Source organism: Pleurodeles waltl, chromosome 3_2 (assembly GCF_031143425.1).
Source record: "Pleurodeles waltl isolate 20211129_DDA chromosome 3_2, aPleWal1.hap1.20221129, whole genome shotgun sequence".
NCBI lineage: Eukaryota > Metazoa > Chordata > Amphibia > Caudata > Salamandridae > Pleurodeles > Pleurodeles waltl.
Window position 1 is genome coordinate 40,595,110 of NC_090441.1, and position 1,153,433 is coordinate 41,748,542.

A 1,153,433-nucleotide genomic window follows, 5' to 3' on the forward strand; every position below is an offset into this window, starting at 1 on the left:
TGTGTGGGAGTTTGACTACGAGCCTGGCTGTTGAGTTCTGGTTAGTTTGTAGTCTTCTAGTGCAGTAGTTCCCAACCTTTTGACTTTTGTGGACCTCCACTTTATAATTACTGGAACCTGGGGAACCCCACTGAATCATAATTTGAATCCGGGGACCCCCACTGAGTCATTACTGAAAGCTGAGGACCTAATATGTTAATATTATTTAATTTTCATAGTAGTCGCGGACAGCCTGAGGTGGTTTCCCAGACCCCCAGGGGTCCCCGGAACATAGATTGGGAACCACTGTTCTAGTGAATTGCTTGGTGATCCTGCCGTAGAAGGTGTTTCACCCAGATCAACTAAGGCGTGAGTGACAGTTTTTCTAGTGTTGCTTGGGAGCCATGTGAAGATCTTCCGCACCATCTTCAGGGTGTAGAAACAGGATGAAGTTATGCCTTTGACTTGTACAGTCATGTCCAGTTTGCAGCTGATGATTATAACGTGGTTCCTGGCTCTGGATTTGGGTCAGAGTTCAGCTGGCCACCAGTTGGAGTCCCATGGTGAAGTGGTCTTGCCATCTTTCCCTCAATGCTTGACTCCTTTCCTCTCATTGTCTGACCCAGCCGATCACCTTCTGTTGCATCAACTTTTTTTGCTGGCTCCTCCCTCTTTAGATCAACTTCTCCCTTTTCCTTCTCTGCTCTCTGGGCAGAGAGGGAAAGGTCTCCAGGGGCCTTCTTGGAGCCTACTGCCTAAATGAGCCAAACTTTCACAGGAGGCGATGTGGCCTAGTGGTTGCAGCTGTCCACCATGCATCATGGGGAGCAAGGGTGGAACCCTGGCCATGGATCAGCCTCCTGTGAACCTAGGCAAATCCTGTGCTGGAAAAAAATTAACATAGTCTGTGTCTGTTGCGAAATGCTCTTATGTCCATGGCCAACGTTTGTGCTAAATAAAACTTCCACAAACACAATATGGAACCTTCCTGTCAGCCAAACTTTAGTCTTATCCTCCAAGAATTAAAGACAAAACATTAATAACATTAAACTTTAACTTTATAAAGGGATACCCAAATAGTGGCTGATTGAAGGGTGAGAAACTGAAAAATCTAAGATCAATCCCAGCTTCCCTGCTTCAACACGTTGTGTGATTTTACTCACTGTCTCACATCAGAGCACTTTCAAATAAGTGCATTCAGGGTGTGCACTGTACAGACACCTCTTGTGTTTGATGTACTAGACTATAATTTTGCTCTGTGTTGAATAAGAGACTAGCCCACACATGAACCCTGACATGCCTTTTAGTCAGAGCCAATTAAATTATGCAATTTTGTTTTTGCTTCATTTTCAGCATAATTATGGATTAGCCGCATTTGCCACATAAGCCATCTCCTGCATCATCTACAGCTTTGAACAAACAAAATTGTTTCTAGCTCAAACAGATAAAAACAATTACTAAAAATGCAGCAACTCTTGCTGCTGCACTGTGGAAAGCCCTTCACAAAGGTTGAATGGGCATCTTTCTATCACTTCTTGATGTATTTGGGTGTCAGGCTGGTACAAATGAGATAAAACCTTTACCCATATAGTAATAACTTGTAAAAATGACAAAATACTGAGGTAATACTATTATAAAATGTGCTACATTGTGCCACATAATCCAATGTACTAAGCTAAAATTCTTCAGTGTTGAAAAAATATGCTTTTTTAAACTTTGATGACACATCTCCCTTTGCTCCACTCTAGGTGAATAACGCCTATTGGCGATGGGACATGATTCTTTCTTTTGTTGTAAGCCCTGCAGGGCAACCTGTTTTTCATTTTTTCACAGGGGCACGGCTCACTTCATACCTAAGGGCACTTCAAACACCCATCTAATCGCTGTTATCATGCAGATGTAACAATTAGATTTCTGAAACCCTTTCAGCCTCCTCTTGCTGCAAAATCCTGGAACAGCCTCCCCATCCACCTCAGGACATGACCCTCCCTCCAGGAATTCAGAAGAGAACTTAAGACCTGGCTCTCAACTGAAGCCCCCAAGCAGCCAGGACCTAGCGCCTGGATACTCTCAGGGGTGATTAACATTCTCTACAAATCCTGATTGATTGACGGAGTCCATTAGGAGCCAAAAGGGTTGCATTATTAATAACTCACATGACACTGCATCTCCCCCCTCTGTTAAATAATGAAATACAATTTTTATAAATGTTACAATATTACAGTTCTTCGATGAGCCTTTGTGGTGCTCTTATTGTTCGACCCGATTGTGTCTTTGGAAAATGGAACAGCAATAGAAGTATCCATGATTTGCGGTGCGATGCAGGAGCAACAGCAGTCAGGGGGTTTTCAATTGTCCTTTCAGAACTACTCTCTATGTGGACATCAGTATCTGGCGAGTGGTGAGCTAAATGTTGGAAATGTGTAGAATATTGCATAATGGACTTGCAAGCTATAGGGCTATAAGCTATAGGGCAGTCACCTTGTGTCCTTTGCTGGTTATGACATGGAATGGCTCAGTGTCGAATGGAGGATTAGACTTACATTTTCTCAACTGCCAGACAAGCATTCGATCTCCTCTAGTGAAAACAATGTTTTTTGCATGTTGTCACTTGTCTGCATAAGCCTTCATTTTCTTTTTACAATCCAAGTCTTTGGTATGGGTTTCTTCCTCAGTACTTGATCTTCTATTAGTCCATTGAGGTAACTTGGTCGTCAGGCTGAGAGAACATCAAAGTTTCAGGCCTTTCACCTGTGATTGAGTGAGGGGCCAAGCAGTAAGCTTGCAGGGTAGAATTCAAGACAGTACGCTGAGCAGCTTTCTTCAATGTACTCTTGAAATGTTCAACAAGACCATTAGCCTGTGGCCAAAGAACTGTGCTCTTCTGATGCTTCACATTAAAATGACTGAGAAAATCTTTGAATACTCGACTGTTGAAATGTGGGCCATTGCCACATTTTAAGATTGTAGGAATACACTATGTTGCAAAGATGCAGTCTAATCTCTCAATGACTCTCTCTTGAGTGATATTTGAGAGATCTATCAATAGAAAATGCGAGTATTCATCAATGATCATCATCAGGTGATGTCCGTTTTCAAGAAGACCGAAAAAGTCAATAGCAATTCTTTCCTATACATGCTTTGGCAACTCTGGCATGCTTTTTTAAATTGTTTTATTAGTATTTTCTGTGACAAACAAGACAACAACATCCATGCAGAGTAGTAGGAAAGCCATGCTTGCACAGATCTAAACAATACACATTACAGAAGTAGGTATCCCCAACAACATCACATTAGAGAGTTAAGCAAGAGTGGACCCCAGAGTATTGTGGTTGTGGTAACATGCGTCCTGTAGGGTTAAGACCTGACCTAGCAAAACAAGGGGTGTTGGTCTTTAATTGAGAGCAATCAAAGGTGGCCAAGTGCGCTCAACCAGCAGCACGCCCGCAGGGCATCTAGGGCAATGAGACTGGCAGTGGCAAGCCAAACTGCTCCGTGTCCCCCTCCTCTGATGTATTCTCGATAGTCGGTAGATCAGTGTCCCTTTGGCGGAGGAAAGAAGTGATATGTCTTTGGGGCGGTAGCGTGTCGGCATGAGTTCCCAATAATTAGATAGTTGGTCTTGACAATATGCCACATCGTTCGACCAGCCTGTAGGTCAGTGACAATAGTGTCAGCTGGCTGTAGCAATAGGACCACTGCACTTCTGTGAGATGAGAGTTTTAATCTGCACTTGATGCTGCTTGCCCCATTAGGTGAGACAATCGGTGAAGAGAGCTGCATGTGATTGTATATAGAACTGATCAGTTTATGTGGAGAGGGGGGTGTAAGAATGTATTCCAGTGCTGGGATGGGTGTTGGGGGGCAGGTAACGTGGCTTGTGCCGCACAGCCTGTGGCTCATAATTGATAGTATAGTAAGGAGTCCAAGAAGGTGGGGGATAGGGATGATGAGCCAACTCTGACATGCTTAAGGTGAGTTGAGTGGTTTTCGATGACAGGCAGTTGTATAGATGACAGGCCTCCAAATTTCTCATCAATATAAGTAAACTAGACTCTGTCTCAGAGAGCTCATTTTGGGCCAACAATTCCATGATGTCCTTCGTGGGCAACTTCAATGATCTTTTGTCGCTGACTCTCCGGAATAAAAATTCTCGAACCACTCACAATAATGCCTTCTTGGGCCATGGACAGTTCATCTTTGACATTTTTAAACTTCTGGTATTCACTGTCACTGGCATTCACTGTCACTGGCAAGATGTCAAGGGTGCTGGATCCAAGAATGATGTGTATTGATGTCTTTCAGTTTTAATATGTCACTGTCTTGACTCATAGAAGTGACAATTTGCTCCAACAAAATGGCAGCTGGTGTGTTTGATTTCACAATGAAATTTATGTAGGCTTCAGCCATCTTGGAAAGGGTTCCATGATACTGTATTTGCACTTTGGAGAAGTAGTCAACAGGGTTTTGATCTTTCCCTGAATGGTGCATGATTGTGTAGTTGTATTCTTGTAATTGTAGACCCCAGCGTTCAATGCAAGGAGGCATCATGGCCTTTGGACTGCCAAAGATGGTCAACAATGCTTGATAATCCGTCACAAGTATAAAAGGCTTTGCATATAGGAACACATGGAAATGTTGACAAGCTCACACCACTTCTAAACTTTCTTTCTCAGGTTGTGAATAAGCACGTTTAGTTTGGGATAAACTTTTACTTGCATACAATATGTCTTTGAGCATTTGGGTGTCCACTGTGCTGTGCAAGGATTGGACATAACCTGACTGGGTTGGCGTTAACAACAACTTCTGTATGAAGCTTTGGATTAAAATATGCCATTTCCGTGGTGTAGGAGGCTGTTCCTCTATGTAGTGTGAAAAGCTAGGCTCACTGTGCAGGGGGTGCAGGCAACCACATGTTGGTTTACAGAAGTAAAAGCTCTAATTTTTATGGTAGCTTGGTCGAACAGTTAGGTTAATCTTGGAGAAGTGCAAAGCATTTGTTGTACTCACAATATCAATAGAGCACGACACATACTCAAAAGAATAATTTGAGGCCAATTTACAAAAATACTTCAAATTTTTAAGATCAAGATCATCAAAATCAGGTAAGTACTCTTTAAGTTATGAAGTTTTAAAGTTGCAACAAAGTTAGCCTTTTTGTGCGTAAGTATGCACCATAGCAATCAATGGAGAAATACATTGAAAATTCACAGTAAATAAGGCAATGCGTTTACCAATGTCTCCTTTTGCACCTTTGTTGATGTCGTCGATGGGTACCCTGGACCAGCTGGAAAAGTTAAGGCGACTCCCGGTTCTGGTGGGAGCAGCTGCAGAAAGTCAATGGGGCTGGTGGCAGGCCACTGCTGGGGATCACTTGGAAAAGCACTGCACAGGTGGACTTAAAGGTAAGTTAAATGGGTCTCCTTTGGCTGCTGAGGTTGCAAGGGGTGTGGAACCCTTAGGGCACAGCTGGATCTTCAGTGCAGGGCATATGGCGGCCGGGGGCAGAGCGAATCGGGGAGCTAGGGACTATGCGCAAAGGTGCCCTTGGAAGCAGGAGGTAGGTCACTTTGAGGGTCGCTTGCAGGTCAATAGGGGCACTCTTGTAGGAGGTCCGTGGGGTTCCTGAAGTCCCTTGACTGGGACTTCCTCTTGGTCTTTTTCCAGTCTGGAATGGACTGTCCTTCTGGGTGTCCAACGTGAGGTGACCAGTACCTGGGGCTATTGCACGGTCTAGCCACCAGCCACTGGAGGTCTCAGTACCACCAAATTTGGCACACTGGTAGGTTTGTCTTCATAGTCTGATGGGTGAAGTTTGGTCTGTCTGTAGTGTCTGGTTCCTTGGTCAGCAGCGGGTCAGTGAAGTGGCCTTCACTGGGTCTTTGGTCACCCAAACGTCAATTCCTCACTTCGAGCAGGCATTACCACTGTATTTAGGAAGTGGATGTAGGAGGCTGGCCTGGCTTGTAGTCGGTACCATAGGTACTTACACCTTGTGCCAGGTCCAGTTATCCCTTATTAGTGTAGAAGAGGTGTTTCTAGCAGCTTAGGCTGATAGAAGGTAGCTATAGCAGAGCAGCTTAGGCTGAACTAGGAGACATGCAAAGCTCCTACTCTACCACTGGTGTCATATGCACAATATCATAAGAAAACACAATACACAGATATACTAAAAATAAAGATACTTTATTTTTATGACAATCTGCCAAACGTATCTCAGTGAGTACCCTCAGTATGAGGATGCCAAATATACACAAGATATATGTACACAATACCAAAAATATGCAGTAATAGCAAAAGGAAGTAATGCAAGCAGTGTAAAGTTACAATAGATTGCAATAGGAGCACATAGGTATAGGGCAACACAAACCATATACTCAAAAGTGGAATGCGAACCACGAATGGACCCCAAACCTATGTGAGCTTGTAGAAGGTCGCTGGGACTGTAAAAAAAACTGTGAGGGTTAGAAAAATAGCCCACCCCAAGACCCTGTAAGGTACGTGTAAAGTGCACCTACAACCCCCAGAGAGCACAGAAGTTGTGATAGGGGGATTCTGCAAGGAAGACCAACACCAGCAATGCAACAACAGTGGATTTCCGGACCTGAGTACCTGTAAGACAAAGGGGACCAAGTCCAAGAGTCGCAACAGTGTCGAGAGTGGGCAGATGCCCAGGAAATGCCAGCTGAGGATGCAAAGAAGCTGCCACCGGATGGAAGAAGCTTTGTGTTCTGCAAGAACGAAGAGGACTAGGAACTTTCCCTTTGGAGGATGGATGTCCCACGTCGTGAAGAAGCTTGCAGAGGTGTTCCCACGCAGAAAGACCGCAAAGAAGCCTTGCTAGCTGCAAGGGTCACGGTTAGGGTTTTTGGATGCTGCTGTGGCCCAGGAGGGACCAGGATGTCGCCACTTAGATGAGGAGACAGAGGGGGCGCCCAGCAAGTCAGGGAGCCCTCACAGAAGCAGGCAGCACCTGCAGAAGTACCGGAACAGGCACTTAGAAGAGGAGTGAACCGGAGTCCACCCGAAGTCAGAAAAGGGAGTCCCACGACGCCGGAGGACAACTCAGAAGGTTGTGCACTGCAGGTTAGAGTGTCGGGGACCCAGGCTTGGCTGTGCACAAAGGAAATCCTGGAAGAGTGCACAGGAGCCGGAGCAGCTGCAAATCACGCGGTACCCAGCAATGCAGTCTAGCGTGGGGAGGCAAGGACTTACCTCCACCAAACTTGGACTGAAGAGACACTGGACTGTGGGAGTCACTTGGACAGAGTTGCTGAGTTCCAGGGACCACACTCGTCGTGCTGAGAGGGGACCCAGAGGACCGGTGATGCAGTCTTTTGTTGCCTGCGGTTGCAGGGGGAAGATTCCGTCGACCCACGGGAGATTTCTTCAGAGCTCCTGGTGCAAGAAGGAGGCAGGCTACCCCCAGAGCATGCACCACCAGGAAACAGGCGTGAAAGCCGGCAGGATGAAGCGATACAAGCTTGCAGTAGTCGTCTTTGCTACTTTGTTACAGTTTTGCAGGCGTCCTGAGCAGTCAGCGGTCTATCCTTTGGCAGAAGGTGAAGAGGGAGATGCAGAGAAACTCTGGTGAGCTCTTGCATTCGGTATCTGAAGAATTCCCCAAAGCAGAGACCCTAAATAGCCAGAAAAGGAGGTTTGGCTACCTAGGAAGGAGGATAGGCTTGAAAGAAAGGTAAGAGCCTATCAGAAGGAGTCTCTGACGTCACCTGCTGGCCCTGGCCACTCAGAGCAGTCCAGTGTGCCAGCACACCTCTGAATCCAAGATGGCAGAGGTCTGGGGCACGCTGGAGGAGCTCTGGGCACCTCCCCTGGGAGGTGCAGGTCAGGAGAGTGGTCACTCCCCTTTCCTTTGTCCAGTTTCGCACCAGAGCAGGGCTGGGGGATCCCTGAACCGGTGTAGACTGGCTTATGCAGAGATAGAGACCTATGTACAGTGCACGCGTGTAATGGTGTCCCCGCACTCACAGAGTCCGGGGAATTTGCCCTGAACAATGTGGGGGCACCTTGGCTAGTGCCAGGGTGCCCACACACTAAGTAACTTTGCACCCAACCTTCACCAGGTGAAGGTTAGACATATAGGTGACTTATAAGTTACTTATGTGCAGTGGTAAATGGCTGTGTAATAACGTGGACGTTATTTCACTCAGGCTGCACTGGCAGGCCTGTGTAAGAATTGTCAGATCTCCCTATGGGTGGCAAAAGAAATGCTGCAGCCCATAGGGATCTCCTGGAACCCCAATACCCTGGGTACCTCAGTACCATATACTAGGGAATTATAAGGGTGTTCCAGTATGCCAATGTGATTTGGTGAAATTGGTCACTAGCCTGTTAGTGACAATTTAGAAAGCAGAGAGAGCATAACCACTGAGGTTCTGGTTAGCAGAGCCTCAGTGAGACAGTTAGTCATCACACAGGGAACACATACAGGGCACACTTATGAGCACTGGGCCCTGCCTGGCAGGGTCCCAGTGACACATAGACTAAAACAACATATATACAGTGAAATATGGGGGTAACATGCCAGGCAAGATGGTACTTTCCTACAGTGGACAAATAATTCTGGAAATAACCAACAAAAACAGTAATTACCCCATTCTAAACTAAAGATGTTGCCTATTTTGCTAAGAGTTGTGCAGTAATACTGGAAACTCACAATGTATTACTATTACCTCTCTGGTAAAACTAGAAATATTCCTTGCCAGAGTGGAAATAATAGTTGGTATCCCAATTATTTATAATTTTTGCCACTCTGCAGCAATTCCAACAAAGGTTTCTACCCACAGAACTCACGTCTGTGAATGTCAAAGAATTAACAAGCATCAGCGTCAGCCACACATTGAGGGGAGTACTACAGAGCATGCTAAACATCCGTAGACGTGAACCTCTTGTTCTCCGGAGACTGCAGGTTCAGCATCAAGGAGGTTAGAATAACATCCTGACAAGAAGTAAAGCCAGATCAGGGGGGCAAAACCTGTGCTTGGCAGAAGGATAATTGTGCACAGGAAAAAAACGATAAAAATGGCTGATGGTCCAAAAGCACTGTTTTTCCGTGTCTCTTGTTGATTAAATTTAACATCCAGATCGGGCCTTAGCAAACAATAGGGTCAAATATGCCTCCTGTAAAGCTTTGAATGAAGGGCCATTGGGAACCTGAAAACACCAAACAAATGTCCGTAGGAGAAAACTGGGGACCTTTGAAGTTAAATGTGGTCAGTGTTGTCACATAGGTGGTGTCCTGGCAGAACTCATAAAAGGTTTGACTGCAACCAATTGGTGACTTGAGAATACAATTCTAAGCAAGAAGGAATCCATTAGGAAGTTCACAAACCTGAGAGGATCTCACTTCCATGGATGAAGCTCCTAAAAACCATAAAAGGTCTGCACATTGACACCCATTGTCTATGGTCTGTATTGCTGTATGCTAAGCACTTGTCCCCTATATAGCTTCACCTCTAGAGCACCTACTGCTCAATCTATATGCCATCAAGGGTAATTGGAGGACTGTCTCAATCTGAAGATGGGCACAGCAGAAGAATGACAGGGACACTGGCTAAAATAACATTGCACCTGCTGCTAGCTGGATGAGGAAGAGGAAGGAAAACAATGAATTGTACAGCCTAAATCTTCTGTAAGACTCAGGGTAACAGGGAAACAGAATCAATGTAAAGAACAAACTGTGCAATGTGAATGACAGGGTGTTCACTACCTGTGATGCTAGGATCACTATAATTGATAATTATTCTAGGAAAAAGCTGGTAGATATTCAGGCCTCTGCTGCCTTTTGGCTAGGTCTGCACTATAGAAATACCAAATATATGCATGCATGCATGCATACATGCATACATATATGCATAAATACATACTAAAAGCGAACAAATCCAGCCAGGGACAAACCAGCTGATGCGTGATCTCAAGACAAATCTGAGAAAAGCTAAAGTTCACCAGGGGTGAAACAGTGCAGGTAGACTTACCTTTCTTGATTCACCTGGAAGACAGGAGGTAGATAGGAAGCCTTCGCTGACTGACTAATCTTCTGAGCCAAAGCCACAAATGCGTTTCAATATAGTCCTGCTCTAAGGATTGATGTAATGAAGAATTTAAAAAAAGAATGGAAAGCTTGAATTAATCTCAGCCATCGGTAATCATTTGAAGCCACAGTCCAGTGTATTGTTTTTTTTGTCCACCATGCCACCTCAACTTAGACCCAGCCACTGGCAAATCATACTGAGACTGATATAATGGACGATGGATTAGCAAGAAAAACATTGAGTTGTTGGGGAGTGGGCGTGTTGGACTAGAACAGATATGTATTCTTGTATAGAGTAGTCATGGTTGTGAAACATTTAGGGACTCCTTATGCAAATTAGCAATCACTCTCATCCTTTTGTCTGAGGGTTTTTTCATGGTACCCTTGTATCCTGGTGGTATTAATTTGTGTCCAGTGGGAGATGTGTCCTCTGGTAACCATGTTTTAATTATTAACAGCTAACCTAGTTGCATATTTGTAATTAAGTCCTGTACATGATGTTTATTCTTTGATACAGATATTGCATTGCTTAGCATGTGTTTACGATTTTTTGTTCTTACTAGTAGACCAGATGGGTTTGGGCGAGAGGTGGTTGTTTGGCTCATAAGTACTGCTCTTGTATTTACAGTTGTAATAGTCTTAGGTATATCAAGTTCTATTTATTTGCATTCCTGGATTGTATTGGGACAGATTGTCTGCTGATATGCTTGTTTTGTTGTTGGGGATTCTGATCAATGGAACTTGATTGGCTGGCATGATGACTGTATATCAGCTTTATTATGGGATGTTTCTAAGCGTTGATTGTTGGCATACTTCTGTTGGTTGCCTCAGAAAATTCGTTTTGGTGTATGTCTTGATCATGTGTAGTGTAGTGATGTTTTGCTTTGGGAGGAAGGGTGTGAGCTGGTCTGTTTTGGTAATACGCAGTGGGAAGGTGGTGGTAAGGTGTACAGATGACCACTTCTGCACTGAATAGTTGATAGGCTTGAGCAATTGTCACCGGTGACACCTTGGATCTTTTTTGTATTACGAAGTGCTGTCTCAATGTTGTGACTGGATGTCGCCTGCCATTTTCTGTTGGTTGCCTAATAATGTTTATTTTTAGCATGTTTTGTATGTTTTGATATGTCCCAATGCTAGGACAGGCTATCAGCTGTCCCACATGAAATGAATACAGTGAAGGTGAGTTGCAAATGTGGTTGTTGTCATTGCTGTGACATATAGACCGCGTATGTAAAAGGTTCACCTTAGTAGTTTTCTGTAGTTATTTTGTCCATAGGGAATACCTCCTGCCATGGTTTTCTAAATATCAGAGGGAGCTCAACGCAATCTAGTATCTGGCTATGCCAGAACAGAAAGACAGGAGGCATGAAACTTTGGAGGTTTTGTTTCTTGAAGTTTTTCCCGGCTCCATTAAGATGTCTCCTGGATTGCATTGGTTTGTCTTTATGGAGTGTGATCCTTCAAGCAATCAAAGCGAAAAAGAGGAGAAGTTAGGTGCTGGCATAGCTTGATGGGGATATCTTGTTCCTGGGTTTAGTGTGTGGCTTGGGGGGTGAGGGCTACAAGTTTTGCTCTTGGATAGTGGGCTGATCATGCTTGAGTTTTTTTCATGTATCTTAGAGGAATGTGCAAGCGTAGAGGGGAGCCTGGGTTATCTGATGCGTTAGTCAGAATTTCTCTTATCATAGTGATAAATGGAAGGTGAGACAGCAAGAAGGACATGGCAGTTGTCAGTAACAAAGTCAGTATGGCCTTCTTATATTAAATGAAGATCATTGATGACAGGTAGCCCCATATCCTGTTTGAAGGCTTCAGCCAGTGGAGGGTTTTAGTGAACAGATTTTTACATGAAGGGAATTCTAAGCTTAGACATTTATTTGTTCTGTTCAGTACAGGGAGCTGGGTAGTCCAGTCCATTTACCAAAATACCTCTCACACCTTCAGGTATGTAATTAGGTGCTGGATACATAATAGGCACACACATCATTAGTACAATGCCGGTGTTGTGGGTTCCCCTTAGTACCTAGGTTGGGCACCCTTATTTTAGCGTTAGGCCTGTAGCTTGTGCACTTTCACACACATACACCTTTTATTGATTTTCATATTTTTTATCACAGCCAGCTTTTAGTTTGCTTTTTTATACTTTAATCAGTTTTCTTTTATGAGAGGACATAGTTGTTCATGCTGCATATTTTATCAGCTCTTTGCACGCATTTCACTCTGTGCCTGAACAAAGCTGTTATGTTCAGTACATGATATTCTAACTAGTATTTCCACTCAACGAGTTAGGGAGCCAACCCTCAGTTGTAGACAAATTATCACGTCAGGCCTGTCATTAGAACACTGTTAGATTTGTTATATAAACACCACGTAGACCTAAGGAGGGTAGAGGGCCTTCCAGTCATGGCTGTCCTGTGACGTACACCATTTTATTGACAACTTTGCTGATCCTGGCACTGACTCTTCAGCCAACCGGGAGGATTGCCAGTGGACAACAAGCAGACCCTTGTCTGCCCTTCAGGTATGGGGTTGTGCCCTTCCCGTAGACTGGAATAGGCAGAAGGGTTACCACTTTTATGCTCTCCGGTTTTAGACCTGAGAGTGTAGATAGGAATCTCTAAGCTTTAGGATCATACCAAGATGGTAAGGGTGTTTATCGTTTTCACTCTGATGGTAACAATATTCTCTGTGTTATGCTTCATCTCCCTCATTATCCCACCCCATCTCATGCTTTTTATAATCAGATGCTATTGCTTCAATAAAAATATTGGAACTTATTCTGCATGTCCTTGTTTCCTTGTTTGCCTTGGAATATGTAAGTCTTTGTGTAACTGAGAGAATGCGGTATGATATGTTCACCACGACTTACCTGAGGAGTCAGAGTGTCATGTTTAGGTTGCCACAAATCACCTTCACCTTCTGAGTTTGTGAGAGGCACTGCGGGACAGCCAAAAACTCAGGCCGACAGCTTCCAGATGGTAGTTCTCCGTGGGTAGTATCAGTCTTAACATATACCTCAAAATTGTTATTGTGAAAAGGCAGTTCCTTGCATAGAAATAGAAAAGAGGTAATTTGCTTTAACAAGCATGAAAAGAGAGTTGAATAAGCAACTAATCACAACTAAAAGAAATACTTCGTCAGGTGAACCTTGTATTCATTTACAGTTTGCATTGGAGCTCCTGCAGACCAGTAGGTCAAAAAATATTTTGACAAAGTGGAAAAAAACTATAGAGGGCAAGCGGACGTTTAGTGGCTGCTCCTACAAAATGTGCATTCATGCTGAAATCTTGCCTGAGAAAGTGAAACAAATATTATAATAATAAAGTCTTCCGACACTATACTTAATGAGACTAAGGGGAGACACGCTGATTCTGTGCATGTTTTAAATTATCGAGTTATTACACCGTATCACAAGCTACTTTAGAAACCTTTGGGTTTCAGGAAAGGTAACCCGTCATTTTCTATGTACCAATGTAAAAATAGGAGCCCTGAGTATCTGAGAAACCAGCACTGCCCATCTCTGTGCAATGTTTGCCCTCACCAAATGTAAGTCAATACACTGTGGAAATTAAGATCTGTGCATCAACAATCTCTAACTTGTACGTTTTAATTACTTTCAATTAATGTATGTGATGCATTTTTAAACTCCTCTGAATTATAAAATACTAACACCAGACCAATAAAAATGAAGTACCTTTTTTTATCATGAATAATTAATTTGGTCATTTAGATGTATCTGAGAAACCACATAAAAACCAAACTAGAAACCTTTTCCTCTGGGGTTCCTTCCACGCTGTCACAAGACAAACTTGATGAGACTGGTCTGGAGAGCCCCGAAACAAGCATTTACAAATGCAGTAGGTTTGACCTTGCCAGACCTTCTCCAAAACTAGGTACCAGGAAAGACATCCATTCTGGGTTTCATAGATGGCTGATTGAGCGTGTTCACAAGCAACACAATGAAGAAAGTAGACAGGGACATGACATGGGATAGATTTGATTCTGAGTAGTTCCTCCGTTAATATTTTCCAACTGCTTTATGGTACTTAAAATGTAGCTTCTGTTGTTATAATTGCCAAAACCACACATATCTGAAATCACAGCAAACAACGGAGCTGTAGATAGGCACATATCCTTGCTTATTAGATTATGATAAAGTGTTATTAAAACTGGCACATGAAGTATACAAATATCAGACATAGGCGCACTGCAAACATAGTTAAATACACATATGCATACTAAAGACTTGGCAGCTTATGGACATTTGCAGTGACATGACCAGACCACGTTTCAGGACTTCATCCAAGTTTTCTCATAAAGTTCATATTACAACCACGCACATTTACAACAAAACATGCAGTTCCCCAGTAATTGCTCTGAACAGTGTAAGAATGCAACGCTACCTCACTAGTGAAAGTTGCGTGCTACACAGGTGACATATACTTACCAGAAAGATCAGATAAAAGGCAGATTTCGAAAAAAATGGGGGAATTAAACTTCCCTGTTAGTGTGCTTTAAGGTGGAGGGAGTTTTTAGTGGAACAAAGTGAAAATAAAATTTGGATTCTCCCATCTTACTCTCAGTTGTGGCATGTTTGAAAGGCTGGATCCAGTGGCCGCAAGTTTAATACATCTGGCTGCCTTCCCACAGCCTGGATGGGATGTGCATAAGCACTATTCCAACAATAGAGGAAAGGTTGGGTGGGGTCCTTTACACATGGGAGGTTGGAATGCATACACACATATATAAGAAGAGGACGTTACTTTGCATGGATAACTTAGTGACAGCCAGTAATATAAACCATTCAAAAGGACAATGATCATCATAAAATGCATTGCTTTGTTTTCAGTTATTTAAGTTAAATAAACATGTGTCATCATAACATTAGGACCATACACAGAAAAGAACAATTTCGACGAACACGTAGGTACACATGTTGTATATTGTGATGTACAAACATCCCACCACCAGTGAATGAAAAGCAGCTTGAGATGAAATCAGTTCAGTTTATGAAACAGTGTTCCAGTCTCAAGATCTTTAACTATGAAATACAGATAGTGCTGCTTGTCAGCCATAGGGTGGTCTTCCCCAAAACATTTTGCTTCCCCACCTCCAGTTTGCTGAAATTTGTTTTTGTTGGCTATAGTACTCTGTGAACTTTACCATTGCTAGCCAGTGCTAAAGTGTTGTGCTCACTCCTTAAAACATTGTAAAATGGGCCTACACCTGATTGGCACATTTAATTTACATGTCAGTCCCTAGTAAATTATACTACCTGTACCCAGGACCTGTAAATTAAAGGATGCAGGTGGGCCTGCAGCACTTGTTGTGCCACCTATTTAGTTAGCTTTTCAAAATACGTTTCAAGCCTACCATTGCAGCCTGTGTGAAGTTGTAAACTGCCAGTACGACCTGGCAAAATAAACCTTTTGCCAGCTGTGGAACTCACTTTTAATACATTTAAGTCACCCCCAAAGGTAGGCCCTAAATAGCCGATTGGGCAAGGTGCATTGAATTTAAAGGGTAGGTAAGTTTTGCATGTCTGGTAGTGAAAAACTTCTAAATTCATTTTTCACGACTGTGAAGCCTACCTCTCCCACAGAATAACATTGCCTTATCACATTTAAAAAGTGATCACTTTTGAACGGAAGCAGGTTTACACTCACATTTATTGTAATTTAAAACCCTCTTTAATGATAGATTCTGATTTTGAGTCACAATTCTGAAAATTCCCCTTTTAAAAGTAGCTATTTTCTTGTCTTAAGCATTAAGGGCCAGATGTAGCGAGTCGCAAATGGCCCGAATCGCAATTTGCGACCACGAAAAAATCGGAAATGGGATGCAAAAACCCCATTTCCGAATCGCAAATTGCGACGTGAGCCATTACCGACTCGCAAATTCTGTGACCCCATTGTGCGACAACCAAATAGGGAGATGCAATTTGCGAGTCGCAAACCATATGAAAAAGCCACTCACAAATTGCGACTAGTCGCAAAAAGCCCATTTTGCACACCCAAATTACCACTAACTCAGAGCAGGTGGTAACCATAACCAAAGTATAAAAGGAGACCCAGAAGGCATCTGAGTTACACAAGATGGCTGAAATATATGTGATAGCAAGGAGGAGGAGAGTCCACGCCGCCCAGCAGAGGAGGAGGAGGAGCCAGAGACAGGAGAGGATATACCGAACCAGGCAGATACTTTTCCAACAAACTGAGGAGGAGATTTATGACAAATACAGACTCAGCAGTGCAGCTATATTAGAATTAATAGATCTACTCAATCCGCAGCTTCAACGCCAGACTGTGCGTGGCAGTGCCATCCCCACACATGTGCAAGTGCTATGCTCACTGCACCTCTTGGCCTCGGGTAGCTATCAGGGGGTCATTGTAGTGGCAGGTGGGGTATCTCAAAGTGCACTCTCACGGTTCTTTAGATGTTTCTTAGATGCCATACTCACACACATGTCCGGATACATATACCTACCCAGGAATGAAGCAGAAATCAACAGCACCAAGTTGGAATTCTACAGAATTGCCAACTTCCCTCATGTAATAGGGTGTGTAGACGGGACACATATACAAATATGCCCTCCTGCAAATCTGGATTATCTGTTCCGCAACCGGAAGTGTATCCACTCACTGAACATTCAGGTGGTATGTGACATCCATTATGTCATCACCTACATGGTAGCCAAATTTCCAGGGAGTACACATGACTCATACATTTTCAGGCACAGTGGGATACACCAACGCCTAGAACGTGGGGAGTTTGGAGACGGATATCTATTAGGTATTGCTGCAGACACCCTGACGACATACACACAGGTCACTGTAGAAACCATCCATGCCCTGCTAACATTGTTCATTTTTGCCAAACAGGTGACAGTGCATATGTGCTAAGACCATGGATACTTGCCCCGTAACTAACACCCAGCAATGAAAATGAGAGGCTATATAACAGTGCACATAGGAGGACCAGAAATGTCATAGAGAGGACCTTTGGACTGTTAAAGGGAAGATTCCAATATTGCACAACATTACCACCAGACGTGGGCTACATCTCCCCCCTGAAGACCCAGATTCGGAGGATGAAGAGCAAGAGCTACCACATCGCCATCCTGGGGATAGAAGCATTGCAAATCAAGGCAGACAGAGACGGGACCACATTGCAAACCAATACTTTGGAAGGTACGTGGTAACTGTCACCACACACACTAATGTCACACACAAAGAGCCCAGTTGTGAAGTGGAACAAACAATAAGTTTTATTACGTGAACCTAATAAGTGAAGAACTGAACTTTTGTTAAGGGGCTGTAAATGTCCACCTGCAATGAGGACACATTCACTTCATGTGCCTCATGTGTCCTGCAATGCATGGGCCTAACACCTCCGCCTGGGACGCCCAGCATGGCTAGTGCTAGGTGTGTCTGCAGACCCCTGACGTGCACTGCCACTCCTCAAGACACGTGTGTCTGTGGCAGATGCGCTGCTGATGGTGGACCCCTCCTCACTATCCTGAGGTGTCTCTGCCGTGCCCCTAGCCACCTGTCTAGCCTTCAGCATGTCCACAGCGTGGCTAATGCGACCCAGTCCCCGAGCCACATCCCCTGCAAAGTGGCCCAAGTCCTGCAAACCTGCAAACTCACAGTATGGCGTGACAGCCCTGTGGTGTTGACTGCGAGACAGACGATGGATGCAGCCATGCGGTCCAATCTGTGTACCAGTTACCGCTCGCGGCGCCTTGCACTCTGTCTCTCTGACACTAGTTCTTTCACCAGTTGCTGTATGGAGAGAGCAAGGTCACCGACATTATCGTTCAAACGTGTGAACTGTGTGTTCACTTGTGCCAGCCCATTGGTGAAATTATGCTCCATCCGTTGCATTGCCCCAGAAATGATTCTCATCTGCCTTGTTTGCAGGCGCTGACCAGATATGAGGGCTGCCTCAGCTGCAGATATGGATGAGTCACCTACATCCTCCTGGGACACTGCTTGGACATGGAGTCTGCGTCTGCGACGCGGTGGTGCTTCAGGGTCCTGCTGTCTGACACTGTGGCTGGGACCAGGTGCTGTGTCTATTTCCACCATGTCCATTTGTTCAGCTGGAGGGAACTGTGGTGGTGTGGTGCTGGGCCCTGTAGTGGCTGCTTCAGACTCCTGTGCTGTCTGTTGGCTGCTTTCTGCACCCTGGACGGTGTGCCTGGTGGGGGTGTCTTGTGGGAGACCTGTGGGATATAGGGAACACACTGTCAGTATCTAACATCTGTTGTATGCCTCCTAATAAACAGCTTCTGTGTACTGGGTGGGTGGGGGTATGGCAGTTATGGGTGTACATGCATATTTCATGGTACTCACTTTTTGATGTCCCTGGCGATGACGTGTCCAGTACTCCCATTCCTAACACTGCCTCAGGCTCAAGGGTCTGTTCCACCAGTTCCTCCATGGCTGTGGGTGGTGGTATGGTGGATGGGCCTCCTCCTGTGCCCCTCATCTCCCTGAGGCGCTCTGCCACCCTCTCCTTTATCCTGGAGCGCAGGTCATACCGCAGTTTTTTTATTTCTTCTATACTTCTGTGGCTCACCCCTATGGCGTTGAACCTCTCCTGGATGTCTTGCCAGATTCTCTTCTTTTCTGTGTCTGGAACACTCAGGGCAGCCCTTCCAAACAGCTGGTCATGGTGCTGGCAGCATTCCTCTGTCAGCACCTCAAGTTCCTTTTCAGAGAACTTCAGTTTTCTCTTCCTGCCTGCACTGCCTGAGTCTTCCATTCTTGCTGCTGTTCCTCCAGGTGGTTGCTCAGCAGTTAGAAAAGGGTGTGATCCTCCCTCCTCCCAGGTGTATTTGATATCTTCCTGGCTGTGATGTCAGCAGCAAGAGCCAGGAAGTGTTTTTCCAACTGTTTTGCTGCACCTGCATGCAATTTGCGGCACAGTCGCAATTTGCAACACCGACTCGCAATTTGCGAGTCCGTTTTTAGCGAGGTCGCAAATAGGGACCTCGCTAACAGCGGACTCGCAATCTGCGGTGCGACTTCATTTGCGAGTCGCAAAATGAAGTCGCTTTTTCTTGTTGGATACCATTTTGCGAGTCGGAAATTGCGAGTCGCAACGACTCGCAATTTCCGACTCGCAATCTTTTGGCTTCCTACATCTGGCCCTAAGTGCCTGCAGCCGGTGTCCTGAGTCACATGACTGGGTGTGGTTGGTAGTTGCCCTATGTGTATTCCACCCAGACAGTGAGAAAAAAGATGACTATGTGTTGGTAGAATGGGCCATCCCTCCAGGATGGGAGAGGCAAAGCTGTTCCCTGCTCCACTTACATTTCAAATGAGCTGCCTCAGCACACTCACAAAGAACTTTACAACAATCCATTGTCACACCAGGCACCTTGGAGACTGGGCAGGGGAGAAATGAAATTCCAGAACCAGATGTGGAAGGAAGTCTAGAATTTTCTCTCACTTCAAGGCTAGTATCAGGTATAAAAATAGGACCTTTAGACACACTCTACAATACACTCCTGGTCCCTTCTGCCAGAGGACTGTCCTGCTAGCTCATGCCTGCCCTGCTCTCTCAGAAGGAAGACTGGACCTGCTTCCTTCATTCAAGAATAATCTGTGTGACTCCAAGGGCCAGTTGGGTGACCTTCCGCTTTAAGGTACAGGGACATAACAGGTTCCAGAGGCCTCCCTGCAACTTCCCAGCTGACCTCCTGCAACTGGACCTGCCTAGATCTGCAATTGGACCTGCATGAGCCCTGCCGGCATCTGCTAGAGTCAGTCCCTGATCCCCAAGAGGTGCTGTCCCTGTTCCCGTATCCCTGGCTGGCATCAGAGTGTGCTCCTCTGAAGAAAAGGGTGAAATCCTGATGTTTTGGGCTCTTCATGACAGGCAACAGGCCCGTTGCACCAAGATCTTGGTCTGCAACAACCACCAGTATGAAGATCAGTTGAACCTGGCTCTTCGCACTTCAGTGACCATCAGCGACAAACAGCAATGCAAGATCTGCACTTTGGCACTAAAGCAACAACAGCCTGTGGTAATTGGCAACGCAGGATCTTCATGCTACAGTGTTGACTGTCCACAATGCCAGGCCTACTCTTCATGGTACAGCAATGACCATTTGTGACACTATCTTCTGACCTTGCAGCATCCTCCACCGCAAACTGAACTCTTCAGGCTGGTGTTTGAGAAGGTAAAGTTTCAGCAAGACTAACCTGGTCCTTGTATATGGCCCGTGTTCCAACAGGGTTGGGCTGAACTTGTGGCTTTCCCCTGGTCTAGCACGATCAGATGACCGTGAGTGGTGCTTTGTGTTTTTAGGTGATACACTTACCTAAATCTTTTACATTTCATATCCCTGGTTCTACTGATTGGATTTTTGTTGTTTTGGTCTCAAGTTATTTTTTCTAAATTGGTGTAGGATTTTTCTTGTGTTGTGTTTCCACTTTATTACTATTTGTGTGTTGTATACATACATAACTCATTGCCTCAAAGTCTGACTGCTTTCGTGCCAAGCTACCAGATGGTCAAGCAGAGGTTAAATTAGTTACTTTTGTTTTTCACCCTGACAGGGATTGTGGTTTCTGCTTGAGAAGGGTTCTCACCCCCCTCAACCAAAAACCCAATTTCCAACAGAGTCTTATTCAGTGGATTACACAATCCAATTTAAATAAACCTCAGGGATGCTAGGCTGCGCAAAGTATTTTGGAGAAGCCTTGGTCTTCGTTTGATTGTATTCCTCTAAGAAATGTGGCTATCCTGTGAGAAAAGGGGAAAATGCCTGTTGCCTCTGAGAGATGAGTCAACATGTTTCGAAACCATCTGGTTGTGGGGCCTCCTCAGGAAAGGAAACTAGATTTCCTAGTTTTAAAAAAAAGGGAATGTAGCATATTAACGGCCTAATCAGCTGTGTACCCCCTAGGTTTCAAAAGTGATCTAAGGGAGAGGCATATCTTAATTTTGCAATTTGTGTGAAGAGTTGGCCAGGGATTAGAAAAGGGCCTGGTTAATAAAGTCATGGATAAAGTACTTATTGGGGCATGTACTTGCAAGTAAAATAGCAAGTCATGGGGTATAGTTTGCTGCTGTGTTGATGAACTTGACTGTACAAGTTAAAAATGATTAGTACTTCAAACTGGCTTGCAGTCTGTATGTGGAAGAAAGGATACAATTCACTATTTTGCACCTAAAGTCATTAAGTGGAATGCATACAGTTTATACCACGAAATATTGAGACAATACCTCTTTGAGGAGTGTAAAGGGATAAGTGGGTACACCTTCTCTCCTTGTAGAGAAAGTGGCTCAGTCCTGTCTTCTTGAGTTTGCCCCATCTTCTATCAATATGTGTAGAGTGCACATTCACTCAGTGCAGGAAAACTAATTCCTTTCAATTCATCATACTTCAAGGTGTATACTTCAAGGTGTAATGGTCTTGTCCCAGCTTTGAATGGAATTTATTTTCCCAGACCACGGGTCGCTTTGGGGAACGTGCACCTCACAACTTTGCACAGAAGACTGTTGTGCTCTTAATTTACATAGGTTGCCACTGTTTAAGCTTAACTACAATTCCCAACATTCCAAAGTGACGTCATGCCGATCCTCCATGTAAATTGACTCCCCGCTTACTGTCAGTTTCAATCTGGAAGACACACTAACCACCATGAGAAAAGCCATTAGCAGACCACTACACCCTGACAATAACATAATTTTTACCTTAAAATCACATTATCCAGCCTAAATAGAGTCTGTTTGCATATATGTTAATGGGAATAGTTTGGCACCAACTTATAAGATTTCCATTGGGCAGTGGGAAAAATATGTGGTAGTGACTGGTTTTAGCACATGGTACTCCCAATTCCTGCCTGTTCACACAATTCCAGGCAGGCACAACCCAGTCCTCAGATATGCCAGTCATAACATATCTGACACTGATTTTTTCAGGGCTAACCTACAGAGAACTGTCTTGCCAGCCTCATGTTTTCCCAAAACAATTATACATTTCATACTTATCTATCATCATGAGGATTGGTCATTGGTGGCACAGGTGCAGTGGGTGGGGGAGAATACCACCTGGACCCAGAATTTGACTCCCCCTGTTTCAATTTAGTTAGGGGGAGGAGGATGGAGGTTTCTGAGTGGAGGCGAGCTGTATGTCCTAGAAACGCTGAGAATGGTGGGAGGTAATATTCTCCCGCATTTGGCTTGACTAGGATTAATGAAACCGGGGGGGTCCCCAAATGTGAGCGGGGACTCTCGAAGCAATATGTAATGAGATTAGAAGGTGACAATTGATTAACACTTAGGACCTGATTACAACTTTGGTGGAGGGGGTTAATCCGTCCAAAATGTGACAGATATCCCGCCCGCCGTATTACGAGTTCCATAGGATACAATGGACTCGTAATACGGCGGGCGGGATATCCGTCACATTTGGGACGGATTAACCCCCTCCGCCAAAGTTGTAATCAGGCCCTTAGTTCTCCAAGTTGATCAATCGCAACCAGACATCAAGAGAAGCTGGGAACGGTATACGAATTTGTTAACATTTACAATTTTTGTACTTAGTGTGTGACTACAGGGCGACGCTCCCATTGTTAACCCAGTTTTGGAGATTTACTAATGAGACTCGGGCAAGGATGAACACCTGATTATGTGGGTCCTCACTTGTTAAATATGTTTGCACATACGGAAATAGAGGTGTGACACTGTTTTGCATCACATGGATGAACACTTGGTGGTGGGGAGTGTGCAATGTGGCAATGGCCCAACGGGACCCAGATGTGGGAGCCGTGTGGGCGTATGGAGGAAAATATGGAGTGCATATATTTATTTTTTCTCCACAGAAAGAACCGAGGTGTTACAAGGGTAACGGGCCAAGTTGGCTAAACAAATGATCCCTCACCCCATCAGATCAGGTATTAACATATGAAGGGGGAGGTAAAGCTAAGGGATCGATTGTTTTCCTGATGAAGGCCCAGTCACTCATAGATACAAAGGAGGGGCTGAAACAAGTCGATATGTACAGATTGGAGACAGGGAGAGAGTGACCCAAAGTTCACCCCCACTTTGAGTTTTTAACCCTGCCAAGGAGGGGTCCATTATTAAAATTTGGGAGGGTACATCCCTTTAGGTGGTTTTAATTTTGAGCTGCAATAATATATCCCTTAGAATATAGGGTACATTCCCTACCATACACAGATACAGTTTTGCTCCACTCTGGATGTTGGTTGGCACCAGAGTGTAGTAGCACGCCCAATGATGAAGCATGCCAATATTTTGTGGGTGAGCGTACTTTTTAAATACTCAGAGGGTTCCCAGGGATGGATATATTTCTAGGTAATACTTCCAGGATGAAGAAATAATAGTTTCACAACATTATTTTCCCCTCTTTTCAGTGTGTGAAGTTAACAGGAGTGCGGGAGGTATCGGGGGTACCTCTAATCCCTCTTTTGCGTGAGAGTTCATTGATGGCACCTGCCAGGGTTGCACCTCTCTCCCCTTCTTTTCCCTTTATCCATGGAGCCCCTGGTGCATAAATGGAGCGTCCAGGGACAAGACTGGCGGATCCCACAGGTGGGCATGCTATTTTGGTCTATGCCAACGACATGAATCTTTATGTGTGAGATATCTTTGAACCCTTGGCTGCAACTGAGTGCCTGCTCACCTCCTTTGCTGCTGTATCGGGTCTGCACTTCAACTGGGGCAAGTCTTGCCTCTTCCCCAGGGTAGCAGATACTGCCTTTCAGCTGGATGAAGAATTGGTGCAGTGGCAACCAGCCATGATCTGCTACCTCGGTATCAGGATCTACCATGATGCAGCAGCATTGGAGGATGGAAACACATGCTACTTGGTGATCTGCCTCCACAGGCAGATATCGTTTTGGACTACTTTGCCGCTGTCAGTGGCAGAACGTGTTCCTCAGTTCAAGATGCCATGCCTGCGTTAATATTTTGTAAATGTCCCATTTATTTGCAAAAATCCTTTTTTGTCGCACTTGGGCACTTCCTTGGCAACTTCTTCTGGTTCAGCAATCGCTGCAACTAGCTCTATTGAAACTGTACATACTGGCTGATGGGGGCAGGCTGGGGGCTCCCAACTTTGACCACTACTACTTCATTACCCAGCTGCAGTAGGTGGCATGGTGGTTTGTCGAGTGCGGTCTGGAAGAAATGGCGAAATTTGTGTCTCCCTTGTGGAGGCTGGATTTGCTGCACCTATTTCACCCACTAGTTTGCTCTTCCATCCTGCCTATGTGTCTCCTGTCTGTGGCACTGCACTGCTTTACCGTTGCCTATGTCCCACTAATACCTTTGTTCTGTCACTCCCTGCTTCCAATGCTACATCCAGGGGGTAAGCACACCTCACAATGGCGGTTATCGCTCCTTTGCATGAGGCAAGCCTATGTATCTTAGGCCAACTCTTCTCTGACACTACACTCATCCCGTTTGCTGACTCAAGTGATCAAACTGCCCCCGGCAGTTCTTTATATTCTACTCGATCATAGATACACTGCAAATACACTGGAGTGCACTGAAGCCTGAACAGAGCACCCATCAGGCACTTCAAAAGCTACACCTAGTGGCCAAGGAGTGCCAACTTGTCACATGGCTCACCAAAGCGCTGTGAGAGCACACCTGCATGTCTCTCCCAACGCTTTATGATCAGTGCAGTGAGGACCTCGGTAGGGTGTGCAGTGATGTCCATGATCCTAGCCTACCCTGCCACTATGCCCCGGAACACAAGGTTTGAATTAATACAGTTTTACATCCTGCATAGGGCGTACCTCATTCCTATGAAGATCAACTGGTTCTTACACCATATGGATGCCTCCTGCCCTGTTGCTTGTGCGAAGATGTGGACTTCGTCCATATGTTTTGGTCCTGTTCCCAGCTTGCTGACTAATGGCCATCTGACACTGCCTGCTTCTCCTGCCCCTTTGGGGTTCCCACGCTAGGCACTTGGGGAGTGTGTGCTCTTGGCCTGTTTAAGTGTACTAAGAAAAACAGGGCAGTTGCTATGTTCCTTGATCTGACGCTTCTCTTGGCAAAGTGGGGGATCACGCATGCCTTGAAGTCACAAGCCCCCTGGACCGCTTATCTGGGCATGATCGGTGAAGGTTAGTGCGAAAGCGGGGGGAACTGCTGTGCAGCCGGAGGAACTGCAGTGTCTGCAAAAGTACCCAATTCTGCATCAGTGGGACACCCTGCTTGAAGTTTTCAAATCTGGGGTGGACACTCCTGATGCTCTTCCACCTGACCAGCTGCTTACCCCACTTGGCGTAGAGCCCGCTTCTCAACCCAACGCTTATCTGCCATAGATATTCCACCGATTGCACCGCTTGACTGCCCACCACTGTTGACATGATCCATCGCTCCCCTCCATCTCACCCCTTCCCTCCACTCTTTCTTCTTCCTCCCCCTGGTTTCGTCACTTGCTTGCATTTCAGGGGTTTAACCTAAACAGTTTTGCCTTCAGCAATGACGGATGTCAATGCGTGTGTGTGGAGAGGGACTGGGCGCTTTTGTGCGTCGGTTGTGCGTGCTCATGTTCCTCCCTCCGCTTTCTTTCCCTCCTTTTTGCAACTGTGTGTATGCACTTGCCTACATTATTCATGTTTCCCCTGGCTATGAACCGACTGCATATTGTGCATTGTTACTTCGCCATTATCGTTGTAACAAATCCATATCAGGTACTGTTGTGACAGTGGCAATGTTTGCAAAATGCGTAATAAAAATAAGTTTTAAAAAATGAGGACTGGTCATTGGCTGTAATGGAGTGTGTATTTACTATTCTAACTCCACACACGCTTTGATACTGGGGTAGGTTGTACAGCAAACTGAAACAAATATATCTTTACTTTTACCTTTTTGATGCCCTCACTTGAAAGTATCTAAAAACAGTAGGGGAACCGGTCTTCATAACTTACTGGTCCTCACAAAGACACACTCACAAACACACTCTGGTCTGGTCTGGTGATGTGCCAGTCACATTGTCCTTATGTCCACCACAAGCCACAGCATAGGACAGTGGTCAGCCATTGGCTAACACTTCAGCCATTGGCTACTTTCACTGTGAGTAATGGCACTCTGCTCTTTCACATGGAGTAAATCCCTTTAGTACCAGGCACTACCATGGCAAAGTGTAAAGAGGACCATAGAAAGTCTGGATACTATTCAAGTCTTCACAAAAGTTTATTATGTATATACAGCACAAAAAAAGGAGAGCCAGAGAAGTGCTGCCACACAGGTAAGTGCAAGAGTGAGCCTGCCCTCAACATTCCAACCTCCCAAACATTCTCTCATTTAGACCAACACTGGTGGCACTCGGTGCTCCGAACTTACAGGCATTCCAAATATTCCACCTTTACACAGTGTTATACCTAGGAGTGCCACATGGCCAATTATTTACCAGCATGGCCAGTATTTATTGTTCCTGCCTGTACAAAAATTCGGAAAATCACCAAACTTGATATATTTCCTCTTCTTACAGTCAGCAAAGTGGCAAAGGCCATTTTGAAATAATTACAGATGATTTTATCCCCTCGGGTGCCCAGGACGTGGTGGTCTCGCTAGTGCCCCCCCAGAAGGTCTTGCATCCCCCTTCCATGGGCAGGGATGGAAGGGGAATCACTTCCCCATGACCACACCTCCCCTCCGCCCCCCAGTGATGTCTGATGACGTCAGCATGTAAATGGGCGCTGACCTCATCAGAGGCCTCCCCCACTGCATTGGAAGCTTAGCTTCCAGCGCAGATCGGAAGAGAAATGCTTTGCACGGGCTGGGGCAGGAGACCCTTGTCTGCCCTTCAGGTATGGGGTTGTGCCCTTCCCGTAGACTGGAATAGGCAGAAGGGTTACCACTTTTATGCTCTCCGGTTTTAGACCTGAGAGTGTAGATAGGAATCTCTAAGCTTTAGGATCATACCAAGATGGTAAGGGTGTTTATCGTTTTCACTCTGATGGTAACAATATTCTCTGTGTTATGCTTCATCTCCCTCATTATCCCACCCCATCTCATGCTTTTTATAATCAGATGCTATTGCTTCAATAAAAATATTGGAACTTATTCTGCATGTCCTTGTTTCCTTGTTTGCCTTGGAATATGTAAGTCTTTGTGTAACTGAGAGAATGCGGTATGATATGTTCACCACGACTTACCTGAGGAGTCAGAGTGTCATGTTTAGGTTGCCACAAATCACCTTCACCTTCTGAGTTTGTGAGAGGCACTGCGGGACAGCCAAAAACTCAGGCCGACAGCTTCCAGATGGTAGTTCTCCGTGGGTAGTATCAGTCTTAACATATACCTCAAAATTGTTATTGTGAAAAGGCAGTTCCTTGCATAGAAATAGAAAAGAGGTAATTTGCTTTAACAAGCATGAAAAGAGAGTTGAATAAGCAACTAATCACAACTAAAAGAAATACTTCGTCAGGTGAACCTTGTATTCATTTACAGTTTGCATTGGAGCTCCTGCAGACCAGTAGGTCAAAAAATATTTTGACAAAGTGGAAAAAAACTATAGAGGGCAAGCGGACGTTTAGTGGCTGCTCCTACAAAATGTGCATTCATGCTGAAATCTTGCCTGAGAAAGTGAAACAAATATTATAATAATAAAGTCTTCCGACACTATACTTAATGAGACTAAGGGGAGACACGCTGATTCTGTGCATGTTTTAAATTATCGAGTTATTACACCGTATCACAAGCTACTTTAGAAACCTTTGGGTTTCAGGAAAGGTAACCCGTCATTTTCTATGTACCAATGTAAAAATAGGAGCCCTGAGTATCTGAGAAACCAGCACTGCCCATCTCTGTGCAATGTTTGCCCTCACCAAATGTAAGTCAATACACTGTGGAAATTAAGATCTGTGCATCAACAATCTCTAACTTGTACGTTTTAATTACTTTCAATTAATGTATGTGATGCATTTTTAAACTCCTCTGAATTATAAAATACTAACACCAGACCAATAAAAATGAAGTACCTTTTTTTATCATGAATAATTAATTTGGTCATTTAGATGTATCTGAGAAACCACATAAAAACCAAACTAGAAACCTTTTCCTCTGGGGTTCCTTCCACGCTGTCACAAGACAAACTTGATGAGACTGGTCTGGAGAGCCCCGAAACAAGCATTTACAAATGCAGTAGGTTTGACCTTGCCAGACCTTCTCCAAAACTAGGTACCAGGAAAGACATCCATTCTGGGTTTCATAGATGGCTGATTGAGCGTGTTCACAAGCAACACAATGAAGAAAGTAGACAGGGACATGACATGGGATAGATTTGATTCTGAGTAGTTCCTCCGTTAATATTTTCCAACTGCTTTATGGTACTTAAAATGTAGCTTCTGTTGTTATAATTGCCAAAACCACACATATCTGAAATCACAGCAAACAACGGAGCTGTAGATAGGCACATATCCTTGCTTATTAGATTATGATAAAGTGTTATTAAAACTGGCACATGAAGTATACAAATATCAGACATAGGCGCACTGCAAACATAGTTAAATACACATATGCATACTAAAGACTTGGCAGCTTATGGACATTTGCAGTGACATGACCAGACCACGTTTCAGGACTTCATCCAAGTTTTCTCATAAAGTTCATATTACAACCACGCACATTTACAACAAAACATGCAGTTCCCCAGTAATTGCTCTGAACAGTGTAAGAATGCAACGCTACCTCACTAGTGAAAGTTGCGTGCTACACAGGTGACATATACTTACCAGAAAGATCAGATAAAAGGCAGATTTCGAAAAAAATGGGGGAATTAAACTTCCCTGTTAGTGTGCTTTAAGGTGGAGGGAGTTTTTAGTGGAACAAAGTGAAAATAAAATTTGGATTCTCCCATCTTACTCTCAGTTGTGGCATGTTTGAAAGGCTGGATCCAGTGGCCGCAAGTTTAATACATCTGGCTGCCTTCCCACAGCCTGGATGGGATGTGCATAAGCACTATTCCAACAATAGAGGAAAGGTTGGGCGGGGTCCTTTACACATGGGAGGTTGGAATGCATACACACATATATAAGAAGAGGACGTTACTTTGCATGGATAACTTAGTGACAGCCAGTAATATAAACCATTCAAAAGGACAATGATCATCATAAAATGCATTGCTTTGTTTTCAGTTATTTAAGTTAAATAAACATGTGTCATCATAACATTAGGACCATACACAGAAAAGAACAATTTCGACGAACACGTAGGTACACATGTTGTATATTGTGATGTACAAACATCCCACCACCAGTGAATGAAAAGCAGCTTGAGATGAAATCAGTTCAGTTTATGAAACAGTGTTCCAGTCTCAAGATCTTTAACTATGAAATACAGATAGTGCTGCTTGTCAGCCATAGGGTGGTCTTCCCCAAAACATTTTGCTTCCCCACCTCCAGTTTGCTGAAATTTGTTTTTGTTGGCTATAGTACTCTGTGAACTTTACCATTGCTAGCCAGTGCTAAAGTGTTGTGCTCACTCCTTAAAACATTGTAAAATGGGCCTACACCTGATTGGCACATTTAATTTACATGTCAGTCCCTAGTAAATTATACTACCTGTACCCAGGACCTGTAAATTAAAGGATGCAGGTGGGCCTGCAGCACTTGTTGTGCCACCTATTTAGTTAGCTTTTCAAAATACGTTTCAAGCCTACCATTGCAGCCTGTGTGAAGTTGTAAACTGCCAGTACGACCTGGCAAAATAAACCTTTTGCCAGCTGTGGAACTCACTTTTTAATACATTTAAGTCACCCCCAAAGGTAGGCCCTAAATAGCCGATTGGGCAAGGTGCATTGAATTTAAAGGGTAGGTAAGTTTTGCATGTCTGGTAGTGAAAAACTTCTAAATTCATTTTTCACGACTGTGAAGCCTACCTCTCCCACAGAATAACATTGCCTTATCACATTTAAAAAGTGATCACTTTTGAACGGAAGCAGGTTTACACTCACATTTATTGTAATTTAAAACCCTCTTTAATGATAGATTCTGATTTTGAGTCACAATTCTGAAAATTCCCCTTTTAAAAGTAGCTATTTTCTTGTCTTAAGCATTAAGGGCCAGATGTAGCGAGTCGCAAATGGCCCGAATCGCAATTTGCGACCACGAAAAAATCGGAAATGGGATGCAAAAACCCCATTTCCGAATCGCAAATTGCGACGTGAGCCATTACCGACTCGCAAATTCTGTGACCCCATTGTGCGACAACCAAATAGGGAGACGCAATTTGCGAGTCGCAAACCATATGAAAAAGCCACTCACAAATTGCGACTAGTCGCAAAAAGCCCATTTTGCACACCCAAATTACCACTAACTCAGAGCAGGTGGTAACCATAACCAAAGTATAAAAGGAGACCCAGAAGGCATCTGGGTTACACAAGATGGCTGAAATATATGTGATAGCAAGGAGGAGGAGAGTCCACGCCGCCCAGCAGAGGAGGAGGAGGAGCCAGAGACAGGAGAGGATATACCGAACCAGGCAGATACTTTTCCAACAAACTGAGGAGGAGATTTATGACAAATACAGACTCAGCAGTGCAGCTATATTAGAATTAATAGATCTACTCAATCCGCAGCTTCAACGCCAGACTGTGCGTGGCAGTGCCATCCCCACACATGTGCAAGTGCTATGCTCACTGCACCTCTTGGCCTCGGGTAGCTATCAGGGGGTCATTGTAGTGGCAGGTGGGGTATCTCAAAGTGCACTCTCACGGTTCTTTAGATGTTTCTTAGATGCCATACTCACACACATGTCCGGATACATATACCTACCCAGGAATGAGGCAGAAATCAACAGCACCAAGTTGGAATTCTACAGAATTGCCAACTTCCCTCATGTAATAGGGTGTGTAGACGGGACACATATACAAATATGCCCTCCTGCAAATCTGGATTATCTGTTCCGCAACCGGAAGTGTATCCACTCACTGAACATTCAGGTGGTATGTGACATCCATTATGTCATCACCTACATGGTAGCCAAATTTCCAGGGAGTACACATGACTCATACATTTTCAGGCACAGTGGGATACACCAACGCCTAGAACATGGGGAGTTTGGAGACGGATATCTATTAGGTATTGCTGCAGACACCCTGACGACATACACACAGGTCACTGTAGAAACCATCCATGCCCTGCTAACATTGTTCATTTTTGCCAAACAGGTGACAGTGCATATGTGCTAAGACCATGGATACTTGCCCCGTACCTAACACCCAGCAATGAAAATGAGAGGCTATATAACAGTGCACATAGGAGGACCAGAAATGTCATAGAGAGGACCTTTGGACTGTTAAAGGGAAGATTCCAATATTGCACAACATTACCACCAGACGTGGGCTACATCTCCCCCCTGAAGACCCAGATTCGGAGGATGAAGAGCAAGAGCTACCACATCGCCATCCTGGGGATAGAAGCATTGCAAATCAAGGCAGACAGAGACGGGACCACATTGCAAACCAATACTTTGGAAGGTACGTGGTAACTGTCACCACACACACTAATGTCACACACAAAGAGCCCAGTTGTGAAGTGTAACAAACAATAAGTTTTATTACGTGAACCTAATAAGTGAAGAACTGAACTTTTGTTAAGGGGCTGTAAATGTCCACCTGCAATGAGGACACATTCACTTCATGTGCCTCATGTGTCCTGCAATGCATGGGCCTAAAACCTCCGCCTGGGACGCCCAGCATGGCTAGTGCTAGGTGTGTCTGCAGACCCCTGACGTGCACTGCCACTCCTCAAGACACGTGTGTCTGTGGCAGATGCGCTGCTGATGGTGGACCCCTCCTCACTATCCTGAGGTGTCTCTGCCGTGCCCCTAGCCACCTGTCTAGCCTTCAGCATGTCCACAGCGTGGCTAATGCGACCCAGTCCCCGAGCCACATCCCCTGCAAAGTGGCCCAAGTCCTGCAAACCTGCAAACTCACAGTATGGCGTGACAGCCCTGTGGTGTTGACTGCGAGACAGACGATGGATGCAGCCATGCGGTCCAATCTGTGTACCAGTTACCGCTCGCGGCGCCTTGCACTCTGTCTCTCTGACACTAGTTCTTTCACCAGTTGCTGTATGGAGAGAGCAAGGTCACCGACATTATCGTTCAAACGTGTGAACTGTGTGTTCACTTGTGCCAGCCCATTGGTGAAATTATGCTCCATCCGTTGCATTGCCCCAGAAATGATTCTCATCTGCCTTGTTTGCAGGCGCTGACCAGATATGAGGGCTGCCTCAGCTGCAGATATGGATGAGTCACCTACATCCTCCTGGGACACTGCTTGGACATGGAGTCTGCGTCTGCGACGCGGTGGTGCTTCAGGGTCCTGCTGTCTGACACTGTGGCTGGGACCAGGTGCTGTGTCTATTTCCACCATGTCCATTTGTTCAGCTGGAGGGAACTGTGGTGGTGTGGTGCTGGGCCCTGTAATGGCTGCTTCAGACTCCTGTGCTGTCTGTTGGCTGCTTTCTGCACCCTGGACGGTGTGCCTGGTGGGGGTGTCTTGTGGGAGACCTGTGGGATATAGGGAACACACTGTCAGTATCTAACATCTGTTGTATGCCTCCTAATAAACAGCTTCTGTGTACTGGGTGGGTGGGGGTATGGCAGTTATGGGTGTACATGCATATTTCATGGTACTCACTTTTTGATGTCCCTGGCGATGACGTGTCCAGTACTCCCATTCCTAACACTGCCTCAGGCTCAAGGGTCTGTTCCACCAGTTCCTCCATGGCTGTGGGTGGTGGTATGGTGGATGGGCCTCCTCCTGTGCCCCTCATCTCCCTGAGGCGCTCTGCCACCCTCTCCTTTGTCCTGGAGCGCAGGTCATACCGCAGTTTTTTTATTTCTTCTATACTTCTGTGGCTCACCCCTATGGCGTTGAACCTCTCCTGGATGTCTTGCCAGATTCTCTTCTTTTCTGTGTCTGGAACACTCAGGGCAGCCCTTCCAAACAGCTGGTCATGGTGCTGGCAGCATTCCTCTGTCAGCACCTCAAGTTCCTTTTCAGAGAACTTCAGTTTTCTCTTCCTGCCTGCACTGCCTGAGTCTTCCATTCTTGCTGCTGTTCCTCCAGATGGTTGCTCAGCAGTTAGAAAAGGGTGTGATCCTCCCTCCTCCCAGGTGTATTTGATATCTTCCTGGCTGTGATGTCAGCAGCAAGAGCCAGGAAGTGTTTTTCCAACTGTTTTGCTGCACCTGCATGCAATTTGCGGCACAGTCGCAATTTGCAACACCGACTCGCAATTTGCGAGTCCGTTTTTAGCGAGGTCGCAAATAGGGACCTCGCTAACAGCGGACTCGCAATCTGCGGTGCGACTTCATTTGCGAGTCGCAAAATGAAGTCGCTTTTTCTTGTTGGATACCATTTTGCGAGTCGGAAATTGCGAGTCGCAACGACTCGCAATTTCCGACTCGCAATCTTTTGGCTTCCTACATCTGGCCCTAAGTGCCTGCAGCCGGTGTCCTGAGTCACATGACTGGGTGTGGTTGGTAGTTGCCCTATGTGTATTCCACCCAGACAGTGAGAAAAAAGATGACTATGTGTTGGTAGAATGGGCCATCCCTCCAGGATGGGAGAGGCAAAGCTGTTCCCTGCTCCACTTACATTTCAAATGAGCTGCCTCAGCACACTCACAAAGAACTTTACAACAATCCATTGTCACACCAGGCACCTTGGAGACTGGGCAGGGGAGAAATGAAATTCCAGAACCAGATGTGGAAGGAAGTCTAGAATTTTCTCTCACTTCAAGGCTAGTATCAGGTATAAAAATAGGACCTTTAGACACACTCTACAATACACTCCTGGTCCCTTCTGCCAGAGGACTGTCCTGCTAGCTCATGCCTGCCCTGCTCTCTCAGAAGGAAGACTGGACCTGCTTCCTTCATTCAAGAATAATCTGTGTGACTCCAAGGGCCAGTTGGGTGACCTTCCGCTTTAAGGTACAGGGACATAACAGGTTCCAGAGGCCTCCCTGCAACTTCCCAGCTGACCTCCTACACCTGGACCTGCCTAGATCTGCAATTGGACCTGCATGAGCCCTGCCGGCATCTGCTAGAGTCAGTCCCTGATCCCCAAGAGGTGCTGTCCCTGTTCCCGTATCCCTGGCTGGCATCAGAGTGTGCTCCTCTGAAGAAAAGGGTGAAATCCTGATGTTTTGGGCTCTTCATGACAGGCAACAGGCCCGTTGCACCAAGATCTTGGTCTGCAACAACCACCAGTATGAAGATCAGTTGAACCTGGCTCTTCGCACTTCAGTGACCATCAGCGACAAACAGCAATGCAAGATCTGCACTTTGGCACTAAAGCAACAACAGCCTGTGGTAATTGGCAACGCAGGATCTTCATGCTACAGTGTTGACTGTCCACAATGCCAGGCCTACTCTTCATGGTACAGCAATGACCATTTGTGACACTATCTTCTGACCTTGCAGCATCCTCCACCGCAAACTGAACTCTTCAGGCTGGTGTTTGAGAAGGTAAAGTTTCAGCAAGACTAACCTGGTCCTTGTATATGGCCCGTGTTCCAACAGGGTTGGGCTGAACTTGTGGCTTTCCCCTGGTCTAGCACGATCAGATGACCGTGAGTGGTGCTTTGTGTTTTTAGGTGATACACTTACCTAAATCTTTTACATTTCATATCCCTGGTTCTACTGATTGGATTTTTGTTGTTTTGGTCTCAAGTTATTTTTTCTAAATTGGTGTAGGATTTTTCTTGTGTTGTGTTTCCACTTTATTACTATTTGTGTGTTGTATACATACATAACTCATTGCCTCAAAGTCTGACTGCTTTCGTGCCAAGCTACCAGATGGTCAAGCAGAGGTTAAATTAGTGACTTTTGTTTTTCACCCTGACAGGGATTGTGGTTTCTGCTTGAGAAGGGTTCTCACCCCCCTCAACCAAAAACCCAATTTCCAACAGAGTCTTATTCAGTGGATTACACAATCCAATTTAAATAAACCTCAGGGATGCTAGGCTGCGCAAAGTATTTTGGAGAAGCCTTGGTCTTCGTTTGATTGTATTCCTCTAAGAAATGTGGCTATCCTGTGAGAAAAGGGGAAAATGCCTGTTGCCTCTGAGAGATGAGTCAACATGTTTCGAACCCATCTGGTTGTGGGGCCTCCTCAGGAAAGGAAACTAGATTTCCTAGTTTTAAAAAAAAGGGAATGTAGCATATTAACGGCCTAATCAGCTGTGTACCCCCTACGTTTCAAAAGTGATCTAAGGGAGAGGCATATCTTAATTTTGCAATTTGTGTGAAGAGTTGGCCAGGGATTAGAAAAGGGCCTGGTTAATAAAGTCATGGATAAAGTACTTATTGGGGCATGTACTTGCAAGTAAAATAGCAAGTCATGGGGTATAGTTTGCTGCTGTGTTGATGAACTTGACTGTACAAGTTAAAAATGATTAGTACTTCAAACTGGCTTGCAGTCTGTATGTGGAAGAAAGGATACAATTCACTATTTTGCACCTAAAGTCATTAAGTGGAATGCATACAGTTTATACCACGAAATATTGAGACAATACCTCTTTGAGGAGTGTAAAGGGATAAGTGGGTACACCTTCTCTCCTTGTAGAGAAAGTGGCTCAGTCCTGTCTTCTTGAGTTTGCCCCATCTTCTATCAATATGTGTAGAGTGCACATTCACTCAGTGCAGGAAAACTAATTCCTTTCAATTCATCATACTTCAAGGTGTATACTTCAAGGTGTAATGGTCTTGTCCCAGCTTTGAATGGAATTTATTTTCCCAGACCACGGGTCGCTTTGGGGAACGTGCACCTCACAACTTTGCACAGAAGACTGTTGTGCTCTTAATTTACATAGGTTGCCACTGTTTAAGCTTAACTACAATTCCCAACATTCCAAAGTGACGTCATGCCGATCCTCCATGTAAATTGACTCCCCGCTTACTGTCAGTTTCAATCTGGAAGACACACTAACCACCATGAGAAAAGCCATTAGCAGACCACTACACCCTGACAATAACATAATTTTTACCTTAAAATCACATTATCCAGCCTAAATAGAGTCTGTTTGCATATATGTTAATGGGAATAGTTTGGCACCAATTTATAAGATTTCCATTGGGCAGTGGGAAAAATATGTGGTAGTGACTGGTTTTAGCACATGGTACTCCCAATTCCTGCCTGTTCACACAATTCCAGGCAGGCACAACCCAGTCCTCAAATATGCCAGTCATAACATATCTGACACTGATTTTTTCAGGGCTAACCTACAGAGAACTGTCTTGCCAGCCTCATGTTTTCCCAAAACAATTATACATTTCATACTTATCTATCATCATGAGGATTGGTCATTGGTGGCACAGGTGCAGTGGGTGGGGGAGAATACCACCTGGACCCAGAATTTGACTCCCCCTGTTTCAATTTAGTTAGGGGGAGGAGGATGGAGGTTTCTGAGTGGAGGCGAGCTGTATGTCCTAGAAACGCTGAGCATGGTGGGAGGTAATATTCTCCCGCATTTGGCTTGACTAGGATTAATGAAACCGGGGGGGTCCCCAAATGTGAGCGGGGACTCTCGAAGCAATATGTAATGAGATTAGAAGGTGACAATTGATTAACACTTAGGACCTGATTACAACTTTGGTGGAGGGGGTTAATCCGTCCAAAATGTGACAGATATCCCGCCCGCCGTATTACGAGTTCCATAGGATACAATGGACTCGTAATACGGCGGGCGGGATATCCGTCACATTTGGGACGGATTAACCCCCTCCGCCAAAGTTGTAATCAGGCCCTTAGTTCTCCAAGTTGATCAATCGCAACCAGACATCAAGAGAAGCTGGGAACGGTATACGAATTTGTTAACATTTACAATTTTTGTACTTAGTGTGTGACTTCAGGGCGACGCTCCCATTGTTAACCCAGTTTTGGAGATTTACTAATGTGACTCGGGCAAGGATGAACACCTGATTATGTGGGTCCTCACTTGTTAAATATGTTTGCACATACGGAAATAGAGGTGTGACACTGTTTTGCATCACATGGATGAACACTTGGTGGTGGGGAGTGTGCAATGTGGCAATGGCCCAACGGGACCCAGATGTGGGAGCCGTGTGGGCGTATGGAGGAAAATATGGAGTGCATATATTTATTTTTTCTCCACAGAAAGAACCGAGGTGTTACAAGGGTAACGGGCCAAGTTGGCTAAACAAATGATCCCTCACCCCATCAGATCAGGTATTAACATATGAAGGGGGAGGTAAAGCTAAGGGATCGATTGTTTTCCTGATGAAGGCCCAGTCACTCATAGATACAAAGGAGGGGCTGAAACAAGTCGATATGTACAGATTGGAGACAGGGAGAGAGTGACCCAAAGTTCACCCCCACTTTGAGTTTTTAACCCTGCCAAGGAGGGGTCCATTATTAAAATTTGGGAGGGTACATCCCTTTAGGTGGTTTTAATTTTGAGCTGCAATAATATATCCCTTAGAATATAGGGTACATTCCCTACCATACACAGATACAGTTTTGCTCCACTCTGGATGTTGGTTGGCACCAGAGTGTAGTAGCACGCCCAATGATGAAGCATGCCAATATTTTGTGGGTGAGCGTACTTTTTAAATACTCAGAGGGTTCCCAGGGATGGATATATTTCTAGGTAATACTTCCAGGATGAAGAAATAATAGTTTCACAACATTATTTTCCCCTCTTTTCAGTGTGTGAAGTTAACAGGAGTGCGGGAGGTATCGGGGGTACCTCTAATCCCTCTTTTGCGTGAGAGTTCATTGATGGCACCTGCCAGGGTTGCACCTCTCTCCCCTTCTTTTCCCTTTATCCATGGAGCCCCTGGTGCATAAATGGAGCGTCCAGGGACAAGACTGGCGGATCCCACAGGTGGGCATGCTATTTTGGTCTATGCCAACGACATGAATCTTTATGTGTGAGATATCTTTGAACCCTTGGCTGCAACTGAGTGCCTGCTCACCTCCTTTGCTGCTGTATCGGGTCTGCACTTCAACTGGGGCAAGTCTTGCCTCTTCCCCAGGGTAGCAGATACTGCCTTTCAGCTGGATGAAGAATTGGTGCAGTGGCAACCAGCCATGATCTGCTACCTCGGTATCAGGATCTACCATGATGCAGCAGCATTGGAGGATGGAAACACATGCTACTTGGTGATCTGCCTCCACAGGCAGATATCGTTTTGGACTACTTTGCCGCTGTCAGTGGCAGAACGTGTTCCTCAGTTCAAGATGCCATGCCTGCGTTAATATTTTGTAAATGTCCCATTTATTTGCAAAAATCCTTTTTTGTCGCACTTGGGCACTTCCTTGGCAACTTCTTCTGGTTCAGCAATCGCTGCAACTAGCTCTATTGAAACTGTACATACTGGCTGATGGGGGCAGGCTGGGGGCTCCCAACTTTGACCACTACTACTTCATTACCCAGCTGCAGTAGGTGGCATGGTGGTTTGTCGAGTGCGGTCTGGAAGAAATGGCGAAATTTGTGTCTCCCTTGTGGAGACTGGATTTGCTGCACCTATTTCACCCACTAGTTTGCTCTTCCATCCTGCCTATGTGTCTCCTGTCTGTGGCACTGCACTGCTTTACCGTTGCCTATGTCCCACTAATACCTTTGTTCTGTCACTCCCTGCTTCCAATGCTACATCCAGGGGGTAAGCGCACCTCACAATGGCGGTTATCGCTCCTTTGCATGAGGCAAGCCTCTGTATCTTAGGCCAACTCTTCTCTGACACTACACTCATCCCGTTTGCTGACTCAAGTGATCAAACTGCCCCCGGCAGTTCTTTATATTCTACTCGATCATAGATACACTGCAAATACACTGGAGTGCACTGAAGCCTGAACAGAGCACCCATCAGGCACTTCAAAAGCTACACCTAGTGGCCAAGGAGTGCCAACTTGTCACATGGCTCACCAAAGCGCTGTGAGAGCACACCTGCATGTCTCTCCCAACGCTTTATGATCAGTGCAGTGAGGACCTCGGTAGGGTGTGCAGTGATGTCCATGATCCTAGCCTACCCTGCCACTATGCCCCGGAACACAAGGTTTGAATTAATACAGTTTTACATCCTGCATAGGGCGTACCTCATTCCTATGAAGATCAACTGGTTCTTACACCATATGGATGCCTCCTGCCCTGTTGCTTGTGCGAAGATGTGGACTTCGTCCATATGTTTTGGTCCTGTTCCCAGCTTGCTGACTAATGGCCATCTGACACTGCCTGCTTCTCCTGCCCCTTTGGGGTTCCCACGCTAGGCACTTGGGGAGTGTGTGCTCTTGGCCTGTTTAAGTGTACTAAGAAAAACAGGGCAGTTGCTATGTTCCTTGATCTGACGCTTCTCTTGGCAAAGTGGGGGATCACGCATGCCTTGAAGTCACAAGCCCCCTGGACCGCTTATCTGGGCATGATCGGTGAAGGTTAGTGCGAAAGCGGGGGGAACTGCTGTGCAGCCGGAGGAACTGCAGTGTCTGCAAAAGTACCCAATTCTGCATCAGTGGGACACCCTGCTTGAAGTTTTCAAATCTGGGGTGGACACTCCTGATGCTCTTCCACCTGACCAGCTGCTTACCCCACTTGGCGTAGAGCCCGCTTCTCAACCCAACGCTTATCTGCCATAGATATTCCACCGATTGCACCGCTTGACTGCCCACCACTGTTGACATGATCCATCGCTCCCCTCCATCTCACCCCTTCCCTCCACTCTTTCTTCTTCCTCCCCCTGGTTTCGTCACTTGCTTGCATTTCAGGGGTTTAACCTAAACAGTTTTGCCTTCAGCAATGACGGATGTCAATGCGTGTGTGTGGAGAGGGACTGGGCGCTTTTGTGCGTCGGTTGTGCGTGCTCATGTTCCTCCCTCCGCTTTCTTTCCCTCCTTTTTGCAACTGTGTGTATGCACTTGCCTACATTATTCATGTTTCCCCTGGCTATGAACCGACTGCATATTGTGCATTGTTACTTCGCCATTATCGTTGTAACAAATCCATATCAGGTACTGTTGTGACAGTGGCAATGTTTGCAAAATGCGTAATAAAAATAAGTTTTAAAAAATGAGGACTGGTCATTGGCTGTAATGGAGTGTGTATTTACTATTCTAACTCCACACACGCTTTGATACTGGGGTAGGTTGTACAGCAAACTGAAACAAATATATCTTTACTTTTACCTTTTTGATGCCCTCACTTGAAAGTATCTAAAAACAGTAGGGGAACCGGTCTTCATAACTTACTGGTCCTCACAAAGACACACTCACAAACACACTCTGGTCTGGTCTGGTGATGTGCCAGTCACATTGTCCTTATGTCCACCACAAGCCACAGCATAGGACAGTGGTCAGCCATTGGCTAACACTTCAGCCATTGGCTACTTTCACTGTGAGTAATGGCACTCTGCTCTTTCACATGGAGTAAATCCCTTTAGTACCAGGCACTACCATGGCAAAGTGTAAAGAGGACCATAGAAAGTCTGGATACTATTCAAGTCTTCACAAAAGTTTATTATGTATATACAGCACAAAAAAAGGAGAGCCAGAGAAGTGCTGCCACACAGGTAAGTGCAAGAGTGAGCCTGCCCTCAACATTCCAACCTCCCAAACATTCTCTCATTTAGACCAACACTGGTGGCACTCGGTGCTCCGAACTTACAGGCATTCCAAATATTCCACCTTTACACAGTGTTATACCTAGGAGTGCCACATGGCCAATTATTTACCAGCATGGCCAGTATTTATTGTTCCTGCCTGTACAAAAATTCGGAAAATCACCAAACTTGATATATTTCCTCTTCTTACAGTCAGCAAAGTGGCAAAGGCCATTTTGAAATAATTACAGATGATTTTATCCCCTCGGGTGCCCAGGACGTGGTGGTCTCGCTAGTGCCCCCCCAGAAGGTCTTGCATCCCCCTTCCATGGGCAGGGATGGAAGGGGAATCACTTCCCCATGACCACACCTCCCCTCCGCCCCCCAGTGATGTCTGATGACGTCAGCATGTAAATGGGCGCTGACCTCATCAGAGGCCTCCCCCACTGCATTGGAAGCTTAGCTTCCAGCGCAGATCGGAAGAGAAATGCTTTGCACGGGCTGGGGCAGGAGACGCATCAAAGGAACGGAAGGCCTTTCCGTTCCTTTGATGTCTGTTTAAGTATTTCTGCAGCCGGATCATGAATTTTAATTAGGCCAATCTGCCCCGGGGGGGCAGAACCCACTAGACGCCAGGGATAATTTTGTTTTTTTAACTTTTACACATGTTGGGAGTGACCCCTTAGGCAAGGGTCGCTCCCCTGGGGGGCAAATTGTTATGCTATTTTCATTAGACCAATCTGCCCCCAAGGGGGGCAGAAACCACTAGACACCATGGATTTTTTTTACGACAATTTCACTAAAGGGGGGCCATACCCCCACCCCAAATAGATGGGGACAAAGTTGTTCTGCCCACCGGTGGGCAGATGGGGCAATTACCCCTGATTCTACTCCCCAGGGGGGAGCAGAAATCCTACTAGATGCCAGAGAATTAAAACAAAAATAATGGGGAGGTGGCTACCAACCAGTATGGGCATGGTTATGCCCCCACCCCACCTGAAGGGGGTAACAGTCTTTGAGCTGTCCCCCCCGCACACTAAAACATGTTATCCCATGGCAAGCAAGCGGGCATTTGATTATTCTGGGTTTTGGCTTTACATTTGGGCCATGAGAGCTTGTCTAACTCTCAAAATCGTCCCACTTGGAATGTGAGGGCTGCACTTTTTGGACTTTGGGGTGCTGCCACGTAGTAAAATCTACGAGACTGAGACACATCTGAAAACTAAACATCTGGGTGAGTCCAGCGTGGTGTTCTTCACATGCACCCCGCACCATTTTCTTACCCACAATGCCCTGCAAACCTCCAACTTTGATTGAAATCACACATTTTTCCCACATTTTTGTGATGGAACCTTCCAGAATCTGCAGGAATCCACAAAATTCCCACCACCCAGCATTGTCGCATCTATGCCTATAAACATTCTGCCCCACTTGTCAGCCTAAAAACATTTTTTTTCAAACTGCCTTTTTGGACCCGCTTTGGTTCCCCTCATTTTCGACAGAGCTCTTCCCTCTCACAGGTACTTGGCCCACCTACACAAGTGAGGTATCGTCTTTACTGGGAGACTGAGGGGAACGTTGGGTGGTAGAAAATTCGTGCCGGTGCAGTGATCTCACACAGAAATGTGGGGGAAATTTGATTTTTTAGCAAAATGTGAGGTTTGCTGAGAATTCTGGGTAAGTAAATACTGGGGGATCCACGCAAGTCACACCTCTCTGGACTCCCTTGGGTGTCTAGTTTTCAGAAATGTTTGGGTTTGGTAGGTTTCCCTAGATGGCTGCTGAGCCCAGTACCGAAAACCCAGGTGCCCCCCTGCAAAAACAGGTAGTTTTTTATTTGATAATTTTGATGTGTCCACACAGTGTTTTGGGGCATTTCCTGTCATGGACATTAGGCCTACGGACACAAGTGAGGTACCATTTTTATCGGGAGACCTGAAGGAACCCTGGGTAGAAGGACATTGGTGTCTCCCCTCAGCTTCCAGAACTTTGCAGCACCAAAATGTGAGGAAAAAGTGTTTTTGGCCAAATTTTGAGGTTTGCTAAGGATTCTGGGTAACAGAACCTGGTGAGAGTGTCACAAGTTACCACAGCCTTGGTTCCCTTCTGTGTCTAGTTGTCAAAAATGTCCAGGTTTGCTAGGTTTTCCTAGGTGCCGGATAAGCTAGAGGCCAAAATCCGCAGCTAGGCACTTTGCAAAAACAGGTCAGTTTTCTTTGGAAAAATGTTGTGTCTAAGTTGTGTTTTGGGGCATTCCCTGTCGCAGGCACTAGACCTACCCACACAATTGAGGTACCATTTTTATCGGGAGACTTGGAAGAATGCTGGGTGGAATTCAATGTGTGGCTCCTTTTAAATTCCAGAACTTTCTATCACCGAGATGTGAGGAAAAAGTGTTTTTTAGCCAAATTCAGAGGTTTGCAAAGGATTCTGGGTAACAGAACCTGGTGAGAGCACCACAAGTTACCCCATCCTCGATTCCCCTTGGTCTCTAGTTTGTAAAAATGCACAGGTTTGGTAGTTTTTTCTAGGTGCCGGCTGAGCTAGAGACCAAAATCCACAGTTAGGCACTTTCCAAAAAACACGCCAGTTGTCAATGTAAAAATGTGATGTGTCCCTGTTGTGTTTTGGGACATTTCCTGTCAGGGGCACTAGGCCTACCGAGACAAGTGAGGTACCATTTTTATCGTGAGACATGGGGGACTGCTGGGTGGATGGAAATTTGAGGCTCCTCTCAGATTCCAGAACTTTCTATCACCGAAATGTGAGGAAAAAGTGTTGTTTTTTGCCAAATGTTGAGGTTTGTAAAGGATTCAGGGTAACAGAACCTGGTGAGAGCCCCACAATTCACCCCATTATGAAACCCCTAGGTGTCTAGTTTAAAAAAATGTATGGGTTAGCTAGGTTTCCCTAGGTGCTGGCTGAGCTAGAGGCCAAAATCCACAGCTAGACACTTTGCAAAAACAGGTCAGTTTTCTTTGAGAAAATGTGATGTGTTCATGTTGTGTTTTGGGGCATTTCCTGTTGTGGGCACTAGGCCTACCCACACAAGTGAGATACCATTTTTATCGGAAGATTTGGGGGAATGCTGCGTGGAAGGAAATTTGTGGCTCCTCTCAGATTCCAGAACTTTCTTTCACCAAAATGTGATGGAAAACATATTTGTTGCCAAATTGTGAGGTTTACAAAGGATTCTGGGTAACAGAACCTAGTGAGAGCCCCACAAGTCACCCCATCCTGGATTCCCCTAGGTGTCTAGTTTTAAAAAAAGTATAAGTTAGCTAGGTTTCCCTAGGTGCTGGCAGAGCTAGAGGCCAAAATCCACAGCTAGGCACTTTGCAAAAAACAGGTCAGGTTTCTTTCGGAAAATGTTTTGGGGCCTTTCCTGTCGCGGGCACTAGGCCTACCCACACAAGTGAGGTACCATTTTTATCGGGAGACTTGGGGGAATGCTGGGTGGAAGGAAATGTGTGGCTCCTCTCAGATTCCAGAACTTTCTATCAACGAAATGTGAGGGAAAAGTATTTTTTTGCCACATTTTGAGGTTTACAAAGGATTCTGGGTAACAGAACCTAGTGAGAGCCCCACAAGTCACCCCGTCCTGGATTCCCCTAGGTGTCTAGTTTTCAAAAATACACAGGTTTGCAAGGTTTCCCTAGGTGTCGACTGAGCTAGAGGCCAAAATCCACAGCTAGGCACTTTGCAAAAAACACATCAGATTTCAATGTAAAAATGTGATGTGTCCATGTTGCGTTTCCTGTTGCGGGCATTAGGCCTACACCACACCAGGCGCATGGGGCTGTTCTCGTAGACAGGCAGCCCTGGGGTCTGTGTGCTCGTATTAGGCCAGCCAATCCAGGATTCCTCCACTTGGTGGGGCGATCACACACCCCCGTATGCTGATCCAATCGCGGCACGCCCGACGGGGCTGACACACGCTCACCTCCGTCTCCTGTGGCTCTGCAACTGCAGGCTGATCCGCTCGGCCCAAACACCGCGGTCCGGCCCCAAAGGACGCCTGGCAGGTCCAGACACTGTCCCAAGCCTGTGGGGGAGGTCTTCAATCACAGACACCCCAGGATTAATATAGGATTAGGCCAGGGAGAGGGAGCTCACCAAGAGTGCGTCCCGCCGGCCATCTTGCTTGGCCACCCTCCCCCCAAAACGTTACGGAGTAAAACATGGAGTGATGTGGCTGTTTTTTCCACCTAAATTTCAATATTTTTTTTATTTCCGCTGTTTTTTTCTGTAGGAAAACCTTGTAGGAACTGCACAAATAACCCCTTGCTGAATTCAGAATTTTGTCTACTTTTCGGAACTGTTTAGCTTTCTGGGACCTAGCATTGGTTTCAGTCCCATTTCTGTCACTAACTGGAAGGAAGCGAAAACCACATAAAATAGTAAAAATGGGGTGTGTCCTACCAAAATGTCAAAATTGTGTTGAAAAATTTGGTTTTCTGATTTAAGTCTGCCTGTTCCTGAAAGCTGGGAAAATTGTGATTTTAGCACCGCAAACCCTTTGTTCATGCTATTTTCAGGGGAAAATCACAAGCTTTCTTCTGCAGACCCTTTTTTTAAACAACATTTTCGCTGTATTTTGGTTTCTTGGTCTCCTCCAGCGGAAGCCACACACTCTGGGTACCTCTAGAATCTCTAGGATGTTGGTAAATAGGATGCAAATTTGGCGTAGGTAGCTTAAGTGGCCAAAACGTTATGAGAGCCTAAGTGCAAACTGCCCCAAATAGCCCAAAAAAGGCCTGAAACCTGAGTGGGAAAAGTGTTGGCAGCGAGAATAACGTACAATTTAAGTACCACGTCTTTGCCTTTGCAGTGGCGAAAAACGTGAACAAATTGTCACTTTTTTTCCCTCTAGGAAAGGTGGAAATCCTAGTGCTAACGTGTCCCTCAACTTCAGCAGAGTGTCATTAACGCGTCAATCCAACAAAGCATAGATTCAGTCATTTGTCTATTTGCGTCAGTAAAGTGAACCCCTGTCCTAACCACTGATTAGCATTAGCATGTTGGGCTTCATGCAAAACAATTTCGTAACACCAATTTGGAAAACATCTAACTATGGCTCCTGTCAAAAGTAAGCAGTTGGTACCTAGAAAGGAAAAGCAAACAGACAATCACAATTTCATTATCATATAGTTACCCTCCAAGTTTGGTCAGCACTCAGGCTCTGTCTTCGACTTCAGGACATCAGTCGAATCGCCATCAGTAATTCAGCTCCGGGTAAAGGGGCACTTCCCTCATAAGGAGGTAACGTGTAAATGAGTAGACTAAGGACAAGGATGTTTTAAGTAAAATCAGCAAAGTCACTAGGCAAAGTGACAAAGTCTCTGGATCATATCAAATCACATCAGCATCTCCCTAACTAACTCATTTCTGTGTCAAGAGGTGTTATCCCTTTTTCTTTGTACATTCCCCTAAAATCTGATTGGATAAGGGGTTGCACCCCACTATCTATAACCAATTAAAAAATATATTAAGTCATCAATTTTGTCACCCCACAACATTTCCCACACATTTTATTGGTGCTTATGATTGACGTCTTTAGCAGGTTGTGTATCCGGTATGATTTAATCGTCTTGGGGTCCTTTGCACATTTTCGGTCAGTGGCTCCATTGTCTGTACCGGTTTAGGCAACCTTGTTAATCTACACTGTTGCATTTAGAAAAAGAAATGTTACTATAGGCAGGGTGAATTTCATGAGAATGGATCCACTACAGTTACATTCAGCTTCTAACTTTTGGAGAAAAAAAACAAGAGTTCATGTCCTTTAGTGAGTCAGCACACTGCACGTTAGAAAAACACATTTAATATGAGAGCCAGGCAGCTAGGCCTCGACTCATGCTAACTAAGGCCTATGAGATTTATTAGCAAAAACTTTAATAACATAATCATTAATAATTAGTACAAAACCATTCTTTAACAGAACATTAGTCATTTTTATTAGTCCCCGTGTACATTGGTGGCCACTCCCCGTGGTCACATTTCAAGTGCACGTTTAGCAAAATATGCTAATACAATTTCTATGCGGTATTATCATACATTAGTTCATAAACATTTCATGTTAATATAGATTATATAAGCCACGCTCTCTCACTAGTTACTCCTATCACACAAAGTGTTTTTAGAGAAAATTAAAAAAATGTGTTTAGCCATGTTTTCTTTACATTGGCAAGAGTCTGGCAAATCCCTGAAAAATAAAAATGTAAAAAAAGCATGAGAAAAACACATGTAGGCAAAACCTAAAGCCTGGCAGCCAGTGCCAGTCCTATCCGCTTAGCCAATATGTATCTTGTGTTATCCACTTAGTAATGCGAAAAGTTTTCTTTTGCACAATATGTCTTCCATTTTAGTTTGAGATAGAAGGAGTACAATGAAAAAGGCGAAAAGCGATTACAATATTGATATTAATTTCCACTGCTTAAATGTGTGTCCGGTAACGGCCATCTTGGAACTACACCATTTCCGCTGCAATATAACAAATGATCCTCTGAGATGCAGAGCAGTATTCTAAACGTTGGTATTTTCTCTACAAAATTATTAGTATTTCAACAAGCGTATGAATACATATTTTGTTATCTATTTATGACAGTTGTAGTAAAAGCGTAACTTCGATGTAAATATTACATATATACCTGTACTGCACGCGACATGTTTTAACGAAGTCAAAGGACACCTTATTTGATTGTCTCGAGCACATGTAGTGCTGTAGGTAATGAGAATCGGTAACACTAAAACATGGCCGTCACACACTGCCAACACAGACGAGACGCCTCCTGGCGGGTACAGGGCTTTGTGATTAACACGTCTTCTCTGTTTGTGGATTGACCTCTATCACCTGATCCATCGCCCCGCCTTCCTTGGCCTCGTCGGTCTATAAGCGCCATTGCTCGGCGGAGGACGTACGGCGTTAGCGGTCCGCGGAACTTGAGGAGGCAATTGTATCTTTGGGGCGCAGCCTGAACAGACAGTGAAGCGCTTAGAAGCACCGGAAGAACGAGGCGCTGGTGCTATCCGGATTCTGGGACGGAAGAGAGCGCGGTTGCCTTCCTAGGTTACAGGTCTAGCGTGTGCAAAACCGGTGAGGTCCGGGAGGTGCTGCATCTAGATCCGCATTGGTGCCGAGGGCCGGGTGAGCGTGTGCTTCGTTGCACCCTGCGGCGGTCGCCGAGAGCAGAGACCTCGCCCAAACTCTTCACAAGTAAACAGCGCAGCTTCTCCGCAGGGGCTGGGAGGAGGCCTCCGCTCTGCCAGTGAAGGCCCAGGGGAGGTCCCCGCAGGCGGCTGCGCTCGAAGGCGGGAAACAGCGAGCTCCCTTGCACCCTCCGCAGGCGGCGCCATGACCACCCCACACGAGCGGGAGCAGTGGAAGGTGCTGCTGGACCCTCTGCCCGACGGTCAGCTCCGTAAGATCGCCCAGTCCGTGGACCAGAAGGCGCCGGTGGACAGGCTGAGCAAGGACGACCTGATCCAGGTGATCGTGCGCAAGACCACCACCTCGGAGAAGCTGCTGCGGCGCAAGTACATCACCCGCGAGATCCTCATCCTCTACTCGGAGCGCATGCGGCTCGGGGTGGCCCTGGGGAGCAAGCCCGAGATCATCAAGTCCATCCTGGAGTACTGGAAGCTGCCCGGCACCACGACCCGCCTGGAGAGCCGCCTGAAGGAGTACGAGGGCAAGGAGTGCGAGAAGATCCTGGCCCTGCTGAGCTCCGACGTGCTGCGCAAGTACTGGTGCGAGCTGTACCCGTCGCGCAGCGGCGAGCAGCTCTCCGACGCCAAGATGATCCGCGGGGTGCTGCGCCTCATGCCCGAGGTGCGCTGGCTCCTCTCCAGGCGCGACGTGAAGGTGGAGATCCTCACCGAGTACCTGCGCCGCGAGCATGACTACGTGTACGGCAACCCCTCCAAGCAGGAGCTCATCGAAAGGGTGGCGACGCACGTCGCCCGCAAGAAGCGCTAAGTGAGGGGGCGAAGAGAGCATGTGGGGGTGGGGATAGCCGGGTCACTGCCAGGGGGCCGAAGAGAGATCGCCGGAAAATGATTCAGAACGGTCCCCTGCCTACCTCCCTCCGGCGAATATGGTGACCGCAGAAGTAATTGACCAAAACATTCAACGAGAGTTCAGTGAATACAAGCCCTGAGACCACGAAAGAGATGCACCACGCGCGTGAGCTGTGCAAAGAAACGTTTATCTGGCCTTGAAGAATATGCACATGGTAAACATCTCGTGGAAAAAACGAAATGCAAGTGGTAGTTGTCTTTGTAACGTAAAGCCGGGCTCTTGTAAGTGAAACACTGCCTCCCACGTAGTGCACGATTTGTTGGTAATTATGAGGTAAAGGGCCATAGAAGGCTGAAAAGAGGATGCTCCGACACCTACGTCACAAATTGAGCACAGTATAAAGCACCATTTACTTCCATACTTCAACGACCTTCTCACTGGGGGCACTCAACAATTCGCATGTACTGCACTAGGCGAGAAGCCTATCCATGCACGGGACATTTGCTGGGAAGGGGCCTTGATCGTGGATGCCTTACATGTCACGGGCGTATTGGTGAGCGTAAAGGAAGGAAAACTTTGGTTGCCTAAGATAACACAACCACCACTGACCTACGGGAAGTATCGGCGCCAAAGCCCGACCGTAAACTTAAACGTGGTACTTGGCCGTTACCAATTGTACTGAGCAATGGGCCAGTTCTGCACGTTTGAGAACAAGATTCTTTCGACGCGCCCCCCCCGCCCCCCCCAATATTAAATGGGTAGGCTTGTTACAGGAAATGCCGTAGCACTGACACGTCGAACGTTCTTGAAACCCGACTTTATTACGGGGACTTGTTAACTCCGAGAGCAACAGCGCACGTAAGGCCTGCAATGGTTTTTAACGCCCAAAGCACTTCCACTTGGACGAACCTATGCAGTGTTTTGTCCAATAAATGTCGAGCGATGGATAAACGTGCACGTAGCTTGCAATTGGCCACTGTTCTGTATATGTCTGAAAGTTTTGCTGTTGCCTTTGTCCAAATTTAATTATAGTACTATTTTGCCGGTTCTCTTTTGTGCCAGACCATGCCTATTTAAAAAAAAAAAAATGTATAGGGGGAGGTCGTTTGGTAGCTCAGGCTTTGGGAACAGATGCGGGTTCTTAGATGGTTTTCTTCCATGCAGTAAACGTGGCGACCATTTTGTAACGAGCAAGTTTAGTCCACTCCAACCAAGAGGCGCGAAAGATGTTTCGATCAGGGCCCTTCAACTGTAATTTTTAAATGCAAATAACTCAGTTTAACTTGTCTTTCCGATTCGTAAATCAAGGAAGGTGCAAAAGTCACTGTGTGGTAATCGTTACAAAATGGCCGTCTTTCTACTAGCCTTTCGCCATCTAGTCAATGTGTAAGGTCCCGGCATTATATACTTGAATGAGTTAAATTGTGTGGTGTGTGTGTGTTTTTTTTTTTTTTTTTTTTTTTTTTGTGTCCCTCTTTCCATTATGTGACGGGGGGAATACAGACACGCGTAAACCTGAAGTAGCCCCAAGACACCAGAAGTTAAAATTAAACTGTTGGCCGCCAAATATGACGTGAATTTACGTTTTGCTAGGATGCCCTTTGGCTTTCTTATAAATATTTACAACTAATTTTTCAAACCCTATTTTGTAGAGATTGAAATAAAAAAAAAATGTCCCTTCATTCCAGGCAGAGCTAAAACTTGACGGTAATTGTAAATGTATCTCTAATTTAGCACAGTAGTGGTTGTGTGCATGCATATTTAGGTGGGAGGTACGATACTTTTCTCCTCACCACTTTAGCCATACATACGACGTAAACTCTTCAATGTTACCTGTTTACTTTTCACCTAAACCAATGAAAGTATCAGTCTAGTATACATTTCCCTACTTGTGGTTAACCATCGCTATATTTGCCTCAAATTGTAGTCTTGTGCAGTGTACAGTCTCTTCCAACACTAACTCGTCGTTGTCCCCACTGGATTTTTTTTTAAGTTGGTTTGCACGCTCTGATTTATGCAAATTAGCGAGGGCACGCAATTGGATGCAATTTACTAATTAACGTTTGGGTATCCATTTTGTTTTCTGGATACATTATCTTGTACGGCCATATAAAAGTACTACCAGAGAAAGAAACATCTAAGCTGTCCCTACTCCGCCTCGATAGCCTGAAATTGGTTAATTTCAACTTTTTCACTGACTGAAAACGTAATTTTCCATAGTGACTGCTAATTCGATTCCGGGTTCCTATATCGTGTAGAATTGAGTGGCGCCCGAGCTGGTTGTTGTAATCTTGCAATATCGACGGACTAACCAAAATAGTTGTTCTCTAGTAGCCAAAAATAAAACTGGAAGTGTGTGGTGCTACAAAGACAACACCAGAGTGGGTATGTTTAGTGGTCCATTTAATTGTGGCTGGGTTTCAGTGGTGCTTGCATGTAAAGTAGAAAGTACTATTCCTTAGGTAATTTTCTTCACCGAGTTAAGTATTGCACCTGACCTAATGTTGTGATTTAAAGAAAATGTGCCTTATTTTGTGTGTTTGGGGAGTGGCAGGGTCGATTTACTTTAAGTGCGAATATAATTTGTGCAAGTCATGGTTGGAGTTGAAGACAGACCAAATGAGAATTCAGAACAAGCGGCAATTAATGCAAGTATGATATTCGTTTTTCAGTAAGGATGGCTGATACTTTTTCCATCCTAGCCTCGTTGGACGGGACACTGCACATCGTTTGACTTTATTCTAGTGGTTGCTCTCAACTGCTAATCAAATCATGGTGTTTGAAATGTTCCAGGGTTTTAGCAAGGCAAACGCTCAAACCCTTAGTGTAATATCGCAGCTGAGCGCCTATTTTATTGAGTCTAACACGAAGGCTCTTGTTAAAGGAAAAACAATCTCTTTTAATTTTAAGAGCCTGATGTTATGGCAACATGGGGGTCTCTTTCTAGAGCAGGACTGTTACACATGGGTCAGTAAGGGTTGGAACCAAGTTGGATTTAAAAAGCTAACTAATTATGTAAATGAGCTCACTTTAGAATTGTATGCAAAGTAGTATCGTGAGGATATCCTAAAAGTGCAGCATGGATGTGGCCCTTATCAAGCTACAAATTGAGCACCTTAGATTCATCGGTTGGCTGGTTGGAATTCATGGCCTGTTGATTCGACATTAGGTGGCAATGGCGTTTGTGATCAGATTACGACTAACTTAAAACACAGACTGTTATCCAGGAACTAGACTTCTTGAAGTCCCATGCCGTGGCTGCTGCCTTTTAGACTGCCTTCGTATAGCTGATTATGGAGGTGCACAAAGTAACTTCTCACACATTCCAGTACTTACTAATCCCTGTGCATTAAAAAAACATCTTTAAGTAAACTGGGCTGTTATCTTGACAATATCATGTATTTCTTTAAATGGTATTACCCCATTCTGGTGAAGACAACAGTAACCAGATGACGGGTATTAAAGTCAATTTTCAATGAAAAAAGCTATTCGTAATGATCCTATGCAGTCCGCTTGGCAGGTAATAGAAAATTACAAAAACGATTCCTGGACATTGACGTATCTCATTCACTGATGCTGCACAGGAGATAGATGGTGCCTGATAACTGCATTTTCAGCAAATGCAGCCCATGGGGGTTGAAGTTTCAAGGTAACTATGTAAAATATGTACTGCTGTCTAAGCCTATTGAAAGTTGTAAAAAAAAAAAAAATGCATTTCCACAATGCTGATCCTAGCTTCAAATTGTGTTTTTAATGTTTATCCTGCGTTTGGGTCATGCCGGTCATTTAGGCTCTATTTTTTTGGGTAAAAGCTAAAAAGTCACAGCAGATGAGGACCACCCCTGTCCGTACAAAGATTATTGCTTTTAGCATACGACACCGAATATATTTAAAGGGGTGTAATTTATTTTCCTTCTGGCTCAGCCAGCCGTTGTTGTATTCAATGGAAAACGTTGTTTACGACGGTGACCCTCAGTATGATGTCTATCACTGTGCTCTTGCAAGCAGTACAACGCGTGCTAAGTATACATTTAAAAAGAGAGTTCTTGTACGTTGCTTATAAAGTTGTCTTCGCAGAGTGCAATAAATATATTGTGTACGACAATGGAATTCGAGTTTTTTTTTTCTCCAATGTTTTTAATTTGGCGATAATATCGCGAATTTTTGGTCTTGAAGCAAATGTTTAAGTTTTATGTATATTTATTGTGACACAGGTGAATAGCTTTTCGGGTGCAATTCACCATTCACAAATGCAAGCCCTCGTGTTAAACGCATATATAACCACCAATATGAATGTACCCATCACTTGTTGCAGCCCTCCTGCTTCATTTTAAATGTTGCTGTGCTTGTACGCAGGGCCACTGGATTTATGGTACTCTGCAATAAGATACTTACCCCAGTAATTGTCCTCACCGCACATCCTGTACGTGGTGCATGCGTGTAGAATTATTTTATCAGCTCAACAGTAAAGGTCCTGGGTTTTTTTTTTTTTCTTCACATGTTATACAAGATAGAAAGCAGCATGCATATGTCACACTGTTTAACTCCACTATTTGTCCAAATTGTTAGCCCCATAAAAAGGGACAGTCTGAAAGCAGCATTTAGTTCAAGAGGGCCCTCGGGTCTGACGTTTGTTTGATCGATACTTGCATATAATTAGGGTGCGATTCTGTGACTTAAGACTGCTCCAATAAAAGTGTGCGTCTTGGAGAACGAACATACAAAATTCGGTCGTCCTAATTAAAACGAGCTTGGAATGGAAGATAAGGAGGCGTCGCTTTTATTGAACGTAGTGAGTGCATGTAGGCTTGCGTTCTCCAGCGTCATCATGTTTTGCACAAACTCCTTTCTTACTCGGTAAGGCAGAAAGCACCATTTATACAATGGCTTTCATTTGCTACATACCAAACGGTCGTTTTTTCTAATTTACAGCTTTGTCATTCTCGTTTCTGTGTGTGTGGTATGTGTATACAGTGAAATGTGTATTTAAAAAAAAAAAAAAACTGAACATGCACTTTGTTTAATTGCTTCAGAAAATAGTTGACTACTATTCGATGTGTTGCTGGTGGTGTTTTTTTTTTTTTCTCTTTATTTTTCCCCTCCCCTTGTTAATGGTTTAATGTGTATTGGTGATGCAGTGGCAAAGCATTTACGTCTCAAATTTTAGCAAACTACTGATTCGTGTATAAACTGAGGTTTTTGCTTTCTACAGCCTGAATGGTCACTTGTTTTCAGATTGGACTAACCACCACTAGAGATTGGTTTTCCTTTTGCCTTATCTGCGTCTAGGTACCAACGAGTTGCCTGCTGTGTGTATATATATATATATGTACATAAATCAGTGATTGTATTACTCTGCTTTTCTTGTATGCCCGAAAATGATTAAGTTACTACAAAATAAAGTAGTTTTGTTGGCTCTTGCTATGCGCTCTCTATTACGTAAGTGAATGTAGTCAGTTAACATACTCCTCGAAGGGGTTGTAGAGAGGCTTGGTGTGTGAGATATGAAAGATATCCTTAAGATGGTGCTTGTAGTACTTTGGGGTGGAGTATGATTGCAGGCTCACCTAGCTAATAGTGAGGGAGAGTTTTAATTTTAATAAAGACAAAGGAGGCAAATATTATGTAATCTCTTCCTGCTCTATTTGCACTGCACATTTAAAAAAAAAAAAAGCACACCCACACACTGCTGCATTCTCAACCAGGAATATTAACATAAAAGAAACGCATCCCACGCTACTGTGACCCCACACCCACCTTCCTCTTGTGATGTGTCAGGATTACAAACCATAGATGAATCCAAGTTAAACAGCATAAACCCATGCAACCGCCAAATTAACTCCTTCCTTTGACCACATACTTCAGTTTGAAAGTCTGTCTGGCAGTCAGGGCCATCTTTAACGCTGGTGGCGCCTAGTGTGACAGTCTTATTTGGAGTCCTTCACTATTACCTGGCAAAAGTACTTATCTCCGTTTATTCCCTGCCTCCCTGGGTTGGTTGTTACCCCTTTACCATATCAATTACTTGGATAATTGCACTTCTGCTGATACATTTGACTGCACGCAAACTTTTTTTTTTTTTTTTTCCTTTTGTCTCCCTCCCTTTGAAGGGGCTCGCTTATGTCAACTGTATTACTTTTCATTTTAGGTGGCAAGTGCTGTGTAACTGCATAGCACCGTTATTATCTGCTTTAAAGATGTTTATTTTGGAGGCAGGAGAGACTAATGTTGAGCCACTGCCGTGATTCTTCCGCTCCAAAGTCGGCAGCTCAAGTTGTTGCGCAACACATCTCTATTCTACCAACGAACCAAACCTTGGCAGACTAATGAAAGAACTGGGTAGAGGTTCTAATTCCTGGATAGTTAAGTGAACTGAGTAACAAGGTTTAGTTTGTGACTGCACGTCACTGATGAATGCCAGTCGGGAGGGGCAAAACAAACCACAGAGTTTGAAAAAGATAAAGCCAGGTATTTAGACAGCACCGTGTGGTGGCATGCTGTAGATGTGTAATCTGGGTGCCATTTTACATCAGTTCAATAGGCCTCACCGGCATTCATATAGCGCTTAAGCAGGACAAGTGGAAGAGAACCTTTCATGGAAACGTGCAGTGTCTTTAAATAGTAGTAAAGAAAGAACTCTATACATTATCCAGATTACATTATTTATGAAATGAGCATTAAAACACAATGTCAATCGTCACTTCATCTACAAAAAGTAATTGCTAACAGTTCTGATGTATTATCTTTCATGGTGAAACGACTAAAACTATTTATGATCATTACTTTACTATGGGATTTTGAAGTAATAGGAAACCAGAAGCGAAAATACATCTTATTCGAACAGTTCCTCAAGAAGATGATTACAAATGTCATAGCTACATAATATTCACAACGAACAATAACCGTTCCTTTGAAGCTCTCCCCAGTGGGAATAGTGTCTCTCATTAATTGCTGTATGAGAGAATTCAAGTTCAGTTAGACAAAAGAGTCCAGAACATTACAGAACGTGATGGCATGCACAGAATTATGTCTGTATTCTACACTCATCAATGTATTGTTCCGTGAGAGGGTGTGGCCAATGTATCTAAGGTGGCAGAAGAGTTAAAGGACCTCCCCTGCCAGCTCCTTTGATTTCTTTCTCCACTGTATTTGCTCCGACCTCGGTGGATCCTATCTCAATATATTGATCTCCTTGGCCTCTGCTCGTCATGAATGGGCTCCCTATCTTGTCTCTCTATATGTTCCAAAGCATGGAACCAAATAACATGTTCTCCTGCCCGTGCTTCAAGGTAATGCATTGCCTCAGAATAATAAGTATGTATGTTTCTACCCACCCATATATGCTCCTGAGTATGACTTTTCTAAAGATGTAAAATACTTCCCACATAACATTTGTCACACCCACAGCATACACTGTGGATAATGTTACAATTAATGAAACTATTGACCTTAAAACAACTTCTTGTAACAACATGCTCTTAACTTATTCCTTCCATAAACACATACAGAAAATAGTATGACATTTCTCGGGTATCTACCCCCTGGAGTCCTTGGTTTTCTAGGATTTTACGTTATTTGCCCCGATTATGTTTTTAATCCTCATCCCCTTCTGATAATCTAGCTTTTGGGGCTTGTTTTTTAATAACACCAAATTGCATTGAGGAGTCTGCAAGGATATGTCAATGTTTTCTCAATATATTGACTAATTATCTAATTTGTGCATTGTACTGTCATGAAGTGTCTCTCAGCCATTATTCATTTATTCTTCTCCTTTTTACATTTTTCTTGAATTGTGTCCTTCCTTTGTATATTCATAGCTCTGTTTTCTGCCTGTGACAAAACCTTACCATTGTAACCTAAATCTTTACACTTTGATGTTCTAGTATTCTGTTTTTAAAAACATTATCTTGACTTCAATAAAGTGCACTTACAATTTCACAATATGTAATGCAATTAACGGTTATGCTGGGGTGCAGATCACTTATAGATGACATATCTTTGAAAAATATCACTATGTAAGGTCCAGAAAAGCGATTTGATATTTATCAAATTTAATTGTTTAGTGGGCAGTGGACCTTCTATTGTTAAACTAAAATATTGAAGAGGTTCTTTCTGAAAAAAGTTCATCTTCAGCATGTCTTCAGTTCTGTAGAAAAGATAATTAGAAGCCCCAGGGATATGAACACTTACTAACATATGATATTCTTGTGTTGGCAAGAATAATCATACATATCATAAAGACAAAAACAAGTTGGATTTCTTGGCTTAAAAAAATGTAAACAGTTGCACCCATCAAACAAATAACACGTATAAAGAGGTAGCATACAAATGTTTGTGTTAAGCAAAAGACTGCTTTACAAGTACATCTGCAGGCCTCTAAATATAAGTAAGAGACCCAGCACTGCCGCAACTTCACTTTAGGATAGACAAGCTGCTAATTAATAAGTAAGCTCCACAGTCAAGGCTGTTGTAAAAATTAACAGTTTAAGTGGATCTGTCTCTGGCACAAAGGGATACAAACGAGCAACTCCACGGCAGATGCAACAGTTTAATGTTTTGCCACCTTATGCTGAAGCAGACGCAGCATTCTCTTCTATAACAAAACATGTCTGAACCAAACAATACAGAACTCCGATAAGCTTCAGAACAAGCATCCAATCTAGGCACAGAGTAGTAATATAACAAATATGAAGCACACAAGGAGTTTGGGAGCATGCCTATTCAAAGTACTGGTTTTATGTTAATGTTTCCTGAGTAAAAATGCAGCTTTGTAAGAAATGTAGTGGTTGTGTGAATGACTATAAGTAAAGTATGAAAATACATTGAATATTAGAGACTCTTGTGCAGTGTTAAAATTCACATGGATTTTCAATGGAAGTAAGTGAATCCATTTTGTTCTGGGAAGGGAATACCCCAACTGGAACAATCTAGGAGCAAAAAGGAGGAATATGTTATATACTGATGAATTAGAATTTTACATACAGCTGACAGCCCACTAATTCATCCTATATGCATCGGCAATCGTGTTAAATACTGCTAGAACTAAAACCTGTCTAATCTCGAAGACCCCAAATAACGAAGCAACCACAAAAAGATTTTCCTATTTTATATTAACAGAATGGACCTACCTGCAATTACAGTGTTTAATATGAAGGTGAATATAAATATGGGTAGGCAAACTACAGATGAGAATAAACCAAACAGAATAGATGTTTTTTTAAGGGAAGTGTGTAACTAGCATCAATATCTGCTAGATGATTTGAAAAACCTTTATAGCTGACTGCCTATTTGAGGATCAAGGAAAGGATCTGAAGAGGGTGAGAATATGCTTGACACAGATAAAGCATTTGAGGATGGCTGGTAAAGTGTTTAAAACTAGGTGGATTGCATCCTTGGAGTCCAAGGTAGACCGCTCTCAGCAGTTTTACAATACATCAAGGCGTACTTGGTGGATTCAGGTTACTCTTCAGAAATTTGAAATTGTGCTATTGAATGTCTGTTGCACAAGCTCTGTTATAAAAGAACTTCTGTGAGATGGCAGACTTCTTAGTTGAAGTGCCCGGGATTACTCCTTACAAAAAGCTTAGAGGAAACTAAAAGCAAAAAATTAAAACGAAACAATGGAAGTTAAAATGCATTACTAATTACTAAAATACATCTGCATCATAGGATCTTCATTGATAGGCATATACATTAGAAATATCCCACTCGTGTTTGTCATCCTGGCCTAAGTTTGTTTGGCATACGTATGAGAATTGAGGGCAGCATCTTAAGGTGAGGGCTGACGATTTGGAAGTGGGCTGTAGAGGTAATATATTCTTCCTGAGCTTTCCTGGAGGTTCCAGGGGCCCAAATGTGGAACTGTTCATGGAGGAGTGACTGTCTGGCTGCCAGGATCCCAAAACGTTTCTCTATTGAAAGGGTATATAGGATCCCTGCTTATCCTTTCCCTACAGGGGAATGGTCACTCACCATTTCAGCATACCTGTTTACATTTAGAGACCGTGACCCTCTGCTGCAGCTTTTCAGGGCGAAGGGTCCCTGGGCTTGTAATGGTAGCACAATAACTGCATACCCTAACTAAACAGCAGAGGTCCAAATAAGAAGCAACAACTTTGGAGCAGGCAAGGCACAACTTAATACATTAGGGCTCTCCCATGCCCCGCTGTTCCTGGCCCACATGTGAATGGTAGATTCTGACATTACTCACTTCTTCCCAACCTCCTTAGGAGGCTTGGGTATGGCTGAGTTCTAAAGGAGTACTTGAACAAATTGAGGCCTCTGGAGAAGACCTACAAGGTTGGTCTGATGGAAGACCCAAATGTCAGTGCCACCCCTGCAAAACACTATCTTACCTGACCGAGGAACAAGGTGTCTAGGAGCGAGCGGAGGCAGCCGCTGAGGTCTCTACCTGCAGTGCCAACAGATTCTAAGCGTTGACCCCAGATACCAACTTGGACTCACAGCTCCTGGCTCAGGTGCCTCGGACCTTGAGTCCTTGATTACGCCACTGGGCTCGCCCTGCAGAGAGATGCCAACTCAGTGATGATCTACAGGTTTTGAGTGCCTAGAGACAAAGGGGAATTTGTTGGACATGGGACTAGCTAGCAACTCCATAGCCTGGCACATGTGAGGTTGTTTTGGGGGTACATAGTCTTGCTAAATGGGCGTGGCCTACCCCCTCAGGGTCTTCAAAATGGGCATATCACTGTTGCAGAAACATCTTGCGTGTTACATTTCCTGCATGGGACTTTGTTGCACAATACATATTGGTGTCCAAGTTTGGGATGGGAGTTTTTTTTTCTATGTTACAATTTTATGTTCTGGTTCTGTTAGGAGGGAGGGGAGGCTTAGGGGAGATGAGGTTGTACGTGAGGGAGGAGAGATGAACCGGGGACTTGGAACATTTAGACATCTGTTACTGAACTGACCTGGAACATTAGGGGGCATGGCAACTCCAGTGGCACAGAATTTATGTTTATCTTAGGCATATACACACTGCTTTTCCAGGACATGCATCTCACTAAGGGAGAGCTTGAAAAGATTTGCGGAACCTGGAGTGGGCAAGTTGGTACTCACATGGTGTGTTGACATGGGTTGCTACCCGAGTACCTTTTCTACAACACAGGGAAGTGGTTGACATTGAGGGCCATTATGAGTTGCTAGAGGGGTCTTTAGACAGCCGACTAATTTCTCTGATCTCAATATATGCACTTAACAGACTTCAAGGTGAGTTTCTCCATACCGTGTACACGTTACAGGCCTTGGTCGTTCTTTTCCTCCACTTCCAGGAACTCAGGAAGTACAGGCCACTAAGCACTTTCAACACTTGGACATTACACCTTTATGAAATATGGGGTATTGGTCACCCGGGAAAGCTAATTCTCCTATTATGCACTGGGCCATCAGATGCACACCGGACTTGATTATATTGTCTTTAACTTTTGATTTTTGGCCCCATATACATGACTCTGAATCCTTTGGCAAAACCCTATCAGACCATATACCCCTTAAGGTCACATTTAGATAGGGCAAGTCCCAGGCTGCCATACCGGGGTGGAGGTTGCAGACAGAGGCATTGTGGCATATAAGGATACCATAGACACTAACCTCACACTATACTTAAATGAAAACGTTGGGATGGTGGGCACCTGAGGGCTGGAATGGGACACCATGATGGTGGTCATGAGGGGACACTGTATAGACATATCATGGGTGGCATGGTCCACACTTCTATCTGTGGTAGATCTCGAATTGCACATACAGAGCTAAAAAATCGAGGCAGTTACGGGACTGGATGCGAGACAGTGTTTGTCAGAGCTCTGTCATCACTAAAGCAACTCTGGCACACTCTAGCCTGATAACTGAGATTCCTAGAACTTTGGTTGGGGAGATCTGCAACATGGCAGGACCATAGTTAATACCCAAACAAACATTAAAGGGGTGTTTGTGTGGTTCTATGAGGAGCTGTACTCTTCCCTTCGCAAAACCCCTGACCGATATCAGGGGCTTTCTGCAGGAAATGTTAACCTGCCCTTCCCCACTGCAGTTGTTAGAACTGGAACACCCCTTGCAGTTAGAGGAGATACAATTAGCAGTCCGTCATATGGTGAAAGGTAAGACCTGGGCACAGATGGATTCCCTGTGGAATATTACACTGTTTCGGGCCACGCTTGCCCCTAAGTTATTAAAGGTTCATCAGGAACCTCACCAGAGAGGCATTCTCTCTGAATCACTGTGTAAAGCCCTCATGGTGTTGCCAAAACTCATCAAAGGCCCATAATTGGTAGGCTTCCATCATCCATTATCAATGCTCAACATTGATTACAGACTATTGAGTAAGGTTTTAGCCAATCAATTGCTCTTTATGCTTAATTCCTTGGTCCACCTCAATCAATACAGACTCCTCCCTCATCAGCCAACTTCATATAATACAAGGCACCAATGTCATATCGTGGACACAGTGGAGGGGTCAGCTGAACTGGTGGCGGTCTATTTAGACTTTGAAAGGGCCTTCAGCACTCTTGGTTTGTCTTACCCACTCCAAATGTTAGAGGCCATGGGGAGGGGCCTTATATCCTTCGCTTGGAATAAAGTGCTGTACACAGCACCCGAGCCAGGGTGCACACAGGATGACATATCTTGCACTCGTTTGCCATAGGAAAGCAAACTTGCCAGGGCTGCTCCCTTTCAGACATAATAGTTTCATTGGCAATGAAGTCCCTTGCTGTCTTATTGCTCACTAGGGGCCCTGCTTGGGGTATCCAGAGTTGGCACCGACAGGCACACAATCTCACTTTATGCGGATGATGTGCTGATATATCTGCGGAATCGTGTGCACGCTCCATGCTCTTGATGTCCTGCTGGATTGGTTTGGTAATCAGGCAGGCTTGAGAGGGAACTGATGCAATGTTGCATCTTCCCCATACCCAACATGGACCAGGGAGATAGAGAAGCCCTAGAGCCCGGAAGGCTCATACAGAGCTGTGAAACCCCTCCGCTACTTGGGAGTGAACGTGTACCACAGAGACAATGAGGTACTAGATGGGAACCACAGTAATGCTCTAACTTCCATATGACAATCCTTGACCTTCTGGACATGCCTGCCCTTCTGACCCATGGGATGAGTGGTGTTTGCTAAAATGTAGTACATTATGGCCCTCATTATGACATTGGCGGTAAGTCCCGCTTACTCCCATGCTGACTGCCGCCAACATACTGCTGGTGCGGCCATATTATGACACACATAGCAATCCGTCACTATACAGCCACACACACAAGTCCGCCAGCCCAGAGGTCAGTGATAAACTGGTGGTAGCAAAACCCACACTGTTACGCCAACAAAACTACGCTCACAACATTATGACCCACGAATCACCTCGGCAAACCATCAGTGGTACATACCGCCATGCTCAAGATACACACAACCTAACAAAACAACACTACATTGGACAATTCAAACTACACACACACACACCCCAATATAAAACACACACACTACCCACAACCCTTTACAACAAAACAAAATTGACAACAGAGAGATAGACACCAAGAGCAACCACAGAACCAGAGCCACAGAACACCATCACCCATACACCATCCACGCACCTTACAGCACACACCCCAACTCATCACCCCACACACCCTCACACATCCTACACACTACACCCATGGCACCACAAAGACACCCCAGGTTCTCAGAGGAGGAGCTAAGGGACATGGTGGAGGAAATCATCCTGGTAGAGCCACAGCTATTCAGATCAGAGGTGCAGAGACATCCATTGCTAGGAAGATGGAGCTATAGAGCTATGGCGGAGAATCGTGGACAGGGTCAACGCCGTGGGATAGCACCCCAGAACAAGGGATGACATCAGGAAGAGGTGGACGGACCTATGGGGGAAGGTGTGTTCCACAGCAGCAAGATACCAGATAGCAGTACAGAGGACTGGGGGTGGACCCCCACCTCCTCCCCCACAACTAACAACATGGGAGGAGCAAGTCTTGGCAATCAGGCATCCTGAGGGTCTGGCAGGAGTAGCAGGAGGACTGGACTCTAGTAAGTCAACTCTTTACAACTTTCACCCCCCCCTACCTGCGTGCCATCACATACCCCCACCCCTACCTTCACCCCATCACTCCACCACCTCACATACACCCCACCACCACAACCCACCCATCCCAATACCAAGCCCTGCACGTAACACCAATGCACGGACCCCCATCACAGACTTGCATGGACACACATCACTAAAGCGTGCACATTAGAGAAAATCACCTAGACCACAAAATCACTACTCACCCAAGGCAAAGTTGACAGGGCAAGCACAACCATAGAGGGCAACAAACCCATGCACAAAATATACCACGCAGAAACAATAACTGTATTTACATCTCCACAGGTCCCCCACACAACGTCACCAGAGAGGAGGTGCCACAACTTCCAGTCCACCCCCAGAAGAGGCCCACAGTGATGACAGCAGCTCTGGATGCCTGGATCTGGATGACCAACCTGGCCCATCAGGGATCTCCAGACAGTCGGTTACCCAGGCACAATCCCATACCACCACAGAGCCTCCCCCCTCAGGAAACACCAGCACAGTACCCACCCAGCGGGCCCATACCTCTGTCCCCAGGACAAGTCAATCAGCAGTGTGTCCACCACTACAGGGACCCCAGGCCACCCCACAAACTCTGGACGATCAGGGACCTGGGGTCAGTGGCAGTGGGCACACGGTTTAGGGGACAGAGGCACAGGACAACAGGGAAGCTGGGAGGACTGCTGTGCGACCGGGGGAGGACAGGCCCAGGGAACCGACTCTCCAGGAGGCACTCACCAACATCCTGGGAGCATACCCCCATTCCCAGGAGACGATGGGCCAGATACTGGACAAGTTGTAGGTAACCAGCGGCTGTAGGAGGGACAGTACCTGGGGATCAAGGAGGACCTGAAGGACATCCACACCATCCTGGTTACCATTGCAGGGGTGCTGGCAGACATGGCCAACACCATGATGGAGGCAGTGGCACACCACCGGGCCCCTGACACTAGCCACACTGATGAACAGCCCTCCACCTCCGCTGCCATTAGTGGACAGGACGTCCCGCCACAGGACCAACAGGCCACCAGCACCCCTCCCCCTGCAGAAGGAGAACCACCACACAAACGGTCCCTGCAATCCTGGTAGAAGTCAGAAAACATTGCCAAGACCCCTGCCAGGAAATAGGCCTCTCCTGATTGTCACCCTTGTGTCCCACTCTGTCACCCTGTCCACCTTGAACTGCCATTGCTCCCCTTCATATGCCTCCTTGGACAATGCACCTGTGATACAAATAGACTGGACTCTATCCTGAACTTTCCTCCACCATCAACCCAGCCCTTTCCACTACCCCCTCTACTTCTTAGCACTAAAATAAACACCAGTGTAAAAAGTATAAGTATGGAGTCTGTCAAAGGATTGAACTATGTATCCGTTTAACAAGCTTGAAACACTGCAATACATCTGTACAGTAGTAAATACATAGTAATGACCTGTAGTAGGCTGCAGTCAACACACCAAGTGCCAGAGTGGGGCACAGATATCTGAAAATAGAGATGCCAAAGAGTACAGTAAGTGGCCATAGAATTGGGAGACTCTGCCTGCCATGTACAATGTCAAACACAAAACTGTCAATGTAAAGCAAAGTTAGAGTGTCTTACCTGTGTGTCACTGGAAGTACTGTTGTATTATTGCTGTTCTGTTGTCCTCATCCTCATCCTCTGCCTCCTCATCTTCACTATCCACAGGGTCCACTGCTGCCATACGCCCATCTCGAGCCTCATCCTCCTGCAGAAAAGGCACCTGGCATCTCATGGCAAGGTTATGCAACATGCAGCAGGCCACGACTATCTGGCAGACCTTCTTGGATGAGTAGTACAGGGATCCACAAGTTAGATGGAGGCAACGAAACCTGGCCTTCAGGAGGCCGAATGTCCTCTCTATTATTCTTCCTGTTCGCCCATGTGCCTCATTCTAACGTTCCTCTGCCCTTGTCCTGGGATTCCTCACAGGGGTCAGTAGCCGTGAGAGGTTGGGGTACCCAGAGTCACCTGCAAATTTCGAGGGACAACTGTTAGACATACACTAACCCTTAGGGCCAACACCATACCCATACACCAACATCCACTGGGAGGGAACCAGGGCTCACCTATTAGCCACACCCGGTGCTTCTGGAGTTGAGCCATCACATATGGGATGCTGCTATTCCTCAGGATAAAGGCATCATGCACAGACCCAGGATACTTTGCATTGACGAGGGATGTGTACTAGTCCGCCAGGCACACCATCTGCATATTCATCGTCTGAAAGCTCTTTCGATTTCTGTACACCTGTTCATTTCTCGGCGGGGGGGAGGGGGACAAATGCAGTATGTGTTCCATCGATTGCCCCAATGATGTTGGGGATATGTCCCACTGCATAGCATAGAAGTCAGCTTTTACTGTGGCCAAATCCTCCACCTGGGGTAAAACGATGTAGCTGCGCTTGCGTTTAATCCGGGCAGACAACACTCTGGTCAGCACTATTGAGAACATTGGCTGTGACATTCCTGCTGCCAAGCCCACTGTCACTTGGAAGGAGCCAGTTGCCAAGAAATGGAGCACAGATAGGACTTGCACAAGAGGGGGGATCCCAGTGGGGTGACGGATTGCAGATATCAGGTCAGGCTCAAATTGGGCACTTGGGCTCTGTGATTGTGGCCCTGTCCAGTCTATAGGTGAGGATAATATGCCTGTCCTCTGTTGTTGCGAAGTCCACCAGGGGTCTCTACAAGGGGGGATGTATCCATCTCCTATTCATCCACAGCGGTTGTAATCTAGGGGGCAAAACGGTGAGAAGCTGGTCAGTATTCCACATTTCCAAACACTACACTGCATTGCATGTTGTGACTGTTACAGTATATTGTTGGATAGCCCCTATGTGTACTGTGACGCAGTTCGGTGCCATGGCCTGCCCCACTCCTAAAATGGGGTCTGCCAGTCCTGTGTGGATGGACATGTGGAAATGAGGTAATGCCACTGACGTGCACTGTTGCAAGAGGTGATCGAGTACCGTGGTGCAACTCCTCCTTGGTTGTCATTGGGCCCTGTGGGTTACAGTAGCCAATGGTGATGTACGCCGGCGGTGACAGTACGCACCGCCGTGGACGTGACCACCATTTTCTGTCTGTTCACTCACTTGCTACCTGACCTTCAACAGGAGAGGACCTACACTGCAAGTGCTGCATTGACCTGTGTCTGGAACCTACCATGGCTCGTGTCACTGGGGAAAGGGCCCCTGCCTTCACCGATGTGGAGTTGGAGAGACTGGTGGATGGGGTATGCTGTATGGGCCTCTAGACCAACATGTGAGTACACTGTGAGCATGATGCACGAAGGGTTCTGGGCAGCGTGATGCATGTATGGTGGGCAATGTCTGTGCGTAAGGGGATGGGAGGGCTATGGTGGGCCATGAGTGTAACAGGCCGGACGGTCTGACTGATACCTTTTTCAATGTGTATTTTTCTGCAGGTCTGTGCCCATCAGAAAAAGGGTATATGACGTGCCATCGCCAGTGACGTGCGGACCCTGGGGGTCTACGGTAGGCAGAGCATCCACTGTCGGAAACAGTGGGAGGACCTGAAAAGCTTGGCAAGGAAGATGGCGGAGGCCCAGCTGGGGATGGCCTCCCAATGAGGAAGGAGTGCCCGTTGAACCCTGATCCCCCTGATGGCCCGCATACTGGCAGTGGCCTATCTGGAGCTGGATGGGTGCTTGAGGGCATCACAGCAGCCACAAGGGGGTGAGTACAGTTTTCCAATATACTACTTGCGCGTGGTGGGGTGGTCTCTGGGTGGGTGATGTGGGCCTGTGGGTGCCCCTAGGCCAGGCCGGACACTGCAGGGTAGGTCCCATGTTCGGCAGGGGCTGATGAACACCACCTCCTTCCAAGCTAGTAGGCATCCACGACAGGCCAGGGGTCTGTGGGTGTCAGTTTTTCTGATACTGGCGTTAGCTATTCCTGTCCATGGCCTGGTGTCTTGCATTGCTACTGGTTGTGCATTGCCTAGTGCGTAGAGCTGTTCCCTGTGTGTGTGTGTGTTCGCCAACAGTGGTGTTGCTGGTGCCACTGACCAAGTGTATCTTTTGTCTCCCCCCCCCCCCTTTTTTGTTTTGTCTCCCTGTCCTTATGTGCATTAGCATCATCTGGCGGAGGAGCAGAAGCACTGGCGATGGAGGGAGCTGCATCCCACAGGGCCCAGGAGGCCGAATCCACCGACGGTGAGGGCACCAGTGGGACGGAGGGCGAGGGGAGCACCACAGCGGAGACAGGAGGGGACAGTTCTGATACCTCCTCTGATGGAAGCTCCCTGGTGGTGGTGGTGGACACCTCTGTGCCCACCCCAATTACAGGTACAGCCACCACCCTCCCAGCAGCCCCTCAGTGTGTTTCCTGTGCCCGCTCACCCAGGAGGGTGGGCATCTCCTTCGCCCCAGGCACCTCAGGCCCTGCTCCAGTTAGCCCTGCTGCCCTGAATGAGGAGGCTATTGACCTCGTGAGATCCATCTCTGTTGGGCAGTCAACCATAGTGAATGCTATCCAGGGGCTGGCAGCCCATTTGCAACAAACAAATGCATTCCTGGAGGGCATTCACTCTGGCTTGGCGGCCCAACAGAGATCAATCCAGGCTCTGGCCTCATCCCTGATGGCAGCCATTGTCCCTGTTTCTAGCCTCCCCCTCCAACTTCCTCTACCCTTTCCCATTCCCCTCAACCCCAACCTATCCCAAGCACACTGGCAGACCAGCATGTACGAAAGACAACACACAGGAGTGGCTCAGGCAAACACAAGCACCACACATCATCCCACAGACACTCACACAAACACCATCCAGATGCAGACATACTAACATCCACTGTCTCCCCCTCATCCTCATCCTCCACCTCCCTCCCAGTAGCGTCTCTACTCACATCTGCATGCACTGCATCCTCATCCATTACCACCATCACCAGCACACCTATAAGTATACACCCCTCACTGGCAGTCACCACCCCCACATCCATGCACCCCTGTCCTCTCCCACTGTGTCTGTGCCCCCCTCCTCCCAAAGTACACAAATGCAAGCACTCAGACACCCAACAGCCATCCACCTCACGACAGCATCCATCCCATGCACCTGCACCCAAAATCAGCAGACACCTCTGACAACCACTTCCTCTTCCTTCACTCCCAAACCTTCACCCTCTTCCCGCCCCAATGTCCCTAAGAAGCTTTTCCTCTCCACCGTTGACCTCTTCCTTACCCCTCCCCCCCCCATGCTTCACGTCAGGCCAGGGTGGTCAGCACTCAGGCGAGCACCTCAGCCATCCAGTCCACGACCACAGTAGTGTCGACAGCTACTGCAGGTGGGAGAGGCTCCAGGGAACCAGGCATCAGCACTGAAAGTGTGCCTGCACCAGCTGTCAAAGGGAAGGGCAAGGAGGCACCACCAGCTGGCAAAGCGAAGGGCAAGGAGGCACCACCAGCTGGCAAAGGGAAGGGCAAGGAAGCACCACCAGCTGCGAAAGGGAAGGGCAAGGAGGCACCACCAGCTGCCAAAGGGAAAGGCAAGGGGCTTAAATTAGCAGGTAGGAAGGACAGGAGGCCTGGTGCTGGGACTGATTCTGAGCCCCCACCACCAACCATGGAGGTTCAGCTGTCCGAGGCTGCAGGGGAAGGGCTGGAGCCCCCCCCCCCATTGCCTGCACCGCCACCAGCGCCACTGCCAGCAGCAGCCCCAGTGGGCAGCCCTCCGAGGCTACAGGGGAAGGGCTGGAGCCTCCCCCCACCACGGCCTGCACCGCCACCAGCGCCACTGCCAGCAGGAGCAACCCCAGTGGGCAGCCATCCGAGGCTACAGGGGAAGGGCTGGAGCCTCCCCCCACCACAGCCTGCACCGCCACCAGCGCCACTGCCAGCAGGAGCAGCCCCAGTGGGCAGCCGTCCGAGGCTGCAGGGGAAGGGCTGGAACCTCCCCCCACCACTGCCAGCACTGCCACCCGCACCGCCAGCAGCACCAGCTCCAGTGGGCAGCTATCCAAGGCTGCAGGGGAAGGGCTGGAGCCTCCCCCCACCACTGCCAGCACTGCCACTGCCACCACTGAGTAGCCGTCACCATCGGCGGGCAGTTTGTAGTCCTGCCTCCATGGGCTGTAGTCCTGGCCCAGGCAAATCCTGTAGGTGTGACTCCCGGGTGAGAGACTGTGACCTTGCGCTCCCAAAGATCTGCAGCACAGGGCACAAGGCCCCCTCCAGAACCAGTGGAAGAAGCCATCCACTCACCCTATCCTTGCCAGGATGAAGCACACTGGGCACAATGCCCCCTCCAGAACCAGTGGAAGAAGCCATCCGCTCACCCTATCCTTGCCAGGATGAAGCACACTGGGCACAAGTGTCACAGTGTCCTTTCCTCAGGATCTGCACGTTGTTGAACAAAAGGCCCACCTCCCTGCGTCACCAACTCAGAAAGCTATTATAGCACAGAGTTATGATGAAGACAGGCGGGGAAAGGGAATTAGGGTAGGGAACTGCAGGGAGAGAGATCTGAAAAGAAAAGGTTAGAACAATTATGCATATACTCCTTTATAGCAGTATAAATCATCAATAGACTCTTGACTAAAGGTGTCTCTGTGATATCAGATTGAGACCCCTTTTGAATTGAGGGCGAAGACCCTTCTTTGAATCATGGAACAAGAACAAACTACAACCTTAGAACCAAGAGATGGCAAGAGCTTTGGACTATGATCATACTCTGAATATCAATCCTGGAACAATTATGCATTTACAACATAAACGTTTTGATCACAGCTTAGAAATTCTCAAAGACTTAAATATGCTTTTCACATATTATGCTTTCCAATAAAACCGTGAAACTATAATTTGCTTATGTTCAAAAATGCTTTCACATTCACAACTACAGGTCGGAAAGTTTTACTCATTGAACTTGAAACGCTTTGTTCCGTATGCCAGATAGCGCTTTCACTTGTTTCATCAGAAGCGCTACGCTCGCTATGCTAAGGGGCGCCTTACTCATGTGGCCTGAATCACTTTGATTGTTGTGCCAAGGGCTTTTTACACATGTGGATTGAAGCGCTTTGATTGCCGCGCCAAGGGCGCTTTCCTCATGTGGACTGAAGCGCTTTGATTACCATGCCAAGGGTGTTTTCCTCTTGTGGACTGAAGCGCTTTGATTGCTTTGCCAAGGGCGCTTTACTCATGTGGACTGAAGCACTTTGATTGCTGTGCCAAGGACGCTTTACTCATGTGGAATGAAGTGCTTTGATTGCTGAGCGAAGGGCGCTTTACTCATGTGGACTGAAGCGCTTTGATTGCTGTGCCGAGGGCGCTTCACTCATGTGGACTGAAGCGCTTTGATTACTGTGCCAAGGGCGCTTTCCTCATGTGGACTGAAGCACTTTGATTGCTGTGCCAAGAGCGCTTTACTCATGCGAACTGAAGCGCTTTGATTACCGTGCCAAGGACGCTTTCCTCATGTGGACTGAAGCGCTTTGATTGCTGTGCCAAGAGCCCTTTACTCATGTGGACTGAAGCGCTTTGCTCGTTGTGCTAAGGGGCGCTTTACTTCTGTGCTCTGAAGCGATTTAATCGTCGCACCAAGGCTGCTCTACTCTGAAAACTGAGAACGCTTTGCTTGTTGTGCTAAGGGGCGCTTTACCTTTTGGAAGTAACCACTCCCTTCAAGATTGGGCTCATCAAGACCTTCCCGCTATGAGTACGACCTACTCATATCTGAATTCACCATGGAAACAAGGATACTTCGATTTGCTGTCAATCTGCCATGCAGGAAATCTGCTCTTCTTCAGAGGCTTTATAGGCCTGCCACACCCCAAAGTGTCTGCTGCCTCTAAAAACATGGGAATTGTAGTCCCTTCATAGAATAACACTGATAAGTGCATCTTGTCCACCAATGTCCTGAACCTGCAGCTACATGAGCTTTACCACAGAGCAGACGACGTTTGTGGCCACCTTTGGAACAAGAGGGGAAAAAGCGCTGCAAATCCGCGCAGCGGAGTATCGTGCGGGACCTGGACCGCACACAGCCTTATTTCTGACAACAAGGCCCCCTCCAGAACCAGTGAAAGAAGCCATCCACTAGAGAGACTGTGGCCTTGCACTCCCCAGGAACAAGCAGTGGGCAAACCACCCACCAGAGAGACTGTGGCCTTGCACTCCCCAGGACCAAGCAGTGGGCAAACCACCCACTAGAGAGACTGTATCCTTGCACTCCCCAGGACCAAGCAGTGGGCATGTAGCCCCTCCAGGACCATCTTCCGGCTGAGGTGCCCCCCATTCCCCATCCCCCTGAGGTGCCTGTGTATTTTCAACCTGATGCCCCTGCAGTGCTCTCTCCATGTTGTTGAAGGAGTGAGGTGGGGCCTTGGCCTATGTGTAGTGGCCCTGTGTGTCCCACGGACATTGAGGACTGGGCAGTTTCCCTCCATTTGTAAATATGAATATACTTTTTTGTTTTTGAAGCACATATTTATACTATTTTATCTTATTACACTCACTTTAATCAATTCCTTTTGTCCTTGCTTTATTCCTGAGGGGTAGATATGTAATGTTGTTGCATGTAGTTGTGTGTAATGGTGTTGGGGATGGGGGTGTTGCGTGTGTGTCACTCTCTTTTTCCTCCCCCCTCCCCTGTGTGCTAGACGGCAGTACTCACCGTGGTCGTCTTCGCCGGCGTTGATGTTCGTAATGCAGGAAGAGGTATAGCAGCATGGGGAAGATGTGCAACTCGGGCTCCATGGCGTCATGGTTGTTCCCTGAGTCTCCAGAGGTGAGTCCTTTGCCTTCTGTTCTGTTTCTGCCGTGCTTTTGTTGTCGTTGGTACCGGCCCGGAAAAGGTGGTGGATAGGCCTGTCTTAATACAGTGGGCGGAACATTGTTTTCCGCCTGGCTGTTGGCGGTTACCGCCGTTGTGCTTGTTGCTAGCGCCGTGGCGGTCGGTGTGTTAAAGTGGCTGTCTGTCTGGGCGGTTTCTGCCGTGGTCATAATTCCTTTTGTTTTACCGCCGGGCTGTTGGCGGTATTACTGCCGCTTTATCACCGATCACCAGGGTTGTAATGAGGGCCTATATATTATATTTCCTTGCGGCACTACCAGTAATGCCTGTTAAGTGTTTTTTAAGGAATTAAGAGGGATGATGTGTGACCTAGTTTGGGGACCTGACCATAAACAGGCTGCGATTTACCTGCTACCACATCTGATGACAGAAGGGGGCCTTGGGATACTGGACCTCAAATTATAATTACTTTATAGCGGCACTGCTACAGTGGCCCATGAGGTGGCTTGTGGGAGACAAAAAGAGGAAAGGTAGGTCAGTGGCGGCATTGTTGAGTAACACAGACTTGCTGTGATAATGGTAATCTACTCCGCGCTACTGGCAGGGGCCGAGTAGGCACTTCGTAGCAAGCTGCATGGGGATGATTGGGACTAAGCTCATTACTAAACAGTGGGGGATGGCAGTAGAGTATGTGAAACCCATGTTGCGGAATGTTCGCTTGAAATTTACGCACTATAAATATATCCATCAAACATACCTCACATCACACAGGCTCCACGTGATGTTCCTGATGGTATCACCCACCTGACGCAGAAGTGGGCATGGGGATGCCACGTTCCTACATATGGTTTGGGAGTGCAGGCCTTTGAGTGCGCTAGTGGAACTGGGTGATGGCCCATATCTCTGAGGTGAATGATTCCATAAGTTCCAGATCTACTCATATTCTGGGAATCACAAAATGCAGCAAACGCTCCAAATATCACCTGAGGATGGTGGATCTCGCACTGGCCATTTTGAAGCATCTAGTAGCCATGGCATGGAAAGCGATGCAGCCACTGTTGGCTACAGGCAACACATAAATGGGCACTAGCCGAGGCAGATGCCCTTGCTTCTGACCGAGGGTGACGTGGAGGGGGGAAGCTTCCACGCTCTGGGATACCTATGTACTGAAGTTGTTTGATGAATTGCACCCACCTCCTTCCTAAATTGTTCCACTGGAGGGAGTGGCATGTGCAACGACTGCAAATAGGCTGCAGATATGGCCCCATGAAGCTACCAATGCCCCTACTTATCATTGCATGGCCTGTGCACCTCAGCATTTTTCTCCCCACCATGCCTCCCACTTGCCCCAGTGCCTACGAATCACTGATGCTCACTGCAGATTTAATACACCTGCTCGTCCCCACTGCCTTCTGTCATCTCCAACCAGTTGTTATGATAGTTGTAGTATTGGTTTTACTGTTGCATGTTATTAACTAATCCCCTCATGGACAAGACATTGTACCTCAACTTACATTGTCAGTTGAATTCGCTGCTATGACTTGTGCCTTTATCTTGTATGCTTTTAATGTGTCTTTGTTTTCCATTACGGTTGTAGGGTATAGCTTTACTGAGCGACTGAAGTTATCTGCAATGTACCTGTGCTTAGGCTTGTCTGATCTGCACCATTTGGATGTATTGTTTAAAAACCAATGAAGAAATAAAAAAAAATCTTCGAACACTTACTGGGTGGATAAATCCTGTTTTTTATTCCAGTCTTCTCTCTTTTTTGACTGACAGGAGTTTGAATCTTTCCCTCTTTTTTCACCTTTTCTCCACAGTGGATGCCAGTCACAGTTCCTGCGTTTTTTTGTCAAGTGCCCCTACTGCCTCAGAAAGAAGGCCGCAAATTACCAATGCATACTATGCATTTTGCCTTCCCAAACCTCGCACTGTGCAGGAATGTCCCTTTACTCAAAAAGGACTCCCAGGGATTGTAATTGTGGTCACCTGAAAGGGAAACTAAATGACGACCTGAATAGACGAGATATGGAGGTATGTGAGTGGCAGATCAAAACCAGTGAAGGTGCCCCTTCAGCAGGTTCAGAGCTCTCACTCACTGTGGAGCCCACAAAGGGAGATGTAGAGAGCTGAGGAGGCACCAGAAGTACCAACAGCTACAGGCATTGCACAAGATTGACGCAGAGGACCCCATCAATGTTGAGATTTAAGATGGATGCGCTACCGAAGTGCTTGTTGTCGGGAACGGACACTTCATTTATTTCAGAGAGAACCCATCCCTCACCGCCTTCAACACCTTTGGCCTCAAAAATAAAATACAACTCACAGTCGATGTCACTGGTGACAATGTTAAGATCTAATCACAGAATTTCAACATAGAGAATATTGCCACTATCCTCCCCTTCTCATTCAATATCTTCTCACCACTGATGCTGGTCCCAAGCTTTGCAGAGATTGCAAGGGAACATTTTCTCATGCCAGTGACCACAAAGACGGAACCACCTTGCCTTCTAAGGAAATATAAGGTGTTGAGCAGGACTCTATATCTCCGTACAGGTTCTAAACTGGATTCTGTAATTGTCTCAACCATGAGGAAAAGCATTTTACAGCTATGGAAGCCACAATTCCACCTGGCATGGAGAGCAGGACATTGACACCTAGGGATGTGGCGAGCATAAAGTCTGCAGCATGCTGCAACATCTCTAAAAAAGCACATGCATTCCTCTATTAGGGTGTTATGATATACTTGTGGAAAAAGATGCGTTGTTTATGGACGACCTGCCTAAAGATAGACGGAAAACTACATGGAGGTATTTAGCAAAGGTCTTATTCTGTTTAACCAAATAATAACTGCCTCTCTAGACACGGTGAATGTGACTGCAACTTGCTAAAACCATTTGGTTGTGACTAGCTTCTTTCAAATGTGACATGTAATTTAATATTTTTAATCTTACCTTAACAGGCTCTCTGTTCTTCAGCTCTCACTCAGATCCAGTTTTTTTAAAATACAACACCGTTTAGAGGGCCTGACTTGGATTTACCACCACGCTGTACCTTCAGTTTTTTCAGCGCCAAGGCAACCAAAACAACTCTGATACTACCAGAAAGCCTTGTTTTTTCAGATGTTGGGCTAAAGTCATCTGCACTAATTTCTCCAGGACATTCCTCGGAGCTCCTCCGGTAGCCCCCATAGATAATAAATCTTTGGCGATTATTTTTCAAAACTGGGTATCACATGCTTTACACTCTGTGGTGCCACCTAAAACGTCTCTCCTCCACAAAAAAAAAATGCACGATTTGCCTGGTTTACTTTTGAAACTGCAAGACACTAATGGACATATTTACAATTGCCATATTTACAATGCAGCGTTAAGCCACAAAAAAAACATTGACAAAACCAATAGATCTTGCATAGGCGAAACCTATTGGCTTTGCCAATGTTTGTTTTCTCTAGTGTTCAGGATTTTCACAGGGTTCCAACTGCTAGTTTGTTGTGGGAAAGTGGGAGGTATTAAGTAAGAGCATACACTTACAAATGTATGTTCTATGTATGGTTTCATGTTCGTGCATTATATTCATATTATAACATATTATATTCATGTAGATGTATGACAACACTTGAACACTGAAGGAATCTGCAGTGCAGAGAACTGATGCAGTCACCTTGAAGGGACCCTAGGACTCCATCATTTCTTTTTTACACCATTTCCCCTGGGTTCTGTTCTCGCTTGGCGGTATCCAAATCTCACATGATTGCAGGGGCAAGGCTCTGGTGACGTAGGGAATCAACTTCTGGCATTCACATGACTCTCCCACAAGATTGCACAGCCAAATCAGAACTGGTTGTGCCCAGACGTTATAGAATTTTAGGTCCAAGTTTAACATCATTGTCTGAGCTAGAGGGAATCCCAGAACCCCTCCTTGGCAGACTTAATTACTGTACTAGTAACGCTACAGAATGAAACCAAGGCTTTATGACAGACTGTACAACAGTCTCAAATTGAAACACATCAGCTTGCACAACAGTTAGATGATTTACAAGGTACTCCAGGAAGAACAAGGATTTGACTTAAAACTACAACTAGTTCGGGTGGGAACACTCGCACCACGTTTACTCTTAAACCACCTACCTTTGTTTATTCTGACACATTCATTGGATGTTTTTTCGAGGTGGTACAGCAGGTGGGGAAGGAGTGTCAAACCCAGTAATTCCGTTTTTGCCCCATACATTATTCCATTGGCCCCTCCTGAGCAGTTTTACGTGGAATCATCTAATTTCACTACCTTTTTAAGTCAATGCCAGTTTCATTTTATGTGCAAGCCAGCTTATTCCTAGTGATCAATTTTGAGTGGAATTTATCCTTTCTTATCTGGGGGACTCCACCACCGCTTGTAGAAAGGGATGATCCAATCTTGTATAATTATGCAGATTTTAAGACTGAGATGAGGAATTTGTTTGATTAACCTTCCTTTGTGCAATCCATAGGCAGTTAACTACTCAAACTAGTAAGGAGTAAGGATCTCATCACTTATTTCATTAAATTTAATCAACTCATTGTTGAATCTGGATGGCCTAGGGGGAAGCGAGATTCTTTGTTTTACAGGGGTTTATGCAGTGATCTGACAGATTTACTAGCTCAAGTAGTAAATCCGCCAGATGACTGCGACAACCTTATTGACCTGGTTGTCAGGTTAGAACTCAGATTGGTAGAAAAGAAATCTGATTGAGGAAAAGTAGAACCAAGAATATTAATAGCCTGATAGAAAAAGATAGAGAGCAGGGTGGTAGATGAGACGGAACCTATGCAAATTGGGGGAATCCGTGGTCCCATTTTCAATGAGAAAAGGCAAAGGCATAGAGATAAGAAACATTGCCTATATTGTGGAAGGTCGACATTTAAATAGAGATTCCTTAGAGATTGCAGTAGTAAACTAGAGAGGTTTAAAATCACATCTGCAGCCTCAAAAGAGGCAGGAAATGCTTAAGCCTGGTGATTGTAGAGACCAAATTACCAGGTATTACAGGATTTAAACAACACTTGCTGCAGACTTCCCATCAAACATTTCCATGTACCTGTATGTTTAAACTGGAAATTGAACAATAGTGTTTCTTTAAGCTTAATGATTGATCCTGGTGCCATAGGTTACTTTATGGATTCGTCTTTTGCCAAGGAGTTGGGTATCCCTATTTTGCCTATGGACAAGATTGAGAATATTCGTACAATAGATGGTATAGAGATTTTATCAGGCCCACTAGTCTCTTAAACTATGCCAATGATGTTAGTAATGGTTATATGACGGAACACCGAATCTTAAACTACTACTAACCTTAACAACGAGGTCGGAATACCGACCTCGTCTTTACTACTAATGATTTTACCACGAATGCCTTAACAACGATATTTCGTTGTAAAGGCATTCCTGATAAAATCATTAGCAATAGGCACCATTCACCCTACATCCCTCACCCCACCCCCCCAACCCCACCCCAAAACCTAAAACCCCCTGACCCCCCACCCACTCCCCAAAACCAAAAACGCCCCACCCCCCAACCCCACCCTAAAACCTAAAACCCCCTGACTGCCCACCCACTCCCCAAAACCAAAAACGCCCCACCGCCCCAACCCCACCCTAAAACCTAAAACCCCTGACCCCCCACCCACTCCCCAAAACCAAAAACGCCCCACCCCCCAACCCCACCTTAAAACCTAAAACCCCCGACCCACCACCCCCTCCCCAAAACCAAAAACGCCCCACCCCCCCAACCCCACCCCAAAACACCCGACCCCCCACCCCCTCCCCAAAACCAAAAACGCCCAACCCCACCCCAAAACCTAAACCCCCCCACTTACCTGAGTCGTCATCTGCGTCGTCCTCCTCAGCCGACTCCCTTCTTTGTACCTTAACCATGCATGTTCGTTGTTCAGGACATGCGTGGTTAAGGCACAAAATAACGAAGTTGTGGTTAAAGAAAGCGTTGTTCCGCTTTCGTTAACCAGGACTTCGTTAGAAAAAATTCGGCATAAAGGATGTTTACCGTTAGTAATGGCTGATGATAACCAGGAGTCCATCTGTTTTGATATAATAGCGGCTCCCTAATTCTAAGCTATTTTGGGAGTGTTTTGGTTAAACCAACATACTCCTGTAATTAACTGGGCTTCTAGGACAGTAATTTTTCCATCTATCCACTGTCAACAAAGTTGTTTACAGAAAACTCATTTGATTCAGGAATTTACATAAAGCACTCTTGGGGTGAATGTCTTCGATGTTCCTGTGGAATTCCACCGTTTCACCAATGTTTTCGGTAAAAAGAAAGCAAACGTTTTATCTTCTTACAAACCTTGTGACTGTAGCTCATTTACCATGTAGCCTGGGGCCCAATTACCAAGTAGTAGAATTAACTCTGTAACAGAGCAGGGAAATCTACATTTAAGAGAGTATGTAGACAAACTCTTGGAAAGAGCCACCCATCCCGTTCTCCAGTGCCTTCTCTGTTGTTTTTCACCCCTAAGAATGGAAGAGAGCTCCATACTTGCATAGACTACAGAGACCTTAATCATGTTATGATAAAGAACGGGTACCCCCTTCCATGATTACATCTCTGCTAGATCAAGTCAAGAAGGCCACTGTCTTCAGTAATTTTGATCTTAGAGGGGCTTACTATCTGGTGCGGGTTCGGGTGGGCAATGGAAGACTGTTTTCCATAATAAATTTGGTCTCTATGATCTTCTAGGACCCTTCTGCTCCACCACCCCCACCTCTGAATCTTCATCAGTGTGTCTCCTTTTGGAGGCAACCTTATATCCTTCCTCTTCTGTGACTGCAGACATAATACTGGAGGTAGCAGAAGAACCTGAATTTAACCCACTGAAGTCTCATGAGATATTGGGCCAGATGTATGAAAGCATTTTGCATTCGCAAACGGTGTGAATGCCCGTTTGCGAATGCAAAATGCCATTTCAGAATGTATGAAATACATTCTGAACGCAATTTTAAGGAATCGCTAAAATAGCGATTCCTTAAAATTGCGACCCTGTTTAGAGAGTCGCAAATAAGGATTCCTTATTTGGGATTCCTTATCACATGTATGAAGCAATTCCTAAATGCGATTTGGGCATTTAGGAATCGCTAATTACCACCAAGTTGAACTCGGTGGTAACCATGTGCAAAATTAAAAAATGCATCTAAAATGCATTTTTAAATTGTACATGTAAAGCACACATGCCCTTTTGTCATGTGTGCACCTTACATGTCCCATAAAACAATTTTGGGGTGCAGCAGAGGGGGCCTTAGGCCCCCAGCACCCTGGGGTTTTGCATTTCCAAAATTGCAATTTCTGGTTCAGAAATCGCAATTTTGGAAATGCAAAAAATTTGCAGATATGGGCGCGAATGGGGCCGGTATCGCAATTTGCGATTCGGTAATAGCATTTGCGATTTTTAAGAAATCGCTATTACCGATTTGCAAATGTGATACATGGCATTTTGCGAGTCGGAAATAGAGATTTCTTAAAAATCGCTATTTCAGAATCGCAAAAGGCCTTCATGATACATCTGGCCCTTGGAGTCTATCAAAGTCCTTCTTTTCTTTCTAACATTTCTGCTGTACTACTGCAATCCAGGCTACCTCAGGTAAATTCTTTACCAGACATGAAAAGAACGATACAAATATAGAAAAGAATAAGCCGGCTACGGCACGGCTTTCCCATCTGAAAAAGAATACAGATGCTGCCTAAAGCACAGCTCTTATCTCTGAACTCTAATAATAAGGAGTAAAAGAGGACATGCTAGCTAAGGAACAGCCATGTCTGCTATATTTGACACGAAAGTGAAAGACACGCTGACTAAAGCACAGCAACGTCTCCCCAACACACCCATAACTAATGAAGGACGCGCCATAAAACCACACATGCTTCCGGAACCAAAACTAAACATTACCGGAAGACCACTGGCTTAAGCACCGCCACGTTCCCCACATTACTATAAGTAATGAAGGATGTGCTGTGAATTACAGAAGCACCAAAAACCAAATAAATACCAGAGGACTCACTGGCCTAGCAGGCTCACTGGCTTAAGCACAGCCACATCCTCTTGACATGAAAACCCAAATAATAGAGATCGCTGTGGCTCACAGCCACTTCTCCTAACAGAAGATAAACAAATAACAACACTTTACCAAAAACAACATGGAGCGTTCTCATTGCATCTCCAGAGTACTGTGGGCTGCCGAATAAACAGCAGCCAAAAAACAGAATTAGAAATAAAAATACACTTATCCTAAGATGGAAGGTATCCCCCAGAGATGATAAGAAACAGGATATGAAGAAAGGTTAGTCCCTCTTATCTCAACGAGTTAGGAGGTGGGGTTCTCCCTGATGTTCTTTGGAATTGTTTTTTTTCCAATTGTTTATTGTCTACTTTAGAGGTGGAATCCTTTTTGGTAAGGACTGTGACGAGCAAGACTACGACTCCGATAAAACCATCGCCACAACATACAATCGGGAAATAATTCAGTGACAGCTGTTTTAGTGTAAAAGGTCATTTATTAGGACAGGATTGCATAAGTAACATAACCATTAACTTTCAAACGTAACCGTAACTTTAATAACGCCCTCCTATTAACCTCTCCTCGCTCATCCTTCTCCTTCAAAACCTTTATCTCGTTTCCATTCCCCTACGCACTCCCCTTTTCCTTTCATGCCCCATTTGGTTCGTGCGTACCCCCACTCAGAGCCTTCACCTGCTTGTTTATTCCCTGGTAGGGTGGCCAAGCCCGCATCTGACTCACCACCCTCCCCCATCTACTGCTCGCTCACCCCTGCAACCTGCCCTAACTGACAATTTCCCTCCCCCCCTTGCTATTCGATTCTAACTTCCATCCTTCCAATCGCTCTTCCAATTGCTGGGTGGGTGGGAGGCCAAATTAAAACGCGCGAGGGAATCGCGGCAAAGAGGCCGGTCCCTCCACCCCCAACCCCTTTTATTTCCTCCCCCTAGACCCGCCCCCACTTACCTTTTTCCCAATCCCTGTCCCTCGCCGTCACTTCCTTTCCCGAAATGACCCGCGGGAAGACTAGAGCGTTGCTCTTGCTTCCCGCGGGCCCCTCCATCGGGAAATAATTCAGTGACAGCTGTTTTAGTGTAAAAGGTCATTTATTAGGACAGGATTGCATAAGTAACATAACCATTAACTTTCAAACGTAACCGTAACTTTAATAACGCCCTCCTATTAACCTCTCCTCGCTCATCCTTCTCCTTCAAAACCTTTATCTCGTTTCCATTCCCCTACGCACTCCCCTTTTCCTTTCATGCCCCATTTGGTTCGTGCGTACCCCCACTCAGAGCCTTCACCTGCTTGTTTATTCCCTGGAAGGGTGGCCAAGCCCGCATCTGACTCACCACCCTCCCCCATCTACTGCCAACCAGCACAAACCCATTTGGCGTTTTGCTGCCCCACCCCCACAAAGGCCACGCTACTGCGACCCAGTGCTTCTCATTTCTTGTTTGTAATCCACAAATTTTCTCCCCCCCAAATCTTCCACCAGCAATCTCAGATCTGTCAAATATTATGCGTTTCCCATTGTGGACAGGTGAAACCATCGTTTCTGAAAAGTGCAACCTCCTGCTCTGTAATGCTCTCGTGTTTCAGTAATTATTATTTTTTTTTTTTTTGCGCCCAGCAAAAACCTTTACTCCTTTGAGCCCGCTCCATGGCTCCATACTTAACTGCCCCTTTCCACCCTCTTTGTGGAACAAATTCTGTCCACCCAAGTATGTACCATGCCATTTTTTGCTTGAGAATCTCCAAATCCCTCTGCATGTGTTGCAGTAACGTGAGTTCTGACAATTTCACAAAGCCATCCCCTCCCAAATGTATGATTAACAATTCTGCAACATCCCCAGTTCAATAAATTAGCAGTGATGAAAGGAAACAGGTTACCCCACCGCCTTCTGCTCTTTTCCCACCATAGCACCTTGTGCCGCCTGCTGGATAGTCCCAGGACCCGATCATATATCTGTTTTCTCCGCGAACTTCGCTGCCCAGTGGACCAATGAATGGCCGACCAGCCATGTAACCATCCTGCTCTGTGATGGACCAAACGCATCTCCTGCAATGGAAAAATAACTGTAACCTGTGTTTTTTGACAGAAACAACCCCCACCCCCCTTCTAAAAAACCCTTCCAACTGTATCGCCCCACCTTTCGGGTCTTAACTTAAAGTTCACAACACCTTGATCGCTAGCGGAGTCTCGCCTTGATCTTTTGCCCAGTCCCAACCCAAATGCGCTGCGGCCGTAGCTGCCCCAATCCTAAACGAATGCGTGCCGAAAAAACCATGGCCCGGCGGCCCTCACATCCCAAAGCCATCCTCAACACTCGTAAGAGCTGAAAACTAGTGAGCTTGGACCTTGATCTGTGCACAAAAAACCCCCGGCTGTCTTATTTGACAACCGTGAGGGTTGACTAAAAGCTCCAAAACATCCACCCTGCCTAAGCGGAAAAAGTGCTAGCTCGTATTTATCTGCGCAACATACCGGCAATTCGTGTAACAACTCTAGTAACGACTCAAAATCAAAGGGTTCCCTGGCCGTTCTACCCCCCAGCGCTCTAATTCTGACAAAAACTTTCCTGTAGCTGCTCAAAAAACTGGAAAAAACCCCAACCAGGCCAGCCGGTAACTTCGCCGAGCGGACTCCGCTAAAAACATCTCCGCCCACCCGTGATCATCATACCCCCCATTCCCAATTGTCTGCCGAGGACCCCTGTCTTGGTCTGCTCCGTTCCTGCCGCCAGGTTGCAGAAACGCTGCCACTGTGAACGGGACAGGGAAACCGCAATCTCGTTGACAACTCCTGGTATCGGGACAGCTTTAAAGATCACAATTCAGAGATAAGCCCTGCAACCTGAATCAGCGCAACCAGCGCAAAAACCTTCACATCCCTCGCTTTCTGTCCGTTCCTAAATCCACGACAGCCATGTTGTTGGTTCTGAAGAAAACTGCCCTATTTGCTAACTCGCGCCCCCCATACTGCCATGGCCACCAGAAAGAAAAAAGTAATTTCCAGCAAAGCAATGCTCCTCCTTAAGTTGTCACCAAAAATGCTCGCCACGCCTCCGGGCACCATCTGCCATCCCCTACAATCACTAAAACCAGGCGCTCCTGCCGCATCTGAAATATCTGCACCTGCCATACTGTCTCTTCTTCCCAGAACCACCTGGATACCCCAATTAATTGTTTCAGAAATATTTCCCACCTTAACATCTTCCGAGTCCCCTTGACCCACTTATTCTGTGGTGTGGCAAAACTGCACCTGACATGTACAACCCTAATTACCTGCAAAACGTCCCCCCCCCCCCTTTAACTGTCCTACACGCAAAGTTAAGGTACCCAAACCCCTTCTGGGCTGTCTCGAATCGATTTTTCGTACTTCCTATCAATGTGACCAAGAAAAACAGCATCTCCGTTACTGTCTGTGCCGGTAATCTGGCCATCATTATACTGGAGTCTTAAAACCCTACCCAGAAAGTTGAGAACCTGTGAGGGGCCTTTGGTCTTTCTGGGTGCCAACGGCAGTCCCATCTGCTGTGCCATATCCTGAAAGTCTTCCAGAGCCGTCCGGCCCTCCCCACGAACCCTTCCTTCCCGCAAAAGAAGTCATCCAAATAATGGGTCACCGCATAATGCCCACTACTCTTGACAGAGACCCACTGCATGTAGGTGCTAACAGCTTTGAACAACGCGCATGAGATCGCGCGACCCCTGGGCAGGACCCTGTCCACATAGACTGCCCCTTCAAGCTGCATCCCCAACAATTCAAAAATCCCTTGGGTGTATCGGCAATAACCTGAAAGCTGATTGCATATCGCATTTTCCATTTCTGCCCCATGGCCGCACGCCCTGACCAATTTTTTATGCCATCATCCACATATGCATACACCAGTCTGGTGTCTTCCGCTGCCATGAAATCGTTCACAGATGTGCCCTCCGGCCATGAGAGGTGATGTATCAACCTGATTTCACCCGGGGCCTTCTTCGGCACGACTCCCAGCGGGGATATCATCAAAATCTGACTTGGCCACTCATAAAAAACGGGCCCGCAATTCTGCCCAATGACCGTTCCTTGTCCAGCTTATTCCTTACCACCTGTGGTAATTCCTTGCCAACCGCCAGTTGTCTGCCCAGTGTCTCACCCGTGGGCCGTGGTCACTGACCCTGAAACCTTCTTGAAACCCTTCTGCTAACTCAAGGCAGCTGCCCTATCCTTGTATATACGCAGCCCTGGTAAGATAAAAACTAACCTAAACTGGCGTAGGCCCCCTTTGGATCAGTAGCGCCCTGTGTCCCTCCCCTTTTGCCGCCCTCCGTTGTACGGAGGGACTGGAGAGGGAAAAACATTGAGTAACCTGGTGACAACCCCCGCACTTGGAGCAGTCATGTTTCATTTTTACAAGGATGTCTGGAGCAGAAACCCTTGTTGAAATTCCCGCACACTCCTGTCGTGTTAAATGTTGTTCTTTGTCCCCCCCCCCCACCCCGGGGCTGGACGTGCCTGAAACGGCTTATATACCACTGGTAACCCCCTGGCCGTATGTGTCGCTGCTGCGGATTGTGATGATGCCGTCCACTGCCTCCATAATTCTGGGTCTACGTCCCCCCATGGCTCATCTGGGTTAATTCTCATTCCAGCTCTGAACCCCCAAAATGCATCTGCGCTTTCCTAATGATGTCCATGTATTTAAATAGCGCTATAGCCCTGTCAGGGTATTTCTTGCTATAAATGCTTGCAAAGATTAAAAGCTGATGTCCAATTGTCCATATTAATTGGCACCCTCGGCCTAGGGGCCAACTCCCATTCCTCTTCCGTAGACCCTTCTGTGGCTTGTATGTCCCTATGTAACAGTTTTAAAAAACGTCTACGTACTCGTGTCTCCATATTCTGGCCTTGTTTTCACCACTATGTGTGGGCCCAATGGCATAGCCAGACCCATCTAGGGTAGCCTCCTCTTGTGTTCTCCCCCTTCCTTTTCTTCTGTGCCTGACTTCTCTCCGCTGCCTTGTCCCCCCTAAGTTGTACCTCTGGCTTGCAGCTCTGTGCCTTTTTCCCCGCCTTTCTTATCTTTACCTATTAGCGTGTCAAATATCGAAACTTCTCCTACCCCCACCGACTTGTAAATTGGAGTGTCGTCCCCTTTTGCCCCGTCCCCCAAACCGCCCACCATTGCCCTTTACCTCTGCAATGTGCAGCCCCCGGCCGCGAAACCTTTCGGCCCCGTGCTTGTTCTTGCCTTCTTTCCTGTGGACCATTGCTGTTGTCCCGCTCCTGAAAATAGAAACGGAGAGAGGGGTTGCGCTGCTCCTGCGTCCTCTTCCCCTCCCCCTTGTGCAGTGAACCTCTGTTTCCTTGATCTCCCCCACTTCCCATTCTTCCAGATCCTCTTCATAGTCAAGTTCCCACACATCCTCTTCACACACATCCATCCGTTTTCCAACACTCCCACTCCTCATCATGTAGTTATTAGACATGTCATTGTGACCCACATGGCGTCTGCCATCTCTGTGTTGTCCCCGATCCTACGGAGTAGAGAAGGCCGCCGGAGACCCCTCTAGCGCTTCTGACCAACGTGCCGGGGCCGTATTGCGCCCCGTTGGTATCGCCTTCCTTCTGCCAACCTCTTGCGTTGGCATTGACCTTCCGCGCGCCGCATGGCCGTATGCGCCACTGGCTCCCATCGCGCTGCCTAAACCACCATCCTCCCTGCCTTCTTATCCCCTTTGGCTCCGAAACCCATACCCAGCTGCCGCTCCGCCCTTAGGTAAAGACAAAAACCCCAGGGCGTAATTCTTAAACTGCCTGCAGGCCGCAAAGGGCGTGCTGAGAAAGGATACGTGGGCCCTGCGTAACCTGGCGCCTCCCATGGGGTCCTGCGGGTGGCCTGGCAAGGGGGGGGGGTCCCTATAGTGCTTTGGTTTTGCCTTGTGTGATAACCTCCTTGTACGAAATTGTAATTCATTTTTTTTTGTTTTTTGTTTTTGTTTTTGTTTTTGGGGGGTGGGGGGACCTGTATTGTCCCTAAATCACTTAATTGTGCCTTAAGTAGTAGTAGCCAAACCCGATTCTATCGCATAGTATTATATATATATATATTTTTATTTCTATGTATTTCTTCCTATTTCCCTTTTTTTTTTTTTTTTTTAAAATTTATATTAGGCCCCCACGTGGTCGGAGCCAGCACAATCTGGACCGCTGCTAAATCAAGGATATGTTGGGCCTATAAAACAAAAAAGGCCTGCTGGCGGGGCCCCCAGGGGCCGACAGTGGCTTAAAAACCAGCCACCTGTTACCGCGGCCGGCCGGCCAGCAAACACGTGCCCTGATTCCTGTGAAAAAGGGGGGGCGGCCGCTCGAAAAGGAGCGTATGGCCACCCCCAGTAGTTGTGAAGGATGGGGGGGGGCGCGGGCTGAACGCGTGCCCCGGTCTACATAATACTGCACAAGTGGCGATACCCGCATACCCCTTCCCCGCCCTGAGCCCCACCCTACCTGCACCTCAAAAGAAACCCGCAGTGAAGAGCCCCAGGGACCGGCCTCTCCAAATTAAAACGCGCGAGGGAATCGCGGCAAAGAGGCCGGTCCCTCCACCCCCAACCCCTTTTATTTCCTCCCCCTAGACCCGCCCCCACTTACCTTTTTCCCAATCCCTGTCCCTCACCGTCACTTCCTTTCCCGAAATGACCCGCGGGAAGACTAGAGCGTTGCTCTTGCTTCCTGCGGGCCCCTCCATTCTCATCTCAGCATATCTAGGCATCCGTGCTCTACTTAGCTTCCACGGAGTTACTCCATGACCAGAAATAAGGGTCAAAAGGACGCAGCACACAGAAAATGAGAGCGAAAACACACAGTCACCATAATACCTCACATAAAAGGAGCAAGGAATATACCTTGTGTTAAGGGCCTCAGTATGGAAAAACACGGTCACAGTGAGGTATCATTTCTAAAGTAACTCGACCATAAAGATAATCCGAATGTGAACATCAAGAATATTTTGCAAGGAAAAGTTGCAGGTTAAGAATGACGGCCATGGCTTAGCTTGGTAGTATGTCATTTACCACACATTGTATAGTGCGCGACCTCAGTTTAGGGCATGGCGGAATGATTGGAGCAAACCCCTGCAGTTAGCTGCCATTTAATATTAGAAAGTGTGGCAAACAGAGCACGACAGCTGTGCTTCGAAGTGTTTCATGCATGGAGCTCTTGCATAATGCCTTTACATAACCTGCTCAGCATACGTTGTGCTAATTTGGACACCGCACGCTACTAAGCATTGATGGTAGTGGGAGAGTAAGTAGGTGGAAGTGTGTTGTTAAGGGATTGTTGTGCGGCATTTGCAGTTATAAAAACGTAGCCAGTGGTTGAAGTGCATAAAAAAGTGTTGAACTGTGATCCTGAGTGCAGTGGGTGTGAGAGTCAGTGAGTGTGGGGTCAAAATGTGGCTAAAACAAACAAAAATATTATGTAACTGTTTTGTTGGTCTTTCACCATCAGGTAACTGCATATAAAAAGTTGCACACAATGCACGTTAAATGAATCGGTGGGAAATGCATTCTGTCATGTGAAACCTCAATTGGTTATTACGATCATTGCAAATGTCTCTGTGTGTGCAGCAACCATGAGTCAGAGAACTGAATTCTGGCTGGCACAATACCAAATAGCGACTTGTGTATTTATAGTCCTGTGAGGTCCTGGCCTGTGGCAGAAAGCTCTATGAATGTGTAAGTCATTATTTAAAAATTATATTGCACACAATTTAGGATAGGCTGCCGCAAAAATGATTTAGGGGAACACTTACTAATTTTTGATGAAATGCAGTGCCTCTGACAAAAACAGCACCATATCTATAAACATGTGGAGATGCTTTTATCTCCCACTGTGCAGGTACACGTTTTGCTTCTATGTGCCAAAGCAGACATCATTGCACCATAGTGCAAGGGTGTATGCATACTGCCAAGCATACGTTTTGTACTGGAAGGGGTCCCTTCCATTGCAAAAACTAAGCTTTAATACATTTCACACTTTCTTTGTGTGCTGCACAGCGCAGCACACACGCAAAGTTTGAAAATTTATGAGAAATTAAATCTTTTCTCATACCTCATGCCTGCCTTGAGGAGGTGTAACTTTCTGGCACAAATCCCTGTCTACCAATGTTAGTAGATAGGGATTTGCATCAGAACGCATGGATTGTTGCATGGGAACACCCATGTACCAGTCATGGAATGCCCCCTTGAAAGAAAGTACAGCTTTACCATACTCAACCTTCCAACGCAAATCAGTATTTGCATCTGAAATTAAATCCAAACTCAACATTTTGTGCTGGGATTGAGTCAATTTTGTGATGCAAACCAGTTTCAGGGCATTGATAAATTCCCCATTAGTGTTTAAGATAAAACTAAATCTTTCAAGTATATATCTTAGAAATATGAAATAGACTACAGCCAGTGCAAAGTTGTTTATAAGTATGCATTAACCTGCTCAGGCTTTTTACCCCTAGTACTGTGCACTTTTTTGAACTTTGAGTTACTTTTTGCATACCCCTTCATAAAAAAAATTCCAGATAAGATGTCCAGGCCAAATTTGTGCCCCTTTTCAACATTCTGGGGCTTCTAAAAGGTATCCAGGATTTGTAGATAATATAGCCATATTTTTGTGTTTTAATGGGGAAAAAAGTGATGTGGCAGAAAGCATATTTGGTTTTGTCTAAAAATGGCATGAACAAAAGGATTGCTGCGCTAGGACCACCATCTTCCTTGCTTACAGGAACAAGCAGAGTTGCATCAAAAACATTTTTTACTACACTGTTTGCATTTTTCAAAGAGGTAGTCCATTTTCCCTATTGTGTGTGGTTTCAACCTACTTGCAGTTTGTCATGAAACCCATGAGTGATCCCGGAAAGCTATACATTTAGGAAAAGTAGACACAATTCTGAATTCGTGAAAGTGACAATTGTGTAGATGCCTCAAGGTTTCACCAAAGAAACTAACTGTTGAAATACATGATAATGAAAATAAGCTTTGTCTGTAACAAAAGCATTCAACCATTATGCCCCATAGATCATTCTGGTCATGGTGATATATAGGATTTATATGTTCTCCATAAACACGTAATAACCAGAGCCATCAACTGTGCTGCAAATTATACTGATTTTTCATTGTGCACGGATTGTGCAGCAATTCACATGGTAAAATATAATTAATGAAAAATGGATATGATGGAAACCTATGTATTTCTGAAATGTGCACAAGATGGTGAGTTTAGGAACAGTGGCTATTTGTACCCTTCTGAATTTGGGAATACCCGTGCTATTATGTGATTCAGACGGCATTTTGCAAAATGTCTTTTTTCTTGCACGCTGCTTGCATTTGAAAACAAAAGTGCAGAAATATCCAACTAGTAATAGCAATTGATCTACTATTGTGTGTTCCCATGTGTCTCCTGATAAGAATGGTACCCCACTTGGCGTGGCTGGACCTATTGGCTGCAACACAAAACATTTTAAAATGCTACCTGGACACATCACATTTCACCCAGCAAAATCAACACCTTTGTTTTTACAAAGTGGGTAGCTTTGTAATTTGGTCCATATCTTAGTTGCCACCCAGGGAAACCTACCAAAAACAGTGATTTCTAAAACTTAGACACCCAGGGGTGAGCACAGTGGTGCCACATACAAGAATCCCACAATCACCTCCCCCAGAAACCCTGCAAAGTTAAAACTTTGGCTAAAAATAACACAGATTTTCATTACATTTCTGTGAGTGAAAGTTCTGAAATCTGCTGGCATGCACAAATTTCCTACCACCCAACATTCCTTTGTCACTTTTTCCAATAAAAATGGTACCTCACTTGTGTGGCTAGGCCCAGCACCCAAGACATGGACGACCTCCTAAATGGATATGGACACATCAAGTGTTTCCCCTCAAACCCAACCCTTTTATGGCAAAGTGAGTAGATGGCAATTTTGGACCTGAGCTCATCTGCAACCCAAGGACACCTACCAAACCAGACATTTCTGAAAAGTAGACATCTAGGGGAGTCCAGGATTACCTGACTTCGAGGGACTGCACAAATGTTTTTTTTTACTCAGAAGGTATTGCAAACCTTAACAATACACATTTTCCTCACATTTCTGTGAGGGAACATTCCGGAAGTTGTGGGGGATCCATTGATTTTTCTACCATCCTGCATTCCCACACTTGTCCTGATTAAAACAGTACCCCACTTGTGTGGGTGGGCTCAACACCCAAGACAGGAAAGACCTTAAAATGCAACATGAACAGGTCAAAATTGCACACTCAAAAAAACCTTTTTTACAATATGGCTAGCTATAGATTTCAGGCTTGGACTCGGCCTCCTCCCAGAGGAACCTACCAAATGCAGACATTTCTTGAAACTAGACATTCAAGGGAATCCAGGGTGGTCTGGCTTGTGTGGATCTCCTTGTAAATGTCAAATTGTGGTTAGAAACATGCATTCTTCTCACATTTCTATGAGGAAGGTGTAGAATCGGTGGGGATCCCCAAATTTCCTTCCACCCAGGGTTCACACACTTATTGAGATAAAAATAGCACCCCACTTGTGTGGCTGGATCTAGTGCCTGTGATAGGAATGGAACAAACCAGGGAAAAGGCAAAGACCTTGTAAAGTTCTTGTTATGATCTGTTCCTGTTGCTGGCGATCAGCTGAGCCTCAAAAATGGGTTAACTTTTTTAGAGATGCGGAGGAATTTTGGGAATACCCACAGCTTCCAAAATTTTATCTCACCGAAATATTGGAAAAATTTGTGTTTTTAGCCAAAATTTGAGGTTTGCGGGGCATTATGGGTAAGAAAATGTGGTGGGATCCTCCCAAGTCACACAACCCCAGACTCCTCATTGTGTCTAATGTTCGGAAATATCTAGGTTTATTAGGCTTTCCTGGTTGTCGGCTGACTCCGAGCCTTATTAGTCCCTATCTATGACAGAAAGCACTATGAATATGTAAGGGAAGTCTTTCAGTGCAGAAACTAAGCTTTAATACTTTCCCCACTTTTATATATGCAGTACAATCCAGCACACATGCAAAGTTTGACAAATCTTGTGAAATTAAAGCTTTTCCCAAAACTCAGTATGGCAGTGGGATGAAATCGGGATTTTCCACCCCTATTTTGGCCCAGATGCAAAAACTGTACCTAGAAGAATAGACATTTCCTCTCACTACCACTGGAGTGGTTATGCATTAGTGCCCAGGTGAGCAGAAAAACTGTTGGGGCTTTAGGGGAGGGGGCCCAGTGTCAGAATGGGCTGGACCTTGCTCCAATATTTATTTAAAAAATACCTTAGCATCCAGGGAGCTTTCTGTCCCCCAGGAAGGTGGTATATTGGTGTCAAACTCCTCCTCTTCCCTCAGACTCCCCCCAACTCTGTGGGGGCAGATTATGGGCTAACCCCCAATCAGGTCAATTTTTATGTCTGCACCCCAGGGCAGAGTAGAAAGACTCTATTGTCCCTCATGGATAGGGGTCTGTCCAATTGCAAGTGTAGGCTGCCCCCATCTTTTTTCGTGTGATATCTAAATCTCTAGAGTATGGGGAACAGGCTGGGGACAAAACCCCTAATCTGCCTCTCAGGGAGCCAGGAAGATTGTATTTCCCCATTTGAGTGAGGGCATGATGGTCTACTGGGGTCTCCTTCTTTTTTTAAAAACAAATCCCTGGTTCCTAGTGGGTATTTTACCTCTGGGGTGACAGTTTGGGGGCAAAGGGAAAAAATGCCCTGTGTTTAGTTTTTTCGCTAATTCCGGGTGGGGGAAGGCGGCAGAGATTGGGCCTCTCAGGAGGAAGAAAGACTGTATTGCCCTTTTTAGAGTAAAGGCAGGGCCACACAAAAGAATGGACCATCACCACCGCTTCCATATTATTACTTCAATGCGTCAACCTTATAATCCCTGGTTTCTAGGGGCTTTCCACCCCCTGGGGAACAGACTGGGGGTATATATCTCTATCTGCCTCCCAAGGGAGGACACAAAGGGGGTCATTCTGACCCTGGCGGTCCATGACCGCCATGGCGGAGGGCGGCGGAAGCACCGCCAACAGGCTGGCGGTGCTTCCTGGGCTATTCTGACCGCGGCGGTAAAGCCGCGGTCAGAAAAGGGGAACCAGCGGTTTCCCGGCGGTTTTCCCCTGGCCCAGGATTTCGACCCCCTTCCCGCCAGCCTGTTTCTGGCGGTGTCCACCGCCAGAACCACACTGATGTGTAGTGGAGTAGAACCCTATTTTGGGATATCTCTCTCAGGGTGATATCCAAGCAGGAATCCATTAGGGTAAGGCAGTGCTGGAATGGAGACATTCTTCCCAGCATCGATCAGGTAGTGAAACCAGTGGGCACTAATGGCACCCACTGGTGTTCACTTTCCATTTCCATAAGGCACACAGGCATCTCAGATGGGTGGGGTCCTTACCTTCAAACAACACAAAAAAGAACTTCACAGTGCCTGCACTTGAAGTACTTTGAACCCCCTCCCAACTCCAGCATCGGCCATTGCCCGACCGCCAGACTGAGGAGGTAGTGCAGGCATCAGCCAACGTCGTCATCCACACTAAAAGGGTTAAGTGGATGTACCAAAAATATTTACTTCCTCTGGTTACATGACTTGCCTCAATATTCACAATGTACATGCATACTAGACCTGAACTAACACAACCATATGCCACTGAAGATTGAGGGAAAATATATATAATTAATATTTTTCCTATAGACGCATTAAAATATTTTGTACATTTAAAATTTCATAAATAAAATGACACAGTTAAAAATACAACATATATATCAAATAGGGAAAATCATCTCAGACAATACAATAAGTCTTCACAAATAAACACATATACTTATTGGGCCACCCAGTCTCCATGAATTCATTAAACATATACAGATCCCCAGTGTATCGTAGGTTGTGTCTTCAACTAAAGAGTGAGTATTCAGGCAAGAGGTTACACAGGTGAATTAAATATTTTTTGGTCTGTGGAAATCTGTCCCCTTTATGTGAGGGGTCTCTCAATTTTTCATACTGATAAAAGGATGCACTACAGATGCACTACAAAACACAGCTGGTAACACTCTTTATCTCTTTTAAAGAGGTACTTCATTACTTCTCTAAAAGAATAAATCTTTGTCCCACGTAGGTTCAAGTGACCTAATAATTTAAATTCTTTAATGGCTCCTAACTAGCCTTTAGATTTGTCGATTAATCAGTTGTGCCCATTTACATTTCTTTCAGATAGCAGGTGCCCTTGTGCAAAGGTTTGTTTCTTGTTCAGCACTTTTTCCCTCCATCGGCTCCACAGTACAGGTGATTCCCCTTCCTTCCCTTTCAAAAGCATACTTCATGGTGTGCAATAACCATTCAGGGATTGATTTTGTTTTAAAAAAGTATGGGAACTGTTCTCGTAAGATGAAAAAAGTATGGGCATATTGGTTCCCATATATGCCAATCACCCTGACCTCTGAACACAGCAGATTTTCATGAATGAAAAAGTTGTGGTCTATGCATGCTTCCACTTTAGGGAGCCAAGAGTGCCTTCCAAACATTGAGTATTCCAGGAAGCACACATCGTGTGTGCAAAGCCATACTGGAACACAGGATACTAAACTGTATAGATGATAGTGGGGATATGGAGGTTATTTAATAATGGAGACTTATTTGGTAGGGCCATGATTGCTGATGTTCCTTGATTCCAACCCGAGGCAAATAAAAAAATGTGGTTATTTGCAGTCATAGTATGGGCATGATTGAATGATTGACTCCTTCTTTGGGCCTCCACAGACCTCATATTATCCGAAAACTATAGAAGCAAGACACATAGGGCCTCATTATGACCCTGGCGGTACAGAACCGCCAGGGTCAACGGGGGCGGGAGCACCGCCGACAGGCCGGCGGTGCTCCCTTGGGCATTCCGACTGCGGCGGTAACGCCGCGGTCGGACCGGGACAACTGGCGGTCTCCCGACAGTTTCCCGCTGCCCAAATGAATCCTCCAAGGCGGCGCAGCATGCTGCGCCGCCTTGGGGATTCTGACACCCCCTACCGCCATCCTGTTCCTGGCGGTTCGCCCGCCAGGAACAGGATGGCGGTAGGGGGTGTCGCGGGGCCCCTGGGGGCCCCTGCAGTGCCCATGCCAGTGGCATGGGCACTGCAGGGGCCCCCGTAAGAGGGCCCCGCTAGTATTTCACTGTCTGCATAGCAGACAGTGAAATACGCAACGGGTGCAGTAGCACCCGTCGCACCTTCCCACTCCGCCGGCTCGATTACGAGCCGGCTTCATCGTGGGAAGGTTGTTTTCCCCTGGGCTGGCGGGCGGCCTTTTGGCGGCCACCCGCCAGCCCAGGGGAAAACTTGGAATACCCTCTGCGGTCTCTGGACCGCGGAGCGGTATTTTGGAGGGGGGAAGTCTGGCGGGCGGCCTCCGCCGCCCGCCAGACTTAGAATGAGGGCCATACCATAATAGAACGGCGGAGCACTGCGCAGTTTGGATTATTAAGTATTTTATATATCCCAGTGGTCCTGCAAAGTTTTCTCAATCTAGTGTGACCTCTCACGTCTCACAATCTTATAGTCATTTTCCGAGACTAAAGAAAATTTCAGAGACGATTTTGAAAGGTTCAAGTGGAAATGCCACCTCCAGTGCTGTGTGCGTTGTTTTGCAACAAGGTGTGCCAGAGAGAAGATTCTCCAGCAGTTTTCACAATATGTGTTCAGCACTGATTGACCAACATTGGCTCCTATTGCAACAACTAAGTGATGGATGGAATGCCTGAATTAATCTCCTCCGCTTGTGATCACTCAGGACCCTAATCCAGACTCGGTGTTTCTCAACCTGTGTGCCACTCTAGATAGATACTGGCCAAATGTGAATGAATCCTGATCCTTCTCCAGAAGAGCTAGTCCGAGCTGCCATGCCACGTACCCTCAGAGAAGAGCACAAACATCTCTATGCTGTTTTTGGCCTGCTTCAATATGTATGTCATTTTGAATGTGAATATTTTACAAGTGATTTGTGGGGTTAGTTGGATAATTGATTGGGAAGAGAGTTTTTTTGTTTTGTTTTTCTAATTTTGTATACTTGTTTGAGTTTATATTAATTTAAATTTGATTTAAAATACTCTAAATCATTTTAAACATATTCTTAAATTGTATTGTTTATAATTGATAGTTTGTTGTATTTTGTTCACTTTTGAATTCATAAGTGAATATTTTTGTAACAGGTAAAATGTAGGGCCTGATTACGAGTTTGGCGGTTTTGTGACCCCCAAACTCACGGTGGCAGTCGAACTACTGCACTCATGGCGGTTTGACAGCCAAATTGTGAATAATCCTGAAAGATTGGTGGGGGTCAAAGTCGTGGTCAGCCATAGCGGTGCCACCATGTAAGGGAGCTGAGGCCAATGCCGCTGCACTGTTTCCACAGAGCTGACCAGCGGACATATTGTAACATGACGTTTCTGCCAGTCAGTCCGTTGGAAACACTGTAATACGACTGGGGTGAGACCGCCAGCTTGACGACAGCCTCACCCCCGCTGTATTGATGGTCTCGCCGAGATCAGAATCAGGCCCTTAGGGCTTTATTACGAGTCTGGCGGTCAACAGACCGCCATACTTGCGGTGGCGGGCAGACCACCGCAGTTGTGGCTGTCTCACCGCCACATTACGAGGTTGGTGGGCAGACCCACCAAACTACCAGCGTCCTTGCCAGGATCTCCGAACCTGACGGGATGACGGCAGTACATGTAGTAATCAGCCAGGCTGAACTCAGTGCCACCCTGCTGCTTACAACCTTGTTCTCCAGCAGCCTTTTCATGGCGGTTCAACCGCCATGAAAAGGCTGGCGGAGAAGTGCAGGGGGCCACATGGGGGCCTGTCCATGGCATGGGCAGTGCAGGGGACCTCCCCAGCCCAGCACAGCTGTGCAGACAGTGCGCATTTTGATGGTGCTGGTGCTCCCTGCATGGGGCAGCATTGGCACTGGCTCTATTATAAGCCAGGAACAATGCTGTTGCACCTTTCCCTTGGTTCCCGCCCGTCAGCCCAGTGGGAAGGTCCTAATAGGCCCTCAAGGGCAGTCTCCTAACCACGGGTCTGGCGGTCGGCAAAGCTGATCGTCAAACTCATCATCAGGTCCTCAGTTTTTAATGTTATTTTTATTACAAATCTACTTTTTGAATAATGATTTTGAATTTTGTATTCATTTTAATTTTTATGTTTTAATATATTTAAATTGGTGGTGATTTTGTGATTTTTGAAATTTTAATTTGTAGTACATTTTTACAATGTTTTATTTGTATTTGGTAATTTATTTCTCTAATGTGAATTTAACTTTTTTTGTTTTCTATATAATGTGTTTGTTAGTATATTGGATGTTCTTAATTGTAAGAAATTGGGTTAGTTTGTAATGTAAGTTCTTAAATGTAATTTCATATAATGTAGTTGAGTTTGGTGTGTGATTTTTAAATTTAGCGCCCCTTAAAAATCTCACACTTTTTCCAATGGTATGCATACAAATAGTAAATGTAACACCCCAACCCAAAATACAAAAATGTCCCCAATGCGGCTACATTTGAAGTGAGAATAGTAAATCTAGCCCCTCCAAAGTCCAACACTTTCTCCAGTGTGGTTAAGCTTGGAGTGGAAACAGTAAATGTAACACCCTTAAAGTTCAGCGCTTTCCCTGGTGTTTTTAAATTTGGAGTGAGAACAGTGCATCTACCCTTCCAAAGCGCAGCACCTTCCTTACTTAGTTTAAGTGTATGGCCGTGCTCCTGGCATTCCGGTGGAAACATGCATTGCAGAGGAACACTCACCAGAACTGGTGGGAACTCCTGCGAGAATTGGCAAGTCTCATGGTCATCTCGGGCATGGACTCGTCTGCACACCACGCCCAAGTGATAATCATTAGCCAGTTCTATCACACCCTTGCATCGGCAGCATTGATCTGAGGCTCCAGAAACCATAGACTTCGCAACTCTACACTTGTACTTTTAAAAATATATATTTTTATTACATTTTCATTACAGATCTAAGCAACATGAATTTGTGTTTACATTGGTAGGATTTGGAAGATCAGATATAACATTTACATTCGCACAAAACTAGAAAAACATAACTTAGGTCTTGTTATAACACTCAATATATATTTGTTTGCTGTACCTGGCTGAGGGATCTTACAGTTTGGTATTTAGTGGCCACGCATTTAGCTACATGGTTACACTATTCCCTGTTGGTTCATGCTTGTTTGTGATGGAGGGGCATGCCGGTCTGATGTCTGTTTATGGGGTGTGTCGTAGTTGTACTTGTTGTGCATGTTCTGATTGTTTACTCATCACTTATTGGCTGCTGTGGGTAACAGCGGCTTGGGGGCGTGGGGGTGGGTGCACTCTCCTACAATATGGTGTGTCTCACCTGGTTGCTTTATTATGTTGAAAATGGTCAGGTACTGTCTGACTTAGCACTAAAGCTGTGTCATTGTCCAGTTCATGGTGGTCTCTCATTGTTTTTAGCCTCTAATCTGGTTACTAAAATTTCCCAGGCTTCACATCCTGTGTGTTGTTGGCCCCCGTGTTAATTTACTTAGTACCTGGTGTTCTGTGCGGGTCCAGCGCAGTGTCAGGGTGTGCCAGAATCTGGTGCTTTGGGCGCTTTCCAATTCATAGCAATTAATCTTTTGTACATCACGTATGCTAGGTCTGCGAACTTATGTAGATACCTATGTTTCTTTTTTCTCGTTCTCAGCCCCAACAGACAGGATTTAGGGTCTACTGCAAGTGCAAGACCCGTCAATTCTGAAACTTCTTCTACCACTCCACTCAACTCCTTGTGTACCTGAGCACACTCCCAGACCATATGGTAGAAGTGTGCCAGTGGGGCATTACACCGGGGACAGGCTGGGTCCGATCCAGGGAACTTCCGATTAATCCTGGCTGGTGATAGGTATGTTTGGTGTGTGTAGTTGAATTGTGTGTAGCGAAACCTGGGATTTCGCGATACACCCCGAGTATGATAAAGGGCTTTCGGCCAGTCCTCTTGTGGTACCGGGTCTGGCAGAACTGTGTTCCATCTATCCCTTACATTCTCCAAATTAGGTTCAGGGGGTTTATTCAGGATTTCATACAAATTCGTCACTACTTTTATTTGATTATCATATTGCAGCATGTGATGTAGTGTGGGGGAGATCGCTGGTTCCAGGACTCCAGCCGCCCATGTCTTTTTGATTGAGTGACATATGGCATAGTAAGCTAAAAATTGCCCAGGGTTCACTGCTGTGAGGGCTTGTATAGATTCAAATGACATCAGTTTCCCCTCTTCGAAACAGTACCCTAACGACAGTATACCCACCTCCGTCCACGTCATAAGTGAGTTCGACCCTGCCGCGTTAGCCCATCCAGGAATCAGTCCCAGTGGAAAGAGCGGCGAATAGGGGAATACCTTTTAGCCTTTTTGTATGTACCTCCGCCAACATGAGTGTGCCACTACCATTAACGGATTAACAGACGCACCTTTCGGTGTTTTATTTGTTAGCCATGTGATCAGAGGTTCTCCATGTAGTCGCGCCAGCAGCCATGCGGATTCCGCCAATGCGGGTCTATGCATCCAGTTCAGTATCCACTGTAACTGTGCGGCAACGTAGTTGTGTTCGAAATTGGGGGCGCCCAGCCCTGCTGCGCTGATTGGGCGCTGCAGTGTGGTGAGTGTGACTCGCGTTCTACCCCCTCCCCATATAAGCTGCAGTAGGACTGCGTTCAGCTCTCGGAAGAAGCTCTTGGGAACCCAGAGTGGTATATCCGCAAAGTAATATAGCAACTGGGGCAGTAACAACATGTTTGCCACTGCCACTCTGCCCAGGGGCGACAATGGCAATTTGTTCCAGAACCGCAGCGAGCCAGTGCTCTCCCCAGGATCCCGTCTCTAAGATCCTCAGTTCTATGATATATGTGGACCCCCAGATATTTGAACGTATCAAAGCACCATTTCAGGCGACCTGCGGGGGCATTTTCTTTTCTTGGCAGGGACCATCTAATTAGTGGAAACACACACGATTTATCCCAGTATACCACCAATCCTGATAGTTCCCCATATTCAGTCAGAAGCCAAATTAATGAGGGTATCACCTCGCTTCCTTTCCGCACATCTATTATGGCATTATCTGCATACAGTGATATGATGTGGTGTAGCCCATTTCTGATTATTCCCCATCTATCTTTCATTGCACGTATTCGGGTCGCTAATGGTTCCATCGCTATAGCAAACAACAAGGGAGAGGGGGGCATCCCTGCCTGGTGCCTCTGTTGATCGGGAAGCTATCGGATATAAGCCCTCCCGTTTTCACCCTAGCTTGTGGTTTGGCGTACAGGGTCTGTATCCATTGTATGTAGTTAGGGCCAATTCCCATACACTGCATAGTGGCAAATAGGAAGTCCCACCCTAGTGTGTCGAATGCCTTCTCAATATCTAATGATAGTACCATCTCGTCATGTGCATCCGGGGGGGTGTCTCCCATGACACTCAACAGTCTACAGATGTTTAGAAAAGTGTTACGTTTTGGGATGAATCCGTTTTGGTCATCGTGTATCAAGGTATGTATGATGGGAGCTAACCTGTTAGGCAAAATTTTACCTAGTATTTTACAATCGAGATTCAGGAGCAAAAGTGGCCTATAGGATTTGACGTCTGTGGGATCGCGTCCTTGTTTAGGAAGGACCACTATCATTGCCTCTCTCTGTGTTGAAGGCAATATCTTACTGGTCCATGCCTCCTCAAACACTTTCAACAAGTGGGGCTTTAAGTGTGTCGAATAAGCGCTTTGTTTCTAGGCATCTGCGCTAAAGCTAAGTCCAGTTCCCCCATTCTCAGAGAAGCCTCCAGCACCTCCCTATCTGTCTGCGATAATTGCGCCAGGGGTGAACCTGCAAGAGAGGACTCAAGTTGTTGGGGCGTGCATGTTGTGCGTTTGGTGTAGAGGTTCGTGTAGTATTCCGTGAACGCCCCATTAATCTCTTCTTGCGTGGTGGCCATTTTGCCTACATCTACCCTTATAGTCCCTATGGGGGACTGCTGGCGGTTCTCGCGAAGGAGCTACGCCAACAGGCTGCCCGATCTGTCACCCTCTGTCTGTAGGCGCATTAAGTGACATTTGTGATCATGTCGACGGAGATGGGAATCTACTTCGTTATATTTTGTACGCGCCTCTTTTAGCACTGTGTAGGTAGTCTCATTTCGTGCCACTGCAATTTCCGTTACTCTCAGTTCCTTTTCCAATTTGCTGACCTCCGCGTGTAGGGTGCGTCTCACTCCCCGTGTGGTTGAGATACAGTGTCCTCTGATTACAGCCTTGTGCGCCTCCCATTCTATTGCTCTTGAGTCTGTGGAGTCTTTATTGATTTCCCAGTACTGTCTCACTGTTGTGCTCAATCTTTCTGCAAACGCTTGATCCTGGAGAGCTTCTACCTGAAATCGCCAGGTAGGGACTGCTGAGCGTCTCCTGCCCCAGTTCAGCGTTATTCTAAGCGGTGAGTGATCCGATAATGTCTTGGCCAGGTATTCTGTCTTGTTAATCAGTTTGCATGTGTCCCGGGTCCCCCATATTATATCTATTCTGGTGTGTACTTTGTGGGGCATTGAATAGAATGAGTATTCCCTCTGCTGCGGGTGTTTCATGCGCCATAAGTCATATAGGTGGTCATCACAACATTGGCGGTAAAAGCCACTTACCGCCGTGCAGAAGACCGCCAACATACCGCTGCGGCTGCGGAATTCCGCCACAGCTATTATGACCCACATCTCGAAATCCGACAAAATTCAGACACCCACACAAGTCCGCCACACCAAAGGTCAGTGATAAACTGGCGATAACAAAACCTCCACCGTCACGCCAACAGGAATACGCCCACACTATCACGACCCACGAATCCACGCAGCGGTCTTTCAACCGCGGTATTCCATTGGCGGTACACACCGCCGCGCTCAAAATACACTCACATTTACAAAACACTACCACATTGGATAATTCCAAATACACACACCTGATACACATACACACACCACTCCCACACACTCAGTACAATATAAAACACACACTCACATCACCCACAAACCCCTACGACCACTATTACAGAGAGAAGGCCAGAGGAAGACACCACCATCCACAAACTAGCATCCACAGGCACTCAACACCATCACCCACACAACTTCCACGCACAAAACACCACACACCACTACATATCACCACACTTATCACAATACACACCACCCCACACATCACCTACACCACCCCATGGCACGGCAAAGACACCCCAGGTTCTCGGAGAAGGAGCTCAGGGTCATGGTGGAGGAAATCGTCCGGGTAGAGCCACAGCTATTTGGAGCACAGGTGCAGCACACCTCAATTGCAAGGAAGATGGAGCTATGGAGAAGAATAGTCGACAGGGTCAACGCAGTGGGACAACACCCGAGAAATCGGGACGACATCAGGAAGAGGTGGAACGACCTACGGGGGAAGGTGCGTTCCGTGGTCTCAAGACACCACTTGGCAGTTCAGCGGACTGGTGGCGGACCCCCACCTCCTCCCCCACAACTAACAACATGGGAGGAGCAGGTCTTGGCGATTCTGCATCCTGAGGGCCTCGCAGGAGTCGGTGGAGGAATCGACTCTGGTAAGTCAAACCTTTACTAATATATCCCCCACCCTTCCTGCATGCCATCACAAACTCCTACCCGTACCCTCACCCTCAGCACTCCACCAACTCACATATACCCCACTATCACAAACCACCCATCCCACCACCAAGCCCTGCATGCAACCCCAACGCATGGACACCCATCACTAAAGCATGCCCACTGCACATACCCATACAACCCCTAACCCATCATCACACAAGTCCCCACATAGGAATGCAAGCACTGGGGTACACCGGTCACCCACCCATTGTCCACCATGACACACACAGATGCAATAATTAAGCTTTTACACCCCTGCAGGACCACTACCCAACGTCACCAGACAGGAGGGTCCAGACATCTCCACCCCACCCACAGAAGAGGCCCACAGTGATGACAGCAGCTCTGTCCAACTGGATCCAGATGACCAGCCCGGACCATCGTGGGCCTCGGGACAGTCTGTTCCCCTCGCACAGGCACAGGCCACCACAGACCTTCCACCCTCTGGTAACACCAGCACAGCACCCACCCAGCGGGCCCATAGCTCCGTACCCAGGACACGTCAATCAGCTGTGTGTCCACCACTACAGGGAACCCAGGATAACCCACCACCCCAACAACAACAGGGACCTGGGGGCAGTGGCAGTGGCTACACGGTCCAGGGGACGGAGGCCCAGGAACACAGGGGAACTGGGAGGGCTGCTGTGCGACAGGGGGCGGACAGGCCAAGGGAATCCACTCTCCACGAGGCCCTCTCCTCCATCATGGGAGCATACCACCACTCCCAGGAAACGATGGCAACGGTCCTGGCCAAGTTTCAGGAGACCCAGCGCATGCAGGAGGAACAGTATCTGGGCTTCAGGGAGGAACTCAGAACCATCAGCTCCGTCCTGGGTACCATCGTAGGGGTGCTGAAGGAAATACTAAACACCAGGAGGGACACTGTGGCACTCCAAGGGGCCCCTGACACTAGCATGGACGATGAACTGCCCACCACCTCCGCCGGCACTAGTGGACAGGAGGCACCGCCACAGGACCACCACACCAGCACCCCACCCCCTGCAGATGGAGAACCACCCGCAAGCGGTCCCTGAGATCCAGGAACAAGACAGAGCACGATGCCAAGACCCCCGCCATGAAATGAGACCACCCTGATTGTCAACCCACTGTCCCACTTTGTCACCCTGTCCATATTGGAACTGCCCCAGCTCCACTTCCTATGCCCATATGGGCAATGCACCTATGAGACTAATAGACTGGACTCTGCCATTGACACTCCTCCGCCATCACCCCTCACCATTTAACTTCCCCCTCCAATATTTTTCATTTAAATAAACACACCTAAAGCACCAAGATCTGGAGTCTGTCTGTGATTTTGAAATAGTGTATTTGCAATTACATTGACAACATTTCCAGGAAATAGTAACACAGCTCTAGTCCATGAGGAATCTAAGCAGATGACACATGTTGGGACCTACACCTGTGAAACCGTAAGGGAAAGTGACAACTTGTAGTAGGAAGGAATGTATTCTCACCTGTGTTTCACTGGAAATATTGCTGGATGACTGAGTCCCTGTTGTCAATGTCTTCTTCCTCTGCTTCCTCCTCATCACTGTCCACAGGCTCCACAGCTGCCACAACACCGCCATCTGGACCATCCTCCTGCAGAAAAGGCACCTGTCGTCGCAAAGCCAAATTATGAAGCATACAGCAGGCCACGATGATCTGACACACCTTCTTTGGTGAGTAGAATAGGGTTCCACCTGTCATATGGAGGCACCGGAACCTGGCGTTCAGGAGGCCGAAGGTGCGTTCGATCACCCGCCTAGTCCGCCCGTGGGCCTCATTGTAGCGTTCCTCTGCCCTGGTCCTGGGATTCCTCACTGGGGTCAGTAGCCATGACAGGTTGGGGTAACCAGAGTCCCCTAATAGCCACACCCGGTGCCTCTGTAGTTGACCCATCACATAAGGGATGCTGCTATTCCGCATGATGTAGGCGTCATGCACTGAGCCAGGGAACATGGCATTCACATGGGAGATGTACTGGTCTGCCAAACATACCATCTGTACATTCATCGAATGATAACTCTTCCGGTTCCTGTACACCTGTTCACTCCTGTGGGGGGGGGGGGGAACAAAGCCACATGGGTCCCATCAATGGCACCTATGATGGTGGGGATATGTCCAAGGGCATAAAAGTCACCTTTCACTGTAGGCAAATCCTCCACCTGAGGGAAAACGATGTAGCTCCGCATGTGTTTCAGAAGGGCAGACAACACTCTTGGCAACACGTTGGAAAACATCGGCTGGGACATCCCTGATGCTATGGCCACTGTTGTTTGAAAAGACCCACTTGCAAGGAAATGGAGCACTGATAGCACCTGCACTTTAGGGGGGATTCCTGTGGGATGGCGGATTGCTGACATCAGGTCTGGCTCCAACTGGCTACACAGTTCCTGGATTGTTGCACGGTCAAACCTGTAGGTGATGATCAAATGTCTTTCCTCCATTGTCGACAGGTCCACCAGCGGTCGGTACACCGGAGGGTTCCGCCATCTCCTCACATGTCCCAGCGGACGGTGCCTATGAAGGACAACAGCGAGCACAGAGTCAAACAACTCAGAGGTATGTACCCACAGTATGCACAGAACACCAATCATACACAAAAAGTGGCCTGTATATGTGTTGAGACTAGGCCTAGGTATGTGTGACGCAGTTGGTAATTAGGCCATGTGGGCCCCTGAAATGGCGGCTGCCTGACCTCTAAAGCGGGACAATGGGATGTGAGGTAACAGCGCTGGCGTTGTACACCGTCGCGGTAGGCAGGCGAAGACCGCGGCGCAATGCTGCATTGGTTAACATTGGACCCTATGGGTCCCCGGAGCCAATGACAATGTAAGCCGGCGGTGATGGTACGCACCGCCGCGGACGTGACAGCCGCGGACGTGACCGCCATTTTCTAACTGTTCAATCACTCGATACCTGATCTTCGACAGGAGAGGACCTACACTGCAAGTGCTGCTGTGACCTCGGTCTGGAAGAGACAATGGCTCGTGCGTCTGGGGAAAGGGCCCCTGCCTTCACTGCAGAGGAGTTGGAGAAGCTCGTCAATGGGGTCCTCCCCCAGTACACGCTACTCTACGGTCCTCCAGACCAACAGGTAAGTACACAGGGAGCATGTTGTATGGGCTATGCCTGTGTGGAGAGGGCTGGTTGTAAGAAGGAAGGGGGCAGAGTTCTGAGTGCATGAAAGACGGTGAATGCATGTGCCACATGGCAAGGGTAGGGATGGGGGCCACTCACTTTGACGGTGCAGTTGGTAATGACTTCTCTTCTTCCCCTGTACATTTCATGTAGGTCAGCGCCCACCAGAAGAAGGATATTTGGCGTGCCATCGCCAAGGACGTCCGGACCCTGGGGGTCCACCACAGACGGAGCACCCACTGCCGGAAGAGATGGGAGGACATTCGCCACTGGAGCAAGAAGACGGCGGAGGCTCAGCTGGGGATGGCCTCCCAACGTGGGAGGGGTGCCCGTCGAACCATGACCCCCCTGATGTTCAGGATCCTGGCAGTGGCCTACCCTGAGTTGGATGGGCGCTTGAGGGCATCACAGCAGACACAAGGGGGTGAGTACACTATCATTCAGCTGACTTTGCGTGCAGTGAAGGTGTCTGGGTGGGGGAGGAGGGCTGTGGGTTCCCCTAGGCCAGGGTGAGTTTCGTAGGCTAGGCCCATTCATAAGTCATGGCCCTGTGTCCCCCCACCCCACCTCTGTAGAGTGCCAAGTACAGCTATTCATGCCCCAGGGTCATCTACGTGTGCAGATGTCGTCCATAGTCTTGTAGACCATTTCCCAGGAATTGCACTGTAGAGCCCAACAGTGGGACGTAGTGCAGGGGGCTGCTGTGTCTGTATTGTCCGCCAACGGTAGTGGTAAGCCATGCATTCAACCTGTCTTTCTTCTGTTCCCCCCCCCCTTTTTTTGCGGTCTCCCTGTTCTTGTGTGAATTAGCATCATCAGGTGGAGGTACAGTGGCACCGGAGCACAAGGGAGCTGCATCCCACATGGGCATGGAGGCCCACACTACGGACTCAGAATACACCAGTGGGACGGAGGGCGAGGGGAGCACCACGGCGGTCACAGGATCTGCAACCAGCGACACGGACTCATCCTCCGATGGGAGTTCCCTTGTGGTGGCGGCAACATCTGTGCCCCCCACTTCAACAGGTACAGCTGCCACCCCCCTACCAGCACCGCCCTCCCAGCATCCCCTCAGCCTTTGCCCCGTGCCCGCTCACCCAGGAGGGTGGGAATCACCTTCGCCCTAGGCACCTCAGCCCCTGCTGTGACACCCCTGCTGCCCTCAGTTAGGAGGCTATTGACCTCCTGAGATCCCTCACTGGTGGGCAGTCTACCATTTTGAATGCTATCCAGGGTGTAGAAAGGGAGTTGCAACACACAAATGCATTCCTGGAGGGCATTCATTCTGGTCAGGCTGCCCTTCTTCGAACCCTTCAAACTCTGGCCTCAGCACTGATGGCAGCCATTGTCCCTGTGTCTAGCCTCCCCCCCTCCAACTTCCTCCACCCAGACCCAATCCCCTGTACCGCTGCCTATCCCAAGCACACCATCAGACCAGCCTGCACACACCTCACCACACATGGGAAGCTCAGGCAAGCATAAGCACCACACATCCCACAGGCACTCACGCATCACACACATGCAGACACACCAACATCCACTGCCTCCACTGTGTCCCCCTCCTCGTCGTCTCTCTCCTCCCTCCCAGTCTCGTCTACACTCACACCTGCATGCACTACCTCTACAGCCACTACGTCCCTCTCCAGCACGCCCACCAGCACACTCCGCGCACGTGCAGTCACCACCCCCACTACCATCCATACGTCCCCTGTGTCCTCTCCCAGTGTGTCTGTGACGCCCCCTCCGAAGATACACAAACGCAGGCACACACCCACCCAACAGCCATCCACCTCACGACAGCCTCCAGCGCATGCACCTGCACCTGCACCCAATTCCACAAAAGTTACACCTCCTACAACCACCACCTCTTCCTCCACTCCCAAACCCCCTCCAGCTACCCGTCCCAGTGTGTCCAAACAACTTTTCCTGTCCCCCCTTAACCTATTTCCCACCACCCCCCCCTCCAACTCATAGGTCCCGTACTAGCACCTCAACCCAAAAACTCCGGGACCAGTAGTTCCTGTTGTTACAGGTATGTGGAGTGCACCGGCCACCAGGCCAGCCAGTCTGTCACGGAGGGCCCCACAAGCCACAGCCCAGCTGACCCATGAAGGACCACCAGCCACAGCCCAGCTGGGCAATGAGGGACCACCAGGGCAAGGATCGCTGAACAGGGCAAGGACCGCTGAACAGGGCAAAGACCGCCATGGCAAGGACCGCTGAACAGGACAGAGACCGCCAACTCAAGCACCGCTGAACAGGGCAAGCACTGCTGAACAGGGCAAAGACCGCCATGGCAAGCACCGCTGAACAGGGCAGAGACCGCCAACTCAAGCACCGCTGAACAGGGCAAGCACCGCCATGGCAAGCACCTCTGGCAGTGACGCAACTGGTACCGTCACGGGGCGAGTGCTGCACTCTAGGCACCAGTCCCCCTCCAGAACCAGTGGAGACATGCATCCACTACCTCTGTCCTGCACAGGATGAAGCACTCTAGGCACAACGCCCCCTCCAGAACCAGTGGAGACATGCATCCACTACCTCTGTCCTGCACAGGATGAAGCACTCTGGGCACCAGTCCCCCTCCAGAACCAGTGGAGACATGCATCCACTACCTCTGTCCTGCACAGGATGAAGCACTCTGGGCACAAAGCCCCCTCCAGAACCAGTGGAGAAAGTTATCCACTTGAGAGACTGTGGCTTTGCACTCCCCAGGATGGTGCAGTGGGCAAAACACCCACTGGAGAGACTTGAAAGACTGTGGCTTTGCACTCCCCAGGATAAAGCAGTGGGCAAAGCACCCACTGGAGAGACTTGAGAGACTGTGTCTATGCACTCCCCAGGATAAAGCAGTGGGCAAATCACCCACTGGAGAGACTTGAGAGACTGTGGCTTTGCACTCCCCAGGATGGTGCAGTGGGCAAACCACCCACTGGAGAGACTTGAGAGACTGTGGCTTTGCACTCCCCAGCATAAAGCAGTGGGCAAACCACCCACTGGAGAGACTTGAGAGACTGTGGCTTTGCACTCTCCAGGATGGTGCAGTGGGCATACCACCCACTGGAGAGACTTGAGGGACTGTGGCTTTGCACTCCCCAGGATAAAGCAGTGGGCAAACCACCCACTGGAGAGACTTGAGAGACTGTGGCTTTGCACTCCCCAGGATGGTGCAGTGGGCAAACCACCCACTGGAGAGACTTGAGGGACTGTGGCTTTGCACTCCCCAGGATACAGCAGTGGGTATGGAGCCCCCTCGTGGATCTGGCGTCGTGCACTCATCCGGCTGAGGTGCCCCCCCTTCCCTTCCCCCTGAGGTGCCTGTTGTATTTCTATCTGATGCCCCTGCAGTGTTCTCTCCATCATGTTCAGGTATCTTGTGTGGGCCTCGCCCATGCATTTTGGGCCCAGTGGTCCACGGACTATGAATGATGCAAAACCTGGACTACTAATCGTGGTATAAATTTTGTTTATAGTGTATATATATATGTATATATTTGCTTACTCAATTTTGATATATTACAATAGTTACACTCATTTCCTTTTGTCTTTGCATTCTTCTGGGGGGGTTTTGGGGGGTGTTACTGTAATGTATTGATAAGCATTAGTGTGTGTCTTGTAGTGGGTGAGGGTCGGGGTGGGGTTTGGGGTGTTGAGTGTGTGTGTCCCTGTTTTTTGCCTCCCCCCTCCCCTATGTCGTAGGTGCAGTACTCACCGTGGTCTTCGCCGCCGGCGTTGGTGATCCTTGTAGAAGAGCAGGAAGACTAGCGCTGGAAGAATATGAAGTTCCGGCTCCATGCTGTCCTCCTTCCTCGTGGAGTGTGTAGAGGTGAGCGTTTTTCATTCGAAATGCCTGTTTCCGCTGTGTTTTTATCCGCGTTGTATCCGCCCTGGAAAAGGTGGCGGATTGGCCTGTCATAATAGTGTGGGCGGTACATTGTCTCCCACCTGGCTGTTGGCGGTGACCGCCAAGCTGTTGGTCTGTACCGCCGTGGCGGTCTGAGTGTTAAAGTGGCTGTCTTTGTTGGCGGTTTCCGCCACGGTCGTAATTGCAAAATTTTTACCACCGGCCTGTTGGCGGTCTTACCGCCACTTTAACACTGTCCACCAGGGTTGTAATGACCCCCATAGTCTCATGTCACCCGCCCATGTTAGCAAGGGGCATCTGGCAGTTCTGTTTAGTGATGCTTTCGGGGGTATGTTTGACCTGTCTAACACTGCATTCGGTGTGCTATTGAAGTCGCCACCCCAAATGGCCGGGGCTGCGGGGTTTACTAATAATGCTGGAGTAAGTGTGCCCAGGAATTCAACTATCGCACTGTTGGGGGCGAAGATGCCGGATATCGATAATTGTCTCCCGTCTAATTGCCCCTCTATTACCACGTATCTACCCCCTTGATCTATCCTATGCGAGGTTTGGACAAAAGGGATGCCACCTGCTATCCATACCAATACTCCTCTTGCAAAAGCCGAATATGTTGTGCCTACCACCTGTCCTCCCCATTTCTCGCGTATCTCCTGTAATTTAGACTCCATGCAGTGTGTTTCGTGAAGAATGGCGATGTGTGCTCCCTGGCGTCTGAGGCGTGCATATACCCGGGATCTTTTGCTTGGTGCACCCAGACCTCTCACATTCCACGTGATTATTTCATATTGATGTGTGGTGAGATTTATGTTTTGAGCCAGGTAGCATTGTGTAATGCACCTGCATGTGGCACACTCCAGGTTTCAATACCCGACTGGGTCCCTCCCATCCCTACCAGATATACAATTAAGGTTCTGCCTTGTACTTAACTGGATCTTTGCAGTGCTTTGTGAGCACTTACCTGAGTAGAGCCCTGACCCTCCTAGCCCTTGGTCATTGTTCTTGGTAGACTTGACTACAAATTCCTGAACTTCCAGATAACTTTGGTAAAAACAAGGCCCCCGTGAGGCTGGAAAAGTGGGGGGCCACTTTTGTTAATGGGAGGGAAGTTTTGTAGCAGTGCAGCAGTTTTAAAGGTCCTGCCAAGTTCCTTGTACAGCCAGCACTTTTCAGGCAACAATAAAAGTGCCAAGATAACTCTGGTGATTAATGAACCTGCTGGAGAGAGATTGGAATTTTGTCTAGTGGCAGTTTTGACTCATCTAAGGTAGCGCAGAAGGTTAATCTGCCTGCTGCAAAGAACATATACTATGCAGATCACATAACAGTATTTTAGGTGCATAGCTCAGTGGGATACTGGTTTTGACACCGAGATCCTTTTGTTAGTGTGCTGTTCATAAGTGTCAGTCATGATCTAGCACAGTGAGCTATGAACTGCAATCAAAGGGCTGCAGGCAAACTGCATGGTACAGGTCAGAAAGTTATGTTTTTTTCCCAGTCTTTGATTATCCTAATTTTGCTATGAAGGTTTTATGTGTGTAGAAATAAATTATTAGTAAAGTCAACCCGATCCACTGTGTTACGTTCTGAGTCCTGAGCTTATGCTTCCCCAGAACAAGCACTCTTAAAAAATGCTTAACAGTATGCATCTTGTAATCCTACATCTTGTAATCTTGTTTGTTTTATGTAACATTTTCTATGCACTGATTTGCACATATATGATTCATTGTCTGTGTGTAATGTAAAATGCTCCAAAGCCCTGCTCTGGTAAGGGAGGCACTATAAAACAAATAAAATACATGTGGGAGAGGTGCTACGAAAGATGAAAGACACTTTTAGAGGGTGATGGTGAGGGAATCAGTGAAGAGCCTCAATAAAGATTGCTGTATCCTGGTGCACTGTAAGGTAGTCATTTACTATGCTTGAAAAACTAATACAATTGAATATATAATGACAAATGTGTTGTAGAATGCACAGTTTTTGCCATTTTTTTCCAAGGTTTCTTGGGGGGAGAACCCACCAAGCCCCATTGTAGTGGTCAGGCTCGCTTGCTATATACCCAATGGGGCCTGGTCTGACAAAATTTGCCAGGGTTGCTTTGGGTTCCCAGTCCAGTCCTGACACAGAAGATCTCCAGGTGGCATTCAAGATATTTGGGCCCTGATTTATACTTGTTTTGCGACGCATTTGCGTCATTTCTGAAGCAAAAGTGGCACAAACTTACAAAATACGCTGCTTGTGCATCAAAAAATAACACAAATTTGCTGCAAAAAAAGTATAAATCAGGGCCTTGGAATCTACAAGGCAAGACTTAAATTCAAGTTAGTCAAGGTTAAAAAAATCAATGGGTAAAAATGGCATTATAAAATAAAATGTCAAAGTTTAACAAAACTCCTAAAAATAAGTAGGATTGCAAATTTGACCACAAAAATAATAATTTTTACCTTGTGTGCAATTTGAGATAAAGAGCATGCCTCATACCAACAGAAGGAAAGGAGGTAGAAAATTAGGTAGATTTTGAAGAAAATTTGAGGCCGGATTTAGACATTGGCGGGAGGTTAATCCATCACAATGGTGAGAGATATCCCGTCCTCCAAAATCTAAATCCCATTGTGTCCTATGGGTTTTAGATTTTGGCAGACAGGATAACTGTCACCATTGTGACAGAGTAACCCCTCCTCCAATATCTAAATCAGGCCCTTAGTCAATCATTTTTTAAATATAAAACTCTAAATAAGACTATAGCTGGTGGTTAAAACTGTCCGTGGTACCCAAAATACCAAATCTTAGCTTCTCTGGAGTATAATAAAGTACAAATACCATCATATGACATTGGAGAACTTTTTAAAGAACTTACAACTTTGATTGATTTGAAATTAAACTAATAAGTAATAGTGTCTCTGTCTCTAATACAGGTGACTTTGAGGTTCATTAGAGAACTACCAAAGTCCAAACCGCCAGCCAAAAAAGGCCTCAGCCTGATCCAAGTAAGCTGAACCCAGAGACACCACCGAACCCACATCGACCATCATGTCTCTTCTCTCTCTTACCAACCCCCTATTCCTGTTAAATAACTTTAATTCTCAAATGGCTCACTGAGAAAGTTGTTGTGAAATGGAGAGTTAGAGGGATTACTCATTGTTCCCCCAGAAGCCACACATTAAGTTAGTTTTTTCAAGTTCTGGCATTGAGATTGGATTGAAAATACTAAATCAACCTTCCCCAAAGCTAAACACATTCTCCAATCTGGCTAAGTTATGAGTGGGAGTAGTAAATCTAACTCCCCAAAAGTCCAACACCTTCCCTACTGTGGTTAGGTTTGGAGTATTAAACAGGGGTGTGGAATTCCTATAGCCCGACGCCCTGGACATATTGTTTGGGGTCAAGGACTACACATTTTCAACTTTATTTTGTCCTTGTGGCAAGTAGGCCCAACCCCCTATAGCACTAACCCTTTGGCTGCTAATTTACAGTGCACATTATGGGACAGGGAAGGGGATCATCTGCAGTTGAGGTAATATTTATGTCCATATGTTAATGCTGTTTAAACTTGTATTTTTAGTTCATTAATGCAAAGACTTTATTATTAGGGAGAGCTCTCAAAATAAATGCTGTAAGCTTGTACTGCATTGCTGTCAGTGGTTCCAGTAAACAATGTGTACACACATTTGCAAAGATTCATAATATGAGACTATGTATAATGCTCCTAGAAAACTCACTGATTAGATGCAAATATTTATAAAAGCTTGAAGGCAAGATTGATGATTCTTTGCTCTCAAAATTAAATGTTCACAAAAATGCAATTAGGAAAAAAATGTTTTGATAAAATACTGTGAAATTTTAGGTGCCATTCAGTAATGTGATGGTAGTATTTCCAAAAACTATTAATAATGGAAAGTCAGTGTAACCAGTTTAAACATTATAGGAAACATGAAAATAAACAAGTATTAGCAAAGCCAATAGGTCAGACATTGGTGGTCAGTCTTTTGGTTTTATCAATGCACTTCTTATTTTGACATGGCTTTTGTAAAACCTTTTTTGTTGTGGGAGCTGCTGGGCCCTCACAATTGAAACAAACATTTTGAAAAAGCAAAAATATTTTTGGTCTCAAACAGCACTCAATGCCATAGTAGTTCCTAGAACTAAACAAAACTGCTTTGTGTGCGATGTGCGCCTTGTGAAAGAGCAGATTGCAGTAATTCATACTGAAGCCAACCAATAGATGAATGGAGAGAGAGATAGAATTTTAATAAAAACAAAAGGTCTTGGTTAACGCCAGACCTAATTAGGGACCCAGTTCTTAACGAAATTCACAAAAGTGTGTCTTTACATTAGTGCAGATTTGGGTATTTCATTAATTCACAGAAGCAGACCAAGAAATCGTACACCTAGAAAATAGTTATGAACTGTATTTTAGCTTGAGCAAATATGCATGTGTAGATTTGATCATGAGAAAATGTGTTGAGCATTTACAAGTTCACTTTCCCTCTAACCACTTTTTTCCCAGCCCCGGGAGAAGTTTTACTTTTGATCCTTGTCAGGAATACATTTCCAAACTTTCTAATTATGAGAAAAGATTAGAGAAGAGCTGGTGAACACCTGTAAACCAGGCAAGTTAGTAGGTTTGCACAGACTCAAAGGGCATTCCAACCCAGGAACTATTGCTTACCTTGCTACCTCGAGTCCCAATATGTAGATTTTCAGAAAGGTGGCAAAATAAGTACATTTCTAGTATTCAAGCCCTACTATAGGTGTAGTCATGGTATAATCAGAAAGACTATTATCAAAGTTCTTATATAATGAGGTTGCTTCCATAATTTGTTGCAGGACTACATGGCACCAAAGGGACAAGTAGATTATTTTTGCAGGACAAGTAGATTTATGAAGTAACCTGTCCCAGCGACAAGTAGATATTTTATTAAATTCCACACCCCTGATTAAATCTAATCCTTCCAAAGTCAAACATGTTTCCCAATGTGGTTAAGTGTGGAGTGAGGATATGTAATGTAAGTTACAAAAAATAGTTTAATTTGGTGAAGTTGGTAATTTTAGGGCTAAAAGTATTTATATTTTGTTATTATTAATGTAAAGTGTATTTACAATTTTTTCACACTTAACATTTTTAAACATTTTCTTAAACAAGAAAATAACACAGTTTATTATAACAATTAAAAAAAATATATATATGCTTTACTTTTTAGTTTGGAATCATAAAAAATCCATATTTATTCGCTTTTTTGAATTGACATTTTCATACACATTTACATGCATAATGTTGTTCACATTTTTCAACAAGGTTTTAACATTTTTCAATTTATCTTACTTTTTTATATATATAAAAAATACTTTAAATAAATTGTTGTTCATTTATTTAATGGTCCTCTTGCATTTTTTATAAGACTATTTTCAGTACAAGTTTTACATATATTTACAGCTTTTACACAATTTGTAATTTCCATTCAGGGGACAGGGGACATTCTGCATATTCCTTTCTTCGCTGACCAGCCCCTTTCATTGATTAGCAATCTACTCCACGCACTGTTGTGTTTTTTAAACTGTTGTTGGAAAGGGTGATAGAAAATGCAAAACACAAACTTGCCTCGTGACTTTCTTTCCCATCCTGGGAGACTGGGCCTGTCCTGGAAACATATCTTACATTCTTTTGAGAACTATTGTGTAGTCATTGATGATTAAGGTTATTCTTCCAGGAAGAAGGTTTAATTACTGTGGAACAGTTTGGGCAAAAGGTGGTCATGTTCCTGAAGTCATTCCTGGTGAACGTGATATTGTGAGATGCAATGAATACACTGAAACTGTGAACCGTTTAGGAAAACAGTTTTCAGAAAAGCCAGATGTGGCCTTTTAGAAACATAAGGTACATTGCACAAATGCAACTGTCACATGAGCCGTTATATGAATATGTGGCTGCGCTAAGGGCCTTCTCAGCTGCATGAAACTTTGTCTTGTTGGTGGATTGAATCATAAGGTATTAGGTCATAAGTGTTTGCTATCACTAGAAATCCAACAAAGTTTTTTTTTTGCATTAAAATTCCCACACTTCTGTAAACTTTAACTGCAGGCAAAGAGATTGAAGGATCAATTGTAACTTACAAAGAATTGAACAATCAAAGTGACAGTGATCATGTCATTGTGGTAGTGCTTAAAAATATACAACACAGTAGTGGGGGATTAACCCCTTTGATGCCAGACCTTTTCCCCTCAGGTGCTAAACCTTTTTTTGGCTATTGGGACAGTTCATGCATAGGCCCTCATAACCTTTTGTCCACATAAGCTACAGATGCCAAATTTGTGTCCTTTTTTTCCCAAAATCCTAGGGATTCTAGAGATATCCAGAGTTTGTGGGTTCCCCTGGAGGAAACCAAAAAAGTAGCCAAAATACAGCTAAAATTTCATTAAAAAAAAAAAAAAGCAAAATGGGGAAAAAGGGCTGCAGAAAAAAGCTTGTGGCTTTTCGCCTGAAAATAGCATCAGCCAAGGGTTTGTGGTGCTGAAATCACCATCTTCCCAGCTTTCAGGAACAGTCAGACTCGAATCAGAAAAATACATTTTTCAACACAATTGTGGCATTTTACTGGGACAAAACCCATTTTTACTATTTTTTATGCTTTCAGCCTCCTTCCAGTTAGTGACAGAAATGGGTGTGAAATCAATGCTGGATCCCGGAGAGCTAAACATTTCTGACAAGTAGACAAAATTCTGAATTTAGCAAGGGGTCATTTGTGTAGGCCCTTCAAGGTTTTCCTACAGAAAGTAACAGCTAAAATAAAAAAAAAATTGAAATTGAGGTAAAAAAGAGCTATTTCTGTGCACGTTTTCTTCTATAACTTTTTCCAGCTATGGCACATTTTTGAAAGCAATATACTGTTATGTCTGCTGGACTCTTCTGGTTGCAGGAATATATAGGGCTTGTAGGTTCATCAAGAACCGTAGGTACCCAGAGCCAGTAAAGGAGCTGCACATTGCAATGGGTTTTCATTGTATACCGGGTATACAGCTTTTCATCTGGTGAATATAAAGAGTGAAAAATAGGTATCAAGGAAACCTTTGTGTTTCCAAAATGGGCACAAGATAAGGTGTTGAGAAGCAGTACTTATTTGCACATCTCTGAATTCCAGGGTCCCCATACTAGCATGTGAATTATAGGGCATTTCTCAAAGAGATGTCTTTTTTACATACTGTCTTACATTTGGAGGGAAAACATTTAGAGAAAGACAAGAGGCAATACCACTTGTTCTTCTATTCTGTGTTCCCCCAAGTCTTCCGATAAAAATGGTACCTCACTTGTGTGGGTAGTCCTACTGCCCGCGACAGAAAAAGCAACATGGACACATCACATTTTTACATTGAAATCTGCAGTTTTTTGGAAAGTGCCTAGCTGTGTATTTTGGCCTCAAGCTCAGGTGGCACCTAGGAAAACCTAGCAACCCTGGACATTTCTGAAAACTAGGATGGGGTAACATGTGGCGCTCTCACCAGGCTCTGTTACCCAGAATCCTTAGCAAACCTCAAAATATGACGAAGAAACACTTTTTCCTCACATTTCGGTGAGACAAAGTTCTGGAATCTGAGAGGAGCCACAAATTTCCTTCCACCCAGCATTCCCTCAAGTCTCCCGATAAAAATGGTACCTCATTTGTGTAGATAGGCCTAGTGCCCGTGACAGGAAACTCCCCAAAACGCAACGTGGACACATCACATTTTTACTTTGAGAACTGACTTGTTTTTGGGAAAGTGCCTAGCTGTGGATTTTGCTCACTACCTCATCCGGCACCTAGGGAAACCTACCAAACCTGTGCATTTTTGAAAACTAGATACCTAGACGAATCCAGGATGGTGTGACTTGTGGGGCTCTCACCAGATTCTGTTACCCAGAATCCTTTGCAAACCTCAAAATGTGACAAAACACACTTTTTCCTCACATTTCGGTGATAGAAAGTTCTGAAATCTGAAAGGAGCCACAAAGTTCCTTCCACCCAGCATTCCCCCACGTCTCTCGATAAAAATGGAACCTCACTTGTGTGGGTAGGCCTAGTGCCCATGACCGGAAATGCCCCAAAACGCAACATGGACACATCACATTTTTACATTGACAACCGATGTGTTTTTGGGAAAGTGCCTAGCTGTGGATTTCGGCCTCTAGCTCATCCGGCACCTATTAAAACCTAGCAACCCTGGACATTTCTGAAAACTAGGATGCAGTAACATGTGGCGCTCTCACCAGGCTCTGTTACCCAGAATCCTTAGCAAACCTCAAAATTTGGCAAAGAAACACTTTTTCCTCACATTTCAGTGCTGCAAAGTTCTGGAATCTGAGGGGAGCCACAAAGTTCCTTCCACCCAACATTCCCCCACGTCTCTCGATAAAAATGGAACCTCACTTGTGTGGGTAGGCCTAGTGCTTGCAACAGGAAATTTCCCAAAACACTATGTGGACACATCAAAATGATCAAATACAAAACTACCAGTTTTTGCGGGGGGCACCTGCGTTTTTGGTCCTGGGCTCAGAAGCCATCTAGGGAAACGTACCAAACCTAGACATTCCTGAAAACTAGACACCCAAGGGAGTCCAGGGAGGCGTGATTTGTGTGGATCCCCCAGTGTTTTCTTACCCAGAATCCTCAGCAAACCTCAAATTTAGCTAAAAAATCAAATTTTCCACCATTTCTTCGTGGGATCACTGCACCGGCACAAATTTCCTACCACCCAACGTTCCCCTCAGTCTCCTGATAAAAAAATGATACCTCACTTGTGTAGGTGGGCCAAGTGCCTGTGACAGGGAAGAGCCAAAAACATGTTGAAATTGAGGGGGAACCAAGGAGGGTCCAAAAGGGCAGTTTGAAAAAAACGTTTTTAGGTTGACAAGTGGGGCAGAATTTGTATCTGTATAGATGCGACAATGCTGGGTGGTAGACATTTTGTAGATTACTGCAGATTCCGGAAGGTTCCATCACAAAAATGTGGGAAAAATGTGTGATTTCAAGCAAAGTTGGAGGTTTGCAGGGCATTGCGGGTAAGAAAATGGTGAGGGGTGCATGTGAAGCACGCCACACTGGACTCACCCAGATGTTTAATTTTCAGATGTGTCTAGGTCTCGTAGATTTTACTACATGGCAGCACCCCAAAGTCCAAAAAGTGCAGCCCTCACCATTCCAAGAGGGACTATTTTGAGAGTTAGACAAGCTCTCATGGCCCAAATGTAAAACCAAAACCCCAAATAATCAAATGTCCTCTTTCATGCCGTTGGGATAAGATCTATTAGTGTGCATGTGGGGACAGCTGAAAGACTGTTATCCCCTTCAATTCGCTTTATGCAAGCATTTCTCTTCCGATCGTGCTGGAAACTGAGCTTCCAGCGCAATGGGGGCGGCCTCTCATGAGGTCAGGGTGCGATCGCGCATTGACGTCATTAGACGTCACTGGGAGGGGTTGGGGGTGGAAGGGGAAGCGATTCCCCTTCCATCCCTGCCCAGGGGAGGTGAGTGTGTGTCCCTCGGGGAGCGCTAGCGCTTTCCCTGAGGGCCTGGTGCAGGATGTAACGGTTACGTCCTCAACACCTGAGCGCTGCTGCCGAGGAGGTAACCGTTACATCCATGGCACCCAAGGGTTTAAAAATGATTTTACATGTTACAAATGCTATGGAAAGGGATATGTGGCAAGTACAAAACCGTGCCCATCAATATGCATCAGTGCCTGAGGTGCAAGAACTGTGGTCAGTTTACCAGAGCATGCAGTCATCCAAACAGTATTATTCATTTGCTTTTAGAGCTTTGACTTCCTTTCACCATGAATGGACATTCCGAAAAATCCACAATATATATTTTCAAAACTTTAATAAACTTAGGGGGTCATTCTGACCCCTGCCGGCGGCGGAAGCCGCCCGCCTGGCGGGAACCGCCAGAAGACCATACCGCGGTCATTCTGACTTTCCCGCTGGGCTGGCGGGCGACCGCCAAAAGGCCGCCCACCCGCCCAGCGGGAAAGCACCAGCAACGAGGAAGCTGGCTCCGAATGGAGCCGGCGGAGTTGCTGGTGTGCGACGGGTGCAGTTGCACCGGTCACGATTTTCAGTGTCTGCTAGGCAGACACTGAAAATCAATGTGGGGCCCTGTTAGGGGGCCCCTGCATGCCCATGCCATTGGCCCCACGACACCCGTTCCCGCCAGCCTGGTTCTGGCGGTGAAAACCGCCAGAACCAGGTTGGCGGGAAGGGGGTCGGAATCCCCATGGCGGCGCTGCTTGCAGCGCCGCCGTGGAGGATTCACAGGGGCAGGGGAAAACCGTCGGGAAACCGCCGGTTTCCCTTTTCTGACTGCGGCTTTACCGCCGCGGTCAGAATTGCCCTTGATGCACCGCCAGCCTGTTGGCGGTGCATCCTCCAACCCTGGACCGCCAGGGTCGGAATGACCCCCTTAGTGCCCTAATCTAGTGCATGTAATGTGTATAGATGTAACTATAAAAACAAACAACACAGTGGCAAAGAATGTAATTATTAGGCAAAGTATTGAAAAGAACTGCAACACTGTGATGGTATTTCATAAGTTCATTACATTGTATGATGTAATCAGTCTCCGTTCATCAACATGTCCCTTCTGGCCCAAGCTAAACTGTCTTAGCATCAAAACTGCCAGTATGAGTTTCTTAACCAGCTAAACAACAAGCCTGTTATTCTGTACTTCAAGAAGGCCTGTTTGTGTCTCCAATATGGCATTCCCTAATGAGCTGATAAGGCCAGGCTGACTCCAACTACCCAGTAGCCTTCACCGAGGATTCTTGCAGTCAGAGCTCACATGGACCAAGTCTCCCAGGAAGTTGAAGAGTCCCCTTTGCCTAATATGTATCTGTAACAAGCTTAAATACGCCTTTCTGGTTATTTTGAAAAAGTCAGGACACTTGCAGTATGATGTAAAATGCAAAAATTAGTATATTAATCTTGATGCACCTTCACTGAATACTGTCACTTGTTACAAAACATATATATATATATATATATACATATACATATATATATATATATATATATATATATATATATATATATATATATGTTTTACAAGAAACAAGATATTGATGCACTATTAAAGAATTATAAAGAAAATGCTACATGTTGTACATATTTAATTGAATAACAAATGTAACATACGGTAACAAATGGAAAATATGCATTCAGACAAATGAATATATGAAATTATGATATACAATGGGGTCACATAAGTAGAAAAGCACTAGGATTATATCAAATTGGGGCAGGTTAATGGAGTACATGAGGAAGGGTAAATATGAAAACTCCAAATGCGCCTTGCGTCATCCTGAAATCAGTGGGGCATCCTTATCAAGATGTTTGGTGAGTTGAAGTCCTACAATTATCCTGCCACAACACCGATGCAGCCCTAACTGAATAACTATTCAGGGGAAAAGGGCCCGAGGCAATGCAATAAATCACAATTTTATTATCACAGAGACAGAGGTCAAAGGGGCTGACAAATTACTCCAGAAAGACTTATTTTGAACACTATGCCTGTAGAGAACACTTTACTAAAATGTTCAAACACAGGTTCCACTAATGAATTAACTCTATGTGAATGTCGTCTTTATTAATGAAAGTAGAAGTATAAAAGCACTGAGCATAAACTACACAGAGACTGTTATGACCTCTCATAGTTTGTTTACTTGTGAAATAAGCAGATCGCAAATATTGATTAGTAATATTTGAAGAAGGACTGTGAAAGTGGCACTTTGAACTATAACTCCAGAATGCCCCTGTGTCTATATAAGGCAGGTAAATAAGAACCATGTGTGCCTACAAACTAAAACCATCTGAGGAAGATGAAATGTTGAAACGCATAGTGGTGTTTGAAGTGCTGCTCTATGAATAAATGGAATCTGCTAATCTTTATCTCTGGGAGTGCAGCAATTCTTGTTGGCTTATTTTTCGAGGGTCCTGGTCTCAACCCTATGCTGGCACCGGTAGCTAGAGTGCGTTGCTTTTCAGACCAAATTGTTTTGCTATATATACATATATATGTGTATATATTTATATATATATATATATATATATAAATATGTTTTACAAGATATTGATGCACTATTAAAGAATTGTGAAGAAAATGCTACATGTTGTACTTATGTAATTGAATAACAAATGTAACATATGGTAACAAATGAAAAATATGCATTCAGACAAATGAATATATGAAATTATGATATACAATGGGGTCACATAAGCAGAAAAGCGCTAGGATTATATCAAAGTGGGTCAGGTTAATGAAGTACATGAGGAAGAGTTATCTGAAAGCCTGGAGAAATGCAAGGTTGTTGTGTCACAAAAAGCATGGATTAGGAGCAGGGTAAAATATGTGCTTTCAATAATGAGAATTGTAGGGGAAGAGATACAAGTACTGATGGACACTTGTTCACCGGTTACATTGATATATGTTTGTTTGCGTCATGGTAAAAGGATTAAACCAATTGGATATTTAGAAACAACCATTGAGATTCACGGGAGATAAGTGTGCATTAGGATATACATAGTGAGACAAGATTACAACAGCTTGGGCTGGTGTTGTAGAAGATTTTTTAAATGTAAAATTTTAGCTGACAAATTATTTGGGCAAATTAAAGATTTTAATGATGCATATGGTCTTAAATGATGAACTAATGATGTTGCACTTAAAACGATTTGATTACTTTGCTTATGCGTGTGATTAGTAATGTAGTGCAGTTATGCCACGCTTTCGTGCAAGATACCATTTTAATTATAATGGATGAAGTGTCTGGTGTTCTGGTCCTCTTGTTCTTCAACATTCCCCTTCCCAGTCAGTGGCCTGCTGCAAGCCTTCTCTCCCCATAGTTTCTGAGAAGCACAGAGAATTAAGACGCAGAAGGATAGTTGTATCAAGGAGCACTTTGTGTTGTGTACCTGATATATCATTTTGAAATATTTCCACTGGACATTATGAGGCGATGATGCAGATTAACATAATTCTCTGAGCTACTGTTTGAGAAATGTTTCATATTAAGTTGTACAACTCTGGAGAGCAGTTGCCGAGGAAGCAAGCAGAAGATTTAGCTTATCTTAAGAAGTGGGTCAGTTTTAAGGTGATTCAATTAATAGCAAGCTGTTTTTACTTTGATGATGAAATGTAACCATAATCATTCCATGCTGAATCTGCACTTTTGTTAATTGTTATGTGTAAATTATGTATAAAAACACCTGATTAGTGACTTCTCATCTTTCTCCTGAGACTCTGTCTGATTATTTTGAGATGTACATTTCCTCACTGATGATGCTGTCAGTACCCTTTATGAGTCTGACACTTAAAACTTAGAGAGATACAATTGCCTAACTAGGGATTTTGCTATGACTTCATGATTTCTGTATTTGAGCCTTTAAGTCAAATATTTGCATTTTCTTCTGCATTGTTTAATAATAATTCTGTATGGCACCTTCTAAACTTAACTTTGATCTAGAGCTCAGTTATTGAGTGGTCCCAATTTCTGTTTGAGTTCTACTCTGCTAAATTATTGAGTTATTGATGGGAAGGGTAATTTCTTGCTGTTAGACCTATGCGAGATCACAGAGCTGAACTGCCTAAGGTAAAAATTGGGGTATGCAATATATTGGGAGTTAAGAAAATTATTGGGATTTGGCTCCCACAAATATTGGTGTAGATGATGGTTATCCTAGGAGCACCTCCTCTTTAAGTGGACCCCAAAAGGATTTAGTAGATCGAAGGACAAAAGAGTTTTTAGAAATGTACGAACTTTCCAATGTTGGAGTCTCCTCAGAAGTGGCTAGTTGTATAAGCTGTGCATTTCTGAAAGAATTTAGGCCCATATTTATACTTTTTGACGCAAAACTGCGCTAACGCAGTTTTGCGTCAAAAAAATTAGCGCTGGCTAACGCCATTCTGAAGCGCCATGCGGGCGCCGTATTTATTGAATGACGTTAGCCGGCGCTAGCCGCCGGCGCCGTCTGGTGTGCGTTAAAAAAAACTACGTACACCAGGCAGCGCCGGCGTAGGGGGATATGGGGCTTGGGCATCAAGAAATGGGGCAAGTCAGGTTGAGGCAATTTTTTCACCTCAATCCGATTTGCGCCATTTTTTTTCACTCCCAACCCCCATAGAAATGACTCCTGTCATGCCCCCTTGCCCAATGGCCATGCCCAGGGGACTTCTGTCACCTGGGCATGGTCATTGGGCATAGTGGCATGTAGGGGGGCACAAATCAGGCCCCCCTATGCCACAAAAAAACAACAAAAAAAACACTTACCTGAACTTACCTTAATGTCCCTGGGATGGGTCCCTCCAGCCTTGGGTGTCCTCCTGGGGTGGGCAAGGGTGACAGGGGGTGCCCCTGGGGGCATGGGAGGGCACCTCTGGGCTCCTTCAGAGCCCACAGGTCCCTTAACGCCTGCCTTTTGCAGGCGCTAAAAAACGGCGCAAAAGCAGCCGTACGTCATTTTTTTTTACCCGCCCACTCCCGGGAGTATAAATCCGACGCACATGCCTCGGAGTTGATTTTTTAGACGTGAACGCATACCTTGCATCTCATTAACGCAAAGTAGGTGTCCACGCTAAAAAATTACGCAAACTCCATGGACTTTGGCGCTAGACGCGTCTAACGCCAAAGTATAAATATGGAGTTAGTTTTGCGTCGAAATTGCGTTAAAAAAAACGACGCAATTCCAGCGCAAACGGAGTATAAATATGCCCCTTAGAGTGTAAGTATGACTAGGAAAAAATTGAGGGCTGGATTTAGGTCTTGGCAGAGGGAATACTCCGTCACAAATTGACAGATATCCCAGTCCTGGAATTACAATCCCCATAGGAGATTATGGGATCATAATATGGTGGATGGGATATCCGGCATGTTTTTGACAGAGTATTTCCCGCCAACAAGACCTGAATCAGGCCCTGAGTTTGTGAGTTTATGAAAGTGTCCTGAAGTATAGTTGGTAATGATAGATGTCTTAAGTTATTTGGATATGTTATGACAATAGTGGGTTCTGTTGGTGAATTGATTACTGTTGTGTTGGTGTTCGATTCATGTTTCTAATCCCATTTGAAGAATTTTTTGTTATTGCATTGAATTGAGTTGGTTATTGGATTTGTTGTAAATCCAAATTTCAAGATATTGATTAACTTTGTATGTATTGAGAGGCACCGCATACACATATATAGGGACTCTGTATAAATGATTTTCCTTTTCAGATTTGAAAGTTTAATTTGAATTATTGTGCTTACCCTGAGTGTATGAGATATGAGTACATCAGCTTGGTGGTGGATTTGTTGCTGGACAGGCATTGCCTAGCGAGTGTTTTTCAGGCTGTTGTGGTCTGTTCTGTCATTCATTCATATTTCCTATTACATTTTCTTATTTAACTCGTATTTGAGTTCTAATGATTTCTGATTGAGTTGTTTTACTTACAAATACTGACCTTTTTTCCTTTCTAGGGCAAATGGACAAGGGACTTATTGATTTGAGCTAGTTTAATATGGTCTCATGATTGTTTTCCTGTTCATGAAGAAGTTGCGCTGTGATTGTTTGTTCAGCCAGGGAGCCGTGCTGGGATGAGACACCACCACAAATCTGTGCTCTGATTGGTTGGTTGCGGGCATAGCTGCGATGTGATATGTTGACCTCTGACATAGCTGCAATGGTGTTGGTTGTTGTTCGCTAAGTTGACCTATAGTGTATATTGTGATTTTGAGAATATTTTGGGTTAGTTTAGTTGTAAATCATGGGTGGTGGTGTGTTCACAAAGCCCTAATCTAAAGATGATATACTTAGTGAGTGTCAGAAATTGCTGAGTGAAAGAACGTCAGCATTTGAAATAATGAAGAAGGTCGAGTATTACACATGCACTTGATTGGGATATATATATATAGCATAGGAGGAGGTCTTTACAGTTTCCATTAGAAGGCACCTTTATATTAAATAGCTAGATTTTCTAAGATAAACTATGTACGATAAGAGACCAGTGCACAGCACTACACAGTTTAAGGCACTATATGAATAGGATCGCATGGCAACCAAAAAAGAGAGGGAAAAGAAAGACAGGACTTTAAAGAAGTAATTTAAGAGTTGATTGTAGAATAAATCAGATTGTCAAACAAGGGTCAGAGAGAAGCCATGAATGAATGTGCAAAGACATTTTCTGCTATAGTTACTCGGAAAGAGCAGGATAAAGAGAAAGAGAAAAAAAAGATGCAGAGTCAGTATACTGACAGATCAATGGAAATAATCCAGACTGTTGTAGGGGAGATACAGGAATAGAACAAGCTCCTACTGGAGCTGTACCAAGTGCCCCAACAGACGTTTCGGCCACAGTGGCAATGCCTAGTACAAATGGAAGTGGGGTACTACGGGGCCAGACACAGATTACTTCGGTGAGAACAGTAGTAGTCGAGCCAACACCTAAAGAAATTTGTATGTGTAGGAACCTGGTTCTGTATATACTATATGAAAATGAGATGTAGGCCCTCATTACAAGTCTGGCAGTCTTAAGACCACCAGACTCGCAGTAGCGGCCAGACCAATGAGGTAGTGGCGGTCGGACCACCACATTACGACCGTGGTAGAGCTGCCAAGGTCGACTGCCGACACCACTAGGTTGCTGTCAGTCGACAGTCTGGTGGTCTCTGCGTTTGTTTTTCCGCCAGGCTGACGCTGCATGCAGTGCTGCCCTGGGGATTACGACTCACCAATCCACCATGCTTTTCATGGCAGTTGGACCTTTTTATGGAGGAATGGGGGCATTGGGGGCCCCCATGGACAGCCCCGTTGCGCTTTCCACTGCCCTGAATTACGCCATATTGCCGCCAGCTCGATTACGAGCTGGCGTCAATGTTAATGCCATGTTTCCTGCTGGGCTGGCAGGGTGAAACGCTGTTTCTACCCAGCTGGAAACTTGGAATAGGGTCAGCTGTGTTCTGCCCGCCGTACGAGTTTCACCAAACTCGTAATGTGGGCCATAGTATGCACAGAATCCAGGGTTTCCCAGAGGCTTAACAGAGCCTAAAGTAGATAATACCAATGCTCTATTTTGTGGTAGTGTGGTCAAGCAGTTAGGTTGAACAGAAGGTAGTGAAAAGCATTTGTTGTACACACACAGTCAATTAATGAGGCACAAACTCAATGACTAACTCCAGGCCAATACATTTGTATTGGAAAAATATGTTTTGTTACTTTATTTCTAGAACCAAAAGGATCTTTTTGCAGGTAAATACATTTGCAAGTAAGTGTCAAGCACAGGTATCAATGACACTTTGTTTAGATTTTGTAAATAAAACGGTTTACAGGCAAGTAAAACTTTTCATTTCCAAAACTTGACACACTGCAATTTTCAGAACAGTCCTAGGAAGGAAAGTGTTAGTGTAGTTTTGAGGTAATTACTCGACTTACAGTTGAGGGTTAAGATGTCCACAGGTTGGGGTTCAGGATGACCCCAAACTTACGCCACCAGCAACACAGGGCCAGCCGGGTGCAGAAGTCAAAGTTGAAGGTAGATTTAGAATGGGATTCTATGGAGACTGGGGCACTTGGAAACAGATCTGCTAGCAGATAAGTACCCATGACTTCGGAGGTCAGACCTGGGCTGTTTAGCTGAGAACCTGGGGGGGGGCCCATGGGTCAGCACCAAACACACACTCTCAGCAGCACAGGGGCGGCCGTGTGCAGGGTGCAAACACAGTGTCGGACTCCCAATGCGTTTCAATAGGGGTTCCCCGGGGGTCACAAAGATGCTGCAGGCTGGGTCCAAGGGGTTGGTTCCGGAAAACCACAGGCTGGACAAGGAGGAGGGTTGCCTGCTGAATGTTGCTGGACTGGTGGCTGGAATCCGAAAAGGCCAGGGGGCTGCGGTGCAAGGATACCTTTAGGCGCCGGGAATCTTCGTCCGGTTCCCTCGTGGTTAGGGGGAATCCTCTGGATTTAGGCTGCAGGCATCACTGTGTTGGCCAGGAGGGGTCAACCCAGGGTAGACACAAGGCTGGAATCACCTGGGGACCTGCCCTGGATCAGTGGGCCACCTGGACACGGGCCGTGGGCGTCGGGTGCAGAGTGGGCATGACTTGCGGATCCAGGGGAGTTCTGGAGTCCTTTTGGATGGTTTCTTCTGGACAGGGTGGCTGTCCTCTGGAGTTCCTGGTCTTCTGGTGGGCAGGCAGTCCTCTGGGGGTTTGGAGAGGTCGCTGGCCCTACAGAATGCATCGCTTTTTGGTAGCAGAGTCCTTGAAGCTGCAGACATGCTGGGAGGGCTGGGGCCAAGTCAGTTGTCGTCTGGAGTCTTCACTGCTGGGGGTTCGGCTTAGTAGTCCTTCTTCTTTCTTCTTCTTGTTGAGATTGCCAGGAACCTGATGAGCTAGGTTCAGGGGAGCCCTTAAATCCCGGATTTAGGGGCATTACAGTGGTCAGAGGGCAGAGGTCAATGGCTACTGTCCCTGAGGGTGACTACACCCTTCCTGTGCCCATTCCCTTTGGGTTGGGGGCACATTTCAAACCCTATTGGTCCCTGTCCTCCAAACCAAGTTGGAGGATTCTGCAGGGAGGGGGTCACTTTAGCTCTGGACACCTTAGGGGTGGTCCTAGCTTGAGTGGTCACTCCTCCCTGTTTTACTTAATTTTCTCACCAGACTAGCTGCCAAAAGTGGGGCTTTGTCCAGGAGGCAGGCTCCTCCACTAGCTGGAGTACCCTGGGCCACTGTAACAGGAGGCCTGAGCCTTTGTGGCTTGCTGCCAAGTGTTACTATTCCTGCAGGGGGAAGTGTGAAGCACCTCCACACAGAGCAGGCTTTGTTTCTGGCCTCAGAAAGCACAAAGGCCCTCACCCCATGGAGTCAGGAACTTGTCTGCTAGTAGCAGGCAGGCACAGACCAGTCAGCCCTACACTAGAGGTTTGGGTAAAATACAGGGGGCATCTCTGAGATGCCCTTTGCGTGCTTTTTACAATAAATCCAGCACTGCTATCAGTGTAAGTTTATTGTGATGAGAAGTTTGATACCAAACTTCCCAGCCTTCAGTGAAGCCGTCATGGAGCTGTAGAGTTTGTAATGAAAAACTTCCAGCCCATGTACCTTATATAGCTACACTGTATTTACTTAATGTCTAAGAACGGACTTAGACACTGTAGGGGCATGTTGCTCATGCAGTTATACCCTCACCTGTGGTATAGTGCACCCTGCCTTAGGGGTGACACACACAATCTGCAATAGCAGTGTGCATGTGTTTGGTGAGGGGTCTCTTAGGGTGGCACAACACATGCTGCAGCCCTTAGGGGCCCTTCCTGGTCACAGGGCCCTGGGTTCCACTGGTACCTTTTACAAGGGTGCCAGATGTGTGCCAATTGTGAAAGCAATGGTACAGCTTTAGGGAAAGAAAACTGGTGCTGGCGCCTGGTTAGCAGGATCCCAGCTCACTCTCAGTCTAGTCAGCATCAATATCAGGCACAAAGTGGGGGAGGGGGATAACTGCAACAAGGGCTAATTTCCTACAGTATTGTGATTGTAAAAATAGAATTTGATGAAATGTTACAAGGCAATGTGGATTTAAACAGACTGTTGAGCTGATGAAAGCTGAGGAAATGAGGTATCGGATAAAAGAAGCAGCTAAATGTGCTAATGAAGCTCATGACAAATTAGAAGAATTGGCTGATGAGCTAGCATTTGACATTAGCAAAATGAAAAATTTTAAACTAAATTATATCATGAATTTAACATATGATGAGATCAAATAAATGTGCTTGATTAGTCTAAGGGCTCACTTTAAAGATTTAATTGAGTCATGGATCACATTGGCAAATCAGAAGACCCTTTTACAAGATTGCAGGCAGACTTTATTGAGATGTCCCATTATAATGGCTTGACATATATCTTAGTAGTTGTCTGCCTGTTCTTCAAATGGACGGAGGCGTTTCCCACTAGGAGAGCAGATAGCCTTACAATTGCCAAATTGTTTTTGAGGGAATTAATACTGAGTTTTGACCTGACGTTTATTGAGACTGCTCATAGTACATACTTCAAGAATGAAGTGTTACAGGTATATGTACAGCTTTTCAAACAGGGATTCCATTGTAGGTATTGACTGCAATCTGCAGGCATTGTGGGGGCATACAAATAGCACTCTCAAGAATAAACTGGCCAAAGTTTGTGCTTCAGCTGATGGCCTTATGCTATTTCTCTTGTTTGGATGAATATAAGAAGTACTCCTGATGGAAACACTGGTCTATCTGTTTGGGAAGTGAAACTTGCATATGTACCTTCAGCTGCACCTGTTTCAATAACTGATGCTTTTTTTTCTGGGTTATTTCAAAGGTCTGGTTGATATGGTGAAATGTGTCTCTTCAGGTGAATTTAGAAATAGACGAAGCAATAGAAGAATACAAAGACACACCCTCCCATGGACTGAATACTGGCAATTGGATGGTAATTCGCAAATGTGCATAAAGGCTGTCTCAACTAAAGATAGAAGGCCTTTCCAAATGATTTTGACAACAAATAGTACAGTCATGTGCACTGCTGTGCTTCAGTGGATCCACACTGCTCACACAAAAGTAGTAAGAGTTGCTGAGGTGAATGATCAAAGTATACAATACAGTCTGCACAAAATCAAGCTCAAAGTCAAGCTCAAGTATGCAGCGTGAATCCAGACGGGGTCAAGATTTTTCTGGAACTGGTGCAGGTGAATTGTAGTAACAGAAGCAAAGATTTCAGGTGAGTAAGTGTTCAGATAAAGAACCTGAATCTTCTAAAGCCCAATTACAGTGGCCAGAGTGAAGGGCTGTTGCATGGCAAAAAAGCAATGCACGAGTGGCAGCAAGCAGTAGTCTCTGATCAAAGCAATGACAAGTTGCAGTTGAAAATAAAAGTTAAAAAGGCGCCTTTTTGAAGAAAGAGATACACTGTGGAAAAGGTCCAGGACTGGGCTCAAGTTGAGATTTCCAAGAAGACAAATAGACAAATAGAGAAAGGCTGCCATGGAAATTCAAAAGGATGAAGAGATTCAAAGAAAGAGAACTTGCAAACTGAAAGAGGCTTTGAGCAACAGTTGAATTCAGAAACTAGTGAGAGTGAAACCCCATCTGCTAAAAAATCAGCCAGAAGGAGAGTTCTAAATTGAAAATATGCCTCACTCGAGTGTGTGTATTTAGCAACAGTATCGGAAGAAGAAGAAGCAGATGAAATTGAAGAGGATTATTTCCGAATAAGCAAGTGCCAATGAAGCTTTGAAAGTGGTTCAGATCCTGAGACCGAACCTGAAGAAGAGCTGCCCTGAAAGGCAACAGGATAGAGACTTTGAAAATTCAGATTTAATGAAAAGAGAAAATTAACAGAATTAGAGAAATTAGACTAAAATGGCCAATGACTATAACCTGTTCTATAACAAATTACATTGACAAATGAACTTTTAAGAAAAGAAAACTGAAAAGCTGATGCTGATTTTGCTTAACAGTTTAGTTTTGAATATTGTTTTAATGAAATAACAGGCAAAGAAGAACATATCATTTTTTTAAAAGAAAATGTGGTTGTTTTTGCTACAAGAGGTTGTTTTGCCTGAATTTAGAAGATGGGAAATATCACATGCTTTTGATATGCTTACTGATTTGTGTGGCAAAGGTTTCATATCATATTAATAGCGATGTTGAAGTTAGAACTAACAACAATGAATTTAAACAAATGATACCTGTACGTGAAGAGCATTTAGTTAGTGGTTATAAGGATAATGTGTACTTTAAAATGATAAGGGAGTATATAGAAATAGTGAAAATTCGTAACTGCTACATATATACTTACCTTTACCTACCTTCTCACCTCAGCTTTCCACATTTGGCTTTAGTTTTCCCTAACATTTTTCATGTACAAGAGTTGGATGATGAGGATAATGTGAGAAGAGTGAAATGACGCTTCAGGCAAGTCGATTTAGATATTTTGGGAGCTATAATTCCTCCAATGCGGATAGCAATGAATGATGTGAAAATTAGACGATTATCTACAGTAGAATATAGCCTGGCTGCAGACTGGCTGTAGATATAGCTGGATCTTTTAGATTAGTAAATGTAGAGATGGTAGCAATTAGAGCAATGGTTATGCAGAATTGTCTTTTGATATCCTTTGGCAAAAGAGGGCGAAGTTTTTAAGGTAATTAGGGCTAAGAGGCATTGTACTTACATACTAGACTATAGTGTAGCAATTGTTTCTTTTATTACTAACATATGATACTCCATTGAGTCAAAAAAATGCACCCTCTGGATTTTGGAGCATTTTATGCAGACCCGCAACATTACAGGAAATAATTATGAACAGCTTGGGGACTGGGCTTGAGTGAGGAGATTGCAGTGCTTTAAATTAGTTAGGATTGCCGGCTGGATCCCAAAGGATGTAGGCTCCAGTCTGCTAAGTTATCTTGCTCAATAAAAGGGGTGATCTTACACTGTCGCTCATTGTCTCACCGCACTATTGCTGACTGATGGCGTGGCTAAGGGGCCAATGCAACCTTTGAAAATTGATTTTTGTGAGTACCTTGGCAGGCTTCGAGAAGGGCTTCCCATATTCGGTAGAATGACTGGATATTTTTCAATTCCTATTTCTTTTATACTGACTGGGATGTCCCAGTTCTCAAAGACTGTCTTAGCCTTGTACAATAACTCTGCAAGTTTAACTGACTTCCACTTAACTGTGTTACCTCAGTCCCGGTGAAGCTATGGCTTTGGCTAAAGTGAATGCTAATAATATCAGAAGTTAATGCCGCTAAGGCTGGAATAAATATGGTTAATCGCAGAATATTGCCTCTGTTTAGGACATTGTGATTTCTTCTCAAGCAACATTCCGGGTTAAAAATGAAAGTTGAGTTGCTTATCCCGAAATTTCTAATGCTAGGGACTAGCACTTCATCAATTAACAGCTGAGACCTAAGAAGTACTTTGGGCCTTCCATCAAAATGTGGCCTTTCCTCTACATGAGTTGGACCAATATTCCTGCTACCGAATGCGGAGGGAGAAGTGTTGTCATTAAAACACTCAGGGGCATATTTATACTCTGTTTGCGCCGGAATTGCGTCGTTTTTTTTCCCTCAATTCCGACACAAAACTAACTCCATATTTATACTTTGGCGTTAGACGCGTCTAGCGCCAAAGTCCATGGAGTTTGCGTCATTTTTTAGCGTGGACACCTACTTTGCGTTAATGATATGCAAGGTAGGAGTTCCCGTCTAAAAAAGTGACTCCGAGGCATGTGCGCCGTATTTACACTCCCAGGCGGGTCAAAAAAAATGAAGTCCAGCCGCTTTTGCGTCGTTTTTTAGCACCTGGTCAGGGCAGGCGTTAAGGGACCTGTGGGCTCGGAAGGAGCCCAGAGATGCCCTCCCATGCCCCCAGGGACCCCCCCCTGTCACCCTTGCCCACCCCAGGAGGACGCCTAAGGATGGAGGGACCCATCCCAGGGAACATAAGGTAAGTTCAGTAAGTATTAATTTTTTTTTTTTGTGGCATAGGGGGGCCTGATTTGTGCCCCCCTACATGCCACTATGCCCAATGACCATGCCCAGGGGACAGAAGTCCCCTGGGCATGGCCATTGGGCAAGGGGGCATGACTCCTGTCTTTGCTAAGACAGGAGTCATTTCAATGGGGGTTGGGAGTCGAAAAAAATGGCGCAAATCGGGTTGAGGCGATAATTTTGCCTCAGCCTGACATGCCCCATTTTTTGGCGCCCAAGCTCCATATTCCCCTACGCCGGCGCTGCCTGGTGTACGTCATTTTTTTTCACGCACACCAGGCAGCACCGCCGGCTAACGCCGGCTAACGTCATTGAATAAATACGGCGCCCGCATGGCGCTTCAGAATGGCGTTAGATTTTTTGACGCACAACTGCGTTGGCGCAGTTGTGCATCGAAAAGTATAAATATGGCCCTCAGATGGGTTAGGACGGTTATGAATATTTGGGGGAGGGAGGAGACCAGAGCTAAGTTTTCCTGTTAACTAACTCCATGCAGAGTCATCTTATTGCTAGAGGAAGCAGCTATTGTTCTGAAAGTTGTTTCCTTGGCTATAACCCTGCTGCAATGACTAAGTTCTGAAATTATTGCAAAATTCTGGTGCTGGCCACTCTATATTAGGGCTGCCCCAACTTACCCTAATTATTAACTGCATTTGTTGCTCTGAAGAGTCCTTGCTGGTAACCTGTGAATTAAAATGTTGGCATACACCCTTCCCCTCCTCTTTGTTTGTATATGGGACTTCTACTGGGGATGTAGATTGTCGTTCCTCTAAGTTAGGGCTATTACTTTGTAGACTCAAAAGCAAAGCATTTTCTTTGCTAACTCCTTGCTTATTGGCAAAAATTGGATATGTTTTTATCTTCCCTACTGATACCTTTTGATTGATCAACTCCTCCTGAAGGCAGTGTTCCTGCTGGACTTGGCTTGTGCCTTCATTCTTCTCTTTTCTCTCTGAGTTTATAGCTTAGGGACAACATTTCTTGTTTCTAGGAGGCGAGGATCTCAATCTGAAGGTTTATTGTTTAATAATATACCCATAGCCTGTTTTTATCCCTTAAGGGGCCGGAGCAGAGCCTAGAATCTGAGTCCTATTACGGAGGTATGATCTTTTCATCTGTAAACAGGCCAGCTGTGTAGACTAACTCATCACTGCAATTCATATTAAAATATTTGAGGTTATCTATTTACCTGATGCATGCACCAGATTGCCACGAGCCGTCTGATGCCACGGTGCTCATGTGTGTCATATGGCTCCCGGCCGTTCACACACATGACACTGGAAATCCCTCTGGTGCAGGCACCAGAGGGATTACCTGTTGCAAAAGAAAGCTTTGGGAGCTGGGGAATTGCTTCCCCATCTCCTGAGACAGTTTTTTTGTTTTCAGGAAAATGACAACTGGCATGCATGGTGCGCAGACTCCATTTCACTGAAAACGAAAGTGAAATGAGCTGATCGGCTCATTTCACTTTCACTGCCTAGGTGCTCAGGGGACTATCTCAGCCCCCAAGCACCTAGGCAGATGGAAGAGGTATCAATGGAAAGGGGAGAATACCCCCTTTCCAATGATATCCTTCCCTAGTGGATCCCTTCCTGGGGCAATTCCAAGGGCAATTCCCAAGCAGGGATCAACCACCAGACACCAGGTCACCACTAACACCATGGCAAGGGCTTTTGCTCCCCCCTTAATGTTTTTGGTCCATATTGAGTCTTTCTGCCCCCCCTGTCCCCCCCCCCCCCCCCCCCCCCCCCGGGGGAGATGGGGGAACCAGGGATTATTTTATTTTATATATAGAGGCTGCCCAAAATGGGTATGCAAATTCCCCCCACCTGCTCAATAAATACATGGAAACAGTCTATCTGCCCCTGTGGGGGGGCAGATAGAGGTGATTACTCCTGATCTGCTCCCTCTGGGAGGCAGAAAGCCCATCTAGACACCAGGGACTATTTTTTTGGTTAGTGTAGGGGTGGGGGCTGCCCAAAATGGAAATGTCAATGTCCCCACCTGCCCAATAAATAAATGGAAACATTCTTTCTACCCCCCTGGGGGGCAGAAAGCCACTAAACACCAGGGATATTGTTTTTTTTATGAAAGAGGGATGGGGGCTGCCCACAATGGGCAAGGTCATGCCCCCACCCACAATTAAATGGGGACTTTCTGCCCCCCCAGGAGCAGATGGGGGCAAAAGGCCCCGTACCTGCCTCCCTGGGGGAAAGGGGGACAGAAAGCCTATTAGGCACCAGGATTTTTTTTTAAATACGTAGGGGTGGGGGCTGCCTAAAATGGGCATGCTGGTGCCCCCACACCTCCCTAACACAAATGCGCACAGTCTTTCTGCTCCTCCTGGGGAGCAGGTGGGGGTTATTACCCCGATCTACCCCCGGGGGGGGTTGAAGCCCACTAGACACCAGAGACTATTTTATTTGTTAGTGTAGAGGTGTGGGCTGGCCAGAACGGACATGGCTATGCACCTATCCCCCCCAAAAAATGGGCACAGTTGTTCTGCCCCCCCCCCCAGGGGGGCAGATGGGGTTTATTACCCCTGATCTGCCCCTGGGGAATCAGAAATCCCACTAAACTCCAGAGAAGATGGGGACAAAGTCTTTCTGCCCCCCCCTGGAGGGGGACAGATGGGGGTAATTACCCCCGGTCCCTGCCGGAGGGGGGACAGGCAGCCCACTAGACACCAGGGATTAAAAAAAAAATAGAGGTGTGGGGGCTGCCCACCACCATGGGCATGGCTATGCCTCTACTCCAACTGAAGGGGGCAACAGTCTTCTTGCTCCCCCTTGAAACTAAAGCATCTCAACCCAGTGGCAAGCAAAAGGACATTTGATTCTATTGGGTGTTGATTATAGAGCTTGACTAACTCATCAGTATCGTTCCACTTACAATGGTGAACGGCTGCTCTTTTTGGGCTCGGGTAGGCTGACACCTGGAAAAACCTACCAGTCCCAGACACTTCTGAAAACTAGACATCTGGGGAGTCCAGGTTGGTATGCTTCATATGCACCCTACACCATTTTCTTACCCATAATGTCCTGCAAACCTCCAACTTTGCCTGGGGTCACAAATTTCCCTACATTTCTGTGATGGAAACTTCTGGAATCTGTTGGAATCCACAAATTTCCTACCAGCCAGCATTGCTCCACTTGTGCTGATAAAAACTCTGCCCTACTTGTGTGGCTGGGACTAGCGCCAGTGACAAGAACGGATCCAACCGAGATCAATAGGAGTCTCCATGCAAGGTCTCCCATTGTCCTTGGTTTGATACGTTCCTGTCATGTCACAAGGCCCAGCCACACAAGTGGGGCAGCGGGTGGGGCAATGCTGGGTGGTAGGAATTTTATGGATTTCTGCAGATTAAAAAAAAATAGAGGTGTGGGGGCTGCCCACCACCATGGGCATGGCTATGCCTCTACTCCAACTGAAGGGGGCAACAGTCTTCTTGAAATGTAAGGAAAATGCGTGATTTCAGGCAAAGTTTGGAGTTTGCAGGGCATTGTGGGTAAAACCGCCTAATGGGATCCACGCAAGTCACAACATCCTGGATTCCCCTAGGTGTACAGGTTGGCTAGGTTTCCCCAGGTGCCATCTGAGCTAGGGTCCAAAATCTTGAGTTACCCACATCGGAAAAAGAGGGGCAGCTTTCAGTGGAAAATGCACTGCATGAATGTTGTGCTTTGGGCTGTTTCCTCTCGCAAGCACTAGATCTACTCACACAAGTGAGGTACCATTTCTATAAAGAGACTTGGGGGAATGCCCGTTGGAAGGACATTTTTGGTTCCTCGTAGATTCAAGAACTTTCCATCACAGAAACGTGATAAAACGGTGTTTTTTTAGTCAATGTTTGAGGTTTGCAGGGGATTCTGGGTAAACAAACGAGGTGAGAGCCATGCAAGTCAGGCCACCCTTGATACCCCTAGAAGTCTAGTTTTCTAAAATGCATAGGTTGGCTAGGTTTCCCTACGTGCCGCCTGAGCTAGAGTCCAAAACCTAGAGCTACCCACTTTGGAAAAAGAGGGTCTGTTTTCGATGGAAAAATGTGATGTATCTATGTTGCGTTTTGGGCTGTTTGTTGTCGAGGGTACTAGGCCTACACAAAAATGTGAGGTACCATTTGAAGGAGCACAGAATAATAGAACATTTGTTATCACCAATTGCTTTTCACTACATTTGTGCCTTTCCAAATGCAAGTCAGTGTAGAAGAAAGTTGACATTTGATAAATACCTTCCAAATCATACACTAGTACGGGTACCCACACATTCAGAGGTGTAGAAATAACCACTGCTCCTAAACTCTATATCTTGTGCCCATTTCAGAAATACATAAGTTTCCTTGATACCCATTTTTCACTCTGCCTATTGCGCTATAAGAATTGGTCCAAACTTGGTACTTAATGAAAACCTATTGTATCAGGCTGAGACCGTGGCAAGATGGTGTCTGCGTAGCTGACGGCTGTTGGCCCCGCCCCCCTGTCGGATGAGTGCTGTGCTGCAGCAGATGCGAGGATGCAAAGATGGCGGTCGCGCTGCGCGCTGGGTGCTGGCTTCACCTCGCCCCCGCCCTAGCTTGCAGAGGCTGCTGTATTCCAGGGCAGGCTCTGGGGGCTCCAGGAGACGCAGAGTTATTTCACAGAGTTTCGCTGAGTTTGTTATGGCCTAACATCGGTGAGTAGGACGTGTGCATGGGGCAACAATGAAGCCTCCCGGTACTCCACGAAAGTAATGGGTGGTGTGAAAGAGACTGTGGCTCAACGGATGTTGTGTTTAGGCAACTGGACAGTGTGACATCAATGCTGACCGGGCTCTGTCATAAGGAGGGGACACCTGAGAGGGCGAAGTTCGGCCTTTTTGATGGTACTGTATGGACACTGACTGGGTCATTGAGAAGCACCCTTAACTTTGTAGTAAAGGAAACGGAGCACTGGCATAAGATAATAAGAAGGATTGGTGAGCTAATCAGTGCTTGGTCTTAGTTCTCAAAAGTGGAAATGGTGCCCAAAAATATACGAAATATCGGAAGCAAAGGGGAGGGGGCCGGTCAGATACGTGTAGCAAAGGATGGCAGTGACAGAGACTTGCCTGGCAGGCGGTCTGCTATAGGACCGACTAAATTAAGTTGTAAAGTTGGAGGCGGGACTGTTAAAGATGTTAAGGACATGCCTAGGAGGGCTCAGCCTGATCACAAGGTAAAGGGCAGATCACAGCCCGTTATCACGAATTTCTTGACCAGCTGTGGGCAAGGGAATGGCATTGTGAACTGTACACCTCTTTCTAAGGTCACGCCAACGTGTATAAGGGAGGATCTAGAGGTAATAATTCACAGAGAGGACCCCTTAAAAGCTATAAGTGGGCATCTCGCGAGCAATCTGCCCCTGACATGCCACAAGCCTGCAGGGGGAGTCGATTAGATGAGTCTAGGAGCCTAAAGGGGCAGATGGAGACGAATTAAGTTTTCACTAGGGCACCTACTAATGACAGTATGCAAATGCAAATGGAGGAGTATAAACTAGTCATTCAAGACATTCATGACACTGCTGATAAGCCCTTAGAACCCTGTATTAGGAAGGTCAAGGGATTAAATCTAGTAGGCGACGACGCTGTGAAAGATTCGGAACTGGAGACTAGTAAACCTGAAAGGGGCAGAAACAATATGGAATGGTCTAAGGACGGAGGAGATAATTTTTACTCATTAACCGAGGATTCAGAAGCCATTAGTAGTGGCTGTAATCAGAGTAAAGCCGAGGGGAGTACATCATCAGAGTCTGAGAGTGTATCATCAGCGGCAGGACCCACAGTAAAACTGCAACGACGACACCGCAAGTGCATAAAGTCATGGTCGGGCCAAACCGGAGGGAACAGATCGCTCAGGCAGCAGTGCAGCGACGCTTAAATGGGACTACTCAGAAATCAGACTTACGAGTCTGGAGAAAGACTCTAAGGATGACTCGCACCCTAACGCTGATGCAGGCCAAAATTGCCTCAGTGAACCAATTAATAATACTGTACTGCTAGCACAGACGCAAAAATTCTGCAGTTGATATATGGCATAATAAGGGAATTGCAAACTGAGACACAGGCAGAGAGTCGGAGAGCCCGGATGGCCACTAAGCAATTGCAGATTACGGTGCGTAAAGTCACTAAATCCTGCATGGAAATTGAAGAAAAGCTAAACACAATGGAGAATAGAACCTCTATAGTGGAGGCAGAGGTTGAGGTTTTGAAAGAGCAGGCAGAAACACATGGAAGATTATGAAAATCGGCAGATGAGAAATAATTTGCGATTTCTGGGTATAGAAGAAGGGGTAGAGGGCAATGATATCAGAACATATATGATTAAGCTCCTGCAAAATGCTTTTTCCAGAGCTCTCAAAATGGGATTGGGAGGCGAAAATTCAAAGAGTCCACAGATTTTGACTAGCTAGTCGAGGGGGAGAGCGCAATTCTGAATTCAAACAGCATAGAGCTACATTGTTTTTTTGGGAAATTATTTGTTAAGGCAAGCGATCTTTGAAAAAGCCTGCCCGGATGCCCCACGGTGTGCTGACAATGTCACCTTTTTCACCCGACCAGATTACTGCCATGTTACTGTGGAGCGAAGATGGAGGCTGCAACAGTTGATTCTTTTCAGGACAGGGGAGGGGAGGCTTTTCTGCTGGCGCAGCACGGTTGAAGACGGTGATTAATGGGAAAATTTTAATATTTATGTCTGAGATTCAAGCAAAGGAATACAGAACTCGCAGAAAACTGAGCAGGGACCAAAAGAATTCTAATCAGTAACAAGGGCTGGGGTAATAACATGTGAAGGAAGCATGGCAGTCTGGGGAGGGTCTCCGGGCGACACTGTGGGATACCATCATTCAGACCAGCGGTGGTCTGATTGCTCATTTGGTTGGGGGGTGCGGGCAGGCGAAGGGGAAAGAAGGGGGGAGGAGCAGGATGGGGCCAGGGGACAGAGAGGTGACGTGGGGGATCGAGAGGAATGGGGGGGTGTGGGAAGGACGGTCTGGAAGGGGTGGAGGTAGAGGGGTTTCTAGGTGGGTTAAAAAAGAAAAGTCGGATACCCAAGAGAACACAGGGGGTGAGAGGTAACAGGATGAGGGACGATTTAATGTGCGAGGAGCCAGGCGAGAATGCTGCTGTAATGGATCTTAAATACAGTCATAGGAACAAAGAGAGTTTGTGTGAATATGGCTACCTGGGAATTTTTTTGAGGGTACATAAATGGCTATACTTCGGATAGCACCCATAAATATATGTGGTTTGAATAACCCTCACAAGAGAAGGAAAATAGCAGAAGATTTGAAAACATTAAAAGCGGATATATATTGTCTACAAGAAACCCACATATAATACTCTGACAGAGCTGTGGTGTATACTTTTTGGCTGCAGCTGTTGGTGTGTACTGAGCAAAATGTTAAAACAAAAGGGGTAGCCATTTTAACAAGTAATACAAGATGCAAGGTTACTCGGTGCAGGGCGGATCAGCCAGGGAGATGGGTTGTAATAGAGTGCCAGCTGAGTAAAGAGAGTTTTACGTTATGTTCTGTGTATGGACCTGTGCTCGATGATTCCTTTTTTCTAGATTTTCTTTCAGTTGAATTAGCTGAGTGTCCAGCTCCTTATATTATATGCAGTGATCTGAATTTTAATGGCTCATGGGATGGATTACAAAATTGAATTGATGTTAATAATAAAAGCTACTTGGGGCGTAAACCCAGAGTATTTCAGGCCATTTCTAATTTTCAAAAGGGAGTAGGAGTGGTAAATGCATGGCCAATATTGAAGGGGCCTGATCCGGGCTATACGTATTTTTCAGCTCCACACAGGAAATTGGCCTGGTTAGATTATTTTTTTATTTCACCTGAATTATTAGAGGGAGCAGAAATGGAACTATACCCACGGTTTACGTCAGATCATAATCAAGAGATTGGGTATTAAGAGTTACAGGAATTGCTGGACATTTGAGAGAGGTTTGCTGAATAACCCTGCATATCTGCATCACATGAAAATATGGCTGAGGGAGTTCTTAGAAATCAATAGAGGATCTGCCCCAGCTGAAATTGTGTGGGACACAATGAAAGCAGGGGTAAGGGGGGGAAACGCTTAGTTTTAGTATAAGACAACAGAACCATGCAGCAGATCAGATCCAAGAACTATATACAGGGCATTGGGAGGCAGAAAAACAGCTTATCACAGCGGTTGAAGGTGGGATGGATGTTAATGATGCTCTACAGCAGATAGCGATTGCCAAAACATTCATTGATAATAGGTCGCCGGAAAGTGTGGCGGAAAAATATTTGGCAAGACGGAAGGAGTGCTATGAGTATAGTGAGAAAGTGGGTCGTTAATTGGTGTTACGTGCTCACCAGAAGGCTGCCTCTGGTTTAATCTTGGAGATTAAAGACAGGCAGGGGAAGCGAGCTACAGACCCTGATCCAATCAGGGAAGCCTTTCGGGAGTATTATGCGGAATTATATAAAGCCGCCCCTGCCGGTAAGGAACAGGCTGGATGCAGTTTTTTAAACAAGGTAGAGTGTGGCAGGATCACCACCGAAGAACAGAAGGAATTAGGAAAGGAGGTTACAATGAAGGAAATAGGAGAGGCGGTGCGAGGGCTACCTAGTGGGAAAGCTGTAGGGACGGATGGAATTCGGCTAGAATTGTATAAGCATCTTAAGGCACTGCTGATCCCGATGATGTTAGAATTGTTCATTCAAGTGCAGCAAGGGGGCAATTCTCCTCCTTCCTGGGCTACCGCCAATATAATAGTGTTCTTGAAGAAGGGCAAAGATCCGCTTAGCTTGAGTCCATGTAAACCTATTACACTTATTAATAGTGATGCGAAGATCTACTCCAAAAATATATACAAAGTTTGTCTGCTTGTATCCGTAAATTAGTTATGCAGAACCAACATGGGTTTGTTCCAGGGAGGGATACCACTGACCATATCAGAAGAGTCATCACGTTGTTCGATGTGACTAATGTCGCAGAAAAACCCAGTGCAATGGTTTTGCTGGATGCCAAAAAAGCATTTGATAAGGTCAACTGGAAATATATGCGGGAAACATTAGGGGCTTATGGATTGGGAAGCAACTTTATTACTGCAATTAAAGCTCGATACAAGCACCCAAACCCTGAATTCAAATGCTGGGTGGCCAGTCAAAGGATATATACAAATTGAACGTTGTACAAGACAAGGATGTCCTTGTTCACCTTTGTTATTTGCACTGTATATTGACCCATTCTTACGACAATTAGAAAAGAACACAGCAATTCTGCCAGTTACCCGCAATGGCTGGGATACCAAAACTTTAGCACATGCTGATGACGTTGCTGTTGTTACAGCTAATCCAGATTTGGCTCTCACAGAAATTGAAAAAGCTGCATATAGCTTTGGAAAGGTATCTGGTTATTTACTAAACAAAGATAAAACTCAGATAGTGGTGAATGAGCATGGTAAGACAACTGATATCCGAAGGGTAGACCACGCAGTCTATTTATGGATTGATATTAGATCTAATGTGGAGCAGATTGTACAGATCAATTTGATGCCGATAAAAAAAAAAAAAAGCTAAATATAATTTTAGCAGATGGAATAATCTACACATGTCAATTATGGGGTGATTTAATATGGTTAAGATGATGTTTCTCCCCAAGGTGCTTTATTTATTCCGGTAAATCCCGTTGGAGTTTGGGAAATCCTGGTTTAATATGATGGATCAACTTGTGATGAGGTTTATTTGGTCGTATGGCAAGATTAGGAGAGCTTGTAGATATATGACTTTACCAAGGGAGAAGGGGGAATGGTCTTTGTCAAATTTTAAATTATATCAGCTGGCAGCAGCACTGCAATTTTTGCACCCTCTGTTTATTAACAGAGGAACCATGAGAGGGGAAGGGTACGTCTTGGATATCTATGAACTGTTAATCGGTCACTCAGCTAGTGGCGGGCTGCTGACACTAACAGAACCCAGCTATTATAAGAAAGTGCGATTCAAGGCATTAAATGCTGCCTTTAAATGCTGGGATCCTTGGCGGACGAAAATGGGATTAGGTAGATGTAATTTCTATACCCTGATTGCAAATAACCCTTCCCTCCCCGAGATATTCAGGGATAGCTATATGGCAAAATGGAATCAGCAGGGTGTTCAAAAGTTAGGAGATTTTTTTGTAGGATCCACGATAGGCACATTTGAGAACTTGAGGGAGAAATTTGGCCTGGAGCAAAGGGATTTTTTAAAATATCTACAAGTGAGAGATTTTATTCATAGGAAAACCGGGGGGACAGCAGGGTTTACAAAACGCCCTCTGATGGAGATGATGCCAACTGGCGCAAGGATATCTATAAGTTTAGTATATGCTATATTGAATGAAGAACAGACAGAGGATTTGGAGAAGCATTGCAAGGAGTGGGAAGCTTGATTAAATATCAAAGATGTGGAATTTTACGAATCTATCGAACAGGGGTGCAGTACTTTGATCTCTGCAGCACTCCAGGCACAACATTATATAAAACAAAATCTTATATTTTACCTCAGAGAAAATAGCTAAGTTGGGTAGGACAGAGGGGATACATTGTCTGAGATGTCAGCTACTTGGTGCAGATCTAATCCATATGTTTGCTACATGTATAAAATTAGAAACTTTGAAAAGGGATATCAGGCAATTTTTAAAAGAAGTAGTTAAACAAGATGTGGAATTAACTCCTGAGATTGTAATATTAGGTGTATCTGATGCAGTTGGGCCTCAGATCTCTAAGTTTTTTTTTTTTTTTAAAGTCTGTCTTTCTGCTTTGTATCTCCTCTGCATGGCTGGATCAGCAACCTCCAGTATTCCAATATGGTTAGAATGGCTACTCACTATATATCAGCTTGAGTGCTAAATGTACCAACGGAAGGGGAGGGAAGAGAGACAGAAGGGGCAAATTATCTGGGGAGTACTGGGTGAATAGAATAGATCCAAACAGTTGGCAGCATGGAATAAAATGGCGAAAGGGACCATAAGCGTATGATTTTGGAGGAATATGTATATTGCATTTCATTTTATGTATTTATTTTCTTTGGCCACAATTTGGTAAGCGCCGCTGTATATCCTTCACTTATGGTGTGTTGTTACATCATTGTAAGAAAGGTTTTCTTTTTTGGGGGGAATGTAATTGATGTAATTACTGTAATGAATTTGTTTCTCAGGTATCCAATAAAAAAAAAGAAAACCTATTGTATGGTGCAGCTCATTTATTTGCATTGGGTACCTTGTGTTCTTTGAGAACCTACAAACCCTATATAACCTTGCAACCAGAAACGGACATAAAGGGTTATTGCTCTTATCAATCTGCCTTCGTGAAAAAAGTTACAGATGAAAACGTTGTCACAAATGCCCTTTCTTCCTAGTCATTTTCAATATTTCTACAGTTATTTGTCTTGGGAAAACCTTGAGGGAACTACAGATATGACCCCTTGAATTCTGTCTACTTTTCAGAAATCTATAACTTTTCTGGATCACCTATGGGTTTCATACTGGTTTCTACCGCAAACTGTAAGTAGGTTGAGAGCACAAAAAATAGGGAAAATAAGCTACCTCTTAGAAAAATGCTAAAACTGTGGTACAAAATATGTTTTTTGATTCAGCTCTGCATGTTCCTGAAAGTTGGAAAGATGGTTACTTTAATACAGCAAACCGTTTGTGGATGCCATTTTTAGTGAAAAAGCAGACACTCCTGTCTGGAGCACTGTTTCCATATTTTTCTCCAAAAACTAAAACAATTGCTATATTTTGTCTATTTTCTCAGTCCCCTCCAGGTGAATCCACAAAGCCCAGACACCTTTACAATTCCCATGATGTTGTAAAAAAAAGCAAACAAATTTGGCATGGATAGCTTATGTGCACAAAACGTTATGGAGGCCTAAGCACGAACAATCCCAAATACCCAAAAAAGGGCTCAGCACTAAAGGCATAACAGCTAAAGTGTTAATGACTTCCCTATTTCTGAAAAAGTGCAAAGTTTGTGATCAATAGAAGTACAAGCACCACTATAGAGATTTTTTTAAAGATTGAAGGCAACCTTGATGACATCCAGTTTTTGCTGGATCTTGTTGAGTATATGATAATGTTGTCGTATACAGATAGAGAGAGTTTGTAATAAATCAACCTATACCTCAAGTTTATGAGATTGCCAGTTCAAGGCCTTGATGGCCATAGACAGTGAAGAGTCAGTTGAGCACTAAATGTTGGTTTCAGGGTTAGACTGATCATTAGTGGATCTTGCGATGAAAGGGAACTAGTTAATACCAAGTCATCTAGTTGCTGAACATCTCTCTAATCAAGAGTGAAACAACCCTTAGTGATAGAATTCCTACTATGTGGGCTGGGGGGGGGCTCTTTCACTGTGATGTGAAGACTGATATGAGTGATCAAAGATAACTCTATAACTGACTAATCTGGCCAGTCATTCTAACTATGATTAATTTGTGCAGCTATTCCCATAACTGGCCTGATGGCTGACTTTGGATGATCTGACTTCAGTAGATCCAGGTGAGCTATGTGATATACTTCCAAGGAGACGCTGGCTGCAAAAATCAACAATGGAACACTGCTTTAGATTAATTATTACTGCTGCGGATGTCAGGGGACTTGACTTCACAGTGATGTTTGTTGCACTAGCTTTTACTTTTTTATTTTTGAGTATATTTAAATCCTCCGTTGCCGCTTCATGGCAGGATGCTTAGCAATGTTAAATCGGAAGAAAAGAGATGCCCTGTGTGGGAGCTTCCAGGAGGACTTCCAAACTGGTAATAAAGAGTAGCTCTTGTACTTTATATAATTTGAGTCATCCTTCTGCTGGGAATCCTGATTGTCTCCTGTAGGCTGTATCCTGGCAAAAGTGTTAAGACATCAAATAAAAACACTATAACAACAGGACCAGGAGATAAATGAGATTTAGAAGCGCAATGGCCCTTTCAACAATTGCCTACTCCCTCCCACACAGGCTGATGCTGCCACCACCACTCTTGTGGTCTCAGCTGCTCTTTGTAACATGGTTTGAATGACTGATATCTAAATGTTGACAGTCTGGAGTTTTAAGACACCCTTGTTGCTGCAATCAAACAAGTTGATGACAGAACCAAGATCATTACAATTGAAAACCACCTTAAACAGAGAATTTCTCTTCTGCCAATGAAGCGACCTGGTTGGTCATGCCTCTGTATGGCACAAACCTACAATGGGTGGGCGCAGTGGAAAGGGCAGGCCTAGTCCAACTGTTTGCTTGTTATGAGGCGTGGTTCATCCTGGACTAGTAATAGCCATTCAATTCCGTTTCACTTCTATGCCAGGCTAGCTGGTGCTTCTAGTACCCAAGTAAGCTCCCATGCCGCTGCTACAGTTGGCCTCAATTGGGCACAAGCTTCTCGAGCTCTAAATTGCAGCCACCAAGTTGAGAGACAAAAGACAGATAGTCAGATTTCTCTAAGGCACCACAGCAGTCAGCAATAGGGTGACCAGATTTTGAGAAGCAGAAACTGGGAGCGGTCAGACATAAAAGTAGGGCTAAAGCCTTACTTCTATATCTAGCCTGTACCGTTTTTTTTGCATAGCCTTCTAATTGAATGTATGTATATATATATATATATATATAGATATATATATACATATATATCTATATCTATATATGCAAAAAACTTAGAGTGTCGCTGGTGTTGCAGGGTGCTCCTTACTAGAGCAGCTCTCCACCTAAAATTGGGAACTTCCCAGAGTTCTCCTTTGTTTTTTGCATAATTTATGCATCACTCTAACCCTGAAAGGACCTTGGTTTGATATATCTATATATATATATATGTTTTTTTTCAGGGCCCGCCTTAGCACTGGTGGCACCCTGTGCGACAATGTCTGTTGCCACCCCCCAAATGACCACCTCTGCCACGGATTGCCTCACTATCACTTCTTAACAGTGCCCCTCAAAACTTCGATTTTTCTCCAGGCAGAACCTTAATCACCATTGTTATCTTGAAATTTTTAATGTTGCCTCCAAAGTGCTGGAGGCAAGGAACACTGCAACAAGTGCTTTTAATAACATAATATACTTGCAAACACAATGCCCCCACCTGCAGTCAGCACCCGGTGTGGTGGCACCGGTCCCATCACCCTAGAGGCGGCCCTGTATATATTACCTAGTGGCGGTCACCACTAGGTAGTTATAGTTAGAACCATGTTTCCCTAGAAAAAGTGTTTTTAGACTTGCCTATATCTTTGGCACCGTTCGATGAATCTTCACAAAATGTTCCCAAAAAAGTGCCCAGGTGATTCTTGTTGTGCACAGAAAAAATTCAGGGTTATCCATCAAGCAAGGGCTGAGAAAAAGGGGGGGGGGGGTCAAAAAAGTTGTGTTTCATGTTAATTCCCATGAGACCTTTAGACATGACTACAGCCCGAACCGCTGGACAGAATTACACCAAGTTTGGCACAAAAGCTAGCTTTTGGTACGCAGATCACGCTTTCACTTATTTGGTGTAAATTGTTCAGTAGTTTTTAAGATATTAAAGGAAATCCAAATGTGCATATCTGTGATCATGAAGACTTCGCGAATAATGCCGAGCTCATGCAGGGGAATGCACAGCTCTGATTGACTGCCGACAATTCAAACCAGGAAGTGTTGGCAGCCATCTTGGGACTCAGCTTCAGCAGAGTCCTTAAAAAAATGTGTGAAAAAAAGACCAGGGGCTAGGGTAGAGTCACCGACTGGAGGCTGTCCGGAGGACGAGAAATGCTGGAACTCGACTGGAAGCTGGTTGGAAAACGAGGAACATTGGAACTCAACTGGAGGCAGGCTGGAGGGCAAGGAGCTTGACTTGCACTGGAACTCGACTGGAGGCAGGCTGGAGGACAAGGAACTTGGCTTGACTGGAGACAGGTGAGTGGAGAAATAGGTATGAAGCCAAGCAAGCCCTCAGACTCACAACCATCCTCAAATAATCACATGTGTACATGTGCCTTTTGGCAGTTGATTGTTTGTTAAGGAAATTAGAAATTATCATCCTGATCCTGGCACATGTTCAATACAGATCACATTGTGAAGAGCACATGTTTTGGCAGTTACAGCTGGAGTAGGTGGGAAGGCAGTTGGTTGCTTGTTAAGGAAATGAGCAATTATCCTGATTGTGGCACATGTTCAACACAGATAACATTGTGAAGAGCACATGTTTTGGCAGTTACAGCTGGCACAAGTTTAGCAGGTGGGATACAATGTGCATAATAAACAAGCATTGGTTATAATAAATGAGACATTTAACAAGCATTGGTTATTGCAAACTTGATATTCAAGGATGTAATGAATATACCCAAATAAGTCTGAATGTTGCAAGCAGCAGCACCTTATGGTAATTGATCTCTTGGACATGCTAGTGTGCCCACAACACCAGGGGATGGGATCCCCAGGGCTGAGATCGGAGGTTGCGCGGCCCCCTCCTCCCAAAACAAATTAAATACTTAGGCTGGTCCCTGGGGGATGGAGTCCCCGGAGCCAAGATCAGCCTGGGGAAGGGTCGCTGTGCATCTCACTCCCCCCCTCCCCCCAAATAATAATTAGGCCACGCCCCGGGGGATGGGGTCCCCGGGGCTGAGAACAGCCTGTGGGGGGCAGCGTGGCCCCTCTCCATCAAAAAAATAAGTGAAAAATTAGGCCACGCCCCGGGGGATAGAGTCCCCGGGGCCATGATCGGCACCCCTTCTCTCCAAAATAAATGTATAGGCTGGGCCCTGGGAGATGGGGCCCCTGGAGCTGAGATTGGGGCAGGGAGGGGGGCTGCGAGGCCCTCTCCCCCCAAACAAAATAATAATAATTAGGCTGCGCGAGGCTGTGTGAGGAAATTAAGAACCTAACTATAACACCCCTGTTACCTTTGTTTTTTTCAGTGAATTTCTATGGTCTTTGTTAGCACGCACAGACTTCGGCAGTGTGCAGTGGGTGTTGGCAGCTGGGCCTGTGGGCAGGACCGGTGGCCAACCCTCCTGCATGCACCCAAACCCAAGCTGCGCACAGCCTTTGGCCGTGTACAGCATGAGCTTGGATGCAGTGGGTGTTTTTTTTTAAAGTTTTTCTCTGGATCCATCAGTGGATCTGCGGATCAGACAAAAAAATAATAATTAGGCAATTTTTTGCCCACAAAGGGTCCCTAAGGGACCCCTCTCTGTGTCCTATGGGGTCAGGATACCTGTATCCTGAACCCTAATGTGTTTTTGCACTCTTCTTTTCCCACCCCCAGGCCGATGTGACAAACGAAATGGCGGGCACAACTTTCTGTCAGGTTGGGGCCAGCCAATCAGGCCCTGGCTTTTCCCCCGGACCAGCGGATCTGGACCCTGATGCGCGGTTCTGGATCCGCGGAGGATCAGCCTTCCTATATATATCTATATTTTTTTTAACTTTAATGTCTCAGAAACTGCTGAACGGATTAACAGAACATCACAAAAAGTGTGCTTTCGGGACCAACATCTAACTTTCTGCCAAATATGGTGTAATTCGTTTCAGCGGTTCGGGCTATAATCATGTTAAAAATTTTGAAAAATCTCATTGACATAGAAAGGGCAAAAAGTGCTTTGGGACCCCCCCTTTGTCTCAGCCCGAGCTTGACAGATCACCTCGAAACTTACTAGAAAGCAGCAGAACTGGGCAAAGTCTAAGTTTTGAAAATTTCACGAAGATTTGTCAGACGGCGCCAAAGTTATTGGCAAAACAAAAAACAGTAAACGGTAGTCAATGGTAAAAAAAATTCTTAACTATACCTACCTAGTGGCAACCACCACTAGGTAATATATATATATATATATATATATATACGTATGTATATATATATATATATATATATGTATGTATATATATATATATATAGTATATAGCATCAATTTTTTTTTTTACGCAGACAACAGGCACAAATACTGCTCTGAAGGATACAGAGATGTTAGACGAATTAGCTAATAACTCCAAGGAATGCTCTCTCACATTGATGATAATTCTAATCAAATACTCATTGAAAGAAAGAGCAAAAATCTTGGAATTAATTGAGAAAACAACTTCAGAACTGTTTTTATTAGTATCTACAGATATGTGTGATGACTTTATGAAAACTTTGGAGTTAAGGCTTTAGAAATTAGAGGAGGAAATCATGAACAAGAAACAGAGAAAGTTTATCCATGATTTCAAAGATTTCAGGCAGGAAGAACATTGACCTTTCACCACAAATATGACCACGTGTATATTGAGGACCCTAATGGACAACTACCACAAGCAGGAAATGGGAAAGCACAACCTAGAATGGAACCTGATGAAAACAATGCCTCAGATAGTAATCTATCGGATGTATCTGATACCACTCTTGCAAGGGGTCTCCTAGTGCAATGGTTCCCAACCTGTGGTCCGGGGACCCCTGGGGGTCCGCAAAGCCTCCTAAGGGGATCCGCGACTGCTTGGAGAATAAAATAATATTAACAGATTAGGTCCCCAGCCTTCAATAATGACTCAGTGGGGGGGTCACCGGAATCCAATACAAATTCAGTGGGGGTCCCCGGGCTCATGTAATGATAAAGTGGGGGTCCAAAAGGTTGAGAACCTCTGTCCTAGTGGATAAAGCTGCAAGTAGATTGAATCTTTTAAAGCAATTCCAACTGCTCAGCCAGAGAAGGACAGAACAATGCAAGGAGGAGTCTTTTCAGAGGGGCAGAGGGAGAGAAATGAGAGGAAAAGCAAGAAGAACTGACAGGTAAAAGCAAGAAGGCGGAAAAGAGGAATCACAACTAGTGGGAGTGATGACAAGAGCCAGGAATACTACACAATGAATGTGGTAAATCTTTCAAAAAGGCAACTGTCGGTAGACAATCAGAAACTCTTATCTCTAGACCTATCCCTTCGTCCCACAAGTGCCTTTTATTATACACAAACCAGGATAGATCTATTCAAATATTTGAGGAAGATAAAATTAAAAAAGTAGATTCAGAGTAGAGGTGCGCATTGAAGAAATGCCACTGGTGGGTCCAACCTCAGTGCTTTGTGCATTGAGGATGTGGAGATACTTCATACTTTGGCGACTTTGCATGATGACTTAGATGCTTATGAAGACCCTTTTATTAATCTGGGTGCTCTGGGGAATTGAAGTGGATAAGGCTTTTCCAAGCCCTTTCAAGCCAAAATCCACTTTTTTACCACTTGTGCACTGTGATGCCATAGAGGTATTTGAAAGGGATGCAATTAAAGAACTGAAATGGATCGGATACAAGCCCAACAACATCAAAAGAAAAAATCTATCTAGGTCTCAACTGACAGCCCTGGAGAGTCGAAAAAAGGACATCAATATAGTGATATGACAATCAAATAAAGGGGGTGACATGGTTATCCTAGATAAAACTCAGTATTTATTTGAAGGCATGGGACAGTTAGGGGACCCTAGCTGTTATGTGAAATTAAATCATAGTGAAATTAAGAAAGTTACGAAAGCAGCCATGAAATACAGTGAGATCCTGTTTGAATGGATGGAGAGGGATCTACTGAAATGGGAATCTTTTTCTGAAGTGTGGCCATCCGAACATTCCTGTGCTAAATCTATTGCCCAAATTGCATAAGGATAGGCTAAATCCACCTGGCAGACCTATTAACAATAGGATCACTGTTAGAAAATACTTCCAAGTACATTGACTACTATATTTGGTCCTTTGTAAGAACACTACCATCGTACATCAAGGACACTGCACATACACTGGGAGCAGGATTACCTATTGTTGATACTTGATGTCACTAGTCTCGACACTTGCATTAAACATGACCTGGGTTTAAAAGCAGTAAGACACTTCATGAGGGCTAGTTCCATCTCACTGGTACTACACACAGAGATGATATTGGACATGATCCAGTATTGCCTCACAAACAACTATTTATTTTTTGGCAATCAGATCTATAGGCAACTCCAGGGGATGGTAATGGGCACCTGCTTCATCCCCAGTTATGTGAACTTGTTCATGGGCTGTTGGAGGAGCAGGTGTCCACTGAAGTCACTGAATATGATTAAAAGGTAATCTTGTGGAGTTGCTACATAGATGACATTTTTATAATTTGGATAGGTGATGAGGCACCACCTAAGACGTTTGTGTCCACCCTTAACAAGAACAAGCTCAGTTTACAGTTCACAGAACACACTAGCAGGTCCCGGATTGAGTTTCTGGATGTGGAAATGTTGGTCAAGCATGATCAATGCACTACAAGACTTTTCAGGAAACTGACAGCAGGCAATAGTTTACTGAATGCCTAGATTGCACATTCCTCAAGCCTGACATGCAGCATCCCATGTGGGGAGCTGTTACGGGCTAGACGGATTTGTAGTACACTAGAAGATTTTCTGCACGAGAGTAAGATCATGGGAAAAGTTCAAAGAGAGAGGGTATGGTACCAAAATCGTAACTCATGCAAAAGAAAAGGTTGACATTGTTTCATGGGACAGTTTACTCCATCGAGGTAATACAAAGGAGTTGAGGAGCAAGATGCAGTAAGATTTATTAAAACATACTCCATTCAGGCTTCCAATGTCAGGAAGATCTTGAATAATAGCTGGCATATTCTGCAAACTGATCCTGTGGTAACCAAATTCATACAAAGTACACCACAAATCACGTTCAAGAAAAGTAAATCACTTCATAACGATCTGAGTCATAACATGGTATTGCAACACACCAATATATACAAAACAGTTAAAGGTCCTTCTGGGTTTTGTTGTATGCAGTGTAGAGCATTAGTAGCAAGAATTGTAGCTGGTTAAAAATATGGAATGGGGAGAGAGAACATTCAATCAGGAGTAATTACAACTGTAACACCAAATTTTGTGTCTACTGTCTAATATGCCCATTTGAGAAGATCTATGGAGGCAGTATGATTCATCGAGCAAAAAATGAGGATGTTAGAACACAAAAGGGCAATTCGCTAAAATGATCCTAATTTTCCTATTGCCAGGCATTTTAATGATTTTCTTTCTGGTAATGAAAACTTACTGAGATTTGTGATGATTGATCATGTGGAATCAGACATCCGAGTGGAGGGGATAGAGAACAGAAACTCCGGATGTTGGAATCAAGGTACATTGAGACACTTTGAGACACTCGCAACTTCAGACCTGAACTTTAGTGAGGAAATGGCAATTCATCTTGGGTAAAAATTGATAGTGAGATTGATTTGTAAGTCTATGTTCAGAATCATTGGTTTTATAGTTCAGTTGTATATTGACATATTCTTCTTTTTGTTGTTGTTGTTTGCACACAGGTGGGAACACTGTTTGAGTCTCAAAGTAGCGAGCCAGTGATGCCTGATCTTTTTACCATTTTCCTGCAGTTTAGCAGTTTTGTCAGCTAGAAATATGCCCAATGGGGCTAGATTGTGTGACTACACAATAGTTATGTGAGATTATTCAGTATATACTTGTGCTGTGTTTTCTTAAGAGATTGTGTTTGTGCCCAATCTGACATGCCCAATTAAACAGTATGTGTAGGTTGCCACACTGTATATGTTTCGTAATGCACAAGATAATTTTCTTTAGACATATTTTGTGTTATATTATCATCTCTAGGTGTGTTCAATGCAATATCATTTAGGGTCTGGAATTATATGAGCTAAATTATGTATATTATAACATGCTCAGTGTTAACATAGAACCTGATATAACATTCCCAGATGCTTTTCTAGATACAGTCTCAAACCTTATTACACTATACTCCAACCTATGCATTCTTAGGGGTCTAAACATTTGGTTTGACAAACCCAATATGCCCCATCCAAAAGCTATCACCACTGGCCTAGTCGCATTGAACCTACATCAGATTGTACACAATCCCACACACATCGCCGGACACATCCTAGGTGTCATTTTTGCTAAACCTGAACTAGTTACCGTTCATCGCATCACGCCAATCACTTGGTCAGACCACCATTTGATAACTTTACGACATAAAACTCCACAAATAAACACACCCCACAACTACTTACATACATGCACCTATCGACCATGGAGCAAACTCAATATGGATGACTTAGAAACACAACTAACAGACAACACAGATCTAGATACAATTAATTCTGTGCCAAAACTTTATGAGTGGCTACAGGAAGCTTTAGATATCCTAATACCACTCAGAAAAACTAAACACGACAAAAGAAAACCAACACCTTAGAGAAACACAGAACTTAAAAAGATAAAGAAAACAAATCAGAAAGTTGCAGCGGACCTGGCTCAAAACAAACAACAGTCAAGACAAACTGCAGCTACACAGACTTAACAGAATATACAAATCATCAATCAAAAAAGCTAAAAAAAAGGTACTACTCAGACAGAATTCAAAATGCTCAATCTACAACCAAGGAAGTTTATAAAATTCTCAATGAATTTCGAAAACCTACATGCATGGAAGGAAGTCATCCCACTACTCAAGACTTCCCAAACAGATAGGCAACTCACTACACAACCAAGGAAGACACATTGGACTCCTATTTAAAACAGAAGAAAACCATCAGCACCAACCCCTTTCCTAAAATACCCTCCAAGAATAAACCAACCCAGCCTCTACAGTCCTTCCAACAAATATCCCATGGTGAATTTATGGATTTGGTCAAAGCAAGCAGACCTTCCGGTTGCCCTTCTGACCCTTGCACACCACAAATCTTCAAGAACATTCTTCTATCTACTTCTGCTGCCACACCTGTAAGAAGAATCATCAACAACTCTTTAACTACAGGAACTTTTCCTATAGACCTGAAAAAGGAATACATACGACTGTTATTAGAGAAAAAAAACCTAGACCCGCAAGACCCCAACAACTACGGACCAATCACAAATGGATCTTTCCTGGGCAAATTGATAGAAAGAGCAGCATTCGCCCACATGTCACAATTCATTGAAGACAATTCTATACTTTCAGACTTCCAAACTGGATTCCGCCCAGGAAGAGGCACTGAATCGGCACTCATAGCAATCTAGGATGATCTTAAAAACACAGTCGACCGCAATGGAGTTGCTGCACTATTTCTTTTGGACCTCTCGGCTGCCTTTGATACGGTTGACCATGACACCCTAATTCAAAGACTCCACGAAGCCGGCATACAAGGGACTGCTCTCGACTGGATTACTTCCTATCTTCAAAAAAGATCTAATATCATCTACTCGCCCCCCTTCTCATCCAAACCCTACCTCACAAAAGCAGGGGTCTCCCAAGGATCTATCATCTCACCTTTGCTTTTCAACCTCTACATGATATCATTACCAGAACTGATCAATGATTTCCATCTCACATGCTACAACTATGCAGATGACACGCAAATACTACTTAAATTAGAATGCCCCAAAAACATTGAAAACTCAGTAATCTTCAGTTGCCTCAGAGCCGTTGATCAGTGGATGACCTGGAGCCATCTCAAACTAAATACCTCCAAAACAGAGATACTCATATGTGGTGACTGGAAAAGTTATGACCCTCTGTGCGTCTGGCTTGGCGATCTCGGACCACCTCCTCAATTATCCAAAGAAGTTAAAAACCTTGGAATCACCATGGATTCCAAGTTAACTATGAATGCCCAAGTGGACAAATTAGCACGAACAAGCTTCACCACCTTGAAGACTCTACGATGCATCTTCCCCCACCTCGGATTTCCACACAGGGTGCAAGCTACTAGCTCGCTTGTACTATCCAAACTGGATTATGCCAATGGCCTCTACCATGGATCATCTCTATCTATTATGAAAAAACTACAACGTATTCAGAACTCTGCAGCCAGGCTACTATTACATGTAAAGCCGCAAGCCCACATCTCCCCTGCCTTGAGAGCACTACACTGGTTACCCGTTGCCAGAAGATGCACTTTCAAGCTGCTTTGTATCACCCACAAAGCTCTACATGTAACAGGACCGCTCTTTATCAGAAACAAAATAACCAAATACATCCAACAAAGAAACCTCCGCTCAAGATTGGCACCCCGCCTTAGAACACCACCATACAAGAAAAAGACTATTGGTGGTACATCCCTCTCCGTTCAAGCAACCAAACTATGGAATTCATTACCCCCAACTATAAGAGCCACAGATAACTTTCTTGTCTTCAGAAAACTACTCAAGAGTTGGCTCTTTCCTTCATAACCACCATATTCAAACAACTATGGACTGCATATGCCTATGTTGATAAATATTTTTTCTGATTATGTGTCTATTTCTAGTTATGTATAGTTCTTTAGAAAATATGTATCGCTACTATGTCATAACAATAAAATACACACACACTCTTTAAACCTGTTTGACTAAGTATATTTACCCATGGTTCTAATTATGTATGGTATGTACATGCATGTGTGTGTGTATTAATGTGTGTTTGTATGTGTGTGTGTATGTGTGTATGTATATATATATATATATATATATATATATATATATATATATATATATACATATATATATATGTATGTATGTGTGTATGTTGTTCTGTGCTTGGCATGTTCGTGGGTCATTGCATGGCTCCTGGGTGGGTTGTTATATTAGTTATCTATGAATCCCTGCTCTCATCTTATAACACTTATCTACCCATCATCATATGTCATGTCTCTATCAATCTATCCTCCATTCCCACTCTGACTCATCCCAAATCCATTCTACTACTTTAATCTCCTAAATAACTCTGCCTAACCTCTTCCCACCGCTTCCACATCTAACTCACCAAACCTCACTCTACTACCATGACCTCCCAAACAACCCTACTAAATTCTCCGTCATTTATCTCACCCTGCTACTATGATCTTCCTAACCCTTCCCTCCTCCACCCCCCTTTACTCATCCCAAGCCTTTGGGATGAGTAAATGAGGGATATACTCCCAATTTACACTTCTGGATTTCTTTCCTCCTCCATTACTCCAGTCAATCTAACTAACAAACTCTCATATCCGCGGCTCAAATTAACTCATAATAATACTAAAACTGTACTCATATTTCCTGATACTAATCCATCACTAATTCTTGTTGGGTTCCGGAGTAGCGTGCTACTCGCCGAAAAGCGCTTTGACGCCTCGTCAGGAGTAGTAAGCGCTATATAAATACTATTACAATACAATACAATACAATATAAATTGATGTCCATTGTTAACTCCAAGGGGCAGCTGTCAATATATGCACCTCTTGCCAACAATACTTCTGTTATTTCGCTTGGAAATTATGTATTCAGAAATACCTTTATGTTTTGCGCAATTCTATGACTGTGAATACTAGTTAGGTATATATCTGTAGCACACTCTAAGATGGCCACTGCTTTGGGCTTTATGAGAGCACATTTGAATAAATTTCGGGCCAGATGTAGGTAGCCGTTTGCATGGTGCAAACGGCGGAAATCGCAGTTTGCGCCATGCAAACAGCCTAACGCGATGCTCATTCCCAAATTGCGAGTCGGTACCGACTCGCAATTTGGGAATGTGACTCGCAGATAGGAAGGGGTGTTCCCTTCCTATTTGCGACTCGCATCGCATCGCAATTCAGAATTGCTTTGTGACCGCGAATGCGGTCGCAAAGCAACTCGCAGTTACCACTGTAGACACCACCAGTGTCGGCAATTTCCGAGTCGCAATCTTGGAGTTTCCTACATGTGGCCCTTTGTTCTTTGTTTATGTTTTCTCGCTATTTCGGATTGTGTCTGGTACTAGCACTCTATTTGTGATCAAGGCTACGGCTGACACGCACTGGAGTAAAGCCTGTGTTTCCAAAGTTAACACTGTTTCAGCACTTCAAAAGTGTCCGTGCTTTTCCTTAACAAGAGGAATTCCGTGCCTATAGATGGGGTTACTGGAACCCGACCCGGACAGACACGCTACAGCCTCCGCTCTCCGAGTTTACTGACTGTGTGTGTGTGTGTATGTATACACACACACACACACAACTACTATAATCAATGAGGATGCGGTGGAGCCTTGCAAAGCGGAAACCGTGTGTCTCCAGAGCTGATGCATCAAGTGCCAACTGCCAATCACCACGCACGGCCAGCACTCCTGGTAGGTGAGGTTGCAAGGAATCCAATAATCCGCTAATCCGCTGTCACTCAGAGGCCCCGACAATCCTCTGTATGCCGTAGGGGATCTCAGCTGAATAGGTGCACATGAGGTACCACAAGGACAGGCACGAGCATTGAGGTATCAGTAGCAGTTCAATCCATGTATCCCTGTACTCGTTAAAAATATTTCAAGCATTAGGAGGGTTACTTAGATTCTGGCCCATGTGGACCTTCACCAGAAATTGGCAGATATCCCATTGACTCAATTTAGACTGCATAGCAATGTAGTCACTCTAAACAGGGTGGTCGCAATAGCCAGCGACTCATGGCAAATATCCTGCATCCTTGAAACTCTAAATAGCTGCATAAGTATTGTATCTGTTCTTTCTGTTTGTTCATTTTAAAGGGTACACATTATTTCATTAAAGGCATCAAGGTCTTGAGAGTTGTGGCGTCTCTATGTTGGACTGATCATGAAGCTATGCATTTCCAACCAGTACACATTTCAAAGTTGCTTTCCTACAGAATGTCTAAAAAAGAATGCTGTATAGGTGTATATGAAAAAGAGGGGCACTGCCCATTTAATTGTACTTCCTTTTATATCTCAGTTCAGATATTTACACCTCCCATCCTCAGGTTGCAGCAATTCTCAAGATCTTTGAAGGCTTCACTGGTGAAAGGTATGGACATCATCACCCTGAAAAGCATATCTGTCCACTGTCAGACACAGCGAGTCTCTAAGATCAAGGCAGAGGGTGTTTTTTTAACAGAAGCAGAGGCTCACCAGCAGGAAAGACTTGAAGAATAAATATATCAATTGTTTGTTTCTGGCTACTGCATACTCCTTTCAACGTGGAACATCTGTATTCCTTGCATTAGATTTATAGCACAGTGTGATGGTAACTTACCTGCTTCATCTGGATCAAGCGTTATCTGCTTCCTGTGGACTAAGGGCATCTGTATAATCTTGGTACTCATGGTGAAAGTAATCGATGTTTCCTATATGGGTAACATTTCTGACACCACATACTTGACACCACCTACTTACAACATTTTTGGTAGTTAACTGATAGTTCCCGTTTTCTTCAAGTAGCTGCTGGAAGATCATGTCTTGTCTTCAAGGAGTTCCCAGAGTCCTAGGCTGAACTATTTAAAATGCCTTTTTCTCTAAGAGCTATTAAAATAGGTGTCAAATCTAATCCCACCATGGCTCTAGCCATCTCTGGTTTCTCCTTCTTTACATTGTGTATATTGATCCTGTACAAATTAGGCATCACTGAAATTTCTGGTGGCTTTAGAATGCAACAAAGCTTTACTTCAGTATCACCAATCAAGCAACATATTTGGGCTTAGTTTTGAGTCTCAGCATCATGGTGCCCATGACCATTTCCTGGCCTTGTACATTCCCTATGTTCAATCCTCAAGCTGGTTATGTCAAAAAAATCATCCCCAACCCATTCCCATAAAAGGCCTTTTCCCCCACAGTGGAGGCAAAATAACTCCAAGCATCCACCGCACTTCTGAGACCAGTTTGCATTGGGGGCAGCTTGCCCATCTCTGCTACCACACCAGGAGGCACGAGGATTAAAACAACAAGGCGCTCCCATTGTGCGGGGTGGTCAAGCACCTACAGCACTTCTGAGATCTGTTTGTATTGGGGCAGCCCGCCCATCTCTGCTACAGCATCAGGAGGGGCAGGGATATACACAACAAGGCACTCCCGCAGTGCGGGGTGGTCAAGCGCCTACAGCATTTCTGAGACCAGTTTGCATTAGGGGAAGCCTGCCATCTGTGCTACCATGTCAGGAAGTGTGGGGATAAAATCAACAAGGCGCTCTCACAGTGCAGGATGTGTTTAGAACATGTCCGGACACTTGCCCGGGCGAAGACCAGGCTAAGAGCGGGCCTGTCTGCGCCCGTCTGCATCTGCATCTGGACAAGGCTGGGCTGGGACAGGGCTCTTGGCTCAGCTATTCAACTGATCTGAGGGAACAACGTTTACAGGTGGCATGGAATGGGTACTCTATTATTCCCGTGGCTACCGAACACCGGTCAGTGGGGTCTATTACAAGTTATTTGAACACTGTCATGAACATGATCAACTCAAAAATCATGACAGTAGAAGAACGACTAGGTGTCACAAGGAAGTCACTGTTACTCACAACTGGCTCTGTTCAGGCAGGTCCTGCTTTAGCCACGACTTCCTCTCCCACTGAACATCCTGGGGTGGGGGACTCGACGCTCTGGTATTAATTTTAGCCCTGCGCCAAAAAGTCCATGGGTATCCCATAAGATTCTTGAAATATCGGCGACTTCCCTGGGGCGAGAAAAGGGTGTTACAAACTATTTAATCAAGGACGTCTTCGACTCGCCCCCTATTAAAAAATATAAAAGAAGAGTGCACCCATCCATAGTCACAAAGTCTCTGGTCAATAAAAGTCCTCAGCATGCTCAAGTGGGACATGAGGACAGAGGCTCAGCTTGTGATAGAAAACCAACTAAGCAGGACCAAATTCCGAACTCAGGGGTGACTGCTTCAACCAAAGCGGTTACCGTCCATTGTAATTGCATTCAACTAACAGCAGTACTTGCTAAATTTCTCAAACCCGTGGTGACCGCTCATCCAGAAAATTAGCGACACTCTGTCTGACTTATCATTGGCAATAAGATCAACTCCCTCTAGCTCAGGTGCAGGCAATGTTATTCAGCTCCGCCCCCTGGAACAGTAGTATTTTTAAGGGTAGCTCGAATGATCACCCCTCCCAGTTAATACATTTGTGATGGCTGACACTTCCAAAAAACAGCCAATCGAGGGGGTTGGGCCCCTGCAGGACAATGATCCAACAAAGGATGGTCATGTTAACTCTCAGAGCCGTCTTACTGTTGGTCATCTCAGCTCGTGTGTAACGGAGTGCTCTCATTTTAGCAATAGAGTGTGTGTACTTTACTGGAATATTGCAGGGATTAGTAGAAAACTGGACGACGAAAAGTGGGTTAGATATTTGTCAAATTCTCAAGTGGTCTGTCTCCAGGAGACCTGGTCCCAAACGAATGTGCACATAAACACTTTTTATTCAAAATAACCTCCAGCGACCCCGTCATCATCAGTGCAAGATAGCAGTGGCCTTTTAACTCTGGTGAGTATCATATTTCCAGACAAAATCGGGAATGTTTACTTAGATTCTTCTTTTTTTTTAATTATTTGCCTTACAATTGAAGGGCTGCTTCTAATATTGTTGATTCATTTGTATAACAATAATTTTGATAAAAATAATATCACTGTTAGTGGTTTAATTAAAAACGCTATTGATGTAATACGAGCCGGGCTGACAGTTGACTTTATTATAATATGAGGTGTGGGGGATTCTAATCACAGATTATGTACTGTCTCTAGTGAAAAGATATGTGGAGAGGGGAGTGAAGAGTCCTGTGACTTTTCCCATTTTGAGCACAACCCCTATGGTAATTGTATGAACAATTTGCTGATGATGTAAGACCTCCTTTTATTGGTAGACCTGGCGTCCACAGAGATTCCCGAGCAGGTCACATTCACATGCAGATGCAATGGTTCCTGTGATTGATTTGATCACACTCTCTAGGTCCCGGGCAGGGAGGGTGTGCGAGTTCACTATTAAGGCATACCCAATAAGCGATCACAACCCATTGGAACTTTATCTCAGTGTAAGCTGCCCATGCTGACTGCTAGTCAGAGGGTTGCCCCGGTTGAATACTTTGCAAATAGGGGGCTACGTCTTAAATGGAGCAGTGTTGACCCGGAGGCATTCTTAGTGTTACTCCTGAGGGGTGAAAGAGAGTTTTTGAGCTATGCCTGAGTACTGGCCCCGATCCTACTGGTGTCATGAAGGCGTTTCTGGGAATATGTTCACAGTAGTTCAAAAACAACACGCTCTTAAGAGCACAAAATGGTTTAATGCAGCCTGTTCTCATCTACACAGTAATTTGTGACAAGCCTTAAAATCCTACCGGGAGACACAGGAAAGTCCAGGAAGCTTAGAAAGCCTTACAAAGAAACAGTGGATGCGAGGAAAGAGGAGGTCAGAAGGGAGGCTTGGGGAAAACTAACTGGTGCCTGTGCTAATAATGACACAACTAGTTTTTGGGAAATAGTGAACGCTCCTATTTTTGTCAAATTGCCTGCAACTAAGACAGATGCAACAATCACCGAACATGCCTGGGTGAAGCATTTTTCAGCAGTATGTGACTGGTACTTCACCAAGGACCTCTTATGCTATCCCTTCTGAGATTCTTAGAACGAGTGGCAACAAGCAATTAACAATTACCCTGGATTGTCCATTCAATAAAGCACCTGAACCAGACGGGGTCCCAATTGATCTCTTTAAGCGTAATCTTAAATTTTGAGCCCCAATCCTGGTCAGCGTTTTACAGCGTGCGATCACAATCGGTCCCTGAACTCCTGGTTCAAAGCTCTAATTGTTCCAATTTTTTAAAAGAGTGATATGAGCGAGCCCAAGTGTTATTAGCCTATATCCCAAGGTGATTCCACCGCTAAGGTACTAGGGTGAATAATACTGGATCACCTGGAGATTTGGGCAAGCGAAAATGATATTCTAACACCTGCCTAGTTTGGCTTCAGACAAGGCCTCTGGACAAATGACCAGTGTCTGAACTTGCACCTGTTAATTAACAAATATGTCATAGTAAAGCATGGGCGTCAGTGCAGTCAGCCTTGGTGCAGCTTTTAATGTCATAAGGGGAAGGGTGTGGGACATGCTAATTAAAAAGAGTGCTGGCCCAGGGATTGTACATCTGCTTGCCCATCTCCATGAGGATGTTGAGGCATGGGTAAGGTTTGGGGCTGGTGGAGAGTGATCAATTCCATTTAAATTAGGAAAGAAGTTAGGCAGGGCTGTGTGCTGGCCCCTTTTCTCTTTAGCTTTGATATTAATGGGCTTGTTGGGAGTTTAGCAGGGGTAGACGCAGCAAAATGTTACTGCCAGTGTTAATGTATGCTGATGATTGTGTCTTAATGGCCAGTACAGGACCTGTGCTCCAAAAACTTTTAGACAGCTTTGTGACCTTTATGGCTGATTTGGGGCTCTCCACAAATAAATCTAAATCTTTTGTTATGGTGTGTGGCCAACCTCAGAGTAAGATACTTTCTTTTCATATCACCGGGGTTCCCCTTAAGTGTGTTTCCATTTTTACATATCTTCGGGTCCTGTTTGATAATGCCAGCTCATAGAAACATCTGATCGGTGTTAGGGCAGCGCAATTAGACAAATCTTTAGCTGCTCTAGTCAAATTTGCTTCCAAACTGAGATGCATGCCACTAGAGGCTGCTATCTACAATCCAGATCTGCCTCGGCTGCCACCTATTGGGGAGGGAAATGGGGATTTACTGACTGTTCATCTCTCCAGACCATTTAGAACAGTTCTGTTTAGGAGGGCTCCATTCCCTCCCAAATTCATGCCCTTTTTTTTGTTTAGTGCAGGAAGAATTAGGGCTTCAGTATCTTGAGGATAGGATAAGAACAGCACCAGTCCTTCAATGGCTGTCTATCTGGGCAAGGCTCGAGGTGGCGCTGACTCAGGCTGTGAGCACCGATTGCCTTAAACTGAGATGGGCCAGCAAAATAGGGTGGCTTGTGCACGTTAAGAACAACTTACTGGCTACAGGAAGAGTTGATCTCTATGATAACTCTCAAACTATTAATCAGTCCCTCAAGACCACTGTTTCGCAGGACCTGCTAAGCCATTTTCAAGACAATAGGTTGTCTTTTGAAATAAAGAAAGAGCTAGTGAAGGCATATTCTCCACTGTGCACTACACTAAAACCCCACGACATCAGAGGTATTGTTTTGTTAGATTCAGACTTGGCATTGTTCACTCTTTGGTATCTTAACCCTCCATTGTTTATAAAATCAAAGACTTGCTACTGTGTCTCTGTGATTCATTATCGTGCCAATCGCAATCACACCTACTGTTTTCTGTGATCTTTTGCAAAGAGCAGAGGCTGCGCATTTTAAGACCTTTATTGCGGAACCTAAATATTAGGGAATGCAGAGCAGCGTTGTATTATTTACAATTGCTTCAGACTGAGGCAATCTGCATTACCATTTATAGGTTTATAGCCACAGTGGTGCATGCTGGAAAAATAGTAGGCAAATGATTCTGGAATATCTTTAAAGGGACGATGGGAGAGATAAATAAGTGGATGGGTTTCCGTTAAAGTAATTTTTCTTCATATTTGCTAAGTTGCATGAATTTTATGAACTGAAAATTTACCCATTTAAGTCACCAATTTACTATACACTATATAACGCACTTTTCCACGTCTGCCTTATATTGTGGATGTCTAATGTTGCGGTATTGTATGGATTATTGCAGTATTGTATGTAATTAATTAATTGATGGTGCTGTTTTTTTTTAAATCTCTTTTAATTTTTTTTTATATTTTGTTTTATATTGTTTTAATGATGTGATCACCGTTTTTAGTTGTATTAGTGAAATGTGTTTTACATGTGTGCTTTTATGGTTTGTTTAAAACAGAATAAAGCTCTATTGACTGGCTGACTGACTTTTTCCTGTTACTTTGCTCTTCATCTGGCTGTAACATAATTTAATTGAACTGACTGAACTCTCACTTGTGTAGGCTATGCTTACACAATTGCATTTGAAATATGTCTCATATGCAATCATGCTCCTAGCACGTTGTTTGATAATTAACAACTCAACTCACTTGGGGCCTGATTTTAGATTTTGTTGGTGTTACTGCTAAGCCACGTTGACGGCAGACCCGAAAAGACCATTGTATTTAGATGTTACAGTCCTGCAAGCAGATTGACTGGCGACAGATTGTTAACGGAGTGAAATGGCGGCGGGACTCAATAGACTTTGTACAATGGCATGGGCTGTGGAATAGAGGTAAGTGATACACACATACTGTCCCTTAGCCTTATGTGTACCCCTGCACTACACACCACACAACACACCATATACACACAATAACCCATTGCCATTTCAACACAACACAACCCATACATGCCAAAAACACATTGACATCAATCTATGCCACAACATACACATGCCTCTGACACTGCACCCACAAACGACACATCCACAACAACCATCACAACTACACATCCATCTCCACAAAAACACTAACACCAAAGCAGAACTACACTCATCACGACAACAACCGCCACACAACCACAACACTTACCTGAATGTGTCACACGGCAACACAACATACACAACAACATTGGACTTCTGGCCAAGCAAAATGACCACCAAGCCTGTATGATATAGCTCCCACCGGCAACAGTTTTATCCGTCCTAATCCTGCATACCACGGTCCCTTATATTGCCCCCCACTAAGTTATTTTGACACCCTTGACGACTGTTGTGCAGTCGGAATACGATCTGGACTGGTGAACCACTAGAGAGGTGGACATCGCCTGCCCGGAGGGGAGCCAGAAGGCACGAGGCCAGGCCTGTGGGAGGCAGCATGGAGGTGAGGTGTCTGCTGGGAGGGTCCATCAACTATAGCCCCCAAATACATTGATCCTGAATCCTAGCCAGACTGGGCTTCCGGGGATGCGACATGGGGCCTGGGCTGTGATGGAGGCTGCCCAGCCGTGCAGTGAGCACTGGGGGGGCCTACGTGGAGTCCTTGCCGTGGGTGCTGCGGCAGTGCACGCCAGAGGGAGGAGCACTCCTGGCCTGACCCGAATTATTAGTGAGGACCACATGGAGCTCCGAACTATCTGAGTGCGGCGGCTGCTGCGATCACGTGCTAGCATGGCATATGGAGGAGATGGTCTGGTGCCCACTGGCTCGTAAGTGATGTTGGTTGCAGACCACGTGTGCCTGACTGACAGTCCCCCTGATTGGGAGTGCTGAGGTGGGCCCTGAGTTGTCTCATTGGCCTATTGAGAGCCCAGGCCTGGAGGACTGTGCAGGTCGGTGACGGTGCTGGGCAGAAAGATGAAGGTGACGTCTTTTGTGGTGGCAATGGGCGGCTGTGGCAACAAATGGTGCCACGGCTGGCTTGGGCTTGGCTGCCTTGTGTTGTGGAAATGAATGCGGTAGAGTCATCTAAAGGGCCCCTTGCCAAACCAAAGACTTTTCATAAGGTTGCTGATGGGAAGTGAGAGCACACAGCCACCAAGACATGGATAGTGGGCCCCGCTGCTGACGCGCTGGGCTTGACATGTGAAACCTTTCACGGTCCATCTGTGGGAGAGTAGGGTGCTGACGGGGCCCGCTGATGTCTTCCGAGATCACTGGTTGGTGGCATGTGAATACTGAAAACTATTGAAAGAGTTGCCAGATTGGCACCTAGCGCACGTGGAAGATGGCCAAGGATAAACCAAACAAATAAAATTGATAATGATACCATGCCAGTGCCGCTGGGAGGTGCGGAAGGGGACTAAAAGAAGCAGGCCTCATCAGAAGCTGACCCTGCACCGACATTGGCAGATCTTAGGAAATAGGTCAGGGGATCCAGGGACCAATTGTTGGCCAAAATTGACTCTGTGGCGATTGAGATTGTGCTCCTGCGTGCAGACCTAAGAAAGGTGTCAGAGAGAGTCACAGAAAGGCCGGTCTCAGAGCTCCAACAGTAGGTCTGCACTCTGAAAAAATCAGTTGCTGACCTACAGTGAATACAGATCGAGTGGAGGACGGTGCAGGTTACTCAACATAGAATAACCTCAGATTTCTTGGATTCTCTGACCAGGCAGATGGTCAATCCACTGAAATATTCTTGGAGGACTGGATAACAACAACACTTTAGCCTAAATGCCTGTCTAAATTTTTCACAATATAGCATGTGCACCGCGTGCTGGCACCTGCGCCTAAACTGGAGGGGATATGGGGGGGAGGGGCGGCCTTGCTTCCCATTTTTGCTTGTTTGTTCAACTATTGAGTTCGGCACGCCATCCTGCAATGCATTCGCATTAATGGGGCAACCCCATATGACAATAATATATCATGATCTTTCTAGACATTACAGGAAAAGTTCAGTCCCTCTTCAAAGACTATGGGGCACATTTAAGAGCCCCTAGTGCCTCCATGCGCCACATTTGCATTGTTTTTTTTATGCTAATGTGGCCAAAACGAGGCCAAAATTGCAGCACCAAATTTACAAAGTGGTACAATGCATGCTTTGCGCCACTTTGTAAACCTTTGCGCTACTTTATGCCTGTGCCGGGCATAATATATGCAAAGGGGGTGTTCCCCCATTAGGGGGGACAAAAAAATGGCACAAAGAAATCTAAGAGATTTCTTTCCGTCTTTTTTTCCAGCACTTTTAATGCCTGAGGCACCACACGAGTGGCTTGATACTGTGGGGCACACATCTTGACAGCAGCGGCACACCTCTGGAACAAAGGACTCTGGGCATGTCCATAAAAGTTCGAGACACCGGAAAAAATCTGTGGACGCGGCTCAAAGTGCTACTAGTCAATGGACTGGCAGAGTGGTGGTATGCCTTGATGGGACACTGGCAGATTCCAAAAGAGTACCAGACACTGTTGAATCATTCCAAGCTCATAGAGATAATGAAGGCTACTGTAGTGATGCCAGGGGCTGACTCTTGCCCCCAGAGATCACTGGAAAGCCGAACTCAATAAGTATATCCTTTTGTGATGAGGCTGTGTAGGGATAAAGGGGGATGTCCTAGGTGCACTTGAACTGCACAACGTACTATGTCTGAGGGTTATCTGTATCCTATAGTTAATGTCACGCATGCCTGCCTCAACTTGTTATTAAGGGGGACTTTCTACTCAATTCTGTTGATGAACAAAATATGTTTCATTATGAAGGGGTTCTATTGTGGGAATTTCAGGAACCCGGCAGGAGGGGAACTCCAGTGGGCTACTTTCCCATTTGAGAGCTTGAGTGTCTTGTGCCTCGCCACCTTGTGGGGTGCAGGGCTCACCCAGTGGACTATATTTGCAAGATAAAATGTGTTTGTTGAGGGGGGATGGGGCGGTGAAGCTTGGAGATTGGGCACATATGTTGGGGCCCTAGTTGTTTAGTCACACTGTCTGTGGGTGGGGGGGTGATGTTGTTGGATTTGTTGACTGTTGCATTGATATTACTACATAGGCAATGGCTGCTCATACTTACAGTGCTCATACATGTTGTGTGGAATGCACGGAATGTGTATTGGCCTGTGTCTCCCCCTGTGGGGAGGTGTGCAGGTGCGTCTGAATTGGTTGGAGTCATGGCTGGGAAATGGAAGATGTTGACCTGGAACATGTGCTGATTGGGTGACCAAGTGAAACGACAGAGGGTACATTCCTATGTGTGGCGTTAATGAGTGTCAGTTACCTTTTTGCAGGAAACACCCACTTGGGGAAATAGCATGACCGCCCTCCGACATAGGTGGAGAGATCAGCTTTTCGCTACATCATACTCTAGTTATGCTAGGGGGCCTTATTATGGGTGGCTCCGGGAGTCCCCCTTGTGGCTCAGAACATAACACTTGGCCCTAACGGGAGATATGTGATTGTGACTGGCACTTTGGGAGCCAGGGAGGTCTGTTTGGTAAATATGTACGCCCCCAGCATTGACAATATAGAATTCTTTAATGCTGTGATGCAGCAATGGTGGAATATATGGATAGTGCGATAATTATAATGGGGGTCTTTAACTGCATAGTCAACAAAGACCTAAACCGGTACTCACCCCAGGCGGACACAAAACCTGCCAAGATGAGAGTCCTGTTGGAGATTATGGCTAGGGTGAGGCTCTGAGATGTGTGGAAAGAGCGCAACCCCCAGACTAGGATGTATTCCTGTCATGTCCTTGCAGTCGGCACATATGGTCGCCTTGATTATTGCTTGACTACTTGCCCCATACTTCAATGTGTAGAAGAGGCCACCTATCTGGCCTGATCCATTTCTGATCCATTTCTGACCCCTACCCTTTACTGGTGAAACTCAGGTTCTCTAGGGAGCCACCTGGAATCCCCCTGTGTCCCTCACGGACCCCGGATTTGCAGAAATTGGCCCAGACCATTATGGACCATTGCTTTAGGGAAAACTGGAGAAGTGAGTTGACGAGGAGTGTGGAGTGGGATGTATTAAAAGTGGTGTTGAGGGGAGAGTGTTTAAAAACGACCTAGTGAGTGAGAAAACAAATGTCAGCATCCCTGCGTGTAGTGGAGCGTCAGTTGAGCACTCTAGAGATCAGACTCAGACACTGAAAGAATGGACTGAGTGCAGACGGGGGATACTGGAGGCTTGGGACCGTTTAGAAAAATATGTATATACTAATAATCAACAGCATCGATATTGATAAGCAAGCAGGATGCTCTCACATCTTCTCCAGGCTGAGACCCGAATCCTCCGATGGTGTGCATTCGCAAATGGAGTGGGCGAGAAAGATTGTACACAGCGGAGTATAACAGTTGCCCTTCAAACTTATTTGGAAGCATTATGCGTAGAACCCCAGGTGCACCTGTTGAGAGTGGCTTCACGATATTGGGAGGGGTTCGAGCTCCAATCCCTGCCTGGGGAGGTGAGGAGGAAGTGGGGGTGCCTATTTCCAAAGAGGAAATTGTAGCAGCGATACGGTCACTAAAAACCTCTAAGGCCCCGGGCAGTGACAACCTCCCCACAGAATGTTATCAACTAAAGCTGATCTGGCAAATAAGCTCCTAGAAGTATATACGGAGGCCTTCAACAGGGGCATGATCCTCGATTCCATGTGGGAGGCAGTGATTGTAATACTTCCGAAGCTAGCTAGGGACCCGGAAGAGATCTCATGATATCGCCCCTCTCTATGCTAAATGTTGATTTTTAAAATACTGAGTAAAATCCTGGTGGAAGGGCTCCTACCCCAAGACAATAGCTCAGAACTCAATAGTCAATCAACAGACACAATAGAATATTATTCAGCCCAGTGCTTATTGTTTAAATAAAAACAAAGTCATTTAATCACACAGCATTTACTGAATATTATGTAGCACAAATATGGATATGCAACACAGAACTGAAATCATATTTAGGATTCACTCTATCACCCTTGACAGTGTCTATGACCACTGGTGTCCTACATGGGATACGGAGCTGATGAAACACAGGTGCAGTTCTTTCAAACAGCCTCAATGCATGCGCCCTACAATTCACTTTGCTTTTCACTTCTGTGTAAAAAGTCCGTAAAAAGTTCTGTGTGCGCCAGACATTGGTCTGTTTTTCAGTCTCTTATTCTCACACAGTTCTCAAGTCCCTTAGTTACAGGTGTCTGGATGTGACAGTGTGGATAGATAAGGGGCAGATGCATGTAACTCTCCTGCTCCGCCGGTGGCAGCTTCTGAGCTGCTGGGGCAATGACAGAGCGCATATTTAGACCTTGAAAGGTTTGGGGATTTCACCATGGCTGCTCCCTGCAACAACTCTTGTCTTCAGCAGATGCAGCCTCCCTTGGCTGGGTGCAGGCAGAACATTGGTATGGCAGGAGTGGCCTTGGTTGCTTCATGTATGACTTTGGTAGTTGTGGCCATTGGTCCAAAGAGGGCATTCACTCCAGCGCTGACAGAGCACTGAGCCTCCAACATTGGCAGTGGCAGAGTCTATGCCTCAGCATGGCAGGCTGCCAGTCACACTCAAAACTTTAATTATGTAGAAGGCTTGATACAGGTCAAAACCAGAATTATTAGGGAGACCGGGCGTCTCCTTCCCTCCTGGCTTTGCCCACTAACAGTAGCTTGCTCTGGCTGGCTATTTCCCAGGAACATGCTGGGCCTCTCCTCCTGAACAGTCTATCCTGTTATGCAGTGCTAGGTACACTCCTTTTCTCTATCAGCAGATAGTCTTCTAGGCAGACCATCAGCTCCTCCAGCAGAAAGTGCATAGCTTAGATGATATCTCCTCAACTCTGTGAGATAATCTGTAATGCAGTCACTAGACCTGGTCACACATCAGTCCTTCAAGAACTCTGAGAGCACTCCCTTCATTGATCATGAAGAACCTTGAACTGGAACAAAGTTGAGTCAGTAGACTACATTCTTCGTGACACAGAGAAAAACAAATGTCTGGTCACACTTGTAATTCACAAAACTTGCTTACAATGCCACCACTGCTTTATGTGGTTCAGTTCACTTATCGACAGTAGTCCTATACCTGTGAGGGCATGCTTTGTGCACCCATCCTGGTCACATAACAGGTTCTGAAGCTGGCACTCATCGACAAAAATAAGGGACCAGGAGCGCTTATAGGTCCAGCATACATGCTCCTAACTAAGTTAAATATCACAACAAGGGTATGCTGTTCCTTTTAAGAAAAAGATGAAGACTGGAATAGGTACTGTTCAAGTCTGAGGTACCAGAAGAGATCTGGTCCCTCAGGAGCAAAAGAACTCACACACCCAGAAGGGTGCCATTCTTCATCATAGAGCAGGCTGACCACAACCTGACTAGAAAGTTGCAACCAAATTATTGCAACGACACGGTCCCCACGGGTGAAAATTCAAATTGAAAGTGGCATAAGGGGTCAGGATGAAGGTACCATGACCCCAGGGGTGTGATATAGGTGTGTTTTAAAGGCAAATTATAGAATATAATTGTGTGTCACAGTATGTGATATTTGTGTATTTTCGTGAATTGTCATGGATTATTAGCTAAATATTTGCGATTATGGGAAAATTTGAAAGAGAAACCACAAACTCATTCATACATTAATTCATTCACTCGCACACCCAATCAGACACTTATGCAGCCTCTCAGACCCACTCATAGACTCACACACCTACTTTCAGACTCACACACCCACTCACGCATCCACTGACAGAGACAGGCCCAGTGGCCAACCTACGCTGCAGAGGGCCATGCATGACGTGGGGTTGGATGGTTAGCGAGACTTGGCTGCAAGGCCTGGCTGCAAGGCCTGGCCTTGAAACCAACCCCCGCCTTCGGCAGTGCGAGGCTGGGGTTGGAATAACATATAGTAATTAAAATTACTTGACATTTAAATAAACATAGAAATTCACTTACAAAAAACAAAGGTTACGGGGACATTTAGTTTTTTTCTTAATGTACTTGTACAAAACCATAGAAATTTAGCAGTTATATAGTTAGAGTTCTTTCAAGTAACTGTAACTCGCACCCTAAGGTAACTATAACTTGTGCCTTCGCCATGCACAGCTAATTACTCCACATATTATGTAATTGATGAGATCCTGTATAGCATCTTTGATATCACGGCAACGTTTGCAATAACAGTATTGATAAGAAAACCGTGCATGAAAAGGGCGCGAGTTATAGTTACTATGGTTTTGTAAGAGTAAATTCAGAACCTAACTATAGGGTCCCTGTAACCTTTGTTTTTTTAGTGAACGAATATATATATATATATATATATATATATATATATATATATATATATATACCTCAAGCCTTGCAGAAAAACAACAGAAAAAAGCTCACTTTCAAAATTAATGAATTAATGTAATTTACACCTTATAAAAAAGCATGCAAAGAGTGATTTAAAAAAGGCGTTCTATGAAATGATAAATGTTATTCATCTTCAGATTTTCAGTTCAGTAGCTTAGGTGAAATAATTAGGATATCTTTCGAAATGGTTTCTGTCAAATCACATACCACCATCTCTGATATATCTTGAGTCCTCGGAAATCCAAAATGGAGAACACTGGCTTGGTGACCCTATGCTGGGGAAATGGAAATATAGAAATGAACAATTCTCGAGAACATGAAGAAAAGTTAAATAAAAGCATAGAGGAGAGCAGACAGGGTGCAAAGGTCAAAGATGGGGCAGTGAGTACAGGGGCAATTTACAGAGGAAGAGAGGACAAGGCTTTCACTCTGCTCCCGGATCCCTCCCCTTATCCCAGAGCACTGCGTTCTCTCTGTGTCTTGTGATCATGGGGTCTTTCGTAGCTCATCTCCCTCTTCTCTCTCTTAAGTGCCCTATGATCTAGAAGCTTTGTTATCCTCTCTTCCCATCTCTCACCCTTCTTTTCCCCACATTCACTTTGGTCCCTCTCATACCCTACTATTTCCCCCGGTCCACTGCATCTCTCTTATCCATCTTCATCCCATTATCTGTGGTCACCTTCTGAAGCTGCTGTGGAAGAATGAAGCTAGTGTGGCAGGCCGTGCACCGCGGCAAACACACAGCAGAGCTTGTTAACCATAAAGCCCAGGAGAGGGCAGTGAGTAATTAACACAGCATGGAGAAAGCTGATTTACAATCGGTCTCAGTGTGACTCAATCAATCAATCAGTAATTTGTTAAGCGCGCTACTCAGCCGGATGGTCTCAAGGCACTGGGGGAGGGGGGCTACTGCTCGAAGAGCCAGGTCTTGAGGCACTTCCTGAAGGTCGGGAGGTCCTGGGTCAGACGTAGGTTGATGGGGAGGGAGTTCCACTCAGGTCTGTACATCTTTATGGGGTGCTCTGCTGTCTGCCCTACAGTGGGTATAGCTCAGGGTTTTGCCCTGAAGTCTTTCTAGTCCATCTACTGTGTGACGGAGCTCCATGTGTGTTGTTGTGCTAAAGATTTTGGAACCTGGATCCTCTCTTGGTTGGTCAGCGAGAGGCCCCACGTTTTCTGGAACGGCAGACGAGTTTCATATAAACCATAGCTCTCCTCTTTAGTAATAAGAGGTGCGGATAAGAGGACGACTCTGGGGCATGGACGCCATTTAGGGGTCCCAGCTGCGACCCCTGGCTTGCCCCTTGTGACCCCTGGGTTCAGAGGTGGCAAAATCAGTGTCTGGAACACAGTGACTGTTCCTCCTAATGGACGTCCAAAGGGGATCCACTTTCGTGGTTTGATGTCAATTTTTTTTACTACACAAATGGTGAATAATATTATTCACTATTTGTGTAACAAAAAGGGAGTACAATTAGCTGGAATATGTCCATATCTGAAAGCTGAGGTAAGTACAATTAGTTTCAATGTATGTTGCGTGCGTGCTTGCAGGTGAGCGTGTGTTTATGCGAGAGAGTATGTGAATGTGTATTTGTAAGCATGTGTGTGTGACTGAAAGTAAAGGGCAAATTGCGTGTGATGTCACTTCCTCTACCCATGGCATTTTGGGTGAATTGACGTCCATGCTCTGGGTCAGTTAGTAATTTGGGTGAGCCACCACTACTCTCAACAGTGTGCAGAGCTGAAGAACTGGAGTTATCCCAGTGAGATCCTGAAGTAAGTGTGTCCAAAATGCCGGGTGTGACTGAGAAAGGTTGGTGTGATAAATGCAAAGGTGAAATAATTCTTGGACTCAATGTGTCTATTCTGATGAGAAACGAAAAAAACACCAGAGCCACAAAAGTAAACCAGAAAGAGGCTCCCTGGATTATTCACAATCACTAAAACGTTGGTGGTTGATCTACAGACGTTGTAACCAAAGACTGTCTCAGAACGAGGTGTGATTCCAGAACCTAAGAGGAGCCTTGCTGCAACCAAATCCCAGTTTGAGAGCGTGTGTACATGCCATGATTCATTCATTCATCCCTCACTCTCTCCCTCCCTTACACTTTTTCGACCTTGGGGTGTCTGGTGATATGTATTCTTCAAGCTTAATATGTGTAGATGACTTTTGTGTATGAAGAGCAGGCTGTTCTTGCTTGTCATCTCGTGGGCAGATCAGTCACGAGTGTATCCAAAATACTGCACACTTTCCTATGTTTAGGGGTCAAAAATCAGATTCCTCTGATACCGATGCTTCGCCACTGGATATAAATAAGATTTCGAGGTGGGGTTAAGTAGAGAATAAATTACATTTCAAGAGACTAATAAATTGTCTCTTTCGCAAGAGAATACAAACTGCGGTGTTCTAAATATACTTTCTTGTTTTAAATGCTAATCCGAAAGATCCTAACTTTGTTCAAGTACACAAACTATAAAGCCATATTCTTTGACCTTTGAAAGGTAAAGAATATGTTCCAAATCATATTTCCAGTTTTGTGCGTTAATACCTCACTTACAGTGTGTTTAGATGCTGCCACAAGAGGGCAGTAAATGACTGAATTTCCCCAATGTTCAATCAATGGGGGTCATTCTAACCCTGGCGGTCCAAGACCGCCAGGGCTAAAATGACGGGGGCACCGCCAACAGGCTGGCGGTGCCCCGCTGGGCATTCTGACCGCGGCGGTTTGACCGCGGTCAGAAGTGGAAAACCGGCGGTCTCCCGCCGGTTTTCAGCTGCCCATTTGAATCCTCCATGGCGGCGCAGCTCGCTGCGCCGCCATGGGGATTCTGACAGCCCATACCGCCATCCTGTTCCTGGCGGTTTGCCCGCCAGGAACAGGATGGCGGTATGGGTTGTCGTGGGGCCCCCGTAAGAGGGCCCCACAAAGAATTTCACTGTCTGCATTGCAGACAGTGAAATTCGCGACGGGTGCCATAGCACCCGTCGCACCTTCCCACTCCGCCGGCTCCATTCGGAGCCAGCGTCCTCGTGGGAAGGTAGTTTTGCACTGGGCTGGCGGGCGGCCTTTTGGCGGTCGCCCGCCAGCCCAGTGCAAAACCCAGAATACCCTCAGCGGTCTTCCGACCGCGGAGCGGTATTCTGGAGGGGGAAGTCTGGCGGGCAGCCTCCGCCGCCCGCCAGACTTAGAATCACCCCCAATGTGTTTTTCCACAGTGAAGCGCTGCATGCACTTCAGGCAAATGCCAATGAACCCCGCACACTAAGGTCCATATTTATACTTTTTTAGCGCCGAAAATGGCGCAAACTTGCAAAATACAATTGTAATTTGTAAGTTTGCGCCATTTTGCGTCACAAAGCGGCGCAAATGCGGCGCTAAAAAAGTATAAATATGGGCCCAAGGACCTGATTACAACTTTGGAGGACGGTGTTAATCCGTTCCAAATGTGACGGATATGCCACCTACCGTATTATGAGTCCATTATATCCTATGGAACTCGTAATACGGTAGGTGGTATATCCGTCACATTTGGGACAGATTAACACCGTCCTCCAAAGTTGTAATCAGGCCCCAAGTCTCTGGGCGCTGCTTCCTAAATCCTGCTGCCCTACCGTTCATTACTAGTATTTTGTCAATGTCCCTGCCCTGCCTCACTATGTGTGTGACGGTTTATTGGCTGGATAGAACCTTTAGATGCTTCGATTGCTGTATTTGCTCTCTTTGATTGACAATGGGGGTCATTACAACATTGGCGGTAAAAGCCGCTTACCGCCGTGCAGAAGACCGCCAACACACCGCCGCAGAATTCCACCACGGTCATTATGACCCACATCTCGGAATCTGCCAAAATTCAGACACCCACACAAGTCCGCCACACCAAAGGTCAGTGATAAACTGGCGAAAACAAAACCAACACTGTCACGCCAACAGAAATACGCCCACACTATCACGACACACGAATCCACGCAGCGGTCTTTCAACTGAGGTATTCCATAGGCGGTACACACTGCCGCGCTCAAAATACACACACTCTTACAAAACACAGCCACATTGGACAATTTGAAATACACACACCTGATACACATACACACACCACTCCCACACACCCAATACAATATAAAACACACACCCACAAACCCCTACGACCACAATTCACCACCGAAGGCCAGAGAGAGACACCACCATCAACAAACTAGCATCCACAGGCACACAACACCATCACCCACACAACTTCCACGCACCTCACACAACACACCACTACATATCACCACACTTATCACCACACACACCACCCCACACATCACCTACACCACCCCATGGCACGGCAAAGACAGCCCAGGTTCTCGGAGGAGGAGCTCAGGGTCATGGTGGAGGAAATCGTCCAGGTAGAGCCACAGCTATTTGGATCCCAGGTGCAGCACATCTCAATTGCAAGGAAGATGGAGCTATGGCAAAGAATAGTCGACAGGGTCAGCGCAGTGGGACAACACCCAAGAAATCGGGAGGACATCAGGAAAAGGTGGAACGACCTACGGGGGAAAGTCTCTTCCGTGGTCTCAAGACGCCACCAGGCGGTTCAGTGGACTGGCGGCGGACCCCCACCTCCCCACCCACAACTAACAACATGGGAGGAGCAGGTCTTGGCGATTCTGCATCCTGAGGGCCTCGCAGGAGTTGGTGGAGGAATGGACTCTGGTTAGTCAAATCTTAACTATTACATCCCCCACCCTACCTGCATGCCATCACATACTCCCACCCTCGCCCTCACCCCTTTCACTCCAACTCCTCACAAATGTACCAATATCACAAACCACACATTCCAACACCAAGCCCTGCATGCAACAACAACGCATGGACACCCATCACTAAAGCATGCCCACTGCACATACCCATACAACCCCCTAAACCTTCATCACACAAGCCCACACACAGGAATGCCAGCACTGGGGTAGACGGTCACCCACCCATTGCACACCATGCCACACACAGATGCAATAATCATGCCTTTCCACCCCTGCAGGACCACTACCCAACGTCACCAGACAGGAGGGTCCAGATATGTCCACTCCACCCACAGAAGAGGCCCACAGTGATGACAGCAACTCTGTCCAACTGGATCTATATGACCAGCCCGGACCATCAGGGGCCTCAGGACAGTCGGTTCCCCTCACACAGGCACAGGCCACCACAGACCTTCCCCCCTCTGGAAACACCAGCACAGCACCCACCCAGCGGGCCCATACCTCCGTCCCCAGGACACGTCAATCAGCTGTGTGTCCACCACTACAGGGAACCCAGGATAACCCACCACCCCAACAACAACAGGGACCTGGGGGCAGTGGGCACACGGTCCAGGGGATGGAGGCACAGGAACACAGAGGAACTGGGAGGGCTGCTGTGCGACAGGGGGCGGACAGGCCAAGGGAACCCACTCTCCACAAGGCCCTCTCCTCCATTATGGGAGCCTACCACCACTCCCAGGAGACAATGGCAACGGTACTGGCCAAGTTTCAGGAGACCCAGCGGATGCAGGAGGAACAGTATTTGGACTTCAGGGAGGAACTCAGAACCATCAGCACCACCCTGGGCACCATTGTAGGGGTGCTGAAGGAAGTACTCTACACCAGAAGGGACACTGTGGCACTACAAGGGGCCCCTGACACTAGCATGGATGATGAACTGCCCACCACCTCCGCCTGCGCTAGTGGACAGGAGGCACCGCCACAGGACCACCACACCAGCACCCCACCCCCTGCAGACGGAGAACCACCCCGCAAACGGTCCCTGAGATCCAGGAACAAGACAGAGCACGATGCCAAGACCCCCGCCAAGAAATGAGACCACCCTGATTGTCATCCCACTGTCCCACTTTGTCACCCTGTCCATATTTAAACTGCCCCAGCTCCACTTCCTATGCCCATATGGGCAATGCACCTGTGAGACTAATAGACTGGACTCTGCCATGGACACTCCTCTGCCATCACCCCTCACCATTTAACTTCCCCCTCCAATATTTTGTATTTAAATAAACACACCTAAAGCACCAAAAGATCTGGAGTCTGTCTGTGATTTCGAAATAGTGTATTTGCAATTACAGTGACAAAATGTTCATGAAATAGTAATGTCAACATACCTATGTCACACAGCTCTAGTCCATGAGGAATCTAAGCAGATGACACACGTTGGGACCCACACCTGTGAAACCGTAAGGGAAAGTGACAACTCAGTGACCATACACTGGGTGAAAACTACAGACAAGATAGAGGTAGTAGTGTAAAAGTACATGTAGTAGGCAGGAATGTATTCTCACCTGTGTTTCACTGGAAATATTGCTGGATCACTGAGTCCCTGTTCTGCATGTCTTCTTCCTCTGCTTCATCCTCATCACTGTCCACAGGCTCCACAGCTGCCACAACACCGCCATCTGGACCATCCTCCTGCAGAAAAGGCACCTGGCGTCGCAAAGCCAAGTTGTGAAGCATACAGCAGGCCACGATGATCTGGCACACCTTCTTTGGTGAGTAGAATAGGGATCCACCTGTCATATGCAGACACCTGAACCTGGCCTTCAGGAGGCCGAAGGTCCGCTCGATCACCCTCCTAGTTCGCCCATGGGCCTCATTGTAGCGTTCCTCTGCCCTGGTCCTGGGATTCCTCACTGGGGTCAGTAGCCATGACAGGTTGGGGTACCCAGAGTCACCTGCAAATGGCGAGGGACAACTGTTAGACACACACTAACCTGTAGGGATAACCCCAGACAACCATTCCCACTGTCTTGCTTCCAGGGGCTCACCTAATAGCCACACACGGTGCCTATGGAGTTGACCCATCACATAAGGTATGCTGCTATTCCGCAGGATGTAGGCGTCATGCACTGAGCCAGGGAACATGGCATTCACATGGGAGATGTACTGGTCTGCCAAACATACCATCTGTACATTCATCGAATGATAACTCTTCTGGTTTCTGTACACCTGTTCACTCCTGTGGGGGGGGACCAAAGCCACATGGGTCCCATCAATGGCACCTATGATGTTGGGGATATGTCCAAGGGCATAGAAGTCACCTTTCACTGTAGGCAAATCCTCCACCTGAGGGAAAACGATGTAGCTCTGCATGTGTTTCAGCAGGGCAGACAACACTCTGGACAATACGTTGGAAAACATAGGCTGGGACATCCCTGATGCCATGGCCACAGTTGTTTGAAAAGACCCACTTGCAAGGAAATGGAGCACTGATAGCACCTGCACTTGAGGGGGGATTCCTGTGGGATGGCGGATTGCTGACGTCAGGTCTGGCTCCAACTGGGTACACAGTTCCTGGATTGTGGCACGGTCAAACCTGTAGGTGATTATCAAATTTCATTCCTCCATTGTCGACAGGTCCACCAGCGGTCGGTACACCGGAGGATTCCGCCATCTCCTCACATGTCCCAGCGGACGGTGCCTGTAGGAAGTTGGCTCTGTATGTGCTATTTCAAAGTAAGGAATAGCATGCACAGAGTCCAAGGGTTCCCCTTAGAGGTAAGATAGTGGCAAAAAGAGATAATACTAATGCTCTATTTTGTGGTAGTGTGGTCGAGCAGTAGGCTTATCCAAGGAGTAGTGTTAAGCATTTGTTGTACATACACGTAGACAATAAATGAGGTACACACACTCAGAGACAAATCCAGCCAATAGGTTTTGTTATAGAAAAATATATTTTCTTAGTTTATTTTAAGAACCACAGGTTCAAATTCTACATGTAATATCTCATTCGAAAGTTATTGCAGGTAAGTACTTTAGGAACTTCAAATCATCAAAATTGCATGTATACTTTTCAAGTTATTCACAAATAGCTGTTTTAAAAGTGGACACAGTGCAATTTTCACAGTTCCTAGGGGAGGTAAGTATTTGTTAGGTTAACCAGGTAAGTAAGACACTTACAGGGCTTAGTTCTTGGTCCAAGGTAGCCCACCGTTGGGGGTTCAGAGCAACCCCAAAGTCACCACACCAGCAGCTCAGGGCCGGTCAGGTGCAGAGTTCAAAGTGGTGCCCAAAACGCATAGGCTAGAATGGAGAGAAGGGGGTGCCCCGGTTCCGGTCTGCTTGCAGGTAAGTACCCGCGTCTTCGGAGGGCAGACCAGGGGGGTTTTGTAGGGCACCGGGGGGGACACAAGCCCACACAGAAATTTCACCCTCAGCGGCGCGGGGGCGGCCGGGTGCAGTGTAGAAACAAGCGTCGGGTTCGCAATGTTAGTCTATGAGAGATCTCGGGATCTCTTCAGCGCTGCAGGCAGGCAAGGGAGGGGTTCCTCGGGGAAATCTCCACTTGATCAAGGGAGAGGGACTCCTGGGGGTCACTCCTCCGGTGAAAGCCCGGTCCTTCAGGTCCTGGGGGCTGCGGGTGCAGGGTCTCTCCCAGGTGTCGGGACTTAGGATTCAAAGAGTCGCGGTCAGGGGAAGCCTCGGGATTCCCTCTGCAGGCGGCGCTGTGGGGGCTCAGGGGAGACAGGTTTTTGTACTCACAGTCTTAGAGTAGTCCTGGGGTCCCTCCTGAGGTGTTGGATCGCCACCAGCCGAGTCGGGGTCGCCGGGTGCAGTGTTGCAAGTCTCACGCTTCTTGCGGGGAGCTTGCAGGGTTCTTTAAAGCTGCTGGAAACAAAGTTGCAGCTTTTCTTGGAGCAGGTCCGCTGTCCTCGGGAGTTTCTTGTCTTTTCGAAGCAGGAGCAGTCCTCAGAGGATGTCGAGGTCGCTGGTCCCTTTGGAAGGCGTCGCTGGAGCAGGATCTTTGGAAGGCAGGAGACAGGCCGGTGAGTTTCTGGAGCCAAGGCAGTTGTCGTCTTCTGGTCTTCCGCTGCAGGGGTTTTCAGCTAGGCAGTCCTTCTTCTTGTAGTTGCAGGAATCTAATTTTCTAGGGTTCAGGGCAGCCCTTAAATACTAAATTTAAGGGCGTGTTTAGGTCTGGGGGGGTTAGTAGCCAATGGCTACTAGCCCTGAGGGTGGGTACACCCTCTTTGTGCCTCCTCCCAAGGGGAGGGGGTCACAATCCTAACCCTATTGGGGGAATCCTCCATCTGCAAGATGGAGGATTTCTAAAAGTTAGAGTCACTTCAGCTCAGGACACCTTAGGGGCTGTCCTGACTGGCCAGTGACTCCTCCTTGTTTTTCTCATTATTTTCTCCGGCCTTGCCGCCAAAAGTGGGGCCTGGCCGGAGGGGGCGGGCAACTCCACTAGCTGGAGTGTCCTGCTGGGTTGGCACAAAGGAGGTGAGCCTTTGAGGCTCACCGCCAGGTGTGACAATTCCTGCCTGGGGGAGGTGTTAGCATCTCCACCCAGTGCAGGCTTTGTTACTGGCCTCAGAGTGACAAAGGCACTCTCCCCATGGGGCCAGCAACATGTCTCGGTTTGTGGCAGGCTGCTAAAACTAGTCAGCCTACACAGATAGTCGGTTAAGTTTCAGGGGGCACCTCTAAGGTGCCCTCTGGGGTGTATTTTACAATAAAATGTACACTGGCATCAGTGTGCATTTATTGTGCTGAGAAGTTTGATACCAAACTTCCCAGTTTTCAGTGTAGCCATTATGGTGCTGTGGAGTTCGTGTTTGACAGACTCCCAGACCATATACTCTTATGGCTACCCTGCACTTACAATGTCTAAGGTTTTGTTTAGACACTGTAGGGGTACCATGCTCATGCACTGGTACCCTCACCTATGGTATAGTGCACCCTGCCTTAGGGCTGTAAGGCCTGCTAGAGGGGTGTCTTACCTATACTGCATAGGCAGTGAGAGGCTGGCATGGCACCCTGAGGGGAGTGCCATGTCGACTTACTCGTTTTGTCCTCACTAGCACACACAAGCTGGCAAGCAGTGTGTCTGTGCTGAGTGAGAGGTCTCCAGGGTGGCATAAGACATGCTGCAGCCCTTAGAGACCTTCCTTGGCATCAGGGCCCTTGGTACTAGAAGTACCAGTTACAAGGGACTTATCTGAATGCCAGGGTGTGCCAATTGTGGATACAATGGTACATTTTAGGTGAAGGAACACTGGTGCTGGGGCCTGGTTAGCAGGGTCCCAGCACACTTCTCAGTCAAGTCAGCATCAGTATCAGGCAAAAAGTGGGGGGTAACTGCAACAGGGAGCCATTTCTTTACAGTGCCTATGAAGGACAACAGCGAGCACAGAGTCAAACAACTCAGAGGTATGTACCCACAGTTTACACAGAACACCAATCATACACAAAATGTGGCCTGTATGTCTGCTGAGACTAGGCCTACGTATGTGTGACGCATTTGGAAATTAGGCCATGTGGGCCCCGGAAATGGCGGCTGCCTGACCTCTAAAGTGGAACAATGGGATGTGAGGTAACTGCGCTGGCGTTGTACACTGTCGCGGTAGGCGGTCGGAGACCGCGGCGCAATGCTGCATTGGTTAACATTGGACCCTATGGGTCCCAGGAGCCAATGACGATGTACGCCAGCGGTGATGGTACGCACCGCCGCGGACGTGACCGCCGCGGACGTGACTGCCATTTTCTATCTGTTTAATCACTCGATACCTGATCTTCGACAGGAGAGGACCTACACTGCAAGTGCTGCTGTGACCTCGGTCTGGAAGAGACAATGGCTTGTGCGTCTGGGGAAAGGGCCCCTGCCTTCACATCGGAGGAGTTGGAGAAGCTCGTCGATGAGGGTCCTCCCCCAGTACACGCTACTCTACGGTCCTCCAGACAAACAGGTAAGTACACTGGGAGCATGTTGTATGGGCTATGCCTGTGTGGAGAGGGCTGGTTGTAAGAAGGAAGGGGGCAGAGTTCTGCGTGCATGAAAGACGGTGGGTGCATGTGCCACATGGCAAGGGTAGGGATGGGGGCCACTCACTTTGACAGCGCAGTTGGTAATGACTTCTCTTCTTCCCCTGTACATTTCATGTAGGTCAGCGCCCACCAGAAGAAAGATATTTGGCGTGCCATCGCCAAGGACGTCAGGACCATGGGGGTCTACCACAGACGGAGCACCCACTGCCAGAAAAGATGGGAGGACATTTGCCGCTGGAGCAAGAAGACGGCGGAGGCTCAGCTGGGGATGGCCTCCCAACGTGGGAGGGGTGGCCGTCGAACCATGACCTCCCTGATGTTCAGGATCCTGGCAGTGGCCTACCCGGAGTTGGATGGGCGCTTGAGGGCATCACAGCAGACACAAGGGGGTAAGTACACTCTCATTCAGCTGACTTTGCGCGCAGTGGAGTTGTCTGGGTGGGGGAGGAGGGCTGTGGGTTTCCCGAGGCCAGGGCGAGTTCCGTAGGCTAGGCCCCTCCGTAAGGCATGGCCCTGTGGCCCCCCAGCCCACCTCTGTAGAGTGCCAAGTACAGCTATTCATGCACCTGTGTCATCTATGTGTGCAGATGTCGTCCATAGCCTTGTAGGCCATTTCCCAGGAATTCACTGTAGATTTCAAGAGCGCGGCGTAGTGCAGGGGGGTTCTGTGTCTGTCTTGTCCGCCAACGGTAGCGGTAATCCATGCACTCAACATGTCTTTCTTCTGTTCCCCCCCCCTTTTTTGTGGTCTCCCTGTTCTTGTGTGCATTAGCATCATCAGGCGGAGGAGCAGTGGCACCGGAGCACGAGGGAGCTGCATCCCACATGGCCATGGAGGGCCCCACTATGGACTCAGAATTCACCAGTGGGACGGAGGGCGAGGGGAGCACCACGGCGGGGACAGGAGCTGACACCAGCGACACGGACTTGTCCTCTGATGGGAGCTCCCTTGTGGTGGCGGCAACATCTGTGCCCCCGCATCTACAGGTACAGCCGCCACCCCCCTACCAGCACTGCCCTCCCAGCAGCCCCTCAGCCTTCGCCCGTACCCGCTCACCCAGGAGGGTGGGCATCACCTTCGCCCCAGGCACCTCAGGCCCTGCCCCAGTCGCCCCTGCTGCCCTCAGTGAGGAGGCCATTGACCTCCTCAGGTCCCTCACTGTTGGGCAGTCAACCATTTTGAATGCCATCCAGGGTGTAGAAATACAGTTGCAACAAACAAATGCATTCCTGGAGGGCATTCATTCTGGTCAGGCGGCCCTTCACCGAGCCTTTCAAACTCTGGCCTCAGCACTGATGGCAGCCATTGTCCCTGTGTCTAGCCTCCGCCCTCCAACTTCCTCCACCCAGACCCAATCCCCTGTACCTCTGCCTATCCCAAGCACACCATCAGACTAGCCTGCACACACCTCACCACACAAGGGAAGCTCAGGCAAACATAAGCACCACACATCCCACAGGCACTCACGCAAGCATCACACACATGCAGACACACCAACATCAACTGCTTCCACTGTGTCCCCCTCCTCGTCATCTCCCTCCTCCCTCCCAGTCTCGTCTACGCACACACCTGCATGCACTACCTCTACAGCCACTACGTCCCTCACCAGCACACCGACCAGCACACCCGCTCACATGCAGTCACCACCCCCACTACCATACACACGTCCCCTGTGTCCTCTCCTAGTGTGTCTGTAACGCCCCCTCTGAAGATACACAAATGCAGGCACACACCCACCCAACAGCCATCCACCTCACGACAGCCTCCAGCGCATGCACCTGCACCCAAAGTCACCAAACGTACACCTCCTTCAACCACCACCTCTTCCTCCACTCCCAAACCCCCTCCAGCTACCCGTCCCAGTGTGTCCCAAAAACTTTTCCTGTCCAGCCTTGAACTATTTCCCACACACCCCCCGTCCAACTCATAGGTCCCGAACTAGCACCTCAACCACAACATCCCCGGGACCAGTGGTTCCTGTAGTCACAGGTATGTGGAGTGCACCGGCCACCAGGAAAGCCAGTGTGGCACGGAGCCACAGCACAGCCAGTCCCCCCTCCTGTGAAGCACCAGAAGTTGGCCAGTGCCCAGCGGGAGAGGGGGAAGACTCCAGCCACCCAAGCCGCCCCCAGGGGTTCCGGTGGGAGTGTGGACTCAGCTGTGACACCTCCCAAGGTGGGGAAGGGCTACAAGAAACCAGGCAAGTCTGGGAAGAGCAGCACGGCGGAGAAGACCGCCATCATCCCCGCTGCCCAGGAGGGCCCCGCCAGCCCCATCCTCGCTGCCCAGGAGGCCACCGCCAGCCCCATCCTCGCTGCCCAGGAGGCCACCGCCAGCCCCATCCTCGCTGCCCAGGAGGGCCCTGCCAGCCACAGCCCAGCTGCCCAGGAGGGCCCCGCCAGCCACAGCCCAACTTCCCAGGAGGGCCCCGCCAGCCACAGCCCAGCTGGCCAATGAAGGACCGCCAGCCACAGCCCAGCTGGGCAATGAAGGACCGCCAACTCAAGCACCGCTGAACAGGGCACCGCCAACTCAAGCACCGCTGAACAGGGCACCGCCAAATCAAGCACCGCTGAACAGGGCAAGCACCGCTGAACAGGGCACTGCCAAATCAAGCACCGCTGAACAGGGCACCGCCAACTCAAGCACCGCTGAACAGGGCATGCACCGCTGAACAGGGCACCGCCAAATCAAGCACCGCTAGCCCATGAGCGGCAGGGGCACTGACGCAACTGGGACCGTCACGGGGTGCGTGATGCACTCTGGGCACCAGTCCCCCTCCAGAACCAGTGGAGACATGCATCCACTACCTCTGTCCTTCACAGGATGAAGCACTCTGGGCACCAGTCCCCCTCCAGAACCAATGGAGACATGCATCCACTACCTCTGTCCTTCACAGGATGAAGCACTCTGGGCACCAGTCCCCCTCCAGAACCAGTGGAGACTGTTATCCACTTGAGAGACTGTGGCTTTGCACTCCCCAGGATGCAGCAGTGGGCAAACCACCCACTGTATAGACTTGAGAGACTGTGGCTTTGCACTCCCCAGGATAATGCAGTGGGCAAACCACCCACTGGAGGGACTTGAGAGACTGTGGCTTTGCACTCCCCAGGATAATGCAGTGGGCAAACCACCCACTGTATAGACTTGAGAGACTGTGGCTTTGCACTCCCCAGGATAATGCAGTGGGCAAACCACCCACTGGAGGGACTTGAGAGACTGTGGCTTTGCACTCCCCAGGATGCAGCAGTGGGCAAACCACCCACTGTATAGACTTGAGAGACTGTGGCTTTGCACTCCCCAGGCTTGAACAGTGGGCAAACCACCCACTGTATAGACTTGAGAGACTGTGGCTTTGCACTCCCCAGGATACATCAATGGGCATGGAGCCCCCTCGTGGATCTGGCGTTGTGCACTCATCCGGCTGAAGTGCCCCCCATTCCCTTCCCCCTGAGGTGCCTGATGTATTTCTATCTGATGCCCCAGCAGTGTTCTCTCTGTTTTGATCTGGTATCGAGTGTGGGCCTCGCCCATGCATTTTGGGCCCAGTAGTCCACGGACTATGAATGGTGCAATACCTGGACTACTATTCTTGGTGTATATTTTGTTAATAGTGTATATATGTATATGTTTGCGTACTGGATTTTAATATATTACAATGGTTACACTCATTTCCTTTTGTCTTTGCATTCTTCCGGGGGGCTTGGGGGGTGTAACTATAATGTATAGATATGCATTAGTGTGTGTGTTGTAGTGGGTGAGGGTGGGGGTGGGGGTGTTGCGTGTGTGTGTCCCTGTTTTTTGCCTCCCCCTCCCCTGTGTCGTAGGTGCAGCACTCACCGTGGTCTTCGCCGCCGGCGTTGGTGCTCCTGATACAGGAGCAGGAAGACTATCGCAGGTAGGATTTGGAGTTCCGGGTGCATGGTGTCCTCGTTCCTCGTGGAGTGTGTAGAGGTGAGCGGTTTCCCTTCGAAATTCCTGTTTCCGCCGGGTTTTTATCCGCAGTGAATCCGCTCCGGAAAAGGTGGCGGATTGGCCTGTCATAATAGTGTGGGCGGTACATTGTCCTCCGCCTGTCTGTTGGAGGTGACCGCCGCGCTGTTTGTGTGTACCGCCGTGGCGGTCAGAGTGTTAAAGTGGCTGTCTTTGTTGGCGGTTTCCGCCACGGTCGTAATTCCAATTTTTTTACCGCCGGCCTGTTGGCTTTAACACCGTCGGCCAGGGTTGTAATGACCACCAATATCCTTTGCGCTTTATCCACACTGCACTTTGCACCCTAGGGGTTCGTAGGCCTCATCTGTTGGGAAAAGTCATTTGCTACCAATGCACTCTATGCACCAAGCCCTTGGGTGCTGGTTCCTAATTCCTGCCGCCCTACCGTTCATTACTCATAACCATATCAATGTCTCTGCACTGCCTTAACATGTGTTTGGATAAAGAATAAAGCCTTTAGATGAATTTGCACTTTTCTGTGACAATATCATTTGCACCTTATCAACACTGCACTTGATCGCAGTCTTAATTAGTGTCTTTCATTTGAATGAATTTCAATGAGCTTAACTGCATTTTACTTGCCGTTTATGCGTTTTATGATTTTACTGATTTTAACGTGCTTGGCACTCGGCTAGATTTAGCTGGTGCGCCTTACTTACACCCCGGTAGTCGATTTATCAATAACATCCTACTCGGGCGCTGACTTCGCACAAGCTATAGTGCAGGAATTATGCTTGTTTAATGTATGTATACGTGTTTTTTCCTAACATATTTATTGTGTATTGTACTGTATTGCAATGGTTTTATTAATAACTCCATAAAGATTATTATTATTATTTCGATGACACTGTAATTCTTTATCAGCTTGAAAAAAAGGGCAGCGAACGAGAACAAGATGTCCACATGCTTAGATGCTGTGTTTTGTCTGCACTGTCATTGCATAACAGAGCCAAGACTGAAATGCTCATCAGAGGAGGTCAAAATTCCACCTCGGTGCTCTTTTCTTGCCCTGGCCTGCAAACTGAAGATCAACCCTTTCACTGCACCGGAATTGACGTACCATGGGAGATTCTGAATTGTCCTTTATTCCCAAAGTCAGTATGGTGGTGCACAGCATCAATGTGCTGCTCTTCCTGCTCAGGAGAATCGTCCTATTCCTCTGAACTGGCCAACGGTAGAGCTGAGGAGAGCCCTTGTAGCAAGGAAGAGGCCAGAAAAACAAATATTATGGTCTAGTGGGTTGTTGACGTGGTGAGCATTGATAAAGTCAGGATGGTTGGGTATGGTGGCGCAGATAAGATCCGTGGTTAGTGTTGCCACCTGGCCGGTTTTCTACTGGCACCACTGGTATTTTAATGACCCGGGCAGTACAAAATGAGAAAAATTGCATAAAGCCAGTATTCTTTACACCTTATTCAGTACTTACTTCAAACAGCACATATAAATAGAAAACACTTACAAATGTGTCCCAGAGCTGCCTTAACGATCCGTGACAAATAAATGAAGTAAATACAAACAGAAAAGTCATGTTACAAATGAATACATTCAATTTCATTTTTAGTCCTATTTAGTATCATGTCCAGGCCTTTGCACACCCTTAAAACTACAACAAATGGCTGGTATTTTTATTTTGGTAAGGTGGCAACCCTTTCTGTGGCAGATGCTTGTTATTATTACTTGTATTTGGTTTCAATAAAAGCAATAAAGTTGATTTATGAAAAAAAGTTGTGCCACAGCATTATATCCATGTCCTTAATCATATCACGCTGGGATACAGACAAACTCCAGAAAAACATCTTGATATTAAAATTGTCCTTAGGCCTTCAGGCCAGATTTACTATTCTTTGAGACAAGTCAATGCTGCTCCAAAGCTGCTGCACTGCTTTGCATCATATACTGTCACACGGGCGGTCAAACGGCTATGTAGATAGATAAACTAAGTACTCTACGCCTTGTTTGGTTACTTATGGGTCTCTTTATTTTCTCTATGTACGGCTCATGCTTTGCTCCTCTGTGGCTTGGTTCGTAATGGTTCTCCACATTCTTCCTCACCCTTTTAGTCTTGACTGGACTGGACTACTGTGGTTGTAGAACCTCTTAGACAGAAGAGGAAAGAACCACAGGTAAGTGTATACTCTTTAGTTTTGTCATATTTTTATGGGGGTGGGTGTTTCCCTATCCCGTCACCGTGTTGTCGTGCTTGTTTCTTTTACTTGAAAATGTAAATAGCGAGGCACGTTCGTATCTTCCAAATAAGAAGAGGAGCCTGTCTCTCAGATGGGTGTCCCCTCTTCACAACTACCCGTTTTCCACCCTCCCACTTGTCCTGGCAGACGCCCACGTACCTGGGTAAGCCACACTCCAACGGGAGCATGGTGGCCTCCCGGCTTACTCCACCAACTCTCATACGGATCCCTGGAAATTTCCGATAGGGTGTTGGAGCCTCCCGGGTCGTCCTGTGCCAGTCGGTTTGGCCCTATGCCGGTCTCCTACGGTGTCTCCGTTTGGTGCTCATCTCTCCCTCTCCTGTTGGCACTCCTTACTTCCGGGATCGTCACCTTCCAATTTCTGGCCACCATTCATCTGGGGGCTGATCAGCGTCACACTCAATGCCATGCCCCTCCTGACGTCCCTCTATAGATGTCTTAAAGGGACAGACATCCCATGTAGTCTGTAAGAAAAAGAAAGGTGCATCTTGTGTTGTGGAAGGAGAAGGGAAGGGCCAGGGTAAAACCTCATGTAAGCTCACATTATCCCTGTCACATATACTAAGATATGGTGCATTTTTTCTCTTCCCCAACAATGGTGCACTCTTGACAGCTATGTACTGAAGGGCACACCCTTGCACCATAGTGGAAGGGTATGTGCATTCCCCGAAGCAGAGGTTTTGTACTGGAACTATGCTTTAAGGCTTTTCCCACTTTGCATGCATGATGTACAATGCAGCACACATGCAAAGTTGGAAAAATAAGTAGAACTGAAACCATTTCTTCTAGTTAAGCCTGCCTCGAAGAGGAATATGATTTGGTACTAATCCCTATCTACCAATTTTTTGTAGATAGGGATTCGCATCAAAACCCATGGGATGGGTTGTTGCATGGGTACATCCATGTGCCACCTGAAGAAGGCCCCCTCAAAGCACAGTAATGCAAACTAGTGCACAGCACTACTTTGCATTATTTTGAGAAACTAACCAACATAAATCTCAGCGCAACACTTTGCATTGGGTTTGCATTACAAACGTAGCGCAAACCAGGTGCAAATATTAGCAAATCTGAGTCTCAATTTAATCTTCCTTTAATTAGTGTTTACAGGACAGTTGGGAGAACACACTCTATTAGTGATCAGAATTAAGAACATTTATAATTAAGGCGCCCTGATTTCTATTTTTACTGATTTTGTGCAGGTAAATACAGACTATTTATTCTCCTGTCTGTATTTAATTTTATTGTGGCTAAAAACAGAAATTAAGTTGTTTTTTTAGTTATTCTAAATGCTGTCAGTCGTGATTACCAGACCCATAGCTGTGCAGTTTGACAGGTACGGGGGGGGTTAAACAGTGGCGGCCGGCAGCTTTGGGGGGGCGGGCGCGAAGCACCACACACTCATTCTTTCACACACACACACACTCATTCTTTCACACACACACGCACGCACATCCATTAACAGCACTCATAACATTCAAACATGCATGCACGCACCAAACATTCACTTTAAAAGATCACACACACACACACAGTTACCTTCAGCCTCAGAGGTCCCAGGAGGGTTGGGACTGCTGCCTTCCCTCATTGGCTGGGAAGGTAGCAGTCCCAGCCTCGTCACAGAGTGGGATGGGGTCAGTAAGAATGCTGACCCCACCCCACCCCACTCTGTGACGAGGTGTTACTGATTGACACTCGCCCTGGGCTCTTCAAGGCTCAAACCTGAAGCGTCCAGGTTGAAGTCAATGGGTGATGCTTTCCTCGTCACCCAGGGGAGGGCCTCGAGGCACCTTTGCTGAGCCGAAGAGATCATGCCCATAGGAGTTGTGACCTCCTCAGCCCAGCAAGGTTCAGCTCAGGCAGCCAGGAGTCTGCGCAAATCGCTCATGTCTGCTCCTGGCTGCCTGATCTGAACATGAAGAGTGTCTGTCAGGCTGACCTTTGTTCAGCCTGACAGACACTCTTCATGAGGGGCAAAAGGTGGGGGGGCGTGGCCCCTCCGCCCAAAGGACGGCCCGTGCCTGGGGTTAAAAAGAAAATAATTTTGGTAATGAGGCTTAACCAGCTGTAGATTATGTACAAGGTCGACACTTACATTTTCGTGTTTTCATATAGGTGCATTGATTTATCATGCACTTATCATGTAATTGAAATCTGTTAGGCATTCAAGTAAGGTTGCACATTTATCAGTTAAATAAATGTGAAAATACACTAGTTTCAGCTTCATTTGTATCACAAAACCCACAATAACTATAGATAAATATAGATAAGATAACAAAAAATAAATATGGATAAATACAGAATTGTCAAAAAGTAAATGTTATAAAACTGGGAGTCCTATTGTAATCTAAGGTCATATCATTGTCAGTTTACTCCTCTAAGTGTCATTGAAACGCAGAACTGCTAGATCAGTTAGTGGTGAAAACTGTGAGGAAAGAAGTGAGGATGTACAACATGCCGCTGGGAATTATTATCTCCCACAGCTGCTGGACTGGGTATCTCCAACAGCAGGGGATCCTGTTTTCCAGGCATGGAAGAAGTGGCCATTTAAATTCATGAGGCTAAATCTAGAGATGAGCCCAATGATATGGAAGGAGGCTAGGGGAGCGAAAGGAAATGATGGGAAAGAAATTGGAGCTGGAGCAGGGCAGCCGTTGGAGAGCGATGGAGGGATAACATCTAAGCTCACAAACATTGTAAATACAAAAAGATGGACAGGGAAGGAAGAATGGCACTGGAGAAAATGGCTCATGATGAAGGCCCTAAAAGTGAACCTCAACAGCTTTTCTGTTAGCATGAACAATGATAGCTTTATGTGGAGCTTGGCGAAACCGCGGCCATAAAACCATAACGATGTTATAGGTTCTTGGGGGAGGGGGCAGGTGGAGGTTATAATGCATAGAATAAGCAAGACAATATTTTTGCAGCTCACATGTCCATTGAGAGTCTCGGGGGTATATGTATGGAAAGTGGCGCTGCACTGAGTGCAGCGCCACTTTCCCTGCACCCCTTAGCACTCCCCTACCGCCACCACGTGTGCCCCATATTTAAAATACGGTGCACCATGGCGCAGGGTAGGGGGCAAAAGCGTCATTTCACATGACGCTATTCATGTACTGTGCAGGAGTAGTGCCAAAATATTGGAGCTAATCCTGCAGGGTACATGGGTCTCCATACTAAAGATTGGAAGCCCCCTTTTAACGCCTGCTCTTGAGCAGGCGTTAAAAGTGCTGTAAAAAAATGGCGCAAGGAAATCTCATAGATTTCCTTGAGCCATTTTTCCGGCTCCCCAACGGGGGACTGTCCCCTTTGCATACATTATGCCTGGCGCAGGCATAATGTAGCACAAATGGTTACAGCATGGCACAATGCATGCAGAGATTTCGGCCCCGTTGGGCCACATTAACGTCATAAATAATGTGGTGCATTGTTTTCGGCACTTTTAATGCCTGCTCAGAGCATGTGCTAAAAAGGGGCTTCCATTATTTAGAATTGGCCCCTATGTACTCTGCAGGAGAGGCACCAAAAATGTTGGTGCTACTCCTGCAGAGTACATCAGTAGCGTCACATAGAATGACACTATTGCCCCCTACCCTGCACCATGGTGCGCCGTATTTTAAATATGCTGCACACATGGTGGCGGTAGGGGGGCGCTATGGGGCACAGGGAAAGTGGCCCTGCACTCTGTGCAGGGCCACTCTCCATAAAACTGCCCCTGAATTTGTGTGTTATTTACTGTGTTATGCTGTATATGAATTTCCAACTCACTATAAATAGTGAGAGTAGGGTTAGGTCTTCATTTCTTGACAATTCTACTTCTAGGGAATCTAGTCCTGAAAAGAAGTAACTTGGTTGATTTGGTTGCTGCAGTACTTCACAACAGCCATAAACAACAGAATTGTTATTCCTTGCCATGGTTCATAAAGAAACACCCTCAGCCCAGAATGTGAGTTTTCTTTCTCAAGGGATTGAGTCGTGCATTCTATTTAGAATGCAAGATAGAACTTTCTGATTCAGCACCATGGCTGTCATGGCTCCACTGTAAGTATAGGTGACATTCCACTGCCAAATGTTGGGCAAATAAAACCAGGCAATGAGCTCCATGTAAATAGATAAATATCAAATTTGACTCCCCTTTGAGCAATAAGAAGCTCTAAAAAGGCATTGAAACTGCTGCAAAACCCCTGTAAAACTTCTTCTCCCACCAGCCCAGTGTTGGAATGACCTTTCTATGCCAAGCTAGTGCTTAGTATCTGGCCAACCTCAGTGCGCATGTGCTTCCCTCTTCAGCTGAGCTCAGTGTCAGTACAAGTCAGGGATTCATGTGGCCTTGCCATTATTCTACACTCCTAGGACCTATCCACAGTTGCCGTCTGCCCCTAAAATCTCCCAATCCCTCGATTTGCCACGATGGCGCAGTATTTGCAGCCGTCATCTCCCACCCATATTCACCTCATGTGTTCATTGAATACTCAGTGCATTTATAAATGGCAGCTCTATAGCACGCTTGTTGTTACATTTGTTAAAGCAACATACGCAAAGTGTGCAAGTATTCTTAAAAGATTTCAACAGCATGCTTTAATTTCCAAATGTATTAGTCATATAACACTGTTTCTTACAAGATGCGTCACCACGCTGTAAAACCTGAAGAGGTCAGGTGCAAGTTTAATAAACAAGGACATGAGCAAGCTATGCTCATGGTCACAGCAGTTTGGTGTTCAAGTGCAGTAAAAAAGAAATAAAGAACGCTTCCTGGCACTTAAAAAAATTCTGAGCTGGCTTTCTTGTGTCTGTATGGGCTCCAGTCTCTGAAAGCAGTGTCATCTTAAGGATTTTGGGGGCTCTGGGCAAGAAATATTTTGAAAGACCCTGTTTGTAATAATGACTCATGTTTTGCTACTTTAAGCCCTATGTTGCCTAACACTGTAGAATTATATGATAAAGGTTAAGATACAAAAATACTCAGACATTTTTGTCGTTCTCAGGGAGGCCCTTGGAAGGTGGAGCCCTGGGCAATTGCCCATTTTGCTCATGCCTGAAAGCTCTCTTTGTGAAAGCTGACTAACCCAAAATCAGACTAACGTAAATTATAATGCAGCTTCTGTTCTTCTGTGCACCTGTGAGCTTCCTAAGGAAGTGAACTACGAAGGAAAATAAACAATCCAGCCCTCAAGTAAACAATGGACCCGATTGACAACAAACTGGTGCAGCACCAAAATCAGGAGTGTTGTGCTGCGCCAGTTTTGAAACACAGGGATGCACCATATTTACAAGAATATGGCGCATCCGTGCATTTCCCCGTACGCCGGCGCTAAATTCAGCTGCCAACACAGGCGTCTTTGCACCATACTGCAAGGGTGTCTGCGTTGAGGGGATTGATTGTTTATGTGCAGGAAGGTGCCCCTTCCTGCACATAAATAATCTACAATGGCTTTGTGGCACTTCAATGTGTGTTATAGAATGCAGCACACATAGAAGTGCCAAACGTCATTTTTGAATGAATGTTTATGTGCAGTAAGGGACACCTTCCTGCACAAAAACAATAATTCATGGCGGTTTTTCTCTTTCTATGTGTGCTGCAGAATTCACCACATGTAGAAAAAGCAAAAACCAGGAGAAATGAAAGCATTTCTCCTTGTTGAGACATGCTAACGCCACCCGTTAGGTGGTGTTAGTTTTTGGCGCTGCCACAGATTTACAGATTTTTGTAAATCGGGGGCAGCGTCAAAAGCAATGGGTAATGCGGTGGAACGCCCACAGCAACACCCATTGCACGCCCCTCTTCTGCAGAAAACTGCATGGGGGGCATATTTACAAGGTAGTGTTAAGCCACAAAAAGTGGCTTAGTGCTGCCTTGTAACTATACGTAATGCACAACGCCACCGGAATGTCACAAAAAGTGATTCTCCGGTGGCATCATGGGGCTTGTAAATGTGTCCCAGTGTCTTGCAGCCCTTCTGAGGAGAGGAGCACACTCCTGAACTCTTGCGTGATAAATAAGATCGATCAATAAATAATGCACCTAAAAAACCCTAACGGATACGAGGTAGTGCTATTTTTCCCCCAGGACAGCAGTGTTGGACTGACCTGTATCAAGTAAGTCTGTCAGCCTCACTGGGCACTGCCCTCTTGAGTGACAGAATAGCCATGGACTTCATGTGGGCAACACAGTTTCTTCTGTCTCCTCCCTGCCCTCCACGTGCAATAATTTTAGTAATTACTGGTTGGTGCTCCGAGCCTATGCCCCTAACAAAGTCCATTAATCCTCGCCTTAACCATATGGAGTCTCCATTTTATACACCACTGGAATCAGAAGTGCATTTTGCCTTAGAAGATGGCGGCCACAAACACAGCATACAAACAGCATTCCAGCATACAAACAGCATTCCAGCATACAAATACTTACGGATCTGAGTGGACAAAGGAGTATGAGAATCAACTCATCTTAAGGCATTAAAAAACTCTGCGTGATCCCTAACAGGAGTCTTCAAAAGACTGTACAAGAACTTGTCATGCCCAGACATAAGTGCTGTAAGTAAAGTAAGTAATAGTAAATTAGTGCCTATACTCTCACATGATGACAAAGAACAATGTAATAGTTACCTCCAGATTGTCCATCTTCCTTCATGCACAGGCATGGCACAAATTTGCTCAGAATTTAATCTACTGAGAGCAATTTATGATCTGGGCCAGATTCTAGTCCTATTGCGGAAATGCGAAGATAGCACTGGGTGGATCCTTCAAGCAATATATGTAGCAGGTAATAATGCAAGAAGACTTGCCCTTTAACAGTTGCTTTAAACAGGCTTTACATAGCCAGGAGGTAGAGAACTTAGGCGCAGCTTCCCTTCCTCCCAGGCAGCTTGCAAGTACTTTCTCTAAGCAGGCAAAAATCATCTCTGCATACTCAGACGTCGCCAGTCTGATGAAAAGAAAGTACATGGTAGCTGGGTAGTCCAGTTACGTGATCCTCCCCAACTGCCCATTTATCGAAATCAACCGCTATCAGAGTCACAGAAATGGCAAGTGATTTAGTGAAGATATGGTTTAACTCCCCTAAAAGCAGAGCTTAATTTGTGCTTGTTGTTTCCGGTGCGGAGTACCAGCACTTATTTTTGAGGGCCGGCACTAATTTTTCTGTCTCAAGCATTTACTGCAAGCAAAAGTCACATATGGGAAAGACGGAGAAAGAGAAAAATTAAAAAGCGTCACAAAGGGAGAATGCAAAAAGAGGCAAGAGTGAGCTGAAGGGGCAGGCAGTGGCTGTAAATGGATTAAAGAGGCCCAAGATGGCTTCAGTATTACGCTGTCTCAGTATTCCATGTTCGCACATCTAAATACAGCAGCTGCGTGTTTAAGAGGAGAGCTTTGGACATGGCATGTTTTTATTTACAAATTAAGCACTGCCTAAAAAGCTACCATTATCGAAGGCTGAAGGGGGTTCTAGAATGTGTCTGTCCTCTATGTAGCTAGCCATGGGAGTCGTTAATCCATCTAATTTACATCTGCAAAAAGCTCTCTTTTTGTAGGAAATTCTGTTGACAACAGATGTTTAGAATCCACAACTTTCACACATGTAAGGAGGCTGTTAAAGGCTGGTTAAGGGGACCAGTTGGCAGAACTATTTTTGAAGTTCCTAAGAGAACCCTGTTGTAACCTAAATGAATCTGACCAGTCTTGGTGTCCAAGGTCCCCCTTATGACATTGAATAGAACTTCCTCAGGATTGACCAGCTGCCCAGTTATACTGTCTATTGACTTACCTCAAGAAACTAAGGGGCAGATTTAAGACAAGTGGCGCTCCGCTTAGTGCAGCGCCACTTTCCTTGTGCCCCTCAGTGCCCCCCTACCACCACCATGTGGGTGCCGTATTTAAAATATGCGCACCATGGTGCAGGGTAGGGGGCAATAGCGTAATTTTTTTTAAGCTATTGATGTACTCTGCAGGAGTAAATTTTGGCGCTAGTCCTGCAGAGTACATAGGGGCCCATTATAAATAACGGAAGCCCCCATTTAATGCCTGCTCTGAGTAGGCGTTAAAAGTGCCTAACAAAATGGTGCAAGGCAATCTCTGAGATTGCCTTGCACCATTTTGTCACCCCCCCAAAACGGGGGAACACCCCCTTGCATACATTATGCTTGGCGCAGGCATAATGTGGTGCAAGGGTTTACAAACATTGTAAATATGGCACGGGGAAAATGCCACTTTAATGCCGCCATTGCTTCAAAAAAATGACACTATAGCTGTGCTAAGTTCTCTTAAATCTGCCCCTAACTGTTTAAATATTGATTGGGATTTTTTATTTATCTCATATCTATGTTTACACACATCTGCCTGCAGTAAGCAAACACCATCTTGCTGAAGAGAAACTGATGCATTTGAACACATTTTAAGCTTAACTTTGCTACTCTGATTTTAATCTGGGGAAAAGGGAGAGATGTCAATATTTCTGTGCTCAGGGTGGCTTTCAGGAATCTATGACATCTTCTTTTTAGTGTGATTTTAGTGTATTCCCTTTAATGCACCTTAACTAAAATACTCTTGCAATGGATGATTTTAATATTGCTGTGTTTAATAATGCTTCCATGAATTTTTTAAATCTTGTTTATAATGTGATCTTACCATTTATGTTTCAAAAAGGCTTCCTTCAGCCAGCAAGCTGGCGAGCTTTGGTTGATGCACCTGTGTGCCAATGAGTGGTACAGAGACCTGAGAGGACTTTGGCAGCATTTCCAGCAACCCCAGAATAAGCCCGCTGCTCTCTACTGATGAAGGGCTAAACCCAGAAACACGTGTCTAGAGTTATACAGCACTAGCTGCACCCACTAAGGTGAAAAACTACAGACTACAGATGAAGTAAGCACACATTTGTACTGCATTTACCATAATGCAATGGGGCAAACTGCATGCTGGAGTGTGAGGCAGAGTGCTCCTAACTGTTTCCTGTTTTGTTTAATCCACTTTAACTCGTGTGACTTTCTCCTCTTTGAAAAAATCTTTGCAATTGATGATTTTATTTTTATAACTGTTTGGTTGCAATAGACACTGTAATACTGTATATTGGGCACCATAGTAATGCTTGTAGAGGATGCTGTCTTTAACCATTTAGGGCCTGATTTATAACTCAGCGGCTGGGTTACTCCGTCACATTATATTCTATGGGATTTCGTTTTCAGCGGATGGGATATCCATCACCGTTGTGATGGAGTAACTCTTCCGCCAATATCTAAATCAGGCCCTTAGTGTAGCCACAGGAAGCAAAACAGAACAGCCTTTTAGATTGTTTTTCCCACTGGTGGTGTGTTGATGCAATTATTGCAATGTTTTTAATTAATTGTGCAAAATAAACTGCTAAGTCTTGTTGCACTGCAGCAGCACTTGCTTACTTGCTTTCAAGGTCACTTGCTCTCTGATGGCTGCTCCAGAGCTTAGAGGCTACTTGAAGGAAGCTGGCTCTGTATATACTACATCAAAATGAGTTATAGTGTGCACAGAGTCCGTGGGTTCCCCCAGAGGTATAACAGAGGCTAAAGTAGATAATACTAATGCTCTATTTGTGGTAATGTGGTCGATCAGTTTGGCTTATCTGAGGGTAGTGCAAAGCATTTGTTGTTCACACACAGACAATAAATGAAGCACACACTCAATGACTAATTCCAGGCCAATTGTTTTTATATTGCAAAAATATAGTTTGTTACTTTATTTCTAAAACCACAAGATTCTGATTGCAGGTAAGTACATTTGTAAGTAAGTAGCAAGTACATGTATCAACACCACTTTGTTTCAATTTGGCAAGTTAAACAGTTTTCAAGTAAATAGCAATAATCTGTTTTAAAAGTTGACACAGTGCAATTTTTAAACACAGTTCTAAGGGGGAAGAAAAGTTAGTACAGTTTCGAGGTACGTACAGGACTTACAGTTGCAGTCTCTGGGGGTTAGGATGTCAACAGGTTGGGGTTCAAGTTAACCCTAAACACCCACCACCAGCAACACAGGGCCAACCTGGTGCGGAAGTCAAAGTTGCTGCAAGTTTTAAAATGGGCCCCTTTCGAGACTGGGGGCACTCAGAATTGGATCTGCCAGGAGGTAAGTACCCGCTTCTTCGGAGGGCAGATCTGCGGGGTTTAGGAGAGCACTGGGGGGGCCTCAGGTCAGCACCAAACACACTTCCTCAGCGGCACAGGGGCAGCCCGGTGCAGGGTGCAAAATAAGCATCGGGCTCCCAGTGCTTTTGAATAGGGGTACCTCAGGGGTCACAAGTAGGCTGCGGGCTGGGTTCAGGAGGTCGGTTCAGGAAAACCACGGGCTGGACAGATAGAAGGTCTGCACGTTGCTGCAATGGAGGTCGGGTTCCCCAGTGCCAGGGAGCTGCGGGTGCAGGGTTCCTTTTGGTGTCAAGTATCTTCGTCCGGATCCTTCAAGGGCAGGGGGGTCCTCTGGATTTAGTCAGCAGGCGTCATTGTGTTGGTCAGGAGGGGTCAATGCAGGGTGGACACTATGTCAGAATCACCTAGGGACCTGCTCTAGACTGGTGGGCCACCTGGACACGGGCCGTGGGCGTCGGGTGCACAGTGGGCAGGGCTCGTGGATCCTGGGCAGTTCTGGAGTCCTTTGTAGGAGTTTTTTTGTGGACAGGGCAACTGTCCTCTGGAGATCTTGGTCCTCTGGTTGGCAGGCAGTCCTCTCAGGGTTTTGAAGAGGTCGCTGGTCCTGCAGGATGCGTTGCCTTTTTGTAGCAGGGGCTTCAGAGGCTGTAGACAGGCTGGTAGGGCTGGGACCAAATCAATAGGTTTCTCCAGTCTTCTCTGCTGAGGGTCAGCTTAGCAGTCCTTCCTCTTTCTTCTTGTTGTCTTCTCGAGGTCGCCAATAACCTGTTGTGCTAGGTTCAGGAGAACCGTTAGATCCTGGATTTAGGGGCCTTACAGGGGCTAGGGGGCAGTAGCCAATGGCTACTGTACCTGAGGGTGACAACACCCTTCTGGTGTCCACTCCTTTTGGGGAGGGGGACACAGACCTAACCCTATTGGTCCCTGTCCTCCAAACCAATATGGAGGATTCTGCAGGGAGGGGCTTACTTCTCATTGTTTTTCCTAATTTTCCCGCTGGGCTTGACGCCAAAAGTGGGGCTTTGTCAAGTGGGCGGGCATCTCCACTAGCTGGAGTGCCCTGGGGCACTGTAACAGGCCTGGTGTTACAGTTCTTGTAGCACGGAGGTGTGAAGCACCTCCACCTACTGCAGGCTTTGTTTCTGGCCTCAGACAGCACAAAGGCTCTCACCCCATGAGGTCAGAAACTTGTTTGGAAGTGGCAGTCTGGTACAGACCCGTCAGCCCTACACTAGAAGTTTGGCTAGAATCTAAAATATAGGTGGCATCTCTAAGATGCCCTCTAGGTGCATTTTTTGAAAAAAATCCAACACTGCCATCATTGTGGGTTTATTGTGCTGAGAAGTTTGATACCAAATGTCCCAGACTTCAGTGAAGCCATCATGGAGCTGTTGTGCTCATAATGACAAACCCCCAGCCCATGTACTCAATTTGGCCACACTGCACTTACAATGTCTAAGAATGAACTTACACACTGTAGGGGCATATTGCTCATGCAGCTGTGTCCTTACCTGTGGTATAGTATACTCTGCCTTAGGGCTGTAAGGTCTGCTAGAGGGGTGACTTACCTATGCCACAGGCAGTGGTTTGTGGGCATGGCACCCAGAAGGGGGTTCCATGTTGGCTTTGCCTTTTTCTCCCAACCAGCACACACAAGCTGCAAGGCAGTGTGCATGTGTTTGGTGAGAGGTCCCCTAGAGTGGCATAATACATGCTGCTGCCCTTGGGGACCTTCCCTGGTCACGGAGCCCTTTGTACCATGGGTACCTTTTACAAGGTACTTAGATGTGTGCCAGGAGTGTGCCAATTGTGGAAAAAATGTTACAGTTTTGGGAAAGAACACTGGTGCTGGGGGCCTGGTTAGCAGGATCCCAGCACACTCTCGGTCAAGTCAGCATCAATATCAGGCAAAAAGTATGAGGGATAACCATGCCAAAAGAGTCATTTTTCTACACTATTGACTGGTGATTTTTTAACTCCATGGCCGCCAGTAACCCTGACTAGAGAGAGACATGTAAATAGATAACAAACGTCTTTTGACATCTGCTGCTTGCTGATATGGAATAAGGGGGGAGTGGGAAACGACATCCCTGACTGCCAGTGAAAATATCCTGGGTGGGATTTTTGCCTCTCTGCAAGGAGTCCTTCTGTCTGCACAAGGTGACTGCAAATTAGACCCCAGGTATTGCTGTGTTCTCACCCCAGTCAGCACAGGGGGCCACCCAGAACAGGACAGGTGATGCCTCAACCATATCCTGAGGAGTGGCTTGAAAAGATGAGAGCAGGTTTTGGTCTAGAGGAAGTTTAATGCATCCGAAGTGTAGCAAAATAAAGTAAACAACTTAGCCGGGCCCAGGGTAAGCGCCCATAGCAACTGATTACCACTTGACCTGAGCCTGGTTCTCACATACACACATACACATAATGACAACTGGCAGGCTGATGAATAAAAACCTGCACACACTGCTTTGAGCTTCAGCGCTGCCTGTCATCATGCATATCTGAGCTAGCAGGGTTTTATATTACATGACATAGCATTTTAATGCAGAGAGGATCTTTTCAGTTTTGTTAATTATGCAGATGACACACAGTTGTTTCCCTCCTTAGACAATGGCAGACCAGAATCATTGTACTCTTCATAACTGTTTGAGGGACATTGCAAGTTTGCTGAGCAATAACTCCCTAAACAGAAATTCTTTGCTGCTCAGCCAACAAAACTGCTTATGAATTTCCTTTTGACAAACAGTAGCAACCTAGAAGCATCACTGACAATTTGCAGTATTGAGGTTGGTTTTATTTGATAATAAAATATCATTGGAGAGCCATGTCAACAAGCAACATGTTTTACATTTTAGGAACATTTGAGCTTTACTACCCCCGGCTGCAAGAACACTGATAGAACAGTATACTACCTAAGCAGACTTGACTACCGCAACACCCTTTTATTAGGAGCACCAGACTTTTTAATTAAGAGCTTGTACAGAGTACAAGCAGCAGCTGTAAAGCTGGTGCTGAATAAGAGAAGAGAAGATTTTCATCATCTTCTAGAGCTCTAAAAGAGCTCCACTGGATGTATGTAAATCCTTATGCATAATCTTTAGAGCAATTCAGAAAAAAGGCTCCAGGCTCCTGCAAAGGAATTTCAGGCGATATATGCCGCTAAGACGTCTTCTCTCTTCAACCTCAGACTATGCATCTCTAAATTTCAGGACGGTCTAGCTTTTTGAGAGCTAGACAGGACTTGCATCAATTTAGGAAAGCACTTAAACCTGATTATTTCCCTTCAAACTGATATAATTTGATTAAAGTGACCCTTGGCCTGAAAAGCAGTTTCTAAAAGGTGAGTGCCAAGATACCTTTGAGGTGAAAGATGCGCTTTATAAATGTGTTATAATTATAATAATACTAATAAGAGAAGAAGGCATTAGACTAATCGGAAATATATAGGGCCAGATTTAAGAAAAGTGTCACTACACCCAGTGCAGCGCCACTTTCCTTGAGCCCCTTAGCGCCCTACTACCGCCATCATGTGTGCGCAGTATTTAAAAATGACATACCATGGCACGCAGGGTAAGGGGCAATAGCGTCAGAATTTTTGACGATATTGATGCACTGTTCAGGGTTAGCGCCAAACTTTTGGCACTAACCTTGAACAGTACGTAAGGACCCATTGTAACCAATGATGTGCCCCCTTTTAATGCCTGCTCTGATCAGGTGTTAAAAATGGCAAACAAATGGCGCTAAGAAATCTTTTATAATTTTTTGCACCATTTTTTGGGGCCCCTAACGGGGTAACGCCCCACCTTGCATATATTGTGCCTGGTGCAAGCATAATGTGGCGCAAGGCGTTATGAAGTGGCGCAATGCATACATTGAACCACTTTGTAAATCTGATGTAGCGATTTTGGCCTCATAGGGCCACATTATCATAAAAAATTATGCAATGTAGCACAAGTAAGCACTAGGCCCTCTTAAATCTGGGCCATAGTATTCATGAGGGCTGCTGCCCTAAGGAAACAACAAGACTAAGAAAACAAGCATTTGCAATGCAATACTTCCTGCATTTGCTTGAGTTAGAGCTATTGGCATTGTAAGTTCATAACTGGGTTTTTCTTGCCACGTAAATTAATTAACCCTGCCTCATATTTTTGTCTTTTCATGCCACATAATTCCAGTGGCCCTGCATATAACTAAAGCACTTCCATTTACCTTCTTCCTCTATCTGCAGCTAAAAATGAAAACGTTGCCATTTAGCATCCTGATTTAAATCTGCCAGGCTAATTCCATAAAATACCACTTTCACCACCCCACCATCAGAGTTGCTAGCTGGCTAACACAATTCCCCAAAAAAGGCACAAGACAGCCAAGAGGAGTAACAAGAGAAATTATCTAGATGGGCCACCCAAACATATCAAGAGTGTTCAGTCATAGTGCAATAAGGAAGTTAAGTTGGCCTGAACCTCGGTCATAATTGCAATAAGGAGAGATTGATAAAATATATATAACATATATAAAAACTTTATCAAAAATAAACTTTTGGCATTAGACTGTCATGCTCAGAATAGCCCCTGGAGGGTACCACAATGAAAATGACAGTAGTAAGAAACATGGTTATGTAACCATATAGTTAGCCTCTAGAGAACATAACCACATGTAAAACAAATGTCAAAAAGTAATGCACTGGAACCATATATTTAGCCTCAAGAGGGCATAGGGCATTACACATTTTTAAGGTTAGCAGGCCTACTGCAATGATATTAGAAGCAAGACCTTTAGAACACAAACTACTCCCAGCTGTAAAACAAAAGTTACATCCATACGAGGGCTTACAAATGCCCTGAACGGTGGGAGGGGTTATTATTTTGCGTCCCCACTAACCTAGTGTGGGGACCCAGAGATAATATAGAAAGAAGGAGCACATCGTGGTGAATGTTCTGAAGGTGATCCCATTGTCCTAGGATCACCACAGGCTGATTTATGAGCAACAATGTTTAGTAAAAGTAATGCCGTGCAAAACATTATAGGACGAGTTTCCATGCAGTGAATATTGTACTATGTTGATATGTTGACTGTAATGCTTAGAACAGCCCCTAGAGGGCAGCTCATGAAAATAGCATTTGTAAGAAACATGGTCATGTAACCATGTAGTTAGCCCCTAGAGGACATAACCACATGAAAAAAACGATGGCAGAAAGTAATGCAGTGTAACCATATATTTAGCCCCTAGAGGACAAAGGTGGTCATTACAACCCTGGCGGACGGTGTTAAAGCAGCGGAAATACCGCAAACAGTCCGGAGGACAAAAAAAGGGAATTATGACCCTGGTGGAAACCGCCAACAAAGACAGCCACTTTAACACTTCGCCCGCCACGGCGGTACAGACAAGCAGCGCAGCAGTCACCGCCAACAGACAGGCGGAAAACAATGTACCGCCCACACTATTACAACCCGCCAATCTGCCACCTTTTCCGGGGCGGATTCACTGTGGATAAAAACACGGCGGAAACAGCTTTTGCTATGGGAAAACGCTCACCTTAACTGATCCCACGAGGAACGATGACTCCATGGAGCCGGAACTCCAAATACTCCCTGCCCATGTGTTTCTGCTCTTCTACGACCAACAGCTACATAGACGCCGCAGACAACGGTGAGTACTGCACCTACGACATGGGGGAGGGGGAGGCAAAAGTTAGGGACACACACACCAAACACCCCCACCCTCGCATATTACAACATACACACCAATGCATTCACAAAAATCACAGTAATAACCCACAATCCCCCCGGAAGAATGAATACACAAAGCGAAAATCGGTCAAACAATGTAATGTGCCAATATACATGTCATACAAAAATATACAGATATATATTTGAAAATCAGTCATAATTATATACAAGACGAGAAGTAGTGCAGATATGTACATAACAATGTCCGTGCACCATCAGTCCAAAAATACATGGGCGAGGCCCACAAACGATACCTGACCACAATCGGAGAGAACACTGCCGGGGCATCAGATAGAAATTCTACAGGCACCTCAGGGGGAAGGGAAGGGGGGCACCTCAGCCGGATGACTGCAAAGCCAGATCCACAACGGGGCTCCATGCCCATTCATGCCCTCCTGGGGAGTGCAAAGCCACAGTCTCTCAAGTCTCTACAGTGGGTGGTTTGCCCACTGTGCCATCCTGGGGAGTGCAAAGCCACAGTCTCTCAAGTCTATACAGTGGGTGGTTTGCCCACTGTGCCATCCTGGGGAGTGCAAAGCCACAGTCTCTCAAGTCTCTACAGTGGGTGGTTTGCCCACTGTGCCATCCTGGGGAGTGCAAAGCCACAGTCTCTCAAGTCTATACAGTGGGTGGTTTGCCCACTGTACCATCCTGGGGAGTGCAAAGCCACAGTCTCTCAAGTTGTTGCAGGTCTCTACTGGTACTGGGGGGGACTGGTGCCCAGACTGGATGAGTCTCCCCGTGAAAGGTCGTGTCCTGTCACTGTCCCAGCTGCACATGGGATAAGGATGCCTGATGTGGTGGGCCATTCATTCCTACCCGGTGCATTGCCCTGTTCAGCGGTGCTTTGCCATGGCGGTCTGTGCCCTGTTCAGCGGTGCTTTGACATGGCGGTCTTTGCCCTGATCAGCGGTGCTTTGACATTGCGGTCTGTGCCCTGTTCAGCGGTGCTTTGACATGGCGGTCTGTGCCCTGTTCAGCGGTGCTTTGACATGGCGGTCTTTGCCCTGTTCAGCGGTGCTTTGCCATGGCGGTTCAGGACAGTTCAGCGGTGCTTTGCCATGGCGGTCTGTGCCCTGTTCAGCAGTGCTTTGACATGGCGGTCTGTGCCCTGTTCAGCGGTGCTTTGACATGGTGGTCTTTGCCCTGTTCAGAGGTGCTTTGACATGGTGGTCTTTGCCCTGTTCAGCGGTGCTTTGACATGGCGGTCTGTGCCCTGTTCAGCGGTGCTTTGACATGGCGGTCTTTGCCCTGTTCAGCGGTGCTTTGCCATGGCGGTTCTGATAAGGACATTGGTGTGTGGCATGACGTTTCATCATTGCCCAGCGGGGCTGTGGCAGCCGGAGCCCTCCAGGGCACTGACTCCGGTGGTGGCGGTGGTCTCCTGACCAGTGACGATACTTGGGCCCTCCTGGCCTGTGACTCTGGCGGTGGTCTCCTGACCAGTGACGATAGTGGGGCCCTCCTGGGCACTGACTCCGGCGGTGGCGATGGTCTCCGGACCAGTGACGATACCTGGACCCTCCTGGGCTGTGACTCTGGCGGTGGTCTCTGGACCAGTGACGATAGTGGGGCCCTCCTGGGCTTTGACTCTGGCGGTGGGCTCTGGACCAGTGACGATAGTGGGGCCCTCCTGGGCTGTGACTCTGGCGGTGGCGGTGGTCTCCGGACCAGTGACGATACCTGGACCCTCCTGGGCTGTGACTCTGGCAGTGGTCTCTGGTCCAGTGGCGATAGAGGGGCCCTCCTGGGCTGTGACTCTGGCGGTGGTCTCCGGACCAATGACGATAGTGGGGCCCTCCTGGGCTGTGACTCTGGCGGTGGTCTCTGGACCAGTAACGACGGTGCTGGCGGTTGTGTCTCGACCGCCGGAAATGATGGCGCACTTCTCCGCCGTGACACTCACAACAGGCTGGGCAGACTTCCTCTGGCCCTTCCCCACCTTTGGTGGAGTCACAGCTGACTCTCCAATCCCCTTGGAACTCATGTCAGTTGTTTTCCCACCTGGAGTCTTAACACGGTCCCGTCGTCCACTCTCCAATTTTATTGCCTTTACAGGGGGTGGGCTGCCAGTGCCTTGGCTCCGGGTCCTACTGCCTGCCCTGGTGGCCGGTGCACTCCAAAAACCTTGAACAGGCACCACTGGTATTGGAGGCTTTTTGGCTGAGGCGCTACAACGGGACTGATGAATTGGAGGGGGTGGGGGCAAAAAGGTCAACTTTACAGAGGGACAGTTTCTGACGAACACTGGGATGAGTAGCTGGAGGGGGTCTGGGAGTGGAGGAAGAGGAGATGGTTGTTGGAGGTGTCACTTTAGGTGTTTTGGGTGCAGGTGCAGGTAATGGAGGCTGTCGTGAGGTGGATGGATGTTGGGTGAGTGACTGCCGGCGTTTGTGTACTTTGGGAGGGGGCGTCACAGACACACTGGGAGAGGACACAGGGGACGTGTAAATGGCAGTGAAGGTGGTGAGTGCAGGTGAGCGGGGTGTGGTGCTGGGTGTACTGGTGCGAGTCCTAGTGGCTGTAGATGTAGTGCATGCAGGTGAGAGTGTAGACGACACTGGGAGGGAGGAGGGAGAAGAGGAGGAGTGGGACACAGTGGAGGCAGTGGATGTTGTTGTGTCTGTATGTGGGTGAGGCTTGCGTGAGTGCTTGTGGTGTGTGTGGTGCCTATGTTTGCTTGAGCTACTTGGGTGTGTTGACTTGTGTGCATGCTGGTCTGTAGGTGTGCTTGGGATGGGCTGGGGTACAGGAGATTGGGTCTGGGTGGAGGAAGTTGGAGGGGGGAGGCTAGACACAGGGACAATTGCTGCCATCAGTGCTGAGGCCAAAGATTGCAGGGTTCGCTGAAGGACAGCCTGACCAGAATGAATGCCCTCCAGGAATGCATTACTGTGTTGCAACTCTCGTTCTACACCCTGGATGGCATTCACAATGGTAGACTGCCCAACAGTGAGTGACCTGAGGAGGTCAATGGCCTCCTCACTGAGGGCAGCAGGGGTGACTGGGGCAGGGCCTGAGGTGCCTGGGGCAAAGGTGATGCCCACCCTCCTGGGTGAGCGGGCACGGGGCGAACGCTGAGGGGCTGCTGGGAGGGCGGTGCTGGTAGGGGAGGTGGCGGCTGTACCTGTAGAGGTGGGGGGCACAGATGGTGCCGCCACCACAAGGGAGCTCCCATCGTCATACGAGTCCGTGTCGCTGCTTGGTGATCCGGTTGCCGAGGTGAAGCTCCCCTCACCCTCCGTCCCACTGGTGCATTCAGAGTCTGTGGTGTGGCCCTCCATGGCCATGTGGGATGCAGCTCCCTCGTGCTCCGGTGCCACTGTACCTCCGCCTGTTGATGCTGATGTACAAAAGGACAGGGAGAGCAGACAAAGGGGGGGAGACAGAAGAAAGAGGGTTTTAGTGCATGGCATACCGCTACCGTTGGCGGACAAGACAAACGCAGATGCCCCCTGCATTACACCGTGCTCCTGCCCTCTGCACATGCAATTTCTGGGATATGGCCTATATGGCAATGGTGGACATCTGCGCACATGGATGCCACAGGGGCAACTATACCTCGACTTGGCACTCTGCTGAGGTGGGGTAGAGTGCCACATGGGCTACATTACGGAGGGGCCTTGCCTACCTAACTCGCCCTGGCCTAGGGACACCCACAGCCCACCTCCCCCACCCAGAAACTGCCACAGCACGCAAAGTCAGCAGAATGAGGTTGTACTCACCCCCTTGTGTCTGCTGTGATGCCCTCAAGCGCCCATCCAACTCCGGGTAGGCCACCGCCAGGATCCGGAACATCAGGGGGGTCATGGTGCGACGGGCACCCCTCCCACGTTGGGAGGCCAGCCCCAGCTGAGCCTCTGCCGTCTTCTTGCTGCAGTGGCGAATGTCCTCCCATCTCTTACGGCAGTGGGTGCCCCGTCTCTGGTGGGCCCCCAGGGTCTGGACCTCCTTGGCGTTGGCACGCCAAATGTCCCTCTTCTGGTGGGCGCTGACCTACATGACATGCACAAGGAAAGAGAAACAGTCATTACCAACTGCATCGTCGTTGTGAGTGGCCCCCTCCCTACTCTGGCCATGTGGCCCATTCATTCCCATGCATTAATGTTCTATGGACTCTGCCCCCTTCCCTCTTCCAACCAGCCCTCTCCACCCAGGCCTAGCCCATACAACGTGCGCCCTGTGTACTAACCTGTTGGTCTGGAGGACCGTAGAGTAGCGTGTACTGGGGGAGGACCCCGTCTACCAGTTTCTCCAACTCCTGTGCAGTGAAGGCAGGGGCCCTTTCCCCAGACGCAGCAGCCATCGTCGCTTCCAGACCGAGGTCACAGCAGCACTTGCAGTGTAGGTCCTCTCCTGTCGAAGGTCAGGTATGTAGTGATTGAACAGATAGAAAATGGCGGTGACGACCGCGGCGGTGCGCATCATCACCGCCGGCGCACCTGTTCATTGGCTCCTGGGACCCAAAGGGTCCAATGTTAACCAATGCAGCATTGCGCTGCGATCTACGACCGCCTACCGCGACGGTGTGTAACGCCAGCGCAGTTACCCCACAATCCCATTGTCCCAGTTTAGAGGTCAGGCAGCCGCCATTTCAGGGGCCCACATGGCTTCATTTCAAACTGCGTCACACATAGTTAGGCCTACACTCAACACACATACAGGAAGGGTTATGTGAGTGCTGTAGTCTTGTGTGTGACTGTGGGTACATACCTGGAGGACTAATGACTGGTTCTTCGCTGTTGTCCTTCGTAGGCACCGTCTGCTGGGACATATGAGAAGATGGCAGAATCCTCCGGTGTACCGACCGCTGGTGGACCTGTTGACAATGGAAGAGTGACATGTCATCGTAACCTACCGGTTTGACCGTGCCACAATCAAGGAACTATGTACCCAGTTGGAGCCAGACATGATGTCACCAATCTGCCATCCGACTGGAATCCCCCCTGACGTGCAGGTGCTGTCAGTGCTCCATTTCCTTGCAAGTGGGTCATTTCAGACAACAGTGGCCATGGCATCAGGGATGTCCCAGCCTATGTTTTCCAACGTCTTGTCCAGAGTGTTGGCTGCCCTGCTGAAACACGTAAGGAGATACATCATTTTCCCTGAGGTGGAGTATTTGCCTACAGTGAAAGGTGACTTCTATGCCCTTGGACATATCCCCAACGTCATAGGTGCTATTGATGGGACCCATGTAGCTCTGGTCTCCCCCCACAGGAGTGAACAGGTGTACAGGAACAAGAAGAGTTATCATTCCATGAATGTACAGATGGTATGTTTGGCAGACCAGTACATCTTGCAGGTAAATGCTATGTTCCCTGGCTCAGTGCATGACGCCTACATCCTGCGGAATAGCAGCATCCCTGATATGATGGGCCAACTCCAGAGGCACCGTGTATGGCTTTTGGGGGACTCTGGTTACCCCAACCTTTCGTGGCTACTGACCCCAGTGAGGAATCCCAGGACCAGGGCAGAGGAACGCTACAATGAGGCCCATGGGTGGACTAGGAGGGTGATCGAACGCACCTTCGGTCTCCTGAAGGCCAGGTTCAGGTGCCTCCATATGACAGGTGGATCCTTATTCTACTCACCAAAGAAGGTGTGCGACATCATCATCGCCTGCTCCATGCTCCATAATTTGGCATTGCGTCGCCAGGTGCCTTTTCTGCAGGAGGATGATCCAGATGACGGTGTTGTAGCAGCTGTGGAGCCTGTGGAGCCTGTGGACAGTGATGAGGATGAAGCTGATGAAGAAGACAACGACAACAGGGAGTCAGTCATACAGCAATATTTCCAGTGAGACACAGGTGAGAACATTTTCATTTTTAGCATTACATTAACTTTCACACGTCTACCTCTATCCTGTGCCTCCATTTCACTCACTATTTGTTAACTGAGTTGTCCCCTTCCATTACGGTTTCACAGGTGTGGTTACCTACGTGTCAACTGCTTGCATCCTTCAAGGGCTTGTGATGTGTGACGTAGGTATGTTAGCTTTAGAATGGTACACCCATTCTGACACTGTCATTGATAATACATTTTTACTAAATCACAGACTGACTCCAGATTGTTTTGTGTTTCAAGGGTGTTTATTGAAGTGCTCAGATATGGGAGGGGGTTGTAAAATGAGGATGGGTGATGGTGGAGGAATGTCCATGGCAGAGTCCAGTCTACTAGTCTCACAGGTGTACTGCCCATCTGGGCATAGGAAGAGGAGCTGGGGCAGTTAAAGTATGGACAGGGTAACAAAGTGGGACAGTGGGAGGACAATCAGGGTGGTGTCATTTCCTGGTGGGGGTCTTGCCATCTTGCTCTGTCCTGTTCCTGGATCTCAGGGACCGCTTGCGTGGTGGTTGTCCATCTGCAGGGGGTGGGGTGCTGGTGTGTTGGTCCTGTGGCGGGTCGTCCTGGCCACTAGCGCCGGCAGAGGTGGTGGGCATTTCATCGTCCTGGCTAGTGTCAGGGGCCCCTTGGAGTGGCACGGTGTCCCTCATGGTCTGCTGTATGTCCTTCAGCACCCCAACGATGGTGCCCAGGGCAGAGCTGATGGTCCTGAGCTCCTCCCTGAACCCCAAATACAGTTGGTCCTGCAGGCGCAGGGTCTCCTGCAACTTGTCCAGAACCGTCGCCATCGTCTCCTGGGAGTGGTGGTATGCTCCCATGATGGAGGATAGGGCCTCGTGGAGAGTGGGTTCCCTTAGCCTGTCCGCCCCCTGTCGCACAGCAGCCCTCCCAGTTCCCCTGTGTTCCTGGGCCTCCGTCCCCTGGACCGTGTGCCCACTACCACTGCCCTCAGGTCCCTGTTGTTGTTGGGGTGGTGGGTTAGCCTGGGTGCCCTGTAGTGGTGGACACACCGCTGATTGACCTGTCCAGGGTTGGGGGGGTGTACTGGGTATGTGCAGTGGGCATGCTTTAGTGAGGGGTGTCCATGCTTAGTTGTGTCATGCAGGGCTTGGTGTTGGGATGGGTGGTTTGTGTCATGGGTAGATTAGTGAGGAGTTGTAGTGATGAGGGAGGGGGTGTGTGATAGCATGCAGGTAGGGTGGGGAATATGATAGTTAAGATTTGACTTACCAGTGTCCCATCCTCCACCGACTCCTGCGAGGCCCTCAGGATGCAAGATGGTCAAGACTTGCTCCTCCCATGTTGTTAGTTGTGGGGGAGGAGGTGGGGGTCCGTCGCCAGTCCGCTGTACCGCGATGTTGTGCCTGGAGACCGTTGAACGCACCTTCCCCTGTAGGTCGTTCCACCTCTTCCTGATGTCCTCCCGATTTCTTGGGTGCTGTCCCACAGCGTTCACCCTGTCCACTATTCTGCGCCATAACTCCATCTTCCTGGCTATTGATGTGTGCTGTACCTGTGAGCCAAATAGCTGTGGCTCTACCCGTACGATTTCCTCCACCATGACCCTGAGCTCCTCCTCGGAGAAGCGGGGGTGTCTTTGGCGGGCCATGGGGTGGTGTGGGTGATGTGTGGGGTGGTGTATGTGGTGATGAGTGTGGTGAGTGTAGTGGTGTGTGGTGTTTTGTGCGTGGATGTTGTGTGGGTGATGGTGTTGTGTGCCTCTGTGTAGTGGGGTTGTCTATTCTCTGCTCTCTCTCTGTCGCCTTCGTGTCTACGCGTGGATTTGTGGGTCGTAATAGCATGGGCGTGTTTCTGTTGGCGTGGAGGTGGAGGATTTGTTTCCGCCAGTTTATCACTGACCTTTGGTGTGGCGGTGTTGTGTGGGTGTCTGAATTTCAGCGGATTCCAAGATGTGTGTCATAATAGCTGTGGCGGAATGCCGCGGCGGTTTATTGGCGGTCTTCTGCACGGCGGTAAGCACCTTTTACCGCCAATGTTGTAATGACCCCCGTAGTGCCTTACACATTTTCTGAGCTAACAGGCCTACTTCAATTATATTACAAACAAGGCCCTTAAAACACAAACTACTCCCAGCTGTAAAACAAAATTTCCTGCCATGAGAGAGCTTACACAGACACTAAATGGTGGGAGGGGTTATTATTTTGGGGTCCCTACTAACCTAGTGTGGGGACCAGAGATGATGTAGACAAAAAGAGCACATCGTTGTGAACATTTTGGTGGTGGTTCCATTGTCCGAGGACCACCCCAGGCTGAGTTATGAGCAAAAAGATTTTCTAAAAGTAATGGGCTGCAAAGGATTAACGGGTGAGTTTCCTGAGTGCAGTGAATACTGTAGTACTGGCTCTCCCACTATGTCGAGAGAGCCTCTTTGAGAATTTCTTTGTTTTTTACGTAAAGCATTTACCAATTACAAGTATTTTTGTGAAAGCTATGGAGCATGAAGGGGAAAGCCAAAAGAAATGACTCTGATTAGGTAACCGTGTGAACAATGTGACCAGTGCTTCAATACCGCTGATGGAGTTCAAGCTGTTCTATGCTGAGTGCAATGGCGGCCATGGAGTACAAAGGGGAGCGATAAAAGAAAAAAATAGTTCACCCACGCTGAAGTATATCGGCAATCGTACAACAATTAGGGGTGGGCGGCGAGCTCTGCTCCGCTGGCGGACCTAACAGAGTTTTTGGCACTCCATGCTCTGCTTGGAGTGCGGAGTTCACCCAAAAACTCTGCTAGCCCCACCAGCGGAGCTCACCGCGTGTGCACTGCAGCCCAGTTATGGGCCACACAGCGCAAGAACAGGCAGTCTTGACTTGCGCTGTGTAGCCCATAACTGGGCTGCAGTGCGCACTCTCGGCCCGTTGTTGGCACAGCAGCATGGAGCTGCTGGCGGCACCAGCTCCGGACCAGATCCAGCAGGTGGGCAGAGAGAGGCAGAGCACGGCTGACAATGAGGACCCAGGTGAGTCCTCTTTTTTTTTTCACTGTGCACACTTGTGCACAAGAGGTGTGAAACAGCAGCTTTTGCTGCCTACGGCCTTGGCCTGAATTCAGGCCAAGGCTGTACACAGCAAAAGAAAGCTGCCATTTCAGGCCTTTTGTGCACCAGCCTACCCCGTGTGCAGTGTACACAGGACAGGCTGGTGCACAAGAGGCTTGAACCTGCAGCTTTCACTGCCTACGGTCCTCTCCTGAATGCGCCCGATCTTGGAGGCGCTAAACTGGGTCGGGCCTGGTTAACCACGCCTGACCTCGCTTAGTGCTTCAAAGACTGGGCACATTCAGGACTCAGGGGCTCACAGAACTCCACCTCCATGGAATTACACATAGTTTTTAATCAACTCTGTGTAATTCAACGGTGTAGAACTACATGAACTCCGCCCAGGCCTAGCAATAATCCATGTAACAGGGTCAGTCTGCAAGGCAGTAACAAAACCGCCCTAAGGCGGGACAAACGTAAAGCATTTACCAATGACATCAAAGAATGTTTGAAAGGCAAGCCTAAAAACGAATTAAAGTGATGGGCATGAGATGGACATGTACAACTGGTCAAAAATCGCTTGCATGCTGGATCTAAAAATGTCAAAATAACTTTAGTGATTAATGTTCTTTCTGGAGAGAGAACTTACTTTTGTCTAGTGGAAGCTTGGCCTTATAATAAGGTAGCGCAGAGGGTTAATGTGCCTGCTGCAAAGAATACGTACTAGGCATGTCACAAAGCGCATATAATGTGAAAATGTCAAAATAACTCGGGTGAATAATGTTCTTTCTGAAGAGAGAACTTAGTTTTATCAAGTGGAAGCTTGGACTCATCATAAGGTATTGCATATGGTTAATATGCCTGCAGCAAAGAACGTGTACTAGGCAGATCACAAAATGCATATAATGTAAAAATGTCAAAATAATTCTGGTGATTAATGTTTTTCTGGAGAGAGAACATAGCTAGTGGAAGCTTGGACTTATCATAAGTTAGTGCAGAGAGATATTATGCCTGCTGCAAAGAACATGTACTAGGCAGATCAAGGAATGCATCTAATGTAAAAATGGCAAAACAACTCTGGTGCCTAGTGTTCTTTCTGGAAAGAGAACATACTTTTGTCTAGTGGAAACTTCAATCAATCAATCAGGATTTATAAAGCACGGCTAATCACCCTATAGGTTCCAAGAGGCTCATTTGAACAGCCAGGTCTTGAGGACCATTCGGAATTCTGGAAGTGAGGTGATAGTCTGGAGGTGTGTAAGGAGGCTGTTCCAGGTTTTTTCTGCAATGTGAGAGAAGGAGTGTCCCTCACTTCTGCTTTGGCAGATGGGGGGAGTATGGGCAAGTGAAAGGGAGGCAGAGCGTAGTCTTCTTGACGTTTGGTGGAAGTTCAGGTGGTGGTTAATGTATGCGGGTCCTTGGTTGTGTAGAGCCTGGTGTGCGTGGGTCAGCAGCTTGAATTGGCATTCTATATGGGGAGCCAGTGGAGTTGCCTGAGGTGGGGTGTGATGTGGGTTCAGCAAGAAAGGCCGAGGATGAGTCTGGCTGCGGCGTTCTATATGGTCTAAAGTCTCTATAGGAGGTGTGCAACAATTTTGACATAGAGGGTGTTGCCGTAGTCCAGTCGGCTAGTGATCAGGGCCTGTGTCACGGTGTGTCTCGTGTGTACAAGTAGACACTTGAAGATCTCATGTAGCATGCACAAAGTGAGGAAGCATGTGGAGGAGAGGGCGTTGATCTGTGATTTCATGGTGAGCTTGATGTCAATGATGATTCCGAGGTTTCTGGCATTGTCGGAGGGAGTGGGTCCTAGGTCTGATGGCCACCAGGAGTTGTTCCATGTGTTGCTTCTGTTGCCAAAGATCAGTACTTCTGTCATGTCTTTGTTCAGCTGCAGGCAGTTGTTCTTCATCTAATCAGTGATGCTTGTCATGCAGCTGTGGAAGCTGGTTCTGGTGGTGGAGGGGTCATTGGTGAGTGAGAGGATGAGTTGGGTGTCATCTGCGTAGGAAATTATGTTAAGACCATGGGATCTGACAATGTTGGTCAGCGGGGTCATATATGCGTTGAAGAGCGTGGGGCTGAGGGATGAGCCCAGGGGGACACCACAGGTGATCTAGGTGGGTTCAGAGATGAAAAGTGGGAGGTAGATCTTCTGGGTTCTTCCGGTGAGGAAGGAGGTGATCAATCTGAGCACGTCCCCTTGGATGCCGATGTGATGGAGTCTTTCGATCAACATGTGGTGGCATATGGTGTCGAAGTCTGCCAAGAGGTCGAGGAGAATCAAAGCTGCTGTTTGTCGTCAGTCGAGGAGGGTTTGGATGTCTTTGGTAGCTGTGATCAGGGCAGTTTCAGTGCTGTGATTGCTGCAGAAGCTGGATTGGTAGACATTCAGTTGTTGGTTCTGCTCCACGTATGTAATCAGTTGCTTGTTGATAATCTTTTCCAGTACCTTTGCTGGAAATGGGATCAGGGAGATTAGCTGGTAGTTTTTGGGTTTGCTGGGGTCGTCGGAGGGTTTTTTGAGTAGTGGTCTAACATCGACGTGTTTCCAGGTGTCGGGAAATGTTGTGGTGTTGCTAGAGGTGTTGAACAGGGTGGTGAGTTCCTGGCTGATCCTTTGGTTTCCAAGGTTGAAGATGTAGTGTGGACATTGGCCTGGGGGAGCCTCTGAGTGGACGGATTTCATGGAGGAGGTGATGTCCTGGGTGGAGAAGATGTTTCAGGTGGTCAGTATGTGGTGTCGAGGAAGTCCGTAGGTGTGGGTTGGGGTTCGAAGTTTCTGTTTATGGTTGCAATCTTGTTGTGGAAGAAGTGGGCAAGGTTGTCACACAGCTCCTGTGAGGGTGTGATGTTGTTTTCACTGGCAGCCGGGCCAGAGAATTCCTTAACAATGTCAAAAGGTTCCTTGGTGTTGTTGGCACTGGTTTCGATGTGTGTGGCAACGGCTGTCTTCTTTGTTGTCCTCAGCAGGCGGTGGTACTGGTTGAGGGAGTACTTGAAGGCTGCTCTGTCGGATGTGTCCTTTCTGGTGCGCCATCTCCTCTCCGGCTGTTTGCTGTCTCGTTTCGCTATTCTGAGTTCTTGTGTGTACCAGCTGGCTTTTTTGGTGGGCTTAGTCTGGATGTTGCTCTTGATGGGGATGATGCTGTCGGCACAATTGGTGATCCATGCATTGATTTTTTCATACCCTGTTCGAGGTTGGTGGCGGTTGTGGGGTTGGAGTTGTTGAGGGTATTCACCCATCTGGTCTCTGAGATTTTGTTCCACCTCCGGTGGGGGGCGCTGGTCATCTTGGGGGCGGAGGTGAGGGGGCTGGAGATGCTGAAGTGGACAATGGAGTAATCGGTCCATGTGAGTTCTGTAACATGGCTGTATTTGGAGCGGGTCCAGTGCGTGCCCTGCGGTGTGTGTAGGGTCATGGACGATCTGGGTCAATCCGAGGCTGCTCATACTGTCAAGGAGGTGTGCAGTGTTGTTGTCACTGTTGGAGTCATCAATGTGGAAATTTAGGTTGCTGAGGAAGATGTAGTCCTTGGAGTCTAAGGCTAGGGGCGCAATGAAGTCTGCGATGGTGTTGCAGAAGCTAGAGCGTTGGCCTGGGGGTCGATATGCAAGGGTGCCTCTGGCGGTTGTTTTGTCATCCATGTGGAGCTTGAAGTTATCGTTGGACTTAATATAAGGTAGCGCAGAGGGTTAATGTGCCTGCTGCGAAGAATGTGTACTAGGCAGATCATAAAGTGCATTTAAAGTAAAAATTTCAACATAACTGTGGTGATTAATGTTCTTTCTGGAGAGAGAACATAGTTTTATCTAGTGAAAGCTTGGACTCATGATGGCAGTATGACTCTGTCTTGATGTTCTTTGGATTCTTACCCCGTCTTCATATTTCTCGGAATCCCACTTCTTTTTCATTTTGTTTGCATTCTGAATCCATCTTTATGTTTTTTGGACTCCGGCAATATAATAACCTTGGTGATTAGTGTTCTTTTTGGAGAGAGAACATCGTTTTCTCTAGTGGAAACTTGGACTCATCATAAGGTAGCGCACAGGGTTAACATTCCTGCTGCTAATAACGTGTGCTAGGCAGATCATAGAGAGCATATAATGTAAAAATGTTGAAATAACTATGGTGATTAATGTTCTTTTTGGAGAGAGAATGTAGTTTAAACTAGTGGAAGCTTGGACTCATCATAGCAGTATGACTCTGTCTTGATATTCTTTGGATTCTTACTCTGTCTTCATATTTCTTGGATTCTGACTACATTTTTAAGTTGTTTGCATTCTGACTGAATCTTCATGTTTGCTGGATTCCGACACTAAAAATGTCAAAATAACTGGTGATTAATGTTCTTTCTGGAGAGAGATCGTAGTTTTATCTAGTGAAAGCTTGGATTCATCATAAGGTAGCACAGAGGGTTGATATGCCTTCTACAAAAAACATCACAGAGTGCATATAATGTAAAAATAACTCTGGTAATTAATGTTCTTTCTGGAGAGAGAACATAGTTTTAACTAGTGGAAGCTTTGGGAAGGTTAATATGCCTGCAGCAAAGAACGTGTACTAGGCAGATCATAGAGTGATTCTAAAGTAATAATGTAAAAATAACTCTGGTGATTAATATTCTTTCTGGAGAGAGAACATACTTTTGTCTAGTGAAAGCTTGGACTCATTACAACATAGCACAGAGGGTTAATGTGCCTGCTGCAAAGAACGTGTACTAGGCAGATAATAAAATGCATACAATGTAAAAATGTCTGTTTAATTCTGGTGATTAATGTTCTTTATAGAGAGAGAACATAATTTTATCTAGTGAAAGCCTGGACTCATCATAAGGTAGTTCAGAGGCTTAATAGGACTGCTGCAAAGAACGTGTACTAGGCAGATCACAGAGTGCATCTAATGTAAAAATGTCAACATAAAGCTGATATTAAAATAAAGTAAACAGTTGAAGTAGGAACACAGCCTACTATATATAATTTAAAAAAAATCCACAGATTAGTAACACAAACCAAAGTATAATATTACTGTGCTTCTAAAAAGAATAAGCTTCGAAGCACAAACTAATAAAAGCACCAACCTGGCAGCGATCCGTCCCTCAGGTCATACATAGGACACTGCAGGTAGGAAGGAAAGAAGAAAGGAAGGAAGGAAGGAATTGTAAAGTGGACTGTTCCCCCGAGTGTGTCCTATCTGATGATGTAAATGGCCATACTCCTTTTTGTAAAAGTTTAGTAGTCTGCCTTTTCCGTTTTAAGTTAACATGACTCTTTCTAACGTGATCTTTCATTGACTCCCCACTTATCCAAAAGCACCTTAACAACCTACTGTTCAGTGTAATTATTAATTAATTTGTGAAAGTAACCATGCAAAACCCTGCAAACCTGTTTAAGGCTTGTGTTGAATGGGCTTCCCAATATACCACGAGGACCTCAGCCCCTCGCAGGAGTGTGCTAGGTAGGGGACAAGACGGACCTCCATGACCACAGGTCGCACCCCCTTCCATTTGACACCCCTCCCTTCACACAGGCCTTAAGCCCCTGTTCACACACTTGCATGATGCTTTTTAATTTTTGAATAAAGGCTGTGATGAGTGTTAAGAAAAAACTGGATGTAATATTTACTTGGCAGTTGGTACAGGTAACATTGCCCGTGGGGAAACGAATAAATAATTGTAGGCCAAGAATGCATGTTTACTGGATCACAGCCCTTTACTGCAGTCTGGGGAGTCAAACAAAAAGCACATTATTTTTCACACGCTTGAGGAGAGCCGTCTCCCACGATATTAATGATCCTCAGTCAGACTTTAACTGAAATATTAGTCATAAAATATTGACTCAAACGTGTGTAGCTCATTTAGTCATGTTTCTGCTTTGTATTTGCAGCTTGTATCACGTTATAAAAATGAAACTACAAGACCCAGAATGTAAAGCAGAAACATAAACTAAATGAGTGAATCATGCATCGAGCTAGGGAGCTGGACAACTCTACGAAAAATACTCCAAGGGCTGGCTTCCTACTTTACAATATTCCATTTTGAATGCCCTCTTGAACAGTGGTGTATCACAATAAAAACACGGCAAAGCCAGGATTTCAGCACCTTACCTGACTGTTTTCATCACAGACTGCAGCTGCAGCTCTTGAGCCGGGGTTGACTGCCTGCCCAGGGTTTGGAAGCAGCCACAGTGCACAAATTTCAAAGGTATTTATTAAGGAGTTCCGTTAAGTTGCAATATTGCGATCAAACAAATAACACATTATTCCTGGAGGCTCAAAAACATCTTCAAAGCAGAAAATAGCTTTAAAGTGCTATGCAGTAACACAGCTGCTGCATATAAATGTTAAAGCAGACATCTCCACTCCACCCACAGAAGAGGCCCACAGTGACGATAGCAGCTCTGCCCTACTGGAGCCTGATGACCAGCCCGGACCATCATGGGCCTCGGGACAGTCGGTTCCCCTTGTACAGGCACAGCCCAACACTGACCTTCCACCCTCTGGTAACACCAGTACAGCACCCACCCAGCGGGCCCAAACCTCCGTACCCAGGACAGGTCAATCAGCTGTGTGTCCACCACTACAGGGAACCCAGGATAACCCACCACCCCAACAACAACAGGGACCTGGGGGCAGTGGTAGTGGGCACACGGTCCAGGGGACGGAGGCACAGGAACACAGGGGAACTGGGAGGGCTGCTGTGCGTCAGGGGGTGGACAGACCAAGGGAACCCACTCTCCACGAGGCCCTGTCCTCCATCATGGGAGCATACCACCACTCCCAGGAGACGATGGCGACGGTCCTGGTCAAGTTTCAGGAGACCCAGCGCCTGCAGGAGGAACAGTATTTGGGCTTCAGGGAGGAGCTCAGGACCATCAGCTCCGCCTTGGGCACCATCGTAGGGGTGCTGAAGGACATACAGCAGACCTTGAGGTACACCGTGGCACTCCAAGGGGCCCCTGACACTAGCCAGGATGATGAACTGCCCACCACCTCCGCCGGCGCTAGTGGACAAGAGGCACCACCACAGGACCACCACACCAGCACCCCACCCCCTGCAGACGGACAACCACCACACAAGCGGTCCCTGAGATCCAGGAAAAGGACGGAGCAAGATGGCAAGACCCCCACCAGGAAATGAGACCACCCTGATTGTCCCCCCACTGTCCCACTTTGTTACCCTGTCCATACTTTAACTGCCCCAGCTCAACTTCCTATGCCCAGATGGGCAGTGCACCTGTGAGACTAATAGACTGGACTCTGCCATGGACATTCCTCCACCATCACCCATCAACATTTTACAACCCCCCTCCATTTTTGAGCACTTAAATAAACACCCTTGAACCACAAAACATTCTGGAGTCAGTCTATGATTTTGTAAAATGTATTATCAATGTCAGTGTCAAAATTATTTTTTAGTTGTTAAGGCAACATACCAATGTCACACATCACAAGTCCTTGAAGGATGCATGCAGATGACACACGTTGGTAACCACACCTGTGAAACCGTAATGGAAAGGAACAACTCAGTTACCAAATAATCCCATTAAATTACACACAGGATAGAGTAAGACGTGTGACAGTGAATGTAATGTTAAAAATGAAGATTTTCTCACCTGTGTGTCACTGGAAATATTGCTGTATGACTGACTCCCTGTTGTCGTTGTCTTCTTCCTCAGCTTCCTCCTCATCACTGTCCACAGGCTCCACAGGCTCTACAGCTGCCACAACACCGTCATCTGGACCATCCTCCTGCAGAAAAGGCACCTGGCGTGTCAAAGCAAGATTGTGAAGCATCGAGCAGGCGATGATGATCTGGCACACCTTCTTCGGTGAGTAGAATAGGGAACCACCTGTCATATGGAGGCACCTGAACCTGGCCTTCAGGAGGCCGAAGGTGCGTTCGATCACCCTCCTAGTCCGCCCATGGGCCTCATTGTAGCGTTCCTCTGCCCTGGTCCTGGGATTCCTCACTGGGGTCAATAGCCAGGACAGGTTGGGGTAACCAGAGTCCCCTAATAGCCACACACGGTGCCTCTGGAGTTGACCCATCATATCAGGGATGCTGCTATTCCGCAGGATGTAGGTGTCATGCACTGAGCCAGGGAACATAGCATTAACCTGGGAGATGTACTGGTCTGCGAAACAGACCATCTGTACATTCATGGAATGATAACTCTTCCGGTTCCTGTACACCTGTTCACTCCTGTGGGGGGGGACCAGAGCTACATGGGTCCCATCAATAGCACCTATGACGTTGGGGATATGTCCAAGGGCATAGGAGTCACCTTTCACTGTAGCCAAATCTTCCACCTCAGGGAAAATGATGTATCCCCTTACGTGTTTCAGCAGGGCAGACAACACTCTGGACAGCACATTGGAAAACATAGGCTGGGACATCCCTGATGCCATGGCCACTGTTGTCTGAAAAGACCCACTAGCAAGGAAATGGAGCACTGACAGCACCTGCACGTCAGGGGGGATTCCAGTGGGATGGCGGATTGGTGACATCAGGTCTGGCTCCAACTGGGTACATAGTTCCAGGATTGTGGCACGGTCAAACGTGTAGGTGACGATTAAATGTCGCTCCTCCATTGTCAACAGGTCCACCAGCGGTCAGTACACCGGAGGATTCCGCCATCTTCTCAAATGTCCCAGCTGACGGCGCCTAGGAAGGACAACAGCGAGGATCGAGTCAACTTTTTTCCAGGTATGTACCCACAGTTACACAGAACACAACACCAGTTGAGTGTAGGCCTAGCTATGTGTGACGCAGAAGTAAATGAAGCCATGTGGGCCCCTGAAATGGCGGCTGCCTGACCTCTAAACTGGGACAATGGGATTGTGGGGTAACTGCGTTGCCGTTGCACACCGTCGCGGTAGGCGATCGTAGAACGCGGTGCAATGCTGCATTGGTTAACATTGGACCTTATGGGTCCCAGGAGCCAATGAGGAAGTGCGCCGGCGGTGATGATACGCACCGCCGCGGACATCACCGCCCTTTTCTAGCTGTTCAATCACTAGATACCTGATCTTCGACAGGAGAGGACCTACACTGCAAGTGCTGCTGTGACCTCGGTCTGGAAGCGACAATGGCTGCTGCGTCTGGGGAAAGGGCCCCTGCCTTCACTGCCCAGGAGTTGGAGAAACTGGTAGACGGGGTCCTCCCCCAGTACACGCTACTCTACGGTCCTCCAGACCAACAGGTTAGTACACATGTAGCACGTTGTATGGGCTAGGCCTGGGTGGAGAGGGCTGGTTGGAAGAAGGAAGGGGCAGAGTTCAGGGAACATTAATGCATGTGAATGAATGTGCCACATGGCTAGGGTAGGGAGGGGGGCCACACACATCGACGGTGCGGTTGTTAATGACTTCTCTTCTTCCCTTGTGCATGTCATGTAGGTCAGCGCCCACCAGAAGAAGGACATTTGGCGTGCCATCGCCAAGGACATCCGGACCCTGGGGGTCCACCAGAGACGGGGCACCCACTGCCAGAAAAGATGGGAGGACATTCGCCGCTGGAGCTAGAAGACGGCGGAGGCTGAGCTGGGGATGGCCTCCCAACGTGGGAGGGGTGCCCGTCGCACCATGACCCCCCTGATGTTACGGATCCTGGCGGCGGCCTTCCCGGAGTTGGATGTGCGCTTGAGGGCATCACAGCAGACACAAGGGGGTGAGTACAACATCATTCTGCGGACTTTGCGCGCAGTGGAGGGGTCTGGGTGGGGGAGGAGGCCTGTGGGTGTACCTAGGCCAGGCAGAAATAGGTGGACTAGGCCCCTCCGTAATGCAGGCCATGTGGCACTCTACCCCACCGCAGTAGAGTGCCAAGTACAGGTATAGATGCCCCTGTGGCATCTATGTGTGCAGATGTCCACCATAGCCATGTAGGCCAGATCCCAGAAATTCCATCTGCAGAGGCCAGGAGCACGGCGTAGTGCAGGGGGCTGCTGTGTCTGTATTGTCCGCCAACGTTAGCGGTATGCCATGCACTCAACCTGTCTTTCTTCTGTTTCCCCCCCCCCCCCTTTTGTGCTCTCCCTGTTCTTTTGTGCATCAGCATCATCAGGCGGAGGTACAGTGGCACCGGAGCACGAGGGAGCTGCATCCCACCTGGCCATGGAGGGCCACACCACAGACTCAGAATGCACCAGTGGGACGGAGGGCGAGGGGAGCTTCACGTCGGCCACCGGATCACCAACCAGCGACACGGACTCGTCCGCCGATGGGAGCTCCCTTGTGGTGGCGGCACCATCTGTGCACCCCACTTCTACAGGTACAGCCACCACCTCCCCTACCATCACCGCCCTCCCAGCAGCCCCTCAGCGTTCGCCCCGTGCCCGCTCACCCAGGAGGGTGGGCATCACCTTCGCCCCAGGCACCTCAGGCCCTGCCCCAGTCACCCCTGCTGCCCTCAGTGAGGAGGCCATTGACCTCCTCAGGTCACTCACTGTTGGGCAGTCTACCATTGTGAATGCCATCGAGGGTGTAGAAAGGGAGTTGCAACATGGTAATGCATTCCTGGAGTGCATTCATTCTGGTCAGGCTGTCCTTCAGCGAACCCTGCAATCTCTGGCCTCAGCACTGATGGCAGCCATTGTCCCTGTGTCTAGCCTCGCCCCTCCAACCTCCTCCACCCAGACCCAATCCCCTGTACCCCAGTCCATCCCAAGCACACCTACAGACCAGCATGCACACACATCAACACAAGGGAAGCTCAGGCAAACATAGGCACCACACAACCCACAGGCACACACACAAGCATCACCCACGTGCAGACACAGCAACATCCACTGCGTCCACTGTGTCCCCCTCCTCGTCGTCTCCCTCCTCCCTCCCAGTCTTGTCTACACTCTCACCTGCATGCACTACCACTACAGGCACTAGGACTCGCACCAGAACACCCAGCACCACACCCCGCTCACCTGCAATCACCACCTCCACTCCCATTTACACATCCCCTGTGTCCTCTCCCAGTGTGTCTGTGACGCCCCCTCCCAAAGTACACAAACGCGGGCACCCACACACCCAACATCCATCTAGCTCACGACAGCCTCCAGTACCTGCACCTGCACCCAAAACACCTAAAGTTACACCTCCTACAACCACCTCCTCTTCCTCCACTCCCAGACCCCCTCCAACTACCCACCCCAGTGATCGTCAGAAACTGTCCCTGTGTAAAGTTGACCTTTTTGCCCCCACCCCCCTCCAATTCATCAGTCCCGTCGTAGCGCCTCAGCCAAAAAGCCTCCAATACCAGTTGTGCCTGTTCAAGGTGTGTGGAGTACACCGGCCACCAGGGCAGGCAGTGTGACCCGGAGCCAAGGCACTGGCAGCCCACCCCCTGTAAAAGCTCTGAAATTGGAAAGTGGCCGACGGGACCCTGTGAAGACTCCTGGAGGCAAAACAACTCACAGGGGTTCCAGGGGGATTGCAGAGTCAGCTGTGACTCCTCCAAAGGTGGGGAAGGGCCAGAGGAAGTCTGCACAGCCTAGTGTGAGCAGCACGGTGGAGAAGGGCGGCATCCTTCTCGGCGGTCGGGACGCCACCGCCAGCACCGTCATCACTGGTCAGGAGACCACCACCGTAGTCATTGCCCAGGAGGGCCCAAGTATCGTCACTGGTCAGGAGACCACCGCCACCGCCGGAGTCAGTGCCCAGGAGGGCTCAAGTATCGTCACTGGTCAGGAGACCACCGCCGGAGTCAGTGCCCAGGAGGGCCCAAGTATCGTCACTGGTCAGGAGACCACCGCCGGAGTCAGTGCCCAGGAGGGCCCAAGTATCGTCACTGGTCAGGAGACCACCGCCACCGCCAGAGTCAGTGCCCAGGAGGGCCCCGGCTGCCACAGCCCCGCTGGGCAATGAGGGAACGTCATGCCACACACCAATGCCCAGTCCAGAGAACGTCATGCCACACACCAATGCCCAGTCCAGAACCGCCATGGCAAAGCACCAATGCTTAGTCCAGAACCGGCATGGCAAAGTACAGCTGAACAGTCCAGAGACCGCCATGGCAAAGCACCGCTGAACAGTCCAGACACCGCCATGGCAAGCACCAATGTCCAGTCCAGAACCGGCATGGCAAAGCACCGCTGAACAGTCCAGAGACCGCCATGGCAAAGCACCGCTGAACAGTCCAGAGACCGCCATGGCAAAGCACCGCTGAACAGTCCAGACACCGCCATGGCAAAGCACCGCTGAACAGTCCAGAGACCGCCATGGCAAAGCACCGCTGAACAGTCCAGAGACCACCATGGCAAAGCACCGCTGAACAGTCCAGACACCGCCATGGCAAAGCACCGCTGAACAGTCCAGAGACTGCCATGGCAAAGCACTGCTGAACAGTCCAGAGAATGCCATGGCAAAGCACCAATGCCCAGTCCAGAACCGGCATGGCAAAGCACCGCTGAACAGTCCAGACACCGCCATGGCAAAGCACCGCTGAACAGTCCAGAGACCGCCATGGCAAAGCACCGCTGAACAGGGCATGCACCAGGGAAGAATGAAAAGGCCGCCACATCAAGCATCGTTATCCCATGTGCAGGTGGAACAGTGACGGGACAGGAACTTCCACGGGGAGACTAATTCAGTCTGGGCACCAGTCCCCCTCCAGAACCAGTGGAGGCTGTTATCTGCTTTGGAAACTGTGGCTTTGCACTCCCCAGGATGGTACAGTGGGCAAGCCACCCACTGTAGAGACTTGAGAGACTGTGGCTTTGCACTCCCCAGGATGGTACAGTGGGCAAGCCACCCACTGTAGAGACTTGAGAGACTGTGGCTTTGCACTCCCCAGGATGGTACAGTGGGCAAGTCACCCACTGTAGAGACTTTAGAGACTGTGGCTTTGCATTCCCCAGGATTATCCAGTGGGCAAGCCACCCACTGTAGAGACTTGAGAGACTGTGGCTTTGCACTCCCCAGGATACATCAATGGGCATGGAGCCCCGTCGTGGATCTGGCTTTGCACTCCTCCGGCTGAGGTGCCCCCCCTTCCCTTCCCCCTGAGGTGCCTGTAGTATTTCTATCTGATGCCCCGGCAGTGTTCTCTCCGTGTGTGGACAGGTATCTTTTGTGGGCCTCGCCCATGCATTTTTGGACTAGTGGTGCACGGACATTGATATGTGCATATCTGCACTACTTCTCGGAATGTATATACTTTTGTATGATTTTCTAATATATCTGTATATTTTTGAGACATGTATATTGATACATTACAATGTTTGGACTGATTTCGTTTTGTCTTTGCATTCTTTGTGGGTTGTTACTGTGATTTTTGTGAATGCATTGGTGTGTGTGTTGTAATATGCGAGGGTGGGGTGGGGGTGTTGCGTGTGTGTGTCCCTAACTTTTGCCTCCCCCCTCCCCTATGTCATAGTACTCACCGTTGTCGTCGCCGGCACAGGCGTTGCTCTTCGTAGATGAGTAGGAATACAAGGGCCGGTAGGATTTGGAGTTCTGGCTCCATGGAGTCCTCCATCCTCGTGGGATGTGTTCAGGTGAGTGTTTTCCCATTGCAGTAACTGTTTCCGCGTGTTTTTATCCACAGTGAATCCGCCCCGGAAAAGGTGGCGGATTGGTAGGTTGTGATACTATGGGCGGTACATTGTCTTCCGCCTGTCTGTTGGAGGTGACCGCTGAGCTGCTTGTCTGTACCGCTGTGGCGGGCGGTGTGTTAAAGTGGCTGTCTTTGTTCCCTTTTTTTTCTCCGCCGGCCTGTTTGCGGTATTACCGCACCTTTAACACCGTCCGCCAGGGTTGTAATGACCCCCATAGTCTCTTGTACTAAATAGGATTTTGCAGCACCCATCATTGTCATTTCTGGGGACCATGTTAAGGCACTGTGTGCATTTCACACATCACTTTTACTCTAAATGAAACATCACTTGTTGTATTACTTACTGCAACTCTGTGTTCCACTTCTCACACTTGTAACCTTGCCATTGTCACCATGGAGAGCATAGCAGAGAGTGCTCCTACCTCTCTGGATGAAGGCCCCAGTGATGACAACACCGCTGGATGGGTGGACACTGAGGACGAATCTGGACCATTGAGGACACCTGGTCAGTCAACATCTGTCAGCCTCGCCCTGCCCACAGCTACTCCTCCCAGCCCTGTTGCATCAACATCACAGACAACCATTCATCCCCAAACCTGTGTCCCAAGGACTGTTTCATCCACTGTGTGCTCCCCAGTACAGGTACCTGAGTCTCATCCTGTCACCCCTGACAATGATGGCCGTGCCACCACTGGGAGTGGGCACACTGTGCCAGGGGCACAGGCACGTGGGAGTAAGGTGCGTGGGACGGATGGTGTAGGCCAGAGGATGGGGACTCACATCGACAATACTGACCAGGAAGCCATCTCCCAAGTCTTGGGAGCCTACAAAAATTCCCAAGGCATGATGGGCCAGGTAGTCATCATGATTGGGGAAATCCAACAGCGGCAGATGGACAACCAACAGGAAATTATGCAGCAGTGGCAGGCACAAAATTCCATCTTGGCTACTGAGGGGCATTAACACTACCCTGAGTAGGTCTGGCACACAGCATCAGGCCTCTTCCACTAGTGATGACTCTTCAGGCCCTTCAACATGTGCGGCTGCTAGTGGAATGGAGGCCCTGCCAGGGGACGGACATGCCTCAGACACCCCACCATCTGTAGCAGAAGAACCCCCTGGCAAATGTGGATGTCCACCGAGACATCCATGAGGAGCAGATGCCAAGACCAAAGCCACGGCCAGGAAGTAACCCTCTCCTGACTGGTTCCCCTTGTGCACCACAGATACACCCTGTTGACTGTTCTGAAGCCTAACTCCATTTTCCTGTGGTGCAAGGACACTGACTGTGAGTTTCCTAATAGTGTAGCAGCTACCCTGATGATTTCATCATGTATGCAAACTATAGTATCAATATGTCCCTCTGTATTGTACAACCTTTTTTATGAACATCCCACATGTACTCTTTCACCAGGACACTCGTTTCTGTCACGGTTTGCAAGCTTCTTACCACTGTAGTCTACCAGTCTCAGGGCAGTTTCTTGCTTGTTCTGGATTGGCCAAGGTAAGGGCGACCCCTTTCAGAAGCCACAGTGCTGCTGTCAATTCAATGCCTAGCAGGCCGTAACCTCCAGAAGTAGTCCCAGAGTAAAAACCCAATATTAGAGGAAAAACCTCAGATCACAGGAACTCCTGAAAGAGGCAAAAAGAAAAACTGAAAAGATTGAAGAATCAGGAACAGCAAAACTGCAGGCAAAAAACAGGATAGGTTCAAAAACACAGGAAACAGGAGCGAGTAGCACCACCAGGATGGAAGTGTTTGCAACACAAGGAAAAGAAAACCTTCTGTGCTTTTATACTGACAAACAGAAAATGACATGCAGGAAGAACTAAAGATACCATCTTGGATTGGGAAAGTCACATACAGGTGAATGGAAAAATTGCCATTGTAGAAAGGTAGTAAGCAATGCATGCAGTGAGGGAAACACAGACATCTGGGAAGAAGAAAAAGGAAAAAGAGCGTAAAAAGGAAAAAGAAGTCCAGTAAGCAGGAAAGAAAAATTACGGGGGCCGCAAGCGAATGCTGGCGAACCAGAGCCCAAGAGAGGACGCCTGAGCTATGCTGCGGTTGAGAAAACAGATCACGGCCCAAAAAGCGGTGTCACAGTAGATCACCGACCCCCGCAGCTCCAGGTTTGTCTGGATAAATGGTGAAAAAATTGCGGATCAACTGGGGAGCAGAGACAGAGGAAGCATCCTCCCAAGAACAGTCACTTAGGGGATATCCTTTCCAGTGAAACAAAAACTGGAGACGATTCCGAAAAATGTGGGAATCACAAATCTCCTGTACCTCATACTGAGGATGACCATCAACCAAAAGAGGAAGAGGACAATGGGCATGTCTGTGATATGGATCAGGAACAAAAGGCTTGAGTTGAGACGCATGAAAAAGTAGATGAACTTTCCAGGTCCGCGGCAAACAAAGTCGAACACATGCAATATTCTAAAGGTTCCATAATAACGGGCCTTGAACTTATTCTGGGACAAACGAAAGGGCAGAAACTTAGAAGAAAGCCATACATTATTCTTTGGCTGGTAAGATGGTGCATTACTACGCCGGGTATCAGCTACTCTTTTCATGTAACATTTTGTAGTTAAAAGATTGGTACGTATCAAGTCCTGTACATGGCGGAGACTTCGAGCAAATGAGGTAACTGCTGGAACAGTGAAGTGTTCAAGAGTAACATTAGGAAAAGCCGTAGGATGGGAACCATAAGTACAAAAAAAAGGTGTGGAATCTGTTGCACTGTGGACCGTATTATTATAGGAAAACTCGGCCAATGGGAGATACAAGGACAAATTGCTTTGATTGCCATTACAAAAACAGCGTAAATATATTGTTGTAGCCCCTGACTTAGGCGTTTTATTTAACAATTGGTCTGAGAATGGAATCCAGACGATAGAGCAACATCTATGTGTAAAACTTTACAAAAAGCTCTATAAAAATGGGACACATATTGGTGTCCTCGATTACAAATGATTACTTGTGGAAGGCCATGTAGGCGGGATATATCCTGCATAAAGATTTGGCTCATTTCCTTAGCAGTAATTTGTTCAAGGCCGTAAAATGAGCCATTTTGGTAAACGAGTCAACTGTTACCATTATGACATGGTGTCTTGCAGAAGATGTCAGAGAACAAATAAAATCTGTGGACAATGTATGCCGCGGAAAGGATGGAACAGGTAAGGGCATCAAAAAAAAACTACTGGCTTAGTTCGGGGTATCTTGGTCTGAGTACATATTGGGCAATAATTTACATATGTTTCAGTGTCAGTCTTTAAAGTTGGCCAACAAAAGAAACGAAGGAGAAGTTACTGTGTGTTCTTGATCCCACAGTGTCCAGACACATTTGCAAGGCTTCTACTTGAACTTTCTTAGTAGGCAGAAACAAGGTGTCTTGATTATAATAGTATTCATTGTTCTTTTTTAAGTGAGGACTTAGACTGTTCCGTTCTTCAAGAGGTAGATTCTGACATTCTGATTTCACGCAGTCAAGAAATGATTGTATGACTACAATGATTCAACATGGTTCTGATATGTGGGGAAGAATTAATCGTGCTTTCCAGATAACAGCGGGATAAAGCATCTGCCACAAGGTTTTGGGACCCAGGTATGTATGTGACTACAAAATCATATTGACTGAAAAAGAAAGCCCATCAGGCTTGACGACTGTTTAGACATTGAAAGCTGCAGAGGCATTGTAAATTACGATGATCAGTCCTGACTTCAAGTGTCTCCTTTGTACTCATCAGAAAATGCCTCCACTCTTTGCAGGCAGCTTTTAAAGCTAGCAGTTCCCTTCCCAACTCAGAATAGTTTCGTTCAGCACCTGTTAGTATGTGAGATATATAAAAGACAGGATGTTAAGCCATCTAGTAACACAGCTCCAATGGCTCTGTCTGATGCACCAGTGATCACTATGAATTTATTAGTTGTGTCAGGATGAGGTAATATCGGGGCTTGAGTAAAATCATATTTAAGATTCTGAAAGGCCCTTTCTGCATCTTGAGTCCAAATGAAACCCTTTTTTAGGTTTTCTTTTTTGATGGTCTGGGTCATAAGGCCTTGTTGTTGGGCAAAGTCCTTTATGAATTGTCGATAAAAGTTGGATAGCCCCAGAAAACACTGAGTCTCCTTAATAGAAGCAGGAGAGGGCCAGTCGAGAATGGCTTGTACCTTTTTTGAGTCCATGGCAATGCCGACTTGATTGTTACGAAAACCAAGATATTGTACCTCAGTCTTGTTGAACTCACATTTTTCAGGTTTGCAGTACAGATTGTTTTGCCAAAGTCTTTCTAAAACCTGAAGAACATGCTCAGTATGTTGTTCGGGGTAACGAGAATATATCAGAATGTCGTCTAGATATATTACGACACTTTGTCCAAGAGATCAGAGAACTCTGAGTCCATAAATCTTTGGAAAATGGAAGGTTCTTTGCTCAGGCCAAAAAGCATAACGTGGTATTCAAAATGGCCCAAAGGAGTACAGAAGGCTGTTTTCCATTCGTCACCTTCCTTAATTCGGAAAAGATGATAGGCACCCTGCAGATCCAACTTAGTGAATATCTTGGCTCCTTGGACTGCTTCTAAGACATCCTTAATAAGGGACAGGGGATACCTATCCTTGATGGTGATTTTATTCAACTTGCGAAAGTTGATACAGGGGCGTAGATCTTTAAAAAAAAAAGAGGAACCCCGGCAGATGACGAAGAGGGAGCTATCAATTCACTCTGTATGTTTTCATCTATGTATTCTTTTAGCACCTTCCTTTCTTGTTCAGACAAGGAATGCATTCTTCCAAATGGAACCACTTCCCCAGGTATCAAGGGAATGGTACAGTCATATTCCCGATGAGGAGGCAAAATGGGCTTTATAGGTTTCTGGAACACGTCAGAGTATTCTTGATAGCAGCTGGGCACTCCTTGGATCATGTTGATGGTACAACCTCCTTCTTTGGGGGTTATGATGGGACCCTTAAGGGACCAATAAGAGTCCGTCGAACAGCAATGTTGTTGACAAAATTGGGATGAAAGCGATATAGTCCTAGTCTCCCAATTAATATATTGATTGTGCAGTGATAGCCAGGGAATGCCCAAAATCATAGTATGATTAGGGAAAGATATCAAGTTGAAAGTAATGTATTCCTGATGTCTTCTGAATTGCAAGCAAAGGGTAGGAGTGGTATCAACCACTGGTCCAGAGGTTAGAGGAGAGCAACTGTTTGGACATGTTCTGGTATCTCTTTAGGGACACGAGGTATTCCTTTTTCTTTAGCCCATTCCTAATCCAAAGAAATCCCACTTGCTCCACAATCCAGGAACGCGAATACTTGTTCTTCTTAATTATAAGGGCACTGTAGGATTACGGACAATATAAAGAGAGCTGTGGTATTTTCTTTTGAAGAGCAGATAGAAGGTAGCTCAACAACTCCCGTCCCCTTCCTTCTCACATGGGACGGGAGTTGGCGTTTCCCGAAGGTCTGGAAGGACAAATAGGACACATTAGAATCAAGTGACCCGTATTGCCACAATAAAGACACAGGCCCTTACGTCGTCTGTTTTCTCGCTCTGATTCAGATAAAGGTCCACAAACAATATTAATTTGCATGGGTTCTGCTTCTGTAGAAGCTGGATTCTCTGATCGATTTTCATCAGGGCGACGTACTGGGGGCGAAATGCTCCTGACTGGGACTGCACCCTGGTCTTTCGTTTTTCCAAATAACATTCTCGTAAATGGTACTCCATGTTTTTTGCCAGCTCCATCAGTTCTTTCAAAGCTTCTACCTGAGTGGAATGCACCAATTCATCTTTTATTTCGTCTCATGTTCCTCGACTGAAGAAAGTTACAAAAGTGCGCTCTACCCAAGTGGTTTCTGCCCCTAGCTGTTTGAAATGGGTTATGTAATTCAGGACATCCTGATTGCCCAGTTGTATATTGCATAAACCTTCTTCAGCAGTGGCCTCCAGTCCAGGTCGTTCAAACATCTGTTGTGACAATAAAGAGTCATCAGCGGCTACCAAGGGGGTTGCCCAGGCTAGGGCTGGGCCAGACAGGGCGCTGATCAGATTACCCACTTTGGTCTTCTCTTGTGTGGGTCGAAATGCAAAATATACTGTTAAGGAATCTAGGAACTTCTTTCACTTGTTTAGATCTCCAGAATAGCGTGGTGTTGAGGCGGAGACAGTAGGTATATCGAGGGATAGAAAAACCAAGGCTTGTCTCAATGCTGTATTTTCAGCACGCGGTTGTTGTAACTCTTGGGCTTGCTGTTATACGGTATGAAGCATGGATTGTGCAGCTTCCATGACGTTTTCGGCGGTTCTTCCATGGCTCCAAAGCAACTCTGAATCTTTTGGCGTTGCAATCCACCATGGTTTGCACTCTTCTTACTGCTGTAGTCTGCCCGTCTCAGGGCACCACCTGGTTTCTTGCTTGTTCTGGATTGGCCAAGGTAAGGGCGACCCCTTCCAGTAGCCACGGTGCTGCTGACAATTCAACGCCTAGCAGGCCGTAACCTCCAGAAGGAGTCCCAGAGGAAAACCCCAATATTGGGAAAAAACACCTCAGATCACAGGAACTCCTGAAAGAGGCAAAAAGAAAAACTGAAAAGATTGAAGAATCGGGAACAACAAAACTGCAGGCAAAAAACAGGATAGGTTCAAAAACATGGGAGGCAGGAGTGAGGAGCACCACCAGGACGGAAGTGGTTGCAACGCAAGGAAAAGAAAACCTCCTGTGCTTTTATACTGACAAACAGCAAGTGACATGCAGGAAGAATTAAAGATACCATCTTGGTTTGGGAAAGTCACATACATATGAATGGAAAACTTGCCATTGTAGAAAGGTAGTAAGCAATGCATGCAGGGAAGGAAACACAGATACCTGGGAAGAAGAAAATATGGCCAAAAGAAGAAAAAGGAAAAAGAAGAGAGAAAAAAGGAAAAAGAAGTCCAGCAAGCAGGTAAGAAAAATTACAGGGACCGCAAGCAAACGCAGCACAACCCAGAGCCCAAAAGAGGACTCCTGATCCATGCGGCGGTTGAGAAAACAGGTCGCGGCCCAAAAAGTGACCTGCAGCAGGACTGGCCACCCGAAACAAGGACCGCAGATCCGACCACGGGCCGCGAGGGGGACACCGCAGGTCCCTGCAGTGTCACAATTACATTGGGATTGTAACATAGACAAAAGCCAATACAGCTGTATTCTACATCTCCACAAATGTATTCCTAGATTTGCAAACAGCAGATTGAATAGTACTGCTAGTGACTCCTGATTGTCAGCTTAGGAGTCATACACTACTAACCCACAGGATAGAGAACTTAGGGACATGTCAGTCTTCCTACAAGCCAGGAGGCATACAGATTGGTCCTTTGTGACACTATGTAAAGCCTTATCATACCCCACGATAAAGACAGAGATCAGTACTGATGTCCCCTGTCCAGGGACCTCTCACTTACATCAGTCACGTCCCTGTAGGCTTGCCACTCACCTATGTCAGTCCACAGAGACATGCACATTGGTCTGCAAATTAGGAACACATTTACAGCTATGTTATAGGTAGGTCATACAACAAAAACCATTATGATGATACAGGCTCTGGTTCAACATTTTCACATCTGTCAGACACATATGGACACACACATGACACCATTTTACCACCTCCAGTACCAAACACGTCTTCTTGGTGGGAAAACACACTTCCACCCCGATGTCCTGACAGTCTGGCCATATTAGTTACACTACACATACTCATGCCAATCAGGCCTGGTTGCATCCTTGTCCACTTCTCATGTCTACATGCAATTCCCATCTGCCTCTGACACTGTCTGTGACTTGCCAATGATGAAGAGCCAAACAGAAACCTAGAGAATCTGCGATTGACAGAGATGGGGGATATGACATAGCTGTAAACATACACATACATCAATTCTGAGAAGTCTTTTTCACAAGCGTTACTTTGCATATGCAGTATCAATTCAGGTATACCACTCTGTTCTGTACACAATACCAAATTACAAACTGCATGCACAACTGACTCATTGGCAATGGCGCTGCCTAAGGCATCATGGGTGATGGTAAATAGAAGGTGACATGCCAGCCATCAATTCTAGCTTAAAACTGAAATCTCACCATGAAGAAGACATCACTTACCTTGAGTCAGTTGAAGTACTGATTGATGAGATCTGCCCTGGAGTCTCCAGCTTCATCTTCATCTGGCTCATCATCACTTTACAAATCTGCATTTCCACCCACAGGTTCTGATGCCTTCCTCTCATCTGGTATGAATGGTATCTGACGTCTCAGGGCAAGGTTGTGGAGCATGCAGCAGGCAACAATTATTTTACATACTTTGTTGGGTGAGTAAAGGAGGGCTCCTGCAGGCAGTGAAATCTTGCCTTAAGGTGCCCAAAAGTCCACTCAATGACACACATTCTCCTTCCATGGGCCTCATTGTAGTGGGCTTCCCCTGGCATGGTTGGGTACATCACTGGTGTCAACAACCAAGGACGGTTTGGATAGCCTGAGTCTCCTGTAAGGAATAGGTATAACAACACAAACATACATCTGGGACATGCACATTTGTGATAGCAAGAGAGAAACTTAGCAAACACACATGTCAAATGTGACTTACCAACAGCCAGACCCTCTCTGTGTAGAGTTGTGTCATCAGCAGTGGGATATTGCTATTGCACATGATGAAGGAATCATGGCTCATCCTGGATACTTCACACAGACTTGTGGAATGTACTGGTCTGCCAAACACACCACTTGGACGTTGATGGAGTGGCAGTGTTTCCTGTTCCTGTATACCTGTTCATTGGTACTGTGAGGAACCAAGGCAACATGGGTGCCATCAATGGCTCCAACCCCATGTGGAATGGGTCCCATAGCATAAAACTCTGCCCTTACATAGGCCAAATCCGCAAGATGGGGAAATCTGATGTAGCTGTCCAGGTGTTTCAACAATGCACACAGTACATCCCCCAAAACTAGACTGAACATGGGCTGAGACATCCCTGCAGTTAGGGCCACTGTAGTCTGAAAGGACCCAGTGGCCAGGAAGTGTAGCACTGACATGACTTGAACAATGGAAGATATGCTATTGGAATTGAGAATGGCAGGCAACTGATCACAAAGCTCCATGATTGTCTGCCTATTCAGGCGATAAATCTGTATTATATGTCTGTCCTCTATGGTGTGCAGGTCTACTGGTGGGCGGTACACTGGATGTTGTCTTCCTCTCCTCATGCCAGGGTAACTATGTGGTAAAACAAATAGATTGTAGGTGACTTTTACAATGTACACATAATGAATATGTTCATTTACAAGTCAGACATATCTGCTGTCGATGTCAGATACAAACATATAACATCTGAAGTACAGCATCATGCTATACATCCTATGGCACTCCCCTTGGTTCACATTCCCTGAATCCTCTAATGTACTATATATGCATACTTATCTGTGGCTGTCAGAGTTTGATAATCCAACTTAGTCTACATGTGAAACATATTTGTTGCACCTATGCTACATTACCGATGCACATACGATGTTGAGAAAAGGTGTACATTTCCATTTTCACCATTCCCTCTGTCCCACAGCTTTTACTACTCACATGCGCAATTAGACTACTAAACATGAAGGCAGCACTCACTGATATTTCGCACAGTATAGGGAATCGTTAATGATGCAGATTCCCATACTTTCTTATACATATAATTGCTTCAAAATGGCAGCTGCCTGACCTACTGTACTGGACATGAGGAAGTGACCTCACTCCATCGGCGGATTTCGTCATGGCGGTAGGCGGTTACAACCATGGTGTACATTGCCATTGGAAGACATTGCTGCCTTTGGCGGACTTGGGCCACTGTCGATGTTCCCAAGCGGTAACGGTCCTGTACGTGGCAGATGTGACTGCCATCTTCTGCAGTATTGCTCACTTGACTCCTGACACTGCTACCAGCGTGACTTCCACTACCTGAGCTGCTGTGTACTGCCTCTGGGACCTATCATGCCACATCCTGCAGGTGATAGGGCCTCGGCCTTCACCCCAGAAGAGCTCAAGAAGCTTGTTGAGGAGGTCCTACCCCTGTATGAACAGCTATATGCTTCACCAGAGAAGCAGGTGAGTCAAATGGTATACCAATGTGTGAAATCTGGAGTGTATGATGGTGTACATGAAATGTGAATTAGTGAAGGTTTCGCAACTCACGTCTGGGTGTATGGAAATGTGCACATGTGCATAGGCAGACATACAGTAATGTCACGTGGTAGATAGTGTGTAATGTAACTCCCTTCATACACAGCATAGATTGCAGCATGGACAACAATGATGGTGTGAGAAATGCTTAGGTAGACACCCCATGAGATGGACAATCGTGTGGCCTGGTCATATGTGTGTAGTCAATACCAGGTACTGATCATGCATGTTGAATGGGACAATCCACTTCACACATGTTTGCGTACTTGCTGTGCCTGAAGTGTTTTGACCACTTGTGTTGATATGGTTCATGTGGACATGACTTTCCCCTTTTGTCTGTGCCATCCATGCAGGTCAAGGCCCATAAAAAATAGGGAATGTGGCATTCCATCGCCAAGCAAGTGCGGACCTTGGAGGTCCACAGCCAGCGGAAGGAAGAGGTGGGAGGACCTGGGACGCTGGGCCCGGAAGACCGTGGAGGCCCAGCTGGGGATGTCCTCCCAATGAGGGAGGGGTGCCTGTCAGACCTTGACTCCCCCGAACGGCCCACATTTTTGCGGTGGCCTACCCTGAGTTGGATGGGCATATGAGGGTAGCACAGCAGCCACAAGGGGGTAAGTACTGATTACGGACATTTAATTCCCTCTGCCAGTTCAGTGTCTGATGTGTAAGTATCTAAAGTGTAACAATGTGGTAAGTGTTAAAGGTAAAGGTTCTCCTAGAAACACATAGAAGTACAGTTGGTACCATTGATACACAGGTGTGCTATACATATGAGTAACCTGCTGTGTCATCCTTCCCACCTACCGATACATAGTCCAGATATCCTGTTGGTAAGTTGTTCAGCTCTTTGGTCTCAGTCCATTCCTATTCCACTGGATCTAGCTCTATGTTCAACATAGGGTATGACAGGTCAGAAGCAGGCCAAATATTCCTGAGTTGCGAAATAGATGTCAACTTCATGTGAGGGTGTCATCTCATTCAGATATTTCACATGGCATACTTGCTACACTTGCTCTGAGGTGTAAGGAGGTGTCCCCATTGTTAAGTGTGAACTGTACATTGGGAAATGTGATGTTTGATTAGGGTGGACATCCTACATGATGAAAAGCATGGTGGTAATTATACATTCCTAGTGCAAGACATATCATATACATGTGAGTTAAGACTATCTGTACCACGTGTTACTGAGAAGGTAAGTGGTTAGCCTGCTGTTCACTTAGCCAATTTATTTTGCCCATCCTACATAGGGCAAGACATCTCCTATATAGGTACAACATCCACTGTTTTTGCCAACATCATGTGCACATTTGTACCTTCTGCCATTATTAAGATTTAAGATTTAGGTTTGGCATACTTACGTTTAATTTTCTGAATATATTTTGAAGTATTTTAATATGGATAATCTCATTGAACCATGACTACATATTGTTGCATTTGCTGTAGTTGACAGTTACATGTTGATGGAATGGTATACGTTTTCTGTCAAATTGCTGGACTCTAGGTGTATGTGTCAATTATGGTTACTTTAGAAGTGGTTTATGCCAGTGTAACTGTACTCCAAAGATGTAAGGTGACTCATGCCTGAATTGTTGATATTGATCATTTGATCTGGTCATCTTGAGGTTGCTACACAGAATGATTAGTGGAATTGTATGTGGCCTTCATGAACACAAGAGGTGTCCATTGTATTGAAGGGGCTGGTATGCTCCCTGTGTTTGTCTGTGGGTGTACCCTGTGTGCTAAGTAAACCCCTATTCCTGTACATGACTTTGTTTTCTATGTGAGAACGACTACGAAGAATGTCTGTGCAATCCTTAGCAGAAACACAATTGATGCATGTGTTGGAGAAATGGTTTGGGAGTCTATTATACTTCATAATTGGAAATGCCAAATGGTGTAGATACATCTCAGTTATTTGCTATTGTGAATGTTTTCGACAGAATTCCATTTTAGAGATGTGATTTCTAAGCAACATACTGTGTTTTAATTGTATTGTGATGAGGTAACTTTCATAGAATATGACATCTGGCAATTGACTGAGCTAGTGTAGATTTGGAGTAGATATGAATTTGGAATCAAAGTGAACACTGATTTCTATTGATGGTTTGTTGTTTCACAGTAATGCTCTGTATAGGGATACACTTTTTATGTTGACTAATTGTCTTGGGCAGGCATACTTTGTTTTTTAGCTGTACTGATAGGATGATGATGTAGTTGTCAGATAGTAGGCTTATGCTGGGTGTGACATTGTTGTCATATAGGGTTGTGGGAAACATGTTGTTGTGGCATGATTTTAGTTCAAAATGTTTCCTACCTGTTTTTTTTTTACACATGTATGTTACTGCTGTGTATGGTGTAATGCATTTATATGTAAAGAATGTAATGACCCCACCTCTTTCCCTGTTTCTCAGCATCGGCAGGTGAAGGAGACGGGGCACAGCCGAGTGTGGAAGCTGCTGGCAATGGGATGGGGAGTGCTGATACCAGCAACACTGAGGGACCCAGTGGCCAGGAGGATGATGGGACTGCCACAGGGGAGACAAGATCCATGTCTTCACCTTCAGAATCTTCCTCCTGTGGACACTCCCTGGCAGTGGCTGACTCATCTGGGACCATCCCAGCACCATCTAAGTCCACCATCCCCCTTACTACACCGCCCTCCCTGTAGCTCCCCACCTGGTTGGCCGTGCCCGCTCACCCAAGAGGGTGGGCATCTTATTTGCCACAGGCACCTCTGCCCTTGTCAGCCCTGCTGCCCACAGTGAGGAGGTTATTGACCTCCTGAGGTCCATCTCTGTAGGTCAGTCGACCATCGTGAATGCCATCCAGGGACTAGCGTCTCAGATCCAACAAAGTAATGCAAGGGCAATCACGTGCACTGGCTGGCCTACAGAGATCCTTTCAGGCTCTGACCTCAACAGTGACAGCAGCCAGTCACCCTTTGTCTCCCATCCCCCCTTCACCTTCCTCTTGCCAATCCCAAACCCCACTTCCCCAACCCAGCCAAAGCACACAGACAGACAGACAGGCATGCATCCCCCTCAACATCTAAAGGTAGCTCAGGCAAACACAATCACCACAAGACACAACACCGGCATGCACACAAGCAACATTCAAATGCACACACAGCAACAGTTACAACCTGCCCTGACACCCCCACCACTCCCAGCATCACTGACAGCATACCTGCAGACACTACACCAACATTCACTGATCCAGCCACCACATCAATCCTACCTACAGACAGCACTACAGCAGACCCTCAAACATCCACCCCAGTCACCACACCCGCAGACCCACAAACACTGACACACCTACATGCAGCACATCCACCATACCTGCAGTCATCACCCCAACAGACAGTCACCCACCCACCACGGCATCCCCCAGCATCTCCACCCCCCTCATCCCAAGACACGTAAATGACCACACTCATCCACCCAACAGACACCCACCACCCACAAACATACCTCGCACAAACATGCACCCATTACATCCACACCAACACCTCAGACAACCACTCCGTCTCCCTCCACACTCAAACCCTTTTGCTATGACCGTCCCAGTGTGTCTTTCCTTTCGGAGTTTGCCCTTTTCCCTACTCCTCTCCCACCCGTGATACCCCTAGATGTTCAGTGTCCCTCCCCTAGTCCGGCCCTACCACCTCCAAGACCTCCCCTGCCCCACCTGCAAGAACCCATGCCCCTTCCCCTACCAACAAGTCTACCCCTCCTAAGAAAACCCAAGCCTCCCCTAAACCTAAGATGAAACCAAGACCCCACCCCCACAAACCAGGTCCCAAAGGGCCCTCTCCAAAACCTAAACCCAACTGCCAACACCCCCGGCACCTCCCTGATAACCCCTGAGGTGCCTGCCAGCCCCATGGATGCCCCTACCTGTGGAGGTTACATGGCAGTCAGGAGTTAAGTTTGGGGCACACATATGTGCACTGTGTTCATTGGCACTGTTATTTATGGACTGGCCTATGGCCTTTGTTTTTTCAATTTGTTAGATTTAATGATAATTTGAGCCAACCTGTTGTGGGTTTCCTGCTTAAATCTTTGTCATGCATTTCTTTCCCTAGAATGGAGGTGTTCCTGGACGACATTAGTTGTGTGTCTGTATGTGTGTGTGTGCGCTGCTTGGGCTATCTGTGTTGTTTAGCCAGTATGTGAGGTTGTGTGCCGTGCTTTTGGCTGTTAGTGGTAGGGTGTGTGTTGTGTGATGGACAATTGTGTGCTCAAGATTATTTGTAGTGTTGGGATTGAGTTTTGTTTGTGTTGAGATGTCTTTGTTGGTGTGTTGTGTGGCTTTGTGTGTGACTGTGTGCGTGTTTTGTGTATGGTATGTTAGATACAATGTTTTGTGTAAGTCGATTGGTAAGTAGTATGGTTATGTATTTGTGTGCATTTTTTGCCTTTTGGTGTTATCTTGTGATGTATGTGTGATGTCTCCATGGGTAGTGCCCCTGTGGGTCCCTGCCATGACATTGGAGATGGTGTGGTTGTGTTGTGGTTGTGACGTGTTGTGGTGTGGGTACTGTGTGAGTTTGGACCTGTGCAGTGTTTCCGTGCGTACATGTGTGTTTGTGACTTGTGTATGTATGTCTGTGTGTGTACTGGCCATAGTGTGGTTGTTGTGGATATGCGAGTGTGTGTGTGGCTGTATGTGAGTGTGCGTGTTTGTGCGCTTTTATGTGTGAGTGTCGCCCTCGCACCCCCTTCCTGAATGTATGTTGTGTGAGTGTACAAAATTGACAATCTACAAGAGTGCTAGGTAAGTATGTGTACTTACGGTTGCTGACGTCGTCGCAGATTCCGGAGTCGTGGGGCAAGCAGGAGCAGCGTGAAGACATCTAGTTCAGGTTCCATGGCAGCTCTGGACGAGTATGGCTTCCTGAAGGTGAGTGTCTCCTGTTATGCAGTTAGTTTCCGCCGGGGTTTCCGTGGTGGTGCGACCACAGCAGAAACCTTGGTGGTGTGTAACTTCGTAATCTGTCCGGCGGAAACATGGTCTTGCCTGGCCTGCAGGTGGCCACCATCAAATGTGGCAGCCAGACTGCAGTGGCAGTGCTTTGGCTTTGTTCTGTACTGAATGCCGCCAATTTCATAATTTGGCAGTCTTCTCCGCCACCCTGTTGGGGGTATGACCGCCACTGCCAACATGGCGGTCCTGAGACCACAAACCTCGTAATGACGCCCATAATGTTGAATATGCCATGGAATGTGTCACATATTCTCAGCTACAGTGGTGCCACTGTAATACTATATGGCTGTATGGGTATCCTGAGAATAACTAGAGTTAAAAACCTAAAAAACAGTGATTTTTTTAATGGTTAGCTATGATACTTTAGCACCTCCTTGTTCACAGCGTATGCACGCCATACATCCAAAATGCTCATTACTGCTGTAATAGCTGGCATGGCTATGCCTCCCAGACACTGAACACAGGGCATAACCGGTGCCCATGCCCTGTACCCAACACCCTGCTCTCAGTTTGAATGAACTAAGTTGAGACCAATGTCGCTTTTGCTAATTTTTAACAATGTGCAGACTCTTCTGTTGTAAGCATGGAAGAGTGGCTGGAGAATGCACGAAGAGTGACAAACAAAAGATTATTGGGATGGGATGACTGGAGAAAAAGGCTGATCTTTATGCATCGATCAAAAGGTTTTGGAAGGAGCCATGACCTCTGGGCAACTGTTTATCCACAATAGTCACAAGGAGATGCTTCTGGCCACAAGCGGTAGACCAGTTACTGTTGTGAATTAAGGCACTGTACTGTTCAACATGCAGGAGACTGTTCAATATGAAGTGGCGTTGAAATGGACTGCTGAAAGTGATATGGAAGAGTAAGAGACATTTTCCTCATGTTAGCCCCCACCACCGTCACAAAGAGGAGCTAATTACAGCCCTTGGGAAAAGAATAAGGAATACTTCTCTCTAGAAGCCTAAGGGCCAGATGTAGCAAAATTTTGTTATTTGCAGGGTCGCAAATAGCTATTCGGGCCATTTGCGACCCCGCAAATCGGAAACGGGATGCAAAAACCCAATTTCCGAATCGCAAATAGCGACGCAAGCCATTACCGACTCGCAAAATTTGCGACCCCATAGTGCGACCCGCAAATAGGAAGTCACAATTTGCGAGTCGCAAACCATATGAAAAAGCCACTCGCAAATTGCGACTAGTCGCAAAAAGCCCGTTTTGCACACCCAATTTACCACTAACTCAGAGCAGGTGGTAACCAGAACCAAAGTACACAATGAGACCCAGAAGGCATCTGGGTGACTCACAATGGCAGAGATATATGTGATAGCAAGGAGGAGGAGAGTCCACGCCGCACAGCAGAGGAGGAGGAGGAGACAGAGACAGGAGAGGATATACAGAACCAGGCAGACACTTTTCCAACAAACTGAGGCCGAGATGTATGATAAATACAGACTCAGCAGTGCAGCAATATTAGAATTAATAGATCTACTCAATCCGCAGCTTCAACGCCAGACTGTGCGCGGCAGCGCCATCCCCACACATGTGCAAGTGCTATGCTCACTGCACCTCTTGGCCTCGGGTAGCTATCAGGGGGTCATTGCTGGGGCAGGTGGGGTATCCCAAAGTGCACTCTCACGGTTTTTCAGATGTTTCTTAGATGCCATACTCACACACATGTCCAGATACATATACCTACCCAGGAATGAGACAGAAATCAACAGCACCAAGTTGGAATTCTACAGGATTGCCAACTTCTCTCGTGTAATAGGGTGTGTAGACGGGACACATATACAAATCTGCCCTCCTGCAAATCTGGAATATCTGTTCCGCAACCGTAAGTGTACCCACTCACTGAACATCCAGGTGGTATGTGACGCCCATTATGTTATCACTGACATGGTAGCCAAATTTCCAGGGAGTACACATGAGTCTTACATTTTCCAGGGAGTACACATGAGTCTTACATTTTCAGGCACAGTGGGATACACCAACGCCTAGAACGTGGGGAGTTTGGAGACGGATATCTCCTAGGTATTGCTGAATACACCCTGAAGACATACAGACAGGTCAATGTGGAAACCATCCATGCCCTGCTAACATTGTCCATTTTTGCCAAACAGGTGACAGTGCATATGCGCTACGACCATGGATACGTACCCCGTACTTAACACCCAGCAATGAGACTGAGAGGCAATACAACAGTGCACATAGGAGGACCCGAAATGTTATAGAGAGGACCTTTGGACTGTTGAAGGCAAGATTCAGATGCCTCCACAGAAGTGGAGGTGCGCTCCAGTATGCCCCAATAACAGCATTCAAGATAGTTGGCGCATGCGCCATACTGCACAACATTGCCACCAGACGTGGGCTACATCTCACCCCAGAAGACCCAGATTCGGAGGATGACGAGCAAGAGCTATCACATCGCCATCATGGGGATAGAAACATTGCAAATCAAGGCAGACAGAGACGGGACCATATTGCAAACCAATACGTTGGAAGGTATGTGCTGCGTGTCACCACACACACAAATGTCACACACAAAGAGCCCAGGTGTGAAGTGGAACAAACAAGAACTTTTATTAAGTGAACCTAATAACTAAAGAACTGAACTGTTGGTCAGGGGCTGTAAATGTCCACCTTCAATGAGGACACATTCACCTCATGTGCCTCAATTGTCCGCAAGTGCATAGCTCAACTCCTACGCCTGGGACGCCCAGTATGGCTAGTGCCTGGAGTGTCAGCAGATCCCTGACGTTCACTGCCACTCCTCAATACCCTTGTGTCCGTGGCAGATGCACTACTGACGGTGGAGCCCTCCTCACTATCTTGAGGTGGGTCTGCTGTGCCCCTAGCCACCTGTCTTGCCTCCATCATGTCCACAGCATGGCTTATCCGTCCCAGTCCATGAGCCACATCCCCTGCAAAGTGGCCCAAGTCTACTTGCAAACTGACTGTCCGGCATGACAGCCCTGTTGTATTGACAGCCAGGCGGACGATTGAGGCAGCCATGCGGTCCAAACGGTGTATGAGTTGGCGCTCACGGCGCCTTGCACTCTCTCTCTCTCTGAAACAAGTTCAGTTACTAGTTGCCGGATGGAGAGTACAAGGTCACTGACATGACTGTTCAGGCTTTGGAAGTCTGTGTGCACCTGTGCCAGCACTGTGGTGAAATTCCTCTCCATACGCTGCATGGCCCCTGATATGATTCTCATCTGCCTTGTTTGCAGGCGCTGACCTCTGATGAGAGCTGCCTCGGCGGCGGACATGGAAGAGTCCCCTACATCTCCCTGGGACACTGCAGGGACATGGACACGTCGTCTGCGACGCGGTGGAGCATCAGGGTCCTGTTGGCTGGCACTGTGGCTGGGACCGGGTGCTGGGTCAATCTCCCCAATGTCCAATGGTGCAGCTGGAGGGGACTGTGGTCGGGTGGTGCTGGGCCCTGTGGTGGCTGCTCCTGAGTCTTGTGCTGCCTGTTGGCTGACCTCTGCACCCTGGACGGACTGGCTGGTGGGGATGTCTTGTGGGAGACCTGTGGGACATAGGGAACACACTGTCAGTATCTAACATCTGTTGTATGCCTCCTAATAAACTGTTGCCTATCAGCTGCCTACTGGACTACATTGCCCATAATGCACCATTCTGGTGGTTGCTAGTCTGGAATGGAGCTAATTTGGTTGTACATGCTGCTGTGTACTGGGTGGGTGGGGGTATGGCAGATATGGGTGTACATGCATGTTTCATGGTACTCAATTGTTCCTGGCGCTGACGTGTCCAGCTCTCCAATTCCAGCCACTGCCTCTGGCTCCAGGGTCTGTTCCACACGTTCCTCCATGGGTGTGGGTGGTGGGATGGTGGATGGACCTCCTTCTGTGCCCCTCATCTCCTGGAGGCGCTCTGCCACCCTCTCCTTGGTCCTGGAGCGCAGGTCGTACCATCTCTTTTTGAGCTCTTCAATGCTCCTGTGGCTCACCCCTATTGCATTTACCTTCTCCTGGATGTCAGTCCAAATCCTCCTTTTGTCAGTCGCTGGCACACTGAGGGCAGCCCTTCCAAATAGCTGGTCGTGGTGCTGGCAGCATTCATCTGTCAGCACCTCCAGTTCCTTCTCTGAAAACTTAAGTTTCCTCTTCCTGCCAGAGTCCTCCATTCTTGCTGCTGTTCCTCCTGGTGGTTGTTCAGCAGTTGGAAATGGGTGTGGTCCTCCCTCCTCCCAGGTGTATTTGTAAACTTCCTGCCTGTGATGTCATCAGCAAGAGCCAGGAAGTGTTTTCCAGACTGTTCCGCTGCACCTGCATGCAATTTGCGGCACAGTCGCAAATTGCGACACCCCCTCACAATTTGCATGTTCGTTTTTAGCGAGGTCGCAAAAAGCGACCTCGCAAACAGCGGACTCGCAATCTGCTGTGCGACTTCATTTGCGAGTCACAAAATGAAGTCGCTTTTTCTTGTTGGATACCTATTTGCGAGACGGAAATTAATTTCCGACTCGCAAATTTTTAGCTACCTACATCTGGCCCTAAGAGTGTTCTTTACCCGACACATTTGAGAATTGTTATTCATGACAAGGTTTCTAAGTTTAGCCATATTCATACAGCTACAGAATATCTAGATTCTATTAGAGCTTCTAATCTTGGTGCAGAGTGACCATCATTCCTTTTACGTTTTTGTTTCCCTGACTATCGTCTAATTTAGTCGCAGTTTTTCTAGTATCTTACAGACTAGTTCTTTTGGATGAGCCTCCCTCACTCTGACCAGGTCCTCTTCCCTAGTGAGATTACCTCACAATACAGTCTTTTCTATATCTTCTTATATCTTCTTATGAAAACAGCGCCTCGCTGCATCTTCTCCATCTGGTGCTCTAAGTACTCGTCTTATTCCCCTTTGACAACAGTTGTTTGTTGTGAAATTACCTCAAAGCTCACTTCGATGAATATACTTTTGTCAATCTCAGTTAGTAACTACTGAAGGTTCGGTTATGTACGGATATGTGACTTTTTCAAATATAAAATTAATTTGTTAAAAAATAAAATAAAAAATAGGGGGCAGATTTCGTAACGTTTGTGCTGGAACAAAGTAACTCAAAGTACTGCAAGTGTATTTACTATCGAACACAAAATGTGTTTTACACTGGAAATGTGCCTTTTCTCAGCACAAAAACACCTTTGTGTTTTTGTATAAAAAATTAACATCTTCTTGAAGCAGGCATTTACAAGAGATATTGTGCTAATTTCTCAAATAAACCCACACACATTGCTTGTCTGCTGCAGTGCACCGTATACATCCAATGCAGGGGATTCTCCTAGGTTTGTCTAGGCACAGGAATTTTGTACTGGGAGGGTACGCGTCCAGTACAACTCCTATTGTAGCCAGCACGCAGTTATCTCTGCACCATGGCGCGAGGCTGTGCTTGACACAAGACAGCCTACTTGTGCACCAGGTACGGCTTGGAGAAGCAATAGGCCACTCTTAGTAGATATTGTGTTGCACTGTTTTCCCCCTCACGCAACACAACACATTTGGTTGCTGGTCTGCATTACATGAAAAACTCTAGCCCCTGATCTCCAAAACCCTTTGGTGATTTTTTCCACTGTCCCATGCATCTTCGTGGTCCTCCTTCACTCCTGGTGGCCTCTCCTTTCGGAAGTGTTTGCAACGCAAGGAAAAGAAAACCTCATGTGCTTTTATACTGACAAACAGCAAGTGACATGCAGGAAGAACTAAAGATACCATCTTGGATTGGGAAAGTCACATACATATGAATGGAAAACTTGCCATTGTAGAAAGGTAGTAAGCAATGCATGCAGGGAAGGAAACACAGATACCTGGGAAGAAGAAAATATGGCCAAAAGAAGAAAAAGGAAAAAGAAGAGAGAAAAAAGGAAAAAGAAGTCCAGCAAGCAGGTAAGAAATATTACAGGGACCGCAAGCAAACGCGGCACAACCCAGAGCCCAAAAGAGGACTCCTGATCCATGCGGCGGTTGAGAAAACAGGTCGTGGCCCAAAAAGTGACCTGCGGCAGGACTGGCCACCCGAAACAAGGACCGCAGATCCGACCACGGCCCGCGAGGGGGACACCGCGGGTCCCTGCGGTGTCACAATTACATTGGGATTGTAACATAGACAAAAGCCAATACAGCTGTATTCTACATCTCCACACATTTATTCCTAGATTTGCAAACAGCAGATTGAAAAGTACTGCTAGTGACTCCTGATTGTCAGCTTAGGTGTCATACACTACTAACCCACAGGATAGAGAACTTAGGGACATGTCAGTCTTCCTACAAGCCAGGAGGCATACAGATTGGTCCTTTGTGACACCATGTAAAGCCTTATCATACCCCACGATAAAGACAGAGATCAGTACTGATGTCCCCTGTCCAGGGACCTCTCACTTACATCAGTCACGTCCCTGTAGGCTTGCCACTCACCTATGTCAGTCCACAGAGACATGCACATTGGTCTGCAAATTAGGAACACATTTACAGCTATGTTATAGGTAGGTCATACAACAAAAACCATTATGATGATAGAGGCTCTGGTGCAACATTTTCACATCTGTCAGACACATATGGACACACACATGACACCATTTTACCACCTCCAGTACCAAACAGGTCTTCTTGGTGGGAAAACACACTTCCACCCCAATGTCCTGACAGTCTGGCCATATTAGTTACACTACACATACTCATGCCAATCAGGCCTGGTTGCATCCTTGTCCACTTCTCATGTCTGCATGCAATTCCCATCTGCCTCTGACACTGTCTGTGACTTGCCAATGATGAAGAGCCAAACAGAAACCTAGAGAATCTGTGATTGACAGAGATTGGGGATATGACATAGCTGTAAACATACACATACATCAATTCTGAGAAGTCTTTTTCACAAGCGTGACTTTGCATATGCAGTATCAATTCAGGACACTGTATACCACTCTGTTCTGTACACCATACCAAATTACAAACTGCATGCACAACTGACTCATTGGCAATGGCGCTGCCTAAGGCATCATGGGTGATGGTAAATAGAATGTGACATGCCAGCCATCAATTCTAGCTTAAAACTGAAATCTCACCATGAAGAAGACATCACTTACCTTGAGTCAGTTGAAGTACTGATTGATAAGATCTGCCCTGGAGTCTCCAGCTTCATCTGGCTCATCATCACTTTACAAATCTGCATTTCCACCCACAGGTTCTGATGCCTTCCTCTCATCTGGTATGAATGGTATCTGACGTCTCAGGGCAAGGTTGTGGAGCATGCAGCCGGCAACAATTATTTTACATACCTTGTTGGGTGAGTAAAGGAGGGCTCCTGCAGGCAGTGAAATCTTGCCTTAAGGTGTCCAAAAGTCCACTCAATGACACACATTGTCCTTCCATGGGCCTCATTGTAGTGGGCTTCCCCTGGCATGGTTGGGTACATCACTGGTGCCAACAACCAAGGACGGTTTGGATAGCCTGAGTCTCCTGTAAGGAATAGGTATAACAACACAAACATACAGCTGGGACATGCACATTTGTGATAGCAAGAGAGAAACTTAGCAAACACACATGTCAAATGTGACTTACCAACAACCAGACCCTCTCTGTGTAGAGTTGTGTCATCAGCAGTGGGATATTGCTATTGCACATGATGAAGGAATCATGGCTCATCCTGGATACTTCACACAGACTTGTGGAATGTACTGGTCTGCCAAACACACCACTTGGACGTTGATGGAGTGGTAGTGTTTCCTGTTCCTGCATACCTGTTCATTGGTACTGTGAGGAACCAAGGCAACATGGGTGCCATCAATGGCTCCAACCCCATGTGGAATGGGTCCCATAGCATAAAACTCTGCCCTTACATAGGCCAAATCCGCAAGATGGGGAAATCTGATGTAGCTGTCCAGGTGTTTCAACAATGTACACAGTACATCCCCCAAAACTAGACTGAACATGGGCTGAGACATCCCTGCAGTTAGGGCCACTATAGTCTGAAAGGACCCAGTGGCCAGGAAGTGTAGCACTGACATGACTTGAACAATGGAAGATATGCTATTGGAATTGAGAATGGCAGGCAACTGATCACAAAGGTCCATGATTGTCTGCCTATACAGGCGATAGATATGTATTATATGTCTGTCCTCTATGGTGTGCAGGTCTACTGGTGGGCGGTACACTGGATGTTGTCTTCCTCTCCTCATGCCAGGGTAACTATGTGGTAAAACAAATTGATTGTAGGTGACTTTTACAATGTACACATAATGAATATGTTCATTTACAAGTCAGACATATCTGCTGTCGATGTCAGATACAACATATAACATCTGAAGTACAGCATCTTGCTATACATCCTATGGCACTCCCCTTGGTTCACATTCCCTGAATCCTCTAATGTACTATATATGCATACTTATCTGTGGCTGTCAGAGTTTGATAGTCCAACTTAGTCTACATGTGAAACATATTTGTTGCACCTATGCTACATTACCGATGCACATACGATGTTGAGAAAAGGTGTACATTTCCATTTTCACCATTCCCTCTGTCACACAGCTTTTACTACTCACATGCGCAATTAGACTACTAAACATGAAGGCAGCACTCACTGATATTTCGTACAGTATAGGGAATCGTTAATGATGCAGATTCCCATACTTTCTCATACATATAATTGCTTCAAAATGGCAGCTGCCTGACCTACTGTACTGGACATGAGGAAGTGACCTCACTCCGTCGGCGGATTTCGTCATGGCGGTAGGCGGTTACAACCATGATGTACATTGCCATTGGAAGACATTGCTGCCTTTGGCGGACTTGGGCCACGGTCGATGTCCGCAAGCGGTAACGGTCCTGTACGTGGCAGATGTGACTGCCATCTTCTGCAGTATTGCTCACTTGACTCCTGACACTGCTACCAGCGTGACTTCCACTACCTGAGCTGCTGTGTACTGCCTCTGGGACTTATCATGCCACATCCTGCAGGTGATAGGGCCTCGGCCTTCACCCCAGAAGAGCTCAAGAAGCTTGTTGAGGAGGTCCTACCCCTGTATGAACAGCTATATGCTTCACCAGAGAAGCAGGTGAGTCAAATGGTATACCAATGTGTGAAATCTGGAGTGTATGATGGTGTACATGAAATGTGAATTAGTGAAGGTTTCGCAACTCACGTCTGGGTGTATGGAAATGTGCACATGTGCATAGGCAGACATACAGTATTGTCACTTGGTAGATAGTGTGTAATGTAACTCCCTTCATACACAGCATAGATTGCAGCATGGACAGCAATGATGGTGTGAGAAATGCTTAGGTAGACACCCCATGTGATGGACAATCGTGTAGCCTGGTCATATGTGTGTAGTCAATACCAGGTACTGATCATGCATGTTGAATGGGACAATCCACTTCACACATGTTTGCGTACTTGCTGTGCCTGAAGTGTTTTGACCACTTGTGTTGGTATGGTTCATGTGGACATGATTTTATCCTTTTGTCTGTGTCATCCATGCAGGTCAAGGCCCATAGAAAATAGGGAATGTGGCATTCCATTGCCAAGCAAGTGCGGACCTTGGAGGTCCACAGCCAGCGGAGCACCCACTGTAGGAAGAGGTGGGAGGACCTGGGACGCTGGGCCCGGAAGACCGTGGAGGCCCAGCTGGGGATGTCCTCCCAATGAGGGAGGGGTGCCTGTCAGACCTTGACTCCCCCTAACGGCCCACATTTTTGTGGTGGCCTACCCTGAGTTGGATGGGCATATGAGGGTAGCACAGCAGCCACAAGGGGGTAAGTACTGATTACGGACATTTAATTCCCTCTGCCAGTTCAGTGTCTGATGTGTAAGTATCTAAAGTGTAACAATGTGGTAAGTGCTAAAGGTAAAGGTTCTCCTAGAAGCACATAGAAGTACATTTGGTACCATTGATACACAGGTGTGCACATGTATTGTATATAGAGAAGTATAAGTCTATTGTATGACTGCATGTCGTGATGCACATGTGACTGTGTCATAGGTGTGCCTCTACAGTGCTATCCATATGTGTAACCTGCTGTGTCATCCTTCCCACCTACCGATACATAGTCCAGATATCCTGTTGGTAAGTTGTTCAGCTCTTTGGTCTCAGTCCATTCCTATTCCACTGGATCTAGCTCTATGTTCAACATAGGGTATGGCAGGTCAGAAGCAGGCCAAATATTCCTGAGTTGTGAAATAGATGTCAACTTCATGTGAGGGTGTCATCTCATTCAGATATTTCACATGGCATACTTGCTACACTTACTCTGAGGTGTAAGGAGGTGTCCCCATTGTTAAGTGTGAACTGTACATTGGGAAATGTGATGTTTGATTAGGGTGGACATCCTACATGATGAAAAGCATGGTGGTAATTATACATTCCTAGTACAAGACATATCATATACATGTGAGTTCAGACTATCTGTACCACGTGTTACTGAGGAGGTAAGTGGTTAGCCTGCTGTTCACTTAGCCAAATTATTTTGCCCATCCTACATAGGGCAAATCATCTCCTATATAGGTACAACATCCACTGTTTTTGCCAACATCATGTGCACATTTGTACCTTCTGCCATTATTAAGATTTAAGATTTAGGTTTGGCATACTTACGTTTAATTTTCTGAATATATTTTGAAGTATTTTAATATGGATAATCTCATTGAACCATGACTACATATTGTTGCATTTGCTGTAGTTGACAGTTACATGTTGATGGAATGGTATACGTTTTCTGTCAAATTGCTGGACTCTAGGTGTATGTGTCAATTATGGTTACTTTAGAAGTGGTTTATGTCAGTGTAACTGTACTCCAAAGATGTAAGGTGACTCATGCCTGAATTGTTGATATTGATCATTTGATCTGGTCATCTTGAGGTTGCTACACAGAATGATTAGTGGAATTGTATGTGGCCTTCATGAACACAAGAGGTGTCCATTGTATTGAAGGGGTTGGTATGCTCCCTGTGTTTGTCTGTGGGTGTACCCTGTGTGCTAAGTAAACCCCTATTCCTGTACATGACTTTGTTTTCTATGTGAGAACGACTATGAAGAATGTCTGTGCAATACTTAGCAAAAACACAATTGATGCATGTGTTGGAGAAATGGTTTGGGAGTCTATTATACTTCAAAATTGGATATGCCAAATGGTGTAGATACATCTGAGTTATTTGCTTTTGTGAATGTTTTCAACACAATTCCATTTTAGAGATGTGATTTCTAAGCAACATATACTGTGTTTTAATTGTATTGTGATGAGGTAACTTTCATAGAATATGACATCTGGCAATTGACTGAGCTAGTGTAGATTTGGAGTAGGTATGAATTTGGAATCAAAGTGAACACGGATTTCTATTGATGGTTTGTTGTTTCACGGTAATGCTCTGTATAGGGATACACTTTTTATGTTGACTAATTGTCTTGGGCAGGCATAGTTTGTGTTTTAGCTGTACTGATAGGATGATGATGTAGTTGTCAGATAGTAGGCTTATGCTGGGTGTGACATTGTTGTCATATAGGGTTGTGGGAAACACGTTGTTGTGGCATGATTTTAGTTCAAACTGTTTCCTACCTGTTTTTTTTTTACACATGTATGTTACTGCTGTGTATGGTGTAATGTATGTATACGTAAAGTAGGTGATGACCCTACCTCTTTCCCTGTTTCTCAGCATCGGCAGGTGAAGGAGACGGGGCACAGCCGAGTGTGGAAGCTGCTGGCAACGGGATGGGGAGTGCTGATACCAGCGACACTGAGGGACCCAGTGGCCAGGAGGACGATGGGACTGCCACAGGGGAGACAAGATCCATGTCTTCACCTTCAGAATCTTCCTCCTGTGGACACTCCCTGGCAGTGGCTGACTCATCTGGGACCATCCCAGCACCATCTAAGTCCACCATCCCCCTTACTACCACCGCCCTCCCTGTAGCTCCCCACCTAGTTGGCCGTGCCCGCTCAACCAAGAGGGTGGGCATCTTATTTGCCACAGGCACCTCTGCCCTTGTCAGCCCTGCTGCCCACAGTGAGGAGGTTATTGACCTCCTGAGGTCCATCTCTGTGGGTCAGTCGACCATCGTGAATGCCATCCAGGGACTAGCGACTCAGATCCAACAAAGTAATGCAAGGGCAATCATGTGCACTGGCTGGCCTACAGAGATCCTTTCAGTCTCTGACCTCAACAGTGACAGCAGCCAGTCACCCTTTGTCTCCCATCCCCCCTTCACCTTCCTCTTGCCAATCCCAAACCCCGCTTCCCCAACCCAGCCAAAGCACACAGACAGACAGACAGACAGGCATGCATCCCCCTCAACATCTAAGGGTAGCTCAGGCAAACACAATCACCACAAGACACAACACCGGCATGCACACAAGCAACATTCAAATGCACACACAGCAACAGTCACAACCTGCCCTGACACTCCCACCACTCCCAGCATCACTGACAGCATACCTGCAGACACTACACCAACATTCACTGATCCAGCCACCACATCAATCCTACCTACAGACAGCACTACAGCAGACCCTCAAACATCCACCCCAGTCACCACACCCGCAGACCCACAAACACTGACACACCTACATGCAGCACGTCCACCATACCTGCAGTCATCACCCCAACAGACAGTCACCCACCCACCACGGCATCCCCCAGCATCTCCACCCCCCCTCATCCCAAGACACGTAAATGACCACACTCATCCACCCAACAGACACCCACCACCCACAAACATACCTCACACAAACATGCACCCATTACATCCACACCAACACCTCAGACAACCACTCCCTCTCCCTCCACACTCAAACCCTTTTGCTATGACCGTCCCAGTGTGTCTTTCCTTTCGGAGTTTGCCCTTTTCCCTACTCCTCTCCCACCCGTGATACCCCTAGATGTTCAGTGTCCCTCCCCAAGTCCGGCCCTACCACCTCCAAGACCTCCCCTGCCCCACCGGCAAGAACCCATGCCCCTTCCCCTACCAAGAAGTCTACCCCTCCTAAGAAAACCCAAACCTCCCCTAAACCTAAGATGAAACCAAGACCCCACCCCCACAAACCAGGTCCCAAAGGGCCCTCTCCAAAACCTAAACCCAACTGCCAACCCCCCCGGAACCTCCCTGATAACCCCTGAGGTGCCTGCCAGCCCCATGGATGCCCCTACCTGTGGAGGTTACATGGAAGTCAGGAGTCAAGTTTGGGGCACACATATGTGCACTGTGTTCATTGGCACTGTTATTTATAGACTGGCCTATGGCCTTTGTTTATTCAATTTGTTAGATTTAATGATAATTTGAGCCAACCTGTTGTGGGTTTCCTGCTTAAATCCTTGTCATGCATTTCTTTCCCTAGAATGGAGGTGTTCCTGGACGACATTAGTTGTGTGTCTGTATGTGTGTGTGTGTGCTGCTTGGGCTACCTGTGTTGTTTATCCAGTATGTGAGGTTGTGTGCAGTGCTTTTGGCTGTTAGTGGTAGGGTGTGTGTTGTGTGATGGACAATTGTGTGCTCAAGATTATTTGTAGTGTTGGGATTGAGTTTTGTTTGTGTTGAGATGTCTTTGTTGGTGTGTTGTGTGGCTTTGTGTGTGACTGTGTGCGTGTTTTGTGTATGGTATGTTAGATACAACGTTTTGTGTAAGTTGATTGGTAACTAGTATGGTTATGTATTTGTGTGCATTTTTTGCCTTTTGGTGTTATCTTGTGATGTATGTGTGATGTCTCCATGGGTAGTGCCCCTGTGGGTCCCTGCCATGACATTGGAGATGGTGTGGTTGTGTTGTGGTTGTGACGTGTTGTGGTGTGGGTACTGTGTGAGTTTGGACCTGTGCAGTGTTTCCGTGCGTACATGTGTGTTTGTGACTTGTGTATGTATGTCTGTGTGTGTACTGGCCATAGTGTGGTTGTTGTGGATATGCGAGTGTGTGTGTGGCTGTATGTGAGTGTGCGTGTTTGTGCGCTTTTATGTGTGAGTGTCGCCCTCGCACCCCCTTCCTGAATGTATGTTGTGTGAGTGTACAAAATTGACAATCTACAAGAGTGCTAGGTAAGTATGTGTACTTACGGTTGCTGACGTCGTCGCAGATTCCGGAGTCGTGGGGCAAGCAGGAGCAGCGTGAAGACATCTAGTTCAGGTTCCATGGCAGCTCTGGACGAGTATGGCTTCCTGAAGGTGAGTGTCTCCTGTTATGCAGTTAGTTTCCGCCGGGGTTTCCGTGGTGGTGCGACCACAGCAGAAACCTTGGTGGTGTGTAACTCCGTAATCTGTCCGGCGGAAACATGGTCTTGCCTGGCCTGCAGGTGGCCACCATCAAATGTGGCAGCCAGACTGCAGTGGCAGTGCTTTGGCTTTGTTCTGTACTGAATGCCGCCAATTTCATAATTTGGCAGTCTTCTCCGCCACCCTGTTGGGGGTATGACCGCCACTGCCAACATGGCGGTCCTGAGACCACAAACCTCGTAATGACGCCCATAATGTTGAATATGCCATGGAATGTGTCACATATTCTCAGCTACAGTGGTGCCACTGTAATACTATATGGCTGTATGGGTATCCTGAGAATAACTAGAATTAAAAACCTAAAAAACAGTGATTTTTTTAATGGTTAGCTATGATACTTTAGCACCTCCTTGTTCACAGCGTATGCACGCCATACATCCAAAATGCTCATTACTGCTGTAATAGCTGGCATGGCTATGCCTCCCAGACACTGAACACAGGGCATAACCGGTGCCCATGCCCTGTACCCAACACCCTGCTCTCAGTTTGGATGAACTGAGTTGAGACCAATGTCGCTTTTGCTAATTTTTAACAATGTGCAGACTCTTCTGTTGTAAGCATGGAAGAGTGGCTGGAGAATGCACGAAGAGTGACAAACAAAAGATTATTGGGATGGGATGACTGGAGAAAAAGGCTGATCTTTATGCATCGATCAAAAGGTTTTTGGAAGGAGCCATGAACTCTGGGCAACTGTTTATCCACAATAGTCACAAGGAGATGCTTCTGGCCACAAGCGGTAGACCAGTTACTGTTGTGAATTAAGGCACTGTACTGTTCAACATGCAGGAGACTGTTCAATATGAAGTGGCGTTGAAATGGACTGCTGAAAGTGATATGGAAGAGTAAGAGACATTTTCCTCATGTTAGCCCCCACCACCCTCACAAAGAGGAGCTAATTACAGCCCTTGGGAAAAGAATAAGGAATACTTCTCTCTAGAAGCCTAAGGGCCAGATGTAGCAAAATTTTGTTATTTGCGGGGTCGCAAATAGCTATTCGGGCCATTTGCGACCCCGCAAATCGGAAACGGGATGCAAAAACCCAATTTCCGAATCGCAAATAGCGACGCAAGCCATTACCGACTCGCAAAATTTGTGACCCCATAGTGCGACCCGCAAATAGGAAGTCACAATTTGCGAGTCGCAAACCATATGAAAAAGCCACTCGCAAATTGCGACTAGTCGCAAAAAGCCCGTTTTGCACACCCAATTTACCACTAACTCAGAGCAGGTGGTAACCAGAACCAAAGTACACAATGAGACCCAGAAGGCATCTGGGTGACTCACAATGGCAGAGATATATGTGATAGCAAGGAGGAGGAGAGTCCACGCCGCACAGCAGAGGAGGAGGAGGAGACAGAGACAGGAGAGGATATACAGAACCAGGCAGACACTTTTCCAACAAACTGAGGCCGAGATGTATGATAAATACAGACTCAGCAGTGCAGCAATATTAGAATTAATAGATCTACTCAATCCGCAGCTTCAACGCCAGACTGTGCGCGGCAGCGCCATCCCCACACATGTGCAAGTGCTATGCTCACTGCACCTCTTGGCCTCGGGTAGCTATCAGGGGGTCATTGCTGGGGCAGGTGGGGTATCCCAAAGTGCACTCTCACGGTTTTTCAGATGTTTCTTAGATGCCATACTCACACACATGTCCAGATACATATACCTACCCAGGAATGAGACAGAAATCAACAGCACCAAGTTGGAATTCTACAGGATTGCCAACTTCTCTCGTGTAATAGGGTGTGTAGACGGGACACATATACAAATCTGCCCTCCTGCAAATCTGGAATATCTGTTCTGCAACCGTAAGTGTACCCACTCACTGAACATCCAGGAGGTATGTGACGCCCATTATGTTATCACTGACATGGTTGCCAAATTTCCAGGGAGTACACATGAGTCTTAAATTTTCCAGGGAGTACACATGAGTCTTACATTTTCAGGCACAGTGGGATACACCAACGCCTAGAACGTGAGGAGTTTGGAGACGGATATCTCCTAGGTATTGCTGAATACACCCTGAAGACATACAGACAGGTCAATGTGGAAACCATCCATGCCCTGCTAACATTGTCCATTTTTGCCAAACAGGTGACAGTGCATATGCGCTACGACCATGGATACGTACCCCGTACTTAACACCCAGCAATGAGACTGAGAGGCAATACAACAGTGCACATAGGAGGACCCGAAATGTTATAGAGAGGACCTTTGGACTGTTGAAGGCAAGATTCAGATGCCTCCACAGAAGTGGAGGTGCGCTCCAGTATGCCCCAATAACAGCATTCAAGATAGTTGGCGCATGCGCCATACTGCACAACATTGCCACCAGACGTGGGCTACATCTCACCCCAGAAGACCCAGATTCGGAGGATGACGAGCAAGAGCTATCACATCGCCATCATGGGGATAGAAACATTGCAAATCAAGGCAGACAGAGACGGGACCATATTGCAAACCAATACGTTGGAAGGTATGTGCTGCGTGTCACCACACACACGAATGTCACACACAAAGAGCCCAGGTGTGAAGTGGAACAAACAAGAACTTTTATTAAGTGAACCTAATAACTAAAGAACTGAACTGTTGGTCAGGGGCTGTAAATGTCCACCTTCAATGAGGACACATTCACCTCATGTGCCTCAATTGTCCGCAAGTGCATAGCTCAACTCCTACGCCTGGGACGCCCAGTATGGCTAGTGCCTGGAGTGTCAGCAGATCCCTGACGTTCACTGCCACTCCTCAATACCCTTGTGTCCGTGGCAGATGCACTACTGACGGTGGAGCCCTCCTCACTATCTTGAGGTGGGTCTGCTGTGCCCCTAGCCACCTGTCTTGCCTCCATCATGTCCACAGCATGGCTTATCCGTCCCAGTCCATGAGCCACATCCCCTGCAAAGTGGCCCAAGTCTACTTGCAAACTGACTGTCCGGCATGACAGCCCTGTTGTATTGACAGCCAGGTGGACGATTGAGGCAGCCATGCGGTCCAAACGGTGTATGAGTTGGCGCTCACGGCGCCTTGCACTCTCTCTCTCTCTGAAACAAGTTCAGTTACTAGTTGCCGGATGGAGAGTACAAGGTCACTGACATGACTGTTCAGGCTTTGGAAGTCTGTGTGCACCTGTGCCAGCACTGTGGTGAAATTCCTCTCCATACGCTGCATGGCCCCTGATATGATTCTCATCTGCCTTGTTTGCAGGCGCTGACCTCTGATGAGAGCTGCCTCGGCGGCGGTCATGGAAGAGTCCCCTACATCTCCCTGGGACACTGCAGGGACATGGACACGTCGTCTGCGACGCGGTGGAGCATCAGGGTCCTGTTGGCTGGCACTGTGGCTGGGACCGGGTGCTGGGTCAATCTCCCCAATGTCCAATGGTGCAGCTGGAGGGGACTGTGGTCGGGTGGTGCTGGGCCCTGTGGTGGCTGCTCCTGAGTCTTGTGCTGCCTGTTGGCTGACCTCTGCACCCTGGACGGACTGGCTGGTGGGGATGTCTTGTGGGAGACCTGTGGGACATAGGGAACACACTGTCAGTATCTAACATCTGTTGTATGCCTCCTAATAAACTGTTGCCTATCAGCTGCCTGCTGGACTACATTGCCCATAATGCACCATTCTGGTGGTTGCTAGTCTGGAATGGAGCTAATTTGGTTGTACATGCTGCTGTGTACTGGGTGGGTGGGGTATGGCAGATATGGGTGTACATGCATGTTTCATGGTACTCAATTGTTCCTGGCGCTGACGTGTCCAGCTCTCCAATTCCAGCCACTGCCTCTGGCTCCAGGGTCTGTTCCACACGTTCCTCCATGGGTGTGGGTGGTGGGATGGTGGATGGACCTCCTTCTGTGCCCCTCATCTCCTGGAGGCGCTCTGCCACCCTCTCCTTGGTCCTGGAGCGCAGGTCGTACCATCTCTTTTTGAGCTCTTCAATGCTCCTGTGGCTCACCCCTATTGCATTTACCTTCTCCTGGATGTCAGTCCAAATCCTCCTTTTGTCAGTCGCTGGCACACTGAGGGCAGCCCTTCCAAATAGCTGGTCGTGGTGCTGGCAGCATTCATCTGTCAGCACCTCCAGTTCCTTCTCTGAAAACTTAAGTTTCCTCTTCCTGCCAGAGTCCTCCATTCTTGCTGCTGTTCCTCCTGGTGGTTGTTCAGCAGTTGGAAATGGGTGTGGTCCTCCCTCCTCCCAGGTGTATTTGTAAACTTCCTGCCTGTGATGTCATCAGCAAGAGCCAGGAAGTGTTTTCCAGACTGTTCCGCTGCACCTGCATGCAATTTGCGGCACAGTCGCAAATTGCGACACCCACTCACAATTTGCATGTTCGTTTTTAGCGAGGTCGCAAAAAGCGACCTCGCAAACAGCGGACTCGCAATCTGCTGTGCGACTTCATTTGCGAATCACAAAATGAAGTCGCTTTTTCTTGTTGGATACCTATTTGCGAGACGGAAATTAATTTCCGACTCGCAAATTTTTAGCTACCTACATCTGGCCCTAAGAGTGTTCTTTACCCGACACATTTGAGAATTGTTATTCATGACAAGGTTTCTAAGTTTAGCCATATTCATACAGCTACAGAATATCTAGATTCTATTAGAGCTTCTAATCTTGGTGCAGAGTGACCATCATTCCTTTTACGTTTTTGTTTCCCTGACTATCGTCTAATTTAGTCGCAGTTTTTCTAGTATCTTACAGACTAGTTCTTTTGGATGAGCCTCCCTCACTCTGACCAGGTCCTCTTCCCTAGCGAGATTACCTCACAATACAGTCTTTTCTATATCTTCTTATATCTTCTTATGAAAACAGCGCCTCGCTGCATCTTCTCCATCTGGTGCTCTAAGTACTCGTCTTATTCCCCTTTGACAACAGTTGTTTGTTGTGAAATTACCTCAAAGCTCACTTCGATGAATATACTTTTGTCAATCTCAGTTAGTAACTACTGAAGGTTCGGTTATGTACGGATATGTGACTTTTTCAAATATAAAATTAATTTGTTAAAAAATAAAATAAAAAATAGGGGGCAGATTTCGTAACGTTTGTGCTGGAACAAAGTAACTCAAAGTACTGCAAGTGTATTTACTATCGAACACAAAATGTGTTTTGCACTGGAAATGTGCCTTTTCTCAGCACAAAAACACCTTTGTGTTTTTGCATAAAAAATTAACATCTTCTTGAAGCAGGCATTTACAAGAGATATTGTGCTAATTTCTCAAATAAACCCACACACATTGCTTGTCTGCTGCAGTGCACCGTATACATCCAATGCAGGGGATTCTCCTAGGTTTGTCTAGGCACAGGAATTTTGTACTGGGAGGGTACGCGTCCAGTACAACTCCTATTGTAGCCAGCACGCAGTTATCTCTGCACCATGGCGCGAGGCTGTGCTTGACACAAGACAGCCTACTTGTGCACCAGGTACGGCTTGGAGAAGCAATAGGCCACTCTTAGTAGATATTGTGTTGCACTGTTTTCCCCCTCACGCAACACAACACATTTGGTTGCTGGTCTGCATTACATGAAAAACTCTAGCCCCTGATCTCCAAAACCCTTTGGTGATTTTTTCCACTGTCCCATGCATCTTCGTGGTCCTCCTTCACTCCTGGTGGCCTCTCCTTTCGGAAGTGTTTGCAACGCAAGGAAAAGAAAACCTCATGTGCTTTTATACTGACAAACAGCAAGTGACATGCAGGAAGAACTAAAGATACCATCTTGGATTGGGAAAGTCACATACATATGAATGGAAAACTTGCCATTGTAGAAAGGTAGTAAGCAATGCATGCAGGGAAGGAAACACAGATACCTGGGAAGAAGAAAATATGGCCAAAAGAAGAAAAAGGAAAAAGAAGAGAGAAAAAAGGAAAAAGAAGTCCAGCAAGCAGGTAAGAAATATTACAGGGACCGCAAGCAAACGCGGCACAACCCAGAGCCCAAAAGAGGACTCCTGATCCATGCGGCAGTTGAGAAAACAGGTCGAGGCCCAAAAAGTGACCTGCGGCAGGACTGGCCACCCGAAACAAGGACCGCAGATCCGACCACGGCCCGCGAGGGGGACACCGCGGGTCCCTGCGGTGTCACAATTACATTGGGATTGTAACATAGACAAAAGCCAATACAGCTGTATTCTACATCTCCACACATTTATTCCTAGATTTGCAAACAGCAGATTGAAAAGTACTGCTAGTGACTCCTGATTGTCAGCTTAGGTGTCATACACTACTAACCCACAGGATAGAGAACTTAGGGACATGTCAGTCTTCCTACAAGCCAGGAGGCATACAGATTGGTCCTTTGTGACACCATGTAAAGCCTTATCATACCCCACGATAAAGACAGAGATCAGTACTGATGTCCCCTGTCCAGGGACCTCTCACTTACATCAGTCACGTCCCTGTAGGCTTGCCACTCACCTATGTCAGTCCACAGAGACATGCACATTGGTCTGCAAATTAGGAACACATTTACAGCTATGTTATAGGTAGGTAATACAACAAAAACCATTATGATGATAGAGGCTCTGGTGCAACATTTTCACATCTGTCAGACACATATGGACACACACATGACACCATTTTACCACCTCCAGTACCAAACAGGTCTTCTTGGTGGGAAAACACACTTCCACCCCAATGTCCTGACAGTCTGGCCATATTAGTTACACTACACATACTCATGCCAATCAGGCCTGGTTGCATCCTTGTCCACTTCTCATGTCTGCATGCAATTCCCATCTGCCTCTGACACTGTCTGTGACTTGCCAATGATGAAGAGCCAAACAGAAACCTAGAGAATCTGTGATTGACAGAGATTGGGGATATGACATAGCTGTAAACATACACATACATCAATTCTGAGAAGTCTTTTTCACAAGCGTGACTTTGCATATGCAGTATCAATTCAGGACACTGTATACCACTCTGTTCTGTACACCATACCAAATTACAAACTGCATGCACAACTGACTCATTGGCAATGGCGCTGCCTAAGGCATCATGGGTGATGGTAAATAGAATGTGACATGCCAGCCATCAATTCTAGCTTAAAACTGAAATCTCACCATGAAGAAGACATCACTTACCTTGAGTCAGTTGAAGTACTGATTGATGAGATCTGCCCTGGAGTCTCCAGCTTCATCTTCATCTGGCTCATCATCACTTTACAAATCTGCATTTCCACCCACAGGTTCTGATGCCTTCCTCTCATCTGGTATGAATGGTATCTGACGTCTCAGGGCAAGGTTGTGGAGCATGCAGCCGGCAACAATTATTTTACATACCTTGTTGGGTGAGTAAAGGAGGGCTCCTGCAGGCAGTGAAATCTTGCCTTAAGGTGTCCAAAAGTCCACTCAATGACACACATTGTCCTTCCATGGGCCTCATTGTAGTGGGCTTCCCCTGGCATGGTTGGGTACGTCACTGGTGCCAACAACCAAGGACGGTTTGGATAGCCTGAGTCTCCTGTAAGGAATAGGTATAACAACACAAACATACAGCTGGGACATGCACATTTGTGATAGCAAGAGAGAAACTTAGCAAACACACATGTCAAATGTGACTTACCAACAACCAGACCCTCTCTGTGTAGAGTTGTGTCATCAGCAGTGGGATATTGCTATTGCACATGATGAAGGAATCATGGCTCATCCTGGATACTTCACACAGACTTGTGGAATGTACTGGTCTGCCAAACACACCACTTGGACGTTGATGGAGTGGTAGTGTTTCCTGTTCCTGTATACCTGTTCATTGGTACTGTGAGGAACCAAGGCAACATGGGTGCCATCAATGGCTCCAACCCCATGTGGAATGGGTCCCATAGCATAAAACTCTGCCCTTACATAGGCCAAATCCGCAAGATGGGGAAATCTGATGTAGCTGTCCAGGTGTTTCAACAATGCACACAGTACATCCCCCAAAACTAGACTGAACATGGGCTGAGACATCCCTGCAGTTAGGGCCACTATAGTCTGAAAGGACCCAGTGGCCAGGAAGTGTAGCACTGACATGACTTGAACAATGGAAGATATGCTATTGGAATTGAGAATGGCAGGCAACTGATCACAAAGGTCCATGATTGTCTGCCTATACAGGCGATAGATATGTATTATATGTCTGTCCTCTATGGTGTGCAGGTCTACTGGTGGGCGGTACACTGGATGTTGTCTTCCTCTCCTCATGCCAGGGTAACTATGTGGTAAAACAAATTGATTGTAGGTGACTTTTACAATGTACACATAATGAATATGTTCATTTACAAGTCAGACATATCTGCTGTCTATGTCAGATACAACATATAACATCTGAAGTACAGCATCTTGCTATACATCCTATGGCACTCCCCTTGGTTCACATTCCCTGAATCCTCTAATGTACTATATATGCATACTTATCTGTGGCTGTCAGAGTTTGATAGTCCAACTTAGTCTACATGTGAAACATATTTGTTGCACCTATGCTACATTACCGATGCACATACGATGTTGAGAAAAGGTGTACATTTCCATTTTCACCATTCCCTCTGTCACACAGCTTTTACTACTCACATGCGCAATTAGACTACTAAACATGAAGGCAGCACTCACTGATATTTCGTACAGTATAGGGAATCGTTAATGATGCAGATTCCCATACTTTCTCATACATATAATTGCTTCAAAATGGCAGCTGCCTGACCTACTGTACTGGACATGAGGAAGTGACCTCACTCCGTCGGCGGATTTCGTCATGGCGGTAGGCGGTTACAACCATGATGTACATTGCCATTGGAAGACATTGCTGCCTTTGGCGGACTTGGGCCACGGTCGATGTCCGCAAGCGGTAACGGTCCTGTACGTGGCAGATGTGACTGCCATCTTCTGCAGTATTGCTCACTTGACTCCTGACACTGCTACCAGCGTGACTTCCACTACCTGAGCTGCTGTGTACTGCCTCTGGGACTTATCATGCCACATCCTGCAGGTGATAGGGCCTCGGCCTTCACCCCAGAAGAGCTCAAGAAGCTTGTTGAGGAGGTCCTACCCCTGTATGAACAGCTATATGCTTCACCAGAGAAGCAGGTGAGTCAAATGGTATACCAATGTGTGAAATCTGGAGTGTATGATGGTGTACATGAAATGTGAATTAGTGAAGGTTTCGCAACTCACGTCTGGGTGTATGGAAATGTGCACATGTGCATAGGCAGACATACAGTATTGTCACTTGGTAGATAGTGTGTAATGTAACTCCCTTCATACACAGCATAGATTGCAGCATGGACAGCAATGATGGTGTGAGAAATGCTTAGGTAGACACCCCATGTGATGGACAATCGTGTAGCCTGGTCATATGTGTGTAGTCAATACCAGGTACTGATCATGCATGTTGAATGGGACAATCCACTTCACACATGTTTGCGTACTTGCTGTGCCTGAAGTGTTTTGACCACTTGTGTTGGTATGGTTCATGTGGACATGATTTTATCCTTTTGTCTGTGTCATCCATGCAGGTCAAGGCCCATAGAAAATAGGGAATGTGGCATTCCATTGCCAAGCAAGTGCGGACCTTGGAGGTCCACAGCCAGCGGAGCACCCACTGTAGGAAGAGGTGGGAGGACCTGGGACGCTGGGCCCGGAAGACCGTGGAGGCCCAGCTGGGGATGTCCTCCCAATGAGGGAGGGGTGCCTGTCAGACCTTGACTCCCCCTAACGGCCCACATTTTTGTGGTGGCCTACCCTGAGTTGGATGGGCATATGAGGGTAGCACAGCAGCCACAAGGGGGTAAGTACTGATTACGGACATTTAATTCCCTCTGCCAGTTCAGTGTCTGATGTGTAAGTATCTAAAGTGTAACAATGTGGTAAGTGCTAAAGGTAAAGGTTCTCCTAGAAGCACATAGAAGTACAGTTGGTACCATTGATACACAGGTGTGCACATGTATTGTATATAGAGAAGTATAAGTCTATTGTATGACTGCATGTCGTGATGCACATGTGACTGTGTCATAGGTGTGCCTCTACAGTGCTATCCATATGTGTAACCTGCTGTGTCATCCTTCCCACCTACCGATACATAGTCCAGATATCCTGTTGGTAAGTTGTTCAGCTCTTTGGTCTCAGTCCATTCCTATTCCACTGGATCTAGCTCTATGTTCAACATAGGGTATGGCAGGTCAGAAGCAGGCCAAATATTCCTGAGTTGTGAAATAGATGTCAACTTCATGTGAGGGTGTCATCTCATTCAGATATTTCACATGGCATACTTGCTACACTTACTCTGAGGTGTAAGGAGGTGTCCCCATTGTTAAGTGTGAACTGTACATTGGGAAATGTGATGTTTGATTAGGGTGGACATCCTACATGATGAAAAGCATGGTGGTAATTATACATTCCTAGTGCAAGACATATCATATACATGTGAGTTCAGACTATCTGTACCACGTGTTACTGAGGAGGTAAGTGGTTAGCCTGCTGTTCACTTAGCCAAATTATTTTGCCCATCCTACATAGGGCAAATCATCTCCTATATAGGTACAACATCCACTGTTTTTGCCAACATCATGTGCACATTTGTACCTTCTGCCATTATTAAGATTTAAGATTTAGGTTTGGCATACTTACGTTTAATTTTCTGAATATATTTTGAAGTATTTTAATATGGATAATCTCATTGAACCATGACTACATATTGTTGCATTTGCTGTAGTTGACAGTTACATGTTGATGGAATGGTATACGTTTTCTGTCAAATTGCTGGACTCTAGGTGTATGTGTCAATTATGGTTACTTTAGAAGTGGTTTATGTCAGTGTAACTGTACTCCAAAGATGTAAGGTGACTCATGCCTGAATTGTTGATATTGATCATTTGATCTGGTCATCTTGAGGTTGCTACACAGAATGATTAGTGGAATTGTATGTGGCCTTCATGAACACAAGAGGTGTCCATTGTATTGAAGGGGTTGGTATGCTCCCTGTGTTTGTCTGTGGGTGTACCCTGTGTGCTAAGTAAACCCCTATTCCTGTACATGACTTTGTTTTCTATGTGAGAACGACTATGAAGAATGTCTGTGCAATCCTTAGCAAAAACACAATTGATGCATGTGTTGGAGAAATGGTTTGGGAGTCTATTATACTTCAAAATTGGATATGCCAAATGGTGTAGATACATCTGAGTTATTTGCTTTTGTGAATGTTTACAACACAATTCCATTTTAGAGATGTGATTTCTAAGCAACATATACTGTGTTTTAATTGTATTGTGATGAGGTAACTTTCATAGAATATGACATCTGGCAATTGACTGAGCTAGTGTAGATTTGGAGTAGGTATGAATTTGGAATCAAAGTGAACACGGATTTCTATTGATGGTTTGTTGTTTCACGGTAATGCTCTGTATAGGGATACACTTTTTATGTTGACTAATTGTCTTGGGCAGGCATAGTTTGTGTTTTAGCTGTACTGATAGGATGATGATGTAGTTGTCAGATAGTAGGCTTATGCTGGGTGTGACATTGTTGTCATATAGGGTTGTGGGAAACACGTTGTTGTGGCATGATTTTAGTTCAAACTGTTTCCTACCTGTTTTTTTTTTTACACATGTATGTTACTGCTGTGTATGGTGTAATGTATGTATACGTAAAGTAGGTGATGACCCTACCTCTTTCCCTGTTTCTCAGCATCGGCAGGTGAAGGAGACGGGACACAGCCGAGTGTGGAAGCTGCTGGCAACGGGATGGGGAGTGCTGATACCAGCGACACTGAGGAACCCAGTGGCCAGGAGGACGATGGGACTGCCACAGGGGAGACAAGATCCATGTCTTCACCTTCAGAATCTTCCTCCTGTGGACACTCCCTGGCAGTGGCTGACTCATCTGGGACCATCCCAGCACCATCTAAGTCCACCATCCCCCTTACTACCACCGCCCTCCCTGTAGCTCCCCACCTAGTTGGCCGTGCCCGCTCACCCAAGAGGGTGGGCATCTTATTTGCCACAGGCACCTCTGCCCTTGTCAGCCCTGCTGCCCACAGTGAGGAGGTTATTGACCTCCTGAGGTCCATCTCTGTGGGTCAGTCGACCATCGTGAATGCCATCCAGGGACTAGCGACTCAGATCCAACAAAGTAATGCAAGGGCAATCATGTGCACTGGCTGGCCTACAGAGATCCTTTCAGTCTCTGACCTCAACAGTGACAGCAGCCAGTCACCCTTTGTCTCCCATCCCCCCTTCACCTTCCTCTTGCCAATCCCAAACCCCGCTTCCCCAACCCAGCCAAAGCACACAGACAGACAGACAGGCATGCATCCCCCTCAACATCTAAGGGTAGCTCAGGCAAACACAATCACCACAAGACACAACACCGGCATGCACACAAGCAACATTCAAATGCACACACAGCAACAGTCACAACCTGCCCTGACACTCCCACCACTCCCAGCATCACTGACAGCATACCTGCAGACACTACACCAACATTCACTGATCCAGCCACCACATCAATCCTACCTACAGACAGCACTACAGCAGACCCTCAAACATCCACCCCATTCACCACACCCGCAGACCCACAAACACTGACACACCTACATGCAGCACGTCCACCATACCTGCAGTCATCACCCCAACAGACAGTCACCCACCCACCACGGCATCCCCCAGCATCTCCACCCCCCCTCATCCCAAGACACGTAAATGACCACACTCATCCACCCAACAGACACCCACCACCCACAAACATACCTCACACAAACATGCACCCATTACATCCACACCAACACCTCAGACAACCACTCCCTCTCCCTCCACACTCAAACCCTTTTGCTATGACCATCCCAGTGTGTCTTTCCTTTCGGAGTTTGCCCTTTTCCCTACTCCTCTCCCACCCGTGATACCCCTAGATGTTCAGTGTCCCTCCCCATGTCCGGCCCTACCACCTCCAAGACCTCCCCTGCCCCACCGGCAAGAACCCATGCCCCTTCCCCTACCAAGAAGTCTACCCCTCCTAAGAAAACCCAAACCTCCCCTAAACCTAAGATGAAACCAAGACCCCACCCCCACAAACCAGGTCCCAAAGGGCCCTCTCCAAAACCTAAACCCAACTGCCAACCCCCCCGGAACCTCCCTGATAACCCCTGAGGTGCCTGCCAGCCCCATGGATGCCCCTACCTGTGGAGGTTACATGGAAGTCAGGAGTCAAGTTTTGGGCACACATATGTGCACTGTGTTCATTGGCACTGTTATTTATGGACTGGCCTATGGCCTTTGTTTATTCAATTTGTTAGATGTAATGATAATTTGAGCCAACCTGTTGTGGGTTTCCTGCTTAAATCCTTGTCATGCATTTCTTTCCCTAGAATGGAGGTGTTCCTGGACGACATTAGTTGTGTGTCTGTATGTGTGTGTGTGTGCTGCTTGGGCTACCTGTGTTGTTTATCCAGTATGTGAGGTTGTGTGCAGTGCTTTTGGCTGTTAGTGGTAGGGTGTGTGTTGTGTGATGGACAATTGTGTGCTCAAGATTATTTGTAGTGTTGGGATTGAGTTTTGTTTGTGTTGAGATGTCTTTGTTGGTGTGTTGTGTGGCTTTGTGTGTGACTGTGTGCGTGTTTTGTGTATGGTATGTTAGACACAATGTTTTGTGTAAGTTGATTGGTAACTAGTATGGTTATGTATTTGTGTGCATTTTTTGCCTTTTGGTGTTATCTTGTGATGTATGTGTGATGTCTCCATGGGTAGTGCCCCTGTGGGTCCCTGCCATGACATTGGAGATGGTGTGGTTATGTTGTGGTTGTGACGTCTTGTGGTGTGGGTACTGTGTGAGTTTGGACCTGTGCAGTGTTTCCGTGCGTACATGTGTGTTTGTGACTTGTGTATGTATGTCTGTGTGTGTACTGGCCATAGTGTGGTTGTTGTGGATATGCGAGTGTGTGTGTGGCAGTATGTGAGTGTGCGTGTGTGTGCGCTTTTATGTGTGAGTGTCGCCCTCGCACCCCCTTCCTGAATGTATGTTGTGTGAGTGTACAAAATTGACAATCTAAAACAGTGCTAGATAAGTATGTGTACTTACGGTTGCTGACGTCGTCGCAGATTCTGGAGTCGTCGGGCAAGCAGGAGCAGCGGGAAGACATCTAGTTCAGGTTCCATGGCAGCTCCGGACGAGTATGGCTTCCTGAAGGTGAGTGTCTCCTGTTATGCAGTTAGTTTCCGCCGGGGTTTCCGTGGTGGTGCGACCACGGCAGAAACCTTGGTGGTGTGTAACTCCGTAATCTGTCCGGCGGAAGCATGGTCTTGCCTGGCCTGCAGGTGGCCACCATCGAATGTGGCAGGGCTTTGGCTTTGTTCTGTACTGAATGCCGCCAATTTCATAATTTGGCAGTCTTCTCCGCCACCCTGTTGGGGGTACGACTGCCACTGCCAACATGGCGGTCCTGAGACCACAAACCTCATAATGACGCCCATAATGTTGAATATGCCATGGAATGTGTCACATATTCTCAGCTACAGTGGTGCCACTGTAATACTAAATGGCTGTATGGGTATCCTGAGAATAAGTAGAATTAAAAACCTAAAAAACATTGATTTTTTTTATGGTTAGCTATGATACTTTAGCACCTCCTTGTTCACAGCGCATGCACGCCATACATCCAAAATGCTCATTACTGCTGTAATAGCTGGCATGGCTATGCCTCCCAGACACTGAACACAGGGCATAGCCTGTGCCCATGCCCTGTACCCAACACCCTGCTCTCAGTTTGGATGAAGTAAGTTGAGACCAATGTCGCTTTTGCTAATTTTTAACAATGTGCAGACTCTTCTGTTGTAAGCATGGAAGAGTGGCTGGAGAATGCACAAAGAGTGACAAACAAAAGATTATTGGGAAGGGATGACTGGAGAAAAAGGCTGATCTTTGTGCATCGATCAACAGGTTTTGGAAGGAGCCATGACCTCTGGGCAACTGTTTATCCACAATAGTCACGAGGAGATGCTTCTGGCCACAAGCGGTAGACCAGTTGCTGTTGTGAATTAAGGCACTGTACTGTTCAACATGCAGGAGACTGTTCAATGTGAAGTGGCGTTGAAATGGACTGCTGAAAGTGATATGGAAGAGTAAGAGACATTTTCCTCATGTTAGCCCCCACCACCCTCACAAAGAGGAGCTAATTACAGCCCTTGGGAAAGGAATAAGGAATACTTCTCTCTAGAAGCCTAAGGGCCAGATGTAGCAAAACTTTGCGAGTCGCAAATGGCCCGAATCGCTATTTGCGAACCTGCAAATCGGAAACGAGATGCAAAAACCCCATTTCCGAATCGTAAATAACGACGCAAGCCATTACCGACTCGCAAAATTTGCGACCCGCAAATAGGAAGTCGCAATTTGCGAGTCGCAAACCATATGAAAAAGCCACTCGCAAATTGCGACTAGTCGCAAAAAGCCCATTTTGCACACCCAATTTACCACTAACTCAGAGCAGGTGGTAACCAGAACCAAAGTACAAAATGAGACCCAGAAGGCATATGGGTGACTCAAGATGGTAGAGATATATGTGATAGCAAGGAGGAGGAGAGTCCACGCCGCACAGCAGAGGAGGAGGAGGAGCCAGAGACAGGAGAGGATATACAGAACCAGGCAGACACTTTTCCAACAAACTGAGGAGGAGATTTATGATAAATACAGACTCAGCAGTGCAGCAATATTAGAATTAATAGATCTACTCAATCCGCAGCTTCAACGCCAGACTGTGCGCGGCAGCGCCATCCCCACACATGTGCAAGTGCTATGCTCACTGCACCTCTTGGCCTCGGGTAGCTATCAGGGGGTCATTGCTGTGGCAGGTGGGGTATCCCAAAGTGCACTCTCACGGTTTTTCAGATGTTTCTTAGATGCCATACTCACACACATGTCCAGATACATATACCTACCCAGGAATGAGGCAGAAATCAACAGCACCAAGTTGGAATTCTACAGGATTGCCAACTTCTCTCGTGTAATAGGGTGTGTAGACGGGACACATATACAAATCTGCCCTCCTGCAAATCTGGAATATCTGTTCCGCAACCGTAAGTGTACCCACTCACTGAACATCCAGGTGGTATGTGACGCCCATTATGTTATCACTGACATGGTAGCCAAATTTCCAGGGAGTACACATGAGTCTTACATTTTCAGGCACAGTGGGATACACCAACGCCTAGAACGTGGGGAGTTTGGAGACGGATATCTCCTAGGTATTGCTGAAGACACCCTGAAGACATACACACAGGTCAATGTGGAAACCATCCATGCCCTGCTAACATTGCCCATTTTTGCCAAACAGGTGACAGTGCATATGCGCTACGACCATGGATACTTACCCCGTACTTAACACCCAGCAATGAGACTGAGAGGCAATACAACAGTGCACATAGGAGGACCCGAAATGTTATAGAGAGGACCTTTGGACTGTTGAAGGCAAGATTCAGATGCCTCCACAGAAGTGGAGGTGCGCTCCAGTATGCCCCAATAACAGCACATGATAGCATTCAAGATAGTTGGCGCATGCGCTATACTGCACAACATTACCACCAGACGTGGGCTACATCTCACCCCAGAAGACCCAGATTCGGAGGATGACGAGCAAGAGCTATCACATCGCCATCATTGGGATAGAAGCATTGCAAATCAAGGCAGACAGAGACGGGACCACATTGCAAACCAATACTTTGGAAGGTATGTGCTGCCTGTCACCACACACACGAATGTCACACACAAAGAGCCCAGGTGTGAAGTGGAACAAACAAGAACTTTTATTAAGAGAACCTAATAACTAAAGAACTGAACTGTTGGTCAGAGGCTGTAAATGTCCACCTTCAATGAGGACACATTCACCTCACGTGCCTCAATTGTCCGCAAGTGCATAGCTCACCTCCTACGCTTGGGACGCCCAGTATGGCTAGTGCCTGGAGTGTCAGCAGATCCCTGACGTTCACTGCCACTCCTCAATACCCTTGTGTCCGTGGCAGATGCACTACTGACGTGGAGCCCTCCTCACTATCTTGAGGCGTGTCTGCTGTGCCCCTGCCACCTGTCTTGCCTCCATCATGTCCACAGCATGGCTTATCCGTCCCAGTCCATGAGCCACATCCTCTGCAAAGTGGCCAAAGTCTACTTGCAAACTGACTGTCTGGCATGACAGCCCTGTTGTATTGACAGCCAGGCGGACGATTGAGGCAGCCATGCGGTCCAAACGGTGTATGAGTTGGCGCTCACAGCGCCTTGCACTCTCTCTCTCTGAAACAAGTTCAGTTACTAATTGCCGGATGGAGAGTACAAGGTTACTGACATGACTGTTCAGGCTTTGGAAGTCTGTGTGCACCTGTGCCAGCCCTGTGGTGAAATTCCTCTCCATACGCTGCATGGCCCCTGATATGACTCTCATCTGCCTTGTTTGCAGGCGCTGACCTCTGATGAGAGCTGCCTCTGCGGCGGACATGGAAGAGTCCCCTACATCTCCCTGGGACACTGCAGGGACATGGACACGTCGTCTGCGACACGGTGGAGCATCAGGGTCCTGTTGGCTGGCACTGTGGCTGGGATCGGGTGCTGGGTCAATCTCCCCAATGTCCAATGGTGCAGCTGGAGGGGACTGTGGTCGGGTGGTGCTGGGCCCTGTGGTGGCTGCTCCTGAGTCTTGTGCTGCCTGTTGGCTGACCTCTGCACCCTGGGCGGACTGGCTGGTGGGGATGTCTTGTGGGAGACCTGTGGGACATAGGGAACACACTGTCAGTATCTAACATCTGTTGTATGCCTCCTAATAAACTGTTGCCTATCAGCTGCCTACTGGACTACATTGCCCATAATGCACCATTCTGGTGGTTGCTAGTCTGGAATAGAGCTAATTTGGTTGTGCATGCTGCTGTGTACTGGGTGGGTGGGGGTATGGCAGATATGGGTGTACATGCATGTTTCATGGTACTCAATTGTTGATGTTCCTGGCGCTGACGTGTCCAGCTCTCCAATTCCAGCCACTGCCTTTGGCTCCAGGGTCTGTTCCACACGTTCCTCCATGGGTGTGGGTGGTGGGACGGTGGATGGGCCTCCTCCTGTGCCCCTCATCTCCCAGAGGCGCTCTGCCACCCTCTACTTGGTCCTGGAGCGCAGGTCGTACCATCTCTTTTTGAGCTCTTCAATGCTTCTGTGGCTCACCCCTACTGCATTTACCTTCTCCTGGATGTCAGTCCAAATCCTCCTTTTGTCAGTCGCTGGCACACTGAGGGCAGCCCTTCCAAATAGCTGGTCATGGTGCTGGCAGCATTCATCTGTCAGCACCTCCAGTTCCTTCTCTGAAAACTTAAGTTTCCTCTTCCTGACAGAGTCCTCCATTCTTGCTGCTGTTCCCCCTGGTAGTTGTTCAGCAGTTGGAAATGAGTGTGGTCCTCCCTCCTCCCAGGTGTATTTGTAAACTTCCTGCCTGTGATGTCATCAGCAAGAGCCAGGAAGTGTTTTCCAGACTGTTCTGCAGCACCTGCATGCAATTTGCGGCACAGTCGCAAATTGCGACACCCACTCACAATTTGCGTGTTCGTTCGTCACAAAAAGCGACCTTGCAAACAGCGGACTCGCAATCTGCGGTGCGACTTCATTTGTGAGTCGCAAAATGAAGTTGCTTTTTCTTGTTGGATACCTGTTTGCGAGTCAGAAATTGCGAGTCGCAAATACTCGTAATTTCCGACTCACAAATTTTTAGCTACCTACATCTGGCCCTAAGAGTGTTCTTTACCCGACGCATTTGAGAATTGTTATTCATGACAAGGTTTCCAAGTTTAGCCATATTCATACAGCTACAGAATATCTAGATTCTATTAGAGCTTCTAATCTTGGTGCAGAGTGACCATCATTCCTTTTATGTTTTTGTTTCCCTGACTATCGTCTAATTTAGTCGCAGTTTTTCTAGTATCTTACAGACTAGTTCTTTTGGATGAGCCTCCCTCACTCTGACCAGGTCCTCTTCCCTAGCGAGATTACCTGACAATACAGTCTTTTCTATATCTTCTTATGAAAACAGCGCCTCGCTGCATCTTCTCCATCTGGAGCTGTAAGTACTCGTCTTATTCCCCTTTGACAACAGTTGTTTGTTGTGAAATTACCTCAAAGCTCACTTCGATAAATATACTTTTGTCACTCTCAGTTAGTAACTACTGAAGGTTCGGTTATGTACGGATATGTGACTTTTTAAAATATAAAATTAATTTGTTAAAAAATAAAATAAAAAATAGGGGGCAGATTTCGTAACGTTTGTGCTGGAACAAAGTAACTCAAAGTACTGCAAGTGTATTTACTATCGAACACAAAATGTGTTTTGTACTGGAAATGTGCCTTTTCTCAGCACGAAAACACCTTTGTGTTTTTGCATCAAAAATGAACATCTTCTTGAAGCAGGCATTTACAAGAGATATTATGCTCATTTCTCAAAAAAAAACACACACATCGCACTGCACCGTATACATCCAATGCATGGGATTCTCCTAGGTTTGTCTAGGCACAGGAATTTTGTACTGGGAGGGTACGCTTCCATTACAACTCCTATTGTAGCCAGCACACAGTTATCTCTGCACCATGGCGCGAGGCTGTGCATGACACATGACAGCCTACTTGTGCACCAGGTACGGCTTGGAGAAGCAGTAGGCCACTCTTAATAGATATTGTGTTGCACTGTTTTCCCCCTCGCGTAACACAACACATTTGGTTGCTGGTCTGCATTACATGAAAAACTCTGGCCCCTGATCTCCAAAACGCTTTGGTGATTTTTGTCCACTGCCCCTTGCATCTTCGTGGTCCTCCTTCACTCCTGGTGGCCTCTCCTTTCTGCAACCTGTGTGCCCTTGACCTGTCCATACATAATATTTTGTGTTCTATTACGCAAGATGTTGGGCGCGTTCTTCAGGAAGTGGTTGTTGTGAATGAAGTCATTTATTTATGTATTTACCTTACAGAAAACGCGTGACTTCTTGTTTTGAGATCTGCCCATCATTGCCGAGTGACGAATGTTGCATCATTCATGTCCATAGCTAAAAGCGTGAGCCCTCTTGGCCAAGAAACAAAACAATCCTGAGGGTGGAGAATGAAAAACAGGTTTCGAGGGCTGCCTTTTAGCTAATTCAGACCACAAACAATGACAACTGCTGCTGAAAGGCAGGAATGGAGAGCGCTGCTGGACCTCTATCCACTTGAGCAGCTGAAGAAAATTGCCGCCTCTATCAACTCCAGGGCACCGGTTCATCAAAGAAACAAACCCGGACTTATAGAAGAAATTGTGCACCTCAACCACCTCCTCCGAGGAGCTCCTCAGACGCAAGTACATCACCTCACGGGTCCTCTCGTACTACTGCCAAGCCACGAAGCTTGAGCCGCTCACTCAGAACAGCAAGAAGCAGCTGACCCGGTCAATCCTGCGGTTCTGGGGCTGTGACAAAACATCAACAAAGACGAGCAGACTGAAAAGTTACGAGGGGGACGAGTGTAAGAAGATTCTAGATCTTTTACATGAGGAGGCTGTGACAAATTACTGGCATGACCTCTATCGCGGGAGGACTCCTGACCCATCGAGATCCAGGATGACGAAGGACATACTCTTCCGCATCCCGGAAGTGAGGTGGCTGCTGAGGAAGAAGGGGGTGACCGCACATGTGCTAAGGGAGTACCTGAGGCAGGAAGGAATCTACTTCTGGGACAATCCTTCCAAGACGGAACTCATTGAGCGCGTCCTAGCACACATCAGCGCCCATAGAGCCGCCTAATTTTTGTTTTGACTCGTTTTTGATAAACTACCAGGAAATTCCCTATACAGAGATCAATTTACACGTTGTACATGCTGTCAAAAGGGGTGTTTCCAGACTTCATTCCGTGACGTATGTTTTCTGGGTGAGTTACCAGATGACGTAGTGTCACCGAGTACGCAGCACCAAGCTTCTGGGCTTTTTCCTTTTCAAATCATTGTTACCAGATTGGACTATCTGAACTGAATTCGGACTCCAGCCTCTAGGTCGCACTGGGGCGATGAACTAACGCCAAGAACGGAGCACTGGGTCATTCGGCAGCCTTAGGCTTGCGTTATTGGTGAAGTAAGGGGCTGGGCGGGGATTGGTGCCTCGTCTTGCATTCCATTGCTCTGAACCGCGAGTTTCGTTTCTGGTGCTAAATGATTTTTTTTCTAAGATATGTGGGTTTCATTTCTCGATCTACTGCTGTGTGCTCTTTCGAAACGACGTATTTTTTAACCTGTAATCAGTCTTGAAATGGAAAAATAGAAGCGCAGGTACTCTGTACCAGAGTACTTGTTTGTTTATGAGAAGTGCCGGTACTTTCCAATTAAAAGTATTACATTTTTCTTGAGGAATCATGTACTCTCCCAATCAAAATAAACAAGCATTTGCAATTAAATGGGCCTCGCATTTCTCCGAGTTAGAGCAATTAGCAGTTGTAAACTCCCAACCGTACTTTTCTTGCCTCATTAAATGGAAAAAAACGAACACCATCGCGCTGCTAAACAAGTGAGATTGCGCTGCGAAAAAAGAGAAAAAGTAGTCCACAAACCAGACAGAAAACAGTGAGCCTCATATGTTTTCAGTACTTGGTCGCTCTTCTCGAGGAGGGCTAACCACCAGAAAAGGCATGACGTATACATGCCTTCCACCAATGAAAGCAAGCAGATTTTAAAAGGCAAGCCCACGAACCAATGAAAGACACTGACGTGACATGGACAGGGCTCCAAGCCCTTTTCTAACTACTACAGCGTCTTGCAAGCGATACGCATGCGCAAGCGCATGCTACGCAGGTTCGACCCTAAAAAGTGCCGGTACTCAGTACCGGACAGTAACGACCCATTTAAAGCACTGCCTGTAATATTAAGGCGGGTGCTACTTTTGAGATTGGTTGCTAATTAAATGTGAAGGTTAGCACAAGCGCTTGCTATTGACAATCTGTGGCTGCTGTACAAAAGCTCAGCGCTGGTGCAAAGAACACAAAAACAAGCATTTGCAACAGCGGCGGCTGCCGCAAATCTCAAGGGGAGGGGTTGGGAGGGAATAAAAAATAATACAAAAATTAACTTACCTCTTTCTGTCGCTGCTACCGCCACCTGCCACCTCAATCCTCTTCTGGTGTCCCAGCATTCACTGCTGAAACACCATCACAGGCTCCTCAGCAATCCTGGCGCTGCTTACATGCTATACATAGCATAGCATGTAAGCAGTGTCAGGACTGGTCTGAGCGGCTGGGGTCTGTGCAGTTTCTCCAACCTAGCTGTGTATACAGTCGGGTTGGAGAAACCTAAGTGTGCATGTGTGTTTGGCTGGCCTCAGACGGCTGACCAAACACATGTGCACTTAGTGCACTCTCCCTTTTCTCCCATCCCACAGCCCAGCCCGCCCCTCCCTGCACTGCTGTGCCAGAAGCAGAAAAATAAAATGATAGAAAACTATTGTTTTATTTTTCTTCTTCTGGCACAGCCAGTGGGGCGACGCTCTTTTGCCATAGTGAAGGAGCCGCCCCTGATTTGCAATGCAATGGGTCTTGTATTTGCTCGAGTTAGAGCTATTAGCGCTGTAAATTCCTAACTGGACTTTTCTTGCCACATAAATTGAAAATGAAAAGTAAAACAGCTGACATAATAAAGCCGATTCAAAGCCCCACAGCTGTCATGAGCATGAACGTGAAGGAGAGACACAAAAGGAAAAGAAAGTTTGCTTGCAGTCTATCGTATGGGCAGTCGTGCAATTATCCATGCACCAGGATCGATGGCCAAGGCGGTAACAAAACTGCCCCAAGGAGGGACAAATGTAAAGCATTTACCAATGATAACAAAGGATTTTTGAAAGGTAATCCCATGAATGATAGATAGTGATGGGCGTGCGTTGGGTGTGGTTAAAAGCCCACAGGTAGGTTACATCAGGCCAGAGCGCTTGCGCTCTCTACCTAATGAGAAAATCCATTTGCACTATTTTGATGCTTGTGTTTAGTGCGTGAACAGGGTAAAAGTTATGTGCAACAGGAAGTAAAATGACCAGACATATTTTTTGCCATATTTGTTGTAAATAGAATTGGAGAAAAAACATATTTGCCTCCTTTAAGTCATGAAATTATAGTTATGTTTGAGGTAAAATCAGTTTGATTTAATGACATAAGTAGAAATAATAGTACATAAACTCAGTTTAGTAAACAAAATAGTAAACAAAATCAGTTTACTTGATTTTTGGGGCAAAATCAGTTAGTTCGATTTCATGACATAAGTAGATATAAAGTAAATACACTCAGTTTAGTAAACAAAATAGTAAACAAAATCAGTGTACTTGATTTTTGGGGCAAAATCAGTTAGTTCGATTTTATGACATAAGTAAATATAACATAAATACACTCATTTTAGTAAACAAATTATTAAACAAAATCAGATTACCTGCGTTTTAAGGTAAATATAAGAAACAAAATTATTTATAAGACTAGCCCCCCTCAGAAAACACATTGCCACCCGCAACATCAAGAACGCCCCATGGTTCACCCCTGAACTCCAAGACTCCAAGCGCAAATGCCGCCAAGCTGAGAAAATATGGAGACTAGAACCTTCCACAACCAACTTCTCCACCCTCAAAACCACCATTCGCACCCATCACCAACTCATACACACCACCAAAAGAGATCACTACAAGACACGCCTTGACAACAACTCTCAAAACAGCAAAGAACTCTTCACCATCATCAATGAACTTGCCAAACCCAAAGCCAGCAACATAGACCTCACACACACACAGCCCCTATGTGACGCCCTTTCCAACCACTTCTTCCACAACATCCTGGACATCCACAACAGCTTCATACCACACACACCCCTCACTCACCCAACCCAACCCCCACTCATGACCCCCCACCACACTCTCCACATGGACCCCCACCACACACGAAGAAACCAAATGAACTCCATCCACTCCGGTTCCCCCTCCAACCCCTGCCCACACAGCATCTACAACAAAGCTAGCCCAACCATCGCCCCCATACTCTACAACAACCGAGATCATCATCTTCGGCCACAACAAAACCACATGGGACGACTCCTGGTGGCCCACCACCCTAGGCCCGCACCCACCCCCGCAAACCACGCACGCAACCTCGGCATCATCCTTGACCCCTCGCTCTCCATGACACAGCAAATTAATGCTCTAACCTCCTCCTGCTTCCAAACACTCCGCACTCTAAAAAAATCCTTCAAATGGACTCCTCCAGAAACCAGAAAGACAGTCACCCACGCACTCATCGGCAGCAGACTGGACTACGGTAACGCCCTCTATGCCGGCACCACACTCAAACTCAAACGCAAACTCCAGAGAATCCAGAACACAGCCGCACCCCTCGTCCTTGGCCTCCCCCGCCACGAGCGAATCTCACCACACCTCAAATCCCTTCACTGGCTCCCCATAGACAAGAGAATCACATTCAAGATCCTCATCCACGCACACAAATCCCTCCACAACACCGGCCCAACCTACCTCAATGAAAGAGTTAACTTCCACACTCCCACATGCAACCTCCGATCAGCCGACCTCGCCCTAGCCACAGTCCCCCGCATCCAACGCACCACCACAGGAGGCAGGTCTTTCTCCTACCTCGCCCCCAAAACCTGGAACTCCCTCCCCACGACCTTCACAAAACCAAAGACCTACTGGTCTTCAGAAAGAACCTCAAGACATGGTTGTTCGATCAGTGACCCTCCCTGCCCCCCCTTTTTCCCCTCCCCCAGCGCTTTGAGACCCTCACGGGTGAGTAGCGCGCTCTACAATTTTTTTTTGATTGATTGATTGATTAAGAAAAAAGTGAGGCAGCATTGTTAGCAGTAGATCCACATTCCATGGTGTAATTTTGCCGGTGTGCAAAAATCTTTTTGTAATACTGCACGGTGCAAAATTTGTTTATGCTACACCATATTACACAAGCAGCTAAATAGATAGTGTAGAATACATTTGCACAGTTTTATTCATCATGCAAAATGTCTGTACTAAAGCCCCTCTTTGACCTTCAGGTCACGTTTTTAAATCCGTCAAGGGCTATTTAGCTTCTCTTCTTGCCCAGGTGGATACAATAAAGAAAGCACCAACACATGAGTTAATTATGATACCTGTTATTTACAGAATTTAGAAATGACAAGAACTGTAGTATGAAGTGCTACTTAGAAAGCAAGTTTGACTGTGTCACTGTATATCTGCCTTCAAGCTACCATTGCAATGAAAACTCCCTTTTGAGTCTTTCCTCCAGGACTGATGTTTGCCTCTTTACCTGCTTGTTTATGAGAAGTGCTGGTACTTTCCAATTAAAAGTATTACATTTTTCTTGAGGAATGATGTACTCACCCTCTCAAAATAAACAAGTGTTAACGCGTCCGTCTATGTCAATTTATACACATCAGGACTCGTTTTAGGACGATGAATCTTTGGGCCCAGTGGTAAGACACCTTAGGACGAAATAACAATAAAAATATCAATCAATATGTCAATTACATTATCAACGTTTAACACCAAAATATATCTTACTTTAGACATTAATAAACATTCGGCGCAACCATGACCTTTCAGTCATGAATAACTACACCCTAATGAAGTTTTATGAGTTTTATTCCCTATTGATTACAATCTAGTAGCAAATGCATCAATCTCAAAGCCAGGAAGCATATAAGCACAGTCACAAGATGACAACCATAATAAGCTTTCAATAATGCAAAGATCAATAGCATAGACAATCAGATAGATATGAGCAGATTGTAACACATCGAACTTTCTAAGATACTAGTTCAGCATAGCACCATGTCAGTCACGTCAGTTTGTCAATCAGAATGAATACCTCGTCTAACCTCTAATTAGCATTAGCATGTTGGGCGTCATGCAAAACAATTTTGAACACCAATTTGGAAAACATCTAACTAAGGCCTCTAATAAAACATACAGCAGTTGGTACCTAGAAAGAAAGGCAAATAAATGAATTTTCATTAGCAATTTTATAATTACCCTCCTCTGATTAAGTCAGCATTCAGGATCAGTCTTCGTCTTCAGGACATCAGTTAAATCGCCGTCAGTCTATCTAAGTTAAGGCAAGACACTCTCCTCATAAGGAGAAAAGTGTAAGGGGCAAATCTATGGGCAAGGATAGTTTGTCTAAGCCTCAAGTCACAAAATAGTGTGACAGAGTTTCGGGATGCAATCAATATAATTCCCTACCTAATGATGTTGTCTGTTCCCCGTCATGGGTTTTTATCCCTTTCTCTTGATTCGTTCCACAAAATTCTATTGGTCAGTCAATACACCCCACCATTGTTAACCTATTAAATTATACATTAAGTAATGCATTTGTCATTTCTTGATATTAGTTCGTCTTCTGATTGGTCTTCATAATCGGCATTTCGTAGGTGGCATATCCGGGGTTACTTCACCATCTTGGCACACATCTCAGGTTAAAAAGTTCTCTTTCCCTCGTCTCATTGTCCTTGGAAGTATCTATAAATGTTTCGAAGCACATCATTTTATACTAAAAAATGCTAGCATGCGGATGGGAGAATTTCCCCATGTTTCAAACTAATACAGAAAGAACAATAGCTGGTCATGGTCGTTTGCAAGTCCGCACTCTGAAGAGACAGAAAAATACGCTTTTAATATGAGAGCTATACAGCTTTGCTTGGCTCATGCTAACTTAAGATGTACAAGTTCTAATGAATGCAGTTTTATACGTGTTAATGTGCTCAGTTAGGCAAACTATAAACGATTACTTCTTACAGTCGACATTAGTTTATACATATGAACGATTCTCCATATTTATGAATATGCTTTAATGAATGTTTTATTAATACAGCATTGTTAGACATAAGCATTTCACGTCTATAATATGTAATATCAAATACGCTCTCTCAGTCCCTCCTCTGATGACGCTCGTCATCACAAATCTTTCTGGTCTTAATTTTTCACCTTGCGCATAATACGCATTTCAACATCTTTTCCTTTATGTGAGCTTTCCCATATTTCATTAAACATTTTCTCTCTTTCACTTTCTTCATTTCTTTTGGTTCTTTTAGCCAAATTTCTTTTCACTTTATCATTAATTTTGCATATTCCCCAAAATCCCAATAAACAAATCAGAACAATTAGTAATCCCATCATAATTTTTGCAAGTACCCCATTCCAAATGTTGGTAAACCAGCTTCCCACTCGGGCAATTCCTTTTCCAAACTTCTCCCAAACACCAAGTTCTTTTAGATCCTTTAGATCTGTACTATCTCTAGTCAGGTTAGTAAGCATGCTTCTAATTTTCTTACTATTATCAGGTATATATGAGCAGCAATGACGTTCATTAAGCATTTTGCACACACCTCCACTCTTTGCTAAAAGAATGTCTAAAGCAAGCCGGTTTTGAAGAGTCATAGCTCTTTCTGCAGCAAGTTCAGTATCCATCAGAAGTATAGCTCCTGTAAAGTTTGTCAGCATGTTATCCACAATAGTAGACAACTTTTGAATTTTCATAGAATTTAGGATAACCCCTACTGAAGGGATTATAGCTCCAAATATGTCACCAATGACAGCCGCCACTGATTCTCGTTTTTGTCGGGTATGTTGTAATTCAGACGTTTTAGGTAGTTGTTTTAAGTCATCAATCTGGTAAATCTTTGGGAATATTATACCCAAATAACATGTCCCATACCATCCCTTAGGGAGACGGTAATATGCATTTAACCCACAGATGTAATAGATTCCAGGAATCGCTGGGTCTTGTCCGTTTAACATAAAGGTCCATTTGCTCTGAAACAAAAACACATGCCTACATTCACTCGTTCCCACAAACAAAGTATCTTGATCAGATTTTGGTCTATATATGCAGAGTCTACCTACGTGTAATGCATCTATAGCTAACTTGCCTTGTGTTTTAATTTCAGTATAAGCATAATCATTTGCATAAGTGCGTTTTTCTAAACCTTTTTCTAATCTTTCTTTTAATGCTTTTCGTCTATCATCTGTGTGATCTAAAAAGCTTTTCTCTACCGGAGATAGTAAGCATGTTAAGTTATTGCGATGTGCATAAGCAGTCCCAAATGTTAGTGTTGGCTCAAAGAATCCTCTAACTAATTTTATATCATGCTCTTTAGCTAACTTATTTAAGAATTCAATAACAGGCACAAAAGAAAACACAACGTCTAAATTTTAATAAAAATATTGCACATGCTCTTGATCATAAAATCTTGTTAGTAGCAAGCTACAGCTAATCCCATACGTAAGAGGGAGACTATGATAAGTAACTCCCTCCTGCACAGATGAAGGAATTTTAGTGCATACATAACAGTCTTTCGCATTCATAGTTTCCACATACTCATTTAGTAGGCGATAGAAAACATTAGTAGAAAGCTCCCCTTTTGCATTAGTTCCCTCATGCAGGTCTTGTGTCTTGCTCAAATTTCTCCCATGGTGATAGTTTATTAGTTGTAGTAGTAGTCTCAGGTTTTGAAGTTGCATTAATAGTTTCACTCTCTCTCCATGGCATTCCCACAATCACTCCCACAATCATTATTGCGCATACAACACCTATCATAAGTCCTAACCAGCCACACACTTTACTTCCTTTATTACTATAAGCCATGTTTGTATAGAATCAGAATAGCAGATTAACAATCAACTCTGAGTAGCAAACTCTTTCTGCGTAATTTACAGCGTCTTCACTCACTCCAGGACCCTTTTCGTCAATTCAGGTTAGCAGCTTGTCGTAATCAGGTTTCTATGTCAAATCCAGGTTTTATGTCACTTTCCGGTAGTTTTCTTTTTCTCTAAGATTCTTGATTTTTTATTTTTCAGCTTTTACAATTTCAATCTTTTATCTTCAGTTTTCTTGTTGTATATTCTTCAGGTACCGTAGTACTGGCCTGGTATTTCTCGATCAAAACAGAATGCTAAGAATTCTTGTTGCCATTCAGAGGTTGTAGCATATGCCCATTCAGGACCGGTATATCTTCTGTTTGCTATTCTCTTTCTTTTTATTTTCCGTTCTCCTTGCTGTTCTCCTTCACTCAGATCGTCTGCTCGTGAGGTATCGCTTTCCTCTATTATTGTTTCGTTTGCTATTTCTCATATTCTAAAGTGTGATTTGTCTGGCCAATTGTCACCTCTGTTCGTCTTACTTTGGTTTTTTCCCTCAGTACTTTGGACAGCACTCTCCTCTGGTAATATGGTGTTTTCTCCTGATAGGCTTGAAACTTGTTTAGCAGATTCTGATTCGTTCTGATTTAAATTTGCCACTTCTTCGTCTCTCTCTCCTTGTTCAACACTGTATTCAGATTCTGAATTGTATTCGTCTGCTTCTGGGAGAACCTCTCCTTGTCTTTGTTCTCCTGCTGCCTCCACTGAGATTGGCACTTCGTCACCTCTCTCGAACTCACTGATAGTTTGAGGGACACGGCTGTTCTCAGCGGGCTCTCCTGTAGTCTCAGATCTTTCTTGACTGATCTCTGACTCTGAGACTTCTTCTCTTGGAGTTGCTGTACCGGAATTTTCAAGTTCCTCTTCAACAGGACACGCTACCCTTTTTGTATGGCTGGCATGTATCCAGTTGGGAACCCCGGCACACTTCACAGCAGTAGTGGTCGTCAATATCACTTGATATGGCCCTTTCCAACGCGGCTCAAGGCACGATTTTCTTACGTGCTTCTTGACAACCACCCAATCTCCAGCTTGCAGAGAGTGTCCTGGTTCGCCGATTGGTGGTAACGTGTTAGCTTCCACCTGATGAGAGAAAGAGCGAATCACGTCAGCCAAACTTTTGCAGTAATCCAACACCATATCATCTGTAATATTCACTAGTGCATTTGCAGGTACCGCCGGTAACCTCATTGCTCTGCCCATGAGGATTTCATGTGGGGACAATCCCGTTTTCTTATCTGGCGTGTTTCTCATAGACATCAGCACTAGAGGTAATGCATCTGGCCACTTCATGTTTGTTGCTGCACACATTTTTGCTATTCTTGATTTCAAGGTACCATTCATCTGCTCGACTAGTCCTGAGGCTTCAGGGCGATAGCTACAATGCAGCTTTTGTTCAATGTTGAGTGCGGCACACAGAAGTTTAATTACCTCATTGTCGAAGTGTCTTCCCCTATCTGATTCTATAGAAACCGGAAACCCGAACCTGGGTATTAATTCTCTGAGTAGTAGTTTTGCAACTGTAAGACTGTCATTCCTATGTGTGGGATATGCCTCAATCCAATGGCTAAAAACACACACAATCACCAACACGTATCTCAAACCTCCGTAAACAGGCATTTCAATGAAATCCATTTGTATCTTATTAAATGGACCACCAGCTCTCCCAATGTGGCTCAAAGTTACCACAGTTCCTTTTCCAGCGTTCATCTGTAGACAAATGACGCACCTGTGACAAGTAATTTCTGCGGCATGTCTGAATTTTGGATTGAACCAATCAATCTTAAATGATCTGATCATGGCATCTCTTCCTAAATATGCCTGCCCATGATACAATCGGGCAAATTGTGACAGAAGACTGTTTGGAAAAACTAGTTTTCCCTCTCCTGATACCCAAATATCGTCTGCTCTCTGTACACACTGCATTTTCTGCCAAGAATGTTTTTCTTCCTTACCAACGTGGCTTTGTAATGTCTTTAATTCGTATAAAGTATCAACCGCTCGTAAAGCTAGACTTAAAGTTGTGTCATTTTCAGGTTGTGGTAACAGTTCCCACTGCTCTTTAAAAGATATACAGTTCAATGCACAAAATCTGGCAACTTGGTCTGCATAACCATTCCCCATTGACACAAAGTCTTGTGATCTGCTGTGAGCACTGCACTTCACCACGGCAATTTCGAGAGGCAACTGAATTGCATGTAACAAATCTCTTATTTGTTCTCCATTTTTCACTGGTGAACCAGAGGATGTCATGAACCCTCTTTGTGACCAGAGTTGACCAAAATCATGTACAATTCCAAATCCTTATCTGCTGTCTGTATAGATTGTGACTTTCAGATTTACAGCAGCATGGCAGGCTTTTGTGAGAGCTATCAATTCTGCCACTTGTGCAGAAAACACTTTCTCGAGCCAGGAGGCCTCGACTATACCAGATATGGTACATACTGCATAACCAGCTCTCAAGGTTCCTGTTGAATCTCTTAGACAGGACCCATCAACGAACATAATGTAATAGTTTTCCTTTAACTGAGTATCTTTTATATCTGAGCGAGGTTTGGTACTGAGCTCAGTCACCTCCAGACAATCATGCTCAAACTCTTCCCCATCCTTTATTTCTGTATTCTCAATGGGAAGTAGAGTTGCCGGGTTCAGCACAGTGCACCTTTTCAATGTGACATTAGGTGACCCCAGAATAATTGTCTCATATTTGGTAAGTCGTGCATTTGTCATGTGTTGTGTCTTAGTTCGTGTCAGCAGAATTTCAACAGAATGTGGAACCAATACTGTCAAAGGGTATCCCATGACTATGCCCTCACATTGTGAAAGGCTTTGACCAACTGCTGCGACTGCTCGCAAACAACCCAGTAAGGCTGCTGCGACAGGGTCCAAAGTAGCTGAAAAATATGCTACTGGGCGATTTGCATCTCCATGGACCTGTGTTAAAACAGACAAAGAACAAGCATCACGTTCATGACAGAACAACAAAAATGGTTTCTCATATTCAGGCATTCCTAATGCTGGAGCCCTGCACATGCATTCATTCAGCTCTAGAAATGACTCAAGCTCTTCTTTTGTCAATGTGATTGTGTATGGTTCATCCTTAATTTCCTTTCCTGTCAGTTTTGTTAATGGTTTTGAAATAATCGAGAAGTTGGGTATCCACTGGCGACAGTAGTCCACCATTCCCAGGAACATTCTGACATCTCTCTTTGTTGTTGGTGGATTCATTTGTAGAACAACTGTTATTCTCTCTTTTCATATTCTTCGAGACCCTTTTTCAATCAGATGCCCCAAATACTTCACTTCTTTTTTACAGTACTGCAGCTTTTTAGGTGATACCTTATGTCCGTTTTTCCCTAAATGATTCAATAAGGCAATGGTATCATATTTGCAGCTGTCTTTGGTTTTGGATGCAATCAACAAATCATCAATGTACTGCACAAGAGTCGAATTGTAAGGCAGCACAAGAGGTTCCAAATCCTTCTTCAATATCTGATTGAAGATGGATGGTGACTCAGAAAACCCCTGAGGAATTCTGCACCAACTGTATACCTTATCCAGAAATTTAAAACTGAACAAAAATTGGCTGTCTTCGTGAAGTGGTATCGAGAAAAACGCTTGTGATAGGTCTACTACGGTAAACCATTCAGCATCACAAGGAACCTGGTACATTATTACTGCTGGGTTGGGAACCACAGGGCAGCATTTTACCACCATTTCGTTTATCTTTCTCAAATCCTGCACAATTCGAACTTTCCCACAGGGTTTTCTCAAACCCATAATAGGAGAGTTACACGGACTGCTCAGGACCTCTTTCAAAACTCCCTGTCTGAGAAAATCTGCAATTATCTGTGTCACTTCAATAAGGACATCCTGAGTCATGTGATATTGTGACACTTGTGGGAACACTGCGTTCGGCATTATCTGCACCTTGACTGGTCTTACTCCCTTTATTAATCCAACCTCCTTTCCAGTCAAATCCCACACCTTCTCTGTTACCGATCCTTGCAGATCAGCCAGTAGATCGATCAAGGTAAACACTGGGAAAAGGGTAATTAGAGGGTAATCTTCATTCATCTCTCCTCCTTCTTCTATGAGTTGACCCTCATCTGCCTCATCATCACTGTTTGTCTGAACCTCTATTCCACCATTGGAATAGGTAATTGAACATTTGGTTTTGCACAATAAGTCTCTTCCTAATAAGGATACTGGGCTTGAATCGCATACAACAAATCTATGCAGGCCCTGGAAATTTCCGATTTCAACCTGCACTGGGTCAGTGATTGGATTAGTCAGGTACTGATTAGCCACACCAACCACTCGTATGGTGCGCCTTGAGAGAGGTAATCTTGGTACCTCTGCACTGCGGACCGTAGAGCGTGTAGCTCCTGTATCGACTAAAAATGAGACTTTGTAGCCCATTACTTTTCCCTCTACATATGGGCCTCTCTGGTCTACCTCTAAGGATGTTGCGAGTCTGCACTCTTCACTGTCTGAGCTGTCATCTGACCAGTCCTCATTCATCTCATTTTCACCTCGTAATGGGAATTGTTGTACAGTGTTGTTTTGATTTGTTACCTGACCTGTGACCTGTTGAGGAAGCGTCACCTGTTGCTGTCCCATCGGAGCTAGGGGTAACTGCATTTGCTGTCTAGGCACCATAGGGATCTGCTGTTGCATTGGTTGTACTGACACTGTTTGGAAACGCGGCATTTGCATTTGCTGCATAGGTTGCACCCCTGACATTTGCACCAAATTATTTTGATAGTTCTGATTCGGGTGTCTCATTCTTGAACCTCGTGAATTTTGCAATGCACCGGCATTGATACTCTGCTGAACTGTACCATCCTGCATTATATTTGGACAATCCCGTTTCCAATGTCCCACGCCCCCGCACGCATGGCATGGTGACATCTTTTTCACTCCTTGACCATCACCTTGAACAACAACATTATTCATGTCCGAACCACGGTTCACAAACCCTCGACCTCTACCTCTTGGTTGTGCCTGAAACACACCATTCAATTGCGGTTGTTGCTGTATCATTTGCTGAACACCATTTCCCTGTATTCCAGCCTGTGCAGCCCTTATCTGCATCACCATCACTTTCTCCTTCAACTTTTTCTGCTTTAACTCAATTTCGTCACTACAGTATTTCGGGTACTGTAATACTTCATCAATCGGTTTAGCTTGCCAACAAATCAAATGATTTTTAATCATTTGGCTGACCTCCGGTCTCAGCCCTTCGACGAATCTAAACACAAGATGATTCATGTCCTTCGGCTCAATTGTTTCAGTACCACTGTAATGTTTGAATGCCTTTAACAATCTTTCATAATATGCATGTATTGACTCTTTAACCTCTTGAGAGGTCCGGTCGATTTTCTGCCAATCGGTCACCTTCGGCGACACCTTTTGTTTCAAAAACTCAATTACTTTATGATAATATTTAATCACCTCTTCAGAAGGTGCTCCAGTCACTTTATCCCTTGCCGGTTCCTTTGTGGGCCAATCTACCCCTCTCCTGCACTCAAGCCACAAGTCTGGCGGAACAATAATCTCAAACAAGGTATTTAAGTCTCCCAGAGACATTTCGCAAGCTTCACGAATCTATCTGTCTGTTGATACCACTCGATCGGTTTTTCTCTTAACCTAGGATAATCATTCGTAAAGGACAAAATGTCTCCCCTGGACCAAGGCACATGCACCAAAACACCACCAGCTGTTTCTCTCATAGGTAGGATTTTCACTGTCTCTAAGTTTGGTGTGACTGTTGTTTCATTAGATCCTGGACTATCTCTTTTCCCCTTATCTCTTTTCTTCATCCATCGGCCTTCCCATTTCTCCAGTGCTCCCCAAATTTGTGCGCTTTGCAGCAACTCTTTCAAATGTGTCTTCATGCCTGCAGATCTCATGTGCTCAAAATCCTTTGTGTCAAAATCTAATCTGTAACTCCGTTTCAAATGTTTCGTGTTTCCAATGTCGATATTGTATTTGTCTGCCAAATTCGTTAATTTCTGGTGTACTTTGCCTACCTCTTTGGTGATTTTAGGGCATAAGTACCTTAATTCTGCCTCAGTGTAAGACTCCAACCTATTTACTCCCATCATTCCATCCACCAATTCAGCAGCTTCTGCTCCTAGTCGTACTAGATTTAGGTATTCATTGTGTTTTTCTTTCTCAGGTTCGATTGTAGTCGCTGTAGTCTTTTGTGATGTGCAAGTTTTCTCTAACCACTAATTTAACTGTTGTACTGTAAAACCCTGCAGTGAAATGTTCCCTGCATGTATCATTGGAGTGTATGAGGTATTTGTACTCATAGTTTGGGGAGTCAGGACTCCCAATCCTGCTTGTCACATTGCCTCAAGAGGTGCCCCTATTGGACTGAGGTCCATTAAGGGTCTTGATTGTTCACAAATCTGTCCTCTCTGTGCCATTATTTGTGGAGTTATAATAGGCCCTCCTCTTATCGTTTCATGAGTTATGACTCCCTGTTCACACGTCCTTGTTTTCTCCTGTGCATATAACGGCACCGGGGAACCAACCGTAATGGGTAGTGATATAGCGGCAGGTGTCTGGCCTGCTCCCAAGCTTCTAAGAGCTTCAACACCATAAGTCTGCTCTAATAATCCTGGTGCAGGTTCTTTTAAAGGACCCGCTACTGGGTTATACCCAGGTATCAGTTGTGGCGGTTGTGACACTAACTGTGGAGTTGACTCGATCTGCATTAACCTTGGCTTTGTATATATCGGGTCTGGTTGTACCACCAAGTTCGTAGTAGTCTCAAGTACTGGAACATCGGGATAAATTCTTTTTATCTGTGGTGGAGGCTGTAACTGTATCGGCGAGTCTGGTGCAGTGGGTACACTGACACCATTCTGTATCAAAGCTGTATCGCTAGTCTGCACTGTATCAGTAACACCCTTCTCTTTCATCTGGTTCCCGGGATCCAAGCTAGTACTTGGAGCACTGTCGTTCACCGCGTATGGTGGCGGACGATCATGTAACAATCTATCCATAAATGCCTCATCATCTGAATCGTCCTCTTCTTCCCAAGATCTTTTATTCTCTTTGTTTTTGACTGGTTCTTTGTCAGTTTTGCAAGAAGCTTTCTTTCCCTGTGTTTCCTCTCCCTGGGTTATTGCCGGAAACAGCTTCAACCCATCCACTACTCCTCGTCTCCACATTTTGTTCTCATTGTCCCATCTAGCCTCTGCATAGGACTTTTCTGCTCTTGTCAATCTCCTGTGAAATCTTTCTTGTCTATGTTTAAGAGCCATCAGGTCCCAAATTGCCAAAGCCTCATATTGTGCTGGTCGAGGAGGTGGTTTCTGTGTACTTAACATCCACCTCAGATTTTCTAACACCTTTTGATTAAATGTTCCATGTTCTGGAAACGCTAGACACCCTTCTTTCTCTGTTAGTTTGCGCCATTGTTTTATCCATAAACACGGTGCAACACCCTTTTCCTCCATAACCGTGTAAGCTGGTGTACCCTCAGGTGGTGTAGGTTCCCCATCAGTTGCAACGATATACACATCTCCTTTCAAAGCGCTTTTGAATGCCTTAACAAAATTCATTTTATTTTATATTTACTCAGAAAACGGCTTAGTTCCCAGGACACCCTTCACCTACCCTTTGCTCAACCTATTGTCTCTTACGGACAGTAACCAATCCGTGCGCGACCCCTCTCGACATCTGACCTATCCCAGCGCGGCACCACTGACGTCACACTCACACACACTGCAGCTGACAAAGTCTTGCGGCTTGTCCACACCTCGCTAACTCCTTACAACTCATACAAACTAATGCGAATTATTGCTAGCACTTAAATGACAAAACAAATCTGCTGGTTTACTACAGGAAAGGTAACACATTCGCTTCAGAACTTTACAGAGATTTCACTTGAAGCCTCGGCCGCTACTCTCTCCTTCTCAGTTCCCTCATACGCAAGCAGAATTCGACCTGCAAATCCTACTCTCGACTTGTCAATGACTCCTTCTAGTGCACTTTAGAACTTGTCAAATCTCCATCAAAGGTTACACGCATGCATCATAACTCGAAACTCGACCTGTCAACCACGCCCGATTGACCTATTAAACCGCACAGATTACAACATAAACCAATTTAACATCATACTCCGGAGTCTTAGACCTCAATAGGCCCGTATACAACAACCAACCACGTGGATAATTTTTGAGCAACAAGCGCTGCATTCACATGAAGTACGCCGACTTCCCTACTCTCATGCTGTGGAGTACGCCCACTCCTTCTAAACAACACTTAATTTGGCCTAGTCGCATTCAAATATTCACAATCACCTGCAAAGTGCATAAGATTTAATAAGCGCAAGAGACCCTAACCACACATACTATGGCGCCGAGAACATTCCCAACTCATTTAGGCAGGCTCCGAGATCCCGGGAAAGCCCATGGCAAACCTAGCAACTCATCATCTTTCCAGATTGCATTATCACAAGAAAACAATTGAACAGTGAAAACTCCGTCCTAGGGCCCCCAAGGGCCAAACCGTACTCTGCTACCAGAACTGTTAACGCGTCCGTCTATGTCAATTTATACACATCAGGACTCGTTTTAGGACGATGAATCTTTGGGCCCAGTGGTAAGACACCGTAGGACGAAATAACAATCAAAATATCAATCAATATGTCAATAACATTATCAACGTTTAACACCAAAATATATCTTACTTTAGACATTAATAAACATTCGGCGCAACCATGACCTTTCAGTCATGAATAACTACACCTTAATGAAGTTTTATGAGTTTTATTCCCTATTGATTACAATCTAGTAGCAAATGCATCAATCTCAAAGCCAGGAAGCATATAAGCACAGTCACAAGATGACAACCATAATAAGCTTTCAATAATGCAAAGATCAATAGCATAGACAATCAGATAGATATGAGCAGATTGTAACACATCGAACTTTCTAAGATACTAGTTCAGCATAGCACCATGTCAGTCACGTCAGTTTGTCAATCAGAATGAATACCTCGTCTAACCTCTAATTAGCATTAGCATGTTGGGCGTCATGCAAAACAATTTTGAACACCAATTTGGAAAACATCTAACTAAGGCCTCTAATAAAACATACAGCAGTTGGTACCTAGAAAGAAAGGCAAATAAATGAATTTTCATTAGCAATTTTATAATTACACTCCTCTGATTAAGTCAGCATTCAGGATCAATCTTCGTCTTCAGGACATCAGTTAAATCGCCGTCAGTCTATCTAAGTTAAGGCAAGACACTCTCCTCATAAGGAGAAAAGTGTAAGGGGCAAATCTATGGGCAAGGATAGTTTGTCTAAGCCTCAAGTCACAAAATAGTGTGACAGAGTTTCGGGATGCAATCAATATCATTCCCTACCTAATGATGTTGTCTGTTCCCCGTCATGGGTTTTTATCCCTTTCTCTTGATTCGTTCCACAAAATTCTATTGGTCAGTCAATACACCCCACCATTGTTAACCTATTAAATTATACATTAAGTAATGCATTTGTCATTTCTTGATATTAGTTCGTCTTCTGATTGGTCTTCATAATCGGCATTTCGTAGGTGGCATATCCAGGGTTACTTCACCATCTTGGCACACGTCTCAGGTTAAAAAGTTCTCTTTCCCTCATCTCATTGTCCTTGGAAGTATCTATAAATGTTTCGAAGCACATCATTTTCTACTAAAAAATGCTAGCATGCGGATGGGAGAATTTCCCCATGTTTCAAACTAATACAGAAAGAACAATAGCTGGTCATGGTCGTTTGCAAGTCCGCACTCTGAAGAGACAGAAAAATACGCTTTTAATATGAGAGCTATACAGCTTTGCTTGGCTCATGCTAACTTAAGATATACAAGTTCTAATGAATGCAGTTTTATACGTGTTAATGTGCTCAGTTAGGCAAACTATAAACGATTACTTCTTACAGTCGACATTAGTTTATACATATGAACGATTCTCCATATTTATGAATATGCTTTAATGAATGTTTTATTAATACAGCATTGTTAGACATAAGCATTTCAAGTCTATAATATGTAATATCAAATACGCTCTCTCACAAGCATTTGCAATTCAACGGGCCTCGCATTTCTCCGAGTTAGAGCAATTAGCAGTTGTAAACTCCCAACCGGACTTTTCTTGCCTCATTAAATGGAAAAAAACGAACGCCATTGCGCTGCTAAAAGTGAGATTGCGCTGCGAAAAAAGAGAAAAAGTAGTCCACAAACCAGACGGAAAACAGCGAGCCTCATATGTTTTCAGTACTTGGTCGCTCTTCTCGAGGAGGGCTAACCACCAGAAAAGGCATGACGTATACATGCCTTCCACTAATGAAAGCAAGCAGATTTTAAAAGGCAAGCCCACGAACCAATGAAAGACACTGACGTGACATGGACAGGGCTCCAAGCCCTTTTCTAACTACTACAGCATCTCGCAAGCGATACGCAGGTTCGACCCTAAAAAGTGCCGGTACTCAGTACCGGACAGTAACAACCCATTTAAAGCACTGCCTGTAATATTAAGGCGGGTGCTACTTTTGAGATTGGTTGCTAATTAAATGTGAAGGTTAGCACAAGCGCTTGCTATTGACAATCTGTGGCTGCTGTACAAAAGCTCAGCGCTGGTGCAAAGAACACAAAAACAAGCATTAGCAACAGCGGCGGCTGCCGCAAATCTCAAGGGGAGGGGTTGGGAGGGAATAAAAAATAATACAAAAATTAACTTACCTCTTTCTGTCGCTGCTACCGCCACCTGCCACCTCAATCCTCTTCTGGTGTCCCAGCATTCACTGCTGAAACACCATCACAGGCTCCTCAGCAATCCTGGCGCTGCTTACATGCTATACATAGCATAGCATGTAAGCAGTGTGAGGACTGGTCTGAGCGGCTGGGGTCTGTGCAGTTTCTCCAACCTACCTGTGTATACAGTCTGGTTGGAGAAACCTAAGTGCGCATGTGTGTTTGGCTGGCCTCAGACGGCTGACCAAACACATGTGCACTTAGTGCACTCTCCCCTTTTCCCCCATCCCACAGCCCAGCCCGCCCCTCCCTGCACTGCTGTGCCAGAAGCAGAAAAATAAAATGATAGAAAACTATTGTTTTATTTTTCTTCTTCTGGCACAGCCAGTGGGGCGACGCTCTTTTGCCATAGTGAAGGAGCCGCCCCTGATTTGCAATGCAATGGGTCTTGTATTTGCTCGAGTTAGAGCTATTAGCGTTGTAAATTCCTAACTGGACTTTTCTTGCCACATAAATTGAAAATGAAAAGTAAAACAGCTGACATAATAAAGCCGATTCAAAGCCCCACGGCTGTCATGAGCGTGAAGGAGAGACACAAAAGGAAAAGAAAGTTTGCTTGCAGTCTATCGTATGGGCAGTCGTGCAATTATCCATGCACCAGGATCGATGGCCAAGGCGGTAACAAAACTGCCCCAAGGAGGGACAAATGTAAAGCATTTACCAATGATAACAAAGGATTTTTGAAAGGTAATCCCATGAATGATAGATAGTGATGGGCGTGCGTTGGGTGTGGTTAAAAGCCCACAGGTAGGTTACATCAGGCCAGAGCGCTTGCGCTCTCTACCTAATGAGAAAATCCATTTGCACTATTTTGATGCTTGTGTTTAGTGCGTGAACAGGGTAAAAGTTATGTGCAACAGGAAGTAAAATGACCAGACATATTTTTTGCCATATTTGTTGTAAATAGAATTGGAGAAAAAACATATTTGCCTCCTTTAAGTCATGAAATTATAGTTATGTTTGAGGTAAAATCAGTTTGATTTAATGACATAAGTAGAAATAATAGTACATAAACTCAGTTTAGTAAACAAAATAGTAAACAAAATCAGTTTACTTGATTTTTGGGGCAAAATCAGTTAGTTCGATTTCATGACATAAATATATATAAAGTAAATACACTCAGTTTAGTAAACAAAATAGTAAACAAAATCAGTGTACTTGATTTTTGGGGCAAAATCAGTTAGTTCGATTTTATGACATAAGTAAATATAACATAAATACACTCATTTTAGTAAACAAATTATTAAACAAAATCAGATTACTAGCCCCCCTCAGAAAACACATCACCACCCGCAACATCAAGAACGCCCCATGGTTCCCCCCTGAACTCCAAGACTCCAAGCGCAAATGCCGCCAAGCTGAGAAAATATGGAGACTAGAACCTTCCACAACCAACTTCTCCACCCTCAAAACCACCATTCGCACCCATCACCAACTCATACGCACCACCAAAAGAGATCACTACAAGACACGCCTTGACAACAACTCTCAAAACAGCAAAGAACTCTTCACCATCATCAATGAACTTGCCAAAGCCAGCAACATAGACCTCACACACACACACACTCACACACACACAGCCCCTATGTGACGCCCTTTCCAACCACTTCTTCCACAACATCCTGGACATCCACAACAGCTTCATACCACACACACCCCTCACTCACCCAACCCAACCCCCACTCATGACCCCCCACCACACTCTCCACATGGACCCCCACCACACACGAGGAAACCGAATGAACTCCATCCATTCCGATTCCCCCTCCAACCCCTGCCCACACCGCATCTACAACAAAGCTAGCCCAACCATCGCCCCCATACACTACAACATAATCAACTCCTCTTTCGACTCCGCCACCTACCCAGACCCCTGGAAGCACGTGGAAATCACTGCTCTCCTAAAAAAAAACAAGCCGACCCGGAGATCCTCTCCAACTACCGCCCCATCTCCCTCCTCCCTTTCCCGGCCAAGGTTGCAGAGAAATTAGTCAACACCCGCCTATCCCACTTCCTTGAAGCAAACAACACTCTGGACCCCTCACAATCCGGGTTCCGCAAAAACCACAGCACGGAAACCGCCCTCATCGCATGCACTGACGACATCAGGACCAAAGTCGACAAAGGCAAGACCGTCGCACTCATCCTCCTAGACCTCTCCGCAGCCTTTGACACCATCTGCCACCACACACTCCGCACACGCCTCCACAACATAGGAATTCACCACAAAGCCTTAGACTGGCGCACCTACTTCCTCACCGACCGGACCCAGAAAGTCCACCTTCCGCCCTTCCACTCCAACACTACCAAGATCACCTGCGGAGTCCCCCAAGGGTCCTCCCTCAGCATCACACTCTTCAACATCTACATGATCCCCCTAGCCAACATCCTCCGAGCACACGGAATCACTTTCCTCTCCTATGCAGATGACACCTAACTCTTCCTCTCTCTCACCCGCAACCCCACCACCACCAAAACCAACCTACACGCTGCTCTCCTCGACACCGCCAACTGGATGACCACTAACCACCTCAAGCTCAACTCAGACAAAACCGATATCATAATCTTCGGCCACAACAAAACCACATGGGACGACTCCTGGTGGCCCACCACCCTAGGCCCCGCACCCACCCCCGCAAACCACGCACGCAACCTCGGCATCATCCTTGACCCCTCGCTCTCCATGACACAGCAAATCAATGCTCTAACCTCCTTCTGCTTCCACACACTCCGCACTCTAAAAAATCCTTCAAATGGACTCCCCCAGAAACCAGAAAGACAGTCACCCACGCACTCATCAGCAGCAGACTGGACTACGGTAACGCCCTCTACACCGGCACCACACTCAAACTCAAACGCAAACTCCAGAGAATCCAGAACACAGCCGCACCCCTCGTCCTTGGCCTCCCCCGCCACAAACGAATCTCACCACACCTCAAATCCCTTCACTGGCTCCCCATAGACAAGAGAATCACATTCAAGATCCTCACCCACGCACACAAATCCCTCCACAACACCGGCCCAACCTACCTCAATGAAAGAGTTAACTTCCACGCTCCCACATGCAACCTCCGATCAGCCGACCTCGCCCTAGCCACAGTCCCCCGCATCCAACGCACCACCACAGGAGGCAGGTCTTTCACCTACCTCGCCCCCAAAACCTGGAACTCCCTCCCCACGACCTTCGCAAAACCAAAGACCTACTGGTCTTCAGAAAGAACCTCAAGACATGGTTGTTCGATCAGTGACCCTCCCTGCCCCTCCTTTTTCCACTCCCCAAGCGCTTTGAGACCCTCACGGGTGAGTAGCGCGCTCTACAATTTTTTTTTTATTGATTGATTAAGAAAAAAGTGAGGCAGCATTGTTAGCAGTAGATCCACATTCCATGGTGTAATTTTGCTGGTGTGCAAAAATCTTTTTGTAATACTGCACGGTGCAAAATTTGTTTATGCTACACCATATTACACAAGCAGCTAAATAGATAGTGTAGAATACATTTGCACAGTTTTATTCATCATGCAAAATGTCTGTACTAAAGCCCCTCTTTGACCTTCAGGTCACGTTTTTAAATCCGTCAAGGGCTATTTAGCTTCTCTTCTTGCCCATGTGGATACAATAAAGAAAGCACCATGACATGAGTTAATTATGATACCTGTTATTTACAGAATTTAGAAATGACAAGAACTGTAGTATGAAGTGCTACTTAGAAAGCAAGTTATTCTAAAATGAAATATTAGCCATAATTAAATAATTACTTTACAAACCTTGACTGTGTCACTGTATATCTGCCTTCAAGCTACCATTGCAACGAAAACTCCCTTTTGAGTCTTTCCTCCAGGACTGATGTTTGCCTTTTTGTTCTGTTAGAACTGTTTGCACTTCCTTGTCAGGAGCCTTGGTGTGTGTGCTTTGATTAATCAAGTAATTGCATGAAGATGCGCCCCAACTCCCCAGGAGCGCTCAGTCCTATATGCACCCAGCGTAAGTCTCTCTTCCTTCAGAAATTTGCTGTGGGACAAACTTAGCCTTGTTTAGGAAGAAACTTTAAGCTCATCTGTTTCTGTGATTTACTGGTGGATTAATGATGGCTTAAGTCTTTGGTTTGTGCTACCCTTAGCACATTGAAACTGTTAGGTGACCTGTAGTGCTAAGCGCTTCCATAGCAAATTTTATAATAACATATAAAGTACATCTAGAATTCTCTTATGGTCACAATAAAGTCAATAACTAGACTTCCTCTTGTCTTAGTTATTTTTCTCCTTCTGTTCTAGCCTTTTTTCAGTTTTCGAGCGTGGTTGATTCTAGCTTCGGTATTTGAAAGTACATTGGGATTAACAGTGCTGAATTCAACAGGATTTAAAGATACTCAGAACTGGGGCTTCTCTACTTAGTAGAACGTCAAGGCAATTATTGTAGTGTTGTGCATATATGAAATATGATTTGTTAGTGCCTGCAAATCTCTCATATGTATCACGTTATGCATTTATTAGTATACTGTTTTATAATATGATAGTGTGTCTTTAATTCATGCATCCATATTTGTAATGTGGTAAAGTAATTAGGCAGGTCCTCGTGCCAGCTCCCACTTCAAAAGTTCTCCTGTCCTGCTTGTCTGCAGTTTTCTATTTGTGACTCCTCTCCTCGTTTTCTGCTTATTTTTCTGCCGCTTCTGCTCCTTTTCATCAAGTTTTTCTGCCTTTTTTGCTCGTTTTCTGCTTGTTTTCCTGCTTGTTTTTCTGCTTTTTCTGCTTCTCTTGTTTTTCTGCTCATTTCCTTCTCGTTTTCCTGCAATCTATTTTGGGTTTTTTGGCTCTTTTTTCCCTCTTCCTGCCGTTTCCCCTTCCAGCCGTTTACCGCCACCCAGCCCCCGACCTCCCCCAGGACCTACTTAATGGAGCCCGCAGCAGGACCCCTTTAAGCAGGTTCTCCTGCCAGCTCCACCTGCAGTGGTTTTGCTGCCCAGTTCGCCTGCATTCCACTACCCTCTGCCGCCTTCTGTTTGTGCCTCCTCTGCTTGTTTTTCTGCACCTTCTGCTCTTTTTTTTCTCGTTTCCTGCTTCTTTTGTGCTTGTTTTTCAGCCTCCCTGCTACTTTTCTGATCCTTTTTCTGCCTTTTCTGCACTCTATTTTGCCTTTACTGCTCTTTTCCTGCTAATTTTTCTGACTTTTCTACTAATTTTTTTCTGCTTTTCTGTCCGTTTTTCTGACTTTTCGGCTCTTTTTCTCAATCAATCAATCAATCACAGATATTTATAGAGCGCGCTACTTACCCGTTAGGGTTCCAAGGCACTGGGGGAGGGGGGACTGCTACTGCTCGAAGAGCCAGGTCTTGAGGAGTCTTCTGAAGGCGGGTTGGTCTTGAGTCTGTCGGAGGTAGGTAGGGAGAAGTGTTCCAGGTCTTGGCGGCGAGGTAGGTGAAGGATCTGCCGCCGGAGGAGGCTCGTTGGATGCGGGGGACGGTGGCGAGGGCGAGGCTCGCGGATTGCAGTTGGCGGGTCGGGGTGTAGAAGTTGAGTCTGTCGTTGAGGTAGGAGAGGCCAGCGTTGTGGAGTGCTTTCTGTGCGTGGGTGAGGAGCTTGAAGGTGACCCTTTTGTTGACGGGGAGCCAGTGGAGTCCTTTGAGGTGAGGGGTGATGTGGCTGTGGCGGGGTGCGTTGGTGATGAGTCGGGCTGAGGCATTTTGGATGCGTTGGAGTCGCTGTAGGTGTTTCGCTGGGATTCCTGCATAGAGTGTATTGCCATAGTCCAGTCTGCTGCTGTCGAGGGCGTGGGTCACTGTCTTCCTGGTGTCGGTCGGGATCCACTTCTAGATGCTGCGGAGGGTGCAGAGGGTGTTGTAGCAGGAGGAGGTGACAGCGCTGACTTGTCTGTCCATGGAGAGTGCGGAGTCGAGGATGAATCCCAAGTAGCGGGCGTGGTCTGTGGGCGTCGGGGGAGTTCCGAGGGTGGTGGGCCACCACGAGTCGTTCCAGGCAGAGGGGGATGTCCCGAGGATGAGGATTTCTGTCTTGTCGGTGTTGAGCTTCAGGCGGCTATTTCTCATCCAGTCGGCGACTGCTTTCATTCCCTCGTGGAGGTTGGCTTTGGCGGTGGCAGGGTAGTTGGTGAGGGAGAGGATGAGCTGGGTGTCGTCGGCGTAGGTGATGATGTTGAGGTCGAAACGGCGGACCACTTGTGCGAGGGGGGCCATGTAAATGTTGAACAGCGTTGGGCTCAGGGAGGAGCCCTGGGGGACGCCGCAGATGATTTTGTTGGCTTCTGAGCGGAAGGGTGGGAGGCTTACGGTCTGTGTTCTGCCGGAGAGGAAGGATGAGGTCCAGGCTAGGGCTTTTTCCTGGATGCCGGCTTCTTGGAGGCGTGATAGTAGGGTGTGGTGGCAGACTGTGTCGAAGGCCGCGGAGAGGTCTAGGAGAATGAGGGCGGAGGTCTCGCCGCGGTCGAGTTGGCGTCTGATGTTATCTGTTGCGGCGATGAGGGCGGTCTCGGTGCTGTGATTGCGTCTAAATCCGGTTTGTGAGGAGTCAAGGACGTTGTTGTCTTCGATGTGGCATGTCAGCTGAAGGTTGACGATCTTTTCTGTGACTTTAGCTGGGTAGGGGAGGAGGGAGATGGGGCGGAAGTTCTTTAGGTCCTTGGGGTCGGCTTTTGGTTTCTTGAGGAGGGCGTTGATGTCTGCGTGCTTCCAGCTTTCTGGGTAGGTGCCTGTTTCGAAGGAGGCGTTGATGATCTTGCAGAGTTGGGGCGCGATGATAGAGTCGGCTTTGTTGAAGATGTGGTGGGGGCAGGGGTCAGTCGGTGATCCGGAGTGGATGGAGTTCATGATTTTGCGTGTTGCGTCGTCGTCGACGTTGGACCAGGCGGTGATGGGGTTGGTGATGCTAGGGTACGAGGTGGTGATGGAGGTGGGTGGGTGTCTTTTTCTACTCCCTTTTCTGCTAGTTTTTCTGCCTTTTCTGCTTCTTTTCTGTACTCTATTGTGCTTTTTAATGTTTGTTTTTCTGCCTTTTTTGCTCGTTTTCTGTCTTTCTTCTTGCTTTTTTGCTTTTTCTGCTAGTTTTCTGCATTATATTTTGCCTTTTTCTGTTAATTCTTCTGCCTTTTCGGCTTGCTTTTCTGCCTTTTCTACTCCTTTTCTGCACTCTATGTTGCCTTTTTCTGCTTATCTTTGTGCCTTGTCTGCTCATTTTCTGCACTCTATTGTGCAATTTTGTGCTCATTTTTGTGCTCCTTTTTCTTTACCTTTTCTGCTCCTCTTCTGCTAATGTTTCTGCTCCCTTTCTTCTCGTTTTTCTGCTCCTTTGCTGAACCCAATTTTGTCTTTTACTGCTCTTCTCTTCCTTCTTCCTGCCATTTCCCTCTTCCAGCAATTTTCTCCCCCACCCAGCACCCCACCCACCCCCCACGACCTACTTATTGGAGTTTCCCACGCAACCCCATTGAGCAGGTCCACGTGCCAGCTCCCCATGCAACAGTTCTCCTGTCCGGCGGACTGCAGGCAAACTCTTCGATAGAGACGTTGCACCCACAGCGCCGAGATACCCCTAGGGGTGACAGTTTTGCGTTATACAAATGTTGATTGATTGATTGATTGATTGATTCAGGCCTAGTGATGCTTTGCATATATGCAAGTGTACAAGACTATATGGATCACCCTGGGGATCCTTCACAAGCTACATCAGTATCACCAGGGACATTCTCACAGTCCCCTGTGCAAAACTCTACAAATAGGACACTGTACTCTGTTTCAAGCAGAGAGGGCAATCTTTCTTTCCAGGGAGGCTCAGCTCCATGGACTGTCCGGCCACTACAGAATGCCACATTCTGTGGCCTGTGTGAGCCTCAGATGGCTGGACTTTGGCAGTAGGGAGGTGGGGTTGCTGCATTCTATATCTCACAGTGACAGACCTTTCATCTGATAATACTATGTAGCAAAGACTCAGTAGGAAATGGAAACACCAACGATACCTTTTTAGCTCTGTTCCAAAATGTTATGTTCTTTATATATTCTCTTGCAACAGTGACTGAAATTTGCTAATATCGTTTTTTTGTATGTTCTGCCCTTGCTTAGCTTCTAATAAAAGGCTATATTAACATTAGTTAGACATACTTGAGGTCTTGTGCGCCTGGCTAACTCTGGAGAAATTGTGAGGAGAATAAGAACAAGCATTTGCAATGCAACGGTACTCACATTTGCTCGAGTTAGAGCTATTAGCGTTGTAAACTCCTAACTGGATTTTTCTTGCCACGTATATTGAAAGAAAAAAACTGAGCGCGATTGCGCTATGCAAAACCCAGAGCGATCAAGTTGAAACTGAAAAACAAAAAACCGAGCGCAATCGCACTATGCAAAACCCAGTTCATTCGCGCTGCATGGAAAATAAAAAGATAAAGTAGTGCAGAAACCAGGCTGAAAACATGGAGCCTCATATGTTTTCAGTAGTTAGCCGGTGCGCTCGAGGAGGGCTAAACACTGGAAAACGCATGACGTATGCATGCCTTTCACCAGTGAAAGCAAGGGGATTTTAAAAGGAAAAACTACGAACCAATTAAAGTGAAAGGTGTGACATGGGCTTGATTAAAATCCCAAAGAAAGATTACAAAAGGGACAGAGAGCTTGTGCGCTGGGCCCTAAAAACATAATTTATAATCTCTGGCAGGCTTGCCTATTCCTAATCTGGCTTCTTTTCAGGTACGTTATGGGTGAGGTTCACAGGACCCCTAACTGTTGTACACACTCCAAATGGTAAATTGGTATACCTGCACTGCCTAGGGGCCAAGGAAAATCTACCGGGTATGATGAAGTTTGTTGTGCAATACAACACGGTGTATGAGATTTGCTGACTGACCACATTAGTTCACAAGGGTTCTCCACAACAGGAGAGAAGGTGATACTAAACATTTCTGTCAATTCTAAAAATCTGGCAGAAAAATGTTACTCCTTTGCAGAGTTTGAACCAGAAGAGCAAGGTAATTACCTCTTGTTGCAGCACCAGTCAGAATGGCACAACGCCTGCTATGAGATAACCTAAATATTGATGAGTTTAAATTAATATTAACAGACGTGATTACTATATACAGACACCTTACACATGTATGATAAACCCAAATCCCCAGACCATTAATGCAAGCAAGGGACCCTTTTGGATCATCTGCAAAACGAATCAATTAGAAGCATTATACTCTCAGCTATCCATAATAAAAACATAGTATATCGACTGTGTGTAGCATTATAAGGATTGTTACATCCAGGAATGTACTGAAAGGGGAAATATATTTGCTAATATGCACTATTATTCATGGGAAGTACTCTATAATGGTGGTAGTGGAGGTTTGAAAACATATTCAAGATGAACACAGTGCTGCTCCGGTAGTTGTTCTGGGTATGAATTTAACTCTAAATGTGGTTACTACAATCATTCTCACCCACTTGAGGAACAATGCAACACTGGTGTCTATATGTCAGAGTTATCCACCATAACACATGGCCACGGAGCAAGATAACTTGGGTGTAGGTCACCAAAACTTCAACTTAAGATGAAAGCACAGGTACAGGGATCTCTGAGAGATAGAGATGCCAAGAAAAATAACAAAACTAACAAACAGAAATCACGAACTGGATCACAACAATGGCAAGAGAGTAGATGGGGTTATAATTTGAATGACTAACATTGTAATGCAGCCAGATCAATTTCAATGTAGTGGCGACCCTCTTTCCTGCTACTTACACGTCAATGGAGGAAAAATAATCTCAGACAAGGATTCTGAGGAGAGGAGGATTGACCAAACCGAGCATCACGGAAAGGAGATTCCTACACATAGCAGCTGAGATATCGAGACTCTGATCAGAGCAGTAAATGAGAAGGGAAAGGTTAGATGAAAAGACTAATTTCAAGAACACAATAGCAGGGATTAGCCACTAAGAAAAAGCATCATGCTGTAGACAATGAGGGTTCTCCTGCTGGAAATGAGTTGCAGCACTTCTAAACAGTGGGGTTGACAACATGATAGTCCACCAGACACGACAGGATTTTCTGACCACAATACTGACTGGTGAGTAGATTCAGGTAGAGAGACCTGATGGATACCTGAACTCGCCAGTCTTATGAATGATGTAGAATTCCAGATGGAAGGCTATATTTCGTGATTCATAAATTGAATTTTCTGATCACATTTATTGAAGGCCTATGATCTCAACCTAGCTGAACATGAGTGGCCTCCACCATTTATAAGGGACACACCTAAAGGGAACGAAGTTATAACTTATACATGTTTTCCTTTTGTGCCTGAGTAACGTCTAGGTACAACACATAAGAGTGGGATCTAAAACCACCTCCTTTGTTGTTTAAGATTCAAAGGACATGGGATAAGAACTCATCACTACAATAAATTGTGTTTTAATTGCATTTCTATAGTGCTTACTACTCCCAGATGAGGTGTTGGTTTTATCTGTGCCACATGCTGCTCCAGAACCTTGAAGGAAGCAGGAACCTCATGATTATAGCAACATGAGAGAATATATAGGGTAAGTAATGCAAACAGCGAAAATAAGAATTTGCAAATGGAGGACAGAATCTCTTGTGATGTTTACCCGATGTTCACCCTTCAAGACGGACTCACAGCGATCAAAGTGGATCACTTTGGATGTTCCTGGTTTAGCATGGCACGAAATAGGGATAAGGACAAGTCTCTCATACAGTGGAGCTGATTGTCTGCACTCTCATGCCTGGAGGGTGGATACCCAGACACTGACACGAAGAGCTTGGAGAATTGCCCTTTTTTAGAGATTCTAAGGCTTTGCCATCAGGGGGCTGGTGATTTGTTCTTCCTGAGCACTGCCATTTGGTGGAGTGTAAGGGCTAGGGTACTACTCTAGTTTCTACTGTTCAGGGTGAGGAAGGTTTAGGACAGGCCTCTGCTTTTCTTTTTCAGTCTCTAATTGCTGCTTCAGGAAGGTTGATGACAGCCAGGTGCAGACATCCAACACCTCATTGTGCTTGCTTTGTGGGTTTTTCTGCCTGGATGCAGTCCCAAGACTCCCAGCTATAAGAATTATCACCCTGCAAAATAAATACCTTAAAAAGAAAGGGAAGAGAGGAAGCAGATAGACGGCATACAGCAGCAAAAGGAGAGGAAGGCCATTCCATAATTCCCATACACCTGCAGGACATCAAAACAACAGTACTGCATGCCACAGGCACTGAAGGCCAGAATCGCTCAATGACCAACCAGTAGTAATTGGCAACAAGGTTCAACAGGTGCTTTCAGCCTGTATTTCCACACATAGCCATCAGGTTCCCAAAATGATGCAAACATTTAAGGATGATGGTCTGCACTGCCTTTTAACTACAGAGCACTTTCATATTGTAATACCCGTTGGACTGCGAGGCACAGACACTACACAGACACATCATTTGTAAAACATGGATAAACAGTATAGAAATCAGCTGTGATGCAACCATGGCCCATGGACCTCCCCAGGACACTTCTGTTGAGCACTGTGTAATGCAGATCTGATAACATACCAGCATGGCATTTTCCATGTCCTTCTAGTGACAGGAAGGACCCAGCATCCACACTGTAGCAATCCGAGCAATAGGCAGGGCTGTGAAACTGAAAGGGGATGAAGGGCTACAATGCTTGACCCATGTGTGCAGCAATCCCAAACAAATGCAAAGAGGTCATTGTTTTCAAAAGGCTGGACAGGCTACAGATATAAAGAAGTCCATAAAACAAGGGGAGACTTGTGTGTTTTGATTGTTCCATTTGAGTGCCTAGAGTGTAGTCTAGGTTTTTATGACACTTGGGCCCATATTTATACTTTATGACGCAAAACTGCGGCGGCGCAGTTTTGCGTCAAAAATATTACCGCCGGCTAACGCCATTTTGGTGTGCCGTGCGGGCATCATATTTATACTTTGACGCACGGCGGCGCAAACAACAGGTGGGAGTCTTTATTTTTGACGCACACCCTGGCGTCAAGTCGTAAAGGAAAACGACGTTAACGCGGCAGAAATGACTGTGGGTCGATTTACGACACCGCAAACCGGATTTGCGCCGTTTTTTTTGACGCAATAGTGTCAAAAAACACAGCAAACACAGCCATTTCACCAGAGGAGAGCCAAAATGGATCCCAGATGCCACTACAGACCCCAGGAAGATGACAGCAGACCAGGAACCAGCCAGGAGGACCCACACAAGAACCAGGACACTTTTAAGAAGAAAAGAAAGTGTCGCTTCAGTGCAGAGGAGCAGGAAATCCTGGTGAAAGAGGTGACGGAACACCAGCACCAACTGTTTGTCACAACAAAGTTGCCAATCAGTAGGAGAGAGGCTATATGGCAACAAATTGTCGACAAGATAAACAGTGTGGCTGAAGTACGCAGAACAGTCATCGAGTGCAAGAAACGCTGGCATGACTGCAAACGCAGGACCAAGGAACAGATGGCCAGGAACAAGAAGGCAGCACTGCAGACTGGAGGGGGGAGTCCAGCACACCAGGAGGCCCTGGACCACATGGAGGAGATGGTCGCAGCCGTCATCCCTGAGGAGATCGTCACAGGGATTCAAGGACAGGACAGCGCAGACTACCAGGACACAACGCACATGCAGGGTAAGTCGCATGGGGAATTATAATGCAATAATGTCAACTGTGAGCATGGGGGGGGATACCGACCACTAAATGCATGGGAGTCATCTAATACATGGAGTGGCATGGGTAAAGGGGCACGGCATGGGAGTATGGCCCGTTCTGAGAAGACCTGGGGCACACCATTACACAACACCAACAACAGTCCCATGGGGGCATGCTGTCATGCCAACGATGGAGCAAAGGGAAAGCCACAACCAGAGGGAAGGCCACTACGTCAAACTGACATCCTGGCACTCGTCAGCCAACATACCTCCTACATTAACTAGGGCCCTATTAGCAATCCTCTAGCCAAACCGACAACTGCAATGTAACTGCGACAACAGTTGCCACTACCACCTCTGATCTGTGTGCAGCTCAAGTAGCCAATGGCAGTAACCTCCCCATGGATCATACACACCTAAATTAGAGGGTGAGGATGACATCTGCAACAATCCCCAGAAACAAGACAAAGGCCCCAGTACACTCAAATGTCAATGCCCATAGTGGTCACACACATCAGCCAAAGTAAACAACAATAGGAGCGACACAGCACTAAGGACACACCCATGCTGCATATGTCAGGGTCCATCCTGTGCCTGGGTAACAAGGCAACATCACAAATGTCATACTGCTCAGACAACAGCATTGAGGAGGGGACACATGTAACTGGTCACTGAAATACACCTGCACATTCAGAGGACGAAAAAGGACACTGATACGACTACCAGGGCAATCCAATGTAACACACATTACCCAACATCAGCAGGACCCATTAACAATGTCAACATCCATATCAGATCATAACATTGCCATGCATAGGATATGCAACATGTCAATTACATTTAAGTTGATGTGAACGATCAGGGATTGGGGCAGGTCCTGATAGTTAAGTGTGCTGCCAGGGCCATCAGAACACCCACAGCCAGTGAGAGGTCTCACCATGAGAATGGATATACACGGAGGGTCAAGTAGGACAAGAAGGTGGCAATTCTCGATTTGGCATAAAGCAACACCTAGAGGCGATGAGGCTGACAAGTCTGATAACTCAATAACATACATGTGATACACAGGTGGGCCATAGGCCTGAAACAATGCCCATCTGAAGGACTGCAGATATTAATACAAAACAAGATCACAAAGTGAATTCATCAAAAGGCAGGCACGTCACGTCAAAATTGTCACAACACAGACACACTAATTGTCCCCTGTTTCATTGCAGAGGAAGATGGATCTCCTGCCGATATGCCTGTCCCAGATTTCCCTGATGACATAGATGACGAGCCGATAAAGATTCTCCAGGAGACTATCCAAAAGGTCCTTGAAACCCTCCAGACCCCACCTTCAGTCACAAGGAGGAGCACAGAACAAGCAGCCATCGCAGAGAATCCACCCACCACCCCAATTGTAAGACCTGCCAGCTCCAATACAGCTGTAAAACTGAGGACTCAGACGACACTGGCACCAGCTTTGAGAGAACTGTAGTTGGAGTACAGCGGGAGCTGGCCAAGGAGGTGCGGGTGGGGATGCAAACTATGGCAGCCAGCCTTGAGGGGGTGCCTTCGTGCATGATGTCATCTGCAGATCAGGCAGCAGTTATGCAAGCCCTAACATCTATCTAGCAGGAACTGCAGAAAACCCAGAAGGAAATCAGCACAGCTGTAATACAGTTGACCCAACACCTACAACAGCAATCCTGTCAACGCATGCACAAATGCAACATTGAACCCCTCAGGGCCGACCTGGCTGCCTACCATCGTGATGTGGCTGCTATTCTCAAGAACAAGCAGGCCCTCCTTGCAGCAGTACTGCCCTTAAGACCTTCACAGGGAGCAGCCTCCGGGATGTCTGACTCCACGTCTTCTAACACTGAGGTGTGTGTTGCCCCTTCACAACCAACAACAACAAGGACAAAGCTGGCAACACACACATCAGAAGAAGAAGACATGGAACAGATCACATTCACAAGGAAAATGACCCGGAAGCACTAGTCCCTGCCACATGGCCTACTATTACCAAAGTCCTGCGCTTTGTAACTTGCCAGTCTTGCAACAACTGTACTCAAGCACTGTTCTGCTAACCACTGTATAACTTGTCACCCAGCCCAGTGATTGTCTCTCTCCTACTCATTGGCTAAGTCTGTCCCTCTGCACTGTCTGAAACAGCAACCCCAGCATGAGAAAAGCATTTTGGTAAACCCTTGTGTTGGATCACACTGGAAGATATCACTATAATGGACTCACAATCATGGACAATGTACACATAGCACTACAGTACTTTTCAATAAATAGCACTTACACAACAAATCTGTCTCTGGGTAATGTGACATATCAACTGCGTAGTAGATAACTGAAATGTGCCTACTGTCTGCTATTGGCCTTCAAAGGAGATTTGTACATAATATATGTCATTAAGAGTGTGTGTGTATGTGACCATTGTATGTTAGGCATCACATAAGCTCTGGGATGTTCCGTGTCCTACTCAGTATCTCAGCAATGCTCCATGAGGCAACACTCTTATTCTGATAAGTAGAGATGAAGGTGTGTAAAAAGGAATAGCCAGACCATGATATGGTGATTATAATAGGTGTTTATTTAAATTAGTTAACTAAAGTGGTGAAGGTGATCATATTCAGAAGAAATTATTTACAATCTGTTGCCGTCTGCGTATACCAGCAGCTGTGTTCTGTAGTTCCCCCTCCTGTTGCAGGCCAGCATCCTCCTCTTCCTCCTCTTCAGGCATGTGTGGCTCTGGTTCCAGGAGGAGAATGTTTCTTCTGATGCAAATATTGTGCAGTATTGCACATGTGAGGCTGATCCTACAGACCATCTCGGGGGAATATAGAAGGCTACCACCAGTGATGTCGAGGCACCGGAACCTTGACTTGAGGATGCCGAAGGTCCGCTCGACAATGCTGCGTGTCCTCCTGTGGGCCTTGTTGTATGCACACTCTGCAGCTGTACTTGGGTTGCCAAATGGTGTCATAATCAATGGCTGGATGCCATACCCCTGATCAGCTGCAAGAGAAAATGAATGGGATCATGTTGATGTAGATGGCACTATTGAAAAGACCTTTAATGGCAGTAGTTGTCTTGTGTTGTCTGTGACTCTTTTGTGTACTAATGTGACATCCTATGCTTGTAGGCTATACCATCTGCATTGTGTTGTTTCCTTGGCTGAACAAGTGTTTGTCTGCTAACCGTTTGTCAGCAGTATGTTTTGGGATTTGCAGTACAGTGTGCCCCCCGTGTGTCTTCACTGGGGGTGAGATGATAGTTCCATGCACAGTTAAAATTGAAAGTGTTGTTAACACGTTCATATCAAAGTACCCTGGACATCCCACACCTTTAGACTTAGGCAATGTATTATTGTAAAGGTCATTGGGACACTTACAATTTGCAAGGTACATTTCGGCAACCACACTCATTGACGTCTTCACATTAGACTGTACAGTAAATTCTGATGTGTGACAGGTTCAATGGTGACTTAAGAAACATAGCTAGCGATGTCACGACCTCAGTGTGTTCCTGTCGATATGTTGCTGTTATGGTGTATGTGTTGTGTGTCCTAGAGGGTTGCTGTGCAGTGTGTAAATAAGCAGGTTTTTGTACTTACCAGCAAGTAGTCCATTGCCATACTGTCCATCCTACAAGTGTTCATTGATGGTGCAGTGACGGAAGATGTATGAGTCATGTACACTCCCAGGATATTTAGCCACGATGTTGGTGATCAATCCTTGGTGATCGACTATGGCCTGCACGTTGATGGAATGTGTGTGCTTCCTGTTGCGGTAGAGGTGTTCAGTTGTAGCAGGTGGCACAAGGCGTACATGTGTGCAGTCGATTGCACCAAGGACGTGTGGGAAGCCACTGATTGCGTAGAACCCCTGTTTAGTTTCCTGCTGCTTCTGCAGTGTGTTAGGGAAGCAGATGTGGCGGGGTGTCAGTCGAATGATGGCGTCCAGTACTTTGGGCAAAAAGGCAGAGAATGATGGTTGTGATGTTCCGCCAACCATGGCACCAGTTGTTTGAAAAGAGCCACTTGCCAGCATATGAAGTACGGCGAGCAGCTTTGTTTCTGTTGGGATGGTGCGGGGTGTCACCAAAGTGGGGGCCAACTGCTGTTCAATGTTTCGCAGCAGCTGCTGAATGGCCTGCCAGTTCAACCGGTACCTCTGTATGATGTCGTGTTCCCTGAGGCCCAGAAGGGTTGTTCTTGGGCGGAATATCCTCTCCTGCCTTCTGCGCTGCCTTTGGGGTCCCTGCTGGTGTTGTTGCAGCTGCTGTTGTTGCTGCTGGGCTCTGCGTCTGCGTGCACGCTGGATTAGAATCACCTCCATGGCTCCCTGTTGCTGCTCTGCTGCTCTACTGTTTGTTCTGTGTGTTCTGATTAAATACAGGTGTGTTTGCCCCATTTTAACCCCTGCCCCGACCCAGGAGTTAATTTTTGACGCAATCGGGCTATGCGTCATTTTCTGGCTCCGCCTCCCGGCCGTGCATCATTTTTGCCCAAAAGCATAAATACGACGCACGGCCCTTTAAGCCATTTTTTGGACGGGAACACCTACCTTGCATATAATTAACGCATGGCAGGTTGCCGCATCCAAAAAATGACGCACACGGCTGAATTTTGTCGTCCACGGGCGTCAAAGTTTAAATACGGGCCAACGTTTGCGCTGATTGTGCGTCAAAATATTTGACGCACAATCGGCGCAGAGGGAGTATAAATATGCCCCTCGGTCTTAGTACCTCGACCTAACTGGAACATTGATGGTTTTGGGAAGTAGTTGGATGAGTTAGATTTTATGGAACTTAGCACTGTAACAAATACATTATTTTTTTTTAGGAAAAGTACCAGACGTTTCATTGTCTTGATTTGAAGTATCCAGGCTCAGATTAACACAGAACCATACAACACAGGGCAGTAGGTAACGTTGTTGTGCCAATTTGCTTGAAAGAGAGAGGGTAGAACAGCACCATACCTTCTGCGGTGCTGTTCTGCTCTCTATCTGTGCTGGTGCAGTTTTGGCTGCCATGCACCAATGAAGACACCCTTGCACCATGTGGAAAGTGTTGACTCTGTGCTGACAGGAGTCCCTTCCAGTTCAAAAACCATACTTTAAGGCAATCCCCACTTTGTATTGTGCTGTGCAGTGCAGCACACATGTAAATTGGGAAAAACAAGGAGAATTTAAAACAGTTTTCCTTTTACGCCTGCCTTGAGGAGGCACAGTATTTTGTGCAAATCCTTGTTTACAAGGCTTCGTAGATAGGGATTTGTATGAAAACCAATGGGTGGTAACATGGGAATGGCTATGCACCACCCATGTCAATCAATCAATCTGTCGATTTGTAGAGCGTAGCTTGTCAGCTGCGAGGGTGATCAGCTGAAGAGCCTATGGAACTCCGGAAAAGATGGAGCGGTCCGGAGATGTAGGGGAAGCTTGGCCCATCTCTTCGCTGCCAACTCTTCCTTAATGCAAAGTAATGCAAGGGAGTGAATTGTGGAGCTTTGCCCTACTTTGGGTTACAATCCAATGCAAATCACATTTTGGGTTAGATTGTACATGCCACCACAACACTTTGGCCCTCATTACAACTCTAGTGGTCAGTGATAAAGTGGTGGTAATACCGCTAACAGGCTGGCGGTAACTACTGCCTGATTATGACCATGGAGGTGAGAACTCAGATAGGCACCCACTTACCACACCGACTGCCAGGGCGGAAAAAACAGCCACCACGGCGGTAGCCGCCTACAGCCAGGCAGAAGTCAATATTCCCCCCACTGTATTATGAGACAGGAAACCACCACCTTTTCCGGGGCTGTACCAACGGCATCAAAAGCCTGGCGGAAACAGAGCATAGAAGTCAAAGGACTCACCTTTGGAGACACAGGGAAGAAACACGCCGCCATGGAGCCCGAACTGCAAATATTTCCATGGATTTTCTACGTCCTGCTCCACCACGAACACCAATGACGGCGAAGACGAACACGGTGAGTACAGCCGCCTAGCACACAGGAGGGGGGGTGGGAGAAAGAGAGTGACACACACATGCAAAACACACACCGCCACCCCCAACACCATACACACAATCAGCTGCAGTAATAAAACACATATTCCCCGTACCCTTGAGGAATAATGCAAAGACAACAGGAATGTGCTACAGTGAGTGTAATAATATCAACACAGTAGAAATACGAAAATGCAATGTAACTGGTATATACACATGTACAGTTCAAGGGACACTGTCCAGTCCTCATTGTGCGTGGGCCACAGGGCCACAGGCCAAAGTCCAAGGCCCCACTTGTCACCTGCACCAACACGGAGAGAACACTGCAGGGGCATCATTTGGAAAATAGGCAGGCACCTCAGGGGGACGGGGAACAGGGGGGCACCTCAGCCGGCAGATGGAACAACACCACTGGTTCTGGAGGGGCCAACATGCCCTGTGCTCTGTCCTGGAGAGTGCAAGGCCACAGTCTCTAAAGTGGGTGACTTGCCCACTGGTTCTGGAGGGGGCATCGTGCTCTGTGCTCTTGATCCTGGGGAGGCGGGGGTTGGTGGGTGTCTTACCCACTGGTTCTGGTTTGGGCATCGTGCTCTGTGCTCTTGATCCTGGGGATTGCAAGGTCACAGTCTGTCAGGTGGGTGTCATACCCACTGTATTTGCAGGGGGCAGGCCGCACAGCAGCCCATGGAGGCAGGACTACATACCGTCCGCCAGCGGTGACGGCTGCTCAGTGGTGGTAGTGGTGCTGCTGCTAGTGGTGGTGGGGGGAAGCTCCAGCCCATACCCTGCAGCCTCAAATGGCTGCCCACAGGTGGTAGTGGTGGCGGTGCTGCTGCTGGTGGTGGGGGGGGGGGAAGCTCCAGCCCATTCCCTGCAGCCTCGGATGGGCCCATACCCTGGAGCCTCGGATGGCTGCCCGCTGGTGGTGGCGGTGCTACTGATGCTGCTGGTGGTGGTGGGGGGAAGCTCCAGCCCATCCCCCGCAGCCTTGGATGGCTGCCCACTGGTGGTGGCGATGCTGCTGGTGGTGGTGGTGAGAGGCTCCAGCCCATGCCTTGCAGCCTCAGATGGCTGCCCACTGGTGGTGGCGGTGCAGCTGGTGGTGGTGGGGGGAGGCTCCAGCCCATCCCCTGCAGCCTCGGACAGCTGCACAACCATGGTTGGTGGTGGGGCCTCCGTCTGAGTCCCTGCACTAGGCCCCTTGTCCTTCCTGCCTGCTGATGCTGGCTCCTTGCCCTTCCTGGCGGCAGCTGGTGCTGGCTCCTTGCCCTTCCTGGCAGCAGCAGGGGCTGGCTCCTTGCTCTTCCTGGCAGCAGCTGGGGGTGGCTCCTTGGTTTTCCTGGCAGCAGCTGTGGCAGGCTCCTTGCCCTTCCTGGCAGCAGCTGGGGTAGGCACCCTTTCCTTGAGGCTGCCAGGTGCAGGCTCCTTCAACCTCTGGACATGTGCCCTGGATCCTTTCCAACCACAAGTGGGTATGGTCCCTACTGGACTACTGGGTGGCTGAGGTGCTTGCCTGGGTTTTTGCCACCCTGGTCAGACGTGAAGGACGGGGGGGAGGGGGTAGGAAAGAGGTCAATGGTGGAGAGGCAAAACGTCTTAGGGACATTGGGGCTGGAAGAGGGAGAAGGTTTGGGAGTGGAGGAAGAGGGAGTGGTTGTAGGATGTGTCTGTCTGCTGTGTTTGGGTGCAGTTGCATGGGCTGGATGCTGTTGTGAGGTGGATGGCTGTTGGGTATCTGAGTGCTTGCGTTTGTGTACCTTAGGAGGGGGGTGACAGACACAGTGGGAAAGGACACAGGGGACGTGTGCATGGGTGTTGTGGAGGTGTCTGCTAGTGAGGTGTGTGTTCTGCTAGGTCAGGTAGTGATGCTGGTAGTGGATGAGGATGTAGTGCATGCAGGTGTGAAAGTAGACGCAACTAGGAGGGAGGTGGAGGAGGTGGAGGAAGGGGAGACAGTGGAAATTGTGGATGTTGTTATGTCTGCATCTGGATGGTGTTTGTGTGAGTGCCTGTGGGATGATGTGTGGTGCTTGTGTTTGCCTGTGCCACTCTTGTGTGTTGTCTTGTCTGCCTATGTACTTGGGATAGGTTGGGGTTGAGGGGAATGGGATTGGGATTGGGAAGAGGAAATTGGATTGGGAGGGTAGAAACAGGGACAATGGCTTCCATCAGAGAGGAGGCTAGAGCCTGGATTGATCTCTGTTGGGCCGCCAAGCCAGTGTGAATTCTTCCAGGAATGCATTAGTCTGTTGCATCTGGGCTGCCAGCCTCTGGATGGCATTCACCATGGTTGACTGCCCTACAGAGATGGATCTCAGGAGGTCAATAGCCTCCTCACTCAGGGCAGCAGGGCTAACTGGGGCAGGGCCTGAGGTGCCTGCGATGAAGGAGATGCCCACTGTCCTGGGTGAGCGGGCACAGGCAACTCGACGAGGGGCTGCTGGGAGGGCAGTGCTGGTATGAGGGTGGCGGCTGTACCTGTAGCTGTGGTGTGTACAGAGGTGTCCGCCACCACCAGGGAGCTTCCAGCGGAGGAGGTATCTGTGTCAGAACTGTACTCTCCTGTCTCCGCCGTGGTGCTCCCCTCGCCCTCCGTCCCACTGGTGCCATCACGGTCAGTGGACTCTGCCTCCTGGGTCCTGTGGGATGCTGCTCCCTCCGTTGCCGGTGCCCCTGCTCCTCCGCCAGCTGATGCTAATGCACATAAGGACAGGGTGACAAAACAAAAAGGGGGGGAGAGACAAAGGATACACTGCGTCAATGGCTGCACCAACACACCTGTTGGCGTACACACCACCATCACAGACATGTAACAGCCCTACGCACTATGCATTGCACTTCCAGTCATAATGGTAGCCACCAAGGCATGGGGAGGGGCACATACCGCCAAATGCAGCACACCTGGGACCCACACAGCCCTGACAAGTTGTGGATGCCTACGAGCTAGGTAGAAGGATTATCACTTCAGAACATGGGACCTACTCTGCAATGTCAGGCCTGGCCTAGGGGCACCCACTGACACACATCCCCCACCCGGGTACCCCCCTACCATGCATAAGTTGTAATGATGGGCACTGTACTCACCCCTTTGTGGCTGCTGTGATGCCCTCAAGCGCCCAATCCAGCTCCAGATGGGCCACCGCCAGTATGCGGGCCATCAGGGGGTCAGGGTTTGACGGGCACCCCTTCCTCGTTGGGAGGCCATCGCCAGCTGGGCCTCCGCCGTCTTCCGTGCCCAGAGTCTCAGGTCCTCCCATTGTTTGCGACAGTGGGTGCTCCGTCTGCCATAGACCCCCAGGGTCTGCACTTCCTTGGCGATGGCACGCCATATACCCTTCTTTTGATGGGCACTGACCTGCAGAGAAATACACACAGGAAATGGTATCAGTCAGACCATCCTGTCTGTTACACTTATGGCCCACCATATCACTCCACATCACCATTTACACACACATGGCCCAGCACACAAGCTGAACGCCACCCAGGAGACATTCACCCACCCCCCTACACAAGGCCTACACACACACCACTCCATGCATTCATACCACATGCATCGTGCTCACAGTGTACTCACCTGTTGGTCTGGAGGCCCATACAGCAGTCCTTACTGGGGTAGGACCCCATCCACCAGTCGCTCCAACTCCGCCGAGGTGAAAGCAGGGGCCCTTTCCCCAGTCAACCGAGCCATGGTAGATACCAGACACAGGTCACAGCAGCACATGCAGTGTAGGTCCTCTCCTGCTGAAGGTCAGGTAGAAAGTGAGTGATCAGATAGAAAATGGCGGTCGCGGCAGTGCATACCGTCACCACCGGCGTACATCACCGTTGGCCACTGTACCCCATAGGGCCCAATGTTAACCAATGAGGAGTTGCACGGCGGTTCCCGACCGCCTACCGCAACGGCACACAACGTCAGCAGAATTACCTCACTTCCACCTGTCCCTCCACACAGGACAGGCGGATGCCATTTCAGGGGGGGGGCAGGCCCTGGGTAATAACTGTGTCACAGTTAAAAATAGGGCATACAGGACAAATACCAGTTAACCATTACAAATTAAGATCATGCATTGTACTGTTGTGGCTCTGATGTTCCGTTTGTGACCGGCTCTTCACTCTTTTGTTCTTTAGACTGTAACCGCTGCAGATGAATAGAAGATGGAGACATACCCACGTGTACAGACCCCTGGTGGACTTGGCAACAATGGAGGACAGGCACATTATCCTCACCTATAGGCTTGACAGGGCCACAATCACAGAGCTGTTTGCCCAACTGGAGTCTCGCCTGATATCTGATATCCGTCACCCCACTGGGATCCCCCCTCTTGTGCAAGTCCTATCTGTGCTCCATTTCTTGGTAATTGGTTCTTTCCAAGTGACAGTGGGCTTGGCAGCAGTAATGTCACAGCCAATGTTCTCAATATTGCTGACAAGAGTGTTGTCTGCCCTGATTAAACACATGTGCAGCTAAATTGTTTTCCCCCAGGTGGAGGATTTGGCCACAGTGAAGGCTGACTTCTCTGCAATGGGACATACCCCCAACATAATTGGGGCGATTGATGGAACTCATATTGTATTTGTAGCCACCTTGGCAAAATGAACAGGTGTTCAGAAATCGAAAGATGTGTGCTTGGCGGACCAGTACATCTCCCATGGCAATGCTAAGTATCCTGGGTTGGTGCATGATGCCTTTATCCTGAGGAATAGCAGCGTCCAAAATGTGATGGCCCAACTACAGAGGCACCGGGTGTGGCTAAAAGGTGAGCCATGGTTCCCACCCAGTAGGTGTTGGTGTATGGGTATGGTGTGGGCCATATAGGATAGTGTGTGCCTAAATGTTGTCCCTCGATATTTGCAGGTGACTCAGGTTACCCCAACCTATCATGGCTACTGACCCCTGTGAGGAATGCCAGGACAAGGGCAGAAGAACGTTACAATGAGGCACATGGACGAACAAGAAGGATAATCGAACGGAGCTTTGGCCTCCTGCAGGCCAGGTTCAGGTGCCTCCATCTAACTGGGCGATCTCTGTGCTACTCGCCCAAGAAGGTCTGCCAGATAATCGTGGCATGCTGCATGTTGCACAACCTTGTGTTGAGACGCCATGTGCCTTTTCTGCAGGAGGAGGAAGCTGGAGATGGCCGTGTGGCAGCAGTGGACCCTGTGGACAGTGAGGATGAGGAGCCAGAGGATGAGGACAACAGAACAGCAGTGATACGACAATACTTCCAATGACACACAGGTAAGACAGTGTTACTTCACATTTCATTGTCATTATTTCGATTATCTTATTTCCCACTTCTATGCCCACTCACTGTACTCTTTGACAACTCATTTTGCAGATGTTGGTGCCCCACTATTGCTCCTGGTGTGATCACTGCAGCCAACTACAGGTCTTTCCTATGTGAACATTACTGTACAGTTGAATTGCAATGTTTGAATCTGGTTAAACGAATACATACTTAACTAAGTTTGACATACTCCATACTTGTATTTTTTCCACGGGTGTTTATTGAAGTGCTAAGAAGAAGAGGGGCAAGTGCATTGGGATGGGGTGATGATGGAGGAAAGTCCAGGGTATTGTTTCAGTCTATTTGGTGCACAGGTGCATTGTCCAAGGGGACATAGGAAGGGGAGAAATGGCAGTTCAAGGTGAACAGGGTGACAGAGTGGGTCACAAGGGTGACAATCAGGAGAGTCTCATTTCCTGTCAGGGGTCTTGGCAATAGTCTCTGGCTTCTGCCTATATTGCAGGGAACGCTTGCGGGGTGGTTCACCTTCTGCAGGGGGAGGGGTGCTGGTAGCCTGTTGGTCCTGTGGCGGGCCCCTTGCCCACTAGCGGCAGTGGAGGTGGAAGGCAGTTCAGATGTCTGGCTAGTGGAAGGGGCCCGCTGTTTTGAGACTGCCTCCCTCATAATGTTGGCCATGTCTGCTAGCACCCCTGCAATGGAGACCATGGTGGTGTTGATGGCCTGCAAGTCCTCTCTGATCCCCTGGTACTGTCCCTCCTGCAACCGCCTGTTCTCCTGCACGTTGACCAGGATCTGGCCCAGCATATCCTGGGAATGTTGATAGGCTCCCAGGATCTCTGCAAGTGCCTCCTGGAGAGTTGGTTCCCTGGGCCTGTCCTCTCACTGGCACACAACACTCCTCCCAGTTTCCCTGTTGACTTGTGCCTCTGTCCCCTGAACCTTATGCCCACTGCCACTGACCCCAGGTCCCTGATTGTCTTGGGTATGAGGTGTGCCCTGGGGTCCCTGTAGTGGTGAACACACTGGTGATTGACGTGTCCTGGGGACAGAGGTATGAGTACGCTGGGTGGGTGCTGTGGTGGTGTTTCCAGATGGGGGAGGCTCTGTGGTGGTGTGTGACTGGGCCTGAGTAACCGACTGTCCAGAGGTCCCTGATGGGCCAGGTTGGTCATCCAGATCCAGGTGACCAGAGTTGCTGTCATCAATGTGGGCCACTTCAGTTGGGGGACTGGATAGTGCTGGCACCTCTTCTCCGCTGACATTGGCTGGGATACATGTGGGGATGTAAATGCTGTGTTATTGTTTCTGTATGTGATATAATGTGCATCAGTGGGTTGCCCTCTTTGTTTGTATTTGCCCTGGCAGCTTTCACTTGTGCACATTGGTGTATGGTGGGATGATTAGTTCTCTCTAGTGTGTATGCTTTAGTGATAGATGTCCATGCAGGTCTGTGAGTGGTGTCCATACATTGGTATGGCATGCAGGGCTTGGCATTGGGATGAGTGAGATGTGATGGTGGGGGGTAGGGGAGGTGGTGGAGTGATGGGAGTGAGGGTTAGGGTGGGGGTATGTGATGGCATGCATGTAGGGGGGTGATAGTAGTATAGAGTTGGCTTACTAGAGTCCAGTCCTCCTGCTACTCTGGCCAGGCCCTCAGGATGCATGATTGCCAAGACTTGTTCCTCCCATGTTGTTAGTTGTGGGGAGGTGGTGGGGGTCCACCGCCAGGCCTCTGTACAGCGAGTTGGTGTCTTGCTGCTATGGAATGCACCTTCCCCGGTAGGTCGTTCCACCTCTTCTTGATGTCATCCCTTGTTCTTGGATGCTGTCCCACGGCGTTGACCCTGTCCACGATCCTCTGCCATAGCTCCATCTTCCTAGCAATGGATATCTGCTGCACTTGTGCTCCAAATAGCTGTGGCTCTACCCTGATGATTTCCTCAACCAGGACCCTTAGCTCCTCCTCTGAGAGTCTGGGGTGTCTTTGTGGTGCCATGGGTGTTGTGTGAGTTGTGTAGGTGAGTTGTGTAGGTGAGGGTGTGTAGGGTGATGTGTTGGGGTGTGTGATGTGGGGTGCGTGGGTGGAGTATAGGTGTTGGTAGTGTGTGGCTCTGGCTTTGTCTGTAGTCGTGGTGTCTGTCTTATGCCAATGGTTTGTATTCGTAAGGGGTTATGGGTAATGTGTGTGTGTGTTATAGTGGTGTGGGTGTGTGGGTGCGGTGTGTGTATGGGTGTCAGGTGTTTGTTAGTTAAATTGACCAAGGTAGTGTTGTTTTTGTATGTATGTGTGTATTTTGACCACGGCGGTATGTACCGCCAATGGTTTACCGCAGTTGAATGTCCGCCGTGTAGATTCGTGGGTCATTATGTGGTGGGCGTTGTTCTGTTGGCGTAACGGTGTGGGTTTTGAATCTGCCAGTTTATCACTGACCTGTGGTGTGGCAGTCTTGTGTCTGTGGCTGAATAGTGACGGATTGGTGCGTGTGTGTCATAATATGGTGAACGGATATCCGCCGCGGTATGTTGGCGGCAGTCAGCATGGCGGTAAGTGGGATTTACCGCCAATGTCATAATGAGGGCCTTTGTGTCTGGTTTGTGTTAAAAAGGTAATGCAATCTGACACAAATGGCCTGATTACAACTTTGGCGGAGGGTCGTTAATCCTTCCGAAATGTGACGGATATCCCGCCCACCATATTACGAGTTCCATAGGATATAATGGTCTTGTAATACAGCGGGCGGGATATCCGTCACATTTGGGACCGATTAACCCCCTCCGCCAAAGTTGTAATCAGGCCCATAGTGTTTCTGAATCGAATCTGGACCCAAATAGTGCTACATCAATATCTGGCAAAAACAAAGGATGATTTTACAAAAAGGCCCAGCCCAAAGGAACTTCCACAGGGTGGAAAAAAAGGTTTGTTTTTTTGTGTGCGAAAAACACTCACCCACCAGGGTTACCCCTTGGGTCATGCTTCATCATTGGGTTTCCTCCCGTTCTGCTGCAGAACGAGGCGTACTACGACCAACAGAATACGTTGGAGCATTGTTATAGTTTCATCAATGTGAATACTAAAGGGGATAGGAATGGTGGGGTCTTAGGTGGGTTAAAAATACCTGACTCTGGATGGTATTACTAATTTAATAATATGTCTCACAGGGGTGGTATGTTTAAAAGAGGGGTGTTGGAGGTGGGGTATATTATGTACCTTACCTCCTAAACGGTCTACATGTTTCGGAGTCTAGCTCTAGACTCCTCTTCAGGACCAAGGTGGACTCCCTAATGTCACTCCTTGATTTATTACCACTAGTGAAAGCACTAACACTAAATAATCTGTGGTATGATGTGGTACATACAACTAAAGTAAAGTAATACCCATTGGTAACAATGTCCTTCTGGAAAACATTTTGGTGTCTACCCTTTTGCATCATTGATCCTCCGGGAGGAGTGTGTGCTTGTAGTCACACATTCGTCAAAGCGACACTCCTGCTTTCTGCCTAATGCTCACCTCCCTGGGGTCTGAAACACCAAACCTGACACAAAGGGCCTGATTCTGAGTGAGGCGGGCGGCGGTAGCCGCCCGCCTCGCGGGAACCGCCATATGGCCGCTCCGCGGTCGAAAGACCGCGGAGGCCATTCAGGCTTTCCCGCTGGGCTGGCGGGCGACCGCCAGAAGGCCGCCCGCCAGCCCAGCGGGAAACCCCTCCCCACGAGGAAGCCGGCTCCGAATGGACCCGGCGGAGTGGGTATGTGCGACGGGTGCAGTTTGCACCCGTCGCGTATTTCAGTGTCTGCATTGCAGACACTGAAATACACAGTGGGGCCCTCTTACGGGGGCTCCTGCAGTGCCCATGCCATTGGCATGGGCACTGCAGGGGCCCCCAGGGGCCCCGCGGCACCCCCTACCGCCATCCTGTTCCTGGCGGGCGAACCGCCAGGAACAGGATGGCGGTAGGGGGTGTCAGAATCCCCCATGGGGGATTCCAAGGGCAGCGGAAAACCGGCGGGAGACCGCCGGTTTTCCTTGTCTGACCGCGGCCAAACCGCCGCGGTCAGAATGCCCGGCGGGGCACCGCCAGCCTGTTGGCGGTGCTCCCGCATCCCCGGCCCCGGCGGTCCTTGACCGCCGGGGTCGGAATGACCCCCAAAGTGTTTTTGAATCTGGACCCAAATAGTGCTACATCAGTATCTGGCAAAAACAAAGGATGGCCTTCGCAGCTTAGTGAATAATAAACAGAAATGCTTGCTATTCCATCTAGTTAAATATCAGCAATGAAGCTTGTCAGGCAGCTCCTTTAGATTTTAGTGGTGCAGGAGATCATTTTATTAAATGGATTGTAGTCAATGTGCAATTACATCCGCTAAAGAACACTCCAAGACCTACTTGAATGAGAACAATTAACATTTGTTTCTTTACAGTAATGGATGAGTTTCTGTTGATACTAGTCATTATAACTCAAGGCTTTAAGCCAAGGATAATTCCATATTTTGAGTCAGTTATTAAACAGCTATGAATGACTTATGGAAAACCAAATTCCCTCATATTTACAGTCATATGAGAACTAAAATATTTTTTAAAAACCTGTTGCAGTGAAACTACAACAATGATTGCTTTCTGTATATAGGGCATCAGAGATAAACATTGTAATGTGTGATGGTTGTGCCATTTTGAAGTGTATAGTAGGCCTTCAGGCATTGCCATGTATGCATAGGAGGTGGAATGATCCATCAAATCAATGCCAGAAGGTGAAAGGGCCAAAGCCAAAGCCTTCGAGCCAAAGCCCAAGCCACTCTATGTATAGGTTAAGAACTAGCCAAAGTAAGTTTCAGACAGCTAAACAATAAAGCTCAACCTAACAATGACACCTGGAAAAGAAACAGGTTACTGTAAAGAAGACAACTTTGTGCATTTCAGATAGATCACCAGACTGCTGCTGCAGATTCTAACAATGTCATACGCTTCTATGCGGCTATGGCTTCATATACCTCAAATGAAAGGTACTCCAAGACCCTAAGCAGAGAAGCACCAAGAAGGTATCCCTTATAATCATTCATTTCCAGGCTACTGGCAGTGAAAATAGTGCTGGAGTGGAACTAAGTTGAGAGAAGTAAGAAATCAAGCCAGGTTTTCCAAAGAAACATGCATGCAGCTTCTCTCCTGCTGAAGGGCCTGCCCCTCAGGAAACCAGGGGGCACAATGCTGTTCATGAAAACAGATGTCCTAAAGAACACAAATTGGAATGACGGGTAACACTGGAGCATCAAAGTGTGCCTAAAACCAACATTTAGTAAGATGTGTGCTAGATATCCTACAAAAATGTTGTTGGAACAAACCAGACGAACTCAAAAATGAAGGATCCAGGTCATTTAATTTATAAAACATGGACAGTACACGGCCACTCCCGTAGTCTGTCTCAGCTTCTCTCCAATTGCCAAAGCATGAGACACAGCACCGGAGTGGAAGCTACGTTCCAAATTCAAGGTTCCAAGTACCGATCCTGTGTTAGAACCTGCAGATCATAACAAACGTAGCAGTGCGAGCATCCCATGAACAAAGTGATGTGAGCTACCTACGAGTGGGCAGTCGCAAGATCCAAGCGTTCCAGCATGCACAAGATTCCTTTCTTGATCACTGTCCTTGAAACTTCAGCAAACTCTTAGTATCCATCCCCTATAATTTACCTCTTCTTAGAAAGAGTACATAACCATAACGTTTTAAAGCCCATATTTCAGCCACTCTGTAGTTAGAGTCCACTATATTATTAGGCCTTGTTGGAGTGCATCACTGAAAGTTCATAGTCCACGTAACGCTGGGTCCCCTTCTAAAGCACTCCATCACATGGCTAATCAAAGTCCTGCCCAGCTCCTGATCATAATTCACTAAACTGTTCACTAAAGGGCACACTTAGTTCTGCCGTAGCAAAAAATTAACACAGGGAAAACCAGTAGGGCTGCCTGTTGAAAATACTCTGCAGCTGGTGTCAAAATTGGCAAGCTAACATAATCGCCTAATGTGCTATCAGGGTTTTAAAACGTTATCAGGGCTCGGAGTTCTGAAGCACCGCTCTTGTGAATGCTGAATTTACTGCTAATTCATTTTGTGTATTAACAAGGTATGAATTGGCATAGAATGTAATTACTATAGAAAATAATGTGCGACTTGGAGAATGTGCCCACTTGAGTGGCGGTCATGAAATACATAGGGGGTCATTACGACCCTGGCGGTCGGAGACCGCCAGCGCTAATGTGGCGTCCGTACCCCCAACAGGCTGGCGGCATGGAGACCGTTATTACGACCGCGGCGGTAGCCCGGTTTCCCGCCGTTTTAGCCCCGGCGGTGATAATCCACCAGGGCAGCGCTGCAAGCAGCGCTGCCCTGGGGATTATGACTCCCCTACCGCCAGCCTGTTTCTGGCGGTTTGCACCGCCAGGAAGAGGCTGGCGGTAAGGGGTGTCCTGGGGCCCCTGGGGGCCCCTGCACTGCCCATGCCAATGGCATGGGCAGTGAAGGGGCCCCCTAACAGGACCCCAGGCAGCTTTTCACTGTCTGCGTAGCTACTGCACCCGTCGCACGGCCGCAACACCGCCGGCTCCATTAGGAGCCGGCTCCTATGTTGCGACCTCATCCCCGCCGGCCCAGCGGGGATGTCGTAATGGGGTCCGCGGGAGTGCGGCCGCATTGGCGGCCGCACAAGCTCGTAATGACCCCCATAATGTTTTAATAATTGCATACTAATGTTATTCAAAGCACAAATGTAAGAAAATGATATAGTAGTATGTCATATTGATGATTTTATGTTATGTATTTGCTTATTGACTGTAGGCCTTAAGTTGGCGAGGTATTGGCATAGTTTGCACAGCCTCATATTAAACTGCAATGTCTGAATAAAAATCGTGAATTCATGTTTCAGAAATAAGGATGTATTGTTCACTCTGAGTTGACCGTTAGCGGATGTCTTTAACTTTCTCATGAGAACTGCTTACTAGAATGTTCTGTATTAGTAGTGGATACTTTGTTGACTTGAAGCGTGAGACAGCAATGTTCCCAGGTACCAATAATGGACACAATGACTAGAGTATGAAGTGAAACAAATTTGTTACCTGACCAGCCGGATGATGTGAACGGGAGAAGAGGAGCCAATCATTGACGAGTGAAAGAAAGTTTAGTTATATCATAGATTTGGAACTTAATCCTAATTGGGTTGACTGTAAACGTACAATTTTCTGACCAATGGTAATGTGAGAAGTTGTTTAGGTCATTGGTTCCCAACCTGTGGTCCGGGGACCCCTGGGGGTCCGCAAAGCCTCCTCAGGGGGTCCGCGACTGCTTAGACAATTAAATATTATTGACAGATTAGGTCCTCAACTTTCAGTAATGACTCAGTAGGGGGTCCCCGGTTTCCAATAATGATTCAGTGGGGGTCCCCAAGTTCCAGGAATTATAAAGTGTGGGGTCCACACAAGTCAAAAGGTTGGGAACCACTGGTTTAGGTGATTCTAACTTAGCCGCCCTGCACAGAGGAGAAGCGCACATTCCCTGGCATTTTGTCACTCGCACTCATTCTATTCTGATTGGGAGTTGAGCCTTTCCGGATTAATTTATTCTTAACTTTAACTTTGAAGCTTGATGGCTAATTGATTTGATGCTGCCCTAGAGATTGCTTCTTAATGGTTCAGATAGTGCATCCTGTGTCTGAACCATCCATCCCCCTATCATTGTCCCTTTGCTGAAGAAGACCAGACGGATGTGCAACTGACGAAGAGAATAGTTGCTTGCCAATCCATATTGAGGAGAGGTATAACAAAATGTTATCATCTTGGTTGTAGATATTAGTAGTTGTTATATGTGCCAACCGCTAATTTTGATAGAGCCCTAGTTAGATGTTTTTCCAAATTAACTTTTGACTAAAACTGTTTTTGCATGAGGCCCAACATGCTAATCTAATCTGATGGTAGGGAGGGAGACATTGAAAATGCTAACAGACTTACTAAAATAATTTATGCTGTTCATTTGATGAAGCTAAATGTATGCTATTACTCATGCTCAGTTATTCGTGTTGCTGATTTGTACTGGTTTTTTTTAAACATCTTTTTTATTATTTTCTCACATCAAACAGTAGCTTTTACTGTTTCTCATGATAATCTAAGGTTAATCCAGCATAGCATATAACATGAATAACAGTAACAGTAACAACCCAGGTCTTGTTCCCAACTGTTTTGCATATTTTACATCTTGCAGTTCAATCACTTGATCACTCCAATATCATTTTTTGCAAGCGGCGTATATTTTCTTATTTTAATATGTGTTCCACGGTTGCGTCTGGGGCCCAGGTCAGAGAACGTTTAATGATTCTTGTGTATGCTTGTTCTACTAGTGCGTATTGTGGCCTTGTGGGATGTTTTTATTTCACTTGCAATTATATATGATCTGTGTCCCTTGTGTTTTTCCAAGTCTCTGTCAGTTTTCATGGCGGACGCTCATCATTTCTTTTTTTCCAATTTGGACACCAGAGTTTCCCTTGCTTCGAACCCAGTGTGTTTCTGACCTTCATCATACATCTTACGTAGTATCTGATATTCTGTGTGTGCCCACCGCAGTGTCAAGGCCCGCCATGTTTCCAGGTTCGGTGAGCTAGAGGCTTTCCAGTTCATAGCGATTAACCTTTTATACGTTATAGAAGCTAGATCTGCAAACCTATGGATGTGTTTATGCTTTTTTTCCCTCTTCCTGACCCCAAGTAGACAGGAACCAGGATCTAGTGTGAATGTTAGGTCTGTTATATCTGATATATCGGTCGCTACCGCTTGCCATTCTAAATGCAGGGCACCGCACTCCCAGACCATATGGTAAAAATTAGCTGAGGGGGAATGACATCGAGGACACTGGAAGTCCGCACTGGGAAACATACACTTCAGTCGCGCAGATGTGAGGTATGTTTGATGTGTGTTATTAAATTGAGTGTATCTGAACCGGGGGTTTCTTGACACATTGCGGGTATGCATTAAAGCCTGGGACCACTCTCCTGCCGATAATTGGTTCGGTAATACCGTATTCCATCTAGTTCTAACATTTTCTAGTCCGTTTACAGGAAATGTATTTAGGCCCATATTTATACTTTTTTTAGTGCCGCATTTGCGTCGTTTTTTGACGCAAATGCGGCGCAAACGTACAAAATACAATGGTATTTTGTAAATTTGCACCGATTTTGCGTCAAAAAACGACGCAAATGCGGCGCTAAAAAAGTATAAATGTGGGCCTTAATGTTTTATATGTGTTTGTTATCACTTTATTCTGGATGTCGTATGTTAGCATGTGGTGTAATAAAAAGGACGTATTAGGTTACTGATCTCCTGACGACCATGTCTTCTTAATTTAATGAAAAACAGTGTAATGTGCCATAAATTGGCCTATTCCTATTGAGGTGAGTTCTCTCATAGCTCCAAACGACATTAGCTTTTTGTCCTCGAAGCAGTCTCCCACTGTTAATATTCCTGCCTCTACCCAAGTCGCAGTATAGTACATGCCCTCAGTGTTTCCTTTCCCTGGGATTAGCCCCAGAGGGATAAGGGGGGAGTACGGGATTCCTTTTTGATCCTTTTGTACGTATCTTGTCCAGCATTCATGTGCGGTTGCCATTAATAAATTACCGGTTGCCCCTTTTGCGCGGATATTGAACAGCCACTCCAGCAATGGTTTGCCATGCAGCTGCTTCAGGATCCATGAGGCTTCGGCCGATTCGGGTCTATGTATCCAGTTTAAAATCCACTGCAACTGTGCCGCGGCAAAGTACTTTTCAAAGTTTGGGGCTCCAAGCCCTCTCTCGCTTAACGGGCGTTGTAATGTGGTGAGGGCCACTCGTGTTCTGCCGCTTCCCCATATGAGTCTCAGTAAAGCTGCATTTCATTCTCGGAAAAAACTTTTGGGTACTAACACCGGTAATGCCGCAAAAAAGTATAAAAGTCGGGGGAGTAGCAACATGTTTGCTATTGCCACTCTGCCTAATGGCGATAGTGGAAGTGCACACCAGAACCGCAGAGACCCCTTTATAGAGTTCAGTGCACGTCCCAGGTTCCCATCTCTCAAATCCTCAGGTTTATGGTAGATATGGACTCAAGGGTATTTGAAGGTGTCAAAGCACCATCTCAAGCGCCCCTCTTGTACTAAATCTCTGTTCTCAATGGGCCATACGGTCAGTGGGAATACACATGATTTATCCCAATTTACCTTTAGTTCCGATATTACGCCAAATTCTTCTAATAGGGATATCACCAACGGTATTGTTTCATTACACTTTCTCACATATATCAGGGTATCATCTGCATATAACAAAATTATATGGCGAGTCCCTGTGGTGATCACTCCCCACCGTTTCCCTTTCGTGCGTAGCCTAGACGCCAGTGGTTCCATCGCTATGGCAAACAATAAAGGAGATAGTGGGCAACCCTGCCTGGTGCCCCTTTCAATAGGAAAACTATCAGATATAATGTCTCCTGTCTTTACTCTGGCCCTGGGTTGTGCGTATAGCGTCTGCACCCAGCCTATGTAATTGGGCCCAAACCCCATACTTTGCATTGTTGCGAACAGATAATCCCAACCCAGTGTGTCAAAGGCTTTCTCGATGTCCAGTGACATTGCTACATAATCATGTGCCTCTGGTAGAGTATCTCCTAATATGCTCAGCAGTCTGCGAATATTCAGGAAAGTGTTACGTTTCTGGATAAACCCATTCTGATCTTCGTGTACCAGGGTGTGTATTATGGGGGCTAATCTGTTCGCCAGGATTTTACCTAATATTTTACAATCTAGGTTTAATAGTGAGAGTGGTCTGTAAGACCTAACATCTGTGGGTTTCCGGCCTTGTTTAGGCAGAACCACTATCATTGCTTCTCGCTGTGATCCCGGGAGAAGTTTGTGTGTCCATGCTTTTTCGAACACCTCCAGAAGGTGTGATTTCAGATATTTGGAATACGTGTTATAATATTCTATTGGTAGGCCATCTATTCCAGGTGCTTTGTTCCTAGGCATCTGTGCTATAGCTGTCTCTAGTTCTGCCATCTCCAAAGGGGCTTCTAGTAACTCCTTATTCGGTTGTGACAAATGTGTTAAGTTTGCCTCCCTTAAAAAGGCTCCAAGTTGTTGATTAGTGCATGATTCCCGTCTCATGTATAGGCTAGTATAGTAATTTTCAAATGCTTTATTAATTGCTACTTGACTAGTGGCCATAGTTCCATCTGCCTGTCTTATAGCTCCTATCGGGGCTTGCTGGCTGTCCTCTCGGAGTAGCCACGCCAATAGTCTCCCTGATTTATCCCCTTCCATCTGTGAACGCATCAGGTAATAATTATAGTCGTGGCGACGGAGTCTCAAATCTGCCTCTTTATATTTTAAGCGGGTGTTTCCTAATTCTTCCTGAGATGCTCCGTTTTGTGCCCCTGCGATTTCTAGCCTTCTCAGTTCTTTCTCCAGCGTAGTGACTTCAATGTGTAGTGAGCGCCTGACCCCCCAGCTAGCAGATAGACAATGACCCCTAACAATAACCTTGTGAGCGTCCCACTCTGTCGCTCTTGTATCTGTGGACCCCTTATTAATTTCCCAATAGTTTTTTATGGTTGTGTTTAGTTATTCCCTGAAAGCCGGGTCTAGGAGGGCCTACCTTTGCAGGTGCCACGTAGGTATCATGGATCTTCTCCTTCCCCATCGTATCGTTAGTAGCAGAGGTGAGTGATCAGATAGCGTTTTAGCCAGGTATTCCACATCTTTAACTAGTGAGCATATGCCATGGGTGCCCCATATGATATCTATCCTAGTGTGCACTTTGTGGGGTGGCTTTTGCGTCAAATATCGTGTAGTCTCATGTCACCTGCCCATGTCGCTAGAGGCCCGGTGGCGCTTCTATGTGTCAATCCACCCGGAAGTGGAGTGGAACGGTCAAGTGTCTTGTCTGATGTGCTATTAAAATCCCCACACCGCTGGTGCCTCGGTATTAACTAATAGGACCGGCGTGAGGGAGCGCAAGAATTCGGGTAGTGCATTGTTAGGGGCGTAGACCCCCACCAGTGTAAGTTGTCTGCCATCTAGTCGCCCCTCCACTACCACATATCTACCCCCTTGATCTATTTTGTGCGTGTGTTGCACATATGGTACTCCCTGAGCTATCCATATAAGTACCCCCCTGGCGTAAACCGAGTATGATGTGCCTATAATCTGTCCACCCCAGTGCCCCCGTAATCCCTTTAGGTCGGCCTCTAGTAAGTGTGTCTCCTGGAGTATGGCAATGTGCACTCGCTGGCGCCTAAGGTAGGCATGTACACAATGAGGGTCATTCTGACCCTGGCGGCCGGTGGCCGCCAGGGCCACCGACCACGGGAGCACCGCCGACAGGCTGGCGGTGCTCCAATGAGCATTCTGACCGCGGCGGTTCAGCCGCGGTCAGAAGCGGAAAGTCAGCGGTCTCCCGCTGACTTTCCGCTGCTCATTGGAATCCTCCATGGCTGCGGAGCGCGCTCCGCAGCCATGAGGATTCTGACCCCCCCTACCGCCATCCAGTTCATGGCGGGAAAGCCGCCATGAACAGGATGGCGGTAGGGGGGGTCGCGGGGCCCCTGGGGGCCCCTGCCGTGCCCATGCCAATGGCATGGGCACGGCAGGGGCCCCCGTAAGAGGGCCCCAAAATGTATTTCACTGTCTGCCTTGCAGACAGTGAAATACGCGACGGGTGCAGTAGCACCCGTCGCACCTTCCCACTCCGCCGGCTCGATTACGAGCCGGCATCCTCGTGGGAAGGTCGTTTTCCCCTGGGCTGGCGGGCGGTTTAACTGGAACCGCCCGCCAGCCCAGGGGAAAACTCGTAATACCCGCCGCGGTCTTTTGACCGCGGCGCGGTAATTTGGAGGGCGGGATCCTGGCAGGCGGCCTCCGCCGCCCGCCAGGGTCATAATGAGGCCCAATATCTTTTACCCTGAGACGCCATTCCCCGCACATTCCACGTAATTATGTTGTATTCATGCATGACTCGATTTGTAATTTATCCTGTATACCATCAAGCCATCTTTGCACATGAGCCCCAGCCCAGGTCCCCAGCCCCTCCGCCCACATTGCTGCCCGTTCTGCATTAGTAACATCAACTGCTAGCTGTATCAAGATATTCCGCTGTTTGGAAAGACCTGTGAAACATAACTTCCTACCCACACTTTCCCCCCCCACCCCAACTAAACCCCCCGCAATACTGAACTTGGATAAGCAACACATGCATAACACTTCTAGTAACAAAAAGCCGTATCCATTCGGATACCTTCTGGGGAGGCATATTAGCAGTTGGAGGTGACCCTTGTAGGGGGTCTCCACCTTTGGTCAAGATATAAATATCTAGTGCAAAACAGATTACGAGTGTTGGCGCCTCCGGTGCTCGCCGGTCTCAGTAGCGGCCCGCGCCGTGAATCTTCCTCTCTGGCTATCCTCCTCGGCAGATAGCCCCCCATACCTGCTATGTTCAAACCATGTCTCATTTGTGTTGGCTTGAGCTTCCACCTCGATGCTCTGTGGAAGTCCCGCTGTAGCCGACTGGTGAGGAGATCTCCTTACCCCTTCCTTTCGCCTCCGTCACAGTGCATCCGCTGATCTGGGAGTAACCTTCGGGCCTCTTAATACCTCTAGCAGCGTCGAGTCGGAGCTTACTGAGTCGGAATCCGTGTGTTCAATTATATTGGAGCGCAATGCGCTGAAAGAGTTTTGTGTGTGTAAGGACGTCTCCTGTAACACCTTTGCTCTCTCAGCAGCCACTTGCTTTACTGAGGGTTGTGATTTTGATTGTTTCCTGGTTTTCCTTTGATCTGATGGTGTGGACCATTCCGCGTCCTTTCCCGTATCTTCTCGGGGTTGTGCTAGCCTTTTGGCATGCAACCATGTCCACGCATCTTCTGGGGAGTGAAAAATATGTGTTTTGTCTTCTGATATTACTCGTAATTTAGCAGGGAACATTAGAGCATATTTAATGTTGTGTTCTCTAAGCCGTTGTTTGATCCTCAAATAGGAGTTATGTTGTTTCTGCACTTCCTGGGTAAAATCCGGGTAAGCAGTGATAGATGAGCTTTCGTATTGGACGGGGCCTTTGTTACGGAAGTGTTGCAGTATAGCGTCTCTGTCCCTGTAATTCAGAAATCTAGCTATTAGTGGTCGAGGCTGCGTTTCTGGTGTCGGCTGTCTCCCGGGCACCCTGTGTGCTCACTCCACTGAGAAAAACTTTGACGGGTTACCCAGCATGACTTCGTTGAGTAACCATTGTTCCAGAAATAGTTCTGCGTTTTGGCCCTCTGATCTTTCAAGGAACCCCAGGAAGCGGATATTGTTGCGCCGAGATCTGCTCTCCGCCTCTTCTGCCCTGCGCCACAGGACCTTCACTTCCGATTCCAGGCGAAGAATCTGTTTTTGATTTCCTTGTACTAGTGGGTTTAGACCGCTCATTGTATCTTCCACTGCGCCCACTCTTTCCACAAAATTGCGATGATCCACTCTTAGTAGGTTGAGGTCTTGGGACACTGTATCGATTCTATTTTCTAGTAAGGATTTAGTGTCCAATATTGCCTGCAGGATTTTCTCAAATTGGGTTGAGTGGGCTTGTAGTGTGGAATCTAAAGAGGACAGGCTGGGCATTGTTTGCTGATCAGCTAGTGTTGAGCCTAGCGTGGATCTCTCTTGAGCTTTGGCAGCTTTTGATTTTCCCGCCATAGTCCCTATTTTGCGGTAGTCCTCTGTGGGCGATCAATTGTATTGCTGTGATCTCGGAGGGGGAGTCTATTTTCACCGGGTTGGTTGGAGACACTCCCTGTTGCTGTCCTTTCTTGTTCGCTCTGAGTCGTAGTGGCCGCCAAATCCGAGGTCAGCCGCCCCTACATGTTACCCCTTGGTCTGATCCGTTTGTCCTGCACCAACATTCCTTCCACAGTCCATTACAGATCTGCCCTCCGACTTTATTTCTGTGGCCCAAGGTCCATTCCCTATGAGGTGTATTAATTGAGGGCCCCACCTTTAATACACTTTTTCGTCCCTCTGTCTCACTGGGCTGCAGGAAAGAAGAGAAGTGGGGAGGAAGGGCTTTTTTTTTATTTTTTATTATGCCCAGCCTGAGCGCTCTTTCCTTGGCTTGAGTCCTAAAAAATGAAATATGGCAGTATTCCTTCTCACTTTTAGCTGTGTTTGGCTCCTTTTATTGTCAAACGAGTCTTTATTTACAATTTTTCATTGGAAGGCCTTCTTATTGCCTTTTGGGCGACCCAAGCGCTGTGTTAAATCTTTTCCTGGCCTCCAAGGCCTGCCCACACGGTGCCGGGACTTTTAATAGATGACGCGCAGCTCCTCCTGGAGCCGCGCGCAGCTGTTATGTTGTTGTGCAGGGGAGGGGGGGGAAGAGGGGGAACCAAGCGATCTGCCAGAGGGGGCCGATGGGACAATGACGGCCCCCCACAAGTCTCCCCCCCCACTCACTGCTCCCTTTCCGGCGTCCCTTCGGGGCTGGACTGCCCGAGTGTCGGCTGTTAGACTTGCTGATTTTTACTGTGATTCTACAGTGTTTGATAGTCAATGCATTAGTCAAATTGAGATTCTTTAGAAGATTTGGTCAATAAGTGTTGTTTATCTATGTATACCAGTTGATTTTGAGATTGACTTACGTGAATTTAGCAATGTCAATCTAGGGATATAAACTTTCTAACTTTACTAAATGGTGTGGTAATTCATGGCCAAATGGGTCATGGTGCGTGACAATTAATGAGTCTTAAAGTTTATGTAGATGTTTGTTGATTATGCTGATGTATTTGTTTTGAGATTAGGGACCTGTGATGGAAGCGTACTCAAAAGGTTCATCAAACTATAACCTGTCCCCGTATCTATTAAAATGTAAAGACCAAATAAGGACCGATGCCCTAGCACTCTCACAAGCAGGTGTTGGAGCTTGGTCCTCCAGCTAGCCACTGGTTTCACTAGCAGGGCTTGCTCAACTGGCAGGGACACTTGCAGAATGGCTGTTCTCTAGGAAACCCTCAGTGGTGGCAGTCCACTGACGAGCGATCCAATACCCCTGATCGAGTTTGCACTGTGAGCGCCATGGCTGCCATGGAGCACCAAGGCAAGAGACAAAAGAAAAAAGTAGTTCACCCACGCTGAAGTATATCGGCAATCGTGCAATTATCCATGTAACGGGGTCAGTCTGCAAGGCTTAACAAACCAGCCTCAAGGCAGGACAAACGTAAAGCATTTACTAATGACATCAAGTGATTTTTTAAAGGCAAACCCAGGAACAAATGAAAGTGATGGGCGTGAGGTGGGTGTGGTTAAACCCACAAATACATTACAACAGGTCAGAAAAAGCAGCACTTGCACACTGCTATGCTCAACCTAAAAAGGAAAATAATGCTCAAATGTAAAATGTTGGGTAAACTATTGAAGGTCTTCAATATATTTTGCTTCAACAGTTGTGCAAAATCATGTTACATCAAAATACTCTTCTCCCTTTCTCCCCCAAAAAGAAACCCAGCAATTTTGTGAGACCCTTGGCGTACAGAAAAATATTTAACATTTTATGGTATGTTTTTTAAAGTGCCTCCTACATTATTCTTATATAATGACCAATACTGTTTTGTATAGCTGATTCTGAAAGAAAAGGGGCGATTCTAAAGAAATAGACAGAATAAATTCCTCACCAAAGGTAAAGTATACATAGAACAAAAAAGCGTCACATCTTTCATCACAAGAGGTGCATGCTTGTAAGCCTGTTTTCTGCTGAGAGCAACACTGTATGTATTACACAAACTATTTTACTCTTCGATTTATCATAAACATTATTCATGAAAAAGTGTGCTAATTCTTTCATGCAGGATCAAATCATTGTTGGTGAAAATCATTGTAATAGGATCTGGTGGATGCGCATTCATTTTATTCTTAAGAAAATGTAGTGCTTGAAATGGCTTTCAGATCAGTTTTACATCAACGTTCAGTTAAACTGATAACACAGGGATATAATACTGACACCAAATGTGCTGCATTGCGTTGCATAATTTGAATTTCCAAGCCACATAATTTAGTCAACCCGGCCAAAAACTGGGGGTTGGGGAAGATGTGTGAATATCTCAGCCCATTCATGGACACCCCATTAAATCATTTTCTCTAAAAGGAAGCTGCCTCTATTTTTTTTGTTCCAGTACAATGGCTCATTAGCTCAACCTACTCCCACATATTTCAAAACATCAGCACACAAACATGACCAAGGTTCCAGCAGCATTAGGAAGTAGGTTTGGTTTCTGCAAGACACAGCACTGATTGATTCTTGAACTAAGGACACACCACATATTTAGCAAGCAAATCGACTTCACAAAGCATTCTGCTAGAAATTAACCAGGAGCTGCAAGGATGATGGCTTGTAACCATGGCGCTTGATTCCCCTGAGCTGGCAGGGCCCTTCACAGCGCAGGAAACCTGCAGGCAGTTTCCCTTGTGGCCTTGAAAACTGGCTATATCATTACCAGCCGGCAAAGCCCAGGAGCTCAGAGCTAGGGGTACGTTGGGAGTTATAGTCTGCATTGGAATTACAGTCCTGTTAATGACGTAAGTGTGGGTGAGGCACTAGGACAACCCTAAACGTATGCTTATATATACAGTTTCTTCAAACCCATAGGTACAAAACATATCCGTGTGGAGAGGGAGGGACGCAAAAAAACAACACATAAACAAACATTACTGAAATGCTCAATCAGGGCTTCTTTTTGAACCAGTAAGTACAAACAAGCATTGGTAAATATTGAAGGTTTTGCCTATGGGATTAATAATAAGAGGTGTGTAGGAGTGCAGAGATAATGGGGAGAGTGTTCTCTATGCATTGTGATTGATGTATGAATGAAGGTTGATAGGTGTGTAAGTGCAGGGTGAAAGTGTTTGAATGTATGGTGTTGGACGTGAAATTTCATTGAAGTTGAAGTTGGCCCTTTTGTGTCTTTTGAGGGCTTTTTGTCAGAATATCTGATAGGCCATGAGGAACTTTTTCACACGTGCCCAAGTTCAGTTTCTGTTCCAAACTAGAGCCATAAAATATACTTAAATCTAAAGAGATGCCTTACGTTATTAACCAGAGCTTGACGTTTAGTACTTTTGCACAACGTTTGGTACCCCTGAAGTAGGAGACTTTTGGGAGGAGGGTGGGCAAGAGTTAAGTTACTAAGCTGGAAATGCAGCATGGTACTTCATGAAACGTCTATTTGTTAAAGCAGTGTAAAGGTCTGTGTCTGTAACCAGAGAGCCAGGAGTTAAACCCTGATTAAAGCAGTAGAGAATATTTGAGAGTGTAACACAGACACCTGAAACCCCTGTATCATATCCCTTTAACAAACACACACTTGACAGCTCAGCTGGTAACTAATTTGTAAAACAACTGGAAAAAAATGTGTTTTATCAGGAAGTTTCAAGATACTATATTATTTCAACCTAATGTGAGCTTCCTAGCTCCCTTTATGTTGGCAAATTAACCTGTCAGCACATTTATACTTCTTTCAGGCAGTCACTCTGGAAAGAAAAAACTGTGGCCCATATTTATACTTGTTTAACGCCACATTTGCGCCGCTTTTTCACGCAAAAGCGGCGCAAACTTACAAAATACAATTGTATTCTGTGTAAGTTTGTGCCGCTTTTGCGTCAAAAAGCGGCGCTAATGCGGCGCTAAAAAAGTATAAATATGGGCCTGCATGTGGGTTAACTGTGGCTGCCCTGTGAAGAGATGTTGTCATGTTTTGTGTACTCAAACAGCGTCTCCACTGTGACTAGCTTGTAAAAAGTGTTGAGTTCTGTAAATGAGCATATGGTAAAGTGGCGCCAACAGTCATTTACTGCCGGAAACCTTGAAGAGGCTGAAGTATGTATTTTAGGAAAGGTTTGTGTTAAATGCGCATGTAATAAATGTGATAAGAAAAGGTTCAATTAAAAGTAATGAATACGAAGCAAAGAATTCTACTCATGTGTGCTCCCAGCAAGTCAGTGTGCGCCAAATATATTAAAATTATACAGCTGCACAAAACATTCACAATGTGTGCTGAAATGGAAAAATGTTTTTAGTAATTTCTGTGCTTAAACATAAGCACGTGCAACTCTTCAAACGTTATTTCCAAGGACTTTGCTTCAAAAGAAAACAGGCTTCCGTCTTGGTGGTCAGGGTCCCTTCGCTAGGTCTCTTCCAGAGGCGGGCGAGCTCCCCACTGAAAGCTCCCTGTGCTATAAACAATGCAGGTGTACTCTAACTGGTGCTCATGTATAGCGCTACAATACCTTTTTATTGAGTTTACGCTATATGTTAAAATGAATGCACTAAGAAGAAAGCAAAACCTTTACATAAAAAAGACAAATTCATCCCTATTTGTTGGCTGATTTGTATAAAGTGACACCAGAAAACCTGGATTCATCTCAGCTCCCTCACAGGCACCACTGACCCACAGGATGGGTGCATGCTGCAGCCCTCAGGCAACATGGCGTCGTGTTTATGGCAAGATGCTGAAGCACCAGGGTGGTGAACTGTGCCTGTCGCTGGTTACTCGTGTGAGCCCGGCCTTTAACACCATTTGTGAAAATGGTTCACAGGCGGTAACACCCCTGGGAAAGAAACTAAGAAACCCACATGAAGTTACTAGAGCTCCCTGGAGAGCCGGGCTTCAGCTCTCGGAGTTGCACCAGACAGAAGGACAGAACCGAGCTCCGAGTGTTTACTGCAAGATGATTCTGTATTTGTAAAGCACACTAACACCCGCGAGGGTATCATGGCGGGTACTCACCCGTCATCTGGAAAGCAAGGCAGCCATGACAGATGAATGGAGCATACGTTCACTACAAGGAGTAACTAACCTTGGCTGGCCGGCAAGATGCCCATGCAGAAAAGCCAACCTGGACTTACTGCCCCACAAACGGGGACTCATAAGTATCATTGACAGACAAAAAAATAAAAAAAATAAAAAAAGGCAGCTCTACTCACTCAAATTGGTATTTAATTCCAGTTGGTATATACAGAGAGGGCATGATGAAAAACGTACCTTTTCATTTTGTACAATTACAAGTTATACCTCTAAATGCAAAAGAAGAACCCTATTGCCTTTTGATGTTTTCACTCCTGGAGTGGGCAATTACTAGTACGAGGAGGAGGGGAAGAACACAAGGCAGCAGGAGCTCAAATGTACAAAATTAGAAATATTAAAAAAGGTAAACAATTGGGCAAATAAAAACCATCACTATTGACTACATACAGACAACTTGGGTGCTGAGACAGGTGCGTTCCCTTGATGGCGTGCAACTACCTTGCAGATTCATGTTTGATGGCAACTGCCCCTCTGTGTAAGATACAATTACAATATTTGGGGAATATGCGTTTAATGCTTTTAAAGTGGACCTAGGAAGCAGACCAACTGAGACACGGGATGGGCACTCAATAGTAATGACATCGCTGAAAGTCATAACGTTGACTGCAAATCCTGAACCAGAAGCCACCGTGCTCACTACACCATAACGAGAGATCGACACAAAAGGAAAGGGTGGCTCTCCTTCCAAGTGGCTACAGATATATTTCCGTGAAGGCAGACACACATAAACGGACTGTGCCATCAGGTCACCTTGAGCTCAGCAAGGACAGGGCAGAGAGTATCCGCAGTTCCAAAGGTTCAATGTGACACGGACCCACTTTGTGACCTGAAGTCGGATTTGTTAATTTATAGGCGGGAAATTGTTTGTAGACCTAAAAAATCAAACTGTCACATTAACATCTGTATCAATTTCACCATCAGAAACGTCACCTCCGAAACATCATATTTGACTTTGCATGCAATACACTAAACAAACCCGTGTTCGCCATGCTTGTCCTTGCATAACAAAGAATGGAGAAAACGGATTTAGTAGATGGGGCAGTGGGACAGAATTGTATTCCTGCGTAAATAAATGGAGAAAATAATTTGTTAAAATAAGGAAAAAATATACATGAAGCACCTACCTATGCCAACAGATTTTCAATTATGCTATGTTAAACAAGCACGCAACCTGGCCCTGTACTAATTTTGTTAACTTTGCATAAGAAATCTGTACACTTTTAGAGCGTTCACAACACGAGCATGGCCTCTGGGTGCTACCACACGATAGAAAATGTTTTCATCGAGCTTAGTCCTATCGTTCACATTTAAAAAGCAAAGAGAAATTACATTTCCCATCTATTATCATATAAGCACAGCTAAAACAGAGCAAACGTAGTATGATTCCCTGCGTTGAGGAAAAACTGCAAACATGTATTTGGTACATTGAATTTCATTGGTGCAGAACTTTACATGATATGATTGCTTCTAGAATAATTGTATTTTTAAACCGAAAGAGGACCTTTGGAAAGTTTACAGTAAATTCCTTTTGGAGGGCAAGTCATGTTTATCAGACATCCTTTCTACACTATCATTACTAAGGGGGGTGCAGAACACGTCATGCATCATGAGTTGTGTCTGCCATGGAAGCTGCTCATGATCTTACTCCCTGTTTTCTAAGTGATGTATTTTGTGGCTTTTAGGGCTCATAAACCGAAGGATGCGCTGGTGAAGAGCGACAAGGTGCAAGGCCAAACCTCAAAAGGAGCAGGAGTGTCTGAATGAGGACTTCATTTATAGGTCTGGGGGCGTCTGGAAGGTACCAGAGGGCGGTTCGGCTGACACAGGTCCTGTAATCTTTCTCCTGTAGATTCTAAGAGACACAATCGCAGATTCTGCTCGTGCAGAACTTTCAACACAACACTTCCATCAGCCCGCTGTCAATCTGTAATGCGCTCTGCTGCCCGCCTGGATGGGTCAGGCCTATGGAAATATTTTTAATAAAATTATACAAAAGAGGTGGAATTCTTGCCACTCAGTATTGCCTCCCGGTTAATTTATTTGCAGAAATATATGGCGGAATTTATGAAGCGCAAAGTTATGAAATAACGTGCGGTATCGACGTCACCATATGTTTTTCTGCTCGTGTTTGACTGACGTCGACCTTATGTCACTAAAAGCCCGGCACAGTATTTCTGTGACGTGCGGGTGAAATGCAGCATCAGTCTACGGGCCTGATTTAAGAAAAGTGGTGCTGCATTGCCACTTTTCTTGTGCCCCTTAGCGCCCCCTAGCGCCATATTTAAGATGAGCTGCACCATGGCGGTAGTTAGGGAACTAGTGTCAAAATGTTTGACACTAGTTTGATGCTTTGCAGGATTAGCTAAAAAAAATACGCTAATCCTGCAAAGCACATTGAGGCCCATTATAAATAATGGTGTGCCTCCTTTTAATGCCTGCTCTGTGCGTCCAAGGAGGCGCTAGGCCCTCTTAAATCTAGGCCTAAGTTTTATTTTTTGTAAACAGATTTGATTGGTTCAAAACAATACAGCTTACACCTAAACTGTTTTATACCATAGCAGTATCATGTCTCACAAATCATCATACTGTAATCAACAATCCCCCTCCCCCATGCTCCCCTCCTGCAGTAGGAGTAACAACGCAAATTAATATGTTGGTGTATTCCTTGGATATTAGTAACTGTCATAAGGTGGTGGGTGAGGTAAACCAGTACTTACTACGCCCGGTAGAATAGGTTGCTGGCTTGAGCATAAGCGTGTGGAGCTTGTTAGGCAATATCTGTAGAGGCCCTAGAAGGAGATCCCGATGTGGGTGGATCTAGTTTCCTTAGGTAATCCCATAGTAGTTCCCAGGTCCTATCCAGGTCCATAGATCCCCTAGCCTACCTGGTTTCCCATAATACCACTTACCTCTCGCAGTCTGCCCATTTTAGTAGCTCCCCTTCCAAATATGGCTGCTGGGTCCCTGTGGGTCCTTCCAATGCCTCGTTATCTCTCTCTTGGCTAAAATATAAGCCAGGTCTGGGGACCTCCACGTGACCCTGATCTTAGGAGTGTGTGGGAACCAGTGCAGTAAGCAGTGCTGTGGTGTGCTAGGAACTTCCTGAGAGATAACTTCTGATACCACCTCAGTGACCTCTCTCCAATAGGTGGTAAGGCAACTCCAAAACGTGTAAGAACTCTTCCTCCAGTTCTTCACACCTGGAACATTTAGCATCAATTATATTAAAATATTTTAGAAGACACCCAGGAGTGAGATAGGCCCTGTGCAACATAAATATATTGATCAGTTTAAAGCGTGCATTCCTGGAGACCCTGGGGACCCGCTCAACGATCATTTCCCATTCTTTTCCCGGTATCGGAGCGCCAGTATCAATCTGCTATTTGTCCCTTAATGTGTTGAGTGGTTGCAACATATCAGTTTGAATAGCTTTATAGAGGCAAGTCACAGCTTTAAATGTTCCCGCCAACACTATGTAACTGCTAGCGGTGGTTCCAGCCGTCCGGTGCACCAGTGTTTCCTAATTGTCAGGGTAACCGCCTGATGGAGTAAGAAGTGACCCCTTGGAAGTGCAAGTTCCTGTTGGAGTTTGGCAAAGGGAAGTAGCTCTCCCTCCCTGTACAGATCCCCCATTCTGGTGATTCCCGCCGCGATCCAGTCCACCCTACCCACCCAATCCCCCTCATGGGGCAACGATAGGAGAATAGTCAGCGGTATGACGGGGGAGTAAGGTATCCGAACATGTGTCTTTTAGAGGCATCTATTCCAACATTTCCTCATCACCCACAGCTCCGAGGTATCAGTTGGGATGGGATTTGCTGATTTCAGGATGACGTTAGCTAGGCGGGACAGATCTGGGACGAAGGGACCTACCTCCATAGTGTGCGCTAATCGAGCCACTAACCAGCGGGTAAACAATTGCATCTGTGCAGCCAAACCGTAGGCCTCAAGATCGGCGATAGCTACTAATCCGCCCTCCTCCACTGGGCGCATCAAGGTTGCTAGCGCTATCATACGGTGGCTAGATCCCACAGGAATGTCGCGCTTACAGGGCCATATTTATACTTTTTGACGCAAAACTGCGCTATCGCAGTTTTGCGTAAAAAAAATTAGCGCCGGCTAACGCCATTCTGAAGCGCCATGCGGGCGCCGAATTTATTCAATGACGTTAGCCGGCGTTAGCCGGTGGCGCTGCCTGGTGTGCGTGAAAAAAAATGACGTACACCAGGCAGCGCCGGCGTAGGGGAATATGGAGCTTGGGCGCCAAAAAATGGGGCAAGTCAGGCTGAGGCAAATTTTTCGCCTCAACCCGATTTGCGCCATTTTTTTCGACTCCCAACCCCCACTGAAATGACTCCTGTCTTAGCAAAGACAGTAGTCATGCCCCCTTGCCCAATGGCCATGCCCAGGGGACTTCTGTCCCCTGGGCATGGCCATTGGGCATAGTGGCATGTAGGGGGGCACAAATCAGGCCCCCCTATGCCACAATTTTTTTTTTTTTTTAAAAACTTACCTGAACTTACCTTAATGTCCCTGGGATGGGTCCCTCCAGCCTTGAGTGTCCTCCTGGGGTGGGCAAGGGTGGCAGGGGGTGTCCCTGGGGACATGGGAGGGCACCTCTGGGCTCCTTCCGAGCCCACAGGTCCCTTAACGCCTGCCCTGACCAGGCGCTAAAAAACGGCGCAAAAGCGGCTGGACGTAATTTTTTTTGACCTGCCCACTCCCGGGCGTGAATTTTGCCCGGGAGTGTAAATACGGCGCACATGCCTCGGAGTAAATTTTTTAGACGGGAATGCCTACCTTGCATATCATTAACGCAAAAAAGGTGTCCACGCTAAAAAATGACGCAAACTCCATGGACTTTGGCGCTAGACGCGTCTAACGCCAAACTATAAATATGGAGTTAGTTTTGCGTCGGAATTGCGTCAAAAAAAACAACGCAATTCCGGCGCAAACAGAGTATAAATATGCCCCACAGTGTCTAGTTCTTGGAATAGCGCTGCGGGGATCCAAAGCGGGAGAACCAAAAAATAATACAACAGTTGGGGTTGGGAGGCCATTTTAAGTAGTGATACTTTAGCCACCACAGATAGTGGGAGCATCAGCCAAAATTCAAGAGTGTATTTTAGTGCTCTAGTAGCCGTGCCAATATTCCCTTTGTAGAAGTCAGCCTGGGAATTATATATTTTGACCCCTAAATTGGGCAAGCACCTAACCTCCCAAGGCACCGATCCCAAGACCCGGGCGGTTCTCCATGTTCCATGAGCGGGAACAGTTGCGACTTCTGTCAGTTCACCCGGGGGCTGAATAGGGAACCAATCCTCTCAAAGAGTGCTTGAGCGCCCCTCAAGTCCCGGGATGCATCATGCAAGAACATCAGCATGAAGCACTACGTTGTTGACCGTGTGGTTGTATTGCAGACCCTCATACCAGTCTCCCTTTCGCGCATGGCTGGCCAAAGGCTCCATCACCAGCGCGAACAACATGGGTGATAGGGGGTATCCCTGCCTGGCCCCCCTCTCTACCTCATATCTGTTTGAGATCTCGCTACATGTGCGTACCTTAGCTCTAGGGTCGGTGTATAATTCCTGCGTCCAAGTCAGGACACCATTGCCCAGATCCAGGTGTTCTATCACCCTGTAGAAATACTTCCACTCAAGACAGTTGAAAGCTTTCTCAATATTGACTGAAAATATTCTGGGTTGTTCCTTTTCTAGTATGTCAGCTTCTATCAGGATAAGAAGACATCTGATATTTTGTGCTGTGTTCTGTTTAGGTATAAACCCCTCCTGATCAGGGTGGATTAACCAAGTCATAAGTAGCAGCAGCCTAGTGGCTAAAACACGGCTAAGAATTTTATAATCTGTGTTGAGCATTGATAAAGGGCAATAGGCCTTACTATTGTGCGCCAATTTGCCTGCTTTTAGCAAGGGGACTATCAATGCATCTCTGGTAGCTTCTGGCAAGAATCCTAGGTCTCCTGCCCTCTTATTTAGGTCTACCAGCCTAAGTGCCAACTCATCTTGTTATGTGGCATAAAATTCGATGGGAAATACATAGATGCCGGGGGTTTTCTCTCTAGCTAATCGTTTAATAACTGCCTTAATTTCCGGAAGACCAATGTCTCGACCCAACACCTATACCTCCTCTCTGGCAAGTTCCGGGATGGGCACAAGCTCCAGAAAGGACCACAAGTCAGTCTTGGTGCTCTGGGTCACACTAGTATAGAGGGTAGCATAGTATTTGTAGAAATGCTGATTGATCGCCTCTTGGCGATACAGTTGCTGCCCAGTTTCAGTTTCTATTTCTAGTATTGGCAAGACTCGCTTGGTCAGATTTGCCAACCATACCATGAGAGTCCCAGTTTTATCCCTCTCGGCATGGATCCTTGCAGTGTATTTTTTTAGTCAAAGAAGTGAAGCCTCTCCGTGAGGATCTCAACACGTTCTCTGGCCTTGAAAGCATCCCCCTGTAGCTCCAGGTGACCAGGCCTTCGTTTCTCAACCTCTTTTAGTTCCTGTTCCGCTACTGTTATTTCGCATAAGTGTGTGCTTCGGACCCCAATGGATTCCACTATACATAGTCCCCGAGTCACCATTTTAAAGGTGTCCCATAATATATAGGGTGAAGGGGCTGTGGCTGTGTTCTCCTTTATGAACCACCGGATTTGTCTGCCGATTGGGTCCTCTAGGGTCTTGGTCTTTGGGCACCAGGTTGGGATTCAGGCTCGATTTCCCTCCCAATGGAGATTGAACAGAACAGGATTATGCTCCGAGAGCTTCCTCGTGAGATACTCAACTTCCTGTACCTGTCCTTGTCTATGGGCTTCTGGGGTGCAGAGGAAGGTATCAAGTCGTACATGCAATTCGTGTATTGGGGGATATAAGAGTAGTCCCGTTCCTGTGGATAAATATGGCACCAGGAGTCCAAGAGATCCCAGCGTGTCTGCCAGTCTATGAATGCTTGTGCTGTTCGGTGAATCGGAGAGTCCTGAAGAGGAAGGTGAGATCTGTTCCTGCCCGGATCAGCTATACAATTAATGCCCCCACCCATTACCACAGCATGAAGGAGGTAAGGGGCCAGCATACTGGAAAGCATACTGGAAAGAGTGACCAGGAATGCCTCCTGTTTGGAATTGGTTGCGTAAATACTGTGGGGGGGACCCGCCCGCCCGCCCCACTGGTAACACTGTGAGGAGGCCACGGAATACGTTGCGGCCACTCACTAATTCGCAGCCCAGTGCTTCCTTCTTGGCTGTTGTTGCTCCAACGGGCCTGGTCTCCCCTCTCACCTCTCGCCGGAGCTCCGCAGGCCCCACCAGAACCTCAGAGGGATAGGATGCTCCGCACAGCCCTCTGTGGCCGCCATCTGGAGGCTTCAATGATTCTGTCCATTTGGCTTTGTTTTCATCCCGCACAAGTCGGCAACTTCACTTCTGCCCCAATGTTGCTGGTGCCAGGTCAGTGCCAGCCTGTGCACCGGGGGTCTGTTAACTCTGGATTTCTGACAGGATGGCAGTGGAAGGGGGAAGCCGGCAGGAGCTTGCAAAAGAGGTCCTACTCCATCTGTGGTAGACCACGCCCCCTCCCCCAGCATTACTCTAAGTTGGCGCAAAAGCATGGACATGCAGTAAAGGGAAGTCACTCCTAATTTTTGGCACAATATAAAATTATATCACCCGTGTAAATGAAGAGGCATGTGGATCCATCAAAATGAATAAACTGTTATTTCATCATTTACCATCCCATGGATATATCTGACCAAAGGGACCAAGCAGTGGGCCTGCGTGTCCAAAAACATTAAAGGCCTGCTAAGTAGCACATGGACAGATGAAACCATCCCAATCTCCCTAAATTGTATGTAATCTAGATGGTTTAGAAAAGGTTCCAGGGCCGGTCCATGGACATTTGGGGCCCTGGGCAAAAGGCAAGATGTGAGGCCCCCTCTAAGTTGCATACGACGTCACAAGACCACTGAGTGACATCACAGAGAATGGCATCACAGAGAATGGCATCCCAGAGAGTGCGTCATAAGACTATTAATCTTTTTTGGAATTCCTGAGGTGACTTAGCCCTTTCATTTGAATCATGTACTGCTGCATTTATTATAAAAAAATAAAAAGGCAAGGGAATAAAAGCAGAATGAACTACTTACATGTGGTATAAAGAGGCAACTTGAGACCTTCTCTTGTGGAAGTCCGTGCTAGTGAAAGTTTTCATTAATAGCCCTTTTACTTTGATGGGAAAAGAAAGTTTGATGAGGCATTTATTTTGCAACCCTTAATAAAGACAGTTATGAAGATAAAGCAGAGGACAGCTTTGGTGTGAGTGTGTTCATGCACATGTATGCTTTTTGCAGCAGTATACCAATGTTTATTCCTGTAGCTACTATGAGAAGAGAGTTTAGGCCTCTGTAACCTCTGGACAGAGAAACAATAGCAGCAGTTAGGTTTTGAATCAATACTACTGCAGAACTGCTCAGTTTCCTAGTTAGAACCAGGAATCTGGCCCCTGACTCATCCCCAGAGAACTTGCCTTATACTCTTGGAGTCATTAAGAGGTTCTTGCATTGCACTGCTACACGAATGTTGCTACAGAGCTCTTGCTTTGGTGGTGAACTAAAGGGAGGATTGCTGTTACTAACCTACTACAGGGAATGCATTATGGGTATGTCAGAAAGTGGGGCTTAAAATATGGCCAGAGGTCACAAAGGTGCTTTTTCATGCAGCTTTCTTAACGAAGGCACTGAGGATACATGGGTGTCCGCAGTGGGGCTCAAAGAAGGGTGCTTGCCCCCCCCCCAGATTAGGTACAGCCTGGTGTGCAGGCTCACAGTGCAGCAGAACACGGCCGCCGTAGTGTTATGCTGCCTGCACTAGTACGGCCATGGCCCCCCGTTAAAATTATGCCCCTCCCCAGAATAAATTTTTGCAGAATCCCATGAGGATACACTATTACACGGTTTATTTTTGACCCCTTGCCTATTACTACACATATAATATATCCATTTTGAGCACAGCTCATGGCACTATAAGGTTCTCTCTAGAACCTTACACCTAAACCAAAAAATGCTCAAATTTACAATTACTAGTGTAACATTCAAGTAGCAGTTGGCTGTCACTCAAAATTTCATATATATGAAGTATAGATGCCACACATAAACACACAACAAATACAGAAATGACACACATAGGCAAGGGAGTAGCCAGAAAATTAAAATACCTCCCACTTTGAGCCAAAGCTCTTATGGCTCCAGACAAGCAAAGTAAGTCATCACAACCATCTCCAGAAGAGCTCTTTTGTCTCTTTAATCAAGGATCTTGCCATTCATCCTTCCATCAAATCACTGATATCCACCATTTCACATTTACATTGTCATTCATCCATTCACCCCTGTTCTCACAGCGCCACCAGATCCAGATCCCCTGTTCTGCCTTCTCTTTTGCCTGCATCGCTGCCTGTGCCCCGAGTGTCTGTGTTGCCGTGTGTCTGCGTTCGCGCTCCCCTTTTTTTCCTTCTGTATCCCCGAGTGCCTGTGCTGTGTGATCGCGCTCCCCTTTTTTCCTTCTGTATCCCCGAGTGCCTGTGTTGTGTGATCGCGCTCCCCTGGTTTTCTTCTGTATCCCCGAGTGCCTGCATCTTCTGAGTGCCGTCCCCCTTGCCCTTCCGCCGTCTCCCCCTTGTTTTTCCTGTTTTTCTGCGCCTTCAGCACTTCGCCATTTTTCTAGGCCTCCTCGCCTTCGGAGCCTTTTTCCCGCCGCTTTTTTGCCGCTTTTTTCGCCCTACCCGCCCTCCTCCCGCCTCCCAGCTGACCCCGCCTCCCCGGCTACCCCTTAAATGGCGGCCGCTGCGAGGCAGTAGTAGCGACCCTTGACCCCAGGGTAGGTCGCTCCCCTGTCCTCACAGCGCCACCAGATCCAGATCCCCTGTTCTGCCTTCTCTTTTGCCTGCATCGCTGCCTGTGCCCCGAGTGTCTGTGTTGCCGTGTGTCTGCGTTCGCGCTCCCCTTTTTTTCCTTCTGTATCCCCGAGTGCCTGTGCTGTGTGATCGCGCTCCCCTTTTTTCCTTCTGTATCCCCGAGTGCCTGTGTTGTGTGATCGCGCTCCCCTGGTTTTCTTCTGTATCCCCGAGTGCCTGCATCTTCTGAGTGCCGTCCCCCTTGCCCTCCCGCCGTCTCCCCCTTGTTTTTCCTGTTTTTCTGCGCCTTCGGCACTTCGCCATTTTTCTAGGCCTCCTCGCCTTCGGAGCCTTTTTCCTGCCGCTTTTTTGCCGCTTTTTTCGCCCTACCCGCCCTCCTCCTGCTTCCCAGCTGACCCCGCCTCCCCGGCTACCCCTTAAATGGCGGCCGCTGCGAGGCAGTAGTAGCGACCCTTGACCCCAGGGTAGGTCACTCCCCTGTCCTCACAGCGCCACCAGATCCAGATCCCCTGTTCTGCCTTCTCTTTTGCCTGCATCGCTGCCTGTGCCCCGAGTGTCTGTGTTGCCGTGTGTCTGCGTTCGCGCTCCCCTTTTTTTTCCTTCTGTATCCCCGAGTGCCTGTGCTGTGTGATCGCGCTCCCCTTTTTTCCTTTTGTATCCCCGAGTGCCTGTGTTGTGTGATCGCGCTCCCCTGGTTTTCTTCTGTATCCCCGAGTGCCTGCATCTTCTGAGTGCCGTCCCCCTTGCCCTCCCGCCGTCTCCCCCTTGTTTTTCCTGTTTTTCTGCGCCTTCGGCACTTCGCCATTTTTCTAGGCCTCCTCGCCTTCGGAGCCTTTTTCCCGCCGCTTTTTTGCCGCTTTTTTCGCCCTATCCACCCTCCTCCCGCCTCCCAGCTGACCCCGCCTCCCCGGATACCCCTTAAATGGCGGCCGCTGCGAGGCAGTAGTAGCGACCCTTGACCCCAGGGTAGGTCGCTCCCCTGTCCTCACAGTGCCACCAGATCCAGATCCCCTGTTCTGCCTTCTCTTTTGCCTGCATCGCTGCCTGTGCCCCGAGTGTCTGTGTTGCCGTGTGTCTGCGTTCGCGCTCCCCTTTTTTTCCTTCTGTATCCCCGAGTGCCTGTGCTGTGTGATCGCGCTCCCCTTTTTTCCTTCTGTATCCCCGAGTGCCTGTGTTGTGTGATCGCGCTCCCCTGGTTTTCTTCTGTATCCCCGAGTGCCTGCATCTTCTGAGTGCCGTCCCCCTTGCCCTCCCGCCGTCTCCCCCTTGTTTTTCCTGTTTTTCTGCGCCTTCGGCACTTCGCCATTTTTCTAGGCCTCCTCGCCTTCGGAGCCTTTTTCCCGCCGCTTTTTTGCCGCTTTTTTCGCCCTACCCGCCCTCCTCCTGCTTCCCAGCTGACCCCGCCTCCCCGGCTACCCCTTAAATGGCGGCCGCTGCGAGGCAGTAGTAGCGACCCTTGACCCCAGGGTAGGTCACTCCCCTGTCCTCACAGCGCCACCAGATCCAGATCCCCTGTTCTGCCTTCTCTTTTGCCTGCATCGCTGCCTGTGCCCCGAGTGTCTGTGTTGCCGTGTGTCTGCGTTCGCGCTCCCCTTTTTTTTCCTTCTGTATCCCCGAGTGCCTGTGCTGTGTGATCGCGCTCCCCTTTTTTCCTTCTGTATCCCCGAGTGCCTGTGTTGTGTGATCGCGCTCCCCTGGTTTTCTTCTGTATCCCCGAGTGCCTGCATCTTCTGAGTGCCGTCCCCCTTGCCCTCCCGCCGTCTCCCCCTTGTTTTTCCTGTTTTTCTGCGCCTTCGGCACTTCGCCATTTTTCTAGGCCTCCTCGCCTTCGGAGCCTTTTTCCCGCCGCTTTTTTGCCGCTTTTTTCGCCCTACCCGCCCTCCTCCCGCCTCCCAGCTGACCCCGCCTCCCCGGCTACCCCTTAAATGGCGGCCGCTGCGAGGCAGTAGTAGCGACCCTTGACCCCAGGGTAGGTCGCTCCCCTGTCCTCACAGCGCCACCAGATCCAGATCCCCTGTTCTGCCTTCTCTTTTGCCTGCATCGCTGCCTGTGCCCGAGTGTCTGTGTTGCCGTGTGTCTGCGTTCGCGCTCCCCTTTTTTTCCTCCTGTATCCCCGAGTGCCTGTGCTGTGTGATCGCGCTCCCCTTTTTTCCTTCTGTATCCCCGAGTGCCTGTGTTGTGTGATCGCGCTCCCCTGGTTTTCTTCTGTATCCCCGAGTGCCTGCATCTTCTGAGTGCCGTCCCCCTTGCCCTCCCGCCGTCTCCCCCTTGTTTTTCCTGTTTTTCTGCGCCTTCGGCACTTCGCCATTTTTCTAGGCCTCCTCGCCTTCGGAGCCTTTTTCCCGCCGCTTTTTTGCCGCTTTTTTCGCCCTACCCGCCCTCCTCCCGCCTCCCAGCTGACCCCGCCTCCCCGGCTACCCCTTAAATGGTGGCCGCTGCGAGGCAGTAGTAGCGACCCTTGACCCCAGGGTAGGTCGCTCCCCTGTCCTCACAGCGCCACCATATCCAGATCCCCTGTTCTGCCTTCTCTTTTGCCTGCATCGCTGCCTGTGCCCCGAGTGTCTGTGTTGCCGTGTGTCTGCGTTCGCGCTCCCCTTTTTTTCCTTCTGTATCCCCGAGTGCCTGTGCTGTGTGATCGCGCTCCCCTTTTTTCCTTCTGTATCCCCGAGTGCCTGTGTTGTGTGATCGCGCTCCCCTGGTTTTCTTCTGTATCCCCGAGTGCCTGCATCTTCTGAGTGCCGTCCCCCTTGCCCTCCCGCCGTCTCCCCCTTGTTTTTCCTGTTTTTCTGCGCCTTCGGCACTTCGCCATTTTTCTAGGCCTCCTCGCCTTCGGAGCCTTTTTCCCGCCACTTTTTTGCCGCTTTTTTCGCCCTACCCGCCCTCCTCCCGCCTCCCAGCTGACCCCGCCTCCCCGGCTACCCCTTAAATGGCGGCCACTGCGAGGCCGCGCAGCGGGCGCGCCGCTCGCACGCCGAAGGCGCGCCTAAGGCAAGCCCGTCTGCGCCCGTCCGCGCCTAGACCGCGCACAGCGCCCGAACCCCTGGCCCCCGCGCCCCCCGCCTGACCTACGACTCCGCCACCCTCGTCAACCCCGGCCGCACTCCGGGCTGCTACCGCGCCCCCCCCAAACGGACCCACAGACCCTTCACCTGCAGCAACTGTCACTTCACCTGCCTACGGACCAACACCGCTCCCGTCAAGAACGACTCCCCCGGAAGCAATCTCCACTGCATCCTGGTCAACACCCGATCCGTCCACAGGCACGCCATCGAACTGTGGAACCTCATCAACTCTACGAACCCGGACATCGCCTTCCTCACCGAGACCTGGATGAATCCCTCCTCGGCACCCGACATCGCCATAGCCATCCCCGACGGCTACAAAATCATCCGGAAAGACCGCACCAACCGCATCGGAGGAGGCATCGCCATCGCACACAAAAACTCCATCCGCATCTCAACCGACACCGACAACTCACTCCCCGACGCCGAACATCTCCACTTCACGATCCACAGCGACCCCAAGACCACCCTCAGAGGCACCCTCATGTACAGACCACCAGGACCCCGCACCAAGTTCAGCGAAGACATCGCAGACTTCGTCAACCCTCACGCACTCTCGTCCACCGACTACATCCTCCTAGGAGACCTCAACTTTCACCTGGAGAACCTCACCGACAACAACACCACCGCCTTACTGGACAATCTCACCAACCTGGGACTGAATCAGCTAGTCAACACCCCCACCCACTATGCCGGACACACGCTCGACCCCATCTTCTCCTCCAGCAAACACATCACCTTCAGCCACACCACCGAACTCACCTGGTCGGACCACAGCTGCGTCCACTTCATCTTCAAGAAGACCACTGTGCACCACCACACCCAGCAACCACCAAGAAGACACTGGAATCGTATCACCACGGATCAGCTCGCATCAACCCTCTCCCAGAACCGACCCACCAGCACCACCGACCCAAACGAAGCCGCCAACAACCTCACCAACTGTATCTCCGACTGCGCCAACCTCCTGGCCCCCCTGAAAACTCAAGCAGCACCAACAACCACAAGAAAAACTCCTGGTTCACCCCCGACCTCAAGGACTCCAAGAAAGAATGCCGCGCCCGCGAGAAGACGTGGCGCCTCAACCAGACCGAAGAGAACATGTCAGCTCTCAAGGACGCCACCCGCCAACACCACCAACGCCTCCGCGCCGCACGAAAAACAGCCTACCGGATCAGACTTGACAACAACGCCCACAACAGCAAGGAACTATTTGGCATCGTCAAAGAGCTCTCCAACCCGGACGCAGAAAACAACTCCATCCCTCCATCACAGGACCTCTGCGACTCCCTCTCGACCTTCTTCCACCACAAGATCACCGACATATACAACAGCTTCCCGACCACCGACGCGAACCCCCCCCCGGAACCCGCTACCGACATCGCCACCATCCTCACCTGGAGCCCACCGAGGAGACCACCCGCGTCATGAACTCGATCCACTCCGGATCCCCATCGGACCCCTGCCTGCACCACATCTACAACAAAGCCGACTACATCATTGCACCGCACCTCCGAGATGTCATCAACGCCTCCCTCACCACCGCCACCTTCCCGGAGAGCTGGAAACACGCAGAGCTCAACGCCCTCTTAAAGAAACCCACAGCAGACCCCACCGAACTCAAAAACTTCCGGCCCATCTCTCTCCTGCCGTTCCCCGCCAAAGTGATTGAGAAAATTGTCAACACTCAACTCACCAACGCCCTGGAAACCAACGACTCCCTCGACCCCACACAGTTTGGTTTCAGGACCAACCACAGCACCGAAACCGCCCTCATCGCAGCCACAGACATCAGAGCCCTGACCGACAAGGGTGAGACCGTGGCCCTCGTACTCCTGGACCTCTCCGCAGCCTTCGACACGGTCTGCCACCGCACCCTGATACGACGCCTCAGCAACGCCAGCATCAGAGGCAAGGCCCTCGAATGGATCATCTCCTTCCTCTCCGGAAGGACTCAGAGAGTCCGCCTGCCCCCCTTCAGATCCACAGCCACGGAGATCATCTGCGGCGTACCTCAAGGATCCTCCCTCAGCCCCACTCTCTTCAACATCTACATGACCCCCCTGGCGAACATCGCACGCAAACACGGACTCGACCTAATATCATACGCCGACGACACCCAGCTCATCTTATCCCTCACAAACAACCCCACCTCAGCTAGGACCAGATTTCATGAAGGAAGTGGCGAACTGGATGACAGACAGCCGCCTGAAACTGAACGCCGACAAGACGGAGGTCCTCATCCTCGGCCGCACCCCCACCGCATGGGACGACTCCTGGTGGCCCCCCGCCCTAGGCAGCACTCCCCAACCCACCGACCACGCACGCAACCTCGGCTTCATCCTGGACTCATCCCTCACCATGACCAGACAGGTGAACTCGTTGACCTCAGCATGCTTCAACACCCTACGCATGCTCCGCAAGATCTTCCGCTGGATCCCCACCGACACCAGGAAGACTGTCACCCACGCCCTCGTCACCAGTCGCTTGGACTACGGGAACACCCTGTACGCGGGCATCACCACCAAGCTGCTGAGGAAACTCCAACGGATCCAGAACGCTGCCGCAAGACTCATCCTGGACATCCCTCGCCACCACCACATCTCAGGACACTTGAAAAAACTCCATTGGCTCCCCGTCAACAAGAGGATCACCTTCCGACTCCCCCCCCCCCAAGCGCCTTGAGACCCTTTATGGGTGAGTAGCGCGCTTTATAAATGCGAATGATTGATTGATTGATTGATATATTCATTCTTTTATCCATCAGTCAGTCTTTCATCATTCAGTCCATCACTGTGCCTATCCATATCAAAACCTATCCAACCATTTCCAAACCTTTCCATACCTCCATTTACGCTTTCACTCATCCATCCTTCCAATCATCCATCCACCCTTTCATTCCATCTATCCTTTTACTAAGCCATCCACACTTCCACTCATCCATCCACCTACTCATCCATCAATTTACCCTTTCACCCATCCTTCCATTTACTCACCCAATCACTCGCCTGTCCATCCATTTACCCTTTGACTCATCCATCCATCCTTTCTTCTGTCTCTCCAGCCTTTATTTCACTCATTATCCATTCTTTTACTCATCCACCCTTACAGCCGTCTTTTCACTCATCTGTCCACCCATCCATTCGTTCATCCGGTCAATCCATCCTCCCTCTAGATCTCCATCCCCTTTCACATAGCCATCCATCATACCATCCACCCATCCATCTATTCAGCCACTCATTAATCCATTCATTGATCCTATTACTCATCCATTGTTTCTCTCATCTATCCACCCTTTCAGTCTTTCACTCATCCATCCATCCTTTTTGTCCATCTACCGTCCCTTACACACTTTCACTCATCCATCCTTACAGCCACCCTTTCACTCATCTGTCCATACATTCACTATTTTACTTATCCATACATCAGTTAACTCATCCTTCCACCCTTTCACTCGACTATTATCCACCATTTCACTCCATCCATCCATCCTGGGTCTCCCCCATTTACAAACCACCCTTTCACCCTCCCATGCACCCTTCCACCCATCCATCCATCCATCTATTTACCCTTTCACTCATCCATCCTTCCACTCACCTTCCTTTTTCACATCATACATCATCCACCCCTTCACTCATCCATTCATCCTTTCACTCACCCATCCATCCCGCCACATATCCATCCCTTCACTTACTCACCTACCCTTTCACATTAGTTATGAGCAGAGCCTTTGTCTGCAGAGCTGCAGACAGAAGAGGGCCATTAAAAACTCCACCCTCCTGTAGTTCCTAAAGCAAGGCGTAGCGCGTGGGGAGGGTTTACGACGCCACTGCAAATAGGCCATCTGAAAACTTGTGTCATGCATGATGCACAGTGCCAGGACGTGAGGTGACCGTGACATAGTTTTTCCTTTTTTCACAGTTTTATATAGCGCAAACTCGGCTGAAGGTCCACGGAGCGCTTTATACTAGTAACGATTACATCACAAAAGGTCTTGTTTTTTAGTCATATGGCAATTTAAGTGATTTGCCAAGAACCACAGCATTTAGAGCCAACCCTAGGCCCTGTACTTGGTTCCGTTCGTTCCATAAAACTACTTCATGTGCTGCGAGGCCCAGGGAAGGGAGTTTCATCTTCTGGGCTTCACAGCAATAGTGTGGCACTACGAAGTCATGGACAGCGGGTCTCCTACCCTGGGCCTCGCAGCACTGGTTCATGGCTTCAAGGCCCAGGGAAGGGGGCCCCAGACCTGGACCTTGCTGCCTGATCCAGCGTTTTTGCTGAACACTGCCGCCATGCCAGTCTAATCTGGCTGCTCCCTCCTCCCCAACCCATCTTTCTTCATCTTTCCTCACCTGATAATGTCCGCTGGTCCTTGGAATAAAAGGGGTTTTCTGTTGCCAGGCAACCCAAAACACAAAGGACAGACAAGGCTTCAGGGCAGTTTTTTTTTGGGGGGGGGGGGGGGGGGGGGTGGTCCCTAACACTGTGAGCCAACACAATTACTGGCTTTGCTGCTGCCCACTTCTCCACCTACTGTTTCCCTTCCCCCTACCCCTGCACCCCCAGCAATGCCACCATGCCCTAGGGCCGGCGAGTTCAAGACACCTAACTCGAAAAATACAATTGAGATGTGATCGGATGGGGAAGGGGCACAGGGGGAGCAGGGGGGTTGACTGCTACTGTGGGCTTTCACATGGATGCGGGACCCTGGGCAGCTGCCCACCCTGTTCATGCCTAGGACGGCTCTGAAAGGTTCCTCCATTTACGACCTGTGTCTCCGGTGTGAGGTTGTTGTTCTCGATCTTCTAGCAGCTACAAGATACCCTTCCGTAGAAGCTCGCGCCAAAGCTGCCTTTCAATATCACCAGCCCACAGGGAAGACAGATGAAAAAATATATTTTTTACGATCAGGAAGAGCCGGCCAGAGACCCGCGGTGCCAGAGACCCGAGTACGGCTGCGAGCAGCTGCGCTTAGGGGGGCTAAGGGGGGGGCGGCAGCAGTCCAACAATAGTGAGTCGAGGACACAACTGAGGAGGATGGGTCAGCTTAAAGAAACAAAAAAAGAGTGCATCAAAAACGACATAAATTAACAAAAGAGTAGGGGCACATGTAACAGGGGAAGTGTCCGTGGGAGGGAACAGCACACCAAAAGGCGGGACAAATAGCAACCGTTCACCAATTAAAAGCAAGGAATTTAGTAGGGCACAGGAAGAAACAAATGAGAAGCGCTGGGCATGGCAAAAGCCCACAGAGGAGAATACAGCATGTCGGGAGACAGGGCATGCACGCTGCCTAGTCTTGACCTAAAAAGCATTGCTGTCCCTCCACCAATTACAGGATGTCATAGCGCAGCGTTCAACTTGCTTTTGCTTCAAATTGAGAAATTCAAGACTTTTGATCTGAAAACATTCCTGGCTTTGCTGTTCCCTGGTGGGCCTGTGAAACCTTGTATTCTCAACCTGAAGGCGGTACATAACTAAACTCTCTAACCCTCCTTCCCCCCCACATGCAGTCTCAGCTTCTCTTTCCACACTGCAACTATTAAATGAGTTAATATGCAACAGGTGCAAGAAAATCAAGCAAAGATGTGGGGCCTGATGGTGACCTCCAGATCTTATGCAATTCTTTTGTAATCTACAGCAAGGGACGACACATACATTTGATGTGAAATGTCGATACAAAGTTCTGACTTTTGCCTCCCTCACATTCACAAATAGTGCAGTAGTAGTAGAACAAATCCTATGCATTTCAGTACTTACTATTCTCAGTGTGAAACAGAGGATAAGCTGGACTGTAGACAGAGAGACACAGACTTTCTCAAGCAGACGAGCTAGCGCATCAGACACAGACCAGAATCCATGATGTATCCTCAAGCGCCCTAGCAGAGATAAGAAACATGAACACTAATGAATCGAGGGTCATGCTTTCTGACCAGGCAAAAGCAACTGCTAGGAATTACATGTGATTTTTCTCTTGAGTGAGCCGCTGAATTTATGTAATGACCAGTGGCTTCAGATTATTCTTCTCATTCTTTACTACTGAAATTTGCAGCTGGCTAATCAACATTAACTACATTTCCCATGAGGCCCATGGTTATCAACTGTATTGTTCCACCAATCATACTCCATCAGTTCCTATAAAGCCTCAGATAACTTCTGTCTTTTCTCTTTCTTTGCTGCTGCAGCAGTGTCAGATAAGTATTCCATGCTCTGTTCCTAATTGGCATGTTATTGCATGAATTGGTCAATAACCGTTGTTAATTATTTGCCCGATCAGCTCGTCGAGCCGCTCTACGAGGGTCTTTCTGTGCCAGCATGGAATGGAATGGGACGTAGGATGCATATCGCTCCAGAGTAGAGGATCTGAGTCCTCTTTCTCTCACAGGCCTTGGGCATGCGCACTAAAGCTGCACTTTCATTTAACCCCCGATCGGCTACGCTAATGCATACACAAGCCGATCGGATCTCAACATGCTGCTCCCGTTCCCAGCTTCGCCCGATGGGGCCGTATAAACGGTGCAGGGCTTAGCCCTATGGGGGTAATTACAGATGGCTCCCTCTACATAGATTTTAAGCTGGCATAGGCAGTAGTTACTGCATATTACTTTCACCTGTTTGCCCCCCCTTTAGGTTCTTCCAATATTTTTTATAAATAGTTGAAATGTTTACTTCAATACAAAGGCATCATTATGGCAGATTTTGGCAATGAATATAATTCCTTTGGGGAATATATGGAGATGCCATATGAACACCAAGTGGAGGAAAGGCTGGTGGGAGCACTGGATTACCATGTGCAGGGCTCCGTGAATCAAATCAAATCAAATCATTAACATTTATAAAGCGCGCTACTCACCCGTGCGGGTCTCAAGGCGCTAGGGGGGAAAGGGGGGGTTATCGCTGCTCGAACAGCCAAGTCTTTAGGAGTCTCCGGAAAGCGGAGTGGTCCTGGGTGGTCCTGAGGCTGGTGGGGAGGGAGTTCCAGGTCTTGGCCGCCAGGAAGGAGAAAGATCTCCCACCCGCCGTGGAGCGGCGGGTGCGAGGGACGGCAGCAAGTGCGAGGCCAGCGGAGCGGAGGGGGCGGGTGGGGACGTAGAAGCTGAGGCGTCTGTTGAGGTATTCCGGTCCCTTGTTGTGGAGGGCTTTGTGTGCGTGGGTGAGAAGACGGAAGGTGATCCTTTTGCTGACTGGGAGCCAATGCAGGTGTCTCAGGTGTGCGGAGATGTGGCTGTTGCGGGGTACGTCGAGGATGAGGCGGGCCGAGGCGTTTTGGATGCGTTGCAGGCGGTTTTGGAGTTTGGCGGTGGTCCCGGCGTAGAGGGTGTTGCCGTAGTCCAGGCGACTCGTGACAAGGGCGTGGGTCACGGTTTTTCTGGTGTCGGCGGGGATCCAGCGGAAGATCTTGCGGAGCATGCGGAGAGTGAGGAAGCAGGCGGAGGACACGGCGTTGACTTGCTTGGTCATGGTGAGAAGAGGGTCCAAGATGAAGCCGAGGTTGCGGGCGTGGTCTGCGGGGGTCGGTGCGGTGCCGAGGGCCGTGGGCCACCAGGAGTCGTCCCAGGCGGACGGGGTGTTGCCGAGGATGAGGACTTCCGTTTTTTCAGAGTTCAGCTTTAGGCGGCTGAGCCTCATCCAATCTGCGACGTCCTTCATACCCTCTTGTAGGTTGGTCTTGGCGCTGGCGGGGTCCTTGGTGAGGGAGAGTACAAGTTGGGTGTCGTCGGCGTAGGAGGTGATGATGATGTCACCTCCTACGAGGTGAAGAGGGCCTTGGTGAGGGCTCTTCGCCCCTTTACTCAGACATTGATAAGATATTACAGGAGAGAATTGGGCACAGGATCTTCAGTGAATCCTTCCCCATGAGGGATCAATTCTACCAACTCTGCTCGTGCAATGAGGAGCTCCTCTGGAGGGTCTCATTCTGAGGTGTTGGAACAGATTTCCTTTTTGGCCCTCCAGGACCAAGAATACAGGAGTTCAGACCCCCCCAACCACCCGGGCACTCCAGGTCTGTCTCATGGGAAAGACTGGGACAAAGAGGATTTTTCATCTCATTCTTCCTCCCAGGCGTCCAATTCAGAGCAATAACAAGATGAATCCCAACCATCCACCAAGTGCAAACGCAAGTCCCATGATTCCACTGATGGCCCAGCTGCACCCAGTAATCGAAATCTGCTGTTCAACCTGGATGACATCATTCATCCCTGTTTGACAGAGTGGGTTCCCTGTCCGTATGTAGTAGACTATGTCCAAAACAAGACTGAGCAAGGGCTTTGAGAGGGAAGTTCATAAAACTTTGCGCTCAAAATGCCCATTACCTTTGCTCATTGATGACACACTAGAGCTTGACCCAAGTATAGCGACATTCCTAAAGAAATTCGCTAAAGAAAGGGATCGATCAGGCCTGCCATGGCTGGCAGGACAAATTGTTAGACCACTCCGGCCTGCTCACAAAAATCTTGGAATTGGCTGTCTAGGGAAAAGTCTCAAACACACCGATAGACCTGGATGTCCTGCTAGAATGGACCCAACGGGCCTTATGCCATTTAGGTAATGCTAATTGCCCCATGTCCGCAGAGCAGCGCAAATCCTTTTTGATGTGGATTGATCCTAAAGTGGCAGAGTTGGCCGCAGCCGAAGTAAGCCCACTAGCTAAAGGACTGTTGTTCAACAATAAATTTGTAAAAGATCTGGGCAAGTATGTTGCCACTTTCTCTGCACTAGATAAGGCTCAATTCTAGATAAAAAAAGTCCTTAACAGTGGTCTTTTTTGCAAGGGCCGGATATTTCAGAGGCTGGGCACCAGGCCTCATGGCAGAATGGGTTCCCATAGGCCTTCCCCAGAGGTTATCTCCACAGAGGTAGAGGTACATCATCCTACTCTGGCTCCAACTCCTTCTACCTGTCTTACAGTAGAGGGGGCAAAAGACATTCCAACAGGGCGGCTACTGTAGAGGAAATTCGGTATCAGACGCTTCCTACACATGTAAAGGTAATTTCTTCAGAGATTACTCTGGAAGGTAGTGTTAGAAATGTGGTCTCTAGTTGGCAGAGGTATACACCTTTGTCCAAATAGGGACCACAATCCTAGTCAAGGTAAGTCACACACAATTCAAATTATCCTGTGCCCACCCTCTGGTAGCTTGGCACTGAGCAATCAGGCTTAACGTAGAAGGCAATGTGTAAAGTATTTGTGCAATAAATCATACAGTAACACAATGTAGAAAGTTGGCTCTGTATATACTATATCAAAATGAGATATAGTGTGCACAGAGTCCAGGGGTTCCCCAGTGGCTTAACAGAGGCTAAAGTAGATAATACTAATGCTCTCTTTTGTGGTAGTGTGGTCAAGCAGTTAGGCTTATCAGAGGGTAGTGCAAAGCATTTGTTGTACACACACAAACAACAGAATAACCACACACTCGATGAATTAACACCAGGCCAATGGTTTTTATATAGCAAAAATATATTTTCACAATTTATTTCTAGAACCACAAGATTCAAGTTGCAGGTAAGTACTTCTATAGATGCGTATTTCACACATATATCAAGAGTACTGTGTTTGAAATCAATACGTTTTACAGTTTTTCGAATATTAGCAATTATCTGTTTTAAAAGTTGACACAGTGGAATTTTCAGAAACAGTGCCTGGGGGGAAGAAAAGTTAGATTGCTTCACAGGTAAGTACAAAACTTACAGTTCCAGTCTCCGGGGGTTAGGAAGTCCACATGTTGGGGTTTAAGTTAACCCCAAACACCCACCACTAGCAACACAGGGTCGGCCGGGTGCAGGGTGCAAACAAGATGTCGGGTTTCCAATGATTCTCTTTGAGGGGATCCCGGGGGTCACTCAGATGCTGCAGGTGAGGTCCAGGGGGTCGGCTCGGGTAAACCACAGGCTGGACAGGGGGGAGGGCCGCCTGCTGAATGTAGCTGCACTAGAGGTCGGGTTCTCTAAGGCCTGGTGCAATGTGTTTTTAAGCGCTGGATATCCTCATCCAGGGCTTTCATGGTCAGGGGGTTCCTCGGGATTCCCTCTGCAGGCATCATCGTGGAGGGGTGGAGAGGTCAACCCAGGTAGGCACTTACTCAGAATCAGTTGGGCCACCTGGACACGGGCCGTGGGTGTCGGGTGCAGAGTGGTCAGGACTCACTCATTTGGAGTGAGGCAGGAGTCCTTCGTTGTTGTTTCTTCCGGGACAGGGCCACTGTCCACAGGAGTTCTTGGTCTTTTTGGGGTGCAGGGCAGTCCTCTGGAGCTTGGCAGAGGTAGCTGGTCCCACTGGATGCGTCGCTGTTTTGGTGCACGTTGTTTGAAGCAGGAGACAGGCTGGTAGGGCTGGGGCCAAGTCAGTTGTCTTCCTTATTCGCTGCTAGGGTTTCAGTTATGCAGCCCTTCTTCTTCTTGTCAGGTCACCAGGAATCTGGTGAGCTGGGTTCAGGGAGGCCCTTGAAGTGTGTTCCAGGGGTCAGAGGGCAGTAGCCAATGGCTACTGTCCCTGAGGGGGTCTACACTCTTCTTGTGCCTACTCCCTCTGGGGAGGGCGGCACAGGCCTAACCCTATTGGTCCCTGTCCTCCAAACCAAGATAAAGGATTCTGAAGGGAGGGGGTCACCTCAGCTCTGGACACCTTAAGGGTGGTCCGGGCTGGGGGTGGTCACTCCTCCCTGTTTTCCCTAACTTTCATGTCAGTCTTGCCGCCAAAAGTGGGGCTTTGTACGTGGGGGTGAGCAAATCCACTAGCTGGGGTGTCCTGGGGCACTGTAACCCGAGGCTTGAGCCTTTGAGGCTCACCACCAGGTGTTACAGTTCTTCTCCACCCAGGACAGGCTTTGTTTGTGACCACCGAGAGCACAAAAGCTCTCACCCCATGTGGTCAGAAACGTATCTGAAAGTGGCAGACTGGTACAGACCGGTCAGTCCTGCACTAACAGTTTGGCCAACATACAGAGGGCATCTCTTAAGATGTCCTCTGGGTGCATTTTTCAATAAATCTCACACTGGCATCAGTGGGGGTTTATTATTCTGAGAAGCTTGATACCAAACTTCCCAGTATTCAGTGAAGCCATTATGAAGCTGTGGAGTTTATGATGACAAACTCCTAGACCATATACTTAATATGGCTACACTGCACTTACAATGTCTAAGAATGGACTTAGGCACTGTAGGGGCATATTGCTCATGCAGCTATGCCCTCGCCTGTTGTATAGTGCACCCTGCCTTAGGGCTGTAAGGCCTGCTAGAGGGTGACTTACCTATGCCACAGGCCGTGGTTTGTGGGCATGGCACCCTGAGAGGAGTGCCATTTCGACTTTGTCTTTTTGCTCCCCACCAACACACACAGCTGCAAAGGCAGTTTATATGTGCTTATTGAGGGGTCCCCCAGGGTGGCATAATACATGCTGCAGCCCTTGGGAATCTTCCCTGGCCACAGGGCCCTTGGTACCATGGGTACCTTTTACAAGACACTTAATTGTGTTCCATGGGTTTGCCAATTGCAGAAACAAAGGTACAGATTTTGGGAAAGAAAACTGGTGCTGGAGCCTGGTTAGCAGGATCCCAGCTCACTTTCAGTCAAAGTTGGCATCAACATGAGGCAAAAAGTGGGGGGAGGGGTAACCATGCCAACAGTGGCACTTTCCTACACACAGTGAAAACACCACAAAAATACACCACTCAGGTTTAGAAAAATATATGATATTTATCTGATTAAATTCAGATCAAAAACAATAAAGATTCAATAAGCACCAGTTGAAATATCACTTTTGCAGGTTTAAAAAGAGTCTTAAATATTAGAAATCAGCAGTTGTCTCTTGTTTGCACAAAGTACCCTGCAGAGGATGAGATGCGTGGAAAAATACGATGTGCGTCGGATTTTTCCGGCGTGGCACAGATAATGCGTTGTTTCTTTCCACACTGCTAGGGGCTTTGTATCAATTTCCAGCATGCAGTCTTGGTTCCTCCCTGTGATGCGGGGATCTTTTTGACGCCCAGGGATGATGCATGGAAATACTGGACATGCAGGACAAAGTTACAGGCGTTGCGTCGATCCGGTACGGCGATGCATCAAATTTTCAGTTGCATGGCAGGCGCTGCATCGATTCTTCACTCGGGAAGTCGGGCTGCATCATTCTGGTTCGGCTGTGCGGTGATTTTCCGGCAAGCAGTGTGTCAATTTTCGGTGCACAAAGAGTTTCCTGAAGAGATGAAGTCTTTTTAGCCCTGAGACTTCAGAAACAGAAGGCAAGCGCAATCCAAGCCCTTGGAGAGCACTTCTCAGCAAACTCAGAGGGCAGCAGTCCAGATGAGTCCTTCGGGCAGCCAGGCAGTTCCTCTTGACAGGTTGCAGGTTCAGGTCCAGAAGTGTCTAATCTGGTGGGGTCAGGGAACCAGTTTATAAACTCAAAAATGCTTTTGAAGTGGGGGAGACTTCAAAGACAGGTCTGTCTGACAGGGTCCCGGTAGAGGGTTTGGCAGTCCATTGTGTGAGGGCAGGCCACTAGCCTTTGAAATGGAAGTGTCAGGCCCTCCACCCTTCCAGCCCAGGAAGACCCACTCAGTATGCAGATGAGTGCAGGTGTGACTGAGTATCCTGTATTTGTGGTTGTCTGGGTGAAATGCACAAGGGAGCTGTCAACCAGCCCAGCCCAGACGTTGATAGGAGACAGGCTGTAAGGCACAGTTGGATTTTAAGTGCCAAGAAATGCTCACTTTCAAAAAGTGTCATTTCTAAAATAGTAATATAAAACCCAACCTCACCAATAGGCAGGATTCTTTTTATTACCAATCTGGCCATACTAAATATGACCTGGTTCCCCCTTTCTGGTCAGAATCTACCACTCAAACAGTATATCAGGGTAGCCCTAATGCTATCCTATGAAAGGGGCAGGCCTCACAGTAGTGAAAAACAAGTTTAAGAGTTTTCCACTACCAGGACATATAAAACACACATGTACATGTCCTGTCTTTAACCTACATAGCACCCTGCCCTATGGGTTACCTAGGGCCTACCTTAGGGGTGCCTTATATGTATAAAAATGGGAGTTTGAGACTTGGCAAGTACTTTTAAATGCCAAGTCAAAGTGGCAGTAAAACTGCACACACAGGCCTTGCAATGGCAGGCCTGCAACATGGTTAAGGGGCTACTTAGGTGGGTGGCACTACCAGGGGTGCAGTCCCACTAGTAGCATTAAATTTACAGCCCAGGGCACATTTAGGCCCATATTTATACTTTCCTAGCGCCGCATTTGCGTCATTGTTTGACGCAAAAGCGGCACAAACTTACTAAATTCAATTATGTTTTTTAACTTTGCGCCGCTTTTGCGCCAAAAAATGACGCAAACGCGGTGCTAAAAAGTATAAATATGGGCCTTATTGCACTTTACTAGGGATTTAGAAGTAAATCAGATATGACAATTGGGAATGAACCAATTTTACCATGTTTAAGGGAGAGAGCATATGCACTTTAGCACTGGTTAGCAGTTGTAAAGTGCACAGAGTCCTAAAACCAGCACAAACAGTGTCAGAAAAGTGGAGGGAGGCAGGCAGAAAGTTGGGGGATGACCACCCTAAGGATGTCAGGTCCAACAGGTAGAATAAGGTTTTTTCAGCACAATTGGCAGGCGATCACTCAAGTATCTTGGAAGTTGTAGACAGTACAGGCCTTACAACTGGAACTTTATGCAATTCATTATCAGGTGAACCCGCTCTTTCTCTCCTTTTTCCCCACTCAGAGAGTCTCTTTATCAAAGCCGTGATCTGCAGAATGCTCAACAAAGAGGCGATAGTTCCCACTTCACCTCATCCCCGAGGTTTTGTCAGCACAATTTTCCTGGTACAGAAAAAAGGTGGGGCTTTCTGCCTCGTACTCAACTTCAAACAGGTCAACTCGTAGGTAGTGTATCACCACTTCAAGATGGAAGACTTTCACCTCCTTCGGAATCTCTTGCAGGAAGGTGATTGGATAGTGCATCTCGATCTGAAGGACGCTTATTTGACAGTCACAATTTTTTTCTCTGCATTGGAGAGTTCTTCAGTTTTGTTTGGTTCAGCAGTAGTACAAGTTTAGCGCTCTTCCTTTTGGCCTCTTGTGGGCCCTTTGGTGCTTCACCAAGCTGCTACGCCTGGCTGTGCCATATCTCAGGGAGAGGGGAGTGAGACTTATTGTATATCTGGACGATATTCTCATCATGGAGAAACAAAGAGAGAAATAGTCCTTCTCCATCTCTCTTGAGTGGTGCAACTCATACAAGATGTGGGCTTTATCATCAATGTGGAGAAGTCTCTCCTAACCCCATCTTAAGTTTCTAGGTAGATTCTATACTGGCTCAACTCAAAGGGGCATATTTACAAGAAAAGCATTGGTTCCGATGCTCCACTTTTCTTGCGTGCCCCTACTGCCACCTAACAACACCATGGTTACACTGTATTTACAATGGCGGTCATTAGCACATTTTTTATGCTATTGTGGCACTTTGCTACACTTGCATAAACCTTTTTGATACTAGTGCAGCAAAGGACAAGGAGGCTCTTTGATTTCAATGGGTGCATCATTTTAATACTTGCTCCGAGCAGGCGTTAAAAATGACAGAAAAATGGCGAAGTGAAATATTGTAAATTTCACTGTGCCATTTTTTGGGCCTCCTAACGTAGGAAACACCCCCCTTGCATACATTATGCCTGACGCAGGCACTTTACCACTTCTGACAAGTGCATTCTGTCTAACTTGTATTGGTGATTGGGTTATACATGATTGGCATATCTGATTTACTAGTAAGTCCCTAGTATAGTGCACCATGTGTGCCCAGGGCCTGTAAATCAAATGCTACTAGTGGCCTGCAGCATTGATTGTGCCACCCGCATGAGTAGCCCTGCAAACACGTCTCAGGCCTTCCAACGCAGTACCTCTGTGTGTGTGTAGTTTTAAACTGCCATTTCGACCTGGCAAGTGCACCCACTTGCCAGGCCCAAACCTTCTCTTTTATTACATGTAAGCCACCCCCCTAAAGTAGGCCCAAGGCAGCCCCATGGGATGGGCAGGGTGCAGTGTATTTAAAAGGTAGTACATGTACTGGTGTGTTTTGCATACCCTGATAGTAAAATACTACTAAAGTCGGTTTTCACTATTGCAGGGCCTATCTCTCCCATGTGTAACATGGGGATTGCCTTGAAATATCTTTTAATTGTAATTTCCCATTTGGGGCAGATGGAGATATGGAGTTTGGGATATCTGAACTCACAATTCAAAAATACAGCTTTTGGTGAAGTTGGTTTTTGAATTGTAAGTTTGAAAATGTCACTTTTAGAAAGTGGGCATCTTCTTGCTTAACCATTCTGTGTCCATGCCTGTCTGTGAAGTACATGTCTGTGCCAGGATGAGAGTTGGGCTGTTTGTGAAATTACTCTAGACAATCACACAACGAGACCTGAGGTGTGCCTTGCATTTCCTGATGGGTCTTCCTGAGCAAGCGTGTTTGGAGGAACTGACACTTGCACATGAATAGGGCTATGCCTGTCCTTACACAAAGCAGTCTCCAAACCCCTGGAGTGTGCCTGGGGCCAGGGCAGGGAAAGGCTAGTTCTTGTGTGCTACAAAGTCTTCTCTTTGAAGTTTGCCTACTTCAAAGACAGAAATGGGTACAAGTACTGGACCTCTGACCCCACAAAGTTAGAACACTTCTGGACCGAGGACATTCTGCCAGGAAAAAAAAACTGGATGCTGTAGGAGGGACTGACACTCTGCCTGTTGCTTTGTTCTTCTGGCCTGCTGCTTGCTGCTTCTGTCCTGGGAGCAAAACGACTGGACTTTGCTTTCTACATCCTGCTTCCAAAGTTTCTCCAAGGGCTTGGACTGAGATTGCCTTCTCTTAAGACGTCTCAGGGACATCAAAGACTTCATCTGCCAGTGCCTGGGCTCTTCTGCTGAGAGACCTGATTTGCCAAGTGGTGCCAACTCCAGTCTCTGGGCCCTCGGAAGTGTAAGCTAGTGACCTGAAAGAGAAAATCCACGCACCGATGCAGCGCGGCTAAAATATTTGATGAAATGCCTGTCCTGCTGCTGGAGAACTGACGCAGCACCTGCAGAATCGGCACAGCACCTCTTTCAACACCGTTCTATCAACACAGAGGGTCTGGATTTCCCACGCATCATCCCCAGGGTGTCAATTACTCATCAACCCTGCACTGCAGTAAGGAACTGAGGCTGTGTGTCCGGAAATCAACACATCACCTTTCCTGTGAGGAAAGGATCAACACATCTCCTCCCCTGCCAGTTAGGAACCGTTGCATCGCCTCTCCTGCGAGGAAAGAATCAATGCATCGCCTCCCCTGCACAGTAATAAAACGATACATCGCTTTGCTTTTCAGTGCCTCTCCTCCCCTGTGGCCTGCATTGACCTTGTTTTTAATGCATCACAGGTACTTTGTGCTAAAAAGATACAATGATTGATTCCTATAGATTAAGACTCATTTTAACTTCAAAGTGATATCTTTACGTGTGTATGTTGGATTTTTGTCATTTTGGCCTTGTTTTACCCACATAAATATTGGCTATTTATTGAAACTGCTTTGGAGTACTTTTGTGGTGTTTTCACTGTGTTACCGTGTGTGTGTGTGTGTGTGTGTGTGTGTGTGTATGTGTACAAATATTTACACATTGCCTCTGGGAGAAGCCAGACTGCTCATGCCATGTTACCAAGGGAGTGAGCAGGGGTTATCTTAGCTGTGTGACTCCCTTAACCTGACTAGAGTGAGAGTCCCTAATTGGACAGGGTGCAAATCACTGCCAACTAGAGACCCCATTTCCAACAGTAGCTCAGGAAGATTTTCATTGAACTTAAGTAGCTGATATTACAGAAAAGGTTGGAGACCCATGTTCTTATTGTTCTTATGGATTGTTCTTTTGTTTTGGGAAAGTGAGAGGGAGGGATTCCTTCAAGTTCCGCCGAGCCATAATGCCACTGTTGCACACACCATATCCCACATACCCACACCACCTGCACAAACAGTGCTGCTAGAGATAATCACGCTCAATGCTAGGGGCATCAACTCACCCAATAAATGTGGCATGATCTGGAGAAGCCTCTGAGAAACCAATCCTGACATTATTTGTCTTCAGAAGACTCAGCTCCTGAGCAAAGACCAGGGCAAACTCCAATACACCAGCTTTACACAGCATATCACTCCTCTGCTACCACCGAACAATGGTTAGTGAATCCTCATATGCTGTAATCTCCCACTCTCAATATCCCATACAAAAGCAAACAGGAATGGCAGGTACATCATACAGGTAGGGACACTAAATGGACGTTCCATCACTGTTTCCTTGGTGTATGCTCCCAAACACAACCCAGGACAGCTACATAATAAGCTTTCTGGATGGCCTAGTGGGAGCAGTGAAGGTAATATCATTCTCACTGGAGAATTTAATATGGTCTGGACCCTAGCAGGGACAGAGAGAGGGTGAAGGAATACATACGGCGGCATTTTCTAAGTGATTGAAGAAAATGTTGGGGAACTTGGGGTTACATGATGCCTGGTGTGAACTCCATGAGACAGACAAAAGTATCACCTTCTACTCCAATGTTCACTGCATACATTCCCGCATTGACTATATTTTAGTTAACAACCTTCTGGTTGGTCTGTTAAAAGAAGCAGAAATGGGCTCCATCACTGTCTCTGACCATGCCCCAGTCCAGGCAAAATTTGATCTAAGCCTGCATAGGCATCTGGGACAGTGGCAGCTACACTCATCCCTGCTTAAAGATCCAGTTAACCAACGGGAAACTGGACAACAGATTGATGAATATGTTGAGTTTAATGAAGGGGGAGTGGAGAAGCCCAATTAGTGTGGGACGCTTTTAAGTCGGCTTTATTGCAACCACAGCCTAGCAAACTAGGGCCCATAAACTGGATATTTATCAATTAGAAAGCGAAAGAAGGAGACTGGAAGCAGAATGGACAACACACCCCTCAAGACGTGCCCTTTTGTCTGTGCGAGGCCAACAGCGAATGTATTATAACACTAAGGCTGAACTCTTGATCCTTAACTTGCACAAATAGGCATGCTCGTTTGGAGAAAGGAGGCACTCAGCTGGTCCAAACCCTCCAGGACAAACGGGAAAAAAAGATTACATTACATTAAAGAGATCCTAGATGATACCAGACTTCCTACAGGGGATGATCTTAAAATGGTGGACGAATTTTGTCGATTCCATGAAACATTATACCAGAGCTAGTCCTCCTCATCCATATAAAGAAAGTCCTTCCCAGACGAAGTCCATCTTCCTACACTCAAGCACTCAATGGGAATCCCTGGAAGGCCCTACCACGCCTGAGGAAATCCACCTCACTATCAAATCACTGAAACTTAATAAAACCTCAGACAGCATCAAAGCTGTTTTTTACAAGACGTATGTGGCCAAACTTTTCCCTAAACTGGTAGACCTATTTAAATATTGCATGATCTATAGAGAAGTTACACAGACAATGGGGGAGGCAACGGTCATTGTTATCCCAAAACCCAAAAAGGATCCCAGCAGGTGGGCATCATATCGACTGATGGTCCTGTTAAATCTTGATGCAAAACAGTGTACTAATATCTTGGCCCCATGCCTTAATACTGTACTGCCCACTCTGGTCCACCCTGACCAAAGTAGTTTTATTCAGGGCCAAGAGGCACACGATAACCTCTGAGTGGCCATCCACCTGACAGCAAAAGCTTCCCTCAAATATATTTCAGCTGTCGTCCTCTTGCTGGATGCAGAGAAGGCCTTTAATAGGGTGGATTGGGACTTTCTGCTCTCCACACTCTATAAAAGCTGGGCTTGGGACCCAAGTTCACGAAGATGGTTTTTGCAAACTGCTCACACCCCACAGCAAGAATCACTCTGAATGGCCACCTCTCTTTGCCATTCTCCCTCTCGAGAGGTACCAGACAGGGATGTCCGCTCTCCCCCATTACTTGCGTTTTTTATAGAACCTCTCGCATGCTTGATCCGACAGCCACATGCAGTGATGGGGATCCAGTTTGGGCCAGAAGAACATAAGATCTCACTTTCTACAGTCAATGTCCTACTCACTGTAGTTTTACCATGCGCTTCCTTATCTCAGGTGGTGACCTTACTGCAAGCATATGGGACAGCTTTGGGTTATAAAATTAATTTTGACAAATCAGAGATTCTCAATCTTACGCTCAGTATGGAGGCTCAAGCTATATTAGCTACACAGTTTCCATTCCAATGGGCTAAATCTTCCATCACGTCCCTAGGGATTAAGCTCAAGCATACAATAGAAGAGCGCTTTCAGGCCAATTGCACTCTGCCGGCAACTAATATTGTGACAGACCTCCACACCTGGAACACACTGATGCTTTCCTGGCTGGGCTGCATTAATTCAATTAAAATGAATATCCTTCCACACCTTCTTTACCTATTTCAGGCCCTCCTGCTATGACTGGATTCAACCTATCTAAGAAATATCCAGCAACGACTGTTGTCTTTTGTGGTAGGGGCAAAAAGCCCAGACACTCTTAACCCAACAGTGGGAGCTGTCCCCTACTTCTACGTGGCAGGGCAGCTGTGGGTGGTTGTGGAATGATCCATATTTGCATCAGAAAAGAACTGGTGTGGGATGCATCACACAATCACACGAAGGTCCCTCTGGGACATAGAGTGGATGGACAGGCGACCCAGACTCACTAACATCTACATCAGCACAACAGTCGCTACCACCCTTCGTACCTGGGACAGGTATAGAATTTGCAGGCCTTATATCCGTCCCATCCCCCTATACCTGGATCTATTATAATCCAGTATTCAAGCCACCAATGGAAGGCCAGGCCTTCAGCAATAGAGGGAGGAGGGCTGCAAAATGATCTCGGATATCTTTGAAAATTTAAATTCCCAAATCCTGAATGCAATGTAAAACATTCTTCCCACGCCCAGAAACTGAAAGGCTCCATTATGTCCAACTTCACCACTGGGTGATACACCCTACAGTTTGGAGGTGGGGATGGGGGTGGGGAGGACACCAGACCTAAAACCTTTCTAAACTTATAGACACAAAAGGTACAATGTCAGTCCTCTTTAAATTATTACACGCAACTTAGGCCCCACAGACTTGAGGCCATAACAGGGAATGGGAGCAGCTCCTAGAATTGCAGGAAACACATTGCGTAAGCCATGACTCTGGGGTAGCTCCAGAGGATTTGCTTTTCTGCCCACGGGTGACCTAGGTGAACTTAATTCAGCACTTGAATGTGAAAGAAAGGTCATTGTAGCCCCACAGAACTCCACTCAACACATTATTTTATTTTTTTAAACATCTTTTTATTGTTTTCTGCACATCTATCGACAGCTATTGCAGTTTGTCATAATAGAATTTAGGTGATCTAACATAACATAAATTGTAAATAACAATAACAACTTAGGTCTAGTCACATCCACAGTATTCGTTTTCTACAGCGCGCAGCTAAATCACTTGTTATAGCTAGTACCATAATTAGCATTAGACGGAAACCATCCTTTATTTTGCATCTTTCTTGTGAGTGTGTCGGGGTTCGAAATACAATATCTTCTATTTATGTGTTTATGCACCAATTGTATATTTTTACTTCCATGTAGGGCATACATGGTTCGTGTGGGCTGTATGTGGTCTATCCACTGTCTACATTTTCGTGATGCTACCAGGTTTCATGGTGGGCGCTCATCGTTTTTAACCTCCAATTTGGCGACAAATGTTTCCCAGGCATCACACCCAGTGTGCTTCTGACCTTCATCTAATAACTTACGTAGTACCTGATATTCTGTGCGTGCCCAGCACAATGTTAAGGCACGCCATGTTTTCAGATCTGGCACTTTCGGGGCTTTCCAGTTCATAGCAATCAACCTTTTGTACATTATGAAAGCTAGGTCTGCAAACCTGTGTATGTACTTGTGCTTTTTATCCCTTTTCCTAACTCCCAATAAACAGGAGCCGGGATCCGGCGTGAATATAAGGTCTGTTATATCTGAGATATCAGCCACTACCCCCGCCATTCCATCTCCAGGGGACCGCACTCCCAGACCATATGATAGAAGTTGGCTGATGGGGAGCCACAGCGAGGGCAATGAAAGTCTGCCCCAGGAAACATGCGCTTCAGCCGGGGAATGTGTTTAAAACTTTATACGTATTTGTTATAACTTTCGTTTGATTGTCGTATGACAACATATGGTGCATCGCTTGAGAAATAATAGGTCCTGGTCCCCCGATGACCACGCCTTCTTAATTAAATGGCATATAGAATAATATGCTATAAATTGTCCCGTTCCCACTGAAGTGGGGTCTTTTATAGATTCAAATGACATTAGCTTTCCTTCCTCAAAGCAGTCTCCCACTGTTATTATACCCGCCTCTGCCCAAACTGCAGTGGAATACGTGCCAGCTATATTCCCCCTTCCTGGGATTTGTCCCAGAGGGATAAGGGGGAAGTATGGAATCCCCGTTCGGCCCTTTTGGATATACCGTGTCCAACATTCGTGTGCAGCTATCATTAATGGGTTACCGGATGGCCCTTTTGCTAAAGTGTTTGACAACCTTGTGATCAGTGGCTTGCCGTGTAGCTGTTTCATGATCCATGTAGATTCAGCCGACTCGGGTCTGTGTATCCAGTTTAGTATCCACTGCAGCTGTGCAGCAGCAAAGTACAATTCAAAGTTTGGGGATCCCTGTCCGCCCTCACTTAATGGACTCTGTAGTGTGGCAAGAGCCACTCGGGTTCTGCCCCCTCCCCATATAAGACCCAGTAGCGCTGCATTTAATTCACAGAAGAAACTTTTAGGCACTATCACCGGCAATGCTGCAAAGAAGTACAGAAATCGGGGTAGTAGTAACATATTCGCAATCGCCACTCTGCCTAGTGGGGATAGTGGTAATGCACACCAGAATCGTAGAGACCCCTTTATAGAGTTCAGCGCGCGCCCCAAGTTACCATCCCTCAGGTCGCCAGGCTTGTGGTATATATGAACTCCCAGGTACTTGAAGGTGTCAAAGCACCATTTCAAGCGCCCTTTTGGTGCAGACTCCCTGTTCTCAGTGGGCCATTCGGTCAGTGGGAACACGCACGATTTATCCCAGTTCACCTTCAATCCCAATATCCTTCCATATTCCTCTAATAGGGATATCACCAACGGCATGGTTTCACTTCCCCTTCTCACGTAAATCAGGGCATCATCCGCGTATAGCGAGACTATGTGGCGGGTTCCTGCACTGAGCACTCCCCAACGCTCCCCCTCCGCGTGCAACCTAGTTGCCAGTGGTTCCATCGCGATGGCGAACAATAAGGGAGTTAGTGGGCAACCCTGTCTGGTGCCCCTTTCAATAGGGAAACTGTTTGATACGATGCCTCCTGTCTTCACTCTGGCCCTGGGTTCTGCATATAATGTCTGAACTCAGCATATATAGCTAGGCCCGAACCCCATACTCTGCATCGTTGCGAATAGGTAGTCCCACCACAAATGCTTTCTCAATGTCCAGTGACATTGCCACATTTTCGTGTGCCTCTGGTGGAGTATCCCCTACTATACTCAGCAGCCTGCGAATATTCAAAAATGTGTTGCGTTTTGGAATGAAGCCGTTCTGGTCTTCGTGTACTAAGGTGTGTATTATGGGAGCTAATCTATTTGCCAGGATTTTGCCCAGTATTTTGCAATCTAGATTTAGTAGCGAGAGTGGTCTGTATGACTTAACAACTGTAAGGTCGCGACCCTGTTTAGGCAGGACCACTATCAATGCTTCTCGCTGTGTGTGGGAGTAATTTGTGAGACCACGCCTCTTCAAACACCTCCAGCAAGTGTGATTTCAAGTGTTTGGAATAAGTAGTGTAATATTCTATTGGCAAGCCATCTATTCCCGGCGCTTTATTTCTGGACATATGTACCATGGCCGCCTGTAGCTCTTCCATTGTCAGGGGAGCCTCTAATGTCTCTTTATCTGCATGTGACAATTGTGGTAAGTTCTCTCCTCTTAGAAAGGTCTCCAATTGCTGGGTAGTGCATGATGCCCGTCCCTTGTATAAGCCTGTGTAGTACTCCTCAAACGCTTTGTTGATTGCTTCCTGACTGGTGGCCATGGTTCCATCTGCCTGTCGTATAGCCCATATAGGAGCTTGCTGGCGATCCTCTCGGAGTAGCCATGCCAGCAGTCTCCCTGACCTATCTCCTTCTGTTTGTAGTCGCATTAAATAATAATTGTAGTCATGACGGCGGAGCCTTAAATCCACCTCATTATATTTTGAGCGTATGTTCTCAAGTTCTACCTGTGATGCCCCATTATGTGCCACTGTGATTTCCAGCTTTCTCATCTCTTTTTCCAATGTGGTAACTTCAACATATAGCGAGCGCCTGATCCCCCAGCTGGCAGACAAACAGTGCCCTCAAACAATGACTTTGTGTCCATCCCACTCCATCGCTCTTGTATCTGTGGAGCCCTTGTTTATTTCCCAGTAGTTTCTTATTGTTGTATTTAATTTCTCTCTGAAAGCCTAGTCTAGGAGAGCCTCCCCCTGCAGGCGCCAATTGGGGATCGTAGATCGTCTCCTTCCCCATCGCAGCGTTAACCTAAGTGGGGAGTGATCGGATAACGTTTTGGCCAGGTATTCCGCGTCCTTAACTAGGGAGCATATTTTGTGGGTACCCCACATAATGTCTATCCTAGTGTGTACTTTGTGGGGTATTGAATAAAAAGAATATTCTTGTTGCGTTAGGTGGCTTATGCGCCAGAGATCGTGTAGTCTCAAGTCCCCTGCCCATGTCAGCAGTGGACCAGTAGCGCTCCCGTGTGGTAGTCCTCTCGGGGGCGAGATAGATCGATCAAGTGTCATGTCCGGTGTGCTATTGAAATCTCCTCCCCACACAGCTGGTGCCTCTGGATTGACTAGTAAGGCTGGTGTCAGAGTACGTAAGAATTCAGGCAATGCGCTATTAGGGGCGTAAATCCCTATTATAGTCAGTTGTCTGCCATCCAACTGCCCCTCTATTACCACATATCTGCCCCCTTGATCTATTCTGTGTGTGTGTTGGGCATACGGTACCCCCTGAGCTATCCACACCAATACCCCCCTAGCATAGGCCGAGTATGATGTGCCTATAATCTGTCCTCCCCAGCGCCCCCTTAATACTTTCAGATCGGCCTCTAGTAAGTGTGTCTCTTGCAGGATGGCGATGTGTATCCCCTGGCGCTTAAGGCGGACATGAACACGATATCTTTTACCCTGCGTCGCCATTCCCCGCACGTTCCACGTAATTATACATGCATGAACGGGTTTGAAATCTACACCATGTGTTTTTGTACCATCTTTGTTTATATGCCCTGGAGTGAACAGCCAACACACCCCCCTCTATTTTTCCCCGTTCCTTGCTTGTAATATACACTAACAGCTGCACCAATCTGTCTTGTTGTTTGAAAAGACCTAATAAACATAAATAAATGCAATCCCACCCGCCCCCCACCCCAACTAGTCCCCCACAACCATGCTGAACTTGCCTAGTTCTAGCCACTATCTGTATAAACAAAATAAACATCACACTTCTCATAGAAAAAAGCTGTATCCATGCGGATACCTTCTGGGGAGGCATGATATCAATAGGAGGTGACCCTTATATGGGGCCCCCACCTTTGACCAAAAAACAAAAAAGAATTTACGTATGTCAGCGCCCCCGGGATGCGCCGGCTCCACCAACACCACAAGTGCAGTATTATGGCTTACTCATATATAAATTGAATGAGCCGGCCAGCTGTTACTTATATGCAAAGGCCGTGTCCTACTTGTGCAGTCTGGTCCTTCTGCGCCAGTGTTCCATGATTGTACCACAGTGTCCGATGAGGGATAAGATCGCTTTCCCTCACCCACTTCCTGACATCACAGTGCATCCGCTGATCTGGGTGTTAACTTCGGACCTCTTAGCGCCTCCAGAATCGTCGAATCAGGACTAGCTGAATCCGAGTCTGTGTGGTCGCTTGCATTGGTGCGCAGTGTGCCGAAGGAGTTTTGTGTGTGCAAAGTCGTCTCCTTCAGTACCTTTGCTCTCTCAGCCGCTGCTTGTTTTATGGAGGGTTGTGATTTAGAGCATTTCCTGGTTCTCCTCCATACTGGTGATGTGATCCATTCACCGCCATCTCCCGTGCCCTTCCGGGGCTGCGCCAGCCCCTTGGCATGCAACCATGTCCACGCGTCTTCCAGGGTGGGGAAGATATGCGTCTTATCCTCTGAAATCACTTGCAATTTAGCAGGGAACATCAGGGCATACTTAATGTTATGTTCCCGAAGTCGTTGTTTGATTTTCAGAAAGGAATTGTGTTGTCTCTGTACTTCTTGAGTGAAGTCCAGGTAAGCAGTGATAAATGAGCCCTCATGCTGGATAGGTCCTTTGTTACAAAAGTGTTGCAGTATTGCGTCTCTGTCCCTGTAGTTCAGAAATCTTGCTATTAGTGGCCTAGGCTGCATCCCTGGAGCCGGCTGTCTCCCCGGTACTCTGTATGCTCTTTCCACTGAGAAAAACTTTGACGGGGCACCAAGCATTACTTCTTTGATTAACCATTGTTCCAAAAATAGTTCTGAGTTTTGTCCTTCCGATCTTTCGGGAAACCCCAAATAGCGGACATTATTGCGCCGAGATCTGCCCTCTGCCTCTTCCGTCCGTCGCCATAGGACCTTCACCTCGGATTCCAAGCGTTGAATCTGTTTTTGATTTTCTAGTGCTAGTGGGTTGAGCCCGCTCCGTGTGTCTTCCACTGTACCAACTCTTTCAGTCAAGTTACGATGATCCACTCTTAACAGATTAAGATCCTGGGACACAGTATCGATTCTGTTTTCTAGTGAGGATTTGGTGTCCTTTATCGCCTGCAGGATTTTCTCAAATTGAGTCGAATGGGCTTGCAAAGTAGTTTCCAGGGACGATAGATTGGGTGTTGTTTGCTGTTCACCTGATGTTATCCCGAGCGTGGACCGCTCCTGAGCTTTGGCTGCCATAGATTTCTCTGCCATGATCACTGTTTTGCGTCACTCTGCTGTGATTTAGTTGAATGTTTCAATATGAGTAGTGCACATTGATTTCATAGGAGTCCTGTTCCTTCAGGTCGACGTAGGGTTTCTCCCTATGCAGGCCTTCTGGCTACACGGTAAGAAAAGTCTCTGCGATTTTTGGGAGGATCCTGCCACGACAGTACTCCTGCTGACCTTTGCTGCCCTCACCCTGTTCACCCTAGGCGAGTAGCCAGTGTGGAAGCTAACATCACCATCAGGCTGCTCGCTTGTGTGTTTGGTCCGCGGCGTTGAGGGGGGTAGCGTCCCAATTCAAAAACCAAGCTCCCACCAAGACCCAACCGTCTGTCTCCTGCAGCCCGTCGCTTCAACTTTGACTTTGGGCCCTGGACCGGTACTTGTGTCTTGAGGGGTTTGGTAAATAAAGGTCCTCGACCCCACTGACTACCTGCTGGTCTCCCCCCCCCCACTCTCCAAAGGGGGGGGGGGGGCCTCTGTGAGATCACAACTGGCGTTGTCATGCTCCCCCAGAAAAAGCAAGGGGAAGCAGTTGGAAAAAAAAAAAAAGGGGGGGGGCAGAAGGAGGCCCACTCTATCCACGCGGTCCCTCCACCGGTGAGCCCCCTCTCAGCACACCACTCCCCCAATAACGTCCAACTGTGGAGCCACCATGTTTAGGTGCCCCAGCATCCCAGGCAAGGGGCGGCACTCCTAGCATCCACTGCCCGTCCCTCGGCTGTCCCCTGTGCTCCAGGTGATTACGAACAAGCCTCCAAGGTCCGCTAGCCCAGGGCCGGCTCTTCCGGAAGCGCTGCGAGGCTCCTCCAGGAGCACCGCGCGGCGTCTGCCCAAGAGGGGGGGAGGGGAAGAGGAGGGAGCGAGAGACCAGGGGGGCCGCTAGGGCAGTGTCGACCCCCGTCCGACCCCCTCCGTCCACTCACTGCACCCCGCTGTGTTTTACTGGGCCGATCGGCCCAGGCGCCGCCGAGCGAACGGACCCGCCTCTTAATCCTCCTCGCAGCGCGAGGTCCGGGGACTCTCTTTCGGAAAGGCCACAAGCGTCCCGCAAGCCACCGGGAGCCGCCCGCCCCTCACCGAGTCCACCTCGACACGCCGCCAGCACCCCTGGAACCCAGGAGGACAGCGCCCGACCTTTGGGAGCGTCTCCGGAGGCGCCGACCAGGATTTTTGGTGGGCCCGGGACGGAGCCTACATATCAGGCATCCGTCGCGGCCGCCATCTTTGCCACTCCCCATCTTCACTCAATACATAATTGTAGTGAAATCAATGTTTTCGGATTACTAACAATTCCGAAAAGGGATCAGGAGCATTGTGGTAACAGTCACATACACACACACAAACACATACACATCACTAAGAATAGACACTTTCAATTAAAAGTCTTTATTACAACAGGGAAACCTATTTTTTTTTTTAGTACATCTAAAACAATCACACAGGTTATAATAAAAACAGCAAGAAACAATGTTGCAAGCATCGTTTATAAAATGGACATTTCTAACATGGTTAAAATGTCACCTAAAATCCAAACACATAAAGCCTACTTCTATGCGGACTAGAGTTTTTTTTTTTAAAGAAAGAGGTGCACTGCATACCTAATTGACAGCTCAGGCTTTTGTTACCGAAGAAGCCATGGATGAAGTGTTCCCTGCAAAAGGCAAACACACACTGTGGTAGCAGCTTTCCTCAGGTACTCAGCTCTTATCAACTTCAGGCAGGATGCATCAGCTTCTCTAAATGCCAGCAACAACCATAATAGTCTTGGGACGGTATCTTGCAGGATAATCTGGGATGAAGGTCCTCTCTACCTAAGGTGTCAAGTGGTGGTCCTTAAATACTAAAACTTGTCAGGGATGAAGGCTTTTGACATAGTTTTAGGAATGTGGTGTATAAATTGCAAGAACCAAAGAAGGAGTCCTAGATATAGCTTTAAGAAGATGGGAAACCATGGGAGGTTAATTTGAACTACACCTCTTTGATGAATTATCTATGGATGTTTCTTTGATGGCCTTAACATATTGATAAGTGTCTCATTAGGTGTTAAATGTGGGGCATTATCGAAATGCCTTGACACGTTGTCCCCTCCTCATTTCAACAAATCATAAAAACAGATGAGATTCATGGTATTATTAATTAAAATTGATATGACAGAACTAGGAAGGAGTGTGGTTTGAGATGGATTGGAGGGTCTGACCGGAATGGAGTAAGGCCTTAGGGACTTTACATCATGAGCCAGCACAAGCTCCCTAGAGATATCCTCTCTTCCTCATCTTCTATCTTAGAGAGGGAGATACACTATAAATTCTGGTATTGTTGGTATTACATGCTCCACAAGCTACACCGTATGTATAATAATGCCTCTCCTAGATGCTAGCCGGGGTGCAGAGCTGGTGAGGCACTAATATGGTGGGACTGCCCGGTCATACAACCATTTTGGGAGGAGGTGTTGAAGCTTCTCCAAAGTGTACTGTCTTAACCATAGCCTCATACACCAGAGGTGATGCTTCTGGGTCTTAGACCAACAGAATGCCGAGCAATGTCGACCCATGAATGGCATATGAGCCTCAAGTGCCTCAGGGTGGCGAAATTAGTGAGAGCACAAAATTGGAGGTGAGCAGAATGCCTGGAACTGACTCAGTGGTACATAGATTATGGAGTATACTCACCATGGAAATATTAACTAGTAATATGAATGGGACACACATGCTGTTTGTCCTGAAGTGGAAGCCCCACTATGACCACAATAGCACCGGCCTCTTGAACTACACTCTTGCTACGCGCTGGAGAGCATTGGGACTCTTCTGCAGAGACCTCAGGCAAGGACACTCTTAGACCTATAAATGATCCAGTTCATGTGTAGACCGAACTGTGAAACACTGTTGAAAGAGTTTTCTTGAAATACGATCTGGTTGTTTTGTGCTGGAAGGTGGGCACTATTGGGGGGGGGGGGGGGGGGTTGGAGGCTGCCTTCTGCATTTGGGTCTGGCAGAGGGCCGGGTGGGTCTATGGGAGAAAAGCTAGTGGTTTTTAGCAGAGAAATCCTGACAGGTTTTACTTTTTTGATTGTATTATCGTTCTTGATGTGACCACCTATGGCATACTACCTGTGCTGGAACCTGCCCCAAAGAAGGATTGGGATGGTTAATTCCTCCATTGCATCTGAAAAAGTTAATAAAAATATTTGAATATGAAAATGTTGCAAGTATCATCTTCTCATTAGGATGTCTGTTCAGAATCAAGAAAATCAGAACCCAAATCCCCTGTAGATGAGTGTGTCCTTATGAACCACAACTGTGATAAACCGAGCTTTCTCCTCACCGGAACCAGTCACCCCACTAATCCATTTGAACAAGTTTACCTTTTACCTGCCCAGGCGCTCCATTCCCATCTGGTGGACAGCTGCAAGCTTTGCACTAGCTTCTCTGTTTTAGTTCTCTCTTGTCAGACAGCTTTTGCTTACCATTGGTTGGCTTTCTTGTCACTTTCATTTGCTTACTTATTTATGGCTTTCTTTCCTCTTCTTGTGGATGTCCTTCCCCTCAAGCATGGCCCCTTTACCATCCTTTTAATCAGTTGACTTGCATCCTTCCTAATCTCACAGTCAAGAAACTTCTTTACACTTTTTCATTCAACACTTCATGAGAGCAGATGTATTTTTGGCTCTATCCCTCGTGTGCTGCTTCCTCCTACAGTGCTCTCAGTTTTATCCCCATCACTCCCACATTGCCTTCAAAAACACAGCAGTAGGTATATGCTGGGGTACGACTACAGAGCAAATTTTAAGGGTAGTCTTGGCTTTGTGTCTTGAATTCCACATGTTGCATAAATGCACTGGTCTTTGCACACAAAGGCTTTAATGGCGTTGGCTGAGGGGCTGGCTTCTGCACTCAGCTTACTTTTGAGGCAGAAACTTATTTAGCATCATTAAAGAGAACAGGATGCCCACATGCCTCCAGATCAACACTTTTCCATTTATGGAGTTTGCATTTACACATCAGTGCTTGGAGTTGTCATCTTGGAACATTTTAATTAAGCCTATTGGACCAAGACACCTGCTAATAATATGTTAAAACAAAGTCAATGAATGGAAAAGAAGCCATCTAGTCACACTTAAAAGGAATCTGTATCTTCTTCTAGACTACTGCAGAGAACCAAAAGGCTGGAGCATATTTCAGTTCTCAGTCCTATGGAAAGTAAAGTAAAATTTGGTAGGCGTTCTCATTTAAATTCTGATACCTTTTCTTTTAAAACTATGTTCAGAGTTTCCTTAGTGAAAAAATATTTAAAAAATATAGCAGGTCGAGTATAAAGTTTAAAACATTGAATCAAAAGTACAGGTTTCAAATACCCTAAAACAGGCGTTTACTTTTCCTCCAGTATTTTGATTTTTTAATTCTTTTAAAACAATGCTTGACAAACAAGCACTGGCAAAGCCAATTGTTTGGCACTCACATTAGAAAGGTGAGACATATTGACTTTGCTAATACTTGTTTTTTTTAAGCTATCCTCTAATCTGAGGGGGTCAAAGACACACACCATCAAATCACTTGGTCAATGAGCATATTCTCACGTTACACACCAACCCGGTGGTACGGCTCGGGGTGTAGGCCTCAAACACCCATCAACAACATTTGTTTAATGCTTCCAGAAGCTCGTGAACGGAGGCGATTTCGAAAATGAATTGAGCCTTGGGATCAGGGAATGTAAAAGAAATGTCCCGCAAATGGCCAGACTCAACATACTCTTACAAATCTTGAAGTTTGATACTTTGGAAGATACTATAAAAATATTGGCAAAGCCAAAAGGTCAGTCTTACAACTTAAGCTGCAAGCCAGACCTATTGGATTTGCCAACATTTTAGACTGGGAGACACACAGTAGCTCCAGGAGGGCGAGTCCCAGAGAAGGACTGCAAAAGGGCACGCAGAGGGGATGCAAGGATCCTACCAATATAACTACCATACGTTCACGCAGCCCGTGTTACACTGCAAAAGCTCAGGGCCCCAGAGAAATGCTGCAGGGGTGAGGTAGGATAACACAAGAGGAGCTGCAGAGTGGTGGAGGGACCGCCCAGCAGATGGGACCACTTAGTGGCTGCAGAGGGAGCACAGAGGCACACAAAGGGTTAGATAGAGTGCAGCAAGCCAGGGCACAGGAGGGATGGGGTACTCAATGGGTTACAGATGGCAATGCGCACAAAGAAGGGCTTAAGGGGAAACAACGGTGGTGCAAGGAGGTTGGAGGGGCACACTGAGGCTGCAGGGTTAGGCCGAGGTGGCACACCTGAGCTACAGGCAGGTAGGGGAATTTAGAGCTGTAGAGGGGGAGGAAGGGAGGGTGACAAAGAGAAGTTGATGGGGGAGGGCAGCGCATGCAGATGGGACATGATATGCGAACACACCTACTATCATACCGATGATCATACACCAACGCCCCATCCATCATACATACACACAACCAGTATCACAAGCCAGCCCACCTGTCATTATGCATTACATACCAATACAACTGTCAATGCCATACGTCCACGCGGCATTGTTAGTTAGCTAATATGTTAACAATTACTTTGCTTGTGAAACTAAAAATTAATGAAATTGACAAGTCAAGGTGAGACCTTTACCGTGTGTCCTAATCCCGGCACTAATTTGAACGTAACCCCCACCCAGCATATACACTTTACAACGTCACACACTGTTTCATACACAAAGTCACCTATCGCATAACATGCATCATTAATGCAAACACTAACATACTTACTTTGATACCTCCAAACAACCATCATGAATCACCGAAAAACCCACTATCATATTCGAACAAAACAACCTTCATACACGCATCTATCTAACCATACCGCCAACCACCTAGTAATGTCCACACTACCACAAGTATATGCCCAGATCCACAGCAATAAATCACACAACCACGATCATATGCTTACATACCTGACATTCTTACAACCACTGTGAAATACCAACACAATCATCATCCACAAATCCACCACCATACACTCACACTCATCTTAAATGCCAACACACCGGCCATCATAAACCCACAGATCTACTATTGAACAACGCCTGTGATGCTAAAAGACAGTGATGTGAACATATGGGTCCTGCAAGTGGAAGTACACCCCCAAGGAAGTACACTATCAAGTCCGGCTTTTCTACGGCCACAAGCACTTGACGCATGAAAAGCATTTTGAACTTGTCCTTCCTCAGGAATAAGTTCAGCATTACCAAGAATAGCACCCTAGACCCTCTCCCCAACTGGAACCTCCTCATTGGCTCCTTCAAAGAGTAAGGAAGGAATGTTCTTCATCATGATGCGAGTATAGGAAGACAGGCGGTGAATTACAAACTGGAGGGATTGAAGGACTGTTCGGTTCGAGGTGACCCAGTAGACCATTAACAGAAGCTCCTATCCTCCAGCCAGGTGATCATGTTCCTTGTAGACTGAGTAAAGCCATGTTGTGGAGGGGACTGCAGGAGAGGAGGTGGGAAAGGCTGTTGCTGTTATGCCAATCATCTGGCACTGCCCCTGTATCAATGAAAAGCATGTATAGTCTGATAACAGCTGCCTCTGCCTCGCTGGTTGATCTGTGAAAGCAGCCTTTTCACAAAACAGCTGTCCTCCTTCAAGTGATACTTCCATCAAATTTCCCTGTACATCCCAAAAGAACTCTGGAGTGTATCCCAGCCTGTCTCCAGATTACCACGCCTGAGCATATTGATTTGGTGACTGTGGTCACGGTATCCAATCCACCCTTAAGGATTGATTTAGCAGTGTACTCACTGTCTCTCAACAGTAGGAAGAAGGGCCCTTTCAAATCTCCAGGGAGGCTGCTGGCAGAGTAAATGTGTGGCATTCACCATGCGCAGAGATACACTATGGAAGCAGACAAGCTATGATGCAGGAGATCCGAGCACTTTGACTCCCCGATACAGTAATATGATGCCTGGATCACCTAAGCCTTCTGGTGAAGAGTGAGCGGACAAAACCTCTAGGGTCCAAATGAGCAGGCCTGCATCCCTTACTATCTTCCATGCCATCAATAATTGGGTCCAACATGGCCTCACTTGAAGGGCAGGAGGAGATCTGATGCAGTAACATAAATTTGAAGACTTTCAGTCAACAGGTTACATATAACGTCCAAAGAAGGAAAAGACAGCTCTAAGACATCAACTGCATTCTTGATGACAGAAAAAATGAACTCTGTTCTTCCACAGGTGTCCATTGAGGAAGAGATGTCAAGACTGATCACATTCTGGAGGTGCAGCATCACCATAATGAGACTTCAACAAACTGCCTCATAATCATATTCAGTGTGGGGAAATTCATAGCCAGTGCATTGAAACTGTAGCAAGAGACTTACCATGAAGGAAATTTGCTTTGCCCTTCGAAGATGCTGAGCAAGGGGCTTATCATCATAGGAAGTCCACACTGTCTTCCAGGCATAAGAAATAATCCAGTCTCTCCAAAGAATCTGCTGAAGTGCCGCCATGCAGCTCCGTAACAGAATCCTCTGCAACATCATCACGGGGCCTGCATGTGAGGTCCCAGTTATTGGAAGAGGGTGCAGTAAAATATGGCGTATTTCCAATATACGTACTTGGAAAATTAGGTAGACTCGAATTGGGGAACAGCGACACCAGTGCTTGGATCTACCCTGAAAACTGGACTGCATTGTTGAAAAGGAGAAGAATATTCCTTTTAGTGCTTTTTGCTGTGGTTTTTATGTTGGAAGAAACTCTCAAGCACTTCTGTTAGGGGGGATGTGCCTGCTGACGTCAAGCAACACTGATCGTGCTTGCCACAGCGGGCCCCTGCTGACATCAACCAACACTGATCATGCCTGCCACAGCGGGCACCAGATACATTCATTGGGAAGGCTAAAAATGCCCTCCTTTTCCTGCAGCAGGTCTTACATTCTTTGAAGCCTAATTCCTTCATAGAAGACATGTCAATGGGCACAAAAAACAAGAGGCACACTGTTCAGAAAAAGAATTGAGCAGAATAAAATAACCAAACAGAGCAGGGCAGCTCTAGCTCAGAAGGGCACAGAAAAAAAACTGAAGGTACATCAGCATTCAGAGTGGCACCTTATATGGGCACTGCAGTGGCTGGGCTTAGCCTCAGTTTGACCCATTGATGTGCTACCTTGTGGTGGTGCTGGACAGCTAATGATATGCAAAGAGTTTCCGGACAGAGTCTGGATCCCCACTGATGCAAGAAGAACAGTCACCCATGCACTTGTCAGCAGCAAACTTGACTACGGTAACGCACTTTATGCCGGCATCAACAAGAAACTCCAAACAAGACTCCAGAGAATACAGAGCACCGTGGCCAGCCTCATTCTAGACATGCCCCGCCACAGTCACATCTCCGATCACCTGAGAGATCTACACTGGCTTTCTGTCAAGAAACATATTACTTTCAAACTCCTGACACACACTTACAAGGCCCTCCACAACATCGGACCTGCATACCTCAACCCTGCCTCTCCTTCTACGCACCCCCCCAGGCAACTCAGTTTTGCTCAACTGCCCCTCGCCACCATTCCTAGGATCCAGAAGAACACAGCTGGAGGAAGATCCTTCTCCTACCTCTCCGTGAAGACCTGGAACACACTGCCGGTTCACCTCAGGCAGTCTTCCTCACTGGCTCAGTTCAGGAGGGGCCTCAAGACCTGGCTCTTTGAATGACTTGCATCCCCCTTCAGTGCCTTGAGACCCCCCGTCCCAGGCAATAAGTCACACTTTACACATATTTGATTGATTGGTACCATGGTGATATTCAAAAGGTAAGGAATCTGCGGCAAGAAGTATTCATCACACATTAAACATTAGACAGTATTATCAGCAAAGTGTAGTCACAGGTAGGTCGGTTTCTGTAGCAAGAGTGTTTTCTGTAACACTAATTACTTTGGCACTACTAAACAAATCTAATGAATTTTACAAAAAAAAGTTCACCCATTGCGCCACCTTTCTGAATAAGTGAATGGAATTACACCAAATGTCAGAAAAAGTTAGAAATTTACTCAAAAAGCATACCGTTTGTGATTTGATGTCAAACCATTTAGCCATTTTGGCATTTAAAAAAGGAGCTGGACTTGGGAATGATGGGTTAAAGCTGAGAAAAAGTTAGGTATATCTGGAGTCCTGCAGTACCAACAAATTAAAAAAAAATACGGCCTTCTGATTATCAGAGGGAGTTTTTTCTCCTGTTGACCTTTTCAGTATCAACAAATTGGTCTCTTGTCCCGCAGAATTGATTGATTGTCTGTTTTCAAATGACTGGGAATAGAAAACTGGGCACAAGTGTAGCTTGTTGAATTACTTCAAGTCCACAAACCCAATGGGATGACGTCATCAATGATGTCATCAATGGTGTAATATTTAAGGATGTAAGCAGTGCATGACAAGTGCTTAAGAAAAGGTTACACAGCGGTAGTCTTGGTTCTGCATTGTAGGAATCTTCATTGAAGTCAAACTCTTAAATAATTCCACAGTGTTTGTGTGGACCATTTAAAAGTATATTCTCATGGAAAAAGCATGAAAGAATGTCTTTATTCATGAATCTTTGAAGTATGTCTGTTGAATGGAAGATTGTAATTGTGTCATTTTTCACAAATGTTCAGCCAAGAAAACAGCATTGGAGCATCTCAATAGAAACCATAGTACAGTGGCACTATCAGGTGAACAACATGAATGTAAAAATACAGGATTACATTGAACATAAAAGAAAAGTATTCTTCTAAGATCCTGGAGGCACCTGTTTCAAGCATGCTTTATATTGACAGTTGCATCGCTCACTCAGTTTTTTTTCAGGGTAAAAGTGAGGATGTATTTAAACATATGTCTCACGATACAGCAGTATATATCGCAGCAGAGGAGGAGGATGTGTCGTTTATGACTTCAATGAAGATTCCTACAATGCAGAACTAGGACTAAAGGAATGTGACCTTTTCTTCTGCATTGTACTATCTTCACTGATAAATGCTTGACAAGAACATCAAGCTTATTATATTGAAGAAAGGCTGCCGGAAGATACAAAGAACCATTATAGACTACCCAAGAAAAAGGCCCATGTTCATGAAGATAAAAAGCTATCTACATAAACAATCAAGTATAAGCTCAATTAAAGAGATTCCTAATCAATCAATCAATCAATATATTTATAGAGCGCACTACATACCCGTTAGGGATTCAAGGCGCTGAGGGGGGGGGGGGGGGTATGGGGGGTAAGCTGCTACTGGTCAAAGAGCCAGGTCTTGAGGAGTCTTCTGAAGGCGAGTAGGTCCTGGGTCCGTCGCAGGTTGGTTGGGAGAGTGTTCCATGTCTTAGCGGCGAGGTAGGAGAAGGATCTGCCGCCGGATGTCTTTCGGTGGATGCGGGGGACGGTGGCGAGTGCGAGGTCTGCGGAGCGGAGCTGGCGGGTGGGGGTATAGAAGCTGAGTCTGTTGTTGAGGTAAGCAGGTCCGGTGTTGTGGAGTGCTTTGTGTGCGTGGGTGAGGAGCTTGAAAGTGATCCTCTTGTCAATGGGGAGCCAGTGGAGGTCTCTCTGGTGGGGTGTGATGTGTTTGCGGCGGGGTACGTTGAGGATCAGTCGGGCGGAGGCGTTTTGGATGCGTTGGAGGAGCCGCAGGTGTTTTGTCGGGATGCCTGTGTAGAGTGCGTTGCCGTAGTCTAGCCTGCTGCTGACGAGGGCCTGTGTCACTGTTTTTCTTGTGTCTGTTGGGATCCACTAGTAGATCCTGCGGAGTATGCGGAGAGTGTTGTAGCAGGAGGAGGAGACTGCGTTGACTTGTTTTGACATGGAGAGGGAGGAGTCGAGGATGAAGCCCAGATTGTGTGCGTGGTCGGTCGGTGTTGGTGGGGTTCCCAGGGATGTTGGCCACCAGGAGTCGTCCCAGGCGGAAGGGTTAGGTCCGAGGATGAGGACCTCCATCTTGTCCGAGTTCAGTTTCAGGCGGCTGTTTCTCATCCATTCGGCAACGGCCTGCATTCCCTCGTGGAGGTTGGACGTGGCGGTGTGCGGGTCCTTGGTGAGGGAGAGGATGAGCTGGGTGTCGTCGGCGTAGGAGATGATGTTGAGGTTGTGTTGGCGGGCTACTTGAGCGAGGGGTGCCATGTAGATGTTGAATAATGTTGGGCTGAGGGATGAGCCCTGGGGTACGCCGCAAATTATTTTGGTGGCTTTGGAGCGGAAGGGAGGGAGGCGGACTCTCTGGGATCTGTCGGAGAGGAAGAATGTAGTCCACTCGAGGGCTTTCTCTTGTATTCCGGCTTCGAAGAGGCGGGTTCTCAGAGTGTGATGGCATACCGTGTCGAAGGCGGCTGATAGGTCCAGGTCCTAAGAGTATCTTCTCCAACTCTAGCTTCAGCTAGGATATCAGTTTCTAGACAATAATGTCAGGTGAAATTGTGAGTTGCAGCTTTACAAATATCTGCAATGGGAGCATTCCTAATCCCTGCCCTGGTAGCTGTACTTCCCCTTGTTGAATGAGCCTTTGGTTTTTCTGGAAAAGATTTGTTTGCGAGTTGATAACATGAGGTAATACAAGCTACTGACCATCTAGCAAAATATTTTTTGAAGTGGTTAAACCTTGTCTGATGTGGCCATAATTGACAGAGTAGTGAAGTTATCCTTATCTCTTTTGTCTTCTCTAGACAGAAATGCAATACTCTTCTGATATCTACGGAGTGTAGTGATCTTTAAGTAGGGGTTGTTAAATTAGGGAAAAAAGTTGGAAACATAATGGTTTGATGTATGTGAAAATCAGACACTACTTTTGGTGGAAACGCAGCATGTGAAATAAGCACAACTTTGTTGGAATGAAAAACTGTAAAAAGTTTCCTTGAGGATAAAAAATAGGAGTTCGCTAACTCTTCTTGCTGATGTGACAACAATAAATAATGCATGCAGTTTCCATGAAAGATGCTGTAATGCGTTCATAAGGAATGTTCATAAGTCTAGTAAGAACTAGATTCAACTCACATGAAGGAAATGGTTTTCTTACGGGGGAAATACTTCTTTGAGTCCCTCCAGAAAGTTTGTGACAACAGGAATTTTAAAGAACAAAGTTTGATAAAGTGATTTCCCGTATGCTGTTATGGCCACTGGTGAACCTTTATTGAAGAAAATTGGAGTTTGGAATTTGCTAAATTTAATAATTATGGAAAAAAGTCCATTTGATACAAAAATGGATGATAGCCTTTAGATTGACACCACAGACAGAATCTTTTCCATTTGAACATGTAACAGGATGTTGTTGAAGGGTGTTTTGCTTCTTTTGAAATGTGCAAGCATTCATGTGGAAGATTTAGGGGTCCATATTATGTGACTTCAGAAGCCATGCAGCCAAATTCAAAGACTGGAAGTTCGGTGGTGGACTTGACCTTGAAGTCTGGACAGAAGATCTGGTCTGCATGGCAATCTTTGTACTTAACTATTCAAAGGTACAGGAGATCTAGGCACCACCATAGTCTCACCCAATCTAGAGATATTAAAATCATTTTGATGTGGGATCTACACAGGTTGAAAGGGTTGGAATGAGTGGGAGAAGAATAAAAGCTTAGACAAACGGTGTCGACCAGTCTAGAAAAAAGGCATTGCCCTGGAGCCTGGTTAATCCAGAAAAGATGACACACGCATCAAGCTGAGCTCTATGCTGCATACTGGCCACATCTGTAACCATATGATGGAAGGAACACTGACTATCCCGCTGATGAGGCTCCTGAGGAGAAGTCAGAGTCCAGCAACCTCCCCACACCCTTGTAGGGAGAGTGTCTGGGGGAGCGAGCTTCGGGGATCCGCCCCAAGACCACTGATGCCAGAGAGGGTGCATGGCCTACCAGTGCACAATGTACCACAGGAGGCAAGAGAGCAGAGAGCACACCAGTAGAAATTTGATTCAACATCATGTGGGCCTCCTGCAAACAACCGAGAAGACCAGGGCACTGGATCCACAAGGGAGGTGGAGGTGAGCAGGCTGGGCTACCTGCATCTTTGGCAGCCAAATCAGACTGTGGAGCAAAAAAGGAAAGAGAGAGGAGTGGGGTGACTCACTTCCAGCCCACCTAAGCTAGAGCTGCTGTGAGACCGCATGAGTCAAAGGAAGTGAGGTAGGTAAACGCAAACCATAAGTCCAGCGGCCCAAGAGGTCGACGGTTGACTCAGACCACATTAAAACAGATAGAAAAGGGTTCAGAAAGAGAGGAGGGAATCCGTGTGGAGACAGACCGGGACTCCTTGTAGAAATCCAGAGAGGCAAAGGTGCAAGCTCTGCGGGGCTGGCAGAGGTGAGCAGGGCACGTAACTCGGGTCCTCAGTGGGACCACAGAACAAAGAAGAAAGAGCAGGGAGGAGTGACCAGCCGCCAGACCAGTAAATAAGCCAGAAGGTGTATTTATTCTGGATCCGAGACTCACAAGTGAGACGGGCTGGAGAGCAGGGCGTATAAGCTGGTGACCTCACAAAGTAGAGCTCGGGGAGACTCTCCCTGACATAGAGCTGCAAACCTACTCCATGGCATTCAAGGATGGTTGTGACCTGGAGAGGTCTTGGAGCCAGGCCGCGCCAGAGACACTGAAACTCCCATAAACTCACATCCTCTGTGTGCACTAGACAGGGAAGGAGTGGCACTTCGCCCTGAAGGGAGACACACTGCTGCTAGCCCCCCCAAGTACAATAGAGACCTACAAATGACCTGATCATCTGGGGTCGGAGACCCTCTCTTTTGGACACTGTTGTTGGGGATCACCTTTTGATTTGCCATGGGGAAGGATAAACATCCACCCTCGTATCTCAGAACAAAATCAATAAATACAGTAAACTAATGACGGCCTCCAAATGCTCATCCACATATCTCCGATTTGACAAGTCATACAGGACTCGAGGTCTTCCCTGAATGGCAAAATCAGAGAGATTATCATAGACCTATTAACGCTTTGCCAGGGCCTACGAAACACCAGAGTCAGGAAGTGAATGGCAGATCTCGGAGATGGAATACCACACAATGCATTTGTCAAACTCAAGTTGCAGTGCTACAAAAGACTATCCCCCAACTAGAAACATGAGTGGAAGATGCAAACGCCTCTTTGCGACACAATAATCCATGCATTGGGACAACACCCGAGGGAGCAGAAGACTCCGCCTCCCATGAGACTTATTGAGGACTTGTTGAAATCTTGGGACCCTCGAGGAGGCAGTCTCAGCGTGCTTCCTAATGGAACAGGCCCATGGATCCTTGGTCCCTCGGCCACCTCATAGCACCCCACTCAGACCATTCATCACTCATATACTTGGACAGAGGTAATCTTGAGAGCAGCACGAGGCATCTACAACCTGATGTGCGGTTCCTCCAAAGTGATTATTTTCCCCGACTACAAGCTAAGAATACATCAATAGCACCGTAGCAAGATGAGAGCCATGCAGATTAAGTACACACTGCTCTGTTCAGCCCGACACAAGGTCTTCTTTAGTGACAGTACCCTTTTCTTCAATACCTAGAGAGTGGATGGCATTGGCTGGAGGAACACCTTGAGTACAGAAGACTGAGATCGTCCCATCACAGAGACAACTATATCACCCAGGAGTTGTTGGTAGATCAACATGCCGATCCCACGCTGGAACAGGACTCGGAGAAGCTCTAGAGAGCCATATAGCCAAAGAAGAAGGCACACTCAATTTAGAAAACACAGGGGCACGACCGGCTTGACCCGCACGCTCTTCCTAGGCATCGTGCCCTTGAGCAACTCCTGCTGAACCACGTCTTCTACTGGCGGATGGAGGTGAAACGCTTGGTGCAACATACCCCAGACATCCTTTTTCATTCTCTACACAGGTTATGGGTTGCATTCTAGGAAGGAGTGGGAGGGGGGCTTTTGTTCAAGAGGATGCATGATATGAACCCTTGTCCAGTTGGTATTGGTCCCCAGTGTGCACCACAACAGGTTCTTCTAGTCACTGAAGAATGGGCTGATACATGCAGTGCCCACAAGCAGGAAGACTTAGAACAGGAACAGCACACCCATGAAATAGGACATACACACATCCCCCACCCACTACAGAGAGGCTTCAAAGCAGATCAGATACTCACTATTGGAAAACATTGACACCAAGGTACGCTTAGCTCCCTGGAATGTCAACAGCCTCAATGATAAATTAAAACTAGGAGCAGTCCTGAAAACCACCCGCTGCACAGGCCCAGATATGCTTTGAATTCAAAGAAACCCACTTAGTTGGCAATACAGGTCAGTTTCTAGCCCATATGGACTTCACACAGGTCTTCCACGTTGAATTCACAAGAGTTTTGAGAGGGTTGTCCATCCTCATATGATGGAGACTTCCAAGGTACAAGAAACATGGTATGATAGCCCTTCAGGGAAGACTGCTGTCCCTATTCAGCATATATGTGCCCCTCTCCCTGCTGTCCAGTGAATTTCTGCAGACTCTTAAGGATGTGACCCTTCACCTCCCAGTGGGCTCCTGGGTGCTGGGAGGTGACCTCAATGGACTGGGAGAGCCCACCCTAGACCACTTATTCCTGATGGCGGGCAGTGGGAAAGGATCAACACACTTGGCTAAATTCCTCGATGCCATGGCTTTGCGCAACGTGTGGAGGTTTCGAACCCAAACAAGAAGGGTTACACATTCTTCTGTGGGGCACACAAAACATTTGCACACCTAGACTGCTTCCTTGTGCCAAAAAGTGAATACTCACGAGTGGGCGAAATCCAAATCCCAGCCATTGGACAACCCTCCACTCGCTGGTCGAGATTTCACTGGAAGTAGGACCGGCGGTGGGAGTTGAGGCTGGGAGCATGGAGAATGTCAGAGCTGGAGTTCCAGGGCTTTGTCCTGGAGGCCATATAGAGATATTTTCCCACAAATACACAAGCAGTAGACCCTGTGGGATTTTAAAGCCACACTCAGGGGTATCATTATCAGCTATTGCACAAACAGCAAGAGCAAGTCTCAAAAAAGAGATTAGAGACCTAGAGACACATATCCTAGAATTAGAACACAAATACATCATATCCCCATACCCATCTCTACTATGTAACTCACTCCAGACCCACTCTCAAGCACACCCTACTTCAGGGAGCATGGATGGCATGGTACACCACTCAGAACCAGACCTACCAATGGGAAGACAAAGCTAGCAAAATGTTATACTGGCTTAGCTCCAATTACTCAAGGAAATACCCCCATCAATCACATTGTAGATGAAGATGGCAGGGAAGTCAGCCTCAACACCTTTACAGTCTAGAACTTTGCAACCTAACTCCACAATGACCAGTCCCAAGCCCATCCGCAATAGGTTGGAGGGTTATGTGTGGGGCTGGTTACCCCACCATATAAAAAAAGTCTAGATACAGAAACGTTGACCAAAAGAAATCCCAACATCATCATACTGATCGAAAACCTCAATGCCAAGATTGGAAGCAACAGCACTGGGTACTAAGAAGTCATGGGCAACCATGGCCTTGGTGACATAAACGAGAATGGTGAAAGGCTTACAGATCCCTGTGCCCTGAACAATCTGGTGACAGGAGGTAGTTTATTCCCACCCAAAAGAAAACACGAGGTATGTGGGTGTCACATACCATTCAACAGAAAATCAGATAGATTATGTCTGCATTGCCAAGAAGTTCCGGAGGTCCCTACAGGATATGAGAGTGATGAGAGGTGCAGACATGATGTCACCTTGTCGTGGCCAGACTAAAGCTAAAGTTGAAGAAAGCATGGATGGAACTGGTTGGCCTACACCAGCGATATAACACGTCCCTCCTCAAAGATGCACACTAACAGAGTGAATACCCAGTCACCCTCAGTAACAAGTTTCAAGTCCTGCAAGAACTAGAGGATAACAGAGACCCAGTAGAAAGGCAGTGGGAGAAGAACAAAGAAACAGTGATATCAACCTGGCAGAAGGTACTGGGTCCCAAGAAAGACCAGCATAAAGAATCAATCCCCACAGAGACTCTCTGCAAAATTCAAAGGGGAAAGGGAAAGAAAGCTGCTGTCAACACCAGCTGACCAAGAGCAGAAAAGTGAACGTTCAAGACAAACACAACAAAACCAACAAGGAAGCAAAGAAAGTTCAAGAGCAGATAAGCGATGATTCCTTGAGGGTCTTGCCACAGAAGCCCAGGAAGCAGCAAGACAATGGAAACTTGAACAACCTCTACTACATAACAAGGAAACTCTCCAGAAGGTACAAGTGAGAAAGACCTGTTAAAAACAAAGGTGGGAAAACAATAATGGGTAATGAAGAACAACAACAATGATGGGTGGAGCACTTCGAAGAACTGTTGAACCATCCTGTGCCCCGTCTTCACCAGACATACAGGCAGCTGACAAGGACTTGCCAATCAACTGCAGCAAACGAACTGTTGTGAACCTCGCAATGAGATCCAGAGTGTGGCATCGCAGGCGTCGGTTCCGGAGGTTGGTGCGGGGGTCCCCGGGCCCTTGAAGTCACACGCGCTGCAGATCAAACTCCAGGCTGATGATGAAGTCAGGAACGCTGGTGTGGATGGCGTCGGGGCTGCAGGTCACAGTGCAGGCAGTGGCTCGGTGACAGCGACCTACGGCATCGGTGAGACCAGGGCTGCGGTGTGAAGCAGGTTGGTGTGACTGGTGGTGTCTCCAGGTCACGGTGCAAGCAGCTGCATTGCCATTGCTGCAGCATTGTCGTTGGTAAGCCCAAGGCGGCGGTGCGCCGTGGGGTGGGCTCTGTGCAGTGCCCACATGTCGCGGTGCAGACCGAGGTGTCTTTTGATGATGCTGGAGTCGATGGTGCTGGTGTCAGTGGACCGGGGCTGTGGTGCGGGACGGGAAGGTGCTTTGTGTACATCACGAGTAGTGTCCACAGTGCTGGCTGTAGCGTTGGTGTCAATGTGGAGCGGCGGCGTCGGGTATGCCAAGGCTGCGGTGTGAGCAAGGCAATGCGGAGTGCGGGGCCCACAGGTCATAGTGCAAGCAATGGCTCAGTGACAGCATAGGTGAGACCAGGGTTGTGGTGGGACATGGGGCACAGCTCTGTGTGGTGTCATTAGGTCACGGTCCAGTCAGTTGCATCGTTGATGGCGTCGCAGTGTTTTTTCTTCTGTTGCAGCACAAAACACACAGTTCCCGGTGCTGCAGGCTGATGAAGCTGAAGTCTTTGATATCCTTGAGACTTCCAACAGGAAGCAAGCTCTAGCCAAGCCCTTGGAGAAACTTCACAAGCAGGATACACAGCAAAGTTCAGTCTTTGCCCTCGTAAGGCAGAAGCAGCAACTGCAGGCCAACCCAGCAGATCACACACATCAAAGGGGCAGTGCTCCTCCTCCAGCTCTGCAGCTTTTCTCCTTGGCAGAGGTTTCTCTTGATCCAGAAGTGTTCTAAAAGTCTGGGGTTTTGGGTCCACAACTTATACCCCTTTCTGCCTTTGAAGTAGGCAAACTTCAAAAGAAAGTCTCTGTTGTTCACAAGATTCTGCCTTGCCCATGCCTGGCGCCAGACACACTCCAGGGGGTTGGAGACGGCATTGTGTGAGGACAGGCACAGCCCTTTCAGGTGTAAGTGTCAGCTCCTCCCTCCCCACCCAAGCCTAGGAGACACATCAGATATGCAGGCTACACCCCAGCTCCCTTTGTGCACTGTCTAGAGGGAATTCACAACAGCCCAACTGTCAGTCTGACCCAGACGTGGAATACACAAGTAGGCAGAGGCACAGAATGGTTAAGCAAGAAAATGTCAACTTTCTAAATGTGGCATTTTCAAACTCACAATTTAAAAAACAACTTTGCCAAAAGATGTATTTTTAAATTGTGAGTTCAGCGACCCCAAACTCCATTTCTTTATCTGCTCCCAATGGGATATTGCACTTAAAATATACTGAACAGCAGCCCCCATGTTAACCTATGAGAGAGATAGGCCTTGTAAGTGAAAACCGAATTTGGCAGTATTTCACTGTCAGGACATGTAAAACACATCAGTCTATGTCCTACCTTTAACATACACTGCACCCTGCCCAGGAGGCTAACTAGGGCCTACTTTAGGGGTGCCTTACATGTACAAAAGGGAAGGTTTGGGCCTGGCAATTGGGTACATTTGCCAGATTGAATAGGCAATTTAAATCTGCACACACAGACAATGCAGTGGCAGGTCTGAGATATGTTTATAGGCTACTCATGTGGGTGGCACAATCAGTGCTGCAGGCCCACTAATAGCATTTGATTTTTAGGCCCTGGGCACACATAGTGCACTTTACTAGGAACCTACGAATAAATCAATTATGCCAAACATGGATTAAACCAACTAACAATACTGTTTACATGAGGAGCACCTGCATTTTAGCACTGATCAGCAGTGGTAAAGTGTATAGAGACAATAAACCAGCAAAAACGGAGTCCAGCATACCATAAAAGCCGGAGGTCAGAAGACAAAAAGACAGGGGAAACACGCCAAAAGATGCCAGGTCTAACAAAGGACAACTCAAGGGAGCCTTCCAAGTGAGGACTGGAGTCTGCCAGGGTTGTTTGCTCTCACCTTTTCTCTTCCTGTTGGCCAGAGACTGGATCCTGAAGACATCCACAGCAAGGAGAAGAAATGGGATCCTATGGATATGTTGGATGCAGCTCGATGACCTGGACTTTGCAGACAACCTGGCCCTACTATCCCATATCCATCTTTGAAAATGCAAGAGAAGACCGACAATGTGGCAGTGTATCAGGTCTACACCACAACCTCAGCCGCAATATCCTGTTAAACATGAAGCAAAGCTCCAATGAGGAAGATCCTCACTCAGCTTGAGTACCAGGGAGTAATTGAGCCCTGTGTCTCTGCAATGAATGACCTGTTACTCCCCGTTGCAAAACCAGACCTTTCCTACAGAACAGTCTTAGATTACAGACACTTAAACAGTCATACACGTACATATGCAATACAAAATTCACATAGTACAGCACTAATTAATATCATAGTGTGCAAAAAATCCAAAACAATGTTGGATATTTCCAACGGGTTCTTCTGCCAGCACACGAAAGTCGGGACCTGAGTGCATTCTCATTTGGCTCACAAAAACACTTCTGCCGTTTGCCCCAAGGCTACAAGAACAGCCCAGGGCTGTTCTCAGCCCGAGTAACATCAATATTGCATGATATTGATCCCGAGGCGTTGTCCTATGTGGATGACATCTATCTCACTGATGACAACCTCAACATTCATCTTGCCAGGGTCGATCGGATTGTCTTAGGATTCGCAGCCCTTGGCTACAAATTCAATTTTAGAAAAACTAAAATAGCTTTTCTCAGCGTACTGTTCCTGGGATATGAGCTATCAAATGAGTGGAAGAGCCTGGCCCGCACTTTCTAGAGAAATGTGCACAACTTCACCCACCTAACACTCTCAAGAAACTACAGTCTTTACATGGTTTCTTTAACTTTGGCAGAACTTACATTCCTGACTATACACAACGTATCAAGCTACTCTATGACTTAATACGCCCTCATTTTTCTAGCAAACACTGGACAGTTGAACACACACTCATCCTTAGGGAATTGCAGCAGGACATGCTAGAAGCCAAACACTTGCACACCCGTGACAACAAAACAAATTTGGTCATCAGAATAACTGCTGGTGCCATTGGGTTTACTTATGTCACCTTCAAAGAAGGCGACACAGTGCCCATAGCATATAAATCACATTATACTCCAATGCAGAGCAATGTTTTGCACCTACAGAAACAATTCTAACTGGAGTTCAGATGGCTGTCATTAAGGAGAGGCCACTTGCCCAAGGGAAACGCATTATTGTTGTTACCCCAGTCAAAGCGTTTGAGGCCGTCACCAAAGTAAGCGTTCCTAACGCTAAAGCATTGCATCCACGCTGGATTCAGTGGGCAACCTCCCTGACTGCCACCGATGTTGACTACATCTTTGATCCAAAACTTCAGACACAAGAATTTCTCCAATACGAACAGGAGTACCCCGCTCCTCTAGATATATTGCCACTTGACATTTACACTGATGGTTCAGCACAACCAGCTGTAGGTAACAACCATCAATTTTCAGCCGCTTGTGCAGCCGTGAGTGGAGTGATGAAGGATGGAGTTTTCCATCCGCATAATACCTACACGGAGACCCAATGGGACTGCACAGCTCAGCTGGCTGAACTTAAAGCCCTAGAACACACAGAGCCAGGATTGCTGACTTTAATTGTCTGTGACTCATACTACTGCGCCCAGTCGTACAATGATTACCTCAATCATTGGAAGCTGAACGGCTTCAGAGACTCCAAAGGGAACACCATAAAACACAAAACATTGTGGGGGAGGGTGGCTGATCTAAAGGATAAGCTACTGTGTGTCCATGTAGTACATACACTGGGCCACCAACGTGTAGGACTACATGCTATCAGCAACACTTTGGCTGACAAAGCAGCCAAATCAGCAGTAGCTACGGCTTCTGTGGCTGCAGTGACTCATTCGCAGACGAGATTGGATAATGAAATTCTGACTGCCGTGAAAGCTTCAGCTGAAGGCAAGTCTCTCCCAAAAGCATACCCTACAAAATATTCTTACCACATCAGTGCGCAGAATGTTGCCTACACAACAATTCCTGGGGTTGGAGATTGAGCGATCCCTAATCAAGACTAGAGATTAGATCTAATAAAAGCAGCACATGAGGGTGTCGCTTCTGCTCATGCCGGTATCTCGGTCACAGTAACACTTTTACAGAAACGCTTCTGGTGGCCAGGTCTATACAAACAGACAAAACAATATGTCCTTTGTTGTGACATTTGGCAGCACATCAAGGGTTCAAACATCAAACGCCCACCGCAGACATCCCTCTTAGTGTCCAGCAGGCCACTACAATCTGTGTACCTGGACTATTGCGGTTCACTTCAACCTAATGGTGCATACAAATACATATTAGTCACTGTAGATTCTTGTTCTAGATTCCTGTGGGTATGACCTCAGCGGTCGGTTGATGCTCGAACTGTTATAAAAGACTTGCTGATCTTTATCGGTACATATCAGTTGCAGTATTCCATTCGGCCCAGGGCCCTGCATTTGCCTCTAAGGCATTCAGGGACACCATGAGGACGATGGGTGTTGAACTCCATTACTCCTCACCATACTATCCTGAAGAAAATTTGGTCGTGGAGAGGTGGAACCGTGATCTAAAGCAGTCCTTAACAGCTAGAGTATTAGGTTCTGGCCGCAGCTGGCTTCATCACCTATATGGGGTCCAGAGAGCACTGAATAATCTGCCAAGATGGTCCTTGAGGGGACGCACTCCCTATGAGGTTCTCTTTGGGATACCTATGTATGTCCCAGATCTTGATGGCCCTAGTTTGGTAGCAGCAGGCGCACCTTTCGACATAAATGAACGTCTCACTGGTTTACAGAAGCTTCAGCAATTTTGTGATGATAAGTCATCCGCCAGTGCTGCCACTTTAGGAATAAGGGATTTAACAACAACTTCCACTGGCTAGATTCCTAAAGTAAGGGATCTGGTTCACAAGAACATCGCTGTGAAGAAGGAATTTGGTCCATCCTACAGAGCACCAGTCCCAGTCCTGGGAATACAAGGTACTAGAACAGTCATCCTACCACCGCTGCCTGGTTCCAAAGGAAACAGATTAATTTCCATTGACAATGTGAAACTTCACCATGTGGCCGATCCTGCACAGTAGACCCAGAAGTCCCTTGGGTAGTTCCTGGTCCCCTCTCACTACTCAACAGGACATACCGCTTCAAAGTAGAAATAACAACGCTACTTCAGACTACACAATAATGTCCAATGATGCTACAAATACCTCCTCGATTGTGGGGAGGGCAGAAAATGAGCTCTTGATGATTCCAGTTACCACTTCAGTGACAGCACCTGTCCAAGATTTGGCTGTTTTCTACACCAACACTACACAGACTAATGACACCATGTACTATGAGCCTCCACACAAAGTGGATCCATCCACCAGTAATGCACCTGCTCCTGCGTTTGCAGAGACTGCTTCTGGTTACTTCATCGACATGGATGACTTTCTTCAGACTCATCCGCTCCAGTAATTGAAAATGTATCAAAGACACGTAAGCTGTATCAATGCCTTACAAATAACTATTTAATTCACCCATGGAACTATTTATGGTTCTGCTTGACATTTTTTGCATTGTTTCAATGGATTGGTTTCGTGACTGTTTTCTTTTTGCTCCTAAATGGTCATTACCTTTCTAAATGCTCCTCAGTTGACCTTGTGGATGAAGTCTTAACTCCATATCATTCTTCACATAAGGTGTGAAGAGACTTGTCCCTAATGAACATTTCAGCGGTACCAGTTCCTGATGGTATTGTGTGGGACAATGTTCCATTTGATATATTCGGGCCTACTGAGGTCATTCAAATTCCATATGTCTTCAAAATTTCTATGACAGATGTAATTGGACTTGGGGGGTCATTACGACCCTGGCGGCCGGCGGTAAGTTGGCAGTAACACCGCCAACAGGCTGGCGGTGTTCCGCCAGCTATTATGACCGTGGCGCAATAGCCACGGCCATACCGCCAGCCCCTCCACTATACCGCCAGGCTTTGGCCTGGCGGACATAATCCCCAGGGCAGCGGTGCAAGTACCGCTGCCCTGGGGATTATGAGTCCCCGACCGCCAGCCTGTCCGTGGCGGTAAACACCGCCATTGAAAGGCTGGCGGAAAGGGGACTTGGGGTGCCCCTGGGGGCCCCTGCACTGCCCATGCACTTGGCATGGGCAGTGCAGGGGCCCCCAGGCATAGCCCCGTCGCGCATTTCACTGCCCGAATTTCGGGCAGTGAAATGTGCGACGGGTGCTACTGCACCCGCTGCACATCAGCATTGCCGCCGGTCTATTACGAGCCGGCAGCAATGTTGATGTAACTTTTCCACTGGGCCAGCGGACGGTAACACTGTTACCGTCCACTGGCCCAGCGGAAAAGTCATAATAGGGAGCCAGGAATACCGCCGTCAATGGCGGTATTCTGACTCCCGCAGCCTCAGCGGTCTTTTTAAAAGACCGCCGAGGTTGTAATGACCCCCTTGGTGTTGTATCCGATGATTAGGATGTCCAAACCGTTGATTCTATGTTAACTGAAATGGACTACTCAGTATTTGAAAGTGATGATGTATATAGACATACAATGAGTTATGGGGAAATGTTCTGTTACAACAAATGGGGACATTACTACCTGCACCGTGCCACTAGACACAGACCAATACTTAACTACACACACTAGGAACACTGTTCAACACCACCTGTGTGGAGCCCAAAACGATATTCAGATAAATGTACTTATTTTTCTGGGCATGACACAAAAAATCCAGAGTCATACTATTTCAAATTACCTCCTTCAAAAATTAGGAACATTTTGCTAACCGATACAAAGCTGATTTATCCAGACTCCTGTGTTTCTCGTCTTGCAGTTGAAGGTTACGAATACTGGAGGAACACGGTTGATCTAAAGAGTGTATCGGGAGCACAAGATTGGCAAATACAGGGTAGGGTAGGGAAGCTTAACTAAGAGCATGCCTGATTCCTGTGCAAATGATCTTTTTAAATGACACCATTCAACAGGCATCCTGTCTGGGGTTAGGAAAAATAAAAGAAATTAACACGCTCAGTATCCCCACACTGGCAAAGTTTAATGATTGGCAATTCTTCCTGAATGTCACCAAGGAAGAGCTAGACGCTAAGGTTCAGGCTGGTATCTATAACTCTTCACTTTCTAGTCCCGGCGGGTGGTTGATTTGGCCAATAGACACCAATGGATGTCAGGCACGTTTTTTAATTCCTCAGGGGGTTTACAAATTAGCCGGCCAGACCCTTGCTTTGCCTCGGGTCATACCACAGGTATAGTAACAACATACAGTGTGGGTAAACTGTGCCAACAATGGGTAGAGTCTAACATGTTAGTCGCAGTCAAAGAACATCTTAACTCTCTTTTTGCAGATGTTGACTTACAGGACTTTTTGCTAGGTCCTAGAAAGCCACGCTATAAAAGATTAATCTATGCTATGTATAATGAGATCTGGAAGCTTTCTCAGATAGAAGCTGCTGCACGTTTAAGGCAGATAGACAAGGAAAACTTAGAAAAGGCTTTAGCTGTTGTTGATAACGGCATGCACACTCTGTCCAACAGGATTTATTCCCTAGCAAACAGGGCCAGATTTATACTTTTTGACGCAAAACTGCGCTAACGCAGTTTTGTGTCAAATAGTTTAGCGCTGGCTAGCGCCATTTCTTAACGCCACCCTTGCGTCATATTTATACTTTGATGCTGGGTGGCGCTAAGAATAGTTTAGAGTCATTTTTCCTGACGCTAACCATTGTGCCTTGTCGTAAGGCAAAATGACGTTAATGGAGGAAAAATTACTCAAATCCGGTTTACGACATGGAAACACGCCGCAGAACAGATATGCACCATTTTTCACAGCAACAGCGTCAAAAAGCGACACAAGCGGAGCAACTAGTGGTAAGGAGCCCCAAAATGGATCCCAGAAGCCAGGAGAGACCCAGACACCACCTTCAGTCGCAAGGAGGAGCATTCATGTAACAGCCATCTCAGAGGACTCACCCACTACCCCAATAGTACGACCTGCCAGCTCAAACACAGCTGAGGACTCTGATGACACAGGGACTACCTTTGAGAGGACAGTAGTGGGAGTACAGCAGGAGCTGGCCAAGGAGGTGCGGGTGGGGATGCAAACTATGGCAGCCAGCCTTGAGGGAATGTGCATGAACATGATGAAGTCTGCAGAACAGACAGCAGCCAAACAAGTTACACAATCCCTACTGCATGGACTCCAACAGTGTGTGATTGACCTAACCACTAATGTGAGGGAGTTGCCACAACACCTGCCCTCCCAATCTTGCTGATGCATGCATGACAACAAGCTGGACTCCATGCACCGGGAACTGGCCTCCCTCAGGGCAGACATGGTTCCCTACCACAGGGATGTTGCTGCCATACTCAATAATCAGCAGCTCCTCCTTGCTGCAGTGATGCCAAATGCAGTTCCACAGATGGCAGCTGCTGGGAACTTGGTGTCTACTTCTCCAACCACTAAAGTGTGTGTAGCTCCATTAAACCCACCAGCACCACCATCAAGGGCAGAGGAGACGACACACACATCAGAGGATGAAGATGTGGAACAGATCATTGTCACCCATAAGAGTACCCGGTAGCACGCGCCCATGCCACATGGGCAGTGATTTTCCTTTGTCCAGTGCTTGACAACATGCCAGTGTTTCTACAGTTGGTGACATGCACTCTTCACCGACACAATGTTAACCTTTCCACTATGGACTGCAATTGTCTCTCACTACTCAATTGGCAATTCATGTTCCTCTGCACTGAACGACACTTCATCTCAGCAAGTCCAATGACATTGTGTTGCGTCACAATAGAATGATTTACACTAATGAGGTCACAGACCTGGACTATATAAATATTGCACTACAGCACTTTAAAATAAACAGCACCTACACACCCACTTTGTCTCTGTGTAATGTGACACATCTATTTTGCTGGAGATTTGTGATGCATGTAACATGTCTATGGTCACAGAGTGTCAATACCAGAGTGCAGAAATAATGTGGGCAGATATCTATGCACAAGGTATCTACAAGATGAAAGTCAATGCTGGCCACATCCTTACAAGCAAGTCACAGTGTATGTGACATTTGCTTTAAAACATACCGCAGGAATGTCTGTGTAATAGTGTTCGGCCAATAACGTCAGATGGGAGTACAAGTAAAACACATTGGTGTGAAATTTGTATACTTGACCTCATCTAAAATTGGCACTACTCAGTGTTTAGCAGTGTTCTCATAAACCTCAGGCTGCTGGCAGACGTCCCATAGGTCCCAACATCACGACACAGGATCAAAACAATTACAGCTTAAAGAGCACACCTACCTGTCCAATACATGGGAACCATAGTCACGTTGAGTGGTGGGTAAAATGGATGGCAAATGCATTGAGATTTAGATTTGTTGTAGCTGCCAATGTAACAGCTCAGTTGGAAGTGGGAATTAACATGTCAAGAGAGGGATGTGGATGCAGGACGGAATTCACAGGCCTACAGACAATTGGCACTGTACACTCATGCAAAGACCCTGAGCCCCAAGCATATGACACATGCAGTAAGAGAGTACCTACATTTTTAATAACTGTGTACGGAACAGAACTTAAAACTGTATAACACACCTATATTAACCTAATTTATCCTAACTATACATTACCCACAACTGGCCCTAACTACCCTATGCTAAGCTTACTTACCACATTTAACAACACACTCTAAACATCTGCCCCCCACCCACCTTATATGACGAGACACATGCAGGACAACATTTACTAACCTAAACATAAACTATCTAATACTAAACAAATATATTTTTTGTATTTTATTTTCTTTAATACACAAAAGCCCCAACATTAACCCCCACCCACCCACAAACTAACATGTAATAGTATGACAAACCACCCCCCAAACCTACTTATCCTATCTAATCAACTACCCTACTCTAACCTATCAGTAAACCCCTTAAACCCACTCCAAAACAGGATGAGGAATGAGGAGGGAGGGGACTGAATTAGAGGTGAGGGGAGGCAAGAGTTTACAGGTTTGCCCTCCTCAGTGTCTTTTTAATTGCCTTCAGTCTCCGTGTATTTTTGTCCACATCCTTCTGAAAGGTGTCAGGCTTTTTTAACACCTTCTTCATGTCCCTCTGGAGCTCAGCAATTGCGGCCATGTCCATTGCAGCAGGTGTGGTGGTCTGTGTTGCAGAGGGTGATGGTGCAGCATGTGTGGTGGTCTGTGGTGCAGAGATTGATGGTGCAGCAGGTTGGGCAGATGTGACTGTGGCCGCTGTGGTACTGTGTGCAGTTGTGGTGGTGGCTACAACCTTTGTGGCCAATGCCGGTCCCCCTTGGCTGAAAGCCCGCCATTCCCCTGTGGCTCTCTCTCTTTGATAGAGTCTTGCCATCTTTCGGTACCCAGACTCCACATCCAAGATGTGTTGGTATCTCACTGCCCGCTTCTGAAAAGCCCTGATTTCTGCTACATCCATGTTGGCAGCTGTAAAAGTGGGACAAGCAACCATCAGTGTCATCATTGTGTGATGCATGTACAGATGATAATCTAACACTCTGCCTCAATTTGCACATGCAGTCCAAATCACAGTCCAGATAATACAATGTCCCTGATGAATGTAATGGCAACGCTGCCTTCCCATCATGTCTTTTACACCACAGCAAAGCACAACAAGAGTTGGACCAAATAAAGTGATCTGTGCATTGATGTAGTGCAATGTGTCTCAATGCAAAGCCAGCAACTACTTCACATGGGCCAGGCCGACTAATCTTTATCATCTGAGTCAACTTCAAAGCACACAAGAACAGTGACTTGTAGATGTAATTGGCAGGATGGTATGCAGTTGCTAATCATAAGGGGTCAGTGTTGTTTGGGACACATGCATGCTTGAATGAGATGACTATCATCTACACTATGACCATCACATCTACCTACATATATGTTGTTCCCCTACCCCTGTGCCTCAGGTGGGATGGGCATGCAATACATCATACAACTGTCTAGGACAACTATGAAGGCATGTCCACTTGTGCATGGATTTAGTGAGTGGAACACATGTGAGGAGGGCTGCCACCTAGGAATAAGGTATCAATAGGTCATTCACATTGATGTGTCCAGTTGTGGACAACCATCAACACCTGATCTGACAACACAATTCACAAAACACCCACATGGATGCCTGCACACGTCTGGCCTTGACCTGCATGCACGCCTATTGCATACCACATGTGTCACATAAATTGAGTACAGCTTATGGGGCTATATGCTGGGGGACAGTTACCCATACAATCCTAAATGTATATTACAATAGAGGGATGTACAATTTTGAGTGGAAAACTGATGCATCACTGTGTTCTGAGAATGAGGGTATGGCCCAGTGCCAATATACTGACAGTGGAGCACTTCCAAGTCACATGTGGGCCTACATGTGGCTAGTAATCACCTTGTTCACATGCTGCTGCCTATTGCACAGCACAAGACTCCCAGGATATGACTCTCTGCCTGTGAATGTCTAACCCTTGCACGGAACACTATGTCAACATCCAGTCAAGTAATATATCAGATCACATGCCAGCTCATCATATCTTGCAATGAGTCCAACACACAGGAGTCAATCACACAACAGCTGCAAACACAACACAGGACAAACATATTGACACTTACTCGATACGTCTGGGTCTGCAAATCGAGCTACCTCACCTATTGTGTAGGGGGCTGGTCCACCTGTAAAACATGGAAGGGTGATATGTGCTCAATGTCTGGTCATTGTACAAAATTTGGAACAACAAATCACTGTATGTGACATTTTATATGATAGAGCTGCACACCAGGCATGTAGACACCCCAACAGACATACCACTGCAAACATGCATTGACACTGTCACTCCAGTGAGTGATAGACACACATATGCACACATGCACTGGCCCCAACAATCATGCGGTGCCAAACATGAATACTCAATTTTGTGCTTAATTCATTCCAGAGGGTACTCCATTTCATAATTTGTAATTGGGAGACACATGCAATGCCACATTCCTGGTGCACTGCAATACCAGTGACACAGGTATTGTGGCTTGTACATCAAGGGACAATGAGTAACTGTGTGATGCTCATGTGGGTTGATTTGCGTTCATGAATTATTGTGCTTTCAGTGGTCCATAATAGGTGTGCCAGTGTTGTATGTAGGTTACATATGCCACATTGGCAGTGTACCCTGAGCCGTATATGCCCCCTATGACAACATGATGGCAGGGATCCTGTGTGTTACTTGATGACAATGTTACGCTAAACATGGATTGGACACTTTTCTGATTCAAAACAACAAAAAGATGTATGCTGACAGTGTCTTAGTTGATCATCCTCGACAGAATGCATGGGCACAGGTGTAGTCATTGCACCTGAAATGTGTTACTCTGGACCCTGTGTACCTATGTCAGGTATTTTAAATCACACTTTGCCAGAATCAGCAACTTAGAATTGCCAAGTTGGGTGATCAGTGGTAGTACAACCGAACTGACACTGTCCGCTAATAAAAACATGGGTTAGCAAATGTCCTACTTCTGCAATCATGATGAGGTCGGTCTCTATCTGAAAGCACCTTGGGAATGGCAGCACTCACAGGAATGCTGGCCTGCTGATCATAGCACACCACCATGTCTGTGACAGCCTTCATACTGAGAAGTTAACATTTGTAGAAATGCTGCACTATGTCAGCAGGGGTGTACCAAAAGTAAAATAACAACCTATTTCGTCACTAAAATGGTATAATGGAAGCAGTCAGTGGTCCCTTGCACAACTTCATGCTCAAAAATAGTTTGTGACCATGCTTTTACAAAGAGCAGGGATCCCATGATGACCCATTCACTTTACAAAATAGTTTGGCACAAAAGTGACACAGATGGTAACTGCACTAGCTCAGTACCAGCAATTGCGCCCAAGCCAAAAATGTTGTTGGGCCCTGCTACTCAATGATGGGATTTAAATGCCTACTCCAAAAAGCCACGAGATGAACCTGTTTTGTGCTACTGCAATCTGGTAGCATCCTGGCCCATGTGGGTTTGGCCATGTGAAAGATTATCTGCCCAGACGTAAACACACAGAAACAGTGAACTTGGGGCCAGATGTGTGATTTTTTTGTGTTGCATTTGCTTCATTTGTTTGCGCTACAGCTATGGAAATTAGCAAAATAAATTTGATTGTAGCAAGTGTGCAATACTTTTACGTCCAGAAATAACGCAAATGCAGCACAAACAAAGTAGAAATATGAGCCTAAGATAATAACGGAGGCTATAAAGAGCTTGGTACGTATGGCCATGAATACTGTTCGGATATGGTTCCACAAAACTGGGGACTACATTGTTTCCATGTATTACCATGTGAAATACGTCCCTTTCCTGGTACACTCACATTCATACTTTTGTTTGTGCCGCATTACCATTATCTATTGACGCAAAAGCGGCACTAAATGACAAAATAAAATTGTATTTTGTAAGTTTGCACGGCTTTTGAGTCAACAAATGACGGTAATGCGTTGCAAAAATTGTATAAATCAGGGCCACAGTTTGTTCAAATTGCATTCCACATGTCCACAGACATTGCATGCAGCATGTCACAAAATCTGCTACTGTCACTCCAGAGCATTGTACTGTACACATTAGTCAATTTTGTACTCACCAACAGGGCCACCAATCACCACACCCAGGTGGTCCAGTAGGTCCTGCTCTCGGGCCACGAGGTCAGCCCAGCTTCAGCTGGTGGTCGTTGCGCTGGCTGTTGAATATGCGCCACAATTGGAACAGCACCTTTGCCCACCTGAGCCTTCTTGCCTCTGTGTGATACCCCTGAATCACACGGCCCCCAGCCTCCAACATCAGGGGGAGGAAGTGGCACACCAGCCACATAATTTCCCCTAGCTCCTCCTCACCCATTCGCCCCAGACGTGGCCTTCCCAACATCTCAACAAAATTAGGAAAGAAAAGGGTAAAGAGGGAAAATCAGGGAAAGGAGGTAGGAAAAGGAAACTTAACTAACCCACAGACAGCTCAACAATACTCCAACTAACAATACCCACAAACAGACTCCCAACAGTACTAAGACAAATCTAATTACAATAAATGACAAAAAAACACTTACACAGGATACCACAGACACTTACAAAACACCAAAAGACAATATCAATAACACACAGGAGACAAATTCACAATATTCACAGAGACAAGTCAAGACACAGCCACACAGTCTAGAATAATCACAGACTGCAGAGTTAAAGTGAAAGTACATCCACTGTAGCATTTCTGCAAACAGGATATCCTATTACATCACTTCCTGTCTCAATTGCGGGCCGTTTTTTTGTATTGCGTGTAATTTTATGACGCTTACAGGGTTTGCGTCAATATTTTTGGAAGCATATGCCTGAAAATTCCCACTCATTCAAGGATCAATACATTTTCAATGGATAACTGCATTCCTGGGGTGCGTTGGTGGAATTAACGCTAGGGACCAATTGATGTATAATGTGTGTGAGCGTAATTTCTTAACACATATGCGTAATATTTTGACGCATATGCGTCTTTTTTGATGTGTTTGCATAAAAAAATCTGTCTTAAACAGTTTTTGAGTGATTGTTCAATTTTTAACATGCATGCAGCCTATAACCATACAAAGATAGGATGGTATGACCTGCAGTGTGTATTTTAGTGTTTGGGCACATGTGGCAGACCATACTACTGCGGCCCATAACACTCATGTTGTTGTGCAGGATTACCTCTCTTAACTGATGCAACAGCAACACAAACTTTGGAAATAAAATAATAATTTTCTAGTTTGAGCAGGTGTTGCATCAATAGAGGACAGCAAGGCTATGCTACTAAACAAATAGACTCGTGGCCTGTGTGTTCATGTATGTGAATTGTCTGTTCAAATTATTGTTGTGCCTCTGTGGGAACGGCATGCAAAACATTTGGCGTAATGTCATGTATGATTGTGTTATAAATGGGTATAACCATCAGATGCCATTCACTGAGGTACATCAGTCATGATATGTGTTTGTAATATCTGTTGCGTCTTATGCTGTGTGTACTTGCTTGACTTTGGGGACAAAACATTTCCCATGACAAACTATACACAGGAAAGATCGAGGACGGGTGATAATGGCTATGTAAGATATGCTATCCCTCACATGTAATGAAATGTTGGATACCACTTCATGGTCACTTGTGTGTATACTACCCATGAGTCAGGCATTTGAACATGCTAGGTAGGTACAGTGTTTGTGACACAGTCTCAAATCCAATCCTAAAATTGTTATGTACACCACAGTTTGAGTCATGTAAATGACCTATGTTTCTCCTGTGGCTGTGGAGGACCAGCAGACCATGCTGCATGTGTTCACATATTTCCAGTGGTTCATTGCAAAAAGGTGTCCAGTTCAAGTGTGTGGCCATGTGTACACTGTGTCAGTATTGGCCTCCATGTTGTCACAGTTACGTGCAGGTCTAGTCATGAGTCTGTGGAGCCAACCCTTGAATTAACAGAGTATCCTTCAAAGCAGATTTGATCAAAAGCCAAAGATCAACTAACAGAAACACATGGGAATAGTCCAGCTATGGCACAGCAGAACATTTAGAAGGCTGATGACAGAGCAACCATGGTGTGCTCAAATACGTTATGGATCAGTAATAGGAAACAGGCAGGTTTCATCACAACATTTGTACACAGGGTGGGCTCTAAAATTCCCACTGCAACAGGGAACATCAGTGCCTCTGTGCTGATTAATTTCACAGCTAGTCACCATGCAGGCCCATCAAAAGGTGGCAGCAGAAGTGAATCTGTGTCTGGACCGTCAGGGCACAAACATGTTTTGTCCTTACATACACATTAGCAACCCTTGTTTGTTGTGCTGGAGGCACAGTACCAATCCATGGATACAGCCATAGCACACTGTCACTGTTTGGCACTAATGAATACATGCAAAACCAGACATGGATTGGGGGCTGGATTAGGCCATTTGAATACATGTCCCAGAACAAAATACGATAAGTAAACTGATTAAATTATACTATACACTTGAGGATTCATCATAGACCTACCAGACACAATACCCCAGGAGGAAACAGACAGCATGGAAAGCAACTATGAGACAAATGTAGCCACAGGGAATCTCTATGGTTAACGCAAAGACTGGAACCAGTCTGGCTAACAGGATGCAGGCTCTGTCAGGAACAAACATGAACAAGGCAAATATACAGTGAGCAGACTCTGACTGGGACAAGCAGGAACAACACTGTGGGAACAAAGAACATTTTCTGCTGTGGTCTGCACTGTTACACAATCCCCCAAGGGCTCTGGTACACAAGTGATTTGGACGCCAATGCACAACAAGGAGATTCAGAAAATGGCAGCTTCTAAGCAGTTCCAGGCAGCAGCAAGGGCAGGGCAGGTTAAAATGGCTGGTCTGCATGGAAATGCTCACAGGTGTGTGCAGCTTCAGTCTCTCACAAGTCCTGGAGTTAAGAATAAAGTTCAAAGGGCTAACCGGAACCGGACCTTTCACATGGGAAGCAATGGACAGCTGATTACAGGTCTTACCAACTACCAGGCAGTGCATTATCGGACCTGAAGTCCATGTAGACTGATGAACTATGACTACGGCATGCCATACTGAAGAGGGAAGCACACAGGAGTCAGAATGGGAGTCTGGGTGAGTGTAGATGAAGATTCTCAGGGTACAAATAGTCCATTTATAGCGCCCCCTACAGAAGGGTGCAGAGACTTAAAACCTGCCAGTGGCAGGACTTATTACCTGGGATGGACTGCAGAGGGCATGTCTTGTAAGCAATGCTTGTCATACCTGCTATCCATTTTCAGGTTTGATGCACTTTTTGTCACACATGCTCCTTGCAGAGATAGCTGATGTCACACTTACTGCTGTCAAGGGTCTGGTCATACATTCCTGTTACCAATGCAATTGCACATCCACTGCCTCATGTATGATGCACTTTTTTACCTTATAATTGATGGTGTCTTAGTTGGGTGTCATATGCTGCAATGGACCACGTTGGCAACATGGATGTGTCTCATAGCTGTGGTCCTCTGATATTGACCTTCAAATTTGAAATAGACAGGATATATGTCATGTGTGATGTTTGCTGTACATTCATACCCATCAAATGTGATGTGGATTTTGCAGTATGTAAATTTATATTTCTGCAATGCTCCATGAGGCAAAACTGTGATTATGATTCCTAGAGATCATGTGAGGTGTTTAATTCCCTATGATAAAGTGGTGATGGTGACTGTAGTTAGAAGAAGTTTTTTTACGATATGTTGTCTGCGACGCAATCCTGCAGCTGTGTTTGGATGTTCCCCCTCATTTCCCTGGACAGCATCCTCCTCCTCTTCAGGCATTTGTTGATCCGGTTCATAGAGGGGAATGTTCGTCCTCACACAAATGTTGTGCAGGATGGCACAGGTCAAAATGATCTTGCAGACCATTTCAGGGGAATATAGGAGGCTGCCTCCGGTGATGTCCAGGCACCTGAACCTGGACTTCAGGATGCCAAAAGTCCGCTCAACTATGGTGCGTGTCCTACGATGTGCCTCATTATAGGATCGCTCTGCTGCTGTGCTTCGGTTGGCAAATGAGGTCATGATCCATGGCTGGATCCCGTAACCCTGATCAGCCGAAAGTGAAAATGAGGTAAGTATTTTGTTGTTGGTTGCACCGTGATTGTCACTTTGCATGGCAGTTATTATCTTCTGTCGTCTGTGACTCATCTGCGTTTGTGGTATTGTGTGGGATCCTAGGCTTCTGTGATGTTCTTTCTGCATTGGGTTGTTTGACTAGCAACACTGGTGTTTGGCTGATTGACATGATATCTGTGTTATATTTAGAAACTTGCTGTTCAGTGTGTATCTCCCATGTGCTATGTAGTGAGAAAGAAGTGTCTGTGTGCCTTCACTGGAGGTAACATGATACTTCCACACACACAACAGATTCCACTGTGGTGGTAACATGGTTGCACTATATCCCCTGAACATCCCATCCAATTCGACATATGTAATTGCAGGTGAAATGCAACAGTGAGGCCCTTTGATTTGGCTAGGTGACCATGCACAACACATCACCATACCTTGGCAGCACTGAAGTGTTCACAATTGACAATGCACAATTACCCCATGTGTGACAAGTTCTATGTAAACCTATTTTTGTTCCCTCACCGAGTTGGCTCATATGCAACTGTGCACCTACACTACTGAACTTGCTCCAGGTAAGCTGGCTAACTTGGTTGTGGGGGTGAAGGTTTTAGTGTAGGAAGGTCCATCTCCCTGTGCATCTATTATGTATATGGGGAATTGTCTCAATCCGTATGTGTAGCAGTGTGCACTTTGCATTAGTGTCACATTCACATGTTTTTATAGCACAGTCCACTTCCTTATTGCTAGCTGGCAATGTCATCCCAGGAGTGAGGTGAGATGTTGGTACTGTCTCAACGATTCCATGTCACCTTCATTAGAGTCAGCGTCATCATGCTATGTGTCTCATGGTGTTTGACATGCAGCAACACACATTACACACCCCTTACACAGGACGTATTGCTTGGAAGTGTGTGGGATTGACTGTAGTCTTATGTGATATTGAAAGGTTCATCTTCCAAGTTGTACTGCCTGTTAAGGCCATGTCATTGTCACTGTGTGGTTTTAAATTTGTCCTGTGTGGCATCTATTGTTATTTGCATCCGCCATTTGTCCATAGGTGTGTATCCCATTGGGTCAGGATATCAAACATGACTACCAGTCTCACACCTCAGTGTCTTCCTGGCCACGTGTCAATGTAGTGGTGTATGTGTTGGGTGTCCTACATGGTTGCTGTGCTGTTTGTAAATTACTAGGTTTCTCTACTTACCAACAAGTAGGCTACTGCCATATCGTCCATCCTGGAAGTGCCGATTGATGGTGCTGTGGCGGAAGATGAATGAATCATGTACCTACCTAGGATACTTTGCCATGATGTTGGTGAACAATCCCCGGTGATCCGCAATGGCCTGCACATTGATGGAGTGTGTGTGCTTCCTGTTGCGGTATAGGTGCTCAGTTGCAGCAGGTGGCACAATCCGGACATGTGTGCAGTCAATGGCACCAAGCACATGCGGGAAGCCATTAATTTGATAAAACCCCTGTTTGGTCTCCTGCTGCTTCGTGTTGGGGAAGTTGATGTGGCGGGGTGTGAGGGAGATGATGGCATCAAGTACCTTGGGAAGGAAGGCAGAGAATGAGGGCTATGAGATCCAGGCAACCAGGGCACCAGTGGTTTGAAAAGAGCCACTTGCCAATATGTGCAAGACAGCTAGCAGCTTGGTCTCCGGTGGAATGATGTGGGGTGTCTGCAAGCTGGTTGCCAACTGTGGCTCAATGTGGCGCAGCAGCTGCAGTATGGCTTGCCAGTTTAGTCTGTACCTCTGGAAGATATCATGTTCCCTGAGGCAATGAAGGGTTGTCCTGGTCCTGAATATCCTCTCCAGCCTTCTGCGTTGCCTTTGGGGTCCATGTTGGTGTGGTGGTAGCTGTTGCTCCTGTGCTCTGCGTCTTCGAGCATGCTGCATCCGTAGCACCTCCATGTCTTCCTTTTTGAGCAATGATGTTGCTTGTGTGAGTTATCCTTAAGTAGTGGTGAGTTTGCCCCATTTTAACGCCTGCCCTGACCCAGGTGTTAAAATTTGTGTCATTTTCCGGCTCCGCCTACCAGCCGTGCGCCATTTTTGCCTGGTTGGATAAATATGGCGCACAGGTGTTTAAGTCATTTTTGGGACTGGAATGCCTACATTGCATTTCATTGACGCAAGGCGGTTTCACGCATTCAGAAAATGACGCACACTAGGATATTTTGACGTTAGACGGGTCTAGCATCAAAGTATAAATATGGTGTTAAATTTGCACCGGATTAGCGTAAAAAAAAATGCCGCTAATCGGGCGCAAAGAGAGTATAAATATGGGCCTTAATGTATGCATTTTACCATCTATTTAATTCAGGAGGGCTATGGTTTTCAAAAGCCATGGACAAAATGTACTAGAGGTCTGCTACAGTGCTGGGATACCATTAGACCTCGAGGTTTGTGGTGAGAGCTTTAGCTATGAAAGCTTACCCTTTGAATTAGGACTGCTATGAATGTCACTGGTGTCAACATTATAGTGACATTGTGCAATCCACTTGTACAGGGTCATGTAGTGAATTAGCATTAAATTGCCCAGCGTGGAGATATAATCCCACTGGGTTATGACTTTCTTGACAACAGACAAGTAAAAACTCCTTGGAGATCCAATGATGCAATTTTCAGTGTTATCACTGGGCTGAGGAATTCATAATCATACAGATCCTGTGATGTTTGTGGAATGGTTACACATTGCCTTGCAATCACTGAAAGATCTTCCGTTACTGGTGGTTCCTGCAAGGAAAATACAGCCATGCATTGGTCTAATGGCATTTTATTCAACAGGGAAAAATGAAATAGTGGATATTCTAAAAAGTCACGGCCCCATGTAACACTGTTAACCTTGGCAAACCCACTATATCTAACATCATTTTTTTTTTTTTATATATAATGCATACTTAGTCTAGCGGCATAAGAGAGGTTCACATGAGCACTAGATTATGGTTGGGCAAGTTAATTTTTTTATGTTTTATACACGGTGAGGCAAGGTGAGATTGAGTGTTTGCTCAAAATGACAGGATGTTAACCTGATCCCCAACTCCACACACATTCCAAAATCTGCAGCTGTGACCATTAGGCCACATCTCCTCTGCTTTGTTTACATGATTCCTATAATCCTAAAAATATCATGATTCATGATTCCTGTTTTAACAATGCGGAGCAGGAGACGAGAGAAATAAAAAACATTTTTCCCACCAGTGAATTCTCTGCTCTCAAAAAATATTCTGTGATCATGAACAACATAAAAACCCAGGTATTAACTGCTACAGGGCTGGCTGGATTGCCTACTACAAACCAATTATGTTTTGATGTTTTTTATTTTTTTATTTGATAGGCACTTCTAGCTGCAGATTCCTTACCACCTTACTTTTGAATTCTCTCCAGGCGTCAGACAGGATCCGGAAGATTTTTTGGGAGCAGTACCCCTGTGCGTCGTTAGGTGGCCACAGGTGCCACCCCAACGCACTGACATCAGTTCTTCTCTTTCCGCAGTTCTTCTCTTTCCGCACCAGCTGATCTGAAGAGATCTCTGAAGAGAGCTACCCCTAATTTGTGACTCCCTTTTTTTCAACTTTTTTGTCAAGTATTTTCAAGAGTTTACTCCTGGTACGCCAAGATGATCTTCTAAAAATCCAGGATTCAAGCCCCTGCGGATCCTGTCATCAAGCGATGTCCGTGACAAATCCACACCTCGAGTGTCTTTGGGGCCTGGAGTTCAAACCACAACCAGAAGTTATTCTCTGAATGCTGGGCCATGCATCCAAAGACTTTGAGGGAGCTGACAGCTTAGAGGGACTACATGCAAATCAAGATCCTGGTCAAAAGGATGGTCCTGGGATCGGTCGCGGAGTCCACATTTGTCCTTGGGACGATCAGGCAAGTTGAGGCACAAGAAGATATCCAAGAGCCCTTCAACATCTCCTCGTCCGTCGGCTAATGAGACAAAGGAGCGTGATGCTCTAGGCCTGTTCTGAGGAACCTGCATCTGGGCCGACTCCGTGGCCATTCATGTTTCCAGGGGCATGAGCAACCCCTGCCAAACTCCAAGAGTTCTATGAGGTTATGCGTCTCATTTGTGGGAAGCCTGACCCCACTGGAGTGCCTTTCGGCCATGTGGAGTTGGAGAGGGGACCCCTTCAGGTTCTGCGCCAGCGACTTTGGCATTGAGGGGATCTCAAGGATCCAGTCCTGGATCCAGACCAGTACAGGTCATAACACTGACCTTCCCGACGCCAGTCCAGACACAGAAGCTCCCGGCGCCAGGGTCGGAGTGGGATCATATTTAGGCCTGGGCAGTACCAAAAGAGTGCTCCACATTCCTGGACAGCGCCTTTTCATGAAATACTGTTTGCTTAGTCTCACTGGACGAAGTTATAGAAATATGTGTCAGGGGAAGCACACAGCTGCTATTGCTCCAGCAACACAAGGGTGGAGGCCAAAGGCCACAAAATCACCTCGCCCAGATTCACCTCCTTCCAGCCCACCATAATCACAGGGCGATCGCCTGGCAGGGGAGGGGTTGAGAAAAACACATTGCTGCTTCTCTAGGGGGCTGAGGTAAAAATGACCCAATGGTCACAAAATCACCTACCTGCCCCCTCTCTCCCAGGGAGGCCTTGCATAGAGCAATGCCCTGAATGTAATGGCCCAGCAGGGATGGGGGCTAGAGAAATTAGATTGCTTCTGGGCATGGCTGTCCTGAAGGGGGCCGAGATGAGAATGACCAGAGGTAAAAGAGCAACACCTGGCCCCCAGCGAGGACATCTCAGCCTAATCCCTCCCTCGCCCATCATATCCTGAAGAGTGATGATCGCCTGGCAGGGGAGGAATGGAGCAAATGGCAAGATGTGGGCCTGTTAACAGAGGACCTAAAAAATGGTCTACAGGTCACCCATAGGCATCGGCCCATCAGCCAATGCCAGACTGACCGCCTTACCAATTCGACACTGGGCGGCGCCATCCCCATTGTAATCACTGACTCATACATGGAGCCAAATGAGCATCATACGATGCTGATTCCGGTGCCGTCAGGAGATTTGGCTCCTCGATCGGATCCTGAGCCCTTTTCCTGTAGGCTAGGCTTTGCGATGAATAGGAGGGATTGCTGGACCCTTTAGAATACCAGCCCCAATAAGAAATGGAACGGAGTGAAGACTTGGGGAAGTCAGCGGACTGGACACTTCTCAAGATACTGCCATGCTTTCTCCCCCTAACCATGGCTAAGTAGGAGGGAGCTTCTTATGCTATGCTGGTGAGGAGGGAGCCTGAGGTCCTGGACCTTCGTCTGCCCTCAGTGGCCATCAAGACTAATCTCTTGACAGAGGTGCTGCAACTGGGAGCTTCCATCTCAGAACCCCAACTCCCGTTCAATGAAGCCCTCACTGATGTTGTAGGAAAGTACCTTCTTTTTGGCATGGTTACCTTCACTTTTTGCCTGCTGTTAGTATGTTTTGACTGTTCTCACTGGGATCCTGCTAACCACGACCCCAGTGATTGTGCTCTCTTCCTCTAAATTTGGTTGCTTAGGACTTTGCCCACCCCACAATTGGCATACTGGTGCCCCCATATAAGTCCCTAGTATATTGTACTTAGGTACCCAGGGCATTGGGGCAGCAGGGGTTCCCCGTGGGCTGCAGCATGTAATATGGCGCCCATGCAAAACATGTCTGCAGGCCCGCCATTGCCGCCTGCGTGAAAAGGTACAAGCACCCTTTCACTACAGGTCACTGTAAGTCACTCCTATGGTAGGCCCTCCTAGCCCAGAGGGCAGGGTGCAGGTACCTGTGTGTGAGGGCAACCCAAATGAGAATAGGTGCCCCTATGAACTCCAGCTCCATTACGCTGGACTTCATAAGTGCGGGGAAGCCATTTTACCTGTGTACTGGACACAAGTACCTGTGTCTAGCTACATAATGGTAACTTCGAACCTGGACATGTTTGGTATCAAACATGTCCGAATACTACCCCAATTCTGTTTCCAGTATTGGTTGTATGATTCCATGCACTCTGGGGGCTCCTTAGAGGACCCCCAGCATTGCTCATACCAGTCATCTGGGTTTTTCCGAGCAGCCCGCACTGCTCCCACCCCTCAGACAGGTTTCTGCCCTCCTGCTGCTTGACCAGCTCAGGCACAGGAAGGCAGAACAAAGGATTTCCTGTGGGAGAGGGAGGTAGCACCCTCTCCCTTGGAAATAGGTGTTACATGGCTTGGGAGGGGTAGCCTCCCCAAGCCACCAGTATGCTTTGAAGGGCACATTTGGTGCGCTCCTTGCATAAAGCAGTTTGCACCAGTCCAGGGACCCCTGGTCGTTACTCTGGCACGAAACTGGACAACTGTCCATCACCACCCTAGGGGTGGTGCCCAGAGCTCCTCCAGGTGGCCACTTGATTCTGCCATCTTGAATCCAAGGTGGGCAGAGGCCCCTGGTAGCATCTGAGTGGCCAGGTCAGGTAGGTGACGTCACAGCCCCCTCCTGATAAGTGGTCACCCTGCTAGGTGACCAATCCCCCTTCCTGGGCTATTTAGGGTCCCCCACTTGGGTGGGTCCTCAGATTTGACATGCAATATTCCAGCAGGACTCCTCTGCATTGTTTACTTCATCCTCCTGCTACTGGGACTGCAAGTGGACCCTCCAGAAACCGACAATCTGCAACTACAGTGACGACTCCGCTCTGCAACATTGTTTCTCCGGCTCCTTCCAGCAACTGCAACATTTCCCCCGCTGTGCATCCTTTGAGGGCAGCGAGTCTTCAGCCTGCACAAGAAGTAAGAAGGAATCTCCCTTGGAGTGAAGGAGTCAATCAATCAATAATAACTTTATTTCGGCTAAAAGCCATAAAAGTATGCAATAAACACCATATCATAATTATACAATAGATCAATTATGAAAAAGAGATAAACAAGAAGTGCCACATAATACATTAAGAGACCCTGGGTGAATTACAAAATCACATAATTGTTAAAACAGCACAAAACAGACATTGATCTTAAAATCTTAGAATCCTAAAATATTAAAATATAATGGGCCGTTATATCTTAATTCCAATCAATTATCAGCTGCTGCATTAAATCATTCTAATCTAAAATCAATTTGTTAAAATACACAGTTATAACAATTCTCTGGTTCTTATAGCCCATGCGTTTTGCAGGTATCTCGCAACTGAAAAGACTACCTTGCCAGTTGTATCAGTTGTCAAAATGCGTAATGATGTATTGCATTCCCTTATCCCCATTGACCTACATAACGGGATAATCCACTTCTTCCTGGGAGCCAGATATCTAGGACAAAAAAACAAAGTGTGCGAGTGACTGGTTACTCTTGACAATAATGATAGGAGGTCAGATTACAATCCTCCATACTCCATCTCGCGGTAAACGTCTTGAGCGGGAGGATCCCTAATCTGAATTTAATAAAGAGGGTTTTGGTGTAAGGAGGATTTACATTGTCCATATAGGCCTCAAACTTAGGGCTACATTTATGGTCCAAAAACTGTAGGGTCCGGCTACCTTGGTTTTTTTTAGACCAAATTTGCACCAGAATATTCTCCCAGTAGCACCTATTTATACGCACTTTTACTTCCTTGGTCAAGTTGTGAGGATCTCTCCACACCTCCTCCATTTTAAGGAGTTTACACATGTCTCTGATATATCTAAACCAGGGGATTTTTAATGCACGATCACCCACAAGGAACTCATCTGTTGCTGTTTGGAGGGTGGACAAATACTCAGAAGTCCAGAGCCGGACCCAGTACCTAAGTGGTCTTAGAGCAATTTCATTATGAACCTTGTTTAAGGCTAAATCAAATCTTAGAGGTATAAGAGGGGTACTCATCGGCAGCCGCAAACAATTACGTATAAAGTGGTTTTCTACCGTCGTCAAACACCTAGAGTTAGAGTGCCCCCAAAGCTCGGCACCATAAGTTGAAGCTGCCACTGCCGCTGCTTTGTAGACAGTAATAGCAGGTGAGATCTCCCCTTCCGAAATATTAGCAATTTCCCTCCCTATCACTGCTGACCTCTGTCTAAGAACTGACAAACTCTTCCCAATCTGCGCCGACCACTGTTGATCATCTGCTAACCTACGCCCCAGATGGTCGAATTGACTAACTCTCTCTACCGGATGGCCTCCTATAGTCATTGTCCCCCTGAACGATTTATGTGGATTAAAAGCCATTAACTTCAATTTGGTTGGATTTATTTCAAGTCCTCTACTGGAGCAAAAATTGTAAAAAACATCCAGTTCGTTTTGTAGGCCCATTGACGTTCTTGAAATTAATAAAGTATCGTCAGCAAACATTAAGGTGGGGACAGAGGCTCCTGCTAACTTTGGAGCATCATGGTTACAGTATAACAGCTGGTCCACCGCACCATTCATAAAAAGATTGAACAATGTGGGGGCCGGGACGCACCCTTGCCTGACCCCCCTATCGACAAGTATAGCTTCTGTTAGATCACCACTTTGAGACCAACATACCTGAGCATAAGTCCCCTTGTGTAGGTACCTAATCAATTTTAGTAATTCTTTGTCAAGTTGGTAGCTCTCCAGAACATTCCACAATAGGTCCCATGGAACCATATCAAAGGCAGCTTTTAAATCGATAAAAGCCACATATAAGTGGCTCTTATTGAGTGACAAGTATTTCCAGCAAAGAAGATTAAACCTGAACGCCTGGTCTATTGTACTCACTCCTTTCCTAAATCCTGCTTAGAAGTCGGAAAGGATATGAGAATCCTCTATCCATGCCTGCAGTCTGTTCAGTACCTGCTTGACAAATATATTTTGGCTGACATCAATTAGACTTATTGGCCTATAATTAGTTGGTTCTTTCCTTTGCCCTTTCTTGAATATAGGGACCATAATTGCTCCTTGTCACGTGGGGGGGATGTCCTCCACCCCTCAGTATCTCATTACTGAGCGCATTTAAATATAAAGACCAAGTTGTCGGTCGAGACAAGTATAAGTCGCCTGGGATGCCGTCTAGCCCGGGGGCCTTCCCTTTACGTACTGATTGGAGAGCCAAAGTTGTTTCTTTTAGAGAAAAGAGATCCAAGTCAAATTTAGGTAGTGTAGCTATCCCAACAGTTGATGTATAGGAAATGAAGGGTCCGTTGGGTTTTAATAAGGGGACAGTAATGCTGCTAATTTGAGGCACCCTATATAAATTTTTAAAATGTGACACCCAAGTTTCTGGCTGGATTACGGGGTAGTTCTCCACAGTTTGGGAGCTACCTTTACCTGTCACTAATTTCCAAAACAGTTTAAGATCCTTCTCATGAAGTGCATCTACCAACCCATTCCAATATTTGGTTTCCCACTCTTTTTTAGCATTTTTTAGTGCTACTTTGTACGCGACCCTGGATACTCTTATCTCTCGGCAGTTCCCTGCCTTCAGTGCTCCCAATAACTGTGTTTTGGCCTGGCGGCAGGAGTTAGAAAACTACCTCAATGTTCTGGCCCCCATTTCTGCCCGCCTCCTTACTACCTGGAAATGTGGTTTTAACCGATTGATCAAAATACTGTGCAAATTAATCAGATCCACCGGTACGAAATCAGTATATTTCAAGGGTGAGAGCGTTGATGTAACTATTTTATAAATTGATAACTGAAAATTTGCATCATCTTCCACCAGTTCCCATTTCACATTTTTATAATCATTCGTCAAAACTAGGGCATTGCCCTTGACCCACTTTGTCAATGTTTTACAACTGAATAAGGTAGTAAAAAAGGAGGTACTCAGAGCTTGGTGGTCACTATCATTACGTGGAAGAACGACCATATAGATAAGAGATTTCCAGAGCGCGTCGTCTACTAAGACAATCTAGATGGCTCGAATATGGACCTCTCCTGTATGTAGGCAACACCGGGGTATCCGGCCCAGATCTATCCCATGGATCTGCAAACTGGGTTCCTTTTTGCTGGTAGTCGTCTCTACAATTCAGTTGCATATTATAATCTCCTGCAACAATTAAGCCCTGCCCCCCTGGTAAACAATTCAAGAGGTCTGTTAGCATACTTATCAAAGCGGTCTGAGACCTTTGGGGGCCAGGTCTAACATATATATTTACAAATACTATACGAACGGGCCCCCTTGGGCTGCTAAGTTCGACCTCGACAGCTAGTATGTCCCTAGTGGGGGTTGTTAGCTCCTTCGCCTTTGGGAACAGATCATGTTTTAGCCAGAATATCAAACCCCCTTATGCCCTGCCAGATGGTGATGGAAGCGCAGCCTTCTGAAAGGTCCAATAACCTACTCTATTAATCGCAGAAGAGGCCCATGTCTCCTGCAATAAAATAATATGGTGTTGGTCTATGAGGCTGCACCAATCAGGGTTAGCTATTTTTTGAAGCAGACCTGCCACATTCCAAGATAGGAGCTTAATTAGTGAATCAGTTCCATCCCCCATATCTTGCAGCTTCTCTCTGTTCTCACTTAAGTGGGGCGTTACTCCGCAGTCCATCTCCTCTGCTTGGTCACTACAATGTGCTCTTGGCTCTACCCCCAGGGTACCCAATGTCTGGTTGCTTAATATACAGGGGTCCAAAGCCATTTTACTGGGTATGCCGTCTCTCCCAACCTTCACTATGGGGGCTTCACGTCAATCTATGGTTGAAATTGGGCTGCTCCTATGATCCCTTCTTGAAGTACATGTGCTGGGGGCATTGGGATGTTATATCTCTCTTTAAAAAACAGATTAGCCAATGATTGGGGGATTGTTTGGGCAAGTGACACTTGGGTTGAAGTACCAGGTCTCGATCTTTGATCAAGTGCCAAGAGACCCTTTACTAGGCTTTGGATGCTCAGCTCAGCCCAATAAGGTCTGTTCCTGAGCATTCTCTTGAATATCTCTGGACAGTGACTATGTCATCCCTTATAATAGACCTACACTTCTTTACCCCCCCTTATCCAGTGGATTACTTTGTTCTTAAGGGAATCCCCTTGTTCTTTTAGACCATAGTTTAGCTTAGGGACATTTGTCATATATACATCATACTGGCTGTGTTTAATCTGGCTTGTTGGGGCACTTCGTGGAGGACCTATAAGACTTTTATCTAAGAATTCATTTCTATACGCCTCCTGATTAGCCCCTTTGTTCCAATTTATATCACATTTATTTAAGTCGACCACAACAGGAAGTACACTTTCTTCCCCATGGGAATTCTGTGTTGCCACTCCAGCCCTCTTTCCCCTGTGTGTTCCTGCCGTGAATGTTTCAACTTGTTGGATTTGCCTAGGTAAGGAATTAGGCTCAAGTTTAGATGAAAATTTCCTTATACCCCCAATTACGGCAGATATGCCGTCCAGCTTCTCATATATCATGTGGCTGAAAGATGTAAGATACTCTCTAAAGCTCAGAATTTCAGCTCTTATTTGTACTAACTGTGCCTCAACAGGGTGTTCCCCCCTGAGTAGCTGAGTGCATTAGTGGCTCCTCAGTTTCCCTTGGCACACTCCTCTCTGGGTCAAGGAGGCAAGAGGTAAAAAACGATTAGCGCAATTTATAAGGGGTAACACACTACCCTGCTGACTTGGCAAGCTAAGTTTGGGGCTCTCTATTAAATTGGTCGAAGCTTCTGGGGTAACGAGCTCTAAGTTAGATCCTTGTGGTGGAGGTAACAGCAATTCTCTGTTCACAGGGGTGAAAAAGGATTTTATGTCGTTGGTGGCGGCAGTAATCCCTTTCTTGAGGGGCTTAGAGGGCTTAGTAGCTAGCAAACTTTCTACTTCCTCTATTAGATCATCAATTTGGGTCAATGTACAGTTTTCAGCAGCATGTCGAGGTACTTTCTTCGCCCCTCCCAGCCCAGTGGGATTACCACTGGCTTTCCTTTTCCCCATCCCAATGGGTTGTTGGAGTCCCTTAGGTTAGATAGCGTGAGGAAGAAGCCAAGGGGGCACAGAACCGGTTTATGGGAGTTGAATCCCACCCCCAGCACACTCGGGCGGGATCCGATCTTTCAGGTACTCAAAATAAAATTTATAGGGACTTAGTCCCACCTCCAACAGTTGCAAGCCAAAAAAAACTGCATTTGTAATGTAAGCACAACATCAAGTATATAAGGATTTAGGCCTGCCCCAATGACAGTAACTAAATGCTGCTCTTTTAATTTGCTTTACATAGTCTAAAAGTTAGGCTCAGTCATGTAAGCAGCAGAAAAATAAAAAGAAAAGAGTAAACACTAAGAGAGTACCTCCTAACAGCTACGTGCCTGTATGTCACCAAATCCAAAGGCCTTAGGAGAGATGTCAGGGGGGGGGGCCCTGCCCTGCCTCTTCCTGGCAATGACGGGCAAGGACGGGCGCGCCCTTGGCCTGGGCGCGTCCCGCGAGCGGGAGCGCGAGAAATGTATTTAAAGGGCTACTAGGCTCCTGGGCAGCTCCTCCTCCTCTGGTTGTCAGTTCACACCTCCTGTGGAGCGGGATCGCGAGAAATGTATTTAAAGGGCTCCTAGGCTCCTGGGCAGCCCCTCCTCCTCTGGTTGTCAGTTCGTCACTCCCCTGCATCTGCAGGCACTGTAGGAAGTTGGCTCTGTATGCACTATTTCAAAGTAAGGAATAGTATGCACAGAGTCCAAGGGTTCCCCTTAGAGGTAAGATAGTGGCAAAAAGAGATAATACTAATGCTCTATTTTGTGGTAGTGTGGTCGAGCAGTAGGCTTATCACAGGAGTAGTGTTAAGCATTTGTTGTACATACACACAGGCAATAAATGAGGAACACCCACTCAGAGACAAATCCAGCCAATAGGTTTTGTTATAGAAAAATATCTTTTATTAGTTTATTTTAAGAACCACAGGTTCAATTTCTACATGTAATATCTCATTTGAAAGGTATTGCAGGTAAGTACTTTAGGAACTTTGAATCATTACATTAGCATGTATACTTTTTACATAAAACACAATAAGCTGTTTTAAAAGTGGACACAGTGCAATTTTCACAGTTCCTGGGGGAGGTAAGTTTTTGTTAGTTTTGTCAGGTAAGTAAATCACTTACAAGTCTCAGGTTTGGGTCCAAGGTAGCCCGCCGTTGGGGGTTCAGAGCAACCCCAAAGTTACCACACCAGCAGCTCAGGGCCGGTCAGGTGCAGAGGTCAAAGAGGTGCCCAAAACGCATAGGCTTCAATGGAGAGAAGGGGGTGCCCCGGTTCCGGTCTGCCAGCAGGTAAGTACCCGCGTCTTCGGATGGCAGACCAGGGGGGTTTTGTAGGGCACCGGGGGGGGGGGGGGACACAAGTCCACACAAAAAGTACACCCTCAGCGGCACTGGGGCGGCGGGGTGCAGTGTAGAAACAAGCGTCGGGTTTTCAATGGAAATCAATGAGAGATCAAGGGATCTCTTCAGCGTTGCAGGCAGGCAAGGGGGGGGCTGCTCGGGGTAGCCACCACCTGGGCAAGGGAGAGGGCTTCCTGGGGGTCACTCCTGCACAGGAGTTCCGTTCCTTTAGGTGCTGGGGGCTGCGGGTGCAGGGTCTTTTCCAGCCGTCGGGAAATGGAGTTCAGGCAGTCGCGGTCAGTGGGAGCCTCGGGATTCCCTCTGCAGGCGTCGCTGTGGGGGCTCAGGGGGGACAACTTTGGTTACTCACGGACTCGGAGTCGCCGGAGGGTCCTCCCTGAGGTGTTGGTTCTCCACCAGTCGAGTCGGGGTCGCCGGGTGCAGTGTTGCAAGTCTCACGCTTCTTGCGGGGAGTTGCAGGGGTCTTTAAATCTGCTCCTTGAAACAAAGTTGCAGTTCTTTTGGAGCAGTGCTGCTGTCCTCGGGAGTTTCTTGGTCTCTTGGAAGCAGGGCAGTCCTCTGAGGATTCAGAGGTCGCTGGTCCTGGAGAAAGCGTCGCTGGAGCAGGGTTCTTTAGAAGGCAGGAGACAGGCCGGTAGGACTGGGGCCAAAGCAGTTGGTGTCTTCTTTCTTCTTCAGCAGGGGTTTTCAGCTCAGCAGTCTTCTTCTTCGGTAAGTTGCAGGAATCTAAATTCTTAGGTTCAGGGAAGCCCTTAAATACTAAATTTAAGGGCGTGTTTAGGTCTGGGGGGTTAGTAGCCAATGGCTACTAGCCCTGAGGGTGGGTACACCCTCTTTGTGCCTCCTCCCAAGGGGAGGGGGTCACATCCCTAATCCTATTGGGGAATCCTCCATGTGCAAGATGGAGGACTTCTAAAAGTTAGAGTCACTTCAGCTCAGGACACCTTAGGGGCTGTCCTGACTGGCCAGTGACTCCTCCTTGTTATTCTCATTATTTTCTCCGGCCTTGCTGCCAAAAGTGGGGGCCGTGGCCGGAGGGGGCGGGCAACTCCACTAGCTGGAGTGTCCTGCGGTGCTGGCACAAAGGGGTGAGCCTTTGAGGCTCACCGCCAGGTGTGACAGCTCCTGCCTGGGGGAGGTGTTAGCATCTCCACCCAGTGCAGGCTTTGTTACTGGCCTCAGAGTGACAAAGGCACTCTCCCCATAGGGCCAGCAACATGTCTCGGTTGTGGCAGGCTGCTGGAACCAGTCAGCCTACACAGATAGTCGGTTAAGGTTTCAGGGGGCACCTCTAAGGTGCCCTCTGGGGTGTATTTCACAATAAAATGTACACTGGCATCAGTGTGCATTTATTGTGCTGAGAAGTTTGATACCAAACTTCCCAGTTTTCAGTGTAGCCATTATGGTGCTGTGGAGTTCGTGTAAAACAGACTCCCAGACCATATACTCTTATGGCTACCCTGCACTTACAATGTCTAAGGTATTGCTTAGACACTGTAGGGGCACAGTGCTCATGCACTGGTGCCCTCACCTATGGTATAGTGCACCCTGCCTTAGGGCTGTAAGGCCTGCTAGAGGGGTGACTTATCTATACCTGCATAGGCAGTGAGAGGCTGGCATGGCACCCTGAGGGGAGTGCCATGTCGACTTACTCGTTTTGTTCTCACCAGCACACACAAGCTGGCAAGCAGGGTGTCTGTGCTGAGTGAGGAGTCTCCAGGGTGGCATAAGATATGCTGCAGCCCTTAGAGACCTTCCTTGGCATCAGGGCCCTTGGTACCAGGGGTACCATTTACAAGTGACTTATCTGGATGCCAGGGTGTGCCAATTGTGGATACAAAAGTACAGGTTAGGGAAAGAACACTGGTGCTGGGGCCTGGTTAGCAGGCCTCAGCACACTTTCAATTCAAAACATAGCATCAGCAAAGGCAAAAAGTCAGGGGGTAACCATGCCAAGGAGGCATTTCCTTACAGGCACCAACTGCAAAGACTACTGACTGCGTGGATCTTCTCTCTTCCAGAGCTGTGTGGATTCTGCATCACAGGCGCTGGTCTGGAGTGGTCTCCGTGGTCCTCTCTACCAGCTGTCCAACTTGGGAGATGGTAAGCCATTGCCTCTCCTTGCAGGACAGCACCCCTGTGCACCACAAATCTTGTAGCTACCAAGGCTTGTTTGTTCCACCTCCAAGGGATCTTCAGGTTCTGTGTAGCCCCACCCCCCAGCACTCCCTCCTACAAAGCACAGTCTCCTGCCTGCTGCTCCAGCGACATGATACTTCTCTTCATGTGTGCTGAATGGGCCTCAATGCGACTCCTGTGCCTGCTGCCGTTGGGTTGCCTATGGGGGCTGCCTCCTCTTCTTGTGACTCACCCAGCTGCTGAGGGTCACCCCGGACTTCCCTCCATGGGTCGAGTCCCCTGGACCTTGCCGGTCCCCTTCAGCCTTGCAAACCTTCTTCTCCATCTCTTGCATTTGCCAAGGCTTGTTAGTGGTTTTCAAGCACCACTAACCGACTGCATCTCGACCGCTGACGTGGGACATCACTTGCATCACTTCTGGGACTGCTCTTCAGCTCCTGTTCTGCACTGCTGACCTTCTTCGCCCATTGCCAGGGCCGGACACGCCAACTCGAACTGGACTTGGTCCCCTTCCTTTGCAGGTCCTCTTCTGTCAGGATCTACCTTTGCGTTCTTCCATTCTTGGTTGGGTGTTGCATAATCCTTTTCCAAAGTCCTCCTGTTGGTTTTGGGGAAATCCAGGTACTTACCTCTGCTCTCCTGGTCGCTGTGGGTTACCCTGGTACTCACCTCTTGGGGTTCCTAGTTCCTCCAACTCCCTTCTACTGATTCCACCTCCTTGGGTGGAGGACTGCCTTTCACATTCCACTTTCTTAGTATATGGTTTGGCCCTCCCCTGGGGCCCTCACTATTTGCTATTGCTTTTACTAATGCTTATTGCTTTCTATGCTATTTACTGATTGCTCATGTGTATATAATAGTGTGTTTACTTACCCCCAGATGGGGAATTGCCTATTCAGTATTCTAGTATTTCTGTTACTATAATAAAGTACCTTTATTTTTGTAACACTGTGTGGTTTTTTCAGGTGTGTAAGTGTTGTGTGACTATAGTGGTATTGCATAAGCTTTGCATGTCTGCTAGATATGTCTTGGCTGCTCATCACAGATACCTCTAGAGAGCCCTGGCTTCTTAGATACTGCCTACACTTCACTAATAGGGGATACCTGGTGTAAGGTGATAACACCATAGGTGCTCACCGTCTCACCATACACCAGGACAGCTTCCTAGAGATGTCCTACTGGGTACCTGGTTCAATCCCAGCACAGAGGCTCCTGTGAAAGGGACAGTTGATCGCCACTAGCGTCCGGCACCTGGGGACCCAAGTTTCTTGACGCAGCACCCCATCCCTGAGAGCTTGGTGGTCCAAGCCTCTACTTCCCAGGGTGCATTCCCTTCTGCTCCCCCGGATAAGGAATCCAAAAGCCTGGACTCACTTGAGAAGATGTTTTCTTCCACCAGCCCTGCGTTGCGGTCCGTAAAAACACTGCATGCCTTTTGGGCCGTTATTCCCACATGCTGTGAGATACAGTTGCGCAACTGCTACCACAGGTCCTGGAGGAAGCCCTGGTTGTACTCTCTCAGACTGTTGCCGACGGGAGAGATGCAGCAAAGTTCACAATTCCTTGCGGACTGAACATGACCGACTCGCTAGGCAGAAGGGTTTCATTGACAGTGGCACTGAGGTGCTACACCTGGCTGAGGACGTCTGGCTTTTCAGAGGATGTCCAAGCTTCTTTGATGAACATGCACTTTTATGCCACCTGTCTCTTCAGAGACAAGGCAGACTCTGCTTCAAGGATTCTCAGGCTACGACCAGGTCCTTGGGCCTCATAGCATCCCCATGTCCTGCCCAGCCTGCCTTTTGCCCCTGTGGTGGCTACAGAAGGGTCAACAACTGCGCCTATTAAGCCTAGCTTCTGCTTGGCCCCTCAAAGGTCAGGTGGCCAGCGGTCTGGTCAGTCTGCTGCCCCCCACCCCTCTGCAGCAGCCTCTAAACCTTCCGAGTCTGACTCAACCCCACCATGGGCCAGTTGGCGGCAGGATTCCCCACCACCTGCTCCACTGGCAATCTATTACATCAGACAGGTGGGTTTTGCATAGTCCAAAGGGGCTATTACCTCCCCTTCGAGAATACCTCTCCATCCATGCCACCATGCTACGATCTGATAATGGAGGATCATTTGTCCTTTCTACACAAGGATGTTATGGCTCTCTTGGCCAAGGGAGCCATAGAGAGGGTTCTTATGCCAGAAGGCTATGGCTGCTAACCCGCTACTTTCAGGTTCCCAAAAAAGACAAGGGCCTTCGCCCTATCCTAGAACCTCTGTTCCTCAGTCTCTTCTTCCAGAAGGAGAAGTTCAAGATGCTCACTCTGGCTCAGGGTCTATCTGCCCTGGACCCAGGAGACTGGGTGGTAGCATTGGACTTGCAGGACGCTTATTTTCATATCCCTGTCCTGCCTGCCCACAGACGTTGCCTTTGGTTAACGAACGGCCATGAGCGCTTTTGGTCCAGATCTCTGAGGAAAATGTGCAAGATCTGCAGTGGTGGTTAACAAACCGTGATTGGGTCAGAAGCAGACCTCTCATCCTTCCCCAACCAGATGTGACAGAAGTGACAGATGTGTCACTCCTGGGATGTGTCGGGCATCTGGGTGAGGTGGAGATCAGAGCCATCTGGTCTCCGGCAGAAGTGGGCCTTCACATCAACCTGCTGAAGCTCTGTGTGATCCGGCTGGCTTTGAAAGCTTTTCTTCCCTCTATCAAGGGAAAGAAGGTGCAGGTGTTCATGGACAACACAACTGCCATCTGGTACTGCATCACGCAGGGCGAGAAGGGGTTGTAGACCCTTTGTCAAGAGGCTCTGCACCTCTGAACTTGGCTGGCACAGCAGGGCATATCCTGGTGATTCAACATCTGGCAGGCTCTCTGAATGCCAGAGCAGACACACTCAGCCCAAAATGCCTAGCGGATCACAAATGCCATCACCATCTGGAGGTGGTGCAATGTCTCTTTTCAGCAGTAGGGATAGCCTTGGTTAGATCTATTTGCCTCCACAGAGAGCGCACAATGCGCGTTTCAGTTTCCAAGGCGGCAATCGCTTGGCCAGGCTTCTCATATCGAGTGGAGTTTAGGCCTCCTGTATGCCTTTCTGTCCATACCACTCCTACCAAGATTTCTCCAGAAGATCAGGTACAACTGGGTTTTGGAGGCTGTTCCTCTATGCAGTGTACAAAACCAAGTACACTATGCAGAGGGTCCGGACAACCACATGTGAGTTTTCAGGGGTGAAAATCAGACCTCCTAATGCCCTAATTTTTAAGGTAGCTGGTAGAGTAGTTAGGCTAATCCAGGAGATGTGCTAAGTATTTGCTGTACTCACTAATCCAATCATGCACCACACACACTCAATGAATAACTCGAGACCAGAATTTATAAAAATACTTTTAAGACCAAAACATTTAGAAGTACTTTTTTAGTTATGACTTTTTGAAGTTTTAATAAAGTTAGTCTTTCTGTGCGTAATTATGCACCATAGGGATCAATAAGCAGTCACATTTAAAAATGCATTAAAAATTGCACAGTTGAGTTACCAGTCTCTTCTTTTGCAGGGTGGTCGCAGTGGTCGGTAGGCACCTCGTGCCAGCTGGAGAGCCTCGGCAGCTCCTGGTTCCGGCGGGAGCAGCGTTGGAAAAGTTCTTGGCACAGGCACAGGGCCACCTGGATGGGCCACTTGGAAAAGGGAGCTGGATTGCAAATTCAGAGTGGTGCCTGGGGGTCCCCTTGGGCTGTCAAATTCACAAGGGGTCGGGGACCCGGGGCACATAGTAGATCCTGCGATGCAAGGCCCAGGGCGGCGAGGTGCAGGGCATTTTGAGGTTCTTAGATGCTGTGCGCAACGAAGTCCTTTAGATCTGGAGGTGAGTCACTTTGAGGGCTGCTTCCAGGACAACGGGGGCACTCTGGTCAGGGGTCCGGGGTGTTCCTGAAGTCCCTCGACTAGGGCTTCCTCCAGATCCGTCTTCAGCTCGGGGGAAGCTGGTTTTCTGGTTGTCCGGTATCAGCTGACCAGTACCCAGGGTATTGCTGTATCTCAGCCACTATAGGGCGCAGTGCCACCACACTTGGCACAGCTGTAGGTCACATCCGGGTGGTTGTCGGTGTGTCATTGGGTCAGGCTGTGACTTCCAGTCGCAGAGATATCGGTGATTCAGTGAAGTGACCCTCACTGGCTTGTTGGTTCTTTGCAGGTTTCTTGCTTTTCTTGAGTGGTGCCTCCACTCAGGAGGGAGATCCTTGAAGCCTGGTGATCTCTTGGGTTTCTTGGGGTTGGTCCAGTGTCCAGCTCCTCCACAGCAGCGATTTTCGGGTCCTGAGTGCAGCAGGCAGGGTTTGCCGCCTTTTCTTGTGCAGCAGGTCCTCAGTTCTCTTGCTGTGGTCTTCTTTTGGTGTTGATCTTCTTCTCTTCTTGGGGTCCTTTGCAAATCTAACTTCTTGGTCTAGGGGAGCCCACTAAATACTGAATTTAGTGGGCGTTTTAGGGGGAACCTGGTAGTGTCCAATGGGACACTTACCCTTGGGTGGCTACACCCACTACAGTGACCACTTGCTGTTGAAAGGGTCACTTCCCTAAACCTGATTGGCTATTGTTCTCCAGTTCAAGATGGAGAAAAATGAAATGGAGGGTCCCCTTCGCCTGCAAGCCCCTTAGGGGTGGTGCAGGCTAGGTGAGGCCACTCCTCCTACCTTTGTGTGGTTTCCCGCCTTTGCTCCCTCCAAGAGTGGGGGTTTGAAAAGGGGGAGGCCATCTGCTGCTTGCAGCGGGCCTAGGGGTAGAGTTTCCAGGGCGGTAGCCCTTTGAACCTCACTAACAGGGCAGTGCACATTCCTGAGGGAGGGTCTTTGTTTCACAAACCAGAGAGACAGGGCTCTCCCCCAAAGTTTGTGGATATTGGCTGTCTGGAGGCAGCAGGCTGGATGGAACCAGTCAGCAACCATGCCAGGATAGTTAGCTGTTTCAGGGGACACCTCTAAGGTGACCCCTGGGTACTTTTTATAATAAATGCAGTACTGATACCAGTACTGGATTTATTATTCTGAGTTGTTTGATACCTTTTTATAATAAATCCAGTACTGATACCAGACAACCCAGGGTTCAGAGTAGCCATTATGTAGCTGGGAACTCTTATTGACCAGTGTCCAGCACATATATTAAAATGGCTGCTCTGTTCACTCGCTGTGTCCCAGGTTTGGCAAATAAATAGTGGGGCATATTGCTCATGCAATTATGCCCTCGCATATAGTATGGTGCACCCTGCCTTAGGGCTGGAAGGCCTGCTAGAGGGGTGACTTACCCATAGAATATGCAGTGTAGGGTGGACAGGGCACACAGAGAGTGTGCCATATTGAGTTTGTATTTTAGGTTTGCACCAGGTCACTCAGCCTGCTATGGCAATGCTGGGTGCATCTGGATGCATAGCCCTTAAGTGTCGCACAATCACTGCTGCTGCCCTTAGGGGCTTACCCATAGTACCCCATGCCCTGGGTACCCAAGTACCTTTTACTAGGGACTTATAGTGGCAGCTAAAAGTGTATTCAACTACTTTTACCATGTTTTAGGGAAAGGGCACTGGCACTGGGAACCTGGTTAGCAGGATCTCAGTGCACTCCAGTCCAAGTTGCATTCAGAAACCAGGCAAAAAGTGGTGGTACTGCAACATACTCCTTGTGACTTCTGATTGGGCACGGAGAGTCTAATATCCCGAGTTGCTAAGCACGTCCATTGCGCCTCCGGTCAGACTGCCCCTTAGGGAGGATCTTCTGTTGCAGTAGCAGGGGAGGGCTCTGTACCCAAAACTGTCCACTCTCCGCCTTCTTGCATTGAGATTGAGTGGCGGTAGTTGACAGCCTTTGACCTTTCTCACAAAGTCTGTAATGTCAACCTGGCAGCAAGGTGTCCCTCCACCAAAACGGTATACGCCTGTCATTGGAATAAATTTGTGGCATGGAGCACAGACAAGTATGTTGAACCCTTTTCTGCCCCTCTGTCTGAGGTCCTGCTGTTTATCCTTTCCTTTGCTCAACAGGGCTCTGCTCTGGGCACTCTTAAGGGATATTTGCCTGCTATTTCTGTTTTGTTAAGATTGTCTGATAAACCTTCTTTGTTTAAGTTTACTATTGTACATAGATTCCTCTAAGGTCTTACACATCTTTTTCCTCCAACCCCATTCATTATGCCAAATAGGTTCTGAATTTGGTTGTGACCTTTCTGCTGTGCCCTCCTTTTGAGCTGCTCCACAACTGTCCACTCAGGCTTCTTACTTTGAAAATTGCCTTCCTTATGGTTATCACATCAGCCTGCAGAGTGAGTGAGCTGAAGGCTTTGTCATCTAAGCTGCCCTATCCTTCTATCTATCCTGAAAAAGTGTTGCTTCGCACTAGGGCCTCTTATCTTCTAAAAGTGGTTACGCTCTTTCATGTAGGCCAATCCATCATCTTGCCTACTTTTTACCCACCCCCACATCCTTCTAAGGAACAGGAGAGACTCCACTGTCTGGACCCAGGAAGAGTGTTGGCGTTCCTCCTTGATCATACCAAAGAGTTCTCAGTGGATAATCAACTCTTTCAAGGATTTGTCGGTGCAAAGAAAAGATCGGGCAGTTCATGAACGAACCATCTCCAGATGGGTTGTATTACGCATCAGGATCCGCTATGAACTGGCCAAAAGGCAACCCCCTGAGGGTTTGCGCACGCATTCTAACCGTGCTAAAGCTGCGATCACTCCGTTATCACGTTGAGCTGTAGTCCTTGACATCTATCAGGCGGCAACGTGGGCATCTCTGCACATGTTTACCAAACACTACTGCCTGGGCAGTCAGGTCCTTAAGGACCGACACTTTGCCCGTTTGGTCCTGAAGGTCTTTTTAGGCTGAACTTGGTTCGCAGACCCATTTCAGGGATGGTAGTGTTTGGGTATCTACTCAAAGGTAAGGAATCTGCAGCTAGAAGTCTCTATCAAATGGAAAGGTTACTGGCAGAGACTACATGTAGCTGCACATTCCTCATCGACCCACCTATCCTCCCAGTTCTGCAAACTGATTTCTAGGGGCAGGGACTCCCTTTTTAGGACCTTCATTTTGATGCACCAGTAGTCCGTGCTCTTCATGGCTCTACGTGTCTGGCGTGGAAAGACATGAAAAGAAACTGATGTCAGCACGTTGGAGTGGTGCCATTATAGAACCGGTGACATCACATCCGGCACGGACGATGCCGGAAACGAACCCGATAGACGCCTCCTAATGGCATACAGGGGTACTACTCATAAAAATCTTCTGGATCCAGTCTGATGCCTTGGAAAAATTCAAAGGTAAGGAATCTTCCGCTAGATATAGTTTCTACCAGCTAAGGCGTTACCACAAGGTAAATAACTTGTCTATTATTGGCAAAAGAAGGGAAACACACATTCCTGCATTACAAAACTGCACTGCACTGCACATATATGCTTACAAAAGAGGCTTCTGAATATCCCCTAGCAATCGCCTGAACAGATTCTAAAAAGGGCTAGAAGAAAGGTGAAACCTAACATTGCCAATCTCCTGATTATTCTACGGCCCACATAATTTTTTTATCACACAGCAGACAAAAGGCAAATCCTGATTCTCCACACAATTAAAAAGCCTGACCTATGTTTTTATGACGTTTTGATTCATTCTACGCTCAGGTTAGGGTGCTTCCTACTACTGGGATTGAAGGCCTAATGAAAGCATGTACAGCGTCTACTTTGCAAACAAACATGGCAGATGCGGGTTAAAGAGTAGAGTTTAATAAAAAGAAATATAATCGGTACCACTAGGGGAACATGGGCTCAACAATACAATAAAGATTCTTTACGGTAGTGATTGGTAGAACGTGGGTACATTCAGCAGCGAACTAGCATTTCAATATGAAAAAGTTACCTAGATAAAAAATGTGGCATCAGTCAACCTCCCGATCCGGCCAAAGGTTCCAGAATTCTTCAAAAGGCATTTGGTTTTTTGAAGTCATATAGTGCACACAAAACACCTTCTCACAGTGACTGGAGCAAGCACATGGGCTAGTCTGCAGTCATCCACACTGACTTCCTATGACTTAGCATGTACTATGAGTGCATGGTCCTTTCAAACCTGTAATCCCTGGTAATCTTTGTTTGATTAATCAATTCCTGCAATTTAAAGCCGTGACACTCCCCCTTAAAGAAAGTGTAAGTATATATATATATATATATATTTGTTTTAGTTAAAAAAAAAACAAAGGTTACAGGGATGTTATAGTTATTGCTCACATTTTAAATGTAAAAAAACAAAGGTTCACCTGTTACAGTTATCTCAAGTAACTATAACTCGTGCCGTAAGGTAACTATAACTTGCGCCCCTGCCATCCACAGTTTTTTTGTCAAACATTTTACTGCAAATATTACATTGATATTATCAATGATGTTATCAAAGATGTCAGGATTGGTAATTAGTAGTGCATGGTGAGGGCATGAGTTATTGTTACCTTATGGCACAAGTTATTTTATATTTATGGATTTTTTATTTCTATTTCCGAACTATAATGTCCCTGTGACCTTTGGTTTTCTCAGTGAATATCTATGGCTTTTTAAACGTAAAGTAATTTTGATTACTATATGTTAATTCAACCATTGCCATGCACAGGTTTCGGCTGTGCATGGCAGGATGGCATGAGTTGGCTCAGGGCCAGCGGCCAACCCCCTATAACCACAAACTCCCAGGACACACATGGCCTTCGGCCATGCACAGCGGGGTTGGCCGTAGGGCCTGCTCTGTGGCAAACAGTCTATAACCACCCAACCCCACGCCAGACACGGCCTTCGGCCATGTGTGGTGGGAGTTGGCCACAGGGCCTCGCCTGCCATCAGGCCCTGCACCCAACCCCTTATAACAGCCCAACCCTGTGCAGCGCATGGCCTTTGGCCGTGCGCCGCAGGGTTGGCCACAGGGCCTGCCCGGTGGTTGGGTGGTTATAAGAAGTTAGCCTAAACCCAAAAAATTTGCTGGGAAAAAGACTGCAATGTTTCATCACGAGGAATAATTAACATTAAAAAAGACTAGTAAAAACCACCATGAGATAGGAGGATTTGAATCCTCAACTTACTGAGTGTCAGTCCAAGAGCTTTACCAGTAGCCCACAAGTGAGACTGCTGTACGGTGCATAAAAACATAGCTATAACATTCGAAGCAAACATATTGCTTTGTGTGACACCTCTGAAGTCATTGTATAAAGAGACCATTGCAATACCAATCTTTCTTGCTCTCTCTTTCATTCCATTATGGGATGGAAGAGAGAGAGAGAGAAAGTGAGAGACTGAGAGAGAGAGAAAGTGAGAGACTGAGAGAGACAGACATTGAGAGGAAGACTTTGACAGAGAAATTGAGAATGGGAGGGAGAGAGAGCTTTTCTAGACTGACGAATGATAGTCTTATAATGAGATATTTTAGGACAAATTGGGAAAAAAAAGGAATTTGTCAAGTAAAAAGAGTACGACCACATTTTGGTATATACCTTAAATATTTGATTTTGAAAACAAATTAAAGCAGGAACGTGACTACTGCCCCACCAAGACTGGAACCCTTAACCTTCAGAGTGAGGATCCGAGACCTTAACCTCTATGCCACAGGTGATTCTTTGGTACGCAGTTTCCAGACATAGATATGAAATTCAACCCAAAGATTTTGAAGGCAAAAAGACGTAAATGTTTCATCACTAGGAATGTTTAACAGTCAAAACACTAGTACATAAACAGGCACACTGCCATGAGATACCAGGATTTGAACCTTCAACCTACTGAGTGACAGTCCAAGATCTTTACGAGTAGGCCACCAGTGACTCTGCTGTACTATGCATCCGAACGTAGCTAGAACATAAAAAATAAACATCTTTGCTTGTGTGCCGCTTTGAAGTCGTTCTGTGGAGAGGCTATTGTTATTTCAATGGTTTCTCCATAGAATGACTTCAAAGCAGCAGACAAGCAAGATGCTTGCTACCAGGGGAGGACCACGGGGGGAGATTGAAGGTCCCTGTGGTCCCAGACGGCTCCCGATGCCTGCAAGAGTCAGCATTGCTCCTGCGAGCAGGGAGGTGCTTTAAATATCATCTCCCTGCTTGCGGGAGCAATATTTTCATCTCATATTTGGGTACAGGGAAACGGATGAAAACTCTGCATTCTGCAAGAGGGAGCTGTTTGACTGCTCCTGCTTGCAGAAAGCAGAGTTATGTTTGCTTTTGCATGGTAGGAGTAGTCAGCTCCCATCAAGCAAAAGCAAACAGCTACCTCCAGAGGGTGGGCACCTCGGGAGGTAGCAGGAGCCAGCAACAATGGGGTCAATGTGGCCCCCCCTCCATTGTTAGAATTTAGCCCTGGGGAGGTGGTGGTAACCAGGACTGGGGGTCTGCGATTGACCCCCCCTCCTTTAAGTTACTTGAGCCCCAAGGAGGTGGTGGTCCCTGAGGTACGGGGGCTGTGCCCCCCCCATATATTTTATTGATTGCCCCGAGGAGGTGGCAGTTCTGCAAGGGGGCACATGGGCCCCCGCATTGACTTAAGTACATTTCCCCAGGGAGGAGGTGGTCCCCAGGGCCCGGGGGGCGGCCTGACCCCCCTGTACACATTATAGGACTTTTCCCCAGGGAAGCAGCGGTCACTGGGGGGCTGCGTGGCCCCCAGCACACATTATTATAATTTGCCCCAGGGAGTTGGCGGTCCCTGGGGTGTGGGTGGGCCCAGAGGGCCCGCCCGCATAAATAATTTGCAGTGGCCCAGAGAGGTAGGGTCCCCAGTGCAGCAGAAGGGGCATCAATTTAACAACTTTTGCCCTAGGGAGGTGGTGGTACCCTACCCCCGTTTCATTTTTTATTCCTTTTTTTTTTTTACTTGGCTGAAGCCGAGTCTCAAAATGAAGGCCAACACTTCCTCGTTGAAGTGTTGGAAGCAAATCAGATCTCCGCAAGAGATCTGGAGTATTTGCGAAGCCTTTGCACCTACAAACATACAAATTTGTTTTTCTTTTAATATTTCAAAAACTACTGAACAGATTTACACCAAATAACAAAAAGCACTCTTTCTGACACATTTGGTGTAATTCCATTCAGCAGTTTGGGTTGTGGGTGTATCTAAAATCCCTATGAGAATTAAAATGGGAAATGCACTGTTTTTGACCGCCCGCCCCACCTTTTTCTCGGCCCCCTGCTTGACGGATCACCCTAAAATTTCCCATGCACAATAAGATTCTCTGGCACACTTTTTGGGGAAAATATGTTAAGATTCATCGAACGGTGTCAAAGATATAGGCAAGACAAAAAAAGTGTGTTTACCATGTTAATTTTGTTATTTGGTGTAAATCTGTTCAGTAGTTGAGAAATTAAAGGAAATCCAAATTTGTATATCTAGGGCCGCGGTTCCTCCGCAACGCGAAGAATAACAAGCTTATGCAGGGAAATTCAGAGCTCTGATTGGATGCCAACATGTCATCCAGGAAGTATTTGCAGCCATCTTGGGACTCAGCTTCAGTCGAGTCCCCCCAAAAAAACTGAAAAAAAAGAAAAGGGGCAGGGTAGAAATACTCTGACCCCCGAGCCTTGGTCTTGGGGTCACAGAGAGACCCCGGCAGGGCAAAAAAGCATTTTTTTCTCTCAGAAGAATTTGCTGCGAAATTCACCATAAAAAAAATAAAAAAAACAAGTGTGGGCTCCTGCGCTGCCAGGTGGGCCAGGTCCCAGAGGTAGTGTTTAAAAAAGGAGGGGGGTGCAAGGGCCCCATTTCCAGAGGCACTTGGAGCCCCATGGACCACCACCTCCCAGGGGCTAAAGAAACAGTAAGGGGGAGTTGGGGTGATCGAACCCCCCAAACCCCAAGTCCAACCACCATCCCGGGTCTAAATAATGTGTAATGGGGGGCATTGCAGATCCCCCTAGGCCCCAGGGACCACCACCTCTCCGGAGCCAAATACTTTTAAAACAATGGGAGAGGGGCCAGATAGGGCTCCAGGAACCACCACATTCCCGGGGCCGGCCCTGAAAAGTAAAGGAGGTGGCTGTGCTCCTGGAGCCAATAATGGCTCTGGGGACCACCCCCTTCCCAGGGCCGGCTCCTGCTATGTCCCGGGGTGCCCACCCCTGGGACATAGCTGTTTGCTTTCGTTTGGCGGGGATGTGACAGCTCTCACCAAGAAAAAGCAAACACTACGGTTCCAGCAAGTGGGAGCTGTCAAAGTGTTCCCACCCACTGGAAGCAGAGGTTTCATCTCTTTCCCTGCCTGCAGACATGCCGGTAGGGCAAGAGATGATACGATTGCTCTTGCACACAGGAAGCCGCATGTTTAGCAGCTCCCTCTGTGCGATAGCAATGCAGGCTCCCGCAGGTGGCAGGGAATTGGCTGGGACCACAGGGCCTTGAGGGTCCCCCTGAGGTCCCGATCCTGCACACAGGGTGCCAAAAGGCACTGAGGAGACATGGCCAGGCCCCGGGGGTTGGGGTCCTCAGGGCCACAATCGGACCAGAGGGGGGATGTGCGGTCTCCCTCCCCTATTAAGTGTGTTTTCTCAACAATTCCATATTGAAAAACGATCTGAAATCCTTAGTGGAGGTGAATGCAACGTTGATCTATTGAAGCGCTATCTGTATGTGACTGACGAGTGGGTTCTTTCTTGTCCTCTCCTGGTGACATCAGAGTCCATGGTTCTCCCTTTAAATTGCTATGAGTATGCAAATGTGCCAATCACCTGGATGCTCCGCCCCTTGGCCCCGCAATGTCCACTTTGGTAGTTTACAAAGGTCTTTCTGACTTTTGCCAGGATGATGGACAGCTTACCCAAGGCCCCCCCCCCTGTGCATTTCCCAACAATTTTTGTGTCACGTTTCTAAATATGAGGAATATGAGGACATCTCCACAAAAACAGAAAAGTACTTAGTTCATAGCTAACAGAAAGAACCCTGGTTTGGTGGAAATTTACGTCTTTGAAGTCCCGTTGGCCTCTCTATAGAAGAATTCATGTTATCACATATTTCTGGATAAAGGCACACCAGGAACAATCATATTGCCAACACACACACAAGGTCACTGGTGACATTTGCTTGTACTTCATTACACAGCTGTAGTGTAGAATAAGTACTGGACATTTACCCAAGGAGGCAGAACGAACTCTACTTGGGTAGATATTTTGTGCAAGACTGTGGACTCTTGCTGGATAAAAGGGCAGGTGAAGTTCCTTTGTGGCCATGTTACTCACACAGCTACTGACACACCCACACAAACATTCACACATGCACTCAGACACTCATGCACCAACTCACAGACGCACTCAGACATTCATGCACCCACTCAGACTTAGACACCCACTCAGACACACACCCAATCACAGACTCTCACACCCACTAACACAGACCCACAGACACTGACACCCACTAACACAGACCCACACAGACACAGACATCCTCTTAGAGGCACTCTCACACCCACAGAGACCCTCTTACGCCCACTCTCACACCTACATAGACCCTCTCAAGCCCACTCTCACACCCAGAGACACCCTCTCACACTTATTCTCACACTCAGAGACAGGTCCCGTGGCCAACCTCCTCGCATGGCCGAAGGCCGTGTGGGGTAGGGTGGTTATGGGGGGTTGGCCGCAGGGCCTGACCACAGGTTGGTTGGATTAATGTATAGTAATTAAAATTACTTTTCTCTTTAAAAAACATAGAAATGCACTGAAAAATGGAAAAAACAAAGGTTACAGGGACGATGTAGTTAGGAAAAATCTTTTTTTTAAAACATAGAAACTCACTTAAAAAGCCAATGGTTACAGGGACAATATAGTTAGCCTCATATTATAAACGTACAAAACAATAGAAACTTACCTGTTATAGTTATGTTTAGCTCAAGCAACTATAGCTGATGCCCTAAGGTACCTATAACTGACACCCTCGCTATGCACTGATACTACAGCACTTTTGACAACTTTTATAACATCATTAAAAAATATCAATGAAACATTAGCAGTCAAATTATTGAAAACAAAACTTTACATGGTGGGGGCATGAGTTATAGTTACCTCAGGGCATGATTTAGAGTTACTTGAGCTAACCATAACTACAGCAGGTCAAATTCTATGGTTTTGTGTGTTTAAAATGTGAACCTAACTATGACGTCCCTGTAACCTTTGTTTTTTTAAGTGAATATATATATATATATATATACACACACGATTCCAGAACAAGCTACACTTAATCATAATTATTAGATTGCAGGAGCAGGAAGTTAAGATGCAAAATTTGTCTCTGATCAAGTACAACAATAAAATATCATACTCAAGACAGGACTGCCTCTCAGGAATAGTTGTGGGTTCAAATGTTTTTTGGGAAACAAACTACTTAAGATATATGAGCAAAAACACAAAACAGCTATTGCTTTAAATGTTTGATGACAGCACCAGAACGGAAGCTCTACACCTTTGTTTTGGGAAACTGAAGCAGCTTGAGAAGGTTAGCAGCGGAAGACACGAGTGAAAGTAGGAGAGTATTGTTCAAAACAGGTGCTTAGAGATTTAGGACCAACACTGATAAACGCGTTACTGATAATATACAAAACCTTGAGATATATTATAACGCTAAAGGGGAAGCAATTTAGCTTCACCGAAAGTGGGTCACTATGATATGTGACAGGAGAACCATTTCAGGTAAGTTTTATCCCAGCAGCTATCATTGCTTTCATTAGACATATAGGTATTACATGTCTACAAAGGTTAAATGAATTGACCAGGAAAAAACATTTGGGCATACTGTATATCTTCACAACAAACTTTATATATAAACTAATATTTGCAGAATATGAGGCAAGAGCTACATGTCAAGGCTTCAAATTTGTTGGGCAAATGCAATGGTATAGTAAGGGAGCCACGGGCCTTACACGAGCAAAGATAGCTCCTTGGTCCTTGTTTGGAGATTAAAAGGTGAGTGATTGTGGTGCAGTGAGCCCTTCCCTCCCCTCAGGCCCAGATGCACTGCACATACTGCATTATCTTTAACCATTGCTACACCTCTGAGCAAATGGCACGTCAAGGCATAATTTTCCTGTGGAAACCTTTTTTTCTCCATCAAATGGGTGGTTTGGTACCATAATAGCATACAACCGAAGTGACATTTTTAGCAATACATTTTTTATTTCTCTTTAGTGAATTTGTTGTTATCATCTGATGCAAAATGTACCTTTTTTAAAGAAAGTGGAAAAGAACAAATACTTGTGCCACCCGCAAACCATCTGATAAGGGACCTGTCCACATAGTGCAGACTCTTGGACTATCCGGTGTGTGGACGGTTTGTGTATAAAGAGTACTTTTATTTTAACAGTAATTATGTGGAAGAGATTAACATAAAAAATGTAATTCTATATAAATAAACGGTAAATCAGTCGATGGATGCAGACCTAGCTTAAAGTATCGCAAAGGATGGTGTCAGTGCAGCTGCGAAGGACTAGTTTTGCAGGTTTTGCTTGTGCGGTGCAGCCCAAAGAATCCAGCAATTGTACAGTGACAGGTACAGGACCTATATCTGACCTGTACTGAGGCAGTTTTGATGCGACGTTGATATTGTGAACAGCATGTGACAAAACAGCTTTCTTACAGAATTGTAGCTCCGATATTTAATGTGAATATCAAATTATTAATTCTTACACAGAGGCTTCATTTAACGTTTTAGTGTTTTAAATGATTACACAAGAGCAAATAGAAATGTATTACCGATAGCACTGGTACTCCGTACAAGGAAGCAAAAGCAGCGGAATGTAAAGAAAATTGCATTTGGAGAAATAATCCAGAACAGAAACGCAGGAAAAAGAGTGCCGAATGTAAGGTTATTTTTGTCCATCCATGATTTTCGAAGACACCCAGTAACATTACCTACTGATGGTTAGCTGAGGGTCCTGCTAGAACGGCTCCGCCATGCCACTGAAAGCAAGGGACTCCGCAATTATTATGGAGGTATCAAAATGTAAAACCGCGCCCGATGCCTTAATGTCAAAATGTGTTAGTCCGGTTATAAAGCTTTCTGTTGTAAGGCCACATTTCCTCGACTGTCCTTAAAACGTAACCCTGTTTGAAAAATGTCCTCACTCGCCACAATATCTAGCACGGGCTCAAACTGGTGGACGACATTTTCTGTGACCGCAGGAAGAGGCTCGGCAGGACTTTGAGCCCGCGGCCACGTCTGTCGGTGACTGACCTGGTCACGCTGAATGCCTCGTTGTTTCGTTCAGTGCAGTGAGGGGCGGCAGGTAAACCCTGTTCTGTCGGTGTCCCAGACCCTACTGCCGACAAAATTAGGGAGTACTGGCATACATAATTAGCGTTCAGTATCAAAAAGTCCAGTCCAACTCAAGTCAGCGTTTAGCAAGATCTAGCACAGCTGGATACATTTACAATCGTACAAATGATTCATTCTGGAATACATCATAGGATGGTCCTCTATAAAGTCGCTCTGGTGAGGAAGGCAGACTCGGGCCCTCCTCTTCGCGCTCGCACGGCTCACTGGCAGAGCTGTTTTTCCACAGAGAACAAGTGAGATTGGCCGCCATCCTAAGAAACTCCTCCCAGCGTCAGGACATCGAAGCAGATGTTGCAAACTCGAACTGGTTTGTTTAAATCGAACTTAATAATCGGTATCTCTTTGGTTGAACACCTGTGGCAGAGTAGACGTCCACAGTGACGGCTGCAGAGATGGAGAAACCATGAAAAAGAGGTTATCATATTCAAATATTATTGCCGAGTACACTACCTTAACATTTGCATGAATCGTGACATATGACTGCAAATTTAAAGAAAGTTAACTGAGGCATCTTCAAATTCGTTGTGCTGAAACTATTTTGACTATTAAAACACATTTGTACTAAGTTGACAGTTGCTGTTCACCACACAGTTTAGTTTTTTGTGATGAGCATGTTAAGCAAAATTCCGAGAGCAGAGCTTAGCCAGGAAAGATGTACACACAGAAGATTACAATATCACAGGAATCTAAAACTCAATGTGGTGTGCAAAGACCAAATAAAAAAGGCCATTGTGGTGAAACGAGACATTTCCATGCTATTTAAATCGAAATAAAGCATAAGTACATCAAAAACACCACTGATTACCAACGCAGGGGATTTCTAACAGGAAAATACACCTGTCTCAATAAGCTTTATTTCAGCGAGAAACGCCACTAAAGCACAATACATAGCAAAAATAAAAACAGTAGTTAAAACATAAAAAAAGAGACTACATCAGAAATAGTACATACAAACAAACGAATAAATAAACCCTGCACCACACACTATTCAAAATAAAACATCCAGCCTGATACATAATAAAATGCAGAATTCGGAAGCAGTATAACTTGGGCACAAAAAAGAATGCAAAGGTCCATGAACAACATATCCAGGCCCTGAACAGCTGCCCAAAGAAAGCGTGCAGCAGCACCTCAGTCATTCATTCCCGTCCCATCCTTGATCGCCTTTGCTCTGATATACCACGCGCTCTCCAAATATTTTGCAACTGAGCATGCAAACAAAGGACTGGAATCCGACCTCACAATTCTCAATGCTCATGTGCTGCTTCGTTTTACCAAAGCCCTTGCAACGGGTTTAATCCATTTCCTAAGGGGCTTTTCGTACACGCAGCATGCAAAAAACCACAACTCACTGTTTCCTTGGATTGCCTGCACCCGGGACATAGATACAGCAGAATCTGATGCCCCGCAACTTGTAAGGGACCTCGGGGGGAGAGACCCTATTCTAAGCTGGATGTGCTGCTTCCTATCCCTAGGAATCAAAATAAAATGTAAATACAGTTCTAAAAAATGGGTAGCTTTAAAATCCAGAAATACACGAGCTAAAATTCATCTCCTCCCCTACGCCAGGGCCTCATGGAAAACCCAAGCCCAATAGCTCTTTAATTCAACAGTGGAAGGGATTTCCTCCCGAAGCTCCACATCCAAAGTCGCCCCAAGGCCAATAACATCTTCTTAACATTCATAAGCCATGGCATCTTATGCGCCTCATCACAACTTAATAGCTCCCTAAAGGTAGCTGCGTACTGAGCAAGTTCTTGTGTGCCCATCAGCCTCCTCCAGGACAGCGGCCTTGCCTGGTCCTTAATGGATTTCCAACCTAAATCCAGTTTCAAGGGTAGCAGCGGAGTACCAGGGAGTACCCGAACAAGAGATCTAAACAACTTGTTTTCCGTCTGTGTCAATCTACTTACAACAGAAAATCTCCAGAGCTCAGCTGAAGCCACAGCCTTTGCCTCTTAGATTTGTTTGGGCACTGCCACAGACTTAAAAGAGGCAGCTGTTCTATGTTCTTTGTTCGTGCAGTATTATCCCTACTAACTTGTCTTAGCTTATCACCCAATTTAGTAACATGATGTTGCCAGATCATATTATCTGTCAAATTAATACCTAAATAATCAAAGGTCTCGCCCCCAGGGTCACCATGCCCCTAAATGTCTTCTTTCGGTTATTAGCCATAAATTAGTCTTGCTAGTATTAATGACCAAGCACCGAGTTCCACAAAGTTCTTCAAATCTAACCAAAAGCCTTAGTAGTCCTTCTGGGGTCTTAGAGACCAATAAAGTGTCATTCCCATATGGAAGAGTTGCAATCATGTAAATCCCAACTGAGGGCGCATCTGCCAGGTGGATGGACAAAAAGTTTACAACTTCGTTCAGAAACAGAGAAAAGAGGGTGGAGACAAGAGAACACCCCGTCTCACCCCTATATCTATGGCGATGGGTTCAGTAACTTGTCCTTGTGCACCCCACCTGATGACTGCCTGGTTGTTCTCATGCAAGCGAATAAGAACTGCTAGGGTATCACTGGGCATACCCATATCCGCTAAAACAGGCCACAATTTATCTCTCAACCGTATCAAAAGCCAATTTTAAGTCAATAAAAGCAACATACAGGATTGCCCTTACCTACAACTTCAGTCTTCCAATATAATAGCAAAAATCTGAACACTTGGTCAATTGTGCTGGTGTTAGGCCTGAAGCTGGCTTGATAAGGAGTTGAAATATTCCGGTCCTCTGTCCACTCCAAAATCTTCCCCAGTAGCGCACTGCTAAAAACTTTTTGTGCAGCATCTATCAAGCTTATGGGCCGGTACTTAATTGGTACCACCTTCGCAGTCTTCCAGGACGGAGGGATGGCTGCCCCTTTTGCAATACGGTTGGTACGTGCTAGCATGTAATTAGCCCAAACTGCCTTGTCATGCTTGAATAAATCACCAGGGACACCATCATGACCAGGTGCCTTACTGGTCACAACAGAATGGATACATTTTGTGATTTCTATCAACGTAAATATTAGATTTTTCATCCTTGGCGTGGTCTCCCTTAACTTTTTGCCTCTGTTCCCCAGGTTGTTGATGTGTGCTGGACTCTGATTTTGCTGTTTTTGTTACTCTGGGCACTTTACCACTGCTAACCAGTGCTAAAGTGCAAGTGCTCCTTTACAAAATGTGTATGTAATTGGCTTATCCATGATTGGCATAGTTGGTTTACTAGTAGGTCCCTAGTAAAGTGCACTAGAGGTGCCAGGGCCTGTAAATCAAATGCTACTAGTGGGCCTGCAGCACCGGTTGTGCCACCCACATAAGTAGCTCTGTAATCATGTCTCAGACCTGCCACTGCAGTGTCTGTGTGTGTAGTTTTAACTGTAGGTTCGACTTGGCAAGTGTATCCACTTGCCAGGCCTAAACTTTACCTTTTTGTACATGTCCGACACCCCTAAGGTAGACCCTAGGTAGTCCCCAGGACAGGGTGCAGTGTATGGTTAAGATAGGCCATATAGTAATGTGTTTTATATGTCCTGACAGTGAAATATTGCTAAATTCGTTTTTCACTGTTGCAAGGCCTGTCTCTCTCATAGGTTAACATGGGGGCTACCTTTAACTCTGATTAAAGTGTAGATTCCCTTTTGGAGCGGATGGACATGTGGAGTTTGGGGTCTCTGAGCTCACAATTTAAAAATACATCTTTTAGTAAAGTTGATTTTAAGATTGTGTATTTGAAAATGCCACTTTTAGAAAGTGAGCATTTTCTTGCTTATACCATTTCTGTGACTCTGCCTGTTTGTGGATTCCCTGTCTGAGTCAGTTTGACAGTTGGGCTGGTTACACCTCACACTAGACAGTGACACAAAGGAAGCCGGGGTATAGCCTGCATTTCCTGATGAGCCATCTGTGCTAGGAGGGAGGGGAAGAGTGGTCACTCACACCTAAAAGGGCAGTGCCTGCCCTCACACAATGCAGTCTCCAACCCCCTGGCGAGTGTCTGGGGCCTTGCCTGGGCAAGGCAAGATTTCACATTCAAAAGAGACTTTACTTTGAAGTAGGCCTACTTCAAAGGAGAAATAGGGTATAAGAAGGGCACCCAAAACCACAGACTTTAGAAACCCTTCTGTAAATAAGAGGAACCTCTGCCTGGAGAAGAGCCGAAGAGCTAAGGAAGAAGAGCTGCCCTGCCTGTGACTGTGCTTTGTGGAGCTATCCTGCAGTTGCTGCTTCTGCCAGAGTAAGAGGGCAAATACTGGACTTTGTGTGCCTTCCATCTTAAGAAGAACTATCCAAGGGCTTAATTTAGAACTTGCCTCCTGTTGTTCTGTTGTTTGAAGTCTCAGGGACAGCAAAGACTTCTCTCTGCCAGCACATGGAGTTTCTGGTGAGACTCCTACTCTGCCCTGTGGTGCCCATCCAGTTCCTGGGACCCTGAAAGGAGAAGCTGGCAGCCTAAAGAAAAAGAAATCCATGCACAGAGTGCCATGCGGGGAAAAGATTGACGCGACTCCGATCTGCTGATGAAGAAACAATGCGCCACCAGCTCCACGGCTAAGAATCGACACTCGCTGGAAACGCGACCGAAGAATCGACGCACGGAGCAGGAGAAACGACACACAGCATCGCTGACAGAGGCTGGGAGAACCCGCGCTGCATGGTTTTCGGATCATCGTGCGGCTGGATTTCCGACTCAAGCACCGCTGGGCGTGTAAAAACAACGCAAGGCCTGCCTGGACCCGAGAGTGCTGACTGGATCAACGCATCGCTCACTTGTGGCGAATAGATCTATGTTTGGTGTTCCCCATTGTTGAAAGTATTTCTGAAGTACTTGAGGGTGAATCTCCCACTAGTGTGTTTGTTGATGATTTCTGCTGAGAACATCTACCAATTGGTTGTGTAACACTGGAATGTATTGTGCTACCAGGTGAATTTGGTTGTGTATTGCCCATTTCCAAATTTGTTGAGCTAGGAGGGAGAGTTGGGACAAACGTGTCTCTCCCTTTTTGTTTAGGTAATACATGGTGGTCATGTAATCTGTTTTGATCAGGGCATTTTTGTGAGTGAGAAGAGGCTGAAAAGCTTTGAGTGCTAGGAAGACAGCTAACAACTCTAAGTGATTTATGTGTAGTTGTTTGTGTTGGGCATCCCATTGTCCTTGGATGTTGTGATTGTTGAGGTGAGCTCCCCAGCCAATCATTGATGCATCTGTTGTAATTATGGTCTGAGGCACAGGGTCTTGGAATGGCCGCCCTTTGTTTAGATTTGTGGAATTCCACCACTGAAGGGACACGTATGTTTGGCGGTCTATCAACACTAGATCTTGAAGCTGACCGTGCGCTTGTGACCACTGTTGTGCAAGGCACTGTTGTAAGGGCCGCATGTTTAGTCTTGCATGTGGAACAATTACAATACATGATGCCATCATTCCTAACAATTTCATGACAAACCTGACAGTGTACTGTTGACCTGTCTGTATCTGTGCAATTATATTTTGGAATGCTTGTATTCTTTGAGTATTTGGACTTGCTAGAGCTTTTTTGAGTATTTAGTATTGCCCCTAAATACTGTTGTAGTTGCGACTTTTGGTAATTTATTGAGAACCCTAGCATGTGCAGGGTTTGTATTACGTAATGCGCATGCTTTTGACACTGCATATGACTGTTTGATTTTAGTAGCCAATCGTCTAGATATGGAAAGACATGTATATGTTGTCTCCTTAGGTAGGCTGCGATTACCGCTAGGCACTTTGTGAATACCCTTGGAGCTGTTGTTATTCCGAAGGGTACAACTTTGAACTGATAGTGCTTTCCTTGAATGACAAATCTGAGATATTTTCTGTGCGCTGGATGGATGGGTATATGAAAATACACATCCTTGAGATCTAATGTTGCAATGAAAACGTGTATTTGGAGTAATGGGATAACATCCTGGAGAGTTACCATGTGAAAGTGTTCTGACAGTATGTAAAGATTGAGGGTCCTGAGATCTAATATTGGCCTTAGGGTGCCATCTTTTTTGGGGATGAGGAAATACAGTGAGTAAACTCCTGTCACTACTTGATTTTGTGGCACGGGTTCTATTGATTATTTGAGTAATAGAGATTTGACTTCTTCCTGTACCAGAGTGATGTGTTCTGTGGATAGTTTGTGTGGTTTTGGTGTAATGTTTGGTGGAGTTTGTATCAATTCTAGGCAATAGCCATTGCGGGTAATTTATAATACCCAATTGTCTGTGGTAATGTTTTGCCAATTGGTGTGGAACTTTTGCAGTCTCCCTCCCACAGGGGAGGTGTAGAGTGGAAGAGAATGAAACAAGTCACTATTTACTGTGTTGTGAGGCTTGTTTAGGTGTTTGATATTTCCCTCTACCTCTGGGGTTCTGGCCTCTATATGTGCTCTTAAAACCACCTCGTTGGTATTGAGGTTGGTAGGCCGGTTTTGTCTGCAATGTGGATGCCTCTGCAGTTTGAGCCCTAAATCCACCTCTAAACTGGGGTTTCCGAAAGGATCCCCTGCATTGTGTGGTGTACAGTGCACCCATCGCTTTTGCGCTGTCTGAGTCTTTATGCATTTTTTCAATTACAATGTCCACCTCTGGGCCAAAAAGCTGTTTTTAGTTGAACGGCATATTCAACACTGCTTGTTGGATTTCGGGTTTGATCCCCGAGGACCTAAGCCATGCATGCCTCCTGATTGTGACAGCAGTGCTGATGCTCCCAGCTGCTGTGTCTACTGAGTCTAGGGCAGTCCTAATCTGATTGTTGGTGATGGCTTGCTCTTTCGCCACTATCTGCTGTGCCCTCTTTTGATGTTCCTTGGGGAGATGCTGAATTACATCTTTCATCTCGTCCCAATGGGCCCTGTCATATCTAGCCAACAACGCCTGAGAGTTGGCTATTCTCCATTGGTTGGCTGCCTGGGAAGCCACTCTCTTCCCTGCAGCATCAGAATTTCTACTCTCTTTGTCTGGTGGGGGTGCATCACCTGACGACTGAGTTTGCCCTCTTCCAGCAGCACTTACCACTACTGAGTCTGGAGGGAGTTGCTGAGTTATATAGACAGGATCAGAGGGAGGTGGCTTGTATTTGTTTTGTACTCTAGGAGTTATTATCCTTGCTTTGACAGGCTAGCTAAATATTTGATCAGCATGTTTTAGCATGCCGGGGAGAACAGGGAGAGACTGGTATGTTGTATGCGTGGAGGAGAGTGTATTAAACAAAAAATCGTCCTCCAACGGTTCAGTGTGCATGGTGACACTATGGTATGCTGCAGCCCTAGCTAACACTTGATTGTATCCTGTACTATCCTCAGGTGGTGAAGGCTTAGAGGGATAACAATCAGGGTCATTGTCGGGAATGGAGTCTGGATCATAAAGATCTCATGGGTCCACATTGTCTTGCTGGAGTCAAATGAATGTGATGGTGACTGCATTGGTGTAGGACTGGTCGTAGGAGGGATATGCAGGTGTGGAGAGTGAGGAGGAGGAGAATGAGGAGGAGAAAATTGAAATGGCGGAGGTCTCTCCTTTGTCTTTGGCACTTTAGCTGGAGTTTGTGTAGTGTCCAATTCCTCCTGAAAGGCTAATTTCCTCTTAGGTTTTAGAGGAGGTGCTGTTAAAATTCTGCCAGTTTCTTTATGGATATGAATCCTGGCTTGCTTTTCATCCATTACTTCCAGTATTGGCTGTATTTGGGAGTCCTCCTCAGTAGTTTTATGGCTTTCTTTGAGTATCTTAGAAAGTCCATGCTCCTCAGTGTAACCTGCTCTTTTCGGCTCCGAAGCTGGCTTTTTCGGTATCGAAAAAGATGGCGTTGTGCATGGTCTCGGCTCCGAGAGGGATTTCTGAAATTTCGACTCGGAAGAGCGGTGTTTGCTCAAGTTGGAGACGGAGCTTTTGGTCGACTCCGATGGCTTCGGAGGAGTGGCCTTTTTCTGTGCCGAACCGGGGGTTTGGTCACCAGGTGTCTTCTTTTGGGTCGAGCCATGGCCTTCCGGCAGTGGCGTCCCCCAAGGACTTATATTTCAGTTTAAATGGTACAGGGGCAGGCGTACTCACGTGCTGTGCTGCCGTAACAAGTCTGTCTTTCTCAGATTCCTGGTCGGAGTCGGATCCTCGAACGGAGACTGCGGTCTGCATGATCTCTTCCTCCTCGACGTCGAGATGTTCGGAGCTCTTTGATGCCATCTCGAGCCTTCATACTCTTCTGTCCCGAAGTGTCTTTTTTGATTGGAAGGATCGGCAGGCCTTCCAATTTTCTTCCTGGTGATCTGGGAAAAGGCAAAGATTACAGACGAGGTGCTGGTCTGTATAAGGGAATTTGGCGTGGCACTGAGGACAGAATCGGAATGGAGTCCGATCCATGACTGTTCCACGCGGTTGGCCCGACCAGCCCCCAGTTGGGCGTGCGCGCCCCGAAGGGAGAGTAGAGATGTCTGTTCCGACGGTACCAAGGTGTCGATAGAGGATGTAACGCGATCGATACAATACCGTCGAAAAATGAAGCGTTTTCAAAGTTTTCCGAATCGAACTATCGGAGCGAAAGGAAACACGTCCGAACTCGATGGTGGAAAGAAAAAAATCTAACATGGAGCCGATGCCCATGCACAATGGAGCCAAAGAGGAGGAGCCACTCGATCCCATGACTTGAAAACACTTCTTTGAAGAAAAACAACTTGTAACACTCCGAGCCCAACACTAGATGGCAGAAGTATATGCACAACATGTGTATCTGCAGCTACACATGCCATCGAACATATATATACACACAACTAGAGCTTCTTCACAATACAGAAACTCCATTGCCAAAATACGTGAGCTTCTCGTGTTTTGGGTAACGTGCCAGAAATATAATATGTTGAACCCTTGATGGATGTGGCCTAAGGCACACAGAAACAGAACTAAAAAGTTCCAGTACAAGTACCAAGTGAACGAATCATTACAGAGATGGTTTTACTTCATACACAGTAGAATGGCTACACAAAAGCAGCTACCTTGTTTAGGCTGAGGGAAAAACAGAAGGTAACACTATAGACTAGTTCACATGAAATGACAAAGAGATTTTTGGTAAATAACAAGGGTATTTTTAGAGCACAACTCTATCTTTGTGTACATGCATATAAGGTTTTGACTGATACGGTGTGAAGTTCACTAGCTTCACAGAGCACTGACAGGCTAAAAGAAAACTAGCTTCCAAGAAACAACTGCAGTGGATATCAATCCAGTTGCTCAAAGAGTGCCCCTATAAGCCAAGTGAAGGTCATATTAAGGTACCAGGAAAAAGCAAGGTGCAGCCTTTGAGGAGGCTCTCTTTTGAGACCTTCCATTAAGGTCTTCATGACAGAGTTATAAAAATACATTGATGTTCTCCATTTTGCAAGTATGAAGCTGTTGCTACCAAGAGTATCCTTATGAAAATGTAAGCTAGCCCTGTTTTCAGTATGTGTAGCAGACACTGTTGCACTGGGGCTACAAAGAGCTGAATGTTGTGACTGGTACCGTTAATCACAAGTCAAGTCCATCTTCACAGCATGTACATATATGTTTCCAAACATTTTTTTTTTAAATTACCAAGCAGTCCAACTGGAACTCTAAATACCTAAATTAGACTCCTCAGGTGCCACACTGCAAGATTCAGACTTGAGGTTGAAATGCTGTAGCCAACTTCGATGAGTGAAGTGAGCTGCAGCTTTTTGTGTGGATGAATGGACATTTCTAATAGTAGAGTACCATGGTTACTAGGTTCACGTCAAGGTCATGAGAATTAGAGTCACTGGCACCTGTGGCATTATTTGTTCTACAAAGGTAATCAGAGGCTATGGGGTGAAAACTTTAAGCAAATATCCCTGAAGAGCCTACTATCGTTAGGGCATTGCCTACGGCCTGTGGGTGTGGATATCTGGAGGCAAAGTTTTGGTATTTTCTATATTTGACTGAAGCGAACAGATTCACTGTTCGTCTCACACCTGTGAAAGCACTGCTTGAAAATTTGGGAGTTGATCTTCCATTCATGAGTTCCCTGAAGAGGTCTGCTATGTAGACTCGCAAAGCTGTTATTCAACCCTGGAAGATGCTTTGCCAGCAAATGTATTTGATGGCACATTGCCCATCGAAATTGCTAAGATCAGCTAGGAGAAAAGTGGAGATTGTTGATGCCCTGTTACTTTATGAAATATATAGTTGTCATATTGCTTGTTTGAATGTGAACCATTTTTGTTCAGAGTCTGGTCTGAAAAGCATGCAGGGAAAGCTGTGCCTCCAAACCATCAATGTGGAGGAGATACTCTTGCACAGACCACAGAGTATATATGGTGAGGTCACCAATGTGAGCACCCCAATATGCGAGACTCAACCTGCATTTAACACTGTTTGTTGTACTCGCAACAGGGCTCTACTAACTCTAAACAATGGTTGTCTGTGACCTTTACCTGGCAAGATATTCCTATCTGAGCAATACATGACGCCATCATTCCTAACAATTTCATTATCGTTATCACTGTCAGAGGACGTCATCTGGCGAAGGGGAAGCAGCATCTGAAATGCGGTGACAGAGTAGTTACTTACCTTCCGTAATGTCTTTTCTGGAAGAGACAATATCTAGTCGCACATTCCTTACCTTAGAATTTCCCTAGAAGTCAGTCTGGATCCAGAGATGTTTCTCAAGCAGTACCCCTGCACACCGTCAGGTGGCATCATTCAGCTCCACGTCTGTCATTGGCATGGTCCCCACTGGAAATTACGTTGCAGGTCCTACATAGGCGCCACTGAGGTGCACTGTCAGTTTCTTTTCACAACTTTCCACGCCAGAAGTGCAGAGCCAGGAAGAACACTGACCACTGATGTGTCAAAACTAGGACCCTGAAGAGGAAACCCTGTCTCTAGAAATCAGTTCGCAGAACAGGGAGGATGGGTGGGTCGGTAAGGAATCTGCAACTAGATATTGTCTCTACCAGATAAGGCGTTACCTAAGGGAAGTAATTTGTCCATCTGACAGAAACATTTAGTTGCAGATACCCTACCTTAGAATAGGTACCCAAGCAAGTCCATCCCCAGAGGTGGGTCTGCGAACTAAGATCACACCAGAATGTCCTGCAGGGCCGAACAGGCAAAGTGACCTTTCCTATGAACCTGACTGTCCAGGCAGAAGTGTTTGGTACACATGTGCAGGGAGGCCCCTGACTTATGCCCATGGCTGGAACTCCGGGTGCTAAAGCTGTGGTCACACCTTTAGCTCTAGTAGAATGAGCATGCAAACCTTCAGGAGGTTGCTTTTTAGCCGGCATGTAGCACATTTTAATGCAGAGTATGACCCATATAGAGATGGTTCTGTTCTGCACTGCCCAACCTTTCTTTGAAGCGACACAACCAACAAAGAGTTGATCATCCACCCGGAGCACTTTGGTACAATCAAGGTAGAAGGCCAACGTTTTTTTTGGGTCCAGGCAGTGGAGACTCTTCTTCCTTAGAAGGATGTGGGGGTGCATAAAAAGTTGGCAAGGTGATGGATTGGCCTATGTGGAAGGGTATAACCACTTTCAGAAGAAAGGAGGTCCGTGTGCGAAGCACCATTTTGACAGGATAGATGGAAAGGTAGGGTGGCTTAGATGACAATGCCTGCAGCTTACTCACCCTGCGGGCAGATGTAATGGCCACAAGGAAGGCTGTTTCAAAAAGAGAAGCCTGAGAGGACAATTGTGGTGAGGCTTGAAAGGAGCACACATCAGATATCAAAAACAAATTCAAGTCCCACTGGGGCATAATGAATAAGGACGAAGAAAACATATGAGAAAGAGCTTTAAGGAAACTATTTACAATAGGAGATTTAAACAAAGAAGGTTGATCAGGCAACCTTAAAAAAGCAGAGCCCTGCTGGGCCAACAAAAGTAAAAACAATAGAACCTCAGAGAGAGGAGCAGAAAGCAGGTCAACAGACTTGTCTGTGCATCATGCCACAAAATTATTCCATCGACAGGCGTATACCATTTTGGTGGAGGTCAAAGTGGAACCCTGCCCCTCCCACTCCCAGTGTCATGGTTCTACAGTGAGTGGTGCTGAAGCCATTCATCAGTCTTGTCTGCATGCCCTTGACTGCAGACTTCTGTCTTCCTGATGTGCTGCAAGCCTTTCTCTGCTAATGTCCAGTGATGGAGCTCAGTTCGTCACATATCAAGTGATGTACTGAAGGGCACCGTGACATCTACAAATAGGTAGGACTCTTTGAGGTGCCTAAATGTGCAAGGGCAGATGACCAGGCATCTGTGTGTTTTTATTTGAAATGCAAATATTTCTTGAGACACGAGCAATCAGTCAATCAATCATAGTAAAATTATATTATTTTCAAGCTTGGCCTGTCGCAAAAGACCAAATAAAACAAATTCTACGGGATTAAAAAAAGCAAGTCTCTGCACGTAAAAATAAAACTACAACTGGCAAATAATAGTCAAGCATGTGCTATTAACACTGGCTGTCAGTTCAGTGTTATACCAAACAACTGTAAAGTACATTCCACAAGCTGGATTGTTCCTCGGAATTTAACAAATGTTGTTGACTTTCTTTTTGTTGGTCATGGAAATACAAAAGTCCTAACTGTGCATGTTTTTTTTCCAAGCTTGAGACGTGAAGTGACAAACTGATAGCTGCAACAGGAAGTCCATCACCCATGCTGCCCTGAAATATTTATTATGCTACACGATTAAGAGCAGACATTAACAAATCAACGCACCACTGTAACTGAACACTGACAGACACTTTAGAGGGAGGATCTTTATGACATGTAGCATGGTCCCAGCAAATTGCGTGCGGTGACAAAAGTAATGCAGCCAGCGGCGTAATTCAAATGATAGAGCCCTCATGCAGACTGTGATGAGGGGCCCATGAGCATCCCATATCTATTCATTGGCTGTGGGCTAAATATGTTCCCACTAAAGGATGGTGGGCCTGCCTGAACTGAAGAGGCTGCAGCAGCCTGCGCTATGCCCATGAAAGCAGTGCAGAGACTAATAAGTATGTTCAACTAAGAAAGTTATCAGAGGAAACATATGAATGGAGCGCGCGCCACCTTGGAGGGGCGCGGTGTTAGGAACCGGGGCCATGTGGGCAGCGCCCCCTTGGCCTCTCACGATGCGCTGGCCACAGACGAGAACTGCTTCCTTTCGGCAATCTCGCTAGATGAGGGAGGGGTGGCAGGAAGCAGAGGGATGCCGTCTGCTATGTACATCAATGGTGCCCTCTGCCGCTGCGATGGCCAGGGGTATTTATATCAGTCTGCGCCGGCCTCTTCCTTTGACCGGAGCATTGCGGTGGCAGAGACAGACCTGATACTCGCTGGGGAAGTACGACGATCGACGGGAGCAGTCTTCACCTTGGTGTCGTCGGAGTACAGCTGACTCAGGGCTGGGAGCAGGCGCTGCATCAGCAAGTGGCCACTGTACAACTCCCTCCTGTCTTCCTTCTCTTTCATTTTACTGATTGTCCTCCCGACCCAACAGAGCATCGAGCCACTGCACTAGCACGGTAGCCTGCTCCTTTAGTTGACAAACTGAATCTGCCTTCCCGCCATAGTGTGGCACACAATACCCCGCCACTTCTGGTGGGGGTTTCGGGGCTTTGGTTTTCCTCCTGGGTCGACAAAGTGTTTGATTGCTGCCCACCTCCCTTCCCCCACCAATTTATATGTCGGGCAAAGCCTCTGCATTAGCGTGGTAGCACACTTTAGCCGATTTGCCCTCATTTTTGAAGCCCTTTGCCCTCAGTCTTAGCCCTGCCCCACTTTCCTGGCCTGGTGTGTCTGGCGTGCAGCACCGCAGCTCGTGGTTGCCCACGCATGTGCCCTTCGTGCCAAGAATCTTCAGCCTCACTGGGCCAGGAGCGCAGACCAGGCTATTTTGGGGTGAGTGAGTGGGTGGGTTATGCGGTGGGTTTGCTATTGTTCAATTGTTTTGCCAAACTCTAACTCATTATCTGGCCTTGAGCTGCACTGCTCATATCCTTGAGCCCCATTAAATAAAGATGGCAACAAAAGGAGGTTGTGGGGGGGAGAGAAAGGGGCACAACACCGAGATGACCCAGCTGCTAAAACTGGTCTTAGGCAAATTGGACGATGCAGGGGATTCTGACAGTTCAGTGTCCGAAACTGAACTGGAGTTGCAAACATCAGTACCGGACTTGCCTGTGACGCACCAATGTTCCCCATCCGCGTAGCACTTCTGTGGTTAAAAAAGGGGATCCAAGAAGCAGGCTGGGATCAACACAGTAGATGCTGGTCATGGGGTCACATTGCGAGGAGTGGTTTCAAAAGCAGGCCAGGTAGTGTCCTTGGGTTTGGATGTTGGTCCTCAGGTGGGTCCTTCCCTATTTGGTCTTCTGTCCCTACCAATGGTATCTACCGAACCTCACTGCCACTTGTCGTGGCTGCCTTGTCTCCACTAGTACAGCCCCCTACACCTTCCCCTAGTATGTCAGAATCCAGCTAGGTTTTTGCTGCATTGGCGAACATTAGACAGACCTTGATGGCTCCCTCCTCAGGCTCCCCAGGGAGCCCCTAACTCCTGGCAGATAGCTTCAGCTGGCCAAAACAGTCCAAACCACAGCACCACTTCCTCCTCCAGAGCAGGTCCCAGTCCCCTCCACTCAAGGGTCCACAACCAATTCATCGGTTGTTGCCCCTGTCCTCAGTGGCCCAGTTACTATCGTGGTTAGCGGGCTTCAGAGACAAGTTCGCCAAGGGCTCATTCTTAACATCTCCATGGGCCATATCCAAAACAGTTCTCTCCGCTATCACAAATTTGAAAAAACAGGTTGATGCTATCACAAAGGCCCATGTGGGGGTAGAGAAAGGACCATCTGGGGTCTGAACAGCAAGACTGTTGCATCAAGGGCCAAGGAAACCACAGTGGTAGTAACCAGGTAAAGAGGTTGCAGTGGGAGTAGTCAGTGAGGTTTCTAGGCCCACTAGGCCAATTTGGGTCCACAACTCTCTGCTGTTAAAGCTGGGTAAGCTGCCATCAAAAGTGCCTTTGGAGAGGAAAGAAAAGATCTGGAATGGTGATTTTGTTGATATTTCTTCACTGATTCGGGCAGGGAGAAGGTATTTCAAGTACAAAGATAAGGAAGGGAAAGAGGCCCCAGATAAGGAGAAGAAACCTAAAGTTGAGGAGTCTATTACTACTGGTTATTTGGCTTTAAAGTATATATGTCAGTCATACTGGAGAAAAAACACAAAGGTGGCGAACTCTATGATATTCTACTCCAATAAGATACTTAAGGCTCACCATGTCTGTGGCGGCACTGCATGGCTGGACTATGATCCTGATTTTAGGTGAACCAGGGTGGAAGGGGCTGACATTGGGTGGAATCAAACTGAAGTCAACATCTCATTGGACAATGTCAACAATAAAACCCCTCAAACGCATTCTTTTCATCATCAACAAGTCTCTGGGGACAGAAAGGGACCATGCTATGCTTCCAACTTCAGGTTGTGCATGTGCCCCGCTGGGTCATGCAAATACAAAAACATCTGTTCTTTTTGCTTCCACCTCTCACACCCAGAGTTCAAGGGAATCACAAAGGCCAAAGAAAAAGGAATGGATATTACCAACCCCTCTAACTAACCATCATTTACCCACACCTGTCCTGGTTTCCATGTTGTTTCCTTGGCTCTATCTACATCCCAATCATGAGGCAACAAAGTTATTGTATTTTGTTCTTTCTACAGGTTTCCAAATCCCAGCTCATGATGTAGCTCCTATCCCACATTGTAAGAACTTGATTTCAACCCACCAGCACCAGGCAGTAGTGTCAAAGAATGTAGCAAAAGAGGGTGCACTGGGGAGCATTGCTGGTCCTTTTCTATCACCTCCTTTTGTTGACTGTTTGCTCCCCCTTGCGTGTGGTACTTAAGAAAGAACCTGGACAGTTCAGGTTGATTCCTAACCTTTCTGCCCAGAAGGCGTAATCTGTCAATGATGCAATCAAGCCCCAGCTTTGCTCAGTTAGATACTCCTCTGCTGGACCAGCCATTGATTACATTTTGGGAGTTGGGTCCTGCGGCATTATTGACCAAAACTGATGATGAATCTGTCTTTAGACTCCGCCCAGTAACCCAGCGGACTATCTTCTGTTGGGATTTGAATTTGGGGACCTATACTATTATGGCACATGCATGCCAATGCGCAGTGCTGTCTCCTGCACCTATTTCGAGTTCAGTTTAGTTTGCTGCTACACTGGATATTCACAAAAAAGACTGACCACCAGGAGGTCATCCACTAGATGGACGGTTTGATGGTCATGGGACCGCATGGTTCGGGGACATGCGCTTAGGCTTTGGACATCCTGATCTCCAGTGACCTCTTTATTCAGGGACTTAGGGGTCCCTTGGGACCTGAAAAAAAACTTTGGCCCCTCCACTCACTTAATCGCACTGTCTCAGTGAGCATCAGGTCTGCCTCCCCGCCTCGATGCTCCAATGAAGAAGTGAGGGGCAGACCAACATAAATACCCCAGGACATGGCGGAGGACGGAAGTGACGCCCCTCCGCTTCCTGCCATTCCTCTTGCATCTAGCGACAGGAAGCAGGTCACCCTGGATGAGGCTTGCGCATTGTAAGAGCCCATTGGGGGCGGGGGCTGTTGAGCGGCACCAGGTCCTAACACTGCGTCCCTCCAAGATGACATTGCGCTATGTTCAAATGTTGGGGGAGAGGTCCAAAAGAATGAGAACTGCAGGGCCACCACAAATGACCATCAGTCGGTTTTAAAATTGTGGAGGTGTTTTATTGACAGTTGCTTGCAATTTATCGCTCATGCCAACCAAATACTTCTAATCTCTCAAACCTCTCACAATATAAAATAATTTTTTTTTAAAGATTATAATAATTATTAGGAACCCTTACTGCATATAAAAAGCAACAAAAATGCAACAGTAAACCAAAACGAAAATAATGGAATAGTGTCAAGCTAAAATTCTTTTAAGAGAAGTGTGAAAAAAGCTATTTTATTTACCAATGATGTTTCCTCGTTGTGACCCCAAATTTGGCAGCACACTCGTAACAATTTGAGCCATCACACCATGGAGGTTCCTTTGTGAGCATATCTGGAAAACAAAGTAGAGCTAAAGGAGAAACTCTGTGAATTCGTAACAGTTCTGCCAGCATAACGCAAGTCCTTACTGTAATAAGGAAGAAAACAGTCAAATAGAGAGGACCAAAAAACGCTACACCTTCCCCAGCACAGTTGTTTGTTTCTAGTCTACTGTAAGTAGTGTATTTTAATTACTCAGAGCAACAGTATATTGAACAGAAAAATGTGCAGTATGACAAGGTGGTCCATGACAACATTGGTGGAATAACAAGGTACTTACCTTAGGTAACACATTTTCTGGTAGAGACATATTCTAGTTGCAGATTCCTTAACTTGGAAGTTCTTTCCTCCAGGTGTCAGACTAGATCCGGAGATTCTTTCTTCGAGCAGTAGCCTAGTGCCAGGTGGCGTCGGTTATATATAGGTGCCACTCCAGCATGCTGACATCAGTTTCTTTTCATGACTTTCCATGCCAGAAGAGCAGAGACATGAAGAATACTGAAACTGGTGCACCAGAACTAGAGCCATGAAAGGGATTCCCTGTCCCTAGAAATCGGTTGGCAGAGCAGGGAGGAAGGGTGGGTTGGTAAGGAAACTGCAACTAGAATATGTCTCTACCACGTAACTCGATACCGAAGGTAAGTAACTTGTTCAGATTCCTTACCTTAGAATAGATATCCAAGCAATCCCATCCCCGCAGGTGGGTCTGCAGACCAAGATTATACTAGGAAGTCCTGCAGGACCGAACGGCCAAAATAGCCATCCCTGTGGACCTGACTGGCCAGGCAGTAGTGTTGGGTGAAACTGTGCAGGGATGCCCACGCTGCTACTTGGCAGATGTCCAGGACTGGAACTCTGAGTGCTAATGTAATGGATGCAGCTGTTGCTCTGGTGGAGTGAGCACACCAACCCTCAGGGGTTTGCTGCTTCGCCAAAGCGTAGCACAGTTTGATGCAGAGAACAACTCATCTGGAGATGATTCTCTTCTGCACCACCCGTCCTTGCTTCGCACCCACATAACCCACAAAGATTGATCGTCCACCCGGATGTCTTTGGTACAATTGAGGAAGAACGCCAATGCTCTTTTTGGATCCAGACAGTAGAGTCTCTCCTCCTCACGAGAAGGATGTGTGTGCGGATAAAATGTAGGCAAGGTGATGGATTGGATACGTGAAAGGGCATGACCACTTTAGGTAGGAAAGAGGCACTAGTACGAAGCACCACGTTGCCAGGATGGACAGAGATGAAGGGTGGCTTCAAAGAAAGGGCTTGTAGCTCATTCACTCCCCGTGCAGAGGTGATGGCCACAAGGAAGGCTGTGTTTAATGTGAGGAGCCGGAGAGGACAATTATGAAGAGGCTCAAAAGGAGCACACATGGGGAAAGTAAGTACCAGGTTCAAATGCCACTGGGACATTATGAACAGGGTTGGCAGGAACATGTGGGTAAGACCTTTAAGGAATCGCACCACAAAGGGAAATTTAAACAAGAAGTGTTGATCAGTAATTTTGAGGAAAGCGGAGATTGCGCAGCTAACCCTTAAGAGTGCCCAAAGCAGAGTCCTACTGGGCAAGAGAGAGAATAAACAAGAGGACCTCAGACAGAGGTACAGAAAGGGGATCAACAGTTTTGTTGGTACACCATGCTACAAATTTATCCCAACGTTAGGGTGTATACTGTTTGGTGGAGGGACGCCTCGCTGCTAAGATAACATCACAGACTTCCGGTGGAAGGTAAAGCTGTCAACTGCCGCCGCTCAATCTCCACGCAAGAAGACTGAGACTAGACAGGTTCGGGTGGAGAACCCTCCCCTGCTGCTGCTACAGAAGATCCTCCCGAAGAGGCAGTCTGATTGGAGGATTAAAGGCCATACTCAGAAGCTTGGGATACCATACTCTCCGTTCCCAGTCCGGAGCCACAAGAATTACTTGGGCACGGTCATTCTTGATCTTCTTGAGAACTATGGGTAGAAGTGGTATTGGTGGAAAGGCATACAGGAGGCCTGAGTTCCACTTGAGACAAAAAGTGTTGCTGAGTGAGTGCCGCCGTGGAAACTCTAACTCACAAAACAGCTGACACTGCACGTTCTCTGCAGAGGTAAACAGATCTAACCAAGGCTCTCCTCACTGCGGACAGAGACCGGATGGGGATGTCATTTCTGATCGACCATGGATACACGTCTGAGTTCCTCTACTCTGGCGTTCAGAGAGCCCCCAAGATGTTGAACCAACACGGATATGCCCTACTGTTCCAGCCATGTCCAGAGATGCAGGGCCTCTTGACAAAGGGTCCATGAACCCACCCTGCCCTGCTTATTGCAGTACCATATGGCGGTGGTGTTGTCCGTGAACACCTGCACCACTTTCCTTTGGGGAGAGGGAAGAAATGCCTTCAATGCCAGTCTGATCGCCCTGAGCTCCAGAAGGTTGATGTGGAGCACGGACTCCGCTGGAGACCAGATGCTTGTGAGCTCCGCCTCTCCCATGTGGCCGCCCCATCCCAGGAGTGACGCATCTGTCACCACTGTCTGATCTGGTTGGGGAAGGGAGAGGGATCTGCCTCTGACCTAATCGTGGTTTGTTAACCAACACTGCAGATCTTTCGCAGTTCCCTCTGGGATCTGGACCATGTCGGAGAGCTTCCCCTAATTCTGCACCCACTGGAACTTCAGGTCCCACTGCAGCACCTGCATATGCCATCTGGCATGTGTCACCAGCAGGATGCAAGTGGCCATGTGTCCCAGCAGCCTCAGTCATTCTCACTGAAACCCAGGATAGAGGCTGAAACATCGGTATCCTAGCCGGATTATCCTGGACTCGCCATTCAGGAGGATAGATCCGAAACTGCACTGTCCAGAACAGCTCAGATCAAAGGGAGCATTTGAGAGGGAGTCAGGTGTGACTTTGGCACATTTATTGTGAACCCCAGAGAATGCAGGAGGTCTGCTGTAGTCAGGAGGTGGGAGACAAAAAAACTGGGGTGGCATGGTGAGCAAAAATACAATTGATTAAACCCAGATGTGTGACTGGGGGTGACTGTCTGAAAAGTTTCAGCACTCCGTCCATCATCCTTTGGTGTTGCTAAAGTTGGCCTAAGTGGGAAGGGTATGCCCAAACGTGTGTTCCGTGCTCACTGTGCCACTGGATTCAAGCTAGCCTGGCTGATGAAGGGTGATACCCTGAAACCAGTCCCAGGATGCTTATTTTCGGTCCAGGGAGTACCTGGCCTGGCAGTTCTAGCTGGACTGTTCCCATGGGGGAAAAGGGTCAAGACTGATTCGCATATGGCTGGGTCCACACTAGGGTGGCATGGTGAGCAAAATAACAATGGATTAAACCCAGATCTGTGACAGGGGTGAGTGTTTGAAAAGTTTCAGTACTCTGTTCATCATCCTTTTGTGTTGCTAAAGTTGTCCTAGGTGGGAGGAGATAACCTGGGGCAAGCTCACCTTCAACAGCTAGTCTTTGGGTTAACCGGCGCAGATGAGCTGCGACCACCGCCAACACTTAAATGAACACCCGAGGGGTGCTGGTAAGGCCGAAGGGGAGCACAGTGAACATAAAGTACTGGCACAGGGACCCTCTCTATGGCTCCCTTGGCCAACAGAGCCGTAACCTCCTCATGGAGGAGTTCCTCCATCATCCTTTTGCTCTATGGTGGCATGGCAGGAGAGGTAGTCTGGAAGGGGAGAGGGTAGCCCTTTCGGATGATTTGCAAAACCCACCTGCCCGTCGTGATGGATTCCCAGTGGGGAAGATGATGGTGAATCCCGCCACCAACTGGTCCGTGATGGAGCGACAGACTAGGAAGGCTTGGAGGCTGCAACAGGGATAAGAGGGGAGTGGTGTGGGGGGAAGGGGCCCAAATGCTGGCTCCCTGATCCACAGGGACATTGGATCCAGCATCCTCGGTCACGGCGAGGTTGGGCAGCATGCGGGGCACAGTGGCTGGAGGGAAATGGATTCGGTTGGGTGCCCAATCTGTAGCCACGAAAGGCGCAAAAAACAGACTGAGGGGGGCAAGGAGCGGCTGCGAGGCCAAGAGACTGAGCCGTATCCTGGGACTCCTTAAAGCGCTCGAGCGATAAGTCGGCTTTGTTTCCGAAGAGACTGGTGCCATTGAAGGGCATGTCCATAAGTGATTGCTGGACATCCCCTGAAAAGCCAGACGTCCTCAACCAAGCATGGCGCCGAAGGGCCACTGTCCACGCAACAGATCTGCCCAGTGAGTTGGTGGTGTCCAGTCCACATTGAATAGTGAACTTGGCTGCGTCTCTCCCGTCAGCAACAGCGAGGAAGAGAATGGCCCGGGCCTTGTCTGGGACTTGCAGCAGCATCTGCGCGACTGTATCCCATGAAGTATGGGTGTACCAGCCCAAAAGGCATGCGGAGTTCCTTCCCTAGTTGGTCCAGTCGTTTTGAATCCATGTCTGGGGGTGCAGGAGGGAATGCGCCAGAAGGGTAAGAAGCCTGAATGACGAAGCTCCCAGGCCTAGGGCATTGGGTCAGGAACTTAGGGTCTTTAGGCCGAGGCATGTGGCGGCGAGCGATTGTCCTGTTGACAGGAGCCCCTGTGCTGGGGATGGACCACATCCTCAGAAGGACATCAGTGAGGGCCTCATTGAAAGGTAAAAGGGGTTCTGATGTGGAAGCCCTGGGCTGAAGCATCTCAGTCAAGCGGTGTAGGAAGCTAGCTCAGTATATACTATTTCAAAGTGAGATATAGTGTGCACGGAGTCCAGGAGTTCCCCAGAGGCTTAAAGAAGCTAAAGTAAATAATACTAGTGCTCTCTTTTGTGGTAGTGTGGCCGAGCAGTTGGGCTCATCAGAGGGTAGTGCAAAGCATTTGTTGTACACACACAGACAATAGAAGAAGCACACACTCAATAACTTAACTCCAGACCACTAGTTTTTATATAGCAAAAATATATTTCCTTAATTTATTTTTAGAACCACAAGATTCCAGCTGCAGGTAAGAACTTCAAAAGTTTTGCATTTCACACAGATATCAACAGTACTTTGAAATAGGTAATACAGTTTTTGAGTTATCAGCAATAATCTGTTTTAAAAATGGACACTACAATTTTCAGGACAGTTCATGGGGGGGAAGAAATGTTAGGTCGTTTCATAGGTAAATACAACACTTAGTTTCAGTCTTCGAGTTTTAGGAAGTCCACCGGTTGGGGTTAAAGTTAACCCCAAACACCCACCATCAGCAACATGGGGCCTGTCGGGTGCAGATATCAAAATTGAGCAATGTTAACGTGGGCTCCTATGGAGACAGGGGGGTACTCAGACTCAGGCCTGTCTGCAGGGTAAGTACCCGTGGCTCGGAGGGCAGACCGGGGGGATTAGAAGAGCACTGAAGGGGCCACAAGTAGGCACCAAACACACACCCTCAGAGGTACAGGGGCAGCGAGTTTTCAATGCTGGTCTATGAGGAGACCCCGGGGTTCCCTCAGAGGCTGCAGGTGAGGTCCAGGAGGGTGTCTCGGGCACACCACTGGTTGGACAGGGAGGAGGGCCGCTTGCTGGACGTTGAGGCACCGGGGGTCGGTTTCTCCAAGGCCTAGGGGCTGCGGGTGCAGTGTGTTCCTAGGCATCGGATATCTTCGTCCGGAGCCAATTGCTTGGAGACCCTCTTTTGTTGGGTGGACCATATGGACATGGGCTTCGGGTGCACAGGGGGTCAAGACTCACGCACCCTGAGTGAGGTGGAAGTCCTTGGTTGGAGATTTTCTTAGACAGAGCTGCTGTCCTCTGGAGTTCTTAGTCCTTTTAGGTGCAGGGCAGTCCTCTGGAATTGGCAGAGGTAGCTGGTCCCGCTGCATGCGTCACTGGTCTTTTTGCAGGTTCTTTGAAGCAGGAGACAGGTCGGCAGGGCTGGGGCCAAAGCAGCTGTCGTTTTCCTTCTTCTCTGCTGGGGGTTTCAGCTTAGCAGTCCTTCTTGCGGGTCGCCAGGAATCTGGTGAGCTGGGTTCAGGGAGACCCTTAAATCCTAGATTTAGGGGTGTTTTATGGGTCAGAGGGTAGTAGCCAATGGCTACTGTCCCTGAGGGTGGCCACACCCTCCTTGTGTCCACTCCCTTTGGGGAGAGGGGCACAAACCTAATCCTATTGGTCCCTGTCCTCCAAACCAAGATGGAGGATTCTGAAGGGAGGGGGTCACCTCAGCTCTGGACACCTTAGGGGTGATCCTGGCTGGGGTGGTCACTCCTCCCTGTTTTCCATAATTTTCCTGCCGGACTTGCCACCAAAAGTGGGGCTTTGTCCAGGGGGCGGGCATCTCCACTAGCTGGAATGCCGTGGGGCACTGTAACCCGTGGCTTGTGCCTTTGAGGCTCATCGCCAGGTGTTACAGTTCCTGTAGGGAGGTGTAAAAACACCTCCACCCAGGACAGGCTTTGTTTCTGACCACAAAAGCACTCACCCCATGTGGTCAGAAACTTGTCTGAAAATGGCAGGCCGGCACAGACCGGTCAGTCCTACACTAGCAGTTTAGCTACCATACAGGGGCATCTCTAAGATGTCCTCTCTGTGCATTTTTCAATAAATCCCACATTGGCATCAGTATGGGTTTATTGTGTTGAGAAGTTTGATACCAAACTTCCCAGTATTCAGTAAAGTCATTATGGTGCTGTGGAGTTCGTAACGACAAACTCCCCGACCATAAACTCAATATGGCTACATTGCACTTACAATGTCTAAGAAGGGACTTAGACACTGTAGGGGCATATTGCTCATGTAGCTATGCCCTCATCTGTGGTATAGTGCACCCTACCTTAGGGCTGTAATGCCTGCTAGAGGGGTGACTTACCTATGCCACAGGCAGTGTTTTGGAAGCATGGCACCCTGAGAGGGGTGCCATTTTGACTTTGTCTTTTTCTCCTCATCAGCACACACAAGCTGCAAGGCACTGTGTATGTGTTTGGTGAGGGGTCCCCTCGGGTGGCATACTACATGCTGCAGCCCTTAGAGATCTTCCCTGGCCACAGGGCTCTTGGTACCTTTTACAAGGGACTTAACTGTGGGCCAGGGTTTTGCCAACTGTGGAAACAAAAGGTGCAGTTTTAGAGAAAGAACACTGGGGCCTGGCTAGCAGGGTCCCAGCACACTTTCAATCAAAGTTGGCATCAACACTAGGCAAAAAGTGGGGGGGTAACCATGCTAATAGTAGCTCTTTCCTACAAGAGGTTAGTCCTGACCGCCACTGAAGGCAACTCAAGGCCCAGGACCTCAGGCCGTCCTTCACACCACCATCGAGTAGGAGGCTCCCTCCTCTGTAGTCACGGTAAGGGGAGAAAGCATGCCAGAGGCAGGGGAGGTGTCCAACCCACTGGTTTCATCCATTTCCTGAGTCCAGTCAATGTAAGGATCATCAAGCTGGTATTCTAGAGGTTCCAGCGATCCGTCCATACTCTCACCATACTCATACCCATAAGTATAAGGGTCAGGAGCCAACCTGGGGAGTGATGTCCCTGTCGAAGCTGGAATCGGCGCCGAGTTACGTTGTGCTGTCTCCGGGTTGGAGTCAGAAATAAGTATGGGATTGACGTTGATTACAGGCGCAACCGACATCAAAGTGTCAACTTCTGCACCGGGGAAGGTCGCAATGGCACGACCGGCGTCGATTTGAATCTGGAAACAGATCCTGGGGGTGTCCTCTGGAGCCGCGGCCAAAGTCGCCTTCGCAGAAGCAGAGTCTGCCCAAATATGAGATGCATGGCCTCATAAAACTCCGCGAGTTGGGCAGGGATAGCTTTGGCTCCCGGAAACTCAGGGAGACCCAGAGCTGACCCAGAAGCATTAACAGAGGATGGATGCCTAGAAGGACAATGCTCCTCCTGCATCACATCGGCCGAGCGATGGGGTGAAGTTGAAGAACGCTTGTTCTTTTTCGACTTCTTCTTCTTGTGACCCAAATGTCCTGAGGACTTGGAGTGGGACGAGGACGAGTGGTGATGGCTCAGCGAACGGTCTTGTGACCTTCCTCTGGAACGAGGTGAAGCCGACCGCTGGGCCGCCAAGAGCTGTAGGGACCACTCCCTCAAACCCTTCAGGTTCATGGCCCGGCAGTCGGAGCACGACTTTGGGTGGTCGCGCCCTAGACACCACAAGCACACAAGGTGCAGCTCGGTCACTGACATCATAAGTCACACGGCTTAAAGTCAGTCTTATGGGTAGACATCTTGACGCACCAAGAAGTTAAAAAGTTTGACAAAAGGGTCCAAAAGTGAGTCAAAAAATGACCGAGGATAGCTATTCTCCAAGTCTGCGTGTAGGCTTGTGCGGAAAAAAAAGAACTGACGTCGGCGCGCTGGGGTGGTGCCTATATATGATCATGATGTCATCATGGTGATCACGATGCCAACAACAGACCCCGAGTCGAACAGCGCCACCTAATGGCACACAAGGGTACTGATCGAAGAAAAATCTCCAGATACAGTCTGAGGTCTGGTGGAAATTCTAAGGCAAGGAATCTGCAACTGAAAGTCTCTATCAGATCGAGTGGTTACGTTTTATCAGCCATGTAGGACTTCAACCTACTGAGTGAAAACACAAATGGTATCAGGCAGAGAAATGCTGAAAGATCACTGGGGGGGGGGGGGGGAGGGGAGAATTTCAGTGGACTGATCCAAGTAGGTTAAAAGACCCAGCCCTGGATTAGGGTACATAATACAAAAAAAGGCACTGTATGACAGGTTTGAGAGGCAGACAGCAAGCCAGCTTGGTGTCGGTGAGAATATGGAAAGGTTAAAGAATGTGTTCATAACATAGGTCATGATTTTGTCCTCGGGGACAAAGAACATAACATAAATCAACCTAACAGGTTATTGAAGTAATCCAGTTTGCTCATAGCTAGACAGTTAATTGGGAAATTTGCAGTCTGAAAAAGAAAGCAAGAGCAGATTGTTTTGAAGTTCAGCCATTAGAAACTGGTTACTGTTTGAGTGGGGTTTAGATTGCAAGTGCACACAAATTTAAGAGCACTAAAAGGTTTCTGCTGGCATTAAAGAGTGCATGTACATGAGGGGGGTGTGATGTGGCAGATGATGTACTTTTTTTTGCTTTTAGGGATCAGCTAATGGCAGATTCTTATTTGGCAGAGTGGGGTGGAAAGATGAGAATGAGGAAAATGTGTACACTTTTGGTATAAAGGCGATGTAAGGAGAGATAATCAATTATATCACTGTCTGATGTGATGCATAATGAATCAAGCATTGGCCAAGTCAATAAGTCTGCTTTGTTTTAAAAATGCAGTGCCAAGTGCAATAGGCCTGGGTATTTGTTAAAGGAAATGTCTGGTAATAGCTGGCTCACTGTGTCTCAGATGGTTTAGACAAAAAATACCATGAAAAAGCAACCTCTTAAATTACATCAACATGGAAGCTGGGAATGGACTCCATTAACAGAATTAAGATGTACCCTCAAACAAAAAGTGTTACAGAAAATGCATTATAAGGTGAAACCAAAATGCATGAACAGCAAAATATTGCATAGTATTTGTTTTTAAAAAGACAATTATTTTTGATGTATATATAACAAAAGGCTGGAGGCATGCATGTCTTCGTCAAGAAAAAACGCTATAAATTCAACATCTTATCATGAATGAAAAGAAGAACAAATTAACATGCAAGGGTGAATACTGCGTTGATTTAACTCATCAGAAAGCCAAAAAGGTCTCACAAACAAAATTGCAGTAAACAACCAAGTAAAATATAATACATCAAAGAACAACCACTGACTCTGAATTACACACTATGGGCCTGATTACGACCTTGGCGAATGGGATACTCCATCACAAACGTGACCGATATCCCATCTGCCGTATTACAAGTTCCATTACATCCTATGGAACTTTCTAAAATGGCGGGTGAGATATCCATCATGTTTGTGACAGAGTATCCCATACGCCAAGGTTGTAATCAGGCCTTATATGTCATGATGCATTTTCAGAATAACAAAGGATTACTTCAGCACAGTCACCAAAACTCAAAGGAAACAGAAAGAGGGCAATCTATCCACCATGAATTGCAATGGCCTTGACAGATAGCTCATGCAATCAATGGCAAGCCAAGAAAACCAATGAAAGCCTGTGGGTGAAGTGGGGTGACCCAAACCACTCTCTCTACACTACTATTTTGAAGTATAGGTAACATGAGGTATGCCAAACCACTGATGCTGTCTCTAGTGAGACTTTAAAAATTAACCCAAGGGAAATGACTACTAGTAGTGATAGAAGCAGGTAAGGGAGGTCAGCAGGAGACACATTTTGCTTTTTGTGAAGTAGGAAATGTTCCCTTCCAGAACAGTTGTGCTGGTGTTATTTGAAGAGGTGGGAACTAGTAGTATTATGGGATGGTCAGTGAAATGCAGATACTACATAGATTGCAAGAAGGATAGGGATATGGATGAGAAGTAGGCAAGCCACTGAGCTAAAAGTATTTTAGAGCTCAGTATGTTTCTTTAACAGTCCAAGCAGGTACCAAAGGAGACTACACTGGTGCAAAAATTGAGTGCTGGTATAGCCTACAAGCCTGCCCGTGCATGTGACAACACATGCACATTTGAGACAATAAAGATTTTGAAAATCTGATTTTTTTTTTTTTTCCCTTCAATCTTTACTGAATATTTTGCATTACAGTTACATTAGTGGCACAACAACTCATTCTTTCCCACTGATGCAGTCCCATCTACTTCAAATGCTGAGAGTCACTGTTTACAAAAATGGGATGCAATCTAAAGCAAATAACATCCTGTATTTAACCACCCATTTCTAGGAGGCCACCACTGTGATCTTACAACTTGAACTTTATTTTGATTCCACAATTATTTATATTACTCCTGATTTCAAGAACATAAGGAATTTGCGGTCAAAGCTGCTCCAGCAAGAGCAAATTATGTCACTGGAAGGATAAGGGCTGGTTCAGAGCTTTATTTCCATTTGGAAAAATAATATATTTGACCACTCCTTAGATAAAATCTATTTTTGGTAACTGTACAAGAACAGATGGGCACATAAATGGACCTAAAACTCAAAGAAATAGGATGTTCAAATTAACAGTATAAGCCAACACCAGCCCACCATTATGCACCAACCACAATGTAGAAATGTACTTCATTAGACTCATGGATGTGTGCATTGTTCAAAGACACAACAGATGGACAAATAGCTGTCAACACCAGTGTGGACAAGGTAATTGGTGCCAGAAATACAGTGCGTCACACTTGCAGTATTTTCTTCACTGTATTTAATATAACGAAATAGGACACGGATCCCAGCAGCTTTTAACACCTGTTGATTTGAGGGTTTTGATGCAAGACTAACATTAGACGATTAGCTTTCGAAGCCTCCGTTATATTAAATTACAGGCTACCAACAATAACATATGCCTCAAATCCTAACATGACTCTCACACCACAGGAAAAGTGTAGAGAGCAAGTATGCTTTAAATTTGTCTTTCCACATGGCCTGCTGCAACAAATTGTGACAGTAATACTTTAGCTGGTAACTTGGATGTTAGACAATGCTCCTTTCCTACCACATCTTCTACTTAATTGACTACTTAATTAAAACTTACTCTACTCATAGAAGTATGTAAAGAAGTTCTGGCAACTGAGGCTGGCAGCTTGACTAGGCTAAGAAAGGGCAGTATTTCTAAAGAAGGCACATCTGTATGGGCTGAGGAGAGAAGTCCCATGTTGCAGACTACAAAGTAGGCGGCCCTGTATGGACAGGAGAGAAGGGTGACCATCCTGTGAAAAGGTTACTAAACACAAAAACTTGCAGCCTTTAAAAGAAGAAACGGATGAGCACTGTTGCAGCTCTATCCATCAATCTGAGGACGCGGGTGGGCCTCAGCGTAAGGCATCTCTAACCTTTTTTTTTTTTTTAAACTGAGTGTATGATTTGCCTTTTTGTACAAAACATTGGGTGGGATGTGTCAGTTAACATGGGTATTAGTGAGAAAAGAGACATTTTACTCCACTCTCTCACAATAAAAGTGAATGTGAGGTATTCCTTCTATATAAGCACTGACCAAACTGATTGTTTAGTTTTTTTTGCTTATACAATAAATGCCAACCCAATAAACTAAGTACATCGTCATTTCGACTCACTAAATAATCTAGTACAGAGACTTTATCAGGACAGGGAGATAGTACAATCCTACAACATAAAGTGGGCACACATTAGCCTATGACCATATTTTGAATAGAGTTTTGTACTAAACATTGTGAACACAGTAAGGACTCTTACCTTTATAAACATTTCAATAGGGAAGTGAGCTGACACACTGGCCCATGCTATATGTTGTGATGGTCGGAAGTACAATGTGTTTCATAAATAAAATGACTAATGGATAAAGAGGCACGACCAAATCCCCTCTGTGTGTATCAAGTATTTTTTTACTTATGATTTATTTTTATTATAATAGGCTTGTGAGATATATCTCTAGGCCATATCTAAATATTAAACAAACCATGAGAATGTATTTTCATGGCTACAAAGTGGCTTCACGTTATGTGGCACACCTCATCCAGGCCTGTCTGTTTAGGTAAAGAACCTTGAACATGTCAATATTTGGCTAATATCTAAAATGAGGCATCTGTTACAGTGTGCAACCAAACTGTCACTTTACTGATGCTCCAAAACTCTCTTCACCGAAGCAATTGACTTTCAGGTTCATGTATTAATACAAAAGTGCAGAAGAAGCAAACATGCTGTCCATCTACTTTAGCCCAGTGATGCAGCACTGCTTGCCATCTTGCTTTCGGGGTCTAAGGCCATCAAAAAAGTCCCAGCTCAGATACACCTCTGCTGCACTGATTTGTGCAACTAAAATGTAATTTTAATGTAGAATTGGAAACGTTCATACCAGAAAAGGAACAGAGAAGGTAGAGAGACGCTAGGTTCCTACACTACGCCAATGGTCTAACACCATTATAGTGGCTCTATTATTCCAGGCCTACCTGCTCTCTCCTATTCATTCTCTTGGAGGTATCGTTCCTTTTAGTGGTAGCAGTTTCTCAAAGAAGATGGCATCAGTATGGCCAATACCACACATACTTCAGAATGCAGTACATAAGCTAAGTTTTTCTTGGCTCGTAAATGTGTACACAAATTGTTTTTTGCTACATAACCTATTGTTGTAGAGGTTCTGCCTGATGCCTATGGGTCCTGCCTGATGTATATGGAAGAATTTGGGAGAAAATCTAAGAACTAGGAATAACAGTAGTCTTATCTTCCTCCTACTTTCTGTGTCTCATTTATTACCAAATGGGAAGGCATAAGAAAAATATAAGAAAAACATCCACTAAGAAGACGATAACCGTCCACGAGCTTACCTAAAACCTATATGTTGGAATGCATTTTACTTCTGGGACAATTTTGACATAAGTTATAAGATTAAATTGCATGTGAATAATGTAACAAAAGACTGCCTAATAACAAACTTATTGATACATGGATTATTTTGTAGTTGTACCCTTGCCAGCCGCCTGCAGACTCCCCAGTGATTAACTGCCATGAGCTGGAGGGGCTCAGGGAGAGGAAAAGGGAAATTGTCAGCGAATTTTAGGGGAAAATGCTCAGTTTAACTCTGGAGGAGAAAGAACTGACTCCACAGGAAACTGGAGAGCAAAGACAGGCTATGGAAGAACTCATCCGTTGACTATAAAGGACTTGGAACGAACGAAAATTAGGACAAAATCATGCCCTTTTTGCACTACTGAACCAGGTCATTGTGCACCCATGTCTCCAAGTAGGAAGTGGAATTCTAAGTAACTGAGGCCGATGTACTTGCACCCTGGTCATGGTGTCCTTACCCTGGCCCCTTTTCTTTTTTTTTCCCCACTGTTTTTCTGGGACTCGGCTGAAGCCAAGTCCCAAGATGGCTGCCAACACTTCCATGCTGAAGTGTTGCCAGCCAATTAGAGCTGTGCATTTCCCTGCACAAGCTTGTTATTATTCGCAAAGACTTAGCAACCTCAGATCTACAATTTTATTTTCCCTTTAATATCTTAAGAACTACTGAACGGATTTACACCAAATAACCAAAAGCACAATCTGCGTACCGAAAACTAGCTTTCTGCCAGATTTGGTGTAATTCTATCTAGTGGTTCGGGCTGTCAGTCGTGTTCAAAACTCCTATGGGAATTAACATGGGAAAGGCACATTTTTAACTCCCCCTTTTTCTCGGCCCCCGCTTGACAGGGCACTTTTTGGGGGAAAATTGCGTGAAGATTGTAAAACGGTGCCAAAGATATAGGCAAGTCAAAAAACACCTTTTCTATGGAAGCCTGGTCCTAACTGTAACCACCTACTTGTGACCGCCAGTAGTTTTTTTAATATATATATATATATATATATATATATAGAAAATGTCACTTACCCAGTGTACATCTGTTCGTGGCATTAGTCGCTGCAGATTCACATGCTGTGCACATCCCGCCATCTGGTGTTGGGCTCGGAGTGTTACAAGTTGTTTTTCTTCGAAGAAGTGTTTTCGAGTCACGAGATCGAGGGACTCCTCCCATTTCGGCTCCATTGCGCATGGGCGTCGACTCCATCTTAGATTGTTTTCCCCGCAGAGGGTGAGGTAGGACTTGTGTATACTAGTAATAGTGCCTATGCAATGGAGTGAATAGGTATGTACCTAATGTAGTTTAAAGTTATGTATTTACAAATTTACAAATGTTCAAGATCAACTTCTAAACGGCTACAGGCTCCCGGGGAGGTGGGTGGGCACATGTGAATCTGCAGCGACTAATGCCACGAACAGATGTACACTGGGTAAGTGACATTTTCCTTTCGATGGCATGTGTAGCTGCAGATACACATGCTGTGCATAGACTAGTAAGCAGTTATCTCCCCAAAAGCGGTGGCTCAGCCTGTAGGAGTTGAAGTTGTTTGAAACAATGTTCGTAGTACTGCTTGACCTACTGTGGCTTGTTGTGCTGTTAACACACCGACACAGTAGTGTTTGGTAAATGTATGAGGCGTAGACCATGTAGCTGCCTTACATATTTCGGTCATTGGAATATTTCCTAGAAAGGCCATGGTAGCACCTTTCTTTCTGGTTGAGTGTGCCTTTGGTGTAATAGGCAGTTCTCTTTTTGCTTTAAGATAACAGGTTTGAATGCACTTAACTATCCATCTAGCAATGCCTTGTTTAGAAATTGGATTTCCTGTATGAGGTTTTTGAAAAGCAATAAATAATTGTTTTGTTTTTCGAATAAGTTTTGTTCTGTCAATGTAGTACATTAACGCTCTTTTGATGTCTAATGTATGTAGTGCTCTTTCAGCTACAGAATCTGGCTGTGGAAAGAACACTGGTAATTCTACTGTTTGATTCAAGTGGAACGTGATATGACTTTTGGTAAAAATTTAGGATTTGTCCGTAGAACTACTTTATGCTTGTGTATTTGAATAAATGGTTCCTGTATGGTAAATGCTTGCATCTCACTTACTCTTCTTGGAGATGTAATGGCAATTAAAAATGCAACTTTCCATGTTAAGTATTGTATTTCACAAGAGTGCATGGGCTCAAAAGGTGGACCCATGAGTCGTGTTAAGACAATGTTGAGGTTCCATGAAGGAACTGGTGGTGTTCTTGGTGGTATAATTCTCTTTAGGCCCTCCATAAACGCTTTTATGACTGGTATCCTAAATAGTGAAGTTGAGTGCGTAATTTGCAGTTAAGCTGAAATTGCGGTAAGATGTATCTTAATGGAAGAAAAAGCTAGCTTTGACTTTTGCAAATGCAGTAAGTATTTTACGATGTCTTTGGCAGATGCGTGTAAGGGTTGAATTTGATTATTATGGCAGTAATAAACAAAAATTTTCCACTTATTTGCATAGCAATGTCTAGTGGTAGGTTTCCTAGCTTGTTTTATGACCTCCATACATTCCTGTGTAAGGTCTATGTGACCGAACTCTAGGACTTCAGGAGCCAAATTGCTAGATTCAGCGATGCTGGATTTGGGTGTCTGATCTGTTGTTTGTGTTGCGTTAACAGATCTGGTCTGTTTGGTAGTTTGACATGAGGCACTACTGAGAGGTCTAGTAGTGTTGTGTACCAGGGTTGTCTTGCCCATGTTGGCGCTATTAGTATGAGTTTGAGTTTGTTTTGACTCAACTTGTTTACTAGATATGGAAGGAGTGGGAGAGGGGGAAAAGCGTAAGCAAATATCCCTGACCAACTCATCCATAACGCATTACCCTGTGACTGATCTTGTGGGTACCTGGATGCGAAGTTTCGGCATTTTGTGTTTTCCTTTGTTGCAAATAGATCTATTTGTGGTGTTCCCCAACTCTGGAAGTAAGTGTTCAGTATTTGGGGGTGAATCTCCCATTTGTGTATCTGTTGGTGATACCAAGAGAGATTGTCTGCTAACTGATTCTGAATTCCTGGAATAAATTGTGCTTATAGGCGAATGTGGTTGTGAATCGCCCAATGTCATATTTTCTGTGTCAGGAGACACAGCTGTGTTGAATGTGTCCCTCCTTGTTTGTATAGGTAATACATCGTTGTCATGTTGTCTGTTTTGACAAGAATGTGTTTGTGGCTTATTATGGGTTGAAAAGCTTTTAGCGCTAGAAATACTGCCAATAGTTCTAAGTGATTTATGTGAAACTGTTTTTGCTGAGTGTCCCATTGTCCTTGGATGCTGTGTTGATTGAGGTGTGCTCCCCACCGTATCATGGAGGCATCTGTCGTTATTACATATTTTGGCACTGGGTCTTGGAAAGGCCGCCCTTGGTTTAAATTTATACTGTTCCACCATTGAAGCGAGATGTATGTTTGGCGGTCTACCAACACCAGGTTTAGAAGTTGACCCTGTGCCTGTGACCATTGTGATGCTAGGCACTGTTGTAAGGGCCGCATGTGTAACCTTGCGTTTGGGACAATGGCTATGCATGAGGACATCATGCCTAGGAGTTTCATCACCATTTTGACTTGTATTTTTTGTTTTGGATACATGGTCTGTATTAAATTGTGAAATGCCTGAACCCTTTGTGGGCTTGGTGTGGCAATCCCTTTTGCTGTGTTGATTGTCGCCCCTAAGTATTGCTGTGTTTGACACAGCAGAAGGTGTGACTTTGTGTAGTTGATTGAGAAACCTAGTTTGTGGAGGGTTTCTATGACATAATTTGTGTGTTGTGAACACCGTTCTAGCGTGTTGGTTTTGATTAACCAATCATCTAGGTACGGGAACACATGTATTTGCTGCCTTCTGATATGTGCAGCTACGACTGCTAGGCATTTTGTAAAAACTCTTGGCGCAGTTGTTATTCCGAATGGCAACACCTTGAATTGGTAGTGTACCCCTTGGAATACAAACCTTAAGTACTTTCTGTGTGAAGGATGTATCAGTATATGGAAATATGCATCCTTTAGGTCTAGTGTTGTCATGTAGTCTTGTTTGAGCAGTGGGATTACGTCCTGTAATGTCACCATGTGAAACTGATCTGATTTGATGTAGGTATTTAATGTTCTGAGCTCTAATATAGGTCTCAGACTCTTGTCTTTTTTGGGTATGAGAAAGTACAGAGAGTAAACTCCTGTTCCTTTCTGTTGGTTTGGTACTAATTCTATTGCCTCTTTCTGTAGCAACGCCTGAACTTCTAGTCCTAGAAGATCTATATGTTGTTTTGACATATTGTGTGTTTTCGGTGGGACGTTTGGAGGGAATTTGAGAAATTCTATGCAATAACCATGCTGGATAATTGCCAGTACCCAAGTATCGGTTGTTATTTCCTCCCAATGTTTGTAAAATTTGCTTAGTCTCCCCCCCACAGGTGTTATGTGTTGGGGATGTGTGACTTGTAAATCACTGCTTATTTTGAGGAGTTTTGGGACTTTGGAACTTTCCTCTATTTTTTTGGAACTGTCCCCCTCTATATTGTCCCCGAAAACTTCCACGCAGATATTGGCTCTGATAAGTGGGCCTTGTTTGTGAGGTCGTGGGTTCTGTGCTTCGCCCTCGAAACCCCCCTCGAAACTGTGTTTTTCGAAATGTGCCTCTGCTCTGTGGGGAGTAGAGTGCGCCCATGGCTTTGGCCGTGTCAGTGTCCTTCTTAAGTTTTTCTATAGCAGTGTCTGCCTCCGGCCCAAACAACTGCTGTCCGTTAAATGGCATATTCAGCACAGCTTGCTGTATTTCTGGTTTAAATCCTGATGTACGCAGCCATGCATGTCTCCTTATTGTCACTGCTGTGTTGACAGTTCTAGCAGCTGTGTCTGCAGCATCCATAGCTGACCGTATCTGATTGTTGGAGATACTCTGTCCTTCTTCTACTACTTGCTGTGCTCTCTTCTGGAACTCCTTGGGCAAATGTTCTATAAAATGCTGCATTTCGTCCCAATGAGCCCTATCGTATCTGGCCAACAAAGCCTGTGAATTTGCAATACGCCACTGGTTTGCTGCCTGTGCCGCCACCCTTTTGCCTGCTGCGTCGAATTTGCGACTTTCCTTATCTGGAGGTGGTGCATCTCCTGAAGTATATGAGTTTGCTCTCTTGCGAGCTAGCTGCCCCTACTACAACTGAGTCCGGTGTTAGCTGTTGTGTGATGTACACAGGGTCTGTTGGTGGCGGTTTATATTTTTTCTCCACTCTTGGGAGTAATGGCCCTTCCTTTTACAGGCTCCTCAAACACTTGTTTGGAGTGTTTTAGCATCCTGGGTAGCATGGGAAGACTCTGGTACTGGCTGTGTGTGGACGACAGTGTATTAAATAGAAAGTCGTCTTCAATGGGCTCTGCATGTAGGCTGACATTATGAAATGCCGCTGCCCTCGACACCATCTGTGCGTAGGCTGTACTATCTTCTGGTGGCGACGGTCTAGCTGGATAACAGTCAGGACTATTATCTGACACTGGTGCATCATAAAGGTCCCATGCGCCAGGGTCATCTTGACTCATCCCTGTGTGGGTTGGGGATTGCATCATAGGTGGAGTGGCTACCGGTGATGTTTGCGGCGAGCGTTGTGGAGACGGTGGCGGGCTTACTTGTTTAGCCACCTTTGCCTGTGGCTGCTTGTCTTTCTCCTGGAAGGCAAGTTTGCGTTTCATCCTAATAGGAGGGAGAGTGCTGATCTTTCCCGTTTCTTTTTGGATGTGGAGCCTTCTTTGGGTGTAGTCTGGCTCCATTGTCTCTAATTCCTGTCCAAATCTATGTATTTTCATTTGTGAGGACAGTCCTTGTTCCTCTGTGTAGGAACTTGATTTCGGTTCCGAAGCCGGATGTTTCGGTATCGAAACCTTTTCGGCTACCTTTTTCGGTTTCGACGAAACCTTTTTTGTTTTCGGCGTGAATGTCTCTCGGTGCCGACTCATTTCGGTGCCGCTGTCTCGATGCCGAACTTGCTCGGAGCCGCTATCTCGGGCCCGAGATTGCTGTGTGGCGGTATCTCGACCGGAGTCGGATGACTTCGACACCAGCGTGCCCTTTTTCGGTGCCGATGTTCGGTCACCTATTTTCCGGGTTAAGCCATGGCCTGTTGGCGGTGGCGTCCCCTGGGCTTTTGTTCTCTTTTCGTGAGTTTTATGTTTCGACATCTTACTCACGGTTTTCGGCGTTTCTTCAGGATCGATCTCATCCGAGTCCGATTCCTGGATGGAGAAGGTTTCTTCCTCCTCCTCGAAACGCCCTTGTCCTGTCGGCGCCAACGCCATTTGCAGTCTTCTTGCTCTTCGGTCTCTTAGTGTCTTCCTGGACCGAAACGCTCGACAGGCTTCACAAGTATCTTCCTTGTGTTCCGGCGACAAACACAAGTTACAGACCAGATGCTGATCTGTATATGGATACTTGTTATGGCATTTTGGGCAGAAGCGGAATGGGGTCCGTTCCATCAGCCTTGAAGAGACACGTGGCCGGGCCGACCAGGCCCCGACGGGGGATTGAAAAAACCCCGAAGGGCCACCGGAGCTCTTCAAAAGTCGGTGTCGATCTGTTGTAACTAACCCGATACCGAACGCAAACAATACAGACGATTTTTCCGAGATTCTAACTAACTTTCCGACCCGAAACACGGAGCGAAAAGGAACACGTCCGAACCCGATGGCGGAAAAAAAACTATCTAAGATGGAGTCGACGCCCATGCGCAATGGAGCCGAAATGGGAGGAGTCCCTCGATCTCGTGACTCGAAAAGACTTCTTCGAAGAAAAACAACTTGTAACACTCCGAGCCCAACACCAGATGGCGGGATGTACACAGCATGTGTATCTGCAGCTACACATGCCATAGAACATATATATATATATATATATATATATATGGAAAATGTCACTTACCCAGTGTATATCTGTTCGTGGCATGAGACGCTGCAGATTCACATGCTGTGCATATCCCGCCATCTAGTGTTGGGCTCGGAGTGTTACAAGTTGTTTTTCTTCGAAGAAGTCTTTTCGAGTCACGAGATCGAGGGACTCCTCCCATTTCGGTTCCATTGCGCATGGGCATCGACTCCACCTTAGAATGTTTTCCCCGCAGAGGGTGAGTTAGAAGTTGTGTATATAGTAATAGTGTCCATGCAATGGAGTAAGTATATATGTACATAATGTGATTAAAAGTGATATATTTACAAATTCATTAACTTAAAACGGCTACAGGCTCCCGGGGAGGTGGGAGGGCGCATGTGAATCTGCAGCGTCTCATGCCACGAACAGATGTGCACTGGGGAAGTGACATTTTCCGTTCGATGGCATGTGTAGCTGCAGATACACATGCTGTGCATAGACTAGTAAGCAGTTATCTCCCCAAAGCGGTGGTTTAGCCTGTAGGAGTTGAAGTTGTTTGAAATAATGTTCTTAATACTGCTTGTCCTACTGTGGCTTGTTGTGTTGTTAACACATCCACGCAGTAATGTTTAGTGAATGTATGAGGTGTAGACCATGTGGCTGCCTTACAGATTTCTGTCATTGGTATATTTCCTAGAAAGGCCATGGTGGCGCCTTTCTTTCTAGTTGAGTGTGCCTTTGGTGTGATAGGCAGTTCTCTCTTTGCTTTTACGTAACAGGTTTGAATACACTTAACTATCCATCTGGCAATGCCTTGTTTGGGTATTGGATTCCCTGCATTAGGTTTTTGGAAAGCTACAAACAATTGTTTTGTTTTGCGAATTTGTTTGGTTCTATCAATGTAATATATTAGTGCTCTTTTTATGTCTAATGTATGTAATGCTCTTTCAGCTACAGAGTCAGGTTCTGGAAAGAACACTGGGAGTTCCACCGTTTGGTTTAAGTGGAACGGTGATATAACTTTTGGCACAAATTTGGGATTTGTGCGTAGAACTACTTTATGTTTGTGTATTTGTATAAAGGGTTCTTGTATGGTAAAGGCTTGTATTTCACTTACTCTTCTGAGAGATGTGATAGCTATTAGGAAGGCTACTTTCCAGGTTAAGTATTGTATCTCACAAGAGTGCATGGGTTCAAATGGTGGACCCATGAGTTGTGTTAATACAATATTGAGGTTCCACGAAGGAACTGGTGGTGTTCTTGGTGGATTGATCCTTTTTAGACCCTCCATAAATGCTTTTATGACTGGGATTCTGAATAGTGAAGTTGAATGTGTAATTTGCAGATAGGCCGAAATTGCTGTGAGATGTATTTTAATGGATGAAAAAGCTAACCTAGACTTTTGTAAGTGTAGTAAGTAGCTTACAATGAGTTAACAGATCTATCTGGTCTGTTTGGTAGTTTAATATGAGGCACTACTGACAGGTCTAGTAGTGTTGTGTACCAAGGTTGTTGTGCCCAAGTTGGTGCTATTAGTATTAGTTTGAGTTTGTTTTGACTCAATTTGTTTACGAGATACGGAAGGAGTGGGAGAGGGGGAAAAGCGTAAGCAAATATCTTTGACCAACTCATCCATAACGCATTGCCCTTGGAGTGAGGCTGTGGGTACCTGGATGCGAAGTTTTGGCATTTTGCGTTTTCTTTTGTTGCGAATAGGTCTATTTGCGGCGTTCCCCAGTTTTGGAAGTAGGTCTGTAGTATCTGGGGATGAATTTCCCATTTGTGGATCTGTTGGTGATCTCGACTGAGATTGTCGGCTAACTGGTTTTGAATTCCTGGTATGTATTGCGCTATTAGGCGAATGTGATTGTGAATCGCCCAATGCCAAATCTTTTGTGCTAAGAGACACAACTGTGTTGAGTGTGTCCTTCCCTGTTGGTTTAGGTAATACATTGTTGTCATGTTGTCGGTTTTGACAAGAATGTGTTTGTGGGCTATTAGTGGTTGAAATGCTTTCAACGCTAGAAACACTGCCAGTAGTTCTAACTGATTTATATGAAGTTGTTTCTGCTGAGTGTCCCATTGTCCCTGGATGCTGTGTTGGTTGAGGTGTGCTCCCCACCCTACCATGGAAGCATCTGTTGTGATCACGTATTTAGGCACTGGGTCTTGGAAAGGCCGCCCTTGGTTTAAATTTATAGGATTCCACCATTGAAGCGAGGTGTATGTTTGGCGGTCTATCAACACTAGATCTTGAAGTTGACCCTGTGCTTGTGACCATTGTGTTGCTAGGCACTGTTGTAAGGGCTGCATGTGTAATCTTGCGTTTGGGACAATGGCTATGCATGAGGACATCATGCCTAGTAGTTTCATCACTAATTTTACCTGAAACTTTTGGTTTGGGTGCATGCTTTGTATTATGTTTTGGAATGCTTGTACCCTTTGTGGCAATCCCTTTTTTTGTGTTGATTGTTGCTCCTAAGTATTGTTGTATTTGACACAGCTGTAAGTGTGATTTTTGGTAGTTTAGTGAGAACCCTAGTTTGTGAAGGGTTTCTATGACGTATTTTGTGTGTTGAAGACACTGTTTTTGCATGTTGGTCTTGATTAACCAATCGTCTAGATACGGGAATACGTGTATGTGCTGTCTTCTGATGTGTGCATCTACTACTGCAAGGCATTTTGTAAATACCCTTGGTGCTGTTGTTATCCCGAATGGTAACACTTTGAATTGGTAATGTACTCCTTGGATTTCAAACCTTAAGTATTTCCTGTGGGAAGGATGTATAGGTATATGGAAGTAAGCATCTTTGAGGTCTAATGTTGACATGTAGTTTTGTTGTTTGAGCAATGGAATTACGTCTTGAAGTGTCACCATGTGAAAGTGATCTGATTTGATGTAAATATTTAATGTTCTGAGATCTAATATGGGCCTCAGAGTTTTGTCCTTTTTTGGTATTAGAAAATACAGGGAGTAGACACCTGTTCCTTTCTGATGTTTGGGTACTAGTTCTATTGCATATTTTTGTAATAACGCTTGGACTTCTAGTTGTAATAGATCCAAGTGTTGTTTGGACATGTTGTGTGTCCTTGGAGGCACATCTGGTGGTAATTGTATGAATTCTATGCAATAACCATGTTGGATAATGGCTAGGACCCACGAGTCTGTTGTTATTTCCTCCCAATTGTTTTTAGTAATCTGTACGTCTCCCCCCCCACTGGTGTTATGTGTTGGGGATTGGTGACAGTGAAGTCACTGTTTAGTTTGAGGGTTTTTTGGGCTTTGGAACTTTCCTCTTGTTTTAGGGAACTGTCCACCTCCGTATTGTCCCCGAAATCCTCCTCTTTGATACTGGCCCTGGTATGTGGGTCTGGTTTGTGAGGTTGATGGTTCTGTGCTTTGGGCCCGAAACACCCCTCTAAATTGTGTCTTCCTAAATGTGCCTTTGCTTTGTGCAGAGTAGGGTGCGCCCATGGCCTTGGCCGTATCTGTGTCCTTTTTTAGCTTCTCTATAGCTGTGTCCACCTCCGGCCCAAACAACTGCTGTCCATTAAAAGGCATATTAAGCACCGCCTGTTGGATCTCGGGCTTAAACCGGGAGGTGCGTAGCCATGCGTGTCTCCGAATAGTGACCGCTGTATTCACAGTTCTTGCGGCTGTGTCCGCTGCATCCATTGCCGATCGTATCTGGTTGTATGAGATACTTTGGCCCTCTTCCACCACTTGTTGTGCACGCTTTTGGAACTCCTTGGGCAGATGTTCTATAAAGTGTTGCATTTCATCCCAATGAGCTCTATCATATCTTGACAATAAAGCCTGGGAATTAGCAATGCGCCATTGATTGGCGGCTTGTGCTGCAACTCTTTTCCCCGCTGCATCAAACTTTCGACTTTCTTTGTCGGGTGGTGGTACATCTCCAGAGGTGTGTGAATTAGCCCTTTTACGTGCTGCGCCTACTACTACTGAGTCAGGTGTCAGTTGTTGTGTGATGTATACAGGGTCTGTAGGGGGAGGCTTGTACTTTTTCTCCACTCTAGGTGTGATGGCTCTGCTTTTGACGGGTTCTTGAAATACTTGTTTCGCGTATTTCAACATCCCTGGTAACATTGGGAGACTATGGTACTGACTGTGTGTTGACGACAAAATATTAAATAAAAAGTCATCCTCAATGGGTTCTGCGTGCAATGCCACATTGTGAAAAGCCGCTGCTCTGGACACCACTTGCGTGTAGGCAGTACTGTCTTCAGGTGGTGATGGTCTTGCTGGGTAGCAGTCTGGACTATTATCTGATACTGGCGCATCATATAGATCCCATGCATCTGGGTCATCCTGGCTGATCCCTGTGTGCGTTGGTGATTGCATCATAGGGGGGGTTGTAATTGGTGACAGTTGCGGTGAGTGGAGTGTGCGAAGAGTGAGGTGGAGTTACTGCTTTTGCCACTTTTGCTTGTGGTTGTTTTTCTTTGTCTTGGAAAGCAAGTTTCCTTTTCATCTTTATAGGAGGGAGAGTTCTTATTTTCCCTGTTTCCTTTTGAATATGGAGCCTTCTTTGTGTATAATCTGGCTCCCCTGCTTCTAGCTCCTGTCCAAATTTATGGCCTTGTAATTGTTCTGAAAGGTCTTGTTCTTCAGAGTAGGAGCTTGTTTTCGGCACCGAAGCTGGGTGTTTCGGTACCAAAACTTTTTCAACAGTCTTTTTCGGCTCCGATGCCACATTTTTATGTTTCGGTTTGCCGATCTCTCGGTGCCGACTTATCTCGGAGCTGGTCTCTCAGTGTCGAGTCTGGTCTGAGTCAGGTTCTCGGTGTCGAGTATGCTCTGTGCCAGGATCTCGACCTGAGTCGGATGACTTCGACACGTGAGTGCCCTTTTTCGGTGCTGATGGATGGTCACCGATTTTACGGGTTAAGCCGTGGCCTGCCGGGGGTGGCGTCCCCTGGACCTTCATGATTTTGACGTGAGTTTTGGCTGGGGCTGTTTTACTCACTGTTTTCGGCACCTGCTGTGTTTCGGGTTCGTCCGAGTCAGAGTCAGCAATGGAGAAAGTCTCCTCTTCCTCAACGTCGTGGTGTCCTGACGGCGCCAATACCATTTGAAGCCTTCGTGCTCTCAGGTCCCGTAGCGTTTTCTTCGACCGAAACACCCAACAGGCCTCGCAGGTATCCTCTTTGTGTTTTGGGGACAAACACAAATTACAGACCAGATGCTGATCTGTGTAAGGATACTTGTTGTGGCATTCGGGGCAGAAGCGGTATGGGGTCCGTTCCATTAGCCTTGAAGACACACGTGGCCGGGCCGACCAGGCCCCGCCGGGGAATAGAAGCCCCGAAGGGCTACCGGAGCTCTTCTTTATTCGGTGTTGATCTGCGTTAACTAACCCGATACCGAACGCCAACAATACAGACTAATTTTCAGAGATTTTACTAACTTTCCGAACCGAAACACGGAGCGAAGAGGAACACGTCCGAACCCGATGGCGGAAAGAAAACAATCTAAGATGGAGTCGACGCCCATGCGCAATGGAGCCGAAATGGGAGGAGTCCCTCGATCTCGTGACTCGAAAAGAGTTCTTCGAAGAAAAACAACTTGTAACACTCCGAGCCCAACACTAGATGGCGGGATATGCACAGCATGTGTATCTGCAGCTACATATGCCATCGAACATATATATATAAAACGCTGACAATAATGACAACATTCTGTATTCACAGTTAGTTATTAGTGCATTTTGCAGATGTTTTCAACTTGATGACTGAGGACAGTCTCTCTTCTTGGTATTTGGACTCGATCTCCTCTTTGGGTGATCTCCCCTCACGCCTTGTGCAGCCCAATTTTGACTCTCCTATTCTGTCAAATGTACCCACCCTTCAGCCATACCTACATACTCTACCTGAGCCAGAGTTGATAATTGAGCCAGTGCAAGCATCCTGTCGGTCTCAGTGCTCGAGCCAGGTGAATAAACTTAGAAGGAGGGTCGCTGTTCCTAAACACACCCTGACTAGCTTGGAGACACAAACAGAGGATAAACTATGTTTATGCCTGAACTCAGTGGGTGATTGGTTGACCTACTCAGGGTACAGCTCAACGCCGTACTCAGTACTAAACTTAACATCATCATTTCTAGATTAGTGACTATTGAAGCCAGACTTAACACCATTAGGGAGTGCAGGGGAGAAAGACCCAGAATCCCTGCTGTATATGCCTTTTCTGGTCAGGTCAGTCTCAGAAGTCACGCTTCTCTATCTCCGCTCCTGGCTGCCCTGTTAAACCCACAGCTGGTGGTTGTGATTCTGCTGATAGACCCCTCAATCAGATTGCAAATTCAGAGGATTGCCCCTGAAGGACTGAGAACACTATCCTCCAGGCAGCCTTCTGCAACAGGAATCTAGGACAAGGACGTGACAAATCAGGGAGGAGGATGCCATTTTACATCTGCCGCCCACGTCTTACCCATATGTGATCGTTTTGGCAAATGTCAATGTGCTGACTTTGGCATCTGCTGAATCTAATATAAAACTGAAAAACAAGGCCATCTACTGGCTAAGCTCCAAGTCCAACTCCCCTGGTGTTTTGCTGATATTTTAATGGTGCACACAGTTGGGTGGGTAGGCTCACATTGTAAATGTTTTGGTGGGGATTGTGTTGTAGTCAACTTGCCTCTCTGTCTGAGCTGGACAGTAGGTGTATGCCAGATGCCCCCCAGTCTATTGTGTCTGTCAAGATTAGAAGAGTCACCAACGGATTTATCAACTAGCATGATAGTCCCCGCACCTACACTGGTCAACAACAGCAGTAATATCTCCCTAAATAATGTTGATGTTGGCCATCACAATCTCAGCATGCTTACCTGGAACATCTCTAGGGTTAGCACAAAGGTGGGTTCACAAGTATGGCTGTTTTTTTTCCAGACGTTTGACATTGTCCTACTGCAGGAGATGTGAGTCTATGGAGGACGTCCTATGTGATGGCTTTGTATGCTGTGCCCAACATGCTCTACAACCATCATCAAGTCGGGCTAGTGGCGGTGGAGGACGTCCTATGTGATGGCTTTGTATGCCGTCTCAACATGCTCTACAGCCATCATCAAGACAGGCTAGTGGCGGTGTTGTTGCTTGGTTTAAAGTCACCCTTGATAGTACCATAACTTGAATTGAAACAGGAAGTAGACTTTTTCAGGCTTCTTATTTAAAATGACACCAAGCTTTGGGTTTTTTGTTGTGAACTTTTATAATGATGAATACTCCTCTGGACCAATAAGAATTTTATTGCTCTCTCTTCCTTTATTGAATCCTTCTTGTATATTAGTCCTCTGTATCTAGGGGAAAGCTTTAATCTACGAGTAGCATAACATTTTAATGCGAAGCTGGGGGATACCTCATGTCTCACTGACTTTCTGTTCCAGTGTCAATGCTCATGTTTGGCCCACAATGTTACGGTGTGATGCTCTTCCCTATGCTTGTCAAATACAGCTTGTGTAATGCCTTTGCCTCCCTTGAACATGGACCTGCCAGGGTAACTACTTTTACTGGAAAAGGTCAGTGCTCAACCACAGATTATGTTTTTGTCACAAAACAATTGTCCAACAGAATTGCTAGTGGCGGAGTCTTTCCTAGTGTCTTCACTGACCACAGTCCTCTCCACCTCTATTTCAATCAATTAGTGAAAGTCAAAGAGGGCTGTTACGGAGGGTAACTCAAGGTTAAAAGTAAAGGATCACTTGAGTAGATTCGTGTTGAGGACCGCTGACATCGCTCACGTTTTTGCCAAGCTTGTAGCCAAGAATTATTCCAGCATTTTATACTGTCTCTCCCTAGAAGCCAACACGCAATTGGTAGTTGATTCCTTTGTGTCTCTGGGATCTGCTATAAAGTGGATTCTTGTGAAGAATCTTATGAAGAAGGCATAAGCCAATGACGTGGGTGTGGCACCCATCTTGTCCTAACAAAGTCACCAAAGAATATGGGAGGAATTGGGAGGAATTGGGAACTATACACATGCGAGGAAAGCTGAGATGAGAAGCTTGCATTGGCAAAGGTTGGTTCAGGCATGCACCCTTAAAGATTACAGGTCCTTCTGGAATCTGATTAACAATTCCCTGGCTGTTTCACCCGAGGAGGCCCTTAATTGTAATACTTCTCCAGGGGATTGGGTGAACCCACTGTAGGCAGATATACGCCTTAAAGGACAGTGCCCATAGTGGGCTGAAATGTGCTCAATCGAAATTTCCCATACAGATCTCCTTTTTCCTGGAAGAGGTTACAGTGGTTATCCTGCAAAGTCCAGCTAACAAAGCTGACGGAGTCCCAAAGGACTTGTTTAGGGATAAGTTTAATTTTTGGACTTCCCTGCTTACATATCTATCAACTCTTCCTGTGTGGCTAGTTCCCAGAATCCTAGTGGTCTGTAATCATCGTCCCAGTTTTTAGGAAAGGGAACAGACAGGATCTAGCCTTCTATCGTCCAATTTCCCTGTTAGATTCCTCAGTCAAGATCATGGGACCATGGGACGTATCGTTCTCGACAGGCTGGAGCTCTCGATCAGTGAAAATAACTTACTTTCAGGGGTACAGTTCGGTATTCGATCTGGCCTGGGTACTACTGAGCAATGTCTCAACTTGCACCTCATAATATTCAAGTATTAACTGCTTAAGCGAGTTGCCATTCATCTTGCATTCATGGATCTGTCTAACGCTTTTAATAGTGTTAACAGATCCAAGCTGTGAAAGCTCATGGCTGCCATGAGAGGTGAGAAGGGCCTAGTATTATTCTTGAGAGAGCTGCATCCTAACCTCAATGACAGGGTAAGATACAAGTGCAATGGTGAATGCACAGATCATTTCAGTTTATAGCGTGCTGTAGCCGATCCTTTTCCTATTTTACATGAACAAGTTAGAGTCTGCCTTGCTAGGTGCAGACATTCTTAAAATTAAAAATAGACAATGCCGTCCTGTTAGCCAGAACCTCAAATGGACTTAAGGCTCTCATTGATGGTTTTGTGTACTTCACGGAGAGTCTTAGTCTGGAAACTAATAGATCCAAAACTTTTGTAATGGTCTGTGGTCCCAATAAAGTGAAGATCCTAAAACTTAGCATCAAGGCCAAGGGATCTGAAAGAGTGCTATCCTTTCCCTACCTAGGAGTTACCTTTGATGATAACCTTAGCTGGAACTCATGTATGGTTAGTAAGAGTGCTAGCTTTTCACGAGCCACTGGCTCCGTTTTCAACGTCTCAATGTGTATTGGGAATACGTCTATCAACCCACTTATCGAGATATACAAGTGTAGGTGTGTCCCCATTTTGACATAAGGTGCTGAAATTTGGGGCTGTAGCAACACAGGCAACTTACAAGATCAAGAGAATAGGGTGTTCTGCAGACTTTCTGGGGTCCCCTTGAGCAGTAGCTATTTTGTGCTGCACTAGGAGCTTGGGTTGGACTATGTGGAAGATTGTATAAAACTAGCTCCTCTTTTACTCTTGTGTTCTATTTGGTGCAACATCCAGGCCTCTCTCTGTAGAGATGTGATTGAAGACTGCCTAGCATGTGCTCTTGTTCCCTCAATACCTTTAAAGTATATACAGACCAATTTCCCCTGCCCTGGAAGACTGTAGCCTCCTTACTGATTCAATCTCTATTGATAAGGAGGATAAGAGGTAGGTGAGGGAGGGCGTGTGGCCAGACGCCCATGGCGGAAGAAATCTCTCCGTGAGGATCCCGTCAGTAATCCCCCACCCCGTTACATCCTGATTCCCAGAGGGATCCCAGTCCGCACTGGCACATTGATAGAAGTGCAGGGGCCCCTGTGCCTCTTATGGGGTGAGCGAAGCACGCAGTGCCCTGGGTTTGGGGCCAGAATGGCCGGGCGTCCGGGGGCTGCGAGGAGCCCAAGATGGCAGCCGCGAACAAAGAGGCTGAGCTGGTAGCCCCTGCCGCGGACGATGCGGCCTGAGACCATCCGGAGCGACGATCAACCCGAGCTGGCGAAGGGCCCAGCAGCGGGCGGCGAGCTGGACAAGTGGACACGTGCGGCAGGGAGCGAGACCTGAGGCCGGTGGACTCCCTGGGGGGCAGCGACCGGCCCTCTGGGGGCGGGACTGGGCCCCGGCTCAGCAGAGGGCACCAGAGGAGGCTGAAAGGAGAGGGAGTCTCTGGCCCCGGCCCGGGCGACGCGGAGCGGGACCACCCCAGAAGCAACAGCGGACGGACAACGGAGGTGGCGATAGGAAGCCTGCCCAGCCGTGCCAGAACTGTGAGTACTGCAGGGGGCCATAGACCTGGAGAGAGGACTGCTAGGGTTCTGACCCAGATAAGGCACAGGAGAAGGAGTCCTACAAGGAGAGATGAGGTGAACCATAATCTTCTGCTATAGCAGAACAAGGAGGCAATTTGTAGGAGAGAGAAGGCAACATAAGAGGTACCCCCACAACAGGGGGGGGGTCCAAATACAGAACACACCTCAAATCCCCAAGCGAAAGGGACTCCCAGTGGTAACGCGTGCCTGTCATGGCGTGGATTTGGGAAGGCCGCGACGGACTTGGAGCCAAAAAGCCCCCACTACACCCAGGAGGTTGAATATACAGATCACACGATAAGAGGCGAAGTACCCAGATATCTTCTGTGAGCAGGAGAGTAAGAGGGCTAGGAGAGACACTACGGAGGAGGAGGGGGACTGTTGCATCCCTCCTCTAATACCATAGAGAATAGTAGCAGAGACCCAGAAATGGGAAAAGTTGGTTGCAGGAAGGACACAGAACAGAAAGACAGTACTGCTACGGACGAAATGGCAGGTCCGCGGGGAACCAAGAGTACCCACCCTATGCAGAAGACTGGTGACCCCACTCTTCAGGACGTACTACAAGCCATAACAGCATCTCGTGAAGCCATGGAGGAGAACATTTACGCCCTGGCCACCGATTTAACAATACTCAGAGATGACCACCGCTGCGTGGCCGAAATAGTATTCAACACAGAAAAACAAGTCAATGAACTCCTGCCAGAGGTCAGGGACGCAACTAAGATCACGCAGCGGATGGAGAAGCAAATCCGTAACCTGGAACTCCGTGCAGAAGATGCTGAAAATCGATCCCAGTGAATTAATATCCGTGTGATTGGCTTACCGGAACGCATCAAAAGGAATACCATGGTGAAGTTTCTGGAGCGCTGGCTTCAAGAGGAAGTGGCAGAAGAACCACCCTTTTTTGCGCTTGAGAGGGTGCATAGGAACCCGGCGCGCTCCCCACCACTGGGGGTTCCCCCAAGGCCGGTTGTAGCTCGTTTGCTGCATTACTGGGATAGGGACTATTTGCTGAACCAAAGCAGGAAGAATGGGGACCACAAGATAGACAATCATACGATCCATATCTTTTCCGACTTCTCACGGGAAGTACAGAAACAGAGGGCTTTTTTCGAGACGCTAAACAGAAACTGCGCCAAATAGGGATCCAGTATGGGATGCTGTTCCCTTCAAAACTCAAGAGTGGTGGCTAAGGGAGGCACACAGTTCTTTACCACAGCTGACGAAGTGTGGCAGTGGATTGACTTAGGCATCATCAGAGAAGGACCATCTGGCAGAGGACCCGCAACCGTGACGCCAAAAGGGAATCAGGCATAGCAGGAATCGCAAATTGGGGAGTCCCTCCAATAAAGAGATGCAAAAAGAACATCAGAAAGCAATGGAAGCAGTGGCATCGCTAAGCGGATCAGACTTCGGCTCTCACCTGCGGGCAGATGAGGAGCTTGAACACTCAGGATCGGATCAGGATTCAGACTCATCGCACGCATCAGATGGGTCGGGACCAGAGGTGACTCCAGGGACGTCGGACTGCTTCATTTGAGCTGCACAGCTCTGGACTTATTTTGGGGGCCCAGCACAGACATTGAACGACTGCCAAGAATCATACTCTCTCCCCTGCTGTGGCTGACAACGCGGCTGGAGATGGCCGAACCTGCAGGAGGGGGACTGGGCCCCCAAAACACCCTCAGGCTTAGCAGACAGGGAGATGGGGGAGACAAAGTGGCATATTCCTCTCAGAGAACTGGAGGACCGTCCCCAGTTTCGGTAGACTAGCTGAAGTAACTGTTCGAGTTTGGATGAGAGACGTTCAAGCTTTTGTCCTGGGCATGGGGAGTTGGGAAATTAACTGTTGGGTTAAGATTACTGGCCAATGTGAGTCACAGGGATTGGTAGCAATGGAGCTGGAGAAGCGGCGTGGGAGATTACGGTTATTGTTGATTATGGTATCGAGTTGGGTGCAGGAACAACTATGGACGACACAAAGGTCTGGCTACATTAGATTCATATAAACTCCTTTTGTGGAATGTCCAGGGCATGCACACGATGGTCAAGAGGTATAAGGTTTTTTCATACTTACAGAGGAGGGGGATCCAGGTAGTAATGCTCCAGGAAACGCACTTAACACAAGCAGAGGGGAAAGCTATACAGAAACAGTGGAGGGGCCAGATATACTATACTACATATTCTGCCTTTGCTAGAGGGACCTTCATATGGATACGGGTTGGGGTCCACTTCTAGTTATTGGATAGTCTTACTGATTTGTGGCAGTTCGGGGGAGACTGGAGGGCAGGGAGTTAGCAATGATTAATGTTTCTGCACCTAACTCGGAACAAGGTGTGTTCTTTACACGCCTATCAGGCCTCCTGGCCACATACCTGCAACATCCCTTGGTTCTGGCGGGGGAGGGGGTGGAACTTCAACTGTGTGGCAAACCTCACCAAAGACCGCTCACACCCCCCTTTGCACGATTCTCCGCTAACTAGAGTGGCACAGCAGTTTACATCCTGGCAGTCACATTGGGGCCTGGTAGATGCGTGGCGTAAGTTGCACCCAGATACCGGGGACTACTCGTACTTCTCTTATTTGCATGAGCTCCATTTCCGGCTAGATGCATTCTTGTGCACACTGGATGTATTCCCACATATACATAATGCTGAATACTTGGCTCGCACTATTTCAGATCATAACCCACTCTTGTTACCACTGAAGTGGGGTCTGCCCCTCCCCCATATCCCCACATAGAAACTGAAACCAGAATCATTAGAGGACGTACAATATCAGGGGGAGTTGAAACAGCAAATTACTCAATTTTTTTTACGGATAATGAGGCCACAACCAGCAATCCTTTGATAGAATGGGATGCTTTTAAGGTGGTGAAGAGAGGAAGGTGTATAGCGGGAGCGGTGGGGGTTCGTAGAACACTGCTTGGAGACAGCATGGAGGCAGAGGATAAACTGAGAGTGGCTGAAAAGAATAGGCCGGAGAATCCAAACTTGCAGCACACCATAAGAAACAGTAACAGAGTGCGTGGAACGTCTTTGCTGCCTCGACTATAGGAATTATATCACAAGAGCCCACAGGGAGAGGGACAAAGCAGGCCGGATGCTGGCACGGGTGGTATCGCTGACCCAGAGAGGCTCAATCATACTGGAAATGAAAACAGACCGGGGGACTGCATTTATGGACAGGAACAAATTAACATGCATCTCCTAACCTACTATGAGCGATTATATAAAAGTACCCTCCAATGTGAAAGGAAATCCACTGAGGCCTACCTGGCCCAGATGCAACTCACATCACTAACACCTGACACTGCAGGGCAGTTGGGAGAGGCCATCACCCTGCAGGAAATCAAGGGGGCCATCAAGAAGTTGGCCAGGGGAAAGACACCGGGTGACGAATGGTTTCCCAGTTGAGTTTTATGCTACATACGCAGAACCACTGGCTCCAAGGCTAGAGTCCCTCTATAAGGCCGCCAAGGAACTGGGAGTACTACCGGTGACGGCATGAGAGGCAATAGTGGTGCCGCTGCTAAAAACCTGGTAAAAAGTCTACAGAGTGCGGCGCTTACCGACCTTGATCCATGTTAAATTTGGACTACAAGATCCTCAGTAAGATTTTGGCAACAAGGCTCCTCCCACATATGACAAAACTGATACACCCTGATCAGGCATGTTTTATCCCTGGTCGAAACCCAGCAGATAATATACGCCAGTTGTTAGCAGTCTTGAAGGACCCCGCTCATGATGATATGATGGCTGAGGTGCTGCTTGTAGATATCGAGAAGGCCTTCGACAGCCTAGAGAGGGGGTTCTTTTATGCAGTGATGGCCAGGCTGGGTCTGGGTCCTGAATATATTGCATGGGTGCAGTTAATGTATACCAAACTGACAGCCAGAGTGCGCACCGGACGGATAATATCAGAAAGCTATGTGGTGGAACGAGGCACTAGACAGGGCTGGCCCCTGTCTCCGTTGCTCTTTGAGTTGGCGATGGAGCCGCTGGCAAATGCAGCGCGAGGTCAGGGAGTAGGTCCAGGAGGGGGGGGAGACACCAAATTGCCTTATATGGCGACGACCTGCAAAATTTTTGTTGGGGGATACGCATAGAGATCTGCCTCAGGCACAGCTAATGCTCTCACAGTTCAGTACACATTCGGGGGTAAACTGGGACAATACCAGGTTGTTTGCGTTGGGACCTGCGGCAGCGCCCCCTATTGGACTAGGTATGGTCAAGTGGGAGTCACAATGCCTTTCTTATTTGGGAGTTAAGGTGTAACACGACCCGCAGGACATCCTGGAGGGTAATGTAGGAAGAACATTACAGCCCGTCAGGACCAATATGGCGTTTTGGCAAAAATTGCCATTGTCTGTAGCAGGTGGGGTAGCGCTTCTAAAAATGGTAGTCCTGCCTAGGCTACTATATCACTTTACAGTCTTTTGGTGTGAATGCCCAGGGCAACCTTTAGGGAATTGGAGGCAATAGTCATAGCATTCCTGTGGGGTAGCAGATGAAGAAGAGTGGCATTGGCCAAACTCCAGAGGCAGTCCACAGATGGAGGGCTGGCGGTCCCCGACTTTGAAGCCTATTACTTCGCAGCACAGCTCCAATGGCTTACACAGTGGATAGCAAGCAGAACAGACCCTGAGGCACTAGTGAAACCATTCACCCCTCCGTGGACCAAGGTTAATGGAGGTGTTGTTGGGGAGCAGAGGCGGCAAGACGGGGGACTCCCTTGAATTTAAAATTTTGATTTAGTGCTGGATAAGCTGTTTACGTGAAAATAAGATAAAGACGCCCTACTGCCCGGAGCTGCCTCTGTTGTCTTTACTGGCATTACCGCATCGGAGTGGCTGGGAGGGGCTCCAAACCTGGGTTGCGGCGTGGATTCAGACTGTTGGAGCACTGTTTACAGAGCTGACAATGACAAGATTTGAAGACCTTATAGCGAAGTTTGATTTACCGAGGGGTCATTATCTACTCTACGGCTCACTTACTGCTAGTATTCGGCGGCACTGGCGGGAGGGATTGAGAGAGCCCCCAACGCAGACAACTTGTACCTACCTGGGGAACTCCGCAAGTAAGCTCAAAGCGGTGACAAATCTATATGGCAGGATACGGGCCGATAAGACCCTTCCACTGACCCAACTTAGACTAAACTGGGAGAATGATCTGGGCACCGATATTCCTGACAAAGCATGGGAGCACATACTGGAGGGCTTCCCCAAGATGACTAGAAAAGCTAGATTTAAGCTCATTAACTTTTATGTGCTGCATCAGGCTTATGTAATCCCTGGTCGGATCAACAAGCACTTTGGAACGGACGGAGCAAAATGCCCTAGGTGCGGGTTGCTTGGAGCAGAATTCAGGCACATGTTTTGGGATTGCCCAATTCTAGTGACGTTCTGGGGGGCGGTGACTCAGTCAGTGGCAAGAGTGATAGACAAGGAGATTCCCTGTACAATAGGCCATTGCTTACTCGGGTGGTTTCCACATACGTCCAAAACGAAAGTTACTGGCAAATTTCAGGACTTGGAATACGTGCTGGCTAAGAGGGAAATTGCAATGACCTGGAATAATCCAATGGGACCAAGGATATCCCAATGGAAAAGGGAATTGAAAAAACGGGCTAGAAGAGAGGGAAATGTTCTTCTCAGAGAGATCAAAAGAGGTATGAGACCACCAGAAATAGCACAGGGATGGGAGGCAGTAATGGAGGCATTGGAGGAGGAGATCCTGACTGCCCAGGCCTCCTGAATGAATGAATGACTGAATAACAGACTGTAGGGGCCAAATTCCACCCCACCTGTTGGCGGACATTTTTACTGATAGGGAACCTGACACTACCACACACAAGAAGAGGAAGTACGTATCTGACCTCAAGGAACAATGCTCATCCCGCATTACAAAATTTGACTCACTAAAGGGGGGAGGGAGAAGTTGGGGTGGACAAAGAGGGGGAAGTTGGGTGAGATCTTAGGGTCCCAGTTTAGTAGAGAATCAGAAATGAATGGATAGAGTTGAACCACTGTATTGAAACAAAATGGCTGCATCATTGCATGATAATTAGACGACTGAAACTGCAATAAAATATATGTTTACAGAAAAAAAGAGGTGGGTGAAGGACAACTTTCTGTTAAAAAAGGGTAAGGTACAGGGCGCTGCCCCGGTCCTATTTATGTGTCTTCATAAGCTATGTGGTGATCCAAATGAGCCCTGGGACTGAGCCATACTTGGAGTGGGTCAACCACCTTTGGGATAGACCACTCATTACTAGATTTCGCCTTAGTTCCATCAGATGGAAACTGTGTTCTCCTCTAGGTCAGTATGATGCTTTCACCATCAGTTGCTATCCTTGCGACGAAAGATGTGATCATACTTTGTTGCACTTTCTGTTTTTCTGCAGGTATTAAAGAAAAAGATCCAAAGGCCTGCTCATGCCAGTGGCCAGAAAGGCCAAGATAAAGAGCTGTAGAGCTGTGTACCTTTTTTTGCAGACATTAGGTAGACAAGAATTATGATAACAAATGGGTGTATTTTTAAAATTACTTGTTAAACTTTGTAATTCAATACAGTTTTAAATGTATTTTATAGTCTTAAACTATTTATTTTTCCCTGAAATACGTATTTTATCTGCAAGTGACTGGTTTATTTGTATTAGTTTTGTATTAAGAAGTTGATTACTTTTGTCTTTGTATGTGCTTTTATGGTTCAAGACCTCCCTCAACCTGTACCACCGCCTGCTGAGGGCAACAAAGAAGACAGTCCTTGCCACATGCATCGAAACCAGCGCCAACACCACCAAGGAACCTTTCAACATTGTTAAGGCATTCTCCAACCCGGCTATCAGCGAAAACAACATCACACCCTCACAGGAGCTGTGTGACAACCTTGCCCACTTCTTCCATGGCAAGATCGCAAACATATACAGAAACTTCGAACCCCAATCCACACCTACGGACTTTCTTGACAGATACGCCACAACCGTATTTGACACAAACCACATACTGACCACCTGGAATGTCCTCTCCACCCAGGACATCACCTCCACCATGAAATCCATGCACGCGGGAAATCCCACAGACCCATGCCCGCACTACATCTTCAACCTTGGAAACCAAAGGATCGGCCAGGAATTCACCACCCTGTTCAACACCTCTATCAACACCGCAACATTTCCTGATGCCTAGAAATGTGCAGAAGTCAGGTCACTACTCAAAAAACCTTCCACCGACACCAGCTAACCCAAACACTTCCCTGCTCTCATTCCCAGTGAAGGTACTGGAAAAGATCATCAACAAGCAACTTATGACATACCTGGAGCAGAACCAACTACTCGATGCCTTCTGCAGCAATCACAGGACCGAACTGCCCTGATCACAGCCACAGACAACATTCGAACCCTCCTCGACCAAGGACAAACAGCAGCTTTGATCCTCCTCGACCTCTCAGCAGCCGTCAACACCGTATCCCACAACATGCTGATCGAAAGACTCCATCACATCGGCATCACAGGGGGACGCGCTCAGATGGATCACTTCCTTCCTCACTGGAAGAGCACAAAAGATCTACCCTCCCACCTTTTATCTCCAGTGTCCCCTAGGGCTCATCACTCAGCCCCATGCTCTTCAACGCATATATGACCCCGCTGGCCAATACTGTCAGATCCCATGGTCTCAACATAATTTCCTACACAGACGGAATTACTGATCTTTGGCAACAGAAGCAACACATGAAACGACTCCTGGTGGCCATCAGACCTAGGATCCACATCTACTTCCTCCAACCACGCCCGAAATCTCGGAATTAACACTGACAACAAGCTCACCATGAAATCACAGAACAACGCAGACTCCTTCGCTTGCTTCCTCACTTTGCGTATGCTACGTAAGATCTTTAAGTGGCTACCTCTACACATGAGACACACCATGGCACAGTCCCTCATCACCAGCAGACTGGACTACAGCAATGCCCTCTATGTAGGAATGGCCACGCACATCCTGCAGAGACTTCAGACAATACAGAACGCCACAGCCAGACTCATCTTTGGCCTTCCCAGACAACCAACATCACACCCTCCTCAGGCAACTCCACTGTCTCCCCGTACGGAAGAGATGCCAATTCATGCAGCTGACCCACGCACACAGGACTTTACATAACCAAGGACCTGGGTACACTAACCACCACCTGAACTTCCACCAACCGTCGAGAAGACTACGCTCTGCCTCCATTTCACTTGCTTATACTCCCTGCATCTCCCGAAGCAGAAGTGGAGGACACTCCTTCTCTCATGTTGCAGCAAAAACCTAGAACAGCCTCCCCACACACCTCTGGATCATCACCTCACTTCCAGAATTCCAAATGGCCCTCAAGACCTGGCTGTTCGAATAAGCCTCCTGCAAGCGGCTGGATACCCTATCGGGTGATTAGCCGCGCTTTATAAATCCTGACTGATTGAGGGTCTTTTTTCTGCTGATGATTATGAATTTTGCTTGTAAAATACAATATAATGAATGTATTCCATTTAAATTACTACCCACCCTTTGCAATCTGTTCATAAATAGAATGAAATGTATTCAAATATATTTAACAAAATAAATGTCAATTAAAATTGGAACGTTATTTGAATTTTATTATACCTAATGCTTTCGAATGAGATTACTATCTTATATTATATTGAAAATGTCACTTACCCAGTGTACATCTGTTCGTGGCATTAGTCGCTGCAGATTCACATGTTTGGCACAGTCCGCTGCCTGGTGTTGGGCTCGGAGTATTACAAGTTGTTTTTCTTCGAAGAAGTCTTTTTGGTCACGGGACCGAAGGACTCCTCCCTCCTCGGCTCCATTGCGCATGGGCGTCGACTCCATCTTAGATTGTTTTCCCCGCAGAGGGTGAGGATGGAGTTGTTTGGTATAAATAGTGCCCATGCAATGGAGTGAATATGTATGTACGTTAAGAGTTTCTAATAATTATTTACAAATGTTCAGATGTTTAAGATTTATGATCTACTTCTAAACGGCTACAGGCTTCCCGGGGAGGTGGGAGGGTACATGTGAATCTGCAGCGACTAATGCCACGAACAGATGTACACTGGGTAAGTGACATTTTTAGTTCGATGGCATATGTTGCTGCAGATACACATGTTTGGCATAGACTATAAAGCAGTTACCTCCCCTAAAAGCGGTGGTTTAGCCTGTAGGAGTTGAAGTAGTTTGGAATAATGTTCTTAGTACAGCTTGGCCCACTGTAGCTTGTTGTGCATTTAGTACCTCTACACAGTAGTGTTTAGTAAACGTATGAGGCGTAGACCAGGTTGCAGCCTTACATATTTCGCTCATAGGAATGTTTCCTAGAAAGGCCATTGTAGCACCTTTCTTTCTGGTTGAGTGTGCCTTTGGTGTAATAGGCAATTCTCTTTTGGCTTTAAGATAGCATGTTTGAATGCATCTGACTATCCATCTAGCAATGCCTTGTTTAGAGATTGGATTTCCTATGTGTGGTTTTTGAAAAGCTATGAACAGTTGTTTTGTTTTCCTGATTAGCTTTGTTCTGTCAATGTAATACATTAGTGCTCTTTTGATGTCTAATGTATGTAGTGCCCTTTCAGCCACAGAATTTGGTTGTGGGAAGAACACTGGCAATTCTACTGTTTGATTTAAATGGAATGGTGAGATTACTTTTGGCAGAAATTTTGGATTTGTTCTTAGAACTATTTTATTGTTGTGTATTTGAATAAATGGTTCTTGTATGGTAAATGCCTGTATTTCACTTACTCTTCTGAGGGATGTGATTGCAATGAGAAATGCGACCTTCCAGGTTAGATATTGCATTTCACAGGAATGCATGGGTTCGAAAGGTGGACCCATGAGTCTTGTTAAGACGATGTTAAGATTCCATGAAGGAACTGGTGGTGTTCTTGGTGGTATAATTCTTTTTAGCCCTTCCATGAATGCTTTAATAACTGGTATTCTAAATAGAGACGATGAATGAGTAGTTTGTAGGTAAGCAGATATTGCTGCGAGGTGTATTTTTATAGATGAAAAAGCGAGATTTGCTTTTTGCAAATGTAGTAAGTATCCTACTATGTCTTTAGTAGAGGCATGTAATGGTTGTATTTGATTGGCATGGCAGTAGTAAACAAATCTTTTCCACTTAGATGCATAGCAGTGTCTAGTGGAAGGTTTTCTAGCTTGTTTTATGACCTCCATGCATTCTTGTGTGAGGTCTAAGTGTCCGAATTCTAGGATTTCAGGAGCCAAATTGCCAGATTCAATGATGCTGGGTTTGGATGCCTGATCTGTTGTTTGTGTTGTGTTAACAGATCTGGCCTGTTGGGTAGTTTGACATGCGGTACTAGTGAAAGGTCTAGTAGAGTTGTATACCAAGGTTGTCTTGCCCATGTGGGTGCTATCAGTATGAGTTTGAGTTGGTTTTGACTCAACTTGTTTACTAGATATGGAAGGAGAGGGAGAGGGGGAAAAGCGTACGCAAATATCCCTGACCAACTCATCCATAGAGCATTGCCTTGTGATTCGCGGTGTGGGTACCTGGATGCGAAGTTTTGGCATTTTGAGTTTTCTTTTGTTGCGAACAAATCTATCTGGGGTGTTCCCCAAATTTGAAAGTACTTGTTCAGAACTTGGGGGTGAATTTCCCATTCGTGGACTTGTTGGTGGTCTCGCGAAAGGTTGTCTGCTAGTTGGTTTTGTATTCCTGGAATAAATTGTGCTATTAGGCGAATGTTGTTGTGAATCGCCCACTGCCAAATTCTTTGTGTTAGGAGGCACAATTGTGTTGAATGTGTTCCTCCTTGTTTGTTTAAATAATACATTGTTGTCATGTTGTCTGTTTTGACAAGAATGTATTTGTGTGTTATTATGGGTTGGAAGGCTTTTAACGCTAGAAATACTGCTAACAGTTCTAGGTAATTGATATGAAATTTTGTTTCGTGTATATCCCATTGTCCTTGAATGCTGTGGTGATTGAGGTGTGCTCCCCACCCTGTCATGGAAGCATCTGTTGTTATAACGTATTGAGGCACTGGGTCCTGAAATGTCCGCCCTTTGTTTAAATTTTTGCTGTTCCACCATAGAAGCGAGAGGTATGTTTGGCGGTCTACCAACACCAGATTTTGAAGTTGACCCTGTGCCTGTGACCATTGTGATGCTAGACACTGTTGTAAGGGTCGCATGTGTAGTCTTGCGTTTGGGACAATGGCTATGCATGATGACATCATGCCTAGAAGTTTTAGCACATGTTTTGCTTGTATCTTTTGGTTTGGAAACATAGCACTTATTACCTTGTGGAATGCCTGCACTCTTTGTGTACTTGGAGTGGCAATTCCTTTTGATGTGTTGATGGTTGCTCCTAGATATTGTTGTGTTTGACACGGTTCTAGGTGTGATTTTGTATAGTTGATGGAAAACCCCAGTTTGTGAAGGGTTTGTATGACAAATGTGGTGTCGTTTGCGCATTTTTTTACTGTGTTGGTCTTGATTAGCCAATCGTCTAGGTAAGGGAACACATGTATCTGTTGTCTCCTGATGTGTGCTGCTACTACTGCTAGACATTTTGTGAACACTCTTGGTGCAGTTGTTATTCCGAATGGCAACACCTTGAATTGGTAATGTATTCCTTTGAATACGAACCGTAGGTACTTTCTGTGAGAAGGGTGTATTGGTATATGAAAGTACGCATCCTTTAGGTCTAATGTGGTCATGTAATCTTGCTGTTTGAGCAGTGGAATGATGTCTTGTAGTGTGACCATGTGAAAATGGTCCGATATGATGTAGGTATTTAGTGTCCTGAGATCTAATATTGGTCTTAATGTTTTGTCTTTTTTTGGAATTAGAAAGTACAGGGAGTAAACTCCTGTGTTTTTTTGTTGTACTGGTACTAACTCTATTGCATCCTTTTGCAGTAGTGCTTGAACTTCTAGTCCTAAAAGTTCTAAATGTTGTGGTGACATTTTGCGTGTTTTGGGGGGGATGTTTGGTGGGAAGTTGTGGAATTCTATGCAATAGCCATGTTGGATTATTGCTAATACCCAATTGTCTGTTGTAATCTGTTGCCAAGATTGGTAGAATTGGCTTAGTCTTCCCCCCACTGGTGTTGAGTGAAGGGGTTGCGTGACTTGAAAGTCACTGTTTAGGTGGAGGTGTTTTTGGAGTCTGGAATCTTCCCCTACTCCTTGGGAATTGACCCCCCCGATATCCCCTGAAACCTCCCCTTTGGAAGGAACCCTGATATGGTGTGGTTCTTGTTTGTTGGCTGGTGGTGTCTGTGGGTTGGCCACGAAACCCCCCTCTAAATGGAGTTTTTCTGAAAGAGCCTCTGCTCTGCGGGGAGTAGAGTGCGCCCATGGCCTTGGCCGTGTCTGTGTCCTTTTTAAGTTTTTCAATGGCTGTATCCACTTCAGAGCCAAAAAGTTGTTTCTCGTTGAAGGGCATATTAAGGACAGCCTGCTGGATTTCAGGTTTGAAGCCTGAAGTGCGTAGCCAAGCGTGTCTCCTTATGGTGACAGCAGTGTTGACTGTTCTTGCTGCAGTATCGGCTGCGTCTAGTGAAGAGCGGATTTGATTGTTTGAGATCGTTTGTCCCTCTTCCACTATTTGCTGCGCCCTTTTTTGGTATTCCTGGGGAAGATGGTCTACGAGAAGTTGCATCTCGTCCCAGTGTGCTCGGTCATATCTGGCCAGCAGCGCTTGTGAATTTGCGATGCGCCACTGGTTGGCTGCCTGTGATGCTACTCTTTTCCCTGCCGCATCAAATTTTCGGCTTTCTTTGTCCGGAGGTGGGGCGTCGCCAGATGTATGTGAATTTGCTCTTTTGCGAGCTGCCCCTACTACCACGGAGTCAGGTGGTAACTGCGAAGTAATAAACACTGGGTCTGTGGGTGGTGGTTTGTATTTCTTATCCACCCTTGGGGTGATGGCTCTTGATTTTACGGGCTCTTCAAAAATTTGTTTTGCGTGCCGTAACATCCCTGGTAGCATTGGGAGACATTGATATTGGCTGTGTGTAGCCGAGAGGGTGTTAAATAAAAAATCATCCTCTATAGGATCGGAATGCAGTTGGACATTGTGGAATTCTGCTGCCCTAGCCACCAGTTGCGAGTATGAGGTACTGTCCTCTGGCGGTGACGGCTTTGTGGGGTATGACTCGGGATCATTGTCCGGCACTGGGGTGTCATACAGGTCCCAAGCGTCTTGATCCTGATCGTCATGACTTATGGTAGTTTGCGCTGGTGAGTGCATTTGTGGCGGTGTTTGTGCCGGCGATGCCTGTGGTGGAGAGGGCGGAGGCGTGACTTTTTTAACCACTTTGGCTTGTGGTTGTGCGTCATCCTTTGGAAGTCCGATCCTTCTTTTCCTCATGATTGGGGGAAGGGTTGATATCTTCCCTGTGTCGTGCTGGATGTACAGTCTCTTTTGTGTGTAGTCCGATTCTACACTTTGGAGCTCTTGTCCAAATCTGTGCATTTGGCCACTTATTCCTTGTTCCTCTGAGTAGGATGAAGGTGTGGTATTTTTCGGCGCCGAGAGAGAATCTTTTTTCGGTTTCGGCACCGACAGAATTTTTGTTCCTTTCGGCATGGATTCTCGGTGTCGATGTTTTTCGGTGCCGGTATCTTGTTTTTGTCTCTCGGAGCCGCTTTCTCGGCTCCGAGGTTGCTCCATGGCGGTCCCTCGACCGGAGTCGGGTGTCTTCGCTATGGGCGTGCCCTTTTTCGGCGCCTTCGACGGGTCGCCTGTTTTATGGGTCGAGCCATGGCCTGTTGGCAGTGGCGTCCCCTGGGCTTTCGGTTTTTCGATGGATTTACTTTTCGACGTCTTACTCACAGTTTGTTGCTGTTGTTCGACGTCGGAGTCTCCGGATTCTGATTCCGGAACCGAGAATGTTTCCTCTTCCTCGTCGAGACGTTGTTTTGTCGACGTGGACGCCATTTGTTGACGCCTGGCTGTTCGGTCCCGGAGTGTTTTTCTGGACCGGAAGGCTCGACAGGCTTCACAGGTATCCTCCTTGTGCTCGGGGGACAAGCACAAGTTACAGACCAAGTGCTGATCTGTATAAGGATACTTACTGTGACATTTTGGGCAGAAACGAAACGGGGTCCGTTCCATCGGCTTCGATGTCGCACGCGGTCGTGCCGATCAGGCCCCGATGGGGGATCGAAACTATCCCAAAGTCTTCCGATGATCGGTGTCGATGTACCTAACTATCCCGATACCGAACGGAACAATACCGACGCTTTCTTCCGAGATTCTGACTAACTTTCCGAACCGAAACACGGAGCGAAAAGGAATACGTCCGAACCCGACAGCGGAAAAAAACAATCTAAGAGGGAGTCGACGCCCATGCGCAATGGAGCCGAGGAGGGAGGAGTCCTTCGGTCCCGTGACCAAAAAGACTTCTTCGAAGAAAAACAACTTGTAATACTCCGAGCCCAACACCAGGCAGCGGACTGTGCCAAACATGTGAATCTGCAGCAACATATGCCATCGAACACCATCTTATAATATATTAAGTGAATTTTCTACATTTAATGAAATATTGCTAATTCAATTATTTCCCAACCTTTTCTCCATTATTTAACTCATTCTTGATACATTTCTCAAACAAAAAAAGATAATAAATAAAATGAACGCTTTTAACAAAGGAGTTATAACATTAAATAAAAAATAACTGTACAGAATTCATTCCTACCTTAAAAAGTACTGCTACTCAACTCCCCTAGCAATCGCTCCAGAGTCTCTGGAGGCAGCACACTCAGAGAAAATGTCACAACAGACTGCACCAACTGCATGAAATCCAGCCTTGGGGAGCGCATTAGTATGGAAAACGGCTGATTGTGATACGAGGACTGACAAGAAGCAGTCACCCCATTCCCCCCCTCGCAATGCTTAGAAATCCCATTGGTTCTACAGGAGGCACTCTGTAGCCTCAAATTCTGATTACTTACTTCAGATGGGTCCCGACTGGGATGCAGTACTACAGGTTTCTGATAATAAGGCATGGTATAAAGAAATCTCTTCCCTACTGCTAACTACTAAACAGAGAATCACACCATGGATGTCAAAAGAAATCTCAGCAAAAAGGGCACTATATCAGGAATACAGGAAGACAAAGTCGGGAAACTGCACAGGGAGTACAAGCGGGCTTCACGGCTGGCCAAGATACAGCATTCAGACATGTTCTGGGCAAACATGCAGCATACATGCAAATCCAAGGACTACAGCCTTCAGGAAAATAATCCATGTGCTAAATAATGACAACACTGTAGTCTACTGGGCAAACATAAGCAAGCAGGTGGGATCTCAATACCTGCAAAAACATTAATCAACAAGTCATGAAGGGTCTTCCACAACCACAGGAAGGGACTCAATAAGGCTGCAGCCGCCTCCTGATTCAGATCCGTCCTGCAAGACAGCCTGACTTGCAGGACCTTGATAGAGCCTGGACAGAGCGAGAAGGCTGTCACTCCAGGTAGCAGGAATTGCCACAGGAAAATCTGGGATAAAGCAGCTAAAGAGGGAGCAAGGTGAAATGAATGTAAAACAAACAGAAACAATAATACAGAGGAGTCAAAGTGATGGTGCCAAAGGTCCAAATGGACTTCCTTCTGCCATGTACAAAACTAATCCCAAACTATGTGTAAAAAAAATCTTTGCCTTCACTTCAGTCCTGTGAACTTTCATCAAACAGTTCCAAATTCCTGGCATGGATCAGTAATCCATCCAATTCTTAAAGGTGAACACAGAAGCGATCCAGCAAACTATCACCCAATAGCCCTGCTTGATATCGACTCCAAGTATTATGCAAACCTTGTGCTGCAAGATCTGCAAGAATAAGTGGACAATCTGGTGCTCATCCCATGGAATCAAGCAGGATTTTGCACTGGCCAGGGAACTTTATCCAACCTTGCTGATTGGACTCTTTTCATTGAGAAGGCTTTCAACTCAAAATCAACTTTATATGCCTGCTTCATTGACTTCAAAGCAGCATTCAACAGGGTCCTCCTGAAATCTATTATGGGAAAAACTTACCAGCCTTTGGATACCACTGAAAATCATAAGAGCCATCCAACTCCTTTATACTGAAACCTGGCTGTGCTTTAAATTTGGCTATTGCTCAAAACCTTCCCAGAAAATGTATACAACCACTGGATTGAAACAAGGGTGCGTGCTCGCTCTCTTACGTTTTATCACCCACCGTTCAAGCTTGTTTACAGAATTGCACCTCATAAACAATCACCCACCAAACCTTGGGGGTCACTGCCTTACTCACATGTTACAAGCATGCAATTTTCTCTGATAAGCATGACCCCTGTAGGTCTGCAACAACTTCTAGACACACTCTCAAAGTTCACTGAGCTGCATAAATTAGAAATTAATTACAAAAACACAAGTGGTAAAATTCAGCAAGAATATAAAAATATCTGGAGTATGGCTGTTAGAAGGGGTCATATTATCAGTCGAATCAAAATACAAATACCTCTGTATATCTTTTAACGATAGAGGCACCTTTATTGCGCACATGGACACAATGAAATCCAAAGCCGCCTGCCTCCCTAACTTTTGGCTGTAACACCAAGTCAAAATCTTTCAAAGGGGAAATCTTGTGTCCCTTTCATAAGGCCATGGCGGCAAAACTACTCCCAGCTATCCTGTATTGCTGCAAAATAATAGGAGCGAAGGTGACAAGGCTTTTGGATCTGATAATTGCTAAATCTTATTGGGCCATATATAGACTTCCAAACTATACATCGCAAGCCCAACTAAGCCTAGAGCTAGGTTTGACAAAACACCCAATTGCCACAAAGTGTTCATTCTTAAAAATGTGCCATAGATTTAGGTTGGCAGATGATAACACACTAGCAGTATGCATCTGGCTTGAAGTAAACCAGCCAAACTCAAAATCAACCTTTAGATGCAGTTTCTGTGATGCTTTGCAGTTGCTGCAAGCCTCTAAACTATAGAGTACCAGGTCTTCATCTGCAAGAGGCAGGGGAGCGGCTGAGAATGACAAGCACGGCCAATGACATGGGAGAACAGTCCAGCATGTCTATAACAACTGAACATTGCCAGAGGAACACATTAGTCTGCAATGCTACATGGACAGCCGAAAACTGACATGTCCACCAGCCTCACAGAACTTTGCTGCTACAACAAAGCTTGGCCAAAAAAGCACTTGACCATGCACTGACACTTTGAATTTTCCTGTATAATTAAGCCAATGAACATCTCTGATGTATTTTTAAAATGCATTTTTGAGGTCACGCACAGACATTTTGAACTTTCACATACTTTTAATGTTCAATAAATGCACTTTTTTCTTATTCAGGGTTTTCTTGTTTACATAAACTCATTAAGATGTATTTAATCATGGATGCTTTGCAGAACTGCGATTATATTGCTGTTTTTCTTACGTTTGCTGGTGTAATGGTTTAAATTAAATATGCACTTTGATTAAAAAAAAAGTATTGATAGTGAAAGTAACAAAAAATAAACATCGAATTACAAAGCTTTGTAAAAATAAGCAAAATAAATGTAAATTTAAGTAAATGACTAGCATTGTTATAAATGTGATGTAAATAAGCCTATGTAAATTAATCACTGTTAACTTTAACATACTGGATACTTAACAGTTTACTCCAAGAATCCTTCCAGGTGCTAGACTGGATCTGCAAAAGTTTCCCTAGCTCCTTCCTACTAGTAGATGGTGTCATGTCACCCCAGACATGCCACAGAGTAGCATGTAGGTGTTGCACATTCCTCCTTTTTTGCACACCCTCAAAAGTGGACTGCTGACTGACAGAAATGATGCACAAACATGCAGTGACAGAACTCATCTTGCAAGCTTATTGATTCTCGAAAGTTCACTCCACTGAACGGGGAGGTGGTAAGGAAACTGCAGGTAAAAAGAGTATCCACCAGACAGAGCGTTACCAAAAGTAAGTACAGTTTTCTTCTAATGGATACTTCTTTGGTCTCAATTTTTGAATTAGTATCAAAGCAGTGCCTCCCAAAAAGATGTGGGTCTGTTTAGTGGACTTATATCATGAATTCCTGCTCTCATAATAGATACAGTAGTTCCTCATGAAAGTATGGATGAAGGCCCATAAAGTTGCCTGGCAGATGTCCAGGACAAGAAGAGCCAAGCTATAGCTGCATTTGAAGCCTTCACTCAGGTGGAATGACCCCCGAGACCTCCAGACGAAACAATCGTAGCCAGGGAATAAAAAATAACACAGCTTAATGTAGAAAACATTCCACTGGTTTAAGAGCCTCTTCAGTTGTCCCTTTCTTCATATTGGTGAAAGCAATAAACAGATGCTCATCGATGCAGTGTGCAGGACATGATCCAAGTCCAAAATGATATAGTTTCTACTTTTCTTTTGATGGATGTAGGAGAAAAAATAACAGAGGTATTATGGACTGCCCCACATGAAAGGGTGACACGACTTTTATGAGAAAGGATGCATGTCTCTTAAGAACTAGCTTGTCTGGGAAGAAGGTGGTATATGGAGGACAGACCGACAAGACCTGCAGCTTGCTACAGTGACACATAGAACTGATCACAATGAGGAACAAAATGTTATGAGGCGAAGGAGTCTAGCTATGAAGCAGCTCAAAGGATGCACACATAATGAAGGTTAAGATCAGATTAAGGTCCCACTGAGGCATAATAAAATTATCGGGAGGAAACACGTGAAATCCCTTTTAGGAAATGCATCACAATCTATAACTGTGCCCAAGGCAAAACCATTTTGGGCAAGTGATAGAACAAAAGAACATGAGATAGTTTTGCCAGTAAAAGATCAACATGTTGGTCCTAACACCAGGAGATGAAGCAAGTCTAATGATCTGAGTATATGTACTTTGAAGAAGGGCAGCCACGACCAGAATGACATCCATCATCCATTGAATGTGGGAGGAACCCACCTCTAGATGCAGGAATTTTCTGTGACAGTGCATGATTGACACATGTATGTATCTTACACATCCAAGGACACCAAGTAGTCCTTGTGGTCCACAGCCAACAAGACCTAAGCAAGAGTCATCACTCTGAATTTCTCTTTCCAGAGGAAAAACAATTAGTCATCAACAATGGTGGCAGAGTCCTCTTCATCTTCTGAGGAATGCATGTGGGAGCCCCCAGGATCCTGAAAAACAGCCAGGAGTGCTGTCTAAACCCGTGGATCATCTCATGATATAAAGAGACTTAAACTGAATCCTGTTTAAAAGGCAGTTAATGTAACCTTTACAAATGGATGGTTGCCTTTGGCTGATCTAGTGGCCTTCAAAATCATATTTGCTGCTGCTTTCTGGTCAGCCTGGATAACGAGTTAAAATGAATAAGGATAATCTAGGTGCGAGTCAATGACTATACAAAACAGTTTTCTTCCCCATTTTCTTTCAAGAAAGGCAAACATGTCCTTAAAACCTTAAAAAGAGACAAACACAAGGCAACTATCATTGAGATATGATGTGACAAGGTCAGAGTGCTATCAATTTAGACTCAGGATTTTTGCAACAAATAAAGCAAAGGGTAAAGAGCCAATTTTAATGCCCGCCACCTCGCTATACAGAGGAGAATTAATTAGGAATGATTTTATAAGTAGGGGTCTGTAACACCAAGCTCCGTGTTGGTCACTGTGTCACCAGGTGTCAGTATATGATGTTGGGTAATGGGGAAGATAATGTGACCAAAACAGCTTAGACCAAGCTGCCAAGATAGAGTTCACTGATGCCTTTTTTAACAGTAACAGAAGCTCAGAAGTAGCAGGACCAAGCTGAAGCATATCCGAAACCAAATTAGATTTTATTTTCTGTGAGGAAGTTCCACCACACCTGCAGCTTGGGGCATGACCACGTCCTCAAGTGTAACATATGGAGAATCAAGAGTAGATTCAGGTGAGGTGTCGAAGTCAGTAGTGGCCTAGGTAAACACCAGTGCACCAGTATAATGTTAGGAATTAAGTTATATGCTTTTTCATCATCACCCTCATCTGAATTATATTAGATTCACAACCAAGAAGGGCCTTCCATTGTGGCAAATGGCTGATGCTGTGACAGTGGAGCAGCAGGTGATAAATCTTCACAGGGCCTCAATTTAGTGACACAGGAGGGGATTCACACTAACGGTGGGCTGCAGTGGAATCTGGATCAATGGTGATGGTTGGTGTCACAACAACCAACAATGCTTTCAGCAAAGGAGCAGAGGCACCGTAGATTAGGCAGACTGTGAGTGGGGTCAACTGGTGTGAAAGAAGTTCCCACCAGCAAAGGTTCTACTAGGGGCTCTAAGGGCTCCATGGGGCCTAAAGGCACACTAAAGAGATGCAGAGTCATACTAAGGATTTCAGAATGGCCTCTTTAAAGACCTCAACCAGCTGTGGATGTAAAGACGGCCCAGGGAACGCAAGGCACATTTTTTTCAGGATCAGAATAGCCTCAGAAGAGGAAAACAAAGTTGGGTCCTGTAGACACAGACTATGCACCCTGGCCTGCAAACTAAAACATGTATAGTTTGAGGAGTCTCATTTACACTTCTTGTGCTTCTTTTTGGAAACGTTGTCCTTCAATTTAACTGACGATGTTCATCTGGAGTGAGAACGGTCTCATTTATTGTGTTCAGCCATATACAGTTTGGCTTCCTTTTCCCTGATCGCCTTCAGGAGCCAACAGAAGCTTTTATCTATCACAGTACTTGCAGTCATGGTTGGCACCCAGAAGTCACAAACAGATGTGTGGGTAACTGATCGACATCTGCAGGGCAGGACAAGGTTCAATGGAGGCTTAGGAACTATTGACCTGGATCTATTTTGGCTCTTAGAAGGACTCAAAAGGAGATAATTATGCAGGTCTGAATATTTACCAGAAATACATATATTTAATGAGTGTGCTACCTTTACTGTGCATGCAATATGACATTTCAAATATCAAAAACAATGTCTTACCTAGAAGCCTGAAAAGAAGTTGTTTGGTAGCAACTTGGTAGTTGAAAATGTTAATCCCTTGATTATTGTTATCTCCGAGACGCGCACCTGCTCTTACAATGGCTCGGCACAGATTTGCATTCCCCTTCATGTAGGCTAGAAGAATCACTAAATAAAATGGCATAAATAGAACAATTCAATCTTAAATTTATTTGGAAGCTCATTCTTTAAATAATAAACACAATCCACAAACCCGGCAAAGTGGCAAATAACCAAAGCTCCATCATCACACAGCAAACATTACCTTTATGATGATTCCTGCACTGTTAGTTCTGCCTCTATCTCCTTCCAACAGACTGAGGATGTATGTATTCCAAGTGGGACCAGAAGAAACGTCTCTTAAAGGTGCTGTCAAATGAAACTCAGCTCAATAATGGGTGTAACTATTAATTGTGCACAAACCTCTGTACAAAGGGACCAAGAGACAGATTTGCAGCGCAATGTCTTTTGGTAAAAGGTCTCCCTCACACTTGTGTGTCACCAATTCGTCCAGCCCAGTTGCAACATGAGTTTTCTGTTTTGTATAGTTACAACTCAACATAGGTTCTCATCCAGCTAGGAAGTTGCAAGAGGGTCTCCCTCCTTCACACCATACACCACGTTGATAAGCCTAATTCTATGGCCCCAAAATGTTCAGAGGGGGAAAACAGCATATGCTTGTACAAGCAATATATAAGCAAGCATTTACAGGACGGGCTCCAAACACAGACTATAGAAAGATTCCTTGCCAAATACTTCATCTCTGGAGTAAATGCGTAATGCCTATAGGAAGGTGCACCCAGTGAGCAGTGCTTAAAAAAAGAATATGTAGTAGGCTATGTAGCATCACAACAAATATACCATTAGAAAAATACCTTACAAAGGGTAAGGATTTACTGACTCTAGAGGAATGAGAATGAAGTCTTTGAGGCGGAAGAACCCCTGCTCTAGCCCTTGAATAAGTAGGAGACTACCAACCTGACAATAGTCAACCTTGCCATTGTGTTCACAGGTGATAAAAGGATATCACTTATTAAAGGCAGTCATTTTTTAAAGCAAAATTAAGCATCCCTGAAACATCCAAGTTGTGTGGAGTTTCCCCAAGTAAAGATTCTTGACGTTTTGGCTGTAAGACTAGAATAATGATTTCCTGGTTAGATGGAATTGTGTCAAAATCTTAAAACTATCAGATTGTGTCCCATGCCTATGTGAGTGAATCCAACACTGCTAACTGTGCTTATCTCTTCTGTATGTGTCAGAGAGGTTTGCAACGCGGTTACACACGGAAGACCTGTTTAAGCATAAGTAAATTAAGTTTTCTTTGATGCTGAATATGCAGTACGTGTTGTGCAAGTGTAGTGCATTAAGGGGCCTTGCACTGCAGTTTCGGTCTGTGAAGCTAGAGAAAACTTTCACTGTACACAAGTCCAAATTATTGAGCTTTTTAATTAATGAAGTATTCTTATGTACCCTATTTCTTAAACTCAGCAATGTTTATATATTCTTAACACTGAATATGTCCTCCCTCTAAACTGCAGGATCCAGGAGCACTTTATTTTAAGACAAATGTTTGTAACAAACACCAAATCTTCTGTTTACTCTTTAAATAGTTTTAATTAGAATTAAAAATAAGCTTAACTGGATGCAATACCCGTGTTAACCCTGGCAAAAGCCAGAACAATCTGTCTTTTGGATTCCTTGTTGGGTGGAGTGGTTGGAAAGGAACTGGGATTCAGGCAACTAGAATATGCCTGAACCACCAAGCTCTCTGAAGTAGGATGTTGTAGAAGAGAGTCTGGATCACCAGGAGCAAGATCCTGGCTTGGCCCGGATGCCCACCAGAATATCCATCAGGGCTTCAGTAAAGGGGGCGAAAGGTTCTTGGTCGTGTTATGGAGCTTTGTAAGCATAGTGATTTTATCTTCTTGAGTGGGCAAAGCAAGGCTTAAACCTTCAGCTCCTCTCTGAATTATTGTCGCAAAGGAGGTGGACTACTTAGTAGCCACAGGATTAGGTGAAGATACATTAATGTCTGGCAAAGTGTCCAGACCACTGGCATCGTAGAGGCTGTACAGACCACTGGCATCCTAGATGTCATCAAATATGTGGCCATCATCCTCAGACCGGTTGTCATAATTGATATCATTTTGTAGGTCATAAGATTCTGGTTCGGTATAATGTTAAATCGGTGTTGAGAGTGGCACAGAAGCTGAAGCTGGCAGAGCAGACATCAGGAAATGGGTCGACTGCTGTGTGAGTCAAGGGGCACAATCAGCATCACGTAAGGATCCACTGATGGTAACCAAAGTATAGGCTTCCCTGGATCCATAAGGCACGGTGGTGCTTCAGAGAGATCCAGTGCAGCACCAAAAATCTCCTCCATGGCTACATTAAGTTGGTGTAACAGCTTTGTCCATTTAGGGAAAAAGTCAAAGAGGGACTAGCAACTGTGCGGTCTATAGGTGCCTTGAGGATCTCATGCCTCCGAGTGGTAGAAGTGGCGGAATGGAGGAGACCTGTCCTTGAACTTTTTATGTTTTTTGTGACTTCTCAGACTTACCTAAGCCCCATGACCTCAAGGATGACCATTCTCAGAAGTGGCCTCGGGAGTGGGAATGCGTCCACGCTCTTGATTTAGACCAGGACTGCCATTCCCCCCGACTGACTGAGCGCTTCTTCGAACAATGGAGTTTGGAGACAGAGCTTGGCTTTGCGGTTGTAGATGGCCTTTTTGTTTATCTTGGCTCATCACGGAAACAACACTGAGGGGGTCATTACGATCTCGGCGGGGGCGCTGACGGTCAACAGAAGACCACCAGCTTGCAGAACCTCCCACCAGCCACATAATAAACATCCAGCTGGGCCAGCGAGTGGAAACAGTGTTTCCACCAGCCACCCAGCTGGATGCAGGGACTGAACGTTGACAGCGGCTTCAAATGGAGCCGGCGGCAATGTAGCGGTGCAGTGGGTGCAACCATGTTCATTATATGGCGGTCTGGACCGCCATGCCGTTGGCGCCAATTACCGCCACCGCAGGCATGGCGGTCTAGACCGCCATGTTCATAATGAGGGCCTGAGTCATGGTTGAAGTCAAGGCACTGTATGCAGTATAGTGGCTCCTTCTGCTGGTGACAGACACAACACAACTTAAAATGGTAGTTTTGTTAGGTGACAAAGGCAGAGCACTTGAAGAAAATGTAGGGAAACATCTCTGTCACATGTGACAGAAGTCGATAAGCTCCAGATCTGCGACAATTGTTGCAGGAAGAAAGGAACTGCACTGGAGGAAGTGCAGATATAGTGGCCCCCAACATCATGCTTGGAGTCACATGAAATCGCTTAAAGTCGCCTACCAACTTATGAGGAAACTGCTAAAGTCTGGCACTGGAGGACATTCACAAGGTGAAAAATCCATGATTAGAAGTCTTTATCAGAAATGCCCAATGACCAATAAACCTGGGAAGGACGATGCTGAGATCACAGGTAGAATGAAAATGTCACTTACCCAGTGTACATCTGTTCGTGGCATTGGTCGCTGCAGATTCACATGTTGTGCACAGTCCGCCATCTGGTGTTGGGTCGGAGTGTTACAAGTTGTTTTTCTTCGAAGAAGTCTTTCGAGTCACGAGACCGAGGGACTCCTCCTCTTTGCTTCCATTGCGCATGGGCGTCGGCTCCATCTTAGATTGTTTTCCCCGCAGAGGGTGAGGTAGGAGTTGTGTGTGTTAGTAATAGTGCCCATACAATGGAATGAATAAGTATGTACAAATTAAGGTTAAGTAATGTATATATATACAAATGTACAGATGTTGAAGATAACTTCCGGCGGCTACAGGCTCCCGGGGAGGCGGGTGGGCACATGTGAATCTGCAGCGACCAATGCCACGAACAGATGTACACTGGGTAAGTGACATTTTCAGTTCGATGTCATCTGTTGCTGCAGATACACATGTTGTGCATAGACTAGTAAGCAGTTATCTCCCCAAAAGCGGTGGCCCAGCCTGTAGGAGTGGAAGTAGTCTGAAACAAAGTTCTTAGTACGGCTTGACCTACTGTGGCCTGTTGTGCGGATAGCACGTCTACACAGTAGTGTTTAGTAAATGTGTGAGGCGTGGACCATGTGGCTGCCTTACATATTTTGTGCATTGGAATATTTCCTAGGAAAGCCATGGTAGCGCCTTTTTTCCTGGTTGAGTGTGCCCTTGGTGTAATGGGCAGTTGTCTCTTTGCTTTAAGATAGCAGCTTTGGATGCACTTAACTATCCATCTGGCTATACCTTGTTTTGATATTGGGTTTCCTGTATGAGGTTTTTGAAATGCAATAAACAGTTGTTTTGTTTTCCTAACCTCCTTTGTTCTGTCGATGTAGTACATTAGCGCTCTTTTGACATCTAATGTATGTAGTGCCCTTTCAGCTACTGAGTCTGGCTGTGGGAAGAACACTGGTAACTCTACTGTTTGATTTAAGTGGAACGGTGAAATAACCTTTGGTAGGAATTTAGGATTGGTTCTTAGTACAACCTTATTTTTGTGTATTTGGATAAAAGGTTCCTGTATTGTAAATGCTTGAATTTCACTTACTCTTCTTAGAGATGTGATGGCAATGAGAAATGCAACTTTCCAGGTTAAGAATTGTATTTCACAAGAATGCATGGGTTCAAAAGGTGGTCCCATGAGTCTTGTCAAGACAATGTTAAGGTTCCATGAAGGAACTGGTGGTGTTCTTGGTGGTATTATTCTTCTTAGGCCCTCCATAAATGCTTTAATGACGGGTATCCTAAACAGTGAAGTTGAATGAGTAATCTGCAGGTATGCAGATATTGCTGCAAGGTGTATTTTTATGGAAGAGAAGGCTAGGTTTGACTTTTGTAAGTGTAGTAAGTATCCCACCACATCTTTTGGGGATGCGTGTAATGGATGAACTTGATTATTATGGCAGTAGCAAACAAACCTTTTCCATTTGCTTGCGTAGCAGTGTCTAGTGGATGGCCTTCTAGCTTGTTTTATGACTTCCGTACAGTCTTGAGTGAGGTTTAAATGTCCGAATTCTAGGATTTCAGGAGCCAGATTGCTAGATTGAGCGATGCTGGGTTTGGATGCCTGATCTGCTGTTTGTGCTGTGTTAACAGATCTGGCCTGTTGGGTAACTTGACGTGTGGTACTACTGACAGGTCTAGTAGTGTTGTGTACCAAGGTTGTCTTGCCCATGTTGGTGCTATTAATATGAGTTTGAGTTTGTTTTGACTCAATTTGTTTACTAGATATGGAAGGAGAGGGAGAGGGGGAAAAGCGTATGCAATTTTCCCTGACCAGTTCATCCATAGGGCATTGCCTTGAGACTGTTTGTGTGGGTACCTGGATGCGAAGTCTCGGCATTTTGCGTTCTCCTTTGTTGCAAATAGGTCTATTTGCGGTGTACCCCAAATTTTGAAGTAAGTGTTTAGGATTTGGGGGTGAATCTCCCATTCGTGGACCTGTTGGTGATCTCGAGAGAGATTGTCTGCTAGTTGATTTTGGATCCCTGGAATAAACTGTGCTATTAGGCGAATGTGGTTGTGAATCGCCCATTGCCATATCTTTTGTGCTAGGAGACATAGCTGTGTCGAGTGTGTTCCTCCTTGCTTGTTTAGGTAATACATTATTGTCATGTTGTCTGTTTTGACAAGAACGTATTTGTGGGTTATGATGGGTTGAAATGCTTTTAGTGCTAGGAATAGTGCTGGTGATTTATATGCAGTTTTGTTTGATGTACGTTCCATTGTCCTTGGATGCTGTGGTGATCGAGGTGTGCTCCCCACCCTGTCATGGAAGCATCTGTTGTTATCACGTATTGTGGCACTGGGTCTTGGAACGGCCGCCCTTTGTTTAAATTTGTACTGTTCCACCATAGAAGCGAGATGTATGTTTGGCGGTCTATCAACACCAGATCTAGAAGGTGACCCTGTGCATGTGACCATTGTGATGCTAGGCACTGTTGTAAGGGCCTCATGTGCAGTCTTGCGTTTGGGACAATGGCTATGCATGAGGACATCATGCCTAGGAGTTTTAAAACCACTTTTGCCTGTATTTTTAGTGTTGGATACATGGCCTGTATGACCTTGTGAAAATTTTGAACCCTTTGTGGACTCGGAGTGGCTAATCCTTTTGTTGTGTCGATTACCGCTCCTAAGTAGTGCTGTATTTTGCACGGCACAATGTTTGATTTTGTGTAGTTGAGGGAGAACCCGAGTTTGTGGAGGGTTTGTATGACATACTCTGTGTGTTGTGAACACTTTGTTAACGAGTTGGTCTTGATTAGCCTATCGTCTAGATACGGGAATACGTGCATTTGCTGCCTTCTGATGTGTGCGGCTACTACTGCTAGGCATTTGGTAAACACCCTTGGTGCGGTTGTTATACCGAACGGTAAGACTTTGAATTGATAGTGTATTCCCTTGAATACAAACCTTAGGTATTTCCAGTGCGAAGGATGTATCGGTATGTGGAAATACGCGTCTTTGAGATCTAAGGTTGTCATGTAATCCTGTTGCTTTAGCAGTGGTAACACTTCCTGTAGCGTGACCATGTGAAAGTGGTCTGATTTGATGTAGGTGTTTAGTATTCTGAGATCTAAGATTGGCCTCAGTGTTTTGTCCTTTTTGGGTATTAGAAAGTACAGTGAATAGACGCCTGTGTTTATTTCCGTACATGGTACCAGTTCTATTGCTTCTTTTTGCAGTAGTGCTTGAACTTCTATTTCTAGGAGGTCTAAATGCTGTTTTGACATTTTTTGTGTTTTGGGTGGGATATTTGGAGGGATCTGTAGAAATTCTATGCAATAACCATGTTGGATAATTGCTAAGACCCAAGTGTCTGTTGTTATATCCACCCATGATTGATAAAACTGACTTATTCTTCCCCCCACTGGTGTTATGTGGAGGGGTTGAGTGACCTGTAAGTCACTGTTTGGTTGTTGGGGTTTTGGGGCTTTGAAAATTCCCCCGGTTTCTCGGGAATTGTCCTCCTCTGTACTGGCCCTGAAAACCTCCCCTTTGGTACTGTCCCTGGTAGGTAGACGGTGTCGATTGTGAGGTGCTGGCTTGTGTGGCCTGACCCCGAAACCCTCCTCTGAATGTTGTTTTACGGAAGGTGCCGAAAGTGCCTCTGCTCTGCGGGGAGTAGAGCGCGCCCATGGCCTTGGCTGTGTCAGTATCCTTTTTCAGCTTCTCAATCGCCGTGTCAACCTCTGGTCCGAACAATTGTTGTTCGTTGAACGGCATGTTGAGTACCGCTTGCTGTATTTCTGGCTTAAAGCCAGATGTGCGCAACCATGCGTGCCTTCTGATGGTAACTGCAGTGTTTATTGTTCTTGCAGCTGTGTCCGCTGCATCCATAGAGGAGCGTATTTGGTTATTGGAGATGTTTTGTCCCTCCTCAACCACTTGTTTTGCCCGCTTCTGAAATTCCTTGGGTAGATGCTCGATGAGATGCTGCATCTCGTCCCAATGGGCTCTGTCATAGCGCGCTAGGAGCGCTTGAGAGTTGGCGATGCGCCACTGGCTGGCAGCTTGTACAGCGACTCTTTTTCCAGCTGCGTCGAATTTTCGGATTTCTTTATCAGGGGGTGGTGCATCGCCCGATGTGTGTGAATTGGCTCTCTTGCGAGCTGCTCCTACCACGACTGAGTCTGGTGGCAGTTGAGAGGTGATAAAAGCAGGGTCTGTGGGAGGTGCTTTATATTTCTTCTCTACCCTTGGAGTGATTGCTCTACTCTTGACAGGGTCTTTGAAGATTTGCTTCGCGTGCCTTAGCATTCCCGGAAGCATAGGCAGGCTTTGGTAGTTGCTATGGGTGGAGGAGAGGGTGTTAAAAAGGAAGTCATCCTCGACAGGTTCTGTGTGTAACGCCATGTTGTGGAATTCTGCTGCCCTAGCTACCACCTGCGCATACGCTGTGCTGTCCTCGGGTGGTGATGGCTTGGTAGGGTATGACTCTGGGCTATTGTCTGACACTGGTGCGTCGTATAGGTCCCAAGCATCTTGGTCATCTTGGCTCATGGTGGTGTGAGCCGGTGAATGTGACGGAGTTTGTGCCGGTGATATTTGAGTTACAGGTGGAGGAGAGGGTGGCGGAGTTGCTTTCTTTGCCACCTTTGCTTGTGGTGTTAGTTGTTCAGTTTGGAACTCTAGTCTCCTTTTTCTCTTGATTGGTGGAAGAGTGCTAACATTCCCCGTTCCACTCTGGATGAAGATCCTCTTTTGTGTATGGTCTACATCAGTAGTCTGTAGCTCCTCCTCAAACCTGTGCTTACGCATTTAAGAGGACAATGAATGTTCCTCTGAATATGAGCCGGTAGTGGTTTCGGTTGCTGGTTGTTTTGGCACCGAAACTGTGTCCTTTTTTGTTTTCGGCTCCGAGCCGAATCTCTTCTTTTTCGGAGTCGAGCCTTCTCGGCGTCGATCATCCTCGGTGCCGCTGTCTCTGCGTCGAGCAGCGTCGGCTCCGCCTTCTCGCCGTCGATCTTTTTCGGCAACACTTTCTCGGTCCCGAGAGTGTTGCGTGCCTGTGTCTCGACCCGAGTCGGACGATCTGGGCACCAGTTCGGCCTTTTTCGGTGCCGATGGACGGTCACCTTTATGGGTCGAGCCATGGCCAGTTGGCAGTGGCGTCCCCTGGGCCTTGTCTATTTTCTTGTGCTGAGTGCTTTTCGACGTCTTACTCACAGTTTCGTCGACGTCGAATTCATCTGAGTCCGTTTCATGGATGGAGAAGGCTTCCTCCTCTTCTCCTTGTTCCTCGAACTCTCGGTGTTCTGTCGGCGTGGACGCCATCTGTAGTCTTCTGGCTCGACGGTCACGGAGCGTTTTTCGGGACCGGAACGCACGACAGGCCTCACAAGATTCTTCTTTGTGCTCGGGCGACAGGCACAAGTTACAGACCAAATGTTGGTCCGTATATGGGTATTTATTGTGGCATTTAGGACAGAATCGGAACGGGGTCCGTTCCATCGGTGTCGATGTTACACGCGGTCGGGCCGACCAGGCCCCGACGGGGGATCGAAACTACCCCGAAGGGCTACCGGAGCTCTTCACGATTCGGTGTCGATTCTAACTATCCCGATCCCGAGCGAAACAATACCGACGTAATTTTTCGAAGTTTTGACTATCTTTCCGTCCCGAAACCCGGAGCGAAAAGGAACACGTCCGAACCCGAGGGCGGAAAAAAAACAATCTAAGATGGAGCCGACGCCCATGCGCAATGGAAGCAAAGAGGAGGAGTCCCTCGGTCTCGTGACTCGAAAGACTTCTTCGAAGAAAAACAACTTGTAACACTCCGACCCAACACCAGATGGCGGACTGTGCACAACATGTGTATCTGCAGCAACAGATGCCATCGAACACACATTTACTCTTGGACAAAACATTTCCAATTAGCAGCAAAAAAGAATGTGTGGCAGGAGGTTGTGTTTATTTCAGGATGCCAGTACATTCTGATGGTCAATTTAAGTACCAAAACTCTAGGACCTCAGGAGCTAATTGCCAGATTCAACAAATCAGGATTGCGATAAAGGAAAGAGTAAATCTGTAAAATGTTGCAGCCTGCAGTGCGGCCGTAAGGAGTTTTCCAGCTGCCATACTCGTCTCCTTAATGTTGAAACAATAAAGATTAGTGCCTTCGAGGTCTGATACATTTTCTGCACCACCGATTGAATAAGCGGGCCAGGAAAAAAAAACCCACATGCAATGAAATTCTGCTTGTCAGAGAAGGTGGCTGTATAAGAAGGATAGACAGAGAGCCTGAAGCTGCCTACCATGGTGAACTCAAAGGATTGCAATGAGGAATTCAGTTAATAATGTATGAATCCTTAGAGCACAACTGTAAAGCATCACATCAGGAAGGTCAAGACCAAATTAAAATTAAGATCCAAGTTCAACATAATAAATGGTATCAATGGGAACAAATGCAACAAAACTTTCAAGAAGCACTTCTCAATAGGTGATGAGAATAACAAAGGTGGGTCAAGCAAAAGAAACAAGTCTGACAGGTAACCTTTAACTGTGCATAGCTGGAGGTATTGCCCTGGAATGGGCAACATCAAAATGTAGCGGTAGACATAGTTTGGATCGAGTGTCACCAGCTAGTTACCATGTTGCAAAAAGTAAGAAGATTTCCAGCGATATGGTCTTTTTGAAATGTATTCATTGAAGGTTCAGGACACAAAGGACTGGTTCTAGGACTACAGCCCTTTTTATAATTTGAGAAACTGCATGACATATGCTTGTTATGCCTTTGAAGCAAGGGCACCTTCTCTATTGCACCCCAGCAGAGTAAGCAGCGGACTTCTTCCAACACCAGCGGGACATGTTCTGTATTGATCTTAGTGTTTTTGTGGAAGATTAGTGGACAATTAGTGAACTTGATCAAATATTCCCTCTCTACACTCACTCGTTGGTTGTAATAGTTCTCCACATCAGGAAGGAAATCCTTTAGTCTTTTCCTCATGGGTAACTGGGAAATGATGTATGATTGGGGAATGAGAACAGAGTCACTGCTTGGAGGCAGAACCTCTACAGCAGCATTTGCTTGCTCCTCGAAATATCCCCTTTTGATAGGACTGCTCTTGGGAGGAATGCTGTTGCAGACACTGTGGAGATTGACCAACAGATCACTGGGCAGGCTGCTACTGATCTGCATTGTTCTTAGTCAGAAATCATGCTTGCCAACATTGCTGAAACCATCTCCTGTCGCTGCAGAGTACACATGGATTTGGTAGTCTCTTGTCTTTTATGATGTTGTTTATCCATGTGTAGGACAAATTAGTGCTCTCCGTCAACAGGCGTATTGAGGAGTAGATGCTAGATTTTGGAGGCAAAAGCCTGTAATAGTGAGAAAGGAAAGGTGCTGTAGCAGAGTGCTGATAGTAATTTGGAGGCAAGTCATAGCAGCCACTTAGAGGACACAGCGGCTGCCTACAGCAAATGCAACTGTCCTCTCCAAGATTATCTGTGCTCTCTTCTTCCAACTCTCCTCCAGGAAAAGTTAAAGGGACACTTCCACCTTGTTCCACTGGAAGCAATAATATCCTTTGAGTACAGATTGGAAGCTGACACTGTAGAAGTTAGTGTCCCGTCAAATCCTTTTAATTTTGCTATATCTTTCTACACACTTGTTTTTCTTGACCTAGGAAGTCCCTGGAAAGTGCCCTCTGTGACTCCCCTCTTCTGGATATCTGGATAAATGTGAAAGAGGTGGAGACAAGACAAGGATGTATAATAGGGACCTTCTTTGCCTGTACTTGTGCTCAATCTGCAGTTTACTTCAATATGCTTTCCCAGGATCTTTGAAATTCTGTTCATTTGAGAATTCACATGTACTGGACTGTTCTTTCTGTATGGGACCAAGTCTTGATGTGGAAGTCATCCTCTTCTTTTTCCACAGCCACCGTCACTCGATGTTGAAAGCAGCCCACTGTCTGACAGTGTGGCTGAGGTCTCGCCAGGAGGAGAGGGCTTGATGGAGCACTGGTCAAGGGGCTTGTCAGAATTCACTACATATTTGTCCATGTGTATTCTTTGTGTGGGCAAAGTTCCTCATGTGCCTGTCTTTAATAATCATCATATGATTCCAGGTGTTAATGGTTTGGATGGTGAATAAGGAGAAGTATCCAGTGGTGCAGGTGTTTCAAGTCTTTGCCCTATTGGCAGTTTAGAATAATACAGAAGCACAGGTCTCAGGGAAAGGCTTCTTTAAAAGAAATGCTTCTGTGTGCATTTCAGGAAAATCATCACAAGTCATTCTCTAAACTAAAATGAAAGCCTTTGAAGTAAAACAAGTTGCAATATTCCAGACTCAACAACAGACGGCAAGAGACTGCACATCACATGATCTAAAACAAAATGTTGCAAATAGAGTGTATGCTTACTTACAGTTATAGGTCCTACTACGAGCACTAATTTGCTTATATTACAGAACTTGCTCTTTACAGTAGAAGAGGCCATCTTTTCAAGAGGACTTTAGTTTTCACATAACAGTTTCAGCCATGCGTTGAAAACCATCCACCTCATGCATTCAAAGGATGCATTTCCTAGGAGGTGAAATGATACGACAAACAGCCTAGAGCACAGTTGGGAGATGTTTATCTCTCTGAAGGCTACAGTATGTGTATTATTTTTGGTACAGCAGTAACTAAAACACAGGCAGATAGCTGTGTTTTCAAACCAGACCAATACAAGTCTGAAGTACCACAGGTTTTAGCAGGTGTCTTGAGAGTGAACAGCACAAGGACTGCAGTACTGTTGCATAAACTAAGACAATAAGCTTAGTTCTACAAGGTATGACTTTCCTGCCCAAGGATGCCTGGACTTAGTTAAATGCACCAATGCTTGAACATGAAAGCTCAGGTTGTTGTAGCCCCACACAACCCTACTCAACTCTCTGGTTGATGTACTCTGAGGGTTTGCTAGGTCAGTTCTGTAAAGGTTTCAGGGATGCAGTGGTAAACCAATCCCAATTTCAGTTGCTACAAAAGCACAGACAAGCACTGCACTCTGCAATAAGAAAGAGACACTTTATGGTTAAAAGTGTTTATTTCGACATTTTAATTATGCTGCTTAGCACATGAAAAGTAAGCACACAGAATATGATTAATACAGCACTTAGTCATGTGGCCAATGAATATAATATAAACATTTATAACATAGCAAGAAAGGTATATAAGACCCTAGCACTTTCCTCTATGTCCTACACTACGAGAGCATAAATTAGATTAACTTGCATCTAGAGTTGCATGGGAGACAATGTACCTCAAACCTTTCACAGCAAAGTACTGTGATTATCAGGAGGGCTGGAAGTGAGTGTTCTCTCAAAAGAAAACCCACAACAGCCAGGCACAGCTGTTCTCCTTCCAGAGAGTTATCAACATTCAGTATGCAATTGGAGGTTGTGGTAGCACAACAATCTGGCAGGTTCTGTCTGAAGAATCATGGGAAGCATCTGATGTGATTATCTGGGGTAAAGGGATGTGACTGCTCCACGAACCCTCCCGATCTCGTGCTGAGATCTGACTGGCTGACAACACTTCAACAAGGAAGTGTTAGCAGCCATCTTGGGACTTGGCATCAGCAGAGTCCCAGAAAAAAGGTTAAAAAAATAAATAAGAAAATGGGCCAGGGTAGGGACGCCCTGATCCCTTAGCTCTGGCGCTGGGGTCCTAGATGGGATCCTCCCCCCTGGGCAAAAAAAGCATTTTTTTCAAATTGTTGCCATAAATTCACAATGGGGTTGCAAATTTGCAGGAAAGAAAACAACAAAAAAAAACAAGAGCGGGCTCCCGCCCTCGTTTTAATGAAGCCCCCAGGTGGGTCAAGTCCTGGAAGCAGGTTAAAATAAAGGAGGGGGGCACACGGGGCCCCACTCCTAGGGCATTTTTATGCCGCAGGGAACACCACCTCCTTGGAGCTTCTTAAACATCATCATGCGGGTGAAATTATGTATGGGGGGGGGGGGGGTAAAGTATGCGTGCGGCCCGCCCTCAGCCCTGGGGAACACCATATCCTTAGGGCTGAAGAAATAATGTTTGTGGGGGGACTGCGTGCCCCCGGCAGGGACCGTGGGGCCTTCAGGCTTCCCCCATGGTCCCATTTTACACAGTGGGTGCTCTGTGGGGCACCCAGCACAGATGGCTCGCCTCCGGGGATTGGGTCGCAGATCGGGTTGGGCTCCTTCCCAGAAAAAATGAAAATATTAAGGCCAGTCCCTGGGGTAAAAAATCAGCAGGTGGTGGGGGGCCACGTGGCCCTGGGGCCAACTCCTGCTGCGCATGGCCAAAGGCCGTGTGCAGCATGGGGTTGGGTGGTTATAGGGGGTTGGCCGCAGAAACTGGGCGGAGGCTAGGCCCTGCAGCCAACCCCTGTCGTGTACAGCGAAAGTTGAAAATAACAGAGTTATTCTATCCTAAAGGTTGAGCGCAGATGTGGTTGGATTAACGTATAGTAATGAAAATTACTTTACTTTAAAAAAAAAAAAAAAGACCAGAGAAATTCACTGAAAAAAATAAAACGTTACAGGGACGTTTTAGTTAGTAAACAGAATTTTAAAAGACTTAGATATTCACTTAAAAAAACATAGGTTACAGGGACATAATAGTTTTCAATTTTAAACGTACAAAACCATAGAAATTCACCTGTTATAGTTAGAGTTAATCTCAAGTAACTATAATTCGTGCCCCAAGGTAACTATAACTCGCGTCCTACCCATGCACTGCTAATTACCCCACAAATTACAGCACTCATGACATCTTTGATAACATCATTGTTAATATGAAGGTGATATTTGCAATAAAATTTTGGATGAAAAAATGATGCATGGCCAGGGCACAAGTTATAGTTGCTTGAGATAACTAAAAGTAACAGGTGAATTTTTATGGTTTTGTACGTTTAAAATGTGAGCCTAACTATAAAGTCCCTGTAACCTTATATTATACTTACCTAGTGTACATCTGTTCGTGGCATGTAGTGCTGCAGATTCACATGCTGTGCCTATCTCGCCATCTAGTGCTGGGCTCGGAGTGTTACAAGTTGTTTTTCTTCAAATAAGTCTTTTTTTTGAGTCACAGGATCGAGTGACTCCTCCTCTCGGTGATAGTGCGCATGGACATCGACTCCTTTGTTAGATTGTTTTCCCGCAGAAGGGTGAAGTAAGGAGTGAAAGATTGTGTATGTACAACTATAGCTATATAAGAAGTAAATAAGATGCCCACGCAAATATATATATGGAAAATGTCACTTACCCAGTGTACATCTGTTCGTGGCATGAGACGCTGCAGATTCACATGCTGTGCATTATCCTGCCATCTAGTGTTGGGCTCGGAGTGTTACAAGTTGTTTTTCTTCGAAGAAGTCTTTTCAAGTCACGAGACCGAGGGACTCCTCCCTTTCGGCTCCATTGCGCATGGGCGTCGACTCCAGCTTAGATTGTTTTCCCCGCAGAGGGTGAGGTAGGAGTTGTGAATATACTAAATGTGCCCATGCAATGGAGTAGGTATGTATGTACATAATGTGTATTAAAATAATATTTATTTACAAATTTACGGTTTTTATCCAACTTCTAACGGCTACAGGCTCCCGGGGAGGGCGCATGTGAATCTGCAGCGTCTCATGCCACGAACATATGTACACTGGGTAAGTGACATTTTCCGTTCGATGGCATGTGTAGCTGCAGATACACATGCTGTGCATAGACTGATAAGCAGTAATCTCCCCAAAAGCGGTGGCTTAGCCAGTAGGAGTTGAAGTTGTCGGAAATAATGTTCTTAATACAGCTTGTCCTACTGTGGCTTGTTGTGCTGTTAGCACATCTACACAGTAATGCTTTGTAAATGTATGAGGCGTAGACCAGGTGGCTGCCTTACAAATTTCTGTCATAGGTATATTTCCCAAAAAAGCCATTGTGGCGCCTTTTTTCCTAGTGGAATGTGCTCTTGGTGTAATAGGTAAATCTCTTTTTGCTTTAATATAGCAAGTTTGAATACATTTAACTATCCATCTGGCAATGCCTTGTTTGGATATAGGATTACCTGCATGAGGTTTTTGGAAGGCTACAAACAATTGTTTTGTTTTACGAAATTGTTTTGTTCTGTCAATGTAATACATTAGTGCTCTTTTTATGTCTAATGTATGCAAGGCTCTTTCGGCTACTGAGTCTGGCTGTGGAAAGAAGACTGGGAGTTCCACTGTTTAGTTTAGGTTTTATAACCTTTGGTAGGAATTTGGGATTTGTACGGAAAACCACTTTATGTTTATGTATTTGTATAAAGGGTTCTTGTATAGTAAATGCTTGTACCTCACTTACTCTTCTAAGTGATGTGATAGCTATTAGAAAGGCTACTTTCCAAGTTAAGTATTGCATTTCACAAGAGTGCATGGGTTCAAATGGTGGTCCCACGAGTCTTGTTAATACAATATTAAGGTTCCACGAAGGTACTGGTGGTGTTCTGGGGGTATGATTCTTTTTAATCCCTCCATAAATGCTTTGATGACTGGGATTCTAAAGAGCGATGTTGAATGTGTAACCTGCAGATAGGCAGATATTGCTGTGAGATGTATTTTAATTGAAGAGAATGCTAGCTTAGACTTTTGTAAGTGTAATAAGTAGCTTACAATGTCCTTTGCGGAAGCATGTAATGGTTGAATTTGATTATTGTGGCAGTAATGAACAAATCTTTTCCATTTGTTTGCGTAACAATGTCTTGTAGTAGGTTTTCTAGCTTGTTTAATGACCTCCATACATTCTTGTGTAAGTTTTAAGTGCCCAAATTCTAAGACTTCAGGAGCCAGATTGCTAGATTGAGCGATGCGGGATTCGGGTGTCTGATCTGTTGTTTGTGTTGGGTTAACAGATCTGGCCTGTTTGGTAATTTGATGTGAGGTACTACAGATAGGTCCAGCAGTGTTGTGTACCACGGTTGGCGAGCCCAGGTTGGTGCTATGAGAATTACTTTGAGTTTGTTTTGACTTAGTTTGTTTACCAGATAAGGAATGAGTGGGAGAGGGGAAAAAGCGTAAGCAAATATCCCTGACCAACTGATCCATAACGCATTGCCCTTGGATTGAAGGTGTGGGTACCTGGACGCGAAGTTTTGGCATTTTGCGTTTTCTTTTGTTGCGAATAGGTCTATTTTTGGTGTTCACCAGCATAGGAAGTAATCCTGTAGGATCTGGGGATGAATTTCCTATTTGTGTGTTTGCTGGTGATCTCGACTGAGATTGTCGGCCAACTGGTTCTGAATGTCTGGGATGTATTGTGCTATTAGGCAAATGTGATTGTGAATTGCCCAATGCCAAATATTTTGGGCTAAGAGACAGTTGTGACGTGTGTGTCCCTCCTTGTTTGTTGAGATAATACATTGTTGTCGGTTTTGACAAGAATGTGTTTGTGGGCTATTAGTGGTTGAAATGCTTTTAATGCTAGAAACACTGCCAACAGTACTAAATGATTTATGTGGAGTTGTTTTTGTTGATTGTTCCATTGTCCCTGTATGCTGTGCTTGTTGAGGTGTGCTCACCACCCCATCATGGAAGCATCTGTTGTGATCACATCTTGAGGCACTGGGTCCTGGAATGGCCGCCCTTTGTTTAAATTTATAGTGTTCCACCATTGAAGCAAGAAGTGTGTCTGGCGGTTTATCAACACTAGATCTTGGAGTTGACCCTGTGCCTGTGTCCATTATTTTGCTAGGCACTGTTGTAAAGGCCGCATGTGTAACCTCGCGTTTGGGACAATGGCTATGCATGAAGACATCATGCCTAGAAGTTTCATTACAAACCTTACTTGGTAGTGTTGGTTTGGCTGTATGTTTGATGTTATATTTTGGAACGCTTGTACTCTTTGTGGACTTGGAGTAGCAATCGCTTTTTGTGTGTTGAGTGTTGCTCCCAAGTATTGTTGTATTTGGGATGGCTGCCAATGTGATTTCTGGTAATTTATAAAAAATCCTAGTTTGTGGAGAGTTTCTATAACGTATTGCGTGTGAAGAAGACACTGTTGTTGAGTGCTAGTTTTTATTAGCCAGTCGTCTAAGTATGGGAATACGTGCATGTGCTGTCTCCTTATGTGAGTGGCTACTACTGCAAGGCATTTTGTGAATACCCTTGGGGCTGTTGTTATCCCGAACGGTAACACTTTGAATTGATAGTGTACGCAGTGTATTACAAACCTTAAGTATTTTCTGTGGGAAGGATGTATGGGTATGTGAAAGTAGGCATCCTTGAGATCTAACGTTGACATGTAGTCCTCTTTTTTTAGTAAGGTAACCACGTCTTGAAGTGTTACCAAGTGAAAGTGATCTGTCTTGATGAAGAGATTCAGTGTTCTGAGGTCTAATATAGGTCTTAACATTTTGTCCTTTTTTGGAATGAGGAAATATAGTGAGTAGGCACCTGTTCCTTTCTGATGTTTGGGTACTAACTCTATTGCTTGTTTTTGTAATAATGCTTGGACCTCTAGTTGTAATAGGTCTAAGTGTTTGGACATATTGTGTGTCCTTGGGGGCACATCTGGCGGGAACTTTATGAATTCTATGCAATAACCATGTTGGATAATGGCTAGGACCCATGCGTCCGTAGTTATGTGTGCCCAGTTTTGGTAGTATGTGGTAAGTCTCCCCCCCAACTGGTGTTACGTGTTGGGGTTTTGTGACATTGAAGTCACTATTTGGTTTGACTTGTCTTAGGTGTTTGCAATTTTCTCCTTCCTCTTGGGAATTGTCCACCTCTGTATGAGCCACGAAACCGTCCTCTCTGGTATTGTCCCTGATAGGTAGGTCTGGTTTGCGAGGTGGAAGGCTCTGGTGTTTGCATTCGAAACCCCGCTCTAAATTGTGGCTTTCTAAATGTGCGTCTGCTCTGTGGGGAGTAGAGCGCGCCCAGGGCTTTGGCCGTGTTCGTGTCCTTCTTTAATTTTTCAATTGCTGTGTCCACTTCCGGCCCAAACAATTGCTCCTAGTTAAAAGGCATGTTTAACACAGCTTGCTGGATTTCTGGTTTGAAGCCCGAGCTTCGTAACCATGCATGCCTGCGAATGGTTACCGCAGTGTTGACTGTTCGTGCCGCTGTGTCTGCCGAGTCTAATGCGGACCTTATTTGGTCGTTGTATATTGCTTGTCCTTCCACAACCTGTTGGGCACGCTTTTGGTGTTCTTTGGGCAAGTGCTGAATAATGTGTTGCATCTCGTCCCAGTGTGCCCTGTCATAGCGAGCCAGCAGGGCTTGTGAGTTTGCGATCCGCCATTGATTGGCTGCCTGTGCTGCCACACGTTTGCCCACTGCATCAAACTTCCTACTCTCTTTGTCAGGCGGTGGTGCGTCTCCTGACGATTGAGAGCTTGCCCTCTTTCTTGCTGCTCCTACAACCACCAAGTCTGGTGTAAGTTGCTGTGTTATAAACACAGGGTCCGTTGGGGGAGGTTTGTATTTTTTCTCCACCCTAGGCCTGATAGCCCTTCCTTTAACTGGGTCTTGGAAGACCTGTTTTGCCTGCTTGAGCATGCCCGGGAGCATTGGCAGACTCTGGTATGAAGTGTGGGTGGATGCCAAGGTGTTGAATACAGGGAGTGCAGAATTATTAGGCAAATGAGTATTTTGACCACATCATCCTCTTTATGCATGTTGTCTTACTCCAAGCTGTATAGGCTCGAAAGCCTACTACCAATTAAGCATATTAGGTGATGTGCATCTCTGTAATGAGAAGGGGTGTGGTCTAATGACATCAACACCCTATATCAGGTGTGCCTAATTATTAGGCAACTTCCTTTCCTTTGGCAAAATGGGTCAAAAGAAGGACTTGACAGGCTCAGAAAAGTCAAAAATAGTGAGATATCTTGCAGAGGGATGCAGCACTCTTAAAATTGCAAAGCTTCTGAAGCGTGATCATCGAACAATCAAGCGTTTCATTCAAAATAGTCAACAGGGTCGCAAGAAGCGTGTGGAAAAACCAAGGCGCAAAATAACTGCCCATGAACTGAGAAAAGTCAAGCGTGCAGCTGCCACGATGCCACTTGCCACCAGTTTGGCCATATTTCAGAGCTGCAACATCACTGGAGTGCCCAAAAGCACAAGGTGTGCAATACTCAGAGACATGGCCAAGGTAAGAAAGGCTGAAAGACGACCACCACTGAACAAGACACACAAGCTGAAACGTCAAGACTGGGCCAAGAAATATCTCAAGACTGATTTTTCTAAGGTTTTATGGACTGATGAAATGAGAGTGAGTCTTGATGGGCCAGATGGATGGGCCCGTGGCTGGATTGGTAAAGGGCAGAGAGCTCCAGTCCGACTCAGACGCCAGCAAGGTGGAGGTGGAGTACTGGTTTGGGCTGGTATCATCAAAGATGAGCTTGTGGGGCCTTTTCGGGTTGAGGATGGAGTCAAGCTCAACTCCCAGTCCTACTGCCAGTTCCTGGAAGACACCTTCTTCAAGCAGTGGTACAGGAAGAAGTCTGCATCCTTCAAGAAAAACATGATTTTCATGCAGGACAATGCTCCATCACACGCGTCCAAGTACTCCACAGCGTGGCTGGCAAGAAAGGGTATAAAAGAAGGAAATCTAATGACATGGCCTCCTTGTTCACCTGATCGGAACCCCATTGAGAACCTGTGGTCCATCATCAAATGTGAGATTTACAAGGAGGGAAAACAGTACACCTCTCTGAACAGTGTCTGGGAGGCTGTGGTTGCTGCTGCACGCAATGTTGATGGTGAACAGATCAAAACACTGACAGAATCCATGGATGGCAGGCTTTTGAGTGTCCTTGCAAAGAAAGGTGGCTATATTGGTCACTGATTTGTTTTTGTTTTGTTTTTGAATGTAAGAAATGTATATTTGTGAATGTTGAGATGTTATATTGGTTTCACTGGTAATAATAAATAATTGAAATGGGTATATATTTTTTTTTGTTAAGTTGCCTAATAATTATGCACAGTGATAGTCACCTGCACACACAGATATCCCCCTAACATAGCTAAAACTAAAAACAAACTAAAAACTACTTCCAAAAATATTCAGCTTTGATATTAATGAGTTTTTTGGGTTCATTGAGAACATGGTTGTTGTTCAATAATAAAATTAATCCTCAAAAATACAACTTGCCTAATAATTCTGCACTCCCTGTAGGAAACCATCCTCTATTGGCTCTGAATGCATTGCTACATTGTGGAATGTAGCTGCCCTTGATAGTACCTGTGTATATGCAGTACTGTCCTCTGGAGGTGACGGCCTTGTTGGGTAACAATCTGGGCTGTTGTCTGATACTGGAGCATCATATAAGTCCCATGCATCCGGATCATCCTGTGTCATCCCTGTATGAGTAGGTGACTGCATTGGAGGGGTTGTTACCGGGGACAGCTGTGGTGAGTGTAGTGGAGAAGGTTGTGGTGAAAACCTTGGTGGTGGGGTTTTATCTCTTGCCACCTTTGACTTCGGCTGCATTTCTGACTCATGAAATGCCAGCTTTCTCTTGGTTTTAATTGGAGGAAGAGTTTGTATTTTTCCAGTCTCTTTCTGGATATGCAACCTCCTTTGGGTATGGTCTGGTTCCCCCATACTTATTTCCTGCTCAAATCTGTGTGTATGCATTTGGCTGAAAAGTCCTTGCTCCTCTGTGTAAGAGCTTCTTTTCGGCTCTGAAGCCGCTTTTTTCGGTACCGATGCTTCCGATAAAAGTCTTTTTCAGTTCCGACGTTACTTTTCTCACCTTGGGTGAGTCGAACTCTTGGTGCCGAGATCGTTCAGAGCCTGAATCTCAACCAGAGTCGGATGTCTTCTGCAATTCTTTGGCCTTTTTCGGTGCCGATGTTTGGTCACCTTCTTTTCGATGGGTTAAGCCATGGCCTGCTGGCGGTGGCATCCCCTTGGCCTTAACGATCTTTGTGTGAGTCTTGGACGGGACAGTTTTACTCACTGTTTTCTGCGTCGTCGTGGGTCGCTCACTTTCGGAATCGTCTGAGTCCGTCTCCTGGATGGAAATTCTTTCCTCCTCTTCGACGTCGAGTTGTTCGTTTGGTGTCGATGCCTTTTGTAGTCTTCTGGCTCTTCGATCCCGTAGGGTCTTTTTAGATCGAAACGCCCAACAGGCCTCACAAGTATCCTCCCTGTGTTCTGGTGATAGACATAGATTACAGACCAAGTGTTGGTCTGTATAAGGATACTTCGAGTGGCACTTCGGACAGAAGCGGAAGGGGGTCGGGCCCATTATTTTCGTCAATGGATGCGGTCGGGCCGACCAAGCCCCGCTGAAGAGCGGAAGCCCCGAAGGGTCGCCGGAGCGCTTCTTCTATTGGTGTCGATACGCTAACACTAAACCGGTACCGAGCACGAACAATACCGTTGAATTACCGATTTTTAGCTAACTTTCCCGATTCGAAATACGGAGCGAAGAGGAACACGTCCGAACCCGATGGCGGAAAGAAAACAATCTAAGATGGAGTCGACGCCCATGCGCAATGGAGCCGAAAGGGAGGAGTCCCTCGGTCTCGTGACTCGAAAAGACTTCTTTGAAGAAAAACAACTTGTAACACTCCGAGCCCAACACTAGATGGCAGGATAATGCACAGCATGTGTATCTGCAGCTACACATGCCATCGTACAAATGAGTACTACAACGACTACAGGCTCCCGGGGAGGAGGGAAGGCACATATGAACCTGCAGCACTACATGCCACGAACAGATGTACACTAGATAAGTGACATTTTTCGTTCAATGGCATGTGTAGCTGCAGATACACATGCTGTGCATAGACTAAAAAGCAGTTCTCCTCCCAAATAAGCGGCGGTTAGCCTGTAGGAGTTGAAGTGGTTTGAAATAGTTTTTCAGCACTGCTTGTCCAACATTGGCTTGCTGTCTAGATAAGACATCCACGCAGTAATGCTTTATGAATGTATGTGGTGTGGACCATGTGGCAGCTTTGCTTGTATCTGCCATTGGTATATTTCCTAAGAATGCCATGGAGGCACCCTTTTTTTCTAGTGGAATGTGCTTTTTGAGTTATTAATAGCTGCCTTTTTGCTTTAAGGTAGCATGTTTGAATACATCTCACGATCCATCTAGCTAATCTTTGTATTGAAATGGGATTACCTTGATGATGTTGTTGGAAAGCAACAAAAAGCTGTTTAGTTTTCCTAAAGTCCTTTGTTCTGTCTACATAATACATTAGAGCTCTTTTAAGATCAAGAGTGTGTAGAGATCTTTCAGCAGTGGAGTCTGGCTGTGGAAAGAAGACTGGCAATTCCACTGACTGATTAATGTGAAAAGGTGAAACCACTTTATGTAAAAATGTTGGATTTTCCATAAGTCCTTCTTTGTGTTTGTGTACTCGGAAGAAGGGTTCTTCTAGAGTAAATGCCTGAATTTCACTTACTCTTCTCAATGAAGTAATTGCTACTAGGAAAGCAACCTTCCATGTGAGAAATTGAATAGCACAAGAGTGCCTGGATTCGAATGGGGGGCCCATAAGTCTTGTGAGCACAATATTCCATTCAGGAACTAGAGGAGTTCTAGGTGAAATAATGTGTTCAAGTCATTCCATAAATGCTTTAATGACAGGAACTCTAAAGAGAGAAGTATGTTGTATGTTTTGTAGGTAGGCTGATTAGATGAATCTTAATAGAGGAAAAAGCAAGATTTGCTTTTTGAAAATAAAGCAAATAGCACACAATATATTGTACTGGTGCTTTAAGTGGATCTATATTTTTAGGTTGGCAGTAGTATACAAACCGTTTCCATTTATTTGCATAGCATTGTCTGGTTGTTGGTTTACGTGCTTGCTTTAGAACGTTCATACATTCTAATGGAAGCTGTAAATATCCAAACTCTATGACTTTAGGAGCCAAATTGCGAAGTTGAGCACACTGGGATTCGGATGCCGGATTTGACTTTTGTTCTGAGTTAGCAGATCTGGTATGTTTAGAAGCTTATGATGGGGCACTACTGACAGATCTAGGAGGGTTGTGTACCAGTGTTGTCATGCCCACGTGGGAGCTATGAGTATCATGGTGAGAAGTGTGACACATTCTGTTGACCAGAAATGGAATTAACAGGAGAGGGGGAAAAGCATAAGCAAATATCCCTGACCATTTGAGCATTTCCCTTGGACTGTGGGGGTGGGAGGTGTTTCTGGATGCAAAGTTTTTGCATTTTCGCTTGTTCCGAAAAGGTCTATGTTTGGTGTTCCCCACATTTGAAAGTAATATTGAAGTACCTGTGGGTGAATCTCCCACTCGCGTATTTGTTGCTGCGTCCTGCTTAGAAGGTCTGCTAGCTGGTTGTGTATTCCTGGGATATATTCCGCTAGTAAGTGAATGTGATTGTGAATTGCCCATTTCCATATTGTTTGAGCTAGAAGGGACAATTCGGATGAGTGTGTCCCCCCCTTGTTTTTTCAGATAATACATTGTTGTCATGTTGCCTGTTCTTTTAAGACTGTTTTGTGTATGATCTGAGGTTGAAATGCTTTGATGGCTAGGAACGCAGCTAATAATTCCAAGTGGTTTAAGTGGTAAGTTGATTGTATTGAGTCCCATTCCCCTTGTATCGTTAGATTGTTGAGATGGGCTCCCCAACCTGTCATTCCCGCATCCGTTGTGATTACGGTCTGTGGCACTGGGACTTGAAAGGACCGCTGTTTCGTTAAGTTGTTGTGATTCCACCATTGTAAAGATTTGTAAGTCTTGTGGTCTAACAACACTAGATCCTGTAACTGACCCTGTGCCTGAGACCATTGTTGTGAGAGACACTGTTGCAGTGGTCTCATGTTTAGTCTTGCATTTGGTACTATTGCTATGCATGATGCCATCATTCCCAATAGTTTCATGACAAACCTTACTGTGTAAGTTTGGCTGACCAGCATTTTTAGTATGAGGTATTGAAAAGCTTGCATCCGTTGTGGTTTTGGGTAAGCTAATGCTGTTTGGGTATTGAGAATTGCACCTAGATAAGGTTGAATTTGTGCTGGTTGAAGATTAGATTTTTAGTAATTGATTGTGAACCCGAGTGTGTGTAGGGTATCTATTGTGTGTGTTGTTGGCACTGGATTTTATTAACCAATCGTCTAGATAAGGGAAGACATGTATGTGGTGTCTTCTGAGGTATGCTGCTACTACAGCTAGACATTTTGTGAACACTTTAGGTGCTCTTGTTATTCCAAAGGGTAGTACTTTGAATTGGTAGTGGCTGCCTTATATTACGAAGCTTAGGTACTTGCGGTGAGCTGGATGTATGGGAATGTGGAAGTATGCGTCTTTTAGATCTAATGCGGTCATGTAATCTTGTTTTTGTAGCAGGAGAATGACATCCTGTAGAATGACCATGTGAAAATGTTCAGATAGGATATATAGATTTAGAGGTCTGAAATCTAGAATGGGTCTGAGAGCACCATCCATTTTTGGTGTAAGGAAGTATAGCGAGTATACTCCTGTCCCTTGCTGTGAGATGGAACCATTTCTATTGCCCCCTTGAGTAACAGAGATTGTACCTCTTTTTTTCAGTGGAACAGTGTGTTCTGGAGAGAGTCTGTGAGAACGAGGGGGAATATTTGGTGGAGTGGAGATGAGTTCTAGGCAATAACCATTGCGGATAATTGGAAGTACCCACTGATCTGTGGTGATGGTCTGCCAGTGATAATGGAATTGCTGCAGCCTTCCTCCCACGGGAGACGTATGGGATTGTGGGATGTTTGGGAAGCCATTGTTTAGTGGGTGTGGAAGCACCTTTAGAGGCTTTAAATCATCCTCTGGCTCTGAGATTCTGCCTCTGTAAGAATCTCTAAATGACCCTCATGAATAGTACTGTTGTGGTTGTTTTGGATGGGAGGTGGAAGCTTCTGCAGTTTGGGATTTAAAACCTACTCTACACTGTGGTTTCCGAGAGGAACCCCGAAAAGGTATGGTATGAAGGGCTCCCATGGCTTTTGCAGTATCAGAGTCTTTCCTGAGTATCTCAATGGTAGTGTCTACCTCTGGTCCGAAGAGATGCTGTTTATTGAATGGCATATTAAGCACCACCTGTTGTATTTCAGGTTTAAAACCGGAGGACCTCAACCATGCATGTCGTGTGATTGTGATGCCATTATTATTTCCTCTAGCTGCAGTGTCAGCTGCATCTAGAGCAGACCTAATCGGGTTATTGGTAATAGCCTGACCATCTTCTACAATTTTCTGCACCCTCTTTTGGTGTTCCTTGGGTAGGTATTGCAAGAATTCTTGCATTTCATCCCAATGTGCCCAGTTATAGCTTGCCAACAGGGCCTGAGAATTGGCAATACGCCATTGGTTGGCTGCCTGTGTTGTCACACTTTTTCCCGCAGCATCAAATTTGCTACTTTCTTTGTCAGGGGGTGGGGTATCCCCTGAAGACTGACTATTAGCACGCTTCCTGGATGCACTGACCACAATAGAATCTGGTGGTAGTTGCTGTGTAATGTAGATTGGGTCTGTTGGTGCAGGCTTGTATTTCTTGTCAATCCTTGGAGTTAGAACCCTATCTTTAACTGGTTCTTTAAATATGTCCTCTGCGTACCTAAGCATACCAGGAAGCATTGGTAAGCACTGTATCGTTTATGGGTTGAGGATAGTGTATAAAAAAGAAAATCCTCTGCAAAAGGTTCTGCATGAATTTGGACCCCATGGTATGCAGCTGCCCTAGATATAACTTGGTTATAAACCGTACTATCCTCTGGTGGGGATGGTTTAGCAGGGTAGCGATCTGGATCATAAGACGGTATGGGATCCGAATCATACTTGTCCCATGGGTCTACCGTGTCTCCCTGTGAATAGGTATGGGGGTGTGATGGTGACGTAGTGATGGTGGAGTTATAGGTGGTGGTGAGAAAGAAAGCTGCGGTGGATGTGGTGGAGAAAGCTGAAGAGGTGTTGGCTTTTCCTTTTGCTTGAACATTTTTGCCGGTGGTGGGGCAGTATCAAGAGTCTCTTGAAATGCTAGCTTTCTTTCAGTCTGTGGAGGTGGAGAAGTGATCATTTTCCCAGTCTTTGTGGATTTGTATTCTTCTCTGCTTGTGGCCATAAGATTCAAAATTGGTTGAATGTCAAATTCCTCTATTTGATGTTCAGAGGTTGTTTTTGTGCCCTTAGAGGAATGTTCAGTGTATGTTATGGGCATATTTTTCGTTCGGGTCGAAAGTCCTGTTTCCTCCGTATAGGATGATTTTTTCGTCTCTGAAGTGGATCTAAGGTGTTTCGGTCCCAAAGCTATTTGCCGAGGTTTCGGCTTCGAAGCCCAACTCATTAATTTCGGATCCGAAGATTGTGGGCGTCGGCTCGATTCAGAGGTTGAGGTTCTTATTTTCTTGCTCGACTCCGACACCGAAACAGGCGTGGCCTGTTGATGGGGTGTTTTTGCCTTTTTCTGCGCCGAACCCAGGGGCCGGTCACCAATTAGTTTTTTTCAGGTGGAACCATGGCTTGACAGCAGTGATGAATCCAAGGCCTTGCTTGATTTTTTAAAAGTGGGTGTAGGAGGCTCACATGCTGCGCCACTGTAACTGGCTGGCTGTCGTCTTCTGATCCTTGTTCGGAGTCGGAATCTGGGATCTAAACTACCATCTGTGCCTGCTCCTCTTCAAGGGTGTCGGTGGACTCTGTGTGTTTCGATGCCATCTGTAGTCTTCTTGCCCTTCAATCGCATAGTGTTTTCTTTGATCGAAACCAGCGGCAAGCTTCACAATCTTCCTCATGATGTTCAGGAGTAAGGTAAAGATTACAGACCAAGTGCTGGTCGGTAGTAGGAAATTTAGCGTACCCATGCACACTATCACCAAGAGGAGGAGTCACTCGATCCCGTGACTCGAAAAAAATACTTCTTCAAAGAAAAACAAGTTGTAAAACTCCAAGCCCAACACTAGATGGCGAGATATGCACAGCATGTGTATCTGCAGCTACACATGCCATTGAACATAGATATTTATCTACACACACACACACATATCTATACATATATGTGTGAAATGAGACTCAGCACATACATGCATCCACTTCTAATGAAAGGGAAATCTCCTTATGTATCTTCACGTCCTTATGCAGCACCATATGTCAACATTATTCCATCAGCCACGTCTTCTTTTAAAATATTAATCTTTATTGATTCACTTGTAATTATCCATATATAACTTCAGATTTAAATAAAACTAGCAATAGCCAACGAGTTTCGTCCCAAAGGACTTCTTCAGGGCTAGAAACATGGGTTTGTTTGAGGCGGAGCATGCCTGGGGCAGTCAAGCATATCAATGGATGAATAATTTTATTTATTATGGTCACTATATAGATGATATTTTCATCATATGGAATGGTAGTCTAACCGATCTCCTGGGTTATCATGCTTTCATGAATGAAAATTGATTTAATGTGAAACTGACCCTGAAATACGACAGACAAACAATCACATTTTTGGATTTGCAACTTTATGTACACAATAATGTCATTCATAGTGATATTTTCTGAAAACCGACGGCCATCCCAAAAAGACCATTGAATCAATACCATATGGCGAAATGGTAAGAGCCAGACGTAATTGTAGTCAACAAGAACAGTTTGAAAAGAGATTACTGGCTACAGAGGATACAATGAAGGTGTTCTTAGAAGGGCCAAAACAAAAATCAAGGGACTAGATAGAAAACTCACATTGAAAGAAGATCACACAAAGAGAGAAGGTAAGAAAGATAGGGAAACTAACAAGAAATGGGAGATATGTTTTGTCACTAAATATAACCTATACAACAATCATGTATTTAATGTATTAAAGAAAAATTGGCAAATTCTAAATTCATTGACACTACCAGAAGGAATCTTACCCAAAATGCCCAAAATAGTTTATCGTAAGGGCAAGACATTAAGAAATATATTATGTCCCTGTTATGTAAAAGACAATCAGAAGTAGAAACATGGCTGCCTGCTAAACCGGTAGGTTTTTACATTTATGGAGGATGTTCTATATGTAAAATAGGAGTCAATAAAATACAGAGGTTTAAATATAATACTCAGATTGAATATAATATCAATTCTTTTATTAATTGTAACACCACGTATGTGATATATGCGTTAGGGTGTTCATGTGGGAAACTTTATATAGGCAGTAGTATTCAAAGTCTAAAAACAAGGGTGATGGAACACGTGAGAGCCATAAAAAATGCTGATGTCAGATATCATGTGGCTACTCATATACAACAGGTCCATCCTACTAACACTCAAATATGATTTCATGGTTTAGAACATGTGCCCCAATGTAAGAAAGGGGGAAATAGGGAATTTATACTCAGGCAAGATGGATATGTCGTTTACGAACTGTATATGAAGGATTAAATGTAAATAATGAATTTAATTACTTTTTGGGAATTTGATTTGCAGATGAGATATAAAAGACACAATAAGAGTTGTCTTGTTTGATGGTAGAGTGTAATACATAATCAATGATGAATTAAATATTTTATTGACAAATTCGTCATCAATATGGTATTAAAGAAAATAATTGGTGCTGAAAAGTAAGGTATTACATCTAATATGTCTCACCCACTGGCTCTTAATGAATAACAGGTTTGGGCTCATGAATTGAACTCATGTAAAATATTGAATAAATATAATAGTTAACTGAATGAGACGCAATTAGGGTTTCTTCCTATAAATCCTGTATTTCAACCTTATAAATTAGCTGCATTTCCATATATCATGAAGATATACACTCTATTCGATAAACAATATGAACTATCCAAAAGGGCCACCATTGGTGGATGTACTAAAATGAAGCCGGAGGGAAACCATTTAGGAGGAAACTAGTAATCCATATCACATAAATTGGTGGGATGAAATACCTTAAGATTTGGTTCTAAATCTTTGACTATAATGAAAATGAATTGTATTTTGGTGGATTTTTGAGACATATCGAATCAATATACAATGGAGACACTCCAATATGGCCGCCACGGATATACGTAGCGGAAGGAGACTCGAGGTAAATTAGTTTTCAATCAAATAAGATTTCAAAAGTGAAACGCCCAAATATTAGATCGTATCACAAATTATTGTATCTATTACATATGTCAAAAGTAGATACGTGAGCAGTATTTGTGTTTTCGCCTTCGGTACTGATGAACTTATTCGATTCAACAAACAACATGAATAATTCAAAATGGTCACTATGAAATAATATATTAAAATTTAGGGAAAACAACTAGGAGACAATAAGTGATCTGTGTCCTAGAAATGGCATGACTAAATGTGATAATCTTTGATCTAAAATTCAAATATGTTAAAGGATGAACTATGTTTTTCAGGTGATTTTGGAACATACTGAACCAACATATATCGGAAACACTTTAAAAACTGGCTGCCGCAGGCATAAGTATTATAAGGAGGTTTGAGGTTAACTAGTTTGTAATTAATCAAGATACCTAAAGTTAAATAATGAAATGTGGCAATATATGATTATGATTTATCACATAAACCACATTAATTGGAATTTGAGAAACAAGTTGTAGTTTTGCATATCATGCCAGAATATATTTGCTTTAACGAAAAGTAAGGACATTTCAAAATGTCCGCCAAGGTTTTATGTATGGATATGAGGCCTTTAAGAAACTACTTAGGTGTCAGTAATTAATGGGGATTATAAAAGCGGCGGGATCGAACACAAGAAGATTTGTTTCTCTGTCACCGAATTGAATTATGTTACGAGGAACATTCCATTGTTAGGAATCTATTTAGGCTAAAATATAATTACGTATAAGCAATTGACTGTATTTGAGTCTGCTTGGGTTGACAAGTACAAAGTAAAATAAATAAGATATTTGAAATGTCATCTGGTTCAGTTTAGTATGATCTAGCCTTAATAGAATCTGATGAGACTTACCAATACTCGATACGTTCATGTAGTATGCTTATGAGATTCATAGCAGTAACATAGTCCAATATGGCTACCACGGTATAAACGTAAAACAAATATTCGGATTATAATACCAAGCTCGGATAGAATTTGATGAGATCTAACAATGCTTGATATGTCCATGTAGTATGCGTATGAGCTATATGGCTGTAACTTTTTTCAATATGGGTGCCGCGTTATAAATATAAAGCAAACATTCTGGTCTAGAGATTACCCTAAAGGCTACATTAATAGGCAGGTTATTGTTATGCAAATCAGCCTTTTGCTGTGAATACAATGTTGAAAATAAATTCACCTGTTATATACAGACAAACGATTATTGATTACAGAACAAGGATATTAATGTCTGGGTTTGTTTCAATTAAAAAAAATTATGGAATTTAAATTAATTTCAAATACTTTTTCTTACTTTTTCTTCAGGTCGAAAGAAAAAATATAAATAATTGAAAATAATAAGTTAGAGGGTCATAAATGAATGTATTAGAATTAGCTCTAATGTATATGGATTTTGTAAATTAGTATAAAGGCAACATGTAAACACTGTAAATATTTTTTTCACTAAAAGAGTATTTATGTAATAATTTTAATCTATAATTAATTTTTCACTAATTCATGGTTATTTATGTTTGTATGTTTCTAGCCCTGAAGAAGTCTTTTGGGATGAAACGCGTTGGCTATGGCTAGTTGTATTTACGCCTGAAGTTATATATGGATAATTACAAGTGAATCAATAAAGATAAATATTTTAATAAAAGACGTGGTTGATGGAATAATGTTGACATATGGTGCTGTATAAGGACGTGAAGATACATAAGGAGATTTCCCTTTTATTATAAGTGGATGCATATATGTGCTGAGTCTCGTTTCACAATTATAGCACCTGGAGTTCCGGTGATTGTGGATTAGGGGGCTGGTCCGCAAGACTCGTGCACTAGTTATTTATAGTTATTCATAGTCACTACTGATATGACTGAATGAAAAGGTGCGGCAGTAATTGCCTCGGCCCCTGAGTTTCATGTATAGTATATATATATATATATATATATATATATATATATATATATATATAATCAATCACCATATCACCTACTGCCAGTTGCCAGTAGGTAGTTATAGTTAGGACCATGTTTCCATAGGAAAAGCGTTTTTTGACTTGCCTCTATCTTTGGCACCCTTTGACGAATCTTCACATACTTTTCCATAACAAGTGCCCTGGTCATTCTTGTTGCGCATGGAAAGTTTTGGGGTGATCTGTCAGTATGAGGCTGAGAAAAGGGGAGGGGGTAAAAAAAAGTTGCATTTCTCATATTAATTCCCATAGGACCTTTAGACACTACTACAGCCCAAACCGCTGGATGGAATTACATTAAATTTGGCATAAAGCTAGCTTTCAGTATGCAGGTTGTGTTTTGGTAATTTGGTGTGAATCCGTTCAGTAGTTAATGAGAATTAAGGAACATTCATATTTGTATATCTCTGGCCACTTTAAAATCACTAATTTTCATGAATGACTGTGCGAATAGAAGCGCTGTAATTGGCTGGCCACAACCTGACTAGAATGTTGTGGTATAACGGGACAGGGTGGAGGTACACTGACCCCATGGGTGTGATACAAGTGTGTTTTAGGGTCAAATTATGGGTTTCAAATGATTTTTCCTCACTGTGCCCTATAGTCACCAATATCTTCGAATATTCTCGAATATGCAAAAAAAAAAAAATATATTTCTCAGGCTCATTCATACATTAATTCATTCACTCATACACGTACTCAGAGACTCGTATGCCCACTCACATACCCACTCAGATACTCATGCATCCACTCAGACTCACACACCCACTTTCAGACCCACTCAGACACTCACACACCCACTCACAGATCCATTGACAGACACAGACCCTGTGGCCAAACCCTCCACCGTGCGTGGGCAAAGGCTGTGTGCAGCGCAGGGATGGGTGGTTATAAGGGCTTGGCTGCAGCTTGGCCAGGTCCTGCGGCCAAACCTTGCCACGCACAGTCTTTGGTTGGATAAACGTATAGTAATTAAAAGTACTTTACTTTAAAAAAAAACTTTGAAATTCACTGAAAAAATCCAAGGTTACAGAGACGTTATAGTTAGGTTCTGAATTTACTTTTGGAAAACTGGATCATCAAGGAGCTAGTGGGTACAAAATCACCAATATAAAGCAAGTGTACTTTGGATTGGGATCAAAAAAATGAGAGCAGTCCTTTAAGACCAAGGATATCTGTTCCCTTTGTAAATACAAGCATCTAAAAGCCAGTGAGAGTGCGGTCACGTCATGCAGACACAAGTTACAAAGCTACAAAAGTTTCATATCACTCACAATTAGATCATGAGCATTCACTCATAATGTATGACAATTTGCAACAGTTTGCACAGATCAAATCATTGTTACTGCTAAGATTCAACTTTCTTCCTGAATATGGAAGTTCAAGGCAGGTAGCTAAAAATACAGAAGAACCACCGGAAATGCTGCGATTGTGCAGAGAACATAGAAGCACGCACTCATGTCATGTTCCCCTGTAAAGTTTAGTAATGCACTACACAGAAAATATCTGAAAACATGCCTTCACAACTTTGAGAGCAAAAGTGAAAATAGTTTGAGTAGGTTTTTTGATTAATTTTTAGTAACCGAAGCATCTGTACATCAACTGTAAAGTTTCTTAATAACTGTGATTTTGCAAGAAGAAATTGAACTCTTCAAAACGTTTACAAAAGATTCTTACTATATTCATGAAAAAGGGATGTCAGCAAGTAGCTAATATAGAAAGTCTTGTTCAAATGATCCAGTCAAAGTAATGGGGTCTTTTTATAATTTTTATGACGGGTCAATCACCCTTATTTGTCCTTTATTTCCTGTGTCAGTACAGTGTTTCTGCTTACTTCTTCAAAGCTAAAATCACTGTTGAGGCAAGCTCTGAAGTTCCCACAATAGATCCGTGCCTTTCCAGTCTGGAAAGGCACTGTCAGTATGCATTCCACACCTTGTTGCTAAGGTGGATGAGGGAATCAAAACACTGCTCACAACAATGACTTTGTTTAGTGGACAAGCTGCAATCTGAAGTCTTTTGATGATTCCTGAGGTGTCAGTGGAAGAGGTGCTTATTTTTCTAAGGCAAGCAGGGCCTTAAATGTCGACCTATCACTACTTTCAAGCAGGTCACAAACATTTATATGCTCCATTATCTCTGCAACTAGCAAGCCTCATTCCCTGTAGCAACAGGAAGTAGATTGTCAGTATCACTGCAGTCACATATTGTTTACATTTGAACAACAAAGGGGCATATTCCAAAGACTGACAATTCCATTGGTGAAAAAGGTTCTGGACTATCTAACAATGTCTGTTAAAACTCTGTAATGTACTGTTATAAAACATGTCAGATCATATTAGATACTTTTTTCAATTCAGTATATCAATAGCATGAAAACAGGTGAATACATTTCTACTGCAAAACAAAGCTATATGCTCACCTGTATTGCCTTCCGCATCGGGTTTATTGAGTGGGTATTCTGGCATACATTCTAAAAACAGCTCAAATATGGCAGCAGCGTTTTCCTTCCCATATTGTCCCAGGATGTGCAGTGGCGATTGACCTCTAATACAAATAAAAAAAAACACCCAATTACTTTGAGCGGAGTTTTTCACAACTGTTCACAATTAATGGTTTGTATCAGCTACCCACTGACATCCACTGGTCATGAGTTTGGAAATCCTCTTGTCTGAACATTTAAAGAATTTTCTGCACAATCACTAATACAAGTTCTATTGTATGCTAATGAATGTGGCTATCAAAGTGGTGCAAAAATATGTTTTGAAGCACTTTATAAAAAAAAGTAAAGTCAAAAGCAGTAATGCAACTAGACAATGTGAGGCTTCCTTTATGCCAATAAGTTAAACCCTGGTCCTTTATGGTATAATGGAATTTTTGATCCCTGACCAGAGCCAAATAAGACAGCACACAGCAATGAATATTAATTCAATCACAGTTAAATTTGCTCAGATATTATAAACAAATGTCATCCAGCCCATTGTTTTTTATTTGGACAATAATTGCTTTAGGGGATGGACCACATCTTCAGATAGTGATAACAATACAACTACATCTCTGTTAAAAAGATGAACTCCTTAACTTTCGTTGAAATGCAGTACACACTGTATACTAGAATTATTAATTGACAAACAAAAACAGTATTTGCTGACAATCAGGTATCAGTTCAGTTAAATTAATTTAAAATATTTCTAAAGTTATTTCATCAGAACTTTGCTAGGAACTTTCTATCATCTGATGTGCTTGCTAGTTTGAACTTGGATTCAAAATGGATAAGTCACACTCAAAAGCAACAAAACAAAGATATATATTTCTATAGAAATGTAGCGAGCAGTTGAGAACAAAAACAATTATATGAGCTCACCTTAGATTAAAGGCCTCAGCATCTATGGTGCATTCTGTCAGTAGGACACGTATGTTGTTGAGACGGCCATGCATTACAGCTAGATGGAGAGCTGCAACAGTAAGCAAATTATGTTATAATTGTGGCATAAACCTACTGGTGATATCTATACTTAAAAATGTTATTCTAACAGACGTTTGTATAAAGCATAAACCTAGCCACCAATGGGTAACAAAGTGCAGGACAGTACATAACAGAAAATGTAGCCAACCTGAGGATATAAAGAAAGGTAGGTAAGTTTACAATGTGAATTGATGATAGTGTATAAATATACAGAGAGATCAAAACAGCATCACAGCAGCATGCAATGGGAGATGGACGGATTACGGACTAGGATGGATGGTAGGATGATCATAAAGAGGTGGATTTTGAGACACTTCATGAACAGCACCAATGAAGGAGAATGTCTAAGGTCAAAAGACTGGTTACTTCACAGTCTTGGTCCAAATGCTAGAATGCGTCTTCTTAGTCATTTTTTTTTTATTAATTGCATGGGAAGGGCTAAATTCCAAGTAGTGCTAGAACCCCCAGGCACTGAGTTTAGAAGCAAAATATTCAGTTTTAATTGAGTACAGTGCATTACAGATTACAGAAAAGACTTTCAAGCAGATTCTAGTCACCTACATAAAACAGCAGTGGACATGAGGTCCACAATGGGCCTAAGGGTGCTGTCCTTTTGGATGAGGAAGAAGAGGAAGTAAACTCCTTTGCCCAGCTGTTGGGGAGCGCTGGGGAGTTGTTCTCTGGTGACGGTATGGTTGCAGGGTAGAATTTTAGGAGGAGGTGTGAGAAGTTCTAAGCAGTAGCTGTGGCTAACCTCCACTAAGACCCACCTGTCTGATATGATTTCCTACCAACAAGGAAGGAAATATTGCAGTCTGCACCCCAGCAGGTGGTGCGTGCAATTTATTATTTTTTTTTTAAGAGGTGGAGACTCATCTACCAAGACCTCCCTTGCCTCAGCTGCCTCAACAGGCACCACAGGTGTATCAGTTCTGTGCCTGTTGGTACTACAACTGCTGCTGCCTCTGGTAGGAAGGATTGGGTCTTGGGAGGGCGTCTTGAGAGTCGGCCCTACACTCTTGTCTCGAAAGGAGCCTTTAGGAGACAAGGTATGAAGGACACCAATTGCTTTGGCAGAATCAGTGACCTTTCTAATCTTTTCTAGCATCTGGTCAACCTGTGGATCAAAATGATGTTCACCAGGTTGAGCACATGCTGACAGCATATGGGTTTAAGCCCAAAATGTGGAGTCATACACGGCATTTGAGGAGGAAATCGGTGTTGGCCCCTTGAGAGGCATTGTTGGCATCATAATTCCTCCACCACCCTTTCCTGAACTCTTCGGGGAGCTGTTTCACTAACTCCTTCATGTCGTACCATTGTGCTCTGCCGTATCAGGAGAGGACGCTGACCTAGTTAGCTACTCTTCAGTAGGTAGTGGCCCCTTCCGCTACCCTCTTTCCCAGCAGCATCTAACTTTTTGCTTGGGTAGGGAAGAGTAGGTCGTGCCCCGAGTATTATCACAGTATGTACCACAAGAGAATCATGGGGACTTGACATCTGATGTAAGCCAGGCCACTGGGAAGGGTTTATATTTTTTCCTCCACCCGGGGCATTACTACCCTTGTCTTGATGGGGTCCTTGAAGGTGTCTGTGGCTGACTTCAACATACTCTTTAGCATAGGGAGGAACTATACCATTCCTTCTGACGAAGACAATGTCTCCATTTAGAAATCTTCTTCCTCTAGGAGGACATGGATGTTTAACTTGCAAAGAATGAGTGCCCCTTGTATCACTACATGATACCCAGTGCTGTTGTGTGGAGGTTATACCCTTACTGGATAGTGACCAAGGTAAGCATCTTGTGGGGATCAACATAGTCATCCCATGGGTCGTTGGTGGGCACTGGATTAAACTGTACATCATATGGACCAGTAGGGTGGAAGGGGCTTTCTTCCCTGTGAAAGGAGTATGAGGAACCCTCTGTGAAATGTAGAGGTTGTGATAGAGCTGGGGAGGTAGTATTTGCAAAAGAGGACGAAAAAGAGGAGACATGTGGGAGGAGGCTGATGCCCCTGTCAGTGCGTTTTTTATGCTTGGTAAGGCTCCAAAGCAGGTTCTTCCTCAAAGATCAGTTTCCTATTCCTAGACAAAGATTCTGAGGGCTTAGGAGGCAGTTTCATGGATATCTTCCCTATTTGGAAATGGATGAACAGTTGTTTCAACTTGCATCCAACTTTTCCTGAAGCCGTTGAAGGAAGGGTTACCTCAAACCGTTGGAATCTGTCATTGAAGTGGGCTTCAACTGCAATGGTGTCCTCGATGTCAACAAGAGTCTATGGACTTGAAGGGGTTTTCAGAGCCAATTGTAGTTTTGATGCATTGTCTTGCCTTGGTGCTGGCATGCAAACGACCCTTGGTCTTGAAGGCCTGTGCAGTATTTTCAGGCTCGACGGCCGTGAAGGGTCAGAGCCTGTTGACAGAAACACTGCAGACTCCGAAGCCTTTTGTTGTTGGCGTCCAGAGCCCACGGGTGGTGGAGGTCCGGAAGGCTCTCAATGCCCTACACCTTTGTGTGCTCTACCTCAACTTGAGAACACTTACCCAATCAGAACACAGCACACGCAGCAACTATGCGCCCCTCAGGCCAGACATCTGGACACGTACTCGCTGGCCAACACTGTGGCCACAGAAGATCGAGGCCCAGCTCCATTTGCTATTAGAACCATTATTTATGACTCCGTAATAACTGTTCACATTGTCAACCAAGAAAGGAATGTTTTTAATTACTTTATGTTACTCAGAGAAATGTATAAAAGCTTACTGCAAACTGATGTATATCGAGAGACAGTCCTCAGACCCCGGTTCTGCAACTGCTCTCCCGGCCATAATGTTTAATTAAACAAACTGTTCCTGTTTTGCCAGATGCCTCTTGTCTTTCGTTTTTAAGGTACATTCTCATCTGAGCAACAGATGCAAGTCCCATTTACAATCCAAATTAGTTGTGTGCCTTCATGTTCATAGACACAATGTCGCTCGTCCTCTGGGAATGTTTTTTTAAGAAAGATTTATTGGCAACGCGTTTTAACCTAAATGGTCTTCCTCACGGCCACAAAAATTATATAAAAACTTGGACATAAGATAGCGTCCTGATCATTTAAACAAAGTATCAAATTGCCGTTACACTGTAAAAACAATTATGATGTTCAAAATTATTTGTATATCTGGAAGGTTAGATTTGCGTGGACTCTTGTGAGAATACCACTAACCTCATTTTAAGAAACAGAGCCTTCTTATTGGCCCAGGGAGCTTTTTTCCTGAGCCAATTCGCTCCTGCAAGGCAAGGGGTGTGTGTGTGTGTGTCCACAGAAGGCCACCATCCTCGGTCCAACATGAAAAAAAAATAAAGCAGTGTTTGCCCCCCTCCTCAGCCCATGTTAGGCCAGGACCCCATCCTCTGGGGCTGGGTACATTAAGTAAGGGGAGGGGGTGCTGCGCCCCCCCTCCCAGGCTGATGGCGCGACCCCATCCTGTGAGACTCAGTAGGTCCCAGGGACCCCATAACCGGGGCCATAAAGAACAAAAAATGGGAGAGACATCATGCAGCCCCTAAACCCCCAGCCCTTAAAAGGCCCCTGCCCACTGATGCAGGTAGGGAAATGCGTTTGCTCCCATCTGGAGGGAGCATTTTTAAATCTCCCACCAGACGGGAGCAAACATGCCTTCCCTGCCCACAGCAGTGCAAGTCTGCTTCCACCCAGGGGAGATTTAAACATGATTCAGCCGGGTGGGAGCAAACCTGTGTTTCAATGCCCGCACTCCTGCTGGCAGGGAAACAGACATTGCTCCCAACAGGAGGGAGCTTGAGGGGCACTGACGGCTCTGTCACTTGATGAGCAGACGGTTGTGTCCGTTGGCCAGCCCCGGGCCCCCAACTATAGGGTTGTGGGTGGTCCTGGTGGGCATCAGTGCACCCTACTGTGGACCAGGGGATGAGGTCCCCATGGCCCAAGAAAGGTAAGGGAGGGAAGCTGCAGGCTCTCTCCCCTTAATTATCGAAATTGGCCTGGGGTTGGGGTCCCTGGGGCCTAATAAAACTTTGGGAGGGGAACTGTGTGGCCCCCTCTAATTAATAATAGAATTCGGCCTGGGGCCCAATAAGGCTTGGGAAGATGGACCACAGAGCTTCCTCCCTATTATTATGACATTTGGCCACAGGCTGGGGTCCTTGGGGGCCACAGTAGGCTTGGGCAAGAGTGTAGCACGGCACCCTCCCCTTAACTAGGGTAAACGGTCCCAGGGTGGGGTCCCTAGGTCCTTTTAAGGCTCGAGGAAGAGGGCAATACCCACCCCTTTAATTAAAATATGGTTGCAGGGGATGGGGAGGGGGCCACTTGCACTCCTCCCTAAATAGTAAGGTGTCTGGCTCAGGGGGATGAGGTCCCCAGGGCCTCTTAAGGCCTGGGTGACGGGGGCAGGTGTGGGGAGCATGCATTTTCTCCCCTTTAATTAAAATATGGCCATGCATGGCGTCTGATTGTAACTGCATTGTTCACTATTCTTGCGGCACTATCAGCGGAATCTAAGGCAGATCTTATTTGATTATTAGTTATCGCCTGACCCTCCTCTACCACTTGCTGAGCTCTTTTCTGGTATTCTTTGGGGAGATGTTGGATAATGTCACTCATCTCGTCCCAATGAGCTTGGTCATATCTTGCAGGGAGGGCCTGAGAGTTTGCTATGCGCCACTGATTGGCAGCTTGTGACGCTACCCTCTTTCCTGCCGCATCGAACTTCTTACTCTCCTTATCTGGAGGTGATGCATCTCCAGATGACTGTGAGTTGGCTCTCTTCCTCACTGTGATGACCACTACCGAGTCTGGGGGCAGCTGCTGGGTGATGAATACTGGGTCTGACCGTGGTGGCTTGTATTTCTTTTCCACTCTTGGTGTTATGGGTTTTCCCTTCACGGGCTCCTGAAAAATCTGTTGGGCATGTTTAAGCATGCCTTGGAGCATAGGCAGACTTTGGTAGGAAGCATGCGTCGAGGACAAGGTATTAAAGAGAAAGTCATCCTCTAATGGCTCTGTGTGCATGCTCACGTTGTGGAATGCAGCAGCCCTAGCCAAGCCCTGAGTGTAGGAGGTGCTATCTTCGGGTGGAGAGGGTTTAGAAGGATAGCATTCCGGGCTATTGTCTGACACAGGGTCATCATAGAGGTCCCATGGGTCTGTATCCTGTTGCGACTGCACAGTGTGTGTGGGTGACTGTGCAGTGGGTGTGGCAAGAGGAGAAATAGTTCTTTGAGGCGAATACGGAGGAGAATGTGCAGGGGAAAACTGACGTGGTGGAGATTTTTCTCTAGGCACCTTAGCCTTTGGCTGCTCAGTGTCTGAACGTCCTTGGAAAGCCAGTTTCCTTTTGAATTTGAGAGGAGGTGCTGTTTGGATTTTCCCAGTATCCTTATGGATCTGTATCCTTGCCTGTGTCTCATCAAACTCCTCCATTTGGTGAAGTTCCTCCTCAAATCTGTGTCTTTCTTTCATTTGTTTTGAAAGTCCATGTTCCTCAGTATATGAGGCTTTTTTTCGGCACCGAAATACCCATGCTGACAGTAGGCCTCGGCTCCGAAAGACTCTTTCGAGGTTTCGACTCAACGAGTTGATGTTGAGTTTTCTCGGACTCAGGCTTCTCGGCTCGAGTCCGAAGACTTCAGCACGGTTTTGTGCTTTTTCGTGCCGAAGGTGTTGCTTGGTCACTGCTTGATTTCTTGTGGGTTGAGCCATGGCCTTCCGGCAGTGGCGTCCCTGAGGCATTTCGTTTTGTCTTGGAGTGACTCTGGGCGTGGGTCGGGGCAGGCGTACTCACGTGCTGGCCTGCTGTGGGTGGTCGGTCTGCATCGGAGTTGTCTGAATCAGAAGCTTGGATGGATATGGCCATCTCCTCTTCCTCAACGTCGAGGTGCTCGGTACTTTTCGACGCCATTTGCAGTCGTCTCACCCTTTGATCCCTCAAGGTCTTCTTCGAAAGGAAGGACCTGCAGGCCTCACAAGTATCCTCTCGGTAGTCCGGTGACAAACACAGATTACAGACCCGGTGCTGATCTGTGTAGGGATACTTGGCGTGGCACTGTGGACAGAATTGGAACGGGGTCCAGCCCATGAGGCTTCAACGCTTTCTGCGGTCGGGCCGACCAGGCCCTGGATGGGCACAGGAGCCCCAAAGGGCAACCGAAAGTGTGTTCCGCCGGTGTCGATGCAAGATGTTTCACGATCGAAAACAATACCGATGATTTTCAGTGAATTTTAGTCTTTTTCCGAATTGAATAACTGGAGCGAAGAGGAACACATCCGAACCCAATGGCGGAAAGAAAACAATATAAGATGGATCAGATGCCCATGTGCAATGGAGCCGAAAGGGAGCAGTCACTCGGGTCCCGTGAGTTGAAAAGACTTCTTCGAAGAAAAACAACTTGTAACACTCCGAGCCCAACACCAGATGGCAGGAACAGTGCACAGCATGTGTATCTGCAGCTACACATGCCACTGAACATATACATATATATATTCACACACACACACATATGGAAAATATCACTTACCCAGTGTACATCTGTTCGTGGCATGTTCTGCTGCAGATTCACATGCTGTGCATATGGATTCCAACATCTAGTGTTGGGCTCGGACTGTTACAAGTTGTTTTCCTTTGAAGAAGTCTGTTTGAGTCATGAGATCGAGTGACTCCTCCACTTCGGTTCCACTGCGCATGGGCATCGACTCCGTTGTCAGATTGTTTTCCCGTCAGAGGGTAAAGGAAGGAGTGATAGAGTATATAGGTATAAAGTAAGAGAAGTCCATGCAAATGTAAATGTATATACAAATGTAGTAACTTAAACAACTACAGGCTTCCGGAGAGGAGGGAGGGTGCATGTGAATCTGCAGCAGAACAAGCCACGAACAGATGTACACTGGGTAAGTGACATTTTCCGTTCCATAGCATGTGAAGCTGCAGATGCACATGCTGTGCATACACTACAAAGCAGTTTGTCCTCCCAAAAAATAGCAGTGGTTAGCCTGTAGGAGTTGAAGTTGTTTGAAATAACGTTCTTAGGACAGCTCCAGCCCCGCGGCCGTCACAATACCGCAGCCGGTATTTTGACCTGGCTTACTGCCGTGGATTTCCAGCGGTAGGAACCGCCATGAAATCCATGGCGGTAAGCACTATCAGTGCCAGGGAATTCCTTCCCTGGCACTGATACGGGTCTCCCCCACCCCCACCCCGACTCCCTCCCCTACACCCCCCACCACCCCTGCCACCCCCCAAAGGTGGCAGGGCACCCCTCCCCACCCCGACCCCCAACATCACATAACTCACACACGACACGCACACAGGCACCACCAACACACACACCGACATACATGCCTACATCCACAGTCACACACGCACACCCATGTACAGACATACACGCACACATCCATACAAACATACATACAGACATACACGCACTCATTCACAAAACACGCAACACCCCCGCATGCATACACGCACTCACACACCCCCTCTACACACACAGACGCACACCCCCATGCACCCACACAACACCCCCCACCCCCCTCCTCTAACGGACGATCAACTTACCTGTTCCGTCGATCCTCCGGGAGGGGAAGGGAGCCATGGGGGCTGCTCCGCCGACACCACACCGCCAACAGAACACCGCCGCGCCGAATCACAGGACGTAATTCGCTGGGCGTTGTTCTGTTGGCGTGGCGGTGGAGCAACCTCCACTTCCCCGCCGCCCGCCAGTATGGCTGTTGGCGGCGCTCCGTCCTAAAAAGGACGGAGAGCAGCCAACAGTCATAATACGCCAAGCAGCAAACCGCCACTACTGGCGGTCTTCCACACGGCGGTGCCTCGGCGGTCTTGTTAAAAGACCGCCGAGGTTGTAATGACCCCCTTTGTGTTCTCGTTTGTTGCGAACAGGTCTATGTTTGGTGTTCCCCACTTTTGAAAGTACTTTTGAAGTACTTGAGGATGAATCTCCTATTTGTGAGTTTGTTGGTGATTCCTGCTGAGGATGTCTGCCAACTGATTGTCTATCCCTGGGATGTACTGTGCTAATAGGTGAATTTGTTTGTGGATTGCCCATTTCCAATTTTTTTGGGCTAGAAGGGACAGTTGGGATGAATGTGTCTCTCCTTGTTTGTTGAGATAATACATGGTTGTCATGTTGTCTGTTTTTATAAGAACATTCTTCTGTGTGAGAAGAGGTTGAAAAGCTTTGAGTGCCAGAAATACCGCTAATAACTCCAAGTGGTTTATATATAGCTGTTTCTGTTTGACATCCCATTGTCCTTGATTGCTGTGATTGTTTAGGTGAGCTCCCCAACCAATCATTGATGCATCTGTTGTAATTATGGTCTGAGGCACAGGGTCCTGAAATGACCGCCCTTTGTTTAGATTGGTAGAATTCCACCACTGAAGGGACGTATATGTTTGGCGGGATATCAAAACTAGATTTTGGAGTTGCCCGTGTGCCTGTGACCATTGTTGTGCGAGGCACTGTTGTAAGGGCTGCATGTTTAATCTTGCGTGTGGAACAATTGCAATGCAAGATGCCATAATTCCTAGTATTTCATGACAAATCTTACAGTGTATTGTTGATTTTGTTGTATTTGTGGAATTACATATGAATTAGGTTCTGAAAAGCTTGTATCCTTTGTGTGTTTGGATATGCTAGAGCTTGTGGAGTATTTAGTATTGCCCCTAAATATGGTTATATTTGTGCTGGTTGAAGGTGTGATTTTTGGTAGTTTATTGAGAACCTAGTGTGTGTGTGTAAGGTTTGTATTATATAACGTGTATGATTCTGGCATTGTGTACGACTGCTTGATTTTATCAGCCAATCGTCTACATATGGAAAGACATGTATATGTTGTCTTCCTAGGTAAGCTGCCACTACTGCCAAGCACTTTGTGAATACTCTTGGCGCTGTTGTTATTCTGAAGGATAACACTTTGAATTGGTAGTGTTTTCCTTGAATGAAAACCTGAGATATTTTCTGTGGGCAGGATGGATGGGCATTTCAAAATACGCATCCTTGAGGTCTAATGCGGTCATAAAATCTTGTTTTTGTAGAAGTGGGATGACATCCTGTAAAGTTACCATGTGAAAATGTTCTGACGGGATGTAAAGATTGAGGGTCCTGAGGTCTAATATTGCCCTGAGGGTGCCATCTTTATTTGGAATTAGAAAACAAAGAATAAACTCTTGTCCCTATCTGAGACTGTGGAACTAACCCTATTGCTTTTTTTAGTAGTAGAGATTGGACCTCTTCTTGTAACAGAAGTGTGTGTTCTGTTGTTAGTTTGGGAAATTTTGGTTGTATAGTTGGAGGGGTGTTTATCAATTCTAGGCAATAACCATTGCGGATAATTGATAGTACCCAGCTGTCTGTGGTAATATTTTGCCAATGTGTGTGGAACTGTTGTAGTCTTCCCCCCACAGTAGAGGTGTGGAGTGGAAGGGAGTGAGGGAAGTCCCTGTTTTGGGTGTGTTGCAGGCTGCTTAGAGGTCTGGAATTTTCCTCTATTTCTGGAGTACTGTCCTCTGTACGTGCCTCTAAAACTAACATGTTGGTACTGTGTTTGGTAGGCTGGTTTTGTTTGAGAGGTTGATGCCTCTGAGGGCTGTGGTCTGAAACCACCTCGAAATTGAGGTTTACGAAATGACTCCCTATGTGGTGTAGAATAGAGTGCACCCATTGCTTTTGCTGTGTCAGAGTCTTTTCATAGTTTCTTGATTACTGTGTCTACCTCTGGGCCAAAAAGATGTTTTTTGTCGAAAGGCATGTTTAACACAGCCTGCTGTATTTCTGGTTTGAATCCAGAAGATCGGAGCCATGCATGTCTACTTATAGTGACTGCTGTGTTGACACTCCCAGCAGCGGTGTCTGCTGCATCTAGGGCAGATCTTATTTGGTTGTTAGTGATGGCTTGCCCTTCCTCCACTACTTGTTGATCCCTTTTTTGGTGTTCTTTGGGGAGAAGCTGTATTATATCTTGCATCTTGCCCAGTGGGCTCTGTCATAACGAGCTAGTAGTGCTTGTGAGTTTGCTATCCTCCACTGGTTTGCTGCTTGGCACACAACTCTTTTCACCGCAGCATCGAATTTCCTGCTCTCCTTATCAGGAGTGGGTGCATCTCCTGAGGACTGACTATTTGCCTTCTTCCTGGCAGCAGTAACTACAACAGAATCAGGTGGTACCTGATGGGTGATATAATCAGGGTCAGATGGTGCACATTTCTATTTCTTTTCTATTCTAGGTGTTATAATGCGTGCCTTTACTAGTTCCTTAAAAATCTGATCTGCATGTTTTACCATGCCTGGGAGCATTGAGAGGCATTGGTACCTAGAATGAGTTGAGGATAAAGTGCTGAATAAAAAATCCTCTTCTAGTGGATGCATGGTAACTCCATGATAGGCTGCAGCCCTAGCTATGACCTGGTTATATACAGTACTATCCTTGGGTGGTGATGGTTTAGAGGGGTAGCTGTCTGGATCATTGCTTGGGATGGGATCAGGGTCATAAAGATCCTATGGATCCATAGTGTTCTGTTGTGAATCATATGAATGAGCAGGTGAATGCACTGGTGTAGGGCTGGTAGGAGGAGAGGTAGGTAGGTGTGGAGAATGAGGAGGAGAAGACTGAGGAGGTGGTGGTTTCTCCTTCTGTTTTGGCACTTTAGCTGGAGGCTGCATAGTGTCCAATTCCTCCTGAAATGCTAGCTTCCTCTTTGTTTTTAAAGGAGGTGCTGTGAGAATTCTCCCCGTTTCTTTATGGATGTGGATCCTGGATTGCCTTTCATCCATAATTTGCAGTATTGGTTCTACCTCCAACTCCTCTTGAGAGGTTTTGTGGCTTTCTTAAAGTTTTTTCGAAAGTCCATGTTCCTCTGTATATTGCCTTTTTCAGCTCCGAAGCATGTTTTTTTCGGGATCGAAAAAGATGAGGATGAGGAAGGTTTCGGCTCCGAAGCAGGTTTTCTTATTTTCGATTCCGAAAATTGGTGCTTACCGGAGTCTGAATCAGAGCTTTTTGTTGTTTCCGAGGTTTTCGGAGGAGTGGCCTTTTTCAGTGCCGAACTGGGGGGTCGGTCACCGACAGTCTTTTTTCGGGCCGAGCCATGGCCTTCTGGCAGTGGCATACCCAAGGCCTTTTGTTGTTTGTTTTGTGAGGGTGCAGGGGCAGACGTACTCACATGTTGTCCGGCTGTGACTGGTCGGTCTTCCTCAGATTCCTGCTCCTACTCCAAATCTCGGACTGAGACTGCTGTCTGCATTAATTGTTCATCTTCTACGTCGAAATGTTCCCCGCTCTTCGACGCCATTTCAAGCCTTCTTGCTCTTCTGTCTCTTAAAGTCTTTTTCGATCGACAGGCCTCACAATTTTCCTCCCGATGGTCTGGAGAAAGGCAGAGGTTGCAAACCAGATGCTGGTCTGTATATGGGTACTTCGCGTGGCACCGAGGGTAAAATTGGAATGGAGACCGATCCATAAGCCTCCCCACGCGGTCGGCCTGACTAGGCCCGAGTTGGGTGCGCGCGCCCCGAAGGGCGAACAAAGTTCTTTCCCGACGGTACTGCTGTGCTGCATCAATGGAAGATTATTAAACCCGATCAACAGGATACCGTCGAAATGAAAGATTTCCGAATCGAAATCTCGGAGCGAGAAGGAAACACGTCTGAATCCGATGGCGGAAAGAAAACAATCTAACAACGGAGTCGATGCCCATGCGAATTGGAACCGAAGAGGAGTCACCCGATCTCGTGACTCGAAGAAAAACAACTTGTAACACTCCGAGCCCAACACTAGAGGTCGGAATCCATATGCACAGCATGTGTATCTGCAGCTACACATGCCATCGAACATATATATGGAAAATGTCACTTACCCAGTGTACATCTGTTCGTGGCATGAGACGCTGCAGATTCACATGCTTTGCACATCCCGCCATCTAGTGTTGGGCTCGGAGTGTTACAAGTTGTTTTTCTTCGAAGAAGTCTTTTCGAGTCACGAGATCGAGGGACTCCTCCCCTTTCGGCTCCATTGCGCATGGGCGTCGACTCCATCTTAGATGGTTTTCCCCGCAGAGGGTGAGGTAGGAGTTGTGTATTATAGTAATAGTGCCCATGCAATGGAGTAAATATGTATGTACATAATGTGGTTTAAAGTGATATATTTACAAATTTACAAATGTTCAAGATCAACTTCGAAACGGCTACAGGCTCCCGGGGAGGCGGGTGGGCGCATGTGAATCTGCAGCGTCTCATGCCACGAACAGATGTACACTGGGTAAGTGACATTTTCCATTCGATGGCATGTGTAGCTGCAGATACACATGCTTTGCATAGACTAGTAAGCAGTTATCTCCCCAAAAGCGGTGGCTCAGCCTGTAGGAGTTGAAGTTGTTTGAAATAAAGTTCGTAGTACTGCTTGTCCTACTGTGGCTTGTTGTGTTGTTAACACATCCACGCAGTAATGTTTGGTGAATGTATGAGGCGTAGACCATGTGGCTGCCTTACATATTTCAGTCATTGGAATGTTTCATAGAAAGGCCATAGTAGCACCTTTCTTCCTAGTTGAATGTGCCTTTGGTGTTTTAGGCAGTTCTCTTTTTGCTTTGAGATAACAGGTTTGAATACATTTGACTATCCATCTGGCAATGCCTTGTTTGGATATTGGATTCCCTGTATGAGGTTTTTGAAAAGCAACTGTAGTGAATCCTAGTTTGTTTTAACGGGATAACAGGAGTTAGCTTAGCAGTAGGCTTGTAAACTCGTGCCTCCGTCACCCAGTGACTTTTAACCTACTTAGCTTGCTCTGTCTTAGTCCATTTAATTATTTATTTCCTTTAAAATGGCGGCCTTGTTTATAGTTAGGCCACTTGTTATGGGTTCTATTATCAGTGTCACTGCGCCAAGGCGTCAAGATCAAGCACGAAAGACAAACATACAGTAGGCATTCACACTTAGGGATTTTCCCTCTCTATACTTTCGAGGGATTGTTGATATTAATTGCCGTCCCAAGCATGCCTGTTATCTATTGTTATGAATAACACTTATGTCAGGGGACCTTGTAGATCTGTATAAATACAACACACTTTTAGACAGATAATCAGAGGGATTCCGACCAGAGGGCATCGCCACCATCGCTGATACCGATGCTGCAGTCATCTTGACGCTGACCCAGTCTTCGTGTCCCCGCGGAGTCTGAGATAGAGACCTCATTCCAAGGTAACGAGGGTTGGGGGCTCCTCTCATGGACACGGCTTTGGCAGATTAGGTTTAAGGAACCCAGCTCTCCTTTTAGGTAGGAGGTTAGACCTATTCTCCTTAGGATATTAGGGCTTATTCCATCTTATACATATACATATATTTCTTTCATATATTGCACAATGGTGGGGGTCTTTATAACAATGACTCTCTTCTTCACAATACTGTTGCTTGGTATATTAATTATCCTAATCATTGCAGTTCATGCAACTTATCACAAATTGCAGTTATGTTGAATAAAAACTATTATAACTTCACTGCATCTGTGTTATTGCCTTTGTTTGTATGAGACATAATAAATCTGTGAGAAAAGGGTCATTTCCGTTTAACCACGACAACCCTGAGAGATCTTACTTTAAGTCCATGCGTAAGCGACTGCTACAAATCACCTTTTACTATTGTGTTTCTGGTGAGGTACTGCTAGTAAGCCGGTAAGGTTTGGACAACAGTTACAACTAGTTGTAGGAAGAAACTTAGTCACCTACAAACGAAAGTACTGTCATCCTGAGACCAGCAGTCTTGCTCAGAGCAAGAGTCCAAACTACGACATGGCGCCACCAATGATGGTGTTTAGGCACTAATTTACGGATACCCTGACTATCACTGTCTCACAGACAACAGGTACCCTCAGTACCATTATATGGAGACGTCCGTGGTCTTTGGGAGAAACCTCCTCGGCCAAACAAGTAACACCTAATTAGGCTGTAGGTTGTTCGAGCTCAAACTCACAAAAGGAAAAAAAACTTCCCCTATTTTTGGTGTTCCGTTTCTCTAAACAACTATGGCTAATACCATAGACATTCCTGCAAATGCTAGACATGCACTTACACAACATTTATTAGCGCATGGCCTTACGGAAGAGGGCGGGGATGTTACTCTAATTATAAAAGCGACTGAGGCCTACCAAACAGAAACATTTTACTGTTGGGTTGCCTTTCCTGAGGCTGACCAACGAACGCACACATTTCACACTTATGACATTGCGGACGTACCCGTAAGATACGAAGCATACCAGTATCATAAAATATCGCTCACATATCAAGAGCATCAGAACTGGTTTGAAGGCGCCCTACCACATGTACTACGACGGGTGAGGCTAGGTCCTTTAAGTAATGAAGGGCCTACATGGCCCATGTTTGCCACATATACACCTCACCCATGCATACAGACTATGCCGATCGTAGATTTAAGAATATTGTATAATGAGTTAGTGGCATTATATAGACGATTGGTTCAGTTCGTAATGCGAACATTGAACACTACACCAGCGCGTCCAGCGCCACCAGTAGCTGGTGGATATCAATTGGCTACTGGGATTAATCCACAAACAGTACATACTATAATGGGTAAAGTGCCCACGGAACGAGAAAAAATACCGTTCTGGATTGCTCAGAAAACAAATCAGCTGGAAGCTGTGTTTCCCCCATACGGGGCAACAGGAGAAACATAGATTGCTCACTATGTGCTTGCCATTCGGGATGGTTCTCTCGGTGGATGAATGTGCCACTTGGGGTACAGTCTTCGCTGCCGTTTATACTACCACATATGGTACCCCTACACTTGCCAATTTACCGGAAGTGTTAAAACAAATACAAAATGAGCATGGGGCTGCACCGGCCCTGGATCTGGGGATGAAATTGATGCGTAACATTGATGCCGTCTCGACGATAATACTAAGTAATATTAAAGGGGAAGCGGTGGCACTGGCAATACGCCAGCGTCTCCGGGAAACTCCACATATGGAACAAGAGGGACAGCTACCGAAAATAATCTCCTATACTAGTATAGGACGGGATGGGTTGGGAGCCAAACCTAAAAAATTGGACATACCAAGTACCGCCCATAAGGAGGGTACGAAGCAAGCACAAGAGGGCTCTAAGAAGCACTGGGACAAACAGAAAGATTTCAAAGACAGGAGAAATAAAAGAGCTGATTCTCCACATCCGGAGTACTCCGAAAGGAGGTATAATCTCAGGAATAGGGATAACATTAGAACTCCAGACAGATATACTGATTCACGTCCCTCTCGTTCCTTTCAGGACGCACCGGATAAACGTAGCGAGAGAGGGGGCCGTCAAGATCGACATCCGGAATATGTGAAAGAAAAGAAAGACTTGCCGCAGTCTACCAGTAAAAAAGAAGAAAAGACTCCTCAACAAAAGCCACAATTTAAAAAGAAAAAAGTGGCAGCACTGACCGTTAAAAATGCCAGTAGTATTGAGAACACTGTTGAGGAACAAGAGGTGGGCATTGACTCTGTTGGACAGCGCGGCAGAGGTCATGATATGTCGCCAGAGTCTGAAAGATCATCTGGATGCGACAGCAACTAGCGATTACATTGCGGTTGAGACGGCGGATGGCCGCGTTCTCCCACCCGATCGGGTTTATGATTTAACAATTCAGATAGAGGGAGACGTGGAATGCATTATTAGTTTAATATTCTGGGATGAACTTACTAGTGATATCCTGTTGGCCGAGAGAGACTGGCCACCTGAACATGTCCGCAAGCTCCCACATGGGGAAGATGTCATTTTGCCTTCTTTCTCCGATCTTGTTCCGGAGGCAGACAAAACAGCCTATGCTGCTGAATGGGCTTTAGCACAGGCACCTGCATTATACCGTAATCATGTAGGTTGGGACAAGAACTCTCCTTGTCATGTTATTCCTGTTCGGTCTACACCACAGCCGCAGCCACAATACCCTGTTAAACATGAAGCGAAAGCTCCAGTGACGGAGATACTGTCACAACTTGAATACCAGGGAGTAATTGAGCCCTGTACATCGGCAATGAATAATCCACTATTTCCTGTTGCGAAACCTGATCATTCATATAGAATAGTGGTTGATTATAGACACTTAAATAGTCATACTCGCACATATGCTATACAAAATTCACACAGCACAGCACTGATAAATAATATAGTGCGTAAGAAATATAAAACTACATTGGATATATCTAATGGGTTTTTCTGCCAGAATTTAGCACATGAAAGTAGGGATCTAAGTGCATTTTCCTTTGGCTCTCAGAAACGCTTTTGTCGTTTACCCCAAGGCTATAAAAACAGCCCAGGACTGTTTTCGGCCCGTGTAACATCAATCTTGCACGAGCTTGATTCCGATGCATTATCCTATGTGGATGACATCTATCTCACAGACGACACCCTCGACATTCATCTTGCAAGGGTCGATCGGAAAATTTTGGGATTTGCAGCCTTCGGCTATAAATTTAATTTTAAGAAGAGCAAGATAGCATTTCTTAGTGTATTGTTCCTAGGATATGAACTATCAAAAGAGGGAAAGAGCCTGGCCCTGTACTTCCTAGAAAAGTGTGCTCAGCTACAGCCTCCAAACACGCTTAAGAAATTACAGTCATTACAGGGTTTCTTTAATTTTGGCAGAACATACATTCCAAATTATGCTGAACGCATCAAACCGCTTTATGACTTAATTCAGCCTAATTTTTCTAGCAGGCGATGGACGATTGAGCACACACACATCCTTAGGGACATACAACGAGACATGCTGGAAGCTAGACACTTGTACACACGTGACAATAAAACAAATTTGGTCATCAGAATAATAGCTGGTGCCCTTGGATTTACCTATGTCACCTTTAATGAGGGTGACACGGTGCCGATAGCATACAAATCACATTTGTACTCCAATGCAGAGAAACGTTTTGCTCCTACTGAAAACATTCTGACAGCAGTTCAGATGGCCGTTATAAAGGAGAGGTCACTTGCCCAGGGGAAGCACATTATTGTTGCCTTAGAGGCTGTCACTAAAGCAAGCGTTCCAAACGCTAAGGCATTACATCCACGCTGGATTCAATGGGCAACGTCTCTGACCACCACTGATGTTGATTATGTGTTTGACCCAAGACTTCAGACGCAAGAATTTCTCCAGTATGAACAGGAGTACCCCGCTCCTCTACACATTTTTCCAATAGACAGTTATGATACCATCATTTATACTGACGGATCGGCACAACCGGCTGTGGTTACTAAACATCAATACTCGGCAGCTTGCGCAGCCGTGTGCGGGGTAATGGAAGACGGAGTTTTCCATCTTCACAATACCTACACTCAGACCTTAGGGGACTGCACAGCCCAGTTGGCCGAGCTTAAGGCTCTTCTTCTAGCGCTCGAACATTCAGAGCCAGAAACACAGACTTTGATTGTCTGTGATTCATATTACTGCGTCCAGTCATACAATGAATATCTCAATCATTGGAAACTGAACGGGTTTAGAGATTCTAAAGGGAACACCATTAAACACAAAATGTTGTGGGGGAGGGTGGCTGATCTTAAGGATAAGCTACCATGTGTCCATGTAGTTCATACATTAGGGCACCAACGTGTAGGAATACACGTTGCCGGCAATACATTGGCTGATGAAGCAGCCAAAGCATCAGTAGCTACGGCTTCTGTGGCTGCAGTGACTTGTTCTCGGACGAGGTTGGATAATGAAATACTGATTGCCGTTAAAGCTTCGGCTGCAGGCAAAACGCTTCCGAAAGGATACCCTACGAACTATACTTATCATATCAGTGCACATAATGTTGCTTTTGCAACAATTCCTGATGTAGGTGATCGAGTGATCCCAAATGAAGACCAAAGATTAGGGCTAATTACAGCTGCACATGAAGGTGTCGCTTCTGCACATGCTGGTATACAGGCCACTATCACCATTCTACAACAACGGTACTGGTGGCCTGGTCTATGCAGACGGACTAAACAGTATGTCCTTTGCTGTGACATTTGTCAGCAGATAAAGGGCTCAAATATCAAACGCCCTCCGCAGACATCTCTCTTAGTGTCAGACAAGCCACTCCATTGTGTATACCTGGACCATTGTGGTCCCTTGCAGCCTGATGGTGCATATAAATACATTTTAGTGGCTGTAGATTCCTGTTCTAGATTCCTGTGGGCATGGCCACAGCGGTCGGCTGACGCCCGGACTGTTATAAAAGATTTGCTGATCTTTATCGGTACATATGCGGTTGCAGCATTCCATTCGGACCAGGGCCCTGCCTTTGCCTCTAAAGCTTTCAGGGACACCATGAGAACGATGGGTGTTGAACTCCATTACTCCTCACCTTACCATCCCGAGGGAAATTTGGTCGTGGAGAGGCGGAATCGTGATCTAAAGAAGTCCTTAACAGCTCGAGTATTAGGTTCAGGCCGCAGTTGGTTACATCACCTGTATGGGGTCCAGAGAGCACTGAATAATCTGCCAAGACGGTCCTTCGGGGGAAAGTCTCCATATGAGGTTCTCTTTGGGACACCTATGTATGTCCCCGATCTAGATGCCCCTGGTATGGTGGCAGCAGAAACACCATTTGACAAAAAAGAACGTCTCGCTGTTTTACAGGAGCTTCAACAATTCCGTGATGATACATCATCTGCAAGTGCTGCCAACTTGGGAATAAGGGAATTGGTGAAAACTTCGACTGGCTGGATTCCTAACGTTGGGGATCTGGTTAGTGAGAAGATTGCTGTGAAAAAAGAATTTGGTCCATCATACAGAGGACCTGTACCGGTCTTGGGGATAAAAGGCACCAGGACTGTCATCCTTCCACCGTTGTCTGGTTCCAAATCGAACAGATTCATCTCTATTGACGACATCAAATTACACCATGTGGCCGATTCTTCACAGTAGACCAGGTGGTCCCTTGGGTAGTTCCCGATCCCCTCTCACTACCCAACAGGACATCCATCTACATAGTAGGATGAATATCACTACTACTGACTATGCAACTATGTCAACTGCTGTTCCGGACACTTCCTCGACCATGGGGAGGGCAGAAAATGAACTTTTGTTGGTTCCAGTAACAACTTTGGGGAACCCCCCGCTTCAGGATTTGGCTGTATTGTACACGAACACTTCCCCGACTAATAACGTTGTCTATCAAGAACTTCCACGAGCAGTGGATGAGAATTCGATGGGTCCTGTGTTTGCGGAGACTTCCTCTGGCTATTTTGTGGACATTGATGATTTTTCTTCAGATTCATCCTCAACTGAGACTGACAAACTTTCGAGAGGTAGCAAATTCTATTGATGGCTTAAGAAGAACTATTTGATATATCCATGGAACTATCTCTGGTTCTGTTTGACATTTATTGCATTGTTTTTATGGATTGGTTTTGTGACTGTTTTCTTTTTACTAATTAATGGTCACTATATCGCTGATCGCTCCTCTGTGGAGCCTGTTGATGTAATTTTAACACCACATCGTTCATCACATAAGGTCCGACGTGATTTGTCCCCTGTCAATATTACATCTATTCCAATTCCTGATGGGATTGTATGGGACAAAGTTCCGTTCGATATATACGGGCCTACAGAGATAATTCAAATACCATACGTGTTCAAAATTTCAATGTCTGATGTTATTACACCTAATGTTGTCTCTGATGATTGGGATGTCCAAACAGTTGATTCAATGCTAACTGAAATGAAGGACTACTCTGCTTTTGGAAGTGATGATGTATATGATTATACAATGAATTATGGGGAAATGTTCTGCTATAACAATTGGGGACATCACTACCTGCACTGTGCAACTAGATATAGGCCTCTCTTTAACTACACACAATGGGAACACTGTTCAACACCACAGGTGGGGAGTCCAAAGTATTACAGTGACAAATTCACATACTTTTCTGGGCATGATACAAGGAAAGCTGAATCATATTATTTTAAATTACCTACAGCACAATTTAGAAAACTTTTACTAACAGATACAAAACTGATTTATTCAGATCCCTTTGTTTCCAGACTCTCGATTGAGGGTTACGAATATTGGAAGACCACTATCGATTTGAATAGTGTATGGGGAACGCAAGATTGGCAAATACAGGGTAGGGAGGCTTTGTTTCGAGCTTGCTTAATTCCTGTGCAAATGATTTTTTTGAATGACACTGTTGAGCAGACATCATGTCTGGGATTAGCAAAAATTAAAGATCTAAACACGCCCAATATTCCTACACCGACAACATTTAGAGATTGGCAACACTTTCTTAATGTTTCAGAGGACAGGCTATATGCATTGGTTAAGGCTGGTGCTTATAATTCTTCACTTTCCCATCCCGGGTGATGGTTGGTATGGCCCACCGACACTGATGAGTGTCAGAGGCGTTTTTTGAACTCTTCAGGTTTTTTTTTCCATTCATAGGCCAGACCCTCGCTTCCTATCAGGTCAACATACTGGTATAATTACAACATACAGTGTGGGTAAGCTGTGCCAGGAATGGGTGCAGACGAACACTTTAACAGCGGTTAAACAACACCTGAACACTCTTTCTGATAGTATAGATTTACAAGATTTCCAATTAGGTCCTAGGAAACAACGCTCGAAACGGTTTTTATATGCTATGTATAATGAGATTTGGAAGCTTTCTCAAATTGAGGCTGCTGCACGTTTAAGGCAACTTGATAAGGAGAATTTGGAAAAAACATTGGCTGTTGTCGACAATGGCATGAACACACTATCCAACAGGATTTATTCACTGTCGAATATAGTGTCATCTGCTATTGATATCACTCAGACTGATTTGTCCCGGTTATATCATGGACAAACACAGCTACGTTCTATCATGCAGCTGGGTTGGGCATTGCAGACACTGAGAAGTGGCCACATTCCATGGAAATACATTAATGGGAGTGAACTATTCGCTGCTTTTAATTTTTCCAGGGAACAAGAGACAATGCCTAAAAGGGAGGCTCGTTTCACCTTGCTTCAAGTAGAGAAATTAGATAAGTTGCCCTTCACGGTAGCAGAGAGTCCTTCAACTATCTGGCTCTTACACAGCATTATTAATTTACCGTTTTCGACCTTTCGTTTCTCGAGCTGCCTGAAACATCTTGCAGAGGGACAATATGAACGGCTAGGAGATAGCTTTATTAAGGAAGAGTGGGAGTTGCCCTTTGAGTATCGATGTCTGAATGGCGAACAGGAGGTCTTTCTTAGCGGAAGTGAATGTGAGACTACTGTTCGTCATTCCATGATATGCAAACAGGTGTCTCTTCACGGTCTTTGCAATGCTGGGGTCGCGAATTTGGCCTGTTTTCTGAAGGGTACTCCCGTCCCCTTGATTCGTTCAGTGTTTCATGTACTTTCTAATGGGAGTTATGTTCTACTGAGCGATGACAGCTGTTGCGGCTTGCGACCTGGAATTGCCTACGCAATCTCAGTCACGAAGGTCGTTACGTGTTGTGGCCATGTTTTGTTTCCCCCCACACGAGAGATACAAGTATCTGAAATGTGGCCCCACATTGATACTATTAATGTGAACTATGACAAGTTGAGTATACTAAAGGCGCTATTGTTTCAAAAACAGGTCGCCTTGACATCCGCAAAAGAGACGTATGCTCTCCAGATTGCGAGATCATCAGCCGAGATACAATCCCTTTTAAATGCCGATTTCCCCAAACACTTTGGAGAGTTGGTATCCAGAATATTCAATGCTTCAAGCACAACTGGGATTGTTCATTTCTTTAAGGCTGTCGGGTCTGGTTTCGTGTCCATCTTCCAGACTGTCTTCGGAGTCATCCCATCAGCCATCCATTCTCTCTTTTCCAGTGTGTTTGGTGGCTTTCCAATTATTTTGGCTTTAATTGGCAGACTGCTACTTTTTCTGATTCGCGGTGGTTGTTTTTTTCCAGCGACACAGAGCAATGGAGCCGCTCCTGTCAACCCCGCTGTGCCGTGAACGCATGGTTCGGATCTTCGGTACACCTTTGCTGGTGGAACTGGAGTTTGACTGGTCATTGTCATTCCGGCCTCTACTCTGGTGTGTGCAACCGGTGTTCCGCTGCATATGGGGTCTCTTTGAACATCTGCCTATGGTCTGTCTTGCTGTTGCACCAATATCTCCTGTGGACCACGAACTGCTGATGTCCCCGATGAGGGTTCATACACGGTCATGCCCCTTGAGACTGAGGTTGCTCCGCAACGAACAGTTGTTTTGTTTTCTGTATTTGTTTTGTTCTATCAATGTAGTACATTAAAGCTCTTTTGATGTCTTATGTATGTAGTGCTCTTTCAGCTACAGAATCTGGTTCTGGAAAGAACACTGGTAGTTCTACTGTTTGATTTAAGTGAAACGGTGATATGACTTTTGGTAAGAACTTTGGGTTAGTTCGTAAAACTACTTTATGCTTGTGTATTTGAATAAAGGGTTCTTGTATGGTAAATGCTTGTATTTCACTTACTCTTCTTAGAGATGTGATGGCAATGAGAAACGCTACCTTCCATGTTAAATATTGTATCTCACATGAGTGCATGGGTTCAAAAGGTGGACCCATGAGTCGTGTTAAGACAATGTTAAGGTTCCACGAAGGAACTGGTGGCGTTCTTGGTGGAATAATTCTCTTTAGGCCCTCCATAAATGCTTTTATGACTGGGATCCTAAATAATGAAGTTGAGTGCGTAATTTGCAGATAAGCTGAAATTGCGGTAAGATGTATTTTAATGGATGAAAAAGCTAGCTTTGACTTTTGTAAATGCAGTAAGTAGCTTACGATGTCTTTAGCAGAAGCGTGTAATGGCTGTATTTGATTATTATGGCAATAATAAACAAATCTTTTCCACTTATTTGCATAGCAATGTCTTGTGGTTGGTTTCCTTGCTTGTTTTATGACCTCCATACATTCTTGTGTAAGGTCTAGATGTCCGAATTCTAAGATTTCAGGAGCCAAATTGCTAGATTCAGCGATGCTGGATTTGGGTGTCTGATCTGTTGTTTGTGTTGAGTTAACAGATCTGGTCTGTTTGGTAGTTTGACATGAGGCACTACTGAGAGGTCTAGTAGTGTTGTGTACCAAGGTTGTCTTGCCCAGGTTGGTGCTATTAGTATGAGTTTGAGTTTGTTTTGACTCAATTTGTTTACTAGATACGGAAGGAGTGGGAGAGGAGGAAAAGCGTATGCAAATATCCCTGACCAGCTCATCCATAACACAATGCCCTGAGATTGATCTTGTGGGTACCTGGATGCAAAGTTTTGGCATTTTGCGTTTTCTTTTGTTGCAAATAGGTCTATTTGTGGTGTTCCCCATCTTTGGAGGTAATTGTTTAGTATTTGGGGGTGAATCTCCCATTCGTGGATCTGTTGGTGATCCCGAGAGAGATTGTCTGCTAACCGATTCTGAATCCCTGGAATAAACTGTGCTATTAGGCGAATGTGGTTGTGAATCGCCCAATGCCATATTCTCTGTGCCAGGAGACACAACTGTGTTGAGTGTGTTACTCCCTGTTTGTTCAGATAATACATCGTTGTCATGTTGTCTGTTTTGACAAGAATGTGTTTGTGGCTTATTATGGGTTGAAATGCCTTTAACGCTAGAAATACTGCCAATAGTTCTAAGTGATTTATGTGAAACTGTCTCTGTTGAGTGTCCCATTGTCCTTGGATGCTGTGTTGATTGAGGTGTGCTCCCCACCCTATCATGGAGGCATCCGTTGCTATTACGTATTGAGGCACTGGGTCTTGGAAAGGCCGCCCTTGGCTTAAATTTATATTGTTCCACCATTGAAGCGAGGTATATGTTTGGCGGTCTATCAACACTAGATCTAGAAGTTTACCCTGTGACCATTGTGATGCTAGGCACTGTTGTAAGGGCCGCATGTGCAACCTTGCGTTTGGGACAATGGCTATGCATGAGCACATCATGCCTAGTAGTTTCATCACCATCTTGACTTGTATCTTTTGTTTTAAATACATGGCCTGTATTACACTGTGAAATGCCTGTACCCTCTGTGGACTTGGAGTGGCAATCCCTTTTGTTGTGTTGATTGTCGCCCCTAAGTATTGCTGTGTTTGACACGGCTGAAGGTGTGACTTTGTGTAGTTGAGTGAGAAACCTAGTTTGTGGATGGTTTCTATGACGTACTTTGTGTGTTGTGAACACCGTTCTTGCATGTTGGTTTTGATTAACCAATCGTCTAGGTACGGGAACACATGTATTTGCTGCCTCCTGGTATGTGCAGCCACTACTGCCAGGCATTTTGTAAAAACTCTTGGTGCAGTTGTTATTCCGAATGGCAACACTTTGAATTGGTAATGTACCCCTTGGAATACAATCCTTAAGTACTTTCTGTGTGAAGGATGTATCGGTATATGGAAGTATCCATCCTTTAGGTCTAGTGTTGTCATGTAGTCTTGTTGTTTGAGCAATGGGATTACGTCCTGTAATGTTACTATGTGAAAGTGATCTGATTTGATGTAGGTATTTAATGTTCTGAGATCTGATATAGGTCTTAGAGAGTTTTGTCTTTTTTGGGTATGAGAAAGTACAGCGAGTAAACTCCTGTTCCTTTCTGATGAATTGGTACCAGTTCTATTGCATGTTTTTGTAACAACGCTTGGACTTCTATTTCTAGAAGATCCATGTGTTGTTTTGACATATTGTGTGTTTTCGGTGGGACATTTGGAGGGAATTTGAGAAATTCTATGCAATAAACATGCTGGATAATTGCTAGGACCCAAGTGTCTGTTATTTCCTCCCAATGTTTGTAGAACTTGGTTAGTTTCCCCCCTACAGGTGTTATGTGTTGGGGATTTGTGACGTCAAAGTCACTGCTTGTTTTGAGGAGTTTTGGGACTTTGGAACTTCCCTCTACTCTTTTGGAATTGGCCCCCTCTATATTGTCCTCGAAAACTTCCCCGCTGATATTGGCTTTGATAAGTGGGCCTTGTTTGGGAGGTTGTGGGTTCTGTGCTTTGTCCTCGAAACCCCCCTCTAAACTGTGTTTTACAAAATGTGCCTCTGCTCTGTGGGGAGTAGAGTGCGCCCATGGCTTTGGCCGTATCAGTGTCCTTTTTAATTTTTTTGATAACAGTGTCCACCTCCGGCCCAAACAACTGCTGTTCGTTAAATGGCATATTCAGCATGGCTTGTTGTATTTCCGGCTTGAATCCTGATGTTCGCAGCCATGCGTGTCTCCTTATGGTTACTGCTGTATTTACTGTCCTAGCAGCTGTATCTGCTGCATCCATTGCCGAGCGTATCTGATTGTTCGAGATACTCTGGCCTTTCTCCACCACTTGTTGTGCCCTTTTTTGGAAATCTTTGGGTAAGTGTTCAATGAAATGTTGCATTTCGTCCCAATGAGCCCTATCATATCTCGCCAGCAACGCCTGTGAATTGGCAATACGCCATTGGTTGGCTGCTTGTGCTGCAAACCTTTTCCCCGCAGCGTCGAACTTGCGACTCTCCTTGTCTGGAGGTGGTGCGTCTCCTGAGGTGTGTGAGTTTGCTCTCTTGCGAGCTGCCCCTACTACCACAGAGTCTGGTGTTAATTGCTGCGTGATGTATACCGGGTCTGTTGGCGGTGGCTTGTATTTCTTCTCCACTCTTGGCGTTATGGCCCTGCCCTTTACAGGCTCCTGAAACACCTGTTTGGAGTGTTTTAGCATTCCAGGCAGCATAGGGAGACTTTAGTATTGGCTATGTGTGGAGGATAGCGTGTTAAACAAAATGTCATCCTCAATAGGCTCTGCATGCAGGGTGACATTATGAAACGCCGCTACTCTTGACACCACCTGTGTGTAGGCTGTACTGTCCACAGGTGGCGATGGTCTCGCTGGATAACAGTCTGGGCTGTTATCTGATACTGGCGGATCATCCTGACTCATTCCAGTATGAGCTGGGGACTGCATCAGTGGTGGAGTGGCTACCGGTGATGTGTGCGTTGAGCGTGGTGGAGATGGTGGTGGTGTTACTTGTCTTGCCACCTTTGCCTGTGGCTGCTTGTCTTTTTCTTGAAAGGCAAGTCTTCTTTTCATCCTAATTGGGGGAAGAGTACTTATCTTCCCTGTGTCCTTTTGGAAGTGAAGCCTTCTTTGGGTGTAGTCTGGCTCCACTGACTCTAGTTCTTGTCCGAACCTGTGTCCTTGCATTTGTGAGGACAGTCCATGTTCCTCTGTGTAGGAACTTGTTTTCAGCTCCGAGGCCAGATGTTTCGGAATGGAAACTTTTTCGGCAGTCTTTTTCGGCTCCGACGACACTTTTTAAATTTTCGGTGCTCCAGTCTCTCGGTGCCGACTCGTTTCGGTGCCGCCCTAACTGTGCCGAACTTGCTCTGACCCGCTGTCTCGGGGTCGAGTCTGCTCTGTGCCGGTATCTCGACCGGAGTCGGATGTCTTCGACACATGCATGCCCTTTTTCGGTGCCGATGATCGGTCACCTATTTTTCGGGTTAAGCCATGGCCTGCTGGCGGTGGCGTCCCTTGGGCTTTAGCGATCTTTCCATGAGTTTTGTGTGTCGGCGTCTTACTCACGTTTTTTGGCGTCTGTTCGGGATCGACCTCGTCCGAGTCCTCGATGGAGAAGGTTTCTTCTTCCTCCGCCAAGTGTTTTTGTCCTGTCGACGCCGACGCCATCTGCAGTCTTCTCGCTCTTCAGTCTCTTAATGTCTTCCTCGACCGAAACGCTCAACAGGCTTCACAAGTATCTTCTTTGTGTTCTGGAGAAAAACACAAGTTACAGACCAGATGCTGATCTGTATAAGGATACTTGTTGTGACATTTGGGGCAGAAGCGGAATGGGGTCCGTTCCATTAGCCTTGAAGAGACACGTGGTCGGGCCGACCAGGCCCCGACGGGGGTTCGAAAACCCCGAAAGGCCACCGGAGCTCTTCAAAATTCGGTGTCGATCTGTTGTAACTAACCCTATACCGAACGCAAACAATACCATCGAATTTTCCGAGATTCTAACTATCTTTCCGAACCGAAACGCGGAGCGAAAATGAACACGTCCGAAACCGATGGCGGAAAGAAAACAATCTACGATGGAGTCGACGCCCATGCGCAATGGAGCCGAAAGGGGAGGAGTCCCTCGATCTCGTGACTAGAAAAGACTTCTTCAAAGAAAAACAACTTGTAACACTCCGAGCCCAACACTAGATGGCGGGATGTGCAAAGCATGTGTATCTGCAGCTACACATGCCATCGAACATATATATATATATATATATATATATATATATATATATATATATACACACGGAGGCGTGGCCACGAAGCCAAAGATGGCGCACGCTTGATCCGTCTGCTCCGGAGGGGCCTAAACTTCTCCTGTTATCCTGGGCCTCCCCCCGGGGCAAATTGACGGGGAGCGAGTTCGGGGACCCGTGTGGGCGACCCGAGCACCGGTGGAGCCCAGAGCGAGCCTGGCGGAGCCCGTCGGAGGCGGCCGGCGAGCCCCTCGGCCTTGGGCCTGTCGCCGCGTTAATGTCGGGAGCCGGACTGAGAGAGTGAGCGAATACGCGGCTGGGTGTGGGACCGCGCACCGTTTGAGGGGGAGCCAGCCGACCGCGGCCCCCCTCCTGCCTGGGGGTTGCTGCAGGGCTGTTCGTGGAAAGCCTTGTGTTCCCGAGACCGCGGAGGACGGTGTGACGGCGACCGGGGGTGCGTGCGGGCCCTCCGGCCCCACCCTCGCAAGTAAGGAGAAACGACCGGAGCCCCTGGGCTTGGCGGGGGCCCGGCTGCCGGGAGCCTTGCTGTGGCGCCGACCCTGCATGCGGCACGCTGTGTCTGGCGGAAGGGGCCTCTGGTGTAGCGGACACCCACTTTGAGCACCGGCACACTCCTGCAGAACGGGCCGGGCCCCGGGAGGGCCGCCCTTGGGGAGGAAAGTACCGGACCCTCGGCCGAGCGAGACGATCGGCGGATAGAGGGGCCCCCTGTTGGATGGTCGTGCCCGTGGTGGCCTACTGCGCGAACGGAGCGCTGGCCCCTGAGCTTGGGACTAGCATGGTGGGCCCCGGGCCACAGAGCATGAAGGATCGCCCGGCTGCATTTGGGGAGATGAGAATCCCGGGGTGACCCCGACTGGGGCATGCCAATCGAAGAACTGAGTAACGGCGGACGGCCGGTGGCCCGGGGGTAAGGCACAGCGAAGCGGCGCTTTGCAGCGCCTCCTTAAGAGTGGATGAACTGCCTAGCAGGGCTCGCCTGCCGAAACGGGATGGGAGCGGTCCGCGGTACTCCGCGCGGTGGCCCACCGCGGGGGATGGTCGATAGTAGGCGCCTTGCCTGACCGGTCCGGTCTGGCCCCTGAAGTGGCGACTACTGTGGTCGAACTGGTGTGGTGCCTCGTGTCCTGGTGCAACGCGCCCCGAGTCCACGGAGATCCTGAGCGAGAAAGCACGGGTCTCTGGTGCTGATGGGATTCTACCTGGCGGCCCCTGCGGTTGAGACGGAAGTCCTAGATGGGGGATCCCCTGAGCTAACGCACCGTGGTCGGATTCGCCACTGGGGGGGGACGATCTCCTACGTAATCGATGTCCCCTAAGAACCGCCACAGGGCTAAAGTCATGGACGGCACAGCGACCCCCGGGCGCGGGGGGGGGGACGTGCGGGGTCCATTGCAGGTCGATGTACAGGACACCCTGGACAAAATATTGGGTGCGATAGAAGACACTAAGTTAACACTGCAACACAACATCAATCAGGTCGCGGTTGAACTGGGCCTCTTGAGGGCTGACATCACAAATTATCAGACAGAGTCAAAGAGACAGAAACCACACTGGCCGACATCGCACCAAAACAAAAAGACCTGCAGGCCGAAATGTCGCACCTCAGAGATAGAGTGATGCGACTAGAGCGAAGAGCTGAGGACGCAGAGGGGAGAAGCCGGCGGAATAACGTGCGAGTGGTGGGCCTCCCGGAGGGGGCAGAAGGATCAAATATGGTAGAATTCCTGGAAAAATGGTTGAGCACAGTGGTGGCACCGGGCCGGCTGACTTCATTCTACACTCTGGAAAGAGCGCACCGCGTGCCTGCGAGGCCCCTGGCGCCGGGCAGGCCCCCCCGAGTGGTGATCGCAAGATTACTACACTATAGAGACAGGGACATCTTGCTACAAAGGGCGCGAGAAGAGGGCCCATTTAAGGTAGCAAATGGCGAAGTCACGCTGTTCCCGGACTTTACAGTAGAGGTACAGAGTAAGCGTGCCTCATACATGGCAGTCAAAAGGGCCCTAAGGGACGAAGGTATACAATATTCGTTGCTGTACCCGGCTAAGCTGAAAGTAATGCTTGCCAGTAAAACAACATTTCTTCAATCCCCGGAGGAGGCATGGGAATGGCTGGAAACTCATGGGACCCAGACAGAGCGGCTTGGGAGGGGGGGCCCGACCGGGGGTGGATCGCGCCGGCCCCCCAGGGAAAGACGGACCCGAAGTCGCCCACGCTTGGCACCATCCCGGAACCAAAAAGAAAGTGGCAGAAGAGCAGCACTGGAGGCAGCGGCCCGTGTGAACGGAGAGGGGACCCCCCGGGAGGACTCTGGCGGTGAATCTGACGAGACTGTGATGTCATCGGCGGGGGGCTCGAGCAGCTCGGTGCAGGCCCCGGTAGTGACCCCACAAACTGCAGATGACCTCTGAGGCCCAGAGGCTTACCGGATACCCCGGGGCGGGCGCAAATGATGCTCTAATGGCCCCTCCGTGCAGGGCCACCCCCCTACTGGAATCTCGCCTGTACAGGTGGACTGGCGAGAACTGCAACTAAAAGATGAAACATGCTGCACTGTTGCACAGGTGTTTTTTCTGTTTTTGGGCATCCTACTGTTTGAGAGGTGCCCTGGGGAGGGGGAGTTGGGATAAGCAGTTACTAGTTAGGATGGCAAGGGGTGGTGAATGGTTGCGTAACAACAGTGCTTCACTAAGGATCAGGGGACAGCAGACGGTAAAAGTAGCAAAGAGTAGCCAATGTAAATTTTAAAATCACCAACATGGTAGAATACAATTTCTTAACGTGGAACGTTAGAGGGATGGGGTCACCGGCCAAGCGACACAAAATACTGGCTTATTTAAAAAGGAGGAATATACAGGTAGCAATGCTACAGGAGACCCACCTGGCGGCTGGTGAACCTGAGAGATTGAGACGTAGGTGGAGGGGGCGGGTGTTCGCAACAGAGTACTCAGCGTACGCAAGGGGAGTAATGATCTGGATCCGTGCAGGGGTTCCCCTAGAGATAGAAGCTTCCAACATAGATCGTGAGGGGAGGTTCGTGATTCTGGAGGGACAGCTATGCGGCACACCGATTGTCCTGTGCTGCATGTATGCCCCAAATCAGGACCAGATCCCCTTTTTGACGAAATTATCGGGCCACCTCACCCGCCAGAGGAGAGGAGAGCTTTTGGTTGGAGGGGACTTCAATAGTATATTAGATGTAGACTTGGATAGATCCTCCCCTCCACTACAGGGTGCAATGTCAAGTAAGATAGCTGGGAAACTTAGTGAATGGATGAGCTACTGGGGGCTAGTGGATATATGGCGGGAACAACACTTACACGACAGGGATTACTCATATTATTCGGCCCTTCACCGACTCCACACCAGAATCGACAGGGTGGCGTGTACGGCAGACCTTGCACGTGGGATGGTTCACTCAGAATATCTGGGCCGTACACTGTCCGACCACAGCCCCCTATTGGTAACATGGAGGGCTGCAGAGATTAGGCCCCCCATTCCGGCCTGGAGATTGTCCCCTACAGCACTTGAGGACCCAGCATATAGAGACGCCCTGAGACAGCATCTGACTGACCATATTCAATTTATTAGTGGATCCACCACCTCTAGATCTACGGAATGGGAGGCCCTCAAGGTGGTGACAAGGGGTTTTTGTCTTGGACAATCGGCCGGAGTGAGACGCACACTTGAAAGGGAGCTGACTACGCTAGAGAAGATAATACATGAGGGAGAACTTACTCAGGGGACTGGCACACTAGTAAATGAGAAATATACTCAGGCAAAGAGAGACCATTCCCAGATCGAAGAACAACTTAGATGCCACAGCACACAAAAATACTTTGCCTCCCTACAATCTGAAGAGGGTAGGTCTGGGAAAATGTTAGCCTGGTTGGTGAGGCCGGGTGGAGATGCTGAGCCCATCTCAAATGTGCTGGATAAGGAAGGGTCATGCAGAAGTAGACCAGGCCCTGTAAATGACGCAGTCAAGGAATATTACACCTTTTAATATGGAAAACCGGCTGAAATCAGTACGGAGGTCTTTGATAATTACCTACAACATATACCTATAACGAGCCTGATGGCCGGAGACAGGGATAGGCTGGGGGGCCCAGTGACGGTGGCGGAGGTCAGTGAAGCTATAGCTCAATTAGCCTCAGGGAAGACCCCGGGAACGGACGGCCTCCCCATGGACTTTTATAAAAAATTCGAGAAGCAACTGACCCCCCCAGTTGGTAGAGATGTATACAGAATCGCTACAGAATGGGATAATGCCGTGCACCATGAGAGAGGCAATGGTAGTCCCACTCCCTAAGACAAAATCTAGGCAACCCTCGGTGACTGACTTCCGCCCCCTGTCAATGCTAAACAGTGATTTTAAAATACTAAGCAAGATCTTGGCCAACCGTTTACTCCCTCTTGTACCAACTCTGGTACATGTAGACCAGAATGGTTTCGTCCCGAATCGCAGCACCTCCTTAAATCTGAGACGTCTCTTTGCTGTCCTGAATATGCCTAGCGACATGAAACCTGCAGCAGGGGTGTTGCTCGCGGTGGATTTTGAGAAGGCATTTGACTCGATCAGATGGGACTACTTGAGAGCAGTGATGCTCCGTATGGGAATGGGTGAAGATTGGGTCAAATGGGTGGACTTGTTGTACACGTCACCACTGGCAAGAGTGAGAACAGGTAAAACAGTATCCGGAACTTACCCAATTCACAGGGGAACCAGACAAGGTTGCCCATTGTCCCCTCTGTTATTCGCCCTGGCCATCGAGCCGCTGGCGTCCCAGATGCGGCGGGAGGGCGTGGGTAGAGGAGTGGAATGGGGACACCAAGAACATATCATCTCGCTATATGCTGACGATATACTTGTCTACCTTAGGGACGGAGAGAAGGATCTCCCATGGGCGCTGGGAGTGCTGGAGAACTATGGGAACATATCTGGACTTTGCCTCAACCGTAGCAAGACATGCGTGTTCCCTATGGCTCCGGGCGGCGGACGCCCGACAACATGCCCTGGGGATATGATTTGGGCCCCTCGAACCTTTAAGTACTTGGGCATACAGGTGTTTCACGACAGGGCAGACTTGCGCAAGGGTAACCTGGGCAGAGCTCTACGATCTCTGAAGTCCTCGGTGGGGTTCTGGCGATCGCTGAAATTGACGATAATGGCCAGAGTAGCATTGTCCAAAATGGTAATGCTGCCCCGGCTTCTATACTACTTCGCTAACCTGCCCCTTCTGATTCCAACAGCTTGGTTTCGTGAAATTAACACCCTACTCAGGGAATTTATATGGGATGATGGCCGTAGACGCACCTCGCTCCAGATACTATGCAGGCCAACTAACAAGGGGGGTCTAGGAGCACCAGATTTTGAAGCCTACTACCTGCCATCCCTGCTGCAATGGGTTGCCGGGTGGCTCACAGGTAAGGGTCACCTGGAGAGGTACGCCGACCGAGTAGTGGAGGACATAAATCAGTTCATTGCTCGAATGACAAATAGGAAGCTTAATCCCCACATGCACAGCCCGATGACAAAAGTGGCGTCAGCATGTTGGAAGAGGTGCGTGAAAAGGGATGGCACTGTCCCCCCGTACTCTCCGGCCCTACCCCTGGCGGTACTTACGATCGAGGCTGGTGAGAGGAACCTGGGAGGCATGAGCCTCGAACCTGGAGGAGAGCAGGAATAGAAACGGTGGGAGACCTGTTTCAGGAGGGAGTGTTGAGATCTTTCACTAATCTTGTTGACAGTGGAGTCTCCCCGGGTCAGTTCCTTATGTATCATAAACTGATACATGTGCTGAAAACGCACTGGATCACGGTCAACGCGGAAACAGCCACCCACAGGGTGCTGCATCTCCTATTGACATCATGAGAGGAGTCCCATCTGATATCTAAATTATACCGAGTTCAAGTTGAGGATGCACTAGATTCCCTGTGGCCACTGAGAGAGAGATGGGGGAGGACAGTCGGTAGGGAACCGTCAGATGCGGAATGGAACAGAGCTTTGGCTTACCCCCGGTCCGTCGCTCGCAGTACGCACCTGAGATATATACAATATAATTATCTCCACAGAACGTACCTCACCCCACATCGGCTAACAGTAATCTATGGGGGAGTTCCTAGGGTGTGCCCCAGATGTAAAAATGTAGACGCAAATTTTGACCACATGGTATGGACCTGTCCAGAGATCCAACTGGGGTGGGAAGAGGTGATGTCCGACCTATCGAGACTCCTTAATATGAACCTGACTCCGACCCCTGACAGATGTTTGATGGGCTTTGGGAATGGGTTGCCGCGGGGAAGAGTGGAGACCCGATTTCTGAATCTGGCACTGGTATTATATAGGAGACAGATCACAAAGAACTGGAAGGCACAGTTTCGGCCCCCCAGGGTTGGGTGGAGACAAGACGTTACAACATGGGCTAGAGCCGAACTCCAGGTCCTGAAGAGCGAGGAGGGGAGGGGACTGCGTCGCCACCCTATAGCACAGAAATGGGAAGTAGCAATGACAAGCTGGGACAATATATTGAGAACAGCGGACGCAGAAACTCCAACAGGAGTGGAGACTGGATAAACATAGGAAGGGAGGAAATGTTGCCTCGCCCTCTAGGACACGATAAGGGAAGACACGATAAGGCCGAGATTAAACAAAAGGCGGGCAACAGGGGACAGAGCCCATGACATTGATTAACAGACAGGCTGGACCCGGTAGACGCCCCACCCACCTGAAACCAGAAAAGTCTATGAGTAATGACACCATACATACTGGAAAAGCCAAGAAATGGCATCCCCCTGCATTAGCAGCCTCCACACCCCACTTTGCCATCGTGTTTAAGTTTAATTTAATTAATGTTTGAAACGAGTTAAAGGTGTTGTATAATAGCTAGAAAAACATGACTCTGCTACACTAGGCCAATTGGGCAACCCATACGAGAAGAAGCGCCACTGATGTTCTATTCTTGCATACGTTTAAAGTATAAAGGTTATTGAATAATTAATGAAGTAGAACATTCAAACAATGTAGACAGTAGTGATATTAACACTGTTATGCACTAACACGAAGGAAACAAGATGGTGCTGTAAACATAATACTGTTTATTGAATGATAAAATGTTAATAAAAAAATATTTAAAAAAAAATAAATATATATATATATATACACACACACACACAATCTTCATAACTGCCCATTGTAGGTGGTAACACCAGTTTTGCCTATGCCTCCCTTGGTGTCTTAGTGGAAGCTACTGACTGCTTCATAACTTACTCCACCAGTGTACCAGAGAGACTTTATTGTGGTCCTTTCTTTCTTTCTAAGGCTTCTTTTCCATTCCATCTTTGTGTTGGATACAAACGTAAGGCGGCCTGTTGTGAAGCCCTCACCCCTCTTGCCTTGACTACAGTCCTGTTACAGGTGCCAGAAAAGGAGTTAGTTTGCACGTCACAGACTGAAGACAGGACTTTAACGAAGGCTCCCTAGCCATTCAAACTTTATTTTACATAGGGACAAAAATAGGACTGTACTAAAGATATAGGTGTTTTCAATATAGACTGATTTTTCTTTCGTACATTTGTCTGGGTTTAATTCTTTAAAGCTGGCCTTGCATGCGTTAACAAATGAAACATGGGCCTATACCTGTACAAATGCTCGTTTACAGCAAACTTGAACAAAAGGTTCATTTTTACTAACTGCACTGACTGCTCTTGGTAAGCTTAAAGAAACATAAGAATTCTTCACACTAGCTGCAATGTCTCCTCTTGAATGGCTCTAACAAACACAGATTCCTTTCTCTTAGTTGCAATGTCCAGTCCTGGCAGATTCAAACACAAAGTTATTTTCTACAAGCTGCTCTCTCTATGCTCAGTATCATACGTGATTTACTGTATCCTTCTTTCCAAATGATCTGGAGGCACTATGCTAGACCTTGCCCACGACAACATTAATTTGGAACAACCCCCTTTCTGTATATTTTTAACATATTCCAATCTGCTCGTCACACTAAGTGATTGGTTACTCAGTGAGGTTTCATTGGCGCGGGTATATGTGCGTTTGTGATGCTAGTGAAACAAATTTTGCAAATATTGTTATTTAGAGCAGGTGAAATTTTGAATTATTACTCAAGTGCAAATATCAAATTTTATGTTCTAACCATATTACAGAGTAACTGATATGAGAAAACAAACTGCACTGTCTTCACAGAAATGTATTGACAATGGCTTTACAAGGCAAGACAACTGATAATAGTGACAAAGCATATTCGGTCATTTTATCTCAGTAAATGAATTTAACAACTTGAATCCTGATTGTGGCTAAATGCCTTTGTTTATAACTACTGCACTACACAACACGGTATAATCATATTCAATGCGCTTAACATCTTACTGATGCCAAATCTTGAGAGTGAAAAAATAATATTAACTTATGGAGTCTACCAAGAAACCCTTAGAACCAGGATAATTATATCTACTCAAATAAGTGTGGTTTACTTGGGACAGATAATCTGCAAAGAATAATACTATGTCAATAAATTAAAATACATGAAACGTAACCCAATTTGTACTGGACAATAATATTAGGCATTAACTTTAACCTTTTTGTTTTGGTTATTAGCGAATCCCTCCGCCTGCCAGATTCACATTGTATTTTGAATACTATAATTCCCATAACTCTTTCCTCTGGGTGGCCCTGTGCGTAGCTCTGACTTTGCCTGGGTAGGGTGTTCTAATTGTGTGTGCCCTTTGACATTAATTTACCGGTTCGTGGCACATGCCTTTGACTGGCTGAGGGTTTCCTGGGCGTTATTTGTAGTACACGTGGACCAGTATTAATGTTTTATGGCGATACAGTAAGTTTACGTATACTTGAGTTTTTGCACTTTTATTTATCAGGACCTTGTTATTTTATTTGGTGACAGTTTGTTTTGATATTCTTTCCCTTAGGTCACTAATGGCTCATGAGGATTGGTGCCTCTCACATGGTATTAAATACGTAGTCGGGTAAAAGAATAAGTAAGAGTTTTAGCTGAAAGCCTCCCGGGTGTTTCTTTAGTACCCGCTGACTTAGTGGAAAGTTGCCAGGTTAGATATTAAGTTCTTTTGATCTTAAGCGAATATCTATTGATAGGACCCTACTTAATCCATTAGTTTATGGCTATTTGTGAATTCTTTTGTCTCAGGCTACCACCGGCACATGTTAGTTGGTTCCTCTTCACAGCTAGTTGTGGGACTTCGAAATATCCTTTGATTATTGGTGGCTCTGTGTCTCACTGGATCTCTTATTCTTGACCCCAACAAAGCTCTTTCTTGTGCTTGTAAGTTTAACACTTCTGCATTATTTTCATTATGATGCTTTATGGGGCTCCACCTTACTAACCTGGTATATATATTTTATTTTTTGACATTACCTCTAGGTAGGGTGCATTAGGATTACCTCTGTCAATGTTGGTTCTGTGGTTTTTTATCGCTGATGATAATACCTTCTTCAATAAGTGAGTTACAAGTTTGTTTATGATGATGTACACTGGATGTTTCTCCTGGTTTGTACTTTAGAATTAAAACTATTATTGGACTACTATGCGGTTTGTTGTCTTGATCTGGTTTTAATACTTTTAATCTTTTTAAACTTTCCTACTAGGCCTATACACATATATATATCTGTTTCTTTGCGATACTCTGTTCTGATGATGGCCCTGGTCAAGACAATCTTGGGGCTTAAATGTCGCGACCTGTACTTTATTTAGTGTCACTTTTGAATTGTTTTTTTATTAAATTCAATGAACAAACTTTTTATATATGTTTCTTTTGGGTGTTTACTCTTGGTGTTAGGCTTAACATTAAAATTGTCTAATTTATTTACATAACATTATTCTTTACAGATTTTGCTATCCCAAGTGAACCATAGTTATTTCAGTAGAAATCTTGAAAGACGGCAGGGGCATCATGACCCATTTGAGGCTTTGTCTCTTACTAATCATGCCCCATCGCTACACTCATCAACGATAATAAACAGCAAATTACACTCTGTACAGATGTACTTTTATTATATACATGCTTGAGTGTACTCCATCCACTCTGCTTTAGACATGATGACTTGCAAGATGGCTTGCAACAATTTAGATGATCACACAGGTTACCAAAGCTATCTTACCACTGCAACCTAACTTTGTTTCATTGCCAGGATCGAGAGGGGTGCTGCCTGTATCCCCACTTCCATAACTGTTAAATCTATTTGCCGAAAGTACCCAAAGATAAAGCACATATCTGCAGCAGTAATATTTTAGCACTATGTACTATGTACATTATTTAAACATGGCAATACAACAGAAAAACTGTGGACAGTAACAGAGTAAGTGGTGACAGTTTACCATTATTTCCATTCTCATCTGTGGCCCCAAAATCAACCCCGTTTTCCAAAAGGACAGAGCAGATTGTTGGTAGGTCCTGCTGTGCTGCTAAATGCAGAGCAGTTTGTCGATGCTTCGTTAATTCATTCACCTTGGCACCTGCAAGAATCTGTAATCAGAATGGTTTATAACGTTAGAATCATCAATGGAATCCTTGCCCAATAGTAATGTATAACAAAAATAGACAGATCAGTGGCTGAAACAACCTGCCTAGAGCATAAGTGATTGGATAACTTAATGGCAAAAAGAGTAACAAGAAAGCCTTCCTGGAGTAATGCAAAACTATGTTCATTGTGATTTCAATCCTTGCAGTTGTTGCTCTCACTTCCTTGTAACTGATTGGGAATGCAAACACTGCAGGCACTACCCAAAATACATTTTCCAAGATACGCTGCAGTTTTAAATGTTTGCAGGAATTGAAAGTGTAAATGAGGCCAACTTGCTTGTATGCCACCCGTCTGCCCATGTGACACACCCATTACAGCACAGTACCCACATGCTTTCTCTATTATGTAAGGCTGGATAGGTGATGTGATTAATCTGGGATCTGCTGGGTGGGTGTTGCAAAGGTAGGAAAGAAGAAGAACATAGAATCAAAATAAAGGCAATTTTGCCTGAGTCAATAACTCTTCTTCCTTTCAAGGCTAGTTGCAAATCTGATAACTGTGCCACGTAAATGCTGGGTGAGGAGATGGCTCAGACAGCATATACTAGATCAGGGTTCAGAAAAACAGATTGCTTAGAACGTCCAGGACCAAATGTTGCAACTTCACATGAAGTACTGTCCACTGACTACTGCTGACAAAAGCAATCTGAGATAGCACAAGTAGCTGCTCTGCAAATTCGCAGTCTCACATTCTGGAAAGTCGGTGACACTGCCTCAGCTCTGGTGGAATGACTATGAGAGCTAGAAGGAAGTTTAAAGTCTTCTGTCATGGATACATATAAGAATACCCACCTTGTAACAACAACCTTTGCTACTTTGTACATAATGGAGAGCAACATAAGTGATGAAAAGATGATCTGACTTCAATAAGGCTGTAATTCTTTCTCAACAGACATCTGGCTCATCCAAATTGTGTAGACTTTATCCAGTCGAAAAAGCATGAGATTGGCTATTATTTAAGATGAAATTCCATTAAAACCTTATGTGAGTTTTTTTTTTTTTAAACAACTCACCTTCCTGTGGTACGAGCTCAGTATCACACAATGTCACAATGCTATAAGCTGGAATGATTTCTGCATTAAAAAGGTAAGACCACACTGATTTCCAACTGAGGATCAACTGGCTCTCTGACTGAAGGAGGTAAATTGTGAAGTCTGCCATAATGTTGGTAGTTGTGGGATTCTACTACAGTCTAAAGTCTGTTACATGTCATAAATATTAAGACATCCCCCTCAAGAGGCATGTAAAGGGTTAAGGTGATGTTCAGGAGCCAAAGTGAAGCCATTTGCATTTATATTGACACTCAGTGGTGTCTTCTCTGTCCTGAGAGATCTCAGCAGTGTTTGCTTCTAACAAGAACAGACCTGTCTATGCTGGTTTCTCAGGTACTTCTGCTCAGTAATGTTAAAGAGGGATGAAGAATCAATCCAGCTGGGTGAAAATGGATATTTGAAAATTAAGATAGCTCAGGAATAATTTATTGGAGAGCACAAGAGGAGCCTACCTGAGAGGCAAATCAGCCTCAGCAATAATAAGATAATTATTTCCAAATTGTTTGAATTCTTGAGTTTTTAATAGATACTTTATCTTACCACATATACCTCACCTTTTGAATAATTCCTAGGCTTAAGAATGGATCTGGAAATTCTTGAATAGTACCACTGCTCGCAGGCAAATGGCATTATGTGGACCTGCACTAACGACGCTCAACTTCGGAAGTGAAAAAGAGCAACATATGAAGGCCATCCCATGTGCACTGAAGTCAGTTGCTCTCTAGGCTGTCGTAGACACAAAGCCTAATAGCAAATTTGCTGTGACCAGGGTACAGATCTCTAAATTTGGGACCTTAAAAGATGGAAAAAGAGCCATGTTCACAGAATGGCTAGGAGGGAGCGAACAGATCTCTAAACTGGGACCTTATTAGATGGAAAAAGAGACATGTTCACAGGAAGGGGAGGAGAAGAAGCTGTGGTTAGACAGAGTATCTACCAGAAAGAGAATAAACAAAGGTAAGCAACTTTTTCTTCTGATAGATACTGTTAACTGCAGATTCCTCAATTGTAATTTTAGGAATCCAAAGCATTGGTTCCATGTTTTATTCAGTTTATATTTGTCTAACTGTGTCCATATTAGGTTTACTCATGGATACAATTAATTTATTTGAGTTCAGAATCAGCAATATAATGTAGTCAATGGATTTAAATAAAGACTTGTTATTGTATCTTTGTCCATTGTGTGTTCTGCTATAAGTTCAATCAAAGTCATTTGGAATGGGCAATACAGCAAATATGTTTAGTCTGAGCAACATTTTCAAGGCTGTAAAATGCATAGGTGTTGTATAAGAAGTGTTAAAAATGGCCACAGTTATAAGTTACTAAAAGAAGGTGTGCAGTGAACTTGAACTAGTGGTAGAGTGAAAGTATGAAAAGAAAATTTCAAATGTGAAATGGTGTTTAATGAAAGGGTGAAGAAATACACCATCTCCAGACTGAACTATGCTGACCATTTGGACAGAAAGAGGTCGTTATTAGTAAGGTTGAGCATGTTAAAGTAGTGTGAAAAGAAAACTGTCTCTAAGATAGTGCTGTGCTAAAATGTTGACTGGAAAGCAGTTTGTCCAGAAGGACATAGAAGTATATGAACTAGAATGGCATTTAACCTCACCACATGGTAAATAAGGTGAATAATCTTAAAATGTTTTATATTTTGTCCCTACCCAAAAAAACGAACAGGGACAGAGTGAATAGTGATTGAAAATCAGTCTGGGGAACAGAAAAGGTGTTAACATTCATATAAATAGTTCCAAAAGAAAGAACCCGTAAAGGACAAGTTATTTACCTTCGTCAACACCTTATCTGGTAGAGACAATATCTAGTTCAAGATTCCCTTACCTTCAGATTTTTCTTGAGCAGTACCCCTGTGCGCTATTAGTTGGCATTGATCGGCCATGCGTCCGTCGTGGGAGTGGTACACGCTCGATATGACGTCTCGGGTCCTATGTAGGTGCCACCAGTTTCTTTTCACGACTTTCCATGCAGAAGAACAGAGCCGTAAATAAACTGACTACTGGTGTTTCAAAACTAAGGCCCTGAAAGAGGAGTCCCTGTCCCTAGAAGTCAGTTCACTGAGCAGGGAGGTTGGATGGGTCGGTAAGGAATCTGCAACTTGGCCACCTGATAGAGACATCTATTTGCAAATTTCTTACCTTACAATAGATCCCCAAGCAATATCACCCTCAGAAGTGAGTCTGCAAACTAATATCATACTACGAAGTCCTGCAGACCCGAACGGGCAAAGTACCCTACAGGAGAATGGCTCAGTATATGATGTACACCTATAGAAGAGGCACCCTGCATTGAGTCCATGCAACCCTTAGTGATAGATTTAGAGATGGTCCAATAACCAAAGCTCTCAAATGGTAGATGTGGAGATACGCAGTTAAGGCATATCAAAGAGGGAGTAACACAATTGCAATAACCACGGATTCAGTCAATAATTTACACACAAGAAAGAACCACACCAACGGTTGGAAAAATAAAGTATTATTTATTCGCACACACAGGTGCTAAGCTAACTTTGGTATATCTCCTAACTGGAGATATAAACACACAAAAATATACATAAGACCAGATGGGTACAAGCAAATAATGTCATGGACCTTGGGGGAGAGGGGAGAACAGTGTCTGAAATTGGTGGCAGCACTGGCTTGCATGCAGACCCTACAGGCCTGAATAGGCAAACATGGGGCATCCACTAAGGAACTCCCAAAGTACATGGTACCATGCAACTAATACTGGAACCCGTGAAATTCCATGATTCCAACATGTTTGTTAACAAACATGCCTAAGTTAAGAGAAACCATTATGTAGTTGGACATTTCGTAATGACCAGTGTCCACTACATACCTTAGAATGGTTTCCCTGCACTTACAAGGCCCAGTAAATGGAGTCTAATGGGTTTTTAGTGGTGCTTCTGCTTGTTCAGAGGTACCCTCACACTTAGAACGGTGCACCCTGCCCTTGGGCTGAAGGGCGTACCTCAGGGGTGACTTATAGGGTTTGAAGGAAGTTGGCTCTGTATGTACTATTTCAAAGTAAGAAATAGTGTGCACAGAGTCCAAGGGTTCCCCTTAGAGGTAAGATAGTAGCAAAAAGAGATAATTCTAATGCTCTATTTTGTGGTAATGTGGTCGAGCAATAGACTTATCAGAGGGTAGTGTTAAGCATTTGTTGTACATACACAGGCAATAAATGAGGAACACACACTTAAAGACAATTCCAGGCCAATAGGTTTTTATATAGAAAAATATATTTTCTTAGTTTAAGAACCACAGGTTCAAGATTTACAAACAATACTTTAAATGAAAGGCATTTCACTCAGGTATTCTAGGAACCTTGAATTATCACAATAGCATGTACAGTTTTGACAAAAATGGCAATAAGCTATTTTAAAAGTGGACACAGTGCAAAAATCAACAGTTCCTGGGGGAGGTAAGTAAATGTTAAGTTCACAGGTAAGTAAAACACTTACAGGGTTCAAAGTTGGGTCCAAGGTAGCCCACCGTTAGGGGTTCATGGCAACCCCAAAGTTACCACACCAGCAGCTCAGGGCCAGTCAGGTGCAGAGGTCAAAGTGGTGCCCAAAACACATAGGCTTCAATGGAAATAGGGGTGTCCCGGTTCCAGTCTGCCAGCAGGTTAAGTACCCGCGACTTCGGAGGGCAGACCAGGGGGGTTTGGTAGGGCACCGGGGGGGGGGGGGGGGGGGACAAGTAGGCACAGAAAGTACACCCTCAGCGGCACAGGGGCGGTCGGGTGCAGAGTGCAAACAGGCGTCGGGTTTTCAATAGGAATCAACGGGGAGACCCGGGGGGTCTCTTCAACGATGCGGGCAGGTACAGGGGGGCTCCTCGGGGTAGCCACCACCTGGGCTAGACAGAGGGTCGCTCCTGCACTGGAGTTCGGTTCCTTCAGGTCCTGGGGGCTGCGGGTGCAGTGTGGTTTCCAGGCATCGGGTTCCTTGAAGCAGGCAGTCGCGGTCAGGGGGAGCCTCTGGATTTCCTCTGCAGGCGTCGCTGTGGGGGCCCAGGGGGGTCAACTCTGGCTACTCATGGGCTTGCAGTCGCCAGGGAGTCCTCCCTGTGGTGTTAGTTTTCCGCAGGTCGAGCCGGGGGCGTTGGGTGCAGAATGGAAAGTCTCACGCTTCCGGCCGGAAACGTGTGGTCTTTAAAAGTTGCTTCTTGTTTCCAAAAGTTGCAGTTTCTTGAACAGGGCCGCTGTTCTCAGGAGCTTCTTGGTAGTCCTTGCAGGGTAGTCCTCTGAGGCTTCAGAGGTCGCTGGACCCTATTGGATGCGTCGCTGTTGCCGTTTTCTTCGAAGTAGGGAGACAGGCCGTGGGGCTGGGGCCAAGTCAGTTGTCGTCTCCGTCTTCACTGCAGCGCTTCGGGTCAGCAGTCCTTCTTCTTTAGGTTGCAGGAATCCATCTTAATCGGTTCTGGGAGCCCCTAAATACTCAATTTAGGGGTGTGTTTAGGTCTGGGAGGGCAGTAGCCAATGGCTACTGGCCCTGAAGGTGGCTACACTGCCATGTTGACTTAGTCATTTTCTCCCCACCAGCACACACAAGCTGGCAAGCAGTGTGTATGTGCTGAGTGAGGGGTCCCCAAGGTGGCATAAGACATGCTGCAGCCCTTAGAGACCTTCCCTGGCATCAGGGCCCTTGGTACTAGGGGTACCAGTTACAAGGGACTTACCTGGGTGCTAGGGTTGTGCCAATTGTGGAGACAAAGGTACAGTTTAGGGAAAGAACACTGGTGCTGGGGCCTGGTTAGCAGGTCCCAGCACACTTTCAAATCATAACTTGGCATCAGCAAAGGCAAAAAGTCAGGGGGTAACCATGCCAAGGAGGCACTTCCTTACAGGGTTAAAATGCAGTGACCTCGATATAAGGTAAACCTTATATCTGGGGTGAAAGGTGTAGGCACTATTTCACACAGGCTGTAATGGTAGGCCTGTAGACACAGTTTGCATGGGCCTCCCATGGGTGGCATAATATATGCTGCAGCCCATGGGGGACCCCTGGTGTACCAATGCCCTATGTACCCAAGTAGCACATACTAGGGACTTACAGGGGTACCCCAGTATGCCAAATGTGGGGTGTAAGAAGTACGTACCAAGAAAATTTAGGGTAGACAATACTGAGACTGTGGTCCCAATTAGCAGGATCTCAGTGTACTACAGTCAAAACACACTGACCCCAGGCAAAAAGTGGGGGCAAACATGTCAGAAATATCCTACTTTCCTACATACCAATCCCTATTGACCATACTGTCCAGGCAGTAGTGTTTGGTAAACGGGCGCAGAGAAGCCCGTGTTGCCGTCTGACAGAAGTCATGAACTGGATCTCCGGGTGCTAACGCAGTGGCCGCAGCTGTAGCTCTGGCAGAACGAACACGCAAACCTTCAGTTGGTTGCATCTTAGCCAGTGCGTAGCAGATTTTAACGCAGGCTGCAACCCTTCGGAAGATGGTTCGCCTGTGCACTGCCCAACCTTACTTCACACCCACATAACCGAGAAATAGTTGATCATCCACTCCGAACTCTTTTGTACGATCAAGGTAGTGCGCTAACGTTATTTTCGGGTCCAGGCGGTGGAGTCTCTCCTCTTCCTTAGAAGAATGTGGGGGTGCGTAAAAAGTAGATAGAGTGATGGATTGGCCTACATGAAAGGGCGTAACCACTTTTGGCAAAAAGAAAGCCCTAGTGAAGTACCACTTTGTCAGAACAGAAGGGAAAATAGGGCGGCTTAGATGATGACAATGCCTGCAGCTCGCTCACCATGCGGGCAGATGTAATGGCCACAACTAAGGCTGCCCTAAAAGCCTGAGAGGACAACTGTGGAGAAGCTCAACAGTAGTGCACATTAGGAATGTCAGAACCAAATTCAAATCCCATTAGGGCATATTGAATGTGGATAGAGGAAACATATGAATAAGAACTTTTAGGAACCTATTAACAACAGGAGGCAAACAAAGAAGGATGATCAGGCAACCTTAAAAACGCAGATATAGCAGAAAAATAACCTTTTAGAGTGCCTATAGCAGAGCCCGGCTTGGCCAGAGAAAGTATAAACAACAGAACTTCAGAGAGAGGGGCAGAAAGGAGGTCCACAGACTTGTCTGTGCACTGTGCTACAAATGTATTCCAACAACAGGTGGAGGGACACCTGACTGACAAGATTACGTTACAGACTTCGGGGGGAAGGTCAAAAGCTGTCATCTGTCACCACTCAATCGCCATGCAAGGAGAAGGAGGCTGGACAGGTTAGTGTGGAGAACCCTCCCCTGTTGCTGTGACAGAAGATCCTCCCGAAGAGGCAGTCGAATCAGAGGAACGATGGCCATGCTCAGTAGCTTGGGATACCAGACTCTTTGTGCCCAGTCCAAAGCCACAAGAATGACTTAGACCCTGTTGTTCTTGGTCTTCTTGAGAACTCTGGGCAGAAATGGTATAGGCGGAAAGGCATACAGGAGTCCTCTGTACCATTTGAGACAAAAAGCGTTGCCAAGCAATTGCTGCCTTGAAAACTCAAACGAGCAATACTGCAGACATTGTGCGTTCTCTACGGAGGCAAACAGATCTAACCAAGGCTCTCCCCACTGCTGTAAGAGACCTTGCACCACCTCTGGAGGGAGAAGCCATTCGCGAGGAACTAAGCATTGGCGGCTCAATTTGTCTGCTCTGGGGTTCGGAGAGCCTGCCAGGTATTAGATCACCATAAGTATGCCCTGGTGTTCCAGCCAACTCTAGAGGTGCAGAGCTTCTTGACAAAGGGTCCACGACCACACCCCACCCTGCTTGTTGCAGTACCACATTGTGCCGGTGTTGTTCGTGAACACCTGCACTACCTTTCCCTTGAGAGAGGGAAGAAATGCTTTCAATGCTAGCCTGACTGCCTGGCGTTCCAACAGGTTAATGTGCAGTCCGGACGCAGTCAGAGACCAGATACCTCAGATCTCCACCTCTCCAAGATGGCAGTCCCAGCCCAGCAGTGACGCATCGGTCACTACTGTCAGCTCTGGTTGGGGAAGAGAAAAAGATCTGCCTCTGACCCAGTTGTGGTTCGTTATTGATCACTCCAGATCTCATGCGGTTCCCTCCGAGATCAGGACCACTTCAGAGAGATTCAGCTGATGCTGCGCCCACTGGAACTTCAGGTTCCACTGCAGAGCCTGCATTTGCCATCTGGCATGACTCACCAACAGGATGAGGAGGTCACGAGGCCCAGTAGCCTCAGAATAATTCTCCCCAAAATCCAGGATAGAGGTTGAAACATTGGTATCATAAACTGAATATTCTGGACTCGCCGCTCGGATGGATACGCCCGAAACTGTACTGTGTCCACAAAAGTTCTGGTGAGAGGGAGTCAGGTGTGACTTCTGCTTGTTTATAGTGTACCCCAGTGAACGCAGGAGGACCCCGTAGTCTGGAGGTGGGAGACAACAGCCTGGGGTGAGCCCGCCTTCAACAGCCAGTCATCAAGGTAGGGGAAGACTGAAACCCCTGACCTGTGCAGATAAGCTGCGACCATCATCTTGGCGAATACATTTGGGGTACTGGTAAGGCCAAAGGGGAGCACGGTGAACTCAAAGCGCTCTTGGCCCACTGTGAACCACAAGTAACATCCGTGGTAGGCAGGAGGGGAATATGGAAATAAGCATCCTGCAAGTCCAATGCTACCATCCAGTCTCCTGGGTCCAGGGTGGATAAAACCTGAGCCAGAGTGAGCATTTTGAACTTCTCCTTCCTGAGGAACAGATTGAGGGACTGAAGGCAGAGGCTCTTGTCCTTTTTTGGTACGATAAAGTAGCGAGAATAGCAACTACAACCTACATCTGGCACAGGAAAGGTCAAGAGAGCTGTAACTTCCTCACAAAGAAGTGTCAAATGATTCTCTATCATCCGATCATAGGATGGTGTCATGGATGGAGGGGTAGTCTCTAAGAAGAGGGAGTAGCCCCTCTGGACTATCTGCAAAACCCACCTGTTTGATGTGAGCGAATGGCAGAGAGCAGGTAATGGCGGATCCTGCCTCCGAATGGTCCCTGTTGGGGAAGAGTCAGACTAGGAAGGTTTGGAGGCAGTTGCAGAGGTTGTGGTGGGAGGGTGTGTTTGAGGACTAGCCAGACTGCTGGCTCTCTGATCCATGAGGTCGGTGTATCCCATGTCCTGGTCATGCAGAGGCTGAGCAGCATGCAAAGTGACAGCCGGGAATGGATGTGGTAGGGTGCCCCTTTCATAGCCACGAAAGGGGCAAAAAGCAAACTGAGGGAGATGAGGGGACAAGGGGCTGCCGCGAAGCCGAAGGACCTGGCCATAGCACGGGAATCCTCAAAGCACTTGAGCGCTGAGTCTGCTTTTTCTCCAGAGAGATGGATGACATCAAAGGGCATGTCCATAAGATTGACTTGGACATTCCTCGAAAGCCAGATGTCCTCAACAAGGCATGTCACTTATGGGTCACTGTCGATGCAACTGTCCTGCCCAGTGAGTCGGTCAAGTCCACATTGGATCATGAACATTGCTGCGTCTCTCCCATCAGTAACTGCTTGGGAGAGTACAGCCTGGGTCTCCTCCGGGACCTGTGGCAGCACTTGCGCAACCGTATCCCACAGGATGTGGGAATAATAGCCCAAAAGGCATGCGCCGTTCATGGACCGCAATGCCAGGCTGGCAGAAGAAAACATCTTCTTCCCAAGCGTGTCCAGCCTCTTGGATTCTCAATCCAGGGTTGTGGAAGGGAACACACCCTGGGAAGTGAAGGCTTGGATAACCAAGCTCTCAGGGTTGGGGTGTTGCGTAAGGAAACTTGAGTCACCCAGAGCAGGGAGATTGCAGTGGGCAATTGGACCAGGTACCCAGTAGAACATCTGTAAGGGCTTCATGGAAAGGGAGAAGGGGTTCTGAAGATGAAGCTCCAGGCTGAAGCACTTCTGTCAGGAGGTTAGTCCTGACTGCCATCGAAGGCAGCTCAACGTCCAGGACCTCACTGCTATTCACACCACCACAGAATATGAAGCACCCTCCTCTGTAGAAACGGAATTATGAGAAAGCATGCCAGCATCTGGGGAGGTGTCCAGTCCTCTGGCTTCAACCAAGTCCATACGCCAGTCCAGGGGTCTTGGAGCTGGTATTGCAAAGGGTCCAGCGACCCCTCGCATTCCTCACCATGCCCTAGCCCAAAACAAACAGGCTCAGGATCCAAAATAGGAGGCACAGCTCCTGTCGGCCTCGAAGTAGGCATCGTACAACGCCCATCTGGCTCTGTGTTGGAGTCAGCAATGAGGATGGGGATGGCACCGCCAGGGAGCACAGTGGCACCGGGAGCGTTGGGAAGGTGGAGATGGCATGACCTACACTATCCCGGATCCAAGGATGGATCCAGGCTTATAGTGTACCTTGTGGTACTTACACCTTGTGCCAGGTCCAGTTATCCCTTATTAGTAGATTAGTAGTGTTCTAGCAGCTTAGGCTGATAGAGGTAGCTATAGTAGAGCAGCTTAGGCTGAACTAGGAGACATGCAAATCTCCTACTATACCACTTATATCATATAGCACTATATCATAAGAAAACACAATACTCTGAGTTACTAGAAATAAAGGTACTTTTTTTTTGTGACAATATGCCAAAAGTATCTCAGAGGATATACTCCCTTAGGAGGTAAGTAATATACACAAAATATACACACAAACCAGAATCAGGTAAGTAAAACACTTAGGAAAGTAGTGCAAACAATGTAGAACACAACAGAATGTAATAGGAGACAATAGGCCTAGGGGCAACACAAACCATATACTCCAAAAGTGGAATGCGAACCACAAATAGACCCCAGGCCTAGTGTACTGTGTAGAGGGTCGCTGGGAGTGTAAGAAAACACTAAGGGTGTCCAAGATACCCCACCCCAAGACCCTGAAAAGTAGGAGTAAAGTTACCCAACTACTCCAGAAAGACAGTAAAGTCGAGATAGGGGATTCTGCAACGACAACTGACTGCAAAGCACTGAAGACGGATTCCTGGACCTGAGGACCTGCAAAGGAAGGGGACCAAGTCCAAGAGTCATGCAAGTGTCCGGGGGGGCAGGAGCCCACCAAAACCCCGGATGAAGGTGAAAAAGGGCTGCCTCCGGGTGGAAGAAGCCGAAGATTCTGCAACAACAGAAGGTGCCATGAACTTCTCCTTTGGTCAGAAGATGTCCCACGGCATGCTGGATGATGCAGAGTTGTTTCCACACAGAAAGACCGCAAACAAGCCGTGCTAGCTGCAAGAGTTGCGGTTGAAGGTTTTGGGTGCTGCCAGGGCCCAGGAAGGACCAGGAGGACGCCCCTTGGAGGAGGAGACAGAGGGGGTGCTCAGCAACACAGAGAGTCCATGCAGAAGCAGGCAGCACCCGCAGAAGCACCTTAACAGGTGTTCAGGAAATCTGAGCACAACTGTCGTCTCAGCACAACAAAAGAGGGTCCCACAAAGGTGGAGGTCAACTCAGCGAGTTGGGCAATGCAGGACAGAGTGTGGGGACCTGGGCTGTGCTGTGCACGAAGGAAGTCTTGCAAAAGTGCATAGAAGCCCTAGCAGCTGCAGATCACGCAGTACACAGGATTACTGTCTGGCGTGGGGAGGCAAGGACTTACCTCCACCAAATTTGGACCGAAGGACCACTGGACTGTCGGGGTCACTTGGATCCAGCTCCTGTGTTCCAGGGACCACGCTCGTCAAGATGAGAGGGGACCCAGAGGACCGGTGATGCAGAGGTTTGGTGCCTGGTTTAGCAGGGGGAAGATTCCGTCGACCCACTAGAGATTTCTTCTTGGCTTCCAGTGCAGGGTGAAGGCAGACAGCCCTCAGAGCCTGCACCACCAGGAAACAGTTGAGAAAGCTGGCAGGATTAGGCGCTACAATGTTGCTGGTAGTCTTCTTGCTAATTTGTTGCGGTTTTGCAGGCGTCCTGGAGCAGTCAGCGGTCGATCCTTGGCAGAAGTCAAAGAGAGAAGTGCAGAGGAACTGTGGTGAGCTCTTGCATCTGTTATCTGAAGAGAAACCCACAGGAGAGACCCTAAATAGCCGTCAGAGGAGGATTGGCTACCTAACCAGGTAAGAGCCTATCAGGAGGGGTCTCTGAAGTCACCTGCTGGCACTGGCCACTCAGAGGTCTCCATTGTGCCCTCACACCTCTGCATGCAAGATGGCAGAGGTCTGGGACACACTGGAGGAGCTCTGGGCACCACCCCAGGGGTGGTGATGGACAGGGGAGTGGTCACTCCCCTTTCCTTTGTCTAGTTTCACGCCAGAGCAGGGGCTGGGGGATCCCTGAACCGGTGTAGACTGGTTTATGCAAGGAGGGCACCATCTGTGCCCTTCAAAGCATTTCCAGAGGCCAGGAGAGGCTACTCCTCTCAGGCCCTTAACACATATTTCCAAAGGGAGACGGTGTAACACCCGCGCTGAGAGGAAATCCTTTGTTCTGCCTTCCTGGGACTGGGCTGCCCAGAAACCTGTCCTTGGCAGCAGCGGTAGCTGCAGAGCAAACCCCAGAGAGCTACCAGAATGGTATTGGGGGGACAATTCCATGATCCTAGACATGTTACATGGCCATGTTCGGAGTTACCATTGTGAAGCTACACATAGGTATTGACTAGTGCCAGGGTGCCCTCACACTTAGTAACTTTGCACCTAACTTTCACTAAGTGAGGGTTAGACATGTAGGTGACTTATAAGTTACTTAAGTGCAGTGTAAAATGGCTGCAAAATAACGTGGACGTTCTTTCACTCAGGCTGCAGTGGCAGTCCTGTGTAAGAATTGTCTGAGCTCTCTATGGGTGGCAAAAGAAATGCTGCAGCCCATAGGGATCTCCTGGAACCCCAATACCCTGGGTACCTAGGTACCACATACTAGGGGATTATAAGGGTGTTCCAGTGTGCCAAACAGAATTTGTAAAATTAGTCACTAGCCTGCAGTGACAATTTTAAAAGCAGAGAGAGCATAAACACTGAGGTTCTGGTTAGCAGAGCCTCAGTGATACAGTTAGGCACCACACAGGGAACACATATAGGCCACAAACTATGAGCACTGGGATCCTGGCTAGCAGGGTCCCAGTGACACATATCAAACACACTGACAAATAGGGTTTCCACTATGAGCACTGGGGCCCTGGCTAGCAGGATCCCAGTGAGACAGTAAAAACACCCTGACATATACTCACAAACAAGGCAAAAATTGGGGGTAACAAGGCTAGAAAGAGGCTACCTTCCTACAATGGGTGGACCTTGGAACCACAGGTTCCAGAGCCCACACCACCTGCCCTGGTTTGAACTCCACCAGTGCAGCCTTTTGGTCATACCGCTGTCTCTGGGGCTGTTGGCTGGCCTCAAGGCTTTTGAATGCTTTCTCCATGTACTCTGCCATCCTGGAACGAAGGCCAAGTACACAGTCCACCATATCTTGCTTAGATTCACAGAGAGGTCTCTCTCAACCCTCTCTCACAAGAGCAAATGGTCCCCTAACAGGATGGCCAAACAAGTTCAAAGGGGGAAAACCCTACTTCCTTCTGAGGCATCTCTCTGTAGGCTAAAAGCAAACATGGCAAAGGGCATCCCATCTCATTTTGAGCTTTTCAGAGAGCCCCATGATCATGCCCTTTAATGTCTTGTTGAACCTTTCATCAAGTACATTGGTTTGTGGATGGTATGGTGTGGTGAACTTGTAGGTCACCCTATACTCCTTCCACATGTTTTTCAGGTAAGCTGACAAAAGTTGGCACGTCTGTCAGAAACCACCTTCTTAGGAAACCCTATCCTGGTAAAGATACCAATGAGGGCTTTGGCTACTGCAGGGCTGTAGTAGACCCAAGGGGAACTGCTTCAGGATACCTGGTAGCATGATCCACTACTACCAGTACGTATTGGTTTCCTGAGGCTGTGGGAGGTTCAAGTGGACCCACAATGTCCACACCAACCCTTTCATAGGGAACCACAACCACAGGTAGTGGAAATAGGGGGGCATTTGGGTGGCAACCGCCTTACTACTATCTTGGCAGGTGGCACAGGAGCTTTAAAACTCCTTCACCTTCTGAGACATATTGGGCCATAAGAAATGGCTGTTTAGCCTATCCCAAGTGTTGGTTTGGCCCAGGTGCCCAGCTAGGGGGATGTCAGGAGCTAGTGCGAGGATGAATTTCCTGAACTGTTGAGGCACTACCACTCGCCGGGTGGCACCAGGTTTGGAGTCTCTGGCTTTATTGTACAAGAGTCCCTCTTCCCATTAGACCCTGTGGGAGCCACTGACATTTCCCTTCTGCTGTGCAGATTCTCTGTCCTTGCCACAGTTGTTCCCTAGATGGCCCCCTTGAACCCAAGAGCTCAACCTGGCAACGTTCAAGTTCCATGGGCTCAGTTCCCTCCGGGGTGGATAAGTCCTCCTACTAGGAAAAGGGTCCTATGCTTTTTGCTGTTTAGACGCTGGTCCCCCAGTCCTCTTGACCTTTCACTTGGAAGGTTGAGCCATTAGTCCAGGCTTGAACACTTCTTTTTCACCCTATGCTCGGCTTTGTCCCCTAGTTTTCACACACACCACCTCAGGGATTCCCAGCATGGCGATTGACTGCAATACCACATTTGTTATCTACTTGATACGCTGTAGGTGTACTCGGATTTATGTTGGGAGCACTATACGTCCACTTAGAATTAGAATTAGCAAGCATGTCAGAGCACTCAAAAATCGTGACGTGAGATATCCCATTGTGGCACATATGATAACGTGTGATTCGCAGGATGTTCACAAAAGCTTTGAATTCTTTGGTTTTGAACATGTCCCAAGGGATCCTAAAGGGGGCAATAGGGAATTGACCTTACGTAGAAAGGAAGCACTGTGGATCATGAGACTACAGGCGGTTGAGTTGGGACTTAACTCCGATAGGGAGTTATAATATTTTTTGGGGGACTAAATGGTAGTTTCAGTACTTAATACAATTGAATGACTGTTGTTATTTACAAACAATATTGGTACAATTGTTTGTGTGATGTGTCTTACATTACTGATTTAGACTCAACCGTTTCACTTGAGGAGTTAATTTTGGACAATATGTGCACTTATATTTCTTGTATTATGTTACTTGTGTTGTCCTATAACTTAGACCCTACCTATGCTTGTAACACTTAAGGTGATAACCAAAATTCTCTAATAGAGATATATATCTATTTATACTCATGTAGATGTTGGGATCCCAATATTATTGAGGTCTTCTATTTATTTTATTAGCTATCTATTTAATTTATATCTATCAATTATGCTTTTTGATCTGACTTATTATTCTTTTCCTTCTTTTCTGCTTTTCTATTTAGTTTTTGGCTTCATCTGTGTTTTCTTCCCCTGTTATCTGTTGGGCTATTGCTGTTATTGAAAAAGCAAGTTAGGAGCAAAGTTTGTACATTTTTAACGAAATTTGTAGAATTTTACTTTTGTTTTGCAGTGAGTGGAGCTGCTATTTTTTCCACTCACTAGCGACCCATCGTGGTCCGCCATCTTGGGTTTGTGCCGGTCTAGTTGACCGCTACCCAGACGGCTCAAATCCGGACCCGGCGTCCGCGCAGCGGATTGCTAAATGCAAGTTAGGAGCAATTTTGTACATTTAGTTTTTGTTTAAAATGTGGTTTTAAAGGTTTTTAAAGGTTTTTTTAAAGGTTTTTAAGAAGAATTGTTTTAAAGCCCTTCAAGGAGGGGGAGGTTGCCAGCCAAGTCGAGTGGGCTTGTCTGTGTTAACAGTTCACGGTTATAGTGTGGAGGGTATTTTATTTACTTTTGGCTGGGCCCGCGTTGTTTTGGGGTCAGCCTATATTTTTAACGAACTTTGTAGAATTTTACTTTTGTTTTGCAGTGGGTGGAGCTGCCATTTTTTCCACTCACTAGCGACCCATCGGGGTCCGCCATCTTGGGTTTGTGCGGGTCTAGTTGACCGCTACCCAGACAGCTCAAATCCGGACCCGGCGTCCGCAGAGCGGACTGCTAAAAGCAAGTTAGGAGCGATTTTGTACATTTCGTTTTTGTTTAAAATGTGGTTTTAAAGGTTTTTAAGAAGAATTGTTTTAAAGCCCTTCTAGGAGGGGGAGGTTGCCAGCCGAGTCGAGTGGGCTTGCCCGTGTTTACAGTTCACGGTTATAGTGTGGAGGGTATTTTATTCACTTTTGGCTGGGCCCGCGTTGTTTTAGGGTCAGCCTATATTTGTAACGAACTTTGTAGAATTTGACTTTTGTTTTGCAGTGAGCGGAGCTGCCAATTTTTCCACTCACTAGCGACCCATCGGGGTCCGCCATCTTGGGTTTGTGCCGGTCTAGTTGACCGCTACCCAGATGGCTCAAATCCGGACCCGGCGTCCGCGCCAAAGGCAAGCCAGTCTGCACCCGTCCGCGCCTGGACGGGGCTAGGGGCCAGCCCCTTTACATCTTAAGGACAATGGTGAGTTCCTATATTTCATACACCTCAGCGGAACTTAGGGACCTTAGGAATAGCCCGAGGGATGGCTGCCTGGTCTGTTCCAATTTAGTAAATAGGGCTTGGGCCTGTCCCTCCTGTAAATGGGTTCTGCAAGAACCAGGATGCTCTGATATACGGCACCCTAACCATAGCTTAATCCTTCAATTGATAAACTGCCGCACCCTGCCTGCACACAAGTTAGATATAAATCTTCTATTGAGTGACCGGTCACCGGCCGCCCTCTTTCTTACGGAGACTTGGCTCCATGAGGGTTCAGGCACGGATATAGCCCTCGCTCTACCCAAAGGGTATGTTATTTCAAGATTAGATAGAGCTTAGGTTAAAGGAGGGGGTATAACAGTTATTTTTAAACAGGATTTTCTTTTTAGTTGTTCCCCACTGGAACTATCAGGGTGTGAAGATATGAGCTTTTCTTTAGCCTTTAATTTGACCTTTACATTCACAGGAGTTCTATTGTATCGTCCAACAGGGCCCTATGAAGAATTCCTTAACACTCTACCTGATCAAATAGCAGAATTAATTTGCATGAAACCTCATTTAACAGTGTTATGAGATTTTAACATCCAAGTGGACAACTTAGAGCATACTGCAGCCAAATGTCTGCTGAGTGACTTGGAAGCACTAGGACTAAAACAATTAATTTGTGGTCCAACACAGGAGAGAGGACACACGATTGATTTGGTATTTAGCAATCTTCCTTCATTGAGCGCTCTGCCCCCCGCCCCGTTAGCATGGTCTGATCATTTTTTAATTACATTAAAAATTAAGTTGCCCCATGAACCGGGTTTTCAACAGCCTATATGTAGGAGGGCAAGGAAATGGCTTAGTCTTAATTTGTAAGAATGGGTCAAACTGTTAATCAAGAGTAAAAAAGATTTTGTGAGGGATAACCAGATGGATACCACCTTCTTTAATGACTGGATTACCAGTTGCCTCAATACTCTGCTTCCTTATAAGGATCTTTCTGGGCAGAGGAGAGGTGACAAATCCCTGTGGTTTTCCCCTCATCTAACAACTCTGAAGAGGAATTGTAGGCAGCTAGAGAGGAAATGGGGGAAATCCTTAAATCAGGAAGATAGGGAAGAGTATAGACAATCAATTAGGCTTTATCATAGAGACATAAAGCTAGCTCAAGCAACCATTATGGGGACAAGATTAAACAGGCTTCGGGATCCCCAAAAGAAATCTTTCGGGTATTGAGGGAGATGCTTTATTCTCCTACTTGTCCTGACGCAACGGTAGCATCAGTGGAGCACAGTAATAATTTTGCCTCATTCTTCTTACAGAAGATTGAGGAAATCTATAAGAACTTCCCAGGGGAAGAGGTGACAATGTCTGATCAGTTCAGCGAGAGTAAGGAGTGTACCACCAGTTTACAGTGTTTCTCCCCTATTTCGGAAGAAAGCACTTCTTTGCTTCTTAGTAAACTGAAATCTGGTTCCCCTATAGATCCTGCGCCTCCTTATATACTTATGCAGGGAGGATTTGCCACAATATCTGTTATAACGGGGCTTTTGAATAGCTCCTTACAAAGTGGCAGTGTGCCTACATCATGGAAGCATGCAGTGGTTAAACCCCTGCTAAAGAACCTAACCTAGATAGAGACGAATTTAAGAACTATAGGCCGATTTCACTTCTTCCAACCATGGCAAAATTAATTGACAAACATGTCAATACGCAAATTTCCGGCTTTCTTGAGGATCATAATATTCTGCATCCCTCGCAAATGGGCTTTAGACCAGGCCACAGCACCGAATCAGCTATGATAGCTGTTACAGAAGAAGCCAGAAAACGGATGGATCAGGGTCTGGTGACTGCTGTCATAATGCTGGACTTAAGTGCTGCATTTGATACAGATAATCATGGCCTATTGATCCAAAGAATAGAGAAGTTGGAATTAAAGGCCAGGCTCTTAAATGGATGAGATACTTTCTCCAAAATAGATCTTTTCAGGTTTTAGATCGTTCTTTTTTATCGGAACAGTTTAGATCTCATTGTTGGGTACCTCAGGGCTCGTCATTGAGTCTGACTCTCTTTAATATTTATATGGCCCCCTTAGCAGATGTAGTGGAACCTTTTGGTTTGTCCCTGATATCATATGTCGACGACACGCAGTTGGTCGTCTCTTTTTCTTCGGTCAAGGCCGCAGGTAATTCGGCGTTACCAGCTTGCTTGCAAGCTGTTTCAAGTTGGATGACTGATAGTAGGCTCCAACTCAACGAAGAAAAGACAGACTTAATGTTCCTGGGAAAGCTTACCATTCCAGCGAAGAATATTCTGCCGGCAATACAGCTGGAACATTTACCTCCTCCAAAGGATCACATCAAAGCATTAGGAATTTGGTTACATTCCAAATTAACTCTAGATCATCAAGCCAGGATGCTCTCCGCTGCCTGTTTTGGATTATTGAGGTTACTTCGAAAGGTTATTGGTTTGCTTCCTCCCCTGGCCAAAAGACTTACGGTACAGGCCCTTATTCTATCCAGGCTGGACTATGGTAATAGTCTTTTTTTGGGTTCACCTGAGTATGTGATCAAGAAATTAAAAACAGTACAAAATGCGGCTGCTCGGTTATTGTTTAATATGCCTAAATTTACATCTGCTAAGCAAGCTTTGACCACTTTGCACTGGCTTCCAGCAGGGAAAAGAATCAAGTTTAAGTCTTTATGTATTTTTCATAGAACTCTATATAATAGAGGTCCACATCAAATTAAATGAAAATGTCATTTACCCAGTGTACATCTGTTCGTGGCATCAGTCGCTGTAGATTCGCATGTTTTGCATAGCTCGCCATCTGGTGTTGGGTCGGAGTGTTACAAGTTGTTTTTCTTCGAAGAAGTCTTTCGAGTCACGGGACCAAGTGACTTCTCCTTTTGTCTCCATTGCGCATGGGCGTCGACTCCATCTTCGATTGTTTTTCCCCGCAGAGGGTGAGGTAGGAGTTGTATTGTAGTAATAGTGGCCATGCAATGGAGTGACTAAGTATGTACCTATTTAAGGTTAAAATAATATATATACAAATAGTTGAAGGTACCTTCCGAACTGCTACAGGCTCCCGGGGAGGCGGGTGGGCACATGCGAATCTACAGCGACTGATGCCACGAACAGATGTACACTGGGTAAGTGACATTTTCAGTTCGATGGCATCTGTCGCTGTAGATACGCATGTTTTGCATAGACTAGTAAGCAGTTATCTCCCCAAAGCGGTGGCTCAGCCTGAAGGAGTGGGAGTAGTCTGAAACAATGTTCTTAATACGGCTTGACCTACTGTGGCTTGTTGTGCGGATAACACGTCTACACAGTAGTGCTTGGTGAATGTGTGAGGCGTAGACCATGTGGCTGCCTTACATATTTCTTGCATTGGGATGTTTCCTAGAAAGGCCATGGTAGCACCTTTCTTTCTGGTTGAGTGTGCCCTTGGTGTAATTGGCAGTTGTCGTTTAGCTTTAAGGTAGCAGATTTGGATGCATTTAACTATCCATCTGGCTATACCTTGTTTTGATATTGGGTTTCCTGCATGAGGTTTTTGGAATGCAATAAATAGCTGTTTAGTTTTCCTGATGCTCTTTGTTCTGTCAATGTAATACATTAATGCTCTTTTGACATCTAAAGTATGTAGTGCCCTCTCAGCTACGGAATCTGGCTGTGGGAAGAACACTGGAAGTTCCACTGTTTGATTTAGATGGAACGGTGAAATAACTTTTGGTAGAAATTTAGGATTAGTCCTTAGGACGACCTTATTTTTGTGTAGTTGTATAAAAGGTTCTTGTATTGTAAACGCCTGAATCTCGCTTACTCTTCTTAGAGAGGTAATGGCGATGAGAAATGCAACCTTCCATGTTAGGAACTGTATTTCGCAGGAGTGCATGGGTTCAAAAGGTGGACCCATAAGTCTAGTTAAGACAACATTTAGGTTCCATGAAGGAACAGGTGGTGTTCTTGGTGGAATAATTCTTTTAAGGCCCTCCATGAATGCTTTAATGACTGGTATCCTATATAGGGAAGTTGAATAGGTAGGCTGCAGGTATGCAGATATTGCTGCAAGGTGTATTTTAATGGAAGAGAAAGCTAGGTTAGATTTTTGTAAGTGAAGCAAGTAACCCACTACATGTTTTGGGGTTGCGTGTAATGGTTGGATTTGATTAATATGGCAGTAGCAAACAAACCTCTTCCATTTACTGGCATAGCAGTGCCTGGTGGATGGCCTTCTGGCTTGCTTTATGACTTCCATACATTCTTGGGTAAGTTGTAAGTGTCCGAATTCTAGGATTTCAGGAGCCAGATTGCTAGATTCAGCGATGCTGGATCTGGGTGTCTGATCTTTTGGTTGTGTTGTGTTAACAGATCCGGCCTGTTGGGCAGTTTGATGTGGGATACTACTGATAGGTCTAGCAGCGTTGTGTACCAGGGTTGCCTTGCCCAAGTTGGTGCTATTAATATGAGTTTGAGTTTGTTTTGACTGAGTTTGTTTACCAGATAAGGAAGGAGAGGGAGAGGAGGAAAAGCGTAGGCAAATATCCCTGACCAGTTCATCCATAGGGTATTGCCGTGGGACTGCCTGTGTGGGTATCTGGATGCGAAGTTTTGGCATTTTGCGTTCTCTTTTGTCGCAAACAAGTCTATTTGAGGTGTTCCCCAGAGCGTGAAGTAAGTGTTCAGAATTTGGGGGTGAATTTCCCATTCGTGGACCTGTTGGTGATCTCGAGAGAGATTGTCTGCGAGTTGATTCTGAATCCCTGGGATAAATTGTGCTATTAGGCGAATTTTGTTGTGAATTGCCCAACGCCATATCTTTTGTGCCAGCAGGCTCAATTGCGTTGAGTGCGTTCCCCCTTGTTTGTTTAGATAATACATTGTTGTCATGTTGTCTGTTTTGACGAGAATGTATTTGTGAACTATTATTGGTTGAAAAGCCTTTAGTGCTTGAAAAACTGCTAGCAGTTCTAGGTGATTTATATGCAGTTTTGTTTGATGTACGTTCCATTGTCCTTGTATGCTGTGTTGATCGAGGTGTGCTCCCCACCCTGTCATGGAAGCATCTGTTGTTATTACGTATTGTGGCACTGAGTCTTGGAAAGGCCGCCCTTTGTTTAAATTTATATTGTTCCACCATAGAAGCAAGAGGTAAGTTTGGCGGTCTATTAACACCAGATCTATAAGGTGACCTGTGCTTGTGACCACTGTGATGCTAGGCACTGTTGTAAGGGCCTCATGTGCAGTCTTGCGTTTGGGACAATGGCTATGCGTGAAGACATCATGCCTAGGAGTTGTAATATCATCTTTGCTTGTATTCTTTGTGTTGGATACATGCGTTGTATGATGTTGTTGAAATTTTGAATTCTTTGTGTACTTGGAGTGGCTACTCCTATTGTTGTGTTTATTATGGCTCCTAGGTATTGTTGTACCTTGCATGGCAGAATGTTGGATTTTGCGAAGTTGACTGTGAACCCTAGTTTGTAGAGGGTTTGTATGATTTGATTTGTGTGGTGTGAGCACGTTATTAACGAATGGGTCTTGATTAGCCAGTCGTCTAGATACGGGAATACATGTATTTGCTGCCTTCTGATGTGTGCAGCGACTACTGCTAGACATTTGGTAAAGACTCTTGGTGCGGTTGTTAAACCGAAAGGCAGTACCTTGAATTGGTAGTGTATTCCTTTGAATACAAACCTTAGGTATTTCCTGTGCGATGGATGTATTGGTATATGGAAATACGCGTCTTTGAGGTCTAATGTTGTCATGTAGTCGTGTAGTTTCAGCAATGGTAACACTTCTTGTAGTGTGACCATGTGAAAGTGGTCTGATTTGATGTATGTGTTTAGTATTCTTAGGTCTAGGATTGGTCTTAGCGTTTTGTCCTTCTTCGGTATTAAGAAGTACAGTGAATAAACTCCTGTGTTTATTTGTGTGTTTGGTACTAACTCGATTGCATTCTTTTGCAATAGTGCTTGAACTTCTATCTCCAGGAGCTCGGAATGATGTTTTGATCAATTTTGTGCTCTCGGTGGTATGTTTGGAGGGAATTGTAGAAATTCTATGCAATAACCATTTTGGATAATTGCTAGAACCCAAGTGTCTGTAGTGATTTCCTCCCATGCTTTGTAATAATGACCTATTCTGCCCCCCACTGGTGTTGTGTGGAGGGGGTGAGTGACATGTGAGTCACTGCTTAGTTGTAGGGGTTTTGGGGCTTTGAAATTTTCCCCTATTCCTAGGGTATTGCCCTCCTCTATATTGGCCCCGAAAGCCTCCCCTGTACTGTCCCTGGTAACTGGATGTTGTTGCCTGTGAGGTACTGGCTTGTGTGGCCTGACCCCGAAACCCCCCTCTAAAGGGTGTTTTGCGGAAGGTGCTGTAATTTCCTCTGCTCTGCGGGGAGTATAGTGCGCCCATGGCTTTAGCAGTGTCCGTGTCTTTTTTAAGTTTCTGAATCGCCGTGTCCACTTCTGGACCGAACAGTTCTTTTTCGTTGAATGGCATATTGAGAACTGCCTGCTGAATCTCTGGTTTAAACCCAGACGTTCGTAGCCATGCATGCCTTCTGATGGTCACAGATGTATTTATTGTTCTTGCAGCTGTGTCTGCTGCATCCATGGAGGAGCGTATCTGGTTGTTTGAAATGTTCTGTCCTTCCTCAACCACTTGCGTTGCCCTCTTTTGTAGGGCTTTGGGTAGATGTTCAATGAGATGTTGCATCTCATCCCAATGGGCTCTGTCATAGCGCGCAAGTAGTGCCTGAGAGTTAGCGATGCGCCACTGGTTTGCAGCTTGTGCTGCGACTCTCTTTCCAGCTGCATCGAACTTGCGGCTTTCCTTATCTGGGGGTGGTGCATCCCCAGATGTGTGGGAGTTGGCCCTTTTCCTAGCTGCTCCTACAACGACAGAATCTGGTGGCAGCTGTGTAGTGATGAAAATAGGGTCTGTAGGAGGCGCTTTATACTTTTTTTCCACCCTTGGTGTGATTGCCCTACTCTTGACCGGCTCCTTAAAGATGTCTTTTGCGTGCTGAAGCATACCAGGGAGCATAGGCAGGCTTTGGTAGGAGCTGTGGGTGGCGGAGAGGGTGTTGAATAGAAAGTCATCCTCGACTTGTTCTGAGTGGAGGCTTACATTGTGGAATTGTGCTGCTCTAGCCACCACCTGAGAATATGCAGTACTGTCTTCTGGTGGTGATGGCTTTGTAGGGTATGCCTCCGGACTGTTATCTGACACAGGGGCGTCGTATAAGTCCCATGCGTCCTGATCCTGGTCACCTTGGCTCATGGTGGTGTGAGCCGGGGAATGTGATGGAGTTTGTGCTGGTGAGACGTGAATTATAGGTGGAGGAGAGGGTGGCGGAGTAACCTTTTTCACCATTTTTGTTTGTGGTGTTTGGTCAGTTTTAAATTCCAGTCTTCTCTTTCTCCTAATAGGGGGAAGGGTGCTTATCTTTCCTGTCCCCTGCTGTATAAAAATACGTTTCTGTGTATGGTCTACATCGGGGGATTGCAGGTCTTCCTCAAACCTATGCTTTCGCATTTGGGAGGTCATTGATTGCTCTTCTGTATAAGAGCCTGAAACTGGGTCGGTTGCAGGTTGTTTTGGCACCGAAACCCTGTCTGCATCTTTTTTCGGCTCCGAGGTGACTTTTTTCTTTTTCGGAGTCGAAACATCTCGGCGTCGATCTTCGTCGGTGCCGCTGTCTCGGCGTCGAGCCGTGTATACACCGCTATCTCGGTGTCGATGTATGTCTCCAGCACTTTCTCGGTCCCGAGAAGGCTGCGTGCCGGTGTCTCGACCGGAGTCGGACGGTCTCGGCACTGTTTGGGCCTTTTTCGGTGCCGACGGTCGGTCACCGAATTTATGGGTGGAGCCATGGCCTGGTGGCAGTGGCGTCCCCTGGGCCTTGACAATCTTCTTATGAGTGGTTTTCGACGTCTTACTCACGGTTCGTGGATCGTCGAGTTCCTCGGAGTCCGATTCGTGTATCGAAAAGGTTTCTTCCTCTTCTTGTATCTCGAACTCTCGGTGGGCTGTCGGCGTGGACGCCATTTGAAGTCTTCTGGCTCAACGGTCTCGGAGTGTTTTTCGGGACCGGAACGCACGACAGGCCTCGCAAGTGTCTTCACTGTGCTCAGGTGACAGGCACAGGTTACAGACCAAGTGTTGGTCTGTATAGGGGTATTTGTTGTGGCATTTGGGACAGAAACGGAACGGGGTCCGTTCCATCGGCGTTCTTCTACACGCGGTCGGGGCGAGCAGGCCCCGACGGGGTATCGAAAACTACCCCGAAGGGCTCCGGAGCTCTTCGATCTTCGATGCGGTGTTGATTCTAACTACGCCGATCCCGAACGCAACAATACCGACGAAAATCTTCCGAAATTTAGCTGTTTTTCCGTTCCGAAACTCGGAGCGACAGGAACACGTCCGAACCCGATGGCGGAAAAAAAACAATCGAAGATGGAGTCGACGCCCATGCGCAATGGAGACAAAAGGAGGAGTCACTCGGTCCCGTGACTCGAAAGACTTCTTCGAAGAAAAACAACTTGTAACACTCCGACCCAACACCAGATGGCGAGCTATGCAAAACATGCGTATCTACAGCGACAGATGCCATCGAACACCTTAGTTTCATTTTATGCTCCTAGGAGAGCTTTAAGATCTTCTTCCAAAGCCTTAGTCGTGCTCCCCAAAGTAAAAAAAAAGCAAGTTGGGGTTGTAGATATTTGAAATATCAGGGAGCCAAACTGTGGAATTCACTTCCCCTCAATATCCGTGTGATCAGACAGGAGTTGGAATTTCTGAAGGGCATTAAAACATGGCTATTTTAATTCTAATTTAGTATTTATTGTGATTTATTATTTTTGATGCTTCATTATTTCTGCAGCTTGTTATAATGTCAGGTCCTTCTTAGCGATACGAAGCCTCCGGGTAGTATGGCGCTATATAAAACATTTTAACATAACATTGTTGGGTCTTTGTTATAATTGAGTTGTTATTTGAGGGGAATCATGTGTTAAAATGATCGAGTTTTACATATTTGGAGCTTGTATGTTGTGGTTTGCAGGAGCCACGGCGATATGTGAGGACAATGCTCCTATTTCTATGTTTATGACGTTAGTCCCTTCTTTGTTTCTGCATTGTTGATAGTATTTAGGGGCTTCCCCGTTCAGTTACCGCGGCTAGCGTGCTCGCGGTTGGTTTGGCGTTTTGGACCTGGAGGTTACATCGACAAGGGTAAGTTTAAGCCATGGATTTAATGAGCGGTTTTCCATTCTATTGATGCCGATGATCATAAGCCCTACAAATTGTTGGTAGATTTTGAAATGTGTGGGTCATTTCCGTTTACAGTTCATCGGGGTAATGATTGGTGGCACTATTAAGAACTACAGGATTTTTGTACGGACATTTGGATCTTTCAATAAGGATTTCAATAAGGTATTACTGATTAAATATCTATTTGTGGTTAAGGTGTGTTGAATTCTGAGGCTTGAACTTCTTTTTGGTGTTGGTTGATGTCATTATTTATACGTATGTATGTACTATTTAGTCAGACCTGGGCCTTGTCGGTGGTGTATTACGGATAATTGTGGAAGATGATGGCTTTACGAATGTTTTACACTCTTTTCTGCAAGGAGGTCATTTGATTGATGTTGATTTAATTATATTTGGTGAGATAACGGGTTTGTGTATCACGTGGTTTCCTGCATGGCTTTTTGATCATTTTGTTCCACACAATTTCACCAGTACTTCGCACTTTTTATTTTCATTGGGTTAATTTGTGCGGACTGAGTTTGACTTTGAATGCTGGGGTCACGATTTTCATCGCATGATGTTCCGCATGATTTTAATGGCCTTTGTAGTGGGATAAGGTTCTTTGAATTATCCTTTTGTTTCTTTCTCTCATTCTTGCTGATATAGCTCGTATTGGAGCTTTTTTCATGTAAGTTTTTTCTATAGGCGCTCAGGAATGTGGTTGTTTGGTTGTTATTATTCTTTTTCCCCCTCTTTTTCTCTCTCTTTTTCCTTTTTCTTCTTTTCATGTGATTTCTATGTGTTTATGTGTTATTCACTAACTATGGGTAGTTTATACCCATTTCATTACTCAAGTATTTTGTTTCTCCACTCAAGTGATTTGTTTGTAAAATTTTCAGCCCTGAAGAAGTCGTTGGGATTATTTTCCCTTCACGAAACACGTGTTGGCTTGGCTTTGATTCAAATACTGTGTGAACCTCTGTTGGAAAATGGGTTATCGGTAGGGCAGGTAGGTACCTACACCTAGCAACAAGCCACTAACCTCCACCTAGGTACAGTTAGGTCTCAGTAAATTAATCCCAGCTCAACCCTTGGTAGCTTGGCAACGAGCGTCAAGGCTTAACTTAGGAGACAAAGTGTAAAGCATTCAAATATCACAAAACAGTAATTAAATAAAACATAGGAAACAGTTTAAAAATCCAAAACCAATTTATAAAAATAGTTTATATTTTTATCTTTAAAATGACACAAAAACGATTAAAATCGGTTCAGGGGAACCGGAGATATGAATTTTTAAAGAATTATTATTTTTCTAGCGCTTAGAAACAAAAAGCGCCAATCGGGTCATCTGGTTGCACCAGGACCGGGGCAAAGTCAAAGTTTCAGGCCGACCGCGATGGAGCCCTGCTCGGCTACAAGTCGCGGGAGGCCTCGGTTAAAAAGTTACCTTCTGACTTAGTCTTTATTTTGAAGTTTTTCTTCACCGGGACGAACCTGCCAGTTGAATCCGACCTCCTGGAGCCCTTGTCCGGATACGCGATGTGGGTTTCCTCGGTGGTGGTTTTTACCTTCGGACTTAGTCGTTTTTTCGAGATGAAAATCCTTCGACCGGGGTAAACCTGGATCTTGATCCGACGTCCGTGGAGCCCTTCTCGGATACGATGGCTGGGAGGTCCCGGTCAACTTTTTACCTTCGGACTTAGTCTCTTTTTCAGAGATTTTTCTTTACCGGGACAAACCACCAAATCAGGCCGGGTCGCGGTTGAGGCAAGCCGGCTAGAATTTCCGCGGCGGGTCGGTCCCTCTCTGGAGCTTTTTTACTAAATTTTTCAAATCTTCTCCAAACTTCTGGGGCTTCACCCAGATGTTCTTTTAAGGTTCTTTTGGGGTCCACAGCTCACCCCAAGGGTCCAGAAGTTCTGTGATGGTCCTTGGGGGGGTGCGGACTTCAACTCCCAGAATGCACCTGGCGCAAACTCCTTTTTGGCCACTGGACAGTGGTCAGCTGGTCGCTTTCTTCAGGAGTTGGTGCAGGGGACTCTGGTTAGCAATTTTTCACCTGTAGCAAACAGGGAGTCCCTCCTTGAACCAGTTGAAGCCAGGCAAAGTCCTTCTTGTGGTGAAGCCCAAGTGTGCAGCTGGTGCAGTCCTTCTGAGTGCAGGTTCCAGGTGCAGGCCAGGGGTCCAGCTGGGCAGTCCTTCTTCTCCTTAAGTTCTTTTCTTGTTGAAATCTGGTAGGGATCTGAGGTGTGGGGGCAGGTCTGCCAGTTTTATCCTTGCTCCTGGGTGAAAAGCAGGGGGGCCCTGGTTCTCCAATCAGGGACAGGGTCGTCCCCCTGTGATGACCACTTTCTGGGAAGTGTGGCAAAAATCCATCCCAGAAGGCAACAGTCTCTAAAAATCCAACATGGATAAATCAGATTTTTGGAGGTTACATCTGGCTGAGCCCACCCAGTGGTGTGGCTAAAAATCATAAACACACCCCTCTCCTAATCTAATCAAGGGGGCACCTAATTGTCTGGGGTTGCAGGATGTGGGGGTGTTGCTGGGTGCTCCAAATGTCCTTCTCTGCCTTTGAAGACCAGTTTGGCCGCCCTCCCCCTTCCTGCCTCACCATCTGCTGAGGGGAGATTCTCTCCCCCAAGCACATTCCTTTGTGTGAAGCCAGGCCACTTCACACCTCATCAAGGCAGCCTGGCAGAAGCTGCTGCAGGCTGGCCAATCAGAGCACAGCAGCAAAAACAATGCAGAGCTGAATTTGGCAACTTTTTAGGTAAAGTCTAAACTTTTTACCTGAACAAGTTATATTAAATCCAACAACTGGAAGTTGTGGGATTTATTACAACAATTAATTTGATACCAAATTCTTGGTATGTAACATTTAAGGAGACTTTAAAATTTAAAATAAAGTCTGCCCATTCTAGCCTATGAAGGCCATTTACTTCAATGAGGGAAAATCGAATTTGGCTGTTTTTACCTCACCAGGGCTTATAAATCTATTTTTATAAAGTCCCTGCTTATAGTTACATGGCACCCAGCCCTAGGGGCACATAGGGCACACCTTAGGGGTGACTTATATGTAAAAATAAGGTAGTTTAAGACTTTGGAAGTACCTTTAATTCCAAAGTCGAATTTGCATATAACTTTAATTTAAAAGCAGCCAGCAAGGCAGGCTTGCTTTTAAAATGACACTGGGCACCTCAGCAGTGCACCTAGGTGTGCACCACCTATGCTGTGGTCCCTAAACCTACATGCCCTACCATATACTAGGGACTTATAGGTAGGTTAATTTAGCCAATTATAATTAGCTTAATTTGCATATCCATTTTACACAGAGCACAGGCCCTGGGACTGGTTAGCAGTACCCAGGGCACCATCAAAGTCAGGAAAACACCAGCAAAAAGAGGAAAATGGAGGCAAAAAGTTATGGGGCCTCTGCAATCAGCCCTGTTTTCTCACAACCTCCGATGAAAGGACTTGGTGGATTCCAGCTTCAGGAGGATTTTTCTTCAATAAATCACGAAAATTTGACTACATACTAAGGAATGATGTTTGGATGCTCATTATGATTGTGGATTACTTTATTGTAATATGTTGCATGTCATTTTTTATTACAGATTGTTTGAGTGCCTCACGTAGGTGTTTACTGCATGGCTTTTGAGTTCTACCTCAGCCCATGCTCCAGGTAATTTCCTAGCAAACATTCAATTGGGATTGCAGAAATTGACCACTACATGTTCCAGGCCAGTAACCTCTCCCCTTTCTAAGGTCACCATAGCCATGGGATGGACATTAGTTACATTATCACCACTGGTAACTGGATATATTTGTCCAGCCAAGTACTGTCCTGGGCAAACCAGTTTTTCTGTCACTATGGTGATATTGGCTCCTCTAGCCCTCAGAGTTTCTACTCCAGTCCCATTAATCAAGGGGTGCTGTCTGTATTTGTTCATGTAAGGGGCCAGACAGCAAGAGTGGCGACATCTAGCCCACCCTCAGAGACCAAAATAGCTTCAGTGTGGACCCTGATTTGGTCTGGGCGCACTGTAGCTCCCACCTGGAGACAGACTGTACCAGTGCTAGCTGGTGCAGTACTAGGGAGGTTCTTTTTGGGGCAGGCCAAGTCTCCAGTTTGGTGTCCTTTCTGTCTACAGTTGAAACACCAGGCCTTTTGGAATCAAAGCTTTTACCTTTGTACCTATGAGTGGATGGTAAAGAAGTTCAGGCCCAATCTCCTGAGCAGATTGTTGGGGGCCTTCAGAAGACTCTTTACTTTTATCCTTAGGTATCTCACCACCTGTCCCTTGGGGAGGCTTAGTAACCCCTTTCTTTTGGTCACCCGCAGTGAAAGTCTTAATCACTCTAGTCACCCTAGTCTTTACCCAGTGATCTGCCTTATTTCTCAATTGTTGGGGAGAAATGGGACCTAGGTCTACCAGATATTGATGCAACTTTTCATTAAAGCAGTTACTTAAGATGTGTTCTTTCATAAGCAAATTATAGAGCCCATCAGTCATACACTTCACTTCCAGATAACAAACCAGATAGTATTTTCACTAAGTAGTCTATGAAGTTAACCGAGGACTGGCTCGAGGTATTGTGAGCCCCCTGAACCTAATTCTATACTCCTCAGTGGTAAGTCCAAAGCCCTCAATCAGGGTAACTTTCGTAAGGTGAGACTTTTTTTCCACTTTCCTCATTCCACAAGCTCTCTCTAAGGCTGTGAACCATTTGGTGATGTCATCGCCGTCTTCATACTTGAGGACAATCCCTTTGGGGATTTTAGAGTGATATGATTGTGCTCTGTCCCTAGGTATTAGGTTGCTGCCACATTAATGGGTACTAAGCCCATTTCTCCTTCCTCCCTCTCTATAGGTAGGAGCTGTCTCTCCAAAGCTATCCTTGCTAAAAGGAGGTCCACACCACTGAGGCTGCCCTCAGTGTTCCCAGAGGAATGAGATTCCACTGTGGGAGACCCAGGTCATGTGAGCACTATCCTTGGAGTCTGGGGAACAGGCCCTGTCCTCCCTAGTAGGTTAGGAGGGGTAGGTCATCCCCCTGATCCCTAACTTCTTCCCCATCTGAGGGGATGGGATCCTCATCAGCAGGGTCTTCCTTTGCATACTCTGACAAGAGCTCCTGGAGCTGAATCTGGATCTTGTTAGGGTTGGAACCACTTTTGATCTCTTTGAGACTGCTGAGGGACCTTAGCGCTCTCATCTTGAGATGGAGTTAAGGGATGAGGAAGAATTTCCCCACCATGTCCTATGAACTGCTCATTATGTTACTAAGGTTGGGGATTTCTTTTAGGAACTAAAATTACTTCTAGCTACTCACCCCTAACTATGGTAATTTCCTAAACTTTAAAAAGAAAGGCTAAAGCAAACTTAACCAAGACCCTAGCAGGACTTGTAAACATTTGGAAAAGTTGTCAATTAAAAAATCTATTGAATGTAAAGGCCATTTTAGAAAACATTTCTCCTCTCTCCCTCTCTATAGCTAGGAGCTGTCTCTCCCAAGCTATCCTTTCTAAAAGGAGGTCTTCTCCACTGAGGTTGCCCTCAGTGTTCCCAGAGAAACCAGTCTCCACTGTGGGAGTACCAGTTCCTGTGAGCACTATTCTTGGAGTCAGGGGAACAGAGGCCCTGTCCTCCCTAGTTAGGTTAGGAGGGGGAGGTCATCCTCCTGATCCCTAACTTCGTCCCCATCTGATGGGAGGTCTTCCACCTCAGCAGGGTGTTCCTTTGCATATTCTGCAAAGAGCTTCAGGAGCTGGATCTTTGTAGGGTTGGAACGATTTTTAATCTTTGTGAGACTGCAGAGGGACCTTAGCGCTCACATCTTGAGATGGAGTTGAGGGGTGAGGTAGAGTTTCACCACCATGTCCTTTGAACTGCTCATTATACTACTAAGGTTGTGGATTTCTTTTAGGAACTACAATTACTTCTAGCTACTTACCCCTAGCTATGGTAATTGTTTAAACTTTAAAAATAAATGCTAAAGGGGACTTAACCAATGCACTAAAAGGACTTTTGAAAATTTGGAAAAGTTGTCAACTCAAAAATCAATTGAATCTAAAGCCCATTTTGGAACTTAGTTGTGTGATCAGATGTTGGCTGAGTAGACCAGCAAATGCAAAGTCGTAGACCTCACAGCTGATCCACTAATGTAGGAAGCTGGCTCTGTATATACTATACCAAAGTAAGATTATAGTGTGCACAGAGTCCAGTGGATCCCTAAATGATTTACAGAAATGAAAGTAGATAATACGAATGCTCTCTTTTGTGGTAGTGTGGTCGAGCAGTTAGGCTTATCAGAAAGTAGTGCTAAGCATTTGTTTGTGCACACAGAGTCAAGAAATGAGCCACACACTCAATGACTAACTCCAGGCCAATGATTTATGTATCAAAAAATATACTTTGTTACTTTATTTCTAGAACCAAAAGGATCTTTGTTGCAGGTAAGTAAATTTTTTTAAGAATGCATCACTTTCAAGTATCAAATGCACTTTGTTTAGAATTCACAGATAAAACAGTTTACAGGTAAGTAATACTTTTCAATTTCAAAAGTAGACAGTGCAATTTCTCATAGAAAGCAATGCAGTCCTACGGGAGAAAAAATAACAACAAAATTTGTAGGTAAGTACTTGACCTACGATCTTCAGGGGTTAGGGTGTCTAAAGGGCAAAGTTTAGAAAGACACCAAGGGTGCACCACCAGCAACACAGGGCCGGCTGGGTGCAGAGGTCAAAGTTGGTGTTGGGCACCCATGGAATCCTATGGAGACTGGGGGCACAATGAAAGAAACAGTTTGCAGGTAAGTACCCACGACTTCAGGACACAGACCTTGGGGGTAGGGGGGCTAGATCAGCACATGGAGGCTATAGGTCAGCACCAAAACCGCAGCACACGGTGGACAAGTGCAGGACGCAAACACAGTGTTGGGCGCCCAAAGCTTTTCAATGGAGAAACCTCGGGGGTCACAAAGATGCTGCAGGTTTAGTCCAGGGAGTAGGTTGAAAAAAAACAATAGCTAGACAGGTAAGTAAAGAGCCCACTGGACGTTGCTGGACCATCAGTTGGGTTTGTCAAGGCCAGGGGGCTGCGGGTTCAGGGGTACCTTAGGCATCTGGAAATGCTGGCCAGTCGCGGTCAGGGAGGTACTCTGGATTTAGGCTGCAGGTGTCATCATGTTGGTGAAGGGGTCAACCTAGGGTAGACTCGAGGTTGGAATTGTCTGGGGACCTTCTCTGAACCTGTGGGCCACCTGGACAAGGGCCGTGGGTGTTGAGTGGAGAGTAGGCAGGACTTGCGGATCCGGGGCGGTTCTGGAGTCCTTCTTGGGGGTTTCCTTCTGGACAGGGCTGCTGTCCTCATCAGATTTTGGTTCTTGGGTAGGCAGACAGTCCTCTGGGGGTTTATAAAGGTCGCTGGTCCTGCAGGATGTGTCGCCTTTTTGTAGCAGGAGTCTAGCAGCTGCAGACAGGCCGGTTGGGCTGGGGTTAAGTCAGTCGTTCTATGGAGTCTTCTCTGCTGAAGCGTTTCTTCAGTCCTTTTCTCAGGTCGCCAGGAATCTTAAGGGCAGGGTTCAGGGAAGCCAATGGCTACTGACCCTGAGGGTGGCTCCACCCTTTCCTCTGGGGAGTGGGGCCCATTCCTTCCCCCTTCTGGCTATCACCCTCCAAAACAAAATGGAGGACTCTGCCAGGGGTTCACCTCAGCTCTGGACACCCTAGGGGTGGTAACAGCTGGGGGGAAACACTCCTCTTGGTGACTATAATGGTCCAGCCAGACCCAGCGCCCAAAGTGGGAAGGGCGGGCAGCTCTACGAGCTGGAGTGCCCTGAGTCAGCAAAACAAATGGCAGGAGCCTTTGAGGCTCACTACCAAGTGTTGCTGTTCCTGCAAGGGACCAGAGCAGGCTTTGTCTCTGACTCCCGAGAGCAAAAGGCTCTCTTCTCATGGGTCAGAAACTCGTCAGGTAGTGACAGGCTGGTATAGACCGGTCAGCCACACAATAGAGTTGAGTCAATTTCAGGGGGCATGTCTAAGATGCCCTCTGTCTGCACTTTACAATAAATCCAACACTGGCATCTGTGGGGGTTTATTGAGCTGAGATGTGTGATACCAAATGTCCCAGCATTCAGTGAAGCCACCAGGAGCTGAGGAGTTCACAATGACAAACTCCCAACCCATGTACTCAATATGGCCACACTGCACTTACAGGGTCTAAGAATGGACTTAGACACTGCAGAGGCATATTGCTCATGCAGCTATGCCCTCACCTGTTGTATAGTGCACCCTGCCTTAGAGCTGTAAGGCCTGCTAGAGAGGTGACTTACATATGCCACAAGGAGTGGTTTGTGGGCATGGCATCCAAAGAGGAATGCCATGTCAACTTTACCTCTTTCTCTCCAAGACACACAATCTGCAATGGCAGTGTGCATGTGTTTGCTGAGGGATCCACTAGGGTGGCATAATATATGCTGCAGCTCTTTGACACCCTCTCTGATCACAGGGCCCCTGGTACCACTGGTACCTTTTACAAGGGACTTAGCTGTGTGCCAACTGTGGGAGCAATGGTACAGTTTAAAGAAAGAGCACAGGACTTTGGGCCTGGTTAGCAGGATCCCACCACACTCCGTCAAGTTAGCCTGTGTGTGTGTGCAGGGGGGAGGTGGAGTGGGGGGTGGTGTAAGGTGTGGGGGTGCACAGGTCCTGCAGGATGAAAAAAACCCGGGTCACAAAGATGCTGCAGGTTTAGTCCAGGGAGTCGAGTGAATGAACGATTACCATAGTGGATTCCTATCTGAAAGGGAGAGAACGCTGAAACTGTTTGTGGCGACACGTTGATGACGTGCCCAAAATCATGGAAATTGAAATGGACTAGAGTAGAGATGTCCATGAAAGTACAAACATAATCTTGGAATGGTATTTGATGGTTGGAAAGATAAGTGATCAATACAAGTATAATTTAGAATGGTGTTGAGAAGATGGTACTGAGGACAGTGAAGTTAAAATATGTGATATTATATAATCAAAAGAACAAACATAGCAGTCAATATTTTTGTAGTAAATATATATGAAGAAGAAATAGATTAGTGGGAGGAGATGAATGGTGAGCTTAGGCAATAATAGATCTAACAATTCATCATTTATCAAAGTTTAGTAAACGTATAGAATCGTTAATTTGTATTGTCATCACAATAAATACAGCAGAATCACATGTATGATTAAATGAGACATTGGTTTGAAACAGTTCTTAAATGCAGTCACCAATATATAGTGACCAAGGAGAAAATATCATTCTCTTAGTAAATGTATGAAAAGGTTTAATGCAGTCAATGTATAATAATGACTGCTTCCGTTCATCATGAAAAATGGTGTAATTCCCAATCCTGATTGAGACCTAGATCTACTGCCTGGAGTTTAATGATCCATTTGGTCTCCATTGTTTGTCATAGTGAGATTATCCTATTACCACCACGTGGTTTGTTGATTTTTTCAAAAATCTTTTTATTAAATGCAGCGTGACATGCAATGAGCAATTCGTAATATCATCAGGTAGACGTGCAAAGGGGCACAGAACCCACTGAGGACTAGTGCAAAGGGGATCAACAATTACACTTTCTCTTTTCATTGTATCTCGCCTAATCTGCCTAACCCAGTCTCGCCACTCTCCCACGAGTACCCTGTTTGCCTACTGTCTTCCACTCACTCCCATCACATTCCTTGGGTGGCATTCCACTGGCCACATACCTTCTCCAATTTTCTTAGGGGAGCCCCAAGTGCATAACACCTCAATTGCAGATTTTGTAAATTTGGGTGTGCCCTGTTGTAGTGGACATGCATCATCCTTATTCGTATGGCTCACACTTGTTTCTTTAAGCTCTTGACAGTTCTGCCCACATATATCAATGAGCAGTTACAAATGATGGTGTAGGTTACAAATGTAGTGGTACAAGTATATGAGTCTTGTCTATTGGGAATTGGCATACAATGCAGTTATGCATTTTTATAAAAACCCTCAGTTCTAGGTTTAACCCAGGATGTTTGTGTGGGAGTGGCCAATGGTAGCACAAGGTTGTGGCAGAGTTTGTTTTTGGAGGTGGTGCCTCTTTTGTAAGCTATCATAGGTTTGTCAGATAGTCAATGTTGTGTTTAACTATCCATTGCTAGGATGTGGATCTTGTAGACGTCACTACTCAGATTATTACACAGGGTAATCAGTCTAGGTTTGTTTGAACTGTTCCTGTTTGTTGTAGTTTTCTTAGGTAGGTTATTCTGAGTTTTGCTTTATTTATTGTGGTCATGTCATAGACCTTGGCTAAAAGATTTTGTTCCATCTAGTAAAATTCTCTCTGGAAAATTGAGCCATTAATTAACTTAGTCGATATCTTATCTCCATATAAGGCACACAATGTTTCAGTGATTTGGTATGTGCACTGGAAGTATGTAACATAGTATTAAAGCTATGTGTTTCCTATAGATTCTATTAGCCGAATACTCATTTTCTCAATATATTGTGACATCAAGAAATTCACTCAAGTGAAGCCTATATTGATTGGTGAATTTGAGAATATAGTAATTCTGTTTAAGATATGTGAATAGAACCAACAAAGTATTTTCTTCTCCTGTCCAGTAAAATAGATGGTTGATCATAAGTGGCAGGCTGCCCTTCTAGAAGTGTTCTTCTTCTAAGTGACCCATATACAGAAGACAAGACCTAGGCCAGGTTGAGCATCTTAAATTTATTCTTCCACACAAAGGCATCGGGGGGGCAAAGAAGAAAAATAGGACGAAGGGCTCCGTCCTTCTTTGCACCAGAAAGAAGCAGGAATAACAGCCAAAGCCTACTTCTGATGTCACCACCCTCTCTATGGCTCCTTTGGCCAGAAGGGTTTTCTCTTCCTACTGCAAGAGGAAGGAATAGATGACCCTGTGTCAGCCTTTCTGAAGACAATGGAAGGTGCAGTTGGTTGACAAGAAATGGTTCGGCATAATTATGTTGGGGGCTATGTGCCCCGAAGGACATACTAAAAATGTTTTAAGACTGAGGGGTGGGAGACTGGACTGTACATTGAGTCTGTTGTCCACCTGATCAGTGGGTAACAGTCTCGGAGAAGAAAGAGCTGGAGGGGTTGTTGGGCAGGCTTAACTTGTTTGTGATCCTGGAAGCCCCTAATATCTACGGGAAGGGGGTGGTGTGGCTGATGTGATGGGGAAGACAGCTCAAGAAGTGTGCCAAGGCCCTATGGTCCTTGAAGGGCTTAGCTGCCTTCTCATCAAGTCTGTGGAACTCAACCAGGTGAGCCTTCTGTGTGCCACACTTGTGACAAGTGCCCTGCCATGCAACCTGTGATGTTCAACCCACAGCAGATGGTAAACATTGCTGCATCAAGACCATCCTGAATGCCTTGCATAAGGGCAGGGTGCAAATCATCAGGGACAACAGGCAAGACAAGTGGAACTGAGTCCCAAGGGGGCGGGTATTTGCTCTTGGGGCAGCTGGTGTTGCTAGGACATGACTGGTCGACTGAAGCATGTGCTTCCCAAAGGTTTTAGTGTACTTTGATTCCCTAAATAGAAGTAGGTAGGAAATGCATTAGGATTGACCTTGGTCTTTGAGGAGTGCAGAACTATGCTTTAAGGCTTCAGATGTTGAGTCAAGAAATCCAGAACACACCCCTCCTCCCCAAGGCTGGACGATGACTCCATGCAATCTGCATGCTTACAGGGTGTCCAGAAAAGAGTTTTGCCCAAGCCCCAATAAGGGGGTCTGTGAGAGCCTAACTGAAGGGAAGGAAGGGCTCAGTACTTGTCTGCCCAAGCTGAAGCACCCCAGTGAGGACATTAGTCTTCACCTCTTGAGTGGGTTACTGGAGTTTGAGAACATAGGTTGCCCTCTGCAAAGCTATGGCAAAGGAGGCACTCTCTTCTGTGGCAGAGCCTAGGGGCGGGACTAGTCCAGTGTCTGGCAAAGTGTCCAGTGCCAGGTACTGTCAGTATATGGTTAGGCAACTTCATCTCCATTATCATATAACTTGCCGGAGTCCGTAAAGAGTGTGTGTGGAGAGTTTGAGCCCCGTCTTGAGGCTCACACTCTCCACACCAAAGGATCCGGCCCAGTAGATCAGTGTGTGGCCTTGAAGAAAGCAACGGTGACTGAGTCCTACCGTACAATCGGTCGAGCTTCCCCGTCCGGTGTTGACATTGGCGTTCAATGCTCCAGGGTCTGGCATAGGTTGCGGCTCAAATAGTGGAGTCTGGATCAAAACCTTTGAGGAACCCCTTGCAGGTCCAGAGGATCTAGCTGGTGCCAAGGGTGAATTCGCAGACAGGGTCCCAAGAGGAGGCCCTCATGGTTCCTTGTGGCCCCAAGCAAATGAGAGTGAGCCTGAAGCATGCCACAGAGTCCTCGCAAAACTCTTTGCTGCAACAACAGACCTGGCAATTCAGGTTGCCTTGGGAAGAGATTCAAAATCGGCTAAGAAGGGGAATGAGTTTGTGAGTGAGACTGGGGGGCACGCTGGTGAGCTTGCATTTTCTCTGGAGTTTGAGGGTGGTAGGAAGAGGACCGAGTCCTGCTTTGACTTCTTATGTTTTTTCTACAGCTACAGCAAAGATCAGTTGCATGAATTTCTTCGGGTGTGGAAACAGGACTTTGAACTTCGACTAGTCACCGTGTGGACGCATTAGGTGCTTTGTGACTTACAGCATCGATTCACGGCCCCAGATGGCCTTGAGATTCATCAAGGCACAGTCACTGCAGGCTTGGACTTGTGCTCCGACCCCAGGCAAACCTGATTGGGATATGTCACAGACATTTGCTTGCGACAATCCCTGCAAGGTTTAATGTATGTAGTCTTGGGAGGTGACATTTCCCTTGTACACTGGATTATTATTATTATATTTTTAAGTATACTGAATTAAATGTCCTGAAGGAGATGAGGTGTAGCTCCAGATCCTCTTCTGGTAGCACAGAAAAAAAGGAACTTTGTCAGTGCGTACGGGTGGCACTTATATGCAGCTCTGTTCATCAAATCTAGATTGGAGCATGTTCTCTTCAATTATTTGCTATCATTTGGCCCTTAGATAAAGGCCACTCTAAAAACAGCCAATTTTCTCTGTTATGCTTAATGAATTATCTGCTTCTTGCTAATATTTAAACACTGCAAAGTACTATTGTAGGATGTGGTAAAGCACAAGCTACAAACCAGCATTGCTGCATATTTCTGTCTTCACAAAAAATCTGTTTAAAAACTAAAATTAACAAAAAACAGTCATTTGCATCATTAGGTTCTGAGGAAAAGTGTCTACCATGTGGACTCAATTATTTTGGCAATATCCAAAACAGAGTAGCATGCTTGGCTTGACAACTGAACAACAGTAAAAAATAAATGTCTGATTGCATCCACTTGCCCAGATCAGTCACACCCCTGCGCTCCTGCTGGAACCAAAATCAATTCATCCTGAAATTCTAGCTGTCCAAATATGGAGGGAATTTTAATAATGGCATAATTCAGCAAACTGCCAAGACCTGAGGTTAGTGGATACTTAGTCTAGGTACGACCACGAGTTGCAAATTCACTTCCTCTGTCTCTATACAAAGTAAACAGCATCATCCCCCATGCAAACCATCTCTTCAGATCTACTTTTACCAATTCAGTGCACACATCTTTGAGAATCTGGCTTGCTTTTCACACACATTTTAGTTTTGCTGTATTAACCTTTGCTGATAACTGAAGTGAACTTTGTATCTCCTGTTTACTGTTGTGGTCCTTTCAATAATTGTTTTAACTGATACATTTATTATTTCTGCGCTTAGAAGCTGGGCTTCTAACATTTGTTTGTGCATTACAAATAATTGTGAATGTCTATGGAAAAAAACAGTGATACTAGAAATGCTATTTCTTGAAGGAAATAAAAAAGCAGGCATCTTGGCGGTCAAAAGATCAGAACCGGAGAATACATGAAATATGGCCATTACAGAAACTTTGGTCATACAAATCTAGAATACATCTGATACCCAGGACTTTTTGCAGCCAATAATGTGCCCTGTATCAATATTGTAGCTCCTTTCCTTGATAATAAACCAAGTGATTAGTGTAGGAAAGTGCCCTTTTTGGCATGGTTAACACCCCCCCTTCACTTTGTGCCTGGTATTGATGCTAACTTGGCGGAGTGTGTCCTGAGATCCTGCTAACCAGGTCCCAGCACCAGTGTTCTTTCCCTAAACTGTACCATTGTTTCCGCAATTGGCACATCCTGGCCCCAGCGAAGTCCCTTGTAAAAGGTACCAGTGGTACTAAGTGCTCTGTGACAGGGAGGGTCATTAGTGGCTGCAGCATGTATTGTGCCACCCTATTTGGCCCCTCACCAAAGCACATGCAGACTGCCACTGCAGATTGTGTGTGCTGGTGGGGAGAAATAGGTAAAGTCGACATGGCACCCCTAACAGGGTGCCATGCCCACAAACCACTGCCTGTGGCATAGGTAAGTCACCCCACTAGCAGGCCTTACAGCCCTACGGCAGGGTGCACTATACCACAGGTGAGGGATTAGCTGCATGAGCAATATGCCCCTACAGTGTCTACGCCTATTCTTAGACATTGTAAGTGCAGTGTGGCCATTTTAAGTACATGGGCTGGGAGTTTTTTATTCCAAACTCCACAGCTCCATGATGGCGTCACTGAAGGCTGGGAAGTTTGGTATCAACCTTCTCAGCACAATAAGCCCACACGGATGCCAATGTTGCATTGATTGTACAATGCACCCAGAGGGCATCTTAGAGATGCACCCTGTATTTTAACCAACCCTTCAGTGTAAGGCTAAGCAGTCTGTGCCAGCCTGCCACTAAAAGACAAGTTTCTGACCCCATGGGGTGAGGACCTTTTGTTGCCTCTGGAGTCAGAAACAAAGCCTGCTCTGGTTGGAGGTGCTTCCCCCCCTCCCCCATCCCCCCCTGCAGCAACTGCAACACTTGGAGGTGAGCGTCAAAGGCCCAGGCCTCCTGTTACAGTGTCCCCGGATACTCGAGCTAGTGGAGATACTGTCCCCCGGACAAAGCCCCACCTTTGGTGGCAAGTCTGCAGGAAAATTCAGAAAAACAGGGAGGACTGACCACTCCAGCTAGAACCACCCCGAAGGTGTCCAGAGCTGAAGTGACCCCCTCCCTGCAGAATCCTCCATCTTGGTTTGGAGGAGGACAGGGACCAATAGGTTAAGAGTGTTCCCCCTCTTCAAAGGAAGTGGGCACAGAAAGCGTGTAGCCACCCTCATGGACATTATCCATTGGCTACTGCCCTCTTACCACTGTAACGTCCTTAAACCTAGGATTTAAGGGCACCCCTGAACCTAGCTCACCAGATTCCTGGCGACCTCAAGACGCGAAGAAAGAAGGAGGACTGTTAAGCCGACCTCCCAGCAGTGAAGCCTCTAGATGACAACTGACTTGGCCCCAGCCCTACCGGCCTGTCTGCAGCTTCAAGGACTCTGCTACAAAAAGGCAACACACCCTGCAGGACCAGTGACCTCTACAAACCCCCAGAGGACTGCCAGCCCACCAGAGGACCAAGAACTCATTAGGACAGCGGCCCTGTCCACAAGAAACTCCAAGAAGGACTCCAGACCTGTCCTGGATCCAAGAGTCCTACCCACTCTGCACCCAACGCCCACTGCCTGTGTCCAGGTGGCCCATCGGTGAAGAGCAGGTCCCCAGGTCATTCCGACCTTGTGTCCACCCTGGGTTGACCCCTCACAGCCCACACAATGACGCCGGCAGCCTAAATACAGAAGAAGACCGCAAGAGAACCGGCTAAAGCTACCTGACACGCAAAGGTACCCCTGCACCCGCAACCCCCTGGCCTTGGGGAATCCGATCAATGGTCCAGCAATGTTCAGCTGGCGAACCTCCTCCATGTCCAGCCTTTGGTTTTCTGGAACTAACCCCCTGGACCCAGCTTGCAGCATCTTTGTGAATCCTGGGGCCCTCCTATTGAAAAGCATTGGGAGCCTGACCCTGCACCCAGCCGCCCCTGTGCCGGTGCTCAACTAAACCCCTAACGTCTGCCCTCCGAAGTCACGGGTAATGACCTGCCAGCAGATGTGTTTCCGAGTGCCCCCAGTCTCCACAGGATCCCATTCTAAATCCAACCTGAACTTTGACCTCTGCACCCAACCAGCTCCGTGTTGCTGGCGGTGTGTGTTTGGGATCATCTTGAACCTTGACCAGTTGACAGCCTAACCCCCAGAGACCGGAACTGTAAGTCAAATACTTACCTCAAAACCGCACTAACTGTATTCCTCGACTAGGACTGTTCTGAAAATTGCAGTCAACTTTTGAAAGTGAAAAGTGTTACTTGCCTGTGAACTGTTTTATCTGCCAAACTCAAACAAAGTACATTTGATACATATACTTGATACATTCTTACAACTGTACTTACTGGCAACAAGAATCCTTTGGTTCTAGAAATAAAGCAACAAATATATTTTTGCCATATAAAACAAATTGGCCCGGAGTTAGTCACTGAGTGTGTTCCTCATTTCTTGAATGTGTGTGTACAACAAATGCTTTGCACTACCCTCTGATAAACCTAACTGCTCGTCCACACTACCACAAAAGACAGCATTAGTATAATCTACTTTAGCCTCTTTTAAGCCTCTAGAGAACCCCTTGACTCTGTGCCCACTATATCTCATTTTTATAGAATATATACAGAACCAGCTTCCTACAGATAACACTAAACGTACTACTGTTGTGGGATATGCCCACCACCTTCTCCCTGAGGTCCTGATGCTCCAAGAAACCCACCTCCAGGGGAACCCCTGTCCCTTCTTGGCACGCAAGGGCTATGCTAAGTCTTTCACTCATGGTTTGTCTGAGGATCTGGAGGGAGGGGGGCATTCTACCACGTCGCTCCTTTCCTATGACTGTCACTCAAAAAAAAAAAAGGCCCCTAGGGATCGTACCTTGCTCTTGCCGTAACAATACCTTATCTGCATCTTTGCGCCCCCAACAGGCCTTGATATCTTTCTCTGTGCATTATCTAAGATCCTTCTGGATCTTCCACAGGGGCTGACACTGGTCGACGGAAACTTTAAGACAGTCCTTGCTCCTGACAAGGATGCTACTGGCCCTCCCTCTGCGTCTCGATGAGCTGGGGCATGTCAACTCTGGTTGGACCGCTGCTCTGGGCCTGTGTGATGTTTGGAGAATGTCGACCCCAATATAATCTCAATTTACTCACACCAAAGCAGCACACCACACCCACTCTTGCATCGATCTAATCTTTAAGCCAGCCTCTGACTGCCGTGCGGTGTCAAACATCCAGATTCTTCACAGTGGCATATTTGATCATGCCCCTCTCTTTCTTCATCTTGGCTTCCCTAGAGACATCTCTCATCTCATGTGGCACCTCAATATGTGGTACCTCCAGGACAAATCCTATACTCCAGCTTTCAGCAATTAAATGCAGGCCTTCTTTCAATGTAATGAGGGCTCTATCAACTCAGTCACTACACTCTGGACCACGAGTAAAGCGACTGTGAGGTATTATGCCAAGGAGTTGGTTCGGGAGCAAGAACCCACTCACTCCCTCCACATCATCCAATTGAAGGCCTGCACCTTCCGCTTGGAAAAGGAAATACCAGCTGACTCTAGGTAGGAAGTGCCTCAGCAACTCAGCCTTGTACGCATGGAAATCCGCCTCCAATTCCTAGAAGCAGCAAAACAACTGTGGCACACCACAACAGCTAGAGTATCTCTGTGTGACAAAAACGGGAAGTTACTGTATTGGTTAGCCTCCTGCCTGCTGGCAAATTAGATTATACCCAAGATAATGGACGACCTTGGTGTTATCCACCACACTCTCCCAGACATAGGTTGCACATTCGCACTCTACTACGGCCAATTACATGTGGCGTCCCTGCTTGCTGACCCTAGTTTCGCCTCTCAGTTCCTTAATGACGTGCCTCTTCCTCGGTTGTCTCAGTCCGAGATTCACATGCTCGATGAACCCCTGGACAGTTGATGAAGTTGGAGCAGCCATCTCCGTGATGGCCTTCAGTAAAACCCCCAGTCCTGATGGGTTTCCCGCAGAAAACTACACAAAGTATCAGGAAATCATGATCCACCACCCCTGCCTTCTTGCTCTTTATGAAGAGGTTGCAAAGAAAGTTGCTTTTATTTCTGAAGTTGACGTCTCTACCAGCGTAGTAATTCCAAAGACACCGCCCCCTTGGACCATCTGTGCGGCTTAGCGTCCTATCCCCCTCATTAAAAGTGAGGTGAAGATATATGCCACACTCCTGGCCACTGGTCTCAGGCAGGTCCTTTAAACACTTGTACACCCAGACCAATGTGGTTTCACGCCATCCCAAAGCACACAACATTGCCTTTAGTGTCTTAACATTGCCCTGGCCCATCACCATCAACTCCCACCCAGTCTGGCCTTACTCCATATCGGCTTTAAAAAGACTTTTGATTTGGTGGACTGGGTCTACTTGGGAGTGCTTATTACACTGTGCAGGGTTTGGATCTAGCTTCCTTGGGCTTGTCCGAGTAGTCAATACCAATCCTACCCCGTGGGTCCAGGTCAATGGTGTCCTCTCTGATGCATTTCCTACCGAAGAGGGACCCGGTAGGGATGCCCCCGTCACCTCTCCTCTTTACACTCACCATCCAGCCCCTTGCACTTTTGATACGTTGCGACACCTAAATGCACAGATGGTGCTGGCCAGGGACATGAGATCGCACAGCACTCTTTGCCGATGAGGTCCTTCTTTATTTTGCTGACCCTGTGGTAAATGGGCCCCATTACCTACATATCCTTCATCTTTTCAGGGAAGCTTCAGGCCTCTGAGAAAATCCAGCCAAGTCGATACTGGCACCCCGGGGCAAGACTGTTTTGAGTGGCAGAATGTCATCCCCATTCATCGCCTTAGCTTCAGCTACATGTGCATCTGGGTGGCTCATAACCTGGAACTTACTTGGCCCCTTAACCTTGAGCCCTTGACACGGAGGGCCCAGACAGACCTCGAGTAAATGGCAATCTCTTCCCATGAACGTGATGGGTTGCACAGCCCTGTATAAAATAATGATCTTACCAAGATTCCTTTACATCTTTCAGAACCTTCCAATAACAGTACAATGGACTTGGTTCCATGCCTTGGAGAATGCCGCAACCTTGTTCCTCTGGCATACATCCAGGTCACGGTTGGCCTTGACCTATTGTCAGAGCGCCCCCTTCGACGTCGGCTTTGGAATGACCATCCTTTATTTGTACTATCTCGCCTCTCAACTAGGGGTAGTTAATGACTGATTTTTTGGGAATGGTCTGACCCAACCTACTGGCTGAAGGTGACAATCCTGGGGTTTCCACAAATCATGGCACTGCTATATGGAGCCTCTCTCCCCGCTGTTCTTCCCAGTGACCAGAATAGTCTTTTTTGCTTGGAGAGCAGCCCTCGGTCACACCCGCTGGCACAGACAACTAACAGACACCCTTGTAGCACAGTAGCTGGCAATGAGAAGTGGTGGCACTGCGGGTCTTTGGGAAATGGGATCTTATAGGTGTCACGTTGCTGGGCGACGTCGGGTCCGGGACCCATATACGCTCCTTTCAAGACCTTCAAAACACACACACACATTTTCATTCACACAATAAACACCTAAGGCTCTGACATGCCCTCTATGCTCACATATGCTGAGAGATCCCTCTCCTTGAGTTTAGTTCAATAGAAGCCAAATTGCTTATGGGTGCATTAGGAAAGGGAGGTATTTCTCAAATACATTGCACATTATTAATCAACTCCCCAGATACAGTAAATCACCTCTGGTCACGCTGGGAGGGCTGGTTGGGTTCGCTTGAAGATGCCAACTTGCGAAATGCACTGATGGCGCCTAGAGTTATCAACATCTCATCCAGACTGCATCTGATTCAAACCAATTATCTTTATTGTGCCTATCTTACCCCAGTCCAGCTACATCGAGCAGGTCTCATCCCAGAGCCGACCTGTCCTTGTTGCCTTCACGCTGATTTCTTTCATATAGTGTGGCAGTGTTCTAGGATCCAGGCCTCTGGGCCACTGTGATGGCAGAGCTGACTGCTGTGCTGGGATGAGAGGTGGATCTTTCGCAAGTGATGTTCTAACTCAGGGTCTTGGAGGGCTCTGGAGGTTCGAGGGCAGACAGAGTTCCTGGGGACTCCCATGGTGGCCAAGCGGGACATCACTGACAGCTGGAAAAGCCTTGTCCCTGCCACTCTGTCACCATGGCAACGAGGAGTAGACTGGTGCTCACAATAAGAACAACCAGTATATGAGGCCCTGGATTGTCCCTTAAAACACGGGTATGGGATGGATGGTTGGGACGGTTGGACTGAGGTTATATTGTGTTCTAACCACTTTTGCCTGCCAGAAAATGCTCTGGACCTTTTACCTGGCTGTATCATACTTATATAATAGACCAAACGTTGTTGTACCATTTGTGTGTCATGATGTGCATTTCTATCAGCGAAAAAAATCAATACAAATTGTTTATCAATTTTTTTTACCAGTGATATAAGACAGGAATGCATGGGTACAGCATGCAAACAGAGACGTTTACATAGTTACAAAGGTACACTTATAAATTACATTTGGGGTAGCAGTGGGAGGTTTAGGGGAAAATAACTAAAAATGTAATACAGTGGAAGTAGCAAGGATAAATCAGTCTGTGGGTTGTATGAACATAATCAAGAGGTGAGGCTTTAAGTTTATTCTAAAATATCGTAAGGAGGTAGAGTCCAAAATGGAGGGGTAGCTGCAGGTCAGAAGTTTGAATCCTGGCACAACCAACTCAGCATTTGAACCAGAGTATTGTCAACACCTTTTGTTTACAGAACTTGGAAAAGAAAGAAGTAGGCAATTAAACTCTTGATGAAAAAAACAAATAATATTACAATGTACATGATAAATGATGTGGGGTAAGTATGGATCCTAGGGTATGCGAAGCAGGACTTGAAGTAGAGGCAAACCTGGGAATCCCACATTAACAGCTGAAATCTCTGTGACAGAGAGGCCAAGAAGGCACCAGTGACGATCATGAGGCTGGAATGGTTTGCAAGTAGGGTCTAAGGGTAAAACATGTGGAAGATGTTTGATAGGTCTAGGAAACACTAGAAGGCAAGGATCTTCGTTGTCACTGATTCACAGTAACTTGTTGAATACCTGGATGGCTGCTGTTTTAATACAGAAGGCGAAAGAACACAGACTGGTGAAACTGAAGAAAATTGTGGTTGTTAGGCTCTTTGAGTTGGATGACCATTCATTATTTTTCTTATTAAGTGAAGGGTATCATCAAGGTGTTTGTTGGGGTTGAAGTAAGGTGTCTTCAGAAGGTGTAGGATATGCTGATGTGTGGGGGCAGCTAGCATGGAGCAGTGCACACACAGAAGTTAATAATGTAAAGGATGTGGGTGCCCTGATGAGATGGTTCTGATTATAAGATGAGAATGATTTTATCATCAGATGTGGTGGGTTTTATGAAGTTCATGATGTTGTTGCTATCTATGCAGTTCTATGTGAACAGTTACAATAAGTGGTATAAGGATATGGAACAGTCAGTTCCCTAGGGCTTGCTGGAATAGATGTTTGTAGGGTTGATGTTGTGCCTTAATAAACTTAAATGATTTGGTTCACCAAGTAATGAAAGATTCAAGCATCTCAGCAGTCTGAGAAATTCAACTAACTAACTAACTAAAGTTACCAAGGGTGCTACAAATAATCAGAAATAATTCACGAAGACTTCAAGTAACCCATAAAGTTAATGAGAAACACAAGTGACCCAGAAGAATTAATTAAGTTCTCTCAAGTAAACTGGTACCATTACTAAAATTATGTAGGTTTCTTTTAAATAATTTCACATACCAGATTGCGAACAATAATTTCCGAGCCAGCTTGAACAGCTAGGTGAAGAGGTGTTAGCTTGGCGGCATCCTGGACTCTTGAATTGACATTGGCCTGGACACTGATCAAGAACAACACACTCTCAATATCCGAGTTCTGGACAGCTATGTGGAGGAAGTTCCGACCTTTGTTATCCACCTACGTCAACACAGTATACACTTTAACAGGTTTGTTTCCATTTAAGAAAACTGAAACATTTATAAATCTATAGGTATATGAGAGCAAACAGCAAAACAAATACATCAAGTAATGGCAAACAACACGAATAAGCAACTACATTCCAGTCAACCTTGAAGAAATATGTTACTTACCCAGTAAGCGTACGCTCGTGGCATGTAGTGCTGAAGATTCACATGCTCTGCATGCTCCTAACATCTAGTGTTGGGTTTGGAGTGTTGCAAGTTGTTTTTCTTTGAAGCAGCATTTTCGAGTCATGAGATTAAGTGACTCCTCAGTGATAAAGTGCATGGGCATCGACTCCTTTGTCAGGTAGGCAGGTGAGAAAAGCAGTGCTGAGCAAATATAGAGAAAGAGATGCCCATGCACATGTGACTACATATGTACAACCAGATACAAGTATAAAATAACTTAAATGGCCACATGAGTCGGGGAGGGTGCATGTGAATCTACAGCACTACATGCCACGAACTGATGCTTACCGGGTAACATTTTCCGTTTAATTGCATGTGTGGCTGTAGATACACATGCTCTGCAAAAACTGTAAAGCAATACCTAATGAAAAGTGGGGGCTAGCCAGTGGGAGTTGCAGTTGACTGGGAAAGTGTTCTTAGTACTGCTTGGCCTACATTGGCTTGCTGGCGTGAAAGTACATCTACACAATAGTGTTTTGTAAATGTATGTAGTGGAGACCATGTAGCTGCCTTGTAAATGTCAGCTATGGGTATATTTCCAAGGAAAGCCATAGTGGCACCCTTCTTCTAGGTAGTGTGTGCCCTGGGAGTAACAGGAAGTTGTCTTTAGCATAACATGTTTGAGTACATTTTACTATCCACTTAGCTATGCTATCTGTTGAAATTGGACTGCCTTTACGAGGTAGCGAGAAAGCAACAAAGAGCTGTTTAGTCTTCCTAAACTCTTTAGTTCTGTCAATGTAGAACAATAATGCACGTTTAACATCTGATGGGCTGTGCGAAGGGCACTTTTGGCAACTGAGTCAGGTTGCGGAAAGACAGGCAACTCAATGGATTGATTAATATGAAATTGCGATACCACTTTCGGAAGGAACTGAGGATTGGTACGAAGAACCACCTTTTCCCAATGTATTTGGAAGATGGGTTCTTTCAGGGTTAGGGCATAGAGCTCACTAACATGTCTGAATAATGTGACAGCCACTAAAAAAGCCATTTTCCATGAAAGGTAATAAAGAGGACATGAATGAAGTGATCACAGGGAGGACCCATCAGCCTGGTAAAAACAATTTTTAGGCTCCAAGAAGGTGCAGGGGGAATCTTGGTGGAATGACTCGTTTAAGCTCTTCAATAAATGCTTTGATTACTGGAATCCTAAAAAGGGATGTATGTTGTCTGTTCTGTAAGTATGCAGCTACAGCTGCAAGATGTATGCGAATGGAGGTCTAAGCTAAATTAGCTTTCTGTAGATGAAGCAAGTAGCATAAAATGTCTTGGACTGTAGTTTTAATGAGACTGATGTGTTTGGGTTGATAGTAGCAAACAAAGTGTTTCCACTTTGCAGCATAACATGCTCTGGTAGTGGGTTTACAAGCTTCTCTGAGAATGTCCACGCATTTTGCAGGGAGGTTCAGGTAACCAAACTCTATATTCTTAGGAGCCATATCACAAGGCTTAGTGATTTGAGATCTGGATCTCTGACCTGGCCTTGGTTTTTGTGTGTGAAGATCTGGCCTGTTGAGAAGCCTCTTGTGGGGCACTACTGAGAGATCCAATAGTGTTGTGAACCAGGGATGGCATGCCCACGTGGGAGCAACAAGAATCATGTTCAGAGAAGTTTGCCTGATCTGTCTCACTAGAAAGGGAATGAGAAGGAGAGGAGGAAAAGCTTAAGCAAATATCCATGACCAGTTCATCATAAGAGTGTTGCCCTTCGATAGAGGGTGTGGATACCTGGACGAAAAGCTTTGGCATTTTGTGTGTTCTGCTTTGGCGAAAAGATCTATTTGAGGTGTGCCCTAATTCCAGAATTATTTTTGAAAGATTTGCGGGTGGAGTTCCCATCCCATTTGTGGACTTGTTGCTGCATCCTATTGAGTAAGTCTGCCAAGTCATTGTCTGTTCATAGGAGATACTACCATATACCACTAGGTGTATGTGATGGTGGAGATCCCATTTACATATTGTCTGAAAAAGTTGCAACAGTTAGAGTGATCAATCCCTCCCTCCCCTTTTCTGAAGGTAGTACATTGCTGTCATGTCATCTGTGCGAATGAAGAAGGCATTCTTGAGATAGCCTGTGAGAGTGAGGAGGAATGTTTGGAGGAGCAGTAATGAGCTCCAGACAGTAACCATGTTGAATAATGGAGTGGACCCATTGGACCAAAGTGATGTTGACCCACTGTGTGTGGAAATATTGAAATCAATCCCTGACAGGTGTAGAATTGGGGGGGGGGGGAGCGAGACGTAAGTAGTCACTGTTTAGCGGTTGTGTTACCTAAATAGATGCTTCTTCAGAAGCTACAGGAGCTTGAAGGCTGTCTGGACTGAGAGGTGGTGGCCTCTGAGGATGGTAGTTAGTAATCACCTCTGAATGTGGGGTGACGAAAAGTACCTCTTTGGGAGGGGGACTGTAATGCATCCATGGACTTTGCTGTATCAGTGTCTTTTTTCAGCTTCTAAAGGGTGGAGCCCCCTTGAGGGCCAAAAAGATTATCCTTATCGAAGGGCATGTTTAGCACTGCTTATTGCACCTCTGGTTTAAAGCCTGAGCATCTAAGCCAGGCAAGTCTCCTTTCAATGATACTAGTGTTGATGTCATGTGCAGCAGTGTCTGCGGCATCAAGGGCACATCTAATAGAATTGTTGCTGATTGGCTGTCCTTCTGTGACAATCTGTTGTCCCCTTTTTTGCAGTGCTCATCTGGGAGATATTGGAGGAGCTCCTCCATCTCATACCAGTGAACTCAATCATATCTTGCAAATAGGGCTTGCGAGCTGGCGAAGCGTCAGTGATAAGCAGCCTGTGCAGCCGTTCTTTTACCCACTATGTCTATCTTTTTACTCTCCTTGTCTGGGGAAGGAGAGTCCCCTGTGGCTTGACTATTGTGCCCGCTTACTTGTGGTAGTAGCTACAATGGAATCTGGTGGGACCTGGGACCTTACGTATGGTGGATGAAACATGCTAGGAAGCATGGGGAGGAACTGAATATCCCTATGTGTGGAAGTTAGGGTATCAAATAAAAAGTCTTGCTCAATGGATCCCTGTGAAAGTGAACATTGTATAAAGCGGCTGACCTGCTGGTAGGATGTAGCATCCTCTGGCGGTGAGTGTTGTGCGGGGTATAGATCTGGGTCTGTGGATAACATGGGATCGGGGTCATATGTATTCCAAGGATCTGGCTCATGTTGTGGCCCACCTAAATCACCCCCTACCCCATGAATAGCAGAGAACCCTGTTGTGTGAAATCTCCCACAGTAGGAGAAGCGGGTGAATGAGAGGGGAAAGGGAGTGGAGAAGTAGGTGGTAGAGGTGGTGGAGAAGATGGGGGAGGAAGAGGCTTGTTTATAATAGTAGCCTTGTCCTTGGCCCTCTTTGGAGGAGGGGATGTGTCCAGAGCCTCCTGAAAAGTGAGTTTCCTTTTAAAACTAACAGAGGGAGAAGCAATGATGCGCGCTCTAACTTCCTTGATGTGAGATCGGTGCTGACGAGCGTCCATGATCTCAAAAATTGGTTCAACAGGTGAGGATTAACGAGAGTCTTTCGGCCCTGAAGACGTGGAGTCCTTGGATTTCGAGACCGAAGCCTTCGGTTGGTGCCCTTTTTTTCAGTGCCAAGGCGAGGGTGGAAGTTGTTGGTTCTGAGGTTCGAATCAAAATGGCCACAACATCTTTGACGGAAGAAGAGGAGGAGGTCGATCCCAAAGACAGTGTCTTGGCCGGTTTCGATGCAGAGTCGGAGGGTAGGGCATCAGGGTCTGTTTTTCAGAGCCGGCCATGGCCTGGTGGCAGTGGTGGTCTGGTGACCTCAGTAACAGCCTTTTTGGAAGTCTTGATGGGGGCAGAAGGGGCGACTGTACTTACAGGTTGCGCCAATGTCACCTCGTGACTTTTGATGTCTGACTGGATGATGGAGTCCTAGATGTAAAAAGCCCCCTCCTGTTCTGGTTCCTCCTGGGTGTGTTCCACCCCGAAGATGTCCAGAGTGTCTTCTGGGGTCTTATGCGTCATCTCTAGTCGACGGGCCCTCCAGTCCCAAAGTGTCTTTTTTGACCAGGAGGAACTGCAGGCATCACAGGTGGCTTCTTGATGATCAGGAGAGAGGCACAGGTTGCACACCAGATATTGGTTGGCATGCGGAAATTTGGAGTAGCAACGTGGAGCGAATCAAAACGGCGTTCATTCCATCAGCATGGCATGCTGGTCGGTGCCACTCAGTGAGGTAGGTTAGAATGGGTGAAGAGGCCCCCAAAGGGCATTTGGTCGGTTCCTGTACCGATGGAGTGAGACGAGTGTGATAGTAAGAAACCACAAACTAAGACAATGCCGTCAATTTTAGGAAAGACCGAAGAAAGGTTTCAAAACCGGAGCGAAGGGAGAACAGAGCAAAGAGACACGCGTCCTGACTCAATGGCGGAGAGAAAACAATCTAACAAAGGAGTTGATGCCAATGCGCAGTATCACTGAGGAGGAGTAACTTGATCCCATGACTCGAAAATGTTTCTTCTAAGAAAAACAACTTGCAACACTCCAAGCCCAACAATACTGGCAGAAGTATTCAGAGCATGTGTATCTACAGCCACACATATCATCGAACAAGCAGATTCTACAGATCTGGTTTGAGAAACAGTAGGGCAGAAGATGACAGTATTCAACAATTTTGCCTGTTTTGTAAATAGATATAGGACTTATTCAATCAGTGGGCACATTTTAAATGCAAATATGATTTTTTTCAAGTCACCTTTTATGCAAGATCATCATCCTAATGTATATTGTTTGCCCATTAAGCTAGAGTTTTCTAAGATTTAATGTTGACAATGAACAAACAATACTGTTTCTGTCATGGTCATGTGATAGTAAAATCTAGATTCACTCTAGCTGGCAATAAGATACAAATTATACAAGAAAATAGAAAGGAAATAAGAAAGTGTTTCAACTATATGTGCCCACGGTATTTCAGCAGAAAAAATAACCAAGTGCAGACAACTGAAAGAAATGAGCCAAGAGAAAACGTATGACTTGGTTTAGACATCCACAAGTATTGAAGCAAAAAAAAAAGTACAAGCATGACTATCATGTATCCAATAAAGTAGTAGCAAGGATAGATTGCTACAGCAGTGCAACCCTAATAGCACACATCACTTTTGTTCAGTTCCTTAATTTGGACTTCTAAGAGCATTCAGGACGTCGGACCTCTTATCACAACCATCAAATAAATTGAAGAATTCTCAATTGGACATGGTCAGAAAGTTCTCCAGTTTGTTCCAAAGAGTTTTGCACAAAAGGCCACCAATCGTCCATGATTTCCTGTTCCTCTCTTCATATTCATCATTACATAGTACACTTGACTAATATGCTTGGTGTCTCTTTAACAAAATATATTTCATGACACAGTAAATATACAGCCTCCTCTAGTTTGGCAGTTTCAACTCACCTGCTCAGCAGCTCCAGACTCCCGTTTTAAGATCGCCTCAGCTGCCTTGTTGTTCTTGTATGTCATAGCACATGCAAATGGAGTCATGCCTTGTCTGTCACGAACATTCAGTTTGATGTCAGGGTGTGAGATCAATAACTGAATAATAACACGATGCTGGTTGCTTATAGCAACATGGATTGGAGCTCTTCCTTCTGCATCCTAAAACAGTCAAGAAGATTCAAATCACTAGAAAACAGATAGCTGGATCTACACAGGAATCATACACTATATGCATTGTGAGGTAGCCAAATGTTCTCATGTACAACATGTGTAAAGTTATTTTCCTATATACAGCTTTGGGTAATAAAAATAAAAATATAAGTTGCCTTTATATCAATCTATTAAAGCTTTGCTTTGTTTGGACGACTTGGCCATCTAGGAAAGCATACTGAGATAGTAACTCACAGAGGTAAATGTTACCTACCCTGTAAGCATGTGTTCGTAGCGTGCAGTGTTGTACCTTATGATAGCAAGTTTGCATGCATTTGACTACCCAATTGGCTATGCCTTCTTTGGAGATGGCAAGGCCCTTGTTGGGTTTAGGAAATGCTATGAGTAATTGGTCAGTTTTGCAAAAGAGCTTTGTCCTGTCACTGTAGTACACAAGAGCCCATTTGACATCTAGAGTGTGAAGGGCTCTATTATAAGGGAATCATAAACACATCATATTTTTTGAAGAAATGTATTTATTGCGTCCTCATTCTTCGCTCAAGTACAACGGAATTTCTTTCATGAACATTCTATATGAACTCCTGCGGGTCAAACCATTGTAAAGGGGAAGGCAGGGGAACCCAAAACAAGTGAGAGGGAACAGGCAATAATGAGTGCAGTAATTACAAAAGGCTCTTTCTGCTACTCAGTCTGGCTGAGTTAAAAAGGCTGGGAGCTCTATGGTTTGATTGAGGTAAAAAAAAAAAAGGGGGAAACTACTTCAGGAAGAAACGTTGGGTTAATCATGGGTAGTAATCTATCTTTAGATATCTGAATAAAGGTTTGTGTAGTTTGAGGGCTTGCAGCTCACTAACAAGTCTAAAAGACACTATGACCAAAAGAATACCTACATTTCAGGAAAGGTACTAGAGAAGGTAAGTGTGAAGGCTCAACAGTGGGATCCCATGAGTCTAATGAGGACTATATTGACATTCCAGACTGGTGCAGGGGCTACTCTGGGAGGGGTGACTCTTTTGAGGCCCTCCATGTAGGCTTTAGCTACTGGTATGCACAAAAGTAAGGAATGTTCTCTGGCATTTAAGTTGCTATGAATGCTAAACTGAGCTGTATGGAAGAGTAGGTGAGACCTAACATTAGCAGATAAAGCAAGTAGCAGTTAAAGTCCTGGACCACCGGTTTTAAGGTATCCAGATGTTTGGGTATGCAGTAGTGGACAAACATCGTCCTCTTTGCTGCATAGCAGTGTCATGTCATGGGCCTGCCAGACCCTCACAAGATGTTCAAGCATTCCCGTGAAAGACGTAGGTAGCCAAACCTTAGAACCTCAAGTGCCAAATCGTTTTTATTGAGCTGTTTGGGATCTGGATGCCTTATTTGGCTTTGACTCCTGGTAGGAAGGTCTGGCCTGTTTGGGAACTTCCTAAGGCGGCTGATTGACATCTCTAGGAAGGTTGAGTACCAGGGCAGCTTGACCCAGGTCGGGGCTACAAACATGAGAGTATGAGATGTTTGAAGCCTCTTCGGGACCATTAATGGAAGCGGGTGAGACAGAAATGCATAACAATGGATCCCTGACCAGTTCATCCATAGTACATTGCCCATGGACTGTGGGTACCTGCAGACGACGTTTGGGCACTTTGTGTTTGTTTTTTGGGGGGAGGGGTGTAATTAAGACTTGCAGTTTGAATTCAAACTTGTGGGCTTGATGATTCGTCGTGCTGAGCAGGTCGGCCAGGTTGTTGTCCACTCAGTGGAATGTACTCCGTCATGAGGTGAATGTGGTTGAGGAGTGCCCAAAGCCATGTCTTTTGTGCTAGTAGTGGGAGGGAGTGAGAGTACGGCTTTTTTTCTGGAAGTAGTACATGACTTATGCTTTGATTAGTATTACCTTGCCCTAAATGAAGGGAAGGAAGGCTTTGGGAGTGACTTTTTTTGCAAGGAACTAGAGGTAACTGATGTGTTGTCCCTGGTGATGAGAAGCCCCATGATGTGGTTTAGATACATCCGTGAGCCGGCTTGAGAGGCGGAGATGGTGACTTGTGGAATAGGTTCTAGAAAGAGCCGGTCCTGCAACAGATTGCTGCTATTTCACCACTGCTTAATATTACTGCTACTGGTTTCCACTTACGGGGACAAAAGCAAAAAGAACAGATGATGGGTGGAAAGCTGAACAAAGCAAACATTCACCACAAGTCACAGAGATGTGTTTAACTGATATGTCTATCATGTGTTCTGTTTGCATTTGTCGCCCTAAGTTGGAAAGGTCTGCCCCGACACGGGTCCCGTGCTTGCTATGCCACTGGATTCAAGCTAGCCTAGCTGATGAGGGATGATACCCAGAAACCAGTCCCAGGATGCTTGTTTCCAGTCCAGGACGGACCTGGTCTGGCAGTTCGGGCTGCCCATGGACTGGGGGTACCTGCAGACGAATGGGGAGCAGGATCAAGACTGATCTGCATATGGATGGGTCCAAACTGGAATGGTGTGGCAAGCAAAAAACACTATGGATGTAGGCCCAGATCGGTGACTGTGGGTGAATGACATTGTTCAGCATTCCATCCATCATTACAAATTTAAGAAAAGGCGTCTCTTCACAAGCTGAACCTCTTTATCAATAATATTCATCGCCCTCTCAAAGAACCCATCCGGAACAGTCCTTGTTTCAGTTCTTGGTTTAGTGACATCCAATCTGCGTTTAAGTGTACTGATAAGAACAATGGTCCAGAAATCTCTCAGCAGGAAGGCACGAGTGATGTTCAAAAGGTCAAGCAAACGCCGGTATAATCAGGAAAGCCTAAAAGAAAGTGATAAAACACAGGGGTGAAACGAAAAGTGGAGACTCAGTGGCACGTTAAAGGGAGAATCAGCCACCTGCAAGTAGGGTGCAGCCCGCGTCCTCTCGTCGATGACAGGAGAAGACGGGCCCGCCCTTAGCTCGGGTACGACCCACACGCGTCCCGGGGGCCGCGTTATATAGCGCTGATAACAGAGCTCCGACACTCCTGCCGCACCTCCTCTCCGCTGGTGGTTATGGGACTGGAAGTCCCCGAATGCCAAAGAGCCCAGATGGTTCCCGCGCCGCGAGGTATGGGGCCGCGCTAAAAAGGCGCGGATAAGAGAGCTCCGCGCTTTCTCTCCTCTGGTGTTGTGTTTATGGCAGTCGATGTCCCCGAAAGCCAGAGCCCAGATGGCAATCATTAACCATTTTTCTGCCTTGACAAGAGAAGGCAAATTAACTCAAGTAATTTGCTCGGTTACATTTTCTTAGTTTTTATTTTAATCTTTTTGTTGCATAAAGCCGCATAAGTATTTATTACAGCATTTCCATAACTGTGTTTACCGTGGTACCCATACCAAGCTGATATTCATTTTGATTATTAAATGTACGTATTCATTAACAAAAAAAATGAAAAACCTGTTCTAAAAAATATAAAACATTATCAATGAACTACAATTCCCATAATTCTACATAACGGTAAGTGGAACATTAGTTTTTAAAAAGAAATAGAGACAAGCATTTAGCACAGCCAATAGGCTTCGCCTTTGTTAGCGGACTATTTGGTTTAGGCAATGCTTGTTGTTAATAAACTCGCCTTTGCCACTGCATTGCTATGTCATTTAATGATAACCCAACACCAAACCCTGGAATGTTTGTGCTGGGGCGGAGAGGGCCCTTCTTCACTACCTGGGCAGTGGAATAGCAGGCAGGCATCAGACGTGAGCCGCGCAGGAGGGAGGCGGTGGGGTGACAGAGGCGTTGGCAGAGGGGGGCAGAAGTCCTCTCTGGCGCACCCCAGAACAGGCAGACGGGAAAGGGTGGAGATCTTGGCTTCTAAGGTGTCTAAACCAGACCTCATTGTGTGCAGGCTCGTTGTCTAGGTCAAGGCAATGCCCCGTGTGAATTTGAGAGCACGTCTACACCATTATGATAGGTATTACAAAAAAGGTGATCGTGTGATTGCGGCAACCTCTGAAATGAGGCAATACTCCTTGTGTGTAAACACCCCCATGGAGGCACTGTTATAACATACCCCCATGGTTATGCGTCATTTGCTCAGAGACGTTTTTGCAAGAGCCTCTAAAATAATAATACAAAATAAATATGTACGTTTCTGGCCGAAGTCTATCAGGTATGCTATGTTTAATACCGCAGTGCTGCTAACAGCAGAGCAACGTTAAAACAGTGAAAGCGCGCTCATCTTGCAGGGTTGTGAAGCAGTTGTGCTGTTATTAATGTGTTTTACTGACACAGTTGCAAAGCCTGACTCAAATAGCCATTTCTAACTCGTCGAAATATGGCACTCGGCTAGCGAGCTAGCTGACTTTCTGTGACCGATTTTGCACCAGCCCTGCTCGATTTTGACAGTCCCACGTCTTCAGGGAGGGGAACATCATTAACTACGAAGTCTTACCAACTAAATACATTCACCACGAAAATCTTTACCAGGGAAAAAGTAAGAAAAAAGGGGGCATGGGCGTGTGTGTGTACTGAATTTGGTTGGGAACGGTATTTTTAGGGTGGGTGTGGGTTTCTGGGTGACAAGGTTATTTTTGAGGTTTAGGATGGGTATGGGGTTTTAGGTGGCAAAGGTATTGTCAGGGTTAGGGGTGGGCATGGTGGTTTTGAGCAGCAAAGGTATTTTTAGGGTTTAGGGTGGGTATGGGTTTTTGGGTGGTGAGGGTATTTTTGGGGTTTTTGACGGGTATGGGTTTTTGGCTGGTGTACAAGTTACTTACCTTCGGTAATGCATGATCTCATAGGGACACATTCTAGTTACAGATTCCTTATCTTTCCACCAGGTGTCAATCTGAATCCAGAGATTTTTCTCAAGCAGTACCCCGGTGCACCGTTAGGTGGCGTAGGTCGGCTCCGGAACCATCGTTGTGTGCAGCAGATATGACGCTGCAGAACCTATAGAGGCGCCACCCCGGCACGCTGACGTCAGTTTCTTTTCACAGCTTTCCACGTCAGAAGCGCAGAGCCATGAAGAACACTGACCTCTGGTGCGTCAGAACTAGGTCCCTGAAAGGGAAGTCCATGTTCCAAGGCAGAGTGGGGAGGATGGGTGGGTCAGTAAGGAATCTGCAACTAGAATATGTCTCTACCAGATACATTGTTACCAAAGGTAAGTAACTTGTTCATCTGATAGACACTTTGAGTTGCAGATTACCTTAGAATAGATACCCGTGCAATACCATCATTGGAGGTGGTTCTGAGAACCAATATCATACTAGAAAGTCTTGCAGGACCAAACAGGCAATAATCCAGTCCCTTCGGACCTGACTGCCAGGCAGTAGTGCTTGGTGAATGCCCACGTTGCTCCCTGACCGATGTCCAGGACTGGAACTCTGTGTGCCAACGCAGTGATTGCAGCTGTTGCTGTGGCAGAGTAAGCATGCACACCATCCAGGGTTGCTTCTTAGCCAATGCATAGCACATTTTAATGCAGAGAACAACCCATCTGGAGATGGTCCTCTTCTGCACTGCCCAATCTTTCTTCGCATCCACATAACCCACAAAAAGTTGAACATCCACCAGGAACTCTTTGGTACGATCAAGGTAGAATGCCAATGCTCTTTTTGGGTCCAGGCTGTGGAGTGTCTCACCTCTTCCCTAGAAGGATGCGAGGATGTGTAAAATGTAGGCAAGGTAAAGGATTGGCCACCATGAAAGGGAGTGACCACCTTTTGGCAAAAAGGAAGCCCCGGTACGGAGCACCACCTTGTCAGGATAGATGGAAAGTAAAGGTTTCTTTGAAGAAAGGGCCTGCTGCTCACTCACCCTGCGGGCAGAAGTGAGGCCACAAGGAAGGCTGTTTATAAAATTAGAATCTGTCTCACACAGTTAAGGTGAGGCTCAAAAGGAGCACACATTATAAAAGTTAGAACCAGATTCAAATTCCATTGGGGCATTATGAATGGTGAAGCAGACAAATAACCTTTGAGGGTGCCAAAAGCATAGCCCTGCTGGGCCAAAGTATGTGTAATCAAGAGGACCTCTGATAAAGGGGCTGAAGGGGGTGGGGTGGGGTGGGGACACAACAGACTTGTCTGTGCACCATGCCACAAATTTGTTCCATCGACAGGCGTATACCATTTTGGTGGAGGGATGCCAGGATGCCAAGATAACGTTACAGACTTCGGGCAGAAGGTCAAAAGCTATCAATTGCCACTGCTCAATAGCCACGCAAGAAGGCGGAGACTGAACAGGCTCAGGTGGAGAACCTTCCCCTGCTGCTGCGACAGAAGATCCTCCCAAAGGGGCAGTCTGATTGGAAGACTGACGGCCATGCTCAACAGCTCGGGATACCAGACTCTTGGTGCCCAGTCCGGAGCCACAAAGGTTAACTTGGGGCCAGTCGTTCTTGATCTTCTTGAGAACTCAGGGCAGAAGTGGTGTGGGCGGAAAGGCATACAGAAGGCCTGAGTTCCACTCAAGATGAAAAGCGTCACCGATTGAGTGCTGCCTTGGAAACTCCAATGTGCAAAATAGCTGACATTGTGCATTCTATGCAGAGGTAAACCAATCTGACCAAAGCTCTCCCCACTGCTGAAAGAGAACTTGCGCCATCTCCGGATGGAGACGCCATTTGTGATCGACCAGGCACTGACTGCTGAGTTTGTGCGTTCTGGTGTTCAAGGTGTTGAACTACCAGGGAAATGCCCTGATGTTCCAGCCATGTCCAGAGGTGCAGAGCCTCCTGACAAAAGGTCCACAACCCCACCCTGCCCTGCTGGTTGCAGTACCACATGTTGTCCGATAACACCTGGACTACTTTTCCTTTGAGAGGTGGAAGGAATAACTTCAATGCTAGCCTAATCAACCTGAGCTCCAAAAGATTGATTGGGAGCCCAAACCTCGCCAGAGACCAGATGCCTCTGATCTCTGCTTCTCCAATGTGGCTGGCCCATCCCAGGAGCGGTGCATCTGTCACTACTGTCAGATCTGGTTGGGGAAGGGAGAGGGATGTGCCTCTGACCCAATCGTGGTTCAAGAGCCAACAATGAAGATCTTGCACAGTCCCCTCAAGATCTGGACCATATTGAAGAGATTCCCCTGATGCTGCACCCACTAGAACTTCAGGTCCCACTGCAGAGCCCGCATATGCCATCTGGCATGTGTCACTAGCAGGCTGCAGGAGGGCATGAGGCCCAGCAGACTTAGAGTCATAGCCTGACCATCCTGGACTAGCTGCTCGGGAGGATAGAACCGAAACTCGCCTGAAAGGGAGTCAGGTGTGACTTCAGCACTCCTAAGGTGACCCCCAGCTAATGCAGGAAGTCCAACATAGTCTGTAGGTGGGAGATGACAGCCTGTGGTGAGCCTGCTTTCAACAGTCAGTCGTCGATGTAGTGTGAAGACTGAAACCCCTCACCTGCGCAGATGAGCTGCGACCACAGCCATCACTTTGGTGAACACCCGAGGGGCACTAGTAAGGCCAAAGGGGAGCACAATAAACTGAAAATGCTCGTGGCCTATCGTGAACCACAAGTAACATCTGTGGGGAGGCAGAACAGGAATATGGAGATATGCGTCCTGCAAGTCCAACGCTACCATCCAGTCTCCTGGGTCCAGGGCAGATAGGACCTGACTCAGAGTGGGCATTTTGAACTTCTTCTTGAGGAAGAGATTGAGGGACAGGAGGTCTAGGATAGGACGGAAGCCCTTGTCCTTTTTGGGCACCAGAAAGTAGCAGGAACAACAACCACAGCCTACTTCTGGCACAGGGACCCACTCTAAGGTTCCCTTGGCCAAGAGAACCATAACCTCCCCACGGAGAATTGTCAGGTGATCCTCCATCATCCGATCGTAGGATGGTGGCATAGATGGGGGGTAGTCTGGAAAGGGAGAGAGCAGCTCCTTCGGACTATTTGCAAAACATACCTGTCTGACATGATGGGTTGCAGGCGAGGCAGGTGATGACGAATCCTGCCTCCAACTGGTCCCTGATGGGAAAGCATCAGGCTAGGAAGGTTTGTAGGCTGCAGCAGGAGGGGCAGTGGACGGGGCAGACTGCTGGCCCCCTGATCCACGAGGATGTTGAATCCCACATCCCCAGCCAACCAGAGGCTGGGCAGCATGCACAGCACGGTGGCTGGAGAAAAAAGGACACAGTTGGGTTCCCCTTTCATAGCTACGAAAAGGGCAAAAAGCTGACTGAGGGGGGCGAAGGGCAGCTGCAAGGCCCAAGGACCTGGCTGTAACCCGGGACCCCTTAAAGCACTCTAGCGCCGAGTCTGCTTTGTCTCCGAAGAGACGTGCGCCATTAAAAGGCAAGCCCTTAAGGGTGGATTGCACATCCCCTGAAAAGCCAGATGCCCTCAACCAAGCATGGTGCCTTAAGGTCACTGTCGATGAAACTGATCTACCTAGTGAGTCGGTCATATCCAGCCCACATCTAATTGTGAACTTTGCTGCATCTCTCCCGTTAGCAACAGTTTGGGAGAGAAAGGCCCGGCCTCCTCAGGGCTCCTGTGACCGCATCTGTGCAACTGTTTCCCATGAGGTTTGGGTGTAACAGCCCAAAAGGCATTCAGTGTTCACAGACAGCAATGCCAGGCTGGAGGAAGAAAACATCCTCTTCCCAAGTTGATCCAGCCTCTTGGATTCCCTACCCGGGGGTGCAGAAGGGAATATATCTGGGGAAATGGAGGCTCGAATAACCAAAAGCCGAAAAGTCCAGTCAAAGAGTGACTGCAGGGGTGACTCTTCTTCAGATCTGCCCGTGGCTGGTGCGGAAATAGAAACTGACATCACGCTCGATGCTGACGACTGACGAGGAGCCGACCAAGGCCATCTAATGGCGCCCAGTGTTACAGCTCGAGAAAAATCTCCAGAACCAGACTGATGCCTGGGGGAAATTCTAAGGTAAGGAATCTGCAACTAGAAGTCTCTATCAGGTAAAGGTATTTTTTAGGGTTTAGGGTGAGTATGTTTCTTTGGGTGGTGATGGTATTTTTAGAGCTTGGGGGTGGGAATTAGTCTTTGGTGGCAAGGGTTTAGAGGTTTGTTATAGGTAAAAAAAAAAAAAAAAAAAGTATGTTTGTTTAAATATATTTACATATGTGTTTATATAAATATATATGATGTATATATAAATATATGTACATCTATATACACACACACACATATATATATATATATATATATACACACACACAGATATCTGTGATGTGGTTACACACAGATAACTGTGATGTGGTGATGGGCGAGTTCTAAGCCCCTTTTAAGATTTTTTGTTTTGTTTACAAGACAGGGGGTGTTAAACAAGCGCAGGAGTCTGTGCCTTGATTTATTTATTTATTTGAAATAATTTTGCATCTGAGTCCCAATCACCAGGCCTGGGAGGCCAGGATGTCCCTACCCTTCCCACTATGTCTGTTTTTTGCTTTTTTTAGGTCTCTAGGTTGAGTGCCAAGTACTAAGATGGCTACTTTCTTGCTCATATGGTGGCAAATATCAGATCTCATCAGGAGATATGTCGGATCCGTGGAGGCTCCACGTCCCTATTCATACAAAGTTTTTGAGCATTAATTGCACCAAATCACAAAAAAAACACTTTTTCTGGACCAAGACCTAGATCACTGCAAATACTGGTGTAAATCCATTCAGCAGTTTGGACTGTAGCTTTGTCTTAAGTTTCTATAGAAAATTAAATGGGGAAAACATGTTTTGGGACTCCTACCTCCACCCCCATTTTTTCTCAGCACCCCCACTTGACCGATCATCCTGAAATGTTCCATGGGCAAACTAGTTCAAAAGCAGCACAAGCGCCAAAGTTACTGGCAACACAAAAAAGGCATTTCTTATGGAAACACGTTCCTAGCTATAACTGGATGGATGGAGATATATTACCTACTGTAAATACTACCAGTAGGTAGTTTAGATGAAGACCTAGTTTCCATTAGAAAAGCGTTTTTTGACTTGCCTATGTCTTTGGCACCATTTAATAAATCTTCATGAAATTGTACAAAAGAAGTGCTCCCTAGAATCTTGTTGTGCATGGAAAATTTTAGGGCGATCCGTCAAGCGGGGGGATGAGGGTGTCAAAAAAAGTGCATTTCCCATTTTAATTCCCTTAGACATTTTTTAGACACAACTACAGCCCCAATCGCTGGACTGAATTACACCAAATTTGGCAGGAAGTTAGCTCTTGGTCCAGAAAGCATGCTTTATGTGATGACTTGGTGTAAATCGATTCAGGAGTTTCAGAGCTACTAAAGGGAAAATAAATATAAATATATAGGGATGCAGAGGCTCTGTAGATCCCAGAGATATCATGCCGAGACCTGATTTCCTGCCAACACTTCAACCAGGAAAGGCAGCAAACCATTTTAGGTCTCTGCTTTAGCTGAGTCACCCCCCCCCCCTCCCAAAACGTACAAAAAAATAAAAAAAGAAAAGGGGACAGAGTAGAAATACCCTGAGACCCTAGTCTTGGTGCTTGGGCTCTGCCAAAGCAAAAAGCATTTTTTAAAAACATTTTCATCAAAATACATGGACGATCTGCAAATCTGGCCAAAATGTAAAAAAAACAAAAAAGTCCATCCACCCATGCTTCTTCTCAACGTAGCCCCCAGATACGCAAGGACTCGGGGTCATGATGGCTATAAAAAAATTTTTTTAAAGGGGAGTGGGGGAATGGCGGGAAGACACAGGGCCTCCCTCCTATGGCAGTTTTTAGCCCCGGAGACCACCGCCTGCCCGGGGCTTTATTTAATTATTGGAGTGGGGGATGCCTGGACCCCCCTCCATTTCAGCTCATTGAGCCCCACAGACCCTCACCTTCACGGGGCTTTTGTAAAAAATAAAAACAAAGAAAAAGGAGTGGGCACCCCCTTCCCCCACAGTGGGCATTGTATTGCCACAGGGACCACCACTTCCCCGGGGCAAAAGAAACAAGTCGGGGGCGCAGACCCCGGCCTCCAGGTACCACCACCTCCCCGGGACCAAGTACAAAATTGAAATAAGGGAGAGGGACTGCACAGCCCCCCTACCGGGCCATATATGGTGAGAAGGGTGGACAGAAAAGTGAAAGTAGCCGTCCTTGAGATAGATGGCACCATATAACCCTCCACTTGAAGCAGCAAAATGATATCTGGTGGAGTGAACATTTTAAAGTGACTGGATGCAATGCAGTGGGTGACAGTTCGAAGTTTGGGTATCAGGTGAAAATGTTTTACCTTTTTTGGGACTAAGGAACTACATGGTATTTAGCTCTTCTCTGGTCTGCTTGCTTGGAACAAGGTCAAGTTCAAGGTCAAGTTTATGGTGTTCCTTGATGTTGATGTGTGGATGTGGTGTTATTTTGGGTGGGGTGGTGCAAAATTCTAAGTAATGACCAAGAGTGGGGGCGAACAAGTATGAGGTTATTGCTTGGTGGTGGAGGTGCTTCTACCCTGTCCATGTCTACTCTATGCTGCAACTGCTGCTGAAGCCACCTCCTGTAAATTGCCTCATTTTAGACTGTTACTAGCCTTCCTGTAAGAGTTGCTGCAATTGCTTTTGCTGTCTCATAAGGGTGGATGCCTCTTTAGCTGCTGCACATTTGAGGTCCGTGAAAACCATGCTTTTGTTGTTGATGCTGCAAAATATCCAGGGCTCGGGAAATATTTTCACAAACAACTCATCGACTTATGGACAAAACAGGTGTCGTGCCTCAAAGGGGAGACTTAAGTGATGCTGATTTGCTGGCCGAAAACCTGACACTGAGTCATGAATGTAATCTGAGCAGTATGCTGGTATTGCCCTGTCTTGACCCAGTATATGCTGCATCCAGTTCACAGAGTATGACAACAGTGCCACAATTTTCCTCTCCTGCCCTATTTCGTTAGCCCTTTTCTTTTGTTTTTCAGGGTGGTATTGTAGTAGTGCCTCCCTTTTCTCCCTTTTTACTCTACATAGAGAGGAGAGCAACTGAATTGCAATGTGCCACTATGTTGCTTCCTCTAGGCCCATACACTCTCCATCTGTGTTATTGTCACACTTTCTTTGTCTGGTGGCAAAGGGTCACTGTTCCCCTGCATTATTACATCCTTTTCCGTTCTGTGTGGACTATAAGTGAGTTAGGAGGTACATGGCCTTGCATAAATAATAGATTCAGTGGTGCTGACTCTATTCTAGGTGCTACTATCCTGGGCATAACTGAATCTTTAAAGTTCTCTGCAGAGCATTTCAACATGGACTTTACCATTGGTAAGAATTATGTGGTAAGCCCGCTCTGAGAAAGAAAGTTCCTCCCCATTCACAGTTGTTGGAACATTATGATTTGATTCGAAAGTTCCCCTCTTTGTCATTCACTGGAGTTGGAACATTATGATGTTCTGTCATACTATCACTGTGTGATACATGGCCACATCATCTGATAGCAACACTCTCACTGGGTGCGGGTCTAACAAGAAGTCTTCCAAAGAAATCTGGCCTGTAATTGCGCCCTGAGCTGTACAAGAAAGTGATGGATACAATACTTAAGTTCATCTCAGCCACTGATAATTACTTGGGTTGCATCCTTATTTAGCACACCACGGTGACTGTGCCACTGGAACTAAGTTACACCGACTGAAGAACCCCAATCAGGGCAAAACCGGTCTTGGTTTGCTTGAGTTCTGGTTCAGAGAGGACCTGGCCTGGCAGTTAGAGCTAGACTGTTCCAATTGGAGCAGGGTCAAGTCTGTTTTTCATATGGCTGCAGTCAAAGTAAAATGGCAAGGTGGGCTAAAGAACAATGGATATGAATGCTACTCTGAGCGGTTGCCAGTAGTTAGATGCATTTCTCTCATCACCTTTTATGTGTTTGATGTACCGCACTAAGTCGCAAGAGAATGGCCAAATGTGCCTCCCATGGTCACTGGAACTAAGCTACACCTGATTGATGAACCCCAATCAGGATGCAATAAGTCTATGGTTGTGTTCGGATTTAGGGAGGATCTGGAGCAAGGTCAAGACTGATTTGCATACAGCTGGGATTGGGATGCCACCCAAGTGATTACCAGTGGATAAGATTAATTCAACCATTCCATCCATCACTTTTTGTACACTACAAGGCTATTTTTTTTATGGGCCCCCAACATATGCCAAAATTAATCTTCAGTATATCAGGGCCTGCTTTTCTGCCCAAGTCCCCCCCATATGCCTGAAATAGTCGCAAGTGTGCTGTGGCCTGCGACAGACTCCCACACCTAACACACACATACACTCTCATTCACTTTCCTCACTCACTCTGACACACACTAACTTGCTTTACCCCCCCAGTCATTTTAATTCATCAACATCCCCTCACGCTCACTCAATGACTGCCACTTGCATACACATACACGTTTCACACTTACTCAATCTCACTCACTCTCAGACACACACACGCAATCAAACTCACTCAGCTTATCAATGATTCTCAGTCACTCGCATTCTCTCACAAACACACTCGGAGATAAACAGAGCACTAACATTGGATTTTTTTTTTTTTTAACTTGTATGTGCTAAAATTCAACTTTCATGAACAATAATATATTAAATGATGACCAGCGTGGGCAGAGGCAAGGAGCACTGTGGTGGCTCTCAGGTGGCAGGGCTACACACCTGTTGACAAGCTGGTTACAGATGCTAATCTGACCAAAGACATTTACTGTTGCAAGAAAGGCACCATTTAAATGGTGCGTATTACATACCCTACTGCCCACAAGGGTAATTCTTATATGACTCGGCCCCAGGCTTATAATACAATTCAGTCTCAATGCTATCATTATAGCAATACTTTCTTTATATTTTCCGTCGAATGATCAATGTCTTGTGGATATCTGTGCTCCAGTTGTCCACCAACAAGATTACAGATTTTCAGTGGGCAGCAATGACAGAGCTGTGGAAACATGTCTAAACATGTCTAAAACAGATGGCAGAAAAATAGAGGCGGAGCATGTGTCCTGGTGAGGTGTGGCAATCTGAGGAGGGATCACAAATCAACTCGAAACGTAAACTTCTTTGAAGAAAAACAACCTGTAAGGTCTGAGTCCAACAGTCGATGGCAGGTCTGTACATAGCTTAGATCTACAGTAGAATATGATGAAAGTTCGGTTATTTTTTCTTGACCAATGGGGAGATTTGGTCTTTTCGGTTATAGAAGTAACTTTGATGGAGAATAGTTACAGGTTATAAATTATTCCTGTAATTCAAATACTACAGGGTCCAAACACAACAAAATGTAAGTGCACCATATAATTACGTAATGTCTTTTTAGCCTATCCCTAATACCTTAGTACATTATGATAATGCTTGTGGCAGGGCTCAGTGCGGAGGGTCAGGAAGCAGGGGAAACAAACAAGGTAATTTTAGAAGAAGGAAAGGGAACGGCATAAACGAAGATGTCTCAGGATACGAAATACGAGTTACAGGTCACATTTCCGGGATTATTCAAAGTAAACAAAATAGGTTTTTACGAGAATGGACATGAAAGCAAAACTATGGGTATTATGTAATTTTAAACAAGCTATTTAACAATTCATTTACCTGGGCATTGACATCTGCGCCAAATTCAAGAAGGCACTGCACAACCTCTTCGAGCCCCCAACACGCTGCTAGGTGCAGGGGGGTTTGCCCATCTCGGGCTTCCTCTTCCCCTTCCCCATTTGGGCCTGGCTTCCTGGAGCTATTTACATCGCTGCCACTGAGTACAGAAGAAAACAGTACTGTAAGAGGGAGGACTGCGGCGTGCTTCACATATTCCAAACACACCTTCTCTGCACACACAGACTGTCGGCCATGCTCACAAGGGCCCTCCTAAAGCGTGTTGGGGCTCCAGAATGATATTAAACTTGAAATAACTTCATTCAGGTTTGGAAAACAGCAAAAATGACGTTTAAAAAGAATCTTGGAGGTGCATCTCACCTGCGGATGAGAAAGCAGGCAATACGCTCACTATTTTCATCAATAGCTCGATGTAGAAGAGTCTGCAAACATCCATTTGGTCCTGAACTCCAGAAAGTCGCATCACATCCATGCCTAACCTGAATAAAAACAATAAAACTGAGGATCCAAATATGTACAGGAATACAAGAAAACCAATGAGAAAAGGTTTGTCACGGGTTGTCTGTTCTCAAGAAACTGGCAAGTACTGTTTTCGAAGACATTTAAATAAATCCTGTGAATAGAGCACTTAGCTGAGCTTGTGTGTCCCGACAGAAAAAAGCCCCACAAGGCAGAAAGCTCACATCGTGCCATCATAACTTACGACCTACTATTACGTGTTACGAAAATGAGACTGTTTTGACATATCTGCAGTGAGGTTAGCGTCATAACACCTTTTGGTACCTGTGGGGTCAGCAAATAACATAAGTAATTCAATAAAAAATAAACTACAGTTTGGTTATACAGCAAATTCAACTGTACACTGCTCAGCATTCAAAAAGATATTTCGATGAATGAAACAGAATGCAATATGACCTTCTGGCGACAGTTGCTAGGGTCACCGCTGCAGCCTGAACCTGACAATACTATTAAAGCTCGTGCAGCAAATTAATTACCTGTGCTAAAAGTTACATGCATGTAAACCGTCTTCTGGAAAGTCAGATACTGCTTTGGTGGACAGGACCTCACCCACGCATCCTTCCACAGACAATGCTTCACAATGTAGCATATATGGATTAATAATCTGGAACGCAGCGTAATTTGACAGGAAGGCTTAATCATTTCTGTAATGGGAACAGGGCCAACCACATCCCATACATAATAGAGTTATAAAACTAAAGCTCATGCTTTTAAGAGAAAATTTCACAGTACATATCGCATCCAGATTCTAAAGGTTTCCCTTGGACCTATAAGCAGCGACTAGTCAACAAAACACAAACAGCTATCCTTTGGTTAAATTAACATAAAATTGACTTGGATATTAAAGTATAAAAACTAAGCACCATGTTGTTTTCCATAAAACTGTACACGAATCAAAGCAGATAGATAATGGTGCTCAACCATTAGATGTGCTAACACCAAAAACAGCGTGAGGGCCAGCTTTAATGTTAGAAACTGCAATTCACAGAAAGCCACTGGCTCACAAGAAACACCAATAAAATAGCCAAACCCATGGACAGATAAAACGAAAGAATTAGTTCATCAACGACGTCTATAAAGATACCTGCAGTCAAAGGACTTGGGCAAAGAGAAGCATTAATTTAGGCCCCAACAGCTCTCAGATGATGCCTACAGGAGTTACTTTAAAACATCTACGCTACAACACATGCAATAATGAAGAAAAAAACTACACCAAAGGTTTAGCTGCCTTTTCTGGTGTGAAAAAGATGACTGTTGGTTTGCCACTTGCTCATGTGCTATAGCCTGATTGTTTTCTCAATAGTACCATAGCAAACAAGCACTGGCAAAACCAATTGGTATGGTTTTGGTGTGGTAATACATGCACATACACAAATGCTACGCAACAATGCTGCCTGCCTGATTTTACAGCATTAAAGACAGACCCATTGGCTTTGCAAATACAATGCTGTTTTAAGACACACAGCAAACACAATGTCTCTCACACGATCGTGTCACCCTTTCTCTTCCACACACGCACACCCAACCTCCTCACTTACAAACATGCAAAACTTGCACAAGAATGTTCTGATTGTTAAAGTAGTTGTTGACGGTATGTATATGGTTGTGCTAATGGTGTTTGTGTTGGTAATGTTGTTGGTCGTAATGTTGGTGGAGGTGAAGGTACTATCCCTGATGACTAGAAGTCTGGTTATCGAAAAGATTTACGTTGGTACTTCATAAACTTTTGATAAACATTACCATGAAGGGTGGCTGCCAGGCACTCTTTTACTAAATCATTGGCTTGATATCTGCACTGAAAAGAATTGAGTGGCCCTCCAGGCACTCAGGAGCAGGCACGGGCTGGGCAAGGGACGACAGAGGGTGGCGTAAAATGGAGCGGGGATCGCTGATCTGCATTTAAACAGTGACAAGGCGGGTGGAGGCGAACAGGACTGGCAAAAGAAGCTGTCCCAAGTAGGGCAGGGTGCAGCAGGAGCCAGGATCCGGTAAGACTTTAGGAGTGGGCATTTTAGGGTCAGGTTGTCGCGATGTGCAAACATAAAAAAAACATTTAGAAGGGAATTTTGATGTGAGGCTCACACTTCAGCCCAGAAAAAAACATAAAAATAACATAGTACACAGAAAATTGCAATTCACAAATGACTGCTTTCTGCATAAAATGCACATATGAGTCGAACAATTACTTGTCTGACGCATTGTGTGTACTTTTCATATGTAAAATAGTCCCTCACACATTGTAATAGGACAGATTCCCAAGAAGCATAATTATATATCTAATGGCCAAAATCATAACAGTGAACTGACTGAAGATGTGTCTGACAAAGTCTCAAACTAAACATCGAAAGGGCATCACACAAAGAAACCAGTGACTGGTGGTAAAAACTCAAATACCTCTTCCTGTATATTGGAAACAATAGGTCTTGCCGGTATTTTCTGACTGAATGCTAATTCTTCTAACTCATAAGCAGATGTGGCATGGAGAACATTCCTTCACTTACAATAAGAAAGGCTCAGCAAGCACAACAGCTTGACCTGAATGTGTCAACCACAAAAAAGCTAAAAAGCATGGAACCTGGGATTTATTTGCAAGAAGACAAAATGCACAGAACCACTATAATAGATTTGCAGACAGCATTCGAGTTCTCTGAAGATGCACAAAGATAAAAATGGTATGAAAGGTCACAGTGAGCTAATCATCATCTTTGTCCTCAAGGTTTCAAAATACACAACTCTTGCTCCTCTTTTAATCAAAAGTATATCCCCGATTGGAGACAAAATTGAAGGTGGCCTCTTGCTGATCTCCTATGGGGAGAAAGCATGCACCTCTCTAGTGACAGGCTGCGTTTTGTGTAGTTTGGAAGCTCTTTCTCTCCCTCTCTTAGCTGAGCCAGATGGTGCCATGCACAAACAAATCTGCTACCAGTGAATGTCATCTCCATCTGCACTTCCGTAAGTGCTGCGAATCACAGCATTTAACCAGAGTGGTCGTATCAGCAACACCCTATCCATCCTCACCCAGGCTCCTACTATAACAATGAGAACCGAACCTGAAGGTGCTCATTACCTGAACCATGGAGAACAACTTGTCTTACTTGAAGTGAAAAGAAGATTGAAAAAAAAAAAAAAAAAAAAAGAAATATTTAAGAAGTAAAAAATAAAAAAAGGCAACAGAATTTAAAAAGTAATACAAATGCCATCAACCACTTAGTCAGTGAAAAATTAAAGAAGATCAGCACATCGACAACATCAAGCCTGTTTCTCCTCTAAAGCTCGCCCCTCCTAGCAGAATCAGACAATTGTCAGCCTACAAAGCCCTGGGTCTTACAGCTCCTACAGACATATTCAACTCCCTCAAAGCCAGTTCATATTAAAACAATGCTTCAGTCTCGTCCTTCATCAAAGTTCTCTCTGGAGAAGCTCTCACCCCTGCTCACCATTGACAACACCTCCCTCACTACAGGCATATTCCCAGATGCTCCCACTCTCAACAAACCAACATTAGCTACAGATGACTTTACCATCAACTGCCCCATCACTCAGTTACCCCTCATCTGCAAGATCACTGAAAAGGAAGGCAGTCTATGATCAACTCCAAGATCACATCAGTGCTAACCATCTCCTGCATGACTACCAATCTGGCTTCAAGTCATTCGGCAGCACAGAGACTTACATATCAAAGACAACACCTTCCTAACTACAAATAAACATGATGCCTGCCTTTTGATATTATTGGACAGCTTATCAGTCTTCAACATATTCGATCATTCAACCCTCTTTCACACCCCGGAGTCTTGAATGGAATTCATCACTTGGCTTCACCTTGGACACCAACCTCACCATCAAGCAATATATTGGCAAAAAAACAAAGACCACCTGGCCTCTTTGAAAGAAAGTGATGTCGTTTCTTCCATAAATTGACTTCAGAATTGATGTTCAGGCTCTCATATTGTTTGGATGGTGGTAACACTATGCCCCATGCCCTCCACTGCACACTGGCACCCATTAAGAGCATCCTAAAGGCCACATCACATCTCATCCAGAAATCTGATTACATCACCCCCATACTGATGGAACTCTATTTTCTCCCCATACCAACTAGCACAATCTTCAAAAACAGCTACATTATTTACAAAGCCATTATAACTAGAACCCTCTTATTTTATACAAGCTCACCATCTCTGGAGGATGTCGACATAGCCAAGCCACTATCAAATTTCAAACTAAGTAGTATAAAACAAAAAACAAAAAACAGTGAGCTTTTAACATCTATGCATCCAGGATATGAAATAACATCCCTGTATATACAAGAATACCTCAAACTCTGCTCCAATTTAGGGAAGTGTTGAAGACACACCTCTTTAAAAAACGCTACATCACAATGCATCAAGTCCAATAAGCAGCACTCTCTCCTACCATTTGTTGACTTTATGCTTGCATTTGACCCTGTGCAGCTGTCTTTTTGCCAAGGTTCCCGCTATATAAATAATATAAATATCACACTCACACATCAATACAATAAAACATTTTCAGAAACAGGAACTTTTATTCTACAGAGAAACATTCTTATAAGCAAGGTTCTTTAAGCAACGTATGAGTAATCATACAGAGATAACACTCTAACTGCCTTTAACCAAGAAATGCCAGGTCATTTCACAGGTTTTTACTTATTTTCAGGCTCCACACTTTGGTTTGATCTTCACAGACAATGCAATCAACATGTACCATATTTTGATAAGAAAATAAGTGAAAAAAATATTTTAGCTGTCTCACCAAAGTCGATGCTATATCCTCAAGCTCGTTTTCTAGAGCAAGCCATAATGGTGGATTCCCTTTCTCATCTGGTACAGACATGTCAGCCCCACGGGTGCAAATAGCATCCACGACCAAAGGCAGCTGATTCTTGATAGCTAGCTGGAGAGCAGTTTCCCTGTCACGGGTCCTAAAAAGAATGAAGTTGAGGAAATTTAGTGCATTCTGCAAGTCACTGTACAAGACTGAACATCTAGATAATAAGTCTGCAAGAGTCAACGTACAGTGTTTCTGACCTCCAACCCTGTGGAAAGATTATCTGCCAGTGGCACAGCACTCTAAGAATTACTATGTGAATACACAGACTAAAAAAAGAGAGACTACTAATCTGTCTCAAATAACAGAATGTGAAAATTTAAAATGTACATAAATATCCTAATACAGATTTGGCATCCTTTTTAGCCCACTATCATACAAGTGTCAATAAACATGTGATAACTTAAAATAGAAAATCAACCTAGACATACAATAGGTGAAAAGTTTAAAACACGTTGAACTTTTTGTAGGGAGATGTTTAACCAAGGTTGAGATTTCGGAGTTAATTTTTTTCCAGCTTATAATGTTTCTGACTATGGTTTGGCATAAAACTCTAAAACCATAAAGCCAGATTCGTTTTCTGGAAGGGAATAGATTAGTTCTACAGCACCGTCATCAATATTATGCTGTATCCTTACACAATAAAGAATATTACATAATATTAACTTCTGTGTCTAATAATATTAGGAGCTTCTACCTATCAGTATTCAGAAGATCATGCACTATCCTAAAAAATAGAGGTTTCCCTTTGTGCCAATAACTGCAAGAAATATTTTTTCAAGCAAATCACTATTTTTCCTCCATTGTATGGAGCAGTCACAATCATGTTTCAAGGTTGGAAGCAGAGCACACCTGCTGGTACTGAAAATTTAAAAAGGTAACTGAGATGCTAATTACTCAAATGAGAGGTTAAGTGTGGGATTGTGTTGTGTGTGGATGTGCCAGCAGCACAATGAGCTATTTAGTAAGAACTGAAGCAAGAGTTGCTAATGTGACTCTCCAAAATTAAGCAATGCAACTTTTATGAATAATAAAATAAAAAAATAAAAACAATCAAATTAACTGCATACTAAAAATGATTACACAGAAAAAGCTCACCGGACAAAGAACTGAGACCAAAAAGATACTTACTTGTAACACTAGCATTTTTTTTTTTTTTTTTTAAATTTGGAATATCTTTTGAGTTGTCATGGAGATACGATGCAACTTTTAAAGCAATATTTCATCTTTTTAGCCCATTTTCATGAATAGAAACAACAAGCACAAACTTGCAATTATAACTACTAAACACATATTGTTCTTTTGGAGCACATTCACATACTGCATGCTCAAAAGCTGTTTTTGTAATCAGAAATGTTGCAATATCATGCACGGGAGGCAGCATGGTAGTTATAATTGTGAGGAAAAAGGACTCCAGGTCCCATCCTATATGAAGACGATACTACAGAAGTCGTGCTCTGCTCCTGATTAGACTACTGAGAAGAAAATAATAGATTTCTTTAGTATACTGAACTAAGTTTACCCTCATCCACTTTATCATCAAGATTTACTTGCCGTCAATGGCAGCGTTGAAAGAAAATATCTTTAAAATATGTCTCCTTGGAGAGGCATGGCTGAGACGCCCGCAGGATGGCCGCTCTCTGTTGAAGCTCCACATCGTCATGGAGACGTTTTAGCTTTGTTTGGCGGCATTTTGGCACTATGGACAGAGATAATAGAAGCAAAGAGATAGGAACATGAGGGCAACAGGTTTTTTACAGCTGGAATAATTTTGGAGCGTGTTTTGTAGCCTTTTTTGCCCCCTCCTCAGCTTTGGTGGCCGCCATTTTGATTTTTTGATTCGTTTTTTTTTTTTGGGAAGGAAAAAAGAAGAGAAAAACAACTGCATGCTTTAATGTTGTAGGACGCAGGTACTCTATGAAGCTCATTTTTTCTTCTTTAAAATTGGATTACTCTTTTTCAATTTCATATCAATGACAATTGGGATATGGTCAGCATCTACAGCCTCAGGAGCTATTTGTGTCATTAATAATTTTGCAGGTCAAGAGATTTTATGTATTGCACGTTTTTCAGACTGCAGGGCTGCATTTAAGGTAATTTTTATACTATCTATCGGCTCTGAGTTTATTTTCTGGATACTTATTTTCTATGGACCCTTCCTCCACTTCTTCTCCAACGGTTGCAGCGGTTTCTGGGAACCATGTCCTCGTCACGGAAGGACTATAATAATACCTCTAAACCACAAAAGAAGGATCCTTCCTCTCCGACAAAATCTCCTTTGCCTCTGACCCTGGAAGACCTTATGGACGAAATAAAACACTTGAAGCCCTTTGTGATGGAAACTAATGCTACCCTTCAAAGGACTGAAGAAAAGTGGTCCAGTCTGGAATCCAGGGTCTCAGAGGCTGAGCAAACGATCAGTAGTATGCAGGATGAGGTTACTAAGATCGATGCCATGTCTAAAGAAATTTCGCTCCTGAAGCAGCAAACTGAGGTCTTGGAAAATCGTAACCGGCATAACAATCTTAGAATTTATGGCATTCCTGAGGAGGCAGAAGGCAATGACAATCTCTTTCCTGAAAACTAATATTAAAAAAATAATTAGGCTCAAGGATGGTACTGCTCTTAATATACAACGCGCACATAATGTGGGGCCCAGATCTTGCGGTGCCTCATCACCTGATCGTCCGAGAGGCATAATTGTTCTTTTGTTGGAGTATACTGAGTTACTCATGGTTTTGGAAGCAGCCAAGCAAAGGAAACAGATGCTTTGGTCTGGTCATAGGATTTTCTTCTCACAGGATGTGGCACGTGCTACGGCTGCTTGTCGCAAAGAGTTTCTTTCACTGCGTCCAGGGTTGAACTCACTAAACGCTCGTTATGGACTGGTTCATCCTTGCTTCTTTAAAGTAACATACAGAGATCGTACTTTTTTATTTGCCTCTCCTGCTGGTCTGAAAAAGTTTATTAGCCAATGCAAGGGTGAAGAAATGGAATGTGGCAAATCTTGATTACTCATTGTTGGTTCTTAAGAAGTTCTTTGCTGATATATTGCCCTACGTTATAGATCACTTTTATTTTTATTTATTATTTTTATTCTTTTTACAGATACCTCACGCTTCATTTGTTTCCCTAAATCCGATATGTGTCCCTTTCCTGTGTCATGTTCCAGACCCATTGTCTTCATTTGTTCTCAGTTGTCGGTAAGTGTTTTGTGTAAGTAATTATTGTTCATATTTATGCCGTATTATTTATTTCTTCTGATAATAATGTCTTTGTGGCCTTCTGTCTCCTCTCGTGTATAGTTCTGGTTGTGGACCATCTTAGCTTTTTCTGTCCTTCCCCACTATAGTGTCACTGTATTGTTTTTACTTTGTCTTTCTATGGCTCAAGCCATTAGGCTCCTTGCCATCTAGTATGTTTTTATCACCTTTTGCTCTCTTTTTCTTCTTTCTTTTCTCTTTTCTTCCTTCCTCTTTCTTATTCGACTGAGATTTGGTTGTTCATTCTACATACCCTTTGATATCATAAGATCCAGTGGTTTCTAACTTACTGTTATATAAATTATTTTATGTTGATAATGTTGCTACAGATACATCTTTTTGTTGTTTTGCAAAATGGTTAAAGTCATGCTTGTTGTTTCTTGGAATGTGAAAGGTTTACGCAATCCCATTAAGAAGCACAGAGTCTTTTCACATCTTTCTAGGTTAAATTGCAAGGTTGCCATGTTGCAAGAAACCCAAACCTCTGAAAAGGATATTAATTCTTTGAGGCGGCAGGGGGTGGGTCATATTTTTTGTTCTCCGGCACTCCATAATAAAAATGTGGTTCTTATTTTATTTCAGAAATCACTTTCCATACAGATAGAGAGAGAGGAGAGAGATGATGAAGGGAGGTAGCTTCTTCTTCACTATCAATAATGTTCCATACACCTTACTCAACATTTATGGCCCTACAGGTATTGATCTAAAATTTTGGGAAAATATTTCACGGGTTTTATGCTCCTGTCCGAATGATAATCTTATACTGGGCAGAGATTGTAATCAAGTTATGGACCCCTTTACGGACAGGCACTCCCTTTCCAGATATAGCCCTAATAAAATGCAAAAAACATTCAAGAATGCCATTCATTCCAGAGGCTTGAAAGATGCTTGGAGGATATACAATCCAGATAGTTTAGAATTCCCCTTTCATAATTCCATTCACAATTCAAAATCTAGAATTGATTATATTTGTTTGACACCTCTCTTGCTTACTGGTCTAGTGCACACTGAAATTGGCGCTATACTAATATCAGATCATGCACCTATGTTTATAGATATTGACAACTGAATCTTGTAGGTCAAGGAGATGGTGCTTTAATAACTATTTGCTGAAGGATCAGGTCTTTGTAGATAAATATGAAGTATTTCTTAAGGAATATTTTAATCTCAATCTGACGCCTTCCTTGCAATTCCATATTGTCTGGGACGCTTTTAAAGCCTCGGCCAGAGGCTTCATTATTGACTATGTGGCTACAAAGAAGAAAAAGTTTCTCACAGAGTCGGCTCTTCTCTTATCATCTATTAAAACTCTGGAGCATAAATACTTTACATCAAATGATAATGATACTCAAACTCCTTATTCAATCCAAACTGGATTTTTAAAGAAGTCCACTGAACAAGCCTTAGGCACGCTTTAAAAAAAATATTTTAAATTTTATGGTGGGCGTAATAAAGCTGGAAAGATGCTTGCAAATTATCTTAAAGTTAAATCCCCGAAATCCAAGATTTTACATATCATAGACGACAAGGGGAATAATCATTTTAGAAATGAGGATATTTTGCAAAGTTTTTCTGATTTTTATCATACTCTCTATACACCTGAATCATCTCCCTCTGAGGCAGATCTTGAATCCTTTTCTAAATCTCTCCCATCTCGACCAAATCAGTCTCAAGACCTTTCTTCCCTAGATAAAGAAATATCTGTGCAGAATATTAGGACTGCTTTAGCAAAATTACCAAAAGATAAAGTTCCGGTCCCAGATGGCTTTACAGCTGAATTTTACCTTCGTTTTTCACACATTCTTCTTCCACATTTGCATTCTCTTTATTATCAATTTATTCAAAATGATAGGGTTCAAGGTACGTTTTCTCAAGCAAAACTTTGCCTCATCGCTAAAAAAAGATAAGGTCCTTTCTCTGTGTGCTAATTATCGGCCAATTTCTCTCATTAATTTAGACTGTAAGATATTTGCTAAGATATTAGCTCTCCGGGTAAATCAGATTATACAGGATTTAATTGGTTTTGAACAAACTGGCTTTGTTAAAGGCAGATATATTACTGATAATTCCAGAGCCTTATTAAATATTTTACATCTTGCTTCTACAAGTACTATTCCAATGGCTGCCATTACTTTGGATGCAGAGAAAGCTTTTGATCGTATTAATTGGCTTTTTATGATGCGAGCCCTGAAATGGCAGTTTTAGACCTGTAATTTTAAAATATATTAATATAATATTCTACCCCATCCACATCTATCTTTTTAAATGGAGTTCCATCTTCGTATTTTTCCCTTTATCGAGGTACTAGGCAAGGGTGTCCATTGTCCCCCTTCCTATTCATTTTATCTTTGGAACCATTCTTATATTCATTGAAGCAATCTAATTTGTTTACTGGGTTTGTGCATATAGATTTGCAAATCAAATTTACTGCTTATGCTGATGATGCTATCTTGTATGTTTCTAATCCGCAGACATCGTTATCTGTATTTATTGAACTACTGAACTCATACTCTAGCCTCTCAGGTTATAAATTAAACCTAAATAAGTCAGAAGTTCTTCCTTTAAATACATTTTGTTTAAAACATGTTTGAAGAAACGGATTTTAAATGGACCCCCACACATATAAAATGTCTAGGGATTAAGTACACCCCTTCAATTCCGGCTACTATTCAGCTTATTTTGGCAGATCTTGTTTAAAAAATTCGTAGCATGTCGGATAAGTGGTCTCCTCTGTATTTATCCTGGTGGGGTAGGTTGGAATCCATCAAAATGATGATGCTCCCAGTGATCAATTTTTATCTGTCTATGTTACTGGTCAAAATACTTTTGAAAGTTTTTAAATTGCTTTATAGCATTTTGATACACTTTCTATGGCATGGACGCAAAGCACGCATAGCTCTTTCCTCACTGTGCAAACCTAAGGATGTAGGTGGAGTTCATTTTCACAATCTTCGTCAATATCATTCCTCCTTTATACTGAAGCAAGTTTTACCTTATATCTATTCTCCTCAAGAAATTTCTCCATCGATTTGGTATGAATTGGAGGAGGCAATTATGTTTCCTTTCCCATTTCAATCAATATCATATTTTTCGTACTCTGGGGGAGGAGCCAAAATGGCGACTGGGACGGTCGCTTGATTTGAGCGCTCCGTCTCCGGCTCGGAGAAAATATCCTGGAAGGCGCCCAGCCCGCAGCCTTGCTGAAGCGGCTGGGACGGCGGCCTGACCGGGGGGGACCGGAGCGTCCGCTGTGTGCGGCGCGCCCCCCTCGGCGATCAGGCGTGTCGGGGCCAGGTCCCGAGGGCTCGCGCCGGGCGCGGCGAGGGGTGTGGGGGGTTGCTGCTGCGGCCCCGGCCGCGTTCGGCTCAGCCGCCCTTCGCCCCTGTGATTGTTGGCGCCAGGGGGGGCTGAAGCGCCGCAGCCAGGCAGGCCGCACTGAGTTTTTTTTTTTTTTCTTCAAGGCGCCCTGAGGCGCGCGAGGTTGGTGCCGGCCCGAGGGGTCGGAGCGCCATTTTGGACGACAGCAGGAGCCGCGTGTACACACCAGAGAAGCGCAGAGAAGGGGCACCCTTGCCTAGAACTGAAGATTCATTGGCAGTTTAGAAGGACGCAGGGGACTCCAAGAAGGAGCAAGAGGAATGAGGTGAGGAGGGCACCTGGAGGGGGGGTGTAAAAATTAAAACCAACGCTGAGGTGAAATTCATGCTCTTTTGGACACCCCCCCCACCCCACCTCACCATTAATGCAGGGGAGCAAGATTGATGTGGGCCGCGTGCCCCCGTGAGCTCGGACCACAGTACAGACAGCTGGTGCGCGCTGCGAGCGCCTGACCTGCGCTGGCCCCTCTGCAGTGGGCGCCTGTCACAACTGTCCTCTGATAAACGGAGCCCATCCGCGGCACCTGTTGCCCGCCCTGCGTTGTGGTCTCTCCCATGCGACGCCGCCTCCCCCGGCCCTCAAATACGCTCCCCCTTTATTTGGGGAAACCTCTGGCGCCAACCCTGCCATCACACATGAGGGAGAGAGTGCTCCCCTCCAACTCTTACGCTCCCCGTGCGCCCTGGTAGGTCCTGCGGACAGTCCCACGAGAACTCAACACCGGACCACCAAATCAATCAATGGCTGCAGCGCTTGTCAATGAACACAAGGCCCCAGGCTATCAACACGCCTGAATATGACTACAACATCCCTTGGCATCGCTGGCCAATCTCGCGCTCTTAACAACGAAAGTGTACACCAAGCCCAGGTCGCTCAGTAAAAGTTTAAATCAACTAACTAAGTGGACTAAAAGTGCGAAATCACTGTAGTTTGGGAGTAGATCTCGAAACAGCCAAAATGGCCGGTAGAGCCAAAGCAGCTAAGAACTCAGACCGAACCACTCAAGGACTAACGCCGGCCGACCAACAATCTAACCCATCCCTACAGTCACTAGAAAGTACACTTCTTGCGCATTCTGCTCAGTTCGAGAAAGTATTGCAGGCAATATTGGACACTAAGTCATCTCTGGAAAGCAGAATTGACGCAGTTGTGCAAGACTTGAACCTTTTGCGAGTGGACCAACGAAGCCTAGCTGAAAAAGTGAAAACAACAGAAGCTGGAATAGCCGACTTAACTCCAATAGCGCAAGGAAACCAAAAGCAGATCCAGCGCATGGATGAGGAACTGAAGGTACTTTGGAGGAGATCGGAGGAAATGGAGAGCAGGGCGCGCCGTAATAACGTGAGATTTTTGGGTTTTCCAGAAAGTATGCGACAATCTGAATCAGAAATTTCCCTGGAGCAGTGGCTAATCAAGGAGGTGTTAAATGGGGCTCCATCTAAGTTTTTCTCAGTTGAAAGGGCTTACAGAATTCCGGGTAGACCCCCGGCCAGTCCCCCAGGCCATTGATTGCTAGATTCTTGAATTACAGAGACCGAGATGCAATATTGCAACAATTCCGCAGTAAAGGACCATTCAAATACGAAGACTCGAACATTAACGCATACCCAGACTTTACACAAGAGGTGCAGAACCAACGCAATTCTTTCATCAAAATTAAGCTACGCCTACGGGAACACAACATAAAATATGCCTTGCTCTTCCCTGCCAAACTAAGGGTAGTAATGGAGGACCGTACCCATATATTCACAAACCCCGAAGATGCCTGGACATGGTTACACGCTAAGGGCCTAGCACAACTCCGGGAAGACAAGGAAGGGGACGAGAAATGGCAAACTCCTGCTACTAGGAAGCGATCCAAAAGACGCACCAGAGGCCAGCCCAATGACTGGCAAGCAGCAGAAGAAAGAGCAAAAGTGCTAAAAGAGACGCCGTTACACATGCAAAGCCACAGTGCAATAGCTAGGAAACCCCCAGAGCCGGGATCGGACTCAGACACGGCCAGCTCCACATCCACGTTAACAGGAGAACTAGGTGGGCCAAAGGTCACCCCCAGAACCGCTGACGAACTTTAAAAACACACGCACAAGCCCAGTGAGACTGCCAGCGTCGATGCTTGAAACCTGGTAATCTGCAGAGACTTTGTGACACCGCCGAGGCGTGGGGACAATGTGCCTCCAACAATATGTATCTTTGACATAAACGCTAAGCTAAGGGTTTGGTGGCACACGGGGGCGGAACACGTTCGGTGGTCGTGGCCAGAGGGAATAAACTCATGCCTAGGTGGGGCGCCTGATGATATCAGCGGACTAAGTCAGCGAAAAGATGTGAGCCCCTTATAAGAGCCACATCTGTACGATATGAGAATCCCACTCTGTAAATCCAACTGGATATGGGTTATTACATGTATTTTTAAGTTTTGTAGTTTCACAGTAGTTGAAAGTAGTATAGGGGGTTTAATAAGGGGAGTTGGGGTTAATAGTTTAGTAGAAACGCAAGCTTCGGAATCACTTAATGCACAAAATGATCACCTGCGCCCGCTATATTTAAATAGCGGCTACAGAAAGGCAGTGACCAGATGGGCCAATTCTAGAGCTCAGATCCTTAACACAGCAATGCACCCTCAGAATTCCATATGATGTCTTCCCGCAATAATACTAAAAACCAGTATATCATAGTAACATGGAATATCAGGGGTCTTGGGGCGCTGAGTAAACGGGCCAGAGTGCACGCTCGACTTAAACGACTAGGAGTACATATTGCTATTTTGCAAGAGACACACACGTTAGAGGGGGACCTACGCAGCCTGCGCACGAAATGGGGAGGTCAGTTGATAGGCACGACATACTCGGCCTTCGCAAGGGGGGTGTTGATCTGGATAGCGGCAGGAGTTCCATTCCTTCTGACATCACACAAGATAGATCAGGGTGGGAGATACGTTGTTGTGGAAGGCAGACTAGATGGCAGACAAATGGCGGTGGTCGGGGTATACGCTCCAAACAGCGGCATCATGGGTTTTCTTACCACTCTCACTCCAACATTGTTGTCCCACCCCGTGGCCTTAGGCATCTGGGGTGGTGATTTCAATAGTACCCCATCTGCAGCATTGGATAGAACCAGTGCCTACTCGAGCTTACCAACCAATAGGAAACCCATAGGTCCCCTGCAGGAATGGGCAAATGTTATGGGACTTCATGACATATGGCGACTAGGCCATCCAGAACAAAAAGAATATTCATTTTACTCAGTACCACACAACACTCATACTAGAATAGACATAATATGGGGCACTCGTGAAATAGGGGCACTGGTCACTGAATCTGAATACTTAGCAAAGACGCTCTCGGATCATGCACCACTGAGAGTAACACTGAATTGGGGTAGGACACGTCAGGCAGTCCCCACTTGGAGATTCCAGGCAGAGGCTTTACAAGACCAAGCATTCACCGAAATATTGGGGAAATCTATAAGCCAATACTGGGAAATAAACGCTATGTCTGCAACAACTCGGGCGACAGAGTGGGACGCCCATAAAGTAGTAGCACGCGGAGTATGCATATCCACTACGTGGGGAGTGAGACGCTCCTTACAGGCAGAGATTAGCAAGCTAGAGAAGGAGCTAAGAACAGCGGAAAAAGCGGTAGCGCTAGGGGAAATCCCCAACACCGTCCTCAAAGAAAAGCGCTCAAAATACAATGATGCAGATAGCAGACTCCGCTGTCACGACTATAATTACTACTTAACTAGGTTGCAAACGGAAGGTGATAGATCAAGCAGGATGCTAGCATGGCTACTCCGCGAAGATAGACAGCAGGTTCCGATAGGTGCCATCCGTGCGGGTGCGTAAGAGATGGCTACTACACAAGTAGAAATAAATGAGACGTTCAGGAATTACTACTCAAACTTATACACTAAACGCACCTCATGCACAGCTGCACAACTCGAGGCTTTTCTAGCGGACTCCCTCCTGCCCCAATTATAACAAACAGATAGAGATATAATCGAATCCCCCATAACAACAGAGGAAATGGAACTAGCCCTTTCACAGCTGCCCAGGAACAAAGCGCCCGGGGCAGATGGCCTCCCCTCGGAATATTATAAAGCTTATCTACCCAGCCTGAAACCCCATCTGCTAGGAGTGTTCACAGAGGCGTGGAATAAAGAAAGCCTACCTATATCCCAAAGGGAAGCTATGATAGTGGTACTCCCTAAACAGGGCCGAGACCATACAGATGTCAAATCCTATAGACCACTATCGCTTCTAAATACAGACTGCAAAATATTAGCTAATAGATTAGCCCCCCACATGCACTCATTGATACACAAAGATCAAAACGGCTTCATCCCAAAGCGTAACACCTTCCTAAATATTCGCAGACTGCTGAGCATAATGGGGGACACCCCCCGTGATGCACAAGAGGAAATGGTGCTCTCATTAGACATAGAAAAGGCCTTTGATACGCTGGAGTGGGATTTCTTGTTGGTTACGATGGCTCGCATGGGAATAGGCCCTAATTTCATCCGTTGGGTCTGGACACTGTATTCCAACCCAAGTGCGAGGGTGAAGACGGGCGGGGTGATTTCTGATAGTTTCCTGATCTCCCGGGGGACACGGCAGGGCTGCCTCCTATCCCCGCTATTGTTTGCCATAGCAATGGAGCCGCTAGCGGCAAGTATACGCCTCATGGAACACGAATGGGGAATAATCAGAAACGGGTTATACCACACGGTCTCATTATACGCAGATGATGCTTTGATATTTATCAAAAACGGATGTGCAGTTATTCCCTCTGTAATATCCTTATTGGCTGAATTTGGAAGCCTGTCAGGCCTTGTGGTAAATTGGGAGAAGTCCTGTGCGTTCCCCCTGGCAAAGAGGGCTCCCAATAATCAGGATGCCCCTAAGCTAGGGCTCTTAAAGTGGTGCCCGACAACATTTAAATATCTTGGGATAAACATATACGATGACACAGAAGATCTAAGAGACGGGAATCTGGGGAGGGCACTAACCTCCATAAAAGGCTCCCTGCAATTCTGGAATAAGCTCCCGCTCTCGCCACCCGGCAAGGTAGCCAACATGTTGATCCTACCTAGACTGCTATATTATTTTGCGGCCTTGCCGATAGCTATTCCCAAAAACTTTTTTGGCAATTTAAACACAGCTCTACTGCAGCTCATCTGGGGTGGCAGCAGAGCGAGGGTGGCACTAACCACGCTGCAACGCCCGCTAGATAACGGCGGCCTGGGAACTCCTAATTTTGAAAGATACTATGCAGCCGCACAGCTTCAGTGGGTCCAATATTGGATTCACAGACCAGAGCAGGCAGAACCCATGAGCCTAGAGCCTCGGCGGAACGGGACCCCCCTCATAAATTGGCTGTAGTCTAAGCCCCCCAAAACGGAACAGGTCAACCCATTACTTGCAGTTGCGCACGTGTGTTGGGCTAAATATGTGCAAAAAGGAGCGGATAAGTTCCCTTACTCCCTACACATACCACTCAATTATTTATTGGTGGGGACAGCAGCCGGAATGCAAGCTGCGAGGGTGTAGAGTGAAGCAGGAATACAGACAGTAGGAGGTTGTTTTGAGGATGGCAAATTAATGTCGTTTGAGGCTCTCCAGGCCCTCACGGAGATAAACCCGGGTCAGTTCCTGACATACCACACTGTATGCCACGAAATAAAGAAAATATGGGGGGCAGGTATTTTGGAACCAGCGATTTCCCCAGTAATTCACCAGCTTTTACAACATAATGACCAAACAAAAATAATATCTAACCTATACAAAACCCTTAACAAGACTCCCGAACCACAGGTGGGGAAAGCCTGGGGGAGATGGAACGCAGTACTCCCCACCCCGATCCTACAGGCAGATTGGCCAAAGGCCTTGTCCCACACCCGCGGCGTGTCAAGGAATCCCAGATTTAGGTACACTCAATTCAATTACATGCATCAAACATATCTCTCCCCAGCCAGATTGAAGCGTATGTTTCCCGACTCTGAGACAGTATGCCCAAGATGCAAAACACCGTCAGCACCCTTCTATCACATGGTATGGGATTGCCCTAATATACAAACAGTCTGGGTGGAGGTGGTAGGGGAGGTATCCGAGCTAACGGGGCTTACATTAATAGCAGAACCCAGGTCCTGCCTACTGGGTCTGAGAAAGAGACCAAAAAATCAAAGTCACCTACACAAGTTTACAGACCTAGCCTTTTTAATGTACAAAAGACTAATAGCGATACATTGGAAAGCCCCCAAGGCTCCCGACCTGAAATCCTGGCAATCTTTAATATTAGGTTGGGCTCGCACCGAACACCAGGTACTAAAAAGAATGGTGCGTGAGGGGCGACAACACACAGGGTGCTCCACCTGGGAAGATCTGGTAACAAAATTGGAGGCCAAAAACGATGAGATGCCCCCTTGAACGTGGGAACACACACTCGTAATAATTACGACACTAATCACCCTGCATCTCCCACTACAGTAATAAAGCCCATAGGGCACCCAGGCACCGCAGCACGTGCGCATCACCCCCCGTTCCCCCTCTCTTGTAGCAATAATCCGTAAAATCTCCGTCATTGAAGTACCAGCGACACACGAGGAGTAGAAAACTTGGGCAGCTGCCTGCACTTAGTATTCTGAATGGAGCCCCGCTAGTCAGCCAGGGAACTCACGCACGCAAAACAGGGCCCACACTGGTCACGAGCGAATACCTTTATAAGATAAATAGCAAAGGGTAAACTCACGGCAGGTGCAGTTAGAAATGATACTGTAAAACTGGAAGTGTTCCGTCTCGGGCTTATTGAGGGGGTTTGTGATTGTTAAATGGTTTAGATACCAGATATTGCACTGGGTTATCCTGTGGTTGAAAATTGTACAACTTGTATTACATAACTGGAACATAAAATCAATAAAAAATATTTTTTTTAAATATAATATTTTTCGTACTCTCCTAGAGGGTTCTCATCTCCTTGTTTTAAGCAATCCATCGTGTTTGTTTATCCACTCTTTACTAAACCATTATCATTCTTACAAACATTCCGGGACTCCTCTATTTGGCATAACAGAAATATCAAGTTATTTAATTGTACTCTCTTCTGGAGAGAGTGGGTAATCAAAGGTATTTTACAAGTCAAACAATTGTTTAAGCATATGCTACCTCTCTCTTTTTCTCAACTCCAAATTAAATTTAAATTATCAACCACCCACATGCCAAAATATCAAAGCTTAATAACCCTTCTGGCACAACAACTAAATATCTTATTGCTAGATCCAACCCCCGCTCCAACTTTAGTTCCTATGCAGCTTTCTCCCTGCACCCCTACCAAAGCCTCTCACATATATAAATACCTACATTATCACTTCCCAAGCTGTGTTAAAAATAAAATAGAGCTTACTTGGGAATCGGACCTCAATTGCTCTCTCTCTCTTCAAACATGGAATTGCATTTGGTCCAAAATCCATCATACATTCTGTAATGCCAGTACCACACAAACCATTTATTATTTTTATCATAGACTTAAACTCCGCTCTCCAAGTATAACCCAAGCATTCTGGATTTTTGTTGGACCTGCTCTGATGTACAAGTTACTTACCTTCGGTAACGAAATATCTGGTAAAGGCATATTCTAGTTGCAGATTCCTTACCTTAGAATTTTCCCCCAGGCGTCAGACTGGATCCAGAGATTTTTCTTCGAGCAATACCCTTGCGCGTCGGTCAACTCCGCAGCCATTGTAGGCATCGTAGTCACTGTGATGACGTCGGGAGTAGTACATAGACGCCGCCCTCGTGCAGTGACGTCAGTTTCTTTTAACGACTTTCCACGCCAGAGCACAGAGCCGCTAAGAACACTGAGATTGGTGCGCCAGAGCTAAGGACCTGAAAGGGGGAATCCCTGTCTCTAGAAATCAGTTCGCAAGCTGGAGGATGGGTGGGCGGTAAGGAATCTGCAACTAGAATATGGCTTTACTAGATATTTCGTTACCGAAGGTAAGTAACTTGTACATCTGATAGAGACTTCTACTTACAGATTCCTTACCTTAGAATAGATACCCAAGCAATGCCATCCTCGGTGGTGGGCTGCGAACCAAGATCAAACTAGAAAGTCCTGCAGGACCGAACAACCGAAGTAGCCGTCTCGACGGACCTGACTATCCATGCAGTAATGTTTAGCAAATGTGTGCAGGGATGCCCATGTAGCTGCCTGACAGATATACAGGACAGGAACTCCACGTGCTAACGCAGTGAAAGCAGCAGTTGCTCTGGTAGAATGAGCACGTAAATCTTCAGGAGGTTGCTTTTTAGCCAAAGCGTAGCACAGTTTGATCCAAAGAAGCACCCATTGTGAGATGGTACGCTTTTGCACCGCTTTTTCTTTCTTCGCACCCACATAGCCAACAAAGAGTTGATCGTCCACATGGAATTCTTTAGTACGATTGAGGTAGAACGCCAACGCTCTTTTTGGGTCCAGACAGTGGAGTCTCTCCTCCTCATGGGAAGGATGTGGGGGTGCGTAGAAGGTAGGCAAAGTGATGGGCTGGTCTACATGAAATAGTGTAACCACCTTAGGAAGGAAGGAAGCTCAGTGCATAACACCACTTTGTCAGGGTGTACAGACAAGTATGGAGGCTTTGAAGAAAGGGCCTGGAGCTCACTCACCCTGAGAGTGGAGGGGATAGCAACCAGAAAGAGTTTTGAATGTGAGGAGCCGCAAGGGACAATTATGCATTGGCTCAAAGGGGGTACACATCAAGTAAGTAAGTAAAAGGTTAAGATCCCACTGAGGCATGATGAACGGAGTGGGAGGAAATAAGTGGGTGAGCCCTTTTAAGAACCTACTCACAATAGGAGATTTAAAGAGTGAGGGCTGATCACGAAGCCTAAGAAAGGTGGAAATGGCAGACAAATACCCTTTAAGTGTGCCCAAAGCAGAGCCCTGCTGGACTAAAGAAAGAATGAACAGAAGAACCTCTGACAGAAGGGCACAAAGGGTGTCAACAGATTTGTTGGTGCACGATGCCACAAATTTATTCCAACGACAGGCGTATACAGTTTTAGTCGATGGACGCCTGGCTGCCAAGATAACATTGCAGACTTCGGGTGGAAGGGGAAATTCCGTCAACTGTTGCCACTCAATCTCCACGCATGAAGGCCCCTGCTGCTGCGACAGAAGATCCGCCCGAAGAGGCAGTCTGAGTGGACGATCGATGGACATGCTCAATAGCTCTGGATTCCACACTCTTCGAGCCCAGTCAGGAGCCACCAAGATAACTTGGGCCCGGTCGTACTTGATTTTCTTGAGAACTCTGGGCAGAAGAGGGATAGGCGGGAAGGTGTAAAGGAGGCCAGAGCTCCACTCGAGACGAAAAGCGCCTCCGAGCGAGTGCCGCCTTGGAAACTCAAACGCGCAAAACAGCTGACATTGCGTGTTCTCTGCAGAAGCAAACAGATCTAAGGCTCTCCCCACTTGAGAAAGAGACCTTGCGCCACCTCCGGATGGAGACGCCTTTCGTGATGGACTGTGCGTCGGCGGCTGAGTTCGTCTGCTCTGGCGTTGAGAGAGCCCGCTAGATGTTGAACCATCAGGGTAATGCCCTGAAGTTGCAGCCATGTCCAGAGGCGTAGTGCCTCCTGACAAAGGGTCCAGGATCCTACCCCGCCTTGTTTGTTGGACTACCACATGGTGGTAGTGTTGTCTGTGAACACCTGCACCACGTTCCCTTTGAGAGAGGGAAGGAATGCTTTTAACGCATGCCTGATTGCCCGTAGCTCCAGCATATTTATGTGGAGTCCCAACTCCGCCGGAGACCAGAGGCCTCTGATCTCCGCCTCCCCCATGCGGCTGCCCCAACCTAGAAGTGACCCATCTGTCACTATAGAGAGATCTGGCTGGGGAAGGGAGAGGGATCTGCCGCTGACCCAATTTGGATTTGAAAGCCACCACTGCAGGACTTTCGCAGTCCCCTCTGAGATTTGGACCATGTCGGAGCGGTTCCCCTGATGCTGCGCCCACAGGTCCCACTGCAGAGCCCGCATATGCCATCTGGCATGTGTTACTAGCAGGATGCAGGAGGCCATAAGGCCCAGCAGCCTCAGAGTCAGCCTCACCGAAACCCAAGACCAAGGCTGAAAGATCGTAATCATAGCCAGAATATCTTGGATTCGCTTGTCGGGAGCATAAGACCGAAATTGCACTGTGTCCAGAACAGCTCCAATGAAAGGGATCTTCTGAGAGGGAGTCAGATGTGACTTCGGCACGTTTATAGTGAACCCCAGCTGGTGCACCGTAGTCTGGGAGGGAGACAACTGTCTGGGGCGAAGGCGCCTTCAACAGCCAGTCGTCGAAGTAAGGGAAGACTGAGACCCCTAACCTGCACAGATGAGCGGCAATCACAGCCATCACTTTTGTGAACACCCGAGGGGCGCTGGTAAGGCCAAAAGGGAGCACGGTAAACTGAAAGTGCTCGTGACTTACCACAAATCGCAGGTAACGTCTGTGGGCAGGCAGGATGGGGATGGGGATGTGGAAAGAGGTGTCCTGCAAGTCCAACGCTACCATCCAGTCTCCTAGGTCCAAGGCAGAAAGAACCTGAGCCAGGGTGAGCATTTTAAATTTCTTCTTCTTGAGGAAGTAGTTCAGGTCCTGAAGGTCTAGGATAGGATGAAGCTCTTGTCCTTCTTTGGAATCAGAAAGCAACGGGAATAACAACCATGACCTACTTCTGGCACAGGGACCCTTTCTAAAGCTCCCTTGGCCAAGAGAGCTGCGACTTCCTGGCAGAGAAGCATCAAATGATCCTCCGGAAGATGATGGTGGCATGTGTGGTGGTGCAGATTCGAAAGTGAGGGAGTAGCCCTTCCGAATGATCTGCAAAACCCACCCATCCGTGGTGATATGTTCCCAGTGGGGCAGGTGATGGCGGATCCTGCCACCAACTGTGTGGGAGTGAGGGGACGGACTGGGAGGGTTTGGAGGCTGCAGCGGGGGCAGAGGTGGACTGGACAGACCTCTAGTTCCCTGTCTCACGGCCACGTGGAATTCTGCGTCCTCGGCCACGCATAGGCTGTCCAGCGTGCGTGGCACGGTGGCTGGGTAGAGGACGCGACAGTGCGCCCCTTCCGTGTCTACGAGAGGGATGAAAAGTGGACTGTGGTGGGCGTGTGACGGCGGAAAGACCAAGGGACCGAGCCGTAGCCCGGGAATCCTTGAATCTCTCCAAGGCCGAGTCCGCTTTGTCTCCGAAGAGACGGGTGCCATCAAAGGGCATGTCCATGAGTGACTGTTGGACATCCCCAGAGAAGCCAGACGTGCGTAACCAGGCGTGGTGCCGTAAGGCCACTGTCGTCGCAACCAATCTGCCCAGAGAGTCGTCGTATCCAGCCCAAAACGGATAGTGAACTTTGCCACGTCTCCCCCATCTTTCACTGCTGGGGAGAGGATAGCAGGGCCTCCTCCAGTATCTGCGGCAGGACTTGCGCAACCGTATCCCACAGGGAGTGGGTATAACGGCCCAAAAGACATGCAGTGTTCACAGACCGCAGTGTGAGGCTGGAGGAAGAAAACAACTTCTTACCAAATTGTTCCATCCTTTTGGATTCCCTATCCAGGGGTGCAGAAGGGAACGTGCCAGAAGAAGAGGAAGCCTGGATTACAAGACTCTCAGGCATAGGGTGTTGGGACAGAAATTTTGGGTCGTTCAGTGTGGGCCGATGGCGGCGAGCAATAGTCCTGTTCACAGGAGCCCCTGTGTTGGGTTTGGACCATGTACCCGAAAGGATATCAGTGAGGGCCTCATTGAATGGGAGAAGGGGTTCTGAAGTAGAAGCCCCAGGCTGAAGCACCTCTGTCAGGAGATTAGACCTGACTTCCACAGTAGCTCAAGGCCAAGGACCTCAGCCGCCCTACTAACCACCATACTATAAGTAGCTCCCTCCGCCGTAGCCACGGTGGGAGGAGACAGCATGCCAGTGTCAGGAGAAGTATCCAGACCACTGGCTTCACCCAAATCCTGTGCCCAATCCATAGCAGGGTCATCCTGGTATTCATAAGGGCCCAGGGACCCCTCCAATATCTCCCCGTATTCGTAACCATAGGAAAAAGGGTCCAAAGATGACCTCGGGTGAATAGGGCCCACCGAAGCCGATGGCAGCGTCGGCTGACGCCACTCCAACTCCGAGTCATCGGGGATAAGAACTGGGTCGACGTCGATAGTGGGCACTACCGACGTCTGGAGCGTCGACAATAGACCCGGTGCTGGGGAAGGTCTCGAAGGTGCGACCGCCGTTGGTGCGGATCCGCGCAAGGATCAAGAGGCGACCTCGGGGGCCGGGGCCGAAGCCGCCGGCGCGGAACCCGAAGGCCCCTCAGCCGAACCCCTTGGGCCCGAAGGCACCGTATGGGGTCGGCCCGCCCAAAGAAGAGGCGCATGGCCTCGTAAAACTCCTTTAGTTGGGTGGGGGTCGCTCTGGCTCCTGGAAACTCGTGGAAGTGCGGAGTCGAGCCAGATGCAGGCTCAGAGGACGGAGGCCTAGTGCATGGACGCTCGTCCCGCGTTGGCCGAGCGACGGGGTGAAGTCGGAGAGCAATGGGACTTCTTCCACTTCTTCTTCTTCTTACCTTGACCCGAGGACTTCAAAGAAGACGAGTGGTGATGAATCTACGACCGATCTCAAGACCTTCCTCTCAAGCGGGACCGAGACCCATGCGGAGTCGAGGCCCGGGCCGTCATTAGCTTTAGAGTCCGCTCCCTCAAAGCTTTCGGGTGTATGGCTCGACACTCGGAGCACGACTTTGGGTCGTGGTCGCGCTAGAGGCACCACAGACAAACGCGATGAGGATCTGTCACCGACATTGCCCAATGGCAGTCCTCACAAGGCTTGAACCGACAAAACAGTCGAATTCGGCCAAAAAATAGCCAGGGTAGCTCTCTCCGGATCAGCGCATGGCGCGGAAAGAAAAGAACTGATGTCACTGCGCGAGGGCGGCGTCTATGTACTACTCCCGACATCATCACGGTGAACGCCTGCGGAGTCAACCGACGCCCATGGGTATTGCTCGAAGAAAAATCTCCCGATCCGGTCTGACGCCTGGGGGAAAATTCTAAGGTAAGGAATCTGCAACTAGAAGTCTCTATCAGATACACCAGGCACCTACCTACCCTCTTTCTTCTAATGCCCAGCTATTGCTTCTTTTTGGCAAAAAATTTGTAATAAAATTGCACAGATATGCAATGTTAATTTTCCTTTTGACATTGTCAACATCTTTTTGGGAAGTTCCTCTCCTATTTGGATTGTCGCCGATAAAGTGGGCCGTTTTGTGGATTTGCTAATTGCTCTAGCATTACAAGTTATCACGTCAAACTGGAAGGATGCTACTAAGCTCACTTTTAATGGATGGTGGAACTTGCTTTGTCATCATCACAGATTAGACAGAGCAATTGCTATCTCTACAAAACAACTTCTTCAAAAAGACTCATTTTGGTCATCTCTTACGACTTATTTATGTCTCCCACCATCTCAATTTCGTAATAACACTTTCGTATTCCAGTCACCATGAAATTATAGTTTCAATACATGTTTAAGATACTATTAAATGACTGTTCTTATTGTTTGATGTTTTATGATAATTACTGGTTCTGGTCATGCATTTTCATTTTATTATCTTTTCATTTTTCTCTATTTCCTTTTCTTTCTATATCTTTTTCCTTCTTACTTCTCTTTGCTGTATCTATCGTATATCCTCTTTTTCTTTTCTGAAACAAAAATATATAAATTGCGAGTCTAGAAGTGGTTCATTCTTTTCTTTTAGCTCATAATTCCGTATTTATAGCCAGTACTATTTTCATGCTTTATTCGTAAACTATGTGTATATTACATTTTTGTGTTTTGCTTTTTGGAATAAGTTATCATTTTTTTTCTGTAAGTTATTGTTCCTTTTTGCTCATACCTTCATATAATAAGGCATTCGTAAATTAAAAAAATATATATATGTCTCCTTACATAAAGGGGCATGGAAAACAAGCAGCACTCGATAACCATGGGCACATAAAAAATGAGCAATGCAGACTTCTACTTACAGTGACTCAAGTACTCCATTTGGTAATGGTCTTCTCCCAATTCTGACCCTGCGGGTATGGTACCGCCAGGTTGTGAAGCTTTCTCATAGCTGTTTAACTACTGCTTTGGCTGCAGTAACATATGTTGACACAAGGTTGCTTGGCCATGTTTCCTTTTCATCTTTTTTATAAAGCTGTTGAGTACTCCATTTTTTTCTCGTTCTACAACCATATTGCACAAGTTAATTATTCCTTATGTCTGGCCCTAATCACTGCATTATTTCACTTCGATATTTCTTCTCTACTTCACTTCCTTTTGGCTTTGCCTTACACTACATGAACAAATTATTTTGCACACCCTTTTGGCTCTTTATTATTTTTCTTCTTTTTTTGGATACTGTGAATTTAGCACCGTGTGCTTCATGGCATTAACATCATTTTCCAACATGATGGTCACCTTACAGGGTATGCTAAACAAAGGGGGGAGAAGGAGGGTTAAAGGGGAGGGTCTATCCTCCTTGAAGCTTCAGTAAACGTATTAGGAGACCCAACCCAGAGGGGAAAAACTTCCACAGAAAATATATATATTTTGTTATAAAAACCCTCACCCACCAGGGTTATCCCTTGGTGGCATGCTTCATCGTTGGGTTTCTTCCTGTTCTGCTGCAGAACGAGGCGTGCTGCGACCGACGGAATGCGTGAGAGCACTATTGGTATCGCTAATACGTTCACCTTACAGGGTAGCCCTTTAACTATTTAATTTATTTTCATTCAAACATGCACATTACCTATTTATAGATATTTAATTTAGTCAGCGTTACTTTTTCAATCCTCCTGTGGGACTGGAACCATTATACATTTTGCTGTTGTTCCAGTCTGTCTAACGAGCATTATCAAATAACAGATTTATGTCTCTTTCAACATGGTGCTCATTTGTTTTGGAGGCTATCTATTCATTCACATACAAGCATTCACCCACAGAATGAAGCAGATCAATTCCTGTCTCTACACAGTAACATCGATGAGATGGATGGTTAAAGTGTCCAAAAGTCACTTCAATCTTCCCCAGCAGGGTATCCTGCAACACTGACAACAAAAGAAAAGGTGATCAAAATGGGCACTGCTCCCTTTGGATAAAGTAGACATGAGAAGAACAGAGAATGGAAGAGAGGGGTGTATTCAAAGGGAGAAATGAAAAAGTTAGGGTTGCCACCATTTTCACATAAAGTTAGGGGACAATATGCCTGATGTTGAGATTCTAGATGGGCATGGAGGTGGTACACCAATAACAATTTGCATCAAATCTGCTATATCTCTTTTTAACGTTGCAATTCTGCCTCTGTTAGCTTTAATAATCACCTAGAATTATACTTTGGAAATATTTTTGCTGAGATTTATGTTCGTAATTAAAGTTTAAACATCTAATTTCACACAGGAAAACTCGCTTTTGCTGAGTTTCTACATTACTTTACCACCTTTACTTAAATACAGTAGCAGAGTTAGTGCAATGGAACTCTCTGGAACATAATGATTCCATTAGGTTATTTGGCAGCAATAGTGGCAACACAAACTATAGATTTCAACACCACATCATATTAAAAAGATAAGTACCTTGTTGCATATGCGTAAAGTCACAGCAAATCCTCAGTCTTACAAAAGGAGTAAGTTGGCAAACTGATACGTAGTTCAAACGTGTAATATATTTACACCATTCCTCCATACTGTTCAAACCTTTCCTTATCGAGTCACATTTATCAATCCATTTACATTCCAATCTCTGTAAGTTCTGTGACATGCCTCCTCCTCTTGGTGAGGGAATGACGTTTTCAATAATCTGCCATCTAAGATCCTCTGCTGTATGCTGGAGTTCCCCAAAGTGTTAAACCAAGGGCACTGTCTCTATATTGCATATAATGCGGCTCCTGTGTTGATTGATTTTTGCACGAACTTGCTGGGTTGTCTGGCCAACATAAATAAGATCACAGAGACACCACATACAATTTTTTAACATTGCCAGACACACAATTTGTAGGATGTTGCAAAGTGACAGGAATATTCCCATGTACAAACAATTTTGTGTTTGATGTATATTTGCAGGCAACACAATTTCCACATTTATAATGACCTACAATCGATTCTAGACCCAAGAGAGAGGGCAATGTGTAGTTTGAACTAGAAATCCTTGTGTCAGCACGTACTAAGTGATATTTAATATTCTTTCCTTTCTTATAGGAGAAAAGGGGAATTTCATGAAAGGGGTCCAATATTCCTAATGATAGACCAATGTTTTTAATGATATTAACAATTTTGTTTGTTTGACGACAAAATGTAGTTACACAGACCATTTTCTACAAAGGTTTTTTTTTTTTCCTTTGGGTTGTAAGGTTATTTCTCTGGGATTATGCCACGCTCTTTTCATTGAGTTTCCAATCTGCAATTTAGGGTAACCCCTCTCTCGCAATTTAAAACTAAGGATAGCTCCTTCCTTGAAGTAGTCACTTTTCAAAGTGTAATTCCGTCAAAGACGAAGGAATTGCTGAAAAGACAACCCTTCCTTGAGATCCCGAGGATGGAAACTGTAGTATTGTAATAGTATATTACATTCTGTGGTTTTGAGAAGAAAGTGACAATGAGACGACTGTCATTATTTTAGATTAGAAGATTGAGAAAGGGTATCTTCTGTTGATCAAAATAACACGTAAATTTGAGATGGAGTTGCCAACTGTTAAATACCTCATCACCTGTGCCCTTCCAGATTAGGAAGATGTAGTCAATGCAACGTTTCCAACAACTAATGTTACTGAGAAAGGAATTTTGGTCAGTATGTATGAACATCTTCTCAAAACGGCTGACATAGAGGTTCACCAGTTTTGGAGCAAAATTTGTTCCCATTGAGGTCCCAGAACATTGTTCATAATAGTCTTGTCCAAACCGAAAATAATTTCTGATTAAGGCCATCTCAAGAAGTTAGTTTATAAAATTAGTCAGAACCTGGCAAGGGGGCGGGCGAATGTCTAAGATGTTTCCGATCACATTGGGCTGTCACTCTGGGGAATATTCGTGTAAAGAGGCTCAATGTCTAAGGTCACTAGAAGTTCATGTTCAGTATCAAACTCTATACCTTCAATCAAATTAATCATATATGTACTGTCTCTTACATAAGTGTCCAGAAGTGGAACAAAATCTTTAATGAAAGTATTATACACACACCCAGGGGCTCTAGGACGCAGTCACAGCCTGATAGAATTGATCTAGCTGGTGGTGGGATATGTTTTTATGGATCTTTGGTAAGGTATAAAGTACTGGGGTGCTGGGGGACTTTTTGTTGAGAAACTCAAATTCCAGTTGTGGAATAATTCCTTGCTCCAGGCCCCATGATCTGATTTAAAAAAAAAAAGACACTGCTTTATGTCAGGTAATGGATTGCATGCCAATTTCTTATAATGTTGTGAATTACTTAGTTGACACAATCTCAGCTTCATATGACTGCCTATCTTGTATCACAATCCCCCCTTCTTCATCTGCTGGTTTTACTAAAATGGAGGTGTCTGATTTTAATGTATTAAGAGATTGTCTTTGTTGTCATTTTATGTTCTGTGGTGTAAAGTATTTGTGAGTTTTTAGATTATTGATATGTCTTCCAATACCACCCTCTCAAATGCTAAAATCTAAGGAGGCGTGAAACAAGGGGCTGGTCACAGTTGTGATGCGGACAAGGGCGCAGGGGAGTCTTTATTATAAAAGAAGTACTGCAGTCTTAATTTCCTAAAGAAACAATACAGTTCTGAGTTTAGTTTGAAAAAATCAGTACGTTCAGGGATTAAAAAAGACAGTCCCTTGCTGAGTAGAGAGATTTCATCCTCACTCAGTATATGTTGAGATAGATTGAATATTAGAATTGTTTGTATTGGGTATGAGGTACACTTCTGAGTTCTGAGTTCTCATAGCTGAGATTTCGTTGTCAAAGACTGTATTCTCATCATGAGGCATAGTGTTTAAAGGACCTCTGAACCCCATTTGTAATAGCGCCGGCAGGTCTGACGGTCCCCTGGAAACTGATTCCACTGCTGCCCCCGGTTCCACCTGTTGTTGCCGCTGCTTCTTGGGGATTTCCCTAAAAAAAGTCTAGAAGCAGGAGTGCTACTGCTGGTGTCTTCTCTGTTCAACTATCAGATGTGGCTTTCTCGATGTATTCATATACCAATGACTGAATAATAAGAATATCCGTTTTTAAACACAATTTGGTGTTTTTCAGTTGGGGAACACTTTTTCATTACCTTGGTTTTGCCACCATTGCATTTTCTTTTGTCTTTGAAATAAAGATATTGTTTGGACCCACAGACAAAGTTCCGGTACTGGCTGCCTTATACTGCTTGGACACATATTAGACAGATTCTTAACTGTCTCCAGATTTATAATTGCTGCCGGTTATGATTTACTCAAATGCAGCATTTCCTGCCTGACTCCATATTGTTGCTAAATGAGTTTCATGTGAATGCTTGTTTCTTGTTCTAGTACAGGTCCCAGAGAAGGCTTGTGCTGTTCTCTCCCAAGTGGTTAAGGAAAAGGGAGAGATGCACCCAAGTTCACCATTCACGTGAATGCTTGTTTCTTGTTCTAGTACTGAAACCCATATTCAAGATTTCTGGGTTACGGTGAGGAAAGATGGGTCCCCTGGGGCGGTGCAATGGCAGTGGGCAATTGTCCTGTTCATAGGAGCCCATGCTGGCTTTTGACCAGGTTCCCAGTAGGACATTGGTTAGTGCTTTTTTTAAAGGGAGCAGGGGTTCGGAGGATGAAGCTACTGGCTGTAGCACTTCTGTCAAGATGTTCATCTTGGCTGCCACCGAGGACAACTCGAGGTCCAAAACCTCAGCCACCCTCTTCACCACCATAGCGTATGTTGCTCCCTCCTCCGTAGCCATGGTAGGGGGAAGAAGGCATGTTGGTATCTATGGAAGCGTCCACACTGCTGGCATCACCCAATTCCTCAACCCAGTCCATGTCCTGAACTTCAGACTGGTATTGCAAATTGTCAAGTGACCCCTCCCATTCTTCTCCGAGTCCTAGTCCTTCAGAATAAGGCTGAGACACTGACCTAGGACACACAGGTCCTCTCTGCGCTGGAGTCAGCGCCCGTCAACTACGCTCCAGCTCTGTGTCGAAATAGGGGGTCCAAATGGGATTGGTGCCGCCACTGGGCACCGGCAGGATCAATGTGAGGACCAGCATCGGGGAAGGTCACGGTGGCACGGTGGCACGGCGGTGCCTGTTTGGATCCCTGTTTGGATCAACCAGGGCCCATCAGAGCCTAGGCCGAAGCTGCCGGAGCTGAACCAGATGCAGCCTTCTGTGACCCTGGGAGCCCAAAGGCGGTCCGGAGGGGTCGGCCTGCTCAAAATTGAGGCATATGACCTCATAAAAGCCTTTGATCTGAACAGAGGTTACTGCGGCTCCTGGAAAAGGTGATAGGCGCAAAGTCGACACAGGTGTAGGCTCCGCAGAGCCATGCCTCGTACACTGATGCTCCTTCATCACGTCGGATGGCAGATGAGAAGTCGAAACACACTTTGACTTCTTGTGCCTCTTATCCAAATGCCCTGAAGATTTGGAGCGGGACCAAGAGAACTTGGGGCTCCTGGAGTGGTCCCGGAACCTTTCCCCCTGAGATTGAGATTAGCGCAGAGTCACCTGCCGGGCCACTAGCAGCTTTAGGAACCGCTCCCTCAAAGCCTTTGGCACTATGGCCCGGCAACTGGAGCATGACTGAGTCGTGGTCGCGCTTCAGACGCCACAGACACATGAGGCGTCGGTCCGTAACCAACATGGCGTGGTAACAGGCCCCAAACGAAGACAACATCAACACACCAGGAGGAAAAACCTCAAAAAGGGACCAACAAAACATTTTTAAAAAGCCTGCCAAAAAGTGACAGAGGGTAGCTCTCTCTGGAAATGAGCTGATTGACGTCGCAGACAACGCCACACGGAGCCAATTGACGCATCTGCCGGCGTGCTGGGGTACTGCTCAAGAAAATCTACTGGATCCAGTCTGATGCCTGGGGAAATTCAAATGTAATAAATCTGCTGCTAGAAGTCCCTATCAGACATATTAGATTATTGTTATATCTTTGTTATGTACATAGAAAAAAGTCAGCAGCTCACATTACTAGATGTCTGTTGCATGTTCAAAACACGTCCACGTTGAACATATTAACTTCTATAATGTGGTAATGAAGAATATATGTTTTAAATTGAAAATCCAATAAAGGCCCAAGGAAAATAAGCATTGGCAAAAACCAATTGGACGTGTCTATGCAAGAGCTTTTAGCTTTGCCAGTGTTTTTTAACCATGCTGTACATCAAAGTGGCTGTACATCAAAGTGGCTGTGCAGCATGGCTAAAAGTAAAGTAGGTCAAAAAATGCTAGTTAGGGAGTAAGGCAGGTGGGATGGGAAAGCAGGGAAGGGGGTGCGGGCATGGGCATGAAAGGATGGCAGGGGGAGTTGGGGCAAAAAGAGACAGCAACATGGAGAAGTGGTGGAGGGGAAGCTGCAACACAGTGAAAAAATAATACCTCAATCACAGTGCAAGAACGGACAGACACTAATTAATTTTAATCAATCTGTGCTTATTCCAAGCGCCACAGAAAGTAACAGAAGTGACTCTTGTCTTGTGCTGACCAACTAGGAGGCAGCAAAGCAGAGTGTTACTGAAGTCAACAAATGGTAAGCATTGGGTGAGCTACTTTTAGTAAATAATAGTACCTAACAAGTGAGAAAGTATGCAGCGCATGCACCGTCACAGGCTCAACCCTAAAAAAGATGAATCAAAACGGTACAGTGACAAAACAGAGGCTCCCAGCTTTATAGGTACTCCTAAGATATGTTCTTATCATTGGTGGCTGTGGAACTGGGCCCATCATCCAACCTAGAAGAGTCAGCAAAAAATCTTGGACTCATTTCAACTGTCTTTTAAAAAAAAAAAACTTTTTATTGAACGACAAAACAGCTATTGCAACATGTAACAATATCAAATAAACATCACAGTCATACATCCCCCATAAAGTATACAGCAATGCGCCCAATCCAACAACATGCCTCCCTCCAGGGCCTAGCTAGCAGAAGGCTCAATCCCTGCCCCTGAAAGCCTCCCACCCATCCCAAATTTTCTTCCATTTCCCCGGGCACCCCCTGATATCATAGATTACTTTTTCCGCACTGCGGCACCAGTCCAGGTCCAACCGCCACTCCTGAAGACTAGGTGGGGACTTAGCGTCCCACACCAGCGCTATATTACGCTTAGCGACTATTGCTGCTATTGCCAACCATGTTGCCTGCTGCTTCGGCCAAAGTTCTTCTCACGCTATATTCAATAGCAGCAGCCCAGGATCTAGCGGGACCACCCTTCCAAGGACCCGAGCTGCCTTCCGACCACCCCCGCCAGTAAGTCTGTAGCCTCGTGCATGTCCATAAAATATGGCAGAAGGTGCCCTCCAACCCACATCGCCGCAAGCACTGCGCATCCTGAATCCGACCCATCTCATGCATCACAACCCTGGAATAGTATGCCCTGTGAAGAATCCAGAGCTGGATCAGTCTGAACCGTGCCTTAATCGCCACAACCCTGGGACCTTGTCTCACAGCTCCCCAGTCTTCGTCAGAGAGTGCACCCAAATCCGACTCCCATTTGGCCCATAGGGCAGTTATCGGATCTGGCAAGTTATTCAGTAGTTTCTTGTAGAGCAAGGATATGGCCTTCGACTCCAGGGGCTCCGTCAAGAGACGGTCCTCCAGAGGAGCTGCCTCAGGCAACTGCTTGTGCTCCGGAACATACTGACTCAAAGAATGCCACAGTTGCAGGTATCTAAACTGTTCCGTTCCCACCATCGCGTATTCTTGCTGTAGGACCTCGAACGTCACAGGAGCCCGACCCCTCCAGACATCCCCCAGGTGTTTGATCCCCACAATCTTCGGAATCCACCCAGGGTCCTCAAATCCCTTAGCAGATCACTGCACCACGGGTGAGTCCTCGCTGTCAGGGTGGAACCTCATCCCAGGTAATGGGTAGCATCATGCCAGGCCATCACCACCATCGTAGTGTGTGCCGGGAGTGACTGCGAACCGTCACGGGTAGAGAGGGAGGGCTCATATTCCCCCCCCAAGCATCTGTCTGTCCACCCGAAAGGCCAGGTCTTCCCATTCCGCAAATGCCCAATCATTAATATTAACCAAATGAGTCGCCCAGTAATAGCGAGGGGGATCCAGAATTGCCAACCCACCCTCATACACGCCAAGCTTCAGTTTCGACAGCGCCACACAGGAGCAGCCACCGTCCCATAGCAATAGCCTGATCTCTCGGTCTAGACTCCGGAACACCTCCACCGGTATTTCATAGAGAGTGTTCTGAAAAACATACAGAAGACGGGCAGTGTCATCATTTTGTAGAGCGCGGCTCTACCCATCAGTAAAAGAGGCAACGACCGCCAGTGGGTGAAATCTCTCAAGCTGGGGTTGAAGTTTTTTTTCCAAAAAGCACTCCTGATTCCTAGTGACATATATCCCCAGGTACCCGAAGCCCCCCACGCAGATTGCCAAGCTACAACCCGGGGGCAAGACAGGCGGGGCCCCTGCCAATGGGAAGACCAACGACTTCTCCCAGTTAATCTAGTAACCGGAATGGTCCCCAAAGATACCTAAGACCTGCATTATTCTGTCAACGGACCGCCGGGGCTACGTGACATATAGCAGGACATCATCTGCGTATAGGGAGATACATTCCTCCCACTTTGCACCTGAGTCTATGCCCCAAGTCAGCAGATCCTGCGGGGTCCATGCTGCTAGTGGTTTGAGTGCCAGGGCAAACAGGATGGGTGAAAGCGGACACCCCTGCCGGGTGCCCCTATGGAGGGGAAAGGACCACGACAACACAGCATTAACCCTCACTCGGGCCACAGGATCCCGGTACAGCAGTCTGATCCACGACAAAAACCGCAGTCCAACCCCGAATCTTCTGAGCACAGCGAAAATATATGGCCATTCCACACTGTCGAAAGCCATCCGGGCACCTAGGGACAAGACCGCCGCCTGTTCCCTATGCTGACCGTCTGTCATACGTAAGACTCCGTACAGTCGCCGCAAGTTCAGACGCGTAGACCTGGACGGCATGAAGCCAGAATGGTCTGGATGAACCAGTTTAGTAATAATTACGCTCAGTCTAGCCGCCAAGACCTTTGCCAGGACCTTAACCTCTGTATTTAGGCGGGAGATGGGCCTGTAAGAGGCACATCTCTCTGGGGGTCTACCTTTCTTCGGGATCACCACGACTGTCGCGGTCCTCTGGTGCAGCGGCAGCCGTCCCATGTCCCGTGCCTCCCGGAACATATGCTTAGCCACTTTACTACGTAGGCACTTAAACAACTCTGCCGGGAGTCCGTTGGGTCCCACCTCCTCGCCCGATTGGAGCCCCTGCAGCGCTGCCGTGAACTCCTCTTCCATCAGCTCAGCCTCAAGGTCCCGCTCTCCGACTCCGAGAGCGCCGGCAACTGGATATCCCGCAGGAGGTCCGAGCAGTCCTCCTCCGTCATCCGAGACACCGAGGTATAAACCTCCTCGTAATAGTCAGCAAAGGCCTCCGCTATGTACTCACCAGACTCACACATGGCCCCTTCCTCGGTCAGTATCGCCCTGACCCTAGAGCACTCCTGGTCTCGCTTATCTAACCACACCAATCATTTGTTTGCTTTGTTCCCCACATCATATAGCTGGCGCTGAGCTGCCAAAACGTAGGCTCTAGCATGTCACTTGGTCAGAGCGTGCAGCTCATATTGTTTGAGATGCAGCTGGTGTGAGAGACAATCCTCCGCCCCGCCCTCCATCTGACAGCGGGCCTCCAAAGCTAAGATTTCTTGCTCCAGTTCCTCGACCTGCAAATGTTGCTCCTTCCTTATACCCCCAGTCATGGCCTATACCATCCTAGTCCCCTTAGGACCGTTCTAAAGGCTTCCCACAATATGCATGCAGAATCCACCGAACCCAGATTCTCCTCAAAGGCTGTGAGTAGGCCTGTGAAGAACCCAGCTCCATGACCCCAACAGGAGAATGGTTGGATATCCCTATCGGCTAGAGCATAGCCTCCCGGAACCTATCCACATGGGCCCGGTCGTAAATAGATAATCAAGCCTCAATGAGCCACCATGAGGGACCGAGGAGAAGGTGAACTGCTTCTGTTCTGGATTATGCTCCCTCCACACGTCCGCGAGACCGAGGGAGTCCAAAAAGGATTTCAGCGTTGTGGAAACGTGCATGTGAGATTCTATCGAACCCTGGATCAACCACCAGGTTCATATCTCCTCCAAGAACCAGGAGCCCCATCGGGAAATCAAGCAACAGGGCACCCAGGTCCGCTAGGGTAGACCCCTGAAGCCGCAGCGGAGCGTAGATGGAGCAAATGTTAAGAGTGTGCCCCCCGCAAACCCCCGAAACTGCCACATAACGTCCCACAAGGTGCGTGTCCGAATGAATGGTTTAGATTTTTTATGAAGGATACCCACACCCCTGAACCCCGCTGTATAGCCCGCATGAGCGACCAATGGGTATCCAAACTTGTCCAGCGCCCCATTGTAATTTCCTTTAAGATGTGTTTCCTGCAATAAAACAAGATCAAGGCCATGTCCGCACAGAAACTGAAGGACTATGGTCCGTTTAATGCGACTGCCCAGCCCATTCACATTCCATGTCATGACCCTAAGGGTACGTGCTCTTAAATCTGCCATTGAGTGTCCCCTGGTTCTGCAGTCCCACGTGTGACCCCCGTCACCCCAAGCAATGTCCCATAGCGTCGCCGTACTGTGCAGTGGCATAAAAACAAGGTGCAACCATGAACTGTAAAATAACACTCGCCTAGTAAGAACTCCCTCCTCCCTGCAACTCTGCATAGCACGCTCGAAACTGCCCATCCCCCCAAGCAGCGGAGTGCCTGTCACCCAAAACATTTGAAACTCATGTGTGGGTGCACCAGCGTGACCAAGCATGATCTCCACCATGAGGTATATATACAGTCAGTTCAGAGCAATCCCCCTTTGTACCATACTGTGCATCAACTGTTGCATCTCCTGCCAAGCCCCAGCAGGCGTCAATCACATCGCCCACTCCCCCGTCTCTATGGTGCGGGCACTCCTGCCGGTCCCAGCTCCTGCCGCCCCATCTCCAAGGTCTTCCTGCCGCTGGGCCCTCCTCTCTCCCTTCGAAGAGCCGTGCGGCCCGCAGCTTTCGACCCTTCCAGCCACTCCCAGGCCTCCTCTGGCACGGAAAAGTGTCACGTCTTGCCATCCGCGATTACCCTCAGCCGTGCCTTTGAAGAGCATCATATACTCAACTTCACGGTCCCGTAGAACTTTTTTGACTTCCCAAAAACGTTGGCGCTGCCTTTGGACCCTTAGTATAAAGTCGGGGAAGAAGCGAACAGTGTCATTCTCGTACTGTAGATACCCCCGGGATCGAGAAGCTTGGAAGTTAGCATCAAGATCCTTAAAATTAAAGATGCATGCAGTGATTTTCCTCGGGGGGCCCCCGGCTGCGGAGGAGGGACCGGAGCCCTGTGCGCCAGCTCTACTGTGAAGAACAGGATAGTCTCTTGGGGCGCAGATAGTCGGTGATCAGAGTTTCCACAAAAAGCTCAACACTCGAGCCCTCGGCTCCCTCCAGAACCTAATATTGTTTTCCACACCCTCCCCTCCTGGTCCTACAAGCGCATCGCCATGCACCCCTGCTCCACTGTGAGGAACCGCACCTCCTCCTCAAGTGCCTTGAATGTAGACTGCAGACAGGCTATATCAGTCTCCGCTGTCGAGACCTTTTCTGAGACTTTTTGAAGGTCAGTCTGGAGAAAAGCCCACGTCCACCGCCACTGTGTCCAGCCAAGGCTCCAGGGATCTCTTCAGGTCGTGGATCGCTGCCATAATCTTGCTCAGTGAGGGCTCACGCAGGGAGTCCTGCTCCGTCCCTGCACCCCCCGTGGCCTCAGGAGGGGGCACATCTAGCACGGTGAGGGGTCACAGCTGCACCCTAAGGTCCTCCCAAGAAGTGCCGAATGTAGGAGGGGGGACAAATACAAAAGAGGGGGGGGTCCGGCCGCCATCCGAACCAGGCCGTGTCACTCCGAGCCCCCTCGTCGGCCCCACAACCCCCACTGCAGGAAGCAGTCCTCCAGCATGCCGTCTGGCCCGCTCAATCCACTGCTAGCCACCAGATCCACGCCTGCCCTAGGCCCCCCGGACCCACCATATGATCGAAAAAATGCAGGGGGCCTCAGAGGGAGGGTCCTCCCATAGCGGGCCAGAGACTCACTTCCAGGGGCCCTGGTGGGCTCCACGCCTTATACAGCAGCAACAGGCTCCAAACTCCAGCGACGGGCGGGCTCCAGCGGCCATGCACTGCCTCACAGCCTCAGGACCCTCGCAGGCACCCACTCGAGCCCACCGCTCTCAGAGCTCCGTGGCCCCAGGATTAGCTGCTCCTCCGCCTCCACTGCCACCAGGCACCCATTTCGCACAGGCGGTGCAGATCATTATCTGGATATTTGGAGGATTTTAGTCGGTCAGACGCGGAGATCGGCTAAATGGCGGCCATCTTAGCTGGCGTGTAGCCACGTCCCCCCATTTCAACTGTCTTAGCTCCTTTTATGAAAAGATTTATTATGATTCTTCCACTTGCTTTCACTGCATCAGAATGCTATGCACATTTTTGCTCTTTAACCCAATCTTACTGTCAAAAGAATGTTGTAAATTCAATGATCTTCTCACAACTACATTATAAAGCCTCTATATTATGCTTCCTCCTTTTTGTCTTCAAAACACAGTGAATTCCCTTCATCTGAGGGCTGTCTCCTTGCTCTGCCATTCCTTTTCATCTTGCTGCTGCTCACTGGCTTCCAGTTGCCAAAAGATTTACCTTGAAAGCACTGCTTATCATTTTGCATGCCATAAAATGGGTCCCTGTTGTAAACACACTGAACAGAGAGAGACTGTAGGACTTGAAGAAATCGTAGTTTATTTGGTAGCAAAATCCTGTGAAATCCCATAGCCAGGCACCAAAAGTAACTCTCCAATTCCCAGATAAACAAGTCGAGAGCTAAATAATGTCACACTGTGAATTACATAGGAAACATTCTAAGGAAACATCACAGGACTGAACACAAATGAGCAACAGGGCTGAACACAGTTAAGAAACCACAATTACAGTGCCCCTCTTGTTAGATCCCGCCTACCAGACAGAGCCAGATGTCTGGTTGCAAAATATCTATTGTGAACTTCCAGTGAGCTTAGAGAACGCTCACTGCTCATCCTCCCCAGAGGACAGCCTCTTTACTCAACTTTCCACTGCTAAATTTGCTTGGAACTTTTCCTTTTTGATAAGCACTCAATGTGAGTGCATGTGCTTTCCAGCTACGTAGGAAGTTGACCCTTTATGTGGTATTTGAACACCGTCTAAAGGGTCCCTGGGTTCCCCAGTGAGTGGACAGGGCTTGCATGCAATCCCGAAGTGCTCTACTTGGGGGTAGGTTTGTCGAGCAGCGGTGGGCTTAACACAGAGGAGTGCAGGACATCTATAAATACACACAATAGTCAATAAATGAGAAACACGACTCAAGTAGGAGATCTACACCAATTAATAAAAATAGCAAGTATCCTTATATACATTTAGGTATCCGAGAAGAAACGTTCAGGTAAGTATGTTTTTATTTTCGCTTTGAAAAGTGGACACTGTGAAATTTCTGAGTTCTGCAAAGTTATCCTATGGGAGGAAAACAATTCTGCAAACAGGAAGAGTAAAGCTACTTACAAGACCAGTCTCCTGGGGTTAAGGTGAATAGTGGGCAAGGTCCAAGGCAGCACTCACAGTACATCTTAGCGGCATGGGGGTGGCCAGGTGCAGAGTGCAAAACAGCGTTGGGCACCCAATGTGTTCCTATGGCGATCAGGCACTGTGAAAAGAGGCTGCCGGCTAAGACTGGGCATTCAGTATGGGTGAGCCACCGAGTGGGCTCAGGTATTGCGACGCTCAGGGACATCTGCTTCTCCTCCATCCGGGGCATCCATGTGCAGAGGGTTCTTGGACCATCAGGTGTCCGTCACCTGTGGCTGTCGCCGTGGAGAGGAGAGGGGCACACAGAACAGGCTGCAGGTGTGGACTGGGGGAACCAGTTCGGACGTACCAACAGGTGGGCTGAATTCTCATAAGCCTGGGGACGCAGAGACACCAACTGTCCTCTTCGCCTTGGTCCGGGGCATCCAGGTGCAGAGGTGCAGTGGACCGTCGGGGTTGCCATCACTGGAGGCGGTCGCAGTTGAGGGTGGCCTGCACAGCTGGTCTACTTTAACACAGCCTGGGAGGCTCAGGTACAGTGGTGCTTTCTGGCGGTGGTTTTGGTGGTCCGGAGTCCTCTTCAGAGGGTCTTGGGTGCCTGTAAAGATGCAGGGGAGCAGCTCCGCTAATCCACAGGAGTTCCTTGTGCTAGGGTAAAGACTGGCAGTCTTCCCAGGCTTTTGGAAGTTTCAGCAACTGGAGGACGAAGCGTCTTTCTGGAAATTTTTAAATTGCAAAGGCACGGTTGGCGCCAAGTCCATCACGGATCTTCCGTTCTTGCTTTTTGAATCTCTGGCATGTCCTTTTTCAGATCAGCAGGGATCTGCCTCTCTGGTGCCAGGGGCTCCCCTAAATACTGAATGTAGGGGCATTAGGGATGTGTAGGGTAGTAGCTAATGGGCTACTGACCCTTGGGGTCATTGCACCCGTATATGACCACTTCCTCTGGGAAGTGGGCATAACCCTGTCCCAGAATTCCTAAGCATGCCATCACATAGATGGCTACTTCTGCAAAGTCATGTCCACCTTGCAGTAGCCCACCCCAGGGGTGGCACTAGCATGGGGGTAGCACACCTACATGACTAGTGTAGGTGGCTTCCTCTCCTGTAAGGCTAGCCAGATTAGCATTTCAAAGGCAGCAGCCCTTTGAGGCTTGTTGCCTTGGGAAGGCTAATCAGCCGTTCATCCTGTGCAAGGGGGTGTTACACCCTCTTCTCAGACAGGCTTTTTTTCTGGTCCTCCTGAGAGTAGAAGGCTCTCACCTTAGGGGGCCAGAACCGTGTCTCAGGTGGCAGGCTGGTGGAAACCAGTCAGTGAGCATACCAGAGGCTGGTCGGGTATCAAGTGGCACCTCTAAGGTGCATTTGTTGACAAATCTGACACTGACATCAGTGTGGGTTCAACAACATGAGATGTTTGATACCAAACATTCTTACCTTCAGTGAAGCTATCATGTAGCTAGGGAACTTGTAGTGACCAGTGTCCAGCACATGTACTTAAAATGGCTTCCCTGTTCACTCACTATGTCTAAGAATCGACAAAGACATAGCAGGGGCATATCTGGTCATGCAGATATGTACTCACATGCAATGTAAAGCACCCTTTCTTAAGGCTGTAAGGCCTGCTGTAGCAGTGACTTACACATATTGCATGCAGTGCTTAGGGGACATTGCACACAGCAGTGCCATGTTATGTTTTCACTTTTAACTGCACCAAAAAACGCAGCCTGTAGTGGCGGTATGTCGTGCTTGATGATGGGTGGCACAATTCGTGCTTCAGACCTTAGGGACCTTCCTTAGTACCCCAGGCCCTAGGTACCAGGGGGGTACCGTTTACTAGGGATTTACGGAGGGTGGTAAAGGATTTGCCAATTGAACAGTTTTGGAGGAAAGAACACTGGCACTGAGGACCTGACTGGCAGGGACCCAGTGTACTTCAGTCAAAGCTGTGGGGGTACTGCAACAGAAAGCCCAGTTCCCTAAACGCTGTCTCCATGTGCACTCCTCTCCACCTCTCTCCGCTGCTTTGCTTTTCCACAGCCCCCTCTGTGCTGTGCACCACCTGCATTGCTTTCTTGCTTTAGTCTCTCGCTCAAGTACCTCCTTTCCCGTCCCTGCCAGCTCTCTGTTGCTGCTCCCTCCCACACCTTAGCTCCCCCTTGCTGCTGCTTTCCTACATTCCCAGTAGCCGCACCCTCCTGCACCACACAGAAGCTACCCCCATCTGCAATCTTTTCTTTAAATGTATTGGGGGGAGGGGAGAGAATCAGGCAGCAATTTGCTGCCACCCACCCTCCTTTAAAGAGCTATTGCTCTACTCTTATTTTTTTTTTTTTAATTTATCGGTTCATTTCAGATGAGTGAATAAACAAATGCTGCCCCCCATGCCCACAAAATGACTTAGCCGCGTCATTTAGTCCATATAATCCAGTAGGACCCATACTGACTCTGCTAATGCTTGGTTATGCTTGGTTAAGTATTTTATCACTCCTTATGATCTCCTTATGATCCCTCCGGAACCATACACTATGCAACAGCAACCTCCTACAGCTTCTTCATATTATGAACATTCTTGAGACGTATCGTTTTTGTTTTCTAGCCACAAAGCACTGAAACACCTTGTAGGAAGTTGGCTCTGTATATACTATCTCAAAGTGAGAGATAGTGTGCACAGAGTCCAAGGGTTCCTGTTAGAGGTTGATAGTGGCAACATTAGATAATACTAATGCTCTATTTTGTGGTAGTATTGTCGAGCAGTAGGCTTATCAGAGGGTAGTGTTAAGCATTTGTTATACACACACAGGCAATAAATGAGGAACACACACTCAAAGACTTAACTCCAGGCCAATAGTTTTTATATAGAAAAATATATTTTCTTAATTCATTTTAGAACCACAAGATTCAAGATTTGAAGTAAATACATAAAATGCAAAGTACTCCACACAGGTAAGTAAGGAACTTTGAAGTAAAGCAGTAGTACACACAGTATTGGTTAAAATGGCAATAAGCTATTTTAAAAGTGGACACAGTTCAAAAATCAACACTTCCTGGGGGAGGTAAGTATGGTTAAGTTTCTGAGGTAAGTAAAGCACTTACAAGTTCAGTTTCCTGGGCATAGGCAACCCACCGTTGGGGGTTTAAGGTAACCCGAAAGTCACTGCACCAGCAACACAGGGCCGGTCAGGTGAAGAGGTCAAAGGAGGGCCAAAAACACATAGGCACCAATGGAAAAAAGGGGTGTTCCGGTTCCAGTCTGCTGGCAGGTAATTCCCCTTGTAGCAGACCAAGGAGGTTCTGTAGAGCACTGGGGGGAGTGTGGGGGGGGGGGGGGCACGGCGCAGGGACGTCCTGGTGCAGTGTGCAAAGTTGGCGTTGGGTTAGCTATTCAAAGCAATGGAGGGACCCAGGGGTAACTTAGGCGATTCAGGTAGGGCACAGGGGAGCTTCTCGGGCCAGCCACCAACTGGGCTAGGCAGAGGGCCGCCTGATGGTCACTCCTGCACTGGAGTTTGGTTCCTCTCAGTCCTGGGGGCTGCGGGTGCAGTGCTGGGTACAGGTGCGGGTTCCTTCTTACCAGGCAGTCGCGGTCAGGGGGAGCTTCTGGATCCTCTCTGCAGGCGTCGCTGTGGGGTGCAGGGGGATTGTCTCAGGTTACTCACGAGGTCACAGTCGCCTGGAAGTCCTCTCTGCAGTGTTGGTTCTCTGAAGCTCGATCCGGGGTCGTCAGGTGCAGACGGTGAAGTCTCACGCTTCCAGCGGGAAGAGTGAGTTCTTTGGAAGTTGCTTCAAAGTTGCAAAAATGTTGTTGGTGAACAGTGCTGCTGTTCTCAGGAGTTTCTTGGTTCTTCGGTTCAGGGCAGTCCTCTGAGTCCTCAGAGGTCGCTGGCCCCTGTCGGATGAGTCGCTGTGCAGGTTCTTTGAGTCTGGAGACAGGCCGGTAGGGCTGGGGCCAAGTCAGTTGTCGTCTCCGTCGTCTCTGCAGGCCTTTCAGGTCAGCAGTCCTTCTTCGTGTTGTAGGTTGCAGGAATCTGATTTCCTGGGTTCTGGGTCGCCCCTAAATACTAAATTTAAGGTGTGTTTAGGTCTGGGGGGGGGGGCAGTAGCCAATGGCTACTGTCCTGGAGGGTGGCTACACCCTCTTTGGGTCTTTCCCCTGAGGGGAGGGGGGCACATCCCTAATCCTATTGGGGGAATCCTCCAATCTCAAGATGGAGGATTTCTAAAGTCAGGGGTCACCTCAGCTCAGGACACCTTAGGGGCTGTCCTGACTGGTGGGTGACTCCTCCTTTTCTCATTATCCTCTCCTGCCTTGCCGCCAAAAGTGGGGGCAGTAACCAGAGGTGCAGGCATCTCCACTAGCTGGGATGCCCTGGGGTGCTGTAACAAAAGGCATGAGCCTTTGAGGCTCACGGGTAGGTGTTACAATTCCTGCAGGGGGAGGTGAGAAGCACCTCCACCCAGTACAGGCTTTGTTCCTGGCCCCAGAGTGACAAAGGCACTCTTCCCCATGTGGCCAGAAACTCGTCTGGTTGTGGCAGGCTAGCAGAAACTGGTCAGCCTAGCACTAGGAGCCGGACTGGTATTCAGGGGGCATCTCTAAGATGCCCTCTGGGTGCATTTTACAATGAATCCCAAACTGGCATCAATGTGCATTTACTATGCTGAGAAGTTTGATACCAAACTTCCCAGATTTTAGTGTAGCCATTATGGAACTGTGGAATTCGTATTCGACAAAATCACAGACCATATACTCTTTATAGCTACCCTGCAGTAACAATGTCTAAGGTTTTGCTTAGACACTGTAGGGGCATAGTGCTCATGCACATATGCCCTCACCTGTGGTATAGTGCACTCTGCCTTAGGGCTGTGAGGCCTGCTAGAGGGGTGACTTACCTAGGCCACAGGCAGTGTGAGGTTGGCATGGCACCCTGAGGGGAGTGTTATGTCGACTTAGTCATTTTCTCCCCACCAGCACACACAAGCTGTGAGGCAGTGTGCATGTGCTGAGTGAGGGGTCCCCAGGGTGGCAGAAGACATGCTGCAGCCCTTAGAGACCTTCCCTGGCATCAGGGCCCTTGGTACCAGGGGTACCATTTACCAGGGACTTATCTGTGTGCCAGGGCTGTTCCAATTGTGGAAACAAAGGTACAATTTAGGGAAAGAACACTGGTGCTGGGGCTTGGTTAGCAGGGTGCCAGCACACTTTCAATCATAACTGGCATCAACAAAAGGCAAAAAGTCAGGGGGTAACCATGCCAAGGAGGCATTCCCTTACACACCACAACTGTTGTCCTTCAGTGCGACTCCAGTCTTCTGTCCATGCAAAACACAATTAAAACTTAGCTGTTCCTACAATGATGCAATCTCTAACACTCCCTTAGTTACCTCTTAGTATCAGAGCACCCTGTAAGAGTAGCTGTGCTCTTTAAATATCTTTTAAAAGTATCTTGAAGCCTATTAAACTGAAACCAATGCAACTGATCCAGTGTCTTTTACAGCACAGCATTTTTCCTTAATTAACATATACAGCAGCTTCAGATCCCAAGACCCTCTGAGCCATCCGACAACCCCTCAGCTCCGACCCACCGAACCGTTACCAATCCTGCACCACACGGACGAGACCCACACCATCATGAGCAGCATCCATTCCGGGGCACCTACAGAACCCTCACCACATTTTCAACAAAGCCAACACCTCTACTGCACCCGAGCTCCGCCACACCCTTAACTGTTCCATAGAGACAGCCACCTTCCCAGAGGACTGGAAGCAAGCCAAGTTCCGCCCGCAGCCGATCCCCTGGACCTCAAGAAATAACACCCCACCTCTCTGCTGCCTTTCACAGCCAAGGTCATCGAAAAGGCCATCAACACTCAGCTCCATAAGCACATCGAGGACAACAACATCCTGTACATATCCCAATCAGGTTGCAGAAACAACCACGGCGTGGAGACCACCCTCCTCGCCTCCACAGATGACATCTGCTCGCTCCTTGACTGCGGCCAGGCAGCAGCCCTTATCCTACTGGACCTACTGGGCACCTTTGGTACGGTCTCGCACCTCAACCACTGCTTCAGACTCCAAGCAGCTAGTATCCGTGGAAAGGCCCTACAGTTGATATGCTCCTTCCTCTCTGGCAGAACACAGAGAGTCAGACGCCCGCCTTACCTGTCAGAATCTACGGAGATCAGCCGCGGAGTTCCACAGGGTTCCTCCCTGAGCCCCACACTCTAACATCTACATGGTCCCGCTCTCATCTAATGTCAGGAACCACAGGCTGAACATTGTCTCCTACGCCCACGATACCCAGCTGATCAACTCACTGACTGAAAACCCCACCACGGCCAAGAAGAATTTCTACAACAAGATGGAAGCCGTTGCCACTTAGATGAAGGACAGCTGCCTCAAACTTAACTCTGACAAGACCGAGATCCTCATCCTGGGACCCTCCACATCAGCCTGGGACGACTCCTGGTGGCCATCCACCCTCGGCAGCCCCTCCCCCACTCCTCAACAAACCACACAAGCAACCTCTGCTTCATCCTGGACTCATTGCTCAACATGACTCACCAAGTCAACTCAGTCCCATTCTCCTGTTTTCACACACTCCAACTTCTCAGGAAGATCTACAGATGGATCCCAAAGGACCACCGCAGAACCATAACCCAGGCCCTGGTTACCAGTAGACTTGATGATGACAACACCCTCTATGCCAGCACCATCCAGAAGAACCTGAAGAAACTACAGCACATCCAAAATGCCTCCGCCAGACTCATCCTGGACACTCCCCAAAATGAACACATCTCCAATCACCTAAGAGACCTCTACTGGCTTCCTATCAAGAAAATAATTAATTTCAAACTCCTCATCCACGCATACAAGGCTCTCCATGACCTAGGACCCGCCTACCTCAACCACTGCATCACCTTCTACTCCCCAACCAGACCTCTCTGCTCAACAAACACCAATGAGAACTTTGGTTGGCGGAAGATCCTTCAACTACCTCGCGGCAAAAAGCTGGAACACTCTGCCCCTGCACCTCAGGCAGTCACCATTGCAACCTCAATTCAGGAAGGACCTTAAAACCTGGCTCTTCAACTGAAGCTCAGAGGACAAACCCCTCTGTGCCTTGAGAGCCTTATAAATTAGTAGTTGCACTATAAAAATCCTGATCTGATTTATCTTAATTGCCCATGAAACAAGAATTAGAACCAGAAAAAGCAAATGCTACTAGGTAAAGGTCTTTAATGTATAACAAAATGCACCAATTACTACTTGGTCTGCTTCTTGAAGGACAATCCTATATACCTTGGAAAAGTTGCTAAATTCTGATATAGTTAGTCCCAGGACAGTGGTCCAATGTGCTTTCAAATCTGCTACTTACAACATAACGTTTCAAATAATTACTCCAATGCACTGTACCGGAGCAGTGACGGAACAACCCAAACATTATTGTGATTCTGATTCTGAATTTGGCTCCACCTCCAGCTTTTGGTTCTGGTTGTGCCCTTGCCTCTGAGTTTTGCCAGTGTGTTTTGAGTCTGTACTGCTTTTAGTACTGAAGAATCTGCAAAGAACTCAGTCATACAGCGAAACAAGTTGATTACCAATAAAAAAAATTCGAGTGACATGGCTTTAATTGATTCTAACACAAAACAAATAAAGCAATTTTTGTGTTCCTAGACACCACTGCTTTATGTTCGCACAATCACTTACATCCTTGTTAGGGCTAGTGTTTAAGTGGCAAACCAGTTCATTAGCTAGGTTTAGCAGAAGGGCATAGCAAGGAGAAATAGCTTTCCTACTCACCCCTTGCCACAGACTAGGACACATACATGGCGAGAAGCCCACGTGGAGTTCCTAACTTGATGTTGGACCAGCCAACTGGTGTTTCTAAAAGGTAGCTCCTAAACATTTATTTAAAAAAAAAAAAACACAATTTTATTTGCGTGACTGGTTGCTGACCATTTTGGAAAAATTCCAAATTGTCCAAGACACCTTTATGAGTGGTTCAACGAGAATCTTGTCATGTACTACTTTTTATCTATTGATTGGTAAGGACACCCAAGCTCTTCTGTTTATGACTCCAATGGCGTAGTGTTGTCCACATTCCATGATTTATTTGCTTTTGTGTATCTATAACTGAGATTGGTCCTGTTTTGTTTTCCAAGGCCTGTCACTGTATTTTACCTAACCATATATAGAGCCAAGGGTGTTGTAAATGGAAGAGACTACAGATTAGGAATAACTAAACATCATCCTATTTAACTATATTCTGCCTTTCTCCCATTCTCAGTGTGTGGGTAGACTGCATAGCAGAAAGCCTTTTTTAGGCTGGATCAATAAAATATTTGAATTCATAAACAACTTCTTAAGAGGTCCCTTATAATAGCTCAATTTGGTTCAACCCTTCTGAACACTGACTATGAACAAGTGTTTAAAGCTTCTTAACTGCACATCATCAGATGTCTAAAGAGTGGAGAGCTGAGGACTTACTGACAGGAAAGCAAAGACACTTTCTCACAATATCACAAGCATTTAAAATAATAGAAGCATGCCCGTGACCCTACACTCATCAAATCAGTGTAATGTCACCAGAGACTAGCCTCTCAATCTCTCAACAACATATCTGATCAACAACACATACTGTTCAATTTCACTAACAAATACTGGCACATGGGATCAATGATCACTCATGACTATACGATTTTCAAGTTATGTCTGGTTAAAAATCCTAGTGCTTGCCACTGGCCATCATCCAAGATGTTATTTCTCCAGTAGTATTCATTGTGTTTTGAACATCTAAGGCCAGTCTGATGGTTTTAACTCCATACTAACTTTATATCTAGTGAAGACAAAGCATGTTTATTGCTTTTATTATTTGTATGCACATTCATGTTGATTCTCTCTGCCTTTATAAATAGTCCCAAAAAAGAGGAGACTGCACCAGCAGCTTACTGCTGAGGCAAAGGTTTCGAAGAACCTAAAGCCAAAATTGAACATCACTCTGGAAGAAAGTCTCTATAGAGCAATGCTTGAAGAATGTGTGTGAAGAGTTCCCTGTGCATGTTCTATATAATTAGCTAACCAGCATGTGACTACAGAGGTTTACTGAAGCTGCTTTAGTCCCAGCAATGTACACTGTGAAACTTGACTGAGCAATTGATTCATGCACTGGCAGCAGAACGTGATGCAGCTCAACCGGCATCAGTCCTACCATAAATAACAAAACAAACAGTTGAAGAATGCAAAGTCACACCTCTGTAAATTTAGAATGGAAAAGGGAGTCTGGCATCTAATTCAAACAAAGTTTGAAAGAAGAGTGTTCATGTGGAAAAAATACAGAAACAAATGTTTTTTCTTTTAGGTGGAATTCTGCGACCACCTTGCCCCGAAAACAAGACAGTGTATGGTGCAGAGGTGCACTGGGCCTGTGTAAGGAAATGCCTCCTTGGCATGGTTACCCCCTAATGTTTTGCCTTTGCTGATGCTAAGTTTTGATTTGAAAGTGTGCTGGGACCCTGCTAACCAGGCCCCAGCACCAATGTTCTTTCCCTAAACTGTACCTTTGTCTCCACAACTGGCACAACCCTGGCACTCAGGTAAGTCCCTTGTAACTGGTAACCCTGGTACCAAGGTCCCTGATGCCAGGGAAGGTCTCTAAGGGCTGCAGCATGTCTTATGCCACCCTGGGGACCCCTCACTTAGCACATGCACACTGCCTCACAGCTTGTGTGTGCTGGTGGGGAGAAAAAAGACTAAGTCGGCATGGCACTCCCCTCAGAGTGCCATGCCAACCTCACACTGCCTGTGGCATAAGTAAGTCACCCCTCTAGCAGGCCTTACAGCCCTAAGGCAAGGTGCACTATACCACAGGTGAGGGCATATGTGCATGAGCACTATGCCCCTACAGTGTCTAAGCAAAACCTTAGACATTGTAAGTGCAGGGTAGCCATACGAGTATATGGTCTTGGAGTTTGTCAAACACAAACTCCACAGTTCCATAATGGCTACACTGAAAACTGGGAAGTTTGGTATCAAACTTCTTAGCACAATAGATGCACACTGTTGCCAGTTTGGGATTTATTGTAACATACCCCCAGAGGGCATCTTAGAGATGCCCCCTGAATACCAATCCGACTTCTAGTGTAGGCTGACCAGTTTCTGCCAGCCTGCCACACACCAGACATGTTGCTGGCCACATGGAGAGAGTGCCTTTGTCACTCTGTGGCCAGGAACAAAGCCTGTACTGGGTGGAGGTGCTTCTCACCTCCCCCTGCAGGAACTGTAAAACCTGGCGGTGAGCCTCAAAGGCTCACCCCTTTTGTTATAGCGCCCCAGGGCATCCCAGCTACTGGAGATGCCCGCCCCTCCAGCTAGTGCCCCCACATTTGGCGGCAAGGCTGGAGGAGATAATGAGAAAAACAAGGAGGAGTCACCCACCAGTCAGGACAGCCCCCTAAGGGGTCCTGGGCTGAGGTGACCCCTGCCTTTAGAAATCCTCCATCTTAGTTTTGGAGGATTCCCCCAATAGGATTAGGGATTTGCCCCCCTCCCCACAGGGAGGAGGCACAAAGAGGGTGTAGCCACACTCAAGGACAGTAGCCATTGGCTACTGCCCTCCCAGACCTAAACACACATCTAAATTCAGTATTTAGGGGCACCCCAGAACCCAGGAAACTAGATTCCTGCAACCTAAAGAAACAAGAAGGACTGCTGACCTACAAGCCTGCAGAGAAGGAGGAAGACGACAACTGCTTTGGCCCCAGCCCTACCGGCCTGTCTCCAACTTCGAAAACCTGCAACCAGCGACACATCCGACAGGGACCAGCGACCTCTGAAGCCTCAGAGGACTGCCCTGGACTAAAGGACCAAGAAACTCCTGTGAGCAGCGGCCCTGCTCAAAACCAGCTACTTCTTTGCAGCAAAGAAGCAACTTTCAAAGACTGCACATTTCCAGCCGGAAGCGTGACACTTCACACTCTGCACCCGACGCCTCCGGCTCGAGATCCAGAGAACAAACACCTCAGGGAGGACTCCCCGGCGACTGCGAGCCCGTGAGTAACCACAGACTACCCGCCTGAGCCCCCATAGCGACTCCTGCAGAGAGAATCCAGAGGCTCCCCCTGACCGCGACTGCCTGTAACAAGGGACCGATGCCTGGAACCAGCACTGCACCCGCAGCCCCCAGGACCTGAAGGAACCAAACCTCAGCGCAGGAGTGCCCCTCAGGCGAACCCCTGCCTTGCCCAGGTGGTGGCTGTCCCGAGATGTCCCCCCTGTGTCTGCCTGCACTTCTAGAGTGACCCCCGGGTCCCTCCATTGTTTCCTACCTGAAACCTGACGCCTGCTTTGCACACTGCACCCGGCCGCCCCTGTGCCGATGAGGGTGTGTTTTGTGTGCCTACTTGTGTCCCCCCCAGTGCTCTACAAAACCTCCCTGGTCTGCCCCCCGAGGACGCAGGTACTTACCTGCTGGCTGACTGGAACCAGAGCACCTCTGTTCTCCATAGGCGCCTATGTGTTTTGGGCACCTCTTTACCTGACCAACCCTGAGCTGCTGGTGTGGTAACTTTGGGGTTCCCTTGAACCCCCAACGGTGGGCTGCCTATGCCCCAGGACTGAGACTTGTAAGTGTTTTACTTACCTCCAAATCTAACTTTTACTTACCTCCAAATCAAACCTCTACTTACCTCCCCCAGGAACTGTTGATTTTTGCACTGTGTCCACTTTGAAAATAGCTTAAAGTAATTTTTACAAAGACTGTATATGATATTGCTTTTATTCAAAGTTCCTAAAGTATCCAAGTGAAGTATCTTGCATTTAAAGTGTTTATTGCAAATCTTGAACCTTTGGTTGTTAAAATAAACTAAGAAAATATATTTTTCAATATAAAAACCTATTGGCCTGGAGTAAGTCTTTGAGTGTGTGTTCCTCATTTATTGCCTGTGTACGTACAACAAATGCTTAACACTAACCTCTGATAAGCCTACTGCTCGACCATACTACCACAAAATAGAGCATTGAAATTATCTAACTTTGCCACTATCTTACCTCTAAGGGGAACCCTTGGACTCTGTGCACACTATTTCTTACCTTGAAATAGTATATACAGAGCCAACTTCCTACAGCCATAAATCACTAACACAAATGGCAGACATGATAGCAATAAGGAAAGATAATTTCACAACAGGAGCTTTCTATCATGTAGACCAATGTAGAAGCCTGTACAAGAGATGGTACAGGCCCAGTAAAGGGTTCCATTGAGACAGAGGGCCTTGGGGATGGACCCACTTGTGGTAATCTGACTGGAAGTACCTGAGGGTCCGTAGGGCTAAAAGGCACACCAGACTGCGTCAGAATCACATTAAAGGTATGCATCATGGCCTCCTTGAGGGCCACTATCAGATGAAGAGTAGACAGGAGCTCAGGGTGCATTGGGAACAATCAATTTTGAAACAGGGGACTTTGAAGAAGTACTATGTTTATCTTGACACCCTAAAACCTTCTCTTTCGAGCTAGAGTGTCAGAACGGGTGTGAGGTCTGCTTTTAGGGAGAAGTGGATTGTTCACTGGAACAGCGTCTTGACCAGGACCGAAACCTGGACAACGATCTAGAATTGGAGGGAAACCTGTGATTTGACTGCCACCTCTTCTTGTGTTTGGCACTGTAAGGTTTTGCCTCTTTGTCCTGGGTCATCTTTGGGTGTATGAGGGCACACATTGCACAGCTTGCAAGTTGTGATAGGAGACCAGGCCCATAAGATAAACCTCGGCCGGTCCATGATCGACATTTGCTTCCTATAGCCTTCGCATGGTTTGAAGCCTGTAGTTTTTGGAGGAAACATAATTCCCTAGCACACTGTCTGACAGGTATGAAAATAGTTGGAAGAATTAAAAAAATTCAGAACAGAGCTCTAAATTCGTATTGGAAGACAAGGAAAGATGATAACGAAAAGGTAAAAAGCCAATGAAGTGCTGTACAAGGCTGCCTGGCGCATGGGAGAACTGCAGTTGAAAATCTCTGGATCCAGTCTGGTGCCTGGGGATATTCTAAAGGTGAGGAATATGCAGTCAGAAGTATCCATCAGAAAGAGGAGTTATTTCCCAACAGGACTAATCGGGTGGCTGGTCAGAAAGATGGACCAGGCACATGCCAGTGTCTTTTGATAATGAGGTTTCATTCTTTGTTTCTTGCACTGTAGTGAGGACTGGTACTCCATATAAACCTTGAAGCAACTGCCTATTTAGTTTCCTTTTGTCCTGAAATGCTTCTGTCTCAGAAGGGGCCTCACTTACCAGATTAAACAATGGTTATGAAATCAGGTATTTGAACCAACCCAGGAGTTACAAACATCATCTTATGACTTCTGATGGTGACTTGATGGAGTTTACTACTGAATTACATTTGCAACCCCTCAAACACTCTCGCTACTTCTTCTTGGTGATAAAATCTAATCTCTCTCTAGGAATGGGTCACCAGTGGTTAAAGAGACAACTTGTGCCTTCGTAAAACACAGGCAAAAAGAACAAATGACGGACGGAATGATGAACAAAGCAAACATTCACCCCGTCAGTCCAGTTCGGGTAGGACTGTTCCCAAGGTCAGGACTGATTTGCATATTGGCTGCGTCCAAACGGGGAGGAGGAGGGGAGCGTGGGGGTCAACAAAACAATGGATTAAACCTAGATCTTTGTGACTGAGGATGAACGTTTACATTGGTCAGCATTCCGTCCATCATCTATACTTTGTACATTTGTCGCCCTAAGTGGAAACGGGTATGCCCGGATGTGGGTCCTGTGCTCACTGCACCACTAGATTCAAATTAACCTGGTTGATGAGGGGTGATACTCCGAAACCAGTCCCAGGATGCTTGTTTCCAGTCCAGGGAGGATCTGGCCTGGCAGTTCGGGCTGGACTTGGGGAACCGGATCAAGACATAGTTGCATATGGCTGGGTCTAAACTGAGGTGGCGTGGTGGGCAAAAAACAATGGATTAAACCAATATCTCTGTGACTGGAGGTGAATGTTTGATTTGTTCAGCATTCCGTCCATCATCTGTTCTTTCTGCTTTCATAAAACACAGAGCACAAGCCTGTACAGGATAACTAACCCTTAGGTGTGGGATACAGAGGCTAGGCAGGTCAACTTCTGCAAATGGCTAGGGACAAAACATATGTGGATTAAATCCAGTTAAAACATAAATTACTCCAGCTGAAAGATGAGGAGAAAAGAAGAGAAACAAAATGTACCTTGTGCTAGGCATTAAGCCATTGTTTTGCACGAGAGAAACAGTTAAACAACACTCATTTGAAGAAAAACAGTATTGGCAAGGATGCACATCCACATGAGTGACACCATGAGTGCATATTGACACACATTTCATGCAGTGTACCTGGCATGCAGCCCCCTCAGTTAAACATCTGCAAGTACGCTCAGATCTCATTTCTTGGTGGTAATATACCCAAAAGTCGAGAATGTTTATAAGCCAGAACAATGCTGAATTATTTCAATTGCAAAAAAACTAACTGAAGTGTTAATAAAGTATCTGAGGCTTTGTTATGATGAAATAAAGATAAATACACAAGCACAATTACGTTGAAGGCAAAACTGTACAGAAAAAAGGCAGGACCAGAATCGGTCTACAGTCTGAGATAACAATATGTGAGTCAAGTATTGGTCATGTTCTTCAAATGTTCTGTAAAAGTCTTTGCTCTACAAGGACTAATCAAATAAATACCATCCCAATTAAAATACAATTACATCTCCTTCTTCCACAACTTTATAAAATAAGAAGAAGAAGAAAGACAATGTCTTAATAAGACAAGGAAAATGGCCAAAGATCTGCAATCTAAGTTTCATGCCAGCTCACCAAGAAAGGTATATCTGTGTTAGAGGAACTAAGAAGAAAAAAAGAGAACCTTGCTCGGTTGAAGTGCCAAGCCAACTACAGTAATTGGCCTTTGTATATTTATTTATGAATGCGGTAGAATGTCTGTACATTAGATCATCGTCTGATGTACATTAGATGAGCAGTTTTTGACCTTTTGACTTCTGCAGACCCCATGATAACACAGCTGGATGCCAAGGACCCAAAGCCATTTCTACGATTTGTACTGCAACAATAATACAAACAACAAGTGCACACTATATGAACTCAGCATATCTACTTAACTCTGCAGCCCTCTTTTTAAATATTTGAGCAACTATACACCAGCGTAAGATCCAGTTAGTATTTAACAGCATAAGTGGTGGAACAGCAACAGTAACCGGATTGACAGTGGCCACCGACAGGCACAGGGCAGCATTCAAGCTTGGTATGGGCAAAGGTGATGATCATACATGCTGTATACTTGCGAGGTGCATGCTGCCTGAGGAAGTATTTCAGCTCTGCAGGAAAGTGTAGATATACTCCTTTGTCAGTACAATAAGTGTAGGTACTTGGGGTCTGTAAGTGACAATGGAAATCATGCAGCATAAAGGGCCTTTTAGGCAGTCTCCCTGTGGATACATGCCTGTGCAAATGCATATAATTTTCTAAAAAACAAATCATACTCTATTCAAAACTGACTTTAGTCAGAAGCTAATAGCTAGTTCAGAATGGAGCATGCTGTAACACAAAGGGGCAAGGGTCAGCTTCTCACTAAAAAGACATTTAAAATGCTAAGATTCTATTTTTAAAAATATCTTTATTGACTGTATTAATACGTATATCAAATACTTAACATCTATTGTATTGCATTCTTAATGTAAGTATCATCATTACTTGATGAAACTATTATCCTCGTAGGAGGAACAATCTTTACACAGTAATGTTGCTTAAAATGCTTATGATTATAGATGGAAAATTATGGTAAGAAATCATCTAAGTCTGCAGACCCCGTAAATTGGTGCTGCAGACTTTATGGGTCTGCAAAGCACAAGTTAAGAACCGGTGTATTAGAACATCGGTGGCAGAAAGATAACAGATCAGTAACAAATGTGGTTGGGTGATAAAACTAGGCATACACGGCAGCAAGGGCCATGAGAAGGTTAAAAGCGGAGAGGAAGTGTCACTACTCAGGTGCACAAAAGGGCATGTCCTCAATACTAGAAACGTGAGCTTTAAGTGCAGACCTTAATACAGAGGATTCAGCTTGAAGGGAGTGGGCTCAAGTGCCAACAGCACTAGCAAATTAAAAGAAACTTAGATGGGGAACAAGTGGCTTGATGATGGAAAATTATTTGAGGTTTCCAAGTGTAGTGTTGTGATTTGGAATGCAGAACTAGAGTTTTAGTGAAGCTAAGGGGACGAGGGTCTTGTATTGCTTTGAAGAGGGGTTTACATTTCTACATATTTTTAAAGCCAGTCAGATGACATGGAAAGGCAGGTGGAAGTTGGCATTTGTGGAAGTTGAAGAGTATGCAAGGAGTGAAGTTGATTTTGTTGTGGGGAGAATGACTACTACTGAAAGTCAACCTGGATGCCCTTGTAGCTGTTAATATTGTGCATGACCGGAGTAAAGAAGCAGGATGTGCCAATGTGTGATGTACTGTGTGGCAACTATTTGGAATCTGTAGGTGGAGTCAGGCAGCAGTGACAGTCAAGCTTATGAAGAACGTTAGTCCCATGTTGAAGTTACAATGCACATAACTGTCAGCAGGAAAGATGACTACAGTATTTAAAATGGTTGGAGACGTAACAGTAGAGGAAAAGAAGATTATTTCCATCTTACGATGGCAAGAGTCAACAAAAGTTATGCCCAACATAGTGGAGTGGGGGGGGGGTTCAATAAATAACAATATATACAAAAGCTTTGACTACTAGAACAGGGGAACCATTTCATCACTGCATCAATAAATTCCACAGAGGAAAGAGTAGCTTGCATGATGTGATGCTGTCAAGAGGTTAAGAAAGTTGGGACTAGAGAAGGTGTGGTAACTGTGCACTGTGGGGAGGAAGCTGGGCCCTTGTAAAAGAGTGGTATCAGTGGAGTGCTTGTCATAATCCAGACTGCAGGGGGAGGAACTGATTAATGGAGGAAAAGCAAAGGGTAGTCGGAAGAAACACTATGTTATTAAGTCACTTGGAGAAGAAGGGAATTAAAAAAAAAGAGGATAGTGGCTAGAAAAAGAGATTGTACCTCACTTTCCTGAGCAATGGGAGTTTCATGATAATTTTTAAATACTGCAGGTAGATACTACAGGTGAAGGCGTAACTAAACAGTTTACCAAGGCAGGAAAGTACACTGAAGAAGAGTGCAGGAGGTGTGATGACTTTGGGAACAAAATGGACAGTCAGACATAGCAGATATACGTACTGAATTATGCACACTGGTGCAGCGAGGAAGATGCAGCGAATTGGGCAGAGTGGAAGAAAGCAAAGTCATGTGGAGGAGGATAAGAGTGTGCCTCAAAAAGAGTAACATCGAAAAAGCAGAAGGCTATTGCGTTCTTATTATTTACTTTGACCAAACATATTATTTGGGCTACGTACTGCAATAAGGTTGAGCGGATGAAAAAGTTTTAGTAGTAAGATCATTTTGCCAAAATGAGGCAGTAATTAGAGTATTCAAGTTTCTGGAAGTCCAGGAACACAGGACTTTCAGTGGTTGGATAGGTGAATGTGCATTTGAGTCTAGATGGAGAGTATAGTGGGTGTGATTCTTGCTTGAGTGTACTGGATCGGAAGCATGCATCTGTATGTGAAGAGGAGGAATTGCAAGTTGTGCAACAGAAACAGATGTGAGTATGAGGTCCACTGGTTTTCCATGACAATTAGTAGCCTCAGACTAACTCGGCAAGGATAATTTTATCCTAATGAAAACAAACCAATAGTCCATCAGCTTTTGTTCACTTTACACTTAAGTACATTGATGTGAACTTGAAATTAGCTAGATCTAATGGATATTTACCACAGTGTAGAATATGTATAGTATAGAAGGATAGATAATGTTTGTTAACATTAGTACTTACCAACTAGGTACAACTCAGGGACTGACACAGCTAAGACATATTGGTAATTTGTCCTCAGAGCGCACTGGGTTTTAATGATGAGCACTAGCCATGACCACAAAGATTTCCAGTAAGAGAATATGTGTAAGTATTGGCATGATTGCAGCTGAAAAAGATGGCAAGATTCCCACTGTACAGGGGTGGGGGTGGGGGGTTGGTGGGGTACGCCTTAACCAATGTTGCAACTATTTAGTCAACATAGTTGACATTATGTATTCATAGAGGCAAGAAAACCCAAGAGGAAACTCGAACAAGAGCAAACAGAGAGCAATGGGGTGGGAAAAGGGTGCAGCATTTTCATATTTGCTCTTTATCAATATGAGATTGAAGACATTAGGACTTGACAGACAGGAATATAGGAAAAGATGAATGTATACACAGACACATACATAGGAAAAGTAGATAACCATGAAAACTAAGAGAGTCCACTGCAGAATATATACTTTACGTTATAAAATAAAGTGGCATCAATATTATGATCAGTGACTGTGGCTTTAATTTGATAGTCAGATAATAAATAGCATTCAGAGAAGCATCAATGAGATAAAGTACTCTCATATAATTTTTATAGCTCTTCATTTGATGGACAACACACGAGGAAATCAATAATACACAGTAGGAGAATATGCACAACCCTAAGATATCCCTTGCTACCTATGAGGAATGGGAAATGCTCAATAAATAAGATATTCTCATTTCGCAACTTTTCTTATTATTGAGCCTTTCCGTCATAGATAATTATTGTACTGAACACATTTAGCTTAAACCTAAAAAAAAGGGCAAGGTCAAGTGGCAGTATAAAGAGGATGCAAGAATTTAGAGAAAGATTTAAAAAAAAAAAAAAACATTAGGATAGAAAGGAAGCCTCATTAATAAAAGGAAAATCAATCCTTTCTAGTGGGATGTAAAACGATGAAAAACAAACAAACCAAAGCAAGGCCACGGAGTACCTTTTCAGACTGCAACTGTCCACCTATGGCACTGATTTTGTTAAAAACAAAAATATCTCCAAGATGTAGGTATGTGGACCGGTGAATAAATTAAACCATCAGAATGTAAACATGTCCCTGCCTAAGAATGGGAGTCAATGATATGATTAACAAAATCCAATTTCCACTATAAACAAAGCAAAATGTGTGCCATCCCAGAAATAACTAAATGATAAGCCTGCAGGCAAATATTTGAATGAAACATTAGGTTACTGACAATGACAGGTTAATAGGGAAAGGAGAAACCTGTAAAGCAGGTATTATGAAATGAATAGCTCAGCTTTGTGACAATCATATCATTCATCAGCTTGTACACAAATTAAATGCTAAAAAAAATATTCCTGCTCTACAGTGATGAACCACTGACCGCCTCAAGCGGAACATTTTAACAAAAAACATTACTTCATGGGATTTGAGAAAACAAATCTGCTAAAGTATTATTGCACTGCAGGCAGCTTCATACATAGAAACCAATGACAATACGTAAAGGCATCAAACAAAGCTGCTCCTGTTCAATCACATTGTTCAATGCTTTATTTACACATTCTGAAATCACATCAAAAGTAGACAAGACTGTACAAAGGATCACAATAGGTGACAAATTCAAAGTACTGTTCTACTCTGATGAGATCTTCCTTTTCATTACTGACACTTTTGCTTCAATACCTAATTTGCTATTATAATATAAACTGAGAATAACTCTTAATATCCAATTCAAGACATATTCCCTAATTTTCAAAGACTAGAATTTAGCAGGTCTTACAATCACACTGAATACTAATGTGACCAATACCAAATATGACAGCAACTCAAACTAAATCTACAACTAAATCTACCTTCATGGAGATCAACTAAGCAGGCTAGTAATACAAGACTTTGTGTTTGATGCCCTTTTCACTTTAGCAATCCTGTATACATTTTAATTAGCTCTGGAATGATTTTCAAGGCCATCTGCTTTAGATGGGAGTAGTTAAATCTACAGTTGCTAAAATAAATGTTTTATTTAATGTTTTCATGAAAGCTTATTAACTGTTCTTTTACTATCTTTCTCCTTTTGAAGCATTCATCTTCTGACAACTTTAAGGAGGTTACGTTCTTGGGTTTCAGTAGCTCTCTTCTGAGATTAGCCTGATATCAGTCCACAACCTTTAGCTGGCAAGAGCAGGAAAGGAAATATTATGTAAGATTTTAAAGGAGTAGCATGTGCAACTAATGGTACTACTTTCCCTATCCCTGCTGCTGGTTCACTGGAAAGAACCTTGAATAACATTAGTTATGTGGAGAAGTGTGGCACAATGGTTAGAGAGGCAGACCCTGATGCAGAGATCTGGCCTGGGACCAGGGTTCAATTCCCGCCTCAGCGGTTCTTGAGCTCAATTTCCCTGGACAGGATATTTCTCGCCTCAGTGCCTAATCTAACTCATGGATCTCACTCTGCAACTCTGGGCAATAGCTTGCTTAATCTCCACAACGGCCCCAACAGCGCTGGGATGCCTGGCTTCACCTTGGGGGTTGCCCAGGAGTGGGCATCTCACAGGGAAAAGCCAGGATGGGTTCCACAGCGTATGCGTTCAGCGCCTCGATACCTCAGGGTCGGAGTGCGCTTTACAAGTACGAATTTACATTACATTTACATTTAAATTGACCATTACTGTATTTTTCTCTGACACTGGTCAATGAAACTGATAAGGTGTACGCATTTTTGGTAGCAAAGCTCTTGTCCTGGAGATTTTAGAACTTGAGAGATGATTTTTACCTTGGTCAAGCCCATGAATTTAATCACCTGGAGAATGGCCACATTTCCAATACTTTTGCAGGTCACTTAAGGTACATTTTCAAGAGTAACTACTACAATTGGCAATTTATCTTTTGAGGCAAGTACATTGTCTTTGAAGTCGTAGGGATATCTCATTGTACTGCATAACATTTCTTTGCATTATTAAACTGTGAAGACTTGACCAACCTATATTGTTCCGATATTCTAAACAACAGTCTCACCGTTTTCAGGGTGATATTAAATTATACATTTTAGATGTTATTTTTACCCTCTTCAGGATGTCACTTGAATAAAAAAAACACAGAACCTGGTATTTGTTTGCTTTTGGCATTTTTTAAAAATCCTCTAAGATGCATATGCTGATCTTATAGAGTGCTTAAGTACTAGTGAGACTTCATGCTAACACATACTTCTCCTTTATTACTAACTGACAAGAGTACCAGACGTGTTGTTCTATCCAAGACTTCCTGAAGAGGAGTTGCCCACCACTCTATTTATGAAACTGCCTAAAATAGGTGTGTACTTACACAAAAGGTTTTAGGGATTTTTGAAGCAGTGTGTTGATTACTTTTAATTTGATAGTGTTACCTTTAAACTCAGTCCACAAGTGTTTTTTGTGATTAATACAGACTTTAGACATTCATACATTTGCCTGTTGTTGACTATAAAAGACTCATGATAATTGTGAAAGTGTGAACAGCCCAAAAAAATCTAGTGAGATGAGTTTAGTGTATTGTTTGACCTTCAATTAGCTAGTATTATTGAATAAATGTATTATAGTTTATCTTCAACTTTTGGACCAAAGACGTGTGCTTGTCAACAATCCTGTGTCTGTGTCTTAATGGGATTGCCAAAATCACCACTTGCGCCTCTCAAGTTGATACTCAATGGCGCAGCAAGGCAGATAACAGGAAAAAGTTGTTTTGACTGTATCACACCAACACTCAGGTATCTCCACTGGTTCCGATTCGAAGCTAGGATCCTTCTGAAGAAAGCCTGTGTGCCACACAACACAACACTATGCACTATTATGAACGCAAGTACCTAGCACACAGGCTTACTATTTCAGGAGACAGCCGCTCTCGACAGTCTGCTAGCTCCCTCTTACTGGAACCTCCTATATGCCTGCACCTTCTTCACAGCTGCCCCAGCATACTGACTTCTCCCCTGTCGGAGAATCAGCTGAAGCTATCAACCATTGCTTTCAAGAAATAGGTAAACAGGATTTTACTAAACAGATAGCTACCATAATGATTTTGTCCAGGGCTGACTCCTAGGCTGCTTGACACTCTAGGCAACCTCTCACCAAGCCACACCAATCATTAATTTCGCTATCACACCTCCAGAAGTACGATAATGAATGACAAACCTAATGTTACTCCACACATTTTGTTACCTTAAAATTTTTGTTTTGTTGTTGATGTATGAAACTTCAAGTTATGCACTTACACCTTATACCAGGTCCAGGTATCCCCTCTTAATGAAGTGTAGGCAGTGTCTAGAAGGTAGAGGTAGTTGTGGATGAGCAGCCAAGGCTTATCTAGGAGACATCTAAAGCTCATGCAATACCACTGTAGTCACACAGCACTTACACACATGAAAGAAAACACTCAGTTGTACAAAAATAAAGGTACTTTTGTAGTGAATCCTAGTTTGTTTTAATGAGATAATAGGAGTTAGCTTAGCCTTTGGCTTTCAGACTCGTGCCCCCGTCACCTAGTGACTTTTAACCTACTTAGCTTGCTCTGTCTTAGCCCATTTAATTATTTAATTCATCTAAGATGGCTGCCTTATTTATAGTTAGGCCACTTGTTATGCTTTGCATTATCAGTGCGAGCACGCCAAGGCATCAAGATCAAGCGACAAAGACAAACAGTAGGTGTTCACACTTAGGGATTTTCCCTCTCTATACTTTCGAGGGATTTGTGTATAATAATTGCCGTCCCAAGCATGTCTGTTATCTATTGTTTGGGAACACACCTACGTCAGGGGTCCTGGTAGATCTCTATAAATACATCGCACTTTCGACAGATAATCAGAGGGATTCCGACCACAGGGCATCGCCACCATCGCTGATATCGATGCTGCACGTCGTCTTGACACTGACCCAGTCTTCGTGTCCCTGCGGAGTCTGAGATAGAGACCTCATTCCAAGGTAACGAGGGTTGGTGGCTCCTGACATGGCATTGGCAGATTAGGTTTAACAAACCCAGCTCTCCTTTAGGTAGGAGGTTAGGCCTATCATGTTAGGGTATTAGGGTATATTAGGGGGGATGGGTCACCTAACCAGGTAAGCCCTCATCAGGCGGGGGCTCTGACATCACCTGCCTGGCCTGGCCATTCAGATGCTCCCAGAGTTCCCTGCCAACCATAGAAACAAGATGGTACAACCCAGGGACCCTCTGGAGGAGCTCTGGGCACCAACCCTGGGGTGGTGATGTAGATGGGAGTGGTCACTCCCCTTTCGATTGTCAAGCTTCACCCCAGAGAAGGGATGGGGGTCCCTGAACCATTATGGACTGGTTTATGCACGGAGGGCACTAAATGTGCCCTTCAAAGCAAACCAGTGGCTTGGGGAGGCTACCCCTCCCAAGCAAGTCACACCTATTTACAAAGGGAGAGGGTGTTACTTCCCTCTCCCATAGGAAATCCTTTGTTCTGCCTTCCAGGGCTTGATAGATCAAGCAGCAGGAGGGCAGAAACTTGTCTGAGGGGTGGCAGCAGCAGGGCTGCCCGGAAAACCCTGTAAGACTGGTGGTAGCAATGCTGGGTGTCCTCTAAGGAGCTCCCAGAGTGCATGGAGTCATACTTCCAATACTTGCAACAATACCCCAATACTTGGGGTAGGATTCCGACATGCTTGATACCAAACATGCCCAGGTTCAGAGTTACCATTATGTAGCTGGACATAGGTAGTGACCTATGTCCAGTACACGTGTAAAATGGCACCCCGCACTCACAAAGTCCAGGAAAATGGATCTGGAGTTTGTGGGGGCACCTCTGCTGGTGCAGGGGTGCCCTCACACACAGGTACCTGCACCCTGCCCTCTGGGCTGAGAGGGCCTACCCTAGAGGTGACTTACAGTGACCTGGTGTAGTGACCTGTGGTGAAAACGGATGCATGCACCCGTTTCACGCAGCCTGCAATAACAGGCCTGCAGAACCCTTTGCAGGGGCTCCCTATGGGTGGCAGAATAACTGCGGCAGGCCATAGGGATCCCCTGGAACCCCAGTGCCATGGGTGCCTAGGTACCATATACTAGGGACTTACATGGGGGGACCAGTATGCCAATTGTGGGAAGAAACGGTTAGTAGCAACTAAATTTAGAGGAGAAAGCATAATCACTGGGGTCCTGGTTAGCAGGATCCCAGTGAACACACAGTCAAACACACTGACAAACAGGCAGAACATGGGGGTTACCATGCCAAGAAAAGGGGCACTTTCCTACACTTGCTAATCTAAAGATGCACTCTCGCTTAAGAATTCAGGAGATCTTAGACATAAACCAAGATGGAATGTCTAGAGGCACATTGTGGGGAGTCACCTTTTGAGTTAACGAATTAACAATCACTTCTATTTCATAGTCATTTAAGTCAAGTTATTTTCAAATGGAAAATGTAACTTCAAAACATGTTTGAAAAGGGGGTTTACAAACATATTTGAGTCTTGAATTTGAGAATTCACAAAAAATTATTTTAAATTATAACACATATTACTTCACAGAAATAGTTTCCTTAGATCTTACCTGACATTTATATCAGCCTGATGTTCCAAAAGAAATAGAGCGCTTTTGCTATCTTGCCTCTGGATTGCCATGTGTAGTAATGTCTGCCCATCTGACATTGTGTCATTAATGGAAGCACCAGACCCAAGCAACTGTGCAGCAATAGTATGCATGCCTGCAAATTGAAGGAACATTAATACCATAGTTTTTCTATATACAGCAGGTCAACAGGTTAAATTACTGTCATGTAGCACTTTTTAGTTTGTCCTCTATTAAATGTTTCCTGGTGCATAGTTACCTACACAGTCTCTTTGTTTAACGTATTCACTGGCTCAACAAACCATCTGAATGGGGACTGAACGGTTGTATCATGTAATGAGTGGAAGACTTGAATAAATCTTGAAATTCGGACAATTAATATTGACATTCATTCTTTTACTGCAGTTGCATGAATCCTTATATGATTGCAATAAGCGCTGGCACAAATCGGTTAATGAAATTAAGACTATTGCCGTTGATTTGGCAGTCAATAACTGCACATATCTGTGAATGAAAATAATGTGTGTTCTGGGATTGGGACTGAATGCTAGCGTAGATCATTTGATTGATGCATTAAATATTGATATACATCTTTGTTGAGATAATGCAAACCTGTGCAAATTTATGACTGAATCAATGAACACACGCATAAGCTGTTTGATGGAGAACTAATAACACAATACATCCGTTGTTGGAGACAATAACAAATATAATATGTGATGGGCATTGAAGAAAACGTACCATGCTACAATAGGGGACAACAAAACTTCCAAAGAATAAAGCAATTCATCTCTTGGTACTTACATTCGCTATAACAGTGTCTAATGGAGCTTTAATTATAGACAAATAATATTATCAGGTCAGTGAGATAGGTGTGCATCCCCTTTCCAACTGGGAAGGCAGCGATTTATCTCATGAGATGTTTTTATAAGGATGGGGTTTGGACCAATTATTATCTGCAACACACCTATTATGGGGAAATTATAGCATTTATATAACCTTCGCTTCAGTTTGAATACAAGTACAAAATTAGTGATGGGTCAGTGACTAAAGACATGTATTATGTGCAATGTAATCAAAGGCTTATTTCCTGTGTTAAGCTAAATTACCCTTTATAAACTGTTTTGGGCACACGTCCAGAGAAGCACTAGGCCGCAGCTAACAATTCGTGCTTTGTAACTAATTCGAATAGCACTAGGGCATATTGAAGGGCCGAAGAAATATGATGGGAAACACTGCTCACTTAGCAACTGCTGAAGCCAGATTACCAGCAGGCTAAGGGCCTGATTTACATGTTGACAGTAACGGGTCTGCCGCCACTTTTTCAACAGACGCCCGCCCGATTTACATGTTGGCAGTCCCATATACGATACCCGGCCCAAGTCCTGTCAGTTCTTCCAAGGATTTCCATTCACCACCACTGCGACAAAGGAAAGAGTGGCTGGTTGCAGGACTCCAGCCACACTTACGGTCATGCAGCTTTGGATGTGCCTTACAGCCAAGCAAAATGCGGCAGTCCGACATCCAATTCTGACTTGGCAGATTGGGGTAGGGAGAAAGGGGTGAAAACTTTTTTTTCTGAATTCCATTTCCGTTTCTGGCTGGACATGACTGGCCAACACCCTCCGTCATTGCTGCCACTGGACCACAGAGAATAGACGACACCCCCCCAGAAGTCCACCCTCCAAATCCGCCTCCTCTGCCCCGCTGATGGACATGCAGGTAGGTAACACGCATTGGCTGTGTACGTTGGTGGTTCACTGTACATCCGCTCTGACCACTGCAGACACATACATGCCAAAGTAATGTTTTCAGATTACTGTGACATGCATATGTTGGGAACACAAGAGGGTCAAACACGGACGGGGACACATTGGTACACAAACCCGCACACATACACAACTGTCATTTTGGTGTCAGTATTCATTGGCAAATGAATGCTGTTACCACAATGACAGTACAATCACACCTGTCAATCTTGTCCATGTGCGCACATTGCAAGGGGACATGTGTCTATCATGTTAAGCTTTGAGTTGTGTGTATGAGTCAGTACATGTATATGCAATGCAATTGGCTGGTTCAGGTGGAGGAAGCTGGAGTGGGGTTGTGGTTGTGTCAGTATGTGTGCCACTTGCATATGGGATTGATGTTGTTGTGTCTGTTGTGTTGCTGCGTGCAACATTCAGGTGAGTGTTGTTGTATGACGATCATTGTCATGATGTGTGTAGTGATGTGAGGGTGTTTGTGTAGATGAGTGTGTTCCTGTGTCATGTGTCAGTGCAGCGGCAATAGTGTGTGTATGTTGTGTCATTGATGTATGGTAATGTGCGTTTGCGGCATGTATGTGTTGTGGTGGAATGGCAATAGATACTACTGTGTATGCGGTGTCATGTGATTCAAGGGGACTCATAAAGCAAAGGTTCAATGTGTGTATGTGTGTGTGAGAGAGAGAGAGAGAGAATGTGCCTGTATTCCACAGCAACTGCCGTTTTCCAGTGTCCCTTAGGTGCTGCGATGTCCTCCCTCCGCCAGTACATCGCCTGCAGGACTGTAACATCTAAATATGGTGGGCGGAACACCGTCGACTTGACGGTCTTCTCGTGTTGGCCACTGCGGCGGATTGGCAATTACACTGCCAAGATTTAAATCAGGCCCTAAGTGATGATCTTGACATTAAAGCTTCAATAAGTGATAACACATCTACGCAGAAAGCCAGGTAGCAAATTACAAAACTTAACTCTTCCTCTCTAATGTAATATATGGGTTCTTCTCTTAGCACTGTGCTCTAATCTGCTGCAGGAAACTGTGGGAGTTAGGCAGTGTCTAAACAAGAACCCATGTTCCACTTAACTATGTTCTGTTTACTTAATTGAATTACCTTATGGTGGAAATTGTGTTGAACGTCTGTGAAGATTCCACAGACCACAAACTTACTAACACTGAAACTTCCATCAATGTGAAGCTTAGGGCACTCTGGGACTCATTTGCCATCCTCACAGAAGACAGCTTTTATGGTCTTACTCCAGCTAATGAAGACAAATGCTTTTGCTAATGAACGTGTAACACCTTACCTTGTGAAACAGATTTCTTCGGAGATTCTTCAATTTTTGTCTTTCTCATGTCAAACTCTTCACTAGGTTTAGGTTCCTTTCCTGAATTGGGCAAGGAAAGAAATCCTTTCTCTCTACTGAAGATGCTTTATTTAATTCAGGAGGATTCAGGGTGAGCCAGTTTCTTGGTGGTGTTTTAGCAGGGGGATAGGAAGGAATATCTTGAGATGGAGCAAGAAGAATTTGTTTGATTGCAGATTTGTTTTTTGTGAGATGGATGATAGAGCATAATTATTGGTGAATCCCAGTAATCTTACACGCAAAAGTAAAGATGGAACAAATGCATTCCCTTGCAGCTCATCAATCAGGTTCAGCTCAAATTTGCCACTATGTTTCTGAGAGAAGAGCATGAGTTCCAATTTGAAAAGACTTGGCTAAGGACAATTGTCAGCTATCTAATGTTGGAATCTGCTAAACACAGATGGAGGATGTGGAATTCATGTAAGGATGAAGGTCTGATCTACAACTGTATACAGGTGAATGTGCATTTCAGGACTAAGCTTATGTGGCTAAGAGTAAGGTTGAAGAGAGCAGGAGCACAAACAGATCCTTGTGGACTTCCACACAGCAGTGACTTTTCGAAGACAAGGTGGCAATTGACCAAGAATGAGACCAATTCATTATTAATAATTTAGCACATAACTGTGAAAGGGCATGCTCCCCTCTAGGGTGAGTATTAACCTACCAAGCTGAACTATATCCAAGGCTGCCAAAAGATTTAGGCAGAAGGGATAAGACTGAATCATCCATGATACACTTTACCTCAGCCAGGGTCACAAATCTATTTCAGTGGTAAATGCAGGGCAAAAGCCTAAATGGTAGATCCCCAGAAGGTGGTCCCTGTCAATGTGGTGACTGGCTTGACAGGCACCTCCCTATAGTTTTTCTAGCCAAGGCACGTTAAGAGGGGTCTGAAATTTGATACAATGTTGGTGAGAAGGTTTGATTTCCTCAAGATTGTAAAAATCTGTTTATTTTTAGAAAAATAAGAAAAGTACATTGGGACAAGAAGCTACTCATTAGGGAGCACTAAGCATACAGAGTGGCTGAAATTGGATTTGGGGGTGTCAGCAGGGATACCATCCTGATGGTAGTAGCTGGATTTGAACTATAATAATTCTGGTAGGCTCTTACGAGTCAAATGGAAAGAAGGTGAATGGTTTTAGAATCCAGAGGCAAGCCTGGATTGAACATTCATTTACAGCTGTCTTGTATCAGTAATAGGTTGCGAAATTCTGATTTCAGTGTGGATTGTGCGGTATCATAATTATTTTTATTTTGAACTACTGTTGTTTAATTATGCACAAAGCCCATTTCCATTTGGGTTGAAGGTTACATTTAAACATGTTAGGATAAATGAAATACTTTTCATGGCAGTATTGATTATGTGATATATAGAAACAAACAATGGTGGATGTGTCTGCTTTTATATGTGTGTGTTAAACATGTTTAATGGAATTTTTTAGTTATCTCTTATGTATGACGTGTTGTTTGGTTCCTATGAATCAAAGAGGACTGTAGATCGGGTCAACATAACATTCGTGTATAGTGACTCAGTCCGCCTATACCATCAAGAAATGCTGACACAGCTTCCCGCACAGTGCCCCATCTGAACCCCTAAACATTCCAGGCTACCACATGTTATCTGCAACCTCAAACATGACTACTCAGATTCCTGAGGAAATCGTGGAAACAGATCTACTCTTTCGTTGCCACTCTGCTTACCCAAGTTGAGACAACATAGATGCGAAAAATGTGTTTTAAAACATTTATTGTCACAACTGTATTCATGCACAAAAACATGAACTGCAATCATTAGGCAAATGAGACAAAGCATGGTATGGAAAGAAAATGGTACTTACCCAGTAAGCATCTGTTTGTGGAATGTAGTGCAGTATATTCACATGCTCTGCATACTTCCACCATCTAGAGTTGGGTCTGGAAGGTTGCAAGTTGTTTTTGTTAGAAAAGTCTTTTGAGTCACGAGGCACAATGGCTCCTCTTCTTGCTTGCAATGTGCATGATACTCGACTCCATGCTTAGATTCTTTTCTTCCGTTGTCGGGTCCAGTCGTGCTCTGGTCCAAGACCATCAAAGGTCTTTTCATGTTTGAAAAACCTCTCCAAATCTGTTGGTATTGTTTTCGATTGAGGTATTCTTTGTTCCCTCGCATTCCTGGATCAAAGTAACACTATATATAAGTCATGAGGCATAGTGGCTCCTCCTCTTGCTTGCAATGCACAGGATCCTCGACTCCATGCTTAGACTGCTTTCCCACAGGCTGTGATGAATAGAGTGTAATGCAAAGGTAAGTAAATAAAACAATCATGTGTTATAATGTGTATTTATGTACTGTAACAGCCAAAGGTGACTGGGGAGGCGGGCGGGAGCACTACATGCCACAAACAGATATTTACTGGGTAAGTAACATTTTCAGTTTGATGGCATGTGTGGCTGTAGATACACATGCTCGGTAAAGCAGTGCCTCCATTAAAACGATGGCTAACCTGTGGGTGTTACAGTATTCTACAATAAAGTGCACAGCACTGCCTGTCCTACATACATTGGCTTGTTGACGTGTGTAGGAAAGTGTCCCTTTTGTCAAGGTTACCCCTCTACATTTTGCCTGACATTGATGCTGACTTGACTGGAAGTGTGCTGGGATCCTGCTAACCAGGCCCCAGCACCAGTGTTCTTTCCCAAAACTGTACCATTGTCTCCACAATTGCACACCCCTGGCACACAGCTATATCCCTTGTAAAAGGTACCAGTGGTACAAGGAACTCTGTGGCCAGGGAGGATCCCTAAGGGCTGCAGCATGTATTGTGCCACACTAAGTGGCCCCTCACTAAACACATGCACACTGTCATTGCAGCTTGTGTGTGTGGGTGAGGAGGAAAAAGGTAAAATCGACATGGCATCCCCCTCAGGGTGCCATGCTCACAAACCACTGCCTGCGACATAGGTAAGTCACCCCTCTAGCAGGCCTTACAGCCCTAAGGCAGGGTGCACTATACCTCAGGTGCGGGCATAGCTGCATGATAAAGATGCCCCTACAGTGTCCAAGTCCATTCTTAGATACAGTAAGTCCAGTGTGGCCATGTTGGGTACATGGGCTGGGAGTTTGTCATTACGAACTCCATAGCTCCATGATGGCTTCACGGAAGTCTGGGAAGTTCGGTATCAAACGTCTCAGCACAATAAACCCACACTGATACCAGTGTTGGATTTTTTGTAAAATGCATCCAGAGGTCATCTTAGAGAGTTCCCCTGTATTTTACCCAACCCTTTAAGTGCAGGGCTGACCAATCTGTGACAGCCTGTCACTAACAGGCAAGTTTCTGACCCCATGGGGTGAGAGTCTTTATGCACTCTGGGGTCAGAAACAAAGCCTGCTCTGGATGGAGGTGCTTTACACCTCCCCCCCTGAAGGAACTGTAACACTTGGCGGTGAGCCTCAAAGGCTCAGGCCTACCGTTACCTTGTCCCAGGGCCCTCCAGCTAGTAAAGATCACTCTCCACCCCCTCCTCACAACCTCCCCCCTCACCAAGCCCCACTTTTGGCAGCAGGCTGGGCCAGAACATTAGGTAAAACAGGGAGGAGTGACCACAGCAGTTAGACTACCCCTGAGGTGTCCAGAGCTGAAGTGACCTCCTCCTTGCAGTATCCTCCATCTTGTTTTGGAGGGTAGGGACCAATAGGATTATGAATGTGCTCCTCTGTCCAAAGGGCGAGGGCAACGGATGGGTGTAGCCACCCTCAGTGACAGTAGCCATTGGCTACTGCCCTCTGACCCCCTGCAACACCCCTACATCTAGTATTTAGGGGCTCCCCTGAACCTCACTCACCAGATTCCTGGCGACCTCAGAAGAAAGAAGGACTGCTAAGCCCACACAAGCAGTGAAGACCCCAGCCCACAACTGACTTGGCCCCAGCCCTACCCACCTGTGTGCAGCTTCAAAGACCCCTGCTCCAAGATGGCAACGTATCCTGCAGGACCAGCAACCTATACAAATCCCCAGAGGATTGCCTGTGCAGTAGAGGGCCAAGAACTCAGGAGAACAGTGGCCCTGTCCAAAAGAAATCACCATAAGGACTCCAGAACTGCCCAGAATCCGCAAGCCCTGCCCACTCTGCATCCGATGCACGGTCCGAGACTGTCCCCAGGCGATTCCGACCTCAAATTCATCCTCGGCAGGCCCCTCTAGGCCCACACAACGGCACCTGCAGCCTGAATCCAAAGGCTACCCTTGACCGCAACCCGATTTGACAAAGATTCCAGACACCTAAAGGGACACCCCTCTGCATCTGCAGCCCCCTGGCCTTGGGGAATCCGACCGACAGTCCAGCAACGTCCAGCTGGTGCCTCTCCTTCCTGTCCAGCCTTTGGTTTTCCAGAACCGACCCCCTGGACCCAGCCTGTAGCATCTTTGTGCCCCCCCCCCCCAAAACCCAGGTTCCCTCACTGAAAAGCATTGGGCCCCTGATGCTCTGTTTGCACCCTACACCAGGCCGCCCCTTTGTCGCTGAGGGTGTGTGTTTGGTGTTGACCTGTGCCCCCCCCGTGCAGACCTAAACCCCCCAGGCCTGTGTCCTGAAACTATAGGTTCTTACCTGCAATCTCTTTTCTATTAAGTCCCCCCCAGTCCTCATAGGATTCCATTGCAAACCAGACATCAACTTTGAGCTCTGGACTCAGCCGGCACTGTGTTGCTGGTGGTGCACTTGTGGGGTCAACTTGAACTTTGACCTGCGGGCATCCTAACATCTGAAGACTGGAATCGAAAGTTGGATACTTACCCGTTTTCAGTGCCAAAACTTTTCCCCCAAAGGACTCTATTGACCCCTATGATAAATTGCAGTGTCAACTTTTGAAATTGAAAAGTGTTACTTGCTTGTAACCTGCTTTACCCTGCAAAACTCAAAGTACAATTGATACATATGTTTGATACTTACTTATAACGCTTGTTGACTGGGAGCCAGTATAGGTCTCTGAGGTGGAATGAGATGCGGCTGTGTCAGGGGATGTCTAGGATGAGTCCAGCTTCTGCATTCTGGACTCTTTGTAGTCTTGATTGAAGTTTCTTGGTGATGCCGGCATAGAGTGCATTGCCATAGTTCAGTTTGCTGGTGATGAGTGCGTGGGTGACTATCTTCCTCGTCGGAGGAAATCCATTTGAAAATCTTCCACAAGAGTCGGAGGGTGTGGAAGTATGATGAAGAGACGGCGATGACTTGACGGGTTCATTGATAGAGAGGAGTCCAGGATGATACCTAGGATGCACGCATGGTCAGTGGGAGCATTACCAGGAGGGGTGGGCCACCAGGAGTCATTCCAGGTAGAAGAGCTGGAGACGATCACGAGGATCTCGGTCTTGTCCGAGTTGAGCGTGAGGCAGCTGGCCTCCATTCCAGTGGCGACTGCTCTTATCCTGTTGTGGAAATTCCTCTTGGCTTGAGCAGAGTCCTCAGACCGGGAGAGGATCAGTTGGGTGTCGTCTGCGTAGGAGACTATGTTTAGCGATCTTGGCAATAGGGCCATGTAGATGTTGAAAAGTGTTAGTCTGAGTGAAGATCCTTGGGGCACTCCACAGCAGGTATCTTTAGGTTTTGACATAAACGACGGTAGTCTGACCCTCTGTGTTCTTCCAGTGAGGAAGGAACTGATCCAGCCCAGGGCTTTGTCTCAGATGCCGGAGTTGTGCAGTCTGTCGCAGAGGGTGGAGGGGAGACAGTGTCAAATGCTAAAGAGAGGTTGAGGAGGATGAGTGCGTGCATGCCTCCGCGGTCCAGTAAAATGCGGATGTCGTTGGTGGCTCATAAGAGTGTGGTTTTGGTGCTGTGGTTGCTTCTGAATCCTGACTGGGATGGGTCAAGGATATGGTGTGTCTTGAGGAATTCCATGAGTTGCTGGTTGATGGCTTTCTCCGTTACCTTGGCTGGGAAACGAGGCAGAGATCTCGGTCTGTAGTTCTTCAGCACCGTAGGGTCGGTGGTGGGTTTCTTGAGTAACGGGCTGATTTCGGCAGGTTTCCAGCCTGAGGGGTATGTGGCAGTCTCAATGGATTGGTTGATGGTTCGGCAGAGCTCTCGTGCTATTGTGGCGCTGGCCAGGTTGAGAATGTGATGAGGGCATGGATTCGAGCGTGCTCGAGTGGATGGAGTTCATCAGTCTTTGTGTTCCCTCTATGGTGATGGGGATCCAGGAGTTCAGTACCTGTTGAGGTGCTAGGTCCGTAAGGGTGAGCGATGCTGGTGGGATTTGGTTCCTGAAGTCTTCGTAGATGTCCTGGATCTTACTGTGAAAGAAGGTGGCAAGGTCGTTGCAGAGGTCATGGGAGGGAGGTATGGATGAGGTGCCTGTCCCAGGGTTCGTGAACTCTTTGGCGATGGCGAAGAGCTCTTTGCTGTTGTGAGCGCTGGTGTTGAGGTGTGCTTGAAAGGCAGTTTTTTTGGTGGCTCTAATGGTCTGGTGGTGTGTGGTGACTGCGTTTTTGTAGGCTGTATGGTTGATTTGCTGATCCTCCGTTTACGTACCAATCGTCTGCAGGAGTACTTGGATTCCTTTAGGTCTGTCATAAATCACTTGGGTGTTTTGCTCTGTCGATTGCCTGCTGTTTTCCTAAGGGGGGCTACGCTGTCAGCACAGTTTGAGAGCCAGAGGTGTAGGTTGCTTGCAGCTTTATTTGCACCCGCTGCATCTGGTAGATTCCTCTGTTGGAGCATCCATGTGACTGACTCTTATATGCGGAAGATGTCTCACCTGCAGCAGGTTTAGAGAGTGGTTTATATTGAGTTTTGCAAAAAGTACCACGAGAGGAAGCTGAAGTGCACCCATAGACTTAGCCACTTCATTGTCCTTTTTCTTCTTTTTTAACACCTGACCTACTTGTAGCCCGGAAAGATGTTCTTTGTCAAATGCGACATTTAGAATTGTCTGCTGCACCCCTTGTTTAAACCCAGAAATACAGAGCCATGCATGCCAGCATAGTAAAATACTGGTATTAATACCTCTGGGTGCTGTATCACCCGAGTCTAACCCACAGCAAATGGCATTATTTGAAATTAGCTGTCCCTCATTAAGGATTTCTTGCCCCTTTTTCCTATGTTCCTCTGGGAGGTATTGGAGAAATTGCCCCATTTCGTCCCAGTGGGCACAATTGTTTCTAACTAGAAGTCCCTGCATACTGGCAACACACCAGTGATTTCCAATTGAGCAGCAACAAGCTTACCAGATGCGTCAATAAGCTTACTCTCCTTGTAATGAAGAAGTGCATCCTGAGAAGCTTGTGAGTTTGCTCTCTTCCTAGCATTGGAGACAACCAAATGACTCTTATTTTATATTGGATATGAGGGAGAAGCCTTGTATTTTTCTAATAATGCGAGCTGTAGCAGGAGCCTGAAAAATGTCATCCGCAAGTCTGAGCATTCACTTAAGCATAGGGAAATATTGTGTGGATCTATGAGATGTAGTTAATGTCTCAAATAACAAATAATCCTCTATAAGATCTTTGTGGAAGGTACCTGGTGATATGTAGCAGCACTCCCCACTAACTCGTGAAAAAATGTAGTGTCCTCAGGTGGTGAAGGTTTAACTGGGTAAATCTCTATGTCAGCATTGGTGTAGGTGTCAACATCATACTAAGGTCACGGGTCTATGTCCTCAGGCAAATGTGATGTGTCATCACCAGTGTCCTGAATATTGTCAGATGAGAGTGGTGACCCTTGAGGAGATATATCTAATGGGTCCCTTGCAGAGTGTTGTAGAGAAGGGGTTTGTGGCAGTGGAGGAGTAATTGGTGGAGGAGATGTGGGCAGAGGAGTTTGAATCTCCTCTAATTCTTTGCCCACTCTTTTCTGTTTAATTGGAGGCTCGTGTGTTTAAAGCCTCCTCAAAAGTTAGCTGTCACTTAAAAGAAGTGCAAACAGAAGTCTTAACCAGTACTCTTCCAGTATGTAGCTGGATGTGTAGTTGAGACTGTTTGTCTTAGAGCTGGTGCTTCATCTTGGGAAGCTCTGGCAGTGTTTTCAGTCCCAAAAACGTTTTCGGATCGACTATTTTTGATGCCGAAGTGAGTTTCATTTTCGATGCCAAAGTTGTTGGTGCTCATGCAGACAGTCTTTTCGGTATCGAAGTACTGGACACCAAATGTGAAGTTGAGGGTTTTGGTGCCGTAGCTGAAGACACACGGATAGGGAGGGAAGCAGTGCTTTTTGATTTATGTTTCTGTGCAGAGTCTGAGGGTGGGGCATCCAAACCAGCTTTTCTATGCATGCCATGGCCTGAAAGCAGTGGAGGCTCGATTACTTTCGCTTCTGAAGGTAGTCGTTTGGATGGTTTAGGGGGTTGTTTACTCACTGCGTGTTAACCCCGGATGCATCTCCTGCATTTCCAGAGTCATTTCGTCCTCTGAATCTTGATCCAAAAACGACTCTTCTTCAGCAGCTGATGCCTGCTGTGTGTTCGACATGATGTCTTGGATACAGAAAATGTTGGACATTTCCTCCAATTCTTGCCTCTGCATTGCTCAGCGATAAGCTCTTCGGTCTCGCAAAGTCTTCTTCGACCGGAACGACTGACAGGCCTCACAGCCTTCTTCTCGATGTTCCAGCGACAGGAAGTGGATACAGACCTGATAGTGATCGGTCAGAGGAAACGTGGAATGACACTTCGGACACAAACAGAATGGCATCCGTTCCATCAGTCTTTCATTCTCCACGATGTAGAATGGAGAAAACGGCAGCCCTAAGGGCCTCGATTGAAAAATTAATTTACATAGTGTTACTTCAATCCTAGAACTAAAGGGAACAAAGAATATAGTGATCGAAAACAACATTGACGGGATCTGAGAGGTTTTACGGAACTGAAGCGACCTACGATGGTCTTGGACCAGAGCTCCGAGAGCATGACCGGACCAGACAGCAGAAGAACACAATATAAGGATGGAGTTGAGGATCATGCGCATTGAAAGCAAGAGAAGGAGCCACTATGTCTTGTGACTCGAAAGACTTTTCGAACAAAAACAAACCTCCCAGACCCACCACTAGATGGCTGAAGTATGCAGAGCATGTGTATCTACAGCCACATATGCCATTAAACAAATTGCATACCTTTAATTTTATTGCTCTTCCAAGGCAATTCTCATCAAAGTCATAAGCAGTGAACAGTCCTGCCCATGCTTGTGGACCCTGGAGTACTTCTTATTTACTGTGTGTGTGTGTATATATGTGGGAACCTTATATGTACTTTACCTATATCTCTGCAGCCTATAGAAAAGGTAGAAAATGGCCAGACTACAAAAACCTTTATTCAAAGGGAAAAAGTAAAGGGAATATGGGACATTGTCACCCAGTATGCTGTTGTTGTAATAAAAAGCATACAACTGGCACTGTGCCTTTTAAGTGTTTCACAGCACCCCCTGTTCTCCATCATGCCCCACAGGTGACAGTTAGGTCAGGTCATTTTTACAGATAAACAACAAAAGAATTCTGTATACAGAACTTGTTGAGCACTGTAATAGTTTCCGTCCAGGGAGCTGGGCGGGTTGCTTATGGCTTTGATGAAGATTCCCATGGAAGAGAACTAGGATTACCGTAAGCAATTTATACTTCTTTTCCAGATGATCCTCATCAATAGTCATAAGCACTGAATAGAATAGCAAGCCCATCCCACAAGAAATGGACTTAGAAGCCTAAAAACAGTTCCAACATTTAAACAAACAGATTTCTCAATGAAGTCCGGCCTACTTGAGTATCTGCTTTAGCATCTGAATCTAAACAAAAATGTCTAGTAAACACATGAGCAGAGTTCCAGGTAGCAGCTTTACAAATTTCAGCAATTGGAACATTTCTCAACAGAGCTGCGGTAGAAACTTTTCCTCTTGTAGAATGTCCTCTAACTTTAAGAAGAAACAAATTGTTAGCTAGCTAATAAGATAATGTAATGCAAGAAACAATCCATCTAGAAATAGAATGTTTAGATGAGGCTAAGCCTGTTCTCACCGACCACAGCTTACAAAAAGGTGAGTCATTTTTTAAATACTTTTGGATCTTATCCAAATGAAATTTTAACACTCTTTTGAGATCCAGTGAATAAGAAGAATATGGAAATAAAGTAGGTAGCAATATGTTCTGATTGATATGAAAGCCTGATACTACCTTTGGGAGAAAGCTAGAATAAGTTGTCATAACTCTATTGGAACGAAGCATAGTGTAAGGCAACTCTGAACATAGCGCTTGAATTTCACTTACCCTATGGGCGGAAGTAATAGCCACCAAAAAAGCCATTTTCCAGGTGAGATATTGCAAAGAGGCTTTATGTATTGGCTCAAATGGAAGGTACATCAACTTGCAAAGTACAATGTTTAGTTCCCATGGAGGAGAAGGACTCCTGACTGGGGGAAACACTTTTTTAAGACCTTCAAGGAAATCCTTTACCACTAGGCTGTGGAAGAAGGATGTTTGAGAAGCGGCTTTCCTGTAAGTGATGATAGCGGCAAGATGTACTCTGATAGAAGAAACTTGCAAACCCGATTTAGCTAAGTATAGCAGGTATAGAATAATTACATCTTCCTTACATGAAATTAGATTGTAACTATTCTGTATACAATATAGTTAGAAACTCTTCCATTTGAATTAGTAAGATCTTCTAGTGGAAGGACGCCTAGCCTCCCTGATAATGTCCATACATTCTGTAGAGAGCCCTAAATGTCCATATTGGAGGAATTCAGGAGCCATGCTGTCAAGTTCAGGGATGGGAGGTTGGGCTGAAGTATGTGTCCTCCTGACTTGAAAAGAATATCCTGGCGGCATGGGAGTCTCTTGTGGGACCTCTGACAGATGCAGAAGGTCTGTGAACCACCACTGGCGAGGCCATTCTGGGGCTATGAGTATCATTCTGGTTTGAGATCGACAGAGTTTGAGAACACTTGTGTAACTAGAGGAATTGGTGGCAATACAGAGAGATATTTCCCTGACCAGTCTATCGAAAGGGCATTTCCCTTCAACACTGGCTTGGAGAATCTGGATGGGTAGTCTTGGCATTTTTTTACTGTTGACGTCTGCAAAGAAGTCTATCTGAGGATATACCCATACAAGAACAATTTCTTCCAAGATGTCATTGTTGAGAGTCCAGTCCGGAATGTTTTGAACTCCTGGCAAATGGCCGATATTGTAAGATTCCTGGATAGAAGCCAATTCCAGATCATCTAAGCCTTGAGGGTGAGAATGATTTCCTCCTTGTTTGTTCAGGTAATGCATGGTTGTAGTGTTGTCTGTCTGGACAAGGATAGTGTTGGTTGTGATTGCTGGAAGAAAAGACTTCAGAGCAAGGTGGACTGCTCTCAATTCCAGTATGTTGATATGATAAGTCTTTTCCTTGTCCGACCAAACACCCTGTATGTGAAGAGAACCCATACGAGCTCCCCATCCTATGAGGGAAGCATTGGTGATCAAAGTCTGATTGGGTGGTTCCTGATGAAATGGCACCCCCACCATCAGATTGCCTCACTGTGTCCACCATGGAAGAGGCTGACGTGCAGCTTGAGACAGCATCAACGTGTCCTCCCAACGGCCGGAGAGCTGGTTCCACTGGTCTTCGAAACATTGTTTAAGGGGTCTCATGTGCAACCTCGCATTCAGGACTATGAAGATGCACAAGGCCACGGATCCCAGCAGAGAGGCCATTTGTCTTGCAGAAGGATGATTAACCTGCAGAAGATTGTGACATTTCAGTTTGATGGATGATAGTCTAATGTCCGAAGTATATACTCCGGCGGACTGTGTATCCAGCATAGCCCGTAAGTAGTGCAGTTTCTGTACAGGGAGAACTGTAGAGTTCTGAAAGTTGATTTGAGGTCCCAAGCGTGTAAGAGTTTGTACTCAGGTGAAAATGCTCTGTTGTCCGAGATGGAGAGGAGCTCTTTACCAGTCAGGCATCGAGGTAAGGGAATACAAATATCTTTTTTATCCTTAAGAATGCTGCGACGACGGGCATGCATTTTGAAAATGTTCGAGGAGTTGACTTGAGGCCATATGGGAGAAAGTTTTATTGATAATGCCGAGATCCCACTTTGAACAGGAGAAACTTGCGATGTTTCGTGGAAATCGGGACATGGAAATATGCATCTTGGAGGTCTATCGCACACATCCAATAGCCTTGCTGTAATTGTGGATAAATTTGGTGTAGAGGCAACACCCTGAATTTTTCTTGGTATATATATTTGTTTAATATTCTGAGATCCAGAATGGGTCTGAATTGTTGCTTTGGTCCTTTCTTCTTTGTTGGAAAGTAACAAGAATAGATTCCTGATTACCTTTGATGACACAGGACCTCCTCTATAGCCTCTTTTAGCAAAAGGTTGTTGATTTCTGACTGCAAGAGGTTTATCTGATACTGGATGTGTTTGCAGGTGAAGCATTTGGAGGAGGGGACTTGAAGAGAATCGTCATTCTGTATAATATTCAAGACCCATCTGTCTTTGGTAATGGACTGCCACCCCTCAAGTTGATGCACAATACTTTCGACAACCAGAGCGGGTACCAGTGAAGGGGGAAGAAACGCCTCATTGTTTGGCAGAAAACGTTCCTGCAGTTGTACGGTTGTTGGTGCTGCTGCATACCTCTTCCTCTAGATCAGTGTTATCCAACCTTTTGACTTCTGAGGACCCCCACTTTATTATTACTGGAATCTGGGGACCCTCCCACTGAGTCATTACTGAAAGCTGGGGACCTAATCTGTTAATAATAATTAATTTTCTACAAAGTCGCGGACCCTCCAGGGGCCCTCGGACCACAGGTTGGGAACCACTGCTTTAGATGGTGTTCATGGGTGGAAATGGGAATGCGATTGTTGCTGCGGATGTTGCTGCTAGTGAGGGGCTTGAACCCTCTGCTGGAAGTATCTCCTGTTGTAGGGCCTGTACTGCTTGCCGAATTCTTTTTATCCAGGCCTACTGCTTTTAGAGTGTCCAATTCAATCTTACTCCTGGACAACTCCTCATCAGCATGTGAACGGAAGGTTCAGTCCTCTGAGGTGCAACCAAGACAATCTTGTAGTACACTTGCCATTTGCATAACCATGTGCTGCTGAATCGGGGGCATCTTAGAATTTCAATTGATACTAGGCCCCCTTCATTAATCACCTCCAAGAAGTCCTGAGTATCTTCTTTAGGCAAATTTTCAGTACACCTGGATAATGAATCCCAGAGATATCTATCATAGTGCCCCAAGAAAGCAGAAGAACTAGCCACTTTCATAAAAGACGAGATGTCCCACACATCTTTTTGCCCAGCACATTCAATATGCTCACTTTCTTTGTCCGGTGGGATTCAAGAAGAGGATGAAGAAGATGAATGGAATTTCCTTGCAGCTGCCACTATCATGGAGTCTGGAGGAGGATCAGCTCAGAGAAATAATGAATCTTGTTCCGAAGCCTTCTACTTTTTTTAAATGCTAGATGGCACTGATCTTAAAGAAGCAAGAGTCAGAAACAATTGCAAGGTGGGATCCAGAAGGCCAGGGACTATGGACAAGAGTGGTCTAGAGGCTGTTCTGTGCTGTAGTATCTCAAAAATCACAGAAGACGATGTTGTCACAGCCGGAATGTCAATATTGAGTTTTGTTGAACCTCTTATCAAGACATTGTTAAATGTAAATAGGCCATAAACTGGTGAGATTCGTTGTGGAGGAGTGTCTGACAGAGTGGGAGAATAATTACTAAATGGTGGCCCTGACGTTTAAGACCAAGATGGTGTTCATATTCTGCGAGATCTAGATATGGATCTAGTTTTTCTAGGACAGGCGCCTTCAAACTAGCGGGCAAGCAACTCTAGGGGGCCTCAAGTGATATCAGGGGGTCACCAGCCTCTGGCAAAAAGAAGCATTTATGCTAATGACAGGGTTTTTGTTTTAAGCTGAAAAAAGTGGGCAGCAGTAAACCGCTCTGTAATTGGCCATAACTAACATGTTTTCACAAGTATATATCAAAGCTTGGAGTATGTGTCAAAAGAGAAGGGACTCCAACTATGCCTCAAAACCCCCACTTTTAATAATGACACTATTTGTCATCATGCATTTGATTGCATTTTTAAAACAGTAGCAGAATCCAACTGCAATGCTTAAGTGTAGACATATTTAAACATTGTCAATTTAATAGAAAATGTGTGAATAATTCAGAGGGGAGGCTCTGATTTTGTTTCACTCAGGTGGCGCAGGATTAAAATGTTTGAAGACCACTGTTGTAGGAAATCTAGAATGGTGCTGTTCTGGACTTCTAGATCTTACAGATGCTTGAGGGCTTCTACGAAGTGTAGTACCTGTAGCTGTTAGTAGTACTGTTACTATACTGGGAGCAACTCTAGGTGATCACGTACGTTTAGGCAATGACGTAATAAGTCTAGAAGGAGAATAAACCTGAGTGCATTCTTAGTTTGATGTTGCCGGCACTGGCTTCTTACTTAGACTCTGAACCACATTGGAGAAACATTCACAGGTGTTTTAGATCTAGAAGGGAGCCGAGGATTTGCAGAGATCACATTTATTGGAGTGATTTGGACATCTGGAGACTTTTGCACAGCTTGTGCCTCTGCGGACATCAAAAATTACTCCCTCAATGTTATATGGTGTGGTGGTTCCTTTGTTTTTGATGTTGACTGTTCTTGACGTCAAGGGGATATTCTCTGCAGTCGAATGCTTTGAGGGAGTATGCCTTGGCGTTGAGGAATGTCTATAAGCTGCCGTCCTTGACATCGAGGAATGTCTTGACGTTGACTGGTGATGTGACGATGAATGGTGACGTGCCCTCGACAGTGAAGTAGCTCTCGACGTTGAATGTCGGGCGTGTTTCAATGTTGATGGATATGTCGACCCCACCCTTTACGGCGTTGATGACAGGCACAGAGAAATCTTTCTTGACGTCCTACCACTTGACGTCAATCTGGATGTCGTTCTCTGACGTTTTTCTCAAGAACTTCCTCATGGGGTGTTTTTCAATGAGAGGAGTGCTCTTTAGAGGAAGAGTGGTGTCCGTCAAGGCCACCTGCTGTTCCTCTCTCCTGTAATCCATGCAGCATGATCTTTTCTCTGTCCTTCAAAGTGAGCTTTGACAGCTTCTGACAGTAAGAACAGGAACCAGGGCGATGAGATTCTGGCAGACAAACTACGCAGACTGTGAGAGGATCAGTTTGTGCCTTTTTTCTTGCATCTTGAAGGGCACTTCACAAACAATGAAGGCATTTTGAGACAGCAATAAATAAATACATTTGAAATGGTTTCATATACGTTTTTCTGGCAGTCAAAAAACAGAGAACTCAGTACTCTAGGATCCTAACTGAAGGAGATGGAAAAATGAACTGACCGAACTGTCACCTGTTGAGCATGATGGGTTACAGGAGGTGCTGTGAGATTCTTAAAGGCACAGTGCCAGTTTTATGCTTTCTATTGCAACAGCAGCCTAGTGGGTGACAACGTCGAACATTCCTTTTCCTTTTGAATAAAGGTTTTTCTGAAAGGCTTCATATGGTCAGCTTTTCATTATTAAAAAAACATAGTATCGAGTCATGTCTATTTAAAGGAGAAAAGTAAATATAATCTGGCCATGTTTTACCTTTTCTGTAGGCTGTACATATATATATATAAATATCTATATATATATGTATATATCTATATATATATATATATATATATATATATATTTATTTAAGCAAAAAAATATATAAATAAATGAATACGCATGCTCAGGACATCCGGAATATAATAGGGAAAGTGGCGAGCTTTAATCCAGCGCGTTTCAGCTGTCCCTGCAGCCTTGATCAGGATGTCCTGAGTTTGCGTATTCATTTATATATATTTGTTTGCTTGGATTCCTTACCGGCTTGCTCTGCCGGCTTATGCACCACCCCTCTTGGGTCCGCTCAAGCCCAGACAGAGCATGTTATTTGGGTGGATATATATATATATGTGTGTGTGTGTGTGTGTAAGTAAAGTACTATATATAAGGTTCCTATGTATATATATATATATATATATATATGTATATATATATATATATATATATATATATATATGTGTATATATATATATATATATATATATATATATATATATATATATATATATATATAAGTACTGTGGGCGGGACTATTCAGTGGTTATGACTATTGATGAGGAACCCCGGAAGAGTACCAGCATTACGAAAATGGTGAAAAAGATAAACAGTTCAACCATGATAATGGTATGTTGGTAACTCCTATCTGTAAATACCTCCACTATTAAAAACACAGTGGGAGTACCCTCTGCCAGATCAATTGGGATAGCCTAACCTTCCATACCTGGGTACGATGTACCAGAAAGCCGGGAAGCTGGTCTAGCATAGTGGAGGCTATTGTCCTTTGCAGGGTAGAGGTCACTGTCAGCAGGCCTGCATCCCAGCCACAATGCACTGTGTTCCAGGATAATTCTTGCAGAAGTGCTCCTCTTCATATTTCATTGTGTCAGAGGTGCAGAGCCAATGTGATGATATGTCTGCAAGTGAGGTGCTGTCTCCAACTGACAATCATAATACTATGGCATCATGTTCTGTGTGCCTAGCCTTAGACAGAGTGTAAAAACTGGATGACAGCAAGGCTTACAAGAAACAAGCTGCGTGTACAGTGATTTCTCAGTACATTATCGTATAAGCGAAAAGCTGAATAAAAAGTCACCATTCAGAAAGAAAGAGTACATTAAAACGTCCAATGTAAAATGAAGGCTTTAAGTTGGCCCTGTCGTGCTTTACCACAGAGGATTCATACTTTTTAAGGTACATTCAATGCACATATACAACTCAAATTAGGACTTCTCACAACTGCCATTTCTGCTAAGCTTGCTTGGATGTTTGGTATTTCTGAAAACATACCTGTCCACAATGCCAGTCCTAGCACGGTCTGGTCTCTGGAGTCCTTCAAACTAAAGTCAGGAATGATTTGCAAGTTGTTTGTAGCATGAAGTGCATTAGCTGCAGAATGTGAAAGAAAATCGATATTACAAAATATGCAGTATTGTCTAATTTCTCACATGCGTATGCGACACTAGTTCTAAAATCATATGACAAAGGGCATGCAAACACACACACACTGAGGTGGTGAATGGGGGACAACTGTGCCAGAAATTGTGTCATTTGTGATGCCATATAGTTTGTGATGCCATATAGTTCCAGCGTAGGGCTACAGAGGCACAGCCGGGCAGATGGCAGAAACAGTCCCTCAGGACAGATCTGACAAAGGAAATACAGGAGTAGTAGAAAATATAAAAAGGGGCTTCAAATGTGTATCCTTGCCTTGTGAAAGACTGGAAACAAACCATGGTGGCACACAACAAGACATCAAGGTAGAAACTGACCACTCACAAAAATATTTTTACCCAATGAAATGACACAATACATGTCACAAGCTTAGGACATTAAAATCAAAAATAAACTCTTTACAGTGAAGGTCTAATACGGAAGACAGCTCTGCAGACCAATGCTCTATCACAGTAGACTTGTTAAATAGGTCTTTAAATTTAATTTTGCAAAACTGGAAATGTGTGAATATTTCTGATTAAAGATCTTTTCAATGGAGAGACTCTTTTGTCCATCCGCTATTACGACTAAGGTACAGGCTACCCAACACTACATTTTGTTAACATTCCGGGGTGTATTCAGCTCTTGGCATGAAAAGCAATCATTTGCAGTTAGAAAAACACTGAAAAACTATCAGCACTATTTTGGTGGTCATGAATATGTCAAGCAAGCAAATGTATTAAAAGATAGCATTAGAATTAAACTGAATGGAGATGAGAAATAGGACTTGTCCATGGAACACACTCAATCTATATGTTCAAGACTTACACGGTCATCAATTACAAACTACCTGTCTCTTTTTGTGATGGTGAACCTAGCATACTAAAGTACATGAACAACCATAAAATGGTGATGCCATTCAAGAACACACTGAATTCTCCTATCTAGCACCCCAACTATATCACTCAGTGAACATCTTCTATAGTGAAAATCCTATTTTAAAAAATAAGTGAAATAAGGATAACAATCTTTCCAACTCTACTCTCCATTTCTCTGGGGGCTCTGATCTTTACAGCAATACTGTTATACATCATAAAATGGTTAACTCATGTAATAAGAGCAAATAGGGATTAAATACTCTTCAAATAGATATTTTCAGGTTTCTTCTAATAGGCTTCACTACTTCGCAAATCCAAGCTTTTTCAGATAAATAACTATGACAAGGGCACCAGCAACCAAGAGCATATGTCTCCAGAATAATAATAAAAAAGACAAAAATGTTTTTTGTCAGCAAAGTAAATACTCAAAGAACACACACTGCCTTGCAAACACATGCCATGTCAAATCTGCAACATGATGTTGGACTTGATGCCCCATCCTCAAATCCCAAATGGAACACAAATAGGACACTGTAACAATCCACGAATTGCCAAGGCTTTGATGGAGAGCCGAACCAAGCAGTACCAAGACATGAAAATCCTATGAAAATCAATAACTGAAAGGGATTGACAAAAGCCCTCTGAACTTCTAGATGTACTTTCTTTTGAACATATGATGAGACAATGACTTCCAAATAACTAGACCTTTCGCCAGCCAAAGCTAAACGTGGTGAAATCACTACTCAAACATATTTTGTTTATCCTGCACAATTAATCTCAATCTGAATTTCCTAAACTCCACCTCAAATTTAATTAATGATTTCCCTTTTGCTTAACTTCTTTGTTACTTTTTCAAAATATTTCTCTTACTGAAAAGATGCAAACTTTCAAAATGTTATGATAAACATGAAAAATATGCCTACAGGATACCCAATGGCTGTAACTGGAACACACTTTAAAGCGATTCCTCTTGTATGATTACAATGTATCTTTTAGCTGCAAAATGTAACCGTCAGTGATTTGATTAACAGGAATAAATCATCCAATGACTACTAAATCCATTACAGAAAATGTATTTGAAAGCATGTGAACTGCGCATCAGTTTGTATCACTGTAATTGTGTTGTCCTTTCATCAAATCTAACTATATTTGCAAGTCACGCTGCTTACCTTTTTGTTCCAGAATCACCGTTACCACATCTGGGTGATTATAAGCAATGGCCAAGTGAAGAGGAGTCTGTAAGTAAACAGTATCTGCTGGGCTGGAATGGCTAGAGCCTTTAATGGCTGGCAACGCTTCTTCTGTCTGAATGTTTGGATTTGCACCTTGTTGCAGCAACTCTGCTGTAAGGTTTGCAAGGCCATGTCGGCAAGCAGTATGCAATGGGGTTTCACCCTGAAGAAATAGAATAATTTTCTAAACAAAATCTTACATCACATGGTTTTACATTCTAGCAGGTGCAGCAAACTCTACAACACTCCATAATATACTGTTGTAATATTTTAGACACAAAGCATTTTGGTTAGTATCTTTTAGAGTAGGACACTTCATCCCATAATCACTTTATAAAGTTGCATTATATCAATAACGGGTGCAATACAAAATACACATATGCCTGTGGAAAAAGTTGATGTAGTGGCAACAACCAGTGTCTCGCTCACTAACCAAACCAACATTAACACAAATATCTGAAGTACATTAATATTAAAAAACAAGAGATATGCATATCTGAAAGATTATTCTTGGGGTGCATCAAGGAGGGAAAATTAATTGTTAGTGTATACAGGAGGGATAAGAAGACCAACATGATCGGAGATGCCTGCCGGGACTAACTATATTATGGCACTGAGATGGTGAGGGGGAGTGGTGCAGGCTCCTGTGGCTTCTCTGTTACAGTTATGTTAGTTGTCTGTTTGTGGTATTAAACATAAAATATAGATTTCCAAAAAAGAAGACAGCTAGGATTAGAGCTGTAAGGCAAAACACCTATGAATGCATACTTGTAGAGCGCAGAGACCTGTGGCCCGGTAATGAATTACCTAATTGTAAGGGCCAGACATGTTTTTTTTATTTATTAACAGCAGAGCTTTTGCTGTGTTCTAAAAAACCTCTTTATTATAAGAAAGATCATCAAATGGTTCCAAAGAAGAACCACTGTTGGTGAGATGTATATGATGAATAAGACAAGACTGGGACATGGAAATACAATGAGGTTCTAAGATCATAAAAGAGAGTTGAAATGAATGCCACTGAATGGCTTTTAGTAAATCCAAAATGAAAGAATACAATGTATTGTTCATTGATAATAGGGAACAGTTAAGTGATCTTGCCTGAAAGAAACCACAGACTGTACTTAACATAGATGGACAGAAGAGTAAGGTATCATAGGGGGAGGAACAGAAAGAATACTTTGCTAAATAACAGAGAAGAATGCCTCTGGTCTGAGAAGGCTATTAAGAACCAAAGAGATTGGCTTGCAATACAAATTTTCAGCTAACTTGAGGTAGTGATGATGCAGCGAGGTAGGCTCTCCAACTGATGTATGTTGGTACACGCTTTTTCTCTCTATGCACTGTATCAAAGTAACTCAGCTGTGAATTTTGAGAGACCTACAAGATCTAGAGGAGGAATTTCAGTAGTAGTAAAAAAAGGCAGTTAACTGGAATTGCCCAGTTAGGATATACATTCGGATTTGTGAAAATATGTAGCAGACTCAAGGTTAGAGGAAAAAATGGTTATGCTAAAGATTAAGGGCCCTAGTTAGAATTTGATGGGTGGGACAATGGTCACAAACATGGAGGATGTCCTCTCTACCATTTTACAAGTGCACTTGTAATACAACAGACGGGATATCAGTCACATTTTGACAGAGAATCCAGCCTGCCAAATTCTAAATCTGGCAATAAGTCTACAAATTTGGTGAAAGATGCTTATGAAGAGGCTTGTTATTCTGATGATAAACCTTGGATCAAAGGATGTTGAAAGATCTTCTTGTATTTGTATCCATTTGTATGCATTTGTAACAAGAGGATTAAAGAAGCAAGATGCTCGCTCCTCTAGGTGATCAAGTACAGCTGATTTCACTGGGTTTGGGGGCTGTATATGAGATGAAAATGGACAGGGTAGGAGACAGTTACAAAAGGTTAAGGGCAGTAGTTCCACTGGAGAGATTTGCAAGTTGTAAACAGGAGATTTTCAGACCTCCTTATAAATAATGTAAAGCAACAGACGAGTTGCACATTTTTCAACACAGGAATTCATAATACCACTCCTGTTTCCTCCTTCCACCTGACAGTTGCGTTGTTCTGTGGATCAGGAACTAAACAATGATAATAGACCTCTTTCCTTTTGACCCAGTGCCCTGGCAGGAGGCAGAGGTGTCCTGCTTTGAGACCTATACAATGAGGGAACCCTGTGCTGCTTTAGGGATCTGCAAGTTGTCAATGATCTTGGTGCTGGCCAACTGTTAGCCTACAATGCACTCCCTCTAGAGATCAGGAAAACCTGGAGGGTGGGCCTGGAGGCCCTGCCCTTGCACCAAAGGTTGCAGTACGTACTAACACATGGACTAGCACGCAGGGCGGTCATGGTTCTCTATGCAGCACTACACTACAGGCCACAGATGTAAATCTGGCAATGTTGGATAACCCCCGCTGGGATGACTGCTTGGGGACAGTCCTTACCACTAAACAATGGGGGATGACGTTTGAGCAGGTGAAATGAGTGTCCCGCAATGCTCGCTTGAAATTCACCCAGTTTAATTACTTCTACCACAATTATATGACACCGTACAGATTACATACGTCAGGTGGCCAAGATGTGGCTATCATTACGTGACCTTCATTCACATGGTATGGTTGTGCCCACTGCTGACGCAAGGATGGGAGAAAGTCATGAACATATATCAGAGATTGTGGAGGTGCCTCTGATGCCTGACCCCTTGCTCTGCATACTTAGCATTACCAAGTGCACAAAAGGCACCAAACATTATCTGAAACTCGCCAATTTAAATGTCTCATAGCCATGTTCTGGGAAGGCGACTCAAACACCAGTGATCAGCTGCTGATTTGGGTTGTTCTTCAGTGAGCAACGGCTGAGGCTGATGCTATTATACATGACCTAAGGACACAGGGCAAGGGAAAGGCCACCTCACTGAGACACACTTATGTCCTCCAACAGCAGGACAAATGCTTTCCCCCCACCTGATCTATACTTTCTGATGTAGTCCTGGATGAGTTCATACACTGCTGGGGGGGGGGGGGTGGGGGCTACAGTGGAAGACTACTTAGCCTCTGGTAGATAAGTACACAGTGGAGCAATCATTGCTTTTAGTCTCATTCCTACGTCAAAGTGGTTCCACCAGAAGTTTGTGTCAATCAAGTTTGCGAGTTATGTGGAATATCCATTACTTCCGATATCTTTCTCTAATACAATTTACTACTGAGTCCACGGTGGACTACAAATGTGGGAACACCTATGGAAACCAGTGCACAAAAGCTAGTTCTTCTAGTTCTTGTGGCTATTCTTCGCAATATTAAATGTACATTTTGTGGCTGATCTGAGGGCAAAAGGTGAAACAATTACAAGCAGGGAAAAGGGAACTGTCAGTGTGCTGGGTACAGGAGAAAGAAATGAGATACAGCTGTAATACATGAAAAATGGGGGTTTTAGTCCGGGATCACTTATCACTTGTAAAGGACTAATTGCTGCTCATGGATAGGAGTAGCCCCTGGAAAGTGCACAACAACAGAAATTCTAGTAATGCAATTTGCTTGAGCTTTCATCTCAGCCATAGTTCTGCAACAACCAGGTATTTTACCTTAAAGGAGACACTTCTATTCTAGCGATTTGAGCAGTACTACCAAATATGCTATGGGACAAAGTAGTTCACTGAGTGTAAGCTGCGGAAGGATACAAGCCATCCAATCAAAGGGATGGTAAAGAAGCTATAGCCCACAGGAAAGAGAAACACAAGAAGAGCAAGGAAAGCCATCAAATAAGAATAACGCAAATGAGATGGAAAAAGAATGTGAGCAATGGATGAGCCAAAGCTCACTCAAACTATTGGTATAGTACACAAATATTCAACTCTAAAAGCGGTCTGAAGTTGAGATTTTAGCATGTGGTAAAGTATCGTGCCATAAGGAGAATCACATTTCATGCACAACACACCATAGGCAGCACTTTGAGAAAATAGTCTTATCAAAAAGGTATACAAAACTCATAAACCAAATCCACCATGTGATTAAATTTCATTGAAAAGAAACACTAAATAATAATGAAAGCAAAGCCAAAATAAGAAGAGCAAAGAGCCCTTACAACGTAGCAGCAAACAAAAAGAGTTGAATTTTGCAGTAGAATACAGTTCGGATATTACTCTTTGGGACTGGTCAAAGTTGCTTTGTTGCTAATGGTTATAGTTTTCTTCTCAAGGAGTCCACAAAATGTATGTTTGCTCTTTAATGTAGCAGGTTTTCAATTAGAACAATAATAGAAAGCATAACAAGAGCATCTTGTCATAAGATCATGGAAAAGTATTACCTTTCAAAGAGATAAACGATAGTTGTGATCTGTGAACCTAAATTATCATGTGGTGCAAAAGGTTGTATAAATAAAACGGGTCCGATAATACGGTGGAAATGTAAACAAGTGAAGGCATTTATGTTTCTAGAATGAGCTCTACATATGGCATTAATAAATACATTGTAAATATATTAAATGACTAATGATGGATGTTTCAGATATAAACCACATGATATCTGTATTTTTAAATAAAAGCATGAACTTTGTTAGGAAGACCCGGAAAAATCAGAGCTCTTCAAGGAGGAAAGTGGGGGTACTGAAGAGTGATGAAGATTCTGGAGGATGAGTGTGTGTGTGTGTGTGTGTGTGTATATATATATATATACATATATATACATACATACATATACATACATACATATACATACATACATATATATGGAAAATGTCACTTACCCAGTGTACATCTGTTCGTGGCATGAGATGCTGCAGATTCGCATGCTGTGCATTATCCTGCCATCTAGTGTTGTGCTCGGAGTGTTACAAGTTGTTTTTCTTCGAAGAAGTCTTTTCGAGTCATGAGACCTAGGGACTCCTCCCTTTCGGCTCCATTGCGCATGGGCGTCGACTCCATCTTAGACTGTTTTCTCCGCAGAGGGTGAGGTAGGAGTTGTGTATATAGTAAAGGTGCCCATGCAATGGAGTAAGTATGTAAGTAAATAATGTGATTAAAAGTTATATATATTTACAAATGTACAAGTTTCATCAACATATAATATACAGTTTTCATCAACTTAAACGGCTACAGGCTCCTGGGGAGGGGGCATGTGAATCTGCAGCATCTCATGCCACGAACAGATGTACACTGGGTAAGTGGCATTTTCCGTTCAATGGCATGTGTAGCTGCAGATACACATGCTGTGCATAGACTAGTAAGCAGTTACTCCCCAAAAGTGATGGCTTAGCCTGTAGGAGTGGAAGTTGTTTGAAATAATATTCGTAATACTGTCTGTCCTACTGTGGCTTGTTGTGTTGTTAACACATCTACACAGTAGTGTTTTGTGAATGTATGAGGCGTAGACCATGTGGCTGCCTTACAGATTTCTGTAATAGGTGTATTACCTAGAAAGGCCATTGTGGCGCCTTTCTTTCTAGTGGAGTGTGCCTTTGGGGTAATAGTCAGGTCTCTCTTTGCTTTCACATAGCAGGTTTGAATACATTTTACTGTCCATCTGGAAATGCCCTGTTTCGATATTGGATTCCCTGCATGAGGTTTTTGGTAGGCTACATACAATTGTTTTGTCTTGCGAAATTGTTTTGTTCTATCAATGTAATACATTAGTGCTCTTTTGATGTCTAATCTATGTAAGGCTCTTTCGGCTACTGAGTCTGATTGTGGAAAAAAAGACTGGGAGTTCCACTGTTTGATTTAGGTGTAACTGTGATATAACTTTTGGTAAAAATTTGGGATTTGTGCGTAGAACCACTTTATGTTTGTGTATTTGTATAAAGGGTTCTTGTATAGTAAATGCTTGTATTTCACTTACTCTTCTAAGAGATGTGATAGCTATTAGGAAGGCTACTTTCCAAGTTAGGTACTGCATTTCACAAGAGTGCATGGGTTCAAATGGTGGACCCATGAGTCGTGTTAATACAATATTGAGGTTCCATGAGGGAACTGGTGGTGATCTTGGGGGTAAAGAGTGATTTTGAATGTGTAATCTGCAGATAGGCAGATACTGCTGTGAGATGTATTTTAATGGACGAAAAAGCTAGATTTAATTTTTGTAAGTGTAATAAATAGCTTACAATGTTTTTTGCGGACGCATGTAGTGGTTGAATTTGATTATTATGGCAGTAATAAATAAATCTTTTCCATTTATTTGCATAACAATGTCTTGTAGTAGGTTTTCTTGCTTGTTTAATGACCTCCATACATTCTTGTGTAAGGTCTAAATGTCCAAATTCTAAGATTTCAGGAGCCAGATTGCTAGATTGAGCGATGCTGGATTCGGGTGTGTGATCTGTTGTTTGTGTTGAGTTAACAGATCTGGTCTGTTTGGCAGTTTGATATGGGGTACTACTGACAGATCTAGTAGTGTTGTGTACCATGGCTGGCGAGCCCAGGTTGGTGCTATTAGTATTAGTTTGAGTTTGTTTTGACTCAATTTGTTTACTAGATACGGAAGGAGTGGGAGAGGGGGAAAAGCGTAAGCAAATATCCCTGACCAACTCATCCATAACGCATTGCCCTTAGAGTGAGGGTTTGGGTACCTGGACCCAAAGTTTTGCCATTTTGCATTTTCTTTTGTTGTGAATAGGTGTGCTTCCCACCCTACCATGGAAGCATCTGTTGTGATCACGTTTTGAGGTACAGGGTCTTGGAATGGCCGCCCTTTGTTTAAATTGATTGGGTTCCACCATTGAAGCGAGGAGTATGTTTGGCGGTCTATCAACACTAGATCTTGAAGTTGACCCTGTGCTTGTGTCCATTGTTTTGCTAGTCACTGTTGTAAGGGCCGCATGTGTAATCTTGCATTTGGGACAATGGCTATGCCTGAGGACATCATGCCTAGAAGTTTCATTACAAACCTTACTGTGTAGTGTTGGTTTGGTTGTATGTTTGATCTTACATTTTGGAACGATTGGACTCTTTGTGGACACGGGGTGGTAATTGCCCTTTGTGTGTTGAGTGTTGCTCCCAAGTATTGTTGTATTTGGGATGGTTGCAGATGTGATTTCTTGTAATTTATAGAGAACCCTAGTTTATTGTAGAGTTTCTATGACGTATTGCGTGTGAAGAAGACACTGTTGTTGAGTGTTTGTTTTTGTTAGCCAGTCGTCTAAATATGGGAATGCGTGCATGTGCTGTCTCTTTATGTGAGCGGCTACTACTGCTAGGCATTTTGTGAATACCCTTGGGGCTGTTGTTATTCGAACGGTAGCACTTTGAATTGACAGTGTATGCCGTTCATTATAAACCTTAAGTATTTCCTGTGAGAAGGATGGATGGGTATGTGGAAATACGCATCCTTGAGATCCAATGTTGTCATGTAATCCTGCTTTTTTAATAAGGGAACTACGTCTTGAAGAGTTACCATGTGGAAATGGTCTGATTTGATGAAGAGATTCAGTGTTCTAAGATAGGTCTTAATGTTTTGTCCTTTTTTGGAATCAGGAAATATAGTGAGTAGACTCCTGTTCCTTTTTGATGATTGGGTATGAGCTCTATTGCTTGTTTTTGTAGTAGTGCTTGGACCTCTATTTGTAATAGGTCTAAGTGTTGTTTGGACAGATTGTGCTTTTTGGGTGGCACATCTGGTGGGAAATTTGTGAATACTATGCAATAACCATGTTGGATAATTGATAGGACCTATGCGTCTGTGGTAATATGTGTCCAGTTTTAGTAGTATGTGGTTAGCCTCCCCCCCACTGGTGACAAGTGTTGGGGTGTTGTGATATTGAAATCACTGTTTGGGCTGGCTTGGTTTGGCTGTTTGGAACTTTCCCCTTCCTCTTGGGAATTGTCCTTTATAGGAACCACAAAACCGTCCCCTTTGGTATTGTGCCTGATAGGTGGGTCTGGTTTGAGAGGTGGAAGGCTCAGATGTTTGTTGCCGAAACCCTCGTCTGAATAGTGGTTTTCTAATGGTGCCTCTGACTTGTGGGGAATATAATGCGCCTATGGCTTTAGCCGTGTCCGTTTCTTTTTTTAACTTCTCAATGGCTGTGTCACCTTCCGGCCCAAACAATTGTTCTTGATTAAATGGCATGTTCAACACCGCTTGCTGAATCTCTGGCTTGAATCCAGAACTTCTCAACCATGCATGCCTGCGAATGGTTACCGCTGTGTTGACAGTTCGTGCTGCTGTGTCTGCAGAGTCTAGTGCGGACCTTATCTGGTTGTTAGATATGGCCTGTCCTTCTTCTACTACCTGCTGGGCATGTTTTTGGTGTTCCTTGGGCAAGTGCTGTATGATGTGTTCATCTCGTCCCAGTGTGCCCTGTCGTAGCGTGCAAGTAGGGCTTGCGAATTTGCAATCCGCCATTGATTGGCTGCTTGTGCTGCCACTCGCTTGCCCGCTGCATCGAATTTTCTGCTTTCTTTGTCAGGCGGTGGAGCATCTCCTGATGATTGAGAGTTTGCTCTTTTCCTTGCCGCCCCTAGAACCACTGGGTCCGGTGTAAGTTGTGTTATGAACACAGGATCTGTTGGGGGAGGTTTGTACTTCTTCTCAACTCTAGGCGTGATAGCCCTTCCCTTTACAGGCTCCTGGAAGGCCTGTTTCGCGTGCTTGAGCATGCCCGGGAGCATTGGCAGACTCTGAGATGAAGCGTGGGTGGATGCCAAAGTGTTAAACAAGAAATCATCCTCCACTGGCTCTGTGTGCATTGCTACGTTATGGAACGTAGATGGCCTGGATAGTACCTGCGTATATGCAGTACTGTCTTCTGGTGGTGACGGCTTTGTTGGATAACAATCCGGACTGTTATCCGATACTGGTGCATCATATAAGTCCCATGCATCAGCATCATCCTGTGTCATCCCAGTATGGGATGACACAGTGTGGGTGACTGCATTATAGGTGTTCCCACTGGTGACAGTTGTGGTGAGTGCGGTGGGGACGGTTGTGGTGAGAACCTTGGTGGTGGAGATTTGTCTCTAACCACTTTTGCCTTAGGTTGCATTTCTGTCTCCTGAAATGCAAGTTTCCTTTTAGATTTGAGTGGAGGTAAGGTTTGTATTTTTCCAGTCTCTTTCTGGATATGTAACCTTCTTTGTGTATGGTCCGGTTCTTCCATACCTAACTCCTGCTCAAATCTATGTCTTTCCTTGAATTGGCTGGAAAGTCCTTGCTCTTCTATATAAGAGTTTCTTCTCGGCTCCGAAGCCGCTTTTTTCGGTACCGAGGTTTCTGTTACAAGTTTTTTCAGTTCCGAAGATATTTTCCTTACTTTGGGCGAATCGAACTCTCGGTGCCGGAATCTCGACCGGAGCCGGAAGTCTTCGGCAATTCTTTGGCCTTTTTCGGTGCCAATGATTGGTCACCTTCTTTTCGGTGGGTTGAGCCATGGCCTGCTGGCGGTGGCGTCCCCAGGGCCTTAAATGTTTTTGTGTGAGTTTTAGACGGGGCAGGTTTACTCACTGTTCGCTGCACCGTCAAGGGTCGTTCACTTTCGGAATCATCCGAGTCCGTCCCCTCGATGGAGATGCTTTCCTCCTCTCCGACGTCGAGTTGTTCTTTCGGTTTCGACGACATTTGTAGTCTTCTTGCACGTCGATCCCTCAAGGTCTTTTTCGATCGAAACGCTCTGGAAGCTTCGCAAGTATCCTCCCTGTGTTCAGGTGATAAACACAGATTACAGACCCGGTGCTGGTCTGTATAAGGATACTTCAAATGACACTTAGGACAGAAGCGGAAGGGGGTCCGGTCCATTAGTCTGGGACGACGGGTGTGGTCGGGCCGACCAGGCCTCAGTGAAGAGAGGAAGCCCCGAAGGGCCGCCGGAGCGCTCTTGATGTCGGTGCCGATACACTAACATTAACCCAGTACCGAAAGATAACAATACCGTTGAAATTTTGATAATTTAGCTAACTTTCCCGAATCGAAATACGGAGCAAAGAGGAACACGTCTGAACCCGATGGCGGAGCAATCTAAGATGGAGTAGACGCCCATGAGCAATGGAACCGAAAGGGAGGAGTCACTCGGTCTCGTGACTCGAAAAGACTTCTTCGAAGAAAAACAACTTGTAACACTCCGAGCCCAACACTAGCTGGCAGGATAATGCACAGCATGTGTATCTGCAGCTACACATGCCACCGAACATGTATATATATATATATATATATATATATTTTTTTTTTTTTGTTAGTGATAGATCCTCTCTATATAGAAATAGATCTGTCTTTTGTCTAGTGGTAGTTTTGATGCCATAAAGTAGCGCAAATGGTTTATATGCCTACTGAAAAGGATAGAAATGTATTTAGCTGAGTGGATTAGTAAAGATAGGCGTTACCTTTAAAACAAATGAAAGTATGTGCAAGGGGGGCTACGTAGAGATGAGGGGCGTCTTTTCTGGATGGTACTGAGGGAATTAGAGGAGGAGATCATGGGAGGGGGAACACCAAAAATGACTAGCGCTGGTGGCACCCAGTGCCACAAAGGCTTTGATGATGGGTATGTGGTACGGGTGAAGTAATAGTGTGTCTTTTGTGTTTTTTTCAGAGTCTTCAGAGAATACGCTGATTCAGAGGAGAAGGTAAGGTGACTTGACATTTACTGTTGCACACATCACACACACATCCATGAGCAATTTTGTGACCCTATCTGCCTTCTACGTAGGCTAGTGCTTTAGAGGGACCGTTTAGCTAGTAGCAGAGATGGCGTCTCATTGGATGACTGCGCTGAAGCCATAACTCGGGTTATGGAGGACAGCTCTGAGGCAGGATCAGAGGCTGAGACAGCAGATACTGAGATAGCATCTGAGGGAGAGGACAATGGGACAGAATCAGGGAGTGTTTTTTCAGTCATCGGAGTCCCATTCGACGACACCTCTTCCAGTGATTCTGAGGGAGACGCAGAGGACAGTCATGCTGTCCTTTTGCAAGCACAGTCTGTGCTGCAGGAAAACAGCAGGTTAGCCCAACCCAGAGAGCAGGTGCGCGCAGTGGCACGCACAGAGAGAGTGCTCTCTTGGCAGCCCCCCGATTTAGTTCAGCCCCAAATTCCACCTTTTACTGGTAAAGCTGGATGTAAAGTTGATACCGCCATCGTTTGCCAGGCTCCTGCATCCATATTTTTGGATGTTGACTTTCTTTGGCTAATTGTGCAGCAAACAAATGTGTGTGCAGAACAATTTCTGAGGAAGCATGGAGGCACTCTAGGGCCCCGTTCTAGGGTACGCTAGTGGACTCCTACTTCACTGGCGGAGTTGAAGACATTTTTGGGCTCAAAATGGGGTTAGTGCAGAAACCCACCTTGCAGTCCAACTGGACGACTTGCACAGTTTGGGTAACCCCCACCTTCGCACCGTACATGAGCAGAGATACAATTCTGCTGCATTTCCCTGGGACCAACCAGATCATGACAGGTTGTTCAAAATTCGGCCTATCGTGGAACATTTGTCTGCCAGATTTCCAGAGATCTATACTCCTGGAAAGAATATAGCAGTTGATGAGTCCTTGATACTGCACAAAGTGCGGCTGCTGTTCAGACAGTACATCGCGAGCAAAATAGCTCGCTATGGCATCAAGCTGTACATGCTGTGTGAAAGCTCTTCTGGCTAAGTGTACAGCTTGAGAGTGTATACAGGGAAGGACTCCACCCTAAAGCCTGTAGCTAGCCCTCCCGCGTTAGGGGTCACAGGTAGGACTGTATGGGAACTTGTCCAGCCATCCCTTCACAGAGGTTATAACCTTTATGTGGACAATTTCTATACAGGAGTAGAGCTGTTCAGTGTGCCCTACAAAGCTGGCACTGTGGCCTGTGGTACAGTTCGTTGTAACCGCAAAGAATTCCCACAGGAGTTTATTTGCAAGAAGCTCCAGAAATCCCAGAGTACTGCGTTGTGTTCCAATGAACTGCTCGCAGTCAAGTTCTCGGATAGGAGTGATGTATATGTGCTCACTACAATTCATGATGAGAGCACTTCACCCATTACAGTTTGGGGTCAGATGGCCGAAGTCCACAAGCCCACCTGTATACTTGATTACAATAAGTACAGGGGCGGAGTGGACAAGAACGACCAGGTTCTTCAACCATACAATGCGTGTCATACAACTTGCACTTGGTACAAGAAACTGTTTACCCACCTGATCCAGATGGAAACATACATTGCGTATGTTGTTTATTGTCAGACAACCACGGGAAGACTCATGACTCATGACTTTCCTTGACTTCCAGTTGTCTGCAGTTCAAAGCCTCACTGCTGTTACAGAAGCAGAAGCCTCCACCTCATATGTTTTGGAGGATGTGGCAAGGCTGCAGGAGCGACACTTTCCTGATCGCATTCCTAAAACACCCAAAAGGATCGTCCATGTCATCACTGTAAAATATGCTTGAAGCATGGAAAGCGGCAGGAGAGTCGGTATTACGGTCCAGTGCCCATCTAAGCCAGGCCTCTGTGTCCCTACTTATTTTACGTTGTATCATACTAAAGTAAGGTCTGGGAAATCGACTAAGATGCAGCTGCCGTTGGGTAAACCTTTCAGTGGCTGTGCAAGGATACCGAACACCCAGGGTCCACTGCTTCCTCACAGGCCACAGAATTTTACTTTATCCACTTCAGGAACTCAAGGACTTCCTTATGGCCTGCTCAACACCTATATTCACTGTCAGAATGTGGTAGGTATTCTGTTCGATTAATGTGCATTAGAACCACCACACTGCACATACTAATGGAGAGAACATATGCCACATTGTCACGGAGTGCACTGTGTGGCAAAATGTTAAAGGCATGAATGAATTCTGAAGTGCTTGTAAGGGAATATTTGTATGCTACACAAGCACCACCATGATTGGCAACGAGAACCCGAGTAAGTGTAATAAGTCAAACAAATGTCCTGTGTGACATATTCACCAACATTTCTACTTGTTTGAATGTGTGCAAACTAAATTTGTAGCTTCACTTTCAAAGCAAAAGTAGAAGTGTTGGTGAATGAGTCCCACAGGATATTTGTTTGACTTTTTACTTTAGAGACCTTAGGATGTATTCACCAGCATGTCTGCCTTAGTTTCAACTGTAGATCTGCTTTCTCAGTTTGAGGAATAGGCCTCCCAAGGCATACTTCGACACCCCTAATTTGCATTCTCAAACTTGATGTAGTTGGACTAAGCACAGTAAGTTTGCTTCAAGTAGCTAATGGCAGAAGGCATTAGTATAGGTTCACTTGGCAATTACAGGGAGTGCAGAATTATTAGGCAAATGAGTATTTTGACCACATCATCCTCTTTATGCATGTTGTCTTACTCCAAGCTGTATAGGCTCGAAAGCCTACTACCAATTAAGCATATTAGGTGATGTGCATCTCTGTAATGAGAAGGGGTGTGGTCTAATGACATCAACACCCTATATCAGGTGTGCATAATTATTAGGCAACTTCCTTTCCTTTGGCAAAATGGGTCAAAAGAAGGACTTGACAGGCTCAGAAAAGTCAAAAATAGTGAGATATCTTGCAGAGGGATGCAGCACTCTTAAAATTGCAAAGCTTCTGAAGCGTGATCATCGAACAATCAAGCGTTTCATTCAAAATAGTCAACAGGGTCGCAAGAAGCGTGTGGAAAAACCAAGGCGCAAAATAACTGCCCATGAACTGAGAAAAGTCAAGCGTGCAGCTGCCACGATGCCACTTGCCACCAGTTTGGCCATATTTCAGAGCTGCAACATCACTGGAGTGCCCAAAAGCACAAGGTGTGCAATACTCAGAGACATGGCCAAGGTAAGAAAGGCTGAAAGACGACCACCACTGAACAAGACACACAAGCTGAAACGTCAAGACTGGGCCAAGAAATATCTCAAGACTGATTTTTCTAAGGTTTTATGGACTGATGAAATGAGAGTGAGTCTTGATGGGCCAGATGGATGGGCCCGTGGCTGGATTGGTAAAGGGCAGAGAGCTCCAGTCCGACTCAGACGCCAGCAAGGTGGAGGTGGAGTACTGGTTTGGGCTGGTATCATCAAAGATGAGCTTGTGGGGCCTTTTAGGGTTGAGGATGGAGTCAAGCTCAACTCCCAGTCCTACTGCCAGTTCCTGGAAGACACCTTCTTCAAGCAGTGGTACAGGAAGAAGTCTGCATCCTTCAAGAAAAACATGATTTTCATGCAGGACAATGCTCCATCACACCCGTCCAAGTACTCCACAGCGTGGCTGGCAAGAAAGGGTATAAAAGAAGGAAATCTAATGACATGGCCTCCTTGTTCACCTGATCTGAACCCCATTGAGAACCTGTGGTCCATCATCAAATGTGAGATTTACAAGGAGGGAAAACAGTACACCTCTCTGAACAGTGTCTGGGAGGCTGTGGTTGCTGCTGCACGCAATGTTGATGGTGAACAGATCAAAACACTGACAGAATCCATGGATGGCAGGCTTTTGAGTGTCCTTGCAAAGAAAGGTGGCTATATTGGTCACTGATTTGTTTTTGTTTTGTTTTTGAATGTCAGAAATGTATATTTGTGAATGATGAGATGTTATATTGGTTTCACTGGTAATAATAAATAATTGAAATGGGTATATATTTTTTTTTGTTAAGTTGCCTAATAATTATGCACAGTAATAGTCACCTGCACACACAGATATCCCCCTAACATAGCTAAAACTAAAAACAAACTAAAAACTACTTCCAAAAATATTCAGCTTTGATATTAATGAGTTTTTTGGGTTCATTGAGAACATGGTTGTTGTTCAATAATAAAATTAATCCTCAAAAATACAACTTGCCTAATAATTCTGCACTCCCTGTATAGAGGATTAGTCGGTACTCTGATGAGGAACGGGTAACGAAAGCTTATGGTAGGTGTGCTTTGACAGTGATATTGCACAGGAAAAGGCAGATAGTAAAGGTAGTACAGATGCACATCATCAACACCTATGGATTCAAACACTTTGGGGCCACCCCAGCACTGAAGGACAATGACACGTATGGGTCAGGGTTTGACCTGCTTGCCATGTTCATCCTCCATCAGAACTTAGTAGATGTTCAATTTGCTGTATGATAAGTGCATTACAGTTGTAGCACTGCACATAATGGTGGCTGGGACATATGCTATGTTCTCACGGACTACCTGTGTGCCAAACACTACCCTTTTTCATAGTCTACGACTTTCTCTTTAAGGAACAAAAATTCCCCAGCATGTCTGCCTTAGTTTCAAAGGTAGATTTGCTCACTCAGTTTGACGAATAGGCCTCCCAAAGCATACTCTGACATCCCCAACTTGCATCCACAAACTGGAAGGAGCTGGATTTAGTACAGTGAGTGCGCTAAAGGTGCATGAAAAACGTGCCTCCTGAGCCTCATAGGGCTGTCATGGGAGTCATTAGTAAGGTTCCTTACGCATGACTTCGGTAATGTTCAGGAAGAAGGAGGCGGTTACTTTACAGGTGGTAAAATGTAGTCAAACTTATTCCATCCTGTGGCATATGAATGTGATGGCCCCTTGTCTGGCAGCGGTAAGTTGATGTGAGTGCAGTGACTGGTTGGATTGGGCCCGTGGCCGGCGGTGTGAAAGTGCTGTTTGTTGTACATGAATGGCGTGAGAATGGACCATAAAGCAGTTGGTGCCTTGAAGGTGCTTTATGGCTCACCTTCAGAAGGCTTGGTTTCAATATTCGGATACTTAGATAAGTGTTCATGATAGGAAACCATAATTTCTGGAGGTGCTAAAACTAACCAGTGTGAGTGGTGGATTAACTTTAACACACTAGTATCAGGGGAGTCCAAGGGTGCAGGACTTGCGTGGCTCGCGTGGACTTGTGTGTCTCCCCAAGTTTTCCTTTGCCCAGAATCCCTTTGAAATCACAAACTCTGCTTAAAAACACATTTGCCTTTCATTTCAGTGGGTGGAAGTCCTGGAATCTGCAGGCTGCCACTAATGTTCTACCACCCAGCATTCCACTAAGTCTCCAGAGAAAAACGTTGCCTCACTTGTGTGGGTGGACAAGTGACAGGGAAGTGCCCAAAAAGGATTGTGGAGACATCAAAATTACCTACCAAAAACAGTCTGGTTTTGGAAGACAGTGACCTGTGTCTATCAAAAGCAGACAGTTCTGAAAACTAGACACTGGGGCAGTCCACAGAAGTGTGGCGTGTTTGGATTCCACAAAGGTTTCTTACCCAGAATACCCTGCAAAGGTGAAAAGCTGATTAAAAACAATATTTGTTGCTTGCTTTTTCGTCACATAAACTACAGGAATGTGCAGGGATCCACAAAATTTCTACCACCCACTGTTTCCCCACTTGTCCTGATAACAACACAACTCCACTTGTGTGTCGGTGCCTAGTGCCTGCGTCAGGAATGGATCACTCCAGGGTCAACAGTAGCCTTCATGCAAGGACTACCATTGACCCTTTTGCGATCCATTCCTGTTGGATTCCCCTAGGTGTCTAGTTTCCAAAAATGCACAGGTTTGGTAGGTTTTCCTAGGTGCCGGCTGAGTTAGAGACCAAAATCCACAGCTAGGCACTTAGCAAAAAACAGGTGAGTTTTTAATGGAAAATGTGATGTGTCCATGTTGCATTTTGGGATGTTTCCTGTCGCAGGCACTAGGCTTATCCACACAAGTGAGGTACCATTTCTTTCGGGAGACTTGAGGAAATACAGAATAGAAGTACAAGTATTGTTGCCAGTTGCCTTTCTCTACATTTTTGCCTTTCAAATGTAAGACAGTGTGTAAAAGTCATTTTGAGAAATGCCCTGTAATTCACATGTTAGAATGGGACTCCCGAATTGAGACATGTGCAAACAACCACTGTTTCTAAACTCCTTATCATGTGCTCATTTTGCACATACATGGGTTTCCTCCATACCTATTTTTCACTCTTTATATTTTACCAAATGAATTGCTGTATGCCCCATATGCAATGAAAGCCCATTGCAAGGTGCAGCTCATTTATTGGCTCGGAGCAGCTTGTGTTCTTGATGAACCTACAAGACCTATATATCCCTGCAACCAGGAGTGTCCATCAAATATAACAGTATATTGCTTTCAAAAATCTATTATAGTTGGAAAAATGAATGGAAGAAAACGTTTTCAGAAAGGGCTGTTTTTTCAACTCAATTTCAATATTTTTTTTATTTTAACTGTTACTTTCTGTAGGAAAATATTGAAGGATCTACATAAATGACACTTTGCTGAATTCAGAATTTTGTCTACTTTTCAGAAATGAAACTGTCTGGGATTAACCATTGGTGTCACACCCATTTCTGTCACTAACTGGAAGGAGGCTGAAAGCACAAAAAACAGAAAAAATGGGATATGTCCCAGTAAAATGCCAAAACTGTGTTGAAAAATTTAGCTGGTGGGGGAGTGCCAGCAGATAAGGGGTTAAGGAAAACGGGCTGCATTAAACAAAAAAATTATTCATTAAACGCGGTCACAGACATGGTGGTCTGCTGACCCCAGCAGGGCACCATCCCTGTGAGTGCAGCCATTCACGAATGGGTTGCAAATTGCGACCTACGTCATGAATACTCTTGAGGCAGGTCCCTTTCGACCCATTTGGGAATGGCAAACAGCGTGGTTAACACTGTTGTACATTTAGTTTTGAAACTCGCAATTTGTGATTCGCAAACAGATCGCAAATTACGGGACGCAAACAAAAGGTCGTACATCTGGCCCTTATTTATGAATCAGAACGCTGACTTCCATCCTGTTGGATGTTGGAGCATCAGATGTACTTTTTTAAAAGAGAGGGAATCAATGGCACAGTGAGTGGCATTTATCAGTCTAACATTTGCCAAACTCCAGCTTGTAGCTAGGTTGGTCCCAGGTAAAATGTCACATAAAAAGAGATCCCCACAGAAAAGACAGGCTTTAGGATACTGAGGTTGTTGATTTCAGGGATGGCGAAGGGCAGCTGATTCCTGATCTGTGATATCTGACTCAAGAAGGACCTGCAGTCAAGGCGAACATCCTTAAACTGTGATGTGCTATAAAGCGAAGTGCTGCAGCTGTGAGCGCTAACAAGTTTGTGATTGGGTTTTAATGTAATTCTGTCAAAAAAGCTCCTGCTAATTTCAGGTTAGAAATCCCTCGGCAGGGAGAGCAAGGGTGCTATTCCCGGAGAGAAGAGGAAGGTTGGCCCATGTGTGAAGAGCTTTTGGTTGATTTAACACGAGATCCAAAAACCTCTTTCAAGGGCTTCCAGGAGAGAACGGTATATTTCAATTAAAGTACCAACTTGTATAATGCAGTGAGGTGGTCATAAAACGTTGGTATCCCATTAAAAATACTGTGTTAACACAAGGTTCTGTGGCTCCCAGCCTTATGCTCTGTGCTTTCCTAAAAAGAAAACATGCTAGTGCAAATTCTGTAACAATAATCTATATTCCTGGCTAATATTTTGGTTGAACATATATCTTGTTATGCGCAGTAATAAATAGCTCAGGCCAATACCATTAGCTGAATTTGTCAATGTTTAAATGCTTAAACACTCCTAAACGTAAAAGCAGTACATCATAATCCCATCTAAGATCAGTATTATTATTTACAGATTTTCATCTCCACAGAACATGGATTTTAATGTGTACATATTTCATAAAATGGCTTTCCAATTAGATAATAATTGATCTATACAAGTTAAGTGTTTGGATAACGCCTTCACTGCTGACAGTGCCCAATGAACCGTGGGTGGGGGTGACTGGGGAGAGGAGGCAGGTGGTTTAATAAAGCAGGATTGGAAATTGAGGGGGAAGCAAAGGGCAAACTGGGGAGAGGGAAGCAACACGGAGGGCACAGCGGGGGAGCTAAGGGGCGAAGCACTACAAGAGGAAGAGAGTAACAAAACACATGCACTCCCCTGGAGTTCTGAAAGAAAAGGAAACTGTTCCGTAAACTGTAACTATTTGTTTGTAGTGAGCAGTGCTGTATATTGACATGACCTGCAGATCCTGCCATCTAATGTTGGTCCTGGACGTTTGCATCTTGTTCTTCTTCAAAGGTGACTTCCACTCACCAGGTATGCTCATTCCACTACAGAACATTACAAAAACAACACCTCCGACTGTTTTCCACCTATCAGGTGAGCAGTGTAGTGTTGAAGATAAAGACAGTGCTAACTGTGCATTGTAGAAACTAGTTAAATTGAAAGGAAAACATCTGTGCTAAACGCTGGTGTCCAAGGAGGACTGGTGCATGTGAATTTAAAGCATAACAAACAGCACCATTTTCTATTGGCAGCATGTGGGGTTGTAAATAAACATGCTTGGCATAGACTGAAGCCATTTCTCGCCAAAGCAGTGGCTATCAAGCAGATCATGAAGATGTTTGGAATAAGGTTCTTAATACAGTCACGCTAACTACAGTGTGCCGGTGGCTTCAAAATACACACAACAGTGTTTAGTAAACTTGTGTGGTATTGAGCAAGTGGCAGCTTTGCCGACGTCTGCTAATGAGATGCTTCATAACGAGGTCATAGTGGCAGCTTTGTTAAGTGTGCAAAGTGCTTTTGGGGGCATAAACAGTGTGCACTTGCTTATAACAGCAGGTTTCAAAGCATTTGACAATTCACCTAGTAATGCCCCCTTTTTGAGATGGGGTGCCCCAATGTGGGGTTTAGCAAAGCCTAAAGAGTTGTTTCGATTTGCAGATGGATTTGGGTCATTCAATGTAGTCCATAAGTGCCTTCTTAACATCTACTGTTTGTAACGGACTCTGTACTACCAAGACTGTGGGTTAGGAAGTGGATGGTTAGCTCAATAGTTTGGTTGACATGAAACGGAGAGACCACCTTTAGCAGGAACTTGGGGTCAGATCTAAGGACGACTCTGTACATATGGATCTGGATGAAGGGAAAGTCTATGGTCAATGCTTGTAACTCACTGATCCTTCGCAAAGAGGTGATGAGGGGCCAGCAATTTCAATGTAACACTGGCAAAAATAGATACCTGGTATTTGGATCTCCCGTGCTGGGTTGGGACCAGGAATGCTGACCAGAGTGGACCAATTTCCCCATCTCCCTACCACTCTGGCACAGAATGTAGGTGCTAAGTCACCCCCCCCCCCCCAACACCGACCACTCTTACACAGAATGTTGGGGTTAAGTTTGATTACAACCTCTCCGTGCACTTGCAGATCTCTACTATAATTAAGAAATACTTTGCCTTATTAAGACCATTAAGCACGTTTTTAAGACTTCTTCCTTTTCAGGAACAAAGAACAGTAGTCTATGCTGTAATTATGTCACACATAGATTATGCTAATATCCTGTGCCTGGGTCTGCCTAACTATCTGTTCAAACGATAGCAGATTGTTTAGAAGGCAGCTAGACTACTCTTAAAAGTGTCTAGGCATCTGTCAATTGCTTCCCATCTGAAGGAGCTCCATTGGCTACCTGTTAAGGAGTGAAATCAATTTAAGACACTGTTTCGTGGCTCACAGAGCTTTCTATGCCACAGGCCCCCACTATGCTTCAATGAGGCTACAACATTATCATCCGTCTAGAACCCTCTGGTCGACTGACCCACGGTCGTCAGACAAAAAAAAGTGGGGAGGAGCGTCATTCTCCTATCTTACAGCTCAAGGATGGAACTAACTCCTGCTCCCATTGCCAAGTCAAAAAGATGCTGCCCATCAATGGGCATATTAGGTAAGTGTTGCATTTCCAGATGGAAGCAACAAATAAAGTGTCAAGCCTCATGCCTCAAGAGAGAACTGTTTTTTCCCCCTGGAGAGGGTATCAGCGGCATCCAATATGCATTTTACATGTGCATTGTATATTATTTTGCTTTCGGCTATAAGATCATGGACTCTTTTTCTGTGGGCTTTAAAGAGGTATTTAATGAGCTCCTTCACTCCATCCCAGTGGTGGTGATCATATCATACCAATGGAATTGGTGACACACTAGTGTGTAGTGCACCGCAGCGGCACACACATCCCTGCAGCATCAATACTCTTGCTCTCCTTCGATGGACAGGGAGGTCATCTTCAGGTGCCGGTGCTGAGGTACGCCTCCTTGCTGAGTGGGGTTCAGGGACTGGCTTGAACACCTCTACTCAGGAGGTAAATACCTAGCCTTTAACTGCTCTTTGCTGTTTTCAGGGGCAGATGTAAGCATGCCCTTAAGCATAAGGAAGATTCTGCACGGACCTACACCTGGACTACATGCATCATAACATTGTGGTAGAATGCAGCCCTCTGGATTACAGCATGATAGGCATTAGTGTAATCTGGTAAAAGCCTTAACAGGGTGTGGGTCATCAAAAAAGCAAATCAGTAGTCTTCTTATGGGTCCTCCCCTTCATAGGGCTCATAGTAGGGGGCCCCCAGGGGGGAACAGGCTTCCCTGTTGTGCATCTGTATGGAGTGATTTTGAAGGATATTGTGGGGTGTGAGGTTGTGGAGGTATGACACGGTGTAGTGTTGGCATGGGTGGAGGAGGACAGTGGCAGTGTACCCAACTGTTTTTGGAATAGGAGGGGTACATGGTTCAAAGGAGAGCTCTTCCAAAAAAGCAAGTCTCTTTTTCTTAGGGATCGTCAAGGGTATGTCTGGGTGCCTGTGTGAAGGGGGCCTAGTAAGGAGCTTCCCCACGAAAGGGTGAATAACGATCTTCTTCTGCCTTCAGACCAGGATACCTGCAAGATGAAGCATAAATGGTCCCTTACTCAGTTGTGATCTTGGTGTTGAGGGTTCATTTGGTACCAACCACAGGGTAGGTTTGGCTGAAATTGTCAGCGACAACTTCGGTTCTGAAACCTGCTTTTCGGTGCCAACGATGGGCGGAGTGCCTCGCCACCCCAAGTTGAAGGCTTGCTAGGATTTAAAGGTGGTTCTAGGATCGAGTGGTTTCCGATGGCGGAGCCTGACCTGAAAGTCAGTGTCTCTTGAAGCTGGACTTGATGCCCAACCCCTTCAGGAGCAGTGCCCTGCTAGAACTGACTTGTTTCAATCTGAGAAAGAATACATGGCCTGCGCTCGCTCCTCATCTTTGGCCCCAAACTGGGACAGTCTACTTTCTCGTGCTTGGATTCACAGAACTCAGAGGACAACACCTACAGGGTCTGTGCCCTCGATGGGCCTGCTTCCTCATCTTAAGTGCCATTGACGGGCTTTGGCCCAAGGATGCCTGGGGTTTCGAGCAACTGCTGGTATAGGCTTTTGCGTCACAACCAGTGTCTCTCTCTTCAGCACTGGAATGCGTTACTAATAGTGAAGGATGCCTTGTCGTTCTCAGGGTACATGCACAGGCTAGAACCCAGTGTAGATATGACCACAGCTACTTAGGTTTGTGCCTAAGGTTAGAACTGGAAAAATGTTAATTCCATAATACCTCCATCCCCAGTCATTCTCTGAATTTGAATTATGACCTGAAGTTTCTCAGTGCACTATCAAGGCCAATTGTGTGCACGGGTCTCAGATCACAATCCACAGGGACGGTGCATTGAAAATATTTGCTTGTCAATGAGAAGCCCTTGCAGCTGGCACCAGGAAAGCATGTGTATCTACAGCCACATATGCTACAAACAAGTAGCTTCCTGAGTGTGAGTAGTGGAAGCATTCAACCCATCTAATCAAAAGGATGTTAAAGAAGCTATGCTCCAAAGGAAGGATAAACACAAGAATAAGAAGAAAGCCAATGAAGCAGGCAAAATCAGAGTGATTAAAAAGCCAATTAACTGTAAGCAATGAGCTGGCCATAAGCGCTCTCTAAGTTTTAGCATGGCCCACAAGAGGTCTTGTGCAAACAGAAAACTAAAAGTTGCCTGAAGGTGAAGCCTAAAAACCTCTGCCTGCATCATACCGGTCCTTACATTCCTGTGTTAGCTTTCCCTGGAACTTTGTATTTAAAAGTGTATGTATTACACTGAAGGTGAGCCATATGAACATCTGGAATATCTTGCTCAAAAACGTAAGATTTCTGGAAGAAACAAAGTCATCAGAAGCCAAGCTATGTTCAAGCTCGGCACACCCAAATTCAGAATTAGCTTGGCCTTAAAACAACGGTTCTGTTTTATGGAATCCTCTTCTGCTCCAGATTAGACTTGCAAACTTGTTGACCACATTCAAGTGAATTCGTAATATTACAAGTTCATAGAAACGTAACATAACATGGCCCCAGGCAAATTTGTCAAAGATTATTTATTTTATCTCACCTACAAATATATTGCTAATCCTACTAATAATGTAAATTGCTTATTCCATCATATTACTATATCCTGTTCTAAAGTGCTTGGTCACCCTATGCCAGGAGCCTTGATCGTATTAGATCAAGACTCCCCCTCCCTCCCGATCCCCTCCCCCAAAAAGAAGAAGAACAGGTAAAGTATTTAAGTGGATCAAACGAGCTTTAACGTTAGACACTAACTGAGGTGCCAAAATGAGTGCGAAACATAATAACTTTTTCAATAGAGTTCCCGACAAAGGAGCGGTAGAGAAGTGGGTACTCAAAGATAGTCTAGATTGTCTAAAATAAACAGTGATTTAAATTAATGCTGTGAGAAAGTTGTGAAGCCTAATGGCTTGTAATTTCACAAAGTGTAGCAAAGAGCTAAATGGAACTGCTAAACGTGAAATTGGTCTACCTTTTTTGTTTAAAAGAAAAATGCATTAAAGTGGTAGAGCACCAGAACTAACAATGTGGGAATCTGCGCTCTAAAGATTCTTCTCCGTATCTTGTGTGGCACATTGAACTTATTTAAATAAAAGTTGTTTTGAAAACAAAAACTGAGAAGGTTTCATGCAGTACAATGGGACATTTTCTATGCTGTGCAGAGGGGAAGGCATAGCCGTTTAACTTGTCTTGACCGCGCTCCAGCTCCCGGACATCCTAGTCTCAAAGCAGAAGAAAATATCAGAGATGCATGAAAATTTAGCTACACCACAATGGGCAAAAACTATGAAGTGCAAAATCCCCCAAATTTGCCAAAATAAGTGCTAATAATTGCCTGGCTCTAGTGAATAGTTAATTGGAGCAGTAGTCTGATATGCAAAAACGTAAGACTAGTCCTAGTAGAACAAATTGAAAAGTACAAAATATTGTGCCAAGAAAGTCAATGAATGATGGAACATAAAATAGGGTTTGGATAGCCTTATTGGCAGTCACTCTTGTATACACAAAAACTATTACATTAGTTTTGCTTTGGATCTGATGAACAACCGCATCCGTGAACAATGTATTCAGTACTTTGTAACAAGCTACTAATTTAGACTAGGGGTCATCTCATGCACAGTACTGCTTCCATTCAAGACAATATCATATTACAACATCATTATGTACCTGATCCTATCATGTACATCAACCTAGAAATTCTCACTATGGGGCCAACTGTTACAAGCCAGATCTGACAAACACAGAAACGACCTGCCATCATTCTACTGATGGAAATTCTCTCCAAAGCCTCCTGATAGTTACTTCAAGGTTCAAGTTTCCGTGGGGTGGGATGATAATGGCAACAGGCTTATTCTTGTACAAAGGCAAATTCACTTGAAGTCTATACCACATACTATTTGGTAGCAGCCACCTGGAGGAACATCTGGCTTATGACAAAGTTGATGCATTACTGTAATCTAGTACATAACAGAGCTAAAAAGAAATACATTCAGATGCTCCTAATAAGACCACGTTACTTTGGCAATTAAAGAACTTTACAAGGCTTAAGAAAAACTACACATTACATTCAAATTTATGTTTAACACTACATAGTCTTCCACTGACCAGGCTTAGAATATCTCCAGGTCTTGGCACATCTATGCACCACAAGTGTGACCTTTGTTTTGGAGGATCTAGAGGGCTTCCAAGGCAGACATTTTTGTTCAAATTGTATTTTTCAATCTTGTTTTTTTTCCCTTCAATCTTCTGTAACTATACCACTCCAGCTTAGCTACCATCATCTCTTTTTACCTTTTTGTATCTTCATGCTGATCACATACTTAGTCAACCCCTTCAACCCACATTTCATAACACCTCTTCCTATCTTTCAGCTATTAAAGCTGAATGCTGATACATCTTCCCATGCTCGCCCTGCACGTAAACCCTTACCAAACTGAAACTGTCTATTTTTCTGCAGCTTCCCCCAATCATTTTCCGAACTTAATCAATCTTCATTCCTCTTTCTGTCTCACTACTTCCTCTTCAGCCTAAAAGCATTGTTCTCTTTGATTTCACTCATGTCTTCACCTATCAAATCTCTACTGTTATCTGTTGCTTTGACTACTGGTTTCCACAACTATGCACTGTGCTATTTCACTCCTGCTCAATCTACTACTGGCCTCTATCCACATGTTTTGGTAAATTTGCTACACTTATGACCAACCTCCATTTTCGTTTTTTTGTGCATCATACATTGTTTAAAAATACGTTTGGTTTGGCTTCCAATGTCTTTCATTTCTTGTTGAGTTCCAGTCTCTCTCCCACTTTCTTGCTTTGCTTCTCAAAGTCATTTAGTCTCCCCTTCCTCTCCTTGTGCCCACTCCCACTTAAAATATTTTTCTCTTCTTACTTCTAAACTCTAGAACTATCTCACAAAGAAAAGCAGGAATGGGGTAATGGTAGTAGGCTGAGCAATCACTGTGGAATTAGCCTCTGCCCTGCATGAATGTTTAAACTGCAGACATAAAAATGATATGTTTATAAGGAAAATGTCACTTACCCAGTGTACATCTGTTCGTGGCATGAGTCGCTGCAGATTCACATGCTGTGCACACTCCGCCGTCTGGTGTTGGGCTCGGAGTGTTACAAGTTGTTTTTCTTCGAAGAAGTCTTTTCGAGTCACGAGACTGGGGGACTCCTCCCACTTCGATTCCATTGCGCATGGGCGTCGACTCCATCTTAGATTGTTTTCCCCGCAAAGGGTGAGGTAGGAGTTGTGTAGTAATAGTGCCCATGCAATGGAATGAATACGTATGTACATAATAAAGGTTAAAGTAATATATTTACAAATGTACAAATGTTGAAGATCTACTTCTAAACGGCTACAGGCTCCCGGGGAGGCGGGTGGGCGCATGTGAATCTGCAGCGACTCATGCCACGAACAGATGTACACTGGGTAAGTGACATTTTCCGTTCGATGGCATGTGTTCTTTCTGGTTGAGTGTGCCTTTGGTGTAATAGGCAGCTCTCTCTTTGCTTTAAGATAGCAGGTTTGAATACACTTAACTATCCACCTAGCAATGCCTTGTTTTGAAATTGGATTTCCTGTATGAGGTTTTTGAAAGGCAATAAATAGTTGTTTTGTTTTTCTAATTAGTTTCGTTCTGTCAATGTAGTACATTAGTGCTCTTTTGATGTCTAATGTATGTAGTGCTCTTTCAGCTACAGAATCTGGTTGTGGGAAGAATACTGGTAATTCCACTGTTTGATTTAAGTGGAACGGTGAGATAACCTTTGGTAAAAATGTAGGATTTGTTCTTAGAACTACTTTATTTTTATGTATCTGAATAAATGGTTCTTGTATGGTAAATGCTTGAATCTCGCTCACTCTTCTTAAAGATGTGATGGCAATCAAAAATGCAACTTTCCACGTTAAGTATTGCATTTCACAAGAATGCATGGGCTCGAAAGGTGGACCCATGAGTCTTGTTAAGACAATGTTGAGGTTCCATGAAGGAACAGGTGGTGTTCTTGGTGGTATGATTCTCTTTAAGCCTTCCATAAACGCTTTAATGACTGGTATTCTAAATAGTGAAGTTGAATGAGTAATTTGTAGGTAAGCTGATATTGCGGTGAGATGTATTTTTATGGAAGAGAAAGCTAGATTTTATTTTTGCAAATGTAGTAAATATCCTACTATATCCTTTGGAGATGCGTGTAATGGCTGAATTTGATTATTGTGGCAGTAATACACTAATCGTTTCCACTTGTTTGCGTAGCAGTGTCTAGTGGTAGGTTTTCTAGCTTGTTTTATGACCTCCATACATTCTTGTGTGAGGTGCAAGTGTCCGAATTCTAGGATTTCAGGAGCCAAATTGCTAGATTCAAAGATGCTGGATTTGGATGTCTGATCTGTTGTTTGTGTTGTGTTAACAGATCTGGTTTGTTGGGTAGTTTGATATGAGGTACTACTGACAGGTCTAGTAGTGTCGTGTACCAAGGTTGCCTCGCCCATGTTGGTGCTATTAGTATGAGTTTGAGTTTGTTTTGACTCAACCTGTTTACTACATATGGAATGAGAGGGAGAGGGGGAAAAGCGTATGCAAAGATCCCTGACCAGTTCATCCATAGAGCATTGCCTTGGGATTGATCTTGTGGGTACCTGGATGCGAAGTTTTGGCATTTTGAGTTTTCCTTTGTTGCAAATAGATCTATTTGAGGCGTTCCCCAAATTTGAAAGTAATTGTTTAGTATTTGGGGGTGAATTTCCCATTCGTGGGTTTGTTGGTGATCTCGAGAGAGATTGTCTGCCAACTGGTTCTGAATCCCTGGAATAAATTGTGCTATTAGGCGAATGTGGTTGTGAATCGCCCAATGCCATATTTTCTGTGTTAGGAGGCACAACTGTGTTGAGTGTGTCCCTCCTTGTTTGTTTAGATAATACATTGTTGTCATGTTGTCTGTTTTGACAAGAATGTATTTTTGTGTTATTATGGGTTGAAATGCTTTCAGCGCTAGAAATACTGCTAACATTTCCAAGTGATTTATGTGAAACTGTCTCTCATGTATGTCCCATTGTCCTTGGATGCTGTGTTGATTGAGGTGTGCTCCCCACCCTGTCATGGAAGCATCTGTTGTTATGACGTATTGTGGCACTGGGTCTTGGAAAGGCCGCCCTCGGTTTAAATTTGTACTGTTCCACCATCGAAGCGAGATGTATGTTTGGCGGTCTATCAACACCAGATCTAGAAGTTGACCCTGTGCTTGTGACCATTGTGATGCTAGGCACTGTTGTAAGGGTCGCATGTACAATCTTGCGTTTGGGACAATGGCGATGCATGAAGACATCATGCCTAGTAGTTTCATTACCATTCTGACTTGTATCTTTTGTGTTGGATACATGACCTGTATTACTTTGTGAAATGTTTGAACCCGTTGTGAACTTGGAGTGGCAATCCCTTTTGTTGTGTTGATTGTCGCTCCTAAGTATTGCTGCGTTTGACACGGCAAAAGGTGTGACTTCGCGTAGTTGATGGAGAAACCTAGCCTGTGAAGGGTTTGTATGACATATTTTGTGTGCTGTGAACACTGTTTTAGCCTGTTGGTTTTGATTAACCAGTCGTCTAAGTACGGGAACACATGTATTTGCTGCCTTCTGATATGTGCAGCTACTACTGCCAGGCATTTTGTAAAAACTCTTCGCGCAGTTGTTATTCCGAATGGCAACACTTTGAATTGGTAATGTATTCCTTGGAATACGAACCTTAGGTATTTCCTGTGTGAAGGATGTATTGGTATATGGAAATACGCATCTTTTAGATCAGTGGTTCCCAACCTTTTGACTTCTGTGGACCCCCATTTTATCAATACTGGAGCCCGGGGACCCCCACTGAATCATTATTGGAATCTGGGGACCCCCACTGAGTCATTACTGATAGTTGGAACCTATATTATTACATTTTCTAAGCAGTCGCGGACCCCCTAATGAAGCTTCGCGGACCCCCAGGGGTCCCCGGCCCACAGGTTGGGAACCACTGTTTTAGAGCTAATGTTGTCATGTAGTCTTGCTGTTTGAGCAGTGGGATTACGTCTTGTAATGTGACCATGTGAAAGTGGTCTGATTTTATGTAGGTATTTAGTGTTCTGAGATCTAGTATTGGTCTCAGAGTTTTGTCCTTTTTGGGTATTAGAAAGTACAGTGAGTAAACTCCTGTGTTTTTTGTTGAATTGGTACTAATTCTATTGCGTCCTTTTGTAGCAATGCTTGAACTTCTAGTCCTAGAAGATCTATATGTTGTTTTGACATATTGTGTGTTTTCGGTGGGACGTTTGGAGGGAATTGGCGAAATTCTATGAAATAACCATGCTGGATAATTGCTAAGACCCAAGTGTCTGTTGTTATTTCCTCCCAAAGTTTGTAAAATTGGCTTAGTCTTCCCCCCACAGGTGTTATGTGATGGGGTTGTGTGACTTGTGAGTCACTGCTTATTTTGAGGGGTTTTGGGGCCTTGGAATTTTCCTCTATTTTTTGGGAATTGGCCCCCTCTAAATTGCCCCCGAAAACCTCCCCTCTGATATTGACCCTGGTAGGTAGGCCTTGTTTGTGAGGTTGTGGTTTCTGTGGGTTGACCTCGAAACCCTCCCCTGAAAGGTGTTTTCCGAAATGTGCCTCTGCTCTGCGGGGAGTAGAGTGCGCCCATGGCTTTGGCTGTATCGGTGTCCTTTTTGAGTTTTTCGATGGCAGTGTCTACCTCCGGCCCAAACAATTGCTGTTCATTAAACGGCATATTAAGCACAGCCTGCTGGATTTCCGGTTTGAACCCAGAAGTGCGCAGCCATGCGTGCCTTCGTATTGTGACTGCGGTGTTTATTGTCCTTGCAGCTGTATCTGCTGCATCCATGGAAGACCGTATCTGATTATTTGAGATACTTTGTCCCTCTTCCACCACCTGTTGTGCTCTTTTTTGGAACTCCTTGGGTAAGTGTTCGATGAAATGTTGCATTTCATCCCAATGAGCCCTGTCGTATCTTGCCAAAAGTTCTTGTGAATTGGCAATACGCCACTGATTTGCTGCTTGTGCTGCAACTCTTTTTCCCGCAGCATCAAATTTGCGGCTCTCCGTGTCTGGAGGTGGTGCGTCGCCCGAGGTATGAGAGTTGGCTCTCTTACGAGCTGCCCCCACAACTACTGAGTCTGGTGTTAGTTGTGTTGTAATATATATTGGATCTGTGGGTGGTGGCTTATATTTTTTCTCCACCCTCGGAGTTATGGCTCTGCCTTTAACTGGATCCTGAAAAATTTGTTTTGAATGTCCTAGCATTCCTGGGAGCATGGGAAGGCATTGATACTGGCTATGGGTGGAGGATAGGGTGTTAAAGAGAAAGTCATCCTCAATTGGTTCCGAATGCAAGGAGACATTGTGAAACTCGGCTGCCCTTGCGACCACCTGTGTATAGGATGTACTGTCCTCAGGTGGTGACGGTTTTGTAGGATAAGAGTCTGGGCTATTGTCAGACACCGGAGCATCGTAGAGGTCCCATGCATCGGGATCATCCTGACTCATTGTGGTATGAGCTGGTGAATGCATCAGTGGTGGAGTTGTTGCTGGTGATGCATGTATTGATGGTGGTGGAGACGGTGGTGGGGTTGTTTTCCTTGCCACCTTTGCTTGTGGTTGCTTGTCCTTTTGTTGAAAGGCAAGTTTCCTCTTTATTTTGATTGGGGGAAGAGTGGTTATCTTCCCTGTGTCCTCATGAATATGAAGCCTTCTTGTGTGTAGTCAGGCTCTACAGCTTGAAGCTCCTCTCCAAATCTATGTAATTTGGAGGTTAATCCTTGTTCCTCTGTATAGGAACTACTTTTCGGCTCCGAGGCTGGCTGTTTCGGAACCGAAACCTTTTCGGAAGTCTTTTTAGGCTCCGAAGAAACCTTCTTTGTTTTCGGATGACATCGACACCAGCATGCCCTTTTTCGGTGCCTTGGATGGGTCACCTATTTTTCGGGTTAAGCCATGGCCTGTTGGCGGTGGCGTCCCCTGGGCTTTTGTAGACTTCTCGTGAGTCTTGATTTTTGACGTCTTACTCACGGTTTTGGTTGTTTCTTCGGCGTCGAGTTCTTCCGAATCTGACTCGCGGACGGAGAAAGCTTCTTCTTCCTCCACGAAACGATCTTGACCTGTCGGCGTGGACGCCATTTGTAGTCTCCTGGCTCTTCGGTCTCTCAGCGTCTTCCTCGACCGAAACGCTCGACAGGCTTCACAAGTATCCTCCTTGTGCTCGGGGGACAAGCACACGTTACAGACCAGATGGTGATCCGTATACGGATACTTGTGATGGCATTTTGGGCAGAAACGGAATGGGGTCCGTTCCATCAGCCTTGAAGTCGCACGTGGCCGGGCCGACCAGGCCCCGACAGGGGATCAAAAAAAACCCAAAGGGCCACCGGAGCTCTTCAAAATTCGGTGTCGATTTGTTCTAACTAACCCGATACCGAACGCAAACAATACCGATGTTTTTTCCCAAGATTCTAACTAACTTTCCGACCCGAAACACGGAGCGAAAAGGAACACGTCCGAACCCGATGGCGGAAAAAAAACAATCTAAGATGGAGTCGACGCCCATGCGCAATGGAATCGAAGTGGGAGGAGTCCCTCGGTCTCGTTACTCGAAAAGACTTCTTTGAAGAAAAACAACTTGTAACACTCCGAGCCCAACACCAGACGGCGGACTGTGCACAGCATGTGTATCTGCAGCTACACATGCCATCGAACACAAGAATATCTGGGGGCTATAATGCTATACATTTGTTATTTATTCATATTCCTTGTCTTGTCGATTCTGTCTTCTTATATTGTTTCCACAACCTGAATACCGGGTCCTGTTCTGGGATTTCATTTGTATTTCCTTTCTTATGAGTAGCTAGCACCAAGTTACTTTTTATTTTTTTATTTTATAATCTTTAATATCTATGCTTATGATTGGTTTTCTGCATTCATTTATTTTTCAATGATCCTAAATAATTGTGGCTATTTTGGAACCACAGATGCATATCATTCCATTTGAGTTACATAGATTGCCCATGTTTACCTTAAGGGACTCAACTGAGCCAGTCAAATGATTGAACCTAAATCTTGCTGCGACTACTTACGATTTGGGAATATGGGTATACAGTTCCAGTCTCGAACATTTCATTTCAATGCCAGCAGAAAGAGTTTAAAAAACAAAAAAAAACAAAAAAGACCAGAAATAAGGTTCTTCATGCCATTTTTTACCAGTAACTTTGGGCCACCTTGCTATATACATTAGGGGTCTGTGCCCTGTCAATCATGACATTCAAACACAATCCAACCTACAGTCAGAAGAAATCAAAGCTTTTTTTGCCTAGCCTGCTGCCAAAGACATAGTTTTCTGAAGATATTCTCATCATCATTTCCTACACCATGGATCTTACATTCAAAGACCAACACATGAGAAAACAACCTGCCAGTGCACTACAACATTCTGAAATAAAATAAAACACAATACTGTCCACGCAGATTATAAAAATGAGTGAGATGTCTGATTTTGCTGAACCTCCAAAAGGGTCTAGAGATCAGGAGTGCATGGGAGTATTAAAAGAAGCAGTCTAAATTTTAGGAAATGCCAAAACAAGTTTTGTGACAGCTGCTGAAAATATACACTGGACAAAAGCGGAACATAAAGTTTGGCCTTGCCGGAATATAGGATCAGATACTAAAATGCATGCAAAGCAATACAAATCAATTTTCCTTAAAGTACAATAATGCTGGAGCAAAGTTATGAAAAATGTTATTGTGTTGTTCAGTGGTTACTGCCAGAAACAATATACATCCACTTTCCTTACCAATTTGTTTTTGTGATTGACCTTTGCTCCATGGGTTGCCAGGAAGAGTGACGCTGCCTCATTTTCTGCCCCTGCAGCCCTCTGCAGAAGGCAATTTCCTATTGGGAAATGGTGATAACAAAAAATACACATCACTATGCAACTATGCATGCTTTGTACATTCTAACAGCATCAGGTTAAGCGCTCTTTACACATGAATACTTCATACTGTATAAATTAAAACTTCAATAGAGTACTATAAGATTAAACCATGCTCAAAATTGTTAAATGTTTGAATAGTTTCATGTACATTCAACAGTTACACAGTAACTCGGATTACAGATGTTTAAAAAATGTGAAGCCAAGGCTCAAATAACCAGTATTTTCTAATTTATAAATCTGATATTTAGGAAGCATTCTGGCACCTCAACCGCTGCAACACGTGCTCTGTCCAATTTTGCATTGCAAAATATCATTGAACATTACAACTACAAGTTTAAACTTTACCAAATCTATTAAACAAACTTCACAACTAGAAATCAGACATGCTGGCATCCTAGTTTCAACACCTTAGCACCATCCCAGATTTTTGTCTGGACAACATGAGGACACGTCTCTTACTAATCCTAGTTTTCCATCAGAGTATGTTTGTTGATCTAATAAACATTATAACATTCTTCATCTGTGTGGAAGAACTTAGAGCATATTTTGAAAGACAAAAAGCATTCTGATAAAGGCTTATTTTTAAATACAGCCAACTATAAGTAAAGTTTAGCACTATATAATATATTTGACTAATACACTCACTTTAATATTCCATTTAACACACAACAGAATGTGGACGAAGGTGCAAACATTTATTCATTTTTTCATATAAGAATTGTAATTCCACTAAGGAAGCTAAAACTCCACTGCTACACAATACTGAACAATGTTGATTAGGCAGTTTGTTTTGGTGGAAGGGTATCAATAAAGATGTAATTAACTATGCTTCAGTTCTAATGTGGTTTGTTTAATAATCCAAATTAGATATCTATCATGGAGAAACAATCTAACAAGTAAAAAGCGTTCTCATTTCTATAGGAGGATCTTCACTGATATTCATAAACACTAGAGTTAATAAGAAAGCTACACCCTCAACTCTGAAAGTAGGAAACTAAGATAATAGAGGGAAAAACTGTGATGAATCAGGCAAAAAAATTATGCAGCAGGTGTTGACCTACCAAAGAGCTAGTTATGGCATTCAGCAACATTGTAATAATGTATGATAGAGATGTGAACTGATATCCAAGCGGCAACACAGCAAATCTACTGTGAGAACCACAGTATGTGCTATATTTTTTGTGGAATACACCTTTTGTGCTTTCTAGGTAGCCTTTTCCTAACAAGCAGTTATGCAGAATGTCATATGTATGGCTAGCAACTGCTATGAAGATAGTAAAACCAGAGCAGATAGACTCAATCTGCTAATACCTTTCAATCTTGCTTCTTTTGCTAGTCTTGTAAAAAAAGTATTTTATGGTCATAGTAATATCTATGGATTGCTGCAATAATTTAGCTGGAGAGGTCAGATCACGGACGGTGCTGTTGGAGATTGTGTTTGTGTCCAGGGATCACTCCAACACAGGAACCACATCTAGGAGGTTATCGTCTTGATGTCTAAAAGTATTAGTGTTTATTAGAAATTATAATCTGTTAGCATACATCCCTAAACCAAAATAATGTATTTTTGGAGGGAGCGAAGGCAACCTGAATTTCCATTACTGAGCATGTCTTTGCCCTAACTGGTTCACACTTCTTATTGAAGTAGAAAATAGTGCAATGATCCGTTCTTGGGAGCTACATCTTTCCCACTACCTTTTCTGAATCAAACGTTGAACTTCCTGAACCAGAAATAGTTTAATGTTCTAAATTGGATGTTATGCTATGGCTCCAATATCTGACGTTTGCAATCATTTTGTGCAATATTTTGCCCTCATCTATCTTTATGTAATATTATGCATTCCTAGATAATCTGATCTGGAACTCTGAGAAACTATTTTTTCTTCTTCAGGTCTCCTAACTATAAGCTTTTTACTTCCAGCTTCATCTTCTATGATTTACTCACCTGAAGAAGCACCACAGCAAGGGAAACTCAGAATTTTATGTTGGTGATCAAGACTCATAAGTGAGTCTCTGTCTTGAAGACAGCCTCATAACCAAGCACAGGCCATGAATGTTCTTCAAAGACAAATTCAGAATTTTATGTAGGTGACCAGGGGTTTGATGTGACTTTCAACCATGAGAAATGCCTCAAAGCTGTATTGAAGCTACAGACATGAACTGAGAGCCAGCTGAGCATCACGTGAGCAGAACTAATTAAATGGTCTAAAATGAACATCTTTTTATCTCTAAAATGTTCTTTTTGAGCCATAAGCAGTATGTCTGCAAAATGGTCCACTAATTCCTGAAGAGCAGATTCACTGTGGATGAGAGCTGAAAGATGTGCTGCTCCAACAGATGCTTTCATTGCCTGAAGTTCTTTGGCCAGAGAATTCAAATGCCTGCTCTCCTCGCCCAGGGGAAGATCAACTGAATCTCTAATGCACAGGAAAAACACACACAGAATCTGCATATGCATTCTTTCACGGGAATAAGAAACTGACTTTTTTTTCCGGTCTCCAATTAATTGGTTTGACAGACGCTACTGCACAAAACATCTGCAAGTGAGTTGTAACAGCCAAGGCACCACAATAAAACATTTGCAGGTAGCTTTGACAGAAATGTTTTGAAGATCATAAAAGTAACCACTCGAGGAACAGAAGTGCAGTCAAGCTTCCACACTGCAATATTTGTGACCTCTAACTATTTCAACCACCAGAGAAATCCATGAAGGACTCCTGAGACTGAAGGGAATATGCTCTACAAACCAAATTAGTGCCACAGTGTGTCCCTTTATCTACCATGGCTCGTCAGAGCTGTCTCCTTGGTATCTGGGCCACTCTGCCTTATAGCTGACAAGATAGCTCAGGGACACAAGGCTCTGGGCTGCCAACTGCAGTGATTTGAAGGTCACAGAGGTCTAAATCCCAACAACGCAGAATCAGCTCCTCATTCATCTGAGGTTGGTAGTTTAAGTACCATTTAACTGGGTAATGATAACATTGTTTATTGAGAGCACCTAGAAATGGCAAACATGTGGCAAGAAGCAGTACTTTAAAAACAAGTGGTTGGGTTGCATGCATAGTCTCTTTCCAGGGTACCATTATGGTTGTCGAGGAGTTGCTGCAGATTATTGTGACAGCAGCTTAGGTGCATGAGGATGCTGCTGATCCTCCGTAAGTGTGTAGAAGCTGGGCATTTGGGACCTCTTGGAAAATCCTCTATACTCAGAAGAAGAACTCGTATTTGTTTTCTCTCTTTTTTTTTTTTATCTCACACTCTTCAAAACCTGTAGCTTACCTTAACACTGAATGTTGCCTCAACGTTGAGACTGCTTTGTGTCTTGGCACTAAAACTCCCAAAGTCACATCCCTCGATTTCAAAGGAAACCAAAATTATGCCCACGGGCTCAACTTGAAAGAGGCTGCTAGTCAGTTTTTGGACTCGAACAGGAATAGTGAAGATGGTGCAGCTTTTCTGAGGGACCCAGTGAGTGTGTCCTAAAAAGTTCTGAGTTGGCAGTCTCACCTTCCATTGTCCTTTGGCAGAGATGGACACTGAAGTACAAGTCTGTTTTCCAAGAAGGCAGAGAATAACTCTCAGATATACTTTGCCTGCTTTTTTCACGCTCCTATGAGGCTTCTTTTGGCATGATGTATGTTACACTTTTTGTGGTATTTGTGTGTGAGAATGATGGAAAAACCATACAAACGCTTTATTAATTCGTCCAAGACTTTGACCATCTCTGGAAGAACACTGATCAAAGCATAGTGCCTAAAAGAACACTTGAGGAACATAATAGAAAAATTAAGTACCTACTTCCAGGAAAACAGGGTGAAACAGGTAACCACTATCCAATGACATAGCACAAAGCCAATAAATGTGCTTCTAAAAGGTTCTGCATGACAGAAAAAGACTAAATAAACAAGATCTGTGTCTAACAATCCCTGCCCCAAAGACTAAAATTAACTGTTTACCTAATACTGCTGTACATTCTGACACAATAAAGCTTCTTGAGTCCCTACTGTTCCCTTGTCCCCTGAAAAGGAGAATGTTAACTTGAGCAATTGTCCTGCTTTCCTTTCTATTTGTTAAACAAAATTAAAGTGAGCTTTCAGCCAAAAAGTATTTGACAGTGTTAAACTATGAATTTGCACAGTTAGCATGCGTGCATTATGAACTCACTTTAAAAAACTGAAAACGGTATAAATAAAATGTGCCCTGAGAAGCCATACCTAAGAAGAGATATTTGGATATTTCCTGACTATCAAAGAAGATTTCCATGAAGAAGTTGTTTTATGTCAGTATGAAATTAAAATATAATATATATGTATAATGAAACAAAAAGCAGAATATCTATTGAAGCAAAAGAGTTTTACCATGTAAAGTACTGTACCAGTTCATTTGAGCTTGCAAGCCATTTAAGTGCAAGCTTGCAGTCTCTTGGTAACCCAGGACTCACACAAGAATCCCACCTTAAAAGGGTGAAAATAAAATAGTGCCTTATTAAACAGGGTGGTCAAAGTCAGTGCGCTATTGCCAGCAACACTACGAGAACTATTGGTGAAACCTTCCAAGCACCAAGTGCCAGTGGCACAGTTTGTAACAAATCATGAGCAAGTCTCTAGATGAGGGTCAGTCAGCAAGGCTCATCTGTGAGATGCAGTAGAAAAGGTCAATAGTGGGTAGTCCGAAAACAGAGAACTACCATGCAGATGATAATACCTGAACTATCGATAATGCCCGACCTGCGCTAGATGGTGGTCGTTGAATGGGTATTGCAGGAGGACTCATTCAATTTTTTAAAGACATCATGAGAACCAGCTGATTATAGAGAACTATATAAAAAAATGTTTTTGTGTTTGTTCTTTGGAAAAGGCAAAACAACATAAGTATACCCTTTGGTTGTAATCACCACATGCAAATCAGGTGCCTTAACATGAATACAAACCTCAAGTTTACCTGTTACTGTGTCAGGTGCATCTGTGTTGCTGCCCCGTTTGATAAGTCTTGCTGCAAAGCTATTCTCATCAAATGAGGTTCCATTCACTACAGGGACATCGTCAAAGGGATTTACAGACTGGTCAGAAGATACTGTGATATATTGAACTGCAAGCCACAGAGCCGTGCTTCCTTCATGATCCTTCAGTTCTAAATCTAGTCTAACACAAATGAATTATGAATTGGTAAATCATATATGCAGGCTTCATCCGTTTTCTTACTTCAAACATCAACAAAACATCCTGCTTGCGATCAAAGAAACAGGGATCACTGTACAAGGGATCATAATGTTATTTCAAGTCTATGGCCCCTCAAACAATGTAATGCATATTACACTTTATGACAATCTCATTCCATTACACAACTGTTGATATTTTCTTATGACTTGTGCTAACTTTTCTAGCTCAACTACAGATAACCCAAAGGTGCCATGAATACGAGAAATGCAAGCTTGATATGCAGCAGGAAGAATGTGACAATGTTTTATGTTGGAAAAGCTTAAAATACCACAAATATAGAGTATAAAAAACAGAAAAACTGATAATCTGCTGAAATAGTCATGGTAGTCTACCACGTCTCCAGATTATCTTTTATTCTCGGTTATGATTTACATGTGAACTCCCAAAGACAGGGTAGTGCTAGACCTAAGTCTCTGAGTGAAGACCTGGCACTAACCTGTTGTTTCTTTACATGCTGCATAGTCTTCTTAATCTACAACAAACCAGTCACATACTCTTTTCAAGGGAAACCTAGTTAGCTGTAGAATGGCCCTTCTGCAGAAGAGTAATTACTCCTGAGGCCTCTGCTAATGTGTTTACAAAGTGCAGGCTATAACCATTAACTCCACTAATGCCTACATAAAGGATAAGAAAAAAGCAAATTAAGTCATGGTCTTGTCACGCTCCTCACTACAGTTACTTTAAAAGGTAGCAGATTCAATCTATAGCTGCTGAATGTTGCTAATTTAACCGGATGACATGTATCCAAGAGATTGCTTACATAAACTGTTGATGTTTAGCTTAAAATATTTGACCATGATGACATTTTCAGCAGTATCTCATGCTTATAAGCCACTGAAAGGACTAAGTTGCATTTATTAAGCAGTGCACGAGCGGCCCAAATGTCTAAAAAGTCCGCTACCTACAAGTTGATTTGACATGGTTCACACAGGAGTCTGTTATCATTTTCATTGCTAATCGATCACAAAATCTTCAAGACACCAGCCTGTTAATTTATTCCTTCATATCCTACCCCACAAATGCAGCAGTGTATTCCTGCTTAGTAGTTCAGACACCAAGGGCCTCTTCACAAGTCTTGCGGTCACTTGACCTCCAGACTCACGGTGGCGGTCAGACCGACATTGCAGCGGTCCGAGCGCCATATTATGACAATGGGGGTGGTGCCATGATCGGACCCCCAGCACCGCCAGGATCTGCAGTTGCTGCGGTCCTAATCTGCCAAGGCACGAGCTGCCCTGAGGATTATGACCACGTTCTAAGCCAGCCGCCAAGGAATGAGCTGCAAGCAGTGCTGCCCTGAGGATTATGACCACGTTCTCTGCCAGCGATTTCATGGCAGTGGGGAACGGGTGCAGGGGGGCCCCTGCACTGCCCATGCACTTGGCATGGCCAGGGCTGGGGTCCCCCTGGCCAGCAGCCTCGCAATGTTCACTGTCTGCAAACAATGCAATCCACACAGTAGTTTTTTGTTAATGTGTGTGGTGAGGACCATGTAGCTGCTTTACAAATGTTAGCTATTGGGATGTTACCAAGAAAGGTAATTGTAGCACCTTTTCTCCAAGTAGAATGTGCTCTAGGGGTAACAGGTAGCGGTTCTTTTGCTTTACCTTAACAAGTTTGTATACATTTAACTATCCATCTAGGACTGCCTTTGTGAGGCAGTGAAAACGCTACAAAGAGCTGTTTAGTTTTCCTAAACTCTTTAGTTCTATCAATGTAAAACATGAGTGCTCTTTTAACATCTAGAGTGTTTTGAGAGCTCTTTCTGCCAAAGAGTCAGGTTGCGGAAATAAGATAGGTAGTTCAATAGACTAGTTTATGTAAAATTGAGACCCCACTTTAGCCAGGAACTTAGGATTAGTGCGAAGGACTACCTTTTCCCTATGAATCTTGAAGAAGGGTTCTTCCAAGATTAATGCCTGGAGCTCACTGACACACCCGAATGATGGGACAGCAACTAAGAAAGCTACCTTCCAAGAAAGGTACTGAAGTGGACATGAAGGAAATGGTTCAAAACCCATGAGTCTGGTGAGCACAATGTTTAGGTTCCACAATGGTAAAGGAGGAACTCTAGGTGGAATAACCAGTTTAAGGCCTTCCATGAAAGCCTCAAATACTGGGATTTTAAACAAAGAAATGTGTTGTCTGTTTTGTAGCTATGCAGCTATAACTGCACGATGTGGGCAAATAGAAGGGTATGCCAGGATTGCCTTTTGCAAATGGAGCAAATTAACAATTTCTTGAACAGTAGCTTTCATGGGGACAATATGTTTGGGTTGGCAGTAGCTAACAAAACCTTTCTATTTTGCAGCATACCAGGCTCTAGTTGTGAGTCTACATGCTTCCCTGAGAATGTCCACACATTTCGCAGGCAATTTTAAGTAGCCAAACTCTATGACCTCAGGAGCCATTTTGCAAGGTTGAGTGACTTGGGGTCTGGATGTCTGATTTGTGCTTGAGTTTGAGTGAGAAGGTCCGGCCTGTTGGGAAACTTCCTGTGGGGACCACTGATACGTCAAAGTGTTTTGAACCATGGTTGACACACCCAAGTGGGAGCTACAGGGATCACTGCGAGAGACTTTTGCCTGATCCTCTGAACCAGAAATGGAATGAAAGGGAGAGGTGGAAAAGCATAAGTAAAAATCCATGACCATCTCATCCATACAGCGCTGCCCTTGAATAGAGGGCGTGGGTACCTGGAGGCCAAGCGTGGGCATTTTGCGTTTTCTGCTGTGGCGAAAAGGTCTATCTGAGGAGTTCCCTACTTGGCAAAGTATGGTTGAAGGACTTGTCGGTGGAGGACCCATTTGTGGACTTGTTGCTGCATCCTACTGAGCAGGTCTGCGAAGACGTTATCCATCCCTGGGAAATACTTCGCCACCAGGTGAATGTCCCACTTCCACATTGTTTTCAGAGAGTTGTGACATTTGGGACAATCATGCCCCCCACCCAAACCCCTACCACTTCTGGTGATATTACACCATTGTCATGTTGTCTGTCCAGACCAAGACAACCTTGTGAGATAGGTGATGAAGGAAGGGTAAGATGGGTAGAAATGCTGCCTGTAGCTCAAGGTAATTGATGTGAAGGGATTGCCGACTGGGATACCAGTGGCCCTGTACTGTGAGGTTGTGAAGATGAGCACCCCAGCCAGTCAGTGATGCACCTGTGGTCAGAATAACCTGAGGCAAAGGGTCCAGAAAAGTTCGCCGTCTAACATGTTGGTGGTATTCCACCATTGCAAACAGAAGTGTGTACGGCTATCTAACAACACTAGATCCTCCAGGTGACCTTGTGACTGAGACCACTGACAAGACAGACACTTCTAGGGGATGCATGTGTAGTCTGGCATGTGGAATGATGGCAATGCAAGACGCCATCATCCCTAACAGTATCATAATGGTCCTGACTGTGTAAGTATGTTTCTCTTGAAGACAAGGGAAAAAGGCCAGGTTGGAGTATGTCAGACCCAACTCCGTATTCAGGCTAGACCCTAGATAAGGCATGTACCTGAAGAGGCTGAAACTGGGATATTAGAAGTTCAGAGTGAAACCCAGCGTGCGAAAGAGATTCTCTGTCAACTGGGTGTGATGTTGGCAATGTTGTAAGGTACTGGCTTTGATGAGCCAGTCGTCTAAATAGGGGAACATATGGATGTTTTGTCTTCTGAGATGTGCAGCAACTACTGCTAAACACTTTGTGAAGAACCTGGGAGCAGTGGAGGCCCGAAAGGCAGGACCGTGAACTGCTAATGTTTGCCTGCAATTATGAACTTTAGATATTTTCGGTTTGCTGAGGAGATAGGAATATGAAAGTAGGTGTCCTTTAGATCTAGAGCTGTCAAAAAGTTGACTTGTTGTATAAACTGAATAATGTCCTGAAAGGTAACCCTGTGAAAGTGTTCTGACAGCATATAGTTGTTTAATGGTCTGAGGTCGAGAAATGGCCTGAGAGAGATGCCCTTTTCAGGACTGAAGAATAATAGGGGGGTATACTCCTGTCCCTTGGCGTTGCAGCAGAATTGGCTCTATGGTCCCATTTGAGAAGAAGGGATTGGACCTCTTGTTGGAGAAGGATGGGGTGTTTGAGATAGCCTGAGAGTGTGAGGGGGAATATTGGTAGGAGTGGTGATGAGCTCCAGACAATAACCATGTTGGATAACGGAGAGGACCCACTGGTCCGCAGTGATATTGACCCATTGTGAGTGAAAGTGTTGAAGCTTCCCCCTGACTGGTGTTAAATGTGAGGGGGGCAGATGGAGGTAGTCACTGCTTTGCAGTGGAGGAAGAGCCTCGGGAGGCAGAGCTCTGTAGGAACCACTAGATTAGGTAGTTTGAGGGTGCCTGGAGTGTGATGTAGGCGCTTCAGATGAGGTGGGTGTGAAGGAGCCTCTAAAACCGGGATGACAAAACGTTCCTCTCCATGTGAGGGACTGAAGGGCACCATAGCTTTTGCTGTGTTTGTGTCTTTTTTTGAGCTTCTTAGGGGCAGCGTCCACTTGAGGCCCAAAAAGGAACCGCTTGCTGAACTTCAGGCTTTAAACCCAAACAGCCCAGCCAAGCGTGCCTTCAGATTAGGACACTTGTGTTAATGCATGTGCAGCTGTGTCAGAGGCGTCTAGACCGCAGCGAATTGAGTTGAGATTGTTTGTATTTCTGCAAATATTTGCTGTCCTCTTTTCCGATACTCATCTGGTAAGAACTGGAGGAGTTCCTCCATTTCGTCCCAGTGAGTCCAGTCGTATCTGGAAAGTGAACTGGCTCTATGCCAATGACTGGCTGCCTGTGCAGGAAACCCTTTTGCCCGCTGTATCAATTTTCCTGCTCTCCTTCTCAGGAGGAGAAGAGTCTCCAGTATACTGGCTGTTGGCACGCTTTCTTGCTGTGATAGAGACAACTAAGTCAGGAGGGACCTGATATGTGACAAACTATGCACACGTCTTCTTGTGTATCAATTGATTCATATAAGATCCAGTCCCAATACAGTTCTTAAAAATCTTCTTTATTCCTTTACGTATACATCAATTCAGCCAAAGCCAACACGTGATTCATCTGGGGTGTGTCGCCCCACGACTTCCTCAGGGCTTATATAGGCAGTAAACAATATATGACATATGTTCTTTGAGTATAATGTGCAAAAAATTATAATTTTTTTTAAATTTAATATTATTGCCACTGTGTGGTTTTATATTGTAAATATAGTGATTTACATATACATTAGGTGGAGACCAGTCATTTACAATAGTTATTTTGGATATTGCCATACAGTTATTTAGGATTAAAAATAAACCCAATTTATTACAATTTTGTGTGTTTGTTATATTATATCATCTCAGTGTCATGTACATACATTCTCAATTGAAACCATGACCCCATCCATGGGCATTTAGTGAATATATTTACATGCAGAGTCCATGCAGTGCACCCTTCTTTTCTGTTAATGTATTCCTTATTTACCTCTCCATTAAGCCTCCTCATATGTTATTTTGTCATCTAGTCTGTATCTAATTCAGTGTTTGATTATATGATGCAGTTCATGAGAAAAGTCGGTTTAATTGTGATGGGTGACAAGTTCCAACTTATCCTAAACCGGAATAGTCAGTAAAGTAAAGTGAGGGTTTTATTAATGTGTAGTTCTTTGAAGTCATAACATTATCGATAACACTCTGACACTCTTACTCACCTCTCTGTTAATTTGTTAGATTTTTGAGAACTGTATTGGGACTGGGTCTTATATGAATCAACTGTTACACAAGAAGACGTGTGCATAGTTTGTCACATATATAGTTAACAATCATTTGATTGTTACATCCAAGGTATAATAGGGGAGGTACCTTGAATGTGCACCGTCTGCAAATATTGGGATCCAATGTTTATATCTACTTAATATACTCAGTAGATGAGCACCCTATCTCCATGTCACCACCCCAGTGTTGTCTTACCAATCAGGAGGGACCGAAGACCTAATATATATTCGGTCAGGAGGAGCAGATTTGTACTTTTTATTGACTCTAAGAGCAATAACTCTAAAGCGGATGGGCTCCTTAAACATTCTGTCAGCTTGAGGAAGCATGCCAGGGAGCACTGGTAGAAACTGAATATCCCTATATGTGAAAGTAAGGGTAATCAAAAGGAAGTGCTGTTCGATAGGGTCCCTGTGTAGTTCTACATTATGAAACGCAGCTGCGCCTGCCACGGTTTGCCGGTATGAGGAGGTGTCCTCTGGTGAGGAGGGGTGTGCTGGGTGGAGATCTGGATCATTATAGGTGATGGGGTCAGGATCATAAGTATCCTAAGGGTCTGGGTCATGGAATGGCCCACCTAAACCCCCTCAGGTGATAAATGGGAGTTCTAAGGAGTATAATCTGCTGGAATAGGAGAGACGGGAGAAGGAAGGGGGAAGGAGTTAGAAGAGGTGGAGGATCATCACCTTCTGAGGTGGTGGAGTGTTTGAAGCTTCCTGGAAGGAAAGTTTCCTTTTCAAAAGTGCAGATGGAGATGCAATAACACGTCTTGCACCCTCCTGAATTTGGAGTCGGCGCTGACGAGTGTTGGTAGTCTCTCATATGGGCTCCACTGAAGAAAGAGTGGCAGACGACTGGCTTGAGTCCTTCTTTTCTGATGATTTAGGTTTAGTGTGTTTCTGAACCGAATATTCCGGGTGCTGCAATTTGCTCGGCACCAAAGTGGAAACTGAAGGTGTTAAGGTTAGAGCCGAAGCTCGAATCGAGACTGAGCTGATCTCTTAGTCCGATGAGAAGGAAGTTGAAGCCAAAGACAATGGTTTTGTCTTAGTCGTCGTTTTTGCTACCGAGTCCGGGGGCAGGGCAGCTGAAGTATCCTTCCGGTTCTGACCATGGCCTAGGGCACTGCCGGACCGATGACCTTAAGGGGGGCCTTTCAAGGATCTTGGGGTGGTCAGAAGGGGCCACTTTAGTCACAGGTTGCTCTGAGGTAATATCATGTCTTTCAATGTACGACTGAACGCCGGAAGAGTCCTGGATGGAAAGAGCATCCTCCTGTGCGTGTTCCTCGCCCAATATGTCCAAAGTGTTGTCTGGAGTCCTGTTCGCCATTTCCAACTGGCAAGATCTTCGGTCCCAAAACGTCTTTTTCAATCGAAAAGTTCTGCAGGCATCACAGGTAGCCTCTTGATGATCAGGGGAGAGGCACAGATTACACACTAGATGGTGGTCTGTGTGTGGAAATTTTGTGTAGCACTTAGGGCAGAAATGAATTGGAGTCCATTCTATCAGGTCAGCATGCCCATCAGTGCAGCGTGGAAGAGAGGTTTGAGTCGGGCGTAGACACCCCAAAGGAAGCGTGGCTGGTGCCCGGACCAACAATTTGAAGCAAGCACTAGGGTGGAAGAAGATAAAAAGAGCATGTGTATCCAAAGGCACACATGCCATCGAACTTACATATTGTTATTCGTATTTTAAATTTATGGAGAGATTCCCGCTAGAATGCTGGGGTAAACTTGAGCTCTAGGAATGTTAGAAAGCAACATAGAAAATAAATAAAACACTTATACTGCAAAGGTATGATGCACCATGATCAACTTACTTTTCCTACCTCTATGTCATTAGTTAAGATTATTTCCAACTCTGATTCGAAGGGAGTTAAAATGTATGAACTGACAATATTTTCAGTGGCCCCGTTTTGTTTGAGAGCTATCCTAGGGCTGTCAGCACTATAGAGGTGCAGATCATGAGAGTGCCAAGGGCTGGGAGAACAGGTGAAATACAGAGTGAAGTCTAGTGGCTGAGAGCACTAGAGAGGTACAGATAATGCGAGTGCAAGAGGCCTGTCACCAGTGTTACCGACTGTGTGAGGCTGAGATGCAGAGAAAACTAGACAGATATACACTGTGTGAGTCTAGGGCCTGTCAGCATTAGAGTGGTAGATCATGTTAGTGCCAGGGCTTTGAGCATTAGCTAAGTACATACAGCAGTTGTGGGGCTCAGGCCCCTGAGTCAGGGGAAAGCCAATGACTAATGCTAAATGGATCTCAGTGTGTAATACTACAATATGTTGCTATTTTTCTGAATCCCGACCATTCTTAGTGGGAAGACAACTGAGTTTATTAGCAGGTTTTCTGCAATGTCAGAGAAGGAGGTAGGAGCATATGTATCTAACATTGCATTTCATTGCAGATTAATACGATGGATAAATAGTAAGCAAGCACCAGTAAAGAGAGGAATTTCCCATGTACTACTTAAGGAGCATTATTAATAATGTAGGGAGTAGCAGGAAGTTAATCACTCATTTCATTCCTACTCTAAATGGGGAAATAAATGAGATACATACAAAAAACAAGCTGAGCACTGTTTAAGACATATTGAGCTATGGAAAGATCACAAGTTGTGCAGAGATTCTAAAGCTCCAATGATCCTAAGGTGTATCCTCAGAATACTCAATGAAAATAATAAAATGTAGTTGGTTGTCCTGTTTGGTATGTAAAGAAGCTACATGCAATGAAGAAGGAAGCATCTGCCTTTTGACAAGGGGAAAACTAAAGACCAGGCAACCCATGTTCTTGTTCTGCCTTCTGTTTTTCTGCTCCTCTCGCCACTAAGATATACACAGAGGCTGTTAGATGTGCATATGTACAAACTATACTGGTAGTTATTTAGCAGTCACAAATGCATTCAAAGTAACTCAAATTAAGGAGGACAAGAAACCCATAAAGAATAATAAAGTATTGCAGCCTCACTGATAATGAGTATTTTAGGCTATCGAAATACAGTATTTTATGTTGGTGTAAAAAATAAGCTACTAATTATCTTGTGAATTTGATTCTCAGTAATAATTCCTGGAACTCTGCAGTCAGAAGAAAAATTCATTGTAAGACAAACTGACGTTTGACCTCTGTCTCTGAACACAGAGCAAATGTGTAAAGAAGAAAATTTAAAGACCTCCTTCACTTTCTGACTGAACAGAACACATGTTCTTTATCAACTCGCCAAAAGGGTCGAGCAGGTCCTAAAAATAGCTCGAACTGATAAAATATGACATGCTATAGTGAGAAGAACTTTCAAGGCCTGTATAGTCAATAAACAGAAGAACTTCCCATCACCTTTATGAAGTATAACCTTGCCAGAAATTCAATACTGCATTCTGCGAATGTAGTCAGGAGTGGAATATAAATCCAAACAAACCACGCCAGCCAAATGTTGAAATCTCCTAAAAAAAGAAATAACTATAATCCTTTGGACTATGACAAAGCTTTATCCCCTTCTTCTCCCACAGATATCCTACACTGACAGATTTGTTAGCTAAGAAATAAGCCAATGAAGTTTGCTGGATAAAGTACCCAGAGAAAACATTTCAAGATCCTAAACAAATTTCACATGAGGAACCATCATTGATCAACCTGGGCTTTATTAACACATACACTTCACTAGAAAAAGTGTTTCACAAAATAAAGTGAGTAGTGGTCTCCTTAAGATATGCCATTGGTTTGTCATCACAGACCACATCCACTTGTTTATCTCTCTGGATACTCAACACTCAATCCTCGAAATGCAGGACCTCACACTAGGACAACCTGTGAATATAGTGCCCCCTCCATCCCGGCCCAAACACCAGCAACCCATTAAAAAGGGTCTGGACCAACCAAAATCATCACTTGGGCCACCACTGCCCTCGGTCCATGGTCTGCACCGAGCAGCTGTATCAAAAACGCCCAGCCCCGGTGCAGAAAAAACAGCAGAAGACACTCTCTCAAACAGACAACCACACCATCAATGTCGAGGGTGTCGGCACTGAAACAACCCTGCACTTCCGTGCCAAAATCTACCACGGACCCAAGAACCCTCTGCATCGAAAGCCTCAGAGTAGAGAGGCTTGGCATTGAAAGCCTCGGCATCAAAGCTTGCATCAGAGCTGAAATTGTATTCCTTCACAAAGCACATAGTGGAATTCGGAATAGTGGAACCTGTGCTTCAATGGATGCAGGAGGAAACAGACCTATGACAAAGACATCTAGTCATTCACCCGGACACTGGTAGTTTCCTGGCAAGACCTCCCAATAATGGTGCAGAACTAGCAAAGAGACAACTTAGTCTGGAGGATGATTTGGACGTACCTATATCACAAAAGCACAGAAAGAAGACTGAGAAGGCAACTAGCTCCGTGCATACCATACCACCACACCCACCTGTTGCACCACCTTTACCTCCTGCACCAGCAACATATTCCCCAGAGGGTTCTATTCATTCTTTCGGGTGACTGCTGAGTCTTCCAACCATTGCAGACTTGCCAACTCCTTTGGCTTCCTCTCTTGCTATGACAGAGCTCACTGGGATGAGAGGGAGGAGTTCCTCCAGCATCTCCCTGAGGAACATAAAAAAAGGACATATGAGATCGCCTCAGAGGGTAAATTAATTGGGAACACCTCCATTTGCTGTGCCCTTGATGCAGTCGACACAGCAACAGGACGCATTGATTCAAGCATGCTCCTCAGACGTTATGCCTGGCTTAGGATTTCAGGCTTCAAACCTGAGGTGCAGCAAAACATCCTCACACTTTCTCTTGAACATCTTTTTGGTACTCAAGTAGACACACTACTCGTGAAAAGAAAAAAAGATAATGAGATGTCCAAAACTACAGAAGCATTGCAAACGTCATCGCAATGCACCCCCTTTCACGCTCTCCCTTTCGTGGAGTAACAAGAGTCCACCACCACAGATCCCTCCACGTTTTACCAATGTCCTGAGCTGCACACCACGTTGCCCAAGGGTTACTACAGGGGCTCCTATCGGGCAATAATTGCAGGGGTAAAGGCAAGGGTGGTTTCACCAAACCCTCTCCCACTTCCACCAACTCCTGATTTGCCAGCCTTCTCTCCCAAGTCCACAACACCTCTCGGGTGTCAACTACAAGGTTTCTTTCCCGCCTAGCTGAACATCACCTCTGACCAGTGTGTGTTGAGTATCATCCAAAATGGTTATTGTCTGGAGCTCACTTCCACATCTCCAACCATTCCACCTCACAAACACAAACTCTTATCAGTACATCAACAGTTGCTCAAGGAGGAAGTTCAGGCACTTCTCAGAAAAAAATTGGCCTAAAGGAGCCCACAGAAAGTTTGCGGGCTCATTTCACCAGAGCAAAGGCTGCTGCCACTGCTTGGATACGTAAGTGCCTGTGCTGTGTATTTGTCAGGCTGCTACATGGGCATCACTTCATACACTCACAAACCACCATAGCAGAGACAGTCAAGTCTGTCGGAATGGGCATTTTGCCCACTTTGTCCAGCAGAACCTCTTGGTTTGAGTTAATTCAGAGACTCACAGGTACAGCTTTGGTATTAATTTAAAAGATGAGGAATCTGTAGTTAGAAGTATCAGTCAGAAGATCAAGTTACTTACCTTTGTAACACTCTTTCTGGTAGATAATCTATCTAACTGCAGATTCCTCACTGATCCTCCCCATTCAGTTCACTGGGCTGTTTTCCACCTAACCTAAAGAGGTTCGGAGTATAGAGATTTGACACTGATCAAAGCCAATTTGCAGTTAGTCTCTGCATCTGAGGGTGTGGGGGCAACTGATGTCAGGAGGGGATGTGAATTTGTTTTTAGCACCTGCCCCTGTTAGGATTCGGTTTTGTTACTTACTGTCCTCCCTATTATCAGCCTCTGAATGCTGCTAAGCCCATTATTGTTTATGGAGATCATAAAAGCACTGGCACTGTGATATGATATGGGACTTTCTGCTTTAGCTAAGGACAAGAATGGCAGTGTATCGCTGCCTTAGAAAACAGGAATATTGCCTGCCAACCCGTACTGGTGGGATTGTTTTATATACAAGAATTGGAGAGAGAGAGGGGGAGAGAAAAGAGAGAGAGAGAGAGAGAGAGAGAGAGAGAGAGAGAGAGAGAGAGAGAGAGAGAGAGAGAGAGAGAGAGAGAAAAGAGAGATAAGAGAGAGAAGAGAGAGAGAAGAGAGAGAGAAGAGAGAGAGAAGAGAGACACCTAATGGGGATCGTACGTGGATACATGGCATGGCACTGAGGGCAGAAGCAAAAGGGCATTCGTTCCATCACCAGGTGGACATGGTGGGGAAGGAATTTGAAAAGTAAAGTCGACGCTGAAGGGCGAGTGCCCACCGGGGTCGCGGCCGATTCCAGTCACCCAGACAAAGTTGACGTTGATGCACACATGAGAGCGACTGAGAAGAATTATGATTGAAAACAATACCGACGGTAAGGTATGGAAAGGACAAATAATGACGGTGTCAAACTGGAGCAGAGGAGCACACGTCCGAATCCAATGGAGGAAGAAAGCAATCTGACAATGGAGTCAATGACTATGCATATTACCAGCAAGAGGAGGAATCGCTATACCTCGTGACTCAAAATACTTTATTAGAAGATAAACAATCTGCACACTTCCAAGTCTAACACTGGATGTCAGGATTATGCTAAGCATGTGCATCTACAGCAACACATGCCTCATAAGTTTCCCTAATAAAGCTGCCCAGTTTCTACAACAAAAGCAGAGTGCAAAACAAATTCTACAGCTCTGTGATACCGGACAGTAATTGCCTGCTACTGGCATTACTGGCAAATATTAAATAGAGCTCCACACTGGTTCCATTTTACCTGCTTTTTCTAGAGTTCTTTATGCTCACAGAGGTTCCAGTGCTACTAACCCTTGGGCATCGCTGTCTGTCAGTAGCAGCTCGGGCTGCCTTTGAAAGAGAAATGCTGACCCGCTGATCAGCATTCTTTCCACATCCAATGCACTACCTGGATCCAAGTGATCTAGGAATTCAGGCACTGCTTACTGTGAGTCACATGACTGGCTGGACAGCTTCTAAGTAGGACAGTGCCCCAGCTGCTGCACAGAGATGGTCAGGGTGGTAGTTCTGAACACCACTGGGTGCTTTTAAGATAGTGAAGGTATTATATGCCTATGCATACATTCACCTCAGAGCATCTATGGCTGTCTTTTACTCTCTCAAAGAGTTCTTTGCATTTACTAAGCCTCTTTGATAATTACAGTCTCCTGATCTGACCATGTGGCTTTAACTTTGATACATATGTTAACTCCATTCAGATCCTCCCCTCATTCATTAACAGCAGTGTGTTTCAGCAGCTGATTCTCTGAAAAGCGTGTTAGAATACAAGACCGAGTAGTCAGCCACCCTTCGAAAGATTAGCTCAGCTAAAAGTGTTATTAATGTTAGTTTAAAAATGGTAATCTTCACCTCAAACGCAGGAGCATCTACATCTTGTTTTGATCGGCAAAACTACACCATAAATGTCCCACTACACGCCACAGAATATCAGCACTAACAGCCAAGGCCAGATGGATACTAAATTATGATAATTCACATTATTACGGTCTTCTCAAACATGCTTTCCCCATCTCTAGATGATGCCAAATAGATGGGTCACCACAGGTCTATATGTTTGAGTTGGAGGCACTATTTTTATGAACATTGGGTATCAGCCAGTGTCTTATTGAAGGACGAGCTTTGTGGCGCAACTGTGCACTTTGTGATGGTCTAGATCTCTTGCCACCGTTCAAATTATTCTCTTTGCAACTCACAGCAGTCTCTCTGTAGAGTCTGACACTTTAAAGACAAGAATGAGGACAAGGTACAAGCTTTTTCTGACTTGGTTCCTACTACCTGAAATAGGTTTGCCACGCCATACGCCCTCAACTGTCAACCATGTTAGCTTCAAGATATGATCATGACTTGGCTGTTCTCCAATTAATACCACACTCCCTCTTAGGTAGCAGTGGGCAGGTGCAATCACTAACAAATATTCTTGATGCAGGTATGCTTTAAAAAGATTTCACATTACAGAGCACAAAAGAAAGTTTTTTTGGCAGAACTAGGCATATTTATTAGCAAGGAAAGACTACTTTTGTTTAAGTCTACTATGCACAGCCACTACCTCCTTTCCAGGAGACAACTTTCCTTACTTCGATCCTAAAGAAAAAAAACATCCTCTTGCAAGTGGTCCCTTTCGAAATAGCATCTTTCTTGACCTAATTTTTCAAGTCCTCTCTCAAAAAGGTATTATTGGTTACTGGGCCCAGCTGGGCAGATTAGTGGAATCGAGATGGAGTTGGAAGGGTAATGAGGTGAAAACAGAATCTGGTATAGATGCAGATGGATTTAAATACCACGTTAAGAACCAAATCCATGAGGTACACCCAATAACAAATCCAGGTGAATATACTGACACAGAACAGGCTAGGCAGATTACTTCTGGGAATTGAAAATTAATCTGGTGTGGTGTTTGATTCTGAGCTGTCAAGTAGGAAGCAAGTAACAACCAATTATGGCTGCTTTCAGCATCTTGAGATTAAATGTCACTTAAATGACACCAATAGTAAGATAGCTATATATTCTACCATCCTCCCATCACACAAACCTATGCATTAATGTATGTACAGTAAAAAATATACTATTGATCTAAAAACATCCACAAGGAGTAACTTCCATTTGGATAATCCTAAAGACAACACTGCTATGAAATTTATGAGGACATGCAGATAATACCACAGTATTTGTTAGTCTATGCCGCAACACCACACTCAATCAAGAATGTCTTGCATAGACTGAAAAGTGGTACCCAGGCTGCACAAACAATGGCCTGTACACACTGAGGAAGATACCTGAAATAAACTTTTATTACAGTTTAACCCGCCTGCACTTTTTGACTGATTTCAATATCCACACGTTAAAGGTTGGCGAATGTATGAATTGAAGACCTGGTAGCAACACTGCATGTATCTGCATGCTAATGGGATATTACCCAAGAAGACCATGGTGGCTCCTTTCTTATAAGTGGAAAGTGCTCCTAAAATAAAATGCAGTGTGCATTTGGCTTTAGCACAACACAGCTGAACACACTTACCAATCCACCATGGAAGGGTTTATATGGACAAAGGGTTCCGAGGATGTGTCACGGTAAATGCAATGTATAGTTGATTTGTTTTTCTGAGGCACGAATGTGACCTACAAAGCATAAAATATCGCTTTAGAAATCTAGTGTGTGTAAATACCTTCTTTGGGAAAAAGTTGGCTTTCAGAAAAAAGACAGCAGTTCAACAGATTGCCACAGAAATGTAATACCACCTGTGGAAAAAACAAGGGTGTGCATGGCACTGTGTCCTTCTGAACCAGTAGGACTGGCTTCTTTATTGAAACTGTCTGCATGCTGTTAACCCTCTGTAGAGGAGTGATTTTGACTAGGTACACCAGCTAGGAAGAAAGAAACTGAGAGAGGCAAAGTGCAGAGTTGAAAGAGCTATCCCTATTGTGGACTACATTGTACAACCCATTCATAAACGTTTGTGTGAGGGGAATACAAAGATGGATGCATGGTCTCCAATCAGAACGTTACCATCAACTGGGCGTCCGCACACATAGGCAAGCTAAACTTGCTTTTTGTAAATGTAAGAGCAGACAGTATGTTAAACAATTATTGTTAAAGGATTAATGTTCTGGGTAGGTCAATAGGTCAAGAAACATTTCCATATAGCTGCACAACATGCCTGAGAATTAAGCCTTCTTGCTTTTTAAAAATGTACCTGCATTTTTAAGGCACTTGCAAATACCCACTTTTTTTTATCTCAGGTGCGAAATCGCTACACTGAGGGACTTGGGATTGGTATGGAGCGGTTGACTTTGCTGCTGAATAGATTTTTGCTGTATGGCAGCTTTTCATTTGGGTGGGTGGATGGATATATCCAACAGAAGAGAGTCAACGGGCCCATTTGGGAACAATGAGAATGAGCATCACTGGCATTTGTCACATTTTGCACACTGCACAAGGAATCACTAGGAGCGGGGCAAAAGAGTATGTAAACGTCCAACACCAATTTATCCATTGCACATTCTTAAGAGACTTAACAGATTTTGTGTTAGGGTCCCCCAGTGGTAACAGTACTGGCTGATAACTTGAAGAGAGTCAATATCCCATTCTTGAACCTCTGGATGATGTCTGCTTAGGTGGTCAGAAAAGTTGCTGTTCACTCTCCCCAAGTGTTCGGTTTCAAAGTGTATATAATGAGTGAACACCCAATGTCAAATTGTTTGAGCCATCTTAAATAGCTGTTGCGAGTTTGTACCTCCTTGTTGGTGTAGTGCATCGTTGTCATATTATCTGCTCTAATATAAATCACATTGTTGTGGAGCTTGGCCTTGAGATGTTTAGAGAGCAAGCTCCATCACCATCAATTCCAATACTCTAATGAGGAAAATACACTTGAGTAAACCACTGACCCCTGAATATTGAGGATTCAAAAGTGTGCCCTGTAAGTATTGTATCAAGTTGATGGGCTCCTGCAGCCATGGGTCGAGAAATGATCTGCTCAGGAAAGGTTGACTTGTTCCCCCGGACCCCAGGGTCCACCAACATTAGTTCCCACAAAGCCCAGCTGCTCGCAACACTGCCTGGCTAGACGTTCTTGCAATAGCTGCATATGTAGGCAAGTAATAAAGAAATTGACACATCAAGCCGTCATTTTTAACAGGTTCATTATTGCTGTTGCTGACAGAAAACAAAAGGTCTGGTAAAGGGGAAACAATGAAATGCCATCACTCATTCCTGTCTTGGGTAGGACTTGACAATGATGGAATTGAGTGTGGCTCCTAAAAACATTTGAGTTTGTTAAAAAGGCAAGTGTGATTTTCCCACACTGATGGTTAAGTCCACTGGATCCACAAAGTAAACTCAGTGGTAGGTACTGGTGAGACACTTTGGATCTGTCATTGTCTTTTCCTGTCAGTCGTCTGGGTATGGATATACATGAATCTGGGTGTGACAAAAATGCAGCCACTACAGCTATATGTTTAGTAAACCACTTGTCGGATGTGGTAACCCTGTAAGGCAAGATTCTGAACTGGTCATGTGTTGCCCTTACCACAAACATTAAGCACTGACAATGAGCTGGATACATTGCAACGTGGAAGTTGGTATCCAAGCGGTTGAGTGTTAACATTACGTCATCAGCAGCAACTGACTGAACTTAAGTACCGTGGTGTTTCTGAAGTGGATGGTTGTGATATAATCATTAAACAGCCTTAGGATGAGTACGTGATGCAAATTTATTATCCTGATTGCGTATCAGAAACTACAGGGAGTACAGTTCTCACTCAATTGCTGATGAGTAGCTGTCTTTATTGCTCCTCTAGAGAGTAAACTCAACTTCATTTTTAGAGTAAACTCGTCTTTCAACAGTCATACATGACTGGAGGAATTGCATGGACCTCCAAGCAATAAACCATGGGTAAGGTGGAGAGAACCAAATGATGTGAGGCGATGCTCTTCCAGAGTAATACATTGCATAACCCCAGTCTTCCGAATCAGGTGTTTTATGGTCTGGGGAATATGATTTCTAAGTCATTGTTTGGTGTCATTTCCCCCTCCTGTCCTTTGGCACCTCTGGACTTCACAGCAAAAGATTCAACTGGAGTACATGCTTTGCTAGTACTGCTTCTGACTGTCAGCTTGAAAGGTCTGCTGTGGTTGGAATGGTTGGCTAAGACTGCATGTGTTGCTCTTTGCTGCCGGACATACCGGTTGTTTTTGCCTGAAGACACCCATGGCCTTTGCCATGTTGGTGTTTTTTCTGATTTTCCAGAGCAACCCATCAAAATAAGGTCCAAATAAATGCTCCCCATCAAAGGGGATAAGATGCAGCAGGACTTCCATTCAAAACATGGAAATTCGCAGACCGGCCGGATGGCAGAGAAATGCTGGTGTTAACTGGCTCAGCAACTGTATCTACAGCATTCAAGGCATACTGAATACTGGCACTAGAGCCTCTTGTGCAGGTTCATGTGCCCTTTTCAGGTGTGGTTCAAGCAAATGTTGTAGCAGTTCCTCCATTTTCTTCCATTAGTGCCTACCATAATATGTCAAGAAGGCTAGCAAGTTGGCAATACACCACTGCTTAGACATCAGCAATGTAATTTTCTTGCTTTCCTTATCATAAGGCGTAGTGTCTTCACCATGCATAAAGTATTTATGTTTAGCTGTGTGTATGACCAGCAAATCTGGTAGAATGGACCCATGTATAAAACAAGGATCTGGAGAGGCATAGTTGAATTTTTATTTCACCCTAGGCATCATCACTCTTACTAGGTCTTTGAAATTCTCCTTTTTGAGCCTGATCTCGACCATGGATAAAAAAACAAAAACGGTTTCTCTGTTTTAGAGAGTTTTAGTAAGCACATTGTCTACTTTGTAAACTACTGACAAAGAGACGCTCAGGCTCTGCAGCCCCTTATAAAACTGAGTTGTGTGGTTAAGTGATATCAGGTGGAGGAACAAGTTAGAGCTCTAGTGGCTCTTCATCTTTGACATCAACATTATATTTGTACCAAACAGCCTGCTACTGTTCACATGGACCTGGGGTACTGAGAGGGGATAGTGGGTCAGAGGACAGGTCTCATTATGATTGAGTAGAGAGGATGATATCTCTGGTGAAGCTGGTGCTGTACTGGTGGCTGCTGTGTTTTGTTATGTACAGGATGAGCCCAGAGTTCCTCAGACATTTCTTCTTCTAAGGGACTCCTGTGTTTCTTTTTTGTGGCTCAAAGATGTGTGAAGAGTGTGCTACAATATGTCATGTGCCTAAGCAATATGCATAGTGCATTAGCGTACATAAAGTTGAGGTGACTGAGGTCTATATCCCCCTTCGTTTGTATGTATTTGGAGGTGAAAGCTTCACTGGGTGCTATGGCCTTTGTTGGTTCCAACATTTATTTCACGTTAAGGACTAGTTATAGCCACTCAGAGCAAAGCCAATCTACATTCTTCATCTGGACAGAAGCTGCAGAGAAATTTGCAAATATGTTAAGTGAGAATTCACTGAATTTACAATTAAGGGTTCATTTGAGAACCATCAGAGTAGAATATCTGGATGTAACTGTTGATTATTGAGACTTCCCTTCAGACAATCCACAGTGGACGTTTTTTTGCATGCTGATACTGGAAATCCTAAAAACCTAAAATGGCTAACTGTTGCACCACAGAAGTCCACTGGAAAGTTCAGTAACAGAAAGAATGCATGCTAACACGTTTCCGACTAAGAGGTTCCCTCCAAATATTCTTAGAAGACTCTGTGAAAAGATTACAAGGTGTAATACAAACTGGACTGCTTTTTTGATAACCAGAAAAATCTTACCAAAAAGCAAGGCAACACATTTTGGTGTGTAGCTACCTTCAGTACTCCACAAGAATAAGAAAATGCCTTGAAAAAGAATTGGAATATCTTAAAGTGACACAATAATTGAGACTACTTAATTGAGAATCGACAAGCATCTTACAGATAATTGCCATCCTTAAGAAACCATCAGCGACAAGGTCGCTTACAAGTTCTAAAAGAAGACAACTGGACGATTTTTAAAGTTTAAGGCTTGCATGAACATGTTGAAGATAGAATATGAAATAACATATAACAAGGGCTTCAAACAGATCAGTAAACATATCATTAGCAAATCAGCCTTTACTGTATATGTTTGAAAGTGTCCATGAAAGAAAAAGCATAAAGGCAGTACAACTCAACCTGTCTAAAAGAGAACTGTGGAACACATATGCCATACAAACTGAGAGATCACATATCTTGTACCTACCCACCTCAGAGAATTACACAGCAGTAAGAATGAACTCTTGCAGTTTTATGGCATCAACAGAAGAGAACAGAATGCAAGAGGTGGAGAAAGGGCGTGTCAACTGCGATGGTTACACTCTAAATATATTAATTAGTTGCACATCCATGTACCTAAAGGCCTCAGCAATGATGTTGAACTGGCAGCACAGTGATGCAAAGGCTGAAATGCATATTGCTCTGAAGACTGATAAGAAATACAGTCTGTTCAGTAGTCTTTGAAGTGTAAGCATTTACAGAAGCAGTGCACAGTGGTGTTTGGGTGACAGCAACTCACTGGGCGCATAAGGCTGCTCCAGTATTACATGGCTTACAGCTTTGAACAGCAGGGTGTGCACACTCACAAAAGGTTGGGCACAGGGCTGTGATCAACCCCCACAAGGGGGTGGAAATCAAATGCAACATAAAAAATGAACTATTCAATTTATTTAAAAAAACAAAAACAAAAAAACAGTTGAAAAGTGAACTATGATTTTGGCTAAAAACAAGTAAAACCACTGAAATTGGCCAGTCATGGTTATTAATGCCTTCAACACATGCCTTAACTGGCACCACCTGCCATACTAATGACACCAATATTGATATGGCATAAAAACACATAGAAATGTAACACCATGGCAGGTGGCATGAGATATATTGTGGGCTGAGTACATTGAAAATGACTACTAGTGAATTTCAGTGTTTTTGTGCATTTCAGTTAGAAACATAACTTTTTTTAAATTTATTTTTTATTGTTGTCCTTCAGTAAAATAGTATTTGTGACAGATGTGCACATGAGCAAGAACAACCCACCTCAGTGGAAAAGTTGAACATATTCTATATTTTGATCAGTTCTGTTTTGTACTGACTACCCTTCAGCGTGCCTCCATAACAGTCCGCATTCACACAAACCTAAAGCATTTATTTATGGACAGAGTTCCAAGCTCCTACCCTACTGTGACACAGTTTAAAGCTAAAGATATTTCAAGCACTGCCAGGCAGCCAAGTACATCAATATTTAACATATTTTATTCATTAAATATTCTTCTCATACTCACTGTTTGCACTGAAGCAGCTGTTGAAAAACCTGTTCATTTTTAGAACTTATTGCAGCATGTAATGGTGTCCTTTAAGGAAATAAAAACAAAAACAAAAATCAACGTTACCAACTATAGAGAATGAATGAATGATACTGAATGATATAGGCATGGGGCAAATGTGGCTTGAAGCATCTCACAACTGGTCACATTTTGAATGATAATGAAAAGCCAACACTAAAAAGTTTTTTTTGTGTGTTTTTGTTTAAACAACCTGTAGTTTACTCTTCTGGGAAAAATTCGTAAAAAGCAACCCAACTCCAGAATCATTTAGGATCTAAATAAGTATTAGTTAGGTGTTTCTACAGGATGAAGTACAGGAACTACCTTTCTTGATGTTCCTAGGGATGGCTGTTATTGAGAAGAACATTCAGACTACATCATAACTTTCTTACTGACTAGCAGATAAAAGTGAATTTAAAATCTGAACAAAAGATATTAAAGAGCTTCTATAGCAATCTCAAATGTATGTTGTTAATATTAAATCAATTATTTAGAAAAATGTTTGAAAAAATACTATAACGATGCAGACTGTCTGCTAGAGAAAAAGAGGAGGGCAACCTTGGTCTAACCTGAGTATGCTTTAATGAAAACCTTTTTCTGTATAATTCTCCACCTCTCTTTACAGGGATATTTACAAGTGTCTCACCACTATCTTGTTTCACAAAAGTGAGCCCTTTAACACAAATTAGAATCCGTATAAGGATGCACGCCACATTACTTAATTTGCAATCTGAACCCCGTATTCAAAAATATTTCTTCATTCTTACATTTTGCACAATTTCAAAACAGTCAACACCTATTTTGTCCACTCAGGAAATACGAAGGTTCATATGCATTTTAACTACTGTTGGAATGCCAATTAATCATATTGCTTTTTAACCCCCTGCATGTTCATACCCAAGTGTATCATCATATGTTGCCTACTTTCTGACAGTGTGAGCATCCTGTAATTTCATCTTTGCATCAACCAATACTCTTCTGCATTCATATGTAGTACTTTCTAGTCATCCCGAAAGACCAAACACACGCCAGCAGTTTTGTTGATGTACAAGATGGAAGAATAAACAGTGAACAGTAGATTGTGGTAACTGCGAATTCAGCAATTTGGAGTGCCTCTGTATAATAATCCAAGATTAAAGATAATTGCATTCTCAATAGGGAATTTTTTTAAAGATTCTTAGATCATTTGCCCCTATTACATTATCATTCCCATATCAGCACGAGTTGGCGCTGCATTTCTGGTTTATGTCATTGTACACAATTGCGCAACTAAAGACACTTTGTTTCCCTTCTTTCACCCTATTACGTACATAATGCCTTTCTTAGTAATACCAGCCTTTTGTTTCACCAAGCCCAGAAGAATTTTCACCGTACGAGGTATTGATTTTCAAAATATAGGATGCAAATGCTTGTTTGACAGGAGCAGGTATGTACAGGTGTGAAGGTACAATTAAAGAAACTCACAACATGGTAGTGTATTAAATGACAGAGTATTTAGAATAAACACAAACACAACTGACTGTACTCACCTTCCCTTGCTGTCTTGCATGTTTGGGTTGGCTCCAGCTTGTAAAAGCGCTTCGGCAATCTGGGACATTTCTGACATCACATCAGCAGAGCATTTCTTGGGGCATTTTAATGCTACAAGATGCAGTGGAGTCTCCTGATCCCCCGTGATGGCCGCATTTACGAGGGCACCATTTTTAATGAGGAAATTGGCAGAGAATTGATCATCTTCCACAGAGGAAAAGACAAAATTGGTTAGTAGTTTGAAAAGTACAGTCTGTAATGTAGTCAAACTGCAGGGAGCCTCAACTAGCTTAATAGTTTGAAATTCATGCACAAATCTGTTATAATTATTTGTGCACTAAACATGTTTTGGTTGAAGGAATTAAAAGTCACTTCTAATTACAATGAGCAGTAAACGTGTACTTCAAATTCAACAATGGAAATTAAGTAGCTATGGTTCTCCCTCAAGACAAGGCAATACCTGACTTTTTGGTAAATTATAGAATAACTAGGTAAAAAGCGAACTGTCTCCACGTTGTACCCTACTGGAATTTGAAAACGTAGCATAAGTGACTTACGTTAGACACTCTTGTTTTTATAGCACTTACTGGTAAGTTCAACCCACTTTCTTTAGGCTCCTAGAAGCACTCAACTGAGAAGCTCTCTCACCTCTACTCACCCATCAGCAACGCCTCCCTAAGTCAAGGTATGATCTCAGAAACTCTAAAAACAGATTTGAAAATTCCACCGCTGAAAACCAAATTGGACTCAGGGGACCACTACCCATCTACCCTTCATCTGCAAATTAATTATAAATGCAATATATGCTTGACTCAAAAATCTACTATCCCTTATACAACTACTAATTTTGCTCCAAATCATGTTGCAGCAGAGACTGTTATCTGATAAACCATAAACAACACCTTCCTGAGCAAGGATAATCTCAGTACACAACAAAACAAATGATGACAAATATTTTTGAAATAGCTTCTAACTGTCAGTTAAAGTGTCGCTGTAGAGGTTGCTAGCTAGCCAACTGGTAGAAAATTGATCACATGTAGAAGACCTCTGTCTAAGCTGAATACTTTGAGTACCTTTCTAATGGCTTCTGCCCGCCCAAAACCTAACAAAACACACACACACACACACACACACACAAAATAACTAAGGTTCAACTATACTGCGTGAGTGGGAACTCAAAGTCAAATAAGTTCTGCTGGGAGCACTGGCAAAGGTGAAGGAGGTGTTTTAGAACAGAAAAGGATGTGAAAAATGGATCGGGGAAAATGTGCCATTTCTGGGGAGATGGATCGCTTCTGTTACTCAGATGGAGCAAAATAAACTACAAAGTATTTTTGCTTGAATTTCTTCCTGGAATGCAAGGTAGCATATATCAGTTGTTAAGCAATAATATCTCCAGCACTGATCACCACATGACGAGGTCCAAAGCACAGCACCAGGAGTCTCTTAATAAATGTGCCAGTATAACCTTCCTATGTTAAAGTTCTTTATGTGTGGTTTCTACACTCAATGGTTCCTCTTGTGCAGTTCTCTTTTCTGATAACCCAGTGCAACCGTTTTCAGGGATGGTCATCAAGGCACAAGGTAGAGCAGTTTAGTAATAGTCTGGTCTCTTGAAGGAGCAGGGGCGCCCCAGTGATTGAAGGGACAAAGTAGAGACTCTCTCTCATTGTCCTGGTACACAGGTCAGTGTTTTGTTGTAATGTGTCAAAACACCTAGGAAGGAACAGGTTTGAATGACAAAGCTTAGCACTTCACAGGGAAACAGGACTATTTTTGTGGTGCAAACCATAAGCTCTTTTGTGATCCAGCCACCTCATAAAATGTGATTTCATCTCTGATCCAAAGTTTGATAATAATATCTCACCAGAAACACCTTACATAACCAATATGGCTTCCGATTACTCACACAACAAAATTTACTTTTCTTGGCTAAACTACATTATTGGAAAGATTAAAGGATCCACTGAAGGATGAGTTCTAATAAATCACCAGTAGTGAAATCTGACCTTGATTAACAAGTCAATCCTCTTTTTGCCCTTCCTTTGTAAGTAGGTGAGGAGCTTTTCCCAAGCAGGCCAAGCCAGACTTTACAGCACATTTTATCACAGACTTGACAACAACTCAAAGAAGGAACTGGCTAAATAAAATGGCTTGTGTAGTGACAAATTACTTGCGACACACTGGTCTGGAAGTAATTACTATAACTGTGATTATGTTGTTTTGTATAAACCTGCGAAGATACGTGGGTCTGAATGTAAGGTTGGGCACCCAATGAAGATAAAATATCTACTTGTCCATGGGGCAAGGTTGCTTCATAAATGTACTCATCCTGTCAAAAAAAATATCCACTCGTCCCTTTGGTGCCATGTGGTGTGGCGATTACTTATTGCAGCAATCTCATTATATAGGAGCTCTGGTAATAGCCTCTCCGATTATATCAGGACTCATACTACAGTAGGGTGAATTCTTGCATTCACATGTTCTGCCACCTTTTCACAGATCTACATACTGGGGTTGGAGATAGTGTTAAGAATTAGTTCCAGGGTTGGAATGTGCTTTGGAGTCTGTGCAAACCTACTAACTTGCATGTTTCAGCGGTTTTCACCTGGTCTTTCCTAATCTTTTGCCATTCTGAGAAAGGTTAAAGATTTACTTCTGAAAAGTGTAGAAATAAAACAACTTTCATGGTTGGGGAAAAAAGTGGTTGGAGGGTAAGTGAACTTGTAAACGTTCAACGGATTTGTGCATGAGTGTTAATATACACATGTATATTTGCTCATGCAAAAATCCAGTAAACAAATATTTCCTAGGACTGCAATTTTCTGGGCAATGCCTGCAAATTATTGTTAAATTATGAAAGCTGTACATCTGCACCAATCCAAGGGTGCACGTTTGTGACTTTCTTTAACAATTGGGCCCCAAACTAGGTCTTGAATTACCCAAGACCGTTTGTTTTTATTAAAATTATGTCTCTCTCTCTCTCTCTTTCTCTTTATATATGTACTGGCTTCACTGTGAGTGACCACCTTCTGTTAATTCACAAAAAGCATATCAGCATACATAGTATTTCGTTTAGTGCCAGGAACTAATGTAGCAACATGAGCTATTTGAGACCAAAAACATTTTTTTTTTCTTTCAATGTTTGCTATAATGTGAGGGCTCGGCAGCTCCCACAACAATAAAAGTTTACTAAAACCATGTCAAAAGTAGACAATCCTCTTCTACCTATTTGATAGGTTTGATTACAGGCTCCACATCCGAAGCCATAATCACCATCATACACAAAGAAATAAGGATCCCCTAGAAATAAAAAATTATAGTCCCATATCTCATCTAAATGTGAACTGTAAAATCTATCCAAAAAGTCTGGCACCTAGACTAAGAGAAGTCCTCCCTTCCCTCATTCACCGTTCCCAAACCATATTTATCAAAGGAAGACACGGAGCAGACAACATAAGACTTTTCTGCCACATAATCGATAAAGCTACTTCTTTAAACTCCCCTACAATTGCTATGGCCTTGGATGCAGAAAAGACTCTCTTGAACTAAAAGGCTGCATGGACTTTTCTGTATGCCGTTGTGCACAAATTCAAAGTAGATCCTTCATTCAACAGATGTTTGCTCTATATTCAAATCAGTCTGTTCGCATTAGAACCAATGGATTCCTCTCAGATTTAATTAATCCGGCACAAGGGACTAGACAAGGCTGTGCCACTTTTACTATACCTATTAGCAACTGAACCACCTTTATCAACCAACCGAACCTCTACAGTGATAACAGGTATTCCCTTCAATGACGCCCCATATAAAGTCACCACCTACACTGATGATGTGCTCATCTTCTCATTAGATGCTGAAAGAGCTATTCCCGCTACCCTAGAAGTAATATCCTGCTACGCTAAAGTCTTAGGATACTCCTTAAGCTTAGACCAGACTGAAGTCTTCCGCCCCAACAACTTAACGTTCCCTTCAGTTTTGCTCAACACCAAATTACATGGACAACCCACAAAAATGAACTATTTAGTCATCACATTAAAAAACAATCGAGAAAATACAAAGAAAATAACAGAGGATAACCTACTTCAAAAAATCAAAGGCCTGCCATCTAGCTGGTCACCAAAGTTCATGACTTGGTGGGGACATGTGGAGTACATTAAAATTATTGCTCCACAAATCAACTTTGTTTCGTACTTGCTACCAATGCAACTATTTGACCAATCCATCACTAATATACACAAACAAATCTCACAATTTCTACGGAAAAACATAAAATGCAGTACTGCCCTCATAAAGCTTAAACTAAAACAGTTTGGAGGTTTAAAGCTCCCTAACTTTCATAAATATCAACTTGCCTTCCTAACCTAAGCTACTTGCTGGATAAATGACCACTATCAAGACACAGCATTGCGGCTACATATAGAAAAAATTCCTAGTCAAACAATACTCATTAACCTCATTACTAACAATGAAAAGGCTACCACTTCCATACTCTCACAGCATCCTCAAAGACAGAGTCTTTGCGCTTAAATCGTTAGACAAAATGCTTCCCAATTAAATTCATAATTCGGATAATGCACCTCACTGTAACAACCCTAATATCAAAATCAATGGTACAACCCCCTCCAGGCCTTCTTGGTCCACAAACAAGATTCTATTTATGAAAGATCTTGGACTCCCACCCTATCCTAAAACATTTGCAGAACTACAGAACACATACACATTAGACAACACTGAATTCTACAGCTTCCTTAAGCTAAATCTTGCACTAAACAAGATTCCCAACCCACACATAAATGGTCTGGTTCCCTTACTAGTCAAACTTTTCTACTTAAATATACAAAACTTTAACATCCTCTATTTCAAACGTCCTAAATCCAATCTAGATGGATACAGACTGCTACTGTTAGCCCCACACCGAATATAAATGATGAATCATGGAAAAAGATAAGGATATCTGCCATCAAATATAAAATATCTCCCATCCTATTGTACTGCAAATACTGGCTATTACATAGAATTGACTGGATCCGGAAAAACTCTTAACATTGGGACTCATAGACTCGATGAAATGCTGGAATTGTCAAGCCTCTACAGGTACTCCCAGACATATGTTATTCCAATGCAAATTCTGGAATGCAATTAAAAAATAGTTAACAATATCTTCGATGCCAATGTACCCCTCGTTTTCCACTTAGTAATCTTAGGCCCTTGGTCCCAACAATCTAAAATGAATCTAGGCCCCAATGACATGTACCTCCTGGACTTCTCAGTCCCTATGAGCATTAAAAACAAGTCCCTATGAGCATTAAAAGCATTCTATGTGAATAGAAAATGTCCCAAAACATATCACACCATACCTGGTGGGAATGGGTTTACTTCACAAGAGGTGCGAGCAATGCTATCTCCAACACCAATATAAATCCTCAAACCTCACAGAAATTGTGGAACAAGCTAAAACAAAATTAAGCCTCCTTGTCACTATATTTTACACCCATTCACCTACATAGCTGGCTATCCAATTTCTCAAACTATGCGACAATACCATCAATAACACCAGCACTGTATGGCCACCAAGTTGACATCTCTCTTTCTCTCCCCTCATCTCGATTCCTCCTATCCTGCTGGGACATTTCTTGTATTTTTATTTATTTTTGTTTCTTACCTTCCCCTTTTCTGTCACCCTACTCCCACTTCCTTTTGAGGGTCTACAAGATTAAATGTGCTTCAATTATTACATTACCTCTAAAAAAAATGTTATACTATCTAATTACAAAACTGTCCCATTGTTTATAAAATGAGCAAACTATATAGTCTTGAGCATTATGATCAGTACCTCCGCTCTGCCACTGTCAGCAGTGAAGTCTGAGCTTACAACATTTCCTTAGAGCACTCACCCTAACAATAAAGGATTTGCATTAATGAACCATAATTACAAGTTCGAACAGCATTAAAATATGGTCACAAATATTAACCTTAACTGCAGACAATGTTCTTCCGTGATCCATAATGTGGTACTCTAAACTGGCAGCCAAAGGGTTCGTGCTGAAGAGGTTGGGCGTACTTGTCCCAAGGATAAAATAAACATGAAAGCTTGCTATCCGTGACTCCAAACAATATGTCCTTGGAGTCGGGCTATACGAATTCCACACCCCTGCTAAGTGAGTAGGTATACCCAGAAATGGGTCTGAGGCTTGCTTAGCCAAAGGACTCAATATTCTGCTCCTCAATGAGGGTAAAATTATGAGGTTGTCTGTGTTCTGATGTAGAAGAGATGTGGTCTAACAGTTCAGACTGGACTGCTTAGTTAGTGGAAGGTCACGATCAATTTATATTCGGTTAGCCCCGTTCTGGAAGACAACAGCTGTGCTAAAAATGATGGAATTGTATACAGAGAAGTATCTCAAATACTAAAAAGTGCTCTTTCAACGATTTCCACCCTTCACTTTTAAGTTGTTTCAGCAAATCTCTTTAATGGGAAGAGTATGATCAGACGTTAGCCTGAGTTTGCTGAGCCTAGGGGCTTGAGCTGTACCTCAATAATGCGGCACAAATTGGCAAACTGCATCTGGACTTTCATTTGATCTTATACATATAATATATAATGTTCTATGGCTGATTTATAGAGCGCAGCTTCACCCGTGAGGGTATCAAGGCACTGTCGGCATTGCTGCTAGAGGTTCGGTTGAACAGCCAGGTCTTGAGTCCTTTCTTGAATTCCAGAGGAGAGGATGAGGTCCGCAGGTGAAAGGGGAGGTTGTTCCAGGAATCCACTGTGAGGTAAGAGAAGAAACGACCTCCAGTGTTGGTTCAGTGGATGCAGAGGTAGTGGGGGGGAGGCGGCAGAGGAAGAGGAACGCAGGTGTCTGGAGAGTTGGTGGAAGTTCTGGCATTGGTTGATGTATGCTGTTCCGTGGTTGTGAAGGGCTTTGAAGGTGTGGATCAGCCTGTTAAATTGACATCTCTTCTGAATGGGGAGCCAGTGGAGCTTTTTGAGGTGGGAGTGGTGTGGGTCTCTTTTGGGAGGTCGAGGATGACTCTGTAAGCTGAGTTCTGTATGGTCTGTAGTGTCTTCAGGAGATGTGGTAATTCCTACGTAGACTGCGTTGACATAGTCCAGCCAGCTGGTGACTAGGGCTTGAGTGATGGTTCATCTGGTGTTGACGGGGAGCCATTTGATCGATCTTACAGAGCATATTAAGAGTGAGGAAGCAGGTGGAAGAAACTACGTTTGATCTGGTTTTCATGGTGAGCTTGCTGTCCAGGATGACGCCAAGGTTGCATGCTTGGTCTGTCAGAACAGGTGCTGGTTCTAGTACAGAAGGACACCATAAATCTTTCAACAGAGAGGTGTTGTTTATGAAGATCAGCATTTCTGTTCTGTCTGAGTTGAGTTTTAGGCAGTCGAGGAAAATCAGGGCCGGCATTTCTCCCTGGTCAAATAGGATTCTGATATCATCTTTGGCAGTGATCAGGGCCATTTTGGTACTGTGGTTGGTTTGGAATCTGTATTGGGAGGGGTCCAGAAGACTTATCTCCAAGTGTTCCGACAATGGCCTTTTTGAGGACTTTGGCGGGAAACAGCAGAAGCGAGATAGGATGGTAGTTCTTGAGTTAGCTGGGTTCAGCAGAAGGTTTCTTGAGAAGGGGTTGACTTCTGCGTTTTTCAATGCTTTGGGAAAGGAAGCCATGGTTATGGATGAGTCGAAGAGGTGGTGAGCTCACTGCGGATTATCTCGCTCCCCAGGTTAAAATGGGTTGGGTGGACTGAGCTATGATGGCTGGGGTGTTTTGTGTGGTGAGCCAGTTCCATGCGGAGACAGGTGGTCGGATATCCCATCGGGTTAGCCTCTGTGGGGGCAAGGAGTCTGAGGGTGGTGGCGGCAGTGGGTTGGGGTTCCACGTTTTTGTAGATGGTGGAGATCTTGTCGGGGAAGAAGTCCATGAGGCAGTAGCAAAGTTCCTGAGAAGGGGTGATGATGTTATTGGTTGCTGAGAGGATGGAGAACTCTTTGCTGGTTTCAGTAGTCTGCACACTTTACCACGGCTAACCAGTGCTAAAGTGCATATGCTCGCTCCCTGAAACATGGTAACATTCGTTCATTCACAACTGGGATATCTGATTTACTTGTAAGTCCTAAGGAAAGTGCACTACATGTGTAAATTGAATGCTACTAGTGGGCTTGCAGCACTGGTTGTGCCACCTACATAAGTAGCCCCTTAACCATGTCTCAGGCCTGCCACTGCGAGGCCTGTGTGTGCAGTTTTACTGCCACTTCGACCCAGCACATAAAAAGTACTTGCCAAGTCATAAGCTCCCCCTTTTCTACATATAAGTCACCCCTAAGGTAGGCCCAAGTAAACCCATAGGGCAAGGTGCTATGTAGGTAAAAGACAGGGCATGTACATGTGTGTTTTGTATGTCCTGGTAGTGGAAAACTCCTAAATTCGTTTTCTATTACTGTGAGGTCTGCTCCTTTCACTGGATAGCATTAGGACTACTCTCCTATACTGTGTAAGTGGTAGATTCTGATCAGAAAGAGGGAAACAGGTCATATTTAGTATGATAATAGAAAATCCTGCTTATTGGCGAGGTTGGATTTAATATTACTATTTTAGAAATGCCACTTTTAGAAAGTGAGCATTTCTTTGCACTAGAAAACTATCTGTGCGTCACAAACTGTCTCCAATAAACATATGGCTGGGCTGGTTGACAACTTCCTTGTGCATTTCACCCAGACAAACACAGGACACTCAGTCACACCTGCATTCATCTGCATACTGAATGGGTCTTCCTGGGCTGGAAGGATGGAGGGCCTGACACTTACATTTCAAACGCTAGTGGCCTGCCCTCACACAATGGACTGCCAAACCCCCTACCCTGCAGACAGACTTGTACTGAAAGGGGAACTTGTGCACTTCTAAGCCACTCTTTGAAGTCTCGGCCACTTCAAAGGCATTTTGGGGGTATATAAATTGTGTCCCTGACTCCAACAACTCAGACACTTCTGAACCTGCAACCCGTCAAGAGGAACTGCCCTGCTGCCCTCGGACTTTGCTGAGAAGTGCTCTCCAAGGGCTTGGATTGCGCTTACCTCCTGTTTTCTCAGGTCTCAGGACCAAAAAGACTTAATCTCTTCAGGAAACTCCTTGTGCACTGGAAAGAACGCACAGCCTGCCTTACGACCGAGAAATCGCCGCACAGCCAACCCGGAACGACTCAGCCTGACTTCCCAAGTGGAAATTTGTCGCAGTGCCTGCCATGTGACTGAAAATTCGATGCCCCACCCTACTGGATCGACACACAGCCGAACCGGAATGACACAGCCGATTACCTGAGTGGAAAATTGACTTACTGGATCGATGCAATACCTGCGACTTCTTCCAGCGCGCCCAGGATTTCCCCGCATCGTCTCTGGGTGTCAAAAATGTTCCAGCATCGAAGTGAGGAACAAAGACTGTGCGCCGAAAAACAATGCAAGCCTCTTGAAGCGCAGAAAGAGACAACACATTGTCTGTGGCCCGTCAGAAAATCCGGTGCACATCCTATTTATCCATGCATATCCTCCTCTGCAGTCTCCGTGAGTGTTATTTTTGACGCAACCCAGGTACTTTGTGTAATCAAGAGACAACTGTTGATTTCTAAGATTTAAGAATCCTTTTAATCTTGAAAAAGTGATATTTCAACTTGTACTTATTGAATCTTTATCGCTTTGACCTTATTTTATTTAGATAATTATCATCTATTTGTCTAATCTTGTGTGCTGTATTTTTGTGGTGTTCTCACTGTGTTACTGTATGATTTATTGCACAAATACTTTACACATTGCCTCCTAAGTTAAGCCTGACTACTCAGTGCCAAGCTACCAGAGGGAGGGCACAGGATAATTTGGATTGTGTGTGACTTACCCTGACTAGGATTGTGGTCCCATTTTTAACAGTGGTGTACCAACTGGCTTATTTGGTTTGTCTCTTGGGTTTGTGCGCTTGACAGGGGCAACTCGGTCATCGCAAAAGGTGATCCAGGTGGAGAAGTTCTTGACAGCATGTTCTATGTTGGTTGTGGTGTCAGGTCGGGAGGTGTTGAGGACGTCGGTCCCCTGGATCTCTGATACTTTGTTTCAGCTGCAGTGTGAGGTGCTGGACGGCTTTGAGGTAGTGCCAGGGGATCCAGTGATGGTGAAGTGGACAATGGTGTAGCCTGTCCAGGTGAGCTCAGTATCTTGGCTATACTTGTCTCTGTCGTGGGCCGTGAAGATGGGTCAAGGGTGTGTCCTGCGTAGTGTGGGGGTTCTGTGACTATTTAGGTGAGGCCGATATTGTTCATGCTTCCGAGGATGTTGGCGGGGTTGGTGTTGTTAAAGTCACTAAGGTGATAACTTAGTTTTCCAAAGAAGGTATAGTGTTTAGAGTCGATGACAACCAGGGCAATGAATTTGGGAATAGCGTTGCAGTAACTGGGGTGTGGTCCTGGAGGTCTGTAGACAAGGCTGCCTCAGATGGTAGATTGCAATTTGGAGTTGGAAGTTGAATTGTTCCATGATCGGGTTGGCAGCCGTGGTGCAATGGATGGTTTCTATGTGGATGATTGTGATTCTACCTCTGTGTTTGTTGGTGCGGTCCTTTTGTGCTATCTTGGAGTAGTCTGGTACTGCTGAGGCGATGTCAGGAGCAGCTGCGGGGCTGAGCCAGGTATGGGGTGAGGAAGACTAAGTAGGGGTGAGGGAGGCGAAGGTGTCCAAGATCGTGGTGGCGTACTTGCAGAGTAATCATACATTGAGCAGGAGGCAGTGGAGTAGTTCCGATGCAGCTGTGGTTGGCGTGGTGGTCATTGTTGTGCATGCGAATGCGCAAGTGTTGCAGGAGAAGGGACAGTGGCAGCAGGTGAAGTGTACTACAGTTGATCATGGGGAAGTGCAGCAAAAGTTGTTATTGTGGAGTCTGGGGCCCAGCGCTCAGAAGCAGTGTATTTGTGGGTAGCTTCCGGGTGCAGGAGAAGAATAAGGGCTAGAGTAAAATTCAGATCATAGGAGTGAAAGGGACCAGAGGGAGAAATGCAGGATCCTAATATTCTGAAAAGATGCTTGGAGTTCAAATTGCAAGACTAAAATAAGTCTTAAATTCGGAGAACACCAGGGCTATGATGGCATCACGGTTGCAATGCAGTTTGTAAATGTGAAAGTTTGTTTTCTTGTTTAAAATAAAGAAAAATGTTAAAAAAATGTAATAAAATGGGTTTTAATTTTTTTTCAGAAATGTCTATAATCTTCCTCAGAGTTAGACACAGGAGGGGAAGGTTTCTAACAATGGAAGCTTGCATAAACTTTTTTCCAATCACAGAGTTTTTCTGCAGGGTCTCGGGATGAGAAAGGAGTAGGGCGCAAGAAGGATCATTGCTAAAGATAACTCTCTGAGGCAGAAGACCATATTGAACTTAATGCAAGTGATTCATCTCTACCACCTCATGCAAGTCTAATAACAAGAGGGCGGAGCTAGGTGACAAGTCTTCTTCCTTGGGTGATAGGTAAATTGATGAAAAGATTAGGGAGCATCAGCATCTTTATTAATGTCACCCTGCCTGATATGGAGAGAGGAAAGTGCGAGTCACTGCTCCACCTGCACTGGGTAAGATTTGACCCCAAGGATAGATTCTCTATTTCTGGTCACCTGTATCCCCAAATAGCAGTCAAAGTTCTATCTCCAAGACAAAGGTAACTCCAGAGCAATTCGACTAGTATCACCAGTAAAAGGGAAATGTTTCTGACTTTTCCCGGTTTATCCTTACACTACCATAACTGCCAAATCTGATGATGTCATGAATAACGAGGCTGAGGTTAATCTCTGGGTTTTTAGTTCATAAGAAAATAACATGTTGTTGCAGAGAATAGGGAGAGTAAGAATCTTTGTGTTGGAAGCTAGGTTTCTCACACAACAGAGATGCAAGAGGATCTATGGCCAGGACAAACCGTACCATTGACAAAGGACAGCATTGTCATCTGCCACTGCCCACATCAAATGTGAGTAAGAGATAACCGTTTATCTGTACCCCTCTCATTGGGGAGTCATTCTGTGCCTACGAACCTCCAACATAATACCATGGCACATAGTCAAAAGATGCAAGCTGCTAGAGGTGGCTCTACTAGGGATGAAGCCAGCCTGCTCCATTAGGACCAGCTTGGTCAATAGAGGATTGAGCTTGGTGCCCAGGAGGTTAGCAAGCATTTTATTATTACAATGTTTAAAGTAGCTTATAAGCAAGCTCAGCAGTCCCCCATACAAGATCTTCAAAGTGCAGTTTACACCACACTTGGGTATATTTAAATAGAATAATTGGCCCTGGTAATGTCAACAAAATAAGGATGTTTTGTTGATTTTCAATTGATTAAGAGCTTCTCCACTGCATCACCTATTAAAACCTTGCTCACTTTTGAAAATTAGATTCCGACTGGAGATCTCCTTTCTGAGAAATTAGATTACTTACATTATTTTTTTAAACAACTAAGTTGTATACATTCAATAATAATGCAAAGTACTCCGCCAAACTACAAATAATGAAAAAGTAATGAAACTACCACTGAGAAAACACAGAACACCACAACACTAAAAAGATTTTCTCTTTCTAGGGGAAAGAATATTATGTGTCACTTCTCACCTCGTTGTATTGCTTTATGAAGAAGACTCCAGCCCTTATTATCGACCATGTCCACATCTGCTTTATTGTTCACGAGTGTAGACGCAATGCTCTCCAGCCTCCGCGAAAGGGCCAGATCCAAGGCCAGGTCTCCATTCTTATCCAGTTCATTCAGTTTTCCAGGCAACTTAACAAAAATGAAAATTATTTAAACATTTTCACTCCCAATGTCCAAGATTTTACTGATTATAAGTATACACAAGGGAAGCACAGGTGAATAATAACTAGTCAGTGCTGTTGCATGTCATGTGCAAAATTCAAGAACTAAGCCATAATGCATTTTTATATTCCTTAAAAAATAAACCCATATACACACAGCTCGATATTCCAAGCCTCAAACAATCAAAAAATCTATGTGAAAATTAACATGTAATAATGCCTTGGTTTCTATATTTGCTATTACGTGGCACTTACAGAATAAGCCATTATGCAACACACTATTAATTACCTTTTTACCCGACATAATCAATAAAAACATATGAAACACCTAAATCCTATTTTAAAGCAAGTGATACTCTCAGAAGTCAATTCTGAGATCTATATTTATAACCATACGGATCATAGTGTCTTGCAATATTGCGAAAAAATGCTGCAGGAAAGCAAGCAAAAGAACGTGAAGAAAGTATGAACAAACATAAATGATTTGGACACACAATTTCTACTCTGTACTGCTAAGAGAGCTGGGAGAAGAAGTAACAAAGCCATTATTAGAGATGTCTGACAAACCTCTTAATTTGTTCCAGACAGTTGTCATATTATTATGTATTTATTCACAAAATAAAAAAATTTGATTAGCTTCATAATATAAGCCATGACTACAATTAAGCCTGTTTTTTTGGGAAAAGCTATTTAAGGAACATGTACCATTTTGCAAAGGTATCTGAGTTGAGGTGTCAGGCCTAAGGTGCTCCATTAATCAAGAAACCACTGCACACAGAAGACTTGAGAAATTAACTTATGATAACTTATCTTCAACCAGCATTTGCAAAGGAAACAGTCTTTGCCAGGGCTTTCTTTTCCACTAGAGGACCACTTGGCATGCACCCACAAGCATCTTGGCTAGCTTGGAATGATTTGAATTTGTTTGATTGAGAGGGTACCACCTTTAAAATAAAGTTATTAAAGCAAAAGAAAAATCATCTCAGGATACCTTGTGTGTGTGTACGCAAGTTCAGCAGCCATCTTTGAATGTTTTTTTTTTTAAAGAAAATACATTTCAAGATGGTTGCTGTGCATACATTTGCGAACACAGTCAATCATCTTGAAAAGAGTTTAAGTTTATTTAAAGATAACCACCTGCAGACACAGCAGCAGGAGGTGCAAAGAGAACAAAGGGTATGTGGCAGGCAAACAGACATTGCAGGAGCTGAAAATTTATAAAGCGAGCTGGGGTCCCAAAGGGGTGAAGTGGAAAAAAATACTCACTCGTTCACTGCAATGCAAAGTTTTGACATCAACAGTAGAAGGATACTACTCCTCCATCAAAACCCAGTCAGAAAGAAAAGCTTCATGGGCGCGAAAAGCACAAGAACAGCGAGGAAAGCCATTGACTGAAGGGCAGGGAACAGAAAGTGACAAGAAAGTAGTTGATTCACAAGCAATGGGCAGACAAAAGCCCTCTCTATAATGGGTGCAACAGATATGTCTTCCTACCGACAGCTAACGCAGAGTGTTAGAGAGATCTAAAAAAGTTAAACCAGTAAACCTGAATGTTTCTGCCACGAAAGACTTACAGCTGTTATAAAAAAAAAACACTAGAAGAAATAAGAATGATTCAAATGTTAGAAAAAGGTCATAAGAAGTTGTGAAAAACAACAGATAATAGACACACATGAATGCTTCAGTCAAGAATGTAATAAGTGGGACAAAGGTGATGCCAAGACTACAGAAATGTCATCAACTACAAGTATCAAGCATCGACAAAGCCTAAAGATCTTGTCTCTGGGACCTACTGGCTTTGCTAGTGCTTTTTGGGGAGGTTACATAACATTGTAAAAAGCAAAATGTTCTTTGGCAAAGTTAAGCAGTAAAGCCAAAAAAAGAAAAAGTTCAAACGTGCCATCAATGGGCCATGGCACTACGGATGCCAGCACCATTAAGTAAGCTCATGTCTGCGTGACAAAATATGCAGTGAATGAGTCTAAATGAGGCAGGTGCCATTTTATGTTTTCATTTATTTATCCAAGTTGGTGAACGCCACTTGATGTAGTAAATAAAACAAATACTTTTCAATTGAGCTAAAGCATACTTTTGAAAGCTGAGGAGCTCAGTAGCAAATGGGACATGCATCCCTCCAAGAAATGTAAAATATTTTGAAAATAAATATTAAAAGGACTACGAGGGGTGTAGCCTCTTTTTAGCGTGGTTACCTCCCATTTTTTGCCTTTTTATCAGTGTGTTTGACTGTGTTCACTGGGATCCTGCTAACCAGGACTCCAGTGATTATGCTGTCGCCCTTTAAACTTGGTTACTTGAACCACTTACACCCTACATTTGGCATACTGGTGCCTCCATGTAAGTCCCTAGTATATGGTACCCAGGGCACTGGGGTACCACGGGATCCCCATGGGCTGCAGCATGTATTATGCCACCCATGGGGAGTCCATGTAAAGTGTTTCTGCAGGCCCATCATTGCAGCCTGCGTGAAAGAGTGCATGCACCCTTTAAACTACAGGTCACTGTAAGTCTCACCTATGGCAGGCCTCCTAGCCCAGAGGGCAGGGTGCAAGTACCTGTGTGTGAGGGCATGCCAGCACTTGCAGACGTGCCCCCACGAACGCCAGTTCCATTTTCCTGGACTTCATGAGTGCGGGGACGCCATTTTATGCATGTACTGGACATAGGTCACTACCTGTGGCCAGCTACATAATGGTAACTCCGAACCTAGCCATTTTTTATATCAAACATGTCAGAATCATACCCGAATACTGTTGCTAGTATTGGAAGTATGATTCTATGCACTCTGGGGCTTCTTAGAGGACCCCCAGCATTGCTCTTATCAGCCTTCTGGGGTTTTCTGGGCAGACCAAGCTACTGCCACCCCCGCAGACATGTTTCTTCCCTCCTGCTGCTTGAATAGCTCAAGCCCAGGAAGGTAGAACAAAGGATTTCCATTGGGAGAAGGCGGTAACACCCTCTCCCTTAGGAAATATGTGCTACATGGCTTGGGAGAGGTAGCCTCCCCAAGCCACTGGTATTCTTTGAAGGGCACAGTTGGGGCCCTCTGTGCATAAACCAGTCTACACCGGTTCAGGGGATCTTAAGTCCCTGCTCTGGCGAGAAACTGGAAAATGCCAGGCCATGGCTCCTTCCAGCTTCTGCAACATTTCCCCGGCTGTGCATCCTCTGAGGGTGGCAAGTCTTCAGTCTGCACAAGAAGGAAGAAGGATTCTCAGTTGGAGTGAAGCAGTCACTCCCCTGCATCCGCATGCCCCAACTGCAATGACATCCGGCTGCGTGGATCTCCTCTCATTCTGAGCTGCGTGGATCCTGCATTATGGGTGGTGGTCTGGAATAGTCCTCTAGGTCCTCTCTGCCAGCTGTCCAACTTTGGTGGAGGTAAGCCCTTGCCTTCCCATGCAGGACAGTACCCCCGTGCACTGCATCTCTTGCAGCTACTAAGCATGTTTGCATCTCCTCCAAGGGATCTTCAGGCTCCGTGTAGCCCCAGCCTTCCTTCCTGCGATGTACAGCCCTCTGCCCGCTTCTCCTGCGGCGTGGGATCCTTCTCCAGTTGTGCTGCGTGGGCTCCTCTGACTCCTGGTTCCTCATCCAGTGGGTCTCCCGTGGGGGCTGCCTCTTCTTTTTTGGACTCTTTGCCTTGCTGAGGGTCCCCCTATAGCACCCCTCCCCTCCCCCGGTGGGTTGAGTCCTCCTGGACCTTGCTGGTCCCCGGCAGCTCCACTTTTGCTTCACATCAACTTCTGCCTTTGCCAAGGCTTGTTGGTGGCTTTCCCACGCCACTGACTGACTGCAATCATCCATCCGGCGTGGGACGTCAACTGCATCCTCCAGGAACTCTTCACCTGCTCCAGGGCTGCATTCCTAACCACCATCATCCTACCGTCGACCAACTCCTGAAACCGCAGCTGGGTGGGTAGTAGCTCCTGCTCCCCTTGGACTCTTCTGTGACTTCTGGACATGGTCCCCTTCTTCCACAGGTCTTCCTCTTCAGGAATCCACCGCTGGTTTCTTGCATTCTTAGCTGGGTGTATTTTCTTCCTTTTGGGTGGTTTGGGGGAAGACCAGTAACTTACTCCTTTCTTCCTGGTCGCTAGGGTGCACTGTGGTACTTACCGTTCTGGTTTCCTAGTACCCTCTAAACATTCCACTACCTAGGTGGGGGTCCTGTGTTCGCATTCCATTTTTTTAGTCTGTGGTTTGGGTTCCCCCTAGGATCACTTTTTATGCCTATTTCTGATAACTAGTGTAAATATGTGGTATGTTTACTTACCTCCTATTGGAGGGTTGCCTATTTAGTGTTTTGGTACTGTGTTACTGTAATAATTTTATTTTCGTAACATTGAGTGTTTTCTTTCATGTGTGTAAGTGTTGTTTGACTACAGTGGTATTGCATGAGCTTTGCATGTCGCCTAGATAAGCCTTCCACAGCTACCTCCAGAGAGCCTGGCTTCTAGACACTACCTATACTACACTAATGGGGGATACCTGGACCTGGTATAAGGTGCGAGTATCTTATGTATCCACCAAACACGAGACCAGCTTCCTACAGGTGGTTAAGCAATGCAGGATTGGTGGGGGAAAACAACAGCGAGTGGGTGAGGAGGTAAAATAATAATACAAATGACGGGAAGAAGCACACCCCAGACAGCAATAAATAAGGCAGAGAGCAGCGAGGTGCAAAGGGGGGCAAGTATTTGCGAGTCAGAAGCATACGAGGCAGAGAGCTAGAAAACACATGCACTCTCATGGAGTTCTTGATGAAGAAGAAGAAAGTTGCTCCCTGAAAGTGAGCCATGGAAGAATACAAATCAGCCAATCAAAGGTGTGATTAAGAGGATATGCACCAGGGGAGGAACTAACATAATTAGAGGAAAACAAGCCATAAGTAAGTACATTTTTAGGAACGGTCCACAGGACCACAAGAGGCTTTCCCCCTACACAGTGCTAAAAGCTCTCTGCTAAGCAAAACCTAAAAATATGCATTGATAAATGCAGCAACATTGACAGTGAAGCAATCTGGTTGGAATCACATTTTGGTTTAATATTATTTCATAGTTTTTTTTTTTTTTTTTTAAACATTTGTTGTTGATATCCCAAGTAACAAAAGTATGGCACAGATCAGGATTCAGCTGATGCTAGACAGAGCACAGCAAATTATTGGATAAGTTCTCGTTGTCAGAGTTAAAATCTTGGTCCGAAGATGTCAGAGAAAAGTTATTAGCTCAGATCAGCTCTGATATGAGTTTGCCATACTTAACATGTTGTGTGTCTGTTTCAACTGAGTTGTCAGGTTCTGTAGCGTCCTGTTATTAATTGTCTATTATATTTAGAACGTATGCATAAAATTACTTTTACAGTGCTGTTGCTCAGGTGTGTGCCTCTTACTCTAAATGTGTATGGTTTGTGGTGAATTGACAATGCTGCAAACTGTTGTAATTGATTTAAACCAATAAACATGTTCACAAAAGAGAAGTATTTTACACCAACAAAGTATGAAAAGAGCAACAGTAAGACTTGTGCAAACTGAGGTTTAACTAATGTAAGGCCAGGTAATGCACCTATGTCACAACAATGCAAAATGGTGATTTTAATTGCCCCAAAGAAACTAGAAAACTAAAGGGGTACAACAGCTAATGACATAGCATGTGTACTTTTCTTTTAGTGACTGTGTCGCTTTTGCACTATTATCATGTGGTAATTACTACATAAAAAACTGACAAACCTGAGGGAAATAAACCCAAAAATTAGGCCAACTAAATAACCACAGTGCTTTACATATTATGAAGGCCAATTGCCTAATATTTTAAAGTATTCAGAAAGGAAGCAGAGAGGATAAATAGCCAAATAGGTCTGCTGAATTGAAAGTAATGCAAAATATAAGAATACATTTTTTTAAACCAGATTTAGAGACTATATTTCAAGAAATGTGTATTTCCCATCACAATTTATCCAGATGAACTGTCTTCAATTATAAAATATCAGGATAGCATCAAAACAAGGTTTCAATAGCAATCTTGTTAAAGCAATGACTTCAACAATAAACTACACATCCTGAACCTCAGGAGGGTGCTTTACTGAATGTTCTATGAAGGTGAGACCTCTTTTAAAACTCTACATGTTTTGTAAGACAGAATCTACCTGGGTAACTGCTTCTCCAACCAATCTCCCCATCAGCCCTAGTAATAGTACGCTCCTGATATCTCCAGACTACAGCACTAAACACATGCAATTAAACATACACTTCTCAGAATCTATATTTTGAGCTTAATACAGCAATTACAAATCTCCTTAAAATCTCTTCAGATGATAGGTTAAAGGCAATTGGAAAATTATGCTTGCAATTTTGTTCTTGACAAAATTACTTTGAAATAAAATAATTAATACTGCACTTCACACACATTTTTGGTGTTAAGGCCTGGGACATCACTAACCACTGACTGACTATATAGATGATTCCATTTACATTTGTTAATGGATGAAACTGCACACCATGAAATATCCAAGTCTTGGGTGGTGATTCAAGATGACTTCGAAGAAGTTTCTGTATTAAATCAATGTAATAACCTTCACTGGTCATAAACTCACAATGCTACTTTAGCAGACATGGGGTCATTCAATAATGTACATAATCTGGCTAACTCTCTAGTATTTTCTACAAGAATATACTACTAAAAGTTCTAATGTTCCTAAAGATAATTCTCAGACTGTTGAGAAAGAATTACCTAATTATTCCATTCTTCAGATGATGTAAGATTTGTCTTAATCACAAACCTTTCTGTAGTCCATTCCCTTTAACAAACTTGGCTGTTCTTGCTTTTAAGACTTAGGTTTTAGCATCACCATACATTGTTTGCTCTATGAACTCATATGAATCCCAGGTTGGGCATGATTCATAGTACATCTCATAATGCAAGTATAAATAATACACTTGTAATGACAGACAGATTACAGTATTTAAATGCATCTTGCATGGATATTCTGAAAACGTTTCGTGAATATGACTCTCCTGGAATACATGACTGAAATAAGCAATAAACACTGAGGTAATGGAATGCACAGTCTGTGTAAATACGAGCTGCATAGCTACATAAATACCTAAAGCACATATGTTAAGATATACTTCTAGCCTGCCAGACCTATCAATTCTCTTCAATTATCACTGAGCACTACACAAAATATATATATTTCTTAGCTCTATGGAGTCACCCATATTTAATTATCATCGCCAATGCAAGGAGGATCTCACATACTTCACCCAATGCTTTCCGCATAGGGCATACTATTAACAGCAACTAGGCTTTCTAAGGTACCAGCAAAAAAGACTATGCAACCTTACACTCTTCGCTGACTTGTAAAACAAATTCTGCAGCCACCACACACGACTCCTCCAACTTCCTAAGTTAGAGCATACACTCTCTAACCGTGATATTAAGTTTGTACAAACTCAACAGGTACTGGCCCTTTGAACCACACCGGTGGTATTAATGGGCAACATAAATGTAGCAAAAGACAATATGTAAAATAGCATGGGCCTATACAGATGCATAATCAAACATTTCTTCTACTGGTAACGTCTGATGCAGTAGTGAAAAAGTTCAATACTTGTCATACCTGTGAATCCATTTCTATCAAGTACAAAAATACAACATCTTCCCTTTCCACTTTAATGGCTTTGTGCAATGGGTATTCAGTCTTTGATTTGATCATTTTGTACAAAAGTTGTGCACTCATGCTGCTGAAATCTTCTTTCCGCAGGTCATCCTGTAAATTAACAACAAATACTAAGAGACAGAGAAATGGAGAAAACTATAGAGAAACACCTATGATACATTTTGGATCAGTCCTAAGTTACTTACCATTATGTACTCAACTAAGCCTTTGTTTAAGCATTTTGGCACACTGGGTGAGGGGGCTGTTCCAGTACTCTTTTAACTAACCACTCACCACTTCTATAAGAAAGACTTTATCAAAGGCATGATGCATGCACAACGCATAACAGAACTGGGGAACGTGGCTCAGTCAAAGGTAAGGCCTTGGCAGGCCTCATTATTCACCCTTCAGGTATAGAAAGAGAATGAACATGGATACAACTCTTGGCGTTGGCAATACTGTTTAAACCCCCAAACGGCCTAGGAATATAAAAGCTCCGAAAATAAGGTTATTTCTGACTATCTCAACTATTAACCTTCTAGGTCTTAAAACACTTATGTATTCTATGACACTATCTGCTACCTTCTCAATAGCATCTTTTTTTTTGCTCAATGTAGCCCGTTTATAACTTGTGATTATTCTGAACGAATGACAGGTTGCATTTATTCAGCACATGCGACAATATTGTCTCTTGGCCTGGAGGACTGCGCTCTTTAAATTCTGAAAAATTTGGCTGCCACAGAACTTGTGTATTGGAATGCACAGCACAGCCGTTCACCAACAATTGTAGAAAAAAAATACAAACGTTTTTGGAACTGAAATCTTTAGGCTATTGGGAACGGTGAGCGATTGCGCAAAACGATTGTGATGCCTGCCATTTCCTTAACCTTTGTAAAGCCAATAAGTCATTTTGTGGTAATTTTTTAGTGCTTAAAAGATAAATTATAATAATTAAATATGCACTGTCTGCCTTCCAAGCACGTTGGATGAACAGAGGTCTGGTTTACCCAATAGTACATACATGCAAGCTAAAAACGTAAAAAAAACATTAAAATGAGATTCTTTGTTAGACCTTGACTTACTTAGAATGGGGCTGGAAGTAAGTGTCTTTCTGGCGGCGATCATAGTATTATGGAAAAAGTGTGAATCTGTTGATTTTTGGAGAAATATACACACACGAAAAAACCCTGATTAGAAAATTCAGCGTAATGCTGTTATGTACCTACTTTAATCCAAGAGGCCCAAAAAATATGCTCCCAGTGCAACTCTCTTTCAGGGCTGAGATGTCTTAAAATTGATGCAGTATCCACACATGCCAAGTTAATTTGATCAAACTATGATTATAGGTGTGGTTTACCTGATTACGTTAGCAGCACAGTTAATTTACAATTAATCGTCTCTATTAGAAGGTGCAGATCAAGGAAATTCCATGAATATCCACAAAAACTCTAATTATTGGCACCTTGGTAGTGTATTGCGTAAATTAACTTAATTTTTACGATTCTCTTGTACCAAAATTCTAAACTATGATTCCAATCACTGGAGTCCTAGATACGAGGCAATCGGGTGCACAGAAAAAGAGAGTCCTTAAAACTGTGTAATGAAGTATGTAAATCAAGTTTGTGTAATTATGTATGGAGAACACAGAGATGGAAAATGAAAAAAGCAGATAAAATAAAACAATAGCTTTTTATAGCAGCGCATTATGTTATGGAATAGTGGTAGATAGTAATGTGAGGCAGTCAGAGCTTTTTTTCATTTATTCTTTTGCTTATATTTGTACTATTTATTATGTTTACAGTCTTTTAGTGGTTGTGCTTATTTGATGGATTTACAATAATAGATACATTTTTACTCTGTTAGTCTCAATTACCTATTGATAAATTCAAGCGATCAGGTCGGAAGACTTAAAATCTTTACTTACTCTAATATTGTGCGATAAGCAGTCTTTGTTTTGGTAAACTGCAACTCAAAATACTTAAAACCATATGTTGATTACAATGTACCCACAGCATGCATGCGACATTCTATAAATGTAAGAAAGTTAACTGATACAATCTACACACCAAGGGGTATATACTGCATGGCTAGACTTTAGCCACTGTTTCATATTTATGCTTGACTATTGAAATTAGGTAGTTTATGTAATCCAATGTTGTTTTCTGCTTTTGCCCTGGACTAAATCTAGACTAAAAATAATCAATGTGCCCAAATGCAAGGTGACTGCAATAGTTATAAGAAAAAAACAAGCATTGGCAAAGGCAACAGGTCTCGCATGTGAGAGCTATTGGCTTTGGCAATGTTTTGTATCCATGCTGTATAGCAGCACAGATGTTTTTCAGTGTGGCTAAAACTAATTTTAAAAAGCACTATGACAGAGCCAGGGCTAACGAGCTTTTTTGAGTGCATTAGCGCTGGATTCACAATAGTCCATTTTATGGGCGAGCACAAAGTCCTCCGTCCAGTCTATTATCTCTCTTTGGGCTTGAAACCACACCCATGCTACGTCAATCACTTACATTGGTTCGTGGGCTTGCCTTTTAAAATCCGTTTGCTTTCATTTGTGAAAGGCATGCACACATCATGCCTTTTCCGGTGTTTAGCCCACCTACACAGCACCAGTAAAGTACCAAAAACATACGAGGCTCAATGTTTTCAGCCTGGGGTCCGGACTACTTTATCTGTTTATTTTCCACGCAGCGCGATTGCGCTGCTTTTGACATAGCGCGATCGTGCTGAGTTTTTATTTTTGCTTTACAACGCTAATAGCACTAACTCGAACAAATGCGAGACCCGTTGCATTGAAAATGCTTGTTTGTTATTATTTTCAGCCACACTCCTATTCAGCATGTCTATAAATCATTGCCAAAGTCTGCAATGCCCATGCTGTACAGCACAAAAAAAAGGCAATGGTAGAGCCAATGTTCTCAAAGGCAAGACCTAGTGGCTTTGCAAATGCTTGTTAGGACTTAGGGCAACACCCCTGTGATTCAGAGCAAATCAGTTAATCTTAAAACGAATGAAAAAGTAAAAAAACATGAGGTTTGGTAAAATTTGTATCACAAAAAAAGAAATTGCATCCATGTGTTAGTAAAAATACATTTGGAAGCAAATATTTTTGTAACAATAAGAGCAAATAACATCTGTTGTAAGAATAAACATCCATTTCAAAGGAGGTAAAGGGCTTCTTTGAAGTGTGTATGGCACAGTAAAACATACCTAAAAATGGCAAGAGGTTCAACATGGATGGTAGGGAAAAGAAGTAGTACCCCAATCACAGCACAATCTGTTGACGGACCCCAATAAAGTTGAAGCAATCAGTAGCTGGACCATGCTCGAACCAAAAGAAGAGGTAGTGAAGCCAGCACATGATGGCCAATCTGAAGGCAGCAAATAAAAATAACAATGAAGCCAACAAATGATAAGCAATGGGCAGACTCAAAGCCCCTTCCTGTATACAGTATCTTTTGCAAGCGAGAGTGCATGCGCTGACGCAGGTGAGACCTAAAAAGAAAACTTATTCCCTGTTGTCACAAACTTGATCAAATGTGACTATACAGATATTTGCTTTTGAAATTCAGAGAAAGAACACAACATAATAATAAAAGAAAGGTCACCTAATGGTTACTTCGTCTGACATAAGTTTTTTTCAAAAATAATCTTGTGGTGTGTAGCTAGTGTCAACATTTAAGATGGTGGCTCCTTTCTAATTCCCTGACAAGCTTGACGCACAACTGACCTGATTTCCCAGTTCCAAGCGAAGCCCTGAAGTTCATTCACAGGGCCAGAAACCATAATATGCAGATTCATATATATCGAAAACCTTCATAGCATTGAGAACTTGGTAAGCTAAACTTCAACAATCACTTCTGAAGCCCCTCAGGACCCACATGGCAGACAATATGGCAGTGCTCACCTTACTGAAAGAGAACTAATATGAAGGTACTCTACGCGCTCCTTCATGCGCATAACCAAACAGTCACCATTATATTACACTCCTTGTTGACATGCTCGAGTTAAGCAGCCTTCTGCAACTCTATGTTTTTAACCCCAGCATGAGAAATACTTTTGGCAATCAACAATACCACATTTCAGCACATATGCTGTGAGGCCCCTGACACCCGCTCCTAAAACTGAGTCTCCAGTGCAAGACTTGCTGCCTGGTGTGGAGGCCCCCATACCTTTGATTTGATCGTTCTGGAACCTGCACTATAATGTAAATAATCAAAATCTGTTAAACCGCACCTACTAGAAGGACACAGCCTACAAGGAAACTGCCTGCCCCACCAATGAGGCAAGTTACTCTAAGTCCAGCATGTGCTACTACATGAGTATCTGAAATCATCAGAGGGGACAATGCTGAGCATGACAAATGGCACAAGCTGTAGCTACTTAGCGCCCGCTCTCGCAACCGCAACTACTGTTTCACCCAGGTGCCTGTTTAGCACTTACCCTTCAGCCTCCAATCCCAGGACGAAGGTCAACCACTAACTACGTTGACATTGCACCACATATCTTCTACTATAAATCTCACCACGTGAGACACCATCATTACAGAGTAATCAAGCCCCTATTACAAGGAGTTCGATGATACAGAATGTTGGAGACTATAAGAGACAACTTTCCCAACGGTGATGGCCACCATTTCCTGAGATGAGCGATTACTCTTGGCATCACTGACATGTTTATCGCAAGAATATTGTGTTGTTAACAGCACCCGAAGTATAACACAGCAAATAACGCGCTAAATAAGTGTTGCATTGCATTATCCACACAAGAATAGCATGTTGCAGTTAACATACGCTTACGATCTCATAATCAAATTCATTTGTTTACTTGGACTCAATCACTTCAATAATCCTTAACAATTTGCTCAATTCTCTAACCACTATCTATATGCTCTTGGCTTATCTGTTTCCATTTACATTAACATGGCAGACCATGCCTAAAGAGGAAAAAAGTAAAACCGGTCTAAAAAGAACAAAACATGAAGCTTTGACCAGAGTCACCCGTTAAGGAAAAACAGGAACACCAATCCACTCTGGACACGACTCTTAAAAAATGGAATAATGTCCACGACATTGCTCAAAGCACAAAAAAACAATACTAAGGGATCAGAGGACAGAGCCCCCTGCCCAAAGAACTTCATTGGAAAATGGATCCTCTGGGGATTACATTCAATAAAGAGTTAGAAATGGCACACGCCCATAAAGTGCCCTCTCATAGACTTAAAAATGCGTCCACTCCACATGCTCTAATTTTTCATCCATTGCGTTACCAGCATACAAAGCTTATCTTTTGCTACATGAGGAAACACAAATCAATTGTTTGGCAAGGTGCAAAGATCAACATCTCCCAGGAATATGCCAGGGTCAGGATTACCAAAAGGAAACATTTATTAGCACTTAAGAAACCCTGACAGACAAAGCTACCCAACATTCCTTTACTGGTCCAGCGAAGTTTAGGCTGAACGGCCACGACAAAATGCATATCTTCTCAGAGCCAAACGGCCTATGCATCTTCCCGGACAACACTTCTGAAACTCAGATGGAAGACTCCCAGAGTGGTCACGGTTGAATAAAATCTCAGACAATACCATACACAACCCAAACTTTCATACCTCATAGAATGTTACATAAAGTTCGACGTGCTATCCGACGCCCTCCTAACGGGCGAGTTAGCCATTCGCAAGGTTTCATAATATTCAGTTTATGCTAGATTTATCTCACTTGTTGTATACCCTATTTTCAAATAGTGACACCTCATGTGACACCCTCATGTATATTTGGGTGCCATGCCTTCTTGATATACCCTAGAGAGGAGATTGTCTCTAGTAAACACCTTATATGTTGATTCATATAGCACTACAGGTATAGAGTATCATGTCTTTTCAATATGATCTATATGAAAGATTATATTCAGTATGTGCCCTATAAGTTGATTTCTGTAGCATCACAATCACTACAGGATTGCATTGTGTTTTAATTACTTTGTGGATCACATGTTTTTTGTTTCCCAAATTCATTAACCCACACATTTCTATGACTACTAACTGGAAATGTACTACTCCGTTATACACATTATAGTCTTTAGCCAAAAACTCATTCCCTCAGAAGCCAACAATACCCAACTGATCCTCCCCTTGACCAACGACCATCAACAGCCAAGAGAAATTTCCACGACAGAATGAGAGCAGTCACCGCATGGATGGAAACCAGCTGCCTCAAACTCAACTCGGACAAGACAGAGATCCTTGTAATCGGCTCCACCCCCTCCACCTAGGACGACTCATGGTGGCCAACCGCCCTAGGAAACGCCACCACTCCACCGAACACGCACACAACCTGGGCATCATCCTGGACTCCACGCTCTCCATGATTCGTCAAGTCAACACCGTCTCGCTTCCACACCCTAAGCCTACTTCGGAAGATTTTCAAGTGGAACCCCACCGAGACCAGAAGGACGGTCACCCATGCGCTTGTCAGCAGCAAGCTGGACTACAGCAACGCACTCTGCTCTAAACAAGACTACAGAGGATCCAGAATGCAGCAGCCAGACTCATCCTTGACATCCCCTGCCACAGCCACATCTCAGCCTACCTCAGAGACCTGCACTGGCTCCCAGTCGACAAATGCATCACCTACAAGCTACTGACGTACACCTACAAGGCACTGCACAACACAGGACAGGCCTACCTCAACCACCGCCTGACCTTCTACACCCCCACCAGGCAGCTCCGATCCTCCCAACTCACCCTCGCTGCCATCCCCAGAATCAGGAAGAGCAGAGCTGGTGAAAGACCATTCTCTTAACTTGCAGACCGGACATGGAACACACTCCCACTCAACCTCAGACAAGCCACCTCGCTAAAGCAGTTCAGGAAGGATCTCAAGACCTGGCTTTTCGAGTGAGCAGCATGCCAGAAACAGCACCTTGAGACCCCATGGGTGATAAGTCATGCTTTACAAGTTATTGATTGAAGTCCAGGTGAGTTAGAGGAGTTTCTTGTCCGGGTAGGTTTGCCATGCCTGGCACCTGATTGGGTGCGAGAGCTGGATAAGGCACTCATCTTCGAAGAGGTGCATGTAGCACTGAGTGATCTTAATAAACTGAAAGCCCCTGTTGGGAACGGATTCCACGTAGAATTTCTTCAGACCTACTGTGTGGAGCTCAAGGACAAATTGCTTGAGGTCCTACTTGAAGCTCAAAGAGAACAGATCCTCCCGCCCACCATGCACAAAGGAATTGTTTATCTCATGTTAAAACCAGGAGGGGATCCAGTGGACCCATCCTTGTATAGGCCTTTTACTATTAATTTGGATGTCAAGGTCCTCTGTAAAGTGTTGGCAACGAGGCTGTGAGGAACAACAAGGGACCTTGTGCATGAGGATCAGTGTGGGTTTATGCTTGCCAGCAGCATGGTGTTTAACTTGTGTCTGCATACACACGTCATTCATGAAACTATGAGGTATGACCAGGACATGGCCCTTGTACTGACAGGCTTGGAGAAAGCCTTTGATACTGTGGAGTGGGGCTATATGATGGCAGTGTTGCAGGAGATGGGATTCAGGCCTGCATTTTGAGACTGGGTGTGACTGCTCTATACTGACCCCCTGGTGCACATAAAGGTTGGGGGTGCGCTCTCCGAGGCTTGGACAGTGAGGAGGGGTACACAGCAGGGCTTCCCTCTTTTGCCGCTTCTCTTCGCTCTCACAATCAAACCACTGGTGTTACTATAGTGCAGGGAGCGGAAACCCAGGGGCATTCGGGTGGGTGGCACCAACCATATCATCTTGTTATGTGCGGATGATGTGCTTATTTACGACCGTTCCCTTGGGGAGGCAGTGCCGCTACTGATGAGTTTGCAGGCTGACTTCGGCACGGTCTCGGGCCTAAGGATCACTGTCCAGAAGACACTGTTGTTTCCTTTTGGGATGCTTGTACTGAGCCTGAGTGGCTCAAAGACCTGGGGACGTGATGGGAGATGGTGAGATTACGGTTGGACATCATGGTAACACACGTGGAGGCCTCTCACCAGCCCCTAAATGTGGACAGGGTCCTGGAGGGTATCATGGGAACGATCTGGTTTTGTAATAAATTACCTCTCTCGTGATGGGTAGGACGGTTGTTGCCAAGATAGTTTTTCTCCTACATTGCATCTATCTGGTACAAACCTCACTATTCCTGCTTCCTGCGCAAAATTTCTATAAACTCAACACCCTGTTGGCTTAATTGATTTGGGCCGGTCAGCGGAGCAGGGGAGCTCTGTCAATCCTTAAAAGGGACATTTCAAATTGTGACTTGGCCCACTTTGTTATACTGCAGAATATTTACAGAATGCCGCTTGGTGGTACACAGAACCTGACAATTGGGAGAAGAGACTCTTCTGAGACATGCTTGGTGGCGACACTTTGGCATTTCTATTGATGCCTGTGGGCCGATCGGAGCATCAGATATGGTATATGGACAGGCGCACAGCCTCAATATAGGAATTAGTGTTCAAGAAGATGGCTCGCAGGGCTCCCTCTGACAGGGAGCTAGTTTTCTGGGACCATGCGCCATTCCGTGCAGTCAAATTGAATACGTCTATGGACCAATGGAGGATGGGTGGCTGCCTCTTAGCCGGGGACCTGTATCCTAATTAGGTTTTTCTTACCTTTCTGGAGAAGCAGGAAACCTTTAACGTAGGGCCAGGACACTTACTACACTATGCTAAGCTAGAAAATATATCAGGGAAGATAATGGAATTGTTTACCAGGCAGCGCTGCAGCTCTCCCAGGTATTTGGGGGGCCTTCTCTGATGTGGGGAAGGCAGACATTTGATTACCTTCTTCTATACGGCTCTTAGGGGGGGGCATTACACCAACTCCCTTTAAGGCACGGAGGAAATGGGAGACTGAGCTGGGGCTACCCATTGCAGATGTAGATTGGGTGCGAGTCTGTGAACTGGTGAAGACTGTCTCCTGTAACAACAGGTTTAATTTGCTGCACTGTAACTATCTGCACCGCACCTATGTGACCACTTTTCAGCTAAACAGCATTGATCATACTAAGGCAGTGAAGTGTGCACGTTGTGGGTGCCATCTTTTTGCACCTTGCCTGGAACTGTGCAGTGGTTCAAGGCTTCTGGCGGAAGTGGTTCCTAAGACTGAGGTAGCTGCTGGCCTCACAATCCCCTTCACTCCAGGGGCCTGTCTGTTGGGTATGGTGGCAAGGCCCAGGAGCCGAAAATTTCCATACAAAGAGTCCAGCTTGCACACCCTTCTGGCTAAGCAAAAGCTGCCCACTGAATGGTTAGGATTCCGAGCACTGCAGGTGTTGTTCTGGCTTTAAAATCTGCTTGAGTGGGGGGTGGCGGAAGAACTTCACCTGCGCCTGTCTCGAATGGATGACATGGCTGCGGATGGTAGAAGCTCATTGTGGCAGATAGAACAAAGACATAAAGGCCACTGAGAGGCAGGCCCAAGGAGCACAGACAGAAAGAACATGAGGTAGGAAAGGAATGAAAGAAAGCAATAAAGAACATAGGGGGCACAAATTGCACAGAGAGGTAGGAGGGGCACAGACAAAACTCAGGGCGCAGAGGTAAAAAGGGGAACTGACATAAAAGGGACAAGGTGGCATACACAGATACATGGGAGCATAAAGAAATCGTATAAAGCTTAGCCTACACACCAGACAAAAATGGGCCAACACCACCACATTGCCATCCAACAGCGGGAGCATTGCAAACAGGAAATCAAATGCTCAAATTAAACAAAATTGTTTGCCTTGTGTCTGGGTGCTAGAATATCAGCAACAGCAGTCTTATGGGGGGACTATGACAGCCGCACCGCTAACCACCATGCAGAGCATAAAACTTGTCTTACATATCCTAGCTCCTACCTCCCCATTAGAAATAGATCCAGTGCCCAAAGTGCCCCAGCTTAATGATGACCTGCTAGAAGTCCTCCTTAGAACCAACGACACAAGAGGCAATCACTCATAACTAATCTACACCATATTGACAAGATTTTCATGTTCCAGCTTTACTACCAATTGACATTCTAGGCATACTCAGTCAGTGCTGTAGAAAATACCCTGGATCAGTGTTTTAAGTGCCACCCTCCATCACTGTAATGTGGTCTGGTGAAATCCAATTTGAACCTCCCAGGCAAATTATACTTGGCCCCCCTCAACCACAAGCAACCTAGAACGTGTGTATTGCAAATGCTTGGTCCAGTGCCACGATGCCTGAGTTAATTTCTGCTTTCTGCCTAGTCCCAAGCCAATTCATATGCAGTTAATTGAAAGCTGCCACCATCCACCACCCTAAGACTGCCCGGAAACAACAGTATTCATTTGAAGTTTATGAGCAGAAGCTGCTTTTTCTCAGTATTCTGTACTTTAGATGTGGTTTTGCTACTGCACTAGTCAGGTGCAGTTTGGAAAAAAGGACTATGTCCACATTCTTGTAGCATATAGGAACTATTAACCTGGCTACCTGCAGAGTAGCATCTCTATTTCTGCAGTTCAGCACACTAAGTATCACTACCCTAGGCAGTGCCACCTGCCACAGGTGAGGTACCAGCATTATGTACGCCCTTTCAAAACAGAAGAAAGTGGAGATGCCTCTCTTGTTAAGACATGTTGTTTTCCAGTTCCCCACAAAGAGTTTCAAGTTGTGGCCTTTCACCTTTTCTGCCAATCTCACCATACATATATGGTTCTGCTGATACTAAGTTCCCGGTACATAGCTCCAATGACTTGCGTGGTCACTAAAGCTGTGCTACCTCTCCAAATGTTTGTGCCATTGTATTTTCTAGCCCTCATCACAATGTCACAAACGATATGCAGGGCAGTATACACTCAGTTCAGGTTCAAGGCGGTTGCATTGATTCTCATTCATAATCAGCTATACGCAAGTATCCCTGATTGCTTGCAGACTATCATGTATGACTGGTGAAATGAGCGCTACAATGGTGACAGCTACAGAGGGCCCTCAGTGACTCAACTCCCACAGATACATCTCTTTGTTTGGCTGTCTTGCTTGTCACTTTTACTAAATTTGGACTGTGATGAACTGCTCTGTGTTTGCCCTCTGAGACATACATCACACCTCACTGACGTTTCCTGCTCAGTAGTACCACTACTTGCACCATATCTACGGCACAAAGGGAGCTGCACTTTAGGTCTAGTGCACAACTAGGGCCCGACAATGTGCAATTCTGGTCTCTGGTTCATGACACAAGCTCTGTGGCAAAGGTGTGTTTTCACTGGCTACAGCAGTCACTTCCTGCCCTCTTGGGTGCATTTCATCCGAACCCTAACCACTGCATCTGCTTGCAATGCATACCACAGCAGCAGTACAAGTCAGAATTGGGTATCACCAGTGTTCGTCTAGTCCCTACTCCACTTGCACTGCCCTTTTATCGTTCCTGCACCACAGTGAGGCTCTTTATGTTAGCAGTCAGCTGCCTCTCCTTGTTCGTATGCAGTCTTTTCCCTTCCCCAAAATTCAACTGGTGAGTTTACGGCATCCGGGATGGCTAACAGTCTCAGCTGGGCCACAGCACTTTACTGGTAGAATTTCAGAAACACAAAAGCTGCTCCCAAAATGCTAATCTGCATAGCTCTTGGATCTCAAAGGGGCCGCCCCTTCCTGACAAACTGCTTCTGCTGTCAGACCCTTCTGAGACACTGACTGGCTCAATCAACACCCCCCAACATGCAAAACAAAAGCTGATGAAGAATTCTAATGTGCCAAACAAACCAACTTACCTCTGCAATAAATGATTAAATCATACACAGCAGGTTTATTAGTGTCAATTCTGCATCAAAAGACCTTTTTGTGGCATGTGGTGGAATGTGCCGCATGCGCTTGGTAATCAGTCATAGTTTATCAGTACTGGAGAGGGTGATATACATGAGGCGATGACAATGAAAAGTATGCTATACTTATAGACGTGCACAGGTACGAATAGCTCTCGCATTCAGCAATTAAAAAAAGCACACAAATGTGGCAATCTACACTATTATAGTTGTAGGCGCTACAAAGTTTATAAGGGAAGCCATGGCAAAACATGTTTCCTTAATTAAGGCTTGACAAAACAGCATCAAGCATGACAACTAACTAAGGAGCAATTATGGGTAATTTCCTGCTGAGCTGTGTTGCATCCAATAATGCAAGTGTTCATGTTCCATGCCTTCAAAGCATTATGGTCTACATCAACAGTCAGCTACTCATTGATTTTCTCATTCCCAACTCATCGCAAGACTGATCATTTTTTTCCCCAATAAGCTACTCATTTTAGATTTTATGTCCATCCAGTTTCATCCACTAATTCTCAACAGACTTGAAATAACTACTAATTTTGAATCATCAAATGTCTCAGTCATCATGCAAAGCATTTCATCTTGTATTTATTTAGTAAGAATGTATAGAAAATCAAAAGGCGACAGTAAAAAATAGCATTCTAGTTCTAAAACCCATTGTATATGTGTCCAATCAATTATTCAACAAATATTAAAGCAACAAAAAAGTTACTAACGCAATAGAACCTGGAAAAGTGCCACACAGAATTAAGTATTTGGGGTTGCAAGACTGTGTGTGCTTGTACAAATACAAGTGCTAGAGCTTCATATGCTGATTGCATAGTTGTGTGTGATGAAGAAATACTTAAGGGTTACGGTTTGATCATATATATTTCTTTTGTAAGAAGTTTATACTTACCCAGTGACTAGCAATGATTTCCGCACAATAGTTCAGCAGCGTACTGGCATTCAACTCCTCTGCCGTCTGATAAAAACGAATGCAGTTCCTGACATTTACCAAGGACATCACTCCCTTTTCACATCTGTTCAAATAAAAAACAATATTCTAGTATGTACAGTCTCATGAAGATCAAGACTACGATTTTGTAGCCTTAGGTAGGCAGAGTATTGTTCCCGATAATTGTACTACATTAGTCTAGAACCCTTGACACTAAGCAGTCAGTCAATATGCCAACCTGAGACGGAAAACCAGTTGCACTGTAACCAACTTGAAATCTTAATACTTAAGTGAGATATGTTTGAGATAACAATCAATCCCATGAGATATTACAGGGATAGTTAATGGGACCCCAAACCCACTTTCAGTATGGAATAACATATTCTAGAAAATGAGGGATACATTTTAAAGATTAATTTTAAAATAAAACCGCTACTCTAGTGCATCAGCATTATAATCTAGATTAAAAGGAAAAAGACTCCAGCGGCAATCCAGATGTACAACCATGGTGGAAGAAGGTATCAGTTGCAAAACCAACAGCAAACAAGAAGTCATCAGCTCCCTTGATTAACTTGAGGATTATGTTTTCATTTTCAAAATGTGCATCAGATTCATTCTCATACAGTACAATTTCTTGTAAAATAATAATGTCAAGTGATGTATCCTCTGACGGGGGCTCACACTGAGCCACAGTACTATTAGTTTCAATAGCTGGGAGTGCTGAAATCACAGTATCGGGTTCATCTAGTAGATGGTGTGAAGCTGGAGACACAGCAGGCTCCTCAATCCCCCAAATGAGATGTAGGACTTCGTAAAGAGGATGTGCTGATCTACTCCAGAAGCCCCACTTTGTCAGTTGAGGTCTGCTGAACAGAATACATAATGCTTATTAATGTCATAAATCAACACTTTTCTGTTTTTCTTCGAGCCAGGCAATGAAGGAAAGATTACTGTTCAAGTGCCCTCTATCACAAGAACTGTATAAGGTGGTCTGAAAACTTGTTTGTCAGGGATCTTTCACTAGCTCTCCCAATTTGGGGAACCACATAAAAAATGTTTATCCTGTGACAGAGTCAGAGTTCTTCACATTTGGTTCAAGTTCCTTGAACGTCCTGTAATCAAGTTATTGCTACCAGTGGGTCAAATGTTTTTCCAGAGATATGTATCTTCAGGACATACAACGGTAATCCGAAGAGCATTTCATATGGGGTGTCACCACCTAATACTCCTCTAGGCCAGCTATTTCACGTTCTTTGATTCCCCTACAGATTATGTAGCCAGCTAAATCCTGTATCCAATATCCTAGTGATCAAGGCTTATTTAAGTGTACAGCTGGAGAGTTTTATCATCCTGCTACTTTCTGGGCAGAAAACGTACAAATATAGCAGCTGCACTCCCGGGGCAGATATCATCTATACATGCAGGACCACTGTCAGAATGAAAGGTGTAGATTGCCCCCATTGCTACTAGGCACTGCAAGTTTTTTTATGATTGTTACAGCAGGGACAGTCTTTTGTGCCCAAACCCAGAGCAATCTAGAGCAGGAATCAACAGTAATCAATATATATTTATACCAGAATACCTCAGTATTGGCCGAAAGTGGTTGAGGAAGATTACCGAAAACGATTTTTCACACATAAGGAAAGACAGTACTGGTTTTGTGATAATAGAGTGTTTTATGTGTTGGCAAATAGTGCATGGCTACACATATTTTTTGTAAGCTTTCATAAATATGGTCATCAGTATTGCTGCAGTAGCACCTAAACAGGCATGTGCAGAGACTCTCCCCTTGTAAGCTACTGTGAGTAAATGTATTCTGGCTGCCTATTAGGAATATAATCAGCCCCTGATACATGTAAAGAAACCATCAGATGGTTATCTTTAGTGAAGGTGTAGGAGTATTTAGAACAAAAACCATTAGAGGGCTTTTCCCCTTTCAACGTTGCCTGTACAGCCACTGCATTGATCTTCAGTTTCAGATTGGGTCACAGCAGCTATCTTAGTGGTTTGTATTGCTGTTTTCACAGCCGCCTTCTGCTGCACAGTTCCCTTTAGTGTGAATTCCTTCATGTTTATGGGACACTGTGTGCTGTAAATGGATCAAACTAAACTTATACATGAAGACAGCTACATGTGGCCAAAGGTACTTGTTAGAAATTGGGACTCTGGTTGGCAGTCAGTTTGCATTCTGCCCCAAGCAGGGACCCTCAATCTACTCAGTAAAGTTATGAATGTTTAAAATGATAGAATCTTACTCCATAGAAAACAATGGAAACGTTTTTGTTACACAAAGTACCTGGTTTGTGTAAAAATAAAGCCGCACGGTAGGCGATATGTCGTTTTTCTCTCCCACAAGGGAGCAATGCGTCGATTTCCAGACAGGGCACCTCGGATCCGCGCAGGTTCCTGTTGATTTTGACGCCCAACGACAACGCGAGCGAAATCCGGCCGTGCGGTAATGGAAAACCGTGCTGCATAGGGCTTCTGCCGTTTTCAGCAGGTGCTGCATCGTTTCTTCAGCCATGGTGCAGGTGATGCAACGATTTCCCAGCTGCGATGCAGGTGGTGTGCCAATTTCTCAGCCGCGAGGCAGGTGGTGCATCGTTTTTACAGTTGTGTTGCAGGTGGTGCATCAAAACCTTCCCCGCACGGCTCCTGTGTGTGGATTTCAGTCATTGTCCCACCAGCTTCACCTTTCAAGGGCCCAGGGACTGGATAGGGCACCACTTGGCAGGGTAGGAGTCTCAGCAAAGAATCCAGGTGCTGGTAGAGGAATATACCACAAAGTCCAGTCTTTGTCCTCTTCAGGCAGAAGCAGCAACTTCAGGCCAACCCAGCAAAGCACAGCCACAGGCAAAGGGGCAGTACTCCTCATCCAGCTCTTCTCTTTGGCCAGCTCCTCTCTTGAATCCAGAAGTAATCTAAAAATCTGGGGTTTTGGGTCCACTACTTATACACCTTTCTGCCTTTGAATTTGGCAAACCTCAAAGGAAAGTCTCTGTTGTTGACAAGATCCTGCCTTGCCCAGGCCTTGCTCTAGACTCACACCAAGGGGTTGGAGACTGCACTGTGTGAGGGCAGGCACAACCTTTTCAGATGTAAGTGACCACTTCTCCCTCCAATCTAGCCCAGATGGCCCATCAGAATTTGCAGGCTACACCCCAGCTCCCTTTTTGTCACGGTCTAGTGGAGATTCACAAACAGCCCAACTGTCAGTCTGACCCAGACAGGGAATACACAAGTCACAGAATGGTTTTAGCAAGAAAATGTCCACTTTCTAAAAGTGGCATTTTCAAACTGACAATTTAAAAAACAACTTTACCAAAAGTTATATTTTTAAATTCATCATCAAACTCTAGATCCCTATCTGCTTCCAAAGGGAAACTGCACTTAAAAGGTATTTAAATGCAGTCCCCATGTTAACCTATGAGAGAAATAGGCCTTGCACCAATGAAAACCGAATTTAGCAGTATTTCAATGTTAAGACATGTGACACACATCAGTACATGTTCCACCTTTAACATATATACACTGCACCCTACCCACGGGGCTACCTAGGGCCTAACTTAGGGGTGTCTTACATGTACGAAAAGGGAAGGTTTGAGCCTGGCAAGTGGGTACACTTGCCCAGGTTGAATTGGCAGTTTAAAACTGCACACACAGACACTGCAGTGGCAGGTCTGAGTCATGTTTACAGGGCTACTCATGTGGGTGGTACAACCAGTGCTGCAGGCCCACTAGTAGCATTTCAGTTACAGACCCTGAGCACCTCTAGTGCACTTTACTAGAAACGTACTAGTAGATCAAATATGCCAATCATGCAAAAGCCAATGACACGTACAATTTACACAGGGAGCACTTGCACTTTAGCACTGGTCAGTAGTGGTAAAGTGGCCAGAGAACCAAAAACAGCAAAAACAAAGTCCAGCACTCAGTCAAAACATAGGAGCAGAGGCAAAAAAGACAGGGGGACTACGCCAAGGATGCCATATCTAACAGTATTTACTTGACCTTTTGAATCTCTGAATCAATTTAAACACCAGTGTAGTAAATCTTTATTGTAGCCTTGCACAGAGAATGACGAATCAGATATAATAAGAAGGATCAGCCTTCTGAAGAGAAAGTGGCACAGCATGTATTTTCTACTACCTGGGCAGTGAAATCACCCAAAACTTTAGCATGTGTGTAGCACCTTTTAAGTCGAAATGTTCAAAAATGTCCTGCACTGCAATACAAGCCATGGGGTATTTCTGCTTAGTACCAACCAAATGCTGTGCAGACCCAACGGTGTAGAACATGCTCTTATGTATGCGTAAAACATTCGGAATATGTGGTATATTCTGTGTATACTACAAACATTCTTGCATGTGCGGTGCAGTGTCAAACTCAACTTTTATGCCAGTAGCATTTAAAGAAGAGGTCCACTACACCCAGCACAGGTGCAGAGCTCAAGCAATACTTGCTTTTGTTGCTGCTTATAATGTAGGAAAAAGACTGACTATAGTAATATGTTTCCCCCGGCACCAAAGGGCGCTCTTTCAGTTTGGCTGTCTACACTACAGTGAGAATTTGCTCAGTGGGAGTGAAGTGCTCCTAGGCAGAGGAGTACAGATATGATCTGCACTTAATAGGAGTTGCCTGTCCCGCACTGTATACTATATATATATATATATACACACACACATATATATATATATATACACACACACACACATATATATATATATACACACACACACACACATATATATATATATATATATATATATATATATATATATGGTAAATGTCACTTACCCAGTGTACATCTGTTCGTGGCATGAGACGCTGCAGATTCACATGCTTTGCACATCCCGCCATCTAGTGTTGGGCTCGGAGTGTTACAAGTTGTTTTTCTTCGAAGAAGTCTTTCGAGTCACGAGACTGAGGGACTCCTCCCCTTTCGGCTCCATTGCGCATGGGCGTTGACTCCATCTTAGATTGTTTTTTTTTCGCCATCAGGTTCGGACGTGTTCCTTTTCGCTCCGTGTTTCGGTTTGGAAAGTTAGTTAGAATCTCGGAAAATTCAACGGTATTGTTTGCGTTTGGTATCGGGTTAGTTACTACAGATCGACACCGACTTTTGAAGAGCTCCGGTGGCCCTTCGGGGTTTTTTCGATCCCCCGTCGGGGCCTAGTCGGCCCGGACACATGTCTCTTCAAGGCTAATGGAACGGACCCCATTCCGCTTCTGCCCAAAATGTCACAACAAGTATCCGTATACAGATCAGCACCTGGTCTGTAACTTGTGTTTATCTCCAGAACACAAAGAAGATACTTTTGAAGCCTGTTGAGCGTTTCGGTCGAGAAGACATTAAGAGACCGAAGAGCCAGAAGACTGCAAATGGCGTCGGCGCCGACAGGACAAAGGCATTTGGAGGAGGAAGAGGAAACCTTCTCCATCCAGGAGTCGGACTCGGACGAGCTCGATCCCGAAGAAACGCCTAAAACCGTGAGTAAGACGTCGAAACATAAAACTCACAAGAAGACCACAAAAGCCCAGGGGACGCCACTGCCAACAGGACATGGCTTAACCCGTAAAATAGGTGACCGATCATCGGCACCGAAAAAGGGCATGCTTGTGTCGAAGTCATCCGACTCCGGTCGAGATACCGGCACACAGCAAGCTCGAGCCCGAGACAGTGGCACCGAAATGGGTCAGCACCAAGAGACCACGACGCCGAAAATAAAGAAAGTGTCGTCGGAACCGAAAAAGGCTACTGAAAAGGTTTCCATTCCGAAACATCCAGCCTCGGAACCGAAATCAGGTTCCTACACAAAGGAACAGGGATTGTCCTCCCAAATGCAAGGACATAAGCTCGGACAAGAACTAGAATCAATGGAGCCAGACTACACTCAAAGGAGGCTCCACATTCAAAAGGACACAGGGAAGATAAGCACTCTTCCCCCAATTAAAATGAAAAGAAGACTTGCCTTTCAAGAAAAGGACAAGCAGCCACAGGCAAAGGTGGCAAGACAGACAACTCCGCCACCATCTCCACCACCATCAATGCACACATCACCGGTAGTCACTCCACCACTGATGCAATCCCCAACGCATACTGCAATGAGTCAGGACGAACCCGACGCATGGGACCTTTATGATGCGCCAGTATCGGATAACAGCCCAGACTGTTACCCAGCTAGACCGTCCCCACCTGAGGACAGTACATCCTACACGCAGGTGGTCTCAAGGGCAGCGGCTTTTCATAATGTCACCTTGCATGCAGAACCGATTGAGGATGATTTTTTGTTTAATACACTATCCTCCACTCATAGCCAATACCAGAGCTTACCTATGCTACCTGGAATGCTAAAACACTCCAAACGGGTGTTTCAGGGTGGAGAAAAAGTACAAGCCACCGCCTACAGACCCTGCGTATATCACGCAGCAATTAACACCAGACTCTAGTGGTAGTAGGGGCAGCTCGCAAGAGAGCAAACTCTCACACCTCGGGAGACGCACCACCTCCAGACAAGGAGAGTCGCAAATTTGACGCTGCTGGGAAAAGGGTTGCAGCACAAGCAGCAAACCAATGGCGCATTGACAACTCACAAGCACTTCTGGCAAGATATGATAGGGCTCATTGGGACGAAATGCAGCATTTCATAGAACACTTACCCAAAAAGTTCCAGAAAAGGGCACAACAAGTGGTGGAGGAAGGACAAAGTATTTCAAATAATCAGATACGGTCAGCAATGGATGCAGCAGATACAGCTGCAAGGACAGTAAATACTGCAGTAACAATAAGGAGACACGCATGGTTGCGTACGTCAGGATTCAAGCCGGAAATACAACAAGCCGTGCTGAATATGCCTTTTAATGGACAGCAGTTGTTTGGGCCGGAGGTGGACACTGCTATAGAAAAACTTAAAAAAGACACTGATACGGCCAAAGCCATGGGTGCACTCTACTCCCCACGGAGCAGAGGCACATTTTGCAAAACACAGTTTAGAGGAGGGTTTCGAGGACAAACTACAGAACCCACAACCTCACAAACAAGGCCCACTTACCAGAGTCAATATCAGCGGGGAAGTTTTCGGGGGCAATATAAAGGGGGACAGTTCCAAAAGAATAGAGGGAAGTTCCAAGGCCCCCAAACTCCTCAAAACAAGCAGTGACTTCCAAGTCACAAATCCCCAACACATAACACCTGTGGGGGGGGAGACTAAGCAATTTTTACAAACATTGGGAGGAGATAACAACAGACACTTGGGTACTGGCAATTATCCAGCATGGTTATTGCATAGATTTTCTCAGATTCCCTCCAAACGTTCCACCGAAAACACACAATATGTCAAAACAACACATGGATCTTCTAGGACTAGAGGTCCAGGCATTGCTACAAAAAGGAGCAATAGAATTAGTACCAATTCAACAGAAAGGAACAGGAGTTTACTCTCTGTACTTTCTCATACCCAAAAAGGACAAAACACTGAGACCTATATTAGATCTCAGAACATTAAATACCTACATCAAATCAGACCACTTTCACATGGTGACATTACAAGACGTAATCCCACTGCTCAAACAACAAGACTACATGACAACACTAGACCTAAAGGATGCATATTTCCATATACCGATACATCCTTCACACAGAAAGTACCTAAGATTTGTATTCCAAGGGGTACATTACCAATTCAAGGTGTTGCCATTCGGAATAACAACTGCGCCAAGAGTTTTTACAAAATGCCTGGCAGTAGTAGCTGCGCATATCAGAAGGCAGCAAATACATGTGTTCCCGTACCTAGAAGATTGGTTAATCAAAACCAACACACTAGAACGGTGTTTACAACACACAAAGTACGTCATAGAAACCCTACACAAACTAGGTTTCTCAATCAGCTACACAAAGTCACACCTTCAGCCGTGTCAGACACAGCAATACTTAGGGGCAACAATCGACACAGCAAAAGTGATTGCCACTCCAAGTCCACAAAGAGTACAAGCATTTCACAATGTAATACAGGTCATGTATCCAAACCAAAGAATAAAAGTCAAAATAGTAATGAAACTCCTAAGCATGATGTCCTCATGCATAGCCATTGTCCCAAACGCAAGATGCACATGCGGCACTTACAACAGTGCCTAGCATCACAATGGTCACAGGCACTGGGTCAACGTCTAGATCCAGTGTTGATAGACCGCCAAACATACACCTCGCTTCAATGGTGGAACAATATAAATTTAAACCAAGGGCGGCCTTTTCAAGACCCAGTGCCTCAATACGTAATAACTACAGATGCCTCCATGATAGGGTGGGGAGCACACCTCAATCAACACAGCATTCAGGGACAACGGGACTCTCGGCAAAAACAGTTTCACATAAATCACTTAGAACTATTGGCAGTATTTCTAGCGTTAAAAGCATTTCAACCAATAATAAGCCACAAACACATTCTTGTCAAAACAGACAACATGACAACAATGTATTACCTAAACAAACGGGGAGGAACACACTCAACACAGTTGTGTCTCCGGACACAGAAAATATGGCATTGGGCGATACACAACCACATTCGCCTAATAGCACAGTTCATTCCAGGGATTCAGAATCAATTAGCAGACAATCTCTCTCGGGATCATTAACAGATCCACGAATGGGAGATTCACCCCCAAGTACTACACACTTACTTCCAAAATTGGGGAACACCACAAATAGACCTGTTTGCAACAAAAGAAAACGCAAAATGCCGAAACTTCGCATCCAGGTACCCAGAAGATCAGTCTCTGCGCAATGCGTTATGGATGAGTTGGTCAGGGATATTTGCATACGCTTTTCCCCCTCTCCCACTCCTTCCATATCTAGTAAACCAGTTGAGTCAAAACAAACAGAACATAACATAACAGAACGTTATTACTTTTCCTATCTTCTTGCTCCATCCCCTTGGTTTTCTGAGGGGTCGTGCTCTTTTGTTTCTCATCTCATTTCAACACCTCCAGTAGTACCCTCAATGAGGGTGTACCATGGGTAGTAGTAACAATACTTGTAATAGGCTTCTCTAAGTGTTATGGCCTTTTACAGAAGGCACCATCCCAAGGAGAACATACACAATCAAAAGTATTAGGCTTATCCTGAGGTGTCATATTAGGAGAGACCTCTTCCAAATGACTGGCCTTGAGCGTAACCCAGAATGGAATTTCAACTCGCTTTGTGAGTGGTTTGCCTACGATAGTGTTAATAGTCTATGAACGGACTGCCTTTATTGGGCCACCTATTGTGCGGGTCTCACACAGTAGTAGTTCATAAGGCATAGTATTGTTCTGAGGCAGTCACTACCTGATGTAATATCAGCCTTACTTCTGCTACCAGTAAATTTACTATGTCAGGATGTGGTGTATACACAGCCAACACGTGCTAGGTGTAATTACTTAGGGGACCCATTCTGATGTTCTGCACTGCATTTGGTAGTTGACCATCAAACCACGCTTGGTGTTCTTGATATCTAACAGGACTTCCAAGTCACAATGGGATACATAATTAGCTGGTATCGCAGCATGTCTGGATATTAGAAAAGGTCAAATATTTGCATCAAGAGCATCTGACTCTACCCATGGGTAAACCATTTCAAAAGGACATGCAGCATATGCTTCGACAATAAATGTTACTTCACCACTCCCTGTTAAGTACATGTCTAGGAAGGAGATGTTCTGTAACTGGTGCCCTGAAGCTTACCCCTAATTGAATAGGAATTTGACCCACAAAATGGGGAATACCTTTTTATAAGTCAAGCACCTCACAAATGTTCAGTAAATAAGAAGTACCTAACTGAGCCAAAGAAGGTACACAATATTAAAATAGACGTCTCCGCTATTTCCAATACATCCAAAATTATTCAAGAATAAAACAAAATGTATGTACTACGAAGCGTGCAAATTGATACATTTTCTAGATTGCTCTAGAACAGGGGTCTTCAAACTGGGGGTGCGGGTCCCCCCCAGGGGGGCCTCAGGTGATCCCAGGGTGGGGGGCGCCAGGCTCTGGGCAAAAGAAGCATTTCACAGATACCAGTGTTTTGTTTTAAGCAGAAACATGTTATTGCATCAGGGGTGTGGAATTTATTAAAATATCTACTTGTCCAGGAGACTGGTTGCTTCTCAAATCTACTTGTCCTGTAAAAAGATCTACTTGTCCCCTGGGTGCCATGTAGTGTGGCGACAAATTATGGCAGCAATCTCATTATGTAAGAGCTCTGATAATAGCCTCTCTGATTATGCCAGGGCTACTACCATAGTAGGGCTTAAATACTTGCAGTTTCAATCCCTACTGTAGCAATTTCCTTATTTTGCCACCTTTCTGCAGATCTGCATACTGGGGCTGGAGGAAGCAGTAAGCAATAGTTCCAGGGCTGGAATGCCTTTGAGTCTGCAAACCTACTAACCTGCATGTTTTAAAGATTTTCACCAGCTTCTCTCTAATATTTTCCCATAATAAGAAAGGTTGGACATTTACTCCTGACAATGGCAGAATTAGAACTTCTTCCAGGGTTGGGAAGAAAGTGGCTGGAGGGAAAATGAACTTGCAAATGCTCAATAGATTTTCACATGAGCAAATCTACACATTGTATTTACCCATGCTAAAATACAGTTCACAAATATTTTATAGGGGTACAACATATACCATGGGTGCACTTTTGTGACTTTCTTTAAGAATTTGGGGCCACATGTAGGTAGGTTCAGATTTGCGACCCGCAAATTGCGAGTCAGAGCGACTCGCAATTTGCGAGTCGCAAATCCGAATGTAGGATGGTGTCCCTGACACCATCTGTGATTTGCAAGGGCTTCGCAAATGCCCACCTCATGAATAATCATGAGTTGGGTCGCAATTTGCGACCCCCTTGCGAATGGCGGCCCTCACAGGGATGGTGGCCCTCAAAGGGATGGTGGCCTGCTGGAGACAGCAGACCACCATGTCTGTGACTGCTTTTCAATAAAGCATTTTTTTTTTGTAATGCAGCCCGTTTTCCTTAAAGGAAAACGAGCTGCATTACAAAAACGAAAAATGAAACGTTTTCTTTTCATTTATTCAGAGCAGGCAGTGGTCCGCAGGACCACTGCCTGCTCTGAAATTTTTTTTACAGTGACATTCACAATGGGGAAGGGGTCCCATGGGACCCCTTCCCTTTTGCTAAAGTGTTAGCACCCATTTGAAATGGGTGCAAACTGCGATTGGTTTGCGCCCGCGGTCACAAAACAATCCTACATTGCACTGCGAGTCGCAATTAGGAAGGGAACACCCCTTCCTAATTGCGAGTCGCAAACTCGTTTTGCGATTCGGTAACCAGGTTACTGAATTGCAAAACTGGGTTTGTGCATCGCAATGTGCTTTTTGCACGTCGCAAACAGCGAAAGTCGCTGTTTGCGACATGCAAAAAGCTACCTACATGTGGGTCTTGGTCCCTAATTAGGTCTGGTGTTAACAAAGACATTTAGTTTTTATTAAACTTCTATTTCTCTCTCTTTCGGCCGGCTTTACTGCGAGTGATCGCATTCTGCTCTTCCACAAGGAGCATATTGGCACACAAAGTAGTTTTGTTCAGTGTCAGGAACTACAGTGGCAATCAGTGATGTAACGAAACTGGAGGGTGCCCCTTTGCAAAGAACATGGAGGAGCCCCCTCTCCAGACTCACTCAGGGCAGGTGCTGTGCTGAAGGGGCCCCCTGGAGGGCGGCTGTGGGGCCTTTGTTATGCCACTGGTGGCAACGTGTGCTTTTAGAGTTCAAAAACTTTTTTTTTTTTTTGCCAGTGTTTGTTACAATGTTGAGGGCCTGGTAGGTCCCACAACAATAAAGTGTTACAAAAGCCATGTCAAAACAAGACATGCATTGATGAAACTAAAAGACTTATAAAAATATGTAAGATCAGTTGGCTTTGTCAGTGTTTGTTTATTTTCATGCTTCCCATAATCGTGTTGAAAATGGTTATACTGATTTTCCATTAGAAATATTTTTGGGAAATACTAGCATGCATCAACACATTTTACTAAATGACACTTCATTTGCATCTAATCAGAGAGCATTCTGGGAGCATTATACTTAGCCTCATAGCCTGAACTTTTCAAACATGTGTATACACGTTTGTTTTTTTTTTGTACTGGAACCAACGTCAGTAGTGAAGTGTGACCTTAAAACATTTATTTACAGCACTCACCCTAATAATGAAGGCTTTAAAATAATGAACCATAAATACAAGTTCGAACAGCATTACCTTTTGGAAACACATTACCTCAACTGCAGAGAGCTCCACTCTCTGTAAACAGGCAGCTAAAGGGTTTGTGCTGCAGAGGGTTGGGCCTACTTGTCCCAAGGACAAAGTAAACATAAAAACTTGTTGCCCTGGACCCCAAACAAGATGTCCCGGGCGTCGGGCTATAGGAATTCCACATCCCTGTTGCATTTTTTAAATGGCAACAGTACTTAACTGCAATGTTTAAATACACCTAGACAAATTTAAACATCGCCATCTTTGTAAAATATTTGTGAAAAGTTCTAAAGGGGGGCCCAGTTCATTTTTATACACCCCCTGGTACCAAGTAAATATGCCAACTCGAGACAGAAAACCAGTTGTACTAGAACCACCCCACAACTCGATGAGCAATATTTGAGTGGGATGTGTTTCAGGTAATGAGAGATTACAGGGACAGTGGAACTCCAAAACCTCTTATTGTAAGAAATAACACACTCAAGAATACTAGAGCACAAGGGATGCATTTTAGAGATTTATTTTGACATCAAAACCCTAGTCTCGTGCACACAATCTGAGTTGTAACTACAATAAAGACAAATAAAATGGCAGCATCAATGTTTATCAATAGTGTAAATAAAAGAAAATACTCCAACATGATTACTGTTATATATTTATAGCAATTCTACCCCATTCTGCTACTTCTAAGCGCTAAACTAATTTTAACACAAAAGAAAATAAAAATAATATTTTGAGTTTCAGACCTTGTTCACATCTGTATACTGATTTGGATAATAGGGCTTGGGTTCAAAATAATAGAAAGGCCTGCTATTATTAAAGAGTAAGGCCAGCTGCACTGATAGATTCAGCAAGCAAATGCTGTGTGTTTCTCTTCCCAGTAGCCTTCAATCAGTGATACGATTTTTCAAGGCCTGTCCTGCTGTTGTCTGACATTATTTTACTCCTCTAACCCTTTACTCTTTTGTGCCAACTTTAAAAAATTTAAATTAAACAAATAGCCCTTTCACCTATTTTCACACTGCAAGTGTGTACATTAGAACAACTTCAATAAAAGATACAGTCATCAACCTTCTAGAATCTCTTCAGAAATCAATGATAATGTAAAACAGAACAGTCACTGTTTACATTAAATACTATGAATGTATTCAATCCATCTTGATTATAAACAAAATGTGCATTCTATAAATCACATGTATTCACTTTAATTGAATGACTAGCATGTGTAACTCAAGAAACGGAATACCGAGATGGGAAATTATATAACATGTATGACATACTGATCCGGATTACGATTCTGATGATTTGGTCATCTGCAAAGATTTAGAGAGCACCAAGTTGAGTGAGCTGAGAAGTATGACATTAAGCAAGGGAATGAAGTGTGGGAGGGGCGGAGCTGGCCTGCCATCAAGATGGCCGGCACCTTGTGAGGCTCTGCTGGGCTTAGGGCCTCTCTTCTGCATTTATCCTGTCAGGACGGGCTTTTTTATGGTTTTCAGGCTGGACGGCACTATGGAAACGGGGGTGCTTTGGCCGCTGTAGCAGAGACCTGGCTGCAGCTCCGGGCAGGCGGATACAGACGGCGACGACAGAGGGCCTGGGCCGTGTCGGATAGAGCGGCCGCGGAGTCGTGGGCCGTCCGGCCTGGATTGCTGAGTGTGAGAACTTCGCCACTGTTGCGGCGCCGCCAGTTGCTGGCCGAGGGGAGCTCTGCGGGGGGCCCGATCGGTGGTCGGGTCGGACCGCAGCCCCCGCGACTCCAGCGGACTCTGCTCCTAAGCCGCTGGGCGCTGTGTGGCACGATGGGTTGTGCGGCCCCACAGAGCCGGGCCTTCTGGAGGCTGTTGGGCCCGGTGGCCTTGTGGTGGTGCCGGCTGGCTGGGGGCCCGCGGGGAGCGCAGCGGCTTCCTGGAGCGGCTGCTGTGGATGCGGTCCTAGGCCTGCGGGCTGGATGGCCTATGTTGTGGGCTGCTGGCCGGATTGAGACTGCAGCTGCAGCCCCTGGTGAGGAGGGGAGGTGGCTGCGCCGGCTGGATCGGGCCGGGGCTGGTTGGACAGTTGGGAGCAAGAAGAGGTGTTCTGCCCACACTGAGCTCGGAGCTGCAGACGGTGTGCGCCTTGCCGGGCCCGGCTTCCTTGCGGTTGGAGTGGGAGGGCCCGACCTGGAGCTTGGCTGAGTCTAGTGGCTGGAGCAGAAAGGAACTGGCGCTGGGAGAGCCTGGCTGGTGAGGAGTAACCTGTGGTGTTGAAGGCCATGGACTGAGAGACCAGTCTACGTTGGCTGTCTTCTGGCTGTACTGGAGGTGGACATTCTAGCTGAGGGTTGACAGCTGTACGATGGGGAAAGCGGAACAACGACAAACGAAGATCTCTTTGATGGAGGTCGGAAGAAAGGGGGAGCAACTACTTCTCAGCCTGAGGAGAAGGTGGTGGAGGAGGGGACACCGGGCGTGTTGGTCAAAGCTATGTTTCGGGATCTGAAGAACAGTCTGGCAGGAATTGATGGGAAGCTTGACCATTTAACTGAGCAGTTGGACCGTATCAAAGCCCGGGCGGATGATCATGACTCCCGTATTGATCAACTGAAGGCGCGTACATCCGGACTGGAGGATTTGCGGCATGGTGAGTGAGAACAATTGCTACGTATGGAGAGAGTGTTGGAAGTAATACGCGATAAAAATGAAGATTTAGAGGCTCGCTCGCGCCACAATAATATTAGACTGATTGGGCTCCCGGAATCTGCGGATATGGGCAGGATGGAGGATTTTGTGGAAGGTATGCTTTCCGAACTTTTTCCTGGTCAGCTGTCTCGCTTGTTAGTGGTAGAGAGGGCACATAGGTCGCTGGGGCCCCGGCCTCCTCCTGGGACCCCTCCACGCCCCATTATTATCCGGCTACTGTACTATTGCGATAGGGATGCGGTTCTTGGACTGGCTAGAGAGCGCCGCCTGGTGATATATAAGAACACTGATCTGAGCTTTTTCCCAGACTACACCCCTGGTGTGCAAGCCGCTCGCAGGGCCTTCTTACTGATTAAACGCTCTCTTAGTCAAACGGATGCCAGGTTTTCTCTTATCCACACTGCGAAACTGAAAGTGCAGTATGGAGGTAAATTCAATTTCTTTTCAGACCCGAAGCTGGCGGCTAAATTTGCCAAGACTCTTCCCCGGAAGTCAGCAGCGGTGGCCTCAAGTGAACATGATGCAGAGCACGAGTCCCTTAGCGATAACGACTGAATATCCCTGACTGTTCATCGCTTACATGGCCATCTGGATATGCTGCCCACTGCCTTGTTTGCTGCCTTATTTGCTGTCCTGATGTTGGTCCTTTATTTGGGCCCTATGCCTGCCCATCCCAGTCCTGGTCGGGATGTTGGGTTGGGTGGCTAGCTGCACGCCCTTTGGATGAGTCTTCTTGTCATGATCGGTTGGGTACATGTGGTTATTAGGGGGTGGATACTTGCTTTGACCCAGTTGGGGGATCTGCGTGGGTGGGATTTTACATGTGTTTGTTGTTACCTGTTGTTCTGATTCCTTTTTAGTGTTCTCTTTGTCTGAGCGAGGCTGGTCGGTTTGGGGGCATGGCAGTGCTGAACTATGTTTTTGAAGAAGTGCGATGACGCAGGAGAGGGTGACATTGATCCGTTGTCTCACTTGGAATGTGCGAGGTTTGAATGACGGACGCAAGGTGCAGCTTATGTCTGCGAATGTTAAGCGCCAGAATATAGACATATGCATGCTACAGTAGACTCACCTGCTGGCGGCTACGATGCATCGTTTGAAAGTTGGGTGGATTGGGGAATGCCATGGCTCTGTCTATTCGCGCTATGCCGGGGGTGGAGATTCTGCTACGGAAGGAGTTGCAGTGGCACACTCAGAGGACAATTGTTGATCCTCATAGTCGATATGTATTTCTAAGCGGAGCGCTCTTGGACAGGCCTTGCAGACTCATGTCAGTGTACGGTCCTAATACGGATGACCCGGAGTTTTTCTGCGAGGTCTGGCAGTTGGTTGAGTCGATGGGAGGAGGTGCTGTGATCTGGGGAGGGGACTTCAACGTGATCCTTGACCCGGAGAGTGACTGGGAGAGCCTGGCATGGGTGCATCATGTGGCAGCTGCCCGGGCTCTATCTGCGATTGTGGCGGATGAAGCACGGCAAGGCGAGAGAGGGTAGATGTGTCCATTATGTACACAATAGCTGGTCGCGCATTGACCGCATGCTGGGAGCTCGCATGATGTGGCACTGTGGACTCGGTCGGTGGATCATCTGGCTCGTACACTGTCGGACCACTCCGCGGTCAGATTGGAGCTTGCAGTGCCTGGTGGCCCCGCGCGTGCCTTTACGTGGCGTCTGCCCCAGGGGGGAGATTCGGGATGAGTTGTTTCGCAAAGAGATACATCGAGATATTGCCCTTTATTTTGAGGAGAATGGTGGTTCTGTGAAGTCGGCAGGCATGTTGTGGGAGGCCTTTAAAGTGGTAATTCGTAGTATTTGTATTTCGAAACAGCACGGCGTGCTGCGGGCGCTGCAACAGGAGTTGGCTGATCCAGAGGCACAGATAGCGGAGTTGGAGTCTCGTCTGGTGGCGGATTGGTCTGGCGACACACTGGCGGCTCTTAGAGACGCAGTATCTTCGTATGAAAAGGCCTCCATGAGGGAGATATGTTTTCTGGGGAGGTTTGCAAGGGCGAGGCGTTATGATGAGAGAGAGAGAGACGGACGTATGCTGGCGAATATGCTCCGTAGGCCCTGAGCCAGTAGCTATGTCACTGAGGTGGATGACTTGGGGGAGAGCGCGTGGTGGGCACAGATGGCATTATGAAGGTATTCACCAAATTTTTCATGGATCTGTACTCTGCCCCTGCTGAACTGCCTGCTGAGGTGGTCCAGGACTACTTCTCTGAGGTTAGCTTGCTCTGGTTTGATGATGTGCATAGGGTGTATTTTGATGCTCCTTTCTCTGAAGAAGAGGTAAAGGCTGCGAATCGCGGTCTGCCTGGGGATAAGGCCCCTGGCCTGGATGGTTTGACCCCTGCGTTTTACAAGGAATATTCTGATATCCTCGCGCCTCATTTGGTGGAGGTCTATGCCGAGGCCATGCGTTATGGGATTCTTCCGGCTTCCCACCGGGAGGCTCTCATAGTCACGATTCTCAAGCCTGGTAAGGATCCACATAGCTGTGATTCGTATCGCCCACTCTCTATGATTAACATAGATAATAAGATCTTGGCCAAGATGATAGCGGCACGGCTGCAGCCACTGATGACGAAACTGGTGTTGCCGGGCAGTCAGGGTTTGTTCCGGGGCGGTCTACGGCGCACAACTTGCGGACGTTCTTTGCGGCTGTTGGCTCTGTTGCCGCTGACGATGAGGCTGCGGTGGTGTTTTTGGACGCCACAAAGGCATTTGACTCGTTGGTGTGGCAATATATGTTTGTGCTTCTTGATAGAGTGGGGATGAGTGCGCGCTTTGTGAGTTGGATCCGTCTGTTATACATGCAGCCTGTCGCCCGACTGCGGCTGAATGGCAGCAAGTCGGCCCCCTTCACGGCGGCTCGCGGGACCAGACATGGGTGCCCTTTGTCTCCGTTGCTTTTTGAGATAGCGATGGAGCCGCTAGTGGCTTTTTTGCGACAGCACCATAATGATAGAGGGCTGCCGTTCCGTCAGCGGTCTATCTTGATCTCTATGTATGCGGATGACATTGCGCTGTATGTGCGTGAGCCTGGTCAAAATCTAGATGTTCTGCTGGATTAGATCGTTCGGTTTGGTGGCCTTTCCAGAATAGCAATAAATTGGTCTAAGTCTGTTGTGCTGCCTCTTTCGCCGGGGATGGCGACTTGCATGTGCCGATACCCTATTGGGTGGGCGTGCGGCCCGGTTCGGTATTTGGGAGTATGGCTGAGCTGTGATGTTGAGACGCTCTGGTTGGCCAATTGTGGTAAAGCTATATCTTGGCTGGAAGATAGAATTGAGATGTGGCGCTCCCTGCCATTGTCATTGACAGGGCGGATTGCTATAGCTAAAATGGTGTTGCTGCCTAAATTCCTATACTTGTTTGTTAATCATCCTCTTGTCCTCACAGCCTGCTTTTTACAACGCCTCTGCTCCGCTATGATTCGACTGGTCTGGGCAGGTGGTCAACCTCGAATTGCATGGGAGAAACTGACGTTACCGTTTGAATTGGGTGGGCTTGCGGCGCCTGACCTAGAGCTTTATTATTATGGTGTGCAGGCCCATTTCGCATATTACTGGATTCGCCCGGTTCGCTACATGCCGCATATCGCCCAAGAGAGCGATGCAGTGTGGCCGGATGGTCTGGAGCGAGTACTGGGGGCTTGTCTCGGCCCACACCCGGGGTGTGGACATGGTGGCGTGCACTGTCAAGGCTTGGACGGCTATATTGAAGTGTTCCGGGGTGCGTGAGCCCTTTGCGCCATCGATGTCGGTGGCTGCTGTGGCCGATGAGGCGATGTTTCGCGACTCACAGCTGCAAAACTATCTCCGTGACTCAGAACTGTCGCTCCTGGGGGACTGGTTTGTGGACGGCAGGTTGATCTCCCCGAGGTGGCGCTAGGCGATGAGCCAGGTAGTGCGCTACGTCGGTTATATGTGCTGCGGGTGTGTGCAATGCTTCATGCACGCTATCCTGGTCTCCCTGAGATTCTGCTGACATGCCATGCGCTGGAGGTTCTGTGGAGTGCAAGGTCACCGAAGAAGCTTATCACTAAATTATATGGCTGTATGCAGGAACAATGGGTTGGATTGGTGATGGCTGCTAAGGCGAAGTGGGCGGCTGATGTAGGGGAGGACATTTCGAAAGAAGTCTGGAGGACGTGTTGTGCGCATCTGAGGGTGTTATCACCAAACTACAGGCTGCGCCTCATTCACTTCAAATTCCTGCATCGTCTATATTATACTCCTCGAGGCTTGTGTGCTATGGGGCTGCACGCGGATGCTAACTGTGAAAGATGTCATGCTCCGGATGCTGGCTTTCTTCATCTGGCATGGCACTGTGAGGAAGTACACAACTTCTGGCGGGGAGTTTTGCATGCGATTGAGGAGATGATTGGACTAGAGTTGGCTCCCTCGCCTGTGCTGGCGCTGTTGGGCACGGTGGATGGTGTGCCGCTGGCTGTGCGGAGATTAGTGGGCATGTTGTTGCTTTTAGCTAAACGCCAGGTTGCGATTTGCTGGGGCCGCGGCCGGCCTCCTCGGGTCTCTGACTGGCTGCGTGATGCTGCGTTCTGTCAGGAACAACTGACGATTTATTGGGAGCTGGCTCCGGAGAGTTCTATAGTGAGATATTAGGGCGCCCCTACGCTCTCATCTGGAGTCTGTTCATAACTAAGGGGCGCTCCTGCTCATTGGGTACGCTTGTGGGGATTACTTTGCGTCACCGCTCCTGTGTGCTGTTGCTGGCGGTGAAGTTTGATGATGGTGCTGTCTGCTCCTTCCCCCGGCTTCCTTGCTCTATTTCTGTTGACTGTTACTCTGTTCTTCGGCCTTCGAGCCAAGGAGTTTATTGTGGCCAGTCCGGCTCTTTGAGGACAGACATTTACTATTACATTTGGACTCTGTCTATGTGAACTGAGTGGGACCTTCCAGAGATCCCACTTACTGTGAGCTGACGGAGATGTTTCATAGATGTAACAGGATGTGGCTATGTCTGCATTAATGTTATAAGGGCTGAAGGTTATCTTTTGGCTGCTACTAAAAGCATAAGTAAATAAATAAATAAAACATAAATTTAAAAAAAGCAAGGGAATGAAGTGTGGCAGTGTTTCAGGAATAGAATAGATAGTGCATATTGGAGAATTCCCAAGGTTAGACGTTTTCTCATTTGCTTTCCTAAAAGGGTTTAAAACAGGAGGAAACAGTACTAAAAATAATAGCCCTCTATTTTAAATCTCCCAGAAAAGAAGTGCTTTTGTCCCTTTACACTTTCGAACAATCAGTTTGTTTTCCTCCATTTCAGACTTAACCAAAGCCCTCACTGTTGAGAGGACAGAAGATTTGGTTATAAACTTCTTTGGGCTAATATACGTTCTAAGGAACTGTTACAGCAGTGAGCAGGAGCTTTACAGCATGAGTCCTCACTAGAAGATGAAACCAAAACATACTCTGAAGCAATAAAGAATGCAGAAAGGAGGAACAACATTTGAGGCCCCGTGCGAAACAAGATTTTGAGAAATCCTAGACCAAGTTAGGTATTGTTTCTTTCATCAAAGTCCACAGTTATGAGACTAAATAAAGCTGTTGTTCCTTGTAGATATGAGGTTAGGGGTATACTTCCTTGACACGCAGCAGTGGTTGCTTTTACTCTTGCGCAGTAAGCTTTAGAAGTACTCAAAAGCTTGATACAATCCACTTTGATGCAGTTTGTTTCAATTATACATTAACTAAATTCAATGCACTGTAAGACACAAAAAGGTCCTACAGGGTGTAATGTTAGTTGAAAATACATATTATTGGGTGCTGTACAACATCCGAACATGTGACTCTGACATTTCTTTAATTATTAATATTTTTTTTTTTTAATACCATGACGCTTTGTGGCATGATTCAATAAGCTGATATTAGTGAACAGTCTTAACATAAAGAAGTAAAGGTTTGTAGAGCAAAGAGGCCAACTATGAAACCCACAACCACTCTTCCTTTACTTCATGACGGAAGGAATGACTAGCTCACACTAATGTGCCTACGATTATTGACAGAGAAAGAGCTTTTTCCTTGTAAACTGACATGTGACATGTTAAATTGTTTGAGAGCCCATACAAAATATTTTATACTGAACTCACAATCAGCCAATGCTAAGAAACCAAAAATCAGAAGAAGTGACACAGGAAGCAGACAAAGGCAACAATAATGCATAAGAACACAATAAGTTGTTCATTTCTCGAACCCTGTTATTTGGACTTGTAACTTGAGAGACTGTAATCTTAACTATGACAATTTCTCTCAGAAAAGTGCAGCAGCTGGCTCCAAAAATACTAACATTAATAAGCTGGTTGCCAATATCCTGTACTGACAAAGCGGAAAAACAACCATAAAGGTTCCCTTGGTGTTTAGCAGACTGGGATTGTGCAAAATGAACCAGCTTAAAATAAACAAATAGGTGCCTGAGAGAAAATCTTTTTTTTTACTGAGGACTAGAAAAAAAATGAAATATACTTTTGTAAGTACTATTTTCACTGGGTTAAACAATTTGTTGAAGCTTTACCACATATGCAGGCGATAGTAAAACATCCTGGTAGGGCTATGACTGACCTTCCTTTCTTCTATCCTGAGCAACTTAATGCCACATCACTTACTGGGTTCTTCCTCAAAAGGTTTAATTATTTCATTTTTTTTTTTTTTCAACCAAGTCCTTACTGAAACTGCACAACTGAGAAGAATAGATCAGATTCAAAAGTAAAATTCAATAAAGATGTCTTCCCAGTAACAATCTCATCATTATGAAGGGTCAGTGCACGCATTGTCAGTTGAAGACCCATACTGTTTTTGGATCCACATGTAACCCTCACACCTCCAGTGAAGAAGAGGAGGAATTGCTTGTTTAGAAGAAAAAGTTAATAATTATATGAACCAGATTAAAAAAAGAAAATAATCTAAAATGGAAGTTGTGTACTTAGACATTGTTGGTTTACAGTCAACATCACAGTCAGTCATACTGACTTCACCCTCTGACTCACTGCCGAAGATAAAACTTTGGTTTTCGAGATACTCTTCTGGACCAGACCACTACATGTTGGAATAATGCAAAAATTTATATGGAATAGTTTGCAATAACATGCTTCTAAATGAGCAGCCCTGTTACCTCCACTTCCATAGTCCGCTTTAAGATCAATTGCAGTTTTAACTGAAGATCCACATGATAGGGTTTCGTTAATGACGGGATAGATATGAATCAAGTTGGTTATTTAAAAATGGCAGCTCCTTCCCCTTGATAAAATGATCTACTAGTTCAACTGACTACCCCACTACAGCAACTATTAGTAATAATAATGAATAAGAGACACATTTATGACCTGCATATTATTGTTTCAAATGTGGGGTACTAATGGAAGCAAGCACTGACAAAGACAATATTTTTTTTTTATTTAATGCATATACTACAAAAGTACATGCCACTGCTAAAATATGGTGGCCATCATACATTGGCAATACAAATTACATTAAAAACATTAATAAAAACATTGTTTCTAACTTTTTATAGACTATTGTGGGTGCTTCTTGGCAGGCAGGTGTAATTAGAACAGGTAAGGAAAACCTTTTTTTCACACGGAAATATGATTTCTTGTTGAAGAGTTACAACATGGTTTGATTTACTGTCACCTGAAGATGTAGCTTAGATACACAACAAATATGAAAACAAGACAGACAAGGAATGAAAATAAATAAATATTGCAAGTTACAAATGAAAGTGTTAGGCCACCAGTGCAGACAATAAAGGGCACTTCTTATTAGATAGATATGCAGGTACTTAAACAAAATGCCATCACTTAAAGTGCATGAGAGCCACTGATTGAAGTAAGCTGCTCTAAGCTATGATGGAAGGAAGCAACATGTGCATGACAGATGAGCAGGCCAGTGGATGAATTTTAATTTATGAATTTGTTTGATTGCACGAGATTAGTAAAAAGCTGATGCTCTATCTATGCCAGGTCTTAAAAAATAAAAAATAAAAAAAGACTATGAACATTTTATTGCCCATGGGTAAACATTAAAGTAACAAGCATTTGCAATGCAATAGGCCTCTCCATTTGCTTGAGTTAGAGCTACTGGCATATTAAATTCAGAACTGGACTTTTCTTGCCACGTAAATTGGTCAAACCTGTCTCATAATCTTGTCTTTTCCTGCCATATAATTCCAGCAGCCCTGCATATAACTAAAGCACTTCCATTTACCTTCTTCCTCTAACTGCAGCAAAAAATGAAAATGTTGCCATGTAGCATCCTAATTTAAATCGGTCATGCTAATTCCAATAGAATATCACTTTAAACACCCCACCATCAGAGTTGCTGGCTTACTATCACAATTCGCCAAAAAAAGACACAAGACAGCCACAGAGGAGAAATAAACTAGAAGGGTCACCCAAACATATCAAGAGTGTTCAAACGGTCACAGTGTAATAAGGATGTTAAATTGGCCTGAATCATGGTCATAATAGTAAAGGAAAGAATATTAAAACGTATAGAATTATCAGATTAACCTTTATCAGGAATAAACTTTTGGCATAGAGTGTAATGCTTAAAATTGCCTGTAGGGGGCACCATAACAAAAATATAATTTGTAAGAAACATGGTCATGTAACCATATGGTTAGCCCCTACCGGGGATAACCTCATGAAAAAAACAGGAGAAAGTAATGCAGTGTAACCATATACTTAGCCCCCAGAGGGCATTTTTAGGGCTAGCAGGCCTACTACAATGGTATTACAAACAAGGCTTTAAAACAAAACTTCTCCCAGCTTAAAAACTTAAGTTGTAGCCATGAGAAAGCTTAAAAGACACTGAATGGTGGGAGATGTTATTATTTTGGGATCCCCACTAACCTAGTGTGGGGACCCAGAGATGATGTAGACAGAAAGAGCGTTTTAAAGGTGGTCCCATTATCCTAGGACTAGCACAGGCTGAGTTATGAGCAAAAATGTTTTGTAAAAGTAATGCCCTGAAAAGCAATATGGGACAAGTTTCTGTGCCACAAATATTTTAATATGTTGATATGACCGGAATGCTTTGAACAGCCCCTAGAGGACACCACAATTAAAATAGCATCTGTAAGAAACATCATCATGTAACTATATAGTTAGCTCCTAAAGGGCATAACCACACAAAAAGAAAATGGCAATAAATAATGCAATGTAACCTTATATTTAGCCCCTAAAGGGCAGAGCATTACACATTTTCAGGGGGTAATAAGCCTATAGCAATGATATTACAAAGAAGGCCACTAAAACCAAAGCTATTCCCAGCTGTAAAACAAAAGTTCCAGCTATGAGGGAGCTTAAGCAGACACTGAATGGTGAGAGGGGTTATTTTGGAGTCCCCACTAACCTAGTGTGGCGATCCAAATATGACGTAGACAGAAACAGCATGTTGTTGTGAATGCTTTGGTGGTGGCCCCATTGCCCTAGGACCACCAGAAGCTGAGTGATGAGCAAAAATGTTTTGTAAAAGTAATGCCCTGCAAAGCATTAAGGGTCGAGTTTTCCAGAGTGCAGCGAATATTGTCATATCGGCTCTCCCGCTGTGCTGGGAGAGCTGCTTTCGCTGTGAGGATTTCTGTTTTAAATAAAGCATTCACCAATTTCAAATGTTTTAAGGGGAGAGCCACAAGAAATTATTCTGTTTAGATAATTATGGAAAATGTGACCAGCGCTCCAATACCACCGATCTAGTTCACGCTGTTGAGTCTGTTTGCACTGTGAGTTCCATGGCCGACATACGTAACGAAGGGGAGACCCTAAAGGAACAGTTTGCCCACGCTGACCTATATCAGCAGTAATCCATGTAACAGGGTCAGTCTGCGAGGATTGACAAAAACAGCCTCAAGGCTGCATTTACCAATGATATCAAGTGATTTTTGAAAGGCAAGCCCACGAATGAGGGAAAGTGATGGGCAAGAGGTGGGCATGGTTAAAACCCACAATACTAACAACAGGTCAAAACGCTTGCGCGCTCGACCTAAAAATGCAAAGGCATGAAAAGGCTATCAAAAAGGTCTCTGTCATACAACATGCCCAGTAAAATATACATCACAAGCAGACGTTACACAAATTCCAACACCCTCTGCTTTTTTAGGGTTTAATTACTGATAAAACTGCATAGTCTGCAAAATTTACAAGCATTTACAGTCTAAACTGATTTCTTAAGGTCTTCTTTTGTCAAAGCAAAATATTAATGACTTATAATCTGGGTTGTGGAGCTGTTGGGGTTGCTCCTGTTGTGCTCTGAGTGGCAGTTAATGGGGTTAGATTATTCTTTCACAGTTGCAGTCCTAGTATCATGATGTCCATTCAGGTCAGCACGTGCTTTGCACATATAATGCAACAGCATTTTGTTTGGTTTCTCTATAATGATTTACTTTAGTGTGTCCTTGGTCTCAAAGAGAGTCACTCCCCTCAAAGTAGCAGGAACTGATCTTGAGCCATGGAATTCTACTCTAATATACAAGATCCTCTGTGCTCTTCTGAAGGTCAGTGACCTATTACCCTTCCCAACACCTGTCCATTAGGGATGCAGCAATGAGCTGATTTAGTCATTTTTAGATTGTCTTTTAGGCCAAAGGTGTAGTGTTTAGTGTGGGGGTCCTGCTGACTTGTTCTATTTAGCTTCCCGGTACTCCAATTTGAGAACTGCATTTCAAAATGTTTGTCTAATATGGAATTTACAGAAAAATGAAAAACAAAAACATCTACATATTTTCGTTAACGATCACCATAAAGGAAAACTAATTTCTAGAGTATTTAAAAACAACATGAATAACACAATATATAAGATGAAGTAATACACCAAGAAAACACACTGAAAGGGAGGGCTACTCATCATAGCTATCCTACAGATACAGTTGGAGTACAAGCAATTTCTTTACAAATACGTAAAAAAATAAGCTGCATCCTAGAGTACGCCGCCACCAACTAGTTACTGCAGCTTGGGTAGTAAATTGGAAAGGCCGAAAAACATGTGTCTCTAGTCTTGAAGCACTAATAATCATCCCTGGGCATACAGTCAATACTTGCCTTTCCCTTAGCAGCTGTAGCTGAAATCGGTTAGCAAGCTTCATTAACTCTGTCAAAAAGACATCATCTTCTCTCAGGTCCAGCTCATCTGTGTAGGTCCAACGCAGCATTGACATGGTCACCTCAGGGTTGGCATCTGGCAAGAAATAGATAAACAAGGTTCTCAAAAAGCAGCAAAGAGAAAAACAGTTACAATATCAGATCTGATTGCCTGACAGAATATAAATGTTGGGTATGGATAAATCAATCACTCTAGATTGTTCAATAGAAAAAACTTACCAGTTATTAAGCATTCCCATAGTGTAAGAGGGCTTACTTGAATGGTATGGAAAAACAGCATGAAAAGGGTATTGTACATCCAATATTTTTCTGCCAATGTTCCAGATGTATCAGTATTATTTCTATTTAGTTGTATTTGTTGTATTATGTCAATTTTGTTGGCTTACTAATTCTACATCAGAAAGCTGGAAGCACAGGGAGAGATAAAAAAACTACATTGTCCTTAGGGAATGTTATTATCAGTATCTTTGTAACATGGGAAACACTTTATAAATATACTGATAAAGAATTATGACTCAAAGATACATGCAGTTATATGAACCAGTATGCCAGTCCCTGAATAAAAAAATAACGCACAGCAAAAAGGAAACAGTGAAAATTATATTTAAACTTGCCCTAAAGTTTACAGGTGGATCAATGTGGCTGGATGTAATTTGTAATGGGAATTCGAGCTAAGGGACATACACAAACTGCCAGAGCCTGGTATCAATTAAACTCCACGTCCCCATAACATTAAAAAAGTTTATTTATTGAGGAGTATCTTCTAAGATGTCCCAGGTTTGTAGTATGGTGGAAGCCGCATGTGCTCTTTAGAAAATAACCAAAGACAAGATGCATTTTGAAAGCAGGTGGAGAACTAAACACGAGATTAAAGAGCACAGCAAGAACACAAAACTATGAGCAAGACACTATGCATATGTGACATTTACAATCTAACACGATATTTTTCTGCCAAAATCTAAAGACTAAATTTTAAATACACACATATATTTAAACAAAATATTTTTTCTATAAAAAGGGCATTACATATTTTGTATGAGCCAAAAAAAGGGGATGGTTGTTACGGATTATTAAAAAAGCATACAGGTATATAGAAAAACTACGTCTGTAGAAGCAGAAATGTTTTAGTTACATAAAATAAGAAAGTAACACAAATTATGATGTTCCTGACTTGGATGAGATGGGTGTTGATAAGAAGTGAATGGTAAAGGCGGAGTGGTGGTCTTTGAGAGCAGGAGGGTAACCGGGTTCTATTTTTCATGTATTTCATGTTCTCATACACTTAGTATTATAACCAACACTATGACAAATATATTCATGGATTATAGTATCACATGACACTGCTAATGATTCCTGTCACAAGCAAGACAATCCTGGTTGCATGTTAACATGCCTGTGTTTAATATTAGAGAGTGTGCTTTATAAGCACAGAGCCTAGAATAGCGGATTTATCTAAATATTTGAATGGTAATTTTAATAAGTGTGTGCTTGATCTCCTGTTTTGAATTTAGAAACACTTTTTTTAAAATTGTGTGCTTGACCTCTTGTTTTTAATTTAAAAACACTTTTTTTATTCTCTGTCTTGTTAGTTCTTACTAACAAGACAAAGAATAAAAACTTTCCACTTCCCTGGTGTATGCTTGAGAACTGCAGCTGCGAGGAAAAAAAACCTTGCAGTGATCCACCTTGAAAGGCAACTGGAAAAAGTGGCATTAGCTTTCGCATGTTTCTGCAAAGAGGCAAAGAACCCCCTCCTTGCCCCATAAGACAATTATTAGTGATAAAGATATATAAGGTCCTGGTGCAGGAGTTGAGTTACTGATGGAAGATGCTGAAGGGCTGACTAGCTGAAGGGATGACAGCGTAAGGTATGAAAGGAAAGTATACATAGCTTGGCATAATTTAGGTTTAGCAAACTATTACAGCCATATAAACTGTGTGGCTGACAACATTCGGGCTTTTTGGTGTGGAATAACCTAACAGATTTGGAATGTGTGATGATAAAAAAATGTATCTTACTCGGTAACTGTGAGTTTGTAGCATGCAGCGATGATGATCTACATGCTCTGCACACTCCTGCAATCTAGTACGGTGTGCGAATGTTTGCAAGTTGCTGCTCTTCGAATGAGTTTTCGTGTAAGTATATTGCATAACTTTTCCTGGAAGCCCACAATGCACAAGGACAAAGACTCCGTCTTAGACTATGCTCCCACCAAGGCGGTTATTAAGTAGAGTGAAGCAAAAGAGTATGGTAAATGTGTACAATTGCATTGTGAATGTGTGAGAACTTCCAATGCATAAACTCACTTTTTGGGAGGAACTTGTGAATCTACTGAATTACAAGTCTTATCAGTAGCACGTGCTGCTGTGGAACACATGCTCTGTAGAGACTATAACGCAGTATGCCACTCCTAAAGTGGTGACTAGTCATCAGCTGAAGGAGATGTTCAAAATAAAATATTAAGTAGTTTGGATGACAATAGCCTCTTGCCCAGCTTGAATATCAACACAGTAATGCCCAGTAAATGTGTGTAGAGCTGACCATGTCACAGTCTTACAACTATGGCAAACTGAATGTTGCCATTTTACCCTCCGTTTTCATAGTAGAATGAACTCAAAGAACAGAGTGCAGAGTTTGTTTTGTCTTCACATAACACACTTCCACCCTTTAACTAACCTCGCAAGGCCTGACTTGTAAAATGGATTTCCAAAGGTGGGTTTCTTGAATAAAACACAGAGCTGCTTTGCCTTGTGAATGAGTTTAGTTCTGTCCTTGTAAAACACTAGAGCTTGCTTAACATCAAATAAATGTAATGGGTTCTTTGCGTTACTTATAACAATTATGACCATTCTGAGACATATAATTTGTAGATAAATATGCCAAAATAAATAATCATGATAGTAAAATACCAATCACAGTGTGTGCATACTGATTTGAGGGTACACGGGTGGGACTCCACTTACCACCTGCGGATAACAGAATCCCGGACAGCTCTGTCCAACTCTTCCCGCTCCTTATCTAAAGGTGCATAACTCAGTAGAAGGCAGGTAAAAGACACTGGTATACCCCCTTTCTGCAAAAGGGGTGCATTTCCTTTTGGAGAAAATGTGACATACTTGGTGTGACCCAATAATATTGAGGTGAACAGGAAAATAGTTCACAACACAGGCATTTAAGACTAGGCAGTAGGGCAATAGGTTCCACGTCATGATGCTGAATACAGGAAAGTACTAGATGGGCCCCAGGTAAGAAGGGGATGAGTGGAGATGGAGGCAATGGAAGCCTGTACAGATGAACCACAAGTGAAGCAATTAAAAGGCCCTTGTTAATGGTCATCAAGACCATGAAATGCAAGAACATCTTGTCCCAACAAGGGTGAGATGCACATCCATCTACACAGACGAATCTGACCACCTTCTTTAAGTTAGGACCCCCTCAAGCCATCACTGCCTGAAAATCACCTACCTACCAAGACATGTTGTTTCCCTTATGATTCCAGTGACAAAGCAATGGCTTTAGGGGAGCAATAAACAGAAGGACAACAAATATTTATGAACCTTTGGTAACACTCATACACTGTTGTCCCCCTCTGCAGATCATTCATTGCAGAAAGATCCCAGGCACAGGTTGCTACAGTGGAAACCTTTTTAAAGTGTGATCATAATACTAGGTGATGCCCCTTTAGTTTTGGGTTCCAGACTGGTTTCTCAGAAGGGTAACAGAATATCAAATCAAATCAAATCATTAACATTTATAAAGCGCGCTACTCACCCGTGCGGGTCTCAAGGCGCTAGGGGAAAAGGGGGGGTTATCGCTGCTCGAACAGCCAGGTCTTTAGGAGTCTCCGGAAAGCAGAGTGGTCCTGAGGCTGGTGGGGAGGGAGTTCCAGGTCTTGGCCGCCAGGAAGGAGAAAGATCTCCCACCCGCCGTGGAGCGGCAGATGCGAGGGACAACAGCGAGTGCGAGGCCAGAGGAGCGGAGGAGGCGGGTGGGTACGTAGAAGCTGAGGCGTCTGTTGAGGTATTCCGGTCCCTTGTCGTGGAGGGCTTTGTGTGCGTGGGTGAGAAGTCGGAAGGTGATCCTTTTGCTGACTGGGAGCCAATGCAGGTGTCTCAGGTGTGCGGAGATGTGGCTGCTGCGGGGTACGTCGAGGATGAGGCGGGCCGAGTCGTTTTGAATGAGTTGCAGGCGATTTTGGAGTTTGGCTGTGGTCCCGGCGTAGAGGGTGTTGCCGTAGTCCAGGCGGCTCGTGACGAGGGCGTGGGTCACGGTTTTTCTGGTGTCGGCGGGGATCCAGCGGAAGATCTTGCGGAGCATGCGGAGGGTGAGGAAGCAGGCGGAGGACACGGCGTTGACTTGCCCCCGCCATCCAAATAATGAGAAACCTGTGATGGAAGATGTGCTTGTGATAAAGGATCTGTAGAGATGTCACCATTACAAACATTGACAGCAAAAGTATTTAACTTTATCTGGTACAGCGTGGTCTTAGAGGAAAAGCTTCAGTGCAATTTGAAATTCCTAAATATAAGGAAAGAACTATTATAAATTGTTTTTCTTTGTGAAAATGTAAATGAAACATGAAGCTACTATCCAAACATTTTCTTGTCTCTCTCTTTTAAATAGTTCAAATCAAGCCGAAAGAGACACCTACTTGTTAGCCTACAATAAAGGCTTGAAAGAAGCCCTTGTGCATTTCTACTCCGAGCTGACAATCTGCTTCACTAGCAAACATGTCCTTGGCTATATGACTGCAATTACTATTTGCCACAACCGGTCAATTCTTCAAGTACACATGTAAAGAGTATGTACGGAGTGTCTTCAATTTAAGTACCAAGAGAAAGTTACTGGCCATATTGGGGTTAGTGAAGGAGTAGCCACCCCACCTCCAAACAGAGCTAAGCTGGTTACCAGACACCAGTGGGAGTTGTTGATGTGCTGGTGCTCAAGTCTCTTGTTTTGGGGGGGTGGGAAGGTTTCTACTGATGTCTGGTAACAAAAATTATTTTAGTATCTCCGATTTTGGAAGCTGTGCAAGTAACAGGTTTGGGCTCCAATAGAGACACCAGCTCCGTCAAGTTAGTTTTTACATCAGCGGTTCTTCCTCCTTATCCTCTTGTGGCAACGGAGAACCTTATTGAATGAAATCTCATTCAGGACATCTGAACCCAGCACCTCAGTAACTTAACATCATCAGAATGAGATGATGGTGATATGCGAAAGACCTATTATATATTTTTTACATTCACACAGAGCAGCACATGATGGCTGTTTGATGCTGCAGCGCTGATGCCTGGTGGGTAGAAGTGAGAGGGATTTTAAACAGACCACCACACATTCTCCTGAAAAAGTATGCATTAGAATTAGTGTATGGTAACTGACATGTGTTACTTTTATGTCCTAAATTTTACATTCACTTTGTCATTCAGGTACAGAACCCTCATCTACATAATGTGGCAAACCTCATCATGTGGTTCACCCATCCAACAAAGTTACATAATTTATGTAATAAACCTAACCCAGTAATCTAGGTTTTTTTGGGGGGCGGGGGGCTAGGTGCAGGGCATGGTCATTATGTCAATGCCCTAATCACTATTTTTGTAGTACCCTTCAGTGAGCGCAGGGAGAGGAATTATATATTTTATAACAAGTGCAGTACCGTAAGACCTATCTAAAGAAATGAAAATATGTATTTATGTACCCCAGGCACATGATGAAAAAATCCTAAAGTCATGCTTAATAAGTGAACATGTTTCTGTGCACAACTGTATGCCTAGAAACATTACATGCATTCTGCAAGAAAAAAATCAGGAGACACAATTGTCATCTGGTGAACATCAGGAAGGAGCATGCAGGAGTAGCACGCTAATAGACTTTATTGCGTTGAAGATCAACTGACAGGTTCCAGGAATCTGTGGCGAAGTATTGAAATTGAGTCTCCTTGGTGAGCTACACTCTCCAACAGTTTGAAATAGTAACAAAGTAAAAAAAAAAAAAAGTTAGATTGCTCCAGCTATGAAAACCAAGTAATTGAACTATAACTGAAAGAAAAGTAAGGCTATGTGGGACAGAAATATAAAACAAGGTCATTTGTGTGCAGAAAAAGTATCTTATTATATTGATTATCTATATGGAGTCCAACTACCACACATTGTTTCTGTGCTAATGGACATCTACATATGTGAATTCTATAAACTGATCATCGTGACGCCATCTCTAGAATAAATACATAAGACCAAACACCAGTCCTTCTGCTATGTCCTGAGGTACGCAACTCAATCCAAAACTGTCTTCAAAAGAAAAAGCCAGACAGGAGGATTTCATTTCCCATCAACCATCAGTACAGGAAGTGACATCACTGAATCTCCCATCATCCACCTGGACAGGAAGTGACCACTGAATGTCCCATCATCTGTCTGGACAATGAGTGACGTAACTGGTTTTTCTGCCAAATCATTTTGAAAAGAGGACTTTTTTTCCCATCAGCACGGGAAATGACATCACAGCATCCTACACTCCTCCCCCCTCCCAGGACCTACTTAATGGCATGTTTTACATACATATTTTTACATGAACATATTTTTGAAGACAGATTTAATATGTGTCGATGTCCTATTTACAATATGAAAACTCAGTGACTGAAGTGACAGGCAATGTTACATTTATCTTTGCAACCTCATTGAAAAAAAAGCTCAGACGCTGTTTTAAAAATACTAAGATAATGTCAATTGTAGCTCGGATCTGCTCCTGCTTTAACACTGAAAAGTTTAGGGAGAGAGAAGTAGAAACGTGAATGGGCACCTAGAAGCAGAAAGACTTTTTAAAATAGCAATTGCAAATGATTTCATGTTGCAATATGTACTAACACACAAGTAACATAAAATAAGGACAAACCTGACAGATCCAGCTCCTCAGTTGATGCCAAGTTAGCCAAACTCCATGCCTCGCTGCGAGCTGCCAGAACAAACTTGTGAGCACTTATACGTTGGTCACCAACCTTTATCTTCAAATCACTGATGACAAAACAAATAAAATCACTCATTAAAAACCAACTACAGAAATACAGTGCAAGACTTACCCACAAATCTACAGTGAACATATTAAAAGGAAGATGACAATCGTTTTTAGGTTATCAGTGCTAAAAGACTGGGGCAAAAGGTCCATCTTATAGTGGTGGCATGATAAATTAAAGATAAATAAAACATTCCAGAAAATATGCTTGCCATGTAATTACTGAAACTCTGGATGTTTTATTACGGGGAAATCATCACTTAACTGCACTGGTCCAAAACTGCCAGCACAAAACGGTCAAAGAGCTTCAAGAAACATCGGATGCTTCCACTATTTTCAAAGCATCTTAAAGAGTACAGGTACAGGGAAACGCCGACTCCTAAACAACAAAGTCCTGGTTAACGAAAGCGGAACAACGCTTTCGTTAACCACGACTTTGTTGTTTTGTGCCTTAACCACGCATGTGCTGAACAACGCACATGCATGGTTAAGGCACAAACAAGGGAGTCGGCTGAGGAGGACGATGCGACGACTCAGGTAAGTGGGGCGGGGGTGGGGGGTCGGGGTTTTAGTTTTTGGGGGTGGGGGGCGGGGTATTTTCTGGTTTGGGGCCGGGGAGCAGGGGGAGGGTCGGGGTTTAAGGTTTAGGGCCAAGGGTGGGGAGTTGGGGTATTTTCTGGTTTGGGGGGCGGGGCTGAGGGGGTCAGGGTTTTAGGTTTAGGGCCGGGGTATTTTCTGGTTTGGTGGCGGGGTGGGGGGTTGAAGTTTAAGGGGTGGGTCGGGTAATTTTAGGGGCGGGGTGGGGAGTTGGGGGAGTTTAGGTTTAGGGGCAGGGTGGGGGGCTCGGAGTAGTTTTAGGAGTGGGGGTTGGGGTACTTTAGGTTTCAGGGGTTGGAGTTGTTTTAGGTTTTGGGGGTAGGGTGGGGGTCAGTTTTAGGGGCGGGGTGGAGGGGTTGGGGTTTTAGGGGTGGGTTGGGGGGTGGGGTAATTTTAGTGGTGGGGTTGGGGGGCTTAGGGGCAGGGTGGGGGTCTCGGAGTAGTTTTAGTGGTGGGGGTACTTTAGGTTTCAGGGATGGGGTGGGGGTTGGGGTTGTTTTAGGGGTAGGGTGGGGGTCAGTTTTAGGGGGGGTGGGGTAGTTTTAGGGGTAAGGGTGGGGGTGGTTTTGGGGGGGGAAGGGGAGGTCGCGGTAATTTTTAGGGGTGGGGATGGGGGGCCAGGGGGGACGCATGCAGGAACAATGGATGCCTATCACTAATGCCTTTACCAGGAATGACTTTACAACGAAAAATTATTGTTAAGGCATTAATGGTAAAGGCATTAGTGGTAACAACGAGGTCGTTGTTCCGACCTCGTTGTTCAGGCATTCTTTGTTCCGGAAGGCATCGTTCCGACATACATCCCAGGTGCATCTTAAAGAGGGGGTGCACAATGCTAAGGGTCTGCTTTTCCACACAGCGAGGTGCAGTTACAAAATTGAGTTTGTATCATGCATGTGATATTTGCATAGTGTGACCTGGAGAGGCACAGCTATATAATATCTCAATTAATGAATCATATAATCTATTTAGCTTCTTGCAGAAACAAACTTGTTCTTGATAACCTGTCAAAGAGGCGAGGCAGGACGAAGAAATGTATATGCATTTGCTTATTTGGCAACAAAAACACTGCTGTAGTTTTTCTGTGAAATACTTTTTTTTTTAGAAACCAATATTTTTATTTTACAATAAGAACCTTAAAATACATTAACCAAACAAAATATCCCCTCCCAGTAGTCCTTGTAGTGCACTCACAATATAGTTCCATGCATATAATCACAACTAAACTGGTGTAATCAATTAATATCAAAGACACATTCACTGAAGTAAAATCAAGGTGAAACATGTAATACACATCTCACAATACTTGTAAATAGTCAGAAATTAACATCAGGGTAAAAGCTTATTCAATAAATATTTTTTTTTTTTACTTAATTTTAATTTTAAGCCAACCATATATAATTCACAGATACGGTGCAGACCGAGTAGCACCACAGTACAAATGCATGAACACCAGAAACATATTGTCAGGATTACAGAAGTACCTTGAAAAGGCGGGGCTTCACAAAGTTTGCCACACTTCCTGAAATTCTATTTTTAGAACTCGCCTTTTATCGCTTTATCCAAAGTATCTACTCTGCACAGTACCATTACTTACAATAGGCTTAGGGTCACTCCTGCTTATCACTGGTTGGGGTCCTTGTCAGTATCATTTGCTTGCTTCTCATTCAGTAACTATCCTTCCTCTTCTTGTGTTGGTCCCTCTTCTGGAGCACAGCTTCTTTTCTATCTTTCTATTTGAATGGCTTGAATATATTCATTGCTTTCTTTCAGTGAAATATTTATTTCTTTTACTTTCAACACTCTTTGGCAGTGCATGCGTTTTCGTGTTCTCTCCTTTTCTAAACTGTGTGCTGCTTTCCCCTTCCATATTCTCGCTTCCTGTACTCTTCATGTTCCTCTCCCACCCTGATTGCAATGTTGACTCCTCCAAGTCCCCCTATTTTTTTAACCCCTCTCCCTCTGCTCGTCCACGGCTTTCCCACTCCTCTCTGCTCACTCCTGTTAGTGAGGAACATTAACGGACTGCCCCCCCCCCCGTGACACCCCACACCTCATACCCTTTTATTTTATTTTTTACATTTTAGGAGATGCAATTTGCTATGGGTTGTTCATATCATGATGACTAGCTCCTCTGAATTTCATCGATCTATGGCTGTTTCACAGCAGAGGTGATCAGCAGTATTAACAAAGTGTGCACACCACTTCCTGCAAAGCTTCTGGCTTGCGAAGCTCATAACACACAAAACAAACAGGTGGAGTCAAGATAGACTACACGTCCTGGGTGGGGGAGAAGGTCACACAACTTCTTGGATTTCTTGGATTCTTGGGCCATCTTGGATTTATTGAGTATAAGTTTCTTGTGTTTTAGGAGTGTCCTGTGCTAACCAGTTAAGTTATTTAGTAGATGCAGTCTGGTTCCCATAATTTGTCTATGTCTGGAGTTTTAGGATACAGAGAAGTATTCTGGATACTACTTCAGATCAAGGATTTAAACCCTTGAAATGTGCACATTACTCAGTCATCCTTCCAAAGACTGTAAACTCCAATTGCACTTACTGTTCCTTCAGAGGATCTACAAGATTTCTGAACTTGTAAAGACTTCATTTATATTTTCTGACTGATTCACATATGGTGACGACAGTGGTAGGAAAGTTAATGTTTGTTGTCAAGATGAAAGGTACAAAATCAATTGGTGTTTATTATGTTACAGTTGATGAACAAGTTATAATAAGAATCACTCAGAACACAGACTTATGGATCACAGACGTTAGTTCAAGAAACACCATATGTTACATTACGAACAGTGAATTTGGAACTTAATAGGAAAATACTAAAAGCGTTCTTTCTCATTTTAGATATCAACACTACTGCAGTGCAGATTTAGACCTGCTGTAACACCAATCAGACTGACGATATCCAGTGTCTCAGTTTCTCTCGCTTTCATCCCAGTCCTCTTTGGACAGTTTCACTGCTCTCCAGCACAGTATTGTTTGGATGGTTCTCATTGGGCTCAGAGAAGTTAAGAGATGGACATTTCATTTGTTGCACCCAGAAAGCCAGGTTGCACAAACGTTACAGCTTCTTTCTCCAAATGTACTTTGCCCACATTTGATTTATTCTTTTAATTTACTAGTCCGAGATTGGTGTCCGCCTCCATAGAAAAGTATATTTTAAAACAAAGACACAGTGTCATGATATATGCAAGAGCAAATGTCATCATGTCAGGTCAAAAGCCAAACCGGCTGCTTCATCATGAAAATGAGCACAGGTGATGATGAGGCATATGTCACACTGATGCTGCACTGGTGTCATGGCTAATATGTTGGGGCAGGTGTTTACAAAAGGAAAACCCAATGTACGCTTGCCGGCTTGAGTAACTATAATTAGAAAAGTAAATCTGCAAACAAGCCACTTACTTAAAAACAATGTTTTCAAAATATTTTTGTTATAAATTTATGATGTCCCAAGGTGACATCCCAACTGAATAGAAATTATTTAATTCATACATTAAAAAAAATATATATGCAAGTGTGTATGTTTTTGAACTTATATTTAAAAAACACAGAAATAATCAACACAAATTCTAGGTGTTCAAGACATGAATCTCAACGCACACTGACACTATATACTCAGAATGCAGTTGAGATGATCTCCAACATATGCTGATGTACAAGATACCCACTTTTAAACATACAATCAGCGACTGTCTTAACAAAAAAAAATACAAGACTCTTCGAACATAATATTTTTCAGAAAAAAACTAGGTTATGCGTCAACATTTCAGTCTTGGTTGTAGTACATCAGTGAGACCATCTTCAGGACTGTGTCTTTTACATGAGGATGAAGGTAGAACCTCCTGTGAGTCCAACACTGAACTGGACTTAAGATAGTGAAATGCTTAAAAATTCAGTCCCAAGCCATTCAGTACACTTTAAATATTTCCGTGTTTTAATGCTGAATCTGATGTTATAAAGCAAAGTATTTCCAAAAATCTGCAATGCGTTAAACTTGCTGTATCCAATGTTTGTTTTGGAATGTTGATCATTTTGGCACATAATAGCAAAGGCATGTTTTTGATGTTTCCTTTGTCACAGAACTCTCTGAAAACCACTGAATACTTGCTGCAGAACTCTCTGAAACCTAACAATCTTTCATTATCACTAATGGGTGCTCTGGTTGCCCCTTCCTTCCTTGCGAGTCAAACTGCAGGTACGCCGTATCGGCAGCTAGAATTATCTGTGCCACTTTCCAAACCCAAACCAATTTCACCAGGATATAATTCAATACTTTGGAAACTCTTTGCAGAATCTCATTGGCCATGCATGCCAACAAAAACAGCGTTATCATTTTAAGCAGTGCAATTCTAACCACGAGACACATTTGAAAGGTCAACTAGAATACTGATTTCTCCAGTTTACAGCCATGCAGCTCTACACTCTCCTCATAAACCTTGTTCACTTCATGATTGATTTGTATCCTCAAGTAGCAAATCCTGTCTGCTCAATGGCAACTCTGAGTCCTTGCTTGGTTCTAACTGCTATCTGGCACAACACTGACTTTGCCTAACCTGCATGAAGTTAGCTATTCCACACTTTTCAATGTATTGAAAAGCTGTTTGTCTGGTGAAGATATGGCTGCTGAGGAATCTCCAATATTCTCCATGCTGGTGATGCATCATGTATCTTTAACTTTATTTCTGGAAGGTTTATGCACATCTACCTGGTGTTTTTTAAATATTTTATCATTTTGCTAATTGCTTACTAATTAGTCACTCAGGTGTGCATGTCACTGTTCTCTGCACACAACGTGATTATATGCAGGAAACTTCTTTTCTTTTAAGGTGTATGAAAAAACTGCACTAGGCTCCCTCATACACAGTAAAATATGATGAACCTACAAAGGGGCTCTGTCTACACTGCTATTGCCTGCTCTTTGGTAACAAGGCAAGGGATTCAAATACCAACGTGAAAATCATGGGTGACGGAAGGATCCCTTCATCTCTTTAGATAATCTAGCCACCTGTACCTTACTCAGTATCTTGGTATCAACATTCATCATAGCTGAGGGCCGCTATGAGTTACATTCAAGTAGGTTTTCCCACACCTTTGGGGAGCACAATCACGAATGCCTCTATCATAGATTCACGCAGCTTGCTGATAGACATAGGCTCAGAATACACTTTTAGCAGTCTAGGACATAACATACCCACCTATTGTCTACAGCATTCTATCTAGGGTTGCCCCCTCCCCTATCTCCCCACACTGGGGGGTTCAAATATACTCATATTATTAATGATTTAAATAATTGTAAGCATTTCTCTTTTTCTGTTAACTAACAAGGTCAGCAAATCATATGCTTTATCCCACTGTTGATATGTCTCGCCACGTATTGAAGATAAGCATATTTCTGAAGCCTTTCAATACTTTTTGTTAAATCTTTTTTTTCACTGGACAGAGTTCTTCAGTGATCCCAGTACCTCTCGCTTCACTTTTCCTCTATGACAGTAAACATATTTCAAATTTTAATTGGCTATTAGTCATACCTTTACTTTTGCCATGTGTTGTGCTGGTGAAAGCCACTCTAAATGTAGGTTTAGAGCAGTCTGGACATCCGAGGAAAAGCCAGAGGACCTTCAACCATGCATGCCTCCTGGTAGCAATAGAGGTACCCATTGCCCTGGCCACCGAATCTGCAGATTCCAGACCAGACTGGATTATCTGCTTTGCCGCGGCCTGAGCATCCGACAGGAGTTCTCCAAATTGTCCTTGCACCTCCTGCGGCAGGACCGGAACCATAGCCCTAGCTGAATCCATCAGGGTGTGCACATATCTACCCAATACACAGGTAGAGTTTGCTGCTTTGAGGGCCACTCTACAAGAAGAAAACGTCTTCTTCGCCGACTGCTCCATCGTCTTGGATTCCCTGTCCAACGGAACCACAGGGAAAGAGCCTGGTGCAGACCGTGTGGAACAAGAAGCTTGAACAACTAGACTCTCCCGGGTAGGATGTTTTGACAAGAATCCTGGATTTCCAGGAGCCAACCTATACCTCCTTGCCACAGATCTGTTGACAGCTGGGGACAACACAGGCTTCCTCCATACCTCTGAAATAGGCTCCGTAAGAGCATCATTAAACGGAAGCAATGAATCCGCCGAAGTCAAAGAAGGATGCATTAACTCAGTTAGGATATTTGTTTTGGCCTCTGTAGCAGGCAACGGAAGATCCATAAAATTTGCAGCCTTCCTGACCACAGTATGGAAAGAAGATGCCTACTCTGTAAACTCCCCTGGTGAAGAAAGGTCCCATTGCAGGGAAGTGTCCAGCTCACAGGCTGAGTCAAGTCCTTGATATTCCCCCAAGGGCTCCACAAACTCTCCTTCTTCCAGCAACTGCCTTTGATACTCCTGTTCCTCCAAAAGTCTTAAAGCATTTCTGCGCAACCTCAGCCTGGCCTCTAACCTTGGCGTCGACATAGAATTAGCCGACGTCCATAACACCGGCTTCAGAACTGAAAGGCGCGGACCAGGAGAAGAAGGCTGACTACCGTTTAATCCAGAGACATCTGGCGCTGAAGCAGATCCCATCGGCGCCGTGGTCACCTGAGGCGTCAACTGAAAGGGTGATGACATCGGCATCGCAGGTCTAAAAGGCAACGTCATCGGAACTGCAGGTTTTTGAGGCAACGTCATCGGCGCCGAACCGGCACCCTTAGCCGGATAGAAGGGCATAAACGGCGCCACCTTGTAAGAAGCCAGGGAGCCCAACGTAAATGATAAAGGACCCAGGGGACCAGCCGGTGTACCAGCAGGGACCATAGCATTAAACATAGAAAACATGGCAGTTAAAAATGCCGCCGGATCCGCTCCCGGAGCCGGGAAGGCAGGATACCGCTGGTTTCCATGCTGCACTAGCGCCTGTTGAGCATCCGAATCCTGTGCCACAGGTGAAAAGCTAGGACTCTCTGGAGGCGCAACCACCTCGAAGACCAACGGCGCCAGAGAAGCCTGAGGGGTTTGAGGTTGTGTAGTCACAGTCAACTAACCTCCCAAGTTGCACGGCACCGTCTAGATGGAGACCTGGACCTTGAACAGCTCCAAGCCTAACGATGCCGAGAGTCATTACAACGTCATCTCTTGTGCTTCTTCGACGAAGTGTGAGAAGACGACCTGTGATGGCTCTTATGTCCTTTTTTTGCCTTAGCTAATAAGAGTTTGGCTTCCCTCTCCTTCAGAGCCTTTGGATTCATGCTCTGGCAGGACACACTCCTCGACGTCATGCTCGGAGCTCAAAGACCAAAGACAATCATCATGAGGGTCAGTGACTGACATGCGACCCCCGCACTCTCAACAAGGCTTAAATCCCGACTTCCTAGAAGGAGACATTGTAACCAGAAACAAGATTGTAACCAGAAACAAGATGGAACACCTTCAACAGTAGCGAGAGCTAGGAGAAAACCGTTCGCGTCTAAGGCACGGAAAAAAGGGAACTGACGTCAGCACGCCGGCGAGGACCTCTTATTGGCACGGTGACGTGAGACAGAGTCGCGTGGAGCCGTGCAATTGTGACGTCCTCATCAACGTGGAAAGCTGAGAATAAGATTTTCCGTCGGATGCTGGCGCATGGGAGAATTCATAAGGTGAGGAATCCACAGATAGTGGTATCCATCAGAAGAACTACTTTTAACCATGAAATTGACAAACAGTCCTCCCCTTAACATTACCCAACCATATCTGAAACACTTCCTCACACAGATTCAAACTTAGATCGGATCCATCCAAAACAGACTTGAAATCTTGGATGCAGGAGCTGTGAGGCAAAATCACTCAGCTGAGGGACAGAATGAACGACCTGAAGCACATTGCTGATGAAACAGCAGAAGATCATAATTACCTTTGAGACAAGAAGCTAGCTCTAGAGGAACACAATTACTGAGCTTCAGGCACAAGAGGAGGACTAAAAGAACTGCAGCTCCTAGAACAACATACACATATGAGGTGTCCCCACAGGAGCAGAGGATGAAGATATCCAGGGATATGTTCAGGACCTCCTGAGCCGATCAGAAGCCAGCCAGAGGCGCACTCGATTTGATCACACATGTTCTTTTCCACCGTGGACTGCCATGACTTCCCGCTTGACATCGTCACCAGATAGCATTTCTTCGAGGGAAAGGAACAAATTATGATTAAGGCAAGAAAACAAGACTGCTGAGTTTCAAGGCCACAAAATCCATCTCTACCAACCTTTCAGCTGTCACTCTGAGGAAAACAAGAGATTTTCACCCTGCCACTGGCCTTTCTGAAGGACCACAATATAACTTCTCAATTGGGGCAGCCCTTCACCTGATTTTTATTTGCAAGGGTAAACAATAAATTCTGAAATCATCTGTCTGAAGCCAGAGATCTCTTGGGAATTCAGAGAAGAAAGAGGAAGATGAGAGTAAAGACCAGGGAAAAACAATCAGCTCTTCGACCTGAAGGTCATACAGTGCAGAAGAAAACGGAACCCGAATATTTCTGTAATACAAACATCAAAGAAAAGAAAGATGTACTCTGGCATCTGAGACTCCTGAGTGAAGAATGAGATCTCACCCTGCATAAGTACACCAGAGAGCAGAGGAAGAGGCATCTCAAAAAGAAGTAAAAGAATTACAGGGCCATTCTCCACGATGTGATGATACAGAAGTAAAGCATGAGCTGGGCGTGCTCAGGCAAGAAGACGACTCTGGTATTGAAACCCCTCTTGTATGTGCCATGATATCCTCTTTTGGGCAGTCCCCCGTACACATAATGGCTCAATGTTTGGGAGGTGTACACTTCCACAGGTCACCTCACACATGAATCTCTTTAACTATGACTGGGGGTTTTGGGTAAGTTCATTTGGTCATGTCTGAGTTTTTCCTTCCGGTTTTGGGTGGTGTGGGGTTGAAAACGAGAAAGGGAGCATACTTACATCACATTCAGGAAAATAACAAAAGATGGACAGGGTTTCATACCCTAGCAGGTCCACTCATGGACACCTGTTCCAATTATTATCGCTGTAATGTAATTTACCTGCAATTTACCAAAATGGTTTCTGTCTAACTAACTAAATCAAAAGAAAACAGAGGCCAATGACTTGGAAATAACCAGGTTTTCAGAGCTTTTCAGAAAGGTAGCAGTAAATCATGCAGCCTGAGATTCAAAGGAAGGAATTCCAAATTCTGGCTTCTGCATTGGAAAAAGATCTATCCCTTAGACAAGCCAGACAAACCTTAGAAACTGTTAGCAAGAAATCTGATCTCAGAAGACAGGTTGGTAGAGAAGGATGAAATCTGCCCTGCAGATATTGAAGGCCTGTTTGATGAAGAGTGCAGAACAAAGTGCACATAGCCAGGAAAACTATGCTTTTCAATACTACAAGCTAGTTGAAGGCCCTCAAGAACTGAGAGGTGGAAGAGTGCTTGAAAGGGTTCATAGCCAGATGATCTGTTGCATTTTGAATCTGGTGCAGCCAATATATAAGAAAATCTATAGGGGCCAGCAACATGGAATTAGAATAACAAAAGTGGCTCAAAATAGTCACTCATAGTAATGGCCTTGTATGAGCAGTCAGAAACAGCAGAATCCCCTAGCCGTCTTTCATTAAACTGACGCATAACGAAGATAGCTTTCTAATCTAGGAAGACAGTGATGGCTCTTGCTAAGTCTGAAAACCTAATTTCGGAGCATTTGACACAGGTGAAAGGAAGGATCCCAGTTATTCAGGTCAAAAGCTGGACGGAAGGGATTTAGGAGACTATCTACCTTAAATTACAAATATTTCTGTTATATTGCAATTACGTTTTTGCAAAGTTTTCCAAGGAAATCAACAACTGGGGACTGTCAGCGTAACACTCAAGCTTGAGAGAAAAGGAGCGATTTAAGCAAGCCAAAGACTGCTCATAATGATTAAAAAGTGTTGGACTCAATGCAGAGCTCTGAAGAACTCCATAAAACACCCCCTTAATTCCCGATTGATAACGCCCATGCTGACAGCCTGTGATCGATCCATAAGGTAGCATTCCAGCCAGAACACATCATTGCCCTAAATACCAGTCTCAGCCTGCCACATGAATAACCAGGAGCAGGAGACCGTTTTGATGAAAGTAAAAGGTCTAATTTACACTAGTAAACAGCACTAAATGTGGAGTTATGTTGCCAAGGCTGATTCAGATATGACACCCCTTCAAGAAACTCACCTCCTCACCCACAAAGAGTTTTGTATGAAACAGAGCATAGCCATTGCAATACTGGGCTCCTGCACCTATCAAAACTGCAGAAAGTTGCAATTCAATGCAGAGCACATTTGGGGGTGGGTAAGGCTAAGGTACAGAGACAAGAAGAGAAGGCACAATATTGTACATTTAACATTGCAAGGATCTCAGAAATCCCCTCCTCAATATTTGCTCTCCCAACACTAAAGAAGGGCTTGTTCCTGTGACAAACCCCAAGAGACCTCCTTGGAGTGGAGAGGGGTGACATCATTGTAGGGGGCATCTTTAACCTAGGTCTGGGACATGTAATTAGACAGGAGGAAAGATAGGTTATCAGGCATGGGAGCAATGTCAGTGAGGCTCAAGAGAGACATAACTAGTTTGAGGCTGATTGGTGCCTGGAGAGCTCCTCACCATGAACAGAGAGATATCAATGTGCCTTACTCTAGAACAAATGTTGTCCTTACTTCTTACTGATTAAGAAGTCTAAAAGGAGTACACATATCAGACATTTACATTTCCGACCATACACACTTAAAAGTAGTGTGGGAGACTATTCCCACCACAGACCTAGAAGATTAAATACTTATAGGCCCTAGAACAGGTTAACAAAGGCAATCAAACCTAATACTTCCAGTACCAAATAGCCATGTTGAGGGGGAAACTTAGAACACCTCAAATAAACCTGGGCAGGTTATACCCTGCTAAAAGCAAACAGACACTTCTACAACAAGGTGGCACTCTCATTGGTGGGAAAATTAGATTTCAGAGGACTCAAAAGCACAAAGACAGGATAAGAAGAGGGTTGGCATGTGAGCAACTGATGAGCGAAGAAAACAGGTCATTTTTCAGGAGCATTTTTAGGCCTTTTATACTAATGAGCATATAAGGGCTCTAAGATAGGGAGCTATTTAGAGTTCTGCATTTGAGCATCTCTCCTGAGCGACTAGAAAGAATCCCATGAGACATCTATAAAACTGCATAAAGTTTACCTGGCCATTGGAGAGGAGCTAATTGGCCTTTGGTTCGATAGAGTAGGCTAGATGTAATGTGTCATTGGTGTTGCAGACTTTATTTTATATATATTGAAAACAATGGCCTACTATTTCGTGTCTCTATGCTAAAGCCTTGATAGAATGATGTGTGATGACCACGGTAAATCAGTTTCCCCTTGCTTCCTAGTGGCTGTGAGAGGTTGCACTTTGTTGAATCATAATTATTCTAGGTAGGAAACCAGACGAACGGCAATGCACCGGTGTCCGCTGAGCTCTAATAATTTGCAGGACCTGAACCTCCTCTGTGTTTGTGAACAAAAAAGGTGTGAGCCCATACACGTATATGACCATTGCAACATTTCAGCGCCCTCTAGCAACCCAGATGTCATGTTATCGTGCATCAATTTTAGAAAGCCATAAGGTTTGCTTTGTGCCTTTTCGTAGTGCCCTGCACTGTGCTCAGGCAATATGCATTATTCTCTGCCCTATTTTTAAGCCCTTCTGATCTGCCTATCAGGTTGCATCATGCAGTTTATCAATGTCTTGTCGCAAGAGCTTAATGGCAATGGCCAAGGTGTCAACTGTTTCAGTAATGTGCTTATTAGCTCAAAGAGTTGCTGCCATAAATCTTTGTTTGCGGTCCTGCTTATGGTATGAAGGGATCAGAGTGGCGCTGATGCTGCTGCCTTATTTTATTATGCAATGGTGATAGTACTCACTGAGCTGCACCTATATTAACTGCTTAAGCCACATGCACCATCCAGCGACCCTTTGTCGCAGTTAGCATATGTAATGTACAGTTCTCCGTTCCTCCACTTGATTTTGGCCTGAGGTTACTCTGCTTGGTTTATCAGCACTCACAGTAGGGCGCCAGCTAAGCGTCAGCCTTATACTTCCACTAGGATATAAAGATGATCCCCTTGAAATAATGAGATAGGTGTGCAGTATTTAACAGTACTAACAGTGGAAGTTAATATTGTATTTGCAAAAAAATGATGCCTTTCACATACCATTACCCCTTTGTTCCAACTAGATTCATCATTTTGGTCCTAGTTACAGACCCAGACATGTTAGGCTCATGTATTGAGACGCCTCTAGTTTTCAATAGCAGTTAAAGATGGGCACTTCTTTGTCACAGGGTCATCTACTTTGTGGCCAAACAAATTCCCACAGGAGTGTTAGCGGGACTACCCACTCACACTAGAGACTGCTGTCTTCCAATTATACCAAGCCTCAATCATGGGCCTCACTCACATGCTCATCACACCTCCGGTGGTAGCCGGCCATCTCTCATCAACAGCCCAGTCCTCACTTCAGCCTACTGACCTCAGAAGCATGGGGATGCCTGGATACCACTTGGAGGCTTCCCATGCATTTAGAGACCTGGCCCACTGCTCACACCGCTCCACTCAGCTCGGTGCGCATTGAGGAACAAGGGTCAACAATCAGAGCAGGAAGTTATCTGCACAAAGGCCACTCTAGTCAGTCTCAGCCTATGCGCTAGGATTAATAGGTCAGTAAGTGTACTGCATTGCATGGCTGCGAGGAGGCCCATCTTACCAGGCGACTATTTTGGCTCAATACTCTGAACCCACAGTAAGGGGTTTGACTGATGGACTGTGTAGACTGGCATGCTGAGCAGGCTGGCGCTACTAGATCTGAGGATGCAGCCTGGTGTAAAAGTGTGGGAGTCATTTTACAAAACTAGATAAGGCCATCTCTCTGAAACGAGCTAAAAACGGGAAACAGCCCTCTGAACTTAAACCTCTGTTCCAAAGGAAGTGCAGGCTTGAAAAGGAAACAGCGGCCGAGGGTATTTCTGGGATGGCCACAATACAATTACAGTATGAGATGTCGAAAAGGAACTGCCCTCAAAACATTCTCATTCGTAAAACCAAGAAGAAACAATGTCTTTAGCAATTTTCCTACTTAAATCTGGCAACACTAACATACCCAAGGCGGGACTCCCTAGCCAGATTCTATATAAGGCAGTTTGTTACACCCAAAGAGAGCACAAAACATGCCCATCTCAATATTTATTTAAAAAATAAATATTTAATGTTTAGGGTGGATGAGGCCGGAATGCTAGAATGGTATTAATGCTATGAACCATTTCCTCCAACAAACGTATCACATTAGCAAAAATAAAACAATGTAAAAGAAACAAGACTATCTAGAAATGGGGTGTCCAACATAGGTCCAGGAGGGCGGTTACCGTGGAAGAATTTAAGAATAAGCCACATTACATGAATTATTCCCATTTAGATTTGTTGTATATAAATTAATTTGATATGGATATCTTGAAAATCGAGCAAGGATACGCCAGACATCGTCATTTGTCAAATAGGGCAAAAAAATTACAGCAAAAGCTAATTAATTTTTTGCTGAAGCGACCTTTACGGCTGTTTTAAACGCAAATGCTCCTTCACAGAGTGAGTATGTAGGACGAGTAAGTCAAATATGTATGAACTACAGGGCTTGTCTGAGTTTTAAAGCGCTCAACATCACAAAAAGGTTGGGGCTAAAGGTGCATGCGCAACTTTGCGTGTGGGTGTTGGAGTGAGGATGCATCTAATGTTGCGAGTCAGATTTCTAAGAGTTGTTTTAAAGCAAAGAATCAAGCTTCAAAAAATAAGCCAACCCAAAATTGCCAGATATTCCAAATAAAAGGGGAACAAAGCGATTCTATGTGTTCCGCATCCCAACACCACAAGAACTTATCAGCGAGTAGCAGATGAAAAATAACATAGCCCTAAACTAAACCAAACCAAGTGAACAGAAACAAATATATGGTAATATAAATTAATCTGTATAGAAGATGCTAAAGGCAAGACTTACTAAAGAGTACTAAGAGGCAAAAGACAAGAGATCATAATGCTCAAAACACCTTTCATACTCAGATCAAGTCATCATAATTTGCATCTCCTTGGATATTCATTTTGGTATTGCGCAACCAAAAATTATTTATCGGGCACAATGTGTTGTGGACCAGCTTGGCATTAGTGTTAAATGTAACACGTTTCAGTGAACCGAGATCTGGCACCCACCATTTTGTAAATGTAATGTTTTCAACCTTTTGATAGTTCTACTATTGCTCCTGTAACCTGGGAAAATGAGCTAAGCATCGGAGAGCTGTAGATAGGTGAGAAATACAGAGGAGATGTTTCAGCAACTTGAACAGGACACTGCAGAACATACATTACACTGCTGCAGTTGGACCTTGTGTTGTGAACATTACAGCAACTTGGTCAAGCTGTAGATTTACACACACACACACACACTCCACAGAGTCACGAACGGAAGAGGGAGCTTTTAAAGGTAGTTTTTACTACGTACTCTACTAAGTTCTGCACACTTCTGATAGCTGAAGACCCTCTTAAAGCTCACTATTTAAACTGGACTATTAACGATTAGTAATAATTCTGAAGAGAAAGAAGATACTGTACTAACCAAACATAAAAACATGTAGCGGCAGTTAAAAATAGCCGTGCATGTGCAAGTTGCAGAACCTCAATACAAGCAGGCTTATTTTCCACAAAAGGCAAATGTCTCTTAAATTATTAGCTTTCTGTGAAAATTATACACACACCTGAAATTTAGAGATTAAGAAAAAAATCAAGGACACAAACTTAAGTTATAAATTAAACAAGTGCAGAATACAGTGCTGCATCCTTAGAAAAGACAACCCCATCTCTCTGCAAAAATTCTATTTGACATTCACATGGTTTCAATCGAGCGTGGGTTTTTGGTGCACTGACAGATGAAAACAAATAAACAGTCTAGCTTTATTTGGAAAACACATGGTCAAATGGATAGTTGAACATCATCTGTATTGAACCCCATTATTTGCTGTCCTTGACCATACGTTTTTTTTTATTTAATCATTACACACACCTGTCTGTTATTTTTTTCTGGACTTCCATTTGTCAAATTGTTTTATGTAACACCACTATTTAATTTACGATGCCACAAATGGGCATTTCAAACTTATTAAACTCTGAAATTCTTGTGCCTTTGAATGAGTCCCTCATTATAGTTTGATACCCACGCTCACAAAGGATTATGGAGTTGTCCTTTTGCTTGAAATAATGCATCCTTAGTTACGTTACTGAAGACAGTATACTTAATAGGATGTGTTATTTGCCAGTACATTTTTGCCTACAAAGCAACACATCACAATTACGCAAGAGGAAGCCAAGAAAGACTGCATCAGCGTGCCTTCTACTACAGGCTTGCGTTTACGGCATTTACTGAAATGATGTTCCTGATTACAACAGTCCAAAGGAAACGACATAGAGCAATCTCTTTCCTTCCTCTTTGTCCACAGCAGAGGATAAAGAGGACACAATGGAACAATTCCTTCCAAGTCAAGCACAGAACACCGAGCTTGCATGAAGGAGAACACATCTCCAGGGGCCAATGTCTTCCAAGGCAGATTTGCCAGACTCAGTATCTGACCAAACCTAAAGCGTCAGCATGTGCTACTTCAGCGTGGGAAGGGAAGTTCAATGGGGTTAAGGGGAGGGATTGGCTGAAGACTGTTGAACAGCATTGACTGTCTCTATACACAAGTTTCCAAAAGCTTGAAAACTAAGAAAAGAAAGAGCTATTTTTTGTGATATTCATTAAAGAATTCCCTCAATGTAGAATTCATCAACTAACTCAAAGCGATTTTTTTTGCAAACATAAGAGGCTACAAAAGCATTATCTTAGATCCCGACCAAGCTATACTTTACCTGCTATCATTCAACATATAACAGAAATTGAGAATTCTGCATTGTAATGTTTGCCTCACCTGTAGTGCTCCTGCTGGTAGAGTTCGGCTACAATAGTTAAAAGCCGGCTGATGAATGAATCACTGGAGGTCCCTTTATTGGCTTGAGCAGCAAGAAGTGAACACTTTTTCTCAGTCTCTGCCAATTTCTGCTGCATCTTCACATACTCCTGCCGGAGAAGCGCCAGATGTTTCTGTAACTTGGCCACTTCCTCTGTTGAAGAACAGAAATACTATCAGCAGTTGTATTACTTCTATTAGAAGCCCCATCCATTAGTCAACGAGTGTGAATGCAACGCTATAATTTGAAGAGCATTCTAGCAACGATCAGATCATTCTTTCAAGGATCCACCTCAAGAAGCAAAGCGAGATTACACATAATAAAAATATAAACTGAATTGGCTGTTGTTGCTTAAAATTCTCAACCACACGAACAAAGAAAACTCAATGTTTTGCAGTGAAATTTCGCGCAATACAGTTGAATGAATGTATGAACAAGTTTTGACAACATGAGCTATGTGATTTTTGAGGCCATAACACCCCTCTGCACAATCATTTGTGGATAGAGGACTTTAGAATTTTAAGGGTGTATCACACTGTGCAGTAAGGTGGTGGAATTGAGTTTTTTTTAATACACACTTTATATTACCATACACATCTTTGTCAGTCACGGAACGTTTTTTATTAGTGTCATGATCTAACATCAGAACAACTCTGATTCAACAGGGGTTGATATTCTTTCAGAGGTTTTCATCTTGTGAATGTTTCTCAGTTGGTGATGGAAGTAACACATAACTAGGGGAATACCCTGCATGAAGCTCTACCCATGCACTCGTTAGTCGCTTGCCCTGCTACAATTCAAGTAAGCTGGTCAGAAATGTTTGTTGTCCTTTTTCAGCGGTTAAGTCTACATACTTTAAAAATAAAATTACCCTACCTTATAGATGTAAAAAAAATATTTTAAAATGTCAACCTCCGATATGCTGAATAGTAAATTATATGGAGTGCTACCTTGTTTTGTACCATCAACCTGAAATTAAAAAAAAGTTATTTGACAATATACCAGTCTCTTTGAATACAGCGATTTGTCTTCTTTGAGAACTTGCAGTCTTACCACCACATATTTCTGCTTTTTAGTTTTCATCTACTGTAAGAAACTGGGTTATTATTTGGGGTGGGGTGGGGGTCTAACTATTTCAACCAATAATAACCCTTGTCAGTATGAACACTTAAAGTTACTAAAATAACCTGAGCTCAACCCCCTCCTAGATATAGCAAGGAGCAGACAAGCTTACCATAAACAATGTGTAAGTATTCATTCGGAAGCCAAACACAAAATAAAAATGCTAAATAATTAAAGTTCCAACAGGGTCAGAAAAATAGAGTAAAATTTAATAAAATGACAAAATCCAACAAGGGGAAAATGAAGATAAGAATCTATAAGGTTTTAAGTAGAAACGGTGTGAAAAAGCACAATGCATTGATAATCAATAGTCACTGGAAACCAGGACTTAGGAGCCATTCGAGGCTGACCATGATGGAGCGCGGGTCAGATACACTAATCAGGTTCGTCCTGCTCAAAGATTTTACCGTCTGTCTTTTAGTTCCCAACAATAGGAGTACACTATTAATGTGCCCAGGACCTTAGGATAGGAACAATGTCAGGCAGAGAAAAACAGCAATTCCCAGTCCAGGTCCACTTACCTATGGACAGCTGGGTACTTCCTAGAAAATACATTTTGAGGCTAGTTGCCTCCCTGTGGCCACAAAGCTGGTCAGCAAACTGACCCTCTGAGTCCCCTTCTTTGCCCTGATAACACAATGGAGCAGGTCTATTCCTGTACAGCTCCTCTCAGGTCGCAGACAGCAGATCCAGTCCTCTAGTATTCTTCTGCAGGTCCTGGAAATGTTCTGAAGTGGGTCCCCATAGGTGCCACATTTATACCGGACACTAGCTTGTGGATGGTAATCTTAGGGTTCTCCCACACCTAACACTAAAACCCAGTTCAAGGCAGGTACTGTACCCACAACAAACTCAGAGACAGAAGTCTAATAGGACAAAAGCAGGTCCTACAGCAACCAACAGTGGATACAGAAGAATTGTCTTGGCATCTTGTTATCTCCCTTCGAAGTGTGCCCCATGTGCTACATGTGGATCAGACCTGCCACGCAGAATGTAGTGTCAAAAAGAATGCCCACAGCCCCCAACATGCATATTCTCTAGATATAAGAGGAGTCATCTCTGCCCGTTCAGGTAAGCCTATTGTATGGTCTTGAGAGGTATGTCACACCGTTTGCACGCCTTTTCAAGGCTGTGCACAGGGACCTACGATAGACAGTTACTTTTCCTTAATATTAAAAATCTGGCAACTTGAATACTGAATTTAATTTTTAATAGCTAATAAAAATTGATGGGTTAATTATTCTTCTAGGTGGCCCCAGTCTTGAGATAAAGTAAGGACCTGGTAACATTAACTTTCCCGATGTCCCACTTTTACCAAGCTACCTACTTTGTGATCTACAAGGCTTACATAGAGGTGATTCAGTGATATTTAAAAGGAAGATCTTTCCCTCTCAAAAAGGGTTTATTTTTAATAGTCACAAAGCATATTTTGCCACAGTGGTAAACCTGAAGCCATGCTTGCACTGCCACTATCGTGAATGTCATGATATATGCTGCAGTTCATTACTGGCATTTACCTTCCAGGTACTTGAATACATTTTGTACCCTATACTAGGGATTTGTAGACACGTTAAATATACCAATTAGGAGTATGCTAATTTGACCATGTTTAAAGGGGAGCACAGACATTCTACTATAGATTAGCAGGGGTAAAATGCACAGAGCTCGAAACCCACCATAAATACAGGGTCCAGCAAAAGGCAAAAAAAATCTGTGGTGTACACGCAGAGAAGGCAGATTTCCTACATCTACAATTTCCTAGGCTCATTTATTCAAAAGGAATGGTTAGGCTTGTGATATAATTTATCGATGGCAAATCTTAGAACTAAGTGAGAGCAACACAAGAAAGACATAAGCTGCTTACTACCTGTCTTGATTTACGGATGTCTCCAAACTGCCCAAAAATGTTAATGCAATATGGCAAGACAGTGCTTGAATAAAGCCATTTTAGTTTTTACACCTCTATCTTTTTCGCTGATGAAGTGTTGAACATTTTTGATGGAATCAGAAACTGTACATTAAATAATGCTTTTGTAGGTTGAGTACTTTTGTAGGTAAGTGAAGGATGTTCCTTTATGGGATTCCGTTCTACTCTTTTCAGGTGATGTTCACTCTGTTACTTCAGTGCATGAAATTATCCGCATTTCCAAATGTCCCTCGGTCATCTTACCCATTAAAGAAATTCTATTTGGACAACTCCCTTTTAGGCTCTGCTTGATGAATTCAGCATTAGGTTGCTTTCCTAATATTTGAAGTTATCATTTGTCACCTCTGAAAAAACAAATGCACAGCAGAATGTCCTATAGATATTACTGTGGACTGTGTTGAGCAGTGGTTCCCAACCTGTGGGCCGGGGACCCCTGGAGGTCCACAAAGCCTTCTCAGGGGGTCAGCAACTGCTTAGAAAATTAAATAATATTAACAGAATAGGTCCCCAGCTTTCAGTAATGACTCACTGGGTAGTCCCCAGAATCCAGTAATGATAAAGTGGGGGTCCACAGAAGTCAAAAGATTGGTAACCACTGGTGTAGAGGTAATCCAATGATATAAATGAGGGTGACCTCTACCTTGTAGAATGCTTTACTAGCGACATAAAATAGTAACAGCAAGCTTTAAGAAGATATCTACATTGAGCACCATTGTTTTTCATTACAACGTTATAGAAGCACTTTTTCTTTGAGGCCTCACTGTATTAGTCTGCACAAGGCATGCAACGTGGTCAAACATTTACCAAGTTCAAAAGGTGTTCAGATAACAGTATATGCGAATGCCACTGAGACACCTTGTTTCCGATGGATTTTATAAAGACTTTTCAGTATTATAAAAGGAACCACGGGCTATGACCCTCCTTGCTCACTCTAAAAGAAATGGGAGCAAAAGCAGAGGTCTGTGATTCGGTGGGGGAGGGAATGGTTGTTTTCCAACAATAAAAGGAAGTCTATTCTCAGCGTTGTTTTACAGAGAGAGAAATGTGTTGTTTCTCTACTGCTTTTCCATTTGAGATTAAAGGTAATTCTGTTTGAACACATCCACTCAAAAGTGAAGGGTGACTGCGTAGGGCTTATCATATTTACCTGACAATGAACCCATTCATTAATTTTTATTACTGTGGAATCCTAAGTTGCTTCTTGCACATGTGTATATAATTAAAAGCTCAAAAAGCACTATTATGACGAAAAACTTTTTTTTTTAAATAGAGATCGTGAAGTGCAAGACATGAACTTAAAGATTCGGTGCTGAGTGGTCACCAACCACGAACGTTAAATAGGCATTTCATAAATGATATCCTTCATTCAGAATTGCCTTTCCGAACCCCAAATAAATCGAATATATAATCCCACTAGCTGACATTTCAATCACACCCCAACAGATATATTAGACATTTGTTTGGGCGTATAAGAAGAATCAAAAATACAAGTCGAACTGACACAGAAATACATGAAAAAAAAAATCTAAATAAACTTCAGTAACTAGGCCAAATAAAACACTATTTCACATTCTCAAATTATGACTTCCTACAAATTGCAAACATAAAGAAAATTGCAGTGCCGCTCGCTATAAAACTGAAAGCACAGAAACAAAAGTCTGCATCCCATGGGTTATTCTAGTGACTACAGGTCCAGGACGCTTCTACGTGCCTCTATGGACTAGCCATAGCCATAGCCTGACTGAGAATCAAGGTGTGTACATGTTAGCAAAACCTTTAAGTTCATCTTCTTGGGTGTTTATCCGGAATCAGCCAAGCATTCAAGAGGCGACCTTTCCACTGTGGCAGGTCTAGCATGTAGAATACACTGTCCTCATCATTCATTTTAATAACTACCCTAGTGTCACAGAATAATTAAGACACACCTATCACACAGCTTACTTTTAAGTTAGAGTTCTTGTTTACAACATTAAAAAAGCCTATAGGATGTTTAACTTGAAGAACTGCACTACACAAAACTTAGAAATTAAGACTAGCCAAGCAGAATCCTCTATTTTGCATGATTTGTTATACTACCAGTATAGATGCCTTTCCGTTATCAGCAGTTGTCTATATCTAAATGCATCTTTGCATCTTGAAATGTGTTACTGCTTGGTGGCTCTCGTAGCCACGAGAGACACACAACCAAATTTCTACTTTTGGGCAGAATAAAGTAGTGATAAGGTGATATCTAATACAGGAAACTCTGTCACTATGGTGGGTACGCTGACAAAAGTTCGTCCGAGCTCAAAGGATGGTCATCCTGCAGGGACTTAATTCAGGCCAACAAGACAATTTAACCAGGACACGGTTTATCTGTTGTAGCTGTACGTTCCCAACTGACCTTTATATATTGTGCCAAAAAATACAAATAGGGTGGAATGTAGTTTTGTGAGTATCACAACACTATCATGACTCAACTACAGAAACATATTCAGAAAAAAAAGATATTGTGAAAGAATTATTCATAGCACTGGTTCTAGTGAGAGGTTTGAGAGAGAATTTTCCAACGACTACTGTGGAAACCTAAGTCCTGATATGGGCGTCACCTCTGCAGTATCTTTTCCTCTCTTTTGGACAAGGCACATTATGAAACAATACCTTGAATCTCGGTAAGCTCACACTTAAAACATAAAGAAATGGGAGGAAATGACGTACGCATTCCAATGGCTCAAATGATTGCTAATTTAACCTAAAGATGTCATTACTTTACGTTACTGTTCTTCTGGGACAAAGGAGTACAGTTTGGGCCTTTGCCAGAAGGATGCTGTCCAAAGTGACAGATGCGGCATTATATTGGACATGCAAGTCTGAGATCTATAGCTTAAGCTGCCCTAGAAAGCATTGAAACTAAAGAAGCAAAATCGATTACTGGGTGCACTTGCCTTGTCCCCAACATGTCTCCTCACAGACACAACCTGAGAGCTGCACTAGTCAACAGGATTCCCCCCCCACACACCGGCATATTTGCATACTCTTTGATAAAGCAACTCACACAGACTGGAATTTGAGAAAAGCAAGGAGGAGGAGAGACCTGTGTCACTGCATTTAGAAGCCATTTCTTACATCAGCAGAAGGGGGTATATGTACACTACTGATTAGGAAGCCCCAATTTCCCCAAGATCATGTGGCAACGTCCAGTGCCTCGATCTATCTAAAGGTGTCATCTGCAGCCTAGGAATTTGCAAACGAACAATTAATACGCATGGTGTCTTGTCTGAAAATAACAGAAGAGTGTGGGGGGCAGTAGCATGAACAGGTCACTCCACAGAAGCAAACTCACACTGACAGGTAACCTGGAGAAGTGCAGAGATTCCACTTTCTTCCGGAGAATAAAACTACGCTACTGTACACAAAGTAGAGGCTCCTCGATGGCAGATACAGAGACAGATTGCATTCTAAAATTTCTAAGAATAAAACTTCTGAGAATGGTAGTAAGCAGTTCGAAAAATACAGAAGTTATAAAAAACATGTTCCAAAGAGTTTGTTCAAAATACATTGAAGTACAGACAGAGTGAAAGAGGTAAAGAGTCAGGAGTTGAAATATGTACATTATAGGGATTAAGGATTTGTGTTAGCTGTTTACATGATAAGGAGTATAGGATTAAGCGATTGAGGTATAGGATTAACAGGGGTATAAGATTAAGGGTACGGTTATGGTTATTTGGCTATGAAGGTATGGGGTTAACTGATTAGTGTCAAGGGTTAATCTTTTGTGGTACAGGGTTAAGGATTAATGATTGCAGTACCAGGTTTTGGAGGAGGTTTAAGATTAGGTGAGTAGGGGTTTGGGTTATGGGTCAATGGTTAAGAGTAAATAGCTATGTATTTGGGGAATAGAAAGGATCTGGGGTGCATGGAGATGAGTTTGTGTATAGTATTAGAGGGTTTGGGTTGTGGGATTTAAAATACAGGATTATGGTACAGGGGTTAAGATTATGGGTAAAGGGTTTGGCTTAAACGGCCAGGGGTTACAGGGTTAGGACTCTGATGTTAGGCATCAGAGATTACAGACGTAATGTGTAAAGATAAGGGTCTGGAGTACAAGGGTAATGGTTTAGATGTATAAGGTTAAGGGTTTGAGATGCAGAGTTAAAGTTTGGAGTTAAGGGTATAAGGTTAGCTCCCCATGATTGTTTTTTGTACTACATTTGGAAATCTGTTTAGGGTAAGGTGCTGAGGAGCGTTCTAGTTACCGTAGGCTAATTTTCGGAGGAAAAAGAATAAAGTAAAAAAATAAGTGTTGCTTTGACAGTACAATACACTTAATACATTTTGATAGCGAACACTTCAATTGCCAAGTGATGCAATTACTATTAATTCTATTTTTCTTTAAAAACCAGAAAAAACAAGACATACCCTGACACCACAAATAAACTTCTGCTTGACCATCTGGATTAGTTTGATAACATGTGGCTTTGCGGACACGGCTCAAGGATTTTATCTGCAAACAGGCATCAAATTAAACTGAGTGCGTTTTGTCAGACCCATCATCATCACATAGTATCCCTCAACAAACATCCCTCTAACTCTGCCTTGTCAACACGTACATGGCCAATTTGCCACAGCCTTGACGAGCAGGATGTTGTCAACTACTTGTATCCAAGTTAAACCGATTCATATATCTGGAGTAATGGTGTAAACGCTTTGAAGGAAACTCAGTTATGAGATGAACAAAACTTTCTAAGTCTGAAATAAGAAATTCTGCACATAGGCTCAGTGAATAACACTCCTCTTTTCTTTTCTCCTTGTCTGCCAGATTCCTCTGGCACCCTCTGCCGCCGATTTTGAAAGTGAAATCGAAATGTCTAGTTTGCTTAAGATCTTGCTTTCATTCTTTCACCCGTTTCATCTACCAGGCAGCCTGCCTTTGGCACTTCTTGCCCTAAAATATGTCTTTGCATTATCTTATGTGATCTCCAACTTGGACTATTTGAACTTCTTTAAAAGGGTGTTCATCGGGAGCTGCAAACCGCAATGGGATTGATACCATAAATCCCAACTTATGCTTGGATTTATGCACACTGGCCATAATATTCTCTCCCTTAGGACACTACATTGGTCTTTAGTAAAACAAAGATCACAGTTAAGAACCTTGCAGACTGCCTAAAGACCGCCATGCAGTGGACCTCTGGCCAGCAGAAAAAACTCTTTCTTCCCTTCATCCCAGCCACCCATCTCCCTGCCTGAGGGTACTGGTCATCCTTAACCCAGGCTTGGATGAACTGGCAGATCTATTCATGGACGGGCCTCAAAGCATTAAAGATAGACACCTCTCACTTGCCTGAAGCTCAGACCCACCATCCTAGACATTAAGTCTAGACTACAAAGTCCTAACTCACTTCAGCGCCTCCACATACATCAGTCAACCACCACAGACTGACCAAGACATCTCCGGTCTTTCCTTATCACCAAAGACTTTACTATTTACCTAAGCAATTCCAAAGTTACATTCAAAGATCCTATTTTGCAATCATCTTTTCAGTTTCTTCTTTTTTATGTCCTGTATAACCATCATCTGATTCAAAAAAGCTCCTTGTGTTCCCCATTCTCTTTCCTCACAGCACTCTCAAAAGGCAGCAATATGGTGTGAAGCATTTCACAAAAACAAATGCAACATACCAAAGCTCAGAACTATCGCAGAGACAATGACCACAAAACATTGTCTTGTCTGTTCATCACTGAGGTTAGTAGAGAAGAAAGTAAAAGAAAGGCATGTGTTGGCTTATACACAGAGGCTGCCACTATTTCACAACAGGGAAAGATGAGGTGGTCCCACTGAACTGTCTAAAAGAATGTTTATCCAAAAACACTGCTGACATACAGGCTATCGAAAAAACACTATGTAGGAAAACCAATGAATCGCGAATCAATTCATCTCAGAATAATTTGATAGCTTGAGTTTAAGTTATCAGTATCAAACTTCTATGGCCAAAAGGCAACCAATGTCAAAATATACATGCATCAAATTCACACGTGCAGAGGAGATCATCAGACTGGACTGGATTGGATTGTGTAGCAGGTGAGAATACACTACATCATGGGAATGCTATTGATAAGAAAAGCATTTAGTAAGAATACACATGTGTATACAAAGTCGCCAGGCACACTATAAGTCTGACAGACAGGAGCTTTGTACTAGCTTTATAACTATTTAACAGCTGTCTCCTACCTGGGAATAAATCTTTGTGGAAACAAGACTTATTAAGTATATGTTATACCCTAATGATTATAACATGTACACGGAATTCCAAGTTATGCACATGAAGCAATAGAATCTGTTATGTCGACTGCAAGGGAAACTGAAATTTGAGGACCACACCGGAAGCCCCTGTGACTATGCTTCTTTATGATGCTGCTATGTGATAACAGTCCACATAATATGCTTTGTAGAATCGGAGGATATATTGCTCAGTTGGATTTGTAAATGACAGGAGTGAAAATAAAGTGAAATTGGCAAGAAACATGAACCCTGGAAAATCCAATTTAGACTAGAGTTGCGGAACACTGAGTGTTGATTGGCTTAATCACTTTGCACTGGCAAGCTGACGATCTGAAGGGGGAAACGATGCCAAGCGAGAAACATCCAGAACACATGCAAAAATTCAGATACAACGATTCATTCAACCCCTCAACAGCAACAGTTCTCAGCAGAACAGTTAATCGGTAGGCAAGAGAGCACATGGTATGTAAATAACGGTTTCATTTACAAAAAAATGCACTTAGCAAGAAAAAAAAACTTTAGTTAAAAAAAAGTCAATTTTAAGAGTTCAAAAATCTTAAGAACTATCTTCCTTTACAACATGTCATTCTAACAGGATACTTGTCCAGTGAAGCAAAGAATGAACATTAGTTTCAGCTCTTTGCATCTACATCAGCGAACGATGGTCAACTTAAGTTAGCATATAACTAACTGTACAAATGGAAATATAAAATTGAAGTTATAATAACCATTTTCCTTGCATACCAACAGCAGCAACATGCTGGATTTAACAAAACAACAACTACCAAGTAGAAAAAATACTCAAAAAAATCAAATCTCACAGGGCAAAGGTACATGCATAAATAGAGAAGCAAAGAACACATACTATCAATAAACAAACGTACACCTTGCTGGGCAACTTTCACATCTTTGAGAGCTAAGCAGCTTGTGTTTTTGCTAACCATCATCATGCACCTCCGTGTGGTCATAGTTACTGTCAAAAGCGGTGTGGCTAAGCAACTGCATCAAAGTTCATTTACGTGCAGAACTATAGGCTTCTCAACAGATGCTAAGCAACTCCCGGAGCAGAGCAGCAACACGCTCTGGTGATGAGGTGACAAGGCTCATGGGAGACCAGCTAACAACTAAGAACACTAGTCCCATAGGCTAGTGAAGACTAAAACTGGAAACAGTCCACACACGCGCAAATAAACAAAGCACCAGCTGCACATTAACTAGAACTCTGTGCTGAATCAGTACTCCAGCAAAAAGAGCTGTGGGAGTGGCAACGGCCCTGGTGGAGTGGGCCCTTACTTTGCCCTACAATGGTTTTCCGGCTTGTGAATGGCAAAACTGTATAGTGGAAGCAATCGATCTGGCGATAGTCTGTTTGGTTACTGGCAGATGTTTCCTGATACTCCCATATGCCAGAAACATTTGGTCTGCTTTCCGTACGTGATGGGTCCTGTGTAAATAAAACTTGAAGCATCGTTTGAGGTGTGGAGAATGCAAAGTATTTGGGGAAAAAAGTCCTGAGAACTACTGGTTCGTTTAAGTGGAAATCTGATGGTACTTTCGGAATAAACATAGGGTTGGTTCAAAGAATAACACTGCCTTTTGTAAATTAAAGAAATGGTTATTTGATGGTAAAATCTTGGATGTCAATTACTCTTTTAGCCGAAGTGAGAGTCAGTAGAGGTGCCACTTTCCAAGTGACGTGTTTCAGATCTGATTTATGAATTGGCTCAAATGGTGGCTGCATGAGCTGTCCCAGGACTACGTTGAGATACCATAATGGTGGAGGCTTTTACAGAGGTGGAAAAACCCTGAAGAGGCCCTTGAGGAATTGCTTAATAATCCGACTAGACCATAGAGAAGGTGCATTATCAGTCCATCAAAATCTTGAAATTACCGCCAGGTGTACTTTTACTGATGAATGAGAATCCAGATTTCGCTAGGTGTAGCAAATATGGTAGGATTTGTTCTGACGGTGATATGATTAGCGTGTATATCAGAGGTTACGCACCAAAGGCAGAAGCGTGTGTCTGCCCTTGCCTTGGCAAGTATTCCTCTGCAATCTGAAGGAATGTCTAATGAAGATAAATCAATGAACTACTCAGGATCCAGGACGATGAGGGTAGTGATGTTGGGCCTGGGTGTTGTATCTGGACCTGGTTCACTGTCAGCAAGTCTGGTGTCGTTTTGAGTTGTACATGGGATTGTTCTGAGAGGAGTAGGAGATTAGTGAACCAGAATTGTCTGGGTCACCTTGGGGTTTTGAGGAGAAGTCAGCTAGGTTCCCTCTTAAGTTTGTTGATTACCTTTGGAATCAATGGGATGAGGGAAAGACGTAAGCGTAGATTCCTAACCATTGCATCGAAAATGCATTACTCCACAACCCCCTTTGGGGATGCCAACTTGTGAAGAATGGGCATTTCTTTTTCTCTTTGTTGCAAAAAGATCTAGGTCTGGTTTGCCGCACCGGTTGAAAAGTTCATCCAGAACCGGTTGATTCAGTTCCCATTCATTGTAGGGAATGGTGGTCCTCCTTAATGAGTCTGCAAGGAGATTGGGAACTCCTGGTACATGTTCTGCTTTGAGCAATATGCTATGTTGAAGCACCCAGTTCTAGATGTCCTGTGCTTGAGAAGAGAGTGCGCGCGCTGGCAAGCGCATTCCTACTTGCTTGTTGCGACAGAGCATACTGGTGGTATTGTCTGTTCGTATAAGGTCCTATGAGTGTGTTTTCTTGGGGAGAAAAGCTTTTAGTGCTAAGGCGATAGGCTTGAGCTCCAGTTGATGGACGTGAAGCTTCATTTCTTCTGGGCTCCTCTTGCTTGCGATCTGTAAGCTTTGGAGGTGGGCACCCCAACCTTCTAGTGAAGCATCTGTTATTATAAAACTGGGATTTTTTTGTAGATATACAAGCTCTTTGGATAGATTTGAAGGTTGTGTCCACCAATACATGGCTATTCTCGTTGGTGAATGAGTTCTTCGAAGGAACCTTGTGTTTGGAGCCATTGTCTGTCAAGTTCTTCCTGCAGTGGGCACAGATGTAATCGACAGTTTGGGACCAGAGGGATACAAGACAAAATCATTCCCATCAATGATTTGCATATCCAGACAGAATCTGACCTTTTTGTGGGTAGTCTGTGAGCTAGTTGGTGACTCTTTCTTTGCCTGTATTTGGAGGGAAAAGCTTTGTTTTTTACCATGTCCAGAATAGCCCCCAAGAATGTTAACCTTGTTGTTGGTTTTAATTGAGACTTCTGGTAATTGGTCATTAGACCCAGTTTGTTGCATAATGAGAGGCAGCTGGCTGGGGCTGCTGTTGTTTGATGAGATGTAGAAGCTTTTATGAGCTAATCGTCCACGTATGGGAAAACTTGGATTCCTTGTTGTCGGAGATGAGCTGCTACTGGGGCCAGCATCTTGGTGAAAATTCTGGGGGCTGACTTTAGTCCGAATAGTAGTACCCTGAATTGAAAATGGATACCAGCTAACTAGAAGGAGAGGAATTTGCTATGTTTTGTGTGCATTGGAATACGGAAGTATGTGTCCTGAAGATCGAGTAATGTCATATGATCTTTGTTGTTCAAGAGTTGTAGTATGCCCTGAAGCATCACCATGTGAAAAGACTGTTTCTTTAGAAATGTGTTCAGTCTTTGAAGGTCGAGAATAGGACGCCAATCTCCTGAGGGTTTCTTGATGAGAAAGAAGCAGGACTCCTTTTGGGTCCATGGAACTATTTCTATCCCTCTTTTTCGCATCATATTGGAGACCTCCTTTAGAAGTTGTTTTAATCGTGGGGGTGGTGGTCCTGATGGTGGGGTGTTTGGAGGTTTTTAGCGAAATTTCAGGGAAAGTCCTCTGGATATGACATCTAGAACACACCTGTCTGATGTTATTGTGGGACCACTGATTGAATTGGTGTGGTATTTGCCCTCCAATCCAGGATGGCAAGGAGGATGAGGTAGTCGGTATTACAATCTGGTCATTGTTTTCTTGTACCTCTGCCTCAGGCAGGCAACTTTCCTCTGTTACAGTGTTTATATGCAGCCATTGGTGGTTGCCTATATGGCTGCTGTTGACCATATTGTAGGCGGTATTGTGTCTGGCCCGACGGATACTATCTGTAGGGTCGATAACCACCTCTAAAGGAATAATTTCCTCTTTCTCTTGCTCCTTGAAAGGGCTGTTTTCTAAGCTGGAGTACGCAGATGTATTTTGCTGTATCTGTGTCAGTCAATATAAAGTTTAGGGCATCATCCACATGTTTGCCAAACAATGATTACCCATCGAATGGCATGTCCAGTATTTTAGTCTGGATTTCTGGGCAGAAGGAGGTGGATTTCAACCATCCCTATTAGCAGAGAACCGCAGCACTTGCAAGATCTATGAAGCTAGTACCTGATACATCAATAGTGCAGTCTTATCATTTCTGCTAATACGCGCTCTCCGTCCTGGAGGAGCTTTTGTGCTTCAAGCTTTGCATCCTCCGATAACAAGTCCATGTATGGTGACATATCCAACCACATCTGGCCATCATAACAGGCCAATATAGCTAATGAGTTTGCCGCTCCTACTATAGTGGCCGCCACGGTGGAGAACCTCTTGCCAATGTTATCAAGGCGACAGCCATCTTTGTCCTGAGGAGAGGAAATCGGTGTGGAGGAGTTCTTAGAGCGATGTTACACTGCCTGTGATACTACATTCTGGCTTTGGACTACCAACAAGGTAAGCTGGAGAGTTTCTGGGTGCTTTATATATTTTATCTAATCGTGGGATGATTGGAGATACCATAGCCGGGTTTTTCATGGCTTTCAGGTTTTCCTGCCAAATAAAATCAATTATCGGGATAGCTCTGACTGACTTCTTAGCAGATTCTTTTAAATAAGGCAGAAAACAGTCCATTTCTTTTGTAAGCAGTGGTAGTTCAAAACGTTTGGCTGCTCTTTCCATTAAGTTATGGAATCCGCCAATGTCTTCCGGTATAAAGTCTACAGGTGCCACCAGTAGTGGAGTGGGGGTGGGGACAAGGTAGTTGCCCCACTCATCTGGTTCTGTTGCAACATCTCTTATTTCTCCCTCTTCTCTATTATCTTAATTAGATAGTGCATTCTCAGCAGGGGGTTGAGGTAAATCAGCTGCTAATCCTGGTAGGGGGTAGTAGGTGTTGTAAACACTGCGGGTCTTGGCAATGGAGTAGGGGTCTGAAATAGTTCTACAGGCTGTGCTCTCTGTGTCATGGGTGTGCAGGAGCAGATGGTGGAAATCTGCGGTAATAGTCCTGTAACATACCCTGATAATTTGTTACGAGGGACACATGTATGGGAGTATACTGTTCTTGTTGGTGCACTGAGTATTCCTGATGGAATGGTCCTGTCTTCTTTATAGCGGAGTAGTAGCCTTGATATACTTCATCTTCACCCTCTCCGAAATCTTGGCATTTGACCCGTAGCTGGAATGGGCTACTTGCTATGCCAAAAGGACCTCCGTCATCAGAGCCATCATCCTCATCCAAGAGGTGCGCTGGCCAATAAGGTGACCCTTTCTTGGGGAGGTGTGAATTGGTAGGATGGTAGAGGACGATGACTTTCCCTTTTGAAGATATTAAAGATAGTGGTGGGAATGTCTTGGTCGATTGCTTTGTTTTTGGATCTGAGTGTTCTATCGTTGGAGGTTTCTTCAGCAACGGCAAGGTCGTCATTGGTTGTGTCGTCGACTGTAGCGTTGTCGACAGTTCTATCGATGAGGTCATCGTCATTGACAGTATCATCGTCGACAAGCTGGTTGTCATCGAGGATACCGTCCTCAATGGGAAAGCAGAGGGTTTCATCGTGGACGAGCTTTTCATCTATAGTATCATCGTGGACAAGTCCATCGCTGGTGACTATTGTGACGTCAACGGGATCTTCGTCACTGACGGAAAGTTGAGAAAGGAGGTCCTCGATGGTGCCTCCAACAACTGGCATTTTAGGATCCTGGTAGTTACAATCGCCACAGATGACAGCGGTGATGATGATATGATCATTGGCAACCCTGCAGTGGTAGAGGTCGATGTTGCAGCTGTTCTTGTTACAGTCGATGCGGTCATCCACAAGCACGTCATTGGCGGTGTGTTCGTTGATGATGGTACAGTTTTCTTGGATTCTGTCATCAACGGCACAGACTGTGAAGCACGCTTTGGCAATGCTTCTTTCAGGGAAGGGCTAGTAGGCTCAGATCAAGTTATTTGTGAGGCATATTTATCCTTTTTGGAGGTTGAAAGAGGGTCCTTCTGTCTCCATTTTGTGCCTAATGTCAGCATGTTTTAACTTCCTACTGACCTTTGCTGGTAGATCTTAGGTAATTTTCTCTCCAGTTTTAGATCTTTTAATGGTAGATGGCGTCTGCGAAGAATCAGCACTCTCTTCCTCAGATAAAGGGAACTCTCTGTTTTTTAGTTTTTGGAGCCACAGTAAAAGTCTGCCTCCCCTGTCCTTTAGAGTTTTTTTAGAAAAGGTGTGACGTATTTTACAGTCTCTCACCTTATGCTCTGGATAGAGAATATATATGCATTGCGTGTGTGGGTCCTCTGAATGGAGTCTTTTTTTGCAACAGGTGTCACAGGGTCTAAAAAGTCCTTTCTTTAAGATATGGGACATAGGGGGTCATTCCGACCCTGGTGGTCCATGACCGCCAGGGCCGGGGACCACGGAAGCACCGCCAACAGGCTGGCGGTGCTTCCAGGGCCATTCTGACCGCGGCAGTAGAGCTGCGGTCAGAAAAGGGGAACCGGCGGTTTCCCGCCGGTTTTCCCCTGGTCCAGGGAATCCTCCATGGCGGCGCTGCTTGCAGCGCCGCCATGGGGATTCCGACCCCCTTCCCGCCACCCTGTTTCTGGTGGTTCTTACCGCCAGGAACAGGATGGCCGGAACGGGTGTCGTGGGGCCCCTGCACTGCCCATGCCACTGGCATGAGCAGTGCAGGGGCCCCCTAACAGGGCCCCATAAGGATTTTCACTGTCTGCTTTGCACTGCACCCGTCGCACCCGTGCAACTCCGCCGGCTCCATTCGGAGCCGGCTTCCTTGTTGCAGGGTCTTTCCCGCTGGGCCGGCGGGCGCCCTTTTGGCGGTCGCCCGCCGGCCCAGCGGGAAAGCCAGAATGGCATCCGCGGTCTCCTGACCGCAGAGCGGCCATTTGGCGGTGACCGCCATAGTGTCCTGTCAAAAATCAGTATGCAGAAGAAAAGATGATATTCTGGAAGTAAATTCCTTTGAAGGAAATGTGAGGAAACAGACAGTATGAGCAGAGCTCAAGGAGACTCCCATCACACGACCTGCGGTAGAAACTCTGAGGTAATCAGCCTATGCTGGGGGTGTTTTAGAGGGTTTTGTGTTTGACTGGTTATATTTCAAGTTTGGCCCTTTTTTAAAAAGGGACATAGATAGGCCATTAAACTGACTTTTTCATTGCCATTATAGCCTACGATACTGATATGTACTGCTTTATTAAGGTACCGTGGGACTACCACTTCAACCACTGGAATGATTCACGCATGTGAATCTATGAAAGTTCCAATACTGGAGAAGCTAAATGCCCATAATTTCCTCATCAGCTTAAAAAAACCTACACATTAGCAACAATCAGGACGTGAGGTTTAATAGAAGGACGCTTGTAGGCAAAATTTGCAACAACAATCATTGATATAGCTATACCGAAAAGATTATACATATTTGGCTCCATTTTGTAAAAACTTTATTTCATCACAAAAGTTTTGATTCACTTATAAGAGAAGCATGCATTTGGATTAAAAACTTATAAAGAATCAATACTGATAACCATCTACTTTATCTGGTGCAAGATTCCTCAAACCCAATAGTCTGAACCCTACAGAGCAGAACAAGGTTGTGCTGGGCTTTCCAGTCGGCGGTAGGTAAATCAAGCATAAGACAGTCTTCGCAATGGTGAAAATGGAGGTAGATGAGGGCGCAACACTCTAAAACCTGGAAAACGGGATTAAGCCAAAAACAAAAGGTCGAGAAATCCCTGTACAATTAATCTGTGCATTTCTAAAGCTAGGTAAAGTTCAAAAGACTATAATAAAGAACGCACCTAGTAATACAAAAAAAGATCACATCCTCTTCCGGACAACTGATCCAGCATCATTACAGTAAGCTGCACAACTGCTCCTACTGAGGCTTTATCACACTATCAGCTCCTCGCTCACCAACACAGTAAAAAAAAATGCCTTGGGGTAATCATGAATCATGAACTATGAACTCAACTTAGAGGGCAAGGCAACAAAGTAACCTTAAGAGGCTTCTTATCGCCACACCCTCTGCAATATATTCCCCTACATGGCAGACTCTCAAAAAACTTCAGCAATACCCTCCCTTAACTCCTCTTACCTGAAGTATGCAAATGCATTCTTTGTGGGCCTGCTGGCACATCTGAGAAGACTTCAAAGAATCTAAAATGATGCAACACGTGAACACTTCTCCCCACACCAAGGACTTGGCATGGGTCCCATGTCACCTTAAGCCTCAAATTCAGAACTTTGCATACCACTTTAAGCTTACTATGATAAAAAGGCTTTGTTTTCCTAACTTAATCTTCCTATATATAGTAAAAGACATACTTTAAGGGAGAACGGCACACACCTAAACAATAAATCAATCCCAAGAAGGAAAGGAGGCACCTGCCCCGCCCTGTGCAATCTCTCCATCTCCTGTGTTCAACGCAAGACCACACTTCATTCAGAAAGACAATGAAAATAAGGCTATATGAAAGCAAAATAGGGAGCTTGCAGACCATACACAAATCAGGTGCTGCACAATGCCACTCACAAAAAAGCATTTGCAATGCACTAGGGTCTCGCATTTGTCCGAGTTACAGCTATTACTAGATGTAAACTCCCAAACTGATTTTTCTTGCCACATTGAAAGAAGTTCAATTGTAATGAAACCTATCAGCAACAGTGCAATTATGTGCGTAACTGGCGAAAGTGCAATTATCTATATAACAGGGTCGATATTATGCAAAGCAATCGACTTCTGCAGAGCGAGATCGTGCTGCGAAAATAGAGAAAAAGTATTCCACAAACCTGACGGGAAACAGCGAGCCTCGCATGTTTTCTGTACTTGGTCGCTGCGCTCGAGGAGGGCTAACCACCGGAAAAGGCATGACGTATGCGTGCCTTCCACTAATGAAAGCAAGCCGATTTTAACAGGCAAGCCTACGAACCAATGAAAGACACTGACGTGACGTGGACGGGGCTCCGAGCCCTTTTCTAATTCCTAAAGCATCTCGCAAGTGATACGCGCAAGCATGTGCGATGCAGGCTCGACCCTAAAACATAACTGATCACCTTTCTAGTACTGCTGGTCCATCTTCTATCCTTTATTGGCCCCACCTACACAAACACAATATTGCAAAGCAATACTTTCTCATTGTGCATGCTTTGAAAATAGGGCTCAAAGACTAGTCCAACATGGCAAAGGCAAACAGATTTGGGACTGCGAGACGTGTACAGGGCGAGACAAGGGGACACAAAAACAGACAGAAGCGAATATACCAAAATGTGCGGTATGCAGGAGCACAGGCACATGGACAAGGGTGAAAAACCAAAGACAGAAACATAGATGGCACAGGGGAGTGGGGGGAATGAGGAATGGGTAATGCACCCATGGAGTGTCGTAACATTCCAAATGCTACAATATAACAACGCACTTTTCATATAATTACAACATACACAAATCATAACTGTGCACTCATACCACGGCTATCAACATAACAAATGGAATAACAACATCAGAAACCTCACCATTATGTACAGCCTCACTGAAAATCCCTAGCCTACTTCAACTTACCCAGAAATACCAACCTACAACTGTGTACAGACACCCTATACCTAGACATACTAGCCACAGCTAAACAGTAGCAAGCAACATTTCTCCACACATTATCACCACACTACCAATTATAGGAGGACAAACCACCATTCAACATCCCGTATAGACCTAGTTATTTCATCCTTCCTGTGACATTACTCTATAGTCGTGCTTTGCTCCAACCCATTAAAAATAACAACTGGATTTCTCCTATCCATACATCTCAATGCAGAACTTATACAGGATTACAAAGGTAAAGGTTTTGACAACAGAGAAGACCAGCAAGTCCATGGGATGACTTAATACTTCATAACAACCCCTAACACAAAATCGATTTTACCAAGAGGAGCATTTCATAGAGAAAGTGTCAAAAAAGGAAAAGTTCACTTCCCAGTACAATTTAGTGACTATTTGAAGACCCAAACATAAATCCCTCTAAAGACAGTCCTTGTGAAAAGCCATGTAAAGAAGTGAATACTTAAGCAGCCAGCTAGCTAACATTTGGTAATTGGATTTAAACTGACATCGGTTAAAATCACATATTTCAGAATGCGTCTCTAGGAACGTTTTAATTGGACAATATTGCAGCTGGTTTGCTGTACTCAAAGATTCCATCTTGGTAAGTAGGAGCCAGGTAGCCACTTCATGTAGGATAGAGGTTGTAGATTTATTCAACAGCTTACAAGTTACAAGTTACTTAATAAGGGGTCCTCACTAGGACCAGCATCCTCTGTGCTCAGCCCATTCTCTTTAACTATGGTTGTGATGCATTCTGTGACCACCTCCTTTGTTCTCTGGTTATACTTGCTGCCAGTTCATTCACCACCAGAACTGCAAACCACTCCACTCCTCAGATTAGATCAATTATGTATTCTGTCCAACTTTGTGCATGTGAAGTTCAGCAGGCAACGTCTTCGGTATTCATAGTCCATTTAATATGAAACTAAATGAATACATATCTGGCAAAGTTCCTACCAGGGACAGCAGGCCTGGCTCAATAACCGTGACTGCTTGTCAGTGTCTTTGTTCATCTGTGTACAGTTAGGTAGACCACCCTCTTAGTCTGCAGGCTGTCTGATGGGAAAGATACTGGTGGGGATCAGGGAGTCTACTTTTTCTCTTTTTGCATCATGTTGAACAAACACCTGACCAAAGGGATGTGTTGACCCAGACCCTCACAAGTGACAAGTAGACACTGGCCTGTTAAACAGCTGGTGAAGGCTCCACAGCAAAAGTTGTTAAAAGAGGTCATGGAAGGCCTGAAGTAAACAAGAATGAAAAGGTAGTTCGCTAACACTATCAAAAAAATTAAATAGGGGGCGTGTTTAAGACCTCATAGCGCACTGAAATAGATCAACATACAGAAGGCCTTTTTTCTATAGATTGCAAAGTAAAACTGTAAATGTTTGGACTGCCATATGTTGCTGCAACTGTTATCCATTTCCGTCATGTCTAAATTGATTTAGTGTGAAATTAATTTTAAGTTCATATCAAATAAATGAATACTTAACAAAAAACCCATCTGAAAGGTCTACAGAAATGGAAAATGCAAACATTTGTATTCTACTGAATATTCTATCAGCATGCATACATCAGCATTAGCATATTCCTTTAAGTGGTAGGAATCTCTAGTTATCTCTCAAAGTGAATACCTTCCGCTTTTGCGTTTGGTGGCTTCAAAGTGAGACTGGGGAAAGCTTGGAAGCTGGAAACATTCTCTTGGGTGTTCTGAAATCTAGGTCTTCTCCAACAATGGTATCAGGTTTTCAGTAGTTTACGGAAAAAAATATTTTATCCACTTCCTCTGATGGACTGCTCATTCCCCAAAAATATCATAAAGATTATCTTTCCTTAGGCTTCCAAGCCTACAACTTGTTAGCTCCATAGCCTTTGTAACATCAAGGTTAGCACATGCAAGACATCTCCTTGGGCTTTGTGACCTAGATGCTTACAAAGCAGCAACTAGTAACCATAGGCTTCTCTGGTCAGACAGAATTCTTGAAGATATAATACCAGTCTAAACTGACCAATGCCATCATCCCTCTGTGTTGCTTGTCACAATCCCAACCCTCCCACGCCCATCTTTATTAGCATGAGCAATATAATGTCCTTTTTAGGCCTCAGCTAGGCAGCTCTTGCACTCTCTCTTTGAAACATGTTGTATACACTTTGTGGGCTTCAGCCCGCCCACAAGCTTCCCATTTGCTGGCTCCATTGTCGCTCTCATATTCTTTCTCCTCATTTGTCCATGGCATGCATTTGTCATGCCTCTTCTTTGGTTCCTGCTTCTGAGGAGGGCTAAACCCATTACACTATCCCTCCACAGCTTTCATTTTAGGGTCTATTCCAGGAACTACCTTTATCTTTGTTAAAGAGCACCTATCACAAGCGCATGTTTTCACTTGTTCCGAACTCCTCTTGTTTTTATCTCATCACTTTTACTGTGCATTTGAACACCGATGTCAAATTGCTGCTTTGCCCATCCCTCCATCCTCATCGCTGCTTGTTTCTCAAAGTACTTTGTAAAAGATAAAGCCTGCTCTCAACTGTGCTCAGGAGTCCTTCAAAAGAAAGTGCTAGTTTGAGGAAGAGCGTGGCGGCCATTGAGCTGCTTCTAAAATGGTGAAACAATAGCAAGCCACATACTGATGCTTCCCTGTTGAGTAACAAACATGCCCATTATCGTGAAGTCTTTACTGCACCTTATTGCAAGGGAAAAGGACCCTTGTCTGTTTTCATTGATTTAAATTTGAGCACAACCTTAACGTCAAGTGTAGCTCTAGTGTTAATCTAGACGTCATAACAAACAAGTTACTTACATTCAGTAACACATTATCTAATAGTGACTCTATCTAGCTACTGATTCCTTATCTTTAGAATTTCCAGGCGCCAGCTTGGAATCCGTAACTTTTGCTGAGGAATACCCTTGCACGCGCAGTCCGGTGGCATTTGTTCGGATTCACATAGCGTCGTTGGAGCAGTCTGTGACGTCACGGTAGCCTATAAAGGCATCACCCAGGTGTGCAGATGCCAGTACTTTCCCATAAACTTCTAGGCCAGAATTGCAGAGCTTTGGAAAGAACCGACAGTTTTGTCTATGCAAAAAAACATAGGGCCCTGAAAAGGATAACCCTAAACCCTAGGAAATTAGTTTGCATAGCGAGGAGGCATGAGTGGGTATAAGGAATCTGCATATAGATAGAGTTTCTACCAGATAATGAGTTACCGAAGGTAAGTAACTTGTTCATCTGATAGAGACTTCTAGCTGCAGATTCCTTACCTGCAGAATAGATACCCAAGCCATGACCTCCTGGCGGAGGGCTGAGGACAAATTATCCTCAAACTAAAAAAGCCCTGCAGGACCGAACGGGCAAAATGCCCTTCTCTGCAGACCTGACTGTCCAGGCAGTAGTGCCTGGCAAACGTGTGTAGAGATGTCCACGTTGCAGCCTGACAGAAGTCCAGGACAGGTACACCTCTTGCTGACGCAGTAGTAGCAGCTTTGCCCCTGGTGGACTGAGTCCTCAAGCGACTGCTTTTTGACCGGAGCATAGCATATTTTTATGCAGAGAAGGTCCCAACTCGAACTGGTTCGCTTCTGCACTGCCCCACCTTTCTTTGCTCCCACGTACCCCACAAAGAGTTGGTCATCCACCCGGAACTCTTGGGTGCGGTCAAGACAGAATGACAACACATTGTTTTGGGTCCAGTCAATGGAATTGCTCCTCTTCCTTACAGGGATGCAGTGGAGCAAAGCAGTGGGGCAGGGTGATGTTCTGGTGACATGGGGTCACCACCTTAGGGAGGAAAGAGGCAAGAGTGCAAAACACTACCCTGCCCAAAAACGTGGTGAGATACATTGGTTTTGATGAGCGAACCTTCATCTCACTCACCCTCCTGGCAGATGTTATGGCCACTAAGAAGGCTATCTTGATAGGGAGCAGCCGGAGGGGACAATTGTGTAAAGGCTCAAAGGGAGTGCATATAAGATAGGTGAAAACCAGATTTAAGTCCCACTAAGGCATGATAAAGGCATAGGAGGAAACATATGTATAAGCCCTTTAAGGAATCTATTTACAACACAGCATTTAAATAATAAAGGCTGATTGGGTAGCCAAAGGAAAGCCGATAAGGCAGAATGATAAGCTTTGAGAGTGCCCAATGCAGAGCCCTGCTGGGCAAGGGCCAAGATAAAGAGAAGAATGTCAGAGAGAGAAGCAGAAAGAGGATCAATAGATCCTTCTGTACAATAACTTACAAAGAGTTTCCAATGGCAGGCATATACTGTCATGGTTGATGGACATCTGGCTGTCAGAATAAGAAGATCGAAGGCTGTCAACTGCAGTCGCTCAATCTCCACGCATGAAGGCACAGAGTTGGCAGGTTCAGGTGGAGAACCTTCCCCTGCTGCTGCAACAGAAGATCTTCCCGAATGGGCAGCCTGATCGGAGGATCAATGCTCATTTTCAGAAGCTTGGGATACCAGGCTCTCTGTGTTCAGTCTGGAGCCACAAGATTTACTTGGGAGCCACCAGGATTTTTTGGGCCTGGTCATTCCTGATCTTCTAGAGAACTCTGGGCAGAAGTGTTTGCCTGGACATCCCCCGAAAAGTCAGATGTACAAAGTCAGGTGTGGCCTTGAAGGGCCACTGCAGACAAAATCAATCTACCCAGCAAGTCAGTCTTGTCCAAACCATACCTGATGGTAAACTTTGCAGCATCTCTCCTGTCCTTAACTGCTTGGGAAAGAATGGCCTGCGCGTCCTTATGGAACCAAAGCAGCACCTGCACCATCGAATCCCACAAAGTGTGGGAAAATCGCCCCAAAAGACATGAGGTGTTTATCGACCTCAAAGCAAGGTTGTTGGAAGAAAACATCTTCTTCCCAAGCTGATCCAGCCTCTTGGATGCCCTATCTGGAGGTGCAGAAGAGAAGGCGCCAAGGGATGTAGATGCTTGGACTAACAAGCTCTCTGGGGTAGGGGGCTGGGTGAGGAAACTAGGGTCACCCGGAACCGGGCGACGGCCAATTGTCCTATTTACGGGAGCCCCTTTGCTGGGTTTGGACCACGTCCAAAGCAGGACATCAGTGAGGGCTTCATTAAAGGGCAAGATCGGTTCTGATGTGGAACCCCCAGCAGAAACAAGACAGAGGGTAACTCTGTCCTGGATCTGCACTTAGCTTGCGTGGAAGGAAAAGAATGGACGTCTGCGTGTCTGGGTGGTAACTATATAGGAGACCGTGACATCACAGACAGCTCCAACGAAGCCACAGAGATACGAACGAAGCCACCAGACGGCACGCGCAAGGTTACTGCTCAGCAAAAGTACCGGATTCCAAGCTGACATCTGGAAATTCTAAAGGTAAGGAATCTGCATCTAGTCTCTATCAGATATTGTAAATCCTGCCTGCTAAGCTTATGCAATGATAACATTTTGGTATTCTTGGTTTTACCTATGTGTACCCAATGAAAATGAGGATACATTCTCCAAGTCGGCACAGCTCGATCCACCATATAGCAGTTGTGTGAAAATAACAAAACACTGGAGGGATTGGCCATGTTCAGTAAGTCTGGGTATACATATTCTAAAATAATTATTAAGTTGATTTGAATCGTGACATTGTTAGAGCTTACTTGATAATAAATTTGAAAATTCTGGTGTTGCTTTTGTGTATTTGCTAAAGTTGTTACTTTACATTACAGTTTATATATGAAAAAAAAAAAAACTGTTCAAGGAAAATTAAGTGAGGTTTGTTCAACCGTCTTATGTTTCAAGATGGCCACTCCATTTCCCACAGCTCTGCAGGGCCTCTGTTTTAGCTTTTCTTCCTGGAGGATTCTGAATTCAGATTGGGTGGCAGAATGGGCTGTCACTGCATGACTGGACTAAATACTCAGACTGAATACCTTCATATGTTTGCTTCAGTATTTGTATAGATCGCTTTTCTAAAGAACAAATATCAGCATTCGTAGACAGGTTTACTAATGTTCTAAAAAATATGTTTTCATTTTTTTCTAGGTGTTGACTTGATTTAATGGCAACTCAACTTCGAAAACGTATTCCAAATTACTTTCCTGGTTTTCACAGACATAGAGGTGGCCCAGAAATTCAAGATGGCAGTTGCACTTTAAGAGTGCTCCCGACCCCTCCGTCATCTGCTCTCATCCACATTCGGAATCCCTTCACACTGCCTACTGCCGCACAGCAACACCAGGATTTGGTAATCACAACCCCACCATCCAGAGATTGCCTTGGTTACCAGTGGCAGGCCAGAGGCCTGTCTCCCACCAGGCAACAAGATGGTGATGTCCAGAGGCTGAGCTCCATCTCTGTCGGCCCCTGTGAGACTCTCACACAGTGACCCGCTGCAAGGCGGGATGATGATTGCGGGGGCCATGGTTACTGAAGACCGATCGAACAAGCTCAAGACCGTGTGGTGGGCCACACGTAACAGTTGCGACTGCTTTGTGGGCTCTGGTATCGGAGATGCCTGGGCCCATAAGGTGAGTCTCCCCAAGGGATTCCCTCTGTCCGAGGCCTTCCTTATATGACACGGCCTCCCTGAGGCCTTCCTTACATGACGCGGCCTCTCTGAGGCTCTCCCAGCAACCAAGCGCCCTGCTCCTCCAAGGCACATTACGGTCAGAATCAGCTCAGGGCTGTGCTGCATCAGCTGTCAGCAACCAACAAGAATGGAACATCGGCATGCCCCGTCTGGTGCCTTCTAACCCCCAAGTCCAACGCACGGGATACTTGAGGAGGTGTGGTGATCTCTGACACACTTTGCCCAGACAGTGTTTTACTGAGATCCAAGACACCAAAATCCCCTCCTTTCTATTTAAATCAGAAGACTCAGGTCTCCAGGAGGCCACGTAAGTGAGCCCCCAGTCTTAAGTAGCTGAAATAAACAGTGTTTTTTCTGCAGAGGAGGGACCAGGGACACTATATGCTACCAATTTGAACACCTCCCTCTGGTGCTGGTGCTCCTGACCGTGCTGACCCTGGGCCCTCTTGCCACGCATTGACTCTCATGTAAGGTGGCTACGGCAGAGAGGGCCTAACCAAAACATTAGGAGGACTGGATGCACTGGTGATTTTGCTGGAACCCATCTCCCTGGTCTGCGTCCTATCAATGACCCGTGGAGCCCTTAACACCACAGATCCATGTAGGACACACATGTAGATTTAACACCCGTAACCTGGCAACACTACCAACATTATTCCTATCCGGGGTATGGTCCCCAGGGTTTTTTTCTAACCCACACCGGTTTGGGAGAGGGCCCCCCTGCTTGACATGCACTCCGGATACAGTCACCCTCCTGACTCCCCTCTCTCCCTGGAACCCATCTGGAATTGCCACTTAGTGGGTGCACACTGTCTCCCCCCCCACCCTAGCACCACAAAGGCGGTACAAGCGGCATACTACGCCACTCTCAGAACCCTGTGATCTCAGTCCCTTTGACATTCCATGTGGAGCCGACACTGGACCTTGGGGGTCTTGGCCATTGAGTGGGAGCTCAGCAACCCAGTTAGTGACACCTCATTGTCGCCATAAGAGCCCACGGCCTGTAGCACTACCCAGACTCTGTCAGACTGGGCTCATTATGCTGACCAATCGGTTTGGACTCTCCGAATTGACTACCTGATCCCGGAGGCTTGGGTATCGCCTTAACTGCCTGGTTTCAGCTTGTCCGTGAGCTTCCACAGTCATACACCTGAGGCCTCTGGATGGTCAGGGCAGCGGACCTAGGGTCTGGCTGCTCGTGCTCCCGCACCAGTGCGGAAAGCGGGCCAGTCCACCATGACACTCTAAAGAGGCAATCCAACCCTCAGCGACCATAGGCAAGGACAAACCTAACCGTCCGAAGACTTCACAGACCGTAATGGATTATTATGCGACCAATCAAGGACCACCGAGGGCATCAACCCAGACACATCTTCTGTCCCTGCCGGCGACTTGACCATCATCCTCTAAGCCGTACACACCTCCCAAGCCTTGGTCGAAAACAAAATAGGAGGAGGTGAGTGTTGAGGCAGATCTCATAAGATAGGACCTACCTAACGCTACACCAAGAAACACTGAGGCAAAGGCACATCTGTCCACAGTGGAGGATGAGGTTACTGTACTGAAAACCCAAGTTACCAAATTATTATCGCACACTGCTGAGCTTCATCACCGTGCATAAGACACAGAAAACTGCTCCCAACACAATAACCTTCATTTTGTTGTGGTACCTGAAAGTGGGAACCCCCTACAAGAGGCAGCCTTCATAGGTATTAGGATCAAACCCTGGATACTTACAGACTGCCTTTCCCCGTAGTTTGTCGTTGAGCATGCACACCAGGATCTCACTCCACGGCCGACTCCAGGGGCCCCTCACAGAACTATCATTGCCTGAATCCTCAACTTTAAGGACAGAGATGCTGTGCTGCAAGAGGCCTGCTCTCACTCTGACCTGTACTCCCAAGGAAACAAAGTGCTCATCTTCCCAGACTAATCGAAGGTGGTGCAGTCACAGCACCGCTCTTACACCGCAGTCAAGGAGAAATGCAGATCACTCAACTTCTCCTACAGAATGCTGTTTCCGGCATGGTTCAGTATGGTCTTTGTCAGCAAAAGCCTCTTTTTGACACTCCTGAGACAGTCTGGACCTGGCTAACTGAAGAACGACCGTTCCTCACAACAAACAACACTTCAATCGCCATTGTGGGATCAGAAGGATCACCCAAGCAAGATCCAGCCCCAAAACCGAAAAGGCAATGTACTCGTTAACGTAGGGGGCGCCACATCAAACGGTTGTTCTCCCCATTGCCCGCAACAACATACCGGAGTAAGCCTGATCCCCAGCTTCCAATCTCTTCATCTCTCGCCTCTCGATACCACACCAGGCAACCATCTGATATGACCCACCACGCCGCCAGCTGACCCACAGATGATACTGATTTCCCACAGAACTCTCTGATGTGGTAGCCGTCTCCCTTCATTGGCAGTTGCAGACGCTGTTTTACCAGCTACCTCTTGTGAAAGGTCTGAAATCCTGCTCATGATCCTATGCTCGGAGGGGTCCCGAATTCAAACTGTGTTATAATTCTGTTAAACCGTTTGGGGTGACTGATGCTTCTCTGGGTGAATTATGTGCAGGGGGGTTGGTAGGAGTGTAGAGTAACTGTGATGTTTTACTGTGCTTTTTTCCTTTATTTAGGTTGTAGGTAGCTTTCAGGAATATGTTACTCAACCAAATCTTAATTCTGCTCTCGACACCATCCGGGTGACACTTCACCAGTCCCTCTAGACGTTATATGACTCCATGGCCCATAGACTGCATACTCTGCCTCCACTCTTTTTCCCGCAACACTATGGCCTCCACATGCCTTAACCTAGGGACTATGGGGGGTACTCTCCTGGAACGTCAACAGGCTTCTATATAGAGTCAAATGCACCGCTGTTCTGCAATACTCAAACTGCTTTCTTCCTGACATACAACTACTTCAGGAGACACATCTAATGGGGATCCACTGTCCATTTTTGGAATGCCAGGCATTCAATAGACTGTTTCATGCTGTGTTCACATGGGGCTCCCAGGGAGTGGCAATGCTCATTCGTCGTTACTTCCCCCAGGTGGTGACTAAGGAAATCGGAGACCCACATGGCCACTTCTTGGCAATCACAGGCACTATGGGAGGACATACTGTTAACATTATCTGCATCCCTGGCGACCTTAGATCCTTGTGGACCTTTCTACCACAGTGGTAGACCTTCCAAAGGGATTGAAAGTCATTGGGGGGCGACTCCAATGCAGTACTGGACCCTGCTGGCTGGCGAACAGGTGGCAAGCGCCTCTTGGACTGGGTCTCAGCGCTAGACCTTTATGAAGTATGGAAGTTATGGAACCCCCAACGGCTTCAATACACCCATTTCTCTGCAGCTCATCACTATCATAAGCCACCTTAGATGTAAGGAGCGTTCCCAGTCCCTGCGCCTTTCACACTTAGAGGCCAGGGCCCTTTGCCTTGAGAGGGAACTGACCCTGGGCAGTGGAGATGACACATCTCATCGGCTCGGGCTCAAACACGAGGAAATCCATCATATCTCCCTCAAAACAGCGAGGCAGATGTGGAGAGCTTAGACAGCTAGAGTCTATGGCTAGGGGCATAAAAATAGTTAACTCCTTTATTGGCTTGCCTCCCATCCACTGACTAACCGTATAATTCTGGAGGTAGTGGACACATGAGAGCACCCCAATCATACCCTACGAAATACAGCACAGGCCTTCATCGAATATGCAGAACCCCCACTGATGAAGTGTGAGCAAGACAATCCCCTTCCTGGATGAGGTGCTTCTCCCGAGACTCACCCAGACCAAATCCCTGCCGTTGGACCAATCTCTCTCAATAAAGGTGGTTGGTGCAGCCATATCGTATGTGGCATCTGGGAAAACCCTGGGCCTCAACAGGTTCCTTGCAGATTATTACTCTATATTTAGAGCCACCCAGACTCCACGCTCTGTACCAGGAAGCTGTCAAGAACGGTGCCTTCCCATCTGACAGAGACATGGCCACGGTTACAGTTATCCCAAGACACAACCTCTAGCTCCGATTTTCAGCTGATCTCACTCATAAATACCGTGGTGAAAATGTAAGCCATGATCCTGGCTACCTGCTTTTGACAGGTGATTAAACTCTCATTCACCCAGACCAATGCGGTTTTATGCCCCACAGGAGCATGAGGCACTCCCTTCGGTGGCTCCACATAGCCCTAGCCCATCACCACCTGCTAACAAACCGCCTGGCTTTACTACTTATAGATTTTACTGCTTTTAGACTTTGAAAAGGCATTCATCACAGTGGACTGATGGTATCTAGAAAGAGTATTGCTAAGAATTTATATCATCTGCTGGGGCAGCCAGCGGCTTGGTGGGTCGTATCGGATAGCTGTCTGGTGTGAGAATGGACTTTGGGCCAAATTTCCGCAGTTTCGTCCACATGCTCTACTCCAATCCTACAGCTAGAGTTCAGGACAACGGAGACCTATCAGGCTCCTTTCCCATTAGGCCAGGAACTCAAAGTTGCCCCCTGTCTCCCCTTCTATTTGCCTTGGCGATTGAGCCACTAGTTCAACTTCAAAAGATACAGGTTTAGCACTGGGATGCCATCCTAGAGGGCACACTTTTATGTGGACGACGTCCTACTATTTCTGTCATACTCCATGAAGACAGGCCCTCGCTGCCTTCGGGTCCTCCAACGTTTTGGTGAAGTATCGGGTTTACAGGTAATCCCAGCCAAGTCAGTCTTGAATGAGTCCAGTGAGTATGTGGAATGGTAGTATGAGATTTCTGTCTGTCGCCTAAGTTTCTACTACCTAGGGATTTGGGCAACACTCCTTCCACAGCTCATTTGGTTCCCCCAGATTATGGCAAAGCCTACAGCTCCCCAGTACCCGCTACCCTCCCAGTGGTCACTCAAGCGGTCTTTCTAGCATGGAGAGCTGGCCTCCGACAGACACACTGGGAGGATAAACTTACGCTCAAACCCCACTGTGGCTTGGTATCTGGCTTGGAAAGGAGGTTACACTGGAGGGTGTCAGGAAATAGGAATCACACAGCTGAGAAACATCTGTTCGGGGTCTCACAATCCTCTCAAGAGCTAAAGGACAACTATTCCTTGCATTCCACACAATTTTACAAAAACTTGCATCTCCGACATGCACTCTCCACCCAACTAAACTCCCCACGAGGTTTCCCTACCGGAGTTTACCCTGACACAGGCCAAAGTCCTAATGGGAGTACTGGGGAAAAGGAGAATCTTGCAGATCTACAGAACCCTCCTTATTGATGTCTCCATGACCCTTGATTACCTTAGATCGCGCTGGGAACAATGGTTGGGTCCCTGGAGGATAATGACTGATGCAACGCCATTATGGCCTCCCAGGTCATAAAAATCTCCTCCAGAGTTAGATTAATCCAAACATACTACCTACACTGCGCCTACCTTATTCCCATCAGGCTCCATCATGTGTGTTTTCTCCCTTAACCTGACTGCCCCGCTGCTCAGAAAACCCAGCCGACTTTTACAACATGATATGATCCTGTACAGTAGTCCACAAATACTGGACAGAGATAGTGCAGGGGCTCACTCATGACCAGGGGTGGGATGACCCAGAAACCATTCTGGTCCTCCTGCTGGAAGTGGTAGAAGGCGCCAGAGACACCCAGGCGGACAAGGCATTCCTGGGCACTGCTACATTGGTAGCCAAGTGTGAAATCGCAGTAAAAGGAAGGAGTCCCAATCCCCCAACCCTGACAATGGTGTAAGGGGCTTGACTGATGTGCAATGCAAGAAAAAACAGTATACGAAGCAAGAGGCTGTCCAGCAATATACGAGCGAGTTTGGGGTAAATAGTTGGGCTATGTGCAAGGGCAATGCTTAAATTTTCTTAATATTTCCCGTCACCGAGTGAAGCTTGTATTTTCTTGATATTTCCCATCACAGAGTGATTGTCGTCTATTCATAATGGATGTAGTGTGTGCACCATGAACTGTATTTGACATATACCTCAAAGTACCCTACAAGCAGTCAGTATCACTGTTCATAAAATCAGTAAAATTGTTTATCAAAAAAAAAAAAAAAAGAGACATAAAAAATACACCATAACTAAGGACTCGAGTCTGGTATCTACAATTGCTACATATTTTGATGTGGTGTTCAGTTTTTACCCTTTTTAAGACTTTCAGGCTCGTCCTACCATATAATTAGGGTATTTCATTCTCACATTATTCAACATAATTAAGGTACTCTTGCATTCAGCTGGTACTTTTCTTCAAGTATGCTGCACTATTTTTTCCTTACACATAAAACCCTATACAAGCCTTTTGTTTAAAGCTGTGAGACACATTTTGGAGTGACAGCATGCTTACCTCTTACGCTAGAGCATGCACTAGCCATTATTTTATTGCCACTGGCTATTAGAGAACATTTAGAGCCTTCATCATTAACAGAGATCAGAAATTTAGCTACACTAAAGATGCAATACCTAAGCAAAGAAATATACAAGGGGATTCCAGTTTTTGCATCAACACAACACAATACGCTTCTTTACTGAGCGTGCTTTTCAGAATCATCATAAGTATCATTTAAACTCATATATTAATGTCATGTTGCCTTAACCTAGTCTTACCATATGAATTTATAGACATTGGATAAACTAACTATACATATATATCTCTAGCACTAGACATCAATTTACTACTCCTACTATGTTGTAGGCTAACACAGGTCATGTGTAAACATATTTGAAAAACAAATGTCATTTCACCTAAGCGTATGTCATGTTCTATTACAGAGACCGATCATTATAACGGGAGTATAATCTATTGATTTCACAGCTTGTTATTGTATTACTCCGCCTTTACTCATCCTCTTGACGAAGAATATTAGCTTCTCGAAATGCACAGAGACAAACTGTTAAAATGATTTAAATATTTTGATATGGATAAGGAGAACATACATGCTTAAACATTTATTGGAACACTGTAATGCGGGGAACTGCACTGAAGACAATGGAGTGCTCCAGGCTTCTAACGGCTGGTAAAAGCCTGGAGCATCAACATTCCAATGTCTGTTGATCACAGCTGTTGCTGTGAACAAAGGCCTGGTGGACTCCAAAGGGATTTCAATCCCCTCAGGCTCAACGAGGCCTTTGTTTTATTAATTAGAGCAGTCTGCCCTCATGGGGTGGAATGTTCTAATAGCCTTATAACCAGCTGTAGCTGGGCTATACCGGCCATTAAAGGCCCGCTCACTAGTTATAAAGCAGGCCTTTCATGGCCGGTATAGCCCGCTACGGCAGACTGTAAGACCATATTATATGAAAGAATAAAAACAGAGAATCACAGGTTACATTCAAGGCTGAATATTCAGAGAAGCTATCAACAATTTAATCAAGGCTAACAAAAAGGAAACATTACCAGTGGTATGCTCTGCTTTGAACAAGGTAACATCACGAAGAATGGCACAGTCACTGTAGTTTTAGGGTGCTCTAGAGTTATCAAAACCAATCATGTTGCTAAGGATCTGTGTAAAGGTGCAGAAAGCATGGTCAGCTTTCTTAGGCCAGGTAACCAGAGTAGAATTTCTGAAGGGGATGGGATACAAATCCTTTACAAGCCCACTTTAATACTCAACCAGGCGCAGGAAAACAAGAACACTCGTACTTTTTTGGTCTTAAGGCTGCCAATATTTTAGATATTTTGAATTTACGGGGGTTGTTCTTTTCCCATCACTTACTGAACAGCTCATATACTAAATTTTTTTTTTAAGATTGGGCACATTTGGCTAAAGAAACATGGACTCCTGCCTTGTTTAAGGGCTCAAAACCAGTGAAAGAGAGGTTAAGGGGATGCTATTGTGTGCTATAAATGACACATTTATCTGCACTGTGCCACAAAAAGTAGTATTGAATTTTAAGCAACCTGTTCACAGGCCTTTGAATGTGGAGTTGGCCCCATAAGTCTAATTTAATTGGATCAAAGGACAAGACAGGATCAACTAAATTAAGTTAAATTAAGGATTAAGTTCTATTTGTTTTGTACCAGAAAACAATCCTGGCCATCAAAGAGCTGGTATAAGGAAGATTTGTGTCTAAAGCTCACCTTTGTGCAGACACCACTAAATGACAGAAATCCCTCCCAGAGACAGACAAGCAAATAATAAATTAAGCCAGAAAACACTACAGAGAAAGCACTGAAACAGTGACGTCTGCTCATTTTAACGCGAAGATGGTAGCTGCTGGGAACTTTACTAGAGAACTTTATGAGATCCTTAGAGACATTTCTCGAACCCATTTCCCATTATAGCTCATGAAATCTCTTAACGAAACATTAACCACGTCTATTTAGAATTTGTTGTGGAGAATTAGGCAGCTATACAAAAATATTGGCTATGTAGAGGCGGCAATGGAAACTTATTCCATTTCCTGCGTTATTAAAGTAAACTTTAGACACATTGGGCCCAGCCAGTTGCATGCCAATTGCTGAAACCCAATTCCAAGTAAAATTATTAGGAAAAAATGCTAACACAATTTACATTACCTCAAGAGTGGCATAACCTGCCTGAAAACCTCTAGTCCGGGTTTAGGCCTGGTAAGAGCACAGAGACTGTGCTGTTGGCCATAAGGGAAAGGTTATTTGGGGTGGCAGGTGAGGGTCCTCCAGTGCTGTTGGTGCGTCCGGATCCCTCAGCCATATACAATACCATCGACAATAGCACTCTTTTACATCATCTCCAGCAGGCAGCAGGTATCGGGAGAAACCCAGTCTCATTAGTGGTTTGAGAATTTCTGTCAAATATATCTAAGTTATGAGAGATGGAGAGGCAATCCCAGATGCTCTGTTTTATTGAGGAATTTCAGTGTTCTCCCATCCACTACATTTATCTATTCAATGCTTCTTCATGAACTGCTGTCCTCCTGTGTGGTAGGTTTTTATACATATGCAAAATGTGCCCAGTTGGTACTTCGGCTGAACGGGATTAGTGAGAAGGAGGCCAAAAATCGAACAGAATTAATGAGTTAGTTAGCCATCAACTCTTTAAAAAACACTTGTTACCAGCGGCCTCAAGGGTTCCAGTGGACCAACGTATTGCTAATTACAGCATCATATGAGCAGTTAATTCGGAGGTCAAACTTACCAAAAATGTCAAGCCCTTAAAAGTGCCCTAAGATAATCACACGTAGGGAAAGAGACAATATCCTGTGATATTCCAAATTCCCATACTGGCCAATTTATGGTCCTTCCTTTCTACAAATAAGAGAGCCATCCTGATAAGGGCTATTACTGGAACCATAGTAGACTACTAATGTTCTCTTTTAATGGGTGCACCCCAGGAGGTTATGAGTAGGCTTCAGAGAATCTACAAAGCTACAAAATTACGGTAATCATAGAAAAGTATATTTAAAAAAAAAGAAAAAATTGCAATGGACTGTCTTTAAATGAAGGGTGAGGGAATCTTACAGAACCAAGACAAGAGGCTTCAGTCGTTCATCCCACCTTGGACAACTTGTCTGTAAAATTAGCCCAAAAGTTAGCAAACTGAAAATACAAATAAATGGAAACTGAAAGTTAAATATTTCTTCACAGATATACTTTCAGAAACACAGATCTATTGTTTGCGGATGTTCCCAAATCCCTCAGATTTATAAAATTGCCCAAGGCATCTGAATCAGAAAAAGTGGAAATGGTTGGCATGGCTGTGATCGGGGATGCAGGTCATAAATAATCTGCCCCTCTGACAGGTTACTGACAGTCCCAGTGTGAATCAACTTGTCTGTAAAATTAGCCCAAAAGTTAGCAAACTGAAAATACAAATAAATGGAAACTGAAAGTTAAATATTTCTTCACAGATATACTTTCAGAAACACAGATCTACTGTTTGCGGATGTTCCCAAATCCCTCAGATTTATAAAATTGCCCAAGGCATCTGAATCAGAAAAAGTGGAAATGGTTGGCATGGCTGTGATCGGGGATGCAGGTCATAAATAATCTGCCCCTCTGACAGGTTACTGACAGTCCCAGTGTGAATCAACTTGTCTGTAAAATTAGCCCAAAAGTTAGCAAACTGAAAATACAAATAAATGGAAACTGAAAGTTAAATATTTCTTCACAGATATACTTTCAGAAACACAGATCTACTGTTTGCGGATGTTCCCAAATCCCTCAGATTTATAAAATTGCCCAAGGCATCTGAATCAGAAAAAGTGGAAATGGTTGGCATGGCTGTGATCGGGGATGCAGGTCATAAATAATCTGCCCCTCTGACAGGTTACTGACAGTCCCAGTGTGAATCAATTGAAAAGACCAGAGCCCAAAATATAATGATCATCCATGCAGTTGGACACTTTCTTTTGCAACTTTAATGTCTACCACAATTTGAGATTATTGTTCTCAGCCGCTATTTTTAAACCTAACCAAGAACCTGCTAATCCTGTGAGAGACTCCAAAAACTAATCCTGAACCTAAACCACAAGCTAACCCTCATCTTAACTCAATGACTATGGTTAACCTTTTTAAATTTCAGTTAACCATGTTTTCAACATAAATATTTCAAAGCACTGCTACTCATATTTATGATATAAGTATTTTAATTTTGTCAATTTGTACTACATAGTAGATTGTGATAAAACAACGGTAGAGGAGGTTTCTAAGTGATGTGGTCAGGAAAATGGAGGCTATAGCCATAAGTCTAATGTTTAGTTCCCCAGTGTACCTCAACAGTCCTTTAAAGTTGAAAATTAAAGGTTTCCTTGGTCACGGTTTCTTAAACATTCCATTAATGTCACACCAAATGTCTTCAGTAAGTTGCCTTTCAGCTTTGTGACCACAATACTGTACCAATATGTTCTACATTAAAAGGCTGGTTATGTCTTATTATTATTAGTTGCTATTGCTTCTCCAAGTGACATCATCAGAGCCCTGCTGACTCTACTAGGGCAGCAACTATCAGGCTTGTGAAGCCCTACTTCAGAACCAGCATATATTTCTCTATGGTTATGTGTCATTTCATAAAGTTGTATGATTTAGCAGTCTCTTTCTACCCACCCTCAACACACAGTTTCTATGTCATCTCTTAAGGTGCAAAAGGGCATTTTTGCTGCACCTGGCAGGAACGAGCTGTTATGCAAGTCTTAACAAAAAACCTCTATGATTATCCAAAAATGTACTTGGCCCGATAAACTTCCCAAAACTGAACTCGTACAAGGCTGTGGAATAGACTATAATAACTGTATCAATGGTACACTTTACAAACTAGTGTACACAGATGTTTAATCACCCTATGGCACTATTTATTCCTGCACCTGTAATAATGTTACACATACTGGTAAAATAAACAAACACTGCTCCTAGTATCTGTATACAAACTGTTAGTCACTGGGTTTGCCAATCCCTCCAAGGTAGGTAAAATGCTAAACATTAAGTTTGACAATAGTAACGTCTATTATTTATCTTCGTTGGTATTATATTTGCAATGAGAATGTAGCAATATGTCACAGTCGGAACATGTTGCTGAAAGCTTAATTGTCATAACTTCCCTACTGATGCAATGACATGCTTGTGCTGTGGTCTGAGCTTTGCCTGCGATATTAGCCTAACTCTCAAGCGTGTTTCAAATGAAGCCATTTTATATTTGCTGCAAGAAAAACAACAGCTCTTTAGCCTGGTTTCAGGAATACATCTTAATTCCTATTTAAACCCAGAAAATTTACTTGAAAAAGTAACTAAAAAAGAGCACCAAACCTGAGCTCACAATTCTATTCTCAATAAAGAATGGTAAATAAATTCAAATAAGAAAAAAAGAGACAGCTCATAACACTTTTATTCTTTGTAGTTTCCCAGATTCTGGCAAATATTGCCTTTTCAAACAACATTTGTCTTTTACTACAAGATCTCTTTCAATGTGCCTTATTTCCTAGAAAATAACTATTGTCTGCACAACCAATCATTTTTGTTCCTTAGGACATTTTGCTAGTGTATTTTGCTTGAGTATTCAGGATTACTATTCACTGAACTGCACAGAAGCAAACTTTCTGCTTGTGGTATGGGCCAATCAAACAAGAAACATGGGAAATTGAAGGATTTTACAGCCTCATATTTACTGCTTTTTAGTGCTTTGAAAGCAGCGAGTTCAATCAGTTGCATGTGCCTTCTGTAGCACAGGGCGTTTTGTCCTCAACGGCAGGTCTGCGGTTCTGGGCACTGGCTTGCTGTCCTGAGCGCGGGCCTGCTGTCCTCAATGAGGCGTCTGCTGACCTCCGAGCAGGGCTACTGTCCTCAATGAGCGGTCTACTGTCCCCAGTGAGGGCTATACTGTCTTCAGCATGCTGGCTTCTTGCAATGGACATCAGGCTCCATATTTGCTTTGGTGCAGCACATTGTTTCTTGCCACTTTACGCATACATGATGGCATAATCCCATTTCATCCGGATTTATTTTTACTATGGGCAATGGCCTGTGATTAATGAATAAGTGAAGTAGTTTGAGACAAGTTTATAAGGGCATTCTGATGTTTTTTATCTACCAGTTGTAAGAAATGGGGTCTCTAGTTGGCAGAGGTATACACCCTTGTCCAAGTAGGGACCCCAATCCTAGTCAGGGTAAGTCACACACAATCCAAACTATCCTGTGCCCACCCTTTGGTAGCTTGGCACGGAGTAGTCAGGCTTAACTTAGAAGGCAATACGCAAAGTATTTGTGCAATAAATCATCCAACAAGACAGTGAAAAGACCAAGGTTAGAAAAATATAAGATATTTATCTGAGTAAATTAAGGTCAAAACTATCAAGATTTGATAAGCACAAGTTGAAATATCACGTTTGCAATGATAAGAAGAGTCTTAGGTCTTTAGAAAATCAACAATTGTCTCTTGTGTGCACAAAGTACCTGGTATGCGTCAACATTACACACACGAAGACCGCAGAGGAGGAGTTGCGCGGAAAGAGGAAGGTGTGCATCGAATATCCTGACGTGCCTAGGCGATGTGACCATTCTCCCCACGCTGCAAGGGTTTTGCGTCGCTTTACGGGACACAGTCTTGGACCCTCACTGCAATGTGGGATCTTTTGACGCCCAGGGACGATGCGGGGTAATCCTGAGCGTGCAGAACGAAGTGACATGTGCTGCGTCGATCCGGTGTGGCGATGTGTCGGAGTTTCTGCCGCACAGCAGGTGCTGCATCGATTCTTCCTGCAGGAAGTCGGGCTGTGTCGTTCAGGCTCGGCGATGCATCGATCCAGTATGGCTGTGCGTCAAAGTTCCGGTCGCAATGCAGGTGCTGCTTCGATCTTCACTCGGGGAGCCATGCTGTGTCGTTCCAGTTCGGCAATGCAGTGATTCTTTCACCGCTGGGCAGGCTGTGCGTCAGTTCCAGCAGGGTGTGCTTTGATTTTCGCAGCACAACGAGTTTCCTTGAAGAGGAGAAGTCTTTTTGGCCCTGAGACTTCAGGAACAGGAGGCAAGCTCAATCCAAATACTTGGAGAGCACTTTTCAACAGAACCAGAGGCCAACAAGGCAGCAGGGCAACAGCAAGGCAGCGGTCCTTCACAGCAAAGCAGTCCAGGTGTGTCCTTTGGGCAGCCAGGCGGCTCCTCTTGTCAGGTTCAGGTCCAGATGTGTCTGAGTTGGTGTGGCCAGGGACCCAGTTTATATACCCAAAAGTGCCTTTGAAGTGGGGGAGACTTCAAAGAGCGGTTTTGAAGTGCACAAGGTCCCATTTCAGTACAGGTCTGTTTGCCAGGTTCCCAGAGGGGGGGGTTTGTCAGCCCATTGTGTGAGGGCAGGCCACTAGCCTTTGAAATTTAAGTGTCAGGCCCCTCCACCCTTCCAGCCCAGGAAGACCCATTCAGTATGCAGATGAGTGGAGGTGTGACTGAGTATCCTGCGTTTGTAGTTGTCTGGATGAAATGCACAAGGGAGCTGTCAACCAGCCCAGCCCAGATGTGGACTGGAGACAGGCTGTAAGGCACAGATGGATTTTAAGTGCTGAGAAATGCTCACTTTCTAAAAGTGGCATTTCTAAACTAGTAATATAAAATTCAACCTCAGGAATAAGAAGGATTTTGTATTACCATTCTGGCCATACTAAATATGGCCTGTTTACCCCTTTGTGATCAGAATCTACCACTCAAACAGTATATGAAGATAGCCCTAATGGTAGCTTATGAAAGGAGCATGCCTCACAGCAGTGGAAAACAAATGTAGGAGTTTTCAACTAACAGGACATTTACAACACACAGGTATATGTCCTGCCTTTTACCTACACAGCACCCTGCCCTAGGGGTTACTTCGGACCTATTGGCAAGTACTTTTATATGCCAAGTCGAAGTGGTAGTGAACCTGCACACACAGCCCTTTCAATGGCAGGCCTGAGACATGGTTAAGGGGCTACTTATGTGGGTGGCACATTCCGTGCTGCAGGCCCACTACCAGCATTTAATTTACAGGCCCTGGACACATGTAGTGCATTTTAGTAGGGACTTACAAGTAAATTAAATATGCCAATTTGGTATGAGCCAATGTTACAAGGTTTTAGGGAGAGAGCATATGCACTTTAGCACTGATTAGCAGTATTAAAGTGCACAAAGTCCTAAAGCCAACAAAAATGAGGTCAGAAAAAGAGAAGGAGGAAGGCAAAAAGTTTGAGGGTGACCCTGCAGAGAGGCCAGTTCCAACACCAGTCACTTGTTTAATCGAGGGTGGGCTTTCATCAATACAACGTAAAGCATTGAAAGAGGATTTAATATTTAAAATAGTTGTGTTTACATATTTAAAGTCATTTTAAAATGTTCAACGAGAAGCATGACGTGTCACCTTCATATGTTCAGGAAGAGATATTAACATTGATTGAGAAAGAGGTGAAAGCTTCACTTAAAGAAGCAATGGAATCTGTTCTCGGCAGGAAAAGGAAGGTGAAAGATTTTTTAGATTTAGAAGAGGAATTCTGGTCACTGGATGAAAGTCATAGATAAAAAGAAGGAATGTGATCAAAGAAAAAATAAAAGAAGACATACAGAAAGTTGGTGTGATGAGGATTTATCCTACTTAGAGAGAGGTGGTCTGAGCACCACAGAGGCAGAAGGTGTTCTACGCGACCCGCTGGAAGGTGTCCTGTGTGACACAAAAGACAATCAGGTAAGATTAGATGACAAGAGTTATATTTTTCCTTTTGGATAAATCAGGTTCTGACGAATATGTCTCTGATGCTTATGATGAAGATTGTTGGGATCGGGATAGTGATAACATAGCAAAGACTCAGAAAAAATGGGGTAGAAGACCTCCTCTAGGGGAGAATGTTTAGTCCAGACATGGTTAGTCACCAGAGAAGTGCAGACTGGTGGCCGTTAATTCATATGTCAGATTTTATAAGACTCTGGATTCACAGATGTTAGACAAAGATGCCAGAGCTGTGATGCCGAAAAATTTTCTTGCCCAGTTATTGATAAGGTGTATGCAACGCCTGATGTAGACCTTGATCTGATTAGCTTTCTTTTGGAGATAGACAAAGATCATAGAAAGAGTTTGCAAAGAGGCTTTAAGAAATGTAAAGATAACACTTTTGGTTTGACTGGACCTCATGCCAGGATATCAGATATGGTGGAAGAGTAAAAAAAAAAATTCAAAAAAATTAAATAAAAAGAGTGGTTGATTTATTATGAGGTTTGAGTCAAAGGGCAGTATTTTATTGGGAAACACTAATGCTGCCGTAAATATTGAGAGAAGGAAAGTAGTTCTAACAAAGATTTGTCCCAAGTTGGGAGACTTTGCTAAGAAGGAACTTATTGAGGACCTGAAAGTTTGTATTTTTAAAGAAGGTCTTGATAGGTAATTTGAAAAATATGTTTCAACATTTACAAGTCTAGACAAGGCTCAATCATCTCTTCAGAGAGTGTTCGGAGGAAAAGCTTTTGAGAAGGCCAGAGTTTCTGACCGAGGTCTCAGTAAGTCCCACTATTATACACAAGGTCATCGAACATTTAGAAGTCTCTAGTCTGCTACCGGATTCTTGCCTCAAAGGAAATTATTTGGAAGGAGTTGACAATCGAGATCTCAACGGATTACTTGAGACAACCAAGGTAAATATGAAGATGCTTCAGGTTCTTTCCCAGAAGTGGTAAAGCAATGTCTAAGGAATTTGTGGGAAATTTAGAGTTATTTAACAAATGTTGAATGATTTTTTTGAATGTGATAAAAGGATATGTAATAGAATTCAGATAAACTCCTGTTCTATTTCAGGAACTAAGGGGGATGATATTTCCACGGGAGCAACAAAGGTTGGTAAATATAGAAGGTCAAGATACGTTGAAAAAGGGAGCAATAGAGGAGACATCAGGAGAAAAGATTACTTTGGTGAATACAATATTTCTAGTAGGAAATGTTTGGCACCTGGTGATAAAAGTAAGGGATTTCAATTGGTTCATAGAGTACAAATTTCAAGATGGAAGGGATCCATCAGCTAAGGTATATTTTGCAAGTGAACGACTGGATGGTGAAGTGGGGTTTAAAAGACACCTACTTTAGGATTCCAATGTCAGAAAAAAAATCCATAAATGTCTACAATGACAAATTCAGGCGGTCGGGAGTCCTTTCATTGTACATACCTCCCTTTTGGGTGCGCATTGGCCCTATCATGTCTAATAAAAGGTTTTAAGAACAAATGCTGCATATCTCAGAGAAATGGGAATTTGTATGATTATGTACTTAGATGACTTCCTGATCATGTCTCGGGATATGAGGAGTTGAGGATTAATCTACAGATGATCGAAAACAAGGTCAGATTCTCAACTTTCTTGGTTTCAAGTGTATTCTGTGCAGGCGATTTTGAATTTAGCAGAGGGAAAAAGAGAGAAATTCAGAGGTGAGGTATATTCTAAAGAAAAGAGTGTTTTGTTGAGGACTGTAGCAAAAGTTATAGGATTTTTTTTTATCTTCTCCTCTGGCAAAGCTCCCAAAAGCCCCCACTCCCCCCCACCATTGAAGTACATTACAAAGAATGAAGGGAAACAATTTGAGAGTAGGTTTATGGTGTGAGAATCAGATTATTGTTAGTAGCAACAGAGGCGGGATTAATTTGTAGGCTGAGCAATATAGACGCCTGGAATGGTAGAGCTATTTTTGGAAGGTCTCCAGATTTTGTTTTAGAAACAGATGCAAGTTTTTATGGTTGGGGATACGGGTGGCAGGTCTTTGGAGGCAAGATAGACTCACATAATGGAAATGAAATTAGGTCTTTTTGCTCTGAAGTGTTTTGGTAGCATGTTAAAGAACTGCAATGTACTGTTGAAGACGGAAAGTGTCTCTGTGGTGCAATATATCAACCGACAAGGTGGGAGCAATTCCAAGAATTTGACCAAAGAGATTTGGGTCTTTTGACAGGAACCCCAAATAGGTCTAAAGCCAGGATCTTTTCCGAAACATAGTAATGTTACAGTGGATTGGAATTCAATATACTGAAGGGATTACAGCAATTGGAAACTGAATGAAGTGATTTTTCTGAGGTTACACGAGATTTGGGGCCCTTTGAAGGTGGTTCAAGATTGGTAAATGACTGATTCAGAATTTCAACTCGGTCGATATTTTAGTTGGTGACCAGATCCACCAGTGGAATTTGTGGATGCTTTTTAACAGGATTAGACGGACTTTCAGAGTTATGCTTTCCCTCGGTTCATAATGATTCCGATAGTGTTCTGAATGGTGAGGAGATGTTAGATAGTTTTGGTGATATCTTTTTGGGTGGCTCAACGTTGGTTTCCAGGGCTAGTGGAGTTAGCAGTGGAAGAACCTCTTTTGATTCCATAGTCAATAGGTTTTTTAATTGGTTCCAGACGGAGAAGATCATTCTGGTATGAAAAGCTGTTTTGTGCTTTGTTGCTTAGAAGATTTCAGGAGAAGTAGCCAGTTTGCTTGCTTTTCAGATGAGGCTCAAGAGTTACTCACAGAATCCTGGGGCCCAGGTACCACGAAGCAGTGTGTGGGAGGATGGAAGAATTGGGTGTTTTGGTACTTGGAAAGGAGTCTGCCTCCCTTGAAGGCTTCTGCAATATAAATATATATTTCTTTAATCAGGGGTTTAAGTGGCATGCCTATTAATTGTTATACATCAGGGGTGGTAAATGGTAATAAATTGCCTGATGGAATTTTGATGGGGAGAGATCTTTGTTTTGCAGAATAATGAATGGTATTGAATTGCACAGAAATCCCAGATTGAAGTACAGTTCTTGTGGGATTTAAATGTAATGTTTGAGAAAGTGGAGAGATGGCCATCAAATAGTCACTTGACTTTACAACAGTTGACAAGTAAATGAGTAACTTTGTTGTGCTTGATATCTTGCTGATGTAAAAGGGTTAGGGGTAAGTAGTGTTTTTATAATGTACATGGGGTTTTGATTCACAATCCTCAAATAACGTTGACATTTTCATCTGCAAACTTTTATCCGCGGTTTGATAAACACCTAAAGTTATGTGTGGTTAGATACTTGAAAGAGTACGAATTTAGGATGGAAGAATGTGGGAGAGATGAGAAAAATCAATTATTTTTGTCTAATGTAAAATCCTATGCACCTCTGTTCTGTAATTATTGCCAGATGGGTGAGATTGTGTACGAATGAAGCCAGAGTTGACTTAAGTAAATTTTGAGCATATTCAGTGAAAGGCGCTACGGTGAGTAAAGTGTTTTCACCAGAAGGATGCTTTGAGGCGATTTAAAAAGTGGCTGATTGGTCAAATGCTGGAGAATTTGAAGGGTTTTATATGAAAACACTGGAACAGGTTTCCTTTGTGGCTCTAAATAGCTTTAAAGACTCATGCTAGACTCTGATCTTGACATAAAATGTAGATGATCTAAATAAAGTGATAGGAGAATCTGGATTTCATTAAAGACACAGAGGCTACAATTATCCCTCCCTTAGGTAAGGTTTTCTTTCAAGGTTCTAATTGAGATATATGTTAAAAAAAGAAACAAAGGAAGAGGGACAGTTTAAATGAGAAATTTCAGTGTTTTGGCAATTTGTCGTGTTTCAAAAACAAGTATTTTCATTGTTTTGCTAATAAACACAGCATCCACAAAAAGAGCTGTGGAAGACTAATAATTTTACGTTTTACGTTGCTGTTTTTACATTTTTTTAATTTAAGCCTCAGAGCACCTGTTGATGGGCATGCTTTACTGGGGGTTTTAAGGACTGTCATGTTCTAATTCTGAATTTTGACTATGGTTATGAAATAATTTGAAGAGCTGAATGGCGTTTAATGCATAGTGCTAGCCTCCATATCTTTAAGGCAATCCAGGTTCTTCTATCACAGCACTTGGAGAATCACAATTCCCCACCTTATTAGCAAACACTGGACAGATTAAAGCTACCCTATGTACATAAAATGGATACTGCTGGCACTAAATGGTACTTAAGGAAAGAACGTTGAATTCAATGACTAGAAGCGCCCAAGAGGTGGAGGGCATGGAGGTTACTTCTGAAAACGGATATCATTCTTTGTAGGAAAGGGTGCAAAATACAAACCAGGGACCTCACGGCAGCTCAAGATAGGTTGGAGTAACAGGAAGGGAGCTACACAGGAAAAACAGTCCCCTTTTGGGGGTACCTAAAATGGCCATATAGAGGCATTTATGAACATACTGAATCAGGATCGCAGGTCTTCCTCATCAAAAGAGTTAACTGTTCCCAGGAAACATCTCAGGCAGATCAGATGGTGAAGGCCCAGGGCATTTTCTTGGTTGGGATGTGTAAAGTGAGGTTAGTGAAATCTTCTAAAACTGCAGCAGAAGATGGTGTGGTTGATAGGGAGAACACCATATTTTTTATTGTAACTATCAAGATGACGTAGGCTTATGACTATATTGAGTTAAGTTAGAAATACTCTTGACTTGATAATTATTCCTTTAATCAGATTGCACAGATCTGCCTTCCACCTACCCAAGGAACATAGCTGTGTAACTTGTGTGATGACCTTCAAAGTCATTCAAAACTCTGTATGGTACGAGCAAGTGTTTTCCATTCCAGGCCTCAGTCCCAAGCAAAATGACTCTCAGCGCCCGATGTCAGCTGCTGCCATTATGTACCGGGAGATGCCACACTTCTCTGTTAGATGTGAAGTGCCCCACTGCCCTTAATGCTAGGTTCACTCTATATATGCATGCCTGAAATTGTTTCTTGTCACATGAGAGGCCCCACCAACCCTAACAAGGGCACTTCTAAACTCTACAAAAGACAACGGAATCAGCTATGGCAGCAGAATCCAAGGACCTGAAGCGTGGCACGCTCTAATTTACGTGCTCAGATCTTAACAGGGACTGAAGGTCAGCAAGAAGCTGAAAACAGTATTACTCTAAATAAATGAATAACTGACCAATCAACAAACTTCACTCTTCTTTGTTATAAGATCAAAGGGACCCTGCACCCTTGCCGTGCACAACAAAAGTAGCCCCAGTAGACATCTGGCCCTTTATAAAACACAAACTAAAACCTAAATAAACGTGTTATTTTATACTCAATAGCACTATTGTCACCAGTGCTAGTAGCAAACTGGTTGTATGTAACCATAAACCACACAAATATTTAAACCTCTTTTGAGCTGCAGCAGTTTGCGGACACTGCCTTTCACAGACAAAATACAGTTAACCTGGAACAACTAGATTAGACAGAAGGCTTTATGTGCAGGTCTGAGCACTATGTTATATTTTTTTAAGCAACATACTTAGATTTACTAAGGGAAAATAAAAAGCATTTCTAAATATTGAATAGTGAAGAACATGTTTTTTGTATGTATAAGTGATAAACAGGCCAGTTGTAAAAATACCAATTAATGAAGCATGGACGCAGGCACACTTTATTACTATATTTTCTGTTGCACAAATACTAAGTCTCATCCACAGTTTTATTTGGCTTTCCTCTTATGAAGCTAAATATAGCAGAAGGAAATTAGACTAAAAAGTAGAGTTTAGAATAAGGGATGTCGGAGCACATTGAATGGCTGCTGCATTTACTGAATGGGATGCAATAAAATAGGGAATCTGTGGACCTATTTAGCATTACATTATGGTTGTCTTGAAAGGTATTAAATCAAGACGGTTAATGCTACAATTATGCACTTTGGCCTTTTCATAAATCACTGAATTATATTTTTTTGGGCATGATGGGAAGCGCTTCCCTAGACTTCTTAGGCTACAGCAGCATTTGTGGGTCTTCAGGACCAGATTGTTCTTTGCCCCACAAGTAGACATACCATTAGCTACAGTCGCCTTTGCCTAATCATGCCAACCCCAATGTGGGAGCTGGGCCAGAGCTTCCTGGAGCGGCGTTTATCAAGCAGCTTAGCAAGTTCTGCTCCCATTCCCCAAGTTTAAAATGCTTCCATTCATACTGATATGGTAGCTTAAATCTATATCTTTGCCAATGATCTTATTAACCGGTTCCATGCGTCGGATGGCCGGGAGCCGTCCGACACTACAGTGCACATGTGTGTTGGACGGCTCCCAGCCACCTGCGCGTATGGCACTTGAAATCCCTCTGGTGTGGGCACCAAAGGGATTTTTTTCGGAAAGAAACACCTCAGGAGAGGGGAGAGAGCTTCCTATCGCCCAAGGACGTTTCTTTTGTTTCATAAAATGACGATCAGCGTGCGCGGCGCGCTGACGTCATTTCACTGGAGACAAAAAAGAAATGAGCCAATTGGCTCATTTCACTTTCACTGCCTTGGTGCTCAGGGTGTCATCTCAGCCCGAGCACCGAGGCAGGTAGGAGAGGTATCATTGGAAAGGGGAGAATCTCCCCTTTCCACTGGTACCCCTCCCTAGTGGATCCCTGCTAGGGGGATCACCGCAGGAGGGCGATCCTCAAGCAGGCACCCACTAGACACCAGGAAGAGGGGGATCAGCCCCTTGGGCAAGGGCTTTGGCACCCCCTGTTTTTTCTTTAACATATTTAGGAACCGGGGATTTTTTAATGTAAATTTAGGGAAGGGGCTGCTCTGAATGGGCATTGTAATGCCCCCACCAGAAATAGGCACAATCTTTCTGCCCCCCCGGGGGTGGTGGGGCAGATGGGGGGCAATATACTCCGTTCTGCCTCCATGGGGAAGCAGAAAGCCCACTAGGCACAAGAGATTTGTTTTGGTAGTGTAGGGGTAGAAGCTATCCAGAATATACATGGCAATGCCCCCACCATAAATGGGCCTAGTCTTTCTGCCTCTCCTGGGAGGCAGATGGGGATTATTACCCCCGATCTGTCCGCCAGGGCGGGCAGAAAGCCCACTAGACACAAGGGAAGCATTTTGTTTAAAAATAACAAATGAAGCGGGCAACAGTCTTTCTGCCCCCCACCCCCACTCTCCCTGCTGACTAAAGCATCCCATCCTAATGGCAAGCAAGAAGACATTGGATTATTTTGGGTTTGATTTTACATATGGGCCATATATGCAAAAGAGAGCAGCTGAATTTTTAGGAGTGGAATGCTCTGCCATCTGGAGAAGCATACCAGACCCAGACACTTCTGAAAACTAAATATCTGGGGTAGTCCAGGGTGGTATGCTTCACATGCACCCTACATCATTTTCTTACCCACAGTGCCCTACAAACCTCCAACTTTGCATGAAATCACACATTTTCCCTACATTTCTGTGATGTAAACTTCTGGAATTTGCAGGAATCCACAAAATTACTACCACTCAGCACTGCCCCATCTGTACTGATAAAGACAATGCCCCGCTTGTCTGGGTGCCCAAAGCACAGTCAGTCTAAAAACATATTTTTAAAAACTGCCCTTTTGGACCTGTTTTGGTTCCCCCCCTCAATTTATACACATTTTTGGCCCTTCCTTGGTGCAGGCATGTGGCCCACCTGCACAAGTCAAGTATCATTTTTTAATCGGGAGACCGAGAGGAACACTGGATGGTAGCACATTTGCGGCTCCCCTCAGATTCCAGAACTTTCCATCACAAAAATGTGAGTTAAATGTATTTTTAGTCAAAGTTTGTGGTTTGCAGGGGATTCTGAGTAAAACAACATGGTGATAGCCAAACAAGTCACCCTATCCTGGATCCCCCTAGGTGTCTAGTTTTAAAAAATGCATACGTTTGCTAGATTTCTCTGGGTGCCAGCTGAGGTATGGCCCAAAAATCACAGCTACCCACTTTGCAAAAAAAACAGGTACGTTTTGCGTGGAAAAATTTGATGTGTCCATGTTGCTTTTTGGGCCGTTTCTGGTCATGGGCAGTAAGCCTACCCACACAAGCGAGGTACCATTTTCATCAGAAGACTTAGGCGAATGCTGGGTTTAAGGAAGTTTGTGGCTCTGTGCAGATTTCCAAACTTTCCATCACAGAATTATGAGAATTTGTTTTTGAAGTCAAAGTTTGAGGTTCCCAATGGATTCTGGGTAAAGCAACCTGGTGAGAGCCACACACATCACCCATTCCTGGATTCCCCTAGGTGTCTAGTTATCAAAAACATGTTGGCTAGGTTTCTCTAGGTGCCAGCTGAGCTAGAACCCAAAATCCACAGCTAGGCTCATTGCTAAAAAGGGTCAGTTCTCAGTGGAAAAATGAGATGCACCGTTCTATAGGGAGACATGGAGGAATGCTGAGTGGAAGGACGTTTGTGGCTCCCCTCAGATTCCAGAACTTTCCATCACAGAAATGTGAGGAAAATTGGGTTTTTAGGTAAATTTCGAGTTTTGAAAGGGATTCTGGGTAAAACAACCTGTTCACAGCCACACAAGTCACCTCACCCTTGATTCCCCTAGATGTCTAGTTTTCAGAAATGTATAGGATGGCTAGGTTTCCCTAGGTGCCATCTGAGGCAGGGCCCAAAAACCACAGCTACCCAAACTTTGCACAAAATGGGTCAGTTTTTGCATGGAAACATTTGATGAATCCATGTTGCGTTTTGAGCCATTTTCTACCGTGCGCACTAGGCCTACCCACAAAAGTGCGGTATCAATATTATCATCAGACCTAGGAGAACAGCACAGTAGAATACGTGTTGTTATCAACTGTCTTTCTCTGCAATTGCACCTTCCAAATTTAAGACAGTTTGTAAGAAAGAAGTCATTTTAAGAAATGTCCTCTAATTCACATGCTTGCACGGGTAACGCTAAATTCAGAGATGTGCAAATAACCAATGCTTCTGAACTTCAAATCTTGTGCCCATTTTAGAAATACATAAGTTTCCTTGATACCTATATTTCTCTCTTTATAGTTTACCAAATGAAATACTGCATCCCTGGGACACAATGAAAAACCATTGCAAGTTACAGCTCAATTATTGGCTCTGGGTATGTAGGGTTCTTCGTGAACCTACAAGTTCTATATATCCGCACACTCACAAGGGTCCAGTGAACGTAATGGTATAAGGCATTCGAAAATCTGCCATAATTAAAAGGGAGTTACAGATGAAAACGTAGACACGAATGGCTGTCTTTCAACTCAATTTCAAAATATTTTTATTTCAACTGTTACTTTCTTTGGAAAAAACCTCAAAGGGTCTACACAAACGACCCTTTGCTGAATTCAGAATTTTGTCTACTTTTCAGAAATGTACAGCTTTCTGGGATCCACCATTAGTTTCACACCCATTTCTACCACTAACTGGAAGGCGTTTGAAAGCATAACAAATAGGAAAAATGGGCTATGTTCCAGTAAAATGCCAAAAACTGTTAAAAATAAATTGACTTTCTGATTTAAGTCGGACTGTTTCTGAAAGTTGGGAAGATGGTATGTTTAGCACTTCAAACCCTTCGTTGATGCCATTTGGAGGGGGAAAAAAGACACTTTTTTCCAATTTTCCCCCAAAAAAAGCATGGATAGCTTTTGAGGACAAAAAGTTATGGGGACTAAGCGCAAACTACCCCAAATAGCCAAACAAAGGCTTAGGCTTAGCAGTGCAAGGTTTAGAGTCTTAGATACAAAGCTCCAGAATAGCTAGAGCCTACGGCAGCTGCTGAAGGTGCGTATATGAGGAAAACACAAATATGATGGCTGAAATGCTTGCAAAAATTCTAAGCCACGGGCAATAACCGCAGTCGGCCAATATGCCACTCCAGACAGAGTCCTGCTCGAATGGGAAGAGTGCAGTCCGAACTGCTAAGCTAGGTCCCCTCCGAAAGAGAATACACATTCCAATGTATATGGTCTGCTTCAGTTTCCTTACAAATTGGATACTGGTTAGAAGATTCTGGATGATGCCTGAACCAATATAGCCTATTCACAGTAAAGAAGTGGTTTCATTTCAAACGGGCAAATTGAATGCCAGAAAGTAGTAAGCACAAAGATTCCTGTTACATTTTCATTAGTATGCTGCCTGATACCACTTCTTTCATGATGGTCCTAGGTCTATTTCTTTCAATTTCTGGAAAAAGGTCTAAATCTGTACTACCTGCTTTTTCTGACTGGAGCAAAGTTAGAGCAGTGTTTGTAAATCTCAGACTCTGCTTTGAGTTTAAGACTTTTTCAATATGCAGAATCTTGAGCTGCCCTCTGGGAAGATGGTTTACTGTAAACTTACATACTGGTAATCTTCACTCTAGTGGCTGTCCCTATGCACATTACCTATTGAGGAACCTTTGAGATCTAACAAATTCCTGAATAATGTTATTCGTGACACCTTTGGGGAGCTATTCTATGATAAAGGCACCAAGGTATAACAGGAAAGATCCAAAATAGCCGAAATTATGAACGTGTGCACAGTATCTCTTACCAACAACTGCCAGCTCTGGAAGCAGGACTGTGAAATTCAAAATCTAACCTGGTGAACTCTGAAGCACCATATTTGCAAAATAAACCTTCCAGTTCCTAGCAATAATCATGATCTCAGAAACATCACAACTTCTTAAATTAGCCTGAAGTCCCAGGAGTGACGGTGACTGGCACAGGAATACAATAGCAGAGCAGGTGTCACTGACCTCCTTCCAATAAAGATCTTTTGTATTTTCTGGCTTCTGTGCTCTTTTGAGTTAGCATAGAACATGGATCCTTGTATACAAGCCTGAGGATGGAAAACTTTGTATGGACAAGTTATGGAGACCTAGACGTTCAACTTCTCATGAAAAATTTCAACATTTAGTGAAAGAGAAAAAAATCAAGATCAACAACAAACTTGCCATAAAGACAAAACACAGTGCATGTGTTTTTTCCTAAATTTGGTGAAAAATATATTTTGATTGCTGTATTGCTGGGTAACCAAGACATCTGCACTGTTACCTGTATATTAAGCACTACATTTGTGTACGATTATGGTTGCCCAGCTAACTGCAACTGCCAAATTTCAGTGCTTTTTGGTAAGATTTGAATAGTAACGAAAGGGTCTCCAAGTGTTTTTTTTTTTTTTCATAAGAGTTTCCTATAAATCCCATTGGTACATAATCTAATTGGAGAACCATAATTACCTCAGCAACGTTTTTTTTAATTTTTTGGGTGAAAACAAAACTGTTATAAATAAGAACGAATGCAGCTTATAGTAGTTCAGCCTTAATTCACATCTCCACTGCTCCACTTTGGTCCTTCAGACTCCAGCTCTTCCTTCACTATTCTAAAGTAGACTCCCTGGACATCTCATGGAATGTAATAACATTCTAAAGGTTGGGGAAGTAGCAACCTGCTAACTATAAGGTATAGTTCATGTACAACTGAATGTAAGTGTTCGCTTCTAAAGGGGATAAGAAATAGACAATTTTTACTGTATTAAAACCTACTATATTTACACATCTTCCCACCTACAATAAGACACCATGAATTAAATATTAAGTTATAAAACACCATAATAATTTATAATGAAATAACTATGCAACAAACATATGCTCATAATAAAACGTTTTTAGGTCGAGCGTGCAAGCGCTTTGACCTGTTGTTAGTATAGTGGGCTTTTAACCACGCCCACCTCATGCCCATCACTTTCACTTGTTTGTGGGCTTGCCTTTCAAAATTCCTGTTATCATTGGTAAATGCTTTACGTTTGTCCCTCTTTGGGGAAGTTTTGTTACTGCCTTGCAGACTGACCCTTTTACATTGATAATTGCAAGATTGTCGATATGTTTGACTGTGAGCGAACTTCTTTTTTCTTTTTTGTCTCTCCCTCACGCTCACGGTGGCCATTGCACTTTGAATCGGCTAGCTTTTGTCAACTGTCTTACTTTTCCTTTTCAATTTATGTGGCAAGAAAAGTCCAGTTAGGAATTTACAACGCCAATAGCATTAACTGGAGCAAATGATTGATCAATTGTATTGCAAATACTTGTTACTCTTTACTAAGGTTTGCTTTAAATTACACAGTAAGGATGGGCAGGCACATCAGAGGCCAAAATGGCCACGACTTTTGTAAGCTCTACGTAACCACCCCCTCATCATTATGCAGAGATGGGAAAGTGGTGTGCTCTGCAGGGCACTGAAATCTTACTGCACTGTCTGCACCCTCACCTTCAACGAAGCAATATATCACAAGTTAACCCTATGCTGATGGTGGCACTTTCTGGCCCATTGTTACCCCAGGTGAATGATTGGGGAGTGGTGAGGGATGCATCAGAGCTCCATGTGCCCAGGCCAGTGGCATGAAGAGACGATTCCTTCTGTGATCTTGTAGCATAACTACAGCCTCAAATGTACTTAATGTGCTTTGTGGGGCGGGGGTGTAGTGTGGGTGACAGATGAGCCAAAGTGACATTTAGTCCTGAAGACTAGTGATGAAGTACTCCTATGATATGGAAACTCAATGTACAGGGGGTAGGGCAGACGAGAGGCCACCCTGATGGCAGGCCTACAGGGAAGCAGACTGCAGACAAGAGTGAGTCAACTTTGCATATAATGGCTTTATACGCAATGGAATAATCCTGACAGGAGCTACTCATTTGCTATTTCTGTAGCTAGGGAATCATGGCAACAAAGAAAATAAACAGTTCTTCATTCCATGTGGAGCTAAATGGAGTATGCCAGTTGGGGATACCCTCTGGTCCGATGGAGCAAGCACGGATGACAAGAGGGGATATAATGCTTCTGAAATTAATAAATTCATTACATCCAAACCGGAGGTATAAAACGGGACCTACTGAAACTACACTACATAGTTGACATAATTTTGGGGCAACCATAGATTACCAATATTGGTGTACTCCTCTGTGTTTTTAAATCACACATTTCAAATCATACACATTTTGTTTCAATATCATAAAAATGTTTATTCTAAAATAACCGATTTTATATTGTTTGAGTCTTTCAATAGTTGTAATACTTTCCATATGAGCGACATGAGTCTCAAGACTGTTACATTATCATTTCATCAGGGAAGTCAAGTGTTTATTGGAAGAAAAAGAAAATCGAAAAGTGTAAAATATTAAGAAACTGCGTATAGTTAACAAAAGAAAATTATAAAGAAAACAACAAAGAAATAATACAAGTATATATACTAGCTCAAAGGAAAACACAATTACTGAATTTCAACTGATCAACTTCACTTTCTGATCCAATAATATACAAAGTTCTTGAGGCCAAAATAAAGAAGAATCATAAAATAATTACAGACATGACCAGGCAATGTGAACTTAGAAGGCCTAGCTAAAAAATGGATGACTATCTATTCATAAGTAACAGTGATTTCAACGTTAAATCACATTTTGTGCCAAAACTTCCAGATCAGGATAACATCAACCTATTTTATAAATGAATCATAAAAGACTTTGAAAAGATTAAACATCAAATGACTAATACAGAAACTATCAGCATTCAAGGAATAGCTCCCAAACTGATGCATTCATTCCTGTCAAACTCTCCTCATGAGGAAATTCTTGTTTGGGTCAGCTGGGGCTGAAATAAATCATTCGACCATGTGATCTTGATGGGCCAGTGCAAATACAGAAGGTTTCTTTGGTTGGAGATGTGGGACACAACCACTTACTATTTCTTGAACCGCTGTGGTCCAGGTTAGTCGTTCCTCATTGTTGTGAAGACCTAAAAGCTGTGGAAGTAACCTGTATCTATTCTGATCCTGCTGTCCTGCTGTGTACTACGCTGTAGGGAAGCACGCACATAAAAAACATTTTAAAGAGTCGCCCTCAGACTCCTGACTCTAAATTATCTTGTTCTGTTAGAAAAAGGTTATTTCATGCCTCTAGAGTGGCAGACGAGGTACAGAGGCTAAAGTGCTTGATTCTGGGGGCTGTGGCAACCCTAATGAAGATCAAGTTTCATGTTTACCATCATACTGAGAATATCCCAGACAGGGCCTCAGGTTTCAAAGACAATGCGCCTGTGGGAAGGGATGAGTTTGTTGCCCCTACGAGCAATGTACAAATACGTTGCCAATGATCTAGCAATGATCTGTTTCCTGGAATTTTCGCTTATATTCAGAAGAATAACTACTTCTGCCTTTTTGCTCCACCCATTTGAACGTCCCTGTCAGGCAGTCATTACTTTACCTCACTTTATGTATAAATCCGTTCCTTTGGATTCCTTGGTAGGCAGTCTATTGGGTCACACACCTATGTCGGAAAATGCTGTTCGGAAGTGGATTCCTCCTCAAAGATGGTACGCTATGGGAGTCATTTGGTCAGGTACATATGGGGCATATAGAGTAAAATCCCTTACACTTACATTTAATGAACAGTTCACATCACAGAGGATAGAGCAGAGGGTTCTGCTTTTTTGAAAGGGATGAACAGTCAGATAAAGTCCCTTCCTAATGTCTCATTTGATGTGGTGCATGCTTCAGCCTGGTCTACTGGGGCTTCAGTAGCAACTGGTTGTGATGTTCTCCTTAGGAATGACATACAAAAGACATATAGAAGTCAACCGCTCTTTGTCTGCCTTCTTAGGAGACCAGTCTCTCGGAGTGGAGCCGAACTCATACACAAAAGGCAGAGACTCTTTAGTGAAAAGAAGCATCTCTCTTCTTTCAGACATCAACCTTCTCCTTCTTCCTCAAGCACCAGGAACAAACTTCAGCCCTGAGCAGCTTTCAAAGAGGCAGCAGTTACTGTTCCAATCTTGCAGATATCACATATAAGGACAGACTGTGGTTTTTCGCAGAAGCAGAGTTCTCCTAGAAAACAACAGGAGTCCAAACTATTCTGAAGATGGCCCTGTTTTTCCAAAAGGAGGACACATTACCCATTTTGTACCAGTTTGAATGAACTCTACCTCAGATAATAGGTGTAAGAAAACACCTGGTCTGTGTGGTCACCAATGTTCCCTCTAATTTCCTCCCTCTATGTGCAACAATAAAGGTGCTCCGTGCACATCAGCTAAAGCTGCAGGCGCTGAAGACAAGCAACAACTTAATATGCAAGCGTGTGGAATAATAAGGGTGCCATGGGCCTAATGCAAACACAAAAAAATGCCCTTCTCGCCCATGGGTTAGTATTAAAATACACCAATTTGCACTAGCTTTACAGTAAGAACTAAAATCTCCTCATAGTATTGACAAGTACCTGTTCAGAGATTCTGGTCCAAACTTACTAACACTGAGCTGAGCGTTCACCACCAAAGTGATGCAAACCCAGCACGCAGTGCTATGGTGGGATTTACATTCCAAAGCAGGTCATGATTTGTGTGGGAAAGTTGCCCTCAGTAGCACACAGTAGCAGTATGCCCTACCTTGCGCTACTTTGAATCAAAAGGGCATAACATGGGTGGCACATGGCGTTTCCATGCAACCACCTATGGGTTTTGAGGCAAAACCCTATCTACTAGCATTTATAGACAGGGATCTGAGACAAAAAAATTACATCTCCTTGAGGAACACACAAAAGTGAAGCAACTTTTAAAAGTATCGATATTTTTTAAACTTTTCTTGTGCGTTGCGCTGAACAACACATAGACAGTGGGAAAAGTCTTAAAGAATATTTTTTGTACTGCAACAATTCCCTTCCAGTACAAAACCTATACTTGACAGAACGTTCACACCAAGTTTTGAGCCTGTGGCATTTTCTGCATAACTATGGTTTTGCCACGGGGGCGTGGCCAACGACCCGGAGATGGCGCACGCCTGAACTTCTCGCTCCGGAGAGGCCGGCGAGAAAGTGCTTGAAATCGTGCCCTCTCCGGGCCTGCCGGGGTCCGAGCGGAGGGACGGGGCCGGAGGGGGTGGCCAAGAGGGCACGGACCCTTCCGGCGACCACGGAGAGTGCCGGGGGGCGAAACCGGCCAGCTGTTGGGCTCGGGGCCTGGAGGCCTGAGAGCGCGGCCGAAGCCGCGGCCTCGTGCTGGGCCGAGGCCCGAAGCGGCGTGAGGGCAGACGGAGTGGAGAGGCGGGGGACCCCGGACGGGTCTCCCCGCGGCGGCGCGGGTTCCGGAGGGGGCCCGAGAGCCCAAGAGTGACCGCGTCTAATCGGGGCATGGCAGGGCAATGCCCCTAGAGGCGGTCGGCCCCAGATGAATACGGGGGCCGGCCTACGAACGAGGTTTGTGGCCGCGGGCGGAACTGCGGGCCGAGGCGGCACGAGGGCGATCGGCCCGAGGGCAGCGGGGGACGCCAAGGGAGTCCCCCCCGCTGCGGCGGGGTCGCCGGTTGGGGCCCGGTGGCCCAATAGTGGACACGCTTTGAGGCGCTGCTCTTAGACAAGAGCATGACCCCAGAGAAGAAGAGTGGGGACGACGAGTGGCCGACAGAGAGAGTAGGAGCAGCACGACACCGGGGTGACGGTGCGACCCGGGAGCTGGCCACGAGGCCGCTTGACTGGAGGTGGAGCTCGGGGCCCCGGCAAACTCCGAAGAAGTGAAATGATTAGAGGAAAGCGGACCCTGGTGAACCCCTGTAGACATCGGTGAGTTCGCAGTGCGACTGGTGGCCCCTTGGGGTAGGGTGCCAGAGAAGAGTGGCCCGGGACCGCGCCTGCCTGAGCCCCCTGGGGGCGGACTTGGAGCCCGAGGCGGGAGGATCCAACTGACAGGATCAAATCAACTGGGCAAGAGGAACAGCCTGTGGAACCGGTGAGTGGCGGATCGCGCCCTGGGGGTGAGCGGAACGTGGAAGGACTTGTGGAATCCCTCGGGCGCCCTAGAGGGCCGGAGACCCCTAAACGAGTAGGGCAGGAAACAGTACAAGGGGGATTAGCCCCAGAGGGGTGAAACAGGGTGCCCAGAAATTTTATTGGTGCAATAAGGAAGCCAAGTGGGACGCAAAGCGGAGCCGCGAAGAGGGGAGACAGACGTGAGCCCACGACGTGCCAAAGGGCCAAGAACTGGTGAAGCTAGCGGCTAAACAGGAAAAGTCGGCGTAAAGACCCCCCGACGCCGCGGCCCGAAAACAGCGGGTCTGGACGGAGCGCAGGGGCCCAGCTGAGGATCAACCAGGAACAAAAAAGGTGCCGCTTATGGTGAGTGGAAGTGACGCCCTGGAGTGGAACTATAAACATCGTTGGGGCCACTGCTGGGGCCCCTAGGGCAAGGCCGGAAGCCAGTCTGATGTCCCCAAGAGCCGCCGCAAGACCAGAACCATGGACACTGCGGCTCCGGCTGAGAGCGGGGGACCGGGCACGCAGGACCACATGCAGCTCAAAGTCCAGGATACTCTAGATAAAATACTCGGAGCGATTGAGGACACAAAAGCAACGCTGCAGGGGGAGATAAGCCAGGTCGCGGTTGAGGTGAGCCTGCTGAGAGCGGACCACCACAAATTGGTGGACAGAGTCAAAGAAACAGAAACTGCACTGGCGGACATTGCACCAAAACAGAAAGACTTGGCGGCCGAAGTGACCTCCCTGGTTGACAGAGTGACGCGCCTCGAAAAGAGAGCTGAAGACGCGGAAGGTAGGAATAGAAGGAGCAATGTACGTGTAGTGGGCCTCCCGGAGGGGGCCGAGGGGGCGAACATGGTTGAATTTCTGGAGAAGTGGTTCAGCACAACAGTGGCGCCCGGGCGCCTGACTCTTTTCTACACGCTGGAGCGGGCGCATCGAGTGCCGGCGAGACCCCTTGCTCCGGGCAGGCCCCCCCGGGCAGTGATAGCTAAATTGTTACACCACAGAGACAGGGACACCCTCCTGCAGAGGGCCAGGGAATCGGGCCCGTTCAAAGTAGCAAACGGGGAGGTGACACTATTCCCGGACTTCACCCTGGAGGTGCAAAATAAGCGAGCTTCATTTCTGACAGTCAAGAGAGCCCTAAGGGATGAAGGAATCCAGTACTCGCTACTCTACCCAGCCAGGTTAAGGGTAATGCTGGAAGGAAAGACAACGTTCCTCCAATCCACTGAAGAGGCGTGGGAATGACTGGAGTCACACAGTTCACGGGCTGGGGGGCCAGCAGAAGAGGACGCGAATGGGGGCAGGGCTCGCCGAGCTCCGAAGGGAAGGAAATCCAGAGACCGCAGACGACTGGCGCCTACGCAAACACAGAAGGAGAAAGGAAGGAAGGAAGCACTGGAAGCAGCAGCACGCATGGGTGGCGAGGCATCCCCCCAGGAAGGCTCTGGGGATGAAACGGATGACACGCTGGTGTCCTCTGCGGGAGACCTGGAATACTCAGCCCGGGCCCCGAAGGTAACCCCACAAACGGCTGACGAACTCGGCTAACATGGACCTGCGGTGGGCGCCGGAGATAGAGCGTGTCATGGGAACTAACGGCCCCTCCGGACTTGGCCACCCCCGGACCAGAATCTCACCTATCCAAAAATGGCGAGTACTGCTGTTAAGAGACTAAACAAGTTGCACTGTTGCACAATTAGCTGGGCAACCTACAGGCTTAGAGGCGCCCTGGGGATCGGGAGTTGGGATACACAGTTAAAAGTTAATATGGCACAGTGGGTGGCAGAATTAGTTTGCGGCAAAGTCATGAATATGTGGAAATACAACTCTGAGGCTTGGGAGGGCCGGGGACAATGTTACCAGTCTGAAATCACAAAATGGCAGATTACAATCTCTTGACCTGGAACGTTAGGGGAATGGGTACACCAGCTAAAAGGCACAAAATACTCTCCTATTTAAAGAGAAGGGGTGTACAGGTGGCACTACTGCAGGAGACTCACCTGGCGCCTGGAGAGGGAGAGAAGCAAAGACGCAGGTGGAGGGGGCAGGTGTTTGCATCAGAATACTCAGCCTATGCAAGAGGTGTATTAATATGGATCAGAGCGGGGGTCCCATTCACAATGATTTCTTCTAACATAGACCGAGAGGGAAGATTTGTGATATTAGAGGGGAGGCTACTCGGTATACCAATGGTCTTGAGTTGCATTTACGCCCCCAACCAAGACCAGGTACCCTTCATATCGGGCCTATCGAGACACCTCACACACCAACACGCCGGACAACTATTAGTGGGAGGTGATTTTAATGCAGTGATAGACACAAACATGGACAGATCCACCCCACCTCTACAAGGGGCAGCTACAATTAGAACAGCCAAAAGATTAGGCGAGTGGTTGGACACGTGGGGGTTGTCGGATGTCTGGCGAGTGCATCACCCAACTACTAGGGATTACTCTTACTACTCGGGTCTTCACCGGGTGCACACTAGAATTGACTGGGTAGTTTGTACTGCAGGCCTGATGAATAACATGACACGCTCGGAATACTTAGCCCGCACCTTGTCTGACCACAATCCCTTGCTAATAACGATGAGGTTGTCAGAAGATAGACCCCCCATACCATCATGGAGACTGTCCCCCTCAGCACTTGAGGACCAGGCGTACAGAGAGGCCCTGCACTGTCACCTAGCAGAATATATTGAGACGAACAGTGGGTCCACCCCATCTAGGGCCTTGGAGTGGGAGGCACTCAAGGTGGTGACGAGGGGCTTCTGTTTGGGGCAGTCAGTGGGGGTGAGGCGCACGCTAGAAAAGGAACTGGAAGCCCTAGAGAAGGATATGCATGATGGGGAGTTGAGACAGGGGAAGGCAGTCCAGGAGAATGGAGAATACAGCCGTGCCCGCAGAGAACACTCCCGTATTGAAGAGCAGCTCAGATGTCATGATAGGCAAAAATACATAGCATCCTTGCAGGCGGAGGAGGGCAGATCGGGAAGGCTGCTGGCATGGCTGGTCCGCCCAGGGGGGCAGGGTGAGCCGGTCACCTGTGTACTAGATAGGGAGGGATCGCGCAGACTCAGACCGGGCCCCATAAATGACGCATTCAGGGAATACTACAAGCAGTTGTATGGGAAACCCAGTGAGCTGCGGACAGAGGTCTTTGATAATTACTTACTACAAACTCCACTGCCTACACTGAGTGCAGAGGAGAGAGACGGCTTGGGGGGTCCAGTGTCGGTAGAAGAAGTAAACGACGCAATAGCACAGTTAGCACCTGGAAAGACTCCAGGAACAGACGGCCTCCCCATGGATTTTTATAAAAAATACAGATCACTGCTGGCTCCCCAACTGATGGAGATGTATGCGGAGGCACTGAAACAAGGAGAGCTACCGTGCACACTGCGGGAAGCCTTGGTGGTGCCACTCCCCAAGACAAAAGACAGGGAAGCTTCGGTGGCGGACTTTAGGCCTTTATCAATGCTAAACAGCGACTTCAAAATTCTTAGCATGATCATGGCTGCTCGGCTACTCCCCCTTATGACCAAGCTAGTGCACGCTGACCAGAATGGTTTTGTCCCCGGCCGTAATACCTCCCTGAACCTGAGACGGGTTTTTACGGTTCTGCACATGCCTAAGAACCTGAGGCCGACGGCGGGGGTCTTGCTCGCGGTGGACTTCGAGAAGGCCTTCGATTCTATCAGGTGGGACTACTTAAGAACTGTGATGCTTAAAATGGGGCTGGGGGAGGAATGGGTGAAATGGGTGGATCTGTTGTACTCATCCCCACTAGCAAGAGTTAAGACCGGAAGGATAATTTCTAGTGCATACCCAGTATACCGGGGAACTAGGCAGGGCTGCCCCTTGTCCCCACTGCTGTTTGCTCTGGCAATTGAGCCCCTGGCCTCGCGGCTGCGAAGTGAAGGCATGGGTAGGGGAATTGTGTGGGGTCCGGATGAGCATATTGTTTCTCTGTATGCTGATGATATACTTATCTACCTGAGAGACGGGACAAGTGGACTCACGTGGGCACTGGGGACACTGGAAGACTTCGGAGACATATCTGGTCTCCGACTTAACCGGAGGAAAACATTTGTATTCCCGGTGCTGTCAGACGGCATGCGCCCTGATGCGTGCCCAGCGGATATAAACTGGGCCCCGCGGACTTTTAAATACCTGGGCATACAGATATTTCACGAATTGAACGACCTTAGAGACGGGAATATTGGCAGGACACTCGGATCCCTGCGCACCTCGGTGGGGTTCTGGAGATCATTGAAGCTAACAATAATGGCCAGAGTGGCGCTCTCAAAAATGATCATGCTTCCGCGCCTCCTTTACTACTTTGCTAACTTACCGCTACAGGTCCCCTCTGCATGGTTCTGAGAGCTGAATGCTCTGCTCAGAGAGCTGATATGGGATGAGGGTCGCAGGAGAACAGCGCTTTCGACCATCTGTAGACCGACACACTTGGGGGGGCTGGGTGCTCCTGACTTCGAGGCTTATTACTTGGCATCCCAGCTACAGTGGGTGGCCGGCTGGCTAGCGGGCAGGGGACGGCTGGACCTAGCTACCGCGCACGGGGTAATAGACACAGCTCGGATAGCAGCAAGTATGGTGGGCAGGAAGATTGCCCCCATAAGAGACAACATAATGTGCAATGTGGCGATGAAATGCTGGAAACGGTGCGAGAAAAGGACTGGGGTGGGACCGCCGTACTCTCCCGCTCTGCCGCTGGCGGCCGTCGCTCTGGACCTGGGAGTGGGGGAGCGAGGGGGGCTGGGATTGGGACCATGGACGAGAGCAGGGATAGTGACAGTGGGGGGGGCTATTCAAGGAGGGGGTGCTGAGGAGCTTCGCTGATGTAGCAAGGGGGGGGGGGGGGGGGGGGGAGTGCCGCAAGGACAATTTTTACTCTTCAGGAGGTTGGTGCACACCCTGAAAGAGCATTGGGACACGATCAACGCGGAACCCACGATTCACAGGGTGTTGAACCTCCTGTTGACAGCAGGAGAGGAACCTCACTTGATTGCAAAAATATACCGGGCCCAAATAGAAGCAGCAGTGGACCCCCTGCATTCCCTAAGAGAAAAATGGGTGAAGACAATTGGGCGGGATCTGTCTGAAACCGAGTGGAACAGAGCACTAGCTTATCCCAGGATGATCTCGCGCAACACGAGGCTGAGATACATCCAATACAACTATCTACACAGAACATACCTCACTCCTCAACGGCTGCACCGCATATATGGGGGGGTGCCCAGGACATGCCCAAGATGTGGGGACGGTGAGGCCGACTTTGACCATATGGTGTGGGGATGCACGATACTCCAGAGGGGTTGGGACGCGATGATGGCAATCCTCACGGAGCTGTTCGAGATGGAGCTCAGGCCAACCCCTATCATGTGTCTATTGGGCATTAGAACCGGCATCAAGTGGAGTAGGGTAGGGGTCCGTTTCCTTGACCTATCCCTAGCCCTATATAAAAGACTGATTACGAAGGGTTGGAAGTCTCCCACTCACCCATCTCTGACAGAATGGAAAAGCGATGTCACAAGATGGTCCAGAGCTGAGCTGCAGGTCCTTAAGGCCGAAGAGGCCAGGGGGTACGCCAGACTCCCATCGCCTCGGAGTGGGAAAACCTAGTGACAAACTGGGACGACCTAACGAAGAGACCAAAAGCACCTGAGGGGGTGGGATGAACTAATTGAAATGGCCAGCGGATAGGATCGTAGGGGAAGGTCCCCGTAACTATGACAGGAGGAATACTAGGCGCCCCTCCGAGCCAGACGCGGAGAGTGAGAGAGCGGGGGGACAGGACACAATAACTGAAATGATAGAGGACGGAGGGGTGCGAAGCACAGGCCAACCCAACATAACAAGTAATGCCCTGACAATTGCCCCATTAAGAAATTAAGCAGATCCACCCACTTAAGCCAATAAGTTTATTCAAAGTTTGAAGTTGAGTTAAGTCTGTTATTAGGTCACAATATCCAAGAGGTAACAAGGGGTTCTGAAAGTACTGACAACATAAAAGCGATCTGATTTAGAATTGGAAATACTGATGTATAAGTATTATATTATAATATCATTGAAATGTACACGTAATTGTAACACGCATCGCAAGCAAAGTATAACAGAGTTGCGGCTCAGTGAGCAGAAATGTACCATAAGAACAAAATGTTACAGTAAACAGACCTACATATGTAAAACAGCAAACAGTTAATAAAAATATATTTGAAGAAAAAAAAAAAACACTATGGTTTTGCCACATAATCCATCATCTTTTTATAATCTGCAGATTTTAACCCCCAAAATAAGTTTCTAGAGCAAATAGTTCAAAAGTTACCAAAGCCACGGCTACCTTTATTGCTGCAGTGTTAGCATGCGTGAAAATGACAAAATAAATACTATCACAAAATATGTCAAATGATGCCGCATAATTTGCCTTTTCTTGCCGCATGGTTCAACCCCGAAGCATTTGGTCCTCTCCTACCTCATAGTTCCAGTGGCCTGGACTATAGTGCAAGGTGGAGGAAGGTGAACCAACAAATTAACAGGGGCCGCTGAGCCAAGGGTCAGCTCTGGCTCTTGAAAGCCCATGCACACGTGAGCCTTGAAAAATTGTGGCATGTCAATCATTAATTAGAGATCATGTTAGAATATGGCAAGGTGTCTTCAAAATTTAAAAAATTTTAATGTGGAAGCGTTTCACTTTGGTGTGGGACAACAGAATTATGTGGTTCTGCAGCTGGAGGTTTTTCCACATGTTTATGGATTTGCAGGATTTGCCATATAATCCATCATCTGCTGGAAAATCTGCAGATTTTAAAAAAATATATGATTCTAGCTCAAACTGATCAAAAGGAACTAAAAATATGGCAGCATATGTTCACATGCAATGGAAGGCCCTTAGCAAAGGTTAACTGGTCATCCTTTAGTTCCTTTCCCTGCATTTGGTTGTTATACTGGTAATAATGAGGTGAAATCCTTGCAGACAATATTACCATGTGTAAAAACAATGAAGTAATACTAACAAAAAATGGGCCACATTATGCCACATAATTTGCCTCCTGCCACACAGTAGTCAACCCTGCCGGTTAATTTGGTGCTGCCCTGCCAGATACTTTCAGTAGCCCTGACCTTAGTACATCAGATTCTGTGCAAAGTATTTATTAAACGTTAGAGTATTTAAACATGAACTAAGAAATGTTCCTGCCCCCCACTCCCTTATAAAGACAATGCTGTCAGTGAGCCAAAAGGTAAGCTTGGGATTATGTGTACCCTATATGTGGCCTAGAATCTAATTATAGATGGAGCAACTTAATAGGCTCATAAATCAAACATAAGAGATGTTTTGTAAATTGCAAAGCCTGCCTCATTTGCGAAGATGATGTTCCTTTTTTTTAAGTTATATATACCAAACTCGACTGGAAAGTATTTGAGCTCTCAGGAATATCTTAAGGATTTTGGAGGCTCTGGGCTAAAAGTATTATGACCTTCTGGTCAGCGTCAGTCGCTACCTCCTGCATGGCCCCTCCTGCTGTCTGACAGAGCCTACCCGCTCTGTGTTCGAGGCTCGCCTCCACCCGTAGATCCACCCCTGCGCCTCATCCCTGGTGGCCTAGTGGCCATCTGTGTCTGTCTGTTTTTCTGTCTTTCCTCTTTTTCCAGTTTTTCACTCCTTTTCTGTTTTTGCACTTTTCACCCGTTTTTGAGCTCTGCCCTTTACTGCTCTCGCACTTCCCTTCATGCCGCTGATGCCCCTGCGGCCCGACCCCACCCTCGAAGCGCTTTCCCACCATCTCGCCTCCCAGCTGACCAATCCCCTCCCTCCCTTCCCCTTCTTAAGGGTGGCTGCTGGGCGGCCACGCACAGCGGGTGCATCAAAGGCAAGCTCGTCTGTGTTGATCCGCGCCTGGACCGCATCCATCGCCACAGACACTGGCTCTCGCAACATTCACTGATACAATGCCGAAACCCTCCACACACTGAACCCAGGACGTTCAACCGACAGGCACCTCGCTTCCCCCAGAGGCATCCATGGCCCTTTTGCCTGCCGCAACTGACAACACCTGCATCGCACTCCAAACGCCAAACCCCACCCCCCCCCCAGCCGCAGAACCATCAAAAAGCCCTCCAGGCCACCTCAAGTGCATCCTCCTCAGCATCCGCTCCCTGCACAAGCACGCTGTGGAACTTTGGGACCTGATAGACTCCACCTGCCCGGACAGCACCTTCCTCACCAAGACATGGACCAACTCAGCATCTGAACCGGACATCATCATCGCCATTCCCAGCGACTACAAACTGCTCCCCCAGGACCAACCTTCCAGACCAGGCAGCAAACTAGCCATCAACTACAAGACCACCCTCCACCTTTCAAACAACACACAGGAACACTCCCCCTCATGGAGCACCTCCGCTTCCAAGTGCATGCCACCCCGAAGACCACCATCCACACACCCTCATCTACAGACCACCCAGCCCACGCCCAGCGTTCAGCGACTCCATCGTCAACTTCATAGCCCCCCACGCACTCGCCTCCACCAACTACACACTCCTCAGAGACCTCAATTTCCACATCGACGACCACAACATCTGATCGCTGCTTGAGAACCTTGACACAATCGGTCTCAAGCAATTGGTCACCTCACCAATGCACATCGCCGGACACACACTCGACCCCATCTTTTCCGCCAGCAGCAATATCACCATTGACAACTCAACACCGCTACACTGGACTGATCACTACTGCATCCATTTTTCCATCACCACACCTACAGCTCACATCTACACCACCCGCCCCCCCCACAGGAAACGGAACAAGATCACAGAGGAGCAACTCATCAACACCCTCAGTAACTCGCCACCCCACAACACAACAGATGCCAACACCAGCTTGCAACCTCCGCCAATGGATCGCCAACTGCACCAACACCCTAGCTCCACTCCGAACGGCCACAGGGACCTTGCAGTCTTCAAATCTGCCACAAGATCCCACCATGGCCTCATCAGATCCATCAGAAAAAGTACCCTGCAGGACCGCATCAACGCCACCACTCACAACACAAAATAACTTTTCGCCGTCATCAAGGAATTCGTCAAACCACAAGCTGAGGCCACTAACATCCCTTCATCCCAGGACCTCTGCGACAGACTAGCCGCCTTCTTCCATCGGAAAATCAAGAATATCTATGATAGCTTTGGACCCCAAGACTCAACTCACCAACAATGCCCCAACCCGGATCCACTGAACCCCCACTGTTCCTGCACGCCTGGACCCCCTCACGACAGACGAGATTCGCTCCATCATGAGCAGCATCCACTCCGGAGCCCCCACCGAACCGTGTCCCCACTACATCTTCAACAGGGCCAGTGCCTTGATTGCACCTGAGCTCCACACGACCATCGACTGCTCCCTAGAGTCAGCCACCTTCCCGAGGGACTGGAAGCACGCGAGATCCGCCCACAGCCGACCCAACGGATCTCAAGAATTACTGCCCCATCTCGCTGCTGCCTTTCCTGCCAAGGTAGCAGAAAAAGCAATCAAAGCTCAGCTCCGCCAACACATTATGGACAACAACATCCTGAATATCTCCCAATCAGGATTCAGAAATAATCACAGCACCAAGACTGCCCTGCTCGCCGCTACAGATGACATCTGCTCTGTCCTCAACCGTGGACAAACAGCAGCCCTCATTCTATTAGACCTAACGCCCGCCTTCGATACAGTGTCCCACCGCACCATATGCGCCAGACTCCACACAGCAGGCATACGTGGCAAGGCCCTTTGGTAGATACACTCCTTCCTGACAGGCCGCAGAGAGTCAGTCTCCCACTACACCTGTCAAAACCTACATAGATCAGCTGTGGAGTACCCCAATGACCCTCGTTGAGTCTCACGCTGTTCAACATCTACATGGCCCTGCTTGCCCCCATTGGCAGAAACTACGGACTGAACATCGTCTCATCATTGTCGATGACACCCAGCTGATCATCTACCTGACTGAAAACCCCACAACAGCCCAAAATAACTTCCAAGACAGGATGGAAGCAGTCGCCGTCTGGATGAAGGAGAACTGCCTTAAGCTAAACTCCGACAAGAAAAAGATCCTCAACCTGGGACCCTCCTGGGATGACTTCTGGTGACCCTCAACACTTGGCTGCCTCCCACCCCTACAGACCACGCAACCTCGGCGTCGTCCTCAAGTCAGCACTTACCACGACAAGAGAGGTCAACTCCGTCGTCTTAACCTGTTTCCATACTCTCCGACTCCTATGGAAGATCTTCAGATGGATCCCAAGCGACTGCCACAAAATCGTGACACACACCCTGATCACAAGCTGACCTGACTACGGCAACGCCCTCTATGCCAGAACCACTAAGAAGAGCCAGAGCAAGCTACAACAAACATAGAATGCCTCCTCCAGACTCATCCTGAACATCCCTGCCAAGAACACATCACAGGACACCTGAGTGACCTCCACCGGCTCCTCATCGAGAAGAGGATCAAATTCAAGCTCCTCGTACACGCATACAGGACCCTCCACAAACGTAGGCCCAGCTACTTCAACCACTGCATCACCTTTTGCTCCCCTGCCAGACCTCTCTGCTCCTCCCAGCAGTCGCTCGCCACCGTACCCCGCATAAGGAAGTCCTCGGCTGAGGGAGATCATTCACCTACCTTTGCGGCAAAATGTTGGAACTCCTCACCTCTCCACCTCAGATAGTCAAACATTGCTACCTCAATTCAGGAAGGACCTCAAGTCCTGGCTCTTTGACTGAACCCTGAGGACATACTCCTTAGCGCCTTGCGACCCTACAGGTGATGAGCGCGCTCTAAAAATATTGATTGGTAAGGGCCCCTCTTCAGAACAGCTTTGAATTTATGATCCAGTTTCAGCTCTTTCATGCCCTCTTTTGCCAGGTCACAGACAGTGCACAGGCACACTGGTCCAAATTCTAAATGTGTTGACATCTAATATTCAGAGATAGTGACGTGTTCTTTTTATATTGTAACAGCAACCACTAACTAATATTACTGCAAATAACCTCTGCAACAACCCCCAGTTTCTCATGCGTAAGGTCCCCTGTTTTGAACTAAAAGAACCTTTTTTATGGATGTTGCATGAAACAAACACAACAATTCTCTGTAAAATGTCTGTAATAGACTAACACATTATCCACATTAAAAATGAATTCAAGGAAAACTGTATCTTTAGCAAAGCAGTTTAAGAATTATTCAAGTTCATCATGGCAAGCTCATTGCACAATAGAGGTGGCTTTATCCGGGGGTCCTCAAAAAGGTTGGGGGCTCTGGGCCACAGCTCACTTTGCCCATTCCTTAAAATGTCTCTGGAAGTGCTTTACAGGAGCATCAAAACTGTAACCCTGGTGCCAAAGTCAGGAGCTCAATGATGCTACATGCTCAGCCTCTCACTGCAGTGTGAAACAGTCATACATGTGTTTATTTCACAGTGCCTACTTCAGCCTCTCGAAACACCATGATTTCAAATTAAAGAAGCAGCCCCTTTATCATTGATGAATTTGTTGAGCCTCCTGGTGCGCCACCCGCGAACAGAGAAAAGAGGAGTTTTCACACCTCCTTTTTGTCTTTACGTCTTGGAAGGCGTGAGCGTGCTCCCAGAGAAGGTTTGGGCACTGGAACAAGCAAGGCTGCACATGCGCAGCCTACAAGCAACATAGGTGGTCACCCCAAGTTTTTCACCTTTTAGCTAAATGCTATATTTTTGTTGGCTTTAGAACGCTGTGCACTATACCCCTGCTAACCAGTGCATTGGGGGAATAGAACACTTTGACCTCCTACAATTGTGACCAACCTCTTTTGGTGGGCCACCACTTCTGGATAGTATGGTAAAACATTTAGGAGTACAATTTGATCAGAAACTCATCTTGAAAGCCCAAATCAGTGCTTTGATAGGCACCCGATTTGTTACTTTGAAATGGTTGAGAAATATCTTGAATCTTTTACCACTCCAGGCTCGAAAACAAATTGTTTTGGCCTTAGTCAACTTTAAAGTGGATTACGCAACTACCTGTATTTGGGTGCCCATGACGACCAAATCAGAAAGCTTCACCTGGCCCAAAATGCAGCAGCAAGAGCTATTATTAAGGTTTGGAAGACACAATCAATTTGAGTCGGCCTCAAGCCAACTTTATTGGTTCCCTAATAAATAATGAGTCACGTTTAAAGCTTTGGTAATCTTGTTCCAGTCAATTTACAAAAAAGAGTTCTGTGTACCCTTCAAATAGGTTTTGCATCTATCATCCCCCTAGAGAGCTCTGCTTTGCTAATCAATGTCTTCTTCTGGTTCCTAGATTCTACAAATTCAGGCTGGGGGGGTCGTTCCATTTTGATACTTGCCACAAAGACATGAAACAAACTTCTAATTGAAATTAGGATGCTGGATTTAAAGAAACTTTATTCAGGAAAAAGTTAAACACTTTCCTCTTTGTGGACAAGTAAGATTCCCATAATTAATTTTTGGTGGGATAGCACTGGCTGCATCCTGGTGAAGCAGATGTGAGCTCTACAAATTTCGCAATCAATCAAGCATGATGAAATTGGTATACTCCTAATTGTCATATTTATCTTACCTATAAGCTCCTACTATTTGGTACAGAGTGCCCCAGTGCCTATCAGTTAAACATCACTAGTGAATCACAGAACCTATTGTGTCATCCACTATAGTGACAGTGTAAAACATGTCTTCGGGCCTGCTAGTATCTCTCGACTGTACAAGTGTTAAAACTGCAATTGGACCTCTCAAAATAAACCCTTTTGACAAGTCAAAACATCCCATTTAAATATTAAATATAGATAGGTAACCCTTACATGGGTCTTGTAGCCCACAAGTAGGACATGCAGAAATTCAATGTTAACATTTCCTCGCAGTGACTAGCACCCTAAAATTATTTTTCACTGTAGCAGGCTTAACTGTCCTATGTAGAACACCAGAGTACAGACTCAAATTCTAATACTGTATCTCAGTAATGGGACTCGTTAGAAAAATAATTTAACAACTATTTGCAGTAGTTATTGCAAATCAAATTTAATGGTGAAGACAGATTTGTATTAAACATTAAGGAAAAGTAACTTTTAGAAAGTTACCTTTTCCCTGCCTGAAGTTCCTGTATAGTAACTTGCATTTGCTCTCCAACTTCTCCCAGTATTCCTGGCCCCTTGATATACCTCCGTAAAAAAAAATTGTCCTGAGATTTTCTTTTTTGATTTGTGTTTTTGTATCATTTAGAGAAGTAATTTCGCTTGAGTAGACACTGCTAATCCGGGCCGATTTTTTCTGGACAACATTTTTAAAAATGGCGGATGTGTTGTAGTGATGATGTTATATTTTAGGAACCATGAGATCTATATACTTCATTTTCATTAATGATGTATTTTAGCCATCATATTGGTGAACCGGGATGTGTGTGGATTACATTATGAAGTGAAATAACTAAGAACTTATATTTGATGTACTCTATACAATTGATTTGGAGAAACTGCTTTTCCTTCAGCATGCCCTGAAGAAGTCCCTTATAGGGATGAAACGCTTTAGCTATCTTCAGTATTTATGTGATGATTTTAAGAAGAACAAATAAAAGAAGATTTTAACAGCCTGTAAATGGTACTTGGATTTTTTGAGTAGTTACTTTGTGTGTTGTGCACCCCTATAATTTTCATTTATGTTTTGCAGGTCTTAGTCAAAGAGCCAGGTCTTGAGTCTCCTTCTAAACTCTGTGAGGGATGGTGCTGTTCTTAGGTGGAGGGGTAGGTCATGCCAGGTCTTGGCGGCGATGTAGGAGAAGGAGCGACCCCCACTGTGGTTGTACCAAATGGAGCCATGGAGGCGGAACACCGGTGTCTGGCAGGTTGTTGGAAGTTCATGCAGTGGTTGAATTATGTCGTCCCTGGTCATTTAGGGCCTTGTAGGCATGTGTAAGAAGCTTGAACTGGCATCTCTTCTGGATGGGGAGCCTGTGGAGGTTCCTGAGATGGGGGAGGGAGGGGTGATGTGGGTTTGTTTGGGAAGGCCGAGAATAAGTCTGGCTGCTATGTTCTCTATGGTCTGGAGTCTCTTGAGGAGTTGTGTGGAGATCCTAGAGTAGAGCGAGTTGCCGAAGTCTAGCCGGCTAGTGACGCGGGTCAGGGTGACAGTCTTTCTGGTGTTGATGGGGATCCATGTGAAGATTCTGCGGAGGGTGCGGAAGCAAGGAGGCAACTCTGTTGGTTTGGAGCTTCATGGGGAGTTTGCTGTCGAGGATTATGCAGAGGCTGCAGGCGTAGTCTGTTGGTGCGAGTCCGTGCTCAGTTATTGGGGCATTGGGGTTCCATGGTCCGGAGTTTAGTGGTGAAGTACAGTCGGTCAACGGAGGGCAAAGGTTCCTGGGGCTGAGCGTCACCCAGGTGCAGATGGTCTTGCCTTTGGGGCAGCCACACTGCGGCCTCCATTAAGTAGGTTCTGGGGAAAGGGAGGGAAATGGGTGGTAGTGGACAGGCCGGCAGGAGTGCAGTCGATGAAAAACAGGCAGGAACGGTGCACCGGGTAAAACAACAACGGTGAAAATGGACTTGGCACACTTATGAATAATAAAGAATTACAATATAAATTCGATAATGTTACAATAGAAAACCGTACAGTAGAGCAGGGTCAGCAGGCAGCAAACACAGCTGCTAGACCTGAGGCAAATCTGACACATGGACCTGCTCTCTAGTTGCCAGTTCTAGTGGGGTGGTTTCAGACCTAATTTCCCCATTCCTATTTCGAGGGCTTAATGGCCAGAAATCTGGGCTTATCAAGATCTTTTGTTCTACCTGGCAGAAAGTGAGGCTTTCAATACTCATCTCCTAAAGAGTTCCTTTTTGTCTTGATCTATGGTCTGTCCTCTTTAGAATTTACCTTTGGTTTTGAGGGCATTACAAGGTCATCCTTTTGAGCCCCAATCCTTTGTGGGCCTCAAATTGCTGTCCATGAAGGCGGTAGTGTTAAAAGTGGTAATCTCAGCATGCAGAATTAAGTGCCCTGTTATGCTGGGCTTCCAAGTAATCAGTTCTGGACTGGGGTGGTTCTTTATCCCGACCATTTATGAAAACAGTATTCACTGTAAGCAGAGCACAAGGGGTCGTATTACCAGTGTCTCGTTACCGCCACCCCCATCTCCTTTCCCTAGGAGGATGAGATGCTGCATTTGATTTATGTCAGACTGTAGCTACTGATATACTTGGACAGATCTCTTCCTTTTCACCTGTCAGATCATTTGTTTGAGATCTTTAAAGGCAGTGGATCACAGCGGAAAAGCTTCCCCGTTAACCATTGAGAGGTGGAGTAGGTCCACCATAGTCATGATCTATTCTTTTGCTGTGGGTTCCCCTTCCTGTTGATATTCAGGGTAGGGTAGGTCTAGAAGGGGTTCAACTATTTCTTGGGCAAAATTGTGGGTTTTCCCTCGGCTGAGAAATTCAAAGCTGCTAACTGGGCCTCATCAATATATTTGCAGAAGATTACAGGCTTCTGGGTTTGGAGAATGATGGAGAAACTTTGGAGTGGGGGCTTCTTAGTTTCATCCTGTCTAAAAACAATTCTGTTCTTAAAGTCACTTACTGCTGCAGTCCAAATGTTACTGAGGACTGGTATTCTTAAGTTCTGATCAGGATGAGAACAAGGGCGTGAAGGTGATATCCAGAAAGCTAACAGTAATACTCATTACTCCTTGTCCTTCTCTTTCTTGTCATGCCATCCCACAAATCTTCTTTTGCCTGGTCTGGTATTATCAGAAGGATACTGGGAATGGCAGTCCATATTTTATGCCAACTTGCTGGTGGGAATCACATATTGAAGAGCAGGATGTACTCTAAATAATCGAAACATTATCAGTTATCACTGACAGTAAGCTGCACATGGCTTTTTCATAACTATGTTTTTCAGATACTGTCAACGTTGTCCCCATTCATAAACGTCCCAGGTACAGAATAGGGAAATCTAAAATGTGCCCAGATTTCAAGTAATGTGTCTGTATCTCTACAACACTACTCTGCAGAGCAGAAAATTGGCAGTTGCAAATGTTTCCATGGCTGCACAAAATTAAAAAAAATTGCATATCCACCACTTTTGCATAGTCCCCTCCCACGGGAATATCAATTTCCCGACTCCTTAGTCATTTCTCATGAGGATAAATAAGCAAATACGCAGAACCTCTGCAGTTATCTGTAGAACCTTTGCAAGACAATCTGACCTGATCAAGATTTTGTCAGTCAGGAGCTGGGATTTCGGAGCAGGGGTTCTACTTAATGCATACATAATGACACTTATATGTGCAAAATGTTGTGTGAATTGCGCCTTGTGTCACTTCAGACATTCTATTTCAGGAAAAAATTTACTTGGCCACTTAACAGATTTTTGTATATGTCTGACAACCCCAAACAATGCATGCAACATAGTTCTGCAGCACCAACAAAAATACCTCCTGTTGCTACTTACCAAGCTTGAATCTAATCAATCCCTAAAAACAGCAACATACCAATGACATCCAAAAGAATGTGCATCCACGATAGATAAGCTTGGAAGTGGTTCAAGCTTTAGAGGGAACTTGCAAAAGGAGATGAACATCACCAAATAAAGCCACATTGAACAGCTACTTGCCCTAGTAGGGAACTACAAATTCCTTTTGAAAAACATGAAAGGTAACAAAAACGTTAGGCCAAAATGAAAAAAACTTGACAAGTCATTTTTCACACTCAGAACAGACAACATGTTGGAGCTGCCAGGTTGGTAACAATGACAGTTTCGAAACATTTCACAAAAGGTATTTAGTGTTGTACCATATATGCAAACAATGACATTGATCTACCCAGAAGTGTCAATGCAAGGTCTCTCAGAGTTTTTCAGTGAATTATACGTTTATGGGGCAACTGAAGAAGACAACTGCAGTCTTCCAGTGAATAATCATTTACTCCAAAAACTCCATTCTGCCATTAGACCAAATCAAAATTGACTGGTCAAACGAAAGAGTTTACCGGGTTCTTGAGAGATGTCGGGACACAACTTGTCTGTCAACCACATGCATGGTTGCTCTCTCCACGGAAATATTAACTGGGTGATGAAACATTTGTGGTGCTGTGCAGATGCACCGTCATTATTCTTGAGTGCCTGGTAATCCACTTGCTCTACATCCAGTAAATATGCACTACAAACAGGATGGAAACAGACGCAAGACAAGCATTGACAAAACCAATGGGTCTTGCCTATGTGAGAGCTCTTGGTGTTGTCAATGTTTTTAGCCATGTTGTACAGCAGCCCAACTGCTGTGTAGTGTGGCTGAAAGTGTAAAAAAAAAAAAGTGCCATGACGCAGTCAACGCTGGCAGCGTCATGGCTTTTTTTTTTTTATTTACTTACAACCATGCTACGCAGCAGCCATGCAGATGTACAAGACGGCTTAAAAAACATTAAAAGGCCAATTAGTAGAGCTATTTGGCTTTGCCAATGTTTCCTTTGCCATGTTGTACAGTATGGCTGAAAGTAAAACAAGCATTGCCAAAGCCAACAGATCATGTCTTTTTTATCTTAACGACTTTGCCAGTGTCTTGCAGCATTAACTAAAATGGAAAAAAATGAAAAAAGGCACGCCGATATGTACATATGCATGCACGAATATGCATCCTGACGCTATGGTAGCCAAGCGTGATGACGCATGAGCACACATATAAGATGACATTGTGGTCACAATTCATTTGTTTATTTTTGTGTTCCAAGATATTGAAAAAAAGCCAGGGTAGGGGGAATAATGTATGAATTGTGGGTGTGGAAAGGAGGGAGCAATATGGAGCATGTGAGGGGGGTGGGTATATTAAAGGGGAACCAGAGTAGAAGGGAGAGACCACAATCATATGAACTCTATTGGAGATAGATGCTAAACAATGCTGAAAACACGCTAAAAGAAAAAAGGTGCTGGCACAAAGCCCACTGTAAGTTTTAGTATGTTCCACAATAGGTGTCGAAAAAAGACACCAAGTTCTCTGGAGGCGGGACCTAAAAACTATTGCAGACTAACTTACTGGCCTCAGCATGTGGCAGGCTTAAGCCAGTAGTAGCAGATTGGCAGGAACATTTGTAATCCTTCTCATACACTCTCTAATATCGTAAACTGTGTTATGTGTCACATTGTCTATTTTATTTACATAACTCTTTTGCCAAAAAGCTTTTCATTAATTACACTTAAAAATGACTACAAAATAATCAAGTACAAAACTATATAAAAACATGAAGAACTATGCAGTGGAGAGAAAGTGCTTCTTAACGGTGGGAGGAAAAGAAGAGATGGTGCAGGAAGACCAAAGAGAAATGGAGGAAATTTCAATATTCTAGGGGCCTGGTGCACAAAGAAATAGAAGCGCTCTTTAGTATAGGGGATGAAGAGTGAAAAGAAGATTCTGGAAGCACATAATAAGATACAAGGAAAGATAGATGGGATAGAAAAGGGCCATAGTACATTTCTACGCAGTACAAAGGAAGCAAAAATAAAAACTGGCAGAAAAATTTAACCTTCAATGTGAGACAAGAGGACAGAAATACATGTGCGTAACTCTAGGCTATTGTTTGGCCTCCAGGCAGAATTGAAAACAGATTCAAGAGATTACTGCAAGAAGGAAAGAAGATCAGTTAAATAAAAGGAGCAAGGTTCAGTATGAGAGAATGACAATTTAACACTAGAAAATGAAAGATAGGGCCATATTTTATATATAATGAATACCCCGAATAACTGAAATTCGCAAATGTGGGCAATGTGGCTGAAGAAACAAAAGGAAGAGACAAAGATAATACCTAGGTTCCGAAACGAGGGAGACAAAGAGATAGAAACCATCGTAAACCGGTGACTGAGAAAAGCAAACAAGATGATAATAGATTAAATAACTCCAGGCTTACTCGAGTCATTCAGTTCTGAGCAGCTGAAACATAAGAGTAAGAGAAAAAGAGTAACTTGAGACCCGAGAGTTTAACAAGCTATGTAAACAGGCTGAATATATTGCACAAAAGGTGGAACTATTAAAAAGGATGAGAGGTGATTTATGAAGAGGCCATTGTAGTTCATTAAAGTAGTTCATGCTATGAATTTTTACCACTACCTTCGTTATGGAGATATTAGTCCCCTTGAAGAATAGCATAGCGTTTAAATACATACCAAGTGTAATTGTGAAGGTCTCCTTCTTCCGGAAACGAGATCAGCGTGAAAACGTTGATATATAGACCACGACAATAGGACATTTACTTGCATTGCCACTGTATACAAAGTAGGGTAGGTGTTCAATGGGAAACAATCTCTTTTCTACGTAGAAATGTACTAAAAATTAAAAGACGTTTCGTATCTGTCCCTAAGTCCTATGAACAAACAAAACACGAAACCTCCTGCACATGTAGTTGACAATGGATCTCCCAACTGAATTTTCTGCATACCTTAAATAATGTGAAACATTAACTTTGAATGGAGAAACTTTCACGGAGATAATCGTGCCTGCCCCACGGGTTTTAATCTCTGGTTGCAGAGACATTTTCCATGATTCTAGCAAAAGGTGTTTGGAATGGTTGCACAGTTGCTCGTCCCTTGTACAGAGACAGCAGAAGCAAAGCCTTGCAAGGGACGTCAGTGTTGACAAGCTTAAGAAGCAATATTTAAATTACACTGCCATCAGAAAGATTTCAGGGAGGCTAACTGCCCAAAAAATAAGAGCGCCTGCCCGATGTGTGTGCTAAAATACCGTACCCTTTCCCTGCTGAGCTCGGCTTGCCGCTAACTTTGTCTGCATTATGCGTATGGTCATGGAAAGATGCTGCTGTTCATTGGCGTTGGTGGGGAAATGCACATAGCCCATCACCAATGTACAGGAGTCCTGAAAAGAATAGAAAGATAGGAATGGAGTATAAAACCAGTTCCTAAAAATATCAAAACACACATCACATTATTTGTCTCTGTAACCAGGGGCTTTGAGACATAATTCATATAAGAGATCACAGTCAGAAAGACGAAAACATTTTACATTTGTTATATATGTTTTATTAAAAAATCTATAATTATTTTTTTCATTGAAAGAGGTACATAGAATACGTCATATCAAGTTGAAGTCGGGGTATTTCTTTAGTGGTTCACACCTTTTGTTTTCCAACAATCTCTGTTAACTTTCAAGATGGACAACTTAGTAACACACAGAAAGGAGGCAAGATAACTGGCCTTTTTAGGGTCGAGCCTGCGCTGGCATGCGCTTGTGCATGCGTATCGCTTGCAAGACGCTGCAGTAGTTAGAAAAGGGCCCAGAGCCCCACCCATGTCATGTAAGTGTGGTTCATTGGTTCGTGGGCTTGCCTTTTAAAATCTGCTTGCTTTCATTAGCGGAATGCATGCATATGTCATGCCTTTTCCGGTGGTTAGCCCTCCTCGAGCGCAGCTGGCAAGTACTGAAAACATACGAGGCTCGCTGTTTTCTGTCTGGTTTGTGGACTACTTTTTCTCGCAGTACGGTCTCGCTTGGCAGAAGTCGAGCGCTTTGCATGACATCGATCCTGTTACATAGTTAATTGCACTTTTGCCGATTACGTAGATAATTGCCGATAGTTTTCAATACGAGTGAACTGTAGCAGCGCGATCGCGCTCTTTTTTTCCATTTAATGAGGCAAGAAAAGTCCGGTTGGGAGTTTACAACTGCTAATAGCTCTAACTTGGAGAAATGCGAGACCTGTTGCATTGCAAATGCTTGTTTTTATATGCGACACAGTACGGAAACGTCCCAGCTGCCGCAATTGTCGGCCCTTTCAAAGAAGCATGTGACAGTAAAATGGGGAAAGAGAAGATGAGGTTCAGGAGAATTTGGTTACGCTTACATGCTGCGCTCGTCTTGCCAGGGAAAGACACTGCTGTTGTAGGGTATGATTCCGATCCCACTGGGGAGTGGGTGTGTCATTTATTTGACTGACACGCTTTTCAAGGTAAAGAATTGGGAGACGAAAGCGAGATTGCAGGTAGCTGGGCTCTCCGAGTAATCTGATGGAGGGAGGGTCCTCTAGGCATACACAAAACACTGACCACATGACTGCTTCCGATAACTGTGTGCTGCTCAGTACTGAAATTGAAAACAAGCAGCAACAGGAGGGAGGAGGTGGGGGAAACGGAAAGCGCAATAAAGGGCAAAGCAGTGACGGGGAAGAAGGTAATCCATGGACGGGACTTGAGGGCGGGTGGGATGAGACGAAGCGGAGCACTGTGAAGCGTGCTGAAAAACAAAGAAAATAGTAGGCCTTAAAATGGGGGCGAGAACTAACCACAAGAAGAGGCATGACCGTGCATGCCAGGGACAAATAATGACTAAGATTATCAGACAGACGACAGAGCGAGCAAATGGAGAGCCTGTGGGTGGGCTGAAGCCCACAGATTAAACACATGTCTCTTCGAGACAATACATGCACTGTCTAGCCAAGACCAAAAAAAGCAATCGGCCACGCAACCTAGTAGACAATGGTGCTGCCTAGGTCTCAGTAACTGTTAAAACGTGCATGAATTAGTAATTTAAAGAACACATTTCTAACCTCAAAGAAGAATAAAATGTATATAAAGGTACTAATTACATGATCCATCTGATCAATATGAAAATGTATTTATTATAATTGACTATGAAAAATAAATGTAATTCTCATTATCAAATTGAAAAAGATCAAGGTTAAATGACCAATTTGATAAATTAAGACATCAATACACAACGAGAATCATGTAACATGAACACAAGAGATTCTATTGAATAATAAATTCAGCCACCAAGTGCTTCGCAACAGCTCTGCAAGCTGCTTTATCTATGCAGAAAAAAAGAGACAAAAAAAGAATTCTGTAAGCTTACAATTTCTAATAAAAAAGTATATATGTTACCATAATACAATTTTTAAAAGGAGTGGGTAACTATCACAGTAGCATACTAACTTACAAAAGTTTCAAAGAACTAGGGATAACTAATAGAACATGTTTACCCACATAGTGAAAATAATCAATAGAGGAGGAAAACAAAAAAAGATTTAATCAACAGTAAAATTATATAAATAAACAGAACTATAAACCAGATAAAAGCATGAAATTATGTAAATTAAATGTGTTTTGTGGTCAACGATAGCGCATACATTTTGGCACTGGTTATCAGATTATGTAACTAGTGCTTCTAAAAAAGTTAATCCTTCTTAATGGTTAAGAGTGTACTCCACTAAAGGTACTAGTGTAATGGTAATACAATTGGCACTAGAAATTATTTTCTCCCATCATTTAAAAATGTGTATAGTTTTAACCATGAGGGGAGAGATGTAAGAAGAAGTGTTAGGCAGTACTGAGATGAAAGAAAAAATATTTTTTCAAATTTAACCTCAACATTAAATAAGAAGACTGATTCAAGTGGGGTGAGGAGTGTAACTAACTAAATAATAGTGGGTACGCGCCACGCTGGACTACCTGCTCCTCGGCAACCTAAATTTCCACCTGGAGAGCACCAGCGACTGCAACTCCACTGCCCTGCTGGACAACCTCGCAAACCTCAGCCTCAAGCAACTGGTCACCTCGTCCACCCACTCAGCAGAGCACACGCTTGACGCCATATTCTCCTCCAGCAGCCACATCACCTTCACTCACACCATCGAACTCCATTGGACTGACCACCACTGCGCTCACTTTTTCTTCCTGAAGCCCACCACCAACAACATCCGATGCCTCACCACAAGTGGAACGAGATCTCCAAGAAACAGCTGATCTCCAACCTTGCCCAATCCCCACCGCCCAAAACCAACGACCCCAACACCGCCGCCCTCAACCTCTAACAATGGCTCGACGACTGCGCCAACACCCTCGCTCCACTCAAGAAAACCAACAACACCCGCATCAACAGGAAAGCTGAGAAAACCTGGCACCAAGATCAGTGGGCAACTTCACCACCCTCAAATCAGCCATGCGCAAACACCACCAGCTCATCCGGACCACTAAAAGATCCTTCTACAAAGAGCGGATAGACAACAAAGCACACAACAGCAAGGAACTATTCAACATCATCAAGGAACTCACCAAACCCAAATCCTGCTCCATCGACCCTCCCCACTCACAAGACTTCTGTGACTCCCTCTCCATCTACTTCCACCGCAAGATCGCAGACATACATTGAAGCTTTGCAACGCTGTCCCCCACCACTGACACAGTCAATCCCCTTGCACCCTGCCGCACCAACGTACTGAGCACCTGGACCCCCACCAACGATGAAGAAACCACCAAACCCATGAGCACCATCCACCCAGGCTCTCCAACAGACCTCTGCCCTCACCACGTCTTCAACAAGGCCAGCCAAATCATCGCTCCCCAGCTCCGGTCCATCATCAACAGCTTTTTTGAGACCGCCACTTTTCCGGAAAGTTGGAAACACGCTGAAGTCAAATCCTTGCTCAAAAAACCAAAAGCCGACCCCGAAGACCTCACAAACTACAGACCTATCTCTCTACTCCCCTTCCCCGCGAAGGTCATAGAGAAGATAGCCAACAACCAACTTTCCCGCTTCCTGGAGGACAACAGCATACTCAATGTCTCCCAGTCTGGATTCTGCAAAAACGACAGCACCGAGACCGCCTTCACCGACGACATCAGGACCGGGCTTGACAAAGGTGAAAATGTTGCCTTCATCCTTCGACCTTTCCACAGTCTTCGACACTGTATGCCACCAAACCCTTCGCACACGCCTCTTCGACGCCGGAATTCACCACAAAGCCCTGGACTGGCTCACCCCCTTCCTCTCCGAAAGAACACAAAGAGTTTGCCTCCCCCCGTTCCGGTCAAAGGCCACCACGACCATATGCTGAGTCCCCCAGGGATCCTCACTCAGTCCCACCCTCTTCAATATCTACATGGCTCTGCTCGCCAGCATCGTCCGACCCCATGGCCTCAACATCATTTCCTACGCTGATGACACCCAGCTCATCCTCTCCCTCACGAGGAACCCCGCAACCGCCAAGAACAACCTCCACACCGGACTTCTCGCCATTGCTAACTGGATGACAGCAAGCCACCTCAAGCTGAACTCAGAAACAAAACAAGATCATCTTCAGACCCAACAAGTCAACATGGGATGACTCCTGGTGGTCGGCCACCCTGGGGACGCCCCCGACACCCACCACCCACGCACGCAATCTCAGCTTCATACTAGACTCTTCTCTCTCCATGACCCAGCAAGTCAACGCCATCTCGTCCTCATGCTTCGACACCCTTTGTATGCTCCGCTAGACCTTCAGGTGGATTCCAGTAGAAACCAGAAGAACGGTCATGCACGCCCTTGTCAGCAGAAGACTGGACTACGGCAACGCCCTCTACGCGGGAACTACGGCCAAGCTCCAGAGAAAACTCCAGCACATCCAGAACACCTCAGCATGTCTCATCCTCAACCTCCCTCACCACAAACACATCTCCGCCCACCTCAGAACCCCACACTGGCTACCCGTCAAAAAAAGGATTGTCTTCAAAATCCTAATCCACGCTCACAAAGCCCACCACGACACTAGACTAGCCTACCTCAACGATTGACTTAACTTCCACAGTCCGACACGCCAGCTCTGCTCCGCCGACCTCGTAACAGTCCCTCGCATTCACCACACCACACCCGGCGGCAGGTCCTTCTCCCACCTCGCCGCCAAAACCTGGAACTCCCTCTCCATCAACCTACGCAAGACCCAGGACCTCCTGTCCTTCAGAAAGCACCTCAAGACCTGGCTCTTCGAGCAGTAGCACCCCCCTGACCCCTGCGTCTTGAGACCCTACCGGGTGAGTAGCGCGATCAACAAATTTATTGATTGATTGGTACTAGTTGCTTCAGATACCAAGCAACCTGCTCATGCTCAACCCACTATTACACAAATTTGAGGCAGCTAAATTCTTAATTTAAAATTGCCACACTTCAATTCTGAAGTTTATACATATTCAAAACTCAGAGGTACATTTATTGTGCAAGATGCAGTTTCAAAGTTAGACTTTCCACATCATTTGTATAATAAAAACACGTATTGCACAGTTTATCAACAAATTTTAATTGTTAGAGCCAGAGCATGATTATTAAGGTGCTCACCTCAAAAGATTTGGAGATATTTGTAAATAGAAAAGTGGAATCCACTCAAAAATAAAAATAAAATAAAAAATGAGCAGCCAGATGCTGCTTGTGAAACAAAATTTGAGTGCTGGATATTCAGCCAGATGACAGCGTGGCTCCTAGTCAATCGTCAAAAACAGCAAATGTGTTGTATGTCCTAGGCATGCTGTAGTCTGTCAGATTAAATCTGCAGTCCCACACTGCAGTCACGGGTCCATGCTGAGGTGAAATATTTTAAAAGTAATTCACAAAGTCCAGCTCCCAAAGAAGTCTGGCAATATTTCCTTGTTTAACACCACAAATATGATAATAATTAAACTCTTTCTGATCCTCCTCCCAGTGGAAGAACCTTTTCAGGGTCCTCTACATTAACTATCTACTACTCTTAGTCTTGAGGTAGTCTTGCATATTCATACAACACGAGACTGAAGCGTCGACACACATTCCACCGCTTCTATTTAGATAGCCAAGAGTGAGACATACCCTGCACTACAGTGGTATTAAGAGGAGTATACACTTGTGTCTCAGCGAATCCATGCATGAAAATATGTACAACTAACATGTTTAATATATATGTGTTTCTTGTTGTTCATGGAAGCCCCTACATTACCCCTCGATTTAACAGAGACCAACTGATTGTAATTACATTATCGTCTCTGTATTCATCCGCAATATAAGACACAGGATTGATTCCTGTGAATTTTTTCAGGGAGTTATAGATATCTAAATGCATAAATATTTAATGAGAGCATTATGCTGTAAATGATCCCCTTGCGGGTCATGTGCTTCAGTTTATGAAAGAGCATTTTTAAACCAGTGATTAAAAAGTAAAGCCATGCAGCCCAAATATTTTAACGATATCTACGGCAAATAATTAAATATTAAAAAAAAAAAAAACAATCGCACGACTTAAAACTTCAAATAACAAAATGAGTTAAATTTTTTATTTATTTCGTCATTGTTCGTGTGGTGCCAGCTAAAATTGTGTTTGTATTTGGTGCACATCAGTTACCTAATGTGCAGTATTTCAAAAGTATTCTACATGGGTTATTGATTCTAGTTAATAATAATAATAAAATAAAAAGCCCATAGAGAATTGCATTTTTTAAAGAATGAAATCTACAAATTGCACAATCGGGTTTTCTCAAGCAAATATACACATCTGGTTTCATTAAAACCACGGGGAACGCCCCTCAAGAACTGCTGAGATGAACACAGCTTTTGCATCGGCCCCATCCTCGTGTACAGTTAAAAAGCTGTAAAAGAAAGCAGCAGAGGCCGAACCCTAATCACTTTAGGGAATTGGAAAATACAGATGTACAAAGGCTGCGTAGGAACCGTAAAGCAATTTAACTAAAGGAAAATGTGTGTAAAAGTGTGGGGGGGTACTAGAGAGGAGGTAGCCACTTCTAATTAAACCGTACCGTAATTATATTATTAACCAATTAAAGTATCGTAGAAACACGCTTAATGAATTGGGAATGACAAGAGTAGGAACGCCTCATATTACACCCTCCGTTTCTTTTCGGCTGGGAAGATGACTCGACAGCATTTCTAACACTGCACTTTTAAACTTTCGTTTCCGATTGAATCACGTGTCTGAACGTATTGTTTCCCGTTGGATTCAGAGCAGCAAACGAGACCTGTCCAAGACATAGAAAGGGGGGAACCATAAGACTTCCGCTTGGGGTAAATTGTAAAAAGCACAAAAAGAAAGGGGTAGGTTACCCAAATTTACAAGTGTGGGGACATTCAAAGATGGAAATCTTGGTACAAGTGCTCCGCAGTGTATATATGACAGCCTATTATAGGACACCAGAGCGCTGCGCGTCAAAGATGCAGAAAACAGCAGCAAGACTTCACCACATTAACTGTAATGAATAGTGCATGACTAATTTATGGAGCGGCATAAAAGGTTACATATAAGAAGCATGAGGCAAACTAGTTATTTAAATAAATATTTTTTTAAGCACACAGATTTAAACAGTGGCAACAAAAATGTCTCCTTAATTGCAATCTCCTTGGTAACAGCACAATGTTGACTTAAAAAAACTTTCCAAACATATATATATATATATATATATATATATATATATATATATATATTAAAGCAATGGGCTACAGCGCTGCAAAAAAAGGTCACCATTGGAAAGTTATTAAAGAAAGTGGAAAGCCTAGGAATACAAAAAGTTTCATGGCTCGAAAGGAGGAAAATACATCAGTTACGCATCCAAGTTCTACAAGGGTCCTCTGCATTTGGCCAGTATCGCTAATTGGAAAGGTGATGTGTTTGAATGTATATTCTACTATTACGTCAATGGAATCTAATTGGCTGAACTGCATACTACATAAACCTGCACGTCTCACAACATTACAAAACCCGGGAGTAGCATCTGAAATTCTCATATAGCTAATATACATTACGCGAGTGGTATTTTTGCCCACACCTGACAGCAGCCGTTTCCACTTCTCCTCTGGAAGGAATTTACACCGATGAGGCAAGCCCATCTAAGAAAAGGGCACTTAGAAGGCACACGATGTGGATTTCCATAGGGCTACAAACACTAGATGGTATAAATTATTACAAGGGAATGCCAAAAATAAATCTTTAGTTCATGTCTCTGGCACCAAATAAACCAGTGTGAGAAGAAATGGAAAAACTGACTGCAGTGCGCAGTAAAAACATACAAACTCAAAATTATGTTAACAGAGCCCCCCTGTAGTCCTTTACTAACAGATTTCCCTTTCACCATCGAATCGATACACACAATAGTAATTTGGGTGAAGTCTAACAGCGAGAAGTAGATTTGTTTTACCTTCGCTCATTTTAACCAAAAGTACTGAATCATTTAGTAGCTCAAACGAGGGGCTTTCTTTGCTTATTTTACAAGGGCTGCAACACTCTGGAATGTCGCCTTTTTGCAAGACTTAAGAACGCTTTTTAGATAATCATGTACTTTATACTTCAACCGCATGTGCACGGTTCGACTGCGCTTCTTTTTTTAAACAGTTTACCTCATCCATAATGTGATTAATTGCAATAGAAACGTTGAGTTATAAACGAGAGGAATTTACAAAGCGTAAAAATATAAAGCTGAGTTGGACCCCCGGTTCTTCTTGACAACGTAATCATGGTAATGAGAAAAGTCACTGGGAAGGGCGTAACTCGGGCCACTGGCCTTTAGGGGCTCTATTTTTTAACCAGGCAAGCAGAACAATACGTTACACAAGCTTTTATCATGTACTACTACAGAAATAAAGTTTGCGATGGGGACATTTACAAGATTCATCGATTAAAACTTAGGGGTTCTTTACATTGTCTGGTATGTGCATGAGCAACCTCGACGCAGCACTTACACAGAGGATCCGGTCTGTGAGTGTTGGTAAGTTGTCTGTCATTGCCGAGCCAGGCTTAACCCAACACCTATGTGAGTTTCAAATCCACAAATGCCCATTTCTTACACAAAAAACACGCCTCCCGTACAAGTCACAAATGTTGTCATATTTAACAGGTTATTCTTCAATTTCTAAGATAACCCGCACTACTATTCAATGAAAAAAAGAAAATCTGCCTCTTGGGTTTTCCAACATAAGTATCGCGATGCGGATATCGAAGAGTAAAGTCATACTATCATCTACTGAAACTCAAGGGTTTGTCAATAGCAGGCTTAGATATAATATTTAGCTGAAGGCAAAGTGGTTATTTTGCTGGGAAAAAAAGGATGCAAGCACAAGACGCATCGATAACAAATTTTCAGCACCACTATTTAAGAGGTGACAGGTTAGCCGGCTCCAGCCTCAGCAGGGCGTGGACCAGAGCAATGAAGAAGGGGTGGTATGCCTTTAATCTAGCTTCCCTACCCGGGAACCATACACGTGTGACCCAAGGGGGTTGGGTGCATGTACAGACAGCAGGCACCCTCCCACCACCCCTTGAAACCAAACCCTGGCGCTCTCTGAGCAAACAAGCAGTACCTTCCGCCATGATGGGTCCGGGCTGATCTCGCGAGAGCTGTGAGGGGGCATCCTACAGCCCGCAGCGAGAGGAGAAGCGGGTCTCGCGAGATGCGAGATTAGAATGGGTCGGAGTAAAACTCCAGGGGATGTGTAGAGTATACTAGGTTCCGGAGGGGTTACTGCAGGTGCACAATGCTCCACGACACAAGTTAGAGCACGCTGTTCGATGCAGGACTAAGGGCCAGATGTACCAAACTGTTTTACCTATTCTGTGTCTATGGGAAAATGTGTTTGTACATATGGCCCTAAATATTTTACAAACTGAAACATAAAGTTTGCGAGACACACATATATGTGCATAGCACCACCCGGAGGCCATGAAGAAGTTAACATCTTATTTTCCAGCTTATTGAAAGAGTGAAGTCCACATCTTACTCGGCAGCAGCTTATTATTTGTTTGCTGGATTTATTATTTTATTCTGCCAGCATCTTATTTGCAGGCAGAACTTGCCATTTCATTTGGTGAACATATTCTTCCCATTCAACATATTGTATAAACATCTCCCAATTATTACATAACAAATACACTGTAATTAACCAGATTTTGCGTTGGGCAAGACTACTCCCAATAAGTCAACCACACTATTCTAAGAGTAACATGGAGCGTTAATAGATGGGGCATAGAAAAACCCAAATCAACACAAATTCCCTAGGCAAAGTGCCTTACAAAACTAAATAAACCTCATTAATACAATTTTATTTCCTGAAACCAACCCCCTTTTAAAATCTTAAGTGTGCACCTCCATACACCCTCCTCCCCTTCACACACACCACCCAGTCCTACTACGCAGGCGCCCTTGACATCACCACTCTCTGCCCTGTCACCTTAGCTCAGTCCATTCCCTTGCTCCCTGACTATATATATCCCGACATCACTAGATTGTGCTCTCCCGCCCTGGGATCCCCTCCCTATAAAAACCAGTGTGCTGTTGCACACCGTCTACCTGCGTACCTGATTTGACTACTAGCAGCAAGCTGTTACAGCCCTTTCCCATAAAAAAAATCCCATAGCATTCGCATAATACAAAAAATGAATCAATTTATCCAATAATAAAAGGGGGCGTGGGATAAAATACAAAATAGAATACAAAACAAAAAAGTGTGGTGGAAAGAGGGTGGGATGCCGAGAATTAGCTACCTGACTCTGGGTGTGATGACGGTGTGGAGAAACCCCAAACATCACTAAGTCAGTAGTCAAAGTGACATAGAAAACTAAATAAGCTTCACTAATACATTGTTATTTTTTTAAACCAATGCCTAATAGGATCAGGGTTTATATCAGGAGTGGCACATACCTCGTTATCAATAACTGGGCGAGAGCATTCCACCCACATCACCGCTAGAGCATTCTTGTTTAACGTCTGTGAATCCAGATTCTCATAAAACCTGACAATATGACTAAACAGTCACCAGTCTGCACTTCTCAGGTGCCTAATCATGTTTGGACAGAACATAGCTTCCCATAGAGGATGTCTTATTCCCCATTTTCCTCTTTGAATCTTTGCTTTCTAATCACTATTCAGATCCCAATAATCTTCACCATAAGCATCAAAGACATATTCGTCACATCCTGACTTATCCAAACTAGTTCCAACAGGAAAAATATAGCTCTCATCATCAGACCTAGCCTGAATAAAAAAAATTCTAGCTTACGCGTCAAGAATTTTCAATTCTATTAAGGACATGGAGGCGAGGATTATGCTGTCTCCTTCTTTACTTACTCCAAACAGCAGCCAATCAATACACAGAAAAAACAATAACTACAATCCCCATGAGGCATAAGTTCATCAGCACGTGACCCAATCACCACCCACATCCTCTGTCCATAAGTGTCACGACCTACAACGTCACTTCCTCTTTCTTTGGTTAGGTCCCTTCGCAAACAGTTAAAATAACAAGTTCTCAAACTCCAAACTTGATGTGAAATGAACTGCTCTGGAACCGAACTTCTTGAAGGATCGACGCACAGGTCCTTGAAGGAGTTCCTCAGAGTAGTAATAGGTGATCTCAAGCGTTCTTCTGATCAGAACCTGAGGAAAAATATATACATAAGGTAATATCTCAGACTAAGGTAGAGAAGAATATTTCAATGTCAATAGCATTTTAGAGAAGAATATTTCAATGTCAATAACATTTCAGGGTGGGAAGAAATAATGCGTATTATAAATTCAAACATAATTACAAACATATTATATTAATAACATTGTTTCTTAGGGAGGGATAATCCTCGCCTCCGTGTCCTTAATAGAATTGAAAATTCTTGATGCGTAAGCTAGATTTTTTTTAATTCTATTTCAGGACCGGAGGCTCCGATTATGCTCGTTTAAAGCTGATTAATAACCACAGAAGCAACATCTAACACAGGTTTTTGATAAAATTTCCTAAATGTGGATTCCGACGACCAGTCCTCTAAGCGAGAACCTAGAGCATACGGCTTGGACGCCATTGCGCCTCTCACTGAATGAGCTCCAAATACGTTAATATCTATGCCCGCTTCATTCATTAACCATTTAACCCATCGAGACAAGGTAGCAGATGAGACCGGTTTAAATGGTTTTTGTAGAGCTATAAGTAGTTGCCCAGAGGTATTCTGTCTAAAAGGTTCTGTAGCCATTTCATATTGTCTTAAGCATTGAACCACACAAAGTTTTGGGTTATCTGAGAATGCTGGGTAAGATACCGACCTGTAGTTAGTCTTGGTCCGTTTGGAGATGTTAAAAGTAACTCCTTCTGGTGAGAAAACTCTACCTGTTAAGTCCAAGGCTTTGACGTCAGAGACGCGTTTACAGGAGATGAGGCATAGTAACATTGTCAATTTGGCTGAAAGTTGTTTACGGGATAAAGAAATATTGTCCGGCCAGGATTCCAAGAATCTTAGTACAATGTTGACGTCCCACAAGACAGAGTATTTAGTTTGGGGAGGATTGGATAATCGAATACCCCTAAGCAACTTACATACTAACGGATGCTCACCTACAGGTTTTCCATCCAGGTGGTTATGGCCAGCTGAAATGGCTGATCTAAAGTTGTTGACTGTTCTATATGCTAGACCTGAGCCAACTAGTTCGGCTAGAAAATTAACAATCATTTCAATATTTGATTCCACGGGATTGAGATCCCGTCTATCACACCAACTAGTCCATCTTCGCCATGCAGATATATATCTCTTGTGGGTACCTGCTGCCCAGGCTTGTTTGATGAATGACGCAGCTTGCTGCGAAATTCCTGGGGAGTTCCATCTTGCCCTGAAACCTTCCAAGCCATCAATGTTAGTTTCAGTGAAACAATCATTGGATGTTGATGATTCTCCGGGTTCAAAAGGAGATTCGGGCGAGGAGGAATGAGAAGAGGGAGAGCACAGGTTAACTGAAGGGCAAGTGGGAACCAAGGTTGAGCTCTCCAGCAAGGAGTCACCAATATGATTTCCACTTTCTGGCGTCTTATCTGGGACAGTACTCTGGGGATCATTAAGAATGGTGGAAAGGCATATCCCCGGAACTTCGACCAATCTTGGAGAAAAGCATTGGTCGCTAGAGCCAGAGGGTCTGGACGCCAACTGAAGAAAGCTGGTATCTGAGTGTTGAGACGAGATGCAAATAGATCTACTTCGCACGAGCCCCAAATTTTGGAGATCTGTTGGAATGTTATCGGATCCAGTCTCCAGTCGCTGAAGTCTGTCAGGTAGCTGGAGTTCCAGTCCGCTATCGTATTCTGGTCCCCTGGGAGATATTCTGCCATGATAGTCAGGCGGTGACTGAGGCAATAGTGCCAATGATTTTTAGTCTCTGAAGGGCGCAGTAGTGGAGAGGGGCTGGGAAGATTGTCTGAATCGAAGAGGCCAGGAGACCTACTATTCTGGCAATGTTTCTCAGGGAAATCATCAGGTTGGCTAAGGCTGCTCTCAGTTCTCTCTTGATGCCTCGGATCTTTTGAGGTGGGAGAATGAGAAGTGAAAGGCTGGAATCTATCCTGAATCCCAAAAAGTCTATCACTTGGGAAGGAATCAATAATGACTTCTGCGCATTGATAAGGAAACCTAATTCCTGCAGAAGGTTGATTGTCCATTCCAGATGTATCAGGAGTGTCTGGGGTTTCTGAGCCATCAGAAGGATGTTGTTGAGGTAAACTATGAGTCTGACTCCCTTGGATCTCAGACGTTCCATCACAGGCCTCAATAATTTCGTGAAGCACCACGGGGCCGATGAGAGACCGAAGGGGAGAGCATTGAATTCCAGACAGTGTCCTTTCCAAAGGAATTGTAGGAATCTCCTGTGGGGTTGAAAAATGGGTACTGACAGATAAGCGTCTTTGAGGTCGAGACGCACCATCCAATCTCCTTCTAGAAGAATGTCTCGTAACAAGTGGATACCCTCCATCTTGAAGTGTCTGTACAAAATCCAGTAGTTGAAGTCTTTGAGATTTAGTACTAGACGGTGACCGCCCCCCTTCTTGTCTATGACAAAGATGGGGCTTAAGAAACCTGTTGGGTGAGGGGAGGAATAGCTTACCGCTCCTTTGTGTAAGAGGTCTTGTACCTCTGCATCTATAAAAGTCTGATCTGTTAGGGAAAAAAACATTTGTGTTGGAGGAGAAGTCTGGATCGGGGTTCCTATAAACTCTAGATGAAAACCAGTAACTGTCTGGAGAATCCAAGGATCTCCTGAAATTCTTTTCCAATTTTCTAGTAATAAGCCCACTCTGCCCCCAAGGCGTACTTGAGAATGAGGAATAATGCTCACCTGAATAACTGGAGTCTTGGATTGCACCCTGTTGACCTCTGCGGGGTCCTCGTCTGTATCTAGGGTGCCCACCTCGGTAGCGGGTGTGGTAGAAGGTGGTATCCGATTGGTCGGTGTACCAAGTGTTCTTTCCTCTTGGTTGGGAATATTGAGAGCTTTGGTATGATCCGCGGCCGGGTATACGCCCTCCAAAACTTCCGGCCCTGGCAAAAAGGTTACGTTTGAAGACCTTCTTAAGTGATAAGTGCGCCTTGTCGAGGGAGGAGAAGGTAGCGCAAAACTTTGCTAAATCCTTGATAAATGACGAGCCAAAGAGGAGGCCATCGGCTGATGGGCCAGCTTCAGAGGTCGCCAAGTCTGTTAGCTTGGGATCTATTCTCATAAGGATGGACTTGCGACGTTCCGACGACACAGCGCAGTTTGCGTTGCCCAGAAGGCAAAGTGATCTCTGGGCCCAGCCAATCAGGACATCTGTGTCTACAGGAGTATTAGACTGTTTGGCCAGGAATGCCATGTCTAGGATTTTTGTCAAGGGTCCTGTGACGTCAAGTAGTTTGTCTTGGTAAATCCGCCATGATCTGTCCAAACCTTTTTTGGGGTCTTTGCCAAATTGTTTCATGAAAGTGACCATGGTGGGGTCAATATCAGGAGTGACCGTCACTTTTTCATCTACATCAGGTCTAGGGCATTCAGCCCTAAGACGTGAGCGTACTTCCTTGTCAAAACTTCTTCTGACATTGTCATGTACGTATGACGCAACTTCGGGGGATGGGGTCCAGTTGGAGGCTCTGGGGTGCATGATTTGAGTGGGGTCAAAATCTAGGGTTTTTGTTAAGGTAGGTTCTTTCCTAGGTTTTTTGACAGGGTTAGGGGGGTCCGAAGCGTCAGAGTCGCTGGTGTCAGAGTTGGAGGTAGAAGAGGATTGAGAGGAATCTAGGTCCTTAGAGTTACTATAATTATGCTCGGAAGCATGTTTTTTAAATAATTTGTTAAATGCGTCCCCATGAATACCAGAGATCGTGTTTTCAACTTCTTCCAGATTTTTGGTTTTAGTTTTGCATTTAGATTTTTTCTCTTGGGATTTCTTCTCTTGGGAAGATGATTGAGGTTCATTATGCCAACCCTGGGATTTGGCAAAATCAAATAATTGCCCTGAAAAGGGGCCCAAAGCTTTTACCAGGGCGTCATTCACAGATTGTTGCACTCTGTTATCCAGGGCTTTAACTAGGTTTACTTCTAGTTGGTTGCCCAAATCATCAGGGTAGTACCCTGTCTCATTGTCACTCCATTGTGCCATAATGGATAGAATATATATATATGATTTTCTAATAGCAGGGGGAGTGTGAGCCCCTGGCAGGCAATCAGTAGCCCGAGTATAGCGTGGAGGGAGCTGCCCGAAATGAAGTAAAAAAAAAAAACACTCTAGGCAGAAGCCTTATTTTATTTTTACAACCCGTGTTCTATTACGAACCGGGTGTCAGGGAGCAGAATATCGAATGGAACAAAGGGGAGGCGAGGCGAGCGCTCCGCGCGTCTGCAAAACGAGCCGTCTCATCAAAAGTGATGAGCTCGGTGCGCGAAGCGCGAGCGTCACAATAAAAGACGGACTACATGGCCGTGTAGCGCTCCCGCTCCCACTCCACAGGGCTTGAGAAAAAATCGTCGAGAAAGCCGATAAAACTGAAACTGTCTGAGTAAACACACATGGGTCAGCGCGAGCGGAATCGCGTTGCTACCCGACTATAATAATCAGATAATAAATGTCAGTAAATAACATGTAAATACACAATTATATAGAGAGTATAGAAAAGTCACTTATCTGCTGCGGAGCAGCAAAGAAAGAGGAAGTGACGTTGTAGGTCGTGACACTTATGGACAGAGGATGTGGGTGGTGATTGGGCAATGTGATGATGGACTTATGCCTTATGGGGATTGTAGTTATTGTTTTTTCTGTGTATTGATTGGCTGCTGTTTGGAGTAAGTAAAGAAGGAGACAGCATAATCGGAGCCTCCGGTCCTGAAATAGAATCCCTTTTGTGTCACAAAGAACACTTTCCAGCGTGCCACCAAGGTCACCATCTGCCTCTGTTGTGCTTAGACCACTTCTCTCTAAAGAGGATAAATCCTCATCATACAATCTTTCTATATGATTTTTTTTTTTTTCTTTTACCACCTTCCTTCTTTTTATCTCTACTGTCCCCTTCACCCAATGACTAGAATTCCTCTACATCTGAAAATTTGTTTACCTTCCTTTTCCAACAGAGAACAGATACTATTTCTTATTTTGCTTACGGCCTCCTTAGGACCAAGTAAAAACAAGCAGTGTGTCTACTAGTCAAACAAAATAAGGAATGTCATGTATGTCTCGAACAGCTTTTGTTTAACTTACCACTGCTTCACCAAACAGAGGTCGCCATTGTGATACAGAAATACAATAAATATCAGCAACCTCATCTGTGCATTATTTAATACTACACAAGCATCAAAGGTGCAAATATCATCACTTAAAAGAGCCATGAATGCTCACAGGCTGTGTCAATATTCACCATATTCCACGTGGAGGTTCCCACCGCTCATCGTGCTGTGTAACTTAAATCATGTATACTGCTGACCAGGGGCACAACTAGACCTGAACTTTGGGGGTAAGCTGACACCCAAAGCAATGGAGGCGGAGCTAATACGTCAAACAATTAGGAGTGGGCTTATCCTCAGAGCCAATACAACAAATTAGTGACAAACTGTGTATTTCAAACATATTGGACAAACGCAATATTACTAAAACATGATTGTGTGGATTTGACAACGTTTAGAGACTAATTATACAGAACACTAAAGGAGGGGTTGAAAGAAATGAAGTAACAAGCAGGTTGAACAGACTTCAGAACAAATTAAACAAGTTTTCATAAAGTTATTTCAAAATGTTGGCCCATTTTTGGCAATTCTCGGACAATTCCTCCAGGCCAGGATAACATGATAATTAGGGGGTCATTAGAACCCCGGCGGTCAGTGCTAATCTGACGGTAGTACCGCCAACAGGCTGGCAGTACTTACTGCTACATTATGACATCAGCCAACCCGCCAATGTACCACTCCGACCGCCATGGCAGTAGCAGCCGCAGGACTGGAGATAAGAATCTCCAGCCCGGCAGCCGCCATTGTGATGCCGGTGGGCGGTCGGCCCTATCAGTGACAGGGGATTCCTTGCTATGCTTGTTAGAGGCTGCACTCATGCACATGTCTAAAAAAAACAGAGTTTGGTGGGTTAACACACTTGGTTGAGGGGGATGACTGGCAAGTGAGAAGTTTGATTCTTGATACACCATTCATTCCTCCTGAAATAGACTGAATACCACTCAATTGGCAATATTATTACATGTTATTTGCCCTGCCATGAATCTGCACTATCTTAAACATAACGTAGTTGTTGTTAACACCCCACAATTGAGCAAGCTGGCAATTTGTCCTGTGACTAAGTTACTCTGAAAAAAAACAGAAATTGTGTCTTGTATTAACATGCATTTTAACAAACAGCTTTCAATTCTCTTGTAAGACCCACAGCACCTACAGTGTCAAACCACTAAAATATATTACTGGTAAAGCCTGAATGGGCAATGTGCTTGATAAAATGCACAATTTATTAATAATTTCTTCAGAACGCCTTCTGGGAGAATGACCAAGTCTCTGTAAAGGTGGTTCTTAAATGTGCTTTATTAATTGCAGGAAAAATTGTGTTGTACACATTCAAACATTGGAATGTGTTGTGCACAAAAAAGTATGTTTTCCTTGTGTAATGCTGGACCTATCTGCAGCATTTCACACAGTCTTCCACCCCATCATTATCTGATGCCTGCAGAACACTGGCATCCAAGGACCTGTTTTCCAATAAACCTGCTCCTTACTGACAGGCAGAATATAAGCTGTCAGCCTGCCCTCATACTCATCATAAATTCACAAACTTGTCTGTGGAGTGCCACAAAGCTTGTCCCTCAGCCCAACCCTCTTCAATGCTTGCATAATCCCTCTAGCCATGGTCATCAACACGCACAACATCAACATCCTCTCCTTTGCCGATGACAGGCAACTCAAAATCTCCATCTTAGTCAAGACTTACAATGCATTGAAAAATTTCACAGCCTACATGACTGAAGTCGACAACTGGATGAAGTCAACTGTCTCAAGCCAAACACCAACAAGACATAAGTAGTGATTCTTGGCAACAACACCTCACCATGGGACTCAACCTGGTGGCCGGCCAACTTTGGACCCAGGATCATCATTGACATCAAGCTGACATGACTGCACAAGTAACACAATCAGTGTATCCTGCTTCCATGCCATCAACATCCTGAGGAAAATCTTCAACACCCGAAAGACCATCACACCTGCCATAGTCACCATCAAACTGGACAACAAGAACACCCTCTATCCATCTCTACTGCATATTGTGGGTGCTGATGGGCACCATAAAACCAGTGAAGATCAATAAATACCAATTATTTGCACAATTAGGAGATGTAAGAAAATCAACCACCTCCACTGACTTGTTTTCTCATGAGACACCTAGAACATACCTGCCACTTTTTCTAAATCAACATTTCATAGAGTTTGAATATGACAATTAGATCAACTGCACTATATTCCCCAAGCCTCACTTTTTGTGTAGTAGTATGTTGGGACGAAGTTGCAATGCAGAATCTAATCTAATAAAGGTTTAGATTAACATCCCTACCTCTATTTTCACCAACCCACATGCACATTCACTGTATGGTCCATTTATATCCTATTTGAAGTAACAGTCTATTCCTCTCCAATACACAATGTTCAGTGCAGAAGTAGACTATGCCCTTTCTCCAAACAAATAAACACAGTGCTCTGTGATTGTGGGCATCATGCCCACGTGCTCCATCCTAGATAGGTATTCGTTCTGCTTAGCTTCAAATTAAGAGAGAACAAGGCCAAAGAATGCAAAGAATGCAGCACCCTTAATCAAAGTAATGAATTTATTAAGGCACTGCCCAGGTGTCAAACGAGGGCATCAAAAATATTAATGTGAGCATTTAACTTGAATGCAGCAAAACACATGCAGATACTAAAATAATCACAGCAGTTGAATAATAATAAGCAGACAAAAGTGCAATATATCAACAATGAATATATATGCTGTGAATATATATATATTTATGCATGTACACAGCAAAGCTAGATAATTAAGAATTACAAATGTATCACCAAGGGGATCGAATCCAACATCATCCTTGTCCTTGCCAACGTCAAGCTATGGAACCCTGGACAGCTGGGACAGGAGAAATATTCCCCAATGGGACTCAGATTTTTTTTTAACAGTGCGTTCACCCTCAAAAATGAGTTCCTTCTGCCTCAACGCCACATTTCTCCACCTTATATACCTTAAACAAACCCAAGAGGAAGGTTCTGGTAACCTCCCCTCTCCCTTCGAGTAAGTTGTGAATTTCAAGGGCTGGCTGTACTTGGTCTTGTTGAGAATACACACAAGAATTGGCCAGATCCCAATGTGCATTTCCAAGACAGAGCCATACCCTTCTCTGCTACAAACATTCTCATCCTGGTACACTCTTATCACAGTCGCATCCCCCATGATATGTTCCCTTCTCTTGTGAGACGAGCGAAAACATGTTCAATGTAGAAAAGAAGCTGTGCATGGAAAAATACACGTGCCACCGATGTGACGGCATTTGAAGCTAAGCTAAGCACAAAATGGAGTCAGTGGTCAAGATGGAATTGGTGGTTAGATACGGATAGCATTACACTATTGAATCAAGGGATTCTAAATCTTACAAAATTACCTATTTGTCTAAGCCAAAGTGTGTGTAATTTTCTCTAGAACAAGCCACTGTAATACTTTCTGAAACTAGTATATAATGTTCACATAATTATTTGTGTTAAATTTTTTACCAAAACTAGGGTGGAGGCGTGTGCATAGGGTGCAGTGGCAGATGGTGTCAAATGCAGCCGAGAGGTCCAGTAGGATGAGGGCCGCGGCTTCTCCATTGTCAAGCAGGGCCCTGATATCGTCGGTGGCGGCGATGAGGGCGGTTTCAGTACTGTGGTTGCTGTGGAACCCTGACTGGGATGGGTCCAGGATGTTGTTTTCTTCGAGGTAGCGGATCAGTTGTCTGTTGACGATCTTCTCGATGACATTGGCCGGGAATGGGAGCAGGGAGATGGGACGGAAGTTCTTGAGGTCTCTCAGGTCCGCCATGGGTTTCTTGAGTAGGGGTTTGATCTCAGCATGCTTCCAGCTCTCGGGGTAGGTCGCGGTCTCGAAGGAGATGTTGATGACTTTGCGGAGGTGGGGTGAATGGTGGTGGTGCTTGCTTTGTAAAAGATGTGGTGCAGGCATGGGTCTGACGGAGATCCAGAGTGGATGGTGCCCATGGTTTTGATTGTGTCGTCTTCGTTCACGTTGGCCCAGCAGGAGGTCATAGTTGAAAGTGGGTGGAGAGTCTGAGGAGTCGGTGATTGGCGGGGTGGTCTGGCTGTTGAAGCTGTCATGGATGTCTGTGATCTTGTGGTGGAAGAAGGCGGCGAGGGAGTTGCACAGGTCTTGTGAAGGTGGGATGTCATTTGTGCTGGAGCTGGGGTTGGAGAGTTCATTCACGATGTTGAAGAGCTCCTTGATGTTGTGTGCGTTGTTGTCCAGGCGGTCTTTGAAGGAGGTTTTCTTGGCAGATCTGATGAGGTGATGGTGATTGCGGATGGCGTTCTTGAAGGCGGCATGGTTGTCCGGTGTCTGTTCGAGGAGCCACTTTCTCTCCAGTTTCCGGCAGGTTTGCTTGGAGTTTCGAAGGTCCGAGGTGAACCAGCTGGCTCTTTTGTTGGCACCTCTGTTGGAAGGTTTATTGAGCGGGCGAGAGTGTTGGCACAGTCGTTGATCCAGCGCCAGAGGTTGCAGGCTGCGAGGTCGGGATTGGTGGGTGGTTTTCGGGCGTGGCTGGTGTTCAGCTGATTTTGCTCCAGTTGCGGCGGGGATCTGTTGGGTGCGGTGGTGGGTTTTTGGATGCAGCGGTGGTCGGTCCAGGGGAGTTCGGTGGTGTGGCTGAAGGTGACGTGGGGGCTATTGGAGAAGATGGGGTCCAGCGTGTGGCCAGCAGAGTGTGTTGGGGTAGTGACAAGTTGTCTGAGTCCGAGGGTGGCGAAGGTGTCAATTAGGGTGGTAGAGTTGGGGTCGTTGTTATTCTCCAGGTGAAAGTTCAGGTCGCTGAGGAGGACGTAGTCGGCGGAGGCTAGGACGTGCCTGCTGACAAGGTCGGCGATGGAGTCGCAGAACTGAGGCGGTGGTCCAGGGGGTCTGTAGATGAGGGTTCCTCTGAGGGTGGTGTTGAGGTTGGTGTGGATCTGGAAGTGCAGGTGTTCGGCGGTGCTGAGGGTGTCGTCGGTACAGGTCGTGACCCTGATGGTGTTCTTGTGGACAATGGCAAATCTGCCTCCAACTCCATTGGTGCGATCCCTGCGGGTGATCTTGTAGCCATCCGGAGTGGCTATGGCGATGTCTGGGGCTGAGGAGGCGTTCATCCAGGTCTCCGTCAGGAAGGCGACGTCTGGGGTGGAGGTGTCCAGCAGGTCCCAGAGTTTGACGGTGTGTTTGCGTGCGGAGCGGGTGTTAAGTAGGATGCATCGGAGGTAGTTGCGGTCAGGCTTAGCAGGAGGTTTGGCGATTTGGAGGCTGGTGAGGCTGCAGGTCCAGCAGGTGAAGGGTCCCTTGGTGTGCTTAGGGGAGGCTAGGAAGCAGGCGTGAGCTCATCCAGTTTTGAGTGCACGGAGGGTGCTGGCGGTGTAATGGCATTGCTGGCCGTGGTGGTCTTGGGGACCAGGGGTCCTGGCGCTGGCTGCGGTCTGGATGCGGACGGGCACAGACGGGTGTGCCTTAGGCGCGTGTCCGCTGCGCAGCTGGCATTAAAGGGGAGGTGTGAGGGAGGGGCAGCAGGGAGGAAGGAGGGGGCAGCGAATGGGCGAGCGGGGGGGTGGGGCGCAGGGATGCAGCGGCGGAAAAAAAGGAAATTGAAGTGGAGGGAGGGGGCGGGCCACAGGGACGCAGCGGTGGGAAAAAGGGAAATTGAAGTGGAGGGAGGGGGGCTGGGACGCAGGGGCGCAGTAGCGGGAAAAAGGTAATTGAAGTGGAGGGAGGGGGCGGGGACACAGGAACGCAGCAGCAGGGCAGAGAAAACAAAAGGCAACCTGGAGCAGCGGCAACACCGGCACGCGGTGCAGGGGAGCGACCTGCCTGAAGCAGGGTCAAGGGTCACTGCCAGACACTGCTACACCGCTTCAGAACTCCTCGCACTCAACCCCGGCTGCACCACCGCCTGTGTCCAGACCTCCCTTAGGCACACCCATGGACCTTTCTCCTGCCGCCCGTGCCTCTTCACCAGCGCGCAAGACCCCAAGCACCACAACAATTCCGCCCACCTCAGCTTCATCCTCATCAACACCCACTCCGTTCACAAGTATGCCATCAAACTCTAGGACCTGCTCACATCAACCTCCCCGGACATTGCCTTCCTCACCAAAACCTGGATGAACCTCTCATCGGAACCAGACATCGCCATAGCCATCCCCGAGGGCTACAGGATCACCCGAAGAGACCGTACCAACAAGCCAGGAGGAGGAATCGCCATAGTCCACAGAAGTTCCATCAGGATCTCAACCGACATCCACGACGCCCTGGACGCCGCAGAACACCTGCACTTCCAGATACACGTCAACGCCAACAACACCCTGAGAGGAACCCTCGTCTACAGACCTCCAGGCCCCCGCCTTCAATTCTGCGACGCCATCGCCGACACTATCAGCTCCCACGCCCTCGCCTCCACGAACTACATGCTCCTGGGTGACCTGAATTTCCACCTAGAGAACACTAGCGACAGCAACTCGTCTGCCCTACTGGCCAACCTCAGCCTCAAGCAATTGGTCACCTCGCACACCCACTCAGCCAGTCACACACTTGACGCGATCTTCTCCTCCAGCAGCCACATCACCTTCACTCACACCACCAAACTCCCCTGGACCGACCACCGTTGTGTTCATTTTTCCTTCTTGAAACCCACCAGCCACCAACAACAGCTCCGAATCCCCCACCGCAAGTGGAACAAGATCTCCAAGGACCAACTGCTCTCCAACCTCGCCCACGCCCTACCACCAACAACCAACGACCCCAACATCGCCGCCCTCAACCAGTGGCTCGACAACTGCGCCAACACCCTCGCCCCACTCAAGAAAACCACCATCACCTGCGCCAACAAGAAAGCTCCCTGGTTCACCGCAGACCTTCAGGCCTCCAAACGAGAATGCGGAAAGCTGAGAAGATCTGGCGCCAAGAACATTCAGAAAGCAACCTCGCCACCCGCAAATCAGCCATCCGCAACCACCACCAGCTCATCTGATCCACCAAAAAATCTTTGTACAAAGAACGAATTGACAACAACGTGCACAACAGCAAGGAGCTATTCAGCATCATCAAGGAACTCACCAACCCCAAGTCCTGCTCCGCCGACCCACCCAACTCGCAAGACCTCTGCGACTCCCTCACCACCTTCTTTCACTGCAAGATCACAGACATCCATGGAAGCTTCTCACCGCTGTCTCCCACCACCACCACCACCAAGGTCGACCACTTCGGGCCCTGCCGCAACAACGTACTGAGCGCCTGGACCCCCACCAAGGATGAGGAAACCACCAAGACCATGAGCACCATCCACTCCGGCTCTCCCACTGACCCCTGCCCTCATCACACCTTCAATAAAGCCAGCCAAATCATTGTCCCCCAACTCCGGACCATCATTAACAGCTCCTTCGAGACCGCCATCTTCCCGGAGAGCTGGAAACACGCCAAGGTCAACGTGTTGCTCAAAAAGCCCAAAGCCGACCCCAAAGACCTAAAAAACTACCATCCTATCTCCCTTCTCCCCTTCCCTGCGAAGGTGATCGAGAAGATAGTCAACAACCAACTCTCCCGCTTCCTGGAGGACAACGGCTTACTCGACATCTCCCAGTCCGGATTCCGCAAAAACCATAGCACCGAGACCGCCCTCTTCGTCTGCACCGACGACATCAGGAACAGGCTCGACAAAGGTGAAACTGTTGCCCTTATCCTCCTTGACCTTTCCGCGGCCTTCGACAGTGTCTGTCACTACACCCTGTGCACACGCCTCTTTGATGCCGGAATTCGCCACAGAGCCCTGGACTGGCTCACCTCATTCCTCTCAGGAAGGACCCAAAGAGTGCGCCCCCCGTTCCTGTCTAAGGCCACCAAGACCATCTGCGTAGTTCCACAGGGCTCCTCCCTCAGCCCACCCCTCTTCAATGTCTAAATGGCTCCACTCGCCAACATTGTCCGATCCCACAGCCTCAACATCGTTTCCTACGCCGACGACACTCAGCTCATCCTCTCTCTCACGTAGGACCCCGCAACCGCTAAGAACAACCTCGACACTGGACTCCACACCATCGCCAACTGGATGAAAGTAAGCCGCCGCAAGCTGAACTCGGAGAAGACCGAGATCTTCAGCCCCGACATATTAGCATGGGACGACTCCTGGTGGCCTGCCACTCTGGGGTTGGCCCCAACTTCAACCACCCACGCACGCAACCTCGGCTTCATACTGGACTCTGCGCTCTCTATTACCAAGCAAGTCAACGCCATCTCGTCCTCATGCTACAACACCCTTCGAATGCTCTGCGAGACCATTAGATGGATTTCCGTGGAAACCAGAAAAACGGTCACCCACGCCCTCGTCAGCAGCAGACTGGACACCGGCAACACCCTCTACGCGGGAACAACTGCCAAGCTCCATGAGTCATATACATTTTGAAGAGGAAACAAAATCAATTCCCTTTGTCAGTGATCAAGATCACGGTGGCGACCGAAACACATTTGACAGCAGCAATTGAATAACGTTATATGAGCACCAAAAAATCATCGGAGCCTTTGGGTATGCATATGAAGGACCTGGAGCAAGTGTTACGAAGGACACTGACTTGTTTTTTTCGGACGCTCACTCTGGTCTGGAGCACGTCGGCTGTCAGAAACTTAAAAAACTGAAATAATTATATATATATATATATATATATATATATATATATATATATATATATTTATGTACCTTAAGGATATCACTATAATTCAGAGTTGGAGATTTAAACCTTGATTCTGAGTTGTGCACAAATTGGGTGATAAATACAGCACCCAGAAATTACAGCTACCCTGGTGTGGCTTATTTACTGGGTGAAGTTACTACCTTCGTTTGTGAGTTCCCCACTTCAGAATAAGACTTAACATGTGGAATCAGCATTTACTGCACTGAGAACTGAATGTTTAGCATTTATTTATGAGCATTTTCTCCTGATACATTTCACCTGTTTTTTAGTGGCAAAATCTGTCAAGGAAAAGTTGTGCAGTATAGCCGTAGTTGCACAAATCAAAATCTGATTGATGCACAAACTCTGCTATGATGGAAATTAAAAACACAACTTTTAATCATGACCTGATCAAAGACTGTAAAGTTATAGAAGGTATGGACAGGTTATGTTAAGTGATAACTGTTCATGTCTGTGTTGCTATTGTTATGGCCCAGTAGTTCTGTAGGGTTCAAGTATTTTGTACTGCATTTTAATTGTATTTGTATAAGGATTAACACTCCTTATGAGCAGCTGAAGGTCACTGCTCTGTGAGAGTGCTATGAGTGGAATGTGTTTGTTATGCATCCTAGAAAGGTTGTGTATATGTTGTGCAAAATGTTCAGAGAGTGCTCTTGCCATGTGTTGTTGCTAAAGGTGGACGAGCCAATGAATTTATAGGGAGAGCTGGGTCAGAGATGAGCCAAGGGCCTGGCTCGGATCTGAGAGCAAGTGCAGAGCCTTGAAAATGTTTGCTATGTAAATCACATAACACATTTCTTGTAAATTATAATAGTTGTTCAAAATTTAAAAAAGACATATGAACCTTTGACATTAATATATCTCATGATAGCACTGCAAAGAGAAGTACTTAATAAAATATATGAAGAAAATAGAGTTTTGGTGAAATAAAATATTTGCCTAAGATCACATAATGTAAGAAGTGAAGTCACGATGTATCCAGTGTTCTGGTTTCAGTTTGTACAAATCAGCCAGAAAATGGGTATCTCTTTGCCTTTCCTTATCTTAAGGCTTTGTTGTTACCTCTTCCTGACCTCTTAAATTGTTTCTGATGTAATAGCGCCCTAGGCCTCACAAGCATTGTACAAGTGCTATAAAATTACATTATAATACAATATAACTGTCTTACTCAATTACATTTTAAAACAAAGGTATGTATATTATTTTCCCTTTTTAGAAGTTAAGCCTCGACAAGTAACACCTGCAGTGTATTTGTCAACTGGGAAAATTGAGAGATATGCTAAAGAAGCCTTTTATCTGTCCCCACCAAGTCTTTGACACTTTGCAAATGGGCTGAAGAGAGATCGACCACAGGGGGCACAAGAAGAAATTAAAAAAACGCAAAAGCCTCCTCCACTTTTCAGAGGAATTTGAACGGCTGTGATGTACAACAGCCCTAGCTTACATGTCTGCTGAGAGAATCCTGTGTCCTGGGGCTGCAGGATCCGGGGCTACAGAGCATGACAGAGAGGGCTAGAGCCCTTTCAGCCCAGTGGGCGTTGCACACCTGCTGCTGACGTTGAGGCAAAAATGTTGTTCTTCTGTGTCACCCTGAGTGACTGAACAAAGTATTTGTGCAGCATGCATATGATGACATGTGAGGTTAGTGCTTCCTGTGAAAAGTTTTTTATGGGCCCCCTCAAAGTGCTCACCAACATCACAGGTGTTAAACTATCTTACTGAGCGCTCTAGCAATAAACTCAATGTAACTTCTCTGTGAAGCCAGTGCGTTCCATATCAGCTGGAACAAGGATAATATCTAAATCTGCAATAGACAGTTACATGGAACGGAAGACATAAACCCCCATTCGCTGGACGCAGTAAGCTGTGATGCTATTTAGATTTAACCATCATTTGACCATCAACTCTATTTTGTGCCCTGCTGCAACTGTACAACTTACACAAAGAGAGAGTTGAGAGGTGAATCCTCCACACATCCTCCCAATGTAAAAACAATATACACAAAAGGTGTGGAGGAAAAAGAGATCTCTCGGTGTGGCCACAACTACTTAAATTGTGATCCTATCACTGCTTGTGATCTCTTTTAAGACTGCTGTCTATACTTTATTTCCCTGTCCAATGGAAGGCCACTTTTTACCGATATATGCGTGCGTTATTGAGCACGATAAGGATCACGATCTGAAAGAGGGAACATTTTAGATCGGGAGACTCATAGAGACGTACCAGTGTTGCAAAAGTGCTTGGAAATCTGAGACTTTGATGTTATGGGATGAATTGAATAAGGCATTCCGATAAGGTGGGGCCTCATTTTCCCTACTAAACCCCAGCACTGTCTTCTGCTTAGGACACAGTACCAATCAGTACCATCTAATGGCTATCCGTGACATCTCGTGATCAGGACATAGGGCCTGATTACAACTTTGGAGGACGGTGTTAAACCGTCCCAAAAGTGACGGATATACCACCTACCGTAGTTCCATAGGATATAATGGACTCGTAATACGGTAGGTGGTATATCCGCCACTTTTGGGACGGTTTAACACCGTCCTCCAAAGTTGTAATCAGGCCCTTAGTGTGAGCTAACCCCCTTGAGGTGTGCATTACTCTGTTTTCACCTTCCACAGCATGTGACTACGAGGGGCATCATCCCTGCCCCAGACCAGAGGCCTGAATCCATATAATTTAGGGTAAGGATATTATATGTTGTCAGCTGTACACGGTTTTAATTGAACCTGCGATAAGGTCGCTGTTATCATTTATGAGTATAGATAATTAGTGATTGACGATATAGAGCACTCTAGTTTAATCAATAATGAAGTGCATGTTGTATTGTATCTTCACTTGTCTTAGCACTTGTGTTTGCAGTGGTTTGTTGTGTGTTCACTACACACATTCACTCATCTTATTTGCAGTGTTTGCTAGGAACTGAATATTCATCGTTATGTTTCAGTTTTATATATTTTTTTAAAACAGGTAGCCATAAGTTTTCCTTGGCACTCAGATAGTCCTTGAGTTTGTGAATATAAAATATTCCTTTTCACTTGTGAGGTAGAACAGTATTCTGCTCTCACATGCATGATTAGGGATCCTTAGCCCTGAAAAATGCCCCAAACCAGGCTAGGCTCTTTATGAGGGTAGAAACATGTTGGCTTTTTTCTAAGACAGGGTGAATCATTGAACTCATTGGTACCATTGACATCTGTTTTTAACCTTACCAACGGACATCACTATTAAAGGTGTACTACACTGGTAGTCCGTTAGGTATTTTAAAACTCAACTGGATTGCATTACTATCCAGAAAACTTTATCTAAGAACTCCCTCTTGGTGTAGTCCACCATGAGGTTGAGTTCGTTGAGTGTGTGAGACCACCCAATCCAAAAGGAAGAATCCCTTGCATATATATCAATACAACAGTCTTAAAAAGAGATCGCAAGCAGTGATAGGATCACAACCTAAGTGGTTATGGCTACACTGAGTAATCTCATTTTCCTCCACGTCTTTTTCATATATTGTTTTTCCGTGCAAAACTTGTTTTCCTCTTCACCAGCGAAGAGTCAGACAGTGCTGGAACATATTATGTGGGATGCAGATATATATATATATTTTTTTATTAAACAATGAAACAGCCATTGTACATTATAGCGGATGGCAATAAAAGTCCCATCTTCGATCTCTTACTCAGAAACCAATCAAAGCATGTATCAAGTTTCCAGGTTCTGACATGTCGGTTGGACAACCCCCGTCACATAGACAGTCATATCTCAATCCCACCCCCTCCGGTTCGCCTGCAGCCGACCCACCACTGGTCACACCGTGCACCGGAAAGCCCCTCATCCTTTTCTCCCACTTCTTGGGGCAGCCCCTGCTGCTGCAGCACCAGTCCAGATCCGTCTCTCACCCAGGAATACTTGGTGGAGATTCAGCACCCCACACCCATGCTATGTTGCATTTGGCAACTATTACAGCTATGGCCAGCCATAATACTTGGGCCCTCATTACAACATTGTCGCCCGCCAATTTGGAACCGCCATGCGGCCGCCAATGCGGCTGCACTTCCGCGGTGCCCATTATGACATCCCCGCCGGGCCAGCGGGGATGTCGGCCGCAACATGGGAGCTGGCTCCAAATGGAGCCGGCGGTGTTGCGGCCGTGCGACGGGTGCAGTTGCACCCATCGTGCTTTTCACTGTCTGTAGAGCAGACAGTGAAAAGCCGCATGGGGCCCTGTCAGGGGGCCCCTGCATTGCCCATGCCAGTGGCCCCGTGACTCTCCGTACCGCCAGCCTTTTCCTGGTGGTTCTAACCGCCAGGAAAAGGCTGGCGGTAGGGGGACTCATAATCCCCTGGGCAGCGCTGCCCTGGCGACCGCGGCGTCGTAATGACCCTGGAAGCCCCGCCAGCCTGTTGGCGGTGCTTCCGTCATTTCAGCCCTGGCGGTCCTGTACCGCCAGGGTTGAAATGACCTCCTTGATGTTTTGGCCAGTGTTCCTCCCTGCCATATTGAGCAGGAGCAGCTTGGGGTCCAACGGGACCTCTCTCCCCAGCACCCGGGCCGCTGCCCCGGCAATCCCTGCCCAATATGTCTGTATGACTGGGCAGGTCTATAGTATGTGACAGAAGGTACCCTCCAACCTGCATCGCTGCAAGCACTGCCAGGTCTGTGCTCTGCCCATCTTGTGCAATACCACCCTGGAATAGTATGCCCTGTGTAGGATCTGCAACTGAATCAATCTGAGTCGCGCTTTGATTGCCACCACCCGAGGACCCCGTCTCGCCTCCCCCCAGTCCTCGTCGTCCAGTGCCACCACGTCCGCCTTCCATTTGGTGCGGAGGGCAGTCATTGGATCCGCAGAAATATTCAGCAATGTCTTGTACAATAGGGAGATGGCCTTTGCCACCAGAGGCCCCGTCAACAGGCGGTTTTCCAGGCGGGCAGCCTCAGGCAATTGCTCATGCTCTGGGACATATCTGCCCAGAGCATGTCAAAGTTGCAAGTATCTGAACCACTCTGTGCCCCCCATAGCATATTCTTGCTGAAGAACTTCAAAAGTTACAAGTGCCTGGCCTCTCCAGACATCCCCCAGATGCTCGATCCCCAGCAGAGACCACCCGGGGAACCTGCCCAGAATCTTCAGCTCCCCCAATAAATCACTACACCACAATGGTGTCCGCGCTGTCAAGGTAGTTCCCCAACCAAGGAAGCAGGTAGCATCACACCATGCCCTTACCACCGTCACTGTATGCACCGGCAGCGTTCGTGCACTCCCAGGGGTGTGGAGGGCCTGCTCATATCCCCCCGCCCATCTTCTGTCTGTCCACCCGGAACGTCGGGTCCCCCTGGTCCGCAAAGGCCCAGACATTAACAGTCACCAATTGGGATGCCCAGTAGTAACGAAGAGGGTCCGGAATAGTCAGCCCGCCCTCGTACACCATGAGTTTCAGCTTCATCAACACCAAGCGGGAACAGCCGCCGTCCCAAAGCATCAGCCTGATGTTGCGATCCAAATGATGGAACACCTCCGCTAGAACCCTATAAGGGGTGTTCTGAAAAACATATATTAGAATGGGCAGAGTCATAATCTTGTAGAGGGCCGCTCTTCCCACCAGAGAGAGAGGCAGCGTCCTCGAGTGGGCCACGTCCCTACAGAATCTGTCGAGCAAAGGCTGCAGGTCTTCCCGGAAAAAACGCTCCTGATTCTTGGTCACATATATCCCCAAGTATTTAAGCCCATCCGGTGGGGTCTGTAATTCACAACCCGGGGGCAGGGCGGGGGGGTCCCCGCCCAAGGGAACACCAACGACTTGGCCCAATTAATCCAAAAAACGGAATGCTTGAGTCGTAGCTGGTGCTGCAGACCGCCCTCCGCCTCCCTGTCCACTGCAAAACGGGCCTCAAGTGCTGCTATTTCCCGCTCAGGATTTGAGGCTTGCATGTTACATTCCTTTTTTTGTCCACCAATCATGTCCTGCGCGTGGCCCCTAATTACAGTCAATGGATCCCAATTTTTCCTTGAAATATTGGGTCTCCTTTTCCCTCATTTTGTCAACAAAGGATTTGTTTCTCAGATACCAAGGGTTAAGCCGAGGCGGCACAGAGTAGGATCGCAAAGGGCCAAGCAGAGTGACTCCTATCAGGGAATGGTCAGAAATCCCTCTTGAGTAGTGTGCTGCATCCCGGAACCTACCCACAGAAGCCCCCATCGTGAGCAGATAGTCCAGCCTTGACGAACAATTGTGGGGAACTGAGTGATAGGTGAACTGCCTCGTCCTGGGATTCTGCTCCCTCCACGGGTCCACCAGGCTGAAGTAGTCCATAAAGGAGTGCAACGCCATTGGGGGGGGGGGCAGGCCCTCCCCGTACGCGATACTCTGTCTAGCCATGAGTCTGCTACCAGATTCATGTCGCCACCCAGAACCAGTAGCCCCAACGGGAGACTCAACAGTAAGGCCCCAAGATCCACCAAAGTTAGACCCCTGCAGTTCCAGGGGAACATATACCGAACACATGTTGAGAACGCACCCTTCCCACACTCCTGAGATTGCCACATATTGCCCGGATGTGTCCCACCAAGTGCGTGATAGGATAAATGGTACTGATTTTTCGAGGATACCTACCCCCCTCGAATCCATTGTGTAACCCGCATGAGCGGCCAATTGATACCCAAACCTATATAATGCCTTGTAGTAGTTCCCTTTTAGATGTGTTTCCAGTAACAGGACAAGGTTGGGCCTATGTCTGTGTAGGTACTGAAGAACTATAGTTCGTTTAATGCGACTACCCAGACCATTCACATTCCATGTCATGACCCTATGGGTACGAACCGTCAGTCCTGCCATGTATAAGCCCCTCCCATTCCAACCGGGTTGCTGATCCAAGTGCCTGCACTGGTAGTCCCTACCATACCACCTCCATCCGAGCAGCGTCGCATAGCATAACATAGCTGTACAATGGCATCGAAACAGTATAAAACCATAAACAGTAGATCAACCAACCCCAACCAGGAACTCCCCCTACCCTGCAACCCCGCTTAGCAGGTTTTGAACTGCCCACCCCCCAATCCACAGAGCGCCTGTCGCCCAAAACAATTGGAACTCCTGTGTGGGTGGGCTAGTGCCACCAATCCTTGCCTTCACCATCAACACTGCTGATATTAAATCAGGACAATACCCCAATGTAAATTACAAGTGCTGTACCTCCCACCAGCACTAGTGGAGCGCCAAGCTTGCCGCGCCCCCAGCCAGAGCCATGCACTACCACAGTTCAAACTCTGTATTCTCCCCAGCGCGTCCAGGCAGAAGCCACCAGTCATTATGGCGATGATCTTGTTGTCTCCAGTCCTTGTTCCTGGCATTGTGAGGGTGAGGCTGCCTCTGTCCGCTGTGTCCCACCACAGGACCTCGGCTCTCCAAGCGGCCTGCTGATAGGGACCCCTCCAGCCACTCCCATGCCTCCTCTGGTGAGTCAAAGTGCCACATTGTTCTTCCTCGATTACCCTCAGTCTTGCCAGAAAGAGCATCATGCATTTGAATTCACGGTCCCGCAGTACTTTTTTGACCTCCTGAAAGCTTTGGCACTGTCGTTGGACTCTCAACACAAAGTTTGGAAAAAAACATACAGTAGCATTTTCGTACTGAAGATCTCTGTGGGATCTGGCAGCCTGCAGGATGGCATCTCTGTCCCGAAAGTTAAAAATTCACGCAATGATGGTCTCAGAGGTGGGACCGGAGCCCTGTGTGCCCTCTCAACAGTGAAAAACTTAGAGAGCCTCTTAGAGTGCAGTGAGCCTGTGATTAGGGTCTCCAGAAAGAGCTCAACACTCGGGCCCTCAACTCCCTCTGGTACCCCGACCACTCTGATATTGTTTCTTTGGGCCCTCCCCTCCTGATCCTCCAGGCGAGCCACCACTTTCTCATGTTCCATGGTGAAAAACCGTTCCTGGTCTGTAACCGGACAATATCCTTTTCTGCGGTGGTAACTTTCTCAGTGACTTTCTTTAGATCAGCACGGAGGAGGGTGACATCCACCGTCACCGCATCCAGCTTGGGCTCCAGCGATCCCCTCAGGACTTGAATGGCTGCCATTATTGCACCTAAGGAGGGTTCGTCCGAGGGGCCCCGGTCTTTCTCTTGTCCCCCTTCTCTGCTGTCTGACACCAAGGGCCACCCTGTCTGCCATGCCACCGTGTACTTGTCCATTTTATTCGACTGCTGCAGAGGCTGGCCTTTATTTCTGACCACGCTGGAGGGGCTCTCCCACCCATGAGGCTCTACAGTGACCACCCCCCCAGCTGGGGCCTCGCTCTGGCTCCGGCCACCACTGTCCCCAGCGCAAAGTCAAGCAAACCAGGCAGCGCCCCTCTCACCACACAAAGCCCTCACCGGTGACATGCTGTTTCATGCAGAGACTTCAGGCGTTATCTCTGCTTCTCCCAAGGGGTGGCATGTCCGTGCCACTCCCAAGCGCCCGTGGGCCTCACCCACATTGCCGCCAATGGAGGGAGGGGGCAGACCACCCTCTTCCCCCTCTCGCTGGTCCAGTAAAGTTCCACAGCAGGAAGCAAATGCAGGTCGCTGCCCGCGTCGCACTGCCCGTTCAATCCAGGCGCAGGCAGAAGACAGGACTGCAGCTCGCCCTGCCCGCCTCTTCAGGACCCTTCGCCTCATGCCGCCACCTATCTCTGAGGCCTATCTCCAGGGTCGCCGGTCCCCAGCCTCACTGCGATCCTCTGTGGTAGTGGGGATGGGCGGCAGGAGCACCAAGCACCCTCAGCCGCTATCCAAATGGGCCCGGCACTCACAGTGCCCCCGACTGGGTACCCACTCCAGCAATGCCTCTCCGCTGCCCAGCGCTCCTCGCTCCGATGGTTAGCCCCACTTGGCCACTCTGAATCTGCCAGGCAGCTGGGCACACTCGCGCTGATCGCCGGTCACACGGGGCTCAACCGCCCTCAGAAAGTAGCAATTGAAAGTACCAATTGAAAAAGGAAAAGAATTAAGTACTTTAGATCATAGAGACTGGATCTTCTCATGTGCTTATCGTAAAATGCATGAGAAATGTGTTCAGATAGAACAGGAACGTGAACAGATGGAAAAGCTGTTAGTGGAAGCAAAAAATACTTCCACAATGTTACCATGACAGAATAAATTGCTGCAAGATAAACTTGATACTTACCAGAATGTGGCTGAGTGAGGCGCAGTATAAATACAAAACGAGATGGGGAAGAGTTAATAAAAGGGAGGTTTATTTAGCCATTGCCAAAGCAGGGTTAAACTGGAATCCTGAGGAAAGGAATGGTAATATTTGGGATTTTTCAGAGTTTTCAAACTCTCGGGAAGAGTGTTGTCAAAATAGTGGTCATGGTGAGTCAGAGGAGCAGAAGGTGGTCTGGGCACAGCCCATATACAGACGAAAAGTGCATGGAGGGGTCAGGATGGACTTCCTGGAGGATTACACTCAGCAAGAGATTAATGATATCATAAACAGATTTCAGCAGAGGCCTGGGGAAACATTGCTCACATGGATGGTGCGATTGAAACAGGAGCTTGGGAGTGATGATAGATGTAGGAGACGTCATATATACTGACCCCACTGTACAGGAGCATTTTAGGGGTTTTCAGAGCAACAATCAAATCAACTTATTGCAGATAGCAGTTACCAGGTGCAATCATAGGTATCCTACTGAGTCAGACTGGCCCCTAAATGATAAGCCCTGGTTAACACTGAGAGATGTAATGCAGAGAATCAAGGCAGAAGGTATGAAAACTGCAATTTTTCTGTGTGATGCTTACTGTTTGCTGGATGGACTGTGGACAGTGTCAGTGTGAAACAAAATCATTTGTTTGGCTCCCTCAATCTACAAACATGTGATAATGACCCTACTGATCAATCAGACAGGTAATCCCTTAAAAGATATACTGGAGACAGTCCACGAGTTAGGAGAGTTGGGCGAATGGATAAAACCTGAAAGAGACTCTTGGTCTTAGGGCCGTACAGATAACAGAGTATCTAGGAAAGATATGTTCATGACATTGTTGAAGGATGGTGTGAAGAAAGAACAGATAGATGGATAGATACCAAGAATATATCGAAAGCGAGGGCTAGACAGAAAAGAAGGGAGCAAGAAGGTGAATAAGCAGGATAATAAGTGGATGAGTCAGGGCAAGTCTGAAATTAAGGAGGAAGACCGAGAGAGGGAGAAAAGTAGACCGTCATAGGTAAAGGAAGAGGAAGAACAGGACACTGATTGCTTGATCAGGCTCAATGGGGGGGGAAGAGGAGTTGCCATACATGTATAAGAACGTATATCCAGATTCGACTTGTATGGAAGTCAGCAAGTTAGAATCAGATTAGGAAATAGGTCAAGCTCCGGTAGAGGGATGGACGCTCGCAAGAATAATATGTTGGTTTAGAAATTTATTGGAAAAACAGGAATGTCCAGAAGGGCTCAGCCTTTGTGGACACGAGAGCGGAGGCCTCTTTGATAATTGGAAATCTAAAAAAGTTTAAAGGACAGAACTACACTTTTACATGGTTAGGTGGAAAAGAAACCCGTGTCGTGCAAACTAAGGTCCATATGAAAATAGTTAGAACGCCAAAACAAGAATACAGGGGGTCATTCTAACCCTGGCGGTCGGTGATAAAGCGGCGGCCAACCCGCCAACAGGCAGGCGGTCCAAAAAATGCAATTCTGACCCTGGCGGGAACTGCCAACACAGCCCGCCACTTTAACACTCCGACCGCCACGGCGGGACCGACAAACAGCGCGGCGATCACCGCCAACAGGCAGGCGGCAGACAATGTACCGCCCACCCTATCACAACTCACTAATCCGCCACCTTTTCCGGGGCGGGAGCCCCACCGATAAAAACACGGCGGAAACAGACTACGAACGGGAAAACGCTCACCTATACACACTCCACGAGGAAGGAGGACAGCATGGAGCCCGAATTACACATCCTACCGGCTATTGTCTACCTGCTCATCTACCAGGAGTACGAACGCCGGCGCAGACGACAACGGTGAGTACTGCACCTACGACACAGGGGAGGGGGGAGGAGGAAAGGTTACGTGCACACACATACGCGATACACCCACCCCCCCAATACCTACACACCAATGCAGAGCAACAAGTCAGAGTGACACCCCCCAAATCCCCCGGAAGAATGCAAAGACATAATTAAAATGAAGTTTAAAATTTATGTATAAAATAGGTTCATTGAAGTCATGGTAAATATGCCATATGAAACATACAAAAGAAATAATGAACATAGTGCAAAGTATAAACATAGTCAATAAGTCCTGCACAGTCCGTTAAATATCCATAGTCCGTGGGCCAATGTGTACAAACACATGTGCAAAGCCCACACAGGAGACCGGATACCATTGGAGAGAACACTGCAGGGGCATCAGATGATAAAACAACAGGCACCTCAGGGGGAAGGGAAAGGGGGGCACCTCAGCCACATGAGTCCACGACGCCAGATCCACGAGGGGCCTCCATGCCCACTGTACCATCCTGGGGAGTGCAAAGCCACAGTCCATCAAATGGATAACCAACTCCACTGGTATTGGAGGAGGCATGGTGCCCAGAGTGCTTCGTGAACACCTGCTCGACACAGAACCGGCACTGTCAATGGACCAGCGGTGCTTGAGACGGCGGTGCCCAGCGGAGCGGTGCTTGAGACGGCGGTGCCCAGCGAAGCGGTTCTTGAGAGGAAGGCCCCAGCGGAGCGGTGCTTGAGATGAAGGGCCCAGCGGAGCGGTGCTTGAGATGAAGGGCCCAGCGGAGCGGTGCTTGAGAGAAAGGCCCCAGCGGAGCGGTGCTTGAGATGAAGGGCCCAGCGGAGCGGTGCTTGAGATGAAGGGCCCAGCAGAGCGGTGCTTGAGATGAAGGGCCCAGCGGAGCGGTGCTTGAGATGAAGGGCCCAGCGGAGCGGTGCTTGACAGGAAGGGCCCAGCGGAGCGGTGCTTGAGATGAAGGGCCCAGCGGAGCGGTGCTTGACAGGAAGGGCCCAGCGGAGCGGTGCTTGAGATGAAGGACCCAGCGGAGCGGTGCTTGAGATGAAGGGCCCAGCGGAGCGGTGCTTGACAGGAAGGGCCCAGCGGAGCGGTGCTTGAGATGAAGGGCCCAGCGGAGCGGTGCTTGACAGGAAGGGCCCAGCGGAGCGGTGCTTGACAGGAAGGGCCCAGCGGAGCGGTGCTTGAGATGAAGGGCCCAGCGGAGCGGTGCTTGAGATGAAGGGCCCAGCGGAGCGGTGCTTGACAGGAAGGGCCCAGCGGAGCGGTGCTTGAGATGAAGGGCCCAGCGGAGCGGTGCTTGACAGGAAGGGCCCAGCGGAGCGGTGGTTGAGACGGCGGTGCCCAGCGGAGCGGTGGTTGAGATGAAGGGCCCAGCAGAGCGGCGCTTGACAGGAAGGGCGCAGCGGAGTGGTGCTTGAGACGGCGGTGCCCAGCGGAGTGGTGCTTGAGATGAAGGGCCCAGCGGAGCGGTGCTTGACAGGAAGGGCCCAGCGGAGCGGTGCTTGACAGGAAGGGCCCAGCGGAGCGGTGCTTGAGATGAAGGGCCCAGCGGAGCGGTGCTTGACAGGAAGGGCCCAGCGGAGCGGTGCTCTTCACGGCGGGCCCTATTCAGCGGTGCCTGTCTTGGCGGGGCCCTGTTCAGCGGTGCTCTTCACGGCGGGGCCCTGTTCAGCGGTGCCTGTCTTGGCGGGGCCCTGTTCAGCGGTGCTCTTCACGGCGGGGCCCTGTTCAGCGGTGCCTGTCTTGGCGGGGCCCTCTTCAGCGGTGCTCTTCACGGCGGGGCCCTGTTCAGCGGTGCCTGTCTTGGCGGGGCCTTGTTCAGCGGTGCTCTTCACGGCGGGGCCCTGTTCAGCGGTGCCTGTCTTGGGGGCCCTGTTCAGCAGTGCTCTTCACAGCGGGGCCCTGTTCAGCGGTGCCTCTCTTGGTGGGGCCCTCTTCAGCGGTGCTCTTCACGGCGGGGCCCTGTTCAGCGGTGCCTGTCTTGGCGGGGCCCTCTTCAGCGGTGCTTGTCCTGTCTTTCAAGGGAGCCAGACCTGGCCAAGACTCCCCGCTTAGTCGCCCTCCGACCTTGCGGTAGCGGGGCCCTCCTGTGATGGAGTCTTGGGCCCGTGGGTGTCGTCCGTCACACCCGGTATGGGACTGGTGGGGCCCTCCTGGTGCGCTCGGCTGCTGCATGTCTTCTCCGCCCTGCTGCCCTTGCCCTCCTTCGCTGCAGCTCTCTGGCCCTTGCCTCCCTTAGATGATGTGGCAGGTGACGTGGCAAGGCCACTCTCCTTGGTGGCAGCCGTCTCAGGCTTTTCGCGCCGGCCCTTAATTTTTCTTGTCCTCTTCCCAGGGGGTGGGCTGGCTGTCCCCTTGCTGCTGGCCGATGTTCCTTCCCTAGGAGCTGGTGGACTCCAATAGCCCTGCACTATGGTGATACTAGATGCAGGGCTGGTGGTGGCTGAGGTGCTCTTTGGATTCTTACCAGATGGAGGGGGTGGGTCAGGTGATGCAAAGAGGTTAATTTTGGAGAGGAAAAGTTTTTTAGGAGCAATGGGAAGGGTAGGTGCAGTGGGTATGGGAGTGGAGGAAGAGGATGTGGTTGTAGGAGAGTCAAGTGTGCTGTCTTTGGGTGCAGGTGCTTGGGCTGGGGGCTGGAGGCTGTCGTGAGGTGGATGGCTGTTGGGTGGGTGGCTGCCTGCGTTTGTGTGGTTTGGAAGAGGGGGTGACAGACACAGTGGGAGAGGACACAGGGGACGTGTAAATGGCAGTGGGGGTGGTGACTGCACGTGTGCTGACTGTAATGGAGGGTGTGCTGGTGATGGAAGTACTGGCTGATGGTGGTGTGCATGCAGGTGTGAGTGGAGACATCACAGGGAGGGAGGAGGGAGACGAGGAGGAGGGGGACACAGAGGTGGTAGTGACTGTTGGCATGTCTGCATCTGGATGTTGTTTGTGTGAATGCTTGTGGGATCTGTGGTGCTTATGTCTGGATGAGCTGCCCTTGGGTGTTGAGGTGTGTGCAGGCTGGTCTGATGGTGTGGATGGGATAGGCTGAGGAACAGGAGACTGGGACTGGGTGGAGGGAGTTAGTAGAGGGAGGCTGGAGACAGGGACAATGGCTGCCATCAGTGCTGAGGCCAGAGCGTTGAACGATCGCTGATGGGCAGCCTGACCCGAATGAATGCCCTCCAGGTATGCATTGCTCCGATGCACCTCCCTTTCTACACCCTGGATGGCATTCAAAAGGGTAGACTGCCCAACAATGATGGTCTGGAGGAGGTCAATGACCTCCTCACTGAGGGCAGCAGGGGTAACTGGGGCAGGGCCTGAGGTGCCTGGGGCGAAGGAGATGCCCACCTTCCTGGGTGAGCGGGCACGGAGCGAAGGCTGAGGGGCTGCTGGGAGGGCGGGGCTGGTGCGCTGGGTGGCGGCTGTACCTGTTGTGGCGGTGGGCACGGATGTTGCCGCCACCGCAAGGGAGCTCCCTTCCGAGGACGTGTCGGTGTCGCTGACGTCTCCACGGGTCCCCGTTGTGGAGCTCCCCTCGCCCTCCGTCTCACTGGTGAACTCGGAGTCGGTTGCATGGCCCTCTGGGGCCATGTGAGATGCAGCTCCCTCGTGCGCCGATGCCACTTCTCCTCCGCCTGATGATGCTAATGCACACATGCACAGGAAGAAAAAGAAAATGGGTGGGGGGGAGAAATGAAGACAGGTTGAGTGCATGCATTGGCAACACCGTTGGCGGAGAGGACAGACACAGAAGCCCCCTGCACTACGCTGCGCAATCGGGGTACACTACTCAGTTCTTGTGACTAGGCCTACAGGTCTATGGACGACAAATGCACACATGGGTGATGCAGGACCATGGATAGCGGTACTTGGCACCCTACAGAGGTGGGGGGCGGGGGCACAGGACCATGCCTAACGGAGGGGCTAGCCTACAGAAAGCGCCCTGGCCTTGAGTTACCCACAGCCCTCCTCCTCAACCCAGACACCTCCACTGCGCGCAAAGATAGCAGAATGTGCTGATACTCACCCCCTTGTGTCTGCTGTGATGTCCTCACGCGCCCATCCAAATCGGGGTAGGCCACCGCCAGGATCCGGGACATCAGGGGGGTCAATTGGCGGCTGGCACCCCTCCTACGTTGGGAGGCCATCCCCAGCAGAGACTCGGCGGTCTTTCTGGTCCCGCGGCGGATGTCCTCCCACCTCTTTCGGCAGTGGGTGCCCCGTCTGTTGTGGACCCCCAGGGCCCGGACGTCCTTGGCGATGGCACGCCAAATGTCGATCTTCTGATGGGCGCTGACCTATTTGACATGTACAGGGTGGGAAAGGAAATATCATCACTTTTCTGCATGGTAGATGTGAGTGGCCCCCCCTCCCTAACCTTGCCATGTGGCACATGTTCCCATCTGTCGTGCGTTGCACTCCTCATTCGCTCCCCTCCCCACCATCTTACATACACCCCACTCAACACAGGCATAGCCCATTCAGCATGCACCCTGTGTACTAACCTGTTCGTCTGGAGGACCGTAGAGTAGCGCATACTGGGGGAGGACCCCATCAATAAGTTTCTCCAATTCTTCGGAAGTGAAGGCAGGGGCCCTTTCCCCAGTCGCAGCAGCCATTGTATCTCCCAGACCGAGGTCACAGCAGCACTTGCAGTATAGGTCCTCTCCTGTGGATGATCAGGTCTCGAGTGATTAATCAGATAGAATATGGCGGTCACGCCCGCGGCGGTGCGTACCGCGGCGGTGCGTACCGCGACCGCCGGCGCACATCGTCATTGGCTCCTGAGACCCATAGGGTTCAATGTTAACCAATGCTGCTTTGCGCCGCGGTCTTCGACCGCCTACCGCCACGGTGTGCCACGCCAGCGCAGTGACCTCACATCCCACTGTCACACTTCACAGGTCAGGCAGCCGCCATTTCAAGGGCCCACATGGCATGATTTCTACTGCGTCACACAGGCCTAGGCATTGCATTGCCACTCATACAAGCCGTTCCATGCATAGCGATTCGTGTACTGTGCAAGCTGTGTGAACGAACCTGTGGGTTGCTTGACTCTGTGCTCCATGTTGTCCTTCCTAGGCACCGTCCGCTGGGACTTGCGAGGAGAAGGATGAATCCTCCTGTGTACCGACCGCTGGTGGACCTGTCGACAATGGAAGAACGACATATCATACTTACATACCGGCTTGACAGAGCAACTATACATGAACTATGTGCCCAGCTGGAGCCAGACCTGATGTCCCCCATCCGCCAACCCACAGGGATTCCCCCTCTGGTGCAGGTTCTGTCAGTACTCCATTTTTTGGCAAGTGGGTCGTTTCAGACAACAGTGGCCATATCATCTGGGATGTCTCAGCCTATGTTTTCTAAGGTTTTATACAGAGTGTTGTCTGCCCTGATGAAATACATGCGGAGCTACATTATTTTCCCTGAGGTGGGCGAATTGGCTACAGTGAAGGGTGATTTCTATGCCCTTGGACATATCCCCAACATCATTGGGGCCATTGATGGGACCCATGTGGCTTTGGTTCCCCCCAAAGACAGTGAGCAGGTGTACCGAAACAGAAAAAGTTATCATTCAATGAATGTCCAGGTGGTCTGTTTGGCTGACCAGTACATCTCCCATGTAAATGCCAAGTTCCCTGGGTCAGTGCATGACGCGTATGTCATGCGAAATAGCAGCATCCCTTATGTGATGGAACAGCTACAGAGACACCGTGTGTGGCTAATTGGTGACTCTGGTTACCCCAACCTGTCGTGGCTACTGACCCCAGTGAGGAATCCCCGGACCAGGGCAGAGGAACGGTACAATGAGGCCCATGGGCGATCTAGGAGGATCATAGAAAGGACCTTCGGGGTCCTGAAGGCCAGGTTTAGGTGCCTGCATATGACAGGGGGATCCCTCATGTACTCACCAAAGAAGGTGTGCCAGATCATCGTGGCCTGCTGTATGCTTCACAATCTTGCATTGCGACGCCAGGTGCCTTTTCTGCAGGAGGATTGTCCAGATGGTGGTGTTGTTGCAGCTGTGGAGCCTGTGGAGAGTGAAGAGGAGGAAGACGACGGGGACGACACGGACAACAGGGATACAGTCATACAACAATACTTTCAGTAGCACACAGGTAAGAAACAGCCACCCCAATTTACATTTACTTAAGGCCTCATGCGTCTCCACTGTCTGTGTTTTTCCCCCAGTTCCTGTTAACTGATTTGTGACTTTCCCTTCCCTTTTCAGAGCTGTATGACCCACTGCCTGACTTCAGCTTTGTTTGCCCATGGACTAAAGCTTATTGAAATTGGTATGTTGTCATCACAAAGTAACTGGACATTATTGAACCGTTATGTGTAATACATTTGTTAAGAATACAAGCAGACTCCTGTTTATTTAAGTGGAATAAGTGATTTATTTTAAGTGCTAGATATAGGTAAATGATTGGGAAGCGGGGATGGGTGGGGGTGGAGTAATGTCCATGGCAGGGTCCAGTTCTCAGTCGCACAGGTGCATTGTCCATATGCCTGTGGAAGGATGGAGCAGGGGCAGTTCAAGGTTGGACAGGGTGACAATGTGGGACAGTGGGATGACATCAGGGGGTATCTTAGGCTGGCGGGGGGCTTGCAATCCTACTCTGTCTTCTTGTGAGATCTCAGGTTCCGCTTGCGGGGTGGTTCTTCTTCTGCAGGAGGTGGGGTTCTGGTGGCCTGTCGTTGTGTGGGGGCCTCCTGTCCACTGGCGCCGGCGGAGGTGGTAGGCTGTTCCTGGCCTGGGCTAGTGACAGGGGCCCTTTGGGGTGTCACATGGTCCCGCAATGTGGTGACGATCTGGGTAAGGGCCAGGACGATGGTCCCCATTGCGGAACCGATGTTCCTCAGTTCCTCCCTGAACCCCATGTACCGTTCCTCCTGCAGTTCCTGGATCTCCTGGAACCGGGCCAGTACCGTCGCCATCGTCTCCTGGGAGCGGTGGTATGCTCCCATGATGGAGGAGAGGGCCTCTTGGAGAGTCGGTTCCCCGGGCCTGTCCCCCCCGTCGCACAGCAGCCCTCCCAGTTCCCCTGTGTTCCTGGGCCTCTGTCCCCTGGCCGGTGTGCCCACTACCACTGCCCCCAGGTCCCTGTTGTTGTTGGGGTGGTGGGTCAACCTGGGTGCCCTGTAGTGGTGGACACACCGCTGATTTACGTGCCCTGGAGACAGAGGCATGGGCCCGCTGGGTGGGAGCTGTGCTGGTGTTCCCAGAGGGGGTTGGGTCTGGTGTAGCCTGTGGCTGTCTGTGGGGAACCGACTGTCCAGAGGTCCCCGATGGGCCGGGCTGGTCGTCTGGCTCCAGGGAGACAGAGCTGCTGTCATCGCTGGGGGCCTCTTCTGGGGGTGGGATGGACATCTCTGGACCCTCCGTGGCGGTGTGGTGGCGTTCGGGTCCTGCAGGGGTATAAAGGTATGGTTATTGCTTCTGTGTGTGGGATTTCGTGTGATGGGTGGGTGTCCGTGTACCCATGTGCAGGCATTTCCTTGTGGGGGCTTTTGTGAGGGTGGCTTGTGGGGGTGATGTGTGTGTGCAGTGGGCATGCTTTGGTGATGGGTGTCCATGCTTTGGGGTCGCATGCAGGGCTTGGTGTTGGGATGGGTGGGTTGTGATGGTGAGGCTTTTGCTAGGGGTTGGTGTGATGGGGGAGGGGGTGGGGGTATGATTTGGCATCATGGGGTGGGAAGCAGTAGTGAAGATTTGCCTTACCAGACTCCATTCCTCCGCCTACTCCAGCGAGGCCCTCAGGATGCAGGATGTGCAAGACTTCCTCCTCCCACGCGGTAAATTCTGGGGGAGTAGGTGGGGGTCCGCCGCCAGTCTTCTGCACCGCTATGTTGTGCCTTGATACCATGGAATGCACCTTCCCCCGTAGGTCGTTCCATCTCTTCCTGATGTCCTCCCGATTGCGTGGATGCTGTCCCACCGCGTTAACCCTGTCCACTATCCTTTGCCATAGCTCCATCTTCCTGGCAATTGTGGTGTGCTGCACCTGTGCCCCAAAGAGCTGGGGCTCTACACGGACTATTTCCTCCACCATGACCCTGAGTTCGGCGTCACTGAACCTGGGGTGTCTTTGGGGTGCCATGGGGTGGTGTGGTTGAGGTGTGGGGTGGCGTTTGTGGTGATGAGTGTGGTGCGTGTGGTGGTGTGTGGTGTTTGGTGCGTGGATTCTGTGTGGGTGATGGTGTTGTGTGCCTCTGTGTTGTGGGATTCTCGATTCTGTGCTCTGTCTCTAGCCTTCGTCAATGATTTCGGGTCGTAGGGGCTTGTGGGTGATGTGGGTGTGTGATTTATATTGTGTTGGGTGTGTGGGAGTGGTGTTACTATGTGTATCAGGTGTGTGTATTTCGAACTGACCAATGTGGCTGAGTTTTCTATGGGTGTGTGTATTTTGACAGCGGCGGTGTGTACCGCCAATGGAATACCGCGTTTGAAAGACCGCCGCGTGGATTTGTGGGTCGGAATGGTATGGGCGTATTTCTGTTGGCGTGAAGGTGGAGGTTTGGTCAGCGCTATTTTTTCGCGGACCTTTGGTGTGGCGGATTATTGAGGATGTCGGGTTTTCGGCGGTTTGGCAGTTGCGGGTCAGAATGACCGTGGCAGTTTACCACGGCCGCAGCGGTGTTATGGCAGCATTCTGGCCGGCGGTAAGCGCCATTTACCGCCGAGGTCAGAATGACCCCCACAATGTCTTGATAGTGCCCCTCTTTAAATATATTCTTGGAATTTATATTGTGAAGGGGATGACACTATGGGGGTCATTCTAACCCTGGCGGTAAAAACCGCCAGGGCGAATGACCGCGGTAGCACCGCCAACAGGCTGGCGGTGCACCGCTGGGCATTCTGACCGCGGCGGTTCAGCCGCTGCCAGAAACGGAAAGTCGGCGGTGTACCGCCGACTTTCCGCTGCCCTTGAGAATCCTCCATGGCGGCGGAGCGCGCTCCGCCGCCATGGGGATTCTGACACCCCCTACCGCCATCCTGTTCCTGGCGGGTCTCCCGCCAGGAACAGGATGGCGGTAGGGGGTGCCGCGGGGCCCCTGGGGGCCCCTGCATTGCCCATGCCAATGTCATGGGCAATGCAGGGGCCCCCGTAAGAGGGCCCCAAAAAGAATTTCAGTGTCTGCCTAGCAGACACTGAAATTCGCGACGGGTGCTACTGCACCCGTCGCACCTTCCCACTCCGCCGGCTCCATTCTGAGCCGGCGTCCTCGTGGGAAGGGTGTTTCCCGCTGGGCTGGCGGGCGGACTTTCGGCGGTCGCCCGCCAGCCCAGTGGGAAACCCAGAATGACCGCCGCGGTCTTTTGACCACGGTACGGTCTTCTGGCGGTTCCCGCTTGGGATTTGGTGCTATCAATTTGGATCAAAGAGATACATCTCAGAGGCAGGAGTGAGGGTGGGTCATTTAAAAATACCTCCGGTGAAGGTGCCCTCAGCCACAAAGGTGGTCCATTTGAAGCAATGTCAGATCCCAGGAGGGCATGAGGAGATAAGTAAGAAAATACAGGATTTGGTAGAAGCGGCGGTGGTGGCACCGATCACTACTGCGTGGAACAATCCTGTGTGGCCCATGTGCACACCTGATGGAATCTAAAGAATGACAGTTGATTACCGCAAATTGAATAAACATACACCCCCTTTAACCGCCACCGTCCCAGACACCATCACTTTGATTAAAAAGATACAGAGACATAAAGGGATTTGGGCCCTCATTATGACTTTGACGGTCTAAAACCTGGACAGCTGAAGTCCCGCCAGCCACAAGACCGCCAGGGATCGTGGTCATCTGACCACCATATTATAACTGCTGGCTGCTGTCCGCCAGAAATTGGTTGGAGAGTAGCCAGCAGCCATACTGGTGGTCGGCGGTGCAGTGGCGCCTGCTCCGCTTGCACTGCCACATCATCACAACACCGCTACGCCTATTACGAGTTGGTAATAGGTGTGGCGGTGTTGTGGTGACAGGGCAGTGCCAGCGGAGCAGGCCCAAAGGATCCCGTCACCTCCTGGACGTCCACTGTGTAAAGGTAGGTGCCCGTCGATAGGGGAGGGGGGGTAATGAGTGGTGTGTGCATGCATGGGAGTGTGCGTTTGTGTGTTTGGAGGAGGGTGGGGTTTATGTGCGTGTATGTGTGTGATTGTGAGTGTCTGTGTGATTGTGTGAATGGATGCAAGGGTGGTAGGGGTGTGTGCAAGTGTATGTGTGTGTCTGTATGAGTGTGTGAATGTGTGATTGAATGTGTGTGTGTGGTGCGTGCATGTTTGGATGGGGTGGGGTGGTCTCTAAGGGTAGAGGGACCGTGGCTGTGTGGGGGGGGGGAAGTTGCATACTGGCAACAGGAATGTAAATTACTGTTGGCAGTATCCTTTCCGCCCGGGATTTCCTGGCGGTGTTGCCGCCAGGGAATCCCTGGCGGAAAGGAGACTCCAAATACTGTCGGCGGTCTATGGTGGACCGCCGGGTGAAGCACCAGCGGTCTGACCGCCCTGGTGGTACAGGTGGTGAACTAGCTGCTTTGCAGTCTGTTCACCGCCAGTGTCATTATCTGGTGGTCCAGCACTGCCACGCCGTCGGCGGTGTTACCGCCAGCGTGGCAGAGCTGGACCGCCAATGTTATAATGAGGGCCTTGGCATGTGACAATTCATATTGCCAATGCATTTTTCACTGTACCTTTGGCCCCTGAGAATCGAGAGCAATTTTCATTTTCGTGGTCCGCGAGACAATTTAGATTTTTTAAACTTCCCATGGGCTATGTATATAGCCCTACTATCTGTCGCCAGCTGGTGGCGGAACATCCTGGATGAAGTACCTGTCATTCCATGGGTGCAGCTTTCTCATTATATTGATGACGTGATGGTGCAGGGAGAAACACAAGAACAGGTGCAGAATCAGTTGGACAGGATTGTGGAACATTTGCAGAGCAGGGGGTGGGAGATAAATCCTGAAAAAGTACAAGGACCCTCCTAAAGTGTAAAGTTTCTAGGAATTTAATAGAATCAGGGCCATAGGGAGGTGTTGCCGTAGGTGAGACAAAGAATATTAGAATTTGCTACACCCCGTAATAAGCAGTAAACTCAGCAGTACATTGGATTGTTTTTTTTTTTAAGGCAGCATATCCCGCACTTGAGTCAGATTTTGGTCTCTTTGTACAAAGTGACTCAGAAGAAACATTAATCTGAATGGGGAGAGCAGCAGCAGTTTGCGTTCGAATTGGCAAATTAAGCGATTCAACATGCTTTAGACTTGTGGCCAGTACAGGAGGGAGACATATATTTACCTGGGACAGTTCAAAACTGGAGTATGTGGCAAATATAGGGAAGAAAGAGAGTGCCCCTAGGTTTCTGGACCAAAAATTTACCAGACGCTGTTGAGGGGTACACTCCATTTGAAAAACAGTTACTGGTGTGTTATTGGGCTCTAGTAGATATGGAGCATCTGGTGTGTTATTGGGCTCTAGTAGATACGGAGTAGATGACAATAGAGTAGAATGTGATTTTGAGGCCCAAAATCCCTATATTTCAGTGGGTTATGAGTTCACCCAAAACTTACCAAATAGGGCATGTACAAGAGGCAAGTGTCATTAAGTGGAAATGAAACATGCAGGACAGGGTTCGATTGGGACCAGCAGGAACCGCAGCCCTGCATGAACAGGTGGCACAGGCCCCTGTGGAAGATGAGGACATGTTGCAGGAGGTGCCATAGGTAAGAGGGTCACCAGTGAAGTGGGGTGAGTCATTTGAGTCCTTTTCCGAATGTGTTAAATGTAAATATTAGTCTGTTCTGGGAGAAATGTAGTGTCTGCTGGTAGTCATATCAAGCACGTTAAGTTACCTGTTGGATGGTTATTTTTTTGTGGTAATGTCACTTACAGATATATCCCAGCAAATGTAACAGGAGGGGAGTGTGCTTTCTCAGGGTTAGGACTCATGATATTTCCATTGCACTAAGCATTACATACTCGAAATACAAGGAAAACAGTTCAACTAAGTGAAGATTGTGACTCTGAAGTTCATTCATTATCTTGATCAGAATATGTAAGCATAGGTATCTCTATGGTAGGAGTCCCAGGATTAGCTGTTTATAATACCCAAGTTATTAATAAACTAGCATGTTTTATGGTCAAAAATATTAATCACATCTATTGCTTTGGCAGAACTATTACTAGATATACGAGGCACTAGAAAAACTGCATTGCAGAATAGAACTGCAATTGATTATTTGCTTTTAAAACACGATCATGGATGCTCAGAAATTGAAGGGCCTTCAAAGGCCGAATCAACAACAACGCACACAGCCACAAGGAGCTCTTCAACGTTGTGAAGGAACTCTCCAACCCCAGCTCCAATGCCAACAACATCCCGCCATCCCAAGACCTCTGTGAATCCCTAGCCTCCTACTTCCACCGCAAGATTGCAGAAATCCACAACAGCTTCAGCACCCAGACCCCCCCCGGCAACCACTAACACCACAGATTCACCTCCGACCAGCCTTCTGCTCTCCTGGACCCCCGTCAACCACAACAACACCATCAAAATCATGAACACCATCCACTCCGGCTCTCCATCTGACCCCTGCCCTCACCACATCCCCAACAAAGCAAGCTCCATCATCGCAGCCCAACTAGAGAAGATCATCAACAGCTCCTTCAAGACCGCCACCTTCCCGGAGAGCTGGAAACACGCAGAGATCAACGCCCTCCTCAAAAAATCCAAGGCGGACCCAAAAGACATAAAGAACTTCTGGCCTAACTTCCTGCTCCACTTCCCAGCAAAAGGAATTGAGAAGGCTGTCAACAGACAACTAACCAACTTCCTCAAGGAGAACCGCACCCTAGACCCTTCCCAATCCGGATTCCGCAGCAACCACAGCACCGAAACCGCCTTCATCGCTGCCCCCGATGACATCAGAACCATGATGGACAGCAGCGAAACTGTGGCCCTCATCCTCCTGGACTTATCGGCTGCGTTCAACACCGTCTTCCACCACACCCTATGCTCACGCCTCAGCAATGCTGGAATCCACGACAGAGCCCTGGACTGGGTCAACTCCTTTCTCACCGGCAGAACCCAGAGAGTCTGCCTCCCCCAATTCCGCTCAGAGGCCACCAAAATCATCTGCGGCGTACCCCAGGGTTCGTCCCTCAGCCAAACCCTCTTCAACGTTTACATGGCCCTGCTCGCTAACACTGCCTGATCCCACAACCTCAGCTGATCCTCTCCCTCACCAAGGACTCCCCCAAGACCTACCTCCAAGAAGGAATGAAGGACATCGCCTAATGGATGAAGAGCAGCTGCCTCAAACTCAATTCCGACAAGACGGAAGTCCTCATCTTTGGCTCCACCACCTCCGCATGGGATGACTCCTGATGGCCTACCACTCTCTGAACCACTCCGACTTCCACCGACCATGCACGCAACCTAGGATTCATCTTGGACCCCTCACTATCCATGACCCAGCAAGTCAACACCCTCTGCATGCTCCGAAAGATCTACAAGTGGATACCCACTGAAACCAGAGGAACAGTCACCCAAGCCCTCATAAGCAGCAAGATGGACTACGGCAATCCCCTCTATGCAGGAACCATGGCCCTGCAACGAATCCAGAATGCCTTCACATGCCTCATCCTGGACATCCCCTGCCACTGCCACATCACAGACCACCTGAAAAACCTGCACTGGCTCCCAGTCAATAAGAGAATCACCTTCAAACTCCTCTCCCACGCTCACAAAGCACTGCACAACACCGGACCAGAATACCTCAACAAACGACTCTCCTTTTACACCCCGACCCAGCATCTCCGCTCCTCCGACCTCACCCTCGCAACCGTCCCACGCGTCCACAGAACTATAACTGGCGGTAGATCATTCTCGCACCTCACCATCAAAACGTGGAACACTCTTCCCAGCCACCTGCCATTGGCATGGGCACTGCAGGGGCCCCCAGGGGCCCCACGACACCCGTTACCGCCAGCCAGGTTCTGGCGGTCAAAACCGCCAGAACAAGGCTGGCGGTAAGGGGGTCGGAATCCCCATGGCGGCGCTGCTTGCAACGCCGCCATGGAGGATTCCCTTGGGCAGCGGGAAACCGGCGGTACACCGCCAGTTTCCCGTATCTGACCGCGGCTGTACCGCCGCGGTCAGAATGCCATGGGAGCACCGCCAGCCTGTTGGCGGTGCTCCCGCGGTCGTTGGCCCTGGCGGTCCATGACCACCAGGGTCAGAATGACCCCCTATATCTTCTTGCTCATTTCCCATGAACGTTTCGTGCAGAGTACCATTTCATTCTCCGAGATGTGGTTAATTTCTTTCATCAAATGCACCCAAGATAATGTCCCTTCGCTCGCTGCCTGTGTGCCTGACATGCAGAACTCCAATTCCTTCTCCCTGATTTAGTTCCTTTCCAATGGCATGGGCACTGCAGGGGCCCCCTTACAGGGCCCCACCAAGATTTTCAGTGTCTGCCATGCAGACACTGAAAATCGCGACGGGTGCAACTGCACCCGTCGCACCCCTTCCACTCCGCCGGCTCCATTCGGAGCCGGCATCCTCATGGAAGGGGGTTTCCCGCTGGGCTGGCGGGCGGCCTTCTGGCGGTCGCCCGCCAGCCCAGCGGGAAACTCAGAATTACCGCAGCGGTCTTTTGACCGCGCAGCGGTATTCTGCCGGCGGGACTTTGGCGGGCGGCCTCCGCCGCCCGCCAAAGTCAGAATGACCCCCATAATCTTGGGCGGACACGATCAACCTTCTCCCACCAGTCGGTCTAGCTCCGGAAGATGCACCCCCTCCAGTCAAGAAAATCTCTGTAGGCCTACAGCTAATATCCAAAATACAACTAACACAAGGGCAGTCTGCAAAAGGGACGAGCCCGAGCCAAGGCAACTGCAAAAAAAGGGGAATGACTGTTCTATTGCTACAACAGGTAACAAAACCAAATCCGAAAGAAATCAAAAACGGAAATCATATAATAAAAACCATCCAAAAACAATGTGGTTGCAGTCCTATGCCATCTTCGACCAGTTTGGCTCAAAAGCAAGTAATCCTTGTAACAAGTCACATTCTATAGAAGCCACAGCTCAGTCTGTGGATCAGCCCACAGATCATACTCTGACGACTCACTCAACTAATGCTTGCGAAGCTGGCTCATCTAAAAATAAGAGTCGCCTCCCAGATCTAAACTGCAATCAGGAAGGGAAAGTGGTCACCCTAAGTCAGATTCGAGGAGCCTCCATCACTGTATTTAGTGGGCAGGGTAAATCCGGAGCAACAAACTGCCCATCATGGGCATCTTAAGCCGAAAGCTCCACTGTAATCCAAGAGATGCCAGAAAAAGTTCAGTCTGGGAGTGACACAATTACCTGGCCCTCATGCCAAGGGGGCTCCATTAGACTCAGAGCTCAGACAGTTAGCTAGGGAGCCCGCCTCTGGACAGAGCAACATCGACCACCACAAGACAGACTTTGCCCACACCCTCCGCAGGGAGGTAATGGCAAGCAGTTCAACAAAGCTGGTCAAAGGCACCCCTGACAACAATATTGAACAGTACATCTCCAACGTACATGGCGGCATTATCCACAAGAGGCATCACAATAATAGTGCAATGAACAACTTAAAAAATGGGTTGGCACGCGTAACCATGTTTCACCCAAAATACTGCTTGCTCAGGAATGAAGACATCCTAAACCGTGGGAACATACTCAGATTGTTAATGCTGATCCCTGGCCTAACTCACGACTCCTCAGCCGAGATCGAGTTAGTGGAAATCCTCGACTTAGTGTCTGGGCAAGGCAGTGAATCAACTAAAGTCACCTGGAGATCTTCCAAAATAGCCCAGGCAATTCTTTATGAAGTAAACAGTTCAAGGTCTGGGGGATTATTTTGGAGGCCTTCTTGGAGCTGGGCTATCCATTCCCCTTGAAGCGACACAAAGGCACCCAGGCCAAGAAACCACAGACGTCATCTGAGCCCTATTCAGCACCTAAGAGCGCCAAAGGGGCCTCTTTCATGGATCCATCTAATGTTTAGGTCCGGATCCGTTTTTACCTCAAATAATCCAGCAGGTGGGATGGCCAACTGAGAAGCATTTGGAGGTGTATCACCAAAACAATAAACCAACAGCAACTAACAAAGTTAACTTTTAGCTTGGAAAGAGAATTGGCCCAGTAGTTGGTGAATTTAAGGCTTTGTTCATGGAATATCCATGAACTGAAAGGCAAAATCAATGACCCAGATAGAATAAATTATCTACAAAGTTTAACAGTGATCATTCTGCAGGAAACCTAGAACCAATATCAATCCCGGGTTATTCGCACTCCCTGTTACCTGCTATCAAGGAAAGAAAATTTGGTCAAGGTAAAGGCAACCTAGGTATTTACTTGTTAACCCCCCTAAAAGTTAGTCGCAACGTGTTAATTTAAAATACTTAACACTGCATATAACTTTTGCAACCAGGGGAAAGGAGTGGGAATCATCCCAACTAACATCTAAGTGCCACCAAGACGGAAGGAACAGGAGGAGTTGTCAATAAGCTAGTGGAACATATCCTCCAACTGGGAAGATCATACCTAGGTCTGCCATTAATAATAACAGGGGACTTCAACATGAACCTACTCAGTCAATATGAAAGCAACAAAATAATCAAGGCCCAGGAACAATAGTGGAACATCCCTAAACAATTCCAAATCAACTCAGAGAGGAGGGACTCAACAGGCCTAACCTTGCTGGGGATGATAGAGCACCTAGGACTAAGGGTCCTAAATGGCCGCTTTAGAGGGGACATTCCACCTTCGCTCTTGTTCTATTCAAGAAACGGAGACTCATTAATTGACTACACACTGGTCTCCCTACCTCTTGTACTGATGATCCTCTCATTTAAAATGGCGCTAAGATCCGAAAGTGACCATCTTCCACAGGAAGTGGAATTAAAAATTGTCCCCACGGTGATTAAGCGCACATTAGAACTGGCTGGATCCAAATATAAATGCCACCTAAATAGGATCAAATGGTCCTCCAACACTATTAATATTCTGGCCCAGGAGGCCGATCATCATCTGTGAAACTCGCTACAAATTGCAGGCTCAGTCAAAGAACAATGGGAAGCGTTCATTAAAAGCTACACAGAACAGTTTGCCAAAAAGGTTAGTCCCTTAGGGGGCACCTCAACATCACACCCTGGTTCCTAAAAGCCTATTTCAACTCCTATGACAGTGCACAAATAACCGCTCATAATCAACGCTCAGCCGTACTGGAGCATAACTATGAACCAGACCACCAAATGAAGTCGAAGGCAGGTAGCAATTATAACGTCACTATTGCTGCTGCTCGTGGACAGATAATAAAGGGAAGAAATACAGGGGCTCCAGGACCAAACGGCGTACCACAGGCCGGCTATAGGACTGACCCATCAAAATGGGCAGAAGCTATGGTGCCGCTCTTTGGTGCAACTATGCTCTTGGAGGTGATCCTATTATAGATTCCTGAGGAGGATCAATAATCTCCCCTACCCACAAAGGAGGTAATACATCTGACACAGGGAATTACTGGTTGATAGCACTGATAGACAATATTGTGCTGGGATCCTTCTTGAACAACTCTGTGTTTGGGCCACCCGGAATTCCATAATTTCCCAAAATCAAACTGGGTTTACAAGCAAGTCAGACTCGGAAACAAACATCATGGCCTTATCATTAATACTTTACTTGTCAAAGATCTCCAAACTACCACTCTGTCTTTGCTATATTGACTTTCAAGCTTCATTTAACAGCATTATCTGAAGTAAGCTTTGGGAAACACTTAAGAACTGACATACCCTGCTGAAGATTTTGAAAGCCATAGTAAATTTATACTTCAGGACCTGTGTAGGGAGAAAACTAGGGGATGGATCTAATCTTTCAAGGGCGATTCCAATAACAAAAGGCCTCAACCAAGGTTGCGTCCTGGCACCAACCTTATTCAACCTTTTTTTTGCCGACCTCCCCACAGCTCTGTCCTTCATCAACCTGCATGCTCCAAAGCTGGGATCAACACAACTGTCAAATCTTCTCTATGCAGATGATGTTGTACTTCTCAGCCGAACCAGGGTTGGCATGCAACGACTACTGGATGTGACCCGAGCTTACTCCCTGTAGAATGGCCTTCAAATAAACTAAAAAAAGTGTAAAATTATGGTTTTTGGTGGGAGAGCACTTAAAGTAAAAGCAACCTGGAGCCTAGCAGAAAGTAAACTATAAGAAACAGTAAGCTATAAGTACCTTGACCACATGTTTGACAATAATGGCTCCTTTCAATTGCATAAGTATTAAATCAGAAAGAAAGGCATTCTTTTCTCACAGGGCTCCTAGTTTTATCGGAGAAACTGTACAAGCACTCACTCAGCCTGTTGCTAGAAGTAGCCAGAGCAAAGGTTGATCTCACTCTGGCCTACGGCAGCCTGGCCCTCCACGGAAGAGACTCCAAGGTACTGGATGCAACCTAAGCATGTATATACAGGTACATCTTTACCCTCCCCCAATCTACTTTGCCAGCTCAGCTCAGGCTGGAGTTTGGGTTAACCAAGCATACATGCTAGATGTGCAGCTTTCGTCAACATCTGCCAAAAACTGAAAAACGTGGCGTACAATACCATAAACCATCATATATGGGAGGAGATTACAAAGAAGTTACACTCACCAGCTCAAGATTATCTTGATGACTCAATTGATTGGTTGGGCCTGGGGTCCTATGGTCACCAGCAGTAAATCACATCTTTAAATTAACAGTCAAAAAAGTTACTAAATTAACTTCCTCCTTAGAAGACAAGTCATCCCTTGAGAAACACTCTCATGCTTGGCTAATATTAAATAGTTATAAGACCTTGCACTCACAATCGTTCTTTGGAGAAGTATTATCTTATAGAATAAATAAGAAATACCTGATATACTGCTTGGGGATTTCACTAGTCACGAAGCACGATAGTCCCTGGCTGAGGGCAAAAAAGGACGTGCCTTGCCGCTTATGTGGGCTTGCCTCGGAAACCATGATCCACATGTTTCGTATTTACAAAGCCACTCTGGCCATATGCAGAAAATGGTTGCCCACACTGAGGAGTTGACTAAGGGTGCGTACCTGCAGGCAAGCAATTCTATGTTGCCTCAATTTAGTAGACCAGAGAATGATCTCTTGGATTATGAAGCACCTTTCAGTGGAGCGGGCTTTGACATCCGTCATTGGCTCAAAACCTCCCTTGGCATAAATGCAGGTCCACTTGCTTACCAGCTTAGGCTTCATTTGTTGTACATAATCCTTTTAACAAGTCAAGTGTTTTAAATATGTATACTTTCCTCGCATTTTTTTCTGAATTTGATATTTGATGATAAGCTTTTATGGTATTTAGTAGCGACATACCTTATTGGGCCAAAATCTTGTTTGGTACAAACACAGGTCCATTTGTCTATGGACTATGGCCAAGACTGCTGCACACAATCCTTTTAATAAGTCAAGTGTCTTAAATGCGTATATCCATTTAACATTTTAACCTGCATTTGATATTTTATGAGCTGTTTTTAGGGCAATTTGTAACGATTTTAAGTAATTGAACAATAAAGTTTACTACTACAACTGCAAAGGGACAGGATTTTGTAAAGTGAACTATGTGACAATCTCGCTGGGGTACAGACAAGGCCACTGGAATTATGTGACAGGGGAGGCCTGAATTATGCAGCAATGTGGATTAAATTATGTGGCAAGAAAACACAAATTATGCAGTTTAAAGCTGCACATTTTGTAACTAAGGGCCAGATGTACGAAATTCTCATTTTCCATTTCCTAAATAGCGACTCCTTAGAAATCGCTATTTAGGAAATGCAAAATGGAATGTACAAAAATAGCGATTCCTACAGAGTAGGAATTGCTATTAGGAAATCGCAAATTAGGAAATGCAAAACCTTTAGGAAATGCAATACCAAGGGTGACTATGGCCCTAAGGACCCCTTTAATGCACCCCAAAAACAGGTGGTGCACATGTATCATGCACAAATGCCCTAGGGGCATGTGCACACTACTTCTAACTGTAAAAAAGGCATTTTGATGAATTTCCACCGATTTGGAGTCATTGGTAATTGCATTTCCTAAATGCCCATTTTGCATTTCGGAAATGCTTTGTACATGTGCTTAGGAAATCGCAAATAGGAAATCCCAATTTGCGTTTTCCTATTTGGGGATCACACAATGCGATTTCTGAGCAGATATCGCATTTTGCGATTCCCTAAATGCCTTTGTACATACGGAAAGGCCATTTATAATTTCTTAACAGACTGTAACTGCGATTCGGTCTGTTAAGAGATGCTAAATACTTTTGTACATCTGGCCCAGTATCACTTTATTATTTTCTAATTTTCACACATTACCACTGTCTGGGCAACGGTTTCACTTTATCAGCACAGGTTCCACATACAGCTATAAGTAACTGAAAGGTAACTAGTCAACCTTTGCGAAAGACCTTCCAGTGTGCAGCAGCACGTTACAGACTTTTTTGTAAGGTTTGAGCTCAAACTAAATTTGTTTTTTTGTTAACATCTGAAGATTATGCCACAGATGATGGATTATGTGGTAAATGAAGCAAATTCCTAATTATTCAGAAAACACCAAATTACGTAATTATGGTGGACTTGCTTACAGGGAGTGCAAAAAAACTACTGTAGACTTTCAACTTGTTTCTAATTCACAATCAATTAAATACCTGTAAATTACCTGTACAAATATTTCAACATATAGCATGGATTATGAAAGCACACATGAAGCAAATTTTGTATTATAATTCTGAAGTGTGATAGAAACAAAGATCAAAACAAATCTTGGTGATGTACAAATAATAAATATTTTAGTGTATTGCACTGTGTTGCACATTTTTATAGCGCTTATTACCCCTATGTGTGGCAATGATGCATTTACCTACATGGCAGTAAGCTACACCATAAAGGGTGGTGTGTAGTTGGAAGGCCTTTCTCTTTGTTTGTGATCCTATGTGGGAAGAGTTTCCTTGTTGTGCATGATGACCACCGAGATGTGGTTATCGTGTTATGAGACGCAACATGTACCAGTGTGGTGGAGACACAGAAGCACAGTTTATGGTTTTTCAGTACACTGGCAACTTTGAAAAGCTCTGCAGGTCCTTTTGTGGCATTTCTTATGATTATATGATTATAGTCTGCTTAACTTGTTACTTCACTGGGCTGTCCAAATCAGACATTTTGGGGCAGATTTACTTACATTTCACACAACAAAATGCAGTAAAGCAGCTTATTATGCTGCTTTGTGTGAAAGGTGTGAAAGGCAGACAGCAGAAATGCACCATATTTACAAAGGTATGGCATATTTCTTCTGTCTCCTAGTGCTGGCACACTGTGTGCTGCATAGCACCAATGCCAGCACCCATGCACTATGGGCATTGTTGTTTTGGGGCAGGAAGGGACATCTTCCAGCACAAAACAATCCTTAAAGACATATTCCTCTTTCTATGAGTGATGCAGAATGCTGCAGACAGAGAATGATGAAGCAACAAGGAGAAATAAAAAATGTTTTTCCCATTACCCCTCACTGGGGAAGGCATAGGATTTTGATGCATTCCCAGGTATACTAGCTGTAGTAAATCTGGGAATGCGCCAAAATCCATGGGTGGATGCCTGGGAACGCACTTGCTCCACTTATGGACCATCTTGGTAACACAAGGCAGTGATATGCGCTGCCCTCCATTACTTTGTATTTATTAAACTACGTATAGCCATGCAAAATGGCTTTGCATGGCTTAGTGAACACCCAAAAAGATTTTTTGTTAGGCTGTGCCACAAAAGTAACGCACCTCATACAAAATCTTAGTAAATATGCTCCCTAGTGTATTGTCTAGTGTAGCTGGCATTTCTGTACGGAGAGAAGTGGAGAGATCTGCTGGGGTGCGCATTCTTATTATCATCTCATATCTGAAAGCCATTGTGAGATGTAAAGATGTGGCCAGTGCATAGATATTTGGGACCTGCAGTCATGGACTAGAATAGAGTCCTCCAATTCACCTGCAGTGTCTGACAGATATCGTCAGTTATTCCATGCCTGTTCTTTTAGTGATGGCTAGGTTATTGACTGTGTAGTACTGGTGATGGACAGCTCTCTTAGCATATATGCCTTAGTTGAATGTAAGAGGTGTAAGTCGCTGTTGGCTGCTGACCATTACGAGTTATGGTATTAGATTTAGTGTGAGCCAGAAATGTCATGTATGAATGTTTTTCTAATATTCTGGTGAAGCACAGGTCAGCTCTCCTTAAATTACCTGATAATATCATAAGAATCTGTGGTTTGTAAGCTAAAGATTGATCTTGAGGGTGCAACTGTCTTTCTAGGTTCAGCTGCCAGAATGTGTGCTGGTGTAGTTGTCTTGGAAACAGCCTTTGTTTTCGTCTGTGTTTTGTAGCTTCAAACGCTGCTTGGTAGTGTGCTCCAGAGTTTGGCGGCATGTACTGAGAAAACGGTGCCTCCTACATATTTGCTACTGTAAGGCTGTATGATGATAACTGGTGCAAGCCTGGAGTGCAATGTCCTCATTTATTTGTTTTGCTTGTTTTTAGCTTGCAAGTATAGCAGTCCTTTTCATTGGAGGCTCTGTGAACAATGCAGAGCACCTTGGACAGTGCCCTTCTTGCTATAGGTATCCAGTGGAGTGATTACAAGACTGTACCTATGTGTTATCTTGGGTGAAAGCTGAGAAGACGTTTTGCAGCACTATTTTGGATGAGTTGTATTTTGCTTATGATGAATGCAGGTGCACCAAGGTATAGGCTGTTGGCAAAGTCAAGCTTGCAGAATACAAGTATACAGTTTCTGTTTGTGTCCGAGGTATAGGAAGATGCAATGTAGTTTTCTCATTGTGTAGAAGGCACTCTATGATGCTGGTTAACATGCTGTATCGAGTATAGGTCTGTATCAATGGTTATCCTCTGTATTTGTGATTGTTCTTGATATTGTTGGAGGGGCCTCACGTTCCTTAGGCCCTATGGTGGTAGGCAGGTATTTTTGTCATTGTCTGCGGGTTATAAGATCTTTCATTGCAGTATTTAGCTTTAGATGGTTATTCATCATTCATATGTTAATGACAAGGGTTTTACATTGTAGAGGTCTGCCAGACCATTCATTTTTAGAAATGATTCGGGTGTCACCTATATAGTTGTAAGGTTTGGTGATGAAGTAAGGTAATAATAGAAGGCATTTGATAAACCCCTGTGTGACGCCACATGTTGTGTGTGAGCAGCTGGTATGAAAAGTGGGGTATCAACACTAGTTCACTGTCACACTTGAGATGCCAGGAACTCAATCAGCATTAGCTGAATTCCCTTCTCAGCTTTCACATGTGATATGTCAAACAAAATCTGCTGTGTGAAGAGATTGAACAGCTGTACAGGTCATTGAGTTCAATTGTTCTTAAGCCAGCAACTTTCATGACATTTCCTATTCCGGATACGTAAGTGGTTGTGGCTACCTAAACCTACCAGTCATTGAGAAGCAATGTCGAATCTGGAAACTTCAAATTCCAATATGCCATGGTGTTTGATTAGTCAATTGTGCTGGGGCACAGTTATCACAAGTCAAGTACAACTCATATTTGAGTGACATTGCTCCAGCCTACACTGGGCTTTTGTGAAATATAGCCTGGTGAAATAATGTAGCTGCTCTACAGATCATTATTCTGGTTGCAGGAGCCAGATAATTCTATAGGTTAATGTGCCTGCTGCAGAGGACTGCAAATACCCTAACGAGGGGTAATGTGACTCTGAATCAACCCAGCATAGCCTTCTGTGTCACAAAGGGCTGCTATATTAGACTATCTTTAAAAAACGGTTTAATATCTAGATAGCCCTGCCAGGGTGAACACAATGAGGATTAATTTTCTTGAAACAAATATTGTGGAAACCATAGTCAGGGAATCTGAAAGCATTTGTTTTATAATTGGCCTCTTTAGACATCTCTGCAGACCATTGACTAACATTTCCTGATTTTTGTATATTGTACTTTAAGATCTATGTAGTATGATTCTGCTTTTTAAAATGTATTGACTCCTTTGAAATTGTGCTTTATCTTTAACTAATTTATGGTCATAACACATACATTGCTGTTATGAGGCCCCATGTAATTAATGAACTAAATGCATATAATTTGGTAAACATTTAGGGTAATGTTTTTATTGGGAGGAGTGTGGGAATGCTTTATGGTTCCACACAGATTCCGTAATTTTCCTTCACAGAGATATGAGGAAAATCTGTGATTTAGCCAATGTTTGGTGTTTGTCGGGCATTCTAGGTAAGAAAAGCTTCCCCACCCCAGACTATCCTAGGTAGCATGTTGTCAGTAATATCTGGGCCTGGCAGGTTTCCCTGGGTGCAGACAGTGCCGTGGCCTAAATACTGCAGCTACTCACGTAGCCATAATTGGTCAATTTGCACGGCAAAATCTTGATCTTTATTTGTGTCTTAAGGATCTTAGGGAGTCTTTCCCTTCATGCGCTGTTGCTCCGGCACAAAAATGGGGTACTATTGATATCCAGAGAAGTGTAGGAATGCTGTGGAGTAGGACATTTGTGGATCCACACATAAACCATTAGCGTGGTCTGCTTTCAGTTTTGTTTTTCTGTGTAACGTCAGTGCGCACAGTGTGCTGGGCAGTACAGCAAAACAATGTTGAAAGCATTTCCCTCCCATGCTGACTTTGATTTTGGAAAATAAAATGTTTCTGGTAGTTTTAACAGAAACATGTTCTTTTCTAGTACTGTCAATGACCCAATGAAGTACACTATATTTGAAAGTAAGGTGATGTATGTCAATGGGTTGTTGCCTGCGCTAAAGCGGTTAAATTCCACTAAAACCATGCAGCCGCATGTCCTGTCCAAGAGGAACTGACAAGCTGGAGGCATGTGATAGTCACAAAGCACTAACTTCTTTGTTCCATGATCCCGGGGACTTCTCCAGTTCCAGGAGGGGCACTGGACTGTTTGCTTCTGGGACTGGGGAGCAGAGAAAAGCACAGAGGTGAAAGAAAGGTGGCAGGTGCAGGTAATGGCCACACACAGCCAGCCAAGGGAAAGCTTCAGTTGCCCTACACTGTGTATGGAGAAGAGGGCTAGTGATAGAATACAAAATATTGAGAAGGACAAAGAAGATAGAAGAGGAGATGGAGAGAAGAGGTTCTAGAAAAGGAGAGACGATTGAGAGAACAAATGGAGAGCTAATAGAAAAAGACAAAAGAGAGCAGGAGAAACAGGAATGGGAAGATAGATACAGCAGAAAGGGAGAGTGGAGAAAAGGTGGAGGCACTGGGGGCAGAGATTTGAGGACTGGGAAAGAATAGAGAAAGTAAGAATGAGCCTAAAGGAGTAAATTAAAAGCTAGGTATACAGAGAAATGGTGATTGGAGATTTTACGTGGAATTTATAGCTTACCATGTTTTTTACAATACACATGGTCCAATGTAATTTCAAAGCAGAATATTGCACTTCTTTTTTTTATAAAAGGGATCTTAATGTAAGATCCAAACATCACCTTGCATAGTGGTCTTTAAAATCCTAAAAAGGATAAGGATTGTTAATTGATTCACATTTCTTTCTTTTTGCAAATTGCATACCAATGGCGCCCCTTATTATTTGTTACTATATGTTCATAGTGAGAAATGCTGACACCTTCATTTTTACTGGATATTAGCCATGTCTATGCTGGTATAGTCGCTAGAAAGTAAACCCTGCTTGCTGAGAAGTACAAGTTCCATTGTGGGGTTACTGGGATTTCTAGCGTTTATTTAAATCTAGCAGTCTCATAACTGTTTCATACCATGAATGTTGACTTTTATCTGCACCTGTAGTAATGCCGAATAATCCCTCTGCAAGTAAATATTTTCCATTTCTAGTACACATGGAAGGCTTTGATACCTTCTATATTCACCACTCAGAAAAGTGCATGTTTATCCATAGAGGGTGCCACCTTGATGGTCATATGCATGGACTCTACTGCATGTTAAAGAGTAGAGAACATCCATAATTACGGAACTGAAGGACTCTGTAGCTTCCAAATGGGAGGTACCATGCAAGCAGCATCAAACAGAGATGTTATCACAGAGCGGGATCCTAGATGCAACCTTAAAATCATCAATCAGAGCATTGGAGCCAGCTGGTGCTTACCCATCTATGGCTCCTCTAACTCGAGATGGAACCAGTGTCCTCAACCAGCCCCCAGGCCTCAAAGAGACCCATCCTGGGCTCACACGATCACCTATACTATTCCATGCCTATCTGTCTTGCTGGGCGATGTCTAGCAAAGGTCTCATTTTGAAAAGCCCCTTATGCACAACCTGTTTTTAACTATGAGGGGTGTATGCCAATGTTGGAGCTTGCATAAAGTCCATGCAGTTTTGACTGGTGCTTTTGATGAAATGTAATTGAAATATCCATTTTTTTCACAACCTTATACTGAAATTCTTTGTGCAACCTTCCCAACTTCCCCTGTAAAATTACATTTAAATTAAATGTAATTTTCACCATTTTTGCATCCCACAAATGTTTAGAATGCACTGTTTGCCACTCATTTCCTAAAATGTTCTTGATGGATATGCTCCATGGTCTCTCTAAAGATATTTTAAATTAGTGACAAGTTAAATTACATCTTCAGTTACGAAGTTGGCCGGAATTAGGAAACTCCACAGTTTTTAAGCTGATGAAATATTCTAAATTTACCTAAGGTAAGGTTTATCCTTTAAGGCCTTCCAGGTGTGATGATTTCCTAATGCAGAATGTCCCAGGTAGGACATACTCCAGCAAAAAAAAAAGTGAGTTTAGATGCTGGGCATCCACAGACTGAGGTAAGAGATGTGAGAGGAAGGACTATGACCTGAGACCACCTTTTTTGTTAAAAGTACTTTATGAGCTCAGCATTGCACAAAGATTGAACATTTTTGAAAATACACAAAGTTGAAAGCCAGCCTACTTTACAACTTTACACCCTTCTACTTTAAATCCCCTCTAACTGATAGGATTTAAAGTTGGATTGTGAAATGTTGTATGAGTGTGCTTTAAAATGTACCTTAAAAAATCCACACATTCCTTGACATGGAATCTCATGGTGTGCACCTGAATATTGGAATCAGAATATTGATGACACAGAATATCGAATCCAAAATAATGAGGGGAAGGTAAGTATAGTTTTTCTATACCTTATTCCACATAGTTATAACTACAAGGTATATAGATGTGGAGTTAGGAAAAGTAAATCTGTACTTCCCTATATGCACGTACCTTTCAATATTCTTTCCTCAGTATCCTTATGCCACAATACTCCTGGGGTTAGGAGAGCAGATTTAGGGACTCATTACGAGTCTGGCGGTCACTTGACCACCAGACTCGTGGATGGCAGTCAGATCGTCGATGGAAGTCGGGACTCAGTGGGACCGCCAGCTCTGCCAGGATCGGAGATCCCGGTGTTCTGGCGGTTGCAGCGGTCCTAATCCTCCAGGGCAGTGCTGCAAGCAAGCAAGTACGACCTCATTCTCTGCCAGCTGTTTCATGGCGGTAACACCACCATGAAAAGGCTGGCGGAGAACAGGTGCAGGCCCCCCCCGGCCAGCCCCATCGCAATGTTCACTGGCTGCTTTGCAGACAGTGAACATTGCGAGGGTGCTGGTGCACCCTGCATCCTACACCATTGTTGCCTGCTCTTTTACGAGCCAGAGACAATGTTTCCTGCTAGGCTAGCGGACAGAAACTCAGATTTCCGTCCGCTGACCTAGCGAGAAACTCTGTATAGGACAGGTGGGGAGGTGCCACTATAATGGTAACCTCCCCGTCGGAAGCTCGGCTGACGGCCTAAACCATTGGCTGAACTCATAATAAGGCCCTCAATGTTTGGTCATAGCTGAGGGCCATGCATCAAGGGCAACGGGCCTGGATAATAGCCTGCTCCCCATCGAACAAGGGTGGAGTTTTGAGAAGGCCACTGCACTGCAGATTATTGCTTTGCATTATGGGCACTTATTAAAGAATCAAAGGCTGTACTGTTGCTTTATTGACTTTACCACATCCTTTGACACAGTGGAACGAGGGTAACTATGGGCTAAACTGAGAGCCTGGAATATTTCTGCTAAACTTGTTGTTAACTGCAATAAAGGCTCTCCACATGTCAAACTGGGCTCACCTAAAACTGGACAAGTGAGGGAGACTATGAAAGAAAATAATAATTAGGAAGGGTTTCCGGTATGGCTGTGTCTTAGCCCCACCGTTTTTAGATTATATATAGCAGATTTGCCTTCCCTGTTAAAAGATACAACATAATTTACCCCCAAAATGTGCTCCACGCATATAACAGGCCTTCTGTATGTGGGTGACCTGACTGTTTTAGACTACACAGCCATCGGTTTACAGATAAAATTCAATGCTTTAAGTTCCTACTGCAAAGAAAATGTATTGCCGATAAACCTGGAGGAAGCAAAGATATTGATCTCTTGGGGGAAAAAGTAAAAAAGTTCAAATGGCAACTCAATGTGGCACAGATTGAGTCAGTGAATCAATATAAATATTTAGGGCTCACGTTCTAGAAATCTGAGCTGGGAAGTCCACCTAAAAAACTATAAAAGCTTGGGTTTATCAACAAAAGGTCTTTAAATAAAATGTGATCTAACTCATGAAAGACTTTCATTGGACCCACTGCATGAAAGCTTATATCGCCGAATCCCACCCTTAGCCCTATATGGAACTGGGATTCTATGTTCGGACCTTTGATTGTCCTGGGATTCGATTGAGAGTGTAGTCTTTAAAAGGATATTGGTTTCAGCAAAGGGGGTCATGGTTCAAGGTATCCGGCGGGAATTCAACTTAACCTCATAGCATCTCATGGCAAGTTCCAGTCTACTAAGGTCCCGTAATCTGCTAGCCCAAAGTGAATAGTCATCAAAAATATCCAAGTTGTGTTTGGAGGAAATTTGTACCAGTGAAAGGGAATGAGCAAGAGTGGTTGTTAATAGTCAACAAATTAAAATGTATACAAATTGCTCTAAAGTTAATATCAAAATGGCATTCACGTCCATATAAACAACTACTGAAGCAATCAGCATCCCAGGTTTCCTTTAGACAGAACATGAAACCCATTATCAGTCTCACAGGTAAAACCCTAAGGCACACATATCTTTTCCTGTATTTTTTCAGCTTGCTGGATCCCAAATAACAATTAGAAGTACTTCAAAAACAGCTTGTTTGTAACACAATTTTTTCACACCAGGAATGGCATACACATTGGAAGGAGAATAATGGAGTGTGTCATTTTTCCTTAAATAAGAAATGTGCTATATGTCATAGAGACACACACACACACACACACACACATATATATGTTGCTTGTCTTTTAAATCAGTCTGAATTAAGTATTTAAAACCCTTATTTATAAAGTACCAGACATGGTCCAGACAGGAAGCAATTGCTCTTGGCTAACATGTATTTTTCGAAGTAGCAATAGGTCTAGCGTGTTTGTTTTCTTAACTCTGTATTAAAAATGATAGGGTGGACAAGATTGTACTTTAATCATATTCCAATCATGTGATTGGGGTTTTAGTATCACAGTTTTATTGCATTTTAATTGATGGAATATGTATTATGGACTTTTGTCCTAATAAACACATTTATTAATAGGACTACTCAGGTGCCAAGGATACACCTAACTCCTTCATTGCATTCCGAAAGACCTCAAGAGGTCTGCTGCAGTCTCCTGAATTCTCCCCACTCACTAAGAGAAAAACACCAAGTAATGAGTAACTTTATTAAAACCATACATGAACTGAAAAAACATTGCAGAAAGGTAATGAAAAATTCAAATAATTAACATGGAACTGAACGACCTATTGGTAACATTTTGTCAGCATATAGTCCATTCTCAATTGTATAATTAAGAGTGAAAATTCCACTGGTTGCACTGGTAAATCCAGAAAGCTGAATTAATATCTGACATTGCCAATTCCTCCCCATGTCCACAATCCCTCACCAAAGCAATTGCATCATCCCCTGATATGTATTTCACACCTGTATCCTCATTGACAGTGAAATTGTTAATAGACTCACCTTCTGGTCAGGACAAATGATATATCAGTCTAAACTCACCCTGTTGTTTCTTAGGAACTACCCCGTTTGGTGAGATTGTAAGATTTTTCATTGGCTGCCCAGTAAATGAGCCAAAAATTCTGCCTTTTTTAAAAACGTCTGTTAAAAGTTTGTTTTGGACAATCTTGGGGTTGAAGGCCACTGATTTTAAATTGTCCCATACATTGCATAGCTGGATGTCTTCCCCTATAAATTTCAGGTAGGTGCACTTGATTCAAGCTTTCATCATTTTTCGTTAATTTCTCTGCTGAAGTTTGACAGGTCTCAACTCCTTCTTAGTTTACTAGAGTCTGATTTTCTTCATCTTCATTTGCTTAAACATTTTGAAATTTGCAAGTTTGACTTTCTGGATTCTGTTTTTCTTCTTGTTTATTTTTCTTGATCCCCTTCCCATCCACCTTTTTGAACTTGATTTTCACTTTGTGATTCAACAGCTTGCTTCACTGTTCATCATCCAAAGCATGCACTGTCTTTGTGTGAGATGCGTGGATCCAATAGGCAAACCTTCACACTTCACAGCTGTATTCTTCACCACAATAAGCTAATGAGGACCTTGCTGCCTTGACTCAAGGCACGACTTCCTTACATGCTTCCTCACAAGGGCCCAGTCTCTTGACTCTAGATCGTGGCACTGTTGAGAAACTGCAGAAAGTGCTGCAAGCTGTGCCCAAAGAAAGTATATACTGTATCAGCCTGGCATTTGCAGTAATTCAAAATCAACTTATCAATAAAGTTTATCGAAATTGTTGGCAGCATTTCTGGAAGCCTCACAGTTCTTTCCATGTGGACTTCGTGATGTTTCATTCCAATATACATTTGAGGAGTACATATAATGCTTTTTTAAAACATTTTATTTTCAATTTTATTACTGCCATCACAGAAAAAAGAACACTGAACATGCGATTACATTACTCATTAAATAATAACCATCACATCTGAGTTAACCCCCCGCAGGTTGCACAGTATCGATTCCTTCAACAAACCTTCTGAGCAGTGGATAATGTATTTGCCTTTTGTTTTTAAACATATTAAACACAATGTATTTATATTGATATCACATATTAGGGATGCAGGTGTTAGTACACACCTGATGCCTCCCCGCCCAAAAGTACCTGCCTCATCTCTTGCCATAACAGAATGTCCCCCACCATTTGGTCAATCTTCCTAGTACATGTAATATAAATCTCCTCTTTCAATGCCCATTCTGACACATCACTAACCCAGGTATCATGGAATGTGGTATTCATTCAACTAATAGACACCTACCTTTTTTGCTAATAGCAGCACCAGCTGTAGAAATCTATTCTGCATTTTTCTGTGTTTGGGTTTACTAGTACCTCCCAATAGACGTTACTTGGGGGAGACATCAACCCAGATCTCTACTGTTTCCTGTAGGATCTTCATGACCACCTTCCAAAAGTCATAGAGCCTCTGACATGTCCATGCCAGATGTATAATAGCAGCTCCATCTGCACCAGATCTCTGGCACTGCGATAAAATCCTCATATGTATATATATATATATATATTGCTTTAGGTAGGGGGGTAATGTAGGTGCAGTATAGGGCATTAAAATATACCAATTTAGCAGTATAATCAGGATGACCCAGAACACCCTCCTCCTGATCCAGCTTCCGCAGGACTAACGCAACTCTGTCTCTTTTGCCTACTCACACCAAGGACACCAACATGGTGTTCAATTTCTTGAAAAATCTTGAGTTTTAACAGACACAATGCATTTATAGGTGATAAAGGCATCTTGGGAGAAGGACAATCTTTGTGACTGCCACTCTGCTAATTACTGATATTAGTAGGGAATTCCAAAATCAGATGGATGCATCCAGGCGAAGTAGAACCATTCTCATGTTATATGTGTATATATGTGCTTTGCTGGGGTCTGTCAGCCATAATGCCCAAGTACCTGAATTTCTTAAATTCCCATCTTAAGTCGAGATCAGACAATTGTGTCTCTGGACACTTAGCCAATAGGCCCTTTGGAAATAAAATGGTCTTGCCCCTATTGATTTTTAGGCCTGCTTCCTCCCCAAACCTCTGCATATAAACCAAAACAATTGAAACTGACTTTTTGGGGGATGTTAAAAAGAACAGTGCTTTGTCTGCATAATGAGAGATTACAGTTATTCCCCATTTCCACAACTACCTTCAGAAAATAATTACTATGGGTTTCAGAGCCAATGCAAAAAGCCATGGTGAAAGGAGACAGCCCTATTGGGTGCCCTGTTCAATTGTCCATTGGCCAGAGACCAACCATCCAACTCTCACCCTGCCTACAGGTTCCATATACAGAAGTCATTCCCATCCCCTGAACATCGGATTGAAACCCATCCTTCGTAAGACCTCTAGCAAATAAGTTCACTTAAGTATGTCATAAAACATAAAACTTTCAATCTAATTCTTGAAATGTGTTACTTTGTTTGACTTAGTGGAATCTGGCATTCTAAAAATAAAAATGTTATTGCTGTCAGTGCATCACACCCCCTTGTTAGGTATTCCTCAATCCACTTTGAAAACAAGCAGCAAACAATGACCTATATATATATCTATATATATATATATCTATATATATATCTATATATCTATATATCTATATATATATATATATTTCAGTTTGTTGCAGGGTGGAATTTCTACAAAATAAATCTGTAGTCCTGCTATTTTTCCTTCATGACTCATTTTAACACGTTTTCTTTCTAAGATTGTTTTTTTGGCACACTATATATTTCTGACAGAAATATTCTGCAACTGTTCTGAAATGAAAATCCAACCAGTACTCCTCTAAATGTTTCGCCATCCCATCATGAGTAGGTATATGAAAAAAGTCTCAGCATTTGAGATAGTAATGGATTCGGCAAGACAGACCTCCCATGATAACATTTCCAAAAAATACACGCCTAGACTCATCTAATTTTATGGGGGTCAAGTTGGGAAAAGGAAACATATTTTGGTATCATATATTTAACAAATAACACTAAGGAAAAGGCTTTAGACACCAACTTTAGGGCCTGGTTTATAGATTGGCGTACGTGTGACTCCATCACAAGCGTGACGTTTATCCCATCCGCCGTATTACGATCTCCATAGGCTATTATGCGATTGTAATACGGTGGATGGGATATCCGTCATTTTTGTGACGGAGTAACCCTCTCCGCCAAATTCTAAATCAGACCCTTAGTTCTGTTAAAAGGCAAAAAGGTCAGTTAATCCATCAAGGAAATAAGCATAGTCATAAGCAAAAGACTACAAGTAGCTAGCGAGCTCTGTCAAGCATACTGACATAAGGTCTGTCTCATTCAAAGTCTGAAGCAAAGGAACTGCATCTGACTGCAACCCTCACTGCTCTGAAGTAACAAGTAAACTGCATAAATGCTGGCTGTTCCCTAAAAAGAACGTCTTTTATAATGTTTTAGACAAATAAAGCACACAATTGTCAATATATTACATTATTCAAATTTGCAGTACTAAAATGTTATTTACACAGCACCAGTCACATTATGATTTAAAAATAACAAATACGTGCAAAGGCTAACAGTGCACATAATTTGCTGCAGAGAGAAAATAATGTATTTTAACAATGAAAAACAGAGATGGAAATAATAAGCTGCTTTTGCACATAAATAAATCGACACGTTTATAGAGGCTTAGCTAAGTGGCCATACAAATGTTCTAATATCAGAACATCCTTTCCCAGGGAAGCAAATGGAACATTATTTTGTTATATGCAAATAGAGATGGTGTTTTCCAGCTTAATTAAATCGATTTTCTGAAACAGAAAGGGAATATGAATGTGCAGGTTTCGTGCACACAAATAAACAAGCTCTCTTTTAAATGCTGCAGCCTGATGCACCTTGGCATGCTAACACAAAGAAATACCTTATACAAAGAAAACCTGAATTAGGCACTACAGGTTTAATATGAAAAACTGCTCCCACAAGGGCTTGCCCTTGATTTTTAATATTTAAGAGCTTTGATGCAGTGAATGGCTTTGCATACAAGGTGTAAATTTAGCCTTATGCTTTGGTTAAAAAAGCAATGTTCTGTCTCTGATTATGTGTCTGTTTGGGATTTAGGCTGATCGCACAATGCTATGATCATACCACTCCTCGAAGTCCTGGGGTTCTCAGCCACTTCCTGGTGTGAGAGCCGATCAAAACTACATGTGCCCTGGAGCTAGGTAAGTCATACAATCTATATTTCACATAATGTACTCGCGTCTTACGGTCTCCTTCTGGCTTATTGTCAATCTGATATCCGGATTGACGCTCCTATCGTTGGCCCCCTCCGAGGTACCCCTGGGGTATGAACATAACGGCCCCGTAGGATCTCCGGGAGGGAGGGATGTCGCTACCCTGTCATAGTGTGCTTCTCAAGATTCCCCAAAGACACTTTGGGGATCATTATGAAGTCTGCCAGGGTTGTGGTGGCAGTCTGACCGCCAGATTACGACTGTGGCGGTTGTGCCACGGTTGGACCACCAGCACACCAGTTTTCCTCCACAGGAGAGACTGGCAGTGCAGGCGGTCCTAATCCGCCAGGGCAGCGCTGCAACCAGCGCCTCCCTGGGGATTACAACCTCCCTCTCTGCCAGCTTTTACATGGCGGTAGCACCGCCATGTAAAGACTGGTGGAGACAGGGTGCAGGGGGCCTCTGGAGGGCCCGGCACTGACCATGCACTTGGCATGGGTAGTGCAAGGGCTCCCATGGCCAGCCCCATCACACTGCCCCATCACACTGTTCACTGTCTGCTTTGCACTGTCTGCTTTGCAGACAGTGAACAGTTTGACGGGTGCTAGAGCACCCTACGCACTGCAGCATTGCCGCCGGCTCAATTATGAGCCGGCATCAATGTTGTAGGCTGTTTCCTGCTGGGCCAGTGGGAAACTCCTAAGTGGGCCCGCGGGGAGGCAGCAGCACTGGTGGCAACCTGACCACCGAAGTCTGGCGGACGCCCTTTTCAGTCCGCAAAACTCATAATGACCCCCTTTGTAAGAATACCCCATAATTGAGCCTGCTCACACTGATGACCCATTCCTTTCCCTTCACAGTTTTCCCCTCAGGCTTCCATAAGAAGTGTTGCTTTGGTAGAACCTCTGTCTAGGTAATAGATGGGAGGACTGGGATGCTCAGCATCTCCATCTCCTCTGGCCATGCTCGACACTGGGGTAAAGAGATGAATAAGCAATTAAAGTGGGATCCCTCTGTGCAGCAGCAAGATGCCAAAACATTAGTGATCCTGTAATGTATTGGAATTCTGTGGAACGAAAATTCAAGCAACAACCAAAAGGACTCTGGACTGGACAGTTGCTGGAAGAAGCTTGTGGATGAAGTTAGTTAATAAAGCTTTAACTCAAAGCATCCTGAGACTTACTTGTCTACGTTATTCTGGGAACTTCATATTAGCGATGAGGAAGAAAGGAAGGTGTTGACTGACCTCAACACGGGCAGATGATATCCCTTACATGGATCACTGTATAGTAACAAGACACTTATAACTCAGCAAGTTGGAGGCACTGGAGATGGTCAGATGCAGATGGGAGACCAGTGAAGATGTTATTGAGGAAAAACACTGGAATAGCAATATTGTCCAACAAGCAGCTGCACAGGTGTTATTGCTTAGAGTGTAAGGATACAGCATTATACCTCTCAATGGTCCTATTGCTCAGAAACCATATGCCCAATACCAAAATCCATACATAAAAGTATGATGTATGGATTTTGACTTTGGGGTAGGAATTAGTGCTTGGGAGTCTGGGTTTATCCGAACTTCGAAGCCCACCATCCCCAGGATTGTGTGATGTAGCCCAATCATCCAGAGGTTCCAGAGTCAGGATGAGCAGCCTCTCCCAATTACCTCCTTTAACAGCTGCTTTTCTCTTGGACTTAGGGAAGGGTGACATGGACTATTACAAAGTTAGGCAGGTCAAATGGTAGTGTCAGCTCAACTAACGGACACTGCCTTTCAATGATAACAACAAGTCTTCAATACCCAAGTAATGCAGCTGTTGTTCAGTCTGGGAACAGCTAGTCAGGCTGCAGATGCAAATAGCGCCCGGCCAGGCCTTCCTTCCTAGAAATAGGTCATGGTCAGCAAGGCATTGAACTTGTCCTTGAGGCCAGGGTGGTATTTCTCACCACAAATAGTCTGCCAGCTCTTGTTCAAGGCATGTCATAGCAGCATGGGTTACTCAAGTATTATGGGTTTAGCTCTACCCTTGAGGGGAACAGCAGCACAAGTTCTAAGCAAAATATATTTCTCACCTAGCACTGCATAGTTTCCCCAGAGGGTCAGCTCAATACAAAGTTTTGTTCTTTTCCAATAGTGGGAGGGGCTGGCTGTAAACAAGGGGCCATGGAAAGGTGTATCACCTTCAAAAAATTCTATTTACAGTTTACCGATAAATGGTGCATCTTCCTGGGAATTGCAACACTTGTAGGGGCATAGGGAGCACCAACTAGTCTAAAGGGATATTGAGTGGGGCACTCCTGGTGCTGGAATCTCTCAGCACGGTACAAAAGGGGACACTCATATGACCACATGACTAGACATTAGGGTAGATTCAGGCAAAACATCCTGATCAAGAAATCACTAGGCAGATGTAAGGATCGGGTGACTCGTGCTGTCAAATCAATTATGATCAGTGCTTTGTTTCAGCCGTCAAACATGAATCACTCGATCCTCGAAACCTCCCAGTAAGGATACAGGGTTTTGCTGGTGGACACTATATGCAGGTTGTCACTTCCACCAAGACAAACCTAACTTGAAGGGAAGCCTCAATTTTGTACTGATGTTACAATATACCTGCACAGGACACAATTCACCCAGCACCTGCACTCCCAAGCACGAGTACACACCCACATATTAGACCACAACAAACAACTTAGACTCAAGGGAACGTGAAGGCAGATTTAGCCTGTTCAAGAAAGCGGGATAGGGGGGCAATTGGTGTGTATTTGCGAGCACACCGGGAAAACAAAAATAGACAGGGAGCACAAGCTTCTTAGTCCGTAAGTGCCCAACCTGGATGTCTGTGAAGAGGTATCCTAGGACTCTAAGCCTGAGGCTAATTTCTAACCCTTATGTTGCTACACGTACTGAGATTCATCAGATCAGGGTTGAGAATAGCTGGTAAAGCTTCTTGTTGGTCTTAGTGCCAAAATAAAAGAGGATGCTGTATTTACCTGTAGATCACAGTTGGGGCGCATTAGGGAATAAATGTATAGCTAATGCCTTTCTAATATTTTTTACAGTATTCATTTACAGGCAATTCTAAATCCTACATTCACATTTTGAGGGAAGATCGAAGGCTCATGTTATGGAAACATCAACAAAGTGGAATCAGAAAATGTTTCCAAGAAAGAAAGAAATACAAATACCAACAGCTGTTGGCAGACTAATTGAGGGATGAAAGCCCTTGCACTAAGATAGTTGTGACTATTCTTTTGTCATATTTTCTGGTGTTCAATTACCTCCCCACTGCCCACTCTTGAAGGGCACTTGTCCAACATAGTCTATATAACTCAGATATGCTTTTCCATTCTCCTGATTTCCTTTGGGTGTCACATCACCTGCAAGCCAACAAGGAATGCCAGAACTATTGTTGGTCTTTCCTGGACACTATGATATAACCAGCTATCCTTTTCTTTGATGGGAAAATTTCAAAAGGGGCTGGAAAAACTGTCTTGAGCTCCAATCAGGACCCCTTGCTGTTAAGCGTTTCATACTCAGATTGAGGAGAATTGTAACCTCCTCATGCTGAAAAGGCAATAGCTCTGATGTCCATTAATTATCTGGGAGGTACTTCTTCAAAGTCTGTAGCAGACCTTGCAAAAGGCCTGTGGCACAGCCAACTATCTGACTGCATTGTAAGCAGACAATCTGTCAAGCAGTCGCAAAATATGAAATTTGGGGTCGGATGTACTAAGAATAAATTTGTTAAAAGTAGTCGAAATAGTGCACCAACTTTTACCAAAACCAAAATATGTATTAATAGGTTGGTTTGCAGAAACCCGATTCGTAGTGGGTCACAATGTGACCTACCTCATGAATATTAATGCAGTAGGTTATGATTTGCAGCCATCACAGCTATGGTGGCCTGCTTAGATCAACACACTATTATGTCTGTGATTGCTTTTAGATAAAGGTATTTTTTTTTTTTTAATGCAACCTTAAAAGAAAACGGGATTTGTTTAAAAAGAATTACAAGTTTAAGTAACATTTCTTCAGAGTAGGCAGTGAAACAGGCGACCACTGCCTACTCTTAAAAAATGATTTTGTCAACATTCACAAAGGGCAACGGGTCCCTTTGAATCACCATCCCGCTTGCAAATGTGTTACCAAAACATTTGTGTAGTCAATAAAATATTAATATTTTGCAGTAGGATTTTAGTCACAAAACATTACTACATGCCAATCTGAATCACATTTCGAAAAGACTTCCTTTTCATTAACAATTGAGTATTTGGTCGCAAACCTAAATTTAGATTTTGCAACATGTTACCAAATCGCAATTTGAGTTTATACATAACAAAAGGCATTTTTGTGGTCGCAAACATCCCGATTCTGAGAATTGGACCTTCAGCAAACAAAACATGTTTTGTGCATATGACTCTTGGTCCTGGACAATTTCAGCTTATAAAGACTCATCCTCAAGTACACAGATGTCTTCTAACACAATGGGGACCTTTTACCAAGCATCTTATGAGTCCTCTCAAAGTCAACATTTCTTCTGCTAGAAACTGGATTCAGAAGCTATGGAACTGATGCATTCCTCCAACAATAGACACAAGGATGCCTGTATGTTTTTTTCTGGAAACATATTGTTCCCATAAATATAAATGCATGTTGAATTATTGCGCATCATGCCAGTTTGGTGCTCTCAGATGTGATATTCAACTGTTCTGAAAAATTCCATTGACTGTGTCCCCTTTACACTTCTTCCAAGTGTTCTAGATACTTTGGGCAGCTGACACAGTATCGTTCTGAACAATTCTGGAACTGGTAGGCCAGAGGAGCTTCTGTCTCACTGCCTCGCATCCAGTCATTCACAGGAGGCTCTGAGTCTCATTCAATAGTCTTGGGGTCCAGCAACAATAAACAAAGTTGGGCATGGATCTGAAGCTTAAATTGTGCCAGAGTTTATGTGTAATAGGTACATGCACTGAAGGTTTAGAGCTACAGTGCTTTCTAGTGGCAGGATTCAGCTTTGGATGAGGCACTAAGAGATTAATGATTTAATGTAGTTTTACAACAACCGAGACTAGGTGGAGTGGTGACATCATATGTCACTGTGAGCCACATCAGAGAGAAACTGGTATGGCCCATTCTGCTGGTCCGCCCATACTCACCTTCCATTGGATAGTATTTTCAGCTGGGCAGGTGGATCTGGGGTTAGCCATGTACGCAGACATGTACGTAATCTCTGTCCCTTGTGCCAGCCCATTAGCTCTAAGTGCCTTGGCTGCCATCAAACTGCCTGTGCTGAGGCTGTCCATCCCAATGACCCATGTGAATCCCCAGGCTCTCTTGAATAAGGACGGAGGGCACACAGGTGCATGGTGTCCATTGCTGCTGTGGCCAAACATCAACAATGTGCCACCACAGTCTTGTAATCACAGTCAGATGGTCAGTCCACAAGAGCGCTAGTGACTGCCCCTATGATGGTGTATAAGCCCATCATAGAACAATGGGACCACGGAGCACACCAAAACTTAGCCATCCACGAGATGCACCCACTGGCTCTGTTGCCCTACTGCCACTCCACCCCGAGGTAGAAAAATACAGTTTAGGTGGAGATCAGCTCCTTTATATGGAGCATCCTATAACAATGTCTGTTAATACTGTAACTACTGGAGTGGTAACACTCTCTCTCTCACACTCTCTTTCTCTCTCTCTTTCTCTCTCACTCTCTCTCTATTTCTATCTCTCTCGCGCGCTCCCTCTCTCTCTCTCTCTCTCGCTCCCTCTCACTCTCTTTCTCTCTCTCTCTCTCTAATTCTATCTATCTCTCTCTCTCTCTCTCTCTCTCTCTCTCTCTCTCTCTCTCTCTCTCTCTCTCTCTCTCTCTCTCTCTCTCTATTTCTCTCTCTCTCGCTCCCTCTCACTCTCTTTCTCTCTCTCTCTCTCTCTGCATCTCTCTATGCAGGCAGCTCTAGCTGCTGTGTAGTTATTGTTTAGTCAGCGTTCACCCTGAAATTGCATGTTTTGTTTTTTTAATATCCTTGGCGCTACTGTTTGATGAATCTGCACAAACATTTCCGATATAAAAACTTGATCCACTTTGGGTTTGGCATCGCAAGTTTCTTGCTTATTCGTCAAGCAGGGGTCAAAAAAAGGGGGGAGGGTGGTTAAAAAAATTACATTTCCCATTGTAACTCCCTTAGGTTAATTTGCTTCTTAATACAAAAAAGCTCAACAGAATTACAACAGAACTGGCATGAAGGTAGAACTTTACTCTACGCCATAGAGTACCTCTGCTTGGTTTAGAGTAATTCATTAAGTAGTTTGAGGAATTAGTGAATAAAAATGGTTTGTGAGTATGACGAGGTCATAGATATATCTTTAAAGATGGAAAGGTGTATATTTTTTGCCTGTAGCTTTAGGGCTGTTTGATGAATTTGCGTGAAATATTGTAGATGGTTGGCATGTTTAGCTTACTACTAGTATTTTCAAATCAGTGTAGATTTATTGGGGGCACAGTTAAAAGGGGTGGGGGTCAAAAGGTGTTCATTATGCTCATAACTGGCATTATTGACAAATCAACATGAAATGTGGCACATGTTTAGCACAATTAGGGCCCCATTCCGACCCTGGCGGTCTGTGACCGCCAGGGCGGAGGGCAGCGGAAGCACCGCCAACAGGCTGGCGGTGCTTCCTGGGCTATTCTGACTGCGGCGGTAAAGCCGCGGTCAGAAAAGGGGAACCGGCGGTTTCCCGCCGGTTTTCCCCTGGCCCAGGGAATCCTCCATGGCGGCGCTGCTTGCAGCGCTGCCACTGGGATTCCGACCCCCTTCCCGCCAGCCTGTTTCTGGCGGTTTTCACCACCAGAACCAGGATGGCGGGAACGGGTGTCGTGAGGGCCCCTGCACTGCCCATGCCACTGGCATGGGCAGTGCAGGGGCCCCCTAACAGGGCCCCATACAGATTTTCACTGTCTGCTTTGCAGACAGTGAAAATCACGACGGGTGCCACTGCACCCGTCGCACCCCTGCAACTCCGCCGGCTCCATTCGGAGCCGGCTTCCTCGTTGCAGGGGCTTTCCCGCTGGGCCGGCGGGCGGCCTTTTGACTGCGGGGCGGTCATTCGGCGGTAACCGCATGGCGGGCGTCGACCGCCGCCCGCCGCGATCAGAATGACCGCCTTAATGTTCTGTGGGTATAGCAGGGGGCAAAAGTAAAACTTAAGTGGGCATTATATTAATGTGTTAATAACTTTGGTATTCTTTTATGAATCTGTATATCATTTGGCAGGCAGTTAGCATGTCAAGGCCAGCGCAGGAATTAAAGGTTTCATGCTCATCCAATGGGAGAAGGAATCATTTATTTGCTAACTTTGGGACAATTCTATGGATCTGCACAACACGTGGCAGTCACTTTATGTTTAGCTTACTCTTGATATTTTGAGGTTCATGCAAATCCGTCAAGGGGGCCGCTAACAGGGAAGTAAAAAAAGTAGCATTTTTCCCTTTTAACTCCCAGAGGGATTACTGTTCTTCTTACAGAAAAAAACACCAAATTGAATAACACCAAATTTGACATGAAACTAGAACTTTAGTCTGTGAGGTGTCTTTGCTTGGTTTGGTGTACATCTGTAGAGTTCTTTTTAAGAAATCAGCATTAAAAAAGAATTAGTGTGCTTTATTAGTGTGCGTCAAAGGGTTAAAAGGTATTGTGACCATTAGTCTACAGAGAGTCCTTGAACCCAAGCTTCCAAATGTTCCATGGATCTGAATATGAAAATCAACGTCCCCCAAGCATACTGGACAAGGTTGTGTACTCCTGCTGTCCATTTCCTGCTCAATATAACAAACCCTCAAAATAGACTCTGCATAGCCTTAAAAAAATAAAATAAAAATACCAGACCAGGCCGTAGGCCAGGCCCTACAGCTAACCCTTATTCCACAAAGATATTAACAAATCAACAATTTTAGTTAGGGCAAACTGCTATGTCCTGGGAGTGATCACCCCGGGACATTGCAGGAGCTGCCCCTGGATAGTGGTGGCCCCAGGCCTATCTATGGCTCCTTGAGGGGGGGCCCGTGTGCCCCACCTCCAATGTAAAATAGCCCCGGGGATATGGCGATCTCCAGGGCTGCACACCCCCACACAATATTTCATTAAAACCCCAAGGAGGTGGCGGTCCATGGGGCTGCGTGGCCCGCTCATATGATATTTCATTAAAGCACCGAGGAGGTGGCAGTCCCCCCGGCTGTAGACAGGCTGTGCACCCCTGCATTGTGTTTCATTAAAGACCCGGGAAGTGGTGGTCTTCAGGGATCAGGTGGTGTAGCCCCCCAACATTGAATTACTTAAAGCCCCGGGGCTGTGGCGGTCCCTAGGGCTGCGGGGGGTGCCAACCGCCCCCCTCCACATTATATTTCATTAGAGCCCCGGTGAGGTGGCTGTCCCAGGGAACTGCATGGGGGGCTGCACGGCCTCCCCACATTATATTTGATAAAAGCAGGTGAGGTGGCGGTCCCGGAGCATCAAAATCAAAATGCCTAAGGACATGGCCCACTTGGGGCCTTCATAAAAACAAAAAAAAATTGTTGGCTGCCAAATGTTTTTTCAAAGTGTTTTTTGCTCTGGCTTGAGAGAGTCCCTATAGACCCCAGCACCAGAGCTAAGGGGTCATGGTGACTCTAACCTTCCCCCTTTTATTATTTTATATCTTTTTTTCTGGGACTCGGCTGAAGCTGAATCCCAAGATGGCTGTCAATACTTCCTAGTTGAAGTGTTGGCAGCCAATCAGAGCTGTGCATTTCCCTGCATAAGCTTGTTATTATTCATGAAGTCGTAACAACCTCAGATATACAAATGTAAATTTTCTTTAATTTCTCCTAAACTACTGGATGGATTTACACCAAGTAACAAAAAGAGCCTACTGCGGAATAAAAACTACCATTCTGCCAGTTTTGGTGTAATTCCGTTCAGTGGTTCGGGCTGCAGGCATATTTAAAGATGTCTCTGTGAAATTAACATGGGAAACACAACTTTTTTGATTACACCTCCATTCCCCCCCACAACCCTACCCCCACCCCCATTGCTCTTGGTCCCTACTGGACGGATCACCCAGAAACTTCCCATGTGCAACAAGAACCACCAGCACACTTTCTTTGGAAAATTTCGTGAAGATTCGTCAAGCAGTGCCAAAGGTATAGACAAGTCACAAAATGCTTTTTCTATGGAAACACGGTTCTAACCATAACTATCTATAGAAACAAGGTCTTAACTATGGGGAGAAGAGAAATTGTTGGCAACCATCTTAAGGCGCAACTTCAGCTGAGGCCCCGGAAAATAGATTAAAAAAAGAAAAGGGTCCAGGGTAGGGACACCCTGACCCCTTAGCTCTGGGACTCCCCAGGGCAAAAAAACACTTTAAAAAAAAATGTTGCCCTGAGCTTGCAACGGGTTTGCAAATTTTCTGCAAATTATTTTTTTATAAAGTAAGTGCGGTATCCTGACTTGTTTAAGTGAAGTCCTTGAGTGGGCCAGGCCCGGGAGCATATAGAAAATAAAGGAGGGGGGCCACAGAGCCCCCCCTCCTGGGCTTATTTATGCCCCGGGGATCCCACCTTCCCGGGGCTTAAACTAAATTGTTAGGGTTAACCGTGCACCACGCCCCACACCCTGGGGACCACCACCTCCCCGGGGCAAAATCTTTTAACTATATTAGGGAGGTCCTGTGGACACCCCTGGGACCGTCACCTGCCTGGGGCTAAGATTGAATATTATATGAGGGGGTGTGTGGCCACCCCCCACAGCCCTGGGGACTGCCACCTCCCCGGGGCAATTGTTTCAAAATAAGGGGTTCCACGCACCCCCGCCCAAAGCCCTGGGAACTGCCACCTCCCTGGGGCAGTTGTTTCAAAATAAGGGGGGCCTCACTGCCCCCCGTGCAGTCCGGGGGGCTGCCACCTCCCTGGGACTTGAGAAAAGAAGATAGAGGGTCCGTTGCAGACACCCGGGGACCACTAACTCCTCGGGGCTGTTTAAATTTTAGAGGGGGGCTGTACAGCTCCCCTCGTGGTGCTATTAATTACCACCTCACAGCCCAACATCACCACCAACTTGGATCAGGCAGGACAGAACTTTAACGACTGGATCATCAGCACCACCGACTTGGACGCCCTGACGAAACTAGCCAAGACCCACACCCACAGAACCACCAAAAAAGCCATCTGGTACACCGTGGAACTCAGCAAATCCCAAGAGAACCAACATCACCCAGCATCTGAAGGACCACCATTGGCTCCTGAGCCAGAAAAGATGCCACTTCAAGCTCTTGACCCATGCCTACAAAGCCCCCCATAACCAAGGACCTGCTTACTTGAACCACTGCCTTCACCTTCTCCAAACAACCAGGAACCTTCACTTGGCACACAAAGCCCTCGCAAAGATACCACGCATACTGCACCGGAGGACGCTCCTTCACCCACCTCACTGCCAAAGCCTATAACGCCCTCCACCTCCATACCACACACTCACTGACCCACTTTAGAAAGGGACTGGAAACCTGGCTTTTAGAATAAAAACCTGTAGCAAGCGCCTGGATAACCCCTCGGGTGACAAGCCATGCTGTACAAATAACATGTGATTGACTGATTAAATGGGGACCACCACACCCCAGGGCCAGCTCCTGCTATGTCCTGGTGTGCCCACCCCTGGGACATAGCTGTTTGCTGTGACTTGTCAGGAGCTGTGATAGCTCCTGCCAAGATGGAGCAAACACATGTCTGCTCCCAGCAAGTGAGAGCTGTCAAACAGACCCACTCAGAAACTCATGCATTCAATCACAGACCCACTCAGACACTCACGCACCCACTAACAGACCCACTTACAAACTCATGCACCCACTCACAGACCCACTCAGAGACTCAAGCACCCACTCAGAGGCCCACTCAAATACTCATGCACCCACTCAGAGATTCACTCACCCACTTACAGATCCACTCATCCACTCACGTGAGTGGGTGCATGAGTGTCTAAATAGGTCTGTGAGTGGATGTGATTGTCAATGTGATTGTTCCTAGTGCGTCTTTCTCCAGAATTCTGTGATACCATGAACCCTGCTATAGAGAGGCACACAAGACTACAACAATGTAAATCTCCACCAAACCAGGGTCCTCTTCTTATCTATTTGATGTAAGTGCTTCTTTGTTTTGTGGAGAAGTCCTCATATTCCTCAGTATTAAGAAAGTGCCACTAAAATCGGCGGGAAACACACTGGGGGGCTTCTTGGTAAGCTGTACATCATCCTGGTAAAAGGCAGGAAGATCTTTGCATACTGCTAAGGTGGGCAGTGCAGAGCCAAGCTGGCAGAGCTTTGAGGCGATGTGCACATTTGCATACTTGTAGTAATTTAAAGGGAGCCAGCACTGCTTTTTCACACAAGGAGCTGCTAAACATGCAGAAGCAATTGCTTCATCTCTTTCCCTGCCTGCATGCCTGCAGGCAGGGAAAGACATGAAACCTCTGCTTCCAGCAGGCAAGAGCACTTTGACAGCTCTGGCCTGCTGTAAGCAGAGTGTTTGCTTTGACTTGGTGGGAGCTACCAAAGCTCCCACCAAGTCATAGCAAATGGCTATGTCCCATGGGTGGGCATCCTGGGAGCCGGCCCTGGGGGGTGGCTGTCCCCAGGGCCATATATGGCTCTATGAGGGCCAAGTTATTGGCAAAACGGAAAACACTCTTCCTATGGAAGCTAGGTCCTAACTATAACTACCTATATGTGAAAGTCAGTAGGTTATATTTGAATATATATATATATATATATATTCAAAAACAAAGTTCCCAAAAGAAAAACAGCTTGGAGCACTCACAGGTTTTGCAGTCCATTTATTTTCAACAGTAGACGCGTTTCAGCAGTTTTGCCTTTATCAATGCTACTCCAGCATTTAAATCTGGTCTGCCTTTCTTCCATTGGAGATATGTTGATGTTGACGTATTTAGCTTTTCAATGTTGTCATTTTAAAGGCATACCGGTCATAAAAATGTGATTGTTTCCGATGTTTGAACTTGCAGTCATAAAACATGTTTGACATTTGTATTTCCAACTGGAAGTTGCATTAACAATCTCTCTGACTTATATAATTTCATCTTGTCAACACTGAAATACAACTGGCATCTCGTGTATTATTTTTAAATTATATATGTTTTTTGAACATCCACTGTTTCACCTATTTGCAAAGTGGAGGCAGTTCTTGTTTGTTGAAGTCGATCTTGAAGTATCTTTGGTAACATTCTAGATTGTACTTTGCCTTCATTGTTGTTCTTTTGCTGGCCATTACCATTTGTTAGTAGTAATGCCAAGTGGCAATGGCGTAGCAAAATATTCCATTTCTATTTTTAAATGAAGGGTTTTGCTCATCTGATCTTCTTACTTTGGGAGTTTCTTCATATTCGTAGAGGTTTTGGTATGGAAGTACCTTTTTGAGAACATGTTACAAATGTAATTCTGATGAGTAAATTGATCATAATCAATAATATATATTCCTTTAGGTATATAATATCAATATTTACTTTAGCTGCATCCAACCATATAAAAATAATCAATTCAATGTGAGAACTCTAAATAACACTAGATAACTCATGCCTTCATGAATGATTTAGGTCCATTATTAACTAATACTTCTTCTAATCTATGTCCATGAGATTTATTAATTGTTCCTTCATAAGAAAGGCAAAAAGAGAATTGTTCCCTGTGGATGCAGATGTTTGAAATGTATTTGATGTGCTTCCTATATTTAACTAAAATTGGTTAAACTTATTTGTTTTATGAGGTGATAAACAAAGCTTAAATTGTGTCACATGGCATTTTTTACAAATCATCTTTATGTCTGAAAGTTTCTTTTCAACATTACCCGACTTCTAATTGAGAATTGTAACTTATTTTGTAAGTTGCAGATTCATATATCGATGTGTCCAATTCTTTTATCTTCTCAGGCTTGTGTTTTCTAAGATAAGTAAGTAGTCTTCTGGTCTATCAGTGGTGGGTAACTGGATAACAAGCTATCATTATCTTTTTAACACTGTCTTCAACAGTGGGCATTAAGCACACTGCATTTTTAGTTCAATTATAGTTTCCTTAATATTTCTTACCAATGTGTTTTAAAGACCAAATTAGAAATTAATCTTGATTGCTGTTAGACTTAATTTTCCAATTGTATGTCTTTTAATATTGGTCCATATATGAAATGTATTTTGCAACGTGCATATTTTTCTGTTTGTTCATGGCAATTAAGATGTATTCATAAGTTGAAGTGTCCAATAACTCTGATGGATATTCTGCTTCTTTATTAGTTAAGGTTTGAGATACCAACTGGCCTTTGATTGTTGTTAATTGGTGTAGATCACTAAAATCAACTATGTGTTTTCCTCCAAAAATAATATTGTCTCTTGCTCATAAGACTTCTTAAATTATAAGTGCCAACGTTAAATTGGACACCAAGAAAACCTTGTCAATCATAAGAATTTTTGAATTAAAATAACACCCCACCATTGTTTGGTAGGCGTATAATTTTCATTAAACAATGTATTATTATCCATTCTCCTCGTGAGGCACAACAACGTCCATCGAGTATGAAATGACAAGTGGTTCGCATTTTTCCACTCCACTTTTTATGGTCTTAGTTCCAAAGTTCAGAGCTGATTCAATCAGAAGAGGCTATTGCAATTGTAAATGCGGAACTACAGGAGAGGCAAATATACCCAAAGAGACTGTGGTAAAATCTAAATATTTTGGGATACCGATACATTTTTGTAGGGCATCTTGTATGCCCCTCAATAATGCTCTTTCAGGTTTCTGCTTATAAAACATATGTGTTAAGTGTCTGATCAGTTCTGAACATGACCACCACAAATTTGATTCAATAACAGAGCACATTCTGCATTAAGCCACAGCAGATGTCATTTATATGCCTCACCTACCCACAGCGTTTAAGGAACTACTTTTTTGTGTTTCTTTAATCACTCTATGGAGAGGGGCATGTGTTAACTTATTCACTCCCTCAGGTGCTGGATTGCCTCTTTAAATATCACCTTGAGTACTTCATGTTCCTTCCTCCTCCCCCACACTGCAGCTCATCCATTGCGTCCCACATCCCATCAATTTTCGAGATTTGTTTCTTTCCCGCCCACCTCAAGATCCTCTGTTGTTTCCTTTGCCCACAGCCTATGTGCTCTGTTTACTTCACCTCCGCCAGCTCTTCTGTTGTTCAACATCCCTACGATCATGGTCCTCAAAAAACACACTTGTGGTTTTTTTGGGATGACCCAGAAGCTGCCATTAGCCATCAGAATGCTCTGTTTTGAAAAGCACATTTACAAATGTTCAGAAATTCTTTTTTTAATTTACCACTCCAAGCAGTGTCCAGCATCAGTTAATGCTAAATAAACATTAACAAAATGGCAGCCTCGTCATGACGTATGTGTGTGGAGACCACGTCATGGGCTGTGCAGGGGCCCCCCTACCAGCACACTCGGAATGCGCTGATGAGCGACGGCATTGGCCTTGGCTCCCTAAGGGAGTCGAGGCCAATGCTGCCACATTGTTTCCACTGGGCTGACCAGCAGAAATGTTGTAATACAACAGCCGAGTGGAAACATCTTATGACGGGGGGTGAGGCCACCGGCTTGCCGGCAGCCTCACCCCTGTGGCTTTGGCGGTCTGATAGTTGGATCGCCAAAGTCGTAATCAGCCCTGAATCTTTATCTGATCTGAACTAGTCATGGGTATTTTGAATTTCCTGTAGAAACCAATATGCTCCTTGTCAAATAAGAAAAATGCCCTATATTTTACAAAGTTGGGCAGGTTCAGTTTTGGCTCATTTTGTACATAGATATTTTGCTCTTCTTGGATTTCAATCAAAACATCAGCAATGTATCCATCAAGTGTTATAAAGAAATCTTCAGAAATACGTATGGGTATTATGCTTGTGAAAACATTGACCATGAGGATAAACATAAATTTAATTGTACTACCATTTCCCCACTATCTCTGCTTCCCAAGAGTTTAGTAGGTCTTCTCCCTTTGGTAGTGTTAATTTTTCATTATATCTAACAGAGTCTAGTAAATCACAGCTAAAACATCAAGGTGTTTTACTCCCAATCTTTGAAATGTTAGACCATGATTTTGCATATATTCAGTCTTTTCTCTATTTTCTATGTAGCTCAGTATTGTCTAAAAAAATCCTGGTATTGCTGGTCTTGCGTAAATAGTAACACATTGTAGGAAGATGGCTCTGTATATACTATCTCAAAATGAGAGTTAGTGTGCACAGAGTCCAGGGGTTCCCCAAGAGGTTTGACAGAGGCAATAATAGATAATACTAATGCTCTATTTTTGGTAGCGTGGTCGAGCAGTTAGGCTTATCAGAGGGTAGTGTTAAGCATTTGTTGTACACACTCAAGCAATAAATGAGAACACACACTCAATGACTTAACTCAAGGCCAATAGGTTTTTAAATATAAACAAATATTATTTTCTTAATTTATTTTTAGAACCACAAGATTCAAATTGCAGGTAAGTACATTAAATGTAAGGTATTTTGCATAGGTATAGTTAGAACTTTGAACCAAAACAATAATGTATACAGTTTTTCATAAAATGGCAATAAGCTATTTTAAAAGAGGACACTGCAAAATTCAATAGTTCCTGGGGGAGGTAAGTACAGTTAGGTTAATATGGTAAGTAAAGCACTTACAAGTTCAGTCTCCAGGGCATAGGTAGCCCACCGTTGGGGGTTCAAGTCAAACCCAAACACCCAGCACCAGCAACATAGGGCCGGTCAGGTGCAGAGGTCAAAGAGGAGCACAAATACCATGGGCACCTATCGAGACAGGGGGTGCTCCGGTTCCAGTCTGCTGGCAGGTAAGTACCTGCGTCCTCGGGAAGCAGATCAGGGGGGTTTAGCAGAGCACTGGGGGGGTCCCAAGTAGGCACACAAAACACACCCTCAGTGGCACAGGGGCAGCCGGGTGCAGTGGGCAAACAGGGCGTCAAGTTTGCAATAGATTTCAATGGAGAGACCTGGGGGCCACTCAGACATTGCAGGCAGGGCACAGTGGGGCTTCTCAGGCCAGCCACTGAAAGGGCAAGGGTGAGGGCCGCCTGCTGGTCACTGCTGCACAGGTAGTTGCATTCTCACGGGCCTAGGGGCTGCGGGTGCAGTGCTTCTCCAGGCGTCGGATATCTTTGTCCTGGGCAGTCGCGGTTAGGAGGGTCCTCGGAATCCCCTCTGCAGGTATTGTCTTGTGGGTGCGGAGAAGTTAGCCCAGGGTGGACACGTCGTCAGAGTCACCTGGGGATCCTCTCTGGGTCGTTGGTTTCTCTGGACACAGGCCAGGGGCGTTGGGTGAAGAGTGGTTGGGACTCACGCTTCTGGAGTGAGGTGGGAGTCCCTTTAAAGATGGTTTCTTCTTTCTTTAGTTGGACAGGTCTGCTGTCCACGGGAGTTCTTGATCCTTTGTAGTTGCAGGGCAGTCCTCTGAATCAGCAGAGGTTGCTGGGCCCGCAGGATGTGTCGCTGGCGCAGGTTCTTTGAAGTTGGAGACAGGCCAGTAGGGCTGGGACCAAAGCAGTTGTTGTCTTCCTTCTCTGCAGGGTTTTTCAGCTAGGCAGTCCTTCTTCTTTGTAGGTCATCAGGAATCTGATTTCCTGGGTTCAGGGTCTCCCCTAAATTTAGGGGTGTGTTAGGGCTAGAGGGCAGCAACCAATGGCTACTGTCTCTGAGGGTGGCTACACCCTCCTTGTGCCTCCTCCCTTTGGGGAGGGGGGCACATCCCTTTTCCTATTGGGCTAAATCCTCCAAAGCAAGATGGAGGATTTTCTAAGGAGGGTGTCACTTCAGCTCTGGTCACCTTAGGGGTGGACCTGGCTCAGGGGGTGACTCCTCCTTGTTTTTCTCATTATCTCCCCGACTTGCAGCCAAAACTGAGGGCTGTGTCAGGGGTGCAGGCATCTCCACTAGCTGGAGTGCCCTGGGGTGCTGTAACACCAGGCTTGAGCCTTTGAGGCGCACCGCCAGGTGTTACAGTTCCTGCAGGGGGAGGTGTGAAGCACCTCCACCCAGGACAGACTTTGTTCCTGGTCACAGAGTGCACAAAGGCACTCACCCCATGTGTCCAAAAACTTGTCTGGAAGTGGCAGGCTGGCAGAGACTGGTCGGCCTAGCACTAGCAGTTGGGCTGGCATGCAGGGGGCATCGCTAAGATGCCCTCTGTGTGCATTTCTCAATAAATCCCACACTGGCATCAGTGTGGATTTATTGTGCTGAGAAGTTTGATAGCAAACTTCCCAGTATTCAATGTAGCCGTTATGGAACTGTGGAGTTCGTATTTGCTACCCAGCACTTACAAGGTCTAAGAATTGACACTGTAGGGGCATAGTGCTCATGCAGCTATGTCCCCACCTGTGGTATAGTGCACCCTGCCTTAGGGCTGTAAGACCTGCTAGAGGGGTGACTCATCTTTGCCACAGGCAGTGGGTTGTGGGCATGGCACTCTGAGGGGAGTGCTATGTCCACTTAGTCTTTTTCTCAACACCAGCACACACAAGCTGTGAGGCAGTGTTCATGTGCTGAGTGAGGGGTCTCCAGGGTGGCATAATACATGCTGCAGCCTTTAGAGACCTTCCCTGGCTACAGGGCCCTTGGTACTAGGGGTACCTTTTACAAGGGATTTGTCTGTGTACCAGGGCTGTGCCAATTGTGGAGACAAAGGTACAGTTTTAGGGAAAGAACACTGATGCTGGGGCCTGGTTAGCAGGGTCCGAAGCACACTTTCAATCAAAGCTGGCATCAACAAAAGGCTAAAGTTAGGGGGTGACCATTCGAACAGTGGCATTTTCATCCACAAATCATGAGGCGTGCCCAGTGAGGTGGAAAGGGAATAGTCCACGGTGCTGCAACTAAACCCCAAACACACCAGAGCCCCCACAAAGACAGAAGGAGATGCAGAAAGTAGAGATACACAGGGTTTGTCCTGGAGTTCAACTCTTCTTAATTATCTATGTCCGACATCTGGCAGACCTTACTTAAGGAATCCTTTGTTTTTGCACTATTCTCTTTTTACTTCCACCAGAGCACGGCTGCTCAGCAGAAAGCCTAGCTTCTTCCTGCTGGGATGGGAAAAGTTGCCTCTGGCTTAATGGGTGCCAAAATGAAGTGCTGTTGGTCGGAAACCAGCTTGCACTGTGGTCTGAGGCCTGGTGGCCAGATGAGTTCGGCCAATTTCCCTCTCCTAAGCCAGCAGTAAAGGATCTGGAGATTGGCTCAACATCAACTCGAATATGAACCTTCAGATAAATAAACTGACTAGGTGCTGATTCAACCTACTGCACAGTTTAAAAAAATATTCTCTGGGCTCTGTCGGGCCAGTCTCAGAAGGCCATGGCCCAGGCTATGATTATCGCCCACATTTTATGGGTATTCCTAGCCAAATCTAATGTAAAAACAACAAGAAAGAAAAGACTTTCGCTTGACATGTATGGAGAGAAAATAATGTATTTTTATGTGTGACCCTCACCCTCTCTAGTAGTGGCATGCTTTATCATCAGGTCTGCCTCGGACCCTAAAAGACAAGGTGGGCCCAACCATATTTCAGGGACCACTCCGCAGAACCTAATGCAGGGTCCAAAGATAAAAATACCTATTGAGGGTCAAGTATATTCTTAATTGGTGGCCTTCGATTGTATGATTAAAAATTCAAGAGGAGGGATGATTAGGTTTCTAATGGTCCTAAGACCCTCACTTACATTGTCAACATGTTTCAGCCCTAATGCTGGTCTACACAAGGTCCTGGGCTTTCATCAGGACTTACAGAATATAGATTTGCCCCATGTTTATCACAATAATGAATAATTTATGTGCAACAATCATGCAGTGCTAACATCTTGCATAGCATAAATGTGGAGACTCGCCTGACAGTACTTGCTGGCAGAGCAATGAGTGTCTGTAAAAGACACGAACAGATAACCAGCTCAGTGTTCACTTTCCAGAGGATGATATTTTCATACATGCAAAATGAGGAAAGCAAAGTGGGCCCGTGTGAAACATATGTAGTCAAGGGTACCATGCTGCTGCCTCACCTGTTCATGGCCCGCTTGCTCCTGGCTCTGTGAGCCCGTGCTGTGTTTTTACTGAAAAACTCAGTAATCATGGAACACAACAATGGGTAGGAATATGTATTATTATGTGTAAAAATACACGTGTCACATCTAGTGTTGCACAATGGAGAACAAAAACAGGGGAGGGGAGGTTAACTCACGTGCTGTCATGTGATTGAATATATTTCTTTATTCACATCTTGCTTCAATATTCATGCAGAGTTGTGTCTCAGTAACACAATTGATTAATTAGTATACATACATCAATATATCAGGCCCTAAGCCCTCTTTTTTAAAGATATTACTAATAAGTCTGATTCCGTACTGGAAGGTCATAATGTAGAGTTTAACTGATTCCAGGGGATCTCTTCATCCAGGTCTATAAGAACCTGAGGGATAGACATTGTATTTTGTGTTTTCTCAATGATAGTCCAGAATAAATTATTCTTATTGTGTCCCTTCTCCAAGAAATGTGCTAATATCTTCATAGAGCGTTTTGTTTAACATGGGAAAGTGCTTCTACTGGAATGCAGGTCTGCAAGTCCTCCTGTTGAGTGGGGTGTGTAAAAACCTCTCCCAGAACAGGCTTTGTGATTGACTGCCAGAGAGTAAAGGCTCTCACCCTAGGAGGTCAAACACATGTCTGGTGGTGATAGGCTGGCGAAAACTAGTCAGCCCCACACAAGGGGAATGTGTGTATGAATGCAGAGTGGGGACTGTGTGTATGAATGCGGAAGGGGGTGCGTATGTGTGAGCGAGGGGGTGTGTGTATGTCAGTGTGAGAGCGAGAGGGGATGTTTGCATGTATGTGTGCGGTTGGGTGGGCGGTGTTTGCAAGTGTGTGGACGGGATAGCTGTTGTGTGCATGGGTGTGGTGTGGGCGTGTATGTGTAGCAGTATGGGTGTGCATGAGTGCATGTGTGTAGGTATGTGTGCAGGGAGGGTGTGTGTGTCTGCATGTATGCAGAGGGGACGGGGTGTTGGGGTGAGTAGGTGTGTGTATTGGGATAAATGTGAGTGGGGATGCATATGTGCAAGTCTGTGAGTGAGTGGGGGTGTCTGTGTGGATGAGTGGGGGTGTCTTTGTGGATGCGTGCGGTCGGGTGGGGGTGTTTGTATGGAAGTGTGCGGATGGGGGTGTGTGTGCAAGTGTGTGGATGAAGGTGTGTGCAAGTGTGTGGATGAAGGTGTGTGCAAGTGTGTGGATGAGGGAGGGTGTGTGCAAGTGTGCGGATGAGGGGTGTGTGTGAATGTATGCGTGCGCGCGTGGAGGGAGTGGGGGTATGCATGAATTCAGAGATGGGTGGGGGTGTGAATGATTGCGGTGGAGGTGTATGTCAGTGTGAGAGTGCATGGGGGTGTTTGTATGTGTGCATGCAGTCAGGTGGGGGTGTTTGCAAGTATGTGGATGGGTGGGGGGTGTCTGCATGTGTGTGGGGGTGTGTGTGCTGGCGACAGGAATGGGGATTCCTGTCGCTGGGTGCATTACCGCCCGGGTTTTTGTGGTGGGCAACCGCTGCAAAAAGCCTGGCGGGTCGCTGCCTCCCTATACGGCTGGCGGCCTTGGGCCTGCCGCCGGCCCAGAGGAGCTCACCGTCGGCTGCAGCGGTCTGTCCGGACCGGCGGCGTTGTGACGGTTTGCCTTTGTCCGAACCGCACAACTTGTAATGCAGCAGTCTTTACTGGCGGGTCCGCGGCGGTTAGACCACCGCAAGTTTGGCGGTCTCATGACTGCCAACTCATAATGAGGGCCTAAGTGTAGACCTACTCCTCGTAGCGTGATGTCTGCATGTGCTTGTGTGTGAGTAAATTATTTTGTACCTATATCATTGTATATATGTTGTGCACGTTTTGTTGCGTCTGTGTGTAGGAATGATATTTGCATTCAGCTAAAATGTAAAAACATTTTGAAAGTAAACATGCTTAAGGTGGTATGTTTCATTGGGTATGTGACTTTAGTGCTGCATGCATATGTAAGTATTGTTTTATTGATTTACAAGTATGTGGTATTTTTACAGCATGAAACTAGCCAAAAGGCAGTAAACGTTGAGTATTTAATTATGATGCATATTTGCTGGAGGATACAAGTATACAAGTATGTACGCTTGTTTAAGTGTAAATTCTGGCATGTGTAGCTTATGATTTTTGATGTGGGTAATTTGATTTTTTTAAACAGTTGTGTATGGTTAGTTTATTGTTGATTGTGTTTTGTTGAACTGTACAAGCACTGCCGATAATGTTGGTTGTATTTTGATGGTAAATGTATGATCATGGAAGTTTGTATTTGAGTAATTAAAGTTATGCATTAATTTACTGATAAGTGTGTGATTGCACGTGTGTGTACATCTGTTATTGGTGACTTATCTCAAGATATATTTCTAATTTAATTTCAGGACTAAAAAATAAAACTACATAAACTTACTTTAAATGCGAATACTCTCCAGTATGTCACGTTAATTAAAATTAAAGTTCTGTGTCCTATTAACTTTGTTTTTTAAAGCAGACAAATATTCTATTTTTACAAATAAACCTGGGTTGTAACTGGTTGTTTCTGAATAAACCTGTTGGACCCTAGCATGCATATTGCCTTGTCTCAATGGGCTATATAGTACAATGAAAGGGATTCCAATCCTTGTACAGCTCCTGTGTTTCTCGTAGGTGGGAAATGGTGACTCGACCATATGGGTTTTCAGATTGCCAATGGAGAAGATGGCTGCATTACACTAGATAACACTCATTTGATCAGGAAACTACTGAAAGGGTTCAGAGGTTTTTACCTCCCAGCCCAAAAGAATGTGCTGCGTTGGGTTATCTTGCCTTTTCTGAGCGGAAGAGATAGGGCCTGAAATGTATATAGGATTTTCAGAAGTAAAGTCATCTTGAGTGCTACTATCCTACTAACCCATGATGATGCATGGTTGTGCCATAAGGAGAGGGTGGATTTGTCTTTTCTTAGTAGTATCTTGTAGTTACTCCTTGCACTTTGGTATATGTTTGGTGTCAATTTGATACCTAGGTTTCGAACACCGTCCAACAACTTTCTGAAAAAGGTTGTGGTCTGCAAACGCATTTCTGTAGATTGTCCCCGTCACCTGGATTTGGCCTGACTTAAGGCTGATTTGGAGTCTTGATGTCTTTTAGAACTGACTGGACTCAGTTAATTTAGAGCAGGGGTCTCCAACCTTTGAGAGCTACTTCTGTTTAACTGCACTTACCCCAATCTACTAATATTATTAGTGTTAACTACACTAGACAAGAATAAATTAGTGGTCAACATTTGCGAGATTAGGAGCAGTGTCCACCTCAGTATAGGTTTTCCCCCAGTAACACAATGCAAAAAAGGCTTTGTAAATTTGAGATGTCTCTACATGGGTAATATATAACAGCGATAGCTGCAATGCCAGTGACACCAAGGTAATAGTGGTAATAATTAGTCTCCAATGTTGTATATTCATCAGTCAAATATTAGATTTAAATATATTTTGGAAATTATGAGTTCCTAAAATACACACATTTTCATCGCAAAAGCACAAGTTTCCATTTTCATATACATACATATTAATTCAACCAAAATATCCAGTAATTTAAGAGGCTTGGTTGCACACAGGAGAGCTACTCACAGTTAGCTGGAGAGCTACCAGTAGCTCATGAGCTACTGGTTGGAGAAACCTGATTTAGAGACTGTGTCGGTTCTATGAGTGTCAGCAATACAGCTTCTGCAAAGCTAAGATTTCATGCATACCTTGTTAAATGTGACTCCTTTCACTTGTAGATAGAATTTTTAGTACAGAACAAATACCTAGGGTGATAGAGGGAACTCTTGACCAGTATCGCATGACAATGTGCCCTGAAAGTTTCCTGTTCGTATTTACTCGCCCTGGGCCCGACATATTTTAGCTCAGGGTGAGTAAATAAACAACCTCAATCCAACCTATAAAGTGGTCTCCCATCCCAAAGTTGCCTGAAGCGTCTTTCCTCATGCCTCAAAATCAAATGCTTTTTCTGCAGCTAAGTATAGGAGGATAACATGTTTGTTTCACTTTATTGTGATATCGTTCAGGAATTTAGGAAGATCACCCTAAAGTAGGTGTTGCAGTATTTGATGCCTTTTGTCATCAAATGGTGAGTAACTTGAAGGATTTGCATTTAGTTAACTTGATGGCAAAAGTGGCTGGTAAAGCTGTTGTTGACAGCCATTAGAGGAGGTTAGTCATTGTTGCGCTTTAGACATTGTTTTCTTAACTTTATAAAAAATGAACAACAGTACATCGGATGTTGAGCCGGCTGATCAGGATATTGCAGTCACTCTTTTTTTACTGTCATGCTTCATCTGGGCTTTCACAATCTTTTGAGGATAGCGTTGAACATGTCTGTACCTTATCTTAGTATCTCCCCTTGAGTTACTACTTGAGCAATGTCTTCAGATGTGAATGTTGTTTCTCCTTGATCGTTTCTCTTGGCTTTTGCATTTTGCTAGATAATCAGATAATGTTCTTCCAATGATTATCTTTGAAGGCACTCACAGTCGTCTACCAGCTCACATAGGCCTGCTTCAGTTTTCCGTCCTCCTATCTTGAGGTCCATTGATGTATTTTCACATCTCCTTCAGGTCAAATCCAGTTTGACGACTTGCATCTCTTCCTTGACCTCCTAAAAAGCCTGTAGAAGAAAGTTATTGGTTACTCTCTGATCGAGCTACTCTGCTGGTCTGAAGGTTTTTCAGGGTCAGTCGTGTTTAAGGCACCTTTGTCACTAGCTGTACAGTCTGGTGGAGATCTCAGATGCCTTTGCCTCCGGTCATTGTGTTTGGGCAGTTGTGTTGTTATTTAGGCAGGACAAGGTTGCCTCCTATATTGGTCCCTTACAAAGAGGGAAAGTATCTTAGACTTTGCAGATAACTAGTGGCTTTAGATGACACAGATTGTGGTTTTGGTAGCTCAGGAGCCAATACACCTATCAGTAGTTCTTTGGCCCAAACAATTCCTGTCACATGGTTGCTCTTGGTAGAGGAGCACCCACGAAAACCTCTACTATGTAGCTAGCTCCAGCATTGCTCTGCAATGGTTCTCTTTGCTCAATGCTAGGCTGTGGTCCCCAATTTTATTTTCTCGTCATGGCCAGACTCAAGAGTTCTATGGGGCCCTCCCATGTGTAGTCATTGATGTCTGCTTCATAATTTTGCTGATGGTCTTTGCAATTGTAGGGGCACTCTCGAGCGCAAGCAAAAAGGCAACTTCTTATGTGAGCTTTGGAGATCAGATTGAATCCCTGTAGGAAATAAGGACTGTCAAAGACCAGTGAGTCCACAAGTCTCTTCCTTCTCTGAAGCTTCCTAGTTGGCATGTCACACACATAGTTTGCAGGGCCTATCTACTTCTGTGATATGGCTGTGTACTGCTTCAGGACATGCTGCATTGACTGTAAAGTAGCAATACGTCTGCCCCGCTGAGGTGGTTACTGTCACAGTAAGTTCTTCCTAAGATAGTGGGGAGTGAGGACTCCTCCTTTTGCCCCGCTGGTGTACCCAAATAAGGTTTTTAGGGTGTGTCATTGTCTGCTGGCCATTCCCCTGGCTAGTTGTGCCTACTGTGTTGCACTTTCCCTGCTGTATATCTTTTTCCCCTATTTTAGAATTTGTCCAGCAGGACTGAGCAAGGATGTATCTGGTGCCCGTGGCACAGCTGGGAATCCTCACGGTCAATATCGCGTATCATCTCTATAGGGCAAGACGAGTGCATATTTCCCGTAATACTCCAGCATGCTTGGAGATGCACGCCCCACATATATATGACTTAAAGGCACCCCACAATGTGGCCTGCTCTGCAGCAAAGCCAATGTTGAGTGCACGGTATTCAGTGATGGAGTCGTGGTGCTTCGTAAGGAATTTCTCATTCTGGACAGCGATGCTTGGAAAGTGCCATTGTTGCCCCACACCACCCCATAGGGTACCTTCAGTACAATCCGCACTGGAGAATGGTTCGACCTGTGCGTGGTAGATGGGTCACATCTCCCAGCCACAGAGTGGCATTTGCAGAGATAAACCAAAAATCGATATACATCCATACCCCATGAGGTGTGGAGTAAAATGTATATTCCTAGGTAGTGGTGTGCCATAGGTGCCAGGCATCAGTCAAAGCTTATGTATCAGTGATATCGCATAGGACGCGTAAAGCCCATGGTCTACCGCCCGCATTCGATCATGTGGAGTCTGTCAAGAGGTCAGGCATCCTGTTAAGATCTCCTCACTTTATGATCATGTTGGCTTCGAACCACCCCATTTGGGCTGAGAGTCCCAGGTAAAAGTTAGGAGCATCTATGTTTGGGGCATAAATATTAACCAAGAGGATATGTTGACCTGCCATAATTCCAGCAACAATTACATATCTCTATTCTGAATCTATAAAACTGGCTGTGTGCATGAAGGTGACACTTATATGTATTAATGTTCACACTCCGAGAGAGTATGTACTAAAGCACGAGACATTTCAAATGCGAATTCGCACCCCCCAGAAGATGCAAGTAGGGGTGGAGCCCGGGGAAGGAGGTGAGTCTCCTGGAGAAAGGCTATTTTGATACAATTTTTCATTACATAAAGCAGCACTTGTTTGCCTTTGTAGGGATTATTGAGACCTCTAATGTTCTATGTCATGAAGGTGAGTTCCCATACCTGATCCCCCCCCCTACTATGAGTCACTGTCATCAAGGGGTTTGCATGTATGAGCATGCGTATGTCTGAACTGCCTGCCGTATACCCGACTCAAAGTAAGCACAAGAGCTATCCATACACCAGCGGAGGAGTGGGTAATAATGTAAAGACAACAATGCCCAACCAGTTATCAATTATCACAATGTAAAATATGGAAGAGGTTCTAAAATAGTAATTATTCCTATCCGGTTAGGAAAATATCCTTAATGTATATCCAGTGTCTCTATCACATTATTTTAATAGACATATAAAACTGAAACATGATGAAACCCTGGCTTTTGTTAGGTCATGATTCAAATGAATAATAGGTTTACAGTCAGAAATAGTGCTCTGTGAGTGGTCACTCAGTGAAGGTGAAAAAAAAAAACAGCAAACAAAAAGCTCAATAAAGTTTGATGAAATTAAAAATGGCGAAAGATGAGAGGCCAAAATGTCTATTTAAGAAGTAAATCCAAATGGATATGTATAAATAATGTTCAAACGTAGTCAATGCTCCCTTTTTGCCAACAGGACTCCAAAAAGTCTTCTTGCCATGGAGTTTCAACGGTGTTTTGACCCTATGGTTGTTCACGGGCCATCGACAAGACGTGAAAATTCAGAGCAGGCAAAAGTGCAGAAAAACTGGGCAACAATTTAAGTACTGGCAAATCATTGGCAGGTTCTGAATGCGAAGGACAGGAATTCCAATCAATGAAGTAGCACTGTTGTAAGGCCTTTAAAAACAAGTAATCAATGAATGGGCTACTTTTACAAACAGTGAAAGACAAGGTAACGTCAATGGGTTTCATGGCAACCCCCTAGAAACACACTGGACAAAAAGCACCAGTAAGAACCAAGAAATTGGAATGCTGGATACTAGACTGAGAGAAACAATCTGGTATGGGTCCCAAGGGTCAGGCAAAGAGGAATGTTCATCCTGTGAAATATTTCAATGGTATAGCTGATACAGAGGGGAGTAAATCCACATTCTGACACCGAACCGTGCAGCTTCAGTTAAGTCTGGAACACAGTTGGATGTCTTCCATGCGTGCTCTGGAAATTGGCCCGAGGCTCTGTTGTGGAGTGCAGGCTTTTATAAAACAGGAAGTCCAAGTGGTCCCCCTCAAGATATCATTGGTGTGGTGTACGTTGTGCAGGTGCCCTCTGGATGTCCAAACTGGCCCTGGGTCCCTGAGGTGGAAGGGACACTCCTTTCTTCTGCTGCGAGCACCTCTTGACAATAAGAGACAAGAGAAAAAAAAGAAAAGGGGTGCAAGAACTCCCTTCCCATAACTTATTGTTGCACTGCAAGAATATCTCAAAGGTCTGCTGGTGCTTTCTGGGTGTGCCTCTGCCTGTCACAGGCAAGAGTCCCTTCACAAGCTGAGGCAGCCAGTCGCAGGCCTTGGCAGCTTTCACAAACATTGAACGTGTCACTCTCTCTCCGCAGTAGGCAGAGGCCTCATAGCCATTCAGAGATCCATGCTAAAACCTGCGCTCTCTGCATGTTAGGCCAGTCAAGCATCAAGGTGGTCACCATTTCAGATGCCCCCACTCAGCCCCTAAGGAGAATATTGAGCTTCCAGCTAGATCTCTCAATGATGCATCTCAGCTATCAGTTCATACAGGTCTCCACTGTGGATATTTCCATCAGTTGTCATGCTGTCTTCTTATTAGGGCTGATGAGCCAGGATACAGGAGTTGGGCCCTTGATTCAGGTGTCAGCCCCATCTCGTCCCTCCACCTCCACCTCCCCCCCAACATCTATCTTTTAAACTAATGCCATCTAAAACTATGCTTATTAAGAAGGTATGTTCCTGTACACTGTCATATGTTTCTAAAAGGACACAACTTTCAAGGGTAATCACACACAAATTCAAGTTCAGTTTCTTATCTTAGTTTCCTGATTGTGAAAATCTGTTTTAAATGTTTAAAGAAATATGAATTCAGAACACCTTCAAGACATCCTTCCATCCCTCAACCTCGGAATTCTCGGGGGAACCACACTCTGTTATTTCCCCGTGCATTTTGATGGTTTGTGTCACTGAAATTGACAAGTAGCATTTTGGGGTACATTTGGCAAGGGGATCTGTGGCTGATTAACTAGGAATTAGTCATGAGGAAGCAGAATGTTTTAGTCCAAGCTGGTGGGTCGTGTCACTGTGCGTTCACATAACGAAGATCGTAAGTTACAGCACAATCCTAAGAGAGCACAATCAATGAGTAGGCATGTGTACACGAGTGCATGATGAGCACGGCATTATAGGGATCTGTTGGTCCTGAAGAAAGCCATTTGACACATAGTGGTTGTTGGAAATGGCCCTTTTTGCAGGGTTATCCCCAAACTTTTTGCCATCTTCCTCCTATTTTTTCAGGTCTGTTTTTGCTGGTTTATTGTCTCTGCGCACTTTACCACCGCTAATCAGTGCTAAAGTGCAAGCGCTCCCTATAGAAATTGTACTGTTGATTGGTTTATCCATGATTGGCATATTTGATTTACTGGTATTTACCAATATCATAGACCAAAATGTGAGAGACCATAAGAATCTCAATTCACATCGACCATTTGTAACCTTACCCAAGTTTCCCAGAATAAAACTTTCCTTTGCGGTAGGGTTCCTTGAGGTAATTTTACTCATCTTGATCCCTAAAGAAACAACCACGCCGCTGTAACACATGCGTCCAGCACACCCAGATGCACCAGGCATCTCAGATAGGAACATTATGTTGAAGCATGTCACTAGCGGATGCTAGTGATTGAGGGTTCTTCTAAAACGTTTTTGGAGTCCTTAGTGTACAGATTAGGGTTATTTAGGACATAGGAAGTGGGCTCTCTCTTATTGTTGGGTGTATAAAGACAGGGAAAGGGGGGAAGCCCCCATTTCTTCTATCTCTCTTTGTGATACTGTTTTTGGCTAATATGCTTTAAACATGATTACTAAAATTATTGTGAAAGGATGGTGTTCCCCCACCATGCTCATTGTGTTTTTCCTATTACGACAGAATGCATGGACAGGCATTTCTAAGCAGTTTCATTTACAATTAATTATATTTTTCCTGTCTTAGTTTCAATCATTTTTATTGTTTTTTTTCAGAGTGTACAACCATGAGGTGGAAGAGTCGCCAGAACAGACAAAACTGAAACACCCCCCACCCTCAGTCACCACCCCAGCTCAGGAGATATTTAATCGCTGTTGACACAGCTGCATTCAGAGGTCATTACCATGCCAGCTCTTCTTTGGGAGAGCGGACCCAAGGCCCCTATGCGTTGAGGGCAGGTCAGGTCTATTTTGTCTCGGTTAAGATATTACAGGATGGGGTCCCACATCCTGACAAACCTGTCCAATGCATCCTGGATGGCATGTGCTATCTTTGCATCTGCTACAAGCAACCAGAGTTTCTGCAGCCACATCATGGTATTCGGAATAAGGTCTTTACCCCCCCCCCCTCCCCCACAGGCTTACTATAGTCTGTTTAGCCACAAGCAGGAAGTGAGAAATTCTCCCTTTTTGTAAACGAAAGGGTATGTTTGCTCCAGGGGAGGCCCAAGAGGATCAAAGCCGGGTCATCTATAGTTGCCAGGACTTCTTCCCAGTATTATCCCCCTAGGCATGGGCAGGTCCACAAAATGTGGAAGAGGGTTCCTGTTCATGATATGGAGTTGTGCTGGAGTGTAGTACCATCTATATAATATCCTATAAAGTGACTCTCAGCCCTGGGTGTGTTTGGCAAAGTTTGTTGTGCATGTGTAGATGGACCACCACTGCTTAGTTTATCGGTCAGTGCCACCCCTAAATCTTCCTCCTAGCCCTTCCTCTTGGGTGGGGAGGACTTACGTTTGAGAAGCCTGAAGAAGTATGGTGGCATATATTTGAGAGATTAGAGGAGGTGAGGCTTTGACAAAATTTCTCAAAACACATGAAGGGTCTCAAGGATGCTTCCCACACTGAGGGATGAAGTATCCAGTGCATGATCTGTAGATTGTGAAATCCCCTCACACTGAGATATTGGATGTCTGTTTGAGATCGCAAAAGGGGCAGATGAAGCCCTTATGGAATTAGTCTTTAAGGTGGTACTAGCCATTTGTAATCTAAATCTGATACTTGGATATCTCAAGGCCAGGTGAAAAGCCTCAGTTCCTATGTATCGGGGATCAAAGGGGACGGGAAGGTGGTTATTCCCCTGTTGCAAGACAGGTATTACCAGGCCTCAAGACTCACCCTCATGATAAGGGAGGTGGAGCGATTACAGCACCTCGGACTCCTAGGGAGCCACAGGATCTCCACCGGTGGCCTGGCCTTTTTCCCCATCTTAAATGTTCAAAAACAAAGAAAACAAAAAAACAGAGCTTTAATGACCAGCTTAGTTAATCAGGACTGGTTATTGTTGCAAGGTTCTACTGCATTGTAGTTGTTTGTTGTCCCAAGGGCTCTTGGTAAGTATAGTGTTTTTCTTGGAAACATTTTCAATCAGCTGTATTCTCTCAGAGTCACCATAAAATACTGCCAATTACAGGAGCTGGAATCATATGTTGTTCTACATAAAGACTCTTTCCTTTGGCCTCTATAGTGGCATCCTTCTGAAAGTATCAAGCCCCCTTTCCATAGTTATATATATTTAGAACCATTTCTGATTTTTCCATGATCACTATCTTATGAAACTCCAATTCCTTAAAAATTGCACAAACTATCTTTGTGAATTGATCACATTACACGTTATGCACACATTCTACACTCAGGTGTGAACCCTGTTTGTGGGGCTCTTTGTATGAAAAAGAGCTATAGGCAGCCGTTACTTAAAAAAAAAAAAAAATACAAACATTTGTGGAATAAATAAAAACCTGAGTATTCTATTTTCTAAACACCTGCTTTAGAATAAAAGTGGGCCATCCTTCACTATACCCTACTTCTTTCTTTCCAGTTAATTTAATTGTTCATAGCTTATAAACAAAATAGAGCATAGTTTGTTTATGGTATCCTTCGATTTGAGGTTTGATTTTGGGGTTGTGCTCTTGTGTTAGGCGGCTAAGGAAAATGAATATTTAAAAATGAAGAGAGATGATTTGTCCCAGTCGTAGGTGTACCTTAAAAGTCAAACTATGTGACATATTAACAAGAAAGTGGCGCATCACTAGTGATGCGCCACTTTTTTTGCGGCCACCTTGCGTCCCCTAACGCCACCATGGTAGCACCGTATTTACAATATGGCACACCATGGCCCATGTTAGGGGCAATAGCGTCATTTTTTTAATGCTATTGTAATGCTATACTGGATTAGCATAAAAATATGACACTAATCCAGTACAGTGTTGAGGCGTTAAAAATGACACTAGAAATGACTCAATGGAATCTGACGAGGGAACGCCACCTTTGCATACATCAGGCATATATTATGCATGATGTGGCACAAAGGGTGTATAAGGTGGCTTAAACCTAGTTAGCGCCACCTTGTAAATATGGCGCTATGGTAGTAGCCTGTTAGCATCACGTTTGTGCCAAAAAAAAATCACAAATGTGGCGCTAAGGGGCGCAAGGGCATTGTAAATCTGGACCCATGTTTTGGGAAATCCATTTTTTGCATGTGTGCTTCCAATAGTTTTACTATTATTTAAGCTAGCAATTCTCAAATCAATAAAGTGCATTGAGGAAGTTAACCACATCTACAATACACGACAACCACAAAACCGATCTCTTTTTGACACAGTGGCTATGCCTGCATTAATTCTTGACAATAAAGGTCCCCACGAAAAAAAAGCCCAATGCACGAGAGAGGACGTTCACCCTAGATCTTCCCCAGCGCCTTGAAAGGCATGTTACTCCTCCAGCCGCATACCAACTTCAGCATCTGACCTTCATTACGTAACTCCGGGAGTATATGTCAGCATTAAATTCATAATACAATTCTTGTAACATGGCTTTTTAGTTTTCCAAACACTCCGTTCGTTTGTCAACCCTTTGTACAATGTTCCTACCAGGGGTGTAGGAGACAATACATTTCTGGGGGGGACAGGGACAGCCTTGGGGACTTTTTAATCGACCCTATACAAATGACTCGTTGTTTGCGAACTGCAGGCTTCGATAAATGTACACAATCATATATACTGGAAGTGAAATTGGGAAAAAGGAAGGCATGTTGTCACAGTCTGAAAGTATCTTTTATTATTATTTACATTCACAAAGTAACTAGCTCAAATGTAAAAATAACATGTTGATTAACCTTGCATCTTCTGAACCAAGCAAATAAAGGTAGGAGGGTTAAAGGGAAGAACATGCCCTTTGCGCCCCACACCCATCATGCTCCTTACCTCATGCCAATTGGAACCACATTGGAGATATTTAAAAAGCGATTAGATACAACAGTTGTAAACTGTGCTCAGAAACCATATTTCTAATAACACTTCTACTCCTGTGTGTGATCTTGGGCAACTCAGCTCCACATCAGTCATAACTGGAAGCATTTCAACTGAAGAAGCTCTTGGAGTTACAGGCTATATAAATATGGGATTCTTTAATCCCTGTATAAACTGCAGTCACTAATTTCTTTAGAATCAGCTATTTGTGATGCACCAAGTCACTGATTATAAAGAAAAAACATTCACTGATTATAAAGAAAATACATCAGAAAATGACTATTGTAAGGTCATTACAGTAGAGTTCAGACATCACAATGAGTTCTGCCAGAGCTAGCAGCCAAGGTGAAAGGCAGATCAGGTCACAGAGCATAATTAATGCAACTGTTTAAAGCAACAAACGGAATGTTGCTTTTCTTTCTTCTGCTCTGTTGTAATAGCTTGCAGTGACAGAAGCTATGCACTAAGGTTTTAAGTGGTTTGTGGGAAAGTCGGTGGTGTGACCATGTGTTATATGGGGTAAAATACACCCTGCGCACATAAGGATATTTCAAGTCACCTCGAATTTCATACCTTATAAATAAGCATTGGCAAAGCCAATAGGTCTTGCCTATGCAAGATCTATTGCCTTTGCCAATGTGTTTTAGACATGCTGTACACTAGTAAGACTACTATTCAGCATGGCTAAACGTTAATGGTGTAAAGGAGAATGATGTGTCATCGACTGGTGTGGCGCAGTGTCATGGAGTAAGTAGAGTGTCTTAGAATGGAGTAGTAAACTAGCTATAAAGGAACAGGGGTCCCTTGAGTAAAATGCAACACCACTCCAATAAACAATATTAAAGTAGTACCCAAATGGAAGGTTCTGTGCATTTATTCAATCAAAATATAAAAGATCAAATGTAGAGGGAAAACATCAACAGAGGAAATAAAGAAACACTTTGGTATTTGGGCATTACACTGACATCTGGATGACCCAATGTCACCAATTTCAAGAAAAATGTAAAAAGTAACCCGGATAGCACAGTGGTTAGCATCCACAATAATGAGTTACATGCTTTCATACATCGGTTTTTACATGAATTACTCAAACGGTGAATCAAGAAGTCATTAGCTCATAGTACCTATGCTTATGCCAACTTATATACAATATCACACATTCAAGTCAAGGTACTTTGACTGTCGACGTTTCGATCCCCTAGACAAGTATCAGGATCATCCTCAGCCCTAGATAAGCTTGAGATAAAAGGGTTACAGAGTGCTTGTAACCACAAAGGCCAAGATAAAAATCTGACTCACGTCTCACATGAGTGAGAAGGTAATCAATGGAGATCTGAATCTCTAATCAAGCACAAATGCCATAAAGTAGTAGTAGACTGGATTAGTTTCAGAGTGTAGTAGAGTGTCGTAGAGTGGAGTGGCAGAGTGTCGTAGAGTGGAAAGGCATAAAGAAGAGTGAAGTATCAATGAGTGAAGTAAAGTAACGTAAAGTGGCATAGAGAGAGTTGGGTAGGGTGTTGTTGAGCATAGTACATGGTTGTATAGTGGAGTGGCATAGAGGGTTGTGGAGTGGCGTGGAGTAGAGTATTGTACATTGAAGTGGCATAGAGTGGAGTAAAGTAGAATGGAGTGGCGTATAAGAAGTTGTGTAGGAAGTTACAGAGTGGAGAAAGTAGTAGAGTTTCATGGACTGAATTAGAGTAGAGTGCAATAGCGTAGAGTGGTGAAGAGTAGAGGGGTCCAGAGTGCAGTGGCACAGCATAGATTGCATTGGTGCAGAGTGTGTCAGAGTGATGTGTGCATGGTAGAGTGGAATGGTGCAAGGTAGAGTAGACTGGTGTAGAGTGCAGTGATGCAGAGTAGAGTGGCGCAGAGTGTAGTGGCATAGAGTACATTGGTGTAGAGTGCAGTAGAGTGGCATAAAGTTGAGCGGTGTAGAGTAGAGAGGAGTATAGTTCAGTGGCAGAGTGCAGTGTTGCAGAGAAGAGTGGCATAAAGGGCAGTGGTGTAGAGTAGAGTGGCACAGAATTAATTGGCGTAGAGTGCAGGAACGTAGAGTGATGCAGAGTAGAGAAGAGTGGCGTAGAGTACAGTGGTGCAGAGTAGAATAGAGTGGCATAGAGTGCAGTGGCGTAGAGTAGAGCATAGTGATGTAGAGTGAAGTAGCATAGAGTGGTTCAGAGCAGACTGGAGTGGTGCAGGGTAGATTGGACTGGCATAGCATAGAGTGGAGTTGCGTAGATTGCAGTGGCATAGAGTAGATGGTTTCAGAGTAGAGTGAAGTGCCCTAGAGTGGAGTGGTGTGGAGTAGGTTAGAGTGCAGTGGAGCATGAAAGAGTGCAGTGGGGCAGAGTACAGTGGCATTGAGTGCAGTGGTGCAGAGTAGAGTGGCGTGGAGTTCAGCGGCAGAGCGTGTAATGTTGCAGATTAGAGGGTCATACAGTACAGTGGTGTATTGTAGAATGGCATAGAGTGCATTGACAGAGTGCTGTGGTGCAGAGTGCAGTGGCATAAAGTGTTGTGGTGCAGAATAGATTGGCATAGAGTGCATTGGTTTTGAGTAAAGTGGTTAATAGTGCACTGGTGTAGAGTGCAGGAGTGTAGTATACATTGGTTAGAGTAGAATAACATAGATTGCAGTGGGGTAGTACAGAGTGCTGTAGAGTGGAGTGGAGTGGTACAGCATAGATTGCAGTGGTGTCGAGTAGCACTGTGTGGAGAAAAGTGGTGTAGGGTGCAGTGGCATAGGGTCGATTGTTTTAGAGGAGAGTGAAGAAAAGACAGCATAAATAATAACGCTTGACATAACAGCCCAAATGAAATATAGCTTCTCCCTGTTAGCCACGCTGTAATCAAACCCTTCATTACCTAGATAAAAAAAAACATTAAACATAAATGTTAGAAAAATATACCATTCTACTAGTTAAATTGTGTAGTGTGAAAAGGTAAAATCTGGGCTCAATCTCGACTTCCCTGTTTCACCAACTGGTGTGATCTGAGGCAAATACAAATATTGTGTTTCACAGTCTCCTTTCTAGTCTGCAGGCTGAGTGGGACTCTGTTTCCTCTTTAGATCGCCCTCATTGTCCTGCAGTGCTCCTCTTCAAGGCGGCAGGTGATGCAGACAGCAATTATCAAAAACTCTTTTCTCCTCCTGGCTCCCTTTGTTCTCATGTGTGCCCTTAATGCCCACAACTGTAAACAAGACAAACAAAAAGCAGAGGACATGGGAGGGAGGGGGGGCTCCTGACTCACCTTCATTCTGTTACCATTAGATTGGAGGCAGGGCAGTGCAGGGCTATTATAAGTAGCGCTTTTGCGTGCTAATGGCCCTGTGAATAACAGAAGAGGGGAAATTCTTTTGTCCCCTTGTCCCCCCTCCCTCATTCCCCTTGCCCCCACCCTCCAAAATCTTGGGGGGGATACATCCCCACACTTCCTACGCCCATGGTTCCTACTTCTGGCATTCTCCTTCCATCATGTCACTCTGAGCTAAGTAAACAGTGGCAGCACTTGTGCACTCAACCAATTACAGGCTTCTAGGTGCTTGGCCAGAAATGCCCTCAGGGATTTTCCTTTTCTCTGACATCTAACTCAGCAAACCTCGTTAAGAGAGGTAAGCCTCCTGTGCAATTTCCCCAGCACATCTGACTAATAAGTTTGTAAACGGGGAAAAATGCATTTCATTTGGAGGAAATCTGCATTAGGCTCTCGGCCATTAACAGTTATTAGCAGCTTCTGGTAAATTAAAGCGCGTTAAACACTAGTCTCCGAAAACATTTCAACTGGAGGTACAGGTAGCTTATAGTGAGAGATGACTGAACTGCGCTGATTCATGATCTTGTGCTGTGGTACAAGGGGGCAACGTTAATGACAGCTGAAAAACAAACTGATAAACCAAACTGATAAACCAAAAAATGTGACCGGGAGCCCTTCTATGTTTATGCATGTATTTTCAGTTTCTTTGGAAAGCTCCCGGTTAGCGAGACTTTCACAAACCTGCAGCTACTAGCTGCCCCTGTAGAGCCGCCTGTGCCAGCCTGAGACGTCTTTCACACAACTCCAATGGTTACTGGATGTCCGGATTCCAGTCCACGGTTTGAAGTTTTCCCGAAGCTACAGTACCCCAAGTCATTACTAGATGTCCATCTCGAATCAAAAGCACCAGCCAGCAAAGCCTCACGAAGCTGCAGTACCTCAAAGGGCCATCAAATGTCACTCCAGAGCCAGATGAAACTGCTCGACATGTCCTTCACACAGCTGTGGATTGTCGGGTTCACATATAAATCTGCAAGTGCATTTTTGCTTCTCCAATGATTTATGGTCGTTTTCTCTAGGATAAACATATGCCAAAACTATTTTATGATAACGAGTCTATAAATGTATAGATTGCTATGGTACACTGTAATTACACCCTAGCAGTGACTGGTATGTCGTAATGCCTTTTATCTTAGCAGACTGGCTACAATTGTCCAGTAAATTGCAGATGCATTGTGTGAGGCCCATCTACTGCTGAGCTGTTCAGTTGTCCTACAATGAATGCTATGACAGAGGAAAACAAAATGTTGATTTGAGTTGAACCAATCAGTTGATAAAGAAATTTGTTCAAAAGTGTATTCCAAATACAAGTGTAGTTTACCAAGATTATTTTGTAACCAAATTCCAGGCTTACCAGACGTTCACAAGCCTGCATGTTGTCATTGGGTACTTCTCTTTAATCAGACCCAGTAGCTCGGAAGCACGCGGACACTTTGAGCTGGGCGGAGTCTGGAAGGCGGAGCTTGGAGCTCAGTGGGGCCTGCCCCCCACCTCTGCTTTGTGGGGCTGGCCCTGCGCCCCTGGACTTTGGGCCCGCTTGGCCTGTCTGACCCATTGACCCACCTGGGTCTCTCTGGGATCCCACCCACCCCTGGGAGCCCCTGATGAGTTCACCAGGCCCCAGCCTCAAGCCCCAGGCCGCTGTAGATCGGTCCAGCCTGGGGCCCGGGGCTCACCATCAGCTGTGCCGCCTCCACCCCTTGCGCTGTTGTCGCTGCCGGGTGTGTTGGGGGCTTCGGGCACAGCGCGGAGGTGAAATTAGAAATCAGAGAGTGGAGGACCAAGGCGAAGCTGGAAATTGTGAGGCAAGTGTAAGGCAAGTGGGGGCGGTGTGGCGGGCTGGAGCTTAGGCTGCAGGCAGCTAGCGTTGGGCGGCGGCGGCGGCGGCGGCTGGTATGAGGCCAGTGCAGCTCGCACGGGCTGTGCTGCCCTGCCCTACGTTGCCCTGTCCCCACTGCCCTACCCTAAATCCTCAAGCCGCCTTATCTCTTCTGTCTGTCTTGCTGCAGCGTCGCGATACTGTCATTTAAAATCGGAGGGACCTGTAGCACGCTGAACCTTTTCGCAGTCAATCATTGGTCGAGGTTTTTTTTTTTTGGGGGGGGGGGGGGGGGGGTGGGGACGTGACTGCACAAGTACTGCACAGGCCATGAGGTCTGGTAAAGCAAGAAGGGAACCAGTCATCTCCCAAAAACGCAAGAAGTGCTGATGAGGCGAGGCCGTGCGCAATGCCATAGCCCATCTGTCACCAGACCAAGGAGATGAGCCCCAGTCTTCTCCATTAAGCCCTACTGCACCATTGGCCCCTCAGATTGCTTCACAAGACATTGAACCGTTCAGCACTGTAGTTTTCAACCCCCTGGATCCTTTCATAAATATTCCTCAATCAAGTTCACTGAGGTTTTGCGAGTTTCCTGCGCTGCTCTATTAAAAAAAAACAAAAAAGTTACAAAAAAGATGGACGGCGGTGGCACTCGGCACTTGATGGGTTTGAGTGCATCCTTGACGTCTGGCACCTTGGAGGCGTCAGTAAAAGGCCCTCAATCTTTGAAATACATGCACAATTACATCAACCCGTTTTACCAGCGATCTTTGTGCATCACTCTTTTCCAGTCAGTACTTCAGAGATCGAGGAATCAGACACTGATTTGTTAGCCCCCCCCACCCCTCCCCACTCACCCAAAGAAAACATAACTCCATTGGTGTCACAGGTGGCTAATTTGCCTGTGGTTCCACTCAAGCATAAGATCTTTTCAATAGTAATATCAAGTGACCATTCCTTTGACGCCAAGGATGGGGGATTTTCCCCATTAGAGCTTTCACTGCAGAATGTACAGGATCTTGATAGTCAAGTTTGCCAGCAGGACAACAGTATGGGCTATCTGATTAGCCCACCATCCTCTCAATGGACTCGTAGTCCAACTGGCAGCATCTTACCTATGCTTCCCACGAGATCTAGTGGGGAATGCAGGGGTAACTCTCAAACAGAGTTCAATGAGAGAGAGCTTAAGAAGCAATCGCTTGTGGACTTATCTTGTTTTCAAACTGAATCTGGGGAGTGTGCAGATACTCAATCCAAGCATGTGTCCAATGTCCCAGCTGAATCCAGCAGCCCTGTCTGGTCTCAGTTTCTCCAAACTTTGCAATCTACTGTTCTGGCCTTGAATTACCACTCCAACAAACTGGATGTGCATGTTGATTTGTTGAATACATTAGCCACTTATATGGCGGGAATTGATCATAAATTAGATAATTAAAAAATGTAAATCAGTTAATTATTAGAGTACAAACAAGTGCCAATTTAGTTCAAGCAGCCTGCTGTTGCTCTCAGATTATTGAAAGTCTTTCATCCCTTCCTACTTTTTTAAGCTCGGTCCTAATTGAAATCAAGAGGTTTTCATGTTGCTCAGTGTTGCTCAGCTTCATGTTGCTTCTTTGAATTTGGGGCCCCACCAAGACTTGGCATGGAAAAAAACCACAAAATTAAAACACGGGATGATTACTTTATCCCAGAAAAGAGTTAATCAATTATTAAAATCGAGCCAGCACAATGCCATGGGAGCTCCCGAGCAAGGTATTTCAGCCAGGCCAGTCTGTCAAAAGGGTTGCTTACTTGGAGTCAAACTCATGGATTCAGTTTGATCCTCCCCCTTTCACTGTGTTCCACAAGCAGGTTCTTTAAAATCATCCTTGTCACAGGTAGATCCTGATGTGCAGCATACACTAAGAGAGAGAGGGGGGGGGGGGGGGGGGGGGGGAAGAAAAGAAAACATCGTTTCCATCAAATTTCTTCCCCAAAAGGGTTTACCAACAGGGGAAACTACTCTAGTGTCAATTGTTCTCCATTGCCCTAGCACAGTCACTTCTCACCAGAGAACACATTTCACTCCTGGGGTATTACGCTCACTCCCCATAAGAATCCTGGCTATCCTGCCTTATTGCCTGAACTATCAAATCTTATGGCTCTCTTTGTATTGAAGCCATTTTAAATTTTGAAAGGTGTTCAAGGTAGCTCCATTACTCATAGGTGTATAGCAAGGACTGACGTTGGTAACCAGCTGGGGTCTAATTGGGATTGGTTGCCTTCAGCCCTATCGCATGGGCTGTCCAAATGACCCTTGCAGAGTTGTCTTCCGTGCCAAAGCACAAACCCCTGTCATTATGCTCTGGGAATATCAGTGGGGTTGCCCAGAAGATCAAATCTGTGGACCTATTGTCGTATCCAAAAAAGAGCTGATCATCTTGCCTGAACTCCCTCGTCCTCTCGACAAAGAAGCTCCATGCTCTTCGTGGATCCAGTCAGTGGAGCCTCTCTTCCTCCTTGGATGGATGAGGCAGAGGGTAAATGGAAGAGAGAGTAAAAGACTGCCCCAAGTGAAAGGGTGTAACAACCTCCGGGAGGAAAGCTGCCTTGGTCCTTAACACCACTTTGTCTCTAAAGAAGGAAAGGTATGGAGACTCTACACTAAGAGCCTGAAGCTCACTCACTCTTCTGGCCGATGTTATGGCTACCAGAAATAGTCTTAAAAACCAGCAAACGCAAAGAACAAGAGTGCATTGGCTCAAATGTCGATCCCATTAGAAATGTTAATACCAAGTTAAGATCCCACCGTGGCATAACAAACGGAGTGGGCGGAAACCTATTAGTGAGACCCTTAACGAACTTCAAAACAAGTGGAGATTTAAACAAGGAGGGTTGATCTGGGAGGCACGGAAAAGCCGACAGTGCTGATAAATAGCCCTTAACTGTGGCAACTGCACAACCCTTCTGTGCCAAGGAAAGAGCAAATAATAATGTCAGACAAGCAAGCCTTTAAGGGATTAATTTGGTTCTCTCCACACCAACGTACAAATCTAGCTCATCATCGATCATAGATCGATTTGGTGGACTGTCGCCTGGCCGATAAAATAACATCCACCACTTCCGGCGGGAGAGAAAAAGCACTCAGATTGCCCCGTTCAATCTCCAGGCATGAAGGTGCAGACTGGAGGTGGGGTGTAGAATCTGCCCCTGCGAGAGGAGGTCTACCCTGTAAGGGAGACGGAGGGCACAGAGAGAGTTGGAGAAGGTACGAATACCACACCCTTCTCGGCCAATCCAGGGCTATCAAGATGACCTGAGCCCCGTCTTGTCGGATCTTCCTCAGAACTCGAGGAATTAGGGGTATGGGAGGAAACGCGTAAAGCAACTGACCCTTCCAGGACATCTGAAACGCGTCCCCCAAAGCTCCTTGCACCGGATACTGGAGGCTGCAAAACAACGGGCACTGCGCGTTCTCCTGAGTAGAAAACAGATCTATCCTCGGACACCCCCACATCTGGAAGATGTAAAGAACCAGATCCAGATGAAGACGCCACTCGTGGTAGACCGAGATGCGTCAACTGAGAACATCCGCACGTACATTCAGAACCCCTGACAAATGACTTGCTACCAAGCAAATCTGGTGATCCTGAAGCCAGGACCAGAGTCAAAGAGCTTCTCTGCAGAGAAGATACGACCCCACTCCTCCCTGCTTGTTTATATACCACATTGCAGTAGTGTTGTCCATCAGAACCTGGACTGACTGACCGCGAATGGAAGGGAGAAAGGCCTTGAGTGCCAGACGTACAGCACGCAACTCCAACAGATTGATGTGAAACCTCTGTTCTACTGGAGACCAAAGGCCTTTGATCTCCAGGTCCCCCAGATGAACTCCCCACCCTAGAGTAGAAGCATCCGTTACAACCGTGGCCACTGGCGGAGGCAGCGAGAATGGCCTTCCTTGCGACAGGTTGCTGACCACAGCCCACCACTGAAGATCCACCGCAGTGTCTCTGGAGATCCTGATCGCATCCTCGAGATCTCCTTTGTGCTGAAACCACTGCCTGCGGACGCACCACTGAAGAGCCCTCATGTGCCAGCGTGCATGAGTGACCAGCAGTATGCAAGAAGCAAAAAGACCGAGCAGACCTAGGACCTTGAGGACTGGAACTACTGCTCCATTTAGAAACATTGGAATCAACGCCTGAATGTCCTGAACCCGCTGGGGTGGAGGAAAGGCCAGATTCAATGTTGTGTCCAGTACTGCCCCTATGAACAGGAGGCGTTGCGAGGGCTCCAGGTGAGATTTGGGCACATTGATCGAAAATCCCAGGTCAAACAACAACTGAGTTGTCGACTGCAGGTGACGCCGCACGAGCCCTGGAGTCTTGGCTTTGATCAACCAATCGTCCAGATAGGGGAACACCGCTATCTCTCTTCTTCTGAGCTCTGCCGCAACCACCGCCATCACCTTTGTGAAGACTCAAGGTGCTGAAGTAAGACCAAACGGGAGGACCACAAACTAATAATGCTGTGACCCCACCACAAACCGGAGATACTTCCTGTGCGATTTGAGGATTGGAATATGGAAGTACGCATCCTGCAAATCGACAGACACCATCCAATCTCCTTCGTTCAACGCCAAAAGAACCTGTGATAGGGTCAGCATCTTGAACTTTTCCTGCTTGAGGAACCAATTCAAAATCCTCAGGTCCAAGATTGGTCTCAACCGACCATCTTTTTTGGGGATCAGGAAGTATCTTGCATAACAGCCCTGCCCCCTCTCCTGCTCCGGCACCAACTCCACCGCGCCCTTTGACAATAGGGATAACACCTCCTGTTGCAGTAACAGAAGATAGTCTTCCGAACAGAAGGATGGGCAGGGAGGGAAGGGAGGAGGGAACTCCCAAAAGGGAAGAGCATACCCCTTCTTCACAATGTCGATAACCCTGGAGTCTGATGTTATAAACTCCCACATGGGAAGAAATTGGGCAAGTCTCCCCCCCCTACCGGAGACATGTGAACAGGGAGTGGTGGAGGACTAAGGCTGCTTTCCTTGCTGCACCCCTCCTGAGGAAGAGGAAGAGGCAGAGTGCTGGTGGGTGGCTCCTCTCATACGTACTCTACCCCTGCCCCTGAAGGATCTGTAAGGCAGGGATCCTGCAGAATGCTGCAGCGCCTGGAACCTGCCACGAAAGGAGGAGCCACGTCAAAAACCCCTAAACTTCCTATAGGATCTGAAGGTAGAGGAAGTGGCTGCCTGAAATCCCAATGACCTCGCTGTGGCTCTGCTCTCTTTGAAACACTCAAGGGCAGAATCTGCTTTTGTCCCAAAGAGCTTTTCTCTGTCAAAAGGCAGGTCCAGGAGAGTAGCTTGCACATCCGAGGAGAAACCTGATGAACGCAGCCAAGCCTGACGCCTCAACCCTATGGATGTACCCATAGCTTTTGCCACGGAATCCGAGGTGTCCAACCCAGACTGTATCACCTGGGTCGCCGCCGCCTGAGCATCCGTTAATAGATGCAACACCTCTTGTGGCAATTCAGGATGACCCTTTGTCTCCTCCATAAGGGCATGAATGTAACGCCCAAAAATGCAAGTTGCATTGGTCGATTTCAAGGCCATGCTGCACGAAGAAAAGGCCTTCTTTGCTGCTTGGTCCATTTTCTTAGACTCCCTGTCCGCAGGGGTCCCGGGGAACGAACCAGGAGCTGACCGGGAGGAGCATGATGTTGAACAACCAAACTCTCCGGAGTTGGATGTTTGGAGAGAAAGTCCGGGTCACCTGGAGCCGCACAATAGCGTCTCACTACCGCCCTGTTGACAGCTGTAGAAGTCACTGGTTTCCTCCAAATATCTTTAATGGGGTCCAAGAGAGCCTCATTGAAGGGCAAGAGAGGCTCCGCCACTACCGAAGCCGGATGCAGCACTTCAGTCAGAAGGTTTCTTTTCATCTCTGCAGCAGGAAGAGGAAGATCCAAAAAGTCTGCAGCCTTCCTTATTACCGCATGAAAAGATGCAGCTTCTTCCGTATACTCCCCTGGGGAAGCTAAATCCCATTCAGGGGACGTGTCAATGCCACTTGCTGTGTCCAAGCCTTGGAAATCACCTGAAGGCTCCAAGATCTCGCCTTCCTCCAAATGCTGTCTGCTGTATTCCTCTTCCTCCAGCTAATCTCCTGGATTGGAGCCTGGATTCGAGTCCCGGCGTCGGCCGACGCCGAAGATCTTCGCCGGTGCCGCTCTCCGGATCCATCCGACGCCGGACCCTCTGGTGCCACAGGCAACTTAACTGTAGACTGGATCCGTGGAGAATCCACCGGTGCCGGGGTAGCAGACATTGTAGGCGTCACAGGCCTCCTGGGCGACACCAAGGGCATCGGCGCCGAAGCGGCTCCAGAGGGCAGAAATGGCATAAAGGGTGTCGGCTTGTAAGGAGCCAGAGCACCCAAGTTAAAAGCCAAAGGGCCTGACAGACCTGCATGTCCTCCACCAGGTGCCATGGTGGAAAAGATATTGACCATTGCATTTAAAAATGCAGCAGGATCCGTACCCGGCGCCGGCAAAGCAGGATAAGCTTGCCGAGCCGGAGCCTGCATAGAGGCTGATGATGGACCAGGCATCTCCTGCTCCGGAGAAGCCGCCGGTTCCTGTTGAGGCTCGACTTCAAACACCGACAAGGGTGAAGTCGGAGAAGCCAGAGTCGTTGGAGGTGGAGGAGTGATAGTCGGGCTAACCTCCCAAGTCAGATGGCGCCGAGCTGACGGAGATCTGGACCTGGACCGACCCCTGCTCGATCGGCGCCGAGGGTCCCCATGGCGACGATGAGTCTTCAAAAATTTCAAAGAAGACTCTCTACGATGACGCCTTTCCTTCCTTTGCTTAGAATGGGCTAAGAATAATTTCGCCTCGCTCTCCTTCATGCGTTGACACGAACCGCATGACTCAACCTCATGGTCGGAACTAAGGCACCATAAACAATTTTCATGGGGGTCAGTGACCGACATCCGACCCCCACACTGGTTACAAGGCTTAAAGCCAGATTTTCTTGGCTGCGACATAGTAACACCAAAGTGCAACTGTAGCTCCCTGTTAGCCTCAAAGAAAAACCATTACTCGAAGGCACGGAAAAAAGGGAACTGACGTCTGCACGTCGACGAGGGCTTATTGCCTGGATGATGTCATACGGCGTCGCGTTGAGTCGGGCAATTGTGACGTCATCGTCGATCTGCAGAGCTAGAAGAAAATTTCCGTTGAAGCTGGCGCGAGGGGGAGAATTCTTTAGGTGAGGAATCCACAGGTAGGTGTATCCATCAGAAAGTGGCTGTGCTAAGAGGGGGGGGGGGGGGGTGAAAGAGGGGTTATCCATCTATGTTGCCGTTAAATTAAAAGGTCGTATTAGGACACTTGCTTGGGAAGAAGACTGGGTTCAGGATATTAAGATCAGTAATTGAAGATCACGCAAACCCTCTTTGTGATTAATGTTTATATTGCTGCGGTATCAAAAGAGAAAAAAAGAGGGTAGTTGACTTGTCTAATGAAGATTCTGGGTGACCTAGCTGGGGAACATCCTTATGCTGATTATTTGGTAACTGGGGACTTTAACACAAATTTGTTTCAGGATACCTCTGAAGCCCTCGAGGGACCTGATCTTTGTAACTACCTGTTAGTTGCAGAACAATCAATACCAAGGGATTGCCCTCATAGCCCCTTGGGTGAGTATGTGGTAATGCATTTAAACAGCATGGGATTTAAAATCTTGAATGGCCTTTTGCCACAAGACACCTTCCCCCACCCATATACCTCCTTTCCCCCTTCCTCCCCCCCCCCCACATAGTTGGACGAAATCCGATGGGCCAACTTATTCCTACATGGATTATACTATCTGTAATATGGAACTGTTCCCCTTTATTGACAAACTTTTAATATCCACTTGGTGTGAGAGTTATTGTCGCCCCCAGACCATAGTTATAAAATCTAGCTTCCATTACCGTGCGGTGGCTTGGGCTGTGGGTGGGGCGTATGTATTGAGACTTTAAAGCGCATAAAATGTAGCCTTCCTCTAGTGGTGCAGTAATGGCTGTGTGTGTTAACTACCTTGACTCCAAAGTAACAGGTACTCTATCTCCAATTAAGCTATTGGACACTTTTGTCTTCTTTTTATGGTCAAGACTTCATCAACCTGTAAATAACTATTTCATCTACACAGTTTGTTACCTCAAGGAAGACCCAGGAGTTAAGGAAAGCTCGCAATAAAGCTGCTAGGGTAATCAAGAAGAGCCCTGACTCAAAGGTCTTACTAATTAAGTTTAAGGAATTGCAGAAAGGCTATAGGAAGGCCATTAATAAAGAAAATCAGAGAAGAGACCCAGGAGTTAAGGAAAGCTCGCAATAAAGCTGCTAGGGTAATCAAGAAGAGCCCCGACTCAAAGGTCTTACTAATTAAGTTTAAGGAATTGCAGAAAGGCTATAGGAAGGCCATCAAAAAAGAAAATCAGAGATGCTGTTTTGGGCAAAACTTACAAGCGCCAGTAAGGACTCAAATCCAAGAACATTTTGGTCCCTTATCAATCTAACAAACAGTCAAGGTGGGCTTGGTAATGTTAATATCCCAGAGGGCAAATGGGCTTCCTTTTTGGTTAGACACTTTTCAGTAAGCATGCCTGAAGAAAACAAGTTGGATGTGGGGGTGCAGTCCTGTACAGTAGTACCGCTTAAATTGCAGCTTCAGCATCAGGCCCCCGTACCCTCAATTAGAAGCCATGAGTTTTTTCTGCCATCTCTTCATTGCATTATTTCAAAGGCAAAACGGGATGGGGCTCTGGGTCCCAATGGCCTTCATCAGACGCTGTTCAGATAGGATATCTCCTTTTGGGCAGACCAACTGGTGAATCTTTTCGATTACTGTGTCGTCTTCAAGAATTCCTGAGTCTTGGTGTGGTACTATAATTCACCCATAACATAAAAGTGGCTCAAGGTCAATCCCAGCCAATTTTAGGCTAATAGCATTGCTTGATAATGAGGCTTAGTTTTATGGGAGCCATCTGTTAGAAGATCTTGGATCCTGGGCGGTGTTGAAGGGATTAATTCCAATATGCCAAACAAGTTTTTCAGCTGGTTCAGGCACATCTACAAATTTACTAGCTCTATCCACTTTGGTGGGCAAAGCGATTTGATCAGGCTTTGTGCTGCATTGCAATTTTGTGGATTTTAAGGCAGCTTTCGATCGGGTCCACAGGGGTTCATTGTGGGTTAAACTACAAAATTGGGGAATCCAATCTGTGCTCCGGGGGGCTAATATAGAGTTACATACAGACACCTAGGTCCGCATTAAACGAGGAGATGGCTGCTCCCTTTCTACAAAAATTTCCACCTTTCATGGTGTGAGCAGGGATGCGTGCTTGCCCATTTGTTTATTGGGGACCTGTCACCTGCTCTTGATGCCATTAATTCTCACCCTCCTAAAATCGGTGGTCTTTGGCTTAGTCATCTGCACTACGATGATGATTTGGCAATGTTCAGCTATACCAGGGTAGGCCTTCAACGGTTGCTTAACCAACTTCCACTTTAAACAGCTGTGAACTATTTGGAAGTAAATCTGCTAAAAACAAAAGTGGTCTCTTTAGGCAGGGAAAGGCCTTTGGGAAGTAACCGGTATTATAAGAGAAGTAAACCATTTCCAGACCACTGTTATAAACACTTAGGGGTGCACCTCGATGCCAGGTATAGTTTTGTGAGGCAGAGGAAGGAGATTAAAATCAAAGCGGTGGCTCTGCACATGTCTTTTTCAAAATTACTTAAAACCCTTGTGGCCTAATCTGTTCCCGCTATTGGAAGTTATGAGAACAAAGACTACTCCCTCATTGAGCTATTGCCAGGAAGTCATGTTGGGTAGAGGCACTTGTCTGCTAAACGAACGAGTTACTTACCTTCGGTAACGACTTTTCTGGTGGATACATTAGCTACCTGTGGATTCCTCACCTCATGAATACTCCCATGGCGCCAGCATTCTACGGAAATCTTCTTACTAGTCTCTGCACGTCGACGAGGACGTCACTGTCTCGCACGCGACGCCGTCTGACGTCATACAGGCAATAAGAGGTCCTCGACGACGTGCGGACGTCAGTACCAATCATTTTTTACGTGCATGAGAACAACCAGGCAATGCAATGAAAGAACAAAGCAACCTCCATTATATTGTAAAAATACACCACATTGTATGAATAACTGTAAATCTTTTTTTATGTACATATATATATATATATATATATATATAAAACTCTCTCTTTTAAAATATATACACACACCAAGTATATACATAAAGATATATAGACATATACCTACATATATATAAATATATTATATATATACATCTATTGCACCCTCAAAGACCAAGAGGAGCACACTCAAGGATTACTTGGCAAGACCATAAAGGCAACGGGGAGGCGGGTGGGACCGTGAGGAATCCACAGGTAGCTAATGTATCCACCAGAAAAGTCGTTACCGAAGGTAAGTAACTCGTTCTTCTGATGGATACAACTACCTGTGGATTCCTCACCTCATGAATAGAGTCCCAAAGCAGTACCACGCCCGGCGGTGGGTGCCTAAATGGTCAAACCAAGAAATCCTGCAGCACTGACCGTGCAAAATGGCCGTCCCTTCTAACCTCAGAATCTAAACAGTAATGTTTTGCAAAAGTGTGAAGGGACGACCAAGTTGCGGCCTTGCAGATGTCGACCACAGGAACACCTCTGGCTAAGGCCGAAGTGGCCGACTTAGCTCTGGTGGAATGAGCTCTAATGCCCTCAGGAGGATCCTTCTTTGCCAAAGAGTAACATATTTTAATGCAAAGAACAACCCACCTGGATAGTGTTCTCTTGTGGACTGCCTTTCCTCTCCTCTTGCCCACGTATCCAATAAACAGCTGATCCTCCAGCCTGAAATCCTTTGTTCTATTGATAAAGAAGCTCAACGCTCTCTTTGGATCCAGACGGTGCAGTCTTTCTTCCTCTTTGGAAGGATGAGGCGGAGGATAGAACGTGGACAAAGTAATTGCCTGAGCCAAATGGAAGGGTGAAACAACCTTCGGGAGGAAAGCAGCCTTGGTCCTCAACACCACCTTATCCCCATAAAAAGTTGTATAAGGGGGTTTTACTGATAAGGCCTGCAACTCACTCACTCTCCTTGCTGACGTTATAGCTATCAGGAAGACTGTTTTTAAAAACAAATACCTTAAGGGGCAAGAATGCATAGGTTCAAAAGGGGACCCCATAAGGAAAGTCAGGACTAAGGACAAATCCCATTGCGGCATAACGAATGGCTTTGGAGGATATTGATTTAGAAGACCTTTCAAGAATCTGATAACAATAGGGGATTTAAATAAAGATGGTTGGTCTGGAAGACATATGAAGGCTGACAAGGCCGATAAATAACCTTTAATGGTAGCCACTGCACAGCCTTTCTGCGCCAGAGATAGAGCAAAAGACAAAACGTCCGATAGATGAGCATGTAAAGGATCAATCTGCCTCTCTCCACACCACGCAACAAATTTAGACCACCTATTAGCGTAGATAGATTTAGTGGAGTGTCGCCTGGCCGCTAATATAACATCCACTACCTCAGGCGGGAGAGAGAAGGAACTCAGGTTGCCCCGTTCAATCTCCAGGCATGTAGGTGCAGACTCTGGAGGTTGGGGTGTAGAACCTGCCCCTGCGACTGTGAGAGGAGGTCTGCCCTGAAAGGGAGACGGAGCGGCGGGCACGTTGAGAGTTGGAGAAGGTCGGAGTACCACACCCTCCTTGGCCAATCCGGAGCTATTAAGATTACTAGAGCCCGGTCTTGGCGAATCTTCCTCAATACTCGAGGAATCAAGGGTATGGGAGGAAACGCGTAAAGCAACTGGCCGCACCAGGTCATTTGAAACGCGTCCCCCAACGCTTCCTGCATCGGATACTGAAGGCTGCAGAACAACGGACAATGCGCGTTCTCTCGAGTGGCGAACAGATCTACCCGAGGAAACCCCCACTTGTGGAAGATTAAACGGACTTGATCTGGATGGAGACGCCACTCGTGGTCTGCCGAGAAGTGGCGACTGAGACTGTCCGCACGCACGTTCAAGACTCCGGCCAGATGGTTTGCTATCAAGCAAATCCGATGGTCCTTTGCCCAGGACCATAGTCGAAGAGCTTCTCTGCAGAGAAGGTACGACCCCACTCCTCCCTGCTTGTTTATGTACCACATCGTGGTAGTATTGTCCGTTAGGACCTGTACCGACTGACCACGAAGGGAAGGGAGGAAGGCCTTGAGAGCCAGACGTACAGCCCGTAACTCTAACAGATTGATGTGAAAAATCTGTTCCTCTGGAGACCAAAGACCTTTGATCTCCAGATCCCCCAGATGAGCTCCCCACCCTAGAGTGGAAGCATCCGTTATGACTGTGGCCACTGGTGGCGACTGCTGGAACGGCTTTCCTTGTGAAAGATTGTTGCTTGCAATCCACCACTTCAAATCCACAGCAGCATCTCTGGAGATCTTGACAGTACCCTCTAGATCCCCTCTGTGTTGAGACCACTGCCTTCGGAGGCACCACTGAAGAGCCCTCATGTGCCAGCGAGCATGCATGACCAACAGAATGCAGGAGGCAAAAAGACCGAGCAGACGAAGGACCTTGAGGACTGGAACTACCGCTCCATTTCGAAACATTGGAACCAAATCCTGAATATCTTGAATCCGCTGAGGCGGAGGAAAGGCCCGACCCAATGTTGTATCCAGTACTGCCCCTATGAACAGGAGGCGCTGAGAGGGCTCCAGGTGAGATTTGGGCTCGTTCACCGAAAAGCCCAGGTCGAACAACAACTGGGTTGTTGACTGCAGATGACGCAACACAAGCTCCGGGGACTTGGCTTTGATCAACCAATCGTCCAAGTAAGGGAATACTGCTATCCCCTTCCTTCTGAGCTCTGCCGCAACCACCGACATCACCTTCGTGAAGACTCGAGGTGCTGAAGTAAGACCAAACGGAAGGACCGCAAACTGGTAGTGTTGCGATCCCACCACAAACCGGAGATACTTCCTGTGTGACTTGAGTATCGGGATATGAAAGTAAGCATCCTGCAAGTCGACAGACACCATCCAGTCTTCCATGTTCAACGCCAAAAGCACCTGTGCTAGGGTCAGCATCTTGAACTTTTCCTGCTTGAGGAACCAATTCAAGATCCTCAGGTCCAGAATTGGTCTCAAACGACCATCCTTCTTGGGAATCAGGAAATACCTTGAGTAAACTCCTTGACCCCTTTCCTGCTCCGGGACCAACTCCACCGCGCCCTTTAAAAGGAGGACTTCTACCTCCTGTTCTAGCAACAGGAGGTGTTCTTGTGAACAATACGAAGGGCGGGGCGGGATGAGGGGCGGAAACTCCCGAAAGGGAAGGGTGTAGCCTTTTCCCACAACACTGAGAACCCAAGTGTCCGACGTAACAGTCTCCCATTTGGTGAGAAAATGCTGTAATCTTCCCCCTACAGGAGAGGAGTGAGTGGGAAATGGTGGAAGCCTAAGGCTGCTTCCCCTGCTGCACCCCGCCAGAGGATGAGGAAGAGGCAGAGTGCTGCTGAGAGGCTCCCCTGGTGCGGACCCTACCCCTCCCCCTAAAAGATCTATAGGGGTGGGAAGAGGCAGGTTGCTGATATCTTCCCCGAAAGGAAGAGGAGGAAGAGCCACGCCCAAATCCACGAAACCTCCTGAAGAATCTGGAAGAGGCCGTGGAAGAAGGAGCTTGGAGTCCCAACGACTTAGCCGTGGCCCTGCTCTCCTTAAAACGTTCCAAGGCCGAATCAGCCTTAGCCCCAAACAGTTTGTCCCCATCAAACGGGAGATCCAACAATGTGGACTGTACATCTGCCGAAAAGCCCGAGTTACGGAGCCAGGCCTGTCTCCTTTCCACCACAGTTGTGCCCATTGCTCTGGCTACCGAGTCGGTGGTATCCAGTCCCGTCTGGATAATTTGGGTCGCAGCAGCCTGGGCATCAGAGACAAGATCCAAAAGACCCTGGGGAAGCTCTGTAAACGAAGAGGAGATGTCATCCATCAGAGCATGAATATACCTCCCCAGGATACAGGTCGCATTAGTGGCCTTTAACGCCAGACTGCAGGACGAAAAAATCTTCTTCGACTGCGCCTCTAGCTTTTTTGAGTCTCTGTCCCCAGGCACCGTCGGGAAAGAACCAGGCGCTGACTTGGACGAACAGGAGGCCTGCACTACCAAGCTCTCCGGCGTAGGGTGCCTAGATAGGAAACCAGGATCAGTTGGAGCCGTCCGATACCTCCTGGCCACGGCTCTGTGAACTGCTGGGGAAGATGCCGGCCTCTTCCACACCTCTAAAACCGGATCCAGCAGAGCGTCATTAAAAGGTAACAGAGGCTCCGCCGCGGCTGAGGCCGGATGCAACACCTCCGTCAAAAGGTTTTGTTTTGCCTCCACCACCGGCAAAGGCAGGTCCAAAAAACTAGCTGCCTTCCGTACCACTGTATGAAAGGAAGCAGCTTCCTCAGTATATTCCCCCGGGGACGAAAGGTCCCACTCAGGGGAAGTGTCCAGCCCACTGGCCGACTCCAGTCCACGCAGCCCATCACCCGAGTCCTCTAGCTCTCCTTCCTCTAGGGCTCGTTGGTACTCCTGCTCTTCTAGTACCCGGAGAGCACGTCTCCTCGAATGAAGTCGTTGTTCAATACGCGGAGTCGACAATGCCTCCGCCGAAGTCGAAGATCGGCGCCGATCTTCAGAAGCCACCGACGCCGCGTCCGGCGCCACATGTAACTTCGGCGCCGACGAAAGAGCAGCTGAAGCAGATGGACCCACCGGAGTCACAGGCCGAAATCCCGACGTCGACGGGATGGAAATCCCCGGGGCCAATCCTTCTGAAGCCACCGGAGCGGCCACCGGCGCCGACACTGGCGCCGAGCCCACGTTCCCAAACGGGAGAAAGGGCATAAAGGGTGCCGGCCGAAGAGGCGCAGGATCACCCAAAGAAAAGGCCAAAGGCCCAGCCGGAGCACCCCCTGGAGCCATCTGTTGGAAGATGGCATACATCGCATTCAAGAATGCGGAACTATCGGCTCCAGGGGTGGGAAAAGCCGGATACTGGGGTGCCTGTCTCGGAGGCGACCCCGACTCCGGCCTCGGCGTCTGCGCCGGAGAAAACACTTGAGGCTCCAATACCTCAATCACCGACGCCTGTCCAGGCGAAGTTGGTGACGCCGGAGAGGGCAACGGCGTCGAAGGATGCGGCGTCACCGTGGGGCTGACCTCCCATGTCTTTCGGCGCCGATCCGGAGACCTGGAACGAGCCTCCCTTGAATGACGCCGAGATTCTCTACGGCGCCGGGAGTCTCGATGACGCCGATGTTTTGGAGAAGACTTCTTGTGATGCTTCTCCTTTGACTTGGCCATAAACAGCTTCGCCTCACGTTCTTTAAGGGCCTTCGGATTCATGTGCTGACATGAATCACAAGTCGAGACGTCGTGGTCGGAGCTCAAACACCAAAGGCAATCGGAATGAGGATCCGTCACCGACATCTTGCCTCCACACTCACGACAAGGCTTAAATCCAGACTTTCTCTGCGACATTATTTCCACGGAGAAAGAGTACGCAGCAAGATATACACTGTAACCGCAAGAGTAACAGTTGCTCCCTCGAAGATAACCGTTTCGAATGCACGGAAAAAAGGGAACTGACGTCCGCACGTCGTCGAGGACCTCTTATTGCCTGTATGACGTCAGACGGCGTCGCGTGCGAGACAGTGACGTCCTCGTCGACGTGCAGAGACTAGTAAGAAGATTTCCGTAGAATGCTGGCGCCATGGGAGTATTCATGAGGTGAGGAATCCACAGGTAGTTGTATCCATCAGAAAGGTTGGTTACCAAGATATGAGGGTTTTTCGTTTACCGCAATCCGCATCCCAAGCTCGGGTTCGTTTTGAATTTGCCCTTTTAGATCAGCAGGCAGAAGGTGCAGGTGCCTTCTTGAAACTCTGATGTAAGTTATGAAGGGCTAAAGCGGGTATTTTGGAGTTAGTTTCGTTGCTCGAAATTAGTGGGACTGAGGCAAAAGGATCTCACGTCTGTGTTTTCACGGGTTGTAAACGGATATTGAGTTGAAGATCTCTAAGCTACCAATCCACCTAGTCCCTTTTCAAACTTGGTATTAAAAAGAGTGTTCAGCATTGGTCCTACTATCGGATCAAGCTCTCCTTGCCAAACGTGAATATGCCTGGACTGTAATTAATTCATTCCAGCCAGCTACTTCAGCTGGTTATTTCTCCTGCTCTTATGGCATTCATTTGAAAGAAAATGTATGGCCTTAAGGATGGGTGATTGGGCTTTTTTGAAGCATTTACCCACCTGGCTGCTCAACCCAGGGGAGGGTGTCATGTTTAGGGGTTGTGGTAGCTGGGAAAAATCTTTTGAACATATGGTCTGGCTTTGTCCAGCTTTGCAGAAGGAGCGTAGATCCTTGTTACGAAACACGTGGAATGAACTGGGGAACCGCTCCTGCCGGCAGGTCGGTATTAAGTCACTGGAGCCTGATAACATAATGTTGAATGTTTTGTTGACAAAATGTAATAATGCTGCTCAGGTCAAGGTCATTAAGGGTACTGCGAGCAGTGATTAACGGTGTATGAAAACTATATTCTTTTGGGTCTGAACCAACTTTGACCTGCCACTGAGTTTTTAATCCTTTTATTATGGTTCTTAACATATTGCTGGCTGCTTCTCTATGATGAATTAACCAATGCATGTAAGTACTTTAAAGACCCAGATAGTCGTCTGCTCCATGTTTATTGTTCATGGGAAGGGTGTATGGCATGTAGGGAAGCATTTTTTTTTATAGCCTAAAAAGTAACTTTAGTAACAATCATGTGCAATTTTGTATCTCACAGTTGGATCCCCTGCTATTATTGAATGTTTTCACCTAGATAATGTATACAAACCAATTGAGTATTTTACCGTGATTATGTTTGATATTAGCATCATGTTTTATTGGTATCATGGGTTTTTCAATTTGTGTATTGTATTATTTGATTGCTCTTGGTTTTAAATTGTAATGGATTTTAATACCTGTACAATAAACATACACACCAGATCCAGCAGCTTGGATATTATTCCACAAACAATAAGTACCTTAAATCATTACGGGATCTCCCTCTTGATGCATATACAATTTCTTGACATGTTGTTCAAAAAGCTGAGGGTTGTGGCTGTTGCACAAATTCACTTTTGCTTTTTTTAATGATTTGTTCTTTTTTTCTATAGGTTAAGTATGTGAAGGTGGTTTAGGATGAGTCCATATTGCAGTTTTCAATAAATGTCTTGATTGTTGTGTAAGAAAGTAATGACAACATAATTAGCAAACACAAAACAGTTACAAACCTACAGTACTTCAAGTAGCTGCTAGATGTTCCTCCACTGCAGATGCAACAGCCTAACAACCACTTCACAACTCTAAAGTTACTCAAATTGTTCCCTCTGGAATCAGATGCAAGTTCTTCAAACGTCTTTCACAAAGCTGAGGCTTTTGGACTTGATCATAAAAATCTGGAAATCCATTTTTGCTAATTTAATGATTGAATGTTTTTGTACATTAAGTAGGATTTCTGGCTAAACAACAAGTTACTTACTTTTGGTAACTGTAGGAAGTTGGCTCTGTATGTACTATTTCAAAGTAAGAAATAGCATGCACAGAGTCCAAGGGTTCCCCTTAGAGGTAAGATAGTGGCAAAGAGAGATCATTCTATTGCTTTATTTTGTGGTAGTGTGGGCGAGCAGTAGGCTTATCAGAGGGTAGTGTTAAGCATTTGTTGTACACACACAGGCAATAAATGAGTAACACACACACTCAAAGACAATAACAGGCCAATAGGTTTTTTTTGTATAGAAAAATATATTTTCTTAGTTTATTTTAAGAACCACAGGTTCAAGATTTACAAACAATACTTTAAATGAAAGGTATTTCACTCAGGTATCTTAGGAACTTTGAATCATCACAGTAGCATGTACAGATTTGGCAAAAATGGCAATAAGCTATTTTGAAATTGGACACAGTGCAAAATTCAACAGTTCCTGGGGGAGGTCAGTATTGGTTAGTTTTGCAGGTAAGTAAAGCACTTACAGGGTTCAAAGTTGGGTCCAAAGTAGCCCACCGTTGGGGGTTCAGGGCAACCCCAAAGTTACCGCACCAGCAGCTCAGGGCCCGTCAGGTGCATAGGTCAAAGTGGTGCCCAAAACGCATAGGCTTCAATGGAGATAGGGGTGCCCCAGTTCTAGTCTGCCAGCAGGTAGGTACCCGTGACTTCGGAGGGAAGACCATGGGGGTTTTGTAGGGCACGGGGGGACACAAGTCAGCACAGAAAGTTGCAAAGTCACAGTTTCTTTGGAACAGGGCCGCTGTCCTCGGGAGTTCTTGGTCCTTTCGGATGCAGGTTAGTCCTCTGAGGCTTCAGGGGTCGCTGGACCCTGGGGGACGTGTCGCTGTTGCAGTTTTTCTCAAAGTGGGGAGACAGGCCAGTAGGGCTGGGGCCAAAGCAGCTGGTGTCTCTGTCTTCTCTGCAGGGCTTCAGGTCAGCAGTCCTTCGTCTTCAGGTTGCAGGAATCTCTCTTCCTAGGTTCTGGGGGCCCCTCAATACTAAATTTAGGGGTGTGTTTAGGTCTGGGAGGTTAGTAGCCAATGGCTACTAGCCCTGAGGGTGGCTACACCCTCTTTGTGCCTCCTCCCGGTGGGGAGGGGGTCACATCCCTAATCCTATTGGGGGAATCCTCCATCTGCAAGATGGAGGATTTCTAAAAGACAAGTCGCCTCAGCTCAGGACACCTTAGGGGTTGTCCTGACTGGCCAGTGACTCATCCTTGTTTTTCTCATTATCTCCTCTGGTCTTGCCGCCAAAAGTGGGGGCAGTGGCCGGAGGGGCGGGCATCTCCACTAGCTGGGATGCCCTGTGGCGCTGTAACAAAGGGGGTGAGGCTTTGAAGCTCACCGCCAGGTGTTACAGTTCCTGCAGGGGGAGGTGAGAAGCACCTCCACCCAATACAGGCATTGTTCCTGGCCACAGAGTGACAAAGGCACTCTCCCCCCATGTGGCCAGCAACATGTCTGGTGTGTGGCAGGCTGGTAAAACTAGTCAGCCCACACTGGAAGTCGGGTATGTTTTTAGGGGGAATCTCTAAGATGCCCTCGGTGTATTTCACAATAAAATGTAAACTGGCATCAGTGTGCATTTATTGTGCTGAGAAGTTTGATACCAAACTTCCCAGTTTTCAGTGTAGCCATTATGGTGCTGTGGAGTTCGTGTTTGACAGACTCCCAGACCATATACTCTTATGGCTACCCTGCACTTACAATGTCTAAGGTTTTGCTTAGACACTGTGGGGGCATAGTGCTCATGCACCTATGCCCTCACCTATGGTATAGTGCACCCTGCCTTAGGGCTGTAAGGCCTGCTAGAGGGGTGACTTATCTATGCCATAGGAAGTGTGAGGTTGACATGGCACCCTGAGGGGAGTGCCATGTCGACTTAGTCATTTTCTCCCCACCAGCACACACAAGCTGGCAAGCAGTGTGTCTGTGCTGAGTGAGGGGTCCCCAGGGTGGCATAAGACATGCTGCAGCCCTTAGAGACCTTCCCTGGCATCAGGGCCCTTGGTACCAGCGGTACCAGTTACAAGGGACTTACCTGGATGCCAGGGTGTGCCAATTGTGTAGACAAAGGTACAGGTTAGGGAAAGAACACTGGTGCTGGGGCCTGGTTAGCAGGCCTCAGCACACTTTCAAATCATAACTTGACATCAGCAAAGGCAAAAAGTCAGGGGGTAACATGCCAAGGAGACATTTCCTTACAGTAACATTATCTGGTAGAGACTATCTAGCTGCAGATTTCTTACTTTAGAATTTCCTGGCGTCAGCTTGGAATCTGGAATTTTTTGCTGAGCAGTACTCTGCACGTGCAGTTGGGTGGCGTCGTTCATATATGTGTGCGTTGTTCAGCTCAGTGTGGCGTTGTGAGCATCGCTGGAGTCGTCTGACATCACGTCACCTATAAAAGCACCACCCGGCGCGCAAACATCAGTTCTTTTACCCACAAACTTACATGCCAGAAGCGCAGTCATGGATAGAACCAAGTTTGTCTGTGCAAAACTAGGGCCCCTAAAAGGGATGAACCCTAACCCTACTAGACATATCTGCAGAGCGGTGAGGCATGGGTGGGTGTAAGGAATCTGCAGCTAGATAGAGTCTCTGCCAGATAATGCATTACCGAAGGTAACTTGTTCATCTGACAGACTACTAGCTGCAGATTCTTTACCTTAGAATGGACACTCAAGCCATTAGCTCCTGGCAGTGGGCTGCAGATACCTCTACATAAACTAAAAAGTCCTATAGAATGGGCAAAGTGTCCATCTCTCCGTACCCGATTATCCAGGCAACAATGTTTTGCAAACGTGTGCAAGGATGCCCATGTTGCTGCCCGACAGATATCCAGGACTAGAACACCCCAAGCTAGCGCAGTGGTAGCAGCTTTGCCCCTGGTAGAAAAAGCCATCAGGAGGCTGCTTCCCGGTCAATGCATAGCAGATCTTGATGCAGAGAACAACCCAGTAGGAAACGGTTAGTTTCTGCACTGCCCAACCTTTTTTTGCTCCCACATACCCCACAAAACGTTGGTCATCCACCCAGAACTCTCTTGTGCTGTCAAGGTAGAACGGCAATGCTCTTTTTGGGTTCATCCAGTGGAGTTGCTCCTCTGCATTAGAGGGATGGGGTGGAGCAAGAATGTGGGCAGGGTGATATTCTGACCCAGATAGAACAGGGTCACCACCTTAAGGAGGAAAGAAGCACAAGTTTTGAGAACCACCTTGTCTAGGAACATAATGAGATATGGAGGCTTGGATGAAAGAACCTGCATCTCATTCACACTCCTGGCAGATAATATTGCCGCTAAGAAAGATGTTTTGATGGTGACCAGCCGGAGGGTACAGTTGTGTAAGGGCTCAAAAGGAGCACACAAGAAATGTGAGGACCAGATTTAGGTCCATTGGGGCATAACAAAGGGCATGGGGGAAACATATGTACAAGCCCTTTGAGGAATCGATGTACAGTGAGTGATTTGAAAAGTGAAGGCTGATCAGGTAGTCGAAGAAATGCTGATAAGCAGATAGATAGCCCTTGAGAGTACCCTAGAAAGAACCCTGCTCAGCAAGGGATAGTAAAAAGAGAAGGATATCAGAAAGAGAAGCAGAAAGAGGATCAATAGACCTTTCTGTACAATAATGTACAAAGCATTTCCAACAGCAGGCGTATACTGTATTAGTGGAGGGACGCCTGGCTGCCAAAATAGCTTTAAAAACCTCGGGAGGAAGGTCAAAAGCCATCAACTGTCGCTGCCCAATCTCCACGCATGTAGACGCAGAGTTGACAGGTTCGGGTGGAGAACCTTACCCCTGCTGCTGCCACAGGCGATCCTCCCGATGAAGCAACCTGATTGGAGGAGTGATGCTCATTTTCAGAAGTTCAGGATACCAACCCAGAGCCACTAGGATTACTTGGGCCCAGTCGTTCTTGATAATTCTGGGGAGAGGTGGTATGGGAGGAAAAGCATACAGGAGGCCAGAATTTCACTTGTCTCGAAAAGCATAGCTGAGCGATTGCCACCTTGGAAACGCCAATGCACAATACAGCTGAAAGTGTGTGTTATCTGCAGAGGGGAAATGATCAAACCAAGGCTCTCCCCATTGCTAAAAGATGGGTGGAGATACCATTCATAATCCGCTAGGCACCGACAACTGAGTTCATCCGCCCTGGTGTTCAGAGAACCTGCCAGGTGTTGAACTACCAGGGTTATGCCCTGCTGTTTCAGCCATGTCAAGTGAGACAGAGCCGCTTGACAAAGGGTCCATGATTCCCAGACTGCCCTACTTGTTGCAGTACCACATTGCGGTGGTGTTGTCCGTGAACACTATCTTCCCTTTTACAACAGGAAGAAATGCCTTCAATGCCAGTCGGGTTGCCCGAAGCTCCAGTAAATTGATACGGAATCCAGATTCTGTCGGAGACCAAAGACCCATGATCTCCACCTCTCCCAGATGGCCATCAATCAATGAATGAATAAGAGCATTTGTAAAGCGCACAACTCACCAGTGAGGGTCTCAAGGCGCTCATGGGAAGGGGGGGTGGCTGCTACTGCTTGAACAGCCATGTCCTGAGGTGTCTCCTGAAGGTAAGTAGGTCCTGTGTCTGTCGCAGGTGGGTCAGAAGAGTGTTCCACGTCTTGGCGGCAAGGTGGGAGAACAATTTCCCAAGGCGGTCGTTCTGTGGATGCGTGGGATGGTGGTGAGGACAGGGTCAGCGGAGCAAAGCTGTCGGTTCAGGGTGTAGAAGAAGATCTGTCTGTTGAGGTATTCTGGTCCGTTGTTGTGCAGTGCCTTGGGAGCGTGGGCGAGGAGTCTGAACTTGATTCTCTTGTTGACAGGGAGCCAGTGTAGGTCTCTCAGGTGGGCCTTGATTTGGCAGTGGCATGGATGTCCAGGATGAGGCGTGGGGAGGCATTCTGTATGCTTTGCAGTCTTTTCTGGAGCTTGGCCATGGTTCCTGCATAGAGGGCATTGCCGTAGTCCAGTTTGCTGCTTACGAGGGCTTGGGTTGCCATCCTTCTAGTTTCTGTGGGGATCCATTTTGTAGATCTTCCGAAGCATGTGGAGGGTGTTGAAGCAGGAGGAAGAGCTGGCGTTGACTTGCTGGGTCATTGATAGCGATGAGTCCAGGATGAATCCCAGGTTGCATGCGTGGTTGGTGGGAGTCGTCCCATGCGGAGGGGGTGGAGCTGAGGATGAGGGCCTCAGTTTTGTCAGAATTCAGTTTCAGGCAGCTGTTCTTCATCCATTCAGCGATGGCCTTCATTCCTTCGTGGAGGTTGGTTTTGGCAATGGCGGTGTCCTTTGTGAGGGAGAGGATCAGCTGGGTGTCCTCAGCATATGAGATGATGTTGAGCTTGTGAGATCGTGCGATTTTTGCTAGTGGACCCATGTAGACGTTAAAGAGGGTCGGGCTGAGGGACGATCCCTGGGGTACGTCGCAGATGATTTTGGTGGCTTCAGAGCGGAATGGAGAGAGGCGTAATCTGAGTTCTGCCAGTGAGGAAGGAAGTGATCCAGTCCAGGGCTCTGTTGCAGATCCCTGTCGTTAAGGTGTGTGTAGGGTGTGGTGGCAGACTGTGTCGAACACGGCTGAGAGGTCCAGGAGGATGAGGGCTGCGGTTTCGCCGTTGTCAAGTATGGTCCTGATAACGTCAGTGACGGCGATGAGGGTGGGTTTGGTGCTGTGGTTGCTGCGGAATCCGGATTGGGACAGGTCCAGCAAATTGTTCTCAGAGGAAACGGGTCAGTTGTTTGCTGACAATTTTCTTTATCACTTTTGCCAGGAAGGGGAGCAGGGAGATGGGCTGGAATTTCTTGAGGTCCTTTTTGTCCACCTTGGGTTTCTTGAGGAGGGCGTTGATCTTGGCATGTTTCCAGCTCTCCGGGAAGGTGGCGGTATCGAAGGAACTGTTGATGATCTTAAGGAGTCAGGGTGCGATGACGGAGCTTGTTTTGTTGAAGATGTGGTGAGGGCAGGGGTCGGATGGTGAGCCGGAGTGGATGGTGAGGAGGGGTTCCTCCAGGTCTCGATCAGGAAGGCAACGTCTGGGGAGGCTGAGACGAGTAGATTCCAGAGTTCGACGGAGTGTTTGTGGACAGAGCAGGTGATGAGTAGGTTGCTTCTGAGATGGTTGCGCCCTGTCTTGGTGGGTCGGTCATTGGCGTGGAGGCTGGTGAAGGTGCAGTTCCGGCAGGAGAAGAGTCCAGAGTCCACAGGTGGGCTGCTGGGTGGCTTGATGACAGTTGGATGAGCAGCCAGTGTTGAGTGCGTGGAGGGTGGTGACGTTGTAGCGGACAAACAAACGAAAGAGGGACAGGAAGTTTAAAGGTCCAGTGTATATTCTCCCAAACGTACCAGCAAAAAAAAAAACAGAATACACTGTTCCTAATAGAAGTGAACACAGAGCAACCCTTAGGTTAGAAGCTAATGCCCTCACACATCCCATTGGATGTCATGCTTCATCATCAGGCAAGCTCCTAGTCAGACCGGCGCTGCAATGTCTGACGGGCACCCCTGGACAGGGGCTCTTTGCTGGAGATCTTTTTCTCAATAGCACTTTGCCGAAAAGTGGATAGTGCCCCTATTCCAGGCACCACGTAAACGAGGAGAGAGAAGAAATGGAAAAAAGGAGGTTAAAATTGACTCAAAACCCTAATAGAACATCAAATTTTAATGGACAAAAAAATGGGTGATGGCCAAGATAAAAACAAGTGGGAGAGTCAGAGATGAAATAATGTTCAAACCACTCTCGCGTTATACCTAGAAATGAGGGTTGAGGAAATAACCTAAACCCTGAGACAAAGGGTCGACATGTTTCGTGTCTTAGCAGTCCCAAGGGTTCCAACGACACTTCATCAGGACCAACAAATTTATCTCAATACTTCTCCTAACAAATTATCATAAAGTATAAATCGTCAAAACTGTCAGTCATATTAAACTCCAGTCACTTTAAAAAAAACTGCACATCAAAAGTAAGGGTCAACCTGTTAAAAAGACATAAGAATATATAGATTATGTCGCACGTTAGATTAAACAATGAATGCACACACACACACACACCCACCCCATGCTCAGTGGTAATATATGGTACCAAAAAATGCATCAGCTTACCGTCCCAATGAAAGGATCGGGTGTCATAGTAAAACACGAGCCCAGAGGAGAGTAATGATACTAAAATGATACAGCACAGAAAAATTGTGTAATGAAAATCATTTTTTTTGGGTATATATGACGTTGTAGCGGAGTCCGGTGTTGCGCGGAGGGGGGGCAAGAACCCACGGTCCAGACGCAGATGGGCTTGCCTCCATGCCTCTGGCACGGCTGCCATTAAGTTTGGGGGGGGGGGGGGGGGGGGAGGACAGCTGGGAGGCGGGAGCGAAAACGGCGTGAAAAAAGGGGGCGGTCCATGGGGGCAGCAGTGGTGGGAGTGCAGCGAGAGAGGGGGGGGGGTGGGCTACAGGGGCAGCAGCATGGGGGAGAGCAAGAGAGGGAGAGAGAGAGCGAGAGCGCAGTGAGGGGAGAGAAAAGCGAAGAAAGAGTGTAAAGCAGAAGTGAGGCAAAAGGAGCACAAAGGGGGCAGACAGAAGAGAAAGCACACAGAGAGCGAAGCAGAAAAAAGGAGGAGAGAGGCAGAGGGCAGCCTGGTGGGAAAGCAGGGCTCTCCCACTAGACACCAGGGATGAGGCGCAGGCAGAAGCCTGCGGGTTGAGGAGGGCCTCGAACTCCTGACAGAGGTCAGGAGTTCAGAGGAACGAGGGCTCTACTTACAGGTGGAGCTACGGGAGGCAGAGCAGTTCACTGACCAGGTCCCATCCCAGAAGTAAAGCATCTGTCACTACTGTGAGATCTGGCTGGGGAAGGGAGAGCAGTCTGCCTCTGACCCAATCGCAGTTCACTAACCACCACTGCAGGTCTTTTGCAGTTTGCTCCGAGATCTGAACCATGTCGGTAAGGTTCCCCTGATGCTGCCCCCACTGGAACTTCAGGTCCCCCTGCAGAGCCCTCATATGCCACCTGGCATACTTGACTTACAGGATGCAGGAGTACATGAGGCCCAACACCCTCAGAGTCTGTCTCACCGAAATCCAAGATAGAGACCGAAACATTGGTATCCTAACTTGAATATCCTGGATTCTGCTCAGGAGGATAAGCCCAAAACTGCACTGTGTCTAGAATGGCTCAGATGACAGGGAGCTTCAGAGAGGGAGTCAGGTGTGACTTCAGCATGTTTATAGTGACCTCAGCGAATGCTGGAGGTTCGCTGTTGTCTGAAGGTGGTTGACGAGAGCATGGGGCATAGGAGCCTTCAACAGCCAGTCATCGAGGTAGGGGAAGACTGAAACCACTAACCTGCACAGATGAGCTGCTACCATCACTTTGGTGAACACCCGAGGAGCACTGGTGAGACTGAAAGGGACGCACTGTAAACTGAAAGTGCTCGTGGCCCACCTTAAACTGTAAGAAGCACAGGTGGGCAGGCAGAATGGGGATGCGAAAATACGCATCCTGTAAGTCCAACGCTACTATCCAGTCTCCTTGGTCTAAGGCAGAAAAGACCTGAACAAGAGTGTGCATCTTGAATTTCTCCATTTGGAGGAAAAGATTGACGTCCCTTAAAGCAAAAATACGGCGAAGACCCTTGTCCTTTTTTGGAATCAGAAAGTAGCGGGAACAACAACAACCACTGCCTATGTCCGACATCAGGACCCTTCCTATGGCTCCCTTGGCCAAGAGAGCAGCAACTTCCTCGCGGAGCAAGATTAAATGATCCTCCATCAGCTGTTCTTTTAATGGAGGCATAGAGGGAGGAAAAGACTGGAAGGAGAGGGAATAGCTCTTCTGTATGATCTGCAAGACCCATTTGTCTGATATTATGGACCGCAAGTGAGGGAAATGAAATTGAATCCTCCCTCCAACTGGACCCATATGGTCTTGCAGAATCATACTAGGAGGACTTGGCCGCTGTGGAAGAGGGGGGCTGGGTGGTGGTCGACCTCTGACTAGACCCTCTGGATCTGAAGGTACCACAACCTTGTCCTCCAACTGGATGCTGAGTTGATGGAGGACGGTTGATGACTTGTGGGTGGCATGGTACCACATCCCTTCCGAAGCCTTGAAAGGCAGACTGCTGGCAAGCAGTTGCAGAGAGGACCAAGGACCTGGCCGTAGCCCGAGAGTCCTTGAACCGCTCAAGCGCTCCAAATAGGCGTGAGAGATCGAAGGGCATGTCCATACGGTTTGCCTGGACATCCCCCGAAAACCCAAATATACGGAGCCAGGCATGGCGTCAAAGGGCAACAGTCGATGAAATCACCCTACCCAGCGAGTCGGTTGTGTCCAAATCACACTGTATCGTAAACTTTGCTGCACCTCTCCCATCTCCTACAGCTTGTGTGCGAGTGTCCCGCATGCCCTCTGGGACGTGTGCTAGCACCTGTACCACTGTATCCCAAAAAGTATATGAAAAAAGGTCCAATGGGCATGAAGTGTTTACGGACCTCAATGCCAGGCTGGAGGAAGAAAACATCTTCTCAAGCTGGCCAGCCTCTTGAAATTCCTATCCGGGTAAGCCGAAGGAAAGGCACCATGGGAAGTGGAGGCCTCAACCACCAAGCTTGGTGGGGTGGGGTGTTGGGTGAAGAAACTAAGATCATTAGAAGCTGGCCTATGACAGCGGGCGATTGTCCTATTAACAGGAGCCCCTGTGCTGGGTTTGGACCACGTCCCCAGCAGGAGATAAGTGAGGGCTTCATTAAAGGGTAACATCGGTTCTGATGTGGAAACCCACGGCTGAAGCACCTCAGTCAAGAGGTTAGTCCTGACTGGCACCGTAGGCAACTCTAGGTCCAAGACCTCAGCTGCCCTACGGACCACCATAGCATATAAAGCTTCCTCCTCCGTAGCCACAGTAGGAGGTGAGAGCATGCCAGTATCTGGAGAAGTATCCAGTCAACTGGCTTCCCCTAGTTCCTCATACCAGTCCCTTTGCTCCAAACCATATTCTAAAGGGTCATAGGACACCTCTCATTCCTCCCCTGTACCTTCTGATCAAAATAAGTCTCAGGCACTGATCTGGCACCGTCAAAGTCGGGATCGGTGTTGCACGACTTTCCAGCTCCGGATCATCTGGGATAAGGATGGGGCTCGCTCCACCGGTGGGTGCTGGCAGAGAGGGGAGAGTCGACTTCGGGAGCAACGTGGGAGGAGGCTGACTGTGTACTCTGTGTTGTCCCTGATCTGGTATGGATCCTGGAGTCCCAAACGGTGCCGAAGCCGCTTGTGTCGAATCCGATGGGGCCCCTGCCGACAACGCAGAGGCCCGAAGGCGCACCAGCAGGGGCTCCCCACTCAAATATGAGGTGCGTGGAATTGTAAAACTCTTGAGCTGCGCGGGGGTCGCTCCGGCTCCTGGAAAGGAGGGGGTGGGGGGGAAAGCTCGAAGTCAGCCCTGGCATCGGTTCTGCGGAACCGTGCCTGAAACGTTGATGACCCCGAGATGCCTCGCTGGTCGATGGGTGTGGCGAAGTTGAAGTCCACTTGGACTTCTTCTTGTCGCTCTTCCCCGAGTGACTGGAGGACCTTCAGTGCGCAGAATAGGACTTGGGGCTCCTGGAGCAGTCCTGCGACCTCCTAGGACTCACGCCACCCGAAGTTGACTGCTTGCGCCATGACCTTCAGAGACCGCTCTCTCAAAGCTTTTGGGGCCATGGCTGGGCAGTCAAAACACGACTTCAAATCGTGGTCTCTGTCGAGGCACCAGAGACATACCTGATGGGGGTCCGTCACCAACATGGGGTGATGGCAGCTGCCACACAGCTTGAACCCAGTCTTCCTCGATGTCATCCTGCACAGACTTTGAAAACACTCAACAAAAAGGTCGAAAAAAGATTGCCAAAAAAGGCATAGGGCAGCTCGAATCCGGACCTGCACTTAACCGGCATGAAAGGAAAAGAACCGACATAAACACGAAGGGGTGGTGCCTTTATAGGAGACCGTGATGTCAGACTGCTCCAACGATGCCATGCGGAGCCAATCGACACACGCAGATCTCAATGACACAGCACGTGCAGGGTAATGCTCAGCAAAAAAATTCAAGATTCCAAGCTGACACCGGGAATCTGCAGCTAGAAGTCTTTATCAGATACCTGTTATAATCAATAAAACACCACTGAAAGTAGAAACTGAAAATACAATTTTACTGCACTAGTAATGCTTTAGCCCTTGCTGGTGTAGGTATAGTAGGGTACCATGAAGCTCTTTTCTGTGGGGGATTCTTCCACTTCAACCCCATCTGGCCATGGTAAGCCACTTACTATGCCCTTGTGAACAAAAGTAAGGTTGTATTGTTATTGTATGAGCTGTAAATGGTGCAGCTCAAACAAGAAGGTGCAAACACTCCTCAGTGTTTCCTTGTATTTGCTGCATAGTGCTCACTTCAAGTAAAACAAGTGCTGGGGCCCGTTCTGAGTCTGTGTGCCAAAGTAAGACAAGTTCAAGATACAGCTCATGGAAAATTAAACTTTCATTCCTCCTTCCTCAGACAGTAATAATATATTCATTAGCTCATTTCTTTTATGGTATCTCAAGAGCTCAAGACAAAGAACACAGCAGTATGACAACTAGATTGCAATAACAGTGTAATGAGCACACCCACAACATAATTTCAAGTTCCAAGGAGAAAACCTTAATTCACACAAAGTTTTCCATTTGGCTAAAGACAGCATCAGGAAAGTGATAAATAGCCACCATTAAACGTTTTCCTACTAAAACATTTTAATCCAAGCACATCCCTGACATGGGTTGGGGCTGGGCTGCTGGAAAGAGGCGTGGGAGTACTGAGAACTTCAGATGTGATAAAATAATGATGTTACTTGAAAAAACTAATTAAAATGGGGGAAATTGAGTGCAAGATAGAAGGGAGCAATAATTAATACAACTAAAGAAGGAAGAAAGGTAATACATACAAGCAAGTTGCTTCATAAGCACTGGAACACTATCCCACAACTTTAAGGTACAAAAACCATAGTAAACACTAATAACCAAAGATTTTTCACACCTTTTGAAAACACTAAAAATACCTCACCAGAAATCAAAACAAAAAGAAACTAAAAACAGGAAAGCCAAATGATAATTAGTTAATTTTACAGCTTTCAATAGGAGTCTTGTAAGTAGGTGATGACAAACAAATTACTTATGGACAGAAGTGCTCTCCTGTGCATACTCCAATTGTAGATTCCTCCCTGCATCAGATCGGATTCAGAAAGTTGTCTTCAGCAATTCTTCTGCGCGCTGCTAGGCATCATGTGGCTCAGCATTGGCTCTGTACCGCCACTGAAGCGCGGGAGCGGAGCTGCATATTCACACTACGCCTGCGTGCTGATGTTGGTATCTTATTTTTCCCTTTCCATGCCATCAGACATGCAGCACGAGCAAATGTTGGTATAAAGGTGCTGACCACTAACTAGGAACCTTTTTGTTATGTTAAAAAATATGCCACTCCAAGAAACAGGGAGGTGGTGAGGAATCAGGGGTTAGAGTATCCACCAGAAAGAGAGATCCACCAAATGTAAGTAATTTTTACTTCTGATGGATATTTCTAACTACAGATTCCTCAATTTGGAACAGATATCAAGGCAGTACTTCCCCATACAGAAGGCCTGTGTAATGGACCAAAATCCAAAACGTTTTGCAGGACTGAGTGGGCAAAGAATCCTTCTAATTGGACCTGGCTGTCAAAGCAGCAGCACTTTATGAACTTATGCACTGACGTGCAAGTTGCAGCCTGACAGATGTCAAGGACAGGCACTTTAAGTGCCAACACAGTGGTAGTGGCCTGAGACCTAGAGTAATAGGCTCCAAGACCTTCAGGAGGCTGCTTCTTGGCCAATGCGTAGCTGATCTTGAAGCAGAGGACTATCCACCTCAACAGTGTCCTCTTAGGCACAGCCTTCCCTATCTTTATTCCAAAGAACCGCAGAAAGTGTTTCTTGTCCACACCCAGTGGTTTTTGGTATGATTAATGTAAAAGCTTAAAGTCCTTTTGGAGTCCAGCAGATTTAGTCTTACTTCCTCTTTCGAGCAGTGAGGGGGGAACAAAGAACAGTGGCAAAGTCATGGATTGGCCAACATGAAGGGGGCCATGACTTGGCAAGAAAGGCACGCAAGTCCACAACACCAACTTGTCTGGGGAAAAGGTAATGGATGGCAGTTGCACTCAAAATACCTGGAGATCACTCATGCGTCAAACTGATGTGATCAAGATGAGGAGGAGATAGTCTTTAAAGTCAGGAGACACAGCAAGCAACTGCATTGACTTGAAGGGCATACACATGAAAAATGTCAGGCTCAAGTTAAAGTCCCATTGTGGGATCAAAAACTGATTAGGAAGAAAAGTTTTGAATCTTTAATATAAGTCATCACAGACTAAATAAGGACAATTAGTCCAGTAAACATAGAAAGGACAAAAGGGCTGACAAAAAAACCTATAGCAGTGTCTACTGCAAGACCTTGCTGGGCCAAAGACGTCAGACAGCTTTGCTTGCAAGAGATCAATTGTAGAAGTGCCACAACCATCACAATTTTGTCCCAGCGCCAGCATGAAAAGATTTTTGTGGAAGGGAAGCTTGGTAGTAAGGATGGCATCCACCACTTCATGTGGCAGATCAAACAGTCAATTTTGGCCACTCAATCGCTATGCACGTAGGTATAGATTGTGCAGATCTGGGTGGAGGACCTTGCCCCTGAGCCGCAACACAAGATCTTTGCAATGCTCTAAAATGAATTGGACTGGTCATTCTGAACCTCTAACAACTGACAGGAGAGGCAGGGGCAGGAAAGCTTATGTTCCATTCCAGCCAGGATGCATCGCCTAACAAGTGTTCTTGTGTAACACATTACTTTCTATATTGTGCATTCAACCGTGACAGGTTGTTCACAATCACAGAAATCGTGCTCCAACCAACTACAGAGGTGCAAAACCTCCTGGCACAGGACCCAGGATGCCACTTCGCCCTGATTTTTGAAAAAAAATCATGGTGGTCTGTTGTCCTTTTAAACCTGCAAAAGCCTCTCCCTGTTGGACAGCAGGAAAGCCTTCAGAACCATATTGATGTGGGGCAAGGCTTGGGACAGATACCAGTGTCCTCATCTTCACCTTGCCCAAAAAGCCTCCTCTGCCCAGCAGGGATACATTGTCACCACCAACAGCTCTGGTTGGAGAAAGCAGCAATGACTGCTGGACCATATTTCAGTTGAACAGCCACCACTGTAGATTATGAGATGTCTCCTTCGAGAACTGGATGACATCAGTCAGATTTCTTTGATGCTGGACTCACCGGAACTTCAGATTTCATTGCAAAGCCCATACGCGCCACCTGGTGTAGTTGACAAAGAGAACCAGCAAGTTAAGAGGCCAAACAGCCATGGAGTTTCTCTCACTGTGATCCAAGACAAAGGCTGAAACCTAGGGATCATAGCCCGAACTGGACTGGACTCATTGTGGCAGAAGGAAAGCTCAGGACTGCACAGTGTACAAGATCCCCCCAATGAATGGAAACCTCTGTAAAGTCGTCAGGTGCGATTTTTGCGGGTTGATGGTGAACTGCAATAATGTCAGGAGGTTTGCCTTTGCCTGGAGGTGGACTATGACGACTGTCGTGAGCACCAACACCCCACAAACACCCATTTGCTGAGGTATGAAAACATGAGTAACCCCAACCTGTGCAGGTAGGCAGTGACCACCGCCATCACTTTCGTAAATACTCAAGGGGCACTGGCAAGGCGAAAGGCGAGTATCACAAACAGAACATGCCCCTAGCCTACCTTGAACTGCAGAGACAATATGTGGGACTACAGTATCAGTATATGAAAATACACATCCTGCAAGTACAAGGACACCATTCAGTCCCCTGGGTCCAGGGGATAGGCAGGATCTGGGCAAATGTGAGCATTTTGAACTGTTCCTTATGCAGGAAGGCATTCAGAGGCCACAGGTCCTAAATAGATCTGAGGCCACCGTCTTCAGGAACCAGGCAATAACTAGAATAACAACCCTCTCCTCTTTCTGTGTCAGTGCTCTCTCAATAGCACCTTTGGAGAGCAATGCCCACATCTCTTGCAGAAGACTATAAAGATGCTATTCGGAAATTCATTCTGATGTTGGGGAATATTTGGCATGGCAAAATGAAAAGGCAGGGCATAGACATGTTGAACAATTTGAGAAATATCTGTCAGACATGATGGATTTGCACAATGGAAGGCAAAGATGGCTACTCCCCCCACCCCCACTGAATGGGCATGCACCACTAAGGGTAAATGAAAGAGGCTTGATGGCTGCTGCAGCAGGGGAAAAGGAAGAGGAGTGATGTCCCTTGCTGGCCCGTACAGTATCTCATAGACCCACATCCACAGCCTCAAAAGGACTAAAGTGATTGACTCTTGGGGAGACTGTTTCTGCCTATATGTCAGACCCGTGGAATATCCTCTCACCGTTTCAAACTGGTGTGGAAACTGTCTGGCAGGGTTCAACCGATTCAAGGAACGTGCTGTAGCTCTTTCCTTAAAGCACCAACACAAAGGCCGCCTCTCATCAAACAGGCATGACCCATCCAAAACACCCATGGAACACATTCAGTTTTCCCAATGAACACAACTCTAAAGGCAGCTGCCCTTCCCAGGCAATCAGTAGTATCTAGACCAGCACAGATAAGATACATGGTGGCATCTTGTCCACCATGTATTGTCTGAGACAAACAGGTCCTAAGGTCTTCCGTGACTGGCTACAAGATTTCGCTGGCCAAATTCCAAAGGGCACAGCGACCCAGTAAGCAGGCAGCATTTGCCAAATTCAATGCAGTGCTTGGGAATGGGTTGAGATTCACTTAAATTGTTGAGGCTTGAACCAGAAAGCTCACTGGAATAGGATGTTTGGTATAAGAAAATCGGGCCCACAAGGGCCAGTCTGAGATGCTTGGCTACCTGCCTATTTACAGCTTAACATGAACAGGGCTTTGACTAAGTGACCATCAAAGTATCAGAGCAAGGGCTCAGAAGTAGCAGGCCCAGGCAGCAACATTTCTGTCAGGATGTTTTGGTTCCCACAGAATGCAGCAGTAAATCCATAATTTCAGCTGCTCTCAGAACCACATCTGAGTCAAAAAGAGAAAGGAGCCTCTCCTCTAGTCTATGCCAAGGTAAAGGCACCAGGGCAGTCGTAGACCATGCTGACAGGTTTCGCTTTCGTGATTTGATAGGATGTCATTGGTCAAGATAGATCTAAAGTCAGCTGACATCGGTGTCGGCATCCGATTGTCTTTCAGTGATAGTCGTGTTGCTGTAGAAGGGACCAATGCAGGTCTTGGAGCAGTAATGAAGTCTACACAGGTGTTGGTACAAGGTCCGATGGCAGCAAGGAAGGATCTGCTGCCACTATCGGACTGGGAGTCTATGGAGGTTCCTTGGGATTCAAAGGCATGCCTGAGGAAACCAGAAGCACAACAAATACGTACAGCATGGCCTCCTTCAAGGCTTCAAATTGCTGCGGTGTCACCAATAGCCCATGAAACTCAGAGCACGCCAGGATCACTTCAGGAATCTTTTCTACCACCAAAGATGTTAAAGGTGAACTACTGAGATTGTGACACCCTTGCACCTTTTCTTTAGGTCCAGAATGTCGAAATGGTGTCTAGTACCGCTTTGCTTCATGCTTGCACTTTGACTTAGATTTCAACTTATCGGAGTACTTAAGAGTGCTAAGTTAACTGCTCGCAGGAACGCACAAGGGGCAGGAATGAGCTCACACATGCAATCTACTATGGGACTTAGTCAAAGGCTGCAACGTCTTGTGTTCAATGACATACAGCTTTGCCTCCTGATTTTGGATCACCTTTGGGTGCATGAGGACATATTTATCCAACAACTTAGAATCATGGCCCGAGCCCAGAGACCTCTTCTGCGGGTCTGTGGTCGACACTGGTTTTGTGCAATCACTGCATTGTTTCCAAACTGTCATTTTGGGTGGGGCAATTTTTCCCTAGCAGCCTGACGAACAAGTTACTCTATTAGAGACTATAGCTGCAGATCCCTTACCTTTGAATTTACCATGCGTCAGACTGGATCAGGAATATTTTTGTGAGCAGTACCCCTGCGTGCCTTCTTTGTGCCAAAAGTTGTCACCCCATTTCATGTAGGCCAATCAATCACACTGCCTACCATTTTCCACCTCCACATCCCTCTAAAGAAGAGGAGACACTATATCGTCTGGACCCAAAAAGACTGTTATTGTTCTACCTTGACCAAACAAAATAGTTCTGGGTGGACGACTGTAGGAAGCCTGCCTGGTGCGTGGTGGGTACGTAAGGTACTTACACCTTATACCAGGTCTAGGTATCCCCTATTAGTGAAGTGAAGGCAGTGTCTAAAAGCCAGGCTCTCTAGAGAGAGCTGTGGATGAGCAGCCAAGGCTTATCTAGGAGACATGTAAAGCTCACACAAAATCACTGTAGCCACACAGCACTTACACACATAAAAGAAAACACTCAGTTGTATAAAAATAAAGGTACTTTATTTTCGGTCATACAACACCACAAGATACTAGACGGGCAACCCTCCAATAGGAGGTAAGCAATACACTAATTATATACATGAGTAAACAGTAACAGGCATAGAAAAGGTTAGAAAACAGTGCAGTTGCAAATAAACAATAGTGACCCTAGGGGGTGCCCAAACCTACTAAAAAATGGAATGCGAACTCAGGACTCCCACCTAGGTAAGTGGGATGTGTAAAGGGGAGTAATAAAAAAAAACAGAGGTAAGTAACACAGTACTACCCAGTGACCAGGAGTAAATCACTGGAATTTCCCCAAACCGCCCAAAAGAAAGGAAAAGACGACACCCATACAAGACCGTAAGAAACCAGCGGTGGATTCCTGGAGAGGAAGACGTGTGGAGAGAGGGGACCAAGTCCAAAAGTCAGTGGAGTCCAGGAGGAAGTGGGAGGTACTACCCACCCAGCTGTTGTTGCAGGAGTTGGTCGACGGTAATAAGAAGGTCAGCACTGCAGGCCTGGAGCCAGAAAAGAGATCCTGAGGGATGCAGACGATGTCCTACGCTGGAAGGAGGATTGAGGTCAGGAGTCAGTGCAGGAATACCACCAACAAGCCTTGGCAAAGGCAAATATTGTGGTTGGTGGAAAGTGGTGCTGCCGGGGACCAGCAATGCCCAGGAGGACTCAATTCAGGAGGAGGAGTCAGAGGGAACCCTCAGTGAGGGAGTCCACAGGAGCAAAGACAGCACCCACCGGAGTCCCACAGGATGGGGACACAGAAGTTGCAGAAGGAGCCCACACAGCACATCAGAAGAGTCCCACGCCGCAGGAGAACCTCGCAGAGGGCTGTGCATCGCAGGAAGGAGTGCTGGGGGCTGGAGCTGCACCCTGAATTTCCCTTGGAGGAGATGCAAACAAGCCTTGGCAGTTGCAAGAGACGTGGTGCAAGGGGGTACGGTCCTGCATGGGAAGGCAAGGGCTTACCTCCCCTAAAGTTGGACAGGTGACAGAGGATCAAGAGGACTCCTCTGGACTACCACCCATGATACAGGATCCATGCAGCTCAGGATGAGAGGAAATCCACCCAGCCAGTCATCATTGCAGGAGAGTGACTCCTTCACTTCGAGGGAGATTCCTTCTTCCTTCTAGAGCAGGCTGAAGACTCGCCGCCCTCAGTGGATGCACAGCTGGTGGAAATTTTGCAGAAGCTGGCAGGAGCCATGGAAACAATGCTGCAGAAGAGTTCTTCTTGGAGGTAGATTGTCTGGTCCTGGAGAGTCCAGTCGCATTTCCAGAAGCAGAGGTTGCAGAGCAATCCTGCTAAAATCTTGCAAGCAGAATGTGAGGACCCACACTAGAGGAAGACCATAAGTAGCCCTGCTAGGGGGCTTGGTCACCTAGCCAGGTGACCGCCTATCCGGAAGGGGCTCTGACGTCACCAGCCTGGCCACTCTGATGCTCCCAGAGTTTCCTGCAAACCTTGGATTCAAGATGGCAGAACCCAGGGACCTTCTGAAGGAGCTCTGGGCTCAACCCCTGGGGTGGTGATGGACAGGGGAGTGGTCACTCCCCTTTCGATTGTCCTATTTCACACCAGAGCAGGGACTGAGGGTCCCTGAACCAGTGTGGACTGGTTTATGCACAGAGGGCACCAAATGTGCCCTTTAAAACATACCAGTGGCTTGGGTAGGCTACCCCTCCCAAGCCATGTAACACCTATTTCAAAAGGGAGAGGGTGTTACCCTCCTTTCCCAAAGGAAATCCTTTGTTCTGCCTTCCTGGGCTTGAGCTCTTCGAGCAGCCAGAGGGCAGAAACCTGTCTGAGGGTTGGCAGCAGCTGGGGCTGCATAGAAAACCCTAAAAGTCTGGTAGGAGCAATGCTGGGGGTCCTCTAAGGAGCCCCCAGAGTGCATGGAATCATACTTCTAATACGGTCAACAGTATTGGGGTATGATTCTGACATGTTTGATATCAAACATGCCTAGGTTCGGAGTTACGATTATGTAACTGGACATAGGTAGTGACCTATGTCCAGTAAACGCATAAAATGGCGTCCCCGCACTCACGAAGTCCATGAAAATGGCACTGGAGTTCGTGGGGCACCTCTGCTAAGGGAGTACTTGCACCCTGCCTTCTGGGCTAAGATGGCCTACCATAGGGGTGACAGTGACCTGGTGCAGTGACCTAAGGTGAAAAAGGGTGATTGCACATTTCACGCAGGCTGCAATGGCAGGCCTGCAGAACACTTTGCATGGGTTCCCCATGGGTGGCATAATACATGCTGCAGCCCATGGGGATCTCCTGGTGCCCCACAGCCCTGGTTACCTATGTACCATATACTAGGGACTTACATGGGGGTACCAGTACGCCAAATGTGGGCTGACAATGGTACTAGTTACCAAGTTAGAAAGGAGAGAGCATAGTCACTGCAGTCCTGGTTAGCAGGATCACAGTGAACACAGTCAAACACACTGACAAACAGGCAAAAAGTGGGGGTAACCATGCTAAAAAGAGGCTACTTTCCTAAAATGACCAACTCTTTGTGGGGTATGTTGGTGTGAAGAAAGGTCGAGCGGTGCAGAAACCATTTCTAGGTGAGTTGTGCTTTGCATAAAAATCTGCTATGCATTGGCCAGGAAAAAATCTCCTGAAGGCTTGCAAGCTCATCCCACTAGAGCTAAAGCTGTGACCACGATTAGCATGCTTAGCTCCAGTCGTGGACATCTGCCAGGCAGCAACATGGGCATCCCTGCACATGTTTACCAGACCATACTGCCTGGACAGTTCGGTCCGTAGAGATGAGCACTTTGCCCATTTGGTCCTGCAGGACTTTCTTCTTTGAAACTGGTTCACAGACTCTCACCTCTAGGGAGGTATTGTTGGTTATCTATTCAAAGGTAAGGAATCTGCAGCTAGAAGTATATCAGATGAACAAGTTACTTATCTCCAGTAATGCCTTATCTAGTAAAGTCTATATATAGCTGCAGATTCCTTTCCAACCCACCCATCCTCCCCACTCTGCAAACAGATTTCTAGGGATAGGGCTGAACCCTTTTAGGAACCTTTAAAAAAAAAAAAAAAAGTAAACTCATTCAGAGGAGCACTCAGCGCGTCACCTGATTAACGCCACCACACTTCAATGTAATCAAGCACTTCTCTCATGGCACACACCTCACTGGTGCAATGCTCTTTTAATTTATGCACCTGCTTTGCGCGATGTTCTTTTCATTTATTTAAGCTTTTAGGGGATGCGCTCTTCGTGCAGCTCCTCGTGTTAACTTTAAGGGTTTGTGATATTCGTCGGCATATCCTCACAAACCTCAAAACTCTTCTCAGCAGGGCTCTAATATGTGTCTTGCTGCGTTCAAAGTGCACATCGTGAGTGCCGGTGGGGTATGGGCGTCGTGTGCTACTTTTGTTTAATGTGTCTCACTGGGTGAATGCCAGTGGTGGAGGGACGCTGTGCGCTCAACCTACCCTCATGGTACACGCCTCACACAGATGGGTCACGCACAGAGCCGCTAGTTTAATTAGAGAAAGCAGCATATTGAAGAAATGCCTTACTGCGGACAGGCACCTTTAACTATGGAACCAGTGAAGGGAAAACCATTCTCGAGGAACATGAGTAACCTGTGCGTGTGGGAAAGTTTGCTTACAAAGTTAATTATTTTCCACAAGTGTATGGACCTGGGTAGATTTTGTGCAATTTTGTTGTGTTCACACAGTTTTGGGGGGTTGCCAAACCTCTCACCCCCATGCAGAGCTTAATTTGTGTGTGTTGTTTCCGGTGCGGAGCACCGGCACTTATAGCTGTTTGCTTTCTCCTTCCCTTGTACTTTAAAAATGTGTCTTTTTGTTTGCTGGAGTCGAGAAATATCTCTCCATTTAATGCTTGTTAACGGAAAACAAGACAAATCCCTGATGTTCCTGACAGATCTCCACGATTACATTTATGAAAGTTGGCGAGTGTGTTGTTTCAAACAATAAAGCTATCCAATTCCAGGGGTTGTTGTTGAGTGGTCAATAAAATGCTCTTTGTTCTTTATGGGTGTTACTGTCAACGAAATCGCTGGTGATAGATGTATGTTTTGATTTAATATTGCACCTTAATGAAAAGATCATCAGTGTCATAGGCAAGCCAAGTTTTGTTTATGTAGCCACCTAATTTTAAACAAACTATCACCATAACGTGATCATGAACAAAAATAGGGCATACAATTGATTCTGCAATTAAATAATATCCAAGTCGCTTCATGTCATCTGTAATCCATATCAGAGCTCTCATGCTTCCAGTTCCATGTGTGAGTAGCTCATCAACACCATGACTTTTTTTTATTTTTAATTTTATTCTGGGACTTGTATTAATGGCTTTGTGTTTTTTTTTTATATTTTTTTTTATAAAGGTTGCAGATCCCAGTACACAATGAAAAATTGGGCCTGGTGAGATACTCAGACAAGGAAGTGGCAAACATCAGAGCTTTGTTACTGCCTGAAAGCCAGGGCTGGCCTTCCAGTGTGATCCATTACATTTATTTTTTGTATAGCACTAACTTGACCCGAAGGTATTGGAGCACTTTATATGAGCACCAATTAGATTACACAAGGACTCAGTCATTTCTGGTAGGCATGGGGAGATTAAGTGATTTGCCCAGAACAACAAGGTGTTGAGCCGATGCAGAGACTGGAACCTGGTTTCCCCAGTTCCAAAGTCGACAGCTCTGGCCATTACACCATATTCTCTCCCCATTTGGTCACTTGATGCCTATACCTTCAATGCTGCTTCTTAATGACAAATCATGTTTTCAAATAAATGCAAAAATGAATTGTTTTCGAACCGGATTGCACGTTTGTTTCAGAATGAAGGCATCCTCCTTCTAGAAGTCTGATTTCTGAGACTGTGCAGTGTTTTGAAGTGTCCCCAATATACATGATGCACATATCCCAGAATACACCTATCGCCGTGCATAGACAATCTTGCCCGTTTTACAACTCTGCGCTGGTGTATGGATGCATTACGTCTAAAATTGGAGTCACTGGGCTAATGTAACAGTTGTGACTTTCCTGCCTCTAAAGCTTCAAAGACCCAATTAATAGAAATGTTCAGTGGGATAACGTGACGCTGGCAAACACAGCTTCGCTTTCCACAGCTGCATGACTGACATAGATGCTACCCAACATGTATCCAACATGTAACCATTCTGTACGTAAGGTACGGAAGCAAGACCTTGTTAACTGGAATGCATTTCAGCCTATAACAGCTTCAAACGTTTCTAAAACAGGTAATGGCTATTCCTAAAGACAAGATCATTTGTATACGTTTCTAAATGCGCTTTACATGCCAGCCATGTCTTGGCAGTTGCTACATTTTTTGTGATTATATATAATGTCACTTACCCAGTGTTCATCTGTTCGTGGCATGAGATGCTGCAGATTCACATGCTGTGCATTATCCTGCCATCTAGTGTTGGGCTCGGAGTGTTACAAGTTGTTTTTCTTCGAAGAAGTCTCTTCGAGTCACGGGACCGAGTGACTCCTCCCTTTCGGCTCCATTGCGCATGGGTGTCGACTCCATCTTAGATTGTTTTCCCCGCAGAGGGTGAGGTAGGAGTTGTGAGTATACTAGAGGTGTCCATGCAATGGAGTAGTAATGTATGTACCTAATGTCTTATTAAAATAATATTTATTCCATGCAACTAAAAACGGCTACAGGCTACCGGGGAGGGCGCATGTGAATCTGCAGCGTCTCATGCCACGAACAGATGTACACTGGGTAAGTGACATTTTCCATTCGGTGGCATGTGTAGCTGCAGATACACATGCTGTGCTTAGACTATCAAGCAGTAATCTCCCCAAAAAGCGGTGGTTTAGCCTGTAGGAGTTGAAGTTGTCTGAAATAATGTTCTTAATACAGCCTGTCCTATTGTGGCTTGTTGTGTTGCTAACACATCAACACAGTAATGCTTAGTAAATGTATGAGGCGTAGACCAGGTAGCTGCCTTACAAATTTCTGTCATAGGTATATTTCCAAGAAAAGCCATTGTGGCGCCTTTCTTTCTAGTGGAATGTGCTCTTTGAGTAATAGGTAATTCTCTTTTTGCTTTAACATAGCAAGTTTGAATACATTTAACTATCCATCTGGCAATGCCTTGTTTGTAGCTTTCCAAAAACCTCATGCAGGTAATCCTATATCCAAACAATTGTTTTGTTTTAAGAAATTGTTTCGTTCTGTCAATGTAATACATTAGTGCTCTTTTTATGTCTAATGTATGCAAGGCCCTTTCAGCTACTGAGTCTGGTTGCGGAAAGAAGACTGGGAGTTCCACAGATTGGTTTAGGTGGAATGGTGATATGACCTTTGGTGAGAATTTTGGATTGGTACGGAGAACCACTTTAAGTTTATGTATTTGTATAAAGGGTTCTTGAATAGTAAATGCTTGTATTTCACTTACTCTTCTAAGTGATGTGATAGCTATTAGAAAGGCTACTTTCCAAGTTAGATATTGCATTTGACAAGAATGCCTGGGTTCGAATGGTGGGCCCATGAGTCGTGTTAATACAATATTAAGGTTCCACAAAACTGGTGGTGCCCTTGGGGGTATGATTCTTTTTAGTCCCTCCATAAATGCTTTAATGACTGGGATTCTAAAAAGTGATGTATGTGTAATCAGCAGATAGGCAGATCTTGCAGTGAGATGGATTTTAATGGAAGAGAATGCTAGATTAGACTTTTGTGAGTGTAATAAATAGCTTACAATGTCCTTTGTTGAGGCATGTAGTGGTTGAATTTGATTAGTGTGGCAGTAGCAAACAAATCTTTTCCACTTGTTTGCGTAGTAATGTCTTGTTGTAGGTTTTCTCGCTTGTTTAATGACCTCCATACACTCTATTGTAAGATTTAAATGCCCAAATTCTAAGACTTCAGGAGCTAGATTGAGCGATGCTGGATTCGGGTGTCTGATCTGTTGTTTGTGTTGTGTTAACAGATCTGGTCTGTTTGGTAGTTTGATGTGGGGTACTACTGATAAGTCCAACAGTTATCCCGGTTGGCGAGCCCAGGTTGGTGCTATGAGTATTAGAGTATTAGTTTGAGTTTGTTTTGACTTAATTTATTGACCAGAAAAGGAATGAGTGGGAGAGGGGGGAAAGCGTATGCAAAGATCCCTGACCAACTGATCCATAGTGCATTGCCCTTGGACTGAGGGTGTGGGTATCTGGACGCGAAGTTTTGGCATTTTGCGTTTTCTTTTGTTGCGAATAGGTCTATGTTTGGTGTTCACCAGCGGTGGAAGTGATTTTGTAGGATCTGGGGATGTATTTCCCATTCGTGAGTTTGTTGGTGATCGACAGATTGTCAGCTAATTGATTCTGAATGCCTGGTATGTATTGTGCTATTAGGCGAATGTGGTTGTGAATTGCCTAATGCCAAATCTTTTGTGCTAAGAGACACAGTTGTGACGAGTGTGTCCCCCCTTGTTTGTTGAGATAGTACATTGTTGTCATGTTGTCTGTCTTGACAAGAATGTGTTTGTGGGCTTCTAGTGGTTGAAACGCTTTTAATTCTAGAAAAACCGCTAGCAGTTGCAAGTGATTTATGTGAAGTTGTTTTTGTTGATTGTCCCATTGACCCTGTATGCTGTGATTGTTGAGGTGTGCTCCCCACCCCACAATGGAAGCATCTGTTGTGATTACAGCTTGAGGCAATGGGGCTTGGAATGGCCGCCCTTTGTTTAAATTTATAGTGTTCCACCGTTGAAGCGAGGAGTGTGTTTGGCGGTCTATCAACACTAGATCTTGAAGTTGACCCTGTGCTTGTGTCCATTGTTTTGCTAGGCACTGTTGTAAGGGCCGCATGTGTAATCTTGCATTTGGGAGAATGACTATGCATGAGGACATTATGCCTAGTAGTTTCCTTACAAACCTTACCGTGTAGTGTTGGTTCAGTTGTATGCTTGATCTTACATTTTGGAACGATTGGACTCTTTGTGGACTTGGAGTGGAAATTGCCCTGTGTGTTGAGTGTTGCTCCCAAGTATTGTTGTATTTGGGATGGTTGCAGATGTGATTTCTGGTAATTTATAGAGAACCCCAGTTTGTGTAGAGTTTCTATGACGTATTGCGTGTGAAGAAGACACTGTTGTTGAGTGTTGGTTTTTATTAGCCAGTCGTCTAAATATGGGAATACATGCATGTGATGTCTCCTTATGTGAGCGGCTACGACGCTAGGCATTTTGTGAATACCCTTGGAGCTGTTGTTATTCCGAACTGAACTTTGAATTGATAGTGTATGGCGTGCATTACAAACCTTAAGTATTTTCTGTGAGAAGGATGGATGGGTATGTGGAAATACGCATCCTTGAGATCCAATGTTGTCATTTATTCCTCCTTTTTTAATAAGGGAACTACGTCGAAGTGTTACCATGTGGAAATGGTCTGATTTGATGAAGAGATTCAGTGTTCTGAGATCTAAGATAGGTCTTAACGTTTTGTCCTTTTTTGGAATCAGGAAATATAGTGAGTAGACGCCTGTTCCTTTTTGATGATTGAGTACGAGCTCTATTGCTGGTTTTTGTAGTAGTGCTTGGACCTCTATTTGTAATAGGTCTAAGTATTGTTGGGAAAGTCTGTGCATTTTGGGTGGCACATCTGGCGGGAATCTTGTGAATTCTATGCAATAACCATGTTGGATAATTGATAGGACCCATGCGTCTGTGGTAATGTGTCCAGTTTTGGTAGTATGTGGTTAGCCCCCCCCCCCCCCACTGGTGACAAGTGTTGGGGTGTTGTGACACTGAAGTCACTGCTTGGTTGGGTTGTTTGGAACTTTCCCCTTCCTCTTGGGAATTGTCCTCTATAGGAACCACGAAGCCCTCCCCTTTGGTATTGTGCCTGATATGTGGGTCTGGTTTGAGAGGTGGAAGGCTCAGATGTTTGCTGCCAAAATCCTCCTCTGAAATGTGGTTTTCTAAAGGTGCCTCTGACTTGCGGGGAATAGAGTGCGCCCATGGCTTTGGCCGTGTCCGTGTCTTTTTCAATGGCTGTATCGACTTCCGGCCCAAACAACTGTTGTTGATCAAACGGCATATTTAACACGGCTTGTTGGATCTCTGGCTTGAATCCAGAATTTCTCAGCCAGGCATGTCTGCAAATGGTCACAGCTGTGTTGACAGTCCGTGCTGCCGTGTCTGCCGAGTCTATTGCGGACCTTATCTGGTTATTAGATATGGCCTGTCCCTCTTCCACTACTTGCTGGGCATGTTTTTGGTGTTCTTTGGGCAAGTGCTGTATGATGTCTTGCATCTCATCCTAGTGTGCCCTGTCGTAGCGTGCAAGTAGGGCTTGTGAATTTGCTATTCGCCATTGATTGGCTGCTTGTGCTGCCACGCACTTGCCCACTGCGTCAAATTTTCTACTCTGTCAGGTGGTGGGGTGTCTCCGGACGATTGAGAGTTTGCTCTTTTCCTTACTGCTCCTACAACTACTGAGTCCGGTGTAAGTTGCTGTGTTATGAACACAGGATCTGTTAGGGGAGGTTTGTACTTCTTCTCAACTCTAGGCGTGATAGCTCTTCCCTTAACAGGCTCCTGGAAGACCTGTTGCGCGTGCTTGAGCATGCCCGGGAGCATCGGCAGACTCTGATAGGAAGCGTGGGTGGATGCCAGAGTGTTAAAAAGGAAGTCATCCTCCACTGGCTGTGTGTGCATTGCTACGTTGTGGAACGTAGCTGCCCTGGATAGTACCTGTGTATATGCAGTACTGTCTTCTGGTGGTGACGGCTTTGTTGGATAACATTCTGGACTGTTGTCCGATACTGGTGGATCATATAAGTCCCATGCATCATCATCGTCCTGTCTCATCCCCGTATGTGTGGGTGACTGCATTATAGGCGTTCCCACTGGTGACAATTGTGGTGAGAACATCGGTTGTGGAGATTTGTCTCTAACCACTTTTGCCTTAGGTTGCATTTCTGTCTCCTGAAATGCAAGTTTCCTTTTTGATTTGAGTGGAGGTAAAGTTTGTATCTTGCCAGTCTCTTTTTGAATGTGTAACCGCCGTTGTGTATGGTCAGGTTCTTCCATACATAATTCTTTCTCAAATCAATGTTTTTCCTTAAGCTGGCTGGAAAGTCCTTGCTCTTCTTTAAAAGAGCTTCTTTTCGGCTCTGAGGCCGCTTTTTTCGGTACCGAGGTTTCTGTTAGTCTTTTTCGGTTCCGAGGAGATTTTACGTGGTTTGGTCGATTCGAACTCTCGATGTCGAAATCGTTCGGTGCCAGATTCTCGCCCGGAGTCAGAAGTCTTCGGCAATTCTTTGGCCTTTTTCAGTGCCGATGTTTGGTCACCTTCCTTTTGGTGGGTTGAGCCATGGCCTGCTGGCGGTGGCGTCCCCATGGCCTTAAATGTTTTGGTGTGACCCTGAGTTTTGGACGGGGCAGGTTTACTCACGGTTCGTTGCACCGTCGAGGGTCGTTCACCTTCAGATTCATCCAAGTCAGTCTCTTGGATGGAGATGCTTTTCCTCCTCTCCGACGTAGAGCTGTTCTTTTGTTTTCGACGCCATTTGTAGTCTTCTTGTGCGTCGATCCCTCAAGGTCTTTTTCGATCGGAACGCTCGGCAAGCTTCGCAAGTATCCTCTCTGTGTTCGGGTGATAAACACAGATTACAGACCCGGGGCTGGTCTGTATAAGGATACTTTGCGTGACACTTAGGACAGAAACGGAAGGGGGTCCGGTCCATTAGTCTGGGACGACGGGTGTGGTCAGGCTGACCAGGCCGCGGTGAAGAGTGGAAGCCCCGAAGGGCCGCCGATGCGGTCTTGATGTCGGCACCGATTCACTAACCCGGTACCGAGCGATAACAATACCGTCAAATTTTCGATGCTTTTGCTAACTTTCCCGTTTCGAAATACGGAGCGAAGAGGAACACGTCCGAACCCGATGGCGGAAAGAAAACAATCTAAGATGGAGTCAACGCCCATGCGCAATGGAGCCGAAAGGGAGGAGTCACTCGGTCCTGTGACTCGAAAAGACTTCTTCAAAGAAAAACAACTTGTAACACTCCGAGCCCAACACTAGATGGCAGGATAATGCACAGCATGTGTATCTGCAGCTACAAATGCCACATGGGTGTGTGTGTGTGTGCCTGCCCTCCTCCTGTTTAATGTGAAGCTCAATTTGGATCTCAATCTTTGGCAGTATATGCGCAAGAAGGCTACTGACGTGCACTGTTCCATTTCACAAGCTAAATGATGAAAGACACGGCCCCTTTCTCCATATGCCTCGTGTCCCCGCGTCACACTGTCACTGATTAGCTAGTTGAGCATGACTTACGTCACATGCTCCTATTAGTAAACTAGCCATATGCAGCTGTTCCACCCTTTCGACGGCAGCTTATTCAATAGAGAAACATATTTTCAAAGGAAAATTGCTTCTAAGTATCGTCAAGGGCCTTCCCAACTGTTGCACCCAAGAAATGTAAAATACTCTGCTGTATTTATTCATCTATTTATTCATCAAAATAGATGGATGATCAAATTGATGTTCTGCAGTTCTCCAAGTAGCAACAAACGAATTGAAAGGTGGCCATTCTAACATAACATATCCAGTAATTTCAGCTCCTTTGAAATGTCATCCATCCTGTAGAATATTTTCTGATCAAAATAAATATACTATGTTCTTCTCCACCTGACAAAGCAACTTTTTTCTATTTTGTATTATTTTATCCTTGTGCACTACACTGAGATCATAAGGTAGTTCCTAAAAATTGAGGTTTTCACCTTGTACCTCTATTCGTACTTTCCAACTCCAAACTATTACTCTGCCGTTTCTATTTCTCTTGAACTCTGGTTCCTGCTTTTTCTCTCCATTTTCCTTTCTGTTAAAAATAACTATACTATATTCTTCTTCACCTCATGAAAGGTATTTTTTTCCTTTATGTGTTGTTTTTTATTCCTTGCGCAGAACACTGAAATCATAAAGGTCTTTATTCTTAAAAATTGAGGTTTTGACCTCGTGCCTCTATTCGTACTTTCCAACTCCAAACCACTACTCTGCCGTTCCTATTTCTCTTGAACTATGATTCCTGCTTTTTCTCTGCATTTCTCTTTCAGGTACTCCTTTCTTTCTCCCTCTCCTATCTCTCTCAGCATCGTTTCCCTTTCTGCCTTATTATCCTTTCTCTCCTTTCTCTTTCCATCTTCTCCTCGTTTCTCTTTCTCCATCGTTCCGCTTTCTCTTTCTCCCCCACATTGTCTCCTTCTGCCACAACTAACAATTCCAATCCAACCCACATAGTACCAATACACTCCACATACATCCTCTCCATAACACATAGGGAAGACACATTTACAGTTTCAACACCAAAAGCTCTAACTCTTTCTATTTTTTTTTTTTTTTTTTTTAAAACATCCTACAACAGATCTGGAGCTTAGCTTCAACGTATTTCTTTGCTTTTCATCATCAAAAAGGCAAAGCTATCCACAGTTTCATGCCACACAATTCAACTCCACAGATTTCCAATCCACAACATAACGATACCAAACCACATAATACAACTCAACAACACAATTACACAACACACCACAAACATCCAATGCACACAATTCCACGTCCTGCCACAAATTTCAACAGCACACCACATAAACTCAACTATATACCACTCCACAACACAAAATACCATTACACAATTACAATCCATAACACACAATCCCACTCCATACACTACAATTATTATTCACATACTTCTACAGCACACCAAACCACATAATTCCAGTACCAAAATCCATTCCACACCACACAGTTCCATGCCACACAATTCTACAACAAACTAATCCAATGCAACCTACATACATACACTCCATAACACACAGGTAAAATACATTCCCATTTACAATCCCAATAGCTGTAACTTAAACAAATCCAAGACTGATTACATTTCCAATGCTTGTTAGAAGTTGCTGCAAGACAGACAAGATCATGAGTGCCGTTCTGGATATACGTCAAAAGGTGCAGATAGAAAGGAACAATATGAAATAGGGTCAGAGCAGGGAAGGTGCTTATATGCGGCTCCACTCTGTGGGCAGAGCCAACACAAAATCGCACAGCACCACGTAGCGAAAGCACTGCTGAAGAAAAGTTTCAGGATCCAGTCCAGCACCTGGGAATTGTTCTAAGGTGAGGATTACAGACATTTTTTTTGTTTTTAAATAAATAATAATACTAAAAATAATAATAATAATAATAATTATATATATATATACACACACACACACACACACATATATATATATATACACAAACACACACACACATATATATATATGTATATATCAAAAATATACATAGGTACTATGAGTCACTTGTAAACACAAACGCTTTCTTATTCCTAGTCCTTGCATACAAGTGAAGACACATAATGTGAAGATACATAATGTGGAGACAGAGTAAAAATCAATTGGCTGAAGTGGGCTCACCCACTGTCCTATTACGTTTGCGGTGTGGTGGTGGTTGTGTGTGTGTGTGTGTGTGTGGGGGGGGGGGGGGGAGGGGAGAAGGGGGGGGGGGGTCCCAACATTTCAACTGCCCAGTGGATAAAGAAGATTGCAACTGAAGATTTGACATGCATGGCTTTATTTTACTGATGGAAGAGTGGAGGAAAAGAGTACGAGGTAGGATTAGAAGCAAAGGAGAAGAGGCAAGACAAGAGTATAGGAGGAATTAGATTTAAGGGGAAATCCGTATATAGGAGAGTTGGAAATAAAGTTCAGGGCAGAATACAATAGGAAAGGAAGACACAGAACAGGAGAGCTAAATGGTACAGAAGACTGCGAGAAAAGAACAAAAAGGGAAAGAAGCAGGAGAGGTGGAGCATTTCTTCTATTTGCCCAAGAGTCAATGGCAACCTTGCTCCACCACTACCAGTAAGGTATTGTTCCAAATGGAAAGAACCAGATTGCGGCGTTCAATGCAGTTTAGATACTATCTACTGTAAAATAATAACAAACCTCATGACATTGTCTGATTAGTTGTTGCGAACAGGTTATCATTTCTAAAACTACCTTGTGCACTACTGTAGTAAAATTCTACAAGTATGATGCACTGCACTACCGGTTTCCACAAGTATAAATGACAGAAAAGAAAGGTTCACCATCGTGGAAAGATCTATTTCACTCTTTGAAACAATTAAAATATATATGCGTGTTAAAACCTTTTTAGTATGAAGAGAGACCTACGATTGTCCCTCACACTAAGAAAATATCGCAAGAGAGCTAAAATGTCTGTGGCATTCTGTGCATAGAATGTACGTCACAGGAATCTCGTGACGGTAACTAAGGGTGATCTGACAGTTAAGAAGAGGGAGCTACGGAGAAGACGTCTGTTGGCTGGGGTGTTTCATGTACCTTTTATCCTGAATAAACTAAAGCGGATTTAATTATGAAGAGGATTTTATTCATCTTCATTTCATTGGCGACGAGGTAGAAGAACCCATCGGAGTTCCTTCCACAATATCAGTGAGGCGTGAACACCCCAACACTTCTATAGATTTGTAAAACCTGCGCAAGGGGCAGTTGGACTCACCTAGATCCTGAGACTCTTGGGCTGTTGGTGGTGAGATTGGTGGCAACTGAGGTGATCTCGGATCCTGCCGTTGGAGTTCACCGAGGTGCCCTTGGATTCTGCCGTTGGAGTTCCTTCGGTGAAAACGTCTGCGGCATACTGAAGCACTCTCAATTTCTGTTGTTAAAGTGCCCGCGATGAAGACGACGTCTTGCGGCACGGTACAACAGAGCCGCAAAGCATGAAAGATTTGAGCTGCAAAGCGTGAAAGATTGTCCCAGTTCACGCTTGTTTTAGCGTGTGGCGGCACTTCAATCGAGCACTGACTAGTGCTCATCGGCCCCGCTTGAGGAGTTGAACGGCGATCTCTCCAGAGGTCTCTTTACGGTAAACCTCTTGTCTTGAAAGTTGTTCCGGGTGCTAGATGGTGACGCGGCGGTGAGCAGGAAGTCCTGGGGGTCGTGGAAAAGTGCTTCCTGGAACTGCGGTCTCAGCGTAGTAGCGTACTTTCGTGGCTGAAACCGTCAGGAGCAAGTAGTAGCGTACTTTCATGGCTGAAACCGTCTGGAGCAAGGAAGTCTCTTGAACTTTGAAGGCTTTGAGTTCTCCAATCACGTACTAGTCTGTAATATATAGAAGCCATTTGTGACGAAGGAGGAAACTCTTTAGTTTTAAAAATACTGTATTGTTTTGAGTAGATTGATGTCTCACAAGGGGTAAAAGATTATCTACAGATTCAATAATGAAGGGTATTTTGTATGACATTTAGGAAAGTTTTAAAGTTTTACAAGTATTAGTAATTTAAAAGGAGATATTAATATTTTATTTATTATTATCATTCAGTATGCAGAATGTGACATGTCCCCCATTTTTCTTACCTTCTCCTGGTGAACCACAGATTCCGTGGAAGAAATGGAAATGTGTATTTGCACATTATGCAAGGGTTTGTGGCACTTGGTTGAGTGCTGAACGCAAAATGTTACTTTTGTTACACTGCTTAGGGGCTGAAGGTCATGAAGTTTGAGAAGCTTCCTGAACTTTCTGTTGAAAATGCGGGTGAGCTCAATGATTTTGAGATTTGTATCAAGAAACTTGATTTGCATTACTTACCTAAAGTTTCCACAGTCTTAGAGAGGTATCACTTTGGAAAAAGGGTTCAATACCCAGGTGAATCTGTTGAGGAGTACATCACCGTTCTAAGGAAGGTAGCCTCATCATGTAGTTTTGGAGGTAATAAAGAAGAAAGGTTAAGAGATCAGTTCATGTTGGGCTGTAGCATTGAGAAGGCAAGAGAATCCTTTTGGAACAAAGATAACCCTTCTCTTAGTGAAGTAACTGTAATTGCTAAAATGCATGAACATAGTTCAGCCTGTTTTGAAGAAATTAAGAGGACAAATTTTACTGAAAGAGAGTGTAATGTACACTTTGTTAGTCAAAGGAAGAACCCACAAGAGAGGGAAACCTCAGAAAATGGTGAAGGAGAATTTGAAAGTCAATAAGGAAAAGGAAAACTTCCAAGGAAGGTGTTATAGGTGTGGAGAGATTGGTCATTGTGCTAACTTCAAAGGTTGTGTTGGTTGGAAAGCCTCTTGTAAGAAGTGTGGTAAGAAAGGGCACGTTACTTCTTGCTGTAGGAGTGCAGATAAAAAAAAAATAAAAAAAAGGGTTCAGGAAATAACTTTAGAGGATGATGATTTTTCGGAGGAATTTGTTTTACAGGTCAAAAATGGTATCAGTGGCCCAATAGAAATAGTACAAGTTGAGGGAGTACATATTCCCATGATGTTGGACTTTGGAGCAAAGATTACGCTTATTCCTAGAGTTTTTTTTAAAAAACACCATAGAACTTCGGTAAAACTTTTCAAACCAGACATTTCACCCATAGGATATGGTGGAAAACCAATTAAGTTATTAGGTTACTTTGTTGGATCAATTCAATTCAAAAATAGGTTTACAGCTGGGAAAATCTATGTTTCTATGAGAGGAGATTCCCTCATTAGCTGGTTTCACCAGAGGGATTTAAGAGTGTATCTTGATCCTAATGAATGTCCATCCGTAAGATTGAAAAATGACGAGTGTATTGATACTGTGAAAGATGAAGAGTGTGGTGATATCACTACTAACAACCCGGGACCATCATATGAGCAAGAATTTCCAGATCTTTTTCAAAACAAACTTGGATGTATGAAAGGTTATGTGCATAAAATTAAGATGAAGAAAGATGTCACACCTGTGGTCAGTAAAGTAAGAGGTGTACCTTTAATGGTCAAGTAAAAAATTAGGGCAGAATTAGATAAGCTAAAACAGAACGGCATCATCGAGGAAGTGAAAGCCACGGAATGGTTGGCCCCAGTAGTTATGGCTGTAAAGGCCAATGGTGAACCAAGGCTATGCATTGACTTGAGAAAATTTAACAAATATATAGTAGTGGATCATTACCCTTTGCCCAACATTAATGAAATGCTAACTTTATTAGGAAATGCAAAGTGCTTCTCTTCTATAGATTTAACTTCTGCCTACCACCAAATTACTTTACATAAAGACTCTCAAAATTTAACAGCATTCATCACTCCTTTTGGTATCTACAAGTTTATCAGTATGCCTTTTGGCCTGGCTTCAGCCGCAGCTGTATTTCAACATGCCATGGAAAGACGGCTAGGACTTCAAGGAATCAAGATATATCAAAATGATATTCTAGTATATGGTAGGGATGGAAAAGAACATAATGAAAGGGTACGCAGAGTCCTTCAGAAACTGGAAGAGAGTGGTCTGACCTTAAAAGCAGAAAAATTTAAATTTAATCTTGATGAAATTGACTATCTTGGACACAAAATGTCTTCCAAGCGTATTGAACCCAAGAAAGAGTTGGTAGACAATTGTTAATCTCTCCAGTCCATCCTCAAAAGACGAGGTGGTAAAGTTTCTTGACATGGCAGAGTTTTATAGTAAATTCGCAGACCATTTTGCTGACAAAACCATATGTATGAGGGAATTAGTGAGGAAGGGTGTCACCTTTGAATGGAGTAATGAGTGTGAAAAGGAGTTTGTTTTAATGAAACAAAGTTTGAAATTTGCCTCTAGTTTGCAAAGCTTTGAACCTGGGCATGATACAGTGATAATGTCTGATGCTAGTGCCAAGGGCCTTGGGGCTGTTTTAATACAAACGCATAATGGAGTTGAGAGAACAATACTCTTCTTATCGGGGTGCTTGAAGGGAGCAGAATTAAACTATTCTGTTATTGAAAAGGAAGCGTTAGCTGTATTCTGGGCGGTGAATAAGCTAAGAAAGTTTGTATGGGGTGGCAAATTTTTGGTAAGAACGGACCATAAACCGTTAAGAGATCTTTGAAAAAAAAGGGTTTGGATGCTGTATCTGGTAGAATCAGAAAGTGGGTAGTAGCTTTGCAGGAATTCACATTTGGTGTTCAGTACATACCTGGGGTTGAAAACAACCTTGCAGATTGTTGTTCAAGGTTAGTAAGTGACGTTTCGGAAACTGAAGATGTTTCCATGTATGGTAGTGATGATTTTGATGTATGTGTGATCAGGGATGGTATAATTAAGGAGAGTGAGTGGGTGATGGAGTTAATCAGTGATGAAGTTTTACAGAAAGTTCTTAAAAAAAAAAAAAATCAGAAGTGGATGGGATGGTACTGAAAAGAATGATCAGCAATTATGCAGATTCTGGAGAGTCAGAGATGAATTGTCATCTCATGGTGATCTCATATTGAGAGGAACTAGGCTTGTTCCGCCAAAGAAGTTGAGAGATGAGTTAATCTCCATAGCCCTTGAGAGCCATCCTGGCACTTCTAAAACGAAAGAAAGGTTGAGGCTCATGTATTGGTGGCCAGGTATGGATGTGTTAATCGAAAGATGTGTTAGGGAGTGTGCAGAGTGTTCCAAGGCTGACGAGACTTTAACTTGTAGAATTCAACCCATGAAAGTGAGGGATCTACCAAAAGAACCTTGGCAAGAAACTTCATTAGACATTTTGGGTCCGATTAGGCATTCCAGCTCTGATAAATATGTGATTGTGTTAATGGCTATGTATTCAAGGTGGCCTGAAATCAAAATTACTACCTCCGTGGAAACACGTGATGTGATAGGCTTTCTCAATGATATTTTTGACAGAGAAGGGGTTCCAGCCTCTATACTCCCAGATAATGGTGTACAATTGGTCTCACAAGACATGGAACTCCTTCTGAGTGACAGGGGCATTAGACATAAGAAAATTTCTCTTTACCATCCCGAGACCAATGGTATGGTGGAGAGGTTAAATAGAGTAATAAAAGAAACTATCCAAATGGCTTTAGCATATAATAAATGTTGGAAGGAGGAAGTGTCATGTAAGATCAGGATTTATCGGTTGACTCCTCATTCTATTACGGGCTTTTCACCTTTTAAGTTGTTCAGAAGGAGAAAACCCAACACGTTGGTGTGTCCTTCGTGGGTAAATGACAAAGTTGGTTCAAAATCCAAAACTTTATGTAATAAGCAGAAATGTTTGAAAGAACTTAAGAAAGTTTCTAAAAGAAAGATCAGATTTGATAAGCGGAGAGCAGTAAAGAAAGTGGTGATTCGAGTAGGTGATTTTGTCAGAGTAAAAAATCCTCGCTTTAGACTTTCAAGAGAACATTCAAAATGTTCTATTCCTCTCAAAGTTAAGAAAGTTCTGGGAAATGCTGTAAGAACGGAAGATCACAAAGTGTGGAATATTGGGAGAGTGGTCAAAGTAAAAACTGCATGTGGAGAAAGTAAATCTGAGGGAGATGGTGTAGAGGAAAACACAATAATGTGGACAATCACTTTATACCAAGGAAACCTTCAAGAATTATCAAACGCCCTAAAATTTCAGATGACTTTGTTTAGTATTTATGCCTGTTTATTTTATGTGTTCTTATATGTTTATATGTTGTCATTTTACTTAGGTGCCCTTAACTATTGTTAATGTTGCATTTCTTATTTTGTTGATGAAGGGAGGGAAATGTGTGGCATTCTGTGCGTAGAATGTACGTCACAGGAATCTCGTGACAGTAACTAAGGGTGATCTGACAGTTAAGAAGAGGGAGCTACGGAGAAGACGTCTGTTGGCTGGGGTGTTTCATGTACCTTTTATCCTGAATAAACTAAAGCAGATTTAATTATGAAGAGGATTTTATTCATCTTCATTTCAATGTCACAACTGATAAATGTGATTTGAAGGCCATAGCTGTGATTTCTACCAAGGCAAGCTCAACCTCATCTTTCAGAGAGTAGAGTAAGTGCAATAAATAGAGTAACAGTAACATTTGGTATTTACAGCGCTTAGAAACTACATATGTATGAAGTGAAGGCTATCTAAAACTAATATAGATGTACTGTATATAGAGAAAATAGATCACATCATGAATATTACAAAGTAGACAATTTTATGGACTTTCTGCATATACAACTTCATGAAGATAACCTTACCTCTATGACTGTTGCTTATAAGTATAATCATAAAATATGTTCAGGTGCCTTGTTCCTATTATAAAAATAATGAATGCAATAATATAGTTTATGTACTTTGTGTGAGAGACCTTCTTTTGCACCTTTTGTTATTTTCTTTTCCATTTTATTTACTTTATACAACTGAAAATTCAAAGCCAGTCAAGAAACGTGAAAACCATGTATTGGAAAAAAATTATATTTTGGAAGAACTCAACACAAGTGACAAAATTCCCAAATCAAATTACATGGAAATATACATCGCAATTTTTTCTTTGTACAATAGGCGAAGAAACTGCAGTGGAAGAATAAAATAGCAAAAAAGTCCAAGAGGAAGGAGAAAAGGGAGAAGGGGCACTACCAAATTCTTTAATACCAAGTTTAATGTCACTGTTTTCAAACAAAAACCTAACTGTGCATGCCTTGTTTATTCAAAATCATTTCGAGGTACCAGACAAAACAAAAGTGTAGGAACCCAAACAAATCTAAAAGCTCAGATTTGCAGGGTTCGCTTCCTAACCAGAGAACAAGCGAACAATACATCTCAGTCTTTAAAAGAGCAGGTATCATGATGCCATCGAGAGCCAGAAATACAATTGCTATGTCCACACAAAATAGTGTGAAACAGAGTATAAAAGAAAAAACGCACCCAGTAACAAACTCTGCCATTAAAATCAAGTCTTTTCATTAAGATACTTGGTTATACCTAGAATGAACAAGGGAACACTCTCCCTCGGAGCCGATGGGGATGCGATGGAGCAGCAGTGCATCACCTGGAGGTAGCAATTGGGCACTTTTCATTCAGAGACGAATACTTAGGTTGAATTGGTGAATAACTGAAGAAACCACAACAGGTCAAAATGATAAAACTTCACACCCAATTTGGTAATCGGACATCGTATGCTTCATAAGACATTTTCAAACAAACGTTAGGAGTGAGAGAAATGAAACCTGCTAAAATCATTGGGAATTTACATGATTCTTGTCCTAACTGAGAACTCATGATTTGGTTCAAGTAGTATCTGCAGATGTGCTGCTGAAGTGTATACATATATATATTATCCTGACCATGTTGTGCTATGTACAGATCTTTACAATTCTTCCTGAAGGTTCAAGCAGTTCATTTAGAATCTAAAATGCAAAATCATCTTTTGAGTTGGCACTTGTAAGGCTCACTTCAGCCATTCTCAACCGGCATGTTTTATTGCAGCCTAGAGCCAGCATTTGCCAACTTGTTATAACAGAAGTCCAGCAACAGGTGGGTAGAATGCAGGAAAAACAGTGCCACATTTCTCAATAAGAGACCTAAAATAAAATGAAAATAGATTAATTTTAGTATCGCAACTCCTACTGAGTCATTTAGCATTTTCACATCAAGCCATTTGTAATACAAACACAATGTACGTGTTACATGTGGGTTCAACTCCTATTTATCCTTGTAATTGTTTCCCTATTATTCGAGGATTTCACCACATAATATCTGTACTTCATTTAACACTTGATTAACAACACTTGATAAACTAGCAAAGCTGTCTTTGCAGCTTCACTGTTACACAGGTAAGATCAGAACTTAAATGCTACTATATTTATTTACAGTACAAGCAAATCTGACTTAACTTTAGATTTCAGTTAAAAAAAACAACAACAAAAACAAGAAGGTTTCGATAAGTCCATAGAGAGAAAACATATCAAGTTACACCTTAGGAAGGCTACTTGCTGTGTCTTCAGTTTCTTGCAGAATTCAAGAGCTGTGGAGGCAGCTTTGATATGAACGGGCAGGTGGGTCCAGGGTTTGTGTGAAAGGTAGCTGAAGGCACGACCGCCAGATCTAGCGCTGCATATGTGTGGAGATGTGTGCTAGTACGAGCCCAGCAGAGTGGAGGGATCTGGTAGGGTTGTAGATGTTTATGCAGTTTTTGAGGTAATTAGGGCCAATGTTGTTCAAACCTTTGTATGTGCAAGGAATTTGAAGAGTGCTTGTTCGTGGAATGAGGGCCAATGGACTTATTTGAGGTGCAGGGTAATGTGGGTGCAGTGGGAGGTGCTGGTGGTAGTTTGAGGGTGAGTCTAGCTGCTGAGGTTTGTATGGTTAGGAGCTGGTTGATCAGTTGTGCGTCAGTTCTGACACAGAGCTTTGCTGTAGTCCAACTTTCTGGTGGGGAGGGCTTGGGTAATGGGTATGCAAGTGTTGATGGTGAGCCATTTGAAAATCTAAGTATCTGGAGTGTGTGGAAGCAGGAGGCAGAGACTGGGTTCATTTGCCTGATCATAGTAAGCCGGCTGTTTATTATTCAGAGGTTCTTTGCATAGGTTGACTGGTAGGGTGTAGGTCTGAGTTTAAGGAGGCCATAGGTGGAGTCCCAAAGTGAGGTGTCTTTGCTGAAGATTACTATTTCTGTCTTGTCTGTGTTGAGTTGTTGTTCATCCATCTGGTGACTTCAATCATGCAGACTGAGAAGTTGGTTCAGGTGTTTGGTGCCTTGTCAGAGAGGGGAAGCAAGAGCAGGGTTTCATCTGTTTAGGATAGGACGTGGACTTTGTGGGCATGCATGATGTCAGCGAATGGGGCCACATAAAAGTTGCACAAGGTGAGGCATTCTACAGATGAGGTTGGTGGCAGTCGAGGTGAAGGGAGCCAAGCTGACTGACTGGGTGCTGCCTTATAAGGAAGGAGCAGATCCGATGCAGTGCAGATCCTCTAATGCTGGCTGTGTGCAGTTGTTTGATGAGGTGGGAGACTGTCAAAGGCACGGATAGATCCACCAGCATGTGGGCAAATGTTTCTCCTCTGCCCATGATCAGTCAGACGTTGTATGTAACAGCGTTGAAGGTGGCCTCCGTGATGTGGCTGGGCCTGAATGGTGTCAAGGAAGCGGTTGTCGGTGAGGTGAGTGGCTATGTGTTTATCATTCTTTCTATGGCTTTTGCCAGGTAAGGTAGCAGGGAGATATGCCACTAGTTGGATAGTCTCTTTGCGTCTTCTAATGTTTTTGGAAGAGGGGTTTGTGAGTGGGAAGGTTACTATGGCATGTTTCCAGGTATCCAAGAAGATGGCCATGTAAACTGAGTAGATCAGGGTGAGTGCTGAGCCAGTCCTTTGGTGAGGACGTGAGGAGGGCAGTGGTCTGTGGCGTGCTCTGCGGTGTACGGACTGCGTGGTGTCTGCAGTTTCTAGAATGCTTATGGTGGGCCAGGTGGTCAGAATACTCCTGTGGGTAGTGACTGTGATGGGCAGGATTGCTGTGAGACTGGATGGGTCCAATTGGGGTCTGAAGTGATCGCCAATACTGGTGACCTTTTGACTGATTAAGAGGGACAGCTGGGTGGTGAGGTCCAGTGAGAGGGTGATGGTGGTAGAGCTTGCAATCTTTCACAATATCCTAAACTTCCTTGGCACTGCTCGTACTGCTTTGGATGCATTACACGAGCCCCGAGTGTTTGATAGCTATCATTTGACGTTGCTCACTAGAATGAAGATGCTGGATTCCAGTAAGACCATACATCAATAATACAGTAAAACAAGCTACCCATCCTGCTACAGTTATCATTCTTTAAGCACACAGCAATAACTGGAAGAAATACAATAGTCTTCAGTCTAGATGTAAGAAAATTCAGTAGAATATTCTGCATTGTTGTACTGATTGAAATGTTTTAGAAATGTGTCTGGTTGGTGTGGAACTGGATGCAGCTGGTGGGTGGGTGGGAGTGGGGGTGTTTTTTTCATTTTAACGAGGGTGCATCTGTGGCTAGGAAGCCAGTGGAAGTGTATGAGTTATTTTGATATGTGGGTGCTGTGGGATAGTTTGCGCAAGAGTCTTGCATCTGCCTTGTGTACGACTTGGAGCTTCTTGGCAAGCTGACAAGTGATGTAGACAAAGGGTCTTCTGGAGCATCAAAAAATAAAATGATGGATGTAATACTTGAATTAATCTCAGCCACGGGCGATCACTCAGGGCTGCATCCCAGTCCATCACCTGCCATGCAACCTCAGTTGGGACCTAGCCATATGCACACCAGTCTTGACCCTGCTTCTCATGGAAGCAGTCCAGTCTGCTGGTGATGACCACTTGTGTGATGGACCTTGGGGGTCAAGCAGGAGCAACCTGAAGACCATGAGTAAAATGAGGATGTGGAAGCAGGTTGTTTTGACCATGTTGACATGGTTGGTCATCAAGATTCTGTTGTCAGTCACCTGGTGATAACCAGAGATCTTTTTTGTAAAAAAAAAAAAAAAAAAAAGTCTGCCTTACTGCCGGTCAGTTTAAAGCAGTTGATTTTCATCCTTTCCATAACCTTAGACATGCAGCTGACTAAGTTTGCTTGGGAGTTCTGAGGTGTCTTCTGCTGGGTGGAAGGTGATGAGCTGGATGTCGTCTGCATATGAAAGGATGCAGAATCCTATGTACAAATAATGTTGGCGAGAGGGTCAGGTAGTTGTTGATGAGTGTGGAGCTCAGCAAGGATCCCTGAAGAATGTCGCAGATTACACTGGGGCATCAAAAAATAAAATGATGGATGTAATACTTTAATTAATCTCAGCCACAGGCGATTGCTCAGGGCTGCATCCCAATCCATTGCCCGCCATGCAACCTTAGTTGGGACCTAGCCATATGCACACCAGTATCGACTCTGCTTCTCATTGCAGCATTCCAGCCTGAACTGCCAGGCCAAGCCCTTCATGAACAGGAATGCAAGTAACCTAGGACCGGTTTCACCCTTATTATGGCTCATCATTCAGGTATAACTTGATTCCAGTGGCACAGGGAGTATGGGACCCATGTCTGGGCATACCCATTACGCCACAGCCAGTGGCTGATATTAATTCAAGCATTCCATCCATTACCTTGCTGTTGCTGCAGTCAACGCCCTAAGTGTGAAGGGTTTGGCACAATCTCGGTCCTTTGCTCACTCTGCCACTGGAACCAAACTATACCTGGCTAATGAGCCATTATCAGGGTGAAACTAGTCCTAAAGAACGAGTTACTTACCTTCGGTAACGACTTTTCTGGTGGATACATTAGCTACCTGTGGATTCCTCACCTCATGAATACTCCCATGGCGCCAGCATTCGACGGAAATCTTCTTACTAGTCTCTGCACGTCGACGAGGACGTCACTCTAGCCCACGCGACGCCGTCTGACGTCATACAGGCAATAAGAGGTCCTCGACGACGTGCGGACGTCAGTACCAATCATTTTTTACGTGCATGAGAACAACCAGGCAATGCAATGAAAGAGCAAGGCAACATCCATTATATTGTAAAAATACACAACATTGTATGAATAACTGAAAATCTTTTTATATACATATATATATAAAACTCTCTCTTTTAAAATATATACACACACCAAGTATATACACAAAGATATATACATATATATAAATATATTATATACACATCTATTGCACCCTCAAAGACCAAGAGGAGCGCACTCAAGGATTACTTGGTAAGTCCAGAAAGGCAACGGGGAGGCGGGTGGGACCGTGAGGAATCCACAGGTAGCTAATGTATCCACCAAAAAAGTCGTTACCGAAGGTAAGTAACTCGTTCTTCTGATGGATACAACTACCTGTGGATTCCTCACCTCATGAATAGAGTCCCAAAGCAGTACCACGCCCGGCGGTGGGTGCCTAAATGGTCAAACCAAGAAATCCTGCAGCACTGACCGTGCAAAATGGCCGTCCCTTCTAACCTCAGAATCCAAACAGTAATGTTTTGCAAAAGTGTGAAGGGACGACCAAGTTGCGGCCTTGCAGATGTCGACCACAGGAACACCTCTGGCCAAGGCCGAAGTGGCCGACTTAGCTCTGGTGGAATGAGCTCTAATGCCCTCAGGAGGATCCTTCTTTGCCAAAGAGTAACATATTTTAATGCAAAGAACAACCCACCTGGATAGTGTTCTCTTGTGGACTGCCTTTCCTCTCCTCTTGCCCACGTATCCAATAAACAGCTGATCCTCCAGCCTGAAATCCTTTGTTCTATCAATAAAGAAGCTCAATGCTCTCTTTGGGTCCAGACGGTGCAGTCTTTCTTCCTCTTTGGAAGGATGAGGCGGAGGATAGAACGTGGACAAAGTAATTGCCTGAGCCAAATGGAAGGGTGAAACAACCTTCGGGAGGAAAGCAGCCTTGGTCCTCAACACCACCTTATCCCCATAAAAAGTTGTATAAGGGGGCTTTACTGATAAGGCCTGCAACTCACTCACTCTCCTCGCTGATGTTATAGCTATCAGGAAGACTGTTTTAAAAACCAAATACCTCAAGGGGCAAGAATGCATAGGTTCAAAAGGGGACCCCATAAGGAAAGTCAGGACCAAGGACAAATCCCATTGCGGCATAACGAATGGCTTTGGAGGATATTGATTTAGAAGACCTTTCAAGAATCTGATAACAATAGGGGATTTAAATAAAGATGGTTGGTCTGGAAGACATATGAAGGCTGACAAGGCCGATAAATAACCCTTAATGGTAGCCACTGCACAACCTTTCTGCGCTAGAGACAGAGCAAAAGACAAAACGTCCGATAGATGAGCATGCAAAGGATCAATCTGCCTCTCTCCACACCACGCAACAAATTTAGACCACCTATTAGCGTAGATAGATTTAGTGGAGTGTCGCCTGGCCGCTAATAGAACATCCACTACCTCAGGCGGGAGAGAGAAGGAACTCAGGTTGCCCCGTTCAATCTCCAGGCATGTAGGTGCAGACTCTGGAGGTTGGGGTGTAGAACCTGCCCCTGCGACTGCGAGAGGAGGTCTGCCCTGAAAGGGAGACGGAGCGGCGGGCACATTGAGAGTTGGAGAAGGTCGGAATACCATACCCTCCTTGGCCAATCCGGAGCTATTAGGATGACTAGAGCCCGGTCCTGGCGAATCTTCCTCAATACTCGAGGAATCAAGGGTATGGGAGGAAACGCGTAAAGCAACTGGCCGCACCAGGTTATTTGAAACGCGTCCCCCAACGCTCCCTGCATCGGATACTGAAGGCTGCAGAACAACGGACAATGCGCGTTCTCTCGAGTGGCGAACAGATCTACCCGAGGAAACCCCCACCTCTGGAAGATTAAACGGACTTGATCTGGATGGAGACGCCACTCGTGGTCTGCCGAGAAATGGCGACTGAGACTGTCCGCACGCACGTTCAAAACTCCGGCCAGATGGTTTGCTATCAAGCAAATCCGATGGTCCTTTGCCCAGGACCATAGTCGAAGAGCTTCTCTGCAGAGAAGGTACGACCCCACTCCTCCCTGCTTGTTTATGTACCACATCGTGGTAGTATTGTCCGTTAGGACCTGTACCGACTGACCACGAAGGGAAGGGAGGAAGGCCTTGAGAGCCAGACGTACAGCCCGTAACTCTAACAGATTGATGTGAAACATCTGTTCCTCTGGAGACCAAAGACCTTTGATCTCCAGATCCCCCAGATGAGCTCCCCACCCTAGAGTGGAAGCATCCGTTATGACTGTGGCCACTGGTGGCGACTGCTGGAACGGCTTTCCTTGTGAAAGATTGTTGCTTGCAATCCACCACTTCAAATCCACAGCAGCATCTCTGGAGATCTTGACAGTACCCTCTAGATCCCCTCTGTGTTGAGACCACTGCCTTCGGAGGCACCACTGAAGAGCCCTCATGTGCCAGCGAGCATGCGTGACCAACAGAATGCAGGAGGCAAAAAGACCGAGCAGACGAAGGACCTTGAGGACTGGAACTACCGCTCCATTTTGAAACATTGGAACCAAATCCTGAATATCTTGAATCCGCTGAGGCGGAGGAAAGGCCCGACCCAATGTTGTATCCAGTACTGCCCCTATAAACAGGAGGCGCTGAGAGGGCTCTAGGTGAGATTTGGGCTCGTTCACCGAAAAACCCAGGTCGAACAACAACTGGGTTGTTGACTGCAGATGATGCGACACAAGCTCCGGGGACTTGGCTTTGATCAACCAGTCGTCCAAGTAAGGGAATACTGCTATCCCCTTCCTTCTGAGTTCTGCCGCAACCACCGACATCACCTTCGTGAAGACTCGAGGTGCTGAAGTAAGACCAAACGGAAGGACCGCAAACTAATAGTGTTGCGATCCCACCACAAACCGGAGATACTTCCTGTGTGACTTGAGTATCGGGATATGAAAGTAAGCATCCTGCAAGTCGACAGACACCATCCAGTCTTCCATGTTCAACGCCAAAAGCACCTGTGCTAGGGTCAGCATCTTGAACTTTTCCTGCTTGAGGAACCAATTCAAGATCCTCAGGTCCAGAATTGGTCTCAAACGACCATCCTTCTTGGGAATCAGGAAATACCTTGAGTAAACTCCTCGACCCCTTTCCTGCTCCGGGACCAACTCCACCGCGCCCTTTGAAAGGAGGACTTTCACCTCCTGTTCTAACAACAGGAGGTGTTCTTCTGAACAATAAGGGCGGGGCGGGATGAGGGGCGGGAACTCCCAAAAGGGAAGGGTGTAGCCTTTTCCCACAACACTGAGAACCCAAGTGTCCGATGTAACAGTCTTCCATTTGGTGAGAAAATGCTGTAATCTTCCCCCTACAGGAGAGGAGTGAGTGGGAAATGGTGGAAGCCTAAGGCTGCTTCCCCTGCTGCACCCCGCCAGAGGATGAGGAAGAGGCAGAGTGCTGCTGAGAGGCTCCTCTGGTGCGGACCCTACCTCTCCCCCTGAAAGATCTATAGGGATGGGAAGAAGCAGGTTGCTGATATCTCCCCTGAAAGGAAGAGGAGGAAGAGCCACGCCCAAATCCACGAAACCTCCTGAAGAATCTGGAAGAGGCCGTGGAAGAAGGAGCTTGGAGCCCTAACGACTTAGCCGTGGCTCTGCTTTCCTTAAAACGTTCCAAGGCCGAATCAGCCTTAGCTCCAAACAGTTTGTCCCCATCAAACGGGAGATCCAACAATGTGGACTGTACATCTGCAGAAAAGCCCGAGTTACGGAGCCAGGCCTGTCTCCTTGCCACCACAGTTGTGCCCATTGCCCTGGCTACCGAGTCGGTGGTATCCAGTCCCGTCTGGATAATTTGGGTCGCAGCAGCCTGGGCATTTGAGACAAGATCCAAAAGACCCTGGGGAAGCTCTGTAAACGAAGAGGAAATGTCATCCATCAGAGCATGAATATACCTCCCCAGGATACAGGTTGCATTGGTGGCTTTTAACGCCAGACTGCAGGATGAAAAAATCTTCTTCGACTGCGCCTCTAGCTTCTTTGAATCTCTGTCCCCAGGCACCGTCGGAAAAGAACCAGGCGCTGACTTGGACGAACAGGAGGCCTGCACCACCAAGCTCTCCGGCGTAGGGTGCCTAGATAGGAAACCAGGGTCAGTTGGAGCCGTCCGATACCTCCTGGACACGGCTCTGTGAACTGCTGGGGAAGATGCCGGCCTCTTCCACACCTCTAACACCGGATCCAGCAGAGCGTCATTAAATGGTAACAGAGGCTCTGCCGCGGCTGAGGCCGGATGTAACACCTCTGTTAAAAGGTTTTGTTTTGCCTCCACCATCGGCAAAGGCAGGTCCAAAAAACTAGCTGCCTTCCGTACCACTGCATGAAAGGAAGCAGCCTCCTCCGTATATTCCCCCGGGGACGAAAGGTCCCACTCAGGGGAAGTGTCCAGCCCACTGGCCGACTCCAGTCCACGCAGCCCATCACCCGAGTCCTCTAGCTCTCCTTCCTCTAGGGCTCGTTGGTACTCCTGCTCTTCTAATACACGGAGAGCACGTCTCCTTGAATGAAGTCGTTGCTCAATACGCGGAGTCGACAATGCCTCCGCCGAAGTCGAAGATCGGAAGAGCAGCTGAAGCAGATGGACCCACCGGAGTCACAGGCCGAAATCCCGACGTCGACGGGATGGAAATCCCCGGGGCCAATCCTTCTGAAGCCACCGGAGCGGCCACCGGCGCCGACACTGGCGCCGAGCCCACGTTCCCAAACGGGAGAAAGGGCATAAAGGGTGCAGGCCGAAGAGGCGCAGGATCACCCAAAGAAAAGGCCAAAGGCCCAGCCGGAGCACCCCCTGGAGCCATCTGTTGGAAGATGGCATACATCGCATTCAAGAATGCGGAACTATCGGCTCCAGGGGTGGGAAAAGCCGGATACTGGGGTGCCTGTCTCGGAGGAGACCCCGACGCCGGCCTCGGCGTCTGCGCCGGAGAAAACACTTGAGGCTCCAATACCTCAATCACCGACGCCTGTCCAGGTGAAGTTGGAGACGCCGGAGAGGGCAACGGCGTCGAAGGATGCGGCGTAACCGTGGGACTGACCTCCCATGTCCTTCGGCGCCGATCCGAAGACCTGGAACGAGTCTCCTTTGAATGACGCCGAGATTCTCTACGGCGCCGGGAGTCTCGATGACGCCGATGTCTTGGGGAAGAAGACTTCTTGTGATGTTTCTCCTTTGACTTGGCCATAAACAGCTTCGCCTCACGTTCCTTGAGGGCCTTTGGATTCATGTGCTGACATGAATCACAAGTCGAGACGTCGTGGTCGGAGCTCAAACACCAAAGGCAATCGGAATGAGGATCAGTCACCGACATCTTGCCTCCACACTCACGACAAGGCTTAAATCCAGACTCTCTCTGCGACATTATTACCACAGCGAAAGACTACGCAGCAAGATATACACTGTAACCGCAAGAGTAACAGTTGCTCCCTCGAAGATAACCGTTTCGAATGCACGGAAAAAAGGGAACTGACGTCCGCACGTCGTCGAGGACCTCTTATTGCCTGTATGACGTCAGACGGCGTCGCGTGGGCTAGAGTGACGTCCTCGTCGACGTGCAGAGACTAGTAAGAAGATTTCCGTCGAATGCTGGCGCCATGGGAGTATTCATGAGGTGAGGAATCCACAGGTAGTTGTATCCATCAGAATGGCTTGTATTCGGATTCAGGGAGGACCTGGCTTGGGAGTTATGGTGAACTGTTTCCATGAGGAGGAGGAGGAGGGGGGTCAAGACTGATATGCACATGGCTGGGTTCAAACCGAGGTGGCATGGTGGGCAAAGGACTAGGATGCAGCCCCAAGCGACTGCCAGTGGTGGGGATTATTCAGTATCTTATGCAGCCCTTAAGGGAGGATTATCTGTACTGTATTGCTATGTTGCTCCTATAAACACCCATCCACAGTTTTCCCCAAGATTGAGGGAACTTCCCTTACCAGATATCTAAACCATTCTGCCATGAAATTAGGCAAAATTAAGTGCTCCTGCAGGCAATAACAGCTGTTATTCCCTCTCCTTACAATTGTGGGCCCAAGCTGCAGGCGAGTGCACTAGGTGCTTGGCCCACCCTCGAAGGTCTCCTTATTTTTGTCTGACACCACTCCTGCTGAGAGAACAGATCTGTTGTGTCCTATCAGTATCTTTGTTTTAGCTCCCATCTGTTATTTGGTCTTAACCTGAGCAAAATCAGCAAGCTTCCTCATACCGGTGTACAGAATCTGATTTTGATTAGTTGGCAGAATAAATGGCAGGAATTGTCAGCAGGTCCACCCTAAATGCCAATTTATCGCCACATAACTCTCATATTTATCCACAGTGAAGTATAGCACCGGAAACACAGAGGAAACAAGAAATCTACTTTTAGTACATCCTGAGGCATGATACTGAGAGCTATACAGTCTTGGTTTGAACTTACCAGCCTCACCTTTTCTAAGATGTTGGCTGCAGCACTATGTTGCCTGCTTTTTTAGCTAGACCTCTGACCTTTTGTCATGGGAGTTGGGCCCATTAATGCATAGCAAATGTACCTTCAACACTACACATTTGTTGATCAGCTCAAGGCACTGGCATCCTAAGTGTTGCAGCCCTATACACCGCTCACATAAACTAGGCCCCTTTTGCCCCACACCAACAAATAACACACCACAGCACAATAACCAGTAATATCCTAAAGAAAACAAAAATAAGTCCATCAAGGAGTCTCAGTTCTGCATGAAAACCTACACAGAGTCCTTTGCTCGTGGCTACAGACTGTCTAGGCAATTGAACAGAAACACTCCTTTTCCCCCTCCAATTAACATCAAACAGGGAAATCTCCTCAGGCCCCATAACTGCTAAGGATAAATCCAACTCAGATCCTTCATCTCTAGCCATAAAACCACTACATTGGGCCCACTCTTCAGGGTGGTATGCAGGTTCGCCTTGGTCTCTACAAGCCTGTGACCACCTCTTCACTGCTCTATGCTACTACCAGTAATTTCTCGCTGTTGTCCAAGTACAAATATTAGTCATTCTCGAGTGCCATAGCATTTTCATGATGTGTCTGGGGCAGGTCCCAGAGTAGAGTTGGAACCACAATAACACCTGGCGCCGCGGGAAGCGGTTAGTTTCTGGATCCAGAATGGCTCCTGGAGGTTTTCAAGAGCAGAGGAATCAGCATATAGAGGATTCGTCAGAAACAGCCAATACACAAGCAGGGATTCATCAGTAAAGAGGCCTAAATGTAACACCAGCACCACCAAGAAGTAAAAGCTACAATTGGCTTGGGGTCTCAATATGCCGCCCAACCAGAAAGGAAATTCCAACAGAGATTATACTGAAGCAGTGAGATGGATGTGTCTCATTATCTAACTGATCACAGATTCAGCTGAAGGCTTAATCAAGCAATGGGCTGAACAATCAATTACGCAAGTAGTAGGAATACATGTAAGCCAGGAACTCTGAAAAACATAATGCAAGTATGGACAATCTTTTTGTAAAACTAAATGAGAGCGTGGAATTCTGGCCTTAGTGACCAGCGATTAACAGCATGTAATAGGGAAAGCATCTAGTTTAGAAGAACAGAGTGCAGAATTGTATCTAGAATATTTAGACTTTGATTCCCTACTTGGTGAATTAATTATTGGAAATAATTCAGGGCAGGATGGATGCCATTTCACAATTGTGAAACCAACATTCTGGCTAAAGTCAAGCCAAATTTAGTGGAGGGTGTGGCTCTCCTAATGATCCACCAGGATCATAGGGAAATTGTGACAGTTAGGGCAATCTGATGTTGCATGTGGTTATTGTAGAGTGAAGAAATCTGTAGATGGAGCAGTAATGCTTTGAATACAGAGAAAACCTTTGACTGAGCTGGGAATTGCTAAACATGCTGTTGGATATATTTGCTGCTTCTATTACAGACCTTTATATTGCACCAACAGACAAGAACTATTAAGATATCTCCTCAGTTTTAAATGGGGTAGAGGGGACACTTTTTTCCAATATGTTGCTTATTTCAGAAAAAATCAAAAGAGTGCTGAGTGGATAGCCTGAGTTAATGTCAACAGGAATTTAGCAATATCTCACTGATGAGCCCTAACTAGGCAAACACCGATCTGATGTTACTTGTGTTCCCATTCAGAGTGTATCTGACCTGGTATGGAATTTTGGGTTAGCCTATTCTTAGTAAAGCAGAACCAAGGCTGATTTGCATAGTGTCAGTCTGAAGTGGCGCTGTGGACAACAACGATGGACTGGAATGTGCGTCGAATGATAGCCAGGGGCTTACACTGTTGGAAGCATTACATCCATCTGTGTTTTCCTCAGTGGGACATTACTACAGAAGGAGAGGGCTTATTTTCAGAGACAAGCTTTACGGTTAATTGGCGCAAGTATTAAACTGATAATATGAGTTTATAAACTTTAAAGATGGAATCACAAGGGATTTTTATACTCTGGTTATGAAAATCAGTTACGTTGGTTAAAGAGGATACTTAAAAAAGCTGACGAAATGTGGCAGGCAACTACTTTGACTATTTGTGAAAATGATAATTTCAATAATTATTTATGAACAGCCTATTTTATATCTTGTTTGAAGTGCTTTCAGACTTTGAGGTCTGGTGTGTGGGAACAGTCCCTGAAATTGGACTATCTTCTTCGGTATCTGTAGGCGGGGTAGACTTATGTCTCCTAATATGATACACTACAACTGGGTGACTTACAAGAGCTAACACTTTGATTTAAACCTGTGCCTGATTTCCTGTAGAGAAGAGGCTGAGAGACCCATTTTGTCGAGTCTTGGGCAACTTCCCTTCCACACAAAATGTCATGAGGGGATAAGCATGATAGCTAGCTTCTTCCACCCCGACCATACACAGTTAAAAGCTTGGTACTTTTCTAAATATTTCACGAAAGTAACATATCTAAAACTTTGTCTGACAACTCTAATGCATTTAATGTATTTTATTTTACATTGAGAGTGAAACCTTGAAGGGACTTCTAGTCTGTAGTCTTAAAGAATCCTCTGACTTCTTACGAGAATGTGTTTTAAGATTGGAGGATCAAGGGGTGGGAGACATAAGATTTGACAAAAAACATACTTTGAGTACGTGCACCATTACAGAGGATGCAACCATACTCCACACATACACGAAGAAAAGCCTAGATAATACTTCACATGATGTTACCAATATCTGCAGAAGCATTTACAATGTGAATTGCCCAACAGGCAGGCAAATGAGAAATGGTACACAGAAGTGTCCCAAGAGATGACAAATGGGATAAAAGCTGACACACACTATGAAGATGCCAAGCACTGCCAAATGTGAAGTCAATGCAAATTACATTTCTACAATGTATTCAAGTTCAGACTGCAAGATGGAGTAAAATTCATTAGCCACTTTTAGGAGAATATGTCAAGTTTATGGATATTGCTCGGTTAATAAAAACCTTTGCAACAATAAAAAAAAATGTAAAACAAGTAAAATTACAATAGCAACGTTCATCAATTTAAAAATTAAAAGCTACAGCTGGAAGAAGAAAATTGCGTAAGGATGCAGACCGGTTTGTGAGGTGCATTTCAGATTCTAGTGTCAGGCCATTGCAGATTTAACTTGACCAATGTATTTTGAAGCAAATTCAATGGTAAGAATGCAGTATAACTATTGCAAGAATATCATCAGTAAATGTAATATCAAACCATAAAGTGCATGCTAAGTGGTCCCCAATACTTAAGTCACAGTGGGCCAGCCGTTGAGTAACATACAGATCAAACCTTAGATTGCAATCTAAGCATTCCTTTATTGCAACAGGTTCGCTGAGTATTCGAAGAGTAAAAAATATGCCAACGTGTAGGGTAGTGCATATCAAGACTTAAAATTCATGTTAAATGGTCCTTGATACTTGTTGGGCACTAAGGTGCCTGCCGTGAAGTAAACTACAGGATAACATCTTGAAATACAATCTAAGCAGCCTGCAGTGCTACGCTGTCCTTTACAGCATTAGGTTAGCTGAATATGTAATAACCAGTTGGATTGCCAAGTTGTTGCGACAGTCAAAGTGTGGAAAATCACAACGGTAGTCAGGGCCGGGAGAGTACCTAAGCTATTTGTTCTAGAAACCAATTGACCCCCCCGAACCCCTCCTAGAACCCTGTCTATGTTTAAATGGTGGTGGGTGTACTCAGTGTGTGTAACCATGATGCCCGAGTAGAGTAAGCTCTCCGTTTCCCAGCAGATCCCTAAGGTCTGGGAGCTGCTCACCGGGTGTCCCCACCAGTCTCCTCATAGGAAATAAGTGTTTTCTGAACATTAGCTTTCAAACTGGATACCACAAAGAACTCAGCCAGAAGCCTCTTCAGGAAAGGCACCGCCTTGTTAGGTGAGTGGATATAGAGAAGCGCAGTGTCTGCAGTTAGTGAGATGATATGGTTGGACCTGCCCACAGAGAATACTCCAGGGTTCCACCTCCTTATGCAATAATAGTGCCAAAGGTCCAACATCCAACGGCTAGTGCAAAGAGAAGCGGTGAAAGAAGAGTCCTGACAGGTAACCCTCTCTACAGTCCAAGTCTTCAAAATTGCACCTCCCACTCGGATGCATACCATAGGGTCAGTGTGGAGTAATTGCATCCAGTCCCTAAAAACAGGCCTGAATTCCATCCCCCGTAGCCCAACTATCAGTATTGAAGGCTTTAGATAAGTCTATCAATACAAGCACCAGTTTCCTATCATCTTCCATAGTCTCCTACAGGACACAAATCAGCCTAAAGATGTTGAAGGCCGCACTGCAGGCCAGCATGAACCCACACTGATCGTCATGTATCAGTTCCTGTATAACCCTCCCTACCTTCTAGCCAGTAGTTTACAGAGGATCTTAACACCTGAATTAAGCAGGGGTAGTGGCCAATAAGAGGCTGGGTTCTTAGGGGTGGGCCCCCCAGATTCTGCAGAGCCATAGAGTGTGATCCTGTCATTACTGGTTTCTCACCCTGCTTCGGCAGGTGCCGGTCCCTATGACCAGAGAGGACAATTCAAGTCCCTGCCCAGTTTACTGGGGGATTCCATACCACCCTCAAATAATTCCTGCATTTCTTCAAAACTTCCCATCATCCACATTAGGTGCGTCTATGTGTTCAAACTCATTACCATCTGGTGTGCCCTGGAGCAGCAGATGATGCCCTTCAAAATCCCTTCTGCTCTATGTATGATGAAATGGCACCCAGGCGCAATCCAGACAGCCCCTGGCACATGAGGAGAAAGTCACAAAGAAGAGCCGCCCTCTCCACCATTTCCCTAATTTCTGGGGCTCACTGCCCATAAAATAGGTTTCCTGGAGGAAAGCAATCTGGACCTTGTTATGCCTGAGATACAAGTGTACCCTGTACCACTTAAAGTAGTCCCTCAATCCCCTGACAGTCAGCCATCATGGAGCTAGCCAACAAAGGATCCCCTCCGAAGGAAACAACATTCCAGACCAGTATCTGCACTGGAAAAACAAACTCTACCTTCGTAACAGAGGACAAATGAAGAAAACCCAGGCAAAACAATATAACAAACCATACTGCTCGTTCATTTCTTTTGATGCTGTCAGGGCCCACAGCCTAAACCCACCCCCCCAACAACTATGGCTTACCACCACTTTTATGAAGGCCTTCTTGGTGCCCCTGGCAAAGGTTCAAAGCTGTATCAATAGCATGTGATGAAACAAACCAACGTAAAGTCCAGGGTACACTCTTGCATAGCTCCATCCACTCCCCTGGTAGGATACCCTCCAGTATCACAAGGTGCACAGAGGATATAGTCTGTCTTCATAGTTCAGGACATGAGCTACGATGACCCTTGGTGGCACAATGGCCTTGGAGGGCCCACCAACACCTGGTGTTCTCTTTCGATGACAAAAAAAAGTGACAACCCAGTAGGTCTGTGTATGTACTGATCCAGAGCTCAAAAGAGCTCTCCATCCTATTGAAATCAGCCTGCTCAGGGAACTCTAGGAGGCGGACGTTTTTTTGCATCATGATCACCTCTCCACATCTCCCGCTCAGACCTCCAGGGTCCCAGTTTTGGATGTGACTACAGCCAACTGCCTTTTAAGTGAAGCCACTTTAGTCTGAAATTCAGCAATGGACCCCTCAGCAACCCGGACCTTGTCCCATATTTTCTGTCGATCTGCGCGAAGAAGGTTCACCTGTAGTGCCAGTGTCTCAGTTTTGCCCTCCAATGCCACGCAGTGACGCCACCCCCTCTTCACTTGAATGCCCGTCAGGATGTCTGCCCAAGAGGGCTTTTCAGATGGCGGATCCGATGTTGGGTCACCATAGGGATCACCCTGTTGGGTCTGCCGCTAAGAGGCAGGTGCCTGGGTGGTCTACTGCTCCATGGTGTCCCCCAGTGGGGAACTGACTGCTTGCTCTCCCCCCATGTGGAGGCCTCAAGGGTACCCACCACCCGCACACCTCCTCCACTTGGCCAGAGTAGACACTCCTGGGCTAAGCACCCTCCACTCCAACTGGCTCCCAGACCAAGCATGGCAGGTGCTCCAGCAGAGTCCTGTGCACCACCAAGCACGGCACAATGGCCTTGGAGGGCCCACCAACACCTCGTGTTCTTTCGATGAGACAAAAAATGACAACCCAGTAGGTCTGAGCATGTCCTGGATCCAGAGCTCAAAAGAGCTCTCCATCCTATTGAAATCAGCCCGCTCAGGGAACCCCAGGAGGCGGACTTTATTGCATCAATATCACCCCTCTGCATCTCCCGCTCAGACCTCCAGGGTCCCAGTTTTGGATGTGACTACAGCCAGCTGCCTTTTGAGTGAAGCCACCTCAGTCTGAAATTCAGCAATGGACCCCTCACAGGAACCCGGACCTTGTCCCATGTTTTCTGTAGATCTGCACGGAGGAGGTTCACCTCTAGTGCCACAGTCTCAGTTTTGCCCTCCAATGCCACGCAGGGACGCCACCCCCTCTTCTCTTGAATGGCTATCAGGATGTCTGCCAGAGAGGGCTCTTCAGATGGCGGATCCGATGTTGGGTCACCATAGGCATCACCCTGTTGGGTCTGCCGCTGCGAGGCAGGCAATTGGATGGTCTACTGCTCCATGGTGTTCCCCTGTGGGGGCCGAACTGCTTACTCTCCCCCTCATGTGCGGCCTCAAGGATTACCCACCACCCCGGACCAAGCAAGGCAAGTGCTCCAGCAGAGTCCTGTGCACCACCAAGCGCTCTGTCTTAATGTTAGCAGGACTACTGCCAGCCAAGGAAGACCTCCCCTCCCCATCCCCCAAATCAACAGCAAAGGGCAGGAGCCAGTGACAAGGACCCAGTCACTTTCTAGTGTGAAGCTGAGCACTCCATAGAGTTCTGCGCTTGTCCCCAGTAGGAGCAGCAGACACAGGAGGCCCACCAGTTCTAGGCGCTGGCCCCCCACAAGCTGTGCCGTCTGATCCTCAGCACTTTCCCTAGGCTGAGGAGGAGGAGGAGGGAGGCTCTGTGCTGCGGCACTAGGCAGACCCCCGGCACCAGCACACTCATTCCTCTGGGATGAGTCTCCTGACCCACACCAGCAACAACAACGGGCCCCCACAGCCTGCGCCAGGAATGAGACAGCCTCAAAGCCACCCAAAACGAGGCAGTCAGAACATCCCCTGAAACAAACTCCAAGCGGGGCAACTCCGCTCCACTGGATTCCCCATGTTGCAGCCCACTCATCTATGGCAGCTCTCCTCGCAAAGGATTATTTGGGGGAGGGGGGTTATCTGGAGACCAAACATGGCTGGACCACTAAATCATCCACTGGACCAGAAAAGCTCCCCATTGGACGGCAGCTGGCAGCACCACACACTAGACTCTCCTCTGGAGCGCCAACGGCCCAGCGGGCCTGTGAGTTACAGTTGACACGGACCTGCCAGACGCTGAAGTCTCTCACCCCTCCAGGGGTGACTGCGTCGGTCCAAAATTACAGTCTGTTGGTTCACCCACATAGTGGCACATTGTAGGATTTTACAGGATGTTTTCCGGACCTCTGATGAGCTGCTTAGGAAGGAGACCTGTCAGCAATCTTGCTTGGCCAGGCCTCCCCCTTTTCTTTAGAGTTTTAAAAGTTAAGTCCAGTGCACTGCCTTTTCTCTTCAGAGCCTTTTTCTGGGGATTAAATGATCAGCATTTATCTATGACGACTCCCAGGTATTTGTATTCATCTACTGTCTCCAGCCGCTTCGTGGCCAGATAGCAGCTTGATGATCTTCTTCCCAAGTCTAAGAAGTACTTTGGTAATATATTAGGCTACTTGAACAAACGATGCAGGTTGCTGTACAGAGCCTTATCTACGCCTTGGCTTGGGGATTAGTTGTTCTAGCAGGTACGTCCAAACTAAATAGAAAGAACATTACCCAAAAGCTTAAATCAATTCAAATCACTCGAACTGCACCAGAAAATAAATACATCAAAAGGTCACATTATGAATTGTGAAAATGCTGCGTGTAGAACAGTGGATTTTAAAACTCTTTACAGAGGTCACATCAGATATGAAAGGGTAAAGGAGGACATATGAAATTAGGCCTTCGTTTCCTTTCTTGTTGTCCCACAATAATTTCAACTGGAATAAAATTTTGTTTTATGTTGAATCATATTTAACGTTAATTCTTACCCTGAAAAAAGTGAAGCTACTAATTGCTCAATTATGGTCACTCAAAAGCAGATTCTTGGCTTTTTCTTACACAACGTGCAACTTTTCTTTTAAATTCTCCATGTCGATCTTCCCGCCATTCTTTCTGTAAAGAAGCAATATTTCTTTAGCATTCCAATACAGCTCATAATTAGCAAAAAAGTGCAAAAAAAAAACAACACCAAACGTTTTTCATCCTTCTTAAAAGCAACAAAAATCATACTCAAATACCTCCAGCGAGAGCTGTCGACAGGGGCATAAAAAAAACGTCATTGTGGTTTTTATTAAATATATGAAGGGAACCAGGATTGGTGACAATCGTCAAGTATAAGAAAACGGATGCACATAGAATATTAAAAATTTAAGACTACACTTACCGCTGCATCAACATTTGCCGGCGAGTCACCATTGGGATCTGCTAGCATTGAAATTACACTAATCATTATGGTTTCAACTGTATGTATGGGAAGCCAACGCTCCTCAGGTTTTTCATAGCCATATTTATCTTCACCAGGCTCATGGAGAATAGAAATACATACATCGCCATTTTTATCGACTGCAAAAAAATGTAAAACAGTGTTGACAGTAGCAGTTTTGCCATGATCTGAATACATTTTACTGTAAACATGAATGAGAAAATGTACTAGCATCTGTGTAAACAGCGTAAAAGCGCTATGAATGCCATTGCGCCATGCAGTGTAGGAAAGGAGCCCCTCTTCCAATGTACTGCTTCATCTTAGCCCGATTGCCTCCTCAATAAAAAGGTCAAAGTTTCCTCCCAGCCACCCTTTCCAGCAACTTTATCAATGTAGCAAAGCCAGGACTACAACCCTAGGACGGAGAGTTTGTAGTCCTACTTCCAAATGCAACTGTTGTTGAGAACCGGCTTTAGGAGAATACTAGGTCTGGGGTTAAATCAAAGGAAAACAATGGACGTTCGCCAGAAATATTAACACCACCTAAACAGCATGACTGGAGGGAGTCATACAACCGGCGTGTCAATACAACCCAATAAAGCAACATTTGAAAACAAATAAGAAAGGTAAGTGCTGGTTATGCAGATTAAAACCGATAAACTCTTACTTGGTCTTGTTTTCGTGGTGCTGATTTACAACCAGGGTACCCATCCATGTTTCTTCCCGTGCTGTTCTGGCCTACTGAAGACCGGCTGAGGGCTGTGTTTTAAAACCTGCTGGTGGGTTGGCCCCCAATGGTGGGTCAGTCTATACAGGGAGGTTTTCGGCATGTGGCGTCTCGTGGGCTGAGATCATACCTATAAACCGCATTGAATCTAGAATCGGGGAGCATCCCTGATGTTGGTGCGGGCCGCAGTGAAAGCAGCTGCAATGCAAGGCCTAATTTCTATAGACTTCCCGTGTGCAGAAACACTAGGCCGCGTCTATTCGGATACCACCTTGGGGATGGCAAACACATCGAAAGGCCTATCTGCGATAGAAAGATTGTTGGATGGAAACTATCTTGAGTCCACATTTGTTCGTGTTTTCAATCATGTGGTATGGTATGGTGCAGGTTTGCCATACCAACTGGTGACAAGGACACATTGCACCATTTATATTCGGCTCACATTGCTGCCTTGGTCTACATGGATGAGGTGAGCATTTTGGCATTTGCTTTTACCTGTATTTTCCTTTGGGATAGCAACTCACCTCGTGTTCATATGAATAGGAATGGTGCACCTCCTCCATTTATGGACACCCTCGGTATTCCACCTTTGAGCTGAGAACAGTGGCATGAAGCTTCTGAAGGTTATTTAGAAGCCACTGACGGGGACATTTTTACATCCAAGAAGAAAATAACAAGTTACTTACCTTCGGTAACGCCTTAACTGGTAGAGACTCTACCTAGCTGCAGATTCCTTAACTTAGAATAACCCCTAGGTGTCAGATTCGTTCCGAACATTTTTCTAAGCAGTCCTACTGCGAACAGCTAGGCGGTGTCGATCAGCTCTGTGTTGGTGTCATAGGTGTCATCCACGCAAGAAGTGGAGTGCACACTGTGCCTATACAGGTGCCCCCCCAGTGTACTGACCTTAGTTTTGTGACTACTTTTCACACCAGAAGCACAGAGCTATATTGAGGTATTGTGACCAGTGTGCCAAAGTGACGTCCTCAAGGACCTCTTAAAATAGAAATCAGTTTGCAGAAAGGGAAGAATGGAGGGCCAGTAAGGAATCTGCGGCTAGACAGTCTCAACCAGACAAGCTGTTACAGAAGGTTAATAACCTGTTCATCTGATAGACTAACTGAAGGTTCCTTACCTTAGGATAGGTACCCAAGCAATACTTCTCCAGAGGAGAGTCAGCAAACTGGTAAGACTAGAGAGTCCTGGAGGACTAAACGGCCAAACTGCGTATCATGATGTACCGGACTGTCGAGAGAGTATTGTTTGACAAACACGTGCAATGCCCACATGGCTGCCTGACAGATGTCCAGGACTGGGTCTCCATGAGCTGGCGCAGTGGCTTCTGCTTTGGCTCTAGTGGAGTTAGCACACAAGCACTCAAGGGATTACTTCTTGTGTGGAGCAGATTTTGCACAACCCATCTGGAGATAGTTCTCTTATGTACTGCTTTCCCTTTCTTTGCTCCAGCAAACCCAACAAATACATTAGTCATCATTTCAGATGTATTTATTATGTGCTCAAAACAGAATGCTCTTTGTGGGTCCAGGCAGTAGAGTCTCTGCTATTTCTTGGAGAGGTGAGGTGGAGCACAGAAGGTCGGCAGTGTGATATTCTGGCCGAGGTGAAAGGGTGTCACAATCTTAGGGACCAATGAGGCTCAGGTCTTAAGGACCAGTTTGTTTGGAAAGAAAGTGGTATAGTGGTATACAAAGGGTGGACTAAGAGCACTTGCGGTTTACTAACAATTCTGGTGGAGATAATAGCCACTAGAAAATCTGTTTTGATAGTAAGCAATCCAGTGTGCAACTGGGCATGAGATCGACAGGTGAACACAAAAGGTTAAGACTAAGATCCCATTGGAACATGACGAGAGCTGCAGGTTGGGAGATATGGGCTGTAAATCTTTCATGAAAGGTGCCACATTGGGTGACTTGAACAGGGAAGGTTGACCCAGCAATGATAAGAACGCATAGATGGCTGAAGGGTACTCTGTGCCCAAAGCAAGCTCTGCTGGCCGAGGGACAGTCCAAACAAAAAACTTCAGATAAGGGTGCAGACAGAAAATCAATCAATTTGGCCTAATACCAAGCCACACATTTGCCGCTTTGGCAGGGGTAAACAGTCTTTGGGTTTGTTGAGTGACGCCTGGCTTCACATACTTTGGGTGGCTGATTGAAAATATCAGTTGTCACCACTTAATGTCCACACATGCAAGTGGAGAACACACAGGTTGGGTGCAGGGACATGCTTTGCTGTGACAGGAAACCCTCCCGAAGAGACAGCCTGATTGGAAAACGGAGGCTCATGCTCAGGAGTTTGGGATACCATTCTCTCCATGCCCAATCCCGGGCCACTACGGTGACTTGGATGCAGTCGGCTCCAATCTTCTTGATAACTTGAGGCAGGAGTAGTATCAGCAGAAGGCATACAGGAGATCAGAGTCCAACTCGAGACAAAACGTGTCTCCAGCAGAACCGCCTTGGAAACTCCAATATGCAGAAATTCTGACACTATGTTCTCTGCAGTGACAAACACATCTAACCAAGGTTCTCCCTAGTTGTAAAGGAGACCATGCACCCCCTCTGGGTGAAGATGCTAATTAGAATAGCGAGGCATCGATGACTGAGTCAGTCCACCCTGGCGTTCAGAGATCCGACCAGGGAAATCTCCAGATGTTCCAGTCATGTCAAGATGTGCAGAGCTGCCCAATGCAGGACCCACAACCCCACCCCACCCCACCCTGTTTCTTGCAATACCACATGGCAGTGCTGTTGGCCATGAACACCTGATCCAGCTTCCCTCTATGGATGGAAGGAAGCCTTTCAATACAAAGCCTATCACTCTCAACTGCAATAGGCTGATGTGGGGTTGAAACTCTGCCGGAGACCAGTCTCTTCTGATCTCCATCTCTCCCGGATGGCTGCCTCAACCCAGGAGTGATGCACCAGGGTGGGGAAGGAAGAGGGGTTTGCGATGACCTAATCAAGCAAAATGCTCGTGACCCACGGTGAACTGAAGGTAATGACTTTGGGCTGGCAGGGCAGGAATATGCGTCCTAGAAGTCCAATGTTATCATCCAGTCTCTGGAATCCAGGGCAGGCAAAACTTGAGCCAAAATCTACATTTTGAACCATTGCCTTTTAAGGAAGTAGCTGAAGGGGCTCAGACCTGGAATATGGGCAAGTCATCTACCGTTTTTTGGCATCGGAAGGTTGTAGAAATAGCAACCATGTCCAACTTCTGATGCTGGTATCCTCATGATCGCCTCCCTTGGCCAAAATAGGATGTATTTCATGTTGCAAAAATGAAAAGTGGCCCTCCCTCAGCTGATGTGAGGACAGAGGAATGTCAGGTGAGGAATCCGTGAAGGGTAGTGCATAACACCGCTCAATGTGGCATCTGAATGCCTCTGACAACGCAATCACTCTGCCAAGTGAGTCAGTCATATCCAGTCCACAGCATATGGTGAAGTTTGCTGCGTTTCTGCAATCAGCAATTGCTTGGGAGAGTATGGCCCTGGTCGACTCTGAAACCATAGGGAGGACTTGCTCAAATGAATCTCAGAGTTTGGGACTATCAATCCAATAAGCATGTGGTGTTCACTGACCGCAGTGGAAGAGTAGTGGAAGAAAAAATACTTTTGCCAAAGGTATATATCCTCTTAGATTCCCTTACCGGTGTAGTCGGGAATGCAGCAGGGTTAACTTAGGAAGTAAAGGCCTGGACCACCAAGCTTGGATGGGTGGTGTGCTGGGAGAAGGCGGCGGAAATAGAATAACTATAGTGATCCTCAGATCCCCTCCAATCATAATCCTTACAGGGCCTTTCTGAGAAATTTTCAGCCTGTTTTGGTTCAGTCATCACTGGCTCGGCTCCGTATCCGAGCTCAGAATTATGACATGATCGACCCGACTGATGCAGAGGGTGACTTCACTGGCGAAAAAAGTTGAAGGCCCTCAGAGCCATGGGGCACAAAGGAGCTCCAGAGGAGTCCAGCTGCCCAAAATTATGGAGCATGGCCTCACAAAGCTATTTAAGTTCGTCGGAGGCCGCTCCGGGTTGCGCAGAGTGGACCCAGGCTCATGCTTCACAGGAACGACATGGGAGTGGGACTTTGACTTGGTCTGGAGTGGAGAAGTCTAACAACGTTTTGACTTCTTGGACTTGTTTGTAGGACTTACCCAGTGAAGTCTTGGAGAGGACAATGACCAGCTGCAACAACTCAGAGAGCAGTCCCAGAGCTTCATGGGTCACACTCTGATCGCCTTTGGATGCATAGCCTTGCACTCTGTAAAAGCCCTGGAGTCCTGATCCGATTCTCTGCACTAAAAGCAAACCAAGTGGGGTCTGTCACAGACATCTGCCTGTGACAGGCACTACAAGGCTTAAATCCTACAGGTTTCTTTGAAGACCTAGGATTAGAAAGTGGAGAAAAAAGGCTCACTGGGTAAAGTGTTGACAAGAGTGTTAAAAAATGTAAAAACAAAACAAAAACAATCCAGTCCAAAATTTACTGAGGGAAGCACAATCCGGATCAGCACTGTTGTCACAGAAAAGGAGGCACGGAGGTCAGCTCGCAGGGGTGGTGCTTATATATGCACTGTATACCCCACTTCAGATGGGGACCACTCCAAGTCCAAGCCCATCAATGCTAACTAGCAGGGACTGCTCGGAAACATTTTTAGCTCAAGTCTGAGGCCTGGGGAATATTCTAAGGCAAGGGATCTGAGGCTAGAAGTCTTAGTTAGACCGGGGGTCGCCAACCTTTTCTACAATAAGAGCTACGTATATTCAATGAAAATCAACAGGAGCTACTATTATTAGTGTTGAAATAGTGAGCAGACAAGACACAATCGTATATCAGCGGCCACACAGCACAAGATTATCAGGAGTGCCCATCTCAGTGCAGCAGGCAGACTGGCAGTACTGTATATAAAAAAAATAAAAGGCTTCATCAATTTGGAATGCCGACAGCCACAGCAGCAATTCCCCCAGCACCAAGAGAACAATATTTGTAATAAGTCTCCTCAAACACTGCATGATTTGTCACTCAAATATCAGCTTTAAATATATTTTAGAAATCCATTTTTCTCATAACATCACTTTATAAGCATATGCTTTCAGAATACAGGCTTTTCAATCTAAGGAAATATTAATTCAACCAAGCAAAACTCCTAATTTAGTAGGATGGACTCCATACAGGAGAGCTTCTTACAGGGAGCTGGCGAGCTACCAGTAGCCCACGAGCTACTCATTGGAGAAGCCAGAGTTAGACACTGCTAAGTTGTAATTTAGCCTCGGAAGGAAAGTCTATTTTGAAAAACATTACTTTGTGGAGCGTTGTTGTGCATGCTGATATTGTCAGGGAAAGTGTGGACGAGCATGCTTCACTTTTAAAAACTCTGGATAAGAGATTTAACCCTAAAAAGAATGTGTTAGTGCAAGGTCACAAATTCCTGCAGAGGGCACAGTTCGCAGGAAAATCTGCTGATTTTACGGGACCTTGGCGAACGCTGGCTGCTGCATGTGTTTATTGTGATTAAGGATGAGATCATTAGAGATCAACTGAAAAAACACTGCAGCAGCTGGATGAGGGACTGTGTGCTGACAAGGAAAACTTTGTTCTGGTAGTGTGTCTGTGTGATTGTGATGTAGCAGAAGCGTCATCGGTAAGTATTCTAAGAAAACAAAATCATCCTTATTGTTATGTAGTCATGATGGGTCAAAATGTCAAGATAATGGCTGACTCTAGGTCGGCTTTAACACTGATCAGTGAGGAAGAACTTGCAAGGCTGAATACGGTACAACTTCAAAGTATCAATATTAAAATGTATGCGTATGGAGGGAAAAGAGTAGAGGTTGTGAGTAAGTGTTGCCAAGATAACAGTGCATGTTGCCAAGGATGGGTCCAATTTGTTGGGTTTAAAAAATCTGGGCAAATTAAACATGATTTGGATCCTGAGTACCCTGATCAACTAATTTCCAGTAAAAGTTTGTTGACTAAATGGTAGGGGGGGAGGGAGCTAAACTGACAAGTGTCTTAAAGATTGTCCTGTATTATGTGAACTGGATGAAAGTAGATTGGTAGATTACCTTGAGGTGCTCACGAATGAGCTTAGAAAATTGAGGGGTTCTCAACACAGCATTGCTGTGAAGAACAGTTATGGATACCATTTGGTTTGACGTCCACTTCCTTTGTGTTTTAAAGAATGATGAAAAAATTGTTCGATAAAACTGATGGCACGGTGTGCTTCTAGGATGACATCCTCCTATATGGGAGAGATGTATCTGATCACAACCAAAAGCTGAGTATAGGCTTGAATTTCAGCGAGAACAGAGGGTTGACTCAGAGTAGGCAAGTGCAAACCTATGCTGTGTGGTGTGGACAACTTGGGTCATCATGTTTCAGTTAATGCTCCCTAACCAAAGAGGAAACTGTTCGAAGGGGAAGAGAGGGCACCTGCTCCAGGAGATAAAGAACAACCTGGGCCTTTCCTGGGACTTGTTGAATATTAAGCTAAGTTTGTAAAAATGTTTGCTGCCAAAACTGTAGTATTACACACACTTTTAAAGCAAACCCAAAATTACCAGTGGACTGATAAGTGTGATAGTGTGTTCGCCCAAAAAAACGAGAGAAGTGGTTTCTACCTGTCCCCTCAAGCCGTTTGACACCAAAGATATTAGTATCATCATGTCTAAGTTTAAGTGCAGTACTGTTACAGAAAATAGCACAGGGAAATGAGGAAATCATTGATTTTGCCTCTAGTGGAGCTAAGGTTATTCACTCTACAAATGAGGCGGCTCTTGGCATGTGGCTGGGTAACATTTTCCGAATTTTGTGTGGGCTAGCAAACTTGTTTTAGGTAGAGATCTGTTCAGTACTCAGGGTGGTAGAAGTGTGACACCACGTGCTGCCACGCGGCAGTATTGTTTACAGGAGTATGGATACAAGATCACCCGGAGGGACCGCGTCAACCAGACAGGAGGAGGCATCGCCATCGTCCACAAGAACACCATCCGCATCACGACCAACTCCGACGACACCCTCACAGCCGCTGAACATCTTCACTTCCAGATACACACCGACCCCAAGACCACACTCAGAGGCACCCTCCTCTACAGGCCCCCAGGACCCCACACACAATTCAGCGAAGACATCGCAGACTTCATCAGCCCACACGCCCTCCCCTCCGCTGACTACATCCTCGTAGGGGACCTCAACTTCCACCTGGAGAACAACAACGACAACACCACCACCACCCTGCTGGACAACCTCGCCAACCTCGGACTCAAGCAACTGGTGAACACCCCCA

The 1,153,433-nt window shown here is 45.5% G+C and overlaps 2 protein-coding genes across 4 annotated transcripts in view; both read right to left on the reverse strand.

The window, feature by feature from the left end:
- Window positions 1–444,474: 444,474 nt before the first annotated feature.
- ANKFY1 (ankyrin repeat and FYVE domain containing 1) lies at window positions 444,475–971,392 on the reverse strand. 3 transcript variants are annotated; one of them, XM_069226693.1, is made up of 25 exons: window positions 971,290–971,392; window positions 884,453–884,645; window positions 867,715–867,833; window positions 860,763–860,898; window positions 834,735–834,858; window positions 821,984–822,133; window positions 814,151–814,316; window positions 801,498–801,702; window positions 799,927–799,995; window positions 778,971–779,170; window positions 773,889–773,986; window positions 741,423–741,648; window positions 739,232–739,330; window positions 719,209–719,362; window positions 660,069–660,237; window positions 655,137–655,255; window positions 654,759–654,915; window positions 640,046–640,246; window positions 634,206–634,382; window positions 586,317–586,464; window positions 548,594–548,684; window positions 547,652–547,776; window positions 513,728–513,874; window positions 462,150–462,240; window positions 444,475–445,553 (listed from the first exon to the last, which is right to left on the reverse strand). In XM_069226693.1, exons 1-25 carry the CDS (start codon window positions 971,297–971,299, stop codon window positions 445,421–445,423), a joined length of 3,507 nt encoding a protein of 1,168 aa, XP_069082794.1. In that variant the 5' UTR covers window positions 971,300–971,392; the 3' UTR covers window positions 444,475–445,420. The 3 variants fall into 3 exon arrangements, with proteins under 3 accessions (XP_069082794.1, XP_069082795.1, XP_069082796.1); XM_069226694.1 differs by lacking the exon at window positions 971,290–971,392 and adding an exon at window positions 970,672–970,740; XM_069226695.1 differs by lacking the exon at window positions 971,290–971,392 and adding an exon at window positions 968,739–968,759.
- A 153,904-nt stretch (window positions 971,393–1,125,296) lies between these two features.
- Window positions 1,125,297–1,153,433, reverse strand: part of UBE2G1 (ubiquitin conjugating enzyme E2 G1) — a 296,237-nt gene continuing 268,100 nt past the window's right edge. The window contains exons 4-6 of the mRNA XM_069226696.1: window positions 1,145,355–1,145,533; window positions 1,144,960–1,145,083; window positions 1,125,297–1,126,418 (exon numbers count right to left, since the gene is read on the reverse strand). Coding sequence (XP_069082797.1) covers window positions 1,144,997–1,145,083; window positions 1,145,355–1,145,533 — 266 coding nt within the window. The 3' untranslated portion in view covers window positions 1,125,297–1,126,418; window positions 1,144,960–1,144,996. The remainder of the gene's footprint in view (window positions 1,126,419–1,144,959; window positions 1,145,084–1,145,354; window positions 1,145,534–1,153,433) is intronic.

Coding starts and splice junctions, on each gene's coding strand:
- ANKFY1 (XM_069226693.1), bottom strand. Junction 867,834..884,452: donor TACCAGCAGGAGCACTACAG/GTGAGGCAAACA, acceptor TTTTGTCATCAG/TGATTTGAAGATAAAGGTTG. Junction 586,465..634,205: donor AAATTATTGTTCGCAATCTG/GTATGTGAAATT, acceptor TTCTGATTACAG/ATTCTTGCAGGTGCCAAGGT.